The sequence below is a fragment of the Ursus americanus genome, chromosome 12, assembly GCF_024610735.1.
Source record: "Ursus americanus isolate L20-20 chromosome 12, mUrsAme1.1.p, whole genome shotgun sequence".
Classification (NCBI taxonomy): Eukaryota; Metazoa; Chordata; class Mammalia; order Carnivora; family Ursidae; genus Ursus; species Ursus americanus.
Genome location: NC_142138.1, coordinates 29,972,872 through 30,830,617, shown reverse-complemented (window position 1 = coordinate 30,830,617; position 857,746 = coordinate 29,972,872). Strand labels below are relative to the sequence as shown.

Below are 857,746 nucleotides of genomic sequence, written 5' to 3'. Positions count from 1 at the left end.
TCTACTTATGAGATGGCCGGAGTAAATTTAAAAATGTAATTCTGAATTTGATTTAAATAATTTCAAGGTCTCTGGCTTTCGAATATTTGATTAGATTGATGTGATGGTTTTAGGCAGTCTGGCCTGAGAGCCAAATGGACAAGGTGGGGTGGGGGAAGGGCAGATGAACCGAATAACAAAAGTTAAAATCCTTGTGCTGTTCAATTCAGTGATAATTTAATTATCACCTGCTATCTGGTGGTTCTATATTCAGGAATGCAGAGATGAATAAGACACAGATCCTTTCCTCTAGGAGCTCACAACTTAGCACGCACGTGTGTGTGTGTACGTGTGCATGGAAAGTGTGTGAGACAAGTCTGCAAGGTGGCAATAAAAGACAGTACTAGAACTTCAACATGTATTTATCAAGTGCCTACCATGTTAAGCATCTGCTCTGGGGATCACCTACTATGTGCCAGATGCTGGGGATACCTGGATGAATAGATCATGTGCTGCCCTGAAGGAACTCAGTCTATCCCCAGATAAACGCTATGAACCTTTATGTTCTAAAGAACTATCTAGGAAACAATGAAAATACTTGATTGGTTTTTCAACATCTGAGTGCTTGCCTATTTAGGATCTAAGGGGTTTGATATTTTAAAGGTACCCACCTGTGTTTGTGTAGCTCCATGCACACTTTTAAGTTAATAATTTGAATATCCAGAAAGAGAAGAAAATAGGCAGCCCTGCAGACACTTGCTTGACCTGGAGACAAGAAGACAAGCCAATAAAGCTATTTTAGTTCATCTAACTTGTCCAGTTCAATACAAAGTGAGTCAGGGAATCACAATTTGCTTCCCAAAATCCAGGTAGCTGAGATAGATTTCTCACCACTTAAAATTTTGCCACATTTCTGCCTCCGGTGCCATCACATCCAATCAAATAGATTCCTACTTTTGAAAAAAAGAAAGGAAAGGAAAGGAATAGAAATTGAGTGTTCCACAATGTGGGTTATGTAATACACTGAAGGCGAGAATTTATGAAACAAGGCATGTCATGGGGCGAGGAGGAGGAGGCAGAATTTGAAGCTCAGAGTGAAAGCAGCCTGTGCACTTGGCCACGGAGGCACCACGAAGCTACTGGAAGGACAAACTCCCGGAAATCCACGAGCGCTGCCTGTGAATCTGAAGTGACTTCTCAATTCAGAAACAAGTATTTCAAACATTTCAAAGACGGATGAAAAGCAGAAAACAACATAATGTAAATTGCATTGGAGGTACAACTCTCCACTTTATGATCTGAAAGAAAGAGAAAAGTTCTGCTAAGTGCTCCAAAAGCAAAAAGCTTAAGAATGGCAGAAAGTCCTAAAACAAATTTGATACTTGTCCATTTGTGTTCCACAGTTTACTTAGTTCTTTTCACTTCATAGGCTGTGCCGAGTGGGCTAGTTGGTTGAGAACAAGTCCTTGGAGTCAAGTATCCAGGACCCAGATTCTGACTGCACCACTTAGCAGTTCAGTGACCTTGGGTAAGTTACTTATTTTCTTCCTCTGTAAAATGGCAATCATAAGAGTACCTACCTCAAAGCATTGTTAAAAAAGATACTACAAGTGTCAGGAAGAGTACTAACAGACTGTTAACTATTGTTAATAATATTTTATGATTATGATTAATAAACTGGGTTTGAAGGCAAAATACCAGGGTTTGACCTATGTGGCCAAGAGCTGTATGACCTTGAACAAGGGACTTCAAAAATAGTAAGCAGACTTAGAACTTATCTGTAAAATGGATATAACATGGATATAACAGAGCCTATCCCACAAATGGTTAAAAGGCTTGTTAAGACACTGTATATGTGACTACTTTGTAAACTGTGAAATTCTGCATAAATTAAGATAATAGTCATTCATTCATCCATCAAATGTCAATTGAGCATCTACTGTATGTCAAGCATCATTCTAGGCCCTGGGGTTGTGACCAAAAGATGCAAGGACTCTGCCCCATAAGGCTTATATTCAAGCTAGGGCAATAAACCAATAAAATAGAATGTCAGGCACTAGAGGAAAAAAAGCAGAGCAAAGCAGTTAGACTGGGGTGGGAGTGTATGTGCTGTTTTAGTTAGGATGCTCGCATTTGCACAGACATTTGAATAAAGTCAGGGAAGAAGGACCCATGAGGCTATCTGGAGGAAGAATAGTCCAGGCAGAGGCAACAGCATGTACAAAGGCCATGAGGTAAGATCTTGACTGGTATATTGAAGAGAGAGCAAAGAGGTTGGTGTGGCTGGAGAAGGGAGCAAGAGAGAGAGTAGGGGGGCCGGGTAGGGGAGGAGGGAACAGAGGTAGTCCAGGGGCAGATTGTCTCGGGCCTCATAGGCCATGAAAAGGACAGGGTGAAGGAAACCCACTGAGGGTAAAGCAGAGGAAGGCCATGGATCGTTAATGTTTTGGAAAGGTTACCTGGCTGCTGTGCTGAGAATACTTCTGGGGGAGCAAGAGTAGAAACACTGTGATCCCTTAGGAAGCTTTTGTAGTAGTCTAGGTGGAACGACATCATCGTGCTCTTAGGAATGACTGGCTTCGGGATTTGCCTTGGGGAGAACTGCGGGAAAAGCAGTTTGGGGTGACTGAGAATGGCGAATTTGGATTTAGATGTACTCGTATACATGGGAGTTCAGGCATGATGCTGGGCTCAGAGGCATGAACTCTTCATGAAAGGGTGAGGTCACCTAGGAATGAGCCAGGACACAGGAAAATAAAGGTCACAGGCCTGAGGCCTGGGAGCTCTAAATTTCAGATGCCAAGAATAGGAGGCATCATTACAGTAATAATACTGAAAGACAATAAATGACTATCTGAACTTGATTTGATTTAGGTGGCTGATTATTTTCATTTTGAATGGATTTTCCATTCCAAGCCAGTCAGTCATTTATGTACTCAAAGCATTTTTCAAATTCTGTGATCATATCAGGCATATTCATTTACCTGTTTATTGTTCATCCTTTCTTCTACATCATAAATTTTCTAGAACTGGAACTATGTCCTATTACTGTTTATATACTACAAGCCTGGCACGTAACCGAGGGTAATAATATGAATCACTAACGTTTATTTAACCCTTACCATGTGCAAGCACTAAGTCTAAGAGTTTTACATATATTAGTTCCTTCAGTCCCCACAATAACCCCATGCGGTAGGTACTATTACTATCCCCATTGCACAGATGAGTGAATCAAGGCACTGAGAGTCATTTGTGCAGTCACCCAGATCCTGAGTGGTAGCATTGAACTAAATAAATATTTGTTAAAACAATTAATATTTGTTAAATTAGAAAGGAAGAGAAGCTTTGTGAGAGTTCCATAGCCAAGTTCTTCTACTGAACTGTAAATTGGTGTGATTTATAAGAATAGAGTTTACACTCAATCTGTAGGTAATACAACCAAACACAGTTCCTTGTTTTGTGATCTATTTTTGGCTACTTTTATTTTTTCAACATCTATTTTACATACAGTAAAATACACAAAATCTGAATGTACAGTTTGATGAGTTTTGACAGAATCTTGCACCTATTAACCACCACCACCACGAAGATATAGATCATTTCCATCATTTCAGAAAATACCCTCATGCTTCCTTTCAGTCATACTAACCCCACCCCATTAGCAAACAGGCAGACATTATTCTGATTTTTATCACTATGGATGAACTTCGCCTATTCTCAAACTTAATATAAAGGAAAACATACAGCATATGCCTTTCAGTCTGACCTCTGTCACTTAGCATATTATTTTAAGGTTTATCCATGTTGTTCAGTGCCTTTCTAGTCTACTGTATTTTATTAATGAATACTATTTTATGGTGTGAGAACAACACAATCGTTTTCATTCATTCTTCTATTAATGAACATTTGGTTTGTTTCCAGTTTGGGGCTCTTAGGAAGGAAGATACTAGGAACATTCTTGTCTTTCTGTAGATATACGGTTTCATTTTTCTTGTGTGAATACCTGGGAGTAAAATGGTTGGGTCATGTGATCGGTGTACGGTTAACATTAGGAGAAATTGTTGAACTTGTTTCCACAGTGGTTGTACCACTTTGTATTTTCACCAGCAGTGAATGAGAGCTCTGTTTGTTCGACATTGACATCTGTTTGTCAGCACCTGGTGTGATCAGTCCTTTCAGTGTCTCTTTGCTTTTAGAGAGTTTTCGAGATAAAGAAATCCTTGCGTAGCACCCAGGATCCTTCCTTACTCTGTGTCCACTATTCCCTTTTAATCTCATCTTCTGACTTTCTACACAGGAACACTTCAAACTACCCATAAAAACCTGTTCCTTGAATTTATGGTATTTATGGCCAGTGAGCTGAGCCTTTGAGCAAGCTGCTCTCTATCGGGTTCCCCTTTCACATCCCCGCCTGTGCCCTGTCCGCCGGCACCCACACTTTCTGAGGCTGCAGTGGGACTGCCAAGTCTCCTCCTTTAGCTCAGTTAAAAGCACAAGCCTGGACCCACACGGGCCAGATTTGGTCCAGCCTCTGACTGAAAAGCAAGCCCCAGATCACTCTTCTCAGTCTCTTCATTTGTTGTAGGCCAAGAGTAAAATCTTTCTAGCACAGAGAATGATTGTGCAGACAAAATATACTAACATATGTAAAGTGTTCACCACCATTCTGATTATACAGTTGGATCAAACAAAAAGTATGTTTTTCATAGCGGACTGCCTGTTTTGTATAAAGGGAGGGACCTCCATTCTCAAGTGTTTATTGAGCTTATAATACAAATAATAATTAGGATGTATTGTGTACCTGCCATCAGGCATTATGTTAATTATAAGCATTGGCTTATTTAATCTGTAATGATGTCATCTCCATCTTACCAGCAAGGAAACTGAGATACAGAGATGTGAGATCACTTGCCCAAGGTCACATGGCTAGCAAATGGTGGGACAAGAGTTGCCCAGGTCCGTTTGACTGCAGGCCCTCCCCTCATAATGTCCACACTCCACCGCTTTCTCTATGATCTGACTCTAGGCCAAGCCATCCACTAGAGGCTGCAGATGCAAAGAGGGAGAAGGCATGGCCCTCACTGCAGATGACAAACCATGACAGCTAATTATAACTCAGTGTGTGAAGCATAAAAATTAAGTTATAAGTGAAGAGTTAGAGGGGACACAGACAAGGGACAGGAGACTATATGAGAGTGGTTCAACCATGATTCCTGGCAAAGGGAAATGCTCAGTTGGTTTTAAAGAATCATTAGAAATAGGCTAGGAGAAGGTCAGTGCCCCCAGGCAGAGAGGACAGCATAAACAAAAGCATGAAAACATGGAACCTCATGTTATGTACTAGGAACAGGCAAGGAGTTTACGGGTGAGGCAGGGAGTTCGCAGAACCAGGGTGGTTCTGTACAGTTGTACAGGTTGTGCAGTGCAAAAGGATGCACATTGAAGTGGGCATCACACATCAGAGACACTGCAGATTTGTGTATTATTTTGTCAATTTCCTTGAAAATGACCATCAAGCGTCTTGCTCTACAGACACCAGAGTATTACAACAGTTTTCTGTTAGATAGAACTAAAGTGGTACCAGTAACAGAAGCCTTTTAAAATTTGCACACTAGTGCTGTTTGGGCTGAGAGGGGTCTGGTCAGAATTACTTTCTAGTGGCTGTCTCTGGAGACGGTGAGAAGGATGGATTTGACGGAGGAAGGACTACAGCCAGAGGGAGCAGCCAGGATAATGTTGTGGAAATCCGGGTGAGAGATAAAAGCTTCAGCCGGAGCAGGGTGGGTCAGATGGATTCAAGAAATTCTTAGGCAGGTATTATGTTATAATGGCTAACGTGGATCAAATCCTAACTATGCAGAAGAGGATTTATAAATACAAAGCCAGGCTTTTTCCATGCAAAATAGTGTATATGATTCTGGCCACACTTCAAAATGATAGAGTATAACAATTAAAAAAAAAAAAAAGGCTTACATCTTGTCTTAGTTTGGGTTCTCTCAGAAGCCTACCCCGGGATCAGGATCCATGTGCAAGTATTTCTTTGGCAGGTGAAGAAAACCCCGCTGGAGGGAGTAGGGAAGTGGCACAGGAGGGGAAGGCAGCCAATCAATGGCACATCATCAAACAAGTTACTACTGTAGACGACTGGGGCTCAGTCCTGCTGGGGAAATTCTGGCGGTTCGTATAGCACTCGGGCCTTGGCTATTCCAGCCGAGGGCTGAGGGAGTGGTGCTATTTGTTTGTTTGAGGGCTGGGCTGGGCATGGAGCAGGGGGGCATTGATGCCTTGGCACAGGCTGCTGGCTGCACAGGTGGTGCAAAGCAGGCGGGCTCTGGAGGCAGGAACAACCCCTCAGGCAGAGACGTGCAGGTGCTGGAGCTTGAAGTCCCCAGTTCGCACCCAAGTGGCAAAGGCAGGGGATACGGGCGGGGCAGCCACAGCAATTGCCACACGTGGAAATTGCTCTTTAGTGTTTTCAAAGGATTCAAATTCCTTATGTCATTTGAACCTCTCGATAGCCTTGTGAGGTAGAAAAATGGGTGGTTTCCAACTAAGGCTGGGAATCTCTTATTCCTGGTCACTTCCTCCTGCTCCTCAGCTGCTATTTCAGACAGAACCATATCTTGTCAGGGTCCCTCCTTTTCTCTTCGCTTCTGATCTGTTTAGATGTCTGTCTCCTGATGGAGACGGTGAGCAGTTGAATTTAGAAATGTCATACGGTTCACCTTCGTTTTCCCAGATATTGAGAAACAGCACTGAAGTACCTATGCTTAGTAAATGTGGTTGGGTGGATGGATGAAGGATTATTATCATCACTGTTTGAACTTTGTTAAAATTGGGACAGAAGAGAGTGAAAGCAACGTACTCAAAGTCACACAGCCACTCGCTGAGGCAGGACTTGAACTCAGCTCTTACACTTTCCTCTGGGAAAATCCTACTGCGACCACATAGCTTAGTGAGTGTGGACATGGTGAAACTTTGTTGGAGATTCCTAAGCCCCACTGACCTATGAAGTTTGGAGTATTTGAGGGTAAGTCAACAACCATGAAGGAAGACCAGGAAACTTCAATAGAGGGAGCTTTTTACATTAGGAGGTGATTTTTGTTTTAGTATTTGTAATATTTCAAAGTAAAATGGGGAAAGATAAATAGGGGCCAACACTGTGACCCCATAAAAGGAAACACATCTTTTTCTCCAAATATAAAGGATAAAGGACTATCCCTGCAGGACCTGAGGTAGCAATCTAAGAGCCCAGGGCAGATGTCTGCTGTGAAGCTCCCTGTGCTCCCTGCTAACCCAGGAGGTCAAGGGTGACGCTGGGCCTATGGGGAAGGCAGATTTTTTTATTCTTTTAATGCACCATACAACATAAGGGGTAGCAGCTGCAAGAGGGGAAACCAGTTCAGGAGTTTTCAAAATGAATTTATAAGTGCGTTCTTGAGGGTCCTTGCAATATTTCTGCTAATGTAAAAGGCATGATTGATCTAGATGAATCTTTCTGCTTCTCTTCCCACACTAATTTATATTGTTCTGTGTCTTCTTCCCTTTGTTTGGAAATGATGCATATGCCATTTAAAATAGCTGATTTTATTTAAGCAGCTTCGGAATGTTAAACTTTTAAAAAGTCAACATAAAAAAGAAGTGAACTTGAGCCCCATGTCCTCACTGAAAGCTATAGTTTCAAATTTCTTTTTATCTGTGGACTTCACCTACACTTCACCTCTACGTAAAATAAAGGGTATAGGCTCCACTATCACCTAGATTTGCATTTGAATCCCAGCTCTGTCTTTTAGGGTCTATGACTTTGAGCAAGACACAGAATCTCTGTAAGCCCCACTTGTCTCATCTATGCAAGGGGCAGTAATACTGTCCTCCTCAGAGGGGCCATTTTAAGGATTTAAATGAGGTAATGATGACAGCACCTAACACATAGCATTTTCTGTCTACTTAATCCTCACAACAACCTTCAGTTATGTACTGTTGTTATGTCCTTTTACAAGTAGGAAAACTGACGGGTGGATAGGCAAAATATCTTGCCTAAAATCCAGTTACCCAGTGGCAGCATCAATATTTGGACTCTCACATACAATGAAATTTTAAAAAACCCAATACTGTTGTTCATCATTGTTGTTAAAATAATATCTCACCTGGAGGCTCACTGTACGAATTAAAATTGAAAAAAAATAAAATAAAATAAAATTGGAGACGTCCCGGTTGACAGAGAGGTGGGGAGTCCAGATCTCTTCTTCCCCCCTGAGGTGGCCATGGAGGCACCTCCTCAGAAAACAAGCATAACTAGGAAACCACTGGCCTTCCTAACGCTGGTAGAGAAAAACAAACATTAATAAAACATGAAAACAAGCTGGTGGATACCTACACATGTTCTGTTTGTTTTGCCTTATATGTCTTATTGGATACTTCAGAAGTAACTACCCCTCCTGTTGTTTCTCAAATAATAAGCCGCCACACTTCCTGAGATGACAGACCAGAGCTGTGACAACGGGTTTTTTGGCTTGCTTTTATGAAATCCTAACGAGGGTATGTCAGTGGCTAACCAGATAATTTTGCATTGAAATTTGCACTTAAATAGCAACCTAAGTTGGTTTTTTTTTAAAGATTTTATTTATTTATTTATTTATTTGAGGAAGAGCGAGAGAGCAAGAAAGCATGAGTGGGGGGAGGGGCAGAGGGAGAGGGAGAAGCAGGCTCCCCTATGATGAAGGAGCCCGACAAGAGGCTCGATCCCAGGACCCTGGGATCATGACCTGAGCTGAAGGCAGATGCTTAACTGACTGAGCCAACCAGGCACCCCAACAACCTAAACTCTTTGAAAAAATATTCATTCAGCAAATACTGACAGAGTACAAAGTATGCATAGGACATGGCTCTGGTATTTAAGGGTTGCTCGTTGGGCTGAAGGTACTGAAGTAGAAAGACAGCTATATATGGTTCTACCTCATCCTCCTCAGTCATTTCACTTGTCCCCTGCAGGAGCCCCCTGCCCGTTCGTTCCCTGCGTGCAGTGGATGACCTTATTGCATCTCAACCCAGACACTGGTGTCTGTTTCCACATATCCATATATGTTCGGGAATGTTTCTATCCTGTCTCTCTGTAGAAACAGGAGTCGTTTGATTCTCTATTTTCAGAGCCTCCCATCCATCCCCTGCCAGCCAGGGCTAATTCCTCATGTGAATTTATTTCCCTTTTCAAGTCAGATAGATGGCTGGGATTTCCTTCCACACGATGTCTCTGAAGGGACAGGGCTAATGTGCACAGTGCCTAACTTGCAAGATCAAGAAACTCGTTTTACACCTGGCACAGGCCCTGGCACATAGTAGGCCATTGGGTACATGTGATTTCCCTTCCTCTTTAAAAACACGGTAGTTGGAATTATATACCGTGAGATCATTTACAATTTATGCATTGTTATACATCAGTGCTTAAATATATGGAGATCACTTCTTCCTGTTGTAAGTTATCATCAAATAGAATTTATGAACCCTCAGATTCATGGGGTTGGGACGAATGGTATAAAATTGAGGCAATAAAGCTCCATTCTGCACTTTTGCTCAGAACTTCTTTCACACACATTTTTTAACCTAATAATAATATTTCACAGTTGTAAAACTTTTTTTTTTCAACTTGGACATTTGCTACTGTGGTTGGCATTGTCTCATGCTTGCATTAACTGGTCATATGTACCAATGAGTTGAGTCTTAATTTTCCATCTATAAAATTTGGTGCCTGGATTTATGTATATTATAAGTGGAAAGGCTAATTGAAAAGTGGTAAGATTGGAATCTAAGGGACTTGATATGCAGTGGCTTCTAGGACTAATTAATTAATTAACTGCTTCATTTATCATGCATTTACTGAGAAACTGCACTGTGACATGCAGCGTGCTAGATGCTGATAATACGGAGATGGAAGTTTCTCAGGAAGCTCATAGGCTGCCAGTACAGATACTTCAATAAGGGATTGCAGCGTGGTGTACGGAAAGTGCCATAGTAGCAACATGTCCGTGGTATTGCAGTAGTGAAAAAGGAGGAACAATCAACTCAGCAACTTTTAAAATGTGGGTTTTAATATCATTTAGGTATAATGAGGCCAACCAATCAGAAAATGATTGCCATTGCAAAATACTTTGTTATACTCAGAGATCCCAAAGAAGGGGGCATGCCATATCACAGAAGGCTCATGGGAAAGAACCAGGATTGGTCAGAAAGTGGAGAGAGGTGGGGATGTGGGCAAGAGACTTTCGTATGGTTGAGCAAGGCAGGGTCACCAAGTTTAGGATTGGCTAGTTGAGTAATTTCAGTGGACTCTGGGGCAGAAGGGCTCTCCCTTGTTATGTGGTACCTGGTCCTGGGGTGATTAGGGCAGGTAGGTGATTGCTGATAAAGAAGAAAGTTGGGGGTATGGACTCTGGATTGCCTTTCACCTGCAAAAGGCATGTTCCTAGGCTAGTTGCTTGCTCTCTAGGAATTATCTAATCCTTACAGGGGCAATCTTCCACGGTAAGCAAGTCCTCATATATCAAAGTATCAAAACATAAAAAAGAAAAAACTTGGATAATACAACTGTGTGGGGCCAAGACAGCTAGGAAAACAGGTCAAAAACAAGAGGAGAAAAGCTTTCTGGGCAGAAGGTTCAGCTTATGCAAATGCCCAGGGACAGCGGAAGCATGTTTTTAGTTCAATATGTTCGGAGTCTGGAGAGAGGATGCAGTATGAGCAATGGGGTTAGGGGGATGATGTAGACAGGAGCCAGTTCATGAAGTTTGCCTGGCTAAGGAATTTGGACTTTTTTTTAAAAGTAGAAGGAATAACTGACAGGTTTTACGTAGGAGGGAGACAGTGATTTCAGTTTACTTCTGTTTGGTAAAAATCTATGCTACTAAATCTGTGCTACTTAAAAATTAATGAGGTTTCACATCTCATCTTTGTAAGATAAACAACATGATATGTTTAGTACTTTCAATGATGATGTAAAGCATGTTTACTCTTTCTTTCCTTGGGTTATAAATCCTTGGTATTCTCTTTCCAGTACCCTCCAAGCAGGCAGGTAGTACAGCAGAGAGTATAGAGTGATAAGGCAGTAATTAAAGGACCAGTGTGTTGGTTAGTTCATTGGCTGAGTCACCTAACTTCTCTAAAGAGAGGCCTAGTGGTTAAGATCATCCAGACAGTGGGTGGGTGTGAATCCTGTCTCTCTACTTGCTATGTGACCTTGAGCAAATTATTTAACTTCTGTTTCAGTTTTCTTATATGTAAAATGGAAAAAAATAAGAATACTTATGTCATAGGATTGAAAAGATTTGGATTCCTCACCCATCATGCCTCTGTCAGCAAACCAATGCCTTATGTAGGATTATGATGGTCTATGCAATATTAGACCAATGGGTACACATCATAACAAGATAAAGGGCAATGGGATGATGCTTATGGAAATCACCAGTGCTGTCATATTCCTCAACCCTCAGAAGCAGCAACTCTTGTATGGTGAAGGAAGGAATGGAATATTGAAGACTATTGTTCTTGGTTGAAGTCAAAATCCTATAAAGCTAGTGTGCTAGCCTATAGGTTGCTGTAAGTCAGAGATCAATATATGGGCTGTTTTCCTCCTACTGCTTTCAATGACCAAGGAATAAACATTTCAAAACCAACAGCCAGAGTGGAGTGGTGATTTGTATGATTTTATCTAATGCCTCCTAGCCACATTTATGCTTCCTGCCTTTATGATTCTGGGTTCTATTTCTCACCGGGAGATATAATTGTTCCCATGAAATGGAAACTGCTAATTCTGCCTTGCCTTTTCAGATTCTTCATGCCATGAGGCAACTACCCCAAAAGGTATTCTATTTCAGTTGGGCTGGTTGACAGGGTAGCAAGGCAAAGGAGGGTTGCTACATAAAGGAGGGAGAAGTAAGGATGGAAACAGTAGATGCCCCATGGAATCTTAATGGAAGACTGTCACAGCCCCACATAGGCAGGTCTGCTAAGGGTTCAGATCTCTCAAGAATGAAAGCCTGTGTCAATGAACTTGGAAAAGAACCCCAACAAACGAGTTGATGGTTCAAGAAAAGGAATACAGCTTGTGTACAGATGTATTTCCTTCCTTGCTATTCTATAGAGATGACAGATAGATGCATGGATGTATGGATAGATAGATGGATGGATGGATAGATAGATAGATAGATAGATAGATAGATAGATAGATAGATAGATAGATAGATGATAGATAGATAGATAGATAGATAGACAGAGGGATGGGGTGGATGGATGGATGGATAGATGGATGAATGAACACATATATGCATACATATATATGTATGTGTATACATAGTAAAATCTCACCTTGACATAAAAATTGGAGACTAGGGGCGCCTGGGTGGCACAGCGGTTAAGCGTTTGCCTTCGGCTCAGGGCGTGATCCCGGCATTATGGGATCGAGCCCCACGTCAGGCTCCTCCGCTATGAGCTTGCTTCTTCCTCTCCCACTCCCCCTGCTTGTGTTCCCTCTCTCGCTGGCTGTCTCTATCTCTGTCTAATAAATAAATAAAATCTTTAAAAAAAAATTGGAGACTAAAACTTAAAAAAATGTTTGTTATGATATTGGTGAAAAGCAATATCTAGAGTTGATCTTTCAGTCACTATGTAAAAGGAAAGGAAATATTTTCAATTATTAGTTATATAGGAAATAGTACAACTATTACAAACAGAATATGTCCTATATACAGAGCTAGGAAAGTCCCAAAAGATTATAAGGTATTCTCTAACTTAAGCTTTCTCCTAGCCCCTCTCAAGAAGACAGGTATTTTAGCCCAGCCCAATTTTGGAATAAGAGCGGAATGGAGGACAGGAGTCAATACAATCACATTACATTGCATTGGCACAGTCTTCTTTTTGTGGGGAAGGTATGAATGTATTTTTGGTTTGATATGGTCTCATTATTTTACCTGATAAATGTATTGCTTGAATTAAGTCTTAAAGATTATAGAGGTATGTTTTGTTAGTTTTGTTGCTGCCCATAATCCATTTTCCTCCGGGTTTGTTTGTTTGGTTTTGGGTTTTTTTGTGGAAAAATTACCTTTCTTTCATTCATGTCATTAAATGGCACTCTCAGTCAAGGGGCCCTGCCCTTCTTTGCCAATAAGTGAGTTCGAGACCAGGTACACACGTCCTTGGCCAATAAAAGTTTCCCTCCCAGGACTTGAGAGCTTGAGCAGAGTGATGCAAAGATGGAAACAAAATCTGATTGAAGTGGACTCATCCCCATTGTGAGAGCACCCGTGATGGATTCCTTCCACCAGAATCTCTGGAGCTATCTTGGTTCTTGCCCCTTCTATACCTGATTCTTCTAACATTCCTCCCCAACAAATTCATTTTGTCTTGTGTTAGTCACACACTTGGAATCTAATAACCCTAAGTCAGAATGAAAAAGCTTTTAAAGAAGGTAGGAGGGGGAAAGATAGTTACTCCTGACACAAGGAAGATGTGAGCAAAGTAATGGTGGTCTCCAATAGCATGATGAGTCTGGATAACCTCAAGTAGCTCAGAACAGTTAGTACAAAATTAATCCTGAAGGGGTTTTTATGCTTACTGGGTGATTCCCAATATGTGGGCCATGGATCTCTAGGGTATGTGTAGTCTAAAACTCAAAATCAGTAAGAATCCATATGTAACCAAAGCTCATCTATAGATTAAATGAACATCGATGTAATTACTATTATGATAATCTGTGAAAAAATTTAAAATATGAGAGGTCTTACAATTGAAATGGCAAGGAACAACTGTTCTAAGCCAACAGTTCTGACCTGTAGAGCAGTTAACATACTCACCTATCATGTGCAATTTGATACTGATATCAGTTGAAATGTCAAGATTTATAGGTGCATTGCTTCTTTTATAAATTAGAGTTAAGGCTGTCCTTTCTATAAATCCATCTTGTCTACTTGCATTCTCATTTGTTTTCTTGAATGGGAGAGAACATAGTGGAATTTTCACTGCTGCTCAAGAATTGTATACAAATCATCATGTATTGTCTCAGTCACAGAGCATCGTGAGCCACGGTCCTGATGTGACATTGATGATTATAGAGGTGATGTATTGCGTGGTATTTGGGAGTTGTAGTTCTATCATTACTTCCTCATTTTACCCATGAGCATATTTATTATTTATTTCTAAAAAAATCAAAGTTAAAATGAAAGTTAACAGAAAAGAACACAAAAATTCCTTTGTTTCCTTCACTAAGACTTCCCAATTGTTAATATTTTACCACATTTACTCTATCTCCTCTCTCTATATATATTTCTGTGGTATTCTTACAAAGAAATGTATGCCTGAGTCTGGTCTTAAGGAAACTGGATGGACCCAGACTGTGTACTTAATTGTCCTATCTCTTTAAGTCTCCTTCAATGTGAAATAGTTCTTCATCCATAATAGTTTTAAACAGTGCAGGCCTTTCATTCTATAGGACAGCATTGCTCAAGACATGAACCATGTATATATATTTTGTTAAGTCAACTCTATGCCCAATGGAGGGCAAAACTCACAATCCTGATATCAAGAGATGCATGCTTGGGGCACCTGGGTGGCTCAGTCAGCTAAGCTTCTGACTCTTTCGGCTCCAGTCATGATCTCAGGGTTGTGAGATTGTGCCCCCATGTTGGGCTCTGCGCTCAGCAGGGAGTCTGCTTGATAGCCTTTCTCTCCCTCTCTATCTGCGCCTCCCCCTGCTTGCTCATGCTCTCTCTCTCTAAATAAATAAATAAACAAAATCTTAAAAAAAAAAAAAAAAGATGAGATGCATGCTTTACAAACTGAGCCAGCCAGGTGTCCCTGAACCACACATATATTTTATACTTTTCTAGTAGCCACATAAGAAAAAGTAAAAATAATCAGGTGAAATTAATAGTAATAATATACTTATTTAGTCATTCAAAATGTTATCATTTAAAAATGTAATCAGTATAAAAAGTATGTATTTACATTCTTTTTTTCATACAAAGTTTTTGCAATCCAGTGTATATATAGCACATCTCAGGAGTAGTCACATTCCAAGGGCTCAATAGCCACATATGGCCAAGTGGCTATCATACCAGACAATGCAGTGTTAGCATGGCCCACATTCTGGGTCCACTTAGTGTTTCCTCATGACCAGGCTCGAACATGCATTCTTCGCAGGAATAAAGTTGTGCTCTTGGTGGCTTATCACATCAGAAAGCACACATTGTTGAACTGACTCATTCCTGTTGATGTCAGCCTTAGCCATTTGGTCATGATAGTGGCTCCCAGGTTTCTCTACTGCACAGTTACCCTTTTTCCTTTGGTAATTAGTAAGTATTTATCTTGTTCCTCATCAAACCATCACCCAGCCTTACTTTCAGGACAACTCTGCCTAAGTCAATTGCCAATATATTGATTGCCAGCAGGTGTTTTCTATTCCCATCATTCATCTATCTTTATTAGTTGGATTTCTATTATAAGGGAGAACTTATTCTTCTTCTCCATTCATTCATATATATCAGTGTGGACTCATGGATTTTTATTTTATTCAATAACAGATTTTAATGAGTATTTATTTTGCTGCTTATAATTTCTGAGATTTAACCAGTAGAAGCCTCTTCTAGCTGGGCTTTCTGTTGCTTTGACATATCTTTGTCATTCTTTGAGCGTTCCTTAAATTCTGATCAAATAAGTTATTCCAGGTTTGACTTGAATTTTCCCTGATTCACCATTGGAATTAGTTATTTTCTCAAGGAAACCTGGTTCCTGCTAATGTAGAATGGTATTTAGAAACCAAGATTTTGATGTGTGTTGTGCTTATTCATACTGGGTCAGTGGACGGAACTAAGATATAAACATATCTTTTTAAAATTATATATGTATATATACAGGTACATTGATATTTATTTAAATCCATATTAAAAAACCATGAGTTCACACTGATACCTCCAATTCTGATCCTGCACCATAGAGATCTATCTAGTCTTTCCCTCTTCTATATTTTTAATCCTTTTTCTGACATTGAAAAACTTGGTTTCCATTATCTTGAGTATATGTGTTTATTCAATCCTGCAGCAGGTTACCATTGTGTAGACCATGCTTTCTCTTTGGTCCTGAACCTCGTTGCTGCCTCCTTGGCCTTGTTGCTGCCTTCTTGATTCCACTGTCACCTCCTCTATACCACTGCCTCCCCATTCCCCCAACCTGTAGTCACCTTCTTGGCCCTGCTGCCTTTCAGCCCCAACCCTCTGTAACCCGATTCATGCTGCTTCTTCAAGGGAAAGGGAAAGAAGGAGAAGAGAGGGAACACAAAGAAGAAATGCTTCCTTTATCAAGTTAGGAAATCAAGCATAGACTTAGCCTTTTGGGATAATGGCAGATTACATGTTTTGAAAAGCTCTCCCACTGATAACACCTGGGTGGTGGATAACTTAAAATCAAACAACAAAGAAGAGCTTTAAATACATTACTAAACATGCAAGAAAGTAAGAGAAATTTTCAAAAGCCAATAACCCCCCAAAACATAATAAATAAAATAAAAGTAAAAATCACAGTAATTTGGAACTGAAACCAGAGTAAAAGCATACACAGGAAGCTGGGCTGGCCTGGGCACGGGAAGGGAGAGAAATGCAGTTCCCAGTAAAACAGAGCTTTGAAGATTGGTGTCATATACAGAGATGAGGAATACTGGGCGGCGTCAGACCTGTGCAGTGTGGGCAGCTCAACAGGTCAATCCCACGTACATACATCTGGGACACTGTAAGGACCCACACTCTCACTGAGAATTGGGGCTAGAAATTGACGGTGAAACTGGCCTGCCCTTGCCAAGCAGAGAAACAAAATATCTCCTGAGAATTTGCTACCATAGATCTACTTTGTGCAGTGTCTAGGGTTTAAATTTATGCTACCTCTGTGGCCAGGCAAATATCAAGCCAAGACATTAAATTAAACTGGGTCTGGCATCTGAAGCTTTTGCAAATTTGAAGATGGAGAAAGCCATCTTAAATTTAGGCTCCTTAAATTCCCCAAGATTAAGTTCAGGCAAATATGAGCTCATGATTAAAAAAAAAAAAAAAAAAAAAAGCTAAAAAGTGAAACTTATCAAAGATATGAGAAAACAAGCCACTATGTTTGAAAACCAGCAGAAACAACCAATCAAAGATTTGGACTCAGGAAGCTGCAGGGATTTGGATTATCTGATATAGAATAGAACATACCTATGTGTGAAGAATCAAAGAAATGAAAAAAAAAAAGAAAGCAAACAACAAAATACTATCAAAAACAATCAGAAATATTTAGGAAAAAAATACAGAATCATTGAAATTACAAATAGCTCAAAAGAATCCAGAACTCTCTGAAACCGCTGGTGGGAGTATAGATTGGTACAAATACTTGGGAAAACTGGTTGTGTCTATTAAACGCAAATGTCTAGCAAACCCTTTGATCTCACACTCTAAGTACAAACTCAGTAGAAGTGTGGGTTTATGTGCACCGAAAACATGTCCATAGCAGCATTATGTATGATAGCCCCCACCTGGAAACTGCCCACATGGCCATCAACAACACACTACACTGATAAAGAAATTATGGTATATTAATACTATAGAAAACCATCTGGTAATGGGAATGAACAAACTATAGCCACACACAATAATATGTGTGAATCTCACAAAGATCATATCGTATAAAAGAAGTCAGACTAAAAGAAGACACTTATGATTCCATTTAAGTAAAGTTCAAAGATAGAAAAAACTAATTCATGCTGTAGAAGTCAAGATAATAATTACTTTTGGTAGGGGTTAGTGACTGAAAGGAAGCATGATTTGCTTTGAAGGAGTGGGTTAATATTTTTGGATCTGGGTGCTGATTACACAAATGTGTTCTGTTTATGAAACTTCGCATGTTGCATATTTAGGATATGTAAGTGTACTCTTACTAATGTATGTTGTACTTTAAAGATTTATTTATTTATTTTAGAGAGAGTGAGAGAGAGAGAGAGAGAGCAACAGGGAGGGGCAGAGGGAGAAGGAGAAAGAGTCTTAAGCAGACTCCATGCTGAGTGCAGAGCTCCATGCAGGGCTCGCTGTCACGACTGTGAGATTGTGACCTGAGCCCAAACCAAGAGTAAGATGCTTAACCGACTCTGCCACCCAGGTACCCCATATGTTGTACTTTAATAAAAAAAAAATAGAGTATAAAAGTAATTCTACCTTGGAGCACCTGGGTGGTTCAGTTGGTTAAGTGTCCTACTCTTGATTTCGGCTCAGGTCATGATCTCATGGTCTTGAGATTGAGCCCTGCATTGGGCTCCACAATGGGTATAGAGCCTGCTTTAGATTTTCTCTCCCTCTGTCCCTCCCCCACTCCCGCTCGCACTCTCTGTGTCAAAAAAAAAAATTAAAGGAGATTTATTTTTTTAAAAAAATTCTACCTTAAGAGGTACTGAGTAGGGCGTTGATGTTCATTCGTTCAATGGGTATGTAGTTCATTCTTGTAGTTACTGGGAATATACCAGGAGACAAGAAAGATCTTTGCCTTAGAAACCTTATATTCCCCAAGTGAAGAGAAAAAAAGAGAAAGGAAAAACAAATAAATACATTATAAAATCATAGGGAGTGATAAGTGCAGTGAAGAAGAAATTATGAAAATGCAATGAAGAGTGAAAAAGGATAGATAGCATTGACTGGGGGTCATCAGAGTTCTCTATAAGAGATGGCAACGGAGCGGAAGCTGGAAGAAGTGAGAGCAAAACACGGGAATATCTGGGAGGATCCAAAGGCCCTCAAGTAGGAAGAACCTTGGGGTTCTGCGGGAAGAAGTAAAAACTCTCCTTAAAAATAAAGATTGGCAACAACAAATAGAAAGAAAAAGGAAAAAAGATTGGCGGTCTTCAGCTACTTTTTTCTAATGAGATGGGGTATTTAGCTAATTAGACAAGGTTTCCTTGATAAATATTTGTGACGGTATTTGCTTTACTTCTCTACAAAATGTGGGGAGTAGGGTTGGTCAGCCATGGATGGGTTCTTGCATCTGAATGACGTTTGTCCTGCATGTTGCAGTGGGAAGCCACTGAGAGCCACTGTCCTGGGCTATGAGATGTCACTATGTAGAGGAGTAATGTGATGAGATTTGTGTTTTGAAAGGATTATTCTGGGCACAGTGTGGAGGATCCAGAGGAAGGAGAAACGTATAGCCAGACATATAGCCAAAGAGAAAAAATAGCCAAGGGATGTGTGGCATACAGACGGTGCAGGGAGGAGGGCCTTTGAAGACTTGAGGGCACAGAGGGAAAACAGTCAACAGCACAGTGTGAGTAAAATGACACTGCCAGTGTAACTTATTGCAAATTCTAGGGGCCCGTGTGATGCCTATGAAAGTGTTAAGCTGTTACCGGTGTCTTTCCCTCAGGATCTGAGCTGTTAAGGCGGGATTGTGCTGATGACATTAGATTCCCAACTTAGTTGTCATTTACTTGAGTGTGTTTTCACTTAACAAGCATGAACACTGATAGAAGGATTGCGGGTTGTTTTTTTTTTTAACTTTTATTTGAATCACTCTTGAGATACAAACCAATTTAGTAATTCATTTCCAAATTCTTACAAATATTGCATAAAACGCTGGTTGGCACCTTTTTAACTGAATCCCCTGCATCAAGCAAGCAAATATGTTGCTGAATTATTTAGATAATCCATTAAGGAAACAGACCAGTCTTAACTGGACATTGCTTCTCTTATTTTTCTGAAAACAACCTGCACCTAGAAGAAACATTGCGCTCCCCTTTTCCTGTTCTCATAGTGTCCCCGCCCCCAACAGTAGGCTCATGCAGAGCCAAAGGGAGCATAAATCCCACCCTCCCCATCGCCTCCGCCACCATTGGCTTTTAATCTACAGTAATGCAGTGGGAGAGGAATGTCCATTACTCTTCAGCGTGAATGATTTTGACTTCTTTTTGCTGAGTAAGTCCAGTCCACCTGGCACATAAGAGATTTTTCACTTCTATGTGGACATCAGCTCTGGACCTTCCCCGGTATCCCCCATGGACACTTACAGGTGCTTTGTAGTCGCTGTACATATACAGAGGAAGCACTCCTTTGGCCCACCAGTTTAATTAAGGAGCACTTGTTGAGAGCCTACACATGTACTGGTCAGTTTTTTTAAAGGAACGGACTCGTCCAGATTACCTTGAATAATTGGATTTATTGCAAGGATTCACAGGACAGTGGATTATCGTATTTTCAGTCTGTAAAAGAGATGACTACCTGCCTCCCAGTGTTTTTTCTCTCCTTGCTTAGTCGTAGAGCCCCCCCTGACTCAACCCCACCAACTTTCAGCAGGACACATAGCTGTGGGCAATCCAAGCTCTCTCTGCCTGGACCACTATTTCCTGCCCCTGTGCAAGGATAATTCCTTCACTTAAACGCTCTGCTAAGGCATCTTCTCTTCTGCAAAACTTGCCCTGAGCCCTTGTGTCCAGCTGAGCTAGGCATCTCACATCTGGGCTCCCACAGCACGCTGCTTACTTTCTTCTGCAACAGGATTTATTGCACTATCTCACAACTTTATGCATGTTGACACATTTGTCTTAATCAATTGTAACTTTCTTGAGGGCGAAAACTGGGCATCTCTCAATCTCTCTGGTTTGCAATCAATGTTTAAGGGACTGAACTAAATTGGGAAGAATATTGGTACCTAAATTTGGGATTGCATTGTCATTTGTTTTTAAATTCAACATAAATTCTGTGCCAGATGATAATTGCTTTAGGGCCTTTGAATTCTTTGATATTTTCCCAACAGTAACACTTCATAATAGTAGGGAAACAAATCAAGTTGGATCCCCTCTTTTGGTAATTATAAAGACTAAGTGAACAAGAAGTCACTCTAAGTTAGGTTAGAAGTTATGCAATTGTCAAACAAGTCTGGACAATTGTTCTGGTCTCCAAGGCATCAACTCTACAGCTCAGTCTTGGAAGCGGTGGTACTCAGCGACTTTACAGTTGTGTGTTAGGGTTGAAGCTGAGCTGCTAGAGCAAAGAAAGCCCAAAATGTACGAGCTCAAACAAAGTAGAAGTTTATCTTTCATGTAACAGGCCAGAGTTGGATGGATAGATGGACCAGAGTGAGGAGGCACTTCTGCTCCAAAGACCAACGTTCCTGTTTTTCTCGTTTGTCTCTTGAGTTAGTTTTTTCCATCTCCTCTTTTACCATGTAGGGTCTGGAAGCAGTGAGTTTTTTTAGTCTTGCAAGATCCCACATTTCAAGACTCTCTACCTCATTTCTGCTTGAAAGTGCCCGTTTTTTCCTGAAGTACTGTCTTACGATATTGCCAAACACAACCAATAATAGCAAACATAGAATTAAATTGCAATTTTTCTGCCTCTCCCTCTAAAGATGCCTGCTCAGTAGACACATTATCTGCTCTCCATGTTGCCTCAGGAGATGGTTTTCCCAAATGCATGACATGGATCTCCATCTCCCTGACTTCAGATAGCACTTTTCTCAACACCTCAATGCCATATGTTATGGGTTTTTTGGTTTATTTTTGCTTTGTTATTTGGTGACAGCTCATTACTTTTGTTCCTAATCTGTATATTAGTCAGGGTAAGGTATTGTAATAGATTGTATAATTGCTCCCAATTATTTGCTGCCCCTCCCTGTGAAGGGATTATAGTTCTGCTTCATTGTAGTGAGGCTTAGCCATGTGACTTGCTGTGAGCAATGAAATGGGGACAGAAATGTTGTGTGCTATTTCTGAACAGGAGGTTTAAAATCCACCGTGTTCCACCAGCTTTCTTGCTCTGCCGTGAGAACAACAGCGCTCCGGATAAGGGCTTCTTCTTCACCCCAAATGAAGAAGACACATAAATCAGAGACACAGCCCATCTACAACCACATCTAATGTTAGAACACGATTAGGTAGTGTTCTAAGCTGCTGATATTTTGAGGTTGTTTTCACAGCATAACTTAGTGAAGGCTAACTGATTATAGCTAGACTATACTGTAGTAATAAATAAATCCCCAAATCTTAGTGGCTTACCATAGAAGAGTTTAATGCTCTCAGTTAGGGTGGGGTAGGGGTAGCTTCATTTTTTTAGGATGCAGCCTCTACCAGGGCATTGCTTGGCAAATTGTCACGGACAACCATGGCTTTGAACTTACCTGACCAATTTCTCTTTGTACCACATATAACCAAATCCACTGGGATGGAACCTCATGATGGTCTGAATTTTTATTTTTATTTTCTTGTGTTTCAAATCCTCTTAGCTTGGTTATATAGTTTGACTCTTGTCATTTTGAGGTTTGTTTTTATCTTGGAAGTACGATGTTTTTATTCATTAAAGAAGGATTAATTTGGTTGCTCCAAAATGAATTCCGTTCTATTTTCCAAATTCAATATTCTTTTGAACTTATTCCAGAAACTGCAAAAGGCTACCGGCATCACGACTTAGAGAGCTATTTGGGCCTCTGCAGTCTTGGTGTGAGGGGGAAAGGTTTAGACTCAGTATTCTACCTCTTTACTCTCAGTCTCAAACCTCTTGCAGAATTTCTAAATGTACCAAAGTGACCTGCTTATTTCTCTCTTATCTAAAGATGGTGATTAAAATTAGCTCAGTGCTGAAGCTCTAAAAGCCTTTGAACAGATTTTCGCTGCTCGGTCTAACTTTGATTAGGGTATGTTCATTTAGGTATTCCCACTCTTTTAAAAACTTTTCAGTAAATTTCCAAGCCTCTTGTCTAATACAACTGACCGATTGCCTTTCCAACTCCCAGCCCTAAAGGAGTCTAAAATCATTCTCTGACATTCTCATTGACTAATTGGACTTTGATTGGTGTCCGATGCTGCCAGCTCTGATAAAACTGTTTTTAGTAGGCCTTGACATTCTAGAGGTGACATTAGGTCACTTCCTCATGCTTGTAAACAGCAAAGTTTTAGAACCAAGAGGAAAGTTGATGCTACAGATAGTCTTTCATTCAACAAACCTAAATTAAGAACCGACTCTGTGCCAGGAGCTTTTGGATTGGGGTAAAAACTTACTCCTTCTTCCAAATTCCCACTGAAAAGAGCAAATTAGCAAAATTGGAAAAGATGGTGAGTCCAGACTGAGGGAAGGATTGTGCAGCTTTGAAACTGCTGGATGGGGAGGAAGATACCATGTGTGGATAGAGAGGAGGAGATGAAGTGGAAGTCTACAACGATGTCTGACTTACCCAGCAGGGGTAGGCGATGTGACAGGTGAGTGTGTGTGTGTGTGTGTGTGTGTGTGTGTGTGTGTGAGAGAGAGAGAGAGAGAGAGAGAGAGAGAGAGAGATATCGGGAGAGATCTTCATTCAACCCTTACCATACCGCCAGGAGGTGTGTCAGCATCTCCGCTTAGAGATGATGAAACCAGTGCCCTCACAGTACTCACTCAGTCTGTAATTGGATGAGATGATATGTTGCACAGGCTCTAATAAAGGTCATTGTGCTGGTTAGAGAAGGGATGCCAGAGCACCAGCTGACTTCCTGGCTGCCATGAAACACATGGAAGAGAACCACTAGTGCAGGGATGAGGCTCCCAGATGTGATGAACCTGGGGCTGAGGCTTCCTCCAGTTTCCCCGGGGGGCAGCCAGGCTCCTCATCTTGCAAAGTGAACTGCAGTAAATCTAAATGCTCTCCTTTTCTATTTGAGCCTGAAATATTTGATCAGGGACCCATCTTCTCCATGGCAGAATCTGCCTGACCTCTCAATGCTGGGCAAACAATACTTGCTGGGTATGTGGGAAGAAGGAACAGCAGCCTGAAGACAGTGGACATGCTAATGAACCAGGGCAAATGCTGCCCTTTGAATTACGGGAGGAAGAATCATTTGTGATGAAAAAGCAGGCAGTCCTGAAAAGGGAAGAGTCTGAAAGCAAAAAACTATTTCTTGGAGATGAAAAACATCAACTCTGAATTCACGCAGTGGAGGAAGCAGACAATGAATTGACCACAGGAGGAAACGGAATTAATGAATGGGTAGTAAGCTTGATAAATTGGCCCAAGACCCTAAGGGAAAGGGATAAAAGAATAAAAAAGATGAGAGAAGAGAGACGTGACATGATCTAGGTGAGCTAGTATTGCATGATTGAAATACTTTTAGGAGAGGATACAATCAGTGGAGGGAAGTAACAATCAAAGAAATAGTCAAAGAAAAAATTTTTTAAGTGGAGAAAAATACCCGAATCTTAGAGTTGAAATAATTAAAATGACTGGATATATCAGGGCAAAGTTTTTTTTTTAATTTAATGATTTCTCAATGCAATGAAACAGATTCATTATAAAGGAAAATAATTGACATCAGGATTCTCTTAAAAATGGACACTGACAGAAAACAATGGATGTTGTCCAGATAATTTTGAGGGGCAAAATATTGTGTTTCCAGAATTCTTCATATGGGAAGATAGAGGAAAACAATCTCTAAAGTGCAAGACTTCAGAAAGCATATTCTCAGTGTCCCTTTCCTAAAAAAAAAATATTGAATAAGTGCTCCAGTGAACCAAGAAATTAATCACAATAAAACATTTAGAAATCAGGAAGATTTATAAAAGAAAGTGTAGTGGAAGATGGGACCAATGAAATAGCATTAAATTTAGATAACTGTTGCTAATATAGTTAGGAAAGTTACTGCAAATTTCAAAAATAAAAGGAAAGAGAAGATATGTAATGTCAAAGTGTATTAAAAAGATGGAGATCTAAAACCCTGGATTATTTTAGCAAACACTGGGTGGTAAAGAGCGGAACAGAATTGCACATTTTACGAGAGGTTGCATTTAATACTAGTATATGCGTGATGTTGATAGAAATATATATAATCCTCATATATGTTTTTAAAACATTTTAAAGATGGACACCGAAATAGTAGATGAAACCCTCTTTGTTTTTAGCGGTTGAAATTCTCCCCTCTCCCTGCACCCCTACCCATGCACCTGCATATGACAGAAGTACCCGTGGAGACTATTGTGGTAGAGGCAGAGCCACAGAGCCAAAGCTCTGAGCCCTCGGCTGCTCTTTCACCCACAGGAGGGCCCTGAGGCTGTGCAGCAAAACTCCGCAGCTTGTAGAACAAAACTGGAGAACCACGGCGCTAGTAGAATAAGGTGAATAACACCTCCATGTCATTCCGTCACAGCTTTCGCCAAGGTGCTATGAAAGGGATGGGTTACAGGCGAACCACGAGATAATGACCTCTGACTGTGCACGGCTGGGCGGCCTGGGGCTAAGGCTGGACTTGCAGCGGCCTCATCCAGGGCTCCTTGAAGGGTGGAGTGGTCATGCAGTGGGCTCCAGGGCCTCCACAGTGGGGCAGGGTGTCATCTCTCATTTGCATTCTGCTCACTACGCTGTGCAGAGCAAGGGCAAGGAGGTACTTGTCGTACCTGGATATCCCTTTCGGCAGCTGGGGTTAACAAGATAATGTTGGGGGGATACTGTCATAGCTCCGGGTGAGGCTGGTCCAGAGTGCAGGCTTCCTCGCTTCCTGTTTTCACGCATATCTGAAGCTTCTGTCCATTTGTGGCAGAGCGCCCTTCTAGTGGCAACTTAACTAGCTTCAGGATGGCCAAGAATATACACCCATCCTGAAAATTAGAGCATTGCCATATATATATCTATTATATATATATATATATTATTTTGAAATAATATGAAAAAAATTCAGTGGATTCAAAATCCATTCATATCATCACAATACATTTGAATATGACATTAACACACAAAGAAAAAGGAAAAGCTGTTAGTTTCTTTAAATATAATTTAAATGTGCATGTTTTTGTATGATTGTAAAAGTGCTTTAATTTTTTTTTAATCACCAACTTGTGCGAAGTTTCTCAGTGATGTTGCCTATAAAGAACTTAAAGATATCATCATGACAAATTCTTTATCATGAATTTTGTGTAGTTATTTCAAGCATAAATCTGATATAAATAAAAGAGTGGATGCATGTTCAAGTTTTTATTAAACACCTTGAGAGTATTTTATTGGAGACTTTATATATATCCAATATTTGATGTGTTCCTTGATTTTACTTTTTTACTATTTTACTTTTTAATCATAATTTCATAATACGAAGAAAATGTATTTTGCATTAAGTCTTATAGATGCACTTATATTTCCTCCAGTTTACTGAGTATGCAGCAAAAGTATTATTTTCCATGTGCGTATGCCATAATGTGAGAGATTGGGGAGCACTGTAAGAGGGAAATAAACATGCAGAGAAAGGTTGATCAATAACCAAAATAAAGAGGGTATAAAGGAAGCCCATATGAATGTTAGCCAACAGGTATCAAGTGAGGAAGGAGAGTTATAAAACAGTATGTATGGTTTATTTGCACTTTGGCAAAATTAAAATATTAAAACTACTCTTAGTGGACGTCAGTGGTGTCTTGCCAGCTTACTGTGACTATTCTCTTCTGGTTACTGCCCCTCTTCAACTCAAACATGCTGATAGGATGAAGGCAGCCATGTTCATGGAATGTAAGCATGTCCTGTCCATGGCTGATTGGATCAGGGTGGGTTCTTTAAAGAATCCTTATTCCCTTCCCAGGGAGATTTGGGATTATGACCCAGAATGTCCAGTCTCAGTTTGGTTGCTCACTTGAATAGAGAAGATTTAAAAATCACAAGATGTTGGTCCTTGCCATTTTCTGCAGTAGGATGAGGAAACAGAGATGAAGGTTGGAGAGAACATTTTCCTAATTCCCTACAGTGTTTTAGTCTGTTTTTAAGACCTTCTTGTGAATTCAGGGAGACATTCTACTATCCTTATTGTAAATCTCCCCCTTTTGCATTAATTTCTTTAATTAGGTTTCCTTTGCCCACATCCAATGAATACATTATATTTTAATTCATATGAAAAGATGAAAGACAGAAATATCTACATTAAAATATTAACAGAGCTTCACTCTGGATGGTAGACTATGGGTGAATATTATTTTTTACTTTGTTTTTAGCAAAACTTTTCCAAAAAGCATGTATAATTCCTCATGACAAGAAAAAAAAATTAACTAATGTATTTATTTAGGGGATAAGAAGTTGGGTAATTATGTTTGAGTCTAGTTTTTACATTTAAGCTCCTAATTTTGAGCCTTATTATGCATGACATAAAATGGAAGGCTTGACAAATAATTCTGAAAAGACTGGTCTTTATTATTTTAACTATAAAACTAAAATAAAAAACCATGAATATATTTTTTAAATACATATAAAATTAATTGTATTTTTCATTTGCTTGCTAAGGGAGGAATTTACAAACATTTTATTGGCGTATAAGTCGTACTCCATTTAGAGAAATATTTTACGCAGAGAAAGATATCTGTCCTCAATGTCTTTTAATTAGGCAAAGTGAGCCATCAGAAAATTAACAGATTCCCAATCCTGATCCTCATAGTGGTCTTCCACTTCCCTGCAATGTCTGTAACATCAACAAAGTGAAATTTCAATGAAGTTTAGCCAATGTTATTATCCTAGGGGGATGGGGAAGGTAAGAAAGCAGAGTTGATTTTGGGAACTGCCCAATGATTAGTGGATTAATAGGAAAGTATGTTTTTAATGAAGCACAAGAAACAGAAAGGGTACAGTCTCTATCCTCAGACTGCTTTCGAAATGCCAGGAAAATCTGAGCCATTGAGAAACCCTCGATTTAAATGTAAGATTCTAAGGAGGCAAGAGTGAGAACTTCCTTCTCAAATGGTCTCTTTCTAAGGGAAAATAAAAATACCCAACACATTAATAATTTGGCAAAGCTGGCCATCTGACTCAAAAAACTTAAATACTGACATAATTCAACCTGAAGAGTGTGTACTTTTGTGCTCAGCACAGATGGGTTTACCTGCATGGATTTTGGTTCTTATTTAAAGTTGTTGTCTTTAAGATGAGAAATGGAAGGGTGACATTTCCTGCTGCATTTTTCTCTGGCAAGTCTTCAGCAGAAATAATCCCTAGTGTGATTTGTCTGATGACAATACAATGCAGTAAATGGCACCTGTACTTTGGGTGAGAAAAGAAAAGGGTCTGTCCTACTAGAGAGAAGACATGTTTGCTTAAAATAAAAAGCTATTGGATAAGACATGTTCAAATGTGTGGATGACTCTGTCTTCTTCCTCAATACTTAACCCTAAATGTTGCTTACATCAGATTCTTGAGTCTGTCACAGACCTTGGCCAGCCCCAAATGTGGGCTTTGGATTCAGGTGACCTGGTTTGCTTTGAATCCCTAGTGGTGGGACACTTGAAAGGTAACTTAATTTCCCTGATTATTATTTTTCTTCTTTGTAGAAGGGGCTAATAATAGTCACCTTCCAGTGGTGGCGATTAAGTCTGATGAAAGTACCTGTCCCTTCTCTGACATAATGCACACTCTTGCAGAATATTTCTGTTCTTTATCTATATTATATCTAGAGGCTTAATTTCAGCTCTAACCTTGTCTGTCTTGAAAAACTTCCACTACACAGCCTCCTTATCTTTTATGAATATATTTTGTTCATTGCACCTGCATTCACATTTCTTCTGGATCACTTATATATTTGCTACTGGAAAATGTTCTAGAATATTCTTCTAAGGACTCCTTCTTCTGTCCAAGGACTGAGATTCCATTAGCTGTTTGGATCTGGGGACTATCAGATCAGTAGCTTGGAAATATGATTCACTTCTGAGACTTGAAACTATCACAAAGTACAGATTAGTTGTCCTTGCCTCTTTTATTTATTATGAGAACTAAAGGAGACAATGTCTGAAGCCTTAGCATGATGCCTAAACATGGCTATGTGAATGATGATGTTGATTGTGTTGGGTAGTCCTAAGTGTGCCTGCCAAAACAATAACTTAAACAGTAATTATGTTGCAGATTTTTTTTCCAATCAAAGATTAGAGATAGCTATAGATTGCAAATAGGATTTGACTCCTTTGCCCACATACTTTCTGGAATACTAGGTTAAGAAGGATTCTGAAGCTGCATCTTAGCTCAGTGGGAAAGAGTGCTGTAACTGATTAGAGTTGTCAGCTGTGAGAGAAGGGGGAATGGTGGACGATACTTAGCATTCTTCTTCTAGGTAAGTTTCTTTGTTGTTGTTTTTCAGTACCTGCTTAGGTGGAGCAAAAGATTCCTTGATTCATTTATCTTACCCATTTCCACTTTCTAGTGTAAAAAAATACTCTATGTTAACAAAAAATCGGAGAAGAACAAAATAATGAACTCTATACTCAAACTCTTCCATGTTAGTTTCTGAAAAATTATAGGCCCTCCAAAGTCATTACCAATTTTAGAATTATTAACTCACAAAAATTGAAGTAAAAATAATGAAACTAATAAAGTAATAGTAATTCAAAAGCAAGTGTAGCATTTGTTGAAAACCCTGGTAATTGAAGACAACACTAATGATATTCTAATAACAAGTTTGTTCCCCTAAAGATTAAGGCTGCATGATGTTAGCTATGTGTATGTACATGCATGAGGTTTCCAATGTTGCCAAGCCTTGATGAGTGGTCATACTTAGGAGAATCCTAAATTAGAGGCTTCTATAATTTCTGGTTACACACTAATTTTAGTTTAATGTAACAAAGATTACTAATGGCCCCTAATATCCCCGAAAGGACATTGGGCATATTAGTTGTATATATTTATAAGTTTCGTGGAGGTTCAATGAGATACTAAATGTAACACTGAGCACACTGGCTGCACATAGCATAAGCACAAAAAATGTTAGTTTTTATTAGTCCATGCAATTTTAGGAATTTTGGTGAGATGCTGCTAGCTCTTTAAGTTCTTTTCTATCTTCTTTGTGAGCCCCACTACACCACTTGAATGTACTTTCTTTCATTTAAGGTTTTGATCTATGTTTTTTAAAAAGGCATATTGCTCTGGGAAAACTGACACTTTAGTCCTTTATAGGTTTAGCATATTTATAAGTGTCTATAATGAGCTAGACACCATGCAATGCCCTATATGGGAGAGGGGGGTCCCTAATATGAATGTCATGGTTTCTGACTTCATGGAACTATCACTCTTTCTGAGATGTGTGTGGCTGCCAGGATTAATCTCATAACTTCTATGAACTGGCCCAACCCACCTTCCCAAATGAATTTCCTATCACAGTGTGTTATGCTGTGTCCACATTGAACCACCATATTTCCTAAGCAATCCTTATGCTTTCCAAACCTTGTCTCTTGTCACATTCTATTTCTTCTAACTTGGAAAGATTACTGTTCTCACTTTTAGAAGAAATAGGTCAACTGTAGCCTCACCTGTGAAATCTCCTTTATTATCACAGTCTGAAAGTGAGACTCCCTTCTTTGAATAGCTGTAGTGGTATATATTTTTGGTGAATGAATCAATGTGTGGATGAGTAAATAAGTTTGTATCTTACTATACTCTGGGGGCGTGGGTAAAATCATGTCTTAGGCATGCCAAGTGAATCTGCAGGAAAAGGAGGCAAGATATTCTGAAGGCCTGCATTGGAAGCTTGGCACTTAACACATACATACAGCGAGACGTGCTGTATACTGGGGTGTAAGGGCACTAGCTCTGGAATCAAATCCTAGTTCTATCACTGTATGCATGTATGACTTCAAGCAAGTTCCTAGGTTTTCTCAACTGTAAAATGGAGATAACAATTATACCTACACTGCAGGGGCACAAAGATGAAATTAGATAATAACTGTTTAGCTCTTGAGAGGATAAGAACTTGGCATACGGTAAGAATTCAATAAATGTTCATTATTCTGGTCGTTTGCTATTTTATGAGCTTCTCCTTCTCCGTGTACCTGCAAGACTAGACTTGGTGGTCTTGAATCTAATTCTTTGGATCCATCTTTCTTGATAGATACATGTTTAAATTGCTTATGCAAATATAAAACTGGAGACCATTAGGAGACTCCCTGAAGTATCAGGAGATGTGGTTTGTGGAACTTACATTATCTGTTGCACATGAGCCAGTTCTTCAATTGGAGTAGTTCCTACTCCATTCTCTTTCAAGTTCATACCTCCTGCACTTGATGTTCGTCTCTTTCTGTTAGCTGGTAATAGTTGAAACCAATTAAAATGCAATTAATAAGTGATAACTCTGGTGTAGAATGATGTTGGCTTGTGGTAGAGGCGTTTGGAGACAGCTGCCCAGCAGTCCTGTCAGGCTGGCAGAGTAAGCTCGAAGCCCATTTAAATGCTCTTTGAAAAATAACTGAAATGCTTTCCTCCAAGTGTCACCAATAAAACACAAAATGCATCCCCAAGAGCAACTTGATGTGGTGCTGTTTACAGCAAATTTCCCCGATGAAGGACAAATACATCATTTATGTTATATGTGTGGATGTATGTGTTAAGTAATGTGCGCCACCCACTGTAACAGGACATTTGGATAATGTAATTTGGAAAGAGAAGTACAGATGAGAAGATTAGAGCCTTATCTGTAACACCACAGAGTATTGGAGCACAACATTCAAGGTCAGTGGGAGTTTCTTTCAAATCACTTTCATGAGGTACTGAAGCTGTACCTCATGGTGGCTTCCCAGCTTGCTGTGGCCTGGCAAGTTGGACAGTGGCTGGGTGGACGCTTCACAAGGTAGAACCAAGAGATGCGTGAATGAGGGACGAGACCTGATAAGAGGAACCGTCGTCGGGGAGAGGAGCTGGGGAAAGGAATGGCGTTTCTGAAAGGAGGAGAGCAGCAGTGGGGGGCTAGTCTGGGTTTTTTATACCCACGTTCTGGCATCTTCCCTACTTAGCACCCTCTTCACTCTCAGCGTCCCCGTTTATGCAATGAATTATATACCAACTAGAGTTTAAACTGCAATGCTCAATTTCACTCTAATAAGCCAGGAAAAAGTAGTGTGGACCCAAATCTGTCCCTGGCTGCTGAAATTCCAATTTGTCTAATAGGGATTTAGAAGGAAAGTCAAGAGACTGCATGCTGAAAGGCCCAAGCGCATTCACTTGGTTACTTAGGTAATAAAGGTGACACATCTGGGGCTAGCAAGATAATCAAATGTATTAGTACCTAATGCAAATTTGGTCCTCTGGAGGATTGACAGGCCGTTTGCCTGGGATCTCTGACTGCTCACCTTGTGGCAGAAATGATGCCTCACTTCTCAAGGTAGTTGAACTGAGAAAACACAGACAAATGGCATGGCTGCTTATGAGATGAAGATTTTATTCAAGGAGGGGGCTAGAGGGAGATATGGTCCAAGGACTAATTCTAGTCCAGGGACTGGAACTCGTTGCCTCAGAAACAGTGCCTCCTCAGAAAACAAAGCCGACAGAGCAATCATCTCCTTGGGTTCCTGCATGTCTACTCAGGGGGCGCCAACTGCCACCCAGGAGAGTAGAGCTTAGCTGTGTCTCACTCTGGCAGCTCCTACACTAACAATGGAGTGAGTCCAAGAAGATTAGCATGGCTTCTGTGCAAGAAGGTGATTGATTTTTCCCATTTTTTTAAGCCAAGTGTTATAATTTTTATTCAACGTTGTACTGGAGGCTCTAGCCATTGAAGTAAGGTAGGAAAAAGAAATAAAAGTTGCCACGATTGGAAAGAAATAAGCAAAACAAATTTTCAGAGATGACATGGAAATTGTCCAAGTAAAGGACCTAATTTATATACAGATGTATACACGTACACACACATCATGAGAATTTAACAAAATTGCTAGATATAAGATCAACTGCACAGCCACACAATAGTAACCAATAGTTATAAAGTATTGTTCAATTTATATAAAATACATCTAAAAATATGATACCAAGGAAGAAATCTAACAGAAGATGTCAGCCTTTTATGTGGAAAAGCACACAATTTATTGAGAGACATTAAAGAAGACCTATATAAATGGAGACACGACATGTTTCTAGAGAAGGTGATCAGGTTTTCCATAATTGATCTGTTAAAATAACAATTGAATTCTTGATGAAACTTGATAGATAGCATCTAAGTGTATATGAAAGAGGAAAGGGCAAACAAACAGCCAAGAACAGCTTGAAAAAAGAAAAATGTAGGAGAGCTTGACCTACCAGCTGTAAGGATTTGTTATCAAGCTTTCTGGTAGCTCAGTGAATAGCTACACAAAGATCACCTAAACAGAACGAAGAGCCTGGAAAAGAGCTGCCCTGAATAGAAGCCTGACTGTACAGAGCTCACATCGCAGACCCAGGGGGAAGATGGGACTATGCAGAAGAATGGTGTTGGGACAATTCGTCATCCCTGTGGAAACAAGACAGGTTGGGTCTCTGCTGCATATTCTAAACAAATCTAGTTCAGATGAATTAAAAGTTTAAAAGTGAAGAAAAGTTTAAAGCTTCTAAAAGAGAATATAGGATAAAATCTTTACCTCAGGGAAGTACATTTAAACAGTTCACACGAGATAGAAGCTATAAAGGAAAGGAAATAAATTTGGTTATATTAACACAACATTTTACGTATATCAGTAGAGAGACAGATAAAAAGAAAACTTAAAAGAAAATGGGCAAAAGACATTAAAAAGACATTCTACAGAACAAGTACCCCTGATGCAAGTAAATATATGAAAATATTTCACCTAATTAGTAACCAGAGAAACCCAAATTAAAACTCACCGAATTTGTGTCTTACACCCATTAGACTGACAAATTTGGACCATATTAGACCTGATGAGAATGTGAGAGTATAAATTAGTACAACAATTTTAGAACGTTATTTGACATTATTTTTAAGACTTGAACAAAACATACCCCATTAACTAAAAATTTCATTCTTAGGGGTATATGTATGTAGAGAAATTCTTGCTCATGTGCATAAGGTATAAAAATATTCATACTGTGTTTACACAAATGTCTATTCAAATGTCCGTGGACAGGAGAACAGATCAATAATCTGTACACCATGTAGAAGTGAAGATGATTGAATGCAGCTTCATGTTGCAAAAGGATGAGAACCAAAATCATTATATGGAGTAAAGAAAGTAAATCACAAAAGGATACACAGAGTGGGTTTCTATTTAACAAATTTCAAATGTACAAAAATAAGAGGCGTATATTTCTGGGTTACCTGCATATGGAATAAAACTATTTTAAAAAGCCATAATTGTTGGTGGGGAGGGAGGAAATAAGAAAGACGAATGGGGAAGGATATCAGGGACTTTGCCAGAATTAGTGGGTTGCTATTTCTTAGGCTGGCTTGGGCATATGGATGCTCACTTAATCATTCTTTATACCTTAGCTATTCACTAGGCATACTTTTTGAATGTATGAAATATTTCATGAAAAAATAAATTTTTAAAAAGCTTCCAGCTGGCCACAAACTCCCATCAACTGATGTAGGCAGTCCAATTATTTCCTTATTTACAGCTGGATTTTATACTTTTAACTTTGGCTCATCCCTGAACAAATTTACCGAACATGGTCTAGTGATCAGATTAGCAGCCCTCTATAATGTTTTAGCTAATCCCAACCTCAGCATATGCATAATACAATTTTAATGACCCAGAACAACATATTTAGTCATCTAGTAGAGGCAGTTTCCCCATTAGCAACTGCATCGGAAATCCCCCAGTATGTAATTTCTATTAGTGACTTTATTATGAAGTTCCATTGCTGCCTGCTGGGGGCTATCCCAGGAACCAGATTTGATGATCCCAACAAATGTTACTTCCTCCACGAAGCCTTTCTCAGTGCCTGAAGGCAGAGTTTGTTGTCCTGTTCGTCTCAATAGTATTTCCTTGTTTGCAAAATGAAGAGTACTGACTTGCACCTTATAGATTGCCATGAGAAATAAACGAGATAATGCATTCAGAGCTCACAGTAAGCACTCAGCAAATATTAGCCATTCTTGTGTTTGTGTTTGTATTTATATTTTTATTCTTGTTCTTGTTATTATTCTTATGGCTTTATTGGAATGCATGGCACAGGAAGACATGCATTAGCTAATTATGGGTAGCTCTGTCTCCCTCTGTAGTCTCTAAACCCACTGAGGGTGTGAAGTGTGTCTTCCCGTCGATGTGTTTCCAGTACCTAGTATTGTTTTGAGTGTGTAGTAGACACCCAACACTTATTTCCTCAATTTAGTTAAAATGGAAATTTTTTATGGTTTCAAATTCTTCCTTTAAAATGTAGGACTTCTAGCCCTGTTCCAGATTCCAGGCCCTTGAAAACCCTAGAGATTTGTGTCTCAGCTCCATGGCCAGGGGATGCCAGTGGTATTTGGATTTGCCCCTTGCTGGCTGTAATTGGAGTTCTGGTGAGATGATCGCAGGGCTCCCATAAACACTTCTTGAGGAAAATGAGAAATGTCCACCCTTGGGTGGGCAGTTAACTATTCTGGTAAGAAAAATTTTCTTAAACTGTCATTCATTACCACCTGGCTTGGTCTGAAAATGTAGGACCCACACATGAGCAAAACCTTCTTTTCCTAAGTCAAATTGTTTTCTTGAAAAGATCTATTTTGGAAAGAAAGAAAAGCACTCATTATTGATCATAAGGCAATAATATTGTTTATATTTATAAAATTGTAATTTACTGCTGAATACCATCCAATGAATGTTTAGAGCTGGGCCCAGATTCACTTATGCTACCCTTTGCTATTCCACATGAATCTGAGGAATAAATGATAGCTGATAGGATGCTTGGCAAGGAGAGGGCCGGAGAATATAGACATTGAAGACATTCAGTTAGTCTATTCCTCCAAAGATCTTTCATTCTAATCTTGATCTGTGACAATTCTAGTTGTATAGTCATATGCTAAATATATCCAAGAATTTCTCTGTTAGAAAGGCAAAAAAGTGTGATGTGATATGTAATACAGATTATTATGAAATTTTATTGGGAATTTTATTAGTTTAATTAATAAGCATATAAAATGTATTTGGTTAGAGGGTTTATAAAGATATAATTATATGATTACATATGGTTGGAGATAATTTGTGTTATATTATTAGAAATAGAATATACTAAATCAGTGGATTTGAGGGAATAGATTTTTAGATAGTGAGCTATTTTAGGGCATTATCAAGATGGAGAGTAGGAGGATGGGAGGATCTATGTTTTTGTGACCATAGCAATGGTGAGAGCCAAGGATAGCAATCAGAGTCTCTCTAGGTGGGGCAGAAATCTTGGCTAAGAATGTATTCTGTAAGCATCACTCTTGCTGGTCCAGGTACTGAGTCCTTCCCCATCTCAAGATACTAGGATGAACAAAACCCCATGCAAAGGCAGTAAGCAGTCATCAAGGCAGGGCAGAACATAGGTCTTATCAGCTGGCCCTTGGCATAGGACTTGGCATGAAGGAATGGTTGAGTATTGGTAACATGTGAAATCAAATGGGGAAGGGTTTTCATGGTGAATAAAAGAGATGTATTACCCTTTCCCCCTCCAGACCCCAGGATGCGTTGCTCTTACCATTTTGTCTGCTGGAGTGGCCCTGATACAGGTCACTAATCAGAGGTTTGGAAACTTGTGTTGCCTCCCTGGTACTGTCACATTAGTAACAGGTTGGGGGGAACCCTAGAAGCAGCAGGTAGGGGAGCCCACATAGTAGAAAGTGCAACTTTGGAGTCAGGCAATGCTTTCTTTAAGTCCAACCTCTGCCACTCACAGGATCTGAGATCTTGTGTAAGTTACTTAATATTTCTGAGCCTGTTTCTTATTTTTTATAAAATGCAATGGAAACAGGTTCTTCTTAAGCATACTTTTATTGGGTTTTGCTTTGTATTTTAATTAAGAACTAGAGACTACATCTATCAAATGCCTGGTACATTGCAGGTGCTTCGAATTCTCCTTTACTAATAAACATTTATTGAGTGTAACTCCAGTCAGGCTCTGGGCGAGAATGTGGGAAAGAAAGATGAATGAGACACTGTTTTATTTATTTATTTTCTTCAAGGAACTTGCTATCTGCTTGAGAAGACAGGTGAACCAGTGTGGTAACTATTTCACAAGAAGGAGTGGAAGAAACTGCTAGATGTCTTCTAGTATCTAGCCATTCCTCTTTCTTACAAAAAAAAAAAAAAAAAAAAGAACCTCAAGTCTTTTTTGGGGACATTGCCCTTCAGCTAAAATACTCTTTCACAAACTCCATTTACTGGTCGGGGTACTCTTGCAATTAAGTTACAGCCAATGGGAGATAATAAGTTCTGTGTGTGATGTCTGGGATGTTTCCTGAAGGTAAAGGGACATTCCTTTATTGCTTCTTTTCTTATTCTGCTATCTGGAATGTGGGAGCTAGAGCTGGAACATCCAGCTTGGACCTGAGGTGGCAGTCATGTGAGGACAGAATAGTGTGGCAGCAAAGCAGATTTACCACTGAACCTAGATCTTTGGTAATAGTGAGGCCAGCTTTGAGTGTCTTGCCTTCTAATTTCATGTATGTGAGAGAGGAGTAAATACATTTTTTGTTTAAGCCTCTGTTCTTTTGAGTTAGGTTGCTATAACTTGCAACCTAACTTAATTGACTTAATGCAATAGGATACAGTGAGGGACACTAAGGAGGGACTGGAGACATTTATTTTGGGGGGGGGGGGTTGGGAGAACCAGGAAAGGTTTCTTAGAGGAGGTGATGGTTAGCAGGTTGGGGAGAATGAGCAGGGGGCCTGCTACCTGATATGGTGCACAGACGTTAAGAGTTTGGTTCTTTGTCTATTTATATATATTGTTGGCATTACCTAGACTAGTTTGTCAAAAAGAGGGTTTGAGAGTTCTTATGTAAATTGACCTACCATTTCCTAAATAAGATAAGGCTGGGGATTTTCACTGAGAGGCTGAAAAAACTGGACTGGTATTTTTTTATTTAGTGTGTGTGTGTGTGTGTGTGTGTGTGTGTGTGTGTGCACGCACATGTGTGAGCATGTTGTGATGGTTTGGAAACGCTAATAATTGCTTCCTCCTCATATTTCTTCTTATTCCTTGACCCTTCTCCCATGTTTTGACCAACTAAATTGGTTTGTGTTCACTGACTCAGAAGAAGAAAGTAGCTACACAGAGCAGAGAAAAGGGAATTGTTTTGCTGACTTTTGAACTTCAAAAGTACAGGCTCAGAAGATTCTCAGACTGTCCAGTGAAAACAAAAATTTTGTCACTGGAGATAAGAGATAGACAAGAAAGACCAATGAATCCCTAAGAAGTTCTGTGTGCCCTGCTTTCTGAGCCCAGCCCCAGGCCAAGGGGGTAGGACCACTGGAAAACTCAGCTAGCTTTGTGGGATCTGAAAACACAGGGTCTGTTAGCCCTCTCCTAGGTAGAGTCCTGGGTAGGTGACAAGGCTCCAGGAGAGAAATGACTGTATTACGTCTAGGCAGAATGAACCTTAGATACTCAGAATTCCCCTAAATTCTAGTATGGTATGGGAGATGCAAAATGACTCCTGTGTGTCCAGGAGTGGCCAGAAGTAGCAGAGAGAGCATCTCTAGATCCATGGAAGTCTGGGGGAGTAGGAGGAATAACTCAGAGGTAACAAGAGGGCATATTTCTGTGGGACTTAACATGGAAAGATGGCTGTGAGGATGTGGTGCCTACCCTTTAACACCTTACATAGTAAGGCCCCAGACTCTAGGGGTCATGGATGACCCATCATAGGAAAATGGAGTTGAGGGGTACCTAGGTGGCTCAGTTGGTTAAGCATCCAACTTTTGATTTCAGCTCAGGTCATGATCTCAGGGGTCATGAGATTGAGCCCCGCATCAGGCTCCATGCTGAGTGTGGAATTTGCTTAAGATTCTTACTCTCCCTCTCCCTCTGCCCCTCCCCACCAGCTTGTGCTTACTCTCTCTTTCAAAAAACAAAAAAAAAAAAGATAAAGAAAGAGAGAGAGGAAGAAAGAAAGGAAGAAAGAAAGAAAGAGTAAAAGAGAAAAAGAAAGAAAAGAAAAATGGAACTGAATCCCACATTGCTAATCTGGTGAAGAGCAGCTCAGTTTAGTTATGGAAAAACAAAGAAAATGATTGTTCATGCAGACCTGAATATGAGGATAGAGATTAGAACCTACTGCATATTCATTCATTCAACAGTAATTTACTGCTTACCTGTAAAGGGATTGGCACTGTAGTAGGCATTTGGGATACTGCAGTGAACAAAACAAATGAAATTTCTGACCTGGTGTAGCTTACTTATAGTTAGGGAGATGGACGATTTATAAAAGACACATAAATGTTATTATATTATTCAGGCAGGTAGTCATAAGGACTAGGTAGAAAAATAAAGCAGAGTCAGGAATAATTTACCTATACTAGAAGGTGAATATTCATACATTAATGATGAGTCTAAATAGGACTCCTTCCTCTTATTACCAGTCTTGTTGTGTGTCATATTGATCTTGTGTAACTGATGAGAACACACAATCATTGATCACTCTCAAGGTGGGAGATGCCAGAAATGATGATGAAGTAGGTAAATTGTCTTTGATACCTTGTAAAGATCAAGGCCAACGTTGAAGTTGAGTGCCAGATTTTGGCTAAACCCCAGGGCTAAAACTGAACTTCAATGCAAAACCTCATGTATTTTCTCTTTTAACCTGTCATTCACCCCACAGGGTAAATACCTGTATTCAGTTTTCTAGATGAAAGCACTGACTCTCAGAAAGGTTGGTCAGTTGACTAAGGTTCTACCAAGATTCAGACCCAGGACTATAAATTCATGGCCCTCACTCTATGCTAAACTGGGTAAAACATTCCAGCAGGATCCATGGGCTGCACTCCTGGGCTCTCTCTGGCTTTGCAGGCAGTTTTTGGGGTTTCAAACAGAAGGAGGAATTTAGGGGGTTTCAAATAGGCCTGAGAAATTCTCTGCCATCCTCTGCCGACCCTCCCTTGGCTAGGGAAGTCTCAGAAAATCCGAGCACTGCCATTCGGGATGGAGGGTTGAATGGGGTAGGAGAGGCGGGAATGTTTTGCAGAGAGACTCAAAAGTGTAGACTATTCTGCAGCAAACCTCTGTGGATTACATTCAGCTGTAATCAATCTGCAGACCATGGCAGAGACATATGTTATGGTACTAAACCGGAAGATTAGAAGGTTTGAAGGGACCGTGGGGATCATCCAGTCCAATCACCGCCCTAATCTATGAATTTCCTCAATATAGGGTCTCAGATTTGGAGATAACTCATCTTTTCATTCTCCTCCCATCTCTTGTTTTATTAGAGAAGTTCTAACCTGACTGAGCAAATGGCCTGTGCTCAAAGAGGTCTTTCTATTCTAGAGGTGAGTAAGGGTAATGACCAGCTACAAGGGATGAGTAGCCTGAGGTTGTTTGACAGGGACATCTAAGGACAAAACTCAAGGGTCTCTGTCCCAATTCCCAGAAAATTGGAGCTGATTTTATCACAGTGGGGGCCATGGACCTCAATTTCATGGCCTTCCTCAATATAGAGATCAACAGTTTGGCAAAGTTATTGGCCAATTGACTCGCAGAATAAGCATTAATAAAGGAATTCAACCCGAACAATGTGCTATTTTATGGCTAGTACATGTAGGCTCACCTGTATGAATTTACTGTGCTTATTTAATATCCTCTTTAAGATGAAAAATGATGCCAGCTCAGTGTTAATAGCATCTTTTGACACTGAGAGAGTATTCCTGTGGATTGAATGGCAGTGGCTTCTTCCGCAGACAGAGATTGAAAACTTTATCTTGAATGTCTTGCACGGAGGATGGCATTCCATGCAAACAAACGTTTGCACCAGGGTGCATGCTGATGGGATGGTGCATTACCACAGGAACCTTGACTTTGCAGGCTCACTGGTCAAGGATGTCCTCTTTCAGGGAGCCTTTGTCAGTTGTCATCAAGCCAGTAGAAAAGGAGCTGCTAACTAACTCATATTTCACTTTACAGGTCAGCTCTTGAGATATTCTCTATCGGATGGCATATTTTGCTTTTTCATTATTCTATATCTTACTACCTCTTTCAGTCTTAAAATCCTATCATCCTGAATAATAACAAATGTATAGAGACACTCTGGCGATGAAATTATTCAAAGTTCCCTTTGAGATCCTGAAAGCGATGGGGAAATACTTCAGGGAACATGGGGAGCACAAGATACTGATCTTTCCCCAGGCTCTGATTTCTCTGCCTATCAACTCAGGGAGAGTCTGAAAGTATCTTCTAGCTCTAATATCTCAAAAGTCTGTAATTTCTTTCCTGCCTTTAGGAACAAATTCACAGAAAAGTCTTCCTATTCAGGCACATGACATTTTATTTCTCATTATTTTCTATATAAGATAGTGTAAGCTGGGTAAGGTATTTGGCAGAAAAATATCATTGGATTAGGACTCAGGAAGCAGATTGTAGCTTTGGCCAATAAAAGCCTGGAGTAAATCACTTAAGTTCTCTAAATCTTAGTTCGTTCATTTATAAAATGAAAGCACTGGGTTCAACTCTATGTTTTGCTTTGTTTTGTCTTTCAGTCGTAAGAAATTATGTCTTGTAGACCATTAGAATTTTGTGATACATAACAAATTACAAAAGCAAAAGATAACAAATAATTGTTATTTTGACTTCTTTCTAAGAAGATCAGTCCTTTAAATAGAGAAAGTGTTAATGCATTGGGTTCTTATTTTGGGGAGTAGGGGTGGAATACTGGATAAACCAGTGCTTTTCACACTGGCATCCAGGAACTCTTGAGAAGTCATACATGTATTTTAAGAGGTCTGCAAGTTCCTATGTCACTGGTATAGAGACGCCAAACCAAATAGCACCTAGAATTGGGAATGGGCAGGTGGTAGATAGAGGTGGATGAGAGGTTGAGGGTAGGAAGGTGTATGGGTCAGAGTTTTGGCAACAAACAGAAGGGCATTTAAATTGAGTAATTTGAGGAGAGTCTACTAAAGAGAGTATTTCCAAAGGTGCATAGGGTGCAGGAAAAGCATACAGGGAAAAACAGTGCCCAGAACCATTAACACTCCTGGGTTAGCAAGGGTAGAGATAGGAGTAATCCCCAGAACAGAAACAGATAAGGAGAAGAAGCTGTGACCTTCAGCTGAGGTACACAGCCAACCCATAAGTGGGGGCTGAGAAAATACCTCAACTTCACCCTCCCTTCCACCTCCATTTGCCTGCAAGGCTCTACTGTATCGCACTGGACCAGGGTGAAGGGGCCCACTGATTTATCCAGATAGGTCTGCCTCCAGTATGGCAAGGCAGGGAGATGGACCAAAGAAGCAACACAGGTGAATAGAGGAAAAATAAGCTTCAGACCTTTTAAAAGGATGACTCAAATGTTCAGTACCATCTATGCTGAAGGCAGGCTCTGCTTAACATGGTTCTAGTTCATGAAGTCCTGTGAAGTAACATGGCTCTGCATTTCTTCTCTTCTTCCAATGCTTGATGCAACACGAGGCACACATGAGAGGCTCAGCGAAGATGTGTTGATTTGATTAGGTGGGTGCTTATACTTTACATTTACAGGTAACATCTAGAGGAATGTGATAGTTTCTCAAAACTCATACTTTCCCTTACAAATTCAGAAAAAGAAGAGAAAGAAAAATATTCTAGATTTGGGGTTCCTGAGGAAATGAAATAAAAACAAAGAGGAATGCCAAGATTTTATTTTGTTATTAACGATGCCATTTTGTTTTGTAATGCCATTTCATGGTTGCTATCTTATTCTGGTCTTTAAAACAACCTTTGAGTTTCTTTTGGTTTTGGGGTCTTGGGGGGGGACATTTTTGGTTTTGGTTTTGGTTTTTTACCCCCAGTTTCTAGATGAGGAGAATGAAGCCCAAGGAAGCTGAGCAATTTCCCCCAGGTTACCTCCTAGTGCTGATGTCGCTGTTGATTCCACCACACTGCTCATTATTTTAAAAAGTCTTAATGCAAGATTCCCTGAGGGGAGATGTTAGCTTACTAATTTATTCATCTTCTACCTTTTCTTTTTGTAAGTGGAAAATATGACAATTTTATTTGCAACCTAATGGACTATTTTTGGGGGGGGGAATTGAATTTAAGTGATATCATCAATCACCTAGCCAGATGATGTATGGCTTCAGGAAACAAAATTAAAAGAGTTAAAGCAGTTAAGCATATATTTTGTTTCTGTTTTGCATTTTTAACAGAACCAGAATACAGTATATTCACCAACACCTGTTTGTTATTTGCAAAATACTATATTTAACTCGTTCTTTAATTGAGCAGGATTTCACGTCAGATTCAAATTCTGCAGATGGATTGTTTAGAAATAAAATGTCACATTTCTTGTTCACACATCTAATTTCTTTTTGACCTCAGAGAATTCCTCAAATCTAATGAAACTGCTAGGTAGAGGAGTGAGGAGAATCCGGCTGCTATCAGGCAGTTTGCTTTCTCTTTATGTATTTTTATGATATCTGTTTGGCAATTACCAAATGGTGGTCTCAGGGATACCCATCTGTCATGCCTAATTAGGGACTATTAGGGATGATTTTATGATCTCATTTATATAAAAATCAATGCATATAAAAATATTTATACACCTCCACCCCCCCATTGCCTATTCATGATGATGACGTATGAATTGAAATGGGGAAGGAAGGGGGAGAACTGTAACTTTCTACCTTCAGCATTTTTTTACAGTATGTATTTGTTTTATAACCTAGTAAATGTGATCAAATACTTTAACAAGTAAACAAATAAATGAAAGATGAACCAACAATAGAGATTACCTTAAAATTTAGCATTGATTCAGATGATAAATATGAGTGTATATGAATTACTACATACCATCTACAGTGGACTATTAAAATGCTGCCACCTCAGTGTCCCAGATGAGACATGAGAATATCCATGAGAATACCAAGTCAGACTGCTGCTGCTGCTGCCGCCACCATGGGCTTTGGGCACTTTGGAAGTCACTAGTACTTTCCTGTACCCAGATTGGGTCAACATAGTTCTATTAAGTTGTTCTCTCCAATCCAGTTGCTCTGGCCTATCTACATAGGAAATTATTCTGATAAAAAATTAGAATTTTCAATATCCTACAAATGGTGCAGGCAGAACTTTCAGTTCTTTCTCCTTTCAGGCAAGTGGAACACTAGAGCAAGTTAGGAAGAGAATTTGACAAAAAGCAGGTAGTTAATTCCTCACATTTAGGAAGAATGCTGTTATGCATGACATCTAATTTCACCAAGAACATTTTTCAAGCTCCTTTCTGGTTTTCTCTTTGGTGTATGACTTTGTAAGCAACACTACTTATATTTTAACAAAATTTATATTTCTATTTTTTGGATATGTGAAAAGAAATTGTGTTTACAATATGAACCACATTTTCAACTTTACTGATGTGTTGCATTTGAGCATCTATGAAAATTTTAAGCCAGGAATACTGAATGACAACATGTAATTTCTATTTTTTGTGTGTGAAAAACCTAATTCTTTAAGAAATGCTATTTTTTTCTAAGATGATTTACTGAGAATGGAAGTCCAGTAACTTCTCTTTAATAATGATAGTTTTGTGCTATTGATGATTTTACAAATTATTAATATGCAGCTAGCTGTCCAAAATGCAGACAAAAATGTGTGTTTTCGTAGGTCTACTTGAGTTAGGGTGTGTGTGTGTCTGTGTGTGTGTCTGTGTGTGTGTCTGTGTGTGTGTTTGCGGTCATAAAAATTTGGCAAGCATAGCAAGGATAATCCTCTTACCCTCACCATTTGAGTCTTACTCAAGCTACTGAGACCTGCATTAGAGCCAAGAAGGTAAGAATTTACATGAGGGTACGGAACTCAGAAATAGTTCTGTCATGGGCCTTGTCAAATCAGTCTCTTTAGGGTTCAATCGTTTATTCAACAAGTATTTATTAAGAACCTAATATGTGTCAGGCAGAAGTAGGCACTGGGGATACAGCTGAGAACAAAGTTAGGATTTCAGTGTTTTAGGTAATGTTTGCTCCCCAGGGAGCAGACTCTGAGCTGCAGATTTATTAAGTTGTGTTCTTGGCTTCAACACGTCGGGGGAGGGAGGGCAGGAAGAAGGATTGGACAAGCAGAGAGTGAACTACACTATAATCTTGGTAGATTATAATCATTTCTTGCTCTCTAGAGAAGAAGTAATCCTTCTTTTCTGGAACTTCGTGTTCCTGAGATTCCTATGTTTCATTTTTCAGGCCCTTGGCTAATCAGCGAAGTTCTTACCACTATCCATGAGTCCATAATATTCTTACCTTGGGTCATTTTTCTTTTGACATAAACTGGATGACCCTGTAAACTGCCAAAGCTCTGCCCATTGGGAGGATTTCCAGTCATCATTGTCTATCAAGGACACCCTGAGTGAGGTGGTATCAATGCCACCATTCTTTTTCACCTTTCACTCCCATACCAGACTGAGCTGTGAACCAAGTTTCAGGGTCTTCTTATCCATTGATGGGTCACAAGAAATCTCCCAGGCAGCCCTACCTGTTGCAGTGCAGGTGAGGGAGAAGTGCTGGTGTAGAAACAGTGGTGGATGACATGTGTCCTACCTCCTCTTGCAGCTCATTCATGCACTCCAGAATTATTTGTGTTCAATCCTGGACGCACCACTTCTGATTTAAAATAAACTTATGCTGGGCCCATCCAATTTTATGACTTCATGAGTCTCACAGAACTCAGGTCATGATGGGCAGTTCTGGCCGCGTGGTCGTTTGATGCTCCATGGTCTATCTTTTCCCCCAAAGCTCTGGAGCAAGCTACAAATAGGTATTGCTGTCTGTTCAAGTGAGTGCAACTATTTCCGATCCTCTTCTCTGATAGGGATGGAAAAGAACTCATTTGCCAAATCAATAGCTGCCTAGTATGTTCTGAGGTTGTGTTAATCTGCTCTAGCATAAATGACACATCTAACATAGCAGCTGCAATTGGAACTCCTACTTTTTGAGTTTGCTGGAGCATACTGTCATCCTCCAGGATCCATCTGTTTCTTTATAGGGGCCAGACTTATGAATTAAATGCTGTTCTGAGGAGAATCATCAAACCCTATGTCCTTCAGGTATAACAGTGGCACTGATTTCTGCCATCCGCTCTAAATGTAATATTATTTTCTTAGCTTGGAGTGTGGAGCAGTTTCAGAGCCTTCTACCTGGCCTTCCCCACTATGATAGCTCTTGCCCCACAGGTCAAGCACCCTCTGTGTCAGTCATGCTAACTACTAGGTGTAGTCAGACTACTAATCCAGGGCTACATTTTTTGCCTGACCCTTCTATATCCTCATACTAATGGTGGACCATGATGCCAACTTCAGGTGTTAATGTCAACTCAGACTCTGTGTCTAGGAGTCCTTTCACTGTTTGGGTGATCTCCTTTCTTCAGTGTACAGCTACTCAAGTAAATGCCAATGGGTCACTTTGGGGGAATGATTAATATGTACTCTTGGATGGTGTTAGAAAGCCCTCATTCCTGGGGCCCACCCTATGTTTCAGTCAGTGAATTCTGGGTCTAAAACCTGGCTCAGGCCTGGAATCTGAGCAAGGAATTGTGGCCTTATATCAGGGTGACTGACTTCCTCCTTGATTTTCATCTTTGCAAAGTGTCACTTCATTTATCTTTCCTTGATATCTTTTGATTATGTATATTGACCAGTACCCTTGTTGGCTGCTCATTTATTGTTCACACTCCCACACAGTGATGGTATATATAATTAACCATTTCCCTAATCCTTTCTAGGTCCAGGCCCTTCTGCCTGCACTTCTGACTCTGTCACTCAACATAATTATATCCATTAGGTTTCTGGCATCTGGACTTTAATGTTTCAGTATTTTATCATCCATTTGCTATTGATGAGTCAAATATTATAATGGAATCTCCAACTTTCCTCTCTGGCCTGCAGAGGAGAACCACCATTGAACTTCTTAGTGATATTGACACCCATCTCACTAGTGCATTTTTTTTTTTTTACTCTGGTGATTGGTGTACCATTTGGGTTCTTTCATGGAATATAGTCCTCTAGTTGCATAATATATCTACTTTATTATGATTCCCTTCTCTGAGTCTTTTCTTCCACCCCACCCCTTTTCAACCATATGTCATAGTTGTTCTTTTTTTTTTTTTTTTAAGATTTTTTATTTATTTATTTGACAGAGATAGACAGGGAGAGAGGGATCATAAGCAGGGGGAGTGGGAGAGGAAGAAGCAGGCTCCCAGCGGAGGAGCCCGATGTGGGACTCGATCCCGGAACACCGGGATCATGCCCTAAGCTGAAGGCAGACGCCTAATGACTGTGCTACCCAGGTGCCCCTCAACCATATGTCATAGTTATTCTAACTCACTTTATGGAGATCATCATTTTTACCATGTTCTAGGAGTTATCCTAGTAACATATTCACATTATCTTCCAAAATCCATGCCAGGGTGTTAAATCTTGTATCCTGGGAGAGTGCTCCTAAATTGATAAGCTATTCCTTATCAAACATGATGTCAAGCCCCTTGATTAAGTGTCCTTAGAATCCAGCCCCATATTTTTTTTCTCCCAGCTCTTACCATCACATGCTGGGAACTTACTTGGAGAATACTCCTTTTCCTCTTTATCAGGTCCAGTGTGTCTCTCGCTGGGTTACATTGTGACTTTTCCCTAGTTATTAGCCTAGTGAGAAGGGGGATATTGGGGACATAGCTTCAGGGGAATATAGTTTGTCTTGTCAGGGAGAGACCCTGCATCATCCTCAAACAAAAGAAAGGTGCTAATTCATTTTACAAAATACAATATCCATTCTTGAAAAAAACCCTCAACAAAGTAAGTATAGATGGAACATACCTCAACATCATAAAGGCCATATATGAAAGACCCATGGCTAATATCATCCTCAATGGGGAAAAACTGAGAACTTTTCCTCTATAGTCAGGAACAAGACAGGGATGTCCACAGTCACTACTGTTGTTTCACATAGTACTGGAAGTGCTAGCCTAGGCAATCAGACAACAAAAAGAAATAAGAGGCATCCAAATCAGCAAGGAAGAAGTCAAACTTTCACTATTTGCAGAAGACATGATACTCTATGTAGGAAACCTGAACGACTCCAGCAAAAATTGTGAGAACTCATACATGAATTCAGCAAATTTGCAGGATATAAGATCAATGTACAGAAAACTGTTGCATTTCTATACACCAAAAATTAATCAGTAGAAAAAGAAACCTAGGAATTGATCCCATTTCCAATTGCACCCAAAGCCATGAGATACCTAGGAATACACCTAACCAAAAGGTAAAAGATCTGTATTCTGAAAACTATAGAACACTTATGAAAGATATTGAAGAGGACATGAAGAAATAGAAAAACATTCCATGCTCATGGATTGGAAAAACAAACATTGTTAAAATGTCTATACTACCCAAAGCAATCTACACATTTAATGCAATCCCTAGCAAAATACCACCAGCATTTTTCACAGGGCTAGAACAAACAATCCTAAAATTTGTATGGCACCACAAAGACCCCAAATAGACAAAGCAATCCTGAAAAAGAAAAGCAAAGCTGGAGGCATCATGATTCTGGACTTCAAGCTCTAGTCATCAAAACAATGTGGTACCAGCACAAAAACAGACACATAGATCAATGGAACAGAATAGAAACCCCAGAAATGGATGCACAACTATATGGTCAACTTATCTTGGACAAAGCAGGAAAGAATATCCAGTGGAAAAAAAAGCAGTCTCTTCAACAAATAGTGTTTGGAAAAGCAGACAGTGACAGGCAGAGGAATGAAACTGGACCACTTTCTTAAACCATACACAAAAATAAATTCAAAATGAATGAAAGACCTAAATGTGAGACAGGAAACCATCAAAATCCTAGAGGAGACCATAGGCAGCCACCTCTTTGACCTCAGCTGTAGCAACTTCTTCCTAGACACATCACCAGAGGCAAAGAAAACAAAAGCAAAAATGAACTATTGGGACTTCATCAAGATAAAAATCTTCTGCGCAGTGAAGGAAACAATCAACAAAACTGAAAAGCAGCCTATGGAATGAGAGAATATATTTGCAAATGACATACCTAATAAAGGGTTAGTATCCCAAATCTATAAAGAACTTATCAAACTCAACCCCCAAAAAACAAATAATCCAGTTAAGAAATGGGCAGAAGACATGAACAGATGTTTCTCCAAAGAAAACATACAAATGGCTAGCAGACACATGAGAAAATGCTCAACATCACTTATCATCAGGAAAATACAAATCAAAACCACAATAAGATACCACCACACACGTGCCAGAATGGTTAAAGTCAACAACACAGGAAACAACAGATCTTGGCAAGGATGTGGAGAAAGGGGACCCCTCTTCCACTGTTGGTGGGAATGTAAACTGGTACAGCCACTGGAGAACAGCATGGTGGTTCCTCAAGAAGTTAAAAATAGAACTATCCTACAACCCAGCAATTGTAGTACTAGGTATTTACCCAAAGGATACAAAAATACAGATACAAAGGGGTCCATGTACCCCAATGTTTATAGCAGCATTACCAATAATAGCCAAACTATGTAAAGAGCCCAAATGTCCATTGATTGATGAATGGATAAAGAAGATGTGGCAAGGGGCACCTGGGTGGCTCAGTCATTAAGCGTCTGCCTTTGGCCCAGGGTGTGATCCCAGGGTCCTGAGATAGAGCACCGCATCGGGCTCCCTGCTCTGCTGGAAGCCTGCTTCTTCCTCTCCCACTCCCCCTGCTTGTGTTCCCTCTCTTGCTGGCTGTCTCTCTCTCTCTGTCAAATAAATAAATAAAACCTTAAAAAAAAAATGTGGCACACACACGCTATTCCATGTATCAGGGTCATATTCTTTATCAGGCTCCTAAGCTTGGCATAGCAGATCTTCCTTGGTTTGGAATTTAACTTTCTTTGGAGCTCTGCTGACCTTTCAGTGAAGTCCCAGGCTTGGTCCTCAGCTTTCTCTGCCCTCCCACTGCAGGAGGTGAAAGCATCTTTACGTATTTCCAAAGAAGTCTTCTGGCATTCACACTTAGCTTTTAATTGATGGTTAAGTGCTCTTAACTTTTTGGTTTTTTCCAGAGGCCTGTTGGGTTTAGCCATACCTACCCAATCCCATTGTATTTATAGGTACTGTTTTTCCCATAGATCTCAAAAGCTTGACCAGCAAATACATTACCTTCCACTCGTGTACCTTCTCAGTGTATCGCTGGTGAAAGTTTTAACAGTTGTGCTGTGTGTCAGGGTCTCTCTTTGCCCTACCTCCCACCAGTGATAGGGTTCTTGTTGCCAGCAAACAGCAGGTAATCCAGTTCCAAAACCCTGCCCCAGGATTGGATCTCTCTAGTCACTCCTGGTACCGACTCCTTCAGATTTGATTCACAGGAAGCAGACCTTGAGATAGTGATTAATATGGCAATGCTTATTGGGCACTGTTTTTAACTGTAGAAGGATGCCCAGTTGGGCAGAGGAAGCAGTTGAACAGTCTCAATGGAGGCCGAGCTGATCCTAAAGGGAGTTCCAAAACTGGGATAAGCCTGGGAGTTGTTCTGACTCGAGATGAGGGAGATGGGGCTTTGTGTCCCATGTGGGTCACTCATTGGATGCTTGATGCTTTAGGTAATGTCTGTGATTTAGGGCAAGGTGGCTCTCTGCAATCAAGGCTATTCCTATTGAAGTTGACCTTTAAGAGCTTTGGAAGCACTGTTGGAAGCACTCTCTGCTCCATTCTTCCTGAAGAGGAATCTGGTTGGTGGCATATCAGCATCAAACTACAGTTATCATAAATGACAATCAGCCTTCCCTAGGGCTTGGTCTGTGCAAGCACAGTGTTATATACATTATGGACATTATTTCCTCTAATATTCTCAAGAATACTATGGGATTAGTACCACTATTTCCCCCATTTTAAAACAAGAAAACTGAGGCCTGTAAGGTTAAGTGACTTTACTGAGGTGACAGCTAGTAAGCAAAGGAGCTAGAATTTGAATTTCATCAATCACGCCAAGGGACCCATACCTAGCCTTCCTCCCACTCTGAGCTAAAGACACCCGTGCATCAGAATATAGCCCAGCTGAATGAAAATGGTGGTAGATCCTTTGTTGCCTTCTGCCCTCTTTTCTGGGTGTTCTTTGCTCATACTCAGGAATGTAGTTTGTCTATACTATGCTTTTGTGCAAATTAGAAAAAGTAACTCCCTGTAACTTTGGTGGGTGTCACAGTTCCTTGGGCACACAGATTGCCCAGCAAAGAGCACCTTTTGGTGAAGAATAACACATCCTTTTCTTGAGGCGCCTCGGATCTGCTCCAGGATACAAAGCTTGGTGAGCCAAACTCAGGCTGGATTTCAGCCCCCTTCTTACCTCCTTGGATCAGCACCATTGTGCACTGCACTTGGTCATATAAATGGCTTCAAGTGCTGCTGTCAAATACAGGTGGCTCTTAAATCCCGATTTCCAGCTTGTAGCAATGTGTTTAATCAAGGGGCCACTAGATATCCTTGTTGGCAATTTCTCCAAAAACTTAAAACTGACACATTTAAAACTTAAAATTTTTCAAAACAGAATTGCTCATCTTCCTCCTCCATCTCCACAAAAATCTGTTATTTCTTCTGCATTTTCTAGTTCTGCCACCGACACTGCATCTCTCTGTTGCCCAGGTTAGAAACATGAACTTAGTTAGTGCTTATTATGCACCTCGTATGTGTCTGGCCCTGTGCTGATGAACAAGGCAAACAAGGTCTTTCTCCTCTTAGAGTTTACAACCTAGTGAGAGATCCAGACACAAGCTGGGAAACAAATAGGCAAAATAATTCCCAGTTGAGGTTGTTATTAGGAAAGACCTTAGTAGGGTGATGTGATAGAAAGTGGGGAAGGGGGCGCCTGGGTAGCGCAGTCGTTAAAGCGTCTGCCTTCGGCTCAGGGCGTGGTCCCGGCGTTCTCAGGCGTGGTCCCGGCGTTCCGGGATCGAGTCCCACATCGGGCTCTCTTCCACTATGAGCCTGCTTCTTCCTCTCCCACTCCCCCTGCTGTGTTCCCTCTCTCTCTGGCTGTCTCTGTCAAATAAATAAAATCTTTAAAAAAAAAAAAAAAGAAAGTGGGGAAGGGCTTTATTTTTAATAAAATATTTAGGAGTGACTTCTTTGAAGAAATGACATTTTAACTGAAACATTGGGAGAGAAAAGAAGCAAGGGCAGATGTTTCAAGTTTGATGAGTCATTTGCAATGCTTCCCTCTGTTGCATCCCACACAAGCCAGGTCTCTGGCTTTTCTTTCCTAAGCAGCTCATAAACTAACCTCCTTCTTTCCAGTTTCCCTGCATGCTCTTGCATTTGGGACATCATGTTTTCTTTCCCTAATTACTTCATATGCATCCTAGCCACTGCATGCCATTGTCGTGGTCTCTCTAGCCCAGCCTCCATAAAAAGACACAAATTTGGTCATATCATTGCCTTCCTTAAAATCTGACTGTGGTTCCTCTTCTTCAGTAGAAAACTTAAGTTTCCTGGCATGGAATACTAGATATTCCTACCTTGGATCTTGCCAGGTCTCTGGACTCCCTCCCATAATTCTCTGTACATTCTGCCTTTCAGCCATATTGAATTGCTTACAGTTCCTTTACTGTGCCATGTGCTTACCTGACTCCATTCGACTTATAGCTGTTTTCCTGGAATACCTCACCACCTCCCCTGGAGCATATCAACACACCTGGTGCTGTGCAGACTGTGATTGATTCACTTTCTCACAGCCTTCCCTTGAGAATTGTCAGCTGTATCCTCGTGATGGCAATCTTTGTCACACTTACTATCCTCTGTAAAATGTGGGTTCGTGGTTTTATCTATTTGCTTTTCTATTGCCCATATCTCAGTTTATTAATTTTTATTTCTAAAAATTTTTATTTCTAAAAATAAAAAACTTTATTTATTTGAGAGAGTGAAAGAGAGCATGAGCAGGGGGAGGGGCAGAGGGAGGAGCAGACTCCTTGCTGAGCGCAGAGCCCAATGTCAGCCTGAGCTGAAGTCAGCCTGACCTGAGTAGAAGTCAGCCGCTCGGCTGCCTGAGCCACCCAGGCACACCACCCCCCCAGTTTCAGTTAAAAATGCTCTTGTTCAGGTTCCTGAGTCTTCTTCCAAACACAGTCTTTCCAGTTTTTGTGGTATATATTTCATCTCTTGCAGAAATTGCATCCAACAGCTAAATCTTGTTCATTTAACACCCTGTGTGGAACTATGTGACTTGATGTGATCCTCTCAGTCAGGATTTTTTACTGGGAAAAAGGATTTAAAATGCGATGTTTTAATCCTCCTCCGCCCCAAGTTCTGTTTCCTAGCTAGAACTTTAAACTCTCCAGGGATAAACTCCAAGTTTCTTTTGATTGCATTATCGGCTTTTAGGATCGCGTTACATTCAGTATCTATTGATTTAGTCAAATATCATATATTGAACACCTTAGTGGTTCTGAGTATAGCCTGAAGTCAAACATACATAGGTCCAATTCCACTCCACCACTTACCAACTCTTAGGCAAGTTACTTAAAATCTGAGCACCAGCGTCTATCTGAAGAGTGGAAATAAAAAGTCATTTTTATGTTACAATGATAATAATAAAAATAATATTTATCCACTTACTAGGTACCCACTTTGTGCCAACCTATACTAAATAGGTTATATATCTTGTCACTAATTGTCAGTTATCCTGCAAATGGGTATTATTATCCCGTTTTATAGACGAGGAGGCTGAAGCTTAGAGATTAAGACTTTTCTGAGATCACTCAGCTGAAAAGTGGTGGTGGTCTAGGTCTGTGTTACTCCAAATCATGAACTCTTAGCTGGCCCATTGGTAACTGCAAGAGAATTTATCTCATCACTTAATACATGCCTCCCTTCTTTGATCTTAAAGAAGATGCTGCTTCCAAATTTTCATTCCATAAATAGTCTTACATACTTAGTACATCTCTAGTGGTATTATTTTCCTTTTACTTTAATTTTGTTAAATTTGTTGAACTCACCAATAGCCCAGGTCATTTTTTGGATAGATTTATTGTTTCATCTGGCCATAAGTAGTACATACTTATTGAAAAAAAAATTTTTTTAAAGCTAGGGATAGAAATGAAGAACACTTCAATTCCTACCTTCCAGGTCATTATTAATGTGGGATTTTTCTTTCTCTACATTTGTAATATTTTTTAAATATTCAAATATTTTTGTAAAAGTAACTTTTTTTTATTGCTCAACTCCTGGATTATTTATTTTATCTTGCTCAGGATCACATCTTTCCTGCAATATACAACAACATAGAAGGCATTCTGTAAGTCTTTTCATCCTTTTTTAAAAATCTTTTCATCTTAATTTAAATGTCTGCTTAATTTGATTTGATTGCATTTTTAAAATCTATAATTGTTCACCACCTAGATAGGAAATTCTTATCTTGAAGGCAGATACTGTCATTTCCTTGAAACCGTTGGAGTGTTTGGAGTTATCCTCTCCTCCTAGAAATGCCTGCTTTATTGGTGGCATGGTTACATAAAGATCAGTGGTTATGGATAAAAAATTTAAGCTTGCTTGTTAGAGTTCTCAATCTTCATGATCTCTTTGACCACCTTCTAAAACATTGGTAGTAACTTAAATGAATTGGAGCCGGTAGAATTGCCAAACTCTCTTGATTTTGGGAAAAAATGCTACTCATAGACCTGAGTTGCATACATCCTTAATATATAAGGGACTTGCACAAATCTTTAAGAAAGAGCACTGCCTAACAGAAAAATGGGTATATAAACATGTTTTATAAAAGAAGATATATAAACAAAAAATATAGTATTTTAATTGACTTCCATTAGTAATCAAAGAAATATAAATTTAAATGACTATAATTACTTTTTGGAATATTGAAGATTCAAAAAATTGCTATAAGCTAATGACTATGATGAGACAAACTCATGCTGGCAATGGAAAGCAATTTGGAAATATGTATTGAAAACCTTACTCTTCATATACTTTGATGCAAACTTCCGTCCTCCAAAATCTCATCTAAGAAAATAATGACATATACAGACAAAAATTTAGAAGCAAAATGTTTATTATGGTGTTGTATAATAAAAGAAAAAAAGGAAAATAGCTTCAATTAGAACTAGTGTTAAGTAAAATATGTATATTTTTATAATGAAATATGATATTTATATAAAATCCTGAAAGTAAATGTCTGGTCAAAAATTAAAAGAGGCTGTTTCTGAGTGGAATGATTATGTGCTGATTTTTGATTGATGTCTTTCTACTTCTTACATTATCCTTCCTTTCAAATCCTCAATAGCAAAACAAAAAATGTTTTTTATAAAGCAGTATACCAGAGCATTGTCCATACTGTTTATCACCACTTACAAGTTATTTTGGTCATGTTGACTATCTTGGAAAAACTGTCCTGATTTTGTTTTCTTCCTGTCCTTATTTGAGATGAGGAACTGGAGTAGCTGGTCCTCAATAAACTATGACATTTATAGTCCTCAGTGTTCCTGCTCCTTCTGCTCTTGAAATGTTCCCCAAATCCCAGTCTGCCTTTGTTATTGCCCTCAGGACTGGAGTCCTCTTGAGACCCTAAGGAAGTATGCACCCCCTCCCGTCTGCTAGGTAGAAGGGCTAGACCATGTTTTTACCTAGAGGCTACCAACTCCCAGCTACAAATCAAAGTAATTGGCTGGAGTTGGTCAGAAATAGTGGAGGGCACATTTCTCAGAGATAAGAAAATGATGAGTTGGTTCTGTCTGTGCTCATCTTCCTACGCCTTAGTTCTTTGTCTCTAACATTACGTCCTTGAAGACTTATGGGTTTCTGAGATGGGGAGAGTTGAAGAAAGTCTTTGTTTCATCTGGTTCTGATCAGAACACTATATTTGTTATAGAAATATTTAAGAGACATTAATAATCAAGATGAATTGTGTTTTTGAGTGGTTGCTATCACAAGACGCCTAACAAAATACTGAATTCCCGAGACTGCCAACCCAGCCAAAATGCAGGGATGCTGACAGTATGCTGCTGGGCAAACCGGGTGTGAAGATATTTCCCTGCATCATTTCATATTTTATATTGATGGTGGGCAACAATCCTTTGTTTGTTCTTCCAACCTAGGTGGTAATGATTAAAAAAAACCCAACACCCAGTAACATTTTTTTACAAAATGCTCTCACATACAATGTCTCATTTAAGAGAGGAAATCAGCATGGTGAAGTGGAAAGAATTCAGGCTTTGCATTCAGACTGACCTGGACTTAAATCCCACTTCCGCCACTTACTGCTTATGAAGTTTGGAAATACTGCCTACTTTGCAGTTTTGATATGAAAATTATCAATCACATGTATGACTACCTGATTTGTTCATTGTTTTATTCACTATTCAAAAGGCATGATGCTTGTTCAACTTCAGTAATCGAAGAAATATAAATTAAAACAATATGCAGTATATAGGGAACCAAATTAGGCACATTGTTCCTTTTTACATAAAACTTAAAGTCTAGTGTGTTTAGATACACATTAATCAAATGAGAACAAATACATTAAAAGTTGCCACTGTGATAAATGCTAGACAGGTTAGTCTCACGATCCTGGTCAAGTAGAAAGCTGTGGAAGAGTTCCCCAGGGAAAGAGGGGAAAGACAAGCATTCTAGAAGAGAAATTGGCATGGGCAGTGGCTGGGGAGTGTGGCAAGTGAGCAGAACAGAGAACAAAGGGCAGGGTGACAGGTGTGCCTAGAAAGATGCGCAAGTACCACACTGCGCAGGAACTTTTGGATGAGTTCATGAGTTTGTCTTAATCCACAATATTTCCTGTTGAAAATTGTGACAAAATTATAAAAACAAGATTAGAAAGGACCCAGAGAATATGCAGTTATACTAGTCAAAAGACTAAATTAGTAGCTCAGGAGCGAGATCATAGTAGCTTCGACTAGAATGGTGATGGTGAAGAATGAGAAAAGTGGATGAAATCCAGAGACATTTAGGAGGCAGAATAGAACTTGGCTATGGAATGAATGTGAGCATTGAGAGGAATATCTACAAAGCTTATTAAATTTCCAGGGGCTCCTGGGTGGTTCAGTCAGTTGGTCAAATGACTTGATTTTGGCTAGGGTCATGGGATCTAGCCCCATGTTGGGCTCTATGCTCGGCACAGAGTCTGCTTATCCCTCTCCTTTACCCTGCTTTCTCTCTCTCTCTCTCTCTCTCAATCTCTCTAAAATGAATAAATAGATAAAATGTAAAAAAAAAAAAACAACAAAACAGAAAGCCTACTAAATTTCTGGATTGCATAACCCAAAGCCATAAAAACAAGGTTGAATGGCAAATATTGGGAGTTTTCTATTTGGACATGTTACATCTGGGGGACCTTTTGATATCCAAAAAGAGATTTAAGTAGGAAGCTGGCACACAGTCAACTTTTAAAAATTGAATGTATTATTAATCATATTCTATAAACATTTTATAGTCACAATAACACAAGAAACTGTCCATATCCTGTCCCATAGGTTACTATGTCCTACAGTGGACAGGGTCCTTAGTTTTGGACAACTGAATCCACTCTAGCTACTTGTAGCTGAACAGTATTTATTGAAGAAACCTGGCTAACTAAGAAAAAAATCTGTAAGAGAGCCAGAGGATTAGCCTTGGATACTACCTAGTGGTGAGCAATTCAGGCTCACTCAGGACAAATACCCCCAAACACTCCTGGACTGTTCAGTACCTATTAAGCTTAAGAATGGGACCCCAGAACCAGGTAGCACCAGGAGAGCAGATATCTCATCTCCGTCAACTGCTCATCAGAAAAACTGAAATCCCAATGAGTTTTGGTATGCCATTGCACATTGCTCACTTCTGCATCCAAAATGTGGGAGACTTTGTATGATGGATGTAAATGAGATAAAATGCCAGCATTGTCACTGCAAAGGAATCTAATTGGACTCTGGTTCAGGAAAGCAAGTTAGGAGAAGGCTGAATGGGTTTTGAATGAGCCAACCTACAGTATCTTTCAGGCCACCATTTGGGCCATTTTCCATTCAAACACATTTCTCTTCCCATCATTAAACTCATAAACAACAGCATGTTTCTACCTAACATAGCACAGCCATCCCCCACACAAGCAAACCAGGTCCACCCTACCTTTTAGATGGAAAGGGGTGACAGGGCAGAGGCAGCTTTTTGCCTGTGAAATATCCATTGTTTTCTTCTTTCTTTCTAAGCCTGATTTTGTCTGGGCTGGTAATAGACCCAGCTTAAAAAAAAAAAAATCAACATTTCTCAGGCTCTCTTGCACATAGGATTGGCAGTGTTCTAAGTAGTGAAATGTAGGTAGAAGTTGCTGTGTAGAATTCTGGGGACTTTTTTTTTTTTTTTAAAGGGGTGAGGACAGATGCTGACACTTTCCATTTTTGCCTTAGTACTTCCTTTTTCTGAAAGGAAGTGCCTGAAATGTGGATGAGCTGGGAGATGCTTTAGTGGCCATCTTGTGACCACCCCCATGAGAGAGAAGCCCAGATAACCATAGAAGCCTCAGCCCTGACACACGGACACCTCTGGCCCCGCTCTGGGTTGCCCTTCCAGGCTTACTCTCACATGAGAGGAGAGTCAGCTCCCAGGTTTTTATAAGCCATTGTCTTTGGGGGTATTCTAATACAAGCAACCAAACCCAAATTTCTAACCAAAATGTCTTCTCTTTGGGCTCTCATAGTCCCTCTTGCCTCTTCAAATCCATGTTCTACACCACAGACAAGTGATCTTTTAAAATGAAAATGACTGTATAATTTTCTCATTCAAGCCCCTTCAGTGATTTCTCATTACTTGTAGAAATAATTCTACAATCTTTAGATTACCTGGTCTCTGCCTACCTCTCTGACCCCATCTCAAGGCACTTAACCCTCCTTTTTTTTTTTTTTTTTTAAGATTTTGTTTATTTATTTGAGAGAGAGAGCTTGGGAGCTAGCACGATTGGAGAGTGAAGGGATAGAGGGAGAGGGAGAAGCAGACTCCCCACTGAGCAGGGAACCAGCTATGGGACTCAGTCCCAGGATCCTGAGATTATGACCTGATCTGAAGGCAGACGCTTAACTGACTGAGTCACCCAGGCACCTCAGGGACTTACCCCTCCTTCACTAGGCTCTAGGTACACCAACTTTCTTGTCAGAAGTTATTCTCAAATGCCTGCCCTTAGCAGGAAATGGTTTTCTTCTGTCTTTACTTCCTATATACTTATTAGATTGTAACTTTAAATATCCCTTTACCATATAGGTCTATTCTGACCCCATAATTTAAAATAAGCCTCCCCTGTTAATCTCTCTTACTGTGCCATGTTATTTTCCTTCCAGGGCTCTTATCTCAGATTGTATCTACATAAGCTTATTTCTTTACTATATGTCTCTCATTTGATCTTAACTCTATGAGGGCCAGGCCTCTATCTACATGGTTGATACTTACTACTGAGTACAGATCCTTATACACAGTAAATGTTTAATAAATATTGGTTGAATGTTAAATGAATTAATCTACCAGACTCTGCCAACAGCAGACATGTTTAAGCAGTTCAATCTTGTGCGTGTTCATAGTCACAGAGAGTCAAATAGAGTTAATGAGATGTTATTGTGATGAAGGACCTTAGTTATCAATAGCCAAACACAAAGCTGGAAGCGATCAGAGAGATTAAATGAGTTTTTCAAGGTTCACGGCACCTCCTTCCTCAAATTCTAAAAAATTCTAGAATTAGATAACTAACTTGTCAAGCAACTTTTATTCATGTAGTTATTTTAACAAACATTTATTGAGCATTTACTATGTGCCAGACACTAGGCTGGAGAGAGGTATTAGAGATGGAAGACATATCTTGCCCTAGAAGAGTACATACACAGATGTGGAGACAAGTATTTCTGCAGAAGTAAGTGTAGTATCCTCTGGAACCACCAAATTGGGGCACCTAATGCAGCCGAGGAGTGTAAGAGAAGGCTTCAAGGAAAAGATGACATGTGTGTGATGTGTCGAAGATATATAGGCATTCTATAGGTTGCTGGGCATGGAGATGGGCATTTCACCTGGAAGGGACAGCATGATACAAAGACATGGAAATTGAAACAGAAAAGCCAGAGCAAAGTGGAACACTTCTGGGAGACGCAGTTAACTCCCAACATTCCCTTGTGCCTCCGCTCAGCCATCACCACACTAGGGAACTCTCTTGACTTGGTTGTCTGGTGTTTTCCGATGGTAGAATGTACCGTACTGTATTATGATTGCTCATTTGCTTCTCTGTTTCCCACACAAGACTGCACAAAGAAATCTGTACTGAATATGTGCTAAAGGGATATTTGAGTTTGGGCAAGGACCTGATTGTGAAAGGCATAAGCAGGTGAGTTATGTGCCTGGAATTTTATTTTTGATAGATTACTATATCTGAGGAATTGCGGGCAGGTCTAATTCAGAGGGGCTGAAAATGAAGGCAGGGTGAGCGACAGAAGGATATTGAGATGAGAAACTATTTTTTCAGATCCACTTTATGCTTAAGGTAAAGTCTCTTCTGGTCACTATCTTAAAAATAATTTTCGTTAAAAAAAAACCTGGGGCGAGGGGCACCTGGGTGGCTCAGTCGTTAAACGTCTGCCTTTGGCTCACGGCGTGATCCCGGGGTTCTGGGATCGAGCCCTGCATCGGGCTCCCTGCTCGGCGGGAAGCCTGCTTCTTCCTCTCCCACTTCCCCTGCTGTCTCTCTCTGTCAAATAAATAAATAAAATCTTAAAAGAAAAGAAAAGAAAACAACCCTGGGGGGGGGCACACATGACCCAGCTTATGTCATACATCTCATAGAATGTCAACACAAATCCTTATAAGTCATTCCTTATTGCGATTTTGTAGTGGAATTCTGTAAGTAATACTGCACTTTCCCGTGCTTCCCCTCTGATGCCCAGTCTATCCCCCACCTTCTTTTCCTCTTCATCAACAATGGAAAAAGTCATCTGCTTTCTAAACTCAGCCGCTTCTCAAAAATGGCAAAATGTGCTTTCACTACTTGCCTAAAAATTCTCACATTGTCTGAATTTTTCATTCTGTTGATAGCTTTTGGGCTTCTAAAATATGTTTTTTCTCTTCTTGCCCCAGCCTTGTCCCCACTCAATAAATGATGTCCTGCGCTGAACTGCTCTTTAAATGTTAAAATTTCCCTCCCTTCTCTTCCCTGTCTACACAGAACATTGTCATTGTCATTCATCTCCCAAGCTTCCAGTATAACCAGTACATCTAACTTTTAAATCAATATTCCCTCCTCTCTGCTTCTTTCAAATGAATATATCATAGATACCTCAAGCTCAGTATATCCTAACATGATTGCATCATCTCTCTCCTCCCCATACAGCCTTCTCTTCTCCTGTATCCTTTATCTTAGGTAATAAAATCATCATACACTCAGTCAGCCATGGCATAAACCTCAAAATCATTCTCTGCTCTTCTTTCGCTCTTCCATACACTCCCGAAAATCCAGTTAATCACCAAGTCTGATTAATTTTGTCTGTAAAATAACTTTCATATTGTGGTTGTAATGATCAAAATTGTCCAAAAATGACACTGGAGGCTCACCTTCATTGTTTGGACAATTTGCTAGCTGGAACTAGAGATCCTTCTTTCAGAAAGAGGGGCTACACCCAAGCCCCACTCCCCACGGATCAAGAGGTTTTCCCCTTCTAGCAAGGCCAGCTGCCATCATCTCATGGGCCCAAGCATTCTAGGCTTTGAAGAGCTAGCATTCCTGGTCAGTTCCCAACTCCAGGCACCTCAAGTTCAGACAGTCTCATACTGGGCAGCCTGCAAAGCAAGGCTATTTTCTCAAGCTTGTCCTAGAAAGACAGAGACCCATGGCTGAGTGGGGGGCATCTTTTCCACTGGAACATAGACCGAAAATGCATGTCCAGCTGAGCATAAAGCCCAGCGTCCCTTTCTGTGGAACCATGTTAAGATCCAGAGACCTTCACCCTTTCTTGACTTCTTGATCCAGCTTGTAAGTTATCCTTTCCCCAGTGAAGGCTGTTCCTAAACCCTTGCCATATACCCTTATAAAATATATCCCAAACCATTGTAAAGAACAGGAAAGAAGCCACAAGGGACCCAGCTGGCATGTCACAGTTCCTCTCTATCTTAAAGCAGTATCTTTTGTTAAATCCTCATTACCTCTCCCCTGGAATACTGCCTGCTAACTGAACTCCTGCCTCAGGTCTTGCCCCTTTTCATTCTAACCTTCACATACTGTCTCAGGGTAAATTTAAAATGAAAATCTGATCACCTACTCCCCCCTTTAAATCTTTTAGTAGCAACATAGGGCCTATAATAGTGTTTTTCTTTCAAAGGAAAAAAAATTCTTTCAGACTCCCAGTGTTGACTTAAATTATTTATTATAATATTAACAGAACCTATAGATAAATAAGCCTAGTATAGTATAACTTCTTTTTCTCATAGATAATATACAAATCTAAATCCAAAAATAAATACACAATTGAATATAAACAAAACTATAAAGCCAATACAATTCTAATTAACAGCATTAATTTAATGTGAAAGATTAATAGTAGAAATACAAAGCTAAATCTTTCTGTATTTCTATGTTCTTTCTTTAATCTGTTTCTGGATCTTAAATTTAAACATAATAAGGAGGACAACTTTATTTATTCAAGGATGCTGCCCATAATAGTATTAAGTAACATCACCATATTTTTTACTATTTTAGTATATTCAGACCACCTATTTATTCTAATTCTGCCTGTATCATAATCATCAATTGTCAACTTTAATGAATGGTCCCTTGATCCCTCTGAAGCTAAATTAGTAATTTAAAAGTAAGGTGATCATTATGGCATATATAAATCTGTATTAAATTATTACTTAATCCAACTATTATTGGACTTGTGAATGGGAAAATCATATTTGAAGTTTTTTGTTTCTTATTGTTGTTGAAAAATATTCATGGCCACAACACAGAACAAGTGGAAAGATGTCAGTAAAGACTGGAAATGACTCATTCAAACCATTTTGAAATGACCATAAATCAAAGTTTCTATCATTGTTTCCATTTTGTCTTAAATTTAGAAGTCTATTCAATCTAAACAAAAGCACCTTTGTACAGTGTCCCATGATGTTGCATGGCCTTTATTTAATAAATCTGTCTCAGATCATTTGTTATAAACCAGAAACACCAAAGGGCACGTCATTCCCCCCCATGCAATATTGTTTTTATGATCTCACATTAGAGCCGCAATTTACTGTCTAACTAAAATGAAAGTCATATTCTAAGATGTGTTTTATTTCAATTATCAATGAGAAAGAAACATTTTTTCATAATAAGTGATAAAATAATTCAACAGAAACACAATGAATTCAGTGTAGGACAATTGTCATTTTGCCAGCAGGCTGTGGATGTAACCCCATAAAAGCAAATCAAATCACTAACACATCAGAAGTTGAAAACTGTCACTTTAGGTCAGGGTTGCAACCTGGTGGTACAGTGTTTTGTTTGGCCTGCACAGAATTGTTTTTTACAATCAGACTTGAATACTTTTTAAAATGAGGCAAGTAACTGGGGCTTCCGGCCTGGTAGACACATAGAAGTGCTGGGAGAGTGGCGCCCTAGTGGGCACGGAAGCTACACTCCCTTTCCATACCTCACCCTCTGCATCTGGCTTGTCCATCTGGCTCTTCCTGAGCCATGCCATTTTATAATCAACCAGTGATCTTGGCCCAGCAGAATGGTGGCAGAAGAAGAAGGGCCTTTCTGCCATCAACAAGGTAGTGACCACAGAACACACCATCAACATTCACAAGTGCATCCATGGAGTGGGTTTCAAGAAGTGTGCCCCCTGGGCACTCAAAGAGATCCAGAAATTTGCCATGGAGTGAGATGGGAACTCCAGATGGACACATTGACACCAGGCTCAATGAAGCTGTCTGGGCCAAATGAATAAGGAATGTTCCATACCATATTGGTGTGCCATTGCTGGAGGATGAAGATTTACCAAACAAGCTCTATACGGTGGTTGGTTACCTAGGTACCTGTCACCACTGTTAAAATTCTACAGTTAATGTGGATGAGAATGAACCACTGATTGTCAAATAAAGGTATAAAACTGCAAAAAAACAAAACTAAAACAAAACAAAAGTTTGTTAAAAAGAATGTGACTTGTACTCATACGTTCATCTGCATTAAGTAAAAAGCAAAAAAAATAAATAAATGAGGTGTGTGATCTCTAATATACCATTGGCTCTACCACTCTTGAGTGTTTTATAGCCAGTGCGATCATTTATCTGCAGAATGGACTCTACTGAGTATTCAACTCCCAGAGTGGATCTAAGGTGACAGTGTAACCATGGGCAACAACTATGGTGGTAGTCAAAATGACACCGAATATATCTATATTCATTTTAGGGCTTTTGTGTGTTTGCTTTTGTTTTGTTTTGTTAATTTTTGTTTGTTTGTTTGTTTTGTTTTGTTTAGATTCTCATCCAAGTGGGAAAGAAAAACCTTCTCTGGGAGAAAGTTCGCATATGAAGTGTGTGCCCTCACTTCTTCTACCCAAAGGTAAGGACTCCTTTGAGAAATACTGGCCTAGAGGATAAAACCAAATTTCTTAATTGAATATTTATTCCATTTTAGTGCCACCTTAGTTGTTCAACAGACCTTCCCTCCTCTCTTATCATATACTCTATCTTCCAGCCAGATCAATTGCTTGGTTTGTTTATATTTCTGTACTTGACATTATATTTTCCAAAAATTGAAGGCCCAGGATAATGATACTTTTCTTCAAAGAGGATTTTTATTGACCTCTGCTAGGGGCTTGAGGCAATACTAATCTTGGACAACATTCATCAGAATTTAAGCTTTGAGGTTCCCTGGACCTAGTCTCCATAAACCCAGGCTGCAAGTCCAGCAAGGTTGGCTTATTTCCGGATTCTTTTGAGACTAGCCCTTTAGGGTCCCACCTTCATGTGGAAAGATTGCTAGACTCCCCAGATGGGGTGGGTCTTAAGGTTTTATTTTTTCCCTCTCTTCTTTCAAGGCCCCCAGAACCACAACTAGGTTCTGCAGCTGTTTCTTCCAAATAGGCAAATGTACTTGGGTCAATAGCGGTTTTGGATGCTGGGCTTCCTTCTCTGGATCCTGAGCAACGCCTAGACTGTGGCCAAGTCATTCTTGGGGTCTTGTTAGCTCTTAGGTGCTTTTAAGAAGATGCTTTTTTATTTCATCCCTCCTTTTTGTTACTGCAGCAAGAGGGTTAATTAAAATCACTTAGACTGTCATCATTAGAAGAAATTTCACTAAAAACTTCTCTAAGTCATAAATTTGGTCATCTCCAGCACCTAGTACAGTGCAAGGCATGAAGTTGATGCTCAGTAAATGTTTGCTGTTGAAAGAATCTGTAGCAACACCTAACCTAAAGAACTATATTAAGGAAAAAAAAAGAGATAACCCATGTAAAAACACAAATTTAAGGTGCCACTGGATAGGTCTAGCTAGACAGGTGTTGTGACCTGTCCAACATCCCAAAGCCAAGTGTGGGAAGAAATAGAAATGGAAATCAGAATTCCTGAGTCCCACTCCAGGGTTCTAGGAGAAACAATGCTCTAATGAATAACTGGCCTATGGTCTTAGAAAGGCAGATCTTCCTGGGAGTGATGGAGCTCATTGCTAATGGCCTCCTGTCAGGACAAAACTGTTTCAGTGCAACGTAACTGCTTCCCAGGATCTCTCTGGCTGCACATAAATTGACTGTCTCCTCTCAGCCTGGCGATACCGCATGGCAGCACAATCCAGTGAAACAACACACCAAATAAATGGAACGTGTGTAGCACTTTTTCAAAGAACAAAAAGGACAAAAGGCTGGGAGAAAGGCAGTCTTTGCCTGGCCACTCTCTCTGCCTTTAAATGGAGCCTGGATCTATGTTGAATCTGACTGGGGCTATATGGTGGAATGTGATAACAGGTTTGTTGTTGTAGCTTGAAACTTTCATCTATTAGTCTTGTGCTTCACTTGTGAAGCATGTCTTAGCTCAGATCCGCTCATCTCCACTTGCCTCAAAAAGTCTTTCCTGAGGGCATGCCATGTGCGCTGTGCTGGGGGCTCAGGGGTCAGGAATGTTGGTAAGACACACACAAACTTCCTTCAAAGAGACTGCAGCACGTGTAGACAGACACAGGAACACAATTACTATATCCCAAAGCATTTCACTATTGGTGTCCCCAAAGAATTACTTCTTTGGGGTCAGAGTGTGGGGCTATTTCTGCAGATGGGCTACTTCAACGGTTTTGGTCATAGATTACATGTTAGATCTTCAGTCCATTGAAAGTTAACACCAAGAGCAAACACTGATTTCTGTATTAGGCTTAAATTGAACTCAAACAGCGCTGACTACAGACTCAATATTTCTTAGAGCATGTGTGTGTCCTTCGGCTGGGAGTCCATTCTATTTCTCTGGACCTGATTTCTCCAACTGCCGGAAGGAATGAGTGTTCTTAGTTGAAAATTCAGCCCTAAAGAGAAGCTGGAGACTATGCAAATCTTTTGAGAAATCTGTTTCTCACCAAATTATTCATTCACTTCTACAAATTCAAAAGCTGGGATACGTTTCAGGGAAGAAAAAAAAAAAGAAGAAGAAATCTGATCAGATAAGCTTCCATGCTTTCTAGCTTTTGGGCACTAATTCACTCTGAACTGATCCAGCTTTCACCGTCTAATATTTCCACCCATCTCTAAAGGGTATAAAGAGGAGACAGTTTCTTGATTTACTGGTCAGGCAATGATGGGGAAAGTGTGTGTGTGTGTATGTGTGTGTGTGTGTGTGTGTGTGCGTGTGTGCGTGTTGTGAGGGTTATGGGAAAGACAGTGGGAATAAAACCTACCTTGAACAAAAATAATGCATATCTAAAGTGGATCTGGCATTTGACACTGAGCAGGATGAATTTTCTGCACCGTATTTGATATAAATGGGAAAATGGAGGGAGGGGAATGGTGCTGTGTCAGCATATGGATTGCAAATGCAATAAAGATGGTATCTGAAACTAAGGAGGGGAAATGGGAAACAGTTTAAAACACTCTGAGTGGAAAAAGGAAAAGCAGGGATAGTTGTCTAAGCGGACAAAAATAAATGTGAATCAGAAAAGGAAGGAAGCAAGAGAGGAGGGAATGGGAAGAAAGAGAAGGAGGATGGTGGACAGAGAGAGGCAGAGAGAGACAGAGGGAGACAGAGAGAGACAGAGAGGGAGACAAAAACAAAGAAAAAGACTTGCTTTGCTATAGACACTGTTCAGTACTTACCAAGTCTTGACAACAACTCTGCAAAGTAGACACTATCCCTATTCTACAGATGAGGACACTGAGGCTTTGGGGATACAGCTAGCTGGCCCGAGGTCACACAGCTAGAGTGATGGAGTTGGAATTTAAAATTAAATCCACCAAACTCTGAGGCCTGTGTCCTTTCACTTCCCCGTGGGGGCCCTTGAACGTGTTCTGGGGAGTAATCCTGTGCTCACAGTGGGGCAGAGGATTAGAATTCTGAACAAAGTGCTTTCTAATCATTTTACTGTCAGAGGGCCTCCACTTTACTTACTACCAAACTCCCATTTTTCCAGTGTGAAAGGAGGCCTTTGCAAAATAGAAAAAGTGCTTTCATTCCGGAGAGAACCCTAGGAATAAGAAAAAAGGAATCCGTAAAGAAAAGCAGTGGGGGAGATAGCTAATACCACTAGTTTCATTCTCATAAGGGAAAAAAGAGACATTTTAGAAAAGATCTATTGTGTGAACTTGAAAACAAGAAGTAAGGTCAGAAGTGCTGTGGTGGCAGGTCCGTGGAGGAAGTAGCCACTAGAATAATAGCCTTGATTGCAAGCCAGTGTTAATTAGGCTTGTGGGCTCCAAATGAGCAAAGAAGATTGAGCTCTAACCATCAGTTCCCACATGGATTTTTTTTTTTTGGTAGTAAAAAAAATTATTTAATTTTCCTTTCATGTCGTCCTTCTGAATCCTTGCATTAATAAAATCACCTTTAGTGGAAATATCAGCAGCAAGAAATATAAAATACTAACAGCAAGCCCACAAGAAGCAGCTAGGAAATTGACACCCGATTGCCAGACATATTTTACAGCTTTGCTCTTTACCACGGATCAGAGATGATTTTTCTTACGGAGAATTTGCAAGTTTCCAGATGCATCAGGCTGAAGATCGCCAGATCTAGCGCAAGCAAGTGCCTGCTCCATGCCTGTGTGAATCAATGAGAAGAAACATGAAAGCAAGGGGTCTCGTACCAGAGGAGGAGGGTATAGCATTCAGGGAGAGAGAAGAGGAGAGGACTGTTTACCCTTGGTTTACTTTCTCTGTAGGCTGTACTTCCAGTTCTTGACATTCATGAACATTTTTTGCCTAATGTCTGTCTTCCCAAATAAAAGGAGAAGCTCCATGAGGTTGGGGCTATTCAATTAATCCCCATGTAAGGCACCATGTAGGGGTTAAAAATTGGGCTATGGAGCTAGGATTACTGTGTTCACATCCCAGCACCACTACCTATTAGCTTTGTAGCCTTGGTTGAAAGTTCCATTTCCTCAGCCACATTACAGGGGTGATCATGGAGACAGACAACATGATTTAATATTTGTTGTAATAGCGGCTGGTACCTATATAAACTAGATACACTTTTGCTGCTATAATTATTCTTTATAGCCGTATACCCAGTACCTAGCTAGTATGGTGCTAATGCAGAATAGTTTTTTTTTTTTAATGAATGGATAAGTAAGTGAAACAAAAATTTTATTTATTTTTTCCTCTTGGAAGGAAATAATTTTCTTCTGAAGTGATTAAGAAGCCCAGATTTGCCAGGCTACCTTAATTTTTTTCCAAATGCTGAAATAAAGTCAAAATCAGACTAAATGCCCAAGCTGGTACACTGAGACATTTTCTTCAGGTATCCATACTCCTAATGATTCTAATAATATTCGTAACTTCTGTTTCATGATTGTTTACAGGGCAATTATGTCCATGAAAAGGCAATTCACAGCCAACCCTTGAATATATTCTAGCTCTTTGTGAACATGCTTTAGCTTTACTTCCAAATGGGATCACCGTGGTCCCACTGGGAATTCTGTAGAACAAAGAGCTCCCCTGTTTAAAACTACCTTTGAAGCCAATTCATTATTCTTACCGTGAATGTTAATGTCTTTATCCTTTTTCTCTTTCCCTCTTTCCTTGAAGTTATATTTCAAAATGTCTGTGGTGGAGGATCTATCTGATCAAGGAATGAGTAATTTCTCTCTGATGGCGGTACAGAGGCTGAGTGGACACCACTGTTTACTCACTGATGTGACACCATCATTTAACGATTCCTACAATATGAGATAAGGCTAATAAATGTGGAACATCCTAGTATTTCGGGGTGGGCTCTCATAGCTCCAGATAGCTTTAATAATCTTTGTTGCGTGCTTCTTTATTTGAAGGCCATTCTTTTAAGAGTGTCTCTTCTCCTGCACTGACACATCCTAAGAGATGGAATAAGGTTGTTTAGAGGTGCTGCCTATTGTTCGTAATCACTCTGAGTTCTAAACCACGTATACATTCTTGGTGACCAGTGGCACCAATGTCACCACCATGGCACGTATTCTGGGACTATGACTTCTTGCTTTTCTGGAAGAGTGTTGTCAAATAGCCTATGACAGGAATCACTTTGAAGAATAAGGCCTAATAATGATGAAAAGTCAGGAATGACGTACAATGTGAGGGCCCCGACACGGCCTCAGCTTGCTCAGGGAAGACAGCAGGGTTCATTTCAATATTTCAGTTATTATCAATTTTGTATTTGGCTTCCTTTATGAGTTATCTTAAGTGATTGAAGTTAAACTTTAAATGTGTCCTCTATTGATTTTTACGAATTAAATTTTTTATTTTGAAATAATTGTAGACTTACATGCAGTGGTAAGAAATAATACAGAGACACCCTGGGCATCCTTTACCCAGTTTCTCCTAACGAGCATCTTCGAACACTGTAGCACACTCTCATAACCAGGATGTTGATATGGATACAGTCAAGACACAGATCCATGCCAAGGGTCCCACACACCCACTTCCTCCACCCTCCTTTATCTTAACCTGTGACAATCAGTAATCTGTTTTCCATGTCTATAATTTTGCAATTTCAGGAACATTGTATAACCAGACTCATACAGGATGTCCATACAGGATGTTAATCTTTAGGAGAAAGAATGCTGTAGCCAGGGATGGAGATAAAAGTTAAAAATCACGGTCCTTACCTAGTGCCACTACTAAGTAGTGCTGTGACCTCAGCAAAGTCATCTAATCACATCTGCAAAATGTGTGAGATCTGATGATCTCCAAGGTCCCTTCCAATTCAAAATTGTTCTGATTCCATGACTCCCATGCTCTCCCACCTGAATGCAAACAACAGGAGGGCAGGGCTGGGGCTTCGGGAATGAGGAGGGTCACTGTCCAGGCTTCTTTCTCTGAGGATGTTTCCAACCGTGTTCTCATCTTTTCTACTAGAGGGTCACTATTGGATACTCTGCCATGTAAAATCTCTCTCCATTTTCAAATATAAGAAGTAGTAGAATATTCAGGGATTTTTCTCCCTGCCCTTTCATTAAGTGGGGTTATAAAGGCCTCCCTGAAATGCACGAACATAGGAAAAGCATAAAACCTTTATTCAAAACTTCATCTTCTCTCATTCTCCATGAATGCTAAGAAAGACACTGGGGTCACCTACATCCAGGGACACCTCCTGGTCATAAGGAGTCCCCGCGGGCTGCAGGCTGCAGTGGGTGGGAGGGCAGGCTGTTAGCTGCTGTTGCTCCACTGGCAAGATGTGGCAGTTCAGGGCGAGCTCCACGGTGTCTGACACGCGCACTCGTATGGGGGCCCAGGCGTAGAAGTGGTTTGTCTACTGTCACTGCCCTGAAAGTCTTAATAATTTTATCTTTGGACTTATATTTTAGAAGTAAAGTTTCGTGGAATAATGGTGTAGGTGTGTAGGTAGAGGAGGTATGGGCAGTTTGCGTGTTCACTGGTGTGGTTTGACACCCCATTGACACACAGCTTTCCGATGCCCCACCAGCACAGAATTCTGGGGGATACACCATTTGTGGGTGTCAAGAAGACTCAAAGCCAGTACGGGGTAACTGTGGTACATCTATGACTGAGTAAATGGGCTGCTGAGCCCCAAGAGGCCATGCTTTCCTTTCAAATCAGAACTTGCTTTGAATACTGCAAGAAGGCAATACATGAATGACCGAGGAACCTTCTCATATCCTTTCTCACTTGTGTTACTTCCCTAAACTTAAGCTGAAAATGATGACATAAAAGGAGGGTTCCTTTAATTCCCACTGCCAGTCAGTCCTTCCGTATTCATCAGCAAGTCAAAGGCGGAATGTGCATGTACCGAGGACTGAAATAAAAACAGTTGTGTTGGTTTTGTGCACTGTTCTCACAGCTCTGGGAAGAACAAAATACATATATGGATAAGCCATGGAATATGAATTGTGTGATTTTGGTGATTCTGCATATCAGTTAAATGCTCTGATATTTGCATTTAAAACAGGCATTGTGCAATATCAATATAAATAGTAAAATTCATCATAATGTCAAATTTTAATTTTTTTTTAACTTGGAACCACATTAAATAGAAAAGAAACTCCATGATGAACCAAGAGACAGATCACAGAAGAAAGGAGAAACTTTGTATTTGAGTACCTTTAGTGACACTTTCCCCTGTTCTGTATAAGAAGCCCCACATTTTCATCTTGCACTGGGCTCCCAAGTGATGCTGCCAGCCCCGGGTGGTCTGACGGTAGGGAGATGCCAAGCACATGCAAATAGGGAAAAGCTTCCTTAGATGCACTCATTGATTTTTTTCCATTTAAAGAAAGAAAAACCAACTTGGCTAACTCAATCAAAATATTTTTATTTTGTTTGGGAAGGATACAAGCTACCCAACAGAACTGAAGGAACAGCTGAGAAAATAGGCTCAGAAAAAGCAGAAATCAGGAAAGTTCCAGAGCTGCAGGTGTGGGAAGCAGAGGTCAGTCATGTGGGTATCACAGTTGGAGTGACTCTCTTCCAGCTGGTTCTCTCTGCCTCTGCAGCTCCACTCAGCACCTCAGTCTGGAGGGGAACTTCATTTGGTCCACTGTGGCTTGCCATGCAGTTTGACAAGGGCAGATCTCCTTGACTGACAGTACCCCAAGGCTGCACACAGTGAGGAAGAAGTTATTCTCCAGATAGAAATCAGGGCACTGTACAGCAGTAAGGGAAAATGCAAGCAGAGTTGCAAACTCAGCAAATCCTCATTGCCCCAGAGAGACCTTCTGAAAACGGTACTGAGTATCTGTACCACCAAAATATTTGCCTGAGTATTTGTGCACACCAAAGTCCTGATTTTAATAATCAGGTAGATACCACCAGTCCACATATCTATGTATGACAAAACTTGGAGAGATTATTTTTATTTATTCCTTCATTACTCATGCAGGAACTCGTATTGAGAGCCTGCTACAAACCATACTATGTCAAATATTATGGGTCAGTGCTGGTGATGCAGTTGTGTGAAAGACAGACGTGATCCCCACCTTCAGGGAGTTTGTAATTTAGAAAGACTAGGATGACAGCTACAGGATTATCAGAGATTATGTGATCCTAATGAATACATGTTTTATCACACACCAACACCTGCGAATGTACACACAAAGGTTGTACCGTTGGATTGTGACAGGCAAGTCTAGTAAAAGGAGCTTTGATTGAATAAAGGACAACATAGAATCTTTGAGTCACATGCAAGGGGATTTCTCTGATAGGGACATAGCCCAGTTAGAGGAGAAAAGAGAGTTTAGAGGTTATCTTGTCCCCCTCTTCGGCTTGCTTCTCTTTCTCTCTTCTGCTTTTTTCTCTCCCATCCCATATAGCAATGACTTGAGGGGACCCCTGGCTTATCAACTTTTTCATCATTTGAGGAGTCAAAGGTGGGCCCCAAGGTGAGGTGAGTGTGAGGCCAGCCCCTAGCCTTGACCTTAGCCTGAAAGGTTAAAGTATTCGTGAAGGTCTCACACATACCAGCTCAGTTCACCAGTATGGACGACCTGAAAGAAAACTGGAGCAAAAGCCTAGCTGGTGACAAGGAGTTTGTATTTTTCTAAGCTTTCTGTTGGATCTCTCTATTCATTAGAAGCTTAGCTGGGGGCCAGGCTTCAGGGACTTCAGTTCTTTGCTATGAAAGTTTAGAAAGGGCTATCAGATTTTATTTTATTTTTTTAATTATAATAATATTTTTTATTATATTATGTTAGTCACCATATTTTAAAAGTCCCTAGTATGGCCACGATCTTAATTCCCTTTAGGTGTAATCTTTAGAAATAGTATTACCAAGTTTTCTTCCTGCAGAAGACTTTGTAAAGTGCTGGCCACCTGATTCTTATTAAGATGGTACATGAAAATAATGCCAAGAAATGTGCCTTTTTGTCCTCAGAATTTCCTTGAAGATGATTGACATGTTTCTTAGACTGTTGGAGGCATCTACAGTCTTGAAAAGAATGATAATTGTTGCAGCTGAAATGCAAAGAGGAAAAAGAGCCAAGTAAAGGGTTTTTGACTTCTGTTCTAGGCTATTGGAGCCCAGAGCAGAAAGAATTTTTGAAAGGCAAAACTTTTGAGTTAGAGAAAATTCATCAAGAGAGGATAGGCTTTGAAAATCACAAGAACAGCCCTCAAGCATACAGGACCTAAAGATTATGCCAGAATATCATACAGGGAAGGGAAACAAAAAGATTCAGATGATCTTGCCTCCAGGGGCTTGACATGAAGATCATTGAGACCTGGAGGGAGTAGAAAGTGGAATGGGGCATGGGCTTAGAGAAGGAGCTGGGACAGGAGCCCCACATAAGGGAACCACAGGCAAGGGAAAGGAGGCAGCAACAAAAGATCACTTTCCCCCAGTGCAGTGGGGCCCTGTGGAAACCAGAACAACCCTCAGATCATCCCTTAGCATTCCAGGAGGTACTGTCCAACATCTAGCCCGATGGGACCCTTTTAGTAATGGCTTCCAGCACACTTGTTATTGGGTTGTTCACCAGAAGTGAGGCTTTGCTGAGCCCCCCCACCTGAGCTGTCCCACGTAGACATTCCTCCATTTTTCAACCCCTCTGGGACACTCCTAGTCCCTTAATTAAGTGATGAAAATGTCTGATGTTGACAGGCATGTGGGTAGTGTGTAGGGGAACATGGATGGATTGCATAGTAGAGAAACCCACCCCAGTGGTATAGAGAATACTTCACAGTCTTACTTTGCTTAGAGCTGAAGGTCTGTATTTTTATAATCTGGATGATTTAGGCCCTCCCACCTATGTTTTGTCTTCCCAGTTTTGCTACAGTATAGGAGATACTGTTTTGATTTTTTTTTTTTTTTTAAAGAAAGGTACCTTTCTGATTTTTTCCCTTTTGGGCAGAAACATGGCTCCATGTATTAGACATTCACCTCTGGTTGAGAGCACATTCAATTCAATTTAATCAGTTTCACCAAGAATGTATTGAGTACCAATTCTAAATCAGGCACCATGCTACTTACTGGTGATACAAAGTTGAATGAGACATGATTACTTGCATTCACGGCTTGGCTAGAGCTTAGTTCTGTGTAACTCCTTAAAGATCATGCTGTTCATTAATATATTCCTGTTGCCACTGTGGGGCAACTGGTAGACATGAAAACATTTCAGTAAATGAGTCTTTTTTTTTTTCTTTTTCTTGGCTGCAAACTGTCACTTGACCTATTCGACAGTGACTAATATGGCCCTTTAAAAGAGGTTAAAGAAGGTCTTTGGTGGCTCCGCCTATTCTGTTTTCTTTTTTTGCCAGTTCTTACCTTCATCACTCAAACTTCTCAGCTCTGAAACCCTTTCCCATTCCCATGACTACCTCTTACCCCACCTGCCTGGCACTGGGTCAGACTCCTGTGTGCTCCCAAAGCTGAATTCCTATTGTCTTGGTTGTTCCCATTTAGCTCTTGGAGACAGCTGCTTGAGGGTGGTTGAGTGGGTAGCTGGAGGCTGTCCAGCTCCATTTGGCTTGTGCTAATAATTTAGAAGGTTTTGTTTTATTTGTTTTCCATTCTAGATTTTTAAAATGGAAATATGCTGAGTGGGATGGAAAGGTAGCAGGTGGGTGAGGCTGGAAGAATGAGACCGGGTGCATCATTCCTGCCACCTGTTAGGCTGAGAAATTCATTCCTTTCTCTATTGTGCTTCGTCTCCACCATCTGCCAACCTATATTAGTCAAGACTCTTTGGTTACAAGTAACAGGAACTAACCTGACCTCATTTAAGTGAAGTGGATGTTTATTTTAAGGACATAGGAATCTTTCACAGGACCCAAGAATAGGTGGACCTGAGGAGGGATTTTGAATGAGCACCTGGAAAGTCTGGCTCACTCCCTTTTTTATCCCTTATCTTTATTTCTCATGATTCACTGGCTTTCTCTCTCTCTTTCTCTTTTTCTATCCCTGTTTCTGTCTTTGTCTATAGATTCTTTTTCTAGGTTTCTTGTCCAACATGTAGAATGTGGCCACCTGAGAACATCCAAATTCAGATGTTACATTTCTATTCAGCTTCAAAGACCGACCAATACTTCTCAGTCCCAGTTCTACATCCACATCCAATTGGTAATATTGGTCTGGTGCTTATCTCTGGTTGAATTAACCAGGAGGAGAGGTGTGGGGACACATAGTATGAACTTGCTGGAAAGATCCACTTCTGTGGACCAAGAGACAATCCCCAAATAAGGGAAGATAATTGAGACTATAGGCAGATTTACTAGGTATACTTATCCCTAGAGATGTGCTATGTTATATGCTTTTTTCCCTTTAGATCCATCCGGTTCATTATTTATAAACCTTTGCCACAGGAAGATGCCATCTCTGTAATTCTTCAAGGCTACCCACCTGCATCCAACCAGATTCATATGGTGGCAGGCATTGAAATTCCAGTGGCTATGGATCTCCGCATATTAACATCTTGGTCTCCAAATTCTCAAGTAGTTGGTTTGTCATTCAAGGTGCTGAGGCCTGATAATGTCTGAGTGTCTCTGCTCAATTAACTATTGAGTATTCAATGACAAAAATAAAGAAACAATAGCTCCTTAGATTTCTGGACCCTCACTTCTCCTTCTACTTATCAAGAAAGGGCAATAGTGGGGGCGCCTGGTTGGCACAGCGGTTAAGCGTCTGCCTTCGGCTCAGGGCGTGATCCCGGCGTTATGGGATCGAGCCCCACATCGGGCTCCTCTGCTGTGAGCCTGCTTCTTCCTCTCCCACTCCCCCTGCTTGTGTTCCCTCTCTCGCTGGCTGTCTCTATCTCTATCAAATAAATAAATAAAATCTTTAAAAAAAAAAAAAAAGAAAGGGCAATAGTGATATTTGGAAAGTCAGGGCACTTGAGTTAGAGCCCTGACTCTGCTGATCATCCATAGACTAATGTGATCATAACGTCATTTTCCTCATTTCCAAGTAGTATAAAAATGTCCACCTCAGTAATTAATTCAGGGACTTGCTAGATACCTATTACGTGCCAAGCATTGTGCTGGGTTGGTGATACAAAGGCTTTGCTCTCATATATTTTACGGTATAATTTGAAAACCTACATTAAGAAGAAAACATATTTTAATTATAAAATACATATTTTATAATTATTACAAAATATTTTAGACATAAACGGAACTATAAAGAATAATTGAGTGAATATTTGTATATGCATGATCAACTTGAGACATAAAATATTCTCATGGCTGTTGGGGCGCCTGGGTGGCACAGTGGTTAAGCGTCTGCCTTCGGCTCAGGGCGTGATCCCGGCGTTACGGGATCGAACCCCACGTCAGGCTCCTCCACCATGAGCCTGCTTCTTCCTCTCCCACTCCCCCTGCTTGTGTTCCCTCTCTCGCTGGCTGTCTCTATCTCTGTCAAATAAATAAATAAAATCTTTAAAAAAAAATATTCTCATGGCTGTTGAAGTTCACGAACACATCTCCCACCTTTCCCTTTGAATTAACCACTTTATTTAATTCAGTATTTATCATTACCATACATTTCTTTATGTATTTATGTTATAGATTGAATTGTATCCCCCCAAATATTTTTAAGTCTTAACCCCTTGTCCATGTGAATGTGACCTTATTTGGAAATAAGGTGTTTGCAAATTGTCAAGTTAAAGAAAGATTATTAGAGGGGTGTCTGGGTGGTTCAGTTGGTTGAGTGGCCGACTCTTGATTTCAGCTCAAGTCATGATCTCAGGGTCGTGAGATAGAGCCCTGCCTCAGGTCCATGCTCAGTGTGAAGTCTGCTTAAGATTCTCTCCCTCTCCCTCTGCCCCTTCCTCCCCTCTTTAAGAAAGAAAGAAAGAAAGAAAGAAAGAAAGAAAGAAAGAAAGAAAGAAAGAAAGAAAGAAAGAAAAGATTATTAGGGTAGGCCCTATAAAAAGGGGTTATTAGAACACAGAGATAGACATGCACACAGGGAGAAGCCATGGGAAGATGCAGGCAGAGATCAGGATGATGCAAATTTAAGCCAAGAAACACTAAATGTTGCCAGCAAACTGCCAGAAGTTAGGCTACAGATTCTCTTACAGCCTTCAGATCCTAACCCTGCTGACACCTTGATCTCAGATTTATAGCCTCTAGAACTGTAAGACAAATTTCTCTTGTTTCAGCCATCCAGTTTGTGGCACTTTGTTACAGCAGCCAGAGCAAACTAATACAACTTACTCTACCTATGTGTTCCCTAAACAAGTTATAATTGTGTTGAGGTATTTTTACACTTTATATAAACTACACCATGCTGCAGGTAGTCTTGGAGGACTCAAATTTTCTCTTAGAATTATGCTTATGAGATTCATCTACTGGTACGTATAGCTTTAATATCTTTATTTTTATTGTTGTGTAGTGATCCATTTTATGAATATACTTTAGTTAATATAATTTAATTATCCATTTTCCTGATGATGTACATGACAGACAATGCTGCTATGTACATTCTTATCAATATGTCCCTGAATGCATTGAAATAGTTTCCTTGGGGTTGATACTTAGGAGTTGAATTTCTATGCTGTTACATATTGTGCGAACTTTCACTCCTGCCAGTGGTATTAAAGAAGTTTATGATGTTCCTGTTGATACACAACCTCACTAACATACAATGTCATCTGACTTATAAGTTGTTTCCAATTGGTCAGTGTGCCTAGAGCAGATATTTAAAACTATGAAGGGTTTTATGAGCAAGTAAATACAGGTTTTGTGAGCAGGTTTTATAAGCAAGTAAGTGGGGATGCACAGCAGGTCCAAATTAACTAGGGTGGTGTGGTAGAGAAGGCTCCCTTGAGGAGGTACCACCCCAGCTGAGACTTGAGGTGTAAATGGGCATCAGCCAGGTGAAGGGAGGCTGGGAGGGGTGTTGGGGGTAAAGGCAGCAGCTTGATCAAGAGTGTAAAAGTGAGAATAATTACAGCACTGTTGAGCAGAACGACAAAGAGTACAGCCACTGATGTTAATATAAACCCTAGATGGTGATTCAGGTAGGTCCTCTTCCTGGAGGGGAAGCAATGGTCAAAACATCTTTTGAACTCAGTAATGACTCCTGTTGACTCCAAGGCTGGGACACATGCCTTGAAGACTGGATGAAGAGGTATTCTTTTCTCAATATGGATTTAGATCAGAGTTCAAAAGCTGGGAGCAGTGGGCTGACTTAGATTCTCAAATGTATTTTGTTTGTGTGTCACAATAATTTTTTATAATTTTTACATTTAATGCCTCTAGTGTTTGAGATACCTAATTTTATATGTCAACTTGACTGGCCATGGTGTGTGCAGAGTAAACATTATTTCTGGGTGTGTCTGTAAGGCTGCTACTGAATGAGATTAGCATTTGAATCAGTGAACTAAATAAAGTAGGTTGCCCTCCTCCTTGTGGGTGGGCATCATCTAGTCTGTTGAGGGCCTGAATAGAATAAAAGGCAGAGGAAGGGAGAACTGGCCCTGTTTTGCTTCCTGCCTGCCTGCGTGAGTGGGGACATCTCATCTCATCCTCTTCAGCCTTTGGACTGGGATTTAAACCTTTGGCAACCCCCAAGCTCAGGCCTTTGGATTTGGACTAAATTATACCACCGGATCTCCTGGGCTTCTAGCTTGCAGACGACAGATTGTGGAACTTCTCCGCCTCCAAAAATGCGTGAGCCAATTACTCATAATAAATTTACATTCTGTATATACACAAACTTATATATATATATATATATATATATATATATATATATATATATATATATATATATATATATTCATATCTTACTGGTTCTGTATCTCTGGAGAACACTAATACTGTGTTGAATAGCGTTAAATGAATTAAGTTACCAACATTCTTTACTTTCTTATACCCCCTTATCTCCCTGACCTCTGAAGTTATTTAAGTTTGAAACCCCAAACTAAGACTGCAGTGATATGTGTAGGGAGTGGGAAGGGACAAATGGCGCACTGTGGACATAGGTTGCCTTAAATGTAGGTGCTCTAGTTGAAGTCACTGGTAGGACTACAACTCTGGTGGTGAGCTACCACCAAGAAACTTTAACTGGAGGATCTGGGACCACTCTGGCCCCTGGGACTGGACCCCATTACTCCCCTGGCAAGCTGAGGAGCTTGGAAGGCTGACAATAACATAGCCCACCTGGTTTGCACAGATGGCCTCTTCTCAAGACTGCAGAAATCTGTGGAATATGGTGTATGGGGGGCTGGTCTAGGAGTGTGGAGGGTTGAGTTTTCCCTGAGAAGGTAGAGATTTCTACTGAGAGACTTAAGAAAGCTAGACAAGCTAGCTACCATGCTGGCAGGGAGCCCTGGTAAATAGTGGGGGAACTATCCATGAGGGATACCCTCCCTTTCAGGCTCAGGAAAGTCCAATTCAGTAGAACCTCCTGTCTTTTCTAGACTTATAACATCCTTCCTGAAATTGCCCTCACCCTTCCATGAAGTTTCCAGTCTGTGTGATGCACATCTGGTGTATTGGATATGGGGAGACTGAGAGGTCAGGTAGCAAGGAAAGGGGAGCCTACTTAGTTTATTAGGCTCTTGCAGAAAAGGACACCAGGCCCATTCACTGGGCTACATCTTAGACTTACAATATCAGTGATGATTCAGGAGAGATGCCCGTGAGGAATCCTGGAAGGTCAGGAAAGGAACAGGATGTTAGAGAAAAAAGTCTGAAAGGGCAATAAACTTACATGCTATAGGTTGGTCTTACATTGGTTCTCAACCATGGCTGCAAATTAGAATCATCTGAGAACTTAAAAAAATCATAATGCCATGCTGCAACCCAGACCAATTATAAATCAGCATCTGCGGGGAGGGAGGATCCAGGCATCAGCATTAAAACAAAAAAATGAAAAAAACAAAAAACCCCAAAACTTCCCAGGTGATACCCAAATTCGGCTAGGATAGAGAACATTGAATTAGAGGATACTGCCTTCTGGAAGGCTTTGGAGGGCCGTGGCACACCTGTCTCACAGTTCATCTCAATGACAAAATAAAACGTATTTGAATAGAAATTCATCTCACGACTTCCACATCGTTGTTAAAATTATTGATTAGTGAAAACAAAACAAAAACGGATGGCATTGGGATGGGAAAGAGAGAAACATTATTTGAAATGAAATGCTTTGACTTTTTTTCTTTGCTTCTGAAAACTTTGCAAAATATTACGAACTTTGCCAAACAAGATTCGATTCCCACCATATTTTATCTCTTGTGGCAATTGTAATTCCTAGCACCAGTAGGCCCTCCTGAACCACCCTCTGGCTCATAGATCCCAAAGAGGTTGGGTATTCCCTCTCAGAAATTCATTCTTCCTTGAACTTACAACATGGTCCCACTCTGGGGGCATTTAGAAGGAATTGCTTAGAAAAAGCCCTGCAGGGAACCTATCATGATGATGCAGTTTTAAAGAACACCCCAGACCACTTTGGGGAATCACTAACCACCCTCCTGTGTTTCGTTTTCTTTCCCGATCTCGCAGCTTTTTGCAATCCTTTGGTTTGGTTTCCAAGGCAGAATTTATGGTATGTTGCTGACTGAAGAACAATTGCATTTTATCCAACAGTCTTGTTGGGTTTCAATTTCTCACCAGGAGAACCAAGTACTATTTTCCCAAGGTTTCCCCCAATGTGTTCATCTTTATTTTTGTTTCATGGCCTCCCTTAAAATAAAATGGAAACGGGAGTGCAAGGAAGCGTGCATGCCCTTGGCAAGCAGGCCACAGGGCAGATGGTTTTCCTCCTTTTTCTAAATGGGGAAGCAGAAACTTTCATGTTTGTGCACACGTGTGTCTGTGTGTGATTGTATACTGGGTCCTCTGCAGTGTGACAATAGGAAAGAAAATGGATCTTCTATGGCTTCAAATAAAGGCCAAATGGGAGTCCGGGCTTATCTTTTAGACAGTGCTTGCTTGTGTTTCAAGACACTGACATTGCACTGGCATCTCCATCTCTGATCTGTTCAGCTAATCATTTCACCTGGCAAGCGGCTGTTTCATGTGGATAAGGGCCTATGTGTGGAATTTAGAGGCTATCATTGAAAGCCCTGGAAATTTGCTTTCAAAACCTCATTTTTAACTGGAGGATGCCAATTGCCTTTTATGACTCGATCGTGTTGCCTTTATGTGAATGCAGTTGAGTGGGTTTTCTTTAAAAAGCAGACGTTGTGTTCTTCCCCCATCTGTTTTCAAATGTTTTATTCAATATTTATTTCTCATAAAAATTCGGGTATCACTTGCCACATCTTCCCATACCTGAGGCTAGCTTGCCTTCCAACTCAATGCCCCTGGTTGCCTGTCCTTCTCCTGTTGCACGATGGGTGGTGCACATCTTCCTTTTCCGTATCGGGCCTGAAAAGGCCTCCACGGGTGTTATCATATTTGCATATTTCTTCTCTCAGCTCAGAATAAGATAGTGGTTCTGCAGGTCTGCTGTGGGTCGATGGGCTTAATTGATCATGAGCCTGTCGAGACAAACAGGCCGGCAGTTGTTCCCGCCAGGCTGAAGGAGGTGAGGAAAGTGCCAGTTGCAGACCCAGCGGTGTGCCAGATGTGGAGGGCAGAGGCAGCACTGGATTAACGAAATCGCACAGACTCAGCTTGCACCCAGAACAAAAGCAGCTTTGGGAAAGGCATATGGCAAAAAATAAGCCAAAGTTAATCACAAAGTCAGGCGTCCAATAAAGCAGCATCTGCTTGAGAAGAAAAGCACATCAGCCCCTGCACAGTGACTTCTCTCCTGCTTCCGTCAAACAGGGGTTGTGTGAAGTGGGATTAGCAGGGTGACGAACCACAGTTCCGAGGCTCCCGGGGTGGCAGCTGAGCTCTGGCCCACGAGCGCCTGGGGCGCAGAGAGCCGTAGAGCACCTGCCCAAGGCAGCCAGCTGTGGATCTGATTATCCGAGGCGGCGGTTTGGGCAGCTCCAATGTTTGTCCCTGTCCTTAAAACAGACACCACCATGCTCTGTTGTTTCCCACCAATTCTGCCTACACTGCCGGTTATCAGCAATAGTGTGTGCACTCAAGTGCATGACCTCATTTAAAAAGCTTTGGCAGAATGTCAGCATCGTGTTTTTCCCTCCGCCTTTAATGATGGCATCCCTTTTGGCCACTTGATTCTGAGTCTGTCATAATTGTCACAAAGAGCTTCTATGTCCAGGATTTGTAACCCTCCCTCTCTCCTCCCAAAGAGACAAGAAGAAGCCAGAGGGTTGCAGACTGTCATAGGCTTGGGGCCATGCCTAGAATTTGTTTTCTTGGTTATTATAGACAATGACCATGGTTTCAGCTTTGGGCTGCTCTCCTGCTTGAAATTTGATTACATTTTCTGAGGGGTACTCTAGGGGTTATTGGGGTGGGATGTAAATAAGTGTCACTTAAAAAATGGCTTTCCAAGTCACCTAATTTTGAGAAACACTGGGTTTTACAAAGTCTTCTTGTTGCACAAAGTTTCTTTATTTTAGGGAGTCTTAATATTTTTAAGACGTGATGTGCTTTCTGGATGTGGATAATGTGCAGTTGGCAAGATTTCCCAATATCTTTGGCTTTAGAACTCTCTTTTGGAGAGTATTTGTTATGGGTTGGATTGTGTCATTCCCTCTCCCCCACAAATTCACATATTGGAACGCTGTCTTGTCAGTGTCAACTGCTGTAACAAAAATGCCACAGACTGGGTGGCTTAAACAAGATTTATTTCTCACAGTTGCGCAGGTTGGAAATCCAAGATCAGGTCACTGGCGGATCCACTGTTGGTGTGAACCCCTTCCTGGTGCATAGATGGCCATCTTCTCGCTGTGTCCTCACATGGTAGAAGGGGCAAGGGAGCCCCCAGGGTCTCTTCTGTAAGGACACTAATTCCATTCATGAAGATTCTGCCCTCCTGACCTAATCACCTTCCAAAGCCCTTGCTTCCAAATACCATCACCTTGGAGATTAGGTTTCAACCTTCGAAGCTGGGAGGATAGAAGCATTCAGTCTCTAGCAAGCCCCGATTCTCGGTAACTCAGAATGTGACCTTATTTGTAAGTAAGGTCATTGCAGATGTTTAAGAGGAGGATATAATGGAGTAGGCTGGGCCCCTAATCCAATGTGACTGGTGTCCTTATAAAACGGGCAGATTTGGACAGGGAGACAGACACATGCTCAGGGAGAACTCCATGTGAAGATTGGCCAAGGGACCACCAGAACCTAGGACAGGGGTCTACAACACAGCCTACAGTAGTGACTTTGGAGGGAAGGTAGCTCTGAGGACACCTCAATCTCAGACTTCTGGCCTCCAGTACTGCGAGAGAATAAATATCTGTTGCTTAAACGACTTGGTTTGTGGTACGGTGTTTCAGCAGCCCCAGGAAACTAATACAGTATTCAGGGGATTACTGTTTTGAAGCACTTACTTTGAGAAATGCTGCTTAACAGACTTCCCAGAATAGCAATTATAGCAGTCTATGAACATATTTGCAAAAGTTTAAGATTTTAAGAAGAGTAAGTCTCAATCTAAGGCTTTCTATATATTTGTGGGTCGAGTTAATTCTGAATAAATTGATGTTATTTCACATTTAAAAGAAAAATCTTGGCTCGACCACATGAGATATTTTTAAAGCAAATGGACACACTGCCCTCTTACAGCCCCAAATGCTCAAATTATAAAACTAGTTTCATTATTTAAGCCGATGGTAATCTTTCTGCTTTGCCCGAATAGCTGCTGCAGTCTTTAATTAGATGGGTTGGCAAAAGTGTCCCAGGAGTTACACTAGCTGTCTTTATTGTATTCCTTTATCCCACTGACTTGAATTAAAATAGAATGCGCTACAATCCGCTGTGGCATGGGGGGCGGGGGTGGAGCTATCTGAGAGAGTTCCTAAGGTTGACTAGTTGTGCCCAAATTGGGGGGGTTTCATGGATGAGTAAAATCTAGAAATTAATTTGAAGACTGACCTAAGTTTGTCAACTTTTTCTTTTGGCAACTAAGGACATTAAAACAATACCGAAGGACAAAATGAACGAGAACCAACAACCGCCGTGTGCCAGGGACATCATTTACACTTTTTATTTTGTCAAGTAAGAATATTAAAACAAAAACCGACTAAACATATCAACCCCCTCCCCCCCCAAATCAACATCTGTACCAACCATGTACTAGTGATCCTGTTTATAAAAGTGAAGACTATTTCCTAAGAAAAGAAGGTAGAAAGAGTAAGATACCACGATTAAACCAGTGGGTGGGTTATGTGTTTTGAGTCCTATGTGCCGGGCACGTTCTTAAATGTTTCATATGCATGAACTCCATTAATCCTCACCAAAACACTCTAAGGTTTTTCATTTTAGAAGAGGGGAAACTGAGGTAGCAGGGGAGGTAGTGAGGCTGCGAGTTGAATTGACAGGTCTGGCTCTGGGGCGTGTGATGTTGTGATCTTGAACATCCTCTGATCCTGCATCTCTAAGAAGACGGTCCTTTCCAAAAAAGGAACCTCGGCACACTGAGCGTGTGTGGATGTTTTTATTCTATTTTTTCCCATGTTGCTGCAGACCTGTGACAACATCATCACAGAGCAGTCTGGACCGGCTTTCGAGAAGCCCTGCTACAGCTGCAGGCTCTGTGCCAGCAAGGGACCAGAATAGAAATGGCGGGTGCTGCTTGTGGAGGGAATTCCGAAGGTAGACAGGGGAGATGGCTCATTTTGCTTTCATCAGTGATCTACGTAGTGTGGTAGGGCTTGAACAGCCATATATAAGTGAGTACGAATCAATCATTTCTGCCGACATTTTGAAAATACTTCAGGGTGGCCGAAAGTTAATGTATCAAATGTTATTAAAGGTTTAAAACAACCAAGCCAAAACTAACATTCTTTAAATTTAACCGCAAAATCTGAGCTTTGATTCAGTGCTGGGTTTGATGTAGGTGTGTGTGCGTGTATGTGTACGTGTATGTGTGTGAGTGGGTGATATGATTTGGATTCCATAGCTGAGATACATATGAAAACAGACCACATAAGCCACTCAAACAGGAATAGCATCAAGTACATCCATGGTCTTCTGCATTTGGAAATTACCACACAGATGTAGCCTTTGCAGCCGAAAACCTTCATGGAATAGTGTGATTTGGTGAAAACAGCATTGCTTTGGGAGCAGATAAACATGGGTTCAAACCCCAACACTTACTCTTCCTTGCTGAATGGCCTTGGAAAATGAGTCTATTTCATTTGTGAAATGGGAACAATAAAACCTTATCTTACAGGTTTTAAATGAGGATTAGGTTAATTCATGTCCAATGGTTAGCATTATTATTGACCAAAAGAGAATTTTAATTTTCAAACAAGTATTTATACAGTGTTCATATTGCCAGATCCTGTTCTAAATAACTTCTATTTATGGTAACAATGAGGGTAGATATTATCATTCTTTTTACAGTTAGGAAACATGAGATATAGAGAGCAACTTGCCAAGGTCACAGAACTGATAAGGGTCAAAGGAGGGTCCAAACCTGGGCATTCTGGTGCCAGAAACCATGTTCTTAATCACTGTTCTGTAATTTCCTGATAATGGAAGTTGAAATACTCACAGTTTTAAGTACTTATCAGGTCACCATAATTGAAAGACTTGCTTTACCAGAACTTTAGAAACAAAGGAAATAGTTGGATCTGGACAGATTGTATATGGATTTAATTAGCTGTGCATATGCATTGCTAAATTCATGGAAATTGTACAGGGTGGATTTTCTTGTTAACCACCAGTTTCTTCATGCTAGCGGTTGGCACTAGTGTGTAGGCATCAGCTTCCCAGATGGCTCCTATTCCTCTCCCGTCTCTTCCCATTTACCCGCCAGGATCTCTTCTGGCCTGACTCCCTCCCCACCCCTCAAGGTTCTGTCCTGGCTGTCACTAGATGCAAGAGTTCTCAAACCCTCTCCTGGGCTCCCTGCCTTTGTTAATGTTTTCAGTGTGGGCTGCCACTCTCCCAACTTCTTCCCTGATTCCTGGCCACTTCCTCTCCAGATAGCCTTTCCTCCCCTTGCCAGGCTCCCACTTGTATCCAGTCCCCTCCCTTTGCCTCTTTGTTCACAGAAAGAAGGGAGGCCAGCCCACCTCCCTGCCACCATTCCTGCACCTACGTACCACAATGCAAACAGAGGTTCTCCCTCCCGGGTGCTTCCCTGCACTTGTGCTTTGGTCTCATTGTTTTGTCCACGGGGCCTTTCTTTGTCCATGATTCTGCCTCTTTCTCTCCTGCATCTTCCTTTTTGTCAAGTTATGGACTCTGAGAAACAAACTGAGGGCTTCAGAGGGGAGGGGGGTGGGGGAATGGGATAGGCTGGTGATGGGTATTAAGGAGGGCATGTATTGCATGGTGCACTGGGTGTTATACGCAACTAATGAATCATCGAGCTTTACATCAAAAACCAGGGATGTACTGTATGGTGACTAACATAATATAATAAAAAAAATTAAAAAAAAAAAAGTTTTCCCCATCTTAAAACAAATCCTGTCTCAGCCCTGCAATGCCATCAGGCTTCTGCCCTTTCTCCTTTCCTTTGTTGACACACATGTTGAAAGAGACTTGTACTTACCTTCTCTCCTTTCTTTTGTGCAATCCAATTCTCAACTCCCGCAGTCTCTTTGGCTTCTTTCCACAACACTTGACTGAATTGCTCTCCCGATGGTCATCAATGGTCTGTTAATTGTTGAATCCAATAGCATCTTCTCAGTCATCACACTTGACCTCTCAGCAAGACCCTGCATGGTCTGGCCCAGGGCCAACCCTCTTGCCTCATTTCCTATTACATCCCCCTTACCACACCACAGCTACGCTGGCCTACCCACTGTTCCGCAAACAAGCCAACGGTGCTGTTTCATGGCCTTTGTGTGTGCTGGTGCCTTTACCTCTAGAACATTATTCTCCCAGATATTTCCATGGCTCTCTTTCTCTTCATTTGGATCTCTGTGTAAAAGTCACTTCTTAAAGAAGGCATCCCTGACCCTGTTATCTAAAATGACATCCATCAGAAAAGATGAATACCTACCATTTGCATGGACATGTATGGACCTGGAGGGGATTATGCTAAGTGAAATAAGTCAAGGAGAGAAAGATAATTATCATATGGTTTTACTCATATGTGGAACTTAAGGAATAGCAGGGAGGACCATAGGGGAAGGGAGGGAAAACTGAATGGGAAGAAATCAGAGAGGGGGACAAACCATGAGAGACTCTGGATTAAACATACTGAGGGTTACAGAAGGGAGGGGAGGGGAGTAGGAGGGAGGGGTAGCCAGGTGATGGGTATTAAGGAGGGCACATGTGGTGATGAGCACTGGGTGTTATATGCAACTAATGAATCGTTGAACACTACCTCAAAAACTAATGATGTACTTTATATTGGCTAATTGAACATAATAAAAATAAATAAATTAAATGGCACCCATCTCCTCTCCCATCACTCTCAATCCCCTTGCTTGCTTTAGATTTTTTCATAACATTTTATTACCACCTACCCATTCCTTATCTGTCTCCCCCAGAAGATAATTTTTTTAAAGATTTTCTTTATTTATTTGACAAAGAGAGACAGAGAGGGAACACAAGCAAGGCGAGTGGGAGAGGAAGAAGCAGGCTTCCAGCTGAGCAGGGAGCCCAATGCAGGGCTTGATTCCAGGACGATGGGATCATGACCTGAGCCGAAGGCAGATGCTTAACGGCTGAGCCACCCAGGCGCCCCTCCCTCAGAAGATAATTTCATGAGGGCAGGGACAATTCCTTTTTCTTTTTCTTTTTGCAGATGTATTTGCAGCACCTATTGTAGGGCCAGGCACATAGATGTTCTATCAATGAACATCTCAAATGAACAAACTTGAATGTCCCTCACCTCTTAGCTTCTGTGACACCACACTTTCTGGTTCTCCCATTGCCTCCTGACCATGCCTTCTCTCACTTGCTCTTGACTATCTTCATCCACCTTGGATGTTAAGGTTTTGTTCTTGATCCTTTTTTCTCCCCTGATCTGTATCTTGCTCTTGGGTGATCTAATCAGTTCTGATGACTTGACCCTCACTTATGTGGTGATGTCTCCTGGAACTTTCTACTCAGAGACAGATCCATATTCCCACAACCTACTATATACCTTCATCCAGAGATACTCAAACTTAATATGCTCAAAGGAAGGGCTCATTATTCTCCCTTCAGGTTTCCTCCATATTTCTTTCTTTTTTTTTTAAGATTTTATTTATTTATTTGAAAGGGAGAGAGCAGGAGTTGGGAGAGGGGGATGAGGGAAAGAGAGAAGCAGACTCCCAGCTATGCAGGGAGCCTGACTCTGGGCTCCATTCCAGGACCCTGAGATCATGACCTGAGCTGAAGGCAGACATTTAACCAACTGAGCCACCCAGGCACCCCACCTAACTGGAATTTAAATACAAACTTAAGGGGCGCCTGCGTGGCCTAGTGGTTAAGCCGCTGCCTTCGGCTCAGGGCGTGATCCCAGTGTTCTGGGATCGAGCCCCACATCAGGTTCCTCCACTGGGAGCCTGCTTCTTCCTCTCCCACTCCCCCTGCTTGTGTTCCCTCTCTCGCTGGCTGTCTCTATCTCTGTCGAATAAATAAATAAAATCTTTAAAAAAAAAAATACAAACTTAAGAAAATATACAAAAGGAAAAATACCAAAAAAATACATATTTTTTCCTATATGTTATAGACTGACTGACATCTATGTGTCCATTTTCCATATTTTCATAACAATTTTATTTGTCTTAGAGGCTCTCATTCTTTTTTTTTTTAATGTTATGTTAGTCACCATATGTACATCCTTAGTTTTTGATGTAGTGTTCCATGATTCATTGTTCGCGTATAACACCCAGTGCTCCATGCAATATGTGCCCTCCTTAATACCTATCACCGGCCTATCCCAATCCCCCACCCCCCTCCCCTCTGAAGCCCTCAGTTTGTTTCCCAGAGTCCATAGTCTCTTATGGTTAATCCTCCATATTTCTTATTCCTTGTCTCAACTAATGGGCACCTAGCCAGTTGCCCAAGCTAAAAACTTTCTACGTTCCTCTTTCATGTCCAAGTCCTTGTGAGTCCACTTCAGAAGATGTCCATTCCCATTTCTTCTGTCATGCTTGAGTCCAGGTCCTTATCATTTCTTGCCTGGACTATTCCAAGAGTGCATTATATGGTTTCCCTGCCTCCAGCCACTCCTACTTCCAACCCAGTATATCTACAAAAACCATTGCCAGAATTTTCCTTCTAAAATGAAAATTTGGGGATGCTTGGATGGTTCAGTCTGCTAAGAGCCTACCTTTGGCTCAGGTCATGATCCCAGGGTCCTGGGATCAAGTCCCACATGGGCTCCCTGCTCACTGGGGAGCAGCTTCTCCCTCTGCCTGCTGCTCCTTCTGCTTGTGCTCTCTCTCTCTGACAAATAAATAAATAAAATATTTTAAAAAAAATAAAATGAAAATTTGATCACCATTTCCTCCTGTGAGAATCTTAGTGGATACCTATTGCCTTAGAATTAAAACCCACACTCCCTTGTGTGACACCCAGGCCCTCACGATTGGACTTAAGATACTTTAGATCAGTTCTGAGATCAAGAGCTCAGACCCAGACTCACCATTTAGTTGGTGAGCCATGCTAAGGTAAGAAGACCAAGGCCTTCTCAGTGTAAGATGGGGAGAGGGTGGAATAGTTAACCTAGGAAGCATATTGACACAATGCCAACTGGCTAAATGTCCTTTCCTTCAAAGATGTGGAACTTTTCCTGAGTAAGATCAATAAATATCTTTGTGAAGTGTGCTTCCTTCATAGGTAATAGTGGTGATATTTACCATTTACTGTATACTAGCATTATTCTAAATACTTTATATTAATTTTAATGAATTTAATCATTAAACATTAGGTAGATACTATGATTCTCCCCTTTTTACAAATGAAGAAACTGAGGCACAGAGAGGGTAACTAACTCTCCAAAGTTCTTATAGATAGAGGTGGAACAGAGATTCAAATTTAGGTAACATGACTTTAATATTAGTGAAGAAGTGAGGGGGAACTACAGTGCTTATTGAGAAGGAGTCGAAATTGGAATTGGGGGATCCATACTCCCTCCTTCCTTCTCTCAGTGACTGGGCTGAAGAGAATCCCATGAGTAATGAAGTCAGGAAAGTGCAGGAAGACATTTTATGGGGAAGAGTTTAATTTTCTTGAACAATAGTTTGGATGCCTGAACAGAGATAGGAAGGGGTGGTATGGAGACTAGAGGGTGGGAGGAGGCAGGAGGCAGGGGGCAAAGGAGAGAGACAGAGATAGAGATAGAGACAGATGACCAAGAGTACTTTGTGGACTCTCGCCCTGTGAGGCACCAAGAGCCTGAAAAATCCTTGTTTGGCACAAAGGTATAATTCAGTTAATTAAAACGTGGCCTTGCATTTCTCCATTCCTGCCTTCTGCTCTCCCTGCAACAAGCCACAGGCCATCTCATCTTTCAGAGTGTTTGATCAGGTGGAAGTGGGTGGATAGAGTGTAGAAGAAAGGCTGATTTTATGCCCCTGGTGCATCTTGAAGGAGAAGGGACTGAGGAGATTTGGTTTTTTGAATCAATTAAACTTGGACACTGGAGAGAGCAGTGATCAAGGAGGCGTCTTAGATGCTCCCAGGTTCTAGAGTCAACAGTACCATACTAATTATTCCCCCAGGTGGGGGTCCAAGTACAAAGCAAGGGCCTGCCATAAGAAGATGCACATGCTTCAGCCACATCAAAAAGCTCACTGCTGACCCATCAATCAAGATCTCTCCCATATCTGGGAGAAATGTCTGTCCATGTGCTGCTCTCTGTCTTGAATGACCTTCGTTTCCCCTCCCTTGTCTTCCTGCTCTTATAACTCCCTTCAGTTCCTTCCCCTCTTGATGGAGGTCTTAAAGGTATCAAAGGATGTGGGGTATATTTCGATGACCATATAAAACACATTCAGGTATGATTTTCTCACTGAACTATGAGCTTCTTTAAAAGCACACTTTGAATTTTATTCTTGGTATTCCCAACAAGAAGCACAGAGCACATGGTAGGTGCTTAATAAATGTTTGATGAATACATAAATGAATGAATACCTGTAAAACATTTAATGGTGCTGCAGCTGTTGCTGCTGTCAGTCCTCATGCATCTTGGTGGATTTTTTCTTTTCTTTCTTTTTTTTTTTTTTTGCACTGGCACACTGCTCCCACTAAGAAATAAACAATCCCCATTCCCCTTGGGGGATTCCAAGAGTGTCATTTGTTACATGGCACTCCTTATGGCATGCAAATAATCCCTTATCCAGTATCCTTTCTGTTTCTTTATTCAAAAAAAGGAAGTGGCTTCGCATTAGAATTCTCTGATTGCAAATCCATACCAAAAAGACTTTAATTCTTGATAATGATGATGGAAAATTCACGGAGTGATTTACTTTATGCTGGCTACTGTGCTGCACACTTTAAACACATTTTTTCACTTAACCCTGAGAGGAATCTCCATGTGAAAAAGCATTATTTTCCATTTAAAAATGAAGATACTGAGGCTAGGAGAGGCTGAGTGATTTCCCAAGACCATCTTACTATTAAGTGGAGAAATTAGAATCCGAAACCAGATTCTGAACCCCAAAATCCATGTATGGAGGAGCCATGATGAGATTTACGTTCAGTAGCCTGCTTCATGGTGGATGGTTCCGAGGACAACAGGACCAGCTGAAGAGGTAAGTATGAACACATGGCTGTGATTCCTGGGACAGGGAACTAGGGCTTGAGCAAGGGTGACTGTGACTATTTTGATTGATTAGATGTAGAAGGTTAGGAACAGGAAGACTTGCTGGTGACATTCGAGGTCTTAGTTGGTTGCCTGGGCGTCATTCACCAAGTGGGGGATATTAGGTAGAAAACCTGGATTGGTGAGAAGAGAATAAATTCAGCTGAGGGTGTTGATGGGTATGTACTTGGGAGTACTTAAGCTCAGCTTCTGGTAGACATTTGTAGATGTAAGTCTGAAATTCAGAGAGAATACCTTGAATCTTTTGTATCATCGTTTGTGCCATATGATCATTCGATTTGAAGTTCTTTTCAGTTACCAAAAGTTTTCCACTTACTGGTCAGAGGAAATCAAGGGACTGCCTCCTAGTGACTCAGAACCTCTTAGGGAAACCTTTTCCATATTATTCTGTTAAATGCTTGGGTGTGATTTTCCCCTGCATTGCATTTTCCCATTGCCTGAAATTCTTCAGCATCCTTAAATTTATGGTATCAAATATTGCTCATTGTCAGGACACAAATAGCTGATTGTGTCACCCTCTATTTCTACAGTTTGAAACTTATCTTGGTTGTCAGGTGAACCATCCACCTCTATGAGTTATCACCACTGCCTTTTTGGAAATACATGTTATAGTAACATCTATTTTTCTTCCACAACATCATCTTATTTGAACAAATTACTATTTTTCCCTTTGATTAGGCATTTGGCCCTTCAATATAGCCTTGTTTACAATGCTGGGCACAAATGAAAATACCATGATTAAATAAATCCTAGAAGTCCCAGCACAGACTATCTCACCAAGGAGACTGCAAAATGCTCTAAGATAAAAGGAAATACAGGATGGTATCAAGTGATAAAAAGCATTACCTCATTGGACAAAAGAAAGAGGACATGCAAGCCAAAATGGGCTGCCTACAGATCTCCTCTCCTTAAAATGGGTGTCCAATATAGCTTGCTTGATGTAATGGATGCTGCAATGAATTTTGTGTTTGTGAATGCCCCCTCAACCCATCAAATTATAAAGAGCTGGTTCCTACTAGAGAAAGTGAAAACATCATGATTATTCTCCCAGACCCTTGAATTTACCCAGTAGGGACATGACCCAGATGCTGCCAATGAGCGATAACCACTTGAGGCCTGCAGTTGGATGCTGGTGACGGGGAGAAGCAGGGACTTCACAGACTCCACTCTGAGGGGAGGGGCAGCAGCAACACTCAGTTTTCAGAGACTACAGAGTCTGGTTCTGGGGCCAGAATGCCGTACCCACTGCCAGTGGCTTGGTAGTACATGTTGTGGAATCTGTGTCCAGCTCTCGTGGCAGTGGCGCCTTCATCAGCCAACTCTTTGGTAGGTGATTTTGGACATCGTGTTTATCTGCAAAGCTTCCATGTCTGACTCTCCTAGAGATTTTGTCAGCTACCCAATATTCCTTTATTAAATCTACTTTCTGCTCACATTAGCCAGGGCCGTTGTCTGTTGCTTGCAACTGGTTGATGCCTCCCCATTCCATATGATACACTAAATGTTAAGAATTCCCAACACTTGTCCTCCTGCAGCTTCTCCCGTGGAATGTCTTTAAAATGAATTTTACTTTGCCTTGCATTATAGTTGCTTGGTTGTTTTTTTTTTTCTTTTAAGAAATCAGATTTTTGAGAGTAGAGATCATGCCTTATCTTTGTATTCTTCTGTTAATGCCCCATCCCAAATGCCTTGCACATGGTGAAGATTATTTATAAAATTGACTTAAGTAGCTATAAATAAACCATACCTTTATGGCTGCAAGAAAATAACATGGGCTCAGCCCACATGTAAGAATGGACTGTGGAGCCCTGAGAAACACTGGCAAGAATGGCTCAAGGATGCCCTCGCATAGTCAAGAGTTAGGCAGTGAGAAGGCCCTCTGAAGCTTTGCCTGTTAATAGGCTCAGGCCACTGGTCAGTAATAGCCAGAGAAATGGCAGTATTCCCTTCTCTAAGAATTTCCATCAGAGTCCATTCACTGAGCAATCATAGTCTGCATCTCAAAGCCTACTGGATCTTCTGGTGAGTTATTGCAGTGGACCTAATGCTATTCTTCTTTTCAGCAGAGTGGATAGAAGCTCCTATCCCTGATGGAGGAAAAAAAGAAAAAGTAGTCCACCGAATCAGCAGCATGTGCTCTATATCGCTGTCCCTATTTCTCAGGATCTCACTTTTGTTCTGTGGGTACAAAAGAAAACACTATACGAAGTTTGCATTTATTTCTCATACACACACAACTACCAGCCTAGTATTTTCATAATGCTTGTTGGACACATGCATAATATGGAACCTGAAGTCACGTTTCAATGCTATTTGGCATGAGTCTAGTGTGCAAACTTTTAGTAAGTTGGGCTCATCAAACCTGAAGTTGATCATAGATCTAGGTCATCTGAGCATGGACATGAATTGAACTCCTTTCCCTTTTACCCCATTTCTGTGAAGCTAATTATTGCTATTATTACATGTTTGTTTTGCAATTTCAGTTTGGTCTTGATCCCTTCCTTATGGAATGGACTTACAGAGGCATGTGAATTCCTTTCATCCCCCTCCTCTTACCTGTACTATATAGTATGACTTACCAAAGAATATCATATAACGTACTTGTCCTATACACTAAAGAAAATAAATACCATTTCTTTTTTGTTCTAAAGGCAGCAAAATCACTTAATACACATTTTTAAAGCTTTCTATTTGTTTTTATTGAAGTATAGTTGACACACAATGTTACATTAGTTTTAGGTGTACAACAAAGTGATTCCACAAGTCTATACGTTGTGCTCTGCTCCCACAAGTGTGGCTGCCATCTGTCACCATACAATGCTGTTACAGTACCACTGACTACATTCTCTGTGCTGTATCTTTCATCCCTGTGACATATTCATTCCATAACTGGGAACCTGTACCTCCCACTCTCCTTTACCCATTTTGTCCATCCCTCCGCACACTTCTCCTCTGGCAACCATCAGTTTGTTCTCTGTATTTATGAATCCGTTTTTAGGATTCATAGGTTTGATGAGCATTTATGAATGCTTTTTGTTTGTTTGTTTTTGATTCTGCATACAAGTGAAATCATATAGAATTTGTCTTTCTCTGTCTGACTTATTTCACTTAGCGTAATACCCTCTAGGTCCATCCATGTTGTCACAAATGGCAAGATCTCATCCTTTTCATGGCTCAGTAATATTCTATTGTGTGTATACCTGTGTGTATAATCACATCTTCTTTATCCATTCACCTACTGATGGACACTTGGAAATATCATTTCTTTTGGTAGAGAAAGGTCTTTCAAAGGATTCTCAGAGTAGGATAACTTCTAAGCCCCACATTCACATTTATCCTAAAAAAAAAAAAAAAACCTGTAAAAACTATTCTAGGGGTGCCTGGGTGGCTCAGTTGATTAAGCGTCTGCCTTCGGCTCAGGTCATGATCCTAGCGTCCTGGAATTGAGCCCCGCGACAGGCTCCCTGCTGATGGGCAGCCTCCTCTCCACCGCTTGTGCTTTCGTGCATGTGTGCTCTCTCTCTCTCTTAAATAGATAAATAAAATCTTAAAAAACAAAACAAAACCCAAAACACTATTCTACTTCCTCTCTCTCATAGCCCAATTGTTAAGTGTGAATTTGCCATTATCCAGCTAGGGTCTTCAACAGAGCTTAATATAGCATAGTTCAGTAATTAAAAGTATAGCCTCTGCTATCAGACTGCTGGGCACCGATTCCCAGCTCTTCCACTTAATGGTTTTGGACTACTAAAATAATAACATCTTGATTCCTCATCTGTAAAAGAATCTAGTAACCTATCTCAGTGTTGTCATGAGAGTTAATTTTAACATGTAGAGACTTAGAGCACGATTTCTAATAATACCTCAATAAATGTGAGCTACTGTTATTTCATTTTCCTTTTATTTGTATCATTTAAAATTGCAAGGAGGGGCACCTAGGTGGTTCAGTCAGTTAAGCGTCTGCCCTCGGCTCAGGTCATGATCTCAGGGTCCTGGGATCAAGCCCCATGTAGAGCTCCCTGCTCAGCAAGGAGCCTGCTTCTCCCTCTCTCTCTGCTCCTCTGCCTGATTGCGCTCTCTCCCTTTCTCTCTCTCTCTCAGTAAATAAATAAAATCTCTTAAAAAAAACTACAAAGAAAAGGCCATTCTTTAGGTCTTCTAAAAACATATCCATTGGAATTCAAAAGGAACCAAAACACTAACATTGAACCATTAAGCATCTGAGCATATAATAGATCTAGAAAAAGTTAAGTCATAGATTACTTTTTAAAATGTGATAAATTCATCAATTATTTTAATTACCTCCTATACCATTAAAACATTATCTCATAGATGAATAGCTTTTGTCAACTTAGGTGTTAGTTTTCTATAGACCATAAACATCTGACTCAGAATGGACTCATGGCATTTTAGACTTGGAAGAGGTCTTTGATATTCAACGTTTTAATTTTCTACCTGAGAAGGAAACATCATTGCACAATGTCTCACAATACTTGGGGATTTCAAGCCCGAGAAGGCATGTATTTTAAGTAGCAGGAGGACTAGCTAGAGAAGAGTTTGCTCTTCTCTGATTGTAAGATTCTATTAATTTAGAGGACATACACAAGGACAAAAATCTAGTCTACAAGGAAACAGTATGTAGAAACAGACGATATTAGACCATTACTCAAAATAATTCTTATAATATAAAATTCATATATATGAGAATAAATGAGTTCACAAAACTGAATTTCATAGGTAACAAACACTTTGAGTTAAGAGTTTATAATAATATGTAATTATTATAAACCCTTAGGTGTTGATTAATCTTGTCATTCAGGTCTCAGGTCCAATGTCAACTCTACAGAGAGTTCTTCCCTAATCATTCTAGCTACAGAGCCCCTCCCCCAGCCACTCTCTCCCTTATCCTTTTTTATTTTCTTCATAGTTTATATCAGATATTATATGACTCACTTTTTTTTTTAAAGTCAGCTCCATGTTTACCATGGAGCCTAATGTGGGACTTGAACTCACAACCCTGAGAGCAAGACCTGAGCTGAGATGAAGAGCTGGATGCTTAACCAACTGAGGCACCCAGGCACCTGGACTCACTTATTTTTTATTATCTTGGTCTCTCACACTAGAAAGTAAATTCCATAAGGGTATATGATATCTTCTTTAATATTCTATCTCTGTGTACTAGAACTGTGCCAGGCATATAGGTCTCTCAGTAAAAACACATTTGTTTGATTGAATGACTAAATCAAGTCCTTGATAAGGAAATTTTATTTTATTCTCAGTGCATAATGAGGGCAGTCAAAGAATTTTGCAGCAGAGTAAGAAGACCAGATTTACATGTTAGAGAGACACCCTGGCAGTGTTGTGTGCTTACCATTAGCAACCAGGAAATTAAGTTTACTTTTGGACTTATACTGAGAATACTAGCAAATGTCATTTGGGGCACAGAAAGCCATAAAACCTGAAGATATTAGAGATCAGAAGAATAATAGAAAGAGAGAGAGAGAGAGAAAAAAAAAACATAACAGGAAAGGTTGTGAAAACAAATGCCTAGGAAAATTAATTCCAGACAACCAAACAGGTACATCTCAATGAGAGGCAGTGAAGCTTAGATAGATTAAAAGAATTCCCTGGCAGGAGCTTGGGGTTATGAAATGTTCTACCTCCAGAGATTAATTTCAGCCCTTACAATGTTATTTTCAGAGCTGCTTTACTGTCTTTTCTCTCCTAAAGTTTTCTTGCAATTTTGTGTTGATACATGGACTCAATGATCCAGGAAGTTGCCTGTATCTTGGGAACTCTATTTAGCCTCAAAGGTCATATGTAAGCACCAAGCAGCTGCTGGTAGGATTGGGGGTGGATGTGGGGGTGGAGCCTATGATCTGAGCTGACTTCTGTGTATTTCAGTACAACAGTGGTGACTGTCGGCCACAGCAAAGAGAAACAAAACCTCTTAGAATGCTGGATTCAATTCGAGAATCTCAGGTGGTGAAAAGAAGAGGTCACATAATTAACTCTGAGTTAATAGAAGGAGAACAGTGTCATGTATCATGCCAAACAGTAGATCATTTTAAAATTGCGTATAAAACTGGGCTTTGGAATGCACTGTATGACTTTTTGGCAAAGGATTTACATCTTATTTGCTTTCCTTAAGCTAATAGTTAAGTTAGTTTGTATTCTGTCTGTATTGGAAAGATGTTTGGCAGCAAACGAATTGGATGGAAGGAGAGTAGGAGAAAAGGAAAGGAAGGTGTAGGAGGAGAGAGGCAGTCTGGAAGCAGGCTGGCTGGCTAAGAAGTTCAGGGTGGCGCAAAGACTTGCCACGTGAACCTACACGGTGCACAGTGAGGAACGAACCACGTAATCGACTGAAATACTCAAAAGCACCAAGCCTAATAAAACAGCCTAGTTTTTGAATATGTGTTGAATAAATGAAAATAATTTTTTTCTGATTTTGAAGCAGTGATTCCTTATTTCACTGGAAATCTTCAAATGGTTTATTCAGTGCTATTTATTTTTTTATTAGGCACGGTCTTAGTATGGAGGCACAAAGATCCTTTTTCTCCTTTTCTTATAGACCGACCCCCTGGAAGAGTAGGAAAAAATTTTAGGTCACAAAACCAGCTGTTTTAACCAGAGCTTAATAATATATCAGTTTGAACTCAGGTGCCAATGCTATTTTTGAAAATAGACCTAAAGGTCTATATTTTTAAGAGACTGGAGAATTAGTTACTTTAGTCTGGGTCTCCAGCTCTTGAATGTCTGGCCGCTTTTGCCCCATGTCTGTACAACATGCACACACCTGCTGATCACTGATGGACCTGGAAGCTTGATCTTGGCATGCTCCGCTCATTCTTAGGGATCCCAGGAGGGTGTGATGGCTGACTCCCAGGACAGCCTGGGGCAGCAGGACACTCAACGAGCCCACACTGTTACTCTTGTACCAGTTGGGACCCACTGAGGATGTGATCCAGATCTTAGAGCCTCGGCAGTCATCAGAACAACACCCATCGGCAGGTCACTACACACCTTGCCTGGAGCAGTGAGACACTTGAAGCTTTAATTTCTTCACTGGCAGGGATTCTGCATTCTCTTTTCCACTGGATCTCAGCAGGACCAAGACATTAAAGCTTGCTCGCATTTGTCTCCAGATGGTGCGAATCTGTAACTCCATGTAAATAGACTACTCTGGAAGAGAATCTGTTTTGCATCCCCATCATCAGACTACATAGGCATCTGTTCTGAGATACTCTGTTTCTACTGTCTCATATACACCTATACGTAAGTATCACAGACTCTCTGTGTCATGGCCATAGAGCATGATACAAATAGGGCAAAGGCACTCAAGGAATAATTCTGACCAGACACCACCTTAGGGATCTCTATGCTATTCCTAAAATTGCGATGTAGCAGCCATAGCAATAGAAATTTTAAAGAAGTCAATGAAGAACACTTATCGTCATCTATTATTCTCATTTGTTGCCTTCAAACTGCTAACATAGTACAGAAAGAAAACCAAAGCCCAGGCTGCTTTGTCAATGTTCTCTTATGGCAAAAGAAGCTGGTGGTGTCCCTCATTGCTAATAAAACCTGGCCCGTGTATGTATTGGTAATTGCATTTGGCTGCACGTAACAGGAAATTTGACCTCAGTGGTTTAACAGAATAGGGTTTTAATTTCCATAAAGTACTGAAGTTTGGAGGTAGATGCTGTCGTGCTGTAGGGTAACTCCATGTTGTCATCAAGGACCCAAGTCTCACCTACTCTGTGGCTTTGACATCCTACTGTTAGCTTTTACCCTTTTGCCCACAAGATAGCCTTTTCTCCTCTGGGCATCACATCCAATTCCAGGAAGGAACAGGGGCTAGGGTTGGATAAAGGAGGGTAGGTAAGCTGCAAAATAGATATGTTAGATGATTCTGTCCCTTTTCTTTTCTTTTTTTTAATTCTTTTTTTAAAGATTTTTATGTATTTATTTGACAGAGAGAGAGAGCACAAGTAGGCAGAGCAGTAGTCAGAGGGAGAGGGAGAAGCAAGCTCCCCACTGAGCAGAGAGCCCGATGTAGGGCTCGATCCCAGGACCTTGGGATCATGACCTGAGCCGAAGGCAGACGCTTAACCAACTGAGCCACCCAGGCACCCCTGATTCTGTCCCTTTTCATCAGGAAAATAATAATTTTCCTAAAATCTTAACTGAGTAGATTTCTACCTCCATATATTTGGTCAGAACAGGACCAAATAGCCACCTTAGCAGCAAGGGGAATTGGGAAACTTTTTTTTTTTTTTCTGTTCTAAACAAATTCAGAGTCCTATTGGTCAGAAATACAGGGAAGATTTAAGTGGTAAGGATATTGGTTGGGCAACTTGTGTTTGCCTCAAGCTATAACATGTGGGATACTGTTTTTTCCAAATTTGTTAGGATTTGCTGATACTCCAAGTGATTCATCAGAGAGGTTACTCCAAGCTTCTAATATATGAAGCAGACAGATGACCAGATTCTGACAAACTAGTTGGGGCAGTGATGGTGTGGCAATTAGACCTAGCTCTCAAGGGCCTTATTCATTTTTCTTCTCTGTTAGGCTGTCAGCTCTGGTGAGTGGGGGAGCACAATGTGGGAGCACAGAGTGAATGCTTTTATTCTTCACTTCCCCCCCCCCCCAAGCATCTACTGCATCATATATATTAAAGGCTTAAAAAAGCAAGTTTAATGACAAGTGAATGCATGAAGAAGAGTCAGTAGATCCAGGATCTGGCACCATCGCCAATGGCTTATAGGCTCTTGAGGACGTGACTTGACCATTCCATGTCTGCTTTTCCCCCTCTCTGACACAGAGAGATTACATGTGCAAATGTGGGGCTGTGGAGAAGGTCAAATAAGATAACAGATGACAAATATTTCTTAAGCAATATCGATATCCAGAATCCACGAGGTGCTTTCAGTTCCAATGTCTTTCTTGCCTGCTTTTCTTCACCCCGGTCCTGTGGTAGAGTGACAGCAGGCACCACTCATCCACTTTTGGTAGATTAAGAAACTAAGGCTAGGATGGCTTGTAATTGGTCTATGCCTAAATAAAAGAGGTAAAGCTTGATATCTTAGGCTTGAAAAAAAATAGTATTCAATAAGACTTCCTTATTTACAACCTGCTTTTTTTCCAAAAAGGATTCAATTTGGTTATTCTGAGAAACACATACATTCAGTAACTTACAGATAGCTTAGTACATAAGATATCCATTAGCCTACTGAGGAAAATACTGAAAGCCCTCATGGAGAGTTTCAAGAATATAAGGGACCTAAAGATATAGAGCAAAAGGAGTTGAATGAAGCTCAATAAAATTAGGCTAAGTATTGTTAAATAGTAAGGAGTTTAAAACTCTAAAATGGGTTAATAAAGTTAATTTCTCTAAGGGTTTTTAAAAATAAGATACATTCTTATCTGTGGGAGGTAGTTTAAGTGCAAAACACTCAGAACAGACCATGTGGTCTGCCTTCTTAAGTGTGCCTTTGAGTCTTCTAATCTCTAAACTCTTAGAATTCATTATCACTTCTGCTTATTTACTTCAAAATAACAACTGACACTTTGCAATTTACAAAATGCTTTCACACATAGCCTCTCATTTAATTCTCACAACAACCTTCTAATATATTATGCACGTTTTCCAGAAGGAAGTAACAAAACTGAAATTTGAACCAATTTCTTCTTGATCTATATGTGATGCTCTTTTCTGAACATCTCATCTACCTCTCCTCTCCATGTGGTCATGCTGTGGCTGGAAAACTGATGAATTCGCTGTCTTCTGCTTCAAACCTGACTTCTCTTATAGTCCTCATCTTAGTTGATGGAACCAGTTGCCTGAGTCAGATACTCAAGACTGGAAACAGACTATTTACTTTCTTTCTCTCCCACTTCTGTTCCATCAAGTCCTGTGGATTTAAGCTCCTAAACAGATCTCAAAATTGGCCTTTTATCCACCCCACCCAGTGCCTTTGTTGTTCTAAGTCTTCACCACCATTTATCTGAATTATGAAAACATTTTGCTTCTTAGATTTTTCTCCTTTCAGATTGCTTCCTTAGCTCCAACCTGGGCCAGAGTAAAGAGCCTTATATAGGAGAGGAAGGTGGGGGAAATTCCCATGGAAATCTCTGGCCTAGAGCCCTTCAAAAGTTTCCTATTTCTTACTGCAGTGCTTACTAGATTTTACCATTTCATAGCCCTTCATATTGTTGCCATAGTCCTTAACCAATGAAAGTGCTATTCAGTGTACTGTTGACAAGAATACATTGCTACCCATGATATTCAATAAAGCAGAATCCATGTGACTAACCCATACTGTGTGCTCTTTCCAAACTTCCATAGAGTTAGGAGAGAAATTTTGGTTGTTCAAGCTCTGAAACAATAACTGTTTCAGTCCATCCAAGGCAATGATGTCCATGAAATCATGAGTTTGATATGCCAACTATATTTTCTCCCAATATACATGAAAATACACATAGAGCCAATAAAATAAAATTTAAGAAGTTTGTGTATTACCTAAAAGCATCTCATGATACCAGTGGTAAACCTAATCTATTTTTGGAAGCTTCTTGGTATGAAATAAATGACTCTTCATGATTTGGCCTCTATTTCACTTTGTAGACTTTCATATGTGGGGTTTTTGTAAGGTGGTCATATAATTTATCACCCCAACCAGGATACTTTGAGTGTGAAGTGATATTCACACTTAACTTAGTTGGAATACCAGGTATAAAATTATACCATCTCAGGAAAATCTGGGCCTATGATCACCTTATTTATCTGCTCATTCCCTAATTTCCACTTTATACCTTGAGTGATACGCAAGGATTCTCAGGGTTTTGTACTCACAATATGATTTCAATCCTCTGAGTTTTTGTCCTATAGACTAGAAACCATTTCTTACATTTCTTCTGATACCCAGCTTCTAGGCACTGGCTTCTCCAGGGAATCATTCCAGCTCTAGATTTGACCAAACGACTGTTGCCTATATTTCCTGAAAATTCTAAACATATCTTTATCTCATTTGCACGTTAAGGCACTCTCCAGGGCAGGTACCAGGTCTTACTGATTTTGTTCCCTGCAGCACATACAGACAGGGTCAAGGCATACATAAATGACACATTCAACTCCCTATTGACCAGCCCCGTGTAGGCATCTGTGCTGTTCTCTGTAGGTAACACCAAAGTTAACTCTGGCCTGTCTGTTGACACTGGCACCACCAAAAATATTGCTCTGGAGACAATTGCTTGTCTGCCCTCTCTTTTCAATGTTTACCTTCGCCTTTGGTACAGAACAAGGGTGTCCTGCGCGCGGGGTTAGACAGAACTGGTTAAGCACTCCTGCTCTGCACTTACTACCTTTGTGACCTTAGGCAAAATCCTCAACCTTCCCAAACCTCAGTTCCCTCTTCTGTAAAATCTGAATGATAATAAAACTCTCTTCATGGCAATGTTATGATGATTCAGGGCCAGGATGCATCTAAAGGGATGACTATAGTGTCTGGTGCATAGGATGTGCTCAATAAAAGTTTCAGTGAAGAGCCATGGACGGTTGTGGTGAGATTCTAAAGAAAGTAGTATCTTTCTTCTGCTGGTTCATTAAGGAAGCTTGGATTTTCAAGGCCACTTGGTTTGAATAAAAATCCAGGCGTAAAGTAAAATCCAAGGCTCTGAAGAAGCATGGAACAAGCACAGAGAATTAAGATCTTCCTTTAGGCAGTACCTATTTCCTGATGGAGAAAAATGAAGGTTTTGAAAACATTAAGGTTTTTCTCCTACAATATAGCGCTGATATTATCAGCTGCCGCAGTTCTATTTGGAACTTTTGATGCCACATCTTCTGTGAACTAGAACAAGTAGATTTTAAGTCCCAAACACTGTCTTCTCCAGCCCTATAATTAATCAATCATGCAATAATTAATTGGTTAACCAGAGTTATCGTACACCCATTACATGACAGATGCTTGTCTCTGCTCCCATTGTGTGTTAGACATTGCAACAGGTACCGAGGACAAAATGGTGATAAGGTAAGTATCTGGCCTTGGGGGCTTAAGTGAGTCAGACAAAGCTTAAATTACATAAGCTCCATGGAGTCTCTGATGCTAAGGGAGCCTCGAGGGGTGGTACCTAATGTCCCCTAGGTGTGGGGATGGCATGTCAGTAAAGGGTTCTTTTCTGTTTCATGAAGTTTTTCTTCAGTGGGGATTGACTTGACATGCATGATCTAATTATGCAATGATGAGCAAGGGCTTTTTTCACTGGGTCCTTTGACTTCACGTTTTAAAGAGGCTGGGTAATGCCTGTGTGTGCCGTTGGGGATTCAGGCCTGTCTCTCTGCAACACACTACCCTCCACTCCCCAGTCTTCAGTGCCAGGAACGGAGATAATTGGGTACAGCAGGCAGGGGGGTAATTTAATTAGGCGATTTCTGCAATGCTAGAAAAAAAAAAAAAACAGCACAGATAGGAACCAATGGAGTAGAAGAAATCCGAGCTTAAGAGGCAACAAGAGGGAGAAAGAGGTAAATTCTGATCAAGATTTTAGCCTGGCTGACCTGATGATGGTGAATAGTATTAAGAATTAGGGAATCAGAGAGGAAGAGGAGAAAGCTACCATGGGAGCTTTACCCTATTTTTTTTGTGATAGAATTTTTAACAAGAACTAACCTTTCTGACTGCAAATGGCAATTGCCTTTCTGCCCCATGTTTTCACATTTTCTTCAGGTTCTGAACAAAATGAATACTGTCAAATATCTCCTAGTACTACCTCAACACACTTGGTACAGAGTAACTTTAAACAATGATTAGGGAGACAGTGCAATTCCAGTCCAGGTGCCGCGCCAGTCGAGCTCTGTAACAATTCCCAACAATTCATCAGTCATTTTTTTATGTCTCTATAGACACATGTTTGAAAACAGAGATTAAAACTGTGGTGGCTGCTAACTAGTGTTGGCATGCTATCCTTGACCAGCTTGCTGGGATGTACATCCTTGAAATGTTCTTTTAACAATCCCAGTGTTGGTGACTTAAAATAAACCTTGTCACACCGGCATACAGTGCAAAGATCGTGTCTGATAAAACGGTTCCCATTTGGAATAATGAGTAAAATGTCTGAACCTTGGGTTCTTTTAAAACAATTATAAACATCACTCTGTGGTGTCAGAAATTATTTCATCTAACACATTGTTGGACAGCTATCCTGCCCTAACACAGAAATAAGAAATTATCTATAACTGTTAAATCTAAGTATTGGCATAAGCGTTTAGGAGATCACAAAGTTTGTATGAAAATAGGTGCTTCCAAAGTGTGTTCAAAAGCTTTGTTCTAGGACATAGCCAAAATCCTCTTTGAAATCTTGTTTTTATACAGTTCATTTTCTGGAAGCATACCACTTTGATCTCTATTAGTGAAAAATTAAACTGCAGGCTGTTTTCCCTTTAATTTTGTTGATTTCATTTTCAACAAATACTTTTGAAGATATTCCTTACCTTCAGCATGCTCCTAGGTCTTAAGAGATACAGCGTGAACCGTATGACCCAAGTCCCTGACCTCATGGAGCTTTCCTTCATTCTGGTGTGTGGGGAGAGTGAGGCAGAGAATTGATTGTAACAGCACATTTTTATATCAGTGGATCTTACAAACACACCAAGTAGGGAGTTGGAATAGAGAGTACCTAGGGGAGTGGGAGCTGCTTCAGATAGAGTATTGGGGAAGATACCTCTGAGTTTATGTTTTTGATCTAAGATCTCAGTGATGACAGGAAGACAGTCAAACTAATATGTGGGAGGAAGAGGACTTCAGGCACAGGGGAGAGCATGTGCAAAGACCTTGAGACATGATTGAGAATGATGTGTTCAAGGAACAGAAAGGAGGCCTGTGTGGCTAGAATATTTAAGTGAGAGAGGAAGAGATGAGGTCAGCAGGAGATAAAGCCTTCCCTAATGCTTTACCATGGAAAGACAGAAGTGGGTGATGTGATTTACCGTAAGCATTGAGATCACCATGGCTGCAGTGTGGAGCATGCAATTTTGGGGGACAAAAGGGAAGGAGGGAAACAAGTAGGAGATAATGCATTGATCTACATAAGACTAACTGAAGCTTTCAATGTTGGAAATGTTGATGAGTGGTTGGGTTGGGGTTTATGTGGACAGTCAGGTCTACAGTACTTGCTGAAGGGCTGAAGGAAAGATATGTTGAAAAGAGAAAAGTTAGAGAACAGTGGTATTATGATTTTCACATGACTGAAGTGCTGAGAGATTAAGTCAGGCCTTGGGTTATCTGGTGTGTGAGGCGCAGGGCAGAACCTGGAGTGAATACTGGGCAAGGAGCAAGGACAAAGGGTAGTGTGACGACAGGGGTGTCAGAGAGAAGGGCTGATTGAGGAGCCCGGGGAGAGCCACATGGAGGCAGATGGAAGGAGTGGGGCCCACAGGTGGCAGGTGGACATGGGGTGGGGCACATTTTCGGGGTAGGGGGTACAGCAGCAACAATGACATGGCAGTGCTAAAGAGCAAGGTACTCCAGGATGGGAAGAGAGTGTCAAAACAAAGTGCTACCAAACTCAGAAAACCGAATAAGCGACGATGGACTTAATGAGGCTTCACGGCACTAAGCTGTTGCTGTCATGATCCACTTCCTCCCTCTGCAAACAAGTGAAAGCTGAGGTAGCACAAATGTCGAAGGAGAGAGAATCTGAGTCACGTGGCTTACTGGTACCTCATTGACAAGTTTGTGCAAATAATCATACGTTTCCCATCTGGTTTTCAATTTCACTTCATGAATCTCGATCTTTTGTTTACAAATCCCACCCCCTTCCCCCTGTAGGCAGAGATGTGCGTAATTACACTGAACTTGAGTAGAACACATGATTATGATTCCAACTTCAGCCATAAGAATGTTCGTTTTGTTATCACACACAACACTTTTAAGTAACATTATGGGAATGAGGAACTACAGGGAAATTTCAGCAATCGTGAAGCTCACAAAACATGTGCTGTTTCCTTTGCTGGTGTCCAGATGGAAACACCTTTGGGGAAGAATCACTGGGATCACCATGCGTCAGGTGTGATTAGGCTGATGTGGAGACCTTTTGGATTCCCTTGTGAGGAGCCCCTTCTCTCCTCTGTGTAGATTTCTCTCCCCTTTTTCGCCTTCAATTGATCATCACAGCTGCAATAAAATCCACTTCACCTTAATAAAAACAAATCAGAGAGCCTCCTTCTATATATTCCAACCCTACTTGCACAAATGCTGATTATTGATCTGAAAACATGCTAAGCCTTAGCCTGGTAATGTTTAGCTTCATTTTCCCGCTTCAAGCTTCACCCTTGCCTGCAATGGAATTGCCCGAGCAGAACGATATGAGAGTAGACAGGTCAGAAAATCTATCTTGGGTCAACAATTTGTCATAATGAAAATTGCAGAGGCCCAAATGTGTTCACTGAACAGTTAGCTAACTTATGCTTTTCTCCCCAGTGTATCATATGCATTGGGCTTGCTGACACTCATCGATAAATTCAATTTCTTCAGAATAGCTGATAATTAAGGTATTGAAGAATTGATTTTGCATCATCCCATAACCAAAGCTGATTTGGCTGTCACTGTTGCAAAAGGGAAAGTGACAGTGGTTGCCACCAAATGCCATGTACCCCTAAAGAACTGTTAAGGAAGGCAAAAACTCAAAAGCATCCAATTCTGTTTTCCAGATGAGCTGTTTTGCCAGCTCCTCATGGTGACGTGAGAAGGAGATATCTTAAAGGTGATAGCAGGGCCATGGCTAGCTTTCCTTTCATTCCATGATTTCCATCCTCTTCAAACCACACAGTCTACAGGATGATGAGGGTATCTTGCCAGGGACAAGAACCTCAGAGCTCATCCGAGATGGGAACATCAAGCTGTGTGTTCTGCCTCTTATTTATTGAGAACATTACACCCTGTAATATTCCACTCTGTTCAATAGTGGCTTATTCAGTAGCCACATGTCCCGAGCTCTTGGCTCGGTCTACAGGTATGTGTGATTTGTATGCACCTTGTTTCTGTTTGTGTTTGAAGGTGCCACGGGGATGTTTCCTGGAGCAGGCGTTTCTCTGTCAGCTCTGTTTCTGCTCAACTCCGTGGCTGTCATGGTGTGTTACTGTGTCTTCCACGCTCTCGCACAAACCACAGACGGAGGGGTATGACTTCACAGCTGAGATTCCAGGTGCCATGATCCGGAAGTGTTGGGGGGGGTGTAACTGGGCTCTGCGGAGGTGGGCTGCCCCCCACTTTACACTGCTCGGCAGACTCGGTGACAGCACTGAGGAGTAAGAGTTTGCCTGGTAATCCCATGCAAATGCATGATAGTTGAAGAATACTTAGAAATTACTACCAAAGGGAAAAAAAGGATAAAAACTGTTGATAATCACCTAGAGATAACCACTGTTGTTATGTAATATTTACTCTGTAAACACACACAGACACACACACACATACATTCACACTCACGGGAAATGGAGTCGTGCTATCATGGAGACTTTCTTCCATTAAGAAGATACTGTGAATGTGGATTCATTTCTTCCACATTTTTATTTTTATTTTTTTATTATTATTTTTTAAAGATTTTATTTATTTATTTGACAGAGATAGAGACAGCCAGCGAGAGAGGGAACACAAGCAGGGGGACTGGGAGAGGAAGAAGCAGGCTCATAGCGGAGGAGCCTGATGTGGGGCTCAATCCCAGAACACCGGGATCATGCCCTGAGCCGAAGGCAGGCGCTTAACCGCTGTGCCACCCAGGCGCCCCATCTTTCACATTTTTAAAAATGAAGTACTTATTATATGCCAGGCACTGTTCTGGGCGTGGAGGCTTGTGAACAAAAGAAGCAGATTCTAGATTTTGTGGAGGATTCTTTTAGTGGGGGCAGGAAGAGAACGGAAAATAAAGAAACAAACAAGGAAATATGACAAAAATGTTAACAGGAGCTTGGGGGATGCTTTTGTTTGGATGGGCAGAGGAGGCTTCCTTCAGAAAATAACGTTAGACAGAAAATAACGTTAGACAGTGACTTGAATGACAAAAGGAACTGGCCAAGGGAAGATTTCAGGAAGAACATAGAAAGACCAGCTAGTGCAAGGGCTCAGGGACAGTCCCGGCTTGGCAGACTGTAGGAAGGAAGAGAAGGTCCTAGTGGCTGGAGTAGGTGAGGGAGAGAAGACCAGTATGAGATGAGGGGAGGGAGGGAGAGAGGGACCAGCTCCTCTCTGCAGTTTTTTCTGTGCATGATCAAAATCACTGGAGGGTTTTCAACAGGGCATTAATGGGGATGGATTTGTATTTAAAAACAAAACAAAACAAAACAAAACAAAACAAAACTCTAGCTGCTGTGTGAGAATGGATTGCAGAGGGAACAGTGTAACTAGGGATGCCACTAAAGAGGTCATTCAAGTGGTCCTGGAGAAAGATGATAGTGGCTGAACCAGGGAGGTCAAGCCATTACCCTAGGAAAGGTTTATGCATACCCTCTAGGGGTATTAACTTATTCCAAAGGTAACTAAGGTATGGGCAGAATCTAGCAGTATGTTCCTGGGAAGAAGAAAACCCATGCAAATCTTTGGATATTTTAATCAGAGACGAGAAAACTCTTGAGCCTTGAGGGCCACTGATTGGGCTGACATTGGAACAAGAGGAGAGATGGAAAAGACAATGTCAGCAGAAAACAAGGAAGACAAAGAAAGGAACATGCCAAGAGGAGAAATTATAAAAACAGATGTCAAGTGGTTGTGAGTGCTAATGCCATTAAAAATTTCTACTCATTGGCACCTGTGTCCCAAATCATTTACCTCCTCCAGCATTGAGTCATTGGTAAAAATAGATAATTGTTAGGAATGTGCAAAGAAGGAAGGAATCCAGTGAGTTATTCACAGCTGTAAGTGTTCCATTGTCTGAACTGTGGTGGAAACTTATTAAAATATGAAAATAAGAAGTACAGGGTCTCAGACAGGAATAGATACTCAGAGCAACACGATGTCATCTCAAAATCACTCTCTTGGTAATTACATATAAAGGGCTTGGTCTACATTCTCTTTTATGTACTTAACTCCCAATTGAAGCCAATTATAAGTCGAGGACCTGACTTTCTTGGTTTCCAATAGTTTATTTTCACACCCTTTCTTCTCATGACTCCCTTCATTTGTTCTCATATGTTGGCTAGTATCCCTCTCCACAGTGTATGACAGGGAGAGAGAGACGGAGAGAGGAAGAGAGAGAGGAGATTGACATATTTAGAATCTAAGTGACTGCCTTTTCATGCAGACATATGTCTTTTAAGTGGGAACTGTGTGGAAATCTTATTTTGCTTGAAATATCTGGGCAGTCATTGGAGAAGTCCTATATCCTAGAATGATTGTTTCATGTAAGGAAGAGCAGAAGTTGCAGAAAAAGCAGGCACTTTGGTGCCAGGGAGATACTGATTTGAATCCTGGGTCTGACATTGTTCTGTGACCTTGTCAATGTAGGTGACCTCTCTGGTGGCCTTGGTTTTGTCATCTGCACAATGGAGGCCAAATCACCTCTCCCACAGAGCCGTGGGGAAGAATAGCTATGATCGCTGTGAAAAATGCCTTACACCCAGCAGTGATTTTCTACCCTGCATTGCTTTCTGTTGGTTGGGCCATTTCCTCAGTCTAGTGCTCCTTCCCCGAAGCCTATTTCTACATATGCATAGACCAAAGCGCTTCCTTGGCTCTCTGTCAGTTGTCACCTGTCCTCCTGTCCACTAAATCCTGCTACCACTTTCAGTGGGTGAAGGTTTGATATTTCAATCTGTCAGCTCATTGGGCCACAGTTTGGATCTGTCAGCTTGGTTATGGGCCGTGTAGTATGTAAATAATGACACCTCTTAAAATATTTTTAATCCTTCATCATGATGGATGCTTTTGTATTTCATATTTGTCCTTTAAGGAAGAAGGAAAGTAATAGCTCCTTTAGGTGACAGGATAATTACACACCAAGAGCTGCATTAGCACCAAAAACTGTGCCGAGATGTCTTGGTAAAGGACAGAGTTGTCCAAAATCCCGCCCCTCCACGTACTGCATGGTGCACTGGGTGTTATACAGAACTAATGAATCATTGAGCCTTACATCGGAAACCGGGGATGTACTGTATGGTGACTAACATAATATAATAAAAATCATTAAAAAAAAAAAAAATCCCGCCCCTCTTCCTGATGGTTCGAAGAGGAGGTAGGTGCACTTTTAATTATGCTTAAGCACTGGATCATCAGGGAAGCGAAAAACTATTGCTGAGTCAGCCAGTTTCAGAATTGCCCAGCAGTGGAGTCAGGAGAATATGCCTTGGCTTCGGCACTACACTGAGAAAAGCCAGTTTGATTGGCATTTTGAGCTGAATTCATGCACTGTGTGCCCAGAAAGTCACACAACTGGAGGAGAAGATTTGGTTCATGGTCTTGGTTCTGTTTCCTTGTTTCTTCTTGGCGTAACCTGGCTTCAGTGAAATGATTCTTAGCCTGTTCCACAGTTGCTGAGAAGTAGGTTGGCTGTAAAACACCCCGCAGAAGGATCCTTGCAGGTTAATTGGATGAAGCAGTGTAATGTAAGAATAGCTAACATTTCCTGAGCGCTTACCATGTCCCGAGCACTTCACACGCATCAGTCCTCCCAGCAACTGTGACAGAGGCAGTCTTGGTTTCCCCAGCTTACAGATGAGTAAACCAATGACTGAATGATTAAATAGTGTCTCCAAGGTTACAGAGAAATAGAACCTAGGCAGCCCACATCTAAAACCTGTACCATTAGCCACAATGCTGTGTTGCCTGGTGTAGACTCACAGAGTAGAAGCCCAGTAGACTGAGATTTGGGAGATCTGGGCTTGAGTGCCATCACCATAGCTGTGGGCCTACAGGAAAGTCCCTTAAATTCTCCAGTGTTTTGTTAAAAGGGTGATAATACTGCATTCCCAACCTCAGAGGACGAATAACCCTATACTTTATTAAGAATATATTATGGTCAGGTATCTTATATGCATTTTGCCTATTTCTTTAAAGCACCTGAAAAGTACAAACAATTATCCTCAGTTTCTGGCTAACATTTTTAAGCAGTATGCCCAAGACATGTTGGATCCAAATCTGTCTGCACACAAAGCCTAAACTCCGTCTAAGGTGGGTAAATGTAAAGTGTAAGCCCAAATCCAAGACCCTGCTTCGTACGTCCTGCTTGGCCAGCCCACGCCCTGCTCTGTCTCCCTGACCCACAGGTGTGGGTTGTTCATCTCGCCTCCCCTTTTGTACCATTTCCCAATTGCTTACTATGTGTTAGGAAATGTGCGATGTGCTTTCCCTCCTTTTAATTCTCTAAATAAGTCTACAAAGTAGGAGTTTAGAGCTCTTTTCTTGGTTGTTCTCTTATGAATATAGACAGGAATAAAGGAAGGAACAACAAGAACACGAAACAACATTTTATTGAACACTTACTGTGTGCCAGGCTGTCTCCTAAGAATGTTAGGTAGGTGCTCTATTCTTCCCTTTTTAACAGATGAGAAAACTAAGGTACGGGAGATTATACCACGCCCATCAGGCAGTCTGACTCCAGATCCAAGTCTCAGCCACATTTCCTTCTCACAGGGCCTCATCAAAGTAGATAATTTAATGTTCTTCACTGATGAGCAAATGGAAGCTCAGGGCAGCGGACTTAGGACACACACCTATTATGTGTCAGAACTGTGATTCAAACAGTTTCCCTGACTTGTAAAGGCTATCATTTTTTTGCATTGTATCTCATTGCTTCACTTGTCCCTCAGTCACTGAAGTCAGCATTGTTTCCAGATCTTCAGTTTGAAAGGTGATCTGTAACCCTTGAAGCCACATTTAAATAAAATCTCTGAATGTGCCCCTAAGAGCCAGATGACGCTCCTTTGCCTTTGGCCCCACCATCAGCTCTGTAAATTTGGAGGCAACCCCAGCTGTGGAATACAGTAGCATGGTGGGCATCAGACTGAGATTGAGCAGTATGACACAGGACCCATTTTCGACTGGTATAAATGGTCCCCCAGACCTGCGCTTAGGCCTTAAATGAGGCACGATCACCAGTGCATGTGTGAGAGATACTTAATACATCCCCAAACAGAGAGCTTTTCCTGCTGCTTCGGGAGAGTCACCTCATCTTACGATGTGTCAAACAAAATACCTTTATTTTTTTATTTTTTTTAATTTTTAAAAATTTTTTATTTTTTAATTTTATTTTTTTATAATATCCTTTTATTATATTATGTTAGTCACCATACAGTACATCCCTAGTTTTTGATCCTAGAGGAGAACGTAGGCAGCAACCTCTTTGACATTGGCCACAGCAACTTTTTTCCATGACACATCTCCAAAGGCAAGAGAAACAAAAGAAAAAATGAACTTGTGGGACTTCATCAAGATAAAAAGCTTCAGCACAGCCAAAGAAATAGTCAAAAAAAACCTAAGAGGCAGCCCACGGAATGGGAGAAGATATTTGCAAATGACACTACAGATAAAAGACTGGTATCCAAGATCTACAAAGAACTTCTCAAACTCAATACACGAGAAACAAATAAACAAATAAAAAAATGGGCAGAAGATATGAACAGATACTTTTCCAATGAAGACATACAAATGGCTAACAGACACATGAAAAAATGTTCAAAATCATTAGTCATCAGGGAAACTGAAATCAAAACCACATTGAGATACCACCTTACTCTAGTTAGAATGGCAAAAATGGACAAGGCAGGAAACAACAAATGTTGGAGAGGATGTGGAGAAAGGGGATCCCTCCTACACTGTTGGTGGGAATGAAGTTGGTACAGCCACTTTGGAAAACAGTGTGGAGGTCCCTTAAAAAGTTAAAAATAGAGTTACCCTATGACCCAGCAATCGCACTACTGGGTATTTACCCCAAAGATACAGACGTAGTGAAGAGAAGGGCCATATGCACCCCCATGTTCATAGCAGCATTGTCCACAATAGCTAAATCGTGGAAGGAGCCGAGATGCCCTTCAACAGATGACTGGATTAAGAAGATGTGGTCCGTATATATGATGGGATATTACTCAGCCATCAAAAAGAATGATTTCTCAACATTTGCTGCAACATGGATGGGACTGGAGGAGATAGTGCTAAGCAAAATAAGTCAAGCAGAGAAAGACAATTATCATATGGTTTCGCTCATTTACAGAATATAAGAAGTAGGAAGATCGATAGGAGAAGAAAGGGAAGAAGAAAGGGGTGGGTAAACAGAAAGGGGAATGAACCATGACAGACTCTGGGAAACAAACATTACATCAAAATACCTTTCTAAATTGGTTATCCACCCCAAAATGTAGGGGAATAAATGATCTTCTTTAGCTCACAGTTCTATTGCCGATTTCAACAGGGCTCAGCTGGGTGGTCTTCCAGTCTGGGTAAGACTTGCCTATTTCTTGTTGGCTGCCTCAAATATCTGGGGCCTCAGCTGGGAGGGCTGGAAGCACTGGGGCCCTTCTCCAAAAGGTCTCTTGTCCTCCAAATGGCCAGCTTGAGGTTGTGTACAAGTTGGCAAAAGGCTCCCTGCATGAGAGCACAGCCTGCAAGGCCCCTGTAGGCTGAAGTTGGAAACTTGCACAATGTCATTTCTGATATATTCTATTCATGCAAACAAGCCCTAAAGTGAACTACAAGTAGTATTCACGGGGCAAGGAAAGAGGGTCTACTTCTTGGTAGAAAGAGCTTCAAAACTGTGTGGCTGTATTAGCAGTCTGTCACATTTCCTTATTTGGCTCCTTCCCTCAGAAATTTCCAAATTCTTTTCTGTCCATCAGCTACCCCATATCTGGTCCTTTTCAGGGACTCAGTCTTACATGAAGTGCTCTCAGTTAAACACACCATTTCTATTTTCTTCTGGCTAGGGTCAATCATTTAAATCATAATTACACGTTATCTTTTATAGTTCTTTGAATGGAATTGTTTTGGTGGACGTGGATAGTGCCACTCCTGCTTTCTTCTTGCTGACATTTGCCTGACAGAATTTTGCCCTCTTTATTTTCAATATTCTATGCTAATTTATTCAAGGCACAGTTCTTATAACCAGCACATACCAGAAGAAGTTTGGTTTCTTACCCAGTTTCAAAATCTTTTATCAGGAAAATATGATGCATTTGAATTTATTATAACTCTTTTACCTTTACCTACATTGCTTTTCTTTGTTCCATTTGCTTTTTTCCTCAGGAGTTTTGAAATCAGGCTTCTTATGTCTTTCCTTCTAGGCTCTCCTTCCACTCTGTGGCTTTGTTATAATTTCTTACTTAATCTCTTTACACCTTCCTGCTCTAGCCAAGACATGGGGCATGCTTTTGTAATGCCCCTATCTTCTTCTGTGCTTGAGAATAACTTGAGATTTTAGTTCTAGATAGTTGTTTGTCCTGGCAATCCTGTATTCTTCTTAGAAATCAAGTCTTTGAATTTATCTTAATTTTCACCATACATTTATATGCAATATTAAGGAAAATTGATAAATGCAGACAAAAAGTGTTGTAGACATAGGTATACTACTCAAAGTTTGAATGTGTATGATTGAGAGATCTGCTATTTTGATGTAACTTTTCATATTTTAATCAATTTTATCAAGGTATAGTTCACAAATAACAAAACTCACCAATGGTAGTACAAGTCAGTGTTTTGACAAAATATAAGTAATTGTTTAACCACAACAAAAATTAAGATATAGAACACTTCCATCGCCTCTGAAATTTTCCTAAAAATGTTCTGTAGTCAGTTTTCCCTACCCAACCTCCACCTTCCTGTGGTAACTTTGCCAGAAACCAAATGATCATCTATACATGCGTCTAATTCTGTACTTTTGTTCTGTTCCTGTGATCAGTTTATCTGCTTTGCCTCTGATACTGCACCATCGTATTTACTATAGTTTCATACTAGGTCTTAGAGTCAAGCAATGTAAATGCTCTCACTCTGTGCCTGGCCCCTGAAGTCACTGTTCCATTAGCTTAGTAATCAGTAATGACTGGATAGAGATTTGCTTAAAATCTTGGAACCAAAAAATATTCCAGTCTTTGCTGAAGTATATTCTGGAAGAAGGGATTCTTGGGTATACCTTCTGAAACTTTGTGTGTCTTAAACTATATTCCTTTGTATGTTGGCTTGGCAAGCAAACCCATGTTCAAAATAGGTATAACTTAAAGACATTGCTTTATTGTTTTCCAGAATCTAGTGTTTCATATAAGATTTCTAATATCAATTCATTGATAGTTTGTTTCTATCTTTTTAGGAGAATTTAGAATTTTCTATGTTCCTTGGAGTTCAGATATGCTCCAAAACTCAGTTGCTTTGGTGGGAGGAGGACATAGGAAGATATTTTAAAAATCTAGACTTCTGGGGGGAAAAAAAAAACTGTGAAAAATGGGTTTCCCCCACAGAGATTTGTGAGCTCCTACTCACACGTAGGAGTGATGCCTCTCTGATGCCTCAGGCCTGCCTTTGTCCCCAGTATTCCTGTCTGTGTCCTCGTTCTTAGTTTGAAATTCCTCATCCAGTCTGCCAGTGGCTCTTGCCTTTTATAGGCTATTTTGAGTCCTGTGGACCAGGCCTGGGCTACTCGTTTAGCTGACAATCGTTTTTGCTTTACACAGAAACACAGCCTGATAGTTTTATTCCCCTTATAAAAAATCAAAGCTCAGAGAGTTATCTGCTATAACTTCTAGATTTTTTTTCAGTTCAGTATACAAATGTTCAGAAATTAGGTATATCAACTTTGTGGCTAGATCTAAAAGAAAAATGTTTCAGCTAGAAACACAAGCTGCGATCTGGGGATGACATATACTTACTGGTAAATGTTATTGCCTATGAAAATTAATTTGAGGTTTAAATAGGCACAAAAATGATATTAGAGGTGATAATGTGTTAAAGGGAGAATTGCATGCCCATCTTCATTTCGTGAATTGTTCTCAAATTATGTAATGTCATTGAAATTGAAGCTGGCCTATGGAAGACCATGACTATTGGTTAAAAGTGGTTGAAACCGCTTTGCCTTTGTGTGTGTGTTTTTAACCTAGAATGTCAGCTATTATATAGCATAAGAAAGGGCTATTTCCTTCCCAAACATTCAGCAGAAAAGAGGGGAAGAAAGAAGATATAGGGGTGCATGGGTGTCACAGTTGGTTAAATACCGGACTTTTGGTTTTGGCTCAGATCACGATCTCAGGGTCATGAGATCAAGCTCCATGTTGGGCTCTGTGCTTAAGCAAAGAGTCTGCTTAAGACTCTCTCTCCCTCTACCTCTGCCCATCTCTCCCCTCCCCTCCATGGACGTGCACACGCCCTCTCTCTCTCTCTCTCTCTCTCTCTCTCAAATAAATAAATAAATAAATAAATCTTAAAAAAAAATAAAAGAAAGGATATAAATAAGGTAGGTGCTTATATAAGAATGTGGTTTCTGAATGCAAGTTTCAATACCATTCTACTGTAGCATATTCCGACTGAGGTTTGATAGATACATGGAAGGTAAGAAGAGGGTAAGTTACCTTCTCTTGTAATTTTAACACATGTACAAGGAAGCATTCATTTAAGTACTTTAATCCACAGTATTTGTTAGTGTTCTGTATGGCTGCAGCACAAACTATTTTCAGTGCCAAGTATGTGTCTTCACAGCAGAAATTAGTTTACTAGGGGTTCTGTTTCCTTAGGGGCCCTGGACAAGTTGCAGAGTTCAACTGTACTCTCTTAAAAAAGAAAAAATGCAAAAGGAGTTTAAAAGAATAAAATAAAAGAAGAAAGTGTGAGAGACTATACATTTAAGAGTTAACTTTAGAAAACAGGGTAAAAGCACCTCCAAATTTCTGGTGTTAATTTTGGTGTTTTCTCTACATCTCCCCTAAAGGGATGCAGATTCCCCGATGGGGTGTCGGGTGGGCCTAGGAATAGCTGGGCATGTCACTGGGTCATGTCACCAGGATATTGTAATGGGGCTCCCGCTGGAGCGGAGAAGCCCGGGCTGGGGTTTACTCAATGCGTCTGTGTTCTAGCCTCTAATGTTCTTGTGCTTCCAAATGCAGACAGCAGAAAGTGACAATGGCAGGATGTTCATTTCAAACAGCCCTTCCCCGTGTTGAAAGACTGGCAGAAAAAGAGTACTGTTTTGAAAAGAAATGCTTCAAAAAAATAAAAGATAAAACAGAAACACGACATGTGGAAGGTGGTATAGAGAGAAGGTTAAGGTCCATGATTTAGACAGAAAAACAAGCATGTTATTCAATATAGAAAGTCTGCTTGGGAATAAAGATCTTAAAAATACTGAGATACACTTGGGCAGGGCAAGAATCTTGTGCAACATGGACTCCTTATAACAAATGCCTGGTTATGAGCTCACAAAAGAAACAGCAGGTAGTGGAGATGGAAAGGCTGCACGGCCTTGGTTGTATCAAAGCCAAATTATCGTGGCAATCCAGTCTAGTCAGTGAAGAAACTTTGGACAAGCAAAATCAGGGAAGTTTTAAATTTTCAAAAAGGGAGAAGAGCAAAGAGTCAAGAATTTCTATCTTGGGAGAAAGAATTTAGAATAGCAGAAATGATTAATCCCACCAATGGCAGATAGTTACATTCAAATTGGCATTTTGGTACATTGCCAGTGACAATTGCAAACGAGTGTGATTCTCTTGGAAGCAATATGGTAACAGGAAGCAAGAGCTGTAGAGACAGTCATAGCCCTTAACCCAGGAATCTCACCCCGGGGAATGTGTCCTAAGGCAATAATTCCACAGAAGCAAAACATCTACATGCAAGAAAATATTCATTGTAGCAGCTTTATAATAACAGCAGCAAAAATGTCTCTGAGAAACAATATATGTATAAAACAGGTGTGAAATTATTTAGTAAATTATGGAACATTAAGCCTATGGAATATTATTCAGCCATTAAAATTATAATTATGAAGACCATGAATAACCAGGAGAAATGTTAATATAATGTTAAGAGGAAAAAGTGGAATTAAAACACTATTTGCATTATTATTGCATCTGTTTAAAAATATGTAGGTGAGTGGAAAGAATGTGTAAAAACGATATAGTTACGTTAGTTTGGTGGAATTATGATTTATTTTCTGCTTCAAAATTATGTTTAATAAAGGGCAAATATATTTTACTAAAGTGTGGTGGAAAAAGAGCTGGTCAAGGGGGATAAAAATAGTAAATAATGGAGTACTGGCAAAGAAGATATAGAAAGCAATGCTATTTGATGCCTATGGAATTTTGTTGCTCCAAGGGAGCTGTTGTAAGCCTTGGCATTAAGTGTATAGTTTTTTTTCTATGATTATCAGTTACAGACACAGACTGTAAGCAGAACTGACGGAAGCACTAACTTAGTGGAAACAGATTTGCTGACTCTTTATTCCACATCCCCAGTAACTACTGCCATTGTCCACTTCTGCCATGACTTTCCCCCATGTATTTAGTATATACAATTGAATATACAACGTGTACATATCTTTGAATCTGTATGATTATTTATTTGCTTTTACCTTTTAAAAATTATGGACTATTTTATACATACAGAAAAATGTATGAAACCCGTAAGTGCAGTTTATTTGATAGTTACAAAGAGAACCCTGATATCACTACCATCCAGATCGGGGACTGCAGTGTCGCCAGTACCTTAGAAGCTCCCAATCATGGCTCCTTCTCTCACCCACCAGTGGTAGCCATAGTCAGGAAGCACTACCCTGATTTTGGGTGATAATCATCCCCTAGTTTTGCTTGCTTTTCCTCATGGGTCTCAGGTGCACAGAATTGTATTAGTCATAAATCTTGGTTCATGGCACACTGTTATAATTGGCCTATGCATAGACTGCTATTTTCATTCCCTTTCTAGTAATATAATGAAGCATATGAATTCATCACCTAACCCAAGAACTAGGACATTATCACTAACTTACAGCTTCCTAAGGACTCTTCAACTATCCCATCCCATTGCCTTCCTCCCAGAGGTACCCTGGATTCTGAATTGTGTATTATTCTTCCTCTGCTCTTTTTAGAAATCGTTTTAACATCTGCAGATGTGTCTTCAGACAATATATGTTTAATTTTGTCTGGTTTTGAATTTACATGAATGGAATTATACCAAATGTATTCTTCAGTGACTAGATTCTTTCACTAAAATTAGGTTTCCAAGATTCATCTCTGTTGATGTGTCTACCTCAAGTTTGTTTATTCTCACCTTTAAGTAGCATTTGATTGTATGTATGTATCACAATTTATGTTTCAACTTAATGTTGACAGGCATTTGTGCTTCCAGTTTTTAAAATTATAAGCAGTGCTGCTATGAACAATTTTGAACATGGCTCTTGAAGCATACATACAAGACTTTCTCTAGGTTATATTCTGGAGGTGCATCAAATGTATATTTCAGTAGGGTATTGAAATCAAAATTCAACCAAAATGGAGGCCAAACATAAATGCTTTCCTAATCGAATAGATTCTATTCTATAAGTGTAAAATTTGAAATTTTGCACCAAATTGTAATTATCATAATTTAAATATTAAAATTTTTAGGGACCAAGTTTTAAACGTTTGGAATGGCACACTGATTTCTCAGTGCTGTTGATCACTATCAGTGTGTTGGTGACACTGTGGACGCCATATTGCATTTTTATAGTAGACACGTTGAATTAGGTTTGGTTGAGAAATAGGTATCATTTCTCCCACTCTGCTTCATATGGGGCTCTTTGATGGGCATGTTGGCACCAGTTATTATGCATTCCTTCTTTCTAATGGTAATAGGCTATGAAAAACATAGCTTCACTTCAACTCAAGAACTTGAAAATTTGGTCTATGGTGATGATGCCATTTTACTGAAGCAAACTAAAGCTTTGGCTGTTGCTTAAAGAACACCATACATGATCATTTTCTGATGTAAACTTAAGGTTAATGTCCACAGATATGTTTTTTATTTCTAATATTTTTGCCTTTAATATTTCCTACAACCATCAAATTGAGAAAAAAAATTTAAGTATTGGATTGAGAAATGGGGCAGTGCAACAATGTGATTAGCTTTCAAGATTAAAAAGACAAGTCATATAAAAATTTCCATCTATATCTCAGCTTTCACTGAATGCACAATAATTTCAGATTCTTCTTTTGAATAGAATGGTTGGAGAATTTTTTCAGCAGGTGTCAGGTAAGGAATACTTGCATTTTCAAGGCAAATGAGGTTGATTGCTTCTTCAGCAGCTTACAGCAAATAAATTATTTCATTGTGTGCTAATAGACCCTGCTTTATTGATATTGTTCACTGCAATATATGGTACTAAAATTTTTGTTGTTTCTTTTATTAACATATAGTAGCCGCTTTTCTGTTTTTTAAAAAACATTTTGTGTAAGTATAATACAAAGATGCTCCAGAATCTCTTGTACGTAATTAGGCTGACTTTGATGGGAAAAGAATAATGAAAGTGGCCCAACATCAATCTATTGTGATCATTAATTCTGTAACATTAATGTTGAAAAATGAGCACACCACTGGAGGCTGTGAACAAAATATCATAGGTGTATGATTTCTGAACCATTCATAATCTTGCCATATGGTTTCATCATTAATGACAATTGCACCACACTTATGTTCATTGATTTTTCCTGGAGCTCAGCCATATGAGTAGCAAAATTCATGCAATGGACATATACAGAACATTGCATCCAACAACTATAGCGAATACATTCTGTTTAAACACATGCAAAATTTGAACATTATCTGATTCATAAAACAAATCTCAGCAAGTATTTAAGAATTGGAGCCATACAGACACATTCTCTGACCACAATACAATTAACCTAGGAATCAATCAATAATTTTAAAATTATATATTTGGAAATTTACCAAAAAAATACATATGTACAGTAAACCAGTGGATTGAAAAAGAAATCACATGGGAAATTAGAAAACATTTGAACTGATAAAAATGAAAATGGCACATATCAAATATTGTGGAATTCAACAAAAACTAGAGGGAAAAGTATAGCCTACAGTATAAAAATGCTGACATTTGAAAAGTAAAAAAACTAAAAAAAAAAGTTCATAAAGTAATTATCCAAATTTGAATTAGAAAACAACAGTGAAATAAACCCAAAGAACTAAGAAGAAAAGTAAATATAAGAGTAGTAATTAATGAATACAATTAAAACTTTAAATATGGAGAACTAAAAAGACAAACTATTTTTTAAAGAGACTAACAGGGGTGCCCAGCTGGCTCAGTCAAAAAGCATGAGACTCTTGATCTTGGGGTTGTAAGTTCAAGCCCCATGGTAGGTGTAGAGATCACTTAAAAATAAAATCTTAGGGGCGCCTGGGTGGCGCAATCGTTAAGCATCTGCCTTTGGCTCAGGGCATGATCTCGGCTTTCTGGGATTGAGCCCCACATCAGGCTCCTCCGCTAAGAGCCTGCTTCTTCCTCTCCCACTCCCCCTGCTTGTGTTCCCTCTCTCGCTGACTGTCTCTGTCAAATAAGTAAATAAAAATCTTAAATAAAATAAAACAAAATCTTTAAAAAAAAGACTAATATAATTAAGAAACCTGTGCACAAGAGTGAAGAAGCAAAAAATAGATGGTGCAAACTATATAAAGAATGTAAAAGTGTAGAAGCTGCAGACATTAAAAAGTAATAAAATATTAATTTATAGGCAGTTTCATGGAAATAAATTAGAAAATATAGATTAAATAGGTTATATACTATTAAAATATAAGGTACAATATAAAAAAGAAGTAGATTGTGTTCTATAACAGGCTATATTCACCATTGCAGCTCAAAAAGAAACAGGAAATCTGATAGAGCAATAAACATTAAAGAAATTGTATTAGTAGTCAAAATTCTTTCTGCATTCCAAACTCAAGGACCAGATGGCCTCACTGGCAAATTTCACCAAGAATTTAAGGAAAAGTTACTTACAATCTTCAACAAATGATTCAAGAGGCATGAGAAGGAAGGAATGCTTCCAAACTGACCTTATGAGACTAACTTAATCTTGATACTAAGAATTGGAAAAGATTAAGAATTGGAAAAGATTATTCAAGAAAGGAAAAATGTTGCTGATAAACATAGATGCAAAAACTCTAAGCAAAATATTAAATTGAATCCAGGAGTAATATAAGGGGCATCATAGTACATTATGGCCATTTGGGGTTTAATCCAAGAATTAAAGATTGATTAAATATTAGAAAAGTTAATGAATGTAATTTATCACATCAAACAGATGAAAGGGAAAAATCTCCATGGATGCAGAAAAATTCTTTGACAAAACAACATTTATTTGTGATTAAAACTCTAAACAAACTAGAAGAATTTCTTAACCCATAAAGGTACTTACCATTTTTAATAAACCTCATGTTTAAAGTGAAATATTGAAGTCTTTGCCTTTGAAATCAGTGAAAGACAACAGGTTCTCATCTTTCCTTCTTTTAGTATTTGTTGGAGATCCCAGCCAACACAATAAGGCAGGAAAAATAAATTTAAAAAGTTTATAAAGAATCAGATGTCATTTTTCAACTAGGATAATGAGCATTATTAGAATTCATATTATTTTTACATTGAGTCTGTAATTTTTTATCAGTTGTTAAAACTCACCATTATTTTCTACTAAGAAAGAAAAAGAAATGATGCCAAATAGAATCTGACACTACCATAACAATAGTCCTCCATACTGCCTGAATTAATTTTTATTTATACAGACAGTTTTGTCACTTTGTCCATTCTTTCAGGTTTAAGGAAGATCTTCCCTCAGTTTTATTGCTTGATGTATGGTAGATAATTATTTTGTACTTGTTGTGGTAACAACCTGTCACACATCTTTATCTACTTATGGGAATTTTTCTTTCTTTTCTTTCTGAATAGCTCTCAGCTGTTTTGCAAGTAAATATATTTTGATTATTCCCCCCATAATGAATATTTACCACATTATTGTCTAGTTTATGCTCTGTTGCTTTATTTCTGTGCCTTTTTTGTGTATTGAATAACTTTTCTTTCTAAAACTTAATAATAGTGTAATTGTTTTAAAGACATTTTAACTGACAGTTACACTCAGCACATATATTACTAACGACATACACAATTCAACTGAAATGGTAACAACAGCTATGACCAAGTTCACTCATGCACAGGCAATGATGACTACTGCCTAGAAAATAGTGATTATAAATTAGATTATAAGATTCATTTCAATTTCAGAGATGTTAAAATGTATAAAAAGACACACTTTGGAGTTGCTTAAATATAAGACATTTTAGCAGGTTTTCAGGATACAACATCAATATAGAAGAAAGATTGCATTTCTTTACCAGCAATAGACAGAACACCTAATTAGTTGGGCTGGAGTTGCTGAGTTGTTGCCTTACTTAAGGCAATATAGATGGAAGAAAGAGCACTACAAGAAAACTTTTCCCCACCTCCCTGTTCCTCTTCTACCCTAGGTTCTTCCCTGCCTCCTTCCCAACCCAGCACACACACTGGGAGCCAACTACCTTCTATTTCTCCAGAGGTTTCCTGCATTGTGTTTGTAATGTTTTGGCATCATGACTCTCTCGGGTTCTGGACCTTTCCAGGATTGGACTTGGATAATGGAATCACATCTCTATAAGTTTTCCATCTAATAGACTCAGTTTAGACTTTTCTAAACCTCTTTGAATCCCTCATATTTAACCTGTGTGTATTTTTATTTCTTTTAAGAAATAAGGGTGTGAGAGGGGTTTAAGTCATTCAATGTTTCTATAGAACAGGGAAAAACTCACCATATAATCCCTTTCTCTGTTTCACCATTTGAATCTTCATATGTATATATCAAAATAAGTACTTTTAATTAAACCCTGTCATTTAGAATAGTTAATTTGAATAAATGAGCACTGAGTTTGTTATTGGAACTCTCAAAGATCTGATAAAAGCTTTTGAATGTACTTAGTAGTTAGAGTGGTGGATCTTGTAGGTATTTTCTTTAGTTGTAAAACTTCTTGGTGACATCTCAAATCTAAAGAGAATTTGAGCAGGAAAGACACCCTTTTCTTTAACTACTTTATACCCAATCCTTTCACCAAACTTCCAAGAGTTGATCAGCCAGTTTCATCTTGCACAAAGTAGATAGTTTTATCTTGCCCTAAGTAGATAGTCACTTCATGATTGGCAAATCTTTTGCAACTTCTATTTTTGGTAGTTGACTATTTTCTAAAATATGGCACCACCAAAAGATCACCTGCCTAGTGAGACAGGCAGGGAAGCTATTTGCAGACATGTGGATGCTTTTTTTTTCACTCTCTCCAATTATTTCTGCAGCCATTGTAGTCATTCTCCCTGGCTTACACCTTTGACTTCATCAGGTAATGTGCTTCTTTTTGTTAATTGCACAATATGGCTTTCTTATTGACCCTACCTATGCTGTGCTCTTTCTTTTTCCATCTTGACCTGTGTTGTGAGTAAATCGAGCAAAATAAGATACATTTACTGTATTGCTTTGGAAGAAAGTGATTGTCAAAATAATACCATCCTACTCCATATATCTCTTCCCCAAGTGACATAGCTGACTGCTTTATTGACAACAACAAATGTTAACTTTTGGGAATGTTGCAAAGCCAATATAGCCAGGGAAGAGAAAAAGAAATGTCATTCAGTTTTTGTTGTCAGCAATCAAATTATATCTAAAGTCTTACTTCAAAATTTATATTACTGATATGTGAAAGACACCTGAACACTTTGATAGAGTTTTTGGGATGGACACAACCATGTTAAATATATTAAGTCTATTTTTGTCTTTATTGGAAAGTTATTGGGACTAATAGACTATAAACCACTCTCAAGTCAATTTTACAGTTATTTCCTTTGGTCTATTTTGTGAGCAGACTTATAGTGGAGGAGAACTGACAATGGAATAATTTTTTCCTGGGTATCTATTTTGCCCTGTAACCCTTGGCAAGTTGTTTTCCTGAATTGTCTGCCTAGGAAAGTGGCAGAATTCTCAAGAGTTATTTAACATTTGCTGCTTCATAAAGATATATAAGTTCTTCTCACTGTTTATAGCAGGACTCTCTCTACTATAATGTAAAGTAGATGTTAAGAATATGAGCTCTGAGCTTAGTTCTTAGTTATTAACTTTGTGCAAGCTACTTACCTCTCTGAGTCTCAGTTTCCTCATCTGTAAAGTGGGAATGGTACTTGTACTTACCTCATAGGGATTAAATGAGAAAATGTATGTAATCATGTAGTACAGAGACAGAATGAGAGTAAATATTCAACAAATGCTAGCTTACTATTTTTACTAACATCAGGGCAAATGAACAGAGGAAGTGGATGTGTGCATCATAGTGGTTATGATGTAAGGGATGTAACTTGATCAATACCACATCTGGTACCATGAACCATGTTATTAAAAGGGCTTCTATTGTTCTTACCAAAAAATGAAAGTTACTCTAAATCATAGAAGATTCCCAAAAGAACATAGAGCTGGAATGACTTGGACAAAATTACAATGCTAACCCATTGTCTGTAAAAATCATTTTCAGCTTCAGAAGGAAATAAAAGTTAATGCAATGAATGGGAATGAAATAAAATAACCTTGAAAGTGATGATTAACTGATGAATAGATGATTAGAAAACTCTTTAAAAATAAAATGTGACCTAGATCAAAGCTTTGGGCTTATATTTGAGTACTTAAGAAATACTAGATGTCCGGGGCGCCTGGGTGGCACAGCGGTTAAGCGCCTGCCTTCGGCTCAGGGCGTGATCCCGGCGTTCCGGGATCGAGCCCCACGTCGGGCTCCTCCGCTATGAGCCTGCTTCTTCCTCTCCCACTCCCCCTGCTTGTGTTCCCTCTCTTGCTCACTGTCTCTATCTCTGTCAAATAAATAAATAAATAAATCTTAAAAAAAAAAAAAAAGAAATACTAGATGTCTTACAAAAGAACTTCCAGTCTAACACTGAAACCCCAAAGCAAGCAAACAAGCAAAGAAACAAAGCCAAACAAATCAGGAGATGCTCAACTACAATTAAGTTAAAATCTCTTACCATTTCCCTGGCCATCTTCACCAATATAACTTCCCAAAGTCACACAATCCTCTGCATCAGACAGAAAGGTAAGCTCAGACCGGAGGATGTGACATATCCAGAAATGTCAAGCAATAAAGGGAAGGCATTTGCTTTATTACTGTCAGCATCACAGACAGGGTTAACAATCCCATAACCTCTGACCAAGGTATCTTTCATTTGATGAAAAAGCCCTACAAATTTAACATGATAAAAGATAAATCAGAGCTCTTGAAAAAACCATTAAGTCTTAAGTGTTAATTTCCTTAGTGAAATCTTCACTCTCGATCACCTTGTTATATATGAATCATGGCATTAAAGTGAGAAAGCACTGCTTTCAGACATTGAGGGCTCAGCTTTATGTCTCTTAGCCCAGGTCAGGTCCTCAAACTTCCAGTAAAATCAACCAATTTGTAAGAGCCTATTTAGGAGATCTAAAAAGGGGAAAGGAAGGTTGGGGAGGGGGGATATCTGAACAAATAAAAAATGAAGACATATTTCACAGGGATCTCATTGACTTTTAGAAATACTTTGAACAACAGCCATGGCCACTGGGGTGCTGTAATGACATGCCCCATTATAAAATGTAACACTAAGTAAACGTAGGAGTGGAAATTTAACAATTGAACATTTAATGGCTGCAATTATGGCAAAAGAATAATGAACCTATTAGACAGGAGAACTGGCAATTACTCTACAGCTTATTGGAATACAGCTGTGAAAAAGTAATACAGCAGCATACTTAAGAATGGTTATTAAAAGAGGATAATGCATTCTGTTTACACTGACAGAAGCAATTTTTCTTTTGAAATGAAATGGGGCTTTTTGGCGATCAGACATATGAACTCAGATATGATGAATCCCACTATTTAAAGGTAATGCATTTTCAGATATGCCTCTCTAGCTATAAATGATGCCTCTACTAAGATCATAAGGGTAAGACTTTTTTGGTGGAAGAAATGGAAGAAGATGTCAAAAATGGACTTATAAACACTAAATAAATCACCTGGAGAAAAGTGGGCTAAATTTTAAATGATCCAAATAGCCTCAATAAATGAAACAACTACAAGTTCAAAGATGAGGGTTGTCAGGAGAAGGTGTTCGGAACAATTACATGATCTATGAAATCATCATTTTGGTGTCCAGGAGTGATGGATGGGTCCCATTAAATTTTCAAATGTATACACTTCTAAGTACAATTTATATGGCCTTTTCCATTTTCAGCTATACCCTTCCAATCGTAGTTATCAGAACTCTGGGAGTCAGCCAAACAACAGGCCGGCTGAAAACAACAATCTAGACAAAGGGTCAGGCGCTGAAGTGCACTTGAAGTGTAGGAAAAACGTCCTACCTAAGTGCATTTGACAACGGAGAAAGGGCTTGGTGCCTTCCAGACCCAGACACCTGCTGGAGACCAGTTTTGAAGAAGATACATTCTTGTAATGAGGTGTCATTTATGGCCATTTTCAAGGTATATTGGAGGAATGCGAGACAGAAGTCTCAACTTTACAGAATGCTGGATCTTGCAGAGATCTTTGGAGGAAGTCCTTTGATCTATCCGTCCGCTAGCTGGCAGGACCATATTTAAGCCATCTAACACAGACAGAGAGAATCTTCATTTTGTCTTTCACTGAGGAAGACTCGCTTGGTGTTTATGATAATGAGAACAATTGCCTATCTTCCTTTCTGCGGGGAAAGTCTGCTTGAAACTCAAGCTCAGATCCCTTTTCCTATTACTCTCCATAATTGTATAGGACAGGATTAAAGCAAGGTGACCAGGTCTTGAACCTCCACTTCCCTGGAAAACTATGGTGTACAGATGGCCCACCCACTTCATCGGCATTTTGCAACAATCTGGTCACACCCCTGGAGCTTCATGCCACTTGTGCTTGGTATGCCTGCAATAACACGCTTATGTTTTTAATGGTGTAACGTGTCTGGTCTAGGACCATTTTGATGTCTGACACATGTAAAAAGAACAAAGTAAATTATCTTTTGACCCAGAAGGAAGTTGCTCAGGGCAGGGAATGAATGTGAAGTTATAAAACAACAAGATATTTTTTACAGTTTCAGGGTCACTAGCCTGGTTTTGGGATCTAATGGAATCTGTAGACAATCATCCCAGAAGAATGAACATGCATACTAGTTTTGGACAGAATTTCAAGGCTAAAAACTAGTGGGTTGTTTACAGTACAAAAGAAGTGGCCAGTATCAACGTCCCCAGATAAAGCTTATGCAACTGCCAGCTCTCAAATATTTGATTTAACGAACATGATAGTGGTGAAATTAAGTCCATATAATTTCAAAAAATGGTTATAGCTAAATGGTTTTCTTAGCCTTCTTACCAAGTCAGATTCTAACCGGTTTGGATTTCACCTTCCCTTCCTTCCATGTTCTGGTAGAGGAGCGATGGAGAACAAACGCCTAGGGTATGGGCAAGAGGATTTTAGATGGCCAGTTCCTGAGTAATGAACATCGATTGTTAGCTTTCAGAGAGGAAAGAGATGGAAGATTAGAAGACGGTTTTGCCCATATCCTCCCACCAACTCTAGCCTCACCTCTGAACCAAACTTCTCCCCATCCAAGTTCAAGATGACAGAAAGGAATAAGAACCTCTTGCCTCCTAGGGGCCAATAAAAATGGGCTGAAAAGGACTGGCCCTTAGTAGAATTTCTACAGTGAATTTCGGTGCCTCACCTGCTGTGCTCAGTTCAGTAGCTGCCCTCTTCTGCCCATACCCCTTGTCTCTTCATTCAGGTTTCTCCTTGGATTTTGGGTCTGGTCTCAAAATCAAAATCACCCTTACTCTGTTCACTTTCTGACTTGATTTACTCTTAGATTTTGTTCCCTTGAGACAGTTGTTAGTGTTCCCTTGAGTGAGCTCACCTTTTTGGTAAGCAGCTGCCCAACTAATCTCCACCTCCCAGACTCTGAACCCCAGAGGGAGGCTCAGACAGTGGTCCTGATCTTGTGATTCTTGAAACTGCTCTGCTATCTCTGAGTACAGACAAAGGAAGAAAAGGAATGACTGTGATTATTAAGGTGAGGTATGAGGTAGAGGAGAAAGGGTGGGGACTTGGTTGGCATGTGTCCAAAATGTCCTCAACTTGAAACTTTTGGCTTCTCTAATCCAATCACACAGGTTAGAAAGAGGGCATCTTTTTTTTTTTTTTTAAGATTTATTTATTTGAGAGGAGAGAGAGAGCGCACAGGGGAAGGGATAGATGGAGAGGGAGAGAGAGTCTCAAGCAGACTCCCTGCTGAGCATGGGGCCTGATCTTAGCTTGATTCCAGGACCCTGAGATCCCAACCTGAGCTGAAATCACGAGTTGGACACTTAACTGACTGAGCCACCCAGGCACCCCAAGAGGGCATCCTTTTTTACAATTTTAGGCTTGTGCACCATTTCAGATCACAGTGTGTATTGTGCAATAAAATAATTCTTTAAAAATATCATAATTATGAATTGTGTGTGTATTAGAATTGTCAATTTATTAAATGAAAACATTTACTATGTAATCCTGATTTGTTATTTCTTTATTTTTATATAGTTGGAGCCTCAAAAAAAAAAGAAAGAAATTAAAAACAGAGTAAATATTCCAGATCTCTATCTATTTCTGAAATATCCCAGACTTCTATCTATTTCTGAGTAGCCCTGGGGAAAGGAAAGAGAAGATAAGGAAAGGGAAAGAAAAATGGGAAAAAAGGAAAAAAGAGAATACAGGGCTTTAGTCTGTACAGAGATTTAGTCTGCCTTTTCACATAATCCCGTGTTATCCTTTATCTCTCCCCATGAAAATGGAAATGCTCCCTTCCCTGGTGCTCTCTATTGCCTGATTGTGTGCTGATGAATATATGCAAATTAAAATATGCAGAGGACACGATGTCGCTTCCTTGAGAATATCCTAGATGGTTTATTAGATGTTAAAATAGGAAATGCCAAAATTCGCTGATTCTGTGATTTCACATGGTAGGGGCACCATAAATATTGGTTATAATAAATTCGAGTGAGTGAGTTTTGGTGCATTTTCAAGTTCCTCTCCAAATATCCATAGCAAATCAATTAATAGCTCTACTTACAGATATTCCCAAGGATCGTTTGGGTACTGAATTGGCCTCCATGCACTCATGAATTATCTGGTCAACCGTTTACATTGTATGCACGAAAGAAATGTTTGACTATTTCAAAGACCTGAAATTTTAGCCCCAGCCCCACCTTTAACTAGCTGTGTGGTCTTCAGTCTGCCACTTTACCCTTCTGAGCTCTGTTTCCTTCTCTGCAAATAAAGGCATTGAATTATGACAGCATGAGAGATGTTTTCCGGATGTAAATGCTTGTGATTCTGTGATGTTAATTATTGTTCACTATGGTGCTCTTTATGCGCTAAGACACAAAAACTCAATCCTACATATTTTGTTGTCTGCATACACTATACCAGTATTTCTAAAGCAAATTAATATTTCTATCCATGCATACAACTGGAGCCCTTGTTTTTCTGAATACATCAACAGCTTATTTTCACTTGGCATGTCAATACAGAGGTAATAGGAACTTGGTCTGAGGGACGATTGAAGAAGTAAGGCTTGTGATTATTAAGGACTTTATGCAAATTTCTCAACAGAACACAGTCCCTTCCTAGATTGCCATGATGAGATTTTAAAAAGTCTGACGCCAGCCCTAGCCTGCCTCTGGAGATTATGATTACATGTTTAGACACATTTTATCATCTCACAGTGGGAGCTGGTCGAACGCACCAACCAACTGTGCTTTCTTGCACTAGAATTTTCAGCCATGCAGTGATGACACAACCTGTTTGCTTTAGGACGTGCATTTAGCTGATTAGAAAATACAGAAATAAAGCTGAAGTCTGGCAAACAAGGAGCTCTGAAAGGTGATTAATAAGAAAGAGGAAATTATGCAGCAGCAACATATCTTTATGAATGTGTACTCCCCGTAGCTAATATCTGAGCCAAATATTTTGGATTTTGAATTGGCTCATAAATGCAGCTATCAACAGAGCTAGAGTAGCACAATTCTTAGAGAATGCATGTATTACTTAAAGAAAAAACATAGCTCTTTCTCATGAAGTAGTGAAGCTTGGTTAATTATTGACAGAAAAACTAAAAAAACAGCAAGGGGACATATTCAGAAGAAACCGCTCCGGCTCATGCCACTCTGGGTAAAGTGCGTTTTACACATAGAAGAGAAGCATAGTAACCTGCTTTGAAGGCATGCAACATGATCTTTTCAATATTTTCTCTGCTGGCGTTCAATGTTCATGGTGAAGAAAGTCGCTGTTTACAACCAATGTACCCTCTCTTGGCTGTCTTCATCTTTAGCAGACTTTGAGAAAAGATCCGATTTCTTTTACAAATGCAATACAAAAATTCCTGCAGTAGGAATAGCTCTACCCTCTCAAATCTAACAAACTGATGCAAGGCCTTTATTTTTTTTTTCTCATTTATTCTCCCTATAGCATATCATTGCATATATCACTGCTGGTGTATTAATAATATTTAATGATAATTATGTTAGCAACATTAATAAAGCATTTTAATTCTTTCCCAATTAAATCAATTTCCTTGTGAGAAAAAGAAATCATTAGAAATTCCACATTGACTCACAAAATTTTCCAATTATTTTAATGTCGAATTTTCAGACTTCCACAGAGATTTGGTAAACAAACAAGGCCTTTGCATGTGATAATTCAAACCCTTTCACTTTGGCTTCTACATGTGGCATTGGAAGAGCAAGCTGGGAGGTGTTTGAAGGGGATGGGGATTTGCACCTTCATTTGTCAATTTCAACAAGAAGCTTCTTCAGTAATACACCAGGGTGGGCTGGGATTGTATCTTTTCCCTTGGTTTCTTTTCTAACATTTAATGAATCATGTTCCTCTTTTACTGTTTTCCTTTGTCTTAATATATAACACAGGCTTTGGTGTTTATAAGGACACTGCTCATTAAATAAAGCCCTAAATCTAGTTGGATTAATGCAGTCAATGTTTCCTTCTTACTCATGGAACAGTCCGATGAGGGTCATGGGGCAATCCTGCTGGCTCTTAGCCAAACTATGTCTTGGGGACCACAATATTTCCAACTTGCAAGTCAGGAATCTCAAAATCCTTTGCTTTTAGGCTACTGGCTGGAAGAGAAGAGTGTGTGTGAAGAAAAGGTATCCTCTTATTTGCCTCAGATTAGAAAGTATGCAGATTTCCTTTAATTTTCTGCCAGCAGGAATTAGTCAAATGACCCCATCTAGTTATAGGAGAGCAGAGAAATACAGTGAATCAGCAATGATATTTTGTGAGTACCAGCAGTCGCAGTCATATCTTTAAAAAATATATGATTATTTCTATTGGGAAGGAGGAAAAGCAAAATGGGTAGCTAAACAAAACAAAGAAACTGTCTTTTCTCCCAAGAGCATAGAAGGCTTTTGGATGAATAAAATCTAGAGACTCAATAATATCAGTAATTCTGGAATTAATAATGCTGGGTATTTCCACTTTGGAAAACACTTTTACAATACTGGATACTCAGAAACATGGACAGTTTCTGACATACAACAGTTGCTCAATAAATATTTGTTGGATCCATGAACGCCAGTCAGTTCAATTCAAGTCTTTAATGGCCTTGCATCCCATCACTGGCTGGCTGATGAGGCCACTGGTAAATGTAACTCCGGTTACAAACTCCTTAGCCACAATTTATAAAGACCATCAGGCAACAAATGAGCAGAGTTGCCCTCTTTCTTCTTTGGCTCTGCCCAGCCAGCTAGTGAATGTGGAACTGCTCTGGATCTGTTCTCTAGGGAGAAGAAGAAGACATATAGTTGTAGCCTTCATTCTCCTTTTTTCCCCCTTAAATAGTTAGCTTTTCTCATTCTGAGTAGGGTAAATTCTAATTGCTGTTATAGGTAAACCCCACTGAAGTTTATTCCTTACTCATGGCATCCAGTGCAGGTCCTCCTGGTCAGGTAGGCTCTTTTGCAAGTTATGTTATAGTGACTAAGGCTCCTTCCATCTTGAGGCTCCACGGCTCTCTGCTTCTGTCTCTCAGGATACGCTGGAGGGTCTTCTCCATTCAAATTAGGGGCAAGGAGAATGCACCGCGGATCTTACCTGGAAGGTTTTTATGGCAGTGTTTTTCTTTTCTTTCTTTTTTTTTTTAATAGGCCTGGAAGTTTTGCACGTGATTTCCACCTATATTCCACAGATTGAAACTCAGCACTATGACCTATGACCAAAGGGGACTGGGAAATGTTCTTAAGTTATCTTTTTGAGAGGAGAAAAACAGGCAGTCTCTATCACAATAGTCAACACAGATTAAACAGACACAGTGTTCATAAGTTAGATATGAATTCCCAGGAAACACGAGATACCTATGTTAACAGGACTTAAAAATTTGACTCAGACGACACACAGATATATATTTTATCTGTTAGCTAGTCACTCTTTTTCACAAACTGCCATCCACTGGGTAATGGAAAAAGAAAAGAAACTAGACTTTAGCTTAATCCCATGCTACAATACCACAGAAGCCTTCTTATCTCATGTTCTTATTATCAGTATTTGGTTACTTGAGAAAGCTTAGTAAGGCAGCAAATCATAAAAATGATTCATGAATACATTAAGGATTTTCACTTAAAACATATAAATGCACATTGTTTTGCCTAGCTCATCCTATAAATGCAGACTTTCATCTGTGTGGGGAGGTATTGATTAAAGCACACCTTAACTTTCTTACGTAAACAACCTCCACTATGTGTTTTCTATAATGCTCAGTTTCAATTGTCTTAAAAAGGAGCAAATTTTTTGGGGCGCCTGGGTAGCGCAGTCGTTAAAGCGTCTGCCTTCGGCTCAGGGCGTGATCCCGGCGTACTGGGATGGAGTCCCACATCGGGCTCCTCCGCTATGAGCCTGCTTCTTCCTCTCCCACTCCCCCTGCTGTGTTCCCTCTCTCGCTGGCTGTCTCTCTGTCACATAAATAAATAAAATCTTTAAAAAAAAAAAAAAAGGAGCAAATTTTCAACTCCTTCTGTTTTTTCAGTTGTCTCTCCCATACCTAATTTGATCATCGTTTTTTAAAATGACCAAGCCTTACCAAGATTTTCCCAGATATTCATATTCATTTCTTTCTCTTATGGTGAAACACATCAAACAGATCAAAATATGTATCTATAGTTAAAAAATAGGTCTACCACTCAGCTTTAGAAATTGAATATTACTATGCACTTGGAGAAGCCCTACTGTATTCCCCTCCCTGACGCACTACTCACTCTTCCTTTCCTTCTGAGGTAAACCCTATCTTGAATTTTAACCATTTCCTTTGCTTCTCACACAGTTTTGCTAGATGTGTATATATTCCTGGAAATATATGTAGTTTTACTTTGTTATTTTTGTACTTTAGATACAGGTAATAATACAGAATACCAAGGACTGATTTTTTTTTTTAAAAGATTTTATTTATTTATTTATTTGACAGAGAGAAACAGCCAGCGAGAGAGGGAACACAAGCAGGGGGAGTGGGAGAAGAAGAAGCAGGCTCTTAGTGGAAGAGCCTGATGTGGGGCTCGAACCCAGAACACTGGGATCACGCCCTGAGCCGAAGGCAGTTGCTTAACCACTGCGCTACCCAGGCGCCCCAGGACTGACTTTTTTTTCAATCAAAGTTATTCTTTTGAAAACCATCCATGTTAATGTATAGTTCCGTTCACTCATTTTTTAAATTGAGATACAGTTGACGTATAACATTGGGCACGGTTAAGGTGTACGACGCATTGATCTCATACATTTACACTGCAATATGATCACCGCGGTGGTGCTAGCTGTCACCTCAATCATGTCACATAGTGATCATTTCTTCCAGTGTCAGAAACAGTCAAGATCGAGTCTCTTAGGAGATTTAATGCTTGTAATACAGTTTCGTTGTCTATAATCACTGTACTGTGTGTTAGGTCTCCAGGACTCACTTATCCACTCGTTGCAAATACGCACCCTTAAACAACATCTCTCCCATTTACCCTCCTCCCAGCCCCTGGTAACCACCATTTCACTCTCTGCTTTTATGAGTTTGGTTTTTTTAGATTCCACGTGTAAGAGAAATCCTACAGTATTTGTCTTTCCCTGTCTGACTTATCTCACTTAGCTTCGTGCTCACTCACTCAACTGCTGTGTAGGACACCACAGTTTGGATATGTCACAGTTTACCCATTCTAGTGTTGTTAGAGAGTGGGTTGTTTCTAGGTCTTTCTACTGTGAAAATTCTTGTACATGTCTCCTCGGCTGTATCTGGGAGTGGAAATACTGGCGTAGGTAATGGACATGTTCAAATTCATTATAAAATGCCAACTGGTTTTTCCAAAGAGGCTGTGTCAATGTGTAGTCCTACTAGCTGTATACGACTAGTTCTCATTGTTCCATATGATAACCAACACCAAGCTAGATATTTTCCTACTGTTTGTTTGGACATTCATCAATGGTGGGATAAATGTAGTAAACATCTTTTGCCAACTTTTGGATTCTTATGCTTCTCTTCATTGTGTCTTTTAGTGAACAAGAGGTTGTGTTTTTTTTTTTTTTAAGATTTATTTACTTATTTGAGAAAGAAATAGCACGTGTGTGGGGAGGGGCAGAGTGAGAGAGGGAATCCTTAAGCAGATTCCCTGCTGAGCAGGGAGCCCCACATGGGGCTTGATTCCAGAACCCTGAGATCATGACCTGAGCCTAAATCAAGAGTCTGCTGTTTAACCGACTGAGCCACCCAGGTGCCCCTTAGTGAACAGGAGTTTTAAAAAGTTCCACATAATTAAATGTATCATGTTTTATAAATTGATGACTTATGTTTTATTTATGAAATGTTTGCTATCTCAAGGTCATAAAGGAATTCCATATTCTGTTTTAAAAGTTTTAAAATTTTTCTTTCACAGGTAAATATTTAAACTATCTGGAATTGATTTTTTTGTCTGTGTAAGGGTCCAATTTCATTATTTGCTCAGCGATGAATCAATTGTTCTAATGCCTTTTATTAAACAATCTGTCATTGCCCCTGCCCTAAACTAATCTGCAATGCCAATTTTCTCATATATCATGTTTCCACATTAAATAGGTTTATTTCTAGACTCCTGCTGTTCTCTTGGGCTATTTACCCCTAAGACAATACAAAACTGGTAACTACTATAGCTTTATAAAAATTTTTTTTACTACCTTGTAGGGAAACATTCCCTAATTTCCCTGTGGAAAATAGGCAACTTTATGATATTGATTTCTTTTATCCATGATCATGGTATGGTTCTCCATTTATTTACATATTTTAATACTTTCATAAGAGTTTATAATTTTATCCTCAAAAGTCTTTTATATCTTTTTAAAAATGTATTACTGAGCAGTTTGTGTATTTCTTGATATTATAAATGCATATTTAACACTATATTTTCTAGTTATATTTTGCTGTTGTGTAGAAATGCTAAACACATTAATAACTCAGTAGGATCTTTTGAATATCTATGTACATAGTAAAATATGATTGTCCAATAATGACGATTTTGTCTCCTGCCTTGGTGAAATTCATCAAATGCTTTTACTATAGTATTGAGATGATCCTATAATGTTTCCTCTTTTATCTGTTAATGAATTACATTTATTGGCTTTTCAATGTTAAGACAATTTTGAATTCCTGGGATAAATGCAACTTGGTCATGAAAATGTTCTCTAACTATGTCTGCATTTGGTTGGCTAAATAGCACTTCTACCTTTATGCTCATAAGAAACACTGAGCTCTAACTTTTACCTTCCCTGTGATCATTGTCAGATCTCATATCCACATTGTGTCAGCCTCAACAAATACAAAAGAGAATGTATTTCTTTCTCTACTCTGGGAATAGTTTGTGTAAGATTAGAATAATTTATCTCTTGAATATTTGATAGAATGTCAGTAAAACCAACAAAAATAGATAAATTCTGGTTTGGTTTCATGAATGGTTATGTGACTCTTCAGTTTTCTTATTTATTTGTGAATCAACTTTGGGAAGTTACAGTTGTTTAGGATTTGCCTATCTCATCTCAGTTTCCAAGTTTTTTTTGACATGAAATTGATCTTAATACTGTCTTTTTATTTCTTCATTTCCACTCCATGTGTAGTAATGCCACCTGTTGCCTTCTTAGAATCACTCATTTATGATCTTTTTTTCTCTGATTATTCTTCCCATTGTTCGCCTGTTTTGAAGTAACTTATCTTTCTTAAAGAACCAACATTTGATTTGTTCTACTCTTTATAGTAGTTTTTTCCTCCTCCACTTCATCGATTTCTACTTTTATCACTGGTAGTTCCCTCTGTCCAATATTTTAAGGTTTTCTGGTATTCTGTGTCTACTAAATAGGTTGAATACTTAATTCACTAATTTTCAGCTGTTTTTACTTTTTGAAAAAGATTTATTTACTTACTATTTTAGAGAGGGGGAGGGGCAGAGGAAAAGAGAGAGGGAGAACTTTAAGAAGGCTTCATGCTCAGTTTGGAGCCTGATGTGGGGCTCAATCTCACAACTCTAAGATTGTTACCTGAGTCGAAATCAAGAGCTGGATACTTAACCGACTGAGCCACCCAGGCACCCCATCAGCTGTTCTACTTTCTAATGTTCAGACTATAAATTCTCCTCTAAGTGACACATTAGCTGCATTCCATACGTTTTGATAAATACTCCTTCAACTACTGTTCAGTTACAAATATTTCCTAATTGCCATTGTGACTTTTTCCACCAGGAGTTTCTTTTTTGAAATTGATTTTAAACTTCCAAACACTTAGGGTTTTTAGGTTCTTTTGTTATTAATTTCTAACTATATGCATTGTGATCTGAAAATAAGCTCTGCTTGACACTAATCCTTTGAAATGTATTGAGGTTCTCTTTATGGCCTAGTACATTATTAATTTTTATGCCATGTGTACTGGAGAAGAATGTGTGTTCTGGAGTTTTGGGCTGTAATGTTCCCACTAGCCCTAAATAATTCATTGTGCTGTTTAAATTTCATCTATCCTTACTCAATTTTGGTTGCTTATTCTATCAATTATTGAGTACCTATGCTAAGTACCCCCATTTTGATAGTGGATTGTCAATATCCAGTTTTAGGGTAATGATAGACTTTCAAATAAACTCTTGAGTAAGCAGATGCATATATGAGTCTGGAGTTCAGAGAAGTCCAAGGTGGAAATGCAAATCTAGGAATCTTTGCATGGAGATGATCTTTCAGGGCAGACACTAGATGAGATCACACAAAGAACAAAAATAAGAAAGAAGATTAGAAGTCTGAAGATGGAGTCATGCAGCCCTCTCGTGTTTATAGGCTGTGGAGATGGGGAGGAACAGACAGAATGACTGAAAAAAAGAAAGAAGCTAGTGAATAAGAAATAAACCCAAAGAGAGTGATATGCTGAAAGCCAAGTGAAGAATTTTTTTCAAGGTGTGTGGACTGAATGTGTCCAATGTTGCTCAATGGCCAACTAAGACAAGGACTAAGAATTGAGCAACAGACCATGTTTGTAGCCATGTTTCTCAGTTGATGGGAGCAAAGTCTATGTGTGAGTGGTGGCAGGGAGGAGCTATTACTACTTGCCAGCACTCAGGGTACTGGATCCCATCTTTGCCATCAGGGAACCAAGGGGAAGGGGAGTCTGATGAGAGCACTCAGGCTCTCCCTCTGCCAACCATCCATCTTTACTCTGATGGGGCTGCCCCAACTCTGGTTTGCACAAACCTGTGAGGTAGCCTCCTTCAGGTGCCTGTAAAGAGAGTAAGACAAGAGTCCTTGTGCTTTCAGAATTCTGGTTCATAATCCAGAGCCCATCTTCATCCTCTCAGGGTGGAGCTTGCAACACAGTGCTGTCACTGCCAGCCCCTCTACTTTTCTGGTGGACTCCTGCCCATATTTCCTTGCAGCCAGAAGAGACAAGGCTTTTCTCCTTGCCTCCATTGTATTCTTTTACTCCTTTTCCAGTCTCGGGAAAAAAAAAAAAAAGTATTCTCTATAGTGGTAGAGAAACGTGTGGTGAACTAGAAGCTGAAGACGTTTGCAAAGTGTTCAATGTTTGAAAATTAATAGTCCATCATGTTTGGCCTGTAAGAAGGGTGAATTTTCCATCTCACTCTTCCCTCCTACACATGCACACACACACACACACACACACACACACACACACACACACACACACTAGTTGTTTTCTCTGGCCTGGAGGAAGATGGCTGCAATAGATAGGCCTTCATGAGGAGATTAAAATTAATGGTTAAATGAAGGCATCATCTTATTGGAAGCTTTGGGAACATCAGCATAAAAAGTCCTCAGTTCTAAACATCAGGACTGTCCCTAGAAGGGGAAAGGACTTCAGATAACTCAATCAGTACAAGGTGGGATGAGGGAAATACTGCTCTGAGCCCTGGCGGTCAGAGAGGCCCCTTCCCTGTATCCTACACTTTGGTAGGGACCCAACTCTGGCCCTTCTCTCTCCATGCCCCCTTACTGGGGTAGAGTGCCAGGGGCAAAGCAACAGACCCACTAGGAACCTGCACCTCCCCCATCCCAACTTCTAGGGCACATTCTTGGTACCAGTGATTCGTAGCTCAAGTCCATCACTAAGGCAAATGCAGAATTCTTCTTGGAATTTGTCCTCCCAGGAGTGGACCACACCTCAAGTGAACATCTTCCTAGGCCCTGGATGGGCTAATGCGTGGTTTTGTGTGTGTGTGTTGGAGAGGGGCTGTAATGGAGCTTGGTAAGTGCACAGACTTGTCCAGATATATTTGAACATCCTACGGTATGGGATGGGGCAGGAAAAGTGGGCAGTGGATTTCCCCAAACCACCAGATTTCAGCCTGAAACTTAGAAGTTTCCAGGAACTCTTAAACTCAAAACTGAGATTACAGGTTTTTACGAAGATGTATTTGTCAGGGGAGAAAGAACAGTTTTCATTTAATATTTTGTTGGATTGATTTATAAATTGTAAATATTTAGACATATTGTATGTCTTGCTCTGGATCCTATGGATGCTGGGGGCAGAGTGTAGGGAGTGGAACCTATTAAGGTTGGTGTGGGTGTAAAATAATGTCATAAAATATTGCATGAACATGTAAAATAAAAGTCACAAAAAAGGTGTCCCTTTTAGTATGACACAGCATCTTGCTGCAGCCCTTCCCAACACAGCATCAAGCAACACCCTAACTGCCAAATACCCATCAGGCTGGGTTCTTCATTTCTCTACAATTCCCCTCCCAATTAAAAGTCACTTCCTTCACCAGGCTGTGAGCCTTTCCACCTGTGCGCCTTTCCACCCTCCTGTATTTCTCTTGTCCTCTCACTGAGCTGAACTATGCCATCTTACCAGCTCCCATGTGCTCTGCATATAGTAAAACTCTGCTTGTCTTTCCAATCCTAGCACAAAGCCCAACCACAGTGATGTCTAATCATCCATTTACGGATCTGTGGCTTCCAGTAGCATTTGAGCCCCTGGGGTCAGGGAGAATATCTGATTCATCTTTGTTTCTTTAGGCCTCCACCAGAATCCTACACATGCAAGGCATTCACTGAGTGTCTTTAGGATAAATGAATAAATTCCCCGAGTCTTATAGCATATGTATCTAGCATGATGGGTTTAGTCCTGGATGATATACTGAATATATCAGCAGGAGGGCTGTTTCCCCTCTGTATAGTGTTTCTTACCAACTGATTTAAAATTCTAAAAAGGATACTGTAGTTATCTTTCTATGAATCTTTTGGAGTAACTAGCATCGTTGTGAGATCACAGTTGGTTCTCGATAATATCTCGTTGAGTTGATTAGAGAAAAAAATGTGACAAAAATAACTTAGGATAAAAACGGAGACAGGTACTTCTAAAATGGTAGTAAAGAATGCCCTATGTTTGCACATGTGTTTTGGTAAGAGAGAGAGGGGAAGGAGAGAAAAATTGAAGAAGATTAGAAATTATCTCCGGATCCTGCAGTGAGAATTTCATTTCTATTTTTTTCTTCCCTATCACTGTCCTTATTTTTAGGATTCACAGTGATCTTTGAGGCGATCCCCACTGTCACTGTACCCTTCCCTCTTAGTGCAGGCTGTCATATTGCTTGACAGTTGCATATTTCTATCTAGTTGATACAACTTGCAAATACCTTCCTAAGCATCATTCCAAATCTTGAAAAAAATAACGCTAGCAGTTTTGACTTTGCATCATCCCCTAGACCAATAATAGAGCTTTAAAACCCTTTTTACTAATTCACACCGGTCTCTGGAATACTTTTTTTCTGAACATTAGCACAGCAGTGAATTAATTTCATCATGACTTTAATTAAGTTTTTTTTAAAAACCATAATCACAGATAATACAGTTAAGATGGCTAAAAAGAGTCAGTATCAAGCCAAAAGCTACACTATGATTAGGCAATATATCAGGACAACACCTTTTCTCACAATTCAAGTCAAATAAAAATGAGGAATAGAGAGCGAGGTGGCTGCTGAGACAGGAAATCTTCTATAGTTGTGCCCCTTTTGCATTAGTGGGGAGGGTAGGGCCGGAGCGTGAGGCAAGCCAGAAACGGAGTGAAATGTAGATCTGGTAGTGAGAGCAAGCAATTGGATTTGCATGCATTTTTTTTTTCTTTTTCAAATGGCTTATAAAATTGTTAAAAATATAGTCCAAAATCATCATCTTTGTATACATTCCTCTTATTCTCCTTCTCTTGTCTAGTGAAGTAAATACACACACATACACATATACATATATATACACTACAATTATGATGTATCAAGGTTTTCATTTGCTTTCTTTCTTTTTTTTTTTTTTTGCTCTTTTAAACTTTTATTTTTAATCTAGTTAATTAACCTACAATGTAATATTAGTTTCAGGTGTACAATATAGTGGTTCAACACTTCCATACGTCACCTGGTGCTCACCACAACAAACACACTCAAAAATACGGAACGCTTCCCGAATTTGTGTCGTCTTCATGCAGGGAGCATGCCGATCTCTCTCTCGTTCCAATTTTAGTCTACATGCTGCTGAAGTGAGCCCTTGCGTGTGTTTTTTAAGGGAGAACTGGGGGCAAGTTCCACTTACTAAAACCTTGGGCAACTAAAGTTATCTGAGTCTCGATTTCTTCATGTTTTATTAAATTATAGCACGAAACCAGGACTAATGAGCAATATTTAGTATCGCAGTAGATTTTAATAGGTTGCAGCAAATAAGCTCAATCTTGAAAGAAATTTAATAAGGAAATATAAAATTCTACTCCTGTGACTTAAAAAAATGACCCTATCACCAAACACACAAACGCAGTAGTAATTACACATCCAGAGTGGGGCCAACAGAACATGTAAAAAAACAAAACAAACAAACAAACAAAAAGCTTTTAACTGTCACACACAAAAACTTTGCAGAGAAATGACATATGAATTAAGTCTTAGAGGACAAATTTAAATTCCCAGGAAAAGACTTTTGGCAACAGATTAAATGTTCTCCAGAGGGCTATGTAGGTAGAAATATTAGAGAAGAAGACTTTAGGTCATTGGAAGACATGTCTAACCAGCAGAACAGACAAGGATGAAATAGGCCTTTTCTGAGGCTAGTGAACTCCTCATGCTCGGAAGTATTCAAGCGAAAACTCAACTGAAGGTTGTATGGCATAATGGGTAATCACACGTCCTGGAGACAGATTGCCTGGGTTGAAATCCCAGGTCCGCCTCTTTTACAAGCTGTGTCTTTTTGTGCCTCAGTGTAAAACGAATGTAAAAGTAATGCCTGTCCCATATGATTGTTGTGCAGATTAAATAAGTAACACATGTAAAGCACATTAGTGCTATTTAAGCTTTGGACATTATTAATGATAGTATTTCTTGGAAGGATTATTGTAGAGGAGCTCCTGCTTTGGATGGGTTTGGTGAGGTAATCACAAAGGGATCTGCCTCCTCTAAGATACTATGATCCTATGTTTCTATATTCCCTGACTTTAAGGGATTGAAATTGCCAATCAATTGAGTACTTGCTGAAGCTTCTTTGAAAAACAAAAAAAACAATAACAACAAAAACCCATGTTTCTCCAAAAAAGATCTTCATCATCCTTTTTAAAATAGTAATGAATAGCATGTTTGAACAAGTATTCATATAATTATTTTATAACTCCCAAAAGAAAATAGCTCCCCTCAAACCAGCCCTTGAGCACCTCGGAGCAGCAGGGACAGGCAGAAAGGAGGGGGATGGGAATCAAAATTAAATTCATTTCAGAAGAAACCAGTCTATGAATGACTTTATAGTGTGACGTACACAAAATGAAAGATGATTTTTTTGGGGCCATGATGAATATGTTCCCTTGCTGTGAAGAGTGAGCTTCATTGGGGGTCAAGATGGCAGCCCTAATGGGTGTCCACACCTTGAGGTAATGCAATAATTCCCTATTGCAAACAACTTCTTCACTGCTCTCACCTACCTCAATCCTCCCTGTCCCTAGTCCATTGTGTGCTACTGTCTCAGTGTTCCTTCTAAAACATCAATTACCCACTCCCCCCCAGCCTCATGCCACACAGGGGCTTCCTGTCCATCAACAGTATGACATGTAAATTCTTGGTCTAATGACTCGTCATCAACCATAGTAAAGTTCCCACTCTTTTCCGCCCATGAGGTTTGTTTACATGCAGCTACCTGAGCTCCACCCAGATGTACTAAAATCAGGTCTCTGCAGCTGGACCCCGGGGTTAAGCAACTCAACCCAACTATCTATCCCTACTCGGTCGGCTGCCATGACAGAGGGGTCTTTTTTTCATTGCATTTTAAATGGAATGATGTTTGGCAGCCCTCACATCTACCTCCCTATCAACAGCAGCAGCAGCAGCAGCAAGCACTTAACAAAGCCCCAACTGAGGCAAATAGCCAAAGACAGCTTAGCCCTTTTCTCTGGTACTGTGTCTTCCAGCTGAACTGGAGATATAACTCACGGTAGCAAACCTGAAACTGTAAGTCTTGACAGATTAATTCCATAACAAAAATCAATCATGGCACTTGTTGCCGGCATACATAATATTTTGAGTTTCCTGTCGAGCACCACTGAGAATCAGACCTCCTCGACCTTGACTACATTAAAGGAATGCACTGATACAGTAATGTAATCAGCTGATCACCGCATGCGCCATCATCCCAGGTCTGTATAACAGTGATCAGCATTGAGCTCTTGTTTCCTGTGGCGCCTCCTAACCCAACCAAATTGCCATCCTTACTAGCAGAATGTCTCTTCTAGACAAAAATAGTAGTGGCAGCAACATCCTCAGAAGATCTTATTTTTCAACTGGTCACCTCAGGCGATATGTCAGCTGATTTGCCTGCTAGCTTTTCCCTGAGCAAATATCAGCCAGCCAAAGAGTGTGGGGGGAGGGAACACTGTAAATCCCACTCTGACCACAGATAGAATGCTCTCCTGTTCAGAAAAACCCTTGTTCACCCCTTGGGCCAAAGAGGCTAAATAGGAAAGGAAGCATGAACAGGTGGCTGGGTGAGCACATCACCTATATAATGAGCAACCTCCAAGGGTTGGGGTCATGGGGTTGCAAGGTGGATGGAATGGAGAGAAGAAAACAAACTTCTCCTTTTTAACATTAGAGGGACTAGATTACACCTGACAATGTGAAATGCATTGGGGGTAGAAGAACCATCTGAAGAAGGGCTATTGACAACTCCATTGAATTGCTCAACATGGTATGGGTCCAGATGGGTGAAGACTTTCATGGTTGATGTCACTTGAGAGGCAAAGCTTCTAAGTAGCCTAGAGTGAATTTCCCAGAAACCAAGACCACTCTTGCTGGAAACCAGTATTTTCCCAGAAACCAGGACCACTCTTGCTGATTTGCCCCATTTGATTATTTACAGCTAAAACAAGTGATATTTGGGCTGCTGGGGAAGGAGAGATGATGGGCCACCATTACCAGCAACAGATGCCTATAGAGAAGTCTTACGTATCATGTCTAACCAGAAGCACCCCCACACAAATATTTCAAGTATTCAAAGATTGTTTAGATACCTGCATGCCAAATGGAGATATTTTCTTTTCAAAGCTCTCAATTTACCTTTTTATAAAATGATCCTGTGGCAAAAGGGAAGAGCTAGTTAAGCATTTCATTATCTGACTGATATAATGAAGTGCAGAGCGACAGTGAAAAAAATCAGCATTGGGAAACATCTGTCCCACTCTAATGCTGAGAATGTCATAGCCTAGGACAGCATCTGCAGATGGAGGTTTTTAAAAATTGAAATAGAGGAATCTTCAAATAGCATGTTATAGAAATACCTCCGGGGAATAAACTTCAGGTAAAGTTTGCTCTTCAAACCTGTACATAGAATTTACTGTTCTTAGAAATGATAGTGTATTTGTACAAAGGAAATCATGTTCAGTTGGCAGTGATTTAATGAATACAAGGAAATTATACTAGAATTTACTGTGCATTGTCTCTTTCATGCTCAAGGCTTTCCGAAGTGTCTTACTAACAAGCAATTAAAATGCCGAGAGACCAGGGATGGTGGGCAATGGTAAAATATCTACTCTTATCCTGGTAGCTTACAAATTGCCTAGAAAGCTCCTTGGTTGCTGAGGAATTTTGATTGTGGATATCACAGCTGTCCCTTCAATTGTTTAAACAAGCAATGAGATCTGGGGTTCTCCCTAGTTAGTGGAATTTAAGAGAGAACTCCATTTGTATCTTCTTCTATTAATAATGTAGTGAATCAGTATGCACACGGGGCTATGCATTTATCCTGAAAATGTGCTGCCCAAAGTCACATCACTCAAAAGTACCTAAGCAAATAAAAACACTTGGCTTAATTATTTCTAATGTAAAATTAATAGATCACTAGTGTAGAAATACAGAAAATGCAGATAAGCAAAAAGAAGAAATAAAAACAATTTGTAATTTCAACTCAGGAAGAGTTAATTGGCACAATGCCTGATACATAGTAGGTGCTTCAGAAATACTTGTTAAATATTTCCTTCTTGTCCTTTTTAATGCAAACATATACATTGTTGAAATAAAAATTGGATCATATTGTACCTACTTTTCTGAAACCTGATTGTAAAAATTTTAGTACTAGATTGTAAATAGCTTTCCAAGTCATTAAATATTCTAGTAGTTTACACGACTGCTTAGTATTACATTTTGGGACAGATTTGGAGTAAAAATTAGACAACACTTAATAACATATTCTCATTCTTTCATCCATTCAATAAATATTTTTTTGAGCACTTACTATGTGCAAGCCTCTATTCTAGACATGTGAATGCATCAGGGAACAGACAAAACTCTTGCCTTCAAGGAACTTAAATTGTAGTTAAGGAAGACAGGCCACCAAATTGAGCATAATAACTAAATGTTTGAAGATGGTAAGCACCATGGAAGAGAATAAAGCTGGCTAAATGGGATAGAGAGTATCTGGAAAATAGAGGAAGAGTAGTAATTTTAAAGGATGAAATTTAAATAATGTCTTGAAGAAGGAAAGAGATTTGGTCACAGGAATATTTTGAAGAAAGTGTCTTTGGCAGAGGAAACGGCCAATGCAAAGACCCTACAGTTGGAATATAATTGGTATGCTCAAGGCTCAGCAAGATGGGCAGAGCAGTAGAAAGAGAGTAGAGGACATGGTTGGAGAAGCACAGAGGGAAGAACAGGAATTTTGGCTTCTTCTCTGAGGGAAACTAGGAGCCCCTGCAGTGTTTTCAGGAGAGAAATGACACAATGTGACTTCTATTTTTAAAGGATCTGCCCGAATGCTGTGTTAAGAATAGAATGTACAGGAAAATGTGTGAGAGGCTATTGCAGTGAAGCAAGCAATAGTGGTGAAGGCTCAAAGCAGAACAGGACTGTGCAGGTGGTAAGAAGTTCCAGATGGATTTTGAAGGTAGTGCCAATAGTATATACCAATGGGTGGGATGTGGTGCGTAAGAGAGAGAAGCATGGAAAGGAACTCAAGGCATTTGGCTGATAGCAGCTGGAAAAGGTAGAATTGCTTTGTATTAAGATAGGAAGACTATAGGTGGAGCAGATTTCAGGAGGCAGAGATCAGGATTCAGTTGGGGGCATGTTAAGTTTGAGATGTTTCTTAAACACCCAAGTGGAGATGTTGAAGATATAGTTGGATTTAAGAGCCTGGAATTCAGGGGGAGTCCAGGAAACATGAGTCCAGGCTGGAGATAAATTTTGGGGGTCATGGACATAAAGATAGCATTAAAGTCAAGGGACTGGGTGAGATCACGTAGGTGTAAGTGTGGGACAAAAGAGAATCCAAAGTGCGAAGGCATGCCAGTGTTGCCAGGTCCACCATGAGAAGATGAAGACCTAGTGAAAAAGACTTAATGGGAGCCTCCAGTGTGTGGGGAGGAAAACCAAGTGTATGGGGTCCTGGAGGCCATAAACAAAGTGCATTAAGGAGGAAGGTATGATGATGTCAACTGCTGCTAATGGGATCACTGCTACTAGTCAAGATCTTTGTGCGAAATAGGAAAAGGAGATGTGCTCTTGCAAAACTGCAGTTTGGCAAGTACAAAGTGGACTAAACTCACATGCACCTGTCCCCTTTTCCAGGAGCCTTGTGCAGACACAAGCTGCACCACCGTACGTAGTAACCCTCACTGCTGATGGGAAAGATAAGGACCAAGAATTAATCACTGAATTTAGCAACATGGATGCCAAGAATGCCCTTGACAGGAGGAATTTTGGAGGAGTGATGGTCACAGAAACATGAATGTTAAGGGTTTAAGAGAGAATTTGAACAGAGGCATTAGAGGCAGTGAATACAGATAGCTCTATATGAGGGAGATTTGCTACAAAGAGGAAGAGAAGGCAGGCAGTTGCTGGTGGGGGGTATAGGGTCAGAACAATGGAAGAAACAGCAGTATATTTGTGTGCTCCTGGGAGTGAGGCACAGCATCATCTTCCCGCCTTGACCACTGCGGTGGCTTTCCAGCTGTTTGCTTACATCCACTCTTGCTTCCTATAGTCTTTTCTCCAAATATCCTGAGCATGATCCTCTTAAATCATAAATTAAATGATGTCGTAATCCCTTCCCATCACACTTCAAATGAAATCCAGTCTTGACCATGACCTGTAAGATCCTGCCTGCCTAACTCTGCCCCCTCATTTCCTAGCACTTGTCCCTTCAAATATGCAGCTCTAACCAAGCTGGCCTGCTCTTCCTCCAACGCATATAGCCTTCTCCCAGCTCAGGCTTCGCACTTGCTGTTCCTTCTACCTGGAACTCCCATATTTTCACAGGTCTCACTTCCACACCTCATTCGTGTCTCCACCCCAAACATTGCTTCCCCCTGACACGTATGGTCTCCTTCTCCCAAATTGTTACTGTGCTGTTGGCCTCTTCTTAGTGCTAATCACTACCTGACTTCATGTAATTCCTTATTGCTGTTTGTCTTCCTTCAAACATGCAAGTTCCATGCAGACAGAGATGTCTCATTTTATTCACATGTTTACCCCCAGCCAGTACAATAATGTCTGGCACATAGCAAACGCTTAGTAACTATATTTTACATACATGAATAATTGAAAAAAACACTACTATTGACACTATGAACACTTTAATGGTTTTTAATATATTGACATTAAGGGTCATGGTTTCGAGTTCTGTTGGCCTCAACAGATGAGCAGAGAGGAGCTCCAGGGTATACCCTTCTTTCCAGCATATGCGGGCATGTGCCCTGAAGATAGGCAAAGGACTTGGTTCAACCTAATTGAACTGTTTAGGACTAATGTAATGGAAAAAGTTTGGTAGAAAATAAAATCAGAGATGTCCTCTGTCCTGGTGGAAAGGACACTGGATATGCATCAGAAGGGCTGGATTCAAGTCTCCACTCTATGCGCCTGTGCTCTGTGCTTTCTGCAAGCCACTGTACCTCTCTGTGCATTTGGTCCCTAATTTTAAATTTGTGAGAAATAATACCTCCTGTACTTCCCTCACCTCATTGCTTCAGGGCCAAGTGAGATATTTGGGATAGTGCTAAACAAATGCGCATAAATATTGTCTCTGGATGAAAAGAAAGTGTTTGAAGTGAATCTAGGCAGGGTTGGTGGGGGGGAGAAGGCAGAGTTCTGCTACAGCATATGCACCATCTGGCTCTTTAAAATGTGTCCCTCAGGAAGAAAAATGAGACTATTGTTGAGTCTGCAGTAAAGAATCATTCCAAAAGTGATATTTTCCAACTCTAATAAGTCTGTGATCAAACAATCAGTTTCTGGAGTAAAGGCCACTACTTTCCACCAACTGACCTGGAAGCATGTACCATATATTTAATGTCAAGAGTGTGCAAGCATAAGCAGTTTCTGCTGCTAAAGAATGGAAAATAAAATCTCATGGTGTGAGAGACAGACACCCGCATCTAGCTGGGAACTGGAAGAGAAACGTGCCTCCACAGACCTCTGGATGTGCTGCCTGGCAAATGTCAGCCTGTCCCTGGAGTGACCAGAGGTGGTATTTGAAATGAAGCATCTGTGTACAGCATAGCTGCAAGAAAAGAGGAGCTGCCTGAAGGGATGTGCAAGCCGGGAATGGCGGGGGAGTAGGCATAGCTCAGGGCTCTCTTGGCTGTTCCCTCTCCCTCCCGGTGGCATTCTCCTCCTGCTCTATTTACCTGCTCCCGTTCCCTCTTCACCATCACCTTCTGCTGCTTACTCATGGTCTGTGCCTGACCCACTGGGGTCACTCTGAACCTGTATCATTCCATGTGCAGTGGCCCAGATAACTAAAATAGCCTCTTAGTTTCCTGGGTCCAAATATTTCTAGGGAAATCTTTTTGGCCCAGCTCACCTAAACACTTTGAATCTGGCCACATAAATCCTGGGTCCCTGCTCTCTTTATTTTGGACTGCCCTTGAGAAAGGTGCTCATCCCTGGACTATAGCTGTGTCGGGTGGTATAGAATGTGGCTCAGCTCATTGGCAGAGACTGTAGGCTTGGACAGATGTCCTGAGAAAGGATTAGGTGACCCAGACATTTTAAGGGATACCTTGTTTAGGCGAGGGCCTATGTATGTGTGTTGCCCCCACAGTCTTTTGTAGAGCCAATGTTTTTTCAAAAAGTAGAAGGCTGTTAACTTGAAGAGACAGGTTCATGAGGTTACCAAATCTCCCACTTGAAATTTTCTTCTTGTCTATCAATCTAAAATATTTTGTGTCAGGCTTATTAATTTTCAAGGCTAACAAACTGGTTTCTAATGTGCCAAAAAAGGGCCTGGACATTAAGTCCCATGAAGTTGTAAGAGCTGTTTGACTACACACACTTTTCTCATAGTAGGCTTGGGCTGCCCACACTGTGTAGCACAACTGGGGATCCTACTATGCTGTACGCTTCCTCTGATGCCCACCCGCCCAACTCTGATTCAGTTCTCCAAGAGGTTCTTCTGGTTCCTAGCAGTAAGAAATGGACATCACACTATGACCTCCTATTTCCAGGAACATCCTTTTGGCTGTACATACAACCAACATTTGGCAAACATTCCATACAACCGAGGAAATGCTATAACCCTTTCACCTGCCAGATTGAAAATAGAGGCTTCCTTGGACAGATGGAGGAGATCAGGGCACTCTGCTCTGACCATCAATGCCCCCGACACCATCCTTCTATAAAAATGAATTCTTGTGTCATTGTCATAGAGATGGAAGCTGGAAATTCTCTCCTCTTGGCCCTTAGCTACCAGCACTGCCTGAGTGTGCAGCTGGCCCAGGGCTTGGACAATTATGTGGCCTCTTGAGAAATTTTCTCAGAACAAGAGTGGGGCTTGGAACTCTACATCCCAGGATCTGAAGTACAGTGAAGCTCTAGTACCCCAGCCCTTTCACATACCGTTAACAGCCAGACAATTGTCTTTGGGGATTTTCTTGAAGAGGGGGCCTCTAGAGGTTTTCTTGGTCCTGCCCTGTAACCAGTCCAGTTGCCATTTGTTTAAAAAAAAAAAAAAAGGAGGAGCCCTGGTTCTGCTCAATTAATGGGGCTGATTGTGTAAGGTTGCTGTAACTCCCATTCATTCCTAGATTTCTGCACTGGTGCAGGGAGGCATTCACAGACCTCTAGCTGGCAGGCAGCCTCTTTATGGTTGAGAGAGGCACCAATGAAAGATGGAGTTTCACACCTCACCCTGACAGTTTGATACCCCTAAAGGGTATCTTAGGAAGCCTGAAAGTAGAGTCTTTAAATAATGGGTCTTTCTGACCAGGAAGTCCAGATGAAGATGAGAATGATGATGATGATGATGATGATGATGATGATGATGATAACATCAATAAGCCCCATAAATACCTGGGAGTGTTAAGTGACCTGGCTAGGGTCACATATATAGTAAATGGCCCCAGTTATAGAGAGGTTTCCATGTCCATTAAGGATAAACATGCAGGTGTTTGAGAGTTTTACATGTGCATAGATGATTCAATTTTTCCAGCCCAGTTTCCTTTCTGACTTTTAACAGGGGGAATATTGACTTAGATGCTAGATATTTAGGGACTGAAAGGATTCCACCTCTCTTTCCATCTTGAACCACTCTCTATTTGTCTACAGTATGCACTGGGGGGTTTGGAAGAGAGAGTCAATGACAGGAATCTCCCTAGAGGGCTGACCTGTGCCTGTATTTACTCTTCAGATGAGGGACACTGGCCAAAGAAGGCATACATCTTTGCAGGAAGGATGGCTTTGGGGGTTCTGAAGTTGAGCTGCCATGTACAGTTGGGCAGTTTGGCACTGCAAAAGGGGCCTGGCTTAAATAAAGCATGGAAGTATTAAATTACATGCCCAGGTCATAGGATTGGTGATTGACAAAACTCCTAGCACAGTGCCTGAAAAACAATAGGCCATCAATAGATAGTTATTCAGTGAACGAGACACAGAGTCCAAATCTAACTTTCTATTCCAAAGACACTGCAGTTTTCATTTAAACAGTCTGCTTCCATTTTCAATGTCTTTCATTAAATAACCCTGAGAAAAAAAGGCATTCTTAATTTTACTTGTTATCTCTGAAACAGAGACATCTTGTTTCAATAGTAAAGAATCACATCAGAGCGATGCTAGTATAAAAACGGTAGGAACTTAATCATTTTGACCATCCTCCTTGTGGGCCTGGAATTTCCTTTGTGTTTGGCAGTGGAATACCAAATGAGTCTAAAATTAGCTTCAATGAATATCGGAAGAAAAGAATCCCACTTGAGATGATTGTGTTGCCATGAATATGTTGGCAGACCAAGGTGTCAGTCTCCGCTGCTCCACTCCAGAGCAGCAGATCAGATGGGGATACACAATGACTCTGACCTGAGTGGGCCGGTCCTGAGATTCACCAGGTAAACTAATTCAGGACTGCTTCATGTTTTAAAGGCCAGTTAAAAATGATGACTGTGGAATATCACTGTAATGCAACCTGTCATAGTTTAGAACTCAGCATACAGTTAAATAACCTATCCAAGGATATTATCTTAATCAAGTAGCATAAAAGAGCTTGTCCACTAGTAAGGCATACCCATAGGATGTTTGGGTGCTCAATGAGCACTCCACTTAGTATTTAATGGGGGGAGAATAGGTTTAATAAGGTGTCTCTTGGATTTAAAAATCTGAGAATTTTTTTCTCTCTCTTCTTCTCTCCTCAACCCCTTCTTCCTCTGCCTCCCTTTTCTTTTCCTTCTTGAACTCCCAGGATCAGTGAAATTTGTAAATGCTGCCAAAATTCTTACCCACTATAACTATGTTAGTAAAACACTCTGTAAAAAAATGGAGCCATTGATCCCAGTTTAAACCTATAAAATAACTCCCTCCCCAACCCCCTCATCCCCCCACCGATTGTCTCTCCTCATTAGTTGATCTCATTCAACAACAGGGTGAATTTTAATTATTTTTCTTATGAGTGCAGGCAAATGCTTTGCTGCCTACTTGTCTTCTGGCCTGTCTGTGGATGTTAGGAACTGTAGGGAATATTGGCAGAAGGAATATGGCGAGGCAGGGCAGAGGGTGCCAGAAACATGGCTGGAACTTATGTTTCTGCATCCCTGGCCAGAACGGACTTATGAAGCCACGTAGGTATGCAAAAGACCATCGCATCTCCAAGGTGCCTTATTTATCCTTGAGGGTGAGGAAAGGCTCACTCTGGTTCTGCTTCTGTCTCATTGCATCTTCCTTTTGTTATGGAATCACATAACCAACAGTAGGCAGCACGGCATGGGGACCAGAAGCAATTGATGCACCATCCAGAGCAGGCTCGTGTCCATGAAAGGACTCATCACAGAGACCCAGTGGTCTGGCCTGGACTAGAATGAGATTTTCAACTTGTTGGGCCCCAGCATCTCTCTTCTTCAAAATGGAGAAATTGATCATTGAAAATGCTAACTGATCTTCAAAGTCTTTCTAGCTCTGCACAAACTTACTGAACCTAAAGCATGATTTTCATTATGTTCACCAAGTGCCCATCACCTGCACATCACCTCTGATTTTTCCCTTGGGTATATTTATTGTCTTAAAGGTTTCCCTCCCTTACCCCCAAGTTGGAGCAACTTAAAATGGAATAAGAGTTGTCACATATCACATTTGAATGATGTCTCAGTCATACAAAAGCACTCTGTTCTCTCATAGGAACAGCATGCAAAATAATTCCTTAATTAGTTTAGGGGTTGTGAACAGGGTGAAGAGAGATAGAGGATGAGAAGTGTTATAAAAATTTCTTTTAGTTTAAGCAGAAAAGATATATTTCTCAGAAAAGACTTATTTCATAAGATTATCACTTAGTAGTTTAGTAAGTTTTATAAAATGTAGATTCCAAAATGGTAACTCACTAGCCACCTTCAGTTAGTCTTTGGTAAGTGTTGGGGGCATGGTGAAAAGTAGACTCCCCTTGGAATCAGGAACAAGTAGCCCCAATAACCCCACAGCTTGTGGGCGATGCTTTTCTGACCATGTCCCACATTAACAGGTCATGTGGAAAAAGTGCCATCTTGGTTAAAGCCAATTGAGTAGTTCAAACCATAAATCCTGCAACCCAGAGATCGCCTGTGGGGCTTTAAGTTTGGTGAATAGAATACCAATCTAGAAAACCTTCCACATCTAGAGAAAATTACCTTCAGCTGCATGGAAAGCATGATGAATTTCAAGAAATATCATTCTTTGTTTTAGCATTTGATGACTAACACCCTATTTAACCTTGAGATACTGATATTGCAGGAGCCAAAGTGAGGTTCAGTGTTGGTGTGTATAATGATAAAGCTGCTTTGTTAGTGACAGATTTATGTGAGGGCTATTATGTTATTGTTATTATTATTATTATTTTAAAGGCATTTCTCTTTTTAAGATTTTATTTACTTATTTGAGAGACAATACAAGTTGGGGGGGGGGTGGGCAGAGGGAGAAGGAGAAGCAGGTTCCTTGCTTAGCAGGGAACCAGACTCAGGACTTGATCCCAGGACCATGGGATCACGACCTGAGCTGAAGGTAGTCATGTAACCGACTGAGCCACCCAACCAACCCTATAGTACGATGATGATGATGATAATGGTGATGATGATGATGATTGATGATTTTATTCTGATATTAAGATAGAAAAAAAATATACGTAGGCGGATAAGCAGATCAAGCTTTGTGTTTTGATTTGAAAGAGATTGAAAGATATTTTCTAAGGCAAAGTATTTTTTAAGTCCCTTTTGTTTGAATGAATTGTCCTCCTACACTTTTGAAGGCTATTCTGGAGTGCAGATTATAAGTTTAGGGAAACTTTTCAGTGGCATGATTTCCACTTGATAAGACTGACTTCTGTAATCATCTTCTTTTCCCTTTGGTTTTTGCTTGTGAGACACACATCTTAGTCTTTCAGCTTAGGTTTTACACACTTTTAAAATAAAGCCTTGTCTTGGAAACACAAGAAGGCATGCCACCTCCAGTTGGGAGCGAGCAGTTCTCTGGCCTTGCTCAACATGGCAGTACCAGTTTAGAACTCAGATTTGGGGCCAGTGTCAGGAGAGCTCTTGTGCAGTATGGAGACCATCAAAGAAGGTCTTAAAGCTGGAAATTACTTCATTGAGGCTGCAGTTGGAGCCTGCAATGACAGCTTGGAGTTTTAGGCTGTTAATATCTCTAGCTGTTTATTCCTCCTCTTTTTCTCCCTCCTGTAAAGGAGCAACACAGGAACAGGCAATGCATCTACTACACATGGAATTCCCTTTTCAATTTTCCCAGGTCTTTTGAAGATACATTTTCTCTCTCATGCTAGGTCTTCTCAGGTCCTCAATATCAGACTAAGGAAATCAGAAAGAAGATTTGAGGTGTTCAGAGTCATTTCCAAGGAAAGATGATGTAAGTATCCAGTAGGGTAAAGGAGAACAAAAGAGAAGGTATAGACCCAGGAGGCAGTGGAAAACAAACTTAAACAGAAACTGGCTTGAGGCACAATGAAGTGGAACATTAGTCAGGAAAATGGAAGAAATCGCTAACAAAATTCTTCTATTAGGGATGGTCTCCAGATGTACAGGCCATATGTTTGGTCAAAATGCATTACATCAACATTACTCCCCAGAACTGTTATCAGAAACCTTTAGGGAATTAAACACTGTTTTTACATAATTGCCATTTACTTAATCTTAGGTGGTTTTGGTGGTGGTAAAATATTTCTAATTTAAAATTTGACATTTTAATCATTCTTAAGGTCTAATTCAATTCAATGGCATTAATTATATTACTAATGTTTTATAACCAACACCACTATATCCAAAACATTGTATCATCCTAAAGAATCTCTGTACCCATTAAGCAATAAATCACCATCCTCCCTCCAGCCCCAGTAAGTCCCTGGTAAACTTTAATCTACTTTCTGTCTGCATGCATTTGTCTATTCTCGATATTTCATATAAGTGCAATTATACAACAACTGTCCTTTTGTGTCTGGCTTATTTCACATACCATAATGTTTTCAAGGTCATCTATATGGTAACATATCAGAACGTCATTCTTTTTTATGGCAGAATGATATTCCATTGAATGTATATACCACACTTTGTGTATCCATTCATCTGTAATGAACACTGGGGTTGGTTAATTCTTTAAGGGATGGTTTTAAAGTATCTTTGCTGGGGAGAAGAATTTCCAGATCATCCTGGCTGCTTAGTTTGGTGGGAACCACATTCTTGCTTTGAGTTCTAAGTCAGCAGAATCACTTCTGAACTTGTTCTTGTTTTACCAAGGTGAACTGAAGGTTATTGGAGTAACAGTATTGCCTCAGAGCCCTGAGTGAGCCTAGGTGGTAAACATTGCTCAGCATCAAGTCCAGAAATAGAAAAGAGGTGAGATTCAAGAGAAGAACAAATGACTGAATTAGCCACTGAGAGAGTTAACAGGGGAAACTGTGTGGTCTTAGAGCTAAGGATAATGAATCAGTCAGGGATTCATATGGGAGACAGACCCATTCTTAATACATAAAGCATAAAAGGATTTAAGATGGGGAGTTGGTTGCTTCCAAAATTGTCAGGAGGACTGGTGGAGTGGATATGAAGAGAGCAAGACGAGGCTCTCAAAACCCTTCTTCACGGAGTCCTAAGAGAGCTAAGAATTCAAGAACACTCCTTTGTGCCAGTGATCTGGGGTTCTGGAACATGAAAGCATTGCAGATGGTGCTGCTTCTGCCCCAGCCACCTTCATGGCAATTGCCTTGCAATCCCTATAAAGTTGGAAAATGGACTCTGGATAATACCTGCAGAAATGTCTTACATTGTACAGCCTTGCTTGCCAATAAAAGCAAAAAGGTTATCTGTTTCACTTTCACCTAAGTTCAGTTTGCTCTTATCTCAGGAGCCTTTGCCTTCCAACATGGTGGAATGAACTTGGATAGCATTGCACTTCCCCCCAAATTAGTCTCATGGGCACCAAAGGTAATTTAGGCCGAATTAAAGGTCATGCATTCCCTGATGTGATTTTCTTTCTTTTTCCAGTAGGATCAAAATACAAATAGATTGTCTAGGGTTATTCACTGAAATCTGAAGTTTGTGAGGAAAGAAAATTGAAAATTTGAAAGAGATCTCATCACTTTGTAAATAATTTTTTTAATTACAAATTTATAGATGGTGATGAAAAATAGCATTTCCATGGTAGTGAATTTAAGATGAGTGCCTGGGTCTATGCAAACAGAGAAGAACTCTGTGACTTTAGAGAGAGGTTTCTTCTGGGGTAAAGGGTGGAGTTACAACTGTGGGAGACTAGGGCATCCCAGGCAGAGCTCAGCAAGCTCTGGAATGAACCTTGCAGTTTCCAAGGAAGAGGTTCTAAGTTGGAGGCTCAGAACACGTCTCTGACGCTTTCTAACAGGATGAAAATGGCCGCATTTTCCTCAGGTGTCAAATGGGCTTGAAAGAACCCATTCTCCCTAATTTTCTCAAAGGATGTTGAAAAGCCTAGGTGAAGTAAGAGCTTTGAGAGTATTTTGTAAGAACAGTCAAGAGCTAGCCATATGTAAGGTATTGTTGCTATTGCTTTTATCATTCTTTCGAGATTAATAAAGTGCCTTATACCACAGAATGCTCCATGTAGATAGATTTTCAATAATTGCAGTTGAGCTACATAATGAACTCAACACATTATTCGTTGTGTTATGTGTCAAGACATCATGCTGGGCTGGGAAAGCAGAGACAGTTCTTGACCGTAAAGAACTCCTCATTCCAAAATTCCAAAAGACCCGTAAACAGTATGCCCCCTAGATACATAAACAGATCATTTCAAGGCCTACTGGAAAGAGCATTAATTAAGAAATACACTGGGTACTGTGAGAGCACAGGAATGGGCACCTTATTTGGCCAAGGGGAGCCAAGAAATGCTTGCTAGAGGAGGGGAGACAGAGAAAGTGAGGGACAGTGGTGCCCTTTGGCACTGGTGACCAACGCTTTTATTTTTTTCTTTCACTAAGGAGATCAGTTCAGAAAGAAAAGAATTTTTTTAAAGATTTTATTCATTCATTTGAGAAAAAGAGTGAGAGTGAGGAAGCATAAGCAGGGGGAGCAAGCAGAGGAAGAGCAAGAAGCAGGGAGAGCCCGATCTGAGGACCCTGGGATCACGATCTGAGCTGACAGCCGTGCAGATGGCTAACAGACTGAGCCACTCAGGCGCCCCACAAAAATGTTTATAAATCACATTAGAAACGATTTTAAAGTAGGAAATGTAGTAAAGTTGAGCCTTGAACAACGTAAGTTTGAACTGCATGCATCTATTTATATGCAGATTTTTAAAAATATAGTACAGTACTATAAATGTATTTTCTCTTCCTTATGATTTCTTAATAACAATTTCTTTTCTCTAGCTTACTTATTATATGAATACAGTGTATAATACATATAACATGCAAAAATATGTGTTAACTGACTGTTTATACCCTCAGTAAGACTTCCGGTCAGTGGTAGGCTATTAGGAATTAAGTTTTGGGGGAGTCAAAAGGTATACATGGATTTTTGGCTGCATAGAGAGTCAGTGCCCCTAACACCCACATTGTTCAAGGGTTAATTGTACTTTGTGTCAATGCAGATTTTGTGTTTCCTCCTGTCACTGAAAGATTTTTGGGTTTGGATAAAATTTTAGAAACTACGTTTGGCGTACTTCACAGTATCTAGTTGTGAGTAGTGTCTTTGCAGAAGTTTTGTAGAAGTTGAGATCTGGTAGTGAGGAGTGACTGGACATGGTTTACCAAGTGGCAGAGTGAATATTTAGCCTTGAGTCTAGAATGACCTTGAACAGAGCTATCCTGTAATGTTCTCACTGACTTCAGAGTCTTCTGGGAGCAAGATCTAAACTGCCTGCCAGTGCTTAGTAAAGGGTGGTTCTTCTCTCAAGAAAATAATCAAGGCCCCGATTAGACCTTTAAGTTAGGGAATATCTGGGGATCAGTTTTCCAGCTTCATGTTTCCATATGAAAAACCTCAACTGATGCATTTGGGGACACCAAGTTCACAATGTTCAGTTTCTTCCTCTCCCTGGGGTCTTTGGAGAGAGCAGTTGACAGAAAGTATAAATTACATTGTGCTTTGCTCCTCGCCTCCAGGGGAAGCCTCTGGTTGTTCCACACGTCTGCTGACTGTGGGTGGGCAAGTCTGCTTACATCAGGATGAAGAGTTGCCAGGCCCACTATCAGTAGGTCTCAATCACCGGTCTTCAATATCGGCTCTCATCAATATCTCTCTGACTTTTGGGCCTCTCTCTTTATTGATTCTAAATGTGGGTCTCTTTTTGGTTCTGAACTTGGGGGAGAAAGGGAGAGGAATGTTAAGGAATAACCCTCTTAAACCCTTATAGGTGCATGTTAAGAGGCTTTTCCCCACTCCCCAAGCCCATGCTGTATCATAGGGTGCACCAGTGAGAGTGCAAATGCCACATCCTGAGTGGCTGGTTCTGCCAATGATGCAGCCCTCCGGGGGTGGTTATCTCTCTAGCTCAGGCTGTGACGTCATCAGTTTGGAAGGGGCTTTTGTAATGCATATGCTTTTCAAATGGATTATTAATGAAACTTAATTTTTAAAGTGGTATCCAGAGAAATTCCAAGGTTTCACGTAACTTAGTTTCATCATAGTGTTTCATGTAAAGAAACACAATCTAGCAGCAAAAGAATGATTCTATTTTTCAGGCTCTGTAACAGTCACCTTACATAAATTATCTCATTGAATTCTCACTAGAAGTATTTTTCACCACATTTTATAGATGAGGAACCACACATGCACATGTGCACGCACACACACACACAACACACACAAATAGAGAATGACTACATTGTGCCAGGTACTCTGCTAGGGGCTAGGGCCAGAATGGTGAGTGAACAGTAGTCCTTACCTTCTTGGAGTTACAGTCAAGTGTGTGGAGGCAAGAGGAGGAATATATATATATATATATATATATATATATATATATATATATATATATATATATATATATAAAATCCACACTGTAACTAGCAGAAGCCTTTCAAGGACTGGGGAGCAAGGAAGGTTTCCTTGAGGAAGCCATATTTCAACTCAACCCCAGTATGTTTGGTAGCAAAGCCTTTTCAAACCCCAATTAGTTGAGAACTGTTGAAGTCATGAATTTTATGTTCCAACAGACCTGGATTCAAATCCTAGGGGTTTTTGTTGCTGTTTTTAGGGTTTTGGTGATTTTGTTGTTGTTGTTTTGTTTTGTTTTGTTTACTATTTGTGTCAAACCAAATAATTTTCAGTTTCATTTTCATAGAGTGGTGAAGAAGATGATGATGATGACGATGATGATGGTGGTGGGACAATTACAGCGATCTCATAAGGTGAGGATTAAAAGCAATTAGATACGTAAGCATTTAGCTCAGCGTCTGGCATCTGGATTTTCTTTTCTGTTCCTCTTGGTCTTGTCCACTTTTTCCTTCATCTTAGTTAGGCAGCCTTAATTCTGATTCTCAAGAGCCTGGCTGTTAGTCTTAAAGTCTCTTTCCTTTTGGAATGTCCCTTTTGCACAGGACATTCATGCAGATGGGATTGCTAGAGGTATGTTCTCCTACCCAAACTCCCTAAAGTGGATATGTAGATTAGGTGCCCACCTTTCAAACAGAAGATCCATTGCTTGTGAGAAAAAGCCACTCACCACGAACCAAAGATTAAAAACAAACAAACAAATAAAACAAAACAGGATAGCTTATCTCTGAACCATCCTATCCAGTTGGCCAGTGTTTCTCAGCCCTGATCCCTTGGGGGTTTACTTTTCTTAGGTAGGTTGCAGACCTCTGCTCATTGCCCCTGGTTATGCAGCTCCCTCTGCTTGCTGTGCAGGTTGTGGCCACCTTGCTGAGCCTGGCCGCCCAGGACACAATTACTGCCAATTGCATTGGGATATTTTGTGTGAGAGAATGCCCTGTTACAAAGCACACAGAGGGAAGCAAAACACTGATTATTTAATTTGCATTGTTTTTTCATGAATCTAAAGAAACTCCCTTCTGCAGGGAGCGTGGAGGCAAATGATTAAGACAAAACAACAGAATAGAATAAAATAAACCTACTTGCTTAAAAGAAAAGGGTGGGGGGAACTCCTGGAAGCAGAAGCAGTCATAAACAACAATGTTATTTAAATAATACTATATCTCTCCTGCCTTATCATTCTGATTACATTCAACTAATCTACAAAATTGAAAGGTAATGAGCAGTATTTCCTTAAAGCACATTAAATAATAGTGTCAAAATGCAAATTTATTCATTAAGTATAGATGAGTGTGTTAAATATTCATGAATTGTTGTTCACAGTATATAATTAATCCCATGGTCTTTGTGTCCAAAGCATTGAGAAGATAAAGGGTTGCACCACCACTGTTACGAAATTATATCACTCCCCAAAATACCCCTCAGGGTAAAGGTCAGACATCTCGCGGATCTCAGTCTGGAACTTCATTTCATCAATACAGTACATTGTATCTTAGTAGGGACGTGGTCATCTGATGACACAGATTTATTTTTCCAACTCCTGCTGTCTGATGATCTAGGTGGAAAATAAATATTTCAGGCCTGAAGAAGATCTTGCTTTGCTTGACTATACTAGATCTGAGATTCTCTTTGTTTCTGACCTTGGGCAAATGGAAGCACTTTATGAAAGTCCCCTTCTTAAACAGAAAATGTCATGTTTCTACCTCCTTTCCTACTCTTCCTTTTTTCTTCCTTCCTTCCTTCCTTCCTTTTTTCTCTTTCTTTCTTTCTTTCTTTCTTTCTTTCTTTCTCTCTCTTTCTTTCTTTCTTTCTTTCTTTCTTTCTTTCTTTCTTTCTCTTTCTTTCTTTCTTTCTTTCTTTCTTTCTTTCTTTCTTTCTTTCTTCTTTCTTCTTTCTTTTTTCTTTCTTTTCCTTCCTTCCTTCCTTCTTTGTGTCAGATTAGTCCTTTCATCTAGGATAGAGCACTGTAGTTTTATAATCTTTTGAAAATACAGACCATTTTCTCTATATGGCCCATCTCATCTAGGGCCATGTGGAGTTTAAAAATCATTTCTCTCCCAAAATGGCTAATGTATCTTTGTGAGTTCTGAAAAGTTAAAACCACCCATTCATAGTGTTTCTTATTTACTTTCTAAGCTACTTGTATTACTGTTTATTTTGATTCATGAGTATTGTTGGTCTCTGAAGAAACTCAAATGCAAAATAGCAAATGAAAAAAATTCAGATTTTTACCAAAAGTTGAAGAAGCCATAAGTTTTATTCCTCCTTTTATATCTAAGTTTATTAATAAACTTTATAGTGTTTGGAAATTTTAAAGCTAGAAACCAAGTTTTTCCAATTCTGTGACTTATTAGTAATGAACTAGCTATGCATGATGTCTTTTATGCAAAACGATATAAATGTAATTTTATGTCTGTATGGATTGGATTCTTGTTCTCAATGCTTTACCCTCCATATATTATACTTTTACAACCCTACCTTTTTTCATGTGATTTGTGCAATATATTCTCCAAGAGTAGCCAAAGTATATTTCTCTGCTCCACTGATGTGGGACTTAGCCATATAACTTGTTTTGTCCAATGAAATGTTGGCAGAAGTGAAAGTGGGCCAGCTCAAAGCCAAGGCTTTAAGAGGCATCATGTGCTTGTACTCTCATTCCCTTATGCTTTTGTCATTCACCATAAGAAATACACGTCCCAGGGAGCTGCTAGTCCAAAAAGTATGAAAGGAAGAATGGATCTCTCTTACGCTGGAGCCAAGACCAGCTGAATTCCATACAAACTCAAGCATACCTGCAGATCTGTGAAGGTGAACACAGATGTTATAATAGGCTACTGGGTTTTGGAACACGTATGTGTTTATACTGATAAGTATACACAACATAAAATTCACCAGTGTAACCATTTTTAAATGTGCGATACTGTATCATTAAGTACATTCACATTGTTGGGCAACCATCACCACCATCCATCTGCAGAACTTTTTCATATTCTCCATTTGCATCTCTTCATCCATTAAACACTTATTCCCCTTTCTTCCTTCCACCAGCCCCTAGCAACCACCATTTTACTTCTTCTTTCTATGAATTTGATTATTTTAAAAACCTCATATAAGAGGAATCATACAATTTTTGTTCTTTCGTGGCTGGCTTATTTCATTTAGCATGTCTTCAAGGTTCATCCATGTTGTAGCTTGTGTCAAATTCAATTCCTTTTTAAGGCTGAATGATATTCCACTGCATATGTATACCACATTTTGTTTATCCATTCATCAGTGGACACTTGGGTTGCTTTTACCTTTTGGTTATTGTGAGTAATGCTGTTATGAATATGACTGTACAAACCTCTATTTGAGTCCCTTCTTTCTCTTCTTTTGAGTGTATACCCAGAGGTGGAATTGCTAGATCATACCGTAATTCAATGATCAATTTTTTGAGGAATATCCATATTGCTATACTGTTTTTCAAAGCTGCTGGACCATTTTATTTTCCCACCATTTCACACATCACTTATCATGGCAGCTCCATTTGAATTTGTGACTCCTGGGAAAAATAGAGATGTTCGGGAGCTTGGGACATTTAACTTTCCCAAGTCCCCAAATTCCTTGTGTGGCAGTGGGCAATGAGGAGTAGTGGAAAGAATCTAAGATTTAAAGTCCAAGAATCCTGAGGTCAAATCATGTTTCTGTCTTGGTCTTTTGGTGAGCCTGCACAAATATCTCAACTCTTCAAAGGCTCTGCTCTGTTATTTATAAAATAGAATTACCCATATTACAGGGTTATTGTGAGACTTACATGAGATAATATATATGAAAATGCCTAGAGGAGCAAAAGGAAGCCTTTATATATATGAGTTCCCTTCCCCTTCTGCTGCCCCAGACTGTCAGTGTTTAACAAGGACAACAACAGCAGCAGCAACAAAAACTTTCAACTTTTGAGTGCTTATTGAATGCTAAATACTGTGTTAACTACTTTATAATCACTATCTCGAGACCCATGACTTCCAGTAATGCCTAGGGTAGTCTTCCTATGGATAGCCACAAGGCAATGTTCTTCCATCTTCAAATTTTTGCTTAAAAGTCATCTTCCCAATGAGACCTATCCTGACCACCCGCTGTTTTTTTTTTTTTTTAAGATTTTATTTATTTATTTGACACAGAGAGAATGAGCACAAGTAGGGGGAGCAGCAGGCAGAGGGAGAGGGAGAAGCAGGCTCCCCGCTGAGCAAGGAGCCCGATGTGCGGCTCAATCCCAGGACCCTGGGATCATGAACTGAGCCAAAGGCAAACACTTAACAACTGAGACACCCAGGCACCCCCTGACCACCCTTTTACTTGTGTTTTGTCTCTGTGTTTCACTTTGGGTAGATTCTGTTGGTTCAGATTCTATTTGTATAAATTCTATGTCTTCAAGTTTAGTAGGTTTTTTCTTTCTCAATTATCTGCTGTTAATTTCATCTAGTATCTTTTTAATCTCATATATTGCAAATTTCACGTCTAGAAATTTAATGAGTCTTTTATATATATTACATGTCTTAACTTTTTTGAGCATATTCAAACAGTTATAAGAATTGTTTCAATATTCTTGCCAGCTAATTCCAATATCTGCATCAATTCTATATTGATTTTAACTGATTGATTTTTCTTCATATTTTCCTGCTTCTTTGCATTCCTAGTCATTTTTTATTGAATGCCAGTTGTTGTAAATTTACTTTGTTGCATACTGGATATCTTTGTATTTTTATAAATAGTCTTGAGCTTTGTTTTGGGACACAGTTAAATTACTTAGAAGCAGTTTAATCCTTTCAACTTGTTCTTAAAACTTGTTAGGGGCGACCAGAGCAGTATTAAGGGTAGGACTAATTATTCTTCATACCCAGTCAAGAACTTTCTGAAAAACTCTACTCAATGCTCTATAAATGATGAGGTTTTCCAGTCTAGCTGATGAAAATGGGCACTATTCCTGGCCCTGTGTGAACCCTAGTAATTGTTCCCTCTAATCCCTTTTTAAAAAAAAATAATTAATTAATTAATTAATTTTTATTATGTGTGAGTCACCATAGAGTACATCATTAGCTTTTGATGTAGTGTTCCATGATTCATTGTTTGCGTATAACACCCAGTGCTCCATGCAATACATATGCTTTTCTTAATACCCTATCACTGGGCTAACCCATCCCCCCACTCCCCTCTCCTCTAATCCTTTTAGATAACAAGTTCCCTGGCCTCAAATGTGTGTGCTGACAAGCATCTGGAGACTGTAGGGAGACCCTCTGCAAATCAACAAAATTCTCCATCTGTGTACTTTTCACCTGTCCGGTAGTCCGTTTTGCCAATGCTTATCACCTTGGTCTCTCTAGGATCCCAGCTTCTTCTTCTTTACTCAGGGTATACACCAGAATTTGTTTGGGTTCCCTCTTCCTGAGAAATGGCCTGGAAACTCTTTCAAGTAGTAAGCTGGGACAGTGATAAAGCTTACATCATTTGTTTTCCATTTCTCAGAAATTACTGTCCTTTGTTGCCTGGTGTTCAGTATCTTGAAAACCTATGTTTTGCATATTTTATTTTCTTAGTAGTTGCAGGCAGAAAGGTGAATTCAGCCTTTCCTTTTCTGGTTGGAAGGTCTTCAATTATTTTTAAATTTTATTATTAAAACTATATGTTTTATGTACATATCACAAGAAAGGTCACTGGGCTTTAATTTACTTTTGTCATTTATAGGTGGGGAAAGCTATTTTGGGCATGTGCACTGGTCAATACTATTCAACTTTTTTATGATAAATTTAGGAATTTGGAACCAGAACCACATGAAAATCTGGAACTAATCATCTTTTCTGTAAATAACACACCATCAATGGCAAAAGATAAAATAAAGAATTTTCTGTTTTCCCTTGTGAGTGCTTGGAGGTGGAAAGGGCAGAAAAACATCTGGATATAATTAAAATTACCAGAATGCAGGACTGCAGACACGCAAGCTAAATTTCAAGACATCTTTTATCATCATCAAATTATTAATAAGATCATCATCAGTCAAATTATTAATAAGACAAAAGAATAACTGTGTAAAGCATGAAAATAGGATGGTGTCATTGTGAAGGACATCTCTTTGAGGTGTCATGATAGATGGAAATGAGTAGTGACTACAGTGATCCTTCACTCTGAAGTTGTGAGGCCATAGATGCCCAGAGTGATAAACAAAAGGCATCACTAAGCAAGGCTACATTTGCATGGTCTTCAATGGGAAAGCTGAGCTTGAGTTGATTGATATAACATGGTATGGCTATAAAGTGGGCTGAGGGCTATAGCACCTAGAATTTCCTCAAATAGTTGGGTGTGGAGGTAAGGGTGAGGAAGCAGGTGGGAAAGCACATCTGTCTGCCTAAGTATCACTGGTGATCCAGGGACATTTCTGGTATTTGAGAAGTGATCCTAGATTATTTGCTTATCTTTAACCAGATGCCTCATCCCACATGTTTATTTATTCAATTTTGCTTTCATAGCACATATTGAAATGGATATTGTCAACTCTCACCAAAACGAATACTTTACTGTGAGCAATTCAATTGGGTTGAATCTCTTGGATATAATTGGCCAGGTAATTTTTTTGGTTTCTTCATACCATATAAATGATTCACATATGGGAGTGTGGAGGGTAATAATAATAGTATTAGCAAAATAATTATTGGACTCACTATAGGCCAAATTCTTTATATGTATCAACTCATTTAATCATGTCAATAGCTACAGAAATTAGATATTTCAGCTTTGTACATGAGGCTTGAAGAGATGAAGTAACTTGCCCTAAGTCATACACTTTATGTGTAGTGAAATCTGAAAAGCCTCAGATACCTCATCTGAAAACGTGGGTGTTTATTGGATTCCCCTGAGTTGTTGTTAAGTGTTAAGTGAGATACGGTGTGAAAAGTTTTTAGCTATAATGCCTACCACAAAGTAAGTACCCACTACATGATAGATAAGTACCACCTTCATTAACATTAGTGTTTTGCTCAAGGTCACACACTTAGTAAGTTGGAGCCAGGATTTAGAAACCTCTTCTTCTGATTCCAGAGCCTAAGCTTTTTTTTTTTATTTTTTAAAATATTTTTATTTATTTATTTATTTGACAGAGAGAGAGAGAGAGCACAATTAGGGGAAGCGGCAGGCAGAGGGAGAGAGAGAATCAGATTTCCCGCTGAGTAAGGAGCCTGATTCGGGGCTCTATCCCAGGACCCTGGGATCATGACCTGAGCTGGAAGCAGTTGCCTAACCAACCGAGCCACCCAGGTGCCCCAGAGCCTACTTTTAACCACTGCTTTTAACCACTGCTCTCCAGTCCCCTATTTCCTACAGGCTTTGGTGTGATTAGAGGTGTAAGTTCAATTACTGGCGGGAAGATCTGACAAACAGGAAAATTTAAAAGAAAAAAGCAAGAAGGAATCATAAAAGAGAGGATCCATGGTTTCCAGAGGAGCTAGCTTCTTCATGAAAGGTTTTCAGGAAGTTCTTTCTGCCTACTCAAAACTTGAAACAAGACAGTGTTCTAAAAGCAGACCAGTAGATTACTTGCCAACCAAAGAGGAATTCATGGGATGCCATCAGAAATTCCTGTGGATATCAGTCAAATTGGAAACATGAAGTAGCCAGATGCAGCAGTAGTCTTGAATGACTACCAACTGGTCAGCTCAATGAATAGCTAGTATGATTAGTAAGACCAAGAAGAGAGATGTGACCAGTAAGGATGGGGTTCCTCAAAGCTAAGCTTCCTGGTGGGTTCAAGGAGCATAAAGGAAATATCCTAAAAAAAAAAAAAAGAAAAAAAGCCAAAGCATTAAGCCAAGAGATCAGTAGTGGTGGTAGTGGGTGGGGTGGGGCAAGGGGGGAATACTAGAAGCAGTAACAAGAACAGTAGTGGGTACAGCTGTTGTGCTCCACCTCTGGTCTTTAATCAGAACCGGCTCATCCAACTACACACAAGAGCTGATAATGGATGATGGTTGCTACTTGAGGAATCATCTGAGTGTTTCTTTCATTTACCTGACTGACCTACTAATCCCTGTATTTTGACCCTGTATTCTAAAGTTTTTCTTGGCTTCCCAATATCTTCCCCAGTCCCCTTTTCACTTTGTTTACCCATTGAGAATTATTCTCAACGGACTGCAGTTATCATCCCCTTTGATGCTTCATTGCTTCATCTATCTCTTACCTATTGCAATGTCCTTGTGGTCACACGATGGTAAGATATCCTAGACTCTGGCAAGGCCCAGCCTTTGGAGCGGGAGCATCATCACTTGAAGTGATCGGAAGCTCTATGGATGCCCTGGAGTCCAAACTATGGTGCACTGGGCTGTTAAAACAACTTTGCACTAAAGTTCTAGTTTGATTCTTCCCTGTCTTTCCAGGTGCTTCCTCACCTTTCCCTCTAGACCTTATGCTTCCTGAAATAAATTGAAAAGTGGTCAGCCTTCACAGGCAGTCAGACCTGGAATACAATTCTGCTTAGTTGCTTAATTAGCAGTCTGATCTTGAGCCGCTTACTTAACTTCTCTGAACCTTACTTTCTTCATCTGTAAAGGGGGAAAATAATAGCACTTACCTCACAGAGCTGAGTGAGGATTAAAAGAGAGAACTCCATAGTTTTTATGCTTGAAATAACATTCAATTTTTGCTCCCTTAATATTACTTATTAATAGTCCCTTTCTTCCTCCAGTTCCATCACCTATCTTTCCCATCTCTTACTTCTTTCAGCTGTCTTCTTCCTCAGATCTTCTTTTTAAACATGTCCAGATTATTATTAAAAAAAAAAACAAACCTCCTCTATACTCTTTTTTAAACATGCATTTTATTGTCAAATATGATAGACACACAAAAAAGTACAGGACTCTAAGGGTTTATTTATTTATTTATTTATTTATTTATTTATTTTTAAAGATTTTATTTATTTATTTCTTCGGCAGAGATAGAGACAGCCAGCAAAAGAGGGAACACAAGCAGGGGGAGTGGGAGAGGAAGAAGCAGGCTCCCAGAGGAGGAGCCTGATGTGGGGCTCGATCCCATAACGCCGGGATCACGCCCTGAGCCGAAGGCAGACGCTTAACCGCTGTGCCACCCAGGCGCCCCTCTAAGGGTATATTTAATAAATTAAAAAATGAATACCTGTATAGCCCCTCCCAGGTCAAAAACTCGGACCTTATGCTTCATAATCTCCTATATTCATCACCTTTTCTCAGAGAGCCCCCATCACTCCCTTGCACTAACTGAAGGCTCACTTCCTCCTCTCCATACAGATTTCCTTCCAGTGTTCTGAAGGGAAGTCATGGCATTTGTTGTCTGCCAGGAACTCCCATGAGGAAGGAGTGGGAAGGAACTGAGGGTGAAATGGGGAAAGGATGAGAAAAACTGACCAAATAGAGAGCCTCTTCTAGGGAAAGTCAGCATTCCAAATCATCTATGCCCAAGCTAACTCTAATCTGATCTTGGGGCCTTGGCCTTTCCTAAGGAGTTGCATCTGGAGAACTCAGGACCTGACGGTAGAGCTTTCTGGCAGCACCAGCTCTCAGTGTCTGGTGAGTTTCTGAGTTGTCCCACAGGTGGATCTGTCCAAAGAATGTGGGGATTGCTGAAAGCAGCTCCAGGGAATTGCCCTGGGAGGAGTTTACAACTGGGTTGCATTTCAGAATAGATCTCTAATTCCAGAGTGCATGACTAATTTAAGCATGTACTTTTATCATTTCATGGACAATATAAAGTATTTAGAAAACTTTAACTTTATCCTTCCTATGTTTATTATTGTGTCATATATTTCTATTTAACAAATATTTCAACTCTATAAACTGGTTATTATTGTTTTATGCCATCAATATTCATTATTTACACATTTATCTTTTCTATTGCCTTTTTAAAAAAGATTTTATTTCTAAGAAATCTCTACACCCAACATGGAGCTTGAACTCACAATCCCAAGATCAAGAGTTGCATGCTCTACCAACTGAGCCAGTCAGGCACCCCTCTATTGCTCTTTATTAATTCTTGCATTTCTGTTTCCATTTGGGATAGATTTCTATCTTCTGTCTTAAGAAATACTTTATTTATTTCAGCCCAGATTTACTGGTGACAAATTCATTTATGTGAAAATGTCTTTGTTTTTGCTCCACTCTTAGAGGATATTATCCCTGGTTATAAAATTCAAGGTTGGCAGTTTTGAAGATGTCATTGAATTATCCTCTGGTGTCATTATTTCTATTGAGAAGCCACCTATCGGTATTATTTTTGCTCTTTTGAAATTAATGTGTCCTTTTTTCCCTTTGGCTGCTGTTAAGGTTTCTCTCTCTCTCTCTCTCTCTCTCTTTTTTTTTTTTTCCCATTTATGTTATGAAATGCTGAAGTGTTGCTTACTTTGTATTTGTCCTTCTTGGAGTTTAAAGTACTTTTTGAATCTGTGACTTGATGTCTTTTTGGTTTAGAAAATTTCTTGGCTATATATTTTCAAATCTTCTAACCTTCTTCTCTTTCTTAGACTTCAGTTACATGTGTATTACTTTTTTTCCTGTGCTTCAGCCTGGATATTTACTATTGACCTATCTTCTAGTTTAGTCCTCTCTTTGGCTATATCTAGTCTACGGTTGAACCTATCTATTGAGTTCTTATTTTATTCCTGAAGTCTTCTGTGGTAGAACTTTTATTTGACATTTTGGTTATCTGCTGAATTATTCATCTTGCCATATATTTTTAGAAAAACAGATTAGACAGTTATTTTTGTTTTATGTATGATAACTCCAATATTTTATTTCCCATAAGTTCATTTCCATTGTCTGCTATTTTCCTTGTGATCCCTTCTACTACTTTGTTTAATAGATATTATTTTTTTATATATTTAGATTTTGCATATGGGAAAATATAGAAATAATTTGACCCTGGGTCATACTGTTTTCCTTGAAAGAGGGTGTTTTGTTTGTTTGGTTTGATTTATTTGTTTTCTTGGCAGGCAGTTAGGCTGGGGGTAAATCAGTTTAATTGGACTTGAGATCGAGATGATTAGAATCCAGTTTCATGTGGACTGGTCTATTTCTTGTTAGCCTTTTTTCTAGTGAGAAGTTCTTTAAGGGTCTCAACTGAAAGTCTTAAGTGTTTGTCATAGCTCCTTCTCTTTAATAGGGCTTGAATTTTTTTTACTCTCAAGCTCCATAGGCTGTTGAAAACTTTGCTTAGCTTCTTAGTGTCTCAGAGGCTGCCTACAAATCAGCAAATAATTTGAAGGGAAAAGCAGAGACAAATATCTGGCTTATCTCTTTATTTCCCTTCTCCAAGGATCTTGTTTTCTTGATCCTTGATAGCTCCCTAGGGTTTTCCAACAGATGTTTTTTTTTGGGGGGGGGTTCATATTTTATCCAGCCTTCCCAGTTGTTCTTGGCAGTGAATGTTGGTCTTGTACAAGTTAGTATGCCATCACTAGAATCAGAACCTCTTATCATACTTTTTGAGGTGTAATATTTGATGTAAATATTTTATCTTTATTCCTAGGTGGTAAACTCTTAGTTCTAAAACAGGCCCATTTTTTATTTGTAACATCTTGCCCTATATATATTGTATGTACTTGTATTTCCTGACTGAACAAATTAACACATTCTTTATTGGGAAATCTCCCAATTTAAAAAACAATATTAAATTCATTTTCTTCAGGAGTTGAAATTTTCCATAAAGATGTTATTGAGGAGTCATTGTGATAAATGAATATAGACTCAGAAAAGTGAGCCAGGTAAAGTACATCAAAGTTTTAAAATAATGTCAGAAAAGTCAGACACAGAAATTCTGAAAACCTTTAACTCCCCAGGATTTATTCATTTTACACGAAATAGGTGTTCAGCTGGTGACACTTTGATCCAACATCCTCGTGTTGTCAGAGTTCAGAAGCCTTAAGTCTTCAAAGTGCTCCTCTGATTTTGATCCAAAACCATAATCAGGTTTTGATCCATTGCAGACAAGAGATTTAATCTCTAGAGTCCAGTGGCAGCTACGGCACCAGAGGAAACATAAATGCACAGACCAAAGGCCGAGTGAGGAGCAAACAACTGATAAATGTGTTGCTAAAAATATTTGTCCACTTCCTTCTTCCCTTTCTTCTATTATTTGCCATAACCATATTTCTTTCTTTTCTTTTTTATAGCTTTTTGAATTATAGTTTTTGTACTGTTATTTATTTAAGAAATATATTTAGTGTTTACCATGAGCTAAATACCATGTAAATACCAGGGCTGGGTAGATGCAGACAGGGATATAAAAGTATTAAATAGAATACTTGACCACCAAATGGGGAAGCAAGGGTGTGTGGGTGTGTGTGTGTGTGATGATATATATGATGAAGAGAGGAAATAGCCTAGACAGAATGAAATTAGAGCTAGTTTTCAAATTCCAGATTGAAACCTTATAGTAGAAAATATGTTTATTGATGAACAAATGGATTTCAAGGAAATTGTTGAAAGGTAGGTTCTGATTGCTACAGAACTTGTTTAGATCTGAGGTGCTTGTAACTTAAGACATAGGAAGATGGTAAGTTAGGTTCACAGGATTCGGATATTTCAAAATAAAAGCACCTCTGAATTTTGCCTAGTTTTGTAAGTGTAAAAAGGAATTCTAAGATTCTAACAGATAGGAGTGTTTGGGAACTCTCAGTTCCTGAAACTGGAGTTTTCATTTAAGTCATACAGTCCAGGAAAATTTGGGCAGGGAAGTCTGTATGGGGGATGTGAGACTGGAATCAGGTTCACAAGAGAGTTCCCTCTACATGTCAACTCACAGCTGACCGAGAACCTCAGCCAGGAGAGAGTCAGACTGCTTTAGATTGAATGGTCTTAAACCAGTTGAGTGGATTATTTGGTGTGGTGGATCCACAGATACAATGACTGATTTATCTAAGGTGGGCTTAACCAAATTCTTCCTTTTACCAAAGAAGAATGATCATGGTAAACACTTCTCTTTCAACTCCTTAGTGAAATGATTCTAACAATATTTTATAACTGGCCAACTGAGGAATATAATATTTTGATAATTACGAGGTTACATTTTGTTAATCTCTTTGTCTAGAAGTTATTTATTGAATATGTGCATGTTACTAGATTCTTGGGGAATCATAAATGAATGATACTGATTATTATTCAGAACAGTTTGACTGCTACTAATAGAAAACCTTTAAATAATAGCCCGAGCAATTCAGGGCTAGTACGTTGCTGATTTCCAGGTAATTTTTACCACCCATGGTGTCATAGTCAAAATTCGCATTCACGTTCTCAAAGTAGAGGGAACAGAGGATAGGTGTCAGCTGCCTAGTTTTGAAAGACTTCATCATTATCATTTTTGTTACAAAAAATAACTTTTGTGTACAGTTCTGAGTTTTAATACATATCTAGATTTGTGTAACCAGCACCACAAATAGGACACAAAACAGCTCTATCAGCCCCCAAAATTCCTTCATGCTACTCCTTTGTAGTCAACATCCACCCCCTGACAAACTCAACCCTTGGAAACCACTGTTTTATTCTCAATCCCTATACTTTTGCCTTTTAAGGAATGTCATATAAATGGAATCATGTAGTAAATAACTTTTCAGTTCTGATTTCTGTCACATAGCTTAATGCCCTTGAGATTCATTCATATTGTGCTCTTATTTTTTTTAATTGCAGAGTAATATTTCATAGTGTGGATGTACCACAATTAATCTGTTCACCTGTTGAAGGACATTTTGGCCATTCCTAGTCTGGGTGATTATGAATAAAATCGATGTAAATATGTATGGACAGATTTTTGTTCTGAACATAGGAGTAGGATTGCTTGGTCGTAGGGTAAATATATGTTTAACGTTATAAGAAACTCCCTGTTTCCAGTGTGGCTGTCCCATTTTACATTCTCTGCTACAGTGTGTGAGCATTCAGATTGCTACACATCCTCACCAGCATATAATACTGTGATATTTTGTCATTTTTATTGCTTTGCTTTTTTTTGTTTGGTTGAATTTTTTTTAAGCCACTCTAATAGGTATGTATGTGGTGGTGTAACTATACGGTTTTAATTTGCATTCCCCTAATGACTAACAATGCTGACCATTGTTTCAAGTAGTTATTTCAATCCATATATTTTCATTGGGGAAATGTCTCTACATGATTAACTTTATATGTCAACTTGGTTAGGCCACAGTATCCAAATATTTGGTCAAACACATCTAAATTTTGCTATGAAGATAATTTTAAGATGAGATTAACATTAAAATCAGTAAGCTTTGAATAAAGCAGATTACTCTCTATATTGTGGATGGGCCTCAACCAAAGGCCTCAGGAAAAAGGACTGATCTCCCCCAGAATCCTAACTGTCCAACTCTTTTGCCCATTTTTCTACTGAGTTGTTTTGTTTCTCATTATTGAGATTTATGTAGTCTTGTTATAAATTGAATATTTGTGTCCTAAAATTCGTGTGTTGAAACCCTAACCCAATGTAATGGTATTAGGAGGTGGGGCCTTTGGGAGGTAACCAGATTTAGATGAGATCATGAGGGTGGGGTTTTTGAGATGATTAGTGCCCTTAGTAAGAAAAACCTCTAGGGCATGCTCCCTCTTGAGCACGCTCTCTCTCTCTCTCCCTCCCTCCCTCCACCATGCCAGCACACAGCAAGAAGACAAGTCGTCTGCAATCTAGGAGGAGGGCTCTCACCAGGCACCAAATTGGCCAGTACCTTGCTCTTGGACTTCCCAGCCTTTGCAAATGTGAGAAATAAATGTTATTTAAGTCATTCTGTTCGTGGTGTTATATTATAGCAACCCAAGCCGACCAAGACAGTTCTGTAAAAAAATCCTTTGTTATGTATGTGATATGCAAATATTTTTCCCATGCTATAGCATGCTTATTCTCTCAAGTTTTTTCTCATAGAAACATTTTCAATTTTTATGAAGTCCAATTTTTCAATTGTTTCTTTTGTGGATTGTGCTTTTGGTGCCAGGATATATAAGAACTCTTTGCTTAATCCAAGATCATGAAGAGTTTCTTCTAAAAGTTTTATTAGTTAAAGTCTATGACCCATTTTGAATTAACTTGTGTTTTGCTTGAAGAATGGATCTAGGTTTTTTGTTTTGTTTATTGATGTCTAATTGTTCCAGCACCGTTGATTGAAATGACTATCCTTTCTTTATTAAATTGCCTTTGCACCTTTGACAAAATTCAGTTGAACATATTTGTGTGGGTTTATTTCTAGATTCAATTCTGTTCCATTGATCTATGTTTATATCCTTTTGCCACAATGTTCTCATTACTGTAGCTTTATAGTAAGTCTTAAAATTTGGTAGTGTGAGTCCTCTAACTCTGCTCTTTCCCCCCCCCCTTTTTTTAATTTAAATTCAATACGCCAACATATAGTACATCATTAGTTTCAGATGTAGTGTTTAATAATTCATAAGTTGTGTATAACACCCAGCGCTCATCTCATCAAGTGCCCTCCTTAATGCCCGTCACCCAGTTACCCCATCCTCCCACCCACGTCCTTCCTTCAACTCTGTTCTCATCTTTACAAATTGTTAAAGTTACTTTATTTCCTTTGCCATTCCATAAAATGTCAGAGTCAGCTTGTCTAGATCTACAAAAAAAAAAAAAAAAAAATCCTGCTGGGATTTTTATGTTTCTTTAACTGTGTAAATGTTGTTGAAAGGGTAGTTTGGAAGAAAGAGCGCCAGTGCCTTGCTTGCAAAACATCAGGAATGTGAGAGGCCCTTAAAAAATGGTTGTTATAAAACTGATACCTAAATATTTCTCTCTTACTTGCATAGCTATTGTAAATTCATAAATGGCATTTTGTTTTAAATTTCTAAGTGTTCATTGTCAAGTATACAGATACAATGGTTTTGTATATTGATCTCTTTTCCTGCAATTTTTCTAAAATCCCTAATTAATGCTAAAATTTTTATTTATTTATTTATTTTTGTAGATTTGTTGGGATTTTTCTGTGTAAACCATTCTTTTTCTTTTTTTAAGATTTTATTTATTTATTTATTTATTTATTTATTTATTTATTTATTTGACAGAGAGAGAGACAGCCAGCGAGAGAGGGGACACAGGCAGGGGGAGTGGGAGAGGAAGAAGCAGGCTCCCAGTGGAGGAGCCTGATGTGGGGCTCGATCCCAGGACTCCGGGATCACGCCTGAGCCAAAGGCAGACGCTTAATGACTGAGCCACTCAGGCACCCCCTGTGTAAACCATTCTGTCAACCAGGAATAGGGAGAGTTTTGTTCCAATCATATACTTTTTATTTCTGTTTCTTGTCTTATCATGCTGAATAGGACTTCCAGTACAGTGACAAATAAGAATGGTGAAAGCAGACACCCTTGCCTTCTTGCCAAGCATGGAAGAAAAGCATTCAATCTTTCACCATTCAATGTGATGTTAGATTGTGGGCCTTTGTACAGGCCACTTTTCATACACAGATTTAAAGGGACGCTTTCCTTACCTCCTTCCTCTCTGTGATTTCTCCCATAACTCTGGCTCTCAGAAGCACCCTTTTCTGATGATCTGTCCGTAAGTCCAGTCCTTTAACCTCCCTGTTTGCCCAGCACTTCCCCCTGTCGGGCCTGCCTTGAAGTGGAGAATTCAGAGAAAGGAGCCATAGGTGCCACTTCTATTCCTACCACTGCTACTGGAGGGATGCGGCTTCATTACTGAGGTTCCATCCTGTAGAAGCCTGTCTTTATAGCCCTCTTGTTGGAGAGAGAGAATTTTGGGTGGAGATTTTCTTTTCTTTTCTTTCTTTCTTTCTTTCTTTCTTTCTTTCTTTCTTTCTTTCAGAGAGTGTGTGTATAGGGTGTGCGTGTGTGGGGGGAGTGGGGGGAGGGGCAAAGAGAGTGGGAAAGTTGGGGGAGGGGCAAAGAGAGAGGGAGAGCAAGAGAATCTTAAGTAGGCTCCATGCCCAGTATGGAGCCTATCATGGGGCTTGATCTTAGGACCCTGAGATCATGACCTGAGCTGAAATCAAGAGTTGGACACTTAACCAGCTGAGCTACCCAGGAGCCTCTGGGAGATATTTCTGTCCATGCATAACACACTGTTCTAGGATTTGGGATACGTAGAATATAATCCAGGAGATAATGAGAGGAAAAAGAAGCAAACAGGGAATTCTTACCATATGGAATATTCTTCACATTTTTGTTTCTATCTCCCATCTGACACTAGAATTTAGTTTTCAGAGTTCTCAGATAGTTCCTGTATTTTTTTGACTAGGGATTTTTAGCTCTAAACAGTGAGAGATAGGATGCTCACTCCTTAAATGGAATTAGAAAACTATCAGCCATTTTTTAAGAAGGTTGCAGCTTCAAACTTACACAACACTCAGGCTTACATCTCATTGACCAGAACTTAATAATATGAATGAACCACGGGAGACTATGGACTCCGGGAAACAAACTGAGGGTTTTAGAGGGGAGGGGGGAGGGAGATGGGCTAGCCCAGTGTTGGGTATCAAGGAGGGCACATATTGTGTGGAGCACTGGGTGTTATATGCAAAAAATGAATCACAGAACACTACATCAAAAACTAATGATATACTGTATGGTGACTAACATATCATAATTAAAATATAATAATAATATGACCACACTCACCTGCAAAGGTGCATGACCAAATGTCTAACCAAAAGCTAGAGGCTTTGTCACCACAAAAAAATGGAAAAATAGATATTAGGGAACATGTAATAGCTTCTACACCACTATTCTTACCTTCAAAAATCTCAATGTCTAATAGGGGAGAAAGGCATGTAAGCCATGAGTTACATTATTATGTTGTAAGTGTTATAAGAGAGATTTGTCTTTGAGAGCATAGTTTCCACACAGGAGTCTTTGGAATCTAGGGCAGTCTGGGGATAGTCACATAGGTCCCAAGTCTTTGTCATCTTTTGCAAAACTTCACAGAAGTCTTATGTTTACCTTTGATTAGTTTCCAAAAGTTAGCAAAGCATTACATTTCTTTTCCTTTGGTTAGAATTCTGTTAACTCAATTAGTAATTTTAGTTTTCTTATCCTGATTAGAAATTTAGAAAATTTCTTAGTTATTAAAAATATAAAACAAATTACTTTTTACTTAATAAGTGTGATATACTAGACAATATCTTTCAAAACATGCTGGTAGATTTTATTAGTCTAGATTCTTTTGACAACAAATAAAATAGTAAATATCCAATTCAGTTCCTAGATAGATTTTATAGAACAAAAAAAGAAAAGGGGAGTTTATTGGCTCATATAATTGAGAAAAACATACAGAATAAGCATTATTCATGATTTTTTTGAAGGTTCAAAGTATCACCAGCTAGCTTTTTTGTATCTTTGTGTCTATGTAGCATGGGCATTTTCCAATTGAAGGGAAGATCTCTATTGGCCAAATAGGTTACTAGTATATCTTTATAGCATATCACTGGGAAGAGTCAATTCCTTTCTTCCAGAATCTATACTTCAATCACAGGAATGGGATGGATATCCATTCCAAACCAGTCACCATGGGCAAGATGATATGGTCCAAAGTTTGGCCCGTCATGGATTATAGACTCACCCTGATGATCATGGTTTGTTACTAGATGACTAGGTAAAGAGGAAAGAGAAAAGAATCTGTGATGGGAGAAGAAAAATAACAGCTACGAAGCATTAACATAGAGTATAATAAGAGAACCAAATATGACACCTGAGATTATTTCCTTGTCTTTTAGTTGGGTATCATATTTTTTTTTACTCAACTCCAGAGTTACATCATCCACTAAGTTTTTCCATTGAGAAAGATCACAATCAAGAAAGTTTCTGAAATTATTATTTAGAGTATATTCTAAATTTAATTTTCTTTCTGTCAAGAGTTCTGAATTGTCACTTTGTGTCCCCAAGTCAGGAATATTTTCTGTCATTAGAGCCAGAGAGGAAACATCAACTTCATTTTAACCATAGGTGTAGATCTGAAAGCTCTTTATTTTTTCTCCATTCCTTTGCCACATTCCAGCCGTGATACAGATACCCCAGCACCAGGCCTGAGTGTTAATTTGAAATATTATAGTTTCCTGGGGTGCCTGGGTGGCACAGCGGTTAAGCATCTGCCTTCAGCTCAGGGCATGATCCCGGCGTTATGGGATCAAGCCCCACATCAGGCTCCTCTGCTGTGAGCCTGCTTCTTCCTCTCCCACTCCGCCTGCTTGTGTTCCCTCTCTCACTGGCTGTCTGTCTCTATCTCTGTCGACTAAATAAATAAAATCTTTAAAAAAAAAGAGAGAAATATTATAGTTTCCTACTTAAAGGAAAGTTCCAAACTGTTTTTACTTAAACTTTCAATGGTCACTTAGTAAATATTTATTAAATGAATAAATTATAAATGAATAATCTGATAAATATCGCTCATTCAGAATATCAAATATAAAAGATACTTTTGTCTTTCTTTTTTTTGAGATCTTGCAATTTCTCCTCTATATACTTAACATTTATGATGCATGTTTTACCCTAATTAAGAATGTGATTTCAGCTCTCTTTTCTTTTTTCTAGCCTGTGGCTCATGCATTTCTGGAAACAGTATTCCTACCATCACATTGATTTTAAAAACTCGACTGAATTTCTCACTGTTTTTGTCCTCTTTCCATCATCTCAGAGCCTATCCGGTGCCAATATGTCTGGAGTTCTCAATTCCCAATGCGTTTGTTCTCGTTTGGGAAGCCAAATAACAAACAAAGCATATTTAGAAACAGATTTTACTCCCTCGACTCTTGATAATGACTGAATTAATACTACTTCATTTATACCTATGCATCCTGCTATACTTCTTTTTACTATCAGAACTCCACTCTAAATATGTAATATTCTTTTCTCCATTCACTTGTACATTTGCAAACATGATAACTTCTTAAAATCTTTCCCGCTCTTTTTCTTGATTTTTTTTTTTGGTAATGGCAACTCCATGGCATTATTTTTAGTTGTATTCATTCTTTCAAGTTATATACTATATTTATTACAACTTCGTATATGTTGGTCAATTTGATCCATGGTCAATCCTGACATAGGAAAATATGGAAATTTTACCAATCAATATCAAGATGAGAAACCGAGACATCACCAATCTGCCCTTTCCTTTTTCTTAGAATTCACATATTTTCCCTCATATTCACGTGTCACTTTCATGTGGAAGCTTTTTTTTTTTTTTTTTTTTTTTTTTTTACCTCTTCTAGGTAAAGAAGGAGAGGTAGATAGCTTGTAGCTACTCTGTAATGATCCTGACTCTTGCTATTCATGGCTTTATGTAATCCCCTCCTCTTTAGGAGGGGGATGTTTCCTCTTTAGGAAACAACTACAGGAAGTTGTTTCTAGCCAGTAGAATACTTCAACATAGAGGTGGTGTCATGTCTGTGATTGAATTACAAGAGATTATAACTTTCATCTTGCTAGCAGACTTTCTTTGGTGACTCTGATAAAGCAAGCTGCCATGTTGGTGAGCTGCCCTATGGAGAGGCCCACATGGCAAGGTATTAAGAATAGCCTCCAGTTTACAGCCATCAAGGAACTGAATCTAGCCAACAACCACATGAACTTGGAAGTGGATCCTTCCCCAGCTGAACTTTGACGGGGTGTCAGTCCTGGTCAACACCTTGATTGCAGCTTTGTGAGAAACTCGACAGAAGAGGTCCCAGATAAGCCATGCCTGCATTTCTGACCCTCAGAAATTGTGATATAATAAATGTGTGTTGTTTGAAGTGACTAAGTTTGTGGTAATTTGATACACAGCAATAGATAATTAATATAGATGGTCTTTAGGCTTTTATGATATTCTGTACATATTTTTATTATAGCACTTATCACATCCTTTTCTGTATTACACAGATAACTCCCAAATTTATATCTCTAGACTAGACCTTTCTCTTGTGCTTTATATGTAAAACTTCATTTCAGTGTCCTATATATACCTCAAACTGACCATATCTAGAACTCAATTGATCTCTAATTTCTTCTTCTATTACATTTCCTATCATAAATAGTAATGTCAATATCTGCCCAATTGTTCAAGCTAACAACTTGATTTCTCTTCTGTGATCCTTTTTAAAAGCAAGTCAGATAGATCTTTCTTTAAAACCCTTCTATGCTTTCCATGCATTGCTCATATAATAAAGTTAAAATCCCTAATGACAGCCTATAAGACTTAAGTTGCTTATTTATCTCTAACCACCACTTTCCACTTCCACTCCTGTGATTTTCCTCAAGCCAGCCATAGTAAGTAAACCCAGATTTTTGAACTTGTCATGCTTTCTCTTTTCATCATTTTCTATATTATACTATTCCTTGTCCATGCTTATCTTCTTCATACCTCCTTTGCCCAATTTGCTTCCACTCATTTTTTCTGATCTCAGCTTAATTTCACTTTCACCAGGAAGTCTGCCTTGATAATCCCCTTTCCATCTCTTGTCTGTGTTAGGATTTCCTCTGTCATTACCTCCAAAGCACCTGTATTTTTCCTTTCTCAGCACTATCCCATTGTTTGTGAATGCCTATTCACGTCTGTGTTTCTCATTACACTGTAAGCTTTCATAAAGGCAGGAACTGTGTTGAGATTTTTCACCCATAAGTCCCTTACGCCTAGTAGAGTGTTCCATTTTAATTTGTACTTCCTGTTCACTGTGATAGTCAGCATCTTTTCAAGTGCTTATTGTCCATTTGTGTATCTTCCTTGTGAAGCATATGTTCAAATTGGTTGCCCATCTTAAATTGAGATGTTTATCTTTTTACTATTGAGTTGTAAAAGTTCTTTATATATACAGGATACAAATTCTTTGTTGCCTGTGTGTATTGCAAATATGTTCTCCTGTCTGTGACTTATATTTTCATTTTCTTAACAGCATCTTCCAAAACATTTTTAATTTGGTTAAATCTCTATTTGCTAATATTTTTCTTTTATGAGTTTTGTTTTTTGTATATGAGGAAATTTTTGTCTAATCCAAAGTCAGGAAGATTTTATATTTTTTCTTCTAGAATGCTTATTGTTCTTTTATGCTTAGATCAATCACACATCTCAAGTTAATTTTTCTATGTGGTGTGAGGTAAGAGTTGAGATTCATTTTTTTTCCATATCGATATCCAGTTGTTTCAGCACTATATGTTGAAAAGACTATTCTTTTTCCATTGAATAACTTTGGCATCTTATAAAAATCAATCGGTCAAGTATATGTGGACCTCTTTCTGGGCTCAATAACCATAGCTCATGAGATCACCTGGGTAGTCCTTCTAGCTGAATAGATAATGGAGAAGAACCTTTTGGAAAGAACATAAGATGTCAGCAGAGATTGAGAAGAGACATGGAAGCTATTAATCTTACAATTAGCTATTTCCTCTCCCTTTACTCATTCTCCACCCAGAGCAACTCACCTACCACACAGGACAGTACTTTTTCCTGGACTAGGTCACTTCCACAAAGATATAAGGTTATTCAGGTCATGAAAGCCATTTAATCACATAAGTGTGACACCTCTATTAGATTTTCTTTGGAAGCTGTAGACAACAAGCGAAAGTTGGGACAGGTGCATATTATGATTTTTACTTTCCCGGTTTGTTCTTAGCCCTGCTTAAGTCTCCAGTTAGATGCATATAGCTATCATTACATTAGAAAATTGTCATTTAAGCTCAGTAGATAAGTACAGATGAAACCATCATAAGAAAAAGCATAATCAGGCTAATTCACATTCATGGTAACTCTTAAAGCTGAGAGTGAATGCGTATCAAGAATAATAATACAAGACTAATTGATCTATATGGATAAAAGGGATAAAACGAATCCGTATTTACACCTTCATTGGTTCCACATCCTATGCTATTTGAATTCACAGCTTACTTTGAAATGTCTTTGAAAGGTACTGTTTGTTCAATGAATACATTTAAAAATAGTACCAGAGACTTGACTGAACCCTGGGGTCCCCTAGCAGATTTCAGAGCAGACAGGAGAAGAGTTTTTAGCATTTTACTATACCATGGACATTTTCATTTCACTTTTCAAAAATAACGCCTACATTTTCAAACAAACATTGCTCTTCTTCTACAAGATACCGCTGCCAGAAAGCTTCATCTTGCGTTTGACGAAAGTGTCTTTATGACTTGGTGGCTGTCTCCCGTGTTAATAATTTCTATAAGGCATTGTTAGTAGAAATTCAAGATGCACTTCCTGAGATCCATCATGTGCCGTGCCATCCTGAGAGTTCGAATCACCCCGTAGGTATATTTGAACATTACTTGCACATATAATGTAATGACAATTTTTATATTTGAATCATTTCCTTAGACTTCTTTTACTTCAGTATCATATACAACATTTTCATTTGCATCATTTTTGTGGCCATTAACTTGTTCTGGGTTATCTTGTAGTTATTTGGAACTTTGATTTAGTTTTCTAATTTTTTTTTTTTTTGTAAACTCCATAAAGATAAGCACCATAGCCTACTCATCTCTGTACTCTCCAAAGCACTAATGAAGTATCATGAATTTGGTTATATTCCATATGTATTTGTTAAAATAATATTTTGTATAGATATTAATAAAAACCAGGACTAATTCCGTAGTTATATACTAATCATATTAGCAAGCTTCCAGTCTACTTACATTGCCAGGAACACAATTAAGCTCATGGCCTATCCAATTCTCAGTAATGAGAAGACAGGTTTGACAGTGTGGGATGATTAAAATGCTTAATGTTCAATTAGTCTTCTTGGATTAAGTCTAGTAAAGGAAAAGACAGGTAATTTAAAGTTGTATTATAGGGAATATTATTTTACAAAAACCTTAAGAGGGCAATTTGAAAAGGGCATTGATTGCTCAAAACGTAAAATATCCAAGGCACCATTTTTGAAACTACAAAGACCAGATAAAGGATTATAAATATACTGAAAGTGAGTGATACAGACTAGAAACCTGAAAAATGCAGCAAAACTCGATATGAAGAATTTATTTAATCTAGCAGAAATAGGAAAAGGTGGACAATATAAATGACTCTTAAATCTATAGTGACATCTATTATCATAAATTACCAACATGAGGAATGCTATGATATCAAAAGTAATTTTCTTGAGTCATTACATTTCAAAGACATTGCACAATAGCAAGTATATAAAAATACGGATGTGTGAAACATGAACAAATTTCCTCCACTGGGAAGCAAAGGAAGTTATAGCTCCTTGTGAAGCATTTCAAGGATGAAGTCGGCAATCAGCAGTAGTAGAGTTGGGGTTGGTGGTTGTGGCGTGTACATGTGTGCACTACCAGCTATGGAATGTACTCCCAACATTTGGGAACCAGCTCTGAACGTGAACTTGGTGAAATTTGCTATCATGAGAAATAAGAGATGGTATCTGAATATGCTAAGGCAAGGAGCCCCCAAACTCAACCATTTTAGGCTAATTTTTTCAGAGCTTCCGTGTCAAATCTTGCTTTCCCACATGGAGTTGCATCTCATTTCAAGAACATGTGCTATGGAGGGGACCTTGGGGACCAAGGAATCCAACTTTATATCTAATTACATGAAACGCTGAACAAGTAGGTAGTCTGATCTGTCTGTGAATATTTCCCACAAATCTACTCATTCTAAAAACCTACACTCTCATTTTGGATTTTTCTCAATGTCCTGAGATAAAATCTGAAATTTCACACATTGGCTGTAGTTCTGTCCAATGGAGACACTGAATTTGAAACTCATTTTGTACCTGCATTAATGCCTTTCAAATACTTGAATTTAGTTCTTCCTAAAACCTTCTATCAAACTGGCTAAACGTTTCTAATCTCTGGTGCAATGTGACTTCCAGTTCTCCCATGATCCTGGTTGCTCTTCACTTGTTCCCTTTCTTTTGAATGAATTCTCATTTGTCTGTATCTTTAAGGTATTGTGACTTCCACTGCAATAAAAAAATGGGCGAAATATTGGAAGAACTAATTCATGAAAGAAGAAATATAAATTTCCAAGAAATATGTGAAAGTGTTTAATTTCCATAGTAATCAGCTAGATGCTAATTAAAGCAGGAACTATTTTTAGCATATGTAAAATTGGCAAAGATGAAAAAAATAATACCAATTTTTGGCAAGGGTGCTGGGAAGCGGGCACCTCTGTACGTTGGATAATAAAAGAGAAAAAAATCAGAGTTTTCAAAAACCGACGAACAAGCCTATTCATCATATAGTGAAAAAGGAGAGAAGAACGGTTAAATATATTATGGCACAATATATCTATTAAAAAATGTTTTAGGATAATTAAGTGACATTGGAAAAGTGCTTGCAATTTCTTATTAAGGAGAAAAAACAAGTTTTGAAAATACTTCCAGAAGTGGTCTGATCAATTCTGAATCTTGCTTTCTCGCCTTAGACTCTTCTATGCATCTTAGGTCACAGCGACCTTTTAAATTGCTATGTATCACATTAGAGTGTTCTAAAACCTCCAAATATTTTTCAAGAGTACTGCTGTTAAGTCATGCTCTTGTCTTTTTCGAACCTAAATGCCCTGCTTAACATTTGTTCCTGTCAAATTTCATTTGGTTTTATTGAACCCATATGTTTGTGCTGTTGAATGCTTTTTTCCCCTTTTTATATTGTTCCATATTGAACAGCCACTCACAGCTCCGCATGATCCACAGATCCATTTGCATGACATTAATGTCCTCATTCAACATTAATGCCCTTTTATCTATCAAAGATTATAGAGTATATCTTTTTTTTTTTTTAACTAGGGATGAAACCCATTATAATCAGTGTCACCAAGAGATGTGTTGGACAAACCATTTTAAGTTGAAGTAAAACTGCCAGTAAAGATGGAAAACCATTCTAAGTGAATTGCTTTGTATCTGTTATACTTCTATGGAAATTTAGGCATGAGGAGGAAAATTATTTTGGAAGATTACATAGATTTTTAAGTGACTTCATAAGCATAGAAAATAGTATGTTTGCAAAATGTTACCCACAAGAGATGCAAGAACTCTTAACAATACATGGCGGTGTGAGATGCTGCTGGTGTGTGTAGACACGCGTTCTTCAGCACCTTTAGCCATGGGCTAAGGGGTAGTAAGAACCTCCATTTAATCCTCTAAAGCACCTTCAGATATTATCACCTGTTACAAGCCTTACACAGAAATTCAAAGCTATGTGATTTACCAACCAGGTGCTGTAGTTTCTTATCCTTAAAAGGAATTCCACATTGATCTGGAAGAAGGTAAACACTGGCAGCTTCTCTTCTCTAATCATTTTGTTTTTAGAGTCTCAACTAATCTCTCTCAATGGACAAACTAAGAAAATTTATATGCTAACATACAAAGCATTTTCCCCAAGACAGCAAATAGTTTCCTATTAGGTGAGGAAGAACTTTAGGATGTGGAATTCTGTTCACATTAAGGGAAAAGGATTTCTAGATGGCTTCAAGAAAATAATGTACAAAAATAGAAAGTATTGAGAAGGGAAAAAGAATGTTGGGAGCTGAAGAGAAAAATTCTGAAGGTCCTCTCTCCATGGGAATATACCATGTGCTGGATAAAGGAAATATGGACATATTAGAACCCCTTTCCTTGAACAAGCTCATATGCCAATGTGCATAGAGAAAGGGAGGGGCGTGCAAGAGAGATATTTGTTATTTTCAGATATGAGAACCACCAGTTTCATTTTTTACTTAAAAAAAAAAACAAAAAACGATCACAACATTGCATAGATCTGAAGACCAAAGGGGAGTTGATCTTTCTGACATCTTACAAAGGAAAGCAGCACACACACAAAACTAGTTGATCAGAGGCAAGAATGGCTCTATCTTATGTTAACCAAAGATCACTAAGACATTAAAAGTCACATTACTTCTACTGTTGGTAGAATTCAGTCACTTAAAAGTGTTGCTAGCATTCTAATTTCTGTCTTTATTTCTTTGGGTAAGGGAAATCATTTTCTCTCTTTTTGGCATTACAGGACCTAGAACAATATTTTGTTCCCTAGTTTATTTTGCTTGGGTGTGGGTACTGACATCCATGTGAAGAGACATTTTAAGTGTTCTTAGGAAGGATTATCAACATAATTCATCCATACAGCTGCACAAAAGTGAGAAATTTTTTAAAGCTATGTTTTACCATGACTACGAATATTATGACAGAGACTGCTACATGTTCACCAAACTCTGGTCCTTTTTCTCTTGGGCACATCAGACATTGCCCACCTGTACCAGGCCACATGACTGAGCCTGTCCAATGGAACATGGATGAAGTCTCCACACCACTTCTGGACTTTCATGTGAAACCTCCAATGCAGAATCCTCCATGCTCTTTCCCCAGGAGCAGGCCAAACAGAGGTTTCTGAGGGTGCAGAGGAGGGCAAAGCCACGTGATGGGAAGAGCCTGTGTCTTTGAGTCATCCTTAGAGACAAGCTGGTTGGAGAGGAGCATCTAAACAAACCTTATTCTGTTAAGTCACTGACATGTTGAGATCGTTGGTTATAACTATTAGCCTGCCCCAACTAGGTATGGACTTTGGGTCAGACTGCCTGGGTTCAAAAACCTCATTTCATCACTAGCTGTGCCACCTTGGTCAAGCAACTTAACCTTTCTGTGCTTCTGTTTCTTTATATGTGACCTGGTGATAGTAACATTACATACTCACCCAGTACGTGAGGGGATTGAATGAGGTATACAGCCCTAAATTAACATGGCATGTAAGTTATTATTATTTTATTCCCAAAGAAGACTCTCATTTTAAGATCATATCCAAATAGGGGTCGCCTACAGAATTTGGTAGAGTACTATAAGTTGATTTGTAAAATGAGAAACTGCCCACATATAATGTTCCACTTCAAGAGTGCTGAGTTTTCTAGAAAGAAAATTAGGGAGAAAAAGAGGAGTGGAGGAAGAAAAGGAGGGAAGTAATGAAGGAGGGAGGGAGGAAAGAATGAAGACTTCTGTATTTTAAGCACCTTACGTACTGACCCAACTTGCTATCAGGTCTGATACAGCAAGAAAGGAAATACGCCTCAGCATTAGATAGTTAATGTGGACAAAACACACTCTGGAGGCTGACCAACATTTTCTCTTGTCATTGTCCGCAGTAGTACGCTGGATACTGCGTATATCGAATATCTCCCCCTGCCCCCCAACCCCCACTCCTGCCTTGCTTTTTTTCTTTCAGTGACAAATACTCTCTGGCTTTGTTCACAACTCCTCACTTATCTTGTAAAAGCAAACCAAACTGAAATACACCAGCAGCCCTTTGCCATTTAGTAAGCTTTATTCTAAGGCATGGTGCCTATAAATAAAGCAATATGATGCTAGAAAAAAGCTCACCAAGTGCACAAATTGTGCGTTTACAGTCTCTCCTATAAATAGATGAAGATTACAGGTTTTTAAAGTGAATGAGAGACTACAGCAAAAATTGTGTGAACTCAGAAAAATGAGTGAAGCATAAAATATACTGTATGTAATAGAAATGGGTATTTACTCAGTAGCAATGACAACAAAGTTAAACACAAGGAAATTAGTACTTTGAAGATTTGGTAACAAGGAACCACGAAATGCCCTGGTTTGTGTCCCTTTGGAGTTTCTCAGGAGACACTGCTCACTATATTGGCAAAAATGTGAACATATGAAGTTGGCTATTTATTCGTCAAGATGTTCTTCACTTTTATGCAAGTGAGTTTCTATTTTTCTGAAGTCTCCAAGGCATGAACAAAGGGAAACATGTCTGTGGAGAAAGAAGAGCTTTTCTACTCCATAAACAAATTGTGCCTATTCTGAAAAGGGGAAAAAAGTAGAGGACTTAAAAAAAAAAAGCCAAATGAGGTTTTTTGCAAAGTTACAATGCCCAAGGACAGTTTTGATTTGATGCTTTAGCAATTTACATGGAATTTTACTCTAGTGGCTTCTCTAAGGTTCTGCAAAAACAAGCAACAAAACAATACGCTATTTCTGAGTCAAAGAAACCATTTTCAGAGCCTCGTGAATATAGTTTCAAAATTCTCCTCTTCCAATGATATCATATGAGTGGACTGTAGAGAAAAAACTCCTTCAATCTTGCATGACAATTAAGTCCTGTGGGACACTTCGGGCTGTGACTTACCTTCCAGTGGGGTATCTGCCCTTGAAGATCGTGTGTGGTACAGAGACCCGCGGGGAAACAAAGGGTAGAATTTCACCAGCCAGTGCAGATAATTTCACTAACTGGCAGCCGCACTGGTTTGAGGATTAGGACACTTGGTTTCTGGAGATAACTGGACAATAGGACAAGCACCTTCCACACTCAACAGTTCTTAGAGGAGTACCAGTAGCTTGATCATCCTTAACAAGGAAGTAGGATACTCACTTTTACATTCCTTAAATTAGTCCTACAATTTTGTGGTAACAGAATGTGGCGCAGTCTTAGCAATAAACATAGATAACAGAGAATAGGGACAATCACCTGGAAATGTTCCTTCAGTCATGTGACTGTTGCTGCACTTCAGTCTGGGGATTTCTCTGATCATGAATAGAATCAACACTACTAATTGGAGCCCTTGGATTCCAGGGATAAAATCATTAAGTCATTTATGCATTTTTTCAGCTACCATTCTGTGCTTAAAAAAAAAAAAAGTTGTGGAAACGGTACTAGAGAAGGAGACATGAGATAAGAATCTGAGGCCTCAGGACTGCCATTAGTCTGTGTGATAGCCCTGGGCAAGTGACTTCACTTCTATAGGTCTATTTCTTCAACTCCAAGATGGAGGGATTGGATTGGCTGGTCTCTAAACTCCTTGCACCTCTAAAAGTCTAGACTACTTACAAAGGCTAGCACTGAAGAGTTGCTGGATCTATGAATAATATTAAAATGATGAGGTCTTGCCTTTTAAAAGTGCAGTTGGGGGAAAAGCATTTTTCCCCTCATAATGCTGGGACTGTGAATCCTTTGTTGTGCTAAGGTATGCAATCGCCTGACCTGGGGCAACACAGTTCGTCCTGCTAGATGGGTATGTTGTTAAAAAAAAAAAAGCAAACCTTCTGGTTATATTATCTTGCTTATTAAAATGAAAACTGAGCTTACAATTAGCATCCAATTAACACAACCAGGTGAAGTATTCAGTGTTGTCTTTTTTCTAAGGAAGTAACAAGTGATTCTCTTCTGATGGCTTTATACTTCTGGAAAGGTCAGCAAAGTCCCCGATCCAGACTCTTGCTCCCACAACGGCTGATTCATTTCAAATCCTCAAAGAGTAATCTCCTTATACACTTTTCTTTTTTCCCAATGGTCACAGTTCTCTAACCATATAATAAAAATCATGCAAATCTGAGTTTTGCTTATGCCAAACTCAGGCTTATTTGAATAAGGGGACCAATGTTCATTCACTTCAGTGTGAATGCAGCTGGATGTCATGTTGTTCAATGTGACTTCAGCTGAACCGCGATCGTCAGGGCCTACAATACAGATTGCTATCTTTCTACGTCTGATTTGTGACAACTGTGGCATCTGTGTTCTCAGTTCTAGATGTAGCAGCTTCTCCAGCTTTATTCTATGGGCCGGCTATTGAACATTATCTTATGTACTCTTTACAATTGGTATGTTTAATTTGGATTTTTGCTTTATTTTTTCATCAGAATTCAAAATGTGAACCAACAAATTTCATTGGAGTCTAAAATGGGTTTTCTGTGGTTCATACACATCACTGAAAAATATAGGATTACAGGTATGCTTTTAGACACACACACACACACACACACACACACACAAATTGACTCTATGTGCATATATACAAACATCCTGCCAAATTGGTTTTTCTTTGATAGGTTTCATAGCAAGGTAAGATACAGTCTAGAAGTTTTCTAATTCACATTATCATCATAACATATAAATCATTACTACTTAATCACTAGGCTTAGAAAGAACTCAAACATTCATTTTAAGACTCTTTAAATTTCCTCGCTTTTTTCTAGAATTCTGCAGAATTAAAAATAATATTTATTATTTCTAACTTGCATGTTTTTAATGCTGATTTCAGAAAATTGTGGCCATTTTCAATAGTACATTTGCCTAGAACCTTGGATGTAATTGAAATGTGTTTGTTTTTTCCAGATGTTAATTAACTTCTGGAATACATATACATCAGTGATGAGTGAGTTCAGTTGAATTCTTCAATGTTCAGCTGCTGGGTGAAACCTTTCAGTTGACTAGAACCAGTGAAATTGGCCAGAAATTTGTGTGACAAGTTTGAATTGCTCCTTTGTCATTCTCTTCTCTATCCGTGAATCTTAGATGACAAATTTCTCAATATGGGAGAAATTACACTTTGTATTCCCACTAGAATTAGGAAGCTGAGGGTAAAGAAGTACAGGAAATGGAAGCAGAGAACATTAAGACTGAAGAGAAAAATAAGTTACGTGATTCTATCAAAATGCTGATTACACTGGAAATCATCCAATTAGGTTTCTAAATTGAGAATAACGTGGTTTTTTTTTTTTTTTCCTCCACTCTCAGAAAAAAGAGGACGAGAGACAACAATAGAAAGTGGGGCTGGGGTTCAGTTAAGAAAAAAAGGGGAGGAAGGGAGAAGAAGAGAGGAGAGGGGATGCCCCCTCACCTCTCCAGAGGAAACACTGACTTTTCTACACACACCTCTTGTGGGAATGGAAAAGTCTCTTTCATGGAGAGGCAGGCGAGCAAGGAAGGGGGCCAAGTTTCTTATTAGTAAGGACTAAAACAAATCGATTTAACCCTCCATTTACCAGAAAACTAAATAAATTATGTCATTCCCTGAAGCATCCTGATAATCAAGTGTCCCTTTTTATTTAAAAGTGGAACTTCTGTATCACAACAGGGGGGAAACCATCCGTATTACAATTTTAACATTTGCATCTGTTTATTTTTGAGTGGGCACTTCTTTCCATCATTTGCTCAACAAAACCCGACATACATAGAACTGAAAAGCACATGAGGAAACAATAGAAGTGTTGATAGAAGTGGCGTGTGGCCATTGTCTTGGCTCTGAGGATTGGTGTTGCCCAAAGGGCGGCAGAGAGCAACAGAAAGGCTTCTGCCCAGGATGGCCCCATTTAATGCGAACTTACCATGGGACCGAGCACCGGCAAAGACCTGCAAAGGGCTGCCGAGGTGAAATGCGTCATTTTCATCCTGCAAATCATTCTGTCAGCTAAGCTCGGCTGCGTCTTTTGAATCATTTGCAAGGATATTTTTGGTCTCTCGGCTACTCTCTCAGCAAATCAACCCTCTCATATTTAATGAGCGATGAGTGTATGGAGAACAATGTCATCTCAAGACGGGGACAGGGAAACTGTATTTCTCTGCGTTCATTCCCTCCTGTTGTCCCTGTTTCCTCATCTTTTCTCTACCTAAAAAGAGTCATTAAAAAAAAAAAATCAAAAGTACCTATGTTCACAGGAGTCCTAGTCTATAGCCAGGACAATCCTTGTGATACTTTTTGCATAATCCTGATATAATACATCGTATTTGGCACTGAAACCACTTGGTTACTAGTCTACATAAATGCTATTCTATACAAGTATTAGCAGAGGGAAAGATCTGGAATATATCAAAGCAATGAACAAATTACAGATCATCTGCTAAGGAGATGTCAGGAGGTGCAGGCAATAGCCAGTGGAGTGGTCACGGGCCTCACATAGGACAGCATAAGTATAAGGACTTTAAATGACAAAGCACTTTGGACATTAAGGTCATTATTAGTGTTGTTATTATGGCATAACAACTGATACACTGTGGGGAAAAATAAACCCCAAGAAGGCAAGAGCTCTGGTCAGATTTAATACAAAGAATCATTTCCTCTCCATGTCTAACAGTTGGCACTTGGCAACGATGATGTAATGTATGGAGAGTTGCATCCGAGCCTATGAAGTAGAAATCTGAATATACAAATATATATTATGAAGTATGGTAGGATACAAATGGATGTAAAAATATGCTTTGCTTTCCTTGTTTCATGATTTTAAAAAGCATGTATTTTTGTGTTGTTGGCTGTTGAAGCACAGTTAGCAAACCCTTTTGGTTACGTTTTAAGAATGCTTTCACAGTATATGTTATTACAGTGTTGGTATCTTACACATTAAATAGCTTTCTGAAATATTTAGGACTCAACCAAAAATAACTAAGCAGTATAGAGATCACTCTAGTGACGTGTTTAGTTACATTGTTTGGGGGAGTGAGAATGGAGTGGTGAGAGTGAAACTTCTTTAAGATTTGCTAGTTGGCCCATTTTGAAGTAAGTGTTTGAATTGTTGAAGAATCCTGAGGAGCAGGATGTCCGTGGTACCTGCATTGTTACTTAGGAAATGGCCTGAGGCGTTGGCTGTAGGAGGTACGGTAGGACCACGGTCTGTCCGGGAGAGACTCCTTCCCCGCCTCTAGGCTACTAGTAACTGTGGTACGAGACTTGTACCCAGAGAGCATTTCTTGGGTCAGTGTTTGACAATCAACCATTCTTCCAGGTGGTGGAGCTGCTCAAGTTCAAGAGACCAGAGAGTCAATAACCTTGCCTCCCAAGGCCAAATCCCATGGCTTTTGAAAGTTACTCACTGTTCAAGAATTCTGGGCAGCTATCTGGAAGGATAATCTTCCCATTTCTTAGGTCACTGCTGTCATGTTACTGGCCTTCACTTCAATTCCAGTTAAATTATAAAGTGCAGTATGTAATGTTGAACCTTCAGAAAGAATGTAAAGAGCACATCCACCCTCCATGAAATCCCAAGTTCAGATTACTGGCAGAGTCACCATCCATATCTGAGAACGTACAGAAGCTTGATCACCGTTGTTGCCTTTATCGTCACCATCACCAGCATCGACATCATTAGCATCACAGTTGTGGCATTACGATCGCGTCAAGTGTTGCGGCAAGATCAGGAAGAACTAACATCAAGACACTGTCCAGTTCGGGTGTGTGAATATTATCCTGTGTTTCTTGGCCCATTTAGCAAACACTTTCTTTTCAGTGATAAACCTGTGCCCCCCATAGGGGGCATGTTCGTGAAGAAAATATTCATCACATTCATCTCTTCCTTGTTCATAGTAATGATAGGGGACTTTTCTATAGCCTTCTGTCCTAAAAAAGAAAAAAAAAGAAAGAAAGAAAAGAAAAGGAGAGAAGAATTGAGATGAAGAATGAAGCATTCATTTGCAAGAATCCATTATGTGCCTAGTAAATGCATTTACTTGCAAACCCATGCATGATTCTTGTCCATGAACTCAGTTAAAAGCTATTATGTGTAAAAGCTTTTAGGAAGATGTACCAGATCCTTAGTGCTTTAATAAATCAAATAAAATTTATATATCACACCAACTGCATTCAAACATATACCTATCCTGGAAGGAGGAAATGGTGTATGATGGAGGCAAACTTTGGAGAGCCTGATGCTCTCACAAAGCTTGAAGGAGCTTTGTGAATTTTCAGGGTAAGATATTTGGTACATCTGTGCTCCATTATACTTATAGTTAGGGTAGAAATATTTGATCATGAGATCTGTGGCTTAGTTACCATTTTGACAATATGGTTACAATACTCTCTGAGTTACATTGTGCCAGTTGTTAGTGGGGAAGTATATTTCATTACCTTGATGAAGCAAGGAGGGTTCGTTTTATTAAATAATTAGAAACGATCCCTCCAGCGGGGATGTACTGTGGAAAAACATCTATTTTAAATACGGATCTGGCAGATTACTCACTTATTAGTAAACTATAATTTCCAGGAATTCTTGTTAAGCTGTCAGCTTCTGTGAGGCTGCAGGACATTTTGTCCTTCATGATCAAATATAACCACTGAGTAGCTAGCTATCCATCAAGCCATTAGAGCAGCAGAAATGACAAACTTGCTTTGCAAATTAAATAACCACTAAACTTGTGTATTTCCAAGCCGCAAATCCCTGATACGCCACTGAATAAGGGGAAAATGTTCCTTCTGACATTTGACATTAGATTGTGGTAAATATTTTTTCTTTTTATCACCCCTAAAAGTCACAACTTGATGCACTGACAATAAAATGTCATGTCAGCAAAGAGCACCGGGAAATAATTGTTGCTTTATCTGTTTCTCCGATTTATGGTATTAAAATGAATTGTGATATTTTGACAAGATATCAGAATTGGAGATGCATAAAAATAATTTCCTGTGATCTTACTTGCAGTAGGTGTCATTTATCATTCCGTAGACGTGAATGCCATAACAGGCGTCCATGGCCAGAATGAAGGTAAACCATCCCGTGCTGAGATAAGAGCCAGACTGGACTCTGGGGGGGAGGGAGCAAAAATAAACAACAACAACAAACAGAACAAAACAAACAAAAAACAAACACAGAACAACAATAAAGTGTAGTGAGAAATGAGCAACATTTTATCAAAAACATAGCACTTGTTATCAGGAAAAAGCATTAAGAAACTTGACAATCTGTCAAAGATAACACACTTATTTTAAATTATCTCTGAATAATTTATAGGCATGCTCTCACTCTTACTACCTTAAGCCTAGGAGCTATGCTGTATGGAAGAGAAGCCATATGGCAAATATCTGAAGTCAAATAATCCTGCTCCCTTCGGGTAAAAAAATAATTTATTTGATTTTCCGTAAGACACAAATTAGTGCTGTATATCAGAGGACAGGTTTTCTAAAGATGCTTGGAGCCCTGATGGCAACTGAATGATAATGGTGTTATCTTGCTTACCTGGACATATCACTTTCTTTAAGACTTGTTGGGTTTCTAAGCATAAATTGGATGCAGTGTAGGTGAATGATTTGCTCTATGAAAGCATCTGAAAAGTTTGCCTTCACTGATTTCTAGGCATCATGAGACAAGACTTTTCCTTTGTAAGATCTATGTTACCAATCTCGTCAACACATTTTTATTGAACACCTACTATGTGCAATCACTCTGGTAGACGTTGGCGATAAGGCAATTATCAAAACAACTAAAGATTCTCTCTTCATAGATTTGGAGGTGGCCATATTTATAAAGGTTGGCCTCAGAAGGCCTCTTTGATAATGGGAGCAAAGATCTGGGTTGGGTTGGGGTGGGGAGAAGAAGGTTGTTGGTGATGGTGGGGTGGGAATAGTAAGAAGCCACAGGGAACATATTGGAAAAGACGATCTCATGTGTGCAATCTTTCGACTCTCAGTTCGGCCTCATTAAGAATGGGCCTTGAGCCTGGAACACTTCTTTAATAATAGATAAAGTGCCCTCACATCCTGTGCCTAGCTGTTGTCTTGTGTGGGGATATCTTTCCCTGTTTCAGACTCAATGTGTACTCCTTTGTTCTGCTTAAGTATATGTGTTACATTACACTTGTCCCCTGCCAAGAGTGGACAGGGTCCTTTGGTTGCCTGCAGGCCAATGGCTCTGAATAAGCCGCCAGGAAGGACCCAATGGCCATGAGGACCAAGGCTCACTACTAGAACTGATCTTGTTCTGTCTTTCTCTATGTGAGTAAAGCATTGCTCCATCCAGTGTTTGACTGTGTTGTGTTTTTCTTGGCAATTCAAATAAGACGCAGTGGGAAGAAGCACTTGGACCTCTACCTCTGGTGATAGGAGACAGATGCCACTTGCTCAACAGACCATATGAGAGAAAAGTGTTCCAGGAAGAGGAAATGTAAAGGGTAAAATCACAAATATGGAAGTGTGCTTGGTATGTTTAAGGAAAAGATGGGAATCATAGTTACCGAAGGGGGAGAGCGGCTGATGTAGTTAGATGTCGTGCTGATTGGAAAGTTCTGGCAAATTTCAGTCGTTCAAGGGAATACTGGATGAAAAGCCAGATCTCCATACTTGGCATTAGCCAAGGGGACCCAATCCATCCAAAACGGATGACTGTCTATCTCCTTAATCTCTTCCCATAGAAGCATTTGGGTCTTACAGGTTATCTGGCAACAATGCAGCACCACTTCTAAAAAAGACTACATTTCATACTTTCCGTTTAGACTTCCTGACATACTGGAGCATAGTCAGCTCTTCTAGAAACTGACACTTAGCCACTGATAACCACTCTCTGGGTACAGCCGTCCAGCCAGTAGTCGCTTCCCACCGATGTCCTATATTGTTGATGTAGTTCTCCAGTACCAAGCCATCAATGTGCTATAATTAGAACCCTGAATCCTCTGATTCTTTTCTTTTCTTTTTTTTTTTTTTAAGCAGGCATTGTTTAGTATCAATTGACATAACATGTAAGCATTTCAGGAGCAACACAAGCTCACAGAGGGGTACGATAACTGGCTTTTCTCACTTCTATTTTAATTGACTTTGGATGATTTGTAAGGAGAGACAGACCCAGTCCATATATATCCATCCCCTCTGCTCACTTGCCACTGAGTCTGAAATGCCACCGTGTAAGTTGTCTTCCTTTGTATTTCCTGGTGCGTTTTCTAAATGGAAAATTTTCCGGAAACAGGATCACATAGAGTTACATGCACTTTCCTCCGGGATGAGAACAGTAGCAGCAGCATGGGTTCGGAATGGGTGCCGAATGGGTGGGAAGATGGACCAGAGGGAGGTGGAATACACTCAAGAACAACTCTGCTTATTATACAATTTAACTTGCCGTCCGTCCTGTCTTCTGGGGTCTGAGGGGGAGCAGCAATGATGAGATCTGTTTAACGCACCATCTGCTTAAAAGTCCTTATTTGAAAATTGGGAGAGATCAGAAGAGGCAAGAGTCTTGATTAAAAGCTCCCAAATTGAGTCTAGAAATTTTGTCTGCATACTGAATTTTTTCCAGTTATATTCCTACTTGAACTGTATACCCCTTTTATCACTTTTTGCCTTCACATTCTATTTTTTTCAACCTTCCTATCCTCTCTATCCTTCTTCATTACTAAGCTGACCATGCACTAGCAGAGATCACTAAAAATTACATCATTTATTTATACATGATGAGAAAAATGGTCTCATTTAATTATTTATTTTAACAGACATTTATTGCAATCCTATGCCAGAAGTTAGTGATGAAAAAAAATTACATATATATGTATACACACACACACACACACACACACACACACATAAAGTGCACGTGGAACCCAGTGCAGGGCTTGAACTCACGACCCTGAGGTCAAGACCTGAGCTAAGAGATCCAGAATCAGACACCTAACCAACTGAGCCACCCAGATACTCTATGATGAATATTTTCTTAAAGAATACATGGTCTAGTGGGGGGTAACACACCTGTCAAAACAATCACAATACATATAACAAAACACAAGCCCATGTGTTTCAGAGTCAGTACAGAGTGCAGTACGAAATTGAGAGTGTGGATACCTAGTTTCACATTCCAGCTGCGCCACTACCAAGCCTTGGACAAGGCATTTAACCTCTATGGGTCGTCTTAGTTTCCTTGTTTCTAAAATAAGATGGTTGAACTAAGTCACATCTAAGGTTTGTTCCAATTTTAAAACCAAATGCTTCTGTGATCATCACCCTCAAGAGTCAATCTGTTTTAAGCTTTATCCATTCTACAGTCATATGCTCCACACATGTTGAACGTGTAACTAACAAACACATTAATCAGTCAGATCACATTTAATGCCCACTCGTGTGGTGGGGATGCCACTCAATGTCTGAGGCATATACAAAGAGGGTATGAAGTTTTACCTCACAATAGTGGTGGCTATAGTCGCTGAACTTTTCCCTCTTTCACACTACTGCTCATGGAATGTGCTGGAATGGCTGTCCAAGACCAAGGACACAATGACATCATAGTATTGAGAGTAAGCTTAATTTGAGTGAGAAAAAAAGGAAACCGAAATTAGGGCAAATTGTTTCCTCCAATTTGGGAGGCTAACTGTCAAGGACCAAGATAATATTACAGCTCCAGCATGAAGTGTGGCGGGGGAGGGGTGTTGAACATTTGTGTGACATGTGGAGCTCTACTCTGCAAAACAAGCTCTCCTGGCTCATTCTGGTCCAATCCAGATAGTCACTTTGAGTGTTCAACAGGGAACTTTCAGAACAGAAGCAAAGGATAAATAGGGTACAGTCATCAAAGTGGTTCCTCTACATAACCATCTTCTCTTCACCACAGGAAAAGGTCAAGAATTTCAGAGTTCGGCATCTGGTCAAAATCTTTCCATTTTACCAACTGATAAGGAAATTTTACCATGTATCTAATACTTGATGACTTTTAAGCTTAACCTCTTTTAAGAAAAACCTTATTTTTTTTTCTGGACAGATCATAATAGTTAGGCTGAAAATCTTCAAGTAAGCTGGGTTGCATTTGCTTCCAACTGCGGGGACTCATACTGCCTAAGTGCCCTGTCCTAAAAACAGCACTTTAATTAGACAGTTGCATTTTCTCTCTCTGGTGCCTCTGATAAATTTGGGATGTGAAATCATGTGAGGTTTCTTACCCATAGTACATGCTGGGGATAGCAAAGTGGTTTCTTCTCAAAATACTTGGAGCTAATGTCATCTACAGAATACTTATAGTGGCATAATGGCAACTGCTAGATTCATCCAGAGATTCTTCTGAATAATGGCCCTGGTGATCTGGGTCCCTAATGGAACTCACTGGCCTGGATGGCACTCAGTCTGGGAATTCTTGTAGCTACACCATTCCCAACTCCTGCTGTGTGGGTGTACTAGAAATGCAGATGTACAAATTACACCCACGCAGACCTTTGGAGGTTCAATAAAAACAAAAAGACTTGAGCTGATGTATGTGAAACTGTTTTCAGCTAGAAGGGACCTAGGGAGAACTATCAGATGCTTTTAAAAATTCTTAAAGGGTCTCCTCTGGGGCCAAATATTGTCTTGTAATTTGTCACTCATGCACGCGGCACTAACTATGTACCAGCTGGCCATCAGCCATAGTGCTTTTTATACCTTCTACACTTGGGGATCGATAAAAACAATTATTGTCACCTACAAATAAACAATCAAGATTCCCATAGGGATGATAAGAGAATTTAAGCCCCTAATTCAATACAATAAGAAAGCTTAAATTAACATGGCAGAATAATGAGCCGTGAAGAGGAAAATAAAGGCAGGAGTGTTAAGAGGAAGCTATCAATCATTTGTTTCCACTGGCCAAGCTTTGCATCCCACTGCTCCTTGGTAATCAAGATACTTACTACTTGGAAACTACTTAAATTTACTTGCTCATCTCTTGGAAAAATGATGCTGTCAACACCTTGATATAGCACATGCTTGAAGGCATATCATTTAAAATATGATCTTTCATCTAGTTTATTACCAATAAAATATAAGCTACCTTGCCCCTGATGTTTACTTACTGTTGTTTGATGTCTAAAGGTCATCACATGCCCACAGGGATTCGTCGTCTGTCAAGCTAGCCTTACTTTTACCAATCTCAATCTTTTTGGCTGTCAGCATGTTTCATTCACCTGTACCTTTGCTTCTGAGCATGCTCTCTCATCTTCTCATTTCTGGAAACATATCGTGAAGCATTTTCTTCCTATCCTTCCTATTGTCTGGCAAGTTCGAACTTTCTAATGAGTGAGATCTCCCTTCTGGGGAATTTCAGGGGAAGAACTGAAGAAACTAAAATGGATACTCTTCAAAAGAAAATGGGATTACACTGAATCTACTGTTTACTCACAGGATGCTCTGCTAATTATTGAACACCATTAACTCATGACTTGGGTTCTGAACTCAAGAAACTTATCTTTGATGGATGAAATAATAGCACTTCCTCTATGTCAGGGTTTCTCAATCTCAGCACTATCGATATTTTAGATGATGTAATTCTTTGTTGGAGGTGCTGCCCTGTGCAGTAATTCTTCTTCACAGCTCAGCAGATCCCCCTCTGTTCCAAGACCACCTGTGCCCTAAGATGCACAGAGTAGGGTTCCCCAGTGCCTACTCTTGACTTGAGTGGCTTGCCTTGAGGAGGTCCCTGATCCTAAAAATCCAGGTTCTCCCTATCTACAGTTCCCATTCTGCCCACTCTGCTTACCGTCCTACTGGTTTCTTCAACCAGCCAAACATCTTATTTCTTTCTCTTTCTTTACAAACCTATCTGAAGCCATTCAGGTTTGGTCAATACTAAATCATTATTATCTTACCTTTTAATACAACCCTAGGAATCAGCAAATTCACTTGGCCTAGACCCAAAGGGCGAGTCCTGACCTGCAATGGGGAATGTGCAATGCAGAAAAGGAAAAATGTGTCAGGTAGGAACAAGGATGTGGAGTCTAGTTGCTTCAGTCTCTGGCTGCTTCCTCTTCATGGAATGGTTCCTTTGGGGGCCTTTGGCTCAAACTTTGCAGCCTAAATTTTACTGTTTCTTACTCATTTCTCCGATGAACTGTTGAAAACAAAACCTGGGGCACTCCAAGCTAACATTTTAAAAGCATAATTATCATTTATCAAAGCCCAAAGGGGATCAAGACCCTCCCAATAACGGAGGTTTGCTGGAGAGCACCATATTGGCAGCAGCTTCTGAAATCTGCTACACTCAGGAGTAAAAAAGGAATTTAAAAAAGGAATTAATCAATATTTCATGTCTTGTTTTAACACTATTGGATCTCCATTCTCTCATCGATATACTACACTGGCAGGATAAATAAAAACAGCAAAGTAAGTTTCCGTATACCTTCCTAGGGAGAAGGAATACCTGACAGAATACAGATTATTCAATTAAAAACATTCTTTCCCCCATTTTTTTCAAAAGCCCATAGATAATGAAAGAATACATTTAAACAAAGAGACTGGGCAAGAAAACAGCTGATGATTATCAGTAGCACCTTGGGATTCAATCTAATATTGTGAACCAGTCTAATGGAAGCAGAGCTCAAAGTGTGGAAACAATTTCAGCTGTCCCCAAGTCATATATTTTTGTATATTATTCGATAGTCAGGAGCTATGGAAATACTCTGGAGTTTTCCCATTATATTAACACTGTATATTTGTACTATCTATCAATGGGACATGCCCAGCAAATCTTTCGGCAGCAACAACTTTCTGCAAATCAGGCAGCAGAATTCTTGGCTTGAAACATTTGCAAATGGACATAAACTTCTCAAACAGATAAAAATATCATACTGCGGATGGTGATTCTTAAGAGAATGCACCAAATGAAAGGAATCCAAACCTGAAATATAATGAAAAATGGACCATGAGGAAACGGAGAAAGCAGTAAATCTCAGCAGAAGACTGCCCTACCCTCCCGATCAGCTAATGTGAAATGCCTGTGCTAATCAGTAGGCACTTGGACTGTGAATATAACAGTTTTCCTGCCATAGAATCAACAGGACTCTCTGACTCGTGATGAATGCAATGAAATTGTACAAAAGGAGCATAATAAGAAAAGACTGTGTTCTTTTCAAAATGTACATTTAAAAGTAAAATGGTACAGCTCCTAAAGGTATGATTTATGGTTGCTGTAGAAACAGAAGATACCACTCACAAAAATTACTTTGTTCATTCATCTCAGAAATTAAAAGGTTATTTTGCTCTTGCCCTTTGGCTTTAAAGCCCCTTCAATTGGAAATGCTGATTTCTGGGATTTCATTTACTTTCTTAACCGAACAATGGAACCTCAGGAATGGCAGGGATGGATGGTGGAAATCTCATGGGCCTGCTTCATTAAGGCAGGTCTGGTTCTTTAACCACACGGCATTGACTGAATGGTATTCCCTCCAAATTCTCATGTTGAAGCCCTAATACCCAATGTGTTGGCATCTAGAGATGTGGTTTTGGGGAGGTAATTAGCTTTGCATGAGGTCATGAGGATGGGGCCCTCGTGATGGGATTAGTGCCTTTCTAAGAAGAAGAGAAACCAGGGCTCTCTTTTTTTTTCCCATCATATGAGAACACAGTGAGAAGTCTGCGAGCCAGGAAGAGGGTTCTCACCAGAAACTGTCCATGCTGGCACTCTGATCTTGGAATTCCAGCCTCCAGAACTGTGAGAAAATAAATTTCTCTTGTGTTCAGTCTAGGGTATTTTGTTATGGCAGCCCAAGCAGGCTAAGACAATGGGCATCTCTCTCACAAACCAAAACTCCCCACTCTGTTTTCCATGACTCTCTCATCTAGTCATGTGCATCCATTTTTTGCTCCTTAAACACATCTTGTACGTGCCAGTTTTTTGTCCTTTCACTCGCTTTGCTGATGTTTACCTTCCTTCTTCCCAAAATGCTCTCCCCCACATCCTCTTCAGTTTCTAATCTCATCAAGCTTATTCTGCTTCTGCTCATCCATTCACACTGGAGGTCTGAGACACGGTATTATATCCGGGAAATACCAAGTTGCCCCTGATCTTGACTCAAGGTCAAGTGGGGGAGACAGACTCAATGACCATGTTCAGAAATAGGGTTATCAAGGAGGTAATGCCCTGCAAGTGCTATAGGAAAGGCAAGGGAAGAGCAACAGACACAGCTGAGGGAAAGTGAAGGTGATTCCTTTCCCAGTTGGGAGTAAGAGCCGAGCTGTGGATAAAGCTAAATGAGAACACCAGGCAGAAAAAGGAGAAGGAAGAGAGCCTTTCAAACAGAGGGAATGGCCTCTGCAGTTGCACTGAGGTATGAGAATAAAGGGAGTATGGAATAGTTCTCAGCTGTCCTCTCATCTGGAATGGACCTCAAAACATCATCTGTGTTTATTTCCATAACAGATTATTGGTTAGAGACAGGATGCATACATAACACTGATTTATTTTTCTTCCTTACATTACACTTTGAAATATTAGAGATATCTTGATGTTCTATATAGCCAGTCTTTTCAGATGATGGAAATTTATGGATCTGGAGAAAAGTATCTAGGGAAAAATTGGCAGAATTATGTTTTTTCCTTCCTCATTAAATTCCTCATTAATTCAGAATTGCAAACAAATGTAAACAATATATGACTAAGAATAAAAACAATTAAAGTATGTGTGATGATAACGGATGTGCCCAGTAGTGCTCGTCTGTGTTAATAAAGTAAGTTACAAGTCATGAGCAAACCTCTCCGATCTGCACTTACCACCAAGCAACCTTCCTCAATACACACCTGGAGGCTCTTGACCTGTTCCATTTAAAAGGGAAACAGTTTTTACATAAATGTCAAATTTACTGAGTTTTTTTGACAAATGGAAATGAAAACAAATACCATTACTGCTTTAAGGATGTGAAATCTTTAAAATACCTTTCACCTCTAGAAATGCTGAACTAAATGACCTCTACGGCAACCTCTCCTCCAAGTACAGTTTCTACAGGAAGAGAGGCTACTGTGTCCTTTTATACCTTATCTGTTTCTAAACTCTGCTGCTTGCCCTGGATCTCTGGTTTACCTAAATGGTCCATAATTTCGAAGACATGAGAAATTATGAACAGCCTGTTTGCATTCTAATTTCAGACTATTCAAGCTACTCTAGAGGCCTTTGTCTCTATGATCATAGATATTTTTTCAATCTTCCTGTGTTAGATTGTATTGTTCATTCCTTCCCCAAACATGGCCTGCCTGTGAGCACAGTAACTGCCTCCTTGACTTCGGGCTTGGCCAAATGACTTGCTTTGACCAATGGAACAGAAGTAGTAGTGATAGTTTCTGGTAGAGAATTTAAAAAGCATCACGTGGTTCCTATTTCTTATACATTTTCCCTCCATCATGAGAACAACAAATTCCAGTAGGGAATGCTTCTTTAGTCTGGTTCCTAGGGTGAGGACATCCATGCAGCAGACACGAACCCAAAAGTGGAGCCAAGTTCAGCTAAGCTTAGCAGAGTTATACCTGATCACAGACCTGTGAGCAGGAAATAAATGTTCTTGTAAGCCCTTGAGTTTTAGGGTTATTTGTAGCAAAGAGCTGACTAAAATTTTAAATTAATAATAATAACTGCTATCATTTATGGGGCATTTATATGTACTAGACATTGTTCCAAGAACAGTGCATAGGTCATATCTTTTAATCCTCACAACAAACCTGACCTACGGCGTGTATTAATATCCCTATTAAACAAATGAAGGTTCAGGGAGATATAAACTACTTGCCCAAAGACAGCTGACACCAGAAAACTCAGGTTCCTAACTAAGTTCTCTCTCAGTCATTGGTCTCAGAATCGTCCAAGGCACCACATGTCTGACAGGCAGTCATCAAAGAACCTCAAGTCTTCAGATTTTATTGATAACCCTCCAGGAATATTGAACTTGCTACTACTTCTTGGTCCACTTTTTTTTTTGATGGCAGAATAAGAAGACTGGCATAGGTAGGCTTAGGGTCTTTCATCAGTAAGGTCTGGAATTGCAGTTACAGTAACAGAGCCCATGCTGGAGGGTACAGCTGTATACTTCAGCATAGAGATACTATCACTTTATAGATTTGTATTTATGACTTCAGGATTCAAAACAGCTCTTAGAATTTCAACCATGGTCATGTTCAAACAACAGCTTTATGCCACAGGTGTGGAGATATGCATCAACTTAAAAAAAAAATGAAGGGCCAAGTCCTGAAATAATGATCAAGTTCTTAGATCCACTTCCTTCCCCAGGCATGGCTTCCTCCCAGCCCTTAGGTTCTGTAACCTTTCAATAAATTCTTCTCTTTGGCTTGTGTCTGCTGGAGGAGGTGTCTGTTCTTTGCAACCAGAGATATGATGCTGAATTGGTTGACCTCCAAGACCTCTTTAAACAAAATGAGTCTGTTAAAAACTCTAGGTATAATTAGGGACTTCACTTCTAACTAATCTTTAACTCTTATTAACAATCACTATTTGATCTGACCCCAGTTTTATACTTAGGCCTTAAAAATTCTTCTAACTTACCCTTCAACTTATCTTGAAATCATGCCTTTCCTAAATTGATGTGGGCTTCAGTATTCGGAATGCTAATCACCTTTCTCTATCTAAGACATAGGTGCTTGTTCCACTGCTAACTTGATAAACGTAATTAATGGAAGGTTTTGGCTTTCTCTTCTAGTTTTCTTATCACCATTCTTTCTGCATATACTTTCCTTAAGACCAAAGGGAGAAAAAAAGAGAAAAGATTGTAATCAGGTAGGAGTACATCTAAGTAGATAAAAGCCCTTTCCCTGCCACTTCTCCTTTTTTAGAAAAGAAATGAAACGACTCACTTTCTCTTAGCTTTTTGACTTAACTGGAACTTGAGTTAAACCAAGATTTTCCTTTAGAAATAATCTGAACACAGAATCAGACTCAAACTTGCTTCTGAGAAAAATGCTTTCCAAGCCCTTGTTTCTCTTTCAAAATGAAAATTTAGGTTTAAAAAGAACTTTTAAACAACCAAAAGTTTTAACAAGGATTGAAGACAGATTTGAGGTCATTTCACCCCATTGAAGGAGACTGGGGATCCAAGCTTCTCGTTAAAGCCTCCAGTGCCACTGGGATCATCACTAAACCAGCCTCAGCCAGAGCCTGAACAATCGGGGCTACATATAATTGTGAAGTTTAAAAAACTCAAAGTAGCTCTCACATTCTTCTGCTTAAGAAAGACAAATTTTGCTGCCTATCTGAAGCTATTATCACTTTTTTGACTGAGTTACGTGGCTCAATAAGTCCTGAAATAAATTATTTCTAAGGGAATATTTATTTTTAATAGGAAAAGCTAAGCAGTACCCTCATTCCCCCCATCTATTAAGACTGTTTTTATCTGGCTCACTAAAGAAGGATAATTCAATTAGAAAAGGTCAGAAGCAACAACTGACATAACGAATCTTCAGGCACTGAGAAATTCTAAGAGAAAGAGGCTTTATTTGTCAGTTTTCCAGTAGGCTGACATTCACGGAGTACCTTACACACAACACCTTTGCAAATGATAGGCCATCATCAGTGTATCAAAGCAGGCACAGATCTAGTTCTTCTAGTCTAGCACTAGCAAATTCCTTAAAACGGAGTCTGTCTGCTCCAGCAGAACACCTGAAGTCGAATGATGTGTTGACGGAATCTTCCTTGAAGCAGTCACAGCCAATGGAGTCTCACCTTTTAAACTAGCTGTTTGCCCACTAAGGTTGAAAGTTATCCCAATTTCATTTTGTCCAGAAATTTCAGTCCTAAAAAACAAAAAAATCCATTTTTCTCTCTATTCTTGAGATGGGATACGGTTTGAGAACCGTAGAAGAACAATCTTCCTTTGAAATCTAATTCAGATTTTCCAGCTGAGCTAGACTCCCTGCTTAGTGAAGTGAAGAATTTCTTTCATGGAGGTGATGTTTTTCCCACAGTGTTACTACACAGCTTGGCCAGCAATCTATGGGGGAAGGGACCTAAGTATTTGTTGCTTACAGTAAATTCACACCTGGGAAGAAGTCTTCCTGTGCTTACCCTCTCTGTACCAAAAACTCTCCCATACCACTACCTCCAGAAACTTGAAGAAACAGGGCACCGCCACCTCTTTTCATAATAATTTATTCTCCCCATGTCAGGAAAAAAATCAGGAATATTCAAAAATGTAAGGAAGAGAGAAGATAATGGCACTAATTCCTTTCTTCCGTTCAGGAGAGAAAACTTTCACGTGTCTCCAGAATTCTTCTAGCCCAGTATTTTCATTGATCCAGAGTAGACAAAATGCCATAAAGAGAAAACTAGAACACAGAGCTCAAGCACTATTAGGTAGAAAGGGCCAGGAAGAAATTAGGTAGAAAGGGCCAGGAAGAAATACAGAGAACTTGAACTTAGAACTTGAGAGTATCTGATTGGGCCAGAAAGAAATACAGAGAACTTCAACGTAGAACCTGAGAGTATCTGATTGAAATGTGAGAATGTTATCTCAACAGACTTCCCTGCATTGCAACAGTCGCAGGATGTCAGAAAAAGAAATCTCCACACCCAAACTATAAAAAACGAGAAGGACACAGGAAAAGAGTTGAGGAGATCCTCCACCTGGCATATTTGTTTTCACCAGCTGTTGATAACACTTTACGCCCGTGTTTCTGACTCCTGACATTCTGACTAAGTTGAAAGGGAGTGACTAGAAGTAAGAGCTACAGAATTCTAGAAGCTGTTGGATAGTGACAGCAGATGGACAGAATTACCAGCCTACTGTTATTATTGGAGCATGTTTACTGGATTTCATCCATTCCTCTTCCATTCCCCTTACCTCTGCTTAGTCCTGAGAGTCCATAATGATGCCAAAAGGATGAAGAGAACTACACATTTGCCTTTTGTGGAAAGGAAATATGAGGCATGAAATTCTGTGAAAGCCTTACCCCAAAATAAGAAAGTGGTTTGAAGATAGAGCTGCCTTTCTCCCTCATGAGCTGGACAAAGAGAACTGGTGAGTGATGCTGACCAACTGGGTTCTTGACAGCTCCCTCTGCATCATTGCCACACCAATCCTGTGGTCCAGAAGCTGAACGTTCCAGACCCTTCTACCATTTTCTCATTCCTGAAAAACGCCTTTACTGTCAGCAGAGACCAAAATTTCCCAAAGGCTGTGAGTCTATAGTCTATTCTTTCTCCCAGGGGCATCCTTTCTTCTTATTTTATCCATCCATGCCATAATACCTGGACCCCACCATCTACCCCCTGGAATCCTGACCTCCACTTCCTAGGGACAGCCCCTGATGCCACTCTCACTAGAAGCCTTGTTTCCAGTCCTCTCCACCCTTTTCCAGGCTCCATTTCCCACCATGGCTCTGATAATGGCTTCTGATTTTATTGTTCTGGGGGTACAGTCTGAGTCTTCGTACTTATTTTTAAACATAAATACAAAAAAACCCTCCAAGGTGATTATAGTGTGATGTGTGCAGCCAGGGTTGAAAATCACTGCTATAAATGGTAGTTAGGTTTGAGGATTCTATTAGAAGTTGAGTTCAACTTTATTATAAATTAAATTAGCTTTTGAAGATTGGCTTGAGAATCTAACCATTATTTTTAAATTTGTTTCTTGAGCAAAATGTGTCCCAATTTATAAATAGCTGACTTGCAAACTGACTGGAAACTTGCCAGTGAAGGGATGCTGGTCAGCAAAAATGTCCCATCTTAGATAACTATGTCTGGCACATAGTAGGCACCCAATATGTCCAACTTAATTGAATAGTTTTTGGAATGCAGGATGATCTTAAGTAGGAAATTGACAACTTTTTTTTCCCACCTGAGGACGTTTAAACAGTTTGCCAATGTGTTTTCATTGATGATGTAACAGAGAGGCTTACCGATATGTCTAAGGCTGTACTACATGTCAGGGATGTGGCCTAAATCACCACTTAAAATTAGGTTAAGCCTCACACATACCCTTTGTAGCCGTTTACCTCCAGAATCAGGGACCCCCTCCCCAGCTTTACTGAGATATTGATGACGCATAACATATGTGAGATTAAGGTGGGCATCACGATGATTAGATGCATGTATATATTGTGAAAAGCGATTCCCACAGTGTTAGTAACATCCCCATGTCTCATTATTACATTGTGTGTGTGTATGTGTGCGTGGTGGCAACATTTAAGATCTACTCTATTAAAACTTTTTAAGTATAAAATAAAATCTTAAAAAAAAAAAAGTTTTTAAGTAGAGGGCACCTGGGTGGCTCAGTAGCTTAAGTGTCTACCTACAGCTCAGGTCCTGGGATTGAGGCCCGAGATAGGCTCCATGCTCAGCGGGGAATCTGCATCTCCCTCTCCCTCTGCTCTCCCACCCCCCATTCGTGCTCTCTTCTCTTTCTCTCTCTCTCACATAAATACATAAAATCTTTTAAAGAAAGAAAAAAGTTTTCAATTATATAGTACAGTCCTGTTAATTGTAGTCGCCATGCTGCGCATTAGATCCCTCGGTCTTATTTATCTTATAGCTGGGACAGAGTCAGGTTTTAAACTCCTTTTTCTAGTCAGTTGACCTATAGCTCAGTCAGAATTCTGATTTCATCTATCAGGATTGAACTACGCTCTGTACATTTTATAAATAACAAATCACAGCGAAGGGCCGGCTACATGCGGTGTGCCAAAGAAAAGAGAATAAATGAACCCACAGTAGATGTATCAAGATCAAGAGGCATCTTCACTATTAAATGCCTGAAATCATGAGGTAAAATATCAATTTAACTAAATTAATTTCAGTCTCTTGAACTGTCACTGCAGAACAAACTCTGAAAATGAAGAGCGTCGTTTATACCTTCCTGATTTGGTAGAGCACATACTTAATGGAATCTCAGGGCAATTAACGTCCTAGGTCATCATACAGACACAGGAAGACTCTTGTCTCCCTGCTTTCGGCTGTCATCAGGCACCCCTCCTACCAGTACCATCTAGTCTCCAGTTTCACAGTCAACAAAACCCAGAAAGTGACATTTGCATACCAGCCTCCCATAGGAAAGGTTCCTTAGTCTTCTGTCAGCACAAAGCTCTTTCAATTATGTTCAGACTCAGAAGTGCCATTTTATTTATCAGAAGGCCATTTTCCAGTTTTTAAATGGCTTTGGACCTGCCACTTCTCTGAGTAACCCTGACGAAAAGAGCACTTGCCATTCACCTTGGACTGGGCGTGTAGCAATCCCCCATGACCAGCATGCTGTTAATACGACTAATGTATTCAGGATGGTGCCCTTAGCAGAGAAGGCTTTCTAAAACCCAAGCCTGCAACTGCTGATTTGCACATTGTGAGAGAAGAAAAACTAAGTGCTCACAACTGTGGTGCTGTGAATACTGTTTCCTTCCGCTCACTCCTGGTTCAGGAATTCATGATTATATTAATGAAGCCAAGGGGTTATGTCAGATAGTGAATGGCTCCAGCTCCTGCATTATTTAATTTTTTTTTTTTTTTTGGATGGCAGCACCATCGTTCTCCAGGCTACATGCGTCACCCTTGACTTTGCCCACTCCCTCATCCTTCGTGCCCCATTAGTTACTGACTCATGTCAGCTTTTCCTTCATGCTGTCTCTCGCACCTGTCTCCTACTTTGCATCCCACTGCTACTTTAAGACCCTGAGTAACAAAGTGGCTTAGGGGTAGGCCTCAGATGAGAACATCCACCCACTGTGGTATATCTATGAAATCTACATGCACACCCAGTCACGGGAAGCCACCAACAACACCCAAGGTGTCCCTTCACAATCATGGCATTTTCTTTAAAATCACAAAAATTGGAAGCCATGAGGGGGGTTAAAAAAAAAAAAAGAAAAAATATATATATTATGACAATACCCAAGAACTGCCATGAAAAAAAGATGTTTTTCTATCTCCCTACCCAATAATTTTCTCTAGTCACAGGTACTTTATTGTGGAAACAGCTTCTATGTATTTCCCGGTAAGGTGTTGGAACTGAGAAAGTGCAAGCCGGGTTAGACACAAAATCAATATTCTTTGATTCAGTCTCTGCTCTTCACCATGGCACTTTCCCCCATCATCTCTTTCAAGAAGGCAATGCAACAGGAAAATCAGATTTTTCTCTAATCAGGGGTAAGGAGTGACTTTTAGCTTTGTGATTGATCATCAAGGAGCTTCAAAGAACTCAGTGTTGGTTAAAGTAGTACAGCCATTTGAATCCTGAGTTCCTATTGCTACATACCACCGAAATCTTTTTTTGATTTTTTTTCCTTTGTGCACCAGTACAGAAGCTGTAGTATTTAATAGGCATGTTAAGCATTGGCCTAGCTTCCACTGATAGCTATTCAGTGGAAGGATCTTTGACTAGATGAATGGATGAGTTAGTTTCTCCCAACAATTCACCTTTGGACAATGTGCTTCTTTGAAGAGAAGAGTGGAGCATACCGAGGAGGGAACCACTTTTCTATGGATAGCTATTATTTTCCTCTAACATACGTGTTTCCTTTTTTGGCACTCATCACATTTCAGAGAATAACTCAGGGATATGTAATCTTAGCAGTTTCTTTTTGTCTTGAAAGAAATACAAGCTGCATGTGGTTAAAGAATTATATCTTCTGCGATTTGTGTTTTAGACAAAGGTACGTTATTTTTATGTTTATTCTACCCAGAATGTGAAAAGACAAATAGAAATAACTGGCAACTTACTAGCTTATTTAGAACAAAATCATTTTGAGTATTAAGTTTCCTTGAATATATTGAAATATTTGAGATCATTATTGCACCTTGAAAGTACTGAAATTTAACGTTTCAGGGCGAAGAAATGCACCAGCTAATGAAGGATTAAAAAAAAAACACATATATTTAGCACCTAAGGAGTTGTTATATATAAACCCGGAAAAGGGATTCATTTAACTTATGCTCCACATTTTAGAAGCATATCAGCTGCAGAAAACCAGGGGAAGACAACACATGGACATTTATTTAACAAACAATATGCAGTTATTCAACAAACACTAAACACATCAAGTTGCCTGCTATGAGCTGGGCCCTGCACAGATAAGGTATTTTGCCTTTTAATGTTAATCCTTGTATTAGAAAGGAAAACATGTAAACATTTTTGTGTGCTTTTATGCCCAAGCCCTTAGAAGATCCGTGAAGTATTTTGGCTGTAATAATATGGCATCTCTCCAAATAAAGCATTCTGTGCCTTGGGGAGGAATTTGTCTCAAAAGTGGCCTTAACAGCCCATTTCTCTCCTTACAGACCATAAAATGTTCAACATCATCCCAAAACTGCTTCAAAGTGTTTCAAAACCCAATCAATACTCTTCAACCCTCTTCTTGGGATTCTAGACCCGCAATTCACCCAGCTCTGTTTTTCCCTCCAGACCTTCATTCTGGTCACCTCACTTTGTGCCTGGCATCAGGGACAACGTGCTTATGGAGAAGTGTGATTCTCCTGTCTGGATTCTATCATCTCCTTCTTTCCTGACCTGACTTTGATGCCCCCCCTGTTCTGTGGCGCACTGGAGTGACAAGAGCAAGGAGTTATTGCTTCTAAGCAGAGTAGGCTGTCTGAACCGTTAACCCTCTGGAGCAAAGAGCAATCATGTTTACTCAGAGTGAGGGAAAATGGAGACACTTGAAGCCTCATCAGTAAAGAAAATCGAGCTAACAGGGGGATTCAATTATAAGCTCACTGACAACCAGTTAGCACTGTGTTTGGGTTCATCTCTCTTTGGGCTATTTTATAGAAAATATTTCAAATTAAGAAAATAAAATCCTATGATAATTCCCATGCTGCATAAATTGTTCCAGAGCCCAGAAAAATATGGAACATTTCCCAATTCATATTACCAATCCAGCATCACAGTGATACTGAAACCTGGAAAGAGCCAAGAGGGGGTAGGGATGAAAAATGACAGTACAATTACTCTTATAATTACAGACTCAAAAATCCTCAATTAAAACCCAACCAACTGATCTTAGCACTAAATTAAACAGTCATACTCCTATGGCCAAGCAGGTTCTATTCCAAGAGTGCAAGGATAATTGAATATAGGGAAAGCTATCAACATGGCACTCCTCAAGTGTGTTAGACTGAACCCTAAGTCAATGGGATACTAACAAGTATTATATGAAGGAAGGGGGCAGGTAATGTTTGGAAGTGGTGGGTTTAACAAAGTTAACTGGACTATTTTCATTGTACTGAGATATAATTGACATACAGCACTATATAAGTTTAAGGTGTACGGCATTAATGACTTGACGAGATATATCGTGAAGTGATTATCACAGTAAGTTTAATTAACATTCATCATATAATATGGATACACACACACACGTTTCTTTTTCTTTTGATGGGAACTTTGAGGATCTATCTTCTTAGCAACTTGCAAATATACCATACAGCAGTGTGGGGGGTGTGTGTGTGTGTGTGTATAATTTTTTTAACAGAATTTCTTGACTGCCAAATTCAGACTTGTCAGCATCTTTCACATGATAATGAGCTAATGAATCTCTAAGAAAAGAATGTGCTATGCAACATTTCCCCAAGTTATCTGACCAGATGACAATTTCCTCCCCCACTCAGTTTTCTTCATGGACCAGCCTATGGAAAAAGTATTCTCTGGGAAAATGTTTTTTGGAAGATCCCATATTAACTTAATTCATTGCATCAGTCACTCAGGGAAACACTCTATCATTTCTTCAACAGATGCCAGAAAGAATTTAATACAATTCAATATTCAATCCAAGTAAAATTATTTTAATCTATGACTAAAGGGATATCTCCTTAACATAATAAAGAATACCTCCTAAACTAAGGGTCAGCATCATAAGTAATGGTGAAATGCTAGAAAATATGTGCCATTAAAATCAAGAACAAGAAAAACGTGTATGCTGTTATCTTTTTTCTTGACATTGTCTGAAAATTTTAGTGAACGGAATAAAACATGAAATGTTAATGATGAGAAGAAACAGAGATCTTATACCTACATGAAAGATTTTTTAAAAATTATGGAAGGAAGGGGCACCTGGGTGGCTCCGTTGGTTGAGCATCTGACTCCTGATTTCTGCTAAGGTCATGATCTCAGTGCCCTGAGATCGGGCCCCAAGTCCCAGTCCCTGCTCGGTGGAGAGTCTGCTTGAGATTCTCTCTCTGCCTCTCCCTCTGCCCTCCCCCGCTCACACACATGCACGCGTGCACGCTAAGTAAATAAAATCTTTAAGAAAATTATAGAAGGAAGCTAAAAACAATTAAAATAAAAGAATTTGATAAAATGGCCAAGTACAAAATACATATATTTAAAAATTAAGTCTTCTCTAATAACCAGAACAAATGGGTAGAAAATATAACATACTGAAATAATCCTAAAATTCATAACAGCAAAAGTATTTTTAAACATTACTGAAGAATAATCTTAATTAAAATTTGTGGGACTTTCAGGACTGGACTACCAATTTCATTGATTGGAAAATATGTCCATTCTCCCTAAATTAATAAGTTTGAATGCAATTCTGATTAAAATTCCAGTGGTGCAAAAATAGTCACAAAGGTAAAAGTATATTGACAAAGTAAGGGGAAGAAACGTTGGTAACACATATGGAATGCAAAGAGTACTTTTTATTTATTTATTTTAAAGATTTTTATTTATTTGACAGAGAGAGAGAGAGACAGAGCACAAGCAGGGGGAGGGGCAGGCAGAGGGAGAAGCAGGCTCCCTGCTCAGCAGGGAGCCCGATGTGGGGCTCTATCCCAGGACCCTGGGATCAGGACCTAAGCGGAAGGCAGCTGCTGAACCGACTGAGCCACCCAGACGCCCCAAAAGTTGATGTTTTAATATAAAACTTGCTCTTTAAACATCATTGGGAAAAGGCAAACAACGGAAGAAAAAGGGCACAGGCGCATGTGCTCACACAGGTTCGGCTTAGCGACCGTGGTCTTCTTTCCGACAAATGCTCGTTCTTTGTAAGCTCTCCTCTGCCCACCCTGTGTCAGCGTCAGATGCCCCCAGGCTCATCCCCGGCCCTCTCACCCGGCTTCATTCTGCTCACTTAGTACCACCTGACATAGTAGAGATGTGTTTATTTACTGTCTTTCTCCTCCCACTCCTCTATAAATCCCATGAGTGTCATTTATTTGGTTAATCTCTGTTTTCCCAGGGTCTAGATAATATTTGTCACATGGTAGGGGCTCAATAAAGACTTGTTGATTAAAGGAGCAAATGCTGTTTAGTCTCCTCTATTTATTTAAGTATTTCCTAAATTCGTTGGACATTGGACTCACTTATTCTGTGTGCCTGACTTTTTAATTCACATCAGCATGTCCCTGCCTTTGGTTCATGTACTTAGGGCTACCTCATTGGCTTAGGATGGACTTGCTATTTTGTAATGAAATTGTACTTCATGTGAAGCAGGGCACTAAAGCTTTGGGTAAAAACCACATTTTAATCGGAATCTGTCACAGGCCCATGAAAATTCCCATTTGTGTTGACAGATTGGCTCATTTCAATGTATCAGAAGATTCTTATAAAGGAAGTAGTTTGAAAGGAATTGTCACCTCGCAGCAGGCTGGCTGCCAAGGATAATGAGGCAAGTGGTATGCTTGGTTGGGGCCGTCATGGGACCATATAAGGTACAGGGCTGCTGCGTCAGAATCAGAGCTGTAGGTCATGGCTGTACAGCTTGTCCCCTGCACAAGGGCGCAAGGCTGGGAGGGAAGCTAGGGGCACAGGGGCCCCAAACCAGTTCTGTTCTGTTTGCCATGATTCTGGTTGCATTAGCCCAGAGAAAAGGATGCCTTTCAGTAATCCCTCACCTGGGAGGGGCATCTTTTTCTATTAGAACAAAGGTTAAGAATATGGTAGCACTGGGCCTGATCATAATGGAGACTTTCCTTAGTAATTTAACCACCAGTTCAGAAGGCAGAGAAAAAAGGAAATGATCAGAGATTCTACAGCTGGAACATTTGTTGTCAGTGAAGGGAAAAAGAAAGCTCCTGGGAAGAGCCACTAGTAATTAGCAGTAAGGAGAGCAAAATGTTTTATTTTAATACATTTCAATAAGCTTAATAAAAAACAATTTTTTAAAATAAAGAGACTAAAGTGAGCATAATCCTGGAAACCTTAAAAAAGACTGGATAAGTTTACACTGAATATTAAGTTCGGTAAGATTGACAACAAGAAAGGTTTAAGGATATAAGTGCTATCTGGCCTTTTATTCATTAACCCATAGTTTAGTGAGATTATTCCAAGTGCCAACAGGTTATGGAAAATGCAAGGAGGACGAAGTTTAGGTGAAGAGCCAGTACAATGTATTAGGTGCCACAGTGAAAGTCCAAACAGATTTTTGGTAGTGTAGAAAATAAAGTGACTGGCTTTTATTGTGCATGTTGGAGAAGGTGTTTATAGGAGGGATATGTCTGGGTATTAAAGTATGAATAAGAGTTTGCTTATTAGATAAAGAAAGAGCATTCCGGGCAGAGGAATCAATATATGATGAAAGACAGAGAAATTAAACTGCAGCACATCCAGGGGACGATGAAGAGTTTAATGTCACCATACCATAGAGTGTCTATGATGGAATGGCAGGAAATAAGGCTAAAGAGGTAGGTTTTGTAATGTCAGAATGTGATGGAGCCTTCTTTGTTACATGTGTGTATTTGGATTGTACCTTTTAAGCTATAGAGGGCTAGCAGATGTTTCTTAGGAAACAATGTGATTAGATTTTATGATAATAAGCCTGTGTGGGTTATGAGCTGCATTTGGGAAATACTGGTGATAGAATGACAAAATAGGAAACCCAGTTAAGCCATAATGGATATGGAGACTACGGTGTCACAAAGGATTAGAGAGAAGAGAGAGCAGAGCTAAGGAACATTCTAGAATAGCAAGATGGATGCAAGAAGATGCAGCAAAGAATCAAACTAAAGTTATTTCTAATTTGAAAACTAAGTGGGATGATGACACCATAATGGAAATGGAGACTCCAGAGGTCATGCTATTTTAGGGTGTAAGTTAACAGAGTCTGGTTTGGATGTGTTAAATTTGAGATGCCTGTGGAACTTCAGTTTGTGTAGTTCCAAGATAAATCTAGAATATGAATTTCGATAAGGAGAGATCTTGAAATAATAAGATTATCAGTTGTAGGGGAGGAATAGAGGTCATGGAGAAAAGAGGAACAAGAAGGGGTGTTTTAAGGAACTCCAACTGATGTGTCAACGGAGGGAAAGGGGTCAATGCAGGAGATAGAGACAACACTGTTAGAGATGTAATTTGATGCATGGTTCTTTTATTTATTTTTTATTTATTTATTTTTTTTTCTTTTTTTTTTTAAAGATTTAATTTATTTATTCGACAGAGAGAGAGACAGCCAGCGAGAGAGGGAACCCAAGCAGGGGGAGTGGGAGAGGAAGAAGCAGGCTTCCAGCAGAGGAGCCTGATGTGGGGCTCGATCCCAGAACGCCGGGATCACGCCCTGAGCCGAAGGCAGACGCTTAACCACTGTGCCACCCAGGCGCCCCGATGCATGGTTCTTTTAGACATTGCTAGAGATTACATTTATATTCTCTTTTCATCTCTCATAGAGAATATTTAAATTATGCATACTATTCTTTTCATTAATTTTTTTAATAAAAAACATTCTAGCAGGCAGATTAGGTGCTTACTTATAAATTTCTAGGAGTCGGTGTCGTGTCCAGCCTTTCCTGAACACATTTGATTACAGAACCCTTAACATCTGATGTTTTGTAGAACGTATTCTGGAAAATATTACACTACATACTTTTAATCTTGTGTTATGTACAGAAGCTAAATTGACAGATTCATTATAATAAAATACTTCTTACCTATTAAAAATGAAACACCAAATTCATCTGTTCTCATAATTCAAATATTCAGCCATTCTTTTAAAGAACTATGACTTTGCAAGGCCCAGCCAATTTTTTATGTAGTGCAGAGTGAGAGTCACGAAGATTTATGCACTTGAACCAAACATGTATGTTTATAGACTAACACCAAGTTTTCTTCTATATGCTTGACTTTTTATTTCTCATTTAATTTTTGACCAGATTTACCTACATTATTATTATGCAATATTTTATACATATGAAAGATTAGAGGTAATGTATTCATAGTCCATAGAATAATAAACTACCAAGCTTAAGAAATACAATATTATCAATTCAGATCCTTGAATTCCAATCCGGTCCCCCTAGCAGGAGTGATCGTGATTTTAGTTTTTGGATTTATCACTTCATTTTTTTTCAGTATAGTTTTACTACACACGTATGTGTCCGTGAACAAGATGTTATTTGGTTTTGTGAGTTTTTTGGCTTTATGTAAACAGCATTATTTTGTATATGGTTCCTCTATGACTTGTCTTTTTCATTCAATATTTTGTGAGATTCATCTCTGTTAATGCTTGTGGCTACAGTTCATTCATTTTTTTTTACTACCATAGTAAAATCCATTTATGAGTACATAACAATTTATTTATCCATTCTTTTGTCAATGGGTATTTGAAATGTTTCCAGTTCTCTTTTTCTTCTTGCAAACGTTACCAATATGAATATTCACACACCTGCACTAGTGTTTCTCCAGGGAAATATCTATGAGTAGAACTGCTAGGTAGAAAGATAAGCAAATGTTCAACTACAAGATAATTCCAAATTGTTTTCCAAGGGGCTGGGATGAATTTATACTCCTATCAATAGCACAGAAGAGCTCTAGCTATTCTTAATCCTCCGTAATACTACCTTAAAATTTTTGCCAATGGTATGTAATTTGGTGTAAATTTGTATTGCCCTGATTACTAATGAGGTTGAGAATATTTTCACATGTTTATCAGCTATTCATATTTCTTCTTTAGTGAAATGCCTGTTCAGATTATTGCTTTTTTTTTTTCCCAATGAGTTGTTTTCCTTTTTCTTAATGATTCTTTAGGAATCCTTGATGCTACTCCCATATATATGTGTTAAAAGTATCTTCTCTCACTGTGGCATATCTTTTTACTTTTTTCCTTAAATCTTTCTAACTTAAAATTAATCAATTAAACTGATGAAATTTTTAAAAATAAAAATCACTACCTTAGTTTATTAATTAGTAAAGTTAATAAGAGTAATTACATGTATCAACCTTTTTCTTTACAGTTTGTGTTTTGGGGGCTGTTTTTAAGAAATTCATCCCCAACTGGATATCAAATTTAAGATTCTTTAAAAAGCACATTTCCTTTGCTTGCCTTACAGCTTAAAATCACAAATCCATCATTAAATTAACAACTTACAAACAAAATGATTTAGGAGGTCTCAAAATTTCATGCCTTTCCTCCTGTTAGTCCCCTTCCTGGACTCTACATTCACTCATCATCTCTTCCTTGAGGGTGTATGCATGCGCGCGCGCGCGCGCGCGCGCGCGCGCACACACACACACACACACACACACACACACACACACACACACACGCATGCACCCGCCCATCTTTCCTTTTCTCCCCCACCCCCATGCTCATCTCCAGGCCTGCCTCCCTACGAAAGCAGTCACCAGTGACAACTTGGGTGAACTGACAGCATCAGATTTTCACACTGAAGCTTGTTCCCATGTGCTCGCTTCACACAATCTTTAACCAAGCTGTCTGTGGTTAGGGCTGTCTTTAATTTTCTCCAATTCTTTTTCCTCTTTCTTTCTTCTAAAAATACAATAGCATTGACTTTTATTCATTCATGTTAAGTCCCTTGAAATTATATCTGCTGCATTTAAATACTCATTAATGTAAATGCTGAACAAATCCATTCCAATGGATACTCAATATCCCATAGAGTTAAGTCACTTCAACACAGCCTCATGACAACTCCCACACCAAAATATTATTTTTAAAAGTTTGGCCCACTATTACTCCCATGTTATGTTTTTTTTTTTTTTCAGCAGTCAAGTGTACATGTGACAGTTTTTTTCTCTTTCTAGAAGCCCTATTAACATTCTTCCTTTCTCACGTGATGACCTCATCCCTTACTTGGCAAAGTGATTAGAAACTATTTAAGTCTCTGGGGGTGCCTGGGTGGCTCAGTTGGTTAAGCATCTGCCTTCGGCTCAGGGCCTAGGATTGAGCCCCGCAGGACTCCCTGTTCAGCAGGGAGTCTGTTTCTAGCCCTCCCTCCTCCCCTCCCTATCCTCCTTGCTTATGCTCTTGCTGTCTTTCTTTCTCAAAAGAATAAATAAAAAACTTTAAAAAATAAAAAACAAAAGTCTGAAATTTCTTCCTCCCTGTTTTCCCTGCTCGGTTCCTCTAAACTTTTCTGCATTTATTACGTGTTCTCATTCATTTGGACTGACGAGGGGTATCTCCCACTTCATCAGGGACCCAATTTGGATCCTGCCCATGCCAATTGCTAGTTAGACTTCTTACTGCTCCACCTTTCTCTTTTTCTTCCTTTGTGAGTGATACTGCTCTCATCTCTCCCTCAGCTGGTCCCTTTCAGCACTACTTGGGCTAATGTCCCTATTCCCACTGCATTACTTCCTCATTCTAGGCAGATTGGCTTTGCCCATTCAGTCTACAGGGGATGGACTCCAAACGGTTTTTCTTAGGAGATCTAGGTTTGAATCCTGACTTGGCCACTGACTGGTTGTTCCAAGCTTTGGAAGAAAGACAAGGAATTTGTCTCAGCCACAGTGCCTTTGTAAATGGGAATAATTATCCCTACGTCATGAGGTTGTTGTGAAGATTCAGTACAACATAATATTTGAAACTAAGCTTCATGCCAGCACACAATAAGAGTTCTCCATGTGTAAATTCTCTTTAAATTTTAATTTCATTGCTTCTTCTTCAATCTCTTCTTTCAACTTTGGAAAAATAAATTCGTATGGCTTCTTGAGCTAATGGTTGAAATCTTTCACCCTATAATGATCTCTTTTAACTAAGACCCAGTGTCCTAATTCTGTTATTTACTTAAAATAACTATACATTTTCCTCAAATTACCTTACTCATTTCATTTTATTCTTACTATTTGTCCAGTTACGTTTCAGTGAATACTGGAAAATAAAAGGCAAAGAGAACTAAAATTAGTGAACTTTAATATGCTGTTTTCCTGAAAGAGAACTCTTTTTAGGTGGCATCTTCACCTCAATACATTTGCCCATTTTGTAGATGACCATTTCCTGGAAACTTTCAGTGAAATGGGATTTGGAAAAATACATTAGATAAATGGCTTCTGAAGTAGTGTTCTAATCTAATTATTAAAGCCAATCCATATTCATAAGTTGGGAGCTGAAAAAAAAATTCCTTTGATGCATCTGTTTTATAATAACCCTGACGTTTTAAAATGTATCAGACAGCCATCTACCAGAGACAGCACAGAGCACTTTCGGCACAGTGAGACAGCCACAGAGGCGGAGCAGGCTTCTATACACGATGATGTACTGACTGGTATACGCTCAGACCCAGGACTTTTTTGGAGGGGAAAGGGGCACAGAAAAATGAGCAGGGGTCGTGTCTTATAAGTCCTTATATGCCTGCCTCTAGCAGAATATATGACTCAGAGTGGGAACTCACAGAAAGAGGAACTGAATAATGACAGCAGGGTTGAAATATGACTTCATTTGAGAGAGGTGAAGGCCATCCCATTTCCAGATTAGTGTACCTTTAAAATAATCTTTGCTCTAAAAAAGATTTTTAATTCTTACCGGTTTTTCCTCTTCCCCCTAGATTAGTTTTCTTTTCTTTTCTTTTTTTTTTAAAGATTTTATTTATTTATTTAACAGAGAGAGAGACAGCCAGCGAGAGAGGGAACACAAGCAGGGGGAGTGGGAGAGGAAGAAGCCGGCTTCCAGCGTAGGAGCCTGATGTGGGGCTCGATCCCAGAACTCCTGGATCACGCCCCGAGCCGAAGGCAGACACTTAACGACTGAGCCACCCAGGCGCCCCCCCCAGATTAGTTTTCTAGCTGTGGAGAATAAACATAGCACATAGAATACCAAATTATGTGTTCTGAAAATTGAGTATTAATGATCATAACCTCATTGATGTTCATCACTCCAAACAATAAAATATGATAGAAAATGAAGTACTTTTCTATAGTTTCTAAGCAACACTCTTGTCACCACAGATACACACACACACACACACACACACACACACACACACACTGGGCTAAATAATAAAGGGAGCGATAAAATAATCAAACAACCCATTTTATCATAATTTCTTGGATATTTCAGGTAATCCATGCTTCTGAATTGAATTATACTTGATTTTTCATATGTGGACATAGCACTCAGCTCCTTTTCACCATAAAATGTTGACTCTACTATAGTTCCTTTACAGTAAGCTCCTACTCCAAAGCTGAAGAAAAACCCCCACAAAACTTACATAAACATTTCAATTATTTTGTGCATAACAGAATAATAAAGGACAACTTATTTTAATGTGAACAGCTAATGAAAAATAAATGAGAAGCATTAATGATATTTCTTCTATCAAATTTATGGAAATCAACAACCCTAAAAATATCTGTAAGAAAAGAAGCAATGCAAGAAACCCAGAACCTTGAAAAAAAGAAGTAAATAGTACTAAAAAGGTAGATGACTCTTGAAAAATAAATTTCAATACCCATGTTTCACCCAGTGTTTTTACTTTCCATGAAAAATAGAAATGCAGTGAGAATTACATATACTTAGATTTCACATATTTTTGTCAGAAATTTATCTTTTACATTGGTATAGGAAGGAGTATGTGGTAGGCATTGGTATTATTGAAGAAATGCCCTAGTCAGTCCTCACTGGAGCACTTAGTAAAAAGAATCCTTTCCTTTTGGTTTAACAGAGGCTTCCATTTTTTTTTTTTTTTTTTTTTTATTTTGTGAAACATTTATGGTAGGGATTCGCAGGGAGGCTCCATGCTTGTCTATAAAGCACACATGAATCATAAGGATAGACAAGATCAGTAGAAGGATTAGCGGAGGTGTAAAAAAGTATTTTACTTTTTCCCGTCATTGAATACAATGGAGTAGGTACACAAATTTTTTTGAGGGGTGCCTGGGTGGCTCAGTCAGTTAAGCGTTTGCCTTCAGCACAGGTCACGATCCCAGAGTCCTGGGATCGAGTCCTGCATCAGGCTCCTTGCTCCCTCTCTCTCTCCCCCTGCTCGTGCTCTCTCTCTCACTCACTCTTTCTCTCAAATAAATAAATAAAATCTTAAAAAAAAAGTTTTTTTGATCTAACATAGATCGAAATAGGATTAGAATTCATATTTCTTTCCCAAGGCCTCACCATCAGTTTAAATTCTGTGTCTGTAAGCAACATTTTGCAAAACATTTCCACTTGTCAGGCTGACTCCAGTCATTCTTTTGGTACCCTGGGGCAGCTTCTCCTGAAAGCCCTGGGTGCTGTGGGATGGGCAGAAGCGCATGAGTGCATGGGATCCCTGAGCTCCCGGAGTCTGACTGACACCCCGCTCATGGAGTCTCTGCCATCTTGGTTGACAGCGTGCACTTAAACTGAGCCTGGATGACTAACATCAGGGCCTGGTGGAGAGGAGCACGCCACACAGAGCTGAGAGCGTAAGCAAATGCATTCTTTCAGGAAGGGCTCAGCAGAAAGAACACAGGCCCCTGGGGCTTTAATCCCAGCTCTGATACTTACTAGCAGTGTGAATTTGGGTCCATTACTCAAATCTCTTTAAGTCTCTGTTTCTTCTTTATAAAATGACAATGAAAGTACAGAGGCCCTCTGTTTACTAATAGTTTATGTTTTCAGCAGCTGTTCAGAGGTCCATTTGCTTAAGTCCAAAGGTTCCACTTTTTGAACTTCTTTCAAAATCGTAGTCTAAGCTGATCCTTCAAAGTTTAAAGCCAAGAATATTTTTGCTCCTTCTAATGGGTGTATGTTATTATGGGGTTACCTTTTTTCAAAATAGAGTCCTTCTGCTCAATGCAAATCTGAAGAGAAAGGTAAACAATCTCCCCCAGGCCTTCCCAACACAAAGGGTGCCCACAAGAGTCAAAGGGAGCACTGCGGACTCCGGTGTCTGCATTTCCTGGAGTGGTGCAGAGTCCAACAGTCTACGAACTTACGGAACCATCTACAGCACACAGGGGAATAATTTTACCAGTAGCTGTTTTCCCATGCTTCGTAAGCCATGCCTGACCACTCCCGAGTTCACCTACGTCTGAATCTCAGGACACAAAATCAGATATATAAAGACAAAAATTTCTTAATTTGTGTTTTCAGCTTCCATTCAGTTTTATATGGCAAAAGTCGTGTGTGCGTGTGTGTGTGTGTGCACATGCACACCGGTGTTTGGTCTGGGTGTGACTACAGATTTCCACTAGAGAGGGAAGGAAACTCATGGCTGTTCTCACCAGGACTCAGCACATGGTAAGCAAGCTACTTATATTTATTGAATAAATGAATGTAAGATGACCCGAAGTGAATGATTAGTCAAATTGGAATACCCAGGTTCTCTGCTTCTTCATAAGAGCTGCTTCTTATCCCCAGAATATTCTACATAGGAGTGTCTTTGGCAGGCCTCCTACACTGATCAAATGAGAAAATGAATCAATAGAAAACTGCCCAGCATCTCTTTGCTTTATGCTTTCAGACTCAAACTGAACTATGGATTTTCTTTGCTTTTATTAAAATCTTTTAGGCTAGTGAGTTTCTCTGAAAACACAGCAGTAAGGAAAAAAAAAAGAAATCTTTTAAACCACCTCTTAAACTCAAGAATAATTATAAGCTCACAAGTATAAACATGTTCAATCAAAATTGAATTCAGGTCTAAAGAGACTTGACAGCATCCCATACATCTCTGTGTGTGGAGCTCCAGATTGTGACTGGCCAAGTGTACAATCCATTGAGAGCAACAGTCATCACAAATATTCTGACATGCAAAATACAGGGGGAAAGTTTTATTGTGGCTCAACGGAACTAGACACTCACTTGTTAGCAATCCCTATTTCACTATGTGTGGCTTTGTTTTCTAAAATGAGATGCTAGGCTAAATTATTTAAATTAAAAAAGTGACAGCTGCTGTATATCCTGTATCAGTCACAGTACAAGTACAGATACGTCTGTAGTGAACTTCTGAGTATTTGGAGTCAGTGTTTGTCCAAGAAGAATTTTTTCAGTTAAGACTAAATAATACTTTGGTTTTTTTTCCCCCCAGATTTATGCCCCACCCTCCCTTCTTAGGACACTTTTTGAGCAATTACTATGTGCCAAAAATTGTGTTAAAAGCTGAGACGACTTCACATAAACAGGGCATGGTCTCTACCTCAGAGACAGACTGTTTAACCGGAGTGACAGGCATTGAACAAATAATTAAAATTTCATATGATAAGTAAAGTAAAAGTGGATGGATAAGTTTTTAAGGAGGGAGTTATTAATTCTGCTTAAGAGGCAAAAAGGAATCAAAAGCTAAAGCAGGAGGTCCTTGCAGAGTCTTCTGAGTCTTCTAGGCCTCATGTTAATAAGGAAGGCCCACATTTCACGTGTTTACCTGAATTTAAAAAGATAAACTGCAAGTTCCAACGCAGTGGTTCTCAGCTTTGGTTGTGCATTAGAATCACCGGGGGGGCACTTAACAATGGGGATGAGGGGACGACACAGATCAATTCAGAGTCCCGGAGTGAGTCTCAGTGACCGGTATTGTAAATAAATTTGCCCACGTGACTCAAATTATGTCACTAGGCCTGAGAACTACTTTTCCCTAGTAACCAACTACACAACACTCTCTTTGCCCTAAGCCAAGGGGACCATTATTTTGGGAGAAGGGTAAGAAATGGAGCAGAACTATATATATATATATATATATATATATATATATATATATATATATATATATATATATCCTTGAAAAGAAACTATAAGAAAAACACAAATCAACCTTGAAAACAAAGAACAAAACTAGAGGTACCACAATCCCAAATTTCAAAATATACTACAAAGCGGTAGTAATCTAAGTAGCATGGTACTGGCACAAAAACAGGCACATAGATCAATGGAACAGAGTAGAGCCCAGAAATAAACCCATACTTTTATGAATCAATTAATCTGTGATAAAGGAGGCAAGAATATACAATAGGAAAAAGACAGTCTTCAACAAATGCTGTTGGGAAAACTGGACAGCTGCATGCAAAAGAATGACACTGAACTGCTTTCTTATACCATACACAAAAATAAACTCAAAATGGATTAAAGACCTAAATGTGAAACCTGAAGCCATAAAATTCCTAGAAGAAAACATAGGCAATAATTTCCTTGACATTGGCTGTAGAAACATTTTTCTAGATATGTCTCCTGAGGCAAGGGAAACAGAAGCAAAATTAAACTATTGGGACCACACCAAAATGAAACGCTTTTGCACAGTGAAGGAAACCATCAACAACAAAAAAGACAACCCACTGAATGGGAGAAGATTTTGCAAATGATATATCTGATACAGAGTTAATATCCTAAATATATAAAGAACTCACATAACTCAACACACATGAAAAACAAATAATCCAATAAAAAATGGGCAGAAGACATGAACAGATATTTCTCCAAAGAAGACATACAGATGGCCAATAGACACATGAAAAGCATCACTAATAATCAGGGAAATGAAAATCAAAACCACAATGAGATAACACTTCACACCTGTCAGAATGGCTAAAATCAACGTAATAAATAACAAGTGTTGGCACAGGGATGTGGCGAAACAGGGACCCTTGTGCACTGCTGGTAGGAATGCCAACTGGTGCAGCCACTGTGGAAGATAGTATGGAGATTCCTCAAAAAATTAAAAATAGAATTACCATATGATCCAGTAATTCCACTATTGGGTATTTACCAAAAGAAAACAAAAACACTAATTCGAAAAGATATGTGTGCCCCTATGTTTATGGCAGTATTATATACAGCAGACAGGATATAAAGCAATCCAAGTGTCCATCAAGAGATGAATGGATAAAGAAGATGTGGTATATGTATATAATTGAATATTATTCAGCCCTAAAAAAGAATGAAATCTTGCCATTTGCAACAACATGGATGGATCTAGAAGGTATAACGCTAAGTGAAATAAGTCAAATACCATATGAAAGACAAATACCATATGATTTCACTCTATATGGAATTTAAGAAATAAAACAAATGAACACAGAAAAAAAGAGACCAACAAAAAAACCAGACTCTTAATATACAGGACAAACTGGTGGTTACCATAGGAGAGGTGGGTGAGGGGATGGATGACAGAGGGGGATGAAATGGAGTGAAGGGGATTAAGAGTACACTTATCATGATGAGCACTGAGTAATATACAGAATTGTTGAATCATTATATTGTACACCTGAAACTAATACCAAAAACAAAAAGAGAAACACAAAGGTTTAAAATCTATACCTCACTTTTGTACAACTAACTGTAATCAATGTGAAAATCACATCCAAAGTGGCCTAGTATATATAAGTGAGGTTTATTGATAGTTACTGGCTCTTGGGAATCACAAATCAGTATGTGGACCTAAAGGCTTTTACATGCTCAACACTTCGGGGTTATAAGTACTGTACTTGAAATGATTCCTGTCTCGGTCAAATTATCCTGAGTGGTTTCTGAACATTTTAAGTATGCAATGGATTAAGTACAGAATATATCACCAACTAAAAGTTGTCCTTTTTTTAAAATTAGGTAATCTGAATAACATATGTATCTTAGTTAATAATAATTTGATTTATAGATCTTCGTTCATTAATTATGACAAATGAAAAATACTAACGTGAGACGCTAATAATAAGGGAAACTCGGTGTGGGGTATATGGGAACTCTCTCTGTACTACATCTTGGCAATCCAGATTGTAAATCTAAAACTTCAAAATTTTAAATGTTTCTTTTTAAAAAGTCTCTCCTTTTTGTTTTTAAAGCTAATATACATTTGATGCTGTTTTTCTCCTTCTGCATGAGAATTTGACCTTCAGTTAACTTTCTAGCTGTCTTCCCTGTAACCTAATAAGATAGAATATTCAACTATGTTACTAGGCCAAATTGCTTATGATAAAAATGACACCTGCTTGATAAATTGCATCTGATCCGGGAGAACTATAAACACCTGATAGGAAGTCATAGCATTATGCTTACTTGAGCTGGGGACTCCTAATTGGCATGACTCTTGCGGGGGTCTTGGAAACTATGCCTATGGCATTGTTATAGGAGACATTAAGGGGCGCCTGGGTGGCACAGCGGTTAAGCGTCTGCCTTCGGCTCAGGGCGTGATCCCGGCGTACCGGGATCGAGCCCCACATCAGGCTCCTCCGCTGGGAGCCTGCTTCTTCCTCTCCCACTCCCCCTGCTTGTGTTCCCTCTCTCGCTGGCTGTCTCTATCTCTGTCAAATAAATAAATAAAATCTTTAAAAAAAAAAAAAAAGGAGACATTGGTTCCTATGAGGTATGAGGCTTTTAAACCATGGTAGCTCTTCACACTTGCCTGGCATGGGGCTATTTTCCTTACACTTCAGCTGTCACCTGGATGCCAAGAGCATAGCTTCAGGACAGCTGTGTGGATTCGGCAAGGTGTCCCCAAAGAGGACAATCTGATACTGCCCCACTGGCAGGGTATATTTCTGGTCCTACAGTTAGTTCTGAGTATCCATATTGCCAAATGTGGCCTATAAGAGACCTATGAGTCTGTTAGAGGAACACTGCCTGATGAATATTGATGACCCGTATCATTACCTCCTTGGAGAAGCTATAGACAGATGAGAAATAGTAAAGTTTTTTTATACACCCAGACAATCGTTCATACATCTATTGAATAGTCACACATATCAATTCAAGGAACAGTACTAGTATGCGTGTTTATTTATGCTAATTCTGTGGAATCATAGTTAGTTTAAAGATGATCAAAGAAGAGAGGTAAAGGGCCCTAAGGAGCACCCATATCTATCTATCTCTCTATCTATCTATCTACTATCTATCTATCTATCTATCTATCTATCTATCTATCTATCTATCATCATCTATCACCTAACTATCTATCATTTATCTACTTACCTTTCTATCCCTTCATCCATCCATTAATCTATTATAATTGAGGATTTCCTTTATGAGAGGACAATATCAGCATGTAGTTAAGAATAATTTATTTAAAGTATAAGATGATAATGCAGGTTTTCTGAAAAGCTGAAAGTAGTAAGAGTATTAGAAATGTTTGATAATTTCAAAGGTCTTTAAAGTCAAAAAAGATATTGAGGGACAGTATGTTTCTTTCTAAGAGGAGAGCAAAACCTTTAAAGAGTTGGGTAGATGTTCTTTTTTGTTTATTCGTGAATAGTATTGCAAATGGAAATTGTGGGATATCATATTTGTAATACTGACTGATGAGACTGCTAGCTCTCTAATTAAAAACAAAATTAGTTCTGGATGTGTAGAAATAGCTTCATTTTTTTAATAGCTTCGTTTTTATGTTAGTATTTTTTCATTCTCTACATTTGTCAGAAAAATGTATTTATTTGCAGGAGCCACAATTAAAATCAAGTAACTGGATTTCAGCAGCTACTGGAAGTTATCCCCCAACCCATGTTCAGAGCCATGTCCAAAGCCAATTCAGGAGCTCTTTGTGGATGAAATGTGGGGAGAAGGCAGCAGGAGGGTCCCTTCCACTCCAGGTTCTGTGTTGTGCTAATTGTGATGGGCTGTGTGTGAATCTGGGTAATTTTTAGAGATTTCCACAGGTGAGTGGGTATCTTATTCCAGTGAGTAAGTGGCCTCCTTTGTCATCACTGCAATGAATGACCTACGACATCAGCATGATTATTACATTGTAATAAAACCATTTGTCTGCAGGCCTGTGCTTCCCACTAGACTCTAGTGTGAATACCTTGAGAGCAGAGACTGGGTCCGATTTATCTTTGATTCCCCAACAAGTATCAAAACTCATAGGCATTCAGTGATTAATTATTGGAATGGAAACAAACTTTTGGGAAAGAAGAACTAAGAGTCTCAAAAAGATTCTGAGACATGATTCTAAAACTCTGGACAGAGTCTGGTACATTCTTTACCCGAAAAAGAAAATATAAAAGTAGTTTAGAAAGATGGTTGTTAAAGTATTTTTTTTATTCTGCCAAATTCAATTTCTTAAAATTGTGCCCTATTCGGGGTGCCTAGGTGGCTCAGTCGGTTAAGCATCTGACTCTTGATTTTGGCTCAGGTCATGATCTCGGGGTTGTGAGATTAAGCCCTGTGTGGGCTCCTTGCTTAGCACAGAGACTGCTCGAGATTCTCTCCTTCTCTCTCTCTCTCTGCCACCCCCATCCTGCTCTCTCTCTCATAAATAAGTAAATTAAATAAATAAATAAAATCTTAAAAAAAAAAAAGTGCCCTGTTCAAGGCTGCCAGAGCCTTTTGGGTCTCTTTTCTATCTTAGATGGATGTTTATTTCCAAATGTTCACCATACCAAGATTTTGTTATCTAATATGGGCACTAAGAACTCTAGGTAGGTGCTAATAACCTTGTTGCTACTTAGGATACCAAATTAAAAATTAACAAGGCAATCACATAAAATTCCAGTGATACCATCACAATTAGCTCTGCAAAACAACACAGTTGTTTACAGAATTTTCCTTTGCTTCTATACTGCATTTGGTCTGATAAGCACTTGCCAACAAAGACATCATACTAATTACAATTTGTTACACAAAGGGCAAGAAAACTGATAAATGATTCATTGATTATTTTTTTTCAGAAATAATTCTTCCATTCTTGTCCTTAGGTTACATTTGGGTAATAAATGGAGGCTTTAAGTGCTTTCCCAAGGAGTTATTTAGAAGAAATCATGTTGACAGTTTTAATTCTTAGCAACTTAGCAAATATGAATGGATACCCACTAAAAAAAAAAAAAAGGACAAAATACACAAAAAATATTTTGTATTCTTTGTGTGAGGAAATAAATGGTTCTTTTAAAAGTAGATTTGTTCTATAAAATGTTCTTTTGCGTCTCTGTAAGATTCTTCAATCCCCAACATTCCGTGTAATGTAGGGTGTGACTTTCTTTCTTCTGTATCTCTAGATGGGTGTCCACCAGGGCAAGATGTCGCTTAGCATTCATCTCAGTTTTCCTATCCTGGAAAGGTCAACACAAGATAGCTACCACGTGCAAGGACAATGGCTGGGCAGTAGCAGGATTTGGGGCAGAGGGGGGATGTGTCCCAGCTCACAAACTCTTCAGTGACCAGGAAGGAGTGTGCAGGAGGTCTGAGATAAAGAAGGGTGGAGGGTGAACACTGCAAGAGTCAGGAGACCCCAATGTTCTCTTTGACACCTTCTTCCCTAAGTGATTCAGTAGTTTTTTTGTTTGTTTTTGTTTTTTTAAAGTTAGCTCTAGGGGCACCTGGTTGGCTCAGTCGTTAAGTGTCTGCCTTCAGCTCAGGTTATGATCCCAGCGTTCTGGGATCAAGCCCCGCATCGGGCTCCCTGCTCAGCAGGAAGCCTGCTTCTCCCTCTCCCACTCCCCCTGCTTGTGTTCCCTCTCTCGCTGCCTCTCTCTCTGTCAAATAAATAAATAAAATATTTAATAAATAAATAAATGAATAAATAAAGTTAGCTCTACGCTCAATTTGGGGCTTGAACTCAAGACCTTGAGATCAAGAGTTGCATGCTCTACTGATTGAGCCAGCGAAGTGCCCCCGCTAAGTGAGTGTGGGAACGAGTGAATAAATAAGTTCATGGTCTCCAAATCTATAAAGAGGCCCAGGGCTCTTTACATCTGGACACTTCCCCTAAGTGTATACGATGCTCCTCATCTATAACATGCCCCAAACCAACCTTTGTATGTTTTCTCAACCCATTTCCCATTTCTCTATCCCCATCTCAATTAATGGTGTCAGTGGCCATGTAGATCAGAAACATCTCCTGCCGTCCTTGTCACTGTTCTCCCTTAAGTCCACACGTGATTGCTGGATTTTACTTGATAATATTTCTCAGATTCTCTACGCACTTCATCTTCATTCACTTGGGACCTCCTCATCTCTGTCCTAGGTCTCTAAGCCTTAGTCTTTTCTGCCGCTCACCCGTCTCCTAAACTGCTGCCACGGTGATTCTTCTATAATGAAAGGATGATTATGTCATTCCCCTTGCTAAAAATACTTCAGTTGCTTCCCACCATCTAGACCAGTGAATAAAATCTAGGATTCTTGATCTTGTCTTAAAAAACTTCACTATTTTACCTCTGTTTACACTTCTGGCCGTGTATCTGAAGTTGACTATCTAGTTGCATAGTGTATTTGAACCATTCGGAATAACTTGTAGAACTCCTTGCTGTGCCATTTGTAAACTAAACTTATCTATTATTTAGATACTAGGTTCCAGGCACTTTTCTAGGTCCTGGGGATATAGAGGCAGAGTCTTTACACATGCTTTTCTGGAATGCCCATCCTAGGCTTCCTTGGAAATTCTGCTCATGCACCACCCCCTCTGTGGAGATGTCACTGACTCATCCAGGCAGAGGCAGCCAGGCCATTTCTTGCCATCAGAATTTATTGACCAAACTCACACAGCTCTGATATGGCATATTATAAATACGTGCTTTGGTATCTCTTCCTCAGTTAACTCTAGGATTGAGGTCTTTGAAGTCAGAGGCTGTGCCTCATTCATCTCTGTATCCTTAGTGTTTAGGGTAGGGCTGGCAAGGAAGAGATGGCTGGTAAGCGTTTTTTGAATGAATGACAGCATGTGCCCATCCTATGTGCCCAGAAGAAATGTACTTCATGCACACTGGCCCTACAGTCTGCAAAATATATGCATGCCACCAGAGGACCCACATACACACCTACTGTCAAAGGAATTCCCCAAATGTCTGCATCAAAATGAAGCTGTTTTGTTGAAAAATAAAATAAACATAACCAGAGGGAAGGTTGACAATGGTTGTCTCAGTGTGGTCGGCTTCCAAAGAGAACCTGAGCACGTGTTCTCTCTGCCTGGAATGCCTACCCCCACTCCCGCCCCTCCCCCACACACTGCCCAGTTCACTTGTAAGAATCCTTCATATCTCAAACTCATTTGCATTTCTTCAGAAAACCTTCCTTGATTCTCCCCTCTCCCAGATTAAGTGAAGTCTTCCTGTCATATATTCTTATAGCATCAAATATCTTCTTTTGGGTAGCTCTTATCTACATATAATTATACTTATTTGTGTAATTATTTGATTAATTTCTATTTCCCCTTCCAAACCATAAATTCAACAAGGACTCCATGTCTGCTATGTAGGAGATGCTCAAAACGTACTTATTGAATAATGAACAAACAAATGATCTACTTTAATCCTCATAATAATTATCCAAGGCAAACACCATTATCATCAGAGAAAACAGAACACTGAGTAGAGTTGAAGAACCTGCCCAAGGTCATAGGGTCAGGGCTGAAACCCTGGGGCCGTGACTGGATATCTGCATACTGGTTTCCTGTATCACAGAGAACTAATCTGGAGCTATTTTAAAACTTTAAATAAGTGAGCTCAGCTTTATTATTCACTGTTGAATGACTAAGAAAATTATTAATTTTAAACATGAGTTAAAAAAATGTGAGTGGATCCGCAGAGGGTTTGTCTTTTTTGATCTCTCAGCTCTGATCGGAAATAAGTCAGCATTAACAGTGTTAGTGAAATCTGCACCAAGAAGATCCGTGTGAATGCCTGGAGTCTGACAATAGGAAAGGCAAGCCTATTTTCTCCTCTAATATATGGTTCTTGCATAATTCCCAGTGTGGGTTTGAAATAATTAAAAAAGCAATCTGATATTTGCAATTTAGTGAAACATATCTGACAACTGGGTATTGAAGAATTTATTGTTGTGTTATTTCATAGCCTTTTAAAAATCCTAATCCTATTTCCTTGACAGAATGGATATATTCTTCCTTGTTAAAAGACACCGAAAGTAATGGCAGATAAAATGTGGCCACATTAAGCAGTTCCGCAGGACCTCAGGAAAGTATGGGTCTTGATTACAGAGTTCTATGAACCCTAGGTAACAGGGAGGAGAAAGAAGTACATCTTGAGTACAGATGTACCACATGGGTACAACTTAGCCACACTGAACACATTTTCCAAGGCCACTTGCTGATCCTGCTCTTAGCTGCCATTGGACTCAGCTGGAGACGACTAAAATACATTCCCGGTTTGCAGGGTACTGAATCCAGTGAAAGGGAAGGTGACAATGAATACACAATGGATTATAAGAATAGAACTGCAACCCACCTTCTACCCCTCAGAGAGAAAATAGGGACTATGGTTGCCTCCTCCTTCCCAAATTTGGTGTGGACAAAAAGCTACACGTGCAAAGAGGTGCCGGTCATCAAGGAAGATTTGGTTTCTGACTCACTAAGTATCTAAATGTCCAGTGTATCTGTTTCTTTAGTGGGATCTTGCTATTTTCAAAGCTAATTGAAGCCATCCTTAAAAACAAGCCAGTTTTTCGATTCCCCTTATTTCAGATGTGTTCTCAGTACTACTCAAGCAGCCATGCAGTTAGGACTAGCGCTCCAAGGGTCAGCTCCCCAACTTGACATGTTGCATCATGTTAATGCTGGATTTCAGACACGAATTATCTTAATGGCCCATTTCATAAACTACTGTCTGAATTCTTACAAAAAATTAGCAAATTTTATACTCTAACCACTTAATAAAATCTCTTTCCAGGTTTCTTATTCAGGAGATAGTGAAAAACAGGTCAGGGCACATTTGTCCTGTGGACCATGCGAATTCCTTTATATCAGGGCAATGGGCAGGCTTTCTGGTGAGTAGAAATGGACTATAAGGGCAAAGGGAAAATTTAGTTCAGAGCTGTTTTCCTTACCTGGAAAAGTGCAGAATTCTTGCAAACTACCGTAGAAGTACTGGACTGTCACGTGAAATAGTTTAGCTCTAATGAAAAATCCCTAGAATAACAAACAGGGAGATATTTGCAAATGGCATGAAATACTAGAGACCAACGCAGTGCTTTGCTGTGATGGAATGCCTTGGTGCATTATTCATGCATTTTTGTTTTTATTCAGAGCTGTGTAGACATATATCTGCTTAAATACATTAACTTCCCTATTCTGAGTCATTGGCAGAAGTAGGTTCATATCACCATGTGTAGCATTATCAATCAGAGTCTAGACAAGAAACAGAAACTACTCTGCATTCTTCACATAGAGAAAAATTAATATTGGAATGGTGACCTGGATGATGGAAGACCTAAAAAGCCAATCAGGGGAAGAGGAGGCATCCCAAAGACAGTTAGCAGCAAGAAGCAACTACCCCTGGGAAGTGAGTATTTCCAGAAACCAGCACAATCAGTCTGGAACAAGTACTACTGGAATTCTGCAGAAAAAGGGGCCATTGGGGGAAGAAGCATCTATTGGGAATGGAGCCAGTGGAGACACAGTTTCTGCCAGAAATGTCCCCGAAAGGCAGAGGGAGAAATTCCTTGACTTGATAAGAAATACTGGCTTTCTCCTTCCTCCTACCCTCCAGTCTTCTGCCAGGACCCCTGGCTGGCCAAAGCTACCCAGAAGCTGATTGTCAAGGGAGCCCGAAAAATGGTGTTTCCTGTGATGAACAGTAGAGCGGGGAAGGGAGGACATGGACCGAAGGACAAACAGGCAAATGGCCCCCCAGCATTCCATCCATGGCAGATACCAAGTACAGTCCTTTTGCACTATAAGTTTGCAATTCAGTTAACTTTTTTCTGTTCCTTATATGTCTTAGTGACTTTTATTGACCTATCCCTTGTGTCCTGTGTAACACAGAGATGCAGGAGTTTGCTGTGGTAGATAAGCAGAGATCAGGAGGGGATGTGCCAAGGGTGGAGATAGGTGGGGAAGGTATTGCACATTTTGTTCGGATGTGGCTTCATTAAAGAAAATCTCAATGGAATTGTTTTAAATGTATATTTCTTTTGACAAACTCTACATTTAAAAAAAAGTATTCATGACTATTGAGCCTTTACTGGGTCCATCATTCATTTTTAGAATGGGTTTAGGGGCACACAGGTTACAAAGAGACTGGGCTCTAGGCTGAAATCTGTTCTAACAAAGAGCAGAATATCTCTGGGTAAAAAAGGGAAAAGGAGCAAAGTGTAATTCTACGCATCCATCACCCTGGCTTCCTACCTCTGTCCCCTCTCGGCATACCCTAGGCTTGTGGGAGCACAGTGCCCCCGGTACCCTCCTCTTGCTCCTGGAGGCGCGGGTGGGGCCTCACCAGCAGAAGCCAGTGGTTTATGCTGCCACAACCAGCAGTGGGATCTGTCTGCCCCTCCTGCCAATCCCAGCCTCCAGGCTTTGCTGCCCACATGCCATTTCTCTTGTCCCACTAGAACTCATTAGACCTGCATCTCACTGCCCTAGGGCCACACTGTCTTTATAACTTCCATTTATCAAGAGCCCATTATGTGTCTGGAATTGGACTAGACACTTTGCCCGGATTATTTCATGTAATCCTCATGGCATCTCCCAATTTACAGATGAAAACACAAATGTACAGATTAAGTAATTTTCCCGGGGTCGCCCAACCAGTAAGTCATAGCAGTGGGAACAGAACCAGCTCAAGCACAGGCTTTATTTACTGCCTCAGACAGCCCAGGGCCATACTGTTTCTCATTTATACCAGACTGTCAGCTTCTAGACAGCTTTGCCCCTTTTTTTAAAAAAAATATTTTATTTATTTATTTGAGAGAGAGAGAGAGAGTGCACAGGGGAAGGAGCAGAGGAGGAGGGAGAAGGACAAGTAGACTCCGCACTTGGACAAGTAGAGCACTGAGCCCGACAAGGGGCTTGATCTCATGACCCAGAGATCCTGACCTGAGCCATCATCAAGAGTCAGAGGCTGAAGCTCAACTGACTGAGCCACCCAGGCGCCCCTAGAGGACTTTGCCCTTTAGACAGCACCTTACAGCCACAGTTAGAGTTCTGCACACACACAGGAGTTGAGGGGAACCGGATGGACAGTCATGCCTTCCCCGACACCCCGTTGGCCAGTGACGGTGTGCGCACTCACGGTGTGCTAACCAGAACCCGTGCAATATGCCCTCCCAGCCCGGGGGACTTCCACTTAGCCTTCCCTCTCGCAGAGTGAGCTGGTGTCAGGTAATCAAACACATTTCTTTCCTTGTCTATTCTCATTTAGGGGGCTGTATGTACTTCCTACTACTTATTTTGTACCACTTATCAAGACTAATATAAAATCATTCTAATAATAATCCACCCAAAGTGGCTTTCATATCTGGTGCCTGCTGGAGTATAACAGAAGTCTTTTCATTTCAGTTTTAAAGCATTGCTTCATCCAACCAACTGATGCACATTCTACCCTAAAGGTTATGGATCAGCAGCTAAATGCAGAAATTCTATTAGTTTTCAGACCTGGGGTTTACGCCACTCATTAAAAAAAAAAAAAAAAAAATCAAAATCCTGTACAGGAATAGGGAAAGTACCATGGACAGATTCATTTTTAAAAGCATGCACTCACCTATTACACAAGGGCCAAGAAGGCAGTCGTTTCTGTATTACCAAGTAGATACTTTTTATTCCTGTTCACTGACTTTGACCAAGACAGTAAATAACACTCAGAGAATAGGTACATTTTGAAGAAATATTAGAACACTGATTAATGTAACATTAAGAAATGTAAAGTCCCTTGCATAAAGAGAGAGAAAAATTAAAACGTGTTTGGTTCTTAATGAAACTGCACCAGGCTTATATAAATCTAAATTCCTTACCTTAACCTGAGCTTAAAATAATGGGCTAACCTGACAGAGCTTTACAAATCCTGGCAATGAACATTATCATTTATTACCAGAATGAGTGATAATAGGAGGAGCAGGGAGATAGCACATGTCGGGAAATGTCCAAAGAGTTTAGCAAGACAATACTTCTTTTTCACAATACAAAGATAAAACAGTCATAAAATTGAGAGTTCGTTTCATTCACTTGGAAGAGAAGGGCAGGTGGGTGTTCTCGTTAAACAGATTGCAGCCCTCTCCTATAGGAGTGTAAAGGAGAATGAGCAAACACGAGAGGTAATATTCACTCCACGGAGCAAGAAGGTACGTGGATTTAAAGTCCATCACAGTAATTAAATTTCAGTGTTGACACAGTACATCTCAACATTCAGAGTCCTAAATATAGTTTATACAGTGCCTGTGAGCAAAATGCAATGCACATGACTATTTACCTCTGCAGTGCTGATTCTCCTGCCACATGCTCAGAAAAGAAGGGTTGAGATTAGAACAGATCAGAACAGAGTCCACAGAATTTGATGATAATCATTTCAAATAGTTGAAATGATCTTGTGGCCTTATCTGAGGCAGTGGTTTTCTAAACATTTTTGGCTGCAAAACCCTTTGTACAAATGAAATGTAATTAGAAGCTAAATATTTGAAATAGATTGAAGTGGAGGTCAGTTGATTTATGGGGGGGGGGGGCGGGTGTTCCAGACCCCTGACTGCTCAGTGCTATAGCAGACTCTGAGACACACAACCTAAAACCACTATTTAACCCATAAATAAGTAAAATAAAAATCCATTTGGGATTTCTTTGATATTAAGGTACTGCAGTGATTTTAAGATACTGAGTGATGGTAGGGAGCTATGTATTTCAAAGGGAGGGCTTATGGAGCGGTTGGTTATGATAGGGAAGAAGCAATAAGATTAGGAAAAGGACGTTATTTTCTTTCTGCCACTCTCCAGGAAGATACCACCTTCTTTCATATTATTCCCAAGCCTTTGACCGTGGCCCTGGTCCTGGCATCGGCCTGTACTCACTCTGCATAAACTTCTATCGCTAGTCTGTCCAGCTCTGCCCTCAGAGATGGTGCCTGCATTTGGGCTCGCCCTGTGCTGAAAGTGGCTGGGACTGCAAGGTGCTGCTCTTCCTTTTATGCCTAACATGTTTTCCTACCATTAGCTCACATTTCCTCAAGTATACTCACTAGTTTGTCAGTCAGTGTCAGTTAAGCACGCTATGGTAACAAATAACCCCACATCCTCAGTGGCTTATAAGAATCTATTTCTTGCCGGTATCACATTACCATAATGGGCTGGCTAGATGTCTTCTTCACTCTGGGACCTAGGCTAATGGAACTCTCATATTTAGGACACGGCTGGCCTTGTGACAGAAAAAAAGGCCATATGGCAGTATACTCCACAAGTGTTCTGGAAACCTTCTGTTGGAAGTGGCACACATCACTGTTGCTCAAATGCCACTGGCCCAAGTAAGTCAATTGTCCAAGTTTGATATCAAAGGAGGGAGCGCTGTATCATCTTTCCATAGGGATGTATGCCCATAGGGAAGGGCCCATTAAGGGAGTGGCAATATTTTTGACAATCTACTACAACCAGTTAATTGTTACGGCTGACCGCCTACCCCTGCCACATCCCCCAGCCATTGAGAAAGCTCAAGGATCTTGCTTTATTTCTTTTGTCACATAATTTCAATGGTGGCTATCATATTTTTCTGGAGTTGCTATGACCCATGGCAATTTCCACTAAAAGATAGGAGACTTTCTTGTATGTTCCTCTTTTAGAGCTTGTTCTTCCTATTAGGATTGCCCACGAAATAATTTCATACCTGAGGCTGCTGCTAGCTTTTAAGATATTTGGAAAGCAGAGATACCTAACATGTCCTGAACAAAAGGACTGCTCTGTCTCAGTGTTGCTGACTCTCGTGGGAGGATGTTTTTTATGGGATCTTATAATTGTGAAATTATAGCTTTAAAAAGATTTTTAGTACACATTAAGAGTGACAGACCTGATTTGCATCGAGAGGAACTGGACTTTGCATTATAAATGCTCATTAGTGGATTCATGGATTGACTGACCCATAACATATTCATTCATTCACTTGTTCAGCATCTACTGTGAACCAAGCAAGCACTGTGGGAGGGATAGCTGACATCATAAACGGCACATTCAACATCTCTGATACAATCCCAGCTGCTACACTGATCCCAGCTCAACTGTTTACTGAATAGAAGAATATACTGAATACCTAGATTCTATAATCTCTCCATACTAAGATGGGGAGAACATAAGTTAATACCTCCAGATTTGTTATGAAGACTTCCTGAGATGGTGAAAAGCTCTTAATTGTTCCTGGAGCATAGCAAGTGCCCAATAAAAGTTAGTCACATGCCTCATCATGACCATGACCAGATTAAATGCCAGAAGGGAGATGAGGAAGAGAATCTGGCTTTGTAGAATTTCATCTGAAGAAGATCTGGAGGTCTTCACTGAAGAGGCTTACTATGAGTCAACCGTGTAATGTAGCTGTTTTAAAAAGCTAAATTCAACTCAAGTAATAGATGAAAAATGTAGTATTATAGCAAAGTTAATTCTATTTCAGTGTCTCCTGATCAAAACTCACCTAAAATATAGGAATATGCTTTTTGGTGTGGGGCATACGTTTCCGAAAATGGAATACTAGCTGTTTCTGCATCACATGGGGTCCTAAGAACACAGTGCCTATAAAGGTGAGTTCTTGGCATTATACGCTGGCAAGCACTTTCATTTTTGTTAAATCACTAGAAGTCATGACACGCTCTAGTTTTAGTTTCTTCTAGGAATTTTTCAGACAACTGTTGGTCAATTCCACAGAGATGCTTTATAATGCCCTTCAGAATGTCATAAGGACTTACACCAATCCCTAATGTCCTGCTGATCTTTACCATCTGTTACCTTGACCTTTTCATCAAAGGTTCCTTAAGCTACTGGAAGCCCTGCATGTTAACACCCGGTATGATACTCTTCCTGTGTTTCTTTGTCTCAATCTCAGCACTATCACTTGCATACATTTTGTCTGCCATTATGGTTTGAAGTGGTTCACCAGAACACAAAAATATATGCCAAAAAGAGAGGCTCCTGAGCGGTATATCACACACGTTGCTGAACACTTTCAACTCAGTATGGTGCAGTGGAGTGTTCACTGGTTGAGAATATTTGTCATATGGGGCACAAATGTTTGCTGCCTGAAAGCATAGAGAACAGTCTACCACACTAGCTCTTACTGGCTCAGAATATGCCATCACTTCAAGGATCCATGCTCTAATGACTTGCTCTATAAATGCATATATTTTGCCTTTGGGAAATTATTTCATAAGCAAATCATATTGTAATGACCCAGCCAGCAAGGGGCAGTATTAAGCAGAACATGTATTCAAATTTAGCTTCACCGTAAGAGGGATAGGGTAAACTTTGCTTAGAAGACATTCAGGTAATGAGGGACATAGGAAATTTCATTCCTAGAACAACTAGGGATGTGAGCCTCCAACAGAAAACACGATTTACTTGAAAGCTATTTTCACACAAAAAGGGAAGCTGACTTGCCCTGTTTGGTTCCCAGGGGTGGAAGAAGGACCAAAGACTGGAAATTATAAGAAAGTATATATTTGTCCAGCTTGAGAAAAGATTTTCTACTATTTAATGCTGTCCAAAAAAGGAATAGTTTGTATTCTGTGATAATGAGGTCCACATCACTAGAGGCAATAAACTTGGATGACCATTTGTTAGGGACACTATATGGGATTCATGCATTGGGTAGTGTGGTGGTTTTTAAATACTGTCCACAAATTGAAGTTTGACAAATTGACATTTCTTCCACAGAGAGGCAGAGTCTTTGTCCCCTCTCCTTGAACGTGGGTGGGCTCAGAATTGCTTTAATTAATTAAAGATGGTAGAAGTGACACTATGTACCTTCCAAAGCTGGGTCATAAAAATCTAGACAATGCCTCCCTTGTGTTCTTTGAATGCTCACTTTTGAGATGCCCGCATTCAGAACCTAGCCACCATGCCCTGAAAAATCCAAGCGATGCAGAAAGACACATGTGGGAAGAAAAATTCCAATTAAATTTAAACTTTCATTTCTATTATATCATATGAAAAATTAGAAATAAATTAAGTTCAACGAAAATGTAATATTCTACTTGACAATGGCACCATCACTCAACTATATGTCAGACAGTCAACATATTAAACATTCTCTTTTAGCATCTTGTGACATACTCTGATTTAGGGAGCCTGGTCAAGTTGGTTAATATTTGTATTATATTATTTAGTTCTGACTTATTAATTAGCCCTCTTAAAATGGATAAGAGGCTTAAAGAGATTCCTGCAAAGAAACCACAGACTGACAAAAAATACAATGCAAACACAGGCACATAACAAGAAATGGGCAGTTGATACTTCCTTGCTCCTAAGTCAAGTTTCTAGCCAGCCTCAGTGCAAAAATGCACACTGTGACCGTCTGATGAGAACTAACTGAGCAGTTCAGAAATTATTCAGGAGACTATGAAATACAGATTCACATCCACTGTATTACTGACCCTCACCTTAAGAGTTGTGCCTTGTATACATATTTATAAATACAAATCAGTGATTGAAAATATGAAATTATCAATGTTCAAGTATCTTTGACCCACAAAATGTCAATTTCATGTGGTTCAACCGAACTTATTGAGGTCACATGCTCAAAAATGATTTACCTTTGAGTAAGTGCAATAAAAAACTATTTGTAGACTCCTGATTTAAGGGTAAGACATGAAGCAAGCATGGGCTTGGTAAGTGCACAGGAAACTGTTTCCCATTGCTCTCCAACTCTATCTATCTCTTGTGTATGTGAGCACTGACATGTGACATGTTACAAAGTTATTGCTTTCTTTGTCTGGGGGATAAATAATTTTATTATAACACATGGACTCTTTCCAGTTAGAGTGGCTCTTAGCACCCGGATATATTGTGAAGCACTGACTTGAATGACAATGATTATTCTTTGCCTGACTCCATTCTGCAATGATCTAGCTAGAAAATCAACATTCCTTAGGAAGAAACAAGGCTTTAAAAAGAATGATCTTTATGGGAGCTGGTGGTTATAGAGAATTTTACTGCCAATAAAAAGAAGATGAGGATTACTTGTTCCTTTGAGGCCGTGAGGTAATTAAAAAACAATATTTAGTGGCTTTTAGAACACCTATTTCCATGAAATCTCGGCACTAAACAATTCAGGGAAATCAGAATAGATAAATCACCTAAACAGATCAGAAGAAATGGATAAAGCAACCATAATTCTGTGCTACCTCCACCCCCTTCAGATTCACTAAATTATTTCAACCTCTTGGCACAAAATCCCATAACACTACAAGGCATGTGTCTTGCTTTGGTGCTTGTCAAAATTAGTGTCTGAAAAATGGCACAGGGAATGCTTTTCTGCACAAGGGACAGCTTCCTGTTGAAGCCCTCCTCCCAAATGGCTCAGGAAACCCACTCTCGCCCTGTTCATGCAGTATCAACTCTCTCTTACCAGCATATTGTGCTGTTTCACATCATGACAGCAACAACTGGACTTGTGCTGGAAGTAAAAGGATAAGGTAGATTGTTTTTTTCATTTGCTCATTCAGTCACTGATTCATTCAACAAGTATTCCAGTGGCTACCACATGCCAGACAGGGATGGAGGAGACACAGAAGAACACAGCAATTTGCAGTCTGGGGCTGAGAGACCACCCAAAAATTAGAATTCCAAACACCAGGCGAATTTGGTTTCCTAAGATAACATAAAAATGTGAGAAGAATAAGACATGTTGTTGAAAACTAATGTGTTCTGGCACTTTTGTGTATCTCAATAATTTACATTTAAAAACCAGCTCCTTGAGAAACTATCCCAGTTAAAACCTTGTGACAGGACACCTAGAATATGCAAGAGACAGCAAGGCTTGGCTGAGTAAAAGGGAGCAGTCCATTTCCAAAGTCTCTGAAAAACACTACTGCAAACAGAGTTAAGAGTGGACATGAACGTATCAACTTCACCGGGGCGCCTGGGGTGGCTCAGTCAGTTGGGTGTCTGACCCCTGATTTCGGCTCGGGTCATGATCACAGGGTCGTGAGATGGAGCCCTGCATCAGGTTCCATGCTCAGTAGGGAGTCTGCTTGGGATTCTCTCTTTCTCCCTCCCTCTGTTCCTGCTCTCTCTCTCTCAAACTCCAAAATAAATAAATAAATCTTTTAAAAAAATTAGCCAAATTTAAGAGGCTCCTACAGGCCAAAGATGAAATGATTTCTGAGTATCCATAAGGATAATAACAATAAGGGACTGAAATACTTCAATAAATTTTTAATTCCTGTGTCCATCACGATATTAAGAAAATTACTGAGTACTTATGAAGAATGCCAGGGAACTAAGATATTATTTTGAAAACTAGAAAGAATTCACCCTTCCTTTTCTACACTAATGGTACCACTGTTAACCAAAGAGTAAATGATGCAAATGTTTGAATTATAGAAATATTACATCTAATAAATGAAGAATGCATGAGAACATAAGAATATCAATGTTTCATAATCTCTAATGAATTCTTGGATCTAAGTATTGAACACCAACATCTCTTTAAAACAGAAACTAGATATTATGTGCTCTCTACTAAGTAGATGATACCAGACATGTAGTTGTCTTATCAAAAAAATAAAATATGAATGTGATCAAATCTGTAGATCCAACTACTAATTATAGGAAATAAGAGGACCAAAGAACACATTAAACTACACTAGGAGGATGCAATCAGCAAAAGGTAGACTGTGAGAAGCTATGGGGCAAACAGCCAAGTATCTTCAACAAGTGAACTGCAAGGAAAAGAAGAGGAAGGGAATATATATATGAATATATATTTATTTATTTAAAGATTTATGTATTTATTTTAGAGAGCGAGCAAGAGAGCAGGAGGGGAGGCACAGAGGGAGAGGGAGAGAATCCTCAAGCAGACTCCCCACTGAGCGCAGCGCCTGACCCAGGGCTCATTCCCACCGCCCTGAGATCATGACCTGAGCTGAAATCAAGAGTCTGCCGCCCAACCAACTGAGCCACCCAGGCGCCCCTGAGTACCCATATAGTTTTTAAAGTATTAAAGACGTATCAATCAGTTGGAATACTTGGACTTCATTTAAATCTTGATTTTTTAAAAAAATCGAAGCATTTATGACACTTATGAGACAAACGGAGACGTCAACACTAACTAGATATTTGATGATACGAAGAAGTATGGTGAGTTTTTAAATGTGATATTGGTATTCTGGCCATATTTTAAAACTGGGTTTTAAAAAAAATTTTTAGAAGTATGTACTGAAGTATTTAGAAAATGAAATAATATAAATAATATGATTTTGAATTTGCCTCAAAATAATACACGGGATGGGTTGGGGAGATGTGGCTAATAGTGGAGATAGGGCAGGGTAGACCAACGAGTTGGTGTTTGTTGGGGCTGGTGATGAATAAGTGTCGATGTTCATTATACTATCTTGCTCATATTTCTGTATTTTCAAATTCCCCACAATAAAAAGCAAAAAGAAAAGAAAAAATTAGTAGATACATAAACTTGTATACCCAGAGACCAGAAAGAACTAGCGAATTTAAGCTGTTTCAGATTTTCCAGTCAAGTTACTATACATCTAATGGTTTGGTTTTCCCAGATCCAAAGCTATCTCCACATGGAAGGATGTGAATACATGAAAATATGATAGAAAAAAAAAATAGGAACTCTCTGGTGCATTTGAATAGAATATACGTATGTCTCCATCCACATGGATATGTGCGTGCAGGGATGTAGCCTCGTCAGATGCTTCTTTTTTAATATTCTGCTTGACACTGCTTTTAGCCTTGCCGGAGAAGGTTAAGATCAGGCTGAAAACAAATAAACCAATATTTCAATTAGTACAAAATCATATTTCAGATTATGTGCCAGCAAAATGACCTTGGTGGCATGGCTAAGTAGTGTGTACCAAGTGTGTCCATGTGAACGAGCGTGCAGATGTGCCCTGAAGATGAAGGGAATCCTCCACCAGCACATGGCTGTATCTAGCTCGCCTTCAGCCTGGAGACAATGCACTAGACCTAGGAATTCATACTTCAGAGTGGCTCCACCTTTCCTGGGGCTCATCTTTAAAACTGAATCCATACAGAATCTTCTCCAATCCAACAAATCAGGTGATAAAAAGAGGGTTCACCTACTTTTCATATCAAAGGTCAAAGCATCCATCTTAATACTACACTGTCAAATGCTAGCACAAGGAAATGAAAACAAAATAACACCAGCAAACGGATAAAAACCTCCCAAACTCCTGGAAAGTAACAGAGTTTAGATTATTATATAATGGCCTCTTGCGTCTGATTGCTTACCAAAACTAGTTGTTTACCCAACATAGAAACCCTTAAGGGCCCCTGCATTATTAGAGCAAATTAGCATGTTTCAAGAAAGTAGTGGATTATTGCAGATGAAAGCGTTTTACCAACAGGGGTTTTATGGTTGGCAAATGTGATTATATATCCATTAGCATCTGCAAGCCAAACAAACATGTGCCACGTACCTCCCGGAAACACCTCGATGTGGAGATTCTAATTTCCACCATTTCAAAAGAACAAAAGGGTTTTTATCCAGGCGTAGCCAAAGATAATTTTAAAAGACTGAGTAGTAAACTAGGGCAAATTATTTCTGTAACTTAAACAATTATCATCTTCCCATCTGCTATCTAAGGATAAATGGCAAAAAGAAGCGTCTGTCATTTTTTGAAACGTGGCAAATGTTGACCATCTACTTAATTAGTCTACTGTGCTCACTCACTGAACATATTGAAATTTTATAGAAGAGAAACTTGGGGAAAGTGGTAAATAATCTCTTTCTCCATCTAAACAGAATAAGGTCAGCAGAGATGCCTTCCCAGAACCGCTTGCTGAATACAATTCTGTGGAACTCCTTCATTGTCCTGAAGTACGCTTGCTGTTGTCACGCCCACTAATGGCAGCACTGTGCACGCGGGGGATGAGAGGACGCATCTTGAGGCTTTGAGGGTGTTGGCGCTAAACATTCCCCACTTTATTTTTGACAGAGACTCCTGTGCTTGTAATGAACTTTAAACAACAGCTGGAGGAAGACATGCCCAGTGTTCAAGGTCTGTGGGAAATGAATGCTTTTATGACATGATTTATACATGATATTATATCTATGAAATTTTAATGCTTTAATTTTGGCCCACATGGCATGAATTAGTGAGCCAAGATACTATCAGGCCCTATTTTCACAAGAGCAATTTCCACTCAAAGATTAAGAGGCCCTTTCTCTTACTAAAGGTTACCTTCCCAGCAGAAGGACACAGTGGTGATGGAGCCTAGCATGACCTTTTCTACAAACCAGCTCCTTTGAGGAACCGTGAAGCACTCCATTCCACAGCCTTCTCATCAAAATCAGAGTAATAGGAAGAAGAACAAGTTTGGCTTGAATAAGATTCAATGAGGACAAATTAGGTAAAACAAAACAGATCAGAAGAGGGAAAACCTTTAAAATATTTACATACCACAATTTCCCCACCTTTTTTGGGGGGGTTGCCATCGCATCTGAATAATTAAGGATCAAGTCATGGCTGCACGGGCACCTCTGTACTAGACACTGAGGCAGCGGGGAAGAATGGGAATGGCAGTGCTGGTTTTGGTCTCACAGGCTAGGTAGGGAGGGGAAAGGAACCATCGCGGAACAATCTGTCAAAGTGGATGATTACGTGAAATATGTCACAGACTCTAAATAGTTCAGGGAGAAGGGAAACTAAGGACAGCTACAGTGATCAGGGAAAAGCTCCCTGAAGAACAGATGGAGAGTTAGGGTTTGAATGCGACGTGGAAAAGGCCAGAATTTTGATACCTATGGGGAGAGGGGACACTCTTCCCAGGCAGGAGAGCCTACTAGAGCAGTATTGGAGCTTCTAGCCTCCAGATAATGTGTGTGTATGACTGCTTCAGAAGAATATACATTACATATATAAAAATTTTACATATGTGTTATTTTATATATCTACAGAAAGAGAGAGAGAGACTGAAGGGAATTAGTTACACATGCACATCTACTCCTTCAGCTATGGGAACGCTCTCGTTCCTTGAGACTACTGTGGAAATGGTTCATCAGGATCCTTACAGCTCATCCCTCTGGCATGCCTTCTAACATGTCATTGTATATTCCAGAGTTATTATACAACTTTTATGAAACTAAGTCTACAAGACAGGCTCTAAGGTGTGACGGATGCCTCTTTTGTAAGCCAGAGAAATTTGCACAGCCTGTGTCTCGGGAGACTAATATTTCAGCTCTTCGTGGGGTGTTATTACCTGTTCGTGTCTGGCTTCCACAACACTAGACTGCCAAAATTCCTTGGTCTAACTGCAGCAAGGGAAAAGCTATCATCATTATGGATTGGGAGCAAACAATTAACTTTGCAGGAAGCAATTCAAATGAGAGCCAAATTTCTTTTTGGACATTCTGTGATATCAAAACTTTGGTTTATTAGAAGATACAAAAACACTTCATTTTCCATAGTGTCTATGGGTTGCATTAAGTTTTATCCCTTGGCCTTTCCTTGTGTTGCTTTAAGAATAAATGCACCATCATGAAGAGAAACATTCATTGCCAAATACCTAATAATCCTGTTCTCCACTGCATCTGACAGTCTCTAGGGGAGACATTCTTTGAGCAGAGTTGCCTAAGGTTTCCCTAGCTGGCCCTGACTACACTGGCCACCTGTTCCCTGTTTAGAGAAACCATCCTCCCCCACCCCAACCTTCTGTTCCCTGTCTCAGACTAACGATGATATATGGGGTGCTGTGTTCCTCCTAATTATGAAAATTGCTTTCCATTGGTTCCAAGATTTTTATTTGGTATCTTCTTAGAATCTTGGCTAGCCTCTGCGCCTTGGAGTCCTTAAGTAAAATTAGATCTTGGAGCCCCCCATATGGGGTCTGACATACAGCTTTTCACCAGGAGCTCTTATTTTAAAAAGGAAAGCTAAGGCTCCAAAGAGAAGATGCTAGTTACTTACCGGGTAGTTCATCATACCCCCAAGGCTGGGCCTGCATGCCTGAAGAAAAGTTCCCAGACCCTGGTGCATGAATGCCATCACCGGTGAAAACGCATGAATGCCACCACTGGTGAACATGCATGAATGCCATCACCGGTGAACACATCATTGCTCACTTCCTCTTCCTGGTAGATTTTCATCAGTATGCTGCTCCTTCATGATTCTTTACCTGTGTTTGTGAGGGCTCCACCATCCCCTAACTCCCCAAGTCAGAACCTGAGAGTTACTCTGGATGTTTTATGCACTCCCATTTTTAGTTACCATCAAACTTCCCTCCTCAATATCTTCCAAACCAGTCCACTCCAATCCACCCACACTCGACTACTGTATTTTAGGGTCTCATGATTCCTCACTGGAATTATATAGAAAATAGGCAACAATCCATGCTTGGTCCCATTTGTCCTCCTTGTTATTTCTATTTCATTGTTTCTACACACTGTAGTCTGGATGATTGCTCTGAAGTACAAATCTGCTCTTATTATCATCCCCTTCCTTCAAACCCTTCAGTGGCTCTCCACTACTGTCAGATGATGTACAAACCTTTTGTCAATGATGCCTGCAAAGTCCTACCCCTTCTTCTTTTAAATAACATGGATTTGTCCTTGGGAACTCATCTCTGAAATAACCTGTTGACTTGTATGACTCCATGAGCTTCTTCAGGGATTGGGAGGATGCTCTGTCTGCTGGGTCTATGAAATCTCAGCACAATGGGAGTGTCTGACATGGCCCGGGTTCTCAATATATGTTTAGTGAAAGAAGCAATGATGCAATTAATGAATAGCCTATTCTCCTCCTGACTGGCCACAAAGGGCATTAGAGGATATGAGTAGTTTTTAGGTGCTACTGGAAATCACAAGATGGAGAGAAAACTCAATTATTTCATTTTTACAATGAAACTGTTAGTGTGTTTGCAGTGTGTTGGAAAAGAACCTAGGAATGATTATAATTCCTTTGGTAACTACAGTGAATTTCCATTTCCTCTGCATATAAAGATAAACTTTTGGTATGGCTCAAACCAAGACATTTCATCACTGGCTTCTCCATGACAGCATAGTCTGCATGTCAGAGTCTCTTCTCAGCTACAAAAATAGGTATTTGGGCTGCTGCAAACTGCCATTCCAAGTTCAGAGTTTCCATTAAAATGACAGCTTTTCAGCTACCCTTGCCCAAAGAAGAGCCCAGATGGAGCTTAGAAGATCAACTTCTTTGCCTTAGCATACAGCTTGAGGCAGGCCACACAAGGATCAGTGAGGCAGGAAGGGGCCACCTTCCCAACTAGCTCAGTCAGATGAAATCAGCCCTGCTGACAAAGGAGTGATAGATGTCAAAGCCAGATCACCTCATCCCTAGTCCTTCCATACACCACTGGAGTTTCCTTATCCATTCTATTAGCTTCTTCACTGGTTTTAAGAAAGAGAGTTTAGAAGTTTCAGGGTCTCCCTGGCTGGTTGACCTTGGAGGCTTGGGAAAGAAATAGGCTCATGCCTCAATTCCATTGCCTGAGACACTTTCTGCGACTTGCACATTACTTTCAACAGAAGAAACCACAGGTCATAAGGAAGACATTTTAAAAACTGGAGCTACTGCCCGGCAGCATGGGCTGCCTCAAGAAGGAGAGAGCTCCCGTTGCCTGGAGGTTTTAAAAAGAGGCTGATAATTAATGTTTCATATGCTGGGGAGAGGATTCAGCCATGGGGAACAGGAGTATAGAGTAGGTAGGAACAGAGAGGGCAGACCATGTAATATTCAAGTCTCTTCTATCTCTGAGAGTCTATGAGCCTAATAGATTTGTCTCAACTGATGATAAATTCTATCCATGTGCAGACTTAAATAATTGTCAAAAGGCTGTAAAATATCATCTAGAAATAAGACTGATAAGACTTTCTCATTTTTTAAGTAATCCACTATTTTAGACACACAGATTAGATAAAAATTCCTGATCATGAATTTAACACATCATCACTCAAAACTGTGCCAGATACCAAATCCTATAAATGCTTATTTAGAACAGTTTGGCTACAAATTATTTATTGGATTTTAAAGTTTTGCACTGGGTATTTCTACCCTTTCCTTTCCTTTTTTCATTATTATGACCCTTACAAAGGCATTTTTGCATTAATTATAGTATTCTTAGTACCTAACACAGTAATTGGTACATAGTAGGTGTTCAATTAATACTTTTTGAATGGCGACTATTTTCCTACTGACAAGATTGGACAAAAAGGATAAAGGTATTTTTTTCTAGTGTGAATATTTTCATTGGATCCTTCTCTATGGCTCCCCCACCACCCACTCCTACCCAGAATAGCTCTAAGTACTCAAAGAACATGATGAGACCACTCATTACTTCCTAGAACTGTAAGACCAGATGATAAACACAAAATGTTAACAGTAATTATATCTTGATAAACAAATTATTAAATGTGCTTATTTTTTTCTTTATGCTTTTTCATTTTTCATGATTTTTCTAAAATGAACTTTTATTACTTTTATTATTTTTGTATGATACAAAAATAAAAGGAGAGAGAAAAGGAGTAAGATGCCACCTTGACCATACCTTCATACAAATCTGGCCAACATCTCTACAAACATGGAGTCAAGAGGATGTTTTTTCTTTTCCTCCATGTAGATGAAGCACAAGCAGTGTGATTAGGCTACACAGTCACACGAAGATCTGGGTAGAGAACAACTGGGTAGAGCCCTGGATCAGGGCAGGGTCCAATCTTGAGTTGCTCCCTACTGTGCAATTCACATGTACAGCACTGTTTCTTTGAATATAAGGACACTGCCTCTGGATGCTTAAGATATACATGATTTTGATGCTAACTGCTTACCAATCAACAACAGGATTTGTAACGTGGAAGGAGGCAGGTGACACAATGATCTGTCAGAGGGTTCATACCACCTTTGACGTTTCAACAAGAAACTAGACGCTTGTGAGAGGAGCCTAAGGACAGTTTCACTCATAAAGGCCGGTATTCATTTTTAAAAAGTGCTTGTAAGAATCATCAGTTGCTTGGCATGCTCCCTGAATGAGAGTTGGCCAAGTGACTTCTAAGGTTTGCTCAGCATTGGCTTGAGCCCGAGGTCCAACTAAAACAATGAAGCCTATTTTCCTGTGACTCCTATGGCAACACATTTCTAATCTAGCCACATTGATCACTGAGCAAAGATTATCCATTTCAACAAAACTTAGTTAACTTTCTGGGCTACGGTCTGAGATCAGCAAAGCTTCTCTTAACTGATAAGACAAGCAATTTCATTTTCTTCTCTAGTGAATTTAAGGTACTAAGTCACTACCTAGAAGTGTTCGAAATGGTATCTTCTTGTCTCTTTGCCAAGCTGTAAGACTAACAATACTTTTGACAAGCTGAAAAATTCCTTAGCTGCCTGCTGTTTCTGCAACAAATTTCCTTCATCAACTAATTCACTAATTTGGGCCTTCTTGAGGACTCAGCTAATTTGTAAGAACAGGTGGCTCATTCCATAAGTGTTCAATAAAGATTCACACATGATTACACATACAGCATTGCCTTAAAAACAAATGAAGAAATGTGTGTATTTATGGAGAAGCTAAAGAGACAGACAAGAGATTCTTCAGTAGCTAATGGTGTGCATCTGGTGATCTGGTAAAATTATTTCAAAAACTGATGGGGGAAGGAAATGGAGGCCAGTGACATAAGGATATAAAGTCCTTGTCACATAGACAATTAACTATTCTTGGGAAACCACCAAGAGATAATGGATATGAGAACAAACAAAAACTAGTAATTATAGTCTCACTTTTATTTTTTTTCTTTGTTCTTATGTTTACCTGGATTTGTGTTCATTCATTCATACAGACCATATTTTCTGAGCACTTAATAGTACTTTCTGTGTGTCAGGCACTGTTTCAGTCAACCAAAGTCACCTAATCTCTTTTGTTATAAAAAGAGATGGCTAAATGGTTAGGAAAATATCTTAAGCCTGTTTAAAAAGTAAATGAGATGCTGAGATATTACTGGAATAGGTAAGAAAAAATAGTTCATATAAAAAATTGCAAAGCCAACCAACCAACAAGAAGAAAAAGAAAAGAACTTCAGCAACAATTCTGGCTGACGTTTTCATTGACTTAAGGATGATTTTCCAATGAGAAAGATAGAACTTTTTTAACAAAAAATGCCTAACATATGAGAAAAATAGAGGATACAAAGCGATGTTATTCCATATTTTGATTTTGATTAAAAGGCAATAATTTCTACTAAAAGAGTTACTACAAGAGAACAGAGAAACTTTCCCCTCTTTTTTGTTTGTAAGAGAATTAAGAAAACCCACATGGATGTTGCATAAATCATTCCCTTACAAACCATCAGAACCAAATAGTACAAGGTACAGTGAGTGCCACAATGGTTTTGAATTAACACATACATAATAGGATGACAATGAATTCAGTCCCTCTCTACATGCGGTAAATAAAGAGAATCAAGTCACTCAGGCAAAGTAGGCCTTTCCTTCCTTTTTACAATTCTAGCTATCCTTTTCTATTTATCTAGGAAAAAGGAATGTTTGCATTTATAAGATAGTAAATACTTCTAGTCTTCTGAAGGTTTAAAATACAGGTTAATGGAGGTGAAGAATTCAACACAGTTCCATATAAAAAACATGATTTTCAAACAATGAGTCACAAACACTACATCAAAAACTAATGATGTACTGTATGGTGACATAACATAATAAAAAAAAAAACCCCACAAAAAAAACCCCACATGATTTTCTAAAAGAAAGATGATCTGGTAGATCTACGACCCCTGATAAAATCATGGCTTTGAATAGTCTCCAACTGGTATAAGGATTACTGGCCTTAATAAATGTGGAAGTTAAAATCCATCTTTTAAAAATAGATGGATACAGAGGTAGTCCACATTTTTTGGTTCAAGGGATCAAGAGGGGCTCAGTCATTTATTCACTTTCATTAATTTGTTCATTTAGTCTATAAACCTTTACTGAACATTTAATAAAAGCTACATATCTTGATAAGCTCAAGGCATATGAAGGCAAATAGAACATTACCATTAACACAGTCAAGTTTAGTAAGTGCTAAGAGAAAGTCATGTAAACTAGGGAGGGGCGTCTAAACCAAATTTCCCAGTAGAGGTGATGATGGACCTAAGGTCTGAAGATTAAGTAGAGGATAGCTACAAGAAGGGGGCTGGGATACAGAAAGGTATCACAGGGTGAAGTGGAGACAAAAGTTATAAAAACAAACAAGCAACAACAAACAGAAAACAAAATAATCCATAACGTACTATGAAAATAAAAGTAGTTTGGTGTAGCTGTAGAGATGGGAGGAAGCCAAGGAAGTAGGAGATAAATTCAGGATGAGTTCAAGAAAAGTCTCATCTGCTAAACTAGTGTCTAGAAACAGTGGGTGTGCAACAAGAAGAAAGGATGAGGAAGAGTGGAGATAACTTAAGGGTTTGGGGCACCATATGTAGACCAATATACATATTATGCGAGCATATTAGGTATATTATTTAGGAGAAGAGAGAGAGAGAGAAAGGGGCAAAAAGATTATTCAAAGAAATCATGGCTGAAAACTCTCCAAAGCTGGGGAAGTAAGCAGATGTCCAGATCCAGAAATCTCAAAGGATCCCCAAAAAGATGAACCCAAAGAAATCCACACCAAGACACATTATAATCAAATTGTCAATTGTCAAAGACAAAGAGATACTTTTGAAAACAGGAAGAGAAAAGTGACTTGTCTCAGGGGAACCCCCATGAGATTATCAGCAGACTTTTCAGTGAAACCTTGCATGCTAGAAGGTTCAGGATAATATAGTCAAAGTGCTGAAATTAGTCTTCTGAGCAAGAATACTATTCCTGGCAAAACTGTCCTTCAAAAATAAAGGAGATATAAAGACTTTCCTAGACAAAAGGCTGAGGGAGTTCATCACTACTAGACCTGCCTGATAAGAAATGTGGAAGGGAGTTCTTTATTGAAACAAAAGGATCTTAAACAGCAACATGATAGTATAAGAAAATATGAAACTCATCAGTAAAGGTAAGTATATAAATAAATACAAAATATCATATTACTATAACAATGGTGGATAAATCACTTTTCTTTCTGGTTTGTATTTATCTTAACATTTTTAATCTAGTGTCCAGTCATACATCTAATTTTGCATTTCCCACATTTCTTTTTTTTTAAGTTTTAATTCCATTATAGTTAACATACAGTGTTTCATTAGTTTCAGGTATATAATATAGCAATTCCACAATCCTATATATGACTCAGTGCTCATGGTAAGTGGGCTCTTAATCTCCTTCACCTATTTCGCCCATCCCCCCCCCCCCCTCCTCACCTCTGGTGATCATCAGTTTGTTCACTATAGTTAAGGGAAATCACTTTTAATTCTACTATAAAAGATAAAAGACAAAAGTGTTAAAAATAACTAAGTAAAATTGTATTTATGGACATGCAATGTAAATAGATGTCAAATGTGATATCTCTAATACATAATGTGTAGAGGTAAAGGTGTAGAGTTCTTGGATGCAAGTGAAGTTAAGTTATTATCAGCTTAAAATAGATTGTTATAACCATAGATATTTTATGTAAACCCCATGCTAACCATAAAGAAAATACCTGTAGAAGGTACACAATGTAAATAGTGGGTATAATGATTAGTTTTATGTGTTATTTTGAATGGGCTAAGTAATGTCTACTTAGCTGGTTAAATACTATTTTTGGGTGTGTCTCTGAGTGTGTTTCTGGAAGAGGCTAGCATTTCAGTTGGTGGACTGAGTAACCTAGATGACCCTACTCAATGTGGAAGGGCACCATCCAATCCACTGAGGGTTTGAATAGAACAAAAAGGCAGAGGAAGTTTGAATTCACTCTCTACCTGACTGTTTGAGCTGGGACATCAATCTTTCTTCAGAGCTCCTGGTTCATAGGACTTTGAACTACACCACCGCTGTCCTTCAGCTTGCCGATGGCAGATTGTGAGACTTTTCAGCCTCCATGATTGTGTGATCCAACACCTTATGACCTATCAGTCCTACTTCTCTGCAGAACCCTAACTAATACAGTAGGAAACCATAAAGAGATTTTAATCAGGGGCGTGATACGACTGGATTTGCATTTTGGAGGAGGTCACACCAGAAGTACAGATAGTAGTATTTCAGAAGAAATTTTAATTCAGTGAAAAGATTCCAATTAAAAGGCAGCAGGTGGTAACTGGACTTATTGTGGGGATCACTTTGTAATGTATAAAAGTATTGAATCATTATGATGTGCACCTGACACTAATAGGCTATTGTATGTCAGTTAACTTCAGCAAAAATACTTTAAAAAAGAAAAAAGAGCAGGGGGAATGGGGAGAAGTACAGATATGACATAGAATAAATAAGATTCAGTGTAAAATTGAATGTGGAAGATGAGAAGCCTTGCCCATCACTAAGGATATCCGTCATTTTTGCCCATCTTAGGGAAAAGAAACCAAGGAGAAGTTTTGGGAGAAAAGAAAATGTGTTCCAGTTTCAGGTAGTTCGAGTTTTAGTTGCCTACAAATGTACTGAAGTACAGACATCTAACAGATAACTGATATTTGATTCTGGATCTCAACAGGCATAGGCTGAGACTGTGAACATTTAAATGCTATCTGAAGCTACAGAGATGAATGAGGTCACCTAAGAATTACACATAGAGTGAAAGGGAAATAACCAAGAAAAAGATCCTGGGGACAATGATATTTCTGGATTAAGAAAAGGAAAATCCAAAGAATAGGATGAAAGAGGAACAGAGTGATGTCCCACAAGGCAGGAGAAGAGAGAATTTTGTTAAAGGGAAATGAGTCAAATGTCCCAGAAAGATAGATAAAAACAAAGAAAATGTCCATGCACTTTTGCAACATAGGCTGTCATTGGTAAGTTTATTGGTATGGTAGTGTGAAAACCTAGCTGCGTGAGTTAGAGAAGTAGATAAAAGTTTAGGGACAAAGACATTGAGAGTACACACCACTTCGAAGTAGCCTACATGAAGGATAGAAGAGTTTATCATAGTAAAGACAGCAGAGTATGGGACTGAAAAAACGAAAAGTAAGAAAAATGGAATTAAGTATTTTCATAGGCTGCATGGAGAAACATCAACAGTACAGAGAACTCATTGAATGTATGGAAGTAAGAAGCAAGGAAGCGAGGAAGGAAGGGAGGGAGGAAAGATGGAAGTAAGGAAAGAAAGAATGGAGGTGGACGGGAGGGAAGGAAGTAAGGAGGTTGGGAGGAAGCCAAACAAGGACTGTCTAAGGGCAGAGGATCCAAAGCATAGGTGAAGAATTGCCCATTACTATGCCTACATTTTTTTAAAAAATTATTTATGTGACAGAGAGAGAGAGAGTGAGAGCACAAGGAGCGGGAGGGGCCGAGGGAGAAGCAGGCTCCCTGCTGAGCAAGAAGCCCGATTCAGGGCTCAATCCCAGGACCCTGGGATCATGACCCAAGCCTAAGGCAGCCGCCTAGCCAACCGAGCCACCCAGGCGCCCTTATACATACATTTTTAATGGTATTTCATAAAGGTTTTATATATTTTATAAAGATATTTTTATTAACATATTCCATAAAGTTGGAATAAATCTATCAATATATTCCATAAAGTTCATATTGGTTTCAGAGGGACATTATTAGCTCAACCAATATGAGTGCACACTACTCAGAAATGGCTGAATTAACTGTCTACATTAGATCTAAGTCTTCCACAATTTAGGGCATGGCCCAGCCCTTCTTTAACTTTGCTGCTCAGTTACAGAAAATGGACTGAGTTCACAATCTAGCATCAGACAGAAAGTGACTGGTGATTCAAGCCACCTAGACCTGGATGAAACACTAAGTCACTTGATTCTTGAAGAGAAAAGTAGATGGAAGAAACTGATTTCTTTAATTTTATGAACATCAAGTCCAAGAACATAGAAGTTTCATAGCTGAAAAAAACCTCTGATGTTAATAGCACTAGTGATAAAATATGGGTCTAATCAAAATGACTCAGTATTGAACAGTGAGCCCTGCAGCACCCAATTACTTAGTGCTGTTTCTGGTGAGAAGTATGATATTTAGGGCTACAAGCTAACCTGCAGCCATGAATAATACACAGGGTGAGAAGTAGGAGGAGGCTCTCTTCATGCTGTCTTGCATGATTTTTATTGTAGTCCCATTAGGAGAGTAATTATTTGGGAGTGTTTTTTCAAGCAATCAGGTTTTCACATCCAGACTGCACTTCTCCTAAAGTTGACTTGCTAATAAAGTTGCATTTGCAACCCATATTAACATGATTTTATTTTGAACATGTCATTTTGATTTGCCTAGGAGTCTTGTTTTGATTTGCCTGGGCTAATTTTGCAGCAGAACAAACACAGAATTTTCTGTAGTTGTCTTAACTCACGCAAGGTTAATCTGGCAGCCCCTGTACTGGGTTAAATAAGTGACTTATCGTGTTCCTATTAATTTGTTTTTGCCAGGCTGAAATCCATTTTCAGTCTGGAATACTTCTTCCTCCTTGCGTGTACTGAACTTGTTTTGTATCAATAAGACAAAATATGTCTTGGAAGGAAAACGTAGTATTTTTTAAACTATTATTTCTTGTTATATTGTTTTGGTTGCCTTCACTTCAGACAAGTGTACATTTGGGCAGCAGAGACAGTAGTATATGGCTCTTCATTCATTTCCCTAGAGGATAGTTTATCAACAGCTGAAAAAGGGGTTATTTTATTCTGGAAAACGCACAGCAGATCCTTTGACAAGCAGTACTCATCAAGGTCCGTTCAGAATGCCTGGGTGCCTCCACAGCCAACCCCTGGAGCACTTTCACCCACTTATTCTTCTCAATTTCCCTCTAGGTTTCTAGCTACAAGAAGAACAAAATAAATTAAATTAACAAAATCCATTTGGAAAATGCATCTTTTGTGATGGGTTCCAGGAAATGCTTAGTGCAGGCGTGAATACTACTAGCATTTCCTCTCACACCCAAGATGGTTTTGCTGTGATCCATGAGCAGAGACACTCTTGGCAAACCTGGGATTTGAGGCGAGGGCTCATTAATGCACCTGCACACTAAGTAATGTATGGTGTGTCAGTATTTCCACTATGCCTTTCCATCGCTTCCTCTCCACAGTGTAGGAGCTCCGTCTGCTATTGTTTGGTTGGGTAAAAACTGCTGGTGTGGGTGGGGAATGGTTCGCGTTGAAGGAGGTGTTAATCCATGCACTGGTTCAATGCAGTCAGCTCCTGTAGAGATTCCAAATTACAAAGCGACTGCACAGGGTTTATAGACAACTCTCATGCTGGGATAGAGATGGTCTGCAAAGACAGCGTCAGGAAGAAAGTACACACACGATACAGAAGCGGGCCTGGGCACAAACCTTCCATACGGATCTGCAGATAGGCTTTGATGTATTAAAACAACGTGAAATGGTTAACATAAATCAGTTCAATTATGGAAGGAAATGCACGAGTGTCCTGGAATGACGACCCAACTACAGTTGGAAGGGCAAGGTTTGAAGCATGCCTCCCGTGTACTTGTTGTCTGATCTTGGGCAAGCCACTGAACCTCTCTGAGCTTTACAAGCAAGGTGTGATAACACCTGCTTCATGGGGCAGCTTACAGGATGGAATAACATAATTGATCAGCAACTTCCCAAGGCCCACAGTAAGCTACTTGGGAGTTCTGCTGTGCACTGGGGATACAGGATAATAAGATGTGATTCCTGTCTTGAGTTTAAAGTGTTTTCTTCCTTGCTTTGATTTCTAAAGACTCCTCTCCCATTGCCAAAAGACCTCAAGGCAGCAACAATCTTATTTCTTTTTTTTTTTTTTTAAAGATTTTATTTATTTATTCGACAGAGATAGAGACAGCCAGCGAGAGAGGGAACACAAGCAGGGGGAGTGGGAGAGGAAGAAGCAGGCTCATAGCAGAAGAGCCTGATGTGAGGCTCGATCCCAGAACGTCGGGATCACGCCCTGAGCCAAAGGCAGACGCTTAACCGCTGTGCCACCCAGGCGCCCCAACAATCTTATTTCTATCATACAGATGCAACTACCAAGGCACCGAGGTATGTAATTATTTGCTTAGATCAAATGAAACATACTCAACAGAGAGTCTTTGGTCCTGATAACACAACTGCCGATTGCAAGCTTAGGAAGGCAGGTCTTCCTTTATTACGTTCCACAGCTGATTACAAATTGACACACCCAGCCCAGACAGACTGAAGGATTATCAAGGTAAATAACTGAAAAGCACCCAGAAAAGAACAGTAGGTTCTTGGGACCACAACATAGGGATCCACAAGAGATAGGACCAATTGATTTGATTTGGACTGTTCGAAGGACATCTTTGAAATATCAAAGGAATTAAAAATTAAAACTGCAATATTATTAAGGACCTTCACATTTGGATATTATTGCATCTGGTGGAGTGACTGCCTGGTGGTGCAGCTTTACTATGTTTTACTGTGTAAAGGGAAAGAAAAAAATGACATTTTATCACATTGTTTTGCTAGTTTTAGTACATCATTGGAAACAATCTTTCATTTTGCTTCGGTTTTTCTAGTAAATGTCGTAAGTAAATAACCATTGGTACTGCCCCTGTTTCTTTGATTATTGTTCTCTTGTTAGTACCTTACTTTGCCAGTCATATCAAAAGTAAGGGCATGATTGCTCCCATGAATATGCATAATTATAGAGCCTACGCCAGCTTGCATAGTGTATTAAACCTGAAATTGAAATTCCAATCAGATGTGTTATGGTACTGTGAAACATCAAAACCAAGAATAAGAGGGTCTCACCGCTTTAAAAACATATTTAATTTGATCCAGGCATCCCTTGAAAACAGTACAAAAATATCTCTTTTGTTTTCCACATATATAATAGGGAAATATTCAGATCCTTTCCCTCTCTTTCTCTCTCTCCCTCCTTCCTTTCCTCCCTAGCCCCCTCCCACCCACCTTCCCTGTCTTTATTCCTTTTTTTCCCTTTCTTTCATCCCGCATTTATTGACAGTAGGGTCGCCAACAGTCTGGGATTTCCTGGGGCAGAGTGGATTCCAAGGATGTGACATTTTCTGCTAAACCTGAGAAATTTCTAAGCAACCTGGGATGAGTCGGTCGCTGTAATTTAGAGTATACTTTGTGCCTGGGGTTCCTTTAGGTGCTGGGATTTCAGTAAGAAATAAAGCAGATCCCGTCTCATGTAGTATACTTTCCACTGAAGAGAGACAGAAAATGAATTCTTTTTTTTTTTTTTAAGATTTTATTTATTTATGTGACAGAGAGACAGCCAGTGAGAAAGGGAACACAGCAGGGGGAGTGGGAGAGGAAGAAGCAGGATCCCAGCGAAGGAGCCCGATGTGGGACTCGATCCCAAAACGCCGGGATCACGCCCTGAGCCGAAGGCAGACGCTTAATGACTGTGCTACCCAGGCGCCCCAGAAAATGAATTCTGACAATGGAAGTAAGTGCTAAGAAGAAGAATCAAACAGGAGAAGAGGCAGATAGTGATGTGTAAGGCAAGGAGAGGACTTCAGTCAGGGTGGTCCAACAACCTTTCTGATGAGTTGACATTTCAGCAGGGTGTGAAGGAAATGAGGGGATGAGCCACAGGGCATCCCAGGGAGGAGTGCTCTAGTAATTGGGAAGGCCCTATCGCAGGAGTGTTCCCAAGGGTTGGAGGCACAGCAAGGAGGCCAGTGTGGCTGGAATGGGGTGAGAGGAGGCAGGTGGAAGGACATGTAGGACCTGCTGTGACATTGTAAAGAATAAGAACTTTTACTCTGAGTAATGAGAAGCCACTGGAGGGTTATTTGGGTTTATAAGAAAGGTTCTGGTTTTTGTGTAGAAAATAAGATATAGGGAGAGAGAGTAGATGTAGGAAGACTAGTACGGAAGTTCTTGCCATGGTCCTTCTATTGTTGGGATGTCTTAAGTATGAATTGCTCTTTACCTTCTAGTTGTTAAGCAAGGCCCCTTTGAAAGTCACTATATCAAACCATGTCTGAGATATATAGATATAGATATATAGATATAGATAGATATAGATAGATACCCACATGTATATAGCAGGTCACTATTTTGGAGTAGAATCTGGGAGAGCCTTGCTGGTTGGAATGGCACCTGCCATTCACTATTACCTAACGTCTACTATCCAAAGAAGTCATATTTGTTAACCAAATATAAATATGAACTTACCTGACTAGTTTCTAAGTATATCAGAGTACCAAACTGTCACTTAGAACAGTAACTGAAATAAAACAAAAATACAGCACTGCTCAAAACAGAAATACTTACAAAAGAAAATCTGAAAAAAGACCTCTTAATAGTCTTATGGTAGAGGTAATAATTTTGAATTATGTTAACGTGCTTTTTCTTTCTGCAGTCTTTTGTGCACGTCCCCATAGTGTTCCAGAGGCATCCATTTGCCCCAGGGAGGATTAGGATTATTAGGGTAGGATTGCAAAGGTAAAGGGAGAGTTGATACACGGCTTTGGATATCCAGATCTTTGGCACAGGCAGCAAGACAATCATTTTGAACAACTGGTTCTGCTGAAAATGAAAAGGATTTTCTAAAATCTGTTAGCTTCAATTAACACATCAAGAACCAGGCCTGAAGCACAAATCAGGCATAGTTGTGCTCTTTCTATTACTTCAGCTGAGCTGTGAGGTTTATCGTTTCAGGAAGAAGGAGATGACTTAGAAGCTCATCTAACAAAAGTAAGAGAAAATGGGACATGGGGGGTAATGGGGGAGTTTCCTCCTTCTCTGTGGAATTCCTCTGTGGGAAGAAACAGGGAGAGAGGTAGGGGAAGCCAGAGGGAAGATAGGTGTCCTGATGTCTCTTGATATGGAGGGGGTGGTGTGGTTGTGCTCTGGGAGGAGACGGTGGTGGTGGCCCCACAGAGTGAAATGGCCTGTGTTTAGCTCTCCAGAGTCTTGCTCAACTCAAGCTTCATCCTGCATTCTGGAAGACAGCAGGAGGAGGATGGCATTAGCTTTAAAAGGGGGCGTGCTCCCAGCTGGAGTCATTTTGTTCCCAGCATGGCAAATCCCCATAAAGTTTACCCAATAAGAGCCCAGAAAAAAACAGGTGTCATGAATGGGATCAGAGGGGCCCTCTGCACTTGGATACGAACACCAAGGGACACCTCCCACCCCTACTCCCTATACCCAGACATCATCTTTGGGAACAGAAAGGGGGAGGTGGAAAATTCTAAAAAGTTCAAGCATTTTCCTGGAAATGAGTATTTAAATGGAAAGAAAAAAAACAGAACTACCAAACTGAATTTTCCCTACTGCCCAGGAGGAAGATTAGAAGACTGAAGAGTAGATCAGTTTCAGAAAAATAAAGAAGCAGGGCTCCTGAGTGGTGCAGTCGTTAAGCATCTGCCTTCGGCTCAGGGCGTGATCCCAGCGTTCTGGGATCGAGCCCCACATCAGGCTCCTCTGCTATGAGCCTGCTTCTTCCTCTCCTACTCCTCCTGCTTGTGTTCCTTCTCTCGCTGGCTGTCTCTGTCAAATAAATAAATAAAATCTTAAAAAAAAAAAAAAACTGCTAAAAAAAACAGAAAAATAAAGAAGCATCATTAAAAAAAAAAAAGATTCGGCATTTATTTTGCATATTTGAACTTGGTGTGTTACTGTTTGATCTTACCAGTTTTGTATCACTAGTGGATCTACCACTAGTTTGGCATTTAATCCAAATCTGGCCTTGTGCTATGAAGGTTGAGGCCATTTGCTATGATATTATTATTACTATTAACTTTAAAGACTTTATTTTTATGTAATGTCTACACCCAACGTGGGGCTGGAACTTACAACCCTGAGATCAAGAGTGCATGCTCTACTGACTGAGCCAGCCAGGTGCCCCTGCTGTGGTATTATTTTGAATCAAGTACTTTTGGATCCAAGTGGCATGAGGCCTAAAGCCTACATGAATGAGAGGAGTGGGGGTCTTTAAGAAAAAATGGAATTACAAATCAAATACAAATTAGGTATGAAAGTCAATATTTAGAAGAAAAAGTAAATCACAAGTTACTGGAGACCTGAAGATTCAGTTCCTCCTTCTGTGGTCTCTTTACATCCAAAGGGGACCCATGCACGTCAAGAGCCCTGGTGCTCAAGCTTTATTAGCTTCATGTTGAATCTCTGGTTCAGCCTGGTAGGTTGTCCTGGTTTCTGTAAGAACCTACGCTGCAAGATTAAGTCTATGGTCTAGTGAGAGGCAAACTGGCAGACAAGACTTCTTTGCTATCACTGTCTTTATCAGAGAAATGTGGTCAAGTTCATCATATGCTCTCGTCTACTCCTCTCTGGACTTGGGAGGCTCAATGGATCCTCCTTGACAAAATGGGAGAAATTGTTGCTACTTTCTGCTCCTGGTGAAGGTATCAGGAACATTTACTATTAGCCAAAGTATCTTTGGAGGGGCAGGAGGGAGAAAGAACATTGCTGAGCATTCCCACAGAAGCTGTGCTAAGAACTCTTCTATGGCCTTTATTTTCCTATGGAGAAAAACTTTTTGCTTCATATTTTTTCATAATAAAATCAAATTAAATATATATTGAACAGTTAAATAGCACAGCTTTTTCCACTGGGTAAATTAAACAAGACAATATATGTGAAGTGCTTTGTAACTGTACCATGCTAAATAAACGCAAAATATTTTTATTATTGTTATTATTGCTACTATTTCTACTGCTTGGGAGTATGAAAGTTAAATTGGTTACTAAATACGCCTAACTTTGTCATCAGGTTGTTGCTGAGACTCTGAAATCCCGAGTACTATCTTCCTCTGGGGAATACCAGAGAAAACTGTACGGGTGAAAAGAGCAACATTTTAAAAAGGTGCTGGAAACAATCAGCATGACTTCTGAGATACCTCTGGTTCTCCAGACAAAGGCGATGTCAGGCATCTGCCTCTCCAAGTGTGTCCCTTTGTCAGCATACCGAAAGGGCTGCAGGTTTTTAAGTAGATGGACCAACACAGATTTAATTTCATCTCTGGCTCAAGGCCTAACATCCCTTCCTGTCTTTCCACGGGATTCCTGCCTGCCCGGTTGAGTGAGAGGGTTGCCAAACAAGATTGAAAACTGATTGATTTCCCATTCTGATACAGCTATGTTGCTGGTTGTATTTTTCTTTAGTGGTGTTAAATATTTAATGGAATCTTAAGAGAAAAATCCTGTCTGTGTAAACACATTGTCAGGTTGCCGAAAAGGGTCCCATCTTGATTATGCTGAATGTCAGGAGTATCAATAGGACCTTCTCAGTATTCCAAAGAGATGTCCTCAGTAAAAGCCCCACGTAGCACCGGCGCTGCTGTGCCTTTTCTGCTCAGCCCAGATGGAATCATGGTGAGAGAGCTGGTCCAACACCACATGGGGGTTTGATCCCTTCATCTGCACATCTGCTTAACAGCTTAGTCTTTCAACTATAGATTTCTAATTTGGGAATTAGCCTCTCTGACCTTTCTTGTACAGACATTTATATATTCTAGAATCCACAACAGATCCTGATCATTGACTAAACAAACAAAATTTTCACGAGTTAAGGCAACATGCCAATTTTTACAAGGCAGACTTCAAACAATGGGTAAATGTGAGAGACAAGCAAATTTTGCCACTAAACAATAAAATTAATTAAAATGATTCTCCAATTACGCCAGCTGGAGGATAGGAACTGCTGGACAGAGGCCTCAGCTCTGGGTGTTTTTATTTTTTTATTTTTATTTATTTTTTTAGAGGGAGGGAGGGGTAGAAGGAGAGGGCGAGAGAGAATTTTAAGCAGGCTCCACGTAGCATGGAGCCCGACACAGGGCTTGACCTCACAACCCTGAGACCTGAGCCTAAATCAAGAGTCAGCTGCTTAACCAATAAGCCACCCAGGTGCCCCTGGGCGTTCTTAAATACTTTGATGGTTACCACCCATCAAGGATGATGCTGAGGTGTTTCGCCTAGTTACCTCCTTGCACTTGTTCCCGCAGTATCATCCCCATTTCCACTATGTTAATTCAAGCCCGCTCATCACTTCCTTGGATTATAGCAACACTTTTTTGGCTTACTTCCTTATCTATAGTGTCAGTCTCTAATATCCTATCTTCCACATCGACACTTAACGATCTTTTTTTTTTTTCTCTTTAATAGCTTTGTAGTAACTCACACACTGTATTATTCATTCATTTAAAGTATAGAGTTCTGGGAAACAAAGAGGGGAGGGGGGTGGGGAAATGGGTTGGGCCGGTGATGGGTATTAAGGAGGGCACGTATTGCATGGAGCACTGGGTGTTATACGCAAACAATGAATCATAGAACACTACATCAAAAACTAATGATGTGGAGAAAGGAAAGGGGATCCCTCCTACATTGTTGGTGGGAATGCAAGTTGGTACAGCCACTCTGGAAAACAGTGTAAAGGTCCCTTAAAAAATTAAAAATTGAGCTACCCTATGACCCAGCCATTGCACTACTGGATATTTACCCCAAAGATACAGATGTAGTGAAGAGAAGGGCCATATGCACCCCAATGTTCATAGTAGCATTGTCCACAATAGCTAAATCATGGAAGGAGCCAAGATGCCCTTCAACAGATGACTGGATTAAGAAGATGTGGTCCATATATACAATGGAGTATTACTCAGCTATCAGAAAGAACTAATTCTCAACATTTGCTGCAACATGGACGCACTGGAGGAGATAATGCTAAGTGAAATAAGTCAAGCAGAGAAAGACAATTATCATATGATTTCTCTCATCTATGGAACATAAGAACTAGGAAGATCGGTAGGGGAAGAAAGGGATAAAGAAAGGGGGGTAATCGGAAGGGGGAATGAAACATGAGAGACTATGGACTATGAGAAACAAACTGAGGGCCTCAGAGGGGAGGGGGGTGGGGGAATGGGATAGACCGGTGATGGGTAGTAAGGAGGGCACGTATTGCATGGTGCACTGGGTGTTATACGCAACTAATGAATCATCGAACTTTACATCGGAAACCGGGGATGTACTGTATGGTGACTAACATAATATAATAAAAAACATTAAAAAACAAAAACAAAAACTAATGATGTACTGTATGGTGACTAACATAATAAAAAATTTAAAAAAGTATAGAGTTCAGTGTTTTTTAGTATCTCCATGAGCTGTGTATCATTACCACAATCTACTTTTTTACACTGTTTTTATCAGCCCCAAAGAAACCCTGCACCCGTTAGCAGGTCACCTCATTTCTGCCCCAGTGCCATGCCCCAGCCCCAGCCCCAGTCTACTTTCAGGCTCTATAGATTTGCCTATTCTGGACATTTCAGGGAAGTGGCCTTTTGCGACTGGCTTCTTTCACTTAATACAATGTTTTCAATGTTCAACCATTTTGTAGTATTTATTAGTCCTTTTTATTGCTGAGTAAGATTCTATAATTGTATGTATATACCATTAATACACTTATCACTTGGTGGGCATTTGGGTTGTTTCCACCTTTCGGCTATTATGAATAATGCTGCTACGAACATTCACGGACAAGTTTCATGTAAATGTGTGTTTCCACTTCTCTTAGGGTGAAATTACTGGATCATATGCACCTGTATGTTTAACATTTCCAGGCACTACCAGAGTGTTTTCTCAGAGCAGCTGTATGTGTGAGACTCAGTTTCTCCATCTTTGTCAATACTTGTTATTGTCTATTTTTTTTGATAATAGCCATCCTAGTGCTTATGAAGTAGAATCACATTGTGGTTTTGATTTGCATTTCTCTGATGCCTACTGATGTTGAACATCTTTTCATGTGCTTATTGGCTAGTTGCATTTTTGGGAGAAATATCTATTCAAATCCTTTGTCTATTGAAATCATTTTTAATTGGGATATTTGTCTTTTTGTTATTGGGTTGTAATAATTCTTTATATATTCTAGATACAAAATCTCTTATCAGGTATATAACTTGCAAATACTTCCTCCGGATTGTTTTTTTTTTCACTTTCTTGACAGTTGTTTTTCAAGTGCAAAAGTTTTTAATTTTAGTGAAGTCCAGTTTCTCTATTTTGTTGTTGCTTATGCTTCTAGCATTGACTGTAAGAAATCACTGTCTATTCCAGATCAGGAAAATTCACTCCTGTGTTTTCTTTCAGGGTTTTTTTTTAAATTTTTTATGATATGTTAGTGACCATACAGTACATCATTAGTTTTTGATGTAGTGTCCCATGCTTCATTGTTTGCATGTAACACCCAGTGGTTTTAAGTTTTATTTCCTACATTTAAGTCTGTGATCCATTTTGTTAATTTTTGTATATTGTGTGAGGTAGAGTCTAACTTCATTTTTTTGTATGTGGATATGCAGTTGTCCTAACACCATTTGTTGATAGGGTGATCTTTCTTACATATAAATCTAAAGGTTTCATTTCACTTCACTCAAAATTCCTCAGTAGCTCACTATTGCGTATGGCGGTGGTTTTGACTTGGGCTTCCTCAACCAGCAAAATAAAATAAACAATTTTGGGAGACTTACACAGTGTTTCAAACTTTCTATTACTATTCAGGAGAGGAAAAGGTAAAACAAATAATGTTTATACTTTCTACATAATTTAACAAGAATATGTTTTACATAGATGCACATGTCAGTAAAGAAAATAACCTCAGAAGCCAAGTATTTCAACTAAATTTAATGTTATTAAAAACTAGGCAGATTGCCCCCCTTTTATTTTATTTTTTTTTCATAATAATATTTTTATTATATTATGTTAGTCACCATACAGTACATCCCTGGTTTTTGATGCAAAGTTCAATGATTCATTAGTTGCGTATAACACCCAGTGCACCATGAAATACGTGCCCTCCTTACTACGCACCACCAGCCTATTCCATCCCCCACCCCCCTCCCCTCTGAAGCCCTCAGTTTGTTACTCAGAGTCCATAGTCTCTCATGCTTCATTTCCCCTTCTGATTACCCCCCCTTTCTTTATCCCTATCTTCTCCTACCGATCTTCCTAGTTCTTATGTTCCATAGATGAGAGAAACCATATAATTGTCTTTCTCTGCTTGACTTATTTCACTTAGCATTATCTTCTCCAGTGCCGTCCATGTTGCAGCAAATCTTGAGAACTCATTCTTTTTGACAGCTGAGTAATATTCCATTGTACATATGGACCACATCTTCTTAATCCAGTCACCTGTTGAGGGGCATCTTGGCTCCTTCCACAATTTAGCTATTGTGGACAATGCTGCTATGAACATTGGGGTGCATATGGCCCTTCTCTTCACTACGTCTGTATCTTTGGGGTAAACACCCAGTAGTGCAATGGCTGGGTCATAGGGTAGTTCAATTTTTAATTTTTTAAGGGACCTTTACACTGTTTTCCAGAGTGGCTGTACCAACTTGCATCCCCACCAACAATGTAGGAGGGATCCCCTTTCTCCACATCCTCTCCAATAATTGTTGTTTCTTGCCTTGTCCACTTTTGCCATTCTAACTGGCATAAGATGTATCTTAGTGTGGTTTTGATTTGAATTTCCCTGATGGCTAATGATTTTGAACATTTTTTCATGTGTCTGTTAGCCATTTGTATGTCTTCATTGGAAAAGTGTCTGTTCATATCTTCTGCCCATTTTATGATTTGTTTATTTGTTTCTCATGTATTGAGTTTGAGAAGTTCTTTGTAGATCTTGGATACCAGTCTTTTATCTGTAGTATCATTTGCAAATATATTCTCCCATTCTGTGGGCTGCCTCTTAGTTTTTTGACTGTTTCCTTGGCTGTGCAGAAGCTTTTGTGGAACATGAAATATTTGTCACTGTCTGCCATTTGGCAAACACCATGGCTCCTTCTACCTAAGAAGCTTCATCTTTTCTCCTGTTCCTCCTATGTACCTTCATGATTCAGCCATATCAAATAAACTTGATTTATTGTCTTTCTAATACAAATGTGGTAATAGTGATAAATATGCCATAGGTGTGTAAGAGGTAGTTTCCAGCCTATCTGATCTACATTTCTTGGGTAAGGAATTAGAATAATTAATGCTAAAACTAAGTTAAATCTCAACATCACTACCAACTAACTATGGACAAGATTTTACCTTTCTTAGGGACCCCTGGGTGGCTCAGTCAGTCCAGCGTCTACTTTCGGCTCAGGTCACGACCCTGGGGTCCTGGGATCGAGCCCTGTGTCAGGTTCCCTGCTCAGTGGGGAGCCTGCTTCTCCCTCTCCCTCCCCCCCCCCAACTCCGCTCATGTTCTCCCTCTCTTGCTCTCGCTCTATCTCAAAGAAATAAATTTTTTAAAATCTTACAAAAAAAAAAGATTTTACCTTTCTTAGACTTCAATTTATTGCCTGTAATTAGAGATAACAGTGTCTATCCCATAAGGTTAGTACGCGGATCGAATGATTTAAGAAAAAAACTGTGTCACCCAGCGCAGAGCTAGATGCAGAGTGGTAGATCAGTAAATATTATTTGTGCTTCTCAGACATATATCAGTAGTTTGCAAACTGGGCTACACATTAGAATCACCTGGGTCATTTGAAAAAGCCCACATCCCATTTACAAGCTAATCATAAAATTTATATGGCAATTCAAGGGATCCAAAGTAGCCAAAACACTCCTGAAAAAGGAGGAAAAAAATTAGAGGACTCACACCTTTTGATTTCAAAATTTGATCCAGGCATCTATATCAATTGATTTTTGACAACAGGGCCAAGACAATTCAGTGAGGGGGGAAATAGTTTTTTCCACAAATAGTGCTGGACCATTGTATATCTACGTGAAAAAGAATGAAGTTGTACCCCCTCCTCACACCAAACACCAAAATTAGCTGAAATGGATTATAGACCTAAGTGCAAGAGTTAAAACTACAAAACTCTTAAAAGAAAATAAAGGAGTAAATATTCCTGACTTTGGCTTAGGCAAATTCTTCTTAGATGTGACATCAAAAGCATAAATGACAAAAGAAATGTGTAAATTGGACTTCATCAAAATTAAAAACTTTTGTGCTTCAAAGGAAACTGTCAAGAAAGTGAAAAGGCAACCCATAGAAAATGAGAGAAAATTATTTGCAAATTATATATCTGATAAGGGACTTGTGTCTTGAACATACAAAGAATTATTATAACTCAATAACAAAAAGACAACCAATTAAAAAATGGCAAAAGATTTGAATAGAGTTATTCCAAAGAAGATTCACAACCGGAAAATAAGCACATGAAAAGATGTTCAACATCATTAGGCATCAGAGGAATGCAAATCAAACCCAAATGAGATACCATTTCATACCCACTAGGATGACAAATACCAAAAAGATAGACAATAACAAGTGTTGACAAAGATGGAGAAACTGAGATTCTCGTATGTCACTGCTAGGGATATCAAATGGTGTAGCTGCTCTGAAAGACAATCTGCTCTTTCCTCAAAATGTGAAACATAGAGTTGGCATGTGACCCAGTAATTCCACTTCTAGGTATATATCCAAGAGAAATGAAAACGTATGCTCACACAAAATTTGTACATGAATGTTCATAGCATAATTATTCATAATAGCCAAAAAGTGGAAACAATACAAATGTTCATTAATTGATAAATGAATACATGAATTGTATAGGTATATATTTATATAATGGAGTATTTTTCCATTATAAAAAATAATGAAGTGCTGATACATTCTAGAGCATTGACGGATCCTAAAAACATTACACTAGGTGAAAGAAGCCAGTCACAAAGTCACCTATTATATGATTCCATTTATATGAAATATTCAGAATAGGCAAATCTATACAGACAGAAAATAGATTAGTGGATGTCTAGAGCTGGAAGGTAGATTATGGATATTGGGGAGCGACTATTAATGGGTACAGTTTTTGGGGGGTGTTAAAAATTGTTCTAAAATTGATTGTGGTGATGACTGCACAACTCTGTACTAAAAAGCACTGAATTGTAAACTTCAAATAAGTGAAAAATGTGGTATGTGAATTATATACCTCAATTCTATATTGAGATATGTAATTGAGATATATAATAAAACTGTTTAAAAAAATAGTGTCCTATTCCTAGAGTTTCTGATTCAGTTGCTCTGGCACATAGGGCCTTAAAAAAATGATCGCTGGTCATCCTAATGTGCTTTATCAACTTCTTCCTTCAATTTTCCTGATCTGTCTACTTTAGAAAAATTTATTCGATTTGTCACTCCTGTGCTCTTTTTTACACCTGCTATTTTCTCACTCTCCAGTTGATCAATATCCTCACTCTACCTTTATCCCCAAATCTGAACATCCCCCAACTCCTCTGAACTAATCAATATGTCTCACCCTCTTTGGATCTGGTTCAAATCTTATCTCCAGGAGACCCTGAATGACTGGCCCCCACTTTGCTTTGATAGTTGGCACTTGCTGTGTGCTCCAAATTGATTCATTCATAAGTACTCATTGGCCTCTCCAACCTTTGTCTGGGAGCAGGAAAAAACCTTTAAGGGAAGTAGTTGCCCACCCCACCCCCACCCCATCATTTTACTGCTGATACAAATTAAGTCCAGAGGAACTAGAGTTCAATTCTAAGTATCTGCCCACCTTGCCTTTGTTGGCATTTTGTTTTTTAATTATTTCAAGTAATTCCTCATGTACTTATTTTATCTGCCTGATTAGATTACCATCTTCTTGAAGATATATAGTAACTTCATCTCACATGAATTTCCCATGTCTGTTAACAATATATGCTCACCCTAATGAGCCGATATTTCTGGTGTCTTCATGAAATCTCCTCTTACATGATTCAAGGAACCTTTTATTTTTAAGTGCATTACGGCTATTTTATAAAAGGCAACAATCAAGTAGTCTGTTTTCATTTCACAGAAGAGAGAGAATTTAACCTGTCAAGGGAGACACTTAGATAACCTTGGGCAAACGACTCAACTTTTCTAAACCTCCATTTCTAACTATAAAATAACAGAATATCTATTCTATGGTTTTCATGAGTACAAATAAGTTAATGCTTTATGTCTAGGAAGTGCTTACATATGTATCTCCGTTGTAATTGTAGTCATTATTATTATCAGAAGTATTTCTAGCCTAGAATTAGTCCTTAGCAGTCCACATAGTTGAAACGTATTTCTGCTTCAAGCACTGAAGTACTTCATTGGTTTGTTTGAGTTAATACGGTTTCTCAGCTTTCATCCAACGAGTGTAAATGTTTAGAAAACTATATGCAAAAATTTTTCAAAACACTAATTTCCACCCATCCATCCATCAAACTACGTGTCTAAAGGAACTGACTTTATCAACCAAGTAAACTTCTTGACTCCAGCCTTCAGAAAAGGAAGAGACTGTGTCCCAGAGCACGCCGTCTCCGTTAAGCAGTAACATGTCCCGTGTGGGGTGTTCTCATTAGTGGAGTTCTTCCATCCATTTTCAAGTTGAAGTTTTGTTTTGAAGCTGAGTAAACCTGGCTTAATTGGCTTTTCCCCCTGCAGCAGAAGTTTTGGGTAAGATGTATATCTTGAAATCTAATTACATATCTTAACTGTAACCTGAGAAGCTTAAAATTCACAGATGTACTTTATCTGTCAAATATGGAGACAGTTGGCAAATGCAGGCCATAAAGGTGGAGATTTAGTACCCAACTGCATGAATTGTTGCTGCTTTCCTATGTTTATTACTTCACAGTTAATCAAGGAGATAACTCCCAGGAGTTTGGTATCTTTCTCCCTATGTTCTATAGAATGAAGAGGGAAGGAGAAAAGAATATTCCCTTTGTAACACATTTCCAACTGGAATAAGGTATTTGCTTCACAAGTCCTTGAGTTAAAAACCAACATTAAATGTTTTAATCAATTTCTGAAATCCTTTTTAAAGCCAACGGACTGGGACATCACATTATTGTTACTATCTGTATACAGTTCTTTTGGTAATACAGTAATTGTATGAATATGTGCATGCAATTAGGACAGATATTCAGAGACAGGACTGCTCAACAACTATCAAAACCATATTTCTACAGTGACCTGGCATTTTACCACCAAGAGCAATTACACCGAAACAATTTTTTTTTTTTAAGATTTTATTTATTTATTTGACAGAGATAGAGACAGCCAGCGAGAGAGGGAACACAAGCAGGGGGAGTGGGAGAGGAAGAAGCAGGCTCATAGCAGAGGAGCCTGATGTGGGGCTCGATCCCACAACGCCAGGATCACGCCCTGAGCCGAAGGCAGACGCTTAACCGCTGTGCCACCCAGGCGCCCCCACCGAAACAATTTTTTAATATGAAAGCTCTAATTATTGAGTAGGAACATGGTTTCTTTGCTGAGTATTAGAACTACAAAAGGTTTCACATGTATATAAGTCTCAAAAATGATGCAATTACCAAAGATGAATAAAACAGAGAAAAACCAAAGTGGCTCTAAGTGAAAAGGAGCAGACTCTTTTTCCATGACCAGCTATCATCAGTGCTACCCAGGAGAGCCTTTAGGAAGACAAGCCTTCCTACTTCACAAGCAGTACCCAGTTACCTGGAGTAATCAAGGGTTTGTTTCCTAAATGACTAGATACAGGTGTCACCATGTTTCTAGACAAAAGGCCAGGATCATTCACATACTAAGTAAATAAGTAACTATGGCACTGGACCAAGTTACCCAAGAAATTCTGCTGATAGGAAGTTCTTCTATCCCTTTTTTTCATGGTCCAAAATAAGCAGAGCTAACACTTCCACCCTCCTCTCTCACTGTGCATATATTTTGCTACTATTATACAACTTTTCCATGTTTCATTTTTAAAAATAGAGAAATTCCAAAAAAAAAAAAAAAAGAGAGAAAGAAATAAAGATATTATGAGCCAAACATACAAAGACCTAAAAAGAAACTCATGTGAAGTCAAATTAAAATAGTAATTGCTCAAAAACCTTTAAGGTCTCTTGTCTTTTAGGAAAAGACCCAGGTGTTTCCTTAAAACGCTCTGGATAAACAATGTGTGTTATCTTAGGAATGAAAAGATGTTTCAAAATTAGGAAATCTATTAATGCATTACATAATATTAATAATTAACAAATTAAAGAAAAAACAATCCATGATAAGCTCAATAGATGCCAAAACAGATTTAGTGAAATTTAACATTTACCGAAGTTTAAATTCCTAGGAAATTAGAAGTAAAAGGGAACTTTCTAAACTTGATAATTATTATTCACCAAAAATTTACAGCAAGGATCAAACTTAACAATGAAACTTAACGATATCACCATCAGAGTTAGAATTAGACAAGGATGCCTACTGTCACTGCTCTTCTTTAATGCTGTTAGAAGGTCTCAGTCAACCCAATAAAACAAGAAAAATAAAATGAGGTACATATTGGAAAGATAGAAACAACACTGTATTTCTGTATAAATGTTTGTTTGCATAAATAATCCATGAGAATATATAGACCATTAGAATTAGTAACTGTTCAGCAAGGTGGCTAAATACAGGATCAACATAAAAATGATAGGATTTCTACACAGCAGTAATAAGTCATTCAGAATAATATAAAAAAGTACCTCATTCAAAAGAGTAACAAACTAAGAATAAATCTAACATATATATGTTGATCTCTGTGAAATAAATTACAAAATTACTTTCTGATTGATGCAAAAGTACTGAATAGACAAAGAGGTATACCAAGTTTATGGATAAGAAGGCTCAAATTAATCCATATAGCAATGCAATGCCATTTGTATTTTCAACAGGCTTTTTTATGAGACATTATAAACCAATCGTGAAGTTCCTTTAAAAGAGCAAAAGGTCAACAATAACCAAGAGCATTTTGAGGAAGAAGAAAAGGGTAGCAGATCTATCAAATATCCCTATTAGTAATAATAATAGTGATACTATAAATAAAAACAATAGCTGCTAACTTTTATTGAGCATTTATATGCCAGGGAAAAGCCTTTCATCCATTCGGTTTAATAAGATTATCGCTACCATTTTACAGACAAAAAAAAAGTGGGGTACAAAGAGATTAAGAATCTCTCTCAAGGTGCCATGGCTAGGCAGTAGCAGAGTTAGGATTCAAACCCAAGCAGTGTGGCTCCTGAGTCTCTGAACAAACCCTATAAAATGATGTCTCTAAAGCTACAGTCATAAACAAAATGCTACAGGAATAGAAAAATAGACCACTGAAACATACTACAAAACTCAGAAAGTGACCATCCCAATATGGAAATTTGATGTCAATAAGTGACCAAAAAAATGGAACATGCAATATGTTGCTGAGATTACCAGTTATCCATGTGGAAAAAATAAAATGAAGCTAGATCCCTTTATATTATATGAAAATAATTCCAGCTAGACTAATTGGGAAAGTAAAAGCCTGAAAGTTTTAATAAAAAAAATGTGAAAGGATATATTTAAGATTTTGGAGGCAGCAAAAGCTCCTTATATAAGTCATAAAAAACCGAAAGCACCCAGTAATAGGTTGATAAATTTTACTCTATTAAAATTTAACTCTCCTATTCACAAAACAATATTATAAACAATATAAGTAGTCAAGCAACAGTCTGGGCAAAGACATTTTCAATGTGTGTTAACGAGGAAGGATTTCTTTTTTTCTTTTTTTTTTTAAAGATTTTATTTATTTATTTTAGCTAGAGAGAGAGTACAAGAGCGAGCATGAGCAGGGGAAGGGGAAAAGGGAGAGGGAGAAGCGGGTTCCCTGCTGAGCAGGGAGCCTGACTCGGGACTTGATCCCAGGACCCTGAGATCATGACCCAAGCCAAAGACAGATCCTTAACGACTGAGCCACCCAGGCGCCCCAGTAAGGAAGGATTTCTATCTAGAATATGTAAAGAATTTTGCAAATCACTAAGAAAAAAAACAACAACTCCGTATTCTCCTAAAATGGGCAATGGACACAAACAGGCAATTTTAATAAAAGGAAACCTGATTGGCCAATACACATATTGAAAGGTCCTCAACCTTCCTCATTGTCAGGGAAATACAAATTAAAACAATGTGATATCATTTCCTATCAATAGACTGACAAAAATAAGAATCTGATACCCAGTGTTAAGTACAGAAACAGTTTCTCTCATCTATTACTTGTGAGAATATCAACTGTACAACATTTTGTAGTATACTTCAGCAAAATCAAAGAAAATTGAAGAAACATACCTCCTTAACCCCATAATTTTACTTCTAGGTATGTACCTTGTACTAAGAAACCCTCACACATGTGACAAGGAAATATGTTGAAGAATGTTACTTGTAGGTTTCACTATTTCTAATAGGAAAACACTGTAAATGATAAATCCAAATGTTTGTCAAGAGAAAAATGGGTAAGTGAATTGTGGTATAATCCCACAATGAAACTGCATAGCTACATGCAAAAATATGGTTAAACACCAATAACAAGACAGATGGAAAAGATTGGAGAATACTCTAGGATTTATATAATGTGTATAGTGTTCAAACAAAATACAATTTTTACATGCAGCTTAAAAACATGCAACACAATACCCTATAGTTTTATATTGCTTAAGGATGTGTCTAGATAGTCATAATATAAAGACACATACTAGACTGGTAAACCCAAATTCAGGGCAGAGAAAGGGAGGAGCAGGAGCATGGAAACAGGGAAAGGGACGCAGGGACTTCAACTATGCTTGAGATGCTTTGTTTTGAAATTCAACAATGATATTAACAGACCTCAAAGGCCTCTGGCAAAATCTGTGAATTTGATAGAGCTGGGTGGTAGGTATTGGGATGTTCATTGTTTTATTTCATATACGAATATATACATATATATGAATATATCATATATTATCTCCTTATATTTGAAATATTTTTGATAAATAAAAAAGGAGCTGTATGTCAATCAGATGTTGATAACCTGAAGCCTGTTCTCCTGGGAGGTTGTGATGACATAATGATTTCAGAGGTAGCTTCTCTTCTCTTCTAGCAGCCAACTAGCCCATGAATTAAGTGCTATTTATTAAGTGCCTGCCATTTGTCAGGCACAAAGCTAGGTTCTGGTGATATAGTGGTAAAAGAGCCAGACATGGAATGAATATACATCACACTCCAGTGGGATTACAAATGCACTTCTACAAACCATGATAACCGCCATGAAGAGAAGCAGGGAAATATGACGGGGAGTAACTGGGCAGGGCAAGGGGCAGATACTGTGGGAGACACCGAGATCTGGCTACCTGAAAGTTACCCACATCCACCCTTCTGCCTTGCCTTCTTCTACTCTAGAGGTTGGGAGGCTAATATTGGTTTTCCAGACTCCCTTGCATGTGGCACAGTTCTAATCAAGCAGATAGTTAGGAGTCTCTGGGGAGAGTGGCCCTTCCTGAATAAAAAGGCAAAGCCTCACTAGAAGAAAGCCTTTCACCACCCCCACCCCCAACTCTCTCCATGCTATTCTGTCTGCCACATGGATGGGATGCTGGGGGTGGAACAGACACCTTGAGATGATGACGATGGAGGCCATATGCTGTGGGGGGTGGAGCACAGGGATGGGCTCCCAGGTCCCTGATGACATGGCCGAGCCATGGTTTGGGTTGGACTGTTCATGCTGAACTTCTTTTTAGCAGGTTATTAATGAGATTTCCTCTTATTTGGGGGCAAAACCATTCTGAACAGATAGCTTCTAGAAGAGGCGACATTTAAATTGAGAGGAGAGGGAGCCAGCCCTGCAGAATGCAGGAGTGGGGCAGGGAAGTAGCTGGGTAAACAAGCCCCACAGAGAGGGAAACAGCATGCTTCAGAGGCCTGGCATGTTCGAGGAGCTCAAGGAGCCCCCTGAGGCTGGAGCTTACTAACGGGTGTAGGACTACTGTGCAACTGGCTGGGACTCTGATACCTGACTATCTCAGGTCAAGAACGGTGAAGTTAATGATCAGAAAACAAAGACAGACTCCATGGCACCGGGTTAGTTGCTGTTTTCGGAGACTTCTTTCTATAAGACAAAGAATTAACCCCTAACCCATCTACTTGGATTTTTGTGTGTTCCACCTTTCGAAAGTGAAGTCCACCAAGTCCACCTTTAGTCCAGAGGTACAGCTCTCCGCACCACCCACCTCCTCCACCAGCTAGGTGGGGAAAAAATCAGCATCTCCCCAGTCCCTTGGACATAAAGGGAACTGCAATGATAGGATTTAACCAAAGGCTAGCCAACCGTGTCTCAGGCATTCCCTGCGCCACAGAGGCTTCTATTTTGTTCTCTATTTATCTGAATGGGAAGAGGCCATGTCATTGTTGAAAAGAGTCTGACTTGAATAACACAACAGAAATCCGTTCCTTTAATCCTGTCCTCACTGGGCACTAAGGCAAGGGTTGGCTGACTTTCTAATGTGCTTCCTATTGGTCTAGTTCCTGGATCCTATACTCTTTTGGCAAACAAAGGTTATTTTACAAGATAGTATTTACTGAGCACCTGGGTAGGCAGAGTGCCAGTTCAGGCAACAAGCCCATGGCTTGGAAGAAAATGTCCATTTTCCTCTGAAAAGTCTCAATTTGATGGGTATTCTGCAAGTTTCCCCTTGGTTATTTTAGAGTAGACTTGGCTATTTATTATTCGTTTCCGGGCCTCTCCCTCCTCTTCCCTTTAGCTTTCTGTAACTAAACTATAGCCCACCTAATCCTTTTAATCTTTCATCCACGTCCTTCCCTGAATTCATTCATTCTTGTTGCTATTCTCTGCACTTCTTCCAAATCGCCTGAGCTGCCCCAGTAATGAGGTGGTGGGAACAGAGCGTGCGGTGCCAGGTGCTGCTCGGCTCGAAGTGTCCACAGAGGAACTGTTATTCCGCGCCCTTCTGCACCGGCAGCCTCAACCTGGCCTTCCCTTCCATCCTGCCAGACTGCCTGGCTGGCCTGAATTTAATTTGCAGACCACTCTGCCCCCTGGGCCTACTTTGGCATCGCTGCGCTCTGGCGTCTGCTTCCCTGAGAACAGCGCTGTGTTTGGATTCTCTTCCCCCAGGTGTATGCACTGCCTTGCCTTTTTCAAACGCTCACAAAGTTATTATTCCCAGCCTACATACCTCAAGTCTCAAAGGTCATTTGCATTTTATTTCTGTTGCCTGAGCTGCTCACGATACTTTCTAAATTGGAATTATTAGTGAATTTCAAAAACGCGCAGCTTCTTCCTTTTCTCCACCCAGGTCATGAATAAGAATCTTAAATAAGAGTCAGACCCACAGTTGCAGCAACAGTCTATTAGGCGGCGCATCTTCTTAATCCTCCTTCAGTGGTAATCCCTCCCCCAGCAGCTCCCTCAGAACCTTCCTCGCTTCCAGCTTTTTGGCCAACTTAAAACCCACATAGCCAACCTTCCAGATATTTATTGAGAATTGTGCTAGATACTATGAGAGATTCTAAATCATGGAAGACACGATCATCACCCTTCAAAAGGCTTCTGTCATTGAAGAGTATATACGACCTTCAATATTTAACAAACATCTTAAATGTGCGAAGCACGATCAGGTGCTGAGGTTCCAAATAGGAAAAGTATAGAGTCCCAGCGAGTTTCCACCGTAGTGGATAACGGCATGGCACGTGATTACAATACAATGTAAAAACAATAATGACATGGACACTTGGGAAGTCAATCTTTTAGTCTTAGTCTCTTCATCTGTAAAATGGAAGCAACCTTCTAAGTTGTAGTTAGGACTTACATAAGATGAGGTATGGGCAACACGTGGCACGGTACCTGACACAAAGTGTTAACAATGTTACTATCAATAATAGTTGCAAGTATGATAATATAATGGTTATTTTATTGTTAGGAGTAGCATTACAATAACTTCCACATTCAATCTGATTGACCATAGCTGTCTGGAACATTGTGATGAGATAATTCAGAAAGCTTCACTAGGTCCACTAGCAAGGAATACTGTGATGGATGCCAATGCCATGATGGACAGGAGGAGGAGACAGCTATGTAAGTGTTAACAGACCCCGATGTGCACATAGAACTACACTACACTTGCCAATGCAGCCGTCTGACTTAGGAATGTCACAGAGTGCACAGGAGGCAACAAACTGACTTGGCATTTCAGGATAGGAGGGAACTGATGTCCTATTGTAGGATCTTATGTCACTCTGTGTACTATTTTAATTTAGAAACCCCAGAGTTCTTAAGTTCTTAAGAGGTCAAATGAAGCTGGGTGTGGATAAGAACTCCTGCTCCCAAAATGAGGTCCTTCCCGCCCAAAGCTGTTGCAGAGACTCTAGGGCAGTGGTTTGCAACTGTTGCTCCATGACAAAGTTCTCACTGATCTGCAGCGAAATAGGAATGATAAGGCCAATGGAGACAGGATTTCATGCAATGAGATGTCCTTAATTTAAAGAACGGATATTATGTTCTTTCTATTTTGGGTGTTAAAATGTCATCTCTTTCACAGAAAGATGCTCTGAAGATTTCCCCTTCTGTATCAAGCTTCAAAATGAACCATGAGAGACTATGGACTCTGGGAAACAAACTGAGGGCTTCAGAGGGGAGGAGGGTGGGGGAATGGGATAGGCTGGTGATGGGTATTAAGGAGGGCACGTATTGCATGGTGCACTGGGTGTTATACGCAAACAATGAATCATGGAACATTACATCAAAAACTAGGGATGTACCGTATGGTGACTAACATAATATAATAAAAAATATTAAGAAAACAAAACAAAACAAAAAACCAAAATGCTCTAAGTTCCATTATGCTTATTTCTGCGAAATCTTATCTACTCCATGACTTTAATACCATCAATATGCTGATAACTTCTAAATGTGTATCTAGTAGCAAAATACTTCTCTAAACTTCTGATTCATATATTTGCCTGCACTGGACATCTCACAGGCACCTTGAATTTAACAAGCCCCAAAAGGGACCCGTGATTGTCTCTTCCTGCCTCAATCTGTCCTTCTCTTGGTCCTTCTATCTTGGTAAATGGTATATGAAATGGCAAGTTGCGCAAGGCAGGAATATAGAGTTATCCTTAATACCTCTCTCTTCCCTCCCTCATCCCCTCATCTATCAATGAGTCTCAGTAATTCTAGTTCCAAAACATTCTTCAAATCCAACTACTCACCATGACATGGCCATCGCACTAATATCAACAGCGCTGGCCTTCTGTTCCACCTACCTCGCTCTTGCCTCTCCTCCTTCTCTGCAATTCATTGTCCAGTGACATCCAGATAACTCTCGGCATAAAGTTAAAAATTCTTATCATGGGCTTAATCTAGGCACAATTTTCTTTTTTTTTTTCTTTTTTTACTACTACCAAAGTTTATTTAAAAAAAGTTCAATGTGAAAATGCACATGACCTGATTTTTATATTGTAGTAAAACAGGTGTGATAGAGAGAGGATATTCAGAAGCAGTTGATTTCTTCTGGTGAACACACTCATTGTTTATACCAGTTCCAAGGCTTCTAACATGACGACACCATTTCCTCATATTACCACCATCCCACAGTTCTGTTTCCCACAGTTGCCATCTTCACACATTCCTCTATCACAAGATTCATAAAGGGATCGAAACCCTGCAATATTCCTTGGACGTGTCTGCCACCATTTAATTTCAGTGATAATTTCTTGTCCATAAATGCTTTCAACTCAAGAGGGTGAGCATTGCTCATGGTGTCTACTTGGTGAGCTTGAATATGCCTCCAAACCTCCAAGCACAATTTTAAAGAAGAGTTCCCTGTCCTTCTCTGTCCATATAAAATTAATGTGTTATATGCTCTCAGAAAACCTTCAGAGCCCCTATCTCAATGTGAATCTTATAAGTGTTAGTACAATTGATTAACAACTATTTCCCCCACCAAGACTATAAAATATGAAGGCATGGATTATACGTAGCTTTGTTTTTCATTGCACTACAGGGCATCCTCTGGTAGATGCAGACAGTATGTACTTGATAAATATTCACAAATTAACAAACGAGTGCAAAGGAAAAATTTATACATCTTTACTTGGTAAAATGAAAAGGTGACTATTCTTAGGAGGACTCCAAGTAAGAATTTTTTTCCTGGTCTCCGAAATACAAAGTCCGGGAATTACTGCTCTGTGGCCTCATCTGGGGCCTCTGGATACTGCAATGGTCCATGCACATGGCCTCTGAAAGCTTGTGGGAGGTGCTGGTAGGGACCAGCTAATCGGTGGACTGTTCTCTGCTCTTTGGGATGCAGCAGTTTCTTTGGTCTAATTGTAGTTCTGGAGCTCTGTAACTCTGGGCATGGGCCCTTACAACTCTTAAGTAAATGCCAAAGGAGAAAAAGAATAAAGAATCGTGGTACCCATCTCAAGTTAAAGCTTTGCATTTTAGAAGAATTTATCTGTTGTGCTGATACTCCAAAGAAAGAAAAAAATTTATCTGTTGTGCTGATACTCCAAAGAAAGAAAAAATTATTTATGGTAAAACCTGCCCGTACACCCATTGGCTATACAGTATCCCAGTTCATAATATGTGGACTATAAATCAGAAAAGCAAGATTCGAAGCCAGCCAATCAGAGTTACATTCCCAGTGGCAGCTTGTGTTACAGCACTTGGATTGCTCTGTCAAATAATTTATTGAGATCCAGATGCTCCAGTTCCCGATCTTCCCCGAGTAAGTGGTTGTCAGGTACTCCTGTCCAAAAACAAGGCAGTTGGTATTTAACTATAGGCTCCCACACTTGTCAAATGATCTCCAAAGAATATGAAATTGCTTGTCATCTTTGTCAAAATTACATATGAATGGGATATTTGCTGTGTTGTAATTAAAAACTCAATTAAAAGAAATTCTGGAATCATTATCAACTTTTTCAGGCCTGAGTTGTTCCACCAAAAAGCAAGCTGTTTATAGCTTCGGCTTTTACCAGCATTCAGAAGATGGCTGAATTCCAAAACAGGCCCAAGGAAAGGATGAGATCTGGACCAAGGTGGAAGCATCTGAAAGGGGGACGACAGCAAGGTGCAGACAATGACATTGCCCGTTAAGTGGCAAGCGCTCTAATTCCAGCACTAATGTGTGTAACTGGAATTCTATAATTAGACAGTATCATTTCATTAACACCGAGGACCACTGTCCCTAATGAGTCTCTTCAAAATGAACAAACGGGAGGTAGGTTATCGTTATGGCTCTCATTTATACGGGGCTTATCTACTAGACGCATATTAGCGGACCAAATTAATTGCATTACAGTGGGTGCCACTGAATGTAAGCACATTTGGTTCTGAGGGAAACGATTACTCTAAGTAGCCGATCATTAATCGACTACAGACAGTAGGCATCAGTGATGAGAGAGAAGCAAGTGTGTGTGGGTATCTGGAAAGAAAACTCATCATTGTATAGCCATCTAGCTGAGGCTGGATGAGAAAGCAGTCCCAGGCTCTGCCTGAGCAAGTTAAGCCAGGAAGTTTCTTAAATCAGGGCATGAATTACTAATAGTAATAATTCAACAGCAGCCTCCATTTATTGAGAACTTACTATGTACTAGCAAGAAAGCTAAGCCCTTTAAATTCATGATCCCACTCAATCCTTACAACCACCCTCTGAGATATGCCTCATGGTTTGTAAGAGGTAAACAGGAAACAAATCAATTTGAGTCTAAAACCAGTACCCCCTAATCATAAAGTTGTGCATTCTAGATCCAGACTCAATAGAGACCTGAGACCCCGGGGTATTTTACTATCAGCCTGGGCAGAGCTAGTTCCTGGGCAGAGCCAGTCATCTAGGTGTGATGCTGACCCAAGAAACTCCTCTGGGCATTTTTCCCCCTTCTATTCATTTGGAGATTGTTTAGACATAATGAAAATCACTATTATTTTTTTTAAGTAGGAAATGGCTTCATCTTGGCTTCTGTGATTGTAACACTAACCAGAGAATAGCAGTGAAGCCTGATTTTTAAAAAGCAGCGTTGATTCAAATTTTTCTAACTTCCTATTAAGACAGAAGGGGTAAATAGTACTCCTAATCTGTAGCTTAAATCTTCTAATATCTTCCCTTTTGTACAGAGCTGCCCATGGCGTTCCCCTGTCAGGTATGACAATGGGGATGACTCAGAAAATCTTCACTGTCTTAATTGTGATTCCAACTATGTGATTTCCATAGCAGGTGCTTCACTTTTTGAAAAAGTGAAATGAAGACTTAAGTGCGACCAGAGCAGAGTAATATGCATATGGACGGAAATATGGGAAGAAAGTTGAATAGAGGACTGAGGACTAATAAGGCAAGGCACCTGAAAGCCAGAGTACCCATCTAAAGGGGAAGTGCTCCTGGGACGGTTGGCCCGCTAGCTGGATATCAGTATTTATATTTTGGGATGCAATAGTTTAGAATTTACTTGAATGAGGACAACCAATGGGTATTCTAGAGGAATACCCCGTGTGTTGGGGAATCCAGCACTGCTGGAGAAAAGCCCATGCATGGATGTGGGAGAGGAGCAGCATGAGAACCAAGGGCACAGAGGGGATGTTTTAATGGCTGGTGGGAGAGCAACCCTGAAAAGGATTATGAGGGACTTCTGAAGAGGATTTCATCTGCTAAGTCATTTTATGTGGTCCTTTGGGGAAATGAGTAAATAGTATGACCTTTGTCCTAAGCCATGAAGCGTGACTTACCTCTCCTTCTCCCCCCAGTCACTCTCTCTCCTCCTCCCAGCTGTCCTTCTGGTCTCAGAGGCTTAAGAGTTTATGTCCTTCCTGTTAAGGTCAACCTCTTCTATGGATCTCCCTTTCCACTACCGCCACCTCTCCCACTTCTTTTGGAAACATGCTAATTTTTTTGTTTTATTATAGAGTCTTACCTTTTCCCACTGTTGGTTCATTCTCTTCAGCCTCCAACCTCCAACTCCAACTTCAACTACTCTACTCTTACAATATCCCGCTCCTGATTCTGCATTTCCTCTAGCTGCCATCTTATCCTTCTACTTCCTCCCATCCAAAATTCTCTGCAAAGAAAGACTGTGCTCACTCGCCGCACATTCACTCCTCAGTTGACTGCAGGGAGGTCTGTGCTGCCACCTTGTAGTGAGATTGCTCTGATAAAGTCTCCTAAAGTCACGGCTTTCTACATTTATAGGATGTAAGTCCTTATACGGGATTTCATTGCTTTAGTTTCACTTCGGATCTTAGCACTTTTCTGAACCTCTATTCCTCTGACCTCTGCGATATGACACTCTACTGGGTCCCTTCATACCCCATTTCACTGTCTCCTGCCGTTGTCTTTCTTGGCTTTCTCATTGGCCCAACTTCTAAAAGCTGGCATTTTTAGGTTTCCGTCCTTACCTCTTTTCTCTGAGGGTTTTAACCACTACTTTTATGCTTATGACTTACAAATCTGAATTTCCTACCCAGATATATTGTTCACAATTCAGGGCCATCTATCCAATTGCCTCCCGGACGCCTTCATTCAAATGTCTTATAGAAATCTTGAGATAAACATGGCCTAAAATATCTTATCCCCTTTACCTGATTCTCCTTCAGTATTCTGTATATAAATTGTATACAAATCACATAATCAGGCAAACTATAAGCTTGAGGGTCATCCTCAACGCTTACAAAATTTATCACCATACATTGCCATCCTTTTCTCTTTTTCAGATTTGCCCTCTCTGTTCTATCCAATTCTCCCTGCTCGAGTTCCTGCTCTTACCACCTGCCACCTGGCCTACAGCAATATCCTCCTCAGGCTCTCGAAGGCACCTCCCAGATTCCCCCAGAGTGCCTATGTTACGCCTTGGCCTCACTGGGTTTCCGTCACCAACAGTATAAAACCTGAACCCTTCACATAATATGCAGGCCTTCTATAATCTGCTCTCTTGAGACTCATCTTTTGCTGTTCTCTGCTTGATATTTTAAGCTCTAGTCATACTGATCCTTTTACTAACTCAGAATATACTGGGCTATTTTTCACCTCAAAGCTACACTCATGCTGTGTCCTCTTCCTGGGAGTCCCTTCGTCCCCTCTCCCTAACTTTCTGTGACATCCCTGAGTCTCAAAACTTAGTCAGGGATCTCATTCTATCCTCCTAAGTACCCAGCATATCTCTATCACTGCACTTACCACTGCATTTATAATGACATTCTCTGTTTCCCCAATAGAATTACAAATCCTTGAAAGTAAAGATGAGTATTATTATTTCTCTGAGTCCTCCAGTGCCTAAAGCAGGTCCTGATACATGGCAGGCATGGTTCTGATTTTTACTGACTACAATAATAACAGAAACAAGTATGTGATAGGATTTCAGATTTTTTATACTGCCTTCCCACACATCTCCTTTAATTTTCATGGCAATCCTTCCTGGCTATTCAAAATGTATATTTTATTTTAGTTTATACCATATGGAAATAATTGGCAGCTTTAGCTGAGACTACCTGAGAAACCCAACACAGAAAGACATTGTGAGAAAAACAGCTCACCTTTATTTTAATACGAATTTATAGTACTCTCCTGAATTAAGTTCATGAATCCAGAAATACCCTAAGCCACCACCACCACCACCAACAACAACAACAACAAAAACCAGAAACAAAACTAAAAACACAAGGTGTTTTTTTAGAATTCCCCATTCACCATGTAAGTCATAGTTTACTCCAGTGTTTCTGAGCTCTAAAACCAATGATTCATAGTTATTTTGCTATACTGTTGTTGTTAATGGAACATTTTACCTTTCTATTTTTCCAGCGTTTTGAGTAGAAGCCTTAATCTTTTCTTGGTCCCAAAATTTCCAGTTCATCTGGAGTTCCCAGTTCTCATTTTGTATTTTTACCTGATTTTTTCCTTAACTTTTAGATAACAGACTAATTCACGAGTTGGATTTTTGTATGTAAAAGCATTCAAGTGAAAGGCTGTTTGATTAAGACTTCTATTGCCCAGTAGAATAGTAGAATAAAATAGTTATTAAATGCTATTTTTGCTCATGAAGCAAATATGGTTAAGTTATAAAATCTGTAACCCATCACCAACACCATTTAATGTTTTTTCTTTCAGACAAATAGTTTTACCTCTTGACCTAGAGAAAAAGGAACCTTATAGCAAAAAACAAGCTTATGCATTAAATGCTGTTCAGAATTTTAATAATGGTTTGTCCAATATTTGAATTCACTTCCCTAAAGATAAGAGAAAGCAAATTACATTATTTAGTTACTTCTTCACTACTAAAGGGAAAAATATCATCTGCATAGTTATTAACACATTCCTGCTCTGTTTCCATTTCTAAGTGATTGCTCTACAGAAAACAGTTGTTTTTTGATAGATAGTAAACACAAAACTCAGGATTCTTGTTCTAACATCTTTATTGGCTGCTACATGATCTTGAAGGAACAAATTCCTTTGCTTCATTTTACAAATCCATGAAAATTAGAACTTGCCCATTACCAAAAAGACAACAGTTTGGGCCTAAAAGAAATCAGACTGTTGTCTGGTGATTATTGTCCTATAAACGAAAACTATTAATTTCATCAGGGATACTAGAATTTCTCGGCTTTGTTTGCACATAAGCATGAAGAGCAGACTTCCAAATGCCAGACAAAAGACTGTCGCAAAGGCTAGTAGATTTTCTTAAATTTATAAAAATAAATAGTAAAGATTTACATAGCACTAATTTTGTGTCAGACACTCTTCTAAGCACTTTACTGGTGGCAAGAATTTTGTCCTAATCATTCTAGGAGCCTAAGATCAGAAGCCGTAGGATATGCTCTCATTTCTACCCCTCCCTTGCTCTGTTGCCTTGAATACGACTATTCTGTATTCCATGCAGGTGATTTCATATTGAAGACTCTCTTACTTCGTGTTGAGAAATTGTTAGGGAAGTCACAGAAGCTTAGCAAGGTAGAGTGAACAAGGATCTGTGAAATCATTCAGTTTAACCAGGACCTAGAGAAGCTTTCTGACACGCCAGGTGTTGCACACCCACTCGGCAGCAGATTAGAAACGAGAACATAGTATCCTGACCTCTGTATATCCTACTATTCCATATTCCTTTTCTCCTGTGAAAGTAAGATACCCATTTGCTTCAAACAAATCTCCTGATCACCTGCAACATGCCAGGCACCGTTTTAGACACTGGAGGTATAGAGGAAGAGAAAATACCTCATTGAGTCATGCTATTCAATTCACTAAATAAACAAGGATTTCCTGAGCCCCAGTTATGCACCAAGCTCCAAAGAAGGTCTGCAGAGGTGGGGATGGGTGGAGTGGGGGAGGGAAGAGTACAAGACATGGTCCCTGATCTCCAAGGAGTTACACAAAAGACAAGCAGAAAACATGAAAACCCATAGGAAAATTAAAAAACCCCAAACACCAGCATATAATTAAGCTATAGGACAAATGAATACCAAAGGATTTCAGAGAAGGGGAGATCCAGAAGGTGGGAGGGATCTGAGTATGTACATCACGGAGAAAGCAGAGGTAAAGGTGATGCTTGCCTACCACGGAGTACGCAGCAACCAGATTTAGAGACATGCATAGACTCTAAAGGACAGTGAATAAAGTAAGGAACAGATGAAATGTAATATATATCATCTGTGTAAATCCAAATACATGCACATACAACAATATTAATTATTTGGCAAAAATGTATGCCATCAAAAAATGCACGGAAAACAGAATGCCTGCCTAGGCAAAGGGGGAAGGGAAGAGGAATAAATAGAATACATTAATTAATTGATTGATTTATAAATAAGATCAGGGCCCCCACAGACCAATGATAAAAATGTGTCATGACCTGATTATGTCAACTCTCTGTTGTCAAGTCCAAGGAGAAAATACGACATGGTGTGCAGTAGGCGCCATGGACCTTTGCAGGACATATAGACCATCTTCACACTGAGACAGGAATGAAAAGGTGATCTGGGTGAAGGGACAGTATGAGACGGGAGAGACCATTATGGCGGGAGAGGAAGGTGCATGTGGAGAAAGTGGAGGAACTATGGGTGAATATATATGGCTTGGGTGTCTTACAGGAGCCCTCTGAAATCAGGCAGATTAGATTGTTGGTGCTCTGGTGGGAAATCACTTGAGCCTCAGAGCCGATGGGGTAGAAACCATGCACTGAGGGCGTTGCCTGAGCAGGTGAGCGATACAGAGAGAGAAGAGACTGAGGAAGGAGAGCCCGGCAGTGTCCAGCCTCTGTCCGCGGGATGGAGGACACAGGTGGCGAAACATCTGGGAATTCAAGGTGTGTATGGACGAGGGCCTGAGTGAGTGGTGTTTGTGGGAAAGAAAGGGGCATGAAGAAGGGACGCCCACACTGTGAGCAGATCGCAAAATGTCACAGGGATGTATCTGTCTGTTTCTTTGTGTAGGACATTTTTGAAAGTTCGCTTCAGCGTAGCTGTGGTTCCTGGAAACAGTTAAGTGGGTCACTTGCTGAGCTTTCCTTAGTGGTAGATTAATTAGCCAGCTGTAACTCCCGGATCTCTATTTTTAAATAACGACTTGCATAAATCTCCAAAGACAAGAACTCGCCACTAGTATACAGCATATTCCGGCAGCTGCAAGTTATTATGCCCAGTGGAAATTAAATATCTTTTAGGGAAATCATGCAAGATCTCGTGACAAATATGAAATTAACCCCTGCCACCTCTCTGCCCAACTCATTTCTTCGCTCGCCTGCCATCCTAATAAGCAGAGTCTCTGGGGTCCTGAAATGACAGCAGAGTTGGCAATATTTTAAAAAGGCATTATTCATCTATGAGCATTAGCGAAACATAGAGCCTTTGTCCCTGATTGAGCTAGAAGCTCTGGAAATCAAATATCAGTAAACACACACGACAGGCCCCTCCTAAGAAACTATTAACCCGTGGTCAGGCCGAGATGCTTATAGCTCCAGGGATGTAAACAAACAAGCAAACACACCATTTTATTTATCATTTTAGGTGTTTTGTTTCTTTCGCTTAACATCCTCAAATCCCCACTTCTCCTTCCCTCTGTCCGAGTGCAATATCATTCTGGTTCTTTATTACTTCTTTCTTTACTTAAAAGCTCCAGATTTCAGGTCACATGTGACTTTTTACTTTCCCTGATCATTGCCCTTTTTTTTTTACATTAGGCTTGGGTTCTTGTAGTTTGTAGGAGATATGACACCATGTCCTCAGTCAGAGCGAAAACAGGAGAACGAGCAGGAATAGTAAGAGCTGGTTACGAGTGACCCTGAGAAAGCTGCCACACCGTCAGGAAGGGTCCTGAGGTCTGGCGCACCTTCGGGTAGTCAAAGGCCATTTGTAAATGCGTGTTTCATAAAAGGACAGTCAACACACTGCCATAATCGCCAAGGGAAGGACTTGATTTGTTTGGCCATTTTCAATAAAGGGCAGAAGCCACACACGGTTTTGGCAGGAAACCTACTCCCTGGTGGTTGAAAATGGAAACCTCAACTTTCCCAGGTCATTGTAAAGACACCCTAACAAATCCCTGATTTCCCACGTGAGCAGAATCTAAGATCTAGGAGAGAAAAAGAAGGAATGCCTCTAGAGAGACAGTATAATCTTGGGTCCTATGCAAAGCAGTGGAAATCAGTAGGGACCTGAAAAGAGAAAGGGAGGTGATGGCTAGGACGGCAGTCCTACATGGAGAAGCCCAGTGCTCAGGCCCATCTCCGTGCAGGTCTGTTGCTCCTCCTTCAGTTCCCATCTGGATCCCCAGGCCTTCCCTTAACTTTCCACAGGCTCCAGGACATCTCCAGCTCTCGCAGGAAAGGCTGCAAACCCTCAGGCTGCCAGGCAGCACTGTTTTCTTCTTTCATCTGAGTCCAGAAATGGCTGCAGCCTGGGCCTTGACCTTGACCCTGTGACCTCCTTTGTCAAGAAGTTAACACGGTTTTTGCCTCTAGCTAATGGTTTCCAACATCACAAAATGGGAGTCTATCTTATCAATTACGTGAACTTCAGTCTTTGGCATAAAGGTCATTATTGTGTTATGCATCTGGAATCACATTGTAATGAGGCACATCACATTCTCTTACAGTCAATGAGGGGGAAAAGAAGCACACAAAATGGAAATTACGCCTAAAATGACCTTGCTGGATTTCTACATCTGGCTAGCAGAGCCTGTTTCTATACATCAAGAAACTGACGTGGCAGCTCTGTCATACCGTCGGGCAGCCCAGTCCCATGTTAGCAAACATGCTATTATGGAACATATGGCATAAGCCTATTAGTAGTGTGCACAGTTGATGCATTCCCAGCGTAGTGTACCCATGATGTTTACTGATTCACTGCCACCCTGCCCCGGGCTGCTTCCAAACACGTCAGAGAAATAAAATGGCATCCATATTTGCATTCACAAGTTATTCCATATTTACACATGCTAATAAAAACAAAAGCTTGCTTTTTAAGGAAGGGGCAAGATCCGTAATCAATTTCCTGAGAGGCCCAAGCGTTTGACATGTACTGCATGCATTGCATTCGCCAGAGTAGCAGCTTAGAAAACAGAGGTAGGCTGGCTCTGCGATTTCTCACCCCTTGCTGGGCCAGCCGTAGCTGAGAGCAGAAAGGTACCCGGCAGAGCCAGGGGTACCTGCAGATCACTCGCTTCCTCTGCCTAAACAGCTTGCCTTAGATTGTTGTTCCGTGACTGAACAAATATTTGATGAACCAGCGACTGAATTAGCCCTGTGGACAGCCATGACCTGATGGGTCCCTGAAACTCCTCTGCCCCTTTCATTAATAACCAGCTCCCTCTCCAAGTTCCTCAGCCTTGCTGTCTTCACTGGAATATAGCATTTGGGGTCATTCACCAGGACATGAAGTTTTGGTTCTGAAAACCACTGCTCTGTGGTTTTCATGAGTAAATCACTTAACCTCTCTGAGCCTCAATTCCCTTATCTATAAAATGGTGAATTATCCTATTTGTCTTACAAGGATTCTTTAAGTTACAAGAGACGAACAGATTCAAAGTATTTTAAGAGAACACAAGAATAAGCTTATTAGCTCATTCGGCCGGGAGAGATATTGGGCTATTGACCAACTCAAAGGATGGGGACGTGGGCCTCAAATGCTACAATCAAGACTCAAAACCACCAGAACTCCCTTATTCCTCCATCTCGCAGCTCAGCCTTGCTCTGCTCTGGCTTCATTCTCTCTTATTGCAGCCGTATCTTCCTCACTTGAATGAACTCAGCCACTTTTAACCCTAATTTCACATTCTTCTACAATCATAAACCCAGAGGCAAAGCTGTTTTTTCTTCAAGTTCAAATCCAATCCTTCTTTAGTATGCCAGGGGAGGCCTCCGATTGGCCATGCTGGCTCACATGCCTACCTCAGGACGAGAAGTCTGTGACTGACCGGGCATGGGGTTGTGTACCTAGGGTAAAAGGTAGCGGCTAGAGGGAATTACCGAAGGGGGTTCAAACCTCGCTGAGCAAATGAGGCAAAAATAAAAGCTACCACTCTGCAAGCTAACTCACCACGTTGTTGTGAGGATCTAGGCAAAGAGCAACTGCTGTGAAACCACGGGTTACTATCGTAAGTCAATGGCTTCGTAAGCTGCCAAATGTCATAGGAGTGCAAGCATAATCACCACCACCTCTATTTATTATTTCTCTATCCACGGCTGGAACCCACTCCGGTCAGTATTAGTGACGACTACAATGATACTAGCTGACATTTCAGAAGCAATTGCCGCATGTATGGAACTGCTTTTCTGAGCACCTTATCTGTATGAAGGATGAAACCGGTACTATTATGGTTCCCAGTTTTTACATAAACAAACTAATGCAAAGGGAGGTAACACAACTTCCTCAAGTCACTTAGCTAGAAGTGGAGTGAGCGTTTGGACCCAGGGAGTCCGGGCCAGAGTTCACACTCCCAATCACCAGGCCTCAATAACTCCTGCGCTAGAAGGATGAGGTGTAGGTTGAAAGGCAACTAATATTTTGCATTATACTGTGTATTTTGGTGATTGGATCTATTTCACTCACAGTTGCATAAGTATGCCACTCTCAAGGTCTACCTGACTGGTATGAGCAAAGTAGAGATAATTAGAACTGGGCTAGACTTTTATTTGAGTGCCTGAATATCATTTAAATAATAGTGCTTTTGAAAATGAATATGCACATCCATTTTCCTAAAATTCAGAAAAGATGCATAATATTCAGGTGCCTAATAACTTGGCTGCTAGTTAATCATGCTTGACACTTATATAGCACTTCACCTTTTAAAATCACTTTAGAATATGTTAGTTCATTAATCCCTACAAGATCCATGTGAGACAGGGAAGGTCTCTGCACCTGCCCCTGATCTCCCTTCCTTCCAGTATCTGAATACTTGGCGGCCCAGGGAGGAAAGAAAAGAATTGGATAAACCAAGCAAGGAAACACATGCAGCCAAGAATGATGGAAACTAGCAGGCAGTGAATGTGAAAGGAATATCCTCTGACTCTGGAGAGGTCTGCCCTTGACACATAAACTGACAACATACAAGAATCCATATAATAATAATTACTCATTTCCGATTGGTTAAACTGTAAGAAAATAGCAATCAACCTGCCATCTTCAACTTCAAATCCCTGTACACCCATCACTTGACCTCATCTGTGGTCATCTCCTTCGTTTAAGACATGCTTCTAACAGTAAATTTTCACGATCTTTTTATACTTATATTTCAAGTTCTGTTGCCCATTCTGATTTCTGCTTTTCTCAAAAAGGATCTGCCTAAAGGTAACATCTAGTATGACTTGGGCCATATTCAGCCTAGATTCCTTCATGTTCTCTTGTCACTTGGCTAACAGGTGGATCTAGGTTTGGATGTGATGCTGAGCTAATTCCACAAGTTGTCTGAACATTTCACTCATATCCTGGGATTACACCTGCTTCTTCTCAGTCACGGATGCTGATCAGCACTGAAAGTTCGTAAAAGCAGAGAGAGAAAGGCACCTGAACGAGGTAATAGGGCTAAAAACACCACCCTAGGATGCTTTGGAGCCACCAAAAAGCACTTTCAAAATTAGCGAGAAGTCATCCCAATTAATACAATGTCATAAAGATCAGACCCACGCAATCCAGTATATATTTCTAGTTAGTAGAGAATCATCTTATTTTTGGCGTCAGCTCAGCCTCCTTCTTCAAGGTACTGAGGATTAAAGGGAAGGCAATATAGGATTATAATTTGAGCTCACATTCTAGGATCAGGAATACCTGGGTTCAAATTGATTGAACTAATTACTAATCATGTGACCTCAGTTTCCACAGCATAATACCAGAATCTACTTTATAGAATTGTTATAGGATTAAGTACAATAATCATTCACAGACTTAGCACAGTCCTAGGGATATAGCAAATATTCAGAAATAAATATTATTAACTGTCTCCAGGTCTCTTTGATATTCTCACACTCAGTTTTGGGGCTTCCTTAAAATGGTAAACCCAAGAATTCTAGGTGTTGATTGACTGAGAAAGAGGAATATGGTGTGGTCTGTGTTAAAACATAATGTTTTTTATCCACCCAGGCTAGAAACAGAAACATTCCAAATCACCCAAAAGGTCAGATGTTTTCTAACAGTTAGCAGACTAATATGCAATGTTGACCCTGGGCAAAGTCAGGGAATAGACAGATGATCTGTCTATGATGAACCTGTGTTTTTTATGCGTGTACCCTCTTCCCTCTTCTTGAGATATTACCCTCACCTTATTTTATTTGGGGGGTAATTGAGGCACTCCCGCATGCTTTGGAAGTCCCAACAAATAAAGACCACTTTATCTACTCGCGAGTGCTTGTCTGGCAGCTCAAGACTCCCAAGGTTACTGATAGTAGCTTTTGTCCATTTCCTATAACCACATCATTAACCTGGAAGAATTTTCAGCTCCTTTCCCTGCCTTCCAACAGCTACAAAGATAATCCATGATAAAGGGACTTGGCAGTGTCTCTGATTACCCATTAGCATGGGACATGGCAAGGATGTGGGGGGGGGGGTTGGGTGTGTGTTATCAAGTTCATGGGTTAATTTGCATTGGTACAGGGAAATCTGAGCAGACCTTTTTAGAATCAATCCACTGGGGGAAAATATAGAAGGAAGCATTCAAACCACGGTGCTCAAGCAGAATGAACACTTATTTCACAGACACAATTACAACTGCCAGGGGAGAAAATTTTTCCAAAACTATTTAATCTCCGAAATGGGCAATAAGCTTGTCAGCCTCTTGGGCATTTCAACCTTGGTGCAATGGCTCATAGCAAATCTTTCCATGACCAAACCCCATCAGATTCATCAAGTGTCTCCATTCTCTCACAATAAAAGTCATTTAGGGTTCCGAGGATGAGGCAAGCTTTGTGTGTGCAATATACGCTCCTCTCTGTCACCAATGCAAAACCTAGGGATGTGCTGGAGAAAGGAGCCTTGAAAAATAAGGATATTCGTCTTGCAAGTGTTTGAGATGCTATTTCTAAGCTAATCTCCCCTACAAATCAAGGAGTCCAGTTCAATTCAAGTCCAATTCAAGCTTGTCTTCCAGAATGTCTAGTAAATCCTCAAAAACATGAACTATGTACTTGCTTTGTGTCTCACTTTCTACCCATCCTCCTCTCAGCCCCATGAGTTCATCATAGCTATGGAAGGTATTAAGATTCAGACTAGAATTAGCAGCCAGAGAATTTACTAGAACTAGCCATTTTCCCCCCATCATGTCTATTAATGACTGCAACATCATAAACAATAAAGTTTAATTAGGAACTAAAGTGTCTATAGCAATTAAATATGAAGGAAGTATTCAAAAACACAGCAGGAAGGATCATATTTTTAAAGCATTTAAATTGCAAATGATGTTATTGACAGAACTTTTAAAAGAAATTTTGTGTTTGGGGGAAAAATGTCTAAAGTGAAGTGTTGACTCCATGACATTCACAGACAAATAAATATTTAGGATGGATCAATTTGTAACTACGAGCAGATGCTTCAGGAAATATAGAGAGCTAATGGGAGCTGTCCTTAATTTCTACCTCACTAAGACAATGAGGAAAAAAACCCCAACAACTTAAAGGATTTCAGAGTAATGACATGACTCATTAGTGTTAAGGCCACTTCAAATTAAAGGATTTATCTTCAGCTTCTGAGAGAAGGAAATTGTTAATGAGCTTCATGCATGAATATTTAGAAAGGGCCATCGCTGGCTCTTTAGGCATGAAACTACCTGAAGTTGTATCCACAAGTATTTAGGTTTCTAAGACCAGATCCTAAATAATTTCGCCTCACTGCGTGATAAACAGTGCTGGGAATGGAAACTGTGTGCCCAAAAGTGGGGAATGTTGCACACCACAGGAACAGGGTAAATGCTAGAGAAAAGGGAAGGCCTACCATTATGGAAAGACATGCAAAGGAAGGGCTAAGATGAGCCTTCACTGCTCTAAGTTTATGCTCTTCCAAATACAGTGGTGGCGACTTCAGAACACAATGTAAAGATGAAGAAAGTTTAGGCCTCTCTTTCTGAATACTCCGAGGCACTGCAGAGCTACTGAATCTGTCATTATTTTTGGCATTCACTTTTGAGCTGGGAACTTGACAGTCTTCTTCCATATTTAACTCCATCACACATGAGGCCCATTCCAGAGAGGTGTCCATTTGAAGCCTCTGGTAATAAAAGTTTGGTCTTTGAAAGAACTGTGCTTAATAAGTTGTTATGTTTCTTGCAAACAAGTTATATAAATAGTAGTCTCATGGAAAATGAAATATTCAGGTGTAAAGTCAAAGGAGAAGTCCAGAGTATGAAGACTAAATGGGATTGGGACTTCGTAGATAGTGGCACCGTCTCCTATAACCAGTTATGAAAAAGACTTCAGATTAAGGGTCTCTCGACAGAGTTGGAAAACTGCCAAAATAACTGGGCATTTGTTCACTGGCTCCTGGGATGACCTATATCTGTAATTCATGTCTAAATTTGGGAAGAAAGCAGAGGCCGATATTTTTGAAATGCCTTTCTAATGGCTGGGAATCATGACAATTTTATTTTCTAGTACAATTATGTTTTTTTTTTTCCTACTCTGCGTTTCAATTGCAAAGGAACAGAAGCATGGCATTCCCAGTTGAAGTTTTTAAGTTGACAGTCTGATCTATTTTTATTTACTTTTAAATTTAAATTCAAAGCCAGTGTTCATAGGTGCCTTCACAACAAGCTGCAGGCCTATGGGAAATACTCACTGGCTCCTCTGCTTATCTAAAGTTTGGCCTCTTCATTATGATCAATTAATATTTCAGGAGGTTCATTTTTTTCTGAGATTGGAATAGATGTCACTTTTCAGAAAGCCACTTTCATTGCTTTTCATTTTCTTTTCAGTGTCTTGTTTATGACTCAAAAATGCACTGATGATTTCATAATGAGAGCATATTATGTAGAAATGGAAATATAGGGGCGCCTGGGTGGCACAGCGGTTAAGCGCCTGCCTTCGGCTCAGGGCGTGATCCCGGCGTTCCGGGATCGAGTCCCACATCAGGCTCCTCCGCTATGAGCCTGCTTCTTCCTCTCCCACTCCCCCTGCTTGTGTTCCCTCTCTCGCTGGCTGTCTCTCTCTCTGTCAAATAAATAAATAAAATCTTTAAAAAAAAAAAAAAGAAATGGAAATATAATCTTTGAAAAGTATGACTTTTTATGTGTTAGGTAACATTTCTCTTCAATTTCCTTTTTCATGTGATTTTTTTTCTTCTTTTCTAAAGGGAAATAAGTGTTAGGAGAGAACTGACATATATATCAGGAATTTAAAAAGTATATTTCCTGAACTACTATAAAATCTAAAGGGACCAGGTGATTAAAGTCCTTCATTTTTAAAGAATTCTCTGAGAAATCCCAGGAACTGGAGAAAATTTGTTTCTATTATTCCTTAAGTTTTGTTTAAGGGCATAGAATATACTGGGTTCTATAAAGAAACAAAATATTTGCCTCTAATATTATATACATTTTTGGGTGTGTTTTTAAAAGCAATACAGTTTATAATGTGAAAGATGCCAATAAAGCCATTGACCATGAACATCATGAGGTCATTTATTCATTTATTTCATAATTTATGTAAGAAGTGAAAGAAGAGTACCTACTATATGTGATTACACATGCTATTATGGCAAGCATGAACATGAATAACATATGTCTTCACCTTTAAGAAATTTATAATATATTAATAGAGACAGACATAATCAGAGAACTATAACATAGGTCATAAGGATTTATTAGTTGTGTACAAAATCTAATTTGTCTGATATGAGAATTGCTACCCCAGCTTTCTTGTGAGGTCCGTTGCCATGATAAATGGTTCTCCATCCCCTCACTTTCAATTTGAAGGTGTCTTTAGGTTCAAAATGAGTCTCCTGTAGACAGCATATGGATGGGTCCTGCTTTTTTATCCAATCTGAAATGTTATGCCTTTTGATGGGAGCATTCAGCCCATTCAGGTTGAGAGTAACTATTGAAAGGTATGAGTTTACTGCCATCATATTGCCTATAAAGCTCCTGTTTCTATAGATTGTCTTTGTTAATTTCTGTTCTATATCAAAAAGTAATGATGTATTATATGTTGGTTAATTGAACATAGAAAATATGGGTCAGAAGGTTCAAAATATTATGGGATTTCTAGTTCATGATGGCTTACTAAAGGTATATGTAAACCTGTCTTCCCTCTCAAATTACTACTGATATGACCTTATAACTATTAAAAAAGCCATGATAAGACAGGACAACCAGATATCCCAACAGCAGAGCAGTATACTGATAGGAATTTGGGAAGGCATAAATAAGAATAGATTGATAGGCACTTCTGTTCCATGTAGCTTAAAGTACTTTTTGGTAGACCAAGTCATCTGCTGAGAAGAACTATTTTTCAAAAGCAAAACAAACACAAAAATCCTCTGTTTAAAGATATACACAGCTGCGGAAATAATGAAATCTGGAGAGGCTAAAAGCATGGAAAGGGGAGACTCTTAGAAAGGTATAATAATGATCTTCAGCTGCACTTTCCCTGGAAGCCTGTGCTGATTCTTGAATGGGTAGACTAGGAAAATAGGTTTTGACTGGGCAGAGGGCCATTGTTGAGGATAGAGAAACCCACAAATATTTTGGAAGTTAGGTGAGATCGAGTTATGAAATTGGATACTTGAGGAGCTTCAAGAGAGAACTGATCCTCTCCCCTTCAAAATATGTGCCAAATTCTGAAGGTGTACCAAATAGGAGGCTTAAGAACTAAGCTACAAACTCTGAGAAGTAAAGTGGAAAATTCTGCATCTCCTGGTGCTGAGATGACAAAGAGCTGCTAGGGTAAATGGACCTATGAATACAGCAAGCTCTTAATTGGAAGCATGAAAACCTCTGGACTAGAGACAGGGAAAATGAGACATAGACTGAGTTTTAGTTTAATTTATTAAAAACCTGAATCCAGCCTAAAACTGGTCCCTTCGTAACTGATTTAAGATAGCCCCTCACTCTATCTACCTAGCAGAGGAAAGGATAATCCTTTTCTGGTGCAAGATCACATTATCTGGGGTTTCTTCCATATTTACATATTCAGTGTTTTTCATTTATTAAAAGTATTCCAGGCATGGTAAGGGACAGGGCCATGTGTCCAAAAACCAAGAGGAAAAAAATAGGCAACATAAGCAGATTCATACGTAATACAGACATTAGGTTTATAAGATAAAAACTATAAAAAACTGATTAATATGAACAAGGAAAGAAAAATGAAAGATGAAATGCTTGGCGTTTTTATTAGGTAATTAGAATCTGAGTCAGTCATGTTTACATTTTATATACATATAAACATTGCATTATTATATATAAACAATGTTCTCTCTCTCCATATATATATATGTGTTTGTATGTGTGTGTGTGTATATATATATAAACATATATATACATGTGTGTGTGTATATATATATATATATATGGTTCATTATAGGGATTTGCCCTTACACAACAGTTAAAAATTCACTGTTTGGTGGATGTCTTTGTATTTTGTACTGGAGCTTCATGTTTAAAATGTTAAGCATTTGGGGAAAAAAGATAGATATAAAGTTCAGAACAGTAAGAACAAACTAGAATCCAAAAGAATAAGTGGAACACGTGAAGATGGACTAAAACCCATACCAGTCCTTCACTGCCTCTAATTTTTATGGCAATTTTCATGCACAAGAAGTTCCTACTCTTCATCACACAGTTGAAAATACATCTGGCTGAGGATTCGGAGAAGTTGAAATAGGAAGAGAAGCTGAAGAGCTAGCTGCTGCCCAACATCAATGAGATGAGCCAACAGATCAGTGACAATGTGTGTGAGATGCAACAGCATCTGATGTTACTTCATGACCTTCCAGGTATAAATCAATATGACTACTGCTTTAATTCTTCCTTCCAAAACACACATACAATGTCTTTTGTGGACCACATGAACTTAAAACATATACGGAAGAACACTCTTGAAATGTAGTTTAGCCTAGCTTAATTGACATAATACAAAACCACCAAAAAAATCTATACAAAGAATTAGATGGGGATTCCAGAAATAAAAAGTGTTCTGTCTTAAAGTAAAATTGATGCATATAACACAATAATGGACAGAGTTGTGCACAAAATTAGTAAACATGAAGACAACTGAAAAGATCCAACTGGAAGCATAGAGAAATAAAAGAATGGGAAGGGAGCAAGAATAGCACAAAAAAGAAATAGTATAACATATATGTAATGGATACATCAGAAAGAGAAGAAAGAACTGGAAAGAAACAATATTTGAAGAGATAGTGGCAACAAAACAAAACAAAACAAAAAACCCCTCCAAACTAAAGAAAAACACTAATTCACAAGTTCAAAATACTCAGCAAACTACAAGCAGAATAAATATTTTAAAAAATGATTAAGGCACATCACAGACACATGGACTTTAAAAAAGACAAATAAAATAAAAGCAACCAGAGGGGGAAAAAGACACAATATTCAAAGGAACACCAATTAGAAAATTGGTGACTTCTCAAAAGAAATGATGTAAGCCAGAAAACAATCAAATAATACCTTAAAAGTGCTGAAAATAACTGTCAACTTAGCATTGTACACTCAGTGAAAATGTATCTCAAAAATAAAGGGGAAATAAAAACATTTCCAGAAAAACAAAAATTAAGACAATTCATTGTCAGTAGGATTGCACTAAAGGGGACATTAAAGAAAATTCTTTAAGCCAAAGGAATATGATCATAGAGGAAAATACAGAAATGAAGAAAGAAAAAGCAGCAGCAATAAAAAATATATATGTGGGCAAATCTAACTGAATTTAGATGGTACAAAGGTTCTATCATTATTATGGAAAAGGTAAAAATCATCAGGTAGATGGTAAAATCATCAAAGGTAAAAATCATTGTATTAGGCTATAATAAGTCATGGAAGAATATTTTGATTTCTTAATCATTAAAACATTTGTTTAAAAATGCAAAACTGAGAAGATAATAGATAGAAAAAACTGAATGACAAAAATCCAGGAGAAGGCAAAAAAACAAAGGAATAAGGTACAAAGGTTCTATCATTATTATGGAAAAGGTAAAAATCATCAGGTAGATGGTAAAATCATCAAAGGTAAAAATCATTGTATTAGGCTATAATAAGTCATGGAAGAATATTTTGATTTCTTAATCATTAAAGCATTTGTTTAAAAATGCAAAACTGAGAAGATAATAGATAGAAAAAACTGAATGACAAAAATCCAGGAGAAGGCAAAAAAACAAAGGAATAAAAAAAACAAAAGCAAATGGGCCAAATAGTAAACATATAATAAAATGATGAATATAAACCCAAATATACAAGTAAGTACATTAAGTATAAATGGACAAAATAGTCCAAGTAAAAGATTAATATTTTCAGACTAGGTTTAAAAAAGTTATATGTGCTTACAACAGCAATGAGGTGCCACGTATCATGTAAATATTAATCAAAGAAACTAGCTTATCTATACTGATATAAGCCAAAATAACCTTAAGGAAAAAGGGTTACTAGAGATAAACAAGGCCATATCATAATAAGGTGTTAATCTACCATGAAGACATAACTCTGAATGCATCCAATATAAAAAAAAAATTGGCAAATTTCTGCTATAAGTCATGCACATAAAAAAAGCCTCAAAAATCAGTGATTTTTTCCAGAAGAAACCCAACTAACCACAAATGAGAAGTAGTAATGAAGGCTGGAAGTAGTAGACGATGGGTAGTTGGTCAGGTAATTTTTATCAGTGTGTGTGTGTGTGTGTGTGTGTGTGTGTGTGTGTGTGTGTGTCTATTATGCCAATCCTCTGCTCTTGGAGCAGCCAATTTCAATATTTGTTTCTAGGATTAAGCTGTACATATAGCTTTATAAAGTGGGAATTTCAGAAGTACCTCTAGTAACTTATGGTCTTCTGTGCCAAGACAAGAGGCTATGAACTATCTTTAATGAAAAGCCCATCTAGTTATGGGTCTCTATTCCCTTATCCAGTGCCTGGAAATAAGGCTTCTTTTATTAGAGCCTATATTTGCCACTAGGTCAATAGGAATTCTCATTTGTGCTAAGTAAATAAGATGTCACTATCAATACTTTTCAATCAAGATCCTCAGATACAAATATGAGCAAACATGCATGAAACACTAAACATTTGAGGGAAACTGCAGCATGAAAAAAGAGTCACTGAGTCAACGAACAAAAGTAATCACTAAGGAAACAAGTAAACAGAAGAAACAAGAAAAAAAGTACATATATATATATATATATATATATATATATATACACACACACATTTTTAAAAATCTCATGAATGTTTTAAAAATATATTATCTATGATAAAAGCAACTGGCTTCTATGAAAAATAAATGAGCAGAATTCTTGGAAATTAAAAACAGAATTACCATAAACTTAATAAATCAGAATAGTTGAAAATTGAATAACGAACTTAAAGATCAAAATGAGGGATTCTCCTACAAAACAGCACAAATGACAAACGGTTGAAGGGTACGGAAAAACAGATGACTCGTTAGTTTATACAGAACAATAAAATGTTCAAGAATCTCAAAGAAATCTTTGAAATTGAACCATAATTAATTGGGATCTGTCTCAGCAGATATCAAATAAAAAAAAGATGAAAGGACTTAGAAAAAAACAAGGAAAAGACTAATTTTATTACATAAACATTTTAAACTTCTATATTGAAAAGGCTATGATGAGCAAAATTAAAAGATAACTAGGAGGAGATACCTATAACATGTATAATAAACAATTGTTAACTATTCATTTTACACAGAGTACTTCCGAAAAAATTATAAAGACGAATAAGCCAATAGAGGTCTGAACAAAGGACCATTCACAAGAAAAGAGATACATGTGGCTGAGAAACTTATGCAAAATTCATCAGTCTCACGAGTATGAGAATAAAAATTAAAATAAGAAGATGGTATATTTTGCCCATTCTATTATGAATTCGAAAAAGATTGCTGGTATTTTTGAAAATGTGGTGAAAAGAGCAACCTCAGATACTATGCAGTCACAGCTCTTTTGGAAGCAATCTCTCCGTGCGTAGCTATCAAACTATAAAATGCACATACTCCCTGACCTAGCAACCTCATTTCTAGGAATCTCTCCTAACAAAAGTTTCACATATTCAGTAATAGAAAAAAAGAGGCTTTTGAAAACTGCCAGTTATTGAAACCCAACTCAGATAGTTTAAGCAACAAACAAAATCAAAAAAGAAAAACTATAAGTCCATTAAAGCAAACAGTAAGAGTAAGAATAAAGTACATATATGTACATATGTGTATATACATATTTGTATGTGTATGTATGTGTGTATATCAATATACAGATATTTCCAAAACATATTGTTAGATACCATTTAAATAACAACTCAAGTGGCAGAATAATGTTTACAGCATAATTCCACAAGAAGCAGCAGCAGCAGAAAGAACCAACACTAGGAAAGTCAGGGAGTGTGCCTGTGTATGTATGTGCACCTCTTACTAGAGGTTACCTATGGGAAGTAGTGTGGGTTTAAATTCTATTTTCCATATTATTCAACTTCTCCCCTACAAAAATCACAATATTCAACTGTGAGGTTTCCATGTAAAAACAATCATTTAAAGAAAAAGAAATGATGTTATATTAGCACAGAGGAAAGAAGAGACTAACACCAGGAAATCATTACAAATTGGGAGCCTAAGGCACGGTCTCTGCCCTTTAGGAGGTTAAGGGAGATAAACAGCACTCAGGCCGCCATGACACACAGTACGTAGGTCTGTAGGAGAAGTAAAAACAAATTGTAGGAGAAGTCAGGAGAGAGCTATTACTTCAAATATGTTATCTAATAATTCATTTTGTTCCACCACTTAATGTAGAGAGGAAAATTCAATTCAATTGAAATCATTTATTCATATCCCTAAACTGAATGGCATATTGATTTTGATATTCATTTTCACTACATTCAAGAGGCCTTCGATGTGGAGCCCTTTCCATTTTTAAGTGTCCTCGAATCACCCACAATTGTACTTCCACTCTCTGAATGTCAAAAAGGCACAGCCACACTAAGGGGAGGTGGCTTCCTGCTCAGTTTAGTGGAATTTAAAAATGCTAGCCAAATGACATTTATGTGCCAAGTACTGGCCAAGGACTGAAGAGGGGAAGATGAGAATTCTCTGTCCTTGCTCTAAAGAACCTTCAAATCTTCTGGGGAGAGCAGAGCTGTGTTCATGGCACACGGGAGACAAGAGCGGGGCGCTGTACACAGGTGGGGATGGTGGGGACTGGCAAAGAAGTCCTGAGGAGGAGCAGGCATTTAAGGTGAGCCTTGAACAACAGCAGGATTTGCGTGGGGGAAGGAGGTATGGAGGTAGGTCCGTGATGTTGAAACAGCACAACTGCCTGTGGTGGATGGAATCCACTCTTTCTGGATCGCCAACGGTAAGAGGGAATAGGGAAAGAGAGGGCGGAGGTGAGGTCAAAGGGGTGGACCGAGGTCAGACTCTATAAAGCTTTGAATGGAGAGTTAAGGAATGTGTTTTTTTTCTGGGCAGGATTTGAAGGGTTTGAAGTTGCAGGGTTACATTTATTTTATAAATGGATCATTCTGTGTGGGATAATAGAAGAGGGCAAAGACATCAGTTAGGAGAAAGACCCTATGTCCTGAACTAGAGTGGTAGCAGTAGGTAGGGGAAGTGGAGATCTGTTTCAGAAACTCCATCTGGGAAGTCTACTTACCAGACTTGAGTTATGAGGATTAAATGAGTTCATATACACAGAGGCTTTAGACCAGTGAATGACATAAGTCAACACCACACTATGATTTGGTATTATTATTGTTGGATCCACCAGGTTCTCGGTACTCCTTCACACTTTCTGCTCCCACTTCTTGGACCATCCTTTCTTCAGTTCCCCTCTCTCTGGTCCCATGGCTCACTCTACTGTTCCTATCATGACATATTCTGAGATCATATTTGCTCGCCCTGGCAGCAGGCTGCTAGACTGTAGGGTCTGGGTCTCATTAGTGTTAGCTTCCCTAGCACCCAGCATACTACCCTGCACAAGGTCCTCAAGGTATTTTTGGTGAAGGGTAGGAACCAAAACACACAACACCTTACACAGACTGTTTTTAGTTCAAGATCATACCTCCAAATGTAAATAAATTAAATTTAGTATGAACACCCATTCTAAAGTTCCTGTCCAGAGCACCTAGCATACTGTGGGTTAAATCATGTTCTACATATTTATCCTGTGATTCTTACACTAACATGGGAAAATCTATGCCATCCAAGCCTATGATTTCATCAGCTGTCCGTCATGTTTTTAACAGTGCTCTGGAGAGTCAGGCTTCACTCTCACAAAAGAAAAACACTCTCCTTGTAATAGGTAGAATAATGGCCTTAAAGATGTGTACATCCTAAGCCCTGGACACCTGTGAATATGTTACCTTACATGGCAAAAGGGACTTTGCAATTGTAATTAAATTAAGGATTTTAAGATGGAGAGATTATCCTGGATTATTCAGTCCCAATGCAATTACAAGATCTTTATAAAAGAAAAAAAGGGAGACAAGAGAGTTAGGAGTTGACTTGTAACTCCAGAGCTGCAAGAAAATAAATTTGTGTTGTTTTAAGCCACTAAGTCTGTGGTAACTTGTTACATCAGCAATGGGAAACTAATACATTCCCTTAACTCAAATCTCATCGGTACAAACAATTTCCAGTTTATTTGTTCCCTTTCATGTAGTTCCAATATCTCAAGGACTACTCTTACATTTTAAAGTGTCAGAGTGAGCATGGATCCTCATTTTTTAATGATTCTAACCAAGATATTACTGTAGTACCATCCCAAACAATCCCAATAAGTTTCCATCTATTCTTAATATAAAAGTCACTTTAACCCAAGCCAGTTCTCTGAATTCCTGCAATATTTTTGGAATTATTCTTTGAGTGCATATTGGATAGCAACTACTCTCATTGCTCCCCACCTCTTTTCTTCATCTTCTGTTTTGTGCTTACTCTTTTGTTTGCCTGTTCTTTCCCCCCCCTCCCAGGCTGTACTCAGTGATGAAAGATACTTTCTTAGGCCACCAGCATTCAAATAATTTCATGCTATATCAACAACTGAAGAATAACTCTGTTGGTCTTTCCAGAATAAATAATAACATTCCCATTTCTTAATGAGCTTAAAAATGATAAGCTGTTCAATTCTTAGACTCTTACATTAGAAGGAGCTCAGACCTAGAAAATTCTTTCTTACTTGGTAAAGTATTTATTCTTAATGTACATTGTCCTTATGAAGCTGATGCTCCATGCTCACCATCTGGCTTATCCTGCCAATTTCAGTACATTTTTATAAGACTCAAACACTTTCTTACTGGTTCTTAAATGGGATGTCTCAGACATCATCTGAAAATTTTCAACTTTTCGTTAATGTAAAAATGATACCGTATTCCAAAATCTAAAAAATTTTAGAGCACACAATGAGAAGAACGAAAGGACACCAGGGGATATTGCTACCTGATGTTGTCCTAGAAATCTGGGGTCCAGCTCAGCCCCTGGCTGGTGCCTGCTATGGAGCACTTTTCCTTCCCTCACTCTCCTTTCTAGAGACCCTTCTGGATGTGTTTCTCAGCAGCACATGCTTTGGCGGGAGACTTTCTGGATGTCATGTTTCAGCAATACTAGGACCCAAGGGCAAACTTCAAACATGATGCAGCCTTCCTAGGTCTTTCTGCAGAGAGTCTAGGGGCTGTTTTGTTCACAGATACTAGTGTTGAAAGCATTCTGCCATTACATCTCCATTGCACTGGGCCAAATCTCCTTAAGGCAAGTTTGCTAGTCAAGATAAAGAAGGGAAAGGAGTTAATAAGCACATGAGAAGATCTCAACATCATTAGCCTTGAGGAAAATCCAAATCAAAACCACAATGAGATACCACTCCATACCCACCAGGACGGCTATACTAAAAATAACAGATCATAGCAAGTATTGGTAAGGATGTGGAAAAATTGGAACCTTCATATACTGTTGGCTGGAAAGTAAAATTGATGTAGCTGCTTGATAAATGGTCCTAAGGCTTCCTCAAAAGTTTATACATCGAGTTCCTATATGACCCAGATATTCCACTCTTAGGTACGTACCCAAGAGAAATGAAAACTCATGTCGACACAAAAATTTGTATGTGAATGTTCACAGCAGCACTATTCATGATACCCAAAAAGTAGAAATGACCCAAATGTTTACTGACTGATGAATGGATAAGTAAAATGTGATATATCCACATACTCAGCCACAAAGAGGAATGAAATGCTGACACTTACTGAAACATGGATGAACCTTGAGAACATTATGCTAAGTAAAAGAAGCCAGTCACAAAGAACCACAAATTGTATGATTCCACTCTTACGGAATATCCCAAATAAGTAAATCCATAGAGACAGAAGGTGGATCAGTGCTTTCCCAGGACTAGCGGGGGCTAGGGGACTGACGGGTGGCAGCTAAGATGTGTGGGGCTTCATTTTGGGATGACGAAAATGTGCTAAAATTAATTATGGTGCTGGTTGTACAACTCTGAATACACTAAAGCCACTGACCTGTACACTTGAAGTGAGCAAATTATCTGGCATGTGAATTGTATCTTAATAAAGCTGATGAATAAACAAAAAGAATTGGAATGAATGACTTTTTTCCACCAAGTTATTTCCTGAGCTGTGTCACACAGTGGGGAACCCCCATATTCTCTCCTCCAGCCACCTGTCCCTCCAGCCCCACCTCCTATTTACTTAGAACTGACAGGATCAAAACCAGCAGCTGTCCCTGAAGGACACCGCCCTGGACTGCCTAGAATTTTAGGTTTTGTTTTGTTTGTCAAATAATGAATAGCAAAGGCATTTACTTAATCCTGCTTGCATCCTCCTGAAAAATCCTGCCGGGGCCCAACAGCATGTCATTTTTCATTATTTCCAAAGGAATGTTCACCTTAAATATTTATTTCTGTTCTCTTCCATGCATGCTCCAAGGCTCTACTCTCCTACATCAGCATTTGTGTACATTTACTTCTCCTGACTTGTAGTCATTTCTCCAGGATCTGCCCTCCCCAGAGAGATGACAGCTAATTGCCTTTATGACACAATCTGACTGCTGTCCCCTAATCCAAACCTCCTTAGCCAAATTGTCTAAAGACTCCACTTTTTCACCAGCTAAGCCACCTGCCTTGGACCTAAAATCCCCATGATTAGTCTCTCTTTTGGAATAAGGCACTGAAGTCCTCCTTGAACTATAAATGTTCCTTGGAAAGAAAAGCGTATTAGTGTAATCCCACATATGTCCCCCAATGTCGAGTCAAACACCAGAGTTGCTCAATAATGTTCTTAAAGAATGAGCAGGAGGGGTGGGGAGGGGCAGAAGGACAAGCAGCTTCACTGCTGAGCAGAGAGCCCAATATGGGGCTCGATCCCAAGACCCCGAGATCATGACCTGAGCTGAAGTCAGATGGTTAACTGACTGGGCCACCCAGGCGCCCCTCGTTCTTTATTCCATCTTAACGCAATGTTCCTCGACTACTGTTGAACTTCCGTCGCATTTCAATGGTAGAAGTAGCTGTCCTCTCCCCCCTGGGTATACATCAGCTAATAAAGATTTGCAAGAGCCCCAAGATTCAACAGGGTACAGGGTACTACCTCATGTAAGCAGATGACCACCTTGCTCTCACGGCTCCGTTTCAAAGCTCAGCAATACTCTGGAGTTTATTAGCATATGATATGTCAAATAAAACCCATGTTTCATACACAGCACATTATTAAATAATGATTATGTCTCAAGGTAGGAGCTGAACATATTTCATTTTTCCCTCTGCTGTTAAATAAGGAGGTTGCCCCCAGCGGCTATTGACAAGTACAAACGGTCAAATCAACACTGTGCCTGGCACTGAAATTAATTTGCGCGGCTTCCTCCCCTGCACAGGCTGTGCCCCATGTCCATTTCAAAATTATTTCTGACTGTTAAGACTAGCAAAGGTGGAAGATTCATGACAGCGAAGCCTAAGGCCCTCCATTCTGAACTCTCTTTTCAGCGCTTTTAACATACAATACTGTATTCCAAGCAATGCACAGCCAGGGGGATTAGCTCGGCTTCTCCAGGGATGTGGGGGTGATCCTACATCTAAATTTATGGAAGTCCTTGCCTCTTTGGAAATAAGATTCTCAAATTAGACGGACTGAGCCTCGCCGATTTGGGGCCCCATGTAGCTTTCACTTGCATCTATTAATACAGTGAAAAACAGCCACTCCCCGTGATGTCAATAATTGATGAGCTGGACAAGCTCTGTTATTCCATGTCTAACTGTTATCCGACCTACTACCCTCAGTTTTTCAGTGAAGTTTCAGCTGTCCATTTCTTGACTAAGGATGCTCCTTAGCACATCACTATTGAAAATGACGCTTCTACTAGGTACCAGAAATTATTCAGCCACGTTTTGGGATAGAAAATTGTTTTCTGTTTAGTACGACTGTGCTATGAAGACACACACTTCCTCACTGGCCATGTTGAGTTTCCTCTGAGGATTACAGGATGGGAGGGAAGGATGAGAGGCTTCTAAGCCCTCTGTTCTTGAAGAAGGGCCACTAATAAAGTAAGCTAGAAAAGAACGGCAGTCGGTGTGATCCTATTAAAAATCCACATCAGAATATCTCTCTATAGTCTAAGTCTTTTTAAAACCACTGAACACCTGTATCAATACTAATAGGTAGTATCACTTAATACTTTAGAGAAGTTCAAATAGCAAATAATATAACTCCAGGAATAGTAAAATTTCAGTGTAACATAATCTGCTATGCTACTGGACCACAAATTATGTTACATTCTTTCCAATCTAAGACTCTAGACACTGAAAGGCCAAAATACCCTCTATCATATGCATCTAAATGTTCTTTGAGCATCCATTATTGTGTTCTCTATGCTCTGCGAATGTTTCATCTGCATTTATATTTCTTTCTTTTTTCTTGATAAGATCAGAATCTTTTTTATGACCTATTGCATTTACATTTCGGTACGCTTTTAAATATAGCTTACTTTCATGTAGTTATGAATGCATAACTATTCATACTAAATATGGTGAAGCCATATTGCATATTCATTCATTACTTGAGATATTTATTCAATACTGTAGCAGGCTGAATTGTGGCCCCCTAAAATATGCCCACCTGGAACCTCAGAATGTGACCTTATATGAAATAAGGGTCTTTATAGATGTAATTAAGGTACCACTGGATGGCTTTACCCTCGAAAAATCCTGCTTTGTGATACTGTTTGGTGGGCCAGTGATTCTTTTTACCTACCCTTCTTGAATTCTTTCGTTGGTTTTATTTTAGTGTATAGAGCTTAAAGCATACTTAGCTTTTACGTTATGTGTAATCAGATTTACAATTATAATTTAAACTATATCTATACTGAGACACTGATTCAAATGTTTTAGTTGTATGTGTGTATTTTCCACATATCCCTATACATTCAGTCACACATATTAAGAATATTACGATATTATTTACTTACCCTATTTTTCATATATTAACTTTTGTTCTTCTTATGTTATGGTGGGAAGAACACAAGTTTGTCATACAACAACCTAGACTTGGAGATCCTGTGGTCTTAGGCAGGTTATCTAATCACCCCTCTCTGCAGTTTCTTCTGCCCAGTGATGTTATGGGCTAAACTGTGCCCTCCTAAAATTCATAGTGAAGGGGCGCCTGGGTGGCTCAGTGGGTTAGGTGTCTGCCTTCTGCTCAGGTCATGATCCCTGGGTTGGGCTCTGCTCAGCCGGGAGTCTGCTTCTCCCTCTCCCTCCGACCCTCGCCCTGCTCATGGTCTCTCTCACTGTCTCTCTCAATTAAATAAATAAAACCCTTTAAAAAATTTAAAAATAAAATTAATATAGTGAAATCCTAACCTCTAATCCCTTAGAGTGTGACCTTACTTAGAGACAGAGTCTTCATAGGGGTAATCAAATTAGAATGAGGTCATTAGGGTGGGCTCTGATATAATACAACTGGTGTCTTTATAAAACAGAGAAATTTGGACACAGAGAGATGCATACAAGAAGGAGGATGTGAAGACACAGGGGAAAGACAGCCATGTACCAGCCAAGGAGAGAGGGCCCACAGCCCTCAGAAGGAAATAAGCCCGCCAACACCTGGATCTCTGACTTACAGCCTCCAGAGCTGCGAGACAATACATTTCTGTTGCGTAAGTTGCCTACTTTGTGGTACTTTGCTGTGGCAGTCTTAGCAAACGAATACAAATGGCAATAATAACACTTAAGCTCGGGGGCACCTGGGTGGCTCAGTTGGTTAAGCATCTGACTTCGGCTCAGGTCATGATCCTAGAGTCCTGGGATGGAGCCCAGCATCAGGCTCCCTGCTCAGCAGGGAGTCTGATTGTCCCTCTCCCTCTGCTCCTCCCCCTGCTCGTGCTCTCTCTCCCTCTCTCTCAAATAAATAAAACCTTAAAAAAAAAAAACCTTAACCTCAAACAGTTACTTTGAGAGAATTAAAGAATGTGGCAGACATTGTTGGTCATTTCCCTGAAGACCATCACCTTTTCCTATTTGCTAGCAGAGCTCTGATTTTCCCTTAGGTATCAGGAAGAGATCCCTTGCTCTCAAAAATGTGGAGGCAGTCCCTGGGATAGGGTGAGCACGTGGCACAGCTACGGCCAATGAGATGTGACGGGAGACTGCTGGGGGTTCTGAGCAAGATTCTTTCCCTAATCAGAGAGCCACAGGTGGAGAAACATTGCCCTGTGTCCCCCTTTGGTTCAAGGTTTGGAAGTGGGTTGTGAGAGAATGCGATTCTTGACCCTGCCACAGCTGGCTCAGATTGTGGGAACCTCAAGGAAGCAAAAGCATCATGGAGATGCTGAACAGATCAGAAGCTCTGATTTCGTTGATTGGCTGAATCAATTCTAGTGACTGCTGATACCCAGACTGCTTGTTATATGAGAAAAAGAAACTAGTATTGTTTAGGCACTCTTAGCCAGGGTTTCCCATACGGAACCGAAGCAATAAGGTTCCCATTTCATAGCATGCACTCATTAAACACTGATTCCTTTTTCTTTTTGCTCTCATGTTGAAGCTTCTGTAACTTTGTTCCTCTGTCTTCCTTTGGAGGCTTACTTGTTCAGGCTGTCTTGATATCCCACTTCTCTATCTTTGGTTTCATTAATTTGAAAAAACTGCATTTAGCTTGTTCATCAAGCATGTTTTGTTCTTTTCATTTCCTTTACTCATCTCATAAAATTTGCTTCCTCCAGTCAATTTTCCCCAAACTGACCTCCTTTCCTGCTGTTTCAGCACCAGAAAAAACTCAAAATGATTTTTGTGTGACTTGGAGTTTAATCTCCTGGGATAAGGACCTTGCCTTTTGAATCATTTGCCTTGGAGAGCATCGTGTATGTGTTTGGGGATTTGCAAGTTACACATAGAGAATGACCAGGGCTTTGGTGAGTGCCCACAGTGCAGAATGGACAGGAAACGGGCAGAGTCATTGAACAGGCTCTGGCCTTTCCCACCAGGAGGTCAGTGGTTTAATTTGGCTCAAGGTAATAGCAAGCAAAACTCCAAATAAGAAACAGCTTGAAGGAGGAGGCAGAGGGGAGAGCGGAAATGGAAAGGAATGCATTTTAAATTAATTTTCATTTAACATGTTACTGCCAACACTAGAACAACAGTAAAAGAGAAAAATATGTGTCCTCCTCCTTCTACTAGGGACCTCCTTTTTAAAAAAATTTTTCCTTAAGAATTTTTATTGACGATTTTATTGTATTAGTGAACAGACTCTGGATAACTGAATCATAGGAAAAAAATCTAAATGAAACACGTACACTGTCTTTTAGGTCTTATTTTCTTTACTAGACATACCAAATATACACAACCTATTTCTTTGGGCCCAGAGTAGAAGAAGGATTTAACTATGCACTAATTCTCTATGTAACACAAGCATTTTGTGTGAAATAAAAATTAGTAACAAAGTAGAATTTCAATTTCAGTCAGAAATTCAGCAAATTACGCCACAGGGAACGTTATTTGCACAATTTTTCTCTCAGATGTTTTTCTCTCAGATATACCTAGGAGTAATGACTATTATTACAGAAGAGGTTTATGAGTGGTCATATATGATTACATATATGTTCACTGGTGTCACCTTTTCATTTGTAAAACTGGGTTTACTGTAGATATGATCCTGCAACCACTCTTTTACTTCAAAACGTGTCTTGGATATTTTTCCACATCTTTATGACTATATATTCCATAAATGCTTGAGTAAAAGGTGCAGTTATTTTCCCCAAATTATCCTTCAGGAAAAAAGGATCATTATCTTTGGGTTCTTGCAAAGTCTCTCAAATTATGGGAGGCTTTCCTCATTGCTTAATTTGAACAGAAGATTGTTGTTTGGAAAAGATGCGTTAGCCTGAAACAAACTCACTCAACAGTCCTTCCAGATGCTCGTGACATTATCTGTTGGAATCGATTTAAAGGGGGCAAAGAAATTTATCACAGATTAGTCTTCATTCCTGGGGGTAAGAACTCAAAATTACAAGCTCAAGATTCTAAATAGGCGGTTCAGAGATCATTTAATAAGCAACAGAATAAGCAGTTGTGTTGTGAAAACCTACATATACCCCCTACAGGATGAGTGATACAAAACAATTTTCCTCACATTCTATGACTGGGACTTATGGTTTGGGATAAGATTTCTAGTGGAACATCATCTGTGGGCCAACAAATGCTGCTTCTCAAGTAACAGATGGAAATAAGTCAAATGTACACTGAAAAAATACGTGTTAGATGACTCAGGAAAGAGCTCCAGTGTGTTAAACGTGTGAAACATCTCAATAATAACGATTCAAGAAATGCAGAAAGTGGAAATATTTCTGAAGTAATATGTTATTCGATATGTGATCTTCAATGTGAATCTGTAAATAGATTAATCAATATAAGTAGATACTTAATAATAATTTCATTTGTAATTCTACAAGCGTGTACGTTTAAGTTGGCCAGTCTTTAAAATCTAAAATCTTCACATTGGAGAAGACAGACTGCTTTGTATTCTAGAAGATTTCTTGAAAGTGTAATGGAAGATCTAATGTTGAGGGCTGCCTACTATTCCATAACAGAGAGGCACCATGGTTTACTTTGCTACTACTGACAGCCATGTTTTATGTTGTACAACTACAAACAATGTTGCCTCATATTAATTATTTCTTCAGACATATCTTCAAGCACTCTTGCAAGTATGTCTACGGAATAAATTCCTCCAAGTGTAATTTCTGGGTGAATTTATATTATAGTCAAATAGAATTTTCTATTCCTTCTTTATTTTCTCTCTTATTTGCCAAGAGGGAGTTTCTCTTAGGGTAGTGCACTTGAGTTGCACTATTAGTGATAGTCAAAATAAGCAAGGGAGATGTTATATTACCTTATATATTTTCACTCTGAAGTCTATAAGGCCCCTTGCCCTCCGCTAAAGCCCAGGACACAACAGGACCCCACTAGGGGAGGATCCAATAGAATTGAGAACCTGAAGGCTGCAAATGTGGGGGAAGACTGAAAGATAAAAAGGGCAGCTAGGAAGGGAAGGAAAGAGGAGGTTAGAGAGGTGAGAGAGGTCATAGCGAAGGAGCTCAGAGCAGAGGTTTCCCGATATTCTTCTAAACTGGACCTTGTAGTCTGGTAAGTGACCCAATGGGTAGATCAAAAACATCCTCTGGGGTCTGTGTATACTTTGTTTCTGGTAATGGGATTCTACTTTCACACCCTACCAGATATTATGAGCATTACTAAGAGGTTAATAAATATTGCCAAATTGCCCTCCGGAAAAGCTGTTTCAAATTATACTCCCACCAAGAGCTTTCCCCCATATCCTGCACCAATGTTTCATATCATCCAACTTTTAAATTGTTGTCAGTCAAAAATGATATCTCAGTGATATTTCTTTAATTACATATAAATTTAACATCTTTTCATGGTCATTGACCAATTACTTATCTTCCTTGCCTGTTTTCGTTATTGTTGGTTATTGTTTTCTTATTGATATGTAAGAGTTTGCTGTATATTAAAGAAAATAACATTTTGTCAAGTAGGGCAAATTACTCCTCCATTTGTTATTTATCTTTTGTGTTGTTTGATTAATTAATTAATATTGCCATACGGAAGATTTGTATTTTTATGTAATCAAATTTATTGATTGGTTTTCTTTTGTCTTCTGTTGTGCAGTGTTGTTATTTTTAAGTCCAGTTGGTTAATGTGTCAGAACAGAGAAAAGCAGTCAGAGCCTCAGTCTAGCCACTTACCAGCCAAGTGACCTTGACAAGTCACTTCAGTAAGTTTCCTCCTCTACAGAGACGAGGCTTAAACTTCTGGCTTCCTCAGTTTTTCTGTGCTGTCTTGATAATTGAATGAGGCTAGGTTTATCAAAGGCTCTTGACCCTACCTCGTCTACATGAATGGTAAAGTAGTTTGTATCTGCAAATGTGGGATAAAATGTGAAGTATTTTTAGAAGTTGGATTTCTCAAAAATAAAACCTTGAATTAGTAAAGAGTAATGCAAATTTGTCAGATCAACGTCAAGCTTCAAGCAAGGCTTCAAGCAAGGCTTCAAGCAAGGCTAAGAAAGAGCTTCACTTCTTTCTCCTATTGGTCGAGACTCCCCCTAAACATTCGCAGACACTGTCAACTATCATGTCATCTTAATGACCTCACATTCAGAAAGTTCTTCCATGTGTCGTGTCAGTAATATTAGTCAGAGTAGTGGTAGAAAACAAAAACAAAAACAAAAACCTAACTATTCACTCTTCCTCTCTAGGGGTTCTAAACAACTGAGGACAGAAAGAACCAGATCACAATAGAGCATCTGCTTTACTGCTGGAAATAAGTCAATGGGTAATATGGAAGGACCTCCTACTACCTCACATGCCTCTGACTGGCACCAGGTGCAAACAGAAATGCAGAGACGAGTCACAGGGCCAAAGCCCTCAGAGCAGGACAGACTGTTGTAGAGGTCATGAGAGCTCAGCCACAGGATGGTCTGAGTGGGTTTGTGTTGTGGTCCTGCCCTTGACCAATATGGTCAAAGACACACAGGCTCTCCATATTCTCCTCTCTTAGATGAAGCTCTTTCTTGGGGAGAGTGAGGGTATTGAGAGAGAGAAAGGAAGTGCCATTCTCTTCAATACTGCAAACGCAGGGGTGCTGAATAGACCTCCCCTGTCCTTTACTGGAAACATATAAAGGAGAGAAATATGTGTGTTTGTGTCCTAATTTATAGCTTTGATGTGGACTCCCTTGGCTTTGAATCTACCAACACTAGCTGTGCACCTTTAGGCAAGTTACGTAAACTATCTGAGCCCTAGCTGCCTCCTCTCTAAAATGGGACATGAATACCTACCTGCTGGGGTATGTGAAGGAATTAAAGAGACAATACATGTAAGGCACTTAACAGAGTAACTGGAGCAGAATGTCAACTCAAGAGATGTTGGTTTTCTTTCTATGTCCTCCTAAATCTTTCCAAAGGACCAGGCTTAGTTTTGCTCTTTCACCTCAGTCAAAGTGAACAGTCATATCAACCATCCATCCGTGGTCAGGCTTCATGCTTTTGAAACTAAATAATACCATGTCTTTGATCCTCTTCCACATGGGCCCAGTTTCCAGCCCTGGACCTTTTTTTTTTTAAAGATTTTATTTATCTGTTTGACAGAGAGAGAGACAGCCAGCAAGAGAGGGAACACAAGCAGGGGGAGCGGGAGAGGAAAAAGCAGGCTCCTAGCGGAGGAGCCTGATGCAGGGCTCAATCCCAGAACGCCGGGATCTCGCCCTGAGCCAAAGGCAAACGCTTAACCGCTGTGCCACCCAGGCGCCCCTCCAGCCCTGGACCTTGCTGTTGATCTCTTCAGAAACCCTCCTCTAATTCTCTTCATGGCTCTTACTCTGTGGAACAGCAGACTGGCAATGGGCTCCACTCCCCACGACCAAAAAGATCCAACAGGCACAGACACAAATGATTGTCTTCCCCTGGCTCCCCCACAGCTGTCCACAGTTACACCTCCCTCCCAGCCAGGAACTGGAGTCTCTTTCTCTGAACTCATGTGGTGTCAGTGACTCCTCATTCCTGCCATTTCAGATACTGGAGCTCCCCCTTCCTCAGAGGATCCTGAATTAGGGTTATGAATACTCATGACTAGGTCCCCTGAAGGAAACAGGCCAGCTGGCACCTTGGCAAGGTTCCAAATTATAATCGTTAAAAATGAATCCCCCTAAATAAATTAAAAATAAAACAACGAATCCCAAACTTTTCGGTCTTCACAGCAAACAGCAGAATGGCCTCAGCATTGGACAAAGCTCCCACCCACGGCCACAGAGCAGTCAGCCTTAGAGGGCAGTGACTTCAGGATGCAGACATATGGAGAGGTCATTTGTTTCTCATTTACCCAACAGATAAGAATATGGAAATAGTCTCAGTCCATTTGTTTGATGGGCCTCCTAAGCCAGTAATAAACAAATCAATACAATTAGTTTTGGCTCATCATCATTAAGGAACCTTCACTGCTGCGACACAATTTAATTATACCTCTTGCTCCATAGGAAAGGAAACCTGTCAAGATGGGTGACTTCTCTTGGAGTTGTGGCGAAGTGGTGGTGGGAAGGGAAGCTCAGGGGCAGCGTCTGTATGACTCCCTGAGAGCGCTGCGCATGTGTATGGCACAGCAGGGGTCTGCCCAGGATAGTTCTAAGTGCTCCTGCTGCAAGTTCTTGGGAATGCATTTGAGGCAATCTGCATTCTGTGTGGAGCTCAGATATATAACAACGGGAACAAACTGAAACAATGAGTAAAGATTAAAATGGCAGCCTCTAATCTGGAACTGAAATCAAACCAGGAGCCAGTATGCCTGGTGTGGATCCTCTGTGCCCCTCTGTGGTAGTGACAGAGGCCCAGAACCGCCTTCTGTCTCAGCTTTGCCAGCGAAGTCCCTGGCACACCATGACTAACAAGCAGCTCTAACATTCTATAAATGAGACCTGTGAACTTAACGTGGTTCACACAAAGCTCTCTTTGGACCATGGTTGGTGCTCACAGTTTTGGTTTGGACTCACAATTTTGAATAGCGTCTGCCTCCATCTCAGGTGGGTTGTTTTATTAAGGACACAGAGGAATCACTTCACATCGCTTCACTTCCTTTCCTCACCTTCAAGTAGACCTTCTCTTTAAACCAAATCTGAAGAGATGATTGTTCAGTTGGGGTAACTGCAGTAAATCTGATTTTGAAGTGATCTCAGGAAAATCAGTGTGGCCAATATCCTAAGTTTCAAATTAGGAAACGAAGGCCCAGAGTAGTTAACTGGTTTTCTAAGGTTACCCAGCTTGATGAGGACAACTGGTACTTGCATCTAAAGCTCAATTGGAAGGTTCCTTCTGCTATATTGGCCTAACAAGCCCACATTTCCAAAGCTCTCTGGTAAGAAAGACTCCCTCATAACAAAACACTTGAAAGTTTAATTTGCTGTTTCAACTTGTGTTTCTTCCCCGGGCTCCACAGAAGATCATCAATGAAGAGAAATGATTTTTCCAAGGTTATGCAGCTTCTAATTTATAGGAGACAGTAATCAATTAAATATTTATTTTTGGAGTTGACTTTATATCTCTTTCCTTTTCAAAGTAAAGTGACATACATATTGATTTTAAAATCTATATTTAAACATATGGAAGTGTTCTACCAGTGGATAGTATAACTTGGAAGAGTTAACGTAGGAGAGCCTCCTGACCTTTTTCAGATTGTGAGGTAAATGGGAAATAACTTTTTTTTTATTAAGCTATTAAAATTTAGGGGCTGATTATTATAGTACTTAGCAATACTTTCTCTGACTAACACAAGAACCTTTCATGCCAGTGTTTGGGATTAAAAAGGTAGCCACTGCCAACCTTCCAACCGTAACAAGAAATGTTTCCCTTACGCATCTGACTACTCATATGTAACAGTATTATGACAAGTATACTGTTATGTTCAGTAATCTTCTGCAATAATAGTAAAATTAACTCTCCATTATTTTATTGCTTAATAATAGTAAAAAGTTCTGTTAAATAAGTACCTGACACTCACATAGTATACCCTCTGCGATGGTTAGTTTTATGTGTCAACTTGAGTGGGACACGAGGTGCCTAGACATTTGGTCAAACGTTATTCTGTGCGTTGTCTGTGAGGGTTTCTGGAAGAGATTAGCATTTGGATCAGCAGACTGAGTAAAGCATATTACCCTCCCTGATGTGGCTGGGCCCCATCCAGCCAGTTGAAGGCTTGAATAGGAAAAAAAAGAAAAAAAGAGTCATCTTTCCATAAGGGCACTCTTCCTGCCTGACTGCTTTAAGCTGGGAATTTTTTTTTCCTACTATTGGATTCAATATCAGCTCTTCTTGGGTCTGGAGCCTACAAGCCTTTGGTTTGGACAAAAACTAGACCATCAGCTCTTGGGTCTCCAGTTTGCCACCTGTAGATCTTGGGACTTGTCAGCCTCCATAATCATGTGAGCCAATTATATATATATGAACACACACACACACACACACACACACACACACACACACACCCCTATTGGTTCTGTTTCTCTGGAGAACTCTAATACACACTTGTATTATATACAAGTATATAACTTGCATGTTTGTAACTTAACAAATGGACTAGAAAACTTAATTCAGGAGGCTTAAGTGACTTATAAGACCAACATTTTCTAAGAAATAAAAGCAATTTGACCTAAAAATAGGATTCTCTCAGTAGAATGTCAGAAATGAGAATGCTAGATATTTAAGATGGTATGGATTCTAGAAAGCATAGGATGTGGTCAAGATACCATTTAGCCCTCAAACTGGCTGTAAAATGTATTAAGAAAATGGCATCAGGGATGCGTTCAGAAATCCTGCTGCCAAGATTGAGTCAAGGTTTTGATTAAAAACCAAGAAATCTGGACAGATGTTCTACTGTTTGAACAACTTCAAAGTGTTGCAGAGATTTAGAGATATGGAAACAGCAGAAGCCTAGAAAAGGTCTGGGCAGAGATGACAAAGGAGCTCTGATGAGAACAGGGGACAGACCTGGAGGTGTGGGACATCCACATGAATCTGCTCACATCCCGGAGGAAATGGCCCTATACACACACAACATTTTCAGATTGTGGAAATTCCTGATAAATTTGTTGATACCGATTTGAAAAAGTTCTGAATGACTGAATTCAACACCTCCTCTCTTTAATACACACGCTGAAATGACAGAGTGGGCCAAATAAATAAATCAATCCACGTAAAACATGTTTTGAAATAAGACTAAGCTGTAAAGAGAAACACAGAAATCACACCCAGTGTTTGCATTGTCTTTTATTCTGAGTTGCTGGAAACATACCTATTTTTATTATTTCATTTAAAGCAGAGAGATAGGCATTCCTTTAGGACAGTAAAGGAAGGCTCGCATTTTAGAAAACTAGAAGATTCCAAAATAATGGCACATTTGAGAAATGGTAAATCAATTTCAGGAATCAGTGCTTTGAGATCACAGTGCAACGTCAGGAGCAAAGGATAGGTTTGAGCAGCGAGACCAGAGGCAAAGGGATTACAGTTGTAGTTTTGTGTCGTTCTTTCATACTAAGATCACATTTCTGCTTCTCGTATTCCCTAAATTTCCTTGTCTTACAAATCCCACACCACGGGTTATTTTGCAGTGATGGCCCCTTGTCAGTTCCCCTCGGCGAGGTGTGCCTCTAGGCCGTGTCTTTCTGACTTTGCCACCCCTATATGGCAGCATCTACCTCTTCAGCCACTCGAAAAACGTCCAGCACAAGTGGTTTTATAACACATTCTTTACTTCCAAAGACGGCATTCAATTTTGAAAGGCTGATGAACGATATAAACAATTGAAAAAAACTGAACTTGATAGGGAGTAATTATTACAGAAAAATAGGTCTAATGGTACTTTAAAAACAAGTCAACAAAAGTAAGATGTTAACTCTCTGTTCCAGGGGCGCCTGGGTGGCCCAGTGGGTTAAGCGTCTGCCTTCGGCTCAGGTCATGATCTCAAGAACCTGGGATCAAGCCCCGTATCCAGCTCCTTGCTCAGCAAGGAGCCTGCTTCTCCCTCTTCCTCTGCCTCTCCCTCTGCTTATGTTCTCTCTCTCTGACAAATAAATAAAAATATTAAAAAGAAAAGAAAAAAAGAAAAAAACTGTCTGTTCCATATCCCTTTCACCTGCTCCCAGGGTGAAATAAAGGTGTGGAGCTCAGAACAACTTAGACTACCCCAATCCCAGGGCACTAGGAGATGACCCTTTCTTTTGGGAAAATCAGCTAGTTGGTAGAACAGGCAATAAAATAGGGCTTATAACTGACATTACTGACCTTATCCTACAAGAGATCTGTGCTAGTCCAAAATTTCTCAAACCCCTGTGCTCATTAGTCTTACGTATTTATTTAGCCCCCCCCCCGCATTGCTTTATATTGTATGGTGGGTAGTCCTACACCAGGGCTTACTTCCATGCCCAAGTTAGGTTTGCACATTACAACACGGAGGGCAGTTCAGTTTACCAAGGCACTTCCTGTGTCACAGGTGGGGTTCATTGTTGGTGATAAGCTACCACCATTCAATTTTCTTTCAAGTGTGGCCAAACCGCATTTAGCTTTTATTACCATATAATCAGATACTTAGTTTTTAGTAATGAGGATTTTTTTCTTTTTAATTTTTACTGTGTTCATATTGTTAGGTCTGCATTTCTGTTTCTTTATGATGTAAGCCTATTTTTCTCAATTAAGCCTACTTCTTCTAAAGCATCATTAAACCTATCATTTTATTTATTTTACTTTCCATGAATTATGTGTTTTATTTATTCAGTGTAAGTGTCTCTTAGGAATTCTGTAGGCTTATAGAACACCAATAAGATTATTCTTGCTCATTAAGTCACTGGGCCTCTAGCCCATTCTTAGAAGGACAATGAGTTAACTCACTGGCAAGAAATGAGCAAACGATGGAGTGAGAAAACCTAACGAGTCATAGTGCAGGTTACTTAACTTGTCTGAACCTTAGTTTACTTTTATGTCTAATAGGAATACTAATATGGGCTGCACATGCCATGGGATAGTTGTGTACATCAAACTGTATATTCATATCAGGATGTTAAGTTGGAAGTTTTGACTGAACACTCAGCTCTCACAGATATCAGATACCAATGTGACTTATGAGACAGACCAGCCTGCAAGAATTTGAAATGGAGACAATTAAAATCCAAAGCAAGTCAACCACATAGACTATAAGAGGTTTGAGAGAGGAAAGAACTGGAGATGGATTTCTTTAGCAAGAGCCAAGTTGTAAGGTCCCCTCCCCAAAGGGGTGCTTGTCCCTTTAAATCCAATCAAGTAAAAGAGACTCCGACTTGTCACTTGGAAATTTGGTGTCTGTCCCCTACAGCTAGGGAGCTGTAATAAACTGACATGCAACTTCCAACGGCAACAGAGGCCCAAGAAGCGTCTCCTTCAGATTTTTGGTACAAAAGTTGAGTGAGTGTGTGCCTTAGATTACACATAGGCCACGCAAACAAGGGGACCAGATGCAGATTCTGTTAGCTCCATTCTTTCAATAGCATCTTTGAAATGGGAAAAGTCATAAAATAATAGCTGGGGGTGGGTCCCCACCTATTCCTCGGGATTATGGAAGGAGTAAAGAAACCGTTCAGAAGAAAATGCATCATCACCTGTATCAAGACAACTGTGGAGCTGGGAGGTTCCTCGCATTAAGGGCGGGGTGGGCAGGGAGAGTCCAAAGAACCCAGGGAGGTGTTCCATGAGAGAAAAAGGTTTTAATATAGGCCAGCCTCAGGGGCCATGAGGTCACCTTACAAAGAACTGGCCATGTAAGAGCTTGCCTCACCTCCTTACCTCTTGCTCCACCTCCAAATGATCTATAAATAAGCAGCTAGCTAGTGCAGAGAGGAGCAAGAAGGAAAAGAAATCAAATGCATCACATTTCTAGGCTGTGGGCATACTGGGAGGAGAAAGAGTCGCTGTAATCTTGGATGAAGTTGGAAGGTTTGACCATTACATGGGACCGGACATTTAAAGTACCAAATTGTGACAGTGTTTTGTTACTTCAAGTGACCAAAATATTTTTATTACTTAAGAAGTATCAGAAAAACCATGGGATACCTAAGTCGAGTGTTCATCTAGAGGCAGAGGAAAAACTGAACGTATTTTAGAGAGAGGTGACAAGTGTAATTTTATCATTATATCCCACAACTGTATGTTCAATGTACTTGAGATAAACACACACACACTACAAATACACACACTATACAATGTGTGAAGAACTTAAGCGTCTACAGAGACTACAATATAAAATAGATGGGGATTTCCAAGGCCAACCCAGCATGCACAGATTAAAAAAAAAGTTCCTGTATCTTATAATTTAGTCTCCACTTTGAGAATCCAAGAGGGTCTAGAGTGGAGCAAGGGAGAGCCACGTGAAGGACTTTCATCAGAAAGTTCTTGCTTTGCCAAAACTCCACGTTACCACGTCTAATGCAAGTGTGGTGAGGGGATCTTCATGAAGATCACTGTGAGATCTGTGAGCTCTGTCTCCTGGTCAGGAGACAGAAAAGACTGTTGCCTAATCCCTGAGGACCAAACTATCCTCCTAGAGTCAGGCAGGGCCAGGATGTGAATGTTTCCCATGGAGCATATGTGAGTCACAGGAGAGAGAGCAAGTGTGGGATTTTCTTGTATCACCCCTAAGGAGTTTGCCCGGAAGGCTCACACTGAGGATATATGCTCTCCAGCTCCTAAGGGGTGAGAGAAGAGCCACAAGAGACCATATAGATTGGAATAGAGACACATGCTTCATATAAGAGTCCCCAGAGAGAAGAGCCCAGTGGGGAACCTCTGAAGGATCCATGAAAGCTTCCTCAACCAGGCGGATCAGCTTGAACCACTTGTCAGGCTTGCAGAACTAACAGTCAAGTAAAAATTAGTGAGGCTAAGGTATTGTCCCCTCAACTTTCCTCCCATCTCATGCTCAACCCTGAGTTAAAAGGCTCTGAAACAGCAACTATAAGATGAGAAAAGAGATGAGCAAAACAGAGTAAAGAGCCCAGACCCATGATGCCCTCTCTGACCACAGAGCTCCACCTGGGGGAGGGGAGAACGCTTAATGTTAACTCAAGTTCAGAGTTTTGATTATTCCATGGAACTGTAAACGACAATTACTGAGTTGAGACTGCATTTGTGACTTCAAGGCATTTTAGGACTGTTTTACCCATGAGTGAGCTGAGAATCATAGAGCCTACTGGAATTTTCATCCAGGAGCAGAAAAAGAATCCCTCTCCAAAAAAAAAAAAAAAGTAAAGGGATGGTAGAAGACAAAGTTGCATTTTGATTGCATAATGGTCAGTGATTACATATCCTAATACCTAGAACAAGCCAGTAGTAAGTAGTTAGCAAATATTTATTGAATAAATTAATAACATGCTAGTTTTACACACACATGCAACTCTGGAAAATATAAATCTTCCTATAGTAATACTTCTAAATAAGTATATTATTATAATAACTATTAGTGGTAGCAGTATCCAATTACCTTCAATCTTGATAAGGTTTGCAGTGGAAAGCATTCATCCACTCATCCATTCCTTCACTAATTTATATAACAAATGTTGACTGAACCACTAATTTATTCCACGGACCATGACCGGACACTGGAGATACAAGGGTGACACATCTCCTATCCTCACAGATTTTACTCTTCAAAGGAGAAGACGGATAAGCAAATAAACAATTGCTTCCAAAAAGCCTGAAATGTTGACGGGGGAGGAGGAGAAAGTAGAAATAAGATGATCACAAAAATCCACGAAAGGGTTTTGCCCTGGGCTTGCTGAGTTTTGGACAGCTGGCAGCCAGAGTCAAGGACACCATGGTCTTAGGAAGCAGCAGTACCAGCAAAGAAGGAGAAAGGGCAGAGGCGGCCAAAGAGGCATTTTATTCTCTTCACAAATATGTTCAGCACTGGTTCTGGAAGGGGAAGCCAGGGTTGGATTGCAGAATCATGGACAAGTGACAGATGCTAGAATGGGCTAGAATGTATGATTAGTAGGGTGGGGTCGCAGAGCCAGAACGCCTTGTAAATTGTTTCCCGTTGTCTCTCATTCATTCATACATTCATTCAGCGAACATTTATGAAGCACTGGCTCTGAGCCAGCCCCTATAACCTGAGGGGGTGAATCTGGGCTCTAAAGCACTGTCCACTGGAAGACCAGCCTGCTCTTCCTCTTCCTTAGTTACCTTTCCTTGCCAGGGCTTTTCGTTCTCCTCCTCTGGAAGAGAAGGCAGTGGTGTAGTTGAGCAGTTACGAGCAGAGGCTTGGAGTATACCCTGTCTGGATTTTGTCTAGGTGGTTCCAGTCAAGTTATTTCATTTCTCTGACCCTCAGGTTCCTCATAGGTAAAAAAATGCTCTAGTAAAACCCCTCCTTGGAAAGTAGATTAAATGAAACAACGCATGTGAAGGAACTAGCACAGTTCCTTGCATGTAGGAAGCCCTGCAGAAAGGTTAGTTATTTATCATTCTCTTCTTTTCTTTTCTGCTTGCTCCCTGGCAAATTGGGCACTTTATTCTACTTACCACAGATGCTGTGGTGTTTAAAATATTCCTACTCTGTGAAGCCATTTAATATTGGTATGTGGAATGTCTCCTTCTTTTTTCTCCTCTTAATCAGTGTTATTGTTAACAACTCAGAAGCAACACAGCGATTATGACTCCGAAAGAAGGGAAATCTCAGGGGCTCATAACCTTTCAGAACATGAAGGACCTCTTGGGCTAAAATTCTGAAAGCTGGCTCTTACTGCAAAGGTGAGTTTTGTGTGTGTGTGTGTGTGTGAAGGAAATTTGATAAAATTCTCTTTAACAAATTTCTGAGTCACTGGAGCATGAAAAAAGGTATTTCTCAGCCCTTGAAAGAAATTCTGGGTGCCTTTTTCAGTGCATGAATATCTCAATAAGCAGCTTGATTTTCAAATGTCAAACTTGCCACAGAACTTGGTTCTTGGGTAGGACAAATGCCTTTGATTTGTTTGAAGAAATTTGATTTGGAAATAGCCAAGTGATTAGTTGTCGAGACTAAAGCTTTGAAGTCACAGAGTATGGATTTCTATTATAGGCCCTTGTAGAGTCCCAGACATTTGCATGTAAAATATTTCTAGAACTTTTGCATATGCTTAGATATTAAAATAAGCATGCTTAATGCATTTATAAGATCCCATCTGTCACATACATAATACACTTTAAAATGGTACCCAATGAGGAAATATGGTCTTGTTGTTTAACCTTAATCAAATAGGAGAACAAACACACAGTAATAATGAACTATGATTGCTGAAGTCCTAAATGCACAGTTGTATTTAATTCTGTACATCGTGCACTTGGGATACTGTTAAATAATAGCTTTTATGAGATCTCCATTTGAAAGAGACTCAAGAATGTGAAGCTGAACCAAAGAGAGTCAAGAATCATTCAAGCATAAAAATAGAAGTCTAAAAAAGACCTTGAAAGGTTGAAACATCCAATCTCTACCGAAAGTTACAGATTTGCAGGAGGTGAGGGCTGGGGCAGGCGAGGGAGATCACCTACTCTAAACCATTCATTTTATAAAATCAGGAAATGGGTGTTCAAATTAGAGTTTGTTCAAACCTTATTTGTGCTTTTCTTTCAGATTTTCAGAACAGAAAATTCTACAACTTCCTCTAGTAACATATTTTTGTGCTTAATCATCAGGAAATTGCAACCACCTTAATTTCCTCCAATTAGGCCTATTTTCTTGATGCATGTGGATTTAAAAGAACAGTCTGCCATACACCTCCGTTAGTGACTAATGTTAGAATATGACACTATGGCAAAATGTTAGAAATGGGAAATAAATCCTGAGATAAGAAAACTCACAGGAGACCTAACTAGAATTTTTTTTTTAAATAAATTTATAGCACGTGAATAGATTCAAAGTAATTCATTGTGTGATGGTGCAGAATCAGGAAGGGTACAAGTGAGGTTTTGGAATAAACGGTCTGAATTCTCATTCTGTCCCTTACAAATTGTGAAACTGGGCAAATGACTTATCTTCTCTAAGTCTCTATTTCCTTATGGATAATAACTAATAGAACAACATTGTTGTTGTTGTTGTTTTTAAAGGACTCAGAAGAACATCTAACCTATTTAAACATTCAATATATGGGGGCACCGGGGTGGCTCAGTCGTTTAAGAGACCGACTCTTTATTTTGGCTCAGGCCATGAACTTGGGGTCCTGAAATGAGCCCCTGTGTGGAGCTCCAGGCTCAGTAAGGAGTATGCTTAAGTGTTTCTCCTGCTCTTCCTCTGCCCCTCCTCTCTGCTTGCGTGCACATGCACACACACACTCTCTCTCTCTCTAATAAATAAGTAAATTTAAAAAAACCCATACAATACATGGTGTTTTGATTGTGGTTGATATTATTGTTATATGCCATATTTGCAGGGTAATAAAAAGGAATTGTGATTACCTATTGTACTCACCTACAACCTCTCAAATATGTTATTTTAAGCTATACACACACACACACACACACACACACACACACACACACAAGAATTGACTGTTATAAAGAGAGTTTGAGGGGCTAGTATTCGGGAAGGGGGGGAAGATATTCCTAAAGCTGATTACAGAAGGATCTTTTTCTTCTTTCTTTCTCAGAGATCATTAAGCATGACAACAGCTGCAGGTACTATGCATCCTGTGCAGAAGAATGGACTGGGCAACATTTTAGTGCCTTTTAAATGCATGATTTCCTGACTTTAATCTAGCCATCATCATTGTTGCACTCCATCTTATTTTCTTAGTTTCATGTAGCATTAATTCATGTTTACACTTAAAACTTAAGAGCAAATATAAAAAGCCACATGTATAAGGTGTGTCCAATTCCATGATCCAGTTATACTAAACAGCTATTATTTTAATCTTTCTTCAGGAATGAAGAAGATAAGTCCTGTTTGTTATCACTGGAGACTCCAATTTATCTGAGTAAAACGAATTCTAAATGATTACTGATAGTGGTAAGTCTTACGCAAATCTATTGCTGATCAGTAATTGCATGTTAATTTTCACCACAATGAAAAGCAAATCCTCTAAGTTCTCACTCTCGTTATTTAATACAAATTGGTGTCACAACATGACCGGTAAAGAAAATCTTTCATATTATGTCCTTTTGTTAGTTTCACAAATTTAATTACAGACACGGGAACTGTCAATTTTGTTGCTTTTATTAACGAGGAACTACAGACAACTTTACTACTTTTAGGTCAGTATGTTACATTTAAAAATGTGAATTTTAAAAAGTGGATTGACCAGTAAAGCGATAAATTTGGATAATAAGAGGCTGACACAAAGACACCTAGGGGAGTCTTTACAGGCCAAGAGGAAACCAATGATGAGTAGCTAAAATCTTGCTGGACTGTATGAGGCTGTGAGGTTTGGAGAAAAGAGAAGAATGTTGATTTTGTTTGTCTCTACATTTCAATGACCCCCACCCCCGGCCCCCCAAACTTACTTCCTAGAGTAATCTCTTCTGGGATATAGAGAGGATAGTATCTCCGTTTTTCTGTATGTCTCTAGAATACCATTTTTAGCCTGTTGATACTGTGCTGAGGAGGGTATTCTGCAGGAAGGGCTGGAGCCCAAGTAGGGAAGAAGAAGGTCAACCAGAGAAAACAATCTAGAGGCACAGGACTGAAAAGATAGTGGTACTAGTAGTGTATTAATTTTAGAACAGGAATAACATGTCATTTTGTCTTGTGGGTAATAAAAGACCGTTCTCTGAATGGGAGTTAGAGATAGGGGACCTGACTATATGACAAGCAACCTGACTTCACTGAGGAATGAAGTCTCCCTAGAAATTACCTACAGCAGATCATTCAGAAAGGAAAAGCCTGGATACATCAAACATAGGATAAGCATTGCTTCAGCCTGGGCGTCAAAAGAGTTCCTCAGAAAATAAACCGGAAGGGACTACAGAAAACAGAAAAGGATATGTTTGCAAGAACTCAGGACAGGTGGTCTATATCCAGCAAAGGAACTTCCCTGCCTCACACATAAGACCCTTTGACTGCATGACATCATAAAGATGGCACCTGCAATGTGTGTATAACAGCCTTGGGTCTAAGTAAGCTGAGACTTAAAGATCCTCATGTAGGCTGAAAGGCACAAAGGAAGTTTCTTGCTTTAATTTGCTCCAGACTCTGTGTTACACCCAGAGGAACCCACGCAAAAGGAATTCTCCTGGTCTAGCCTGGCTCACAGATGATCACATTAAGGCATGAGGCCAGGACCTCAGCCAAGGTGTCCCTTTGCCCGACTTCATGTTCTTAGGGAGACAGGGAAATGGCTGAGGGCAGGATTGGAACACTCAGATCCTGGGTCATGATTCCATCTGCCCTTTTAAACATAAAATATAGGATTCGACAAAACATGCTGGATTATAAGATAAGGATGTGGTTCGCTCTCAGCATGTGCAGGGATAAATATTTAGGGGTACTGTATGTTTTAAAATTATTTCTCCTTTTTCTTTTTGTCTGTAGTCATGGGAAACTAAAGGGAAAGTCAGGAAAATGGAGCAAACAGGAAAAAAGACACTCTACAGGGATCTCCAGGGAAGCTTCTTGAGACACAGGTCAGAGAAGAGAAGATCAAGACAATCCTAGATCATGTCTTCCAGGAGAATATTTCTCTCCTAGGTCCACAGACAGACAGAAGCCAAGGCAGGGCTGGCCCTGAAAGAGACCACTAACTGTTGGAAAGGATTTCCCTCCCGATGGATGACTGACAAATGCCTTAAAAACCCTTATCATGAAAGGGTACCATTGCTACTTGTACACAACACAAATAGATCTGAGGTGGCCAGTGGTCTGGGGCTGACCAACTGTTCATTTTCATAAAGGGCAACACAATTTTCAGTTTGGGATTTTAATGGCAGTTTGCACCTGACACTATAAAGCCTGTATCCAAACTGCTCCTCTGAGAAAGAGAAAGAAAAGCACAGGATGTTGGTCAAAATGAATGGGCTGAATGGTCCCCGGTCCTCAAAATCATACCAACCTCTTTATGTCTTAGTGAAAATGGTCCTATGCCATAAAGGGAAGCTATCAATGGTCTTACTTGACCCCAGCATATGTCCAAATCAGAATCAGAACACTTACAAGTTATTTACTTAATGTATTTTCTCATTCTCTTATTTCAATACTTATAGGCAGAAGTACCTTAGTAATAAATAATACAAATTTACACTAGAGCAAAGGTTTGCCGACTATGGCCTTTGGGTCACATTCAAGCAATGGCCTGTTTTCATATGAGCTAAGAATGTTTTGCACATTTTAAAAAAGATTTTATTTATTTATTTATTTATTTGTCAGAGAGCAAGAGTGAGAGGGAGCAGCAGACAGAGGGAGAAGCAGGCTCCTTGCTGAGCAAGGAGCCCCATGCAGGACTTGATCCCAGGACCCCGGGATGTGACGTGAGCCAAAGGCTCACTTAACCAACTGAGTCACCCAGATTGACTCAAAACTTTTTAAAGGGTTGTAAAAAGTTAACAAAGAATATGTGACAGATCATATGTGACCTGCAAGGCTATAATATTTACTCTCCAGTCCTTCGCAGAAAAAGTTTGCTGAATCCTACATTTGAACATTTTTATTTTCTGACATCTAAAATTATGAATAATGAAGTAGGAAGGAACCAGCACATTAGTTTTGGTTTGCCTGAAGATTCACAAAGATTCTGTGAAACAACCGAATTTGTTCCTAGGAAGGAAAGCTTCATGACACTTATAAATTATAAAATGATCTGGTGTTATATAATATTGTATTAAACATTTGTTACATTTAAAGCATTGACTGAAATGCAGTCAGACCCATTTTCTTATATGGTAAATATTCTTGAGAAATCGTCTCAGTGACTGGCCAAATGTAGGAAAGCTCCAGATTACTACAAATTCCGGTGACTATAGCCACCACTTATTGTGCCCTTACTAGATCAAGTGCTTTGCATACAATATCTCATTCAAAGACACTCCACAATTATGCCACGAGGGAGAGTGTTCTCCCCATTCTACAGCTGAAGCGACTGAGGCTCAGGGGGGTGAACAGCATGTCCAAGGCATCCGGGATAGTGAGCGAAGGGACAAGGATGCGAACTCAGTTCTAGCTGACTGCACAGCACGAGCATGTAACCTTGACAGGATCCTGGAGGATCACTCCCCTATCCCATCCCCCTTAGAAGAGAGATCGTGTCGATTTCAGTCCTCACTTTTTAAAAAATAAATACTGCACAATGTGGCGAGTGGGAAGTCACTGCACTGCCACTAAATGAAACCTCCTCACCTCAACATTCTGGGCCCACCGCCTCCGTACACAGACGTCCTGCTCAGACGCCCAAGTACCCTTTCTGAAGGTTTAAGGACCCATAAAAGGAAAGCATCTCTTGTCCTTTCATTGTGATTTAAAAAGCTGAGGTTAGGGTTTCGCATTTTCGCATTTTCATTTGGGGCTATTTAAAGGACGAACCTTTGAATGGTGGTAATTTTAGTTGAGTGCATATGTTGCGTTCCTTATTTTTACCGAAGCGATGCAGCCTTCCAAGAACCGTAACTAAAATAAGGTGCAATCCCACAGGACGGCACGGGGCCTTTTTTCCTCACGCCAGGCCTCTCCCTCTCCTTTCTTTCTGCCCTCAACCTTTGCTTGATGTCTCTACCTTTTACAGGAGAAAGGAGTTCCAGAGTAGCCTTCGGGCTGGATCAAAAGGGTAGGAGAGCTGGTTGCATCTTTCTGTTTGAAACCTCTAACAGCTCCTGCTCCACGCAGCCCTCAGCTTCAGGCCTGTGTCTTGAGCTGCTAAGGGAGCATTTTTACATGGAAGTTGTGCTGTCACATCAAAAAATAACAACTGTAAACTGGACTTTTCTTCCTCAAGACTCCAGCTTTTTATCTAGACCTGTTGCTGTCCGTACAACATTATATCCCACATGGAGCTTCATAAAATCTTTTCTTTCCCTTTCTCCTCTGCCCCCCATCCAATCACTGGGTCACACGGAAGCGTGCGGCCCACTCCTCTCCCCCGTCTTACCCTCTCTCTCTTTCTGTACTTAGCTCATCACCTGACACCTGAATTCCGTTCCAGGTCTTTTCATTTGTCTCCCTGCCTAGAGACTCTTCCTCTTCACATCCTATTGCAGCATAATAAAGCTCTCAAAACTCAGGGGCTTAAAGCAACAACCACTATTTATCGGCTCACGGTTCCGCAACGTGGGAGGGTTCGGTGGCAACGGCTTGTCTCTGCTTTGTGTGTAATGGCTGCAGCAACTTGACCAGGGCTACAGGCATCAAGCCCACGTTACTGACATGTCCGGTGATTCTGCTGGTTTGCTGCACCACACGGGGCTTCCTGAGCCTCTCTGTCTTCTGCTCTTGCAAACCCCCGGGGTCCTCTGTCCACCTGGCCTCTCTCTCCAGCTGGTCAGGCAAATTGGACTTTTGTTCTTGGTAGCTCAGGATTCCAGAAGTGCAGGTATGGAAACTGCGGTGTCTCTTAAGGCCTAGGCATGAAAGTCATGGAATGCCCCTTTTGCCTCATCCTGGTCAAAGCAACTCATAAGTCAAGCTTGGGTCAAGGGGAGGGGATCCATTCCACTTCTTGATGGGAAAAGATACAAAATAAAATTGTGGATGGGCATGTAGGACAGGAGAGCTTTTTTGTGTAACCATCACAACAAGGTAAAATCCATATTCCAGCACTTAAGTTTCAATATTAATGGATATCCAGTCTACCCCAAAATAGAATGATCGGCTCTATAAAAAGTGAGTTTCCCATCTGTAAGTATATTCAAGGACAGATCGGGTGGTATAGGGATAGGACCTAATCCAACTCTAAGAATCTACCTTTCCAATACCGTTGCAAATTTATAGACAGGGAAAGAAAGGTGATTCAAAAAATCAAGATGAGTATGAATATAATCAATCATTGATTTGTAGCAAAGAATCTTTTTGTTTTGTTTTGTTTTGTTTGATAAAAGAATCATTTTAAATTCTAACTTCACACTGTAGACCAAAACAATTTCCAAACGGTTCACCTTGGACTTGTCATCGCTTAGAAATGTTGCATCTATGCAAGCGAACACCAATCTCTCCCTCTGTGAGCACAATTTCTTATCACACCAGAGTTCTCACTTCTTTTGTCAGACTCTGCATTCTGGCCAGTGTCATCTTGTCTCCAGAAGTTGCTGCTGTGTAGCTCCTTCATTTATCAGCCCTTTGCCATTCCTCACTTTTGCCACTTCTTTTCTTCCCCCAGATGAGCCTGTTCCCATTTCACAAAGACAACTGGCTTCATTCATCTTGACTGCCTTCAACTTTCTGCTCCTCACAAAGATATGCACCCTTAGCTTTGCCCCTCCTTATCACCTCACACTAGCCCCTGTCTTAGAAAACAAGAAGTCCCTCTTCTCCAAGGTTTATTCATCCATCTACCTCTTCTCTGAGTTTCATCCTCCCTCATCTTCTCAGTAAGAGTATTCCATCAATTAATCTCTCTCTTTTCTGCATCTTCAAACTGTCACCCCCTGAGAGCCATTTCTTTTCCTCCAGCAAAGAAAATATCCATCTTTCACCTATCTGGAATAAACTTCCTAATCTCTGCCCAACATCTCACTATGATCTCATTCGCTCTCCAGTTTTCATAGCCAAGCCTCAACAGTAGTCGCAACTAGTCTTTGCATACTCATCGAAAACCATAGCTGGTATTTACTAAGAACTTGTAAGGGAACTGGCACTGTTCTAAGCATTTCACCCACTTGAACTCATTTACTCCTCATAACAACCTTGAGATAGTTCTATTTTTATTTCCATTTTGTAGAAGAGGAGATTGAGAGAGAGAGATTTAGTGAAGTGCTCACAGTCAACAGCTAATGAATGGCAGAGTTTGGGTTTGAAGTTAGGTGGCCCAGATCCAGAGCCTATGCACTCACTCCCCAGGCATTACTGACTCAACCATTCATGCTATTCAGTTGGCTGCACTGTGGCTTCTGCCTTCACCATGCCCCTGAAACCGCTCCCACACAGATCACCAAGGCCAGGCTAGTTGCTAATTTCAACTGACACCTGGTGGCACTCATCTAAGTTGGCTGCCAAATTATTCACGAAGAGGAATGAAGAGGGAAACTGACAGAAAAGGAAAGAGCAGAGAATTCCCGTCCATTGTTCATGTGGGAAGGCATAGCATGAGAAATTCTGTCCTTGTCCAGCTGAAACCAAGGAAAGGAATCATGCCTCCCACCCACCTATGCCTTATGTATTTTAGACCAGATTTCTACATGGAAATATCTGCAGTGTTAGTCAGTTCAAATCACAAACTCATAATTATAGGCAAGGGCTCAATTATACCTGCAAGTGACCCCACAAATCTAGTGTTTACCTTGCTAAATACCAATTTTGCCAGGACCATTGAACACTCTTACTCACTAACACCTGCAAAGAACATGGGCCTGCAAAGCCCTTTGCTGTTAGGAGCATTTTACAAAACTCAGTCCTTCCACAGTGGGTCAAGAGCTTTGGCATGTGCAGTTATTGAAAAAAAAGTCCCTATTGTTAAAAAAATGACCTTAATCCTACTCAAGTTAGAAAATCAGAACAAAAAAACTGTTTGGAAAAATATAATAACAACAGAAAGTTTCAAAAATGATGCCAAAAGACTAAAGAATGTAAAATGAAGGGGAAATAGTTCATTCTTAGATATTTGAATATTTTTCACTTCTATCTCATTTAGATGGTCAACAAATGTTTATTGAACGCCAAGCACATGCATGTTGCTGTATTACGTGAGAGAGTGATCTGAGACAAATCAGGGCCCTACTCTCTTTGGCCGTAAATGCTAGTATTCAATAAATGAGCAAACTAGATGAACATTTATTCATTTATGAGGCATACGCTGATTGCCCACGACGCGTAGGTAAGTCACTGCCCTTTAAGGATCCCACTTTCAAGGATCTTATAGACTACTAGGGAAGAACACCGTGAACAATAATACAAACTGGAAAAAAGTATTTTAAACATTTAGAAAAGCCACAAACATATAGTAAGCATTCAATACCATTTGTTAAATAACCGTCAGTGCTCTAACATAGGTTCACGTGAAGTGTTGCAGACATTAGAATAATAAAATCAGTGTGTATTTCATGAAGATGGTATCTGAACTGGGCTTGGAAGAGACTGAAGCTACCATGGATAGGAATGGAGAAAAACACTTCAGGGCAAAGCTGTGGAGGCAGGAAAATCTAGAAGATAAGTGACCAGTTGCTTTTGCCAGCACTGGGAGGTGAGCAAGAAGTAAGATTAACCAAGGAGTTAGTGTTTTCATCAACAAGCAAGAAGGAACGGGCAACATTATTGGGGAAGGATAGGAGAGGATTAGAACACTGACTTAAGAAGGTGCACTGATGAGGTATTAATACAAGATTCAGGGAGGGAAAGAGACTAAGTCATGTTTATCTGTGTGTCAACAACCTGCACAAGGCCTGGCTATCGGTGAGTATCTTGGACATCTGTCCTCTGCTTTCAGCATCTGGCCCATGAGCTAAATCATCCCTGCCCCATGCTCAGCCCAGTTTCTGTGGAGCCAAACTTAGGGTCCAAAAGAGAACAGGTGGCCCAGGCACTACCATGGCCTCAGGGATGGAAATGTGACCCAGTTGGGACTAAAGAGATCAGGCCCAGAATTTTTGTCTAAACTCTTAGGGAAGTAAAGCCCTTGATCTTTTTTTTTTTTTTTTTTTCCTTTTGGATTTGGGGAAGCATGAGAGAAAAGCCTGTTTGAAAATAGAGACAACACAGGAGAAAGTGTATTTCATATTTCATAATAACATCCTTAGCTGCTTAAAACATTTTCAGCTGGAAGTTTCTCCTAACTTGCAAATGGGAAGGATCCTGACTGATACAATAAGAGCTTTATTTAATGAATAAACATAAGAATGAGTGATTTTTTTATATAAAGAAATAGAATAGATCTAGTGGGAGAGGACACCAGTTTCAGTTTAGCCAATCTACTGTACCATTTCCCATCCCTAGATGCCAGCAGTCAATTAGTTTCACTTGGAATCCCTCCCACCCATGAGCTATGATTTATTTCTACCCAACAATCTCATGATCTATGTTTCTATTGAGTCAATTACAGAGAATCACACTACTAGGCACACAGTACCAATGCAATAAATCCTTTGGATTTACTGCAGAATCTAGGCTTTAGAGAGAAAACAAATCATGAAAGATTCTGTTCCCCCAAAAAAGTATAGTTTCACTTCAAGTCAAAAGTGACTCATACTGGAAATATCACTGAGCTGGCTCAAATAACCTCCTCTGGGCAAATGCTAGAGAGGCAAGAGGGGTCATTTCCACATGTGCTCACCTAAAGCAATGGCTCCATTAATACCAATATATATATATAATATATATATATATATATATAAAATCAAATATCGGTCAGAACATTTCAAACTTTTTCCATTCTAGCTTCCTCCTAACCAGTCACAGCCACTCAGTATTCCCATGGTGGCATTACATTGCCAAGGCTTGGGCTGTTCTGAAATAAAATAACTGCTCTCCTCTGCCTTACCTATTGTTAAATTGGTGGGCTTTATACATCATTCATAAGCCTCCTGGTGTTATTTATTGTGAATCTCTCTTGCTCAAGTCACATTTGATCAGCATACTGAGAAACAAGTGTTCCAGCCACTAAACAAAACTTTTATAAGAAGAGAAATGATTTGAAACATGTTCTGGATTCAGTTTACCTTAATACAGTTAACTGGATTAGCTGCCAGGGATATGTCTCTTCGTGAATTATTTGATAAATTTGTGACTCTTTTCCCTAGGGTTCTAAATTGAATTCATTCAATATTTACTGAATGCCTACACTATGCAAGATACTGTGCTAGGACCTGGGGCAATCTGATGTTTTGTACTCTTAGATAGCACTCCTGGAATCCATAAGAAAGTAACAAAAATGTAAATGATGAGGACATGAAAAAGGAAACAGGAGGGGGTGTGTTGTGTTGAGGTAGCAATAAATAGGGAAAAAGAAGTCTTTCAACAACAGTCTTTTTTATGGGGGGGGGGAAACACTTTTGGTTTAGCCCCAGGCAAAATCGTTGCAACACATAACCAGAGGAATTTAAAAAAACAGATGCAATAATTATCTCCTGCATAAATAACAAGCTTTTACTACCTAGCTAATATGATTGTAATAATGAATAGGTTACCCTTTTGTGAGGCTTTCTCATTTACACCACTAAGGTAGAAAAAGCAAGTCATTCTCCATCAGCAGATACAGTGGTCAAGGAAAGACTTATATTTTCATGTGTGATTTCCTCCCTGCCTGCCTGCCTTCCTTCCTTTCTGCATTTTACAAATATTGACCCGATACCACTAAAAAGCTAAGGAGAAATTTCCGTAGTTTTTGCTATTACCAAATTATATTGATTAGAACTCCTTCTAATGATTAACCACACTGGCTCATCACACTCTGGACCTGGAATTCCACAGTCCCTTGACCTCAATGAGAGGAATCTAGATCCTCAAGTATTACAAACAAAGATAAATTTTTTTGGTAAAAAATGAGTAAAGAACGGCAACAGACCTATAAGGAAACCCCCCACTTATCAGTACCTTTACAGGGGTGGCTGAAGGTAGTAGCCTTGAGAGTTTACTGCATTTCATTAACTGCAGGGCTGGGCTGTTCAGTGATGAGAAAGCTGACAGATTTGGGGGCAAATCTCCCTCAATATATTCACACACAAAAAATACAACACTGTCCTTTTGCAGGGTGTTCTATTTAGTAAGATTCAGAGCTAAAGGAATTTTTGTTTCTTACTATATGAATCCAGAAGGCTAACGTCAGGCTCTTCAATGTGTCCCAAATAGCTATTTAAATCCTAGGCATTAAAGCATTTGGGGATAAAAGCTTTAGCTAGTTGATAACCAGCACTTCAGTGAGGGTCTCAAGGACGGTTACTTACATTTTTTCAAGACTGTATAAACCGAAGAACTTCCACAAATGGGCAAACCGAGCTAAAGCCATCCTTACTCTCTCTGCCCACTGTTGTAGAACTGAACGGAAGGAGGAAGTAAGGAAAGGAGCCAAGGAGGGAAGGAGGGAGGAAGAAAGACCTGATTGATTCTGGTATATATAGCACCATAATTTTAGGGGAAAAAATCAGAAAAAATAAAAAGAAAATACGAGGGTGTCAGCAAGAGCTTGCATATACATAAATACCAATATTTGGTATTTCAATGCAAACGACTCACTGGTGGAGTTACATAAAAGGCAAATGACCTTATCTGAACACCGCTGTAGACTTTTAGCCAATTGCTGCAGTCAAATCGCATTTCATTTTATTTCATTTTATCTTAATTCATATGTTACCTCTTTAAAATTATTCCAGGCATCAGCTCAATCACTACATAATAAATTCAACTTAAAAAATAACTTATACAAATGACTTTTTCCCAAATTAGGGAGGGGAAAAAAATGGAAGATTATGGACATGAATGGAGAATTGCCCGCTATCCCACTGTTCAGATGACCCCTACTGACAAGTTTATGTCCTTCAAATTTCTTCTTTCTTATGAGTAAGAGTGTAAAAGTTGGAGTAATGCTCTATGTGTAGTTTTATATCTCACTTTTCCTCATATACCTTCACTACAGACATTTACTTGGATTAGTATGTATTTTTCTACTTTACTTTCAATGCCTGTTCAATAGTCCATCTTACGACTCCAGCATGCTTTACTTAACCAATTCTCTATTGTTGGGTATTTCGGTTATTTCTAACAGGCCTTTTGCTATGTATGTTTTCATGTCTGATTCAAGCCTGGCAGGGATGTTTTCACACTTCCTTTTTTGTCCTGTGGTTCTTTGGGATACAGCCTCTCCCACAAAGCCTATTTACCCTATTCATCTAAAGACGTCGCAGTTCATGGCCACAAGCTACACTGTTGCAACATTTAAAGGAAATGACTTCTGTCTAAATGATCTGATGAGATTTTCTTACTCTAGGCACCAACATTAAAAAAATTCAAAAAAGAATAAGGACAGGAGGTTTTATTATTACGGAAAGATGTCTAACTCTTTTGTTTATCTGCTTGGTTTCTCTTTTGCTTAAATTTGATTATTTAAATGCCAGTCTTTCAAATCCTTGCACTTTTAGTCCTCAAAGGTTAACATTTAATAACTACAATATTTTTAGCGAAGTTCCAATTTAAAACAAAAAAGCAAACAAAACTTTCCATTGATATTAATCTTCCTCGTCAAGTAATTTTTAAGATTCTGATTATTGTTACAGGCAAAACAACACTGTAACACTAAAATAAAATTTTAAAACCTAAATCTGGACACATTTTACCAAATGCCATTCCTTCATAGGCATGCAATAATTTTATATCTTCATAATCAGAATTTTTTTCTCTGAGCCCTATATCATAAAATTTTACATGTTACCAATTGGTCTTCATGTATATAACCCTGACAGATTTTTCAAAAACTGACCAGAAGAGTCTCAATTGTTGAGTACTTGGGTTGTTTCTAATTGTTCACTAATATAAAAAATTCTGCAACGAACGTCCTAGCTTTTGTTTTTCTTCTTCTAAATGATTTCCTTAGGCTAAATTCCCAGAATATAGTATCAAAGGATATGGACATTTTTCTATGTGCTGAAATGCTTTCCAAAGCATTTACATTGCTACCAATAGGATATGAGTTCAGCAATTTCACCAATATTTTACCAGCAGTGACTACTACACTCACTTTTAAAAATGATTTCTAATTTGACAGATGTAAAATAGTAACTGCTTATGGTTTTTAATCTATGTATTTCCATGGGTTGCTCTCTCAAGAACCCCGGGGAGCTATGTGTAGGATGCCCTTTCGCACTGTGTGTGAAGTAGTTGTCAGAATAAACAGATACATAAATAAAATGGGTCACTCCAGAGCAATTTCAGTTCATTGAGACATCTCTCCTCTTCTAAATAAAAGATGATCTAGGGAGTTGATGTAAGTTTGTATCTCCTCATGTCTAAGACTGTGTCATCACCGCAGTGATTTAACCCAACTATCTGAAACTGAAGGTCGGTTTTTCAGGAGACTAACAATATTCAGCCTAGATTTATTTGATATTAGGGCTATTACAAACCGTGACAGGGAGAAATGTTTGTTACGACACAATTTATTTTTATATGAGCATCCTTTATACCAAGAGTCATAAAGCATTTTACCGTGATGCATAAGCTAATGGTCCTTGTAGAATGCTGATTTTTCAATGTTTATTTAACTTGTGATGAAAAATTGGTTGTTTTATTTTCTGGCAGGTAACAGCCAACTTTCCAACAACTGTGTTAAAGAAAATCATCCCAGAGGTTAGGAAAGACCATAGACCCGGATCATCACAATTTACCCTTTCTCAGCGCCTCATACAGAACTGAGGAAGTGCAATGCGGTGAAGAGAGGAAAAGGAAGAAAAATTAGGAAGAAGCAACAACAGTCCTCGCCAACAGAGAAAATCTGTCAACCAAGTAATATGTTTTCCTAAAAGAAGTGAAAAATACTCTCCTGTCTTTCCCCAGTAAGTGCACAGCTCCTCAGCTGCTTTCGGTGTAGGGCTGATATGACATTTAAATGATAAAGTAAGACAATTTGAAGTTCACCATATCAAACACAGCAACGGCTCCCCAAGGAACAAGAAAGAAGAATCAATGGTTGTACTGTTGGATGTTTTAGGCCTGTGGTATTATTTTCATAAATTAAATTTATAACTGGCTGGCTTGCTTTCTTTTGCCTTTTTATTGAAGTCAAAACATCATAACTCCCCGTCGAGATGATACTGACATTTTTCGGATAGACTTGTTGGCTTTCTCTTTTCTTTTAGCCCCAGTCCCTCATCCTAACGCAGAAAATCTGGGAAATGTTTGCTTCCAAGGGAATAAAGTATAGGGTAGGACTCTTTTAAAACCACAGAGAAGTGACTCAGCCAGTCAATGGTAAAGCCTTTATTCTCCAAGGACACAGGTTCAAAATCTGGAATCAGGAGAAAGTCTCATCGGGTCACAGGGCAAGTAACTCAACATCTAAAATGCAGAAAATTCAATGTTTGATTGTGATTCACTTGAGGGTTCCCCCAGTCCTTTGTTAATATAGAGTTCATTTATTCTTTCTCCTTCTCCATCATATTTCATACTCTCTACTCTTGTACCGCTGGAAGGGAAGGAGATGAATCCCAGTCAGATTTTTTTTTTTTGCAATTTATAGAATGCCTGATTTAAAAAAATATTTAAAGCTTTGAAAAGATCAAACATGATGGCAAATGGCAAATGTGACCTTTGGGCAAAGTTTTGGCACAAACAGAGAAGTTTTTGAGAGACGAAATAGTGGAAAGAACACTTCTGAATCACATGGGACTAAGTTCAAATCTTTGTTCAGAAACTAGCTGTGCAACCCTGGACAAGTCACTTATCCTCTTTAACTCCTAGCTTCTCCATCTACGAAATGGAATTAAGAGCTACCTCACAGAGTAATCACAATGATTAAATAAGATGATAACGGAAAGATTCTAGTACGGTGCCTGTACAGTACAATGCCTGCAATGAACAAATGGCCACTGACTCTGCCATTGCTGTTGCCAGGGGTTTAAATAATTACCTCACCCTTTTCCCATCTTCCCTGAGAGTAGATAGTAACACTCAAATAGGACTCACATAGCGGGGGTTGTGGCAAATTTGTTCGCAAGGTGGTGAGTTCCCTTACTCTCTTGCAAGACTCTTCCTCCCGGGTAACTTACCACAAAGCCAAGTTAACCAGGTAATTAACAATGAAGGCTACGACCACTACATGGGTCATGATCAGCATCAGCCTCAATGACAGATATTTATTGTGCTTTTCAAAGGTATCAACTGGATAGAGATAAAATATATTTGTAGGAACCAGAGGTTGTGGTTTTAAATACCTTTCCATATTGATTAATAAGATGACTTCCTGGAAACATATAGAAAAATAAACAAGTCTCTTGAAACTGTTTCAGCTGCATACGTCAGAAAATTAGCTAAGCCATCAAGTGAGAAGAACTAAAAGACCTTAAAGAAGTTGAGAATTAAAGTAGTGTTCAGTCAAGGTACACAGTGCTGAAAAAGTAATTTAGAAAGTGTGGGTGTAGCGAAGCCATGATGGATAGTGCTGTACCCCCAGCTGGGTACAGTTGGTGGGGGGGTTGGAGGAACATGAGGAGGGGAAGGGGGGGATCACTGGAACACAGAGAGAAATAGCTATATGGAGGGGGCCATCTGAAAGGAGGTGTAATTGTGGCTAGAGCAATAGATCCAGCCTGGAGTGAACTTGCAAAGAGGGAGCTGGGAGAAAAAAATACTCCAACCTCACTCTCCTCCCTCCTGGTGGTCTTCTGCTAGTACTCCCACTGGCTAAACCCAACCAAAGTCCAGAGTGTAAGAGAGACCTTGGCTGTATTCTGTATGGGTCAACCTCCAGGACAGAGAACAAGGTGAAGGGTATAGAATGGCTCTGGGAGAGCAAATGGAGGATCTTTAGTTTACCCATAGACCCAGGCAACATGAAACCAAGTCCTAAAGTAGGAAGGCACCTAGACCACACAGTCCTTTAGAACAGGGATTGTGTCTTGCTCACTTTTGTAACCCTGTTGTCCAATAATTGCCCAGCTCAGAATAAGCACTCAACAAATATTTGTTTTAGGAAGAGCAATATTACTTGGGTATTCACTTCAATATTAGATTTTTTTTAAGAAGAACATTTTCAATTTACTACCAAAACTATCAAAAGGCTTGTCTCTGCAGAGTCATAGAGAAATATGAAAATAGACAAAGTGACAAAAGTTTGGCATGTGAAGTCAAAACTGTCTTATCTCCAATGAGCTGTGCAAGGCAGCTCTGCACATGAATGCATTCCACAGCAAAGTTTGGCTCCTTCGCAGCAAGTTCAAGTTTAAATCCTATATTAATACTATTGACTGATATAAATGGAGTCCCCACAATTTACCTAAAGCAGAAGTGCTGTCAGGTAAACATTTGGAGGAGTAAATTTAAAGATGAATACAAAATGGAATAAATCTGCAAATTTAAAGGTAAGACTCCACCATAAAAAATTTAAAGACCTTCTATGTTTTTTCCTATTAAAGTTATCTGTAGTATTTTTACTTTTGATCAGATAATGTTAAAATAGTTGTACCAGGATTAAACTTCCTAAACCTTGGCCATGTTTTTTTTTTTTTAAGTTTTTATTTAAATTCTAGTTAGTTAACATACAGTGTAACATTAGCTTCAGGTGTACAATACAGCGATTCAACATGTCCATACAACATCCGGTGCTCAACACGACAAGTGCCCTCCTTAATCCCCATCACCTATTTATTCCACCCCCCCCACCTCCCTTCTGGTAACTATCAGTTTCTTCTCTATAGTTAGGAGTCTGTTTCTTGGCTTGCCTCTTTTTGTCTTTTTTCTCTCTTTGCTCATTTGTTGTGTTTCTTAAATTCCACATGAGTGAAATTGTATGGTATTTGTCTTTCTATGACGGACTTATTTTGCTTAGCAGAATACTCTCTAGCTCCATCCACGTCGTTGCAATTGGCAAGATTTCATTCTTTATGATGACTGAGTGATATTCCATTGTATATATACCATATCTTCTTTATCCATTCATTAATCGACAGACACTTAGGCCATTTCCATAATTTGGCTATTGTAGATAATGCTGCTATAAACATAGGGGTGCATGCATCCCTTTGAATTAGTATTTTTGTATTCTTTGGGTAAATCTTAGTAGTGCAATTGCTGGATCATAGGGTAGTTCTATTTTTAACTTTTCGAGGAACCTCCATATTGTTCTTCAGAGTGGCTGCACCAGTTTGCATTCCCATCAACAGTGTAAAAGGGTTCCCCTTTCTCTGCATCCTTGCCAACATCTGTTGATTCCTGTGTTTTTTATTTTCGCCATTCTGACAGGTACAAGGTGACATCTCACTGCAGTTTTGACTTGCATTTCCCTGATGATGAGTGATGTTGAGCATCTTTTCATGTGTCTGTTGGCCAAAAATGTCTGTTCATGTCTTCTGCCCATTTTTAATTGTAATATTGTTTTTTTGGGGTATTCAGTTTTATATGTTCTTGATATATGTTGGACACTAACCGTTTATCAGATATGTCATTTGGAGATATCTTCTCCCATTCTGTAGGTTGCCTTTCAGTTTTGTTGATTGTTTCCTTTGCTGTACAGAAGCTTTTTATATTGATGTAGTCCCAATAGTTTACTTTTGGTTTTGCTTCCCTTGCCTCAAGACACAGATCTAGAAAGAAGTTGCTGCAGCCTATGTCAAAGAAGTTACTGCCTGTGTTCTCTTCTAGAATATTTATGGTTTCAGGTCTCACATTTGGGTCTTTAATCCATTTTGAACTTATTTTTGTGTGTGGTGTAAAAAAGTGATCCGGTTTCATTCTTTGAAATGTTTCTGCCCAGTTTTCCCAACACCATTTGTTGAAGAGACATTCTTTTTTGATTGCATGTTCTTCCCTGCTTTGTCGAAGATTAGTAGTTGTGGGTCCATTTCTGGGTTTTCTATTCTGTTCCATTAATCTCTGTGTCTATTTTTGTGTTTTTGCTTTAATGGCCATATTTTTATAAAAACTGACTAAAAAGAAAACTTCAGGAACTGTTTTTTTGTTTTGTTTTGTTTTTTTTAAGATTTTATTTTTAAGTAATGTCTGCACCCAATGTGGGGCTCAGACTTCCAACCCCGAGATCAAGAGTCATATGCTCTACCAATTGAGCCAGCCAGGCGCCCCCTTCAGGAACTGTTTAAGTAGGACAAGTGATGTCTGACCACAAGTCAAACATTGGGATGTCATTTAGGACAGTGTATTTCAAACAGTAGCAATATACTTCACATACTAATCTAGTACACACTCAGACATATACTGGGTCACAATGTAAAATGTTTTTCTTAGTGTAGAGAGTGGTCAAACATTTTGAAATACACTGCTTTAAACGCCAATATGGCATTTGCCTGCTTAAAACATGCCTTAATATATGATAGTTAATCAGTACTACTGATACATATGTATTCTCTATTTACCCATCCATCTAAAACAAATACTGTGTCTTTCTATGTGTCATGCATACTGATAAGTTGTATTCTTTTGTCGTCTGATGTTTGCTTTTTAAAAAAAGTGCTGACTGCCACCTACTAAATTAATTTCAAGACCCACTAATGGGTAGAGACCTACAGTTTTAAAAGGCTTGATTTGGTTTAGCTCATATATAAGTGCCAATTGTAGAAAATAAGAAAACACAAGCCTGCCTAAAAATAGAAATGATGGGGACTGAATAAACTAAGGAGAAAAACAAGCAGTAATTTATCCAGAGCCTATGGAGATGGCTGGGCCCATTTTATATTGAGTTGCGAGAGAGAGCAGAAACAATCTATTAATTCAGTCCCATACATCAATTTTTTCCCCATTAATTCAATCATTCATTCCATAAACTTTGAGTTCCTACTCTGTGTTGTATAGAGATAAAAGACACAAGTTCTTATGCTCTCTAGAAGTTCACAGTCTGGGAAGATGGAGACACATATGGAGATAATTACTCTACGGATGACCACAGTTACTCTAGATGTATAGGGTGCCAAGGAAACAAGAGGCTGTGGGATCAGCCCAACTGGGAAAGTCAGGTACACTGCCCAGAGAAGACCATGCTGAAGACATGCTAGGTATCTTCAAAAACCTGCCCAGCTTGCATTTCACGGCTATAGTCACAGTAACTCAGCTCTGAGTCTTTATTCTGCCTTTTATTATCTCCGTGACTTTGAACAACCTTCGGAGCCCCCGTCTTTCCACCTGTAAAATGAAAGAGTAATGACACACACCTAGCGGGGTTATGGTAAGGATTAAGCAGGATCACATTCAATAAGGTGCCTAGCACAACACCAAGAGTCCAACACATGCTCACCGCTATTATCACTATCATTGTCAACATGAAGATCATCATTCTTTTTTCTTCTCAAAGTTGGTAGCGAGAACTCCCTTGCAAAATGGTATCCTGAATACTCAGACTTTGAGGCTGGGTCCCCTGAACTTGTAACAAGCATGGTAGATGCCCATGCTGGGACAGAGACCACAGCCTGAAGTTGTTAGAGAAGAAGGAAGTGGAATAAAGTCTCCATCTTTCATGATGCACTTTGGCTCTGGAGTTCTTTTCCTGAGTTTTAATACTGTTGTCTGAAGTGTTTAATTGTGTAATTTAAAATATTTTGATGTTTTTGAGGCTTAAGGGCACAGGATATAATTACTTTGAGGTGAAACAGAAAATATGGAGTGCAGAGCTATCATATCCAAAGTCTGCCATGGGCAACCGCCAGGGAAGAAACTACTTAAATAGAAAATACAGCTTATTAAAGTTGCACTAAGATTCAAATGATAACTGATCACTCATCACTATGTGTTTGGCATAGTTAGAGAATTCTATGGAGGGTATGAACTACCAGCAGTTACAGAGTCTCATAAAGAACAGTTTTATAGGTGAGAAGAAAAAAGCAGAACCAGATTAAATAAGACAATGATCCATCTTGACTGTCAAGATTCAATTTCCACTTCGTTTTCCTAAGTTAGATCTTTTTATGCTATGATCTTACTTCAATAGATAAGACATTCAGATAAAATGATCACTAATATTACTTCTACTCATCCTACTCAAAGCCCACAGAAGCCTAACCCAACCACCACAAAATCTGCTACCATTCCTTCTCCTATTCATTGACCCAAGGAGCTTAAACAAAATCAGAAATTCTGAGTCTCCCACCAGGTGACTGGATCTAAAAAGAAAAAAAAAAAAAATTCAAACACATTATCAGGCTGTTTCCATTGAGAATGATTTCAGTGATATGAAGAAGAAAAGTAAATGCTCTTTAAAAGACTCCATTTCTATATTAAATCAAATAAATAAAAGATAACAGGATACTGGTTAGGGTTATAATCTTGTATTGCTTAGAGCAATTGCTAATGCAAATGAAAAATAATGAAGTCAGCCCCATTTAGCAATTGTCTTTGACAGTAATGCCAACTCTTGGAAACCCTCAGTGATCAAACTTCAGATGCAATAGTGAGGCTTGGTTCTGCAGTGTCTCATTTACTTGTTGAAATCAAAGACTGGCTTGTTCCTTGACAGATGGAGCCAGAGGACCAATGATCAAAAGGAAATTAATGAGAAAGGGACTTCTTAGTAAATCGTGGACAAAAAACTTAGCAAAATGTATCACTGAGACTTTTTCAAGTCGTGTGATTTCTAATAAAATGACCAATCAGCAGCTTCCATTTGTCTCAAGTTTTATGCTTAAAACATCATGGCACAAAGACAAACAACCCAATTAAAAAATGGGCAAAAGATGTGACATGTCTCCAAAGAAGATATATAAATGGCCAACGAGCGCATGAAAAGATGCTCAATCTCATTAATCATTATGGACATGCAAATGAAACTATGGTGAGATGTCACCTCACATAGCTTAGGATGGCTATTAAAAAAACAACAACAACAAAGCAAAGAAAAATAACAAATGTTGGCAAGGATATAGAGATATTGGAACCCTCATACATTGCTAGTAGGAATGTACAATACTGCAGTCACTGTAGAAAATGATTTGGCAGTTCTTCAGTAAGTTAAACATAGAATCATCATATGACCTAGCAATTCCACTCCTAGGTGTATATACCCCAAAGAATTGAAAACTGATGTTCAAGAAAAGAAATCTTCAAAAAAAAAAAATGTTCACAGCAGCACTGTTCACCATAGCCAAAAGCTGAAAACAATTCAAATGTCCATCAACTGATGAATGGATGCACAAAATACGGTAGATTATTCAGCCATAAAAAGGAATGAAGCACTCATACATGCTAAAACATGGATGAATCTTGAACACAACACGTTAAATGAAAAAGAGCCTAGACACAAAAGGCCACATACAGCATGATCCTATTTATACGAAATATCCAGAATAAGCAAATTCGCAGAGATAGAAAACAGATAGTAAGTGATTGCAGGGGCTGGGGGAGGGCGAATAGGGAGTAACCATGTAATGGGAATGGCTTTTCCTTTGGGGTGATGAAATGGTCTAAAACTAGATAGTAGTGATGGTTGCACAATACTGTAAATCTACTCAACAGCAGTGGATTGTACACTTTAAAATGGTTACAATGGTAAATTTTACGCAATGTCTATTTTAACACACACACACACACACACACACTTCATGGCAATTTCAGAAGTTTTATATAGAATTGAGGGAAGTGCTTAGGGGTAGCAACATATCTGAAAGGGCTCTAGAAGCTTTGCATCAACATTGTGTTTGCTGAGCATGAATATGGTTTTCCTTTAGACTGGATATTTACTTAGGCTGGCTAAGAGTAAGAGACTGATGGAGATCAAGGAAGGCGGAAACTTACTGGAACCATCCCATAGCATCACCAATATTAAAACATCTTACAGAAGTGGCCAGTTTTTACCATTTTAAAGTAATCAATATGAGATACTATTCCTTATAGTGGACGCACAGAAAACAGACTTTGTGTACTCAACAAAGTTCACATTTTGTTATCTATATTTACTTAAATGAACATAGCCTATAATTTCTGCTCCCAGGGTCACCACTTTTCTCCCCTGCAATACAGAAACACTGCTAATTTTCTTCTCCACTCCTCTGGTACTTTTTATTGTTTTGAGTAGCAATAGGGAGCAAGCATTTTTACATAAATGTAATAAGCTACTCCCCTCAGCAGCCCACAATCAATTCCATTCTATCCCCACATTTCTCTATTAGACAGTGATGCCTTATCGTCTAAGGACACTATTTTAATTTGTCAGCCCATCTTGAATCAAAGTTTCAAAACAAGCAAATGGAAGGAACCAAATTTCTCAGCTGATGACTCACAGGTTGTTTCTGTACAACTTAAGCATAGGTATGTGCACTCCCAGGGATACTTACCAACATGTTAGGAGGTATATAAATCCCAGAAATAATACAGTACATCTTTCTAAACTGTCAGTTTCACTCCATGATAAGGGATCGAACAACATTACTTTTATATTAAAACAGATACATTGCGGAGCAAGATGCAAGATCCACGTGTATTTTTAAGATTATACAAGACTTAAAAAGAAATTGCTCACTAGCTTCCAGCTTCTGAAGGGGCAAGTTCATTTCCCCCTGCCTTTGGGAATATGTAAAAGCACTTTGTAAAATGCAGCAGACCGTACAAATCTGCAACAATGGAGCACTGGGCATGCCAGCGGAAAAGTACGAGGGCCCCCTCTAATACCACACTGAGGAGTCACAATCTTGTTGCAGAATTGTATTGTGCTTTAGAGTAAGTTCACAAAGTGTTTTTACATATATAATTGATTCAATCCTTATGATGTCCCTGTGAGGTTTTTTATTTTCTAGAGAAAGGTAAGGTGGCTCTGAAAACTTAAGCATTTTCGTTTATAGGGTTAGTAACAGTCAGACTAAAAATCCAAGATACTCTAAAAGGCAAAGCAAAATGCCGAGCTAAGAGAGAGAGATGCAATATTGACTCAAAGTCTGTACTTAGAGAATCCTCATGCAACTGCGCTCCTCCCCCAGGGAGGTGGCAAAGAGTTCTCTAGTGTAACTGAAAAAAAGAGAACAGTGGCCACAATGGAAAGTGGGGATGAAACCTTGTGCCTGAAGACCCTGCATGTGCACACTGAATGGGGAGAGCCTCAGCATCCTGGCAACCACACTGCATTCCCAGGAGATTGGGGTGTTTCCTGGAGACATTAAGTATCTCCCTAAAGTAAAACCTGCATATACAAAATTAGGAGTCCTCCAAAAAAGCTGGCTCAGCAAAACCAAGCTACAGTGAATACAAAACCCTCCATGCAGCATCCAACTTTCAATCAGCCTTTATTCTTTGCATCATTCTTAAATATAAATCAACAGCAGAGTTTGCCATAAATTGAGGAAAGCTTACAAAATACAAGCCAAAAATTAAAATGAACAGAAAAAAGGAAATAATAAAAAATATGTTCCTACACATATATAATATGTATACCTAGTATGAGATTGACAGAAGTTCCAGAAAGAGAACTAAAAAAAAAAAAAAAAAATGGATAGTATGAAATGATCAAAGAAATAATTCAAGAAAATTTCCCAGAGCAGAAGAACAAATTGGAGTCTCCATATTCCAACTGCTTGCTGAAGCCTAGTACAATCCACTTGAAAATTACCCAAATGTGAGTTTATCACATTAACATATCATAAATCCAGAGATGAATAGACATTTTAACAGTTTCTAATCAGAAAAAAACAGGTTAGGTGCAAAGAGTAAAAAATCAAAATAGCATCAGACCTCCCAACTAGAAAATGATGGAAAAATTCCTTCAAAACTCTAAGAGAAAGGACTTCCCAGCAAAACTACCAATCCAGTGTGAGGGGAGAATGAGGACTGTTCCAGACAAAAATGCAAACTTATCTTTTTAACCCACCCTTTCTTAGGAAGCTTCTGGAAGATGTAATCTAACAAAATGAGGGCATTAACCGAGAAAGAGGAAGAAAAGGATCCGGGAACTAGAAGTCCAGCCACAAATGTTATGTGGGGATCTTGTAATAACAACCGCACAGCCTGGCCAGATGTGGCAGAATGCTTGAATCCTAGGGGGGGAATTGACGTGCATGTGGAAATGTCGACGGATTGTTTAGAAAAAACTGTGTAAGTAAAAATAAGGGGAATGAAAGTCATTCAAAAAAAGTTTTTCAGGAAAAGAAACGTAACCATCGCATACTTCTTGGCTTTGCAATGAATAGCAGTCATACAGTTTTAAGTAGTGAACTTTTGCATTAACTGAAAATTACGATAAAGCTGTACTGGAAGAATGGGTAAAGAATGTATGTGGGGACACGAGGGCGATGAATTCTCAACTGTCAGCCCAGGAATTTCATAGCAAATGTCTAAACTGGAGACAGCAGAGAAGCATATGTATGTTACCTAGAAACATGGATATAAAGAGCGTCATCTAAAGGCGTATGAAGAGCTTGCTTCTACAGGTAAGAATGAGGAGTGGGGAGGGGTGGATGGTCTGCTATTTTTAAGCAGATTTTTAAGTATATGCCTGACTTATTTTCACAAAAACTTAATTTAAAAAAAGAACTCCATTCTGTCCAATATTAGAGAATTAAAAAAATTTTGATATAACCAAATGCTACACAGCCACCAAATACCATATCACAAAATATCTGTACCCAAAGGAAAGAAGGTTCATGATATATTGTTGGGGGGGGGGAATAAGATCAGGTTACAGCAGTATTATACTGTATGATCCGATTTTTGTAAAACACACACACACACACACACACACACACACACACACATACACACAGTGCATATATATACTGGGTATAAAAATAAATGGTCTTTACCTGCAAACAACTTCAGGTCCAGTACAGAGGTACACATATAATAAGCTGATCATTTTCTATGATGTGTCTGTCAGTAAGATGCAGGGTTCTCAAACTTGAGTATGCATCAGAATCACATGGAGAGCTAGCTTGTTTCAACAAAGATCGCAGGGCCCAATGCCAGATCTGATTAACAAGTCTAGGGGGAGGCAAGGATTTATATTTCTAACATGTTACTGGAACATGCTGATGCCACTGGTCTGGGATTACACTTTGGATACCATGGAGATTGTTGTAAGCAGAGTTTTCTGACATACTAGGCCCAGCAAAGGCATCAGGGAAGGCTTTCCGGAGGAGACACTCCCATCACAGCCGAAATGGTTCTCAGTAATCTCTGAAGTTCTGACCAAGGCGGAAAACCATTTTCAAATGCTAACAGAGCTTAATGGGAATTCTGGATTTACCAATGATAAGATTGTATATACTAAGTAGAAACAGCACATTTCCTTGCTTTGAATTAGAATTCTCTAGTCAATACTGGTAATTTCAGACAACTCAGCATCTCTGCTTGGCATTTTTATATGTCTTTGACAACATGAAGAAATGAAAAAATGATTGCTTAAGAATTATAGTCTGATGTCCAAAATTTTCTGAGCAAGGGATGACTGGGAGAGGCCCACAAAAGTTTGGGGTCCTTGATAATGAAAGAAAGGGAGTTCCAATATGGTCTAATAAAGCAGAGGACGTAAGACTTGCCTTGGCTGGTTCAGTCACCCACAACTGCTTCCTGCTGGGACTCTGCTCACTATAGATGCTGGTCCTCAGTTCCTTTCTCCAGAGAAGAGGGAACGGTGAAAAATGGAGGAGGACTAACATTAGTGACTCCCTACCAGAGCCCAGACACTATTCCATGCACTTGATAGGCCCCTGCAAAGGTAGGGGCGTCCCTAAGTGGGTAGGATGGTAAGGCCTCATCAGAAAAACTAATCTCTGCTCTCATGTTGGCCAGCTAATTTTTCCTCATTGATTTTTTTCACATTTGTTTCCCTCCCCATCCAAAGGACAAAAATAAAGGAGACTTACAATGTAAAATCCAAACAGTATAAAATACATTACATAGAAAGTCATCTACTGAGCACTGACTAGTTGAAGGCACTGTGTGGAGCAGTACCTGGGGTAGACAGATGAGCCAGTCATCTTCCAGGGCATAAGCACTTGCCCACGAGGAAGCAGGTCATTGGTGGGAATACCACCACCTGCACTCAAAGTGCATAAGCAGAGGCTGAATGATGACATGTTTTTGATTTGGGAATCCATAGCCTGGCTTCTCATGACTGTTCTGTCACTCACTAGCTGGGTGGCCTTGACTAAGCTTTTTCTTTATCCATCACCAGGAGACAGAAAGACCACCTCTCTTTACATCACAGGGTGGATGTAGAAATCCAATGACATCAAAACCAAAAAAACATACATTGGAAAATAAAGGGTCTATGCAAATGTATGGTAACATTATTGCCATTGTTATCTGCCAGGGATTTTCAAGATTAGAATGACATCCAAGGCTGTTCATGAGCTGGTTCTCGAAAGCTTCTCCAGTTTCACTACAATGTTTCATGAACTTGCCTGTCTTTAACCGGACCGCATCTTAGCACAGTAGGTGTCCAGAATTGGTATTGAATAAAAATTGTTAAATAAAGGGTAAAAAAATGTTGCATAAGCTGTCTGGGAGAATTGGGGAACATGTTTCAAGCATGCAGGAAGTTTCCTTCCTCAGCCTCAGAAAAATAAAGAATCTAAATACCCCTTCATCTAACTCTAAGGCTCTATAATCAGATCTGTTTTTATAGAGACGAATACTGAAGAGGGTTGCCACGCTACTAGCTGTCAGTTGACTCACTGGTAGAGAAAAGCTCTACGTGTGAATACAATGAAATCTGCAGTTGGCCAAGCCCATCATAAATGAGAAGCTAACCTTCCTTCTCTAGAAGGGCGTCAACTTCTTTGCTTCTGATTCTGTAAAAAAAAAAAAGTCAATTCCATATACCTGAAGCATTGGGCTCAACTACTCTAATAAAACTACTTTAATGAAAATTTGTGTTGAAAAATAATTGGAAACACTATTTTCTATACTTGCATAATTGTTAATATGCCAAATCATACCTATTATAGAGTCTCCTAGAGAGAGAGAGTAAACAACATTTATGTGAAATATAGTTCTCTTGCCATCTCTCTGGGGTGGAAGCCTGACCTCTTTGTAATGCACAAGGCAAGATCAGAAGGCTATTTTCTATCATAATATCTTCATTTTCAAATCATTTTGTTTTAAAATTCATAGAATAATTTTTACAGAGCATCAGACTATGCTTTAAATTAAACTTGGCAAGGCCCAAAAAAGCTAAACCACAATCGCCCTCACACTTTGGCCAAAGCTACTCAAAATAGAAAAAGAAGATTCTTTTTGGTATAGGGATTCTTGGTGGGTGTGGGGCACAAAGGAGAAAGGTGTTTAGGAACTACAGAGGGCCATGAGTTAGTTCTCTGCACTGGTTAGCAATGCTGAGAAGAAGTCCTGCCTTGTCCTCTGCAACAGAATCTTGCAGACAGGAGGCAGAACCCTTCCAATTTTAGGCTGAATGAACTGATAGAGTCATCACTCTTTAAGGCCAAGTTGGAGCACACTGCCTTAACTTGTCCCAGGAACTGTTTGAATTAACAATGACAGGTCTGCCTTTGGCTTTGGTTTGGCCAAGACTCTTGGATCTTATAATTAAAAGGTATACACCAGTAAATGTGTTGGAATAAAACCAAGTCGGTGCTCTTAAGACTTCAGAAATTAAGATTTCAAGGAGGAGAGATCTTGACTAATCGTAATTAATGATACTAGAGATGTTAGAGATTTCAGAAGGAAGTTACAGAAAGCCAGTAATTTAAGGAGAAAAAAGAAAAGATCTTAAACATAGTAGGAGCCTATTTTGTTATTCCTTATCAGTCCTCTGTGGGGAAAAAAAATGAGGACTGAATTTCCCCAGGAGTCTGATGAAAGATAAATAGCCAAGTTGTTTCCACTCAAATTTTTGAGTCTTAAACTCATTAAAGAAATACATATTTGGGTAAAAGCCAAAAGAGGGGTCCTAAAAGGAGCAGTGTATCAAGATATCCACTGAGTCAGGATCCCTGCTGCGTGGCATGAGAATAATGCCAGGATGGGTGCAAGTCAGGGGTTCTCATCAGATAACAAATCTGTTGTTGAGAACAGGCGGAAAAAACAGAAGTGTGTTCTTGGTTGATTGGGCAAAAAGCAGATAGCTTTTTTTTCCCTAGCCCACACCATGGCTCACTAAAGCCTGAGATGAGTTCTATCACAACACAGATAGACTGCTTCTGAGCAGTGTATGCAGTAAAACCAACCCAGGCAACTCTGAACCATGTCATGCTAATGAGAACAGTCGGTGATGGGGATATTCCAAAACAAAGCAAAATCAGAATTTTTGGTTACAGAATATAGCATATTATTTGCGAAGTATCAGCTTTACCTTTGTGTTTGTGTTTTGCTTATGGAGATGTGAAAATTAGTGTGGAGTCTCTAGCATACATATCTGGTAGAGGAGACAATTGGGGTAGGAGAAATAAATCAGCTTGGACTGCAGAATTTCTGCAGATTCCAGGTGGCAAATTTAGAACCAATTAATCATTAGATCATAAAGGACAGTGGCCATCAATTCATTTTACGGAAGGGAAAACTACAACTGATGTTACTCCACCTACCCCAGGACACACAGGTAGAGGTCCCAGTCCCTCGCCTCTGACTCAGAGGTTCTACCCACTTGGTCACACTGTTTATTCTACCTACCTGGATATTAGTACTTACACAGAGTGGACTGGAAGGACACAAATGGGGTGACAAAAGATTCTAATAAGTTGATAAGTGAGAGAACATCAAAGGGTTGTTTAGAGAAATTATGCTTTGAAGACTGAGACTGATGTCAAGGGAAGCTTACCTTTGTAAGGTATGTCCTTGGCCAGAGAAAGAATCATACTTGGTGAAAAACGATGGCATTTGTCTCAATGTGAATTTTTTTAGCTTTTCACACAGTATTTCCTACTAATATTTTTTGGGTGCTCTCAGTATAGGACAGCCAAGCGTGTGGGCTCCAGAATCAATTCTGGGTTTGAATCCTGCTTTGAGTACCGCTCCCCCCCGCCCCCCCCCCACCGTTCCTTCCCCTGTAGCTTAGGCTAAAATTAACATAATCTCTCTGAGGCTCACTTTTTTTTCACCTATAAAACAAAGATAATAATTGTACCTGCCTCATAGGGTTCCTGAGATGATCACATGAGAAAAAATATATAATACATGGGCCAGGGCCTGGCATACAGTAAGGGTTTAAGAAATGATATTTATTATTATTAAAATAATAATTATAGGTGCATACACACTTGTTCAATCTTTAAAGTTGAGCAAAGCCACATTCTCTCATATTTCCTTATGGTCTGATACCCATATTGCTTTTTCTTTCTTTTTCTACTCACTGGCTCCTGAAAAAAGGTCTATCTTTTATCTTATTTTCTCTGCCCAGTTACTGCCAGACAGGGACTCTCATGATAAAAAACAAGTTTAAAACTTCCATTCACTTTAAATAGTGAGTCATAAAATTAATTAATTATAATATATGAGGCTATCATGTTCCTGGGTAGTTTGAAAGTAAAAATCTAAAACAGAATTTGATGAAGAACATTATGATTTTGTCAAGTACAATTCTATTTTCTAGAGAAGGGAAAGGATATTCCTGTAGTGGATATTCTGCCCTTGGTCAGGTCTCCGCTTTCAAATCCTGGTTCTTGTAGCCTTCCCATGGAAGGCATGTCCCCAGTCTGGCCCCATCATCTCCAACTTGGGCTGTAGCAATAACCAGTTAGTAACTCTAACTGGGCTCTTTGGCTACCTTTTTTTTTTTTTTTTTTTTTTACAAAACATCTTTTTTTGTCACAAAGCTCACTTTTTGAAAATATAAACATCCAGGTCCAAATTTCCTGACTGGATATACAAAGCTCTCTCTAATCTGGTGCCTAAGCACATTTCCAGGACTTCTTCTCAACATTTTCCATTAAAAGAAAGTTCTACCAACACCGAATTCCTTCAGCACACATCACACTTTCAATGCCTTTGTGTTTTTTACTCAGGCTGTTACCTCTGCCAGGGAAATCTTTTCATCTTTCCTCCTAAAAATCTGGAATATCCTTTGTAAAACAAATCTTATGTAGATTCTATTGAGCACATACTTGGTGCCAAGGAGAGTTGTAAGCACTTACAACATACAAACTAGTTCAGCATCCACGAAGTCCTAGAAGGGGGTATTATTATCATCTCTACAGAAGAGAAAAGTGAGGCACACAGAGGTTAAGTAATGTGTCCAGAGTCGCATTGCTGGTAAGTAGATGCTACTTCTGATCTATCAGAATTAATTCTGTCCTCTTTTCTATCACAGGATCTTGTTTATATGACCATTTTGGTACTTGTTGGAGTCTGGTGTGTTATAAGCTCCTTTTCTTATTTACCTTTGAATACTCAGTCACTATACTTTACATTTAATTAGCACTTAACTAAAGGTTACTAACTGCATGAATCCTGATACGGAAAATACAGCTACATCTGTACAGATTTTCCTAACATTATGTAGGCTATTGTGTCTTTATTTGGTTGCAAAAATAGGTTTAGTGTCAACTGAAAAGAAAACAAGAGTGGGTAGATGAGAGAACATAAAGAGTTGCAGAGATGGTATACTTCTGTAAAAGTACATGCTTCAACCTACAGCAATAACCAAATGCCTTACACACTCCTAAATTCTGAAGAGTTACTGAAGCATAGAAGGAGAATTGAAAACATAAAGCATAGCTTTTCAAAGCCCCAAACCTTTTTAAACAAACTTCCTTTTTTCATTTCTAAACATTAGGTTTTATTTTAAGCTATACATATTAGGGAGAGTTAAGAGTCTCTTGAAACAGCTTAGTTTAGTTTTGACAGTAACTCTTCCACAAGGACTCTTTACTACACCATTTCTCCAGGACTCACTTTTCCCCTTAGCTGTCACAGGAAAACCAATGATAGATGACATTTCATCTCTCCCTTGGATATCACTTATCTGGACCAATAATTTAGGTGAACAGTTACCAGGGGAAGATTCCTATGGCAGAGTTACTACGTCACTATGCAAAACCTTCAGACATTTCCAAAGACAACATCTTAGTATCCACTTCAGCCTTCAAGAAAGGTATATAACGATGATGAAAAACTGAGTCCTTATTTCAAAGAAGAAAAAGTGAACTGTAGACATTCAGCTCCTCATACCACTACTTCTCTGATTTCCAAGTTAAAAGGTATTAAGCATGGTGTTGCAGATAAGAAGAGAATAAAATTGCCTGTTGCTCTCAAGAAAGCTCACATTCTAGATGGTTAGGAAGACATTTACTCAAATAGCTACTCCATTCTATAACCTGGCCACAAGTCTGAGAGCCCAGAGGAAAGAAGGAACCATCCTGTGTAGACATGGGCATAGCAGGGAGGGTTGGTGGAGGAGGTCCCACTTTTGTGCCTCAAGAAAGCTGGAGATTTAGCCTGGTAGACAAGTATGGAGGAGGTAAGGTGAAAACTAGAACTACAGATAGAATGAAATGCAATAATGAGCATAAAGGCAAGAAGAGAAACTTAAAATATTGTATTGTTGGAGCATGGGGTACTTAATGATATAAAAGGAGGAGAGAAAGAGGAAGAGAGAGGATAAAAAGATTCTGTCCTACTTCAAGGAGGGAAGGCAGAGGCTATACCCATGAATCTCATGCAAAAATATGAAGGAAAAAATCAGAAGTCTATAGGAATTAAATGCAATTAAATGACTTACTAGGAAGTCAGAATATGTTGTTTGATAACATTGCATTTATGATGTCAGCACTATTTAAGGAAAATCATAAGGCCTTCCTAACTGGACCACAAGTCATCGGTATCTGAAAAATTAGGATCAAGGTTTGGTTCAGAAATTTAGCAGATAAAATATTTTAGGAAAAATAAGTTTAGATTAGGCCTTTGTCACACCTCAAATACTCAGGTCTGTTTTATTTGAACATTAGTTTGGTTTTTTAAAAAAGATTTTATTTATTTATTTCAGAGAGAATGAGAGAAAGAGAGCGAACAGAAGGAGAGGGAGAAGCAGGCTCCCTGAGCAGGGAGACTGATGCGGGGCTCGATCCCAGGACCCTGGGATCATGACCCGAGCTGAAGGCAGACGCTCAACCAACTGAGCCATCCAGGTGCCCCAACATTAGTTTTTTCTTTAAATAAATGTTTATTGAGAACCTATTATTTATCAAGTAAATTCTTAGAACTGATTTTAAGAGATTGAGAAAACACAAAAATGAAAAAAGTTCAAATGAAACTAAATAATTGATCTTATTATCAGTAAAATTTTATGATTCAGCAAGTTTAAAAAGCTTAATTGGACACTAAGAGTAAACCAAGGAAATATTGATTAGAGAACAAATTCACCTTGGAGAGCAGAAAAGCACATCTGATTATGAGAATAAACAGACAATCGAAAATCTTGCTGAATAGGGTTGCTGGCAGGCAATGATGTCAAACCTAACAGAGCTACTCAAATGGGGAGTCCTGTGCTTCAGAGAATGGGTTATGAGTCATCACCTTGAGAGAGCCAAGGAAGCTGGACCCAAAAAATCAACCTCCAAGGGTGGGTCCTCTCTTCTCTTAGGTGGGGCTTTTGCTTTCTCATTCACACTTAATTTTATAAAATATATTTCCTTCGAGGATGTGAAGACTTAAGGAAAAAATTAAAGGAACCAAGAAGAAGCTTCTGCTCATTTTGTGGTATGGCACCTTCTATTGGTATGGGTGCACGAAATCACATGGGATTATGGGTAAAAAGGAGCTTAAGAATCCTGTGTGACAACAGTAAGATGAGGTCGGCCAGGTGCACTGCAACTTCTCTGGTCAGAATGAGTGTCCACTTCCCTCATACCATCTGGATTGAGGACTGCTAGAGTATGTAATGTTTCAGTTCCTAAAAATGATGATGCCATAATCAATAGTTGTTTCCATTTTCAAAATGGGGATAGTTTTTAAAATTAAAAAAGAAATCCTCCATATGTTATATATCATCTTAGACAAAAATAAATTTGTATGTAACATCTCTATGTCTCAATTCCCTTATCTGTGTGTGTGTGTGTGCATATGTGTGTGGGGGTGAGTCATATTTTTCCTCATTAAGTTATTGTAAGGATTAAATGAGATCATGTAAGGAAAATAATTGCTACTAATGATGTACTATATGTTGGCTAATTGAATTTAAATTAAAAAAAAAGAAAAGAATTGGCATGGGGTCAGGTAAAAACCAAGGATTTGTTAGATTATTTTTTAAAAAAGAAGAAAAAGGAGGCCTCACATTTATATACCCACTATATTTTTGGGTAAGAGTTTATTTCCAATATTTAATATATTAAATAAAATGGCTGATACACCACAATCATATAAAAGGGAAACGCTGACCCTGATTTCTTAGGAGTTACACATTCTTCAGTAAATGAAAACATTGTGACTGAGGATACCTCAATATTAAGACTGGTTAACTCATTCGAAAACAAAGCAACATCCCTCTAGGCTTAAATTCACAACCCATAGCCTTAATGACCAGCCGTTTCCCAAATGTGATATTCTGATGGACTTCTCCGTCCTTCAGGAATTACTGCCACACTCAATCAGTTATCCTTTAATCTAGCTTAGAACTCAGTCTCATTTGATTATCAGTAGTCTGAGCTTAAGTGAGTTTAGAAAATTGCATATTGACAAAGAAAATGTATGCTTTTTGCAGTCGAACACTCTAATGCAAAGGCACTGGGTTACAAATTCCATTCAAAGGAGTTTTTAAAATGAATATAGTAATTTTGGTTTTCACTCCATGTAAGGAGCTTTAGAAGAGAATGAGCATAAGGCAATAGGTCTATTTTCTATTGATTTTCTCTATGATTTGTAGATATTTCACCATCAACCAAAAATAATTTACCAATACAAAACATGAATCCATCAAAATTAACATAATCTTGAAATTACACTGAAATACTAACCTGAATCCTAGGAAACTACTTTTGCAGGAAGGAAAAAAAATTAATTTTAGGAGAATTATAGTTAAGTCTTTTTAGATTTGACCAGACAACAGAATCCAAGGAGAGTATCATTCAGCATAGTGCAGTTCACCTTTTTAGATTTCTTAAATTATTTACCCAGCATTGAGGACAATCATATCTATGAGCTATCATTCAAACATGGGAATTCAAACATTATTCAAGTCAAATCTCTAACTTACCTTAACCATTGCTCTAACATCTGAATAAGAATGTTCCTTATTTCTGAAAGAGGAGATACTAGATTTTTCTCTCCATGTACTACATGCACATATTTTAAAAATTTGTCTTCCTATATATATATATATAAGCTAATATATAAGCTAATAATAACAGTTATAATACCTTTCATTTTATATATATTCTCAAATTGTCTTTAGATTCATATTCTTGATATTTTCAATCAACTTTCTGGTGCATATTTTTAATATCTCTAACCTATATACTTTTTGAATATTGAATATATGAATTATTAACTCAACTTTATAGATAAGGAGAATGAGATATTGAAAAACTAAGTGACTAAGAGTACTGAATATGAATTACCGAAATATAAAATGGCAATGAAAAGTTATCTTCCAGTGACAGCTCATAATATCCAACTGTACCCATATATCAGTTCATTGTAGTGAATTCAATACAAAGACAATTCTGTTCATTTGATAATAAAAAATGGTTTAATAGAACTTTAACTTTTCTTTGCACTGTATCCGTAAATAGCTACCTCTTCTAAAATTCTTTTTTATAATCTTGCTTTGCATTTATTTGTGAACATGTCTGCACCCCTCACCAGAAGTACTTTCAGGAAATTTCTGTTATTCATCGTTGCAGAGTGTTTAGCATATAGTGGGTGTAGTAGGTGTTCAATAAATGCTTGTTGCAAAAATAAATGAAATGCTGATTTGTCATACTACGTGGGTTGATTCCTTAGGAGAGAAATCCGCATTTAGTGGACAGCCTAAAGACCAAAGTATTTAGAATATGACACTTCATAGTCCTGAAATCCATGCCTAGGTTCATATGTATACAATAAGTGACAAAATCTTACTGACATGTAAAAAGGGCTCTGCTCTCTGGCCAAAGTTCATTACCTCCATCTCTGACTCCTACCACCTTGGTTTCTGGTGACCTGCTATGGTTTGCTCTTTGAGATTGTTATCTGTGAGGAGTGAACAAAGAGCAACACTTGTCATGCAACTTAAATGAGCATGCGGTAATCAATAAGAGCAATCAATAAGAATGCTAAAATAAATAAATGAATGAATAAATTAGATAAAAATTAAAAAAAATTTTTAAACTTCTGAATCACAGCATGATACTGTTGAATGAACAAGCCTCATCACATCTCACCGCTATCTGCTATCATCAGCAGCTTTCAAAAATATTGGGCAAAGGGTCCTGGATTTCCTAAGGCAGTCAGTGTTACTTCCCTGCATTTCTTACACTTAGGAACAACTGGCAGCAAGAGCCTGGCTTTGGGGATTCAACAGAAGTGACCCGTGACTTGCGGTCTTATAGACGGCTGCTAACCATCAGCTCTTTTCTACACTCCCCGTGGACTACTGTCCATCTCCAGCTCAGCCAGCCATTTTGTCACGCTTGGTGGTGAAGACAGACAAGGAAAAGGAGGTTTGATGGAGAGCTAGAAGCAAGACCCAAAGCCGAGCACTCATTAAGATATTTTTCTTTGCCAAATGGAAATGGTTTTATTGCTTTTTCTTTCTTACTATAAATATTTGCACATATGTGCCATGAAACAATTTCAGAAAATATAGACTGTTATAATGAAGAAAACAGAAATCATGCACAACCCCACCACCCACTCTGCTATCTATCCTTTTGGTCTTTAAAACACACTTCACATTCACATTATAAAACATGACAGAAAGGAAAACCTGGAATAAGAGTGAGGATAAAATCTCTTTCTCTCATACAGCTAAAGAAAAAAGAATTTAAGGAAAAATAAAATCAAAACAAGAACAAAACTTAATAAGAATGGCAAGTGTTACCAGCCATCCAGAAGATACACAGAACAGAGAAAGCTTTCAAAAGGAAGAAGAAAAGAAAGTGATCAAACCACCCTGTCTCAAAAAACCATGGCACTGAAAAGCATCAGTAGCAGAAGCATGAGCTCTGAGGCAGAACAAAGAGGTGCAGAGAGAACAGAGCGAGCAGGTACAAGGAGGAGAGAGAAAAGAACAAGCAAAGAGGGAGAGGGCAGCTGGAATGGCCACAGGACGAAAAGCAACATAAGAACGAAGATGCCCCTTACCCCTTATTTCACCCTGGAAGACCACCTCTGTAAGTCTGTGGACTGCTCGATTTCTTTGCTTTATTTTTGTTAAACAATCAAAATAGTTAAGGGTGGGACAGATGAAAGAAAAGACTTCTAGTTATAGTTAAGTCCCTAACTAAAAAAAAAAAAAAAAAGGCAAATCACTCAGCATTATAAAAGATAAAAAAAAATTAATGAAGGCAACTTAGCTACATATTTCAGCCAGAATTTTTTCAGTGTATAAAATAAGTCATTCTAAAAGGAAGTCAGCTTCTTATCCAAGCCCTGTGTCTTATTTCATTGGCAGCTCTTTCTGAAGAGAGAACCCAGCATGAAACAGCTTTCTGGGAAAAAACTGTTTTGTTAGAGAATTGCGTGTGTGTGTGTGTGTGTGTGTGTAGGTGGGGGAGAGACAGAGACAGAGACACAGAGAGATACAGACACAGGGACAGACAGACACAGACACAGACATGGACAGAGGGAAAGGAGAGAACCCGTGATGTATTGGCTCCTATGAGAAGGAGAGCTACGAAGAAATCAGGTAGATTTGCCTTGAATTTTATTTTTTCACCAAAATAACAATGTTTATTTTCTTTGGATCAATCTAGCTGCTGATCAAAACTATAAAAATCATCAAATTTCAATGGTAGAGTTCTCCATCCATTTTAGAGTACAGGAAACAAAACCTGCAGATTGCAGGAAGTGACCTGACCAAGGTTACCTAGTTTGTTAGTAACGAAGTTGTTCACAGCTTTTATTTCTGAGGTTTGCTAAGTGTCATCTGCTACAGAGGACCCAGCACCAGCTCTTTCAAAAGCAAGGTAAGTTAGAGACTCTTCTAACCTGGGAGACTGAGATAGTGGCCTTCAGCAGAAGATGGAACTGCCAGGGCTATGATGCTAAACCCTGCATGTCTGTCTTCTCTCAAAAACTCTCAGCTAAAAGGACACTTCCCCAAGGAGAAGGTCTTTAAATTTAGGGCAGAGGGGATTGTGCTTAATTCTACCAAGAGATCTGACAAGACTCCTCTAAGAAGGAGGCTCAGAAAACATTAGTTCTAAGTATGAAATTAGCTCCAGGCAGATTGCAGTGGCTGCAGGAAGGCTTTTGAGTATCATTTCCATGTGCTTACAAAACTGACATTCTCATCAACAAATATTTGTTGAGGACCTAATATATACCTAGTACTCTGCACAGAGAAATGTAAGACAGCCTTGAGGGGCTTCCAGACTCGTCAATCCCACTGGCCAGCCAGAACCATGCAGAAAGGATAAGAAATAGCCAAAGCAGCCTATACCGAGTGTACGATACAGGGCAGGCAAAATAAAGGCCTGATGAACTCGCAGGAAAGAGAGATAAAGAGTGCTGTTAGAGAAGGTGCATGAAAGAACCGACTCTTGAGCTGTGCCTAAACAGATGTAAATGACAAGAATACCACAGGAAGGGCATTTCAGCTGCGGAAACAGGGCTAGCAAAAATGCAAGGCTCCAAGTATTGTGCGATAATGGAGACTCATTTGGTTGGGCTAGAGAGTACCTGTAAAAACAAGTTGGTGACAAAGTTGGAGAGAGGGTAGGGCAAAGTCCTCAGGACAAAAATGCCAGATGAAAGGCAACGAGGAGCCATCAAGGACTTGCGGGCAGGCGAAGTAAACGCTGGCATGATTCAGTATGATTACTCCGCTGGAAGTACAAAATGTGCAAAAAGGGCAAAAGATGGGAAACAGAATAGATGGAGAAAATTTTAATAAGATGATGAGAGTCTTGAAATAAAAATAAAGCATTCGATCATATAATACTATGACGCAAGAAACCAAGGATTTGGTAACAGAGTTTGGTTTGGAAAAATGAGCCAAGTTTCAAGACGGGTTAAGTTTCCCAAAGAAAATACCTAATAGCTAATCTAGTTTGAGAGAACAATGGTTAGAAGTGATATCAGAGATTGAGATAACAGGTAACAATGACGGTTGGCTGCTGGATGAGTCCCCTCAGCGAATGAAGCTTCCTTTGTGCTTACCTTACAAACCGAACAAGAAAAGAAAAAAAGAAAGGCAGGCCAGTGTCATAGCTTCTTGGAAGTACCATAGCCACAGACTGGTCTGCAACTTCTACCTGAACTTCCTTCCATAGTCTAGGCTTCCTAATGATCCAAGACCGATGACAGTGGTCAAGGGTCTGGAAGGAACCCACAGTCCATCCTTCTGAAAGTAAAACCTGAAGAGTGGGAAGCCCTGGTGACTTAGCCAACGCCTCCCATCTCAAAACTCCATTCGGAAGAACACGCTGATCACTTACTAAGGGTCGCATGCTGTTTTCAACATGACATGTACAATAACTTTTTTTTTTAATTAAAGAAGGGAAAAATAAAAGTCTGAGTGATTACCTGAATACATAATAAAATGTCAGTGAAGGAAAACTGACACTGAGCTTGGAATTGTTCTCTTGATATTATAATACAGCTGTAAAATAAATCATAATCACTATTATTTACTAATGCTTACCATGTGCCAGGGCCCGGCTAAAATTATAAATTAAATTTATAATTAAATGTTAACTCCAACAAAAGTGCAGAAGGGAGATATTATTACTTTCACACTAACTTTACACACAGGAAAAGTGAAGCACACAGAGTTGCCACAGAACACACAAATAGAATACAGGATAATCTATGGTAAAGCACTAACGCACCAAACCCCATCCAGTATTATCACCCCAATCCGGGCGAACGTCCACTGACTTGAAATTGTAGTATGACTCGATCATTACAGACAAAAGATAAATTAATCAAGTGCACAGAAACACACAATTTGTGAGAGAAGAAAGGCTAATGGCTACTTTAACTACATGAATGACACAATCCAAGAAACCTTTTTATAAAGCTACCCTTGGTAAGAACTCACACGTCCAGTTCATTTAACAAAAAGGCACTAAGTTACGGTTTCTAGTCGGACTGATGGTTACATTTCAAAACTCATAATAGTGATGGACCTCAGCTTCACTAATGTCTCCACATACACTGTTTCAAGCAAAATATAGTCCATTTACAAGAAGTGCAGAAATGTTGTTAAACTTAATTAGATGTAATTGTCACACTTTCATTAGCTATTAACATTATGTAAAGATAAACTAATGCATAATGAGTTCTTTCATTGTCACATAATTGTAATTTTAATGATTACATTATGACCATTATAATACAGCGCATATTTTCAATTTTCCCATTAGTGGGCAATTATTTATAAGGTTTTCTATTACAATCTGTCCATAGAGACCCAGTTATTAATGTCTTCATTTTCCTAGAATGATGACCACAGTGTTCAAATCAATATGATGGCCACAGGGAGAATTGCAAAGCAACATGGAAAGAACAACAAAACTACAACCATGAAGTCAGCTCATTCAACACATGCCTGAGGATATTTCAAGATGAAGAAAAATAATATATTAATATTCTTATGAGAAGTTCTAGTTTATAAGGTTTTCTCAAGTCTATTTTCCCCTCATTTTTTGTGGCCTTAAATATCCGATCTTTCTTAAGTCGGTTTCCATGGTATGAAATATTGAATAGCCTAACCTTTGAAAAATGTCTTACGCAGTTTTCACCATTCAGAGAATTAAATTAACAGCCCACAAAGCCATTTCTGGGAAATTTTTTGAATTGCTCAGTCTCAAGGTTGTGCGTCAAGAAGTAAAATGCTGATGAACTGTATGATTCATCCTCAAAGATGATGAAGAGTGGGAGACATTTTTTAGAACAAAGGTAAAGGGTGATGCGAATGGACAATGATTACAATGATAGTGATTATAAGTCCTGCAAACTCACAGCAGCAACAATAATAATAACATCTGACAAGGTTTTCATTTTTAACCACTACCTCAGAAAGATCGCAGATCCCCTCATTATTCTTTCTGGTGAAGACTGACACTATTTGGTGGACGTGGAGAGGTGTCAAAGAGTATGAAAAGAGATTTAGAAATGTAGCACAGAAAACACCTGGCCTTAGCTGGTTGTATTACTTGGTCTTGAGGCCTCATATGGAGGCATCACAAGCCCCTCAGGGCTTCCCCGTAGCCCTTTGAAACCAACTTCACTACGTCTCCCCCCACTTCATTAGGGCTTCCCCGTTATGTCTGAATCCTGGGCACCTTGAGCTCTACAAGGTTCATGGAAAAAATTAATGAACTAGTTAGACGGAAACCCAAAACTTCAAAGGAGCTCAAAGCTTATTATCTATCTTGATGATAAAACAGAACAGATTTTAACATGGTCCAGTGTCCCTCCCTGAGAAAAGCTATTGGTCAAAGTGTTCAACAAAGATGTATTCATATCATTTGGTGATAAGATTTGAATATTTTATTTTTCCATCAATGGAGGAGAATCAAGAATCCTAGCACATGATATGTGATTTATCCTCAAACACTGGTAACATGTAAGACACACCTGAGGGACTGATTAAAATGCAGAGCCCAGAGATTATTAATCTATAGGGCTGAGGAGCTGTTTTATCAAGATGTTCCAGAAGATTCTGAAACAGATGGTCCACAGAATACATTCGAGAAACACTGCTGCAGCTGGTGCTCAATGCAATGGTGGGGAAGCCACATGGACCAGTAAACATGGCACTACTATAGGATTCAGAAGACCCTTGTGATTGAAGTTCCACTACAAGAAGAGGTGTGACCTTGAGAAAGTCCTTAAATCTAGACGTTTCCCATCCATGAGATGCATGTTGGGCTCATTTTGGAATTTTCTTACTGTGATCTCTGTACGAGGGGACCGTGAAGTTGGCAATAGAGATTATTGGGCTATGTATAAAATTCTGAAATGTCAAATAGGAATCATTTCTATATTCAACTCAAAGTCTTATTGACACATCCACTTTTTTGGTTTCTGGCCGGCACTCTATCACCTCTGGTTATCAGAATTTCTGATGGCAGTTACATTTATTTCAGATTTATGTAGACAGAAAAAATGAATACTACTTAACAAATGTAGTTCTTTTGTGGATAACATTTTTCAAAGTATAAAGCCTACAGGGGTAAAATTGCACAAAGGAATATTGCTATGAAAAATGTTGGGACAGAGTAGGGTAGAGATTTCTAAGTCCCATTCCAACCCTAAAAGTTCTTGACTGATGCTGCTTCTTAAATTAAGAAACTAACAATTCCAAACAGAATCATGCCATCCATTCAGCAACTGGGGAGTGAGTGTCACCTATGTGCCAGGTGCTACTTGAGGGGGCAGAGATACAGCACTGGGTCCGTGGGGTCCTGCTCTCCTGGTGCCTATAGTCAGGTGAGGCGAAGATGGACAAGAGCAAAACCATTATGTGTCAGGCCATGATAAGTGACAAAAAAGACAATAAAGTTCAGAGAGCAGGTTATGGGGAGGGGGGCAAACTGAGGGTATTGTCAAAGAAGGGCTCTCTGATGAGGCAACATTTGAATCAAAACCTAAAGACAATGAGAGATAAAAATCATAGAGGTCTCTGGGAGGTCTCCAAGACATACTGAGTTATAGAATACATGCTTTTCAAAAGAGGAAAATGATTCATCTTCTATATTATCATACGCCTTGCTTTAGCTAACATATTTATGAGCTCACGTTCTGGGAAGACTCCAAGCTTTGTAGAAAGCACATGGTCATTATTTCTTAACAGGGCTTGGGGAGAGCACAGGTGAAATCTCTAGGCCACTGATGATCTGACAGTTTTGTAAAGGTTGGACTTTGGCACCACAGTAATTTTTGCTGCTTCGAGAACACATCTTGGTTTGCCGCACATCCTTGTGGTCAACATATTTTTAGTTCACTCTGGGATTTGTTCTGTCTTGGCAGGGTTTCTCAGCTACTTTCATTTCCTACCTACTGACAGCCTGATGAGCGTGATTTATAAATATTAAAAATAAGGAGGTGAGACCGGATGCAAAGAACCTGCCAACACATGCCAGGACCTCTGATGAGTTCCCAATAAAATGAGAGAATATGTTTCAAGTATCAGTGCATCCCCCATGTCTAGGGCAACGTCTGACACTTAGTTAGCACCCAGGGAATACGGGCTCAAAGAATGAATGAAATGTTTGTAAAAGACTTGAGCACGTCTGTGCTGCCTATCTGAAACCAAAATAAAAACTCTGCCTGAATAGAATAGCTTGGTGTGAGCGTAGTGGGTGAGGGCGTGTGGGTGTATGTTAGTAAACAGGATGTTTTCAATCCTTTATGAGAAAGCATGGCAGCTGCTCCCCAAGCTCCTAGTAGAGGAAGCTGCCAGTTTTACATCCTTGAAAGCCCCTATTTGCATAGACCCTTTATAGAAGGCAGACGTTAGAAATGGAAATAGTATATGATCACCAAATCTCACTTGAGCTAGAAAGTTCTGCCTGTGGTTTGTGATTTTTGGAGATGTGTGTGTGCTGACAACAAAATTAACTTCTCCAAAGAACTGAGAATTGCCTACTCTCATCATCCCTCTCACTGTAATTTACATGACTTGACGAAATTAGACTGTTATTTCCATCGGGGTGATCTGCAAAATCATAAAATGATGTGTATTTTGGGAATGCCTAATTAACTCTCCTTAGTTCCACTGAGGTTTCAGCTACTAATATAAGCATTGCAAATACCATGGAGGTGTTCACATCTAATTTTAGAAACCATAAAGAGATACTCAAAGGACTTGAAAGAAAAATTTCTTTAGAAATCAGGCAGTAACAAGGATTCAAGTCAAATGGTGAGTCTGTGGGATGAAATCAGATACACAGTGATTTGCCAAAACATGCCTTGCAGCAAATAGTAAGAAATACTCTTATAGCTGAAGTCAATACTAATAATCGAAACAGCAGAATTACAGACATACACAAAGTCCACCCCTATTCACAGTTTTTTATCATAAACATTACCTAATATTGATCAAGCTGTTTGTCATAAAAGTTTGCCTTAACATATAATCAGCATCTGAAGTGAGAGCCATGTTTCCTAGACAATTGCCAGCACCTTGTGTCATACTTGTAAATAATGGGCTACTCCTATTGAGCACCATCTGCTTAATATAGAAAAATGTTCATCTTAATTAGGAAATTCTTCTTATTATTTAATATTTACTGAGCACCCTCAATGTGCTTGGCAGCAAAAACACCAGAAACACACTCTCTGCCCACCAAGAATCCACCTGCTAAGGAAAATATGATGAACCAGTTATGCAGTCATTTCTGTTTTTCACATATTTTATGTAATTCTTTCCAGGTGACAAAGTTGCCAACAGTTCAGTCTTTAGAAGCAACTTCTCTTCTGATCAAGGTGGGATGGTGAACTATCAGATGAGTTATGAATGAAGTAAAGATAAAAGAGGAGAGAAGGGGCCAATTAATTATAACCATATAAAAATATTAGTGAAATTTGCTCCATTGATGAAAAAAACATAATCCACTCCTAAGTAAACATGACTTTATTTGTTAAGGACTGCATAACACATTAGAAATACAGAATAGGTAGTGAACAAGTCACCTTGAAACAGCAACCCTTTTTTTTGTTTTGTTTTGCATTTACTTTCAGAGCTCTTGGCCCTCCACAATGATACACATAAGCTGTGGAATACTCATTTCATCATGAGGATATTACCATCTTAGTTAAAAAAGACATAATGGTCAAATATCTACTGTCAACTAGAAGAATGAAGACAGATTGGCAACCCCTCCCAGAACTCTTCGACTAGATCTCCTTCTCTTTCCCCTACTCTCCACTCAACAACAGCTCAGGAAAATTTGACATGTTCAATATTGCCATGGTATAGGGAAGCATTCTTGGGGATAATAAACTGTTCATATTGGGAGACAGTTACATATATGGCTGTCATAGTGTCTTTGCCAGAATTCTCTAATAATAATTTAATTATCCTTTTAGTGAAAACCATAATTTTTCTCCAATAATTTAATATCTTAATTATTAATATCTCCAATAATGTAATATCTCCAAGAATATAATATCTCTTATATCTCCAATAATTTAATATCTCAGATATATAAAATATATATCATATATATATTACATATATATATGATATATATATATATATATATTTTTTGGTATCTTGAATTCTAACTAGTTCTCCACTTCACTGGGTAAGAGGATCTCTGTCTACCTTGCCAGTGTCTCACTAAGTACCTGAAGTTTCCTTTTGTTTTTTAGCAATTTTCTTTAAATCATATGCCTTTTTTCATAAGAAGAACATACAATGAATGAGAAGAATGCAATGATTTTGGTCATAATGTTATTTTTTTCCCCTCAAGTTTTATTGTTTTTCACTAAATTAGCAATACCAATTGCCCCACTTATCCATTTGGAACATGGTAAGTCAGAGAATAGAACATTACCCAGCATCTTCATTTTATGGATATTATTTCCTAGATAACCACCTCACCCAGATAATTTAGGCAAAAGAGAACTTACATATTAGTGGAGGTAATGCTGTGATGATGGCAGTTGTCAAACGGTGCCAATACGAACTTTAAATGAATATAATTTGAAAGAAATACTTGACAGAGGGATAATGACTAGCTCATATATTGTCAGGATAATAAATACCTAATGAGCAAAATTGTAAAGCAAATAGTAGGTTGAGCATACACCCAAATGTTGATTCTTGACTCAAAGTCAGAGAACAGAATGATTTGTCTCTCTGTCTAGAATGATAAAGCATCCTTTCCTCATAAGCTAATGAGCAGCACCATCTGGCATGATTACAGAGGAGCAAGATCTTAAGAAAGTGAAAAATAAAACGACAGAGCTGTAGTTGGATTTTTGCAGGAGGTTAAAAAATTCTCACCGTTAAAAATATCATAATAAAAATAACTTTAGGTGTTCACATAACACTACACCAACAGTATAAAGATTACAGGACCAAATGTTTTCAAAATAATTGAATATAACTCCTGATATCTTTCTCTGCCACAGTGGTTCTCAAAGTGTAGTCCTAGGACAGCAGAAGGCTAGAGGCTGAAGGAGGGAGCATGCCTACTATGTCTGAGATGTAGTTAAGAAGTCCGTGTCGCTGGAGCAGAGTGAGCACGAAGGAAGTTTAATCAGTGAGGGTCAGTGAGGCAACAAGGGGCCAGATCACCCTGAGAGTAGTGGTAAATCACTGTAAAAACTTGTGCTTTTATTCTAAGGGAAACAGTAGGCTATACCAGGGTTTTGAGTGGAAGAGTGACAAGATCTAAATTATGTCAAAACACTTTCATTAATTCTCCTCTAAATCCATGTACAAATTCACCAATTATTTCTGCAGTGGGTTGGAAGATACTCCTACCATCTTTTTTTTTTTTCTTTTATGAAGTTTTTAGAAAGAATTTTCGCTAAGGCAATTCACTTTCTTTGTTATCAAAGAAGAAAATGTTCTGTGGGAGATAATTAGAAGATAAAGTTGGGACTGATCAGTTCTCCTTTACTTGGGTCTTTTGTTTCCTGTCTTCAGGGATGGTGGTTGTATTTGCTTCCTAGAGCCCTAGAGTATAACCTTGGGTTTGGGTGCTAGCAATTGTTTTTTCACCAGGCAACTGACAGGTAACAGAATTGTGAGTGAAGTCTCAGAACCTGCTTTGCCACGGACATGAAACTCAAATGGAAACCTGTATTTGAGGAATGGCTCTGTCAGCGACTTATTAAAAACCCAGTGCCCAGTCACAAAGTCCCTAGAGAAGGTAATAGATGTGGCAACCTTTGGGGAAGGTAGAGCGAGGGGTGGTCTGTCTGAATAGAACTGTGGAAACTTTTCTATCAAAACACAAACCCAGAACTTGCCTTGTTCGTATTATAGTGACCCCTATATACTAAAGAAAGAAATTCACAAGGATTTCAACAAGTGGCAAAGGGACTTGTAAACTGAAACAAAACAAAACACCTATCAGGTATTATTTTTTTTGTTCCTTTGCTCATCCATTCATTCATCCATCAAATGTCTACTGAATACCTATTAAGTCAAACATTGTATCAGGTGCTAGGGAAACAAATATATAAGAGCTGCTGTTCTCTCAAAGAGTTTATAGACTACCTGAAGACATCAGACATCAATGGCAATAATGCATGGTAGAGAGTGATGATTTCCATTTTTTAAAAAGTCCAAACGTTATGGATTTTCAGAGGAAATATGAGTTCTAATTAGAGATATTATAAAAGGCTTTAAGATATTATAAATGGAAGAGGTAACATTTGATTTGCTCATAAAGGATGCACTTGTGTGCATGGTGATGGGATGAAGTACAATTTAGGCAAAGGGAACAGCCTCTGCAAAGCCATAGAGTCAAGGCTGTGTTAGCAGTCACCATGTGAGAGGCAAAGAGGGCCTAACCTGGATCAGTTGTAGTGGTGATGATAAAAGAAAGAAAACGAGCTATTGCTGAGGTCATTTCAAGGAAACCTGAAATATCTGTGGGCCATTTAGCTGAGAGAAGTAGAGTGAAAACAATACATTTGCTATTTTAGTGACAAACCACCACTAGGGTAGGTTGGAGAGTAAAATGGAGATGGGCACAGTCCCTGTCCTTAAGTATGTCATCAATGAGAGAACGACAAATAAACACAGTGAGATCAGATAAATAATTCTTGTTGAATTCTTTTTTTTTTTTTAAGATTTTATTTATCTATTTATCAGAGAGAGAGAAAGAGAATGGCAGGCAGAGGGAGAAGCAGGCTCCCCGCTGAGCAAGGAGCCCAATCTGGGACTGCATCCCAGGACCCTGGAATCATGACCTGAGCAGAATACACTCAACCGACTGAGTCACCCAGGCATCCCAATTCTTGTTGAATTCTTAAGACTTAAGATGGGCACCATGCTTAATCGGCCAGGAACAAAGCAGTCACAAAATTGGGATTCAACTACAAGCAGATTACCAAACTATCTGGGAAACAGCTACTCTTCACTTATGCATTTCTCTGGCTCAAGGAATAATGAAATGTTGTCTTGTCCCTTCAATCAAAGCAATCTAAAATAGCAGAATTCGAAGTATCATTTGCAGATTAACAGCACTGGCCTGGCGTGGAAACATGTTCAAAATGCAAATTCTCAGGTTCCACTCTAAATCACCTGAATCAGCAGGTGACTATAAGCACAATGAAGTTCAAAAAGTACTGTGTTAAAAAGAAAGAGAGAAAGAAAAGTACTGTATTGATTTAGAGGACCCATTCTTTAGTGAGAGAAAGAGCCAAGGAGGGAAGTCCATTTAGAAGGTCAATAATACCACACCCTGGTGGCGCAGTCATTAGGCGGCTGCCTTAGGCTCAGGGCGTGACCCCGGGCATTCTGGGATCCAGCCCCGCATCAAGCTCTTCTGCGGGGAGCCTGCTTCTTCCTCTCCCACTCCCCCTGCTTGTGTTCCCTCTCTCGCAGGCTGTCTCTCTGTCAAGTGAATGAATAAAATCTTTAAAAAGGGGAAAATAATAATAATAATACCACACCCGATAAGAAGTCTCTTATTTTGTTTTCAGAGAAGCAAAAAATTCAATTCAGCAGATACTTATAGAGCCCCTACAATATCTCAGACACAATTTTTACTTTGAAATGTTTGTCCAAGCAATTAAAAATCTAGTAATCCAGATGGATACAGTATAGCACGAAAAGCCTCAAAACAACCAACTTTGTCTTAAGAGTCAAGGCATACAACAATTGAGGAAAAAGAAAGGAGACTGTTCTTGGTTCATATGTTTTTTATGGACAAGTGTATAACCATTCATAATATTCCTGATTTTACCCTCAGCTTGAACAGAGACAGAAATGGTTGAAATTAAAAATCAAAGGAGGGGAGAAATCCAAATTATAGAAAGAGGGAAGTAAACCAGTTTAAGAGATATTCCCCCGATTTTAAATAAACAAACAAACAAGGGAAGAAGTTAAAAACCTTTAAAGCCTTATAAAGTTTAAAAGTGTAGATATATATTCTAACAAGTCTTCTAATTTCAGGCCTATTTGTCTTTGAGTTTCACACCCTTTGTAGTGTTCAAAAGCCTTCATATTGAGGGACCGTTCACGTTCAGCTTAAGTGTCTGTCGGGACCTTCTTTCTCCAGGATATAATCTGACTATTCATTTAGCTATTCTGTCAACTCATACCCTAAAGCCCAGGAGAACTTATTTCCCCAGGTAGAATGGTTTCAAAGTCTTGATTTCTACAACTACCAGTAGTCGGCACAGCCCTCCTTTTAAAAATATGGTCACTGAATCTTAGCTGTTTCTCTTCTATTAATCCTCAACCAAGCTGTCTTGTCAAATATATCATAGTTTTAACCCAGTGTGTGTGCATGCACACATGTGTGTGTTTTTAAGCACATGGCAGGATGGTACTGATAGCTTGATAAATTATAAACATCCCTTCCCTTCTCCCACTATTGAAATAGATTCTTCCCTCTTTTTTATTGAATTTTTAATTTCCAGCCCATGTGTACTATAGAGGAGGCCTAATGTAGGTCATTGGATGCCATAATGAATCATGGGAAAAATGAAGTCCCTTGTTTCCCAATGCCTGTTAGCATGAAAACAGAGCCCTGGACGCCTTATTACACTTTTTGACTCAGGAGCCCTATGGGCCTGCCCACGACTGCTATGTGAACTTATTGTTCCTGCCAAATATATCAGCTGGGATGGGAACATTAATTCATTTTAACAGAGGTGTGTCAACGTTGCTCTTGAAAAAGTGCTGAGATGCTGTATTTGCAAAGACCATCTTCAAAAAGGAAAAAAAAAAGGAAAATACAGTTTTTAATACTGTGTCCCTGCCTTTCAATCCAAGAATTTTTCTACTTTGCCTATTTTCTGTTGGTCTAGGATTTCCTTGAGTTTATACCTGTTTATTCTGAGTTCCAAATAATTAGAAATCTTTGTTTTCAGAGTCCAGGTAGAATAATAGTACTAGTTTGGGTGAATTAGGCACATTTCAGTGCCTTGTGGCTGACTCTCAGGCTATCACAGTGTTTTGTTCTATTTTGGTTTTGTTTTTGCCCCTGCCCCTTGCTGCCCTACTTTTATTGAGGCAGCTTACCTTCCTTGTAACCCAACTGAGGGAACTGAGAGTTCCCCAATTCTCAGGGGGAGGAGGCTTGAAACTTCTTCCCACTCTAGAAACCACAAAGGGTTTGCAGACCTAAGGGATGTGAGCCAACTTAGCCCTTAAAGTCGATCACATGGCAGCATAAGAAACTTTTAAAATGGCCAAGCTGAAATAGCAAAACCCAGGCGGACTTAACAACATGCCAGATGACAAACCTGTCTCCAACAGAAGGCAGTGAGAAATGACGCCTCACTGATCTCTTTTTCTCTCCTTAGGATGGAGGGGGAATGGATGGAGCGTGCTGGCAAATATTAAACACGCAGCCATCTTGATATTTATGAATCAGTTTGCCATGTTGACAGTGTCTTCCGAAAGTGACTTTCGTGCACCCTATTTCCTAAACGATCCTTAAAAGTAACTCCCTCCCTTCTCATCCTCTGCACCTGAGGCAGTAACGTCTTGAAACATTGATCTATTTGCTGCTAGCTTTCATTAATTTCATCCATCCCTGAAGGCGGAGCCACATTGGTGCCAGCTAATTAAGACCTATTTAGGGCAGCTCAGGGCCCTTTATCAGCCCTAAATTAGCTTTGCGTTTTTAATGGGGACTATAGCTTTCTCAATTATTACTTAATTAAATAATGTGCTTGCATTTGCCAATGTATTTCTAAAGTGGGAGGCAAGCTGCAACTGCCCACCTGCCTATAGGTAAGAATATCTCACACTGGCTCTCTGTTGCTTCTCTGGGAGCGTTCACATTCATTTTGCGTCAGTACCTGGCTAGGCACCTAATCACATTCTTCAGATGTCGAGTGTGGCGCCACGTGTCACTGTCAGCCCTACATCACCTCTAGGGTATTTCAGTCTTAAGATGTATTAATGCAAATGTGTAAATGTCAGTGGGCTCATATTATTTATGCATACCAATCAAAGGGGAAAAAAAAAGATCCATTTTGGTACAGATTATTTTGAATATAAGACCTTTAATTCCAAAGTTTTCTGGTTTGTTGCAGGTTGTTTCCCAGAAAAATATTTGGTTAAGTGAAAATATAAAGGTGACTGCCACCCCAAAGACCTAGAATTCTGGAGAAAAGTGGGCCCTAGAGGATGAAGAGAAAAGGACAAAATGCCTTCTCTTTCCGTGCTCTCAGCCTTTCCCACAAGGTCACTCTTTCTAATTGACAGGCCAAATAATTTTAGTAGGTAACTGAGAAGAAAGCAAATTAAATTTCATTTGGTTTGAAAAAGTATTCCAATATGCTTATGAGTTGGTCTAAACACATTCTAGGAAATTGAACACTACATATATTTCTTCTACTACTTCATATTTCCTCAATGAAGAATCCCTTAAGACAAAAATAAAAAGCACTGGAAAAAACGAAAAGGTGCACACCTTAAATGGGGGAGGGGTTTATATTTCTTTAAAAGGATTTTAACAGTTTGAAGACGCAAACTGAGAGCCAATTTTTTCTCTGAGAGACTCCATGTAGTCATTTTCCTATCATGATTCATTTTAACTACTAGGGACACCATTTTTTTATTTCTATAAATTATACATCACAATGGTGACATAACCTCTCCATTAAAAACCTGGTGATGAAAATGAGCATTTGCTAGAAAGTTCCAGTAAGTTCAGGAAAATCAACCAAAGTAGCTTTACAACAAAAGTCAAATTAAATGGACATCCTTTTTTCCTTACTCCCTCATGTCAACAATGGTATATCTACTGGACATATTCCTATTAACTTAGGAGAAAAAAAACATATATATTATATCTATATTATATATACATAAGATATATATATTATATATACATAATAAATATATATATTTATTTACTTAAAGATTTATTTGAGAGAGAGAGCACGCATGTGCAGGGGGAGGGGCAGAGAGAATTAGGAGAAGGAGAGAGAGAATCCAAAGCAGACTCCTCATTGTGTGCAGAGCCCCACGTGGAGATCTCATGACCCCGAGATCATGACCTGAGCTAAAGTCAAGAGTCAGACGTTTAACCAACTGAGCCACCCAGGTGCCCGAGGAGAAAAATACTTAAAACTTTTGTTAGGATAAAACCAACACACATTTTGTGAGCATGGACCCACATGAATGCTGGCCATTAAAACGTCATCTTTGATGTAAAATAGTCTTAAAATGCTGACAGTAGTAATATTGCACATTGTGATATCATTCTTATTCTAAGATTGTTGTGTGTATGCTGTGGGATAAAACAGATGAGTAATTCCTTTGGTGTCTCTAGGACCTGTGATTGCCAATATGGCAAAAAGGAGAAACACACATAAGATATATGAGGTAAAATTAAAATGCGGTAGCCCTGAATCTGAATTGGAAATTTCAGTTCGAACACATGATGATTTTATCTTTAAATGACATGTACGGCATATATTGTTTCTATACTAGCTGTGTCCAATGGAAAGACCAAGAAACAAAGACAAACCTGGTAGCAATGAGCACCTGCAGCACCAAAGTTCTTTGGAGAAATGTCTGGATCCAGGTTTGCATCGTAATATATACAAGAAGAGCCTGAATCATCCTATAATACCAGGAATCAAAGAAGCTATCCAAAATTACCAACGGCATATCAAAAGGACTCCAAAACTACTTTGAAGAGAGTCCAATAGCACAAAATAGGACACTTTGAGCATAAAAACATAATTCTCATGGACTGAAATATTTCAAATATGGTTAAATATGTCAATGTCAATATTAATAATAACAAACTTACTGGTCACTTTTGGAGGATGCTAGGGAAGATGCCTTAGAACTGATAAAAGAAAAAGGATTGGTACTATCGTCTATCTCTCGTTTAAAAAAATGTTTAATGAGGACAAGTTTCTCTTTATAAAGTCTTAGCTAATATAGGTGAAAAAATGATGAAATATCACCATTTTGCAACATCTAATGAATTATTGGATTTAGACAATGATCATTAATGACTGCTAACATAAAAAGAGAAAACTAGATAGTATTCCTGCTGATAGAAGAACCACCTAATGGTCTTGGTAAGAAGCAAAATGACCTGAATCCAATAAAGAAAGCCTCAATATAGAAATACCAATGAACAAAAAACATCATGGGGGTACAACTAGCAAAAATTAGATTGTGGAATACTCTATTGGACAAATGAATAGTTTTTTGTTTTTTGTTTTTTTTCTCCAATAATGGGGGGGGGACATACAGGTTAAGAGAAATATAGCAGACATATTAATTAATTGTAATGTACAGACCTTATGCTAATCCTGATTTGAGCAATGTATGGATCATAATGCTAATCCTAATTCAAGTTAAATTTTTAAAATATTAATAAAATTATTGGAGAAATTTGAAAACAAACTATATAATGTTATTAAAGAAATATTGTTGGTTTTTATGTAGGACAATGACATTGTGTTTTTTTATCTTCTAGAGATACATGCTGAAATGTTAATGAATGAAATAATATGATGTCTGGCACTTGTTGCAAAATAATCCTTCGGGGGGCAGAAAGTGTAGAGGGATATAGATGCAACAATATGGGCCATGAGTTAATAATTACTCAACCAGAACAGTGAGTATACAGAGGTTCATTACACCATTAGTCTCTCTACTTTATAATTTTGACATTTTCCTTCATAAAAAGTTAAAAAATATTCTTGTTTGAAATCTGGCCATGAACGTCAGATAGGAAATCCTTAATAAAATTCACGCTGCTAAAGTTAGGACACAGATTTAAATCATACAGCAGATAACAGGTCATTTGAGGCCATTTGGTCAACCTTTTGTCATCCAACCAGATTTTACCAAAACCATCCATTCTGTTCATTTCTAAAACACGAGCACAGCTGTCTTTTTCAGTTTGGTTGCAATACTCCATGATGCAGCCAGACACGAATAGCCTTGGTGAGGAAAACGGAAGGAAGCATTAAAAAATAAATTTGGCTTTTTTTTCTGCTACTTTTATTTTGGTAACTTTACCCATCGAATGATACCTGCAAATTAATTTTATCAAGCAAGCTTTTTCCCACTATACAAACAGCTTTCCTCATTACAGCCCCATCACAGTAGGGAAATGAATCTTACAAAGCTATTCTCTCCCAATTCTCACTGTACAATCCACACATCTGTGACAGTGTCCTGTCTCACTGAAAGCTCACAGCAAAAGCCAACATGATACAAATACGTAGGAACACACGGCATGCTGAGCTCTTCTCTGATGGCCCCGGATGATTCTAGGGCATATAGTTATGACTGGGGGATACCCTGAGGCCTGACTATGTCTAATGAAATACCAAATATATCTAATTAATTGCACTGCTCTGGGCTAATGAGAGACCAGAAATTTCCAAACCCCTTGAGATGGTCATATTTATATAGAATTGTGCTACATTCCTACTCCTTTATCTCTCATACCTATCTCTTTGGACAGCTTGTGCTACACTGATTCAAATCTAACCACTGGGATTCTTCTAGCGAACTCTAACAGTGGAAAGGGCCAGCATTATGGCAATTCCTGTCTTGCATTTCATTAGAAGCTATGCATTTTGGGTGCTTGGAAGTAGGAAATGCTACGTTCAGCCTACATTATCAATAGGAGGATTGAGCCACATAAGATTTTAAAATAATTATCAGCATACAAATTATACCCAGAGATATCAGAAACTTCCCCCTCCCACATACCCTAATGTAGTTAAAAATTTAGATTTGATAATACTGAAGAGTGAAAGACATACATTTTGAGGAAATCAGATTGTTAACATTGGAATTATAGCCAATGCTCAATTTATCCATGGTATTACACGAATAAGTACAATGCACACATAACTTAAAACTTTTGCAATTGGTATTTTCCTTCAACAGTTCTTTATTAGAACTAGAAATATGAACTAATAATTCTACTTCTCTTCCATATACTGGTTTTTTAAAACGAAAGAAAAAAAAATGGTAGGCAGTAGAGTCCTATCGAAGAATGAGGGGGGTAAGAGGGAGCAGAGAAGAAAAAGGAGATATAAGCAGTAGGAGAAAAATAAGGTGAGCAGGCCTCAAGAAAAGGAAGTGGGAAGGGTAGTTTACAAAAGGCTATGGAAAAAAAAAAACCCAGATGTAATGAAAAATGCAAATTGGTTTGTTGGATAATTGAGTGAATGGTATTTATACCTCATTTCTCTTCAAGAATCCACTGTTAATGATTTTCAGTAATGCATAATTTCAATATGGTATTCCGCTGAACATACCGACATATCCGTTAGATACCAAGTTATGGTGCTCACGATCATAGGGTCTATCTGCATGCAAGAAGCTACACAACCTTATTAGAGAAGCAATAGCCTGCTGTGTTTTGTAGTCTCAGGTAAATTTTTACCACAACTTCCGAAGGAGTTTAGGTCCTAAAGTTCCTTAACATTTCTGTTTTGAAACAGAAGCGTGTATATTTCCTTTTGGCTAACATCCAATTTAACCAATAGCAAACAGCTAAATAAGAACAAATCTAAAGATATCTTGGGGAAGCATCCAGTATTCTTTGGATCCTCAAGCCAATCAAAATGGAGAGAACAGAAGGTAGTGTAGGTGGAATAAATGGAGCCTAGTTGCTGGCTCATCAAGTAATCATAATAGTCAAAAAACATATAACCATCAATTTGAGAAATAACTCTGTTCATTTGATAGCTGGCAAAAGAACTCAGCAAGAAGCTAGCATAAAAGACAATTGAGACTGCCTCTCAGAGGACTCACCTGTCTTTCCCAGTTTCCTTCTTAAAAATGCCATCACAGTAACTCATGCGCTTCTCTGTGGTCACGTAAATTTGGGCATTTGGGTAGATGTCAACAGTCTTTTTCAGCATGTTGTACACAATGCCATTGCCGTCTTTCCTCATATTGCGGAAAGGACCCCAAATAACATAAATAGTAGCATTTGCTTCCTTGAAAAAATAATCAGGGTTTTTTAGTAAAAGAGGAACGCTGGTATGGGACACAACTCGAATCATTGTCATGCGACCAACATCTTCTTCATAGCCCTTGGTAGGGGCATTGTTCATTCTCCAAATGCAGGATGACTGATCTATCTCATTCCCCACCTTCTGGCCAACCATCTGACCTGAGTTTGACACTATGGCGCAAAGGTCACAGTCCAGTTGCAAAGGCTGAAAAACAGAGAAATAAGACAGGGGAGAGACACGTAAATTAGTAAGTTCCAGCTATCCAAACAAGTTCCTCTGAGAAAATGAAATTCAGATATTGGGTAGAGCAGCTGAGTGTGGGATTTTCTGAAATATATGGACAAACCCTATAGTAGCTACCACAGGTTATCAAGCTAGGGGCATGCTTCCATTTAAAAAGTGAATACAGAGTGTTAAGAAATAATTTTAATTTCTATCCCCTTGTGTCGGTCTATCCCCTTGTGTCGGTCCAATTAAATGGAAAAATAGTCATTTGTTTTCCATTCTAAATAATGACTTTTCATTCAAAACCATAATTTCAAATGAAATAAGGCAATAGGGGAAGATTTGATCTCTTTAATAAGGACGGTGGCTAAAAAAGGAAATGCAAAGGGAATATATCTAGGCATCAATTCTGTATTTTACTTATACGTATGAATAGTTATGTAGCAGTTGATGAAAATATGAAAAATTCAGCAAATGATAAGGTTCTGAAAAAGATGTTCAGAACCAAGAACTACTTAAGACAAATCTCAGGCTGGCAAAAACTTTACAAAAACCCTTTAAAAATTCCCTGTATCACCATGTTAACTGGCCTTTGTGTTTCTATTTATTTTAGATGGATAAGGAAAGGTTTCTTTTAAGAACTCAGGGAAGAGATGTACAGAGATAATAATCTCTAGTGCCGGTCTAACCACTACCCTCCTTGTTTTAAACCAATGAGGTAACAGAGACTCACAAAGGGTAAGCACCAACTTCTAGACCTTGCAGATGATAGATTCAAGTCACAGTGGTAGATTCAAATTTAGATCTTCTAGCTCTAAACCCATTGCTCTTTCCATTATTCAATGCATTCCTTCCACCCAGGCAAACCAAATAAATTCCTTTTGCCACTTTCCTCCTACATGAGGAAAAGTCACCCTACCTTTTAAAAGAGTGATAAAGGAGCAATGCACTCTGTTGATATATGTCTTTCTCATCTTCCTTCTATGAGATTCTATATTTTGTATCTGACATTTGATCCTGTATTTTTATGGTGCCTATTGGTCATTGATTCTTCTCACACTGGATACTGCCCTTATTTTATTAGTTATGTTGTATTTTATTGTTTAACTTTATCTGTCCACCATACAGTAAACTCTGTAAGAGTCTGTCTTTTTCATTTTAGTCCCACTCCCCAGAAGTCCTTGGATTATTATAGGAGCCCAGTATACAGTGGTTAAGGGAGAACAATTGAATTAAAATAATTTATTAGGAGCCTGAACACTGAACTTAGTATTAGTGAAGAAATGGACTTTTCCAAATTCATTGAGAATTGTTGATTTAGATGAAAGAGAAACACAATCCAGAAGAAACCTATCAATATACAAACAGGTCAATCTAGGTGGTTAAAATGAGAGGCAAAGTTCCTCCGAAAAGTCACCTGTATAATTACCATACAACTAGAACAAGATGTCTTTCCTATCAGTGGTAGGAATTCAAAGTAGTTACTGAGCAACTACAATGTGCCATGTTCTAGAGGCTGGGGATTATTCAGCTGTGAAAATTGTAAGCAAAACCCCCTGACCTTACAGATCTTACATTCCACTGGGGGGAGAAAGGCAATTAATAAATCAGCATAGTATATATGTTAGATGAAGACAGGTGCTAAATAGAGAAAATTAAAGTAAGGAAGGGGGTTAGGATATGTGTGTGTGTGTGTGTGTGTGTGTGTGTGTGTGTTGGTAGAGTGACCAGAAAACACTCTGGTGGGTGGGAAATGTTGTTTGAGGAAAGACTTGAAGAAAGTAAGAGGTCTGGCTATGGGGATTTGTGTGTATATGGTGGAGGAGGGAGAGTATTCCTGCAAAGCAAAACCAAGAGTCACTGCAAACACCCCATGGTAGGAGAGGAACACGAGGAGAGCAACGTGGCCTGCAGAGCACTGAGGAGAGTCAGTGGGTACTGGGCTGGAAAGATGGTCAGGAAGACATCACATAGGCTATTTTACTCAGGAGATTTGGAAGGCTCTGAAGAGGGGAGTGGGTGATCTGCATTATATTTTAACAGCATTGGTGTGGTGCAGAAAACTGACAAAAAGGAAACAGGTAGAGACTTGGAGAATAGACTACTGCCACAATCATGGCAAGAGATGATGGTGGCTTGGACTAGGTTGGGTAGCAGAAGAGGTAGCAAGATGCTGGCCACACGCTGAACATATTCTGAAGGTAAAGCCTATTGGCTTGACCAGTAAGATGGACTGTGGAATCTGAGAGAGAGAGAGAGGAATCAAGGACAACTTCCATTTTTAGCCTAAACAACTGGAAGACTAGAACTGGCTTTAAATGAGAAGGCAGAGGCTTTAAGAGGGGCAAGCTCAGCGGAGAATAAGCTCATTTTCAGACCTGTTAGATTAGAGATGCTTTGAACACAGACTCCCTGCAGCTAAAGTTATAACAAAACGACTCAAACTGCTTTAAAACACTTTTTCCCCCAGATTATTGAAGTCATATGGGCTCATTGCGGAAAACTTGAACAAAATAAACAAAAGAATAAAAACTCCCCATATTTCCACCACCTGACAACTTCTACAACATTTTGTTATTTTCCTCCTTCTAGACATATTAGGTTGAGAAATACTATTTATAAAATTTGGCAACCTTGGTTTTTCAACTAATTTCATTTCACTAAACTCTCCCATGCCAGTAAACAGTCCTTAGAGGTGTTTTTTTTAAAGAATGTATTTGTTTTGGGGGGGAAGCGGCAGAGGGAGAAAAATCTTCAAGCAGACTCCCCAACTGAGCATGGAGCACTGAAGCAAGGCTCAATCCTAGGACCCATGAGATCATGACCCGAGCTAAAGCCAAGAGTCGGATGCTTAACCAACTGAGCCACCCAGGCGCCCCTCTGTAGAGATACTTTAAATGCTGATACAATATTCCCTTATGTGGACAGGCCATAATGTACCTATCTGCCTACTGCTGGGCATTTGGCTATTATCTGATTTTTTCCTTTGATGAACATCTTTGTGTTTCCCACTGTATTTTGGATGCTAGCAGTTATTAGGTTAATTTAACTTTACTTATTTTGGTTTTTATTGTGCACCTGTGAAATATGCCAGATGGACAAATGTTTCCACTCGTTTAATGTCAAAATGAAGGATTTTGAAAAAACTTGACTGATTAAGTCCATAAAGGTCTACATATGAAGTTTCTTTTTTTTCCTACACAAAAAGAGATTCATTAAACTGTTAGAATCATGTAGGTTTTGAACAGGGCTGGACATGAGACCACATAGGCTCAGGCATGGACTGGATGTGCCACTGAGGTCTCACCATTTACGAAGTGTCTTAAAACTCTGCTGTCAAATGGACGGTCCATCACCCCTGCTACAGTAAGATTTCTGAACAGCAGGTTAGAATAGGTCTTCTCAAGGTGGGTGAGTATAGTAGGGCACTTGGAAATGGGGTTCTGTGGGTTAGTGCCACAGTGAAGACTTCATTGATGGTCAGATGGGGGCATAAGAGACTGCCTCTTGGGATGGGATAGTGATCTAAGACCTTCATGCAAGTAGGAGCCCACAGTTTTTCAGGGCAATAAGGAAGAACACGATATTCTTCCTGCCAGACGATTTGCAGCAGGGCGTAACATACATTACAGTTAGCTAAGTCCTCCAAACCCACTTAGAGTCATGCAAATCAATGCCTGATTTAAACTGTATGTGTCATATGGCACACTCCAACTTATCACCAAGATGCATATGGTGCAGGGAGGTTACATTCCATTTTCTGTTCCAAGAAGTTGCTTCACTGTATAATAAAAGCATTTTTGGGTATGGCCTCCACAAATTAAAAAAAAAAAAAAAAGAAAGATAGAAAAAAGAAAAAAGATAAGAAAGAGCCTCGGATGTGTTCTAATCTATAAATTTGCATCGGATTTCCTAGTCCTTGAGTGAATTAGCTGGTTGTGCTGTAACGAGCCTTAATTTAACTAATAAGAATCAGCATACTGGTTTCACTTGACAATTGTAACCTCTGAAAGTGATCAATTAAGACATCACAATCTGTTTCATGACAACATATCAGGATGCCGCAGCTGTGCAGATTATGAGGTCAGCAGCTGACTAACAACTTGAGGGCAAACATTGGCAACCACAGCCTCTTATTTATGTAACAAATATGCAACTGGGCAGAGGGCTAGGAATGTAATGGCTTGGGGGATAGGTGGTGATCTTTAAATCGTCCTTTTCCTTTCCATACTGTCACCATAGCCAGAGTCGTAAGAGCCTTCCACGTACCTATCCTGCTTGACCACAGTCCTGCCTAGCTGCCTGATGTCCTCAATGAGGTACCAGGAGACATGACTCATATGGTGACACTCTATTTGCCACTTAGTTGCAGGGACCATTTTACAGTATGGTAGGAAAGCCAGACTGGCTGAATGCAACAGTCCTAATCATAATCAGAAGTTTCAGGTAACACCAAGAAATTGCTAAGGCCCAAGGGAGTCATTTATACGTTTGAAGATGTTTCAAACTATGGTAAGCCATGATAAAAAAGAAATACCTAGGCACAGATGGACGGTTTGACCCGAGAGTCGCACTTATCTGGTTATCTCAGTTCCTTTTATTAGCTTTATCGCCGCATCTTGGGATCTCAGCTTTCTTTGTTAAAATGTACTGCTGTTTCTTGAACTCGTTTATATTATTTGACTTGGGGCCCTTGCTCGAAAATGTATTCCGTATGTCTCCACTCGCTCGGTTCTGCCTCAGTAAGCAGTTTCTTCCCAGACTGAGGCCCTGGATATGCCGAGACCTTTGGAAAGATTTAGCCAGCTCCAACTGTATCAAGCCCTATCTTAGCTTTGAATTCTCCTTTTTAGTTGACTTGTCCTTATGTTTTTGTTTCTTTTCATTAAGAACAAACTTGACATCTTCATCTTTTTCTCTAGTACATTCAAAGCACCATCAAGCCAAATGCTTTGATTGGGCTTGTGCTGTGTCTATAAACGGAGATCACCACAAATATTCAGCCGACTGTGTCTGTGCAACTGTGTCCCTCTTAAAAGAAAGCTCACAAATATCAAACACGTCCTTTCTTTCTTTTTTTTTAAGATTTTATTTATTTATTTATTTATTATTTATTTATTTATTTGAGATAGAGCAAGAGAAGCATGAGCAGGGACCAGAGGGAGAGAGAGAAGCAGGGTCCCCGCTGAGCAAGGAGCCGGACATGGGGCTCAGTCCCAGGCCCCTGGGATCATGACCTGAGATGAAAGCAGATGCTTAATCATCTGAGCCACCCAGATACCCCCAAACACATCCTTTTACTTAAACTCTAAAATTATGAATTTTTTTTTAATGGTAAGATCACTATATTTGATTTGGGTATTTCTCCCTCGCAAAAGGATACGAACTCTGTACCTGCATATCTGGTTATGAACACTCAGCTTGGGGAAAGTTAAGAATTTGGCAACATCTATTAAACGACCAAGTAATTTTTACTTAGTACTAATTCTGTGAAAGGCCCATGAAGGATAAAATAATTTTAGGATTCTAATCAGTGTGAGCTTTTAATCTCAGTACACAGCTCTGAGGCATAGCAGAGTTCGATGATTAACGAGGGTCGAGTCATACACTATTTTAAAGGCCTAAGGGATTCCCTTGAAAAACAAGTCCTTTCTTTGCTAAAATGAATCATGACATTTGCTTCCTTACAAGAAAAAGGGCTTGATTCCTGTCTTGGGCACAGGGAAAGGATGAGAGAGGGGGGAAGGGAAGAAACAGAGTAAGAAAGACATCTAAGCATAGTGTATTATACTTATTAATAAAAAAATGACTGAACACTTATTATGGGCCACTCATCCTGCCCGGCACTTTATTACATCACTCCATTCATTCTCATAATAAATTCTTCCTAAGCTGGACTGTTTTTATTTCCCATTATAGAGTTGAGGAAATTGAGATGAACATGATATCCAGTGGGTACTAGACATCTTTCAGGTTAAAAAGAGGAGCATATGTTTTCTTTCATAAAATACATTCGCAGGACTAAGGGAAAGATATTAAAGAAATATTAATATATAATATATAAATATATTTAATATATATTTAATATATACAATATACAAATATATATAATATAAATATATATTATTAATAATTTGCATTATTCCTAATACACATTTAGGCAAACATCTTAAATCTCACCCACTATTATATTAAAATTATTTATATTACATAATAAATTAATGCTTTGAAACATCTTGTTGGCCAAGAATTTCACCAAAAGAGGACAATGTTTCTCAACTGATGAGAGGCTCCTCAGGAATATTAGGGTTTGCATATGAGCAGAATTATCCTCTCTTCTCTGGCAATGGTATTAACATGGCATAAGAAATTATGTAGAAAATTTTTTCTTATTATTTTTGATTTGAAATCTAGCTGAAACTTCAGTGGAAGATAAACTAATCACGACCAATTTTTTTAGCCTCCAATGGTTCTCCACATCTTTACTTAATTTGTTTTTCAAAACTTTTTCATAAGAGCAGTGAGTTGTGTTTCCTTCTGAAGCATTAAGTGATTATAATCCATGTTTGAGGAAAAAAAGGACATGGCAATGATGTTTTTAGAAGCTGATCTCCGTGGCTAAAGGGAATACCTCCCCCTGCATGAAAACCTCCTGGACGTAAATTCACTTTAGAAGCCAACATGGCTGCTTTTAAGTACTTGGGAATCAAAGTTAGCTCAAGACTGCCAAGACTTTCTCTAACTCATGAGTCATTCTTCCCTCTGTACTTATGAAGATTCCAGAACACTGGCTGATTGGGAGACTATGTCCCTACTACAGGTCCTTTTACAGCCATGTCAAATTTTATTTTTATTTTATTAGATGCATGAGTATTTGGCACAAAAATGAACTTTGTTTGCAAAAATGCTGAAGAATGCAAGCTCAGGGAAATCAAGAAGGTCCTATATTTTCTGATCCTACGGGGAAGGGTGGAAGGTTGGCTGTTCTTTACCTCTTTTTAAGAATCTGTGACATTTTAATAATTAGCTTTATCTTCCTGTGTTTAAATATTATTTATATGGACCCTAGAAACCAATTTACCATGACATGCACAATTGATCCTTTCTCAGTTAAGAAAAAAAAAAAGGAAAAATTAACAAAACTAACATACCACCCACTCTGATTGGCAAGCTTATTCTTTTGTTACTTTTCAGTCACTTTTCTCTTCAGATTAGTACACATATAGTTAAAGAACGCTTCTGTTTCTCTGCTTCAAGTTTACACACACACACACACACACACACACACACACACACACACACACACACGTGCAGATACCTTCATCCGGCTAATAAGACCTCTCACTCTCCTAGCCACTTTTTCATCCTGCTCCTTACCAAACACTCTGGAAAATTCCCCTTTTCTCTTCTTCGGGTAAGAACCTGACAAATTGCCCTGTCTTTTTTGAATGATATATTGGGACAACTGCCAAGCACTTTACATTTTAATCAGCAAGAAGAATGAAATATTTAACCTTTCCTTTTTTTCTCTGTGAATAAGCGTAAAGACAAGATAATTAGAGCTTATAGAATAGATAATTAAAATCTGCGAATTAAAACTTGCAAAACAGTGTGGTTTCCCCAGCAAAGAGAAATGGCCATGTACGAAAGGTCACCTGTCAACTAGTTCTAGTTATTAAATCTCTGCATTTATCACTAAGGTGGCTCTATGGAAAACGAAGGTCAAGACATTAAATTATGAAACAGTCAGGATTAGAAAAGGTCGGTCACCAAAAACTCAAGTAAAATTTAACCAAACCTGCTAATTCTGCACCCAGAAGCAAGCAGACACAGCCAGGGATGAAACATTACACTGGACAGCGCTAATCTCTCTCCCCACGCTAGCCCATACTGAACATGAATTTCTATTTGACGTCTTGAAGTATAAAATGAGACTTGCTCATCGCAAATAAAAACAGGAGCTTCGATAAATATTTCAGAATGAAAATCATGTTTGAATCGAACTAGCTTAAATTATTAAAAACATTGTTTTACACTACTTTAATGGTTGCTTTCATTTCAACCATAAGAACGCAATTTAAAATATTGGCCACGGGCACTCCTGGCACCCTAAACGCTTTACAGGACAATTAGCAACTCACCACTCACTAATTTACTACTTTAATATTGAAACAAATGAGATCTTTGCTTTTCATCATCCAATTTGAATGAATTTGAACAAAGCAAGTTGAAAAAAGCTCCAGAGATGCACATCAGTTTGCTGTCATTTATTCCTCTACTCTTCATGAATGTCTTTAGAGTTTTAGTTTTTAGAGGCTTCAACATGTATAATGATGCCATTGGGGAATAGATTTTGCCTTTATTCTCCTTGATGTTCTTTTGAGGTCTTTCAAGTGAAAGGTACAAAAGAGGCATTAACAATCTGGCATTGTTTTTATTGCTTGACAAAGAAAAAAATGTATTTTAATTTTTCCCGTGTTTCAGGAATGATTAAGCAAGCTGTTTTCATCTACACCGAGTCACTTTCAGCAGACCTCTAACTGTGAGCAAAGAATTGTGAAGACTGTTCTAGAGAGAAATCAGCACAGTTCAACCAAGCCAGCCTGTAAATGTACTTCCTTGCCCTCTACAAACCAGCATCTTTCAGTTAATGCAGCTTTCAAAAGCAGTGTATATAAATCACACACTACGAGTAACAGCATATAAAAAGACAGATTTGATAACCCACAGTTTGGCTCTGATTCTCTGTGGATTTGGGATATGGCATTTACCTTGATTCCTACCTGGTGGCATTACATCTAAGCATAAAACTTAATATGGGGGTGCATAAAAATGTTAATGTCAAGAAATAATTCTAAAACAGGCAACATAAAGCTATGTTTCTCAGTTGCCATAGATGATGTGTTCTTTTATTTGGAAGTTCCTTGAGGGAAATGGATCTGTATAATCATGTAGGCATGCCAAAGGAAAACAGCTTGCATTCTCTGGAGTAGAAGGCAAAAAATGAGTCTTCTCAAACCAAGAGTTTTCTCCTGTGGACTGCAATAATGGAAATAATTCATGTTTCACTGTCTCTGGAAGGTCATAAAATCTGACTAATTTTGCAACCAACTTACCTCTGGATTATTTTCCTCTCAGGAAAATGTGCTCAGGACACAGTGCTAACATTCTACCCACTATGTCATATCAGAAAGTAAGAAACACACTGATTCATGCTACAGTATTGGTATCTTAACACATCACTCAATTAGAGACATGGTTATCAACTGAATTCAACAATGACCAGGAGTGCTTTAAAAAAATTATAATGGTGATACTCCACCCCTGACCACTCTTGAGGATGGTGCCCACATATTAAGTTGTTGTTGTTGTTTTTTTTTTTTAACAAGCTCTGCAGATGATTCCAATGGATATCTAGCTTTCAGAAATGTTGCCCTTTAGGAATTAGCAATGATAAATGAGGAGAGCATAATGCCTGATTAAAGAGATGAAAAACAAAATGGTAAAGGTGGATCCTGGGGTACTATACGGAGAAGATCCTAGGGTAGTAAATCTTGCCAATTAGAACCTTGAATACTACTAGATTGGTGACCAGTTCTTACAACTGAAATCAACCCAAGAAGTCAGAGGCTAGGAAGAACAAATGGAGACGATATTGAAAGTATGCATGTAGTACCAAGCATGAGAACTTTTATTTACCACAAAGTTATGTTAATTATACAGCATTAGAGGTCCTCTGTATGTTCTGGCTAAAATTTGCTTTGGAAGTAAGGAAGAAAATCATGTTACCTTATAAATTTTCTTAATTGTCATGTGGAATTTCTGCCAGCATTTAAGGCTAGTGATCAATTGAACATTTGTTCAATACAATTTTTTCCCCATCTTGTTTCATTTTCTAGGCTGAAGGATGCTTTGAGAGAAAGAGGTTGGTGAAGATGGACTGACTGCAAATAAAAGAGAAGGGCCCATGAATGGATCGAGAATCCCAGGAAGTTAGGAGTCAATAATGTAAGAGTATAGTTGAATGGTTATCCTTTGAAAAGATAGAGACACTTCTTCCTCTGAGACAGGAAGAAAGAATTAAGAAGGAGAGGAGAAACCTTACAAGAGAGGATTGCAATTAGAGTTTACTCGGATTCCCTTGCATTTCTAGAAAGCAAGTAAGGGTTAATTACTGAGCAATGGGATACTTAGAGGTAAGGTGAACTGACTTCAGGAGAGGGATGGGCTTTTGAGAAAAAAAATATTTTTTAAAGATTTTATTTATTTATTTGAGAAAGAGAGAGACTGAGAGAGAGAGAACATGAAATGGAGAAGGGTCAGAGGGAGAAGCAGACTCCCCACTGAGCAGGAAGCCTGATGTAGGACTCAATCCCAGACTCCAGGATGATGACCTAAGTCGAAGGCAGATGCCCAACCGACTGAGCCACCCAGGCGCCTGAGAAGATTTTTTGAGCAAGAATCAAAAGGATTGCCAGTAGTGCCACAGCCAGAATTTAGGAATTACAGATTTTTGATGAATGTGCTGCAAGATTATACATTCTTTCTAGTGCTGTTCAGGAGCACAGAGGCAGGAATGAAGAAGCTAGCCCACTTGATCCAGGGCTGGAGATTGTGGCAAGCGATCTACTGAAAGTTCATAGTTGAGAAATAATTATGAGCACTACTAACATGGATTCCCACTAAATGTGGGAGGAAATGGTGTCAAAAAGAGCAAATAGAAGAGATAAGAGATAAACTGAAAATGAGAAATTTTAAAAATAATAATATACCCATTTCATGTTAACATTTTTTCTGAAAAGTACTATATTTTTCACACAAGTAGTGAAAAGAGTAGCATTATTTATATTACATTTTTGTAAATTTCTTTAGTGTCTAGATTAATTGAAGATAGCTGGATTCTCATATCTGGTTCAGCTTTCAATTCATAGCAACGTATGTTTTTGGTTGAAGCAGAAGAAAAAAATCCAGCTTCACAAAGATATGTAGTAGGGAAAGGAAGATAATTGTAGATATTTTTCTTTGAATCTATACCAAAATTTGACAAGTGGCTATTTCTTCAATCTTATTTGCAATATGGAACCTCAATAAAATTTTATACTATTACATTAGAATCCACTGGTCTATCTAACACTTTTCATGGATCTTTAACACTGTGCATACATGATTTTGTAACATCACACACTGGTCTTTGAAAAATATTAGTGTAATGAATTACGTCGATACTTGAAGTGTTGAAATTTTTCAATATATATTTTAAACATATTCATTGATATTATCACTGACCTCATCAGAAAAGCCTTTAAGTTTGGAGAAACCAGAAAGCTGATGGTGACAAATGTAAGTTTTCTAAAATGTTAATTTTGACTTGAAAGCTCAATTTTTGTCATTAGTAAAATAGGCTGTTATTTTCTTGAAGTGACAGGCTCACTTCATTCATTTTTAAGAAAATGTCTGCCAAATACCTAAATCTGAATATTCATAATTTGTCTGTGGGCTGTTATTTCAAGTAAAAATGGTATTCAAGGAAACTTGCAACTCATACAAAATTTTTCAGAATAAAAAAGCTGGGGAGCAAAATGCATCAATGTAATTTACAACACTAAGAACATTCACAAACAAAAACAAAAATTCTACAATCAACATTGTACTTTACATTTAATCACAAAATTTTGGAAATTGGGAATAAAACAGTGATTTCCACCATCACCATTGTTATGCAATATTACACTGAGGTCCTAACCAGTGCAGCAAGGCAGGAAAAAAAAAAAAGAAAGGATAATAAATGGAAAAGAAGAAACAAAATATAATTACTCACAGATGATATGACAATATAAAAGAATGCACATACAACTTGCTATAATTTTTATTATACTTAGTAGGATTGCTAGATACAAATCAATTGTATTTCAAGTGTATCAGCAACAGTGAAAATTGAAGAAAGTATATCATTTGTAACTGCATCACAATAAAAAATACCTAGGAATAAATACAGTAAAAGATGTACAAGACCTCTGTGGAGAAAATAACAGATCTTTGATGATTAACATTTTTTAAAAAACTCTATATAAACGAAGAGATATAACATGTACATAGAATAGAAAACTTAATGGTGTGAAGATGTAAACTGTTCTCAGATTGAACTATAGATTCAAAGTAATCTCAATCAAAATTCCAAAATACTACAGGATTTCTTTCATCAAATTTTATAAGCGGATTGTAACATGCATATGAAATGCAAAGGGCCAGAAAAGCTAGAATACCCTGGGATGAAGAACAAGATGTTCCTGGCACAAGGATGGACAAATAGACCAATGGAACACAAAAAAGACCCCAAATAATCTGGGATCCAAGTGCCAAGCAGAGTAGTGGAGAAAAAAAATCAGGCTTTGAAAAAAGGGGAGTTGGAAGAACTGAATTTTTTAAAAAGTAAATCTAGGCCCTTATTTAAACGCAGGTGAATTGGAAACTTGTATCTGAAAGACAGTAAAGCTCTATTAGAAAAAAATGTAGGAGAAAAGTTTTATAACATTATAATAGGAAAAATTTTTCTTAAAGAAGATACAAAAGCACTAACAATAAAGGAAAAGGCTGACAAAATAAACTATATTAAATTTAAGAATGGCTGTCTTTCAAAAGACAACATTAAGAGAGTAAACAGGCAGGCTACAGATGTGTGTGTGTGTGTATCTATTCTCTTTCTTTCCCCCTGTGATGTGTGTGTGTATGTGTATACATATATGCATATATATATCCTAAAAAGAATCAATATACAAATATAAAACAAATCCTTACAAATCAATAATAAAAGATAGCAGACAGCCAAAGCAACAGAAAGATGGGCAAAAGATTCAGTCATTACATAAAAAAGGAAATTCAAATGGAAAATAAACATCAGAAAAGGTGCTTATCATTAGTAATCCAAAAAATGCAAATTAAAACAATGAGATGTTATTGCACCTCTACCAGGTTGCCTGAAAATTAAAATGTCTGACAATAATAAGTATTAAAAAGAATGTATAGGAACTGGAAGTCTCAAACAATAACTGGTAGGAGTGTGAGCTTTACATAAACATCTTGGAAAACTAAAGCAATCTCCTGTATACTTGAATATCTATCTATCTATCTATCTATCTATCTATCTATCTATCTATCTATCTATTCATATTTATATATATCCTAAGACCCAGGAATTCTACTCCCTGCCATATAGCTTATAAAAATGCATTCCTTTATATACCAGGATTCATGTACAAGAATATTCAGAGATGCATTGGTTATAACACCCTCAAATTGCAAACAACACATATATTCATCAACATTCTTGTGCAAAAGAATACTATCTAGCTTTCAAAAAAAAGAACAACATGTATGAATCTTAAAACATTATGTCAAGCAAAAGCCATACACAAAGGAACACATAGTAGAAGATCCTACTTATACGACATTCTTAGTAAGCTAAGAGAAGGACATTTTTTTCTTAACATAAGGAACATCATTCTGAAATCATAACCAACACCACAGTTAACAATGCCCTGACAGCGTAGCACTGATGTATTGTAATACGGTAGTTAAGTGTTCTTCAGAAATGGTGTGCTGACAACAAATATGTTGGCAAATGTCACGTACATTCTCTACCTCCGGAGATGGCCAATGCATATTAAATACTAAAGGCTGGCACGCCTGGATGGCTCAGTCAGAAGAGCATGCTACTCTTGATCTCAGGGTCATGAGTTCAAAGCCCTACATTGGGTGTAGAAATTACTCAAATAAATAAAACTTAAAAAAAAAAACAAAAACACCTGAGGCACCTGGGTGGTTCAGTCAGTTAAGCATCTGCCTTCACCTCCTGTCTTGATCTCAGGGTCCTGAGATGGAGCCCTGCATCCCTGCTCAGCAGGGAGCCTACTTCTCCTTCGGGCTGCCACTCCCCCTGCTTGAGCTCTCTCTCTGTGTCAAATAAATAAATAAAATCTTTAAAAACAAACAAACAAAAAAATCCTAAAAGCTATAATATTTAAAAAAATACTAAGGCTGTGAAAAGTCATTCACTAAAGAAATCTGCCTCATTTTATTTAATTCGGAGTTTCAGCAAATTATTTGGAAAACTTACGCTCTTTTTTCTGTTGTTTTTAAAATTTTTTTGTTAGAAGTCTGATTAACATTTTATGGAGTAACGGTTTGGAAGATAGTTTGGAAACTCTGTACTAGATATGGTCTTTTCAGGGCTGGAAACAAGATGCGAATGCTCACTGATTTCATAATTATTTTACATTGTTCTGGAAGTTCTACTCAATATAATAACTGAAGCCCAGAGGCAGGGTTGGAGGAAGTATTAATACTGGAACAGAGGGGGAAAATCTTCATTATTTTCAGATGATATGCTAGTGTTCCTTGCAAACACAACAAACCAGAGAAATTTAAAGTGGTAGCCAGCTACAACTTGGATATACAAATTACCATCCGTGGTACATCAGCAAAAACAGAACTACAACAGAAAAATATCTAATGTACAACAGCAACCAAAATGCAAAATACTTAGGGGTAAAAGCTGAATAAGAAATTTGTGAATACTCTAAGAAAAATGAACATATAGGCTGTCAGTACAGACACGGAATTATCAGTGGTTTTTTAAGGGAAAAAAATACTTGAGTTTCTACCTCCAGACTAGATGCTTGCTAAAGTTTATTTCAGGTCTAAAATCTTGTGTTCCACTATCGGACAAGCTAAATAAAACCTTTGAGTTATAGGAATCCGATATTAGGATTAAAATATAATGTTTATACTTGCTTCGGAGACTCTTTCTTTCCTTTATTACTGTGGTAATTATAGTTTGAAATTCCTTTCTTGTTTGAATAATTATTTTTAAACTATTTTAAATCTTCTTCTAGATATCATGGGTTATTGACCCAGTAAATGAAATTACTGAGTCCACAGTATTTTAATGCTTTAATGAAGTGGCTTTCTAAAAGGCTCACTCCCTGTGACCATGTAAAGCATAGCAATTAGCTAAAACTGAAAATTACCACCCTTCTAGTACCCAAGATTGTGGAAACCGGACAAACCAGAGACTTCACCCAGGCTTCAGAAGATCAAGAGACAACAATAAATAATTCTTCACAGGATGAATGAACCAAAATGCTTCATCGAAAATTGTGGTGCCTCATGGCCACAGTTTTAAGAGCAGTTTTCTGACTTTCTTAGAGTCTTCTCCAAAACCTACGTAACTGGATTTTAGAACTCTCCATGGGATCATTTTGATAGAGGGCAATTTGAGCATCTCAAGCACTGAATATTGTAGCAACTTTACATATTTTGAAGTTGAAAAGAAATAAGGCCCCGAAGTTAAAACATTAAATGGGAAGGCACAGACAATCCAAAATGTAAACAAACTTTCATTTTTGTTTCATTTACACAATAGGCTTACTGACAGGCTATGAAAAGACTGGTGTCCTTTTCTTTCCTTCAAAGAAGGAAATCTGACCCTATGGAAGTTGTGGCTGTGTGACACACGTCCTCGTCATGGCTCCCCTGCCTCACGCCTGGGCTCTTGTCTGTCTGTTGCTGCGTACTGAAACATGGGGCCTAATTAACAAGCTAATGAATTACGTATGAATATATTATTGAATATATGGGCCTGACCATAAAAATAAATAAATAACCCTGTTCCATAGAATTCCATTTGCGAGGTGAAGTGAGAAGCCAAATAATTTTTCTAGTTCAGATTTTTATGAAAATGGCCTGCCTCTGTGTGTGTGTGTAACTGCTTTAAACAAACAAGTATTAATTTTCTGCAAAGAATAGGTAACGCTTCAAAAAAACTGGAACTTGTTGGGGTGCCTGGGTGGCTCAGTCGGTTAAGCATCTACCTTTGGCTCAGTGGGCCAAAGCCCCACATTGGGCTCCCTGCTCAGTGGGGAGTCTGCTTCTCCCTGTCCCTCTCCCTCTCCCTCTGCTGCTCCCCCTGCTTGTGCTCTCTCTCTCTCACCCAGCTTCAAGCAGCATAGCAGAGCACAGATACACACTGACTTTGACATCAGACTTGTGTTCAAATCCCTCTCTGTCACTTTCTAGCTGGGTACTTTCACATCCATCTCTCAACTTTGTGACTCTGTTTTAGAACTTCTCCCATTCATTGATTAGCCATCCGTGAGCAACCACTGTATTTTGCCACATGGCAACCCTGAATTAAATTCAACATTACGTTCATCCCCCTAAGTCATTCATGGGCAAGATAAATTTAGCTGAAGACAGCTGGGGGATATGAAAGAGGGCTTTCCCCTCCGGGATCTTCATTTCTTCCTAGTGACACACCCTAGACTCTATTTCTCTGCATTTCTTCACAAAGCAGTATATTTCTCCCGGTTCTTCCAAGCTGGTATCTTCAAGACTATCACTCACTCAGCCCTCTAAAGACTCTCTAGTTACCAGGATCGACCCTTCTCGGGGGTTAGTAGAGATGTATCCGTAACAAATCATGTGGTTGATAAATAAAGGCACACATACACACATTTTACAAGAGGAAATGGGGCTTTGTCATTTTCTGCATTGTATCATGTGAGGAGGATTCCATTCAGGACTAGTAAAATCTTTCTGCTTTGTCTTTAGCTCTTTGTTATTTTTCTTAGAAGATGTTAGTAATAAAGTTAAATATGTTTCAGAAGCATCAGACACTGGCTTCCTTCCTTTTGTTTCCCCCACAAGTCTGCTCGGTAAAGAGGTGCTATGAAGAACGCATCTGAGCGAAGGCTTCCGTGGGGGCAGGATCGGGACTGGAGAGCACGCGCTGTGAAGAAAATCATTCCTCTCCCTCATGACGAGAATAATTCCTCAGATCGAAGTTCTCCCTCTGCCCCATGGAGGAAACGTAAGTAACAACCGTGATCCTTTCTTAAGACCGCACTGCAAGCTTCAAAAGACAACCAAGGCCAGGAAAGCTCCTCTAACGGTTATCTGTCTCCTCCGAGTGACAGTAAGACTGTTCCAAATCAAACACGGCACTGGGCTTTGTTCCTTAGAAACAAAAGGATAGATTACACCAAAAATTTTAGAAAGAAAATTAATTTCAAAATAGATTTCCTGGCTGGGGGTTAGGGAGACTGTTCGCAAAAAATAAAGGGCTATTTGTAGTCTTTTTTGGAAAACTAGTAAGGCTTTATGCAGAGTATGGATCACCCCAGATGGCTGTAAAGTGTATAATGTATGCACAGGGGAACAGTTCCAAGCTGATATTTTTTTCCCCTGGAAAACTTTCTAATACTTCCACGTTAATAATGGGCCATTATCTTGAAATTGAAGCTGGTAAGTCCAAACACCATAGGACTGGTAGTTATGCTTTGAACGCGTTCTTGCAGTTTTTCAGCTGCAAGTTCAATGCAGGGTAGCCTACGGCTTCCCAAGTTGAGTTTTGACTCTTATTTCTAACCAATTGACCTGTGGTCTGGTTTTTGACTGCAACAGTAGGTCAGTCAACAAAAATATCCTGGATGAATGAGCTGACATGGCCACCAAACCCTGAGTTCCAACTCTCAAGCTGGAAGTCGAACCCCTAATTTACTCTAGTCCCAGGCTGATTAGACCCATTATTTAATGAAGTCTCTCTTGGCTGTCTGTCTATCAAATTATTTGTATTCATGGAGAGAAAGTGATAAGCCAAAATGCTAATTATCCATTTTTCTAAAATAAAAGGTCCATGCTAAGAATAACAATGAGTTATTAAAATAGCACTTTTCATCTGACATAATACATCTTAACAAGCTCTTTAAGTCCAGGGATTTTCATTGCTGGACATCTTATCTACTAAAAAGGAAGATGTTTACTTTCTATCTATTCAGACTTTGCTAGCATTGGGCAACAGCTTTTGAATTTGAATGCTGTTGAAAAAAGTGAGATAAGATGGGGAATCCAGTCTTTAAAAACAATTTTTTTTTAAAAAAACCCCTACACTTAATGCATTTAATGTATTGATTTATATGATCATTTTCCATGTACCTGAGTCTAAGATAGTGATTCTCAGCTGGGATGAATTTTGTCCCCCAGGGGATATTTGGCAATGTCTGGAGACATATTTGCTTGTTATAGTTGGGGGGCAGGGGATGGTACTACTGGCATCTGGTGGGTAGAAGCCAAGGATGCTGCTAAATGTCCTACAAAGAACAGCAAAGCCACAGCCTCCCCAAAGAATTAATCAGCCTAAAATGTCAATAGTGCTGAGGTTGTGAAACTCAGATCTAAAAGAAATGAAAGAATTCTAATAAATAATTAGGCATTAGCTCTAATGAAATTTGGCTACATTAGGGCTATGAAATATATATATGCTCCTAATAGCTTTGCAACCTGTTTCTAAAGAATATGCAACCCTACAAAAAGTTCTGTCAGTGAGTAAACTCCTCTTCTACTGATCTCATCAGCACTACCTGCCCACAGAACCCAGGTTCGTCCATGTAAAACCAACCAGCAGGGATAAGCTCCATCCCCTGCCCCACACTCACAACACACACGCACACCTGAGGCCTGTCACACACAGGCGCTGCCTTAGCTCACCACCACCAATGTCACCACTGCAACAATTACACTGATCACTTTAAAAAAAAAAATTAGACATTTTGATAATTGGGAGCAAAGTGATTCAGGGAACATAACTCATGCACCAATTTGTTTTCTGTATAAAATTGTAGCATTAAATTTCCAACGTAACGTCCTAAATCATTTTTAACCACAAAACAACTTACAGGTTAACTTCTAGTGTTCCTAGAGGAAAAGTCAAGAGAAAACAGTTTATTTTCTAGACAGGTTTCTGTTTCCTTGGCACGCCAACTTTTGGCACTGGAGAGCTGTGAGAAACACAGTGGTTTGGGGTTGGCAAGCTCTGAGCATTTCAGTTCCCAGCAGCCAGGCTCCTCTGGGGCCTGCCAAATCCACAAAGCAACACTTAGTCTTTGGAGCCAAAAGCCCTTGGGAGGGAACCATTCTCTGTGCAAAAAAAATCAATATATGCTCCATTAGCTAAAAGGTTGATTATCAGTAGCAGAATCCTTAATAAATCTTAGCTAAGTTTTAGAATCTGAAGGATACTAGTATTATAGAAGTTTGGTAGTTAACAGAGTATCAATAACGTAGATGCCAGAGAGAGGCAACCATCTCTAAAGCCACCGCTTTAGTTAATTCCAAAGTCCCTCTTCTTGGCTCAGACTTAACTTACTTAATTCAGTAAGTTCCTTTCAAAAGTAGAACAAACAAAAACAAAAAACCTTGGATATTAAAGACAATAACAGGTGCAGACAGTGGGCAGAAAGAATCATGAACATTTATTTATTTACAACAACTTGCCTAAAGTTCATGTATACCCAATGACAAAATACTTGTTAGAATACAAGGTGCTCCACCAAAACAAAACACAGAAATAAAAACACCATGAAACCAACATAAATAATAAATCATTCTATAAATAAACGAGCACAGAGAAATCTATCAAAGTCCATTAAAACAAGAATCATACATAAAACTGAGTTTGTGTGTAGAGGCTGGATTAAAGGTCAGTACGATACAATGATAGGAAGTGGTAGCAGATCACTGAAAGGGGAGAAAGCAAACATCCAGCTGCTTTAAATTGTTAGCTATTATGGAAAATTAAATTATACACATTCTTTGTTTTTTTAAAATTTTATTTATTTATTTGACAGAGAGAGAGAGAGAGCACAAGCTGGGGTAGCAAGAGACGGAGAAGCAGGCTCCCCGGTGAGCAGGGAGCCTGACGATGCGGGGGGCTTGATCCCAGGACCCTGAGATCATAACCTGAGCCGAAGGCAGATGCCTAACTGACTTAGCCACCCAGGCATCCCAAATTATACACATTATTAATAAATGGTATTAAAAAGCGAGGCTGAGAGTACAAACAGTATTTGCCATTCTGTAAAAGCAGAATACTAAATCATCTAGAAAACAAATGCATTGGGATGTTTGGCACCAGATCTTATTTTGCATTATTTTCTCAAAGTATGATCATTTTTTCATTTCCTCCTTGACAGATAAATTCTGTTCCATACAAAAATCTTACAGAAGAAAGTAATTAAAATGTTGATGTGTGCCCTACTTTCTTAATAGAAAACTTTTTTTTAAGAGGGTGAATTAAAACTGATCTCAAAGGTTAAATGTAATGAAGCGTGTCTAAGATACACAGTTACCAATTAAAAACATATTTGTGGTAATTAGCATTCAAAATAAACATGGAGATTGTAAACTCTGGAATTCACATCTCATACTCTCACAAAGCTGTGGATCCATGAAAATAACTGAATCAAAACACTAAGTACACAAAGGAAGACGCTGCCCTCTGGCATTCCTTGCTAGAAGAACCCTTAGGGAGGTTGCTTTGTTACTTCTGTTAACCCCAAATCCACAAGGTTCCCACTGTATGTACAATAAACTCCAAACCCTTCAGGCGGCTTCAGGCACTCTGGACTCTGGCCCTCTCAATCACAGCCAGCCAGCAAACTTCATTTGTTTCTTGACCATGTCACGTTCTTGCCACAGCCCCAGGACTTGGAACATTGTCTCTTTTTTCCTGGACTACTTTACCCTCTACTCGACTTGCCATTTTCACAAGTTCCTTCTCATCATGGAGGACCTAGCCGAAATGTCAGCTTCTCAAAGAAGTCTTTTCCTGACCACTCGTTCAAGCTCAAAGTAAATCATCCTCATTAGGCCCTTTCAGAGCACGCAATGGTGTACCTTCAGAGACCCTTATCATCATTACAACTGTGTACTTCCTAATCCATTTACTCATTTATTATCAGTCTTTCTCATGAATCCCTAAGTTTCCTGGAGAAAGAGAACATTCTGCTTGCCACTGTATCAACAACACTAACAAGTTGCCTGGCCCAAAGCAGATGTTAATAAATATTTTTAAATGCATAAAAGTAGTTTCAGATGCACTGTAAATACCACACAGGTTAAAAGACTTAGCTGTGATGTTTACTGACAGAGTGGTTTTAGCACCATTACCCAATATCAATGTTAAGTAGGATGCTACTTTATTCACATAGCATCTCATATTTTTCAGCGCATAAATCTTAAATTTTGATAAGTTCAGTGAATTCAGAGGAATCTCCAAGAATATAGAGACCTCTGGTATCACTGGGACATACGGTTTATCCATCTCCCATTGACTAATCAATAGTGTAAAATACACTCAGCGTAGTCACTGTCTACACCACATAAATATATGTCTGTGTGTACAGGAGCACGTGTGTGTGTACGTGTCCAAACTCACCTATAAGCAGATTCCTAGTCAGGGACCCTGCTGGACAGACTGTCCTGAAATAGACATGTCAGGATTTAGCCCCTGAGTTCTTTCTTCTCCTGAACTTTTTAAAAGATTGCTTTCTTAACCTACATTTTACTTTAATATCCAAGAGGTCTAATGTGAAATTTCAGATAAAGTATCACACCGAGTTAGAGGGACTGGATCTAAAACAAACTTAAATTTGTAATGAAAAGGTTATGATTGCTGGAGAAGCCAGGATCACAGGACATTTCTTGTTTAAGCAGGTCTGTCCAAATTGACACAACATGAAAACAGAAGAGAGGTTAGAAAACAGGGAAAGTAAAGGATAAAATTACAGTAGGATATTCATCTAAGTTCAAGAGTACAAAATCATGTTTAACTCCTATGCTTGAGAAAAGAAAAAGGCAGATTTTAAGGGTCATTGGAAAAGTGTATAAAGCTTAACTTTCAACTGCAATTTTATTTTTATTTTTTTAAGATTTCATTTATTTATTTGTCAGAGAGAGAGAGAGAGCACAATCAGGGCGAGCAGCAGGCAGAGGGAGAAGCGGGCTCCCCACTGAGCAGGGACGCCGAAACGGGACTCATTCCCAGGACCCTGAGATCATGACCCGAGCCGAAGGCAGACACCCAAATGTCTAAGCCACCTGGGCGTCCCTCACTTGCAATTTTAATGTTTATTTAATAATTAGATGGTTAGTTTTAAAAAGCAAGGAATTTGTTTGGTTCTCCATATAACTCCAGCATTCATAACTGTGCCTGCCATCTCGTAGGCCGTCAGCAAATATTTGTCAAAGGAACAATAACAGCAACTTCTATTAATGCTGTGCCAAACACTGTACAAAACCATTCATAGATAAATATCAATAACCATCACAACAGTCTTAGGAGGAAGGCTTATCATTACCATTTTATAAACGAGTTAACAAAATCCCAATAACTTCTCCAGGATCAGAGGGAAAAGCCAGCATTCACTTTTAAGACCAGTTGGCTACAGAGCCTACTTTCCCAGCCACCGCATTACGCAGGCTTCTTGGACATGCAGAATTGTACAGAGGCCAAATGCGGGCACATTTAAAAGGGTGTGCAGGAAAAAAATCAGAATGTAAGATGAGCTATAGAGCGGAAGAACAGGGCTTGTTTCTGCATATCAGCTCGCCGAAGCTGCAAGCACAACGCCACAGGATATTATGGAGGAGGCTAAAGGCAGGATGGGGGTGGGAAAGGAGTCCAGAAAAGACAGATAGCAAATAAATAAAGAACTTATTCCTTTCCACAGTAACAACTATACCACTAGCTGCAACACTGCTAGTGCTGCCAGAAGAACCCCACAGAAATGAGGCAGACCCTGTTTTTCAGAAGAGTAATAATGAAAAAATAAAGTCCTGTGGTGCTTTTCCTCTATTGGCCCTGCTTATAAATTCATAGCACAGCATGGAGGTTATTAAAATCCCATATGTGAGAGCCACACACAGCACAAAGAGATATGAATTGGCGTTCCATGGAGATAATGCTATCTAATGGCCAAAACAAGTAGTAGGGTTTCATTTTTATTCTGAGTACATGTGAAAAGGGCTCAGCATCAAACTACCGTGCATGGATAGTTGACCGTCCAAAGACTGTTTCTACCCTTCCTTCCTATGGATTAATAAGTGGGATATAAAGAGCAGGGCTATTATCTGCCCAAGTCTGGATATTCCTATGATATTTTTTCTTTGCTTACAACCGTTTGAAATAGAGTAGATTAAAAGATTTTCCAGCTGCCCTGGCACAGAAGAAAACCTTCCCCTGCTCACCACATAGCATCATGGAAGCCCAGGGGTCTGAAGGAGCTCACGATTTCCACTCAAGAGTCTCCCAGAGACCCACCTCTATGCCCAGTGCAGACTGGCTTACATTTTGTTGTTGTTGAGTTGGTTTGTTCGTGGTTTTTTGTTGGTTGGTTGGGTTTTTTAGGGGGCCAGAAGAGGCTGTTGAATGTCCTATTACAGAAGATCAAATCTGACTAATCAGAGCAAATGCTATTCTATATGATCTGGCATTCAGAGTGGAAGGCGGCACCTAAGATCAAAAAGCCAGTTTTAAGAATATCCAATGACCCTAAACAACAGAAAACCTTATATCTGAAATTTCCTAAGAAACTTAGTGCTGAAATTTAATTAAGACAAAATACTAGCTATTTTTAATTCATTTACTCTAATACCAACCTTCAAAAGCAGGTAAATTTGTGGTCATAAACACCTGGACCAGGGTATGGGCAGAAGATACTACTCTAAGGAGCCAGGAAGTTTAAAATCCAGCTAGTAACACAAAGTAACTCTACAGCCTTCTTGGTAACCAACCCCCCCCCCCCCAATTTAAATAGAATCTAATTTAATGTAATTCAAGAAATGTACCATGTAAGGGATAACCAGTGGTAGGTCATTAATTAAAATGTGAGTGATTTCTGAGTTACTACATCATTCATTCATTCATTCTGCAGATATGTAATGAGCATCTGCTCTGGTCCATGACCCCAGCCTATCCTCATGAAGCTCACTATTGTGCTGAGAGGGCAAGTAGATCACCTCCTCTAGTCCTAGAGTCACTCTCAAAGAAAATTAAGTGGCATGGCTGTTGACCTATCAGTTCCTCAAGGAAACTTTAAGCGCCAGTGTAAAAACACACGATTGAGTCTTCTTTGGTGACTTAAAATGAGAAGCAACAAACTCGAGAGCCATGGGTGAGATAACCATCTCCAGGCGGGTAGGCAGAGGACCAGAAAAAGGCCACCTCAGAACAAGGAGAATGCAGCAAGATGAAAGGCTATGTTAGGGAGAGCTAAAGTGAGTGCTAAGGTGGGAGAGTGAAATACTGGTTTCAGAGGGATGGAGCATCCTTACATGAACTTCAATATCAAACATCTCAGACCTCTTAGAAACCTCTACTGACCAGTGTCAACCATCTGACTACCACATCTGAAAAGACGAGATGTTGCGCTAGTAATTTGGGGTAAAAACTCTCTTTCAAGAATCCTCTACTCAGGGGTGATGAATACTCTTTCACTTGTTATCAGAAGTAAGAATGTAGACAGAGCAGGAAGGAATAAAAACCTCAAGGCTAGCATTGAGGAGGCCTGGGTTCTAGATTCTTCTCTAACACTAACAGTCATGAGATTATGAGACAAACAACTTTATCTTTTTATATTATTCTCTCATAGGCCAGTTGCAGATAATAGCACCTATCCTGTCCAAACTCTCAGGGTTGCCAGGAGAATAAAAGCAAAATGGATTTTTAAAAGTTAGGAAGGAACACATTTGAAAAGCTTACGCCTAATTTTCACAATTCAGTTCTGCCAGGTCTAAGCCTCCTGAATAACAGAAATTTAAAAATATAAATAACATCTATAGTAACAGTAACTGCTATGATTTACTGAGTGCTTCACACGTGTATCAGGCACATACCTCATTTAATCTTTATACCAATCCCATGAGGTTCTTATAATTATTGACCACATATTACAAACGAAGAAGCTAAAGCCCTGAAAAGTTAAATGTTTTGTGAAAAGACACACATCTGGTAAATGGAACTCAAATCCATCTGACTCCAAAGCCTAGGAGTTAAACAACTAAGCTATTCTGGTTCTTACTCATCTCTCAAGATTCACTTCATTTCAAATCAGTACAATTCAATTCGACTCAACCTACAAACATTATTGGCAGTAGGAGGACTTAACATATAGACTTTCAGAGTTCAGGTCGTTTACACATTTGCCAAAAACAGACACACACATACCGTTGCTAGAAGCTCCCAGCCTACAGAGCCGTGAATGAACACTGCAGTGGAAGCACGGTGACTTGCACAGGGAAGGGACTGAGTTCACATGTCTTGGCACTCATCACTTGGTTTGCTAGCAGAGCACAAAGCTGCTCTTGGTTGTAGGGTGCCACCAGTGTTGAGAAAACAAATTTTTCCCCATCTTACTCTTAATACACTAAGTTATGCAGCTCTATTTAAGCTTCTGGTTCATGAGCCAAAATTGTCATCAATGTAAGCTCATCCTCATCCATGGAGAGAAAACAGAGTCAGTTCTCTAAATATCTTTGCCTCCAGCTTTCCAGAAATCCCATCTTCTTGATTGCTCAGTATAGTTTCAGGTATTAGAGGGATTTAAAACAAATGTATGGAGTGGCCCAATCCCCCAAGGTAGTTACAATAATAATCACATTTATTGAGTGCTCACTTTTGTACCAGACATTGTTTTAGGTAATTATTGACTCACTGAATTCTCAAAACAACACTATGACAGAGGTATTGCCATTACCTCTCATCAACATGAAGAAACCAAGACACAGAGAGTTTAAATGACTCATCCAAATGTTAGACTGGGATTTAAATCTTAGTCCGTCTCCAGGGCTGTTTTACACCACTCTGCCTATGTGCGCCTCACAATGGGGGAGAAAACAGATCTGAGACGATTAAAAATACAATTAGTTGGCATATTTATTTCCATACTAAATAATCGATGAGAATGCTAATGGAGTTTAAAAGTAAGTTTACTAGGTGAAGGAAAGTTCATAGAGAATATAAAACTTGGGGGCGCCTGGGTGGCACAGCGGTTAAGCATCTGCCTTCGGCTCAGGGCGTGATCCCGGCGTTATGGGATCGAGCCCCACATCAGGCTCTTACGCTATGAGCCTGCTTCTTCCTCTCCCACTCCCCCGCTTGTGTTCCCTCTCTCGTTGGCTGTCTCTATCTCTGTCGAATAAAATAAAATCTTTAAAAAAAACAAAAAAGAATATAAAACTTGAACCCAAGAAATTTCCCTGTTTGTAACGTTTGCCCACCTTTCTTCACCCAAAAAGCACTTCTACATTTAATCTTGAGGTTTTTTGGGTTTTATCATTTTTTTAAAAAACGTATTTTTAATGAGTTATAACACATATATAGTAAGAAAACAAAACACTATTCTGACCTGTATCGTTATAGCTTAATTTTACTTGTTTTGAAATTTACAAAGGAAATTACACATTCATTGTATCTGACTTTGTTTGCTCACATTACACCTACAAGACTCATTCTTGTTGTTGTGTGTAGCAGTAATTCATTAATTACTCCATTATGAATATATAGCATAATTTTTCCATTCTACTATGGATGAACAAAAGGTTATATTTTCAATTTTATGATCATTATTGTCTATTTTCTCTCCTGCCAAATGTACCCATTTGTGTCAAGTTTCCAGGAACAGAGTTACTGGGTCATAGGATAAGTGTATGTTCTCGTTATCTTTTTGTTATTGATTTGTAGCCTAATTCTATTGTGATCAGAGGAAATACTACATGTAATTATAATCCACTTGAATTTTTTAAAGACTTACTTTAGGGACTAGTATGTAATCAATTTTGTTAAATGTTTCATGTTTATTTGAAAAGAATGTGTATTCTGCAGTTTCTGGATGCAAAGCTGTATATACATGTCGTTTAGGTCCAGTTTTTTAACTGTGTTGTTTAAATCTACTCTATCCTTACTCATATTTTTGTCTGCTAGCACTAACAATTAAAGAGAGAAATAGCTATTAAAATCTTCAACTACGATTGTTGGATTGTCCATTGTTCTTCTTAGTTTTGCCAGTTTTTGCTTTAACTGTTTTAAGTGCATATCTTTTTAGATTACTGGATATTGCTGTCAAATCGCCCATGTAGTTACTATTGACATGACTTTTTCACTTTTAGCATGACTTCTTTCCTTAATATCTAAAATGTCTAATATCAGCATAGCTGTATCAGCTTCCTTTTGATTACAGTGTCTGCAGGGTATATCTTTTTCCATTCTTTTCTTTTTCAACTTTTCTGTTCTAAGAGTTGTATATTCAGGTAGCATAATAGTATTTTTATATAGTATGTCTTTTAATGGGAATATTTAGACCCTTCATATTTAATATAACTATGAATGTATCTGGACTTAAATCTACCACATTGTTGTTTGTTTCTCATTTCCATCTGTTCTTTGTTCTTACATACTATTTTGTCTTTTTAAAAATTAATCAAGAAAATTTTTTTTATTTTTCTATTTTTTCTGTATTCATCTGTTACCCGTATATTCTTTTTTTTTTTTTTTTTTTTAAATGATTTTTTATTATATTATGTTAGTCACCATACAGTACATCCCCGGTTTCCGATGTAAGGCTCGATGATTCATTAGTTGTGTATAACACCCAGTGCACCATGCAATACGTGCCCTCCTTACTACCCATCACCGGTCTATCCCATTCCCCCACCCCCCTCCCCTCTGAAGTCCTCAGTTTGTTTCTCATAGTCCATAGTCTCTCATGTTTCATTCCCCCTTCTGATTACCCCCCCTTTCTTTATCCCTTTCTTCCCCTACCGATCACCCTAGTTCTTATGTTCCATAGATGAGAGAAATCATATGATAGTTGTCTTTCTCTGCTTGACTTATTTCACTTAGCATTATCTCCTCCAGTGCTGTCCATGTTGTAGCAAATGTTGAGAACTCGTTCTTTCTGATCGCTGAGTAATATTCCATTGTATATATGGACCACAACTTCTTAATCCAGTCATCTGTTGAAGGGCATCTCAGCTCCTTCCACGATTTAGCTATTGTGGACATTGCTGCTATGAACATTGGGGTGCATATGGCCCTTCTCTTCACTACGTCTGTATCTTTGGGGTAAATACCCAGTAGTGCAATGGCTGGATCATAGTGTTACCCGTATATTCTTGCATTATTCTTTTTTAGTTGTTATCCTATAAATTACATCATTTTTTCCTTGATTTATTAAAGTATAATATAATTTAATATTTTCACCAATTCCCAAACATTGCAAGGCTCTTATAACACTTCAATACTTTACCCTGCTTCTGCATTTTGACTATTATTGCCATGTATTTTAGTTTCACTAGACATTATTATTTCTTTTTTGCACAAGGTTCATCTATATTTACCTTCACTTTAAACTTTTTTCTTGCTCTTCATTCCTTCTTTCTTTTTTTAGAAAAAATATTTTATTTATTTATTTGTCAGAGAGAGAGCGAGCACAAGCAGTGGGAGTGGCAGGCATGGGGAGAAGCAGGCTCCAGGCTGAGCAGGGAGCCCGATGTGGGACCCGATCCCAGGACCCTGGAATCATGACCTGAGCTGAAGGCAGGCGCTTAACTGACTGAGCCACCCAGGCATTCTGCATTTTTCTTTCATTTCTGTACTTCCATATAAGATCATTTCCTTTTACCTAAACGGTTCCCTCTAATATTTAGCATGAGCCTGATATCAACAAATTATCAGTCCTTGTTTGTCCACAAATATCTATTTCATTTATACTTTGAAGAAATTAGGTTCGCAGCCTGATTACTATTTGCTTTCAACACCTTGAAGATGCCGTTCTACTGACATGAATCCACCATTTCTGTTGAAAAGGCATTTTCAGTCTTACTATTACTCCTTTGAAGGTTTTCTTTCCTGATAGACTTCAAGATTTTTTATTTTAACTTAGGTTCAGTAGCTTCATTCTGATGTGCTTAGGTATGGTTTTATTTGTATTTATGATGCTTAGGGTTCATGGAGCTCCACGAAGTTGTTCCTTGAGGTCTTTACAAGTTTTGAAAAATCCTCAGCCAATACAGTTTCAAACATTACTTCTGCCACATTCTTTCTCTCCCTGACTACTGGAACTCCAAGTAAACATATGTCATACCAGTATTTCTCCAACTATTTATGATGAATATGTTCTCCTTTTATTTATAATCCCTTGCAGACCAATTCTGTCATAAAATACATTAAAGATTTTGTGGCTAAATCAGTTGCTATAAATATTTGTAAATACTCTATCTTTCTTTACTTATCTTGTCAGGGACCAGTATGAGACGCGGTCTCAGAATCATACTTTGAGATGCACCATGTTAGATTTTTTTCACTAGTCTCATATGTCTGTTATGCTCTTTTTTTTTTTTTTTTTGGTCTTTCATCCTTTTATTCTCTATGCTTCAATCTGTTATGTTTTACTAACATTCTCAGCTTTCCTAATCTTCTCTTCTACCAAGTGTAATGAGCTACTAAACACATCTCTTGCATTCTTTCTTTTTTAAAGATTTTTATTTATTTGAGAGAGAGAGAAAGAGAGAGAACTAGTAGGAGGAGGGACAGAGGAAGAAGCAGATGCCCCACAGAGCAGGAAGCCCAATGTGGAACTCAATCTCAGGACCCTGGGATCATGACCAGAGCTGAAGGCAGATACTTAACCAACTGAGCCACCCAGGTGCCCCATCTCTTGCATTCTTAATTTATGTTTTTCAGTTCTAGGATTTCTATTTAATTCTTGTTTATAGATTCCTGTTGGGAAATAATAAATTTGTAAATCTACTTTCTTAAACATATTAATTATAGTTATTTAAAAATCTGTCTGATAATCTCAATGTATCAATTACTTATAGTCTATTTGTATTTTCTCTTGAAATTCAGGTATTTGGTCCTGTTTCCTGACATGCCTGGTAATTTTCTATTGATTATTTGTACATTTTAAGTTAAACAATTATTTAAGTTCTTCCTACATGGAGGATATTGTTTTCTTCTGAAAGACAGAGCACAGACTCATCACCTTGATCCAGTAGGGAATGGTCTATTTCCAGTTTGTGCTTACTATTACAGTCTAGCTCTTCTGAGTCTCAGTTGAGAGTTTGTCATTTTTACCAGGACCCTTCTTCCTTGGGAGGCTCTGAACCACAGTTTCTGCCTCTTCAGTTATATGGGATTGCTTAAATCCCTGCTTAGACTTTTGGCCTCATAACTGCTGGATTCTTCTTGGTTTCTCTTGTGCACTGTGTAAACTCCACAGACTTTTCAGGGACTGTTGCTTGCAGAATGCTGGCTCAGATATCTCTGGTTCCTTTTTCTCTGGGATCTTGGTCCTTCATATCATGACTCTCTTAGTATTCCTGTATATGAATTTTTGCCTTCCAATTCCACTGAAATTCCTGTAAGATCTAGGCCACTACTTTCTGTTTGGCCTCATGCCCCTTTTTGTATTGCAAATGTATCAAAGAGAAAAGACCACAGAGAGGGTCATGCTCACCTCAATGCATTTCCTTTTCTCAGCTTTCTTGACTTCTCAAATTTTAGTCCCCTTAGGTGCATTCTGATGCCTTCAAGCAGTAATTTATCCAGCTTTTTAGTGGGAGAGTTAGTCTGATGGCAGCTACCCCATTATGTCTGCAAGCAGGGTGCTCTTGTGAGGATTAAATAATAATAGCTAGCATTACTAAATAATAGTAAATATTCAACAAATATTTACTAACATTATTATTCCTACATATTAGCTAACTTTTAGCTCAGGGGCATCTTTTAGTGTAATGTTCCTGGGAGTCCTTACTCCAAACTCCCAATTCCAACTGCTCTTTATTCTAATACTTGCCCCTGGCATTATAAGTACACAGATATTGCCCTTAGGTTACACGGTCTTATGCACCAGACTTTCCCTGTGTCTCGTAATCTTTTATCACCATATTAACAGTCCTCTAAAGAAATGATTGTTTTTTTTTTTAACAGCCCAAGATTTTTTCAAACCAAATCTTATGTAGACCCCAAGTAAATGTATCCAAAGCTACCTATTTTACCCACTATTATCTTAACCCTCCAGATAGATAGATAGATAGATAGATAGATACTTCTGAGTTACATGTCTTAGAGCCCAAAAGCTCTGAGGAATCCAGCTTTAAAACTACTACCATAGGGATAATTTCTGGACACTGCGTCTCAGAACAAAATAATACTTAAACATTAATACCATAATTTGGTAAACACTGTCTAGTGTTTTACCCCATTTAGGTCCCACTAGAGAGAAGTTTGGCATGGCTCAACCCAAATTTCTGGTGATGTTTACACAACACTCCACTCTTTTGTGCTCACACCAGAATCCAAATTATCATTATATTCCCTCCATAATAACCTAAATATACATCAGAGCCGAGGTAGCAGGCCTGTTTATCATCCAGAATAAACAAACATCAGATGAAGCAGCAGACAATCAAAGACATGTCTGACTCAGGATAGTCTAAATGTCAGTCTTTGATTATTTGTTGCTAGAAGAGAACTACACAGGACTCAGAAGGAAGAAGGAAAGAGAAAAGACAAGCAACTAAACAGAAAGGCAAACCTTCTGGGTCCCATGTGCTATTGTTTAGGCACAAATCACATTAGAAGGAATAGAATTGAACAAATACAACAATTTTAAAACAATTCCAATCTTACTTTGGTTTATCAAAAATAGATAATTGATAGACAGATATCTAATTCATAATCCAATTCTCCTTCCTCTTTTTAATAGACTTTTAAATTGAAGTATATAATTTAAAAAGGTAGAAATAATAAATTTACAGCTTAATGGATTATTTCAAGTTGATCACGAGTGTGTAACCGCTGTCCACAGTCATGAAATAGAATGCTACAGAGACCTCAGAAATCCCTCATGTCCTTTCCCAATACTACACTCTCTCTGTGCCCAAGAGGTAAACACTATCGCAAATATAGACTAACCTGGTCTGGTTTTGAATTTCATATAAATGAAATCCCACAGTATGTAGCTTTTAACATCTCATATCTTTTTTTGTTATTTTATGAGACTTGCCCACACATCATTCTTTTTCAGTGCTATATAGTGCTCCACGATATAAATAAACAATTTATTTATCCATTCTATACTGATGGACATTTTTATTATTTCCACATGTGACTATTATGAATAAAGCTGCTATAAACATCTATGTCCATGAAGTTCAGTGCTCACATATACGCATTTTATTTGAACATATACCTAGAAGTAGAATGGCCAGGTTATAGGATATGCATATGTTCAATTTTAATAGATAGTAATAAACAGTTTGCCATGGAAGATGTACTAATTGTACTCACATCAGCAGCATAAAAGAGGTCCATTTCCTGCCTATCCTTGTCAACACCTGGCTTTGTTGTCATTTTTGGTTTAGCCATTCTGGTACTATTTTTATTTCATTGTGGTTTTAATTTGCATTACTCTGATCAGTAATGCGGTTGAGCATTCTTTCACTTATTTATTGTCCATTTCACAATCCTTTTTTGTGAAGTGCCTGTTCAAGATTTTTGCCCATTTAAGAACACTTCCTGAAAGTCTCCTTCTTCCCTTCTCTTCTTCTCTCAGGAGCCTCTCCCTCATCCCAGCCCATGTGGCTGATTTGACACATTTCTTGCCCCCTCACCTCCTCTCATTCATTTTTCTTAACACAGATTGATGGTGGCCCAGCTGCCATAGTTTTTTTCTTATCTCTCTGTTTCTTCTAATACTCAGATTCTCCCCAGTGAAGGAGAGTCTGGGATGCAGCCAACAGGAATCCTCCCCCTTTTTCCCCTGCTGCTAGTCTCTATCATCTTCCTGTTTCTGCATCACCAAAAGCCTATGAAAATTCTCTTTCACATAGAAATCTTTTATAAGTTCCATGAGTTTTTCTAATTCCCTCTCATGACTCTACCACTCTTACCACTCCCTCATGCCATGTTGGCCACTTGGCACAGAATGAATGCTGAAGATGAGCTAGGAAAGAAAGGACACATGCAGGAGGCCACTCTAAGATCTTGGATGTCAAATTTGACCCTTTCCCAGAAGAAGCCTGTTTTTCTGGGAGATGAGCCACACATTACAAAGAGCACAAGCTGCCTACCAGCTCTCTTAATCTTCCTCTAGGGCAGACTCATGTCTCAGTAACCTCAAACCAAAGCCATTATCAGATTCTCTGTCCTTCCCTACCATGGAAAACTACTTGGCCACAGTTTGACAGGCACAGATGATACCACCAGCTGCAAGTTTTTTGGGCTCTTGTTGACTGTAAACTGCCCTCAGTCTTAATCTCTTTGCAGTTTGCTCAGTAGAATGGGAGATGGGGCCAAACTTCTAATCTGGGAATAAAATTTATGGTGGGAGATTTAGCAGGGTCTGGTGAAGGGTGAGATGTGGTTAGGGCTATTGGCAAGATGCATGGGAAAAAAACCCTGAAAGAAAATGTATGGATAGTCAAGTGAATTTGAAATTGTTTAAACAAAGATCAGGGAAAAGGGACAAGGAGAGGAAAATATTCTTAGCTCTCATGATAATCTTTCTGCTAGTCTGAAAATAGAGCCAGGTCTTTGCATCATGAAAGTTATGTATCAAGTAAGGAATGGAAGAAATAAAATGAAAGACCATTCCCCAAGGAAGTGCTTTCTCTGTGGTTAGAAATGCCTGTATGACCATTCTGATTATGTGAAGTGCCAGCCAACAGACCTGTATGATTTCCTGTACTACAGAAAGCACTAAGAAAGCAACTGTAAGAGTCATTTATCTATATTCTGGGTCCTACATAAAATGAATAAACATCATGAAGTCCATGCATTTCTATCCAAAGATCTGTCAACAAGGAAGCATAAAAGCTAGAAAAGACTGATCATGTATCTTCTTGCTAGGGACCAGACTACCAGTTCTGACATCTTTCTCTCATCCTCCAAAGGTAAGAACCTCTGAATCTATATCCAACTTTCTTATTTTTCACTCTTTGTTTTTCATATCCAACTACTACCAAATACTAAGACCATTAGTCTAAGTAGGGGTAGAGAAATGAGCCTAAAGGCCTAGAATAGGCTCTTTTTACCCCAAACATGGTTATATGTAAAATCTGGCCTTCATGGAAAAAAAGTAGAAAGATGGTGCCATCCATGCAGTTAAAGGAGTGAACAGTACCAGCAAAGGGGCATGGCTAGGGACACTATCTTCTCATCCTGAGGAATGGCACCATGACATTGTACATCTGCAAACCCTGGACCCAGGCAGGCACTCTGGAGAAAGTTCAGTTGTACAACAGCAAGTATTTGTTTGAGTTTTTGCCATGCGCCAGACACAACACTGAGAACTTTATATACGCTCTCTCAGCAAATTCTCACAACAATTCTAGGAAGCTAGTTCCACTATTGACTTCCTCTACAGTTGGGACTTAGAGAGTTTAAGCAATGGAATGAGTTCCCCCAGGTGGTGCATGTGAGTGGCAGGTTTATAAAAACCCAAGGCCTGGATACTCAACAATGTAGCTTTCTCTACTCTATACTTCAGAGGTCCTGGACAGGCTCCCAATTTCCAATTTCTGAAGCATGCCCTGGAAACATTTGATTTAGCGCTTTCTCCCTCTTCAAGATTTCTTTGGGCTATTTCTTCCCAAGTGCTTTGATCTTCATTTTTCCCATCTACAGTCTGACTATACACAGGTGAGTTTTTGGTTCATTTGTTTTGAGTGTGATTAGAAGAGGACATTTTGGTTTGCTAGTTTTATTTATTTATTTACTTATTTATTTATTTTTAAAGATTTTATTTATTTACTTGACAGACAGAGAGAGAGAGAGCCAGTGAGAGAGGGTACACAAGCAGGGGGAGTGGGAGAGGAAGAAGCAGGATCCCAGAGGAGCAGGGAGCCCAGTGCAGGGCTCAAACCCAGAACCCTGGGATCAGGCCCTGAGCCAAAAGCAGACGCTTAAGGATTGAGCCACCCAGGCGCCCCTATTTATTTATTTTTAAAATGAACTTCCAGGTAATAAAAAGTAACCCAACAGGTGAAAAAAGAATATAACACTAGTAGATTTTGCTAATTTATATATGTATATTGTAATACTCAGAGCAACCACTAAAAATACTATACAAAGTGATATGATCACAAACACTGTAAATAAATAAATATAGAACCCTAAAAAATGTTCAAGTAATTCTCAGGAGGATAAGAAAAGAGAAACATAGGGATGGCAAGTGGAAGAAACGAACAGAAAACAATAATATGGCAGACTTAAGCTCTAACATACCAATAATTTCCTTGCATGTAAATGATCTAAAAAGACCAATTAAAAGTCAGAGATTTCTGCAGAGTGGATAAAAACAACAATCCAACAATATGCTGTCTGTAAGAATAGATACAAGCAACAACTTAGATAAATCTCGAGGAAATTATGCTGAGTTTAAAAAGCCAGTATCAAAAGGCTACTTGATTCCATTTACGCAACATTCTTAAAATGACAAGATGATAGATATAGAGTACAGATTAGTGGTTGCCAAGGGTAAGGAAGGAGAGAAAGGGACGGAGGGAGGTATGGTTATAAAACAGTGGCACGAGATCCTTACGGTGAAACTGTTCTGTATCATGACTGTGGTATTGGTCATGCTACACATGTGATAAAACTGCAGAGAACTGAACACACACACACACACACACACACACAATTGCATGTAAATCTGAATAAACCTGGTGGATAATATCAGTGTCAACTTTCTGGTTGTGATGTTAATCTATATTTCTGAAAGATGTTACCACTGAAGGAAACTGGGCCTATCTGTACTATTTCTTACAACTGATGGGAATCTACAATTATCTCAAAATAAAAATTAAAAAAAAAAAAAACTGGAGAAGGAAATACACACTGAGAAGTAGTCTCCTCTACTTCTGTCTCTGCATTCCTCCATTTTCTTCTCCAGGAATAACCACTGTGGCTCTTTTCTAACACATCCTGTCAGAGATCATCTACCGTCTCTTCACATATAAATATAGGTAAACGCATACACACATATAGGTTTATAGTTTTTACACAAATTTTAACACCATACCCACTTTCCCCCAACATTGTTAATTTATCTTTTTTTTTTTAAAGTTCTTATTTAAATTCCAGTTAGTTAACACAGTGGGGTATCAGTTTCAGGTGTACAATATAGTGATTCAACACTTCCATACAATATCCAGTACTCATCATGAGAAGTGCCCTCCTTAATCCCCATCACCCATCTAGCCCATCGCCCCACCCACCTCCCTTCTGGTAACCATCAGTTGTTCTCTATAGTTAAGAGTCTGTTTATCAGTTTATCTGTGTGTTTTCAGCAGTGATAGAGCTCCTCAGTTTAATAGCTGCACAGTATTTCAACCCATGAATGAATCCTGATTTACTTAATCAACCCTTTCTTCACAGAAAAACATAATCCAACAAAAAACAGACACATAGTTTATTTTCAAATAGTGCCCATAATAGACAATACTCCAGGGTGGGCCAGTGATCACTGATTTTTTTCTAACCATGATCCCATACATACACCCTCAAAAAACAACCCTTGGTCCTGGGCTTCTGGAAGCCAGGGCCAGACCCTCCAGTCATGTCATGGTGTGCTGGGCTCTGAACTTAGGAGATGCTGACCAGAGGCTTATTTAGCTCCGTGCCTGTGTCCCTGGCTTTGCGTCACTCAGCTTCTCATTGTTACTCTACTCTATTTTTAGGCTTATAACTTTTCCTTAGCGAAAGTGAACCTGTTCATAGTTTTCTAAAGATATTTTCCTCCACTTTATGAGGATGCTCCCTCTCAGTTCTCTCCCAATTACCTAGAACACCCTCTTTTCTTATTTATTTACTTCCCTGCCATCTCTGCCATGACTTGTCCTCTTTGAATGAATGAAATAACTTTTCTCGCAACCCCACTTTGACAAGCAGCTCAATCAAAACTATAATTACTCTTTCTCCTTGAGTACAATGGAAGTAAGGTATTCTAATATGTCTTGCAAGTGTATAAACATGGATAAATAGTGTGGTGTTTACAATAACAGGGAGTAGGCACTCATATTTTGACATTGTATGCTCCCTCCACCTTTTTTCTTCATGGAGCACCTCCCCTCATCTCTGTGCAATTTGCAAACTCCCAAAGAGGCACTGTAGACAGAATGGCAGATATAAATTAATGAATTTTGCTATTAAAAAAATAAAGAGAAAAAGAAAAGCTGGCCACTTCCCAATGCCTATTGCAGAAAGTGCAACAAAAGAGCGTTTTGTTTCCACAACCAGTCATAGCTCAGCTCATAAACTGGTATGTTAGCTCATTTCTGCCAGCGAGTCAAGAAAAAAAAAGTGCTGAGTGAACTGAACGTGTGTGTCAGTATTAGTGTAAAATTAAGGTACTATACATAATGACATACCGTGACACACATATAATCATTTCTAAATTATTCCATATAATTTTATTTTTTTATTTTTTTTAAAGATTTTATTTATTTATTTGACAGAGATAGACAGCCAGCGAGAGAGGGAACACAAGCAGGAGGAGTGGGAGAGGAAGAAGCAGGCTCATAGCGGAGGAGACTGATGTGGGGTTCGATCCCATAACGCCGGGATCACGCCCTGAGCCAAAGGCAGATGCATAACGACTGCGCCACCCAGGCGCCCCCCATGTAATTTTAAAACGTGTGTCTCTAACGTTTAATAAGTGTTCTCAATATATCCGCTGAGTAAACGTGGATGAATCAATGAGAATGCCTGTTCTTGTCAATGGTTTTTCTTAGATCATCTGTGTCTACACATCAGAGATCTGTTTTATTAGTGTTGCATTGCCTGCGATTATGAAAGTTTAATACAAGTTAGGTGATGAAGCTTTTCTTTGGCTTTCCCTCTTCAGGCAAATATCCTGTAGCCCTTGCAATATTCCATTATGAGCAAGCTCTGCCTTCTCCCTAACCATTATTACTCTGCGCAGCAGGACTATTTTAACGTCTGATCTATTCCACCAGGTGAAGCAAACAATTTAGACAGAGCACCACAGCTGCTTGATATAGGATGTCCTCATGTTTTTGCTCCCTTTTTTAATACACCCAAGCATCACATTTATTTTTTCAACAGCTGCTGCACATTGCACAGATTTCTTAATTAGCTAATGTTTGGAAAGCCCTTTGAAGATAAAAAGCCCTATATAAGTGCTAAGTGTTATTATTACCTTGACAAAAGAGTTCTCTTTTACCTTGGCTCACTGCAAAATGTGTGAGCTTTCCTTCTCTCTAACTAGTGCTAGTCAAACCACGGGCTACATAAATCACAGGAGAAAGAACTCAGAAATTCAGCTGTGGCCCCTGAATGCGGTGCTCGGGCACCCTGGAGTGTTCCTTCCCGTCTTAATGTAATATTTGCCAGGCACCAGGAGAAAAGAATGCTGGGCAAGGAAACACATTTTCAGGCTCTAGAATGCTCTGGGGGGAATGGAAAATAGGACCTTCTTTCTTGTAAGAGCTCTTTGCACATCAAACTTACATTTGTTTCTCTTGGCTTGATTTTGGAAAACAAAGCAAATGTTGAGCTATCGCAGACTGCATCCCTGCAAATAGATACCCATGGCCTAGAGATGAAAAATGATTTTCGTGAAACATAAATGTACAAGTTGCCTTCTCCCCTTCCTCATTACCAGGAGGCAGGATACTAAAGAAAATCTACTAAAATGATGGAAAAAGGCAAAGAAAGCCTCTACGGTTCAATGCTCACACCTTACCCCCCACCCCACCCACGTCTTTGCTTATCAAAACACCATCCTTCAAGGATGTAGAAGATGCAGCTTCCGTCCTGGAGAATTTTCCATTCTACTATTAATAAAACAACAACAGGGACGCCTGGGTGGCTCAGTCAGTTAAGCGTCCGACTCTTGATTTCAGCTCAGGTCATGATCTCAGGATCATGAGATCAAGCCCTGCACTGGGCTCCAGGCTCAGTGGAGAGTCCACTCTGGAATTCTCTTCTCTTGCTCTCCCCCTCTGCCCCTCCCCTGTTTGCTCTCTCTCTCTCTCTGCCTCCCACTCCCTCTCTCTCTCAAATAAACAAATGAATAAATCTTGGAAAAATTAAAAAATAACAATAGTAACTTCCATCAGCACCTATTTACAAGGTCTCATGCTCTGTGCCCTACATATATTATTTACTCCCCACAACACCCCAGAAAGGTATTTGTTATTATTATCTCCATCTTACAGGGGAGCAAACAGGCCCGGCAGTTCAAATGACATGCCCCAGGCTATCAAGTAGGTAATGGAGTCATAATTTGAGCCCAGGTTTGCCTGGCCACAAAATGGAGCTCTTTCAACAAACTATAGCACTTCAATGTCATCGTCATTAGAGTCACAAGCATGGTACAAAATAAGTATGGTGTCACTCCTGCTACAATTTTGTATTCTTATAGAAAGGTAGTGGAGGTAAGGAGCATTCTGGCTGGTAAGATCAGGGAAGTCACTGGGAAAATGACTTTGATCACTTGGTGAGGAGACAGCTTTGCTACATTTGGCACAGTGTGAGAACTGGCACACTCAGATCACCAACTCATGGATTCACATTTGCAACTATTCCCATTTCAGAATTTATTCAAGGGAGAGAAGGCAAAAATAATGGAAATGAATGGAAAGAACAAATACCTGGGTCATGGAAATGAGCTGTCCTTTGGAGTTAATTTAAATAAATAATTATTATTTTTTTAATTTTTAAAGATAAATAAATTACCTAAAAAATAAATTATGCTAGTACCAGTTTTTCCCAATGGCACTGAAGTTTCAAATCTGAATACCTGGGAAGATACGACAGTGGCGACATTAACTGAGAGAGAAGGGACTTAGAGGAAGAGGAATTGGGGACAGGGGAAATAACAGATTCTACCAAAAGATCCAAAAACTGGAAAATTTTCCATTAAAACCCCCAACTGTTAGGCAAGGACTCTGAAAGCAGCTTTAGTACCGTCTGCCCATGCAGAGCTCTTAATCAGCCTGCTTCTCCTATCACTTGAAAGCTGCTGTCTCTGCTTCCTGGTGCCAAAGTACACTTATGGAACAAGGACACACTCGACAGGCTCACGTGCCAAGACAAAAACACTTTTTGGTGTCCTCTCTAAATGATACTAGGAGTAGGAAATACTATCTGTTATTACACTGCTCTAGGGCTGAAACACTTGTGAAGGTGGAAATCCACATTCCAGATCAGCTCCGTAGAAATCTCTTGGAACTGGGCACAATTCATTGCTCTCTGCTGAAAAGCAGGAACAGGGATAGTCAGATGCTCTGTGGTGAAAGCTTATTTGTGGCTAATATATCAGATAATGTTTTCAAGAACAACATCCTTGTGAGCCTTGTGATTCCTGTCAAGTAACTGAGCTTGTTGACCTACAAAATGTAGATCAAAGACCAAATCTGCATTTCACACAAGATTCCTTCCAGGCTCTGGAAAGAGAGTTGGCCAAGCTGCTGATTTGAAAACCCAAAACATAAAGCACAACATATTGTCTCTCAGAAGTTATAATGCAGGGAAGATGGAAGGGTTCAGATATCAGAGAAAGAGAATCATTTTGAATTTACCACTGCCAGCAAGCGCCATCAAAATTCTCTGTAATTTGGTTCAATCACCCTTCCCAGATAGATGCTCCAGTATTCCCTTTTTGGTCTCCAAGCTTCCTCTAACGGGAACCACTTGCCTTTCTGTCTCCCATAAATCTTGTATTTCCCACCTTCACTTCTGAACTCCGGGTTATCACTTTTTCTCTGGAATGCTATTCCACTCCAGCTCCCCACACTTCCAAATCCTTTCCCTTGTTCAGTTCAATTTCTATTTCATATGTCACTTCCTCAGGGAAGCCTTTCTCTCAGGGAGAAGTATAAATAGCACGTCTGATTCATTTCTCATATGGAAACAAGTTATTTTCCCTGTATAATGATGCTGTTTAAAGGACATATTTTGGTAATGACTTCATTAGCCTGGAATCTCCTTGAGAGTGAGATCCATATCTGTTTCATCCTAGATCCTTTTTGGCTCTCAGTCCAGTACTTTGAAGAGCATTCACTTATTGCCAGGTACTATTCTAAGTGCTGGAGATATGCTATGAACTAAGTTGGCTAGCCTTTCTGACCTAATAGAATTTACATTCTAAAGTATCGGACAGACAAAAAATAAAATGAGTAAGCTGTGTAGAATAGCAGATGATTACAAGTACAATGAGGAAAAATAAAGTAGAGAAGAAAAATAAAATAGGTCAGGGTAGTTGAAATTTTAGATTGCATGGATGGATGGATAGATGGATGGCTGGGTGGATACCTAGGTGAATGGAATCGTTACACGGTTAAAAAACTGACTTTATCAGTATGTGTGGGGGGGACTTACCCCAAACTCTGTCTATTCTTTATATAAATCTGGAGCCAAAAAGGTAATGCTCATCTCATCTACAATAATTTTAGAGAAGTAGAGGACAGAGAATCTGATTTCTCAATTTATTGCTATATTGACTTCATGTGCCCCTGAACAAGTTACTTTTGGTAACCTTGTTAAAAAAATTAATGCCTATGACTTTATGAAGAAACAGTTTCTTTAGGTCTGAAAAAGCATGCTTAAATCTGGAAATATTCCCATAAAAAGAATGATCTTTTCCAATGAGAATTAATCAATGAAGATGGAAATATGAGAAGGAAGATTTTTACACTGAAACGTGGATGTGTTATCTGTTTATGCTAATTTAAACAAGTCTAGAATAAAGACCGTTTTCACAAAGCATTTGGGATTTCATATCTTCAGACCCAGAGTGGCCAGTTCCTGTATCACAAAGGAGTTCATTAGGTTTATTATTACTAATTTACTAATTTTTATTTGCAACATGGAATGGTGAGAATCATTTCAAATGTGTCACCATTCTAGAGACACAGGAGTATCTAGTCCAAAAGGGTGAGAACATTGCTCATGCTTGGTCTCTGTTGCATTGTCACTGGAAAAAACAGCAACAGGTATTACTTCCTCTACATTATTTCGCAAATTGATTTCAATCTTAGGGAAAATATGTCTTTATGGCTAAAACTCTACTTCAGACTCAGGGAAACACCACCCAATGCGACTCAATGAATAAGAACATTTTTTCAATGTTCCAAGCTAGCTCTCTGAAAGGAGAAAGCACCATAGCCATCCAAGGGCATTTTCATTTCCATCATAATTTTCAAGGCTCATGATATCCTGGGTTGGGAATTTTCTGCCTTTTGTAGAGATAGTATTGCTTACTGTCTAATGTGGCCTCTGACATTTCACTCCAGTCTCAGCCTCCACGGTAAGCCATGCACTCTTACTTGTTTCCTTCCCCTCTTCATTCCTATTATCTGAGATCCTAAGAGAGGAGCGGACAGAAAGCTGCAGAAGAGGGGCGGGGGAGGTCAGCAATCACAGCATCAGTGAAACGGTTTAATCCAACGACTCAGAATCAGATTGTCCAAGTTCATCTCCTAGCTCCACAATTGCTTTCTGTGTGACTTTGGGCAAGGTAGCTCAGTTCCTCTGTGCTACTGTTTTTCCTTTGGTAAAATAAAGATACTGCAATAAAGTTGCCACGAAGGTTCAATAAGATACTATCTATAAATAGCTTACAGACAGTAAATGCCTGGTGCATGGTGAGCTCCATGTACATATTTGCTATTAGTCATTCTTCCTGCAAGAAGAAGAGGGAAAAAAAGAGATTCTTCTGTGGCCATGGTCCCAGCTTTCTCTGGCTAGGATTCAAAGCAATGTCTAGGCACGTTGACAGATTGGGAGGCAGGCTTCTTGAAGTGCGTGCCTGTAAGGGATAGAGGGGCTTTCTGGGAAATAATTCTTCCCAAATGCTGAGCCCCACAGTTTGGACCCAGCAACAAATCCTTGGTCTTAGTGGAGTTCCGGAAGAGTTATTCTGATTACATCTGATCTGACTCCAGACTAGTCTCAAAAGTCAAATAGAGCTATTTGGTTCTAGGGAGATAATGAGCTATATTAAAAAGGAAAGCGATATTTTACTAAAAATTCTGGAAAACACTGGAGAACAGACAACATGATTCTGGGTCTGTCTCTGAAAGAAAGAGTGTAAGACACTGGTGGGAACAGAGAGACGTTATCCTGCACCTCAGCAGGTAGTAGTGGGGGAGAGCGGAGAAGCCATAGGCACAACCTCTCAGTGGTCAAAGACAGCCCAGATGGCACTTCGCTAAAGTAGGGCTAAAACTGCTGATTACCACAGCCTTCTGAATGCTGCTGGAACCAAGATAATAGCCAAATTGTTGCTTTGTTACAATATGGTGATGGCAACATGGCTCGTAAACTATAAAGTCCTAAATAAGTTTTACCTGCTAAAGCTTATGATCCTAAAACGTCAGGGAGAGGATAAATAATTTCATTCACTAAGCATTAAACAAATACTTCTTAAGTCCCTCTTACGTCCCAGGCATGTGTGTTAGGTGTGAGGGATATGAGGGAGGAAAAAGCAAGCAGGTTTCCGCCCTGGCAGAAATGGCAGTCTGGAGTGGTGAGAGCCACAAGTCCCCAGGCTACTCGAAAGCAGTCAGTGCTCCGGAGGGGAAGGTTCACGGTGCTGTGGGAGTACTCGAGGGGCATACAGCCTGAATTTGGGGCAATGGTGAGGGCTTCTTCCCTGAGGAGTGACTTCTACGCCAAGAGCTGATGAAAAACTAAAATCTAGCCAGGCAGAGAGAGGGAGGAGGAGCATTCGGAGCCATGGCAACGGTATGTGCAAGGGTCCAGATGCTTGCCTTCGAGAACTTCTGTAAGCAGGGGTCAGCAAATGATGGCTTCGGGCCACTGCCTGCTTTTGCAAACCAAGTTTTGTTGGAACATGGCCACGACCACTTGTTTGCATACTGTCTGTAACTAAAGTCATGCTGCAATGGCAGTATTCGCTTCTGGTCGGCAAAGCTTGAAACAGTTACTATCTGGACCTTTACAGAAAACAAAATTTGCTGAGCCGTGGACTAGATGAGAGAGGGCAACTGGCAAAGTGGTCGGCACTCTCCCAGAGAACTTTCTCCAGTATGATCCTGGTTTGGGATTGCACAGCAGTATAAGCAGATGGAATGAGTGGACAGTTACACTCTTCTGTGCACTTTATAAGTCAAATTCACAGCAATAGCCCCTGTGGCACCATGAAAGGTGTCTTTGTGGCATGTTTTTACATTTGTGCTTCAGGGAACCTTTTTTTTTTTTTTTAAGATTTTATTTATTTATCTGAGTGTATGTGAGAGAGAGAGAGGGCACAAGCAGGGGTAGTGGCAGGTAGAGGGAGACGGAGAAGCAGGATCCCCGCTGAGCAGGGAGCCCAACTCCAGGCTTGATCCCAGGACCCTGGATCACAACCTGAGCCAAAAGCAGATGCTTAACTGACTGAGCCACCCAGGAGCCCCTTGCGGAATCTTTTTATAAGAGAGATTTTTATCCAAGTTACTGGAAGACAACTAACTCACTGCATGCTGCTGAGACCAAAAACTTTCTAGATTATGGCCTCAAATTTCCAGCAACATGAAAAATAAACACACTATCTGACAAGTTACATAGCAAGCCCTCTTAAGGGGACATGCAGAAGGCGGACGGCACACCCAGTGTGGCCACACTGTCAGTTCCTGGCATCCAGTTCAGAGCGCTATCTATACTGTATAAGCAAAGGACCTTTACTTTGGGGCTTTATAATAAAAGCTTTATTGAACTTTTGCCCTATTCAAAATTTAGTACATGCTTCTCTTGGAGCCTTCTCCCCTCCCCTTCTATAATCCTACTCTCCTTTGTTCTTAGCTGTATTTATTTCCTTTGCTCACAAGGATTCAGATAAATATTCCCACGTCTTGTTCCCATAATACACTGTGTACCACAGTGTTTCTTTCCTGCCATCTGCCCCAGTCCTGTCAGATCCTTGAAGGCAAAGCTGTGTCCTTTTCGCCATTTTAGGTCAGTGCCTGAAATATTTGTGGGAACTCAGTATATAGTTACTTAATGGATAAATGAAAAGGAAAAACTAATAATGGTGGAATTAATGCTATGGGATGAAATTTTACATATAGTTTACTCTTTAGTTCACAAGCATAATTACATGAATAATGAGCCCTGTGTTTCTGGTATCAACCCCCATTTTCTTCACACTGAAGAATTAGCCAGGTGTCGCTCAGAGAGCTTTCTCTTTTCTGGTTTCTTGGTCCAGATTATGCAGGCCCCCGATTCTCTGCCTTGGAGAACTACCCTGTCATTTTTGAATACTGACCTGCTAGAAAAGTCACTTCCTTACATAAGAATTGTTAATACTTACTGTAAATACTTCTCAATCTCTCTTCTAAAAGAAGTTTAACTAGCTGTATTTCTGTGGAGTTTTGTTTATTCCAATTTTCTCTGCAAAGTGCTAGCTTCCAAATCTTACGCCTAGCAATGGTCCTATTTATCTGCTATAGTTTTCTGTTTTCAGCACTTGTATTTTCTGCCAGACCAGGGAGATGGGAGGGGGTTTTATCCAGAAGAAAAGATGATTTCTTGATTGATTTCAAATGATGACACCAGGGGTACCTTGATACTTGCCGGATGGGAACTTTCCATTTAATCCTTTTATACCCATGACTATGTAGAAGAAATCAAACCAAACAGGGAAAGACCTAAACCTTCTCAACAAAGTAAGGTGTCTGAAATGGGAGAAAGATCATGGTACATGGCCGTCGTGTTGCAACCTTGTATCCTTATATTTATTCTTATTCTTATCACTTAATTATTTTGGTAAGTAGATAATCCATGCAGGAAAAAATCTCATAGGTGATGTTTCAACAAATTCATGAATCGACTAGAACTGACCACGCACAGTTTTTTTGCACTCAGGACCTACTGTCAAATGTTTAAAAATATAAATAGTAGACACTCCATTTTAGAAGCTAAATTAAAAATCTAAGGAGAAGAAGTTTGGAGGGGTCAATCAGATTAGGTTTTTAAAAGATCATGGACTTGAATTCACACATTTCTGGCCTGCTTTGAAAGCCAAAAAAGGTGCACTGGACACAATTAAGCTGAGTTAAAAACTAATTTCATGCCCAGACTGACTTACAGGGAAAACATGGCATAGGGGAAAGGAATTCTGAAATGGATTATGAATCAGCTTAGAGAAAACGAATTCAAGAAGTTAATTCTGAAAATAAGGAAACCTTCCAATGTGAAAGGGAGGGACTCAGTCTGAGGTAGTAAGGCAATAGTTTTTTCTGATGCTGGCAGTTCTCTAATTTCACACCTACCACATATGTTTTGTCAGGGATTGTGGATAAGACAAGGACTTGAGGGAGAGAGTAAAGAAGAGAGAGAAAGCGAGGAAAAGTAAAAGATTGCATTTACAGATATAAACATCCATGCCGTTGACACAAGAATGATCACCATGACTTAGACTAATGAACCTGATCTTTAGGAAAATTAAAAAGAGTGTAAAAGGCTCTGTTAGTTTATCAATTTTCAGAACATAGAAAAATGGAAAGACTACGCTTGTCATTATTTTAAAAGAATTCTAGGACCTATTTTTACATACATACTACTCAAAGCTCTTGTGAATTCTTTCTTGAAAAGATCTTAATTATGTGGATAACACATTGATTTTCACTGGCACAGATCTCTGAGACTCTTAGGTCCTGGAATTATTTAAAATATCACAAAAAGGGGCGCCTGGGTGGCACAGCGGTTAAGCGTCTGCCTTCGGCTCAGGGCGTGATCCCGGCGTTATGGGATCGAGCCCCACATCGGGCTCCTCCGCTATGAGCCTGCTTCTTCCTCTCCCACTTCCCCTGCTTGTGTTCCCTCTCTCGCTGGCTGTCTCTATCTCTGTCGAATAAATAAATAAAATCTTAAAAAAAAATAGAGTAAAATAAAATATCACAAAAAAAGTCAACTCGCTATAGTGTCAACACAAAAATAATAGCTTCAACTTCAGTAAGTATGGAAAGGAATCTAATTGTTAAAGAGTTTTGTAAAAAGATGGATTTGTCTTAATAATTCTGTCCAAAGTGTCCTTGATCCTTCAGAAGGTCAAAAGTCACTCATTTCCATAGTCTATCCACCTTACTGCCCAACATCCACTAACTATTTTTAGAGTTTTAAATGTTCCTTGTGCTGAGTTTCACAATATCGCTCTGCCTAAAGAAATATTTGGTACCATTACTATCAGAGAATAACAACCTAGAATAAGAAGGCTTAAATCACAAAGAGTTTTGAGAACTTTTTAGCATATTAAAATATTCTTCCTTCACTCTATAAGGGGAAATTAAAGACAGATCTGATCTAAGAACTTTATATTTCCAAATACATTTAGTTTAAAAAAAAAATCACAAGAGCCAAGAAATGGAAGCAGCCTAAGTGTCCACTGGCAGAGGGAAGGATAAACAAAATGTGGTATATGCATACACTGGGATATTACTCAGTTTTAAACAGGAAGAAAATCCTGTCATATGCTACAATGTGGATGAATGTTGACAACACTATGTTAAGTCAAATAAGCCAGTTACAAAAAGCACATTCTCTAGGATTCCACCTATATGAAGTATCTAAGTAGTATTTAAAAGTAGTCAAATTCATAGAGACAGAAAGTTAGAATGGTGGCTACCAGGGGCGGGGGAGAATGGGGAGTTGTTTAATAGGTATAGAGTTTCAGTTTTGCAAGATGCAAAACATGAATGTACTTAATACTATTGAACTGTACACTCAAAAATGGCTAAAATAGTAAATTTTATGTTATATTTTTTATCATAATTTAAAAAAAAGTAAGTTATGTTTCTGACTCATTTACATTTAATTCATTGCTCGTTTGCAGAGAAAGCAGAAGGCCACGAAACCCTTGCCATGAGCCCTTTAATTAGCCTCTAGCTCTTTTTCTTAGACACAAAATCTCCTATTTTGACAGGATTAAACGAACAGGAGTACATGAAAGGAAAGGTTTAAATTTTCCTTGAAATTGAGATGCTGACTCCCAGAAGGCCAATGAGGTTCTAAACTTGAAATGTACACTTGACAATCACTATTAATAACTAAGATATACCATCAGACCAATTCCCCAACCTACTTATTATGTATGAACACAAGCAATTATGCCTTTGCACAACACACATACCATATACCACAGAGCACGCAATGAAATTAATGCATAATATAATCTAGCATGGATAATTGATAACAGGAATATTGATTAGCCACCAGAAATATTTCATCTCAACATTTTGCATTTTCATTATTAAGCAAGGAAATAGACAGGTGTATTTATTACTAAGCTATGGAAAGAAATAGCTGGAGTAGAGAATATTTGAAATTGAGACCCAAAGCTGTTCATTCTCAACAGAGCACTAGTTATTAAGTTATATAGCTTAGTGTTAGGCTCCAGGTACTGGCACAATGAAGAAAGCATAGTGTTTGCTCTAGAGATCTTACCACAAAATGAGGAAGATAGCTAGACCTTTATAAAATTAGAATGTGAAGAGAATTGAAGAGACATAAAAAGGGGGTGGTGGTGCTGCTGTAGGAATACAAAAGAGAGGAAAAATTAGACGAAAGCCACAGACTTAGGGCCATTTAGACTCTGCTTAATGACATGAGAAAAAATGTACCCATGTACATTCCATTTTGAGGAGTTCTGGCTGACTAAAATTTCTTTCTTAGGTAAAATGAAAGTATGTCTCCTTTAGCATACACTTATTTGGAGGACTAACACATTCATTCTTTCCTCTTCCGTCTACATGGCAACGCTTATTAGTTATTAGTAATTAGTTAATTCATTTATTCAAATATTCATCAAAGTGGGTGTGGAAAATCCGAGAGGAGCTGACTTGGCATTTGGATAGGAGACTCTGGAAGCTTGGAGAGAAGTTCCAACTAAAGATGTATATTTGGGAATCACCAGCCGACAAATGGGGCTTGAAATCCTCCATTGTTTCTCAAGCTTTTCTTCTTTCTTCTCACAACTCTCCAAGTCTAACCATTCATCCATCCTCATTGATTCTACTGTCGGTTTAGCTCTCTTCTCTTTCCCACAATCACTATTCTTTCTTATTTTAGTAGTGCCGAATTGTCTCCCTGTACCGAGTTTTGTGCATTTCCAAACCATTCTCCACACTGCAGCCGGACTGGCCTTACTACGTGAATTTGCGTGGTCTGCTATAAAAAAGCACCACACACCGAGTGGCTTACACAACAGAAATGTACTGTCTTACAGTTCTGAAGGCTAGAAGTCTGAGATCAAGGTGTTGATCTCAAGGTGGTATTAAGCCCTGCTCCTTCTGCCGATACTAGGGGAGGATCTGCTCCAGGGCCCTCTCCTAACTGATAGTTCCTTGGCTTGTGACAATGTAACTCCAACCTTCACACGACATTGTCTCTGTGAGCATGTTTATCTCTTTACGTTGCATTTTTTAGAATAAGGACACTAGTCATATCCTACTTCAGTATGATCTCATCTTAACTAATTACAATGACCCTATACCAAATAAGGTGTCATTCTAAAGTACTGGGGTTAGGATTTCAACATATGAATTGGGGGGGGGGACGCAATTCAACCCATAACACCTATAAAATAGAAATATGATCTTGTCATTTCCTTTTCAAATGATCTAATAGCTCTGATTGTCCCCAGGATAAAGTCTAAAATGTCTTAACATGGTTTACTGAACTCTTTATAATCTGGCCTCTAGTTTCTCTCGTGTTTTATCTCTTGGAACGGTCCTTCTCCTTAGAAGCTTACTCTCAAAGAGCATTAACTCTAACAGAAATGTGGAAGTATACCCATATATAAGTAAATACAGTGCAAAGTGTCAAAAGGAGTTTATTATTAACATTCAGAAGAGGAGGTGATTACTTCCATTAAGTTTTTACAGAAAAGGAAACATTTGAGCTGAGTCTAGTAGAGTGGATAGAATTTGGGCATCAAAGAGATGGTAGAGAAAAATCTTCCAACTAGAAATAAAATAAAATAAAATAAAATAAAATAAAATAAAATAAAATAAAATAAAGGCAGCAAGGAAAGAAATCAGAAGACTGGTGCTGGGGAGTGTGTGAAGGAAAAATGTCAGAAAACTAGATGGTAGAGGGCCATGAATATTACGCTAAAGATTACAGATTTTTTTCCCCCTTGGCAGTAAGATTTTGCTAAAGATTACTCATGATTCCCATTTATGTCTCACTCTGGCTCCTGAAGTCCCCATCTTGTGTACTTTGAGCTACCTACTTGAGCTTGCCTCTTTGGATTGACCTTAATTCTTTCCTCTAAGCATGATTCCTTCCTTCCTGCTTTCCTCCCTTCCTTCTGTACTGGCTTCCTTCCTTCCTTCAGTACAATTATACTTAGATCTCAATAAGAGTTCACCCAAAGTACCGACCTAGGACAGGGAAAGCTCAGAGAGAGGGAGAATGCCTTGGTGGCTATTATAATAGCTCATGTTGCATTATGCTCAGGCATAGATTAGCGCCATGATTTGGCATCAGTCCCAGGAGATTCAATTAAAATTTACAGAATTAGGATGCCTTTGGCTGTATTCCTTTTGTTCATGATACTAGCTTAAGTTTTAGTTAACTTTCATTATCATCTCCACCACCTGCTTTATATCTATACTTTCCCGGTCCATCTCGGCTCCCCCTATGTCCCTTCAATTGCTTTACTTTTCTTCATAGAGCTATCCAATGTACTTATGTCATTTTACTTATGTTATTTTTTTGGGGGGGGGGTCACTCTCTTCCATTCATCCACTAGAATGTAAGCTCCATGAGGCCAAAAAACTTTACCTGTTCTATTGTTCACTGATGTACCTCTGGAGTCATAAACAGGGCTTGGCACATGGCAGACACTCAGTGTTATTGAATGAATTACTTTATTTTGGTCTTTATATCTGGATCCCATCAACAGCATTCTAAACAAATTGTCTTGCTTCTTAGAAGACAAGAAATAGCATCAAGAGTCCAGTAAACAAAGGTGATGAAGGGTAGACTCAAGAAACATCCAGGAGGTAGAATCTAAAGGATTTGACAATTCCGTAAATGCTAAGAAAAGAGGAGAGAAAGAAATCAAAGATAATTCAGATTTTCAGTCTGAGTAAGTAGAAAAAGTAGGAGTTACTGGCGAGGACAGAACCAGGAAGACGAGTGAAGGAACACGTTCGGAGATTAATGTTCTAAAAACTGATTAACAGTATAATTATAATTCCCTATAAAACATCACTTTGCACTATAATATATTATTTTGAAAAAGCAGAGAAACGTGATAAATCCTCGCATTCAAATAACCTTCTTTAAGCCAACAGTATACACATGCAAGATAATACCATATGGGAAGGCGAGACAGAGAGAACCAGAACAAAGGAATTCTGACTTTGATAGATTAAACCCTTGACTTGATAAATGGTTCATGCAGATCAGTAATGGGAAGTCTTACGTGCCAACACAAAGAGCCAAAAATAATCTTGTAGTTTTAAAGAGTGAATGAATGATATGGCACTCTGAGCTTGGAAAAGCCTCAGCTGTGATCATAAAATATGTATCAAAAGCATTGGCTCTCTGAGTGATACGTAAAGTTCCTGTCTGGCTGTGGTGGAAGTTATTTTTTCTGATACAGAGTGGGCCAAATTCAGATTACAGATTCTACATTTTGTAATTCTTCTAGCATAAATTGCTGCAAACCAAGCAAAATCCAGGATACGCTTTTTCTTGGTTTGTGGAGAAGGTGGCAGTCTATAAAGGGAAATGAGCCAGCAGATTTATCCTCTTTATCACAAAGGGAGATCACAATGCATGTCTCAAAGTGGAACAGAAAAAGATCACATATCAGAAAAAGGACCGAAAGGAAATATACTAAAGTGGAAATTTTCTTTGGAATACATTTAATTTCTATCTTATTTCTTTGCCATGTATATTATTCTCCAAGTAGAGAAAATAAATTAAAGGTTTCTTTAAAAAAATTATCACTGATTCAAGCTGCTTGGCAATAAGCTCACGGGTCATTTTTTAAAGAAATTCTGGCAGTATGGCATCTCTACTGAGAGAATAAATTGACGGGGGGAGATTTTATATCAACCCAAATCATTTTGAGTTTAAGGAAAAAAAAATCCATATGATTGTTTTGGAAACAACCAAGGCATGGGCAATTCTAATCACTCTGATGAGATGGTGAGTATATTAAATTAAATGGAATTCATAGATACTCCTTAAATTCTGTTTTAATCAATAAAGTCAGCCCTGGTATCCAAAAATTATTTTAAAAAATTCAGTATTTTCTACCTCTTAAAATTTCCCTTCCTGTCTCAGTAAAAGCTTACCAAAATAGTTTTGTTTTGTCTTCTTTGCTTTGTTTTAAGAGATCATAAGAGAAAAGAAAAAAAGCAGAATGCAAGGGGTAAATAACCAATTTGATAACCAAATACAGATAAATGTAAAATTCTCAATACTGGTTACATTCCCCAAACCAATATTCATAGACTTTCTGGAGCAATAGTGGCAAAGCATAACTAGTCATTTGAAAGGAAATAAAACAGAAACCTCTTCCCTGTACACTCATTTGCACAGGCACATACCTTATCATATTCCATAACATTTTCTCTTTTTAAAAATTTTTAAAAATTTTATTTATTTATTTATTTGAGGGGGGAGGGGTAGAGGAGGAGGGAGAGAGAATCCGAAGCCAACTCAGTGCTGAGCGCAGAGCCCCATGCAGGGCTCGATCTCACAACTGCGAGATCATGACCTGAGCTGAAACCAGGAGTCACAGGTGCCCCCCATAACATTTTCAAAACATAAAAACTGATTTGATTTTAAAACCAACTAACCGATCGATCAAAAACTTCCGAATACAGCATCCCTTCAGCATTCAGTGATTTAAGAGTCGTCATTTGGATCTATGAGAATTCAGCCAAAAGTCCATTATGTAAGATATACACTCAAATACCTACTGTAAGACAGGTTATGGTTCTAGCTATTGAGGATGCATTGTAAATGGAGCAACAAGGTCCCTTCTTTCCCAGAGTTGACAAGACAGCAGTGGAGACCCAACAAGAAAGAAAGAGCCATACCCCAAATTAAGATCAACTCTAGGACCCCTGTACAGGACAGGTGATGGCCCAGAGGGAAGGTGGGCTAAGTTGAAGCCTCAGGACCACGCAACAGAGGCCCAGGGAGGTGGCAAAACTGAGCAGCCTGGGACAGGATGGTAATCCCTGGGGCAGCTACTGCAAGTCTGTGGCAGTGGCAGCAGCAGAAGCAGGATGGCTAATGGAAGAAAGAGAAGGGTAGAGCAGTTTCAGCACTACTTTGCAGTCATCTCCCTTATCAGGATGGGAGATGCCATCTTGTGTGAGTACTATGTAAGGAAAGATGAACCTGGAAGAGCCATGCAAGGGCAAGAAGGCAGCCTCGACCTTGGGCTATACCAAGACCCACCTGCTAGGGTTTATGCAGTAGGCTGGGGCTGCGATGTCCAAAGGGGTCCAAGTCTTTGTCTGATTGTCAATGTCATGGTGAATGGCGAGTGGGTATGAGCCCGTAATATGGAAGGCAAAGTTCAGCTCCTGGCTGACCCTATTGGGGCCTTTGGGGAGGGGAAAAATTTATTACGAGATGATTCTTCATTGCCACTCTTTGGAATTGCTTGGCTTAAGGGTCTCTCCATGGTAATGGATGAAGGTGTGGTGAAGGCCCTGAATGCAGAGCCTGAAGGGACAGGCTTCCCCTGCAGTCTGGCCTCACCCACCATCTCATAGCTCTGAAGCCTACACCCAGAAGCCCTCCTTCGACCCTTTACTGCCTCACTTGCCCAGCCCTGGGCAGGAAATCCCGGCTCAAAATTAGATGGGGTCATCCCGCTGGAACCTTGGCCAAATTTCTGCAATAGTCACTCCGGTTCAAAACAAAAACAAAAACAAAACAAAACTGGACATGGTAACTTCATAGTCACTGGAGAGGGGCCAGCATGAATTATAGGGCCAGAAGGGAAAGCCTCTCTGAGGAAGTGACAAGTGAGCTGAGATTCTTCAGAAAACATTGACTAGCTACAGGAAGGCCAGAGACTAAAGAGTAGCCATGTAGAGGAAACAGCAAGCAACCCCACGGCCAAAACCCTGTGAGGCATGTTCTGAGATCAGAGGGAGGCCAGTGTGGCTGGTGGGGAAGATGTGGGCAGGGTTTCTTACTGGTTATGATAAGGAGCTGGGCATTGATTCTGACTGCAATGAAAGGCCAATAGAGATTTTAAGGAGAGGAGCCAAGCAGTCTGATTTATATTTTTGAAAGGTCCCTTGAGCATCTCGGAAGAATGGGTGGGTGGGGTGGAGGCCAGAGGAGGAGAGTGGAGGCAAGAGACCAGTCTAGGTGAAAGTCAGTGGTATCTTGGTGTAACAGGGAAATTTAAGAGAAGGGGACAGGTTTGGGTTGGGATATGGAGGAAGGCAGGCAGTTAAATCTCTAGGATGCGTCTTGGGTTTTTGGCTTGAGAAACTGAGTGGATGTCATTGTCACTTACTGAGATGAGAAGGAATAAAGTGTAAGTGTGAAGAGAAAACTATTTTGAATATGTATGTAATTGGGAAAACTCTTACACAACCACATGGAAGTGTCAAGCAGGCAATGGGTTATTTAAGTTAGAAACTCATGGGAGTCGTCTGGGCTGGAGGTATAAATTTATAGAAGAGGATTTAAAGCAATGGGATTGGCTAAGAGGACCCAGGCTCAAGCTCTTTCCACTCCAGCAATTCGACGTCAGCCGGAAGTGACAAAGCAATCAAACAAGTCTGAAAATAGCCAGTGAGGCAGAGGGGAAACCAAGAGACACACCCATTCTGAGCAAGTCACTGTCAGTTCATGAATCCTATGAGGCCGGTAATACCCACGCTGTAAGAAGAAAGTTGTCAACAGGGTCAGAGGTGGTTGAGAGGTGAGGTCAGCCAAGGTCACGAATGAGACAACTGTGTTGACAACACTGATGTCACAAATGTCAACAAGGGCGTTTCAGGGTGGAAACACTAACCTATTGTTTAAACAGAACTACACTTATTTTCAAATTATAAAACACTTGAATAAATATTTAAAATGTAACAAAATAACGAAGGGCAGTATTCAAACAGCTTTACAACAGTGTTTCTCCACCTTTATTTCATAATTGCCCCTTCAAAGACTCTTGTTTCCTAACTGCACCGTCACTCCTATGAAATGTTAACACCACAGATAGACTGTATATCTATTTATGGAGTATAACCGTTAAAATATCAAAGAACTTTTGCCCCACCCTTGGATCAGTTTTCACCACCCCCCCCCATGAAAGCAATATCACTCTGGTTGAGAATACTCACATTATGATTATAGGTTGCAGTTAAAGTTGCATTTAGGGGAAAGTGTGTAATTACTCATCGTGATTTATCATTATAATTTATTATCCAACCGATTTATTTTTGAAAGGAAAGAGGGTACTATTGGTAATTATATTGGGATAGTAGGCATACACCAAAATGTCCCAGATAAACTGGGATGTGGGACCCTCCTACTTCTTATAAAACTCTGAAAAAAAATTATAAAGATAAAATTGGCAATAAATCAACTCTAAAATGGACAAATAAACCTAAGAGCTGGTTTATCAGAAAAATGAACAAAATGGTCAAACATTGAAAATCTAAGAAAATGAGAAAACACAAAGCAAATTAAAAGTTATAAAAAGAATATAAACACATAGATATAATGATTTAAAATGTATTACAGAACACTATATATACTTTATACTAAGAAATTTGAAAATCTAGGTAAAAAGAGACTTTTCTGGGAGACTATAAATTTTTTAAATGGACTGAGGATTTAAAAACAGTTATATTTCTGCTTTTGTTTCCCTTGCCTCAGGAGGCATATCTAGAAAAAAGCTGCTAGGGCCAATGTCAAAGAGGTTACAGTCTGTGCTCTCTTCCAAGGTTTTTATGGTTTTAGGTCTCATATTTAGGTCTTTAACCCATTTTGAATTTATTTTTGTGTATGGTATAAGAAGGTGGTCCAGTTTCTTTCTTTTGCTTGTAGATGTCCAGTTTTCCCAATACCATTTGTTGAAGAGATTGTCCTTTCCCATTGGATATTCTTTCCTTCTTTGTCGAAGATTAATTGATCATACAGTTGTGGGTTTATTTCTGGGTTTTCTATCAGGACTAAATCAAAATAAAAAGCTTCTTCACAGGAAAGGAAACAATCAACAAAACTAAAATGCAGCCTATGGAATGGGAGAAGATATCTGCAAATGACATAACCAATAAAGGGCTAGTATCCAAAATATATAAAGAACTTACAAGCTTAACACCCCAAAAACCAATCCAATTTAAAAATGAGCAGAAAACATGAACAGATATTCCTCCAAAGAGGTCATCTAGATGGGCAACAGACACATGCAAAGAAGCTCATCATCACCTACCATCAGGGAAATGCAAATCAAAATTACACTGAGACATCATCTCACACCTGTCAGAATGGCTAAAACCAAAAACATAAGCAACAACAGGTATTGGCAAGGATGTGGAGAAAAAGGAGCATTCGTGCACTGTTGGTGGGAATGCAAACTGGTGTAGCCACTGTGGAAAAAAGAGAATGGAGTTTCTTCAAAAAGTTAAAAATAGGTTTACCTTATGATCCAGCAATTGCACTACTGGGTATTTACCCAAAGAATTCAAAAATACTAATCCAAAGGGATACATGCATGCTGATGTTGATAAGCAACATTATATACAATAGCCAAATTATAGAAACAGACCAAGTGTCCATCCATTGACGAATAGATAAAGAAGATGTGGTATATACACACACACAATGGAGTATCACTCGGCCATCAAAAAGAATGAAATCTTGCCGTCTGAAACAACACGGATGGAGCTAGAGAGTATGATGCTAAGCAAAATAAGTCAGAGAAAGACAAATATCATATGATTTCACTCATATGTGGGATTTAAGAAACAAAACAAATGAGCAGAGGGAAAAAAGGAGAAAAAGAGAGACAAACCAAGAAACACTCTTAACTACAGTGAACAAACTGATGATTACCAGAGGGGAGGTTCATGGGGGGATGGGTGAAATAGGTGATGGGGGTTACAAAGTGCACTTATAATGAGCACTGGGCACTGTACACTCCATTGTACACCTGAAACTAGTATCACACTGTATGTTAACTAACTGGAATTAAGATAAAAACCTAGAAAAAAATAGTTATAGATTATCAGGAAAGACACTGAAAATGTTAACAATGAAATATGTTTAGAAAGAAACTTAGGACATACATTTCTTTAGGAAGCAATTATTTGAAATCGTCAAAAAACACATAAGAATATGCTACATGATCTGTTTTCAAGTTGAACGAAAAGAAAGTTATCTAATTCATTTTATAAAGTTAACATAAGCCTAAATGACCAGAACTTGACAAAATTAATACACAAAAAAGAAAACTATAGCCCAATCTCACATATGAATATGGGCATCCCCATGCAAAAGAAATTATAGGAAATTAATCTATTATCACAAGCTGATTAGTATGCATGACCCAGGACAAAATCCACCTTACTTCTCAACACTACATTACACTCTGAACTTTCATACTTAATTTAACACTTTTCTTAGTCACATGAGCAAGAGTTAGAGAAGAATGGGATGCTGCAAATCCTTAGAACTATAAAAGTGAAAAATGTGTCAGAAAATTGAGATGTGGTGTTTAAAATAGTGTGATCATATATCAGGATAATAATGCTTAGGAAAGCCCCAGTAGCTTACAGTTTGCCTCACAATTGCCAGCCTTATATTAGTGTAAGCACTAAAAGGCTTCTTCACGACACTAATATTTCGTGTTTTAGATGAGATAAAACAATACTTTTAATCCATTATCATAATTTTAATCCATGTCACAGAGTTGCTGTAATAGAAAGCTTATCTAAGAAGCTGGAAAATGTGTTTATTTTCAACCTGTCTTAAGTTTAAAAATCTGAGACATGATTCACACGTTTACCCATCTTATTGATAATTCCTTTGTTAGACTATTAATTGCACTTGAGCTGAAGAAATCTGTCTCAAATTAATGCTTCTAAAATGTGTCACTCAATGGACATTTTCATGGGTTTTTTTCCTTAAAATTACTAACTCTCAGTAGTTATACCTTAAATTAACCAAAGCTTAAACAGTCCTTTTTGAATTAGGTCCTTGGTAAATCTTGGGAGGGACATACAAGCATGATTACATTCATCTATTTTAAACATGCTGAAAATTCTGGACTTTGAAATGGAGTTTTTTTTTTTTCCCTTATTTTTTTTTGAAAAAATTTAAATCAGTAGAAAAGTTACATGACTAAGGAGCTGAAACGTGTATTCCCTGCACTTAGAACCACCAGTTGTTAACATCTTGTCACATTTATCTCTTTCTCTCCATCCATCTATCTTTTTCTATTTCTTTATATATCTATTTTTTGCTAAGCTATTTGAAAATACATCGCAGACCTCAAGCTCTTCCAAATCTCTTGCATGCTGCGTTGCAGACCTCTGTGGGAGCATGCTGTGGTCCCTCAGTATGTATATTGTAAGTCTAATGCTAGTCTCTATGTAAGCAAAATAGAATTACCAAATTGAGGAAATTTCATAGGGAAGCAATATTTTCCAGTATACAGTCCATTTTCAAATTATGGGAATCAACGTTAGAATATAAGTCCTATTTATTGGTTTTCAACTTTTATAATCAAAGTATAAAACCTGGAAACTTTAAATGTGGTTCTAGAACAGAACATGAGCACCCTCAACAATGTAATGGGCGGGGGGAAGAATAGGGCACGCACGCTTATCTTGGTGGATACACAGGGGAAGCTGCCTGAAGATGATGCGACCAAAAATCATGTAGCATTTACAATTAAAAAGAAAACAGAAGAAGCAAAACACTAACAAAACCCTCAGACTTTGTGAAGGGAAAGAGAAAAGGTAGGGGAAACGGATGGGCTAAATTCTCCCTCTTCATGTATGGGAACAATAAATCATGTCTAACGTTGAGAAATCAAGGAACAGTAAACTAAGGAAATAAGGCAGGAGGGTGCTACCTCAAAATGTTCATCTAGTTGCTCTCTGTGCTTTTCCCTCCAATTAGTTGCCTCCTTTGTACCCCCAAGAGCTATTTTCCTCCTTCCATCCTTACCCCTAGGCCTTACCACAGGGGGAAAGAGAGATTCAAAGAGCCAGACTAAGAGGTTTGCAGAGTTTTTCCTCTTGCAGAGACAGAATGAGACTGAACTTGGAGAAGGTGTGAGAGAAGGGAAGGGCCAACCTAGTGCAAGGGACAGAAATGCATCATGGCGGGAAAAAGCAGCCACTCCCATCAAGGCCTGGACAACTGTGCACAAGGGATTCAGAAGATAAGCTCCCCGACCATGGACTCCCCCACTCCAATTCATCCTCCTGGATGGCAGGTCTGGCATTCAACAATTGGGGACACTTGTAAGACCTCCAACTGAAACAGGGTAAAAGGGAACTTTCCTCTGATAAAGGCGAATCTAGAGTGAACCAGCAGGGACCGTCCCTATGAGAGTACACGGAGGATGCATCATCCCTGGTACTGGGATTATTCAATGCTATACAGGCAACTATTGGAAAAACCGAATTGTTTTAAAAATCAAGGCACCAGAGACTATGACAGGAAAAGAAGCAGCAGCATGAGGAATTGCTGCTTTTTATGTCAGCACTTCTGCACTATTAGATTCTTGACTATGTACATTATTACTTTTGTAAAATATTTAAAGAGAAGATTAAAACTAATGGTTTTCATTATTAAATACCTACTATGAGCCAGGCACTGTGTTGGGTACTTTAAATACATTCTTTGATTTATTCTGCAAAAAAAATTTAAGTATTGTATAAATAAAGCTAGGGACTCATTGCTGATTTAATGAATGGATTATTAAATGAATGCACAGTGCACGTCTATCACGGTGCTTGCATACACGAACAATTACTGCATGAAAAGCTTCAAACAATTTCAGAACTCCAGTCTTGTCCACCAACCACTTCATCACATATATGATCATTTCTGCCTGGATTGCATAAAATTGGCATCTGCTTTTTCAAAGTTCTTGTTTTTTGGGAAAGAAAGAAAAAGGGAAGATCTACCATAAATGATAATTTCAATTTCTGTAGCCTCACTCTGCCTTGGAAGTTCTCAGCCTCCAATGCTATGGAGGAGAGGTGGTTCTTCCTGGCATGGAAACCCTTACGTTAGAGTGAATAAATGGACACTTGGCATAGCACTTCTGAAAGGTTGCCGACCTCTGCTCAGCTGCCTTTTCCACATCAACTCTCACGTGCAAAGGAAATCAGAATGTATAAGTTGCTGGGAAAGATACTTCCACATTCTGAATTGCACAAAAATCACAAGTGGTCTCTCACACTAAATTAGACTTTCAGGGTAAATCAATAGGGTCAGAAAGTGCACAAGACACTAAAACTACAGACTAGACAGTCAGTGCTAAATAATAAGTTATTTCTGTCTGTAACACAGTGTAGAAAGTTAGAAAATAAATAACAGAGGCCATTTTTCAAACACATTCAGAATGGGCTATTTTAATTTGTAGGGCTAAGAATACAATATCCTTTATGGTAAACACTTGTTTTCGGAGCTTCTTGTTAGTAAGCTTCTAGGAAGAACAGGAAAAAAAAGTTGTCTTATTATACAAATACTGCTGTAGTTTGCAGAGAGAGGATAACGATTAAAATCTGTCAATAGATTTATAAAGTTCCATTTTCTTTACATAAGTTCCTAAGATGAAAAACAAACAAAAGTCATAATAACTAATATTTATTAAACACCAAGTACCAGACACCAAGCTAAGCACCTGACATACATTACTCCTAAAAGTACCTTCTGAGATAAGATGCACTCTTGTGGCCCCATTTTGATGGTGTGGTTAAGCAACTTGTCCAAGATCACTGTTTTAGTCTGGGTTTTCTAGAGAAACAGAAGATGGATGGATGGATGGATGGATGGATGGATGGATGGATGAATGGATGGAGAGACAGACAGTTTCAGTTGGGTTGTTATATATAGATATATAGGGAGCGATAGATTTATTATAAGGAATTGGTTCACATGATTATGGAGATTGAAAAGTCAAAAATCTACATTTAATAAGCTGGAGACCCCAGAGAGCTGATGGTATAAATTCTAGTCCAAGACCAAGTCCAAAGGCAGGAGAAGACCAGAGTTCTATCTTGAAGACAGTCAGACAGAGAGAAAAAAAGTCTTCCTTACTCAGGCTTTTATTCTATTCAGGCCTTCAACAGACTGGATGAAGCCCACCCACACTGGGGAGGGCAATTTGCTTTAACTAGTATACCGATTCAAATACTAATCTCATCCAGAAACATTCTACAGACACACAAGAAATAATATTTGACCAAACGTCTGGACATCTCATGCTCCAGTCAAGTTGACATAAAATTAACCATCACAATCTCAGAGCTAATAAGTGGCAGAGTAGAAACTTGAACTCAGGTAGTCTGACTCCAGAGTCCTGGTTCCTAACCACTATGATATACCCTTCTCGCATCCAGTAAACAAAAGTAAGGTAGACCCTATAATAAGTAGTCAATTTCATCAGGGGTAGCAGTATAGGAACTCGATAGTTGTTAGGGTACACCAGAATTTCAATATCTTAGTTACAACAATTCCTTATTAGGAGAGAATATCATATCATATCATATCATATCATATCATATCATATCATATCATATCATCATTCTATTCTAGCTATTCTACTGTAATATATATGACAAAATTTAAAACATAATTATTGTCACAAAAATACATAAGAAGCATGTGTCAAAAATACATTAAAATCATTAATGAGGGGGGCGCCTGGGTGGCACAGCAGTTAGGCGTCTGCCTTCGGCTCAGGGCGTGATCCCGGCGTTGTGGGATCGAGCCCCACATCAGGCTCTTCTGCTATGATCCTGCTTCTTCCTCTCCCACTCCCCCTGCTTGTGTTCCCTCTCTTGCTGGCTGTCTCTATCTCTGTCAAATAAATAAAATAAAATCTTTAAAAAAAAAAAATCATTAATGAGGGAACCAGCAAGGCAACAAAGCTGATTTAAAAGAGAATACAAGAAACTGACAGGTAAGGAAATAGGTAGACAGGTAGGCAGGCAGGCAGGCAGGCAGATGGAGGGATGGGTGGGGGGAAAGACTGCTGCAATAATATTTCTAAGATATATATCCAAAACTGCCTAATGGTTTAGAAAGCAATAAAACCTGAACACTTGGAGTTATCATCTCTACTGTTTAGAAGTCATTTGCTTCTCTATTAGACAGTGCTGATTTGCATCTTCCTAGTTTTATATACATTAACATCAACTTTATAGAGCCTGGACTGCAATCAATGGTAAATAATAAGCCAAACAAAATTATATGGTCCAACGAAGTCAGAAAAACTTTAGGAAAACATGTTAGATAATGCTCTGGTATGACAGTGAAAGGATACGCAGTCATCTTTTTGTCTCATTTCCAAATTTTAGATTCTCTTTCTTAAAAAATAATAATGTATGAACAAATATCATTTCAACCAAAGCTTTCTCTGCATATATACAGTAAGTTAGCTCCAGATTGATTATGCTAATAGTAATGTCTTGAATGTTTACTGAACTCTTACCATGAGCCAGGTAGTACGCTAAACTACCCTCTGGGACAGGAGTCCTTACAGTTTAGGGAGCCCCTGGGGAACCAGCTAGCATAGCCGTTAAGAGTATTGGCCCTATACCCTGGCAGATGACTATTTGAAGACTGGCTTTACCACCTTCTATCTATGATGTTGGAAAATTTACTTACCTGATGTAAGCTTACTTCTTCTACTTTGCACTATGGAGGATAAAAAGTGGTATCCAGCTTCCAGGGTTACTGTGAGAACATACTACTCATGAATCTACTGTGAATCAAGAAGAAAGCTGGCATAGTTCCTGTACTCACAGTCTAAGAGTCAAAAGAGAAACAATTAACATAAACTATATGCCAGGTGAGGATAAGTAGCATAGAGAAAATTAAAGCAAGATGAGGAGGATGGGGAGCAGACAGAAGTGATGGTAATAGCCGTCAGGGGAAAATTTGCTTAGCAAGTAAAGTGAGAAGAGCCCCAAAGGAAGCAAGGGAGAAAGTCATGAGATTATCTGGGAGAAGACTGTTCTAGGCAAAATAAGAACCACTGCAAAGACCCTGAGGCAGGAAAATTAGTTTGATCGAGAATAGCAAGGAGGCCAATGTGGATGCAATGGAGGGAGCAAGGGAGAGAGTGGGAGGAAATACCTGCAGAGATGGGGGTGGGAAGTGGATCCTACTAAGAGGTGGGGTTGAGGAGTGGTCCTATAAGGATATTAGTTTTACTATGAATAAGATGGGACGTGACTGAAGAATTCTGAACATAGGAATGGCGGCATGTGCCTTCAATTGAAAGGACCATGCAGAGGAGATAATGTATGTGAACTCTTAGCATTGTGTTTAATAAATGTTACTATGTTATTACTTTTATCACTAGAAATCGTATTCCAAGATAGAGATACTTCCCTGCTAGAATTTTCCCAGACTTTGCTGTTAACATCTTTTCTGTGGGTGTCAGATATGGCAGCAACTAACAGGTTTGGTTACCTGCCTCTTTTCTCCTTTGCTCTTTTGTTCATTCTCTTATTCCCTTCCTTCTCCCTCACCCCTTTCCTCTTTACACTCTGTCCTCTCTCTATGCCCCTGCTCTCCCGCCTTGCTGTCTCCCTTCTTTAGCACTATTTCATCCTACTTTTCCTGAGGAAAAGGCTTTCAAGAAGGCTTTTCTCGAGGTTGGTTAGTGAGCATGGAAATGGGATAGGTAGAAGGCCAACAGCGGCAGTGTCTGCTCCTCACTGCCCAGGAGAGGGAGGCTGAGCCCACATGCAGGGTGATGGTGTCTGCTGGTGTCACCTGCTCTTATCCACCCACAGTAAGGAAGGCTGGCCTCCCCTGGCACAGCGGCCGTCACTAGGGGTTCAGCATGCATTGGCTGTGAGTAATCATCTGTTCCTTTACACCAGAGCCAAGGATACTGAGGGTTTAGCACGACAGACAGGGTGGACTGGATGGGACATGATGGAAGGCTAGAGCTGGGAGCAGTGTGTGACAGAGGGAGACTGGAGGAAGGCCGGAAGAGCCCAGGAGGACCCCAACAAGGGAGTGGAGAAACACTAGATCATCAGGTTGATAGCTCTCGCCTTCCATGAGTTTGCTGAGAGAAAGAGAGCCGGGGAATCGGGAGAGGACAATATTTGTTCCGTCCTTCCACCCCAGCATGGCACTCATTCTTTATGAACATACTCTCAGGCAAATCTCATAATAACCCCATGAAGTATAGTGTATGATTCCAGATCTGGCAGTGTTCAAAATTGTTGATCTTTCTTCTATGCCCTACTCCTCTCTAGGGGCAAAAAGAAATAGCTCAGTGTAGTGGAAATGGTATTCTTTGAAAACCTAGTTATTCTTCTAGGCATTGGAGACACAGTCATCATGAATAAAATAGACAAAATGCGGGTCCTTATAGAGCTCACATTCTAGTGGGGAAGACAGACAATAAACCAGGTAAGTAAATTAGAAAGTATGTCAGGTATTAGTAATAGCTAGGGAGAAAAAATAATGCTGGGAAAGAGAGTAGGAGGGGAAAAGAGAGCAGAAGGGGGGTGGTTTGGAAGGGGAGACCCAGTAGTGTCCTTAGAAGCATATGGTGAAAGGCTCCTTTTAGACCATGTGACTCCATAAATAAAAATCCCCTTTAAAAAAAAATCTATTTTTAATTCAAGTGTGATTAACACATGGTGTTAGTTTCAAGAGTACAATATAGTAATGCAGCCATTCTATACATGACTCAGTGCCCATCACAGTAAGTGTACTTTTAATCCCCATCAACTATTTCACCCATCTCCCTCCCCACCTCCTCTCTGGTAATCACCAGTTTGGTCTCAATAGTTAAGACTGGTTTTTTGTTGTCTTTTTTGTTGTGGTTGTTCATTTGCTTTGTCTCTTTAATTCCACACATGAAATCATTCGGTATGAAAAGCCCCTTTTGCAAACATAGGCTTTCCCATCTTCCCAGAGTAGCCAGAGTGAACAGTTCCCATTCCTGGTCTCTAACAGTGTCCTTGGCTTCTTCTCAGATTCCATCTCAGGAAGGCCATCCCCGGCTGCTGGAAGTTGCTTCCCTCATCCTATACCTGTGGTCCCTCCCTTCTAGCATAATATCGTGCCTGTCCTTTCATGCCACTTTCAACAATCTAGAATTCAGTTGCCTATTCGTCCATTTGCATGTTGTCTCTGCTGCCATTTATATTCTGAGTTCCAGGAGGCCCCAGAGAAGGTCTTGTCCCACACCCGTCCTGTGACCAGTGCTTAGCTCAGTGCCTGTCATCTAGTAGGTACCACGGCCCTTTGATAAGTAAATGAATGAATATGCCACTTGAAGCAATTCTCAGACTGCCTTAATTCCTCTATAAAAATTTGCTTTGCAATGACCTTCACTAGCACACTTATCCTATAATGCAAGGGAATCCTGCTATTCCATGGCATTAACACGCTATTGAGGCTTTAAGAAAATACAAGGCAAAGAATATCAAAGCACTTCAAAGCGAAAGGGACGTGTTTGGTCCTCACTTCTCTGTAGTCCACAGGGTTTTGCTTTAGATGTTGAGGAGAAGAAAGGAACAGGAAGATAGGTGTTTGTTCTGACCTTGAGGACAGGGGAAGCTGCCTATATACCAGGAGTTGACAGGCTCTGGTTCCTCAGAGTTGCTCTCGCTGTTCATCCTGGCTGCATGCCTGGTTTCTGTCCGGTTTGGACTATTTTCCCAGGCATTCTAGGACCCGGATTCAGCTCCCACACAATTCGGAGCACACACAGATCTCCCCCTCTTTTTCTTGTCACTTCTCCTGATTTGGAGCTGCTCATCTTGCTTAGCCTGCCTTCCCTCTCCTCTTACAGTCCCTCCAGACTGCAGAGCAAACGGATATCAAAGCCTAAGTTTTATAAATGAGGCTCTTTCACAGAAAGAGTGCTAAGGCTGAAGAGGTCCATTTTACTTTTGCTACTATGCGTCTCAAAAGAGAAAGCTTCCCTACTCAAATGATAAAGCACTCACATTAATCTTTCAATTCTGAAGATATTCCATTTATCTATCAAAAAGTAGGGAACGACAGCTTAGAGAAACTCATTTAGGGGGAAAAAAAATCTAACAGGATAATCAAATAATGACTGAAATGCCTTTCAGCGACAAGTGGATTATTCAGCATAAAGAAGGCTGAAATACACACACATCATCTATGACCTTGCCGTGGTCATTATGAGATTAGAGATACAAAATGCACTGAAAAAGTCCCTTAAACCTAAGATGTTAATGGGTAAGCACGCGGGTCAGCTCTAGACTCTGTGAACCTTCTGGGTGCTTCACACCCTAAGCCGCCTCCAATACCCCCATAGTTGTGGAGGAGAGTCTTACGTCCAAACACAAAGCCTTGTGCAGCATGTTGGTATTTTAATGTTCTCAGTCTTTTATAAAAACTAGACCATTTCACCACCTGCCTTAGAAAAAGAAGTGTGTGGGGATTATATTTCAAATATTTCAATTTCATCCTTTGGCAGAGAGCTTGATTCCTCCTGGGGGATTAGTTGCCAGCGAGGCTGGGCTGTCGGAAGCTATCCTAAGTGCTTCTCACTGGTCCCTGGCCAGGTAGGGTTCAAGGTCTCTAAATTCCTCAATGATTTCTTTCCCAGAGTGGCTGTGAGCCTTCATGAGGGACAAGTACACTGCTTATAAGCCCCAGTTGGCTTATGGGGAGCACCTCCTGACTGAAAGGTGTAAGAGGTGAGACTGGCCACAGTGGCAATGATCTCCCAACCATCCTACCCTGTCCTCACCAGCCCCCCCCCCCAAAGCTTTGCCAATCTGAAAGGTACACACACACTCACCAGCATCTCTGTGCTGGGAAAATGCTTCTCTTTCTGGGCCTCTGTGCACAATTCCCAGAGCCTGGGGCCGTCGGCTGTTTCCTCCTCACTGTTCTTCAGACAGAAAATGAAGGTGGAGGGTCACTTGGCAGCCCCACAAATCCATTTTGAGGGGCCACAGCAATGATAATACATAATATTTGCCAAGTGCTTTGAAGTTCACCAAGGGGTTTCATATATTTTGCCAGGAATTCTCACAATAGCCCTGTGAGGTAGTTATTATCATTATCCACACTGGCTCCTTCCCTGTCCTTTGAATCCTGAAGCAAGCTAGGAGAATGTGTTCAGGGCACGCGTTCCTGCCTTTCCTCGCTGAGAACGGTCTTCCTTCGGATACCTGCATGGCTTTCTCCCTCACTTCCTTAAGGTTTCTGCTGAATGACCTCTTACCACAGAACCCTTCCCTGAATGCCTCCTAAGAAACACCCATGGACTTCAGCTTCCTGACCTGCTTTCATTTTCCCTTAACAGCATGTAGCACTTACATATCACCTACACATCCACACATTTTTTTTGTTGTTTATTGGTCTCCTGTCACTAGACTGGAGCAGTAGTTGGTCCGTGTTGTTCACTGCTCTACCCCAAGTGCTTAGAGTAGTGCCTGACATATAACGCGTAATCAGTAAGTAACTGTTGAAGAATGAGGCCCATTTCACAGTGGATCCAGCCCTGTTTCACAGCGGGATATTAAGAGGAAAATGTCTGACTCAACATACTAGTATACTATCGCCACAGTAACAGATTACCACAAACTTAGTGGCTTAAAACAACACAAATTCATTATTTCAGTCATGGAGGTCAGCAGTCCAGAACTGGGCCTTCCTGGGCTAAAATCGAAGTATCCACTGGGCTATGCTCCTTCTGGAGGGTCTAGGAGAAAATTCCTTTCCTTGCCTTTCCAGCTTCTGCAGGTGGCCTGCATTCCTCGCCTCATGCCCCTTCTTCCAACCTCACTTCATCTTCAAAACTAGCAGCACAGAACCTTTCATCTCTGACTCTCTTGTCTCTGTCTTTCACTTGAAAGGACCCTGGTGATCACACTGGACCCACTCAGGTCATCCAGGATAATCTCCTCATCTCAAGATCCTTGACTTCATCACTTCCGCAAGTCATCTTTGTCAGAGAAGCTAACATATTCACAGGAATTAGGATGGGGACATCTTTGGGGGCCATGACTGCCTACCACACTCAGTGTCACTCAGTTAGTAAATAGCAATGCTGAGAATACACTATAGGTTAGGCTTTCCAAACCAGTGGATGACTCATCAAAAAGAAGTAAAAAGAACGCTGAGAAAGTCCCTGATAATAGCATCACTACCAACGACAGACAGCTGGTCATGGCCTGGGAACCATTGCAGCCTCTTTTACTGTATTCTCCTCTTGATTCCACCCTAGGTAGATACTCTGGCAGATAATCCCAGATGACTGTGATGCCTGTAGACTTAGTTTCTTTATCTGTTGACAAACAGGAAATGGAGTTGGTCCCGATTCTTTGGGTGAGAATCAGAGACAAGGGTGCTCTGGAGTAGAGTTTCTCAACCTCAGCATTACTGTTAGTTTGGGTCAGATCATTCTTTATTGGGGATGAGAGTGAGTGATGGCCTATGCACAGCAGGACATTTAGCACAGGTGTCATCCTGGCCTCTCCCCACACCACCTCTCTCCCAGTTATGACAACCAAAATGTCTCCAGATATTTATAAATGTCCCATGGGTGGGGGAGGGAGCAAAAAAATAACCTCAGTTGAGAACCACTGCCCTAGAGGAAACCGTCCTAAATGCCACAGCCCCGGTGTGAGGGGAGAGGGATGCATCAAACGTCCAGGAGTTTGGAATTAGAGGTGTCTTTGTCTTCATCTACGCTTAGGCCCATCACTTATAATGCAGGATTCTGGCTGAAATACATTTGGCTGCACCAAGTATAAAATGCTTCCCCATACTGCTGGCAAAACATAATTAACCAAATGACAATGGCTTTCACATACACATTGATTCCTGTAATTTCAAGTCTCCATTACTAGATAAATCAACAGCAGAATTATATTTATCAGCAAAAGCCTCCTCTCCTGGCAGACTTTTCATTAAATATATTAATCCTAGAAGAATAAGACTTTCCCTCAGCTTTGCAAAGCAGTCCACCCATAAAAATGTTAATAGCCACAACATCATTTTCAGTATGCGGCTCCTGCATTCGCGATGCGGCTCCCCCCCTCGGCACAGCTGGGGCCTTTCTGAAGATAAGATGCACTACAGTAAGAGGCTGGTCTGCGGGGGCCACGCACCTCAAGGACGTCTGGGAGAAAGCTCATGAAACCGATAATTCCTTGTCTGGACATGTACCACTTCACACAGTCCTCTGGAAATGTCACTGTGGCCCAGAAAGGACAGCAGGGTTAATATCACTGCACCTGCAGTACTGGAGGTAAGACCCCATTCAGTGTGACCAAGTCATGCTAGAGAACCACAGAGGAAGTGTCATAGCCCCCACGGGTCTCACGAGCCCCTCATGTTCTCTCCCAGGCTCATACGTGTTGAGGTCAGAGCTTCTCAAACATGCAAGCAAACGCTCTGGAGATCTTAGTAAAATTCAGATTTTGATTTAGTAGGTCTGGGATGGGCCCTGACTCCATATTTCTTTTTTTTTTTTTTTAAGATGTATTTATTTCTTTTAGCAAGAGAGAGCATGTGCATGCAGGGGGGAGGGGCAATGGGAAAGGGGAGACAGAATCTCCAGCAGACTCCCAGCTAAGCACGGAACCCCACGAGGGGCTCGATCCCATGGCCCTGAGATCATGACCTCTGCCGAAGTCAAGAGTCAGACACTCAATGGACTAAGCCCCTCAGGCGCCCCTGATTCCACATTTCCAACCAGCAGCCAAGTGATGGTGGCTGAGGGCCACACTTTAGTTATCAAGTGCTAGACAACCTGCTCTTAAGCCCCTCACCCTTTAGACTGCTGAACAAGGCTTCATGGCAAGAGGAGCACATCCCTGCATGGAAACCACCGGTAACCAGTTCTACTTCACACACAAAGAGAAGTTTGCTGCCTCGGTTACTCTGGATTCCAAACCCAGTGGGAGAGATAATTTCATGACTTATTTCTGTACCACGATAATTGCACAGTAGCTCTTGCCATTTATTAGCACGCACATCTGGCAGCTCTCTTGCCTGCAGGCCAGCAGGCTCCGACTCCAGAGTCCTGCAGAGCCCGGGCGAGCATCCAGTTGCTGACACAGCAGCCAGAGGGTGCTTGGGGACTGCAGAATGAGTGTGCACGGTGTCCAAGAGGGCCCAGCCTGTCCTCTGCTTAAGCAACAGGAGGGGACCGATCTGGGTGAAAGCAGTGTCCGGAGATCAGAGGCTGGCCTCTGCCCAGGACATCATTTCTCCAGCTGCAGGCAGATTTGAATAATTGGGGCTGCGAGGCAAATGCAGATGCCTTCTTTGGCCTGTGAAGTGAGCCCTGCTAGTTTCCACTGTGGCGGCACATTAGCTCATCTGGAGGAAGCCCTGGCTACTTGAAAATGCAGCTGCTGTTCACAAACATGCAGCAGGCCAGACCAAACGGGGAGAGGCGGGGGTGGGGGGCGGTAACTAAGGAATCCCTTCGGTATGGCTGGACGGGGGGCAGGGGTGCATTTCTGTTTAGATTCAAGACGTGAGATTTTCCACAGCTCTCACTGTTGCCCGTGCCACTGAATCAGCCTTGCCCTTTGACCTTGACCAAGTTCCCAGCCTTTCTCTTCCCTCATATTTTCTCTCATCAAATGAGAATAAAAAGAGCTCCTCTTCACAGAGGTGCTGGGCAGTGCAGTGTCACAAATCAGGCATGGGGTGGGGCAGGGGGAGGGGGGAATCCGAGACGTCCTCATGGACCTCACCACTCACAGCTGTTGCATTTGGGACAAATCAGTTAAACCTGGAGTGACTTAGTTTCCTCACCTGTATAATGAGGTTAAGATCCCAATGATTATCTCACGAATTTTTAATGGAGATCAAATAAACACATGACTGTTGTAAACTACCCAACATGCTGAGATTCCATCATTGATGGCGAACTCGATACAAGGGCCTTGTTTATACCACAAAGACACACTGCTGTTTAGAATCCGAGCTCTCTACGCTACTGTCTTGGGATTCACTTATGTAGTAAATTTAAGGGCACTCCATGACAATCATTACAGAAGACAGGAAGTATTCTGTGCCTTGCCATGCTAAGAAAAACGATACTAAGGAACATGTTTTAGATCAAAGTTTCATTATTCCAAAAAATAATTGAAACAATGCCAAAAAAATTTAAGATAACTGAGCTCAGCCTCGCCTCCCTCATGTAAATGCAATCTACCCTGTGTTCTTCCTCGTAAGCTAATGGCACTCCAAGGAAATCCACAGTGAGGAACTGCAGCTTCCCTCCAGCCTGCTCAGCCAGCTCTAGCATTTTCATCTTCGCCTTGTGTCAGGCAGACTTCGGGAGGGCGACCCTGCCCTCCAGACCTGTTTATTATCCTTCACTGAAATAGGAGTCCTTATTAAAATCTACGTAGCCTGTCCAGCTATGGCACTGCTGGCTGAGCCCAAGTTGGAAAAACTGAAAATAGCAAGTAAAAAGAGGAAAACAATTTTCACATGGTTCTTTTGGATTAATAAAATCAGTAATTTTATCAGAAGTAAGTTATTATTCTAGCATGCTGGAGATACATGGCCAGTCAACCTAGCCTGGTGGACAAGGCTATTATTGTAAGAGATAGTCATGCAACTAACATGCATTCCTTGAGCATCTACCACGTGCTGTGCCATGTGTGGTAACTGGGAAACAACTGGGGAAAGGAGGTATTTTAAATCCTCAATTAATTACTTGCTTGGTCTTTACTGAGATAGGCATCAGCCAGAGTTCTGCTCCCAAATGATCTTTTGAAGCATGTGCGTACAGGCATGTCACCAGGGAGTGAGAAATGTAGAGTGCTCAGACCTAACTAACAAAGTCAGTAGAGGATTGAATGGCATCGACTCAAGCATTTTGAAAGAGTTAGAGTAATACCGTGAATACGTGTACCTCCTGGGTATGCATCAGAATCACCTGTGAAGCTTTCTAAACATACCTATGCTGTGATCCAGCCTAACCTCTAAAAAGCCCAGCCTCTCAAAGCATGCTTCTAGTACCAGAAGTATCAGTACTACCTGAGAATACATTCTAAATGCAAACTCTTGAAACTGACCTCAGATCAAGTGAATGTGAGACCCTGGGGTTGGGGCCCAGCAACTGGTGTTTTACCTAATCCTTCAGGTGAATGTTAAAATTTGAACACTGCCTCTCTAACTTATACTTTACAAGGCCCAAGGTGTGCTTATAGAAGAAATCAGTCTGTCGGTGGATTACTGCATACTATTGTGGTTCCCACAAAAGCAAAATATAAAGGGAGAAGTCTCAGGGGAGGATAATTAACATAATCATGGAGACAGAATCCCATTCCTCTGAGTTCAGACTAAAGATACATAAAGTTAGTTAACAAGTTTAGAAAATCATAAATGATATAGATCAAATAAGCATGGATTTGGTTGGCCAATGCCAGATTACTAGGAAGCAATAACAACAAAGAGAAACTTAAAAGCAGAAATTTTTAGAATAAGTATAAGCAAGGACTGCCTTGTCCAGTGTGTAATAAACACATGGAATGCTACCAGGTGAAATCATCTTTGAAGGTAAGAGAGAGTATCTTACTAACTTTATTCATCAAGAGTCAGTAATGCTTAAAGTTATAGGTTCAGATTTTAGATCAGATTACTGCGGTTCTTCCACCTAGTAGCTCTATGATCTTGGGCAAATTAATTAACTTCCCTGTGTCCCAGGATTCTAATCTATAAAATGGGAAAATACTACCCACCACACGCACTGTCGTGATTAACAAATGTGTTGATATATGTAAAATGTCGGTAAGCACTTGATAAATGTTAGCTACCATAATCATTTTCATAAATTGTCTGTATGTCCTATTGCATCTGGCCCATCACTCAAGTATTGGTCGACCTAAATTGATCGATCTTTTAAGTCTTAGGAATCTTACCATGTATTCATAGACGAGGAGTGAAACGAAACATGGATAAACAAGGACAGCGAGATTCATTGGGGAGTGAGGCAGAGAAGATAATTGTTTCATTTACTTAGATTAATAAAAAAAAATTAATGAAGGTTGAGATAAATTGATGGATATCAACTCCATAATTGGAAATTATGAGAACTTAATGATATTTCAACTGAATTACAGAGATAAAAATAGACTCTTAAGACTAGAAAGAATCTTGGCGAGCACCTATTTCCAAAACAACGTAAGACTATATATTTGACAGCATCCCTGTGAGTCTTGATATGAATACTTCCAGTCATGAGACCCCATTATTTGACAAGACAGCGCATTCCAACTTTAAACAGTTTGGATGTCCAGAAAGTTATTACTTATATTGAGCTCAAATCTGCCTTCATACTTTCTGATCGTTGATCCTCCTTCCTGTGATTTTTATAAAATACAAATCTTGCTGAGCATTTCCACCCATTGAATATACTGTGTGTGAGGAGAGTCACATTTCTGGATAAAATCAATCTGTTTTTCTGTTAGGGTTGAAATAAACACTACACTGAAATTCACACATTATAAAATATTTTTGGATGTGCTTCTCTGAGTGGAGGCACTAATCCTGGCAGGAAGAAAATGAAAGGGACTTGAGTTATAAAGAGGATCGTACCTTTAAGTGGTGCATGGTTACGAAGCGGAAGTCAGCTCTGCACACAAGTCCGGGCAACATACGGTTAAAGAGGCTCTGATAGAAATATGTTGAGGCCACACAAAGAACAGAAGCACACCAAGAAAGAGGAGGTTATCAGAAAAGGCCTGGAAGCAGAGTAGTTCACCAGGTAAACGAGGGGAGGGCCAGGCATTTGAAAATTCAGAAAGGTACCAAATATACTGTATTCTGGAATTCAAAGTGATTCAGGATGGCCAGAGCACTGAGCACCACAAGAAGGGGGAGCAATGAGAGATATGCCGAGAGACGGGCAGTTGTCAGAGTCTGTAGACCAAACAATCTTAAGGGCTCTACATGGATTCACAACACAGGCTCTAAGCTTGTAACCACCTTCTCTGCTACCTCAAGGAATGCCATTAGCCCTGAAACACTTAGCAGAGCCTACACACGGTAAAAACCTGGCTCATCATGGCCTTATTTCTTTCCAAGAATTGATATTGACTCTGTTCTGTAGAAGGCAACTTAGAGTCCAGTGAAGTTAAGTGCCTTACCTCAATCTGAATACTATGGGGACCAAAGTAGGAAAATCAATCTTACAATTTGCCGAGTCCCAACTTTTCCAAACACTCCTGTGTCTCCTTCATGCATTAAAAGCAAGAAAAAAAGAAATGACTGGGTAAAGAAAGTGCACCCCACCTCACAGCTTCGGTGAAGTGGAATTGATGGGATAGATGCCAGTTGTTGGCAGGTCAGTGATGAGTCCCCCAGCAGAACATTCTGGTGGGTTCAGCTCCCACAAGACATCTGAACCAAATGCCTTGTTTTCCCTTTGGGGAACTCCACTGTTATTAAACCAAATAAGCTCCATTAAAAATACTGAGTTGGTGGAAGGTACTCTGCCCTCATTAGTGTGCCGACACAGAATTAACTCCGGGTAAGGAAAATTGTGAGTAAAAGGAAATTTATAACACTAATGACTTTAACAAATCTGAGCTGATTAACAGGACGCCATGAACTGAAATCCTTGTGTTCCAATCAATCTTCCAGTAAACTTCACGAAAGCACACTTGTGGGAAAAAAATCCATGAGATATTCCAGGCAGGTTTCTTCATAAAAAGAGAGGACTAATTGGAAAAGACACAGTACACTGACGAGTAGGGTGATTATTAGCTAGTAATTCTTTAGTTACCACTGTTTTTGGTAAACAAATGTCTACATTTACATTTACACTCAATCCCCCCAAATAAAAGGAGTCTCTGACACTTTTCAAACAAAGACCAGCATCCCCCCCAGACACATACTCATCAGCACAAAGCCTGCCCTAATCAGTAGGCAGTAATGGGGAATTTCGGGGATGGGACATTTTCATGCTAAGACTTACTGGCGTAGGAACCTGCAAGCAACTGATGAAACAACAGGTTAGAAGAGGAACTGATAGCAATCCATCCAGTATTTATTTTTTTTATAATAGTTTTTTATTATGTTATGCTAGTCACCATACAGTATATCCTTAGTTTTTGATGCAATGTTCCACGATTCATTATTTGCATATAACACCCAGTGCACCATGCAATATGTGCCCTCCTTAATACCATCACTGGCCTATTCCAGTCCCCCACCCCCTCCCCTCTGAAGCCCTCAGTTTGTTTCCCAGAGTCCACAGTACTTAAAGAGGTAAATTGAAGAACACTTAGAAGATGATGATTATGAACAAGAAGTAATGTTAATGAAGCAGCATTTGAACGGGAAAGGGGAACAAAGGTTCTATTCAATCATTACTTAGCTGAAAGATTAAAGAAGCCTTTGGATGGTTGCACATCCACCGAGCGAGTGCAAAGAGGAACACATCTGCATAGAGCCCTCGGGCATTCGTTTGCCTGATTAATTTTCCATTAAAGATAGAATAAGCTTCTCCTCATAAGCTGCAGAAAACACCCACTCCTTTCTCAGTCCCGTATTCTACTACTCATTAACAAGCAACCTTTCTCTAAATCAAACTATGTGGTTGTTCATCTCCCCTGCACTGGTCAGGTGAAACCACTACAAATCTGAGTGACGACATTCGACGATCATCTTAACAGGGTCTTACTCAGAAGGAATGGCCAAGAGCCTCATGTCGTCATCATAGCTACGCTATCATCTATTAGTGCTCAGTATCTGTTTCTACCTTCTTCTGGGTTCTTCCCCTATCCTGCAGAATGAAGGCTGAAAAACAGACTTCCCGATCACTACAGTCCTCCATGGCGTTTATTTTTTGCCTGTGGAATGCGCTCCTGCAAGCTGAAATGCAGAGGAGATGGACACTCTTTCTTTGGTGGTGGCTGAAGTGCAGCCTTGGACAGTTGTGAGTTTTCACAGCATTTTCACTGACTAGACACCATATTTGTGATGTGGAAAGATTATAACACTCTCGGGAACCTCCTGCAGTTATCTGCTCTTGAGTAAATTACTTCAGCTCTCTGTCTCTTGGAGTCGTCACCTGCAAGTAGTGGGATGATAATGATATCCATTGCATAGGGTTTCTCTGAGGACTAAGTACCTGGCAAGAAGCTGGGGTATTATTTCTGCTGCATATAACCACCTAGAAGAATGCCTGGCAAAAAGAGGTGCTCCATAAGGGTCAGCTAAGATGATGACAATAATTTGAGACCAAAAGGATATAGCTGATCAAGGAAGAGACTGAATGTCAGAAGACAGAGGAGAGCTGTGTGGCATTTTAACAAATTACTTAGTCTCTCTGTGCTTTATTTACTTAATGTTTCTAATTCAAACGGAGACTATCCAGTTCACAAGATTATTTATTAAATGGGATAATATGTTTATAAACTTTGTAAGGCAAGAAGAATTATGCAAGTGTTTATCAATATTGGTGACAATATTAAGTGCTGAGGGGTTCATAGGAAGGAACCATGACTTCTAAGGAGACTCAGGCAAACTACCATGGAGAAAATAGCCTTTGGACAGGGCTTTGAGGGATCCGTAGATTTTCTACATAGAGAGATGGCAGGGAGAAGCTTTCCAGTTTGAACTAAGGCATGAAGGTGAGAACTCGAAGGACCAATATAGAATATGTTATTCTTCTTCTAACATCTTTTTCTAGCAGTCATGCCACATAAGCTTTGAGAAGCAGTTAAGCAAAGGAATCGTAAGTGAAATCTCCTAATTGGCTTTCTGCATACTTAGCATCACTTACAGAAAAAACTAGTTATGGGGGCAGGCTGCACTGAAAAGAGAAAGCTCATGGGCATGATTATGTAGCCTACAGAATTTAGGATTCATTCTTCTGAGTTAAAAGCAAAAGAGAAAAAAGAAAGCTTCCTCCTAGCAGGAAAATGTCAAGGTGGCTCAGGTGGTGAATATTATTCTGTTGCCATGATTCCTGTGTTTTTATCAGCATAAAAATTTGTAACAGAGGCACAGCTCTCGCTGAAGAGATGAATGACCTCATGTTAGGTGACTCCATTCCCAACCTCTAAGTGGGGATAACAACAACAGGCTGAGAGTGGGTTATTTAATGAAAAGGAGAATTATAATGATCATGCTGGTTTCAAGAAACAAAGAAGCAAACTGACCACAGACCCGTGCACAAAATAAATAAATAAATAAGCAAACAAACAAATAAATAATTCTGGAGATGATGAGGGCACTGGAATCAGTTCATATGCATGCTCCCACGGATATCAAAAACAAATCTGCCTCTTTGAAGTAGATGTTCAAGAAAGAAACACAAGGGCTATTTGGCATATAGCTCAGCACCTAAAACTGTGCCTCATTTTCATCCTCAGTGGATTTCTGACAAACGATACCAATTTCCACCTAATTTTACATCAAGAGCATATATTACCATAGACCATGAGCTCTTTAATTTGGGAACATCAACATTTTCACTCTGAAAGTCTATCCTGAACACATCCTGCCTGAAAGCTCATCTTATTGCAACAATACAGGGTTAAAAGGCTCCGTGCAGCCAGAGATGAAACACAGCTATCAACCACACTGCTTTTGAAACAGGGCTTAAATAACTTACAAAACAGCACTGTGTCTTTTGAAAAATGTAAGGAGAGAAGTATGAGGTCAACTCATCAGCAAGATAGCCAGAACGGTGGCGTTACGGTTGTTATGCCTACCAGTACGATAGAGTAAAAAGTCAAGAGGAGAGCTTCAGTCTTGTACTCAGTCCAGATGTGGACAGCAACAAGATAATCAACTTACATCAGCTCATAGCAGTAAGTAAAAGTCTTAACTCTTATATTCATTATCCAACCAACAAAAGCAAGCAAGACCAAGTCACATAAGACAGATACAGGGAGTTGAACCCTGAGCAAAGGAAGTAGGGGGCCGGTATGGAGAATAACATATCAACACACTGGATGCTCTTGATCATATGACTAATCCTGGAGTTCTGGAGTCCACAGTTCAAGACTCAGCCCTTCCACCGTGAGCAAATGTGACTTGGAACAAGTTCTATAACCTTTCTTAGTCTCAATTTCCTCAACCACAGTATGGAAGAATAATGTTACAAAACTCATATTATGAGATATTTTTAAATTCACTGATTCATTAAAAGACTTACATACTGTTAAACTTAATTTACATGTTAATTTACTGAGCCATGATGGCTAGATGTTTGGTGAAACATTACTCTGGATGTGTCTGTGAAATTGTTTTTTGGATGAGATTAACATTTTAATTGGACTTTGAGTAGAGCAGATTATCCTCCATAATGTGGGTGGGCCTTATCCAATCAGTCGAAAGCCTATTAGAACAAAGCTAACCTCCCCCAAATGTAAAGGAATTCTGTAAGGAGACTGTCGTTGGACTCAAACTGCAACTCAAGAATGCTAATCTACCCCATCATATTTTGGATTCACCAGGCCTCCACAATCACATGAGCCAATTCCCTAAAACAAATCTCTCTCTCTATATATACACACCTCCTTTAGTTCTGTTTCTCTGAAAAATTCTGACTAATGCATACATTATGAAAAAATAAATAAAATTGGTAAAGGTGGTTCAAAACAAGAAAGTACCATCTTGATAAGTTTCAGGAGAAAAATCATAGAGTCCTTTCAATAGATGCTCAAAAAATCATTGACAAAATTCAACATGCACAGATATTATTTTAGAAAAGTAATTTTAAAAGCAATTGGATTCTTCCTTAATAAAGAAAATCAAGTCAGGTCAATTTTATACCGAGTGATCAAACATTAGAAGCACTCTTTTTAAAAATCTCTTTAGAAGCTATTGTTTACAATTGTTTGATAAGCTCTAGTTAATACAATAAAATATTGAAAAGAAGGGAGAAAAAGATCATTTAAAAACACTGAGATTGCACAAGGAAACAAAACAAAAGAAACTTCTAAAACTTAACTGGAACTCACAGAAGAGTTCAGTATAACAGACAAATGCAAGACAAATATATAACGGCCTTCCCAAAACAAAAGGAAAAAGGATTATAGAATAATGTAGTGATAAATTGTTAGCAATGGAAAAGATATACACAAACTTTTATATATACCACAATTATAACTTCATAACCATGTTTGCATATAGAGAAAGACTAAATAGAAAACTAAGGCATAACAGGATATTTAAATGAAACTACTTCTGTCTCAAGGGTTTTGGGAGAAACAACAAAGACCAGAAAACATATAACACAGGTGCACAGTACTTCTGCACACTAAACCTAGGGGGGAAACTACCTATACAGGACATCTGAAGTTATCGCAATGCTTGAACAGCATTTACCTTATTTATCTGTGGCATATATAAGAAATGTGAAAGAAGCATTTTTTGAGGAAGAAAGTAGTCCCTCTGCTCATTCTCAAGTTCTCCATCTTTTCTGGAGCAGAGATGTGATTACTCTATATAAATGTTAGCTCTTATTCTAAAAGGCAGTACGTGTGGTGGTGAAGAGCAGAGGCTCTGGGGCAGGGTACAAATCTTAGCAACTCCCCTCAAAGACAATGTAACCTTCGACAAGTTACTTATCCTTTCAGAGCCTCTGTTTCCTTATTTGCAAAATGGGACAATAATAATGTCTAATTATTAGAATTACGAGGTTTAAATAGATTAGTATATGTAAAGCATTTAGAATGGTGTCTGGCACATAGCAAGCACTGTATGTGTTGGCTCACCATCATCATTATTATTACTACTGTTATGCTATTTGTTAACATCTTTTGAAAGATGTCATGCTTTTGAAAACATGCTTTTGAATCTTGTGAGCTTTGGGAAAGATAACTGAAAGATACATAAGTGTCCTCAATCCAATAAACATTACTGAGCCTTATTAGAAAGTTATGGGCAAGGGGTGCCTGGGCAGCTCAGTTGGTTAAGCGTCCAACTCTTGGTTTCAGCTCAGGTCAGGATCTTAGGGTCATGACATCCAGCCCCATGTGGGACTCTGTGCTCAGTGAGGAGTCCACTTGAGATTCCTTCCCCTATCCTCTCCCTCCCAGGTTGCACACTCTCTCTCTAAAATAAATAATAAATAAATAAAACCTTTTTTAAGAATGGCAAAAAAAGAAAGTTATTGGCAAAATACAATATCATACAGAACCCCAAGAAGTTATTTGCTTATATCTTTCCTTCTAGGAACTGTACAAATCATCTGCACTGCCACAAGTGGGCTGCGTTAACAAGAGAGGAAACTGCTTAAGTGCACGAGGACAACTAACAGGAATTGAAAAGCTCAGATTGATTTCCAATGTGTTTTTGGGAGAATCTTTGAGGAATTTGAATTTTGTAAGATTTCTGAGGACTACAGGAATTATTTCTAGAATACTCACTTTTCCCTCAAAGTACCGTATTCAGACAGTGATGTATTCACAATGCGTTTGTCTTATATATCTCTTGCTGTGGAGCTGGACTAGTATAAATTTCAAATTATTTTGAAGTACCTCTTTCTGTGGTCTTCCTCATCTCAGTTAATGGCAATTCCAACCTTCCAGATACACAAATAGAAAGTCTAATGCTATACTTAAACATAAACTTCTTATTTTAGAACAGTTTTAGATTCACATAAAAATTGAGAAGACAATAGAGAGTTCCTAAATACCCCACATTCAGTTTCTCCTATTACCAAAATCTTGTATTAGTATGATACATTTGCTATAATTAACAAACCAAATCTGGTAAATTATTATTAACTAAGGTCTATACTTTATGGAGACTTCCTCAGTTTTGACCTAATATCCTTATCCTGTTCCAAGAACACATCCAGGATACATTACAGTGAGGAGTCCAGTATTACAGTACAGTATTGGTCATGTCTCCTTAGGGTCCTCTTGGCTTTGGCAGTTTCTCAAATTTCCCTTGTTTCTGATGATCCTCACAGATTTGAGTACTACTGGTCAGAATGGTCCTCAATTTGTTTGTCTGGGGTTTTTCTCATGATTACACAGGAGTTATGGGTTTGGGAGAAGAAGACTGTAGAGGCAAAGTATCATTCCATGGCATCACACCAAGGGTATACACTACCCACATGATTTATCACTACTGATGTGAACCTTGTTCACCTGGCTGAGGCAGTGTTTGTCAGGTTTCTCCACTACAAAATTACTATTTTTCCCCTTTCCATATTGTACTCTTTGGAAGGAAGTCACTATAAGCAACGCACACTTAAAAAGAGGGAGAGTACTCACACTTAAAATACTCCAAGCAATATATTTATCTAGATATTTTAAATTCTATTTTTTTTCAATGATGAAAACAGCTCTGAAATGTTTCACGGGTAGATACTGCTTTAAAAATAAAGGACTTAATTCTAGTAATTTTTTCTAATAATAAATACAATACCTGCTCATTGTAGAAAAAAATGGAAAGCATGATTAAGCAAAAGGTCACCTAAAATTTATCATCCAGACAGAGACCACTACACTGAACATTTGGAGCTACTGTCTCCAAACCTTCTTTCTAGGTCTATATTTCAAGAGCTGAAATAATCTCTACATATACTACTCGATCTTGCTTATCACCATTCAACATTATGAAAAATTGCTCTGTGCTTTTCGACAAAAAGAGTTTATCTTTACAATTCCAGAGCCTACCATGGGCGCAGTACATAGAGCATGCAGCAACTGTGAGCCAGTGACCTTTCTGACTTGATGAACTGACCAACCCTCATGAAACCATTTAATGAGATTTGCTGACCAATGCAATCTCGGGCTCTGCCTTTCCCCTCACAGGACAACTAAAGTCACTGACACAGAATCACCAATTTGGGGCCTTGCAAAATTAATTAAATCAGTAAAATAGTATGTAGTCTATAAGGACTAAAAGAAATAAGGGCATGTGAAGTGCTTAAGTACACAGGTCTGCGATCCATTATACCAAATGCCTCGAACCAGGTACATTTTGGAACTGAGAAGTCTTCCATTGAGGAGGATGAGAGATCAAATGTGCAGGATATCATGGACCACAACTAAGCATAGGGAAACACGTTGTAATCAATGGAGATATCTTCGATAGCAGAGCATGCAATCATCACAATAAACAGACTGTTCCCTTGTGTTTTATAATTGTTAATGGTGCATTTTAACACTCCCTTGTGTCTGAGTTGTGGGAACACCCTCACGAGGAGTTTCAGTCCTTTTAGGCCCAATTTATCACTAGCTGGAGACCAAATTTGGGGTTGATTTATCATCTTGCAGGTTTCCTAGAAATGCAAGTAGTAAAATTTAAACTGTAAGACCACTAGGGTAGAGGTCTAGCATTTTGAATTTCCAGCGATAATTTTTTGTCCTCCAAAGCCCAAAGATATAAATAAGCCTCCCTATCTGCACTCTGTGCCAGTTTTCAGGTTTCTTCCATAGCCTCCCCTTTCACTAGGGCAGAGCCGGTAAGGGCCCAGCTTCAGGGCTGTGTGGAGGGGGAGTTGGGAGGGGAGGGTTCTCACTCTGCTTTGGTGGACCCAGGCTTCGCCTTCTGTTCCTGCATGGTCGATATTACATATTCCCTCAGCTGTTGATACTAATAAAACCCCAGGAAACTACACCATCCGCGTTCATGCTTACCTCTCTTTCCATCCCTTCTCTGTTCTGGTGCCTAAAGATTTCCTTCCTTTTTGGCAAGGCCAGCTGGGCATTAAATAAGGTATGCTATTTTATCCACCAGGTCCTGATGTTACAGCAAGAGAACTGTCAGGTTCTCTAAGACCACCATGTTGCCAGACCACCACTCTTCCTTTCCTTTTCCTTTTAAATCAATCATCTATTTATTAACTACTTAAAATTTTTCCATTAGCCAGATTGCTCAATAAACCAGATATACCATTTCCCAAGCCTTGGGGGATACTATTTGATACAGGAGCTGTAGAGTTACTTTTGAAATGAAAATTCTTTAATAAATATTTTTCTTTTGTAAGTAAGCCTTTGTAAGCCTACTCTGGAAAATCATTAGGCTGGAGAAATCACAACTCAATGCCATCTACTTAGTGACAAATTATCTTCCAGACATTGAGTACAATTGTTTAATTAAAATTACTTGGACGTTCTCTATTCTTATCAGCAGTGGAATAAATCTGTTGTGCTGAAATGTCAATGCCCTTTAGGTGGTATTTTTCCAGGAAACTTGTAACTGGGCCTTTCTCATTCTCTTCCTTGGTGAACCCCAATTTTAGTTTTTTTTTTTTTTTTTTTTTTTGGAAAGTGGGGTTTCTTGCTGATCCTTAGCACATGGCTGGAACTGAGCAACCACTTATTAAATATCTGGGGACTAATATTCATGGTTAATACTAACTGCCACTTGATGAATGATTTTTGTGCTAGTCATTCTGTCAGGCTGTTAGCTGGAACTTGAGAAAAGCTGAACCAAAACACTTACCATTGGGGCCCTAGTTCTATCATCTTTTTCAACTCTCAAATCAGGGTACTCTTTCGTGGGTGCTCTGTTTTGTCTTTCTCTGCTTGTCACGAATGAATTTCAGTTTCTCATAGGCCCCTTTCAAGTGTGTTAACATGGCAGTTGGCAAATGGGCATTTATCTACCTCAGGTTCTATAATGAATAAAATTCCCTGTATCTTCCTGGGGAACCAATTACTATGTTGAAAACTATGATAATAATGGATCTTTCATCAATAACAAATGTGATTTGTAAAGTGAAAATCAATCTATTTTGACTGATGATGCCTCATAGCAATAGGGAAGATTTCATCTGAATAATTATAATAAAACTATATGATTTATCAGTTGAGTAAGACTAGAAAGTCAGTAAGTAATCAGTCTTGTCTGGCCCTTTTCTGGCTTGAATGACCTTGGGAAATTGTGACCTTCACTTCCCTCTCAAAAGAACAAGGTAGTTTCCTAAACACGTGTCCCTGATCAGGAAGACAGACAGCGTGCCTCTCTGTGGACCCGAGCTGACTGATGGACTGACAGACGTGCCTCCTCACGCACAGCCTCCCAGTGGGTATGAAGTATGGACCTGGAAAGATAGCTCCTCTCATCCTGCAGGCAGCACCTTGTTCAAAGAAGAGTTTCAGAATGTTTGGCTGTTGTTCTTATAAAATACCTACAACATATAACGTACGTATCAGCTGGGATTCTGGCTGCAAGTGACTAAAACATAGCTCAAGGTAGCACACAGAAAAAGGAGGGATTTATTAGCTTTTACACCCAAACCACAGAGGAGGGCAGACTGGCTTCAAGAATGGCTGGTCTCAACACCTCGCTTTAGCTCTGCAACCGATTTCTGCTTCTCTCAGTGTCTTGGTCTTGTTTCCTCCAGGGAACACAGCCACTGCCACCCAGAGAATCACATCTCAATGGCTCTACAACCAACGAAAAGAGCACAGCATTACCCAGGAAAACAATGAACTCTGGGAAGAGTTCAAAATGGCCCATCTTGAGCCATGTGTCCATCTCTTGACCAATCACTTGATTGGCCCATCACTAGCCGGAATTTTCTGCTCACCCCTGTCATCAGAAGGGAGGGACTATTTCTGTGATAAAGAGGCGGTGGAGAGGAGACAAGCAAATGAGACACCACATACACCTACCTGGCTAATCCTATATTTTAACCATTTAATTATGTAATATAGCATATATGCATACAGTCTGTGTGTATTTAAGAAAGTATAAATTGTTCTGTGAGCATGAGTGTATGTATAGATTGCATGCATGTAAGTATATATACGTATTATGTCTTTCCTGTATATTTGTATATATTGGTTCATGAATGTGTGTATATGTATATATTACCGTTTGCCAAGTATGCATGTGGTTTTTCCCTTTTCAGGGATCCGATTCACATCCTACATCAGCATTTGCCAGTGAATGCACTGTTTATCTTCTAGTCCCTAGAGTAAGTTGCATTCCAAGCAGATTGGCCTACTTATTGACCCAACATGTGTCTGATTTCCTTCTCCGGGAAGTCAGAGGATCATGCAGGCCTACAGCAGGGCCTCAGGGGCCCCTTGGGCATGGGATGCCATGTTTATGTTGGGGTACACAGAGGGAAGCATTATTAGACGTGACCCCATATGTAGTTTTCAGGACAGCAGGACCAAAGTAGGAGCACTCCAACACTCGGGGTCACTAGCCAAACAAAATGAGGAGGCAAGACATTAGCAACAAGGCTGACAGAACCAGAAAGAGGTAAGGAATGGATCAAGGGAGTGTGAGGCCGTGGTGATGTCCAGCACAGACAGCAGGGGTTCACCTTGACTTTTGGTGAACTGCACTTGGCCTATTGGGAGTGGTAGGAGCTGAAGGAAAATGGACAGTGACTATTCAGAAGCTTGGCTCCTGCTCTCTTCCCCAACTCAACTTTCTCTCTTCTCCCTATCCCATGCAAATCTTCTCCTACGCACATGTCTCACCTCTCCCACAAAAGCTTCCTGGAGTTATTCTAGCCCGCAGTTCTGTCTGTCCCTCCCATGAGGTACTGGAGGAGGGACTGTCTTGAGATGCAGCGATTGCTGGGGAGTTTCTATCTCACAACCACATTGAGAAACATCACCTCTTGTCCACTCAATAAATATATGCCCTTGTACTTAGGAAAAAGATAAATTATCTTAAAAATGATGAACCCAATATGCACATGCCAAATAAGTAATCTTTATGATATGTTAATTTAGTTGTTTCCTTTTCTATAACAATTTAATAGTTGAAATTTCTTTTGCTTTACGATTACACAAATGTGAATATTCAGAATTTAATTAACAATTAAATTGATCAGATTTAAACTTTTGGAACATTCATTTGCATATAATTGCTCTCAATATACTTATGAAAAACCCAAAGCCTATATTCCCAAATATAGAAAACCTATTCATGTCAGCTTTAGTTACATGTGTACATTTATTTGAATCTGTGGAGTGTGTGCTTTTATTGCCAAGAAAGTCAGCTCTGTTCCTTAATTGTTGCTATAACCACAATTCAGGAAATTCTATTGCAACATCAATATGTTATGCACATCTTTAATTAGGCTAGTACGGCCTGTCTGTCACAGCAACTGATCCTAAGTATTCTTATTTAGTCTACTTGAGGCTTTAAAATGTTCTCATTTTTAAAAGAGGCATATTTCGGCCTCATTAAATTGTTAGGCAAATCAATATGCAGCCCTACAACTTGATTGCTATGTTCCAGAAATCCCATGTTTCTTCACTTAGTACATCTTTAGGTACCAGCCGAAAGGGCACTCTTCCACAAATACCAGAACTCCTCTGCAGCTCCAGCATGTTACCTTCTCTTATCAGATGTGAGGGAGACATCTGTCACCCCCACTGATCACCAGGAAGATCTGGCCAGGCATCCTATTGATCGCCAGACCTTGAACCTCTTATCTAGTAGTTAATGCAAATAAGTTGCAGGTTCCTTGCTCTGAGCAATGTATTCACACCAGGTCACCCAACAAAAAAAGACAACACAATGACTAACTCCATGGTCTAGAAACCAAACAGATTCTAGCCTGAAGTTCATTTCCTTCTCTTTCCTCAAAATCTGCCATGATTTCAAACAGGGAGAAACAACTGCTAACTGAATCAAGCCCTATGTATCTTAGTCTTTTATACACCTTCTCTATCCGCCTCAATCAATTAATTTAAAACAAATCATTAACACTTGCATCAAGGAGAAAGCAGAGTTCATGGGTTATTGCCCAGCACTGCAATGGATTTTTTGGAAATACACTGAGTGTCATACACTTTTTACCGTGTCCAAGGTCAAATGACAACACAGTAAGTCTGCCCTAACGCTACAGGTGGGGTCTGACAAATGCAATCCTATTAAAATGGAGAGTTGCATTATTAACACAGTAACAACACTGGAGGGCACATCCGAGCATCTAGTGGGTCAGGAATTAAAGTGGGGTGCAGCGCAGGGGGAGTACAAGGCCTACTGCAAAACCTAAATTATTTTTAAAGATAACCAGAGTTAAGTGTCTGCTTTTGGCAGTCCTAGGATCCTGCTTCTCCCTCTGCCTGCTGCTCCCCTTCCCTGTGCTTTCCCCCTCTCTCTGTGAAATAAATAAATAAAATCTTAAAAAATAATAATAAAACCAGAGAATCAATTTAAGAAATCCAGCTCTCCCCAACATCCACTAAATCTTCAACCTAATTCTGCCACCCCCACCCCCACTTCGTTTTAGACAGTACTGGAGAGATACTCTTTCTCGTAAACATTTTTGCTCATAAAACCTTTGTTTCGTGGCAGCAATGTCTGGTCCAGCTAAAGCATCAGGCAATAAAGCCATCATCGGCAATGATCGTGTTTGCAGATGTTCTAGGTCTAGAAATCATTGCTGGCATGTCTACATGCTCAAAAAATTCTTGGAAGTCTGGTGGTTTCTAGAAAGCTTGTGCTTTCTTCTGAGAAACTTCTGAGAAAACCTCAAGGACCAAGATATTAAAATAAACACATTGGCTTGGTGACCACTTGACTCAGCTAAGCCATGGTTATTGACCCTTCTCCAGATTAAAATACAGTGAAGAGGAACATAGGAGTGGGTGGCTACCTTTGAGGCAAGGTGCAAGCGTCACTACTGAAGATGTTTGTCTCATAATATCAAGTCTACCCCCTATCATTGAAGCTACATGACTTTGGTTCTTGAAGACTTTTTCTTCCTTTATTTAAAGCAAGCCTTATTTAAATGCAACCATCTCTGAGGAGGATTACCTCTGAAGCCATTATCCCGTGAGGACCAGCGCACAGAGCATTTGGGAGGAAGAGTGAAGCATGGACACGGGGGTGGGCGTGGGATGGAACTCTGAGAAGGAAAGATGAAATCAATGAAAAAGGAGGTAGAGGGACACCAAATTTGCTTTCCTCCCAATTTAGCCTACAACTGTTAGACTAAAATTATTTGAGGAAAATCTGTCCTTCCTTTTGGATGTTATTTTATTGTGTTTTCAACTTCCATGCAAAATTTTCTGCTCATCACCTACAATCATGTTACAATATGGACCTCTCCTTCAGTCATGCATAAACTAGAGGAGTAAGTTACCTGTCTGTCTGTTAGTCTCTGCATAGGATGAAATTGCCTATTTTAAATATTTCTAGTTTGTTTTAGATAGCTTAATGCCCATTGTTTCTTTTTAGTTACTTCCCGCTGTTAAATTAGGTGAAATGCTTTGAGTGGTTTCTGGTCAGTATATACCCTCCCTGGGCTCAGAATAGATTTTTTATTTTTTATTTTTTATTTAAAATAGACATGCAAAGAAGTGAAACAAAGTGAATATGTGCTTAATAAATAGGATGTAAATACCCATGTAACTTCCAACTGGATCAAAACATAGGATATTGCAAATATCCCAGACACCCAACCTGATCACAAACTGCACATTTCTCTCCTCACTTCTATGATGATGATTTTCTTCCTCTTTTTTTTTATTTTGTCGTCTTACCTCCTATCTACATCCCAAAGATTCTTGCATCTTTGGTTCAAAGTCATTCTTCCATAGTGTCACACAGAGCTGTGGTTCGTTCATTTTCGCAGCTGTAGCGTATTCCAGTGTATGTAGCACTATTTTAATCTTCTCCTTCTGACAGATAGCTGGGTTGCTGCCAGGTTCTAGCTGTCATGAATGATGCTGCCACACATGCCGTCCCTGCCCCTGGTGCCTGTGCTCTTGAGTGCCTCCAGCGAGCACACCAATGCCTGGACATGCTGGGGCATGGCATATGAAGATCTTCAACTTTATTCTGATAGCAGGAAGCTGTTTCTTCCAAAGTGCTTGTTCCAATTTATATTGCCCATCCTAGTGTATAAGAATTCCTAGTGTTCTAGGGGAACGCCTGGGTGGCTTACTCGGTTGAACGTTGGACTCTTGATTTTAGCTCAGGTCATGATCTCAGGGTTGTGAGATCACACCCCGCATCAGTTGGACCCTGACCTGAGCGTGGAGTCTGCCTCTCTCCCTCTACCCTGGTATTACAATAACTGGTATTACAATAACTTTGATGTTGTTGTCCTTACAGAACTGGCATGCCAACCATGCCTGTGTCCCTCAAAACTTAAAAACTCTTTCCAGTAATCATGCTTCCTCCCAAGATGGACCCTCTGCAGGAGCAAAATAATGATCAATATCATCTGGTAAAGTCATTGTATTAAGAACTACACCAATACTCAAAAAAAAATTTAAAAAGAAAAATATAAATAGAAACTATATCAACAGAATTTTAAAGGTAGCCTTGTTGATGTGACTAATTAAATAAGTGCATTTCAGGTCAGTTTTCCAGTTCTGCTCCAAGATTCAATCCATTAATATTTAGATAAACGAAAGGGTCTTTAACATTTGGTGGGATTTCCCTCATGAGAGTAGTTCTTGAGACACTGTAGTCACATGTTTCATTTTCTACCTGTGACAGGCACTTGTGAGATGATCAACACAATCCAGTAATTATAGAATATTCAGTGATGGCCGAAAATGAAAGTAACGGAAGAGGAGAGTGACACAAACTATTCTCCAAGAGATACATTTTTATATAGGCAATCGATTTATTAGGACACTCAACAAATGCAAGCCATGGACACTTTTTTTAAAAGGAATTTAAAACTAACGAAAGAATAAACATCAAGCAAAGCTTTGTCTTTTTACTATAAAGGTCTAATAAAAAGCCTGTAAATCCTGCAGCTACAGAAACAATTTTCAAAGAATCAAATTAACCAGAAGCAGTGACTCAAGTATGATATTGCCTACAAAAGGGGACAGACCAAGCTAGCTTTCAGTATCCCTCCCTGGATGCTAAGAATAGCTCTCAGGACAGGAGCAGCTAGCTTTCTGCATGTAAGTCTCCTCTCTAGTATCTCTACGAAATGACCTGTCAATGGGATCTGATCCAAAACTCTTCCCAGTGATGTAGACACTCTGATGACTTGTACCCTTGTCGCCAACAACTTCAAACAGACTTGGACTTTGCATCTATGAATATTAACCTCACATTTACCCCACTCTATAGAAACCAATAGTGAAAACAATTGTGTTAACCACTTCTATACACTTCACATATTTTGGGAGGTTCATTATTCTTTACTTCTCTCCAAGATACAAATTCTTGCTTAGAAAAGTGCTACTAGCTCAGTGTAGCATACTTTCTAGCTGTCCATATACTTCCATTCTCTCCTGTACGACCAAATGGCTATGAAGATTTAGAGGTTCAGTGATTACGGGACTTAAATGATTTTAACCCCTTTAAATTTGGAAACTCTTTAAATCCCATTATCTCTGCAGCCATGGAGAATTCTAAAATCAGCTTGGCCTTTCTAGCTCTAGGTCTAAGGATTACAGAGTTTTAAAGAATAGAAATGCTTCTCTGCAGTTCTACAAAGAGCTGTCCCCAACCAGTTCACCTCCAGGAAATAAAGCCAGCCCGTTCCCCAGCCAGTAACTGCTGATCAGAGTTCTGAAATAGAAAGATATGTATGTTCTGTCACAAACCACCAGGAAAACAAGTAATTGCCTCCTCGACTCCACGTGAAGCTAGTGAATCCGAGATTCGATGTAGCGGGGGCCAGCAGACTTCAGACAGGTGTCTGTAAATGTCGAAGAATGAGAAAAGAGCAAATGCCAGGGACCCAAAGAAGCTTAGAGAGGCAAAGAGAGTGAGTTCATGAATCCTAGGAAACCCTCTGAGGTCTTACCTCTTGCGTCCTCACATTTATGTATCCATAGTGAGTTCGAAGGGGCCGCCTATAGCTGTGGGAGAATGGTATCCATTTTGTGCCAGGCTGTCCAAAGCAGTTTAGCAGCAGTGGGAAATTCACTTCATTTACAAGACGCACAACCAGCAGGAAGAGGAACGCTGCTATGAAGCTCACTGCGATCATAGACTTTCTCTACAAAACATTAAAAAAGAATGAATGAATGAACGAATGAATGACTTTCAACCAAAAGTAGTCACAGAAGGAGTTTCCGTTATTTATCTCTCTTTTTCTTTCAAAGGGATCAAAGGACTCTTCACTTAGGATATTTCACTTGGAGACAGAATGTAATCATTTGGTGACCAGGTTGCTCTCGTGAGCCTCTGAGAGCAAGTACAGCAACTTTCTTAGGTTATCTTTCCTTCCATACCTACCCTTCTTTACTTCCCTATATTCCTCAATAATGTCTATTCAATTTTCAAAATGCAAATCAAATATCCCCAACTATAGGAAGCCCTTCTTAACTGCTCAGCTCCCTTCCACCATCATCCCTTCACCCCAACCTATCTACCCTGTAGAAACAAGCAGTCTTGCCACTCCCATACCTTGAAGGCCCTTCTATTGGTGCACACGTTTCATTGTATAATTATTTATATGACTTCTCCTGCATCTAACTGTGACATCCTGGAGAACGAGAATATACTGTCATACTGACCTCTGTATCCCAGGTCCTTAACACGGTACCTTACATATAGTAGGCGTCCAAGAAACATTTGAGTGAATCAATGAATGAATGAATGGATGGATGGATTTTTCACATCCTTGCAGACACTTTACCAACAATGACTTTGTTTCTTTATCTAGCACCCACGACAGGGAGGAATCTTTGCCTGTGCCAAAGGATATACAAAAGTAGGACTCAAAAAGCTCAGAATTTGAGTAAGACAAAAACCATGCCAAGCAGCGTAAGAACATCCCTGTAAACGTGTTGCTATGGAGCAAGAGCAGGAGCCACGGCGTCTGGCTGGGGTGGGGGAAAGCAGGGATGTGGTTGAGATTGAGCCAGATAAAATGCATGAGTTTTTTTCAGTAGAGATGTGTGAGTGAAGCTTTCCAGGTAGAGGGAACAGAGCAAGGAGACAAAAAAACATGGGGTTATTCATAGCTACATCGCACTTTGTCTTCCGGGGGAACAGAGGAGGAGAAAAAGCTGGAAACAAATGATAACTTGATGCACTGCCTGAAAGACCAAGCTGAGAAGTCTACTGAGTTTGCTAGGTGATGGAAAACCAAAGGAGGTTTTGTTTGTTTGCTTGTTTAATGTTTTAAAGGTGACTTGTAAGTTATAATCGCACATCAGTGCTGAAGATGTTTTAGAGCAGGGAGACACTAAAGCCAGGCAGCAACTCACAGGAGGCTACTCCACTGGCTCAGACAAAAGTAATGAGGGATGGGAACTACAGCAGTGGCAAGGGGAATACAAGGGTAGGAAAAGATATGAGAAACTCCATGTAGGTGATAGGCAGAGACCGTGGCTCCTGATTGGATAGAGGTGCAGATGGAAAATTCAGAGATGCCTGAGAGTTCGAGTCTAGGTAACTGCAAAAATCCTGGTCCTACCAAGAGAAACCAGAGTGATCAGAGCAAGAACCGATGTAAAAGAGTAAGAGGATAAAGCCCTTGTCTTTCAAAGTCCTAGTTTTCATCCAGATGGTGGGTCATCTGAATGGAGCCACTCAGGAGTCAGGTGGAAGGTCAAGTCTAGAGCAAAAAGAAAGAGCAGAGCGGAGGAGGGCAGATGTGATGAGCAACTCTGCCTTGAAGTCCAGGGTGAAGACACAATGAGATATTCCTCCATGAAGCTGGGCATGGCCCTTGATTCTTCTTCAAACTTAAGGGAAGCCAAATAACTTTTCAGGAACGACTGGATATGTGTTGTGTTTCCAGCTTACCACTTCCTGGTGAAATAAGCTTCTTTTTGCTCTTCACAGAGCGTCCCAAAGGAGAAAAGAAACCCAAAGCCGAACCCTGTCCCTCCCTGGGCCACAGTCACAGTCTCTGCAAGGACAGTGGAATAAGCCTCCAGAAGCCAGAGACCCCAAAGGAAGTCTTCACTCTTGCTCAGCTCCCATAATTTACAAAAGCCCCATCCCTCTGTCTAGCCAGCCTGATTTTCCAATCACCTGAAAGTCCCTTGAGTTCTGCCTCCTCAAAACCCCTTATCTCACCACTAACTATCACCGCCTTACCTCATTTAAGCTTCTAATCATGAAAAACTGTTTTAATTTGCTCCTCTGTGGAATCATTATGTCCACAACATTGCCATGTGTCAAGGTAACAGCTTAAATGAGGTGATGGATCTTACAAGTTTAAAGGGACACAGACCAGAACAGATGGCTAAATAAAAGCAAAGAGGCCAGTCACCCATTAAGTAAACAGGTAAGAACCTTTTTTTACTGCCGTCCGGTAGCTTGCTGCAAAACAGCAGTTTTCTTTGAAGGAGACCCAGATGGGATTTGTGCCTTTGTCTATTCCAGAGCTCGGCAGGGCTCTGTGGTTCTCCTGCTTGCTGCACTGCATTGCATGGCTGGGGGTTTGGGGACAAAGGCACAGAGGGCCTTTCTGAATTCGCTGATCTCGCGTAACCACATACACACAATGCATACATGAGAGGAAAATAAATCAACCATTTGGAGAGAAACTTCAATATGGAATGAAATCACAGTTGTAAGAGTTCGCTCCCTAGTAATCCATGTCTGCCTCCCATGTTTTATCAAAGGGAACCAAGTAATGAGCACAGAGAGGATGAGGGGAGCAAATGGAGAGTAGAAGCCAGACAGACTCCTCTGTGCTTGACCTGGAATCATATTCTGCAGTGGGCAGAGGTGTTCCTTTCATAGCTCAGGCTTTGCCTGGACCAGATTCTTTGCTTTCTTTATGTTTCAATATTCTTCTTTAACATGAAAGCATTCTCAGAGTGCTGATATAAAACCACCCTGAAATTTCACTAGAAAAGGTATAATTTCAAGCACATTCTGTACTTCAGACAGCAAGGACAACAGGACGCCACACTGACACGCATCCTTCTAGCAGTCATTCCTGCCAAATCATGACCTTGAACTTTAGCAATTACAATAAAGCCCGTGGATGAGGCTTTTGGAAGTCTACCATACCAGAATGCAGTGAGAATGTGTTTGCGTTTGTGGGCGGGATGTGGGAGTTGGGGAAGTAACAAAATACTAATACATATGATATATAGGAATGTATTTACTCCTCTAATTCTCTCACTGAGCCCATGCCCTGTACAGACTTGGTGAGGGGCTGAAAAGCAGAAATAAAACCCTAAAAGACATAAAATGATGCCTCCAAAGAGTCACAGCTTCGTGCAAATGGCCAATAAACAGAATGGTAAAATGCCACATATCATGTGGTATGTGCCGGCCCAGGGGAAGCGGGAAGGGCTGTGCATGGGACAGTTCGGGGAATGCTTGTTTGGGGAGGCAGTATTCAAATGGAGTCCTGAAGAATGAGGAGTTAGACAAGTGAAGATGGGAAGGGCATTCCAGGCAGAGGGAACAGCACAGACTAAGGCCTTAAATTGGTCAGCAACCTGCAAATGATTTGGTAAAGAATACACAGACTGTATGTGGTGGGAGATGATGGTAGGTAAGTAGACAGGATTCGAATTCAAACACAAAAAATAGTAAGCCAAATACATTCAGTCAGATGCAATTATCTGTCCCATCCACCTTACATTAGGATAACGAAAGGGTAAATGCATAAAAGTGCTATGCTTTATGGTTCTAAAACTTTCTTCACTCTCCAATCAAGTGAAAATGTATCCATCACGTCATCTTATTTGAAACTGCCATCTAGCACACCACAATGCCTTGTTTCCAGTTACTTAAGTTTATTCCATCAGTGACTTATCCAAGCAATTGTTTGGAGTCCAGCAACACTCAGCAAAGTAGAAGACTCTACTTATTTCTCTGCTCAATGGCTAACAATCTGTTTATGGAAGTGATCCCTGCTGTCTTTACTGAAATAATTGGGGCATCTCCAAAATCCAACAACCAGCAACTATGTAAAAAAAACAAACAAACAAACAAACAAACAAAACAAAACAAAAAAAACAATTAAGTACTCATCAAGTTTATAAAAGACTCGATTTGACAAACTTTTCATACTGCAAAAATAGGCATTAAATTTAATAGGTCATTCCTCTAAGATCAGAAGTATGAACTTTAGGGGCATCTGGCTGACTCAGTCAGTAGAGCATGTGCCTCTCAATCTCAGAGTCGTGAGTTCAAGCCCTGCACTTGGCACACAGCCTACTTAAAAAAAAAAAAAAAAAGTATGAACTTAAAATAAAATAATACAACGGGTGGAAAACTCACCGTTCTGGCACACAGTGAGTACTCAAAAATGGGAGATGTTATCATTATAACTACTAATTGTCAGAGCCTTGTTGGCCATTAGCCAGTTGGTAAGAACTGGCCAGCCCATGTGAATGCATGATAAAAACTTGGAGATATCTTTTCTCAAATATTCCAAGCAGCTGCACTGCCTTGAACTATTCTGTGAAACTTATCCACACAAGCTCTGAGAGAATGTCACTGTGCCCAAATAGAGCTGATGAATTGCTTCAGGGAAAGCTTTCTCCTTCTTTGTTCCTCATTTTGGGCAAGTCTGAAGGGGCCTTTAACAGCTGAGACATTTAGAATTTAATCCCCTCTGTGCTGCAAAAATATGCATCAGAAATGTGGCATTCCAGTTGCTTGCTCTTTAGAGTTGGAATATCATTTATCAGACTTATAGCAGAAATACCTATTTCAAAATAAAACCCACAGAGAATTCATGATTTAGGGAGAAAACAATTGCAAATATTTGTACCTAGCAAATTTGCAAGCTATATTAACGTTCATAGGTTTTTATTCTTTCCACCACAGAATTAGTCTTTAACCTCGGCATAAAGTCTTTACTTTTTAATTTAGTCAGTTACTAGATTTTTTGTTTCTTTTTCATAAATGATTAACAAAGGTATAAAGCTGTATTTTTCCATTTAAATAGTATTATTTAGTTACCAAAGTAGTTGCTTTCCAGGGTAAAACTGTATATATTTTTGTCCATATGCTGTCATTCATCTAATAATAAATATCTGTATTGATTGATTATTTATATCAGTGCTTAAACCCCTCACACATTGATGAGTGCCTACCCATTACATATTTGTGACCTTATCAAATACAAATTCTTCTCTAATATAGAAAATTGTATCATCAATTTAATTCTACCTTGTGTCATTGGCCAAGCTCCTAGTGTGGTTCTCCCAAAATACAATACAGCTTCTTCTCATTTGTATAAGGATGAATTAGCAAAGCTCAGAGTATACAGATAAAATCTTCATTTGTTTTGTTATCTATTGAGTCAACAAACTGGATCCTGCTTATTAAACTACAGTGAACTCTGGGGAAAACATCACCCATTTGTTGGGAGGGAGGTGAGGAAAGGGAGGTAGTAACAGGGGGCCAGACCTAAATCAGTAGAGCCCATACTTAGGCAGCATAGCTGGTGACAGACTCATTGAGGTCATCAAGAAGGGGGTAGTGAATGTCAAACAAGGTCAACATAAGAGAATAAGGAGCATTTCAGAATCCACAAAGCTGCTGAAGAAAATGTGATGATCTAAAAGAAATACATTTTGGGAGTAGGCTTTGAGGAGGGCAGAAGGAGTACAGCTAGAGAGGCAGAAAGGGATCTGACTATGGACGGTCTTGTACTTCATGCCAAGGAGTCTGGACTTACACCCTAGAATCCAAAGAAGAGATCTAAGTGTGAGATAGACAGAATCAGATTTGATTTTGGGAAACTCACTCTGGACATGGTGTGGTCAATGAATGAGGAGGTGGGAAAGACCCTCTTGGGAAAGATAATGACAAGAGCAACATGGACCACTTCATCAGGTATCACTAACAGATGTTCAATTCTCAATTTGAAAACTGCAATTGTTACTTTTGGTGACTGGCTTTTCTTCTCCTAGTAGGGCACTAGGATTAAAGTCCAGACATAGTATATATGTATAAACATTCATCATAGTCTTAATAGAAGATAATATTTAGTGAGTGTTATTAGTTGAAGAAATGCTTCTGTAATCCTCATTTTCCAGACAAAGAAAGAGAGATGTAGAGAGTTTGAGAGACTTGTCCAAGGTCACAGAGCAAGAAAATAATAAACACGGGTATTTAACTCAGATATTCCGACTCCAAAGCCTGTGATCTTGTGTATGAATTAACTAAGTTGTTAATTTTACTCATACCAAAGGGAACACTCTTAGGGGACTGGTTCAGAAATTTTAAAAACTGGTACTAACCCTAAGTAGATTTTGTAATACGTTTTGTCAATAAACAAAATAATTCATATGGAAAATTAAGTGGCTGATCTGAAGCACGATAATTATATTTACCTCAAAATCAGTAATTTGTGGGCAAATTTAATTCTGGCTTTATTCCCAGTACTAAAAAGACAACTTCAGGGTCCCATTGGTTAGCACTCAGGGAAAATAAAGCAATTATTCTTCTACTTCTGCTAGAGAGTATTAGGTCCCCTTTGTCAATCAATAGTATGGAGTCCTATTACCGTAGTTTCCAGGAACCAACATGATCAAATGGACATGTCTTCCTTTCTTAGCACCACAATTCTGCAGTCCTTCTATTCAATGAAGATGCAGCGAAAACAGCATAATGCTGATGGTTTCATTAAAAAAAAAATAAGTAGTACACAACCTTCAATATGGTGACCTGCTTTAAGAATTTGGAACCCATGTCAACATGTCACCATCAACACAGGTACAGTCCATACTGAATTACAGATGCAACAAACAAAAACCAAGGCAAGAGAGTTCTCAGGGGCACCACGGTCATACATGATCCTGTGCAAAGTCCTAGGGAGAAATCACAGGTGGCCAAAATTTCTTCAGGGACTTTTTGCCCAATGGAGACTCCCTATCGTTGCAAACACTCTAGAGAAGTTCAAGTTCACATGAGCACTATCACACTGAACTTTCTAGCACTTATATTAAAACCATAATGAAAACTGTCAATGGATATTTTATATGCTACACATCTTTCTTATTTGAGGAGGGGACTTAGGTTTTCCTGTCCTGATTTGATTTTCAGACTGCTACAATATCAAATGAAAACAATCATGGCTACATTGACTGAGTTCGTTTCATTTTGAAAAATTATATAAAACCAGTTTATCTCATTTTGCCTTTCATCTTTATCATACTGCTTCAGCATATGTCCTTTCACGTGGCAGAAAGGAATCAAAATTCTTCAGAAACACAAGATAGAGCTGAAGATTGGTACTGAGTATGTAGAATGAAGGAGCCCAGAAAGCAAAGTCTCTCAGTGTGGCTGTGCAGATAGACACAGAGAAATTTAATCCAGAGGGCCAGTTCTCATGATTAAGAACATCAGAGATCGGGACAGATAGCCCTGAAGTTACTTCTTTTTTTCATTACATTCTTGAACTTAGGGGAACAAATATCTTCCAGTCTGCCTGTTGTTGTCTCTCTGTACCCCTGGCATTCTGTAGAGGGAAGAGAGGTGCTAACTAACCAGAGATGATGAAGATACTTAGGTAACCAGCCTGGGTGATTTTGTTTATTCTCTGCCACCTTACAGAACACTGGCCTTTGTCTGGTTTCTGCAAATACCTGCTTGGCATCTTTTACTCTTACAGAGATGAGTTTGTCTCTTAGAATCCAATTCTTACTTTCAAGGTGTTCAGGACAAAGAAGTGGAATATAAGGATAAATTCTGGTGATCCTGGTGTCATTAGGGAGGGAGTCATCCCCACAGGCATCATGATAATGATGAAAATGACAACCATGAAGACGATGATGGGACCCTTTATTTTTCTGTGAATTGATGCGATGTTGATATCGTACAGCATATATCTTTGAACACCCTCTCAGACCTGTCACCCACATGATTCTCCCTATAACCAGTGAAGTAGGAAGGGAAGTGTGGATGCTTGGAGGTCTCCTGTCCCATCTGTCATTTCATCCCTCCCTATTTCAGGCTGGCATCTCAACATTCTCTAAAGTCCTTTTGCTACCCAGTTTCCCGTCACTTTGTCCAGACTGCTTCTTACTGCACCTTGCTATTTTCTACCATTCTCATCTCTACAAGTGCAAATTTAACTCAGCTCAAAGGGCATTTCCTCCTTAAAGCCTGTAACCCTCTCTGGCTTCTAGGTGGCCAATGACAGTGAGGTGAGATGGGATGGATAGAGAAGGAAGATCAAGGAAAGAGGATAGGAGGAGGAGAATGAAAAGGAGGGGCGGGAAGGGAAAGGTTCCCCTATAATTTTTGTTTGTAATAATTCATTAAGGGGTGCCTGGGTGGCTCAGGTCAAGATCTCAGAGTCATGAGATCAAGTCCTATGTTGGGGTCCATGCTGGGTGTGGAATCTGCTTAGGATTCTCTCTCTCCTTCTGTCCCTCCCTGCCCCACTCACTCTCTTTCTCTCTCTCTCTCTCTCAAAAAAAAAAAAAAAAAAAAGAAGAAAGAAAAGAATTCCTTGAGAACGTGAATAAAGTCTGAGAAACATCTCAGGCAGCATTAAGCACAACATCTTGAATTTGGGAGATATTCAGTAAATATGTGTGGAAGAAATAAAAGAATGAAGGAGACAAGGAAGGGTAGAGGATTAAAAATTATTCTCTTCTAAATTCAAGTGGTAAATTATCTGAAAAGTTTCAGATCGGATCATTAGGGGAATTACGTTTTCTATGAATCAAATCATTCTTTTTTCCTCTTAATTTACCTCACTTGGACATTTCTGTGTAGATTTGATGTGGGCATGGTGGGCGGTGGGGGGAAAGGGTTAGGATGGGGGAATATAAAGTGAAGTAAGAAGAATCTGAGTATTCTGAGAATTGATTTGAGGTTCCTGGTAGAACTTGCAGATCTGAATGGTAGTAAACCTGCTTAGAACAACATCCTTTATCCGATACATAATAAAAAGATTTGACGAATTCACATTTTTTAGAAAACCAACTCTTGTCTGAGGATAACACTTAAAACATGAATCCCGGGGCACCTGGGTGGCACAGTCATTAAGCATCTGCCTTCGGCTCAGGGCGTGATCCCAGAGTTCTGGGATCGAGTCCCACATCAGGCTTCTCCGCTGGGAGCCTGCTTCTTCCTCTCCCACTCCCCTGCCTGTGTTCCCTCTCTCGCTGGCTGTCTCTGTCAAATAAATTAAAAAAAAAAAATCTTAAAAAAAAAAAAAAACACATTAATCCCACACCAGGGAATGAGAAGTGGGTAACAAAAGGATACCCTGTCCTAGTAATAAGGACAATGGCACATTTTCTGAGGGGAGGGACTCGCAACAGTCTGCTGTGTGCTCAGCAAGGGCTTTACAGGGATGAAACGGATTCTCACCAGCAGCCTATCTGCAGACTCAGGGTGGTCAAGTAACACTAAGTAAGTCAATGTATGTCACCTTGGGCATGTTGCTCTTAACCTCTTTGTGCCTCCGTGCCAATTTCTTACTTGAAATTGGAGAAACAGTACCTACCTAATATGATCGCTAACAGTTTAAATGATTTACTACATATGAAGAACCCCAAAAGCACTGCCTGGCAAAGGGAAAGTGCTCAGTAAATGTTACCTCTTCTTAACAGTTATTTCATCAACTCTGAGATACCATCAATTGTTATCGTTAGATACATGGTTACTCTAAATACAGTAGGAAAGAAAAGCAAGATGGGGAGTCTAATAATAGACCTCTGCAAAAAGCTAAGACGCCAAAATGCTATTTCCTTAAAGTTCGAATATCCCAGAAATAAAGCTGCCATTCAGAATGGCACAGCAAGAGAAGAGAAAGGAAAAATAATCTCCCCTGAGAATTCGAACCACAAGCAGGTACTCATGCAGGTTTTTGATACAAGTTCACACTACCGGTGTGATTCAAGAAAAATCTTAGTAAATAATTCAATTTAAAGTGGTCTCAGGTTGGCAGTATCCCCAGGTGACCATTTGAAACAACGCAAATCCTATCTGGGAGAATTTAACTTCGTTGCAGGCTGGTAGTGACTGCAAGGTAGTATTGAGAATACAGGCAGCTCACTCTCAGACGTGTGGAAAAAACATAGTAAAATCAATGAAGTCTGGTGGTATCAAAGTCATCGTCATCACTATGATCATCATCATCATCATTCTAGAGAACAAAGAGAATCGGGAATGGGACCTGGATTATTCTAAACACCTATCCCTTACCCTGTGTTTTAAAGGAGCCTTAACCACAAGTCCACAAAGAAAGAATAACAATGAGCCCTGAAGTTGCTTGGAACATTGGAATTCACCAACATAGAAGCCTTTTCGGTTTTTTTTCTTCTTTTTGAAATTGCACAAGTTAAAAAATATTTTTTTTAAAGCCTTCTTTTTTTGAACATATTTCGATGACCCTGGGCACGTATGCATGTCATACCACATCTCCATGCACAGATGTCAACTGTGGCACCTCCCGGCATCTCTCTAAGGAATAGACACTGTCCTCTTGTAGGTCAAAGCAGAGCCCTGGCAGAGGAACACACATATTCAAAAGTCTTTGCTGAACACAAGTAGAGTTTTGCCAGAGCACAGGTCTCATGGTAATAATAAATTGTACTGTGCCAAGAACACTTGAATTTCTAAGTAAGACAGTTTTCCTATCGATTCTGGGTTTAATATTGCATTGGCAGTAATTTGAATCGCTCATGCAACATAAAGCATATTAGTTTATTACTTATAGTCTCCTGTGCTAGAATAGCAAAGGCAGAAAGATCTCCACTGTTAAGCAGAAGCCTGGAAATACACGCACGATGTCTGTTATCAGTGAGTCTTTGATCTATATTATTATCATACACAGATCAGTCAATGCCATATTTCCAACAGCACACAAGCCTTCTCTATTTAGATGTCCCAGAGGCAACTCAAATTTAATAGCCCAAATCCAAACTGATGATATCCTCCCTCCCCAATCCACTCTTCCTCATCTACCCTGTCCTTCTAAAAAGCTACCACTAAAGTTACTTTAGAGCCCCAGTAACTAAAAGCTCACCCTACTTAGCTATATGACTTTGAGCATCTTAATTTTCTTTGTCCATGTTCCTCATCTGTAAAATCTTCAAGTCATTGTGAAAATAAATAATGAGATAATGCGTAAAGGACCTAGCTTAGTGCCCAGCACATAGCAGGCAATCAATGAGCATTAATTTCCTTAGTTTCTCCACTTATTAGATCCCCTGCCCAAGTTACTCTGCCTTCCAGGAATGTCTTCTTCTTTCCTTTCTCTGTGAGGAAAACTGATAGTTATTCTTCAATACTAAATCTAAGCATCATCTCCTGTGAAATGGTCCTGACCCTCCAGGAAGATTTAAGAGCACTTTGTTCTGAAGCATGTTTCAGATCATATGGTAATTATTTGATTGCCCATCCCCCTCCATCATTCAACCAAATTCAGAAAACACATGCCCCCCCCCCCCGCATTCTCCGCAGACATTGCTAATCAACCCCAGCACCATTTCCCCCTGAGTTAGGATGCAACTTCAGAATCCTATCAACACAGTGTTCCAGGCAGTAGTGGTCTTCATCAATTCGACCTCGTATATTTACCTCTGTAGCACAAGACAAGTAGCAGCTTGAGGCCAGAACTATGCCTTGATAAGTCCGTAACCAAGGTGACCACAGGTAAGGCTGTTATCCTCTCTGGGCCTTGATTTCTTCATCTGTAAGATGGAATGTCTTTAGGATCCTAGATGACTCACGAAGGATCCAATCCCTCATGTCTAATGACAATGTAATGAGGACCCAGGGACCCTGACTGGCCAGAGCTTGTGTCACTATGAGTGAGGCTTACAGCATGGCTGTGTACATGGCCCCACGCTTGGTCAAGGCCCATTTCTTTTTTTTTTTTTTTTTTAATTATTATTTATTTATTTGACAGAGACAGAGACAGCCAGCGAGAGAGGGAACACAAGCAGGGGGAGTGGGAGAGGAAGAAGCAGGCTCCTAGCGGAGGAGCCTGATGTGGGGCTCGATCCCACAACGCCGGGATCACGCCCTGAGCCGAAGGCAGACGCTTAACGACTGCGCCACCCAGGCGCCCATTGGTCAAGGCCCATTTCTTATCATAGAGTTAGGCATGCCTTCAGAGACGCGCAAATTGAACCCCGTGTCTATGTAATTGAAATAGAAATGGGGTGAGAATTTGTGATCTTTCAACTTGGTAGATAGCAGCTGCCACTTACCAAAGCCTACCTGATTGCAGCTATTTTGCACCTGCTGAGAAAAAGTTTGCAGCAAAAGAGATTATTTCCTTTTTAACCCTTATCTGAACAGAAGCTTCCATATTTTTTCACCCAGTTGTATAGAATAGAATCAGGTTCGGTCTCTCATACATATACAGGCGGAAGGGTTAACACACCTGGTCACACCACCCCCACTAAGCCCCAGCACTCCCAACAGGAGTTTTAAAACTGGGAGTTCAGTTTGTTGAAAATCTGAAATCAAAGCAAGGAGAGTATGAAAATTTTCATTTCTGTGCATATTTCTTAAAATAAGAAAATGTCTGTTTTTGTATCTTATACGTGGCTGCATAAAGATGAAGATTTCTCTGGAGATTATTTGTTCGTTCTACAAGTCAAACATTCAGATTTGTTCAGTAAACATTATCATAAAAAATATTCCCAAAGGTAGTCCCAAGGGAAGACTTACCAATAAATACATGTGAAGAAACAAAGGCCATTCCTCAAAATTTAGAAACATTCAGTTGACAGGAGTTAACTTGTGCGAGGTCTTAATATTTTAACTAAAATCTCAGCTCCGGTACCCAAGATCCAGCCCAGGTGGGTATTCTTTCGCCAGAATTAAGTCCCAAGGATTGAACTTGCACAACCACTACAGGGCTTGGCCCACGGTACACTGAATGTCCCCTGCATATCTCTGTGCATTGTTGCGATGGCTGGCTTAATATCTCTTTCCCTGCTAGGCCGTGAGTTCTTGAAAAGCAGAAGCTCTATCTGTCTTGTTCCCTAACGCTTCCCCATTGGCAAAAGCAGCCAAGCCAGACGTCTTGTGGACACAAACCTTGAAAACACATGAATAATCTGTGAACAGTCCTAAAAGGCCAAGTGAGGGCGGCATGGTTCACCGCCTTGAACCATGTGTCTATGGGCCTGCCCAGCCACAAGGGCAAGGCCACCTCCGTAGTCTAGTCTATTCTCAAGCGCCTAACCACCAATTCATAAGGCGATGCTGAGGAAACACACATTGCCTGTTCACTTAACAATATTTACCAAATTTGTTTGGTAATTTCCCAAAGCGCAAAGATTGGCCCATAATCTTAGCACATTGTGATATCTCCTTGCATTTTGTTACTTTTAGGCAGTATTTTGAAAATCAGGTTTTGCTTCTGATTTTAACAAAGGCTTTTCTTCCTGAGCAAAAGAGATGAGCAGTTCAGCAAGATAGGGCAGCTTTTATCTGCAAAAAATCTGCCTTTCAGCAGAGCAGACAATATGAGCAAAACGGAGGGAAACACATTAAATATTTCCTATATGTGAATTGTGATTCTCTTCTCCCGTGGGATGTGCAAGTGGCAAGATAGTTTATTCCCGTGTGGCTCTGATAGCAGGTCCTGAATACTCTGAATATATCACTTTTATTGCCTTTTATATTGAATTACTGTGAAAGAAAAAATACTTTTGTGAGAATTCAAAATCAAAATACTTTAGGAGCTTTTAGAATCCACCTCCAGGACATAAAGAAAAGCTTAAGAAAACAAATATTTCAGTTCTGCTAAGGGATACTAGATACCACTCCCACTGAGCGAGGGCCCCTTCACAGAAAGGGAGACGTTATCAAATATTTATGCTGACTTTCAGGGAAAATGGTAAGTGTTCTATTTGGGGTTCAGGTACTCTCAGTCCTGTCCCTGCTGCTTTAGAACTTGCCACGTAATGGGACAAAATTTGCCCCAGGGAGCTCTGACCTATAACATTTCGGCCCTGCTTGTTCCTTCTGAAACCTGGCTTAAGATGCCTCCTAACAGCGTTTTTCACTAGAAATCTCAACTCTCCATGATCCATTCATCGTAAAGGTTCTTGTTCAAGATACACCATTTCTTATTTTTTCAGATACATTTTTGGTAGATTTCCTCTTTTTTCCATGCAATCAAGAACTCCACAAACCAAAATAAGTTGTTTCCATCACTTTCATTCCAAGCTTGTCATTTTCTATTTAGGTGAGAGAAGGTTGTCTGTAGGCTATAGGGTAAGATAAAGTCCAAGTGGCTCAGCATGAGATAAAAATCCCTTTATGATCTGACCTCTATTTGTCCAGCTGAGCCCTCAGCCTCCCCAAGTTCATACTTCATACTTTAGCTAGAGTGAGCATCTCATGGTTTTTGGAAGATTCCATGCTTTTTTGATGGCTTCATACATGGTATAGTTCCTTCTACCTAAAATTTCAGTTCACTTGGGACGCCTGGGTGGCTGAGTCGGTTAAACCTCTGCCTTAGGCTCAGGTCATGATCTCAAGGTCCTGGGATCCAGTCCTGCATCGGGCTCCCTGCTCAGCAGGGAGTCTGCTTCTGCTTCTCCCTCTCACTCTCCCTCTGTACACACACAAGCTCTCTCTCTCTCTCTCTCTCTCAAATAAACAGAATCTTCAAAAAATAAAAATAAAATTTCAGTTCAGAAAAATTAAAAAAAAAATCTGTCTTTAGACACCAAAAAAAAACTTCACCTCCTCTCGGACATTTCCCCTAGCCTTTCTATTATCTTATCAGGAAATTAGTCCCTAAATTCTTGGGGAGTTCATAGTCAGAGAATAGATGGATGGATGGAAAGATAGAACAAACAAAGTTAAATACAAAACAATTTTTATATACATAAAATTTGTATCGACACAGTCATGTTATAATTGTAGTACCACTAATTCAGCACCTACTAGCACTTGGAATTATACTGGGCCCTTTGCACACACTTCCTCTAACATTAACAACTGCAATGCATGTTAATACTTTTATTCCCTGTTTCATAGTTGAAGAAACTTTTGGCCAAAGGGGATAAATGACGTGCCCAGGATAATAGCTAAAAAGTCATAATTAACGTCAAGATGCAAACCAGACTGTCCAAGAAGCTAGTGATCTTTGCATTATGCCTCAAGAATATCTTATCTCATGGTCCTGTAATTATTTAGTTATATACCTGTCTACTCCATTAGATTACAATGCCTTGGAGGAAAGAACTACATTTTGGACCCTCGTCCTGAACTCACTGTCTGGCACATATTAGGTGCTAAGAAATGGTGAATTGATAAATTAAATGAATATAATAATTTGCCTCTGTGCTTTTCAGGTGAAAAATATTTATTATAAGTGGAAATCAAGATGCTTATGTATCTCTTGATGTTTTGTTTTAATCATTTTCAAGAGGCAATGGTAGTCAAAAGAAAAGATGATTTGGAGATAGAGAGACTATGGTCTACTCTCATCTCCACACTGAACGGATTAGTGCCTATCTACAGATTTCTAAACTGTAAAATGGATATTATAAGAGCCCCTTTTTCACAGATTTATAGGGTTTAACTCTGATAAAGCTTATAAAAAGCCCTATCTTCATAAACACCAAAGTTCCATACAAATGTTGACTAATGCTGATCATCAACTACAGAAGATAATTTTCCTCAAAGAATATTTGTTTTAAAATATTACTTGTGTAACAAGAAAAATGAGGGCTAAAGAGATTTAATATTTTCTACAAATCAATACACATTTACTGAGCGTCAACACCATGCTTGTATGGGGTCTTGAGTTCAGTCTGTTCTCCTAAAAGAAATTTGATGGTGGCAGAAAAGAAGGAGAAAACTAAAATAACTTGATATCTTTCTCATTAAGATTGAAATTCTACAAGGGCAAGAACTGTGTTTTTGTTGCCAATACATCATCTAAGTATTATATTTGGTATACAGAATATTGGTGCTCAATGAACATTTGTTGCATATACACTCAGGGTTCTCTGTTTAGTAAAATACCATCATGGATAAAGGTTTCTAAGATAAGGCATGGTCTGGAAATGGAGGGTAAAAGCAAAGAGAAAAATCAATTTTCTATATAGAAAGCAACAGGAATTTTTTTTTAAGGTTATTTATTTGAGAGTGTGTGCGGTGGGCGGGGGGAGACAGAGAGAGAAAGAGAATCTCCAGCAGACTCCCTGATGAGCAGAGAAACCCACACTGGATTCGATCCCATGACCTTGAGATCATGACCTGAGCTGAAATCAAGAGTCAGATGCTTAACCAACTGAGCCACCCAGGCGCCCCGAGCAACAGGAATTTCAGAAGGAAACTTGCAACAGGAGAGGAAGAAAAGGATAACAAATGAAAAGCAGCCCAGGAAAGGAAGAGCAAGCCAGGGCCTCTGTGGGGTGACCAAAAAACATTTCTTTGGAAAGAAAAGACAACTCCTGAACTTTAATCATCTAGTGATATTACAATTCAAAGCATTTTGCTCCATGAAAATGTATTTTCTCCCTCCCCACAACACACACCCATAATTTCCCCACAGAAATTAGCTCTGGTGACCAGGTTTTATGCTCTGTCCTCTAATTCCACCTCTCTGGAGCTTACCCTAGTGAGCTAACTGCAGACACTAAAGAAACGTAGGTTGGCTCCTAGACAAGTACACTTTACCTTTCTGACCCTGCAATCTGGAAAATAGTAACCTAGTGCTTCTCATGCTAACAGTGAGCACTGAAAAAAGAAATATACATTGTGTATTTGACACATAGTGAGTGTTTCCAAATGTCTATTCCCCTCCCTGCTCCTATCCTCTGTCTATTCATCCTACATCATGAGACCAACACTCTGTAACTCTGTAACTCAGTGTAGCAGAGGTGGGAACACACATAGGCACACACTCAGACTCAAAACACCTCACATTTTACCAAATGCAATAGTACTGGAGTCCAACATCTCCAAAGAATAATACACTTGGTAGAACATTCTGCGAGTTTCTAACTACAAAGGCCCGTGCTGGTAGCACCTTGAAATACCACCTTTGGATCTCTTTAGTTTGAAAATCTTCAAGAAGCTCCAGAAGCTGTTTGATACCAAAGAACATACCTATTTTCATAGCTTTAAACTATAATTGCTAAGGCTCTCCACTGGGGGAAAAAAAAGTCTCAAAAAGAAAGAAAACATCTCAATAAAGGCTTCTGGAGGAAAAAATCTCACACTGGTTTGCAAAATTCTTAACAGAGCTTTCTTCTCACTATGGAGTGGGGAAGCTGCCAGGTAGGGCCGATTTACAATAGGAGGAGCAAGGAAAAAGAATCACAGCGCTCCATAACCTGATCAGGTTTTGACAAGTTGAACATCTTCCCTTCCTCATCACAAATTACGAAATTTTGACTTATTTTACCTTCTAACAGGTGAACCAAATCTATAAAATAAATAGAATCTTCCCAGGACATTTCACTTGCTTAGAGTAATAGGCAAGTGCGTTAAGTTCCCATAAATTAGATGCCTAAATACACCAACTAACAACATGCTACCACATACCCGTCACTCTGCTTCCCTTAAATGGGTTGAACTTGACCTTCAAAGACCTTGAAATACAAAAAAAAAACCAAAAAAACAAAAAAAACTTATTCTTTTCTGACATTTATGAGTGTCTTTTCTGCTTGACTGCCTTTTACCGCCTGGAAATAATAGTGAAAGCATTGTAGACGAACCCAGCTATAAACACTGACAAATAACAGGAAACGTAGACAGTTTTATTCCGGGCAGGTTAGAGCTAATCTAATCAAATCTAATTCCCTCTCTTTCTGTAAGCCTACCACTATGTTCAATTTATTTTTTGATTAGAAGTGCAGTATGATGGTCCTCGTTGGGCTGCAGTTAGACGATACTGAGGTTTACACAAACAAGTCTGATGAAACAACAGATTTTAAGATGGTTTTTTTAGAACACAGTCTCTTATGAAAGGTAAATTCTAAGGAGATTTTTAAGGAAAACTTTTACTCAGTGCTTTTTGACTCTAAAAATTTATGGATTGGCTCTATTCTAACCAATAATAAAATACACCTAAGAGGAAAGTGTTCTTTGGTTCTGGGTTTCAGAGATTTAAGAAAAAAAGCTCTTTGGAAATACTGACTAACAGTAGTAAAGACATTACATTACATTATGTATATTTAAATACTGAATAATGGGAACAGTGAGACTTGTATTTAAAGAATAGTTAGCAATTCGGCCAGCAAGGTACAAAGAGCTATTTTCTTTCCATTGAACAAAGCTATAATCCCTCATCAAAAATGGAGCTCCCTTAGGGAACACAAAGCAAGGAGCCACGGCCCCCTGATGGTTGTGCATAAATGACCAGTTTGCCTTTATGTGAAAAGTTTTCACTGACCAGAAAATTGTTCTGTTTCTCCAACTCCTTTAATTATGGTATAAACCCTATTATGGTACACCCTCCTACCTATACACACACACATGCTTACTTCTCTCTGTAGTGGACCAGTTCTTAGGTAATGCCACCATCACGTTTTAATGTTTTATATTTGGAAACAGAGTTTTACTGATGGTCTCAGAAGAAGAAAGAGGAAAGACCATCATTGTGCTCTATCTTCAAATTAACATTAGTATATGATATGACCTTCGTATAAACACTAGGAAACCCGATAACGATGTTGTACACCTGAAACTAATGTAACATTGTATGTGATCTCTACTTCAATAAAAAAAGTTAATTAAAAAAAAAAAGACTCAGAAACCTTCCACAATATGTTGGGACTTCAACAAGACATTTAATGTTTCTGTATCAAACTTGAGAATGAGGTGAAGAGGGGCAGCTCTTAGTGGTTTGTTACAGAATGAAACATACTCTTACCACATGACCTAGCAGTCACACTCCTTGGTATTTACCCTAAAGATCTGAGAACTTATGTCCACAGAAAAGCTGCACACAGATATTTATAGAAGCTATATTCATAACTGCCAAAACTTGTAAGCAACCAAGACGCCCTTCAATTGGTGAATGGATAAATGAACTGTGGTACATCCAGACCATGGGATATTCAGCACTGAACGGAAATGAGCCATCAAGCTTTCAGAAGACATGGAGGAAACGTAAATATTGCTAAGTGAAAGCAGCCAGTCTGAAAAGGCTACTTACTATACAATTCCAACTCCATGACATTCTGAAAAAGGAAAAACAATGAAGACAGTAAAAAGTTCAGCAGCTGCCAGGAGCTAGGGGAACAAGAGGATGAATAGGTGAAGAACAGAAGATTTTTCGGGCAGTGAAACTACTCCATATGTTACTATAATGGTGGATACGTGTCATTATAAATTTGTCCAAACCCATAGAATGTACAACACCGAGTAAAGCCTAATGTAAACCTTGGACTCTGCGTGATAATGATGTGTCAATGTAGGTTCATCATTTGTAACAAATGTACCATTTGGGTGAGAGATGTCCATAGTGGAGGAGGCTGTGCATGTGTGAGGCCAGAGTGTACGGAACATCCCTGTACATTCAGCTCAATTTTGCTATGAACTTAAAACTGCTCTAAAAAAATTGTCTGTTTAAAAAAAAAGTTGTCATAAAGAAAAAAGGACAACTCCCTTCAGTATCATTTGGGCTTGGTTCTAGTCTGGGTGTTTCTACTAACCAGCTGCGTAGCTCCGGGCTCTTTTGGATTGATTTGGTTTCCTTATACTCAGAGTCGGTAGAGAGTATGAATAGATTTAACATTTTCTAAAGTCATTTTCAGCACCATGTGGAAATTTGTGTAAGCCTAATGATTACACAAGAGGGCTAAACGATAGCTCACTGTCACCCCCGGGGAGAAGAGGGCCTTCCTGGCATGCATCAAAGCATCCACAGTTTTCTGTTACCAGCTTTGTTGGTCAACGCAGCAAAGATATAACATTGTGGCAACAACGCTACTGACAAAATTAGCCAATGAAAAACTCTCAAGAAGGTAGAAAAATGGGTAAAGCCAGGATGATTCAACTTTACAATGATAAATGGGACAGGTTACAAATTCAGCTAAAAAAAAAAAGCCTTTACTCCAATAAAAGATGGGTGGGAACGTTTCCTTGATATTACTTAAAGACAAAAGGACCTGAGGTTTTCGTTGACCAGGAAGTTAAAAATGATTGGCACAGCTGTTAAAGAAAATAATTAATTGAGGGAACTAGAGATTAATCTAGAGCACAGAAAACTGAAGGAGTGATTGAGAATCAAAATACTCACATGGAAGAAGGAGTTGGTATATTGTTTTTTGGGCAAAAGACAGAACTAAATCTGCCAAGTAGAAGCTCAGAAAGGTGGATTTTGACTTCATATAAATAATCATTAACTTCTGTTTCATATATCAGAAAGTTTTTCAAGGGTATTTAATATGTCACAGGCATAATCAAGATGCAGAACTACAGAGACAGGCACAGCCTCATGCTCAAGGGGCTCATAGTCCATGAATAGGCAGGCTTTGAGAGGAAGTGAACATTCCAAAGGAAGAAGGCATGCAAGGGCTTACTGATGATTTTTAAAGGGGCACCTTTACTGAGTCTGAGGGATTTACCAAGTTAAACCTCTTTTTCTTAAGTGTCCATCAATGGATGAATGGATAAAAGAGATGGGGTATATATATACGTACACACACACACACACACGTATATTATTCAGCCATGAGAAAGAAGGAAATCCTGCCATTTGCAACAACACAGATGAATCTAAAGGACATCATGCTAAGTAAAATAAGCCAGACAGAGAAAGACAAATGCTGTATGATTTCATTTTTATGTGGAACCTAAAAAAGAAAAATGAAGTCAAACTCAGAAACAGAGAGTCAAATGGTGGTTATCGGAGGCTAGGGGTGGGTGAAATGGGGAGATGCTGGTCAAACGATACAAGCCATCAGTTACAGGATGAGTAAGTTTTGGGAATCTAACATACAGCATAGTGACTATTTAATAATACTGTATTTTATACTTGAAATTTGCTAAGAGAATAGATCTTAAACGTACACACACACACACACACACACACACACACACTCACGCAGTGGTAACCACGTGAGGTGATGGAGGTGTTAATGAACCTGATTGTGGTAATCATCTCACCCTGTATTTATGTATTAAATCATCACACTGTACAGTTTAAATGTATACACTTTATCAATTACTCAATAAAGCCATGTGGAGAACAACAATTTTTTTTTTCCAACTTGAATTCCGAGCTACTGGTCCAAGGGGTGGCAGGGCATTTTCTTTAAAAATTGTTTTATATGAGCTCATCTTCACGGTACTCACCCCGAGTGTCAGGACTTCAGTCATATGGAGTACTCAGATGAAAAAAGGAGGACTCACAGTTACCAATTCATTCATTCTTTCAACAAATACTTCATAAAGGTCGCTTCAGATCTACCCTGGTAATGTCAAAAGCTCACTAATTTTTCATGAGCATTCCTCAGGACCCAGGTCTCTCAGCACATAATCTCCTACTATACCAAAGTCAACATTTCTAACAAAATACTTTTAAACTGGGATCAAGAATACTTTAACTTCCCATGAGATGAGGCACCAACAACTGCTCATTTTCAATGTTGCTGTCAGAATATTAAGTTCCCGAGAAGGTTCACTACTCATTACTGGTTCCGGCAATGTTTTATGACAGGCTACAATGAATACAAATCCCAAGAATTATCTCGGGGGCTTCTCAAAATAGTACTGTAAGATTTCCTCAGTGAGGCTGCTAAGTCGTGTGGCTATAAATCTCCCCCAATAACACTGCTTATTCAATTTAAGGCTGCAAGCCTAGAGAGATTAATGAGATAAGTTGTCCACTAGTCAAGGGAAGAACACAAGATCTATCCTATCTTATTTCATCTTCTGGTTTAATCATTATAAGTGTTATATAATGTGACATTCACACATTATTGAAGACATTCAAGGAACAAATTGCATATCACTAATCAGTGGATCATTTCTCATTTTCATTTCTTGCAGGCTCTAAAATTAATGATACCCTCCCTTTTCTATTAAATTTCCCTTTTTAAGTTATATTAAATAAGAAACTGAACATGGGAACAATAAGCATTTCTTTTCTGTTTTGTTTTGTTTTTTTGTTCTTTTGCAATTTCGGTGCTTTTCCCCAAGCTAATGAACCCCAGCAGTGTTAGAAAAAGGCTTAAGAGCAGCAACCTATTTTGTTTCGGTTCGTTACATCTCTGACAAGCAACTTGCTCCTTCAGGATCCAAAATGCTCTTTTCCCACTTGATTCTTTCATGTGTGTTATTCTCCTCTTAACTTAGTGGTTGCAACACACTTGGATGCTATTTCCAGTCTGCTAATTGGGTCCAGGGGAGTGTCTGGACGGACTGTGGCAGCAAGGCCATGACGAACTTGCTGGGCTCCCTGCTCTCTCCCAGGATCTGCTCTGGCTGGAATCCCGTCTGTCAGGGCTGCCGGAGCGCCCCCTGGTCTGGGACAGCTGATGGATGTGGGCAGTCTGGTCCCTGGCATCACAGCCTTGATCAGCTGGGGAAGAAGGGGCTGGTCCAACCATCCTGATCTGCAGCCCCAACAATGTACTGGGGATTTTAATTAAAAAACCCTTTCAATATGCCATTGTGAAACAGTGAAGAAGCCTCATCAGAAAGCAGCTCAGGGTTCTCCGAAACTTAAGCTTTTCATAGGCCCCAGGAACCCTTTTTATTTTAATGTATGATGGCCAATTAGAATATCCATCTCTTCCTGTGCTGCTCAAAACAAGCCAGTGTCCATAGGTTACTGTCCCCGCCCTCCTTAGTACCTTCTCCCTTCACAATTTAAGCGTTACTTCATCCTGACATATCTCAGTCGGAGCTTTCAAATTTCAGCCGTGGATGGAGAAATCTGTGCCTCTTTTGGCATGATGACTTGGTAATCAGGTCAGGCTGGCCATTCTATACAATCTCCTCCACCCCCATTTTATTCCCACAGAGCTGTCCACCTGCAGGAAACATGACGTAGTTGATCGATCAGCACAAGTGAGTAAAGAAGCAGCAACGTTTGGGGCAGCCCCCAGTGCTACCACTAGCAAAGAGGTCACCCACTGCACATGCTCCAGTCTGGGGGAATGTGAGGCAGCTGTGGAATGGAAGGGGAAGAAAACTCATCACACTTGAATTTGGAACAAAAATACCTAGGGCCACCTGCGTGGCTCAGTTGGTTAAGTGTCTGCCTTCGGCTCAGATCGAGTCCTGCATCGGGCTCCTTGCTCAGCAGGGAGCCTGCTTCTCCCTCTGCCTTCCACTCTCCCTGCTTGGGCATGCTCTCTCTGACAAATAAATAAATAAAATCCTTAAGAAAAAAGAAAAGACCTGGGTTCTGGTCCTAGACCTGCTACTTACTGACTGTGTCACTTCTCTGGGCCTCAGTTTCCTATGCTATAAGATTATATCAGCTTAAAGAGCAGCTATAGAAATACACCCAGATACCTAAAGAGGCGGCATTCCTAGCTGTGGTAACAGAAAAATATGGAAATAACATAAATATCTACCAGAAGGAGAAATGGATAAGTAAATAATGGTATATTCCTCCCACGGGCACACAGCAGTTTAACAGAATGAGATCAGCATGTTTTATTAGGGAATGATCTCCAAGACATGTCACGAGTTACAAAAAAAAAAAGCTGGTGGTAGAAATTATACATAGTATAGGGGCGCCTGGGTGGCACAGTGGTTAAGCGTCTGCCTTCAGCTCAGGGCGTGATCCTGGCGTTATGGGATCGAGCCCCACGTCAGGCTCCTCCGCTATGAGCCTGCTTCTTCCTCTCCCACTCCCCCTGCTTGTGTTCCCTCTCTCGCTGGCTGTCTCTATCTGTCAAATAAATAAAATCTTAAAAAAAAAAAAAAAAGGAATTATACACAGTATATTATCATTAATGTAAAAAATGCAAAATAATATGTACTTTTAAAAATAGGTTTATCTGTAAGTGAAGAGAAAAAAAGTGTTGCATAAAAACTCATACTTAATAGTGGTTAACCCTGCGGAGGGGAGCAGGGAAGGACACCCAAAGGGAATTTTTATGCTTACATGTAATATGTCAATTTTCTTATAAAAAATATATTTCTTTCCTAAATGTGTAATTTAAAGTTATTTTTAAAGGAAGACAGTGCTTGTGAGATAATGTGTGTGAAACTACTCTGAAAAGAACAAAACCTGGCAGACGTGAGCTGTTATCATTTCCTCTGTCCAGCCCAAGCCACTCATACCCAGACCATTGGCCCCTTGGCCAAAGTGGGAAAAGCAACTCATTCCCTCCTCAGCTCTGTGCTCCCACCACCACTAGCTTCAAGAAAAGACCCTTTGGTTAGCTCACTCTGCAAATGACCAAGAAGTGACTTGAGACTGGGCCTTGGTAAATGGGCCTTGGTAAATGCCTGCTGATTGAATGCTCTGTTGATGAGTAGGCATCAAAGTACTTCTAAGCTTCCTTTTGGATTCCTTCTATCAGTGCTTCATTAGGTCTAACTTAGTAGAGTTGATTTAAGTCAGTGTTTCCCAAACACTTCTTTGGCACACACACACACACACACACACACACACACACACACTTCCCAAAAGGGCAGTATTTTCCCCAATCACGCCATTCATGAATTTTTGCCCTCTTCACAGTGCTGTCACCCCTGTTGAGAATGCATGATTGAAGCTGACAATTCTTCATTGTGTCCCAGGTACTGCTTAGAGCATCACCCCTGCACCGGATGAGAAATCTGAGGCACAGAGAGGTTAAGCATGTATCTGAGTTGAGTGTCCAAGCCGGGATCCCAACCCAGGCAGTGAGTTCCATCTATGTTCATGCTGCCCCCTAGAGAAAATGTGCCCCAAAATGCTAGAGAAAAATATCTTGCCGCAGAGAGAGAGATCAATGGAGTTTATCCTGAATGAAACTGTCACCTTTTCCTGTATTTGTAGCAAATAGAGGCTGAGATTAAAGGTAACACCCCAGAGTGTAAGTAACACAAGGTCCTGTAAACATAGGTTTCAAGAACACAAGTGGGAGAAAAAAACAAACCTGTTTTTATCGGAGTTTAAAAACGAGGTGAGAACATAACTGATTCCACAGGCCATACACAAAAATCAGATTTTTGCGCTCCCTACCATCATACACTGATGAGCAAAGTACAACATGTTTGTTTTCCTGCTCCCTGCAAGGGAAGCCGGGTCAGTTGGTATCGTTCTAACCTCATCATCCAAGACTCCAAAAACAGTGCTCTTCCTCCTGGCTCCGGCCATTGCCAGAGGTTTGCTCACATACCTCTGCACATGGAATGTCCTTTTCTCCAGGCATCCAAGTCCAACGCATTTTTGAGGGTCTACCTCAAATCCAATCTCCCCCCCATCCTCAGACAAGACCACCTCCTGCCCTTTCCTTGGAGATGCCCACCCACCAGCCAGATAGGATTTCTCTCTCACTTGAGCTTCCTAGGATTCACTGAGTGCGCCACTCTGCGGAGGCTCTTTGCGGTATGGGCGGACTTGAAATTTCGGCGTGCCACTCCCTCTGAAAGACCCTGAATCTTTGGTGAGAAGGACTCATTAGGACTTACACTTCTAGGTATTTCTCCAGGGCCCAGCAAATGGTAGGTGACGGATGGGTTGGCATGTTTGGGCGACTGGTGTCTGATGTGGTTTGCTGGTCAGAACGTGCCTATTCAAACATCTATATAAAGGCCTGGGGCAGGGAGGCATTGTTTTGGTCACTCTGAAAGCAAAAGTTGGACCACTAGACTTAAAAAAACATTATTATTGGATATAAGGTTGGTGAAAAGAAAATAATCCACATTTCAGCTCTGAGCTTCCACAGTAATTTTATACCATCCTTTCCCCCCCGAGCTTCTAGGCAACAGTCATAGCTTAGGTCCCCAGGCTAGAATGGTAGCAGCTAAACATCCTGGTAAAGAGAAGAGCTTGCCCCATCAGTCGAATAATGGATCAATATTCTCCCAATAGAGAGCTGGAGATGTCATTTCCTGTGCTACTTCTGCGGAGGGCAGTGGAGGTGGCCAATAAGAGTGTGGCTCCCAAGGCAGGCTGATTGCTAATCTCAGCTCCGCTGCTCACAAGCTGTGTGGCCTCAGATAAATTACTTAACGACTCTGTGCTTTTGGTTTCTTCATGCATAAAATGGGGTTACCAAATAACAGTATTCCTACTAAAAGGTTGTGGTAACGATTAAATGTGGCACACTTAGAAGACCATCGTGAGCTATGCTGCTGTTTGCAAAAGTGCAATCCCTTTTTTATTCTACTATAAAAGGTGCATATAATCAGGAAAGAGGAAACTAGCAGATGCTGTTTATGTCTGTATAATGTGGAAGAAGAACGAACTCACCCAATGGATAACTTTTAATAATGTTTAACCTCTCCGGGCATCATTGTGTACATTTCTCACGTGACAGTCATAAAGCAGGCTTGCTTTCATAATGCCTGTGATTTGGGCTCGAGATGATGGAGTCACTCTTTAATTAACCTGCTGCTACCAGATGATCCTAAATAAACTATTCATCTTCTAAATAGATGAGCTTCTCACACCTACTAAAATGAATCCAAAGTAATTGCTGTTAGCTTGGCGGGGGGCGGGGGGAGGCTTCAGCTTAATGTGACCACATAACTCCATTCTTGAGGGGATTTATGCACCATCCCACACCCTGATGCTGTCAACAAATGGCAGAAAAATAACCTACAACTGACGAAAACAAACTTATTAAATAACTTCAACTACCCTTAGTCTCTTAACTGAGAAAATTATCTCTAGAACAATGTTGGACAGAGGCTACGACTGAACTGACAACCAGACACACACTGGGATCATTTGTGCAAAATAAGAAATTACTTCACCTAAAAACACTTTCCACAACCAAGGACTTGTGAGCATTTTCTCCTCAAGGCTGGCACTGTCTTACAAAGAACCCACTGCCTACTGCTCCTTTCTGGCCCTGAAAGGTGGGAAGGCTGAGCTCATTTCTGGTTTAATAATTTCTCTTCCTCTCTCTCTCTTTGCCTCTCTCTCCCACCTCTTTGTTTCTTATTGATTTCTTCCTACAACCATCTCCGGCAAGATTAGAAGACCAGAATTCAAAACAGATTGAAGTATATACACTTTTTAGTGTAAATTATTTCATTTCACCGGGCTTTCTTTCTTGTAAGGCATTTTAAATGGTAGATATCTTACTGAATCTTTCATAAACAATCTCTAACCCTGTTTCCCAGAAACAATACAAGTGAAAAGGAACTGTGTGACTTTCATTTAGGTGACAAGGTCTTCATGTTCCAATTGTTCCAGCTTGTCCAATTTCTGCTTTCAGAGTGACCAAAATAATGCCTCCTTGCCCCCAACCTCTATATACATTTCTAATCAAGGCCACAGTCCCTAAGGCTCAGGCTAGAACACTTCCTGCCCCACCCAATCTCAATTTTGCAGTTTCCATCTGCTTCTGGCCATGAGGTCTGACGCTTTGTAACATGGACCATGGCACTTTCTGGAAGAGAAAGACCACTGTATTTCAACTCACCTGCAAAGAAGAATGTGGGCCCAAGGTCACGACCAGGGATTGACACAAACCTCCTTCCCAGGACTCTCATGTACCCAGGAGCATGGGGTAAAAAGGAAGTAGACTAGCCCACTCTTCTCTCTGCCTTGATTCTCCATGGCTGAGTACAAAGGGAGTGACTGGAGAGGCCTGTAACTCTTCAGAGTTCTCCTGGGTGACCGAAAAAAATCAGAATAAGGAGATGGATCCTCCCTTCTAGCAGAATGTTCCTTATGACATCTTTGTCTGTGTTTGTCTGCCTAGTTCAGTATGTCTATCCTGGCTCTCCACTGATCTCATTCTCCTTGCTTTTCCATATATATCAGGCCGTGTGTGTGTGTGTGTGTGTGTGTGTGTGTGTGTGTATCTGTCTGTCTGCCTGCCTCTCCCTCTGGGTAGGTGTCCTTCTTTATCCCCCTCTTTTTGTCTTTCTGTCCGTATCTTTCACTCTGCATGTGTCTTCCTGTCTTTCTCTCTCCGTTCTGACTCTGTCTGCCTTGGTGAGTGTCTGCTAGCCTGTTGGCCTCTCTCATGGTTGCTCAGCCTGGGCTGCATTAAACCTTTCATGGGGCCTAGACACTGTACCTTCATGGGCTCCTCCCTTCATTTTATATATAAATATAAAAACATATTTTATGGTTGCACTAGCAAGAGGCAAGTATAATCCAGGATGGATCCATTATTGTATATTCATTATTATTATATTCAGTTTTTCTTCTGATTCAAAAAAATAACTTAAGACATTTTAGTGGGCCCCTAAAATGACTGCGGGCCTCAGGCAGTCAGAGTATCTCTCTGTCCCTACACACACACACACACACACACACACACACACACACACACCCTACATCCTTCCAACTAGGGGACTGGCCTGCCTTCCCAGCCTAGAAAAAGTATAAGCTAGGTCATACAGTCTCCTTCTGCTCTAAGCTTTGGGGCTAATGTTATCTTGTTCCTGTATATTCTTTTACTTCTCATAGGTTAGGATGACAGCATTGGTCTTTTCCTTGTGCTAAGACCAAAATAAAGATAGAAATAAACCAAGTGTGTGCTCCTGCCCAACTTAGCTCTAGGTGAGGCTCAAGGAGCTCCCCAGGAAGCCAGGTCTGGTCCGCTAGACACCTGCCTTAGGGATGCAGCTGAAGCCCTGGGAAGGACTCAGATGCTCCTTTCTTTGTCTTGTTTCCTGCCTGTCTTAGCAGGAGTGCTGGCTGGGTGGAGGCAGCAGGATGTGCAGCCATCCAACTCCCTCGTATTAGCACCCCGTTGTGACAGGACTCACACCCACCATCCTCTGGATGCCTTGGCATCTCACACCGGAATTATCTGCTTGAAGGACTAACAAAACAATGACACATGGTAAGGGTCAGGAGCAATTAAATTTGATCACCTTGACCTATGAAGACTGAGAAACCTTACCTGAAAAACTTTAATAATCATGTGCCTTCAAACCTAACCATCATCCACACTCTATTCCCAAGACATAGTTTACAGGTTTGATATTTGGTTCTTCAACTTGTTTCTATAATAGTCCTAATTAAAAAGTCCCCCGTAAAATCCCTAAGCTTTTTGCTATCTCCCTGGGAAATAGAATAAAATGAAATTGATTTTCTTCTTTATCAGCAAAGCTTATAAATTGAAGGCACAAATCCCAGGAAGCCAGCACATTAAATTTATCTTAATGCTACTAATTGGACAAAAAAAAAAAAAAAATGCCCCTTTTTTGCTTGTTAAAGTTTTGAAAAACAACTAAATCCCACCTGTTTCAATCATACTTTTCTATTTCTTTTGGCCCCAGTATAATAGAAAATGGTCCAATGTGCTTTTTAAAAAAGATTTCTCTCTTTTGGAAGAATTATTTGACCATTTCTGGCCCCAAACTTTTTCTTTTTGTCAAGTTTTTGCTTACAATGATGTCCTCTTCCTATTTGCTTTTATTTGCTAATAGATTTCACTGTCTGATCCTTTGTGTTACCTATATGCATTTATCTTCTAGTTTCCTTCTGGTCTCAGAAACCTGTCAACAATTCACCTTATCTAAGACTAGAGGAAAAAATTAAAATTATAAATCTAATAATGGTAATACTTGAAAGCATAAATTTCTGTCCTTTCAATATCCTCTGCATATCTAACTCAGTTCTCTGGCATTTCCATTGGTTTGAACCAATCACAAAATTATCGTCTTCCACCAAGCAAGGACACAGAAAGGATGAATGACAAAGGGATCAGGTTCCTAATAACATATTCATGAAGGTTCCCTTTTGTATGGTCACATGGAGTCTATCTATAAGTTAGGCCCAACATGTGAGATTTCCAAACAATTTGAATCCCAACATCTGAAGAAAAAATGCCACCTCTTCTTTATTAGCCCCTATGATCACATTCAGAGAGGTTCACCTTGGAGAGCACAAACAAAAGAATTGCAGTGAAATCAACAAAGGTGGATGCCTGCATTTCTATTTCCTGACTCCTCCCCACCTCAGCATCCTGGAGGAAACTCAGAAATCATAGGAAAACCAGAGCTCCATTGCACAGGAAAAGAATCTGACTGTTGAAAGTGATAACAAGACATGCAAGGTTAACCCCAGCTTCCGGTAGAACAGCAAAGGGGGCAAGACGTGGAGAGGCACAGTAGTACCGACCAGGCCAGATCTTCTTTTTCTGTTTTATTTCAGGAGATATGGTAGGTCCTGGTCCCTTGTACCTTCCCCGATGTTAATGGCACAACGGACACTGAATGGACCTCATGTCACTATGCAGGCCTACGTAACACTTCAGCGAGGCTACCTCAGACTGCCTGAATGTGTTTAGCATAAAGCCTCTATTATAGCATACACAAATAGATTTTAAAAATTAAAATAAAAATTAGTATTAATTTGGCTGGCAATGTAGTACATCAAAACTCAAAGTGAGTTAAAAGAGAAAATGTTGTTTCTTCTTTTAAAGGAAAAAAACAGATTTTCAGTACTATGTAATATCAGCGAATAATTATATCATAGAAAAAGACAAGGGCACCTGGAGGGCACAGTACGTTAAGCGTCGACTCTTGGTTTCAGCTCAGGTCTGATATCAGGGTCGTGAGACTGAGCCCTGCATAGGGCTCCCTGCTCAGCACAGAGTCTGCTTGAGTTTCTCTCTCCCTCTGCCCCTCTCCCATCCTCATGCATGTGCACGGGCACGTGCTCTCTCTCTCTCTCTCTCAAATAAATAAATAAATCTTAAAAACAAACACAAAACAAAGCTGGTATCTTAGCTGGGGTGTCCTGGGGTGCTCCGGAGTACTATGGAAGCTCAAGGGTTACTGTGGGGGCAAAAGACAAATCCACGGAAGGAAGAGCCACTTCTATGGGTTTCACACAATGTGTCTTCCATAAGCTACTCTTGCAAGAATGACTCCAGTGCTTTAAAAAATTAGTTTGAAAACATAGAGAATTCCTCCAACTTAAGAAAAATCACAATAAAGGTTTTCCCTGAGAAATAGAAATTTGTGCCATTTAAAAGTATTTTTTCCAGGTGTCATTGCAGCATAATGCTAAAAACTGGAAATGAGCTAAATATCTGAAAATCAAGCATTGGCATATACTTTATAGAGTTTTAGGCAATATTAAAAATGATATTGCAGTTTTAAACATTTTGACACGGAAAAACGCTCATAATAAACTTAAAGGGTTTAAAACAGATAACAGAAGCTTAAGTATGGTAAAATCTCATTTTACAATGTTCGTGCATTTATCACCTATGAAGTTTTATATATATACACACACACACACACACACATATGTGTGTGTGTATATGTAAGCTATAAATGCACTTATACATAGGAATATATTTATGTATCCATAAATCTCTTGCCCCCTTTTCCCACCCTCCCTCCTAAAATCTGTCACAAAAGTTTATATAGCCAGTCTCCCAGAGTAGGAGAAAGGAAGAAAAGGAATTTAATAAATGAAGCCAAGACTCTTCAGCAGAAAGAAGAAAAGATGAGAAACACATATAACATCATTTTCGTCTCCTCACACAAGGCGATTATATTTTGTCACTAATCACTTCAGGTGACTTGAGGGCATGGATTCTGGAATCAAAAAGACTTAGAGATGTCCTAACTTTCCCATTTCCAGTCTCCATGCATCCTGCCTTCTCCATTAACCTTTTCCTACCTTTGCCATGACTGTCTGAAGGCATTTCTGCTTCTCTGCCGTCATCAGAGGAGCTAATACAGGTAAAGCGCACAGCACAGCACCTGACACCTCGTATGCACTCAATCTCTGGTCCCTTCTTCCCTTTCCTTACTGTCAGTTGTGCCTAAAAATGTGTGCGTGATCTTAAATCATAAGAAATCTAGGCCACGTGAATGAACATTTTCTTGCAAACTCCAAATACGCCACACAACTGTGTAGCAAAGTGAGGTTTGGGGTCTTCCCAAGGACCAAACATTTGAAAATGAGAACAAGATGCTGAATAAACCCAAACCACAGCCAGTTTGTAGTCATTCTTCTCTGGACCCGGCTCCAGAGCTGCGGCTAAACAGAAGGGCGCTGTCTGTTGGCCCGGTTTCACTTTCCAACACTTTTCCCAGTGGTCTTGGCCCCACTTGAATTCCCATCTGTGTGCCTCTGAGCACTGTGCGCGCTCTGTGCCGAGGGGGCGCGGGCTCACTGCTGGAGCAGCTGGCGCCGGCTCTCCCGGGGGCTCTGCGGACGGCTCTGTCTGGCCGGCTCCGTGGCTGAGAACGCGGCCCGGGCTGCAATCTGACGCTCCCTCAGACTGGAACCGAATGAGAACACGCTTTGCGAAATCCACTCACCCCTTTACTACATTAACACAGAAAATAAACTCACAATTAAGTGTGCTCTTACTTCATGTCGTTGTTGTTGTTTTCCTAAGGCCTCTAAGAAAAAATCTGCAGACTCAAGAGAAAAATCTATGTTGATTTCTAGACAACATCTCAGGGTAATGATCTCTTCAATTAAAATAATAAAAAACTTGCACTGAGGTGTCTTCACACAAATATCAGTTAGTGGCTTTGGGCAAGTTATTAAAACCTCTCTGGCTTCAGCTTCCTTATCTGTAAAAGTCTGTAATGATGGTGAGTACTCTAAGGGCTATTATGATATTAAAGAGTCAAGTTTATAAAACCCTTAGAACAGTGCATGGCACAAAGTAAGCATTAGATAAGTATCTGATCCATAGCTACACACATACATAGACACATCCCTACCTACGTACGTACTGCTGGGCCCAAGGAATAGACGTGGGTGGGGTGGGAGAAAGAAGGCAAGAATCAGAGAGCATCTACTCTTTGTTAGGTAATTTCATCTCTATGACCAAATGGGTATCATTGATCCCATTGTAAAGAAAAGAAAACAGGCTCAAATAGAATAAAGAGACTTCGCCAATTCTGCAAGGGACGGAGCTGGGATTTGAACAGAGATCGATCTGAATCCACATCTTTGTACCACACTGTGCACCTAATATTAACAATGATGATAACAGCTAGCAGTTCTTTCTTTCTCAATTCCATGCCTAGCATTTCACTAAATTCTTACAAGCATGCTTGGTGATAGTCCATAGAACCAGCCCGAGACCGCCTACAGTGCATCCAACTCAATCTTCTGTGTCCAGTGGCAGCAGCAAGGGAAATGCCAACACCAGATCATAGTCCTCACCCCTGACCCAAACAATTACAGAATTAGCTCCCAAAATGGCACACTAGGTATTCGTTCACTGAAATAAGAAATGTTGAAAGAACCACAGAAGAAACATAGTCCATGCACACCAACTGGAAAAGATGAAGTTAGTTTTAAGATGAAAACGAACATCGGAAAGCAGTAGCTTCTAATCTTTCCTTACTCCGTTAGCAACATACTCACATAAAAGGTAGAGCTATACAAGTGTTGAAATAAATATAAACAGGAGTTCTGACATTTTTTCCAACTTTCTACTTTGACATCACTGACTCAAATGGTAGTGTGGAGAAAGAGAGAGACAGAAGGGAGGAAAGAGGGAGAAATGCAGGGAGCAGGAGACTGAGGTGAGAGGAAGGAAGAGGAAGAGAAGTGGGGGCAGGTGGCGGGGGGAGGAACAGAAGAGAGAATGACAGATGAAAGAAGGAGAAGAAGAGAAGGGGTGAGGGAGAGGCAAGAAAGAGAGGGGAGACAGAAAAAATATTTATTGTGCATGTACTTTCTCAAAAAGCTGCCATGTTAGGAAAGCATTTAGAGCTCCTCTTGTTGGAAAACCCTTATCTCTACCCCGTGTCTGAAACTGCATGTATGAAGAGGATCTCTACTGAATTGTGCAAACTTTCTGCCCAGTTCTTCCTACTTCATCTGTGGATTCTGGAGACAGCCAGGTGAGGCTCCAGAGGTCAGCGTGCCCAGGGAGTGACAGTGATGGTCTGGCTCGAACAAGCAGGGGGACCTCCTGAGGCCATGGGCGCGGAGGACTCCGTTTCTGCGTTGGACAGCAGCTGGCAGGCACTACACCGGGCACTCTCAAGTGCTGTACTCACTCCACGACTGCCACTCCCTGCCTCTGACAAGCCATCAACAACACTAATCATCTCTTCCCCACAAAAAAGTCTTCCTTCCCATTCCTCCTGTAACAACATCCCCCGAAGCTCTGGAGGCCTGTTGGGACAGTGCAGGTTGATTGATAACAACTGTGTCTTCCAGCAGAAGATTCCACCCATGAGGATCCCAGATGGCGAGATGACTTGCGGTAATTTTCTCACTGAAGAACACTGGGCTCAGGCATCCAGGCCATAGTCAGCAGAGAATCCTTTCCAGCCCAATCCACAGAGGAGACTTTTTACAGCCATAAGCCTTTACTCGAGTTGTTATCGGAGTTTTCCATCACTGACTGTTTAAGGAAATATTAAAAGGCTCCACACAGACTTCTGCTTTACAATTTCAGTTCCCCAGCCTGGCTACGTGGACGCACACAGTCCAGGGGAAGCATGCTGGTGATGTCTGCTATCTGCTTCCTCGTGTGTGCAAAAATTCTTCCCGGGGGCCAGTCGGCCTCCTCAGTGAGCAACAGGGACAAGGAGCAGTATAAAGTGCTGTCCCACCTCTGCTGACTTGGGGGGGATGGGGGGAAGGTCATAAAATTGGGCTACGGAATGGATTATCCATTCTGGTCATTGCACTCAATGCTTAGAAAACTCTGAACATCCTTTTTGCCTGAGGGAAAGCACAGTACAATGAATAAAACCATTCTGGAGTGAAACTCTCCTCATTTTAAATCCTGGCTTTGCCATAAACACATTCACTGACTTTGAGCGAGTTACTTGACTTCTCTAAACCTTGGTTTCCTTGTCATTGAAACAGGAGAAATAACACCTACCTTGAAAGGTGGGGTTTAGTAAGATCCTGTAGATGTGGCAGGCGAATGTACTAAAATTATTTTTAAATTGTATCATTCTACTTTGGCTCTTTGTTCCTTCTCATTTCAAGCAAGTAGGCAAACTCTCATCCCTACCTCAGCGATTTGGGCTAATCAAAAAGTAGCAGTGAACAGGTATCAAAGGCCCTTCTTATGTAAAAACTAAAGTCCATTGGGGAAAAAAAAAAAGCCCAGCAATATTTCAAAAATGTGATGTTGAAAGATACCATTTATAATAGCACCTAAAGACAGGAAGACCTAAATTAGTAAAGATATGAATAGATAAAGCTACAGAAAGACTCAATCTTATAAAATTATGAAAATATCAATTCTCCCCCAAATCTATAATTGTAGTGTATTTCAATAAAAATACTGGAAATTTTCAAGCCCATTATAAAGTTTATGCAAAAGAACAAAGTGTCCAGCATGGCCAAGACACTACTGAAGAACAAGGTACAGGGGGTCGGGAGGTGGGAAGAGACCTGCTTAATCAGATTTAAAGCTAGTGACAGTGTGCTGCTGCCACAAAGACAGACAAACAGACAATAGCACACAATGGCGAGCCCAGAAATGAGTCCACACATATATGGAAAGTTGACAGGAGACAGAGATGCCACTGCAGATCATTGGGAAAAGATAAATGGTGCTGAGACAATAAATAGCCATTTCAATAAATAAATGGAATAGGATCTCTCTTTCAGGCGAGATCAATTAAAGATGTATGTGTGTGTTAGAGTGTGTATGCATGTGTGTGTGTGTGTATGTGTGTATAAAATGCAGTTGTAGTATGAAACAATTTTTATAAAGCATCAAACTATAAATCATAAGGACTACTTTGATAGATTTAATCATCTAATTTTTTTTAACTTACTAAAACACATTATTTTTTTAAATGAAAAACAGTGAAAATATAAATTGCAAACTGGGAGAAGATTCTGTAACGTAAATAACCGACACCGAATTAGTAAGCACAATATATAAGAACTTCTCTAAGTCAATTTAGAGGAGAAAAACAACCCAAAAGCAAAATAGGTAAAAGACATGAACAGATATTTCACAAAAGAGGAAATAAAAATACTAATAAACAAATAAAAATCTTTTCTACCTAATTTGTCAAAAAGTAAACTGAATCACAGTTTACACAGACCAAAGTGACAATTATTTAAACTACTGACAAAACCAAACATTGGGAAAGATGTGGAACAACAACATATCTTATATTCTGCTTGTATTGAAAAGAATTTCATCCTATTTTGGAAAATAACTTTCATTATCTAGTAATATTAAAAACTATGCATGATGGGGTACCTGGGTGGCTCAGTCAGTTAAGCATCCAACTCTTGATTCTGGCTCAGGACATGATTGATCTCAGGGTCGTGAGATTGAGTCCCATGTCTGGGCTCCACATTGGGCATGGTGCTACTTAAGATTCTCTCTCCCTCTCTCTCTGCCCTTACCCTACCCTCACGCACTCTCTCTCTGTCTTTAAAAAAAAAAAAAAAAGTGCATGATCTCAGTTAGCAATGTCATTCTCAAATATCTACGTACATGTGGCACTCCTTCCACGCAGGCACCAGGTCACACAAGAGATGTCTGGCAGCATTACTCATATGGTCTCAAACTGGAACCAACCAAAGGTCCAACAGTAGACAGATGAATGAACTGTGTTTAATTACACAATGAAATGCTGTATCGCAATGAAAACATCCATCAACATAGAGGAATCCCATAAATGACGTGGAATGAAAACAGCCAGTTGTAGAAGAATATACATAGATTATATCTTTCCTATAAAGTTCAAAATCATACAATGCTAATATACTGTTTGGGAATATAGAGAGAGAATAAAATTATATAGAAAAGCCAGATATTGATAAACACAAAGAAACCTTATCTCAGGCAGTGAATGTGGGAGGCACTGCAAGGGCCTCCAACGGAACTGATAGTACTCTAGCTCTTAAGCTGAGTGGTAGCTCTGTGGGTTTGCATTACATATATTATTCTTCAAATATCTTATATGTTACATACAGTTTTATATGTATAAAATATTTCAAAATAATTTTAATGAATTTGTGGGATCCAATGAAGACCAATAAGAAGTTAACAGAAGTTTGATAGGAGAGGAATTCTTTAAATTCTGAGAAGTTACCCCAAGCCAACTGTTTCTCTCTCCTTCTGGAAGATGTGGTATGCAAATAAAAAGTCTGGAATCGCTTTAGCTATTCCCCCCATCCTCCAAAAAGGAATAGCTCTTAGGATCAACCTCATCAGTCAACACAATATGGAAGAATCAAACCGGTACCACAGTGACACTGGTAAACTACTGAATCAAACCAGTCCTAAAACTTGCACTAGCAGTGGATAAGCTAGATAAAGAGGTTAGTAAATCCCCTTGTTGTTTAAAAAAAATAAATACTGGGGGCACCTTGGTGGCTCAACCAGTTAAGTGTCTGACTCTTGGTTTCAACTCAGATCATGATCTCAGGATCATGAGATCAAGCCCTGAGTTGGGCTCCGCGCTCAGCACAGAGTCTGCTTGAGATTCTCTCTCTCCCTCCCTCTCCCTTCCCCTCGGCCCCTCTCCCTGCTCATGCTCTCTCTCTCTCAAATAAATAAAAATCTTTGAAAAAAAATAAATACTGGAGGAGATAATTTTCTTAAATACTAAGAAAACTGTCAAGTAAAAAGAAAAGATCTATACCCACATCTCCAACCATGGAGACTCCAGTATTATCCAGGAAAGACCTGAGGGTGGTTCCTAGGCACTATCTGGGACCAGAGACAACTGGTCAAGTACAGACAAATGAGCAACGATCGAACTTTGGCACAGCACTAACTTTGGCACAGCCCCAACAAAGGTCAAGTTTAGACTTCCTGCCACCCAAGAGGGATGGAGCTTTAAAATCAGAATTTAACATTTCAAAAAATAAAATGTGCAATGTCTTGCATATTTCAGTTTATAGACCAAGATTCAACTCAGCTACACTGGCAAAGCTCCAACACAGAATTTCTCAAAGTAAGCTTTAGAAAACCCTACTCTCTCATGAAGAAAGGTTTCATGGTTATGCATGTTTAGGAAATGTATGCTACAACCTGTTCCTATTGATTCACAATGCACCTTAGAATATTAAAGCCCTCCAATGAATCTTCCCCTAAATGCATTTAAGCGATGAACTTTTCTAAAGGAACATCTATCACAAGCTGAGAAACTGTAATTGCTAAACACATTTTAGAAAACACTGTCCCCATAGAGCATAGGCGGCCAGCCTCTCTGTCTACAGGGACGCCATACTGTCATCCTCTCACTCCGCGTACAAAGAAGAACTCTAGGCTCCATTTATTGCCCCCTCAGAGAGTAACATTTTCCCACTTCCTAGTGAAGCAATGGCCTTCCGCCAGGTTTGAATTCACCACAAGATGAAGTTTGACATTCCCCAATTTTGAATGCTTCTGCTGTCATAGTAACAAACTGTTGGTGAAAGTCTCCACCAGTAACCATTAAATCACACGAGTTTGTCAAGAAAACAGTAAGAGAGCACTCTGGAAATGCATCCCCTTTCGACCCTCAGACCCTTAAAATGCCTATGTTTGCATTTACTCTTTCCTTTGGAGATTAGAAATCAGACAGAGAGGACTGGGAATAGCATCTTAAAAATAATATCAGAATAATATTAGAATTTAATAGGTTCTGAGTATAGAACTGCTGACATTCTTTTATTGATTGAAGAAGTTTGGGTCGTAGAAACAGCTTTAACTCATGTTCCACTCAAGGTTTTTGAATTGCTTACTAGTGGATTCCTGATGTGGAATGATGAGTAATGGGAGAAGAGGCTGATCAGAGGTAAGGTTGAGCAAAGTGAAATGCCTGAATTACTAGAAGTTGGGAGAGGTTGGGGGCAAGCTGGTGAGGACTGCTCATGTTTGCTCCAGCACGCTGTGTTGTTAAAAGAGTTACAGAGACAGATTCACAGCGGGATCCTCCAACCTCACTTTGCTTAGCAGGTGTGTTTTTAAAAGGCTGTGAGTAAATTAGAATCTTTATAAAAACTTTAAAAATTGAATATGAGTGGGAATAGGTTCAGAGTCTAGTACTGAGTTGGAGAATTAGGATAAAACTTGCTTAAAGAATACATAATATATATGCAGCCACAACTGCACACATACATAATCTAAGCATAGTTTGAAGGGGTTTTTCATTATTGAGAGAGGACAACCAGGTAAAATTCTCTCCGTCAATATGTTTTACAAAGATTAACAAGGAAAAATACTACAATATTAACTATGTCTTACTTTAGATGTTGTAATTATGGCTAGTCTTTTCCTCACTTTTAGTTTTATGTACACTCCAAAATTTCTGTGATAAATGGGACTCTCACTTCTGAGTCATATAACGTGTTCCCACTGAACAAAGAAGTAGTGACATGCCACTGGCTTTGGAAATGGTCAGAGATTTTTTTACAATAGCCCTTCATAGTATATAAAGCACAGGAGTGGTACAAGTACCATGTGCATGGGGAGGTAAACTTCCAGGAACATCATTCCATCAAATGAATATAACAAAATTTACTTACACATCTTGAATGGGTATTTAGATTGTTTCCAATTGTTCCGCATTTGTAAATCAGGCTATGATGTAAATCTTGGCTCAAATTTTAGCTTTTTCTTTTTTGAATAAAGTCTCAAAAGTAAGATTAATGGATATTAATATCCCAAAAATCTCAATGCATATTGGTTTCTAGATTGATATACCAGGAAACATTGATAAACCAAGAATGTACAAGAGGGTCTATCTTAATCTGTTATCTTTAAGTATTAAAGATTTTATTTAACCTTTGCCAATTTGAACAGAAAACATTGATAAACCAAGAATGTACAAGAGGGTCTATCTTAATCTGTTATCTTTAAGTATTAAGGATTTTATTTAACCTTTGCCAATTTGAACAGAAAATGGTGTCTTGGTCTAGTTTAGTTCTCATCTTCTTTGATTACTAGAGGGTTATACCTTTTCCTGTAAGTTTATTTGCCATTTCATTTCCTCTTTTGTGAATTGTGACTTCTTCCTCTCAACTTCATTATCCACTGATGTCTGGGTTTTTTTCCCCTAAAGACGTATATAAACTTCTTTACATTAAGCTTATTCACCTTTTGTCAAATATGTGTTACAAATATTTTTCTGATTGTGTTTTAATTTTTTTGTGATAAATATTATGGTTTTTTTTCCCCTATTTTTTCTTTGTTTTTAAACCTTTAAAATCCTTCTCTATTCAGGGGCGCCTGGGTGGCTCAGTCATTAAGCATCTGCCTTCGGCTCAGGGCGTGATCCCAGCATTCTGGGATTGAGCCCCACATCAGGCTCCTATGCTGGGAGCCTGCTTCTTCCTCTCAGACTCCCCCTGCTTGTGTTCCCTCTCTCTCGCTGGCTGTCTCTCTGTCAAATAAATAAATAAAATCTTAAAAAAAAAAATCCTTCACTATTCAGTGATCAAATAAATATTCACTACATTTCCTTAGAGTTTTTTATGATTTTTTTCATTTAAATTCTAATCCACCGAGATTTTTATTTCTGTCTATGATATGAGATGAAAATAGAACTTGATGTTTCCCCAGACAGCTAATTTTCTCAACATTCTTCCCTGGCAATACCCTCTTTATCAAATACATTAAATTATTCTATATACCAAGATGTATTTCTCGTATAATAGAAAAAGTGTTATAATTTTTTTAGGTTTATAAATGTAATGAACATCTTGTCACTGAAAGGACCATAACTGAACCCTCTGAACACTTTTCAAATGGTTCTCTTCTCCCCACACCTTCCCCTTTTATCTGTTATGTAAATACTGATCTGTCCATCAAGTTCCCTAAGGTACAAGTACAAACTTCTGTTCCCATTTTATGTAAGCTCTGTCTGTTACCCATCACCTCACTGCAGTGCCCACCAAACTAGCGAGGACGCAGAGCTACCCCTTATCCTCTCGATGCTCACAATTCCTAAGGCACACACATTGACTGGGTCAGTCAGCCCCAATGGTGTTCTGCGGCGTGGCTGCGACAGGAAAGACTTGAAGTTTAAGAAGAGGACACTTGAGAGATGAAGGAAATAGTAAAATGAATACATCAAGCTGCCTCCTTGGAACAAAATTAAAAAGAGCATTCTAACTCTGCTGGGGCTCACTCAAAGTGACATTAAGTTGAAAAGCGATTCATGGTTCAAGTACAAATGTAATGAAAGAACACTGGACTACAAACAAGGAAACCTGAGGCTCTCATCCTGATTCTGCCTCTAATGACCTTGGACAAGTCAATGAACTTCCTATGACGTTAGATCTCTCATCTGTAAAATGAAGGGCTTGACTATGAGAGGATGCAGTTTGGAAGTTCACAGGCCAATTGTGCAAATGTGTTTAGTTTGGCTCACATAATGTTTTAATTTCTTTTAATGCAATGGAGCATAGCATTCTGTTTTTTCTAAAAGCCCCTACCGTCACGCAGCTGGTTTCACTTACTTATGTTCCCTGTCTGGCCTTGGAAGAGAGATAAATGATCCCTAAAGTTCCTTCCTATGTTATAAGTTTATAAATCTATCAGAAATCCATGTTAACTGTGCCTGCGAAATACCCTGTAACCTGACCGCTTCTAACCACCTCCATGGCTACCACCCTGCTCCAAGCCACCAGCTTCTCTCACCGGGATTATTGCCATGGCTTCCTAACAGGTCTCTGGGCTTCCAGGCCAGCTCCTTGGTGGTCATTTCCCAGTAGAAACGGCCAGAGTCATCTTTTTAAAATATAAATAAAGTCGTCACTCAAACGTCACCTAATCAGGGATACCTACTCTGACCACCCTGTCTTAAATAGCAATCCCTTTCCCCATGCTCCTGATCACCCTTCATTTCGCCATAGAATTGTCCCCTTCTCACATGCTATGTAATGTACTTCCATGTTGTGGGTTTGGCTGTTACAGCCCCAGTGCCTGAAATAGAGCCAGGCACACAGGGGGTACGCAGTAAACAACTGTGAATAATTAGGACTCCAAGAATAATTTCTCTATCTCCTAGAATAAGTTCTCCTGGTTCCAAGAAGTAACACCAGTTAAGTGTCATTTCAGAATGGAGCTAGGATCCTGTCTTCTAACCTTTACTGTTACAGCAAACCACTTTACATCTACTCAGCAGCCTGGAAAATTCTCAGCAAGGAAGTCACTTGCCAAATCAATGAGGGTTAGGGAGACTTTCATGTGGTAAGCAGGCTGGTCCTTTATTAACAGTAGCCCACAAAGACGTGAGTTCAAACAGGAGGGAGACTTCTTTTCCACAGCCATCAAGTAAGGAATCGATAGGAGGATTAATTTATAAAGCAAACAAAGCAGCCGGTCCCAAAAAGCAGGCTCGGGGATGCTCATATGAAATAGGTCAAAGTTCCATGATATCATCCATGTTCTTTGAGCCCATCATCCCTTGGGGCCATCTCCAGGTCTGTTTGCTAAATTCAAGGTATGCTGACAGTAAGATCTTTTGTTTCTCAAGAGTAATACATCCTCTTTCAAAGACTAGAAAAGGTCAAAACCCCCTCTCAAGCCCCCCCCCCCCCCGAAAAAAAAAAAACCCAAACCCTGAGCTGCTTGCAACAGCTTTCGGATAAATCTCTTTCAAATGTGGGCTGTATGAGGACATACTCCTTTTGCAAAGGTGACCAATTTCACTCCTCCTCCTCCTGCCCCTGGGGCTCTCTGCCATTCCCACCCTTCCCTCCCTCTCCACACATTTCATCAACTGAAGGTGTGGCTCAAGTCTGCTCACAGACTTTGATGTCACAGACCCACACAATCTGGAAATAAAGAAATAAAGAGAGATGGGAGGAACCATTATAAGGTTGCCTACTTTTTATTTCATCAAGCAAATGGACTCTTTCTAAAAAGACCTCAGCTGGATATTCCGACACACTCCCAGGAAACACCAGGTACATAATCACAAAATAAGCTTAATAATTTTAACTTCATGAAATACTTGTTTTTCTCTCACAGCATGAGATGTAGGTCAGAGAAATTTTCTCAGGAACCAGCATTTGGGGAGCACCAATGTAAATGCTCCCGAATCCCTCATCTGGAGATAAAACGTCAGCGTGAGCCTGACTTTGGAAGCACGGCTGTGATTCTCAACTTGATGCCTTATGCAAGGACGAAAGAGAGGAACTGGCCTTGCTGGGTTCCAGGCAAACATACATTTAGATTCCCCGCTAAGTCACTAGGCTCTGGAGCAGTTAGTCTGAGAAGGAAGACAGAGCTCATTAGTAAGGTCCTGGATTTTGAACGGTGTATTCATAGTGGATACGACACCGCCCAGCTCTTTACGGAACTAAGCAACTAGCTTTCCCTCTTCCTATTCCTTTCTGAATCCTTCAATGGCTTTTGCTGATCAGCAAACAGCGCTTGGCAAGTGACCAAATATGCATGGCCTTATACTAAGAGAGCCACGGTAGGATAGTCAATCCCATTATAACTGGGCAGCTATCAAATAAAACTTTAAAGCAGACAGTGCAAAACAGTGGTGCACAGGCTGAATACGGCAGCCACATATTTGGGGGTGGGGATAGAGGTACGAGGGAATATATATACATACACACACATATACACACATATTTGTTGACTATGTTTAAAAATTATGGTATTTACTTAAGACCGGATTTGACTTTCTTGAAAAATCTAAAAATTTGGCAACAATGGGCTCTCATTCCAGTGCGGCCACCAGTGCCAGGAGCTGTGCAGAGACAGGTCATACCCTCTTCCCTGGGCTGAGTCATTTCATTACCTGCCTGGAGGCTGGAAGCATCTGTGTTGATGACCCTTGGCTTCACATATAGAAGGTTATTTATACTGCCTAATCTCTACAAGGATTGAAAGAAAGAAGAGACAGACAACAAGAAAAAAGGGGAGGGAGGAAAAGAAACAATGCAATAAAGCCAGGAATGGGGTCACGACCCACAGTGTCCACCACACAGGTCTATACTTAGCGGAGATGGGCTGTGAATGTAGTTCCCAGCTTCCCCATAGCTGACCATAGCTTAGAGCCTGAGACCAAAACAAAGTCAAATTTCCTCCCTTTCGTGAAATACAATCTTTCTATAGTGATACCACTAAATCCCATGAAGCAATTAAACATGAGACAGCACTACAAGGCATCATAAAGTGCCCAAATGTGCAGTATTGGTGACAAAGTAAATTGGGTGGTCCCTGGAGGCATAGGGGTGTGACAAAGGAGCCCTCAGTTGGGCCTGGGAAGATGGACACACCACCCGAAGCTGAATAAAGGAAAACAATACCATCAAAACAAGAGGAGAGAGGTGGAATTCATTCAGCTGTCAGGTACTGCCCTTAATTTCCAGAAGATCTACTTTTCTTCCTGAAGTGTTTTCTTGATTTGGGTTGTTGTCAAACTACAGGAAACGCGAAGATAGTTAAAAATGAAATGCCTCTTAGAGTTTAGTGCATAAGTACCTCAGCTTAGAGACTCTGGGACCCAATTTCTTTCTCTCTTCAAATCAAGATGACTCGTGCAAAACTGACTAGTTGGGTGTGGGGCTGAGGGGAAGGGCTGGCTGCCCCTGGGCCACGCTCAGAGCGACAGTCACTGTCCTTCCTGGCCCCAGCACCCCAGTGCAATGTTACGGTTTTTGCTTCTTCCTCTCCCTTAAATCTGCATCAAGCACCATCAAGACAAATACCGGCCACTACTTGAAAATCCCACCTCCATTTCTTTTTTTTTTTTTTAAAGATTTTATTTATTTATTTGACAGAGATAGAGACAGCCAGCGAGAGAGGGAACACAAGCAGGGGGAGTGGGAGAGGAAGAAGCAGGCTCATAGCAGAGGAGCCTGATGTGGGGCTCGATCCCAGAACGCTGGGATCACGCCCTGAGCCGAAGGCAGACGCCTAACCGCTGTGCCACCCAGGCGCCCCCCCACCTCCATTTCTGTGTGTCCCTGATGTAGAACTCGTGTGGCCTGAGTGAAATTAACGGCAAATCCATCCGGCAAAGCAAAACAAATCCTGAATTAACAAACAGCACCACTACCACTTCTCGGTTTATTAGTGGAGAAAGATGTATTTCGTGCATTTTCTTCAGTTCAATACCTTATCTGTATCAGAATGAGGAAAAAAGAGCTTATCACATCAATAATGGAATTTCAAGCCGCTGTGGGGACAGGACTACCATTTTTTTCCCTACAGAAATGGAGATCTGTAAGCTCTACAGGGAATGGGCTCTCTCCAGACAAATCAATTAAAAAATTATAAAGCATTTTGGTCGCTGAGTCAGATGGACATGAGAACATCGCGTACTTCTTCCCCTCCTCTCTGTACTGAAGAAGATAGAAAGCTGGAATGTTTTTTCATGAGATATCGACTACATCCTCATATCAAAGCAGTCACAGTCATTACAGAGACTGCCAGTATTTCTGTAAGAAACCCTATCTAGGGAGGATTTACAGAATATTGGCTGCTTTCGATTCACAAAGAGCTGATTTTAAAGCCCGGGTCTCCTTGCCATGAATTCGTTTCATTTGCATATCACACATAGTCAGAACAAAGCCATTTCTTGGTCCTCTGACCGTTAGCAATTTTACAGGGGTGACAATTAAGATAACAGTCTACTTTCTTCAGAAAATATGTATTTTTTTAAAAAATTTGAGAATCATGAAGATCAGATTCATACTCAGCCTCAGTACTGACATATTTTCCTTTCAGAATCTTGATCTTATTTTCAGTTGGGCCCTGAAGGAAAAGTGGTTAACAGTACAATGAGGGGAATACAGCTGCTCTTCACTGGTAGAGAAGGAAAGAGGGAAGAAGAGAGGGAGATACAGTGAGGAATGCAGTTCTGCCCCGTCTGACTTTGGACAGCTGCAGGACAGTGCTTAGACAGGATGAGAAGGCAGGCAACAGAGCAGGCAACTTTAGCAAGATCCTAAGTGAAGCGGATGAGTGACCAAGTCCAGAGAGGTCACTATGAGCTGGAAAGAGAAGATGGATAGTTCCACGGGTCCATCAAGCAACGGGTCATGACCAAGAGGTCAGGCCTTGAGGACCCATAATCTGGAGAAGGTAACTGGGGACAAGGGGGTCAGGAACCTAGGAAAGAGATCTTAACATAGGTCCTTGTCTGCCACTGCCCCTGTATGGTTTCTGCTGGATAGCTAGTTTGTGCACCATACCCCGAATGCCCCTGGTAACCACTATCTTGAGAAGGTAGAGAAAGTGACCTCCCTCCATACTTCCATCAAACAGAATGTGTAGAAGAACGTGTTGCTCAGTGTTCAGTGGCTTCAGCACTCTGGAGCATGTCCTTCAGACAATGCCAGGAATGGCAGGTCTTGATCTCCTTGGAACCTGGCTGTGTAAGGAGGGAGAGGCTACCGACAGTTGCTAGGCTAAGCTGCTACACTGTAAAAGCTTGCTGCACATAGATCCAGCAGCAGACACTTGTCCAGTCGGCTATTCCTGGACTCCCTTGTACGTAAGTTTCCCCAATAAACCTGTCTCGGTCTCTGTCTCCGGGTCTTTTCTTTGGACTCACCAGACCATCATTCACCTTTGGCTTAGAATCTCCTGGGGTGCGGCTACATAGCCCTACGGGAATTCTGGGCTGGAAGGAGATCTGGAATTCTCTAGAAAGATGTGGTCCTTGGCCAAGGTTGGGGAGCTGGCTGGAGCAGAAGGGCTTTGGCTTCCACTGCTGGCTCTCAGCCCAGTTCTCTCACCATTCACCATGCTGCCCTTCAAAGAGACCTGAGCATGGCTCTCCATAGGATACAATCCAAAGACACTGCTTAACTGAGCCATTTGTGACTGATTCTACAGAGCAGCTGAGCCTAAGATTATAGGTGGCCACAGAATCTAACACATGGCTAGAGAGGTCAGATTTCATTCCAGATTGTTTCTGCCCACAGTGGGACAAAAGGGAGCAGAGTTACTGGCTGGAATGCTCACAGGGAGAATGGCAGCAGGAAGTTCAGATGATGGGTGGCTAGAATCTAGACAGAGCAGGGAGATGAGAACAAGAGATGACACCTACTAGCTAGAGGTTAGTCCAGGCCCTATATGAGCAACCAACTCTCCTCCTCTAGGCATCAGAGCGCCTTGCCTTTATAGGTGGGAGGTCACCTCTGCTGTCCATCCGAAGATAAGAACATGTAATGATAAGAACAGTAAATCTGATCTTAGCCAGGAATGCAGGGTCTGGTCCCAACAAAGGAGAGACTTCAGGCTCTACTTCCTCTAAGACAACTTCCTCCAAGACCCAACATCTTTCTGGATTAAGGGCAAGAATCCTGGCAGGGGAGACTTGAAAGGATCTACAGACCTACTTGATAGAGTCATCTTGATACTGAGGAAGAGATGTCCTGGGAAATAGAGCTCTAGGCTCCCAGGAGAGAGAGTTGCTTACCTGGTGCTCTGTGCCTCCATGCCTGCCTTGTCCGCCACTGTGGTCCCTGCAGCAAGGAGAGGTTCTTGCTGGAGAGAATGTGCCTGATAATACATGGTGAAGGAATAAATGAATTCCACTACATCCAATTTTCCACTACTAGCTATTTGCAGGTGGTGAAGCGACCCCTGGAATTTACAATTTCTTTCTCTGAAAAATTGAGGGAAGTTGACCATAGCCCAGAAAAGTTGGAAGAACTCATTATATAGTCCATTTGCCTAGAACCTCAAGCATGATTTTTCTAAATATGATCCTCAGACCATCTACCGGTGAAACTCCAGATTCCTGGTCCCTAATCAGGTCCACTGCATCAAAATCTCTGGCAGGGGATGGGAGAAAACACAAGAATCTGAAACTTTCATAAGCACTGCTGGTGATACTTATGCATACAATAATTTGAGAAACACTGAGATTTACATTTATTGAAAAACACTCTATAGTAGGCCCTAAGTTTGAGATTTCATACACACTTTCTTTTAATCCTTGTAATTATTTTATGAGGCAAGTATTATCCTCCTTATTTTATAGATAAGGAAACTGATTTGAACAAGTCATGCAACCAGTAAGTAGCTGAGCCAGGATCTCTTGCTCTTACACACCAGAATTAGTTCAATGAATGCCAGCCACAGAACCAATGATAAAGAGAATGCTCTGTGTGTTATTTTCAGTCTTATTTTACTTTAATTTTGATGAAAATATATGCCTTGTGGTATAGAACTACAAGGAAATACGGCTGCAATTGTGGTTATATACATTTTCACAGCCTATCAATGTGAAGAGCAGTAGGGGCAGAAAGAACATAGGAAGGAAGGAAAATAGCAACACGGATGGACAATGAAATGTTTGTGCACTAAAATGAAACGTTACAATTGAATTTAGTAGTCTTGATTTAAAATTATTGCAATGCTGGCTTATTATGTTATAACATGCTTAGAGCATGACATTGTACCAATATTACAACCCTGCATAGCCACCATGACTTGCCTACAGGTATCCTTGGAAGGCCAATGCAGCCACAAGTGGTCTCAAAAACTTGAATTGTGGAAAAAACAAACAAACCAAAAAAAAAAAAAAAAAAAAAAAACCACACAAAACCCATGATTCACTGAAAGCTGCCATATCAAATTTTAATTGTGTTTACTCTAGCCAAAGTATCCTTTTTTCTTCAAAGCAGTTGTCAAAGTCAAATATCACCTGTATAATTATTCCTGGAGCAAAATGGCACTGAGTTGTAGCTTCTGGATGCTGTAAATGCTCTCTTGATGTCCCTGAAAGAGCTACCAGGCTTCATATAAGGCACTGATAATTTATCTTTTGTAATCCAGAAGGATAAAGGCCACTCCTTAAAAGTACCACTATGTAATCAAGGAAAACACATCTGTAGGTAAAATAACCTAGTAGAAAAAGCACTGAAGTTATAGCCAACAGTCATGGGGTATAGTTTCATCAATGATCAGTTTGGTGTTTTTCAAGCCAAAAAAGACATCTCCATCTTGTTTTAATGTCACAGTATCTCCCATTACTATTTCAGAAGAGTTTAATGAAGATTTATTAATTCAATAACTATGAAATAGCTTTGAACACATAAGCTGATGTTCTAATCTCATGAATGAGGATCACATCTGAACAAGACCACGTTTCGGTTTGGATTCTAGGAGCTCCTGGAACTCTTCCTCACCTCCTACAGAGCCACTCCACTGTAAGCTCTTCCATATACCATCTTGAAGGATGGATTTAAGTAAGTCATTCCGGCAAAGTACTTTGAGCAACTCACAGAAAGAGACATTTGAAGCACAAATTATTATTTTTATAGAAGATATTACAAGAGTAGGGCAGCAGTTAGTACAATTACCATTCACTGAAGAATTTCCTTAAGTGCGTATGGCGGACATGCTTGGTGAACCAAAGTATTTTCATGGGTCTTAAAGGTTTAAACTAATAACACCTACCTAGTTACTGAAGATAATTTGATGACTATAATATATAGAGACAGATAGGTTCCTTATAACAAATGAATTCAGCACAGTATGAAGAAAAATTGAAGTTACTACTACTATGCTGATGTGGCTGCCTAGAGCCAACCCCAGCTGCCTCCTGACACATACTCTGCTCGTTCTAATAGAATTCAGACTATGACTTAAGTAGGTTTCCTCATCTGTAAAATGAGGGGGACAGAGGTAATCTTTGTGGCTCCTTCCAGCTCCATGGTTTTTGTATGCTGTACAAAGTAACAATCGTATTGCAATGGTACACCACTTGGGAACAACAGATAGAAGACACAAGAAGTGCTTTTCCTGGGCCACAAGAAGGGCAATGCTGACTTTGGTTTAATGAGTGATTCTAATACATTAACAGAAAGAACATATCAACTGCCAGGTATCAGCATGAGAGAAACACGTGTTCAGAGGGGCAAAACGTGTTCACCCAGCAGTCTCCAAAGGAATAAGACACTGGAGCTGAGGACCGAAACCAAATCTGTTACCAGAAAGGTAACTGCTTTTGTGAGGCATGACTATTTTGTCACTTTCCCAGAGCTTCAGGATTACATGCTTAAATAACCTCCTATCTCTGTCGATTCCATGCTCACTAAGCTACCTTTTGATGAGCAGTTCAGTTTCTCGATAACTCCCTTAAGAGAATGGGGGTGGGAAGGGGAGAGAAGAGGGGACAAGAGAGCACAGAGAGCCCTTGATATAGGGACTTGAGATGTGACATCCCTACAAAAAGAATATCACATAAATAAATTCTGACTTAGAGATCAATCATGATAGTATCAGCCTATAATATTTATTGAGCACTTACTATGGTCCAAGCACCTACTCAAGTGCTTTACACGCATTTAATCAGCATGGTAACTTACAAGGAAAATCCCATGCTATTATGGGGAAACTGAAGCTGAGAGAGATTAAGTAACTTACCCAAGGCCACACAGTTAAGAGCCGCAAAGGATTAGAACCATAACCTCTATATTGTTCTTCCAGTTTAGTTTTCCTGAGGCAGAGACTGAACTGGATCACCTGAAAATACTCACAAAATTAAAGATCAGAACTGAAACATGGTGACTCAGCTAAGACACTGCTCCTGAGAATCCCTGCCCGAGGTACTCTTAGGCCATATCCTCACAGGTAGGGCCTTTCTCAGTGAGCCTTAGAAAAGGAAGAGCTTCCCCAGCTAGAACATGACAAATAGGAGATATCACACTCCCGGAGGTTGGGAACTATGACCGTGAATGGTCCCTAAAGTTTTGGAAAGGGAAATAGGGAATGTTTGGGTGTACCTTTTCAATCCCCAGGGACAGATGACATTCTGAGGGACGATGAGCCACGCTCTCCACTCTCCACAATCCACTCCTGGATAAAGGTCTAATTACTATCCACTCTATGTCCTGCCATCCTGTTTATCACATTTGCTGATCTGTTTCTATTTCCACGGCCACCCCTCTCATCCCAGATTTCCTGACCTCATGCCTAAAGACTACAACAGCATCTTAGCTGCTTTCCTTGCTTCTAGCCTTTACCACCTCTACTTTAGTCCATACAAAGCAGCCAGAGCAGTATTGTTTTCATCATACACTTAATTAAATCATCCAAATATCAATATTAAAGAAGAGGCATCAAAACTAATGAGTAGTTTTAAGCTATACTCTCTTCTTTTTGCCTTCTGTAAATCCCTCCTTTACTCTTGTAAGTCTTACAGTAAAGGTTCCCATATCTTTACAAATACGAATTTCTAAAATATTCGGCCCAATAATACATAATCATAACAGCATGTCATGAAATTAGCATGGGCAGAGCTGGGTTAGAGTCATGGTTCCACTAACATGAATAAATTTGGTTTATCAAAGAGTCCCAGTTTCCCCAAGTATAAGATAGGGACAAGGAGGGTATTTTCCTCATGGGATTGCTATGATGATTAGGGGATGGTTGGTAAAGGATGCTGGACACATTTTCTTGGCATACAAATAAGTCCTCAGTTAATGTTCGCTATCATCATATCATCATTATTGCAGCAATATGGCTTAGTGGTTGAGAGCCCAGACACTGGAGTCATAAACACATGGTTTGGGCAAATGAAAATTAGGAGGCAAGATCTCTATAAATTTCACCCAATCTTTTTTCCATGTGAAAAACATTTCCTTGGCAAAATTATTTAAACCTCTAGAGCTTCTCCATCCCAGATACTCTTGAATATCTTCCAGAAATTTGTTAGAATAAAGATATAGGAAAGAAGAGGCAAATATTGCCCAGAACAGTAGTCCTTTTTTAAATCTCTTTGATCAACAAATATTTATTGAGTCTCTATTACACATCAGGCCCAAAGATAAATGACATGGTCCTGGCCTCGGAGAACTATTGTCCTAGTGTTAGAGGACGTTTCTGCTGGGTCCCTGCAGTATGGTTGTTCCTGTTAAGAGCACCTGCTCCACGCACGGCTCTGTGCTAAGCCCACCACACACAGCATTCTGCTAGTTCTCTGGGTTATTCCTTGACAGCAGCACTATTTCTTCCATTTTTCATATGAAGCAATTGAGACAGAGAGGTTGGATGGCTTATTCAAGGTCACACAGCAGGTGGGTGGTAGGCCAGGATTTGGACCAGCATCTGACTGACTCTACCACCTAGGTGCTCATCACTGGGCCATGTCTCCTGATTGTCCAAACATCACCAATACACAGTCGTTACCATACAGCAGCTGCAATGCAGACAGCAGCAACTTTCAAATGGAAAATGTACCTACTTTGAAAAAAAAAAAAAAACACAGAACAACATGAATGCCCATCAATAAAAGAACAGTTGAATAAATTATAGTGTATCCAATCCAACAAAAGAATGATGGAATAAATTATGGTGTATCCAAACCATGTTATAAAACCATTAAAAGAGAGACACAAATGTATTAACCTGTTTGGATGTTCCTGGTATATTGTTAAGTTTAAAAAGGAGTCTCTTTAAAAAAAAAAAGGTAAGACTGTTAAATGAAAAAATGAGGGAACAAGGGAGAACATTAAATTTAATCCGTGTCTGTACCTAATTTTCTCTAGGCTCCTTCTGATTTATCAGCAAAGTAAAATATCCTTCCAGTATAAACTGCACCCCATGAAACATACATGAAGAAGTATAGAAAAGCGGCTAAGAGTATAAGGTTTGCAGTCAGACAGATCCAGGATCATATCCCATCTCTGCAACTTACTACCTCTGACCTTGTACTAGTTACGTATCTCTAAACCCCAGCTGCCTCAATTGCAAAACGATGATGAGAAGATCCCACCTCACAGGGATGTCCTGATTGAATGACATCATGCAAAGAAAGTGTTGAGCACAGTACCTGGCATGTAGCAAGTGTTCGATACGTAACGATTACTACTTTAACTATTTTTTAATTGCCTTAGAGATCCGCCTTTGCTAAAAACAGAAATCCTTCTCAGATTGACATTTAAAAGGCCACCAGCACAAAGAATATGCTTAGGCTTCCAGGAAGGTACTTGTGAAAGCGTAGGCCTATGAATAAATGACATTTGATTTTCTATTCCAGCATCTTTCCATTTCAACATTTTCTGATTAGGCAGCCACATGGTACTCTCTAGCTGCTCGGCTTCCCTCCCACATTTTCAAATCGGGACTATTTCAAATGTGAAGTATGGTCCCCAAAGCTTCCTGCTTGCCATGATCACAGATCACCCACAGGTCTTTGGGTTCTAAGGCCCTGAAGCAGGTGAGGTAATTAGCTCAATGAATACAGCCCAGTTATTCCGTGCTTCAGCCGGAAAAAGGAAAAGCAAAATGAGAGCAAGAGTGAGAAAGGAGGACAGATGGATCAGCCCCTATTCACCCTCAGGAGGGTCACTGTAGGTTCCAGAACAAGTATATACGAACAAAGGAGAACATTTTTAATTTCAAAGATTCCTGGATTTTTGGACGACCCCAGCTGCTTTGTTATTCAGAGCAAATAAATACAAGCTTCTCAACGATGAAAATGCTACTGCCCAAGTTGAATTAAATTCAACTGCAGAGTGTGAGTACTCAGCACCAGTATGTAGATACTAACAGAGATACGGTCAAAACCATATAGATCACGGCACCTGTACCCGCTATCTCGTCAATGCAATCGATGGAGTACTGGTTTCTTTTAAACTATTTAAAGGGGCCACTGGTATTAAAGTATGGGCTTATCCAAGACAGTTGGGCTTAATTTTTATTAGAGGAGGGTGCCAGTGGCGGTGAAAACAGCTAACATTTATTGACCACTGGTGGGTTGAGGGGCACCATGTGGAGCGCTTTGCCCAACAATGCCTGTGATGAAGCAGGAAGAGGTGAAGTCACCATTTCCAGGGAAGCAGTGAGCCAGGATTTAGACTCACGCAGTCTCTCCTCCACGCCCATGCTCTTCCCACGAAGAGCTCTTCATCACTTTCCTTTTACGCCTCCGGGTGGTCCTTGGTCCCCCAATGTATGTAGCATTCAGTTTCATCTGCCATTAGAAGTGTCGATTGCTGCAGCTGCTTCTGATTTTTTTGTAAGAAAATGGTAACCTAGAGCATTTCACTCTAATGCTTCCCACCTACATAATTTTTTCATCTCCTAAAAGAAATCATGGCCATTTCAGCTGAGCATCATAATTCTATATTCTTCCAGAACATGCATTCGTCTTTTATTTTCCTGAATGAGGTTTTGCTTATAGCATCTAATATAGGAAAACAGGATTGAAAAGGCGGGGAGAATATAAATCTTCTCATAGAAACAAGATACTCCCCTCACATTTGATTGAGTTTAGAGTTCTCTGATGCCCTCCATGCACTAGAAAATTTTGGAGGAACTAAATTTCGAGGGCCCACAAATATATCCGAAACAACCTTGCTGGGTTTTCCAGGTCTGCTGTGTAACCTGGTGGTTTCTATTTCTTCAATCATATTATGCATCCTGTCATACGTAAACTCCAACCCTTTCGTTTGAGTTCGTTGTGTTTTCTTATTGCCAGATCTTTATTTCCAGCTAGACTGCAAGCCCCTTGTGGGCTGAAGCCACATTTTACAATCCCATGCACACCCAGCCCTCCTACAATACCTTATATAGAGCAGGCGCTCAAAAGAAATTTAATTAAATCAGAGATAATTTATTTTTTTAAGCAAACTCCAATTCGCTGAAAAGTCCACACTCTAGACTGTATTACTTCCTCCACTATTGCTTCGTCTCAAGGGAGCCTTCAAATGACAATAAAATTGATTTCCTTCCCCAGCAACCTGAAACCCTGATGGCTCTGGAATTATCATCTGAATATAAACCCATCCATGTTAAAGGTACCCAGTTCTTTAAAAAGCTAAGGAAGTAAAGATCTGAAGAAGCAATATTTGAAGAGAATATCTGACCTTCCAATTTAAAGATGATGTAATTTTATAAGGGCGTACATTCTACTTTTAAAGCTGAATTGTATCTTATCTAGCAAGTGCTTAATAAATATTTATTGAATGAATATCTTCTTCCCCCCAAAAATGAAACTGAACACCTCATCTTACTTTACAATTGAACTTCACTATAGAAGTTGGAGATTGGTTTATGATGAAAAACACTTTGGATGACACACGAATCATTTTAATTAAAGACCAGTTCTACTTTGAGAACATATCAATTACATGCGACAATTTTAAACATGAAAAAGCCACTGCAATATGCTTATTGCTTTTCGATGGGACACTATAGCTTAAAGGTCACGGCAGTTTTCAGGTTCATGAACGGGGCCCACGCACAGTGTCTGAGTCAGAGGCAGGCCAAATGGGCAGGGCTGCCAGCCAGAGCAGCTCCACATCCATCTGCTTTATAGGGTGTGATTCTGCATAAGATTCAATGTAATGAAAGCAAAAGCACTCAGGAGTGCAAAGATACTGGACAGAAAATACAATAACATCATCAGGCTTCTAACACACCCTTTATTCCAGTGTCATTCAGCAGAATAGCCTGTCATTTTTTCTCGGTTTATATCAACTGTGAATCTCGGCCCATTTTAGAAGCTCCCAGCTTCTGTTAGGGAACAGTGGGGTAGGCCAAAAAGACAGGGACAGAGCATAAGCAGAGACTCAAGAGGGGCAATGACAGAGCAAATGAAGGAGACATTTACTGGAGTATGCGTGGCAGTACAAGGACCTACTATGGCTGAAGAGCACAACTACGGAAAGGCACTAGAAAATTCTTTGAGCTAGATCAGGGGCTATGCAAACCAGTGCTTTTCAAACCTGACTTTGGCCCAGAATTGCCCTTGTTGAAAACACAGATGCCTGAACTCCACCCCAGATTTCCTAAATCAGAATCTCCAGGAGTGGGGAGGGACCCAAGCGACTATATATTTAACAAGTTCCTCCAAATTATTCTGAGGCACACAGGCTTCAGAGCCACTATTACAAGCCATATCAGTGTCATTCTTGGCAATGTCATTCTTGGCAATGTAAATTCTTGACAATGTAATTCTCATAAAATCAGTTTTTTTTAAATTAAGAAATATCAAGACATTTTGATTGGTGATAAAAAAAACTGTATATGTGTAATAGAGGTATTAAAACACCTTCCAACATTCAGGAAAATTAACTGTCACTTTTAAAAATTGGGGGCTTCACCATACGCTCTGAAACCTTCTTTATAAACATGACATCATGATGCAATGACTCCCTGTAAGAGTTCTATACTTGCAACAGGGGAAAAAATTCCCTGTCTCACTCATAATAACTAGCTGCTTTTGACAACTGTCAGATTTTCTCATTGCTAACATTTGGAGATTCATCAGAATGAATTGCCAACCAGACATCTGGTTTTGTAAGTTTCTTTGGAAATATAATCAGTAGCCCTGAATATGGACAGGATATTCAAAGTATTGTGAATGCCTCAGATTACTCTGATTTTAACTTTTGTGACTGGGTTTGTTGTGTTTTTTTTCCCACTCCTGTGAAATCACTGTTCAATGTGTCCTGTTTATAACTTACACAGCACTTGTTTCCTCAAGACTCCTGGAGATTAAAAAAAAAAAAAAATCCCAAGTAATTTTATGTTTTCAGAACTTCATGATGTACTCCCAACTACGTACTCCTACTGGGGATATCTGCGGCCATCCTGTGAACCCATGATAAATACCAGGGAGAGGAGATACATTAAAATCTTACTAAAACAAAACAAAATAAAAACAAAAACTCTAATGTACACACATGTATCCTCCAAATTAATTTTTTTAAGTGACTTATGGTTTTTTTTTGGGGGGGGGGTCAATACAATTTAAACTCATGGAAGCAGTGGGATGCCACTGATGATACACTTTAACATACAGCTACCCTGTTGTGAAGCAACTTGTTCAGGAATTTTCCCTTCTTCCCATTGCTATTCTCTGCACTTATAATGGGGGTCTCTTGCTGCCTGAGTTTTAGTGTCTTTTTGTTATGATTAAAGAATATTACAAATAGCTGGACTGCCCTTACATGAAGATTACCCTCAAAAATTACTACAATTTTAAAAAGTGAATAGATTTGCAATCAATTCAACAATGGCTGTTCCAAAGAAATAGAATCAGAAAGAGGGAGGGAAAACCATTACCTTTTTCTTTTCTTTTTTAAATTACAAAGGTAATTTAATTCTTGTTAGAACAAGTCAAATGTACACAAAGTAGAAATACATATTTAAACTATTTTAAAGTACCTTAATTTTTACCTTTAAAATATTGGATTCAATTTTGCTAAGCTTGATATTACAAGTACCTGTATTTTTTCCTGACTAGTTAAATAAGTTAGACTTGGAAAGCCTTTCTAGCATTTCCTAATTGTACTTTACTCTGTGTGTGTGTGTTTTATCATTGAGAGTTTTTCTTTAATTCTTTAATTCTATCTTTGTCCTGTATCATTATACTTTATTTTTCCTCTTCCTTTATAGAAGTTCTCATAGAAGTAAATGTATTTGATTTCTATTGTATTTCCTTATATCATTATTTTCCTGACTTTTATGTTATCTTTTGCTTTTTTAAAAATATTTTGGTAAGAACACTTAAGAAGAGATCTAGCCTCTCAACATTTCAGGTGTACAATACAGTATTGTTAACTATAGGCACAATGTTGTGCACCAGAACTTAATCATGAACTGAATCGTCTTGCCCAATCGAAACGTCACACCCGCTGAATAGCACTGCCCCATTTTCCCCCTCCCTACTATTACCTTATGCTTTCATCCTTCTTTCCTCTCCACCTTTTCAGTTTCAACTATTATTCTGGGGTAGCTCTCCTTTCCTGGCACATGAGAGAAAAAGATCAAGTCCTTAGCATAAAACATAGCTTCTTGGTAGGAACAAGTCTTTCAACCAGAGGCTGAAAATTCACGTTCATTCAGGGAGCAGGAGGCAATAAAGCAGTGAAACAAGCAGGGAGCAATGGGGACTGGAACAAACTGCACTGGAAAGCCACTTAAATACGGCTGAATTTAAATTTGCAACAACCAAATCAAATATATACAGGGGCCGAATTCAGCCTTCCAGGGCCAGTTTGCAACCTCTGCAAGATTTCATTCCCAATCTCGGTTTATCTCTCTCCAGACAGGAAGTTCAATTGACTCTTTCTTATTTGCACCAATGGAAAGTGCTATAGAATAGATAAAACAAAAGAGCAGATAATTCAAAATCTGCATACAGATGGCCTCAGTGTGGCACTGCTTTTCCTACAAAATTTATCATTTAGCAATAATTGAGCTCAAGCTAACCCTGCATTAAAAATAGTTTGCATTCCTCCCAAGCCCAAATAACTCAGGGGCTCTAAGGGAGGAGGAGGGTGATAAAATGACTCATGAATGTAGTCAACACACAGGGCCCAACAGCTTAATGTAAAATTCAGGATGGTTTTAAGACTAGAAATTCCCAGGCAGACTGTGACAATAACTAGATTCCCAATGTCTATGGGACATTGAATTTAGTCCTTGAATTTAGCCTTTCCAGATGGTTGAACCTGGTAAAATAAAAGCCAACTACAGTCTCCCCCTTACCATGTTGCCATTGTCAGGAGGGAATAATTGGTCACAAAAACAAGCCTTTGAAATCATATCCAATGTAAACTCTGCCCACTGCTTACCAAAAATGGAAACCACCACAAAAGGAGGATAATTGTCACTTTCCTCTATCACAAAAAAAGACTTCCAACACACCGAACAGGGGAGAAGAGCCAGCTCTGCCACCCTGATAAAGGGTGAGTCACTAATCCCGCAGCGGCCTCCTTCATTGCAGCTAAGCACACCAATATCCAGCTTAACACTCATTTTCTTCTCAGAGCATTAGAGTACTATTCTCCTCTGATCCACTTACACCCAGAAACAGTAACTGTCCTAAGAACAGAGGAAAATCACACCCTAGATGGCATAAATTTAGAACTCTACGGCATTTTATGGTTTCAAGGTTTCGTATGACCATTTGCATGATTCCTTCCATCTGCAAAAGCACAGAAATAAAGTCATTTGCCAAGGTCACAGAGAAAATGAACAGAATGTGAATCCAAGCTTCGCCCCTTCCAGACCATTACTTCATTCACAGAAGTCTTCTACCTCATTTACCACCTTTTCCCTTAAAACGCTGATTGGCCACTGAGAACCCTTTCAAGGATCCCAAGGTATGTGCGGCACACACCATCCTTCCACAAACCACCCCCCCCCCCGCCCCGGAAGATGCAAGCCAGTGTATGGGGAACAGATTGTACCCCAACAGCCCATCCCGTCTGCTAGAATCCTGGCAACTAAGGAAGTCAGAATGCTCTGCAGCGGGGCCTCCTGTGCTAAAAGAGTAAATGACGCCTGGTTTGCTTGTCTTACCATGTTTGCAGCCAAGCTTAGAGTTAGATGTCACCATGGTGATCAGGGTTCATGTAACTGCATCAGTAATTTTCCATGGGAGGCCATGCTCCAATCAAGCCCATCTTAAATAAGGAATAGCAAAAGAATTCTGTCATTTGACCAAGTCTGAGATACAGCCTAGCCATGTCACACAATATACTAAGTCGGATGCTTCCCCACATTTTCAAGACCTGGCGTGTTGACATAATCAATCTCTTTCTGTCATGGTCTCAAAAAAGCTTTGATTCTGTGTCAGTTCGGGTTCATGTGAAGCTTTAATAGTGAAAGGCCTCACATTTTAAATGAGCTCCTCCATCTTCGTGTGAGCCAAAAGACATCAATGACAGTATTTTTGTCCAGAACTTTAGGGAACTCAGCAAACACTCCTTTCTACTTCCTTCTTCAGAAAGGGAATAGGGCATATTGTTTGTTACCAATTTACTGATGGAAAACAATGCAGGAGAAAGTTTAAGGTGGAAATAATCCTAACTGTAGAACCCAAGCCTCCCGGGATATTTTTTAAGACAAAAATTATACTCTTCTCTATATTACATTTCCTTCAGACTTGCAGTCTTGGAGGGAGTGTATGTGCATGTGTTTCATATGAAAATCCTGACTGGTAATATCCCAGTACAGTGAGCCAGAGCACTTCCAATATTGGAAAGAAGCTACACGATGCAGGAGTGGTAAAATTCTATTTGATATCCTCATTTTCTCCACCTCCTCCCACTGGTATTCTACCATCGAAAAGAGAATCTGATCGATCGGTTCATGACAGTAGACAGTGATTTAATTTCTGACACACGGCGATAAGGTAGACTTCATCAGCAATCTTTGATCCATGAAAGATTGCCTTATGATCCTCCCCTCCACAAACCTCATTTAAATTGAATGCTATCACAGAACAGCTTACCAATTAAGTCACAATGTCTTAATATTACAGAAAAGAGATTCTTAAATGCAATAACAGCATTTCTCAGCTGTGTTTACAGCCTTGGACAGTGCTATTTAAATACCCCCAAGGATATAAATTTTAGGAATAATTTCACTTTGCACAATTGCAGTTCACTGGCTTGAACCGCACATCTCTCTCAGCATCAGCAGCATTCAGGAATGAGAGTCTGGTCCCCAGTCTAAGAAATTAAGAAAAGGAACCATGCTCAAGGGAACTGGGTCAGATGTGTTAGAAGTATCACCTGTATTTTTTTCCAGATTAAAGCATGCACACACAGCCTTTTAAACATATACATGAAGTAGCTCCCATTTGACAAACACATGCAAGGGTCTGGCTCAACACTACATACGTATTATCCTAGTCATTCCTACAAAACCCTTGAGGGGAGTGTTTGTTTCCCATCCCAGTGGTAGCTACTGAGGTTCAGGGAAGTTAGGGCAATGACCTCAGATGAGACCTATAAGCCTGGATCCAAATCCCTCCTGACTCTAAAGCCAGCGTCCGTGGAACTACTGCAGTGCTGTGTTAGCCATCCCACGAGCCATCTCCACGGGCCTATGTGCAGCAGTCACAGAAGCGACTGTGCCACGTACAGGACCGGATGAGCCACTCCAGGCTTGGCTTCTGGCCCTCCATGGCCAATTTAGCATCATCAAATTCCCCCCGTTTGGTTTTCCTGGTTTTTGTTGCCCTGGTGTAACTCTCCCCACCATCCAAACAAACAATTAGCACATGAAAAGCAATTAAACCACAGTATGGACTAATCTGAAATCTGGACATGTTTGCCTTTAGGTGGGTAGTTTTAATCATATTCAGGGCAGTAAATTCATTCATTAGGACCTTTATCTAATATCTTTTCTGAGTGGGGCACTATGCTAAGTTCTGAGGCAAGACAGTCACTGCTTGTCTAGCAGTTGACAGGTTGATAAGTGGAGTTTGTAGACAGGGAGAGACTGAGAGAGAGAGAAAAGAGGAGAAAGGGATTGGAGAATGCATTGGAGGGACCAAGAGTGAGACACTGGCAGGAGAGAAACTTGTGAACAATCACAGAAGTATGATAAGAACTATAACAGAGGTCTATGCAAGGTCCTATGGGTCTCAGGGATGATTCTGTAGAGTTCAGTTTGGGTCTGGAAACTTAAAGAGTGAGTAAGAGTTCACCAAGCAGAGAAGAAAGAGACAGGACACTCCAGGCAGAAGAAAGAGAGTGGCCAAGGATGTGGATGTGCAGAAGACCATGATGTGATCAGAGATCAGAGAGGAATCTAGAGCTATGAGTGGTAAGGCTAGAAAGGGAGGCCAAGGCAAAAGTTAACAGGTCTACATAAGTTGTATAGAGAGTTTAGACGATTCTCCAGGCAGTGGAGAGTCACTGCAGATACCTAAACAAAGGACTGGTAACAGGTTTTGAAAATTAATTTTGGCAGAAATGTAGACCAAGGATTAGAGGAGAAAATGGGTGCAGGTAGAGTAGCTTTATGCAGTACTGTTCAGGAAAGACACAGTCCAAATCAGAACGAAAGTGGTGGGTAGGAAAGGAAGGAACATAATGGATTAGAACTGGTGACGTGGGGGTGAAAAGAGGAGACTTTGGTAACTGGGGTAGGTGGCTCTGCCATGACCAAAGGAGTAGCACAGATCAGTGAGGGTAAAAGAGGTGAGAAAGACGGAAGAAAGGAAGTTCCAGGTTTAATGTGTGGACCTTGTGCTGCCAAGAGTTCTATGCAAAGCTCTGTGGGAGGCAGGAGGGAATTCAGGGTGGAGCCCAGAAGAAAGGTCAAGGCTGTAAACACAGACTTGGAAGTTCATCGTATTTGGCAAATAGTTGGTTATTGGTGACATTCATCATTCTCTGACAGAAAAATGTGTGTAGAGCAGCCAACTGAAGCCACAATACATGAAGTGGGGGTGGATGGAAAGTATCTGACATCATTAGTGAATGATTTTTTAAAATTTTCTATTCCTTCCAATGAGTAGAAGCTCCTGGGCAGGCACCATAACAGATCTCCCTCGTGTGTCTCATAGCTATTTTGATGGTGCTAACAAGCATTTGCTGAGTTGAAGAAGTGTGGTTGAGAGAGAGCGGTTAGATAGACAGCCCTTGGAAATGTACTTGGACGCTCCTGAGATTGCAGACAACAGCTCTTTCTCTTTCACCTCTGCAAATGAAATTCAGGTTTCCTCCTGGCTGATGGCCTCTGCTTATTTTCTATGGATTAATGCTTCCAAGTGAGCTGGAATTGACTTGCCAAGTAGTCTAATTCACTTGGCTGGTGTGTCTCACTTAAAAAGCCATTAACAAGTCAGATCAGAGAGGTTAGGAATGTCCAATTAAAGCAATTGCTGCAGTGTCCAAATGCCTAGCAGCTGTGCCCTCCTCACACCACCAGCCTGCTATGAAAATAAGATTTGAACAATTCTTTGATGGCCTGGCCAAAACTCTGCCTCGAAGCCACTGAGGCCTGACAAGGGCAGGCTAGAAATCATGAAGCATCCTCTTGTATGTATCTCTGTTTGCAAAGGCCTAAAAGAAACTTCTGTGAATTAGGCCACTGTTTCTCAGATGTGATACTCAAAGCACAAGTGACAAAAGGAACGACAGATAAAGTAGACTTCAACAAAGTTAAAAATTTGGGGCTTCAAAGGATTCCATCAAAAAGGTGAAAGGGCAATCCACAGATGAAGGAAAATGCGTGCAAATCATATACGAATAAGGGACTTGTATACAGAATATATAAAGCACTATTACAACTCAACAGTAGAAAGACAACTCAGGGGCGCCTGGGTGGCACAGCGGTTAAGCGTCTGCCTTCGGTTCAGGGCATGATCCCGGCGTTCTGGGATCGAGCCCCACATCAGGCTCCTCCGCTATGAGCCTGCTTCTTCCTCTCCCACTCCCCCTGCTTGTGTTCCCTCTCTCGCTGGCTGTCTCTATCTCTGTCAAATAAATAACTAAAATCTTTAAAAAAAAAAAAAAAGAAAGAAAGACAACTCAATTTAAAAACTAGGCAAAGAATTTGAATAGGACTTTCTTGGTAGAGGATGTACAAATGGCTAATACACACATGAAAAAAGTGTTCAACATTATTAATCACCAAAGAAATGCAAAGCAAACCCATGAGATAGCACTTTAAACTAAGATAGCTAAAATAAAAAAGGTGAGCAATAACAAGTGTTGGCAAGGATGGGTAGGATTACAGAATAATGCAGCCACTTGTAAAAACAGTTCGGTGATAAAATATAACAGTTACCATTTGATCAGCACTTCTACCCCTAGGTATACACCCACGAGAATTAAAAACCTCCACGCGAAAATCTGTATACAAATATTCATTGCAACATTGTTCGTAAGAGCCAAAAGGTGAATACAACAGACGGTGGATGGATAAACAAAAGATGGCAAACTCCTGGGATGAAATATCTTCAGCAAGAAAAAAAAAATGAAACACTGACACACGGTACAATATGGATGAACCTCAAAAACACGATGCAAAGTGAAAGTCAGTCACAAAAGGCCGTATACTGCCTGATTTCATTTACACAGGAAGTCCAGCAGAGGCAAATCAGTAGAGACAAACAGTAGATGGACAGTTTCCAGGGGCTGGAAGAAGAGGGCATAGAACCAAATGCAAATGTGTGCTTGTGTGGAGGGGTTGAAGAAATGAAGAAATCAGGTAATACAACTCTGAGTACACTAAAAACTATTGAATTGTATATGGTAAAAGAGTGAAGTTTATGGTAAGTGAATTATAACTCAATTAACTATTTTAAAAAAAGAAACTGAACACGTACATCTCCCAGGGTCACCCCCTCAACTGAGAACATAAACAGCTTCCATCCATGAAGTAAGAGGGGTACACTGGCCTCCAGAGTGTCTAGAGAGCCATGTTAACGCAAAATACATCAGTGCCTGGAGAAGAAATGTACTAATGCCTGATCTTAGCGACTTCTGGTTTGCAGGTGGCCACAAATGGGGCAGTTTCTCAGTCTTCCTCTGTCATCCTCTTTCCATCTTTGTTTTTGTGAACAAAGGAGGAAAAGGGAAGAGAAAAGCGGAAAGGAGGGGATGGGGGAGAGAGAAGGAGAAAGGAAGGAAGGAAAGAAGAAAGAGGTAAATAGTGGGGAGGAGGAGAGGAGATGGGAAGAGAAGACAAGAGAAGCAAGGAAACAGGAATTTGCTTCTAAAAGAGCAGTTCTGGAAAACTCATGCTTCATGTAGACAATCCACATTATGGATCTTCAACCAAAAACAAAGAAAAATAAAACATTTCTGGGCTTAGGCTAATAGCCATTTAGTTCCACCCCCCTTTCTTTAAAAATTAAGGGGCAGTGATTTGATTAGAGAAAAGCATTAAGTACGCAAAGAGCTTTAAAAATAGGGATTGCTAGACTTAAAACCTATTCCCTTAATTCCAACGAAACTAATTGCTCTCAGTTTCCTTAGATTAGATTCAGAGAGAGGTTAGCTGTTATAACTACACACTTAGGGAGATGGTGACATTAAAAAGGCTGTAAAGGAGAACAAAAACAGCCTCAGCTTTGATATTGCGAATACATTTTAGAAGGGTTTTTAAAAGAGGAAACAAAAGAATGTTTTCCTTAATGAGAAAAGTCAAAGCTAGTAGCCACTGATTGTGGAAGCGGCTCTTGAATAAAAAGAAAAGGTAGGAAAATAACAATATCTACCATTGTTGAATGACTTCTATAAACCACAGATTATACATATAAAACTTTTTTTAAGATTTATTTATTTTAGAAAGAGAGAGAGCATGAGTGGGAGGGGTAGAGGGAGAGGGAGAGGGATAGAGCATCTCAAGCAGACTCTGCAAGGAGCACAGAGCCCAACATGGGGCCCGATCTAATGACCCTGAGATCAGGACCTGAGCTGAAACCAATAGTCAGATGCTCAACCAGCTGAGCCACCCATGTGCCCTATACATATAAAAATTTTAATCCCAATAACAGCCCTGAAAGAACCATCACCTCCATTTAAAAATAACCCTGCTTCCCAATTCCCACTACCCATGTCCCATATTTAGAAGTATTAGACAAATCATAAAATGGGCAGAAGATATGAAGAGACACTTTTCCAATGAAGACATACAAATGGCTAACAGACACATGAAAAAATGTTCAAAATCATTAGCCATCAGGGAAATTCAAATCAAAACCGCACTAAGATACTACCTTACACCAGTTAGAATGGCAAAAATTGACAAGGCAAGAAACAACAATTGCTGGAGAGGATGTGGAGAAAGGGGATCCCTCCTACATTGCTGGTGGGAATGCAAGTTGGTACAACCACTCTAAAAACAGTGCGGAGGTCCCTTAAAAAGTTAAAAATTAAGCTACCCTATGATCCAGCCATTGCACTACTGGGTATTTACCCCAAAGACACAGATGTAGTGAAGAGAAGGGCGATATGCTCCCCAATGTTCATAGCAGCTTTTTCCACAATAGCTAAATCATGGAAGGAGCCGAGATGCCCTTCAACAGATGACTGGATTAAGAAGTTGTGGTCCATGTATACAATGGAATATTATTCAGCTATCAAAAAGAACGACTTCTCAACATTTGCTGCAACATGGACGGCACTGGAGGAGATAATGCTAAGTGAAATAAGTCAAGCAGAGAAAGACAATTATCATATGGTTTCTCTCATCTATGGAACATAAGAACTAGGAAGATCGGTAGGGGAAGAAAGGGATAAAGAAAGGGGGGGTAATCAGAAGGGGGAATGAAGCATGAGAGACTATGGACTCTGAGAAACAAACTGAGGGCTTCGGAGGGGAGGGGGGTGGGGGAATGGGATAGGCCGGTGATGGGTAGTAAGGAGGGCACGTATTGCATGGTGCACTGGGTGTTATACACAACTAATGAATCATCGAACTTTACATCAAAAACCAGGGATGTACTGTATGGTGACTAACATAATATAATAAAAAAAATTTAAAAAAAAAGAAGTATTAGAGGATGTCTACTGATACTAAATAATAATACTTTAATATCTAGAGCAGCACGGTCCAATAGAAATATAATATGAGCCATGTATGTGATCTTAAATTTTCTAGCAGCCACATTAAAAAATAAAAAAGGGATTTCATGTTAATAATATACTTAACCCAACATATCCAAAATAGTATCATTTCAACATGTAATCAACATTAAAATTCTTTTATTTTTTTAAAGATTTTATTTATTCATTTGACAGAAAGAGAGAGAGCAAGAGAGCATAAGCAGGGGAGGCGGCAGAGGGAGAGAGATAAGCAAGCTCCCCGCTGAGCTGAGCAGGGAGCCCAAGGTGGGGTTCGATCCCAGGACCTGGGGATCATGAATGAAGCCAAAGGTAGACGCTTAACCGACTGAGCCACCCAGCTGCCCTTCAACATTAAAATTCTTTAGTAATTTGACATTCTTTCTTTAAATTTTTGTACAAAGCCTGTGGAATCCAGTGTGTATTTTACACCTATAGACTATCTCAATTCAGAATAACCACAACTCAAGTATTCAATGGCTAGGGGCTACCATTTTAACAGTAAAGCTCTATAGGACTGTACAGATTTAAAACTATGACATGCATTATCCTAATTAATCTTTACAATAATTCTGTGACATGATGTGCAGGTAAATAACCTGAAACCCAAGAAGTTAAGTGATCCAACAAAGTCACATAGATTATCACCATTTTTTTTTTCAATAAGAAGGAAAAGGTTTGAATAAGTAAATAAAATGTTCACATAGCTGTTAGGTGCAAAGCTCAGTCTCAAACCCAGTTCTGCTTGTAGGTTCGATGCTCTTTGTAAGGTGCTTTACAGTTTGGCATCTCCCAGGTATCTCAGTTACACTCAGAGATAGAAGGAGGAAAAAAATGAGTATTCAGGTAGGCTAAAGAGCCAGAACCAGAAGACCCAAAATCAAATGGTTCAAAGACAATAGTTTATTTTCAAATGTTCCAGGTCAGTGTGTGTGTGTGTGTTAGTTGTAAATGTTGAAAGTTTACTCTGCTCAGCGGTTATTCATGGACTCAGGCTGAGAGCAACTCAGTGGAATGGCTTCCAAAGTCACTCTGGGCAGCCCCATCCCAGTCCTTTGGAAGTGGGAGAAGAGCACAGAGGAGGGAGGGGTTGTGGGAAATTAATGGCCAAGCCTGGAAGTGGCACACATCACTTCCGCTCACCTTCTGCTACGAAACACTTAGTCAAGTGGTTACACTTCACGTAAAGAAGGCTGGAAATGGAGAGAAAATGGTCCAGTGAAAGAAAAATAGGAGAATGGATTTGGGTGGACAGCCAGCAGTTAGTGTTCAACACGGCTAACTAGACTGAATTCTGCCAGACACAGAGACAGAATGCTAGCAAAGAGTAAAACAACTTAGAAACTTTGTATGAGCCTGGAGGAGGAGGGGCTGGCACTTTTAAGCATCTTTTATGTAAAACACCATACTAAGTATTTCAGGTAGGTTCCCCCAATTTAACCACATGAAAATCCAATGGGATGGGTATCATTTTCTCAATTTTCTGAAGAAAAAAACTAAACCTTGTCAAGGTGAAATAAGTTGCCCAAGGACAAAAAGCTAGTAATTGTTGGAGAATGCTGTCACAATCTCAAGCTCTTTCTATTGGACCACACTACTCATACAGAACTGCCAGGAGAGAAGCAGGGCAGCTATTTACGGACTGTCTGGAGGACAGGGCCCTACGTGATTCATTACACGTGTTATCTTCCTTCAGCTTCCCAGCAAATCTAAAGACGCAGCTTTATTTCCTGTTTACATTTCAGGAAACTAAGACCCGGAGAGGTTAAGTAATTTTCCCAATGTCATATAGCTAAGCTAGTAATAGTTCTAGATTTGAACCCACCTCCGACTTCAATGTGTATAGACTCTTTCCCCCGAATTAACGTATGAATGGCCACCTTCATAGGAAAAGGCAGAAATGAGGCAAAGAATGAAGCCTTGTGCCCGGGAGGAGGAAAGAAAGAGGTAAATAAATAAAGGAAGAGAGTCCAAAAGAAAAACACCAAGGTGCTGATACAGGACATTTCTTGAGCACAGGGCCTTCTATGCATCTATCTCAGCCTTCCATCAGATTTTATAACAAAGCTGTGGTTGGAAGTTGAAGTTTCCTTCTAGGAGAATTCAGGGTCCTATCTCCATATTCTCCCATTCTCCCTCAAGGAGGAAGAGTATTGTTATTGCCAAGTCAAGTTCAGGGATGCTGACTTGGTCCACATATTTGGAAACTGGGAAGTTAGAAGGAAAAGCATTATTGAGGTAAAATGTCCCTTCTTCTGTGTATTCTCTCCATGTGACCAGGGAGATAAGAAGGCTGGACCACTCCCCTCAGATCCTTCCTCCTATGGGGCCAACCTGATTTCCCCAGGATTCAACTGGTAGCCCACCAGCTCTGCCAATACTCTTGGGGCCAAGTCTCCCTACTAGTGTGCTCACTGCTTGCTTACTGGGCCTTATACTTTCTTAAACAGTAAGAATCCAAAATATTGGAGCAGGCTGAGTGGGAGAATAAGACTGGTTATCTAGACTGCTCCAGATTTAAAAAGACCTTAGATGTTTTGATAAAAAGTATGGACTAAAAATCCCTAGACATGTAAGTACCTGTACAGTCAGGCACTTATGCACCTGCTATGCCCTGCCCTTGGAAAACATTCCATCTCAGAGTTATTTCAATTCTTCCACCCAAAAACATCCTATCCATCCTTTACAGCTGAAGTCCAGAGTCATCGCTTTAATGAACGCCCCTCCCCTCTCCTCTCCTTGGCTGGCTCCTTCCCCTCTGAGCTCTTAGAGATCTTTGTGTATTGTCTTCAGAGGCACTAACATAGCATTACTATTACCTATGGCTGCTTCATCCATTTCCCCCGCTAAACTGTTGAGCTCTGGAATACAGAAGGTCTCTCCATGTCTGGTGCCTGGCACCGGTCCCAGCAGGGGACAGACCTTCAACAAATGTCTATGGATGAACTAAGAAATGAAGGCTTCAAAATTCCCTGAGATGGCCCGCTTGGTCTTTGGTGTTTCAGGAAGCTCAGCTTCTCCTGGCTAAAGGCTGACACATGCTGTGGGCATCCTCTTGTGCACTTTTCATTCGCCATAATGGCCTCTTCTTATCATGCATTTTATTGATCTGAGCATTGAAATTTATTATTTATTAGATTTCTGTAATGGCTTTGCTCCAAAGAGCACAGTGTGATATGTAGAGAACTCCAGGGCAACGGCAAAAAAGACCAGAACTACGGAAGCACAGTGTCGAAAATGGAGGGGAAGGCAGAAGCCACACGCTAGGAAGGAATGACCAGAGACAGTCACTGCTCTCGGAAAAGTGGCAGCCAGGCCGGGCTCCCGAAAGTCCTGTGCTACTTCTGGTCTCAGCCCAGCCCTCATCCATACCCATGCTTTTTGACAGGCTGGGAGAAGAAAATTGTATGGGAAAGCACTCTGAAAAGTTAAAAGCATCCTATAAATGCAAAGTAACATTATTCCATTATCATTAATCAACATCAGCATAATTCATTTGAGAGTAGGAAGTGTTTCTTATTCAGGCAAGTGAGGAGAAAAGTTTGGAGGATCTATCTTCCCATAAGACTACAAGCTCTTCTAAAGCAAAGACCCTACCACATTCACTTCTGCACATGGCACCAAGCCCAGCATTCTCATCTCCAGAAAATATTCATTTTGTCAGGAGTCCCAGTGGATGACTGGCTGTTAAATGTCCCTTAAATAAATTCCTTCCATCATATTCTGAGTTCCAATGGAAGATGGCCCCACGAGAAAACAACTGGTTTTCATTCTTCCAGTGGCAGTGACTACCTGATAAATTCTAAGCCTACGGTACCCATTCAACTTCCACCATATTTTAGAAAATCAGGCAAGGAAGGATACAGCTAAGTGTATCTCAAACCTTTCAGTTTTGTTGACTAACCCCTTCCATGAGCCCAAAGGCACAGCTAAAGTAGGTCCCCACCTCCCTGCACTTGCAATAAAGATAAGATTCTCTTCAGATAAGAATTCCTGAAATGATGAAATGATTCAATGACTCCATGTAGGTCCTTCTGTACCTTCCCCACTAACCATCAATCTGACCCTTCCTCACCGGGCTCCAGCCCCACTGCACTCGCTCAACTGATTCCAAGCCTGGTCAGTAGCCCAGCCCTTCAGCACACGCCCGCATCCAACCATGAGCTTTCTGAGGGCAGGAGCCCCACTTTATCGGTCTGGAGATTCCTTACACTATATCAGGGACTGTCCACTGAATTTTAACTAAATCAGAAACCCACCACTAGTTTAAAGACATTATTGGCAAGACCGAAATGACTATTTTTATGTCTGTTTAGTTAACAGTTTTTATACAACAGCTGAGCTTCCTGCCTAAAAAAAAAAAAAAAAAACACGGCAGATCCTTGATTATGCAAACTCCATATATTACACAGAAAATTGCATTTACATACAAAGGAAAGAAAGGAGTTATAAATTTTTGAAATCTTCTTCCATGACTCCAAGTGTTTCACAATCAAGTTGAGCTTAGTCTTTACAATCATAAACAACCTGTGAAGCTTCAGCCACATGAAAATCATATCACCTCTCTAGCCTCAGTTTACCCAGTTGTAAACTGGGCATATTGGAGATAAAGAACCTACTTCGAAAGTTTCTGTGAGGGTTAGAAAGAAATATAACAATATAGTCCCTGACACATAGTAGATTCTTAAATAGTAATTATAATTATTCATATTGTTATTCTTTAGGATGTCTACTTATCAATATAACAATTAAAGCAAACTCTCACGTAGCACTTTACATACTCATTTAATCCACACAATACCTTATGAGGTGTTATGGGTTGAATTATGCCCCTCCCCAAAGTCATATGTTGAAATTCTAAACCCTAAGACCTAAAAATATCACCTTATTTAGAAACAGGGTCCCTGCAGATGTATTAGCTACATTAAGACGCGGTTGTTTTGGAGTAGAATGGGTTCCTAATCCACTATGATTGGTGTCCTTCATAAAAAAAGGGAAATTTGGATACAGACATGCACACAGGCATAATAACCCTGTGAAGGTGACGGCAGAGATCAAGAAGACCAAAGACTGCCAGCAAGCCACCAAAAGCCCTCGGAAGGAACCAGCTTTGCTGACACCTTGATCTACGACTTCCTGTCTCTAGAACATCTAGCCTCCAGAACTGTGACACAATAAATTTCTGTTGCTGAAGCCACCTCCTTTGTGGTACTTTGTCACAGCAATCCCAGCAAACTAGTACAGGGGAGTATTTTTTATGATCCCCATTTTAAGGATAGGGAAACTGAGGCACAGGAATTTACCTATCATTTCAAGTGAGAGGCACCTATTTACTTATTGTTCTAAGAAAATAACCCTGCCTTTCACAAGCATTCAAAACAGGTTAAGTTTTAGCACTTGACACTCACATGGGTGAATTTGGGCACTGAAAATGTGGGGAGTAACTTTCTTTCTCTTTTGAGCAACAGAGCAGTGGCTCGGAACAGTTCCTGCTTTTCTCTTGAGAGCTGGAGACCATCAGTTGAATGATTGAATTTGGTGCCCTCTGCAGTGTCCAAGTGTCAGGCCCCTGCTTCCTCGGGTGTAACCACTAGTGTCTCTGTGGAGACGCTGCAGCCCACTCTTCTTGGTTCTGGAGGGGGGGCGGGATGTTAGCATCTGATTATCTGAGTAGGGCCCTCCAGAGTGCTCTTGTGAAGGAAGCATTTAAATGTAAATTTGATTGATTTGCTATTATTGCTTATATTCCTCATCTTCCATGGCCCCTTTGGGAAGAAGAGAAAGGAATCCACTCATTCCTGATAAATTGATCCTAGATACCCTGGTTAAAAAGCCAAGACTGTCTATTCAATTCTTGCAAAGCAACATCTTTCAAAGCAACAACAAAGTGTCTGTCGTGGCTGCCATTGTGTACTATAAAATGTGCTTTAAGAGTGAATGTTCTTGGAGTTGCTACACAGAGAAACTCAGGCGCAGAGCCCAGTTTACAGTATTACAGCAAGAGATTCTAGTCAAGAGGGTCAAATGGACATACAGAGCATGAAGGGCTTTGGTTAGAGCTAGACGTCATCCTTTCTGCTAGGATTTGCTGCACAGTTCTGCAAAGCACAGGGTTCCAAATTGCTTCCCATTGGCCTGAGAGAGACCCTGACACCCCACTGGGAAATAGCCAGTCCTTTGGGCAATTCCTAGGCACAGGCATTAAAATGCAAACACCCATTGCTCCAACCCAGGAACCTAAATTACTCCTGAAGCATTCCTCAGCTAAGGGTTAAACACCAGAGATGGATGGGGGTGGGGAAGGAAGAGGGGGGTTCATGGGCTCAGAACCTAAAGGAGGAAAGAGGGCCCAGGCCACCACAAGGGGAGGATGGAGGAATTTGGGAGGAAAGGAAGCAAGAAGCACCCGGAGCAGGTGGACGGTTAGAGAGCTATTTCCCCACCCTGAGAACACAGGGCAAGGAGGCAGGGCAGTGTAGTGAATAAAAATCACATGGTCTTGCATCACACAGAATGAGTCAGAGCTTCCTCACCTAATCATTGTACTTTCTTGGGCAAATTATTTAACCTCTCAACCGACACTTAAACATCGGTTTAATAAAAATAATACCAGATGGCAGTACTTCTTAGGCCTTTTAAAAATTACTGCCACCCCAAGAAGCCTTTTAGATCTCTTTTCTCATTGCCCCCCATTGAATATAATACCAGAGATATACCACATACCTGTTTATAGATTGTTATGTACATCTGTGCTTTACACATAAACAAAGTAAGATTATTTCTCCATTTTTGCCCTTGGTGGAGATATTGCCCTGCTATGGAATAAATGTTTGTATCCCCCCAAAATTCCTATGTTGAAACCCTATATGATGGTATTTGGAGGTGGGGCCTTATGGGAGATAATTAGGGCATGAGGGTGGAACCCTAATGATGGGATTAGTGTCCTTAGGAGAAAAGGAAGAGAGCTAGCTCTTTCCCTCAGTGCTCTCTCCACCATGTTGAGGATACACAGGAAATGGGCCTCACCAGACACCAGATCTTAGACTGGGACTCTAAGATCTCCACCTTGATACTGGACTTCTCAGCCTCCAAAGCTGTGAGAAATAAATGTTTGTTGGGGTGCCTGGGTGGCACAGCGGTTAAGCGTCTGCCTTCGGCTCAGGGCATGATCCTGGCGTTATGGGATCGAGCCCCACGTCAGGCTCCTCCGCTGTGAGCCTGCTTCTTCCTCTCCCACTCCCCCTGCTTGTGTTCCCTCTCTCGCTGGCTGTCTCTATCTCTTTCAAATAAATAAATAAAATCTTTAAAAAAAAAAAAGAAATAAATGTTTGTCATTTAAGCTGCCCAGTCTATGCTAATTTGTTATAGCAGCCCTAACTGACTAAGTCACCCCCCATTGATAAATGCATGCCATACGGGGACGTTGTTGAAGAATAAATGATATACGGGAGATGAAGCCCTTAGCACAATGCTTGGCAGCAAGAGGCGATGTTTAAAATCTTCAATAATAGGCTCCACACTGGCACTAACACGTCCAGTATGGGCATTGTCCATGTAGATGAGATAAATGTCCCAAACCGCTGTTCATCCATACCAGTTCATACCCTTTGTGGTAGATTAAGTCAGAGGTCACAAATCTTTACTCTCTTGTAAAGACATCCACACCCTCGCCTTGCCTTGGCTTACATTTGTTGGATGCCCTTCATCACTCCTCACTTTGGGGCTGGCCTGTGTGCTTTCTTTGGCCAATGGATGTTAGATTATTCTCAACTAAAATGTTTAAGTCTCTTTTTATAATGTTGCTGCTAATCCATGTTTTATCCTATACCCATGCAGGTAAATTTTTGGAATCAAAAGTAGGTCTTTATTCATAACTCTCTTAATTTTAATCATATTAGATACCACCAAATCTAACTAAACTGGACTCTTCCAATGATATAATCTGAACTAGTAGTACTAGTAGGGGTTTTAGTTATAATAGTTCCAATACTGATATTATTATTACTGGAAAGGGATTTCGGAGGAAGTCAAGGAAGGAAGGAATAAGGAAGGATGGGCATAGTGTTGCAGCAGTAAACATGAATTGAGTTTTTACTATAAAGTCGGCACTATTCCAGTCCATTTAGAGATTCTGCTCTGATCCTCTAACAATCCTATGAGATATGCACTTCTCATAGGCCTGTGTCTCAAAGGCTTGGCAAGGCTAAGTCCACTGTCCAAAATCACATAGTTCTAAGTGGTAAACCCAGAAATTGCTCTGGCTCCAAAGCCCAAGGCTTTAAGTTCCTATAGTAGAGATATCCTACTGGATTTCATACTGACAAAAGGTTCATCTAGGTCTATCCCTACTCGCTAGGTCCTGTAAACCACTCAGGCCCCGCATAAATACTCAAGATGGGTTCACCATTACTCAACCATAGCCTTATCTGGTTGCTTCTTCCAAGACACAGAGTACCCCAGTGGAGGAGATACAACAGTCACCCAGTACTGGGAGGCAGGGACTTGCTGTTCACAAGAGAGAGAACTGGGAGCAAGTTATTCATAGTTCAGCTATAGCCCTACTATCCTGGGTAAGAGAGATCTGAAGCAGGACACACAGGATCTTAGAGAAAGAAGCCCTCTGGTCAGAAAAACTGCTTAAAGGATCCCCCTCTGGGAGGGTCAGTTGGATAAAGGGCCTTTCCTCCCTTGGCCAAGATCGCCAAGACACAGGCTTGGTCCCACCTGAGTGGAATGTGGCCTGGGATTCAGAGCCCATTCATGCCCCTCCCAGGCAAGTCCCTTGGTTCTGGCCCAACTTACTCAGCTGTAACCAACAGCCATGGAATAGAGTGAATGGTCTCTGTTGATCCCAGTACTATTCCCACCACCACTAGGTTAAGCCCTGCCAACAACACAGAAATAAGCCCAGAGGCCATGCGCTATGTTCCGAATGTTTGTGTCCCCTTCAAAACTCATTGGTAGAAATCCTAGTGTCCATATGATGGTATTAGAAGGTGGAGCCTTTGGGAAGTAATTAGATCCTGAGAGCGAAGCCCTCATGAATAGGATTATTGCCCTTATAAAAGAGACTCCAGAGAGTTTCCTTACCCCCCCCCCTTCCACCATGGGCAGACACAGTAAGAAAGCATCTGCTGTGAACCAGGAAGTCTTCACCCAAACACCATGCTAACACTTTGATCTTGGACTTCTCAGCCACCAAAACTGTGAGAAATAAATTTTTGTTGTTTATAAGCCACTCCGTCTATCGTATTTTGTTATAGAGCCCTAACAGACTAAGATCCTACCATATGATGGGTAAATACTGTCATCTTTGGGAAAGCACACTTCCTTAGTCATAGATAGTCATCTTTTCAATGTTGCTGGTTACTGATGCTTCTCTCTGTCCAGTGTAGACCACTATAAATAAAACAATTCTGAACATGCTTTTTTATGAAGTACTACACTGTGCTGTGCTAAAAAGCTGGATTCTGATGCCAGACTTCCAGAGATCAAAGTGTGACCCTGTTCTGTACAAACCATATAACCTTGGATAAACTAGTTTCTCTCTTCTGAAATGTGAATGATGATAGTACCTTCTTTTAAGTGTTGTTGCCAAAATTCAATTAATTGTTTCTGCTGTCCTTACATAACAAACCACCTAATTATTAATGATTTAAAACAACAACCATCTTAAAAATAGATTACCGTATGATCCACCAATACCACCTACAGGTATATATCTAAAAGAATTGAAAGCAAGGTCTTGAAGGGATATTTGTACATTCACATTCATTGCAGCATTAGTCACAACAGCCAAAAGGTGAAAGCTACCCAAACACCTGACAGATAAATGGACAAATAAAAAATAGTATATACATACAATGGAATATTATTCAGCCTTAAAAAGGAAGGAAATTGTAACACACGCTATAACACAGATAAACCTTAGGGACATTGTGATAGGTGAAATAAGCCCATCACAAAAAGATGAATACTGCATGATTTCACTTATATCAAGAATAATCAGAGTCACAGAAACAGAAAGTAGAATGGTAGCTGCCAGGGATTGGTGGGAAGGGGAAATGGGGAGTTGTTTAATGCAAACAGAGTTCGGTTTTGCTAGATGGAAAGTCTCTGGAAATTGGTTGGATAGCAATATGAATATATTTACTGCTACTGAACTGTATATTTAAACATGATTAAGATGGTAAACTTATGTTATGTGTATTTTACCACAACTAAAAATTTGAAAAATAATTTAAAAACTTAAAAAACAACCATTTTCTTGTCTTACAATTCAGTGGAACAGCAATTTGAACTGGACCCTGCCTGCAGTCATTTGGTGGCTCGGCTGGAGCTGGTTCTTCAAGATGGCCTTTGTGACAGTTAGTTTTATGTGTCAATCTGACTGGGTCAGGCAGGGAATGCCCAGATATTTGGCAAACGTTCTGGGTGTATCTGTACGGATGTTTCTGAATGAGATTAACGTTTGAGTAGGTAGACGGAACAAAGCGGATTGTCCTCCTCAGTGTAGGTGGGCCTGATCCAATCCATGGAAGACCGAAATAGAACAAAAAGGCTGAGTAAGAGAAAATTCGCTCTCTTTATCTGACTATATTTGAGCTGGGACATCCATCTTCATTTGCCTTTGGACTCAGACTCTGACTGGAACTTATACCTTTGGCTCTTCTGGTTCTCATGCCTTTGGAGTGGGACTCAAATTATATCATTGGCTCCCCTAGGTCTCCAGCTTGCCAACTGCAGATCCTGGGACTTCTTAGCCCCCATAACTGCATAAGACAATTCTTTATAATAAATATCTTTATAAATCTAGATCTATTAATTCTGTTTCTCTGGAGAAACCAGACTAAACACAGCCTTGCTCACAGGAGTCCTGCTAGCTCTCAGTTGGACCTTCCATCTACATGGTCTTTCATGCTAGCCCTGTGTTCCAAGAAGGTAAGGGAGGAAGCAGTGAGGCCTCTCAAAGCCCTACCTTACAAGGTGCAAAACATCATATTCACCATAGTCACTTGGTCAAAGAAAGTCACAAAGTTAACCTAGATTCAAAGAGTAGGAAAACAGACCCTCCCCTCATTGAGTGGGGAGGGACAAACATCAAATTTACATTGTAAACGCGCATGTATACCCTTATAAGGTAATCATTACAATGATTTTCACAAAGGAACTACCATTTATGGTAAGTAAAGCACCAAGGACCAGTGCCTAGCATATAGTTAGTACTCAATAAAGGGCAGTTACTGTTTTGCTGTTGTTGTTGTTGTTGTTGTTATAATTCTTCGAATTCAAGAAATACTTGCCAACTGACAAATCGGAATGGACTTCGATCTTTCCAGAGATTTCTTCTGATCACAGAGATGAGGGAAATTCATTAGTTACTAACAGGCATCTGTATCTCATAGTCATTATATATCTACATATATAAGATACACATTATATATTATATATATTGCATATAGATACAAAAGGTGTTATATACCTAAAATCTTGTTTTTAAAGATTTATTTATTTTAGAGAGAGAAAACGTCAGCAGGAGCAGGGGGAAGGGCGGAGGGAGAAGGAGAGAAGCAGACTCCCCACTGAGCACAGAACCTAATGCAGGTATCCCAGGAACCTGAGATCATGACCCCAGCAGAAATCAAAAGTCCACACTTGACTGAGCCACCCAGGTGCCCTGATCTGAAGTCTTAAGAAAAGAAGGCAAACCAAAAACAAAAATATGAAATTTAATAATGTTCATCTCATGCTTTTTCTATAAACTGATCTAATTCAGTAGGTTAACCCAATCATAATTGCATAAAATTAAAGTATTTTGAAAAATACCTGGACTCTACTATATTGCCATAAGATCCTAAAAGCTCAACTAATAAAAATAAAAGATAATTTTAAAATAAAGTAGATCTTTCACCACGAACAATGTTTAAGTTTTTTTGCATCCTTCATTTGCTTCATTTTATGGAAGTTCCATAATTGTAACTTTTAAATACAGTAATAACAGAGTGAACACAGATAATGAACTCAATGCAGAAGAAACCAAATATAATAACAAAAGAAGGTGTGATATGGTTTCATACTGTTCGTAGGCAATTTTCCAGCTTCTCATCTTAGTACTCATATGTGCTACTTAAGGTTTGAGGAGAGGTCATTGCTAAAATGTCACTGAATTTTCATTTGAAAAAAAAGACTTGCTTTTGTTTCTCAGTCTTGTTACACTGGGTCCTATTATCAGTACAAACAAGAGTGTGAGGAAGTTGAACCTGCTAAGCCAACTCATCTATAAGCAAGTACTAGCCCTTTGGTGACCCACAAAGGTCAGACTTCCTATTTCCAAATCTTTGGAGGATAATATTTGAAAAGGTTTTCCTTTATATTCTAACATTAAAAAAAAAAAAAAGCCATTGGCCATTGATCTCTGTGACAAAGAGGCCCTCTGCTCCTCCCTACTTGGTGCTATGAGAATGGGGAGCACCATCAGATAGTAATGCATGCATTGACATTTAGTAATGTGCTTTACAACTCTGCCCTTTCCACACATGGAATGGCAACTGGGGGCCATGATGCATCCCTCTCAGGCCAACCACGGCCCCCTCAGAGTGAGGGAATACTAATGCACCAAAGGAGCAACGGTCACATGGAATTACCCATCTGCAAAGATTAAAAAGTGCTCCTGGATAATATCATTCCTTGCCCAACTAGGCCCAGTGGAAATAAGCAAAAACCAACCAAATGAGAATATGCACAGGCTAGTTATTCAGTGTTTACTACAGCAAGGGAGTCAGCCACTGTAACCTGTATTCTGGCAGAGAGGCAAAGGTGGGCAGAGGAGCAGACAAGCTTCATAGGGGAAAAAAGGAAAGACTTTGGGAATAGGGGAAGCTGGAAGTGGGTGAACTAGAGTCACAGAGAGGTCCTAGGTAACTCATTAAGAGAACATATTTGGCTTCCGCTGGTTGGTCCTAAGTCAGAAGTAGAAACAAGAATTCGGGAAGTCGTCAATTACTCATCAAGCCCTGGCTGTTTGAGGCCTATTATTATAGAAGTTATTGTTTAGCTTCCTGGATTGTTACTAGAGATAGTTACTAGACTGCTTCCAAAAGTCTGATTTATAGCAGGTGGCTGCTTGGGCTATTTATTGTAGATAGGGGTTAATTTCCTAGGCAGATTGCTGAGGGTCATTGGTCAGGGTTCCACTTTTATATATGGTCTGGCACATTATCTGTTTGTATATTTAGTCTCTCGGCCCTAAATGAGACCAGAGCAAGCACATTAAACATTACCCTGGTGAGTCTAATTTGAATCTGATAAAGCCTACTTGAAGGCAGCTCCCTTCTCGAGGCTGCCTTATTAACTGTTCAGATGTCTATTCCACATTTATCATCTGAGAACGATCGTCAGCATACAGGGCTCTCTCTCTGACCAGCGTGAGCTTCTCCAGACAGATCCCATTGTTTATATTGCTTCATTTCAAACTTAAAAATGAATATACAGCAAACAATTTGAATAAATCTACTCTCAGCTAAAACAAAAGGAGTTACACATTTTATGTTTTCTTACAATGGAAAGCACATCTCATTTACAGAGATAACATTTTTCCTGGAAGTAAACCAAGTGCGATGTCTGAGGAATGGATAATTAAAAAATAATTTGCAAGACTGACATAACTGTTCCTCTAGAGTTCTGAGAACTGCTTCCTACAGAGTTTTAAAAGGCTGCCACAGTTTGACCCAGAGTAGAGAAGGGACAAGGAAATGGGGTGGATTCAGTTGAACATAAAGTAGAGCAGAAATGAATTAAAAAGAAGGTTTCAAAGCTGACCTTTCCTTCCGGGGTCACCTATGAGTCAACCTGGTTAAAACAAATGTTTATGGAAAAGAATTGGATTTGGGCCGTAAACTCCCAGGTTAACGCAAGACAGAGAAGAACAAGAATGTAAGAGTAAATGTCTGAGAGAAAGCTATACTTTAGTCTGAGAGCTTGCTCCTACAGGAGTCATGATTTGATTCATAGGATTACTAAAACCACAAGATTTTTGCTTAAAATTTGGTATTCCCGAACTATAATGTTCTTAAAAATTCTTAAGTGGTAGGCAAACCTCTGTGCCATGGTCTATTTCCAACATTTCAATAGAAAAAAAAAAATCTGTCCTCATCTAGAGCAAATGCATTTTGCTACAATAGGCATCTTTTTGCCTTGACATCCTAACCTCAATTCTCTTGGGCCTGAAGCATAATTGTGGCTAATTGGTGTTTACCTCCAGATACACACTTTGTTAACGAAGTAATGAAATTAAACGTTCCACAAATGAGTACTTGCAGGTTTTAGATATTTTCCCCCTGAACACAGGTTCTAGAAACCACATACACATTACAAAGGAGTTCTACAAAAGTATAGACTTGGCTGCAAATCTATTGCTGCACTTTGGATATACACTATCTGGTCACATGAGAGTAAATAATACTGCAAATAGCCTAGTCGTTAGGGTATTTACCCTACCCTTCATAGATGCTGATTACGACTGTAATTGAACTTTTTTTTTTTAAAGATTTTATTTATTTGACAGAGAGAGAGAGACAGACCGCGAGAGAGGGAACACAAGCAGCGGGAGTGGGAGAGGAAAAAGCAGGCTCCCAGTGGAGCAGGAAGCCCGATGTAGGGCTCGATCCCAGAGCCCTGGGACACTTAATGACTGAGCCACCCAGGCGCCCCTGTAATTGAACTTTTGAAAAGAGTAACAGGTTAGTTTTGAAATTTTCTTCCCTAGAGATTTTTAAAATATCAGGCAGAAACTCACCCAGTCAACATTAAGGTGACACACTAAATTGATGCTAAAATACATTCCAGTGAATGTGATTTAAATACTGGTATGTTCATGACACAACAACACATTTGCATTTATTTAGAATAAAAATTACAATTATTGTTTACAATTTTAATTCATTTGGCAAACATTTACAAAGTACTATCTATGCACTAGATACAAAGTTGGTGATAAAGATATAAAGATGGGTAGGGGCACCTGGGTGGCTCAGTCGGTTGGGTGTCTGCCTTCGGCTCAGGTCATGATCCCAGGGTCCTGGGATTGAGCCCCAAGTCAGGCTCCCTGTTCAATGGGGAGTCTGCTTCTCTCTCTCCTTCTGCCCCTCTCCCCACTTGTGCGTACGCGCTCTCTTTTGGTTTCAAATAATTAAATAAAATATTTTTTTAAAAAAGATATAAAGATGAGTAAATACAGACCCTGCCCTCAAGGACTCCACTGTCTAGTAAGAAATTAAGCTAGGCAAACAAACAGACGAACAGTGTTAATACTATGTGATAAATGCCACAGAAGAGACTGATATCGAAGTTCTTAGGCAGCCCAATTGAGAAGGCAATTACTTCTTCCAGGAAGGACCTGGGAAGGCTGACAGTCAGCCTGGGCACCAGAACCATACTGGAGGTTTACAGCCAGCATCCGTTTTTGATTGATTGTTGAGGAAGGAGACAAAGTAATGAAGGGCATTCCAGGGTGCAGACTTAAAAGAAAACAGGGATACACTTCATGAATGTACCTGTCATTTCCAGCTTCCACCTGATATTTCCAGTTGCACTGGGTTTTGATTTCACTGTAAACTCGAATCACTTTTGGAAAAACAAACGCACACCTATATTTCTACATGATGAAGAAATAGTTCACTTTTTTATCACAAAAGTCAGTTAAACCCAACCCAGGAACTGGAATTATTCTCTACTATTTCCAACTACTGGGATTCCAGTAAAACTCCATTTGCCAACACTAATGAGATGCTTAATAACTATATTTGTAATTACTTTTAATTGAATGCAACCCTCTAGAAGAAAAAAGAAGTCATTCCAACTAGACCAAGAAAAGCCACCTAGGCTCCCTTGAAAGTAAATGGGCCCCCATACCAGGGACATCTGTCCCTGGGTTGTCCCTAAGTGCCAGGCCAAACGTTGATCGAAGATATACTTTAGGAAACAAACAAAGTGAAGTCTCTTTTTAGAAGAAATGCAGAGTATTAAGTCAAACTTCAATATTTCTCACCCTCCACTATCTGCCAGACAAGAAGAAAACCCAGAGTGCTGTGTTTTATACCCACAGTCTGGGTGCAATTGATTTACTTTCATTGGAATCATTCATCTATCAGGGCTAAAAACATAAATGTCAAAGCAGCCATAATATATTTGCGCCAATAAAGTCATTGGTTATGCTTTCACACCACATAGAGAGAGAGGACTTTATTAACCTTCATGAGGATTAAATACAAAAACAATGTTCAAGGAAAACACCCGTGAGTATTTTGGGTGACTGGTGTGTGGGTGGGCGGAGCGGGATAGGATGAGGCAAGTGAGCGAGATGCGTAGAGGAAGAGAAAGTGCCTCTCAAAACAGAACAGCTCCTTTCAAAGCTTGATCTTTAGTTCCCATACAACACTCATTCCCCTCTCCCCCCAGTTTGTCATCAATTTCTCTCCCTTGTCCAATTCATGGATGCATGAAACTTATTAGCAAACTGTTTACCCCACTTTTCCACCAGCTATTATCTAAGTAATAGTATATCCTCACCAAATGAGAGTGCATTAACTTAGTAACTAAGTTCTCTAAATCTAGTGAAGCATATGGCAGGTTAGAAACTGTCCTCAAAATCGTGACATAGGTAGGACGCCTGGGTGGCTCTGTCAGCTGAGGGTCTGTCTTCTGCACAGGTCATAATCTCTGGGTCCTGGGGTCCTGGGACTGAGCCCCGGGTCAGGCTCCCTGCTCAGCAGGAAGTTTGCTTTTCCCTCTCCCTTTGCCCCTCCCCACTGCTTGTGCTTCCTCTCTCTCTCTCAGATAAAAAAATAAAATCCTTAAAAAAAAAAAAAAAAGAAAAAGAATAGTGACATGGGTAGAACTACCTTTGGTGCTACCTTAAATGCTATTGGGGTGTGTGTGTGTGTGTGTGTGTGTGTGTGTGTGTGTGTATGTGAGAGAGAGAGAAAGAGAGAGAGAAGGCGGTGTTAGGGTGTTCCTTTCCTTTTTTAATGGGCCTGTTTTTTCCTCTGATGTCTGTACCAGCTTTCTTTCTTGCCTCCATCAATGGCTCATCTCAGGAAAGGAACCTCTGACAGACTCATTAGGACTAATACACACATCACTTAAAAAACATAATGCATTCTTCACAAGGGACCAAGCCTTAAGTTAAAGCAACGAGTTTCTAATTATGAAATTTCTGGCATTCACGTACAGACATGGGGACTGGGTAGGGGAGTTATTCTTTGGACAGAAGGCATAAGATTCAAATATCAGATTAAATCCCATTTCAGCAAACTTAGAAGTCCTTTAAATTCTTCAGGCAGAGTGGACTTTGATTGCATCCAATATATTGTGAAATAAGCAAGTCTCTGCCTCATGGATTAGCAGGTAGGCACTCTGTTTCTCAGTAGATGAAAAATAAAAGAAGACTTCCAAAGAGATCACAAGAATCACTCTAGTAGCTACTGCTCAATCCAGGTTCTCAATGTACAAATCAGGAGGCCGCCATCTGTTCACATAATGCCAGGCAGACATCTATGCAGTCTGAAGAGAAGCACGCCAACTCTCCTGGGTTCTTTGCTGTTGTCAGATGCCCACAATATGAACAAACTCTCCAGGGGACCACGGCACCAGACCAGATCTCTCTTTTCATATAAGGGATACGCATACTTACCATCCAAAGTCACTTGAGTAATAGTGCATTTTAAGATGAGACAAAGGCAATCTTGTCATGCAGAACTTTTTAGCAGACTGATTTAGAAGAAATCTTTCCACCCACCTAGGCCCCTTTGTTCTCCTTGGAGATTTAGTGAGAAGCTTGTAAGTACCAAAATCAGTCTCTACCACCAGAAATCCTTTGTTTCATAAAACTTAAAAGAATCCATTATAACCTGTTTGTGATGAAGAGAGAATCGGTATACTATTATTTGATACAGGAGACCAAGATACCTCATCCAGGGGACAGGCAACTTAATGTTCTGATTATATAAGCCATTCATCTGCAGGAAGGCAATGCTGATCCCAGCACTAGGACTCTGTCGGTCTGTCTTAATTCCATCCAAAGACAAAGTCAGTCTTCCCTCCTTTTGCCTACTTGTTCAACAAATATTTAATGAGCATTTACCTTGGGCCACCACTGTCCGCTGACAATATATGGATGAACAGAATACATTTCTTGTCCTCAAATTTAGTGGGAAAATAGAATCAGTGTTATGAAGGAGGCAAATAGATGAGAAAACAACACTTTGTTTCTGGCAAAGGAAATATAATCTCTTCAGAGAAGGCGGCCGTGGAGTAAAATCTTGAGGGTAAAACAGAAGTTCACCAGGCAAAGCCAAGGATGAGGAAAGGGCCTTACAAACAGAATGACCATCAGCTTCAAAAGCAGGGAGGTATGGAAGAAAATGCTGAATAGGTTTATGTGAGGGAAGCATCATACAGCTGGAGGCTGCATGTAAAGTGGGGCAGCTGTGCTCCTTATTAAAGAGTTAAGATATTCTAGAGTGGATCAAAGATCCCTTGGACTCTGACCAAAACTCTGGATCGTCTACACATAAAATGTTGCCTACAGATTCAGAGTGCACCAGTTTCCTGACTGTAATTTGTGGACCTAGGTTTAAGAATTCCGAAAGCTAGAGAGATACGAAGCAGAAAGTTTACATAACCAAATTGTTTTGCAGAAACAAAAGCATCCCAGCATCGCTGATCAGGACAGACGGGAAGTGTGCATTAGTATCGTCAGGATGACAGAGGCCATTGCTATGTCCCAGAGCACACCACGGCATAGCTTCATAACTGTATTGATCAACTGCAAGATAGTCACACGGATTTATATAAGCTCTGGCCTGGCCTGAATACTTCCAAACGCACATTCCAAATGTCTAATTTGTAACACTCAGAGAAAGAGCCTTCACTGAGGCCAAAAATGAGGGGGGAAAAATGGATAAAAAGCAAATTTCAAAACCCTCCTCTTCAAGAGGGTGGCCACCCAGCAACAGTGCAATCATTCCCCCTCTTCATCACTCATATTAAATAGCCAAAAATACCAATTCAGTCTTTCAACACAAAGCTCATGCCAAGAGCCGAATAATAAAATTTGCGGGGAGTGTGAAATAGCAGTGATATTTCTTGAGTCAGAAGATTTTTATATTAGTAACTTATACAAATAATTTCTACCCCTAAGTTAAATTAAGTGAAAAAAAAATCTGTTACTCATTATAGGGAACAAACAGAAACAAAGCCTATCTCTCCAAAGTTTGCATTTAAGTCTGACAAGAAATGCATATGACACTTTCTTCCTCTTTTGCTTTGAATTGCTGAGCACGTGAAATGAAAGGAAAGAGGGAGGGCAGGCAAAAACAGGGTCACAGATCCTTGCTGCTGAATCACTTAGGCAAGGAACTATGACTTGGAATGATGGATGGAAGACGATCTGAATGACATACGACAAAACGTATTTCCAAGGAGCACTGGAAGAGGGAAGCTATGAAGCCCAGCGAGAAGCTGAAGCTGGGTCAGAGCCAGAGTTGCTCCCATTGTATTTTAAGGTACCCAGGTGCAAAAGGCTGCCCTTGGTACAGCCAAATCCATGTCAGCGTGGTAACACACGACAATAATAGCTTCATTGCAGGTTAGGAAATCACTGGTCTTAGGGCGCGTACTTGGAACTAGAACCCAGACCCTCTGGACTTTTCCTAAATCTGGGGCTCTTTGCAACATAAAACACAATTTTATAATATAAGACGACTTTGTAGTTTTAAGGTTTCTTGGGAAATGAATCAAAGTATGCCCCATGACTATGATCCATGTACCTCTAATGTTTCTTTTTAGTGAGGGTCCCAGAACCAAAGAGATTCTTGATATTTACTCCACCATTTCACAATTACTTCTTTCTTCCCCCAGAAGCAGTCCTGGAACCCCTGATTTACAAGGGCTTCCTGTCTTATCCCCAGGAGCATCACCATCCCAGGCTGCACCAACCTGTACCGATCACTCCAAAGCCAACGTGGCCACTGGGTGGGAATCAGCTGCTCAGCAGGCTTGCCCCTCAACTAAGGGTAGAGGACTGCCTGTGTGATGAGTGCAACCTTCAAACCATCAGACTATGCCCCTATCAAGCCTGGGATGGTGTTCTTTTGGCAGCTTTTGCAATATTTTTCAAACCACAAATGTCACAATCAAGAACAACCTGAAGGTCTTGCTCTCGCAAGTATCTCTGAGAAGATGATGATCCCAAAAACAACAGGGCTTATTCCCAGGTCCTGGCATCTGCATGAGCTATTTCCTTGGTTCAGACCCCCTACTCCACCCCACCTCAACAGCTTTACCAGGTTAACACTCACTGCTCCCCCTGGATCTGGCTTACATCCTACTTCTTCCAGGAGGAAGTCCTTGCCAAGCAACCCCCTCGCCAAGTCAGTTAGGTGACTATCCTGTGTGCTCCCACAGTGCTTGTCCCTAAATTATAATGATCTGATTACTTGTTTATATTATGTCAATAGATTATAAGACCTGCAAAGGCCTCAGTAGCCCTATTACCTGGCATATAATAGGACTCAAATATTAACTAAATGGAATGAATGACTCAATTAAGGCATGAGGTACCTCACACATGAACCAAACTTTTAAAAATACTTTTACTCTGGGTAAAACGGATGTGTTTGAAGAACAGCTAGAAACAATGAAAATTTACTTATTTCATATGCATAACCTCAACCCTCACTCTTTTCTGTCTCTAATGTGTCCCCCAAAATACAAAGTTAGGATAGAGCTTCAAGAAATTATCTATAATCATACCACCGAGTTTCAGGGCAAAAATTTGAGAAGTCTTACCCTGTCCTCAACCTTTCGACATTTACCAGATTAAGCGAGCTTTTCTGAAACGGGAACCAAGGAACACTCAAAAAATGAAGAGAAAACTGTAGCAAAAAGAAATTAATTGGGAAAATAAAAGTTTCTACTCAAGCAGAGTTAACCATTATGGATTTTCAAGGAAAAATGATGTTTGTTAATAACAGTAATAAGCTTCATCTTTATTCACTGATAGATGCTTTCTCTGTAACAACCATCATGAGTCAGAGGAATGACTCAGGGCTGGGGCACAGCAATTCGTGTGTCCCAGAGCAAGATCCAGAATCATTTTCCAGGTTTCTAGAAATTCAAGTTTCTACTCCCAACTTCCTTAAAACAAGAACTCTACCTGGGTTACAGGAGCAAAGTCTATGTGTCAAATGGGTCACCTTATATCATGGAGTTTTATTCAGTTACAGAAAGAAAATTGCTCACTAACAAATAATGTCATGTCACATGACACGGTCTCCAGATCCAATCCTGCAGCTGCCTCGTGCCACTTAAAGACACACTTAGCAACATGTGGTCAAAGCCCAACCTCCTTGTCACTCTTCAGAGCCCCTCATCACCAGGAAAACCTCCATGTGGTGTTTCTATAGATGCGTATTTCTGAGCACAGCGGGGGGCACTGTCCTAGAAGACCCACTTGGTCCCCAGCACCTGCTCGGCTGCAGAGAGAGCTGAGGAGAAAGTACCAGGCAGGGGTCTCACATCTACAAGCCCAGAGATCTGCAGCCATGCACACGCTGCATCTACCCCAGGATCACTCAGAAACATTTCATGAGTTCTCCATCCTTCAGGTTCCACTGGGTTTTCTAGGATGAGGAAAAGAACAAAGTCCCAAACTTAACTAGGGGGCTAGGAAATAGCTAAGAAGAGGACAGAAAGGAAGCAAATTACTCAGTCTTAAAAACAGACAGCTAGGGGCTCCAGGGTGGCTCAGTTGGTTAAGTGTCTGTCTTCAGCTCAGATCATGATCCCAGGGTCCTGGGATCGAGCCCCACGTTGTGCTCTCTGCTCAGTGGGGAGCCTCTTTCTCCTTCTCCCTCTGCCCGCCACTCCCCCTGCTTGTGCTTGCTCTCTCTCTCTCTGTGCCAAATAAATAAATAAAACCATAAAAACAAACAAACAAACATACAAAAAAAAAAAAAAAACAACCCCAACGCCAGACAGCTAAAGACAGGGCAGAATCAGCCCTACACTGAGTGGTCACTTACCATGTTATCATGTGCCAGGTGCCCAGCTGCAAACATGAAGCAGTTCATCTCCCTGAGTCATCCCAAGGAGCTTCCTCAGCAAGAATTAGTACCTCCTTTCACAAAGACAAAACCAAGTCTCAGAAAGTTTGACTCACAAAGCTAGTCCCAGTTCCTCTACTTACTATGTGACCTTGGGGAGCATATTATATGAAATCTCAAGGCACACTTTCCACAGCCATAAAAGGGAGATAATAATATTATCTACATCATGGGATGGTTATAAGGATTCAATGCAAAATGCATGCAAATCCCTTAGTGCCTGATATGGTAAATGACTAATAAATGTAAGTAGCGGAAGTTACCATTACCTACAGTAAAAACAAGAACAACAGTAATAATGGTAGTAGCAATAACCAGTATTACTAGGAAATGGCAGTTAGGATTCAAATACAGGTTCTTCTGATTCTAAAGACTTTGCTCCTAATTCTTACACCTGCAATACGGTACTTAGCTAATAAGAATTAAGATGAATGAATGGATGGATGAAGGGAAGGGAGGGGGGAGGAAGAGAAAGCGGGGGGAGAAGAAGGAGGTGGGTAAGAAAAAGTAAATAAATATTTTATAAATACTGATATATATATATATGAATATAAAATATTTTCTGCAGAAAATGATGATCAGCATTTCTTCATTTCAGAGAGGTAATATGCACACGTTGCATTAGTTCTTTAAATCAGGTGTTTTATAGAACATACCATTTTCCTCACCACCATACCTCCAGCCCCAAGCACAGAATCCTAGATGAGGAAGGTACTCAATAAATATCTGCTGACAGCATCCTCTCAAAGGAGATTTCAATGAGAACAGATGTCCAGCTGTTCAAGCCTCTGAGGTCTGTGAATTGGACAGGAGGCTGGAAAGGCTCCCCACCTGGGAAGGCTACGGGGCCCCTCTGCCTACACCCAGGCTAGGTCCCCAGGCTAGGTCCCCAAGCTAGGTCCCCCGGGCTAGGTCCCCAGGCTAGGTCCCCCGGGCTAGGTCCCTAGGCTAGGTCCCCAGGCTAGGTCCCCTGGCCTAGGTCCCTGGGCTAGGTGGCCTCGTCAGGCTATCAGAACCATAGCCAGCCCCAACCTTAGGTGTCTTTGAATTTACAGTTGCAAAGTGAGTTCTTCAAGTTACAAGGGAGTTGAGAAGTGGTCACCCTGGATGGTGGTGAGGAGGCACCATTTATGCAAAGAACGAAAAATTCAGAAGTTCTACTGAACATAGGAATAAAGATTTTGTTGGATATAGGACAATAATTTAGACTATCTCACCATGATAAAAATAAAACATTTGATTCACAAAGCTTTCTCAACCTCCTTCTGGACTAAAGACTGAAGGAAAAAATCTACTTCTAAAAATGAAAGGGATTTAGGATCACAATTTACTTTCCTCTTCTCCTTGAGAAAAACACACAAGAACACAAAACAAAGTAACCGAAGACTTCTTAAAATTTTCTGTCAATAAAGGAAAGTTATTAAAGAAGTAGAGAGAGGTATAAGTTTTTCCACAGGGAGTTAAAGGGTACTATTATGATTTCGAAACTTATATGTTAAAAGACCTTTGAATTGATAGATTTAATCGTGTATGAAATTAAAATGAGGTGTTATCTTAAAAGGCTGAACTTATTGTTGTACTATTCAGCATTTTAATATACGCCCAAGGCTGACTGTTTATCAGAGTTGGCATTTTTAAAATAACAAGGGATGATGCTAATACTTTTTTTTGTAACAAGATTTGTAATTTATGTAGCAGGAACAACTTAATGTGCCGGTGATTTGTCCTCCTGCATGTGTAATTGATGACAAAGCACTAATTTTTACACATCAAAGAAATTAAACCTAGCTTTCCTGTGCCTTATTGACCTTTACTGTATCCAGAGTGGTTCAGAAGAAACAAATTACACTGCAGTAAAGTTTCGCATTTCCTTTCCACATTGGATTTCATTCAACGGTTGCCCAAAAACTGCTAATCAGTGAATAATGTTTTGTCTTTGGAAGATGCTATTCCCACTTAATGTGGGGGGAGAAAAGAAAAAAAAAAAACAAAACAGCTTGAAAGTGATCATTCTACCCATACGTTACTAAATTTATCCTTCAAAGATGCCGATTAGGTGGCCTCCTTCACAAGAAGTTTATTCAGGCCAGAACAGAAAATTCAAGATACAATTGGTGAGATCCTACAGAAGCAGATGATCCTGAAGACTTATTTAACAAGTATTTCTTGAGCACCTCTGAAAGCCCAGCACTATCCTGGCACTGGGGATATATCAGTGCACACTTCAGACAGCAGTCCTGGACCGCATGAGGCTCACGATCTATTACAGGAAGGCACATAAATATATACATGTATGTGTGCATGTGCATGTCTGTGTGAGAGAGAGAGTGCGCACTCAAGGAGTGGAGTGATAGAGAAAAACAAAAAAGAAAGGGGGATAAAGAGTCAAGGTAGGGGTTGTGATTTGAGTAAAAACCTGAGGGAGGTGAGAGTAAATTGAACTGAGGAAGAAGGAAGGGCATCTCCATCCTGAGATGGAGAACATGCTGGGGAAGGGGTGAGGGACATTTAAGAACGGTGATGAGAACAGCATGACTGAGGCAGAGGATGGAAGGGAGAGAGTAGGAGGTGAGGTAAAGGGTGAAAGAAAATGTGCAGGTAGTTGAACTGACCAACTAGCCTTTAAATCCACAATAAAATCTATGAGGTCTCTGCCAATCTCCAGAATCTGGCAATCCCGCCTTCTCTAGAAAGCACTATTGTCAGCAAGCTCTTATCTATACCCCTCTCCTACAGCTTCTACTCAGTGGCTCCCTGACTACCCTCTGGAATGCCAGGGAGAGGAACTGAGTCTAGCTTCCTAAGACAGACCAAGCAAGCAATGTCCAAGACTGTTACCTCTTCCTACTGCTCTCTAAGAAAACAAACTTCCCCTGAATGCGAAATGCTACAATTGCCAATGTGCTCACTGTCCCGACAGAATTCCCTGAATATACTCTGAGCACGCATGGGGCATTCACACCTTCACGCAGCATGCATTTTCCCATGCAAGTAACATTTATGGACTAGGCAAATCTGGAGTGAACAGAACTAAGCAGGACCTCCCTAGCCTGGACTAGGGGTTCCTTGGCTGCACATCAGGATCACTGGGGGGTGGGACAGGAGAAGTTAAAAATCCCAATGCCAAAGCTGTACCCCACACCAGTTAAATGAGAATCTCTGGCAAAGGCCCCATCATTAGCTTTTTTAACTTCTCAGGGGCACCCGTGTGCAACACTGGGTGCCTTATTCCTACTGCTAAAACGAACTCTGGCAGTCACATCACATGGTGCATGACACTCATTGTTTTGAAGTCCCCAAGTCTGTCTGCAAACTGAGGTTAAGCCGCACGTCCTCTGTCTGCCATTACTGCAGTTTGTCTTTGAATTAATCAATATAAATCATCATATTTCTCCTTATTGAACCCTAAAGGATTAGATTTAGACTATCTTTTCAGTCTACTGACGTCCCTCTGAATCTTATTCTTATGCCAGGTTATGCCACCCACAAATTCAAGCATATATCCTCGTTGTTTTAAGACAGAGAAACATTGGCTAGGTCAGAATGGAAACTGAGCGATAATATTCTCCTAGGTGCCTCCTTCGAGACTATTTTCATGCTAGCCTTTCATATTGCCATATTTGATACTCAGGACAACCCTGCAACATAGGTATTATTATGAAGATGAGGAAATGATGATTCAGAAAAGTGAAATGACTACCTGGGATCACACAGGTTGAATGAAAGAACCTAGAATTGAAGGTAGGTCTAGATCTGATTCCAAGTCTCTGTTCTCTTCATTAGCTGCTTATCATGGTTATTTAACTACTTAGAAACTCACCCAACTGTCTTATTACCCAGCAACCATTGCTTCAAAGATAGAATGAGGGGCACCTGGGTGGCTCAGTCCGTTAAGGTTCTGCTCAGCAGGGAGTCTGCTTCTCCCTCTCCCTGTGCCCCTATCCCCTGCTCATGCTTTCTCTCTGGCTCTCTCGCACTCTGTCTCTGTCTCAAATAAATAAACCTTAAAAAAAAAAAAAAAAACATAGCATGAGAACCTTCCTCTTTTCTTTCAATAAAACTGAAATGAACTGCATCAACCTTATTTCTCTGATAGTCATTCAACAGATATTTATTGAACACCTTCTATGCTGCAAGCATATTGAATATTGAGAACTCAGCAATGAAAAAAATAGATCAAAAATTCTTCCCTTTATGAAGTTTAGATTGTTATGCCAGTCATAGAAGAAAATGAAATGAATCTGTCATAACCTAACTTAGTGAATCCTTGATAGCTCCTAATTATCATAATTTCCTTTTACAAGTACTCAGAAATCGTCCTTTTATTATTTGCTGCAGAACCTTTCCTAGAATTTAAATTACAACAATCTCAAGAACATCTCATGTGCTTAACAAAAACAAAACAAAACACAAACACAACAGCAACAACAAAACGGCATAGTGCTGTTAAAAAAAGAAATCAACTAAGTAAACTTTAAGATCTTACTGGCTTTATTCAGCAATTTTTGAATTGGGCAACATCCAATCAAACAGATAGAAAGGAGCTCCAAAGAGCTATACAAGGCAAGAGATTTTATAAGTAGAGGGGCACAGAAACAGCAGTTGTTGTAGGCAAAAAAAGCAATTATTATTGCAAGGTTCCTTTTCTTTAGGGGATGTTAGACGTTCACCGGGCAGATTATTCAACTAATGCTGATCAGATGATTCCTGATTGACTGGTTTAAGATTCCATTTCTGAGAGAGCTGAAACTGTAATTAAGTTTCAGTCTGAAGATGTGGGCTTAACATAAGTGACTTTATTTGGGCCTACTGTCTGGTTTTCAACAGTGCTTTTAAATATATGAGTAGTGAGAAAAATCTAAAAATTTGGTTGCGTCATGAAAAGATGAAAATATAAAAGCTAGCTCTCGATATCACTGCTATCTAATAGAGCTTTCAGTGATGATGAAAATGCTCTTTGTCTCTGCTGTCCAGCATGGTAGCCACTACCCTCATGTGCCCACTGCATGCATGAAACGTAGCTACTGTGACTAAGGAAATAAATTAATTTTGTTTAATTGTAATTAATTACAATTAATTGTCATTGTAATTGTAAGTGGTCACATATGACTAATGGCCATCATAATAGGCCACACAGCTCTAAGGGAACCTAGGTTATAAAATGACTAAAAGGGAGGATGGCGGGGACGGGGGGAGGCAAAAAAAACCTTTTTCTTTTTTAAGATTTTATTTATTTATTTTGAAAGAGAGAGCATGCACAAGCAGGGAGAGGGGCAGAGGGGGAGGGAAAGGGAGGGAGAATCTGAAGCAGACTCCGCACTGAGCACAGAGCTCCATGCGGGCTCAATCACCAGCACGAGTTCATGATCTGAGCCAAAACCAGGAGTACGATGCTTAACCGACTGAGCCCCTCCCAAAACATAAACTCACTCTTTATGGCCTTTGGTAATTGATTTTTCTTGGGTTTCTTTCAAAGCAGTCCTGAGAGGCAAGCAGTTCATTAATACATTCCTAAAAAGTAAGCATTCACTTAAGACCTAAAACAAATTACATAGTGGTCATACATGGAACTCATGAGCTTTGACTCTGCAAACACATGTCCTTCATGGGATTTTTCACAATTAAGAACGTGTGCCTGAATTGGTACCTGTTTTCCCTTAATCAGATGGTGCTGGCCACCAGAGGTAGGTGTCCTCACCTGCCGGGCTATAATCAGAGAACGCAGACTCCAGAGATTTCAGAGGCAGAATATACACCTGGCACTATTCACCTCTCTAAAACATTGTGTATCTTTTTGTTGTTTCAATGTGCATATGACTTTACAAGGTCTCTAACAAATGCTCAGCTGGCCTGTACATTAGCACATCCCTGTGACTCCACCAGAAATAAGAAGAGCAAAAGGAGGATATTCTTAATGGGGCAGAAACCAGCATAGGTACAGCTCTGGTGAGTGTACATTGTTTTGGGGTCAAATATTTTTTGGCATAATAACACTGGGAAACAAAACCAAGGTGAAACTTTACTGTTAATTAACACAGGGTAATATAACAATCCCCAAATCAAATTTGGGTGGCTTAAAACACAATAAAGATTTATTTCTTGATCAAATCACATTATGCTCCCATGAGGGTTGATGAGGGGCTCTGTTCCACGCAGTGTTTCAGGGACCCAGCATGCTTCCATCTTATGTCCCACTATCCCCTAGCTTTTGCACTGTATCTTTTGCATCTAATCATTGGATAAGGGAAGAGGGAAAATGTGGAGGGTCATGCAGGAGGACTTTTAGCAGCCAGATTTTAAAGTGTCATATGTCAGGATGCCTGGGTGGCTCAGTCGGTTCAGCGGCTGCCTTCGGCTCAGGTCATGATCCCAGCGTCCTAGGATCGAGCCCCACATCGGGCTCCTTGCTAAGTGGGGAGCCTGCTTCTCCTTCTGCCTGTTGCTCCCCTGCTTACGCTCTCTCTCTGACAAATACATAAAGTCTTTAAAAAATAATAATAATAATAAAGTGCCGTATGTCATTCGTACCAAACCCCAATGATCAGAATTCAACCCCATGGCCCTAACTATCAAAGAATGAAATACCCAATTCCAGCTATGTGCCCAGGAGGAAAAAGAATGGGAGTCTGGTGAACACATAGCACTATCTTTGCCACTAGCACTAATTTGGATTATTGGGAAGTAGTCCAGCCTGAATTAATGAAGTCATTCATTTACTCATTCAGTTATTCATTTCAAGCATAAGCAGTAGATTTTAGCTATTTGCCACATGTTTCCAAAAAGAATGGGTCAGACTTTACTAAATAAACCTCAGCTGTTTTCTTTCTCCCATCCTGTGTCTTAGACCCACCACTGACACCCACAGATACTATCTAGCCCAGCAAGTAACTGATCAAATAGTGCAAATAAAAAATTCATGACCAAGAAAATGGCCCTTATTTCATTACACTGATAAGCTTCCTTATAACAACCCTGAAACATTTCATGATTAATCCCCAAAGAATTTGCATTTTTTTTTATCATGCACCTGCATTTCAAGATAGTCTGGGAAAAACACTCTCTTCTCATGGAAATCACTTTTACCCCCGAAAAAAATCTAATTGTTGAATTTGTTCAATATCGCATGGTAGACATGAAAATAAGTCCTGATGATCCTTAAATATTTGGAGATTCAAGGTAGATAATAAAATCCTCCTCTTCATTATCATCATTACCAAAATTGCCCGTTAATGTTATATACAAGGTGGGTGCGTTTTCCCAGATAACTAAGGCCTCTAACTCCTCTTCATAATCCAGATCCCGGGAATCTGAACTCCAAAACATCAGGAAGTATTTTTCAAATGATCAAAAAAGAGAAGCCGCCAAAATAAGTCTCTTGATTAAAAATCAACATGATTACTGCAAGCACAGGCTGGGGGCCAAGCCTGCCAGGCCCTTCGAGAATGCTGCTTATGGGACAAATACGGTCCAGAAAACACCAATTTAATTTTAACAAAATGAGATTGCCTGGAAGCATTTCACTATATTTAACATAGGGGAGCAGTTTCCAAAGATGAGGCTTAGATTTCTGGATATAACAATTAGGACGCCATCTAAGGGGCAGGATCCAAAGTCTAATTATTGCTAAATGGAGTGTTTCTCTGAGGGTGGAAATGAAGTCTTTAACATGACTGTATCAGCCCAAATGGACGGGAAAGGTATCACTAAAATGTTGTTGCTTTATTATCCACTGGATTTGTTCAGATAAGAAAGTCTAGTAAGTGTGGGTTACTATGGAGTGAACTGTGTCCTCCCAAAATTCACAAGTTGAACTCCTAACCCCAAAGGTGACTGTATTTGGAGATGGGGCCTTTAAGTAAGGTTAAATGAGCTCAGAGAGGTGAGGCCCTAATCCAACTGGTGTCCTTCTAAGAAAAGGAAGAGACCCCAGGGATGTGTACACAGAGAAAAAGCCAGGTGAAGATACAGACCGAAGGCAGCCATCTCCAAGCCAAGGAGAGAGGCCTCACCGCAAACCAACCCTGCTAGCACTTTGATCGGAGACTTCCAGCCTCCAGAATTGTGAGAAATAAGCGTCTGTTGTTCAAGCCACCCAGTCTGTGGTATTTTATTATGGCATCCCTGGGGAACTAACACAAAAATGAGTACAGAAAGCTTTAGGCCACATTAGTACAGGTGCCCAGGCGAACAGATAAATTCAGTTCAATGTAGATAAGGTCCAAGCCATAGATCTCTGAACAAAGGGCAACATCAAGAAATGTTTGCTAAATGGAACTGTACTATCCCTTCAGCCTACGAGGCAGAGAACGGGTATTTATGGCTCCCATGAGGGAAACAATAAAAAACCTAAGGTACCTGCAGCTCTCAGATACAACGACAGTATGGCAAAGAAGGCTGCCAAGTCATTACACTGCTGACTTCCAGAAAATGCAGTCCCGACGACAAGTGGGGCTGCTCGGGGCACTGACCAAACTGGGTGGAAAATGAAGGCTGGCTTGTCAGAGCTCCTGGGGACAAGGTTATCTTAATAGAGCTAGGCTGCTTGAATATAACTTGGGGGCAGCAATTGTCTAGGGAGAGTGGAACTCGGGCAGGCAATGGTACTTCCCGAGCTCCACGGGCTCAAATCAGATTGGTAGCTCTGACTGCAAGTCCCCTATTCAGTAAAGAATAACTGAGGGCACATAATAAATCATCCTGGGCATGTTAAAATGCTAGCAAATGCCAAGTGGTTCTTTAACAACTTTTATAAACAATTTCTTTTGGCCTCTAATCCTTCATCTTGGAGAACTGCAAGATTCCAGGTGGGTAAGCATGTCTTAGTCCCCCAAAAGAAATACCTCCACCTCTCTTTCCACCTTTTCCTCTAAAGATACCTAGCCAAGCTGAAGCAGCCCAGCTACTGGCCCATATGACACCTTTGTGCATTTTAGGATAAGGCTCCTCCCCTTGGGGGATGCAGCCCTGTTCCAGGTGCAAGACTTGGCTAGGCAAGCCCGGGCTGGCAGTCAGCCCCCACTTGGCCCCTTGGCCCAGCACGCTTGAGCAGGATGCAATCTGCACAACCGTATGAGATGCTCTGATGTAAAGGAGTTTGTGAAGCCTCATGAGCCCCTGTGCTCACGACAGTAAAAAAGTCCATGCTTTTATTTACAGCACAGGCTCAGTGGCTGCTAGAAACATTCAAGTACAATGGACAGGGGAGAGAAGCAGCCATTATAATGGGTCAATCATGAACCTACTCTCAAGACAATGCCACTTAGCAATTTACCATGTGAACATTAGACTATCAGCTCCGCAAATACTAAGAAATCTTTGAAACTAGAAGAATCAAATAATAAAATGCCCGAGAAAGCTCTCACATGTAAGTAAAGTGAGCCACTAAACACAAAAGCTTTGAGAAGTACAAAAGATAAACTCATCTCTAAAGATGAAGCACAGGAGGTTTCTGAGACCAAAGAAACTCAAAACTGGGCCAAGAAGAATTAAGGCAAACACCGGGGGGGGGGGGGGGGAGCACAGGAGAGATAGAGACACTCCATAAAATCCTTATCAGCACTCATTGTCTCCAGAGAAGTGGGGGGGGGGTGGTGTTTATACAATACAGTTAATCCACTTGAAAGCACATTTAATGTGAAAAACATTTATGATGCATATTATTCCAAGTAACAATGTGACTGGAAAACAGTGGAGGCAGATGTTAAAAAAAAAAAAAAAAACTAAACCAACAATGACTTTAAATCCCCCATTATCCTAACAGAATGAGAATCCTGCTACATACAATGCAGGCACGCAGATCCCAGCTGAGGACAAGAATCAGGGACAGGTGCAATGACCCACCCGACCTTTCCCAATCCGTGATGATGGGACTTCTACTTGGGCCCACTGTCGGTCTTCTGAAGTTGGTCTCAATGAACTGACGTAAAAAGTCCCCTGAATGCCTCCCTCAGAAAGTCAGACTGAAAGTCCTTGGATTTCATCCAGAGCGGCAGAGTCAGACCCTGGAAGGCAGAAGTGCATGGCTTGAGTCTCTGTTCTGTTTCCAGCAGGTTGACCTATTTGAACCTCATCCTTTATAGACAAATCCTCCAACCAAATGTCTTGTTTGGAACTTTCGTTGCTCAAGCAGACATGCTATAACAGTGGCTAAATTTCTATGATACCAGCTATGGTCTCCATGTTTGTGCCCCTACCAAAATTCATATGCTGAAATCCTAACCCTCAAAGATCATGACATTAGCAGGTGGGGCTTTGGTGAGGTGCTAAAGTCATGAGTGTGGAACCCTCATGAACGAGATTAGCGACTTACAAAAGAAGCTCCAAAGAGATCCCTTCCCCTTCTGCCGTGTGAGGATACAGTGAGAAGTCTGCAACCCAGAAGAGGGCCCTCATCCAACCACACTGACACCCTGATCTTAGACACCAGCCTCCAGACCTGTGAGAAATAAGGTTCCACTGTTTACAAGCTACCCAGTCTGTGGGATTTTTTTACAGCAGCTCAATGGGACTAAGACAACATCCTATCATTTGCGAAGCATTCTGATATACAAATCATTGTCTTTATAGTCATCAGGACAACCTGCCAATAGCTGCCCATGTCCCTCAGAGGTGTTCCCTCCAGGAAGCCAAGATCAGCCCTCAGGAAGATGAACCTGGAGAAAAGTTCCCAGCAGGCCCTGAGATGGGGAAAGGGCTATTTGGGTGGAGAGTTTCAGGGTTTTGTGTCCCTGTGGAATAGAGGGGATGGCACAGTTTCCAGGAGAGCCATCTCCCAGGTCCTGGGGACTTGTCACTCATGGTGGGGAGTAGGTGGGACCAAGCACTAAAGCGAGTCCCTCTGCAGCACAGGGGCAGGGGCAGGGCCTGGTTCCTTGTGCCCATGTCTAAGGACATTGCAGCTTCTTTATGAAGCAGGTTCCAAGGTCATTTTATATGTTAGGCTCGTTGGAGCATTTAAGGTGAAAATTTAATGGTCGGTAAAGAATATGGGCTGTGGGGAATCAACACTGGAGAGAAGATAAATTTAACATCCATTTTTTAGCATCAGTCTGAAAGGGGGGCAGGTAACCACCCTTACTGTATATATAATGCTGCCAAAACTCCATGCGTAGGAGCAGAGGGAGCATAAGGTGAGGTGGTGTAGCCCAGGGTTTGGTGGGTGGGAAAGCGCGTGAGCTGGACACCATGGGAAGAGGCCCAGGATCTGCAGCAAGACTGCCACCTTATTGCTCGCTGGCCAGCTACACCATTTGGGTTCCTAATTTGTAAAACGGGGCTAACATCTACCTTACAGTACTGCTAGGAGAATTAAATGAAATTGTGTAAAATGCTCAGCAAGGTGACTCAATAAATATAAGTTGTTACTGCTAGTCACCAGAATGACAGAAAGAGGAACCAGAAGCTGAAAATAATGGATTGACAACACCCTCCTAGGATGTGGTAGAAGCCACCTGAGGCTTCCTCCTTTGGGAATTGTTGAGAAATGTCAATGGGATGAAAAATAAAACAACACATCGCTTCCTCAAGGGGGACAAGCACTGCTCCACAATATATTGTGTAATGCTGCTAATTTAGGGGAATGAAAAGTATTAAATCTGTCACATAAAGAAAGACAGGTTAACCTGAGCAAGGTGAATGGAGTCATTTTGCTGGAAGTAACATTTAAGCATGAGTTTAGTGGCCCAATAGAAATACCTTCACTGTTACAATTGTTGTTAATAACCATCACTACTTATTGAGTGCTTTCTAAATGCCAACACTTTGCTAACTGTGAACATTAGCACTACACCTTACACATCCCTGGAAGGTATGGATGTGTTCAGTTTTGCTCAAAAATATTAAGTCCTTTGCCTAAAGCTGTGTAACCGGAAAGTGGAAAGGGTGGGATACAAATCCAGAAATAACTCCCATGACCATACTCCTTCTTCCACCTCCACTCCAAAACCTAGAGGAAAATTAAAAGCCACCAGCCCTCAGCTGTCTCAGGCTGACAACAGACAAGGCGTGCCTATACTTATCCTGAAACGTGGCATTATTTTCTGTGCTGCTCCCCTCCTTCACCATGGCCTCATGGAATTACATCATATAAGACCTCACAGGATTGTTTTATGGTCTCATATTTCTGTTTCTTGAAATATAAGCTTCTGGAGTCCAAAGACCATGTCTCACACTTTGTTATACCTTTCTCAGTAGCTAGCACCAAGCCATAACATGAAAGGAGCTCAAGAAATGCCATTTGAATAAATGAATGATGTCCTAAGAGAGAAGTAATGTAAGAACAAAATTGGGAGAATGTAATGATGATGGCTAGGGTGAGAAACATAAAGGCAACTTCATTCAATTCCAAGATGGGAAATAATACTGACATTTGCTGTTTGGGGATCCATGGTCTAATCTCCTTTAACGTCCCCAGTGCTTAATCTGTCAGTCACCACACACAGATTTAGCACTTACTGCCAGGTATTCATTCTCAATTCTTTGAAGCATAAAATCGGCAGCATCAGATAATATAGCTGTGGAAATGCTTTTGGTTTCTTTGGGAGAAAAAAATATATGCACTTTCATTATTTCTCACTCCCGTTGTAGATTTCCCTCCTCTTTGACAACATCAAAGTAGCAGCAAGGGTCCCATTCAAAAATGCACACTAACTTTCCCTCAGGGGATGCCAGGGAGGATGAACAGGATGCTCCTTGGAAAAGGGGCTCAGGTCTCTGGCTGGCACATCCAGGCTCCTATCCGCTCCTCGTCCCTGCTATCACATCCACCTAGACTCTGGGCTCTGAGATTAGTCTTCTGTAGAACACAGGGAGCCAGGAGCTGACCTGTACTTTGAAGAACACTGAGCAGGGAGGGAGGTAGATGGGGAGGCGTAGTGTGGCCCGCCCACCATTAGGAAGTCAAAAGGGGAGACCACAGATCACCAAGTGCACAGTCGGCGCTTTCTTCTAAAGCAGTCATTCTCTGCAGTGTTGACATGGCAGAGCATTCAGACATGGAGCTCTTCGCTCAGGTAGCAGACCATTGAAATATTGATATAATATACTTTTAAAAAATGCCTAAGGGCGGTGGGCCCAAATCAGGTTGAAACTGGCCAAACCTTCACTCAGCACACATTTAATGAGTGCTGACTCTGGGCCAAGCGTTGTACTAGGGTAGTGGGACCATAAAGACAAGGATGAGAACTTGCCTGCCCTAAAGGGTCTCACCATGTAGGAAACAAAAGATGGGAATAACTGCAGTAGTGGGGAAGTTCTGGAACTGCTAACATTTACTGAGTGCCCACTCTGTGCCCAGTATGTCCTAAGTGCATTTACATATGCCACTTCATCCAAGTGGGCATAAGAACCCCATGAGTTAGGACACTATTATTATGGAAGGTTCCAAGGCTATTAGTACTCTGAGAGAGTACGATGGAAAGCCAAAGAACTCTTTCATGCCATCTCTCATTCAGTTTTCTTAAAGTTCTATCAAGCAAATCTCCCATACCCCATATAAAAAGACTGCTATTGCTTGATTTCAGCATTAAGACACACATCCTACAATATGGAATTTTCTTTTTCTTTTTCTTTTTTTTTTTTTTAGAGAGAGAGAGAGAGAGACAGAGATCGAGAGAGAGCAAGGAGGGAAGGGGCAGAGGGAGAGGGAGAGAGAATCCCAAGCAGGTTCCATGCCTAGGGCAGAGCCTGACATGGCGCTCAATCTCACGACCCTGAGATCATGACCTGAGCCGAAACCAAAAGTCGGATGCTTAACTGACTGAGCCACCCAGGTGCCCCACAATATGAAATTTTCTGAATAGTGCACATTTGGGAAACATGATCCTGGATACCCAGGCCAGTGGCCCTTCCCACACACACCCTTGATCCCACCTCCAAGGTATAATAAAAAGGACTCCTATCATCACAGTCCTGCCAGGACAGGTCTACCCTACTGCCTCTACAAACAGAAACTAAGCGTGCTTAGAGAGCAGATTAATGGGGCAGTTCTCAATGCCATTTCCTCCACTCTAGAACGTAAGCTAATTCTGGCAGATAAGAGGATCAAGTTTTAATCTATAAGGTTAAATAAGTGGTGAAAATGTACGCTAGCAAAAAAGAATTTATAAGAATCCCTACAGTTGCAAATACCTCCATCTCAATCAGCATGCTAATTACAAATCATTTTTATTTATTCATTAAATATTTACTACTTATATTTTATCACTACTTGCTCTTATTCATTTTTTGGCACTCAAACATAGACTTTCTTGTACTTTTCCTCAACAGTTTCACACATTAAATCACCCTTTGCCCTCATTTGACTATAATCCTCAGGAGGACAAGGTCTCTACCACGGGTGCTAAACCCTCCATGTACATCAGACTCACCTAGGGAGGCTGTAAAACTTACCAACCCCAGCCCGATCCGCAGGTGTTAGTTAATTGATATAGGGTCATTTTTGGAGCTCTCCAGAGCTTTGATCTAATTCTTATAGGTGGCTGCACACTAGAATCATCTGGGAAGACTTACAAACCAGTGATGTATTGGACCCTCTCCAGAGACTATGATTTAATTGATTTGAGTGCCACCTTCATTGATCTGAGTGTGTCCTTCACTGATCTGAATGTGTCCTTCATCGATCTAGGTGCCCCCTTTATTGATCGAAGCGTCCCTGCCATTGACTTGAGTGCTGCCTTCATTGATCTAAGCGTGTCCTTCATCGATCTGAGTGGATCATTCATTTATCTGAGTGCTGCCTCCATTGATCTGAGTGAAGCTTTCAATGATCTAAGTTGTAGCCTTGGTCTCAAGATTTTTTGAAAGTGCTCCAGGTGACTCCTTTGAAGCCAAGGCCGAGAGCGACCTTCCATGTCTTTGGCATATACCCTAAGACCTGGCCCAGCACTTGCACATGGCTGACAGCCATTAAGGTTTTCTCCAATATATAAAAACAGTTTCACTTAAAATATTCTAAATTCCGATTCTACAACTTCCCACAAATTAATCAGGACCAATAAAGTTTAATTACATGTTAAAAGTTACTGTACTTGGATCCCTATAAAGCGGGAGACCTGATTATCTCAGGAAGTATTTCCTTCCTTGACAGGCAATTTCTTCACAATTAAGATGAACTGAAGAGCATTCCAATCTCTATATTTAACACCAGTGGCCCAAAGGTCACATCAATATACAATAAACCAGTACTTTAAAAATGCAATGCACTAAGGCCACATATAGATGACTTGCCAGTATTTTTTAAGACCCTAGGCAGATTTTTCACTAAAAACATTGATCTCAACATCCAAGGCTGACTGGTTTCATCAGCATAATATAGGCAGTCTCTGACTGCAGATACTTCACACTTCACTCCTCTCATTTGATGTTGTGTGATATCACCTCTACTTCCCTTTCCAACAACTCACGGTACACATTTATCAGTTCCTCCTGTGGCGTTTCATGAAAGCCATGACTGGGGAGGCTAAGGTAGAAGGACTTAGAAGATAGGCAGAGGTGCTCTTCACTCTCATTTGATGCTCAGCTTTATAAAAGCAAAGCTTAGGGGTTTGCCTATATATATACCCCCCCCCCAAAACCTTGCAGAAGCCTTGCACAAAGAAGGTTCACAATAAATACTTATGTTGAACTTCTTTAAAGTCTTGGGGCTAAATGCATATCTGTGTGTTCGTACATACATGTACACACACACACGCACACACACACACACACAATACACACATAATCCATACACACCACCTTAAAGGACTCTCTTAGAAACACCAATGGTTCTCCCCTGCTCTCTGGGTAAGAACATTGCCTTTGAGTTAAACTCAAAGTCAACGGTATATGCATGGCTGTGTCTTTCTGTGTGTCTTCCTTCTATTGTAGCCGGATAATTCCCGATTTGCCCTCTGTGTCCTTCACAGTTATCTCTGACATCGAGTCACTTTACCCAGAAGGAGTGCTGAGTCAGTTAATTACCTTTGCTTTAATGTGGATTCCATTATTTTACCAAGTCAATGCTCCCAGAGCTTTGGGATAAATTTACTAATGCATTTGCCAATATATTTTGCACATGCTGAATGCTGTGTACATGGAGGTTATTAGTAATTATAAACTGGAAATTGCCACTCTGCATCCAAGGACAAATTCTTGCCATTTTGCATGTCTTCCTGTTAGAATCCCAAATGATACTACTCAAAGGCACTCTACTACCTTTCTGCAGAAGCCTCTGATTTCCTCCCCTTTTTACCTTTCTTTTCCCTCTTACTCTTTTAATTCAGTAGGTCCACTGAAATAGTTTATTCTTTCTGGCCTTCCTTTTTTGAACAGCTATTTTCTCCCTACAATGTACATCCTAGATTCCAGAGCAGAGAAACCACTATTTTTTTCTACACACAAGAGGACTACAAATAATTGTCATCAGTGCCAACTAGCCATACAACTACCTATAAATTCAGTTTCCATCTCAATGATGAATTCTCTTTTGCTTTCAGGTTCTCAGTCTCAACATAAGGATTTAGTAATCTGGGTTTGGTTTTTTTTTTTCTTTTTTATACACTGCCACATTTTCTAAGGCTACTCTGGCTGGGATAGAGTAGGAGAAGCCTAAAAATTCAAGTATGGATGATATTTTTATGGCGCTTTCTATGCCCCTGAAAACTTCTGTGTCTCAAAATATTTGTTTTTATTAATTACAGTAATAGCTTCCACTGTCTGAGCATGTATTGTGTGCCAGTATGGACCATTTCACATGCATTATTTCTCCACCCCAACAACCTTGTGTATTATTAACCCTATTTGAAAAGGTGCCATCAATTTTCACCTGGACTACTGATACCATCTTCTTCCTTGTCTCCTCACACTCATGTTCTCAATACAGCAGCCAAATGATAAAATGATTTGTTTTAAAACACTATACATGGGGCGCCTGGGTGGCTCAGTCGTTAAGCGTCTGCCTTCGGCTCAGGGCGTGATCCCGGAGTTCTGGGATCTAGCCCTACGTCGGGCTCTTCCGCTGGGAGCCTGCTTCTTTCTCTCCTACTCCCCCTGCTTGTGTTCCCTCTCTCGCTGGCTGTCTCTCTCTGTTAAATAAATAAATAAAATCTTTAAAAAAAAAAAAATAAAACACTATACAGATCATATCACTGCTTTCCACTCTACTCCCCTTCCTTCGCCCCGTCTCTCTCCTTGGAAACATTAATGCTTTCCAACTGCCCTTTGAGTAAAGGACAAAATCCTTAATATGACTCTGCACTGGCCCCTACCTACCCTCCAGCTTCACCTCGTAACTTCCCCCCATCGCCCTAGCTGTCAATACGACAGCCAGCCCATTTCCAGGATGCTCCACGCTCCCTCCTCAAAGCCTCACCAGTCTCCTTCTTCCTTTACCAACTTATTCCCAACAATTCCTTCGGCTCAAGAATCCTTTATTCGGGGAGGCCTTGCCTGACCTCTCCACATTCGTAAGCTCTTTTGTAGCACCAAGACCCTCTCCTCTTCAGCACTTAACACAACCGGAATTTGACAAATTTGACTCATGCCTGAAAGCTCTGGACAGGTGGCCCTCAAAGTGCGGTTCTGGGACCAGGAGCAGCAACTTCACCTGGGAACTTGCTAGAATTACAAATTCAGGGCCCCCGACTCAGAGCTACTAAGTCAGAAATCTGGAGGCAGAGTGTAGAATCTGTGTCAACAAACTCTGCAGTTGACGAGAATGCACGCTAGAATCCTAGGAGGCCTGCAGACTGTAAGTGCCAAGAGGGATTTTTTGGATCATCACGGTATTCCACCCTATTTGATGAATGAATGAGTGAATGAATGAATGATGAAAAACCTAACTCTGAAAGGTTAAATTACTTGACCAAAATCAAAGATCTAGCAAGTAACAAAATCAAGAAGTATGACTATCACCAATTTTGAAACCATTTTTCTTCTCATATTTCTGCTGAATAATACCTGGACTAGCTCCTCAGATTTCCCTTTCCCTGATATATTTTTCCATATATTTTCCCTCATTTATATGGACACATACAGGATATTAGTTATGAGAACAAAGTAAGGGCACCTAAAAGTTTCTAAGAACCTTACTTTGGGATGTTAAAGGCCATAACCAGGATGACATGAAGTGAGTTTGTAAAAGTCACTTTATAAGATTTCAATTAAATGAACATAACTGACATTTAGAAAATAACAACGAGCCGCATAAAGACCAATATGATGTCTATAAATAATTGGAAATTACATGATAACAAAAGTATATATTCACAATTTTCACTTAACTAAAACATTTACATGTGACACACATAAAACTCCCCAACTCATTCTAGTTAGAAGTCAATTATCCATTTTCTTTATACCTTTTCATGCACACATGCATGCACACTACTCTAACAACCTATTTAGTAGGTGATCATATTTAGGGAAGTGCTTACTTTTTAGTTAAGTGCAACTATTGATCTTTCATCTCTCATTATAATAATTTCAAACCACAAAAAAGTTAACTTTAAATTCTTATTTTTAAAGTAATAGAAAATTCATATAAATGTAATTCTAATGTCATCACTTTAAAAATGTTTAAGGTACAAAGTGAAAATTTCCTCCCTTGCTTTATCAACCCCATTTTCTCAGAAGTAACACTTAACCTTTGGGGGTTATCTATCACAATATCTTTCTAAACATATAGACACATATCTCCATTTCCATATACAAATACGTGTGTCTACATACAAATACATATTTATATACAGACATATGTTCAGTTTCTGAATAATAAAAAAGGAATTTTTTACATTACATACATTACGATATATTTGGCTTTGCAATGCTATCCTATGAACATAGGAACCTTGTGAGGATATATATTATTAACAATCTTCAAATGTCAAAGATGCAAAACCAGTCTTCTTCGCAATGGTTAAAAGCATTAGGTCATCAGAGGGCCCTATTTAGGCTGGGTTCCCAATGCACTTATTTCAAGGAACAAAAAGGAATAGGAGCAGAAAATAAGAAATAAAGTCTCTTGGGAGAAGGGTTGGAAGAGACCTTTCATCCCAAAGGCACTTCTGGTCACCACACCCTACCACCTCCTAACTACCACTGAGAGGTCGACTCTCTTCTCCTTGCCTGCACATCAAACCTTAAAAGGCTTAGATTACTAGACCTGGAACCAATCATTACTTACACACACACACATCCTCCCTTTGTTTTAACAGTCTCGTGTATATCGTTACATTTCTTATACTTACTGTTGTAATTTTTCAGAAAATATCAGTAACGTTTAAACCAAAGTCTAGCTCAATCTAAAGCCATCAAGTAATAGTCAAATTATAAAAGAGCTGGTTTTATGGATATAAACAGAATATGATAACCACCATCCAAACAAGAAATAAAACTCTAGGCAATGTAGCCGATTTCATTGCTCCCATGAGCAAAAACCATCTGAGCTAGTTCAAGCACACGGGGTGATTTATTAGAAGGAGACAGGGGTCTCTTGCAAACCCCTTTTTTGGAAGGATACAGAAATCTTTGTCCATAAGAGACCCCAGAAGCATGGATGAGTTAGGTCTTGGAAACTCACTGGAACTGGGGACTGAGATGCCCCAGGGAAGCCTGGGAGTCCCTTCTCTCTGTTACTAGTCTCTTCTTCTTTCCCCTTATTCTTCTATTTCTATAGGCCTATTTTCTCCATTTCCCTATTGACATAGCAGAAAATAGCCACATCCAAAAACATACTGGGAATTTGGTAGAACCAATTACAAAGTCCCAGATGCAGAGGCTGACTAGCATAGCTTGGTATAGAGGTTCCATCAGTCACTGCTGAAAAGTTATATTATACAAAAATGGCTTCTCCCGTAGTCACCACGTGGATAGTTGAACAGGTGGAACTACCAGGAAAGAGGACGTGGCACTAAATTCGGGAGATAAGCCACTACAAATTTCGTACAAATTTTAGTTTGCCTAGCTATAGTTTTCCATTTGAATACACAAATAAGCTCTCATTTAATCAAGAGTCTCACATTTTCTAGTTGGGATGGCTGTAAATCTCAACTTCCCAACTCCTTCATGACAAATGGGACACATAAATTAGAAAAAATGAAGACTGCCAGACCAGAAAATGTAAGGCATCTAAGGGTTTTAATTTAAATATGAGCTACTGAGCGCATTCCATATTATGTGGGAAAAGTTATGAAGCATCTTATTTTAATTAATAGAGCATTGAAACTATTGCTGAAATTTTAAAGCATGAAATCCAAGTACACGGCGCAGGATTTTCCTTAGAGTCAAATTAGCATATGGCCACAGGACCCAATTCTGAAATAGTCATGATAAATCACAACCATTTAGAATGCACTGGATCTTAGTTTCATGTAAATAATACATTACTGCTTTCAAAGGTTAGGTATCTGGAGCACACACCACACAAGAAAAAAAAATCATACAATATTGTACAAAGCTGATCTTAGAGACTTGGTTATATGACATCATAACCCTTTGGTGATAGCTCCATGATCTCTAAATTAAAGTTATTACTTTTTCATCAAAAGTGGCTTTTATAAAACAGAAACAGTTCTACTACTCATCAACTCCAGAAGAATTTTTTTAAGGAAGTGGCAAGTGATCTCTGGCTGAGGAAATTTGTCTCCATCACAAAGCCTACTGCATAATTCAGCATCCAGGGCCAGCGTCAACCCTGCAGAAGCACAACATCTGTCTTCAACTCTGGATGTTTTGACTCAAGAGCTTCTACTCGGGTGATACCAGGGGCAAATGTGGTGAACTCCATAACCAATCACACCCTTCTGTTTCTTGGAGGTTCCAATAAATGCAAAATGACTCTAATGAGTACCTAGGACTACAGGAAATTTAAATCCACCGAAGGAATGAAAGGGCTCTGAGCCATGGACACAAAGATTGCTCCTCTTCATGGGGCTGAGCTCTTCTAAACTTCCCAGGCACTGCCACATCCTGGTTTTCCTCCACATTCCCCCCTTCATCAGCCCCTCCTCTTCTGGCTGGACCTGAACTTAGTTCCCTGCTCTTCACACTCAATGCATTCTCCCTCAGCTTCACCCAGAGATTCAACTTCCATCTAGTTACTGATTGGCTCAAATATATCTCCTAAGTTCCAGAACCAAAACAGCACCCACGGATGAAAATCTCCACTTGGCTCTTGCAAGAACTTCAAATTTGACATAGCTAAAATCTAAGATATTCTCTCCTGATCCCCCAAATAAATCTGTTCCTTCTTCTGTGCTCCCTTCATCAGTGAATAGCACCGCCACCTTTTTCAAGATCCAAGCCAGAAACGTCGAGTCAGCCGTGATTCCTCTCTTTTCCTCACTGTTTGTGTATAATTAGTCACCAATATCTGTCAATTCTATCACTTAAATATATCTCAAGTCTAGATACTTCTCTCTATCCCTACAGACACTCCCTTAGATCAGATGGCTTGTATTTTCCACCTACTGCAAAAGCACTCTAACATGTTTCATGCCTCCAGTCTCACCAACACCCGGACATTCTCCACACTGCTACCATAGTGATTGTCCAAAGGTATAAATCTGTTCATGTCACTCACTTGAATAAAGCATTACAACTTCCCTCCACTGCTCTTAATATAAGGGAAAACTTGGTAACAATGGTTCACATCAGGAGCAATTTTATCCCCCACTCCCAAGGAACATTTGGCAAAACCTAGAGACATTTTTGGTACCTGGGACAGAGAACAGGGATGCTGCTAAACACCTTATAATGCTTAGAACAGCCCCCACTCCCACCCCAACAAAGAATTCTCTGGCCCCAAATGTCAGCAGTGCTGAAATTGAGAAACTGAAAAGACATGCGGACATTGCCTAACTTTTCTACCTTCTTGTGATTTCCCACCTCCTACACTGCCCCCTTTGACCCAACCTTAATAAGCCAGCCAAATTAAACTCCTTCACAAAAACATTATGCTTTCATTTTCTTCCAGGTCTCCCTACACACTATGTATTTAGGCCAGAAAATTGTTCCCATAGTTTCCCTGCTTTCTTCACCTGAGTAACTGAAAGCCACTCTAAGGCTTCAGCTTCAATATCACTTACCCTGGGACCCTGGGAAAATATCCCTGCCCCCTCATCAATTAGGTGCCCCCCTTCAGCCCAACCACCTCCCTGTCCTTCCCTATTTTATAACAGCTTGTTGACTTACCAGTAACCCAGACTGGTTGATGCCCATCTTGGGTTTTTTTGTTTGTTTGGTTGGTTGGTTCTCAGCATCTAGCACAAAGCCTCACACGTGGTTGGCACGCACATATTTGTCAAGTGAACGTACAATTTTAAATCAACAACAATGGTAATCATCACACTGCCAACACTCTTCATTTAGCACACCTTCATCGACAGCCTTAACATCAGCAGTCTTATCTATACTTCTGAGCCCGGGAAGAAAGTAAGCTACAGAAGGTTCAGAAAACTGCAAAGATGCCCTGTGACATTAGTCAGGGTGCTTAGAGCTGTTGAAAATTATGCTGGTGAGTAAAACCACTGACAGGTGAATTTTTGGAACCTGGTCACCTGGCTTTAATAGCGATTAAGTGCGGCGAACCAGAGCATGTTTTCAAAAGTAAATACTGCATCGGGTTATTGGTCAGAGAAGAAACACATAAACATGCAGGAAATTTTTCAATTCTTGGGAAAAATTAAATGAAACAAACCAAACTAAACAGGAAGAATAAGCAGACATCATTTTCCATCTAAGGCTATCAAATAATAGGCATTGGCTTGCTGGTTACCTGGGAAAGAAAAGGACACAGAGCAAATTCCTCTGATTCAGAGTTTCAAGGAATGTGCTACCCAGAAGAATAGCGCCAGTATCACCCAGGAACTTGACAGAAATACAGATTCATGGGCTCATCTCAGACCTCCTTAATCAGAAATTCCAGAGGTAGGGCCTAGCAATCTTTGCCTAAAGAAGCCCTGTGGAGCATTCTGCCATCTGCTGAAGTTTGGAACAGTCCCCTAATTCATCCCATAACTATAGCAAAATTCCATCTTCACAATAACAACATTTAGATAGGTCCTACTATGTACCAGGCCCTGTTCTAAGGTGTTTAGACATTAACTCAAAAAATAATAATACTATTACATTCCCACTCTACAGATGAGAAAAAAACCCATGGACAGTATCATTCTGTTCCAACAAATTGCGGAAACTCCTGATTTTCCTTGAGGACAAATTACCCCAGAATCTGATATTCTGAGCTTTAGGACTGTCTGCTAAAACCTTTCCATCTCTTACCAATCTCATTTAAGGGTTGTCCATCCCCACCCCACACTCATTTCAGAGTTTCTATCCATGAACTTTATACTCAAACCAGGTGCAGGCCTGTTCCTGGCTTCTTTCACGGAAGTCACCCATAACACAATTCCTCTAGCCCAAGAGTTCTCAAAGCACAGTACACAGATCTTGGGGCAGGGGAAGGAGGAGTCCATGAGACCCTATTAGGGGGCTATGGGGCCAAACTTTTTTTTTTAATAATACGAAGGTGTATTTGCCTTTTTCACTTTGTTGACGTTGGTACCAAAGACACAAAAGCAACAACAGGTAAAAGTGCTAGTGCCCTAGCATGAATGAAGGCACTGGCACCAAACTACCTGTAATCCGTGTTCCCCAAGGCCATGCCACTCGCAGTAAAATAAATAGCAGTTCCAATTAAGAGTGTTCTTGGGGCACCTGGGTGGCTCAGTGGGTTAAGCATTTGACTTCGGCTCAGGTCATGCTCTCAGCAGGGAGTCTGCTTCTCCCTCTCCCTCCACCCCTCCCCCTACTCGTATGCACATGTGGGCACACAAATAACTAACTAAAATCTTTTTTAAAAATGCCTTTTTTATAAGACTTTATTTATTTGGGAGAGAGAGGGCAACAAAGCAACAGAGGGGTGAAGGGCAAAGGGAGAAGCAGACTCCCCACTGAGCAGGGAGCCTGACGCGGGATTCGATCCCGGGACTCCGGGATCACGACCTGAGCTGAAGGCAGACACTCAACCGACTGAGCCACCCACGTGCCCAAAAAAGTGTTCTTAATGGAGCAGTAAGAATTATTAATCTAATTAAATCCTGAATACACACCCTTTTCATAGTCTATGAAATGGGAAAATGAATAAAGCACTTCCGCATGTGTAAACACAATGGCTGTCATGAGGAAAAGCACTTGTGCAATTGTCTGAATTGTGAGTTCAACTAGTTGCTTTTTTCATCATACATGGTTTTTACTTGACTGGAAAACTAACAAAGTATGATTATTTAGATGCAGGCATTTGGCAGGCATCTGCTTGAAAATGAATGAAGTAATCCTACCACTTCAAGAAAAACAACTAACAGTATTTGATGCCAATGATAAAAATCTAGTTTTAAGTGAAAATTAGGATTTTATAAAACTTGAGTCTGCCACCATGAGCTTGACAGCTTCCCAGTACTTAAAGACATTTCTGATGAGATATTTGAGTGGTGATATTAAGGAATGCAATTTTGGGCTATTGTGTAATGAAATGTGTCAACATTTGAAAGATCTGCATTAACTCAGTGAACCGATATTCTCAAATGACCAATGCAAGATGTTACAAAATCATACACGGGTAAAAAATCCATTCCAAGTGCAAGCTAGACCAATGGATTTTAGCATAACAGAATATGAAAAGTTCATTGATTCAGTTTCAGATTTCATACTGCAACTAACCTTTACAAAACTACCACTTGCAGGTATGCTATAATAACAAAGCAGAATGTCCACAATTATCTAAAAAGGCTATTCCAACGTACCTCCCTTTCCAACTACGTACCTGCGTAAGGCCGAATTTTCTTCATCTACTTCAACCGACACAACATATTGCAACAGATTGAACGGAGAAGCAGATGTGAAAATCCAGGGGCCTTCTATTAAGGCAGACATTAGAGACATTTCCAAAAAAAAGAAAAAGAAAAAAAAATTCTGTTAACATTCTCACTAATTTTTCTTATTTTGGAAAATATAATTACTCCTCCTAAATATATATTATTTGTGTTCACATGTAATGAGTTTATTATTACTTTTAAAAGAATTAATAAATATTTTTACATCTTCCCAGTTTTAATTTCTAATATTATGAATATCAATAGATAAAATTCACATAAACAAAAGCTTTTAAGATTCTCAGTACTTTGTAAGAGTACAATGGGGTTCTAAGACACAGGTTTAAGCAGTACTGTCCTAGTCTCTAAAACCCTCTTCCTTTCATACAGTTCCATGAGATCCTACTCAGTGTCTCAGAGTACTTCTCTTCCGAAAGTCTTCCCTAGCTTATTCCCTACCAACTCTAATCGCTTCTTTAGTCTGTAGTTCCTCATTGTTCATACCTTTACACCTCTGTAGGCCCAATTTGAGTACACGAGCAATAAGCAGTATGTCCGGGCTGGTTAACTGATGCAACTCTGGGCAAGCTGCTTGCTCTAAGCCTCAGTTTCCTCATTTGTAAGACAGAGATAAGCCGTGCCTACCTACTTCATTAGGGTTGTTGGGAGGCATATGTGTCCCCCTAAAATACATATACTGAAGACTTAAACCTCAATGAGGCTGTATTTGGAGTCAGGAAGTGATTAAAGCGAAATGAGATCATGAAGGTGAGGCCCTGATCTGATGGGATTAGACTCCTTGCAATAAGAGACATGGGAGAGCCAGCTGTCTCTCTTTTTGCCATGCGAGGATACCATGAGAAGGTGGCTGTCTATAAGTCAGGTAAAGAACCCTAACTAGAACCCAAGTCAGCCAGACCTTACCATGAACTTCTAATCTCAGAATGGTGAGAAAATAAATTTCTCTTGTTTCTGCCACCCAACCTATGGTACATTATTATGGCAGCCTGAGCAGACTAGGACAAAGGATTAATAAGATAGGCAAAGCATTTAGCACAGCTCCTGGTATACAGCAAACACAATAAGTATTGTTATTATCAGTATTTATTCCACAAATATTTACTTAGCAGCTACTACAGTTACACCAAGGCTTCTGCCATCATGGAGCTTATAGTCTGGGGGGAGGCAGGTTAACTTTAAACAAATAATTATTCAAAAAAATACATAATTATAGTTGTGTTAACTGTTGTGGAGGAAGTCTAGAATGCTAAGAGAAGATATAAAGGGATGCATAATTGAAAGGGAAGTAGGCATTAAGGAAGGCATCTTTGAGAAAGTGGCATTGATGAGAAGTATTACGCATCTAGATTCCTTAAGAGAAGGGGCCACGGCTTGCTTTTGTGGACCTTGCACAGGGTGGAAGTATCTGCTACTTTCATTATGGATATTTTCTTCTGTCTAATTTAAGCAACATTCAGAAGCATAAAGGTTTCTAGTTTTTATATGACACTCTTAAACTTAATGTTTACTCTGGCTTTTATATGAATGTCCTAAGCTTACTGTTTATTGAGAATTACTAAGAGAAGTAAAATTACCTTCCGGGGAAATTGAAAAATGACCTTTACAGGCAAAAAAGTAGACGATAAAAGGATCAACAAACAAAAGTCCCCAGTTTCCCAATTCGCCTGACTAATGTTACAATCAAAAAGAATTTAATTCATAAGGTCAGACTCTTCAGAGAAGTAAAGACCAGTAGGTGAGAATAAGGACACATGGGAGTCTATGAAAGTAGATTCCAGTCTCACTGTTAAGTGATTTTTCCTGATCAAAGAGCAAAAGCAGTGAAAAGCTTTGAAAAATGATCCACAGCGCTGAGAAGTACATTGCCATGAATATTCCTGTTAAGGCGGGATATTTTAACCACCTGGCCTCAAAACAAAACATCGTCTTACCAAAACACCGGCCCCAGCAACAAGGAGACACCAGAAGGTTGAAAAACAGCTACGACTTCCTGTTGGCAGCAAGAGTGGAAGGGGTGTCTGAGGCTGTGTGTCAAGATAATAAAATATTAAAATGTCTCTCTCTTTAACTTGTACTTTGGCTTTCCCACAGACGTTCTGTGAGAGCAGGACTCCTCAAAAATTCCTTTCCCAAGTCAAGTAGAGTGCAGGCAGGCTCTTGATAAATCATGAAATGTAAACTGTCTAGCAGAAAGAACTTTTAGCAGGGAGCTAGTGGAGCCTGGTACCTAACCTCAGTTCATGACTACGGGCAAAATTTACCACATATCTGTGCAAGATTCTCCATCTCTCACACTCAGATGATGGACTTTGAAGAAATGCTGTTCATGTATAAAGATGCTCTGACTTTTTCGAAATAAGAAAGTATTAATTTAGTCAAAGCAAGATGGCCAACAGACACATGAAAAGATGTTCAACATCACTCATCATCAGGGAAATGCAAATCAAAACCACAATGAGGTGGGCGCATGGCTGGCTCAGTTTGTAAGAGCATGCAACTCTTGATCTCAGGGTTGTGAGTTCGAGCCCCATGTTGGGTATAGAGATTACTTAAAAAGTAAAATCTTAAAAAAAAAAAAAAAAAAAAAACCACACACACGATGAGCTATCACCTCACAACTGTCAGAATGGCTAAAATCAAAATCACAAGAAACAAGTGCTGGCCAGGATGTGGAGGAAAAGGAACCTTGTGCACGGGTGGTGGGAATGCAAACTGGAGCAGCCACTGTGGAAAACAATATGGAGATTCCTCAAAAAAACTAAAAATAGAATTACCATATGATCCAGTAATTTCACTACTGGGCGTTTACCCAAAGAATGTGAAAACACTAAAAAAGATACATGCACTCCTATGTTTACTGCAGCATTATTTATAATAGCCAAATTATGGAAGTGGCCCAAGTGTCCATCAATACGTGAATAGATGAAGAAAACGTGGCATACACATACACACACGCACACATGTACACGCACACGCAGAGAAAGGAATATTACTTAGCCATAAAAAGAATAAAATCTTGTCATTTGAAACAACATGGATAGAGCTAGAGAGTATTAGGCTAAGTGAAATAAGTCAATCAGAGAAAGACAAATAACATATATTTCACGCATACATGGAATTTAAAAAACAAAACAAACAAAGAAAAAAGAGACAAACGAAAAAAAAGAGTCTTAACTATAGAGAACAAACTGGTGGTTACCAGTTTGGGTGGGGAGATGGATAAAAGAGGTGATGGGGATTAAGAATATACTTACTGTGATAAGCACTGAGTCATGTACAGATTGTTGAATCACTATACTGTACACCTGAAACTAAGGTAACACTGGATGTTAACCAGACCAGAATTTAAATCTGTTAAAAATTATTCAATGCAGTCCCACATTTTAGGCCAGCATTAGCTTCTTTAATTGCATGATGCCTAGCACTGAAATTTAGTATATAGAGATCCAGAGTAACTCTTCCAGTATAGAGATGTAGAAGGCATTTTGAATTGACTAAGAGAGTGGCCAAAACAAGCTATCACTCAGGTCTCCTTTTTCTTAACCTACTGTTTCTCCACCACCGCACCCCACAGTGTGCTTCCCTTCACTTCCTTTAATCCTGTGACCAACGCTGACCTTTACTCTCACCTCCATTGTCAGTGAGAGCTAGCCATCATGTCCAACTATCCTCAACTTTCCAACTTCCCTACTTAACCCTTTCCAACATTCAGGAGAATTTATGTGACTTCCAACCTTTCCTCCCTCCGATCTCAAAAGAACAAGGGGTCACTCATCCAGTATCTGCATCTCAGTCCCTCCTTCTCCCCAGAAACTTGGCCACTTCTCTTCTTTCTCTTCAATCTCTTATTCCCAAAGGTCTCCTCTAAAATACAAAAGTGATCACAGCTTGTCCAAGTTAAAAAAAAAAAAAAAGTAGGGGCACCTGGCTGGCTCAGTCAGTGGAGCATGTGACTCTTGATTTTGGGGTTGTGAGTTCAAGCCTCACAAAGAGATTATTTTTTTAAAAATTAAATCTTAAAAAAAAAAAAAAAAAAGTGCCATGAACCCATGTTCCATCTCTGACGAGGACTTTCTCCACATCCATTCCCCCTTGCACGTGGCCAAGCCTTGAAAAGGTAGTCCACAGAGTTGTTCTCAAACATTAATGTGCAAACAGATCAACTGAGCAGCACAGTAAAATGCAGATTCTGATGTAGTAAGACTGGCAAAGGGCTAGAGGCTCTGAATTTCTAAAGTTCCCAGGTGATGGTGATGGCACTGGTCTTCAGGCCAAACTTTAAGAAAGGAGTTTCTATACTCTAATTTCACTTCTACTTCTGCTACTAGAATCAACATCCATATTTTAATGAGCTACCGGGGATGGGAAACTGCCTGATTCCATTTACATATGTCCTTTCAGTGAGAGCACCTTTATCCTGGGGGCCTCAAATAAATATAGCTCACGCTTATTTACTTTTTATTTATCAGTCCCACGGTTTTTACTGGATGACTAACAAGCTTTATCTTAAGAACAGACCTCTCTGTGTTAAAAAAAAAAAAATGCTGAATAGCAAATTACATTTTTCAACAAATGATGAAAACATTATTTTATAAATCCGATCAATAAGGATGGGTCAAATTTCTGAAGCCCTTGTGGACCACAGACAAGAATCTTTTCTGCACATTCTAGCTGAAATTTGGAAGAAATTGCCTCACTAAATAATTTCATTTGTGTTTGTTTGTGTGGGGTTTTTCTTGTTGTTTTGTCTGCTTTGTGTGCCTTGTTTTATTTTTCAATATGATGTAAACCAATTCCTTCCAACTTCCAACATATGTCTCAAAGCTTGCCAAGAAGGAACTAACAACCATTTCAAAACAGCAAGAAGTCACTGGGCTGAAAGCTTGGTGTCCTGTGTACTTTTCTAACAATTTTCCATTGTTTTCTGAAATCTTTCCTTCCTTCCCCTCTCTGAGCCTGACTCTCATCCTACTCTACCCTCCAAACTACTCACAAAGATGGCAGATAATACAGTCTTTGAATCCTACCACTATCACAGAACACTCCTGAACAAATTACCATCAATTACTAGACTGGCGAAATGTCGTGTCATGTACTACATTAATTTTGTTGCGTTAATTAACAGCTAGACACAATAAGTCGTCTTCAAATGAGGATGTTAAGATTCTACCCCAAAAGTCAGAAGGTTCTCATAAGGAAAAGAACGTCCATCAATCAGATGGACTTTCCTTCATCAGTCACAACTGAGCTCTCAGAGTTCACACTCTACTGCGATTCAATGATTAGAAACTCATGCCTCCAGCCCCACCATGTCAGTCTCCACATGATAGCCTTCAGTGGTTCCTTCAAGCCTCCAAGATGATGCTCAAACTCCTTAGCATGGACCATAGGCCCTTCAGGGTCGGCAGCTGGACCCGGCGCCCACCTGTCTCTGCAGTGTGGTCCTTGTGCTCTCCACGTGCACGAGCTATACCTCTCCCGAGGGCCTTTCCCTTGCCCACCTGCATGTGGGGCAGTGGGACAAATCTAATTGCAAATTAAGCTAACATTTCCAATTAAGATGAAGGAATTTCAAACTTTAGACTATTTGTTGTTGTTGGATTTACTCTTTGCAGGCTTCTGATCTCTGATGAGTCATTCTACTCACTATTCCTCATTAGGTCCATGATTCTCAGATTAAAAAATTCTAGATTCACTCATCGCAATGACCAAAGTGAACCTAAGTCCCTTCATATTTCACTCCACTGTCTACTGGCCTGCTGGCTTCAGCCCAGATCAGAGAGAGGACTCCAGAAGCCCAGGGTAACTGCATACAGAAATGGATACAAAACTGGCAGAAAGGCCCTGTGTGCTTGTCGCTGGTCTCTGGGTCCTAGAAGCTGTGGACTTATCACAGGGGTGGTGGTGATAGAGGTAAAGGATACAAATTCACTTTAATATAGGAAAAGAATTGAAGTGCTTACCCCCATGAAGGTGGGCAATATACACAAAGTATATTTTCCCAGAGCAGGAACAAATTCCCTATAGAAAGAACATACAGCTTGGCAGGGCCAGGATCTCTCAAGGAAGCTCCTGTTCCCATTCTCCTTTGGGGAAAAGGGGTGGGATTATACTCTCCTATGCCCATCCAATTCTTCTGGAAAGACTGGCTCTAGACCTGTTGCCTAACAAGAAGCTAGTACCTAGTTAGACCCTAGGCAGTCGGAGGGCTTAAAAGACTAAGTAAATGGCAGATCAATTTCCACATACAACAATCCCTTAGCGAACCTCACAATCCTGATTCTGCATAAGCGAATTCCTTCCTACTCCCAAACACACCATAATAATCACTTTTGCCTTTACCTACTACATACAGATTATGTCCAAATTGCCTGCTATCTGTCATAAACTGACTGATTTCTGAACACAAATCAGATCCCAAGTTCCACATGCCCCAAGAGCTCAGTCTCAAAGTGTTTTCAAAGCAAAGAACAAACAAAAAACCCCCTAAGGTATAGATAGGTCTCTCTATCAAAGGTCAGAGGATGCAGGGAGGCACAGAGGCTCGAGGCAATGCCTAGGATGGACCCAGTGATGGGAAGTTAGCTGCTCTAGACCTGTAAGCACTGCCAGGAGTGGTCTCCATAAACACAGCACTGCTCACCTGAAGGGAGGGGGTAGGGAAACCGAAGAATCAGGAGAGACGATCTTCAATCAACACCTCTAATGCCTAAGCCGGGTCTGCATGTTGACATCTGTAGGTTGTGCAGCTACCCCCCTACCTTCCAGCAGGATTACAAAGTACTCCAGGGAATTCTGGACGAAATACACACTTCATTGCCTTTTGTAGCAAACATGGCTGCCTGAATTCAGGGGTTTACACAATGTCCAAGGATGTTTTTAGTTACCAGTATCATAATCTGTAGAAGAGTGATGCTTAAATCCAATAATTAATTTATCTGGAGGTTGCAAATTTATTGAATCTAGCCAGTCAGTTAACTGGAATGCACACACATACTGAGTGTGAAATATACCTATATATCTTAGCCTAATCTCTACTTTACTCCCAGGCCTCACAATGGAATATCAAGCAAGCAATTATACAACCATAGCATGTAAAACAACCAGAATATTTTGGCTAAAGAAGCTATAACTCTGAAGCGTGATACACTCATCTACTGCGTGTTAAAACGAAGGCAGTAATTTGTTTCAGTGTCATTTAGAATGCACAGCTATTCTGCAAAAAAATCCTAAACATAAGAAGACCAGAAGGAAACTAATTTCTTAGGAATTGGTGCTGGAGCTAAAACTTTAACAATAGCAGGAGGTTAAAATGGCACATTTTAAGTTTAAAAAAAAAAACTCGGGCTTGAGGAAATGGGAGGAACAGAGGGAAGGAATGGATATGCAGTTTCCTTGGAAACTAACTGTAGTATTATTGCAGCAATAAGCCTCAGGAATCATTGTTTAGAGGGCGAAAATACTGCTCATCTGCTTAAAACTGGACAAGGGTAATTTAGAACCTAAATAATTGTGATCTCTGTGAGAATCCTTGGGGAACTCTAAAGACTGCCGCAGAGTGGAGGTGCTCTGTACAAGCTCATACATCTACAGAGGAACACGAGGAAGCCCCCCTGCGAGGTTACAGAGAGCAGACGACCATGGTAATGACTTAGAGGTACAATTTCCAGGGCATTGATATAAATGGCGCCACCAGGCAACTCCCTCTCCAGCCCTCCTCGACCCTTACTCTTGTTCTTGTGAATACACCACAATCCCAGACAAACAGGTTTGCAGGGAGACCGAGCCTCATTTCTCATTCCAGTTCTACTGCTCCCTTGTTCCCTGAGCTTGAACACCTCACTAACCTCAGTGGGCCTTCTCTGCAAAACAGAGAAAATACCACTTTCTTCTCAGGGTTACTATGCAAGCTAAATGAAGGAAGAAACACCCCCAGAATATTGCCTGGCACATAGCAGAGTATACGTGTGAATGCCATTTCTCTTCCCAATGGTCAGTGGGTTTACTTTGAGAGCTGGCTGCTTCTTTCCACCACAGAAAATCCCAGACAAACAAAGTAGATTTTGTATAAGAATACATAGCAGGAGGTCTTTACAGAGAAACTCAGAGGGTGTGGCAACTAGTCATGTCACAGTTGGGGTATGCGGCCCTCTCTATCATTCGGATACTTAAAGAATCAAACCTGCTGATGACATAAGGATGGCATAGGCTAAAGCTCACATGTGGATGAGGAGCTGAATTGAATTCAGATTGTCTGTGTAGTAAAGTATTCCTCCATGAGGACAGGGACGATACCTGGTCTGTCCACCTTTATGTCCCTAATGCTAATGCAATACCTAGAACATAGTATATATTCCAGAAAGCATTTGTGGAATGAGTACAAATGGTAGCAAGGGGTCCCAGGAGCTTGTGGGCAAAGCCAGGTAGGGATCAGGAGCCAGGAGTAGAATTTGGATTGAAAGCACAAGTGAGAACCATGGACAAGGCAAAAAATGCTTCCTTCCAAGACAAGTTCATACACGCATTTAACAAATATTTAATGAGTCCCTACCATGTTTCAGTCACTATTTTACATGCTCCAGAACATAAAGACAAAAGCCCTCCTCTCCTGGAGCTTACATTCCAGAGACCCTCAGCTGTGTTACAGTACAGTCCTCCCCCTTGTCCACAGGGAGTCCATTCCAAGACTCCCACTGGATGCCTGAAACTGTGGATTAACGCAAACCCAAAATATATGTTTTTCCTATACATACATACCTATGATAAAGTTTAAGTTATAAATTAGGCACAATAAGAGATTAACAACAATAACTAATAATAGAACAATTTTAACAAGATACTAAAATAAAAGTTATGTAAATACGGTTTCTTTCTCTCACTTTATTTTATTGTACTTTACTCACCCTTCTTGTGACGGTGATAAGATGAAGTGAAGTAAATGATAAGGCGTTGTGTCATAGCTTTAGGCTACTATTGACCTTCTGAGGCTATGTCAGAAGGAGGACCAGCTGCTTGGTTGACTGTGGGTCACCGAAACCATGGAAAGCAAAACCATGGATAAGGGGGGACTACTGTAAAATGGCTTATGTGTCTGTCTCCTTCAATTAGGTGTGAGTTTCTCCCATGAAAGGCCTGTGTCTTGGTCATCTCTGATTCGTCAGTGCCACAGTGCCTGCAAGGTCACAGGAAGAATGAAGTAGTTTTGAACTGAACTCAAAGTCAGGCATCAAGCGAAGCAAAAGCAAAGAACATTGGTTTGAGTTAGGAAGCAACGCAGTCCTAGATTTGAGTCCCAGCTCTACCACTAACTAACCTGGTGACAAGTTACCTCTCTGATCCTATAAAGTGGAGATAATGGTAGTCCGCAGCTCACAGAGCTATAATGAGGGCCAGATGACAAGCTGCCTTGACAGGACAGAGGAGGCCGCTTGGTCAGGTAATGGAACCTGCTGGGACACCTGGGTGGCTCAGTAGGTTAAGCATCTGCCTTCAGCTCAGGTCACAATCCCACGGTCCTGGGATCAAGTCCCAAAACGGGCTCCTTGCTCAGCAGGGAGCCTGCTTCTCCCTCTGCCTCTGCCTGCTGCTCCCCGTGCTTGTGCGTGCGCTCTCTCTAATAAATAAAATCTTAAAAAAAAAAAAAAAAAGGAAATGGAACCTGCTGCTCTCAGATCATGGTCATGATCATCACGACTCCTCATCAGGGACAGGAGGCTGGCCATGCTCAGGGGGAGAACGTGAATGGAACACTGGGGCAAATCCATGCCTGTAAAACTTTTCATCAAAATAAGATAGTTTGGTTTTTAAGAACCCTTCTCCATGCCTAATCATGTCTAAAGGAGACTCCTACCCAGGCCAACACAATTCGTTTTGTGTGAGAAAGCATCCTCTGATCAGCCGCAATGACCTGCCTACAGTGAGCCCTGATTTCCAGCCCACTTCCAAACAGCACCAGCTCCCACTGATGGTCCTCATGAGTTGGTTTGCTCCTAGTGACCATTCTCAAAGGGTCAACACTCAACTTTGCACTTGCAGTCTCAGTCCTGGGCAAACTTGGAAGAACTAGAAGCCCCTGGGCTGGCCATACATTTCCTAACTCAGTTTTGGTGACTTGGATAAGGTAATTTATCTATCATGAAGCAGAGACAACTTTTTCAGAGAAATACTCCCATGGAGATGCTTTTGGCTCACATAAGGGATGATCACATAACACAGTTCATGACTGGAAATGAGCTGAAGTAAAAAAAAAATTATAGAAAAATATATAAATAGTTATTAAAATGACTGGGGGGGAGAAAAAGTGGCAAAGAGAAACAAGAGACACACATACCTGTAGGTATAACTTTATATGGATGCATACATCCGACCATACGTTGATGTATATGTATATATATTACAATGAACTGATGTTTCAATAACATGCAAATGTACATACAGTCATTACTCATCTCTACCCTCCCCAAACATATATAGAACACATATACGCAATTACATATATGTGCACAAATGATTTACTTGTTTCTACCCCCCAAAAAAAATCATTTCTGAAATTTAGTATAGAAATCAACAACAACAGAAAAGCTATAAAAGCCTGAAAGTCTTGTGATGCTGACTATTTTTTAAGTAAATAATAATGTAATAATATATCAAGGAACAAACTGGAAAAATAAGCTTAAAATAAATTGTACAAAATGTTCCCCAGACAAGTCTAAAATAGTAGAGCTAAACCAGTGTACAGAAAAGTCCCCTAAATTCTCATTATATTACCATAAGATTGACAGTAACTACTACTTCATTGTCATTCCTTTCTATTCTTCTCCATAATCATATATTGAACAGAGCCCCAGATAGATGGCAGGAGAGCTGCATTACACATGGCAGCATCTGCAAACTCTGTAATAGTCCACACGTCTAGCCTTAGACACCAATACCATAAATACAGACTCCATTTCTCAAACGACAATTTTGCTCATAGGAAAATAAGTGGCAAGTCAAAATTCAAATGACTGAAGTTGTTTTAGGTAATTCATAGGTTGTAAAAACTAATGAGAAGTAAAAAAAAAAAAAAAATTACGAGGGTATTACAACTCTCCCATTAAAATGAAAATCTATGTTACAACTTTATGTTCTTCAAATGCCATACCAGACTGAAACATCAAGCAACACATCAAATGTTCTGTTCCTAAAAAATGACTTTGTTTATGTGGAGTGATAACCTTATTAATTTTCAGAAATACTTGCCTAGTTATCCTTTTAAACCAGAATCATCTCCCATTCTACATGACCATCGAAGCTTATGTTTAACCAGCAATTCATTTGAGTAACTAAAATGAAAATAATTGCCAAAAAGGCCAGAGGGCACTATATACAAATATACAGACACACACGTGCACACGCGCACGTGCACACACACACACAGATACACTTCAAGAGCAACAGGGTAAAACTAAAAGCAGATAGATAATCATGTCCCTAAAAAGGAAAGAAAACCCTATGAAGTCATCATTATGAACAGTTTTATGAATAGCACTAAAGGCGTTAGCACATGTATGAGAAATGATCGTGCAACAAGATTCAATCAGCCAAATACCAGTTTCATGCTGCAGAAAAGATTATGTCTAGACTGGTTCTCGAAAATGGCAGTTGTTACTCTTTTATTCTCTCTTAAAAGCGGCTGCTCAATACACAGAGGGCAGTCTGCATTTGGGTGCTGATTGGACAAATGATTGCCAATAATCAGATGGCATGATTTATCTTTGGAAAACCGTGGAGCAATTTTAAGGAACACCAATAATTTGAGCGCTAAGCATTGCTCACCATAGTGAAAATGCTTATTCCACTTCAATCGTCAAACCCAGTGTTCAGAGAAAACAAATAGAGTGAGTTTGACACTGGACTCTCAAATTTCTGTCAGTAGGATTTGTGGATAACTCAGGGTGATACTTGACCACATCGTAAGAGAGATTCAGCAACTCCTGCAGGTATGAGAAACAAGCTGATTCGAATTTCTAAGTGTTCGTGTCCTGTCATAGCATTAAAATAATCATGCAAATCTGCCTCCAGCTGGTCTCTGATTTGCATTCATTTTTTTCTGTTTGAAATGATTTATACATACTTGTACTAAATTCTAAATTCTAATTTTAACATTCAGTCTTGGAAGAACAGACATTTACAATATTAATAGTTAGCAATTATTAACATTATAAGTGTGTGGATGACACCAAACCTGGTTAATAAGCAAACTATCTACATGAGTGTTCTTCACAGAATTGAGCACTAACCATATTCTTTTTTGGCTAATGTTAAAAAAAAAAAAAGAGAGAGAAGCCATCTCTCATGGATATTACCTCCTTAACACGTGGAGGACAGTCACATAAAATATTGCATGTTGATTAAGTATAAGAAGACAAGGGATGAATCTTCACAAATCCTATGTAATTGAAAAAATAGAACACTCTCCCTCTGTAGTTGTATTTAAGTGGAAAAATTTACACTGTGGAAGTCCTTACTTACGCAAAGGTCATTCGAAGCAAAAATCCAGGAACCATCAGCAGGTAGCCCATACCCTTTTAGGAGAATAGAAACAATCAAAACTTCCCTTCTAGAAAAGTCATACAGGATGAGAGATAGTCCCTGGATTCTCCTTCCACTGAAATCCAACCCATGCCTGAATAAATTGTCTCAAATCAAAGCTCAATTAATACTAACAACAGGGACGCCTGAGTGGCTCAGTTGGTTAAGCATCTGCCTTTGGCTCAGGGCATGATCTCAGGGTCCTGGGATGAGCCCCACGTCAGGCTCTCTGCTCAGTGGGGAGGCTGCTTCTCCTTCTCCCTCTCCCTCCTCCCCCCCTGCTCATGCTCTGTCTCTCTCTCTCAAATAAAGAAATAAAATCTTTTTTTAAAAAAGTTACTATGTGCTTTATAAATATTGTTTTACTGAATCATAATATTCCTATGCAGTAGATACTATTATTACCCCATATTACTGATAAGCTGAGATTCAGAAGATGGGGTAACTTGCTTGAATCAGTCACCCAGCAAATAGCAGAATATTAACAACAACAACAGCTATTGTATTTTTAGTGCTAATTGGATCTAACACTTTCCCTGAGAAACTTAGGCATCTGTTCTAGTCCGCAAAAGAACCCAATGAAATAGAAGTGGTCTGCATTTTTTAAAATGACGAAACTTGGAGCCTGAGAAGTAACAAGCTGATGTCACCAACAAATAAATGATAAAGCTAAGTTGAAAATCCAGTTCTACTAATAGCACACGAGTACTACTAATAAATTCATTCAGTAAATATTTTCTGAATACCCATTATGTGCTGGGTACTGTTCTAGCCACCAGGGATCTGTAGTGAACAAAACATAGGTCCTGCCCTCACAGAGCTTGCATTAGAGTATTTTTTTTGCATTAGAGTATTTATTACAGCTTGAAAAATAATAAACAGAATGCCAGGTGATAAAATGTGCTACGAGGAAAAATAATGCAGGAGAAGAGTAAAACATTCTAGGGGCGCCTGAGTAGCGCAGTCCTTAAGCGTCTGCCTTCGGCTCAGGGTGTGATCCCGGCGGTCTGGGATCGAGCCCCACATCAGGCTCCTCCGCTGGGAGCCTGCTTCTTCCTCTCCCACTCCCCCTGCTTGTGTTCCCTCTCTCGCTGGCTGTCTCTATCTCTGTTGAATAAATAAATAAAATCTTTAAAAAAAAAAAAGAGTAAAACATTCTAAAATGAATGGAGGAGCACCATTTGTTACAAGATGGTCCAGAACAGACTCTCTAATAAGAAAGTAATAAAAAATAAAAAGTAAGGTTTGCTCAAAAATTGGTCAGACTTGAAGAAAAGTGAGGAAACCATACACATACCTCATAAAAAATTTGCTTGCAGGGGTGGTGACTGGGTGGCTCAGTAGGTTGAGTGGCTGACTCTTGACTTTGGCCCAGGTCTTCATTTCAGGGTCTTGAGATCGAGCACCCCCACCATGGGCTCCCTGTTGAGCAGGGAATGGGCTTCTCTCCCTTTCCCGCTGCCCCGCCCCACCCCCGGCCCACGCATGCGCGCACACCCGCGCGCGCTCGCTCTCTAAAATAAATAAATAAATCTTAAAAAAAAAAAAAATGCTTCTAGCAGGGGAAACGAGGACAGTTGCCCAGGGGCAGGAGCGCGTTTGGCCAAATGAGAGACAGCAAGGAGGAAATTACAGCCAGAGCGGAGTAATCAAGCGGCAAATAAGTCTGAGATGAGGTGAGAGAGATAAAAGGGGGAAACCACATCGTGGAGGGCCTTGCAATGTTTGCCTTGCAGTGTTTGGCTTTGACTCTGAAAGAAAAATCTCCTGAGCAAAGAAGGAAGGGATTTGAGTTATATTTTAAAGGATCACTATGACTGCTGCGTTAGAAGACTCGGGAACAAGGGCAAAAGCTAGGAGACCAGTTAGGAGATTGTGGCAATAGTCCAGGGAACGGGTGATGGTGGCTCGGACCAGATGTGACCAATAGGGATAGTAAGAATAGATGGCTTCTGAGTATATTTGAAAAGTTTCACTATTTAAATGTGGACAATGAAAGACAGAAAGGAATTAAGAATGACTCCAAGAATTTTGACCTTAGCAAATAGAAGGACAAGGGGACATTTACTGAGAAGAAGCCTATAGAAAATCTATCAGACTTTAAAGTCCATGCTCTCTTGAAATGGCCATGTACCAAAAATTAGTTTGGAATTCCATTCAGACCCACCTTGAGTGTCCAGAACTGTCCACGAGGCTGGGACACCCTAGAAAGTGGAGGTTCTAGTACCATGGGGAAGCAGACAGGTGTCCTGCCGAAGGCTAACCTGTGAAGCCACTGATCCAAGGCTGAAAAGGGACAGCAGAACCAGGATAGCTGAAGGGCAAAATCAGAGCTCGAAAGGATGGCACACAGGGATGAAACAGCCCAGAGAGGCTGAAGGTGGCAGTGGCCGACAGGGAAGAGGGAAATGAGAGCCACACAAAACCAGTGAGTGAGGGTTTGCATTGTTCAGTCTGGTCTTCCCATACGTGGCCTGTGGAATCTAAAACAATGCTACCTGCAATTCAGCCAGCAGCAGTTCTGCTTGGAACGAATTTCCATATTCCTCTCCCTCAGATATTTGAACAAAGGGTTCCAAAACATCCTCCCTTTTTCTTATCAATTTCCCTCTGTCCTACCCTGTCTCTCATCTTAATTCAAACTATTGACCTTGATCACTAGTTTTCAAACCAAGCTGTCCACCAGGAAATCTTAGAAATACAGATTTCTTAGACCCAAATCAGATAGGCTGAATTGGAATCTACGACAAAGAAAGCATTCAGCGAGCTTTGGAACCAGCCCCGCCCTCACGTCCCCCGTGGTTTCTCAATAAACATCAAAGACAGTTACAACTTCTAACTTGAACATGGTCTTGTCTCCTTTCTCTCCATACCATTAGGGCCCCTGAGTTTGTCCCACATCTGCTGAGTTTTTCCAATTTCTTTTCAAGAAATCAAAGGCAGAATACTTGCCTGAGAAATTATTCATGCTCCTGGGTCTACTGAAGCCCTATTACATCTATCTCCAAAGTCCAATACGAGACCTTTCTTTCTAAAATGACTTTCCCTTGTGAGAAGGCCAGATATTTCTCTGCTTCTTTACACGCTGTACTCTCCTGTGTGGTTGCTCTGGATACTTTAATTACTGTTTAATCTTCCTGCATTTGTGCCTTAAGGCAGAGCCTACGAAGGGCACAGAGTTCAAACTCATGGCCTCATAACTCGCCACAGGTTTAACATTCAATAATCATGACAATTCGAACCAAAGACCAAAACTCCACTCCAACTGCCAGGAATCCAGGGGTCAGTCTGTGCCAGCCTTGTCGGCTGCATATGTAATTTTCATTTTATTCTCCTCCTGTTACACTGGTAGATGACTAGTCCTGTTCCCTCCTTCCCAGGGAGGGGTCCTATTCTGTGAGTGCACTGCTCCATCACTCAAGAGTGATGAAATCGGTGGAGCAACTCTGGGATAGAAATGATTACTGAAGGCCTGTTAGGAGACGCCAACAGAGACTCTATATTAACCAGCATTCCCTCTGTACGCAGCGATCTGAAAGAAAAAGGAAAGAAGACTTTCAGCTGCTACGGTATCTCAGGGAATCATCTGACAGCTTATTTATTAAATGCATTTCAATATTAATTCTCCTCTGCACCATAGCTGACCTTCAAAAAAATTTACAGAGTCTCAAGAACACAAAGCAGGATGGCCGAGGGAACGCTGTAATGGGAAGAAAGCTGCACATAAACTCGTTTTCTCCTGCGCACTTACAGACAAAAATTGGTTACCATTAAATACAACCTCAGGTAGCTGATCTTTTAATATAGAACCTAAGACACAGATAAATTAGAACCCAATTAATTGGGATCCCAATTATTTTTCTCCCTACACATTTAGGGGCAGAATGCAAATCACAGGAAGGCACAGCAATATAGAGAAATCAGCTCCTTCTCAAACATGTCCTGGGTCCAAAACACATTCTGCCTTTTCTAGTCCTGGAAAATGAGAACTGCATGAGGAATAATGACTCTCAAACAGCCAGGATACACACAATTATATTTAATCTCCTATATTTATGAAGTCAAAATGTGGGTCAAGAGGCTTTCTGAAAGAGGCTCCCATTTAATTCTGATTTTCACTGTGATAATATACACGTAACAAAATTTACCATCTTATTTTTAAGTGTACAGTTCAGTATTAAATACATTCACATTATGCAAACATCACCACCATCCACCTCCAAAATTCTTCTCATCTTGCAAAATTGAAAATTTGTACCCATTAAACAACTCCCATTCCCCCTATATTCACCTCTTAATCAGAAAATTCTAAACAGAACTCCCCATTCTTTGAACATCGTCTAAGGTTTCATGCTAACATAAGGTAAAACTAGAGCTATCTTTCTTTATGATTTAAATCACATTTAAGCCCAGTTTACACATTATGCTCAGGAAAGAACTGCCCTTTTGTTCCAGAAAGTCATGTTTCATCATCAAGTATCCATATGCCAATGTTGATGGGTGTTACAGACTGAATGCCTGTGTCCTCCAAAAATTCATGTGTTGAAATCTAATCTAATCCCTAATGTGATGGCAGAGCCCTTGGGTTGGATTAATGGCCGTATAAGAGGAGGCCAAAGAGCTGGCTCTCCCTCTTTCTACCATACGAGGAGACAACATGAAGTCAGCAGGCTGTAAACTGGAAGAGGATTCTCACCAGAACCTGAGCATACTGGTACTCCGATGTCCAGCTTCCCACCTCCAGAACTGAGAAATTCCTGTTGTTTATAAGCCATCCAGTCTTTGGTACTGTGTTCTAGCAGCCCAGATGGACTAGGACTCTAGGTAACCAATCACTACAGTTAGCCTAACCTGAACTGAAAGTCGCAGATATCTTCCTTTACTCTTTCTGAATCCATTTACACCATTCATTAAGATTAGAGCTCTTTTCACAAGAATCTGGGAGATGACTACCCATAAAATCACTTTTTAATTTCTTTAAAGCACTAGGAGAAATGACTACCTAGGATCTCGTTGGGGAAAAAAAAAAAAAAAACAAAAAACAGTGCTTGGAAATGAGCATGCAGGAAGTCCAAGAAAGCCGCTGCAGTGCCACAATGAGCAGGTACAATACAGAGACCAGCTGGGCGGTGGGCGCTCGTCCTCGTCCAGCACACCCAGGAGGGCGTGGACGCTCTGTGGAGCCTTGAGCCCCAGCATAAGATAAAGCTCTGCATCAGTCTTTCTTGTTTCTGAGTCATTAGTTTCAGGGTGGGAAGACGTTAGAAAACCTTTCAAGCCACAAACCACATATCTTAGGGAGATGGCTAATTAGAATTCACCCTAAACTGTGACAGAATTAACAGACATTAAATAATCATTATTTATAATTGGGGAATCAAGTTACCCAAGAGAAAAAAGGCAAAGCTCAGACTGCCTTGGTTAATGTTTAAATTGGAAAACTAAAAGGATAAGTAGTTCTTCAAATGACCAATAGTTAGTAACTTAGAAAATATTGTTTTCTGGAGAAGTGATATTAAAATTGTGATTGGGGTCTTTGTTCTTTTTTTTTTTTTAAAGATTTTATTCATTTATTCGACAGAGATAGAGACAGCCAGCGAGAGAGGGAACACAAGCAGGGGGAATGGGAGAGGAAGAAGCAGGCTCATAGTGGAGGAGCCTGATGTGGGGCTCGATCCCGGAACGCTGGGATCACGCCCTGAGCCGAAGGCAGATGCTTAACCGCTGTGCCACCCAGGCGCCCCTGGGGTCTTTGTTCTTAAAAGAGCACACAAAAATGATTTCATCCACATGTAGCCAAAGTATAGGACAGTCTGTCCTGAGTTCTGGAATAGTGGTTAAGGGGTAATACAGCTTTTACAGGGAAAAGAAATTTTCTTCCTCCTTTTCATGGCAAAGTACAGACCTGGAGGAATATTTTTAAAGATTTATTTATTTACTTGAGTGAGAAAGAGAAAGAGAAAGAGAAAGTGCAGGAGGAAGAGACAGAGGGAGAGAGAATCTTAAACAGACTCCACGCTGAGCACAGAGCCCAATGTGGGGCTCGATCTCACAATCCTGAGATCAGGCCCTGAGCCAAAACCAAGAGTCGGTGGCTTAATGGACTCCAGGTGTCCTGCTGGAGGAATATTTTTAAAGGAAAAAAAGTCCTTAATATCTTTGTTTCTTTTTCTGTACCTCTTTCCCATCTTCTGGCACTTCTCTTACAAGGACCATGATATTCTCAAACTACCTTAATTTTACTTCTCTCTCAACTGGGCCCCCATCTTGGCCAGGCCAACCCCAAAGACCTAGCCTCAAGGCAGCTGACCTCAAAACAAATGGATCAAACCAATATATGGATGAAATAAGCCTTCATATTTTCTGTTTTACTCTAAGATGATAGCTTTGCAATATGTAGCCTCAAAAAAAAGTCAAACTGCAAAGAAAACATGAAAACATACTCTCATCTGATGAGCTAAAAATGTTTAAAAAAGAATGAGACTGTCCAGTACGAGAGGGTATGAGAGAATAATAACTCCCCCAAAGCTCCAAGGCAGTGTAAACTGAGTCCAGCCTCTCCAGAGGGCACTTTGGCTATACACATAAAGGTCTTAAAAAAAGCAAACAACCATAACATTGATGCAGCAAAAACACCATTGAGAACTATACAAAAGAAGTAATCAAAGGTGTGCCAGAAGATGAATGTGTATAAAGATGTTTAAGATGTCACTTTTTAAAATAGTGAAAAATCCATAATTTACTGATTAATGTGAATGTCTGACAAGAGCAGATTGTTAAGTAAATAATGGGACTTTCATACAAGGTAATACATGATACCATCAAGTAGCACATCATAGAACAGTATTTGTTGATATGGTGAAAAAGCTTCACGCTAAGTGAAAGGAAAGGATAGACTAGAAAATATATATACGTTATTATATTACATCTACAATTTTATATTTATAATTTCTATTTAGGTAATTTATATAATTTTATTATAGATGTATACATATACAAAATAAATAAAAAATTAGACATTCACAAAACTGCAAACAGTGGTTAACCGTTTTTTTTCCCTTGTGCTTGTCCACGATTTTTAGGATTTCTGTATTAACCATGAAATTATCTAGAACATTTTATAATTACTTAGGAAGGGTTATTTATTTTATTTTATTTTAAGATTTATTTATTAGAGAGAGAACGAGGCGAGTTGGGGGAGGGGCAGATGGAGAGAATCTCAAGCAGACTCCCTGCTGAGCACAGAGCCCAAAGAGGATCCCAAGACCCTGAAATCATGAGCTGAGCCAAAACCAAGAGTCAGATGCTTAACCAACTGAGCCACCCAGGTGCCCCAAGGAAAGGTTATTTTTCTAATTTAACACAGAACACTGAAAGCAACAACATCAATAGCTCCAGTAGAGAAATGGCAGGAGGGGGTGGGAGGCAGAAGTTGTTGGTTTTAAGTACAGAGAGTTTATAAGTGGGAGATTGTAGACTGTCTCTATGGGATATTAAGATTTGGGATAACACTCTCCCCAAAATGCACACATACACTAACCTCCGTGAACACCTGTTGGGTTAAAAACAAATAAAATAAATATTTATTCCTTAAAAATACATTCCTACCAATATACAATTCCACCTTTATAGTTTTCCCAAAATATTTGTTCCCTCTACTGTAAGAAATACTGTACATCCTGATGCTTTAGAACACTTGAAATCATGTAAATTATTCCTGGGGAATGTTTAAAAATTTATATTATTTACTCCTGAGAGACCATGATAACATCTTTCCAGATTGCTCCAGTCTGTGAATCTAGTATTTTAATTTCTAAGACACAACAGCAATGCTTTGTGCTGGGATCAATAAAAGGAAATGAACTACTGTGGTTTGTCTGCCTTTTACTAGACCACCCCCCAACACTTATTCACAGCCCTGAGTGTATCAAAACTCCATTTGCAAACTAAACTCGCTTGTCTGATACATAAACAAAGCTAAACCATGTACAGTGCAAACCACACTCATGGCTTTTTCTCAGGACCACGGATGGATCTCTCTTCCCACACCAGATCCCTAACCAGTGAAGAGATAAACAGGCCATCAATAAACCAGGCTCTGCGGAATCCAGGGTTTATACAGACCTTTGAAATAACTTCTTTATAAACATTTTTGTCTCCTCTCTCTAGCAGCATAGTTTATTAGAACTATCTGCATTAAAAAGAAAAAAAAAAAAAGCTTTGGAGATAGATGCCCACATTTTTTTCCAAATATATTCCTTTCATTCTCATTCCACAAAATCAGCCTTGCCATTGATTAACATATCCTTTCTCCTTCCTAATTTGTTTATTTACCCCTATTCTTGAAGATGATGATGGCAATTCCTAAATTGGCCATACTCTTATTATGGGCTTGAGGTAACTGCACAATGTGAATATGGTACGTAAAAATTGCTGACATATTAATTCTTTTAAATCCATCCAACTTGTGAATTGCATAACTGGCCAAGTAAGTGATGGCTGGACTAAGAAAATCTAACTGGAACCAATGCTTAGAAATCCTAGGTAAACATAAAAATACTTCTAAATGTCTACTTAGGGGTATATATAATGTAAAAATGGAATATTTTCAAACTTCAGGATCATGCCAATGTCTGTAAAGCTGTCATGCTTTTCTTTAATAGTTACCATCTATTAAAAACCTACTCTATGCAGGGGTGCCTGGGTGGCTCAGCTGGCTAAGTGTCTGCCTTCGTCTCAGGTCATGATCCCAGGATCTTGGGATCCAGTCCTGCATTGGGCTCCTTGCTCAGTGAGGAGCCTGCTTCTCCCTCTGCCTGCCGCTCCCCCTGCTTGTGCTCTCTCTCTCTCTGACAAATAAACAAATAAAATCTTTAAAAAAATAAAAATAAAAACCTACACTTTGCAAGGTGTCACCCTACTCTGAAGTTTTCCGTTGGTTAAGTGGGGCCCTGTTGGAGTTCTTCTCCTGGTGTAGATGACTTATCTGATCTGTGAGCCTCCTTTGTGGTCCAGCTCCTTCCTCCTCCCATCTTTCCTGGGCTTGAACTGCCCCCAGAGCACCAAAGTCTCCAATGCTCCTCCACACCCCCACCTCCACCGATGGGTGCATGTGGGACTGCGTAGGTAATTCTGGGCACAGCATCAGGGAGGCCACTCACACACAGATCTAAGCCCCACACTCCAACCTACAGCTAGTGACATTTTGGTCCTCCCTGTACTGGTTCTTTCATCTAATTTCTCAATTCATCCAGAACCTGGGCAGGAGAGTGAGTATGGCTATGTGGAGGAAGGAGGGTTTCTCAAAGTCCTCATCATCTTGAGCATTCTGCCATGAACTTTAACAATGTGAAAATGGGCAAAATACATTTGGAGGAATTAAGGCTAAAGGTGCGTGGCTTTGAACTTCACTGTGCTTTACTAAGCATGGGCCATAACCGTTTTTAACTGTGGCAGCTTGCAGAGCTGGTACTGGGTCACAGGACTGGAATTATAGCGTGCAGCTACCTTTTAGCTGTTATGGCAACACTGGGTAAACACCAAATGAATTCTGTACATTATCTCAAATTTTCACAACAATCTTAAAAAGCAAAAGCTTCTATATTTCAGCAAATCTTAAAATGCTACTAAATATAAGACACATCACTCTTTTACGTAATCAGAAGAAACAAAGAAAAAAGTGCCAATTGAACTGTAACATGTTCAGTGTTAAGACACATCCAAGTTTTAGAAATGTTAAAATGTGAAAAAAAAATGTGAAAAATCAAGGAATCTTACGGTCAATCAACTACAGTAGTCACTTCATTTTTTATTCAAGGAAACTGAGGCTCAAAAAGAGTGAAATGTCTTTGTATGATCCCACATATAGAAAATGGCAAAGTCAGGGTTCAACCCACCCATTTGGATCCACAATGCCCATTCGCCCAACTCTAACACATGGCCCAGGGCACACTATAATTTTTAGGTAGATGATTTGTTTTCAACATTAAGCATTACATATTTGTGGATTACTGAACACTCGGCATTTTGCTCAGCCTTCAGGAGACCTAAATAATGTGAAATCAGGGCTCTTCCCTCATGGAACTTTCAATCATCTCTTTTGATGACTCAAGAAAGACACACAAACTTTAGGAATGGTTTCTTAAAAGCATATGATTAAGTATTGAAATATGCAGCACCGACTAACATGCTATAGGTCTTTAGAGAAGAATCAGTTCAGAGGTGGTGAAAGAAACCAGGAAGGAAGGGGGGTAAATGGGACCAAAGGAAGGCACCCCAATTCTGAGTTAGGGTTCTGTCGCCTGAGAAGGAATCTATAATAACAACCTCCACTTACTGAGCACCTACTCGGTCCATGCAGGACTTCTCTCAGCTCTTCAAAACACACCACCTGCTCTCCTGCCTCTGAGGTTAAACACACGCTACTCTGCCCACCTGGACCAGTCTTTCCCTGCCTCTGGACCTGGTTACCTTATCTGTCCTTCACACTGACCTTTGGCACCATGTCCTCTGTGAAGTCTTAAGTGATCCCCAGGCCCAGCTGGATTCCCTCGCTAAGTGCTCCTACAGCGTTCCCTCTCTTAAACGCTTTGCAGCCCTGGAATCATTTGCAATTATTTGCTTCAAAGTTTATAACCATTATAGTTATATATCCATTAGACCTGATCATTCCATGGTGGCAGGGACTTGGAGTATGCTTACCACTCTGCCTCCAGGACTAACTCATAATAGGAGCTCAATACGTTGACTGAGCGTTACCTTGACTGAGCATTTGCAAGCCTCATCTCATTTAAGCCCCTCTACTACACTGTGAGGTCGGTACCGTAATTTCTCCCATTTTACCAAATGAAGACGGTGAGGCTTGCAGAGATCAGTTAACCTATGTCCCACAACAGAGAAGTCAAACTCCAGCCAGATGAGCCTGACCCCAAAGACATGTTGTTAACCATTAGGCCATACCTTCCTCCTGCTCAAATGCAAAGACATGGAGGCAGGAATAAAATGGCATTTCATGGGACAGAGAGGCTTACCTGGCTACAATGCACGATACATAAGGAATAGATTCAAACTAAACATGTATTGAGGACCCGCCATATGCCAAGTGGTGAGCTGAGCACCTCTGACATGGGTTATCTTATTTAGTCTCACAATTACCCTATAGGTTTGGATTTATTACTTTTATGATGGAAAAATAGACTCAGACAGGCTAAGTAACATGCCCACCCACACAGCCGGTAAGCAGAAAAGCCAATGTAGTGAGCTGTAACTTTAGACAACAATGGACCCACCAGGGATTTTAGCAGATTTGGGAGCCCACTTTTTGGGCTCCCAAAAAAAAAAAAATTCCTGACCCTGTTCCCTGAGCTCAGAGCCAACTATCTTTGGCCGATTGACACTGACAAATGTCAATTTCCAATAACTTCTTCTGACCAACTCTGATCTTTAGTTAGGGGGTTTTGACAAAAGGCTGAAAATGTAATTGAAACACTAATGGACACTGTCATAATTAAATAGCATTTAGAAAAGGCAAACCAACAGAAATTCACAGACTCAGCATTAGGCACCATGTTAAACCAGCATCTGTACAGACTGTGTCCAAATCAAGGGGTGGCCCTTCAAGGCAAATTATGTGGCTCATTGCTAGGGCAAGCCAGAGTTGGAAGAGCCAAATTACGGATCAGCTCCTCAGTAAAATTGAATTTGACACCTCTTTCCTCAGGAGTTTGGGAATTATCTTCCCAACATGCACTTTGGAACATCAATGTCAGCCCATCTGCTATATAAATTTAGATCTCAATACAGTATGTAAAGCCTTTTTCTGCTGTGGTCATTAGCAGAGAGAAAAACCTCCAAAGGTCCCACCATTAAATGAAGACCCACAGCATCCGTTCGAGCCTCTGGGGGAGCCTGTCATTCATTCTGCAGCTCTTGGGGAAGGACCAAGGGGAGGTGTCTGGGAAGCTAGGAGAACCGTGTGCCGGAGGGTCAGGAGACCTGGGTGCTGGCCCCACTCTGCAGCTCCTAGCTGTATGACTGTGGTCAAGTCAAAAAAATCTCAGGATTGCAAAGAATATTTAAGGTCTGTTAGCTCAGACACTTTACCAGTATTTGAATGTCTTTCGTGACATCACTGCTAAGTGTTGATTCAGTTTACGCTGTACACTCAAGTCATAGAGTAATCACTACTTCCATCGCCTTTCTAGTGCTCTGTAACTTCAGAGAACCTTGGAGACGCAACTGTGACCTGAGCACTGGAGGTTGAAGAGAGCCTGAAGTCTGAAAAACAATTAGGTCTTAACAATACTGGAGAATAGGAAGAGGTCACTAGTCCATCTTTATGGAAAGAGTTATCAGTTATTGACCAAGGTGAAGTAGTCATGTAAAGTTCCAAAAAATACAAAGGAAAAGGGGAGTCCTGGATACAAGTGGCTTGCCTGTAGAACGAAAAGAAAACTCTTAACATGTTGAAGCCAGGTTGTCTGCATACAAGGTTTGGCCATAGAGAAAAAAGATATGTAAAGTATATAGCCTGCCTATAACAAATAAAATTGATTATGTAGCAATGCTACTCTAACTGCGGTTGTGAGCTGGTGAAGGTCCACACATTGTTATCAGGCTGCAAGGAGACGGGAGCTTGCACTAGATACCCAAATCAGCTTTGTCACAAAGTGTGTTGCTTGCTGCGGTTGACTTCGTGTGTGCTTGTGTGTGCACCGAGACTTTCTCAATGAAGGAAGCAGCGTATCGATTTACACTGTGAGGCAAGCCCCTCATCTTGGCCCAAATGGTAATAAACAGTTCACAGACCGGCTGCTCCGTAGAGCGGTGTTAGAGAGTAATAGGGTGGGCATTTCCCAATGGGACTCTAATGAACCTCTAATGACAGCTCTTTCTTCATTCCGTGCAGCACAACTCCCCAAAGCTGCCAAGAGCAGACACATCGTTTTCTCATTCAGAGCCTGATGCACTGTCTCACCTAGACCCTTATAGAGCCTCGACAGATCCCCCTGGCTTCAAATTATTCTGACACACACCGAAACCAGCCTCACACTGCTACTACAGGAATCTTTTGGAAACATATCTAAATATTCACTCCCGGGCTCAGAATCCTCTGAGTGGTCCCCAATGCCTGCTAGAGTAGGATTAACTTTTTGAGTTTAATCGCCAACAATTCTTTGCTACCCCTCAATCCCTGGGATTATCAGTCATTCCCAAAACACATCATATCCTTTCATCCATCTGTGCTTTAAACTCACCTTGTTTCCTTTACTCGGATCACTCTTCCCCTTCTGTCTACCTATAAACTCCTATTCATCCTTTAACAGCCAGTTCAGACGACACCTGCCCCAGAAGTCTCGTCGACTATCCCAGAAAGAACTACATACTCGGATCCTCTTTGGGAAGCAGTTTAGTGCCACGATTAACAGGGCAGGCTCTGGAACTTGACTCCACAACTCCCGTCCGTATAACCTGGGGCAAGTTACTTAACATCGCTGTGCCTCAGTTTCCCTGTCTGTTTTCTCCAACATATTATAAGCTTTGAGAAGGCAGACATTTCATGGGTTTCACGTATCACTTCATCTCTGCGTGTAGCACCATGTCTAGCACACAGAAGGCACTAAGCCACTTCATCTCTGCGTGTAGCACCGTGTCTAGCACACAGAAGGCACTAAGCCAAATGGGTGTCCAATAAATGCAGCATGCTACGGATGCGGGAAGCCAGAAACAGGCTGACTCCAGGCACGTCCATGGCTCAGAAGCAGTTCAGAAAAGAATGCCAGGCCTAAATTCCCCAACCTAACTCACCATAACCACAGAAACAGCCACCACTTTGGACTCGCACTACTCTACTCTCCATCCCCTGGAGAGTGTCTGTAATTTCCTATCATCACCCTCGTTCCCTGAAAAGTGGAAAGAGAAACTGCCTCCCCTCTCCATCATCACTCACCTCTGCTCAGACCACATAGGAGCCTGAAACAACGGTGGGACCTCTGTGCTTGTCAGCAAAGGGCCTTGCCAGGGTTCCTGACTCAGCCACTCAACAGCTTCGTGATCTTGGGCAAACTCTTGAACATTGCCCGATTTCCTCATCCATAAAATGTGGATAGCATTTTCAGCCCGTTGTTAAGGAGAATAAGCAGGTAACACAAGAGTGTATAGTTTATATTATGAAGTGCTAGGTAAATATCAAGAGCTATTACTAGATAATAGTAAAAGCCACTAATTACCAGGTACTTAACTTACTGACAGGCACTGTGCTAAGTGCTTTGTACTTTTTCTTATTTAATCCTTATAAGCAATGCAGTAGCTACTACTATTCCAGCACTAATTAAAGTACCTGTAAGCAAGAAGGGCTGATTCTGCTTGGCTTAGGTTGTTTTGGTTTGGTTTGGTTTGGTTTCGTTTTGTTTTAATAAGGAGAAGACAGAGAAGAAGAAGTGGGGATTGGGTTGCTTTTTGTGTGTGTGTTTGTTTGTTTGTTTTCAAATATTGGAGTCGTTCAAAGAACTAATCAATCCCTAAGCATCCAGGCCAGGCGGGGTGGGGACCAGAGGCCACCCCAGACACTGCGGTAGCCAGAGTTGACATACCTGCTCCCCACACTGCAGGTATAATGATGCCTCCACACCAAGCGTCCCTCCCTCTGTATTTCAAATTTCTAGGCTAGAGTAGCTAACTGTCCTGACTCAATCAGTTCTGCGGCCAGGGAGAAGAACCACGCTGCACAGGCAGTGCACCATTACTGAGAGGGGGGAGTTATTTAGCAAGCCAGCAAGACACTACTAAAGGGGTCTACTATGTTCTCATTTTGTAAGTGAAGACTCCAATTTTAGAACTCATGTTTGCTCAAGACCCTGTGGCTTGTAACTGATGGAGCCAGGTGTCAAGCCAAGTCTCTGATATTAAAGCAAGAACTCTGAAACTCCCCATTGCCTATTATCCCACAAAATAGATCCCGGAAATAGCTTCATGAATATTTTGACTAAGTTGTCAAAAATAAATAAGGATTCCTTCTTCCTTACCTTCAGTGACCATCTGCTGGGTGGTTATGAGCCAGCCTCTGTAGTCATCCCACCAAGATTTCAATCCTGCCTCCTCCATTTATTAGCTATGGGACTTTGAACAGCTGCTCAACTTCTTTGGGCCTCTTTGTGGGTTACTATGAGGATTAAGTGAAGTAATATATGCAAAGCCTTTAAAGCCATGCATAAGCAAAAGATCCAGGATAGAAGACATAATACTGAAGAGCAGCAAAGTTAGAGGAGTCACACTAACTGATTTCAAAACTTACCATAAAGCTACAGTAATTAAAACAGCACAATATTGGTGAAAGAACAGACATTAGATCGATGAAACAGAATACAGAGCCCAGAAACAGATCCACAGAAATTGACTCAAGTGATCTTTGAAAAAGGAACAAGAGCAATTCAATCAAGAAAGGACAGTCTTTTCAACAAATGGTGCTGGAACAACTGGCTCTCCAAATGCAAAAAAAAGGGGGGGGGGAGGAGAAGCTAAACACAGACCTTACATTGCTCAAAAAAATTAACTCAAAATGGATCATAGATCTAAATGTAAAATGCAAAACTAAAGAACTTTTAGGAAAGAACAGAGGAAAACATCTAGGTTACCCTGGGTTTGGAAATGGGTTTTTAGAGACAACCCCAAAAGCATGGCGTAAGTTAGACTTTATTAAGATTTAAAATGTTTGCTCTGCAAAAGATACTGTTAAATGAATGAAAAGATAAGCCCCAGAAGGTTGCAGATACTTGTAAACACATATCTGACAAAGGACTTGTATCCAAAGAATTCATAAAACTTAACAACAAGAAAGCCCAATTAAAAATGGATTGGGGGGGGCGCTGGGTGGCTCAGTCGGTTAAGCATCTGCCTTCAGTTCAGGTCATGATCTCAGGGTCCTGGGATCGAGCCCCACATCGGGCTCCCTGCTTGGTAGGAAGTCTGCTTCTCCCTCTGCCTCCCCTCTCTGCTCATGCTCTCATGTGCTCTCTCTCTCAAAAAAAGAAAGTCTTTTAAAAAAAGGATGGGGGGATGACTGGATGGCTCAGTCAGTTGAGTATCCAACTCTTGATTTTGGCTCAGGTCATGACCTCAAGGTCATGATCTCAAGGCCATGAGATCAAGCCCCGCCTCGGGCTCCAAGCTCAGCAGAGAGTCTGCTTGAGATTCTCTCTCTCTCTCCCTCACCCACGGCTCTTCCCCCAGTTCACACACACTCTTTCTCTCTTGTTCCCTCTCTCTAAAATAAAGAAAAAAATATTTAAAAAAAATAACAATAAGAATGGATGAGGGATCTGAGCAGAGATTTCACAAAAGAAGATATATTGATAGGGAATAAGAACATGAAAATATTTAACATCATTTGTTATTAGGGAATTACAAAATAAAACAAGAATGAGATACCACTGCATACACATCAGAATGGCTGGAATAAGAAAAAAATTTATAGTGCCAATTTTCAGAGAGGAGATGGAGCAACAAGAACTCTCATTCTTCACTGGTAGGAATGCAAACGGAACAGCCAATTTGGAAGACAGACTGAGAATGTCTTACAGAGGTAAATATAGTCTTAGCATACAATCCAGCAATCTCACTCCAAGGGTATCTACCCACCTGATTTTAGAACTATTCCCGCACCAAAACCTGCATGTCAATGTGCTAACAGTCTTATTCATAATTGCTAAAAAATTGGAAGCAACCAACATGTCCTTAAATGGGTGAATGAATAAACAAACTGGAATATATTCATTCAATAATGGAAATGGGCTATCAAGCCATGCAACGACACCAGTAAGTCTTAAATGTGTATCGCTAAGTGCAAGAAATCAATCTGAAAAGGCTACGTACTGTATTATTACAATTACACGACATTCTTGAAAAGGCAAAACTATAGAGACAGTTAAAAAGTCAATGGTCTTGGGCACCTGGGTGGCTCAGTCAGTTAAGGATCTGGACTCTTGATCTCAGCTCAGGGTCATTGAGTTCAAGCCCTGCACTGGGCTTCATGCTGGGTGCAGAACCTACTTTAAAAAAAAATAATAATAATAGTTTCTAGGAATTGGGGGAGAGTTAAATAGATGAACAGATGAAACACAGAATTTTTAGCATAATGTTTAATATATGTAAACTTAAAAAAATCATTTAGAAGCTCAGGGGAATCTTAGGATGAAAAGCAGAATGTGACAGAACAATCTAAGAGTATTACAAATGTATGAACCAACCTTATTAAATAATGAAGAAAATAGGTGCTACCTAAGTGACTTGGGAAATGAAGACACTGTACATGAGCACTCCACTCTAGTTGATAAATCTAGCGCCACAGGGATATGGGTCAACAATTCAGATAGTGGTATACACACGTAGTAGACTGAGCAATTAAGTAAATGCAAGGCAGATGGAGTGAAGTTCATCACTGTTGGAGTAGATTATAGATAAGCCAGGGGAGGAGGCTAGAATGATCCATGTGGTAACTCATCAGAGCTGGAGATATCAGTATGAACTCTTAGCGTACTACAGATACAGATGGCTAGATGTAAGCACAGTTATAGATTAGGATATGCACATATATTTCCCTCCTCTGACAGCTGAGAGAACCCATAGGCAACAGAATACTTGTAGCAACAAGCATACCTGGAGCCCGATCTTGGTCTCTAACACCATCCTCCAATAAAAGAAACCAGGGGTCCTTGGAGAAATGACTGATTCTAGGAGTGGATCAGGAGAAGTACCAGATGGGCCTAGAATATCTTGTAGTGCCAGAAAATAAGAAAGTGCTCAAAGACAACAGCAGCAAGAACGAAACTCACAATGATGGAGTAGGTCAAAGGGGCACAAGAGCAAACCGAATGAGTTTCCAGTGGCCAAATCTGGAAAAATTGGAGCAAACAAAATTAAGCAGTATTTTATTATAACCCAGACTATAAAATAAATCTCCATGAATCCATACTGATATAAATAAATAATTGAATAAATAAATACAAGGGCAAGAAGAGACAAATTTCCTGTGCAGAACTGCAAAAAAAAAAAAAGAAAAAAATGTGTAGATACTCTGCCATCAAGGAGGTGAAGCATATCTCCCCGTTCTTTAGGTGTGGGCAGCACACAATGACTTTCTTCCAAGGGCACATTATGGCTATGGGGGGCAGGGGGGTAGTAACTTCACAGGGAGGAAACCTGCCAAACACTACTTCAGCTAGGCAATAAAGGTCAGTACCAACCATGGTAAGTCAGTATATGCCCTTGGTAGGATGTGATGAGAACTGCAGTTTATTTCTGTGGTCTCCCTCTCAAAAATCCATAACCCCATTCTAATCATGAGAAAACCTCAGACAAATTCCAATGGAGAGACATTCTACAAAATACCTGACCAGGGCTCCTCAAAATTGCCAAGGTCATCAAAAACAAGGAAAGTCTGAGAAACAGCCACAGCCAAGAGGATTTTAAGGAGACATGACAACTAAGGTGTGTGGTACTTTGGATGGATGCTGGAACAGAAAAAGGACATTTGGTCAAAACTAAAAAAACAAAAACAAAAACAAAACCCTGTATAAAGCCTAGACTTGAGCTAATAACCATGTATCAGTATTGGTTCAGTAACTGTAACAAACATGCCATTCCAATATAACATGTTAATAATAGAGAAAACTGGATGTATGCTATACAGGAACTCTCTGTACCGTCTTCACAGTTTTTCTGTAAATCTAAAACCATTCTAAAACATAAAGTTCATTAAAACAAACAGAAATAAGCCATACATGGTAACAACTATAAAAGTATTAGCTGTAACGATGGTGGAAGCAGTATTCCTGAATCTGGGGAAGGCGCTGGGGGGATTCGCTAAGCGAGTCCTTTATGTTCTTCCTGTACAAATTCAGGCTCACAAGCCCAGAAAATAAGCTGTCACTGTGCTAGCCACAAGCAACCACCACTCCCAAACCCTGTACCCCAAACTAGAACAGCACTGCCAATAGCTCTCTGGATTAACGCTGGTGACCTTCTAGGGAGAAGAAGCTCCTCCATTCCCACAATTAAAGGACAGGTCACCTATTACATCCTCCAAGGCTGACAAGAAAATAAATAGATAAAGAGATTGGTGGAAACGTAAATATTTCAATAAAGAGATGCTTTGTAATCGGAAGCATCTGACCAAAGGCCAAGGAACTGACCCTACAAAGCAGCTGCTAGATGACCTAAAAACCCCAGAAGTCAGAATAGTGGTTTGTTAAATGGTAGAACTCCCTGATGTATTGAGAGTGAAATATGGCTTATATTTCCCTTGCTTGACGTCTTAAATCCTCTCTAAATGGAAAATCTCCCGTCAGGTTGATCCATACCAACCATGGGCTCTCTTCAGCTCTCCCCAAAATAAACAGGATCAACAGCCCTCATCTCCCGCCCAATCTCAACACAACCGTGCTGCAGCCACATGTAAACCAAGGACGTGGGCAAAGGAGAGGAGCAAGCTGGATGTACAGCACTTCAAAGGTGCGTGCTGCTCTGGGAAGTGTAAAAAAGTCCCAGGGTTGCAATCACATTTTATTAATGAAACACAAATAAGCAGGGACTATGCTTAATTTACAACAGGAGTTTCCAGACACTAATCTTCCCCATGCCTGGCTGGGCAGGAGAGTGTTGTTTTGTTCATAACACACCTTCAGAGTGGAAGGTGAGACACAAAGTAGCATCTTAAATGCAGCGGGCTTCTGGGGACTCCAACTAAGAAAACCACCGGAGTTTTTCCCGGGTACTATTGCTTTAAGAGTGGCGACAGTGCCCTCTAGTGGGAGAGAAAGGGCCCTGCATGCAGGGTGGAAACCTGTGCCCATCACCACAGGTTCCTCTCAGGTACCGCGTAGTTGGTTCCTGCTTTCTGTTTTCTCCTTTTCATAATCCTAGTGGTGTTCCAAGAGAATCGTCTACCCACATAGCACAAGAAAATTCCTAGGGGAAATGAACGAATCCATTTTCAGGTAGACTGCCCCAGGTTCAGCTTCTCTTCTGATTGGAGTCGGCCTGGATTTGTAGCTCATTCTCAACACCGAAAACACCACCGACTGCAGATCCCAGAGCTGACATCTCCTCACCACTAACAAAGATCAAGCCAACTCATTAAGCCAGCAGTAAAGGTGGTAAAGAACACACCCAACTGGGGGGGAAATGGCCCATTTCCAGGGGGCCCACCTTTGGATAAACACCAGAAAGGGGAAGACTTCCTGATTTCAACAAACCATTCTCTCAGACATAGGAAGATGAGAAGCAAAGGGGCTCCGAGTCCATGCCCTGATTCAGAATATGACTGTCCCTATCTAGGTCACCTCATAAGAAGGCAAAATAAAGTCACTCAAAGAAAGCCATGTTTATTGTTTTAAACAAAATACAGTTTTTTAATTTAAAAGTTAGCAACACAGAACAAGCTATACCAACAATAAAACAAAAAATCTGACTTGAAAAAAGTAGGAATGGACTGCCTTCCCTGGACTCATTCCATGTTTTATTGAAAAGAAGGAGGACTATGACTGATTGAAATCCCCTCCCACAGTTTGTTGGCCGGAAGCAGCCATTTGGTCTCATATGTGCACATAGGCAGGTGAGGCCCTGACGTGGGAGCAATTCTAGGGGCTGAGCTGTCTCCCAGGGACTCACAGGTACTCCCTAGCCAGCCCATATGTATTTGGAGCCCTGGGAAGCAGGAATGGAGTGCCTGGCTTAGTTGAAGTCATTCTGGCAGCGAAAAGGGAAGGACAGAGCATTAGCGGTGTCCTTCAAGTACAGGCAAATGCACAACATGCAAATAGGCATACCCACAAGAAACAGTACCCACAGCTGTATTCAAAGGGGTGCAAACTAAAGGGGTGATGCTACTTCATCTTCCACCCATCAGATCGGCAAAATGGAAAAGAATGACGCATCCCTACTGAAGAAGATCTGAGGAAAAAGACACCAGGAACCACGGGGTTTTCAAAACAAAAATGTTTTCCCCGTTTCCCCATTTCTGGAAACCAGATGCATCCCCTTAAAAAATGTGCTCAACGTAGTAACATCCAGTAATTCCCTTTTGGGAATTCTAAAGAAAGCTTTGAGCAAGCTTTCCCAACACGAAGCTCTTTTTTTCAAAAGTTTATGAATGATTGCATAACAGGACTTAAACTTTCAGCTTCAGAGAAATAAGAAAATGAAGACACAATTCAACTGCTAAAATGCATCCAAGAATTAGGGAACATGATGAGGAAAGCTCTGTATCTTTTCCTCACTTGTCCAGGGGACGTGGTCTTCGGCTAATCCATGATTGGAAACCTCTGCTCAGAGCTCAGAATAATTTGTCATGTTTCTAGCTGGTTTCAGGAGTTGGAATCCTACACAAGTATTTTGTTTCCAATGTAAACATTTCTGGTCTGCTGGGGTCTTTTGTTTCTGCCAGAGGATCCTCAGTGGATGTGCCCCCCTCAGCACAGGCTGCTCCAAGCCTCAGGCTCAGCCCTGAGAATCCCACAGATGCTTCACTCTTGGCATTCTCAAAGGTTTGGGGGGCATTTCAGAATCTAAGACAGCCCATCCTTGCCTAGTGCAGTGCTTTATAAACAAGCCCGACCCTTTCATCCGGAGGAGCTCCACAAACATGTGATGTGCAAAAGTCACACACCTCATCACACCTGCCGGGGCATGCTTAGAAGCTGCTTCTCTGTGATAAATATTTGCACCACGTCTTAAATAACCTGGACAGTAATGAGCCATTGTTAAGGCGATGGCTGTCGGGCTCTTCCAGGATGGATCAGCCGTGCCCTTGGAAAAGCAAAAAGCTAGAAGACCAAGTAAACACTGAAGACATGACAATGACAAAAAGACATGAATAATAAATGCCTTCGAAAATATGATCTTCCTGGGAGACTTTATTTACACACTCAGCCATTTTTCGCTCTTTCTCTGGCTCTCAAAGGGGATTTAATCCCTTTGACAATTTTTCACTCAGAAAAAGACTAACAAACCCACGTTGGGGAGGGAAATATTGTCCCATTAATCAGGTGCAGGAAGCCTCATAAATCATGATGAATCTAAATTTCTACCTTGAGTAGCCAAGTGGAAGGAGCACTAAAGTGGGAGTCAGGAAACCTGGATCCTTGTGACCTTGCATCTCAAAAACAGGCTCTGTGACCTTGGGGCTCAGTTGTCTTTCTGGGTTTTGAATTCATTCTGTGTTTAAAAAAAAAAAAATGTCCGGGATCCTTTCGAAGGTGAATATGGGATAATAACCGTAGCAGAGCTGGCACTCCATCACATTCCCTCAGCCTTTATTATTTCGGAGCCCGCGGACCTGACTCGGACAGCCAGCCCGCCCCTGCATCTCCTCGCCTGAGGCTCTCTGGCCAGCAGACCCTCCACCTCCCCGGGGAACTTGGAAGTGCTTGTGCTGCACACATCCCAGACTTTCCCAGTGGGATTAAGCTCTAGTTGCCTCAAGGATTGATAGCTTGACAATACAACATCCTCCCCTATCTCACTCTCCACTCCCCCACCGGTGCTTCCTGGGATCATCTCTCCTATAAATTATGTGCCCTGGAATCCTTGTCTCAGCTTCTGCTTCTGTGGGAACTGAAACTAGGTTGGGGAGTTATATGCCTTTCTATCGGGGGCTTAGTCTTTTTAAATGGCCTGTCTTTATGTGGTTAATCCTTCCTTGTGATGTAGGAAATAGGCAATTTTCTCCAGTAGGCTGACTGGAGTGTAAACTTTGAAAGTAACACAGCTTGCCATTGCTGTCTCCCTGCTAATATCTCAAGGCAGCTCCTCCCGGCTCCTCCTGAGTCCTAGAATCCCCAGCGAAGGCAGAGGCAGCCAGCTAAAAGCATCTCCTCTCTCGGCAGCAGAACTGAGGGCCACGAGACCACGTCCTGTAGGAGAGGGTTTACCAACGTGTTACTGCACACTCAGAAAGGGGCTCGAAGGCCAGCAACGTCAGGTCGTGAAGCAGGCTGAGTGGCAGTTGTGCCTGAAGCTTCGAGGTCCAGCCACTCCTTTTCAGAGTCCAAGTGGTTGAAATATAGGGCTACAGCCGGGCATGGAACAGAGGTGCAGAGAGGCCTAGCTCCTCGGGGACCTAGACCACCTATAGCTTGGCAGCAACCGGCCAAGACCTGCTGAGGTATCCACTTCTGGGTCCTCGCCCACTGCACATCTGGGCTACCCTGAGGGCATCTCTGGATGGATCCTTGCACCCAGTCTGAGGTGCTGTAGTTGTCTCCATCCAGACAGAACAGAGGTGGGAACCAAGCCGTGAGCACACCCTGTTTGTGCACCTGGCAGCGTTTCACCAGGCCCAGCACTGCACGGGCCATGCTCCCTGGCAACCTGCCGCACCCCAGCCAGCAGCACGGCTTTCCACGGCAGGCTGCAAGAAACACGCCCTATCCACAGAAAGGCTGAGATCACAAAGATGGGATGAAGGAAGAATATGCTAGAACTTCAAGGAAATACCAGGACCGGAGTTGTGAATGATCCAAAGGAAAAAGGCAACTAAGAGGGAATAGTCTGCATAGACGGGACAAGATGAAACCCCCACACTCACGGATCTCACATCACCAAAGGCAGAGCTGACCAGATAGATCACCGTTGGCTTTACCTGACACCTTTAAAGAAGAGAGTGAGCAGGAATAAAAGAGAGAAGGTAAAAGGAAAGTTGGCGTCAACTTAAAAGAATTGCCCTTCACACCAAAGCACTCCATGTCACAGCCAGCCCACCGGTGTGGTGATTGGAGAAGAGGCCCTTACAGGCAACATAAAGAGGCTCTTAAATGCGGATAGAAAAATGTGACCTTCAGTCCTAGCCGATCTTAGAGGTCATCTAGCCCAGTCTCCTCATCCTGCAGAGGGGGAAGGGCAATCCAGAAATGTGTAGGCTTTACCTGCGTCACACTGAAGCCTCCATTCTCCTGAACAGAGCTTTTCCCAGCACCACTGCTGGACAGAACAGACTCACGTCATCTTCATGCCCTAGGGAGGGCCCGTGTATTTAAGAATGTCACCCTATCACAGGGCACCTGGGTGGCTTAGTCAGTTATACAGTCTGCCTTCAGCTCGGGTCATGATCCCAGAGTCCTGGGATCGAGCCCCACATGGGCTCCCTGTTCAGTGGGGAGCCTGCTTGTCCCTCTCCCTCTGCCCTCCCTCCAATCTCTCTCTCTCTCTCTGCACTCTCTAATAAATAAAATCTTAAAAAAAAAAAAAAAAAGAATGTCACCCTATCATCCAGAAAATGTCATCCAACATACCAAACACCTCCTAAAAATCCTCTCTTGCTTACAGATCTGCTTATAAACTAATAGGAAATGCCAGACTCCCAGGGAATATACTCCTTCCTACTGCACTAGAGAGTCACCTTCACGTATGAGCCTTTCCTTCTCCATGTCTGGACACGGCAGACAGAGACCAGCGATGATCTCCTGCTTCTCACTTTACTTAGCTGAATGGCATGTGAAGGCAAAATGCCACATGTTTGTCTTTGAAACCAAAATGATTTGACTATTATGTGTCAGGCACACATAGGATGAAAAAGATTCAGGCCCCAGGACCCCACATACCAGAAAAGAAGAGAGTAGGGGCGCCTGGGTGGCACAGTGGTTAAGCGTCTGCCTTCGGCTCAGGGCGTGATCCCGGCGTTATGGGATCGAGCCCCACATCAGGCTCCTCCGCTATGAGCCTGCTTCTTCCTCTCCCACTCCCCCTGCTTGTGTTCCCTCTCTCGCTGGCTGTCTCTATCTCTGTCGAATAAATAAATAAAATCTTAAAAAAAAAAAAGAAAAGCAGAGAGTATAAGCTACAATATCTTGGCCATTTAGTGAATGATCACCAGGCACCACACACCATGCTCCAAATTTTACATGAATTATCTATTGGATTCTTGCCTTGACACTATAAGGCAGGCACTGCTATCCCCATTCCACAGACGAAGAAACTGAGGCTTAGAAAAGACCATCAACTATGGATACAAACTAGTAAACGGGAGAATCTGGGGATAAAAGTCTGCCTGGTTTCAAGCCTTTGCTATCCCACCTCCCAAATAAATACATATTTTTACTCATTTAGGTAATCCCCACCTTGGAGCAGAACACACTTAAGATGGTGATATATGGAAAAATAGAAAAGCTATATTAAAAAGGGCTTGGGGGATTAGGGAGGGTTTATGAGAGAGAGGACAAGTTATGGCTTGGCTGCCACTGAGCCCCCTGGGGACAGGAGACATGCTGCGGAAGAGAAAGAATGACATACTTTCCTGTGGCTCGGTAGAAAGCCAGCGTCAGCAACCTTAAAACACACACGGGGCCTAGTGCCGCCCAAGAAAATGTACTTCGCAAAAAAAGAGGATTGCAATTTCCCAGCATTTGTTTATACATTGTGGGAGTGTCTGAATTCTCTCTAAGGGAAGGGAGGGGAAGCCAATAACAAAGAGAAAAAAATTGAAAAATATATATATTGGGGGGAAAATTAAGCATATTTGCCTGAAAGTAGAAACCTATTTGCTCAAAAGGAGGGAAAAATGAAATGCAAAAATGAAACTCAGAAAGAAAAGAAACTCCTCGAGCGCCTCACAACCCTCCCATCTGAATTCTCAGACCGCTCTCTCTTCCCATGATGAGCAGTTGAAATTTCTGCAACCCAAGCTTTGTTACATACCAAAGACATGCCTTTCGGAAGAAAAGAAATGTTGAAGAAAGAAACATTCCCATTCACAGTCTCTTGAGGACGTCAGGGGTTGGCCTCAAGGACTTGATGAGGACACAGACGTACGGAGCATAATGCCAAGACCCACTCTGTGCAGCCGGAGACACAAATGCGGCTTGTTTTACCAGAAACACAATGTTGCATTTGTTGTATTCACTTATACATTTACTGAGCACATGCCACCGAGAAGTAAGAGGCAAACACGAATGCCCCATGCTCCTTGTTCAGCTTACAGATAACTGGACTACCAGGCAGCCTGTACTTACTGATAAGACAGGTATAAACAACAACATTCCAAATGAGGGAACAATGGGGAAAGAGCTCCAGTTAGATGAGACTTTCTGGGAGACACGGTACTCAGGACGTCAGGCTCTGAAGGGTACAGAGAGATGATGACAGATCAAGACAAGGGGCTTCGAAAGAGCGAATACACACAAGAGCAGAGAATCAACACTGAGCACAGGCAGGAGATGAAACGGCAAATTCTCAGTCATTCATTCAGCAAGATTTGAAACATGTACCAAGTACCTCCTAGGGGCTAGACACTGCCGCACATGCTTGGAAGACAGCACCATGGACAAAACGAACACCCCAGTCTCGTGGAGCTTACATTCTAGCTGAGGGAAGACGGACAATAAACAGATGAAATAAGTAAATTAAGAGGTGTAAGGACTATAAAGAAAAACCAAGCACGGAGGAGGACATGGAATGCTCGGGAGGGTGGTTGCAATTGGTTGGTCTAAGAACACAGATAGTCTTGAATAAGAGGTGAGGCGTTTGAACTTGATTTGATACCCACTGAAGAAGCAAGGGGGGTTTTCTGAGAAAATGCTTGTAAAAGGCTGGCGGTAACAGTCGGTGGTCAGGGGAAGTTAGCTACTGGTGGCAGCAGTTAATCCGGGACGAAATTGAGGATACTAAATTTGCAGCAGCACATGGGATCATTGGACATAGCATAGGAAGTACAGAAGCATGTAGCAGAGATAGCAAGGAAGAGACTAGAAGGTGCATTTCAAGGCAACTGGTCTCACTAGCTACTTCCCAAAAGGGTTCTACCAGGAAAGAAATTTGGGAATGAGGCATGCAACAGCCCAACCCCACCTGGCAGCATAGTAAAGGTTCTGGGCTGCCCTGTGGTTAAACCAACAAACAGAACCATATTTAATTCTGTCGAAATCAGCATTTTGCATTCTTTTCCTGACCAATTCATTTTTTAGGGGTCGCAGGGAGGCAGAATACCCAGTAAAACCTGGCAGGATAAACGTCGTGGAATGTTGATCAAGAGGGAAAGTAATAAGACCCTGTACCTTGGAAGCAGAGGATGGATTTCCAAAAGAAGGAGGAACAGCTGACTGACAGGCCGGGGCGACCAAGCACTTGACTGGGAGTGGAGGGGCGTGCGGGAAGGAGGGCGCAGGGGAGGAGCCGTGAGAGTCAGAGAGGACAGGATGCCAAGATGCCACTAACAGAATCCTCCAGAACATCTCCATCAAAAGGCGAGCCACCTTCTGGGAAGGTACAATGAATGCTAACTCACTTCCTCTGAAAGCCTCCCACCTGACAGCAATAAGAACGAGGAATTAAGAAAGGGATAATCTTCCTTTTGTAAAAAGAGAAGTTACGGCGTTAGACGGGCAGCATGCTCGATCAGCCCCGCAATCAATCCTGAGCGGATGGGAAAGGATGGCAAATTTTGAAGCAACAAGAAGAGGAGAAAAGTGTGGTTTCGAATTAAGCCTCGTTTAATCAGGCTAGGAATGTAAAGAACATCTTAAATCATTAATCTCGAAAAGCCCATCTTGTCCACTGACGCAGACGTGTATGATTCAAGCATCTCTTTTCCTCAGCAGCTCTGCGGTTTGTATTTACTAAATTGCCTTCCACCTTTTAGATGGCCATATGTTCTTAAAAAGCAAAGACCTAGGACGCTATTTATGTTTATTGCCCAAGTTGGCTTAGAGAACCAACAGGTACGGGCCAGACCATCAATGTCACCTCCGACTCAGAGACCTAATTTGTAAATTAATCTCTTGTAAGTCCACAGTGGAAAAAACATACACACACACAAACTTAGACCTAACATAAATTTCTTTTCTGATTCCACTACTCAGGAAAACGCACTGAGAAAACAGAAGATGACTTACACATGTTAAAATTTTAAAGACCCTATTAAACTGTTACGTGAAATTTACCTCATTTTTCAACATATATAGAATTTACTTGCTAGCTCATAAATGGCATCAATTCTGTGACATCATGACAACAGTATTCAGGCAGATATATCCATTTAAACAGCCTTGTGGTCCTGAATCGACGTGAGTTTCAAGTCACTAATTATTACCATAATTTTAAGAGAACACCACACCTGAATAGTATTTTGACGCAGAGGTATTCAGGAGACCCATGCTGCTCCCACAGTACTGTGGGGGACTCGAGTCAAGCTGCAGCTTCTGATTCGGAAGGTCTGAGGGGAGGCCTGGGACCCCACGTTTCTAACCTGCTCCCTGGTGATGCCCATGCAGCTGGTACATACCCCCCCTCTTTCAAGGAGCAAAGCAATAAACCATCTTCCTGAAGCTTAAGTGAGGGCAATGTGGTTTGATGAGTGAAGCTGGGTGAAAGCGACTGAGTCGTTTTTTTAGTTTGTCTGATGATTCCTGCTAGACCTTCTGGATAAACACTGCCACCCCTATGTCTGGGAAGACCTGGAAAGCTCAGGTTCTAAAATCATAGGTGCAAAATGAAAAACAGCAAATACGAAGGGAAAATACGACATTGTAATAATAGTATAGTTTTGGTGCAAGGCTCTCTGAGCTGCTAAAAATAATAAAGGAGGAAGGGAGTTTTTAGGTGGGCATGATCTGAGGTCCCAAATTTGGATTTTTATAAAAACCCAGCTGATTCTTAGGAGCACACATGTTCTAGACAAGTTACTGCAAGATAAGTATTCTTCTCATTTTGCAAGAAAGAAATTGGAAACTCAAGAGATGCCCAAGTCCACCCAACTCATGACAGAGCTAAGATTCAAACCTAGGAGGTCTTCTGGCACCAAGTAAGGAGCCCTTTCCTCTAAATTACACAGCTTGCCAGGGAGATCCCCAACCTGTTGTTGGTACCTATGTTTGAGAAAATCATCGATGCCAAATTTTCAAGAACTACAGTATTAGGAACTAACAGAGGAGTTCGGTTAACCAGAGTGGGCATGGGGAGGGAAAGAGGTGTAAGGTACTTATTAAAAGAAGTGGGGAGCACGAGGAGCCGGCACAGGCTCACGGTCCGGACGGAGTGCAGGCTCCACTAGGGAAGGGGATTCTGTCCCTGTTTTCTTCACTGCAGACGGCCAGCTCCTAGAACAGTGCCTAGTCCACAACAGGTGCTTAATAAAGAGGTGCTCTGTGATTGAACAAATGAATGAACAAGGAACAGGCCAACACATTCCAACATTTATGGAGCTACTGAGTTCTTAGGAGAAGCCAAGCACTATAGATACAAACTAACACACAGTCCCTGGCTGCAAGCAGTCAACATCTATTCTCCTAATTAATACTTCGGAAAGAAAGTTATGGTTTCTTGCTTATGTGACATTTGATGTTCCGATTGCTCCTTCCTCCTCCCAATTCCTTGACCTCTGGTAAGGCGACAGGGACTTTTTGCCTTCCTTAGGGGAAAGGGGCAATGCTTACCCCCCCCCCTCATTCTGGGCCCAGTAGCCTACTGTTATCCCCAGCCCCCATTTCTTAATGAGGTATCAGATGAAGTGGCAAAAACATGGGCTCTCAAGTTTTAAAAACCTGGTTCGTTTACTGAGCACTTCCATGTGGCGGACGCTGCTCTGAGACATTATTGGCGCCCATCGTTTAGTTCTCATAGCAACCGTGTGAGGTGGCATTATACAATTTTGCAGACGAGGGGACTGAGTCCAGAAAGTGACTTGCCCAAGGTCAACCAGCGAGGAGGTGGCCAACGACTTAAAACCCGGGCAGTCTGCCTCCAGAGCCCACTCTCCCAACCATAACTCCGACTACCTTTCCAGGTGACGACCTCAAGGACCCCACAGTCCTCAGCACACACCAGAGTCACAGACATCTTCTTGGGCGTGTGTTTGGCACCTCGGACTGTGTGGCAATAATCCCACCTGCTTTAGTAGTTAAGACAGCCTCTATTTCTTTTCGAACAAAAGCTGCATATTGCTATTAGATAACCGTCCTTCCAAGTCCTTACCTCAACCTGAGAGTGCCACAGTGTAATTTACTGAATTGACAGAAAAATGTTTATGGATCCTCCAACATACGGAGGCAAGAAATAGAGAAAAGAAAAAAACCACAGCGCCTGATATTATATTCCAATGGAACTGTTCAATTTATTTTTTTCATATGTTTTAAGTCCTCTTCTTGGATATAACCTTTTATCACAGGAAAAATGGGTGCTGAGTCTGTTACACTTCCATGCCTGAACACTCTGGTTGCAAAAACACACACACGGATACAAACACACACACACAGAGCTTGGTAAGAAGTCCAGACTGGGTCCTGGGCAAGTGCCCCTGTGATCACCTAACAAGGCTTTGACAAGTCAGTTTGCTAACGGGACCATCGAGCGCCTGGAGAGGAAGTACGTGTTCTTTCTACAATCACTGTAAAAATTCTCCTCTTTTTAAGGACAGAAGACAAGTCAGTGGTAAAGAGATTACTTTTTAAATAAATCTAAAGTTAGTTTGAAACCCTTTCCTGCCAAGATCCATTTCATTAAGTGCAAAAATAGGTTCCTTCTCACGGCCCAGAAAGCCCACCATAAGGGTAAACAGGCTAAGTTGAATTTTCCTAAAAACTTGTTTTAAAAAATATCACGACACACTAGCTTAGGCATCTAATTTCCTCCTGATAAGAAAGTAATCCCTCCTTCTCCCTTTCTCTGCTCTGTCTGCAGGCCAACATTTTCAAACAGAACAAAACCAAAGAACTAGAAGACACAGCACACCCAGGTCTGACGCTCCTCGAGAACGGACCCGATGCAGCTACCAGCAATGTGGTCCGGAAGCAGACGCGAGATTTAGAAGAAAAAGAGTCAGGTGTGTAAGACGTGAGGCGTGCCCTCTACCAGCTGGTTCTGCCCATTGCACTCCCCGGGCCGCCAAAGCTGGCTGCTCCCTCACTGGTGGAAAAGGCCTGAACCATGCTTCTTCCCTGTCTTTAGAAAGGCTATGAGTTCTCTGACAAAAGGTACTTAAGGTCCTTCACAGTGTTTGTTCCCATTCTACTTATCTCCTGGAGGCAGAGATGGCTAACCGGCTCCCCTTCTTTCGCTTAGCAGCAAATCTTGCACCCCGCCCCGTTCGAAGCTACGCCATCGCCCCTCCTTGCTGCCGTTGGTGGCCGTATGTCCTAACTCTGCGGGCAGCCATGTGACTTGGGAGTGCCAGGTGCCACCACACCTCATGAAAAGGAGGCTGCCTTCCCTCCACTTCCTCCTGGCCAGTGGTAGCAGCGACACACCAACTGTGACCATGTGCACACGGACAACACCCCAGGAGACGGTGGAGCCCCAAGACAAAAGAGACCGGTATCCTCGGAAGATATCTTGAAGCAGAGCCAACTACCCTTTCTAAATACTCAGCTATGTGAGTATTGTATGTGATTTAATTGCCACTGTTTTTTGTTTTTTTTTAATCCCTTTGTGACAATAGCTTAGCTTCTTGCGTAACAAATTCACTATCCCGGACTCCTGTCCCAACAAAGATGGAATCTGCCCACCCTTCTCCACATTCCCTCCCGTCTCCATGTCTGTGCCTTAGTGGCACCTGCCTGTCGTGGGGTGTCCTCTTCCAGACTAAATGGGTTCACTCTCTAAGGCCCAGGCGTTAAATGATACCCGTTGCTCAGAAATTCTGTTGCCCTTTTAATCTAAAACTTAGGCTCCCTGGAAAGATCTCTGTCTCATGAGTGTATTCCTTCATGTCTTCAAGGGAGGGGCAAGCAGTATTCGAAAAGTCTAAGATGCTGCATTGCGCCTCTCACGAAGACTTGAAGGAATATATCCTTCGACTGTAGCTGTCATGAAGAGACAAAAGCACATGCTCAAATACCGAGCACAATGAAGATACTCAAACAATTTTGCTTGTTCCTTTCATTTCCGGAGAGGAGGAGCTATCCATGTTCTTTATTTCCCCCAAAACTTCGTTTTAGAATGGGGCATATACCAGAGATTTTAATAAATATTTTAAATCACAAAAATACCCAACTGGGGTTTTTTTAGGCTTTTTTGGTATAAGCAAATATGATGTTGACCATCTGCATAGAAGGCAAGCTTCAGTCTTTCACATTAAAAAAAAAAAAAAAAAACCACAGGCTATCGGGGCACCTGGGTGGCTCAGTTAGTTAAGTGTCCGACTCTTGGTTTCAGTTCAGGTCGTGATATCAGAGTCATAAGATTGAGCCCCGTGTCGGGCTTTGGGCTCGGTGTGAAGTCTGCTTGAGATCCTCTCTCCCCCCTCCCTCTGCCCCTCCTACTCTTTCTCTCTCTCTCTCTCTCTCTCAAATAAATAAATAAACCTCTAAGAAAACACACTCACACACATGCTATCTTTTGTTAGATCTTGACTCCCCTCGTCTGACCTGGATTCTCTAGGACTTCAAGTGACTTGAACACAAGCCCTCCAGGGGCCACGGGGATACCTCAGAGCTGTGGTTTGCTTCAGGGATTGGCTGTAAGGAATATCAGACTCCCTCAGTTTGGCATGCCAGTGGTTGGACCACCTCTCAACCTGTCCCAAGAGAGACAGGTAGACGGACATCCACGCTCACTTCTTCCCTGAGTTATAGACAAGAGAAACTCTCTTCAACCTGGGAATGGCCCAGCTCTTAGAACTTGTCTTGATCCACTGCAGAAATTCCTTGGCTACGTGAGTTGTCTCTATAATCCAGCATTATAAAAAGACCACACTGGCCAATAAAAATGTGCTTTCGGCCTGCCACAAAGGAGACGGGCATGTCCCTGGTGGCAGCTCAGAGACAGAGCTGCCAGGGACATCACAGCGTGCAGCAATGCAACCAACTCTCCAGGCTACAAAAAGTGTCCTTTAACCATCCCTGCATGCACCCCGATGAACTCAAATCATTATTTCAAGAAATACTTATTCGGTACATACTACAGGCAAGTCACAGAGGATACAGTAAGAAATAAGACAAAGACTTGAGGTTTTTAAAGTTCTATATGAGAGGCAGAAATAAACAGGTTGTTTTAATATAATCTCATAAACATTAGGTTAAGGAAGTGTAAGAATTCTGGGAGTGGCTGAAGAGGAGGACAGAAAGGTAAGCAGGGGGGCACCTGGTCCCCAGGGGCAGCAGGGATGAACCCAATCCCCATCAGACTCCAGGGAGGTGTGGAGCGCCCCCATTTCTGCCCCTTACCTAGCAAAAGAAAGGCCTTCTGTTTTTCAGCAGCACTGCAAGGGCAGCCAAAAGTACAAGGGGCATGAATCGCCCGTGGTGTTAATGAACTACCCTGTAAATGCCAAACGGGCAGAAGGCAAAACTTCTCTCTCCTCAAGAGATCTTGATTTCTGCTTCCACGGAGCATCTGATTAATCCCTTTCACCATCAAAATCAATAAGAGCTGAGACAAGAGACACGCAGGGGAAGCATCCGTTTCTGTAGTCAGAAAACCAAAATTAGACCAATTACATTGTTCAAGAGCCTAGATTTCGTGGTGAGAGGCACCATATGAATAAACCAATGATTGATAGATACATCTAACACGAGCACTGAGCAAAGCAGTGAGGAGGTAAAGAGGTTCTCTTGTTTGGGAATAGCTTTTGGTTTTATTACAGGTGGGGACGCAGATCTTATTCACATGCTACTCCCATCCTATGCTGCTTTGAACTTCCTCTGTCACTGGGAAAGAGACATGCATGGAATTTCAGAGTTAAAATCTTAGAGATCATCTAGCCAGTTACTCGTTTTACGGGTAAAGATGCCAAGGTTCAGAGAAGATAAATGCCTTGCCCTGCTGGTTAGTGATGAAACCAGAATTAGAACTCCAGTCCTGAACTCAGCTGAGTGCTTGTCCCACTAATCCCTGGTGAGCCTAGAAACCTGCACTAGACAAGTATTTATTTGAGGAAGATTATGATTTGCTTAGAGACCTTTTTCCTTCAATACCCCTCTCTCTCTCTGAGAATCTGTGTCACCAAACATAGCTATCAGGGCAAAAGCTGTAGCTATTTAAAAGTTTTCAGCCTGGCTTGCTACAGGGATGAAGGCCAAGGCACAAATGTGCCAAAAGAGAAAACAAAGCCCCTGTCACCAAAAGAGGGTGTTTCCCAAGTTCACAGTATGTGTGCATGTGAGGGTGTGTGTTTGTACGTGTCCCTGCATGTTTCGACATGTATATCTATGTGTGTGTAAGGAGGAGTGCTGTGTACGTGCATATGTGTGTCTGAGAGTTGTGAGTATGTGCGTACATGTTTGGGAGGGTCTTGTTTGTGGATGTGTATGTACGCGTCTTTGCCCATTACGGCTGCTATAACACAACACCACGGACTGTGTAGCTTCTAAACAACAGAAATTTATATTTCACCATTCTGGAGGCGGGGAAGTCCAAGATCAAGGTTGCCAGCATCTTCAATGTCTGGTGAGAACTGGTTCATAGACAGCTGTCCTTTTGCTGTGCGCCACACGGTGGAAGGGACTAGGGAGCTCTTTTCTAAGCATACAAATCCCATCCGTGAGGGCTCCACTCATGATCTAACCACCTTCCTAAGCTCCCCCTCCCACCTTCCATCACACTGGGGGTTAAGATTTAACATGAATTTGGGGAGGGGGTACAAACATTCAGTCTCAAGAAGTATCATATATGTGTGTGCATGTGTTTGTGAATGTGACTGTGTGTATATGTGGGTGTATATTTATACATTTTTAAATTCTACCTTATATTTATGGGAGGGTTAAGAGAATAGAAGAATCTTCAAAAACTGCTTTGAACTGGCTTTACAAAGTTATGCATCTATCTCAAGAGAGATTTACTGGGGGGGTCACTGGCCTGGCAGCCCTTTTTAATGTCTGGTGGACAGAAAAAGGCACTGTACTACAGTTCTAAAGAGTAAATGGAAGCCTGAAAAACGCATATAAGAAGCTTTGGCATACCAAGTCAAAAATACTCAGGAGATTTCACTTCTCTCCATATTAGACAGAAATCATGCAAATACTTGTTGAGGAGAGCATGGAAATTCTATTCAGAAGGCTGTTTGTACCTGCATATAATGACCCACTGGGGAGGGGCTCGAAAAGAGCATTAGAGGGGCAAGGCGCAAGGACCCAAGCATCAACTCTGGCCGTGTGGCTAATGCTGCCTCTTTTAAACACTGGCCTGGAATCATGCAATTGTTTCAACTTCCTGGCTGGCCTCATCATGACCTCGGGAAATGGCCTACACTGTGTCCTCAGGAAGAAACTTGCAGGACACATCACTGCTAGGACACTCTGCTGTATCACCCTGCTAACGTACTATGCGCTTGTCTTCCTAAGGGCCAGGTACCTGCCCTTTACAAGTCCTTCTGAAAATGATGTTACCTTTTCTCACATTTAAAAAAAAGGGTGACATTTTTTCAACTAGCATTTTTTTTTTTTTTGACATTCTGACACCGTGATCTTCTTCATTAGACTGTAAGATCTTTGAGAGCAAGGACCATGCTTTTTTTCTCCATATCCCCAAGACCTGGCATGGTGCATGGCATATGTTTAAGTGAATGGAGATACTTCTTAATATATGTCTGAGGAGCATGGAGACTGAAGTTTGACCACAAAAGAATGAAGATTTGTTCTTAAGATGATGCAACAGCACTTAGGTAAGTCTCCTAAGTCACTTAACTACAGGCCAATACACTGAGCTACTTGCCAAAAGCTTAACAAGGAGTGTCTGGGGCAAGGATTTGAGGAAGACTTCCTTGGGACACCCGTGAATTCAGAGTCGCAAGCAGCTGAAAGCAAGAAGAGCATATTTAAATAGACATTTCCTGCTGAACCAGACAAGCATTTGGCTTTGGCTACAGGATTAAATCCCTTAGAAGGATCTCCAGCCTAGCGATTCACCATCTTGAAACCCACGACAACCCACATTTTCTCTTGGCACGGGCATGGCCTCGACTTAATGAGAAAGGTAGCCCATAATGCCTCTGGCTCAAATACTGAAGATTACACATAAAGGATTATTAAATCAAAATCTTCTGAGCTCATGGGGGAGGGGGGAAATTCTGCTGTACTGGAAGTTTCTACATTAAGCAAAATATCCTGAACTTTCCTTGCAATTGTTTGGATCTTATCTCAATCCATTTCGTACTTTTGGACCATCAACACCCACCTCGTAGGAATGTGTTTCTACCAACACACTTCAGCTGTGGAGCATGTTTACTTAGAACAAGTTAAAGGAAGTCTTCTCGTGCGCATGCAACTGGCCACTGGGCCCCGAGAACTCTTCCAGACACCAGCTCTATAAAGCAGCCAACGACTGCAGGTACCTAAAAAGGGGGGTAGGAATCTGCGAACACTCAGGCTTCCCTGAAAGACGTAACCTAATAGAACTGACCAAGTCTGCAGAGTTTTCTGCCAGGGAGTCACGTGACCTAGCAGTCACCTCCTCTCTGTGTGAACAGGCAGGCTAGCGGCACAGAGGGTGGCAGGGAACAGGCTCCCTGGCAGGCTAACCTCACTTTCAGTCCTTCCTCTGTCTTCTTGGTTGTACAGTCTTGACCAAGGTGCCGAACCAATCTGAGTTTTGGCTTTCTAATAAAAGAAAGTAGCTAAAAATATCAACTTCATGAGCTACTGTGAAGATTAAATGAGATGCTGTTGTTCAAGCCCCAAGAGCTGCCTCTGACACTGGGTAAATGACGGCTAGGATGGTGACGAGGATATGGATGAGAACTGCCATTTCTGAGCCCTGCAGATTCAGCACACTTGGGGGAAAAAAGTCTCACCAAAGGGTTAGTGACAGAGTCTGCAATTCCAAATCATCCTCACCAATGGAGTGAAGACACAACTTCCCAAATATTTCAAACCTTTTCTAAACAACAATAAAAAAGGTTCCCGGAATTGGTAGGCACAAAAGACGTCACAGAATTTTGGAGTCAAATGCTTCCCCAGCTTTGATACTTAACCAACTGCGAAAGTTATTTATTACCCAGCATCTTCTGGGTCCTCTTCATCTAAAAGAAATACTTCACACACACACACACACACACACACACACACACACACACACACACACACACTCTGGTGAATAGTCCCCTGGAGGACTTTTTTTTTTCTCCTGTAAAAACTAAGTGGGATAGAATTAGCTTAGGAATTTCTACACATAATCACAGAAGATACTACTTAATAAGATTAAAATTGAGTTTGTCAAAGATGACTAGATAATATATTATAGACTGCAAATTTAGCACTAATTTCGAAACCCTCACACATTAGCGAGTCCTATAAATTCATTTATTTGTAAACTGTACATCAAGGAACAAAGCATCTATTGACAGCAAAGCTATTTTGGAGAAAATTTGCCTCCCCACAGAAATAAATGTATTTAAAACAGCTATTGACCAGGCTCCCGGCATTTAGGAAACCTTCTGAATTTGGATTCTGAAAGTGTATTTATAAGTGGCCTGTAGCTGTCTCTTTTTATTACCTATTTACAATGAAGGATATGAACTTCTAAAACAGAGCCACCTGTGTTAAAAAGGTTACTACTCTACTGTGAGCCTGGTAGGGGCCAGCAGCGCTGCTTCTCGGCCCTGCGTCGTGGATTCCAGACGACTGCACATGAGGGGCGCCTGGGTGGCACAGCGGTTAGGCGTCTGCCTTCGGCTCAGGGCATGATCCCGGCGTTCTGGGATCGAGCCCCACATCAGGCTCCTCTGCTATGAGCCTGCTTCTTCCTCTCCCACTCCCCCTGCTTGTGTTCCCTCTCTCGCTGGCTGTCTCTATCCTGTCGAATAAATAAATAAAATTTAAAAAAAAAAAAAAAAAAGACTGCACATGAGCAAGCACGAAGCCCTGACCTCTAACGGGCCCCCATCCTGAGCCAAGGTCTTTAACAGAGCCAGGGCAGAAAAGCCTGGGGTGTGCAATCAAATCACACAGTCACGGGTACAATCTGGACAGAGCCAAGCCTTTCAAGAGCACTCCGCCACAACCCAGCTCGGGACGTATTTGACACCTGGAATCAATCATGTGTGCCCAATATTATAGCAGAGCCCCACACGCAAGAATCTAGGCTGGGAAGAAAAGCAGAACATTTCACCCCATGGCTGCGTGCCGAGTTGGGCCTGGAAGACACAAACACCCAGAAAGGCGGAGTTCCACCCCAGTTGGCAGGTACCGCTACCATGGACGTCCTCACCTGACAATCCGTTCACACCATGGTATAATGAGGTGGGATATTTGATGGCCGCTTAAATGCAAAGTCAAAAGAACACAGGTTTTTGAAGTCAGCCCCAAGCCAGATGAATTTTGACTCTGGCTCTTCTTAGCTCTATCACCTGGGCAAGTGACAAAAACTTTCAGAGTTTTCATTCCCCCAAGTGCAGACAAAGGGACAGTAAGGTCCACCTGACCACAGTGCCGTAGTAAAGGAGCGAACTGATGTAGAAACACCCACTTCATTCCTGTCATCTCAGTAGATACTCAGTATTTACTTCATCCTTAAAACAAGCCATGTGACAACATGCAAAATCCACAGCTTTGTGCAACTGAACAAACAAATACACAAAAGAGAGTAAAAGGAAATACACTAGAATCTTAGCCACCCTACCTTTCTGTGGGGGGTTAGGAGTAAGTTTTTTTCCTCCTTTTCCAAATTGTTTTAAGAAGAAAATGCGACTTTGTAATATCAACAGTTTATAGTTTTTGTAAAAGGGAGTTGTAAAACAGGTTTTGAAAGAGACAGTTTGTCTGAAGATGGGTGGTTTTTATGACACGAAAACAAACCAGCATGTTCTCCGAGCAGCCAGGTTCGGTCACCATACCTCACAGGGGACACAAACAGGAGTCAAGGGAGTATTCTGGAGAGCCTCAACAGGACTCACTGTCGCGGGCTGCACCCACTAACAGGAAGCACATAGCTAGCGGGCCTCCCAGGATACTGGAGGCGGTCCATACCCTCTGGGCGTCCTTCTGGCAGCCACCTTAGAATGGGGCTCTTCTCAACACAAGTATTAGAAGCCATTCAACATACTGCAGCCCAGGCACTGGCCTTGGGACTTTTGGAGCTTGTTAGGTCTGTGGAACTGCAGGTGGCCGCAACACCCACACATGCTGCGTGAGACTGTGGCAGCAGGGGACTACACCGTGGCGCCAGCCTCTCAGATTCTGGACACACAAGCTGCCTGAAGCCACTGCCTGATACACACCCTTTGAACTGCAGCTTCTCACTGATGTTGGGCTCTGGTAAAGACTGAATGTCTGATCACTGAAGCACTTTTGTGACCTTGAGGCCTGAGGGGACCATCCTTGCCTGGGTTCTCACAAATCCCACTAATAAAACTGGACAAGCCCAGCAGTTCCATCATCAAACGGACATGGCACATCCAAGACCGATGCAGGCCAGGACCCCAAGGGATCAGTGGACTCGGGAGCAGTTGTTAAACCTGCCAGAGGAGACGGAGCACCCTAGGAGACCTCCCCTAGCCACTTGGGGACCACCACTTGAAGAGGTTCTGGTTGAAAGCCTGGCCTGGTTGACGAATGGTTCTGCAAAACTGAAAGCTGGAGGAGCCCACTGGGCCGCCATGGCTACCCACCACATGGATGGCCACCTCTTAATGGAAACTAGAGGAGGATGCTTTACCCAACGGACCGCATGCAGTGGTGATGACTGTGCAAGCCACCCCCACCTAACACACCTCACTAAATCTTTACTGATTCCTGGGCCATGGCACATGGTCTAGCCATTTGGTCAGGAGTCTGGCAACTAAAGACTATTAAGGCCCGGGGGCAGATAAGGGGGTCACAGAAAGGCACGATACCAGAATTCCCCTGGTAGTGTTAAGAACTTCCAAGTCCCCTGTACTGGTGGGTGAGGTTATGGGACATCCGAAGTTTATACAGGATGTAACCTCCTTATGGGGATTGAATGATGGGGCTGGAAGTCTTGGGTGAAACAGCTAGAGAAATGGGTTTCTGAGGAGGTGCTGGCCCCTGGTTTAGGATAGAGGGATTAGATGGCCATCCTTGGATACTCTACACCTCAAGTGACACAGAAACATCTCCTGCCTCAGGATGCATGGGAGTAAGGGAGGAGAGGGGACACTGATCTCTCTCTCCCCACCCAAGACCCATAGTGATGTCTGGATTGATAATACCTTCATCAAAATCAGCACTGCTGTTGCAAAGGGAGATGACCAGAAACAAAACTGGATCTGACAGCCAAAGATCCCTTTTACCTCAGACTCCCATCTTGGTGGCCTGGCTAGTCCACAAAGACACAGGATTTCCTCAGCCCGTCAGTGGACCCACCCATCAAGTGAGCCCACTGATACAAGTTAAGGTGCAAGATCATTCCAATGTCCTCTGCTTTAATGTCACCTATAACATGATTAGAAAGGACCCCTCGTGTGGTAAGGTGCTGCCAACTCATACAGGCAATTTGGGCAGAAGCCGATGTATACATTTCTTTCTTTCTTTCTTTCTTTCTTTCTTTCTTTCTTTCTTTCTTTCTTTCTTTCTTTCTTTCTTTCTTCCTTCCTTCCTTCCTTCCTTCCTTCCTTCCTTCCTTCCTTTCTTTCTTTCTTTTCTTTTTTTAAATATTTTATTTATTTATTTTTGACAGAGAGAGACAGCCAGCGAGCTGGGGGAGTGGGAGAGGAAGAAGCAGGCTCCTAGCGGAGAAGCCTGATGTGGGGCTTGATCCCAGAACGCTGGGATCATGCCCTGAGCCGAAGGCAGACGCTACACGACTGTGCCACCCAGGCACTCCCGGTGTGTACATTTCATCTTCACGCCACAAGCTGACAACAACAGGCAGAGACAAGGCATAATTGAATTAATCAATGGCATAAAAACCACACCCTGACGGAGGTCACTTATTCTCCCCTGGAGTAGGTTTCTCTGTGGACCTTAAGAGGTAATGGAATGCATTTCCCCTGAAGAAGAGTCTTGCTGCCTCAGGGTCCTAGAACCCACTGTCCACATGATAACTGTGTGGCAGGTAGCCATCTGCCGGCTCATCACAGGGCAGCAGGTGACATCCTTCCCAAGGGGCGGACTAATGACTGGTTCCACCTGACTGTCCAAGTCTGAATACCAGAATAGCATACAGGCCCTAGAAAAGATAATACACAAGCTAGACAAGCTGGTGATGAGTAACTGGACTCTCCTTCATTAGCTTCTGGCAGTACAGGGTGGAGTCTGTCATAGCCAACAACTCTTGCTGTATGGACATCCATGATTTGGGGAAGGTCAAGACAGAGCTGAGAAAATCCACACACTGTTATCAGTGAAATCACAGTCCCCATTAGTACTCATTCTTTGACCTTTTTAGCTCTACACCCTGATTCCTGGGGTTCCTGGCTGAGAGACATACCCCAGAGAGGTCTGATCATCCTCCTTATAAGGTCCTATTAGTAGCCATGACCACATGCCATCTCATTTGGGCAGGGACGCTCTGATCACACCCAGACCACATAGGATATCCCTCCATCTCCATATTCTGGGTAGGCATTTTCTTATCCAGTGTGACATGCTTTGTTTGTTCATTTTTCCTGGCATCAATGAGAGCTGAGGGTGGATGACTAAGGAAGTATCCCAGGACAACCAATGGGTTCTCTGGGCCTGGATCATCCCTTATATGGAGGCCAGGTGCCGAGCTGTCACTTGGCCCCAGATTCTTCTTCCTTATTAGGAGAATTTGTTCCCTCTTCTGGGTAGGCAGCAAATTTCCTTGCATTAAGTGTGTTATATCGCACCTGGCCAGATCCATTAGTATATCTGGCCTGCCACCCCCCGCCTTCTCCTCAGGGAGGGAATGGGGTCTTTGCCAACAGAAGGGTATGTGCGGTTCAGGCCCCTAGTGCCAGCCAACAGGAGGGAGCCACTGGCCAGGAGAGACTGGCCCACACTACAGACACGTGCTGCTGATCTTGCTGCTCACTTCTTCTTTCTGAGTAAAGAGCTGTTCCGACGAGCACTCTGTGTGTTGACTTGGAGCCCTCAAGTGGGCACTGTTATGCTCTTTACCATCTTTCATGCAGTGGGAATCCTCACCTGGGACTGTTAGCTGGATCTTCCTGCTCCACACATAACAACATGTCAGGTAGCAATAACTCCTCTCTAGAAACACAAAGCAGGGTACGAAAAAGAGAGATGCGGGCAGAATAACAGAAGATGAAGCTGGGTCACATAGAGCCTTTAAGATGATGTAAAACCATTAGATGTGTTCTGCTGTGATGAGTACAGTTGGGGGGGGTGTGCGCATGGTCACCTACCTTGTGTGGACAGTCTCAGGGCACACCTTCCAGGGTTCCTAGCACCCACGGGAGGCTGCCTCCCTGAAGGAGTAGTCAGCTGTTCCGTCGTCCGGTCATCTCAGAAGACAGACACCACTGACACATTATCAAGTGCCTTTGCGGAATCTTTATTCCAACCTCTTGATGCTACTGGAAATAATACCTTCCTCAGTATCATGGTGAAGCATAAATGAAAAAATCGACATAAAATGCTGAAAACAGTACATGCCATATTCACGTAATAAATGTTTATTATTTCACCACACAGTACGATATACAAATGAAGTTTATTGTAAATACAGACAGAGCCTTGACTTTATTTCCATTTCAGATTTGCGATAAAGTCTACACTTTGTAACATAGTTCTTGCCATACTCCTTTAGTTACTGTTTAGTTCAGGCTGCTGTAACACAAATACTGTAGACCAGGTGGTTTAAACAAACATTTATTTCTCACATTTCTGGAGGTTGGGAAGTCCAAGATCAAGGTGCTTGCAAATCCGTTGTCTGACTTGTAGAGAGCCACGTTCACGATGCATCCTCACATGGCCAAGACAGAGAGACAAAGGACGAAAAAGAAAGGAAGAGAGAGAAAGAGACAGAAGGGAAGCAAGCTCTCCCGTCTCTTGCCATAAGGCTACTAATCCCATCATAAGGGCTCCACCCTCATGATATAATTACCCACAAAGGCCCAATCTCCAAATACCATCATGGGGGATTAGGGTCAATATATGAATTTGTAGGGTGGGCCTGCAAACATGTAGTCCATAAATTACCCCTTGACCATCCTCTGTTAACAAGAGAATAGGAAATTCATATTTTTCTGCCAAAGCAGATACAGTTTCACTCTGCTGCCCATAAAAATATTACTAAGGCCCTGGAGCTCTCATGATAGCTTTTAATGCTGATTAATAGCCCAGGCCCCAGGGATAGTCATTTTTCCCCCGAGGATGCTGTTTGGACCTCTCCAGGCTTCCTGGGCTCCCCGTAACAGCAGCTTCCTCATTTATACGCCAGCACACATTTTTGAGGCCACACATATCACACAGCCCATCACAATGAGAATACAAAAATCTTAAAGAGGATTTCAGAAACCTATTTCATACCTCAAAACTCCCCTTTTAAAAGCATCAGTGAAGAACTGAGAAACCTTGAATTTTGTTGTAATCAGTTTCTTATATGCTTCATGAGAAAGTTTTAAGACAACACGATCTAGTTTAATGAAGACATGAAGATGACATATTTGCTGGACCCAAGAAGGCCAAGAGAAGCCGTTTATCAAAGATTCTGGTTGGAGTTGTTTAGAACTACCATTCGAATGTCCACTAGGTGCTAAACCCTCATTCATTCTTTTTTAATTCTTAACACAACGTGGCCAATACATATTATTAACTCCATGCTACAGACAAGTTAATGGAAATACGGAGCAGTGACATCATTTGCTCAGAATAACAGCAAAGCTAGGTCTCGAACCCTTGGCTCTGATTCCAAGGCACACACTCTTTCTTCTGTTAGACGCTGCTCCCCAGAGCAACAGTCGTCAGGGAACCATATCCTTTATGTGAGCATGGAGATGCTCATTTGATTTAGGAAAAAAAATAAATGTTCTTCATCATGAAATGTATTCACTTAGGTCTATAAGAGACATTCATTCTTCACCAATGCAGAGGAAAAATGAAAGACTTTTCCCTTATGGGCACCACTTACCAAGTGTCATGGATCATAATTAATGCCATTTGAAACAGGGGCCTAAGGTTAATGAGTGAGTGAGAGAAAGAGGAAAAGTAATATAGGGGAGAGGCATTAAAAAGGCACTACAGAGACGGAAGGGCATGGATAGAAAAAGTATTAAGAAAACAGAAGAGTTTTTATGTTCTGTTTCCCTTGAAATATTAGAAGTAACTTCCTTATCAGCAAGACTCCTGAGACAGACCTCTGAAAATGTCTTTCAAGGCAAAGAAATGAGGCCCTACACTATCCTACACTATTTGGGGGGGTTCTATATTAACTTAAGCCTTGCAAATCCAATAAGATTTCCAGACAGAATCCCAGGAGACCTTGCTGTCTCCAACATCAGCAGGAAGATTTACACTAACCGAATATGGCTTTTCAGCGGGGCCCGCTCAATTGGCTCCATCTGTCTAAATAGGATTCTAACACAGAGACTGGGAATAGAAAGTAGGAGACTGGTCTGGTGGGTGTCGGTGGACACTTCTGCACGCACACAAGTTGCAGATCCTGATTGGTATTTAAAAATACTCCAGGATGAAGCAGATCTTGGTGTTAAAGAGAAAGCAGATAAACCAAACATATCAGCCCGCAGATCCACAAAAGGGGAGAAGATGCCAGAAGCAGTCAACAGCAAAGATTCTGAACCCAGCTACAAAAGAGTCTGCTGTTTGCTGATGGGAAACACATGCGTTGTTGTACAGAGAAACCCGCTTCTGATCTTCTGAGTGTATTCTAGGTACTAAAAGAAGATGACAAAGGATGCTTTATGGCTCTTTCCAGATGGACTACAGAATCTTGCCGCACCAAGTTGAAAGACGTTCGATATGAATCTGAGTCCCAAACAACCATTCGTATTCTAATCACAAGCTATCAGTGTTTCATCATACTGTTGTATTTTACCCTAAACAGTTTCAAACCCTCAGATCCTACCAAAGTCACGAGCAAGTGGGTGGGACACAACACAAATGCAGAGTATAAACAGCTCAGAAGGACAGTGAGATGCTACCGTGTCTCCCAGCAGAGGGGGTGGCTCTGAGGGAAAGAAGCAGGACCTGACTGGACACTAACGGGCTATATAACTATTACATCACACTCCTAAGTCACATCTTCAAGGAGACATGAAATACACCGTCCAGCGAGAAACAAAGCCCATTTCCCACATTTCACATTGTCAGTGTGACTATCTCAGTCTCGCACTTGGCCATCATTCCTTGCAACTCTCTAGAAGTTAAATACTTCATTCCAGGGGTTCCGGGTAGGTGCTGCACAGCCAGAAAGGCATAGGCTCTCATAGAGATCTTGTCTCATGCACATCTCAATTATAAACTGCTCTAAAGTTGCCACTGGGTCTTAGGAAGTCCAGGGGAAAGCAGGTTGGGTAAATGAAAGCCCTAGTCACACACGAACGCAAAACAATTATTTTGAGTCATTAAGTGTGACTCTCCCTCATCAGGTCGTTCACCAGTATGGGCCAATCAGACCATCCCAATGGCTGGTAAACGGTCACTAGGACCCTGTGCCTCCCTGTGATCCAGCAGCTACACAGCGGAGAGCTCACTGGGGGAGAAGAACCCAGTGGGGGGGGGGGGGGGGCCGGGATGGCCAGCCAGCATGGTTCTGAGTGGCTGTGCTCTTACCCCACCCACAGGCAAGGAGCCAAGGGATGAGAGTCCCACTTGCACTTCCCATTCGATGTCATAACTACCCTGAATAGCTGAATTCGTTATTCATTTACTCCACAAAGACTGACCAAGGTTACTGTGTGGGTGAGACGCTGCACCGGCTCCTTGAGATGCAGATAAACAGGCACAGGCTCCCTGATGTCCTGCATTCACAGAATGAAGGGCAGGGAGAACCAATTAAAGCAACAACCGTGGCCCAGCAGCACTGTCAGGATGGCAGCAGAGAGGAAGCCTGGAGCCCAACAGGAGCACTAACCTAAACTGAGAAAGAACTAGCCAAGACAAAGCAAGGGCAGCTGGACTTGTGAGGCAGAAAGATCCAATTCGGCTGGTGTCTACAGAGCTGGGGCTGATGGGGGAGCAAGAGATGAGGCTGGAAGGAAGCCAGAAAATGAGCGTCCTCGTAGGCCATGTAAAGGAGTAGGACTTGAATCTAAGCAAAAATCTTTGTGTTCGAGAACAATCACAGCTGTACCGAAGAGAATGGCCAAGAGGAGAGCAAAACTAGAGGCAATGAGGCGGGGAGTGGGGCGACTGAGGCAGACACAGAGGGAGAGATGGGGTCGTGAGCTAGAGTAGCAGCAGAGAGTCTGGAGAAGAGGGTACATGCAAAAGATTTAGACACAGAACTGACGGAGCCCGCATGTTGACTGGCGGTAAGGATGCAAGAGCATCAAAGATACCATTGCCTGGGTGCCTGACTTGGACTAGTGGGTGGATGTGAGCACCATTCCCTAAGATCTGAGACAAAACAAACACGGGAGGAGGAAGAGTCCAAGTCCCACTGAGGACATACCAAGCTTTGAGGTACCTGCAGGGCAACCCAGTGTGGTCATCCAGGAAGGGGCTGAGCTAATGATGTCAGGAGAGGGGTTGGGGCAGGAACACAAATTTGAGTGTTACCCATCTAAAGATGACAAGCATGGATGGGATCACCCAAGGACAATGTGAAGGGAGAAGAGGAGGGGAGGGAAGTGGAGGGAAGGGAAGGAAGAGGCCGAGGTCAGAACTGTGAGGTCACTCACATTTAGGGCTGGCTGGCTGGGGGCACCTGCTGAGGAGTCCTAGAGAAAGACAAGAAGAAGAGGCTAAGTACCAACCAGGAGCGCCTCAGTGATCAATAGCCTCAACGCCTAAAACCTGAACAGGATCTGATTAGTGGGGCCAGGACCGCAAAGGCAAGGGGTAAGGAGGGGAGAGGAAATCCTGCGGGGAAAATTAAACTCACTCAATGTTCAGCTCTAAGAATAGATTACAGCAGACAGAAACTTTATGGGCTGCTTCTTGGTCAAACAGGTTGAGGGACCATCCCAGAGAAAGATAAGGTAAGCCACAAATGTAAGCCATATTTGTAATTTTAAATTTCAAGTAGTTACATTAAAAAGTAAAAATAAATAGAAGAAATTATTCTAATACATCTTTTATCTAACCTAATATATATCCAAAATATTATCATTCACAAAGTAATCAATGTAAAAAATTATGAATGAGACATTTTACTTTTTTTTTTTTTTTTTTTTTTGGTATTAAGTCTCTGGAATCTGGTGGGTACCTTACTCTCACAGAACATCTAATTCAGACTGACCACCTTTCAAGTGCTCGGGAGCCACATGGAGCTGGTGGCCACCATATTGGATAATGCAGGTTTACAATTTGTATACAAACAACTTACCTCTTCCCAAATCTTATTTAAACAAGTAAAAAACCCTGAGGAAGTATATGATCAACAGGAGCTCTCTAAAAGGTCTAGGCAGCAAGCAGGATATCAAATTCACATGAAGAAGAATTGAGACAACTGGGGAGCCTTTAACACTGTCACAAAAGGAAAAGAAGCTGGGGACAGGCCGAGCTCATGCTCACTGCTGAAGAGCAGCACAGATGGTGGGAGTGTGAAAGGGAGATGAGCTAGTTCCCTGGGAGGAGTAAGTCAATACAGCATCTCATACATGGAGTACTGCATGTCCCCCTCCAGGGACGTGGGGGAGGGCTGCAACTCGCTCGTGGAGAGAAGCCCCTCCCCGCCGACGTCAACGCCAGCTGAAAAGATTTCTATCTGGAACTTCTCAAAGTCTTTTAGTCATGTCCTCACATCACCCTGCAAGGATATATGTGATCTCCTCACCATCGGGACACCAACGGGACTTGGAGTCCCTGATCTCTATCCCCACCTCAGCAGCAGCAAGGCGGGCTCCCCAAAGAGGAAGAGCAGACAGGGGAGCATCAAATCGCCCAGCTCAGATCACCTGGCACGCCAGGAATCACAGCCAGCAGCCCAGCTCACTTTTGCAGGCCTCACTTTTCCAGGTTTTGGACCTCACCACTGTACCTGAAACCAAGAATATTCTTTCTCTCTCTGAATAACCCCAAATATTGTCAGTTAGAAACTCTCACCCCTAAGAGAGAAAAAAGGGTGAAATGTTGACACCTGGGCCTAAGGAATGGAAGCACGATTAACCATAATAATGGTTATACAGTTAACGCGCCAGGCTTTAAAGACTGCTGACATTTGCTAGCTGTGTGACCTTGAGCAGATTGCTTGACCTCTGCAAGAGTTCCCTTATCTGAAAAATGGGGAGAATAACCATGCCAACCTCAGAGAGACCTGTGAGGATTCAAATGAGTTCTTGCATTAAACTAAGTGTATTAGAAATTCAAATGAGGGGCGCCTGGGTAGCGCAGTCAGTCGTTAAGCGTCTGCCTTCGGCCCAGGGCGTGATCCTGGTGTTCCGGGATCGAGTCCCACATCGGGCTCCTCCGCTGGGAACCTGCTTCTTCCTCTCCCACTCCCCTGCTGTGTTCCCTCTCTCGCTGGCTGTCTCCCTCTGTCACATAAATAAATAAAATCTTAAAAAAAAAAAAAGAAATTCAAATGAGTAGAACTGGGCCTGGAACATGCTCAGAAGTATATAAGTGATTACTATTATTCTTTGCATCACCCTTGGGTGTTCCGCAAGTGGTAGCTATTATTATTGCTATTAAAATCTCTACTCCTTCTTCTAAAGCTTCCCTCAGCTATTACCTCATTCTGTTGGCTTTTGCTGTCAATGCCACTCTACCAATCCACTACGTTCCACACACAAAAGCGCACTCACATGCTCACTTCCATCTGATGTCCCCCCCAGGCACCTGAGGTTTCCCCCTCTTCCCATTCTTAGCTCAATGGTACTGTACATAATAAGTATGTGCCTGTGTGTTTGTCACGTTCCCTACAGCGCTGCTTCTTAAACATTAACGTGCAGATCGATCCCCTGGGGACCCTGCTAAAATGAGCTCGTGCACCCCCAACAAATTTCCAGGTGATGCGGACACTGCTGGTCCACGGCCATGATGCCAGGAGTACTGCTGTAGACCCCAGGCTCCCCCAGAGCCTGAAGATGTTGGCTCTTCGGGTCTCCTGCCCTCCCCTCAGTCCCTGGTTCGTGGCAGACGCTCAACGAACTCCGGCTGAACTAACTGGAAACCATGCTACCCATTCCTGGAACTCGGGCGCCTCCTTTGTAGCTCACCCACACTTCCAGAATCTTGTGAGGTACTCTGAGGTCAAATGACTATTCTCAGCCATAATCACCCCCATATTAAATTCACCCAGAAAACTCTGCTTAGTCAGGAGCAACTCTGGGGTGTGAAAACACTATATGCAGGGTCACCCTCTCTCCGGACAGGGTAACATAATGTGTGCACACAATTACAAGTAGAGCAGAGCTAGCCAAGGAAGCTCTCGAGGACTCAGTCATGCTGAGAAATTCTCTGTGCACAAATGAATGCTCCCTGCGCTTGCAGTGGACAGGCCATTCACCTGTCTGCCTCTCCACCTCCTGGCACACACAGGGACACATGTGCCCCAAGCTGATTGGTACTGGGAGAGTATCAAGCAAACAAGACTTTCTTTTACAAAAGTGTACTTTTCTTTAACCACCTTGGCAAGGAAGCATAGGGGAGGAGAGAACATACCCCATCCGCATTTAAAGCCTGCGTTTAAAGCCCAGCTTTTGGGGGCCCTGGGTGGCTCCATCGCTTAAACAGCCAGCTCTTGATTTTGGCTCAAGTCATGGTCTCAGGGTCCTGGGGTGGAGCACCGCATCGCATAGGGCTCCATGCTCAGTGGGGAGTCTGTTTCAGGATTCTCTCTCCCTCTGCCCCTCCCCCTGCTCATGTGCACTCTCTCTCTCTTTCAAATAAATAAATCTTAAAAAAAAAAAACAAAAGCAAAAACAGCCCAGCTTTCATTTATGTGTTTCTTAAGTTCTTGCTACACGCAAGGCACCATACCAGGGTCTGAGAAAATGCAAAATTCTCTGCCCTCACTGAATGATCCTCTCAAGGAGAAAGACAGAGGACACACTTACACACACACACACACACACACACACACACAAAATACGGTCAGGAAAGCTAAATGTTCCGATGGGAAAATAAAGCAGGACAGAAGAACAGTGTTGGGATGGTCAGGCTGACATTGGAAGGCAGCTCCGAGCAGATACAATTTCAGCAGAGATGTGAAAGAAGGGAGGGAGTAAGCCACGCAGAGATCTGAGTGAAGAATGTTCCAGGCATGTTTAAGCAAGACCAGGAAATCTGGTGTGGCTGGAAAACAAAAAGTGAGGCAGAAAGAGGAGCAGTGAGACATGCAAAGCCAAGAGGGCCAGACGGTAGGGCCCATCACCCGAGGGAAGAGATTCAGATATCTTTTTCTGAGTAAGATACGAACGTCCTGGATGGCTCACGTGCAGAGGAGTGGTGTGACCTAACCCAGACTAAAGTCACTGCAGCTGCTATGCAGAGAAGAGAGAGTGGGGAGGCAAACGGGGTGCAGGGTGAGCAGCGTCAGATCAATGGTCCAGGTGAGAGAGGGTGTGGGCAAGGGGGAGGACAGAGATCCCAACAGGATTTGCTGATGGAACGGAGGGAAGAACAGAGGCAAGACCTTGGTTTGGGCCCTAAAACTTGGTGTGGTGTGCAGAATAATGGCCCCCAAAGATATCCATACTATCTCCAAACCAGTGAGTATGCTAGCGGCCCTGGCAAAAGGGACTTGCATGCAGTTAAGTCATGGAGCTGTCGATGGAGAGATGCATTATCTGGCTGGGCCCAATATAATCGCAAGGGTCCTTATAAGAGAAAAATGGAGGCAGGAGGCTCAAGTAAGGGAAGGAGATGTGGTGATCAAAACAGAGGTCGGAGTGATGCAGGGCAAGGATGCGTGGAAACCGAGCAGCCTCTGGAAGCTGGAAAAGGCAAAGAAGAACGGATTTTTCCCTCCGAGCCTCCAGAAGGAACGCAGCCCTGCCAATCCGTTTTAGACTTCTGACCTGCAGAACTGTGAAGTAATAAAATTTATGTTGCTTTCAGTTGGTGGTGATTTGTTACAGCAGCAACAGGAAACTACTACCCCTGAGTTCACTGTGCTGCCTTTTATTGAGACAGAGAGCGGGGGAGAAGCGGCTGGAATCAGGAGCTCTGTTAGGTCATGCTGGATTTGAGGCGCCCATTATCTATCCAGGTGCAGATACCAAGTAGGTAGATGATAACCGGTCCTGCAGCGGCGAGGGAGAGGGGAGCTGCATGTGACCTTGAGCAAGTCCCTTAATTTCTCTGAGTTTCAGGGTCTTCTATAAAAGAGGAGTTATATCTTCTTTATCTCAAGGATCAAAGGAGACATTTTATACAAGTGTTCAAAGAATGCCACTAACATAAGGCATTTATTATTCCTAGAAATCAGCCTCTAATCCAAAAGCAATGGGAATCATTTTTCAGAGACTTTCTAAAGTCTTCTATCTCCACAAAGCTCATCATATCCCAGGAAGCTCCACGGAAAGCAGTGAGCAGTACTTGGGGTGAAAAATGGCCACAATTCTCAAGGAAACCCCAGATCGCCTGGGGCATTCCCAATTAATAGAGCCATAAGGAAATCCCACCCTCCCCACTCTCACCGCCTGCTACTCTCTCCCCAACTCCAGCCTGGCCAGCCTGACTGTGACTAGGTCATGGCCAATGGCTAAGTAATGAGATGAGGATTCCCTTTCCTGCTAAATTATTAGTGAGTTTTAAAGAGTCTTAGAGCCCAGAGAAATCAGTCCAAACCCCGACCAAATGCAGGATCCATTTATTCATTCATTGCATGATGATTTGCTGAGCACTGGAAGAACCAGGACCCGTCCTGGGTGGAGTGGAAAAGGGCAGGGAGGTACTCACAGAACTTATTCCTCCTACAACCTCTCATCCACCCTGGGAGGGAGGCATTTTCTCTTCACAAGTCTCTGGAATCCTACAGATCCACCGCTTAGGGTACCCTTGGGCCAATTCCCAAATCTGTCTGCATCTCAGTTTCATCATCTATAAAATCAGGATCATGATTCCTGGAAAGCATTTAGCATAGGACTTGGTACTCACTAAGGGCCCAATAACTGGCCACTTTAATTGTTACAGTTATTATTGTTCAAATATCATCTCATTTTTTTTTACAAACAGCCTAAAATATGTCTCCCTGAAATATCCAATATGACAGACTAACTAAAATCCCTCCTTCTCCAGACAGCCCTAAAATATTTGAAGGCACATTTTATCACTCCTCTTCATCTTTCTTCTAGTGTAAATATACCAAATTCCTTTACCAGCCCTCACAGAACCCAGCTCCCTGAACTTCACTGCCTGTTCTTACATATATTATGTTTGGCTACAGCCCTCTTAAAATGTGGTCCTCAATGGACCATCGTGGTCTGACCAATGTCAAGTATAATGGAACTGGTACAGAGAAATATTTAGCATTAAAGGACTTAATAATCAGTGTCTCAATTACTCAGGAGCAGCAATTCCAAAGATCTGTGACTTGTTCTGGTGTGAAATTTCACTGAAGTACAAATCTGGATATTCCAGATGATGCACCTAGTGTTTGGGAGGGTTACTGAGGTTCCAAGGGCCCAGCATCTTTCTGCAAATAAGATTTGGGGATTCCCTCCTTGTCCTGAGGTACAATAATGCCCATGACATGATTCCAAACTCAGGGGCTTATGAAAACTTGACAACAAGCAGGAGAAGTTACTTCAGTAAAAATGTATTCACGTAAAAAGCTCTGCCCAGGAAACAAACGTGATCCCAACAGAAACATGATCCTAATAGAAACATGATTAGGGATAAACAAGGATCCAGATAAACATTTCCATGTTCACAAGTCTGGAGGTTTGTGGTGGCCTCTAATGTATCTTTCATAAATGTCAGGCATCCTCTGTCTACGTATCAATGTAGCTGAAGAATGCTCTGGGGCTTCTGCACAGGAAAGCGCAGTGGGTACAGAACTGAATTAAGAGACAGGTCCCTGAGAGCCAGCTCTGCCAGGCACTGCCTGACCTTGAGAAACTGCTGCTCTTCTGGGTCTCAATCTCCGTGCCTAAAAAATGAGAGGTTGGATGGAGTCAGGGACTCTTAACCTACTATCCAAGGACAGACAGGTCTGGGGAGATGTTTACCCACTGAAGTTTAAAGGATATGAATCTGTACAATTTAGGGGTAAAAGAGCCATAGCATTTATCAAATTCTAGGCATTGTGGTAACTGCTTTATATAATAAAACCTGTAATTGCCAATATTTAAGAAGTTACTATGTGCTTTGGGGCACTGGGGTGGCTCAGTTGGTTAAGTGTCTGCCTTTGGCTCAGGTCCTGATCTCAGGGTCCTGGCACGGAGCCTCGAGTCAGGCTCCCTGCTCAGTGGGGATCCTGCTTCTCCCTCACCCTCTGTCCTCCCCTCCCCCAACTTGTGCTCATTCGCTCTCTCTCAAATAAATAAAATCTTTTTTTAAAAAGTTACTCTGTGCTTTATAAATATTATTTTACTGAATCATAATATTCCTATGCAGTAGGTACTGTTATTACCCCATTTTATTGATAAGAAAGCTGAGATTCAGAAAGATCGGGTAACTTGCTTGAAGTCACCCAGCAAATAGCAGAAGTAGAATTTCCACACAGGTCTGAATCCACAGGGCCTGTTCTTACCCACGATACCACGCAGCCTCCCAACCAGCTCAGTAACTAGGTAACAAGACTAATTTGGATATTGCACCACAGTGTGGAATTGTCTTTAATTTGACCACTCTTCAGGCTAGCACTTTCTCAAATCTCAGCACTGGTTGGCAGAGACTGTTCATTCAAATTAGCAGGCCCAGAGGCCAGACCGGTGCAAGCGACCCTGCCATTAGCAAACTTGCTCTCTCCAAGAGCTGATGATGCAGCAAAGACAGAATTAGGAAAATGCAGTTGGTCACATGTATAAGTAAACCACGTTTTTAAATTTATGCTAATACTATTGCTGTTTGCATCACCTTCAAAAAGAAAGAAGACCTGAGTGGGCTGTAAAGACTCATAACAGCGAACACGCTACAGGTAAAATTTCATTTCTTATTAAATTTTTACAATCAAATCCATAAATTATCTTGTTAAGTTGCTAAAGTATTTCTGCTTATGCAGCAGAGTTTCCTTGGGTCACATTTCCATTCTTGAGAAATGTTAGATGAACTTAACTTCCCCTGTTCCTTTGTATCTTAAACAAAACTAGAGGATAATTGACTTTCCATGAATTAACAAGCTTTGAGGCTCATTTACAATCAGAAAATGGGCCTAAAGCAGAATTATGATATATTTCTATAAATATCTGCACACACAGAAAGAATAATTCTTACATTAGTAACAGAAACTAACTCTGGCTAGTTTAAACAAAAAGTAGATGTTTTCAGAGGAATACTATTATATTGTGGAATCCAAGGCTAAGATACATGCTGGAAAGATCAAGAACCAAGGCCTGGAGCATGTGGAGAACGAAAAAATAATGTCATCCCATGCTGATTTCACCTTAAATTCCAATTCTCTCTGCAGGTTTGCTTCATTCCTCCATCTCTGTGCCACCAGCCACCTGACAGGACATGGGCTCCGACGGGGCTTCACTTTGCAGGTCCTCTGTTGCAGCCACCAGGAGAAAAACTAACTTCACCTTCTCAGCTGCAATTCTAATACCCCAAGGAACCAAGTAAGAAAAACCCCTGGAGGGCCCCTGGGGAGTGCAGTCAGTTGAGGGGCCAAGTGGTGGTTTTGGCTAGGGTCGTGATCTCAGGGTCATGGGACTGGGCTCTCCCTGCCCCCCTGCTGAAGTCTGTCTCTCCCTCTGCCCCTCCCCACACATTCTCTTCTCTCTCTCTCAAATAAATAAATAAATCTATAAAGGAAAGAAAAGAAAGAAGAGAAAGAAGAGAAAGAAAGAAAGAAAGAAAGAAAGAAAGAAAGAAAGACAAAAAGAAAAGAAAAAAGAAAAAAAACCCTGGGCCAATCAGTTGTGTCTGGGACACAGAATAGCCTAATGCAACAAAGTTGCTTCCATGATAACCACAGAGTGATAAAGAAGCAACTTCCAGAACTGGGAGGGGACTAAAGGAGGGGTGGTCAAGCTAGAGGTAAATAAAATGATACGTGTCCCCTACACATATTTCCTGGGATAGATACCTTTCTTAGGTGGGTAGAAAGCTCCTAGCTTATAGAGTCCAGAGTCTTCAGCATGGCCTGAGAACCCTCAGAACCTAGCCCCTGACCTCCACTCAGTCCTCCCTAGGGACACACACCTTCCCATGGCAGCTCTGGCCACTGCATTTTCTCAGCATCTCTATGACAGCCGCTTCTGCTCACTTTCAGGTCTCTGCATGAGGTCACCTGCACTCTCTCCCTCCCATCCAGCACCCTCCCCTTAACCTATCTTCTCCCTAGACATCCTCATGACACCCAGGCCAGACTAGAGCACTGATCACACACACAACTCAAGGGCCCTGTGGCTTTTGAGTCGACTTCTTTCTTCTTTCTTCTCATACCACAAACCTAATAAGGGCAAAGCTCGTCTCTCCTGCTTGATTCTAATTCTGTAGTGCCTACTACAGTGCCTAGTACAATAGTAAACACTCAAAAAATATCCAGTGCGTACTCCTGAGTGAAAAAAGTGAGCAAGCGAGCCAGGCCAAATTCTAAACTTTCAAATTTAATGGTATCCAAAAGGTAGGAGTGGCCTGGGATCAAATAAAGCATTTCTCACACCTCATTTTCCGACTCAGAACACTTACATAGACAGGAACCAACTGGCAGGTGATGGCTGGCAAGGGCAACCCCAGAGGCATAAGAGGCGCTTTGTTACACCAAGGCAACCCTGAAAACAAAGTCAAACTGTGGTCCACCAAGAAGCAGGAGTCCTGCACTCGAGGAAGCCAAGTCCATGTTCCCGTCCCCAAGGCCTTTCTCAAAACAGGCTACTAGCCACTCATCTGAAAACCAGAAATCCCAACATCAAGGTTCTTTTCAACCTAAAATCAAAAGATGCATTGCCAAAAGATCATTGCTTAAGACCCGCAGCCCCTGTCAAATGTAAATGACTCCTTCTGTGGTTTTAATACTAAGTGTGGCTTTGGAATACGATTGGCATGTTGTAAATTTAAATTCTTTCCCTTCTCACTGACATTAAAAAGAAAACTACAGCTACCCCAAATCTGTCACAAATCATTGGGGGGTGAGGGGTAGCTACCCAGGTTTACTTAGAGACACAGAAAATATATGAAAACCAAGCCTAAGCTCCAAAAGCCAACTTTCCACCAGGAAGTGCCTGGAAATACATCCTGAAACGTGACACATCGAACACATGATCCTCATTAATTAGTAAAGGCTTAGTAGCAGCCTCATTAATTTTTTTTCCTTGACAAAATAAAACGCAATGCTAAAGGGTAGAGAACAAAACACAAACTGTAATTATTTTAAATGAAGATCACGCTGCCGTGTCAATGACCCGCTATCATGAGGATAGATTCTCCCTGCCCTCAGCAAACTTTGACTCTTTTTAGGGTTCTCCTCCACTAATCAAGTTCTTAGGTCTAAGGAAGGAAACCTACCACTTACCTACACTTCTCAATCTGTCTTTGTAGGTCTCTACTTCAGTGGCACAAATTTGTTCCTTAGAAGTAATATAGAGTACTTGATTATGTTTGCTCCATTTTGCTAAGACTTATATTTTATAATCAGGGGGAAAAAAATAAGCTCTTGTAGAAGCTACAACACTAGAGAAAATCAGGAAGAAGAAAATGAGCACTGCTCATTCCAGCACTGAGAGGTTTAGTTTATAGGAATCTGGGCCTGGCACAGGACAGAAAGTCTTTGTCCTAGGAAAGGAATTGATAACAAAGCACAGAAGTAATGAATTTCGATTTTGATAAATGCTACAAAGAAAAAGTATAAAATTAGATACAATGAAAACTAGGATGGGACCCCTCACTCTAGTTAATATTTTGAGAGCCACGCTTCCTACATTTTTTCAGAGCAATTTTAAATATTCATACATTTTATGCACCTGGGATTGGATAGTGCGTACTGTTTGAGGATAGACTTTCCATTTGTCATTTCCAAAGCTAACTTTCACAGACAAAGGAGTTGTTTGTCTCAGAATTTTCTGCAGAAATCCTAGGAAACAACAGTAGACAAGACAGCCATCTGTGAGTTACAAATGGCCACAGATGAAACCAGGGAATTATGTTTTCTAGATCTCTCTGAAGCAGTCAACCTCTGGCCAAAAGGGGGCCCTTGTTGAGATGTGGAGGAGATTCACCACCTCATCTCGAAGGTACAATCAAAAGCATATAAGAGGGACGCCTGGATGGCTCAGTCAGATAAGCATCTGCCTTTGGCTCAGGTCATGACCAGAGTCTTGGGATAGAGTCCTACATTGGACTCCCTGCTCAGTGGGGAGCCTGCTTCTCCCTCTGCCTGCGGCTCCCCCTGCTTGTGCTCTCTCTCTCTCTGTCAAAGAAATAAATAAAACCCTAAATAAATAAATAAATAAATAAATAAATAAATAAATAAATGCATACAAGAACACATCCAGATTCTTCTTCTTCCTGCCAGCGTCTTATAAACTTGTCAAAACTGCTTATCTACCCTTACTGCATCACAGATTTTCAGATAAGACCCCATAATAATGTCATCTGGTAACTCCTTCACCTCATCTGCCCTTTAAGATTTGATTAGATCTTAAAAATTGACTAGGGACCCCCTCAACTCCATGCCCGATGGAAATACAAATGTCTTACTAAGATTTCTGCAAATTTCTAGGTGAGGCTGTGTTCTCATGGTCAAACTTTGCTTGTAAGATTTTATTTCCATACCTGCTAGCTCCATGCCAATGCCCAAAAATCTAGAAACAAAATCTCAATACTTTCCTCAGTGTCTACAAAATAATCCACTTAAAAGCCATTTGAGAGTAAAATTAGAGTTGCTAAAGATTAGTAGGTAACAGGAACTACATAGATAGCACACTGAAAAGCAAATTAAAATCTCACATTAGACATTTCTTCTTGGCCTTGTAGAACGCATAGCGCCCTGTCTTTTGCCATCTCTCCAAATTCTCCTTTCCCTCTTCTGTCTCTGCTCCTCTATTTTTTTCTCCCCCTCTGCCTGGGGCAGAACAAAACATAAGTCCCTTTCACTTTCTCATATTCATTTTTTTTAAAGATTCATTTGTTTGAGAGAGAGAGAGAGAGCACATGCACAAGAGCGGGTGGAGGGGCTGAGGGAGAGGGCGAGACAGAATCTCAAGCAGACTCCCCCCTGAGCATCAAGCCCAGTGCAGGGCTCAATCCTGCGACCCTGACCCTGAGATCATGACCTGAGCCGAAATCAACAGTTCCATGTTCAACCAACAGAGCCACCCAGGCGCTCCAACTTTCTCACATTCAAAAGATTAGCCATCTTTCTCTGGCTTGGGCTCCTGCACACTGATGTTTTCACTACAGACTAATGTTTTCCGTGTTTCACCATCTGCTCCAAATGACTGATCATGGTATTTCCCCCCAAACAAAGGCAGTTCCCTCCCCAAGAAAAAGTCTGGTACCACTATAAAGATTATAACATTTTCTCCATTTTATACTTGTTTTGTAGGAACCAAAGATCACGACGAAACGGACTTGTTACTCTAAGACCATCCACTGGTGGGCACCTGTAGTCTGTCTACACGGCATGTTTCTTCAAGACTCAGCTTCAACTCCTCAGACTCTCAGGACTGGAAGGGCCCTTGGAGATCACCTAACACAACCGTTTCGTTGTACAAGGGTGTAGTGAGCTCACTTCCCCAAATCCACAGTGCGACCTAGTGGCAAGCCGGAATTCTGCCAGGTCTCCATCTCTGCAGGCCGGTGCTGTTTATAAGGCTTACTCACACACACTTCTGTGTTGCAGTCACAGTGTTAATCCAGGCAATTCAAAAACAGAGCAAAGCATGAAAGTTTCAAGTTTATTTTTCAAATGTACTTAGGTATTAGTTGCTACTACCTCTTTTGTAAAGGAGGCAAAGTCTTTTAATTCAAAATAAGTAACAGCATTCTGATTCCCCTGGGAGAATCAATATCCAGGTTTGCATTCACATTAAGGTGTATAAGATGGAGGTAACCAAGATCAGATTCTTTTCTGAGATCAAGATTGCGGGGAGGAGGGGATGTAGAGAATATGCGGGTACTAAAAGAATAAAAAGACATTATAATGAGGCCCTTTGGGTAGAAGGTAGAGAAAGAGGAAGTGAGCATAGCCAGCCCTGTTAGTTTCCATCCAGATATCTACAAGCAAGCAAACAAATTAAATTTCAATGCTAATTCTCAACTCACTGCCTGACCTTCTCATAGTCTGTCTTATAATTTTTTAAATGACTGTGTAATTTAGTACATTTTCAAATGCTTTCAAATCCCCCTTTTTTCCCTCGGTGGAAATTTATCTTAATAATTTGTTAGCAGAGGAAACAATAGAAGTAAGAGCAATGTGATCTGCCTTTAAACCTATGCTTGAAAGAACACACTCCCAGCCTGACTCTCAGCTAGGCTCTGCTTAACCTTCTTAGTTCCTACACGTCAGGAGAAATTTCCCATCTCAGTTTTCAGGGAAGAATGACTTCATCCAAAGTGTGCCTGCAAGCCCAGGCTCTGCATGGTGCCCTGGCACGCAGGCAATGCCAAGACCGGGCAATGCAGATGCAGCTTCAGCCTCTCCCCACTCAGCCTGAGATGGATCCATCCAGGACAAAGAGAAATGTGGGTTCTCCAAAATGCTACAGCAAGACAGTCAGGCACCAAGCAGGACACACTGCCCAATGGACAGGAGCCACCAAAGACTTCAGAAGGTGAAGACAGAGCTTGGCTTCTTTTCTTTTGGGCAAAACATTCCAAAATGAAGGGTTCTATACAAAGCTCTGGATGAGGAGCCCTTCTGACCAATTATGTCACAGAGCTTAATAACAAATGACAAATGATCAGCTCTAGGATTTGAGGCCCTTCCCACCGCAGCTCAGTTTACAGGAGGCTTTGGTTTTCTGCATGGAAACACAGTGCCGTTCTAGCTTCAGAATTCTCCAGTTTCTCTTCATGGGGCAGGAGGCAGTGAGAGTATAACCAGAAGGAAAGTCAGCACAAAATTTGATTCACTCTTTTGTGATTGGCCAATTTCTGTTTATGTTGACAGAAGTCAGACATATCTAAGTCACCAACATACACCACTACAGCAAATGAGGCCTGGGTACTGTTGTTCTGTTGTTCTCTTCCTATATTCTAGGACTCCAAGTTATATATGATCCCTTCCAGGAATGCAAAGGCTGCACCAGATCTGTCAGAGAAACTATAAATCATCTAATTAAGTAATATGAAAACAGAGTCAATGAAACCTCTGAGTGTGGCAGCTTTCTGATTAGCTGTCATATTGCTATGGAGTAAAAAACCTCAAAGGAAAACGCTCATTTCTTTAGATGTGAAAATTTTCATTTTCTTCAAACATTATACACACACATGTGTCTATGGATTTAAGAATTCAATGTACTGGTATTTCTTTTTTCAAAGTAACCAAGCCTTTTGCAAATACCTAACCCACTATGCCTAACCATTACTGAGATCTTTTTCATCCCTCCTAGGATCTTTATTTCAATCAATGGATTTAAGCTCCCCACAAAATATTTTAGTGACCCTAGACGTGAAGGCTCAGAAGGCCACCTGGATGAAGATGGCACCTTTTTGATCATAAGTAATTCTGCACAGCTACTTTGTTTCTATTTTAATAATCTTGTAAAGCTTCAGTGATGAGCCAAAAAGAACTTGGCTGAATACAGCTCATCCAAGAATCTGGGTTCAATACCTCCCTCTATTCATAATGGAAAAGGCCTTGATTTAGAGATTAGAACATGATTAAGCAAGAAAGGTGGTACATCCCAAAGTTGGGGTTCTCAGCCAGGAGTCCTTAGATGGGCTTTAAAGGGTCTGTGAACCCCTTCAAATTAAACGCAAATCTATGTTATATATTCTGTGGATTTTTACGTAAAAGGAGTCCATAGCTTTTAGTAAAAGGGTTGGTTGATTCAATGAAATTTAGGAACCTTGAGGAACATGGGCAGTAACTGTTTGCTGAGTAAATGAATAAATGAACTCAGGGAGAACAGCTTCATACCCCCCATGATCTGACCTAGCATGATCAAATTCTTCTTTAGAAGCACATTAAAGAATGCTGGAAAGGAAACTGGGAGAGATCGAAGCATATCACACAGCCTAAGAGTTAGGCTTAGATCAAGTTGCTATCCCGTCCCCCAACTCTTCTACCAAACAGTACTTTACTCTTCATAATTCTCACCTCAGCCCAAATATGTAACTGAAATCATAGCTCTTTTTCACGTTTTTGAAAATCACTTAAGTGTTAGGGATCTGTAGCCAAGACACCAGTAGACGTAAATGTCATCAGACCAAATGCCAAAATGAGAGCACCAAGGTTGATGGAAAGGAGCAAATGGACAAGACAATAAATTAGGGTACAGAAGGAAAGAGGAGGTGGACAAAAAAAACCTAGAAGCTTCCTTTCTTCTCCACATTGCCTCTTCCGTGAGCCTCTGCACATGGACCACCCACTCTGGTCCACCTGCAGGACTCGATGTAAAAATGAGGTGAGCTAGGGAGTGGGACAGGAGGAAAGAGGGACTCAGTCACAAAAAGGTGCACACTGATTAATGGGGAAGGAACTAGGAACAAAAGCAAGAGAAAAGAAGCCTGTGCATACCAGGAACAATTAAAAAGAACAGGACAGCCTCGCATACAAGAACACTTACAAGGCAAGGAAATAATCATGGCATCAGAGACTAGAATGGGGTAAAGAACACACTCTCTAGTATCAGGCCAATCTGGGACTGAGAGCTGGCTGTCCCTCCTAAAGCTGTGACCTGGGCAAGTTCCTGAGCCCCTCAGAGGCTTCGTTTCCTCCTCAGTGAAATGAGGATAAAAATAGGACAGACAGCACTGGACCGCTGAGAGAAAATAAGACTGCATTTTAAGACTAATGTATCTGATTACCAGCAATAGCTGCTTTATTCTCATGAACCAGTATATTCATGGGGTGACTCAGGGAAGAAGTTAGTCAGGACAGAGCAACCACATGCACGAGGCCTGGAGGCAGAGCGGACCCTAGAGCTACTGACCAGCAGAGGAAATCCCCTTCAAGACCAAGGAAACCCCACGTGGCCGGTGCAGACCCTGAATGAAGCCTGTGTTTCTTTCCCCAAACTCCTAACTAGGGAGCATGTGATGATTCCTCATTCGGCCCCCAGGAAGGGAAAAACAGAAGTTAACTTCTCAGGAAGACAACAAGGAACTGTCTTTAGGCCTTTAAAGTGTTCAAAGGGAGTGGGCACAGCCACATGGACAGCAGTGGTGAGCCCGGAGAAGACAGTCACCGAGGAAGTGCCACTATTTTATTTATTTATATTTTTCAGCACACTGATTTCAATCATTATTCTCGATCCCAGGCTTTCGTTTTTGTTGCTGATAAGTCCACTCTCTCCCATCCAAAAATCAACATTCCTCATATTGGAATTATGGACTTTTCTGTATGCTTAATTCAAAAAGAAAAAAAAAAGTATTTCATAGCTATTACTCTGCCTCACCCCACCAGGTGACGTGACTGTTTCAGCGGCACAATCTGATTCGTGCACAGAGCCCAGCAGGCCATCAACAGAATCACATGGCGGACACGGTCGTCCCAAGCACAAAGAACAGGGCTGCGGTCAAAAGCACAGACCAAGACTTGCTCAGAGAGCGCCACATCCCAGAAGCACAGAGTACGAAAGCTAAAAGCAGAGTTCCCAAGGTCATTTTATGGACTTAGCAAAGCTCACCCTGTCTGCCCCTCTTGCCCTAACCAACATTGTTCAGATCTTCTTTTTAGGGATGAGGGTTAGAGAGGAAACAGACACTTGTTCTGGAAGAGAATGACCTGTTAAAAACAGTAACATCAACAATAATATTCCCAATAATAGTAATAACTAATATTCACATTTGCTCTGTGAGACACCCCGTGCTAAACACTTCACATAAATCAGCTCAGGTAGCCCTTATAGGTCCAAATCAAGTAGGCCCGATTATTATCCTCAATTTGGATAACTGGGTGAACCAGAAAGTGACCTATGGGGGACAGACTTACAGACCAAGCCTGAATTCCTAAAATCCTGCCATGGCATTACAAGAGGCTATAGGGCCCTCAAGGACATGGACAACATTGTTTTTTTTTGCCAGGTACTTTTATCTTAATAGTTAAACTTTACTTACTGCAACTAATGATGGGAAGGTTCTATCTCTATTACTGAAAACCCCGAATTATAGAAAATGTACACAATGCAATTATATCTCTCAGGATAAGTTCAAGTGCATCAGACAGAAAACCCAACTTAAACTGGCTCATACAAATGAAAGTAATTTATTAGTTCATGTAATAAAAAAAGTCCTGCAGTAAGACAGACTTTAGAGATGGGTTGATCAGGGTCCAGCTCAGTCTCTTTGTAATTCTTTAACCTCTGCCTTCCTCCTTGTGTCTGCTTAATTCCTTGGCTGGCTTCCCTCGTGGGAACAAAATAGCTACAGCAGATCCAGGCCTCACATGGGCAGCCCAGACCATTTTGAGCAAGAATGATTTTTTCTTTCTCCAGCCATCAAACAAAAGTCCTGGGCTTCACACTGATTTGGCCAACTTAGGTCATACGCACAGCACTGAACACATCAATGCAGATGGAAAAATGCTATGCACTCACTAGGTAAGGCCCGAGTGAGGTCTGCCCACCATTCCTCAAAAAGCGTGGTATTGGGAAAATGGCTCCATGCCAATCAGGGTCCATCCCTCCCAAACTCAGTGGCTGCTATCAAATGAGGTATAAGATGGTTCCCAAAAGGATTTTCTGGGTTCTGTTAGGAAAGAGGAGGTGGATGCTAAGAAAGTAACCAACAAATGTCTACCCACAGGAGTTACATTACTTTGCTAACCAAAATTGTGCCAAGCAGAGAACATTTGAAATATCTGCAATCATAAACACATTAGAACCATTTGCATTTAATTCTGTATGTAGAGAAGTGGTAAGATGCCTAGGAAAAGTTTACTTCCTTAAATATGTTCAATATTCCCTTTGTTGGGAATATGATTCATTTCCTTAACCATGGCCACCTTCAAAATTAGCACCAGTGTAGACTTTTGGCCAAGCCCTCCATCAGCCTGGTCACAAATTCCAAATTAGCAAGAACCATCTGCATTAGCAACATTTTTCTGATTGAATTCTCCCCGTTCAATTTTAATTCTCATCAGATATGTTTCTGTTTCAATGAACTCCTTGGCATCACCGTGACCTCAAGATGTCCTGGAGGGAAGCAATATAGCAGAATAGTTAAGACCACAGGCAAATGGGAAGATCGAGCTTAATATTAGCTGTTTCTTATCTGCCAGAAATCCCTGACAAATTACTTGACTTCTAAATTTCTTCACCTATGAGTAAGGATAATAACATCTATCTCATAAAGTAAGATTAAATGAAACAGTATACACAAAGCACTTAGGAACACATGCTGGAACACAACAAATGTTCAACCCATATTAGCTCTTTTATTAATAAGAATTTAAATTAAAGTTCAAGTAGGTGCTCTGAGCCATTTTTTAATCTCACAAATAAACTGACTAATTAGAAGAAAAAATCTCCATTTGCATTTATCGCCATCACAACAACACCACTATATGATTTACTGACTGCTTACTATGTGCAAGGCATGCTTCTAGGTGTTTTATAGGTATAAATTCTAAAAGACAAGCATTTTGTTATTTGACAAAAGAGAAAACTAATTCTCAAAGAGGTTAAGAAACTAGCCTAATGCCAAAGAGCTAGTAAGTAGCAGAGCAGAAACATGAACACACAACAGTCTGACTCCAGAGCTCATACGTGCTCCAAGTTACCTGACAATTCTATTTTCTCTAGCAAGTGAAGGATTGTCGCTCATAAAAGAAAGCTCATCTTCCCAGTTAAGAAGAAAGAAAGAAAGAAGAAAGAAAGAAAGAAAGAAAGAAAGAAAGAGAAAAGAGAAAAAGAAAATTGTTTAAAGTGGTATTTGTACAATAATTTTAGAAAACGCAATAGCTGATGATAATAGCACTAGCAATCCTGGATGTATTTTATGGGGCTATTAATATATGCTTCGAGTGGTCAAAGGCTTTGCCACTCACTTGAGGCAAGTAGTAATGGCCGATAAAACTTGCCTCGTCGTGTCTTAATGGTACATTATATCATCACACTTGTAATGAAATGGTCCCAAACTTCGGTGTTACCAGAACAGAAAAAGTGGTGGTTAAGCAAGCTAGCAAAGTGAGAAGGAAGTGTAGACAAGTGGAAAGAGCCCTCAGCTAGGACCCTGGCCTAACTCTGCTGTGCACCTGCGTGACCATCAGCACATCTCTGTGTATCTCAGGATCCCGGCATCTCCATCTGTAAACTGAGGTTCATTACCGCAGGCAAAGACCTCTTCCAGCTTCTCCAGCTCCAACAGTCTATCGTTCTACAGAGAACTTCATTCATTCAACAATAGCTCATGTGGCACAAACTACGCACCAGGTACACCCTGCACCGGGGGCTGGAGATGTAGCAGTTATTAAGGCGCAAGTCTTCTGTCTAAGGACTTCAGAGGTGCTGAAGGTGGATGGCTGCAGGTTGGAATACTGCCCTGCTTTACAATTTTCTTTTCTTATATATCACCAAAAAAAATGTTCAAGCAAATGTATCAAAACCCTGATAATGATTGACTGTGGGTAATGGTGTGGTTCTTTGCACTATTCTTCCACCTTTGGGATGTTTGAGATTTTTTTTTTTTTTTAAAGATTTTATTTATTTATTTGACAGAGAGAGAGACAGCCAGCGAGAGAGGGTACACAAGCAGGGGGAGTGGGAGAGGAAGAAGCAGGCTCATAGCGGAGGAGCCTGATGTGGGACTCGATCCCGGAACGCCGGGATCACGCCCTGAGCCGAAGGCAGGCGCTTAACCGCTGTGCCACCCAGGCGCCCCTGTTTGAGATTTTTTTATCACAAAAATTTAAGAGAGATGAGACAAACTTCAGGGACACTTCTGCTTCTAATAATAACCCACTAGGTGTGCCTGACAAACCTTTTCATCAAGGATAACTAGAAAAGATGGACAAAATATTTATTAAATGCTTAAAACCATTCAAAAACCAAAAAGATTGTGTGTGGGGAAGGATAGTGATGGAGGAAAGAATCAAGTGAGGACGAAAGGCCAGAAGTCCAGAAGGCATTTTGGACCTGTTCTCCCTCTATGTATGCTTTGAGAAATTAGGCAAATAGAAATCTGTGTTCACAGTCTGCTGAGAATGGCAGGAATAGACCTGAGCATAGCATTTGTTTTGGGTTAGGATCTCCAAAGGGCTGCACCTTAGCAGGAAGGGAGAACAGAAAGGTAACAGGTCCTTACAGAGGACCCATGGCTTATCTTCAAGCCATCACAACGTCTGAAACTGAAATAAGGTGTTTCTAGACTGCTAATGACCCAAGTATTTGCAGAAGCAAACACAAATCCCTTCTAGAGTTGAATAACATTGACTTCAAATTATATCTGTAAACAACTGAGCAAAAATAGTGACTCACACACAATTAAAAATAATAAGCACATGAAGAGATAAGATATAAGTAAAAAAAAAAAACAGCAGAAAAAACAGAAATAGAAATAGACCCACAGGGCTCCAGATTTGGAATTATGTGAAATAGACATTTAGTTAAGAGTATGTATGAGAAGATAAAATTACAAAGTTGAGAATTTCAGCATAGAATGGCACTAAACGGTGGCCCCCAAAAGATACGTCCATGTCCTAATACATGCGACCTTGTAATTGTTTCCTTATGTGGCAGCAGAATGAATATTACTTTATAGTAAAAGATCTAACTTATGGGTATTAAAAGGAGAAGCTCATGCTTGGAGTTTTAAGGCAGAGGCACAGAGGAGAAGGCAATATGAATACACAGCAGAGAGGGATGTGGCCACAAGACAAGGAATGCTGACAGCCACCAGCAGGAAGAGGCAAGAAAAGATCCTTCTCTAGAGCCTCCAGAGGGGGTGGCCCTGCCAACACCTTAATTTCAGACTTACAGACTCCAAAACTGTGAGAGAATAAATTTCTGTTGTTTTAGGCCATCCGGTTTTTAATAATCTAGGAAATTACTACAAATGCCCTAGGAAATTAAGGTAAATGGGAAACTCAAAAAAGAGAAAGACTCCAATGGAAAATTGAGACATAAAAATATATTAACTAAAATTAATAACTTAATGAATGAATTTAGCTCTAGAAGAATAGATACAGCTGAAGTAGGGATTAGAGGAAAACAAGAGTCAAGTACAGAAAGACAAAAGAATGGAAAATACAGGAAAAGAGACATTACGGAATACAGGGAGAAGGTAATTAAGCCCACATAATTAATAAAGTAAATGTAAGTCACTATAGCCCAAGGAAGAGAGAAGAATGATTGGGGCAAAGCAATATTTGACAAGCAAATAGCAACAAACTTTCAGAACTGAAGAATGATGTCTGGCCTTAGAAGCTAAGACAAGAAGCCCTAGAAATCTCAAGCAGGATTAATAACAAGAAAACTTCATCTGTGCACACTATTATAAAACTGCTAAAAAGCCACAAAGAGAATAATGTAAAATTAGCCAAAGGGGGACAAAAAGGAACAAAAACTAGACTTTCATCTAACTTACTAGTAGAAACAAGAGAAGCCAGAAGTAAGTAAACATCTTTAAAGTGTTGAAAGAACACAAGTGACAGTCTAGAATTCTATGCTTAGAGAAAATATCCTTAAGAATGATGGTGAAATAAAGACATTTCAGACAGACAAAAATTGAAAGAATTTGTCACCAGCAGACCTACAATAAAGGAAATACTAAAGAGTATTTGTTCTTCGGGCAAAAAAGAAAGTGACCCCACATGGAAAATTCATGATACAAGAATAAGCAAAGAGCAAAAGAACAGGATAAATATATGAGTAAATCAAAATAAATAATGATCGTGTAAAACAATAATATTATTTGGGCATCTGAAATGTGTAAACATAAAATACACAACAACAATGACAGACAAGTCAAGAGAGATATCAATGGCATTAAAGTGTTTTAAGGCCTAACTCAAGGGCACATTCTAAAATCTCTAATGTAACCATCAAAATAATAATAAAAGAATGTAAAACTTCCAAGTTAATAGAAAAAGTAGAATGGTAAACAAACTCAATTCAAAAGAAAAGGGAAAAAATAGGAACATAGAACATGCAGGTCTAAAAGGAAGCATTTATTTTTATTTTTTTTAATAATAATGTTTTATTATGTTATGTTAGTCACCATACAGTACATCCTTAGTTTTTGATGTAGTGTTCCATGATTCATTGTTTGCATATAACACCCAGTGCTCCTTGCAATATGTGCCCTCCTTAATACCCACCACTGGCCTATCCCAGTCCTCCACCCCCCTCCCCTCTGAAGCCCTCACTTTGTTTCCCAGAGCCCATAGTCTCTCGTGGTTCATTCATCCTTCTGTTTGCCTCCCTTCATTCTTCCCTTCCTTCTCCTACCAATCTTCCTGCTATCTCTTATGTTCCATAAATGAGTGAAACCATATGATAATTGTTAAAAGGAAACATTTAATATGATAGTAAATTTCAACCCACCTATGTGTATAGTTACATTAAAAGTGAGTGAACTAAATGCTCCAATTAAAAGACAAAAGTTGTCAAACCCAACACTATGCTATATACAGAAGACACTTCTAATACATACGAATACAAAAATGTAAGAACCAAAAGGATTTTTTAAAAAGATATACTAGCCAAATACTGGCCAAAAGAAAGCTGGTATAGTTTTATTAATGTCAAAGTAGTGCTTATGGCAAAAATTCTTATTAGGTGTATGGAGGGTCACTTTGTAATGTCAGAATGTTTCAATTCACCAGGAAGATATAACAATTCCAAATTGCAAATCTCTCCAACATAGTTTCAAATTATGTAAAGCCAACATTGAAAAAAGTACAAAAAGAAAAAGACAAATCTGTAATCATAGCATGGGATTTGAACACACCTCTCTCAGAAATATATAAGACAAATAAAAAAGAAATCAGCAAGCATACAGGAAATGTGAAGAACAGAAACAGCAAACTTGACCACATAAAGATACAGAACTCTGAGCAATCAACTAGAGAGTACACGTTACTTTCAAGCACATAACAAACATGTACAAAAGTGGGCCACATACGATGGAACCAAACAAGTCTCAACATATTTTAAAATACTGAAATCAGAGTGTGTTCTTTGCTCACAATGCAAGGAAGCTAAAAATCAATAACAAAATGATAGCTAGAAAATCCCCAGTAGAAATTAGAAAACACTCTTAACTGAATGATAATAAAATTGTTTCATATAAAATTACGGGCTGCAAAGAAAACAGTACTTAAAGGGAAACTTATTATATAAATACATATATTACAATAGAATTAATGCTGAGAAACAGTAAACTAAGCATCCCACTTTAAGAGATCATTTTTTAAAATCAAATTTAAAACAAAGAAAGTAGAAGAAAGGGAGTGGACAAAAATAAGAGCAGCAAAGAGCAAAGAAAAAACAAGCATAAAACACAGAGGATCAACCAGAGAGGTGTTGAAAAGATTAATAAAACTGATAAACGCTTGGAATAGTGATCAGAAAAAAAAACAATATCAGAAATTTTACGAGGGGACAGCTCTACAGATCATACAGACATTAAATATATAAGAAGATACTATGAACAAATTTATGCCAGTAACCTTGAAAATTTAAATGAAAGGGTCAAAGTTCTAGAAAACTACTCTCACCAAAACTGACACAAAAGAAATAGAAATTCTAAAAATCTGAAGTCTCAAACTACTAAAAAAATTGTAATGCATAATTGAAAACCCTACCACAAAGAAACACCAGATTCTGAAAGCTTCACCAGGGACTCCTACCAGAAATTTAATCCTACCAGAAGAAACAATACTGATCATGCTCAAACACCTCTAGAGAATGGAAGAAGAAGATATTTCCTAACTCACTTTAAGCATAACCTTGATAACCAAAGCTTGAGATGGACTTTGTAAGAAAGAAAAATTTGAGGTCTACCACACCCATGGACATAGAGGTACAAAGCCTAAACAAATTATTAGCAAACCAAATATAACAATATATAAAAAGATCAATCCATCTTGATCTAATTAAGCTTATTACTTTTGTAATAAGCACATGATTATTTAACATTTTTAATGTTATTTACCACATTAGTAGAATTAAGGAGCAATAAATCAATGATTTTTATATATGCAAGATAGTTTTGATAAAATTCAATATCTACTGAAGATTAAAAACTTCTGCAAAATAGAAAATTCTTTAAAAACGTATCTTCAAAAAAAAAAGACTACTGCAACCTTAACACATATTGAGATGTTGAAAGTTGTGTTTTTTTAAATCAGTATCTTTTTAAAGGCTATAGCCAGTATAATTGTGTAAGAAAAAATATCAAAGATAAAATAATTAGCATAGATGAAATAAAAGTATCATTTTTAGCAGATGATATGATGGTAGATATACAAATCCAAAGAAAAATCCAGATAAATGACAATAAGTGAGCTTAACAAGACTGCAGGATAAAAACCAATAAACAAACATGAACTGGGGCGCCTGGGTGGCACAGCGGTTAAGCGTCTGCCTTCGGCTAGGGCGTGATCCCGGCGTTATGGGATCGAGCCCCACATCAGGCTCCTCCACTATGAGCCTGCTTCTTCCTCTCCCACTCCCCCTGCTTGTGTTCCCTCTCTCGCTGGCTGTCTCTATCTCTGTCGAATAAATAAATAAAATCTTTAAAAAAAACAAAACAAAACATGAACTACATGGTTATATACCAGATATAAACAAAACGAAATTTTAAAAAGTAAATTCCAAAATAACATAAAAAATAGTCAAGAATACCTAAAAATAAGTTCCTTAGATTAATTTTTAAGTAGATATGAAAAAATCTCTATGTAGAAAACAATAGAATATAATTCAGAAAATTTAAAGCCAATACTTCTTGGAGCTATATGCTATATTCATAGACTGAAAGATTCAATTTGTAAAAATACCCGTTTTTCCCAAACAGATCTATGGAGTTAATGGAGTCTTTAAAAAACTAAAACAAAACAAAACAAAGAAAACCTTACTAAAGTATGTTACCTGTAAGGTATGGTTTGATGAACTCTGTAATCACCACCCCAATCAGTACCCAAATGTTCCTGTGCAGTTCACCCTCCCCACCAAGTCCTCCACTCCCTACCCCATTCAAACACTGGTTTGATATTTCTCTCTATAGAGTAGTTGGGGGTATTATAAAACCTCTTATAAATGGAGTCCTGCAGTATATATATTTTTTGTGCCTGGGTTCTTTTGCTCAACATAATGTTTCTGAGATTCATACATGTTACTGAGTATATCAGAAGTTCATTCCATTTCATTGCCTAGTAGTTTTACATTATATGAACAAACACATTGGTTCTTTCCAGTTTGGAGCAATTATGAATAAAGTGCTATAAACATTCATGTACAACTCTTTTTGTGAACATATGCTTTCATTTCTCTTGGATAAATACCTAGGAGTGAAATTTCTGGGGATTCAATGCAGTCTTAAAAATCACAAATAAAATTCCACAGTTTTTGTGGAATTTGATACACTAGTTTTAAAATTCAAAAGGAAATATAAAGGGCTAGAATAGCCTTCAAGAAGAACAAGAAGGTGGAAGGGCTGGCTCTACCAGGAAAAAAAAAAAAAAAATTGTTATAAAATTTATTATAAAAACACTACAGTGTGATGTTGGAGTTTGGGTGTCTGGGTGGCTCAGTCAGTATAGCGTCCAACTCTTGGTTTCAGCTCAGGTCATGATCTCAAGGATCATGAGATAGAGCCCGCCCCCCCTCCGCACCTCAGGCTGGGTGCTCAAGGTGGAGTCAGCTTAAAGATTCTTGAAGATTCTCTCCCTCTGCCTTTCTACCCACGCGTGTATTCCCAGTCTCTCTCTCAAATAAATAAAAAAATCTTAAAAAAAAAAAAAAGTAGTCAAACAGATCAATGGAATTTAACAGAAGGCCCAGAGACAGACCCAAACACATATGAACACTTGACATATGACCAAGGTGCCCCTGCCAAGCAGGAGTAGGAGGTCAGTTTTTTCACGAATGGTACCAGGAAAACTGCATGCTATAATAGCGCAGGGGAGGGGGGACTGATAGTTCATTTCACATTCTGCAGAAAAATTAATTCTACATGGTTTTTATATTTAAATTTGAAAGGCCAAATCATATAGTTTCTAGAAGCTAATATTATATACTTAAATATTTTCAAGAAGTCAAGGTAATGAAAGGCTTCTTAAGGGCAGATTTTTAAAAACCACTAACTATAGGATAAAAGAATAATAAACTGGGCTGTATGAAAATTATTTTGTTCATCAGAAGACACCAGTAAAAAAAATGAAAAGGAACCAGGCAAAATGTGGGAGAAGATATCTAGAACATATATAGGAAAATATGTAATACATTAATGTATAGAACACATATAAAGAATTCCTACCAAAAAAGGGGGGGAGTAACCCATTTTTTTAAATGGGAAAAAGACTAGAGCAAGCATTTTACACAAGCAGATACTGTGCAAGATATACTGTGAAATATTCAGATAATAAAGTCCAGCAAGTAAAATGAATGAAAGACAGTTACACACCCTAACGGGGAAGAACCTCGGAAAAAGAAAATGTTGGAAAAAACTAAGCCAAACATAAAACAATACTGTATGATTCCATCTATAGTAAATTCAAAACAGGTACAGAAATATATATGCTTAAGCGACAAAATATATGTTCAGAAATATATGCTTAAGTGACAAAACTTCTAGTACTAACTTCTTTGCTCGTCATTATAAAGTCAAGACAGTGGTCTGTCTCCTTGTGGGGAGGGAGAGAACGTAAGTACGGGGAAGGAGGAGGAGCACTTCTGAGACACCTGCCATGTTCCACCTTCACCTCAGCAGAGGTAACACTTGTAAACATATTCACCTATGACAAATCATTGGACTGTTTAATTGTTCTGTGTATTTTTTGTAATGTACATTATCTTTCACAACAAAGAACATGTTAAAAAAACAAAAACAAAAACTTCGGAGAGTGAAGGAGCCAATAGCCAATTAGAGACAAAAGCTACAGCATTCACTGTGGTGTCCAACAAGCAAGTTTTCCACATTAATATTCCAAGTCATTAAAGAAATGTCCTTCAGAGACTATTTTCTAATCCCCCAAAGCAGTAAAATAAACGCAATAAGCTTCTGAAAAGACAGGAAGCCTAACAGTCCAGTGCCAGGACTGTTTTTTCCTTAAGAGGCTTGCCAGGATCACAAACTGAATATTTTCAGCCACAAGTTAAAGTTTTGTCCTGCTCTCTGAAAACAGGAAATTAGCTGCCATTCAAAAGAAATTAACACCTGCATCTATCTCATTTCAAGAGAAAATTGTTTCTTTCCATCTCCCCTATAACTTGATACACTTGTGCATGCATTAGGCGGTGCTGACAGCTCCTTTGTCATCAGCATAGGTAAATGTTGCCTAGGTAACCAAGCCCTCCACCAGCAGCTCCAGCTCCTCCAATCTCTGTCTGGGCTGACTAAGCCAGGCAGAGTTGGCCCCATCCCTGCACGTGAGGGGATGAAAAGTTAGAAAATTCAATCAACAACCCTAGGCTGTTCATGTTTTGATTCATCTGTCAGAGTGTCACAAGGGCATGTCTGAAGGTACTACGGCAAACGCTGCACCACATTTACAAAGTATCCAATCTCATTCAGCCCGGAGGGGAGAAAAAGATTGGAGAGGGGAGAAAGTGTATAAACACTTCTTGGGCTCTTGACCCCACTCCTCAAATGCTACCAAGTGTTATTTTTTCTTCCGGAATAAATAAAATAACAGTTGCCATTTACTGAATGCTTGCTATGTGCCAACACTTCCCATCAAATATCTCATTAAATCTTCTTCACAATAATCCCTACAGGCTGGCAGCTTTGTCAGCTTTGTCTTCATTTTCCAGGAGGAAACTGTGGCTCAGACAGGTGAAGTGATGTGTCCAAGATCACGCCTCCTTAAGAAGTCTGACCCACTGCTTGAAGAAAACTGTCCACCCTCCCCATCTTCCATTCTGGCAATGAATCACCCAGTCTTCCTAAAAAGCAACTAATTAACCAGAATCTGGAGTACAAGTAGTAGATAAAATTTCTTACACTAAAGACAATTTAAACAAATACTATTTATACAAAGTATATAGTCTTACTCTATATTGTTCCCAACAACAAACAGCGGAGCAGGTATGATTATTATGCCCAGTTTAGAAACAGGGAAACAAAGGTTCAAAATGCTTCACTGCCTGCCCCCAGATTCTGCTGTAAATGGTGGCATGAGGACCCCAGCTGACTCCAAAGTCTTCAGTTGTCTCATACACCGACAACGATGACACTGTGTACATCACGTCACTCTAGCAGGTGTATGTGTGACCAGGGACCACATGGATATTCACAACTTACAGAGAAGCCCTCAGAAATGTTAGCTATCATCATCATTATCCCTAATACCTTGGGCTATAAACCTACACTCACTCCCTAAGTTTGCACACAAAGGTCATCAGTACCTGGTCCCCACCCACCTCTACACTGTCAAGTCCAATGCTTTGGCCAGGACCATGTACTTGCAGTTCACCCTGACCACAACCTCCTTCACCTCTTCGCTTTTGTTCTGTTTCCTCCATCTTGGACACTCCTTCTCGCCTCTCCACCTAGATAATTTCCCTGAACTTTCTAGACTCCTCTTAATGTTGTCAGATGATTTTCTGGGGCTCCTGTGGCCAACGTGTGCCTCCATCAAAGCCCTGGGTACCCTGTGATGGCTACGCCTGTGTCCTTACTCCTTCCACCTCTGAGCTCTGGTGTTTTGCTGGCCTCTGCCTCTCCACAGAAAGTTCTCAGGAAATGCTGAGAGATGGATCCTGGGCTGTCTCCAGCTATAACCATAGACCATGGAGGGACGATTTTTGCCAATGTGATGTAAATCCTCTCCTGTCTTTCTATATTTCCCTTTATAGCAATCCATGCAAGGCTAAAAAGCAGCTTCTCATAAAACAGTCCATAAAACTGTATGTGGTAATTAAGTGCCGCCAATCCACGGAGCACCGCATGCAGACAGGCAGTGCAGAGGGACTGCCTCCCTTCCATAGGCACTGGAGCTGTCTTTCTCTATTTTTTTCTAGTAAAGTTGTGCAAAACAAATACATTACAGTATTTCCACTTAATTCTTGTTTATTTTTAGGCTATGGTTCTTTCATTATGGCGAGGATATGCCATTCTTGCCGTATCTTCAAATCTTGCCTACTGCTCTCCTCCAAACCAACTTGGGAAATTGTGTGTATCAGATACTGGGCCCAACAAACAACTCAGATCCCAAGAATTCAACAGGGATGAGTTAAGTCACCTGTCTCTAAAGACAGGTCCAAAGATAAAGGTAGAGGGAGCCTGCTTTAAGAATATGGGATATGGGAAGCCAGAGAAATGAAAGCGTGTAAGCTTAAGGCCAGGCGGTCTGGGTTTGAATCCTGACTCTGCCGCTCACTGCTAAGTAACGTCAGGCAACTCACCAAGGCAGGACCGGTAGATAATTTGGGGGCTGCGGGCAAATAAAAACGCAGGGCTCCTTATTCAAAATCATGAAGAATTTTTCAGCAGCAAGTGCAGAACATTAAATCAAGCATGAGGTGCTCTAAGCATGCAGTCCTGAGATCACACATGTCACATGCCACGAAGCCACCCCCTCATCTGGCCTCTCTGCACCTCGGTTTCCTCTTCTGTAAAATGGACACAATAATAGCATCCATACCACAGCGTTGTTGTGAGGATCAGATTCGAAACTCTCATTAAAAAAGGCTTAGAAGAGCACCCGGTACACAATGAAAAGTGTTTGCTTTGCCATTATTATTTTAGAAAACCTCCTTCCTTAATTCTGATTGAGTTTACAAAAGACTGATGCCTATACTACTTATTATTTTTAAAAATCTATTAGGGAGGCATCTGGGTGGCTCAGTCAGTTAAGCATCTGCCTTGGGCTCAGGTCATGATCTCAAGGTCCTAGAATCAAGCCCTGTGGCCAGCTCCCTGCTCAGCGGGGAGTCTGCTTCTCCCTATCCCTCACCCTCTGCCCTTCCATCCTCCCCCACTGGCTCCCTCCTGCGCACGTGTGCTCGCTCGCTCTCTCTCCTCTCAAATGAATGAATAAATTTTTTAAAAAAAATCTATTAGGCAAAACAAAGTATATTTCTAATTAGAGAAATAAACCCAAGACAGAAAGATGGGATTCAGACAAAATGGCCACAAAATGAGTTTTTTATTTAAGGTCTGCAGGAAAGGAGATCTCTTCCTCCATTCCTGCCTACCATTCCGACCTATCTATAGGGCAGACTTATGTCTAAGATGGGGCTGGGGTTAAAGCATGGATTCTGGGAGTCAGTGAGAACTGAGTTGGACTCCCTGGCCCTAGGTCCACTAGCTCTTTGACTTAACTTCTCTAAACCTTTAACTCCTAAGGACTTCCTAAACCTACATTTCCTCATCAATAGTGCAAACTCACAGGCGCTTACCCAACAGTCACAGGCTGGTAGAAACTTTAGCTGCCATATACATACGTAGTGCTCAGCCTGAGGTTTGGAGCTTAGTATTGCTCATTAAACTACTGTCTCAGGATAGCAGTATGGAGCCACACCCCACGTCAAAGATGGGAAACAGCAGGCGCTTAATAGGCAGTGGGCCAGAAGTATCTCACAACCCCAAAATCAGAGTTTCAGATTACAAACATGAACTGTTCATCCATGTCAGAAAGAACCTGGACTGTCCTATCAATGATCTAAGGGCTCAAAAGATCACTTCTAAATTTAGGGCTGCCCTGATTAAATGAAATTCGAACACCTATATTATTAGCTTTATTTGCCAAGAATATTTTACTTTTATTAGCACTTTCAAATGGATTGATGTATTTGCTCATCTAAATTTCACGTATTTTAGAAGTAACAATCTCATTAAAGCAGTCACATAGACTGTGGTCTGGGGTCAGTACAAGACCCCAGCCCAGCTCTTTGACTTCAAGGAACATGCTCCTTAAATGTGACTGAATGCACCACACCCAGGGAGGAAAACAGCACTGCCCTGTTTTAACTTACAGCTTTCTGATAAAAATTCTGCCTGTGTAATCATTAAGTCTGCCATAATTGGAACAAGTAATTTCTAAGTACAAAGAATGATAACCAGACCCAATCCAAGGACTCTGAACACTCTAAATAAAGTCAGTAAGACAAAAGGATATTCTATCTCCAGCTCAATGGCTCCAGCACGTGTAGTCTTCTGCATAAAATGTCTCAAAGGTGTTCCAGCAACCAAAATGTTCCAAAGGTGCTCTTTGGATAAGGTCAAGTCCAAACTGCTTAAGCTACCTACCCTCCCACCAGTCCCCTCAGTCCAGCTTAAGCTAGAGCCACACAGAACTACCCACCAATCCCCGCAAATGTTCTGTTTCAGGTCCAGGACCTAAAAAATCTCAGAGTAGCCAAAACAGAGACAGTAAGGATAAGTGCCTTAGGGGCTGGAGAGGAGGGCAGGAACAGGTCATACAGGCCTGTGGAATCAAGATAAAAATATTATAATTCCTTTCTAATGAAAAGGAAGCCATTGACCAGTTAGACAAGGGAACAAGATCATCTCATACCACTTTTCACTGAGATATAATTAATATATAACATTAGGTTCAGTCATGAAACATAACGTTTTGATATTTGCATATATTGCAGAAATGATCACAATAAATGGATATTAACTAAAACCCATCACCACACATAGTTACAAGCTTTTTTCTTGTGATGAGAACTTTTAAGATCTACTCTTAGCAACTTTCAAATATGCAATACAGTATTACTAGCTGTAGTCACCATGCTATCTATGACATCCCCAGGACTCATTCATTTTATAACTGGAAGTTTACACCTTTTGACCCCCTTCACCCATTTCAACCCGCCTCAACCCTCCACCTCTGGCAATCTGTTCTCTTTGTATCCATGAGGTCCTTTTTGTTTTGTTTTAGATTCCACATATAAGTGAGACCATATAAGAGAGACCATGTAGTATTCGTTTTTCTGTCTGACTTATTTCACTTAGCATAGTGCCCTCAAGTACCAACGGCAGGGTTTCCTTTCTTACGGTTGAATAATATCTGTGTGTGTGTGTGTGTGTACGCATGCACGTGCACACAGACATGCACACGTGCACACCTACATACCTATAAGTATATACACCACATTTTCTTTATCCATTGATCCATTCATGGACACAGGTTATTTCCACGTCTCGGCTATTATAAATAATGCTGCAATGAAATGAAAGTACAGACACCTTTTCGAGTTAGTTTTTTTACCTTCTTTGGATAAATACCCAGAAGTAGAATTATGGATTATGCGGTAGTTCTATTTTTAATTTTTTGAGGAACCTCTGTATTGTTTCTCTGCAGCGTTCGCACCAATTTACATTCCCACCAACAGCTCGTACCGCTTCCCTCTTCTCCACGTCCTCGCCTGCACTTGGTATTTCTCTTCTTTTTGATAACAGCCACTCTAACAGGCATGAGGTGCTACTTCAGTGTGCTTCTGATTTGCGTTTCTCTGATGATTAGTGATGTTGAGTATCTTCTTGTGTACCTATTGGCCATGTGTATGTCTTCTTTAGGAAAATGTCTACTCAGAGCCTTTGCCCATTTTCTAATTTGTTTTTCTTTGCTATCGAATTGTGGTAGTTCTTCATATATTTTGGATATTAACCCCTTATGATTTGCAAATAATTTGCTTTTTTTTTTTTTTTTTTTTTTTGCCCAGAATATGACCAGTTAGGCAAAGGAATGAGACCAACTTATATATATTTTTAAAAGTTTCTTCTGGCGGCTGCGCCAAGAACAGATTCCAGAACGGCGAGTGAAGAGGAGGCTGTGGTGGGGAGACCAGCAGGTGAACGCAGCGCAGCCATCCCAATGTTCACACCCCTCCATCAAGATTCTGTTCACACCCCTCCATCAAGATTCTGTTCAGGTACCCCTCATCAGTGAAACTAATCTTACTAGGGCTGAATCGAACGGAACAGTTTGAATAAAATGTCTGCCTAAGTATAAACTAGTTTAAAACTTCTTCGAATTGAAAAAGTATTCTTAGGGGCTGCTGGGTGGCTCAGTCGGTTAATAATCAGACTCTTGATTTCGGCTCAGGGGGTCATGATCTCAGGGTTGTGAGATCAAGCCGCTCCTCACCTCCCCCCTCCCTCCGTTGCAGTTAAACATTGAGCATGAAATCAGCCATGGCTTGCTAAAATGTAACACGGAGGCTGCTGAGGGCAGGGAAGGTTTCGGAGAAGGGCGGAGGCCTCTGGAATGCCGAGGCCTGCATGACCACTCTGCTGTTGGAATGCCGCGGGGAGTTGCCTTCCCTGAAGCTTTCTTAGCCCAAACACCTGCCCTGTGATCTAAGAGATGTTTGCATTGTCCCTTGGGCTACGTTTAGCAGAACTCGTAGACCACGCAGATTAGCGTATCGTATCTTTCCCGTAAACAGATCCTCCTAATTTCTGTAAGACCCCTTGTCACACACAACACTGTGCCTGAGAAACAGTGACAAGGATTTGTGATTATCCTGAAGGACCAATAAAATCGGGAGCAAAGAAGAGCAAAGGGTCTTCATCTCTGAGCATGGACCCCTTTGCCTTCTCCTCTCTTTCACAGCAAAGACCGGAGTAATCTTTCCATCATCAGTACAGGGACTGCTGGCCGTTCCTGGCACCCCCCTCCCTCGTGCCCGTCTCTCAGGCTCATGTGCTGGGCATGGAGCCTGCCTAAGATTCTCTTTCTCTCTCTCCCTCTCCCCCTCCCCCCTAAAAAAAGTATTCTTAGAATTCTTCAATTTTTTTAATATTCAGTTTAACTCAGATTACAATTATTTCTATAAGCTCCTTCCAATTACAGTTAACGTTTAGTTCATCTCAATATGCTTATATGATTCTCTCCTCTATAGAGGTAGGACAGCAGAGGGTTAAAATAAAAGCTGGGCACTTTGAGTCAGACAGATCTGAATGTAATCCCCTGCTTCCACATTCACTTGGTAGAATTACATTAGTCCCCCCTTATCCACAGGTGATACATTCCAAGACCCACAGTGGATGCCTGAAACCATGGATAGTGCTGAACTAGATAGATAGATAGATAGATAGATAGATAGATAGATAGATAGATAGAGTTTGAACCATATAATATATATAATACATATATTATGGTTTTTTCCTACACATACATACCTATAATAAAGTTTGATTCATAATTTAGTCACAGTAAGAGATTATCAACAACAGCTAATAACAAAATAGAATAATTATAACAATATACTGTAATAAAAGTTATGTGCTTGTACTCTTTTTCTCAAAATATCTTACTGTACTGTACTTACCCTTTTTGTGATGATGTGAGATGATAAAGTGCCTCTGTGATGAGTTGAAGTGAAGTGAATGATGTAGGCATGGTGATCCAGCATTAGCTATTATTAGCCCTCTGATGGTATGTCAGAAAGAGGGTCATCTGCTTCTAGACCACAGCTGACCACGGGTAACTGAAACCGTGGAAAGCAACATCATGGATAAGGAGAGACCACTGTACTTAACTTCCCTGAACCTGTTTCTCCATCTGTACAATGGGAATACATCTACCATAAACAGAGGCTATAAAGTTTTACCCACGTGTAATGTAAGACGACTAGTTCAGTGCCTGCCATATAGTAGATGCTCAGTAATAGTAGCTGTGCAAAGGCAGGCTCCCAAGACAGTCACTGTGCCATTGATCCACAGGCAGAACTACACAGCATCCTGTGCAGCAATACTATCAATACTATCTTCAAAGCAATACTATCAAGTGAACATAAAAGTCAGCTCTACCAAAACAGAGCCTGAAGTCTGCCACATATCACCTAAATGACTCAAGAGACAATGTCCAAATTTAAGATTCTTAGTTATATGGGATGCTGAATGACCAGACACTAATAACTTACTTGTATAAAATGTTTAATTTTATCATTGGCTCATCCACATTTGATAGATAAAACACCAAGCTGTGTCACGAACAACCACACTTACATCTTTGGTATATTTTAATTTCCAGCATTCTGTCTGAAATTCTGCCTGTGCAATCCTTGTAGCAAAATCATAATTGGGACACATAATTTTCAAATACAAAGGACAATAACAAGAGTCGATCTAAGGACTCTTGAGTACTCTAAAAGTCAATGAGACAATAGGATGTTCTCTCTGATTCAACACCTCAACTGCATTTAATAATCTGTTTAAAACCCATTAGTGTTTCCTCATTTCCAGAGGATAAAGTTCCCACTCCTTGGCAGAACCCACATAATCCTTCATGATCTAACCCCATATATATCATCCCCCCAGCTCCCAAAACTAGCCCAGTGACAGCCATCCCCACAACTCTTTTTTAAAGATTTATTTATTTATCTGAGAAAGAAAGGGGGAGGGGTGGTGGGAGAGGAAGAGAGAGAATCTCAAGCAGAACCCCTGCTGAGCACAGAGCCTGACACGGGGCTCCATCCCACAACCCTGAGACGGGGACTTGAGCCAAAACCAAGAGTTGGACATGCAACCAACTGAGCCACCCAGGCACCCCCACAACTTTCACTACTCCCCAAAATGACCTGTTGCTTCATGCCTCATGCCATTGTATCTTTGCACATGCTTTTTTCTATTTTTTTTGCCTGAAATTTAATTCATGCAACCATTCATTAGTTTGCTGAACGCACTGTGCTAGATGCTAGATACATAGTGATGAATAAAATAATCATGATCCCAGCCCTTTCAGTCTTTTGACTGACAAGTAAACAAACAAATACACATGAATTCATATATTAAGAAAGTGCTATGCATATAATTAACAGGGGAGCATAATAGGGAATATCAGGAAGAATTATATATATATATATATTAAAGACTTTATTTGAGAGAGCATGCTTGTGCATGAGGGAGAGAAAGAGCAAGCACCAGCAGAGGGGAGGGCCAGAAGGAGAGAGAGAAGCAGACTCCCCTCTGAGCAGCGAGCCTGACTTATGACTCCCTCCCAGGACCCTGGGATCATGACCTGAGCCAAAGGCAGACGCTTAACCAACTGAGCCACCCGGGTGCCCTGGAAGAATTATATTTTATTGGCATAATCTGCAAAAGGCCTGCCTGAGGCAATGCCTTTAATAATTTGGGACATAGAAGAGGGGAAGAGATAGCATCAAAAAGACCCTGGGGGCAAGGTATGGAAAGCAGAGGAACAGCAGCCCAAAAGCTCTGACACAGAAAGGAACTTGACATGGTCAAAGAACTGGATGGAATGAAAATAAGCAGGGGACTAAGGTATAGGAGATGATTTCTCAAATAAGCAAAAGCAAGATCATGAGCATTGTGAGCCATGGGAAGGAATTCAGATTTTCTCCCAAGTGAAATGGAAAATCACCAAAAGATTTAGACAGGCAACTGCCATAACCTGACTTACTTTTTAAAGGATCACTCTAGCTGCCCAGTGGCGTTATCCAGGGGGACAGCAATGAAGGGGAAAACAGGGAGAGCAGTCAAGAGGGAAAGCTGCCTGGCATTCCCCACCCAGTCAGAACGATGGCCTTAGGCTCAAATACAAATACCATCTTCACAAAGAAATTAATTTCATATCTGACAACCTAAGTGGGTCTTTCCTAAGTGTGATCTGATTCAAAATTCTTCAAAGGGAAAACAAAGAAACACTCAAAATATTTTTTTAATTCAGTTTCTCTCAAGTCAAAAATTAAGCAATCTTTTTGATTTACATAACCTCCTTTGATGTGGGTTGATTTCATACTGGAATGGATTTCAATAGTCCTAAGTGATTCTCTGTACTAAGAGGTAAACCATAAAAGTGGCAAAAAACAAACAAAAAACCCAAAACAAACAAACAAAAACAACAACAATTAAAAACAGGGTGTATGGCTATGTGCATGTTTATTACATACACAGAACCAGAGCCAAAGGGCCTGGGTCGCCAAAAATAGTTTGGTGACCTTAAGGATTCTGTGCCTCAGTTTCCTTACCTGGAAAATAGAGATTAAATGAGTTAAATAAGTATGAAGTGCTGAAAATAGGGCCCAGGCCTTAGTGCACAATATATGTTAGATAATAACAATATTTTTTGGAAAAACTGGTCATTACTTTCAATGTTATGTTATTGTTTATTCTGGTCTCTATTTCATTTCTGACTTTTAGTTGTTATTTCCTGCCTCTACTAAAAAAATTCAGCTAAGTTTCTTCTTTTCCTAGTTCTTATGGTATAATGTGAAGTTGTTTATTTGAACTTTTTTCCCTTAATATAAGCATTTATAGCATAAATTTCACTCTAACATCTGCTTTTGCCACATCCCATAGGATTTGGAATATTGGCTTTCTTTTTCTTTTGTTTTGAGACATATTTTGATTTGCTGTTTCTTATTTAGCCCATTGCTTGTGCAGGAATATGCTGTTTAATATTTACATATTAAATATTTAATATTTACATTGTAGATTTCCCAACTTGGTTTTATTGTTGATCTTTAGTTTCATACCAGCATAGCTGGAAAACATACTTGGTATGATTTTAGTCTTCTGAAATTCATAATATGTTATGTGTCCTTTTATGTGATTTAACCAGGGGATTCTTCTGTGTGTACTTGAAGAAAATGTGTATTCTATTTTTCTTGGATAGAATGTTTTATATATATATCTTTTAGAACAGTGTATTCTGAAGTATGCTTCAAGTAAAAGAAATGTTCTTGTTGAAAAAAAAAGAAACTTTAAATGAGGGTACTCATTTAAAATAAAACATATCAGGGGTGCCTGGATGGCTCAGTCAGTTAAGCGTCCAACTCTTGATCTCAGCTCAGGTCTTAATCTCAGGGTCAAGAGTTTTAAGCCCTGTGTTGGGCTCCACCCTGGGCATGGAGCCTACTTAAAAAATGAAATGAAATGAAATGAAATGAAATGAAATGAAATGAAATGAAATGAAATGAAATGAAATGAAATAATAAAATAAAATAAAATAAGATAAAGCATATCAGAGGGGAGATGAGTGGGGGGGTGAAATCGATGAAGGGAATTAAGAGTACACTTACCATGATGAGCACTGAGTAATGATGTTTAGAATTGTTAAATTACTCTATTGTACACCCAAAACTAATATAACACTGTCTGTTAACTATACTGGAACTAAAATAAAAACTTAATAAAAAAATTTTTTTTAAATAACAGTAAAGTAGTTAATAAAAATAAAATGGTCACACAAATTCTCTTCTCACTAGCCATGGCATTAGGCAAAGAAGATGAGTTTTGTCTAAACCTCAGGGTTCCTCACAGGTAAAATAGATTTGATACTAATAGTATTTTTCTAATAGGATTATTGAATGATAAAGGAGATCACATGAATGCCTTACATTACCTACCACAAACTTAGTACCCAATAAATGTTCATTAAAATTATTATTATTATTGTGGGCAAATACAAATAGGTTTGTCCATGTATGATTATAGGAATAGATTCTATTATATACATTTAACTCCAGCCAGACTCCTACTAGATTCGAATCCTACCCACCCACACCCTGATCCCTCTTTGTACAACCTTGGGAAGGTTACTCAACTTCTCTAAGTCTCAATTTCTTCATCTAAATGGGAATTTATAACTCATACTCTAGCCTATGAGCTTGATTAAATGAGACAATGCAAAAATATAAAGTTCTCGATAAAAACAGTAAGCACTCAGTAAATGTAAACTATTGTTACAATTACTATTATCATCCATGCAGACTCAATTTCCCTTAGAAAGGAATTAAATCCTCAGCTTTCCAGGGGCACCTGGCTGGCTCAATGGGTACAGCATGCAATGCTTGACCTCGGGGTCATGAGTTCAAGCCCCATGTTGGCTGTGGAATTTCTTAATAAATATATATATATACACATATACATATATACATATATATATATATATGTATATATATATATGTATATATATATATAAAATAAAATTGTTTAAAAAAAACACACAAAAGAAATCCTCAGCTTCTCTTCCATCTCCATGCCTCCTACCCCTCCTCTCACCCACTGTACTAAGTGCTTGATGATAAACTTCCTCTTCACAAGCCTCTGTTTGCTGAAGATAAGAGGGAAAAACAGGCCAAATACAGACCCCTTTCACCTACACAAATCTAGAACATACAGTGAACTTCAACTTTTCCAATACAGAAATCTAGGATGATATATGATTCAGATGTCATTTCTTTAAATAAGGTTTTAATACCAAGGGTCAAACACGGATGAGAGGAAAACAAACCTTACTCTATCAACAAGTTAGAAGTCACAAGCAGAAATCCTGGCTCAGCTTAAGCCAGCAACCAGGCTGCTGGGGTTAAACAGCATGGCAGAATTAAATAAACATTAAACCAGCTAAGGAACAAATAATTAAGTGACATAAACCAGGGTAGGAGAGAGAGATTCTCTTACTCCCAACTGAAAGAATGAAAGAAAAATAAAGAAGGCAGCAGGTGAAAGGGGGCAGGTAATTGCTGCTTCTAGGGAATGAATTTTCTCCTAGAAATAGGTTGAAAGAAAGGGCCACAAGTTTGAGGAGGTCAGCATTGAAAGAGCAAACACGAGTAATTGTAAAGTCAGCTTCCAGGCCGTGGCAAAGGTGTGCGGGATGACATGAGCTGTCATAAACACCATACTGATGGTTTTATACTGGCATAGAAATGAGTCACATTTCCCAGAGAATTCCTAATAGAATGGCTTATAACCTGGGACCCTGCGAGAGGGTTTTATCTACTTGGTAAATAGAGTTCTATAAGGCTTCCCTTCTACAGAGCTGGGATTATGGTTCTTTATACATACTAACTAATGATCCCTATAACAACTCTACCGGGGAGGGGCTCAGAGGCCAGAGATGAAAGGGGGGGAATCAGAAAAATGAGCTGCACCATGAATAGAAGCATGGAAATAGAGAGCCAGGAGAAAGTAAAAAGGTACACCTTAGAGATTTGTTTTCTTTATGCCAACATGAGCCTATAAGAAGAGATTAAATCAGCAGTTTCCAATGCTTTGTGTTACTTATTAAAATCCCAAACAAGGCTGTGAATCATCAACATGAAAAAAAAAAAAAAAAGAAAGCTATCATCTTTCGCCAGTCTTCATTCTCCCCATTCCTAATCCTTAAATAACGATTTTTTTTTTAAAGATTTTATTTATTTATGTGACAGAGAGACAGCCAGCGAGAGAGGGAACACAGCAGGGGGAGTGGGAGAGGAAGAAGCAGGCTCATAGCAGAGGAGCCCGATGTGGGGCTCGATCCCATAACGCCAGGATCACACCCTGAGCCGAAGGCAGACGCTTTAACGACTGCGCTACCCAGGCGCCCCTAAATAACAATTTTTTAAATATGAGACTGAGTAGAGCCAATGATTAAGACAGTGAACTCTAGCACTAATGCATTACCTTTCATGACCAAAGCCAGTACAATTTGACTTCAGAAGCTGTTTCCTGCACCCACAGCAGAGAAACGGACCTGGGTGGGGGAGGGAGGTGGTGCATGCAGGGGCGGAAACAAGAGCACAAGAAAGGGTTTGACCTACAATCACAGCAGGAGCCAAAGCCCTGGTTTATAAATCAACATAAACTGATGTTGAAACTGATTTGAAAGAAACTGAGTTTCCAGAAACACAGGAGGAGTGCCATCAGCGAGGAGTTCATTTCACCCCCAGGCCCTTGCTGTTGGACACAGAGGCCCACGCGTTTCAATATTCATGGGGGCCTGAGCCCCATGGCATCAGAAAGCTTGGGGTTTAATGAGAATAATGAAGGAAGAAATCAAATTTATTACAATGCCGAAAAAGCTTATTAGAATGCACTTGACTTAAATTTCTTAAACTGACTTATATTCTTGTCAGTTTCTGGGGGGCACCGCATGTGTTTGAAGCCTTCCATGACTCAACAACTATTTGTTGTTGTTTTTTAAGGATTTTATTTATTTATTGGTCAGGGAGAGAGCACAAGCAGGGAGAGGGGAAGAGAGAGAAGCAGACTCCCCGCTGAGCAGAGAGCCCAATGTGGAACTTGATCCCACAACCCTGGGATCATGACCTAAGCTGAAGGCAGACACTCAACCAACTGAGCCATCCAGGCGTCCTCAACAACTATTTTTTGAGTGGGATGTAGGATGTCAGGACTGTGGCCCGCAGATGGGCCTCATCGGCATTACCTGGGGGGCTTGTCAGAAATGCAACTTCTTGAGCCCCAACCCAGACCTAAGGAATCATAAACTCTGCGTGTGGGGCTTAGCGATCTCTGGTCAAACAGGCCGTTTGGGGTTTCTGGTGTAGTTCCAGCTGAACAGCACTTGTGGTCAGTGTATCTGTCAGAAGCCACAGACTTGGGGGGCTCTGGAGTCTGAATTCTAACCCCACCATGTGGCTTTGGGGAGTTACATCTCCCCCGTAAGCTTTCGTTTCCTCTTCCACATGGAGTGCTTGGCTCCACGCTCAGTAAATCCCTCTGACGTCCTCAGTGTGGGGCCCCTGGGCAAGAGCTGAAGATCCATGGGAGACCCTGCACAGGCCCTGACCCCCGCTCTGACAGTCTGCTGAAGGAATTTAACAGCCCAGCACAGGGGGTGGCACACTTTATCTGCAAAAGGACAGCAAATTTTTAAGGCTTTGCAGTCCAAATGTCAGCTTCTCAACTTTGCTATTGTAGCGTGGAAGCAGACACAGACACTAGGAAACAAAGAAACATGGCTGTGTTCCAGGAAAACTATTTATGGACACTGATATTTGAATCTCATACATTTTCACACTTCGTGAAATCTTTTTCTTCTTTTGAATTTTTTTCAACCACTTAAAAATGCAAAACCCATCCTTAACCACGGGCCTGGCAACAGGGGATCTGGCCCAACTGTAGCTAGAGGATCCTGGTCTAACACTCTTGGGTTAGCAAAACTGTTAAGCTATACGAACCATAGTTCCCTCATCAGTCCAACAAAAGTAAATAATGCCCATCTTGAAATCTTTTGAGATAATAAATAGCTGTAAAATATCTGGCAGGCTGTCTGCCAGAGAGAAGGTAGGCAGCAAACGGCAGCTACTGCCATTAGTATAATGAAGTGTCGTCTCCTGATCCGAGAAGACGAGGTGGAGCAGGGTGGGGACGCAATGCACAAGTGTAGACAAAACAGAGCTGGGGGTTTACAAACAGATTTGGGCTAAGCACCACTGGACATACAGCTATTCGCATACTGCTGAATTTATATACACACTAACAAGCAGTGAAAAATAAGCAAACTGTACAAAAGAACGCCAATCACCTTACTCTCTTAACTTAAAAGAAGACATGTGGTTTACTCCGAACGTCCAAATTGCTGCCATGTGTGGACCGCCCTGCTTGTGCAAAGGAATGGCTCAAATCAAAGTGTATACAGTCTGTCTCTCACCTCAAAGCCTACAGGAGTTCACACTACCACACTGAGACCAAAGCCGCACTCCCCTGGGAGAACTCACAGCTGTTCAACATCTAGGGGGCCAATCGCGCTCAGGAAATGGAAAAACCGAGGACTCCATTTTAGGTGAAATTCCGAGGGCTCAAGAAAGGCTCCAGTGTGTCCCTCGGTCCAGCACTCATGATTGGCTCATCACTGCTCCCTTTGGCTGCCAAGGGTCCGACCAACAGGAGTGTCCTCCCCTTCTGCTCGCAGCCAGCAGGCAATCCTTCCCCCCACCCGCTCCACTGCTCTCACTGCCTGGACGGGCAGTGGTCCCTTCTGAGGGCGAGGATGAGGACCTGAGCAAACACGCTGTCCTGCCCGGCAACCACTACCCACAGCCGGCTGTAGAGACTTCAAAATATGGCTAGTGTGACTGAGGAACCCATGTTTACCCACATTTTCAACAATACTTGATTCAACTCTTGGAAAACTTTTGAGCATCTTTGGAGCAACCGGAACATGCGAATCTACTTTTTTGACTGTGCATTTTATAAAATCTAAATTTCTGATGAAAATTTAGCATCCAAATTGAGATATGCCGTAACGGCAAAATGTACACTGAATTTTGAAGACTTAATGAAACAAAAATATAAATATCTCATCATTAATTTTTATATTGATTACACGTTGAAATGAAAATGTTTGGGATATATTGGGTTAAATAAAGTATGTTATTAAAGTAAATTCTGCCTGTTTCTTTTTGCTTTTATGTGTTAACGTGGCTCCTAGAAAATGTAAAATCACGTAAGTGAGCCGCGTGGGATTTCTACCGGACAGCACTGCACTAAATAAACGTACTACCGCCAAGACTCGTATTCATCACAAAGCTGGACTCAGACTCAGCATTGGTTCAGCTCTGACCTCTGCACTCAAAATTCGCTTACCACCCATACCCTGGAGAACAGCCCTTCTTTCCCGGTTACCATTTTCCCTGCTTGATAAGGCAAAACCTTCACAGAGAGACTTTCACCCCTCTTTAGAGTCCAGTCTACTCGTGGGGCCAGAAACAGCAAACAACAGTGCCAGGAATGGCAGCCCCTGTTCTTTGCAAGGGTGTATCCCACTTGTCCCAAGGAGGCAGATCATCCCAGAACACTTCCTTGCTCATCCTAGTCCTTGAAACCTAAGATGAGCTCCAGGTGCACATTCTAATCCCACATCATGACTCACTTCCAATGCAGGACATACACATCTTACTTCCCACTCCCCTGTGTTCAGGACCTTCTCAGGGCAGGATGCAAATACGGTTTTCATAACAAACCAAAGAAGTTTTATTTTTGTGTCCAGTAAAGGAACAGCTAATAAATACAGTAAAAAAAAAAAAAAAAAAACAAAATAACCTCTGAAGTTAGAGAGAAGTGCCCTCCAAGAAGGATTTTATGTGCAAGAATTTTAAAATCTGAGTAAATATGAAGGTGCAATTGATTGAATGAATGTGGGTATATATTTTTATTTATATATTTACATTGACTATGTATATGCAAAGACATACATTTCTTTTTTACACAAATACTAGAACGATTCGAGTACAAGGACCCCTCCTTCCTGGCCCCCAAGCCACCTCTTTGGAAGTTAGCTTCCCCCACTCTCCCAAGCACCAGATGTTGTGAGCCCCCACCCCTCCACATCACACAGGAAATGAGAGGAGGCCCCGAGATGATGGGGTATGGGGCACAGGGGCCTCTCTGAGAATGTTACCTACCCTGAGGCTCTAGTTTATTGAATCTCTGGATACCCTGGGCCAAGGTCTCTGATGAGGCAACTTTAAATCAGTTTAAAATCAGAACCAGAGCCTACTCTCAGTCCTTGCGCTGAGGGAAAAGAAAACAATAGTGAAAGCACAGATAATCCCTTCACCTCACTTGAGCCATTTCCTATAACCCCCTTCCTGCAGACAACCCTTGACACAGCTGTTAACAAGGAGAGGAATTAAACAGTTTGGGGTTTAGCTCCTCTCCCTTTCCTGACTCTGGTGGAGGTGCTAATTGGCAGTAAAATGCATAAAAGGTGTACATCAGAATGGCTGGGGACGGACAGGATCTGGATAATCCATAAACTGAATAATGAGCCTTTTAATAACCAGGAGCTAACTGCAGCTCTCTGTAATGGGATCCTGGTAGCACTTGTAAATCTACTCTCTCCAATTAGAAAAATGCCTTCCTCCACTTTTCCCAGAAGCCAGAAAACAGAAAAGAACTCCTCCAACTCCCAGCCCTCAGGCACAACTGTGTGTTAAATTTTCACAAACAGAAATTTTCCTCCTGGGGAGGAGATTTCATAATTTTCCCTAGTCATCTACTGGAAAGCTGAATAGGCTCCCTCTGCTTTCCTCAAATCTAAACCCTTCTTTAAAGCCCACCAGTTCCCAAGACAGGTTTCCTCGACTCAGGCTGTTATCTAACTATTAATAATACTAATAATAGTTTTGCCATATGTGTACAGTGCGTTCTGCTTTGAAGAGTGCCTTTGCAAGCATTAACTCTTTTGGACACCAACACCGCCCCAGAGGGGATCCAGGTTGGGAAGCCTGAAGTCTATACGATTTGTGGGTCTCCTTAAGAAAATGAACATAAAATTATAAATACAAAAATCCAGGGCCTTTTCCCAGAGCCTTGGAGGGGCCCTGAAGCTTGGCCTAAGGGGAAATCCAACTCTGTATGACCCCTCTCCTTCACTCCCCCACCCCTCGCAAAGAGACCCATGGATTTCTCAGGCTAGGGGGAGGGGTCATGTGACTTTCACAAGATCAAAGGGCTATTCAGTGTTGGAGGCAGAATTAGAACTTTCTTACCTCCCCAGTCTCTGTGGCCCTCTATTTCCCCCGAGTTCCTAGGTCACAAAGGAAACTCTGAAGAAGGAACAGATAAAAACAGCACAGCCAAAAGTGATCCTGACCAGGCGGGTGTTAGGAAGCTGTCTAGACTGAGTATTGCCTGGGTAGAAGATGGTGAAATAAACACGAAGTCCCCACAAACATTCACTTAAATTGGCACTGTAGGCAAAAGACACACTACCTAACCACACAGAGCCAGGTGAATTCCATCCTCACCGCTTACTAACCACAGGACCTGGGACAAGTTACTGACTTAGCTTCTCGGAACTTCAGTGTCTTCATTATAACACAAGTTTGCCTGAGATGATGTATAGAAAGCACTCAGCATAGGACTGAGCCCGACCGCTCTAGGTGCTCAATAAATAGCAACTATTATTGTTGCTTTTGTTCTCAATTCATCCAAAAAGCACTGCTTCTCCACAAGAAACTCATTCCCCAAAGTGTGCAATTGGAAGCTGCAAAAGCATTCTGTTCGGTCACCTTCAGACTGAAAATCAGCCAGCATCTCCCCCCAGCAGAAAGAAACGTCGTAGCAGATTTATTAGACCAAGGGCCTTGTCTGTTCCACTTGCCGGGTGATCTTAGAGTTTCAGATTTATAATCTGTGTACCTGTGAAGTCTCCGTGGCTTTCCAGCCTCAGCAAAGCCAGACTGTTCTCAAACACTTTGAGACCTCCTAGTGTGAGAACCACAAATTGGGATTGTGGGTGTTGGTTTTTTGTTTTGTTTCTACTTTTGCTTTTTTGTTTGTTTCTGTTAACCTGGAGAACCAAAAAGATCATAACAAAAGATAAGCCATTCCTGCACTTCCTTCTTTCTTCCTTCTAGTCCAGTACTCCCTTCCCCTTCCCTCCAGATTTCAAATTGGCTCCAGATTTTAAAGGAGACACAGTAACAGATGTACGAGAAACAAACTGAGAAGGAATTTAAGGAACAAAGTAACTGGTAAGCTCTAACCTGCTTGCTACATGTTAGAGTGAAAAATCCATGCTATATCCATGAAGAATTCAGGTGTTTACAAAAGAGGACAGGTTAGGCCCATGTCTAGAAATGGCATCTCAAAAAATAAAAAACCGAATACATGAATGCATTTATGTATTCAATAAACCTTCAAGTAACACTTTAGTGAGACCCAGGCAAGTTCCTACGGGACACCAAGTTGAATAAGACAAGGCTTTTTCTGGGGCGCCTGGGTGGCACAGCGGTTAAGCGTCTGCCTTCGGCTCAGGGCGTGACCCCGGCGTTATGGGATCGAGCCCCACATCAGGCTCCTCCACTAGGAGCCTGCTTCTTCCTCTCCCACTCCCCCTGCTTGTATTCCCTCTCTCGCTGGCTGTCTCTCTCTCTCTGTCAAATAAATAAATAAAATCTTAAAAAAAAAAAAAAAAGACAAGGCTTTTTCTGTCCCCAAGACGCATCAGGGTAGCCACCCATACCTCCATCCATATACTACCACACCATTAGCATTATTCACTCTTAAGGCTCAGCGAACACCAGCTGATTGACCTACTGAAGGCCCCCGCCCTTTAGGAGTTCACAAACAGAGGAGTCGGGAAGGCAAACAGCGAACTGACAGTACCGGGTAATAGCTGCTGCTACAGAGATGAGACCTGAGACCACGGGCGCTTGGAGAAGCCTGCTGAAACACGGGAAGGCTTCACCCCAGATGGGACAGTGACCCAGGAGCTGAAAGATGAGCACGACTTTTGTCGCTGGAGGAAAAGTGATAGCAGAGGGAATTTCCTGCAGAGAAAACAGCATGCCAACAGCAACGAATTGCTAATGGTTATTTATCCAGGATATGTCAGGTTCTGTTCTCCAGAATTACCTCATCTATTCCTCATAAGTTGAAGAAGTAGGCACTATTTTTGTTCCAAACCCACAGCTGAGAAAGCGGAGGCTGATCAATCTCATGGCTGAAGCCGGTGGGTCTGATATCAAAGCCAAGGCTGTTAATCCCCACCTATACCACAAAGACATGGACCCATGAGGAAGTGCCACATCTACAGACCCCGGATGAGTGTAGGTTAAGTGTCTGGGTGAGGAACCCGGGTAAAAGCAGCAGGCAGTGAGGTCAGGTGTGTGCAGGAGCGAGATGGTGAAGGAATTTGAAGCCCAAGCTAAACAGTTGGGTTATCCCCCTGGGGCTGGAGAGCCAAGACAAGCATTCAAGCCTGTAAGTGGCTTGATCAGTACTGCACTTTACACAATCTCATGAGAGTAACGTGGAAGATGGGCAAGTTTTGGGGGAGCCTGAAGAAAAGGAGGCTATTTCAAAAGACAGAGCAAACATGAGGCCCTGAACGAGGCAGAGAGAGAGTAAGAATGGAGAGTAACAGGCAGATTTGAGAGATTCTTCTAGATATAATTGATGCAATATGGTGAAGAATTAGGTCTGGGGGAGGCGGAAGAAATGTAAATGAGAAGACACCACGTTCATAACTTGATATCACCAGTCATCCAATTTCCCATCCATCTAAGTAAATATTACACGGGGATGGGTGACTAGGAGGGAAGAAAGCAGTGGCTAAGTCATGCACCTGTCATGTTATTGTTTACCTGCTTCGTGTTCATGGGTCTCCTCAATCTGGCAAAACCATGACCTATGCTAAGGCAGAAATGGCTCATACGTGTCTTGTGTCTACCTATCCACTCAGTGACCCTTTAGCACTGGATACAAAGGCAGCTGAATACAATTCATCAAATACTGCTAAATACCAAAAGTGTACCAGATACTGTGCTCACATACATACCTGCCGACTAAAGGTAGAAATCATAAAAGAAAAGATAAACAAATTTTATTACTGGAAAATTTTAAATATCTATAATGTACAGAAGGAAAACAAATGACTAATATAAATTTAAAAGTTCCGCTTCGCTAGTAGTCAAATAAATACAAATGAGACACCTTTCTTGTCTATCAAAATTTCCAAGACTTTTAAAACACTCCTTGGAAAAAGACTGGTCCTTGCCTTAATTGTTCACAACAGCACAGCCACCCAGGAGGGCTGCCTAACCAGGAGCACAGCAAGAAAGGAACCTAAGACTTGGACTTGTTTTTACTAAACTGTAACTAGCCTTTGGCTCTCTATTGTGCAGATATTCTCATTTAACCCCTAGAGTAACCCACTGAGGAACACATGATCATCCCCACTTCAGAAACCAGAGCAGTGAAATCAAGAAACTTGCTTGTGGTTATAGAATTAGTAAGTGGTGGAGCCATAACTGAAACCCACATAGTTCTGGCTTCAAAGCCCAGGCAATGTGGAGTGAATATATATTTCACAATTCAGTGATTATTGAGGTACTAATTATTGTTGTTATGAGAGCCAGCTCTGTACAGGGACAGAATGGGCCTCCCCCATACACAGTACCTCGAGGGGACAGTTCTGCATGCTACAAAGGACCACCCCTAGCTGCCACGGCATGGCCTTCTCTTAGTTACTTGGAGATCCCCACTTTTAGGGTCACTACTGTGTAGGCCATAAGGATATTTTAATCAACCTCTATCTCAGTTTTCTCATAAATAAAAATGGATGATAGAATCAACCCAAAAAATCTGTTAAGAAAATTAGTTTTCTCCCGGAGTAAAGCTGACATTGCCTCAAAAGTTATTTTTAAAAACACAAGCTCCATGATCGTAAATCCGATGCAGTGTTCAAAACCTAGCTCCAGTACAGTAAGTGGAAAGCCTGTCTTGACTAGTCAATAGGAGGGCTCATTTCTCTCCTCCATGCTGTAGGATGCCTTCCGCACATCTATGTTACTCTTCACATGGTAACATAAACGTTCCCTTACTTTTCTATCCCTTTTCCTATACTGTAAGCCACTTGAGAACCAAGTCAGTGGTTCATGCATCTTGTAATGCCAACACCAAGCCCAGGGCTGGCAAGTGGCAGAAAATGTTTTGGTTTAAAAAAAAAAAAAAAAGGAAAAAAATCCATCATTTTACCTTCATAAAACCCTGTCAGATAATTATTATAATTTTCTGCATTCTAAAATAAGCGAATTGCAGTGACTGTCTAAAATCATATACAGGAGGGCAGGCTTGCACCGAATCCAGGTCTCCGGACTCTCCACTCCACCATATATGGTCTTCAAAGACCAGAAGGGCAAAAGGCCTACCGTAGGCCATTGAGACCATCACTGCACAAAGGTACTTTGTTTCTCAAACATGGTAAGGATTCTGAATGGTATCGGGACATCTTAGAAAGTGGTCACCTGGGAAAGTACAGAGAACAGCATGAAAGTATAAGAAAGGCTGGCAGATCTGGGTCTAAACCCACATTCACTTTGTCCTTAACCCTGCTGCCTTGGGCAAATCTCTTAAACTAAGGAGCCTTGGCTTCCTTATCTGTAAAATGGGGTTTTAAACGTTACTGACCTTGCAGGGTCTGATGGAAGAATGAGAGTTGTATTATATGAAATAGGCAGAGGATATACTGAGGATTCGTTAAACTGCAGTATTCATTACATGTCAGAAAAAAAGTGGCACATATTTATGCCTATGCCACAGAGTAGTTTTCATCCCCTATCTTACTTTATTTCCACAGCAACCCTGTGGAGTAGGTGCTATTACCTTAATCTTACACTGAGGAAACTGTGACTCAGAGACATTTAAGTAACTTGTCCAAGGGCACCCAGGTGGCAATGGGCAGAACCTGTATTCAGACCAAGTTCTTTCTGAATCCAAACCTCTTTGAAGTTTATCTGTCTGCATCCCAGATGAATTTCGGTGGAGGAATGATAAAGAGGACTCAGATGTGCCCCCAAATGTCTGAGGTCAATGTGAGGTGCTTGAAAACAAAGTCTGGATCAGATTCATGTGTAGCTTGGCGTATGAGTTTAAAATGTTTGGAACATGTGCAAGATAAGGCAGGGAGAAACCAAAAGATGAAGATAGCCAATGATAAATGTCATGCTCCTCAATTTCCCTTTCAGCTAATAATATAATAAATAGTAAAGAATGACTCATACTCTTATTTCAGTCCTTGTGCTGAGACTCCAACTTAAAAATCCCATATTGTAATACCGATGTATTACGTATTTCCTCTTGATCTTGCTACCATTTGTTATGTCCCAGAAAATGTTCCAAAACCAAAGAGAGGAAGTTCAGAAAAGTCACAGGAAATATCTGACCTCCTTTACTCTAAGGAAAAAAAAAACACACACACACACACAAAAACCTCTCCTAGGTTAGTCTCTTATTTGTGACACAATCTCTTATTTGTGACACAGGTAACTAGTATAACGGTAGATGGCTTCGAATCATCCTACAGAGAAACAAATGCTATTTCACAATAAACAACAACAAAAATCTTTTTCTGGTGTTTTCCTCTATCACACAGCTCCCCCAACCTTGGAACAATTAGGCCTTTGCATTCTCCAGTCAAGGCCCAGGAAACCTTCAGGCTGTGAATGTTTATGATTCAGGCAGTCAGGAGTCAGATTAGGTGAGGAGAAACAGGAGTGAGAAAAAAAGAAAACAAAAAACAAATAAAACACCTCTCCCTGTGGAATGGAAAGTTCTCAAGTGAGGCACTAACCCCACATCTTCCCACCTGACACCACAAAGCTGTAAACCCAGAACGATGCTTGGTCCAGGCCCAGAACCCAGACTTGGAGAAAGAAAACTCAACAAAGAAGGGGTGGTTTGGCGGACTCTGATATGGAGTGAAATCATTGGGTCAGTTCAAATTTATGACTTTAAGGAGGGTCAGAGATTCTCTACTAATAAAAACATCCTCTGTGAACTTTTCTAAAGTAAAGTTAATGGCACATAATGCCAGCAGATCTCACAGAAAACTCATTCCTAAGGGACTACCTGTAAACTCAGAAGTTTGTCTTCAAGAGATCAAATGTTCAATAGAACCCCCCTCTGCTCACTCTCACCCCCATTCAAAGTGCTATATCCTTTACCACCAGTAACCCATGCCCAGACTCTTCTCCATTCTCCCTGGCCCCTGAAAGGCCTCAGGCAACCGAGCCGCGGGACCCGCGGGAGCACCCCTCCCCTCCCTGCCATCCCCATTATTCGGCACACAGCCCTGCTCTCCCCTGGAGCCAACAGTCTGCAGCTCCTTCAATGCAGGCGCGAGCAGGCAGGAATGGTGGGAAGAGAAGCTGTGCCAGCTGCATGTTTCAGAATCTCCCTCCATATGCATTTGCCAAAGGAACAAAAAGAAAATCAATGCCAGGAAAAGACAACTGAGATGAGGATGCGGTGGGACCGCGGCTGACTCCTTGCCTCTTAGCAGCAAGGGGCTGGCCAACCACGCGTCCGAGCCTCAGATCCCAGTCGTTACCTTCAGGATGCAGGCCATGGCGCTCCGCCGGCCCTTCTGCCACCGAGCAGCGGGCGCGCCTGGGTCAGGGGCAGTCCCGGCGACAGGCTGGAGGCTGGTACCGCGGCAGGACCGCTCCAGCCTACATTCCCGCAGATCCAAATAAGGGGACCGCGGTGCGAGCTGCGCGGGCACAGGCCCCGCCCCCCGCGCCGCGGCCCCGCCCCCGGGCCCGTCCACTGGCTGGCGGCCCCCGAGACCCCGCCCCCGGATTACGTGCCGTCCCGGTCTCCCGCGGCTGCCCCTCGATGCTTGCTACTTTTTCTTTTCTCTCTCCCTTTTTTTTCCCCCAATAAACGTTCTGTGGTTCAACGTATACAAAGTCTGCTCAGCAGCAGGCAGGGATCTGGGTCTTGCTGGGGAGAGAAAGCGGCCTTTTCTTCTCCTCGATTCGGTCTCCTCTAGCAGATCAGAGAACCCCTTGCAGACATTTCACAGTTTTTAAAAAGTTAAGTGGGTTTGGAATCACCTTTCTGCAGGTTTTGGGTGCATCAAAGGGTTCTTCAAAAGTAGGAGATGAAATTCTCCCTGAGCTGTTTAACGATAGAGACTGCCCTCTGCTTAAAAATGCTGTGATGGGCTCATCTAAAATTAATTATTTGCCACTATTAAGGGAGCACAAATATGTATCAACAAAAGATGCCAGGAACTTAACGCTGTATGTTTTGTGTGTATGTACACGTACACAGACGTGTATGCATTGCTTTCTTGCTTTCAGCTTCTGCGTTTATTAAAAAGAAAAATAAAGGTGTGGATACATAAATATACAATAAATAGAATAAATGTATTTATATGAAAATTTAATATATTCTTATATATATGCATTGATTATATATGTATATAAATTGTGTTTATGCCCACAAGCACAGGACTTTGTTCTTCCCCACACCCCCACCTCCCCACCCCCTCCCCCTCCCCGCTACAAATTTAGAATTTGAATGAACTTTGTTGCAACTTAAGTAACAAGGTTAAATCTAAACTTTCCTGTAAGATTTGGAAATCCAGAAAGGCCGTTCTTCACCCTCCAACCTGAAGTCCCTGATCATAAAACAAAGAGTGATATAACAGCTTTAAGAGGCAGGCAGCCTGGGAGAAGATATGTGTTGGGTCCTTTCCACCCCTCCTTAGCAGCCCTTTTGGAGTGAAAATCAACAAGGAAAACCTAATTCCCAAGCAAGGAACTGGCTAAGAGAAACAGAGTTATTTCTCTGAGGAAAGTGACATCACACACATAGCAGAAGAAGGGAGAGAGAGCGCATTCTGTATATATACACAGATTTCCACCACTTGGTCTGTCAGAGAAATCTTAAAACCAGGCCCAAAATATTTACCCAAAAGAGCTTTCACTTGCTAGAAGCCCTGTCTGGTTTGCCTACATGGAGTCAGGAAAAGCACTGTGGGCTGCTGGTGGCTGTGACGTCATGAGACTGGCTCACAAACCACAAGGCAGAAACCAGACTTTCAAGGGATTTGGTGTTTTCTTGGTGAGAACATTCAGAATCCTGAGAGAGCAGGAGGCACCCCAGGAAAAGTGCTGCAAAAACTGAGTGGACAGACTACCCGCTCCCGGGCAAAGTCCCTCTTCTCAGTCTCTCTAAGGGACCACTCCCTGCCCTCCCACTCCCTCCTCCCGCCTGGCCATGTGCTTCAGAGACCTGCTGCATTTTCAGTAAGAACTCTTTGGTCAGTAAGTTCAGTAAATTCAGTAAGAGCTTCCTCTATTTGGTTGATCAGGACTGTATATATTTTTTAGGACTGTATATTCTAAACCACTGCTTTAGCTCATGATCTTTAGTAAGCCAGGAAAACTCAGTATTTTATTCACTTGTGAATTCAACAAACCTTTACTGAGCTGCTACTAGAAGGTAAATCTTTTTTGAGCTACCACTAACTGGAGGGGGGGGGGAATTTTACTGAGGTAGTACAGGACCCATCACGAATGAGAGAATGACTTTCATGGTCTCTAACATCATCTTGGATTTAGTCAGGTGGGAAAGGTAAGAGATGCATGATAATATAACGTGGTAAGGTCCTTAACCAAAGTAGAAGCAAAGCTCCAAGGAAAGAGAGACGGAGCCTGCCAGGGTGGCAGACGAGAGGGGCAAGGGTGGCCAGAGCACATCATTCTCTCTCCAGAAATTCTGCAGGTCTGGGGGAAAACACAGCTGACTCTAGTGAGCAACCTTGCTGAGCACTTCTTTACTGGGTGACCTTGTTTAAGTTGCTTAGCCTCTCTTTAACTTTTATTTTACATGGTAGTATTTATCCTTGCAAGAATTAGATGAGATGACACTTATAAATCCACTCACCTGAATTCCTGGCACTATGAATACTTTCAGAATGGTAACTCTTTATCCAAAGGGAGGGGGGATTTTTGACTAAAGATAGTTTGTAGGAGAGGATGAAAAGGATGATTGCTATTCACCTTGAATGTCTCAGAAAGATGAACATTGATGGGGCAAACACTTAGCATCTTGTGACTTGGGTGTATCCAAGTGAGGGTACAGTGAGGGTTTTACCCGCTCCATCAGTCTGGGTATGGCTCTCTCAGTTAAACTCTCACTCACCCACACCCACACTTCCCAAAATGTGTTTTTTGTTTGTTTTTTTATGAGCATCCACAGTTATGCCTAAATACAAATAAGAATAAAGGCACATTTATAACAACCTAAAAACAAACTCAGTAGATTTCACAATAAATCTGCACTGAAGTTTTACAAATCTGGGCAGAAGTTTTACAAAACAATAACAATCACTGTCTCGGATGGACAGCAGTTGGATGGGAAAAAAGCAGTTGGATGGAAATAAAAACAGGGTCTCAACCTACTAGGGAATGAACGTGCAGCCAGATTTGTGGAAGATGGGGGGAGGGTATGGCCAGGATCGTTTTTTGTTTTATAACTTGCCAAACTATAAGAATAGCTTAGTCTATCCCATGGATGTAGCTCAATTTTCCAAGTCTCAAGTTATGTGACTTAAGCCAAAAACCTATTTCCAAAGATAACAAACTGGATGCACCTTGCAGTTATATACAATAACCCATCTGATCCTTACAACATCGATATGGATGTTGTCATCCCCAGACAGTCAGTGGGAGAACAGGGATTTGAACTTGGGGAGTCTGGCTTCCAGGTCTGCCATCTTAACTGCTACACTCAGCTACCCAGCATGGTAGGAGCCAATCTCTGGTCACCATTCAGATTTAGTCTGTTGTCTTAAGTTTAGTAGTCAGAAAACCTAGGGTAAGTATATATCCTCCCTAACATACATACTAGGATACAAAACCTAGGGCAAGGGGTGCCTGGGTGGCACAGTGGTTAAGCGTCTGCCTTCAGCTCAGGGCGTGATCCTGGCATTATGGGATCGAGCCCCACATCAGGCTCTTCCACTGTGAGCCTGCTTCTTCCTCTCCCACTCCCCCTGCTTGTGTTCCCTCTCTTGCTGGCTGTCTCTATCTCTGTCAAATAAATAAATAAAATCTTTAAAAACAAACAAACAAACAAAACCTAGGGCAAGTATATAAATGTGTAGAAGTTAGATATTTCTATCTATCTGAGTGTACAGGATAGGTACACTCACCTTGTATCCATCAGCCCCTCAGACCCTGGGTCCTTTAACAAAGACACTGTACATCCCATCCAGATCTCCCATACAACCAAGCTCTTACCACCTTCTGCCCATGAGAATTACCTCCCACCAAAGACTCTATTTTGTCTCACCTACAAAATGGAGCCTGCCATGTAGCAACCTGCCTGCCCTTGTTTCCCTTCATGGCAAGATCCTTGGCGGCTGGTCCTATTGCTACCTGGGTCTCCCTAGGGCCCATCTTGGCTCCAATTCGTCCATCTTCCCTCTCCTTACAGGCCTTTCACCAATGAGATCTCGACATGCCTTAAGGCTGAGACCTCATGAGTTATGACCAGTCATGGGCTAAAATGTCCTATTTAAATTCAGTTTTGCTTCATTGTAAACAGCCCCATTACCAAGTAATTCTCAGAGTTATACAGTTTCCTGATAGAAATAGAATTAAAATGAAGACTCCCATAACTTTTCCAATTTCATCTTGCACACAGATTAATTTAATATATTTATATTCAACACAGAGTCATTTATTAAGGTTTTAATTGGATCTCAATTTTTCCCATCTAAAGATTTTAAATGAATTCCAGATATCATAAAACTCTTCTTGTCATCCCCTACATAAATTATGCCTCCATAGGAGACTGTGACTGTAAGATCCATTATACAATGTTATGGGAAAGTCTTTTTTTTTTTTTTTTTACATTCTGAGCCAGAATAGGAAATGATTTTTTTTCCCTAGAAACCATTGCACTGTTACAGTGCAATGACCTAGGAACTTTTTCATATCCTAAAGCACATGCCTATCCTGTCAGTGTCTGTGTGAACATCTATATTGATGTCTGTGTCTAAGTATGTCTATGAATGCGCCCTTTTAGATATATATTTATGAGAATATATTGACATATGGGTTAAGCTTCATTTCCCTCCATTTTGCATAGCAGGTCATTCTAAAATGTCATCCATTTTACATTCTCAAGACTTGAGTCTACTGCTTTTTCAAAGCTTTACACAATTCTAATCCAGAATTCATCATTATCCCTGACTATACTCATGCTTATCAGGGATGAACTCCAAAACAAGTTATGCATGCTTTAGAATTGCATTTTTAAAATATTATATATTTTCTCCTTCTCCCTTAATGTTCTCTCTCATCTTCATCTCAGCTCTACTCTTCCTATTGGAATTTCTCAACTTTTCTCAATTTTTTTTTCAAATGAACCAAAAAGGAAAAAAAAATCTGTTTTTAATTAAGAGAAAAATCTGAAATTAATGTTCTTTAATGTTGTAGGTTTTAACCAGATTTGTTTTTCTTAAACAATTCCCCCCTAAGATCTTTTAAAAATATAATCAATTGAAAGTAAATATGGCTGGAAGCACTGGAAGGTAGCTGGAATTTGGTTTGTACTGGATTTCTCTAAGGCCATTGAAGACTCCATTATTAATTTAGTCTGATATTTCTTAACCATGTTTCTTAACGTTTGTTTTCTTTTAATTGTGAGGTTCTTCCCATGTGTGTTTCTGTACACTCTTCTTAGATTTCACCTCTTAGTGAGGTTTGATGACATACTGTCTTAAAATATTAGAGTGGAAATCTAATATTTGAAATGTATCCATGGTGGATCTGATGAGAACACCCATAAGGATGGGGTCTCACAGTTGGCCTCCTTCTGCAGTTTGTTTTGCCTGAACCATTTTTCCTCTAATGATTTGGTTCTCACAAACCCTCTGAAAAGAGCTAGGATTTTTTTTTTTTTTCTAATTCCTTGTGTTAATACAAACCCTCACTTTTTCTGTAGCTATGTCTGACTATGGTAGCAAAGGTAGGAGAAGAACAACATCATGCAATCCAAAGAAGAATGGTGCAAGAAGTCATATATACTCTTAGAGAAGCCCCCAAACACAAGGTACTGTTTTGTGTCCAACAGTGTCAAACTCTGTGACAGCTGCTCACAGCACACCACTGTGAAGTTAGGATGGACAACCCAAGAGAGTCAAGGGCCACATCCCAAACAGAAAAGCTACTCTTTGTTTTCAAGAGCAACAAGTAGAGAGTGCCTGGGTGGTTCAGTGGGTTGGGCGTCTGCCTTCATCTCCGGTCATGATCCCGGAAATCTGGGATCAAGCCCTGCATCAGGATTCCCACTCAACAGGGAGTCTGCCTCACCCTGCTCGTGTTCTATCTCTTCTCTCTCTCTCTCTCTCCCTCCCTCTCTCAAATGATTAAATAAAATCTTTAAAAAAAAAAAAAAAGCAACAAGTGGAAAGCAACAGAGCACTTAGGAATCTGAAAAATTTTGTTCATTTGTTGATTTAACAAACATTTGCAAGCTCAGGTGATGTTTTAAGAAACAGTGTGGCTTCCTCCTATACACAAAACCTTCAGTGGTTCCTCCGTATCTCCACAGCTTGGTTTCTCACAGGCCAGCCAACATCTCTTTGCACCATTATTGCTCAGTAGTCTCTGACTCCAGGATTCAGCAAACTTTGTCAGTAAAGATCCAGACAGTGAAAGTTTCAGACTTTGTGGGCCATTAGGTGTCTGTCTTAATGCCTCAACTCTGCCATCCTAGCACAAAAACAGCCAAACATAGCAAAAATAGAGAGTGGCTGTGTGCCAATAACATTTCTTTATGGAAGCTGACATTTAAATTTCATATAATTTTCAGTGTTATGAAATATCACTCTTTGTTTTTCTCAACATCTAAAAATTCACAATCCATTCTTGGTTCCGAAGGTGTACAAAAACAGTCTCGAGGTCAGATTTGGCCCAATGGTAGTTTGCCATTCAGTCTTCATTTTTGCCCTCTTCATTGAGCCATATTTCATCCTTCAGGCCTGGATCATATCCCATTTGGTCCTCGATGTCTTTTCGGACCACCCTAGTCTAGCACAGTTTCCCCTACTTGAATTCCAGCAATTACCATTTGCAAAATTCTTTGGCAATTCATCACATCCTATCTGATGGCATGTCTTCTAGCATTAACTGGTCCTATTACTTAAATCTTTATTTTGTCTTTTATTTTTGGCCTTATCACAAGCTTCCTGGCTTTTTTTTTCTTCGCATCCTGCACCACTCTATGCCCCAAGCCAAGAAATACAGCAACTCTGAAGAGATAACTAAGAACACCAGGTGAGCAGCAACCCCAAATTTATAAAATTGAAAATCAGATTCTTCTACCATTTTGGACACCACTCAAAGATTTTGAGAAGAGAATTTTGGATATATTATTAATTCCTCCAACACATAAGATATTCTCTGATCATCTCATATTTCCTCCGTAAGGAATGTATCAGATTATTTTAGCAGTTTGCTTTTTTGTTTTTTAATCAACAGGGTGATTACTTGATTTAGATGGATTTTGCAGACCATGTTTAATGACAAGAATGGCCTGTAATTGCCCCTGTGGGTGTTCTCAGTTGATTAGGAAATCAGTGATGCTTTTCTTTTAAGTGGAAGCTGCCTTATTTCCATCATGATTTTTAAAAATCACTCTATACAGTATGTTTTAATCAGTCGCATTGCATTATGTTTATCCAATATTTATTCTCATTAAAAATGACTCGCTGACTTATGCTGTGATTTTTTCAGTCCGTTCCACTTTATCTTTATTTTCATTTAATGAAATGAACAGGATCCTACAATATTTTCATTTAATGAAATGAACAGGATTTTATAAATAAATCCATTTTGTCTAATAGATGAAGAGATGTGGGTTTTCAAAGGTATCAAATATTTAAATAGCTGAGTTTGCAGTTTTTACTGACACTTCTGTAATTAAGAAATTGTAAGAAGATAGTACATAATGGCATATTCCACATAGGACTAGTCTTCTCTTCCAGGTGGTGAGTGCAGCAGTATTTAGGACGAGCATCGCATGATTTGGACACCAGAAAATTGCCACTTCCTTCATCTTTCAACAGCTTACATTTTAAATGAGTTACTCACTGCTTTCTCTATTTCTGAATTGCAATAAAAATTTGCCATTTAAAAAAAGATGAAAAATAGTAGCCACCTCTCTTTTGATAAACTAGCTTCTCTATATTTTCTTTTCCTTTTTTTTAAGATTTTATTTATTTATTTGAGAGAGAGAGAACGCATGCATGCCCTTGCATGCATGGCAAGCAGGAGTGGGGCCAGAGAGAGGGGGACAAGCAGATGTCCCACTGAGTGCAGAGCCCGGGGCTTGACCCAGGACCCCAAGATCAAAACCAGAGCCAAAATCAAGTGGGTGCTCAAACGACTGAGCCACTCAGGCATCCCACAGCTTCTCTATATCTTCAACAGAAGTATGTATAGCTGCACAGACATTGGATAAACCCCATATTTAAAAATTGTTTAAACATACACAAATGTTTGATATCTATGTCCTGCTCTTCTCTTTGACTTGTTTTTCTTTTTTCACTACTTTTGGTATTTCCATCACCTCATTTTACCTCTTCTTTCTTTTACAATCTCCTTTACTCCTTCTCCCGGGCAAATTTTTCAGTTTAAATTCAACAGAAAATTAAAGACCAAGGGAGATCTTTCACCTTGAGAAAGTACTAGTCTGTCTCAAGTATTTGTCTGAATAAAATGTAAATACTCAAAGCAATTGACCAGATTTGTGACGAGCCTGAAATTTTATCCCACATGCAAACCAGGAAGTTATCTGCACATTTTATGGCTGTTGGCTAAAGCCCAAGACTCCGGGGCCAGAGATAACAGGACTATTTATTACCTACAGTCACAGGGCTATTCATTACTCAGTGATTACTCACAGACAGAGCACCAGCATTTGCACCCATTCCTCAAGCCCCAATTCCCACAACAAAACTTGAAGAAAACCACACACTTGCATCCGTAGTCCGTTGCGTTTGAGAGAAGAACCTTGAGTTTAGAGAACTCAAATCTTTTATACTGGCCCATCAGCCTGCCAGCCTGTGGCTCCTGAAGGAAATAATATTTTTCTCTTCCAAGACTGGGAGTTAGATAAACATCCTTGAAAAGATAATCCAGAACAAAGGCGTTCTGTACCTCCATTTGCAAGATAACACAGAAATTTAAGGGACCAAGTGAGAATTGTCCCCTGCTAATAATCACAGTCATTGTACATGCCATTATGGATTTTAACTGGCGTGGTACCCTGTACCTATTTTCAACAAATTTAGGCAACTGGAAGAACATGCAAAGTATTCAGTAGTGTTTGTTGAGCAAATGTGAGCTGCTTCAATTTTTTAGTAAGCAGAGTTCGTAAAAATAATAACGGTAATAAGTAATTCTAAAGTAGACACAGGTTATTCTCCTCCAGCCCCTGACACCATATTCCATTAAGATTTTATGCTTTGAAATGAAATATTTACCCATTGACTTTAAAAAAATCTTCTATTTTCTTTATGTTTTCTTCTGGTACACACACACACACACACACACACACACACACACACACACACACACTTTTCTCATGGCCAGAGATTACATAAAATATTGCTAAAGTTTTAGTCATGTAGAGAATGGTGCTTGAATTACTGATAAGTAACTGATGTTCACTTAAACATTCAAGGTACTCATGTCACCGACTAGCTGCTCTTCTAAATCATACTTTATTTCCTTCTTATTTCAGCAAACCCAAATATTCACTGTCAAGCCCGGGAAAGAATTAGGAAAATAAGTCTGGCAGGTCCCTTGATTTGCAGAATTGCTGGATCTATTTTTGAATGCTATGAAGCAGTCACACAGACCTGGCTACCGTGCAAATGTCTTAAGTGGGCATTTGAGTTATTCCTCTGTTTCCAGGCAAGACAGTGCTAACTTTGCCCATCTCAGTAAGGGAGGAGCCCATTGTATTTGAAAAGGAAATTTTACAACATTCTTTAGGAACCCTCAACCCCAGTACTTCTAATCTTTCCCAAATCCTCCTTTATGTGAAGCCTGGCATTTCCCTTGCAACATTAAAGCTCTTTCATGACATGTAACTGTTATCTTCCAATCTCTTTACGGCCCCACATTCCCCTTGGATTCTCCACACTCACCCCGATGTTCATGTGCATGTTCAGTGCACTGGGCCCTGAAATGTGTGTCTGGCATTGAGCTTCCGATGAGAGACAGAAAATAAACTTTCCATTTCCCTTCAATGGTTCATTTCCTCCTTTTCTCAGGCGTCTCTTGTCTGCAGCCGGGGAATGGGAATGACATCACTAAACATGCAATGTGTGGTGTGCCGTGGGGTCAGCTGAAGGGTAATTTCTAGGAAGCACGCCTATTCAGAAGTCGAACCAGCGTTGGCACTGAGCAGGGACACTCAGCAAAATGATGCATTTGGGACGGCATTTCCACACTGTATATAGTACTGGTGACCTCATGCACTAACCCAGCCAGCCTAACAATCAGCACACTCGTGTTCTTCAGGGGCACCTCAAGCAGCTACTTTGTGGATTTGAAGAAGCAAAATAATGAGATTTACCCAAGGTTTCATCTTGAATAAAAGTGAAGACATGCTGTCAAATGAAAGACTTCTGGAATCCTGCAAAGCTTTCTTTTAGCTCTGCACCCTAGAGTGGATGTGCCCAGTTATCATTTTTGCTCAGAAGGCTAAAACCCACGTGGACCCTTATCAATAAGCAATGCTCTTTCTCTGAATCCACAGTGTGTGCATTGGGAGGGGGGAGTGAGAACAATAAGAATAAAAGCACAAACATAAAACATCTTTCTCTCAAACCATCACCAAGTCTAAGCATGAGATAAGACATAAGGATAATTGTTAAATGACTTCATTCAACTCTGTGCAGTATTTTATCCCGCCCTTCACCCAAGACTTTTCTTTCCACCTCAGCATCTTTTCACATGCTTTCCACTACCTGGATGGTCTTCCCTCTCCTCTTCAGTGGTCAAAATTAAACTCATCTGTAAATGTCTAACTCAAAAGCTACAATCTATAGGAAGATCCTCATAATAGGTAATATTTGACAAACTCATCCAAGTGCCTACTGTACACAAGGGGTTGGACATGTAGCATTGAATAAGGCAAACACAGTTCCTGGCCTTATAATACTTGTAGCATTCAAGCCCCCTTCCAAACTCCTGCAGTCTTTATTATAACTCTGATTCATTTTGTGGGAGAGGTATTCTTTGAATTGAGCTTTTTTTTTTTTTAAGATTTATTTACTTATTTGAGAGGGAGAGAAAGAGCGTTGGGGGGGGGGGGCAGAGGCCAAGAAGCAGACTCCCTGCTGAGTGTGGAGCCCACTGCAGAGCTCACCATGGGGCTCCACACGGGGCTCGAACTCACGACCCTCAGATCATAACCCTGAGATCATGACTGGAGTCGAAGTCAAGAGTCTGTCGCTTAACCAACTGAGCCACCCAGGCACCCCTTCTTTATACTGAGCTTTGATGATGGATCTCTTTGATAGGCCTGTTTAGAGATTTTGTCGTTCTTAGAGATCTTGAGGAAAATGTCAGGTCACAGAGCACATCACCATACACAAAACTTAATTACCTCAACAATGGTAAGTAAAACTGTGGTTTCGGTAAAATGAACTAAGTTATATAGAAAACTCTTCTGCCTCAATTCTTTAATTAAAAAATGTTTCTGAATGTGCTTGCCCACTTTATAAGAGTAATAATGAAAACAAAATTGATATTTATTTAAAGGTTGGTATTCTTCAGTGTCATTCTCAGCAATAATAGTTTTCTCTAAGCAGAGCTATAGAAGGAGATGAGCAGGAAACAGGACTTAATATATACTGATCCAAAGTCATGCTCAAGAACTCAAAAAAATTCCTCTGGTTGGTTACCATCTTAGCATGGTTTCTTTTTCTTTTTAAATTTATTCTTCTGAGAGAGAGAGAGAGAGAGAGAGAGAGCAGCAGGAGGGGCAGCGGGAGAGGGAGAGAGAGAATCCCAAGAAGACTACCTGCTGAGCATGGAGCCTGACTCAGGACTTGGTCCAACGACCCTGAAATCATGACCTGAGCCAAGATCAAGAGTCAGACGCTTAACCAAGTCAGCCACTCAGGTGCCCCAGCATTGTTTCTAATTCATCAAACAAAAGCTCAAGGGGAAAAATCCAGTCATTTGAAGGTCCCAGTTAGTTGGGTCCCCATGTGGCTTATTCCCATAGTCCTCCATCTATTGGGTGATAGCTGGGCAAACATCAGTTATGGAGACTTGCTCTCTGATCATCTGTGTGAGGCGCGGTGGATTATCTCTTGCAGCATTTAATCAGTAACTGCAAATTACCTATATTTTGAACAAATGGGTATTTAACAATATAATAAAGGACTCTGTCAACATGAGAGTTAACAATGAATCAAGCCAAATAAAACATCAAACACACACAATTATAACTACTAGCTATAATATACTGGTTAAGTCTCTTATTGTTTCCTGAGTGTATATCTCATGCTTGTGTAAGTCACAGACTCCTTGTGGAAAGGGACTGTGTCTTTCTTTTCCTTGATTTCCTCTGACAGACAATCAAGTCCTGACTGAAAGTATCAAATAGTACCTTCCCTCAATATATAATTCAGCAGAGAAACCCTACCAAAACACAAATTAGCCATAAGGAGATCCAACAAAGTTCTTGTTTGTGTTTCTCATGGAAATTAGCTTGATCCTTAACAAAAAAATACATTATGTATGAAATATATATTAGAAAATAAAAATATAAGAATATAGAAGAAATCAAAATATGGACCATATACATGAAGAAACATTTATACAGATATACATATAAATATATATATATATACACATATGCACACACACACACACACACTATCAACTTCTTGCCCACCCCAAATTGTTTCTTTTTTGATGCGTTTTGTTAATGCTTTAAGAATGCATATAGTTTACCTATTGGGTAATCTTGCATTGCATATAATAAAATCACATTGGAAAAAAAATACAACAAAAGGCATTTTATTTTTTGTTGTTGTTGTCTTTTATATAAGCTTTACGTCCAACGTGGAGCTTGAAGTCATGAACCTGAGATCAAGAGTCGCATGCTCTACGGACTGAGGCAGTCAGCAAATTACCTATATTTTATTTTATTTTTAATTTTTTCAAAAGACATTTTATATATACAGAGACCCAGGCAGAATTTCAACAACTGGTCCTGACCAGTGGGCAACTTATCTTAAAGAAGAGGCTGCATTAAGGTATTATTACACTATTAAGCAGCCACATCAGACCATTTACCCTAGAAAATAAAATTTCTCGGATGATGTTGTTTTCATCACTAAGATACTTGGAAACAACAAGCCCTCTCAATATCCTTGCCTGAGTCCACAAAATTCCTAAAAGTTGAGAAGTTTTCACAGTCTATATCATTTTACTGTTTCATGAGTATACTTAGAATGGAAGATGCCTAAGAAAGGAAAAAAAGGCAACTAAAAATCCATTGTCATAAAATTTACCTCTACTGTCAGAATAGTTTTGATTCCACTTTCATATGCAATGTATCTGTGTGTGTTATAGTTCCTCTCAAGCTTATATAACCCGTTTTTCAGCACATTTCAAAGTTAGAGTAAACTTTTTACAACACTCTCGTTGCAACTCTTGAGTTTCAGAGCCTGTATCACTATTTGTTATAATTTTTAAAGCAAACATCTCCTGTTCAAATTCTTTTGCATCATCTAAACTGTGCTTCTCATCGTGGTGGTGAGCAAATACACCCAGTTTAAAAACAAATATGATTTTGAAAGACACTGTGTTGTTCTAACAAAGGGAACATTGTTCATTTTCCCTGACAGCGTCTCTCTAATTAAAGAGACCCTGATGTTCTGCAGAATGCCAGGCTCCTTAAACAACCCCCTCCTATCCACTGTTTTCACTGCACAAACAGTGGAGAAAACAACTTGCAGCCTACTAGGGTCTCGTTCATGGGAGAAAATTTAGTAATGTCCCAGAAGGGATAAGGAAGCAAAATTTCTGATGGGACATACATTTCTTCTTCCCAAGTACCCTTGGCTGGGAGAGTTGGTTAGAAAGGGGGCTCCCATTACCATCATCTCTCAGCTATCTGTGTGTAATCAGCCTTGTTTTGTTGTTGTTGTTGTTGTTGTTGTTGTTATGTGTGTTTTTAATAGTAGCATTTCACTTCTTTTATCCATACTGATAAATCATCTTTGACACTCTATTTTCCCAAATCTGGCTCTGCAAAAACATAAAAGCTGAGAGATCGTTTCATGACTAGAAATGGCAGCGTCAACTTTTTCACTTTCAAAAATCATCTTAAGAGAGATATTTTGCACGAACAAGCAAAGATGTGCTGGTACACACTGACCTGTGTCTATGTTGCAGTCACAATGTTCCACGTTAGAGCTTACAAAGGGAAAGACTTCTCTATTTTTCTAAGCTTACTCTAAGTATTTGCTTAGGGAAGTCCATTTCTACAGCACCTCACATATGCACACATATCTTCACACCTTTATAAAAAGAAGGCAATAATATCTACGTAACACCACACCGTTTCTAATTTCTTTTTGTTTGGTTATGAGAAATATTTATCCAGTTAGAGGCAAATCACAACATATTCTAAGTTAGGGCAAAAGTAACAGCAATAAAAATACTCCAGCCTCATGCCGTAAAGGTTCCAAAAATAGTTCATTCCTATTCTATCATTTGACCTTCACAGCAAGCCTGTGGATCAAATATCTGGTAAATGTTAAGGGTTGTGATACAAAGTCCAATTCTCACGCTGTAAACCAGAGATCAGCAAAATTTTTCTGTAAAGGGCCAGAGAGTAAGTATTTTAGGCTTTGTGGGCCATATGGTCTCTGTCACAACTAATCAACTCTGTTATTGTAGTAAGAAAGAAATGCCAGAGAATATATTAATGAATGAATGTGACTGTGTTCCAATAAAACTTTATTTGCAAAAATGGGCAGTGGGCTGGATGTCTAGAGGGTTGTAATTTGCTAGCTTCTGCTCTAAACCACTAATGCTATAAAATCCTGAGAAACTAGAAGTCACAAGACAGTTACAAGTTAAAATTATTATTGGCCTTCAAGGGAGGAAGAGATTACATCTTGAGTTTTCAAAAAAGACTTTATGGAAGAGGAAGCACTTTAGCGGGACCCAAAAGATTGGTTTTAGGGCACCAGAGGGTTTAGGTTACATTATGGGTACCAGAGAGTTGGGTATGTTATGCAAAGAGGACAATGTACACAAAAGTCTACAGAAAGGATGTAGAGTGTGGTGTGTAGGAAAAGGAGGTAATTCAGTTTGACCCAGACACAGATAGGTGAAGAGAATCAATTAGATAGGAAAGGTGCAATTTTCATTAGATACAAATATCTTGAAATAGGGGCGCCTGGGTGGCACAGCGGTTAGGCGTCTGCCTTCGGCTCAGCGCGTGATCCCGGTGTTATGGGATCGAGCCCCACATCAGGCTCTTCCACTATGAGCCTGCTTCTTCCTCTCCCACTCCCCCTGTCTGTGTTCCCTCTCTCGCTGGCTGTCTCTATCTCTGTCAAATAAATAAAAAATCTTAAAAAAAAAAAAAAAATATATATATATATATATATATATATATCTTGAAATAAAACCTTATTCCTTAATAAACTGAAAAGCGTTATTTGTACATAGAGGGGTGGCATGAGAGAGTAAATAATTATTCATTCTTCTTTATAATGATCAGAGAAAGTCATTCAGAGGGTTTGAAAACTGAACTGAGTCCTAATGAGTGAGAATACATTTCCAGTCATTGCAGTGAAATGGTTTGACATGGAAGGGCCCCAGTGAAAGACAAACTTGAAAGGCTGTACCCATTAGACTAAGGTAGTGATAAGACAGTTGCCATCTACCTACACCAGGAGTGGAGAAGGGCCAATTATAAGAATCAGAATCCCAAGGCTATATGGTCAATTCATATCATTTGCTTGTGATCTGTCAGTCAGGGATTTGGGTCAAGCTTCTACTTCACTTAAGGCTGAGGTCCTTTGCTACCTGGTGGTTCAATTCAGGTGGTAGTTCAACTGGGCTGAGTGAGGTTGAAGATCCAAGAAATCTTCACTCACATGTTTGTTCTGGTGCTCCCCAACCCGGCCTTCCCTTCTCTATGGAGATAGCATGGCCTGCTTCATCAAGGCAGTCAGGATTCCAGCATGATGACTGGCCTCCAAGAGTGAGCATTCCAAGTGGTGAAGGTAAAAGTTGGGAATCTCTTAAAACCCAGTCTTAGAAGTTACACAATGTCACTTCGACCACATTCTATCAGCCAAAGCCAGTCACAGGGCAGTCCACAATCAGGGGAAGGGGAAATAAATTCCACCTCTTGATGAGAGATGTCAAGACCACATTGCAAAAGAGCTTGTGGGAGAGGAGATATTGTTGTGGTCTTCTCTGGAAACACTATCTACCATAGAAGTTTAATATAAAAATTAGGCCAAGGGCAGTGAAAGCCCTAGGGACCTCACACAGGCAAACTCAAACCAACCCCCATAACCCAGGTCTCTTGGACTTACATAGAAAACCAACTGGGAATAAACTCATGATCAAAAATTACAAACCACAACAAACAAACAAAAATTACAAATCACAGGGCAACAGAATATAGACGCAGCAGAGGGTGGAATTAGCACACTGTAACCTGGAATAGTGGAAGAAAATGATAGAGACTTAGAAATAAACACCTTTAAAATGGGCAAAGAACTACAGGTAGAAATAGACATAAGGCAAGAACTGGATAGTATCATTGAAAAATGAATACATTGAAATAAAAAACCTTAACAGGTGAAAAGAGAATTAATGAATTGGAGGTAGTCCTAAAGAAATTATTCCAGCACAAGTATAGCACAGAGATGTTAAGTATGGAAAACATGGAATGTGAAAGAGATATTAAGAGACTAGAAAATGAAAGTTGAAAAGTCTAACATATATCCAGTAGGAATTGCCACAGGAAAGAATAGAGAGGACGAAGAACCAATATCAAAAGAGATAATGGCTGAGAACTTTCCAGAAATGAATAAAGAAATAAGTCATTAGGTTTACGGATCACATGAAATCTCAACACAATGAATAAAAAACAAATCTGAAACTAGACACACTTTAGTGAAAATGTACGACATCCAAAACAAAAAGTTAAGCTTTCTTCAAAACTACTGGAGCAGGAAAATAAGCCATATTAACAATTTGGACTGACTGAGTTCAGGTAGATAATAGAATCATATATTTAAAGTGTGAGGGAAAATAGGTAGATAATAGGATAGGTAGAAAGTAGAACAATATAAATATTATATATATATATATAGAATAGAATAGGTAGATAATAGAATAATATATTAAAAAGTGTGAGGGAAGGGGCGCCTGGGTGGCACAGCGGTTAAGCGTCTGCCTTCAGCTCAGGGCGGGATCCCAGCGTTCTGGGTTCGAGCCCCACATCAGGCTCCTCCGCTATGAGCCTGCTTCTTCCTCTCCCACTCCCTCTGCTTGTGTTCCCTCTCTCGCTGGCTGTCTCTATCTCTGTCAAATAAATAAATAAATAAAATCTTAAAAAAAAAAAAAGTGTGAGGGAAAATAACTACAGACAGAAATCTGTTACGTATTAAACTCATTCATAATGAGGGGGAGAAAAACTCATGTTGGAAAGAAATCATCAGATGAGATTTTTTTTTTACTCATCCATCTTAAGAGTATAGTCTGATGAGTTTTGGCTATTACCATAATCAAGGTACAGAACATTTCCATCACCATGAAAGGTTTCCTTGTGCCCCTTCCCAGTCCATTCCTCTACCCAACCCTTGTCTCTTAGCAACCACAGATCTGCTTCTGTCACTGTAAATTAGATTTATTTTTTTCTAAAATTTCTAAAATGGAATTATACTGTATGCAATCTTTCTGTCTGGCTACTTTCACTCAGCTTAATGCTTTTCTGATTCATGCATGTCATGTGTATGTCTAATTCATTTCTTTTCACTGCTGAGTAATATTCCATTCTACAGAAAAGAAGACTGATGCTTTCAAATTAATTTCAGAAAAAAAAAAAAAAGAAAAACCCTGACCATTTAAGTCAGAAAACACCTATATTAGGGTTAAAGTGGGACTGTGCATAATGGTAAGAAGCAAATTATGTACCAAGAGAATAAAATAAGTATGAATTTCCATGTTTCTAACAATATAACCACAAAGCATTTAAAGTAAAAACTGACAAAATAACAGAATTACAAATTCACCATCGTACTATAATTTTTACAAGACATGTATCTCAGAATGGGTAGACCAAGCAGTTAAAAGTGAGTAAAGGATATAGAAGATGGGCAGGAGGGATTGTCGAAATTTACAAGAAGAGGGTCAGTGAGACTTCCCCAAGAGAGTCATCCACTAGCTGAAGAGCCTCTTCAATTCTGACATGCTTATATGGCAAAGCATGATCACCTGGCTGCACTGGAAATGGGGTTGATATGAAGGGGTTTACACTATTAACTATTTTGTAAGACACTAGTGACCATGCATCTGGGGAAGGTTTAAAAACAGAAGTAATGGGGCACCTGGGTGGCCCAGTCAGTTAAGTGTCTGCCTCCGGCTCAGGTCATGATCCCAGGGTCCTGGAATTGAGCCCTGCATCGGGCTCCTTGGCTCAGTGGGGAGCCTGCTTCTCCTTCTGCCTGCCGTTCCCCCTGCCTGTGCTCTCTTTCTCTCTCTCTGACAAATAAATAAAATCTTGAAAAAAAAATATATCAGGGTTGTGAGCTCAAGTTCCACATTGGGCTCCACTTTGGGTGTGGAGCCTACGTAAAAAACAAAACCAACCAACCAACAAAAAACCAGAAATAGGGTGCTTTTTTCTTCTCCATGAAATAAAGACCAAAATAGCAACAGCAACAAAAAATATTAAAGGAGTACTCAGCGTGTATAAGGCAATATGCTCAACACTGCGTGTGCATTACCCCTTTTACTTCTTGCACCAACTTTTGAGTTCAGGGAAGAGGAAACTGAGACTCAAAAAGGTGGCTAGTGAGTAGCAACATCAGGACTTGAACTTGTATCTGACTCTAGAGTCACCCCTAACACTACCGGACCCTAGTGTGTCAACCGAAAACTGAGAGTTCACGAACTCCCACCATTAACTAGCTCTTCTGAAAGCAGTGAATTCCTGACCTGAATGCCTCCTAAACCAAAGGCCAGTTCATTCTTATTCAAACTGTGGAGCCAACTCAGCTGGATTATTTCTCCTGTAAAGCATTCCATCTGCAGAGAAGCAAGACAGACTTATTTTTTTTAAACAGTCCGCCTGCGGCTGGCCTTGGGATGGAAGTGAGAGTCAGTGGGGTGCCAAGGCCATGGCTGAAAATGAAGCTGGAGATCAGAGCTGGGAAATGACATGCAGATAGAGCACATCAAAGCAGTGAGGAGCCTACTGAAAACAGGCAGCTCAGGTACACCCCGCTCCAAGGTGGGCCTGGGCCTTGCAGCGGTCCTTACTTAACCATGGACTGATTGCCTATAACCAAAAGAGCGATGCTTTGCACTGCATTTGCATGCATCTTTGCTTCCTAAGACCTCGATTCTTACCTCACCCCTAGATCCTCTTACAAGAAAAAAAATTTTAATGCAAGACACAACTCAAGTTCTCATGAATTTTAGAAAGCTGTAAAAATCAGAACCTGAATGAATCCCACATGTTCAAGTTACCTCACCTAAACTTAGGTTTTTGAAATTGGCCCATTCCATAATCTGAATTATGTCTTACACAAAAGAATAGAAAGGAATAACTCATTGGTATTCTGCAGAGAGCTTGTCATTTTCTGCAGAAAGATTATGAGAAGATACATGGAGAGGACCCAAATAAGAAACCTTGGAAGATAAACATTACCTTAGCTTTCGCCAAGCACGGTGTATGTGAGCCACCTAGCATGAGGTTTGGCTTGTGGTTGGTGCTAAATAAATCCTTGGTGACAACAATGAATGATTTGAGGGCTTGGTGAAAAGCTATCTGTTGAATTAAGCAAAGTAAGTGCTATACCGGGTTTGTATCAGCAAAATAAAGGGCAGATGAGCAACTGTTATGTGAATTTAATCAACTGGGATCATCAACGGCCTGGGTTCAAATCCCCCTTCTTCTGCATGACCTTGGGCGTGTTACTTGACTTCTCTGTCCCTCCGTCTCCTCTTCTGTGAAATGAGGACTCTAAGGTGACTCCTCGAGTGGCTGTGAGTATTGCGTTAAACTATGGAGGTAAGCCCAGGGCATGGTGCTTAGCATCCAGTGAGCTCTCAGCGAATGTGGGCTCTTATCTTTTTATTATGTCTTTAGGTCTCTTCCTCTACTGTCTTACCTTTGTAAATAAAATGTAACCATACAACTTCAAAGAGCTTTTTAAACTAGAGGGTTCTAAACACTTAACACCCAAAACTCCACACCTAAGCAGACTTTCTTCCATGGTTAATGTGGTTAGTGTGGCCCAGTGCTGTATAAATACTGAACTTTGATTTTCTTCTCTTCACAAAAGACACTTAATAAAACCAGAAAGGTGATCTCCCAGTTAACATATATTTTCAGATAGATGCCCCCACTATGCACTACGTTTAGTGAAAATAGATAAGTATATAAGAAATGTTCTCATGGGCAGTGAGCTACAAACTGCTTCGGCTCTGTACTGGAAGGACTAGGGAGTAGGTGTTTATGAGGGAAGAATTTGTCTGTCTGTTCGCGGTCACTGTAGCTCAGGTGCTTGGCACAGTGTCTGGACATGCGAGGCCCTCAGTAAGAGAATACGAACGACAATGCCTGGTTGATGCCTCTCTGATGCCAAGGCGCTCTCTCCAACTTCATCCCCCAAAGATCAGGTGGTACAGTGAAGAACCCAAATCAGACAGACCTGGATTCAAGTCTCCAATCTCCTGCTAGACTGTGACCTTCAGCAGGGTAACCTTTCTAAATGAAGCCACACTTGTCCATCTGTAAATGGGGCAGCAGGGCTGCTGTAAGAATTGAAGATAACAACGTAGAAATTTTGTAGACTTAACAGCAATTTCACTATAAATGATACTGATTCTTGCTGGAGATTTCCCTAAGGTTTTATCATCCACAGATTCATCTAAACTTTAAGTGACGCAACTTAAATCAGCCAATGCTTCCTCTTCCTCTTCATCACATTTTTCTATCTTTGTGTGTGAATGGAGAATAGTGCAACATAGTGAGCTCACATTCTGGAAACCCACAGATCTGGGTTCAGAGCCATCTCTGACACACACAAAGAGGGTTTGTTCCAAGGGAGGCAAAGACAGAAAAAGATTCCGACCTATCATTTACCACCTCAGAGACCTACTGTCCCTAAGCCTCAGTTTCTTAAATGGACATAATAGTAATAACCCTCACCTGTAGAGTGGTCAGGAGGATGGAATAAGGGCTCAGTCAGGGCCGAGAACTGAGTGCAGGGAGCATTGAGAAGGTGATCAATAATGAGGGGGGAGGGGTTAATAAATGTTTGAAGGAATAAATAAAGAAGAAAGAAAAAACAGAGGGAAGGGAAAAGGGAGGGAAAAAAGAAGAAGAAAGGCAGGCAGGAAGGAAGGGAGGTGGAAAGAAGTAAGAAGGGAGAAAAGAGAAAGGAAGGGAGGAATGCAGACAGAAGCAGGCAGAAGAAAGAGAGGAAGGGATGGAGGAAAAAAATGTACCCCGAGATAGTACAGGACATATGTACCTTACACTGAGCACTTGCTTTTAAACACAGGGTAGTGAAATCTTGAGGGCAAATCCTGAAGGAAACATTTTTAAAAATTAGCACTTCCTATAAGCCTGTCATCTCATTCTTCCCAGACTTCATTAAGCATCCAGAATACCTTGGAAAAGCACCAAAGACCAAATCATGAAAAATGGGAGAAAAAATTCCCAAGGCAAAAGGATCGTTTAATATCTTCCCAAGCATCTGTTCCTTCACACTGAAATATTTCATGCAAAACATATTTCATGTAATTCAAATAATTAACTGAAACAAATATTAAACAAGTAACAGAGAGTAGCAAATAACAAATCTCTTCTGATTTCATTGTCATTGTTCTAAGCCTTCAGTAAGATATAAACATTGTTGTACTCAAATTGCCAGCAAAATTAAGAATGCATTACCAGTTTTATTAGAAAAAAATATTTGGAAGGAAATACTATTTGAGGTTTTTTTTTTAATTATGAAAGAGCAAAGCGTGCAGTTAGCATTGTTTGTTCTTTAATGAAAAGAGTAAAAAAAAAGGTATTGAAATCAATTAAATCCTTTTTTTAAGATAAAGGAAACATCCAAAATGCATTGACAATAGTCTACTTCGAGCAGTCATACATTTCATTTTTTTCTTAAATGTATCAGACATAGATTTCACAGCTCATAATTAATTCCCAGTGCCCACATCACCATTAATTTTTAATCAAAGCAGAGCTGCTGCGAGTGCTACCTGATATCTCACCAAGGTTAGTAGAGAATTGTTTCCAGGCTCAGAAACCTTATTTGTTGTGCATAACAGAGAATGATTTCCAAAAGGATGGCCAGATGCACCCTGTAATCCCAGCTAATTACATCCAGGTGATGGGGACCAAACTCTGTGCTTTGACTCAAAAAAGAAAAAAATCTAGTTTCACAGATAATTACACATTTACACAGTCTAGGGATTTGGAGTTTTATATTCTTGGCGGTGTTAGACTGAGGAGGTATATATTGTTGAAAAGTATTTCCTCTATCTGTATAAAGGGAATACTCCACAATCAATTTACCATCCTTATGCTCATAAATGTATGTTTACAGGAGCTCCCTAGACAGCAAGGTAACATTGCACCAGGGAGCAAATGTGATACAAGTTCACAGAACTTTTATGGCATAAAATCACCAGACAAGGAAATGATTTCAGTGTGGGTTTAGGAAGGCCCCAGGCCAGATTTACTCCAAGTCCACATCAAACAACATAAGGCAAAACCAGAGGACTAGTACTCAATTTTAGCAGGTAAGTAATCTAAATAAAAACAAGCTCTATCAACTTAACAGAAACCCCACTGCAAGGAAATTCATTTTCCTTAGGTTTAATACTTTTGCATAAAAGACATAACTTGGCCATTTAGATTTAAACTATGGAATATAATATACATATATATATATATCTCAAATCAATTTTTTTTGGAAAACAATATGATGTTTATAAAAATCTAATAAAATGTCTAATAAGAAAAGATTAAGTCTGGCTGACCCGACCAAATATAAATAAAAGTCAAACTGTTTTAACAAATTTTATGAGACTTATATACATATACACACAGACACATCTTAAAGATATATATATATATCTACTTTAAAATATTTATATAAGATATATATAATATCTTAAAGATACATATCTTATATAATTTAAAACATTTATAAAATAATTTATACCAAACATTTACACAGCTTAAAAAATTTTTAAGCAGCTTGGCGCTTATACACATACACAAAGATTTTTAAAGAGCAAAGTGTTAGAGGTATTAGAGAACATTTCAATTTTTATCTATTATTCTCTGTATTTTCCAAATTCTTTTTTTTTTTTTAAGATTTTATTTATTTATTTGACAGAGACAGCCAGCGAGAGAGGGAACACAAGCAGGGGGAGTGGAAGAGGAAGAAGCAAGCTTCCAGCAGAGGAGCCTGATGTGGGGCTCGATCCCATAACGCTGGGATCACACCCTGAGCCGAAGGCAGACGCTTAACGACTGTGCTACCCAGGCGCCCCTGTATTTTCCAAATTCTTAAGATGAACATGTATTGGGTTTTTTTCATTTTTTAAAATTTAAATTCAATTAATTAATGTATAATATATTACTGTTTTCAGAGGTAGAGGTCAGTGATTCATCAGTCTTATATAACACCCAGTGCTCATTCCATCATATGCCCTCCTTAATGTCCATCACCCAGTTACCCCATCCCCCCACCTCCCTCCCTTCCAGCAACCTTCAGTTTGTTTCCTATGATTAAGAGTCTCTTATGGTTTGTCTCCCTAACTAGGACATATTGTTTTTATAAGAAAAAAAATTTAAATATTTTCAACCTTAAAACTTTTAAACTTACTAATTCTCTTATATGTCAAATTTGAGATGTGCTAGAAAATAAAGGAACATGGCTCCCAATAATCTACCTAAGTAAAATTAGTTTCCTCACTTAACCACACCTCCCACTATCAAACCCTCCATAATGTAGCAGTAAATATTCAATTAATGACTTATAAGTGCTTATATAATGGATACATCCTTCCAAGGACTCCAGGAGCAGATTTAGCTGAGCAACTATAGTCCTATAAAAACAGCATGGATGAGATATAATGGGTACCACTCCATGGAATTGTGTGGTTCTAAATTAAGTCTAGAATTCAATGCAACTTCAAATAACATTAACTGTGAAGACATGTAAGTCCAGAGTTCATTAAATGAAGTGTCCAGTTCTAACCCACCACTTCCAACCCTCCCTCCAACATGGTTAGCTCCCCACCATTTCAGATAACTGGGTCACTCTCTGCATGGACATATAAGCCATTAGATATGAGGGGCACTGAAATATTTCCCAGCTTAAGATATCTCCACTGCCCTCTCAGAATACCTAACTTTCCTACTATTTGAAACTCTTAGTCCAGACATGAACATCAGAAAGCAAAAAAACAGTTGGAAGTAAAGGCAGATGAATTACTAGGATGAGTGAGCAAAGTTAACAGATACAGAGAAGTGGAAACAGAGGGCATACATATGTCCAGTGGATGGAGTAGTACTTAAGTGTAGGGAAAAGGGAGACAAATTTGGTAAAATAGTTTAGGACCATGTTGGGAAGTCTCTGAAAGTGGGTCTCAAAGGACAGATTTTATTGTTAGAAGAAAGCAATCCCCTGAAGACTTCTGACCAGAGGATAACACATCAAAGTGGTGCTCTAAGCAGAGGATGGATTCAGATCGGAAAGACTAAAGGTGAGAAGACCCAGAGATCCCAGTCAGTGGTTCAGGCAAGGTGGGTTGAGGGCATGAACAAAGGTGTAGGTGGAGGGAATGGAGAGAAGAGGAGTTGTGGGCATAGATCAAGGGTAAGGGAGGATTCAGATAGGACTTCAGAAAGAAAGAAGGTCAAGGAAAAGTTTTAGTGAGAAAAGAAGACCTGAGTGTGTTTTAGGCTATGAAGAAGGAACTGGTGGAAAGGAAGAGACTGAGCCAAAGCATGGGAGAAGAAAGGGATCAAGGCAAAAGAAAAAAAAAATTGCATTTTCTGAACATTTACTGTATGTCAGACCAAGGTTAGATGTTGTAAGTAAATATCACCTCTCAAAAAGCAAAATGTGTATCTTTTTCATCTTGATGGTTCCATTACTTCACACTTCGTAGACACTCAGTAAATGTTTGTTGAATGAATGGCAGAGAGGAAGGAGGAAGGCTTAATATTAGTGAGATAAAAGGAGATAAAAGTTTCTCAAAGGCAGGAATGAATGAAAGGGGTGCCTAAGGAAGGGGAGTGCTGGTAGCAAGTCCTGATGGCTCAGAAAAATGAGAATCAAGTTCATTTGTTTAGATGAAGGACAATAATGTGGGTTGTGAGAGTAATGTGATTAAGTCTCAAAGAATGGAAAAGGGTTTCAACAGCTCTTCTAAATGCTGAAATGAGGATTCTTCTAGGCACGAATAAAAATGTCCAAATAGTAGTGTGATATGAGCTAATGTTAGCATGACCCTATAGGTCATTTTCTGACTTCCACTCCTTAAACAAGGATTAAAAGTAGAGAAAGCCAGATAAAGATTGTTTAGGTCTTCTGACCCGTAATTCCTGGTGTATAACTTTATCATCTATTTGTCACATTATCTGAATTATTTGTTTATATGAATCTCTCACAGAACACAGACATCTTCTCAAAGACAGAACCTATGTCTTATGCATCTCTAGTCCCTAATTTGGTGCCCAGAGCACCATCAGTGCTCAATTAATATTGATGGAACTGTGACCCAAGGGCTGTGCACCAGCCAGTGGGAACAACAGAAGTTCAACACCAAGCACCTGACTCTGGGGTAGCAGATAGTACATTAGCTTGAAGCACACACTAGATAACGTATAGAAAGAAGACAGAATGAGGTGAGTAGGTTGTAAAAACAGGAAATGGAGCTGACTGAAAAGAACAAAATGGCAGACTATAAGTGTCTAAAAAAATAAGAACATTTAATCACCTAACAAGAAATCCATAGGCAAGGCAGTTCCAGAGTTGGTGCAGTGGCTCAACAGAGTCTAAGACTCAGTATTTTCCATATTTTTTGCTCAGATTCCAGCACATCATCAACATTTACTCTTTGTTTGCAAACTAGCAGTTGTAGACATTATATTCAGATATAACAAGTTCTGGCCAGAGAGAGAGAAAGAGAAAGGCATTTATTTTTTGTATTAGGAAGGAAAACCTCTTCTAGATCTTGGGTGAAAAGCTCAAGTGCCATTGGTCACACTAGGGTCATATGTCCCTGCCTTAGCTGCACCGTGGGCTGGGAAACCATAGGCATTTCTAGTATACATATTGGGGAAGATATGCTCTTTCAAGAAGGAAGAAGCAGTGGTGGTGTGGATGGTAGGAAATGGCTGGAAGGTAGCCAACAAATAGCATCTCCAAGGAGGGCTGAAGCAAGAGTGATCACAATGAGAATTTTATGGCCTGGAAAAGCCTCAGAATAACTGTGTTGCCTATCTTCCCACCCATAATCCCACAGAATGCTGCAGGTATATGGACTGTGTGATTCAATCTTTAGCTGACGGGACCATGGTGGACACCTAACTAAGGGAAGTCAGTAACATATGACATAGCTTAAAATCATAAGCAAAGTAACTAGATTCTTCTTTAGCTATTTATATTAAGGACATTTGTAGCAAGGATGTTGTATTCTCAAATATATTGATGCACTTTATTTCCCTGTACTTTCTTGTTTGTGTCCTTCCCTTTATTCAATAAGAGGCATTTGCAGTGCCTCAAGGAGAATTAGTATTGTTAAAGCAGAGATGCAAATGGAAAGAGACATCACTTTTCAATTTGTCTGTGTCCTTTAGTTAAATCCCTTTTTTCTTAAGAAATGCCAGATGAGTGACTCTCTGTTCCTTGCTATTGAAATTGCTGAACTGTAACATGGGATAAAAACATGACTTATTTGAATATGAGCTGTATGCCAAAGGACAGGGCAAGGGGCTAAGATTTCTAAATACCATCAAAAACAATAATAATAACATTTGTTCAATACTTTGCTCAGTGTCAGGCAGAATGTTATTCCATTTGAGGCTCACAACAATTCTATGAAGATGGTATAACTACTATCCCCATTTTTTAGATGCAGTTTGCAAGTAGTCTGGGGAGAAGACTTTGTTGGCCTACTCAGTATTCATCCTCACTGTCCTTTTTCTACCACTACTCCATTGTATTACAGCCTACACTTGGAGAAAAACTCCTGAAGCATCTAAAGATAATCCCACCACCACCACCCTCACCACCCACCCTACCCACCCACACACTCACCCAGTAATTGGTTCCAGGCCTATGACAATTAGCACATGGCATTTCCTTGAAGACAAGAATTGCTTACAGAATAAGATGATCCCATCTGGGCAAATGAGGCACAAAGGGAGGTTGACTTGGGATTCCTGCAAAATAGTCTCCTCACTTGTAAGAGACAGCCCTTATAAGAAAAGCCCACTCTTTCTCTGAACACAGTGATTTACAGAGACAAGGCTTGGAACTATAAGAGGTTTTTGCCATGGCATCACTTAGGATGATTTTTGGCAGCACATAAGTTATCTAATTAAAATTGACTTCTAAATTAGGAAAATGTGTTGTTTCACAAACACAAGGTCTAAAGGTAGATAGGGAATTTTAAGTTAATTCCATGGCTAAGCAATGTCCTTAACAAAACCCAGTTGTTTTCCACCTTTCTTCTCCATGCTTAGCATGTTGACTTGATTCTTGTACTTGTCTCCTCGGGCTGGCTACCACAATTCTGGGAATCATAGATTGATTCCCTTTTTAACACTGGCCATGGTAACATCACATGCCTATAACTAAACCAAAGTTTGGCAAGAAGAACAGAATTACCATGTTTGTTTTGAATAATTAACATTTTCTTTTAGGCTGTAGAGAGTCAAACTTCCAAATATATAGAAAGATAAATGCTTGACAAAATCTGAGCTTTCCCAGCAAAGAAAAAAGGCTGGTGTTGGGAAGGTGATGTGCATGCACAGTCACCAAGGATGGAGGCAACCTGGTGACAAGCAAAGAGAGGAAAGCATGTAGACTTCTTGAATGAGAGAAATATAAAGAAAAAAGAGCCAGAGCCACTGATTAAACTCTAAAGGTCATTCTTCCTTCCTTGGATTTCCAGTTATGTCAATACTTTTTTTTTTAATTGTTTGACTTGTTACAGTCAGGTTTTCCATTACTTGCAGCCCAAAGCAAGTACAACTGGTACAGTGGAAAAGGCAGGATTCAAACCTAGATCTTTCTGAACCATGTCTGGCTACTGACTCTGTAGTTCATATCTCAGCTATGTCCCCAGAACCTGCTGGAGCAATGAGATAGTAGCCAGCTGACTTGACCTACTCAATTTCTAGAAGCCACCCAATTCTTGCCATCAGGTTCTCTAGCAAGTCAGCTGGGGGAGTGAACTCCCTGACCCTGTTCCCTCAGGGCTGGGTTTGCCACAGTCTCCTTCATGAGCCTGTCCTCTTTGCTGCCTCACTCTTCCCATTTCCTTCCTCATGTCTCCTGATATCATCTCTCTTTGTACCCAATCTTTGTACCCAAGTCAGGCTTCAGTTTGGGGAAAACTAAAATAAAATAGTCAAATAGCGATAAGAATTAAAAAAAAAAAAAAGGCAGAGAGATTTGGTAGAAAGACAGTAAGGTATTTCCTCCTGTCACTGGGGAAGGTTTGAGAAGGTCTTGATATCAGTCGGCTCTGGTGAGCAAAAGAAAAAAGTGATGTGATCATATTTTATTCAAACCATTCAGCCAATATATATCGAACACTTACTCTGTGCCGGAAACTTTATTAAGGTCTGGGAATACAAGAGAATAAAACTGATAGTCTCTGCCACTTTGGAGCTCGCAATCCTGTCTGGAAGACAGACATTGGTAAAATAACCACACAAACAAATATAAAGAGAACGGCCATGAAGGAGAGGTTTGCGGTGTTCAGTTTAAGAGAGAAGATACCGTAAGATGCAGTGGGACAACAAACCAAACATAACAGAAGATATAGATGATTTTCATTTCTTTGCAGGGGAAGAGTAACCAAACAGTATCATCTGCCTGCTAGAGTACTATCTGATGTGGGAAACAAAGGCAGAAGGAGACATTGATAAAATTAAATGTCCTTATAACCTACAGCCCATTGACAAACACTTGAGGCAGGCAGAGTATATTGTTCCTCCAGGAAGCTAACTGTCTTAATGTTAATGCCTTGCCAGAGGGAAAAGCAACCTTAGTTTGACAGCAGCAAGGCCTTTAGTACCCTGTGAGTCTTCCTTAGCCCGTGAAAATCCTTTTGGAACTTCCCTTATCTTTACTTCCCCCAACCCCAAGGTATATAATCACTTGCTTCTCAAAATCCGGGGGCAGCAGGAAGCAGCGGCAGAAGCAGCTCCTTCTGCCCACAGGTCCTGCCCCGTGCTTTAATAAAACCACCATTTTGCACTAAAGACGTCTCAAGAATTCTTTCTTGGCCATTGGCTCCAGACCCCACTGACCTCACCTATATTCAAAAACTACATCACTGTCTAGTACAATCAGACCTGTAGATGTCTAGTACCTTAGATATGCATTAAAAGAAAAATAATAAATTATAAACCAGCCACATAATCTGATTAGACTCATGTGTTTGTCTAGCTCTCTTATATAAATATTAAGGAGCTTCTGCCCCTATAGTTAGAAAACATTACAGTGAATGTACCCATTCTAGAATCTTCTAGACTGAAAGTGAGACTCTTGTCCTCACATGGCTGTGAAAATTGTCAGCACTGCCATTAGGAAGAAAACTGAGATTTTTATTTTGTTTCATTTTTAAGGTATTATAAAATTTCAGACAAAAAAGCTACAAAAATAATAGAGTGAAGATGCAGGTACTCATCATTCAACTTAAGAAATAAAATATTTCCAATATAATTTGAATTGAAACTACCATTTGCTTCTCTCTCCAATCCCATTTCCTTTCCTAGTACACAGAAGTAAAAATTATCCTAAATGTGATTATCATCACCATGAGTTTTTTTGTACTTACTACATAAATGTACATATCCCTAAAAAATAGTCTCATTTTATATGGTTCTGATGTAGTTTTGAAATGTTAGTAAGGTTGGTGGGGTCCAGAGCCGACAGCCAAGAAAGAATTCTTGAGACGTATTCAATGCAAAATGGTGGTTTTATTAAAACATGGGGACAGGACCTGTGGGCAGAAGGAGCTGCGTCTGCTGCTGTTCCCTGCTGCCCCGAAATTATGAGGAGAGCAAGTGATTATATACCTTGGGGTTGGGGGAAGTAAAAAGATAAGGGAAGTTCCAAAAGGACTTTCATATGTTAAAGAAGACTCAAGATCCTGGAGGAATATTATAATCTGCCTATCTCAAGTGTTTGTCAGTGGGCTGCAGGAGATTTAATTTTATCTACATTTCCTTCTGCCTTTGTTTCCCTCATCAGTTCCATACTTTATATTAATACAATCATATTGCATATATTCTTCTGAACCTTCTTTTTCTGTTCATTTGTATATATGGATGCTCCATTTATGTAAATGTATGTATTTTTCAATGCTATTTAATATTCCAATAGTCATTTATCCTCTTGCTGATGAAAATGTAGCATGTTTCCATTTGAATCCGTCTATCCACGAGCATGGTATGTGTCTCCTCTTAAAATACCTGAATTTTACTTTCCTTCTTCAGATCTGCTTCAAAAATGTCCTGTGGATTTTTGCATGACGTCGCAGAGTAAATACTCAATGAGTGCATCGGAAATCTAGTAAAATTCTATATGCTTAATGTGTTACATATGGGTGGGTATTTGGTTCCACAAGTACAAGGGGAATTGGTCTGGGGAGTACATCTTTAAAATTTTCTCTATGATATCCTTAAATATTTTTTTCTTTACTACGACTGAAATTACAATAGTATGCAAGCATGATTACCCCATAGACTCAGAAGAGGAAATGTTAGAAGTCTTTTTCCTATGTAGATATAAAGACATGCCAGAAAAGGCTATAATTATTTGAATTCATGACATATCTTTCTTCTAAAAGTACTTTGAAACTATATAAATGAATTTATCCTGAAAGGACTCCTGAGAAACAGAGGTGTGTTTAGCCCAATTTAATAAGTGACACTAAAGTTTGCTGGATCACCTGGATCACACAGACTAGCTTTGATTCTTGCTCAAAATGGCATGACTCAACTAAGCTGTCTCATATAGTTTCATCTTTGATAAAATAGTAAAAATGTACATTATTTTAAGTTCTGGCACAAAAAAAGCTATTTTAGCAGTGGAATCAACTAATGCTCCAAATCCACTTGGACAATTTTATCAGTTATGGTCCATTTGGCTGGCAGTAAAAGCAACCCAATGGTGTAACAATTGGAAAATTTATTATCTCACAAAAGAAGAAGTCTAGGGGTAGTTAATTGACTCAGCGGCTTATCATTGTCATCAAAGACCCAGGTTCTTTCCAGCTCTGCTGCTCCTTTCTCAATAACAGCATTACCCTCAGGCTGGTATCAAAATGGCTGCCGCTGTTCCGGGCATCACATTCAGACACAATACCATTCAGAGGAATACAGAAATGTATCTTCTCAGAACTCTCTCTCAAGATTGTTCCTCAGAACCCCTCTCCCTCCCTTACCTAGCAGACTGTGCCTCTAGTTTTGTTGGCCAGGTCTCGGTCTCACGTCCATCACTGAACCAAATACTACCAAAGAAAGTGATTGACATTTAAGCAAATCAAGCTCGGGGCAGCTTCTTTTGAAACACATGACTGCATGGGAGACAAGGATATACCTAAACAAAATCAAGGTTCTGGTGGAAAGGATTCAGGGTGGGCAAACAACAGTGTCTATCAGAATTAGTCCTCTTCAAAGCCCCATCTATACACTAAGGATAGATTTCAAATACCAAGGAAGTGAATTTTAGCTCTGCTTTAGTCCCAGGAAAGATTGTTGTAAACTCCAGATCCAAATCCCAAGAATCCTGTTGATATCTGATCCAGAGCTGCTATAGTCTAATTGTTTGTGTCTCCCCAAAATTCATCTGTTAAGATCCTAATGATCAAAATGATGATTTTAGAAGGCGGGGTCTTTGGGAGGCAGTTGGTGCCCTTACAAAAGAGACCCAAGGGAGCTCTTAGCCCCTTCCAACAGTGAGGACACAGTGAGAAGTTGCGATCTATAAACCAGAAAGCAGACCTACCCCAGACACTGAATCTGCTAGCACCTTGATCTTGGACTCCCCAGTCTCCAGAACTGTGAGAAATAAATTTCTGTTGTTAACAAGCCACTCAGTTTCTGCAACTTTGTAATAGCACCCCAAAAGGATTAAGACAACAGCTTTAATCAGCAAAGGTGATCATCAGTATTTGGTTATTCATGGTCCAAAATAGAGATGAATCTGGGCCTGGGTATTAACATTAATTAAAACAAGAATGACTGTTTAATGTCCAGTGTAGCTGCAGTCTTATTTGGGAACTTACACACATTAAATCTAATTTAAATTGTAGACTGATATTCAAAATTTGCTTGGGGAGCTCTCGAACGTTCAGTGTAAAATTTAAAGTATATGGAATTAAATTACTAGAACACTTTCCTTCATTTCCCTTCATTCTAGCCCGTAAGTGTGAACTGCTGAGTTTCCAGACCAACTTGGAAAAAATAAATCAGATTTCAAGTAGATATTTCAGATTAACTTGAACATTAGCTATCTTTTTGGAGTGACAGCTATGTATTTGCCAAATGCTATAGTTAGAACACATCCAGACACTCTGTAGGGAACTTTCCTAATCCAACACTTTGCATATATGCTCTTTTCAAATTCACATGTTCTTAAAAATAAGTGGATTTTAAAATGCTGCCAATATACCTAAAGATGCCAGTCCAATTTAGACAGAAACTTAAAAGACTACCTCAATTTGAATGAGGCAACTGTCAAAAATAAGAAGGCGTTCAGAAAATCTATTGACGAGGTTCTGGACAGGTCCAGTGTAAAATCTTCTCAACTGCTTCTAGCGCCAGCTTTAGATGCCTGTGAACTAAACTGCAACTCAGGTCTTTATATTGTAAGAGACGTCCAAAACCGCAAAAGTTTTCCAATAAAAGGAAACTCCTGATGTTCATGTGAGTTGTACATCAATTTCTTCAACCCTGTGCTAAGCTTCTGTGAGCCTCAGCTACAGGCAAGGCAGTGAGCTACAGCACCTTTCCCCAGTTCTCGTGAATTCTTTGAAGTTTATTTGCAAAGACACACGGACTCCCCACTTCGCGTTCACACCAGCTCAAAGGCAGTTCTGTCTTCACCCATAAACTCCTTTCAAATGAAAGTTTACTCTATTCAGGAATTCAGAAGTATTTTTGATATATATACGAGGAAATATCTCTGGACTTCAAATAATAAAGCCTGTAAGGGCGCCTGGGTAGCTCAGTCGGTTAGTTGACCAATACTTGATTTTGGCTCAGGTCATGATCTCAGGGTCGTGAGATTGAGCCCTGCATGTGGCTCTGCGCTGGGCATGGAATCTGCTTGAGATTCTCTCTCTCTCCCTCTCCCTCTGCTCCTCCCCACCCCGCACAGGTGCCCTCTCTCTCATAAATAAATAAATAAATAAATAAATAAATAAATAAATAAATAAATAAAATATTAAAAAAAATAAAGCCTGTAGGTTTCATCAACATACATGAACACTAGCTACTTGAAAGCTGTCGGTCATCTTTCTTCTGGAATATTTGGTGAAGAGATGCTTGGTTAGAGAAAGCCAAATGAAGTTACTAGATCAGGGGCACCTGGGTGGCTCAGCTGTTAAGCATCTGCCTTCGGCTAGGGTCATGATCCCAGGGTCCTGGGATTGAGCCATGCATCGTGCTCCCTGCTCAGCGGAAGCCAACCTATCCCTCTCACACTCCCCTTGCTTGTGTTCCCTCTCTCGCTGTCTCTCTCTGTCAAATAAATAAATAAAATTAAAAAAAAAAGTTACTAGATCAGGCTCTGATAGATTAAAGGAGAATGTCAATGACTCCAAAGCCTGCAATATGATTTTAAGCCATTTTACTGGTTAATTCCTATGATTCCTTTTGCAGTCAACCATTTTTCTGCATTTTTTTCTCCCACTACACAGATTTCCAAAACTAAAGTCTCTGAGGTAAGAGAAAAGTACAACGTGGGGCCTTCATGACTGTGGCCTGTGAGAGAGGAAGGTTGGCATACGAGGCACTTACCGAGATGAGAAAGAAGTCACCAGGTAGAAAGAGGTTGCCTAGAATTAGAAATCTCTTCTTTCCTGCCCATTCCTCAGCTGCAGTTCATTCCTTTATCTATTATCTTCTTCCCTCCCTTTTTTCTCCTCTTCTTCCTCCTTCTTCAGTCTCTGAAACACAGAAAAAACAGTTTAAAAAAACCATGCCATGCAGTTAAAAGAAAGATACTACAATGCATCTATTATGGTGTTTGCAGTCTGTTCCATTCCCCTACCACCTACAGTCCCCCATGCATGCCCCCATTTACTAAAGAAAAGCCCTTCTTTGCAGCGCGGCTCTTTCTCCCCCCGCATTCACATCACCACTGCTCCCAGGGAGGATAAGAGCTACCTAGAGGTCGCTAGATTTTGCATGTGAAGATGAGGGCAATTGTTTTTAGAAAGAAGAAAAAAAAAGTGCAGGATTCAAGGAGATAAAAAAGACCTTAGAAGGCAATGAGAGGCCATGGAAGTGAAGAGCCCCATCTGCCTAAACTCGACAGTCAATTTGAGGTTGAGTGCAAGGGGTATGGTGGGGATTTAGGGGTATGGGAGATATACAGGCTGTATGGGCACTGGGACATTGTCCACTGCAGAAGCATGTCTGCCACATAGGAGACATTTAATAAATAATATTCAATTAACTAAGAACAAGAGAAATGCAGACAAAAATTTTGTAAGTACAGAGTAACAAATTAGATTACCTCGTATATTTTTTTTCTTTTTTTTAATTTTAATTTTTTATCCAAATTCAATTTAGTTAACATATACTGCATTATTAGATTCAGGGGTAGAATTTCGTGATTCATCACTTGCGTATAACATCCAGCGCTCATTATACCAAGTTCCCTCCTTAATGCCCACCCAATTACCCCACCCTCTCACTTACTTCCCCTCCAGCAACCCCCAGTTTGTTCCGTATAGTTAAGTCTCTTATGGTTTGCCTCTCTCTCTGTTCTTACCTTATTGTATTTTTCCTTCCCTGCCCTATGTTCATCTGTTTTATTTCTTAAATTCTATATATGAGTGAAATCGTATGGTATTTGTCTTTCTCTGACTGACTTACTTAGCATAATACCTTCTAGTTCCATTCACGTTACTGCAAATGGCAAGATTTTATTCTCTTTATGGCTGAGTAATATTCCAGTGTATATGTATAGCACATCTTCTTTATTCATTCATCAGTAAATGGACATCTGGGCTCTTTCCATAGTTTGGCTATTGTGGGCATTGCTGCTATAAACACTGGTGTGCATATGCTCCTTTGAATCACTATTTTTGTATTCTTTGGGTAAATCTTAGTAGTGCGATTGCTGGATCATATGGTAGTTCTACTTTTAAATTTTTGAAGAACCTCCATACTGTTTTCCAGAGTGGCTGCACCAGTTTGCATTCCCACCAACAGTGTAGGAGGGCTCCCCTTTCTCCACATCCTCACAAACATTTGTTCTTTCCTGACTTCTTCATTTTAGCCATTCTGACCGGTGTGAGGTGGTATCTCATTGTGGTTGGATTTGTATCTCTCTGATGCCAAGAGATGTTGAGCATTTTTTCATGTGTGTGTTAGCCATTTGTATGTCTTTTTTGAAGAAATGTTTGTTCATTTTATATTTTCCAAGAGTCTTCAATAAAGATTTGAATTGCTGTTGCTTACTTTTGTTTGATGGATTAGAGTTCTATCTGTGAGTCTCCCTGCCCTGGCTTTTATTCCAGTTACACACACACCTTGTCATCCACAGTGTGGAGAATTGATGTCATTTAGCAAACTGCAGAGCTAGGGTTAGAACTAGGTTTGGCTGTTGTGGATGAGCATTTCAGTGACAGGATAAATTTGCTTTTTACATGTAAGGATGTCTCCACAAGAAAACCACAGAATTCATACCACTTTAATATATTGTTTTAGAGGGGAAATAGTGACAAATGCTTTATTCTTACAAGCGAAGCAGTAGGATGAAGGTAAATGTGTGAGACGTTCTTATACTTTCAAAAATAGTGTTTGAACATCTGCTGGGTGCCAGGCATTATGCTAGGTGCAATGTAGAGTAAGGAAATATGGTTGAGGCCTAAGAAAATCAGAAATTCTGATTTAGATAGTGGTATGATAAATGCACTTCTCATGTTATGAAAATGGAAGTAAAAAATTTTATGGAGAGGTCCTCTTATAAAATTAGTATAGAACCTTCTATTTAGTAATCTCATCGAGATCTCACAGTATGGGGACCAGGAGACCTTCCTTCTGGGAATGCTTTTTTCTTTTTTGGAAACTTCTCTCTCCCTAACTCCACACATGTGGAAGTTCTAATGAGGGCTGCGTGTGATAGAACCCCATTTTGAGGGGACACACTTGCTGAGTCTGAAGGTCGGCATGTGACCCAAACCAGGCAGGGATGCAGCTGGAGGCTTTATTTCCTACCAAGTAGAGGAAGTTTGCCTTAAAGAAATTTTTTTGTATTTTTTTTTTAGCACATCCATTACCTTCAACTTACTCTTTTTTAAAAATTATTATTTCTTGATGAGAATATTTAAGTTCTACTCTCTTAGCAAACTTCAGTTATACAGTCTAGCATTGTCAACTACAGTCACCATGTCTTACATTATATCCTCAGAGCCTATTCATCTTAAAACTGAAAGTTTGTACCTTTTTGCTAGTTTCTCTATTTTCCCCCTCTCCCCAGTCCCTGGCAATCACTTTCCTACTCTCTGTTTCTATGAGTTTGACTTTCTTTTTTTAGGTTCCACATATAAATGATACCTTACAGTATCTATACTTCTCTGTTGGTTATTTCACGTAGCATAATGCCCTCCTGGAGGGCATTTTATCCATGTTGTTGCAAAAGACGGAATTTCCTTTTTTTTTTTAGTTGAATAATATTCCACTGTACACATATACCACATTTTCTTGACCCATTCATCCAAAGACACTTAGGTTGTTTTCCTACTTGGCTACGGTGAATAATGCTGCAATGAAAACTGGAATCCAGATATCTCTTTAAGACAATGGTTTTGTTTCATTTGGATATATATCCAGGAACGAGATTGCTAGATCATACGGTAGTTCTACTTTTATTTATTTATTTATTTAATGTTTTTTTTATTACATTATGTTAGTCACCATACAGTACATCCCTGGTTCCTGATGCAAGGTTCGATGATTCATTAGTTGCGTATAACACCCAGTGCACCATGCAATATGTGCCTTCCTTACTACCCATGACCAGTCTATCCCATTCCCCCACCCCCCTCCCCTCTGAAGCCCTCAGTTTGTTTCCTATGATTAAGAGTCTCCTGTGGTTTGTCTTCCTCTCTGGTTTCATCTTCCTTTATTTTTTCTTCCCTTCCCCTATGATCTTCTGTTTTGTTTCTTAAATTCCACATATCAGTGAGTTCATACAATTGTCTTTCTCAGACTGACTTATTTTGCTACCATAATACCCTCTAGTTCCATTCACGTCATTGCAAATGGTAAATATACATATATATATAGCACATCTTTTTCAATTCATCTGTTGATGAGCATCTGGGCTCTTTCCATAGTTTGGCTATTGTGGACATTGCTGCTATAAACATTAGAGTGCAGGTGCCCCTTTGGATCACTACATTTGTATCTTTGGGGTAAATACCCAGGAGTGCAATTGCTGGGTCATAGGATAGCTCTACTTTCAACCTTTTGAGGAACCTACCATCCCTTCCACAGTGACTGCACCAGCTTGCATTCCCACCAACAGTATAAGAGGGTTTCCCTTTCTCTGCATCCTCCCCAACTCCTGTTGTTTCTTGTGTTGTTAATTTTCTTCTTGTGATTGAGTTCAAGTTTCAAAGCACTGTGGTCTGAAAACATGCAGGGAATAATCCCAATCTTTTCATACCAGTTGAGACATGATTTGTGACCCAGTATGTGATCTATACTGGAGAATGTTCCATGTGAACTTGAGAATAATGTGTATTCCATTGCTTTAGGATTGAATGTTCTGACTGTATCTGTGAAGTACATCAAATACATTTGGTCCAGTGTGTCATTCAAAGCCCTTATTTCCTTGTTGATCTTCTGCTTGAATGACTTGTCCATTGCAGTGAGGGGGGTGTTAAAGTCCCCTACTATTATTGTATTATTATCGATGAGTTTCTTTGATTTTGTTTTTAGTTGGCTTATATAACTGGCTGCTCCTATGTTAGGTGCATAAATATTTACAATTGTTAGATCTTCTTGTTGGATAGACCCTCTAATTATGATATAGTGTCCTTCCTCATCTGTTATTACAATCTTTGGTTTAAAATCTAATTTGTCTGATATAAGGATTGCCACCTCAGCTTTCTTCTGATGTCCATTAGCATGATAAATGGTTTTCCACCCCTTCACTTTAAATCTGGAGGTGTCTTTGGGTCCAAAATGAGTCTCTTGCAGACAGCATATTGATGGGTCTTGCTTTTTTACCTGATTTGATACCCTGTGTCTTTTGATTAGGGCATTTAGCCCATTTACATTCAGAGTAATTATTGAAAGATATGAATTTAGTGCCCTTGTATTACCTATAAAGTGACTGTTACTGTATGTATTCTGTGTTCCTTTTTGGTCTGTGTTACTTTTGGGCCCTCTCTTTGCTTAGAGGATCTCTTTTAATATTTTTTGCAGATATGGTTTGGTGATCACAAATTCCTTTAGTTTCTGTTTCTCCTGGAAGCTTTTTATCACTCCTATTTTGAATGACATCTAGCTGGATAAAGTATTCTTGGCTGCATATTTTTCTCATTTAGCACCCTGAATAAATCATGCCAGTCCTTTCTGGCCTGCTGGGTCTCTGTGGATAGGTCTGCTGCCAGTCTAATGTTTCTACCCTTGTAGGTTACAGATCTCTTGTCCTGAGCTGTTTTCAGGATTTTTCTCTTTGTCTCTGAGATTTGTAAGTTTCACTATAGTATGTTGGGGTGTTGACATATTATTATTGATTTTGAGGGGGGTTTCTCTGTGCCTCCTGGATTTTGATGCCTGTTTCCCTCCCCGTATTAGGGAAGTTCTCCACTATAATTTGCTCCAATATACCTTCTGCCCCTCTCTCTCTTTCTTCTTCTTCTGGGATCCCAGCTATTCTAATATTGTTTCACTTTATGGTATCATTTATCTCTCCAATTCTCCCCTCATGATCTAGTAGTTGTTTATCTCTCTTTTTCTCGGCTTCTTCATTCTCCATAATTTGGTCTTCTATATCACTAATTCTCTTTTGCCTCATTTATCCTAGCAGTTAGAGCCTCCATTTTTTATTGCGTCTGATTAATAGCCTTTTTGATTTAGACTAGTTTAGATTTTAGTTCTCTTATTTCTCTAGGAAGGGATTCTCTAGTGTCTTCTATGCTTTTTTCAAGCCCAGCTAGTATCTTTATAATCATTATTCTGAACTCTAGTTCCTACATCTTACTTATGTCCATACCGATTAGGTCCCTGGCAGTCAGTACTGCCTCTTGTTCTCATGTTGTCATTCTTGCAGAAAGTGGTCGCTTTTCTATTTGTAGAGTTGTAGCTATTCTTTTCTTAGATCTCTGGTTGAGTTTTCAGGTGTTCAGACTGATTGATTAGCTATCAAGCTGAATAACTGGGACAAGACAAAATTTAGGTCTCCTACTTCTCTGCCCTCTTGGACTCCTCCCTCTCTACTTTTATTTCTTGAGGAACTTCCATACTGTTTCTCAGAGTGGCTGTGCCAGTTTACATTCCCACCAACAATGTATGAGGGTTCCCTTTTCTCCATATCTTCAACAGCATTTGTTATCTGGTGTGTAAAGAGAAAAGGTAAGAGATGGAGAGAGAGAGCTGGGAGAGCAAGAGTCCCTGTCTCCAGTGTGCCAGCATCACTGTTCTCTCCTGCAGACAATGGAACCAATAAAGTCCCATTTTTGACTAGACTAGCTTGAGTTGGGTGTTTTGTCCCTAGCAATCAAAATACTTCTAATATACTTAATAAATTTAAAGTAGTTTCTCTCACTAAACAAAGGACTTAGCTAAACCAAATCATTATTTTGTGAGTCTTACTAAAATAGGCTTTGGAAAACAAAGACTCTAGTTAACATCCCAAGTTTACCACAAACTAGTTTAGTAACCTTTGCTTACTGCCCTTGCACTGTGGTTTTCAACACCACCTGTATAAAGCAATAATGATATATACATCACAAGGTTGTCCTAAGGATCCTGTTAATAGTGTGTAATAAACACTGTGAGTGTGGGTCTCTCCATGAAAGGTCGTCATTGTTATATACCCACTGTGACAAACCAGAATCATTAAAGGAAGCAACAGTTACAGATACATTGGTGCTATTCTGGAAGAATGTGGCCTGGAGTAATTAAAGGAGTTTAAAGGCATTCCTCAGTCAGATGGGAAGAGAATTATGTCTGTGTTAAGTGAACTCACAGAGATTATTCAGAGCAAAGTCAGAAGAATTATTTTGTCACAAGATGCTCCAGATAAATGACCTGATGGAGCACATAGATGAATTCTTCATAGAGTTTATGAGTAATTATTCAGTATAATAAGTTTCTTTCCTGTAAGTAAAATTGTTTGGAGAAAGAAAGTGAAAGAAATAACACTTCTAGAAATAATTTACCCTTCTCTGAAAATTCCTGTGTTTTGTTTTGTTTTGTTTTACAATGGTCTAAGCATATTAACTGGACACCTTGATGAGACTCTGTATAGATTAGGGATGCCTATACATAGTCAATAACCACAGAAGTTGCACCTTTAGATCACTGGGGAACTTTAAAACTAATCTTAACTATTGATTTATGCAAAGGGTTCTGGCAAATTGTCTTAGATGAAGAATCTGGAACTGAAATGGCATTTGTAATTCTTGGTTGTGTGTGCATTCAATGTCACACTCTTTGGATCAATGACCTACTTTTCAAAATTTGGCAAGTGGTTCAGCCATTTGCAGTAGCTACAGAGGCATCATCAGAATGTGTAACCAAAGTGTAAAAAGTCATTTGGGACAGCTCAAATTACTGCCAATTGAAAACCATAAGACTGATTTTAAATGAAACTTTAAAGTATCAACTTTTAAATCCCAGAAGTGAAATACCCCACAGAAGATGGAAATGTACAAGTAGACCTTTCTCCCCACCAATTTCCCTCACCCTTGTCATGTGAAACAAAAAAGACTCCTTCAATCATCGGAGAGTATCTGCAACCAAAATGCAGCTGTCACTTTCTGTATGATGCTTCCCCTGAGCCTCCACCATGGCTTTCACCTCTCAGGCAGAGTAAATAATTTCCTGTGTGGTCTCTTACAGCACATTGTTCAACACCTATTAGTATGGCCCTTATCATGTCATATCACGGTCACTAAAATAAGTGTTTATTTTCTACTCATGACTTCCGTGAAGTCCTAAGCCTTATTTGTCTTTCCTCCTTGAGACCTAAGACTTGGGCTCAATAAACATTCACTGAATATTGTATTTTCCTCTTACAGGAAGGAAACTTATCCCTGCTGAGAAGTTAAATATTGAACCCTGAGTAATTTTATAAGAGTTCCATCTTCACAATGACCTTCAGAGAAGTATGCTTTGTCCTCATGTATGTGACTATTAAAGATACTTAATAAGAAACCAATGACTTTTTTAAGATAATTGAGCCCTTTTGGCTACATAGAAGCCAAATCATTTAACTTAGAGAGTAAGTGAGTCAGTTGAGGTGATAGCCATGGAAAATGGCCTACCCTGGGGAAAAAGCAGCTTTACTGAGACAAAGTGAAATGTGCTTCTTCAAGGTTGTTGGTTATAGAGGTGAAGCAGGGCTGAAGATTATTTCAAATCTGGACTATTGCACTAGGACAGGTGTCTGATTTAACTCAGCATAGGGAATGGGATTTGTTTATCCAGATCCTACAGCATTAAGACATTTTTGCAAAATTAAAACTTCTAGATTGGTCTTGAAGGCTCCAGATGTTTCATTTTCCTTCAGAATGTGAGTACTCCATCAGATAAAAGTTTGAGATCAGGTATTCTTTTAAGACCACGCTAGAATAATTTACTTTTGAAGAAAAGAATTACCAAAGAAAAAAAGAAAAATATTTGCCTTCTATTCAGAAAGACTATTTAGCAATCACAAAAGCTCTGATGAAATCAGGATTTCTAGAACAGTGATTCCTGAAGAAAGTCAGAATGATCTGAGCCTTACTCCATATATTTGGAATCAATCCCAAAGTGAGACTCTGAAGCAGGTGGCACCTGGGGTTTGAAATTGGTGTTCTAGATTAACACTATACTGGCTTCTTGTTTAGAAAATGTACAGAAGAAAAAACAGAAAGCTTAAGAAAGAAGCTTGAAAAGCCAATTCCTGTATATTTTAAGGCAACGATTCTCTAACTGGCATCATTTGGGGACCTAATAATGCATATCCTCAGGTCCAGCCCTGTCTCAAAAATCTGCATTAGAGGGGCACCTGGGTGGCTCAGTTGGTTAAGCTTCTGCCTTCGGCTCAGGTCAAGATCCCAGGTCCTGGGATAGAGGCCCATGTCGATCTCCTTGCTCAGTGGGCAGCCTGCTTCTTCCTCTCCCACTCCCCCCTGTGCTCACTCTCTCTCTTTCTCTCAAATATGTAAATAAAATATTTTTTAAATATCGCCATTAGATCACCATTTAAAAAATTTCTTACAGACTCACTTTCAAAAGGAGGATGTGGGTCTTGCTAAGCAAAAGATTTTATGTTGTGAGAAGAGAACGAGAGTTGAAGCATTGATCTTGAATGTGTGGAATATGGTTTCATGTGCTACCTGTTGATTTATTGATGATGACAAGATATGGATGGGCCCAGTCAGTCAAATTATCTGTTAGCCTACTAGCTGTGTTTCCAAGTTGAACGATCCATGTTCTAAGAGCCCTTTTGAACCATGAGCTAATTTCAGGATGAAAGATTAAAGAGTTGTATCATGACAGCGACATGTTTGTAGGTAATAAGCAGTGCTATTTTCTGACACTCTTGTTTTAAATAAAGTAGGCAATTTAATTTGTATGGGTATGCATTCTTTCCAAGAGACCTAAATGTGCTTTAAATTTCCACTTTTAAAGTAGCTCATAAATATTGAATATATCCTAAATTGGTCTTCAGGCCAAAAAGTTGCTCACCTCTGGTGAATCTGTGCTAGGCACTGGACACCAAGGGGTTAATGAAGCAGCGCTGCTGAGTGCTTACTATACTCAAGGCACTATAAGAAGTTCTACACAGACACCATCTCATTTAACCTTCATACCAACCCTATGAGGTAGCTACTAGTAGTATTCCTATTTTACATATGAGGAAAATGAGGCTTGGAGACATTAAGAAACTTGAATACAGTCATTTCGCCAGTAAGTGCTGGAATTCAGATTTGAATTCAGGCCTGTCAGACTCTGAACTTGTGTGTCTCAAGAACTAAGGGTACATGCAGGCCTGGCTGGTTCTCTTAATCAGACTAAGAATGAGGAAACAGTCATATTTGGTTGCATGGTTAGGTTTAAACTAAGGAGCAAGAAAGTTGCTGCTCCCTTTCTAGACTAGGAGGGAGTAGTAAGAAACAGTTTTCTACTGTCTGCTGTGATCTATAAAAGTGACAAGACTTGCCAGGCAGCGGGTAGGGGGCTTTCAAAGTCTACACTTCAGCCAAATTCTGCCCATCATGAACCTTTCAAGAGACCATCACATACATGTCTAATGATGGAAAGCTCACACCTAAGTTAAGGGGCTCCTTGATTAATTGTTAATATATTGCTCCAACTAGCTTTCTGTAATAACCATCAGGAAAAGACATCAAAGCACATGGGAGCCATACAGAACTGATAGGTTGAGAAGTGGACATGTGTGGCACTCTCTAAGGCAAGCAACATGAGGCCATTAACTCTAAGCTCTTGGGCAAACCAATGCCATCTCCTGGCAAAGCCAGTAAATTTGAAACCATGAAATCATAGAGGAGGACTGGTCAGTTACAAATACAAAATGCTACCTGGAAATTACTTGTCCAGCAACCTCAAGTACCAAAATAAAGCTAGAAACTGGAAAACGAAGAAATAAGACTTCTGAAAATGCAAATGAGGGATCAAAGCCTGTGTGCTTTCCTCATATAAAAAAGCTCGGCTCTTGCTTAGATCTCACTGACTCCTATTTTATAAACAATTTAACAGAGTTGGTAATCAGCTACAAGTGGAACAGGTGCTGGTGGTAGCATATTTGTAATTACAATAGTTGCTGATAACCTGGCAGAGGGAATTTTTAAAAATCTATTTTTAAAAATAAAGATAAAAATTGAAAGTTATCCCAAGGTAAGAGGAAAAGAGGGCAGGGGTTCAAAGCCCTATATGCTTTGTGGTCTAAGACCATCTCTGTGCTACAGCCCATTAGTTTTCATCGCATTGCTAATAGACTTATTAGTATGAGTCTACAAGAATATTGTTCACCAGCACTCTGCCTACTGACTTCCAGGCAGGGAAGGGTGCATTATTTGAGAAAGAGACAAGGGTAATAAGGAAACTTTTCATTTTATTTTTAATCTTTTTTTTTTTTTTTTTAATAATCTCTACACCCAACATGGGACTCAAACTCTCAACCCCGAGCTCAACCATTGCATGCTCTACTGACTAAGCCACTCAGGCGCCCTTAATCTGTCAATCTAAAAAAATAAAATAGACCGTTATTTTACTAGCAAAATGAATTTACTCAAGAATAGCAGAAGAATTGCAATTCAGGACATGCAAGCTATGGTGAACCATGGGTGAGTCCAAGAACATAAAGGGAAGGTCAGCTTTTATTAGGTTTGAGGAGGAAATTGGAGAGGGTTGTTATAAACAAAAGTTCTGTGGAGAATAGCAGGAGTCCCAGGTTGTGGTGGTTTCCCATTGGCTGCAAGCGGTGATTAGAGCGTTGTTGCGGGGGCAGGGAGGGATCATCCTTCCTATTAAGAGCAAGAGATGAAATTCCTACGTGAAAAATGTCCTCCCTTGTTACATTCCTTCTTTTGTTGACAATGCAGCCTGCAGTGAGTAGCTCGTGTGTGAGAGCTCCCCCTTCAGGATTTCCTGACTCAGTTTTAAATGAGGTTTCCTTTACTTACTTTCTTTCACAAATCGTTGAAACATATTGTATTAGTTTTTTGAGTCTGCCTTACAGAAAACTATAGACTACGTGGCTTAAAGGACAGGAATTTGTTTTCTCACAGTTCTGGAAGCTAGAAGACCAAGATCAAGGTGCTAAAAGCATTGGTTTCTGGTGAGACCTCTTTTCCTGGCTTGCAGATGGCTGCCTTCTGGCTGCATCCTCACATAGCCTTTTGTCTTTGTGCATGCACTCGTGGCATCTCTCCCTCTTCTTATAAGGACATGCGTCATTTGGATGGGGGCCCTGCCCTCATGACCTCAATTTACCTTAATTATCTCCTTAGAGGCCCTATCCCCAATACATTCACATTGGGGGCTAGGGCTTCAAGATATGGATTTTAGGTAGATACAATTCAGTCCATAACACATGTGAATAAAATAGTTATTCAAAAAAATTAAATTAGTTAAATTCAAAATTCAAAAAGCTCATCTTACCCTGCCACCTCCCCCTCCCGCAATTAATTGAGCAGCTACTATGTGCTAGGTATGTGGTAATACTCTGGAAAAAAATGAATCATATGAAAAGGAACTCACAATAGAGTAGAAAAAGAACTAACAAATGTTTTAATATTTAATTTCCTGGAAAAGGAGTCATTTTCTAATGATGTTTCGAAGATGGTGCTGTACACAACGTATCATAGAAACTCTCCCCTCTTTCCATTCTTGTCCTTTTTTATTCTTCCATTTCTCCCCTCAATTCTTCCTCTCCTCTTATTTCTTGCTCATATTTTCAGTGACTTTTCTGTGAAATCATTCATTTGATTTTTCCTGATTAGAGTCTCCCATTCAAAAAGTAGCCTAGAGACTTCTGAAAGTTTCAATTCAGTCTTACCCACTTAAGAGAATTTGGGGTTCGGTAAAAATTCTGTATTTATCTCACTCCGTTGCTGGGGTGGAGGGCAGCAGGGATTCTGGTTTCCACTAGCAACTGGCTTTCGAAAACTCCCTTTTCCTTTCCCCCATCATTGTTATTATTTAGAATTATCTGGATAAATCTTCAGCCCTCTCTCTTACCTACACAAATGCATCCCAGAAAATATGATTTTTTAAAAAAGATTTTATTTATTTAATTGACAGAGAGAGAGATAGCACAAGCAGGCAAAGTGGCAGGCAGACGGAGAGGGAGAAGCAGGCTCCTGGCTGTGCAAGGAGCCTGATGTGAGGCTCAGTCCCAGGACCCTGGGATCATGACCTGAGCCAAAGGCAGATGCCCAAGCGACTGAGCCACCCAGATGCCCCCAGAAAGTATGATTTTTTTACACACAAAAGTATTTCGTTTGTCTAGAAAAGGACTGGAAAACGCAATTCTGGTTTGACTCTTTGTCGTAAAGACCACAAGGCTGGGAAGTCAAAGTAAATGGTGAGGACTCAAGCCAGTAGCTGGAAAGTACAGTACTCTTGGCTACACAATGTATCACTTGCTGTTCTAATGAATTTCTAATTCATTGGCAGTTGAGGGCAGCTGTTGAACGGTCCTAGCCATTTCAAGGAAATGTTTAAAAAGAATATTTTTTCATCTTTGATTTGTGAGTTAAGGTTCCTGTTTTAAATTTGTTTTGCCAGACATCTGAAGTACGCAAGGGAGGGCGTAATCTCTGTTCTGCTGTAGTAAGCCTGCCTGCACATGAGACAACCCGGGACGGGTTATAAATATCCCATAATTTGCTGGGAGTACTGAAGCACAGCTTTATATCAGGTTTTCCTTATTCTTCTTCTTCAAACCTCCTGGCATTTCTCTTATCAAGATTCGACAGCAGTCGGCCTGTAGCTCAGCTGCCTATTTACGCTTTAGTACAAGACTGAGAAAACATTTCACTGCTATAGATAACTTTCTAGAAAGTTAGATCCCTGTTTCGTGGGAAAAGTTCAAGATTTGCCTGCTTGAAATTGTCTGTTAAGCAGTCACCACGGACTTTACGGTTACTGAAGGGGGAAGACAAGATTGCAATGACCTTTGAAGTAAATTTTATAAACAAGACATTGAAATTAATGGTCATAAAATGGACTTGCGCAAGTCCCAGGCCCATGACCAGCTGCAGCAACACACCTCCCTGCTGACCCGGTCCACCCTTCCTATTCTCATAACAGCTCTCACAAGTAAAGATTTTCGATAACGTCAAAATGTCCTGTGCCAGTGGGGAGTTCACTGCAATGAAAAGTCACAAATCGACATCCTATTCCTAATTTGCATTCTGGGCTCATAACATTCCTTATCTGTACAAATTTCTGTCTGGCTGAAAGATAAGCTCACCTTTAAAATGGCCCAAAAAATACAATGTTCTTGAGAGCTTAACCTCAAGAAATGAAAACTTTTGTGATTTGAAGCAGAGATGCTTATCTTACAAAATTCCCAGGGTTCTAACATATACACCATGCTGGATACCTAAAGTTCACGGCAGTAGGGGCAGCTGTCCATGCCAACATTGTAATTCGTATTTTATTGCTTCACTAGTCCAAGGATTGCATGTGCCTCTTCCTAATAGATGGCAGGGAAAGCAGTGGCATCCTAGAATTGCAGAGCTAAGAGGCCATGTATCCAGTGATTTCAAATCACAGCTCCTCGAGATGGTTCCTTGCTAGCTGCAAAGAGCTTGTTAAAAACACATGGTTATGTGTGCCTCTCCTGAGAGACCATGAGATGGGTCATAGGAATTTAAAGTTTATAAGGCTCCCTAAGTGATTAGGGTGTGCAGTCAGGATGGGAACCTCTGCTATGAATCCAATTCCTCATCTAATAGAGACAATTCTGTTCTCTCACCATTTATTCTTCCACATTACACCCTAAATATTCTCAAGTCCTTGGGCAAAACAGACATAGGGACAGACCACTAAAAACACACGCAACTTGAAAACTGGGGTATTAACAAAAATAGTAACAATACAGTAACACTAACATAGTTTTTTAAAATGTTAATTCCTCCAAAAATGGTGTAGTAAATACAAGACTTAATCTTAAAAAAAAGGGAGGTAGATTTTGGTTTAATGGTGGAAAAAATCACAAAGATTGGGAAAAACTGCTCAACACGCCCTTCTAAGTTTGGAATACATGGTCGAACTGAGCCAAGAAGGAGCTGGAGCGTGTTTATCTTGGACACTGCACTGCACTTGTCCGGGTCTTGCTGTGTTCTGCAGTCTGAGGGCAGGTGTCAAGGTACTTTGCCACCTTGCTTGATGGTGCAAAATGGCAAAGCGCTGACGAGAACCATCAATGACCCAACACAATGTCCATGTCATACTGATAGCATTCTGCTAGTGGCCAACTGAGTGAGCTAAGTCACATTTAGAAACACGTCCTAGCAGAGCAGACTTAATCTTCTAGACAACACTTCTCCCGAGTATTTTTTATGCTTCTACTTGAGTGCTTCTGCCTGATGTCGCTTACTCCATTTTTAGAGAGTTCTAGTAATTAAAAGCTCTTCTGTATGTTGAGCTAAAATTTGTCTTTCTGTAATGCCCACCCATTTAACCAAGTCTAATTGTGCTTCTGCATGACAGAGAGCCTTTGAGGTATTCGGAAATGATAATCTTAATTCCCCTACATCGTCTCTTAACCATGCCTCTAATTTTTCATATGCTCCTCATTGGGTATTGCTTGAAGTTCTCTGACCACTCAGGCTTCCCTCCCTTTAAAATGCCCAGGGTTTCAATACCCAGAATTGACCATAATATTTGACTGATCAATGTAGACATGAGTGAGACTATTAGCTCATTTGAGCTGGACCCTGTATTTCTATGGATACAGAGCAAGCTGAATAGGCTTCTGACAGTCAAATCACACCACCGACTCAGATTGTACTTGCAATCATCTATACCCTGTGTACATTTTCACCCTCAGGGCACACCCTTGGTCTTGGAAAGGAACAGGACTCTTACACAAGGCCTCTGTGGTTACCTGATTGTGGACTGGGCTTTCTGCCTGGTCTCATCTTTCCACATCTCTACGCAGCACTACTTGTGATTCTAGACTCTCCCTTGAAAATTATATCACTTTTTTAAAAAAGATTTTATTTATTTGAAAGAGAGTGAGAGAGAGAGAGAGAGAGAGAGAGAGAGAGGAAATCATGAGCAGGGGCAGGCGGTAGAGGGAGAAGCAGACTCTCCACTAAGCAGGGAGCCTGATGCGGGACTTGATCCCAGGACCCCAAGATTATGACCTGAGCCGAAGGCAACGCTTAACTGACTGAACCACCCAGGTGCCAGAAAATTATATCACTTTTATCACATCCCATTTTATTTAAAAAAAAATTTTTTTTAGAGATTTTGTTTGTTTCTCTAACAGAGAGAGAGAGAGAGCACAAGCAGGGGGGAGTAGCAGGCAGAGGAAGAGGGAGAAGCAGGGTCCCTGCTGCGCAGGGAGCCCGATGTGGGACTCAATCCCAGGACCCTGGGATCATGACCTGAGCCAAAAGCAGCCTTTTAACCGACTGAGCCACCCAGGCATCCCATATCACATCCCATTTTAGACAAGTTACCTGATTTTGGATGAATATGTCCCTGGAAATAGCCACATCTTCCTTACATCCAGTAGGGATCATGCCCCTCCAAGTTACTTCCTGCTAGACCTTAGGGTCCCATTCTATCCACAAAAGGAACATGGGTTACCCAAAAGCCCTAACCATGTGCTTAATATGAACTTCTGTTAAATCACGTCACCCTAGACACATTTATGGAGGTGGTTTTTGGTACATAAATGTCGGTTGATACCCTGTGGTTGTGACTATTACCCCAACATACCTGTTAGACTACCAGATTTCTATCATCTGCCAGTATGATTTGCATGGCAGCAATAGTCTTTTCCAAGGTATTAATAAAACCACTGAAGAGCAAAGACCAATGATAAATCCTTGTGGGGATATCCCTTCGGGTACTGTACTTTGATAAGTTGTGAACCTACAGCTGACTCAAAAATAAACTTACAATTAAATAAATTATATTAAAAACAAAGACCATGGGGAGGGGGAGCAAAGAAACAAGGAACGCCTGAGAAATTGTCAAATTGTCACAGATCAGAGGAGACTAAGGAAACATGACAACTAAATGCAATGTGGTATCTTGTGGGATCCTGGACAGAAAAAGGACATCAGTGGAAAAACTGGTAAAATCCAGATCTAATCTGTATATTTCCATCAATGTTCATTTCTTAGTTTTGATAAATGTGCCATGGTTCTATGATGTGCTAATATGAGAGGAAGCTGGGTGAAAGATACATAGGAATTTTCTATACTACCTTGCAACTCTTCTGTAAATCTAAAATTATGTCAAAATAAAAAGTTTAAAAATTTAAAAAGATTTTTAAAGGCAATAAATACTCAATACTTGTCACTTCCTAATCTTACTACATTTTACTATTATCTATGGCCTTGAGGTTATTTACATCTATGATATCTATTTACCAGCACACCACTCTTGGAGACCTTCCCTACTAATTAGAAAAATGGTACTAGCCTGCTCACGTCCTTGACCATGGTAACCATTTCTTATAATTTGATAGCTATGGAAGAATCTGATCCTCTGCTTTACTTGTAAACAAAATGCTTGCATGATGATGCAGCTTTGAATCTCTTTTCTTAAGATTTATTTACTTATTTGAGGGGCGCCTGGGTGGCACAGCGGTTAAGCGTCTGCCTTCGGCTCAGGGCGTGATCCCGGCTTTATGGGATCGAGCCCCGCATCAGGCTTCTCTGCTATGAGCCCGCTTCTTCCTCTCCCACTCCCCCTGCTTGTATTCCCTCTCTCGCTGGCTGTCTCTATCTCTGTCGAATAAATAAATAAAAAATCTTAAAAAAAAAAGATTTATTTACTTATTTGAGAGAGAAAGAGAAAGCGAGCACACACTGGGGGTGGGGAGGGTGGAGAGGCAGAGGGAGAGAGAGAATCCCAAGCAGACTCTCCGCCCAGCAGGGAGCTGGTCACAGGGCTCCACACAGGGCTTGATCTCACGACCCTGAAAGCATGACATGAACTGAAACCAAGAGTTGGACATTCAACCAACTGAGCCACCCAGGCGCCCCTGGATCTTTTTTTGTCTGCGTTGTCTATATGTCTGCTTTCTTGCTGAAGCAATCAGTGTTTACTGAAACACATAGTAATTTGAGGAGCATTTAACATACTAAAATCAAAAGAATTACTTTCCTCTTATAGTTCAAACTAAAAATAAATTCTCCTCTTGTGCAAAAATGTTACATCATTAGCCATCTCCCTGGAAACAATCAACCAAGGCACTATTACCTAATCATTTCCAGACCTGTATGCGTTGGGCTACAATCCTAGGTACCTGGTCACATTTCCCAGGTTGACTGTAGAGTTGCCACAATATACCCTGCAAATACTTTTTTGAAATCAGGTACATTATGTCAATAGCAGTCCCTTGACTAACTGGCCTATTTACCCCTTTAAAAGAATTAGGCTGAGCTGATGCATTTTTTCCTTGGTAAACTCCATACTTATGTACCACCTTCTTCTAAAAAGTATGTGAGGTGGCTCCCCTGTTTAATAATTCGATTGCGAACTGTCTGAGACTCAGACAAATGTAAGAGAACTGCAGAAAATTGCTTCCTAATTGTCAGACTCCCACACTATGTTCAGGAAAATACAATCAGAAGTCTCGCTTCAGAATTGCTTCTATTTACCTTCGTTTTAATCGAAAGCAAGTAATTAAGAAATTTTCTCTCTGGAAGACTTCTAATAAGCAAATTTCCATTATCCTTAACCACATAGTGTGAGCTGACTTTTCTTTTCTTAATGAATCCTGTAATGTGAACGTGGACATGCATTAATCCAGCCATGGCTGAGTAGAGCTGAGCCCATGAAGACAAGAATCAAAGGTCCTCCTCCCTCAGTACACAGATTAATAAGTGCAGGATATAGACTTTATGGTCCAAGAGTCGAAAAGGACAAGAAAACCCATCTCTTTCTAGCCCAAGGGACTAGACTCTATTTACGTTTTTAATGTATCCATGTTCTATTGACACAGCTAAAAATGTGACAAATTGGATGACAACTTGAATAATGGATTTTACAAGTGATGATAGATACTATATCGTGCCAAACACTCTAGTATGTACTTTAAATAAATTACCTCATTTAAAATAATGGGGATAATTATCCCTTTTTCACAAATGAGGAAACTGATATTCAGAGTTGTAAACCTGCCCTTGGTGACCAGAGGGATAAATGGTCAAGCTGGGATCTAGACCCAGGACTCTTGGTGCCAAAGCCTTCATGTGTCCCTATGCCTCTCTCTTTGGATCTGAATTCATCTGAATTACTGAACAATAAAATGACAAAATTACTTTTCTGCAGTGAGAGCCATATGAAGTACTTCTCACATCCCATTAGTAAGATCTTTCCAGAACACACTTCAATACATGTACATATCTAGACTCATAAATTATGTACTTGTGGTGCTGCAAAGCATCATGTGTACATAAAATACACAAAGTAAGAAAACTGAAAAATGCCATAAAATTTCAAATATATTCTAATATTTTCTTCTCCCCACCCAAGGAGTCATCTTGTACACCTCTGCAATCTATGCACCCCCTGTGACACAGAGGTTGCCCTTTGCCAAATTTAATTACTTACATACTGCCTTGGTAAATTCTTATGCGTACCTTGCACCATTATTTTTACATGTGGGTTTATTATTCCAAATATAATTAATATCATGCAACACTGGCTACTTTTCAAATGTAGGTGACAAACAAGGAGCGTGACCCTTGGAGAGGATCAAAGTGTACGAGCCAAGACTAAATCCAATCCTATCCCATGCCTGTGACATGACCTGTCCCCTCACAATAGCCTCCTATTACACCATGTGTAATAAGAGTAGGAGTAATACCACTAACCATCGGGGGTTTTGAAGATTAATAAAGGATATAAAGCATAGAGCTCCCGGTGGCAATCCAAGTGCCAATGTCACTATTTTGTAACTCCATCAACTATTTTGTGGACTCAGTGAATTTTTACTGATTGACTGTAATGTGGAGAATTCAGGCAAAACCTAAAGAATTTTGCAGGTGATTGTTGTGAAGAAAGAAACATTTTTCACAATAATCATTTATGCATTTATCCACTAGGATCCTCTGTTTAGTTAGAACATAATGCAGACTATACTTTCCCTCCTTAAATTCTCAGCACACTGAGGGAGAATTTTCCAAAAGAATAAGCATGTTATCCATGGCATAATTCATTTGAGAACGAGCGTACAGTTGGGGTAACTATCCTACAGAGAGAGCCCTGGATGAGTGGCTGTCTTTATGATGGCCCAGTTAAATATTCATTTGTATCACTTTAATTCAGGAGTTACCAAGTTGTGTTCAACGGAGCTCAAGAAAGGTGCTTGCCTTGGAGGTGGGGTGGGGGATGGGGAAGAAGAAAAGCAGGAGACCAGCAGGGGGCGCTCTGGGCCCCCTTCTCTAACAAGAACAATCATCTCCTGATCTGTTTTATGTAAGGGAATAGTTTAGAGAATTCCATTTAAACAAATGGGACTGTTAAAAAAAGTAACCAAAACCCTAATATATATTGGGAATTTTTAATTTTATCTTTGTAAGTAAAATATAAAAACTTCCTGCCATTTCGTTTTTAAAACTTGGGGAAGAAGGTGAGGCAAAAATCAGATTTGATAAAACTCCAAGGGCAACGAATAATGTAAAAAAATTCAGCAAATTAATAATTTTATCATTTCTACATATGTTCCAAGTTGAGATACAAGAGATACTTGGATCACCCAAAGTTAGGCTTTCCAGCTTAATCCCGCTGAGGATGACCTCAACGACAAAGTCACTCAGCCTGACGCACTTCTGAGAGTCTTTATTCAGGCATATCTGGAGGATTGATAAGGGCTGTGCTAGGGTTTTGAACTCCGAATCGCAGATTATCAATCTTTGTGGGTGCTTCCGGAGCAAAATCAAGATAGATGAATCTTACAGTGTGGGGTGGGGAGATTATAAGAATTAAAACACACTGAAAGAGCCAGTGTTCTTGCTCTGAAGGATTTTTCTGCAAAATATATAGTTAGAGAAGTGTCATTTTCAGTGGAGTGTAACATTTAAGACTGTCAGTGCTGACAGTCTACTCAACGCAGGCCTTGTTAGCCATTTGCTATAGGCAAGACAATGAACATGCAATCCCAGGTAGATGTAACAAACCTGTGATGACAAGCACAGACAGACTGCCACAAACTTGGGGGAACAGAAAAGGCTTTGACATGAGAGACTCAGTCTCTCAAGTAGTTCTAAAGCCTATGCACCTGAGGAAATTCCTTACCTACTTGGTTAACCTGGCCCCAGCCAATATTACGGCTAAATAATTGACAATAAGAAACATACCAGGCAAGGGAAGCCTACTCCCAGCACATTATCACCCCCAAGTCTTAGCTGTGGTTACATCTCGCTCCTGAAATGTCTCCCTGCTTCTATGCAGATCATCATTCTTCCACAACTAAATCAAATGCCCTCTGTTCTTTAATCACCTCTGCTTAATTTCTCTCTTCTCCAAATTCATTTATTCATTCATTCAACAAATATTTATTGAGCACTTACTATGTGTCAAGCATGGTTGTAGGTGCTGTGGATAAAAAAATGAGCAAGATACCTGAGTCCCCATCCTTAATGAGCTTAAAATTCTAGTGGGGAACAACAGGATGACCACCCCTCCCCCCCCAGATGCGCACATACATTTATATTTATACTTATCTATTATGACTCCAGGAAATAGTGCTATGAGGAAATATAAAGCAGGATAGGGGAGTCTCTAATATCCACTGTCTGTGCCACTACTTTTGACATAGCACCTTGAATTCTGATTTAACTTTTAATCTGCAACTGTTTTAGAAGAGTCTTAAGGGAGAAATGTATTATCTTTGTATCCATGCCTAGCTCAGATCTTGCAACAGATGTTCAGTAAATATTTGTTGAATTTCCTCCATTAAATGAAATCCATTTGCCGGTATCATGGAGAGGGATTTTGACTTGATGCTGACTAATGGGATGGCTTAGGCCCCACATAAAGAGGAGAAGCTTTGGGAACGGTTTGCAGCTGTCATAATGACAGATGCTAATTGAAGTCACAGAAATTTTGTTTTGAAATATGCATAGATTCCACCTATGCAATACTTACTGGAACTGTACTGTGATGATTTTTAACATAGAATGCTCATATTTTCTCCATTTTTCTGGAACAGTCTTGATCCATATATTTTTATTCTTTTCAAAATCAAATTTGTAACTATTTAATTACACTGATAACTTTAATTTATGTGCATTTAAGAATGTCTCATATAAGTAAATCCACAAATCATGGGGGAAATAATAAAGCTAAGTGAAGCGTAGTTGCTCCTTTACAGTAATGCCTTCCCCACATAACCAAACCCTGAGAGGCATGTTCTTTATGCCATTCTTTGCTCTATGATAAGTTATGTTTTACAGTCAGTCAATCTGGTCAATTTTTGAGTGTCGACAGCGACAGTAATGTCCTGGGTAAAGGACGCAAGAATGCAGGCAGTGATGAAATTCTGTACTTGCCCTGGGGTGTGGTGGCCAGTCAGTACTAACTTTCATATCAGCGGCTCTCATTCTTTTCCATCTCATTATGATTCAGAAAGCAGAGCGCCCTTCCAGGATGACCTTCATCTTGTGGTTGTGGTGAAGAGAACGTGTGTTCTGGAGTTGTCCAATAGAGATTCAAGTCCTAATTCTGCTGCTCATTTGCCAGGTGACCTGGGTCCAGGTATCCCATCTTTCTGACTCTCAGTTTATTCATTGTAAAATGGGCATAATAATAACAACTATGTCTTAAGAGTTGTGGTGAGGATTAAATGAGATCAGATATATACTAAATGCCTTGTGCATGAGAGACTGTCAATATATTGCCACTATTTTTATCCTTATTTTACACTTATAATCACTTTGTGTGAAGTATTGAAATAGAAATATGAATAAGACAACTTTCAAGACTTCAAGAAACTCATAATCTAGATGGGGAGAGAGAAACATAAGCAGACATTTCCAGCTAGTGAATGAACAGAAAGTAATGAATAATACAATGTTGGAGAAATACCCAGGGTAGTGTGGGAGGAAAAGCATCTCACTCACGGGGTGGGAGAAAGCTTCCTAATGAATATCACAGAGGAGGTCTTGGAGGGTAAATGGAAGTTCAGCAATGGAGAGAATGGAAGAATAGTCCAAGTACAGGGAAGAACATCAGCAAAAGCATGGAAGCAAGACAACAGTGTGTACAGGGAGCCACAAGCTATTCAATGTTGTTGCTCAAAAAGTCCCAGGCAGAAAGTGGTGAACATGGAGAGGTGAGACTGGAAAGATAAAACAGGAAGCTGATGATGGAGGTAAGGATCTTGAACTTCATCCTGGAGAAAATTAGTAATAAATGCAACTAGAGTATTTAAATAAATAATTGACATAACTATATATGAGTAAAATACATCACACTGGTAGCTATGTTAAAAAAAGGGACTGGACAAAGATGATAGGAGGTGGAGAAACATTTAATTAAAATCCTGAAAAAAAATTTTAAAAAAAAATCCTGAACTAGGGCATGGTTGTAAGCAATCAAGAGGTAATTAGGTGGGGTTTGATGTAGGGAGGAAGGAGTCAAGGAGAATTCACAGGTTTCTACCTGGGTAGTTGAAATGGAATGAGTTGAGAAGATCCAGGGAAATTGTAAGGCTCCCAATGGGGGCTGATTCATCTATCCTCCAAGGTTCTGAAATATCCTATGATTACAGCAGGTGTTGGCATGCATGGAGAGTGATAATGAAAGCTAGAGGCTTCTGTGAATTAGTCAGAATGACATTTGGGCTCCATAAACAACAGTTGCTAGTACACTGTGGTACAGCTTGGTTGTGTCAACCTCCCAAAAGTATGCATTTTATACAAGGGTTGAGGCATGCATGTGTGAAGTGGTAGTGGGGTGCCTGGGAAACACAAACACATACCCAACCTTCCAGCCGTGGTGTGCACAGTGTGGGAGAATAGGAGGCTCACTGAGCAGGGCTGGAGGGGCAGACCTGCACCGAGCGGGAGAGTCAGGGTTCAGCCAGGACCTAAGGGAATTCAGCATTCTGTAAAGAGAGCTTCAGGTTTAGGGGTTTGTTTGTGGTGGCACAAAATTTTCCCTCACCCTTAGACCTATCAATTCCCACACCACCACTGGTGTGCCAATATTAAGCGCTCTCTAATTTATTACCCCTTCCCCTCTTAAAAGAGCAGGCTATTAACTATTCTGACCTGTGTAGCCACATGCTCCTCTTCACCGATGCAGCGATCAATGCCCATAATATATCTTTTTCCTGAGAAGTCTCAAACACCTCAGTACTCATCACAGTGGATGAGCAGCTTAGACTGTGTGCTCCTTGGTGCCCCAACGTGGTCAAGATAGTGAGCATCAAGGGTCTGCCATCATGATTGATTGTCCTGACGGGGCCACAGGCCACTGTGCCAGGACCCTCAGGGATACATCACCCAGCTATTCAACAGTCACCTGAAGAGGGGGTATTCAGTGCCTCCGACCTCCCCTCCCCAAACAAGACCAAACTGGCTCAGTCTTTCTGAGAAGTTCCATCACTTTGAAGCATTACAAACAGACTTGTTAACAGTTCTGATTTTCTGAGTTTAAAATCCATTCTTACTGAGGATGTATATGAATGCTCTGATTTGGCTAATACAACATTTAGTGGGAGAGATACCTATAGATGACACCAAGAGGTCATGTGAATTGAGGGAGGATTTCTTCTACCTTCGAATACATATAAATCCAAAACAATTAATATACAGTTGACCCTTGAACAACACAAGTTTGAACTACGCAGTTCCACTAATATATGGATTTTTTTCTTGATAAATACAGTACTGTAAATGTACCTTCTTTATGATTTTCTTAATAACATTTTCTTTTCCTTAGCTTACTTTATTATAAGAATACAGCACATAATATATGTAACATACAAAATACGTGCTAATTTACTATATTATCAGTAAGGCTTTTGGTAATCAGTAGGCTATTAGTCTAATATAACACTGTATATTAGTGTGTGTGTATATATATATATATATATATATATATATATATATATATATATAGTAGGCTATATTAGTAGTTAAGTTTTGAGGAAGTCAAAAGTTATACACAGATTTTCAACTGTGCAGGGGCCAGAGCCCTAACCCCTGTAAAAATCTGTAAAAATACTGAATTCTCTTTTATCCTCTTGGGGCTGGAAATGTTGCCCTTTTATGGTCTTCTAACAAGGCCACCATTAACAAACATGTCTGCCAAAATGTGTTACTCAAAATAGAGGTTACTGAATGCTCAGGTGGTACAGGAACTCAAAGTAGATTCAGGCTATTTATTAAACCCTACTTTCAACTATATCGGGGAAGTGAATGTGTTCACCCTGACACTTTTAAGAAAACCATTTCCAGACAGCACATAAAAAGGCAGAGACAAATCCAGAGTTTTGACTCCAGGCTTATCATTCTTGCAAAATACCTCAGTACAGTGTTCCTTACTCTTGTTCTACCTTATGACTCCCTTCTTGGCTGTTTTAGGAAAATAAAAAGTATTGACTCTGGGTCCAAAACTAAAAGACACCTATACATGTATCCAAGCCCTGGTGAGCCCCCAGTTGGTGAGAGTGCAACTAAGAGAATTACCAACCTTGTAAAAGTGTAAATGAAAAGCACACTAGCACTGACAGCAGGCTATTAATGGGATGGCCATGTAGAATTGAAGGAGCAAAGAGATTGCTTACTTTTGACAAAGGTTGGGTTGGCACAGACTACACTTTCCCTGAATATGTTTTCTGGCTGCTGTTTGGAATCAATTTTAGGGCAAAAGTATGTGAGGCTGGAGGTAGGAAATGGAGAAAATCTTGTATAACAGCAGTTTCAAGGATACAGTCACTTCTTGGTAGAAAATAAGACCGCGGATACTGACAACTTATTTAAACAGAATGACTCCAGTCGGATTCTGTGAACAAGGATCTGACAGAACCTGAGCTAAGCACATTTGCAAACAGAGGATGAAACCACTTGCATTTTTGCTTTTGTCTTTTAGAGTTGCAATTGTGCTTTTAATTTTTTTTTTCAATTGTGCTTTTTAAATGTTCTGGGTACCCCTGGTGCCTGAACACAAGTTTGTGAATGCTCAGACTCAGTTGAGGATATGCAGACATTTACATTTCAATAACATTTGAAAGATTAATTTTGTTTTTTTTCCACAGCTGTGTGCATTGCAAAGAGCTTTTTATCTTCCCAGAATAATCATGGTTTTTACAATCTGTAGTTACGTCTAGAGGCTGCATCTTGAGGCATGAACTTCAGCAATGGTACAAACCCTGCAAACTTGTAAAGTCCCATTCAGAACTAAGCATCTGTAGCCTTTCAATGTGGGAATAGAAAAGTGACAGGTAGCCAGTGTTTCCACCTTGGCCAGCCAAACATTGCACTGGAGATGTAATATAAACTGTAGTAGTTATGGAATGAAGCACCAGTTCACCTTTCTAGAGTTAAATTTATTTTTTGACATTGAAGGCCCATCTTTTTAAAACATAAAGGACTGATTGGCCTTTATCTTATTTAATTTTAATTAAATTCAACAACATTTATTAGCTACCTTCTACACATGGAGCAAAGTACAAGGTACAAAGTACAAGCTAATGAGTTAGACTAAAATAGGTGATGATCCACGAGACATGCCTGAGAAATAGTGTATATGGTATTAAAAACAGAATGCTAGGTAATATTTTAGTCCTAAAAATTGTTCTTTAATGCATGTGTAAGAAAAATACCTAAAAAATCTTCCAGTTGTTTTCATGATTATGCATGAGCCACCCTTAAAAAATGGTGTCCTATGCCCAAGAACACCAGCGAATCCTATAAGAGATGCCCTGCTGTTGAATGCATGATCTCTGCATTGATGCAGAGGCAGCAATCACCATTAAAAACCCTGAATTACTACTATTTTAAACTGGCTATTTGTTGGTCTCTGTATGCCAGTAGTCTTCAAATTTTCTTGCTCATGTGTCCCCAAAATAAGTATAAAAACTAGATACCCCTTTACTATATATATATATGAAGGATTAGGGGTATCCATATATATACATATATATATATATATATATATATATATACACACACACACATACATATACATATATATATATTAAAGATTTTTTTTTAAAGATTTTATTTATTTATTCAACAGAGATAGAGACAGCCAGCGAGAGAGGGAGCACAAGCAGGGGGAGTGGGAGAGGAAGAAGCAGGCTCACAGCAGAAGAGCCTGATGTGGGGCTCGATCCCATCACGCCAGGATCACGCCCTGAGCCGAAGGCAGACGCTTAACCGCTGTGCCACCCAGGCACCCCTAAAGATTTTTTATTTACTCATTTGAGAGAGAGAGAGACAGAGAGAGCACAAGCAGGGTGAGAGGCACAGGGAGAGGGAGAAACAGATTCCCTCCTGAGCTGGGAGCCTGATGTGGGGCTTGATTCCAGGACTCTGAGATCATGACCTGAGCTGAAGGCAGATGCTTAACCACCTGAGCCACTAAGGCACCAATATATATATATATATATATATATATATATATATATATATATATATATATATATATATTTAACACATCTAAGTGCTGAGGAATCCTATGGAAATGTACAGAGTTCTATTATAACATGTTATTCAATTTTTGACCTCCTGAATTGAATGCCAAAATTCAAAGGAGTCCTCTTCTATTTTATTGATATCAAGGAATTGGAAATAATCTGACTTGTGAAAGAGTATGTTATCAAATCATTAGATCATTCACTTCTTACTTTCTGGGAACTCAAGCTAACTGTAAGAGCTTTACAGAGACTTACCAAGTGACCAATTATTAATTAAACTCATTAGAATCTTTCACTTAGACAGACCTCATTTGTGGATTTAAAATTAGGTAAAACAGCGATACCAGATTTCAAGATCTACTACAAAGCTGTAGTAATCAAAGCAGTATGGTACTGGTACAAAAACAGACACATAGATCAATAGAACAGAATAGAGAACGCAGAAATAAACCCATGATTATGGTTAATTAATCTACAACAAAGAAGGCAAGAATATACAAGGGGAAAAGATAGTCTCTTCAACAAATGGTGTTGGGAAAACTGGACAGCAATATGCAAAAGAATGAAACGGGACCACTTTCCTACACCATACACAAAAGTACATTCAAAATGGATTAAAGACCTAAATGTGAGACAGGAAACCATAATATTCCTAGAAGAGAACACAAGCAGTAATTTCTCTGACATCAGTGTAGCAACATTGTTCTAGATATGTCTCCTAAAGCAAGGGAAACAAAAGCAAAAATAAACCATTGGGACTACATCAAAATAAAAAGCTTCTGCACAACAAAGGAAACCATTAACAAAACAAAAAGACAACCTGAATGGGAGATAATATTTACAAATGATATATCCAATAAGGAGTTAATATGCAAAATACATAAAGAACTAATACAACTCGACACCAAAAAACAATCAATCTGATTAAAAAATGGACAGAAGACCTAAATAGACATTTTTCCAAAGAAGACATACAGATGGCCAACAGACACATGAAAAGATGTTTAACATTTTAATTGTCAGGGAAATGAATATCAAAACCACAATGACATACCACCTCACAACTGTCAGAATGGCTAAAATCAACAACACAAAAACCAGCAGGTGTTGGCAGCGATGTGGAGAAAAAGGAAACTTCATGCGTTGTTGATGGGAATGTAAATTGGTATAGCCAACTGTGGAAAACAGTATGGAGGTCCCTCAAAAAATTAAAAATAGAAATACCATAGGATCCAAAAATACCACTACTGGGTATTTACCCAAAGAAAACGAAAACACTTATTAAAAAAAATATATATGCATCCCTATGTTTATTGCAGTATTATTTACAATTGCAAGATATGGAAGCAACCTAAGTGTCCATCAATAGATCAGTGGATAAGGAAAATGCAATGTGTATACATATAATAGAATATTACACAGCCATAAAAAAGGATAAGATTTTTCCATTTGAGACAACATGGGATAGACCTAGAGGGTATTATGCTAAGTGAAATAAGTCAGACTAGGAAAGACAAATACCATATGCTTCCACTCATAAGTGGAATCTAAGAAACAAGCAAGCAAACAAATGAATAAACAAAAACCAGAATCAGACCTGTAAATACAGAGAAGAAACTGATAGTTGTCAGAAGGGAGGGGAATGGGGGAATGGGCAAAATGAGTGAAGGGGAGAAGGAGATACAAGCTTTCAGTTATGGAATGAACAAGTCATGGTAATAAAAGGCACAGCATAAGAAATATAGTCACTGATACTGTAATAGCAATGTAATAGGACAGGTGGTAGCCATACTTGTGGTGAACATAACATAAAGTATACACTTGTCAAATTATTAAGCTTTATACCTGAAACTAACATTGTGTGTCAATTATACTCAAATTTTAAAAAGTCAAAATAAAAATAAAATCAGGTGAAACTGAAACTTGTATATTTTAGGCTTTTTTCCCATTGACTGTGAAGAAAGACCTATATCCTTGATAAACTTTCATTTATTAAAACGTATCAAAGCAGGGTACCTGGGGGGCTCAGTTGGCTGAGCATCTGACTCTTGATTTTGGCTCAAGTCATGATCTCAGGGTTATGAGATGGAGCCCTCAGCTGGGCTCTGCTCTGGGTACGGAGCCTGCTTGGGATTCTCTCCCTCTTTCTCTCTCTCCCTCTCCCTCTCTAAAACAAAACAAAACAAAATATCAAAGCAACTTTAAAAGGGCAAGACAAATAGAGAGATAGCTACTTGATATTCATATATAGATAACTATTTTCATTTCATAAAGATTGTCAAATTTATAATTATGAATCTGACAGAATTAGAACAGCATTATCAATATCCGAGAGGAAACATTGATCTTTTATAAGTGGAGTTGGTTTTCTAACCAACTTGCTTTGCTAGATTGCATTTGAAGAACATTTTATTTTATACTTAGAAACGAACATCAAGAAGTAGTACGGACAGGGCTTAAAGATGGATATGGCTGTATTGATGACTGTTGTTAAGCATATTCTTTACAACAGAATCCACAAATATTCTGGTTAAAGTAATCCATATTGTATAAGGAGGTGATAGAAATAAAATAAATTTGCAGAAAAGAGATTAAAGAATTACACTTAGAAGTCTTGTTCCCAAGTCCAAAAAGGAAGGAAGGAAGGAAGGAAGGAAGGAAGGAAGGAAGGAAGGAAGGAAGGAAGGAAGGAAGGAAGATGGAACATCTGGGTGGCTCAGTCAGTTAAGTGTCTGCCTTTTGGCTCAGGTTACGATCCCAGAGTCCTGGGATTGAGCCCCATGTTGGGGGGGGGGGTGTCCCTGCTCAGCGGGGAGCCTGTTTCTCTCTCTCCCTCTGCCTGCAGCTCCCCTTGCTTGTTCTCTCTCTCTCTCTGTGTCAAATGAATAAATACGATCTTTAGAAAGAAAGAAAGAAAGAAAGAAAGAAAGAAAGAAAGAAAGAAAGAAAGAAAGAGAAAGAAAGAAAGAAAAGAAAGAAAGAAGAAAGAAAGGAAAGAAAGAAAGAAAAAGAAAAAGAAAAAAGAAAAGAAAGGGAAGAAAGAGAGAAGAACATGGATTTACAATATTCAATTATTTTTTGGTAAAAGGTCATGAAATTATTTCTCCTGTAAATCTAAACAAATGTTTAAGAAAAGCTACTCCTGATATATGTTTCATTTTCATAAAGATGGAATGTTGATCTGTCAAAGTAAACATGGACATTTGTACCTCCCCCTCTTTAAAATCATGAAAAATAATCAACCAAATGAAAGCACTTACTTGCTATTTTTCATTAAGATGGTGAATATGCCAAGATGGTGTACTCCATAACCAATTAATATTCCCCAGCAACTTTGTTGTAAATCTTAACTATCTTAAGATAAATTGGTATATGGTTTGTGTATGTCAGAGTCCACTCAAAACAAATACCACAAGAGGCATTTTAACATGGAACTTGTTACAGGGAATTGTTTTCCCAAATGGCAAGGGGCTGAATGGGTAAAAGGTAACTCTGGTATTCCCCAGCAGGAGCAGCTGCTATCCAGGGAAGAGGCTGGAATTACCAGAGCCCAGAAACTCAGAGTAAGAGTCCCACAGAGCTGAGGCTCACACCTCTGAGGAGGGGCACAATCCAGCTGCTATTAATATTCTGAGAACATGCCCAGATGCTGGTTCCGAGAATGCCAAAAGAGACTGGAGACCAGAACCAACTGCAGCTGTCAGATGAAGGCCATTACTAGAGTGATACTGAGAGGAACAGCAAGAAAACAAGGGAGGAGAAAGCCCCTTCCTCCATCCTTTCAGCCTCCCTCTATGGTATCTATTAGCCGACTCTTAATAGGAAGCCAGCTAGCAAAGGAGAAAGAGTTTACAGAGCCCCAGCCCATCCCCATGGAGTAATCATAGGAGAGGAGACTTACAGCCTAGAGGTAGTATCTTCACAACTCCCTCAGCATAAGGCTGAGTGAGCCTTCGGCTTGTTACCTGGATGATAGTGGCTGCCTTTCCAACGGGAAGGTGGGCACCCATGTTTGCTTTTTCCCCACTCAGTGCACCCTGAGGCTTTGAACAGAGTCCCAAAAATATAGGCAGTCAATAAATATTGGTTGAATTAATAATTGAATAAATGAAAAAAACTAAGTGAATAAATGGAATTCAAGCATGGAGCTCTCTGATGGCAAAGCCTACAATATTAACTCTTTTTACTCTCCCTGCAACACCCACTGCCTTTGAGGAGGAATAACCCAAAGAGAATCTCTTTGCACGTTATGAGTGTGCCTGTAAGTGGCCTTGGCAGTCTGTTCTATTCATGGCTCTGATTCTGCTAAAGTGAATCAGAAAGAAGTGATAAAACATCAGCAGTGACTAATGACTTCCAGTCTGCCTCTTTCACAACAGAACAGAATTTTACCTGATGACCACGTTGACATGAAGTCTTCACACAGAGACAGTCCAGGTTCTACTTTGTGCTAAACTAGAACTACAAATAAAATGAAGTGACAACAATTACGAGAATCTCAGGAATGCCTCAAACGTACATTTTTCCGAGAGATCAATCTGTATCTGTTAACTCCTATAACAAAGTAAATGACTTCAGTGCCAAACAACAAGCTGTTGTAAATGAGTGCTAGCCTTCTCAACCCCGTGGCTTCATACCTTGCTCTTCAGAATGATCTCTCTTTGTCCTCTCTGCCTGCCCTGAGTCCTGCCCCATAGCATAACCTGCTCTTCAAAGTTCAGAGACATCCATGCCATTCTCATTTGCATTTTCAAGAAGAGAAAAATAGAGAAAGTTTTTTCAGATAATAAAAACCTAATTCCCTATGACCCAACCCTGATAACCCATGGTTGTGTGCACCCATTCTAGCAGCAAACAGGCAGGAATTTAGACTTTCTTTCTACCAGTCTTGATAGACATAAGTAACCTTTCTCAGTGGTGTCAGATACAGGGCAGAATACTAAGGCCCAGACCCTCCAGAGGAATAATATACAGGTCTCTACAGCCTTGGGGCACCTTTCACTGAGCACCAATGTTTCAAGCCACGTTACTTTTAGCAGTAGCTGAGTCTCTGTTCTGTGAGGCTGAGTGCGTCTCAGTAGAACTTCTTTGGAAACTTGAGCCTGGCCTTAAAACCTGTTCTAGTGTTCTTCACATCACCTTGAAGTTCAAGGCCACGTAATGATGCTGTGAATTCCTGTGGCTTCTTTTGGCAGAAGTTGGACATTAATTTTGGACATAAGTTTTGGTTTTGAGTGTCATTTACTGATTGACTGTATTTTCTGGAAGGAAAAACTGTTCTTTGCCTGATGCTCCGTTTGGAAGTGGATAAAGTTTCCCAGTCTTCCCTCATGTGTAGGGTTGCCAGACTGCATTCCCTTTCTGATTCAGGTGAATGAGGCAATGGGTCATTTACCCTTCAGTCGTGCTCACCTACAGTGGATTTTATGAAGGTTATGGCATTAAAACTAGCGTCTCACTTGGAGAAATGAAGTGTTAGTGTCTGAGTTGGAAAAGCTTAGGTGGAGGTGGTTTTGGTTCCCTGTGGAGTAATGTTAGAGCAGCGTATGGTTTTAGCCATGTGGGTGTCTCCTCCTTTGGCCCCCCTTTGTGGGGAAGATCTCAGGGCACACAATCTGGAACTCGTTGCCAAAGCAAACCACTGTTGACTTATTGGATCAGAATGCGTAATAGATGTCTGGAGCCACTGAGCCATCTAAAGGCAATTCTTTTTTTTTTTTTTTTAAGGTTTTTAAAAAAGACTTTATTTATTTTATTTGAGAGAGAACAAGAGCAGGGAGGAGAGGGAGAAGCAGACTCTCCACTGAACAGGGAGCCCAATGTGGGGCTCGACCCCAGGACCCTGAGACCACGACCCAAGCTGAAGGCAGACACCCAGCCAACCGAGCCACTCAGGCACCCCTCCAAAGGCAATTCTTATCATTAATCTCTCACTCCCACCACATATACCCTATTCTCTTTCGTCATCTCTTTCTTCTCATTGGTCTATGACCATTTCTTCTTCTTTTTTCTCCCTTGCTTTGCTCTCCTCTGTCTGATTCTTTGCTTTTCATGCTTAACTATATTAATATTATCAGAATTTAAAAGGTTTTGAACCCCCAACTTAAAGCAATCTTTAAATTGTGGTCTGGCTTTCTATGTATTTCCAATGCTGGTAATTACAGGCAATAAAGGAGTGTCACAATGGTTTCACCATCTAACTCATGGGATTGATGCAAATATCTCTTTTAGACAGAGTTGTAATCTTACCACCAAGATGATTTTCCTTTAGATTAACAGTTCTCAAAATAAAGTCTAAGGAACCCTGGAGATAAAAGAAATACTTTCAGGGAGTCTGAGGTCCGAATTTTTTTGTAAAATGATAATACTAAGATGTTGTTGGCCTTTTCTATGCTCATTCTCCTACAAGAGTACAGTGAAGTTTTCCAGAAGCTACCTAATGTTTGAAATCACTATAGACTCACTGAATGCAGACACAGATATGAGAATCCAGTGGTCTTGTTACATGGCATTTAAAAAACTTGCAAGAATGTAAAGCAATGCCATTATTCTCACTAATTTGTGAGTGTAGAATATAGTTAGTTTTCACAAAAATATAGGTTATTTCTGTTAACATGTAATGGGTCTATTAGGTTTAGGTTTATTATTATTGTTTTAAAATGAATCAGCAAATAAATATTTATCAATAGATTAATCCACATAAACACAATAGCTCTTTGGGGTCCTCAATAATTCTTAAGAGTATAAAGAGTTTAGAGACCAAAACATTTGAGAATCACTGTGCTGGATTACAGTCTGGGCAGACAAGTATCAGTCTTCATCTTATTTTATTTTATTTTTTTAAAGATTTTATTTATTTGAAAGAGAGAGAGAGAGAGAGCGCGTGCGCGTGAGCAGGGGGGAGGGGGGATCGGCAGAAGAAGAGGGAGAAGCAGACTCCCTGATGAGCAGGGAGCCTATGTTGGACTCCATCCCAGGACCCTGCGATTGTGACCTGAGCCAAAGGCAGATGCTTAACTGACTTAGCCACCCAGGTGCCCTCAGTCTTCATTTTAGAGTAACTTCCATAATGTACACACTTTGTGGGAGAGTTTTAATAGGTCAAAATAAATCCTGATAGTTTGAACTCCAAACTATGTTGGGAATCTAATCACAGCTCACTACCCTCATCACCTATAATCTCATCCACTTTTATTGGAGAGATTTTCTCCAAATGTGTTTAATTGTACCCCACTAGAATCTATTCCGCATATTGCCACCAGGATGACCTTTTAAAAATACAATCTGATCATATCTCCCCCTAGCCCCATCTTTCATTGGCTTCCCATCACACCCAGAAGAAACCTTTGCTGGCCTACAAGATCCCATGTGATCTGGTCCTGCCAATTGCAACCCCCTCTGCAACCATTCCTCACTGGTCCAATTGGCTTTCTTGTGATTCCTGGGATGAACCTGGTTTATTCTCGTCTCAGGACCTTTTTCCAGGTTGTTCGCTGTGCTTGGAGTGTTCTTTCAGATATCTGTGTGGCTTTATTTACCCCTTCGTTATCTGCTCTGAGTTCTCTTAAAATTGTGCACCACCCCAACCTGCCCCCTTCTCTTTATCCCCTTATTCTTCTTTTTTTGTTAGCATTTCACTTCCTAACATTATATTATATATTCTTTGTGTATTGTCATTCTCTCCCAGTAGAGTGAAACCATGAAGGCACGGACTTTGACTATCCTACTCATCACGGTATATCCAATGCCTAAAATAATGCTTAGTACTGAGTAGATGCTCAATAAATACTTGTTAGATAAGTGAGATATAAAGGCCCCATATCCTTGTAGCTATGTATTAAATCAGCATGTGCTATCTACTTAGCCTATACCAGGTACCAGGATACAGAGATGAATAAAACACAGCCTCAAGCCTATATTATAAGTCAGAATGGTATTAATCTTAGACAAGAGGTCCAGGTTAGGTGATGGGAGAGAAGTACAGAGGAGAAAATGACTAATTACGACTGGGAGATTCAAAGAAATCTTTGTGATGCAGGGAATAACTAAAAATGTCTAGCAACACTGATTTCAATTTTATCTTGTTTGGGCTTTGCAAAATAATCTTTTCCCTTTGTACAGTCCTAGCTGTAACCATTCAAGGCTTTTACCTTAAAACAACCAGAGGATCATTGGCTCATTCCTGGTACCAAGAGTTAGTTGTTTCAATAGGCAACAGACGCAAAGTAAGGAAGCTAATTGTTATCAAACAAAGAAGAAGAAAAGAACGTGATGAGCAGTGACTATTTGGGACCCCTGCTGCTGAGGAGGGTTTTAGGCCTTTAAGCCCCAGACACTTAGCCTAAACGATTTTTAACTTGGAGACAAAAAACATCATTAAATTTCACAAGCTCTGATCTGGTATCAGGAAAACCCACAAGATCCAATCAACATTTTCCAAGAGCCTAGATAAAGCATCAGATCAATGTGCTGTGAAAATTCCAACAAACGTAAAAAGAAATGAAAATTAAATATGTCATACACATTGCCCACCTCCACACTGTTGCTAGAATGAGAAACAAGGATTTGAAAGATTAACAAAGTGAGGGACCCAGAGTCAGAGGAAGAGAGGGAAAAGAGAAAGAGAGAGAGAGGGAGGGAGACAAGGTAGGAGAGGGAGGGAGAAGGAGAGAAAGAGAAATAACAAAGGGCATAACTCTTACTGAGATTCCCTAGTGTTTGAAAAGAATAGAAGTTTTTGCAATAAAGCCTGAAATAGCACATAAATCCATGTTAACCCTAAATATTAGACGGCCTTTTGGTATCATTCACCTCAGAACAGATGAAATGACTCTAGTGTCAAAATGCTATTCTACAATGGAGAGCTTTTGGTGAATCTGCCTTATGCCATTTTGTACGGATTTTCTTTTATTTTTTTAAAGATTTCATTTATTTGAGATAGAGAGAGCATGAAAGAGAACAAGCAGGGGGAGCGGCAGAGGGAGAGGGAGAAGCAGGCTCCCCACTGAGCAGGAGCCCGATGCGGGGCTCCATCCCAGGACCCCAGAATCACTACCTAAGCCAAAGGCAAATGCTTAACCGACTGAGCCACCCAGATGCCCCTGTACAGATTTTCCATATTGCATCCAAATATCCCCAAGCCAGTCACAATTTTGATTTTTATTGCCATGTCCTGTTGACGAGGATGTTTAAAAACTAGTAATATCTCACCAGACCTCATACACTGCTATGCCATCATCAGTTCCATCCCAATGGGGTCGCCGTCCTGACCTACAAATCCTATCACATCAGAAATTAATTATAACCAAACACTCTTTGTGAATGAACACTAGATCATGTTTATACGATGGGCGATTTGTCCAGTGTACTACTGTTCTCTCTAATCTCACACGTTGCAATTTAAAAATTTTGCACACTGAGTGGCCATCCCTTGATTGTTGGCTTAGTCGGGGAGAGCCATAATTTCTCCTGATCCCTGTCCAAACTACTGGTTTATCCAGGAATCCTGATGTTATCAAGGACTTAGCTTCTTTTTCCATGTTACTTCTCTCCTGTCCACAGAGTGGGCTTCCTCCTAAGGCTGGTTCCCCTCATGGACACAGGATGGTTGCTGGTAGCAATGCACATGGCATGCTTTTTTGTTCACATCTAGTAGGAGGGATAGTCATGTCCTGAAGCTGCCGCAAGAGTGAGAATATTCTTTGCCAGAAAATTCTTTGAGTCTCACTGTCCTGAATTAGACCTACCTAACACTGAACCAGTAAATGTGGAAAGGAGGATATGCTCACCCTGACTGGAGGGTCAGCTCCCCAACCTTCATGGCCAGAGTAAAATGAAGAGAGTGAATTGGGGTGAGAAATACGGTGTGCACAACAAACTAGGGATTCTGTTGTCTTACAACAGTTCAGGGTTTCTTTTATAGTTAACCTGGCTATCTAGCTGTAATTCTGTCAAGCTCTGCAAAGCAAAATAACTTGTGTTTGATGAGCACCCATATTGCAGATCTATAACCTGCCCTCCAGCTTCTTTGTTTTACTTGTAGCAGTTTGTCTGGATTCGCCATTTGTCTCCAACAAAACCCTCTTTACTTGGCCATATCTGAGAAGATACTCTCTGGTCTCTTGCTTCAGAAAAGAGAGATTGTATCTTCATTCAACCCTATGACTGTATAAAAGAAGGCATTAATTAATGCACTGAGGCTGGCCAGCTCCTGTAGTGACCCTGATAGGTAGGAGCGTTAGATTCCTCATCCTTCTGGCTGCAGGGTCTTCATCACACATGCAGCATCTGGAGGGGTCATAAAGTGACTCCAGGGGGTTAATGTACTTTGTCGCTTTGATGCTGAAGATGCTGTCATTGTCTCCTATCACAGACATAGTTTAAAAATGGAAATTCACAGCACATGTTATCTTGTTTGTAAAGATGTGTACTTTACTGGATAATTTGCCATGTGGCTCTATTTGGTTCATTCAAATACTTTAGAGCCCCTGAGGATGCTGTGGGAGAGCTGGACCCAAAAGTATTTCCTAGGATGTCTTAGATGGTCTAGAAGAATCCCAAGGGTAATCCTCTGATGAGGCTGAAACCTCTTATAGGAGGCTGCCACTCCAGGCACACCTCAGCATTCCCTGGGTACACACAGATACTTCCGACAGAAATCAACAAACAAATGCAACATGATTCTCAATGGGCTTCAAGTCAGAAAAGACTTCCTTCATGTCTGCTGGAATGTTTCACTTAGGCCTTTGCTGCTCTCTCCTTTGGTGAAAGATGACCAGTTCTCTCTAATCCAAATCAACAATCCGCATCCTCAAATGGCAGGGAATTTTATATAAGTTGTCTGTTCTCCTGCTGTCCTTTTTCTAATGCTAAGGACAGCTAGTTTAAATTTCAATAAAAATTCTCTTTTAGGTTGCACACAATCGACATCTTCTTCTACCCAGAAAAAGGGAGAAAATATTTACTTATATTCCTGGCCCTAGTTTCACCCTAGGGGTGGGGGGGGAAGCTCTTCTTTATAGACATTTTATTCTCACAGGTCTTCACAATACAGACTTTACAGGATTGCTTTTTGGCATTTTCTTGATCCAAATATTTGTTCAAGGCACTGTGAACATCTCATGTGACCAAGTACTAGACCGTGTTATTAAACATTAACTGAATCAGTGATGTGAACCTCTCTGTGAGATCTCATGTACAGCAATTGTAAAGTACAGGGTCCAGGGTGAGCCCTGATACAGCCCTAGGGGAGATCCTAAATGATGGCTTTGCACTACAGAAAGACACAAACCGAAAGAAGTCATGAAACATTTGCTTGTCATCCAGACCCTCTTTGGAGTTTAATAGGCCAAATTCCATCAAATGTAGCTGCTTGCCTATTTCAAGATCAAAGATCATTAACAAAAACAGAAAAAAAAGGGGGGGGGGGCTCCTCAGGACTTAATGAGGGGCTGTAGAGAATTTTTTTTTAGCCAGTGCTACTATCCAAGATCATGACAGTCTTTCAGGATCATTCTGTTTGCTGGCAAATTAGTTAAAGATGAGATAACCAAAGTTTCTGCACCATCAGCTGAAGGAAGTTATACTTGCCAAGCTTAGCCAAAAGGAGGATTAAAAGACACATGCAGAAGAACTAAGGCATTTTCCAAGAAGAGACAGTAAATTCTGAAGATAGGAGCGTCACTCAGCATCGTTGCACAGCATCAGTTTTATCTATTGGTGACAGATGTCTGAGTTGGCTTGAAATTGGGCAAGCCAATAGTTTTTCAAACTGACTTAGAAAATAGACAAAAAATTGGATGTATTTTGTTACTAAGCATAACCTACCTTCTACCATGTTCTATAAATCTAAAATATCCCTCAATAATAAGAATTTGAGATTGGAAGTCTGCTTCTAAATTTGCTTTTGGACCATTTTCCCACTCACTTAACATCAAAAGAAAGAACTTCATCATGACCCCGTTGAATCTGCACCTCTGGCCTTAACAGAGACCTGTTCTGAAACACAGGAAGGATCTGAGCCCCGGTGACTGACATGAAGAGAAAAGTGACAATGATTTATTGCCAAAACCTGCCTGGTGAGGTTAGGAGAGACTTGCCTGGAAGATTTTTTATTATTATTATTCATTTATTGCGCCTCTATGGAACATCGACTTAGCAGTTTGGCAATGGACACAAAAGTACAAGACAGCCACCTGGAGCGAGAGCTATTGTTAACTTCAATTCTAAAAACAGGAGAGGGAAAAAGGGTCCTTGCTTACCACTAGAAGTCTAAGAGACGTTCTGGGTATTCAGTCACCTCTTGCTCTAGAACCCAGGCTTCTGTAGAGAAGCCCCTAGGCAGCTGGCATACTGGCTGGCAGCCCAGAGACTGGAGCCTTCCGTAAAGCCCAGGTCCTCCACGCAGTGGCTATAGGAGCTAGACAAATTACTTAACCTCTCTATACCTCAGGTTCCTCATCTGTGAAATAAGAATAATACTACTACCAACCTCAAAGGGCTGTTGTGAAGACTAAATTAATTTACATATGTAAAGTGCTTAGGATAATCCTTGGCATTTAAAATCAACATGTGTAAAAATAATATATATATTCAATAATTCATTATATGAAATATGTATTTCAACAATATATAATAAAAGCTACATAAAATTAAATAAATTTTATGGTAAACAATATTTAATACATATAATATAAAGCTAAATAAAATTACTCTATTCTCTAAGACCACTCAAAAAATGAAGGTATCCCTTAAGTTCTAAAAGGAATCCCAATGTAGAAAACACATAAAACTGCATAAAAAGTCTCATATAGAGCTTATATGGTAGTAGCAGTAAATTTACAAAGAATATTTGAGTAAAAGAAAAATTTTTAGTGATCTAGATCTATCCAAGGAAGGGTAAGCTGATACTTTCTTTAAAAAGGAAAAAATCATTTTTAGTATTGAGCAGTCATTTAAATAATTTTATTAGCCTCACAGCTCAATGTAATACGTACTCAGTAAACATTTATCATTGTTATTAATTATGATAGTAATAGCTCTCTCACAAACAAAATAATAAAATATCATTAGTAACAACTAACATTTGATGAGGTCTTTACAAAGCCCTTCCTGTATATTATTTTGATAGAGCCTCACAGCAATTCTATGGGGAGAATGGTATGTTTTTCTTTTTCTTAGATGGGAAAACTAACTCAAGATGGAAGAATGACTTGCTGAAGGTAACACGGCTTGTAAGGAGCACAGATGGCCCTCAAATTGAAGTTCACTTTTTCTACACTCTAAAGAAGCAGCTAGGCATGTTCCCAATAACTTAAGCCAAATTGTTATCCCTGATCTATAAATGTTTGGGGGTGTTCATGTGGATGAAGGTAGGTGGAGCTGGAACTGCCCTCTCTAAGATACTTACCCAATACTTTTCTTTTATTCCTGCCTCTATATTTCTTCAAAGTTACCAGGGCAGCTGACTCAATATCGGATCAAAGCAATGCTCAGAGAAAGTAAGTCTACGTGGGCTGTCATTCTTTCTCACAGTTCTTCTTGGTCACTAGCATATAATCTTGTCTTGCATGAGTCTGTGGTTATTAAAGGCAATGGTAACCAACAGGATTACATATTTAACTACCAACTTAACTCTAAATTACTTTGAACTATTTTTAAAAAGTACATTCATTTTCAAAGAGGCGAAATTGGCTAAAAATCAGGGATACTCAATATAGAAGGGAATTCTCAAAAAGGGGTTCCAGAAAATTTTGATCAAAAGTACATCATGACAATAAGAACCACATTCGGCTTCCACCTAGTATGTAAAGAACCAGGAAGAGGACTGCTCCCACCCGATAGTGAGAGCTGCGGTGGTAGGGCAACAAAGCTGCCTAACCTCCAAGTAGAGACAAATTGCTTCAGGGAGAGTGGGACACACAGACTGGCTTACCTATGCAGAGTAGGGGAGAAAGAGTTACTGGCCCCCAAGCAACTAAGTAAGAAGAAATTAATTAAAAGCTTAACAAGTTGCTAAGGGCCAAAGGTGGGCTGGTGTGACAGGAAAGAACGCCCGGGCATCTCAGATGCAAGAGGAGTTTGCATTTCTAGCAGCTCATCTTCCTGAACCACAAGGAAGAATGGGAGCAGATAGCCATCCTATCTGGATGAGACTCTCACTGGAGAGAGTCAGCTTCAGTAGTGCCTATGTGCAGAAAGAAATTGGTTCCCTCTGAAAAGGCAAAAGAATCTAATCTGGATCCCTTCCTGGGTCCCTTCTCCCACAAGGAATAGTAGCCTTAAGCCACTGGTATGGGCAGCAAACTCTGTTGGCCTCCAAGCCACAAGCAAATTATCTATTGGTACTGGAGAAAGAGTAGAAAGGAAAAAGCCCTCCACTCCTGGGTAAGAAGCAGCAAAAGTCCCAAGTCCACAATTCCACAGCTGCACCACTGAGGTCTCCTGTCACTGGGGAAGAGGCAGGGACTCTTTTCCATCCAAGACACACCATGGGTATAACATAGTTGCCAAGAAGAGAGGGGACAGAAACACTGAGAAATCTCTACCTCAAAGGCCTAGATATACTGGACCTTGCAGGGACTGGGCTAGACAGGACAAGAGAATAGTGGAAACAGAAGCCAATTAGGAAGTTGTTGTAATAATCCAGGGAAGAAATAATGATGGTGGCTTGAAAATAGAAAGTAGTGGTGGCAATAAATTGGTAGATTTTAGACCAATTCCAAAGGTGTAGCTTATATTTCTTGATGGGTTGGATGTAACATAGGAATAGAGTATCACAAACCTGCTTTGCCATGGATAATCACAGTTTACTCCTATTGTCTGGGAATGACTGGTAATAGCACTTCCTTTCATTCTGAAAGTATCCTGGTTTGTACAATAAATTAGATGAAGTCCCTAAGTTTGGAAAGATAAAGAGGAGTCAAAGATGCTTCCCAGTGTTTGAGCTGAGCAACTAAAAGGATGAAATTTCCGTGACATAGGGAAGTCTTTGGGTGGTACAAGTTTGGGAAGGATGGTCAGGAGCTTAGTTTGGGATGTGGGGAATTCAAGATGTCCATGACACATCCACGTGGAGATATCAAGTAGGTAATTTGCTGTTCAAGTCTGTAGCTTGAAGGGAAGAACTGGACAGGAGATATAAATTTAGGAGCCATATTGATGAGATCACCATGAAAGTGAATGTACAGAGAGAAGAAAATAAGATCATGGACAGAGCCCTGGACTACACCAACTGAGCAAAGGAGACTGAAAAAGCTCAACTACTGAGGTAAAAAGCAAGAGAACGTCATGTCCTGGAAACCAAGTGAAAAAAGTGAAAGTCATTTTTTTGTTAATTTCACATTCTCTTGATTTTATAGTAGGTCATATTGACCTTCCTCCAAATTAAGCTGTTAGTGAGCTTTAAAAATTTTACAGGTATGTGGAAGAAGTATTCACCTTATTATGTGAGGTCAGAGATGCACTGAAAGCTAACATGATATTTACTTGGGGTTTAGTCCAAATTCTAATGTTAACTTGCTCTGTAACTTGAAGTTGGTCATAGTCTAGTGTGTTTCAGCAACTGTTTTTTTGAGTGCCTACTCTATGCAATGCCCAAGTGGGATCAGTTCCACTATCCCCTCATTATTAGGATAGATGTAATGATACAAATGTTTTCTAAAGTGCACTGTAAAATATTCTACATGTTACATATGATTTTGCTGATTATTCTTTTCCAATTACTCTTAAATATAAGATACGGTGTAACCATGTCTCTTAGACATGCTTGATGCAGTCCTATTCAGAATTAGAAGAATGACCCAGGACCTTCTCTCAACATGCACTCATTCATTTTCTTGTGTTGAATGTCCAGTCAGTGTCAAGCTCTGCACTAGCTCTGGGAATACAAAGATGAATAAAACACAGTTCTTGCCCTCAAGTAGCTTATAACATAACAGAAAGACAGTCAAGTGAACAAATTCCTACAATGCCCTGGGCTTTCTTAAGACTTTTCTCGGTAATCTCTCTTAACTAAGCAATAGTCAGATCTAGTTAAGAAACCACAGATGGCAAACCTTCTTTATTCTTACTGACAAATTTAAAATATTTTAATAAGTTGTATATTAGGGAGGGAAACTGTTCACTTCCTATCAACTTAGAATAGTTAAAAGAAATCAAAATGCTTTAAAAAACCTCCTGGAAACAAGTCGATTCCCTGACAACAACTGTTATCTTAAATGTTTCTTGGCTGAAGGGTGAATAACTGTGTCCAGGAAAAATAATGCAGAAGAAAGCTGGAAACAAAGTGACAACAAAATTAAGGTATTAAAGCTCCAAAGATCGACATCCTGACAGCTATTTCCAGGAGCATTCACCCCTCTAAGATAGAGACAAAAATACTACCTTAGAATTCTCTTAGGAATTATCCAAAATTCTGCAGACCAGCATTTTTGGTAGCTTGGCCCCCCTTGATGAGAAACCAAAAATTTTGCTGACTTACAATAAGATTCCATCAGAACTGACAACCTCAAGAATGGGAAAGGAAGTGAATGCTGAAGGGGGGGAATGCATCTTTTCATCCTCTTACTCATAAACAATTACTTTGTTATTGAGAACGCAAGAACTTATTAAAATTAGAAAAAGAGAAACATTCACCTTTCCGAGAGCAGGGCATAAAAGAGGATGAAGTAAATTTTGGAGGGAAGAACTAAAACTAAAAGTCTAAAATGTAAAGGCAAAGGGACTTTAAAAAGCATTCAGCTGAATTAATAACCATAGCATTTTTATAATAATCGAAGTGCTTACTTCCAGAGTCTTCCTTTGAAGGTAGTGGCACTCACTTATAAAAGAAAGAAATGGTTATTTCTCCAGAACGCTAAACCATGTTTATGACCATGGCCTTTAAAGGCAAACTACTTGATTGGCTTATTTAAATAAAAACCTATTTAGAAAAAAGTGCTTCTGAGTCTACATTTCCCCCCTCCATTCTTACCATTAGTTTGTTAAATTGGTGGTTGCTTGGTGTTCACCCAGTTTCTCTCCTCTCTTAGATTGGGGGTATTGATTTAATATGAGTTTAGGAAGAAAAATTGCGTATTTCCTTTGAAAAATCCAATACATGTCACAGTCAAACAATGACACTCCAAATTGATTTATAAGGCCAACCCATGTAATTTTCAAATATGTGAATAGACCTCAAAGAATGAGATTGCTTTTTGCCTGATAGGCATGATTGCAGATGAGGTCTCCATTAAGACCATTTCTCACCCTTTAGAAAATTTTAAATGACACCCTAATAATAGTTAACTTCCAAACATAAAACGTTAGGGCTGACACTAGCCAAGTAAAATGTATAGTAATGTACCATAGAAATCTAACACTTTGCACTTCCAAAGCCTTCTTTATTCAAACAATAAAAAATATTACAAAAGTAGGCAATCTTTATGTCCCACATCCAGCATTATTGCTGTAATAAACAATGTGATGAAAATTCTGGAGACCCAAAGAAAATAGTACACTTGACTGGAAGTCCTTTTGCTATGGCTGAGGACCCTGTGAAGTCTTCCAGGAAATACCCACTCGTGCCACTATGCATGGCCAATGTGACAGGGAAGAGCATGACATTTCAGAAACGCCAGAATGTTCATCTGCCATGTGACCCCCCACTAGCCTCTCATGATACTAAGGATTCCTCCCTACAAAGGCCCTGTTCAAAAGTAAAGTATAAAACCTGGCAGGAATTAATCAAGAGGTTATTAGCACTAGGTTGTATGTGACTAGGTGTTAGCAGCTGTCTCTTTGGAAAGAAAAGGATATGTACACCTCATAGGGTTATTGTGAGGGTTAAAAGAATTAGAACACGAAAAGGATTTAGAACCATGCCTGTAGATTCTAGATACCCAATACATTATACACACACATATATATACATATATATGTATATATATTTCAATAATAGCCATGAATATTGAATAGAAAGCTGCTCTATGGCCCATACAATATAAATAAGGAAGATACGCAAAGCACTATGAAGCTCTCTGTCCTCCCCAATGAGACTAAGGGAAAGGTTTAAATGTGCTATGGTTTATGGCACATATAAAAGTATAAATTATATCCTTATATTTTAAGTCGGCAATCATGACCATGATTGCACTTCTAGCTCTCTCTCTTCTATAGCTGTTAACATTTGAAGATGTCACCTGAAGCTTTTGTGTATCAATTTCTGTATAAATACCCTACCTAAAAAGTGTCAAATGCATTAGAAGCATATTTCTTTACATTATTGAAGAGGGATGTTTTAAGGGGCAACCCCCGTTAACATCTATACTTGCCAGTACCCACTGTCAGGAACTGTTGCCATATGCACCATACAGCATCTATGTAGAAGTAGAAAAGCAAAGCCATTCAAGACTTTCCCAGGTTAAAAAAAAAAAAAAAAAGACAGGCTAGTATCTGCACAAAAAAACCTTTCAACTCTCTTCATTTTGCAATAATTAAAATATTTTCAATTTATTAGTATATGGAATCTTTTATCTAGTAAGCCAGGGCTGAATCTTTGGAATAAACATTTAAAATATGTAAAAAAATATTCTTCAATGAATGATCAGTTCCAGACCGCTCTGTATGCAGAACATTTTTAATACAATTCAAACACAAAACAGAACACTCGGCATTACTTCCTGACAGAAAACTCTTTTGGTGCCTTATGACATGAAATCTGCTTGTGGTAAGGTTTTAAACCCTAATATGAATGCATCTAAGACAAAAGAAAAACCAGTGCACAAAAGATCTCGTGACTTCACTTATCACAAATGTTATTTCAACATACGTCTTCCTGTGTAAGCAAGCTGAGGGTGATCTCCTGCTATCCTGGTAGAGTAGATAGCAAGGACTTCAGCCAGGTTATATCTTGCTTGCACTGCCATACCAAAAAATCCAAGAAAGGCCAAAGACTTGACAGCTTCAAAATAATCCACCCGGTCATGTTCCCCAAAACATGAGAAGACTGGCTAGCCCTGCACCTCTCTACCAGAAACCCACTTTTCGTTTGACCCTGACTCTTCACCATTCCCCAAGCCTTTTGTTATCTATTAATATAAACATTTTCAACAAAAGACCTTGCTTAATACTAGTTCATTTTTTAAAAAGCTTAAGACAAGCATCCTTAACAGCATAAATAATAAAATATTATTTTGAAAGTTGCCTGAGAAAGTTGCATATTTTAATGTAACCATATCAATACGTCTTATAGATGTGGCCTACTCCCAAAACTAAAATCTCAGAGACCAATAAGAACATTATCATCTGAGCTAAAGCCACAGTAAATCAAGGCCCTAACTGATAATTAATAAAAGAGAATTTACAGAGGTCTTTGAATATACAACTCCCCTTGTTTTAAGCAGAGACATAGTTTTGAAAGAAATCAAAACAGAGAATTGCTGAAAGAAATAAATCAGTCTGGTCAGTGTTTTGGGTAAAATTACATAAATAGGGATGTAGGGGCACCTGGGTGGCTCAGTCGGTTAAGCGTCTGCCTTTGGCTCAGGTCATGATCCCAAGGCCCTGCTCAGCAGGGAGCCTGCTTCTCCCTCTCTCTCTGCCGCTCCCCCTGTATGCTCTCTCGCTCTCTCTCTGTCAAATAAATAAATAAAATCTTTAAAAATAATAAAAGTAATAAATAGAGATGTAAACTAGTTGGAATGAATAACAGGTTCCATTGCATGTTTCATAAACTAGGTCTAAAGACCACTCCGACAGTTGTAGAATAATCAGAGGCTCTCTAGATGTCTACTTTTAGCACTAATTTTATATGTGTATGTTCTAGTGCTTTAAAAAAATCTCACTTAACAATCACATTCCTAATATGTATCCATTAATTGGGTTTGGCCATTTGCAACAAGTTGATTTATCCAGCCCAATTTCTGTTCAGATAACCTGGCACTCCTGCTAATGAATGAAATGAACAGATTAATCTGTGATTTCCATTTTGGTTTAAGCAGAGGTCAGCAAACATTTTTGTAAAGGACTAGACAGTAAATATTTTAGACTTCGTGGGCTAAGTAGCAATATCATGTAGTATTGATTAAATTCAACATATAATAATAATAATTTAATATAATTTTTAATAATACAGATCTAATGACAAGAAGGAAAACTTTTTGGACAGTAATTTCACTTAATTACAGTCATAGTTAATGCTTTCTGCCATCATATTCATTTCAAATATTCATTTGTAAAAACAATTCTTAGCTTGTAAGCTGTACAGAAACAGGCATTGTACTGGATTTGGCCCCAAAACAGCCACAGTGTGCTAGAGGCTACAGTGAGTCACCATTAACTACATGGGTTTATTTAGCTCTCCAAGGAAAAGTGGAAGGGACCTGCTATAGTCTGATTATTTATGTTCCCACTGCCCTCCCCATTTATATGTTGAAATCCTAACCCCTGAAGGTGATGGTATTAGTAGGTAGGGCCACTGGGAGGTGATTAGGTCATGAGGGTGCAGTCCTCAAGAATGGGATTAGTGATCTTATAACAGAGCTCCCTAGTCCCTTCTGTCCTATGAGAATACAAGACTGTGGCCTGGAAGAGGGGACTCATCTGACCATGCTGGTACCCTGAACTTAGACTTCCAGTTTCCAGAACTGTGAGAAATAAATTTCTGCTGTTCATAAGCTATGTAGTCTTTGGTATTTTGTGTTTTAGTATTACCTGAATAGACCTGAATAGACCATTTTGCATTTAGTTTCACTAAGGACAAGAACCACTTTTCTGGAAGCCCAGTACCCTTGACTGCTTGTAAGCCCATCTTCTCATTGTTCTAGGGTAGAGAAGGATTGAGGGGGAGGCTAAGACATCTAGGAGTCAGTTGGTTCTGAAACTTGTCCTCAGATTTACCTGATTTCATTGAATGAAAAACACAACGGTTTTTCACATTTTAATATCTCTGAAATCAGGTCAGCCCCTAGAATAAATAATCTAATTCATTCATTTATTTTTTTAAAGATTTATTTATTTATTTACTTATTTATTTAGAGAGAATGTATGCACATGAGCAGGGTCAGGGGAAGAGGGAGAAAATCTTTAAGCAGATTCCCAACTGAGCACAGAGCCTGGCTCCAGGCTCGGTCTCAGGAATTGATCATGACCTGAGCCGAAACCAAGAGTCAGATGCTTACCCAACAGAGTCACTCAGGTGCCCCACAATGTTCTAATTCAATTGGCAAGGTTTTTTCTTTCTGAGTACAAATAAAACAATGGGGAGACTTATAATCAATGGCATTTTGGCTTCTATAAAATATGGCAACATTTCTTATTCAAAGTTGCAATCCAACGCCCTTCCAAGTCTCCTCACCTATGAGTAACTGCTTTTCTTACCAGAGCTTATATTGTGTTTCCTTCTGTTGTCACAGAAATGGACCCTTTTAGAAATTCTGTTCCCAGTGAAGGCCCTGGATGAACATCAAGAAGTTATCAATTTTGCATTACTTGGTAGCTGGATATGATTAGGGCATAGTTAGGAGTGGATTTTATTGTAAAATTGAAGTTTACTTTTAAAAAAATTAAGAATTCCTTTCCTTACTAAATGATAGGAGGGAGAAACTTCTTGAAGGTTGGTGTACCCAGCATACAACCTCTCCCTTCTGGATTAGCCTCCCTAGATGGCACAGACCCCAGTTCCCGGACAACTGCTTCTCCAAATCTGACACCAGGCGCCACCTGGTGTCCGCATCAAGCAGGCACAACTAACAAGCATCCCATTGAAGGAAGTTTGAAGGATATGCAAAAGTTGGAATATAATGAATAGAACCAGGGAGTCAGGCTCAGACCAGATGAGGCATCACAATATAAGTATCTGCTTTACCACAGTGAATATAAAAGTCATATATGAGTGTAAATAATGTAACATAACCTTTTTTAGAAAACAAAAACGGTTACTGCAGAGCATCAAATAGAAGTCAGGTGTCCTTGGTATTAATTCTGGTTTTGCCATTAATTAGGGGATTGTCTGTTACATGGCAAGCACTTTAGTAGGCACTTGGGCCTAGCTAAATGCTCTACAGAAATCATTTCATTCAAACCTTATACTACCTTATGAGGTAGACATTATACTTTCATTAGGAAACGAAGCTCAAGGAAATTAAGTAATTTGCTCAAAGTCACACCGCTAATATGTGGAGAAGCTGAAAAAAATACAAATTTTTACTTAGTATCATGCTTGCTACATAGTGGGCACTCATTTCTTTAATGAAGAAAACCCATATCTGCATGATACCAGCAACACCCGTCATAACCACTCACATAGTACCTTTGAGTCCATGCCCTAAAACAAGTGAGCCCAGTGCTTGGGATGTTAGCCTCTCCTTTCTATTACTTGTGCACTATACTGGGAAGCAGCACGTGAGGCAGAACTCCGGAGGTTTAATACCATGGAAGAGCCAATCCTTTTAGTCAGGTGCATAAAAGCAGAAAGAAAGTGAAAGGAAACAGGAGAAATCCTGATCTTTAGTGTGATCAAGGGCTAAAATCCTCACTATTGGTAGTGTAAGCTTTTGCTCATAGACAAGCGTTTGCTCGTATTCTGAAATTGTTATAAAACTGCTACCAATCTTTTATGTGTGTGTGATTTCCTGGCCTCACCGAAAGTCAAATGATTTCCTGGTAAAAGCTAGGGTTCCCAGAGCTATTTCCACTACTCTGTGGCTGTCTGAACTTTCCATTTTTGTATAAATGCCAAGAACTGTGTCACATCACGGCAGCAATGGTCTCACCACTCCTGCAGCCCTCCCAGCCATCAATCTTCCCAGCGCCACTCACAGATGAGGCTTGAGCCAGCAATGAATCACAGACATAAGGAAAAGAAAAATGCATAAACATATGGAGGAAATAAAACTCTCCCGGAAAGTGGCAGAATTTATTTTCGCTCTCCGGGAGCTGTCCTCCAGACTTGCAAACCTCCACCTTCTTGAAAAAGCATCTGGAAGTTCAGAATGACTTTTATCTGGCAGACTCATGAACTGTGACTCCAATATTTTGTATCTATTTTCTTACTTAAAAATTTTCAGGACACTACAGAAAGAGCATTTTCTCTCATCCTTTACCGTCTTCACTCTTGAGAGGTTTAAGGTTAGTTTGGGTAGACTCATAAAGAAAAAAATAATAATAATTCAAATCCTAAGAAAGCTTTGGAGTAAATGAGATCATGTCTATGAAGATTATGTGCAACCTGAAAAGTACTGTGAGTGTGTCAGGGTTCAATTAAGAAAACAGAGTATTGTATTACTGGAATGAAGGATTTCATAAAGAAATTAGACTTCACATGAAATACGGGAGGAGCTGGGGAAGTGAAGGTCTAGAAAAGGAAATAAGAGAGTAAGAGAAATAGTCATTAACCAATGCACCTAAAGCTCTGGCACAGATGGACAAGTTATTCCACCACTCAGCCTTGGTCCCCTCACCTGTAATGGCAAGGAATGGAGTATCTAGAAACTGACCACCTGTGCTCAAGTCTTGGATCTGCCACTTACTAGACGTATAGCCATGAGCAACTTACTTTACCTCTCTCGATCTCATATGGTCATTTGTAAAGTAAGGATAACAGCACTCATCTGATAGGGTGGTTGTGAGGATTAAACAAAATGATACTTAGAACAGTGCCTAAAATATATAAGCATTCAGGAAATGTAGAAATCTTTACCATCACAGGAACGTGGTGATACTAAATGAGATATATATCAAACAGCTAGCTCATTAGTTTCAACATAAACAGTCCTCAGTAAACACTAGCTATATGCTATAATGATTTAGGATTTTGAATCAGAGACATTGTAAAGGACAATGTTGGAAAAGTTCGGAGATTGGGAATGCCAGGACATGTTAGGGACAAGTAGTATGGCTGGAGGACAGGTTCTGAAGGGGACTGATGGGCAGTGCGACTAGAGACATGTCAAGTCTAAAAGAGGAAGCACTTGACAATCACATAAACAAGAGCCACAGCAGGCCCTGGAGACTGATAAAATGAAAAATTTAAAGGTTACCTAGCACAGCCTATAGACTAGACTGGGAGAATGGGAGTGGGGAATCAAATCTACAGGGAGAAAGACTAATGAGAAAGTAAAAAATAAAGTTCTTACAATAAACTAAGGCAAGCAGTAATTAGGACCTGGATTATGAAAGTCAAGGTGGAAATAAAGAGATGGAGTAAAGATATATCCCATGACAAAACTAACAGACCACTGAAACTATTGGACATAATAAAGAGTAGGAATAAAATGTAATTTTTAGGTTAAGGGAGTGATGATTTTTGAGCAAGTACAAATGAACTATTCAGGTGACTATGTGTGGTCTGGAGCTCAGGAGAAATGTCAGGGCTGGAAATAGTGATCTGAGATTCATCTGATGAGAGATACAAGAGTGGGAGACAGAATGCCCTCACTGCCAATCTCTCTTTGGAATATGGAAAAAAACAAACAAACAACAACAATAAAAAAAAAAAGAAAGGAAAATCAAAAGAGAATGAAAAAAACCCAAAAACTCTAAATATAGTATTAGCAAATTGTACTTAACAATGTATGTGTGGGGGTGCCTGGGTGGTACAATTAGTTAAGCATCAGACACTTGGTTCAGGTGGTGATCTCAGGGTCATGAGATTGAGCCCTGTGTCAGGTTCCAACCTGAGCACAGAGTCTACTTGAGGTGCTCTCTCCCTCTCCCTCTGCCCCTCTCAGTTGTGCTCTCTCTCTCTAAAATAAATAAATCTTTAAAAAAACAATGCATTTGTGTATTTATAAAGGCAAACAGATATAGATGAATATAATGTCATGATCAAATAAGATTTATTCAAGGATGTCTAAAATAAAAAAGACAAGAAATAACAAGTGTTGGCAAGGATGTAAATAAAATGGAATTCTTGTTGGTAGGAATGCAAACTGGTGCAGCCATTGTGGAAAACACTATGGAGGTTCCTCAAAAAATTAAAAATAGACATACCATAGATCCAATAACTCCACTACTGGGTATTTACCCAAAGAAAACAAAAACACTAATTTGAAAAAAATATATGCACCCCTATGTTTATTGCAGCATTATTTACAGTAGCCAAGACATGGAAGCAACCTAAGTGTTCACTTATTAACAAATGGATAAGGAAAATGTGGTACACACACACACACACACACACACACACACACACACACACACAGAGGAATACTCCAAACTCATGTTATAAATAAAAATAAGTTCTAGATGTTTAAAAATTTGAATTTGAAAAACCAAATCTTAAAAAAATTTAGAATATATTGGCCACAGGAATTTGTGATTCTCACACAGAACACAAAAATCACAAACCTAAAATAAAAAGACAGACTAGGCAAATGTACTTGCAATGCATATTAACTACAAAAGTATAGTGCCCATAATACCATAATAGTAAAAGACTCACACAAATTAATAAGGAAAAAGGCAAACAACTTGAATGAAAAATGAGCAAACAATATGAACAAGCAATTCTTAGATAAAGAAACACAATGGCCAGTAATACTGTGAAAGCAGCTCATGTGTGAACAGATGATGAGGCACTGCAGTGCAAATTCACTGTAATCGGGTCTGCAAGTCAGCAGGACCAGATGGAGAGCTCCTGCTGTTTCTAGTGGACTTGCAGGTGAGCTCATGCTTTACCCAGCGATATCATTCTAAGGTGGGAACTTCAAAGGGTGTAGTACTGTCCCCTGGGGGCATTTGTAAATCTGTCAACTGTCACCTGGCTCCAGATTGCAAAACCTACCTCCAGTCACAACGTCACAAGAAAATTAGCAATTTTATCATGAAAGTATGAATATAATGGGTTGTATTCCCTTAGCTACATAAAAGGGGTGAAATTTCCTTCTCTCTGCAGTCTCTTAGTGGATTATCTGTGATATGCATCACATTCTGGTTTAATCTTATTCAATAATAAAACTATTTTCTTTCTCTTAAAAACAAGCAGCTCAAACTCACTAGTAATCAGGAAAATTCCAATTAAAACCATAAGATATCACTACAGTATGCTCATCGAGAAAATTAAAAAAAAAAATCCAACAATAGCAAATGTGGTAAGGTCATAGAGTAGTTGCAACTTTCATACACTTTTGGTGGGAAAATAAACTGGTATGTCCACTTTGGAAAACAATTTGGCATTGCTTGGAAATCTGAAGAAGCATATACCGTACAACCCAGCAATCCCCTCCTTAGTTATATATACATACCCAAAAGAAACTTACATATGTACACCAGGATGTTATGTACTCAAATGTTCATAACAGCACTGTTTTTAACAGCCAAAACTTGGAAACTACCCCAAATATGTTTTAAGAGGAAAACAGGCAAACTTCAGCTTCCTACAACAATAAGAATGAATTTCCCAAACATACTTATGTAGTGATGAATTAACCTTACCCAAAGCCACATCTGGCCTTTGCCCGTGGCTAGTGGCAGCCGTACTCGAGGCTCCTGGAATGTCATACCTGGGATGTTTTTCTTTGCTTGGGGGCTTTGGTCACCAGACCAAATCACAGGGTGATTTATGGTGGGGGTTTGGGCTACCCAGTATTTACTTGACTTCTGGAGGATCTGCAGACCAGAGGTAAGCCATATGGGCAGTCAATCATGGAGCTCTAATAAAAACTCGGATTCCAAGGCTTGGGTGAGCTCTCCAGGTGGGCAATACTTCATGTATACTGTCACACACTGTTGCTTAGAAAGTAATACTATCCATGATTCCACAGGGAGAAGAGGACTGGAAGCTCCATGTGTGGAGTTTCCTGGACTCTGCTGTATGCATTTCTTTCCTTGGCTGATTTTAATCTGTGTCCTTCCCTTTTGTAAGCTATAAGTGTGAGAATAGCAGCTCTCAGTGTATTCAGTGAATCTTTTAATAAATTACCAAATGTGAGAGTAGCTCTGGAACTCCAGAAGTCTCAATAGGTGTACGAAGTGAGGGTGGTCTTGAAGACTGTATTTCCTTCCCCAGTTTTGCAATGATGTTCAGAGAAAGAAGCAAGTTACATGCATATATACATTCAGTATAATACCATTTATATATAAAAAAAAAATCCAAACAGGCAAAACAGTGAGGGCCCTGCATCTCTCCATGTAGGTTGTACACTACACAATTTTAAGGAGCATTTTCTCTATCACAACCTTTGTAAACAGTGCCTCCCTAGACTTGCTCAAGCACACACTGCTAAACTGGACAAGGAAGTATCATAACAAATATTTTTAGTAACAGTATAAGGCATACATGACACTGATAATCCCAAAGTCCAGAACACTGGTTATCTCTGGGGGGGGGGGAGGGGAAAACAATCAAGAAGGCACACATAGGGGATTTCAGTTACAGCTGTAATTTTCTTTCTTAGACCGGGTGGTGGGTGCCTGGGTATTCTTTATATTACTGTTTTTTTGCTGTTTCATATGCATGGAATATTTCATTTTTTAAAACTCTGTACTTAGGGGACAAAAGGAGGAAAATATCCAGAGAAGGAAACAAGGTCAGAGATAGAGATATAAGGAAAAAATCAGCAGAGCACAACATCAGGGAGATCAAAAGAGGAGTTTTAAATAGGACACAATGTTGGCAGTGCTGCAAGGAGCCAAGGAGGATAAGAAGTGATTTGTGGATTTGACAATTAGATCGTTTTGATCTTTAAAAGAGCAGTTTCAACAGATCAGTGAGGGTTAAATCAGATTGCAGGAGGTTGATGAGAGAGCAGGAAGTGATGTGGAAACAATGAGGGTTGAAGTTCAGCAGTAACGGAAGTGGGACGGGAGCTGCAACTGCAAAAATATCATGGCTAAAGGCAGGCAAGAGTCTCGAACGACTGAATGCTCATGACCCTTAAATTCTTATGTAGAAACCTAGCCTCCAAAGTGATGGTATTAGGAGGTGGGGTCTTTGGGAGGTGATTAGTAATGAGGGTAGAGCCCTCATGAATAGGATTACTGCTCCTATAAAAGCAACCCAGAGAGCCCCTAGTCCCTTCTGCCACATGAGGACAGAGTGAGAAGACAGCCATCTATAAACCAAGAAGTGGGTCTCACCAGATGACAAATTTGTCAGAGCCTTGATCTTGGACTTCCCAGCCCCAGAACTGTGAGAAACAAATGTCTGCCATTTATAAGCCATCTAGTCTCTGGTATTCTGTTATAGCAGCCTGAATGAATTAAGGCAAGAGTCTTTTTTGTTTTGTTTTATTCTTAAGGAAGGAGGATACTTGTAAGCCGGTGGTAGAGAGAGAGAAATTAAATATTGGAAAGAAAAACACAATTTTATTGTCATTCTTTGGGAATATTTACTCTCTTTCTTCATGTACATTCTAGAAGACTAGCTGGAAGTGATTTAAGTAGTTTCCTTATCAAAGTCTTAAGCTCCAAAAAAAAAAAAAAAAAAAGGATTTATACGTTTGGAAATTTGAGTGCATTTCTCTATCAGACACAAGTAAAAAGGATGGTTGTTTTCCATGCTAGTCTTTTTAACCCACACAATGTAAGCAATAGGCTAAAACCTGTGAATCTACCTTATTCTCGTAAATGTGCCTTATTTTGACCAGCTGACAAAATAGTCATAAGACAAAATTAGGAAACAACAGACTTTAAAGGCTTTATCTGGAACTCAGGTGCTTGAGTGAAACAGTGATGAGGGTAGGAACAACTAGATTGACATTTTTGTTAAGAATGCTCTGAAGGGGCCTTAAGTTGCTCAAAGCCTCTAATCATGATGGCCATGGCCCTTTTGTTCGAGGCCAAAACTGAGATAGGAACTAGATATGTCAGGTTGTTCCTCCAAGTTTATGTTTGTACCTACTGTTTTTCACAGAGCTGAGCATCTGTGAAAAAAACCTTGAAAAAAAAAAAAAAAAAGCCTGTCCATGGCTGTGGTAAGTCCTAGGCATGCATGGGGTTGCAGTGGAGGTGGTGAGGGGAAGAGCAAAGTCCCTCAGAGGGAATTTCTCCTTTAGGAATAAGTCTGGCCTGGCACACAATGAAGCAATAGGGTGGGAGGGTCTGAATGAAGCATGGCCCCTGCGTGGGGAGATTGCTGGTACATGAGCTGTTTCATGAAACCCTGTAACATTTTGCATCCAAGCAACTCTGTTTTTTGAGATCCCAACACACACTCACACACACACACTCACACACAACAATCACATCACAGAGGACAGAAGTTGCCTCCCTCTTACTACACTTAAGACTAAGCAGAACAGGGGCCAGGATGAAAGATCTGGGTCCATATCAACACTGGCATAGCCTCCATAAAGTTAGTTGCTTGCAAAGTATCTCAGTAACCTGGAAGTACTTGGTCAGGAAGGCTAGCAGCAAGTAGCTGCCAAGAGCAATAGTGGTCCTGGTTCTGTGTAAGGCTTGGGGACTCACCTCTACACTAGAGGGGAGGGGCAAATAGGTAGGACAAGACTTTGCACTGTGGAGGCTAGGCATGCAACCGATGAAATCTGGGAATTAATATTAATACAAGCTCATTTATATACACAGACAGCGAAGGCTTGGGCTCATTTGAGCAACACGTCTACATTTGGAGCAATTACAGCTTCCTTTCTCTTGATTCCTGTGAATCAGAGGCTACTCTTATTCACTCTCATTAAGGTCGTTTTCAGCTCACAAATGGAAGACCACAAAATTTCTTCAAAGCAAAAGTTTTTTCTCATTCTGTATAGATTCTTGCTATCTTAATTTCACAATCCTGCCCAGTCTTCTCAAGTTATTTTTATCTTGCTTTTGTAGATTCTTATGCAAACAAGAATGTTCTTCAGCTGGATGGAGTCATTCTTCAGATGCCCACATTCTGGCCTCTCACAGACCTCATGGCTTCACCCCTCATCAACAGGGCACTGTGGTTGGTGAACCAGGCTTGCGGTCCACATTCTAACTGAGAATGATCGTTCAAAACATACATTTGGTAGACTTAACCTAATCTTCCAAATGTGCAGTCACAGGCCACCAAAACCAGGCAGGGTGAAGAAACCACAGGAAAGAGGGAGCTTCCTATACCCCAAAAATGTGAAAGGAGGCTAAGCTGCCCTCAGGTTGAGGTGAGAAGTTCAGTGTCTGCCCCACCAACTCCTCAAAAATTTAAAAAGCTGCCATTTCCATCAAAGGAATAAAAACAGAAAGAGGGAGCCACAGGATGGCAGGAAACCCTGAATTCCAGCAGCAAACAAAAACTAGCCAGTCTGTCAGCCAAAGTACGGGAATCAAGGAAATGAGAAATGGAAGAGGGTTTTCCCTGCATAACAGTGAGAAGGGTAGAGAGGGTGAACACTGTCAGGAGGAGAAAGAAGGTAGGGTAGTGAGGGGAGAGCAAGAGGGAAATGGAGCAGAGTGGAAGGAGGGGATAAAGCACTATCAGTGTGACCATTTTTATACAAGGGACTTGAGAAATCTAATATAAAGGACAAGGCTATCCATAACAACTTTGTCAAAGAACCAACATGGTGGACCCACTCCTTCCATATCTAATCTCTGCAGCAATTGCTGACTTGTGTAGAAAGAAAAACTACCCATAATTGAATTTAAATTTTAAAAAAAGCAGAACTACCCAATATCATGACTTTCACAGATTCCCATCTAATATATGAATTCAAACTGTGCTTGTGGAAGGCACGGAGTTGTGCAGGAGAAATAGGGCAGCAAGCATCCTATGGATTTCAATGATCCCATGGGATATCTATTGAGAACAGGCTGTTATGATCCATGATCCCACTTGTAGGTGGTCTAGAATGGTTACTCAATCACCTATATTACTTGATTTTAAATTTAAATGCTCTCTGTGTTTACACTGTTTATATAAATAACATATTGCTATGGTCGTTAAAAGTCAGCATATCAGTATTCTGGATTAGGATGGAATAGCATACTATCTGGAACAAATAAGACTGTTGTCAGTCAAATGTGTTTTATTAGCTGTGTGATTCCCTTGTGCCAGAGGCCAAATCCATGTCTCCCCCCACTTTTTTAAAATTTAAATTCTAGTTAGTTAACATACAGTGTAATATTGGTTTCAAGAGTAGAATTTAGTGATTCATCACTTACATATAACACCTAGTGCTCACCATAACAAGTGCCCTCTTTAATACCCATCACTCATTTAGCCCATCCCCCACCCACTTCCTTCCATCAACCCTCAGTTTGTTCTCTATAGTTAAGTGTCTCTTATGGTTTGTTTCTCTCTCTCTCTCTCTCTCTCTCTCTCACTTTTGCCCCTTCCCATACGTTCATGTTTAGTTTCTTAAATTCCACATAGGAGTTAAATCATATGGTATTTGCCTTTCTTGGACTGACTTATTTTGCTCAGCATAATACATTCTAGCTTTGGTCACATCGTTGCGAAAGGCAAGATTGCATGCTTTTTGATGGCTGAGTAGTATTCCATCGTATATATATACCACCTCTTCTTTATCCACTCATCTGTTGATGAGTGGATGTCATCGGACATTTGGACTCTTTCCATAGTTTGACTATTGTTGATAATGCTTCTATAAACATTGAGTACATGTAGCCCTTTGAATTTGTATTTTCGTATACTTTGGGTACATACTTAGTAGTGCAATTGCTGGGACATAGGGTAGTTCTATTTTTAGCTTTTTGAAGAATCTCCATACTGTTCTCCAGAGTGGCTGTACCAGTTTGCATTCCCATCAACAGTGAAAGAGGGTTCCCCTTTCTCCATATCCTTGCCAGCATCTGTTGTTCCTTGTGTTGTTAATTTTAGCCATTCTGACTGGTGTGAGGTGGTATTTCACCATGGTTTTGATTTGTATTTCCCTGATGATGAGTGATGTTCAACATCTTTTCATGTGTCTGTTGGCCATCTCGAGGTCTTCTTTGGAGAAATGTCTGTTCATGTCTTCTGCCCATTTCTTAACGGATTATTTGGTTTTTGGGTGTTGAGTTTGAGAAGTTCTTTATAGATTTTAGATACTAACATTTATCAGTATGTCATTTGCAAATATCTTCTCCCATTCCATAAGCTGCCTTTTAGTTTTGTTGATTGTTTCCTTCACTGTGCAGAAGCTTTTTATCTTGACAAAATCCCAGTAGTTCATTTTTTTTCCCTTGCCTCCAGTGATGTGTCTAGTAAGAAGTTGTTGTGGCTGAGGTCAAAGAGGTTACTGATTGTGTTCTCCTGTAGGATTTTGATGGTCTCCTGTCTCACATTTAGGTCTTTCATCCATTTTGAATTTGTGTAAGGTCTAAGAAAGTGGTCCAGTTTCATTCTTCTGCATGTTGCTGTCCAGTTTTCCCAACACCATCTGTTGAAGAGTCTCTTTTTTCCATTGTATGTTCTTTCTTGCTTTGTCAAAGATTAGTTGACCATATAGTTGTGGGTCCATTTTTGGGTTTTCTATTTTGTTCCATTGATCTATCTGTCTGTTTCTGTGCCAGTACCATACTGTCTTGATGATTAGAGTCTTGTAATATTGCTTGAAGTCCAGAATTGTGATGCCTCCAGTTTTGCTTTTTTCAAGATTCATTTGGCTATTCAGGGTCTTTTGTGGTTCCATACAAATTTTAGGATTATTTGTTCTAGCTCTGTGAAAAGTGCTGGTGGTATTTTGATAGGGATTGCATTAAATGTGTAGATTGCTTTGGGTAGCACAGACATTTTAAGAAATCCATGTCTTCTCAAAAACCATGGGCTGAGTCTGCCACACAAGGGAAACAGGACTGATGTTGCAGAACCTCTGATCTCCAGCAGGTATCTTTCCAGTTCTATTCCCTCTTGTTCTGGATTCCTAGAACCCACCCTTTGACTCACCTCCTGAGTTCTCTGACCCTTCTTTTTCAGCAGCTGCCCTTCCCCTGCCTTTGCTAGTGACCTTCATTAGAGTCACCCTACCACACCTTCTCACAACCATTTTCCTTCAGCAGCTGCTGCTTGGCAGTCTTTTCCCCTAGTATGCACAACATCTATAGGCTTCCATGACAGTGGCCATGCTCTAGACTAGCTGATCAATAAAAGTCATACCAAATAAATTATAATACTTTGTTGTCTCCAAGACTAATTTTGACCATTTTTCTTCATACCTTTTAGGAATCCCAAAAGACCCCCTGAAATTACACAAATCAAGTGTAAAACCTCATACCCATAGGGTATGTAGGTAACATAAATGATTAAAACAAATGGATAGGGAGACACTAAGACATGATGGGGACTGAGGCAAACTAGAGCACATGCTCCATCTCATGAAGGTACAGCCCAAATTCAGCTTGAACTAATTGTTATGTGGGAACAAACTAGAGCCCACTCATCACAGATCCTTTGACTTTTTAAGAAATCTCCTATTTTTTTTAATGCTGGCAACTAATTTAACATTCAATATATATATGCTGTACGAACCAACACTATGAGGTACAAAAGAAAGGCATCTGTAACCCCAGTTTGTGGCATGTGATATGTTGGTTAATAATAGAAATGTCAATAGGGCATTTACCTGTGAATCTGTGATGGACGGCAGCAGTCAGATAATGACCATGGGCCACATCATGACTCTCCATCTTCTATCATGTTCTGATGAGGAGCACAGAGAAATGAATCCTAGATGGAAGCTACACATTTTTTTCTCCTGGTTTTCTTCTCTTCCTGGTTAGGTAAAAAAGGAAAGAGAGAGATCAATAACGTATTTTAGGGGCACCTCAATCAGGCTATATAACCGTGAAGTGAATTCTGGTTCCAAAGTAACATGTGGCCAGAGAGAAAATAAATTCATATCTCTGAACCCAGGGAGTCTCTGTGGGTCTCAAAACCATTTGAGGGAGGAAGGGTTCAAAGTGAACACACTGTTAGCTGGAGCCTTGCCTCTGATTTTCTAGCAATTAAGGTACTCGAAGAGTGAAACTTATACAAATGTGACAGGGAGACTTGTGCTTTTCTTCTTACGTGCACCCGTGACCATGTGCCTTTCCCAAAGGATTCCTATTAGCTTTGCACCGCCCCCCAAACCCACACTTATGCCCTTAATTCACTACCTCCCAAGCATTGTGCTTAGGCTCAGGTTATATGAATAAGCTTGCTAAAACTCTAATTGTTTGAGCCCCTGGCTATCAGGTGGGCATAATCACAGCTGGAGTCCCTCAGCTTGTCACCTCTGGCCACAAGCAGTCCAATCTGTTTATCTTAATGCAGTACAAACTATTATTATTTTTGATGTGCCACAATGAAGAAAAGATCAGAAAGCACAGCTAATGCCTCTGTCTGTACGGTTCTTTTTTTTTTTTTTAATTTTTTTATTATGTTATGTTAGTTACCATACAGTACATCATTAGTTTTTGATGTAGTGTTCCATGATTCATTGTTTGCATATAACACCCAGGGCTCCATGCAATACGTGCCCTCCTTAATACCCATTGTCCATAGGGTTCTTTATGGATGGGTTTGCCTTGGATGTGACCTTCACCTCTGTCATGTCATCTGCTGCTCAGATCACCCCTTCAGGATTGAGGCATTTGTTTCCCTAACCTCTGGGAGCGTTGGCAGCTGAAGCTCTTGGCTGAGTCCCTCATTGGGGCTCATACTCTGCTGAAGACAGCCTAACTCAAGGTCACCTCCCTCCTCAAGGACAGCCTACAAGCAATGACTGTTCAAGGATAGGAGAAGGGAATGAAATCCTGGCTCTCATTGTCCAATTCTAGTCAAGTTTGAAGAGTGACCCCAACCCCAGAGCTCCTGTAAATTCAACTGAGGCCTCTGGTTCAATACATCATTGTTTAATTTCCCTTTCTGCCCAATCCTGCCTTCTTCCCTTCCTGCAGGTGCCGATTCCAGGAGCACACACCATAAGATTCCTGCTTGCAAATCTCTATCTGTCAGTTGGTCTCTAACTCAACCTCTCTTTCAGCCCCTCTGGAAACAGGTAGAAACATAACTAAGCATAACCTTGCCATCTTGGATGATCTCATTTCAACATCCATTTCCCACATAGGTCATGAAGTCTGTCTATTTTCATTACATTGACTTCTTTAGGGAGGTTTAGAAAACAAGTTTTATACAGTGGGGAAGAGAAGTGAATCCAGATTACAGGAAGTAAAAGTTCCCATTCTAACATCCTCCCTCCATGTCAGGCCAACTACAAGCATCAGAGGTTGCTATCCAGGGGTACACTCAGGATTGGATTGTCCATGCTATTATCCTTAGATAATAATTACAATAATAATAACTATTACTGCCATCAACCATATACCTGTTATGTCATAAGCTCCATAAGTTTTTTTAATATAATATCTTTAATTTTTCCAACAAACTCAATGAGTAAAGTATTATTAACCTTTTCTATAGGCCAATAAAGTGAGGAGAGTCAAACTGCCTGAGGCCACACCATTTGGAACTGGGATTAAACACAGGATTCAAGTCTAATCAAGTTCCTCTGCACCAATACTCCCTGTCCTTTATTGTTCCCAGCTCCCAGATGTTCACAATTCGTAGTTTACTTTGGAGGGAAAACGCCATGAGGGCAGATATTTTTGTTCTCAACAACAATGGCTGGCATGTGGCAGATGTCCAATTAGTTCTTTGTTTGTTTGCTTGTTTAAATGAGTGAATGAGATCCAGGCTCACAATCCCGCCAGAGTGGACTCAAGCATCAAAGAACACTGAGGAATATGTATGTCTGATTTCATTTGTTTCTGAGCACGCAGCTGCTGCTAGCTCATACAGTGTGTCCAAATTAGAAAAGGAGCCCCTTTCTCAAGACAGCTTTATCCACCTATCAGAAAACTGTCCCTCTACATGGATTTGTTAAAACAAGACACTTAAATGCCATTTACTCAAAAACAATAACTACACAGATCTATGATGTCTATGTTGTGGATACTGTCCTCTCTAATGTGGCACTCTGTGCACCAGACAACCCACACAGCCATGTCTGTCTACGACTGGCCAGTCCTAGTTTATGCTTTTGTCTAACTAGGTACTGGAGGCAGATTTGTCTTATTTTCTGACAGCTGGACTCTAACTCACATTTGTTTTTAATTCCCCACTCAACTACCTTTTGTCAACTTTGAGATAATGGCCAAAGTCTCAGAAAGTTTGCTGGATGATAGTCTCAGCATTACCCAGGCTCCCCCCTCTGTAAGCTTCCTGCTTTCAGAGAGCTCTCTTATCATTCTTTGATGGAGAGCTATTTTCAAGAGCTATACAATTTCCTGACATTCTTCTTTGCTTGTTGAAGACAGATTCTCTTGAGAGAGTACAATATCTTAAGTACTTTAAAAACACTGTGAATGCCATCGCCTCCTTTCTGAGTCAGGCTTTCTTTCTCATCAGTAATCTTCCCCTCTGACCTGCTTTTTACAGTCTGTTTTACTCCCTTTGTCCCAGACAGATGAAACAACTGGTCTGGAAAAGGTCAAATTCAGCATGCCAAAATAATATATATTTCTACATTTCCAATGAAAAGAAAGACAAATTGAAAGACAACATTAACCAATCTGTCTCTGAGGTTCTTGAGGAAGAAATGCCAGAAATGTGAAATTGTGAATAGTCTTTGATCAGGGATGCCCAGATGCCAATATACAAACCAACAGAGCATTTTATTTTTTATACAGTTCTTTACAAACAAAGGCCAGGAGAAAAAGTGAAACAAAAGGAATGTAACAGGCCACCCCACTATTAAAAAATGTAATAAAGCCAAGGCAAATCTGACAGGAACCAAAAATCTCATTGGCCTAATTCCAAAGATACTAAAGTGAACATGATTTGGGTATATAAATAGGTCACAGTAAATAAATACCAACTTTTTTTGATGATCAGTTCAGCCCACTTGCCATGGCAACTAAACTAAATCTTAATATCCCAAACAGACCTAAGTTATTCCCACATATGAGAAACCACTGCATTTTGTTTGTTCTTCTGTGTGGAATATTTAACGTGTTATATGGAATTTTCAGCTTACTCATCCATCTTTTCCCCACTGGATTGGTATTCCTTGTGGCAAGAACTACATTTTACACATTTTTATATTACCAGTGATGAGTATAATGACTGGTACATCACGGATGTCACCAATGTTTTGTGGGAGTCAGTTATATATTTCTATGGATGGAATGTTTGTGTCTCCTCAAAATCCATATGTTGAAGCCTTAATCCCTAATGTGAGGGTATCTGGAGGTTAAGTCTTAGGGAAAGAATTAGGTTTAGAAGAGATCATGAGGGGCGCCTGGGTGGCTCAGTCATTAAGTGTCTGCCTTCAGCTCAGGTCATGATCCCAGGGTCCTGGGATCCTGCTCAGCGGGAAGCCTGCTTCTCCCTCTCCCACTCTGCCTGCTTGTGTTCCCTCTCTCACTGTATCTCTGTCAAATAAATAAAATCTTAAAAAAAAAAAAAAAAAGAAGAGATCATGAGAATGGAATCCCCATGATGGGATTAGTGCCCTTATAAGAGAATAAAGAGAGTAGAGCCCTCTTTTGCCACCATGTGAAGATGTTACAGGAAGGCAACCATCTGCAAACCAGGAAATGGGCCCTCACCAGAACCCATCCATGCTGGCACCCCGATCTCAGACTTCCAGCCTCCAGAACTATGAGAAATAAATGTTTGTTGCTTAAACCACGCCGTTTGTGGTGTTTTTGCTATAGTAGCCCAAGCTAAAGCAGATGTTTCTCTAGTGATGCAAAGGAATCAGACATCTGATTCTTTGTTCTTTATTATGAAACCTTGCTTCTGGATAGTAAAGGAAGAGGTGTCATTAGCAGCATCCCAAAGAACAATGTCCATAACAGAATATTTTTCCCTCACACTGTCATTAATATATTGATTTCTTTTCATTTTTCCTGAATTTGCTAAAATTCACCCATTTCTGAGAAATCTTTGTGTATTGTCCTCTTGTGTACAATGACTGAAGCAATGAAATACAGGGGCCTAGCAGGCATCTGTGACCCTCACCATATTGGGCATGAAGCAAATGAGCAGAATTTTCCTAACTGCTATACCAAGAAGATGTTTAGTGATGCTATACAGCAAGTGCCATGTACTACACAAATGAAGCCTCTCAGAAAGAAACCCTGCCCATCAAAGGACTTCTAACATCTCCTATCATTCTGCCATATTCAAGGATAATCCAGCAGAGGGTTTACAGACGCCCACCATGGAGAATACATACTCTGTGGAAACAGTATAGTTTCTAGCACAATCCAGTACAGAACATTGTGATCAGGATGGTAGTAAACTTTACAGCTAACACTCAAAAGCACTTACTATCTGCTAGGCACTTTGTTAGGGACTTGCATCCTTGGAACCACCCAGGGAAGTAGGCACTCTTGTAATCTACATTTTATGGATAAGAAAACAGGTTTATTAAACAAGTTAGTAATTCCCCTAACATCTCATGGAAAGTTAAGAAGCACAGCCTTAAACCCTAGTCCGTTTGCTGGAACACCATACTTTGAGCAAGAGCAGAAACAAAATTTAGTGCAGTAAAACAATACCAAAGCCTACCAATATATTCGGGTTCTTCTCTTCTACTGAACATGTGGATGGATTACATGGCCTTACCCATTTAAGTTCATCTTGGTCTACTTTGGCCAATGACAGAAGCATTTAAGATCAAGAGTGCAATTCTCTACTTCTCCCACCTCAGCAAAGCCTGAAGCCCATGTTGAGATGGCAGCATCATCCAATGCCCACTTCAGTTATGGGACCAAGGATAATAGAGAAGGAAGGGCCTCCTAGTGGGCCAAGCCAAGGGCTGTGGAGATCGATGGACTGAGAGACTTTCCTGGGGATCAGAATGGAGCTCAGTCTAGGAATATACCTTACCAGCACATGCCAATGAGTTTTCAGGATTGCTCCAAACCAGTTACTGCCATGTGTCTCTCTCATTCTTCCTCTTACAGAATGTGAATGTTTATTGAAGTTATCCTGTCCCTGTTCTACTGGGAGGGCACAAGGGGACAGGCAGATGACTTGTCTTTTTAGTTCACAGAGTTTCATAGGGATCTGGGATTCTCTCTTTTGCAGAATGTTATGATCTAAATGTTCATATGTTGAAATCCTAACTCCCTGGATGATGGTATTAGGAGGTTGGGTCTTTGGGAGATGATTAAGTCACGGGGGCAGAACCCTCATGAATGGGATTAGTGCCCTTATAAAAGAGACTCAAGAAAGTTCCTTTTCTTACTAAGTGAAGACACAGCAAAAAGGTGCCATCTTTGAACCAGGAATTGGACTCTCACAAGACACCAAATCTGCTGATATCTTGATCTTGGACTTTCCAACCTCCAGAACTATGGGAAATAAACACCTCTTGTTTATATGCTACTCCATCCCTGGTATTTTATTACAGCAGCCCAAACAGACTAAGAAACAGGGCATAGGAGCAGACTGCATGTAGGGAAAAAATGTGAACCTAATACTTGATTGCCAGATTATGGTAAGCATTATAAGTACTGCCCAATATTTGTCTTCTCCTCTTCTTCTAGGAATACTAGAGGACTGTACTTCTCTCTCTCTCTCTCTCTCTCTCTCTCTCTCTCTCTCTCTCTCTCAAAGTTAGGTATAGCCAATGGTTTGTGTTGCCAATGGGACAGGAGCAAAAGTGATGTGTCATTTCTGGGTGGATGTGTTTAAGATTCAGTACATGATCATCCATGCTTATTTCCCTTGTCAGAGCAAACCCTGAAAACTTGTGTTGAAAAAGCATGTTAGAAGATGATAAATCCTTCATGGGCCTGGGCCCCTGGATGACCATTGAGAACACTGTCCCTGCCAACACAAGTTAGATGTATAGTATTAGGGGGAAAAAAGGGAAAACTTGGTTATTCTAAACACAGAGTTTGAAGTTTGTCTGTTACCACAGCCTACTCTGATAGTACCCTAAAACTTGGCATTATGAGAGCCCTGAAACTTAAGTTTGTATCCCAGCTCAGACTGGACTATGTGTGAGAAAAGCAGCCTAAAATGAACCTAGAAGAGAGCCTAAAATGAATCCGAATTCTTCATTAGCACACTGATGAGCACCTGCTCCTTAGTGAAGAAGAGGTGAAATAGAGTAGAGTTTATTGTAAATGCACGTAGACAGTAAAAGATACACAGTTTAGGGAGCCACTCGTTTGCCAAAGCAAAGCAAAGCAAAACAAAACAAAACAAAACAAAACAAAAACCTGTATCTTCAAAATGTACTGAGTTAAAGATCCCTTTAGGGATCCCCAAAGAGAACAATTTCCAGGTAAGAAACTCCTAGAATAGCAGTATTTCTCATAACGTGGCATGTGAACACATTATATTAGAACCACTAGAGTCCTTTTTCAAATCCAAATCCCTAGGCCCTACCACTGAAACTCACTGCTTTAGCAAATTTTATTTCAAGGAGCCTTATTTCTGTTGAGTAGGCCACATAATATGCTCTGATTTTTCCTAGAGTTACATAACTTCAATGCAGTAGTCCCACAATCCCTTTAGGTCAATAAATGTTTTAAGACCATTCACAGTTCCTTAGGAGTTAATGCCCAAACTAATACTAAAAGTAAATTATAATCATCTGGCCTTTGGGCAGGCATTCTTTGTGGACTTGGAATAAGGAAGAATCCATTTCAATTACCAGTGAAATTATATTTGAAATATCCTTTGGTACTATTGTCAAGAATATTAAGAACCAACCATATTCTTAATTTTAGCTATCATTCTGGGTATTAAGTATACAAAGGTGATGGTCTCATTTCTCAAGGAATTCTACAAACACCTAAACAAATATAGTTGATTCCCATTATTTGACATTAGTATGTTCTATGAAGTCACCACAAACCCTGACCTAGTGAATACTGAGCCACTGCTCCTAAGAAATACAGGGTTAAGTTCCTGCAAGCCTCTGGTTGCCATTTTTGTCATCTGATAAATACATAACCTTGTTTTATATGTGTTTCTGTTTGAAGACAACTTACTCGATATACACTGTTGGTTAATTAATGTTGAATTCATGGCTCAAGCTTCAGCAAAGCTTATGCAACACATGTGTTTTTCTCTGTAAGGCACATCACAGTCTTCTTGCACTTAGCTATACTACTCAACACTTCAGCACTATGCTTGGTGGGGGGCATTTTAAACAACAAAATCACCAACAAAAAGCACAAAAATGTGAAAATGTATTACAAATTATACCCCCAAAAGGACACTTGTTCAGAATATGAGAGCTGAAACAAGAAGGCAAAGCATGGCTAGTGTGACCTCAGCTGGGAACATTCACGATGAGTGGCTCAAATTTTTTGCTTCTGTGAATGTACCCGCAGGTGACCATGAAAGGTTCACAAGTATTGATTTGCAGATTGCAGATACATTTTAGCAAGTAGGAAAATTGCTAAATATGGAACTGTGAATAAATGAGGAGAGACTGCATATACACCCATAACTTGCTAATGCTATAACGGAAGCGCAGACAAGGTACAATGGGAATGCAGAGGAAGAAAAGAATTTGGTGGGTGGGGATGGCGGGAGGCAGAAAAGCCATCAGAAAGGAAGTAATGTTTAGCAAGGACCTGTAATAGGTAAATAAGAAGAGAGTGTTCCAGGAAGAGGAAAATGTGTGTGGGAAGAATGAGATTGAACAGACTAGTGGGCAACAATCCTGAAAGGTCTTGCATTCCATGTTAAAGGGGTGAGATTTTATCCTCTGTAAAGACCAGCAAAAGATAGCCTAGTTACTGGAGTAGACTCTCCCAATTTGCATTTCCCTTCTATTTGCCCCCTTGCTACCCCACCGCCAAGTACCAGGAGTGTATAAATGATTATCTTCAAAACAGCAATTGTTTGCCTATTCCTTTTGTAATTTCTCCTACTTAAATTTCATTTCTAAGCATGGCTTGCCTGAAAGCATCACATTATGATTTACTCAGTGAGTAATTTCGCATTTAGGAGACAATGTTTTGGCAATGTTTTGATTAGATGAGAATCCAAGGCACAGAACATGACATGAATCAATAGCTGTCTAATCCTCAGATAACTACAACTCAATCAAATAAAACCAGTCAGAGTGGCTATGATGTCTACTGTGTATCACTAGCATGCTTTTAACTAAGAAGGGGAAATAAACCATCAAGGAGTGAGTTCCTGTGTATCTGGAGAGGGTCAATCAATTCAAAGACTGAGCAAGTTAACTGGCCTACTGACTGAGTGGAATTTACATAACTGGGGGCCCTGTAGCTGTTGTTGTCATTGTTTTAAGTACCTGGGGTCCTTTGGTTGCTTTGCTAGCCTTAGAGAGTGCTTAAGCAGGCCTGTCTTTCATTCTCCAAATGGAAATGCCACAGTTACCCCATTCTCCAAACGGAATTGCCACAGTGGCCACCAGGCAGCAGTTCAGGCCACTCTCACCTATCACCTCTTTCATTATTATAGCCCCTTAATTGTCCTTCCTTAAGCTAGTCTTACTTTCTCTCCCAGCCATTCTCCATACTTCTGCCAGAGTAACTTTTTTTTTTTTAAAGATTTTATTTATTTATTTGACAGAGAGAGACAGAGAGGGAACACAAGCAGGCAGAGTGGGAGTGGGAGAAGCAGGTTTCCTGCTGAGCAGAAAGCCCGATGCAGGGCTCGATCCCAGGACCCTGGGATCATGACCTGAGCCGAAGGCAGACGCTTAACAACTGAGCCACCCAGGTGCCCCCAGAGTGACATTTTTAAAGTAATAAAACAACACATTACTTCACAGCTTAGAAATCTTCCAAGACTGTCCTTAGTTCCAAGACCCAGCTTATTCAGGTTTCCCTTACCTCTTTAAACTCAGTGTTTGAGCTAGTGGCTAAAGAGACCACTATTTAATATTCACCTTCCAACCCATGATTTGTCCTGACTCAGGACCTTTGTACACGCTGTTCCCTTAGATCAGAATGTTGTTCCCCATTCCCCACCACAAATTCCTACTTATTTATTCTGTCTTACCTTAGACATCACCTCTTTCAGAAAGCTTTCTCTGACCACCCTATCACTGCCCCCCCACCCCGACCCCAGTGGGGCTTTCATTACTTCCTGTATTTTTCCTAACAAGAGCACAGATCATTCTGTATTATTCCTTTCCATTTATTTGACTATCTTCTCCCATTAGACTGTATACTTCACCAGAGCAGGGACTATATCCTATTCACCCTTGTATTTCAAGAGCCAACATAATGTTCATAAATGTTTGTTGAATGAGTAAATGAACAGTGAGTGAATCAATATGGATGTCGCCCTCTGAAGACAAGACACAGGATTTAGAGTCTGAAAAAATGGGCGTGAGTTCCATTTCCACTAGTTACTGGTATTTGATCATAGCCAAGTCACTTATTCTTTCTGGTACCCAATTCTTACCTTTAAAATAGAAAAGACAGTAACACCTCCTTCGTAGAATGGTAGGAGGCACTACCATGCATAAATAGGCACTAAAAACTGACTTGTTAAATACATGTTAGTTATTACACATATAGAAAATATACATTTTTGTTGTTTGGAGGATTAATTTTTTTAACCACTAATTTCATTTAAAAAGAGAGTTTAATTTGGTGCTGTGAGTGCAATTTTATTTTATAAATGAAAATCATTGTACTGTGACTAGATTAGGATATTGGGACTCTCATGAAATGCAGCAAGAAATTGGAAATGCTCTTTAAAAAAAAAGGAGAGGCTAAATGGAGGGATGTTATAATTCCAAGGTTCTAGCATTCACTGAAAAAAAAAACCCCTAAGAAATATACTATGCAAAGATTAAAAAAACAACTCTACCCAGGATAAAAGAAATATGCTCCGTGATGACTTTATCTGCTGACACTGAAGCAATAATTTATAGCCAACGCATTTTCTGTGTGGTCAAGTGGAAAACTGGACATTGCGGATGGTCTTGGGGCATGTAGACAATGGACATTCTACTCTTCAGCTCATTCAACCATACAGAACTCTCAGCTCACTTTTCCAAAGACCCTGCACAGAAAGCTTTGTAGGGCAAGAACCCAGCTTCACTAAATGACTGGAGGAGCTAACAGACAATCATGCTTATCTGAAAACCGACACAGAGTATTTCTCACTGCTGGTTTTCAGACCATTTCCAAATCTACTTCTTTTTCAATTTCTAGATCAGCAATTATTTAAAGTTTGGGGAACTGGCTGGTTTATCAGTATATGACCTACCAGTGAACTCCAATATGGAACGACTAAGTTGCTTCAATAAAACAAGGGCCTTATTCAAACCAATTCCTGCCCCCAGACCTCAACTGTAAATGAAAGCCATGTCAGCAGGTGGATTTTTCAGTTGCTGTTCTCACTAAATTGCAAAGATAAGGTCTGACAGTCTAGAAAATATTTCCCAATTGTTTCCTCTGAGCTCTAATAACAGATTGGGCAGGCCCTCAGCTCCCCTCTTGTTTATGTTTATCTCTGCATATCCGTCTTGCTTCAACTCTTCTTGTCTATTTGCCCCTGTGGTCTTAGAGGAGAAGCTGTCCATCTTTCTCAGAAGATTATGCTTTCCTGTGAGCTCTGTGCTACTTTGTCTTTCTATCTACTAGGTGGGAAAAGATAGTCAATAAACTTATTGATTAATTGATTGCGATCCATTAATACATTCTTCTGTGGCATCTTCAGTAACTACATTGGCCCATATTTGATACACTGAAACATGCCCACGTTTTCCCTATCTTAAAACAAACAATAAGAGCCACTCAGCCAATTAATTTGAACAAATACTTACTTGCACTTAGATATGTTTGAAGAACTATGATGGTGCCTTGTGGAACACAAAATAAATAAGATAGCCTCTTCCTGAAGGACCTTCTGGTCTGGCCCAAGAGATGAGACACATAAACAGTAAGATTCTGACTTGAAGAGTCTGTCGCTTCTGCAGACCTGTGTGAGCTGTTCATTCTCTCCAAACCTCAGTTTCCTTGTCTTTAAAACAGAAGCAAGGGGATTACTGTGGGACTGAATGCATTAATGAATGTAAAGCACTGAGTACAGTGTGGTTCAAGGTAAACGTCAAGTAAGTGTTTTTAAAAAATAAATTGAATACATATAACATGGCACAAAACCTTGTCTTCCTACAACTACCAGATGACTTGCCAAATTAAATAGATGTTCTATGATGGACAGAACTCGAGTATATCATGCTTAGTGAAATAAGTCAGAGAAAACAAGTATCATGTGATTTCACTCATATGTGGAATTTAAGAAAGAAAACAGATGAACATAGGGGAAGGGAAGGAAAAATGAAATAGGATAAAAACAGAGAAAGGCAAACCATAAGAGACTCTTAACTATAGGGAACAAACTGAGGGTTGCTGGAGGGGTGGTGGGTGAGGGGATAGGGTAAATGAGTGATGGGAATTAAGGAGGGCACTTGTTGCATAAGCACTGGGTGTTATATGTAAGTGATGAATCACTAAATTCTACTCCTGAAACCAGTACTACACTATATGTTAGCTAACTTGAATTTAAATTAAAAAAAAAATCATTCCAACCTCAAAAAAAAAAAAAAAGAAAAAAGTAGATGTTCTATGATCTTTTCACAAAACGTACTTAATTTTTTTTAAAGATTTTATTTATTTATGTGACAGAGAGACAGCCAGCGAGAGAGGGAACACAGCAGGGGGAGTGGGAGAGGAAGAAGCAGGCTCCCAGCGGAGGAGCCCAATGTGGGACTCCATCCCGGAACACCGGGATCACGCCCTGAGCCGAAGGCAGACGCTTAACGACTGCGCTACCCAGGCGCCCCAAAATGTACTTAATTTTTATAAAGCATACTAAATGGAGAGCAAATGAAGGATTTTTAAGCAAGAGTCTGACATTTACATTAAATTAATTTATGTTAAAAATAAAAATAAAAGCTAATAAGCTGAGTAATGAGTATCTTCTTGTTTTTCCGAAAGTATAAATAAAATCTATCTCTCCGGCCATTCATCCATCCATCTACCAAGGAGGGACTATGTCAGTCAATCTCTCTGTCTCTATCTATCTATCTCTCTGTCTCTCTATTTATCTATCTCTACTTTTACTTTTTTTCTTTAGGCTTGCGTCTCGAAGTTAAGTGGAACTCATAAAATGAGTATTAAGTGAATTTGGGCACTTTCTATCTTTTTCTATGTCTGGAATAGTTTAAAAACTCTGGAATTATTCTTTAAAGGTTAGCCGAAATTCAGCAGAGAAACTTTCTGATTCCATTGCCTTTTTTCAAAATAGTAATCTTTAGCCGTATTTCCAATGTCTGCTATCGACATTGGTCTATTTAAATTTTCTAGTTCTTCTTATGCCAACTTTGAGGTTTTGTATTTTACTAGAAAAACACCTATTTTCACTAGATTTTCAAATTTACAGTAATCTCCCCCTTATCTGCAGGGGAAATGTTCCAAGACCCCCAGTGGATGCCTGAAACTGCAGGTAGTAGCAAACCCTATGTATACTATGGGTTTTTTTCCTTATACACACATACTTATGATAAATTTAACTTATAAATTAGACACAGTAAGAGATTAACAACAGTAACTAATAATAAGATAGAACAATTACAATATACTATAATAAAAGTTATGTGAATGCAGTGTTTCTCTCAAAATATCTTATCGTATTGTACTGTACTCACCCTTCTCCTTGTGATGATGGGAGATGCTGAAATGCCTACGTGATGAGATGAAGTGAGGAGCTTAACAAAGGCATTGTAACAATGCCTTAGGCTACTACTGACCTTCTAATGACAGAAAGAGGATCATCTGCTTTTAGACCACGGTTGACCAGGGGCAACTGAAACTGTAGACGATGAAATCACAGATAAGAAGGGACTGACTACTGCATTGCCAAAAAATTGCACAGTGTATTCTCTCTATTGTATCTATAGTATCTTTTGAATCTGCACTTAAGCCTCCTTATTTCTAAACACTTTTCTTTCTCTTTCATCTTCTTTTATGTTGAAGTCTCTGTTCCAGTTCCTTTGCTTGCTTTGTGTTCTTTCTCATGTATTTTCCTTAGTGGGGCATAGCCACAGATATCTTTCCTTCAGCTTGATGAATGAATTATATCTTGGTTCTGCCTTGGATCTTTGGGTTTTAGTCCTTTTCTCTAAGTTATCTACCACTTCAAATACTGCTTAAGTTCAAAGCCGGTATGATTGTTTTGCCTTTCTAACCACCCTTCTCTTTCCTCTGGAATTGTGACATTTCTCTTTATCCTGGAATTTAGGACTTTTATCAGGATCTGCCTAAATAAATTTTTCCTCTTCAGTCTTTCCAGGAACATGGTATGCACTTCCAAACTATAGTCACGACTTTCTTTTGCTCCTTCATCCCTCTGCTTCTTTTTCTTTAATTGGAATTCCTATAATTTCCATATTAGGTTTTTCATAGATCTTTCCTCAAAGTCTGTTCTCTTATCCATCATGATTTCCATCTCTTTGAAAGTTTGCTCTGTGCTGATAAATTTAATCTTTCAGACCAATATACAGCTCTTGACTGGGACAATGCTCTTTTTCATCTACTGAATGTTTTCATTTATAAGCCATGTTTCAGTTTCAGACAGTCTGTTTTGTGCTCTCCTTGTATATTTTGAATGTTCTTTTCACTGTTTTATTCCTGTTATCCTTTATCTTCTCCAGCAGCTATATTTTAATAGCAGTTGATTCCAAGAGTCATGCTCAGTACACTTCTCTCTACCTGGGCCGCTGGTGTGCCTTATTTTCCTTTGCCTTCTTAGTAGGGCTCAGATGCAGCTGCTGGGGCACCTTACATGGCCAAAGGTCTGAAAATAGAAGAAGACACACTGGTCTCTGCTCTTTTGGGTGTAGAAGGCAGGCAGTCAATCTCCATTCATCATCTCTGTACCCAATTTCCTCCCATTTGTTCATTCTCTGGAATAAAGAAGATTCAGCCCATTTGTTCGGCTACTTCTCAACTCCTTGAGATCCAGGGAATCTATGGAACCTGGTATCAACTCTCCCCTGGGATTGACCCAAAGGGAAGATATTCCTACACCAGTTCTCTCCCCAACAGCTGCATGCCATCTTCAGAGCCTTCTTCTGGAAAACCCCCAACCACTTGGCTCAGAAACAGACAGACTGGAGCTGAAAACAAAGAGTTAGAATAAGCCTATATTGAAACCAGCATCTTCCCAGAATCCCATCTGTGTGTTTAGGTGAGTATATGTTTTGTTTGTGGGTATGTGTGGTAAAATGGGTGAGTGTGTTTTAACTAACATTTATTGCACACTTACTAGGTATTCTGGGTTGCATAGTATTCTCCCAAAACTCATGTCTACTTGGAACATGTGAATGTGGCTTTATTTGGAAATAGGGTCTTTGTAGATGTAAGTAGTTAAATTAAGATGAGGTCATACTGGATTAAGGTGAACCCTAAATGCAATTACTGGTATCTTTATTAGAAGGCCAGGTGAGGACACAGAGAGACACACAAGGAGAACAACATGTAATAGTAGAGACAGGGATTGAAGTGATGTGTCTACAAGCCAAGCGTTGCCAGCAACCATCAGATGCTAAAAGGCAAAGAATGATTCAGAGAGAGCATAGCACTGTGGACACATTAATTTTTGATTTCTAGCCTCCAGAATTTGATAGAATAAATTTCTGTTGTTTTAAGCCAGACAGTTTGTGGTGATTTCTTACAGCAGCCCTAGGTAACTAAAACTCTAGGTTTCAAGTGCAATGTGAAGAACTTTAACCTTACTATCTCATTTAATTCTCTTATCAGTCCTATGAGGTAATGCTATTATTATTATTCCCATTATATAGACTAGGAAACTGAGGCATCAAGAATTTAAGCCTCTTTCCCATCATCAAACCATTAGGAAGTTGTAGAGCCTGGACTCAAACCTAAGCAGGCTGGTTCTTAATCACTGCTCTCTATAATCTCCCATTGCTTTAGGAATTTTAACTCTTTATATGGTTGTTACTACAGGCAAATATGTGCTAAATGCAGCATGTTTTATGGTTGAGGGGATCTGGCTCACTGACATGAGAGAATCTGCAGAGAGCACTTTTCCATACCAGGGGAAAGGAAGCCAGATAACTGTGATTAGGAAAGTGACTCAGTAGCCCCTTCCTTCATTCAGTGTGAGACAGTGACATACAGAGCTACTAGCATCTAACAGTGCTTATGGTCTGACCACTGCCCTTCGCTGGAAACAGTCCTTCTGATGTGTGTTTTCATTGGTTCTACTACACTACTACCCCAGTCATCCCCCACCCCAGAATGTAATAGTTAGTTGGCAAAGTTCGAAAAACTAAATTGTGTGGCAACTGTGTGTCACAGTTTATGATGCAGTTTCTCAGGGCTACCCAGGTGACAACAATGCACCCTTGCAGTTGGGTACCTTCCTTTCCGCTCCCATAATGCCCTGTATCTGTTGCTGCTACTGCATCGTCTTCACTGTGTGTTACTTTTCTGTTTATCTGTGTCCCTCACAAGAAGGTAAGTTTCTTGGGGGCAGGACGATGTTTACTCATGACTCTATCACCAGCACATGCACAAATGGCTAATAGTTGTATATTATCTCATACTCTTTCATAGTTGCTTCTTTAGAGGATGATTTATTTCCTCAGGCAAACTTTATACCTTGAATGGAGGATTTTGATTAAGCTGGGCTCACGTGAAGTCAGGGGGTTGCCCAAGAGGGTGGAGAAGGCATTCTCAGTGGAGACAACAACACTGACACATCGTACAGAGACAGAATGAGGAGAGCACTAGTAGGAATCAGGTAAGGGAGATTAGCACTGTGATCCGTGTGGCTGGAATTAGAGCCCACATTAGAGAGAAGATGAGAGAACAGCAAGGCTGCCCTTAACATTTAGGAAAGCAGAGAGAGCCGTTCTCTATATATTATGATTTCAGCAACTCCAGCAAGGTCCCTCTTATTGTAGTAAATACCTCCTCAATCGCATTGATGCCTAAAATTAAAGCTTTTTAAGTTATGAAGCTTGTTAAATTCTAAAGGGGATGGGTAAAAAGAGCACAAAAATTCTTATAAGTCATCGTATCTTAATGGCTGTGAATTTATCACATCCTTTGCTGAGAACACAAAATGTGGAGAGGAAAGAACATGAGGATTTTGGATGGAAGATAGGAGGCCCCATGGCAGAAGAAAAAGAAGAAAAAAATATGACTAATTTCAGTTTTGCTTGGAGTTTTGCCCTAGAAATGAGGTGAGGAGTCTGGGGGACAAAGTCTTCAAATACATTTATTCCCTAGAAGACTGTATTTTATTTACATATTAGAAAATCTGGTTTATTACTTTTTTAGAGCTCCCTTTACCAACATTCCCCATACCCTAAGAAAAGAAGGAGGCAAATTCCCCAGTGCCTGAGTCACTGAAAGTGAATAAGTATTTTATTTTTATCCCATAGAATAAAGTAGAGAAGTACATTTAAGTGATTTCTACTTTTTCCCAGCTGCTTTTGATCTTACATTAGATTTGCTAGGAGGCCTTTTAGAAAAAAGCACTTCAAGGACAAACAAGTTCAAATCTGATTATTATGTCTTTTGACAATACTTATTAAAAACTGGAAAGACAGAGATGCTGTCAATTTCTCATTTTGGTTGACCTTGCCATTTTCTAATGACATCGGCAGGAATAAGGTATATCTCTGCCAAAGGTAATGTTATTTTTGCAAGAGGATATGTTGGAGAAATTAACTATCTAGTGACTTACAATTTTTTATCTTTATATCACAAAACCAAGGAAAAGAATACAGAATAATATTGGTCAAATATATCTTCATTTAAAGTACATTCTGGCATTTTCACTACCAAGTATTCTGAGGACAAAGGTTTGTTCATAATCATAATTCTTTTACTACTACTACTACTACTACTACTACTACTACTACTACTACTACTACTACTACTGTTAGTTATACATAATGAATCTATATGCCAAGCACAGAGATAGGTACTTTTATATTTATTTTTTAAAAACTAATTCTCATAAAAACCAAGGTCTGTGTAAATTCCAAATCTTGTCCTCTTTTTAAAATACCATGTTTGGGCCAGTCAGACCTGGGTAATTGATATAATAAAGCTGAGAAAGAATGGGTCTGAGTCTCTGCCATTTATCAGTTGTGTATGACAAGGAAGTTACATCACCTCTCTCTTTTGCCTCATTTAAAAAGCAGGATAGTCATGGAACCTACTACATAAGTGTGATGGTTAGTTTTATATGTTAACCTGACTGGACCACAGGTGCTCAGATATTTGGTCAAACATTATTCTGGGTGTGTCTGTGAGGTTGTTTTTGGATGAGATCAACATTCTAATCAGTAGACTGAATAAAGCAGATTGCCCTCCCTAACGTGGTAGGCTTTGTCCAACCAGTTGAAAGCCTACATAGAAGAAAAAAGCTGACCCTCCCCCAAGTAAGAATTCCTCCTGCCTGCCTGTCTTTGAACTGGGACATCAGCTTCTTTCTTGCCTTCAGATTCACACCAAAACATCAGCTCCCCTGGGTCTTCAGCCTGCCAACTCACTCTGCAGATATTGGGACTTGCCAGCCTCCATAAACATGTGAGTTAATTCCTTATGTGTATATATCTTATTGTTTCTGTTTCTCTGGAGAACCCTAATACTAGAGGGTAGTAAGATATAAATGCAGCAATGAAATTAAGTATTTACTAAATACAGTACCCAGCACATAGTAGCACAAACCACTATGCAACTGCTTCTCTCATAATAGTCATATTACATAAATTGGTTTAGCCTCTTTATGAAGAGAAAATATTCCAGGACCATTCTCCTGGACTCAAAACACAGAATGAATATGATAGCATTGATCATCGTTGCTTATCATTCATTTCATGTGCCTTTGTTGGTTGAATTATTTGTTTTAAAGAAACTACAGATTGGCTGATTTTAAGATCTATCTTGGGTTAGTTCTTAAATCAATGCTATCAAAGTTGGCTTATTACAGTGTCAGGAATTTAGCAGCCAGCTACCTCTTTTTTCTTGACTTTGCTCATATACAGATATTTTAGGTCCTTTATCTTTTAAAGCTGAATTTTTCTGAAAGAAAGAGAGTCTGAGACAAATAGCAGTTCAATAAATAAGCTATTCAATCAATACAGTGATACTAACCTATATTATAAGAGTGACAGGATAATTACTGTCTATAAAATATTATTGTGAAAGGTATGCAATCAGAGCATACAGACAGAACATGATGTAAGTGGTTTTAAATGACCTGTTCCCAAAATGAATCTTCTAAGAAAAAACAGAAGAGTAGATATAGGGGTCCTCACAAGACCCATGAACAAATTGGATATGGTTAAGTTTCCTTCAGAAACTCAATTCAGTTCACTATGTATTCCACACTTATTTTATGCCAGGCACTGGCATATAAAGGTGAGTGAGATGTGCCCTCCACCCTCAAGGCATATAAAGGTGAGTGAGATGTGGGCATATAAAGGTGAGTGAGATGTGCCCTCCACCCTCAAGGAGATCACCATCTACGTTCCATTCAATGTGGAGTCCACAGTGTATTGAAGATACGAGGAAGAAGTGGTCCACTCAGCTTGGAATATAAGGATAACACAGGCAACAGCATGGTCATGGTGATGGACAGAAAAGGAGAAGAGGAAGGAAGAGGGGTCTTAGGAAGAAGGAAAGCACTGAAAAGATGCCAGTGCATAAAAACAGCATGGTATGTGGTAAGCAAACAGATGTTTCTTATGATTCAAAGAGGTGGAGGAACAGTACAGATGTGATAGATGTAATCAGAGTATGGCAGTTCTTCAGTGTCAAGCACAGGAATTTAGATGGGTCACATAACTAATTTGTATTAATCCAATAGGATGGTGTAAAATATTCTGGTAACACTTTGTCACTAAGAACAAAAGACACCTCCTTCATCTTTCAAGTTCACTAGTCTGTTAGTACTACACTACCCAGCATATGATTTGCTATTTTGAGGTCTTCTAGCAGAAACTATTTGATAATAGTACTTCCTTTATCATCTATATAAAGAGAGCTAGAAATGGGGAGAGGGAAAAAAGAGAGTTGGGGAAGGAATTACAGTTATATACTTGGTCTTTTCTCCATTTTACCTTTTTCCTAATGGTGAAGAAAATTGTGGTAAAGGTGATGTTCCATCTGACTTCCTCTTTTACCCTGGAAAAAGCTGGAAGTCCCAGAAAAACCACCAGTCCAGGTTTGAGGATCATTCTAGGTCATGGGGAAAGGGTCTGTTTTCTGCCTGGCATGGCTGAGAGCTGATGCAAAGCATTCAGAGTTCTCTGTGGTTCCAAAAAGGAGAAACAGAAGGTTTCCTGGGTTCTTGGAGCTAAGGATTTGGAGATGAGTTAGGAGAAACATCATTCTGTCTAGGACAGCCACCTACCTAGCCAGAAACCAGACACCTAAGGGGGCAAGTAATATACTCTGCTGAAGGGGGGCTGAAGTGAGATGGGAGCATTTTCCTAGTGGGATTCCCCTGGCCTGAAGCTGCACCAGGGGAACACACCTCTACTAAGACCAATGGATGATGGGGAGCCTGCTTCCTACCGCACCCAGGGGGAGATATCTGCAGATATGAGCAACTTTCATGGCACTAAGCATCTAAGGGAGAAGCAAAATTAGCCAACAGAAAGGGGTTCACCTCCTTATCTTTAAGGTATAAGCAATCACCTAAGTGTACTCCTCTCTCTCCCCACCCCAACCCCATCTATGCCATGTGGGGCATTGACACATAAAATGGGGGGGGGGGAGTGACGGAGGGGGAGGAGGCTGGTTACTACACTACTTTAGAGCCACTGTGCTAATTAAATATCATTGGATATGTATGTTGGGGCTTTTCTTTCACAGGTCTAGAATGATAAGAATTCTACAGCTGCCCTAAGGTTCCTCCATCATCTCTCTTTCTCTTTTTCCATATTTTTTTCTCCAACACAGAAGCAGCCCTGGAGCTACCACACTATTTGGAAAAACCTGAGGCAAACAACTCTAGGCACTAAAGGAAATCTTTGTCTGCTCTTCCTGCTTCCCTTTCTCTTTACTCACTGGTGCTCCTTCCACTTGTCTCTCCCTGGAAAGGTTAGGTTTTAGAGTGAAGTGATACCTAAGAGCTTTTTGGCCTGCTTTTGTATTATGTCATTCAGACCCATCTAGCTTCAGTTAAAATTTCTCCTCTATATATTGAGGTTTGGGGTCAAACTCCATCTTTGCCTTCCTTTCTTTTCTATCATCATTTCTCTCTGTGTGTGTATTCCCTTGCGGGGGTCTTTTTGCAGGAGTAACTGGTCAAGAATAGGATTCAGATTGTGGTGGTTTTCATGTCTGCAAATTCTTTGACATTCTTCCTTTCAAATGGTGGAGCCAAATTCACCTCCATTTGATTGTCTATTGGACACAGTGAATTGCTTGTAATGAAGAGAATGTGGCAGAAGTAATAGTTTGTGATTTCTGAATCATAAAAGGCATTGTCACTTCCATCTTGTTTTCCTAGATTGCCCACCCTAGATGAGACTGAACATCATGTCACAAGGACACTCATGCAGTCTGTGGAGTGGCTCACATTGCAAGGAATGGAAGCCTCCAATAAAGCAACCAGCATCAAGTCACCAGCTCCATGAGTGAGACAGGTGAAAATGACTTCTCCAGCCCCAGTCAAGACTTCATGTGAATACAGCTCTGGTCAACATCTTGACTGCAGCCTTCTGAGAAACCCTAAGCTAGAGCTGCCTAGCTAAGCCACTCCCTGACCTGCAGAAATTTGAAATAATAAATGCTTATTTTTGTCTTAAGCTAGCACACATTGGGCAATTTGTTTTACAGTAATAAATAACTAACGGTGATTTTAGTACTAGAAATGATATGGTACTATAATAACCTAAAATGTGGGAAAGGGTTTGGAACAAAGAAGCAGGAAGAAGTCAAATGGACTTTGAAGACAGGATGAGCAGAATCTTGATGAACTTTGAGGAGGCTACTGGTAAAGGCTTAAAGGAAAGGAAGAAAAATGTTATTGGAGGCTGGAGGACAGGGAATCCTTGTTATGTAGTGGTGGAAAGTTTAACAGACACTGTAACATGCAGTTAGTTATGTGAAAAGTAGAAAATGTGCTACGATCAACTAAGGTGATCTCCAGAAATAGTTTTGAGGGTGTCCCTGGTTTTTTTTTTTTTTTCCTGACTGATTATAATCAAATGTGAGAGAAGAGAGATAAGTTCAGAAAAAGACTATTAAACATAAAGGAACCAGGACTTGCTGGTTTTGAAAATTTCCAATCTCTCCAGATGGCAAACTGTATTAAAATTAACGTACCTAGGTATAGAGTAAACCCAGGACACTATCAGAAAAACTGGTAAAGATGAAGCTGAGGGAGTGGCTATAAAAAGCCTTTGACTGAACCTCAAAAAGATATAGGGAGCTGCTTCAGAGAATGCTTTAGTTAACAAACAAGGCTTCTAGGAAGCTTGAGGTCTGTTCTCTCAGCAGTCTCAGCAGAAGCCTAAGTAAAAAAGGGATATCTCAAAAATATTCAGAGGTGTGGCTTCTGTCAATAGGATGAACCCTCAACAAGAATCATAGGAGACCCACAAGTTTTAAAGAGAATTACATGGCAGGAATACCACCACCATGGACTGAAAGGAACAACATAGTACAAAATAAAAAGAGATCTTTGGGGGGTGCCTGGGTGGCGCAGTCATTAAGCATCTGCCTTGAGCTCAGGGCGTGATCCTGGCGTTATGGGATCGAGCCCCACGTCAGGCTCCTCTGCTATGAGCCTGCTTCTTCCTCTCCCACTCCCCCTGCTTGTGTTCCCTCTCTCGTTGGCTGTCTCTATCTCTGTCGAATAAATAAATAAAATCTTAAAAAAAAGAGAGAGATCTTTGGGTTCCCAAACTTCTTGCAGAAAGCAGGCTTATAAGACTACTCAACTACAAGTGTAGGCTACCTTTCACAGAAAAGGGAAGATGACTCAGAAGGTGAAACCAAGAGACCAGGATGAAGGCCAAGAGGTGTGGAGAATGAGCCCCCGGTCCTGATTCCCAAGTCAAGGAGCTACCAACTAGTGCTCTGTTAGAATATGGAATTTCTATGGACCTCCTTCTAAGCCTCCTGTTTTCAGTCTTTCAGAATGGGGGTATTTATAGCACTTATTCTATGCCTGCCCCATCATTGTGTGTTCAGCATTTGTGGGGCAAATAACTTGTCTCTTTGGTTCATAGGTCTTCAGGTCAAGAACAACTATATTTGAGGAAATGTACTTAAGGAACTACACCAGGGAAGCCTCATCTATACCTGGATATAATATAGATGGTGGAATCCTAGACTCTAAGCTGATGCTATAAAGGATGAGTCTTTGTGGAGAGCATCTGGGAATGACTGAGTATATGTTGCATGTAGGAAGAATGTAATCAATTTTTGGCCGGAGGGCAGAGTGCAGTGGCTTAAAAACATGTCTGTAACTCTTTAATACTTCTCTCATCCAAAAATGGAGACTGATTCCCCTCCCTTTGTATGTGGGTTGGACTTAGTGACTCACTTCTTTTTTCTTTTTTCTTTTTTTAATTTAAGTAATCTCTATACCCAATGTGGGACTCTAACTCATGATCCTGAGATCAAAAGTCACATGCTCCCCCAACTGAGCCAGCCAGGCACCCCTAGTGATTCACTTCTAATCAACAGAATGTAGAAGAAGAGAAAAAATGGACTTCCACTACCTATTGTAATTTGTTACACAGAAATAGACAAATCTCATTCCAAAGTACTATCCTAATACTATTCCTAAATACAAATCAGAATCTTGTGTTACTGAAAGCACATTTTACACTAAATAATCTCCCTTCATTTGAGACAACTCATGAATGATCCCTTCTCTGTAAATACTTCATTTCTTCTCTCCATACCTACAATTTTATTGTTGAAGTTGTTTCTATGTCATCTCCCAGAATAATATGAAGATTTCTTGAGAATAGGAACCATTTCTATTTGACCATGATACCTTGCATATAGTAGGTGACAAAAATTGTTTATTATCTGAATAAATGAAATCCAAACAGATATTACACATTCTAAAATTTTAAGTTAATAACAGTGACTTTTACATAGCAGTTATGTCGTAAGTATTGGTTGCGTGATTGATTGATAGATGGAACATGATTTACAGCAAAAAATGTTACAAAGAGCAAAGAATGTAAGATTAGAGAGATTTGTTCAACTGGGTAAGACTAGCCTTGAAGCCAGGAATTAAATCAATATAAAAAAAATTAGCAAGATACTACTGAATATCTCCAAAAGGACATAATATTATAATATAGAAGAAATGAGGATAACAGAAAAAATAAGCAAAATATAAGGCTGGAAAGAATTAAAAGAAAAATGAAATCTCTCTTTTTCTCCTCATTTCTAATATTATTGCTTTTAAAAAACCTAATCATATCTTTCTTTCTTAGTTAAAAAAAAACAGAAAAATATAGTATGATTTTTAGGTAGAAGATAGAAAATTTTTCCTAAAAGAAGCTATTTATTTCTTTAATAAGTTTAAAAATATAAATAATCCTTTACATTTGGATGGTGCTTTATAAGTCACATGGGATTTTCACATATTATCTAATTTATCCTTTGCAAGATAAATACCCTGTGAAGTGGGCAGAGTATTTTTTTTTCATTTGCAGATAAGGCAATTAAAGTTCAGAGAGGCTAAAGGATATGCTCAAGGTCACACATAAGGTAAGTGGCAGAACCAGTACTTACATCTAACTCTTCTGACTCCAAATCCAGTATTTTTCCGCTATATCACAATGAAAAACTGAGTTAAATACGTGCGAAAGTCAATTCAGTTTATCAGTGAATGAATGATCTGCAAGCACAGCAATATATCCTAGCAAACCATAGCCATAAAAGCTCCATCTGGAACAAACTGCCCAATTCCAGAAATATAGGCCACATAAAAATCATACCTTACCTCAAATTAGAAGAGAAAACTCCCAACACTGCTGAGTAATAGCCTAGTCTCATGGGGTGGCTTCTTTGACTTTACAAAAAGCTGGGCATTCATTCATCATTATTATGCTGACAAACATTCTCATCTAATAGATGATGGCTGTGGACACAAAAGAAAAAAAAGTTATTCTTGTTTACAAGTTTGTCACATGTTTAAAACTTTTTTCAACTTTTCAATGACTATAACTTTGAATCAACATAATCCCTGTATTGAAAAGCCATTATTTCCAGTTGGAAAAAAAATAAAACACTGTATTGAAAATTACAAAAGTATATGCCATAAATCAAATATGTGATCAGTAAAAAAAAAAAAAAAAAACTTAATAAGAGAATGACTTGCGTGGTGCGGGATAAATCATAAAGGGTAATAAACATAAACCAGGGGAAATTGTAATACAGATTCCAGAGGAAGACAATAGGATATGGAAGATAAAGGGTGGGAATGACAAGATCATATGTAGAAGATAAAAATCAAACAAATTTAGTTGGAGCAGAAAGGGACTTGCTGGGGAACTGCAAGGTGTTTTGAGATTACCAGCTTAAGGATTTTATTTTTTTTTTAAAGATTTTATTTATTTCTTTATTTGAGAGAGAGAGCTCATGAGCGGGGGGGGGGGGGGTGTGGAGGGGAGCAGAGGGAGAGGAAGAAGCAGGCTCTGGGCTAATACACCAATCTCAGAGCCCCCATACAGGGCCTGATCCCAGGACCTCAAGATCATGACCCAAGCCAAAACCAAGAGTCCAACTCTCAACTAACTGAGCCACCCAGGCACCCCAAGATTTTAGATATTAATAAGAAACTGAGAGTACTTGGCCCAAGAAAATAATGAAAATAATTAGAAGACTTACCTGGCAGCTACTAATAGTATGAATGTACACTTAGGAAATTCAAGACCTAACATATAATCCAACATAATGTACCTTCTGGTATGGTGCAAAACATGTTTCAATATCACATATAAAGAATACTTGTCCAGAATGTTTATACTGAATCTAATAAAGTCAGAGTGTACAAAATTTAAAGATAAAGAAGTTAAATCTCAGTATGAGCAATTCAACAAATCCAGAATATGGAATATTCTTGGAGTTGGAGAATGGTTTCAAAGCTCAAAGGAACAAATAATTAAATGTAATGTATGAATTTCTACTGGATTTGTATTTCTTTAAAAGTTCTAAAACCATATCTCAGGACTTGGGGAAATTTGTATGTGGACTAGATACCAGATGACTTAGACATAAACTGGAGAAGAAATTAAGAAGTATGTGGTATAACAAATTCACTTTACAGAAGAAACTAAGGTCCAGGGAATTTACAAGCGACTTGCACAAAACTGTACATTCAATTAACCACAGACCATGCTCAGGTTTTCTCATCCTCAACACTAAGTTCTTTCCACTAATAGAGACAGATGTTATATATACAAATCATGCCTAGCATGTGGGAAAACAAAAATAACTAACCATATAGGAGATAAGGAAAGAAATGCTCCTGCTTGTTTGTCTTTTACCAGTGGGTTTTATTCATTGGCTGGAAAGGTGTATGGGGGCTGATTAGTTCTCCGCTTGGTGAGAAGCATCCCCAGCCCCAATCTCATTGCATCCATGTATTGCTCACTGCCTTTTCAATCCTTTAGAATTAAGTTAAAAGACTTTTTTCCTACTGGTCCAACAATTAAAACCACAACTGAGAAACCACAGCAGAAAACACAAAGGATTCTATCTTGTCCTTCTTAATTATAAAATTGCATGCTGCCTCCCAGAAAAATACAAATGTAATGAAACACTGGAATAAGAACAAAGATGTACAATAATCCACAGCCTAAAACTTTTATAGTCTGTGTCCATTATTGTTGTTCTATCTCCCTCCACAGCTGATACTTAATTCTTTTCGATACTGAGGAAAAGGTCATTTGTACATGAATACATACCCACAATATGATAGACTTACTCAAACCTAGGTAGACCAAAAAAAAAAAAATGCCTACCACAATTAAATTCTAACTCATTTTCATTTCCTCAGGAGCTGACAAGAACTGTGGATATGCTTATTTGTTAGTTTCTGGCTTGCATTTTTGTTTACTTGCTTGCTTGTTTTGAGAGAGAGAAAGTTTTTGTTCCTCCATCTGTTTACAAGACAATTGTTAGAAATACGTACATATGATCAATTCTCATTTATGGACTGAAATGACAAGAATTGACAAAATTCAATGATATTTCACAAAAGAAGGTACTTATAATACACTTTTTAACTAAATATTTTATTTTTAAAACAAAATTAGCTTTAAGAAAGCATCCAAACATATTGATTTTATTTTATGCTCTCTGCTAGATGCTTCCTACATAGTCAGTAAATATTGGTATTTTTAAAGGTGACCCAGAGAAACAAAAAAGAGAAAACAAGAAGCTTAAATAATATACAGGCTTTATAACCAACACTCAGAAGGGATAGTCATAGATCTGCAAATATTTAAACTGCCCACTTATCTCAGAAATCTGTTCTCTGATGTAGCCTCTCATATTGTGACTGAGTCCCAGGTATAAAGACAAATTGATATGCCAAATCGAATCATAGTTCTTACTGTATTATTGAGATGAAAAAGATCAATTGAAACAATAACCATACAGGTACACTGGGTGATAGCTAGAGATAATGGATTTGCCCAAAACCAACTTTTCATGATATAATAATGAAAAGACAGTGATATGATCTGCTAGAATCCAGAAAGAATTTCCATAAAGCAAAATGCAGCTGGTGTCCAGAGGCAGAAAATTTGAATGAGCAAAACACTGTAAAATAATTAGACCCAATTCCACTTTTGTGTCCCTGCAAATCATCTTTGATGATGAGGACATGGCATCTTTGATGATGTAAAGGAAGGACTCTCTCTGCACATCTCTATACTTCCCCTACCCAAATTGAAGATCCAAGAGAGAGGGATCATATCTGTTTAACTCATTTTATTCCCAAGGCTTAGTACACTGACAAAGAGTTGGCACTCAATACATACTGGCTGAATAAACAACGAAGTGAAGGACACACTTGAGAAGATTCTTAAATTCTAGAACAAAAGAGGATTGTAGGAAAAAAGTGAGACATATGATAAACATCATCAAGAGACCAGAAATAAATTCACAGAGAAATAATAACCATCCTGACATGATTCAATGACAGTTAAAATTTTCAAGGGTGAAAATGCAATCCTAAAGCATTTAGAAACTGAAATACAAAAACAAACAAAATGTGATCTAAAATATATCCCTAAAAGTAATGTCAGAAGACAACCGTCAATTCACCCAACTTTGAGAGAGGAAGATTATGCAATACACGACAAAACTATTGTTTGTGTACAAAGAGAAAGATAGTTCCAGTTATACAAAGATATGGAACATATACCCCTAAACTCATCTTTCTAAAAATAGTTAATTGAAAGTTTACTTTAGGGGTTAAGAGGAAAATTAAAATAGTGAAATCAAGATTGAGAAAACATAAAAAGACTCATGGAGGGTATTAAAACCAATTAAATATATATTGTCTAAATAGCTATTGAAAAGGTAATGGTAAAGCATAAAAAAGTCTAAAGTAAAGTAGTGAACTAATGATTTAGAGAACACACATAAAAATAAAACTGTTACATAACATTGATAATACAGAATAGAAATAACAATACTGTGAATCTAAAACAGTACATTTTATCACCAAAGCAGAGAGTCAATAGAATATTGCTTATAAACTGGCCAATAAAATAACCTAAAGACATCTCAAAAAGCAAAAACTAAATGAGTCATATTCTCTGACAAGTATAAAATAAATCCAGGAATAATTTTTTAATTCAAAAATTCAAAACACTTGTGGCACCTGGGTGGCTCATTCAGTTAAGCATCTGCCTTCAGCTCAGGTCATGACCCCAGGGTCCTGGGATAGAGCCCTGAGTTGGGCTCCCTGCTCGGTTGGGAGTCTGTTTCTCCCTCTGCCCCTCCCCCTGCTCCTACTCTCTCTCTTTCTCTCTCTCTCTCTCTCAAATATGTAAAAAAAATTTTTTTGTTTAATTCAAAAAAATCCAAAACACTTAAAAATATTAAAATATCATCACCAAGCAAACATAGTTCATCATTAGGAATTTAATAAAATATTTTCCATGCTAATAAGTTAAAGAAGAAAAACCATGAAGTTGAGGTTGGCTCTCAGGTGCTTTTTTCCTACAGCAGACATGCAACTCTCTGGCCCCACCATAAGGTCTTGTGAAGTAACCTCACATAGCAGGAGCCACCTTCCATGTCTTAAACCTGCTTCTTAATCGCCTATTCTTGAAATTATTAGTAAAGTTGGATACTGGGCAAGATCTCTGATTCATGTGAGTCTAATCTGACAATTTGATCCTTTGTACTATATCAGATTGTAGATTAGGATTTGATGCAAGGATTGCTGCCTATCCATTTGTGTAAAGAGATGAAAGCTTTGAGGCAAATTACAAATGATAAACCTTACCAATGAAATTGGAAGAATTCAGAATTTGTAGGAGATAGACTTAGACCTAGGGGAAATGGCTAAGTAGATTGTCAGGGGGTGGCAGGCAGAAAGTAATAAGTAGCCACCAGAACCAGTTTAAACGTCTTCAGTGTATCAATGGCAATATGCCTCAGTGAAAATGCTTTTGCAAACCAACCAATCAGCTTGCTTCGGAAAGTCACCTAGTCAGGAACAGACTACAATAAACTGTCTCTGAGGGCCAAGCAACTAACAATCTCACCCAAGCAGCCACGCTTCTACAGATTATGTCAACTCAGTTATACTTCTGAAAGTCCATCAATCCTTGAACTCCAAGCTTCCCCAAAAGCCCTATATAAAATCAGCAGTCTGCTCTATTCAGAGTGACTGCGTCTGACCAGCAAGAAATTCAGCTTTCTCTTTTTATTCAGATTTTATTATGACCTCCTCATCATTTAACATTACTTAAGGTTCCCTCAAGATCATTCTGAAGACCCTCTCTTGGTGGAATTCCAAGGGACCATTGGCCAACAGAAATACTCACTGGGTCCCCTTGTGCCCAAACTGCTTTGCCATTTGCTGCCAGGTAAGTTTACTATGATCTGAGTTCTACTCTCATTAAGCTCTTGATGCAAATTTTTCTCATTTTAGGATTTGTAATCAGATTTAAATACGGGAATTAAAAGAATGCCATTATAATAAAGTAATTAGACCTTTTGCTGTAAAGATACACATTTGATTAATATTTCAGTTATCACCTGCTTATTTTTCCACTGCTTATTGTGTGTGTGTGTATGTGTGTGTGTGTCTATATGTACAAGGGTCTTTTTTCATATGTTTTTGTTTTGTCTTAGATTGTCTTGCTTCTGTTAAGTGTATAAGGCAGTGTTTGACAGGGAATGTGTAGAGATGTAGGCCTAATACATCTCTAATAAAATCCAAGCTGGCCCTGATTACTCATGGATGGAAGTCCAGAACTAACAAAATAATTTGTGAGACAAAGAAAAAGTTTAAAAATTAAGAATTTCAAGATAGCAACAACAGAAAATTAAAGCAAGTGTGGAAACTCTCTAAGCATGGAGCCCTGTGGAACTACCCAGTTTACACACCCATGAAGCTAGTCTTATGGCTATCCTTTAGATTGGCAATCAATTTGTGAAAAGATGATCGGTCAATTATTTTCCTTGGATGTCCTTCAAAACCTGTCTTGTTCATTTGTGAAAGATCACTTTGTTTAGTCCATATTCAGGGGTCAATAACAGGTTGTCAGTAGTTCAGCTCCTCATTGAGGTTGACATGGTGTGGCAGATTTTACTTCCCTGCAGATGGACATAACAATATAACACATCCCATTTGTTCTTATAATGTAGCCTTAAAACTTTTACCATCAAGAGATGAATCTATGTGCTTTTCCCTTAAACTCAGGAAGATCTTTTTTTTTTTTTTAATATTTTATTATTTGGGACAGAGAGAGAGAGTGTGTGCATGAGCAGGGCGGGGAGGGGCAGAGGGTAGAGGGAGAAGCAGACTCCCCACTGAGCAGGGAGCTGGATGCCACTGGAGGCTTGATCCCAGGACCCCAAGATCATGACCTGAGCCGAAGGTGGATGCTTAAATGACTGAGCCACCCAGTAACCCCAGGTAAATCTTTGTGTGACTTCTTTGATCAGCTAACACAAGAAAAGTGAAACAGTTTGACTTTGAAAGCTAAATAATAAACATGACATGCAATGCCAACTGTGTTAGGATACTCACCTTTGGAGTCCCAGGCCACCATATAAGAGGGCTGAGGCCACCATGCTGTGAAAGAGCCCACGCCATAAGGACAGACCCTGCGTAGGTTTGCCAGGCAACAGCCACCGTCAAATGACAGGCATGACTGAAGACACTTCAAGATGACTCCATGCCCCAGTCATCAAGACACCCTCAGGCTTTAAGCCTTACCAAAGAAGGTCCCAGATATTGAGAAGCAGAGAAAGACAATATCTGCTATGTAAACAGCAGTGATCTTACGTCCAATGCCTTAACCACTTGACCCCTATATTTATAGCAACATTATTTACGACAGTCAAATTATGGAGATAGCCCAAATGACCATTGATTGATCCATTAGTATAATAAAATAGTTGTTTTATACCATTAAGTTTGGAGGAGATTTGTTATGCAATAAAAGATAACTAGAACAAAATTTTAAGCCTGGAAGTGGAGATATCCATACCAAAGCCTTAAAACATGTGGCACTGACTTTGGGACCAGACAAAGCTGGATGGCTCTGAGGAGAGTGTTAGTGGCAGACTAAAGAGTTTCAAAGAGGCCTTTAATAAGTACTCAAAGGATTGTAAGGGAAATGTTACTAGGTTCTGGATGAAAGGGAAATGTTTTTATGTAGTATTAGAAAGTTTGGTAGCATAGAAATGTACCAAATATACATGGAAATGTACATGGAGAATTTAATAATATAATTAAGGAGATTTCCAGGAAGAGTATTAAAAGTGCTACCTGACTTCTCACTGTCTATGATACAATATGAAAGGAGATAAATGAGTTAAATAATAAGCTGTTAAATATAAAGGATCCAGGATTCACTGGATTTGAAAATAAAACTATCAGTCATCCCTAATAGCTTCTAGGCTAAGGTCAAATCCAGAGTAGGGCTGTAAGACCTTTATTAAGACCTCAGAAAAACCTAAAACCATATCTCATAGAATGTTTCAGACAGAGAAAAGGCTTCTAAATATCTTAAGGGCCTTTCCCATAACCATCTCAGAGGAGCCCAAAGTAGAGAAGGGCTTGTCTCAAAATAAGTGTGTTTGTGGCTTTTATCTCTTTTATCTAAAGAAGTGGATTATAAATTAATACACTAAAATCCCACAATGTTTTTTAAACAATTTTACCAGCTCTGATTGAAAGGAAAGAGACAGTGAGAAATAAAAACAAGCGTTTGGACTATTACAAACTACTTATACAGATGATGCCACAGGTGCGCATTTATACCTGTGAAAGTCCACCAATCCCTGAACTCCATGCTTCAAAAAACCCTACATAAGATTGGCAGGAACAGGCTACGTTGCAAACATAGACAAGTTCTTATGGAAAAGGAGGGATGACTCAAAAGGCAGAAGGAGTGGAGCCATAACTCCAGGGACAGAGCCAAGAGTCATGAAAAAAAAAAAAAAAAAAAAAACAACCTTCCAGGAATTAAGACTGAGATTTATTTTAAAAAACTGGCAACATGTACCTGGCTGGGTTTCAGAATTGCTATGGACCAGTAACTGCTGTGTGCCTTCTGTTTTCCTCCTTTATCTAAAAGGGGTTTTCCTGTGCTCCCCAGTACATGTTGAGGGCATGGTTCAGATAAAAAAATCCCATTAATTTGCAGGTCTTCAAAGGAAAAGTACTCAAGGAACCACACCCTAGGAGCCTCTTCTATACCCAGACCTGATTAGCTGGCAAGATTCCTGATTTCGAGCTGATGCTGTAATGACATAATACTTTGGTGGTGGGGGTTGGGGGCAGGATTTACTGGAGGGGATGAGCAAATGTTTCACATGAAAGGGTTGTGAACTGTGACCAGAAGGTGGCAAGAGGGTGGACCTAGTGTTTCTCAAGGATAATATCACATACAGCTTAATGTGAAATTCATAATTCACATTAAGTTCAATTTTTTCCTTAATATATCAATTGTGTTGGAACAAGTTCACATTTTCAAACCAGGCATTATATCAGAATTGACTACTTGAAAGGTGAATTAGTAGTCTGAAAATTGATTGCTTAGCAGGGAATTAGAACAAAGAAAGGATTTATGCACGGGGCACAGTCTGATGAAATCTGATGAAAAGTTCCCGCCTCATAACAGAGATGGACTCTAAAGATCTTTATGCTTATGTAATTCAGATTCAACAACACTCTAGGAAATGGTGGATGCACACTGCTGATATGTGTTTGTGTGTAGCCTGTTTTTTAATATACTGTCTATACCTTTTGGTAAAAGTTTTAAAATATGTATCAATATCACTGATTAAGCCACAAGAAAGTAAAGCCTTATTTTCCTTAAAGCTTTACATCAAGTACAATCCCTATCAACACTTCTTTTTCTATGAATTGTTAGGTAAATAAAACAAATAAGTAAAATGAGACCTACATATATATGCATATATATAAAAGGTGACAAATCACTCTTATCTAAAATTTAAGCCATTCTACTACAATGTTCTTCAGCCCTCTTCATTGCCATCATGTGTTGACCTCCTTACCACTCCCCTTGTCATAAAATTGTTGGACTCTTAAACTGCAATAACCTTAACTCTACCCCCAGACTCTAGTGTAGACTCTTGCCTTCCAACAGAACTTTTCTACCTTAGATATATTGAACTTTAACATTGCACTCTCTGATCACGGCTTCCTATCCTGCCAGATCTTTCATTCCTTCATTCCTGCTCCACCTAGTCTTTGGATATGGAGAAATTTAGTCTCATTTTCTCCCAGCCCAAACTGTTACTGGCCTCTCCTCCTTCCTAACCTGACCTAGATACCACTGCTGACCATTTCAACCACAGCTCTATTTGTTTAGGTACCATAGTATAACAAAAAAGTTATTGGTGTGGCTCAGGTTGTTAAGTGTCTGCCTTCAGCTCAGGTCATGATCCCTGAATCCTGGGATGGAGCTGCAAGTCAGGCTCTCTGCTCAGCGGGGAGCCTGCTTCTCCCTCTCTCTCTGCCCTCCCCCCTCTCCTTCTCTCTCTCCCTCTCTCTCTTTTGAAATAAATAAATAACAAATAAAATCTTTTAAAAGGTTACAATACTGATTTAAAAATAAAATTATTTTGGTTTTGTCTGCTTGATTACAAAAGAAATGCATGTACATTGGGAAAATATTTAGAGAACAAAAAAATGATAAAAAAAATTAAAATCACCATTAATCACATTAAAAAGAAATATCCAGGGGTGCCTGGGTGGCACAGCGGTTAAGCGTCTGCCTTCGGCTCAGGGCGTGATCCTGGCGTTATGGGATCGAGCCCCACGTCAGGCTCCTCCGCTATGAGCCTGCTTCTTCCTCTCCCACTCCCCCTGCTTGTGTTCCCTCTCTCGCTGGCTGTCTCTATCTCTGTCGAATAAATAAATAAAAATCTTTCAAAAAAAAAAAGAAATATCCAATATTAGTTCCTGTCACTCTTTAAAACTCTAATTGTGATTATATTTTCCTCTCTTGATTAAATATTTCTATATGTAGAGGTCATCTCTTATTTTAAACACTATTTGGCAGTCAGAATTTGACAGAATTTTAAAACATAAAGGTCTGTGTTCTTTCTAGTATTGCCACTTCCCCAAATAGAATACCACCATAAGTCTCTGTGTACTAATTTTCATGAGTACATATTTTCTTTTCATTATCACTACATTCCTATATTAAAATATACATTATTATTTTTATAAGTCTCTGCCTTTATAAAGCCATTTTGAAGCCCTCTCCCTCGCCTCATTTAGGTACGTACAAAAACCAAATAATAAAACTAATTTAGAGTAAGAAGAGGAAAAACTTCAAAAAACAGCCTACTTTACAAAGAGTTGAAAGTATCAATTGTAGAATATTTTTAGACACTGGGTTTTTGCTTTAAAATTCAAAAGAACTCTAGGTCAATAGTTTTCAAATATTTTTAACAGAATTTATTTTGCAAAAAAAAACGTTCGTACAAACTAACATATAAAACACATGAAGTGGGCTCCTTCAGTTCAAATCACAGGGAGCAGGCCCCAGACATACCCTGGTTGGTATCTACTTCTCCTTGCAGTGGCCTTTGAACCACAATTACCAATTCTCAGGGTACTGAGGAACAGGCATTAAAAATTTATGATTAAGCATTTATCAATGATACAGTTTCAGCAACAGGTAAGTCTCAGAAACTATAAGTAAATGTTAATATGGGGGCATCTGGGTGGCTCAGTCGATAAAGTGTCCAGCTCTTGATTTTGGCTCAGGTCATGATGTTAGGGTTGTGAGATCAAGCTCTGCATCAGGCTCTGTGCTAGGCATGGAGCCTGCTTAAGATTCTCTCTCCTTTTCCCTTGACCCCTCCCCCTCTAAAAAGTGTTCATATGTATCAAGTATAATTGTTCTGCTTTTATTTTTTAATGTTCAAAAATCTCTATATAGTTATATTTTTAATGGTTTGAGGAACATCCATACTGCTTTCTATGGTGACTGCACCATCTATATTCCAACAGGCCCCAAGTGTTCCAATTTCCTCACATCCTTGCCAACACATTTTAAAATTTGTATAATAGCCATCCTAATAGTTATGAGGTGATATCTCATCTTATGGTTTTAATTTATCAATCCCACTTCTGGGTATATATTCAAAAGACTTGAAATCAGGATTTCAAAGAGGTATCTGCACCCCCATATTTATTGCAACATTATCCACAGTATCCAAGATATGGAAACAACCCAAATGCCCATCTACAATGAACAGATAAAGAAAATGTGGTCTATACATACAATAGAATACTATTCCAGTTAAAAAATGAAGGAAATCCTGTCATTTGTGTCAACATGGATGAACCTTCGAGGACATTACACTAAGTGAAATAAGACAGTCACAGAAGGACAAATACTGCATGATTCTACTTACATAGGGTATCTAAAATAGTCAAACTCATGACATTTATCAAAGAACTGGAACCAACAGCCCTTAAATTTGTGTGGAATCATAAAAGGCCCCAAATCGCCAAGGAATTGTTGAAAAGGAAAAACAAAGCTGGGGGCATCACACTGCCAGATTTCAAGCTGCACTATAAAGCTGTGATCACAAAGACAGCATGGTACTGGCACAAAAACAGACACATAGACCAATGGAACAGAATACAGAACCCAGAAATGGACTGGGTTCATCTGGGCAACTAATCTTTGACAAAGCAGGAAAAAAACATCCAGTGGAAAAAAGTCTCTTCAATAAATGGTGCTGGGAAAATTGGACAGCTACATGCAAAAGAATGAAACTTGACCACTCTCTCACACCATACACAAAGATAAACTCCAAATGGATGAAAGACCTCAACGTGAGACAGGAATCCATCAAAATCCTAGAGGAGAACATAAGCAACAACCTCTTTGACATCAGCCACAGCAACTTTTTTCATGACACATCTCCAAAGGCAAGAGAAACAAAAGAAAAAATGAACTTGTGGAACTTCATCAAGATAAAAAGCTTCTGCACAGCCAAGGAAACAGTCAAAAAACCTAAGAGGCAGCCCATGAAATGGGAGAAGATATTTGCAATTGATACTACAGATAAAAGACTGGTATCCAAGATCTACAAAGAACTTCTCAAACTCAATACATGAGAAACAAATAAACAAATCAAAAAATGGGGAGAAGATATGAACAGACACTTTTCCAATGAAGATATACAAATGGCTAACAGACACATGAAAAAATATTCAAAATCATTAGCCATCAAGGAAATTCAAATCAAAACCACACTAAGATACCACCTTACGCCAGTTAGAATGGCAAAAATGGACAAGGCAAGAAACAACAAATGTTGGAGAGGATGTGGAGAAAGGGGATCCCTCTTACATTGTTGGTGGGAATGCAAGTTGGTACAGCCACTCTGGAAAACAGTGTGGAGGTCCCTTAAAAAGTTAAAAATTGAGCTACCCTATGATCCAGCAATAGCACTACTGGGTATTTACCCCAAAGACACAGATGTAGTGAAGAGAAGAGCCATATGCACCCCAATGTTCATAGCAGCATTGTCCACAATAGCTAAATTGTGGAAGGAGCCAAGATGCCCTTCAACAGATGACTGGATTAGGAAGATGTGGTCCATATATACAATGGAATATTACTCAGCCATCAAAAAGAATGAGTTCTCAACATTTGCTGCAACATGAATGGGACTGGAGGAGATAATGCTAAGCGAAATAAGTCAAGCAGAGAAAGACAATTATCATATGGTTTCACTCATTTATGGAACATAAGAAGTAGGAAGATCAGTAGAAGAAAGGGAAGAAGAAAGGGGGGTGGTAAACAGAAGGGGGAATGAACCATGAGAGACTATGGGCTCTGGGAAACAAACTGAGGGCTTCAGAAGGGAGGGGGTGGGGGATTGGGATAGGCCAGTGGTGGGTAGTAAGGAGGACACGTATTGCATGGTGCACTGGGTGTTATATGCAAGTAATGAATTATGGAACTTTCCATCAAAAACTAGGGATGTACTGTATGGTGACGAACATAATATAATAAAAAATATTATTATAAAAAAAAAACAAAAAAACCCCAAAATAATAGCAAAACAAACAATCCAATTAGAAAATAGGCAGAGGATCTGAATAGAAAATTTTCCAAAGAACACACACAATTTAGCTTTTTTCTTAAGCTTTTTTTTTTTTTTAGCTCTGTTAATAAAACTTTAATACTGTAAAGCAGAAAAAAAAAACTCATAGGAACAGAATAGAACGGTAGTTGCCAGGGGCTTGGGGGAGGAGAAAATAGGGAATTGTTTTCCAATGAATATAAAGTTTCTGTATGCAAGATGAGTAAGTTCTAGAAATTTATTGTACAACATAGTATCTTTGGTTAAAAATACACTATTGCGCACTTTAAAATATATTAAGAGAATAGATCTCAGGTAGAGTGTTAACAAACAAAGGCACCCTCTCAATAGCCTAAATAAAACCCTTCCATATTTGGGGGTGACTGGATGGCTCAGTCAATTAAGCAACCAACTCTTGATTTCGGCTCAGGTCATGATCTCAGTGTCCTGGGATCAGCTCCCACATGGGGCTCTGCAATCACTCAGCAGGGAGTCTGCCTGAAGATTCTCTCTCTCGGTCTTCCTCTGCCCTCCCCCCAGCTCGTGTTCTCTCTAATATAAATAAATCTTTTAAAAAATTATTTTAAAAAACCCGTTCCAAATTTCATATTGATGTCTGCTTCTCAGAGAACTGGGAATAACACATTTCATTTTTAAAAAATAGAATTGACAATATCTTCCATTAGTATATTAGTATACTTTGCTTTTGCCCTGAGTTTATCAGGTGTTTTAGCATCCTTAGAATAGTTTTTTAATTAATATTTTGGCTTACATAAAAAGTTGACTAAAGGTCTCAACACTTTAAATTTCTTAACCATAGGAGTGCCTGGGTGGCTCAGTCAGTTAAGTGTCTGCCTTTGGCTAGGATCGTGATCCCAGGGTAATGGAATTGGGCCCCACATCCAGCTCCCTGCCCCGCAGGGTGTCTGCTTATCCTTCTCCCTCTGCCTGCCACTCCCCTGCTTGTGCTTTCTCTCTCTGTGTCAAATAAATAATAAAATCTTTTTAAAAAAGGGGTCTACTGTGAGAGGAAATGGGGAAGGATCTGGAAAAGACTGGGAGAACTGGCAATGGAAGTCTAATGCTGAACAAAGGAGAGAGAGGAGCAAAGGACCTAGGCTGAGGTAGGAGTGCTGCCAGGCACATCTCATGGCCATCACAAGTGTATACACATTTCAGCCAAAACATTTCCACAAGCACTATCTTTTTGCCACCACTCGGAGTATCTTTCTATTACAATTGTCAAATAAGTCACCTAATGATTCAATGTTTCCTGAAATTTAGATGCTGCAAACTGCCTTATAAATGTTTCCAGACATCATAAATTTATCCAATTACAAGTTCCTAAAAATTGAATTTTACACAGTGGAGTTATAGAATTTGGAAATCAAAGTTCATACACTGACCTGTCCTTGTTTAATTGTGCAGTACCTTCCTTTGTTGGCGAAGGTAAAGTTCAACATCTTCCATTGTGCAATTTTTTATTGAATAATTGCAATTTTCTAAAAGCTTCAAAAACTTGAGATGAGTCCTCCATTCATTGAATGCTTCATTAAAATCTTAAACTGACTAATGAATCACAGATCTATGCCTCTGAAACAAATAATACATTATATGTTAAAATAAATAAATAAATAAATAAATAAATAAATAAATAAATAAATAATCTTAAACTGATTTTGAATAAATGCAATAAAAATTGGAAGACCTATTTCTTTTTTTTTAAGATTTTATTTATTTATTTATTTATTTATTTATTTATTTATTTCAGAGAGAAGGAGAGAGTGCGAGCAGAGGGAGGAACAGAGGGAGAAGAACAGACTCCATGCTGAGCACAGAGCCTGATGTGGGGCTCGATCCTATGACCCTGAGATCATGACCCTGAGATCATGCCCTGAGCCAAAATCAAGAGTTGGATGCTTAACCAACTGAGCCACCCAGGTGCCCCTGGAAGACCTATTTCTAAAATTAGTCCAATTTCATTGTGGTGGCCTAGGTTGATTTATAAAATAGTTCTTTAAATCCTCGAGCATTTCTAAAATCTCATTGGTGATGGCTCCAGAGAAAAAGTGCATACCTTCTGAAGTATATTTTATAATTCGGCACAGGGCTTCATCACAAAAACTGTAAGTTATTTGCCCTGTGTATACAGGTATGTCTACATTTTGACACCAAAGCTTCTATTTAGATTATCAGAATATTGGAGTTTTCTTTGGATGCAATTGCGCATAATGTGTATTCCACAACAAATTCGAGTATATTTCTACTCCATAGGATTCTTAATTTACTAAGAACATTGTTTTTACCAAAAGGCTATACTCCTTAATAAAATCTGTTTTGTATTATCATCATAAACCTGATGATTTTCTTTTTAATGAGAAATTTTACTATTGACCTTATCGTAACTTTTGCAGTATTTCACGTTGACTTATAAACTCCCAAAAGCTTTAATTCCATGAATTGGATGAAAATTATTCATCATTCAAATTAATCTTACATTGAAATCATGAGGACATTAATATAAAATTGTCAACATTTGACTTTTTGTGAAGTTCTGCTAATGAAGTCAATATATTCACATTTCTTAATGGTTTCTTACTTATAAGTCTCTAATACTGTTCACTGACAAAGTAAACTCTCACTTCACTTTTCATACATACATATAAAATGGAATAAAAAATAAGTTATTTTAGAAAAATTGTTTTTCGAACTAGATGAAAGAATCGTGCTTTCTAGGGTGATACATAAATGCATATCCTGAAAGTGCATGTGTAAAACCATCAACTTTGGACATAGTCTCCTTCACATACCTACTAATTTTTGAAATAAATGATACTGCTTCTTCAGCAGATTTGTGTCTCTTGGTTCTCAAGTGACAAGACATGGCCCCCATGTGGTTTGTAATATTGACAAACATTTTGTGTAAAATACAATCTGATCATCATCAATTTCTTTGAGAAATTGAAATTCTGTGCTTAATTTGTTATTAAATAAGGAATGTACCTGGGATCATTACTGCTGAAAAAGTGCATTAGAAAATACAATATTGTTAATCAAATTATAGTTTCATTGTACAATAAATGACAAAACAATAGTAGAAAGAGCTTTCAATATGTCCTGCTGTTCCAAAACAAGACTATTCAGCCTCTATTTAATGCACATATTTCATGCATACCCAATCAACTAATTCTGTCTACCAGTGCCCTAGTGGCCTTGGATATCTTGCATGCTGTAGCACAAGTGACATCACAAGTGGCTGGAACACTAGGTGTTGTCAGGGGCATTATCACTGAATACTGCTACTACCACCAGTGCCCAAAAAGAGTTACCTGTTTCTAGGCTACAAGGAAATACATTTAACCATGTGTTGAAATGTTTCATTTTATCAGTGAGCACCATTACGTTGTCTTGGAAAGGGAAGTACTATTTTGTTGCACTTGGAAAGGGTCAAGATACAGACTCAAGTTATCTCTGGTCATCTTTTGGATTTTGCTGTGTGTCAAAGTGAGAAATCTTTTAACTACACATACATCCCATATACTACTAGATGAAACCATGGCAGAAACTGGAAGTGAAAAGTGGAGATCTACTGCCACTAATCAGTTTACTCATGAAGCAGACAGGGAGATGAGCACTGGTACATAGGAAGTTGTTGTGTTTGTTTTTTTTTTTTAATTTAATTATTTATTTGAGAGAGAAAGAGAGAGAAAGAGCGCACACAAGCAGGGGGAGGGAGATGGACAAGCAGACTCTGCACCTAGCGCAGAGCCTGACACAGGGTCGATCCTACAACCTGAGCAGATCAAGAGTTGGACACTTAACCAACTGAGCCACCCAGGTTCCCCAAGTACACAGGAAGTTTATAGGAATGTGTTCTTAGGAACAAAACATGTGGTACAGGTAGAAGAAATACCACTGGGCCGAGGAAGAGCTGAGAAACAATGAAGTCACAAAAAAGGTCCTGGCTGATCCCATGGGGAGTTCTGGAATTGGGATTGTTCTTTTGAATGTCAAAAATTAGGAGAGGACAGACCTCTACATTTATCAGTCATTGGATGTAGTACCCAATATGGAATCATATATATCAATCATTGGATGAGGCAAGGTGGTTATATCTGAGGACAAGTCTTGGAATTAACTTAATACATTTTGTATTTTAAGCATTTAAAGAGGAATTCAGTTGAAAGGTGTCTGTTAACCACTCTCAGCAGCTGGAGAAAAAGGTGCTTTTGTTCTTAGAGGTATCAGAGTGGCATACTTTGGCATACTACTTCTCCAAACACATCCCAGCTTATCTCAATGCAACTATTCGTAACAATTCCCCATTAAAAATGAAAAATCTGAAACACTGCTAAACTGGACAGGAGTGAGAAGCAGGCATAATTCAGCACTGTCCTAAACATTGGCATGTACAACCAAGTACTACCATTACCTCCTGGTTTTTTTCTCTTTGGGGAACATTTTACAACCTTTTGGTCTCTATAACAGAGATTCTTTCTCTGCCTACCTCCTAAATGTTGGTCTTCCCTTAAGAATTCAATCTTTGTCACCTCTTATTACTCTATATTCAGTTCAATCTTGTCCATATCCATGACTTCAAAAAAAAAAAAACTGAGTAGATTTTATATGACAAACACTGTGCTTATTTCTGGAGATACTTTTAAAAATAAGATCTCATCTATGTTCCTGTATAGAGGCAAACACATGATTCTATGAGAGTATATAAAAATCTCATCAAAGACCACCAAATTTAAATCATATGGAGGCTTTTAGGGTCAGAGAAGACTTTTTGCCTTAAAGGACATAAGAGAAGAAGAGGAATTAGTGGATGAAGAGTAGGAGGGAAGATTTTCCATATAGTAGAAGTAGTGTGGCACATTCAAGCTGGTGCACGTATTTCAACATGGATGAAATTTGCAGGGATGAAACAGTGAGAGATATTGTCTAAGAAAGGACATATAAGAGTTTGAGACTTTATCTTGAAGGCTGTGATGAGGCTCAAAAAGATTCTCAGTGGACTACCATCAGATTGCATTTTAGAAAATCAAACTGTCAACACGTGGAAAATGATTTGGATTGGATATGTTGCAATAATTGAAGAATCCAAAAATAAACTATAAAGGCCTAATATAAAACAGTTCAAGTGATGTTGGGGGGAAAATGTCTAATTTGGAAGTGATTATGGAGACATAATAGAGGAAAACTGAATATAGGAGTGAGGAGAATAGAAAAGTTTATAGATATGCTAAGGTTTCTCAATAGGGTAACTGACTAGGTAGTGCTACTCACTAAAAAGAAAATAATATAGAAGAAGGAGTAAGGTCAGAAATAAGAACTGGTGAGTGCAATTTCAACTTCTTGCATCCAAAGTGCTCATGAGACATCTGAAAGTGATTTACAATGGGCAGCTGTATATATATGATTAGCATTCAGAAAAGAAATATGGGCTGGAGACACATATTCTGGGAGGTCAGTATCAATACAGGTGATGTGGAAGGCATGTAAAGAGATAAGACCAGCCAAAAAAAGTCTTTAGATTGAGAAGAAAAAGATCCATTTATCTTACAGGGTCATCAAAATTTATAGAATAGGGAAGAAAACCTTCCAGGAAGTCTAAGCATGTAGAGAAGTAGGAAACATCTGGAAGGTGAAATACCATAGAAATCAAGGGATTTGATTTGAAGGGGTTGGTTTGAAGAAGACAGGACTGATAAAAAAAAAAATCTAATGAGGCATTAAGTTTTGTAATAGAAGAATTAAGACATGTCCATTGATTCAGCTGCCTGAACAAAGGAAGCATTAAAAAATCTTGACAAGAGCAGTCTCAGTGGTGGGGCAGAAGCCAGATTTCAGTGGATATATATGACACACTCTCTGGGATGCAGAAAGAAGGGGTAGAAGATAAAAAGACATATAGGGTTGAGATAGGTATAATCTGTTCTGCTTCTAAGATGAAGGAGACTTGAATATGATTATATGCTGAGAGATAGCCAGAAAAGAGATCAAGTTTAAAGACACATGAGAGGAAAATGATACTTGGACAAGGTCACTAAGAAGAAAAAAGAGGACAAATTTGAGAGAAATATCCTGAAACAGGAAGGTTATAAGGAGGAAAAAACAAAAGATAAGGATGGATTCTATTGTGGGTTGAGCTGTGTTCTTAAAAAATACATGTTCAAGTTCTAAAGTCTGGTACCTGTGAATGTGACATTATTTGGAAAAAGGGTCTTTATAACTGCAATCAAGTTAAAATGATGTCATACTGAATTATGGAGGCCTTAATTCAATGACTGATGTCCTTATAAATGATGAAAATTTAAAACCACATAGACACAGAGGGGAGAAGGTCATGTGAACATGGAGATTATTTTAACAAAATATAATATTTTGGTTTGAAACTAAGTTTAGCTAAAGAATTTTTATATTTGCTTGAGATTGGGTAATGTGCAATCTATGGTTTCAAGGCTCTATTTAACCAGTGATGCTGACCAACAGAATGATTGCTGAAACCAAATGACCAAGACTCACTAGACTCACTTCTTTTACTCTCTGTCTTGCAAAACAAGGAGTTACTGTTCACAATATGAATTGGGCATCATGTAACTGGTACTTGCTTCTCAGGTACTGATAGTGATTAAAACGTTTCCTCGAATGAGTAATTTAATCTTCCCCATAAAACCTTATTGATTTCCATTGTAAATTATTTTGTCCAATGTCTTGTATTCCCTCTGTGTAGATGATCAGATATTCAAATATAAGTGATTTCAAATTAATGTTTTACTCTAGTCTTTTTTCAATATTTTAGTCAATTGCTTCATTTCTTTCAAATGATTTGTAATGCAAATGAAAGAATCTGAGAAGTCACAAGTTGGATTCTGACCTCTTAAATTAACTTCATTTAAATAGCTCCAGCTACAGTAAAGAGCAGACCTTCTTGCTTTTGGGGTGAAAAGAATCACAATTCGAAATGTCAGTTGCCTCAGGCAGGCACATCACATTGAGTTGTATTTAAACATAGCTTAAAGCTAGCTTCACACTGAATTATAATAGAAAAGTCACTGAAGTCATCTCTTTTCATTCACAGTAGAAAAAGGAAAAGAATTTTCGTATTACTTAAGATACCAAAAATGGTTCATGTATATATAACAGTCCGCTAGAGTTACCTTTATATAATGACAGTTTTTCTCTGATAAATCTAAAAACTTATAAACTTATCCAATAATTGATACTATTTGGTATAATATCAGTGTACATATGAATTAATGTGATGCAAATATAGAGATACAGAATTAGTTCAGTAATTATTTTAGTTGGCAACAATGAAGATTGGTAGTTAATGATTATCTAAGGGGGAAACAACAAAAGCATTTTGAGGTCTAAAAGTATAAATCATGAAAAAAAAAATAAAGCCATCACAGACAAAACAGTTTTAAAAAGAAGATCTCTCCTACTTTATGTAGATTCAGGTAGATACCCACAAGATATTACCAAGCTGGGCCAGTAATATATTCTCACCATAAATCCTTTGTAATACATATATTACCTTAAATTATTTGCTAATTATTTCTTAATACAATAAGAAATCAAGACTACAAATAGAAAAGACTTAGCAAATAAAATAAGAATACATCAAATTAAAAATTATGATTGCAGCCTAAATTATACTCAAAGGAAAATGTATAAGCTTAAATATTTTTAGTAAACTGAGCTAAAGAGATAGTAACAAAAGAAAGAAAAATTAGTAGGCAGAAAACTATTTTAAAAACAACTACAGTAAAGGAGTAATACTAATAAAAGCAGAAATCAAAATATTAGTGAAAGACAACATACGGTCTTTCTTCTTTTTTTACGGTCCAACCATACTGGTCTTTTTTAGTTTTCTTTTTCTGCATTAGGGCATTTTCCTAAGCTGTTTCTTCAACCTGGAATGACATCTGCCCCTTCTTTTCACCTAACTAATATTAAGTCTTTAGAGATCTCAATTTAAACAACACTTCTTCAGAGAGGTTTCCTTGACAACCATATGGGTTAATTCTTTCTCAAGTATATATCTACACAATCTAGTGCTTATCACAACTTTGATTACTTGTTCACTGCTAGATTATAAGCTTCATCAGGGAAAGGACCATATCTGACTATTTCACCACAGAATTTTAGGGCCCAGTATAGTGTTTTAGTATAATATGGGCTTGAAACATTTGTATTGAATGAGTACATAAGTAAATAAATGAATGGAAAAAGTCTTAAGAAAAAAAATACAATAAAATATACAATTTTCCAGAAATTTAAATCCACAAATAAAAAAGAACTGCAAATACACAAAATTAAGAATGGAAAAAGCAAAGAACATATGTTAAAATGATTTTATAAATTGTCAGAGATCACTAAATGTGAGCCTATATAACCATATTTTTAAATCTCATGTAAATCAATAATTTCCTGGAAATATATAAACGATTAAAAAAAAGTTACACAGGGGCGGCTGGGTGGCTCAGTTGTTAAGCGCCTGCCTTCAGCTCAGGGCGTGATCCCAGCGTTCTGGAATCGAGCCCCCCATCAGGCTCCTCCACTGGGAGCCTGCTTCTTCCTCTCCCACTCCCCCTACTTGTGTTCCTTCTCTCGCTGCCTGTCTCTCTCTCTGTCAAATAAATAAATAAAATCTTTAAAAAAAAAAAAGTTATACAAAGAAAAATAACCCAATAGCCAGGGGAAATTTTTTTAAGTTTTTCAAATATAATCTCTACAAAATTTCCTTTAAACATTCAAAGAACAAATATAATTTTGTAAAGCTGGCATAATCTAGCTTTATAAACCAGAGACAACAAACACAATGCCAAAAAAAAAAAAATCTTAACAATTCAATCTCAATTATCAACATAGCAGTAAAAATACTAAATGGAAGTTTGTCAACTCAACTATAGGAGAATATTAAAAGAATAATGTAGCTTGGGCACCTGGGTGGCTCGGTCGGTTAAGCTTCCAACTCTTGATTTCAGCTCAAGTCATGATCTCGGGGTTGGGTCTCCATGCTGGGAGTGAAGCTTGCTTAGGATTCTCTCTCTGCCTCTGCCAGTCCCTCCTCTGTAAAAATAAATAAATAAATAAATAAATAAATAAATAAATAAATAAATAAATACCCTGACCAAGTAGGGTTTATCTCAGGAATTTAAAGAGGGTAGAAAATTTAAGAAATACAGTAATATAGTATCAATAGGCCAAAAGAGAAAAACCATATGATGAGATCAATAGATGCACAGGAAAGGACATTTGATCCAAATCTAGCATGTGTTCCTCATAAAAAATAAAAGCAAAAAACAAAAAACATAAACCTCAAAAAAAATTTCATTGACTAGTTATAGTTATATAGGGTTATACTTTATAGTAAAACAGAGCAAGAGGAGAGGGTAACATAGAATGGTTTTATCAGTCATGTTTCAACCAACTGGTAGTGCCTACCAGAAGTAGTACTAGAAAGGAGAATTCTTAAGCTTCAAGATTCAGAAGGAAACAGTGCCATGATCTACCCATATGGGTGTCAAGGAAATCTCTCTGAATAATGGTTAAACTGAGAGTTCTAAGTAATTAGTATTATTTAGGTGAGATGAAGAGGCAGGTATCATTCCAGGTTGAGGAAATAGCTTATGAAAATGCCCTGTGGCAGAAAAAGGAAACTAAAGGAGATGAGTATGTTTGGAGCATAAAAATGTCCTTATTGATACACTGAAGACAGTTTCTTTAAAGTCAGTAGCAAAGCAAGGAAGTCCAGTAGTGAAAATTACTAAACACTGACTTGAAACTTCAAGCCAGTACAATAAATAGGTGAGAAAACCAAAATATGACATATAGCTATTGTACACAGCCAAATTTATTTTTATTTTCATATGATGCTGTTATCCAACTAAAAATGGAAGACAAGAACCTGAAAAAAGAAAAGATTTAAACTAGTAAGAGTCTAGTAAAATATCTGATTACAAAATAAGTATGCAAAATCAAGAGCATTTTTCACAGAACTAGAACACTCAATCCTAAAATTTGCATGGAACCATAAAAGACCCTCATAGTCAAAACAAGCCTGGAAAAGAAGAACAAAACTGGAGGCATCACAATTTCAGATTTAAAGATGTATTACAAAGCTGTAGTGACCAAAACAGTATGGTACTTGCACAAAAACAGACACATAGATCAAAAGACAGAACAGAGAGACCAGAAATAAATCCGCAATTGTATGGCCAATTAATCTTTGACAAAGGAGGCAAGAATACACAATGGGGAAAGATAGTCTTGTCAACAAATGGTATTGGGAAAATTGGACAGCTACATGCAAAACAATGAAACTGTATGGCTTTCTCATACCATACACAAATATAAACTCAAAATGGATTAAATACCTGACTGTGAGACAGGAATCCATCAAAATCCTGAAACCAAAGAACTCCTAGAAGACAGCACAGGCAGTAATTTCTGTGACATCAGCAGTAGCAACATTTTTCTAGACATGTCTCCTGAGGTAAGGGATACAAAAGCAAAAATAAACTATTGGGACTACATCAAAATAAAAAGCTTCTGTACAGCAAAGGAAAAAATCAATGACTAAAAGGCAACCTACTGAATGGGAGAAGATATTTGCAAATGACATCTGATAAAGGGTAAGTATCCAAAATCTATACAGAATTTACATAACTCAAACCAAAACACAAATAATCCAATTAAAAAATGGGCAGAAGACATAAAAAGACATTTCTCCAAGGAAGACATGTAGATGGCCAACGGACATATGAAAAGCTACTCAACATCAGTCCTCATTAGGGAAATGCAAATCGAAACCACAATGAGATATCACCTCACACCTGTCAGAATGTTTAAAATCAAAAACACACACAGAAAAAAAACCAAACAAGCGTTAGTGAGTATGTGGAGAAAAAGGAACACTTGTGTACTGTTGGTGGGAATGCAAACTGGTACAGACACTCTGGAACACGGTATGGATGTTCCTCAAAAAGTTAAAAATAGAACTACTCTATGATCCAGTAATTGTGCTACTGGGTATTTACCCAAAGAATATAAAAACACTAATTTGAAAAGATATATGCACCCTTATGTTAATTGCAGCACTATTCCCAAAAGCCAAATAATGGAAGCAGCCCAAGCATCTATCAATTAAAAAAAAAAAAAAGAGATGGACACTTAACCAAGTGTCTATCAACAGATGAATGGATAAAGATAGATATATATATATATATACAATGGAATGTTATTCAGCCATAAAAAAGAATGAAATCTTGCCATTTGCAACAACATTGATGGAGCTAGAGAGTATAATGCTAAGTGAAATAAACCAGTTGGAAAAAGACAAATACCATATAATTTCACTCATACATGGAATTTAATAAACAAAACAAATGAACAACAGGGAAAAAAAAAAAGACAAACCAAAAACGGACTCTTAATTATAGAGAACAAACAAATAGTTACCAGAGGGGAGGTGGGTGGAAGGATTGGTGAAATAGGTGAAGGGGATTAAGAGTACACTTATCTGGATGAGCACTGAGTAATATATGGAATTGCTGAATCACTATATTGTACACCTGAAACTAATGTAACACTGTATTAACTATACCGGGATTAAAATTTTTAAAAAATGAAATTAAAAAAAATAATGAAAAAATAGGAAAGAGAAGTCTTAAACTAGGCAAAGAAACTAATACAGCAATGTATGTTAACTATACTGAAATTTTTTAAATAATTTTTTATTACATTATGTTAGTCACCATACAGTACATTCCTGGTTTTTGATGTAAAGTTCGATGATTCATTAGTTGCGCATAACACCCAGTGCACCATGCAATACATGCCCTCCTTAATACCCATCACCAGCCTATCCCATTCCCCCACTCCCCTCCCCTCTGAAGCCCTCAGTTTGTTTCCCAGAGTCCATAGTCTTTCATGGTTCATTCCACCTTCTGTTTACTCCCCCTTTCTTCTTCCCTTTCTTCTCCTACCGATCTTCCTACTTCTTATGTTCCATAAATGAGTGAAACCATATGATAATTGTCTTTCTCTGCTTGACTTATTTCGCTTAGCATTATCTCCTCCAGTCCCATTCATGTTGCAGCAAATGTTGAGAAATCATTCTTTTTGATGGCTGAGTAATATTCCATTGTATATATGGACCACATCTTCTTAATCCAGTCATCTGTTGAAGGGCATCTCAGCTCCTTCCACGATTTAGCTATTGTGAAATTTTTTTTAAAAATTGGTAAAACTTTTTTGAAGACTTCGGTAGACAGAATAATGGCCCTCCAAAATATCTACATCTTAATCTCTGGAACCTGTGAATATGTTACTTTTTATGTTAAAAGGGGATTTGAGAGGTATGATTAAATTGGTGATTTTGAGATTATCCTGGATTAACCATGTAGGCTCAATGTAATCACAAGGATCCTAAGGAAAAGATGGAGGTAGTGAGGTCAAAATCAGAGAAGGAGATAAGATGAAGGAGGAAGCAGAGATCAAGGAATTTGAAGATGCTACACTACAGCTTTGAAGATAGAAAAAGAGGTCATAAATCAAAGAATCCAGGTGTCTTCTAGAAGTTAGAAAAGGCAAGGAAAGTCTTCCCTAAGCCTCCAATAGGAATGCAGCCCTGCTGACACCTTGAAATTAGAACTTCTGACCTCCAGAACTAGAAGACAATACATTTTTGTTATTTAAACCAAGTTTGTGGCAATAATCTGTTACAGCAGCAACAGGAAACTCATACAAGAGCAATGGATAACTTTAAAATTATAGCTATTCTAGGACAGCAATTCTACTAGGAACTGATCCTAAAGAAGTTATCAGAGAGAATACAAATAGCTAAATAAAAGTGCATGCGCTACAACACCGTTTATAGTTATTAGCAATTGGAAACTACATAAGTGTCAAACAATAGGGGATTTATTAAATAAATCATTATAGATCCTCAGTAAAAATGCGTAACACAGTAGTTATAAATTAGCTGCTGGAAAAAATCTAGAGAAGTTGGAAAATTGTAAAATTTTTTTTTAAAAAGAAGATAGTTTACAAACTGCACTGTTTCATATCAGTCTCAATATACCAATAGTGGTTCTATTGGCTAGGAATGCCTGGGGCACTCACCTGGGCCAGTACTAGTTGCGGCAAGCCCCTACATAGATTTCTTGACCACAGCCAACATTGTGGCTGGACCCATGTTTGTGGCTCTTGTTATGATTCTAAGATGCACCTTAGCAACAACTATTAGGGAACTTTGAAAACACAAGGCTTATTACTCACAAGTCTTGGCGCAACTCAGGGTCACACAGGAGGGACTTAGGTATAGGGAAGAGGAAAAAGCAAGGACCTGGGTTTCTGCCTTTATTAGAGTGAAGAGTGAGGTGCCTAGGGTTTCACAGGTTTACTCTTTATTGGCAAATTTTAAACAGAAGTGCAGGAATTAGGGTATGGGAAGTGAAAAGGGTTCACTCAAGCTGTCAGTTATCTAAGTCAACCAGGGCTTCCTAAAAGGAAACTTCATGGGTGAGGGCAGCCTTGTTCTTTATCTAGTTATTCAGCTAGTAGCTGTGTCATATAGCTAGCAATAAGTTTATTCAAGATGGAAGTCTTTTTTAAAAGATTTATTTATTTATTTATTTATTTATTTATTTATTTATTTATTTGAGAGACAGTGAGTGGGGGAGGGCAGTGAGAGAGAATCTTCAAGCAGACTCCCCAGTGAGCATGGAGCCTGAGGTGGGGCTCCATCCCAGGACCAACGAGATCATAATCTGAGCCAAAACGAAGAGTCAGACACTCAAACAACTGAGCTACCCAGCTGCACCCAAGATGGAGGTCTTTGAAAAGGATGCCTCAGCAATCAAAAGCTTAATGTCAGGTACTTATATTACATTCAAAAAAAGCTTGTCAGGCACTTACACTACACACATATAGTATAATACCAATTTTTACAAAGATATATATCTTATTCTATTCAAGCCATTTAGTTATCTCCAGGTGGTGGAACTGTAGGTGATTTTCCTTCATATCATGATAGAGACTAATTTTATAATCAACACCAGTTATAAATGTATAAAATAAATAATTTTATATATATATCTGCTAGCCAAAAAGAGCCTATGAAGAAATAATTATATTCATAAATATCAGTATCAATTATTATACAATATAAAATAGCCTCAAGGTATAATATAATTATGTTTTCCTCCACAATAAACAACCCCAACCTCTCTAATAATTGGAGCCTTGTTTACATCAGCTCTACCTGTATAAGCAGAACCTTCCACTGATATTTGTCTGGCCCTACTTACTACCTCCTAAATAGAATATCCAATTTTGGGAAATATGCCAATCATGAAAGCAGGTAACCAGTTTTTTTATTTTTTTATTTTTCATTTTTTATTTAAAAATTTTTTTTTATTATGTTAGTCACCATACAGTACATCCCTGGTTTTTGATGTAAAGTTCGATGATTAGTTGCGTATAACACCCAGTGCACCATGCAATACGTGACCTCCTTAATACTCATCACCAGTCTATCCCATTCCCCCACCCCCCTCCCCTCTGAAGCCCTCAGTTTGTTTCTCAGAGTCCATAGTCTCTCATGCTTCATTCCCCCTTCTGATTACCCCCCCTTTCTTTATCCCTTTCTTCCCCTACCGATCTTCCTAGTTCTTATGTTCCATAGATGAGAGAAATCATATGATAATTGTCTTTCTCTGCTTGACTTATTTCACTTAGCATTATCTCCTCCAGTGTCGTCCATGTTGCAGCAAATATTGAGAACTCATTCTTTCTGATAGCTGAGTAATATTCCATTGTATATATGGACCACATCTTCTTAATCCAGTCATCTGTTGAGGGGCATCTCGGATCCTTCCACGATTTAGCTATTGTGGACAATGCTGCTACGAACATTGGGATGCATATGGCCCGTCTCTTCACTATGTCTGTATCTTTGGGGTAAATACCCAGTAGTGCAATGGCTGGATCATAGGGTAGCTCAATTTTTAACTTTTTAAGGGACCTCCACACTGTTTTCCAGAGTGGCTGTACCAACTTGCATTCCCACCAACAATGAAGGAGGGATCCCCTTTCTCCACATCCTCTCCAGCAATTGTTGTTTCTTGCCTTGTCTATTTTTGCCATTCTAACTGGCGTAAGGTCGTATCTCAATGTAGTTTTGATTTGAATTTCCCTGATGGCTAATGATTTTGAACATTTTTTCATGTGTCTGTTAGCCATTTGTATGTTATCATTGGAAAAGTGTCTGTTCATATCTTCTGCCCATTTTATGATTTGTTTGTTTCTTGCATATTGAGTTTGAGAAGTTCTTTGTAGATCTCGGATACCAGTCTTTTATCTGTACCATCATTCGCAAATATATTCTCCCATTCCTTGGGCTGCCTCTTAGTTTTTTTCACCGTTTCCTTGGCTGTGCAGAAGCTTTTTATCTTGATGAAGTCTCACAAGTTCATTTTTTCTTTTGTTTCTCTTGCCTTTGGAGATGTGTCATGAAAAGGTTGCTTTGGCCGATGTTGTAGAGGGTGCTGCCTATGTTCTCCTCTAGGATTTTGATGGATTCCTGTCTCACATCGAGGTCTTTCATCCATTTGGAGTTTATCTTTGTGTGTGAGATAGTGGTCAAGTTTCATTCTTTTGCATGTAGCTGTCCAATTTTCCCAGCACCATTTATTGAAGAGACTGTCTTTTTTCCACCAGATGTTTTTTCTTGCTTTATCAAAGATTAGTTGCCCAAAGAGCCGAGGGTCCATTTCTGGGTTCTCTATTGTGTTCCATTGGTCTATGTGTCTGTTTTTGTGCCAGTACCATGCTGTCTTTGTGATCACAGCTTTGTAGTACAGCTCGAAATCTGGCATTGTGATGCCCCCAGCTTTGTTTTTCCTTTTCAACAGTTTCTTGGTGATTCGGGGCCTTTTCTGGTTCCATACAAATTTAAGGACTATTTGTTCCAGTTCTTTGAAAAATGTTATCGGTATTTTGATCGGGATAGCATTGAAAGTGTAGATTGCTCTGGGTAGAATGGACATTTTAATTATGTTAATTCTTCCGATCCATGAGCATGGAATATTTTTCCATCTTTTTGTGTCTTCCTCAATGTCTTTCAAGAGTGATTTATAGTTTGTAGAATAGAGATCCTTTACGTCTCTGGTTAAGTTAATTCCAAGGTAACATATGGTTTTTGGTGCTACTGTAAATGGGATGGATTCCCTAATTTCTCTTTCTTCAGTCTCATTATTTGTGTATAGAAATGCAACTGATTTCTGAGCATTGATTTTGTATCCCGGCACATTACTGAATTGCTCTATAACTTCTAATTGTTTGCGCGTGGATTCTTTTGGGTTTTCCATATAGAGTATCATGTCATCTGTGAAGAGAGACATTTTGACTTCTTCTTTGCCGATTTGGATACCTTTTATCCCTTTTTGTTGTCTGATTGCTGTTGCAAGGACTTCTAGTACTATGTTAAATAATAGTGGCGAGAGTGGGCATCCTTGTCGTGTTCCTGATCTTACGGGAAAGGCTTCCAGCTTTTCCTCATTGAGAATGATATTTGCTGTAGGCTTTTCATAGATGGTTTTTATGAGATTGAGGAATGTACCCTCTATCCCTACACTCTGAAGGGTTTTAATCAGGAAAGGATGCTGTATTTTGTCAAATGCTTTTTCTGCATCAATTGAGAGGATCATATGGTTCCTGAGTCTTTTCTTGTTGATATGATGTATCACGCTGATCGATTTGTGAATGTTGAACCACGCTTGCATCCCAGGGATGAATCCCACTTGATCATGATGGATAATCCTTTCAATGTACTGTTGGATTCGATTAGCCAGGATCTTGTTGAGGATTTTGGCGTCCATATTCATTAGGGAAATTGGTCTGTAATTCTCCTTTTTGATGAGGTCTTTGACTGGTTTGGGGATCAAGGTAATATTGGCCTCATAGAATGAGTTTGGTAGCTTTCCTTCTGTTTCTATTTTTTGAAATAACTTTAAGAGAATAGGTATTATTTCTTCTTTGAATGTTTCGTAGAATTCCCCAGGAAAACCATCTAGGCCTGGAGTTTTGTTATTTGGAAGGTTGTTTATCACTGACTCAATCTCTTCATAATTAATTGGCCTGTTCAAAAAATCTATTTCTTCCTGTTTCAGTCTTGGTAGTTTATAGGTTTCCAAGAAGTCCTCCATCTCTTCCAGATTGCTTAATTTATTGGCATATAGCTGTCGATAAAAGTTTCTAATAATCTTTCCAATTTCATTGGTGTTGGTTGTGATCTCTCCCTTTTCATTCATAATTTTATTAATTCGGGTCCTTTCTCTATTCTTTTGGATAAGTCTTGCCAGCAGTTTGTCAATTTTATTGATTCTCTCAAAGAACCAGCTTCTAGTTCTGTTGATCTGCTCTACTGTACTCCTGGTTTCTAATTCATTGATTTCTGCTCTAATCTTGGTCAACTGCTTCCTCGTGCATGGATTAGGCCTGTCCCTCTGTTGCTGTTCCAGCTTCTTGAGGTGAGAATATAAAAACTGCATTTTTAGATTTTTCTAATCTTTTGAGTGAGGCTTGGATGGCTATGTATTTCCCCCTTAGGACTGCCTTTGCAGCATCCCATAGGTTTTGGACCATTGTGTTTTCATTCTCGTTCGTCTCCATAAATTGTTTAAGTTGATTTTTGATTTCCTGGTTTATCAAGTCATTCCTGAGCAGGACAGTTCTTAGTCTCCAAGTGTTTGAGTTTCTTCCAAATTTTTCCTTGTGGTTGAGTTCCAATTTCGCAGTGTTGTGGTCTGAGAATATGCAGGGAATAATTTCAGTCTTTTGGTATCAGTTGAGACCTGTTTTGTGACCCAGAACATGGTCTATTCTTGAGAATGTTCCATGTGCATTAGAATAGAATGAGTATTCTTTGGTTCTGGGGTGTAGTGTTCTATATATATCTATGAGGTCCAACTCGTCGAGTATGGCATTCAAAGCTCTTGTTTCTTTGCTGATTTCTTGCTTAGGTGATCTGTTTATTGCTGATATTGGAGTGTTGAGGCCTCCTACTATTAGTGTATTTTTATCTACATGTCTCTTTATTGTGGTTAAGAGTTGGCTTGTGTATCTTGCTGCTCCCCTGTTGGGGTCATATATATTTATAATTGTCATATCCACTTGTTGGATACATCCTTTAAGAATAATATAGTGCCCTTCTGCGTCTCTAACTATAGTCTTTAGTTTAAAATCCAACCTGTCTGATATGAGAATTGCTACCCCAGCCTTCTTTTGAGGTCCACTGGCGTGAAAGATGGTACTCCATCCCCTTACTCTCAGTCTGAATGCATCTTTGGGTTCGAAATGAGTCTCTTGTAGACAGCAAATGGATGGGTCATTTCTTTTTATCCAATCTGTAACCCTGTGGCATTTATGGGAGCATTTAAGCCATTCACATTGAGACTGATTATTGAGAGAGATGATTTTAATGATGCCATGTTGCCAGTAAAATCTTTGTTTCTATAAATTGTGACTTTCTGTTCTGTATCATTCTTGGGGCCTTTTTACTTTTATAGAACCCCCCTTAATATCTCCTGTAGGGCTGATTTCGTGGTTATGAAATTGGTCAATGACTGGCGATTCTGGAAGGTCTTTATTTCTCCATCCATTCTGAATGACAGCCTTGCTGGATAAAGGATCCTTGGCTGCATTTTTTTCTCTGAAAGAGCTTTAAAAATGCCCCCTCGAGCCTTTCTCTCATTCCAGGTCTGTGTAGACAGGTCTGACGTAATTCTGATTCCTTTGCCTTGGTACGTGAGAAATTTCTTTGCCCTGGCCGCTTTCAATACTGTATTTGGATCTAATATTTGCGAATTGCACTATGACGTGATGTGGTATAGGTTTGTCATGGTTGAGGTTGGGAGGGGTCCTGTCTGCCTCTTAGACACAAATGTTTGTTTCCCTTGCTAGATTAGGGAAGTTTTCAGCTACAATTTGTTCAAATATCTCTTCTAGACCTCTGTTTTTCTACACCCCCTTGGGGATGCTGATGATTCTGACATTGGAACGCTTCATTGAGTCAATAATCTCCCGTAACCTACATTCCTGAGCGTGGATTTTTTTGAGTCCAGATTCTATTTTAGCTTTTTCTTCTACTAACCCATCCTCCAATTTGCTGATACATTCTTCTGCCTCATTCACCCTGGCTGTCAGAGCCTCTAGTTTTGACTGCATTTGGCTCCTAGAATTTTTAATTTCTGCCAGATTCGCTCTCATTTCCGCCCTTAGAGATTCTATATTCTCATTAACATTTTTGTTAATACTTTTTTCAAGTCTACACATCATCTTGACCATTGTTACTCTGAATTCCATTTCTGATAATTTGGTTATATCCATATCCATTAGTTCTGTGGCAGAGGCCACAGACTCATTGTCTTTTCTTTGCTGGGGGGGATTTCTCCTTCCGTCATTCTGATGAGGAGAGGGTGTGGGGTTGTCCAGAGCCCAAATTATTGACCAGGACCCAGGCCGTGCACCCTTGTTTTATAGGGATCTTAGGGATGTGGGCTTCTTGATTTTTCAGCCTGCCTTCTGGGGGTGGGGCCTGCCGCGCCGATACTCAGGCAACCCTGTTTGGGTACAGTCTCCGTGTCCCCTGCGAGGGGGGATGGGGATGGGCACACTGTGAGCTGGTATTTCCAGGCTTTTGTTCTCTGGCGGCTTTCCCTGGTGGTTTGCTGTGCCTCTTCTGAGAGTCAGAGCAGCAGTGGTCAAATCTCAGCCTCTGTCTCAGAACAGAGGGATCGCGGACCGTTCTCCACTGATGTTCTGGCCACTTTAACTCCGTTACTGTTGGTGCTGCTCAACCCTGCAGCATCCCGGGATGTGCGCCCCACACCTGGCACCCCAGCCCTCACTTCCAGGGCCGGCCTGTCTCTGTCCTTTGTGTTTCTAACACTGCCAGCCGCCAGCCACCCCCGCGTGCTCCCAGAGCTCCCAGTCTCAGTCTGGTTCCAGTGAGCACACTGGAGCTCCGGTTTTCAGTCTGGTGGCGCATGTTCCCCGGCTCACAGTCTCAGTCTGCTCTCTCGCGGGTGCTGGTCCGCGAGTCCGCCCGCTCCCCTGTGCAGGTGGCTACCGCTTCCCGGTGCCCTAACGCGACAGCTCCCTCCCCCTTCCATTTATCTTCCGATATCTGTGTGCGGTTTCATGGCTCCCCGCTTCGTACCTCAGTACTCAGCGCTGGAGATATTCATTTGTAGATCCAGATGTATCTTCCTGCATCTCAGGCTGATTCCGTGGATGTTCAGGCTGGTCTGGTACCTATCCAACTCGACTCAGGGGACCGGCTGAAAAAGGGGTCCCCTACTCCTCCGCCATAGTAACTCCCTCCCAGGTAACCAATTTTTTAAGTCAATAGCCTTAATGTCATGTATACTAAGTTATCTGGCCTTTGGCTATTTTAAAGTGCATTAGCTTTATAAGGGGCTCTTTTTTTTCTTTGATACTGAAAAAACTTTTTTTCACTTCATGCTTGTGTTTTGGATAAGTTAGCCTATCTCAGCTAAATGAGAAATACATATATTTTAATAATAATATACATAAATTTATATATATAAAGTTTGGGGATTTTCATAAAATTCTAGCCAAAAACATTGTCATTATACTTTAAAAGAGTGAATATTATGGCATATGAATTATATCTCAATTTTTTAAAAACTGCTTATTACACTATTTAGTGTCCGTGTTCAACATGAGCCACATGACAATAACTTAACAAAAGATCTGGAAACTTTAATTCCTGCTAATTTAAGAATGCAAACATAATGTTAGAATAACCTAGGAAATATATCATGAATTTGTCCCTTAGAATTTTCTCTCTTTTAAATATCAGCTCTCAACTTACCATTGGTTATATGCTAGATCTGCATAATTCCATGCTTGTATTCTTTAAAATGCTGATTTATTATGGTAAGTGCTTGTTATAAGGCAAAGAAGTAAGAGGTGCTATCAACAAGATGGTAGAATAGGAAGCATTAGATTCTTCTTTCCCCACTGAGACACTGACTTAACAATACATAAATTTTTTTGTGAGAAATCCAGAAACCTGTTAAAAAGCTCCTACACCACATGCAAGCACGAAACCAGCTACATTGAAGCCAATAGAAAAAGACATGGCACCCACTTTCCAGAGCTCTGCTCCCTTACGGAAAAAGTTGGAGAATATACCCAACATTCTGGCTTTTTTGGGGGTTGTCCCAGGGACTGATTTCTGTCTGGTCTGTCCCAGAGGGCACACTTCCAATCTCATTTTATGAAGCCGGCATTACCGTGATACCAAATCCAGGCAAAGAAAATAGAACTATGGGCTAATATCCCTTATGAATATAGATGCAAAATCCTCAACAAAATACCAACAAACTAAATCCAATAGCACATTAGAAGAATTATACACCATGACCCAGTAGGATTTATTCCTGGGTTGCAAGGATGGTTCAACACACAAGAATCAATCAATGTGATTCACCACATTAATGCAACAGAGTGAGGGGGACCACACAGTTATCACAATAGATGAAAATAAAAGTATTTGATAAAATCCAACATCCTTTCATGATTAAAAAAAAAAAACACCCAACAAGTTAGGAATAGAGTGAAACTATCTCAACATAATAAAGGCCACATATGACAAGCCCATGTAGTTAGCATCATACTTACTGGTAAAAAACTGAAAGCTTTTCCTCTAAGAGCAGTAACAGGGCAAGAGTACCTCCCCTCACCACTACCATTCAACATAGTACTATAGTCCTAGCTAGGACAATTAGAAAAGAAAAAGAAATAAAAGTCATCAAAATGGGAAATGAAGAAGTAAGATTATCTCTGTTTGTAGATGACATGATTTTATATGTAAAAAACCCTAAAGATTCTACAAAAAAAATGTTAGCAATAATAAACAAATTCAGTAAAGTTGCAGGATATACCAAAAACAAAAATCAGCTGTGTTTCTAAATATTAACAATGAGCAATCTGAAAAGGAAATAAAGAAAACAATCCCATTTACAATACCATTAAAATACTTAGGAGTAAACTCAACCAAAGAGGTGAAAAGACTTTTACATTGAAAACTGTAAGACACTGCTGACAGAAATTAAAGATGACACAAATAAATGAAAGACATCCTGTGTTCATGGACTAAAAGGCCTAACATTGTTAAAATATCCATATTTCCAGAAATAATCTACACATTTAATGCAATCTTATCAAAATGTCAATGCCAGTATTTACAGAAATAAAAAAATCCTAAAATTCATATGGAACCACAAAGGATGCTAAATAGCCAAAACAATCTTGAGAAAGAAGAACAAAGCTGAAAGCCTTACACTTCTTGACTTCAAATTATATTACAACACTACAGTAATCAAAACAGTTTGGTACTGGCATAAAGACAGACATAAAGACCAAAGGAACAGGGTAGAGAGCCCAGAAATAAATCCATGCAAATATGGTCTAATAATTTTCAATTAGAATGCCATGAATACACAATGGGGAAAGAACAGTGTCTTCAACAAATGGTGTTGGGAAAACAGGGAATCCATATGCAAAAAAGAAAAGGGACGCTTATCTTACACCATACACAAAAATCAACTCAAAATAGATCAAAGACTTAAATTTAAGACCTAAAACTGTAAAACTCCTATAGAAAGTATACAGAAAAAGCTTTAAGACATTGGTCTTGACAATGATTTCTTGGATTCAACACTGAAAGCATAGCCAAGAAAAGAAAAATATAGACAAAGGAGGACTACATCATGTTTGACAACTTTTGTGCAGCAAAGAAAAAAAATCAACAAAGTAAAAAAGCATCCTACAGAATGGAAAAAATATCTGCAAACCACATCTTTGATGAGTTAATATCCAAAATATATAAGGTACCCTCTCAACAATAACAAAACAAAACAAAAACCCAATTTAATAATGGGGCAAAGGACTTGAATAGACACTTCTCTAACGAAGGCATACAATTGGCCAATTGGTATATAAAAAGATGGTCGACATCCTTAATCATCAGAAAAATGTAAGACAAAGCCACGAAGAGATATCATCTCATAACTTTTAAGATGGCCATCACTGAAACAACAGAAAACAACAAATGCTGGCAATGATGTGAACAAATTAGAAATTAGAACTCATGCGTAATGCTGAGAATGTAAAATGGTACAGCTGTTATGGAAAACAGTATGGAAGTTCCTCAAAAAATTAAAAATAGAACTACTATGTGATCTGTCAATCCCACTTCTGGGTATTTACCCAAGAGAATTGGAAACAGAATATCTAAGAGACAGAGAAAAAGAGAAACAAAAAGACACAGAGGCAGCAGAGATAATATTCTATTGCAGAAGGGTGGGGGGACAGTAGTTAAGAACCTTACTTATATTCATACAAGTCATACCATGTGATTTCCACACAGAAAACTGAAGTCTGGCTTTGAATGTACTTTGATGTACCTTCTATTAGATATTTTCAATCTGAAAGAGTTTTGCATAGCTAAACAAAAGAATGACAGAGAAGGATCTGTTTGCAGCCCTCAGATCCTCATAATCCTAGAACATGTACCATGATGAAATTTAAGTAAATTAATAAATTAGCAAATTAATAAATCAGAGGAATTTAACATTGGACTTTGGTTTTTAGAGGGCTATAACTTCATATACGTGCTTATTATTCTGTAAGTAATCATATTTCTAATATGCTTGATATAAACCATATATATGTTTAAGTTTTCATTGTAATATTACTTTGTGGTGTCTGCCTCCCCTAGCCACAGCTGACTAGCCTAAATGGTAGACATGGTCCCAAGTGGTAGTATATTAAGTTGGCCAGAGATCTATGACTTAAAATAGTCTACCTCAAAAATTTAAGTTAAATATTGAGGAAAATTTGAGTGGATGCCATGAGGTAGAGATGTCTGACAAACTATAGCTCTGTGCAACCCAAAGTTTGAGGGAGCCAGAATTATAAGTCTAAGTGTTTCTGGCGGGTCTCAATTCATGAATAAAAGAGTAAAAATTCAATTTGCCATGTATTTTAAGATACCCTTTAAAACTGGCACAGAGCTATTAAATATACATTTAAGGCATTATATAATATAGACACGTACTTTTCATTCTGCCTTTGAAAATACACATGGTTCCTAACGATACTTAGAAGTCAGAAAATTCCTCTTCTCTCAATCCTATCTTCTTTTAAATATGTAAATCAATATTAGAAATGAATGGTAAAACCTAGCAAAAGGGCTAACATAAACTTTATAGAGTAGCTAGAATTTTTACAAGCAATAATTTTATATAATTATGTAGAAATTGTATTTATTACTGAATCCACCAAAAGGCCATTCTTACCTACCGATGTTTGCTTTACATTTTGCCAAGGTTATGCAAAAACTTACCTCATCTATGACTTACATATAGAACTCATCTCTGCTGAAACTGCTTAATAAGCCAAATTTGTCCCTGGTAACTTTCCCTGTCAATCTCTTGCTACTGTTCTTCCACATCCTTTGTACTTTTCTAATCCTTAAACCATTGCTCTAGGATTATCCTGATATGCTCTCCCTTTAACAAAATGTAGTTATACTGGGTGCAGCCAGATTATGAGTTTAGGCATCTAATAAAAATGAACTTACTTAAAAGGTTAATGAGGAATAACATTTCAAGTGTAAGCCTTTTAGACAATGCCTAGGATTGAAATGATCTAACCTGAAGGACAACTGAGTATAAATTTTAGGCAGCATTTGGGATCCAGAAGCTTTTGGCTTACTCACAACACATAGTGGTAAACATGCAACCTATGCCTAGGTTATTCAATCTTAAGTACTGAAAAGAACAGTAAGCTATTTATTTGAACACAATTTCTCAATTATCTGTGTGTAATATATGGAAACTTTTTCTTTAAGTCAGAACATTTATTAAAGCTGTTGAACATGATTTCAGTGTCACTAGACTTCTAATGATTTTACTGAGGGCTTTCCATGAGCATGAGATGTATAAGCTATACTCAGGAACAGATGTTACAGTTATACCGAAGACTGAAGGCAGCCAAGCACAGAGACAAAGGACACAGACTGTGGGTTTAGCTTTGGTTCAAACCACTGCTACTCACTAGCTGTCTCTTAACCAATTTAAATATCAGGTTCCTCAACCATGAAATGGATGTAATAGTAGAGAATTAAATGAGAAAATACATATTAAGCACTTGTCTAGTATAGTCTAAGTACATAAGAACTCAATATACGTTAGCTATTATTATTAATCAGTAGATAGTCTCCTGAATATGTCTTTGATGTTTACTATTATTAGTGGCTATTATTTTTTAAAACTAAAAAAACAAAATAAAATAATACAGTAATAATTTGACTTAATATGTTCGTTATTTTATTCAAAGTGAAAATGACTTGTTTTTTCTGATTAAAAAATACGTATTAACTGACATTCAAATCATAAAGAAAATTAAAAGAAAAATGGAGAAAAATTAGTGAAATTTATACTTGTCTAGTATAGTCTAAGTACATAAGAACTCAATATACGTTAGCTATTATTATTAATCAGTAGATAGTCTCCTGAATATGTCTTTGATGTTTACTATTATTAGTGGCTATTATTTTTTAAAACTAAAAAAACAAAATAATACAGTAATAATTTGACTTAATATGTTCGTTATTTTATTCAAAGTGAAAATGACTTGTTTTTTCTGATTAAAAAATACGTATTAACTGACATTCAAATCATAAAGAAAATTAAAAGAAAAATGGAGAAAAATTAGTGAAATTTATACATGCCAAGATATACATTGTTATTACTTCAATGATACTTCTTTTTTTCCAAAAGCAGGACTAATCTACTATCTGTGTCTTTCTGTTTTTGAAATATAATTGTAGAGCTCTTGTTTCATGACTACTATTCATAAACTAGCCATAACAATGGAAAGGTAGGTCTCTTGAGAAGCAGAGAGAGTAGAGGTAAAATGTCTGGCACCATCCTGCCTGTGTCCAAATGGCAACTTTACCACTTACTAGACATATCATCTTGGGCAAGTCACTTAGGCTCTGCATCTCAACTTCCTTATCTGTGAAGTGGAGTTGTTAATAAGGATTAAAGGCATTAATGGATAAAGTACTTAAAAGAGTGCCCAGTACATAATAAGTAATACATAAGAGTCAACTATTATTATAAATGGTCATACAAAGGTACTTATGATATGTTGTTATATAAATATAAAGCAGTTCATAAAACCAGTTATGTATAATCTTATTCCATTTGTATAAAAAGAACAAAGTACATATTAACATATCTATTTATATATATAAGCATAAAATGATTGAAAGACTATACATAAAACTGTTAACATGATTATCTCAGGAAGAATTTTCACTGGTTCTATAATGTTGCAATTTTTACGACCCTTATGTAAGAAAAAGGAACTATTAAAAATGCATTTTTTGAAGTGGAGAAAATAAAAAGAGAAAGAAAGTAGAAGAAAATAACAAAACTCCTGGTTTTCAGAAAGATGACAATAGTTATTATTTTTTCCTGCTATCCCAGGAAAAGAGAGTTTAGAGCTTATAGAGAACTAAAGTCACTATTAGTGGAAGTAATTTATAGTAATCCTAAAGTATAATTTCCCTTTACTAAAGAGACGTTATTTTCTGTGCTTCCAAGAAAAATATTCAAAAGGAAAAGGAAAACATTCAAGTACGTTTAAAATTGCTAATAAATACACCTAAGGCTATCAAATTTAACAGAAAGGTGGCTGAAGCATAAACTACTAAACAACCATATTTCTCCTTTATTTTATGGGGGCAAGGATTCCACCTCAAGCTTGAAACACCTTTGATGTCCAAAATGTATATGTTCTGCCTAATTTATAGAGGAACAAGGCCTATAAAATTCTAAATTCTAAAGCAAAGTTTCCAAATGTTGT

General features: G+C 39.9%; 1 protein-coding gene, 3 long non-coding RNA genes, 1 other non-coding gene and 1 pseudogene across 15 annotated transcripts; 1 reads left to right on the top strand and 5 right to left on the bottom strand.

The window, feature by feature from the left end:
- The first annotated feature begins 1,361 nt into the window (after positions 1–1,361).
- On the top strand, positions 1,362–161,550 carry LOC148109165 (uncharacterized). Its single transcript, XR_015726201.1, has 3 exons — positions 1,362–1,507; positions 64,299–64,382; positions 161,467–161,550. It is a non-coding gene; the product is annotated as an uncharacterized LOC148109165 (long non-coding RNA).
- On the bottom strand, positions 143,186–143,287 carry LOC123795467 (U6 spliceosomal RNA). Its single transcript, XR_006780514.1, has one exon. It is a non-coding gene; the product is annotated as a U6 spliceosomal RNA (small nuclear RNA).
- Positions 161,551–184,579: 23,029 nt separating the features above from the next.
- ST6GALNAC3 (ST6 N-acetylgalactosaminide alpha-2,6-sialyltransferase 3) lies at positions 184,580–699,463 on the bottom strand. 11 transcript variants are annotated; one of them, XM_045801991.2, is made up of 6 exons: positions 699,290–699,463; positions 563,919–564,013; positions 475,510–475,704; positions 384,366–384,775; positions 196,303–196,410; positions 184,580–195,230 (listed from the first exon to the last, which is right to left on the bottom strand). In XM_045801991.2, the coding sequence occupies exons 2-6, from the start codon at positions 563,964–563,966 to the stop codon at positions 195,044–195,046; spliced, it is 948 nt and encodes a 315-aa protein (XP_045657947.1). In that variant the 5' UTR covers positions 563,967–564,013; positions 699,290–699,463; the 3' UTR covers positions 184,580–195,043. The 11 variants fall into 11 exon arrangements, with proteins under 11 accessions (XP_045657947.1, XP_045657951.1, XP_087722138.1 ...); XM_045801995.2 differs by lacking the exon at positions 563,919–564,013 and adding an exon at positions 534,827–534,930 and having other exon boundaries at positions 699,290–699,462; XM_087866012.1 differs by lacking the exon at positions 563,919–564,013 and adding an exon at positions 503,135–503,323 and having other exon boundaries at positions 699,290–699,461.
- LOC148109164 (small nuclear ribonucleoprotein G pseudogene) lies at positions 270,147–284,753 on the bottom strand (annotated as a pseudogene).
- A 33,596-nt stretch (positions 699,464–733,059) lies between the features above and the next one.
- LOC123794974 (uncharacterized) lies at positions 733,060–808,068 on the bottom strand. The gene is made up of 4 exons (XR_006780289.2): positions 806,605–808,068; positions 804,721–804,917; positions 793,510–793,658; positions 733,060–733,448 (listed from the first exon to the last, which is right to left on the bottom strand). It is a non-coding gene; the product is annotated as an uncharacterized LOC123794974 (long non-coding RNA).
- A 9,860-nt stretch (positions 808,069–817,928) lies between these two features.
- Positions 817,929–841,287, bottom strand: LOC148109163 (uncharacterized). Its single transcript, XR_015726200.1, has 3 exons — positions 841,150–841,287; positions 839,716–839,842; positions 817,929–818,060 (listed from the first exon to the last, which is right to left on the bottom strand). It is a non-coding gene; the product is annotated as an uncharacterized LOC148109163 (long non-coding RNA).
- Positions 841,288–857,746: the final 16,459 nt, after the last annotated feature.

Bases quoted from the DNA above. Each gene is read 5' to 3' on its own strand.
- ST6GALNAC3 (XM_045801991.2), bottom strand. From the start codon at position 563,966: ATGAACTGCTTCATGTTTGCAGCTGGGCACCTGGCACATGATAACATG. The intron at 196,411-384,365 runs GTGAGTCCTCTG...CCTCCCCCCCAG, and splicing joins AAGGAAACTGGGAAAGACAG to AGTCCAGTCTGGCTCTTATC. The intron at 195,231-196,302 runs GTAAGATCACAG...TTTCTTTTTTAG, and splicing joins ATAAATGACACCTACTGCAA to GACAGAAGGCTATAGAAAAG.